The sequence below is a fragment of the Pseudophryne corroboree genome, chromosome 7, assembly GCF_028390025.1.
Source record: "Pseudophryne corroboree isolate aPseCor3 chromosome 7, aPseCor3.hap2, whole genome shotgun sequence".
NCBI lineage: Eukaryota > Metazoa > Chordata > Amphibia > Anura > Myobatrachidae > Pseudophryne > Pseudophryne corroboree.
This window is the reverse complement of record NC_086450.1, coordinates 163,366,678-164,520,110: the sequence shown is the minus strand read 5'-3', so window position 1 is coordinate 164,520,110 and position 1,153,433 is coordinate 163,366,678.

Below are 1,153,433 nucleotides of genomic sequence, written 5' to 3'. Positions count from 1 at the left end.
AGTGGACTGTAAGGACGCCGCACTTCCGGGAGTACATGTGAAGCTTTGGACTCGCTTGATCCGGGTGTAGTCGGAGATCGGAGATGTGGGTGGCGTATTTCCGGTCACGACGTCACCGATGATGTACTTCCGGTCGCGGCCGTAATGACAACTTCCGGCCAGCGGCAAACGGCGCACAGAGACGATAGGCTCTCTGTGAAGGCGGGAAAATGTGATAAACGTAAAAATAAGGACTGGATTTCAAATGGGATTGTTTTACAATGCTAGAATGGGAATTTTAGATGACAGTTGCTCCATGTCTGGAAATAGGCTGGTCTTATGGTTTAAGTGGGTAGGGTATAAATAGATTAGAAGTGCATATCCTCCTTATGCCTTGATGAAGACACAGTGTGTGTCGAAACATGTTGGCAGGAGGATTTACTTGCGGTGGGGAAGACGTTTGGGACATCACCCGTGGAGTTGGACAGCTGGTCTGGGGACGCCCAAGCACACCATCTTTTAACTTGCTGTTTTGTCTACTGTTACTTGTAGACCACTTCAAAGGGTGAGAGACCATCCATTCCCAACTTTTGTCATTTGTTATATGTTTTGTGCTGTGATTAAAAAGTGTTACACTATCGGAGGCTATATTTCTCTCTTTTTGGGTATCACTTCTGGAGGAGGAGCTTAAGGTTCTGATATCGGATACTGGCGGAAATCCAGCCTCAACAAAAAGCGTGATTGTCTACTCTTAAAAACAGTAGACCAGCATATTAGGTACAAGACTCACCAAAAGATTGTCACAGTACTTGGTTTTATATGATTATGCATAATACACTATGAGCGTTTATTTCATTTGTTTTTTTTTGAGCGCCCATGGATTCAAATGGTATTTCTTCACTATCTCGGTAATTGAAGTGTTGGGTGACACTTTTCCATCCATTTTGAACTCAAAGGCAGCCAGCATTGGCGCACGGTATTTTATCAAATTTTGTCTTGTTCCTGTTATTGTTTTCACCTATACTTGATAATTGTGTGCAGCCAAGATGTTTAAATTTAGGGAAGAAAAAATTGCATAGTGTATTTGATTCCTCTGAAAATGAAATCAGCTTAGCAGACGAGGATTTGGATAATGTATTACAAAGATTGGAAAATACCCTTCTAAAGGAAAACAGAATTTGGTGGGAGGTAGTCACCCTTGAGAAGTACTTAGCCTCAAAAATGATTCCTAAGGGTTTGAAGATCAATAAACAGGTCAGTTTCACTACACCCACAGAGGGTTTCAAACAGAAATGGAATATGATCATCGAGAATTGCTCATTTGATCTAATGAGGTTAATTGTAGATGAAAGGAAGAATGATCTCATGAAATTAGATGAGGAAATATGGGAATTTAAGAAATTAATTGTGCCTTTTTCTGATCTTGCAGACTTTAAAGAGAAAGAAAGAGTTATTGAACCTAAGGTCATGCAGGCGAAAAAAATTTGGTCATTAGGAAAACTAGGAAATTCAAACGCGATAAAAATATTGCTATATATGTCCTGATATTTTAGAAGTCCAGGATAATAGGGTGGATCCTGTTGTCAATAAAAAGGAAAATCAGAAACAGGGACAGTGGAACCCTAGGAATAACAGATTTCGCTCAAACAGAGTGACTTCTGTATCTAGGCAGAAATTAATAAGAGAAATTGTTAATGCATATAACCCTAGGAACTATCAAGGGGAATGGAGGGACAGACATTTGAATGAAAGGTTTGGGAAGTTTAACAATGGTGTTGGATGGACAAGAGACGATCCAACCAATTGGAGAAAGGGCAGAGAAGGGAATAGATGGGAGGATTGGAATGGAAGGGGTAGGTTACCCAATTTCATACATCTCAATCGGTTTTCTCCCTTAGAGGATAGGGTCTCACCAAATGCATCCCCTTTTTTAGACAGAGGGAGGAGGACCCCCATATGGAGATGAAACGAACACACAGAGGAAAAAGGGGTGGGAAAAATAAGAATCAGGTTAAAGTGAGAAATAAACGGAAAAAGATGAATAGGAAAAAGAAATAGTCCCTTGGCCCTGATGCGAATGACCCACAGGAATCTTTAAGAGACAACCATAGTGTTAAGATTTTTATTTTAAGTTCACACATTTTAATGAAGGAGGAACGGACTCTCTTGGAAAAGGGACTGAAATTTTCCCCATCAACAAGAATAGATCAATTTAACACTTTCATTGATATTCAAAAGTTTATAAGGAAACTAACCTTAAAAAAATTCTTTAAATTAAAGTCAAATGAAAATTCAGTGAATGAAACCATTGAGAGCCTTCCATTTAGACCCAAATCTAACTTTTTCCCTTCACATCTTAAAGTGTGTTTTTTTAGAGTCTTTTAGTGCATTGGTATTGGGGAATCTAGAAAAACTGGATTCGGAGAAAATAAAATATAACCTAATATTTAAGGAATGACGGGCCCTCGACACTCTGTCAAAAGACAGGAGCCTAATTATTAACACCAGCCGATAAAGGCCGGGCAGTGGTCCTAATGGACAAGATTAAGTATGAAATGGAGGTTTCCCGACAGCTATGTGACGGAGTTACATACAAAAAAATCAGAGGGGACCCTACTAAAAAAATGAGTTTACAATTAAGGACTTTGGTTGAAATTTATTTAAAAAAGGGGACTATCTCAGAAACGGAATCGAAATTTCTTCTAATAGAGAATCCCATTATACCCACCATATATATTTTACCCAAAATGCACAAGAGTACTATTGATCCACCCGGACGCCCTATAGTGTCCGGAGTGGACTCACTCACGGCTAATTTATCCCTTTTCATCGATTTTTATTTACAGCCATTAGTTTTAACGAATAGATTCCATTTGAAGGATACGGGAGATGTATTGAACTTGGTGCCAGTGGCAGAATGGGAAGATGGTTTCTTTTTAGTGACATCTGACGTTAGTTCACTGTACACCATTATTGAACATAAACAAGGGGTAGAATCAGTGACAAAGAGATTGAGACATTCTGATATGGATTCCAATTTAAGGGATTTTATAGTGGATGGGATTAATTTTATTTTATCAAATAATTATTTTGTTTTTAAAGATGATTTTTATATCCAAAGGAGAGGTACCGCCATGGGCACTAGGTTTGCCCCAAGTTACACCAATATTTTCATGGGGGATTGGGAGGACACCTCAATTTGGGATAATAACCCCTTTGGGGCGAACCTAGTGTCCTGGGGCAGATATATCGATTATATATTTTTTATTTGGAAGGGAGGGAAGGAAGAGCTTGATCTTTTCTGCTCATTTCTGAACACTAACGACCGGAATATAGTTTTAACTTTTGATATAAGTCAAACAAGTGTAAACTTTCTTGATCTAACGATATATGTGGAGAATGGCACCTTGAAGACAAAGAATTTTATTAAACCTACTGATTCTAGATCTTTTATTGCCAGGGATAGCTGTCATCATGAATGATGGCTAGAGTCTATACCATCAGGACAATTTAGGAGACTAAGGAAAAATTGTTGCAAAAAAGAAGTGTTTCAGGAACAAGCTACAGAAATGGCGCAATGTTTTAATCAATGCGGATACAATAAAGAGAAAACCGAATGGGCTTTTAAAGACGCTTTAGAATCGGATAGGGACAAAATTTAAAAAAAATCAGAGAGTAAAACGAAAGATAATCAAGATGAAAGGTTTAAGTGGGCCTTTATCACCAACTTCTCCTCACAGCACACCAAGGTTCAACGAATTTTTAGAAAACATTGGCCAGTGTTAAGGAAAGATCCAGTAATAGGGGAGGAGTTACCAATAAACCCGATGTGTATATTTAGGAGGGCCCCTAACCTCAAATCAAAATTAGTACGGAGTTTGTGCCACACATCCCCTAAAGGCCCAAGAATCACATCTACTGTTTTTTTTAGGTGTGGAATATGTATAAGATGCAAGATAGTGAAAAACACTTTCGGTATGAAAATGACAGAGGTCAAGATAAATAATAAAAAATTAAGATAAAGAAATTGATTACGTATCATACCTCAAATGTGGTCTACTGTATTGAGTGTACTTGTGGCAAATTTTATATTGGGCGGATGAGCAGACCCCTAAAAGTAAGATTAGGGGAGCATTTGAGGAACATTGCAAAGGGTATAGAGACTCATGCTCTTTCTTTACATTTTAAAAATGTCCATGATTGCAATATAACTCAGATCAATAATTTTTATGGTTAGAAACACATCAAGGGCAATATTAGGGGAAAGGATTTGGGGTCCATACTAGCTGAAACTGAAATGAGTATGATTTTTAACTGTGGTACTCTTGCCCCTAAGGGTCTTAACAAAGACTTCGAATTGAAGTGGTTTTTATGAATCTTTGGATTTTAGGAATTACCGGCTGTTTAAATATTTATTATTTGATTGTAATTAACTGTGGGATGTTTTAATATGTTTTAGTATGTTTTACATGTCCTCATTAAACTTAATGTGGTTCCGTTTTTTTCCCCTTCTCCTGAGGCGTCTCACTTCTGATAAATGACTTATCATTGAATTTACAATGGACAAAAAAACTTTAAAATGGCCGCCGGTGAATAGGAACAGCTAATCCACTGGAGGAGGAAGTGGACTGTAAGGACGCCGCACTTCCGGGATTACATGTGAAGCTTTGGACTCGCTTGATCCGGGTGTAGTCGGAGATCGGAGATGCGGGTGACGTATTTCCGGCCGCGACGTCACCGATGATGTACTTCCGGTCGCGGCCGGAATGACAACTTCCGGCCAGCGGCAAACGGCGCACAGAGACGATAGGCTCTCTGTGAAGGCGGGAAAATGTGATAAACGTAAAAATAAGGACTGGATTTCAAATGGGATTGTTTTACAATGCTAGAATGGGAATTTTAGATGACAGTTGCTCCATGTCTGGAAATAGGCTGGTCTTATGGTTTAAGTGGGTAGGGTATACATAGATTAGAAGTGCATATCCTCCTTATGCCTTGATGAAGACACAGTGTGTGTCGAAACATGTTGGCAGGAGGATTTACTTGCGGTGGGGAAGACGTTTGGGACATCACTCACGGAGTTGGACAGCTGGTCTGGGGACGCCCATGCACACCATCTTTTAACTTGCTGTTTTGTCTACTGTTACTTGTAGACCACTTCAAAGGGTGAGAGACCATCCATTCCCCGCTTTTGTCATTTGTTATATGTTTTGTGCCGTGATTAAAAAGTGTTACACTTTCGGAGGCTATATTTCTCTCTTTTTGGGTATCACTTCTGGAGGAGGAGCTTAAGGTTCTGATATCGGATACTTGTGGAAATCCAGCCCCCACAAAAAGCGTGATTGTCTACTCTTAAAAACAGTAGACCAGCATATTAGGTACAAGACTCACCAAAAGATTGTCACAGTACTTGGTTTTATATGTTTATGCATAATACACTATGAGCGTTTATCTCAGTTGTAGAATGTTCGATGTATACTGCAATCATTGCTTCATTACACCCAGCTGAAGCAGTTCACACTGCTGACCACAATTCAGTTTATTCAGCTGCATTGAAACTTAACAACATGTAAGGGAGTTTAAAACTATTTAACACATGTATTACTCTAAAATATATGTTAGTAGTAACCTTATAATTCTTTAAGTTAATAACAATGCAGGTTTGTCAAGAACACACTTGTTTTCCTACAAACATGTACAATAACATTTACAAGCAAGTTTTTTTTCTATTTTTTGTTTGGTTAATGGCTTTTTGTTTAAAAGCTGATTTTTTTATGATTTAAAGCAACAAACAATTATTATCTTCAAAAATCACTCCCACATACATGTGTAAGGTTTTTGGATTTTTTTTCCCCTTGACAAGGAAACATATGTTTAATTAATAACATCACCACAATAATTGTGATTTTGTGGATATTTTAATTATGCACCACTTTTTTTTTTCTAATATTTTCACATTACACAATAACATAAGGAATGTTAATAATAACAAAGAAACATTAATATGTCATGTATGTAAACTTTCAAGATTAAAAAAAACAAAGATTTTTTTTCTTCCTTTTTCCACCTGCATTTGTGGATTCACCAGCGGAAGTAGCTTGTCTTGTTGTTCGACGCATCCTGTCAGTAGGCATGGTTGGCTCAATGTTATGTGTGGTTGATGTTAAATTGTGACATCAGAAACCTTTACGCAAAAAATGCGACTAAGTGTAAATTTTTTGCAATTGGTCGCAGTTTTTGCTAATTTGTACTTTTTATGCTCCTTACTGAATTAGCCCCGTAATCTGCATAACACTGGCGTGAGTATCAGTGGCTGTGCTCCCAATCCTCTGCGGGGTCTGCTGGGGATGATGTTATGCCACTGACTGTACACTTTCTGCAGTCCCCTGTCTTAACAATGGCCCTCATTCCGAGTCGTTCGCACGGTAATTTTCTTCGCATCGCAGCGTTTTTCTGCTTAGTACGCATGCGCAATGTTCGCACTGCGACTGCGCCAAGTAATTTTGCTATGAAGATAGTTTTTTTACTCACGGCTTTTTCTTCGCTCCGGCGATCGTAGTGTGATTGACAGGAAATGGGTGTTACTGGGCGGAAACACAGCGTTTTATGGGCGTGTGGATAAAAACGCTACCGTTTCCGGAAAAAACGCGGGAGTGGCTGGAGAAACGGAGGAGTGTCTGGGTGTGTTTGTGACGTCAAACCAGGAACGATAAGCACTGAACTGATCGCAGATGCCGAGTAAGTCTGAAGCTACTCTGAAACTGCTAAGTAGTTTGTAATCGCAATATTGCGAATACATCGTTCGCAATTTTAAGAAGCTAAGATTCACTCCCAGTAGGCGGCGGCTTAGCGTGTGTAACTCTGCTAAAATCGCCTTGCGAGCGAACAACTCGGAATGAGGGCCAATATTCTCCAGTGCTTACTGGTAATCAGTGACTGTTACATTGTGCTTTACAGATATCTACTTGTTCTTCCAGTATCAATAAACAAGTTCCATTTCTTATATTAAACTTCATATTTTTCATTATACAGCCACCAGCCATACAGTATATACACCTTTCACACTAAGCAGATAACCCAGGTTAATGCCAGGGCAAGCTGATGCAACCTGGCTTATTGTGAAAAGCTGCAGTGCATACGGAAAGTATTCACAGCGCTTCACTTTTTCCACATTTTGTTTTGTTACAGCCTTATTCTAAATTTGAATAAATTATTTTTTTCCCCTCAAAATTTTACACACAGTACCCCATAATGACAATGTGAAAAAAGTTTTTTTTTGAGATTTTTGCAAATTTATTAAAAATAAAAAAGTAAGAAATAACGTGTACATAAGTATTCACAGCCTTTGCCTTGAAGCTCAAAATTGAGCTCAGGTGCATCCTATTTCCACTGATCATCCTTGAGATGTTCCTACAGCTTAATTGGAGTCCACCTTTGGTAAATTCAGTTGATTGGACATGATTTGGAAAGGCACACACTTGTTTGTATAAGGTCCCACACTTGACAGTGCATGTCTGAGCACAAACCAAGCATGAAGTCAAAGGAATTGTCTGTAGACCTCCAAAACAGGATTGTCTTGAGGCGCAAAGAGAACAGAAAAATATCTGCTGCTTTTAAGGTCCCAATGCGCAGTGTCCTCCATCATCCATAAATGGAAGAAGTTCGGAACCACCAGGACTCTTCCTGGAGCTGGCTGGATCATCTAAACTGAGCGATCGGGGGAGAAGGGCCCTAGTCAGGGAGGTGACCAAGAACCTGATGGTCACTCTCTCCACAGAGGAATGCTGTCAGAGCTACAGCATTCCTCTGTGGAGAGAGGAGAACCTTCCAGAAGGACAACCATCCCTGCAGCAATCTACCAATCAGGCCTGTATGGTAGAGTGGCCAGATGGAAGAGACTCCTTAGTAAAAAGCTCATGGCAGCTCACCTGGAGTTTGCCAAAATGCACCCGAAGGACTCTCAGACCATGAGAAACAAAATTCTCTCGTCTGATGAAACAAATGTTGAACTCTTTGCCAGGCGTGATGTTTGGAGGAAACCAGGCACCGCACATCACCAGGCCAATACCATCCCTACAGTGAAGCATGGCGGTGGCAGTATCATGCTGTGGGGATGTTTTTCAGTGGCAAGAACTGGGAGACTAGTCAGAATAGAGGGAAAGATGACTGCAGCAATGTACAGAGACATCCTGGAAGAAAACCTGCTCCAGAGCGCTCTTGACCTCCGACTGGGTTGACGGTTCATCTTTCAGCAGGACAACGACCCTAAGAACACAGCCAAGATATCAAAGGAGTTTCTTCAGGACAACTCTTTGAATGTCTTTGAGTGGCCTAGCCAGAGCCCAGACTTGAATCCGATTGAACATCTCTGGAGAGATCTGAAAATGGCTGTGCACCGACGCTTCCCATCCAACCTGATGGAACTTGATAGGTGCTGCAAAAAGGAATGGGCGAAACTGCCCAAAGATAGATGTGCCAAGCTTGTGGCATCATATTCAAAAAGATTTGAGGCTGTAACTGCTGCCAAAGGTGCATCAACAAAGTATTGAGCAAAGGCTGTTAATAATCATGTACATGTGATTTTTTTTTTATTTTTTTATTTTTAAGAAATTTGCAAAAATCTAAAAAACCCACTTTTTATGTTGTAATAATGGTGTATTGTGTATAGAATTTTGAGGGAAAACATGAATTTATTCCATTTTAATATAAGGCTGTAACATAACAAAATGTGGAAAAAGTGAAGCACTGTGAATACTTTCTGGATGTACTGTAACTGCATTGTGCATCATGGGTCTGTCCTGAGTCCGCTGCCCAGTTCACTACCAGGGTTATTCTTATGTACGAACATGGTCAGATTGAAAAAACTAGGTCATGCCTAAAGGAGCTGATTAGAAACTCAAGAGCTCTTGGAGATGACTTCATCTCCAAACGTCCACTTTGCATGACGCACTGGCAGACACAGGTTGAGTATAAAAGGCGACGACCCGCGAATAACCCAGTTCCATCTTGTGTGAAAACGTTTAGTATATCTGAAACTCAGCTTCAAACCAACACATGTTGGACCCAGCGGCGGATTTAGCGTTCAGACACCCCCTAGGCACATTATTGGCCTCCCCCCTATTATGTTACTGCCCCCTTCATTTCAAGGCCAGTCCAGATGCCTCGAGACCACCAAAGCGGCCCCAACTTCACCCCACTACCAGCTCCCGGAACAACATTTTCTGCCCATTGTCCCACTAACATCAGTTGTAAAATAATATATAAAAAAAATAAGTTGCAATTACAAAAAAAAGAGTCACCTGGCCTCCTCAGCCGTGTGTGCGGCCCCAAAGCAAGTGTCGTCCATAGGCACGTGCCTCACATGCCTAGTGGGAAATCCACCATTGGTTGGACCCGGGAATTACATTTGAAACGTGTAATAAAGTCCTTGGGTCCTGCTCCATGTCCAGACAAATCACAGATCCTGATACACTGGTAGTGTAACAGTATACGATGCATGTGTTTCATGAATGTTTTCTCTGTAGTGCAGATGTAGCCAGGCTCATCGTTACCTTGCCGTGATGCGTACACACGTGCATACGCATTGCAGCAATGACTAGCTACTCCTAGCTGCGTCTATTTGCAACCCCGACCCATCAACGCAATGTGTATGGGCCTTGGGTGCGAGTATACGTACACGGGCGTGCGCACACAATGCGGCAAACTAGTCGCACCCACGACTAGGTGCAGCCACAGTGAGTGTGGCTACATCTGTACATGAAATCACTAGTTGTCCTAGCCAGCTCTTCACTTGACATTATAAGACTCTTCAGTCAGTTTCCATGAGTTTCTACAATTGTGCTAAGGTATGAAAGAGCTTTGCGTTGTAAATGGCTCAGGCATTGTCAGCATGTTCCTACCACACAGTCTGCTAGATTTAACTCCCTGATATATTCCTGCAATGTGAAAAATAATTTAATACTCCGTACTTGTGTGTTTACTGTCTGGAATGATTGCATACACCAGATGTTTATCGATTTGTAAACAGTGTTGTTGACAGTTGGAATTTCAGAGGGCACTCCAACTATTTCGTAGGTGTTTGTGCCTTCATTTTTCACTGGCAGTTTTAAGTTCTTAATACATAAAGTTTGATTTATACTATTTGGCATGCTTATCATAGAAACATAGAATTTGACGGCAGATAAGAACCATTTGGCCCATCCAGCCTGCCACTTTTTTATCCTTTAGGTAATCTCAACCCTTTTTGATCCTTTGTTCTTTGTAAGGATATCCATATGTCTATCCCAATTTAATTACACCAAATAGTTTTATTATGGGCACTTTTTTTGGCGGATAGAATTATTGTGCAAATCCCGTTTTTAACATTTTTGAAATAGGATAGTTGCGAAAAACCGGCGCTCGCAGTCTGCATTAAGCTGTTTTTTTCAGGAGACAGGTATGATAACTTTAGCCGCGATAGCGGATTGCTTTATTGCAGCTCAATGGATACAACTTAAAGTATGTTACTCCAAATTACAGTAAACATGAATTTATTTGGTTTGAATTTATTGGACAGAAAAGGCTTTAAAGTGTACTTGCTACTCAGTGCTTTATCCTATAAATTCACTAGCGACATCACCATTTATATTGTAGAAGCCAAAACTCCCTTTCAGCTCAGCCTTCTTCCTCTTCTTCTGTGTCTGTGCCTTGCTGTCAATGACGTCACGTGCACTGCAAAGGAAGGCTGTAGCTGAGATGAGGAAGCTATGCATTGATGGTTTACATAGGGTGCCAGACACTTCTGGAATCCTATAAGCCAGTGGTTCTCAAACTCGGTCCTCAGGACCAGGCCCGGCGACAGGGGGGGTCAAAGGGGACATCCATCCCGGGCCCCCACGTTGTGAGGGGCCCCAAGGTCCAGCGGCGGCAGCATCATGCCAAAAATTTACATAATCCTATAAATTTCTGCATCACGCAAACCGCGGGCTGCCCGCCGTGTAGTCAAAAGGAATCAGAAAGTGCCTTTTTTTTTTGTTCAGCCGCCCCCAAGCCCTGCCGAGCCCTGTGGTCACCTGTCAGTGCCTCAGCCCCTCCCCAGATCAGCTATCAGCCAGTCCCCGTGTGCAGTGCAATGACGTTGCACATGACGCAGCGTCTGGACCTCCCCTCCGCTCCGAGTCCTCCCTGCCCGCCTAGCTGTCTCTGCTGTGTGAGGAGCGCGCGGCCAAGCAGGAGCGGGACTGTTAGCACCTTGTTGCGGCATAAAGGTCGTTGGTCACTCGGAGCCTGGTTGATTAGCGACGCCGGCGGCTGTGCCTGTGTGTTGCTGGACTGGTAAGTCAAGTGTGCACAGCGCATTGCAGGCGCACTCCGCTCTCCAGCAGGACAGACTCAGAGTTTGTTTGGGGGTTTGGTTTGCGGCGGGCTGCGGTCATGCATGCAAGGGAGGGATGCTTGGAGGAGGGGATGAAGAGTGGGGGGGGGACTCGGTGGTTATGGGGGGCCCCATAGAAATCAGTGTACCGGGCCCCAAGATTTCTGTTGCCGGCCCTGCTCAGGAGCCCACACGGTTCACATTTTCCATGTCACCCAGCATCTGCACTGTGTATCACCAACTGTCACATTTTAAAAATCTACAGGTGAACTGCAAAACATGACCCGTGTGGGGTCCTGAGGACTGAGTTTGAGAACCTGTGCTATAAGCTAACTTGCTATCTTAGTTACCACTTTTTTGGGGTCCAATGTGATTTCCCCACTTTTTCATGCTCTTCTGCCAGGTTGTTTTTTTGTAGAAAAGTCACAAGGATTTTTAATGAGTCCCACACAGGCATTTCTAATTGAATCTCACATTTACGGGTGCATGCATTGCTGCATTGTATGCGAAAGTAACTGCCTACAGCTCTCCATCCACATTGATATCCACACTCATCTTATTGCTACATTACAAGCAGGGATGATAGCACATAAAAAAGGACATAAACATGCCTCATGGGGGTTATGTCATAGTAACAGGGTCATGGCCTCATGGAACGCCCTGTCTCTCAGTATGCAGGCCGACTGGAGAGTTAGGAGTTGGAGCTACTTGGCCAGGCTTTCGGGCCAGGGCAGCCCAACAGGCCATCTGCCCTTCTAACATTTGACAGACATGTCAGATGGTCAGTCCAGTCCTGATTGCAGGACCCCATTTCAATGTATACTATTCATCCACCACCTCAGTGCTTTGATTGCCATTGTGGAATATAAATAACCTCATAATAATAATAATAATAATAATAATAATGTACAGTAGGGGACATTTGCACCTTTTATACGTGTATGATCTTCCCCATAGAATAAGTAGAGGGGCAGAGAAGCAGTTAATCCTAAATGATTTGTTATTGTTCCATGGTGACAGAAAAAATAGACACTAAAAAAGAAGTGTTGGAAGAGCAATTATGCTACTTACATCTCTGCTCAAGTGAGGACCTGGTGGAGAGCTGGACTCTGCAGAGGAGAGGAGGTATCAGGAGTCACTCATGGCACCACATCATCACATATCTACTGAGGTGGGCAAATAATTAGACTCAAACAAACAATTTAAAAGAAAGTCACACATTTTCTATAAAACTCTTTTAATACATTGTATGTTGTATCCTTTGTTGTGTATAATAATTTTGATGTGGTTTGGCATGCTGTTCATGGGAGTTTCAGTTTCTCTTGATGTCTTCATCCCTATACCATATTAAGATAAATTCTTCTATGAGGCCAGTCTTGGTGGTGATTATCATCCTCTTGAGTTTTTTCTTTACAGTTGCCCAAAGATTCTCAATTGCATTTGTATCTGGTCTGTTACCTGGCAAGGAAGAACATCTACATTGTTTTCTGACAACAAAAAAGGAATTACTGATTTGGCATTGTGGGAAGGTGATCCATTTTGTGTACATCAAAAAAACAGTTTTTCAGTTTTGAAAGTCAGGTTTCAAGGATTTTTCTGTACTGGTTTTGTTGCATAGTGCCCTCCACCATGTATTGTCTTCCAGTTCTTTTGGAAGACAAGTAGCTCCATACCATTACAGGCAGTGGCGGCTCAGAGGCGGGGCTGCAGCACAATCCAAAATTCAAAATAGGGGAGCCACACCATCCCAAACGCTGCCAAACATCAATGGCTGGGACTCACTGGCAGTTGCTGCAGCTCCCCTATTTGAATTTTGGACTGCGTTGCATCCCTATATCTGGAGGTATCACTGATTATGGAGTTTGGAATTTCACTTTCTTTGGCTACCGAGAATATGGATTCATTGATCAGAAAAGACAAAGAAAGACAAGGAAAGAAAACAGTACTGTATTTTTCAGTCTGACTTTCTAGACAGCCCGAAAAGGAAAAATCCCCACCATTATCCTCACTTTTTTCTCTACATTTGCACAAAAAACAAAGGAACATGATAACTTACCTTGCTCAAATCATTCCCAAATTTCGGAACTTCCTTCGCCCAAAGCAACCTTTTCTTAGATATTGCAATCATAATATTTGTTTTTTTACATGGCCTATGTGCTGAGAGGCCAGTGGCGCAGTCATCTCTGAATAATAGATGTTGAAACTTCTACTCCAAATGCTTTCAGATTGTTAGATTTAGCCATTTGGACTGGTTTTCTAATTATTTGGGAGTTAGGGGTCTAAAAAGCTCAGAGAGAGATAACATATCAACCAATGAGCTCCTAACTGACATTTTTCAAACACAGGATGAGATGTACTAAGCAGTGATAAAAGTGGAGAAGTGAGCCAGTGGAGTAGTTGCCTATGGCAACCAGTCAGCTGCTCTGTATACTTTTATAGTATGCAAATTATTGGTTGGTACTTTATCCCCTCCACATTATCTCTCCCCACACTCCTTCGTTTTTGTTTCAGCCATAGTTGCCTTTCCATTTGTAACAAGGGCATCCCCAGCCTTCAGTGAAACATTGATCCAGCTGACTGATTTTTATGAAATATCAAGTTGTTTTGCAATATCACATTGAGAATATTTTTTTTATCAACAGTCACGCAACCAAGGCCTTCTTCCTTCTGCTGACTTTCCATAACCTCACCTTGCATGAACCAGAACACTGATAGTGGGATAGTACAAATGGCCTAAATAGAGCAATGAATATAATTATTTTATTGAGTAAAACAGGTTGAAGTTTCACTATAAACACTTAAATTGATCAAATTTTATTGAAAAACCCACAAATGAAGCAAGAATGAAGTAAAAACAAAACAGCTGATGCGAGAGTCTACTGTACATGAACAAGACTGCGACCTACAAAAAACAAAATTTCCCTATAAAATATTTTTAAATGGAGGATTTAGAATAGGTAACACATTCAAATAAAACCTAATTACATTTCAAAACAGTTTATCTAAGTTTGCGGCCAGTAAATCAAGAAAACTATGAAAATGTAAAAAAGTCAGTGAGTTTAATAATGTGCACACCTTGAGGTGGACAGCTGGACTCTGTAGAGGAGGTATCATGAGTCACTCATGGCACTACATCATTACAAATCGTTACAGACCTAGCTGAGAAAGGGCCTTTGCAATAGAGAAGATGCACAATGACGGCATCCGTCACACAAAGCAGGATTATATGGATTATATGGACTCAACCCCCTCCATGGTTGTGGGCGGAGCTCCAAGGCAGGTGGGCCCAATAGCTACAATATCACATTTTTTTTTCATAGATACAGATATATAAAATTAATTGGTCTGTTTGTTTGTCCAGTTATGCATTCAGACACCTCTACACCAATTGGGATGAAACCAACGTGAGGTTGTCCAGTTGGATTCTGGCCAGGTTTTAGAAGACTTGTGGTCCCAATTGGACCTCATGGCGGAATGCGCTGGTCAGAACTTTGACCAAGGGAGCCTCTTCTGGGCTTTCCACTGGATGGATTTGGATGAAAAAACATCACAGAGGACCCAGTCGGACCTCCCATTGGTGTACACCAGATAGAACTTTGACAAAGAGAGCCTATTCTGGGCCACTGGATAGATTTGGATGAAAACTTTAATGAAATGTAATAACTGACATAAATAATCATAATTCAATGACCTGAAATAACTAACTGAAATGAAGATAGGAAGACAACAAATATTTTGTACCCAAAAGCATTGGAATAGCAACACTGATAGCAGAAGGAAAACTTTAAACCCATATTGCAATATAAAAGTCATTATAAAACTGAACAGAAAGGAAAGCTGGGTATTAGGACTACTGGTGACACCCCAAAAAGCAAAAACAACACTGGGCAGCCACCCTATGGGTGTGTTGGAACAGCTACTAAAGTGTTAATTATTTTAAAATGTTAACATATAATGACTTATACTGATCAGTGGATAAATGTGCTCAGGGATAAATTATACATCAGCCCCAGTGTATGTAGTCCCAAAATTACACACCTGATTGCTTTTTGTCAGTTTCTCCTATCAGTACAGCTTTTGTTTTTGACCAAAGACACTCCTCTGCCTTCAATAAAACTCTAATTTTCCAAAAGAAAAGTTTATCTCAGTACTTGCTAAGAAAGGAGAACGGTGCAAATAGGTGGTGCTGAAAAATAACAATGATAATAAATTGTGTAGAATATCAGTAAATATCAATAGATCAGACAGAGCAGCGTTAGTAGAACACTACACGTTTTGAGTAACAGATAACATTTAGGGCAGTTTGTAATTGAGTCTGAATTTGCTGGAGGTGCGGGATGCCGGTCAATCTTGGAGTTTTTTTTTAAAGTGGCAATCATATTAAAGGTATGGTTTTGCCTTGTAAATACATGGCATTTTTTAAAAAACCTCAGATATCATCTGGCATACTGCACCTCCGGCAAACTCAGACTCTATTACCTATTCCCCCCTAGCATTTATACATCATAAATATATTAAGTGCAACATATACTACAGTGAAACAAACAGTTTCACTGTAGTATATGTTGCACAGTGAATCAAATGCAGTGAAACAAATGCAGAATTGCAGGAGTACAAAACATGTCTCTATGTCCCAAAGGTCAAAACAGGGAATTACAATTTTATGTCTATTGGAGAGGAGGAGTCATTCCAGTATTACAAGGAGTGCAATAAAAGACGCAAAAAAGTAATAAGAGCAGCTAAAATTGTAAACGAAAAGCAAATCGCTATAGAGAGTAAAGCTAATCCTAAAAAGTTTTATAAATAGTAAAAGGTTAAAAAAGGAGAATGTAGGCCCAATAAAAGATGAACTGAGAGCCTTGCTAAACGATGACAAAATAAAAGCAGATATACTGAACAACTTTTTTTCAGCAGTATTCACTAGTGGAGGATTAGACGGTGACAGCAGTGCATAACAACAATTAAGGTAATGATTCTTGGCTAGATGGTTGTTTAAGTGAGGAAGTAGTCCTGGAGAGACAACATAAAGATCAATAAATCCCCAGGCCCAGATGGTTATTATGGAGCTTAAGGCACAGCTTGCAAGACCCTTATACAGGTTGAGTATCCCTTATCCAAAATGCTTTGGACTCAGAGGTATTTTAGATATCGGATTTTTCCGTATTTTGGAATAATTGCATACCATAATGAGATATCATGGTGATGGGACCTAAGTCTAAGCACAGAATACATTTATGTTTCATATACACCTTATACACACAGCTTGAAGGTAATTTTAGCCAATATTTTTAATAACTTTGTGCATTAAACAAAGTGTGTGTACAGTCACACAATTCATTTGTTTCATATACACCTTACACATACAGCCTGAAGGTCATTTAATACAATATTTTTAGTAACGTTGTGTATCAAACAAAGTTTGTGTATATTGAGCCATCAGAAAACAAAGGTTTCACTATCTCACTCAAAAAATTCCGTATTTCGGAATATTCCGGATTTCGGATTATTTGGATATGGGATACTCAACCTGTACTTGATTTTCTATAGTTCAATTAGACAGGTATGGATGTATGGTACCGAGGGATTGCCGTATAGCTGAGGTAGTGCCATTATTTAAAAAGGGATCTGAAAATCATCCTAGGAACTATAGTTTAACCTCTATAGTGGGTAAAATATTGGAAGGAATTTTGAGGTATAGCATAGAGGATTATCTGTGGAATACTAAGTTTATTAGCAAGAGTCAGCATGGGTTTGTGAGGGACAGATCATGTCAAACTAACTTAATTAGCTTCTATGAGGAAGTAAGCGATAATCTGGACCAGGGAAAAGCAGTGGATGTGGTCTTTTTAGATTTTGCAAAAGCCTTCGATACAGTGCCTCACAGGAGCCAGATCACCAAATTAAGGGAACTTGGTCTAGGAAATACTATTTGTACCTGGATAGATAATTGGCTGAATAACAGGGTACAACGAGTAGTGGTTAATGGGATGTTCTCCAGCTGGGCACCAGCAGTCAGCGGAATACCACAAAGGTCCATACTTGGCCCGCTACTGTTCAATGTATTGGGAAGCACAGTGTCAATCTTTGCAGATGATACTAAACTGTGTAAGGTGATTAATTCAGAACTAAATGTGGAGTCTCTACAGAATGACATATTTAAACTTGATACTTCGGTGTCTAAATAGGGAATCAATATTGAAAAATGCTAAATTAGGCATTTTGAGATTAAAAACAAACTTGCATATCCTACACACTTAATGGGGAAAATATAGGGGTAAAAGTAGTGGAAAAAGATTTAGGGGTGCTCATAGATAATAGGTTTAATAACAGTACACAATGTCAAAATGCAGCAAAGAAGGTAAGTAAAGTCCTTGCATGCATAAAATGGAGTATTGAGACAAGGGAGAAGGATGTAACCCTGCCGCTGTACAAAGCATTGGTATGTCCGCACCTGAAATATTGTGTACAATTTTGGGCACCATATCATAAAAAGGATATCGGGGAACTCGAAAGAGTTCAATAGTGATCTACTAAACTAATTAAAGGGTTAGAGACACTGGAATATGAGGAAAGGCTCACTAGGTTAAATATCTATACAGTAGAAAAGAGGGGACTAAGAGGAGACATTATTAAAATCTTCAAATATGTAAAGGGTTATTACAAGGAGTTAGCAGGGGATTTGTTTATTAATAGAACGCTGTTTAGGACACGTGGGCACTCGCTGAGGCTAGAGGAGGGAAAATTACGTACACAACGTAGGAAAGGGTTCTTCACGGTAAGGGCAATATGGATTTGGAACTCCCTGGCGGAGAAAGTAATAATGGCAGACTCTGTAAATGTATTTAAAAATGGATTGGACAGTTTTCTAGCTGAAAAAAGTATCCAAGGCTATATTATTTAATATAAGTAGAGATGAGCGGGTTCGGTTCCTCGGAATCCGAACCCCCCCCGAACTTCACCCATTATACACGGGTCCGAGGCATACTCGGATTCTCCCGTATGGCTCGGTTAATCCGAGCGCGCCCGAACGTCATCATCCCGCTGTCGGATTCTCGCGAGATTCGGATTCTATATAAGGAGCCGCGCGTCGCCGCCATTTTCACTCGTGTATTGGAAATGTTAGGGGAGAGGACGTGGCTGGCGTCCTCTCCGTTTATTAATGTTGCTGCAAATATTTGTGCTTATTGCTTAATTGTGGGGACTGGGGAGCAGCTGTATTATATAGGAGGAGTACAATGCAGAGTTTTGCTGATCAGTGACCACCACTTTTACCCGTTCTCTGCCTGAAAAACGCTCCATATCTGTGCTCAGTGTGCTGCATATATCTGTGCTCACACTGCTTTATTGTGGGGACTGGGGACCAGCAGTATTATATAGGAGGAGTACAGTGCAGAGTTTTGCTGACCAGTGACCACCAGTATTATACGTTGTCTGCCTGAAAAACGCTCCATATCTGTGCTCAGTGTGCTGCATATATCTGTGCTCACACTGCTTTATTGTGGGGACTGGGGACCAGCAGTATTATATAGGAGGAGTACAGTGCAGAGTTTTGCTGACAGTGACCACCAGTAAATATAGCAGTACGGTACGGAAGGCCACTGCTCTACCTACCTCTGTGTCGTCAAGTATACTATCCATCTAGATTCTATACCTGTGGTGCATTTTAGTTTTGCAGTTTGCTGACAGTGACCACCAGTATATATAGCAGTACGGTACGGAAGGCCACTGCTCTACCTACCTCTGTGTCATCAAGTATACTATCCATCTAGATTCTATACCTGTGGTGCATTTTAGTTTTGCAGTTTGCTGACAGTGACCACCAGTATATATAGCAGTACGGTACGGAAGGCCACTGCTCTACCTACCTCTGTGTCGTCAAGTATACTATCCATCTAGATTCTATACCTGTGGTGCATTTTAGTTTTGCAGTTTGCTGACAGTGACCACCAGTATATATAGCAGTACGGTACGGAAGGCCACTGCTCTACCTACCTCTGTGTCATCAAGTATACTATCCATCTAGATTCTATACCTGTGGTGCATTTTAGTTTTGCAGTTTGCTGACAGTGACCACCAGTATATATAGCAGTACGGTACGGAAGGCCACTGCTCTACCTACCTCTGTGTCGTCAAGTATACTATCCATCTAGATTCTATACCTGTGGTGCATTTTAGTTTTGCAGTTTGCTGACAGTGACCACCAGTATATATAGCAGTACGGTACGGAAGGCCACTGCTCTACCTACCTCTGTGTCATCAAGTATACTATCCATCCATACCTGTGGTACATTTCAGTTGTGCGCAGTATATATAGTAGTAGGCCATTGCTATTGATACTGGCATATAATTCCACACATTAAAAAATGGAGAACAAAAATGTGGAGGGTAAAATAGGGAAAGATCAAGATCCACTTCCACCTCGTGCTGAAGCTGCTGCCACTAGTCATGGCCGAGACGATGAAATGCCATCAACGTCGTCTGCCAAGGCCGATGCCCAATGTCATAGTAGAGAGCATATAAAATCCAAAAAACTAAAGTTCAGTAAAATGACCCAAAAATCAAAATTAAAAGCGTCTGAGGAGAAGCGTAAACTTGCCAATATGCCATTTACGACACGGAGTGGCAAGGAACGGCTGAGGCCCTGGCCTATGTTCATTGCTAGTGGTTCAGCTTCACATGAGGATGGAAGCACTCATCCTCTCGCTAGAAAACTGCAGTGCCACTCCTAGATGGGCCAGGTGTTTGTGTCGGCCACTTGTGTCGCTTAGCTTAGTCACACAGCGACCTTGGTGCGCCTCTTTTTTTCTTTGCATCATGTGCTGTTTGGGGACAATTTTTTTGAAGTGCCATCCTGTCTTACACTGCAGTGCCACTCCTAGATGGGCCAGGTGTTTGTGTCGGCCACTTGTGTCGCTTAGCTTAGTCACACAGCGACCTCGGTGCAAATTTTAGGACTAAAAATAATATTGTGAGGTGTGAGGTGTTCAGAATAGACTGAAAATGAGTGGAAATTATGGTTATTGAGGTTAATAATACCATGGGATCAAAATGACCCCCAAATTCTATGATTTAAGCTGTTTTTGAGGGTTTTTGTAAAAAAAACACCCGAATCCAAAACACACCCGAATCCGACAAAAAATTTTCAGGGAGGTTTTGGCAAAGCGCGTCCGAATCCAAAACACGGCCGCGGAACCGAATCCAAAACCAAAACACAAAACCCGAAAAATTTCCGGTGCACATCTCTAAATTATCTGGGAGTGTTGTCAATTGGTACGAAACCATTACTTCAGCTAGTGCAGTATAACGTGCACAGCTTAATACAGAATACAGGTTGAACCTCATGGGTATACTGCGTCTTTTCAATAGAGATGAGCGCCTGAAATTTTTCGGGTTTTGTGTTTTGGTTTTGGGTTCGGTTCCGCGGCCGTGTTTTGGGTTCGACCGCGTTTTGGCAAAACCTCACCGTATTTTTTTTGTCGGATTCGGGTGTGTTTTGGATTCGGGTGTTTTTTTCAAAAAACCCTAAAAAACAGCTTAAATCATAGAATTTGGGGGTCATTTTGATCCCATATTATTATTAACCTCAAAAACCATAATTTCCACTCATTTTCAGTCTATTCTGAATACCTCACACCTCACAATATTATTTTTAGTCCTAAAATTTGCACCGAGGTCGCTGGATGACTAAGCTAAGCGACCCTAGTGGCCGACACAAACACCTGGCCCATCTAGGAGTGGCACTGCAGTGTCACGCAGGATGTCCCTTCCAAAAAACCCTCCCCAAACAGCACATGACGCAAAGAAAAAAAGAGGCGCAATGAGGTAGCTGACTGTGTGAGTAAGATAAGCGACCCTAGTGGTCGACACAAACACCGGGCCCATTTAGGAGTGGCACTGCAGTGTCACGCAGGATGTCCCTTCCAAAAAACCCTCCCCAATCAGCACATGACGCAAAGAAAAAAAGAGGCGCAATGAGGTAGCTGTGTGAGTAAGATTAGCGACCCTAGTGGCCGACACAAACACCGGGCCCATTTAGGAGTGGCACTGCAGTGTCACGCAGGATGTCCCTTCCAAAAAACCCTCCCCAATCAGCACATGACGCAAAGAAAAAAAGAGGCGCAATGAGGTAGCTGTGTGAGTAAGATTAGCGACCCTAGTGGCCGACACAAACACCGGGCCCATTTAGGAGTGGCACTGCAGTGTCACGCAGGATGTCCCTTCCAAAAAACCCTCCCCAATCAGCACATGACGCAAAGAAAAAAAGAGGCGCAATGAGGTAGCTGTGTGAGTAAGATTAGCGACCCTAGTGGCCGACACAAACACCGGGCCCATTTAGGAGTGGCACTGCAGTGTCACGCAGGATGTCCCTTCCAAAAAACCCTCCCCAATCAGCACATATAGACATATAGCTAATATAGACTGGTTGATAAAGAGATGTCGTAGTATGTATGTATAAAGAAGAAAGAAAAAAAAACCACGGTTAGGTGGTATACAATTATGGACGGACTGCCGAGTGCCGACACAGAGGTAGCCACAGCCGTGAACTACCGTACTGTACTGTGTCTGCTGCTAATATAGACTGGTTGATAAAGAGATGTCGTAGTATGTACGTATAAAGAAGAAAGAAAAAAAAACCACGGTTAGGTGGTATACAATTATGGACAGACTGCCGAGTGCCGACACAGAGGTAGCCACAGCCGTGAACTACCGTACTGTACTGTGTCTGCTGCTAATATAGACTGGTTGATAAAGAGATGTCGTAGTATGTACGTATAAAGAAGAAAGAAAAAAAAACCACGGTTAGGTGGTATACAATTATGGACGGACTGCCGAGTGCCGACACAGAGGTAGCCACAGCCGTGAACTACCGTACTGTACTGTGTCTGCTGCTAATATAGACTGGTTGATAAAGAGATGTCGTAGTATGTACGTATAAAGAAGAAAGAAAAAAAAACCACGGTTAGGTGGTATACAATTATGGACGGACTGCCGAGTGCCGACACAGAGGTAGCCACAGCCGTGAACTACCGTACTGTACTGTGTCTGCTGCTAATATGGACTGGTTGATAAAGAGATGTCGTAGTATGTACGTATAAAGAAGAAAGAAAAAAAAACCACGGTTAGGTGGTATACAATTATGGACGGACTGCCGAGTGCCGACACAGAGGTAGCCACAGCCGTGAACTACCGTACTGTACTGTGTCTGCTGCTAATATAGACTGGTTGATAAAGAGATGTCGTAGTATGTACGTATAAAGAAGAAAGAAAAAAAAACCACGGTTAGGTGGTATACAATTATGGACGGACTGCCGAGTGCCGACACAGAGGTAGCCACAGCCGTGAACTACCGTACTGTACTGTGTCTGCTGCTAATATAGACTGGTTGATAAAGAGATGTCGTAGTATGTACGTATAAAGAAGAAAGAAAAAAAAACTACGGTTAGGTGGTATACAATTATGGACGGACTGCCGAGTGCCGACACAGAGGTAGCCACAGCCGTGAACTACTGTACTGTACTGTGTCTGCTGCTAATATAGACTGGTTGATAAAGAGATGTCGTAGTATGTACGTATAAAGAAGAAAGAAAAAAAAACCACGGTTAGGTGGTATACAATTATGGACGGACTGCCGAGTGCCGACACAGAGGTAGCCACAGCCGTGAACTACCGTACTGTACTGTGTCTGCTGCTAATATAGACTGGTTGATAAAGAGATGTCGTAGTATGTACGTATAAAGAAGAAAGAAAAAAAAAACACGGTTAGGTGGTATACAATTATGGACGGACTGCCGAGTGCCGACACAGAGGTAGCCACAGCCGTGAACTACCGTACTGTACTGTGTCTGCTGCTAATATAGACTGGTTGATAAAGAGATGTCGTAGTATGTATGTATAAAGAAGAAAGAAAAAAAAAACACGGTTAGGTGGTATACAATTATGGACGGACTGCCGAGTGCCGACACAGAGGTAGCTACAGCCGTGAACTACCGTACTGTGTCTGCTGCGACTGGATGATAAATAATGATATAAAAAATATATATATATCACTACTGCAGCCGGACAGGTATATATATTATATAATGACGGACCTGCTGGACACTGTCTGTCAGCAGAATGAGTTTTTTATAGAATAAAAAAAAAAACACCACACAAGTGAAGTCACACGACGAGTGTTTAACTTTTTCAGGCAATCACAATATAGTATACTACTAACTATACTGGTGGTCAGTGTGGTCAGGTCACTGGTCAGTCACACTGGCAGTGGCACTCCTGCAGCAAAAGTGTGCACTGTTTAATTAATTTTAATATAATATGTACTCCTGGCTCCTGCTATAACCTATAACTGGCACTGCAGTGCTCCCCAGTCTCCCCCACAATTATAAGCTGTGTGAGCTGAGCACAGTCAGATATATAATATATACATAGATGATGCAGCACACTGGGCTGAGCAGTGCACACAGATATGGTATGTGACTGTCTTGTACTCCTGGCTCCTGCTATAACCTATAACTGGCACTGCAGTGCTCCCCAGTCTCCCCCACAATTATAAGCTGTGTGAGCTGAGCACAGTCAGATATATAATATATACATAGATGATGCAGCACACTGGGCTGAGCAGTGCACACAGATATGGTATGTGACTGAGTCACTGTGTGTATCGTTTTTTTCAGGCAGAGAACGGATATATTAAATAAAACTGCACTGTCTGGTGGTCACTGTGGTCAGTCACTAGTAAACTCGGCACTCTCTTCTACAGTACTCCTAAGCTCCAGTAAATCAGGTCAATCTCTCTCTCTCTCTCTCTCCTAATCTAAATCACTGTACTCCCTAACAGCTGCTCCCCGTCCCCAATCCTCCCCACAATTATAACTAAGTCACTCAGTCTTTACTCTTTTCTACTATAACGGAGAGGACGCCAGCCACGTCCTCTCCCTATCAATCTCAATGCACGTGTGAAAATGGCGGCGACGCGCGGCTCCTTATATAGAATCCGAGTCTTGCGAGAATCCGACAGCGTCATGATGACGTTCGGGCGCGCTCGGGTTAACCGAGCAAGGCGGGAAGATCCGAGTCGCTCGGACCCGTGAAAAAAAACATGAAGTTCGTGCGGGTTCGGATTCAGAGAAACCGAACCCGCTCATCTCTACTTTTCAACCTCATTAACTATGTTACTATGTACGTGTGGTTAATGAGATTCATTTTATCTTTTCAACTTTGCCTTAATTTTTAGTTTATGTAGATTTTTTTTTTACTGGGACGGGTGGGGGATGAGGATGGGGGGGGGCAAACCAGCAATTTGCCTAGGGCCCCATGAAGAGTAAATCCAGCTCTGATCACCACTTCCCATATATATCTGGGGGATGTAGTTAATTTATTGAAGGACCGGAGCCCAGCGGTCGGAATACTGACACCGGAATTCCAAAGGGTGCCATAAGACCGGCTTCAAAATCCTGGCGGAGTTCAGGATGCTGGCATGCCCAGAGTCCCGAGCGTTCTTTCAGCGGGAAGCACTCGCATCCTGTCACGGGGGGGGGGGGGGTTGTTGGGAGGTTAAGTTTAGGCATTAGAAGAGGGGTTAGGGTGCAGGGATGGGAAGGGTATGGTTACATACTGGGTAGTGGTAGTTGGGGTTAGGCACTAAGAAGGGGAGGTTAGGGTTGGGCACCAAGTGTGGAGGGTTAAGTTTAGGCAGCTGGGAAGGGAGGATTATGGTTAGGCACCACCGAGAAGGGTTAGGGTTAGGCACCACCAGGGAGGGCTAGGGCTAGGCACCACCGGGGACGGTTATGGCTAGGCACCACTGGGGAGGATTAGGGTTAGGCACCACTGGGGACGGTTAGGGTTAGGTACCACCGGGGACGGTTAGGGTTAGGCACCACCATGGAGGGTTAGGCACCACTGGGGAGGGTTTGGGTTAGGCACCCACAAGGGAGGGGGGTGTCGGAATTCTGATGGTCGGGATGCCGCTGTTGGTATTCTGACCATCGGCATCCCATCAATTTGGGATATCATACTGAATTCATACCTGGTTGCTGCTCACCCAGACTCAATCATTTCAGAAAAGAGCTTACAATTTGTTTCTATGCTATGTCATTTCTGTTTCAATCAAGTGCAACATTTTAAATCATATACTGTAGGTTTCATATGGTTTTCTTTTAGCACACATGGTGGGGCTTGTCTGTTTGTTTACATTATAGCCTTGAATAGAGCTGCTGCACATGCTGTATCCTAGTGCAGGTTTTCGTTTATCCACTTTACACAAAGTTTGCTATCAAAACCACAATGGCACATTTTGTATGGAAGGTGGGCACATTTTCAGCTGTTACTAACACAGCAGCAAAGTTTGTCATAATATAGACTAAATAATGAGTCTAAACACTTAATAGAGCACAGAAAACAGCAGGGATTAGTAGCCCTGGCTATCGGCTCCTCAGCCATCACGTTATGGCAATCTTGTGGCCAGGATGGCCTGACTGTATCCTCCCAGTCAGTCTCCTGGCTCCACTTCCTCTGAAGGGATCCACTTCCTCTTAACCTACTGAAACCCAGTTTGGTGCCAAACCAGCCCCTTTTAAAGGCTCCCGCCTAACCAGGACCTCATGTTAATCACACTTGGGATACTCCCAGGCGGAGCTAATGGTCCTGTAGCAGCCATCCTTGCATAGTCCATTCAGTAAATGTCCACCTTCGGTGACTAGCACTAGAGATCTCCAGGAGAGCAAGGTGGCATTGGTGTTTCTATCATGGGTGCATCCATGTTGTTTTAATACTTACCTTTCCGGAGTCCCACGACGGGCGCTGCAGCCACAGCAGCCACAGCAGCCATGGCAAAAATCTTACCTAAAATGGCCACCATGCATGCGCAGTATGAAATTTGTCTACAAATGTTTCCTAGGATCTACGCATGCACAGTTGACTTCGGCACATGGCCGGAGTCTACGACGTCGTGCAGAGGAGGGGGCCCACCCGGAGTCTACACACGGGCCTCCACCTCTCTTAAAACTCCCATTCAAGTGGGCTACTTCTGTATAGTCTGCTTTTCTTTTCTACTAATACATAAATATGCACTGTATAACTATACGCAATTTCAGTTTGTGTAGGTAAAGCTCCATTTTCCATCTGTAGGAAGTTAGAAGCAGGAGAGGGGTTTAAACTCCCATACACCCACTGCACAATGGCCCTCATTCCGAGTTGATCGCTCGGTATTTTTCATCGCATCGCAGTGAAATTCCGCTTAGTACGCATGCGCAATATTCGCACTGCGACTGCGCCAAGTAATTTTACAATGGAGATAGTATTTTTACTCACGGCTTTTTCATCGCTCCGGCGATCGTAATGTGATTGACAGGAAATGGGTGTTACTGGGCGGAAACAGGCCGTTTTATGGGTGTGCGGGAAAAAACGCTACCGTTTCCGGAAAAAACGCAGGAGTGGCCGGGGAAACGGAGGAGTGTCTGGGCGAACGCTGGGTGTGTTTGTGACGTCAAAACAGGAACGACAAGCACTGAACTGATCGCACAGGCAGAGTAAGTCTGAAGCTACTCTGAAACTGCTAAGTAGTTAGTAATCGCAATATTGCGAATACATCGGTCGCAATTTTAAGAAGCTAAGATTCACTCCCAGTAGGCGGCGGCTTAGCGTGTGTAACTCTGCTAAAATCACCTTGCGAGCGATCAACTCGGAATGAGGGCCAATGCGCTGATGCCCATTAGGGGCCAGCGAGTAAGATGCAGTTTTATATTGCAAGAGACTGTGGACGTTGGCTGTGCCAGGAGAGCATGGTGGATGGTTAATGTAGGTCATTTCAGAAAGATGACTATTAAGCAGTCTGTTTATTTATTTTATTTAACTGTGTGACCAGCCTGTGTATGCTATGCACAGAATCTGATGCCAGTAAAGACATCGTGTTTCACCAGAAAACCTGCCTACCAAGTACCCATATTTCCAGTATCCGTTTTACAATACCAATTAATCTGCCCATGTGGGTGTTACGCACACCAGTACTAACAGGAGTATACCGGTGTATGAACAGAGAGGGAAGCGAAGCAAACAAACTCACAGACAGTATAACATAACATACACAGGAGGTGATGGAATAACTAATAAACACAAAGTGAACGGAGAAGCCCAAAGGCTCAGGAATTGGGTGTCTCCCTAGTGTCAGGAATGCTCAGATGGAATAGAGCGGACAATGAAGCGAGGTGTAGTGATTTAACATGTGGAGCACCTGAAATGATGTTGCTAAGAGCAACAGAAAAAACCCCAAAGAGTTACCAACGGGTGTGGGAATAAACTCCTTGGTCAGAGATAGAAATATAGACACAAGGAGAGTATCCACAATCCTAACCCCCACTTGCAGGGCACAGGTTCAGCTTACTGCCACTAAACTGACACCTGGACGCCCTGCACAGTGAGGGAGGATTAAGCAAGCAGATCTGAGAGTACAGCCGCAAACTTGCTGGGTTCACAGAATAGCAAAAGAACCCCAGCAGGTCAAACAACTGACTCCAGTCTTACTGCTAGGTCCGGATTGGCAGAATGAAGTACCGAATCCCAAGGCCTATTCGCAGTAAGCAACAAGTAAATACAAAGTCACACAGTACTAGCTAACTCTCTGGAACTGACTAACAAACAAAGATTCAGCAGCATTTGCCTAGCCTGAGAGGATGGTTTATATATCAGGTGCTGTCCACGCCCCACTCAGACCTCACAGACTGTGAGCACAAAACCAGCGCCGGATTCCCTGCTGTGCACATAGCCTGTAACCACTACACAGTAAAAACCCGGACCGGAGTATCAGCTGCGCTCAGGTTACTTCGCTAACACTTGCCTCCCGGTTGCCATGGCGACGTGGCAGCACAGAGCAGGAGATCCTAACAGTACCCCCCCCTCTGACGAGGGGTCAAAGAACCCCTACCACCGGGTTTATCGGGGAACTGCGAGAAGAAAGAGCGTATCAGTCTGGGGGCATGAAGATCACAACTGCGCACCCACGACCACTCCTCCGGGCCATACCCCTTCCAGTGCACCAAAAATGACAGCCGACCCCGAACCATCTTGGAGTCAAGAACCCTTTCGACCACAAACTCCCTCTGACCCCGTATCAGAAGAGGAGAAGGTCTTCCACTGGAAGAAGGATTACTAACCGCCAGTTTTAAAAGGGAACAATGAAATGTTTTATTGATACCCAATGAACGGGGCAGATCTAACTGAAATGCCACCGGATTGATAACCCTGGTGATCTTATAAGGGCCGATGAACCGGGGGCCTAACTTATGAGATGGCTGTCTCAACTTCAAATTCTTGGTGGACAACCAGACGAAGTCTCCTAATTTGAAGCCGCAGGGTTTTCTCCGCTTATCAAAAACCCTTTTGGTCACTAATGACACAGACACAAGGGCTTTCATCACTTTCCTCCAAATACCCCTAAGGACCGAAACAACAGAGGAACCACCAGGCGTGGAATCCAGGGGGTCAAAAGAATTGGCCTTAGGATGATGCCCATACACACAAAGGAAGGGAGAGATCCCTGTAGCAGAGTGAGCCGCGTTGTTATAGGCAAACTCCGCCATGGACAGATGAGCAACCCAGTCAGTATGACACTTGGAGACATAACACCTGAGGAACTGCTCCAAGGACTGGTTCACCCTCTCAGTCTGCCCATTAGACTGTGGATGGTAGCCTGACGACAAGCTCACAGAAATCTGGAGGTCAGAACAAAATGCCCTCCAGAATTTGGCCACAAACTGGGATCCACGGTCAGAGACCACATCAAGTGGCAACCCGTGGAGGCGCACAACATGCTGCATAAATAACTCAGACAGGCGTCTGGCCGATGGCAACCCAACCAGTGGAACGAAATGCGCCATCTTCGAAAACCTGTCAACGACAACCCAAATGGCTGTCATCCCCGAGGATTTGGGCAAGTCCACCACAAAATCCATGGTAATGTGGGTCCATGGCTTAGACGGAATAGAGAGTGGATGTAATGGGCCGACAGGAACCCCTCTAGGAGTTTTATTTCGGGCACAAACGTCACATGCCCGAACCCACTGATCCACATCCCTAGCCACCGAGGGCCACCACACCGCCCTAGACAGCAACTCCCGAGTTCTGGCAATACCCAGATGCCCTGCCGACCTCTTGGCATGGAATTCCAGGAACACTCGCTGTCTTAACCTAGGAGGCACAAATAAGAGACCTACCGGAAGGTCTGGAGGAGCCTGCTCCTATGCTCTAAGGACTAATGACAAGAGGTCCTGGGTAATGCACACTTTAATACATGATGGGGACACAATGGGCAATGGCTCCTCGGTGGTCTCTTGAACTGGAGCAAAACTCAGCGAGAGCGCATCAGCCTTGATGTTTTTTGACCCAGGGCGATATGTTATCAAAAAATTAAAGCGAGCAAAAAACAAAGCCCATCGTGCCTGCCTGGCATTGAGCCGCTTCGCTGACTCTAAATATGCCAGATTGTTATGGTCGGTGAGAATTGAGACCACAAACTTAGCCCCCTCAAGCAAGTGTCTCCACTCCCCGAGTGCATCCTTTATAGCCAACAATTCCCGGTTACCCACATCATAATTCATCTCGGCAGACGAAAATTTATGGGAAAAGTAAGCACAGGGATGAAGGCGATTATCAGACACCCCCATCTGAGAGAGCACTGCCCCAATACCTATCTCAGAGGCATCCACTTCTACCACAAAAGGACGCTCTGGATCTGGGTGTCGCAGCACCTTGGCCGAGACAAATGCCCTTTAGAGACGGGCAAAGGCCGCTTTGGCCTCACAAGACCAGTGAGCAACATCCGCCCCTTTCTTAGTGAGTGCCACCAAGGGGGCCACTATAGACGAAAATCCAGCGATAAACCGTCTATAAAAATTCGCAAAGCCCAGAAAACGCTGAAGCGCCTTCAAACTAGTGGGCTGCACCCAATCCAGGACTGCCTGCACCTTAGAACCCTCCATTTGGAAACCTTCTGAGGAGATAATATACCCTAGAAATGCGATTTGCTGGACTTCAAACTCGCACTTCTCCAGCTTCGCCCCAAGCTGGTGGTCTCTGAGTTTCTGGAGGACTAAGCGTACATGCTTCCGATGTTCCTCCAGGGAATGAGAGAAGATTAGGATGTCATCTAGATAAACAACTAAGAATCTATCCAAATATTCCCTGAGCACATCGTTCATGAATTCCTGGAAGACTGCCGGGGCATTAGAGAGCCCAAAAGGCATCACCAAATATTCATAATGCCCTGAGTGGGTATTAAAGGCAGTCTTCCATTCATCCCCCTCTCTTATTCGGATTAGATTTTAAGCACCGCGTAGGTCAATCTTAGAAAAAATGGTGGCAGTACGAAGCTGGTCAAACAAAACCGAAATGAGAGGCAGTGGGTACGAGTTTTTAATCGTGATACGGTTCAATTCCCTGAAGTCGATGCAGGGTCGCAACGAACCGTCCTTTTTACCCACGAAGAAGAACCCCGACCCAACTGGGGACTGTGAGGGTCTGATAAATCCCTTAGCCAAGTTCTCCTGAATGTACTCTGCCATAGCCTGAGTCTCAGGACGTGACAGGGAGTACAACCTGCTCTTGGGAAGCTTAGCATCCGGCAACAAATCAATGGCACAGTCATAGGGGCGATGGGGAGGTAGTACCTCCGCAACTTTTTTGGAGAACACATCTGCAAAATCTGCATAACATCCTGGCAATCCTGGCAAACTTAGCTGCGAGAGCCTGACTGGAAGGCTCAAGCAACTCCTGAAACAATCACTACCCCAACTAAGAATCTCCCCAGAGACCCAGTCAAATTGAGGGTTAAGGGCCCTTAACCAGGGTAACCCCAAAACCAATGGGGCAAAAGAACAGACAGTCACATAAAAAGACAATTTTTCAGAGTGTGTGGCTCCAATAAACAAAGGAATTTGGCTGGTGCAGGAGGTAATTTTACCCTGGGACAATGGTTCCCCGTTTAACCCACAGATCTCAATCTCTGATGCCAAAGGTATTGAGGGAACAGAGTGTTCCAGGGCGAATTGACGGTCCATGAAAACCCCATCGGCCCCACTGTCAACAAAGGCCTCAGTCTTGACAGTTTGACCGAGGATCTCCAAAGTCACCGGAATGAGAAAAGTCTTTTTGGGAAATTCTGACTTCTGGCCTGACAGGATATTTCCCATCACCCTCAGGCCCTGAAGTTTTCCGTTTTTCCTGGGCATGATACTACAACATGACCTTTATTCCCACAGTACAAACACAAACCCTACTGTCTCCTCCGCGTCTTCTCACGCGAGGAGAGGCGGGTAGCCCCAATCTGCATAGGCTCCTCGGAATATTCCTCAGAGTCTGAGGTTCCCTTGGGAAAAAAGGAAACTGCGGTCTCCCTTTCAAGCCTACGCTCTCTCAGCCGTCTATCCACCCGGATGGATAACTGCATGAGCTGATCTAAGCTATCAGGCGAGGGATATTGTACCAGTTGGTCCTTTATCTGGTCAGAAAGGCCCCTTCGGTACTGGTTTCTCAGGGCTGGGTCATTCCACTGGGTATCATGAGCCAACCTCCGAAACTCCGTACTATAAACCTCAGCTGGCCGTCGCCCTTGCTTAAGAACCGTAATCTGAGCATCGGCTGAAGCCATCTTGTCAGGGTCATCATACAAAATGCCCAGTGCCATAAAAAAGCATCAACACTTTTAAGCGACGGACAGTCAGGCTGTAACCCATATGCCCAGACCTGTGGGTCTCCTTGTAGCAAGGAAATCACCATGCCCACCCGCTGAATCTCCGACCCAGAAGACTGGGGCCTAAGCCTGAAATATAGCTTGCAGCTCTCCTTGAAACAAAAGAACTGCGAGCGATCTCCAGAAAAACGATCCGGGAGATTTACTTTCGGCTCCTTAACCCCTGAACTTGCCGCTGCTGCTGCGGGAGCTCCGCTAGCGGCCTGCGGGGTGTTCATTTTAATGGACATCTCATTAAATTGTCGAGTCAGGACCTGCACCTGATCGACCACCTATTGCAAAGTATTTTGAGGGGTATGCTCCATATTCCCACAAAATTTCAACAGGAGTAAGGCTGCTGAATATGTTACGCACACCAGTACTAACAGGAGTATACCGGTGTATGAATAGAGAGGGAAGCGAAGCAAACGAACTCACAGACAGTATAACATAACATACACAGGAGGTGATGGAATAACTAATAAACACAAAGTGAACGGAGAAGCCCAAAGGCTCAGGAATTGGGTGTCTCCCTAGTGTCAGGAATGCTCAGATGGAATAGAGCGGACAATGAAGCGAGGTGTAGTGATTTAACATGTGGAGCACCTGAAATGATGTTGCTAAGAGCAACAGAAAAAACCCCAAAGGGTTACCAACGGGTGTGGGAATAAACTCCTTGGTCAGAGATAGAAATATAGACACAAGGAGAGTATCCACAATCCTAACCCCCACTTGCAGGGCACAGGTTCAGCTTACTGCCACTAAACTGACACCTGGACGCCCTGCACAGTGAGGGAGGATTAAGCAAGCAGGTCTGAGAGTACAGCCGCAAACCTGCTGGGTTCACAGAATAGCAAAAGAACCCCAGCAGGTCAAACAACTGACTCCAGTCTTACTGCTAGGTCCGGATTGGCAGAATGAAGTACCGAATCCCAAGGCCTATTCGCAGTAAGCAACAAGTAAATACAAAGTCACACAGTACTAGCTAACTCTCTGGAACTGACTAACAAACAAAGATTCAGCAGCATTTGCCTAGCCTGAGAGGATGGTTTATATAGCAGGTGCTGTCCACGCCCCACTCAGACCTCACAGACTGTGAGCACAAAACCAGCGCCGGATTCCCTGCCGTGCACAGAGCCTGTAACCACTACACAGTAAAAACCGGGACCGGAGTATCGGCTGCGCTCAGGTTACTTCGCTAACACTTGCCTCCCGGTTGCCATGGCGACGTGGCAGCACAGAGCAGGAGATCCTAACAGTGGGCTGTCATACTGTACATAGGTAAATCAGAGAGAATGTTTAAGGAACTAATGACAGCCAGCTATTAGAGCAGCAATTAATAGCGGGCACAGCGTACTAGTGATGTGCACCGGAAATTTTTCGGGTTTTGCGTTTTGGTTTTGGATTCGTTTCCGCAGCCGTGTTTTGGATTCGGACGCGTTTTGGCAAAACCTCTCTGAAAATTTTTTGTCGGATTCGGGTGTGTTTTGGATTCATTTTTTTTTTACAAAAAACCCTCAAAAACAGCTTAAATCATAGAATTTGGGGATCATTTTTATCCCATAGTATTATTAACATCAATAACCATAATTTCCACTCATTTTCAGTCTATTCTGAACACCTCACACCTCACAATATTATTTTTAGTCCTAAAATTTGCACCGAGGTCGCTGGATGACTAAGCTAAGCGACCCAAGTGGCCGACACAAACACCTGGCCCATCTAGGAGTGGCACTGCAGTGTCAGACAGGATAGCCGATTTAAAAAATAGTCCCCAAACAGCACATGATGCAAAGAAAAAAAGAGGTGCACCAAGGTCGCTGGATGACTAAGCTAAGTGACCCAAGTGGCCGACACAAACACCTGGCCCATCTAGGAGTGGCACTGCAGTGTCAGACAGGATGGCCGATTTAAAAAATAGTCCCCAAACAGCACATGATGCAAAGAAAAAAAGAGGTGCACCAAGGTCGCTGGATGGCTAAGCTAAGCGACCCAAGTGGCCGACACAAACACCTGGCCCATCTAGGAGTGGCACTGCAGTGTCAGACAGGATGGCCAATTTAACAAGTAGTCCCCAAACAGCACATGATGCAAAGAAAAAAAGAGGTGCACCAAGGTCGCTGGATGGCTAAGCTAAACGACCCAAGTGGCCGACACAAACACCTGGCCCATCTAGGAGTGGCACTGCAGTGTCAGACAGGATGGCCGATTTAAAAAATAGTCCCCAAACAGCACATGATGCAAAGAAAAAAAGAGGTGCACCAAGGTCGCTGGATGGCAAACACCTGGCCCACCTAGGAGTGGCACTGCAGTTTTCTAGCAAGAGGATGAGTGCTTTCATCCTCATGTGAATCTGAACCACTAGCCATGAACATAGGCCAGGGCCTCATCCGTTCCTTGCCACTCTGTGTCGTAAATGGTATATTGGCAAGTTTACGCTTCTCATCAGATGCTTTTAATTTAGATTTTTGGGTCATTTTACTGAACTTTTGTAGTATACTTGACGACACAGAGGTAGAGCAATGGACTACTGTACCGTACTGCTATATATATACTGGTGGTCAGCAAAATTCTGCACTGTCCTCCTACTATATATACTGCGCACAACTAAAATGCACCACAGGTATGGATGGATAGTATACTTGACAACACAGAGGTAGGTAGACCAGTGGCCTACTGTACCGTTCTGCTATTTATTATATACTGGTGTTCAGCAAAATTCTGCACTGTCCTCGTACTATATATACTGCGCACAACTAAAATGCACCACAGGTATAGATGGATAGTATACTTGACTACACAGAGGTAGGTAGAGCAGTGGCCTACTGTACCGTACTGCTATATATTATATACTGGTGGTCAGCAAAATTCTGCACTGTCCTCATACTCTATATACTGTGCACAACTAAAATGCAACACAGGTATGGATGGATAGTATACTTGACGACACAGAGGTAGGTAGAGCAGTGGCATACTGTACCGTACTGCTATATATTATATATTGGTGGTCAGCAAAATTCTGCACTGTCCTCCTACTATATATACTGCGCACAACTAAAATGCACCACAGGTATGGATGGATAGTATACTTGATGACACAGAGGTAGGTAGAGCAGTGGCCTACTGTACTGTACTGCTATATATTATATACTGGTGGTCAGCAAAATTCTGCACTGTCCTCCTACTATATATACTGCGCACAACTAAAATGCACCACAGGTAGGGATGGATAGTATACTTGACGACACAGAGGTAGGTAGAGCAGTGGCCTACTGTACCGTATTGCTATATATTATATACTGGTGGTCAGCAAAATTCTGCACTGTCCTCCTACTATATATACTGTGCACAACTAAAATGCACCACAGGTATGGATGGATAGTATACTTGACGACACAGAGGTAGGTAGAGCAGTGGCCTACTGTACCGTACTGCTATATATTATATACTGGTGGTCAGCAAAATTCTGTACTGTCCTCCTACTATATATACTGCGTACAACTAAAATGCACCACAGGTATGGATGGATAGTATACTTGATGACACAGAGGTAGGTAGAGCAGTGACCTACTGTACCGTACTGTTATATATTATATACTGGTGGTCAGCAAAATTCTGCACTGTCCTCCTACTATATATACTGCGCACAACTAAAATGCACCATAGGTAGGGATGGATAGTATACTTGACGACACAGAGGTAGGTAGATCAGTGGACTACTGTACCGTACTGCTATATAATACTGGTGGTCAGCAAAATTCTCCACTGTCCTCCTACTATATACTACAATGCAGCACAGATATGGAGCGTTTTTCAGGCAGAGAACGTAGATATTTTCAGCACACTGAGCACAGATATTTGCAAGCACACTGAGCACAGATATTTGCAGCACACTGAGCACAGATATTTGCAGCATACTGAACACAGAAACTGAGAGAACGCTGCACGTCCTCTCGCGATCATCTCCAATGCACAAGTGAAAATGGCGGTGATGCGCGGCTCCTTATATAGAATACGAATCTCGTGAGAATCCGACAGCGGGATGATGACGTTCGGGCACGCTCAGGTTAACCGAGCAAGGCGGGAGGATCCGAGGCTGCCTCGGACCCGTGTAAAATGGGTGAAGTTTGGGGGGGTTCGGATTTCGAGGAACCGAACCCGCTCATCACTACAGCGTACATACGGTTTCAAGGCATTTCTGCCACGCTACACACCTTTTTACTTCCCTAAGGTACACTTCCCTAAGGTATAGGATACCAGGTACCAAAATCTATATGGGGTGGTAATATAGCTAGCAAACTATTACAACCCGGTGGATTTTTTGTCTGGCACCCTAGTTTCCAAGGGGATCAATAATCACCTCAATCGCAATAATTTTTTATAGATGCTGTCAGCATTATTTATATATTTGTTATTTATTACCAATAATCTACATAGAGCATACATATTCTGCTGCGCTTTAGAGATACTTTATCTGGTTAATCTTTACTATTAGGCTACTATTAATAATCTGTACAGATACTATGATGACTTCTTAATGCTGCTGTGTCTATTAATTTCTTGCACGTTTATCTACATAGCCATCTACAATTGAAGTATCAGGATGGTAGTAATATTCGTTTACTGGAAGTGCATTTGAATGATACATTCTCGCAAGCCCATTTCTAGCCAATCTGGCTCCCTCTGCGAACAGTAAAAAAATGTGTGTGGGGCCTCGCTAAAATTGCCGTGGCCTTGCAGGAGAAGACTACCTTTCACTTCAGTTTTTGACCCTGCATCCCCAGACCTCGGCCACAACAGGAAAGAAAAAAATTCACCATATTAAGCCATACACAGTAATGCCGCCTGAACCATATTGAGCCATACACAGTAATGCCGCCTGCACTATATTAAGCCATACACAGTAATGCCGCCTGAACCATATTGAGCCATACACAGTAATGCTGCCTGCACCATATTAAGCCATACACAGTAATGCCGCCTGCACCATATTAAGCCATACACAGTAATGCCGCTTGCACCATATTAAGCCATACACAGTAATGCCGCCTGCACCATATTAAGCCATACACAGTAATGCCCTTTGCACTATATTATGCCCCACACATTAATGCCCCCTGTACAATATTAAGCCATACACAGTAATACCCCTTGCACCTGATTATGCCCAGCACAGTAATGCCCCCTGCACCATATTATGCCACACACCATAATGCCCCTTAAACATTATGCCACACACCAAAATGCCCCTTAAACATTATGCCACACACTATAATGCCCCTTATAACATTAAGTGCCCCCATGACCTTATTATGCCCCACACAAAGAGTGCCCCTTACACCATATTATTTATGCCCCACACAATAATTCCCCTGACATCATGTTATGCCCACACAGTAATGCCCCTTATAAATTATGCCCAACCTGCTCATTGTCAGGGGTTAAATGCAGCATTCCAGCACAGCATCTTGTTTGCATGCCCCCTACCTCACTAGTCAGGGGTCTCAGCACTTTTGGGGAGCTCTGCTCATGCATTCCTCTCCTTGTAAATGTCCATTCCAAAATGTCCACCGGCCATTTTGGGAGGGAGATTTTCACATTATTATATGTGGCCGACCAGACTGCATAGAATACTGAATACAGAGGTCATGAACCAGCGTCCTGTGTGATTGCACGGCTGGCCTGCCCCTCAAAACTGCCCTGCATTATCTTTTCTATTAGATATGAGTTTTTACTATTTGGCATTTGGGAGCACCATGGATGATGTCATCGACTATGCTTCGACCGGCCAGATGTCATGTCCCGCTGGTGTTCACTGGATATGTGAATGTTATTTAAGGTAAGACATTTACATTATTTTGTAAGATCTGATGAAAGTTCTGCACTTTGAAACGTTGCTGAATAGTATTCCAGTGTAAGCTACTTTGTTGGTGACACCAGGAGCGCTGCACCACATGGACGCTGTTTCTATATATAGTGCGGGAACCCAGTGTGGTATTGATTTATTACAGGTAGAGCTGGACCCTCAAGACGTTTTATATATACAGTATATATATATATATATATATATATATACTGCTCAAAAAAATAAAGGGAATACTTAAACAACACAATGTAACTCCAAGTCAATCACACTTCTGTGAAATCAAACTGTCCACTTAGGAAGCAACACTGATTGACAATCAGTTTCACATGCTGTTGTGCAAATGGAGTTGACAACAGGTGGGAATTATAGGCAATTAGCAAGACACCCCCAATAAAGGAGTGGTTCTGCAGGTGGTGACCACAGACCACTTCTCAGCTCCTATGCTTTCTGGCTTATGTTTTGGTCACTTTTGAAAGCTGGCGGTGCTTTCACTCTAGTGGTAGCATGAGACGGAGTCTACAACCCACACAAGTGGCTCAGGTAGTGCAGCTCATCCAGGATGGCACATCAATGCGAGCTGTGGCAAGAAGGATTGCTGTGTCTGTCAGTGTAGTGTCCAGAGCATGGAGGCGCTACCAGGAGACAGGCCAGTACATCAGGAGACGTGGAGGAGGCCGTAGGAAGGCAACAACCCAGCAGCAGGACCGCTACCACCAGCTTTGTGCAAGGAGGAACAGGAGGAGCACTGCCAGAGCCTGCAAAATGACCTCCAGCAAGCCACAAATGTGCATGTGTCTACTCAAATGATCAGAAACAGACTCCATGGGGTAAATTTACTAAGATTCGTATTTTCCCGTTTGAGGTCAAAGTTCAATCACGAATGACATCGAAAGTGTAAATATGCAACTTTTTGAATTGATTACGACTAATTTACTAAGCTGCCGTATTCTGCATTTTCGGGTTTTCCGATGTCGATGTCATTCGTTTTTTTAGGCAGTGTTTTACGTGAGTGACTTGTAAAACACTGCCTACTTTAATACAATGAATCTCGGCTGGATCTGAGAAATCCGTGCTGGGCTTCATTGTACACTTTGTTATAAAAAAAAAAAAAGTTTAAATGTAAAAAAAAATTGCGTGGGGTCCCCCCTCCTAAGGCAAACCAGCCTCGGGCTCTGTGAGCCGATCCTGGTTGCAGAAATATGGGAAAAAAATGGACAGGGGTTCCCCCATATTTAAGCAACCAGCCTCGGGCTCTGCGCCTGGTCCTGGTTCCAAAAATACGGGGGACAAAAAGAGTAGGGGTCCCCCGTATTTTTGAAACCAGCTTCGGGCTCCACTAGCTGGACAGATAATGCCACAGCCGGGGGTCACTTTTATACAGTGCCTTGCGGCCGTGGCATCAAATATCCAACTAGTCACCCCTGGCCGGGGTACCCTGGGGGAGTGGGGACCCCTTCAATCAAGGGGTCCCCCCCCCAGCCACCCAAGGGCCAGGGGTGAAGCCCGAGGCTGTCCCCCCATCCAATAGGCTGCGGATGGGGGGCTGATAGCCCTAGTTCAAAGTGTTTGATATTGTTTTTAGTAGCAGTACTACAAGGCCCAGCAAGCCTCCCCCGCAAGCTGGTACTTGGAGAACCACAAGTACCAGCATGCGGCGGAAAAACGGGCCCGCTGGTACCTGTAGTACTACTACTAAAAAAATACCCCAATAAAGACATCACACACACACCTTGAAAGTATAACTTTAATACATACATGCACACCAACATACATACATAGCGCCTATGCGCTCCATTGTAACCAATGGTGGGAACTTTCAGGTCAGCGGTTGACCGAAAGTGACCTCACCGCTGACCTGAAAGTTCCCACCATTGGTTACAATGGAGCGCATAGGCGCTACATTGTAACACTGCCGTGTGCCGCCTGTCATACAGTACAGGAGCACACAGCCGATCAGGAGGGTGCCACAACGTGGCGCTCCCTGATTGGCTGAAGAAACCCACTTAGATATCAGTCAGAGTGGGTTTCTGGCATTCGGGGAAAGGGGGCCCATGTGAAAACATGGGTCCCCTTTCAGTTCGTGGTCGGGTATCCGTTTTTTTATTTTTTCAAGTTCGTGGATTACAAAAGGATTACAAGCAGAGGAGCCTTCAACCATGGATTATGTGAGTATAATTTTTTCAACAGGTACACCATGGATTCTACTGGAGAAGAGGACCGACCTGCGTGGGAACATAGGTAAGTATGTATGTATGTTGGTGTGCATGTATGTATTAAAGTTATACTTTCAAGGTGTGTGTGTGATGTCTTTATTGTGGTATTTTTTTAGTAGTAGTACTACAGGTACCAGCGGGCCCGTTTTTCCGCCGCATGCTGGTACTTGTGGTTCTCCAAGTACAAGCTTGCGGGGGAGGCTTGCTGGGCCTTGTAGTACTGCTACTAAAAACAATATCAAACACTTTGAACAAAGGCTATCAGCCCCCCATCCACAGCCCATTGGATGGGGGGGACAGCCTCGGGCTTCACCCCTGGCCCTTGGGTGGCTGGGGGGGGGACCCCTTGATTGAAGGGGTCCCCACTCCCCCAGGGTACCCCGGCCAGGGGTGACTAGTTGGATATTTGATGCCACGGCCGCAAGGCACTGTATAAAAGTGACCCCCGGCTGTGGCATTATCTGTCCAGCTAGTGGAGCCCGGTGCTGGTTTCAAAAATATGGGGGACCCCTACTCTTTTTGTCCCCCATTTTTTTGGAACCAGGACCAGGCGCAGAGCCCGAGGCTGGTTTGCCTTAGGAGGGGGGACCTCACGCAATTTTTTTTCTGAAAATTTATAACATTTCCCCCCCCCTTCCCACTGAAAAACATGCACGGATCTAATGGATCCGTGCATGCCTATACAAACACGGGATAAAAAAGCAGGTCTGGTTTTTTTAGCACTTTTTCACGATTTGTATTTTAGCACGGCAGTGTTTGGCTATTGTCGGCAGTGTTTGTGTTTTGCACTTTTTAGTAAATGACCGATTTCTACCAAATTGCAGGCGTATTTGACCGATGGTGTATTGATTCGTGATTTTTTCCTAGGACTTCCAAAATATTACGAATGCCCTCATCACTGCCGTGATTTTTGCTTAGTAAATTACCGAGATGACACTTTGAAGAAAAAACGGCATCTCGGTCAAAATCGGGACATTAGTAAATATACCCCCATGAGGGTGGTGTGAGGGCCCGGCGTCCACAGGTGGGAGTTGTGCTTACAGCCCAACACCGTGCAGGACGTTTGGCATTTGCCAGAGGACACCAAGATTGGCAAATTTGCCACTGGTGCCCTGTGCTCTTCACAGATGAAAGCAGGTTCTCACTGAGCACATGTGACAGACGTGACAGAGTCTGGAGACGCCAAGGAGAACATTCTGCTGCCTGCAACATCCTCCAGCATGACCGGTTTGGCAGTGGGTCAGTAATGTTGTGGGCTGGCATTTCTTTGGGGGGCCGCACAGCCCTCCACGTGCTCGCCAGATGTAGCCTGACTGCCATTAGGTACCGAGATGAGATCCTCAGACCCCTTGTGAGACCATATGCTGGTGCGGTTGGCCCTGGGTTCCTCCTAATGCAAGACAATGCTAGACCTCATGTGGCTGGAGTGTGTCAGCAGTTCCTGCAAGACTAAGGCATTGATGCTATGGACTGGCCCGCCCATTCCCCAGACCTGAATCCAATTGAGCACATCTGGGATATCATGTCTCGCTCCATCCACCAACGCCACGTTGCACCACATACTGTCCAGGAGTTGGCGGATGCTTTAGTCCAGGTCTGGGAGGAGATCCCTCAGGAGACCATCCGCCACCTCATCAGGAGCATGCCCAGGCATTGTAGGGAGGTCATACAGGCACGTGGAGGCCACACACACTACTGAGCCTCATTTTGACTTGTTTTAAGGACATTACATCAAAGTTGGATCAGCCTGTAGTGTGTTTTTCCACTTTAATTTTGAGTGTGACTCCAAATCCAGACCTCCATGGGTTAATAAATTTGATTTTCCATTGATCATTTTTGTGTGATTTTGTTGTCAGCACATTCAACTATGTAAAGAACAAAGTATTTAATAAGAATATTTCATTCATTCAGATCTAGGATGTGTTATTTTAGTGTTCCCTTTATTGTTTTGAGCAGTGTATATACTGTACTACTTCCACTGCAGACACTGAGGAGAGAGCATCCCAGCGGTCACACACATTTATATGTGCCTCCCGATCCCCTGAGATTGTGTTTTGACCAGTGGGTTTAAATAGGAATTGCAATTTCCCCATTTTTTCCCAATAACTACATTGTTGGGATTGTGCACTTCATTTAAAAATCCTTCTGGTCAGTGAAGTTATTCAACTTTCCCTTTCTTCGGCAATACCATTGCAGCCTATTTTGGTGGGAACCATAGGTACCCATTTTATCATATGTTTAGATTTTACACCTGAGAAAGTCCTGTCAAAGGACAAAACGCATAGGCTTATAAAGGCGATTAGGATACCCTGTTTGCATTGGGGAGTCCCCATCACTGAGCTCACATCCTGGGGTGTTTGGTGGCACTTGTTTATACATCTGTCATCATTGGTTCCTAAGAAACACCTTGTATATGATGTGAAAATTGTTTTATACAATATTTCTATGCTGGATGTTATAAATAAACATCAGATATTTTATTAATTCCAGGCTTTGTGCCATATCTTGGGTGTCAATGTCTTTTGGTGTGAGGGTATTTTACAGAAAAAATGCCTGGCTGAGCATTATCAAGCACTGATCTGAAAATCCAACATATACCCCAGGTGGGGATATCAATGAAGTCCCACTTTTGGACATTTGCCTTTTAATAATTTATGGACTCTATTTTGGACAAATGCCTGTGACAATCTAGCACCCTCTGGTGTCTACTTGTCTATATATACAGTGTATATATATATATATATATATATATATATATATATATTAGTGATGAGCGGGTTCGGTTTCCGAGAAACCGAACCCACCCGAGCTTTACCTTTTTTACACGGGTCCGAGCAGACTCGGATCCTCCCGCCTTGCTCGGCTAACCCGAGCGCGCCCGAACGTCATCATCCCACTGTCGGATTCTCGTGAGATTCGGATTCTATATAAACAGCCGCGCGTCGCCGCCATTTTCCACATGTGCATTGAGATTGATAGGGAGAGGACGTGGCTGGCGTCCTCTCCGTTTATATACTAGTTATATACTACACAGTTGATCTGATTGCTTAGCTTATTGTGGGGAGGATTGGGGAGCAGCTGTTAGGAGGAGTACAGTGCAGAGTTTGGCTAATAGTGACCACCAGTTTTTTATCCGTTCTCTGCCTGAAAAAAACGCTCCATACCATATCTGTGCTCAGTGTGCAGTGTTGCATGATATTTCTGTGCTGAGTGCTCACACTGCTTAATTGTGGGGACTGGGGAGCAGCTATAGCAGGAGAACAGTGCACAGTTTTGCTGACAGTGACCACCAGTATACGTTTGTCTGCCTGAAAAACACTCCTGTGGTGGCTTTTTTTTATACTAGTTTAGCAGTCTGCTGACAGTGTCCACCAGGTCCATTATACTGTATATAGCAGTACGGTAGGCCACTGCTGTACCTACCTCTGTGTCGTCACTCGTCGTCCATAAGTATACTATAGTATCCATCCATCTACATTGTATACCTGTGGTGTCTTTTTTTTTTATACTATAAACGCAGTCTGCTGACAGTGTCCACCAGGTCCATTATACTGTATATAGCAGTACGGTAGGCCACTGCTGTACCTACCTCTGTGTCGTCACTCGTCGTCCATAAGTATACTAGTATCCATCCATCCATCTACATTGTATACCTGTGGTGTCTTTTTTTTATACTATAAACGCAGTCTGCTGACAGTGTCCACCAGGTCCATTATACTGTATATAGCAGTACGGTAGGCCACTGCTGTACCTACCTCTGTGTCGTCACTCGTCGTCCATAAGTATACTAGTATCCATCCATCTACATTGTATACCTGTGGTGTCTTTTTTTTAATACTATAAACGCAGTCTGCTGACAGTATCCACCTGGTCCATTATACTGTATATAGCAGTACAGTAGGCCACTGCTATACCTACCTCTGTGTCGTCACTCGTCATCCATAAGTATACTAAGTATCCATCCATCTACATTGTATACCTGTGGTGTCTTTTTTTCTTTATACTAAGTATAAACGCAGTCTGCTGACAGTGTCCACCAGGTCCATTATACTGTATATAGCAGTACGGTAGGCCACTGCTGTACCTACCTCTGTGTCGTCACTCGTCGTCCATAAGTATACTAAGTATCCATCCATCTACATTGTATACCTGTGGTGTCTTTTTTTCTTTATACTAAGTATAAACGCAGTCTGCTGACAGTGTCCACCAGGTCCATTATACTGTATATAGCAGTACGGTAGGCCACTGCTGTACCTACCTCTGTGTCGTCACTCGTCGTCCATAAGTATACTAAGTATCCATCCATCTACATTGTATACCTGTGGTGTCTTTTTTTCTTTATACTATAAACGCAGTCTGCTGACAGTGTCCACCAGGTCCATTATACTGTATATAGCAGTACGGTAGGCCACTGCTGTACCTGCCTCTGTGTCTTCACTCGTCGTCCATAAGTATACTAAGTATCCATCCATATACATTGTATACCTGTGGTGTCTTTTTTTCTTTATACTATAAACGCAGTCTGCTGACAGTGTCCACCAGGTCCATTATACTGTATATAGCAGTACGGTAGGCCACTGCTGTACCTACCTCTGTGTCGTCACTCGTCGTCCATAAGTATACTAAGTATCCATACATCTACACTGTATACCTGTGGTGTCTTTTTTTCTTTATACTATAAACGCAGTCTGCTGACAGTGTCCACCAGGTCCATTATACTGTATATAGCAGTACGGTAGGCCACTGCTGTACCTACCTCTGTGTCTTCACTCGTCGTCCATAAGTATACTAAGTCTCCATCCATCTACATTGTATACCTGTGGTGTCTTTTTTTCTTTATACTATAAACGCAGTCTGCTGACAGTGTCCACCAGGTCCATTATACTGTATATAGCAGTACGGTAGGCCACTGCTGTACCTACCTCTGTGTCGTCACTCGTCGTCCATAAGTATACTAAGTATCCATCCATCTACACTGTATACCTGTGGTGTCTTTTTTTCTTTATACTATAAATGCAGTCTGCTGACAGTGTCCACCAGGTCCATTATACTGTATATAGCAGAACGGTAAGCCACTGCTGTACCTACCTCTGTGTCGTCACTCGTCGTCCATAAGTATACTAAGTATCATTCCATCTACATTGTATACCTGTGGTGTCTTTTTTTCTTTATACTAAGTATAAACGCAGTCTGCTGGCAGTGTCCACCAGGTCCATTATACTGTATATAGCAGTACGGTAGGCCACTGCTGTACCTACCTCTGTGTCATCACTCGTCGTCCATAAGTATACTAAGTATCCATCTATCTACATTGTATACCTGTGGTGTCTTTTTTTCTTTATACTAAGTATAAACGCAGTCTGCTGACAGTGTCCACCAGGTCCATTATACTGTATATAGCAGTACGATAGGCCACTGCTGTACCTACCTCTGTGTCGTCACTCGTCGTCCATAAGTATACTAAGTATCCATCCATCTACATTGTATACCTGTGGTGTCTTTTTTTCTTTATACTATAAACGCAGTCTGCTGGCAGTGTCCACCAGGTCCATTATACTGTATATAGCAGTACGGTAGGCCACTGCTGTACCTACCTCTGTGTCGTCACTCGTCTTCCATAAGTATACTAAGTATCCATCTATCTACATTGTATACCTGTGGTGTCTTTTTTTTTTTATACTATAAACGCAGTCTGCTGACAGTATCCACCAGGTCCATTATACTGTATATAGCAGTACGGTAGGCCACTGCTATACCTACCTCTGTGTCATCACTCTTCGTCCAAAAGTATACTAGGTATCCATCCATCTACAGTGTATACCTGTGGTGTCTTTTTTTCTTTATACTAAGTATAAACGCAGTCTGCTGACAGTGTCCACCAGGTCCATTATACTGTATATAGCAGTACGGTAGGCCACTGCTGTACCTACCTCTGTGTCGTCACTCGTCGTCCATAAGTATACTAAGTATCCATCCATCTACATTGTATACCTGTGGTGTCTTTTTTTCTTTATATTAATTATAAACGCAGTCTGCTGACAGTGTCCACCAGGTCCATTATACTGTATATAGCAGTACGGTAGGCCACTGCTGTACCTACCTCTGTGTCGTCACTCGTCGTCCATAAGTATACTAAGTATCCATCCATCTACATTGTATACCTGTGGTGTCTTTTTTTCTTTATACTATAAATGCAGTCTGCTGACAGTGTCCACCAGGTCCATTATACTGTATTTAGCAGTACGGTAGGCCACTGCTGTACCTACCTCTGTGTCTTCACTCGTCGTCCATAAGTATACTAAGTATCCATCCATCTACATTGTATACCTGTGGTGTCTTTTTTTCTTTATACTATAAACGCAGTCTGCTGACAGTGTCCACCAGGTCCATTATACTGTATATAGCAGTACGGTAGGCCACTGCTGTACCTACCTCTGTGTCATCACTCGTCGTCCATAAGTATACTAAGTATCCATCCATCTACATTGTATACCTGTGGTGTCTTTTTTTCTCTATACTATAAACGCAGTCTGCTGACAGTGTCCACCAGGTCCATTATACTGTATAAAGCAGTACGGTAGGCCACTGCTGTACCTACCTCTGTGTCGTCACTCGTCATCCATAAGTATACTAAGTATCCATCCATCTACATTGTATACCTGTGGTGTCTTTTTTTCTTTATACTATAAACGCAGTCTGCTGACAGTGTCCACCAGGTCCATTATACTGTATATAGCAGTACGGTAGGCCACTGCTGTACCTACCTCTGTGTCGTCACTCGTCGTCCATAAGTATACTAAGTATCCATCCATCTACATTGTATACCTGTGGTGTCTTTTTTTCTTTATACTATAAACGCAGTCTGCTGGCAGTGTCCACCAGGTCCATTATACTGTATATAGCAGTACGGTAGGCCACTGCTGTACCTACCTCTGTGTCGTCACTCATCTTCCATAAGTATACTAAGTATCCATCTATCTACATTGTATACCTGTGGTGTCTTTTTTTCTTTATACTAAGTATAAACCCAGTCTGCTGACAGTGTCCACCAGGTCCATTATACTGTATATAGCAGTACGGTAGGCCACTGCTGTACCTACCTCTGTGTCATCACTCGTCGTCCATAAGTATACTAGTATCCATCCATCTACATTGTATACCTGTGGTGTCTTTTTTTTAATACTATAAACGCAGTCTGCTGACAGTGTCCACCAGGTCCATTATACTGTATATAGCAGTACGGTAGGCCACTGCTGTACCTACCTCTGTGTCATCACTCGTCGTCCATAAGTATACTAGTATCCATCCATCTACATTGTATTCCTGTGGTGTCTTTTTTTTTATACTATAAACGCAGTCTGCTGACAGTATCCACCAGGTCCATTATACTGTATATAGCAGTATGGTAGGCCACTGCTATACCTACCTCTGTGTCGTCACTCGTCGTCCAAAAGTATACTAAGAATCCATCCATCTACATTGTATACCTGTGGTGTCTTTTTTTCTTTATACTAAGTATAAACGCAGTCTGCTGACAGTGTCCACCAGGTCCATTATACTGTATATAGCAGTACGATAGGCCACTGCTGTACCTACCTCTGTGTCGTCACTCGTCATCCATAAGTATACTAAGTATCCATCCATCTACATTGTATACCTGTGGTGTCTTTTTTTCTTTATACTAAGTATAAACGCAGTCTGCTGACAGTGTCCACCAGGTCCATTATACTGTATATAGCAGTACGGTAGGCCACTGCTGTACCTACCTCTGTGTAGTCACTCGTCGTCCATAAGTATACTAAGTATCCATCCATCTACATTGTATACCTGTGGTGTCTTTTTTTCTTTATACTATAAACGCAGTCTGCTGACAGTGTCCACCAGGTCCATTATACTGTATATAGCAGTACGGTAGGCCACTGCTGTACCTACCTCTGTGTCGTCACTCGTCGTCCATAAGTATACTAAGTATCCATCCATCTACATTGTATACCTGTGGTGTCTTTTTTTCTTTATACTATAAACGCAGTCTGCTGACAGTGTCCACCAGGTCCATTATACTGTATATAGCAGTACGGTAGGCCACTGCTGTACCTACCTCTGTGTCGTCACTCGTCATCCATAAGTATACTAAGTATCCATCCATCTACATTGTATACCTGTGGTGTCTTTTTTTCTTTATACTATAAACGCAGTCTGCTGACAGTGTCCACCAGGTCCATTATACTGTATATAGCAGTACGGTAGGCCACTGCTGTACCTACCTCTGTGTCGTCACTCGTCGTCCATAAGTATACTAAGTATCCATCCATCTACATTGTATACCTGTGGTGTCTTTTTTTCTTTATACTATAAACGCAGTCTGCTGGCAGTGTCCACCAGGTCCATTATACTGTATATAGCAGTACGGTAGGCAACTGCTGTACCTACCTCTGTGTCGTCACTCGTCTTCCATAAGTATACTAAGTATCCATCTATCTACATTGTATACCTGTGGTGTCTTTTTTTCTTTATACTAAGTATAAATCCAGTCTGCTGACAGTGTCCACCAGGTCCATTATACTGTATATAGCAGTACGGTAGGCCACTGCTGTACCTACCTCTGTGTCGTCACTCGTCGTCCATAAGTATACTAGTATCCATCCATCTACATTGTATACCTGTGGTGTCTTTTTTTTTATACTATAAACGCAGTCTGCTGACAGTGTCCACCAGGTCCATTATACTGTATATAGCAGTACGGTAGGCCACTGCTGTACCTACCTCTGTGTCATCACTCGTCGTCCATAAGTATACTAGTATCCATCCATCTACATTGTATACCTGTGGTGTCTTTTTTTTTAATACTATAAACGCAGTCTGCTGACAGTATCCACCAGGCCCATTATACTGTATATAGCAGTACGGTAGGCCACTGCTATACCTACCTCTGTGTCGTCACTCGTCGTCCAAAAGTATACTAAGTATCCATCCATCTACATTGTATACCTGTGGTGTCTTTTTTTCTTTATACTAAGTATAAACGCAGTCTGCTGACAGTGTCCACCAGGTCCATTATACTGTATATAGCAGTACGGTAGGCCACTGCTGTACCTACCTCTGTGTCGTCACTCGTCATCCATAAGTATACTATAGTATTCATCCATCTACATTGTATACCTGTGGTGTCTTTTTTTCTTTATACTAAGTATAAACGCAGTCTGCTGACAGTGTCCACCAGGTCCATTATACTGTATATAGCAGTACGGTAGGCCACTGCTGTACCTACCTCTGTGTCGTCACTCGTCGTCCATAAGTATACTAAGTATCCATCCATCTACATTGTATACCTGTGGTGTCTTTTTTTCTTTATACTATAAACGCAGTCTGCTGACAGTGTCCACCAGGTCCATTATACTGTATATAGCAGTACGGTAGGCCACTGCTGTACCTACCTCTGTGTCGTCACTCGTCGTCCATAAGTATACTAAGTATCCATCCATCTACATTGTATACCTGTGGTGTCTTTTTTTCTTTATACTATAAACGCAGTCTGCTGACAGTGTCCACCAGGTCCATTATACTGTATATAGCAGTACGGTAGGCCACTGCTGTACCTACCTCTGTGTCTTCACTCGTCGTCCATAAGTATACTAAGTATCCATCCATCTACATTGTATACCTGTGGTGTCTTTTTTTCTTTATACTATAAACGCAGTCTGCTGACAGTGTCCACCAGGTCCATTATACTGTATATAGCAGTTCGGTAGGCCACTGCTGTACCTACCTCTGTGTCGTCACTCGTCGTCCATAAGTATACTAAGTATCCATCCATCTACATTGTATACCTGTGGTGTCTTTTTTTCTTTATACTATAAACGCAGTCTGCTGACAGTGTCCACCAGGTCCATTATACTGTATATAGCAGTACGGTAGGCCACTGCTGTACCTACCTCTGTGTCGTCACTCGTCGTCCATAAGTATACTAAGTATCCATCCATCTACATTGTATACCTGTGGTGTCTTTTTTTCTTTATACTATAAACGCAGTCTGCTGACAGTGTCCACCAGGTCCATTATACTGTATATAGCAGTACGGTAGGCCACTGCTGTACCTACCTCTGTGTCGTCACTCGTCGTCCATAAGTATACTAGTATCCATCCATCCATCTACATTGTATACCTGTGGTGTCTTTTTTTTATACTATAAACGCAGTCTGCTGACAGTGTCCACCAGGTCCATTATACTGTATATAGCAGAACGGTAGGCCACTGCTGTACCTACCTCTGTGTCGTCACTCGTCGTCCATAAGTATACTAAGTTTCCATCCATCTACATTGTATACCTGTGGTGTCTTTTTTTCTTTATACTATAAACGCAGTCTGCTGACAGTGTCCACCAGGTCCATTATACTGTATATAGCAGTATGGTAGGCCACTGCTGTACCTAACTCTGTGTCGTCACTCGTCGTCCATAAGTATACTAAGTATCATTCCATCTACATTGTATACCTGTGGTGTCTTTTTTTCTTTATACTAAGTATAAACGCAGTCTGCTGGCAGTGTCCACCAGGTCCATTATACTGTATATAGCAGTACGGTAGGCCACTGCTGTACCTACCTCTGTGTCATCACTCGTCGTCCATAAGTATACTAAGTATCCATCTATCTACATTGTATACCTGTGGTGTCTTTTTTTCTTTATACTAAGTATAAACGCAGTCTGCTGACAGTGTCCACCAGGTCCATTATACTGTATATAGCAGTACGATAGGCCACTGCTGTACCTACCTCTGTGTCGTCACTCGTCGTCCATAAGTATACTAGTATCCATCCATCTACATTGTATACCTGTGGTGTCTTTTTTTTTATACTATAAACGCAGTCTGCTGACAGTGTCCACCAGGTCCATTATACTGTATATAGCAGTACGGTAGGCCACTGCTGTACCTACCTCTGTGTCGTCACTCGTCGTCCATAAATATACTAGTATCCATCCATCTACATTGTATACCTGTGGTGTCTTTTTTTTTATACTATAAACGCAGTCTGCTGACAGTATCCACCAGGTCCATTATACTGTATATAGCAGTACGGTAGGCCACTGCTATACCTACCTCTGTGTCATCACTCTTCGTCCAAAAGTATACTAGGTATCCATCCATCTACAGTGTATACCTGTGGTGTCTTTTTTTCTTTATACTAAGTATAAACGCAGTCTGCTGACAGTGTCCACCAGGTCCATTATACTGTATATAGCAGTACGGTAGGCCACTGCTGTACCTACCTCTGTGTCGTCACTCGTCGTCCATAAGTATACTAAGTATCCATCCATCTACATTGTATACCTGTGGTGTCTTTTTTTCTTTATATTAAGTATAAACGCAGTCTGCTGACAGTGTCCACCAGGTCCATTATACTGTATATAGCAGTACGGTAGGCCACTGCTGTACCTACCTCTGTGTCGTCACTCGTCGTCCATAAGTATACTAAGTATCCATCCATCTACATTGTATACCTGTGGTGTCTTTTTTTCTTTATACTATAAATGCAGTCTGCTGACAGTGTCCACCAGGTCCATTATACTGTATTTAGCAGTACGGTAGGCCACTGCTGTACCTACGTCTGTGTCTTCACTCGTCGTCCATAAGTATACTAAGTATCCATCCATCTACATTGTATACCTGTGGTGTCTTTTTTTCTTTATACTATAAACGCAGTCTGCTGACAGTGTCCACCAGGTCCATTATACTGTATATAGCAGTACGGTAGGCCACTGCTGTACCTACCTCTGTGTCATCACTCGTCGTCCATAAGTATACTAAGTATCCATCCATCTACATTGTATACCTGTGGTGTCTTTTTTTCTCTATACTATAAACGCAGTCTGCTGACAGTGTCCACCAGGTCCATTATACTGTATATAGCAGTACGGTAGGCCACTGCTGTACCTACCTCTGTGTCGTCACTCGTCATCCATAAGTATACTAAGTATCCATCCATCTACATTGTATACCTGTGGTGTCTTTTTTTCTTTATACTATAAACGCAGTCTGCTGACAGTGTCCACCAGGTCCATTATACTGTATATAGCAGTACGGTAGGCCACTGCTGTACCTACCTCTGTGTCGTCACTCGTCGTCCATAAGTATACTAAGTATCCATCCATCTACATTGTATACCTGTGGTGTCTTTTTTTCTTTATACTATAAACGCAGTCTGCTGGCAGTGTCCACCAGGTCCATTATACTGTATATAGCAGTACGGTAGGCCACTGCTGTACCTACCTCTGTGTCGTCACTCGTCTTCCATAAGTATACTGAGTATCCATCTATCTACATTGTATACCTGTGGTGTCTTTTTTTCTTTATACTAAGTATAAACCCAGTCTGCTGACAGTGTCCACCAGGTCCATTATACTGTATATAGCAGTACGGTAGGCCACTGCTGTACCTACCTCTGTGTCGTCACTCGTCGTCCATAAGTATACTAGTATCCATCCATCTACATGGTATACCTGTGGTGTCTTTTTTTTTAATACTATAAACGCAGTCTGCTGACAGTGTCCACCAGGTCCATTATACTGTATATAGCAGTACGGTAGGCCACTGCTGTACCTACCTCTGTGTCATCACTCGTCGTCCATAAGTATACTAGTATCCATCCATCTACATTGTATACCTGTGGTGTCTTTTTTTTTTATACTATAAACGCAGTCTGCTGACAGTATCCACCAGGTCCATTATACTGTATATAGCAGTATGGTAGGCCACTGCTATACCTACCTCTGTGTCGTCACTCGTCGTCCAAAAGTATACTAAGTATCCATCCATCTACATTGTATACCTGTGGTGTCTTTTTTTCTTTATACTAAGTATAAACGCAGTCTGCTGACAGTGTCCACCAGGTCCATTATACTGTATATAGCAGTACGATAGGCCACTGCTGTACCTACCTCTGTGTCGTCACTCGTCATCCATAAGTATACTAAGTATCCATCCATCTACATTGTATACCTGTGGTGTCTTTTTTTCTTTATACTAAGTATAAACGCAGTCTGCTGACAGTGTCCACCAGGTCCATTATACTGTATATAGCAGTACGGTAGGCCACTGCTGTACCTACCTCTGTGTCGTCACTCGTCGTCCATAAGTATACTAAGTATCCATCCATCTACATTGTATACCTGTGGTGTCTTTTTTTCTTTATACTATAAACGCAGTCTGCTGACAGTGTCCACCAGGTCCATTATACTGTATATAGCAGTACGGTAGGCCACTGCTGTACCTACCTCTGTGTCGTCACTCGTCGTCCATAAGTATACTAAGTATCCATCCATCTACATTGTATACCTGTGGTGTCTTTTTTTCTTTATACTATAAACGCAGTCTGCTGACAGTGTCCACCAGGTCCATTATACTGTATATAGCAGTACGGTAGGCCACTGCTGTACCTACCTCTGTGTCATCACTCGTCGTCCATAAGTATACTAGTATCCATCCATCTACATTGTATACCTGTGGTGTCTTTTTTTTTTATACTATAAACGCAGTCTGCTGACAGTATCCACCAGGCCCATTATACTGTATATAGCAGTACGGTAGGCCACTGCTATACCTACCTCTGTGTCGTCACTCGTCGTCCAAAAGTATACTAAGTATCCATCCATCTACATTGTATACCTGTGGTGTCTTTTTTTCTTTATACTAAGTATAAACGCAGTCTGCTGACAGTGTCCACCAGGTCCATTATACTGTATATAGCAGTACGGTAGGCCACTGCTGTACCTACCTCTGTGTCGTCACTCGTCATCCATAAGTATACTAAGTATCCATCCATCTACATTGTATACCTGTGGTGTCTTTTTTTCTTTATACTAAGTATAAACGCAGTCTGCTGACAGTGTCCACCAGGTCCATTATACTGTATATAGCAGTACGGTAGGCCACTGCTGTACCTACCTCTGTGTCGTCACTCGTCGTCCATAAGTATACTAAGTATCCATCCATCTACATTGTATACCTGTGGTGTCTTTTTTTCTTTATACTATAAACGCAGTCTGCTGACAGTGTCCACCAGGTCCATTATACTGTATATAGCAGTACGGTAGGCCACTGCTGTACCTACCTCTGTGTCGTCACTCGTCGTCCATAAGTATACTAAGTATCCATCCATCTACATTGTATACCTGTGGTGTCTTTTTTTCTTTATACTATAAACGCAGTCTGCTGACAGTGTCCACCAGGTCCATTATACTGTATATAGCAGTACGGTAGGCCACTGCTGTACCTACCTCTGTGTCTTCACTCGTCGTCCATAAGTATACTAAGTATCCATCCATCTACATTGTATACCTGTGGTGTCTTTTTTTCTTTATACTATAAACGCAGTCTGCTGACAGTGTCCACCAGGTCCATTATACTGTATATAGCAGTTCGGTAGGCCACTGCTGTACCTACCTCTGTGTCGTCACTCGTCGTCCATAAGTATACTAAGTATCCATCCATCTACATTGTATACCTGTGGTGTCTTTTTTTCTTTATACTATAAACGCAGTCTGCTGACAGTGTCCACCAGGTCCATTATACTGTATATAGCAGTACGGTAGGCCACTGCTGTACCTACCTCTGTGTCGTCACTCGTCGTCCATAAGTATACTAAGTATCCATCCATCTACATTGTATACCTGTGGTGTCTTTTTTTCTTTATACTATAAACGCAGTCTGCTGACAGTGTCCACCAGGTCCATTATACTGTATATAGCAGTACGGTAGGCCACTGCTGTACCTACCTCTGTGTCGTCACTCGTCGTCCATAAGTATACTAAGTATCCATCCATCTACATTGTATACCTGTGGTGTCTTTTTTTCTCTATACTATAAACGCAGTCTGCTGACAGTGTCCACCAGGTCCATTATACTGTATATAGCAGAACGGTAGGCCACTGCTGTACCTACCTCTGTGTCGTCACTCGTCGTCCATAAGTATACTAAGTTTCCATCCATCTACATTGTATACCTGTGGTGTCTTTTTTTCTTTATACTATAAATGCAGTCTGCTGACAGTGTCCACCAGGTCCATTATACTGTATATAGCAGTATGGTAGGCCACTGCTGTACCTACCTCTGTGTCATCACTCGTCGTCCATAAGTATACTAGTATCCATCCATCTACATTGTATACCTGTGGTGTCTTTTTTTCTTTATACTATAAACGCAGTCTGCTGACAGTGTCCACCAGGTCCATTATACTGTATATAGCAGTATGGTAGGCCACTGCTGTACCTAACTCTCTGTCGTCACTCGTCGTCCATAAGTATACTAAGTATCATTCCATCTACATTGTATACCTGTGGTGTCTTTTTTTCTTTATACTAAGTATAAACGCAGTCTGCTGGCAGTGTCCACCAGGTCCATTATACTGTATATAGCAGTACGGTAGGCCACTGCTGTACCTACCTCTGTGTCATCACTCGTCGTCCATAAGTATACTAAGTATCCATCTATCTACATTGTATACCTGTGGTGTCTTTTTTTCTTTATACTAAGTATAAACGCAGTCTGCTGACAGTGTCCACCAGGTCCATTATACTGTATATAGCAGTACGGTAGGCCACTGCTGTACCTACCTCTGTGTCGTCACTCGTCGTCCATAAGTATACTAGTATCCATCCATCTACATTGTATACCTGTGGTGTCTTTTTTTTATACTATAAACGCAGTCTGCTGACAGTGTCCTCCAGGTCCATTATACTGTATATAGCAGTACGGTAGGCCACTGCTGTACCTACCTCTGTGTCGTCACTCGTCGTCCATAAATATACTAGTATCCATCCATCTACATTGTATACCTGTGGTGTCTTTTTTTTTATACTATAAACGCAGTCTGCTGACAGTATCCACCAGGTCCATTATACTGTATATAGCAGTACGGTAGGCCACTGCTATACCTACCTCTGTGTCATCACTCTTCGTCCAAAAGTATACTAGGTATCCATCCATCTACAGTGTATACCTGTGGTGTCTTTTTTTCTTTATACTAAGTATAAACGCAGTCTGCTGACAGTGTCCACCAGGTCCATTATACTGTATATAGCAGTACGGTAGGCCACTGCTGTACCTACCTCTGTGTCGTCACTCGTCGTCCATAAGTATACTAAGTATCCATCCATCTACATTGTATACCTGTGGTGTCTTTTTTTCTTTATATTAAGTATAAACGCAGTCTGCTGACAGTGTCCACCAGGTCCATTATACTGTATATAGCAGTACGGTAGGCCACTGCTGTACCTACCTCTGTGTCGTCACTCGTTGTCCATAAGTATACTAAGTATCCATCCATCTACATTGTATACCTGTGGTGTCTTTTTTTCTTTATACTATAAATGCAGTCTGCTGACAGTGTCCACCAGGTCCATTATACTGTATTTAGCAGTACGGTAGGCCACTGCTGTACCTACGTCTGTGTCTTCACTCGTCGTCCATAAGTATACTAAGTATCCATCCATCTACATTGTATACCTGTGGTGTCTTTTTTTCTTTATACTATAAACGCAGTCTGCTGACAGTGTCCACCAGGTCCATTATACTGTATATAGCAGTACGGTAGGCCACTGCTGTACCTACCTCTGTGTCATCACTCGTCATCCGTAAGTATACTAAGTATCCATCCATCTACATTGTATACCTGTGGTGTCTTTTTTTCTCTATACTATAAACGCAGTCTGCTGACAGTGTCCACCAGGTCCATTATACTGTATATAGCAGTACGGTAGGCCACTGCTGTTCCTACCTCTGTGTCGTCACTCGTCATCCATAAGTATACTAAGTATCCATCCATCTACATTGTATACCTGTGGTGTCTTTTTTTCTTTATACTATAAACGCAGTCTGCTGACAGTGTCCACCAGGTCCATTATACTGTATATAGCAGTACGGTAGGCCACTGCTGTACCTACCTCTGTGTCGTCACTCGTCGTCCATAAGTATACTAAGTATCCATCCATCTACATTGTATACCTGTGGTGTCTTTTTTTCTTTATACTATAAACGCAGTCTGCTGGCAGTGTCCACCAGGTCCATTATACTGTATATAGCAGTACGGTAGGCCACTGCTGTACCTACCTCTGTGTCGTCACTCGTCTTCCATAAGTATACTAAGTATCCATCTATCTACATTGTATACCTGTGGTGTCTTTTTTTCTTTATACTAAGTATAAACCCAGTCTGCTGACAGTGTCCACCAGGTCCATTATACTGTATATAGCAGTACGGTAGGCCACTGCTGTACCTACCTCTGTGTCGTCACTCGTCGTCCATAAGTATACTAGTATCCATCCATCTACATTGTATACCTGTGGTGTCTTTTTTTTTAATACTATAAACGCAGTCTGCTGACAGTGTCCACCAGGTCCATTATACTGTATATAGCAGTACGGTAGGCCACTGCTGTACCTACCTCTGTGTCATCACTCGTCGTCCATAAGTATACTAGTATCCATCCATCTACATTGTATACCTGTGGTGTCTTTTTTTTTAATACTATAAACGCAGTCTGCTGACAGTATCCACCAGGTCCATTATACTGTATATAGCAGTATGGTAGGCCACTGCTATACCTACCTCTGTGTCGTCACTCGTCGTCCAAAAGTATACTAAGTATCCATCCATCTACATTGTATACCTGTGGTGTCTTTTTTTCTTTATACTAAGTATAAACGCAGTCTGCTGACAGTGTCCACCAGGTCCATTATACTGTATATAGCAGTACGATAGGCCACTGCTGTACCTACCTCTGTGTCGTCACTCGTCGTCCATAAGTATACTAAGTATCCATCCATCTACATTGTATACCTGTGGTGTCTTTTTTTCTTTATACTAAGTATAAACGCAGTCTGCTGACAGTGTCCACCAGGTCCATTATACTGTATATAGCAGTACGGTAGGCCACTGCTGTACCTACCTCTGTGTAGTCACTCGTCGTCCATAAGTATACTAAGTATCCATCCATCTACATTGTATACCTGTGGTGTCTTTTTTTCTTTATACTATAAACGCAGTCTGCTGACAGTGTCCACCAGGTCCATTATACTGTATATAGCAGTACGGTAGGCCACTGCTGTACCTACCTCTGTGTCGTCACTCGTCGTCCATAAGTATACTAAGTATCCATCCATCTATATTGTATACCTGTGGTGTCTTTTTTTCTTTATACTATAAACGCAGTCTGCTGACAGTGTCCACCAGGTCCATTATACTGTATATAGCAGTACGGTAGGCCACTGCTGTACCTACCTCTGTGTCGTCACTCGTCATCCATAAGTATACTAAGTATCCATCCATCTACATTGTATACCTGTGGTGTCTTTTTTTCTTTATACTATAAACGCAGTCTGCTGACAGTGTCCACCAGGTCCATTATACTGTATATAGCAGTACGGTAGGCCACTGCTGTACCTACCTCTGTGTCGTCACTCGTCGTCCATAAGTATACTAAGTATCCATCCATCTACATTGTATACCTGTGGTGTCTTTTTTTCTTTATACTATAAACGCAGTCTGCTGGCAGTGTCCACCAGGTCCATTATACTGTATATAGCAGTATGGTAGGCCACTGCTGTACCTACCTCTGTGTCGTCACTCGTCTTCCATAAGTATACTAAGTATCCATCTATCTACATTGTATACCTGTGGTGTCTTTTTTTCTTTATACTAAGTATAAATCCAGTCTGCTGACAGTGTCCACCAGGTCCATTATACTGTATATAGCAGTACGGTAGGCCACTGCTGTACCTACCTCTGTGTCGTCACTCGTCGTCCATAAGTATACTAGTATCCATCCATCTACATTGTATACCTGTGGTGTCTTTTTTTTTATACTATAAACGCAGTCTGCTGACAGTGTCCACCAGGTCCATTATACTGTATATAGCAGTACGGTAGGCCACTGCTGTACCTACCTCTGTGTCATCACTCGTCGTCCATAAGTATACTAGTATCCATCCATCTACATTGTATACCTGTGGTGTCTTTTTTTTTTATACTATAAACGCAGTCTGCTGACAGTATCCACCAGGCCCATTATACTGTATATAGCAGTACGGTAGGCCACTGCTATACCTACCTCTGTGTCGTCACTCGTCGTCCAAAAGTATACTAAGTATCCATCCATCTACATTGTATACCTGTGGTGTCTTTTTTTCTTTATACTAAGTATAAACGCAGTCTGCTGACAGTGTCCACCAGGTCCATTATACTGTATATAGCAGTACGGTAGGCCACTGCTGTACCTACCTCTGTGTCGTCACTCGTCATCCATAAGTATACTAAGTATCCATCCATCTACATTGTATACCTGTGGTGTCTTTTTTTCTTTATACTAAGTATAAACGCAGTCTGCTGACAGTGTCCACCAGGTCCATTATACTGTATATAGCAGTACGGTAGGCCACTGCTGTACCTACCTCTGTGTCGTCACTCGTCGTCCATAAGTATACTAAGTATCCATCCATCTACATTGTATACCTGTGGTGTCTTTTTTTCTTTATACTATAAACGCAGTCTGCTGAGAGTGTCCACCAGGTCCATTATACTGTATATAGCAGTACGGTAGGCCACTGCTGTACCTACCTCTGTGTCTTCACTCGTCGTCCATAAGTATACTAAGTATCCATCCATCTACATTGTATACCTGTGGTGTCTTTTTTTCTTTATACTATAAACGCAGTCTGCTGACAGTGTCCACCAGGTCCATTATACTGTATATAGCAGTACGGTAGGCCACTGCTGTACCTACCTCTGAGTCGTCACTCGTCGTCCATAAGTATACTAAGTATCCATCCATCTACATTGTATACCTGTGGTGTCTTTTTTTCTTTATACTATAAACGCAGTCTGCTGACAGTGTCCACCAGGTCCATTATACTGTATATAGCAGTACGGTAGGCCACTGCTGTACCTACGTCTGTGTCGTCACTCGTCGTCCATAAGTATACTAAGTATCCATCCATCTACATTGTATACCTGTGGTGTCTTTTTTTCTTTATACTATAAACGCAGTCTGCTGACAGTGTCCACCAGGTCCATTATACTGTATATAGCAGTACGGTAGGCCACTGCTGTACCTACCTCTGTGTCGTCACTCGTCGTCCATAAGTATACTAAGTATCCATCCATCTACATTGTATACCTGTGGTGTCTTTTTTTCTTTATACTAAGTATAAACGCAGTCTGCTGGCAGTGTCCACCAGGTCCATTATACTGTATATAGCAGTACGGTGGGCCACTGCTGTACCTACCTCTGTGTCGTCACTCGTCGTCCATAAGTGTACTAAGTATCCATCCATCTACATTGTATACCTGTGGTGTCTTTTTTTCTTTATACTATAAACGCAGTCTGCTGACAGTGTCCACCAGGTCCATTATACTGTATATAGCAGTACGGTAGGCCACTGCTGTTCCTACCTCTGTGTCATCACTCGTCATCCATAAGTATACTAAGTATCCATCCATCTACATTGTATACCTGTGGTGTCTTTTTTTCTTTATACTAAGTATAAACGCAGTCTGCTGACAGTGTCCACCAGGTCCATTATACTGTATATAGCAGTACGGTAAGCCACTGCTGTACCTACCTCTGTGTCGTCACTCGTCGTCCATAAGTATACTAAGTCTCCATCCATCTACATTGTATACCTGTGGTGTCTTTTTTTCTTTATACTAAGTATAAATGCAGTCTGCTGACAGTGTCCACCAGGTCCATTATACTGTATATAGCAGTACGGTAGGCCACTGCTGTACCTACCTCTGTGTCGTCACTCGTCGTCCATAAGTATACTAAGTATCCATCCATCTACATTGTATACCTGTTGTGTCTTTTTTCTTTATACTATAAACGCAGTCTGCTGACAGTGTCCACCAGGTCCATTATACTGTATATAGCAGTACGGTAGGCCACTGCTGTACCTACCTCTGTGTCGTCACTCGTCGTCCATAAGTATACTAGTATCCATCCATCTACATTGTATACCTGTGGTGCCTTTTAGTTGTGCGCATAAAAAATGGAGAACAAAAATGTGGAGGTTAAAAAAATAGGGAAAGATCAAGATCCACTTCCACCTCATGCTGAAGCTGCTGCCACTAGTCATGGCCGAGATGATGAAATGCCATCAACTTCGTCTGCCAAGGCCGATGCCCAATGTCATAGTACAGAGCATGTAAAATCCAAAACACAAAAGATCAGTAAAATGACCCAAAAATCAAAATTAAAAGCGTCTGAGGAGAAGAGTAAACTTGCCAATATGCCACTTACGACACGGAGTGGCAAGGAACGGCTGAGGCCCTGGCCTATGTTCATGGCTAGTGGTTCAGCTTCACATGAGGATGGAAGCACTCATCCTCTCGCTAGAAAACAGAAAAGACTTAAGCTGGCAAAAGCACAGCAAAGAACTGTGCGTTCTTTGAAATCACAAATCCCCAAGGAGAGTCCAATTGTGTCGGTTGCGATGCCTGACCTTCCCAACACTGGACGGGAAGAGCTTGCGCCTTCCACCATTTGCACGCCCCCTGCAAGTGCTGGAAGGAGCACCCGCAGTCCAGTTCCTGATAGTCAAATTGAAGATGTCAGTGTTGAAGTACACCAGGATGAGGATATGGGTGTTGCTGGCGCTGGGGAGGAAATTGACAAGGAGGATTCTGATGGTGAGGTGGTTTGTTTAAGTCAGGCACACGGGGAGACGCCTGTTGTCCGTGGGAGGAATATGGCCATTGACATGCCTGGTCAAAATACAAAAAAAATCAGCTCTTCGGTGTGGAATTATTTCAACACAAATGCGGACAACAGGTGTCAAGCCGTGTGTTGCCTTTGTCAAGCTGTAATAAGTAGGGGTAAGGACGTTAACCACCTCGGAACATCCTCCCTTATACGTCACCTGCAGCGCATTCATCATAAGTCAGTGACAAGTTCAAAAACTTTGGGCGACAGCGGAAGCAGTCCACTGACCACTAAATCCCTTCCTCTTGTAACCAAGCTCCTGCAAACCACACCACCAACTCCCTCAGTGTCAATTTCCTCCTTACCCAGGAAAGCCAATAGTCCTGCAGGCCATGTCACTGGCAAGTCTGACGAGTCCTCTCCTGCCTGGGATTCCTCCGATGCATCCTTGAGTGTAACGCCTACTGCTGCTGGCACTGCTGTTGTTGCTGCTGGGAGTCGATCGTCATCCCAGAGGGGAAGTCGGAAGACCACTTGTACTACTTCCAGTAAGCAATTGACTGTCCAACAGTCCTTTGCGAGGAAGATGAAATATCACAGCAGTCATCCTGCTGCAAAGCGGATAACTGAGGCCTTGGCAGCCTGGGCGGTGAGAAACGTGGTTCCGGTATCCATCGTTAATTCAGAGCCAACTATAGACTTGATTGAGGTACTGTGTCCCCGGTACCAAATACCATCTAGGTTCCATTTCTCTAGGCAGGCGATACCGAAAATGAACACAGACCTCAGAAAAAGACTCACCAGTGTCCTAAAAAATGCAGTTGTACCCAATGTCCACTTAACCACGGACATGTGGACAAGTTGAGCAGGGCAGACTCAGGACTATATGACTGTGACAGCCCACTGGGTAGATGTATTGCCTCCAGCTGCAAGAACAGCAGCGGCGGCACCAGTAGCAGCATCTCGCAAACGCCAAATCGTTCCTAGGCAGGCTACGCTGTGTATCACCGCTTTCCAGAATACGCACACAGCTGAAAACCTCTTACGGCAACTGAGGAAGATCATCGCAGAATGGCTTACCCCAATTGGACTCTCCTGGGGATTTGTGACATCGGACAACGCCAGCAATATTGTGCGTGCATTACATTTGGGCAAATTCCAGCACGTCCCATGTTTTGCACATACATTGAATTTGGTGGTGCAGAATTATTTAAAAAACGACAGGGGCGTGCAAGAGATGCTGTCGGTGGCCCGAAGAATTGCGGGCCACTTTCGGCATTCAGGCACCGCGTACAGAAGACTGGAGCACCACCAAACACACCTGAACCTGCCCTGCCATCATCTGAAGCAGGAGGTGGTAACGAGGTGGAATTCAACCCTCTATATGCTTCAGAGGATGGAGGAGCAGCAAAAGGCCATTCAAGCCTATACATCTGGCCACGATATAGGCAAAGGAGGTGGAATGCACCTGTCTCAAGTGCAGTGGAGAATGATTTCAACGTTGTGCAAGGTTCTGCAACCCTTTTAACTTGCCACACGTGAAGTCAGTTCAGACACTGCCAGCCTGAGTCAGGTCATTCCCCTCATCAGGCTTTTGCAGAAGAAGCTGGAGACATTGAAGGAGGAGCTAAAACAGAGCGATTCCGCTAGGCATGTGGGACTTGTGGATGGAGCCCTTCATTCGCTTAACCAGGATTCACGGGTGGTCAATCTGTTGAAATCAGAGCACTACATTTTGGCCACCGTGCTCGATCCTAGATTTAAAACCTACGTTGTATCTCTCTTTACGGCAGACACAAGTCTGCAGGGGTTCAAAGACCTGCTGGTGAGAAAATTGTCAAGTCAAGCGGAACGTGACCCGTCAACAGCTCCTCCTTCACATTCTCCTGCAACTGGGGGTGCGAGGAAAAGGCTAAGAATTCCGAGCCCACCAGCTGGCGGTGATGCAGGGCAGTCTGGAGCGAGTGCTGACATATGGTCCGGACTGAAGGACCTGCTAACGATTACTGACATGTCGTCTACTGTCACTGCATATGATTCTCTCACCATTGAAAGAATGGTGGAGGATTATATGAGTGACCGCATCCAAGTAGGCACGTCAGACAGTCCGTACGTATACTGGCAGGAAAAAGAGACGATTTGGAGGCCCTTGCAGAAACTGGCTTTATTCTACCTAAGTTGCCCTCCCTCCAGTGTGTACTCCGAAAGAGTGTTTAGTGCAGCCGCTCACCTTGTCAGCAATCGGCGTACGAGGTTACTTCCAGAAAATGTGGAGAAGATGATGTTCATTAAAATGAATTATAATCAATTCCTCCGTGGAGACATTCACCAGCAGCAATTGCCTCCAGAAAGTACACGGGGACCTGAGATGGTGGATTCCAGTGGGGACGAATCAATAATCTGTGAGGAGGGGGATGTACACAGTGAAAGGGGTGATGAATCGGACGATGAGGAGGAGGTGGACATCTTGCCTCTGTAGAGCCAGTTTGTGCAAGGAGAGATTGATTGCTTCTATTTTGGTGGGGGCCCAAACCAACCAGTCATTTCAGTCATAGTCGTGTGTCAGACCCTGTCACTGAAATGATGGGTTTGTTAAAGTGTGCATGTCCTGTTTATACAACATAAGGGTGGGTGGGAGGGCCCAAGGACAATTCCATCTTGCACCTCTTTTTTCTTTCATTTTTCTTTGCATCATGTGCTGTTTGGGGAGTATTTTTTTGAAGGGCCATCCTGCGTGACACTGCAGTGCCACTCCTAGATGGGCCAGATGTTTGTGTCGGCCACTTGGGTCGCTTATCTTAGTCACACAGCTACCTCATTGCGCCTCTTTTTTTCTTTGCATCATGTGTGTTCGGGGAGTATTTTTATGAAGGGCCATCCTGCGTGACACTGCAGTGCCACTCCTAGATGGGCCAGATGTTTGTGTCGGCCACTTGGGTCGCTTATCTTAGTCACACAGCTACCTCATTGCGCCTCTTTTTGCTTTGCATCATGTGCTGTTTGGGGAGTATTTTTTTGAAGGGCCATCCTGCGTGACACTGCAGTGCCACTCCTAGATGGGCCAGGTGTTTGTGTCGGCCACTTGTGTCGCTTAGCTTAGTCACACAGCGACCTTAGTGCGCCTCTTTTTTTCTTTGCATCATGTGCTGTTTGGGGAGTATTTTTTTGAAGTGCCATCCTGTCTGACACTGCAGTGCCACTCCTAGATGGGCCAGATGTTTGTGTCGGCCACTTGGGTCGCTTATCTTAGTCACACAGCTACCTCATTGCGCCTCTTTTTTTCTTTGCATCATGTGCTATTTGGGGAGTATTTTTTTGAAGGGCCATCCTGCGTGACACTGAAGTGCCACTCCTAGATGGGCCAGGTGTTTGTGTCGGCCACTAGGGTCGCTTAGCTTAGTCACACAGCTACCTCATTGCGCCTCTTTTTTTCTTTGCGTCATGTGCTGTTTGGGGAGTATTTTTTTGAAGGGCCATCCTGCGTGACACTGCAGTGCCACTCCTAGATGGGCCAGATGTTTGTGTCGGCCACTTGGGTCGCTTAGCTTAGTCACACAGCTACCTCATTGCGCCTCTTTTTTTCTTTGCATCATGTGCTGTTTGGGGAGTATTTTTTTGAAGGGCCATCCTGTCTGACACTGCAGTGCCACTCTTAGATGGGCCAGGTGTTTGTGTCGGCCACTTGTGTCGCTTAGCTTAGTCACACAGCGACCTTGGTGCGCCTCTTTTTTTCTTTGCATCATGTGCTGTTTGGGGAGTATTTTTTTGAAGTGCCATCTTGTCTGACACTGCAGTGCCACTCCTAGATGGGCCAGGTGTTTGTGTCGGCCACTTGGGTCGCTTAGCTTAGTCACACAGCTACCTCATTGCGCCTCTTTTTTTCTTTGCATCATGTGCTGTTTGGGGACAATTTTTTTGAAGGGCCATCCTGTCTGACACTGCAGTGCCACTCCTAGATGGGCCAGGTGTTTGTGTCGGCCACTTGGTTCGCTTAGCTTAGCCATCCAGCGACCTCGGTACAAATTTTAGGACTAAAAATAATATTGTGAGATGTGAGGTGTTCAGAATAGACTGAAAATGAGTGGAAATTATGGTTATCGAGGTTAATAATACTATGGGATCAAAATGACCCCCAAATTCTATGATTTAAGCTGTTTTTTAGGGTTTTTTGAAAAAAACACCCGAATCCAAAACACACCCGAATCCGACAAAAAAATTTCGGTGAGGTTTTGCCAAAACGCATCCAAACCCAAAACACGGCCGCGGAACCGAACCCAAAACCAAAACACAAAACACGAAAAATTTCCGGTGCACATCACTAATATATATATATATAAATACGGAAAGACCGGCACTCCACTTCAATAGTAACTGCCTGGGTGCCTCCCATGGATCAAATAAAATCCAGGAAATACACACTGCACACCGGGTGGCACTCCACGGATTTATAAAGATGACAGCTACAGCTGCTGCATACATATTATATCAACTGCTGCATATTATATCAACTGCTGCATATTATATCAACGTTTATATCAACACTACCATTTTCATCATACCTCTAATAGTGTCCCCATACATATACCACACTCAGTGGTTAAAGTTAATCTGCAGCGGTGTAGATGTGCAGATTAGCTTTAACCACAGAGTGTGGAACACACGTGGATCGCAGAACTTCTCGTTCGCATTCCACAGAAAGGGGTTTAGAGAGCCGGAATATGCTAAGAAGACCCTCATCACCGCCGCTGGAACATAGAATTGGACCGCATTGGCTTCTGGCAGCGGTGGAACACACGTGGAATGCAAAACTTCCAATCCACGTTCCACAAAGTAATACTAAGAGTTGAGACGTGCCAGCTGTATAAAAAGATCCAGACTACATCATACATTTCAGTATTAGGCAATTATCATATATATATATATATATATATATATATATTCCCCACGGACCGGCACTCCCTCCTCCGTTTGCTACAGTGGCTCCGGTGCCCTCCAAGAAAATCCTCATAAACAATGAAAAAGAGGCGGCACTCGGAGACTTAAAAGTTCAAATAGTGTATTCAGCAAAACAACCAACGTTTCGGGGTCAGATGCACCCCTTTGTCAAGGTGAATAACAATGTGCAATGTGTTTAACATACCTTAAATAGAGAGACATCCCTCCGTGAATCACGCCCGCCCGGCCACGCTGTTTCCCGCATCATTTCCGGCTGTCCAAGTGTGACGTCAGCGCTGTCGCGTATGGTCGCCATAGCAACCAAAGAGACAGCCCGTCCTCTCTGCTGGCTTCCGGCTGGTGTGTCTTGCGTGGTGGCGTCTGGTTGTTATGGTAACCAGGCTTCCTGAGCGGCCGGGCTGCGGCGCTATGTGATAAAAAGGAAGTAGATAAAGTGAAAAGTGCATGGATTAAATAAAACAGTACCCTATTACCACTAATGAAGCTAGCCATAAGAGGGATCTCCACAATTATTAAAACGAAACAGCTATATTTAGCAGTAACGCTGCCGGCCCTGCTGTAAAACTTAAAGGGGCTGGAGTGTCATAGATATGCTTAGGGGGATGAATGAGGGGGTGGATCAAGGCCACCAAGTCTCTACTGATGCCCCAGGGGACTATCCATGAGTAATCCCCAAAGGGGAACAATGGATCACATAGTAACTACTCCTACGATGCAGTATGTGTACTGCCTATGGCCACTTGTGGAGATGACTCTAGACTAGAAGATGAAGACATGTAGTAAACAACTTATAGTGACTAAAGAAAGAGGTGTTTGTTAACCACAATGTTCCTAAAAGATGTTAAAGCCCTTCACCGTTCAGCCATTAAGCAAGCGCTACAGGGTAAAGAATCGGAACAACCGGTGGCGAGGCACTTCGCAACAGCTGGACACACCATGAAAGATCTACGTTACCTTATTATTGACCATGTCCCCAAACATGTGAGGGGAGGAGACAGGGATGGTAGACTGCTGCAGTTGGAAACCCGGTGGATCTTCGAGTTGGGGACCACTAATCCAAATGGCCTCAACGAGAAATTGAGCTTTTGAGATCCCTCTTATGGCTAGCTTCATTAGTGGTAATAGGGTACTGTTTTATTTAATCCATGCACTTTTCACTTTATCTACTTCCTTTTTATCACATAGCGCCGCAGCCCGGCCGCTCAGGAAGCCTGGTTACCATAACAACCAGACGCCACCACGCAAGACACACCAGCCGGAAGCCAGCAGAGAGGACGGGCTGTCTCTTTGGTTGCTATGGCGACCATACGCGACAGCGCTGACGTCACACTTGGACAGCCGGAAATGATGCGGGAAACAGCGTAGCCGGTAGGGCGTGATTCACGGAGGGATGTCTCTCTATTTAAGGTATGTTAAACACATTGCACATTGTTATTCACCTTGACAAAGGGGTGCATCTGACCCCGAAACGTTGGTTGTTTTGCTGAATACACTATTTGAACTTTTAAGTCTCCGAGTGCCGCCTCTTTTTCATTGTTTATATATATATATATATATATATATATATATATATATGCAGGACAATGGATAAGGTGTTAAAAGCGACCAATGGTGTCACATATAATATAGGGAGACCAACTTACGTAAAAAAGATATACAAAAATGTATTCATAAACAAATCACACCAATAAAAAATGAAATGTCAAAGCCACAGATAAATAGTAAAAAGTAAAAAATCTACAGAAACAATCTAGTGCTGGATAAAAATACAGTTTCTACCTCTAAAAATACATGAGTGATAAAAAGGACAATGAAAGAGAAGGAATGCACAATACTGTGAATATCAGTATCAGAACAAGTAAAAATTATAAAAAAGGATAAGATAGGATGTTTTTCATCAGCCTGTAATATTGTGAAGGAATTTTAGGAGAGTCCCTAAGCTTTTATAACCTCCTTTTAAACTAGGTTTTTGGATAAATACATGGAACCTTTTTCAACTGGATTCCATACAGGTATATGCATCCATTAACATGGATAAAAATAGGATTTTAATTACCTACCGGTAAATCCTTTTCTCGTAGTCCATAAGAGATATTGGGGGAATCTAGTACGATGGGTATAGATGGGGTCCAAAAAAGTCGGTCCACTTTAAATTTCTTCAACTGGTTGTGCTGGCTCCTCCCCTCTATGCCCCTTCCCACAGGCAGTTATAGGTAGAGTGGTGCCCGAAGGATAAAGGACATACTTATTGCCCAAACAGTATACCAAAAATAACAAAGATTTAAATACAAACTGAAGAAAACTCTCTGGAGCTCCAGAGTGTGCATCCTCTCCTGAGGGCACTTTTTTCTAAACTGCCTGTGGGAGGGGACATAGAGGGGAGGAGCCAGCACACCCAGTTGAAGAAGTTTAAAGTGCACCCTTGGACCCCGTCTATACCCATCTTACTAGATTCCCCCAATATCCCTTATGGATGCTAGAGAAAGAACCCTTTATGTGAGGATCTTCTTGGACTTAACTGTGAGTTCTTGGTATACATTGGTTATTATCACTTTGGTGATTTTAGGTGTTGATACACATAAATAAACCTTGATGTACATGTCTCTTATATCAAGTGAGTCCTTAGGTGCATCTATCTAAGAAATGTCTTGGGCAACCACTTCTGAGATATCTCTACACAGTGGTGTTTATTGAGCTTTTACCTAATTATACTACACATTGGTGTCCCATGTTGTTTTACTTTCGTATATCTAAACTGGGAGCATGAATTATCTATAAGAAGACTACTATAGACAAGTGAAAGAAACCTTTACACGAGTATCCCAGTTACGACATTTGTGAGTGTTGGGTACAATATAATTTTTTGATACTGTTGGTTACCATTCCAAGTTAGGAAGAAACCTTTATACACTTGGCATACCAACTCGACAAGTGAGCTTCAGTACGCTGAATGTTATCTATGGTCTTGTGAAACTACAATGTTATTTTGATGTCATAGTAGCAACTATTGCGTTTCAAATTTACTATACACTGGTATTCTTCACTTTCATATGCCAAAATTTGGAACAAAAATCGTCCACAAAGTACTATAATTGACAATTGAAAGAAACCATTATATGAGGTTCCCAGCCACATTAACTGTGAGTTTTGGGTATGTTGCTATCCTTCAATTTTCTTATCCCTGTATTGTTGCTCACTTTTCCCTGTTTTGAAAGAAACCTGTACATACTGTACTTGGCTTACCCATTCGACAAGTGAGTCCTGGTACGCCAGATATTGTGTTATATTTGGATTCTTGATTATTATTATTAGAACTAAAGAAGAATGTCCATATAAGACAGTACCACACATTGTGTTATTTTGTTTATTTACATGAACCACCACTGGAGGAAAAGCCTTGTTTAGAAGAGGATCCATCTTAAGTGAATCAGTGGACATTTTGGTTTGCATTCCCTATGTGTTGCCTTTGATCTATTGTCTTGTCTTCAGCAATATATAAAAATATGTATCCCCTCAGATGTTGGGATCTTCAATGGTGGGATGCCGCTGTCAGTCATGTGACCGCTGGCATCCCGACCACTGGGATACCATGCTGAACCCGTGCATATGTAGTGGGAAAATCCCAAGTTAAATTTCCCTGGATACTGGCTCAGCACTAGGGTCTCCTAGTTAGTTTATACTGTGCTGTTGGATAGAGAGCAGGGCACCCAGTTGGAGCAAGCAAACTGGCCCTCTCCGCACTTAATATGCCCCTGCTGTATTGTATATCAGTAACTTCAGTAGTCTCTGCTTTGTCAGATGGAGGTGGTAGATGTGTTTGTTTATAGCACGGTGATATATTAACATTTTCAAATACTTAATTGGCTATTAAAAACCACCCCCACATTAGACAAATCACACCTACTGTACATGGTTTTTGTCACTCCTGGTTTTGCATTTCATGTGCTGGTAGGAGAGTTGGGTCATTTGCTTGTGTCTGTGACTCCAGGCTGCCCCTGTGCAGGAGTATGAGAATAGCTATAGGGAGGTACACATAGAGAGATCCGTGCTTAAATTCTAAGCAATCTGACTAGATTGCTTAGAAATTAAGCATGGATCTCTCCGTGTGTATGCCCATAGCGTTAGCGATGCACGGCCCAGCACTTCGCTATCGCTGACTCTAGTTAGATCGCTGACTCTAATTAGATTGCTCATTTCACCGCTGGGTGAAATGAGCGCCCCCCCCCTCGCTCAGCACACATCGTGCTGAGCTGAGTCAGGAGCTGATTTTCAACTGATTCATGAACAACTGCTGCACATTTACCTATCAACCTAACTCATGTATTTTCTTATGCTACATGATAATGGCACATACATACACATACATATTTATAAATTGTTCAGCAAGAAAGAAAGGGGTGAGATGTATCAAGCCTTCTAAAGAGTGGAGAATCCGCTTCAACTGTACCTATCTTTTGATATAATGTACTTGATAAATGCTACATCAAAAATGATTAGTTGCTATGGGCAACTTCACCACTTCTCCACTCTTCAGACAGTCTGATACATCTACCCCATAATGTGCAGTGCATAACTGGACATTTTAGCGCTGTATGTAAGAAACAGCATCAGCACCCCCCCTACTCCAATTTAAAATAGTGCCAGTGAGCGCGGCATGACTTCATGGAGAAGGGGGGTGGCCACAAAATAATTCATTATTCAAATGACGCCGCACAGTAGCGCCACTTACACACATTACGCCAGGTAGGGTCCTCTTTTTTTCCACATTACGCCAGGTAGAGCTCCCTTTTACACAGTACGGCAGGTAGAGCCCCCATTTACACAGTACGGCAGATAGAGTCCCCATTTACAAAGTATGGCAAGTAGAGTCCCTTTTTACACATTACGGCAGGCAGAGTCGCCCTTTTACATATTACAGTAGCAGAGTCCCTCTTTTTACACATTACGGCAGGAAGAGTCCCCGTTTACACATTACAGCAGCAGAGTCCCTCTTTTTACACATTACGGCAGGCAGAGTCCCCCGTTTACACATTTGAGCAGCAGAGTCCCTCTTTTTACACATTACAGCAGCAGAGTCCCTCATTTTACACATTACAGCAGCAGAGTCCCTCTTTTTACACATTACGGCAGGCAGAGTCCCCCGTTTACTCATTTGAGCAGCAGAATCCCTCTTTTTACACATTACAGCAGCAGAGTCCCTCATTTTACACATTACGGCAGGCAGAGTCCCTCATTTTACACATTACAGCAGCAGAGTCCCTCATTTTACACATTACAGCAGCAGAGTCCTTCATTTTACACATTACAGCAGGCTATTACTGGGGAGGGAGGGAGGCAGACTGTCAGCTCTGCACAGCGGGTGGGGGAGCGGGAGGGAGAATATTGCTGTCACACAGGACACTGCCGGAAGAGATACATTACCCGCTGCTGCTGCTGCTCCCCCCCCACCGTCCTCACGCAGACAGCAGGATGTGGCCACCCCCAGCCGCCCTCACACAGCAGCAGGACACGCCTCCCCCCGCTGTATTCACACAGTGGCGAGACACGGGACTGTGAGCCTCTTGAAGCCAGCGCTGCCGCTGCCTAATGTCTTCTCAAGAGCAGCCAATCGGGGACAAGGCGCACAATGCGCTCCAAGTACAAGTGCGCTGTGTGCAATGCACACTTTGCACACATGTACTGTAGTTACGGCTCTGTGTACAAGGCTATGTAACATGGAATTATACAGAAAACCATTGCAGAGCCGCCAACAGAGGCCCAGGCATAATATTATATAACATGACCAGATTTCAACATTGGCTGGAGGTAAAGCCCAGCTGCCATTTACATAAATCTAGAGATTAGTAAAGTTTTGAATTATAAACTGAAAACGTCTAAATAAGCTCATCTACAATAGGGCTGAATACTCACTGTGCTGTAAAAGGAATTATTTTAATAAAATGTTCAACTGATCAGGGGTGTATCTACCCATTGGCCAGGATGGCACTCGCCAGGGGCGCCAGGCAAGGAGGGGGTGCCGCCTGGCTGTGCCACCCGCAGCCAAAGGGTAGAAAAGCAGTACTATCAGACTGTACTTGGTGAGAGTCTGTTACGGCTGGAGTGGCACCGCACTTGTAATCAGACTCAAAATAAACTACAGCTCCCAGCAGCCCTTGTTGCTGGGAGCTCCCGGCAGCAAGGGCTGTTGGGAACTGTAGTTTATTGTGAGTCTGATTACAAGTGCGGTGCTGCCGGACACTAGTCTTATCACTAGTGCAGTGCGGTATGCGGTGATGACGGACACCGGCGCCGCGCCGGCAGTAACAGACTGTCACCAGGTACACAGCAATTGTTATATAGCACAGTGCTATAGATCTATTTGTTGTTGAAGATAATAAAAAAGTGTCAGTGTTTGGGAGAAGGGACTGTAGTTCCTGGAAAACTACACGATTTTCATGCATGTTAGATGTAAGTGTTAGGGTCTCCTGCTCTGTGCTGCCACGTCGTCATGGCAACCGGGAGACAAGTGCTAGCGGAGTAACCTGAGCGTAGCTGATACTCCGGTTCGGGTCTTTTGCTGTGCAGTGGTTACAGGCTCTGTGCACGGCAGGGGATCCGGTGCTGGTTTTTGTGCTCACAGTCTGTGATGTCTGAGTGGGGCGTGGACAGCACCTGCTATATAAACCCTCTTCTCAGGTTAGGCAGATGCTGCTGAATCTTTGTTGGTTAGTCAGTTCCTGAAAGCTAGCTAGTACTGTGTAAACTTTGTATTTGTTTGTTGCTTACTGCAAATAGGCCTTGGGATTTGGTATTACACTCTGCCAATCCAGACCTAGCAGTAAGACTGGAGTCAGTCGTTTAACCTGCTGGGGTTCTTTTGCTACTCTGTGAACCTAGCAAGTTTGCGGCTGTATTCTCAGACTTGCCTGCCAAAATCCTTTCTCACTGTGCAAGGTGTTCAGGTGTCAGTTTAGTGGCAGTAAGCTGAACCAGTGCACTGCAAGTGAGGACAAGGATTGTGGAGACTCTCCTTGTGTCTATTATTCCATCTCTGACCAAGGAGTTTACTGCCACACCCGTTGGTAGCCCTTTAGGGTTTTGCTGTTGCCCTTAGCAACAGCATTTCAGGTTCTCTACGTATTAAATCACTACATCTTGCTTCTTTCCATCTGAGCATTCCTAATATTAGGGAGACACCCAGTTTCTTAGCCTTTGGGCTTCTCTGTTCACTTTGTGTTTATTTTGTTACCCTATCACCTTCTGTGCATGTAATATCATATTCCCCAGTATGTCTGTGAGCTCATTTGTTTTGCATCCCTCACCGTTCAAACACCAGTACATTCCTGCTGGCACTGGTGTGCATAACAGTAAGTTAGTAGTAAGTAAGTGAAAACTTTAACTTGTTCAGTGTAAAAAAGAAAATACATATCTTACCTATTTCAAGACCAGGTTCAAGGAAATGTATATCAGTTAATTGTATAATTGATCATTTTATCTTGGAAGTGATGGCCCCCTGATGTTTTTTCTAACAGGAAGCACTTCTACCATCCAACTAATGGTGTTTGGTTAATGGCTGGGTCCATTTGAGGTTCATCTCACTGCAGCTCATTAGCATTTCATTCGGGATGCAGTCAAGATGCCGGCGTTTGGCATCCTGGCAGTCGGAAAGCTGACGCCAGCATCCCGAAACTGCTCGGAATGCTGATGCTGGCATCCCAACATAGATAGCGATGCAGAATGCCAAAATCCAGATCGAGTTGGTGCCAAAGTCTCCACTGGCAAGTTAGCGTTAGGCCGAGAGGGTGGGAGGGTTAGGGTTAGGCTACAGGGAGGGAGATTAGGAAGGGTGGATTAGGGTTAGGCAACACTGAAGAGGCTATTGGAGGGGGGGGGCAGGTTAAGGTCAGGCTGTGGGAAAGGTGGGTTAGGGGGGAGGGATGGTGTAACGTGAATAAGAGACACTACTGTGCGGTAAAATGCGAATAAGGGACACTGCTGTGTGGCATAATTTGAATTGGAAGTACTATTGTGTCCACGCCCTTCCCCCACAAGACTATGCCCCATTTCCAATACTCACACCTTATTCCAAATGTGTGTGGGGGGGAAAGGTGCCAGCCCCTTACTTTGCCAGGGGAGCTCGGACCCCTAGATACACCCCTGCAACTGATGTCCAATATGCCTGGTTCAGCATTCAGATACTACATACTAACAATCACTCTACAGTTGACATTACATCATTCATCTTCATTTGACTTATCAAAAAAAATTCAGTAGAATGACAATTCCTCCAGTATAACCTTAATAATATTACTTTGCTGACTGTGATTATGGTTGTTAACATTCCTTAATTACATTAAACTCAACTTGAAAGTAACTTAGCAAGGCTCAAAATTACATTGGCCCAGCAGCCCAAACACATGTGATGTCATGACATCACAGAACATGCGTCATGGGCAGGAAGATGGGCAACAGGCATGTCTGCTATAGTTTGGCATCAGCCTTGGTACTTCCAATTTTCTGGTTAGGCCTCAATGCTATTATTACTGTAAATACAAGAAAATCTTAGGCAAAAAAGCAAGTGTCATTTTTTTTCTCCACTAAAAATATCTTTAGTATAGAATTTTATTCTTCCATGAAAATTGTTGAAAGTGGAGTGTGTTACTGCGCAGACTCCATGTTGCTACTCATCTAGGGAAGCTTCACACCCTGTGCCAAGGCCCTCAAGACTACATGTGCAGAGCCATCTTGGAACTGTGTTAGGCTGGGTACACATCAGCCGATATTTGATCGATTTGCCCGATTCTGATGGATCGGAATGACAAATCGTTCAAAATTGTCAAATGTTTACAAAGCTCTATCTGCGTGCTCCCATGGTTGTTAGCGTCAACTTCTGGTCACCACTACAATAGGGCTGACAGAAGTCATCGCTAATGAGAGCCATGCTGCCGAATGTAGCATGGCCGCCCCCATTGCTCCTTCGCTGCCGGCATTGGCAATTGTGTATGCCGGGTCACTGTCGCTCATGATGTTGGATTGGGTACACATCATCTAATGTGCAGCCACCCTTAGAGTGCCACACTGGTGAGCAGATGTACTAAGCCTTGGAGAGTGATAAATCACTTCCTGTCATTTTTGAAACTCATCAGAAGAAATTCCACTTAGCAATGAAAAGAGCACTGAAGTGAGCCAGTGAAGAAGTTGCCCATGGCAACCAATCAGCACTGAAGTAACATTTATAATTTGCATACTATAAAATTATACAGAGCAGCTGATTGGTTGCCATGGGCAACTTCTCCACTGGCTCACCTCTCCACTATTTTCAATGCTTAACACATCTCCTGCATAACAGTCTGTAACATGGCAGTTAGGGGCTGATTGGCTGGTACTGATTTTTCTCAAAAGTGCTACAAGGTTTAGTATATCTCCCCCTAGGAGTAGTCTTCCACTTAGAGCCAATGAGACCTGTGATTACCTTCTGTATTAGACAAAGTTCCAGCATCCACAGTACCAGTGTGTGCTAGCAACACTTTTCCTCCTCTGTACTTCAGATGGAAAGCCCTCACTTCACCCAGCTCCTCCCAACAACCCAATCACTGCCTTTCTCTGAAAAACCAAGCACTTCAGTGTAAATTTGGGCACACAGCCCTGGCAAACGGGTTATGTAGTACTTTGTAAATAAAACCCTATATATGGAGTATATACCTGTACTGTAGCTGCTCTCTAACTGTTATAGCTTTATTTTTTGTTCCATTTCTGCTTATATAGTTGAACCAATAAACCCACGGTTGTGAAATAAACAGAGCAATGCTAGTGATGATGATGATGATGATGATGATGATGATGATGATGATATCAGTGATGAACAAACTGTAACAACCCAGAGAAGCAATAAAAATACAGCCAGGCCGCTGCCAGCTGTGTGCCCGCCAACTCCCAGCGTTCATTCCATGTTTTTGCTGTTTGCCATAAACACTTTGCTACTTACTTTCTGTGGGAATAAATAGAGATTTAAGTCAGTGTAGCACGGCTGCCGGGTTATTGTGCTGTGTGTTATCTGATATCTGATGAATGCTTTGTAAAGGAGCGCTGTGATATCTAATTACCAGGACTGCAGCATTTTATGTACGAACCCACGAGAATGTTGTCTGATTCTTAATGGGTTGCCTAGTCAAACACGGAAAAGTATGGGAACAATTTGCATCACAGATGCCAAACGTCCCTAATGTCCAAAGACAGCTCCAGGTTTTCCAGATCCATGTCTGAAAGTTTTTGTCTTTGTGAATGTGTCTCTATTTACAGTAATATTGGACTCAGGAGCTGACGCAGAGTTGATGCATGTCTGATATGCAGAGTGTATCTCACATGAATTAGCACTGTACATCCTCTGGAACTGAGTGGATGCAAGTACTGTATCGATTATGTGTCGTACGCATTTTAGAGGCATCTCCGCTTGCAAATATATAGGTAGAACAAGGCTGTAATGGGGCACTCTCACATAGGAAGTATTCAGGGGTCTATTCATGAAGCAGTGATTACTGTGGAGAAACAGACCAGTGAAGAAGTTGCCCATGGAAACCAATCAGCATCTCCCTTACATTTTATAGACTGTACTTGATAAAGGCTTCCTTCAAAGCTGATTGGTTGCCATGGGCAACTTCTCCACTGATCCTTTTCTGTACTGTTTTCACTGCTTCATGAACAGACCCCTAAATGAGGTAATGTCTAGTGTATTTAGGTAGTATAAATATGCATGTGGTCAGACATCATGATAGGGCTGGTGGAAGTGCGTATTGATGATGATTAAGATGGCGGGAGTCAAACGAAGCATAGACATACAGATGGTCCGGCCGCAGAGATGTGTGCAACTCTGCATACGGCGAATATACACATTTGGTTCTGTGCATGAAACATAGGTGCAGTTGTGACCAACTTATACTTGACTGTGCATCAGACGGGTGTAGTATGGTATGCCAGCGGTCGGGCTCCCGGCGACCAGCATACCGGCGCTGGGTGCCCGACCTCCGGCTTACCGACAGTGTGGCGAGCGCAAATGAGCCCCTTGCGGGCTCGCTGCGCTCGCCACGCTGTGGGCATGGTGGCGCGCTACGTGCGCCACGCTATTTTATTCTCCCTCCAGGGGGGTTGTGGACCCCTACGAGGGAGAATAAGTGTCGGTATGCCGGCTGTCGGGATTCCAGCGCCGGTATACTGTGCGCCGGGATCACGACAGCCGGCATACTGAAGACCACTCCATCAGACACTTAGTGGGACTCTGAGTTGGAGTCGGGCACAGCCGTAGCATTTGGCAGACATGGCATCATCTATTGGTTGTCTGCTACTTTAAGATATACCGCTACAAAGCCCTTTCCTGGTGTATAAGCGTGCTTGTAATGTGCAAGGACTGAGATACCCACTTTGAACATCCATAGATGCTGAAATACTGATTAATCTCACCATCTGCTATGCCATAGAAACTTGCAGCAGCCCTATGGTAGGTGAAGTTTCTCCTTCCACGTAGAGCCCCCTATGTGACTCTGTACGCAACCACTATCAGCAACATGCCAGTGACACTCTCATAACATGCCCATGAAAAGGACCATCTTGTGCATCCGCCAGGCCACGTCCTTGCCACGCCCCAGAATGGCCACTCCATTTTCATGTGTCTCCTGCGTGCCTCAATCACAGCTCTGACTCTGGATACATGTGCGGAATTGCTCTGACATTGGCAGTGTGTGTGAGTAAGAATCAGGCCCTCAAGCTGCATAGGCAATTTGGTTATTCATCATACATAATTACAGGTCAAAATTTTGTGACACTAGTCCCTTATTAAAAGTTTTGCCTGCACATGTCATGCTGTCCAACAGCTGACAAAGAATGAGAGCTTCCATGTATTATATGTAAGAATTAAATTGTTATGAAGACACTGAAGGGTTAAATATGTCCAGTTTGTAGGGTGTTGCATGGCTTCTAGCTATAAATCTACCTCTCCAATTTCTAGCCAGACACATTTTCATGGCTGCAGCAAACTATGGTCTCTGACAGTACATAGGGCGACGGGCTTGAGTTGCCAGAACAGATGTGTGTTCCCAAACTTTTTAGTATTTTGGGTTGTTATTAATGCAGCAGCTGTGTGCAATCATTTATGACTGAGAGGGGGTAGGAAGGGGGGGAGGGATTGCATGTTCTTGTTTTTTTAATAATGAAACATACCCAGTGGTCGTACACAAAGCTAGAAAGCTGGCAGACTTAATAATAGAAAATCAAACTTACCTTGAAGATCTAAACTCGATGAATTACATTAATCAGTTTGTTAGCGCTGGAACTACCATGGGGATTTAAATATTACAGTTGAAAACTATTTTAGTTCCATTTATGTAACTATTCTGTATTCACAGCACATGTTTCCAGGTCTTAGAGGAATTTCAAACTGTGTATACTCATATCCAATTAATTAGAAGCTGGAGCTTAGTTATAATTAGTTCAAAAGGCGTTAGATTCTAAAATATTACTATGGTTCTGAAATGTTTGCAAAAATACGTGACGCATGGGTTTTTGAACACAGAGACAGATACTTCAGTTATATAGAGAATGTTGACTTCTTCAAGTCTGAACTTACTTCGTTACCTCCAGGCTGTGGTTTTTTTTACCACCCACCTACTCACTGTTAACCTCCACCCACTCACTGCCATGCTCATCCACCCACTCACAGCCATGCTCCTCCACCCTCTCATTGCTACCCTCTACCCACTCACTGCCATGCTCCTCCACCCACTCACTGCTACCCCCCATCCACTCACTGCCATGCTCCTCCACCCTCTTATTGCTACCCTCCACCCACTCACTACCATGCTCATCCATTTACTCACTGCTACCCTCCACCCACTCACTGCCATGCTCCTCCACCCACTCACTGCTATCCTCCACATATTCACTGCCATGCTCCTCCACCCACTCACTGCCATGGGGGGAGGGGGTCTGTCTGGGGACCCAGACTTCCAAGGGATGTGCAGCAACTCTTCCCAGGTGTTGTGGTCACATCCACTCTAGTGTTCAAGATTAAATGTTTCCGATGGGACATTGCCACGCTCAACATACACCACAGCCACAATCACTGCAATACCAGGGTCCAATGTTTTTCTTAGCTCAACTCAATGATGCCAACATTTTGAACAGAGCTTTTCACTTATATGGATCTGCCACTCTGGGGATGGCATAGCAGGCATACAGTATAATACAATATGGTTTGGCTCAATTTTAAAAATACAGTACTTATCTTATGGCATAGGATGTGCATGTGTGTACGTATAACAATCTGCATATTCATACAAGTTTAACAGTAGAAGATGACATGTAACATTTAATACTGAGCATGTTTATGGCAGCAATAATTATATGATGATGATGATGATGATGATAATGATGATATAAAGCTGGGCAGTCTTAGACCTTTGGCCTTGCCATTTTTAGGATTTTGATAGATCTAGTCTTAGTGAGAAAGAAATTATAAACAGATGTAACTGTGGCTGTCTAAAGAGGGAAATAACTGGCAGTATTACATCCCTCTATTCCCAAAAGATGATCCTTACTGATAGGTCACATTACATAAGGTAATCTGGAAGACTTGCTATCAAATCATTTAAAATAATTATTAAAGTTGATGCTACAGTACCACACACGTGTCTTAATTACTTCTTGATACTAAGCCATAAATCCTCATTGGGGTAGGCATCTTCAGGTCCATTTCACCCATGAGGGGGGAACTTCTCTGCTCACTGAAACCTGGAGCCATAAGTGTACTTATAGGGCAAAAGTAGGTAGGCCTACCTTTGCTACTAGGCTATGGTGGAGCTCTTTTCTATGTGCTTGACCAAAGCTTTTTATAGGTACGGGATCTTTACTGAAAGAGCGTCAGAAGGGTTTGGGGGAGATGAGAGTCATGAGGCCACACCAAATTCCACTAGACCTAGTGAACAGGCATCACACTGGGCCATTACTGTCTGTAATCCACAATAAAACTTGTCAAAGGCAAACAAAAAGTAAAAAACAGATGTTGTAAGTGCTAATTTGTAATAAATACATGCAGCAAGGCACCTGAATACCACCTTTTCAAAGAAACAAGTGTAAAAATGCTCCTACTAGTGGCAGGAACCCTCCATTATTGCACAACTACCCGCTCCCCCTCCCCTACCACAAAAAAAAAATGGGGGTCCATTGCATATTTATATTCGGACATATGGCCTCTTGGCCAGTTGGCCAAATTAGCCTGTCCATTTTTCATTGTAGCAATTCCTATTAAGAACATATACTACACTAGCTCTTAGCCAAAAGGCCATGAAGCTATTCAATTAGCTACCCTGACTTGGACGCTATATGGCCATTTCTAAAGAAAACCAAGAACTGTTCCACATACACCTGCCATTGTGCTATACAGACTTTATTGTTGCTATTAGAGTCAGCCTGTTGAGTCTTAAGATGATGTAATACAATGGGAAACATCAGGCTTTACAAATGAGACTGCTGTGACCCTGTACTGCTACAGCTCTGGTGTTAGATTAGAATTGTAGTGAGCCAAGTGGCACTTGGATCACATTTGAATTTCTATTTTTAGGTGCATAAAAAAAAAACCCCACCATCCTGGGGGGAATCAAGTTGTGATTCAAGAATGATGGTTCATTACTGCTGCTATTGAGCCATACTATCCCCTCACTCAAACTATGTTATCTACTAGATGAGCTATGGTACTAGTGTATATATATTTCAAGGAAGATCTAAAACAATAAGGAAGCAATTGGTTATAAAGTAGTCATTCAGCCCAGATCCTATACAACATACCAAGCTTTTGGTAGCTGGTGACTGGGATCATGTAATAATAATTACAAACCCTTCAGCCTAGCTGAATGAGATGTGTAGTACTGTATAATGCAGGGGCAAAAGCAAGATTTCTGGAGGGGGGTTTCCAAATGTTTGATTTTAGAGCAATTGTCGTCAGATGAGCTTATCAAGGATGCATAATAAGCATGTAACAAGCTACAGTCTGCCCCAAACAAAGTGCAGTCTATGTAATACAGTACTTCAGAGACATACAGTGTGCAGGCCTTTTGATCACAGTAAGCAACTTACCAGATTCTCTTTCTGGTGATATGATTGAGCACTCAGATTTCCTACCACTGCAGTAACACCATTCTGCACTTTATAGTACATGTAGTGTCTGAGGGTTGAGTATTAGATACTGGCAGTCAGGATGTCAGTGGTCAGAATACCAGCATCGGCATGCCAACTGCTTAGAATCCTGACAGGGGTGGAAGAGGGAGGTATCGCTAATTCTAACCCTCCCCCTAACTCTCCCTCCCTGCAGCCTATCCCTAACCTAACCATCCTGCTGCCTAAACCTAACCCTCCCTTTCTGCAGCTTAAACCTAACCCTCCCTTGGCAGCCTAACCCTAACCTTCCCCGGCGTACTTACGTTCGAGATTCCGGCAGTCATGATGCCGGCATCGGCACTTTGGCAGGTGTCAGGATTACGACGCCGGTATTGTAACTGATAGAATCCGAACTTCATCCCATGGGTGATGGCCAGACTGTAGGCAACTGGAAACCCCCCTGTGTTTGCATACGTCCTCTTTTAATCCACAGGCTGTGTACTACACGCATTCATGATTGCAAATGATTGAATTGTAAAAAAACTAAAATAATAATTTTAGAACAACAGGTTAAAATGGCAAGAAATAATATAAATATATATGTTTTACTGAAGAATAATTATCACGTAGATACTAAATAGTATAATACAATTGAAATGGGTAGACGAGATTTACCAGTTGGTAGTGGCGTATCTATATAGGGTTCAGGGTGTTCACCATACATCCAGCACCAAAGTATTATACTTACCCTTGGCTAGCAGCAGTGGCAGCACTGCACAAATCACCAGGAAAATAGTGCTGCGGACATTTTCATGGAAATTTGTGCATGCACAGTAGAAAAATCACTGTGAACATGGCGCCCACACTATGGGGGTCATTCAGGTACAGTTGCTCTTGCAACCATCGGTGCACAGTACCGATTTTCTGTACTTTTTGCATGCACAGGGACCCATTCTGTATGTTCGCAAATGGGAAAGAAATAGGAAAGAAGGCTGCGCTGTCAGAGGAAAGAACAGTACCATTCACTAAGTGTGTAAATTTTAAAACAATTTATTAAAAGACAATAACTCTTTTTAAAAAAACAGTATTTTGTGCAAAATAAGCCAACTATAAGCAATAAATAATTTTGCCAATGGTATAAAGGGATGAAGTTTACCCCAGGTAATGATTCAGGACTGACGTTTTGTATTCTCTAGGATCCGTTCCACATTTTGCCCATATATAATATGTCCAGTAAATTTCTACTGTATAGAGTCCCTTTAGGAAGGTATTGTAGAGAGTCCAAATAAAGGTTCCATATGCCGCTAGAGGGTTATAGCAATGTCCCGTGTGTGGTGGGTACCTCATGCAATGCGGAAATAGGATGGTGCCTCTCTGGGACTTCACTGGATAACTGGTTGATGGTATGGGCTGGTTCGGGGCCAATTCAGAGTTGTCCTGTACCAGGGGGTAAATGCCTGACGCGTTTCGCTGCATAGACCTTGCAGCTTTTTCAAAGGTGTACTCTGCTGTCTGGGTTTGGACTTTATATACCCTAGACAAAATGGTGGCTTAATTGGCACCTAGATGCACATTTCCTGTTTATCACTAACATACCTCTTTCTAATCATTAAAACAACTAAAATGTGTATAGGAGACAGACCTACTTAAGTAAGAAAACCTTTGGTAGTATAAGACTTTTATTTCCTATACACATTTTGTCTAGGGTGTTGATTGACAGTCTGATGCCGTTTTGGTGGTGGGAAGAGGCCAGGGATCTCCTCCGTAGGAGATTTACTGCCCTCTGCAATGGGCGGCTTGCGCAGTACCATGAGTGCCGTAACCCGCCCCATGGTGGGTGGTTTGATCCGATGCTACCTCCTAGGATGCAGCTCGGATCACTAGTACAGAAGGAGGCGTCTGCATGTAATAGACACCTCCTGCTGAATCTACATACAACACTATCACTGCTGCTTCCAAGAAACCAGCAGTGATAGCTTAATCAACCGCACCTGAATGAACCCCTGTGTTCCCGGAGACCTGTGCATGTGCAGAAGACTCTTGCACAGTCAGGGCCGGCAACAGAATTCTTGGGGCCCGGTACAGGGATATCTCTGGGGCCCCTTCAGATTATATATATATATATATATATATATAAAATGTATTAAAGAGCAACAGAATTTGCTCCACCATATAATAAATTGTCAATAAATATATATATATATATATAGAGAGAGAGAGAGAGAGATAGATTTATCTATTCACATATATAAATATGTATATATCTCCTTCCTCCCACGCTCCCCCATCCCATCCCAAAGCCCTGTATCCCCTCACTAATCCACTCTTACCCCGGGGGAGAGACTCACCTGCGCTGCCCTCCCCAGTAGCCAGACGCTCACACTGCACAGCAGATGCCATGCGACCCTCACACCCCACTAGAAGAGGCTGGCACAGGGCATGGGAATCCTGCCTGGCCAATGGAGATGCTGCCATGTTCCGTAACTGCCTGCAACAGAGCTGGACCCGGAAGAGCTGGTCCTGGAAGAGCGGACGCACACTCATGCTTCAGTCATTGTGTGTGAGAGGCTCCTGTCACTCTGAGGCTGTGCCCACACCACGTACAGCTCACTGTACTATTTGGACAAGTTGGCTCACATCTCTGCCGGGCACAAAGTGGCTTATCCTTGGGTCCCCTCTGATCCTTGGGGCCCGGTACATGTGTCCCCTTTGACCCCCCCTGTCGCCGGCACTGTGCACAGTGCCAGAGTCTACTCCCCTGAGCAGCGGAGAGATAGGAGGGTGCTCACACGGAGACTGCACAGGAGCCCCATCATCTCTTAAACCACCCCTGCTAGTTGGTTATTCATAGGCAACATGAAGCATAATGAGCTGAATTCATTATCATCCATTCGTTATTATAAGACTTGAAACCTTTGAAAATGACTTGTTTATGAAAGTTCAAGATGTTGTTGAGAAACTCTGCTCTCCCAGACTGTGATGCCCACATTAGCATCTGTGCACGCTATAATTCCGGTTAGTGAACCGGTTAGTGACTCCTTAGCCACCACCATCGGTCACACCATGGAAACTTGTACCAGCCCTTCTTCATCTAACTATAGCTTACTATGCTGAGTGTCTGGTGGTAACGCAGCCACTTTCTGTACAATGACAGGCCTGTGACCCTCCTATAATTTGCGCACAGAATGGACCATTTTGTGTGCACCTCCCAGTCACCGCCCAGAAACGCCCATCACTTTTCCACAGCATTTCTGATACTGCCTGGCCTGATCGCAGCAACAACTTTTCAGAAATTAGAGCGCACGCACAGTTGCAAATACCTTTCAACTATGTGATCATCAGTATTGCGTGCAGATTACATGTTGCTCAGAATCATGTAATTAATGTAGAGAACCATTGCAGGTCCAGTGGAGTCCACACCAAATATCATGTACTCATATTTAATACTTATCTCTTTACAGTGTTGCATTTCCGTTGCAGCAGCACAAATCACAGAGGAACTGGCGCAGTGGCCATTTTATCAGAGTTGTGACTGCGCAGTAGAGAAGTCATTCCTAGAGATCTGCGCATAAGCCAAAGACTCTGGCACAATAACAGTAGGGCTGCTATCAGAAATGATGGGGCTCGGGACTGGCAAAATAGGAAGGCCCTCACCAACACACATAAAAAAAATAAAAATGTATATATATATAAATAATTTATTTTCTTTTTTTAAGGAAAAAAAAATCTATGTCCCTAGACTCTTGTCCCCAGCACCATATTATGCTCCACACAGTAATGCCCCACACAGTTTTGCCCCAGTACCTGCACACTGGGGAGCTGCTTGTTGTCATGGGTTCTGCTTGTCCCCCCCCCCCCCCCCCCCTTCTCTGGAGCCGCTGGAGCCACAGCAGACTGTTCAGCAGTCTGCTTTAAGTAAAACTATTGAAAATGTCCCTTCCAAAATGGCCACCGCCTCGAAAGGAGACAGTTATTAAAGATACTAGAGCAGAGGTTCTCAAACTCGGTCCTCAGGACCCCACACAGTGCATGTTTTGCAGGTAACCCAGCAGGTGCACAGGTGTATTAATTACTCACTGACACATTTTAAAAGGTCCACAGGTGGAGCTAATTATTTCACTTGCGATTCTGTGAGGAGACCTGCAAAACATGCACTGTGTGTGCCCCCGAGGACCGAGTTTGAGAACCTCTGTACTAGAGCCTCCTGTAGTATTTTTATAACTGTCTGCTCAGAAGCGGCGGCCATCTTGAGAGGGACATTTTCAATAGCCTGCAGGAGTCAGACATACAAAGGGCGACACTGGCAATGGCAGGAGGACAGGCGGCGGACAGAGGACGGATGGCGGCGCGCGGCAGTGGCGGATCTAGACTTAACTTTTAGGGGGAGCGGTTTAAGAATTATGACTCCTCCCCCTAATCATAGCCCCTCCCACTTAGTAATGCCCTTCCCGTTCGCTTCTAAATTTCCTATTGTTGCCATTACTAATAAAATGTTGCCAGTTAGTGGAGAGAACCCTGCACACTGGTGATACAGACTGGCGAATCGCCATTCCTTCCATCAGGGGTGGTAGAGGCTAAGACAGTAGGGCAATTTAAACATGCATGGGATAGACATAAGGATCTCCTTACAAAGAAATAAGGATCAAATAAGGTTAGAGATAAAAATAATGTAAAAAAAAAAGGGGCAGACTAGATGGGCCAAGTGGTTCTTATCTGCCGACAAATTCTGTTTCTACAGCACACAGAATGAGCCGAAATTCACATTATAGCACACTGTATGAGCTGAAATTCACATTGTAGCACACAGTATGATCCGAAATTCACATTATAGCACACTGAATGAGCCGAAATTCACATTGTAGCACACTGAATGAGCCGAAATTCACATTGTAGCACACTGTATGAGCCGAAATTCACATTATAGCACACTGTATGAGCTGAAATTCACATTATAGCACACTGAATGAGCTGAAATTCACATTATAGCATGCAGAATGAGCCGAAATTCACGTTATAGCACGCAGAATGAGCCGAAATTCACATCATAGCACACTGAATGAGCCGAAATTCACATCCTAGCACAATGTATGAGCCGAAGTTCACATTACAGCATGTAGAATGAGCCGAAATTCACATTACAGTACACTGAATGAGCCAAAATAATGCAGGGACATATACACTTTAGTTAGGAGAAGAGGGGGGAGACATGGAACACAGGCACATTAGCTAGGAGCGGAGGGGGGAGACATGGAACACAGAGGGCACACACACACACACACACACACACACTTACTTTAGCTTGGAGGGGAGGAGACATGGCATACACTGACAGTGACACCTACTCATATTTTGGCAGCAGCCAGCAGCATGAGGAGTCGGATGGAGGCCGGGTCCCGCCGCGGTATTGGGAACGGGGTGGAGAGCGGTGCAGCGCGGCAGGGGTCGGGGAGAGAGAGAGAGCGTCCTGACGCGCGTACAGGAAGGAGGGGGCGTGGTCAGAACAGAGGCCGCTGTACGCGTGTCAGGACGCTCTCTCTCTCTCCCCTTCCCCCGCCGCGCTGCACCGCTCTCCACCCCGTTCCCAACACCACGGCGGGACCTGGCCTCCATCCCGGTGCCGGTATGTGTAGGGGGGGGCGTTCGCCCCTAATCGCCCCCCAGCTAAATCCGCCACTGGCACACGGGCAGCGGCATGAGTGGCTCAGGCCTTCCCCTCACTGTTAGTGAGGCCGGGCCCGGGACAGCTGTGCCCGCAGCAACCCCCTGATGGCGGGCCTGAATACCAGAGTCTACTACACCCCAGAGAGGAAAGGCACACTTAGAGTCTAGACATGTTCTCCCTCCTCTCTTACATAGTAACATAGTAACACAGTCGGTGAGGTTGAAAAAAGACTAGTAGTCCATCAAGTTCAACCTGAATTATATTGCATTCCCTATTCAATTTAGGTTAAAGGCTTGACCCTTGTATATCTTTTTCCGTTAAAAATTTGTCTAACCCATTATTTTTAAATGCATTGACTGAGTCCACCATTACAACCTCTGGCAATGTATTCCATATTCGTATTGCCCTTACAGTGAAGAATCCTCTTCTCAAGCCTTAGACTGCCTCTGCCCATACAGGGAATAAAATGCCCTTTCCATCTTTCATGTACATTTTATAAGGGGAAACACATTGCCTTGGTCAAAACAAGCAAGGTTTCCCTCATTTAATTATTCATATCGGGCCTGATTCATGTTTGAAAGTAAAGCAAAAAAGCAAGCAACTGGGCAAAACAATGTTGCACTTCAGGTGGAGCAGATGTAACATGTGCAGAGATATTTAGATTTGTGTAGGTTATTTTTTGTGTGCATGGTATATACTGGCTGTTTTGGCATGTAGCCCACACATGTTAGACAGCTTTATATTCACCCTGCAACTAAGATTTCAGTTAGAACACACCCCACCCAAATCTAACTCTCTGTGCACGTTACATTTGCCCCGCCTGCAGTGCAATAGGCATTTATCCAGTTGCTGGCTTATTTGCTTCACTTACAAACACGAATCAGGCCCATTCTGCGTTTAGTTGAATCTGCCAACAATTATGACTGTAACATCTAGGAGGAATTCAATGAGGTGCGAGTTCCACACTTCCACTGCATGCGCGCACCTGAGATTCGCACAATTCAATTAGCAGCAAGGGTGTGAGAATTTTGTCCAAAAGCTAACTTGGAAGAAAGTATGAAAAAGTGTGAAGACCTTCCTGGTACCCAAAAAAGTAATAATTTCTTTATATAGAAGGCTGTTAATGGGCATGAGGAAAGTACTGGATGCTTTTTAAATGGTGTCAAATGGCTAATTTGTGCATTTAAAAAAAAAGTTAAATAATGTAAAAATATGTAAAAATCTTACGCATTTCATTTAATTATGAAGCAATGAAATGAAAAATGCAAAAAAAGTAGAAAAATGTGATTTGGGGGTAATTTGAGGCCACTATTATTTTTACAAAATGTTAATAAAAATGTAATTTTTTTTATTTTTCATTGAAATAAATACTTCCATTTATTTAGGGTGCATACACTAATGAAAAAGTTGATTTTGGTGTAATTTGAGGGCATTTTCTTTCACCAAAAAAGTGCCATGTAATCATTGTAATCATTACCATGTAATAATTTAAGCTAATTGAATACTTCCAAATGTCTAATTAGTCATTAGCGGGGTGTCCTGGGGGTTTTGAAGCAAATCCGACATTTTTACCTTACAATAAAGATTTTCACTACCTTTTCACCTGCTCAGATGGGTGCGAATTAAAAACAGGGAAATTTACTCTGAAACAGAAATCCACTTTGGAATTGACTGGCAAATGTAATTCGCAATGTGAATTTGCTGTGAATTCGCTTTGCAGGATCAAACTCGCACCTAATTGAATTCTCTCAGTCTCTGCAGTCTCCGCCTGGGTCTCCTCCTCTCTAGCCAGCAGCGCAATGGACTCTGGGCACCAGGGCCGGTGCAAGGTTTCTCGGCACCCTAGGCAAAATTTCTGCCTACACCCCCCCCCCCCCGTCCTCCCGACCCTCCCCTTCCCCTGTTGCTTGGACAGTGGAGTGATCACGTTATCTAGAGGCTGTGTTAACGGTATGTTGATCCTCCTGAAGCAGCCAAATAACAGCAAAAGAAAACCTGACAAATATTATATTAAATGCACACAAGTTAAAAAGCATCCAGCCCCACATCCATATATAGTATAATACCACAGTCTGTAGTTTTATACAGTATTATAGATAGGCATCAGGGTTGTAACTAGAACTTTGTGGCAGTGACGTGCGGTGAGGTCATTGGCTATATATATATATATATATATATATATATATATAGTGTTCATTCTAGCACCCTGCACCTTTCAAATACTGTGCAGTTCCTCTTTCCTGCCCGGGGTGTCGCTCTCTGCTGTGGTGCTTCTCCGCACACTCTGATCTGTTACTCAGTGCTGTGATACAGACCTGTGTGTGCTGAGAAACACCAGAGCAGAGAGTGACACCCCAGGCAGGAAAGGGGAACTGCATGGATTTTGAAAGGTGCAGGGTGCTAGAATGAATACTATATATATATATATATATATATATATATATATACACACACACACACATACATATACAGTGGTCGAAGTAGACATTTTGAAGTGGGGGTATGGAAAAGTGAAGGTTGCAATTATGCGCGCGCCTCCGGGAGAGGGGGTGTGGCCACTCAAATGGGGACGTGTCCTTCAGTGTATTAGGACCCCTTATACTATCTAGAAATTCTTATACTATCTAGAAATTCACATTACAGCACACGGAATGAGCCGAAATTCACACTACAGCACATGGTATGAGCCAAAATTCACACTACAGCACATGGTATGAGCCAAAATTCATATTTTACCACACAGTATGAGCCAAAATTCACATTACAGCACACCGTATGAGCCGAAATTCATATTACAGCACACCGTATGAGCCAAAATTCACATTACAGCACACCGTATGATCCGAAATTCATATTTTACCACACAGTATGAGCCGAAATTCACATTACAGCACACGGTATGAGCCGAAATTCACATTACAGCGCACGGTATGAGCCGAAATTCACATTATAGCACACGGTATGAGCCGAAATTCACATTACAGCACACGGTATGAGCCGAAATTCACATTACAGCACACAGTATGAGCCAAAATTCATATTTTACTACACAGTATGAGCCGAAATTCACATTACAGCACACGGTATGAGCCGAAATTCACGTTACAGAACACGCTATGACCCAAAATTTCAGATTTTACCACACTGTATGAGCCGAAATTCACATTATAGCACACGGTATGACCCGAAATTCACATTACAGCATACTGTATGAGCCAAAATTCTGATTTTACCATATGGTATGAGACGAAATTCACATTATAGCAAACGGTATGACCCACAATTCAGGGACAGGAGAGAGAGTGACAGCAAGGACTGAGAGAGTGACAGCAGGGACTGAGAGCGTGACAGCAGGGACATAGGGTAACATTACCTGATATGTGCAGCGGAGGTGCGGAAGGGACTGTGGTTGTTGGTGGCGTATGAGCCCATGGTCTGCGGGGGATGCGGCGGTACTAAGCTGTCCTTCTTCGCTGCGGCGTTGATGTCCCTCTGACCACCGCCAGTTGTGGTCTGCGGTGGTCAGCTTTCAATGGCGGTGCAGCGTGCAGAAGTGAGCGCTGGTCAGCGGTGGGAGGCGGGCAGCTGTGATATAAATATATAATTTATTTACATTTATTTTATTTATTTTTCCCTGTCCCTGCGTCCAAGTGATCTGGGGGTGTGCTGCAGTCCAAGTGATCTTGCCCAGATCACTTGGCCTGCAGCTCACCCCCAGATCACTTGGACTGCAGCTCACCCCCAGATCACAAGGCGGGGAGCTGCAGTCCAAGTGATCTGGGGGTGAGCTGCCCAGACACTTGCCACCAAGCACAACTCCCCCACCCCTCGCCTTAGTGGTCCTGGTTCCTCAGTCCCGGAGAAAGCAGATGCTGCCGGAGATGCTGAGGGCACGGAAATAGAGGTAACAGCGCTGCCTGTTGTCTCCGGAGCTGCCGCTGCTGTAGGCAACTCCAACATCGGGAGGTGCGGGGCGGCAGGGAGGGAGGGGATAGGGAGACGTGGAGTGGGAGGGAGGGGATAGGGAGACGCAGGGCGGCAGGGAGGGAGGGGATAGGGAGACGTGGGGTGGGAGGGAGGGGATAGGGAGACGCGGGGTGGAAGGGAGGGGATAGGTAGATGCGGGGTGGGAGGGAGGAGATAGGGAGGCGCGGGGCGGCAGGGAGGGAGGGAGGGGATAGCGAGACGTGGGGCGGCAGGGAGGGGATAGCGAGACGCGGGGTGCGAGGGAGGGGATAGGGAGACGCGGGGCGGCAGGGAGTGAGGGGATAGGGAGGTGCGGGGCAGCAGGGAGGGAGGCGCGGGGAGGGAGGGGATAGCGAGACGCGGGGCGGCAGTGAGGGGACAGTGAGACGCGGGTGGGAGGGAGAGGATAGGGAGACGCGGGGCGGCAGGGAGAGAGGGGATAGGGAGACGTGGGGTGGGAGGGAGGGGATAGGGAGACGTGGGGTGGAAGGGAGGGGATAGGGAGATGCGGGGTGGGAGGGAGGAGATAGGGAGGCGCGGGGCGGCAGGGAGGGAGGGGATAGCGAGACGTGGGGCGGCAGGGAGGGGATAGTGAGACGCGGGGTGCGAGGGAGGGGATAGGGAGACGCGGGGTGGCAGGGAGTGAGGGGATAGGGAGGCGCGGGGCAGCAGGGAGGGAGGCGCGGGGAGGGAGGGGATAGCGAGACGCGGGGCGGCAGTGAGGGGACAGTGAGACGCGGGTGGGAGGGAGAGGATAGGGAGACGCGGGGCGGCAGGGAGGGAGGGGATAGGGAGACGTGGGGTGGGAGGGAGGGGATAGGGAGACGTGGGGTGGGAGGGAGGGGATAGGGAGACGTGGGGTGGGAGGGAGGGGATAGCGAGACGCGGGGCGGCAGTGAGGGGATAGTGAGACGCAGGTGGGAGGGAGAGGATAGGGAGACGCGGGGCGGCAGGGAGGGAGGGGATAGGGAGACGTGGGGTGGGAGGGAGGGGATAGGGAGACGCGGGGTGGAAGGGAGGGGATAGGGAGATGCGGGGTGGGAGGGAGGAGATAGGGAGGCGCGGGGCGGCAGGGAGGGAGGGGATAGCGAGACGCGGGGTGGCAGTGAGGGGATAGTGAGACGCGGGGTGGGAGGGAGGGGATAGGGAGACGTGGGGTGGGAGGGAGGGGATAGCGAGACGCGGGGCGGCAGTGAGGGGATAGTGAGACGCGGGGTGGGAGGGAGGGGATAGGGAGACGTGGGGTGGGAGGGAGGGGATAGCGAGACGCGGGGCGGCAGTGAGGGGATAGTGAGACGCAGTGGGAGGGAGAGGATAGGGAGACGCGGGGCGGCAGGGAGGGAGGGGATAGGGAGACGTGGGGTGGGAGGGAGGGGATAGGGAGACGCGGGGTGGAAGGGAGGGGATAGGGAGATGCGGGGTGGGAGGGAGGAGATAGGGAGGCGCGGGGCGGCAGGGAGGGAGGGGATAGCGAGACGCGGGGCGGCAGTTAGGGGATAGTGAGACGCTGGGTGGGAGAGAGAGGATAGGGAGACGCGGGGCGGCAGGGAGGGGATAGGGAGGCGCGGGGCGGCGGGGAGGGAGGGGATAGAGAGACTTCTCTTGTCTTTCAGATGTTCCAATTAAATATATTTTACACAAAAAAAAAATATATTTTGATAAGTAAGCCCAGACCAGGGGCGGCCGCGGCGAGGGTCTAGCCTGCCACAGCCGTCAGTCACCTCACCTACGCCAGTGTGATTTCCCTGCGGCTGCTCCATGTCTCTAACAGAAATAGACGGAGCCGCGCGTATGAGAGAGCAGGTCAGGAGACGGGCGCCACACAAGCGCTGACGTTCGTGCTGACGGCGCCTAGCAGGATGCGTGTTAGGCTGTCAGTGTGGGCGGCGCCCGTCTCCTGACCTGCTCTCTCATACGCGCGGCTCCGTCTATTTCTGTTTAGACATGGAGCAGCCGCAGGCCCGCAGGGAAAGCAATACACTGGGCTGGTGAGGTGACTGACGGCTGTGGCAGGCTAGACCCTCGCCACGGCCGCCCCTGGTCTGGGCTTACTTATCAAAATATATATTTTTTTTGGTAAAATATATTTAATTGGAGCCTGCCGCCCTCCAGTGGCCAGCGCCCATAGGCAGCTGCCTAAAGCTGCCTAATGGTAGCGCCGGCCCTGCTGGGCACTAGAGTCATTGGGAGACCCTAGTTCTGTCCCAGAGTCTAGTGCACATGCGCAAGTCTCCAAGAAAATGGTGCGACGGCATTGATTTTCCTACTGCGTATGCGCAAAATGCCAGGAAAATGGCCACCACACCATTTTCCCAATGGACTCTGGAGGGTAAGTATTAAAAAAATTAGTCTAGGGTGACCCTGGGGCCAATGTGCACCACACACACTGCACCTATTATAGAGATGACAGTGTGTCAGAGTCACTGGAGAAATGGACCAATACATGAACAAAGATGAGAAACTCCAACTCTTATAAGTGGAAAATCACTTTAATACAAATTAACCACTTGCCTGGCATGGTCGCATCAGATGCGACCATGCCTGCAAGTGCTCTATCTGACCTGGTCGCACAGGATGCGACCTGTCAGATAAATAGTGTTAGCAGCGACAGGGAAGGGAAGGGAAACTTTCCTCCGCTGCTGCTGTCAGAGGGACCGGAAAGTCCCTCTGCCTCCAAGCACTCTCCCCTACTGATTGCCGTTCTGCCAAATATTTTTTCTTTTTTTAACTAAAATCATTTTGGACAGGGTTACATTCATGTTCTTCACCTAATTCACTCATCTAAAAACCTGACAATTTCAGAGCGGTTTTTGGCAAAATAAATCGTCAGTAAAGTGGTTAATGAACACAAGGGTGGCACGCTGCTCTTTTAGCACATTACTATTTTTTATTTCTATTTTATTTCTATTCTACATATCAAGAATGTAACATTAAACTATTATTAACATTTTAATTAGTTCTAATTCTGAATTAAATTCATGTCTTGGGACTGGAGCAATGGTGAATTATGATGATGGAGTCGGGTGTGTATTGAATGGACCACTGGCGTCTATCATGGGTGCAGGGCACGCCCGCACCGCACACACTGCACCCATATTTTCATACTCACCTCTCCGAAGTCCACCGCCGGGCACTGCAGCATCAAAAATGGCTGCCTCGCATGCGCAGTTCAATTTTTGTGTTAAAAACACGGTGGGTGCCATGTTTCGGGAAACCTGCGCATGCGCAGTAGACTTTGGCATATTGCCGGAGCCTACGGCGCCATGGAGAGGAAGGGGCCCACCTGGAGTGTGCACACAGGCCCCCTCCTCTCTTAAGACGCCCCTGAATGGATCACAAAAGTGGCATTAGACGGGAGCATCCAGACATGACTAATGTATACTGTACTGAATGTATACTGTACTGAATGTATTCTGTACTGCAAGTTAATAAAGTTTAGTTTACTCTCTGTGTTTTGTTCAACTTAAACGTATGTAAAATTATAAATCTTCAATGTATATTATAAAATATAATAAAAACATTAAAGTACTACGTTAAAAAAAACTAATTTGTATAATAAAACATGTCCTCACGATAGCTATATTTGTTTAATGTCATCACTCACTGCGTGATTTACATTAATACCACAAGTGGTTTATAAAAAGCTTTAGAACTTGTGAAAAATGAAAGATCAGGCATACAGTTTTACCACATGGCATGCACATTGCTCTCCCATTAGCACAACTATTATATATAGAGATTCCAAAGATGGAACAGCTTTATTTGTGACAGTCCTCTGTGAAGAATGGACAGTTACGTGACAGGGAAAAGCTCTTCAAGTGTAAGATGACAATGGCAGATTCTATTGTGGGGGGAAGAAGGGGGGCACAGGTTCTCACAAAGCTAATTATTAGCTACTGTTCTTGTTATTAACCTTTTCTGGTTTTAGAGTCAATTAATTGCTGCATATCTGTATGCAATGACAGTAGGACACAGTGCTAATTTAAATCACAGCTAGATTGCTGATGGTTCAGCTGTCTGTTCATTCATGTTGTGCTGGGACACAGCCAAATGGATAGAAAAGAGTCGCCCTATTCTGCTTACACAGGCTATCGCTGCACTTAGGTGAAACAAAATCGACTTCTTACTAAGGATAAAATTTAAACTTAAATGACTTTGTCCTGAGTCTGAGCATGAGCAGAGTTACTGATGAACTGCAAAGCTATAGAGCTGTAGTAGCCGCATTCTAAAAATTTGGACCACGTAGAAAAATATTATGTCTGCTATTAGATTATAGAGCAAATACTATTGTAGATCAATGTGTATCACAAGCTGCGTATTGTTGTCATATGTAATATGCCTTAAACAGAAGTGTTCCTACTTAATTATTCTGGGGGTCATTCCGAGTTGTTCGCTCGCAAGCTGCTTTTAGCAGCTTTGCACACGCTAAGCCGCCGCCTACTGGGAGTGAATCTTAGCTTATCAAAATTGCGAACGAAAGATTAGCAGAATTGCGAATAGACACTAGAGATGAGCGGGTTCGGTTTCTTTGAATCCGAACCCGCACGAACTTCACTTTTTTTTTCACGGGTCCGAGCGACTCGGATCTTCCCGCCTTGCTCGGTTAACCCGAGCGCGCCCGAACGTCATCATGACGCTGTCGGATTCTCGCGAGACTCGGATTCTATATAAGGAGCCGCGCGTCGCCGCCATTTTCACACGTGCATTGAGATTGATAGGGAGAGGACGTGGCTGGCGTCCTCTCCATTTAGATTAGATTTAGAAGAGAGAGAGAGAGAGAGATTGCTGTGATACTGTAGATTAGAAGAGAGTGCAGAGTGCAGACAGAGTTTAGTGACTGACGACCACAGTGACCAGTGACCACCAGAGACAGTGCAGTTGTTTGTTTTATTTAATATATCCGTTCTCTGCCTGAAAAAAACGATACACAGTCACACAGTGACTCAGTCTGTGTGCACTGCTCAGCCCAGTGTGCTGCACATCAATGTATTGTATATAAAGCTTATAATTGTGGGGGAGACTGGGGAGCACTGCAGGTTGTTATAGCAGGAGCCAGGAGTACATGATAAATAATATTATATTAAAATTAAACAGTGCACACTTTTGCTGCAGGAGTGCCACTGCCAGTGTGACTAGTGGTGACCAGTGCCTGACCACCAGTATATTAGTAGTATTGTATACTATCTCTTTATCAACCAGTCTATATTAGCAGCAGACACAGTACAGTGCGGTAGTTCACGGCTGTGGCTACCTCTGTGTCGGCACTCGGCAGGCAGTCCGTCCATCCATAATTGTATTATATACCACCTAACCGTGGTTTTTTTTTTCTTTCTTTATACCGTCGTCATAGTCATACTAGTTGTTACGAGTATACTACTATCTCTTTATCAACCAGTGTACAGTGCGGTAGTTCACGGCTGTGGCTACCTCTGTGTCGGAACTCGGCAGGCAGTCCGTCCATCCATAATTGTATTATAATATATACCACCTAACCGTGGTTTTTTTTTCGTTCTTTATACCGTCGTCATACTAGTTGTTACGAGTATACTACTATCTCTTTATCAACCAGTGTACAGTGCGGTAGTTCACGGCTGTGGCTACCTCTGTGTCGGAACTCGGCAGGCAGTCCGTCCATCCATAATTGTATTATAATATATACCACCTAACCGTGGTTTTTTTTTCGTTCTTTATACCGTCGTCATACTAGTTGTTACGAGTATACTACTATCTCTTTATCAACCAGTGTACAGTGCGGTAGTTCACGGCTGTGGCTACCTCTGTGTCGGCACTCGGCAGGCAGTCCGTCCAACCATAATTGTATTATATACCACCTAACCGTGGTTTTTTTTTCATTCTTTATACCGTCGTCATACTAGTTGTTACGAGTATACTACTATCTCTTTATCAACCAGTGTACAGTGCGGTAGTTCACGGCTGTGGCTACCTCTGTGTCGGCACTCGGCAGGCAGTCCGTCCAACCATAATTGTATTATATACCACCTAACCGTGGTTTTTTTTTCATTCTTTATACCGTCGTCATACTAGTTGTTACGAGTATACTACTATCTCTTTATCAACCAGTGTACAGTGCGGTAGTTCACGGCTGTGGCTACCTCTGTGTCGGCACTCGGCAGCCCGTCCATAATTGTATATACCAGTGACCTAACCGTGGTTTTTTTTTCTTTCTTTATACATACATACTAGTTACGAGTATACTATCTCTTTATCAACCAGTCTATATATTAGCAGCAGACACAGTACAGTGCGGTAGTTCACGGCTGTGGCTACCTCTGTGTCGGCACTCGGCAGCCCGTCCATAATTGTATATACCACCTAACCGTGGTTTTTTTTTCTTTCTTTATACATACATACTAGTTACGAGTATACTATCTCTTTATCAACCAGTCTATATATTAGCAGCAGACACAGTACAGTGCGGTAGTTCACGGCTGTGGCTACCTCTGTGTCGGCACTCCGCAGCCCGTCCATAATTGTATATACCAGTGACCTAACCGTGGTTTTTTTTTCTTTCTTTATACATACATACTAGTTACGAGTATACTATCTCTTTATCAACCAGTCTATATATTAGCAGCAGACACAGTACAGTGCGGTAGTTCACGGCTGTGGCTACCTCTGTGTCGGCACTCGGCAGCCCGTCCATAATTGTATATACCAGTGACCTAACCGTGGTTTTTTTTTCTTTCTTTATACATACATACTAGTTACGAGTATACTATCTCTTTATCAACCAGTCTATATAATAGCAGCAGACACAGTACAGTGCGGTAGTTCACGGCTGTGGCTACCTCTGTGTCGGCACTCGGCAGCCCGTCCATAATTGTATATACCAGTGACCTAACCGTGGTTTTTTTTTCTTTCTTTATACATACATACTAGTTACGAGTATACTATCTCTTTATCAACCAGTCTATATATTAGCAGCAGACACAGTACAGTGCGGTAGTTCACGGCTGTGGCTACCTCTGTGTCGGCACTCGGCAGCCCGTCCATAATTGTATACTAGTATCCAATCCATCCATCTGCATTGTTTACCTGAGGTGCCTTTTAGTTGTGCCTATTAAAATATGGAGAACAAAAATGTTGAGGTTCCAAAATTAGGGAAAGATCAAGATCCACTTCCACCTCGTGCTGAAGCTGCTGCCACTAGTCATGGCCGAGACGATGAAATGCCAGCAACGTCGTCTGCCAAGGCCGATGCCCAATGGCATAGTACAGAGCATGTCAAGACCAAAACACCAAATATCAGTAAAAAAAGGACTCCAAAACCTAAAATAAAATTGTCGGAGGAGAAGCGTAAACTTGCCAATATGCCATTTACCACACGGAGTGGCAAGGAACGGCTGAGGCCCTGGCCTATGTTCATGGCTAGTGGTTCAGCTTCACATGAGGATGGAAGCACTCAGCCTCTCGCTAGAAAAATGAAAAGACTCAAGCTGGCAAAAGCAGTAGCACCGCAAAGAACTGTGCGTTCTTCGAAATCCCAAATCCACAAGGAGAGTCCAATTGTGTCGGTTGCGATGCCTGACCTTCCCAACACTGGACGTGAAGAGCATGCGCCTTCCACCATTTGCACGCCCCCTGCAAGTGCTGGAAGGAGCACCCGCAGTCCAGTTCCTGATAGTCAGATTGAAGATGTCAGTGTTGAAGTACACCAGGATGAGGAGGATATGGGTGTTGCTGGCGCTGGGGAGGAAATTGACCAGGAGGATTCTGATGGTGAGGTGGTTTGTTTAAGTCAGGCACCCGGGGAGACACCTGTTGTCCGTGGGAGGAATATGGCCGTTGACATGCCAGGTGAAAATACCAAAAAAATCAGCTCTTCGGTGTGGAGGTATTTCACCAGAAATGCGGACAACAGGTGTCAAGCCGTGTGTTCCCTTTGTCAAGCTGTAATAAGTAGGGGTAAGGACGTTAACCACCTCGGAACATCCTCCCTTATACGTCACCTGCAGCGCATTCATAATAAGTCAGTGACAAGTTCAAAAACTTTGGGTGACAGCGGAAGCAGTCCACTGACCAGTAAATCCCTTCCTCTTGTAACCAAGCTCACGCAAACCACCCCACCAACTCCCTCAGTGTCAATTTCCTCCTTCCCCAGGAATGCCAATAGTCCTGCAGGCCATGTCACTGGCAAGTCTGACGAGTCCTCTCCTGCCTGGGATTCCTCCGATGCATCCTTGCGTGTAACGCCTACTGCTGCTGGCGCTGCTGTTGTTGCCGCTGGGAGTCGATGGTCATCCCAGAGGGGAAGTCGTAAGCCCACTTGTACTACTTCCAGTAAGCAATTGACTGTTCAACAGTCCTTTGCGAGGAAGATGAAATATCACAGCAGTCATCCTACTGCAAAGCGGATAACTGAGTCCTTGACAACTATGTTGGTGTTAGACGTGCGTCCGGTATCCGCCGTTAGTTCACAGGGAACTAGACAATTTATTGAGGCAGTGTGCCCCCGTTACCAAATACCATCTAGGTTCCACTTCTCTAGGCAGGCGATACCGAGAATGTACACGGACGTCAGAAAAAGACTCACCAGTCTCCTAAAAAATGCAGTTGTACCCAATGTCCACTTAACCACGGACATGTGGACAAGTGGAGCAGGGCAGGGTCAGGACTATATGACTGTGACAGCCCACTGGGTAGATGTATGGACTCCCGCCGCAAGAACAGCAGCGGCGGCACCAGTAGCAGCATCTCGCAAACGCCAACTCTTTCCTAGGCAGGCTACGCTTTGTATCACCGCTTTCCAGAATACGCACACAGCTGAAAACCTCTTACGGCAACTGAGGAAGATCATCGCGGAATGGCTTACCCCAATTGGACTCTCCTGTGGATTTGTGGCATCGGACAACGCCAGCAATATTGTGTGTGCATTAAATATGGGCAAATTCCAGCACGTCCCATGTTTTGCACATACCTTGAATTTGGTGGTGCAGAATTTTTTAAAAAACGACAGGGGCGTGCAAGAGATGCTGTCGGTGGCCAGAAAAATTGCGGGACACTTTCGGCGTACAGGCACCACGTACAGAAGACTGGAGCACCACCAAAAACTACTGAACCTGCCCTGCCATCATCTGAAGCAAGAAGTGGTAACGAGGTGGAATTCAACCCTCTATATGCTTCAGAGGTTGGAGGAGCAGCAAAAGGCCATTCAAGCCTATACAATTGAGCACGATATAGGAGATGGAATGCACCTGTCTCAAGTGCAGTGGAGAATGATTTCAACGTTGTGCAAGGTTCTGATGCCCTTTGAACTTGCCACACGTGAAGTCAGTTCAGACACTGCCAGCCTGAGTCAGGTCATTCCCCTCATCAGGCTTTTGCAGAAGAAGCTGGAGGCATTGAAGAAGGAGCTAAAAGGGAGCGATTCCGCTAGGCATGTGGGACTTGTGGATGCAGCCCTTAATTCGCTTAACAAGGATTCACGGGTGGTCAATCTGTTGAAATCAGAGCACTACATTTTGGCCACCGTGCTCGATCCTAGATTTAAAGCCTACCTTGGATCTCTCTTTCCGGCAGACACAGGTCTGCTGGGGTTGAAAGACCTGCTGGTGACAAAATTGTCAAGTCAAGCGGAACGCGACCTGTCAACATCTCCTCCTTCACATTCTCCCGCAACTGGGGGTGCGAGGAAAAGGCTCAGAATTCCGAGCCCACCCGCTGGCGGTGATGCAGGGCAGTCTGGAGCGACTGCTGATGCTGACATCTGGTCCGGACTGAAGGACCTGACAACGATTACGGACATGTCGTCTACTGTCACTGCATATGATTCTCTCAACATTGATAGAATGGTGGAGGATTATATGAGTGACCGCATCCAAGTAGGCACGTCACACAGTCCGTACTTATACTGGCAGGAAAAAGAGGCAATTTGGAGGCCCTTGCACAAACTGGCTTTATTCTACCTAAGTTGCCCTCCCACAAGTGTGTACTCCGAAAGAGTGTTTAGTGCCGCCGCTCACCTTGTCAGCAATCGGCGTACGAGGTTACATCCAGAAAATGTGGAGAAGATGATGTTCATTAAAATGAATTATAATCAATTCCTCCGCGGAGACATTGACCAGCAGCAATTGCCTCCACAAAGTACACAGGGAGCTGAGATGGTGGATTCCAGTGGGGACGAATTGATAATCTGTGAGGAGGGGGATGTACACGGTGATATATCGGAGGGTGAAGATGAGGTGGACATCTTGCCTCTGTAGAGCCAGTTTGTGCAAGGAGAGATTAATTGCTTCTTTTTTGGGGGGGGTCCAAACCAACCCGTCATATCAGTCACAGTCGTGTGGCAGACCCTGTCACTGAAATGATGGGTTGGTTAAAGTGTGCATGTCCTGTTTTGTTTATACAACATAAGGGTGGGTGGGAGGGCCCAAGGATAATTCCATCTTGCACCTCTTTTTTCTTTTCTTTTTCTTTGCATCATGTGCTGATTGGGGAGGGTTTTTTGGAAGGGACATCCTGCGTGACACTGCAGTGCCACTCCTAAATGGGCCCGGTGTTTGTGTCGGCCACTAGGGTCGCTAATCTTACTCACACAGTCAGCTACCTCATTGCGCCTCTTTTTTTCTTTGCGTCATGTGCTGTTTGGGGAGGGTTTTTTGGAAGGGACATCCTGCGTGACACTGCAGTGCCACTCCTAGATGGGCCCGGTGTTTGTGTCGGCCACTAGGGTCGCTAATCTTACTCACACAGCTACCTCATTGCGCCTCTTTTTTTCTTTGCGTCATGTGCTGTTTGGGGAGGGTTTTTTGGAAGGGACATCCTGCGTGACACTGCAGTGCCACTCCTAGATGGGCCCGGTGTTTGTGTCGGCCACTAGGGTCGCTTATCTTACTCACACAGCGACCTCGGTGCAAATTTTAGGACTAAAAATAATATTGTGAGGTGTGAGGTATTCAGAATAGACTGAAAATGAGTGTAAATTATGGTTTTTGAGGTTAATAATACTTTGGGATCAAAATGACCCCCAAATTCTATGATTTAAGCTGTTTTTTAGTGTTTTTGGAAAAAAACACCCGAATCCAAAACACACCCGAATCCGACAAAAATAATTCGGTGAGGTTTTGCCAAAACGCGTTCGAACCCAAAACACGGCCGCGGAACCGAACCCAAAACCAAAACACAAAACCCGAAAAATTTCAGGCGCTCATCTCTAATAGACACTTCTTAGCAGTTTCTGAGTAGCTCCAGACTTACTCGGCATCTGCGATCAGTTCAGTCAGTTTCGTTCCTGGTTTGACGTCACAAACACACCCAGTGTTCGCCCAGACACTCCTCCGTTTCTCCAGCCACTCCCACGTTTTTCCCAGAAACGGTAGCGTTTTTTCACACACACCCATAAAACGGCCAGTTTCCGCCCAGAAACACCCACTTCCTGTCAATCACATTACGATCACCAGAACGAAGAAAAAACCTCGTAATGCCGTGAGTAAAATTACTAACTGCATAGCAAATTTACTTGGCGCAGTCGCACTGCGGACATTGCGCATGCGCATTAGCGACTAATCGCTCCGTTGCGAGAAAAAAATACAGAGCGAACAACTCGGAATGACCCCCTCTATTCAGCTTGCTCTTACTTGAGATCTCTCACGTCTAAAAGAAAGTTAGCAGTGGTGCGTCTCTATCTTGCATCAACAGAGTAGAGATGGAAAGATGGGACAATGTAAAGAACTCTTCTGAAGCATTGACTTGCAATCCCCTATGTAGCTGCAGTTGTAACACCCCGGGGTTGATACTGTAGGTGTCTAAGTGGTTGGAAGAGGTACAGTATCACAGATGTTCTATGGCTAGGTAGTTGACCCTTTCCCTAAGCTGTTTCCTCCCACACTTGTTCGTTGTTCAGAGAGGTAGGATAGATTGATATGCAACAGTGATTCAATGACAGCAATCTCCAACAGGAAGTTCTTTTATTAGGCTGCAAGAACTCCTGGATTAAAGATGTAATTTGTTTATGTCAAGAATTGGATAATCACAATGATAAAAAATGGAAGAAAATGATTACAAGAAAAACGCATTTAGCTACAACTCACATTACACTGGGACATTCAATAATTCAATGGTCTCAATCAATCTAATCACAGACAAGAAAACAGTGAATAAGGTGTTTAAGAATACAGTTTTCAATATCAATTGCTACTTTTTTAAATATCCCTGATACTAAACAAAAGTCCCAATCTTCACCTGCAATTTACATTGGAGCTAATGGATCCTACAGTGCCACAGTGTTGCAAAGGGGAATGACTGTGGTATATCTGGACTTGTTGCACAAGGGATGGAGATCCTACAGTGCCACAGTGTTACAATTGGTGCTGTGGTATAACTGCACTTTTAGAATAAAGATTGATCCGGGTTCAGTAAATGTTACTGTACTCCAATGTGGTATAAGGATGTAGGTAATTAAGATGTCATAGATTCTCTAACAAGCAACTGTCCCTGTAGTAATTATCTCTTGGAACGTACAACTCAGTCTTTTAGGGGCCTATTTATCACCTTCCGCATCCAGGATGCGGATGACAGGTGATATAATCGCCCAAACTCGCACTGCGATAATTGATTACATCGCAGGGATGTATCAATTATCACATGCAGGAACAGAGTTTGTGGTCAAGCTCTGTCCCTGCGATGCCTCTTCGCAGCATCATCGGGGTATTTTTTGTAAAGTCTCTAAACCAGCTCAATGTCACTACAAAGTTCTTCTCACAAGCAATGTCTCTGTACTGGCTAGTACTGTGTTTAAACAGGGGCCACTGTGCATGATTCTGAGTCAAGTGTCTGGTAGCACCCCTTTTTCTCTTACGTCCTAGAGGATGCTGGGGTCCACATTAGTACCATGGGGTATAGATGAGTCCACTAGGAACCATTGGCACTTTAAGAGTTTGAGAGTGTGGGCTGGCTCCTCCCTCTATTCCCCTCCTACCAGACTCAGTTTAGAAAATTTGCCCGGAGGAGCCGGTCACAGCTAGGGGAGCTCCATAGGAGTTCTTTTAGTTGTATTATCTTAAATAGAGTTTAGGCACAGGGAGGCTGCTGGCAATAGCCTCCCTGCTTCGAGGGACTAACGGGGGGAGTAGTGTCTGCCCTGCGGGGTTTGAGCCACTATCTCCGCTGAAAGGACACTGTTCTCCTGAGGGGATCGAACGTTCCCCCCACAGGGGATTGCTCATCCCAGCAGCATGCCGCCACCCCCTTACAGAGTCAGAAGATCAGTGGCAAGTTAGTCACCGGCCCCCCTGGCAAATGGGGAGCTGGTGTAAAGATGATGGCAATAGGGAATGGAGCGCAGTACTAACTGCGCTCTGGGGCTCAGCGGTACATAGTGCGGCGCTGTGAGGGGCGCCCTGAGCCAGTGCCTACACCCTACACTGACCACTAAGCCTGTCAGGGTCCCAGGATAGCTGCCAGCACTTTTCCTCAGGCCAGTATAATCTTCAGAAGAGCGGGAAGCAGCGCCATGAAAGGGGGCGGAGCTTCTCCTCAGAGAGGACCCAGAAGAGTTCAGCACCATTTTCCTGCCTGCAGAAGCCTGTCAGTGAGAGCCAGTACTGTAACTAGGCATTTTAGCGCTGTGTGCGAGAAACGACAGTGGCGCCCCCCCCATGAAAGATGGGGGTAGTACGCGCCGCAGGCGCGCCAAAAATTTCTAGGGGCGTGGCTTCATAGGGAAGGGGCGTGGCCACAAAATAATAGCAATTCATACTACGGTGCACAGTAGTCTACATTATTCAAATTACGCTGCACAGTAGCGCCACTACACCAGGTAGAGCCCCTTTTATACATTACAGCAGACAGTGTCCCCCTTTTTACACATTGCGGCAGCCAGTCCCCCTTTTTACACATTGCGGCAGCCAGTCTCCCTTTTTACACATTGCGGCACCCAGGACCCCTTCTTACACATTGCGGCAGCCAGGCCCCCTTTTTACACATTGTGGCAGATAGACCCTTTTTACACATTGCGGCAGCCAGTCCCCCTTTTTACACATTGCGGCAGATAGACCCTTTTTACACATTGCGGCAGCCAGTCCCCCTTTTTACACATTACAGCAGCCAATCTCCCTTTTAACACATTGCGGCAGCCGGTCCTCCTTTTTACACATTGCGGCAGCCAGGACCCCTTTTTACACATTGCGGCAGCCAGGCCCCCTTTTTACACATTGCAGCAGCCAGTCCCATTTTTTACACATTGCGGCAGCCAGTCCCATTTTACACATTGCGGCAGCCAGTCCCATTTTTTACACATTGCAGCAGCCAGTCCCCCTTTTTACACATTGCAGCAGCCAGTCCCCCTTTTTACACATTGCAGCAGCCAGTCCCATTTTTTGCACATTGCGGCAGCCAGTCCCATTTTACACATTGCGGCAGCCAGTCCCATTTTTTACACATTGCGGCAACCAGTCCCATTTTACACATTGCGGCAGCCAGTCCCATTTTACACATTGCGGCAGCCAGTCCCATTTTTTACACATAGCGGCAGCCAGTCCCATTTTACACATTGCGGCAGCCAGTCCCATTTTTTACACATTGCGGCAGCGAGTCCCATTTTTTACACATTGCGGCAGCCAGTCCCATTTTTTACACATTGCGGCAGCCAGTCCCAATTTTTACACATTGCAGCAGCCAGTCCCATTTTACACATTGCGGCAGCCAGTCCCATTTTTTACACATTGCGGCAGCCAGTCCCATTTTTTACACATTGCGGCAGCCAGTCCCATTTTTTACACATTGCGGCAGCCAGTCCCAATTTTTACACATTGCAGCAGCCAGTCCCATTTTACACATTGCGGCAGCCAGTCCCATTTTTTACACATTGCGGCAGCCAGTCCAATTTTTTACACATTGCGGCAGGCGGTGTCTGAGAGAGAGAGAGAGAGAGAGAGAGAGAGAGAGAGGGGGGAGGGATATACTTACCTTCTCCCCGCTGACAGGCTCCTCGTGCAGCTCCCTCGGTGCAGGCAGTGAGGTGAGAAGAAGGAGGAGGGAGGGGGAGCAGGGAGCCGCAGCAGCGCTATGTTATTGGTAGTAAGCGCCGCTGCAGCATCCCCCTCTCCTTCCGTATTGGCTGCCCAGCAGCCAATACGGAAGGAGAGGGGGATGCTGCAGCGGCGCTTACTACCAATAACATAGCGCTGCTGCGGCTCCCTGCTCCCCCTCCCTCCTCCTTCTCCGCTGCCCGGCGGCGACGCTGATGTCTTCTATCTTCACAGCGCGGCGCACGGCGCAGAGACTTAGAGGCGGCATGTAATGAGTCAATTTGACTCATTACATGCCACTGGCCGTGCGCCCTCATGGCAACTGCGCTGTGTGCCAAGCCCACTTGGCACACACGTAGTTACGGCCCTGGTGAGAGCTGTTCCTCCAAATCAACTTCAGCTATCTCTTACGGTACCAGGGGTTTGTAAAGGGAGGGGAGGCTGTATACCTGTACTGTGCTACCTATTACGGTACACAGTAAGCACTGGTTATGGGTCTCCCTATCTATTAGCGCTGTGTGTGGGTTGGCTCCAATCTCTGTGTCTCTCTTGACATTCTTAGGGGGGAAACTTTGTCTGCCCTTCCCTCTGTGTGTGTGGAGTGTCTGTGGTCTCCATTAAGCTATGTCCTGGGACTCTGTGTCATATGCTGCAGAGGATATGTTCTTTCAGGAAGATCCCATTCCATGTAATCAGGATTGCACTGTGTTAGCGCAGGTCCCTGCAAGGGAGCCTGAGTGGTAAGCCTCTATTAAAACTATAATTTCTCAGATTTCTACTAGAGTTGCACAGAATGAGTCGGCTGCTCAGGTGTTACAGAACTCTATGGCAGTTTGGTCCGGTTCTGTTACTTCGGGGGCCCCCTACTGTATGTTCCCACAAATGTGCTCTTGCCCAGATTATGCAAGATGACGCGGATACCGATTCTGACATGACAGACGGTGATGGGGTTGTGCTGCGGAGGGCGGCATCTCTTGAAAAAGGGGTGCAGTTGATGATAGAGGTCATTAGAGATGTGTTGAATATTTCTGATACAACACCTGAGCAGGTTGAGGAGGCTTACTTCACTGACAATAAGAAAGCCTCGCTAACCTTCCCTGCGTCTAAGGAATGAAATGCTATATTTGAGAAAGCCTGGGAAAACCTGGAGAAAAAATATCAGATCCCTAAAAAGGTTCTGGTTGCTTTCCCCTTCCCTGAGGAGGAGAGGAAAAAATGGGAAAAGCCACCCATAGTTTAGGAGTCTGTATCCAGACTCTCAAAAAAGGTGGTTTTACCTGTTCCAGGATCTGCCGTGTTAAAAGAACCAGCTGATCGCAAAATTTACACTACGCTCAAATCCATATACACGGCTTCAGGGGCGATACTATGTCCTACTATTGCCTGTGCATTGATTTCCAAAGCATTAGTAAAGTGGTCAGGCACGTTACTTGAGGATTTGGATACAATGGATAAAAGTGATGTTGAATTGTTTTTATGTAACATACAGGATTCTACAGGATTTATGGTGAAATCCATGAAAGACCTGGGTTCCATGGCTGCAGGGATTTCTTCCATGTCTGTCTCAGCTTATAGAGGACTTTGGCTGCGCTAGTGGTCTGCCGACGCGGAATTCCGGAGAGGTGTGGAGACCCTACCCTACACAGGTCAGGCTCTCTTCGGGGAAGCGTTGGATGCGTAGATTTCCATGGCTACAGCGGGTAAGTCACATTTTCTTCCCTCAGCTGCACCTGCTATGAGGGAAACCTTTTTCTTCAGCTGCATCACAGTCCTTTCAGGCTGCTAAAACAAGAAAGGCCAAGCTGTCCAAAACCTTCTTTAGAGGAGGTCGACCAAAATCCAAGAAACCTGCTGCTGCGGGTTCCCAGAAACAGAAGCCTGCTTCAGGTACGCCAAAATCCTCAGCATGATGGTGGACCATGCGGCCTGGAGGTGGGGCCGAGACTTAGGCATTTCAGTCACGTCTGGGTGTTGTCCGGCCTGGATTCCTGGGTACAAGATATTGTGTCCCAGTGGTACAGGCTGGAGTTTCAAGATCTCCTTCCTCACCGATTCTACAAATCAGGCTTACCAGCTTTGCTGGCGGACAGGGCTATCCTACAGGAAGCCATCCAGAAGTTGGTGGAGTCACAGGTCATTGTTCCAGTTCCTCCCCATTTGCAAAACAAAGGTTACTATTCGAACCTTTTTGTGGTTCCGAAACCGGATGGTTCGGTCAGGCCCATTCTGAACTTAAAATCGCTAAACCCCTTTCTGAGGGAGTTCAAGTTCAAAATGGAGTCTCTGAGGGCGGTGATATCAGGTCTGGAATAGGGGGAATTCCTGGTATCCCTGGATATCAAGGATGCGTACCTCCACATTCCGATTTGGCCACCGCATCAAGATTTTCTCCGATTCGCACTGTTAGACAGTCATTTTCAGTTCCAGGCCCTGCCATTCAGCCTCTCCACAGCACCGAGGGTCTTCACCAAGGTGATGGCGGAGATGATGGTTCTCCTCCGCAGACAGGGGGTGAACATAATTCCATATCTGGACGATTTGCTGATAAAGGCATCGTCCAAAGAGAAGTTGTTACAGTCCATTGTTCTCACGACCTATCTACTCAGGGAACACGGTTGGATCCTGAATCGTCCAAAATCACATTTGGAGCCGACCAGGAGGTTGTCCTTTCTGGGAATGATCCTCGACACGGAAGTGCAGAGGGTGTTTTTACCAGAGGAGAAAGCGTTGGTGATACAAACAATGGTCCGGGATGTCCTGAAGCCAGCCCGGGTGTCAGTTCATCAGTGCATTCGCCTTCTGGGGAAGATGGTGGTCTCTTACAAGGCTCTGCAGTATGGGAGATTTCATGCTCGGCCCTTCCAACTGGATCTCCTGGACAAGTGGTCGGGATCTCATCTACACATGCACCAGAGACTATGTCTGTCACCAAAGGCCAGGATTTCACTCCTCTGGTGGCTACAATTACCTCACCTTCTGGAGGGCCGCAGGTTCTGGATTCAGGACTGGATCCTTCTAACCGCGGATGCAAGTCTCCAGGGCTGGGGCTCAGTCACTCAAGGGGAGACCTTCCAAGGAAGGTGGTCAATGCTGGAAGCTGGCCTACCAATAAACATTCTGGAACTAAGAGCCGTCTACAATGGTCTTCTACAAGCGGCCCATCTTCTGCGAGATCGAGCCATTCAAGTACAGTCGGACAATGTAATGACAGTAGCTTACATAAACCGATGGGTGGAACGAAGTGCAGAGCTGCAATATCAGAGGTAACAAGAATCATCCTCTGGGCAGAAAAACACGCGTTGGCACTGTCAGTAATCTTCATTCCGGGAGTAGACAACTGGGAAGCGGACTTCCTCAGCAGACACGATCTCCATCCAGGAGAGTGGGGACTCCATCCGGAGGTGTTCAAGGAGGTAACAGATCTTTGGGGTGTACCTCAAATAGACATGATGGCCTCTCGTCTCAACAAGAAGCTTCTGCGGTATTGTTCCAGGTCGAGGGACCCGCAAGCTGTGGCGATGGACGCCCCCAGTGACTCCGTGGGTGTTCCGGTCAGTGTACGTGTTTCCTCCACTTCCACGCAATCCAAGAGTTCTAAAACTCATAAGGAGAACAAGGGTTCAGGCGATCCTCATTGCTCCGGACTGGCCAAGGAGGGCTTGGTACGTGGATCTTCTGGATCTACTGCTAGAAGAGCCAAGGCCTCTTCCTCTTCGGGAGGAACTGCTGCAGCAGGGGCCATTCGCTTATCAAGACTTACCTACGTTTGACGGCATGGAGGTTGAATGCCAGATATTAGCTTGGAAGGGCATTTCGAACAAGGTTATTCCTACCCTTATACAGGCTAGGAAAGGAGTAACGTCTAAACATTACCATCGTATTTGGAAAAGATATGTATCTTGGTGTGAGTCCAAGAAGTTTCCTACGGTGGAGTTTCAACTGGGATGGTTTCTCCTCTTCCTGCAAGCAGGTGTGGATATGGGCCTGAGGTTGGGATGCGTAAAGGTTCAGATTTCGGCCCTGTCCATTTTCTTCCAGAAACAGTTGGCTTCCCTTCCCAAGTTTAGGACTTTTCTGAACGAGGTTCTGCACATCCAGCCTCCCTTTGTGCCGCCTACGGCGCCCTGGGATATTAACATGGTGTTACAGTTTCTCCAATCGGATTGGTTTAAACCTCTGCCGGAGGTTGAGGCCAAGTTTCTCACATGGAAGGCTGTCCCTTTGTTGGCCTTAGCTTCTGTTAGACGTGTGTGGGATTTGCGGGCTTTATCTTGTAAGAGCCCCTACTTGATCTTCCATGAAGATAGAGCTTAGCTCTGGACACGTCAGCAGTTCCTTCCAAAGGTTGTGTCGGCATTTCATATCAACCAACCTATTGTGGTGCCAGTGGCTACTGCCTCCTCAATTTCATCAAAGTCCTTGGATGCTGTAAGGGCTCTGAAAATCTATGTGAAGAGAACTGCTCGTCGCAGAAAATCGGACTCTCTGTTCGTCCTGTATGATCCCAAGAAACTTGGATGTCCTGCTTCTAAGCAGACAATATCTCGCTGGATCAGGTTCACTATTCCGCATGCGTATTCTACAGCAGGATTGCCGTGTCTTACGTCTATTAAGACCCACTCTACTCGTAAGGTGGGTTCTTCCTGGGCGGCTGCCCGGGGTGTCTTGGCTTTATAGCTTTGCCGAGCGGCTACTTGGTCTGGGTCAAACATGATTGCTAAGTTCTACAGGTTCAATACTTTGGCCTCTGAGGACCTGAAGTTTGGTCAATCAGTTCTGCAGGAGCCTCCGCGCTCTCCCTCCTGTTCTAGTAGCTTTGGTACATCCCCATGGTACTAATGTGGACCCCAGCATCCTCTAGGACGTAAGAGAAAATAGGATTTTAATTACCTACCGGTAAATCCTTTTCTCGTAGTCCGTAGAGGATGCTGGGCGCCCGCCCAGTGCTTCGTGATCCTGCAGTGGTTACCTAGTTCAGTACTGCTTAGTTCTTGGTTAAGTACTGTTTTGTTACTTGGTAAGTAATCTTGTTCAGCCGTTGCTTATGTTTCAAGCTAGTTAGCTTGGTTTGCCTTGTGTGTGAGCTGGAGTGAATCTCGCCACTATCTGTGTAGAATCCTTCTCTTAAAGTTGTCTGTTTCCTCGGGCACAGTTTCTAGGCTGAGTCTATGCAGAAAGTTAGACCAGATGCGGTGCGCTTATCAGGTAACAATATAAAATTGATACTTCCCTTATGTATCCTCTGTCGTAGGTTCTATCAGGTACTTCGGATAAATGGAATCCACATCTGGGCGTAAAAGAGATAATTCCAAATATAGTGTAGTATGTTGCAAATAAAACAATTTTTTATTCAAACAATAAAAATTTGCGAATGTGGCCAAATAAACAGGCACTTATAAAATATATGGTAATAGATTGAGGTTTACCAAAGTTAAGGTAAAATCAAAGCCTTTAACAGTGCCTTTCTGATGTTAACAGCTGGTGTAAATACATAGAACAGACATCCTAGTGCGTGGAGATAAAGGTGGAGAATTACCAGATTTTCATGGGGTGTGTGCCTTTAAGCTGTCAAAATAGGGAGATACCGGCTCCGAAACCCGTCTCCAAAGTCCACACAACACTGTCCGTCTGGTGAGTCTCCTTCCCACGGTTGTTCTCCTATCATACAGTTCCGACGCATTTCGGGATCTCTCCCTTCCTCAAGGCGATGTTCTCACCCGTGTGGACTGGTTACCACATGCTGTATACAGAATAAAAGTTCCAATCTCTCCCTGCCGGTAAGAGCTGTGCTGCACTTGGAACCTGGACCTCACACTGCACCAACGGCTTATGGGACAACACTGCAGCTCGTTGGGATACCAACACAGGCAGAATGCACAGACCTCCTGACGAAGCTACATGCGAAACTAGTAGAGGCGTGACCTGCTAGACGTATCTCCCTCCAAGGTCTGTGCCTTCTGCCTGTGTTGGTATCCCAATGAGCTGCAGTGTTGTCTCATAAGCCGCTGTCGCGGTGTGAGGTCCAGGTTCCAAGTGCAGCACAGCTCTTACCGGCAGGGAGAGATTGGAACTTATATTCTGTATACATCATGTGGTAACCAGTCAACACGGGTGAGAACATCGCCTTGAGGAAGGGAGAGATCCTGAAATGCTTCGGAACTGTATGACAGGAGAACAACCGTGGGAAGGAGACTCACCAGACGGACAGAGTTGTGTGGACTTTGGAGATGGGTTCCGGAGCCGGTATCTCCCTATTTTGACAGCTTAAAGGCACACACCCCATGAAAATCTGGTAATTCTCCACCTTTATCTCCACGCACTAGGATGTCTGTTCTAAGGTGGTCATTCCGAGTTGTTCGCTCGTTGCCGATTTTCGCTATATTGTGATTAGTCGCTTACTGCGCATGTGCAAGTTTCGCAGAGCGCATGCGCTTAGTTATTTTACACAAAAGTTAGGTATTTTACTCACGGCATAACAAGGATTTTTCATCGTTCTGGTGATCGTAGTGTGATTGACAGGAAGTGGGTGTTTCTGGGCGGAAACTGGCCATTTTCTGGGCGTGTGCGAAAAAACGCTGGCGTTTCTGGGAAAAAAGCGGGAGTGTCTGAAGAAACGGGGGAGTGTCTGGGCGAACGCTGGGTGTGTTTGTGACATCAAACCAGGAACAAAACTGACTGAACTGATCGCAATGGCTGAGTAAGTCTGGAGCTACTCAGAAACTGCTAAGAAATTTCTATTCGCAATTCTGCGAATCTTTCGTTCGCAATTCTGCTAAGCTAAGATACACTCCCAGAGGGCGGCGGCTTAGCGTGTGCAATGCTGCTAAAAGCAGCTAGCGAGCGAACAACTCGGAATGAGGGCCTATGTATTTACACCAGCTGTTAACATCAGAAAGGCACTGTTAAAGGCTTTGATTTTACCTTAACTTTGGTAAACCTCCATCTATTACCACATATTTTATAAGTGCCTGTTTATTTGGCCACATTCGCAAATTTTTATTGTTTGACTAAAAAATTGTTTTAGTTGCAACATACTACACTGTATTTGGAATTATCTCTTTTACGCCCACATGTGGATTCCATTTATCCGAAGTACCTGATAGAGCCTACGACAGAGGATACATAAGGGAAGTATCAATTTTATATTGTTACCTGATAAGCGCACCGCATCTGGTCTAACTTTCTGCATACACTTATCCAATCTTTGGTATTGGGGATACCTTTTGACCAGGTTGTGTGCAGCATATCTGTTTTGGCGCCCGGGCACTTTTCTGCTATCAATAGTACTGTTCTAGGCTGAGTCTGGTAGGCGGGGCATAGAGGGAGGAGCCAGTCCACACTCTCAAACTCTTAAAGTGCCAATGGCTCCTAGTGTACCCATCTATACCCCATGGTACTAATGTGGACTCCAGCATCCTCTACGGACTACGAGAAAGGATTTACCGGTAGGTAATTAAAATCCTATTATTCCATGCATAATTTCATTTCATTTCATGAGTAGCATGTGTGTGACTATGGACAATAGGGCTTAGCACTCACCCTCCTGCAGTCCGCAACAACAAGCAGTCTCTGTTACTCACTCCGTACCTCACAGTGCTTGTACTCTTTGCTGTGCACTGGGGCTCAACGGGAAGGCTGACAGCATTTGCATATTATTGCTCCCGCTGTTTCGCCAGTGGCCGTTAATGCGGACACACGGCCTAATTCAGACCTGATCGCTGTTGTGCGAATTCGATAGACTATGCATGCGTATGTATCGTAGTGCGCACGCGTGAGGCCAAACTGTGAAAGAATCCTGCAATTTTTATGATCGCTAGGCGTACGCAAGGTGATTGACTGGAAGTGGACGTTTGAAGGTGGTAACTGCCCGTTTTCTGGGAGTGTCAGGAAAAACACAGGCATTCCCAAGCGTTTTCAGAGCAGGTGTGTGACTTCAGGTCTGACCCCGATTAGCCTGTTTGCAGGAGTTAATCCTGGGCTACGCACAGACTGCACAGAATGGAAAAATCATTTGATGGTGAGTGACAGAGCCGGTCCTAGGCATAGGCAGTGCCGTAACTAGGCATTTTAGCGCTGTGTGCAAGAAACGACATTGGCGCCCCCCATGCAAGATAAGGGCAGTGCGCGCCGTAGGCGCGTGGAAAATATACAGGGGCGTGGCTTCATGGGGAAGGGGCGTGGCCACAAAATAATAGCAATTCATACTACGGTGCACAGTAGTCTCCATTATTCAAATTACGCTGCACAGTAGCGCCACTACACCAGGTAGAGCCCCTTTTATACATTACAGCAGACAGCGTCCCCCTTTTTACACATTACAGCAGACAGTCCCCCTTTTTACACATTGCGGCAGCCAGTCCCCCTTTTTACACATTGCGGCAGCCAGTCCCCCTTTTTACACATTGCGGCAGCCAGGCCCCCTTTTTACACATTGCGGCAGCCAGTCCCGCTTTTTACACATTGCGGCAGCCAGTCCCCCTTTTTACACATTGCGGCAGCCAGTCCCCCTTTTTACCCATTGCGGCAGCCAGTCCCCCTTTTTACACATTACGGCAGCCAGTCCCCATTTTTACACATTGCGGCAGCCAGTCCCCATTTTTACACATTGCGGCAGCCAGGCCCCCTTTTTACACATTGCGGCAGCCAGTCCCCCTTTTTACACATTGCGGCAGCCAGTCCCCATTTTTACACATTGCGGCAGCCAGGCCCCCTTTTTACACATTGCGGCAGCCAGGACCCCTTTTTACACATTGCAGCAGCCAGGACCCCTTTTTACACATTGCGGCAGCCAGGACCCCTTTTTACACATTGCAGCAGCCAGGACCCCTTTTTACACATTATGGCAGACGGTGTCCCCCCAGAGAGAGAAAGAGAGAGAGAGAGGGATATACTTACCTTCTCCCCGCTGACAGGCTCCTCGTGCTGGCATCTCCCTCTGTGCAGTGTGCAGGCATCGGACAAGGAGGAGGAGGAGGAGGAGGGAGGAGGACTGGAGCCGCAGCAGCGCTATGTCATTGGTAGTAAGCGCCGCTGCAGCATCCCCCTCTCCTTCCGTATAGGCTGCCTGGCGCTGCTGTGGATGCTGGGATGGAGGAACCGCATCCCAGCATCCACAGCAGCGCCAGGCAGCCTATACGGAAGGAGAGGGGGATGCTGCAGCGGCGCTTACTACCAATGAAATAGCGCTGCTGCGGCTCCAGTCCCCCTCCCTTCTCCTCCTTCTCAGCTGCTTCCGGAGCTTCTCTCTCCTCCAGCGCGGCTGCGGCGCACGGCGCAGACTTCAGAGGCGGCATGTAATGAGTCAATTTGACTCATTACATGCCGCTGGCCGTGCGCCCTCAGGGCAACTGCGCTGTGTGCCAAGCCCACTTGGCACACACGTAGTTACGGCTCTGGGCATAGGCAAACTAGGCAAATGCCTAAGGCATATGGAATGCCCAGGGGCACAAACAGGTTCTGCTGATTAAAATGATATTCGGTGAGCCTATTTTTTTGTGTGTGTCTGCAACTGTATCTGTATATGAAATGCTACATTACAGTGTATTCCTGGAAATCACGTAGCATTTTGTATGCAGATACAGCCACAGTCGCACACAGAATATAGGCATGCAGTGTATCATTTTAATTAGCAGAAACTGCTTGTGCATCCTAGTCACATAACAATGAGCAATGCAAATAGGATGCTTTTTTGGCAAACAAATGTGCCCAACGTTAGCAGAACTGGCCTAGAGCTGCCAGCTGACTCACGCCAGGCATCTCCTGCTGCATGGCGTATTGAAGCAAGATGTATGAGGACACATTTGTATCCAAGCAGAGTCACAGTGTTAGTGGCCGTGTGAGTGCTGTGTACGGGTGGGTTGGTTGTGCATTAGTTTTTGGCATATGTGTAAGGGACATTATGTGTGTCATGTGTATAAATGCTTTAATAATGTGTTGGATATGTGTAAGGGGCACTATGTGTGTCATTATGTGTATAAGGGCATTAATAATGTGCGGCATATGTGTAAGGGACATTATGTGTGTCATTATGTATATAAGAGCATTATTAATGTGCGGCATATGTGTAAGGATCATTATGTGTATAAGGACATTAATAATGTGTGTCATATGTGTAAGGGGCATTACTGAGTAGTATTATGTGTATAAAGGCATTACTAATGTGTGGCATGTGTGTAAGGTGCGCTACAGTGTGGCGTAACGTATAGAAAGGGCACTACTGTGTGGTCTAATGTGAATAAAGAGCAATACGGTGTGGTGTAATGTGAATAAGGGGCAATTCAATGTGATGTGATGTGAATAAGAGGCACTACTGTGAGGAGTAATTTATATAAGGTAAAGTGGTACTACTGTGTGATGTAACATGAATAAGGGACACTATCGCATGATACAATGTGAAAAAGTTGCACTACTGTGTGGTGTAATTTGAAATGGGGGTTCTATTGTGTGGCCATGCCCCTTCCCAACAAGAATATGTCCCTTTTTTCGCTGTGTGCCAAATGTGCACATAGTTCCTATTTAAAATATATAGGGGGTAGGAGCATCAAAATGAGGACTACTATGGGTGAGCGGTGATGATTCTGGGAAAGGGGTGCAGGGTCAGAGGCGGAACTAGCGGCGATGTTAGGGCGCACCAGCTAAAATCTTGCCATATTGGTTAAGGCAGGCTCTGGTGAGTGAGTTGCGATCAGATTTGCAGAAGTCTGGTAATGTTTTTGCATGGAGTATGCATGCATTCACACACTTGCACAGGATAGGTTTTTACTCTCTATCTGATCACAGCCCTCTTCAACATCGCAGAGGAGCGATCAGGCCTGAATTAGACCGACAGTTCCATCCACCTCTGAATCAGGCACTGAATGTGATGAAAAATAGTACTGTAAAAGTTTTCCAACTTTCTAAATAACCACCAAACATAGTAAAAATTGTCCTGGCGCTATTTCTAGTGGCGAACAAGATACTAAAGAAAAACTCCAAGCTGGTAGATAATCATGAAACATACATGTGCCTATTACTAGTGACCATGAACCATAAAAACTAAATTTTTCACTAGAACAAGTAGCAGTGGTGGATTTCCCACTAAGCATATGAGGCACGTGCCTAGGGTTGACACTTGCTGGGGGGTGGTACAGCATGCCTACTTGCATAAGATCTCCGGAAGGCCAATGGCCAGATGAGGCCAGGTGATTCTTTTTGTTTTTATCATTACAATTTATTTATTTTTTATTTTGCAACTGGTGAGGGAGGAGTGGTAATGGTCAGTAAATTATGGTAGTGGAGGGGGAGTGGGGGGTAAGGTGGGTGTTTCTTTGGCAGTCGGGAGGCCCCAACATGAAGGGAGCAGGGACATGATTGGGGGGGGTGTGTGACTGATAATGTTGTGTCTCAGGGTGGCCTGGCCCCTAAATTATCCCCTGACAAGAAGAGCAAATAGGTTCAGTTATAGTCAGTGGAGAAGAACAGCTATGGTTAATGAGAATTACTGTTTCAACATTTGTACAGCAAATAGTTCATGTTTCATTTCTCAGCCTTCCACTGTTTTTCCTTGTTCTGCACCATACCATAGGTTGTTGTACACAGGGGCAAATCAATAGAGGATGAGGCCCATGTGCAATTTCCATCTGGAACCCCCTCCTCTCTAGCCTGCAGAGCAATAGAGTCTGAGCACTAGGGTCACTAGGAGGCCATAGTGCTATCCAAAAGTCTAGTGAGCATGGCAGGCCTCTAGGAAATTTCCCAGTGGTTTCTACAGCACTGTTGCTGCCGACGTGGAACTCCATAGGGCGAGTATTGGAAAAATGGGTGCAGTGCGGGTCTCCCAGGACCCCAGGGGTCCAAGTGCACCACACCCACTGCACCCATCATAGATATGCCAGTGGTTGTACAGAAACTCCAGTTGCCAGTGATTGCTTCATTATAGGAGGCTGTAGTTGTCAGAGAGAGGAGGGAGCCTGTGTCCATCTGGGCCCCCTCTTCTCTCTCTAGCAGCACAGTAGGTTCTGAGTACTATGGACACTAGGAGACCCTACTGCTGTGCCTGAAACTGTGCCAGGACTCCGGGAAGATTTGGCCCAGGGGCACGGCACACCTTGCACTCATTATAGATACTAATTATTGGAGTATCACTTGTGAGTCCCAGCTACAAATTATTCTTCTACGACTTATTTTATTGTCATCATTAATATCTTGTTTAGTCTAATCTACTACAATGTAAACATGCAGTGCAAACTTACTATGTGACAATTGTAAAATTACATCATCATCATTGGTTACATTATTTTGTGTCTAAAGAGTGTATATATTTTGCTGCTATCTACAGTACAAAGTGAATTGCTCCTGAAAATTGGAAAGTCATGGACAGTGCAGCATCATTTAGCGCACAGCCCATTGGAAGATGTAGTTCTTAAGAAAAAAATGTGGCCCCAGATTCCTGGAAAGTAACCTCTGCTGGTTAACGTAATTCTATAATAGAATTTAGTTCATGAGCACTGTTAAAACAGAACTGAGAGCTGTCTTCATGGAAATATATTTACAGCACTGTTTTAGCTGTCCTCTAGTCTAATGGAGCTATTGTTTCTAATAAAAAGGAGGTGAGATTAAATGGACTTTAATCTGAGTATTCTGTACTCTCTTATCTTTTTATAAAAATACAATATAAACAAATCAGCATGGTTAATAGTCTCCTTTACAACCTTTACTTTTTTTTTGTATTTAAAGATTAATGATGTAAGTTGGCTTGATGTAGCACTACGATGCATGATTACACTGAGTGTATACAGATACATTTTTTTACAATGAAAAATACGTATCTGCATTGGATATTTGAACAATACAAACTGCATTACTCCCATAAGGAAATACGGATATACTGACACTAATAGAACATTTGCAAACCATTGACTTCCTGTCTCTCTCTTGTTGGCAGATTATCAAAGATTGAAGATTAGATACAACGCAGCTATTGTAGATAATGAATCGATATCTGGCGCAGGGCCTAGAGGTCAGACAAAGTACTTAGACGGGCATTTTGCCAGACGAAAAGAGATGTCAAGGAAATCAATTAGACTCTAAAAAAGAGCAGTCAGTGTACGGAAAATCCAATCTTGGAAGGCTACGTACTGTTCAAAAGAAACCTATTAACATAAGTTATATCTTTGTGTGCCTTTAATACATATTACCACTCTACTCAGAAATGTTGTGTACATTTTAGCCAGCCAGCTTTAGGCATTGGGGAGGCCGCTGTACTATAACATATTAGAAATCGTCAGTGTAGACTAAAGAGCCTTTAACATTTTTAGATGCGTTTCTTTCTTGCAATCTGCAAAATATCCATCATTCTTCCCACTGAATACGAAAAAGGATCACATTAGTTTACAGAAGACTCACAGCGAGATATCTTGTTTATTTCGTTGGGCTGTGTGCCCTTGTGTGCATTTGTTTCTGTTTGCACAAGGTTGCACATAGCTTAGCATGGCATTGATGAGCAATTATTTGTCCAGGATTATGTGATGACCTGGCAAGACATTGGTGAATTGGAGCATTCTATGTAAAATGTAATAATGCTACTGATTATGGGCCTGATGCAGAGCTATATGCACCTCGGCCACATGTATTTCAGCTTTGCGTGCACAGAAAAAATGTGTATATTCACCCCTATGTAAAGTCTCCGTTCAACTCTGCTCAGCCCCTTTGTGCAGAAAAGTAAATACAGATTATATATTTATTATTATTATTATTATTATTATTATTATTAATGGTCCAATATGAAGTATGCGAACTTCAGCATAAATTGCTGAATGCCACCTCATCAGGAGCAGCTGCCACACCACTTACCTGACATATATAAATACATATATAAATGGGTTGGGATCGAAAGACCAGCGGTGAAGATTCCCATAGGTATTAATCCCAAGAGGGACCCAGCACTGAAGGAACCCTAATCCTTACCCTCCCCCTAACTCTTCCTCTCTGCTGCCTAACCCTTACCCTCCTTCCCCGCAGCCTAACCCTAACCCTCCCTCCCCGCAGTCTAAACCTAACCCTCCTCCCACAGCCTAACCCTCCCTGGCTTACTTACGTTAGGGACTCTGGAGATCAGGATCCTGGCGTCGTCATTCAGACAGGTGTCGGGATTCCGGCACCAGCATCCTGACCGCATTCTGATTACATTCCATATAAATATATCTATATTATTTATCTCTTTCTTTCTATCAATCAATCAATCAATCAATCAATCTATACAGGGGGGCTGTGAGGGTGGTAAAGGACAAAGGGAGAGCTGAGGGGGAAGAAGAGAGTAACATATGAAGTGGGAGGTGAGAAGAGCACAGGGCTGTCCCAGAGGAGGGGCCAGTCCACAGTAAATAGCCACAAACTGGCTGAAGCTCTGTGCTGGGCGGAGAAGGGCTGTGGGGGGGAAAGAGGTGGAGCAGCCGGAAAGGGGACTATCTCCATCCTTACAGTGTCCGAGGTAACCATAAATCGTGGCCTTACTGCAGCTTATGACCCAGTACATTGACCACCACCTCCCCCCCAATTCTACACCTATGTGCAGTGGTGTCAGTGGTGGCCCGCAACTGGGTGTCAGACTCGGAAGGGTTGCTGCAGTGTGATATTCTCCTGCAGCACTCGGCCCCTGTCATAGATGACGAGTCAGCCCAGCAGCACTGCACACAGCCAACAGTTCAGTCACCGGGGGCAGTGTTCCTGAAACTGAGGGAATGGGCGGAGCTGAGCAAAATTCCTGAAAATGGGGATATGGAACCTTCATTTCCTAGAAGCTGAGAGGTCAGGGATTATTAGATGCAGGTTTCCTGGTCCCAGCAGCATGAACAACTCAGACATCCTGTGTAACCTTAGGTCCACCAAGATGGCAAAAAAGTTTTTTATTTTTTTATTTTACATGTCTTCAGAGACAGTGGAAACATTGGGCTAAAGTTCCAGTTAGTGTTCATTTTTGACAAGGCTTTTCAATTTAGTTTTAGTCTTAGTCGATTACTTAAAATTGTAGTTAGTTTAAAGTCACATTTTAATCTTTTTATTTTGCTTTGTTTTAGTTAAGATTTAGTCAGTGGATTTCAGTTTTCGTAGTCTAATTTTAGTCAATGTTTCAGTCATAACTTTTGCAAACAGTTTAATGATACTGTCATGGATTTTGCTGAAGAGCATTTCTCTAAAACTCCCTTGCGAAGTTTGCATACCTTTAACTATGTGTTTAGTACTCTAGAGTCAGTAGTCTGAGAATGTGTCACATACTGAGTCTGACTTACTGTAGTACTTCCATATATTATTAGTAATTTAGGCTCAGTAGGCGGAGAATGTGTAACATACTGAGTCTGATTTACCTTAGTACATCAATGTATCATATACAAATTAATACCTTATGTTTGTTAGAACAATCAAGTGCAATATACAATCCTATTTTCTTTTATAGCAGGTCATATTTATTTTCTGCAAATATCTAGAAAATGTAGAACCCTACTTCCAGTGTAAAGTTTGACAAGGATTTTAAATTTAGTTTTAGTCTTGCTTTTTTTTTTTTTTTTTAGTTAAGATTTATTCAGTGGATCGCAGTTTTCATTTTAGTCCAATTTTAGTCCTGAATTAAACTGTAGTCAGTGAGTACTTTTAGTCAAGATTTTCATAGACAAAATTAACAATGGTTCCAGTGTGGGATCTTTAATGGCCTTTAGGTGAACTATATTTCTTGATACACTTTACCCACTGTAATGAATACATATAAAAACAATAAACAAAAACATTCGATAAACATGTAATACAGCCACTGTAAACTATTATGTTCATGATTCATTCAAGGCATAAATGATACATATCCAAACTGAGAAATTAGGAGCATACCAGCATACTTTTAAAATATCCCCTCCAAGGGAAATCCCTGAGGCAATGTAGAGGTAGGAGGTGCTGGGGTATGGTGCCATGAATCAATTAATCATACCTGCACAGTGCACACCTCTGTACTGTGCAATGCTACAATATCTGGAAGATAGGGCCACAATGACAATTCATTGTGATTCACATTATCAAACCGCTGAACTGCCCACTTTACCGGGGGATCCAGGAGACTTGTTGTCAAATTCTGTATTTGTTGTGGGCACCATACTAGGACCACAGACAGGAAAGGTACAAACTGGAGAATGCAAACTGGGCCGGACTGGAACCAAAATGGAATGCAGACCAGACTGGGACCAGGGGGTATATTTGCTAAAGTTCAATTTGGGATTCATTCTTATGAATCATAAAAATTGTCAGTAATCGATTCTATTGAAACTGAAAAATCCCTTAAAAAATCCCTCATTTACTAAAAATCTAACTTGCATTCAATTTTCAAATCAAATTCAATTTTGATTTATTTTTAGAAGAGATTTTGAAATCCCTTCCAAAATCAAACCTCAAATCCCCATTAAAATCTCCAGAAAAATTGAATACAAAATCAAACAGAACTTTCTCATTGCTTCCTATAGTCCAAATGTATCACATGCACACTAACTAGAAGGGGAGCTCTCCCTTTACACTTTTTTTATACATTAAAATCAAAGTGATGATTCAAATTTTGTGTGTTTTTTTAATACAGCTGAAATAGTTGACAATAATTTTAGCCCTAATCTGCCTTGCTGCCTGCCTTCCACTTTCTGTGCTCACATAATTGTTGGTAACAAAACCTTTACCTGCTCCATGTTTATTGATTAATCTGGGGGAGTGGTTTAATTAATGCACAATTATGTAGACTGCAGAAGAGCACAATATCAGACACTTTTGCTACATGATATAATAATATGCGTCCTGAATTATCTATTTTTAATAGACCACATGTGCATCCTGTCATGGATTAGGTGGCTATTTGATTTGTCAATGAAGTCAGAAGCTAGGAGCAACAGCCACACATTAAACCACCTGTTGTGTGTGTTTGTGTGTGTGTGGGGGGGGAGGGGGAGGGGGAGGGAAAGGGGATTAGAACAATATAGTAACAAGTATCATTAGCTGCTTCATTAACACATACTAACCCAACATCCATCCCTCTGGCATTTGACACCTCAAATTTTGCAGACATGGATGATTTGGTGAGGATGTAGACATCATGGTACGAACTAGGATAGTCAGTTGCAATCCTCATGAATTTAAGTTTCATTATATCATCCGACAAAAGTGTCAGATATTGTTCTATGCTGCTGTCTATTGCACATTCATGGACTAGGTATGATGCATTTATATGTGCAGTATTAAACTCATGAAGCTACTGATGTTGCTCTGATTAATGCTCTTGTGTTCTCTCAGTCAGGTGGTAGTTTGCATACTGCAGGTAGGTGCACAATGTACCATAACCTTGGATAGCTATTATTCCTACTGCCACACTGCTCCATATGCTTTTGAGTACTTTTAAAGTCATCACAATCAATTTGCTACCAACAGAATGGCGTTTAGAAGCACAAATCGAATGTCTAACATGATTCAATTAATTTGAGGATTTGAAGTTCGATTTAGAGTTCGATTTGCAAATTTAATTTTAGTAAATGAGGGGATCTTTTATTCAACTATGGGAAAACATCAATGTTTTTAAGAAATTTGATTTCGAGTGGGATTTGAGTTGAATTTGGTTTTAGAATTGATTTGACATTCGATTTTTCCTTTAGTAAATCTCTTCAATAAAAATCGAAAGGAAATCGAATGCAAAATCCCTAGCAAATCAAACTTTAGTAAATATACCCCCAGAATGGACACTGAGTATAACAGGTGAGTCGAAACACAGTACTAGAATACAGTGGAATGTATGGTTGGAATATACAGTGGAATGTGCAGTTGGCTTGGAACTAATACTAGGCACATTGGTATGTATGGTAACTGATGAGTTGCAGCTGAGATGATTGGCAGTGTAAATACTGTAGTTCTTATGCTGCAAAGTGTTCAGTTTGCAAAGGACTAAACACTTTGCGCTATGAGAACTGCAGGATGAAGCTGTATACTGGAGTTGATACTCTGCAGAGTGGGAACGGCAGACTGGAGATTTCAGATATTCGGCAGTGGGAGAAGTGCAGGTTGGAGTGATACTCTGCAGTATGAGACAGCAGACTGGAGTTGAATATGCAGGACTTGTTGCAGGAGACAGACTGCACACTGGTGTAAGGGATGAGAGTTTTTTGCAACACGGGAACTTGGAGAAGGACAGCAATGTGAGAATTGTTCTGATTTTCAGAGCATAAGTGCATATAGGTGCCAGGAATATCCTTAGAAGAGAAGTTGGATTTTGTATCTGAGCCTAGTGAACTGCTTACAAATAAACAAAATAGAAACAGAAAGTATCTTGGGCAGTAGGGACCGTTTGAAGATGAGCAGTATGATGACTGCTGGGAGTTGAGCAGTATGGGGACTCCTAGCAGTCTGGAGAACAGGAAGGAACAGCGTGACCTACATTTCAGTGGAATAGCTGAAGGTGCTCTCCTGAGCAAGAAAAAATTACACAACCAAGGCTGGAGAAAAGCTGAACTGGCAATATGCTAGTGCTAGAAATGGTTTAGATAGGGCTCACTGCACTGGGATACAGGAGTCATGTGAGAAGTAGAGATGAGCGGGTTCGGTTTCTTTGAATCCGAACCCGCACGAACTTCACTTTTTTTTTCACGGGTCCGAGCGACTCGGATCTTCCCGCCTTGCTCGGTTAACCCGAGCGCGCCCGAACGTCATCATGACGCTGTCGGATTCTCGCGAGACTCGGATTCTATATAAGGAGCCGCGCGTCGCCGCCATTTTCACACGTGCATTGAGATTGATAGGGAGAGGACGTGGCTGGCGTCCTCTCCATTTAGATTAGATTTAGAAGAGAGAGAGAGAGAGAGATTGCTGTGATACTGTAGATTAGAAGAGAGTGCAGAGTGCAGACAGAGTTTAGTGACTGACGACCACAGTGACCAGTGACCACCAGAGACAGTGCAGTTGTTTGTTTTATTTAATATATCCGTTCTCTGCCTGAAAAAAACGATACACAGTCACACAGTGACTCAGTCTGTGTGCACTGCTCAGCCCAGTGTGCTGCACATCAATGTATTGTATATAAAGCTTATAATTGTGGGGGAGACTGGGGAGCACTGCAGGTTGTTATAGCAGGAGCCAGGAGTACATGATAAATAATATTATATTAAAATTAAACAGTGCACACTTTTGCTGCAGGAGTGCCACTGCCAGTGTGACTAGTGGTGACCAGTGCCTGACCACCAGTATATTAGTAGTATTGTATACTATCTCTTTATCAACCAGTCTATATTAGCAGCAGACACAGTACAGTGCGGTAGTTCACGGCTGTGGCTACCTCTGTGTCGGCACTCGGCAGGCAGTCCGTCCATCCATAATTGTATTATATACCACCTAACCGTGGGTTTTTTTTTCTTTCTTTATACCGTCGTCATAGTCATACTAGTTGTTACGAGTATACTACTATCTCTTTATCAACCAGTGTACAGTGCGGTAGTTCACGGCTGTGGCTACCTCTGTGTCGGAACTCGGCAGGCAGTCCGTCCATCCATAATTGTATTATAATATATACCACCTAACCGTGGTTTTTTTTTCGTTCTTTATACCGTCGTCATACTAGTTGTTACGAGTATACTACTATCTCTTTATCAACCAGTGTACAGTGCGGTAGTTCACGGCTGTGGCTACCTCTGTGTCGGAACTCGGCAGGCAGTCCGTCCATCCATAATTGTATTATAATATATACCACCTAACCGTGGTTTTTTTTCCGTTCTTTATACCGTCGTCATACTAGTTGTTACGAGTATACTACTATCTCTTTATCAACCAGTGTACAGTGCGGTAGTTCACGGCTGTGGCTACCTCTGTGTCGGCACTCGGCAGGCAGTCCGTCCAACCATAATTGTATTATATACCACCTAACCGTGGTTTTTTTTTCATTCTTTATACCGTCGTCATACTAGTTGTTACGAGTATACTACTATCTCTTTATCAACCAGTGTACAGTGCGGTAGTTCACGGCTGTGGCTACCTCTGTGTCGGCACTCGGCAGGCAGTCCGTCCAACCATAATTGTATTATATACCACCTAACCGTGGTTTTTTTTTCATTCTTTATACCGTCGTCATACTAGTTGTTACGAGTATACTACTATCTCTTTATCAACCAGTGTACAGTGCGGTAGTTCACGGCTGTGGCTACCTCTGTGTCGGCACTCGGCAGCCCGTCCATAATTGTATATACCAGTGACCTAACCGTGGTTTTTTTTTCTTTCTTTATACATACATACTAGTTACGAGTATACTATCTCTTTATCAACCAGTCTATATATTAGCAGCAGACACAGTACAGTGCGGTAGTTCACGGCTGTGGCTACCTCTGTGTCGGCACTCGGCAGCCCGTCCATAATTGTATATACCACCTAACCGTGGTTTTTTTTTCTTTCTTTATACATACATACTAGTTACGAGTATACTATCTCTTTATCAACCAGTCTATATATTAGCAGCAGACACAGTACAGTGCGGTAGTTCACGGCTGTGGCTACCTCTGTGTCGGCACTCGGCAGCCCGTCCATAATTGTATATACCAGTGACCTAACCGTGGTTTTTTTTTCTTTCTTTATACATACATACTAGTTACGAGTATACTATCTCTTTATCAACCAGTCTATATATTAGCAGCAGACACAGTACAGTGCGGTAGTTCACGGCTGTGGCTACCTCTGTGTTGGCACTCGGCAGCCCGTCCATAATTGTATACTAGTATCCAATCCATCCATCTGCATTGTTTACCTGAGGTGCCTTTTAGTTGTGCCTATTAAAATATGGAGAACAAAAATGTTGAGGTTCCAAAATTAGGGAAAGATCAAGATCCACTTCCACCTCGTGCTGAAGCTGCTGCCACTAGTCATGGCCGAGACGATGAAATGCCAGCAACGTCGTCTGCCAAGGCCGATGCCCAATGGCATAGTACAGAGCATGTCAAAACCAAAACACCAAATATCAGTAAAAAAAGGACTCCAAAACCTAAAATAAAATTGTCGGAGGAGAAGCGTAAACTTGCCAATATGCCATTTACCACACGGAGTGGCAAGGAACGGCTGAGGCCCTGGCCTATGTTCATGGCTAGTGGTTCAGCTTCACATGAGGATGGAAGCACTCAGCCTCTCGCTAGAAAACTGAAAAGACTCAAGCTGGCAAAAGCACCGCAAAGAACTGTGCGTTCTTTGAAATCCCAAATCCACAAGGAGAGTCCAATTGTGTCGGTTGCGATGCCTGACCTTCCCAACACTGGACGTGAAGAGCATGCGCCTTCCACCATTTGCACGCCCCCTGCAAGTGCTGGAAGGAGCACCCGCAGTCCAGTTCCTGATAGTCAGATTGAAGATGTCAGTGATGAAGTACACCAGGATGAGGAGGATATGGGTGTTGCTGGCGCTGGGGAGGAAATTGACCAGGAGGATTCTGATGGTGAGGTGGTTTGTTTAAGTCAGGCACCCGGGGAGACACCTGTTGTCCGTGGGAGGAATATGGCCGTTGACATGCCAGGTGAAAATACCAAAAAAATCAGCTCTTCGGTGTGGAGGTATTTCACCAGAAATGCGGACAACAGGTGTCAAGCCGTGTGTTCCCTTTGTCAAGCTGTAATAAGTAGGGGTAAGGACGTTAACCACCTCGGAACATCCTCCCTTATACGTCACCTGCAGCGCATTCATAATAAGTCAGTGACAAGTTCAAAAACTTTGGGTGACAGCGGAAGCAGTCCACTGACCAGTAAATCCCTTCCTCTTGTAACCAAGCTCACGCAAACCACCCCACCAACTCCCTCAGTGTCAATTTCCTCCTTCCCCAGGAATGCCAATAGTCCTGCAGGCCATGTCACTGGCAAGTCTGACGAGTCCTCTCCTGCCTGGGATTCCTCCGATGCATCCTTGCGTGTAACGCCTACTGCTGCTGGCGCTGCTGTTGTTGCCGCTGGGAGTCGATGGTCATCCCAGAGGGGAAGTCGTAAGCCCACTTGTACTACTTCCAGTAAGCAATTGACTGTTCAACAGTCCTTTGCGAGGAAGATGAAATATCACAGCAGTCATCCTACTGCAAAGCGGATAACTGAGTCCTTGACAACTATGTTGGTGTTAGACGTGCGTCCGGTATCCGCCGTTAGTTCACAGGGAACTAGACAATTTATTGAGGCAGTGTGCCCCCGTTACCAAATACCATCTAGGTTCCACTTCTCTAGGCAGGCGATACCGAGAATGTACACGGACGTCAGAAAAAGACTCACCAGTCTCCTAAAAAATGCAGTTGTACCCAATGTCCACTTAACCACGGACATGTGGACAAGTGGAGCAGGGCAGGGTCAGGACTATATGACTGTGACAGCCCACTGGGTAGATGTATGGACTCCCGCCGCAAGAACAGCAGCGGCGGCACCAGTAGCAGCATCTCGCAAACGCCAACTCTTTCCTAGGCAGGCTACGCTTTGTATCACCGCTTTCCAGAATACGCACACAGCTGAAAACCTCTTACGGCAACTGAGGAAGATCATCGCGGAATGGCTTACCCCAATTGGACTCTCCTGTGGATTTGTGGCATCGGACAACGCCAGCAATATTGTGTGTGCATTAAATATGGGCAAATTCCAGCACGTCCCATGTTTTGCACATACCTTGAATTTGGTGGTGCAGAATTTTTTAAAAAACGACAGGGGCGTGCAAGAGATGCTGTCGGTGGCCAGAAAAATTGCGGGACACTTTCGGCGTACAGGCACCACGTACAGAAGACTGGAGCACCACCAAAAACTACTGAACCTGCCCTGCCATCATCTGAAGCAAGAAGTGGTAACGAGGTGGAATTCAACCCTCTATATGCTTCAGAGGTTGGAGGAGCAGCAAAAGGCCATTCAAGCCTATACAATTGAGCACGATATAGGAGATGGAATGCACCTGTCTCAAGTGCAGTGGAGAATGATTTCAACGTTGTGCAAGGTTCTGATGCCCTTTGAACTTGCCACACGTGAAGTCAGTTCAGACACTGCCAGCCTGAGTCAGGTCATTCCCCTCATCAGGCTTTTGCAGAAGAAGCTGGAGGCATTGAAGAAGGAGCTAAAAGGGAGCGATTCCGCTAGGCATGTGGGACTTGTGGATGCAGCCCTTAATTCGCTTAACAAGGATTCACGGGTGGTCAATCTGTTGAAATCAGAGCACTACATTTTGGCCACCGTGCTCGATCCTAGATTTAAAGCCTACCTTGGATCTCTCTTTCCGGCAGACACAGGTCTGCTGGGGTTGAAAGACCTGCTGGTGACAAAATTGTCAAGTCAAGCGGAACGCGACCTGTCAACATCTCCTCCTTCACATTCTCCCGCAACTGGGGGTGCGAGGAAAAGGCTCAGAATTCCGAGCCCACCCGCTGGCGGTGATGCAGGGCAGTCTGGAGCGACTGCTGATGCTGACATCTGGTCCGGACTGAAGGACCTGACAACGATTACGGACATGTCGTCTACTGTCACTGCATATGATTCTCTCAACATTGATAGAATGGTGGAGGATTATATGAGTGACCGCATCCAAGTAGGCACGTCACACAGTCCGTACTTATACTGGCAGGAAAAAGAGGCAATTTGGAGGCCCTTGCACAAACTGGCTTTATTCTACCTAAGTTGCCCTCCCACAAGTGTGTACTCCGAAAGAGTGTTTAGTGCCGCCGCTCACCTTGTCAGCAATCGGCGTACGAGGTTACATCCAGAAAATGTGGAGAAGATGATGTTCATTAAAATGAATTATAATCAATTCCTCCGCGGAGACATTGACCAGCAGCAATTGCCTCCACAAAGTACACAGGGAGCTGAGATGGTGGATTCCAGTGGGGACGAATTGATAATCTGTGAGGAGGGGGATGTACACGGTGATATATCGGAGGGTGAAGATGAGGTGGACATCTTGCCTCTGTAGAGCCAGTTTGTGCAAGGAGAGATTAATTGCTTCTTTTTTGGGGGGGGTCCAAACCAACCCGTCATATCAGTCACAGTCGTGTGGCAGACCCTGTCACTGAAATGATGGGTTGGTTAAAGTGTGCATGTCCTGTTTTGTTTATACAACATAAGGGTGGGTGGGAGGGCCCAAGGATAATTCCATCTTGCACCTCTTTTTTCTTTTCTTTTTCTTTGCATCATGTGCTGATTGGGGAGGGTTTTTTGGAAGGGACATCCTGCGTGACACTGCAGTGCCACTCCTAAATGGGCCCGGTGTTTGTGTCGGCCACTAGGGTCGCTAATCTTACTCACACAGTCAGCTACCTCATTGCGCCTCTTTTTTTCTTTGCGTCATGTGCTGTTTGGGGAGGGTTTTTTGGAAGGGACATCCTGCGTGACACTGCAGTGCCACTCCTAGATGGGCCCGGTGTTTGTGTCGGCCACTAGGGTCGCTTATCTTACTCACACAGCGACCTCGGTGCAAATTTTAGGACTAAAAATAATATTGTGAGGTGTGAGGTATTCAGAATAGACTGAAAATGAGTGTAAATTATGGTTTTTGAGGTTAATAATACTTTGGGATCAAAATGACCCCCAAATTCTATGATTTAAGCTGTTTTTTAGTGTTTTTTGAAAAAAACACCCGAATCCAAAACACACCCGAATCCGACAAAAATAATTCGGTGAGGTTTTGCCAAAACGCGTTCGAACCCAAAACACGGCCGCGGAACCGAACCCAAAACCAAAACACAAAACCCGAAAAATTTCAGGCGCTCATCTCTAGTGAGAAGCAGATCTGTGAGTGGCTGCAATGGTGTGAGCTGACCTCAGGAAACATGGCTGACTCCATGCATCAGGAACTTATTTCTGAAGTGGAATAAACAGGTACATCCGGGGGTGATTGGCCTGTGTACACATACCATTCAGTAAACCATCAGCGGTAGCTGCAGTAACAGGTTCTGAGATTCCGCAGTGTGACACTTGTCTATTCTCTTGGGAGTCCAGTAGAGCTTTCTGAAGTTTTGAAGTGTCACAGAATATCCAGGAGACTAGGCAAATATGGTTAGGAGAAATATCAAAAAGCTAAAATGCATGGATAGAGTGGAAGTAGAGTGGTAGTGGGTTGGCTTGAAGTAACTTTTCTTCTCTTTTCACTATATATTTTCATTTGCACCATCTTCTAAGACAGGTATAGGGAACCTGTTGTTGAACTACACATGCTGGTATGTGTAGTTCAACAACAGCTGGAGGGCCGAAGATTCCACATCCCTGTTGTAGGAGAATGGTTCTGTGACCTATAAATACCTGACAAACACGTTAATTGCAAAATGGGCAATATACAATGCTGTGCATATATATCAATTCAATTAGGGCGGATCACATATTATGGGCTTAGTTGAAGCTTGCAATGGTCCAATATGCTATCAATCTTATTGTGCTGTACAAGTTAGCTTAACGATCATTAATAATTGAATTGAATTTTTTTTTACAACATTGTAGCATATGTAGTCAACCTAATGGGGAGGAACCTCTTTATTTGCTACATGGCAATATCTGTCAAAATAAACAGTGGATGTAAGGGATGCAACCATAGGTGTTGGAACAGGGGACGGAAGGAGGCATCTCACCCCACAAAATATTTAAGAGGTGCCAATGGATTCAGGGGTTGGACAGTGCAGCCGCTATGTAGGCATTCCACAAGCAGTGTCAGTATGGAGCTAATTCCCTTTCCGGCTGCTCCACCTCCTCCCTCCCCAAAGCACTTCTCCACCTGCCTCCAGGGCCCTCCTGCATCCTGCACCCAGCTCCAGACCCTACTGTGTGTGGCTATTTACTGTAGGATGGTCCCTCCTTTGGAACAAGCCATGCGCCCTTCTCATCTCCCACATCACATGTTTCTCCCCTCTTTCCCCTCAGCTCCCCCTTTATCCTTTTCCCCCCTCGCAGCAACCCCCATAGATATACACATTATATATATATATATATATATATATATATAGACAGAGAGAGATTGTAACGTAGGTGGTGTAATCGGTAAGTCCAGCTGCTCCTGAGGGGGCATCATTCAGCAATTTTGGGCCGCCATAATTAAATGATATCTTGCTGCCCCCAACCAAAAAATTTTGTGGTGCCCCTGGGGGCAACCAATTTAGAAAATTGCATTACATGAGATTAAGTTTTCTGCCTTAAATATGACAAATTCCAGTGCCAATTTCTGAAACTCTCAAACACCCACTCATGCCAGACTTCATACATTTTTGTTTAGTATAATTCTTGTGCAATGTTTTTCGAGTTCACAAAACATCAGTCGATGTCAATCATGTTAATCCCCAAATCTGGAAAAGTGTTACAGTTGCTTCAGTGAGAAGAAGGAATGAGGTTACAAACTTGCTAGAGGTCAGAATTTAGTGTGTTTGTAAGAACTCTCATTCCAGCCTCACTCTATTAGCTCCATACATTCTTATTTGGAGCAAAAGGATTTTTCTGCTTAAATATGAATTGCACTTAATACTTTTACTTTTTAATCATTTATATACTGTAGCACCAGCATACACGTATCAATTTACCAATATATACACAGATGCACAATAATAACACAAGACTCGGCATTAACAAGTAGAAAAAGTGATGAGGGCCCTGCATGCAAGTTTACATTATATACAGGAAATACTGTAAGAGTTTATTAACAACCATTTATATACTGCACACATATTAAGAAATGCTTCACAGGGGACATTTGGTCTTTCACATCAATCCCTGCATCAGCTGAGTTTATATTCCCTACCAGGTGTACAATAGGTTAATTTTTTGTCAGAAGCCAAATAACATACTAGTATTTTTGTTTTTGGATTTTGGGAAGAAACAGTAGTATCCAGAGGAAACCCATGCAAATACAGGGAGGACATACAAACTTCACACAGATAGAGTCATAGTTAAAATGGAACACAAGACCTCAGTCCTATTAGGCAGGAAATTAGCCACTGCGCCTCTGTGCTGCCCAATGTATAAATTAGATCAGGAATATTAGAGAGCCTAGCAGTAAGTCTTGTGGCACTCCAACTGATAAAAGAAGGAAAGAAGGGATAGGGTTAGGTGAATTAAAAAAAAAAAAAAACATTCTATAGGAGCAGTTTAATGACTTTGCTTTACTTACCAGTGTCAAGATTCTTATGTGTAGTCAGGACCTTTGCTGATCAGGTTTGTAGCTCCAGTGCCTCAAATCAAAAGTTTTAGTGCTGCCGTATCAGATCTCTCCTGTTGAAAGAGACATCACGAGAGAGCAAAGCAGGAATGAGAAAGAGCTGCAGAGATTCTAGCTAAAAGTACTAGGATTCTATTAAATACACCAAATTCTGAGATCCAAGGGAAGGGGCAGGGGGTCCACCAAAGTACTATTATTAGGAAGAGAGTAGATAGAATAACATTCATATTAAAGTGGAAAATGTTGGTAAAGCATGCTTGCCAACTCTCCTGTAAAGTCTGGGAGAGTCACAAACTCTTCTGGGCGCCATCCAGTGAACAGAGCAGCCTGGAAAAGGGAGGCACTGTGTCCCCCTGCACCTCGGACATGGCTGCCTCCAGTGAAACTCTCCCGGATTGGTCTTCTTTAAAATTCAGCAAGCATGGCACCAAAGTTATGAACATAATCAAATCAGGAACCTGAACTGACCCAATGACATGGTAGCAGGAGGAAGTACTAATATAAAGCTGCACTGTGGCCTACTCACATTCCTGCTTTATTTTATTATATGTTCTAAATATCAGTGTTCCTTTCCTACAATTTAGAAAAAAAGGGATACATTTTTATAGATTTTTAGAAAAAAAGTGGAATTAGCCTCTAACATTGACGTTTCTCAGAATTTCCTATAACACTTTTTTATTTATATCACAATATATTGGTAGTAGCAATAAACGAACGCTACAATTTCTCACTTACAAAGTGGCGTCAAGCTGACTTGTTGTTCTGCAGTAAATGAATGGTAATGAAGCATTAGAGTTCTCAATTACACATAATAATACTTTACCTCCATAGGGGTCTTTGCATCACGGCCAGGTAGGAAACTGGGGGAGGAAAACAACTTAAAGAGTCGGAATTACATGCACTCTATTAGGCTTATTGCAATGCAAATGTCTGTTAAGAAACACATTTAGTTTTAGATCTGCTTCTGTGATTTTTCCTTAAATCTAAGGGGTAAATTTACTAAAATGGGAGTTCTGCTTAAGATGGGATGTTGCTCATAGCATCCTATTAGATTCCAGGTATTATCTTAGAAGGTGCTAGATAGATAAATGAGATGTAGAATCTGATTGGTTGCAATGGGCAGCATCCCATCTTAAGTGGAACTCCCATCTTAGTAAATTTACCCCTTAGATTTAAGGAAAAATCACAGAAGCAGATCTAAAATGAAATATTTTTCTTAACAGACATTTGCAATAAGCCTAATAGAGTGCATTTAATTCCGACTATTCAAGTTGTTTTACCCCTAAATTTCAATAGGAAGAAGATGTTCAATCTCCCATAAAAATAGGGAGAAAGGTCTCCAGTTTGTATTAAATGTATGTAATAGGTGTACTCTATAGGGAGACTCTTCTGCACACAGGTGTGGGTCTTCATTGTGTGCAGTATGCTTCTGATCCCAGTGTGGTATCTTTGGAGGGAAAATAGTCACTGACCATTCTGACACTAGACCTGATTCTGAGTTGGGAGCCATGGAAAAAAGTTTGCACCTGGACAAGCCATGTTACAATGCAAGGTGTGCAAATACATTTATTTTAAAAAAAAATTGCATGCAGGATAAAATAAGAATTTACTTACCGATAATTCTATTTCTCGGAGTCCGTAGTGGATGCTGGGGTTCCTGAAAGGACCATGGGGAATAGCGGCTCCGCAGGAGACAGGGCACAAAAAGTAAAGCTTTAGGATCAGGTGGTGTGCACTGGCTCCTCCCCCTATGACCCTCCTCCAAGCCTCAGTTAGGATACCGTGCCCGGACGAGCGTACACAATAAGGAAGGATTTATGAATCCCGGGTAAGACTCATACCAGCCACACCAATCACACTGTACAACCTGTGATCTGAACCCAGTTAACAGTATGATAACAGCGGAGCCTCTGAAAGATGGCTCACAACAATAATAACCCGATTTTTGTAACTATGTACAAGTATTGCAGATAATCCGTACTTGGGATGGGCGCCCAGCATCCACTACGGACTCCGAGAAATAGAATTATCGGTAAGTAAATTCTTATTTTCTCTATCGTCCTAGTGGATGCTGGGGTTCCTGAAAGGACCATGGGGATTATACCAAAGCTCCCAAACGGGCGGGAGAGTGCGGATGACTCTGCAGCACCGAATGAGAGAACTCCAGGTCCTCCTTAGCCAGGTTATCAAATTTGTAGGAGTTTACAAACGTGTTTGCCCCTGACTAAATAGCCGCTCGGCAAAGTTGTAAAGCCGAGACCCCTCGGGCAGCCGCCCAAGATGAGCCCACCTTCCTTGTGGAATGGGCATTTACATATTTTGGCTGTGGCAGGCCTGCCACAGAATGTGCAAGCTGAATTGTATTACACATCCAACTAGCAAAAGTCTGCTTAGAAGCAAGAGCACCCAGTTTGTTGGGTGCATACAGGATAACAGCAAGTCAGTTTTCCTGACTCCAGCCGTCCTGGAACCTATATTTTCAGGGCCCTGACCACATCTAGCAACTTGGAGTCCTCCAAGTCCCTAGTAGGCGCAAGACACCACAATAAGCTGGTTCAGGTGAAACACTGACACCACCTTAGGGAGAGAACTGGGGACGAGTCCGCAGCTCTGCCCTGTCCGAATGGACAAACAGATATGGGCTTTTTTGAGAAAAAAACCACCAATTTTACACTCGCCTGGTCCAGGCCAGGTCCAAGAGCATGTTCACTTTTCATGTGAGATGCTTCAAATCCACAGATTTGACTGGTTTTAAACCAATGTGTTTTGAGGAATCCCAGAACTACGTTGAGATCCCACAGTGCCACTGGAGGCACAAAAGGGGGTTGTATATGCAATACTCCCTTGACAAACTTCTGGACTTCAGGAACTGAAGCCAATTCTTTCTGGAAGAAAAATCGACAGGGCCGAAATTTGAACCTTAATGGACCCCAATTTGAGGCCCATAGACACCCCTGTTTGCAGGAAATGCAGGAATCGACCGAGTTGAAATTTCTTCGTGGGGCCTTCCTGGCCTCACACCACGCAACATATTTTCGCCACATGTGGTGATAATGTTGTGCGGTCACCTCCTTTCTGGCTTTGACCAGGGTAGGAATGACCTCTTCCTGAATGCCTTTTCCCTTAGGATCCGGCGTTCCACCGCCATGCCGTCAAACGCAGCTGCGGTAAGTCTTGGAACAGACATGGTACTTGCTGAAACAAGTCCCTTCTTAGCGGCAGAGGCCATAAGTCCTCTGTGAGCATCTCTTGAAGTTCCGGGTACCAAGTCCTTCTTGGCCAATCTGGAGCCATGAGTATAGTTCTTACTCCTCTACGTCTTATAATTCTCAGTACCTTAGGTATGAAAAGCAGAGGATGGAACACATACACCGACTGGTACACCCACGGTGTTACCAGAACGTCCACAGCTATTGCCTGAGGGTCTCTTAACCTGGCGCAATACCTGTCCCGTTTTTTGTTCAGACGGGACGCCATCATGTCCACCTTTGGTAATTCCCAACGGTTTACAATCATGTGGAAAACTTCCCCATGAAGTTCCCACTCTGCCGGGTGGAGGTCGTGCCTACTGAGGAAGTCTGCTTCCCAGTTTCCATTCCCGGAATGAAACACTGCTGACAGTGCTATCACATGATTTTCCGCCCAGCGAAAAGTCCTTGCAGTTTTTGCCACTGCCCTCCTGCTTCTTGTGCCGCCCTGTCTATTTACGTGGGCGACTGCCGTGATGTTTTATCCCACTGGATCAATACCGGCTGACCTTGAAGCAGAGGTCTTGCTAAGCGTAGAGCATTATAAATTTACCCTTAGCTATATTTATGTGGAGAAAAGTCTCCAGACTTGATCACACTCCCTGGAAATTTTTTCCTTGTGTGACTGCTCCCCAGCCTCTCGGGCTGGCCTCCGTGGTCACCAACATCCAAAACTGAATGCCGAATCTGCGGCCCTCTAGAAGATGAGCACTCTGTAACCACCACAGGAGAGACACCCTTGTCCTTGGATATAGGGTTATCCGCTGATGCATCTGAAGATGCGATCCGGACCATTTGTCCAGCAGATCCCACTGAAAAGTTCTTGCATGAAATCTGCCGACTGGAATTGCTTCGAAGGAAGTCACCATTTTTTTACCATGGCCCTTGTGCAATGATGCACTGATTTTAGGAGGTTCCTGACTAGCTCGGATAACTCCCTGGCTTTCTCTTCCGGGAGAAACACCTTTTTCTGGACTGTGTCCAGAATCATCCCTAAGCACAGGAGACTTGTTGTTGGGATCAGCTGCGAATTTGGAATATTTAGAATCCACCCCTGCTGTTGTAACAGTATCCGAGATAGTGCTACTCCGACCTCCAACTGTTCCCTGGACTTTGCCCTTATCAGGAGATCGTCCAAGTAAGGGATAATTAAGACGCCTTTTCTTCGAAGAAGAACCATCATTTCGGCCATTACCTTGGTAAAGACCCGGGGTGCCGTGGTCAATCCAAACGGCAGCGTCTGAAACTGATAGTGACAGTTCTGTACCACGAACCTGAGGTACCCTTAGTGATAAGGGCAAATTTGGGACATGGAGGTAAGCATCCCTGATGTCTCGGGACACCATATAGTCCCCTTCTTCCCGGTTCGTTATCACTGCTCTGAGTGACTCCATCTTGATTTGAACCTTTGTAAGTGTTCAAATTTTTTTAGATTTAGAATAGGTCTCACCTAGCCTTCTGGCTTCAGTACCACAATATAGTGTGGAATAATACCCTTTTCTTGTTGTAGGAGGGGTAATTTAATTATCACCTGCTGGGAATACAGCTCGTGAATTGTTTCCCATACTGCCTCCTTGTCGGAGGGAGACCTTGGTAAAGCAGACTTCAGGAGCCTGCGCAGGGGAAACGTCTCGACATTCCAATCTGTACCCCTGGGATACTACTTGTAGGATCCAGGGGTCCTGTACGGTCTCAGCGTCCTGCTGAGAGCTTGTCAGAAGCGGTGGAACGCTTCTGTTCCTGGGAATGGGCTGCCTGCTGCAGTCTTCTTCCCTTTCCTCTATCCCTGGGCAGATATGACTCTTATAGGGACGAAAGGACTGAAGCTGAAAAGACGGTGTCTTTTTCTGCAGAGATGTGACTTAGGGTAAAAACGGTGGATTTTCCAGCAGTTGCCGTGGCCACCAGGTCCGATGGACCGACCCCAAATAACTCCTCTTCCTTTATACGGCAATACACCTTTGTGCCGTTTGGAATCTGCATCACCTGACCACTGTCGTGTCCATAAACATCTTCTGGCAGATATGGACATCGCACTTACTCTTGATGCCAGAGTGCAAATATCCCTCTGTGCATCTCGCATATATAGAAATGCATCCTTTAAATGCTCTATAGTCAATAAAATACTGTCCCTGTCAAGGGTATCAATATTTTTAGTCAGGGAATCCGACCAAGCCACCCCAGCTCTGCACATCCAGGCTGAGGCGATCGGTGGTCGCAGTATAACACCAGTATGTGTGTATATACTTTTTATGATATTTTCCAGCCTCCTGTCAGCTGGCTCCTTGAGGACGGCCCTATCTATAGACGGTACCGCCACTTGTTCTGATAAGCGTGTGAGCGCCTTATCCACCCTAAGGGGTGTTTCCCAACGCGCCCTAACTTCTGGCGGGAAAGGGTATACCGCCCATATTTTCTATCGGGGGGAACCCACGCATCATCACACACTTCATTTAATTTATCTGATTCAGGAAAAACTACGGTAGTTTTTTCACATCCCACATAATACCCTCTTTTGTGGTACTTGTAGTATCAGAAATATGTAACACCTCCTTCATTGCCCTTAACGTGTGGCCCTAATAAGGAATACGTTTGTTTATTCACCGTCGACACTGGATTCAGTGTCCCTGTCTGTGTCTGTGTCGACCGACTAAAGTAAACGGGCGTTTTAAAACCCCTGACGGTGTTTTTGAGACGTCTGGACCGGTACTAATTGTTTGTCGGCCGTCTCATGTCGTCAACCGACCTTGCCGCGTGTTGACATTATCACGTAATTCCCTAAATAAGCCATCCATTCCGGTGTCGACTCCCTAGAGAGTGACATCACCATTACAGGCAATTTCTCCGCCTCCTCACCAACATCGTCCTCATACATGTCGACACACACGTACCGACACACAGCACACACACAGGGAATGCTCTGATAGAGGACAGGACCTACTAGCCCTTTGGAGAGACAGAGGGAGAGTTTGCCAGCACACACCAAAAACGCTATAATTATATAGGGACAACCTTATATAAGTGTTTTCCCTTATAGCATCTTTTTTATATATTTCTAACGCCAAATTAGTGCCCCCCCTCTCTGTTTTAACCCTGTTTCTGTAGTGTAGTGCAGGGGAGAGCCTGGGAGCCTTCCCTCCAGCCTTTCTGTGAGGGAAAATGGCGCTGTGTGCTGAGGAGATAGGCCCCGCCCCTTTTTCGGCGGCCTCGTCTCCCGCTCTTAACGGATTCTGGCAGGGGTTAAATATCTCCATATAGCCCCCGGAGGCTATATGTGAGGTATTTTTAGCCAAAAATAGGTTTTCATTGCCTCCCAGGGCGCCCCCCTCCCAGCGCCCTGCACCCTCAGTGACTGCCGTGTGAAGTGTGCTGAGAGGAAATGGCGCACAGCTGCAGTGCTGTGCGCTACCTTAAGAAGACTGAGGAGTCTTCATGCCGCCGATTCTGGACCTTCTTCTTGTTTCAGCATCTGCAAGGGGGCCGGCGGCGAGGCTCCGGTGACCATCCAGGCTGTACCTGTGATCGTCCCTCTGGAGCTAATGTCCAGTAGCCAAAGAAGCCAATCCATCCTGCACGCAGGTGAGTTCACTTCTTCTCCCCTAAGTCCCTCGTTGCAGTGATCCTGTTGCCAGCAGGACTCACTGTAAAATAAAAAACCTAAGCTAAACTTTTCTAAGCAGCTCTTTAGGAGAGCCACCTAGATTGCACCCTTCTCGGCCGGGCACAAAAATCTAACTGAGGCTTGGAGGAGGGTCATAGGGGGAGGAGCCAGTGCACACCACCTGATCCTAAAGCTTTACTTTTTGTGCCCTGTCTCCTGCGGAGCCGCTATTCCCCATGGTCCTTTCAGGAACCCCAGCATCCACTAGGACGATAGAGAAATACTGACTGCTACTCATGTAGCCCACAAATGCTGGTCAACTTTATTTTTCTACTGCAATTTAAATCTGTGCTAGGCCACACCCTCTCACATCTAAATCTCTCTGCACATTTTATATCTTCCCCGACTGGAGTTCAACATGATTTTGCCAAGATGCAAAGTTAGTTTGTTTTGCATTCATTTCAGTCCCATTGTGTCCAGGTTAATTTTAAGAGGTTCTTTAAGCAAATGACAGCTTTGCATTTATCGTCTAATCTGTACTAGAAAAATGACAGGTAGGACCTAGTTTTATGTCATTGTCAGAGCCGCAGGAAGTGGATACTGTAGGGGGAGTGGCCTAATTGTAGTGGTGAGGCCACCCCTGAACTCTCCAAAAATGTGAAAAATAAATTAGTATGCATTAGTATGCATTGCACTGGGGGGGGGGCTCTTGGCCCCTGGCTATTTTTTATAGCCTATTTCTTTCATGGTTACATGTGCACTATACCTGCCCCCCATAGAGTGAGCTGGTGCAGAAGTTACCTTTGCTCTGTCATGGAGAACTTACTGTTATTGATCATCATATGTACAGTTGTGTGCAGTGGCGGATTTTACCGATGCAGCTCCCCCAGTTAAATCCAGTGAGCTAAGCTAGGCCTGATGCAGCCTGTGTGACTGCACTGGCTCAGGGGCTTTACTGCAACTGGCACTGACTTCCTATTGGAAGGTCCTACCTGCCAGTCTCCCGCAGGACATGCAGTCCCCTTGGGAGGTGTTTCCTCCCTCCGGGTCTGCCAGACCAGGCTGTGCTTAGCAGAGAGCAGGCTTCCTGTAGGACGCCCCTCCCTGCATGATCGTCAGCCCATTCAGGCATCTATTGGCTGCAGCTGATGCAGTCCATAGAAGCCAGGGTTTTGCGCATGTGCAGTCAAGCCACCACTTATGCGCATGCGCTGGTTCCAACACCTGTCAGATCCATTGCACTGGTGCCGGGAGTCGGGACCCAGTTAATTGGCCCGGGCCAGCTCTCTCCTCTCCTACCCAATAAAGGTAGGTGCCACTGCTGGTTGTGTGTAGAAAACTAGAAATGTGGACACCACTGGACAGGTTACATGTTCCATTGAATTTCAAAGTGAAGAAACCTAGATGTTACATTTTCTGCACACTTTAGTACACAATTACTATTTATTTACCAAATGAAACAGAGGAAAAATAATTGAATTTGGCATTTGCAAAACGTTTGTGCACCCTCCCTGTATGTGTTTTGTAACACCTCCTTTGATAGATATATCAGCTTCTGTTTCTGGTAGCCAGCTATGGTGTCAATTCAATTAGTTATTTGTGCATTAACAGTACCTACTTGCAGATTTTTGTTCACAGCCCCATTGGTCCGTATGAAATAAAAGAGTCCAGGGCTAGAGCGGTATTTCCACTCCTATACAACACAACTCGCCCCCCTTGCAGGGTATGTGTCTTCCTTGCTGAAATGTTATAACTCTTCCACTGTTATGTTTCAGATCTCTTCAGGTTTTCAATAATATGTAACTTTGTGGACTGTGAAAGCCATTTTAATATATTTAAATTCTATAATTGTTTCATAATTGAATTTATGATATTTTTCGGTTCCTTGTCTTGTTGAAATATTAACCCTATTTACGGTTTCATTTTCTTTACTGACTCTAGATCATTAGGGGCATACTGTATTTACTGAAGTGTGAGTTTTAAAAGTGGGGTGTGGTAAACAAGTTAGACAGTTAAAAGATAGACAGTCATGAGGTCAACACCATATGGTCGACAGTCAAAAGCATGACAGGGTCAAAAGGTCAACAGGGTCAAAATGTCGACTCAAAAAAAAATTTTTTTTTTTTTTGGGGGGGTTATTTTGTGTTTTTAAACATTTTTTCCCAAATTTGTTGAAATTCGTCCCCTCACGGGCTTACTTCGCTCACCACAAGGTAACGAAAGGTAATAATTTGTGACATGGATAGTAAGTATAATTATAATAAAATGGAAAAAAAAAGTGTTGTCAATGCATCAAAAATCGCTAAAAAACATTTGTTGACCTTTTGACTGTCGAACTTTTGACTCTGTCAGACTTTTGACCATGTCGGACTTTTGACCATGTCAGACTTTTGACTGTCGACCATATGGCGTCAACTTAATAACTTTTAACTGTCTATAAACTGCTTTCCTTAAAAGTGGAGCTACTGTATTATCTTCTAGAAGCACTGGCGTATTTATAATGGGTGCAATGTGTACAGTGCACATGGGCCCCTGAGTCCAGGGGGAGCCCACGCTGCACCCATTTTTGAATTCTCACCCTTCCAGAGTCCCGCGCCGATATCAGCAGCGCTGTTAAATCACAGTGAAAATGGCGCAGCAGCCTTTTTCACGGAGTTCTGCGCATGCACAGTTATCACTTGGAAAATGGCTGCCCATCTATTTTCCCAGAGATCTGCTTATGCGCAGTAGAATCTGAAACCTTTAGTGCTCTCAGCGCTGCTGGCAGAGAGGAGGGGGCCCGAATGGAGGAGGCTGCACATAGGTCTCCTCCTCTCTTAAAGCGCCTCTGTCTAGAACAGGGGTGGGCAATTATTTCAGCTGAGGGGCCACTTGACATTTCCTGTCAGTATCCGAGGGCCACACACAAAATAGCAGCTCCCCCCACTTGCCAAAAATATAGGGACGTGGCTTCATGTGGAAGGAGTGTGGACAAAAAATAATACAGATTCGTATTAGGCTGCACAATAGTCTCCATTATTCAAATTGCGCCACTTACACACATTACAGCAGGTAGAGCTCCCTTTTACACAGTACGGAAGGTAGAGCCCCCTTTTACACATTACAGCAGGTAGAGCTCCCTTTTACACAGTACGGCAGGTAGAGCCCCCTTTTACACATTACAGCAGGTAGAGCTCCCTTTTACACAGTACGGAAGGTACAGCCCCCTTTTACACAGTACGGAAGGTAGAGCCCCCTTTTACACATTAACATTTTATTTAGGATAATTATTGTGCAGCAAACAAATTATCCAGTGTCTTATGGCCCCTGGGGAAAGGTGTGACACAGTGATAGGACACGGGGAGTGTGACACAGTGACAGAACACGAGGGGTCACAGATAAGAGCCGGCACACGCAGTCCAGTCTCCGGGGGCAGCCAGCATCTTCGGGGAGGCTGGACATGCCCCCGGAGCGAAAGAGAAAATACCCGCCAGGCCACACCCCTTTTAAATTAGGCCACACACCCTTTTTGGGCACCACACAGCTTGAGCGGGGGGGGTGTAATAGTACAGAGTGCGCTCCGGGTGTCACCACACCCGGTGACGCCTCTGGGCGACACGGTGTCAGAACACGGTGGGGTTAACAGTGACAGAACACCATGGGGGTGACACGGTGACAGAACACGGGGGGGTGACACAGTGACAGAACATGGGGGGGTGACACAGTGACAGAACACGGTGGGGGTGACACGGTGACAGCACACGGGGGGTGACATGGTGACAGCACACGGGGGGGGGGGTGACAGTGACAGAACACGGGGGGTGTGACACAGTGACAGAACACGGGGGGTGACAGTGACAGAACACCATGGGGGTGACACAGTGACAGAACACGGGGGGTGTGAAACAGTGACAGAACATGGGGGGGTGACACAGTGACAGAACATGGTGGGGGTGACACGGGGGGGTGACAGTGACAGAACACGGGGGGTGTGACACAGTGACAGAACACGGGGGGGTGATGCAGTGACAGAACACGGGGGGGGGGTGACAGTGACAGAACACGGGGGGGGGGTGATGCAGTGACAGAACACGGGGGGGTGACAGTGACAGAACACGGGGGTGTGACACAGTGACATAACACGGGTGGGGGTGACACGGTGACAGCACACGGGGGGGGGGGGTGACAGTGACAGAACACGGGGGGTGACAGTGACAGAACACGGTGACAGCACACGGGGTGGTGACAGTGACAGAACACGGGGGGTGACAGTGACAGAACACGGTGGGGGTGACACGGTGACAGCACACGGGGGGGGGGTGACAGTGACAGAACACGGGGGTGACACAGTGACAGAACACGGGGGGGGTGACATAGTGACAGAACACGGTGGGGGTGACACGGTGACAGAACACGGGGGGTGTGGCACAGTGACAGAACACGGGGGTGTGACAGTGACAGAACACGGGGGTGTGACACAGTGACAGAACAAGGTGGGGGTGACACGGTGACAGCACACGGGGGGTGTGACACTGTGACAGAACACGGGGGGTGACAGTTTCAGAACACAGGGGGTGACAGTGACAGAACACCATGGAGGTGACACGGTGACAGAACACAGGAGGGTTTGGTACAGCGAGAGCTAAAGATCTCTCCCCCCAACCTAAAAACAGTCTGACGCCACTGTCCGCACACACAAATACACACACACACTCTCACATATATATACACACACACACACACACACACACACACACACACACACACACACACACACACACACTTTCTCTCACTCACTTTTCCCATTAACTTACTGATCTGGCTGGCAGTGGCAGGAAGGATGGATCTGCAGCAGTCTGTCTCTTGTCCCGTGTAGCTCCGCCCCCTGAGGTCCCGTGTAGCCCCGCCCCTTCGTCGGCACATAGCCCCGCCCTCTTTTCGGCTGTCACTGGGGAGTCTGGAGGCGGGAGGAGGAGGCTGCTACAACGCAGCAGCAGGGGAGAGAGGCGCCGCTGGCAGCTTGGAGGTACTGCAGTGCAGAGCAATGACAAGCAGCTCAGCTGGTCGGGCCGCTTGCCATTGCTTGCTGGTGGGAGGCAGTGGGCCGGGCAGGATCGGTTTGCGGGCCGCATCCGGCCCGCGGGCCGTATTTTGCCCACCCCTAGTCTAGAAGGTGCTAGATAATTATCCGTATTATCTGATTGGTTGCTATGGGCAACCCACACTTTAGTAAATAAACCCTTCAGTATCCGTGACTTCTTCATATTTGGTTAAATCCATTCAAAATTTCCTGTCCCACTAGCTGTTACACAACACCAAATTATAACAGATTCACCCTATGCTTAATAGATGGGAAGGTATTCTGTTTTTCAAATGTAAATGGGAGTTTGAGTGGTCAAAAAGTTTTGTTTCTGATCCATCAGAAAACAGCACTTTGTTCCAAAAAGATTGCGGCCGATCTAATTATTCCTTTGCATACTTTAGACACAGACATTTGTGGTGAGGTTGAAGGATTCATTCTGACAATTCTCCTGTGTAGACAATTTTTTAATCAAGCATTCAGGGCTTTCTTTTCATATGGGCTCATTGGGCACTTGCCCAAGGGCTCTAGGAGTATAAGGGTCCTAAGCTGATAGCTGAGGTTCCTCTCTTTCTAGGGGTACTAGATTTTCGAAAATCGGCCCTAGGGAACCAGAGATTTCTGACTTCAAACAGTGGTCCCCATCTGAGCCTGTTAATTGCTCTTCACAGCCAGATATCTCAGGTTCTGTCTCAGGGCATATTCCAAAAGCTGGGACTCTCCCTTTTCGGTTGACACTGGCAGCTTGTCTTTACTATGTCCAGAACCAGAGATACTGTATCAGCCTTCTAGCAGCTGCTCTCTGCTCCAGCTCCACATGCCTGGCATGCGGTTTTGCTGTATTTTATTTATTTATTTATTTATTTATTTATTAACAGTTTCTTATATAGCGCAGCATATTCCGTTGCGCTTTACAATTAGAACAACAGTAATAGAACAAAACTGGGTAAAAACAGACAGACAGAGAGGTAGGAAGGCCCTGCTCGCAAGCTTACAATCTATAGGGAAATAGGCATAGATACATTTGTCTAAGGATTGCTCTGACTCCTGAACTCTGATTCCCAAATCCCCAATACCTCCTGAAAGGTGGGACTCTGTAGTTTTTTTCCCCCATTAAAAGCTAAGGTATCTATTTCCAGGAAATGGACGTATCTACAGTCAAGAAAGCTGCTCTCCCAATGAAAGAATATTAAGCCCACCCACTATCCACCCTTCCCCTGCATATTAAACACCCCCTACCACCCAGGAAGTTATGTACCAGGGCCTCTTCATTCATCTAAATGCCCCCTTCTACAGTTTAGCATTCTCCCTCCTGCCCCATCTCCCACCATCTGTGCAGTTAAGGAGTAATTAGCAGAAATTACTGCTACATGCTGAGCGGTAGATAGAACACCCCCTACCACGCATGGGACATCAAAGCTGCTGCTGATAGCATCCCCCACCCCTACCGCTGGAGGATGGGTAGGGGCCCCAGTGCATTGCTTTGCCAAAGGGCCTACACTGCTGTTAAGATGGCCCTGCAAGCAATGATGTACTGTGGAGTAGTAGACAAATGGAGCTCTACTACAGTGCACTGCAATGTGGGTTCTGCTTTGCATATCCATGAGATGTTAAATCAGAGATATTTCTGAGTCTTCTAGATTGTGTCTTCATTTTCTACAATCAACTGAAAATGCTTATTCAAATCTGGAAACATGTAAATTATATTGTGTAACCTTCTCCCTGGTGTGTAAAAGTCAGTTATATATTCAAATCGGCAGTGGCGGAACAAGCAAGCGGTGGGCCCAGGTGCAACAAAATGCTTTGGCCCCCCCCCCCCCCCCCATCCCATCCAAGTCCACCCCATGGGCAGTGCGCGCCGTAGGCGCGCGCAAAAATACATAGTGGCGTGGCTTCGTGGGGAAGGGGTGTGTCCACAAGATAATACCAATTCATAAAACGGTGCACAGTAGTCTCCATTCTTCAAATTACGCCGCACAGTAGCACCACTACACCAGGTAGAGACCCTTTTACTCCTTACAGCGAACAGATTCCCCTTTTTACACATAACGGCAGACAGTGTGCACTTTTTACACATAACGGCAGACAGCGTGCCCTCGTTACACATAGCGGCAGACAGCATACACTTTTTACACAATGGCAGACAGCGTGCCCTCGTTACACATAGCGGCAGACAGCGTGCTCTCGTTACACATAGCGGCAGACAGCGTGCACTTTTTACACATTATGGCAGACAGCGTCCCCATTTTACACATTACGGCAGACAGCGTCCCCATTTTACACATTACGGCAGACACCATACACCAGCGTTTTTCAACCGCTGTGCCGCGGCACACTAGTGTGCCGCGAGCGGTTGCCAGGTGTGCCGCTGCCCGCCGCTGACATCACCCACCGGAAATGCCCGCCGCCTGTCAGAGGTGGATGCCGCTGCCATCACTCGCTGCCTCGGCCAGCGATGTCCTCTTCCGCAGGCAGACCTATGGTGACGTGCGTGACTCATAGGTCACGCACGTCACGTAGCCCTGCCACCCGCCTGCTGCTGCCGGAGTCTCCGTCCCTTCTCAGCGTTAGTCACTGCTCTTGCCACAGACTGAGAGGGAGAACTCTTTTTTATGTACAGCAGCAGGGTAAATTAAATGAATGATGTTTTTATTTGTGTGTGTAATTACTGTGCGGGGGAAGGGGGGAGTAGGAAAGAGAGGGAGGCAGGCTATGTGTGCTATTACTGGTGTGGGGGCTGTGTGTGGTATCACTGGGGGGGGGGGAGAGGCAAGCTGTGTGTGGTATTACATGGGGGGGCAGGCTACAGAGTGTGTGGAATTACTGGGGGGGGGGAGGGGTGGCGAGCTGTGTGTGGAATTGATGGGGGGGGAGACTGTGGAATAATATGGGGGGACAGTTTGTAGGTTTACTGGAAAGGGGGAGGGGGAGGTGAGGCCAATGAGTGGAATTACTATGGGGAGCAGTGTGTGGAATTAATGTGGGGGCCAAGGTGTTTTATTACTGCAGGGACTGATGTGCTTTATTACTTCTGGTGGCCAAAGTTCTTTATTAAAGTAGGGACCAATGTGTTTTATTACTGTGGGGGCCAATGTGCTTTATTACAGTGAGGGTGAAAGCATTAGTTTTATTACAGTGTTGGCTAATATATGTTGAGATTTGTAATTATATATTATATTTGATTTAAAAAAAAAAAAACTGATGGTGTGCCTTGCCAATTATAAAATCTTTTTCAGTGTGCCACGGGTTTAAAAAGGTTGAAAATCACTGCCATACACTTTTACACATAACGGCAGATAGCGTGCCCTTTTTACACATTACGGCAGGCAGATTCTACCTTTTTACACATAGCGGCAGGCAGATTCCCCATTTTTACACATTGCGGCAGGCAGATTCCCCATTTTTACATTGCGGCAGGCAGATTCCCCATTTTTACACATTGCGGCAGGCAGATTCCCCATTTTTACATTGCGGCAGGCAGATTCCCCATTTTTATACATAGCGGCAGGCAGTCCCCCCTTTTTATACATTGCGGCAGGCAGTCCCAACAAATAAAAAAAGAAAGAGACAGAAAGAAAGAAAGAAAGAAAGAAAGAAAGAAAGAAAGAAAGAAAGAAAGAAAGAAAGAAAGAAAGAAGAATTATACTTACCCTCTCTGTTGGCTCAGGCTCCTCGGTGCAGCTTCCCGGGCAGTAGAGAAGAAGGAGGAGGGAGGTGAAGGAGGGAGCCGCAGCAGCGCTGTGTTACTGGTGGAGGCGCTGCTGCTGCTGCCCCTCTGCTTCCCTATAGGCTGTTCTCAGAGACAGCCTATAGTGAAGCAGAGGAGCAGCAGCAGCAGCGCCTCCACCAGTAACAAAGCGCTGCTGCGGCTCTCTCCTTCACTGAGAGACTGTGACCTGTTTGTATATGAGGGAGGGAGGGACGGACCCTCCTCCCTCCTTCGTGTGCGGGTGGCCAGAATCGTTCCTTATGACGGGCGGGTCACGGGAGCGCTGGTGTGCGGCTGCGGCATGACATACAATGAGTCATTGTGACTCATTCATGTAATGCCGGCCGGCGGCTGTGGGCCCTTGAGTGCGGCGGGGCCCCAGTGCAATGCACTGCCTGCCCCGCCAGTAGTTCCGCCCCTGCAAATCGGTATTCAGAAGCTTAGAGGAACTAATGGTTGCTGGGAGTAAGCACAACATCCCGAGAGGTTAAGCTGAATACACACTATGGGGTACATTTACTAAGCAGTGATAAGAGCGGAGAAGTGAGCCAGTGGAGAAGTGCCCATGGCAACCAATCAGCACTGAAGTAACATCTATAATTTGCATACTATAAAGTGATACAGAGCTGCTGATTGGTTGATGGGGAAATTTCTCCACTGGCTCACTTTTCCGCTCTTTTCACTGCTTAGTAAATGTTCCCCTATGCGACCTATCATATGATATATCAGTCTAACGCAGAGGCGTCACTGGGTATACTGACACCCGGTGCACACCCTTAATATGCCAGCGCACCTCTGGCGCACTCGCGTCAAAAGGGGATGTGGCCACAGAGGGGGCGTGGCCGCAAAAAGGGGGCATGGCCTCAAGGGTCGTCACTCCGGGGACGTGCCCAGCATCTCCGGAGATGCAGGGTTTTACTGTTTGCAGCGCTGTCAGCTCCTCTTCTATAATAGGAACCGGATGCTGTAGAGGAATTTCACACTGCAGCACCTGACTCCTGTCATTGCGGAGGAGCTGACAGATTGGTGTCACCACTTCTAGGCATCACACCCGGGTGCAGGCCGCACCCCCTGCACCTGGCTTGTGACGTCACTGGTCTAACATGTACTGTAATGCTATATTGTATACAACATATAGTGAGTATACGCAATCCGTCGCTCCTGGCCGTCGTTTATTGAATCATTCTAAACTTCACTTTGTGACAGTGATGTATTAATAGTGGGTGCAAGGCATGCGTGCACATGGGCTCCTGGGTCCAGGGGTGCCCACATAGCACACCTTTCACCAATTTCTTGAATACTTACTCCACTGAAGTCCCACATCGGCAGCAACAGCAGCACTGCACAAGTAACTTGGAAAATGGCACAGTGGCCATTTTCCCAACGTTTTGCTAGAGAAGCCACTGGGAAAATGGCTTCTAGCTTCAATTTTATAGAATGCACTTGATAAATGCTAACTAGAAATTAGTTGTTATGGGCAACTTCTCCACATGGAGAAGGTTTAATACATTTCCCCCTGAGGCTTGAGTGAGACAAGTAATTTCATCAGGGTCAACCCAGCAATTTGCATAGAACTGTACATGTTTGTTTGCAGAGTGCAGAGTTACAATTCAGTATATTGTCTGAATTCATCAGATGTTGTCCTAATTCTAAAGGTGTGTACACACGGTGAGATTTTTTCTTGAGATTTTGACTATATAGTCAAAATCGCAAGAAAAGTTAGTGCAGATCGCAAGGTGAAAGTCACCTTGCGATCCCGATGCGCGGCCCCGCCAGGTCGGCATCGCAAGAAAAGATAGACTGTGCAGGCAAGTCAATCCTTGCTAGATCGGTGTACTATCTAGTTCATCTCACATGTCAATGACATCTCACATAAGCCAAAATCTCACATAAGCCAAAATCGTAAGCACACATAGTCCATATCTCAAGAAAAGTTAGTCAAAATCTGTCCTATCTGGGCTCCGGGGAGTTCAAGGGAAATCGCAAGTAAAAATCGAACATAGCAAGTATCTCACCGTGTGTACACACCCTAAGTTAAAATGACTTTGCTGAACATAAAACAAGAACAGGTGCATAAAAGACTCTTTTCTTAATTGTTGCTGAAAATGTTAAAAAAAAAAAAAAATTCTGCACAAGCTAATCTTTAGTAAATTCTGCTCCAGTGCCATCAGAGATCAGGGTCGGACTGGCCCACAGGGGTACAGGGAAAACCACTGGTGGGCCCCACTGCCTGAGGGCCCACTCATTTCTCTAGGAATCAGGTTCCAGACGGTGCACTTGTATTATACATGGTAGATAGGTTGCATTACACTGCACAAGACTATTGTGCATTTCAAGCCTCTGTGGAGGCTGGCCACACCCCCTTTGTAGACTGACAACACCCCTAAGTATGGGCACCTATCACTAGATTCCCCCGGTGGGCCCTTCATACCCCAGTCCAACACTGTCAGAGATGTAATCATCTGTGCCTGTAACCAGTAGCGGATCTTGCCATGGGCAAGCAGGACTTTTGCCCGGGGCGCCGCCTCCCGGAGGGCGCAGCGCCAGGCAAGATCCGCTGCTGCTGTGCCCCCCGCTGCCCGCTGCCCCCCGCTGCCCGCTGTGAAGGGAAACTAGACGCGTACGCGTCTAGTTTCCCTTCGTGGACAGGTCCTTTACTGTGCGGTGCGCGATGACGTCATGGCGCACCGCACAGCAAAGGTCCTCTCCATGAAGGGAACTAGACGCTGCGCGTCTAGTTTCTCTTCGTGGAGAGGACCTTTGCTGTGCGGTGCGCCATGACGTCATCGCGCACCGCACATCATTTCAGTCTGTACAGGGGGCGTAAATGACCACGCCCCCTGTACGAAGCCATGCCCCCTATTGCCGCCCGGGGCGCACAGAGCCCCAGAACCGGCCCTGCCTGTAACCTGCCAGAAAATGATGGTCAGTTCCTATCTTGCTCCAAGCTGAAAGTTCATTTAACAATTTGAGCTTTCAAACAGAAGGCATCAATGCCAGGAAAAAGTATACTGCCAAAGGCAACTGGGCCTAATTCAGAACTGATCGCTCGCTAGCTGGTTTTTGCAGTCCTGCGTTCGCATAGTCGCCGCCCACCGGGGAGTGTATTTTAGCTGTGCAAGTGTGCGAACGCATGTGCAGCCGAGCGGTACAAAAAGATTTTGTGCAGTTCCTGAGTAGCCCAGGACTTACTCAGCCGCTGCGATCACTTCAGCCTGTCCGGGACCGGAACTGATGTCAGACACCCGCCCTGCAAACACTTGGACGCGCCTGTGTTTTTCCAAGCACTCCCAGAAAATGGTCAGTTGCCACCCACAAACGCCGTCTTCCTGTCAATCACCTTGTGATCGCCCGTGCAAATGGATTCTTCACACAAACCCATCGCAGAGCAACGAACCGCTTTGTACCGTGCGACGCGCCTGCGCATTATGGTGCATATGCAAGCTCAGTTCTGACCAGATCGCAGCACTGCAAAGAATGGTAGCGAACAATCAGGTCTGAATTACCCCCATTGTATCTACAAGTACATCCTTATCCTACTCCAAGGGAGGAATGTAGTAGGGTGTGAGAATCATAATGTGAGAGATTTTGTGAGAGTTCTCCTGTTTTTTTAAAGTGGAAATCATTTACATGGAAAAATCAACCTGGTTTTGCCATGTAAATAATTACCACTTTTAAAAAAAACGCAGGAAAACTCTCACAAAACATACATTCAAATGAGTTCATCAGTGCCATTTCCCTACATTGTTATAAGGCACAATGATCACGATGGCTACATGCATTTTAAATAAGGTTTCTCTTGGCCACTTATAGTATATAGAACCTCTTCTAAAACACAATACACGAACAAATCCTGAAAAATATGAGTGTCTTTTCTTCAACAAGTAGATCGTACTAACTTTGGGGCTCATTTACATTTGGATGTAAGTAGTGATGAGCGGGTTCGGATCCTCGGGATCCGAACCCGCCCGAACTTCACCTTTTTTTTCACGGGTCCGAGCAACTCGGATCCTCCCGCCTTGCTCGGTTAACCCGAGCGCGCCCGAACGTCATCATCCCGCGGTCGGATTCTCGCGAGATTCGTATTCTATATAAGGAGCCGCGCATCGCCGCCATTTTTCACTCTTGCATTGGAGATGATCGTGAGAGGACGTGGCTGGCGTCCTCTCAGTTTCCATGTTCAGTGGGCTGCAAATTGTGCTGCAAATATCTGTGCTCAGTGTGCTGCAAATATCTGTGCTCAGTGTGCTGCAAGTACAAATATCTATGTTCTCTGCCTGAAAAATGCTCCATATCTCACTGTGCTCAGTGTGCTGCAAATATCTGTGCTCAGTGTGCTAATTGCTTTATTGTGGGGACTGGGGACCAGCAGTATTATATAGTAGGAGGACAGTGCAGAGTTTTGTTGACCAGTGACCACCAGTATTATATGTTCTCTGCCTGAAAAACGCTCCATATCTGTGCTTCATTGTAGTATTTAGTAGGAGGACAGTGCAGAATTTTGCTGACCACCAGTATAACTATATACAGTATATAGCAGTACGGTACAGTAGTCCACTGCTCTACCTACCTCTGTGTCGTCAAGTATATTATCCATCCATACCTGTGGTGCATTTCAGTTTTGCACAGTTTGCTGACCACCAGTATATACTATATAGCAGTACGGTACAGAAGGCCACTGCTCTACCTACCTCTGTGTCGTCAAGTATATTATCCATCCATATCCATACCTGTGGTGCATTTCAGTTTTGTACAGTTTGCTGACCACCAGTATATACTATATAGCAGTACGGTACAGTAGGCCACTGCTCTACCTACCTCTGTGTCGTCAAGTATACTATCCATCCATACCTGCGGTGCATTTCAGTTTTGCACAGATTGCTGTCCACCAGTATATAATATATAGCAGTACGGTACAGTAGGCCACTGCTCTACCTACCTCTGTGTCGTCAAGTATACTATCCATCCATACCTGTGGTGCATTTCAGTTTTGCACAGTTTGCTGACCACCAGTATATACTATATAGCAGTACGGTACAGTAGGCCACTGCTCTACCTACCTCTGTGTCGTCAAGTATACTATCCATCCATACCTGTGGTGCATTTCAGTTTTGCACAGATTGCTGTCCACCAGTATATAATATATAGCAGTACGGTACAGTAGGCCACTGCTCTACCTACCTCTGTGTCGTCAAGTATACTATCCATCCATACCTGTGGTGCATTTCAGTTTTGCACAGTTTGCTGACCACCAGTATATACTATATAGCAGTACGGTACAGTAGGCCACTGCTCTACCTCTGTGTCGTCAAGTATACTGTCCATCCATACCTGTGGTGCATTTCAGTTTTGCACAGTTTGCTGACCACCAGTATATACTATATAGCAGTACGGTACAGTAGGCCACTGCTCTACCTACCTCTGTGTCGTCAAGTATACTATCCATCCATACCTGTGGTGCATTTCAGTTGTGCGCAGTATATATAGTAGTAGGCCATTGCTATTGATATATTACTGGCATACAATTCCACACATTAAAAAATGGAGAACAAAAATGTGGAGGGTAAAATAGGGAAAGATCAAGATACACTTCCACCTCATGCTGAAGCTGCTTCCACTAGTTATGGCCGAGACGATGAAATGCCATCAACGTCGTCTGCCAAGGCCGATGCCCAATGTCATAGTAGAGAGCATGTAAAATCCAAAAAAATAAAGCTCAGTAAAATGACCCAAAAATCTAAATCAAAATCGTCTGAGGAGAAGCGTAAACTTGCCAATGTGCCTTTTACGACACGGAGTGGCAAGGAACGGCTAAGGCCCTGGCCTATGTTCAAGGCTAGTGGTTCAGCTTCACCTGAGGATGGAAGCACTCATCCTCCTGCTAGAAAACTTAAAAGAGTTAGAATGGCAAAAGCACAGCAAAGAATTGTGCGTTCTTCTAAATCACAAATCCAATTGTGTCGGTTGCGATGCCTGACCTTCCCAACACTGGACGGGAAGAGGTTGCGCCTTCCACCATTTGCACGCCCCCTGCAAGAGCTGGAAGGAGCACCCACAGTCCAGTTCCTGATAGTCAAATTGAAGATGTCACTGTTGAAGTACACCAGGATGAGGATATGGGTGTTGCTGGTGCTAGGGAGGAAATTGACAAGGAGGATTCTGATGGTGAGGTGGTTTGTTTAAGTCAGGCACCCGGGGAGACACCTGTTGTCGGTGGGACGAATATGGCCATTGACATGCCTGGTCAAAATACAAAAAAAAATCACCTCTTCGGTGTGGAATTATTTCAACAGAAATGCGGACATCTGGTGTCAAGCCGTGTGTTGCCTTTGTCAAGCTGTAATAAGTAGGGGTAAGGACGTTAGCCACCTAGGAACATCCTCCCTTATACGTCACCTGGACCACATTCATCAGAAGTCATTGACAAGTTCAAAAACTTTGGATGACAGCGGAAGCAGTCCACTGACCACTAAATCCCTTCCTCTTGTAACCAAGCTCCTGCAAACCACACCACCAACTCCCTCAGTGTCAATTTACTCCTTAGACAGGAAAGCCAATAGTCCTGCAGGCCATGTCACTGTCAAGTCTGACGAGTCCTCTCCTGCCTGGGATTCCTCCGATGCATCCTTGAGTGTTACGCCTACTGCTGCTGGCGCTGCTGTTGTTGCTGCTGGGAGTCGATCGTCATCCCAGAGGGGAAGTCGGAAGACCACTAGTACTACTTCCAGTAAGCAATTGACTGTCCAACAGTTCTTTGCGAGGAAGATGAAATATCACAGCAGTCATCCTGCTGCAAAGCGGATAACTCAGGCCTTGGCAGCCTGGGTGGTGAGAAACGTGTATCCGGTATCCACCGTTAATTCACAGGGAACTAGAGACTTGATTGAGGTACTGTGTCCCCGGTACCAAATACCATCTAGGTTCCATTTCTCTAGGCAGGCGATACCGAAAATGTACACAGACGTCAGAAAAAGAGTCACCAGTGTCCTAAAAAATGCAGTTGTACCCAATGTCCACTTAACCACGGACATGTGGACAAATGGAGCAGGGCAGACTCAGGACTATATGACTGTGACAGCCCACTGGGTAGATGTATTGCCTCCTGCAGCAAGAACAGCAGCGGCGGCACCAGTTGCAGCATCTTGCAAACGCCAACTCGTTCCTAGGCAGGCTACGCTTTGTATCACCGCTTTCCATAAGAGGCACACAGCTGACAACCTCTTATGGAAACTGAGGAACATCATCGCAGAATGGCTTACCCCAATTGGACTCTCCAGGGGATTTGTGACATTGGACAACACCACCAATATTGTGCGTGCATTACATCTGGGCAAATTCCAGCACGTCCCATGTTTTGCACATACATTGAATTTAGTGGTGCAGAATTATTTAAAAAACGACAGGAGCGTGCAAGAGATGCTGTCGGTGGCCCGAAGAATTGCGGGCCACTTTCCGCATTCAGCCACCGCGTGCCGAAGACTGGAGCACCAGCAAACAGTCCTGAACCTGCCCTGCCATCATCTGAAGCAAGAGGTGGTAACGAGGTGGAATTCAACCCTCTATATGGTTCAGAGGATGGAGGAGCAGCAAAAGGCCATTCAAGCCTATACATCTGCGTACGATATAGGCAAAGGAGGGGGAATGCACCTGACTCAAGCGCAGTGGAGAATGATTTCAACGTTGTGCAAGGTTCTGCAACCCTTTGAACTTGCCACACGTGAAGTCAGTTCAGACACTGCCAGCCTGAGTCAGGTCATTCCCCTCATCAGGCATTTGCAGAAGAAGCTGGAGACATTGAAGGAGGAGCTAAAACAGAGTGATTCCGCTAGACATGTGGGACTTGTGGATGGAGCCCTTAGTTCGCTTAACCAGGATTCATGGGTGGTCAATCTGTTGAAATCAGAGCACTACATTTTGGCCACCGTGCTCGATCCTAGATTTAAAACCTACGTTGTATCTCTCCTTCCGGCAGACACAAGTCTGCAGAGGTTCAAAGACCTGCTGGTGAGAAAATTGTCAAGTCAAGCGGAACGTGACCTGTCAACAGCTCCTCCTTCACATTCTCCCGCAACTGGGGCTGCGAGGAAAGGCTAAGAATTCCGAGCCCACCTGCTGGCGGTGATGCAGGGCAGTCTGGAGCGAGTGCTGACATCTGATCCGGACTGAAGGACCTGCCAACGATTACTAACATGTCGTCTACTGTCACTGCATATGATTCTGTCACCATTGAAAGAATGGTGGAGGATTATATGAGTGACAGCATCCAAGTAGGAACGCCAGACAGTCCGTACATATACTGGCAGGAAAAAGAGGCAATTTGGAGGCCCTTGCACAAACTGGCTTTATTTTACCTAAGTTGCCCCCCCCTCCAGTGTGTACTCCGAAAGAGTGTTTACAGCAGCCGCTCACCTTGTCAGCAATCGGTGTACGAGGTTACTTCCAGAAAATGTGGAGAAGATGATGTTCATCAAAATGAATTATAATCAATTCCTCCGAGACATTCACCAGCAATTGCCTCCAGAAAGTACACAGGGACCTGAGATGGTGGATTCCAGTGGGGACGATTTAATAATCTGTGAGGAGGGTGCTGTACACAGTGAAAGGGGTGAGGAATCGGACTATGAGTAGGAGGTGGACATCTTGCCTCTGTAGAGCCAGTTTGTGCAAGGAGAGATTGATTGCTTCTTTTTTGGTGGGGGCCCTAACCAACCAGTCATTTCAGTCACAGTCGTATGGCAGACCCTGTTGCTAACATGATGGGTTCGTTAAAGTGTGAATGTCCTGTTTATACAACATAAGGGTGGGTAGGAGGGCCCAAGGACAATTCCATCTTGCACCTCTTTTTTCTTTCATTTTTCTTTGCATCATGTGCTGTTTGGGGACTATTTTTTTGTAGTGCCATCCTGCCTGACACTGCAGTGCCACTCCTAGATGGGCCAGGTGTTTGTGTCGGCCACTTGTGTCGCTTAGCTTAGCCATCCAGCGACCTTGGTGCACCTCTTTCTTTTCTTTGCATCATGTACTGTTTGGGTACTATTTTTGAAATCTGACATCCTGTCTGACACTGCAGTGCCACTCCTAGATGGGCCAGGTGTTTGTGTCGGCCACTTGGGTCGCTTAGCTTAGTCACACAGCTACCTCATTGCGCCTCTTTTTTTCTTTGCATCATGTGCTGTTTGGGGACTATTTTTTTGAAGTGCCATCCTGTCTGACACTGTAGTGCCACTCCTAGATGGGCCAGGTGTTTGTGTCGGCCACTTGTGTCGCTTAGCTTAGCCATCCAGCGACCTTGGTGCACCTCTTTCTTTTCTTTGCATCATGTGCTGTTTGGGGACTATTTTTTAAATCTGCCATCCTGTCTGACACTGCAGTGCCACTCCTAGATGGGCCAGGTGTTTGTGTCGGCCACTTGGGTCGCTTAGCTTAGTCACACAGCTACCTCATTGCGCCTCTTTTTTTCTTTGCATCATGTGCTGTTTGGGGACTATTTTTTTGAAGTGCCATTCTGCCTGACACTGCAGTGCCACTCCTAGATGGGCCAGGTGTTTGTGTCGGCCACTTGGGTCGCTTAGCTTAGTCATCCAGCGACCTCGGTGCAAATTTTAGGACTAAAAATAATATTGTGAGGTGTTCAGAATAGACTGAAAATGAGTGGAAATTATGGTTATTGAGGTTAATAATACTATGGGATCAAAATGACCCCCAAATTCTATGATTTAAGCTGTTTTTGAGGGATTTTTTTAAAAAAAACACCCGAATCCAAAACACACCCGAATCCGACAAAAACTTTTCAGGGAGGTTTTGCCAAAACGCGTCCGAATCCAAAACACGGCCGAGGAACCGAATCCAAAACCAAAACACAAAACCTGAAAAATTTCCGGTGCACATCTCTAGATGTAAGTCATGTTTATGATACGCCTCTCAGATGTAGCAGTATACGTCCGCACTGATAGGTGTTACTTTCACATCTCCCAGACATGCTTTTTCAAAAGAAGGCAAGTATGCAAAATGCCTGTGGGGCAGATGTAAACCAATCACATACTGTATGTACTGAAATGAAGTCTGTGTAATATATATGTGTCATTCGATCAGCTTCTTTTTCATGTTTGTTTTTCCATATTTGTCTGAAGTTTACAAATTATTCACAGGCTCAGGGGTCGATCCAGTTACATCTGAAGGGTGCAAGGTGCCATTGCAACGGTGTTTAAACGCCGGCAACGGCACCCAATCTCGCACCGTTCGCGGCCGCGAATCAGCCCAATTCGCACAAAACTGCCCGGACCTCTATGGGGTGGCGAACAGTTTTGTGTGAATTTGGCCCACCGTAAGTGCGACTGCTGCTGTGTTGATTCGCAGCTGCAATATTATCACAGCCAATTGGATTGACCCCCCAGAATGATTAAAGCTCATACTGAAATAACTTTTAGCTATAAATATTAATATACTGGAGCCATCAAGAGGTTGCTCTTTCTGGATGCTTGCAAAGGTAAATATTGGGATAAATATAAAGAAAGTAAAAGGTACATACAGTAAATGTACATACAACACCTGAAGGAGTTAAACTACAGTTATCAAATACATTTCAAAATTAGAATCAATGCAGCAAAAGTTGAACAGACAAATAAAAAAAAAATCCTTCTCTCTTGCCACCCTTTAAACATCTATACATTAAAGCCTCTTTGCAGCTGTCCTGATCCTACAGCTATAAATTCAGGAGGGCAAGCTCTGTGTTCTAGACAAGACCGGGTAACACATTTGTTATTTTGTCTGGAATATGAGCGTATTTATGGCTCCATATGGCTCATGTCAGTCTATTAATTACCATTTCTCATTTAAAACAGCATGCAGTGCAGTTATGGTGTGTAAATCAGAGGGCACAGTGGTGTCTATGGATGAAACATGGTCAGTGGCTGCCTGGAATGTGTATGAGGCTCTGTCCAGGGGCGGATTGGGATCGAACACCAGCCCGGGAAATTTATGGAAGCAGCCCTAATGGGGGTGGAGTCTGTTGAGGGGGAGGGGTCTGTCAAGAGGGCGTGGTCACTCCTCAGAGGTCCTGATTCTGAGATAGACACCGTTTGGGCCTCCTTTGCTTTACGTTATGCTAATGTTTACCTGCGACTTTATGCATATGCTGCTACAATGCCCTTCCCTGATGTACATCTGTACGTCTGAATATACAAAGACTGATATGCCAATTTTCAGTATCTACTGACACTGCTGTCATGCCTTTAATCTACTTCTGATTTTATTGATTTTTCATTCTACAAACCCTTTTTTTAACCTTATATGTGTCAAAGTACAGGGAGGGGAGCACACACTAGGGAGGGTACAGAGAGGGAGCACAGTACAGGGAGGGGGAGCACACACTACATACAGCACAGTACAGGGAGGGAGCACACACTACATACAGCACAGTACAGGGAGGGGGAGCACACATTACATACAGCACAGTACAGGGAGGGGGAGCACACACTACATACAGCACAGTACAGGGAGGGAGCACACATTACGTACAGCACAGTACAGGGAGGGGGAGCACACACTACATACAGCACAGTACAGGGAGGGGGAGCACACACTACATACAGCACAGTACAGGTGACAGGGAGGGAGCACACACTACATACAGCACAGTATAGGGAGGGAGCACACACTACACACAGCACAGTACAGGGAGGGGGAGCACACACTCATACCCTCCAACATGACCCGCCCCACTAGGTACAAAATGCTCTGTTTCTGGACTTCCCTCTTAATTTATTATTGCTATCACCTGTGAGGAAACAGCTTTCTTATCATTTAACTAGTTCAACACAGGTGATGGAAATCATAAATTAAGAGGGAAGTCCAGAAACAGAGCATTTTGTACCTAGTGGGGTGGGTCATGTTGGAGGGTCTGCACACTACATACAGCACAGTACAGGGAGGGGGAGCACACATTACATACAGCACAGTACAGGGAGGGATCACACACTACATACAGCACAGTACAGGGAGGGAGCACACACTACATACAGCACAGTACAGGGAGGGAGCACACACTACATACAGCACAGTACAGGAAGGGAGCACACACTACATACAGCACAGTACAGGGAGGGGGAGCACACATTACATACAGCACAGTACAGGGAGGGAGCACACATTACATACAGCACAGTACAGGGAGGGGGAGCACACATTACATATAGCACAGTACAGGGAGGGGGAGCACACACTACATACAGCACAGTACAGGGAGGGAGCACACATTACGTACAGCACAGTACAGGGAGGGGGAGCACACACTACATACAGCACAGTACAGGGAGGGGGAGCACACACTACATACAGCACAGTACAGGTGACAGGGAGGGAGCACACACTACATACAGCACAGTATAGGGAGGGAGCACACACTACACACAGCACAGTACAGGGAGGGGGAGCACACACTCATACCCTCCAACATGACCCGCCCCACTAGGTACAAAATGCTCTGTTTCTGGACTTCCCTCTTAATTTATTATTGCTATCACCTGTGAGGAAACAGCTTTCTTATCATTTAACTAGTTCAACACAGGTGATGGAAATCATAAATTAAGAGGGAAGTCCAGAAACAGAGCATTTTGTACCTAGTGGGGTGGGTCATGTTGGAGGGTCTGCACACTACATACAGCACAGTACAGGGAGGGGGAGCACACATTACATACAGCACAGTACAGGGAGGGATCACACACTACATACAGCACAGTACAGGGAGGGAGCACACACTACATACAGCACAGTACAGGGAGGGAGCACACACTACATACAGCACAGTACAGGAAGGGAGCACACACTACATACAGCACAGTACAGGGAGGGGGAGCACACATTACATACAGCACAGTACAGGGAGGGAGCACACATTACATACAGCACAGTACAGGGAGGGGAGCACACATTACATACAGCACAGTACAGTGAGGGAGCACACATTACATACAGCACAGTACAGGGAGGGAGCACACACTACATACAGCACAGTACAGGGAGGGGGAGCACACACTACATACAGCACAGTACAGGTGACAGGGAGGGAGCACACACTACATACAGCACAGTATAGGGAGGGAGCACACACTACACACAGCACAGTACAGGGAGGGGGAGCACACACTACATACAGCACAGTACAGGGAGGGGGAGCAAACATTACATACAGCACAGTACAGGGAGGGAGCACACACTACATACAGCACAGTACAGTGAGGGAGCACACACTACATACAGCACAGTACAGGGAGGGAGCACACACTACATACAGCACAGTACAGTGAGGGAGCACACAGTACATACAGCACAGTACAGGGAGGGAGCACACACTACATACAGCACAGTACAGGGAGGTGGAGCACACAATACATACAGCACAGTACAGGGATGGAGCACACACTACATACAGCACAGTACAGGGAGGGGGAGCACACATTACATACAGCACAGTACAGGGAGGGAGCACACACTACATACAGCACAGTACAGGGAGGGAGCACACACTACATACAGCACAGTACAGGGAGGGGGAGCACACATTACATACAGCACAGTACAGGGAGGGGAAGCACACACTACATACAGCACAGTACAGGGAGGGGGAGCACACATTACATACAGCACAGTACAGAGAGGGAGCACACACTACATACAGCACAGTACAGGGAGGGGGAGCACACATTACATACAGCACAGTACAGGGAGGGAGCACACACTACATACAGCACAGTACAGGGAGGGTGAGCACACACTACATACAGCACAGTACAGGGAGGGGGAGTGTCACCGACCTAGGTGTTGTGAACTTGGGGGTTCTCCCGATGGTAGGGGAAAGAAACCACAGTTGGGTCGGAACAGGGATGGCTTAATATAGGTCTTCCTCATACAGGACTCTGACAGTAAAGCTTGGTGAAAATATTAAAGAACTTTATTGCAGGAAGAGAGCAACACAATGTCACATAGCAGAGAAGGAACGTATGGAGAAATGTCCAGGCCTATAGGAGAACTTGTAAGCAATGCTGAGGATTCCAGGAAAAGAAGTACTTGTGAGTGTTGGTACAAGATAATAATGACTGAAGAACTTGTTAGTGATGTTTTTAAAGATACTGGTGATTTGAAACACTTGTGAGCGGTGGTTAAAGACACTGATGATTTGTATGACTTGAGAGCAGTGAATAAAGACACTGATGATTTATAAAACTTGAGAGCGGTGGTTAAAGACACTGATGATTTGTAGAACTTGAGAACGGTGGTTAAAGAAACTGATGATTTGTAGAACTTGAGAACGGTGGTTAAAGACACTGATGATTTGTATGACTTGAGAGCGGTGATTAAAGTCACTGATGATTTGTAGAACTTGAGAGCGGTGGTTAAAGACACTGGCAACTTGCAAAACTTGGGAGCGGTGGTTAAAGACACTGATGATTTGTATGACTTGAGAGCGGTGATTAGCCCGCAGCACACGCTGACTCCAAGAAGCACTTGTGACTGGATTGCAGAGAAACACACCAGCCGCAGTATACGCTGAACTGTGCAGCAACTGGCACCCAGAGACACTGGGGTACGACTGCAGAGAGATACGTCGGGAACAAGAGCACTGGCATCCACGTCAGGGGAAAAGACGATACTCAGGCGCCGAGGCTCTGCCCGGCGTCTGACTTTGAATCTTGCGCTTCCGCTGGATTGGCGGAACAGTCTGATGACGTCACCCGCTCTCCGCCCACGTGATGCCGGGTGTCATGGCGGCGCCCCTGCCCCGGGAAACCATCAGGAGCCGCGCCAGCCAGACGCCGGAGCCCGTGGACCACCGAAGGCGGAGGCCGCAACACAGACCAGCAGGCACGCAGGGGTAAGCGCGGTGAACGCCGCCTATGGCGTGTGACAGGGAGCAGACACTACATACAGCATAGTACAGGGAGGGGGAGCACACACTACATACAGTACAGGGAGGGGGAGCACACATTACATACAGCACAGTACAGGGAGGGAGCACACACTACATACAGCACAGTACAGGGAGGGAGCACACACAAGTAGTGAAACACAGACACAGGGGACCAGCGTAAAGGAACCTGTCCCAGTGGCCAATCTGCCCCTGATTACATACATAGCCACCACATTACTACATGAATAGCACCACAATACACGAATAGCACCACATTACATGTATAGCACTGCACTACACGTATAGCACCGCATTATACAAATAGCACCACATTTCACGTATAGCACCTCATTACACAAATAGCACCACATTACATACATAGCCACCACATTACATACGTAGCCACTAGAGATGAGCGGGTTCGGTTTCTCTGAATCCGAACCCGCCCGAACTTCATGTTTTTTTTCACGGGTCCGAGCGACTCGGATCTTCCCGCCTTGCTCGGTTAACCCAAGCGCGCCCGAACGTCATCATGACGCTGTCGGATTCTCGCGAGGCTCGGATTCTATCGCGAGACTCGGATTCTATATAAGGAGCCGCGCGTCGCCGCCATTTTCACACGTGCATTGAGATTGATAGGGAGAGGACGTGGCTGGCGTCCTCTCCATTTAGATTAGAAGAGAGAGAGAGAGAGATTGACCTGATTTACTGGAGATTAGGAGTACTGTAGAACTGTGTAGAGAGTGCAGAGTTTACTAGTGACTGACCACAGTGACCACCAGACAGTGCAGTTTTATTTAATATATCCGTTCTCTGCCTGAAAAAAACGATACACAGTGACTCAGTCACATACCATATCTGTGTGCACTGCTCAGCCCAGTGTGCTGCATCATCTATGTATATATCTGACTGTGCTCAGCTCACACATCTTATAATTGTGGGGGAGACTGGGGAGCACTGCAGTGCCAGTTATAGGTTATAGCAGGAGCCAGGAGTACATATTATTATTAAAATTAAACAGTGCACACTTTTGCTGCAGGAGTGCCACTGCCAGTGTGACTGACCAGTGACCTGACCACACTGACCACCAGTATAGTTAGTAGTATAGTATACTATATTGTGATTGCCTGAAAAAGTTAAACACTCGTATCTGACTGTGCTCAGCTCACACATCTTATAATTGTGGGGGAGACTGGGGAGCACTGCAGTGCCAGTTATAGGTTATAGCAGGAGCCAGGAGTACATATTATTATTAAAATTAAACAGTGCACACTTTTGCTGCAGGAGTGCCACTGCCAGTGTGACTGACCAGTGACCTGACCACACTGACCACCAGTATAGTTAGTAGTATAGTATACTATATTGTGATTGCCTGAAAAAGTTAAACACTCGTATCTGACTGTGCTCAGCTCACACATCTTATAATTGTGGGGGAGACTGGGGAGCACTGCAGTGCCAGTTATAGGTTATAGCAGGAGCCAGGAGTACATATTATTATTAAAATTAAACAGTGCACACTTTTGCTGCAGGAGTGCCACTGCCAGTGTGACTGACCAGTGACCTGACCACACTGACCACCAGTATAGTTAGTAGTATAGTATACTATATTGTGATTGCCTGAAAAAGTTAAACACTCGTCGTGTGACTTCACTTGTGTGGTGTTTTTTTTTTATTCTATAAAAAACTCATTCTGCTGACAGACAGTGTCCAGCAGGTCCGTCATTATATAATATATACCTGTCCGGCTGCAGTAGTGATATATATATATTTTTTATATCATTATTTATCATCCAGTCGCAGCAGACACAGTACGGTAGTTCACGGCTGTAGCTACCTCTGTGTCGGCACTCGGCAGTCCGTCCATAATTGTATACCACCTACCCGTGGTTTTTTTTTCTTTCTTCTTTATACATACATACTACTACTACTACATCTCTTTATCAACCAGTCTATATTAGCAGCAGACACAGTACAGTACGGTAGTCCACGGCTGTAGCTACCTCTGTGTCGGCACTGGGCAGTCCGTCCATAATTGTATACCACCTACCCGTGTTTTTTTTTTCTTTCTTCTTTATACATACATACTACTACTACTACATCTCTTTATCAACCAGTCTATATTAGCAGCAGACACAGTACAGTACGGTAGTCCACGGCTGTAGCTACCTCTGTGTCGGCACTGGGCAGTCCGTCCATAATTGTATACCACCTACCCGTGGTTTTTTTTTCTTTCTTCTTTATACATACATACTACTACTACTACATCTCTTTATCAACCAGTCTATATTAGCAGCAGACACAGTACAGTACGGTAGTCCACGGCTGTAGCTACCTCTGTGTCGGCACTGGGCAGTCCATCCATAATTGTATACCACCTACCCGTGGTTTTTTTTTCTTTCTTCTTTATACATACATACTACTACTACTACTACATCTCTTTATCAACCAGTCTATATTAGCAGCAGACACAGTACAGTACGGTAGTCCACGGCTGTAGCTACCTCTGTGTCGGCACTGGGCAGTCCGTCCATAATTGTATACCACCTACCCGTGGTTTTTTTTTCTTTCTTCTTTATACATACATACTACTACTACTACATCTCTTTATCAACCAGTCTATATTAGCAGCAGACACAGTACAGCACGGTAGTCCACGGCTGTAGCTACCTCTGTGTCGGCACTGGGCAGTCCGTCCATAATTGTATACCACCTACCCGTGTTTTTTTTTTCTTTCTTCTTTATACATACATACTACTACTACTACATCTCTTTATCAACCAGTCTATATTAGCAGCAGACACAGTACAGTACGGTAGTCCACGGCTGTAGCTACCTCTGTGTCGGCACTCAGCAGTCCATCCATAATTGTATACTAGTATCCATCCATCTCCATTGTTTACCTGAGGTGCCTTTTAGTTGTGCCTATTAAAATATGGAGAACAAAAATGTTGAGGTTCCAAAATTAGGGAAAGATCAAGATCCACTTCCACCTCGTGCTGAAGCTGCTGCCACTAGTCATGGCCGAGACGATGAAATGCCAGCAACGTCGTCTGCCAAGGCCGATGCCCAATGTCATAGTACAGAGCATGTCAAATCCAAAACACCAAATATCAGTAAAAAAAGGACTCCAAAACCTAAAATAAAATTGTCGGAGGAGAAGCGTAAACTTGCCAATATGCCATTTACCACACGGAGTGGCAAGGAACGGCTGAGGCCCTGGCCTATGTTCATGGCTAGTGGTTCAGCTTCACATGAGGATGGAGGCACTCAGCCTCTCGCTAGAAAAATGAAAAGACTCAAGCTAGCAAAAGCAGTAGCACCGCAAAGAACTGTGCGTTCTTCGAAATCCCAAATCCACAAGGAGAGTCCAATTGTGTCGGTTGCGATGCCTGACCTTCCCAACACTGGACGTGAAGAGCATGCGCCTTCCACCATTTGCACGCCCCCTGCAAGTGCTGGAAGGAGCACCCGCAGTCCAGTTCCTGATAGTCAGATTGAAGATGTCAGTGTTGAAGTACACCAGGATGAGGAGGATACGGGTGTTGCTGGCGCTGGGGAGGAAATTAACCAGGAGGATTCTTATGGTGAGGTGGTTTGTTTAAGTCAGGCACCCGGGGAGACACCTGTTGTCCGTGGGAGGAATAGGGCCGTTGACATGCCTGGTGAAAATACCAAAAAAATCAGCTCTTCGGTGTGGAAGTATTTCACCAGAAATGCGGACAACAGGTGTCAAGCCGTGTGTTCCCTTTGTCAAGCTGTAATAAGTAGGGGTAAGGACGTTAACCACCTCGGAACATCCTCCCTTATACGTCACCTGCAGCGCATTCATAATAAGTCAGTGACAAGTTCAAAAACTTGGGCCGACAGCGGAAGCAGTCCACTGACCAGTAAATCCCTTCCTCTTGTAACCAAGCTCACGCAAACCACCCCACCAACTCCCTCAGTGTCAATTTCCTCCTTCCCCAGGAATGCCAATAGTCCTGCAAGCCATGTCACTGGCAATTCTGACGAGTCCTCTCCTGCCTGGGATTCCTCCGATGCATCCTTGCGTGTAACGCCTACTGCTGCTGGCGCTGCTGTTGTTGCTGCTGGGAGTCGATGGTCATCCCAGAGGGGAAGTCGTAAGCCCACTTGTACTACTTCCAGTAAGCAATTGACTGTCCAACAGTCCTTTGCGAGGAAGATGAAATATCACAGCAGTCATCCTGTTGCAAAGCGGATAACTGAGTCCTTGACAACTATGTTGGTGTTAGACGTGCGTCCGGTATCCGCCGTTAGTTCACAGGGAACTAGACAATTTATTGAGGCAGTGTGCCCCCGTTACCAAATACCATCTAGGTTCCACTTCTGTAGGCAGGCGATACCGAGAATGTACACGGACGTCAGAAAAAGACTCACCAGTGTCCTAAAAAATGCAGTTGTACCCAATGTCCACTTAACCACGGACATGTGGACAAGTGGAGCAGGGCAGGGTCAGGACTATATGACTGTGACAGCCCACTGGGTAGATGTATGGACTCCCGCCGCAAGAACAGCAGCGGCGGCACCAGTAGCAGCATCTCGCAAACGCCAACTCTTTCCTAGGCAGGCTACGCTTTGTATCACCGCTTTCCAGAATACGCACACAGCTGAAAACCTCTTACGGCAACTGAGGAAGATCATCGCAGAATGGCTTACCCCAATTGGACTCTCCTGTGGATTTGTGGCATCGGACAACGCCAGCAATATTGTGTGTGCATTAAATATGGGCAAATTCCAGCACGTCCCATGTTTTGCACATACCTTGAATTTGGTGGTGCAGAATTTTTTAAAAAACGACAGGGGCGTGCAAGAGATGCTGTCGGTGGCCAGAAGAATTGCGGGCCACTTTCGGCGTACAGGCACCACGTACAGAAGACTGGAGCACCACCAAAAACTACTGAACCTGCCCTGCCATCATCTGAAGCAAGAAGTGGTAACGAGGTGGAATTCAACCCTCTATATGCTTCAGAGGTTGGAGGAGCAGCAAAAGGCCATTCAAGCCTATACAATTGAGCACGATATAGGAGGTGGAATGCACCTGTCTCAAGTGCAGTGGAGAATGATTTCAACGTTGTGCAAGGTTCTGATGCCCTTTGAACTTGCCACACGTGAAGTCAGTTCAGACACTGCCAGCCTGAGTCAGGTCATTCCCCTCATCAGGCTTTTGCAGAAGAAGCTGGAGACATTGAAGGAGGAGCTAACACGGAGCGATTCCGCTAGGCATGTGGGACTTGTGGATGGAGCCCTTAATTCGCTTAACAAGGATTCACGGGTGGTCAATCTGTTGAAATCAGAGCACTAGATTTTGGCCACCGTGCTCGATCCTAGATTTAAAACCTACCTTGGATCTCTCTTTCCGGCAGACACAAGTCTGCTGGGGTTGAAAGACCTGCTGGTGAGAAAATTGTCAAGTCAAGCGGAACGCGACCTGTCAACATCTCCTCCTTCACATTCTCCCGCAACTGGGGGTGCGAGGAAAAGGCTCAGAATTCCGAGCCCACCCGCTGGCGGTGATGCAGGGCAGTCTGGAGCGACTGCTGATGCTGACATCTGGTCCGGACTGAAGGACCTGACAACGATTACGGACATGTCGTCTACTGTCACTGCATATGATTCTCTCAACATTGAAAGAATGGTGGAGGATTATATGAGTGACCGCATCCAAGTAGGCACGTCACACAGTCCGTACTTATACTGGCAGGAAAAAGAGGCAATTTGGAGGCCCTTGCACAAACTGGCTTTATTCTACCTAAGTTGCCCTCCCACAAGTGTGTACTCCGAAAGAGTGTTTAGTGCCGCCGCTCACCTTGTCAGCAATCGGCGTACGAGGTTACATCCAGAAAATGTGGAGAAGATGATGTTCATTAAAATGAATTATAATCAATTCCTCCGCGGAGACATTGACCAGCAGCAATTGCCTCCACAAAGTACACAGGGAGCTGAGATGGTGGATTCCAGTGGGGACGAATTGATAATCTGTGAGGAGGGGGATGTACACGGTGATATATCGGAGGATGATGATGAGGTGGACATCTTGCCTCTGTAGAGCCAGTTTGTGCAAGGAGAGATTAATTGCTTCTTTTTTGGGGGGGGTCCAAACCAACCCGTCATATCAGTCACAGTCGTGTGGCAGACCCTGTCACTGAAATGATGGGTTGGTTAAAGTGTGCATGTCCTGTTTTGTTTATACAACATAAGGGTGGGTGGGAGGGCCCAAGGACAATTCCATCTTGCACCTCTTTTTTCTTTTATTTTTCTTTGCGTCATGTGCTGTTTGGGGAGGGTTTTTTGGAAGGGACATCCTGCGTGACACTGCAGTGCCACTCCTATATGGGCCCGGTGTTTGTGTCGGCCACTAGGGTCGCTAATCTTACTCACACAGCTACCTCATTGAGCCTCTTTTTTTCTTTGCGTCATGTGCTGTTTGGGGAGGTTTTTTTGGAAGGGACATCCTGCGTGACACTGCAGTGCCACTCCTAAATGGGCCCGGTGTTTGTGTCGGCCACTAGGGTCGCTTATCTTACTCACACAGTCAGCTACCTCATTGCGCCTCTTTTTTTCTTTGCGTCATGTGCTGTTTGGGGAGTGTTTTTTGGAAGGGCCATCCTGCGTGACACTGCAGTGCCACTCCTAGATGGGCCCGGTGTTTGTGTCGGCCACTAGGGTCGCTAATCTTACTCACACAGCTACCTCATTGCGCCTCTTTTTTTCTTTGCGTCATGTGCTGTTTGGGGAGGGTTTTTTGGAAGGGACATCCTGCGTGACACTGCAGTGCCACTCCTAAATGGGCCCGGTGTTTGTGTCGGCCACTAGGGTCGCTTATCTTACTCACACAGTCAGCTACCTCATTGCGCCTCTTTTTTTCTTTGCGTCATGTGCTGTTTGGGGAGTGTTTTTTGGAAGGGCCATCCTGCGTGACACTGCAGTGCCACTCCTAGATGGGCCCGGTGTTTGTGTCGGCCACTAGGGTCGCTAATCTTACTCACACAGCTACCTCATTGCGCCTCTTTTTTTCTTTGCGTCATGTGCTGTTTGGGGAGGGTTTTTTGGAAGGGACATCCTGCGTGACACTGCAGTGCCACTCCTAAATGGGCCCGGTGTTTGTGTCGGCCACTAGGGTCGCTAATCTTACTCACACAGCTACCTCATTGCGCCTCTTTTTTTCTTTGCGTCATGTGCTGTTTGGGGAGGGTTTTTTGGAAGGGCCATCCTGCGTGACACTGCAGTGCCACTCCTAGATGGGCCCGGTGTTTGTGTCGGCCACTAGGGTCGCTAATCTTACTCACACAGCTACCTCATTGCGCCTCTTTTTTTCTTTGCATCATGTGCTGTTTGGGGAGGGTTTTTTGGAAGGGCCATCCTGCGTGACACTGCAGTGCCACTCCTAAATGGGCCCGGTGTTTGTGTCGGCCACTAGGGTCGCTAATCTTACTCACACAGCTACCTCATTGCGCCTCTTTTTTTCTTTGCGTCATGTGCTGTTTGGGGAGGGTTTTTTGGAAGGGCCATCCTGCGTGACACTGCAGTGCCACTCCTAGATGGGCCCGGTGTTTGTGTCGGCCACTAGGGTCGCTAATCTTACTCACACAGCTACCTCATTGCGCCTCTTTTTTTCTTTGCGTCATGTGCTGTTTGGGGAGGGTTTTTTGGAAGGGACATCCTGCGTGACACTGCAGTGCCACTCCTAGATGGGCCAGGTGTTTGTGTCGGCCACTAGGGTCGCTTAGCTTAGTCATCCAGCGACCTCGGTGCAAATTTTAGGACTAAAAATAATATTGTGAGGTGTGAGGTATTCAGAATAGACTGAAAATGAGTGGAAATTATGGTTTTTGAGGTTAATAATAATATGGGATCAAAATGACCCCCAAATTCTATGATTTAAGCTGTTTTTTAGGGTTTTTTGAAAAAAACACCCAAATCCAAAACACACCCGAATCCGACAAAAAAAATTCGGTGAGGTTTTGCCAAAACGCGGTCGAACCCAAAACACGGCCGCGGAACCGAACCCAAAACCAAAACACAAAACCCGAAAAATTTCAGGCGCTCATCTCTAGTAGCCACCGCATTACATAAATAGGCCCATTATCATGGCCAGCTAATAGAGATGAGCGCCGGAAATTTTTCGGGTTTTGTGTTTTGGTTTTGGGTTCGGTTCCGCGGCCGTGTTTTGGGTTCGACCGCGTTTTGGCAAAACCTCACCGAATTTTTTTTGTCGGATTCGGGTGTGTTTTGGATTCGGGTGTTTTTTTTAAAAAACACTAAAAAACAGCTTAAATCATAGAATTTGGGGGTCATTTTGATCCCAAAGTATTATTAACCTCAAAAACCATAATTTACACTCATTTTCAGTCTATTCTGAATACCTCACACCTCACAATATTATTTTTAGTCCTAAAATTTGCACCTAGGTCGCTGGATGACTAATCTAAGCGACCCTAGTGGCCGACACAAACACCGGGCCCATCTAGGAGTGGCACTGCAGTGTCACGCAGGATGTCCCTTCCAAAAAACCCTCCCCAAACAGCACATGACGTAAAGAAAAAAAGAGGCGCAATGAGGTAGCTGTGTGAGTAAGATAAGCGACCCTAGTGGCCGACACAAACACCGGGCCCATCTAGGAGTGTCACTGCAGTGTCACGCAGGATGTCCCTTCCAAAAAACCCTCCCCAAACAGCACATGACGCAAAGAAAAAAAGAGGCGCAATGAGGTAGCTGTGTGAGTAAGATAAGCGACCCTAGTGGCCGACACAAACACCGGGCCCATCTAGGAGTGTCACTGCAGTGTCACGCAGGATGTCCCTTCCAAAAAACCCTCCCCAAACAGCACATGACGCAAAGAAAAAAAGAGGCGCAATGAGGTAGCTGTGTGAGTAAGATAAGCGACCCTAGTGGCCGACACAAACACCGGGCCCATCTAGGAGTGTCACTGCAGTGTCACGCAGGATGTCCCTTCCAAAAAACCCTCCCCAAACAGCACATGACGCAAAGAAAAAAAGAGGCGCAATGAGGTAGCTGTGTGAGTAAGATAAGCGACCCTAGTGGCCGACACAAACACCGGGCCCATCTAGGAGTGTCACTGCAGTGTCACGCAGGATGTCCCTTCCAAAAAACCCTCCCCAAACAGCACATGACGCAAAGAAAAAAAGAGGCGCAATGAGGTAGCTGTGTGAGTAAGATTAGCGACCCTAGTGGCCGACACAAACACCGGGCCCATCTAGGAGTGGCACTGCAGTGTCACGCAGGATGTCTCTTCCAAAAAACCCTCCCCAAACAGCACATGAAGCAAAGAAAAAAAGAGGCGCAATGAGGTAGCTGTGTGAGTAAGATAAGCGACCCTAGTGGCCGACACAAACACCGGGCCCATCTAGGAGTGGCACTGCAGTGTCACGCAGGATGTCCCTTCCAAAAAACCCTCCCCAAACAGCACATGACGCAAAGAAAAATTAAAGAAAAAAGAGGTGCAAGATGGAATTGTCCTTGGGCCCTCCCACCCACCCTTATGTTGTATAAACAGGACATGCACACTTTAACCAACCCATCATTTCAGTGACAGGGTCTGCCACACGACTGTGACTGAAATGACGGGTTGGTTTGGACCCCCACCAAAAAAGAAGCAATTACTCTCTCCTTGCACAAACTGGCTCTACAGAGGCAAGATGTCCACCTCATCATCATCCTCCGATATATCACCGTGTACATCCCCCTCCTCACAGATTATCAATTCGTCCCCACTGGAATCCACCATCTCAGCTCCCTGTGTACTTTGTGGAGGCAATTGCTGCTGGTCAATGTCTCCACGGAGGAATTGATTATAATTCATTTTAATGAACATCATCTTCTCCACATTTTCTGGATGTAACCTCGTACGCCGATTGCTGACAAGGTGAGCGGCGGCACTAAACACTCTTTCGGAGTACACACTTGTGGGAGGGCAACTTAGGTAGAATAAAGCCAGTTTGTGCAAGGGCCTCCAAATTGCCTCTTTTTCCTGCCAGTATAAGTACGGACTGTGTGACGTGCCTACTTGGATGCGGTCACTCATATAATCCTCCACCATTCTTTCAATGGTGAGAGAATCATATGCAGTGACAGTAGACGACATGTCCGTAATCGTTGTCAGGTCCTTCAGTCCGGACCAGATGTCAGCATCAGCAGTCGCTCCAGACTGCCCTGCATCACCGCCAGCGGGTGGGCTCGGAATTCTGAGCCTTTTCCTCGCACCCCCAGTTGCGGGAGAATGTGAAGGAGGAGATGTTGACAGGTCGCGTTCCGCTTGACTTGACAATTTTCTCACCAGCAGGTCTTTCAACCCCAGCAGACTTGTGTCTGCCGGAAAGAGAGATCCAAGGTAGGCTTTAAATCTAGGATCGAGCACGGTGGCCAAAATGTAGTGCTCTGATTTCAACAGATTGACCACCCGTGAATCCTTGTTAAGCGAATTAAGGGCTCCATCCACAAGTCCCACATGCCTAGCGGAATCGCTCCGTGTTAGCTCCTCCTTCAATGTCTCCAGCTTCTTCTGCAAAAGCCTGATGAGGGGAATGACCTGACTCAGGCTGGCAGTGTCTGAACTGACTTCACGTGTGGCAAGTTCAAAGGGCATCAGAACCTTGCACAACGTTGAAATCATTCTCCACTGCACTTGAGACAGGTGCATTCCACCTCCTATATCGTGCTCAATTGTATAGGCTTGAATGGCCTTTTGCTGCTCCTCCAACCTCTGAAGCATATAGAGGGTTGAATTCCACCTCGTTACCACTTCTTGCTTCAGATGATGGCAGGGCAGGTTCAGTAGTTTTTGGTGGTGCTCCAGTCTTCTGTACGTGGTGCCTGTACGCCGAAAGTGTCCCGCAATTCTTCTGGCCACCGACAGCATCTCTTGCATGCCCCTGTCGTTTTTTAAAAAATTCTGCACCACCAAACTCAAGGTATGTGCAAAACATGGGACGTGCTGGAATTTGCCCATATTTAATGCACACACAATATTGCTGGCGTTGTCCGATGCCACAAATCCACAGGAGAGTCCAATTGGGGTAAGCCATTCCGCGATGATCTTCCTCAGTTGCCGTAAGAGGTTTTCAGCTGTGTGCGTATTCTGGAAAGCGGTGATACAAAGCGTAGCCTGCCTAGGAAAGAGTTGGCGTTTGCGAGATGCTGCTACTGGTGCCGCCGCTGCTGTTCTTGCGGCGGGAGTCCATACATCTACCCAGTGGGCTGTCACAGTCATATAGTCCTGACCCTGCCCTGCTCCACTTGTCCACATGTCCGTGGTTAAGTGGACATTGGGTACAACTGCATTTTTTAGGACACTGGTGAGTCTTTTTCTGACGTCCGTGTACATTCTCGGTATCGCCTGCCTAGAGAAGTGGAACCTAGATGGTATTTGGTAACGGGGGCACACTGCCTCAATAAATTGTCTAGTTCCCTGTGAACTAACGGCGGATACCGGACGCACGTCTAACACCAACATAGTTGTCAAGGCCTCAGTTATCCGCTTTGCAGCAGGATGACTGCTGTGATATTTCATCTTCCTCGCAAAGGACTGTTGGACAGTCAATTGCTTACTGGAAGTAGTACAAGTGGGCTTACGACTTCCCCTCTGGGATGACCATCGACTCCCAGCAGCAACAACAGCAGCGCCAGCAGCAGTAGGCGTTACACGCAAGGATGCATCGGAGGAATCCCAGGCAGGAGAGGACTCGTCAGAATTGCCAGTGACATGGCCTGCAGGACTATTGGCATTCCTGGGGAAGGAGGAAATTGACACTGAGGGAGTTGGTGGGGTGGTTTGCGTGAGCTTGGTTACAAGAGGAAGGGATTTACTGGTCAGTGGACTGCTTCCGCTGTCGCCCAAAGTTTTTGAACTTGTCACTGACTTATTATGAATGCGCTGCAGGTGACGTATAAGGGAGGATGTTCTGAGGTGGTTAACGTCCTTACCCCTACTTATTACAGCTTGACAAAGGCAACACACGGCTTGACACCTGTTGTCCGCTTTTCTGTTGAAATACCTCCACACTGAAGAGCTGATTTTTTTGGTATTTTCACCAGGCATGTCAACGGCCATATTCCTCCCATGGACAACAGGTGTCTCCCCGGGTGCCTGACTTAAACAAACCACCTCACCATCAGAATCCTCCTGGTCAATTTCCTCCCCAGCGCCAGCAACACCCATATCCTCCTCATCCTGGTGTACTTCAACACAAACATCTTCAATCTGACTATCAGGAACTGGACTGCGGGTGCTCCTTCCAGCACTTGCAGGGGGCGTGCAAATGGTGGAAGGCGCATGCTCTTCACGTCCAGTGTTGGGAAGGTCAGGCATCGCAACCGACACAATTGGACTCTCCTTGTGGATTTGGGATTTCGAAGAACGCACAGTTCTTTGCGGTGCTTTTGCCAGCTTGAGTCTTTTCAGTTTTCTAGCAAGAGGCTGAGTGCTTCCATCCTCATGTGAAGCTGAACCACTAGCCATGAACATAGGCCAGGGCCTCAGCCGTTCCTTGCCACTCCGTGTGGTAAATGGCATATTGGCAAGTTTACGCTTCTCCTCCGACAATTTTATTTTAGGTTTTGGAGTCTTTTTTTACTGATATTTGGTGTTTTGGATTTTACATGCTCTGTACTATGACATTGGGCATCGGCCTTGGCAGACGACGTTGCTGGCATTTCATCGTCTCGGCCATAACTAGTGGCAGCAGCTTCAGCACGAGGTGGAAGTGGATCTTGATCTTTCCCTAATTTTGGAACCTCAACATTTTTGTTCTCCATATTTTAATAGGCACAACTAAAAGGCACCTCAGGTAAACAATGGAGATGGATGGATACTAGTATACTTATGGATGGACTGCCGAGTGCCGACACAGAGGTAGCTACAGCCGTGGACTACCGTACTGTACTGTGTCTGCTGCTAATATAGACTGGATGATAATGAGATGTAGTATGTATAAAGAAGAAAGAAAAAAAAAACCACGGGTAGGTGGTATACAATTATGGATGGACTGCCGAGTGCCGACACAGAGGTAGCTACAGCCGTGGACTACCGTACTGTACTGTGTCTGCTGCTAATATAGACTGGATGATAATGAGATGTAGTATGTATGTATAAAGAAGAAAGAAAAAAAAACCACGGGTAGGTGGTATACAATTATGGATGGACTGCCGAGTGCCGACACAGAGGTAGCTACAGCTGTGGACTACCGTACTGTACTGTGTCTGCTGCTAATATAGACTGGATGATAATGAGATGTAGTATGTATGTATAAAGAAGAAAGAAAAAAAAAACCACGGGTAGGTGGTATACAATTATGGATGGACTGCCGAGTGCCGACACAGAGGTAGCTACAGCCGTGAACTACCGTACTGTGTCTGCTGCTAATATAGACTGGTTGATAATGAGATGTAGTATGTATAAAGAAGAAAGAAAAAAAAAACCACGGGTAGGTGGTATACAATTATGGATGGACTGCCGAGTGCCGACACAGAGGTAGCTACAGCCGTGGACTACCGTACTGTACTGTGTCTGCTGCTAATATAGACTGGATGATAATGAGATGTAGTATGTATAAAGAAGAAAGAAAAAAAAAACCACGGGTAGGTGGTATACAATTATGGATGGACTGCCGAGTGCCGACACAGAGGTAGCTACAGCCGTGGACTACCGTACTGTACTGTGTCTGCTGCTAATATAGACTGGATGATAATGAGATGTAGTATGTATAAAGAAGAAAGAAAGAAAAAAAAACCACGGGTAGGTGGTATACAATTATGGATGGACTGCCGAGTGCCGACACAGAGGTAGCTACAGCCGTGGACTACCGTACTGTTCTGTGTCTGCTGCTAATATAGACTGGATGATAATGAGATGTAGTATGTATAAAGAAGAAAGAAAAAAAAAACCACGGGTAGGTGGTATACAATTATGGATGGACTGCCGAGTGCCGACACAGAGGTAGCTACAGCCGTGGACTACCGTACTGTACTGTGTCTGCTGCTACTATAGACTGGATGATAATGAGATGTAGTATGTATAAAGAAGAAAGAAAAAAAAAACCACGGGTAGGTGGTATACAATTATGGATGGACTGCCGAGTGCCGACACAGAGGTAGCTACAGCCGTGGACTACCGTACTGTACTGTGTCTGCTGCTAATATAGACTGGTTGATAATGAGATGTAGTATGTATAAAGAAGAAAGAAAAAAAAAACCACGGGTAGGTGGTATAAATTATGGATGGACTGCTGAGTGCCGACACAGAGGTAGCTACAGCCGTGGACTACCGTACTGTACTGTGTCTGCTGCTAATATAGACTGGATGATAATGAGATGTAGTATGTATAAAGAAGAAAGAAAAAAAAAAACACGTGTAGGTGGTATACAATTATGGATGGACTGCCGAGTGCCGACACAGAGGTAGCTACAGCCGTGGACTACCGTACTGTACTGTGTCTGCTGCTAATATAGACTGGATGATAATGAGATGTAGTATGTATGTATAAAGAAGAAAGAAAAAAAAAACCACGGGTAGGTGGTATACAATTATGGATGGACTGCCGAGTGCCGACACAGAGGTAGCTACAGCCGTGAACTACCGTACTGTGTCTGCTGCTAATATAGACTGGTTGATAATGAGATGTAGTATGTATAAAGAAGAAAGAAAAAAAAAACACAGGTAGGTGGTATACAATTATGGATGGACTGCCGAGTGCCGACACAGAGGTAGCTACAGCCGTGGACTACCGTACTGTACTGTGTCTGCTGCTAATATAGACTGGATGATAATGAGATGTAGTATGTATAAAGAAGAAAGAAAAAAAAAAACCACGGGTAGGTGGTATACAATTATGGATGGACTGCCGAGTGCCGACACAGAGGTAGCTACAGCCGTGAACTACTGTACTGTGTCTGCTGCTAGTAGACTGGATGATAAATAATGATATAAATAATATATATATATCACTACTGCAGCCGGACAGGTATATATTATATAATGACGGACCTGCTGGAGTGGACACTGTCTGTCAGCAGAATGAGTTTTTTAATTTTTATAGAATAAAAAAACACCACACAAGTCACACGACGAGTGTACTTTTTCAGGCAGACATTCAATCACAATATACTATACTGGTGGTCAGTGTGGTCAGGTCACTGGTCACAGTGGTCAGTTGTCAGTCACACTGGCAGTGGCACTCTGGCAGCAAAAGTGTGCACTGTTTAATATGTACTCCTGGCTCCTGCTATAACCTATAACTGCTCCCCAGTCTCCCCCACAATTAAGCTGTGTGAGCACAGTCAGATATTATACATAGATGATGCAGCACACTGGGCTGAGCACAGATATGGTATGTGAGTGTGACTGAGTCACTGTGTATCGTTTTTTTCAGGCAGAGAACAAGAACAGAACGGATTATTAAATAATAATAAATTATAAAACTGCACTGGTGGTCAGGTCACTGGTCATCAGTCACTAGTATAACTCCTCCTAAGCTCCAGTAAGTAAATGAAGTGTCTCACTCTCACTCTCCTATCTATTTTAATTTCTAAACGGAGAGGACGCCAGCCACGTCCTCTCCCTATCAATCTCAATGCACGTGTGAAAATGGCCGCGACGCGCGGCTCCTTATATAGAATCCGAGTCTCGCGATAGAATCCGAGCCTCGCGAGAATCCGACAGCGTGATGATGACGTTCGGGCGCGCTCGGGTTAACCGAGCAAGGCGGGAAGATCCGAGTCGCTCGGACCCGTGTAAAAAAACATGAAGTTCGGGCGGGTTCGGATTCAGAGAAACCGAACCCGCTCATCTCTAGCAGCTATAAGGCTGAATGACTTTGCATATGAGATTATCCCAGGTTGTCCGAGGTCCCCCGTTGGTAGAACAGCTTCACCACTTTTCACGGCTAGCGGCACCTGGAAGTGCTCGCTAGCCTAACTTTCGGATTGCGTTCCAACGAATCGCAAGTACTGGAAGCAGTGTGAGCCAGCCCAGCCTGAGTGTGAATTGGCCTGACTGAGGGGGATATGGGAATGGCACCATTGGAATCTGTCATGGTGTCCTTGTGGGCCAATCTGCCCCTGGCTCTGTCTCACGTTAATTGATTCAATTGAGATGTGCAGATGAATTATGCATTCTGTAAGTGTGTAAATAGTCTCTTTTCTAATTATGCTGTTTATAATAAAGGTGTTTTACATATTAATGACAGGACCGGGTTTCACAATGATAGATTTGCTTTTAATCTTTCCAAGTGAGTTTTTTTTTTAAATATTTTTACACTAAGTGCATGGCTGGTTATTGCTTTTGCTGGGCCCAATGCATACATATTATAGGAAACACACCTTACTTAGCAAAGCAAAACGCCTATGAACTTTGACTACACAACCTCCCAGCAGCTGCAGAGAGTGCAGCAGAGAGTGCTGCTCAGTATCGGATCTTGCCACGGGCAAGCAGGACTTTTGCCCGGGGCGCCGCCTTCCGGAGGACACCGGCGCCATCCGAAGGGCACCGCACCATGGCTAGATCCTCTAGTGTATGTCAGTGCCCCCCGCTGTGAAGGGAACTAGACGCTACCCATCTAGTTTCCCTTCGTGGAGAGGACCTTTGCTGTGCGGTGCGCGATGATGTAATCGCGCACCGCACAGCATTGTGGGACTGGCACAGACGCTAGGGGTCATAATTGACCTCTAGTGTCTATCTATGCTGTGCTATGGGAGAGACGTCATGACGTCTCTCCCATAGATCCGAGGAGAGGAGCGGCGGCGGCGGAGGTTTGCAGCGGTCGGGAATCAGGAGCGGGGATAGTAAGTATTCATTTTTTATTTTTATTTTTGGTAAGCGGCGCTAATGGGGGCACAACTCTACAGGGGGCGTAACTGACCATGCCCCTGTATGAAGCCATGCCACTATTTTCTGCCCGGGGCGCCACACGGGATTTCAATTTGAACACACCTCACTCAAATTTAACTCTCTCTGCACATGTTATATCTGCTCCACCTGCAGTGCACATGGTTTTGCCTATTAGAGAAAAATGTTGCTGCTGTGATCAGGTCTGAATTAGGCCCATAACCCACTCTGGGTACTGTCTAGAGATGTGCACCGGAAATTTTTCGGGTTTTGTGTTTTGGTTTTGGGTACGGTTCCGCGGCCGTGTTTTGGGTTCGAACGCGTTTTGGCAAAACCTCACCGAATTTTTTTTGTCGGATTCGGGTGTGTTTTGGATTCGGGGTGTTTTTTTCAAAAAACCCTAAAAAACAGCTTAAATCATAGAATTTGGGGGTCATTTTGATCCCAAAGTATTATTAACCTCAATAACCATAATTTCCACTCATTTTCAGTCTATTCTGAACACCTCACACCTCACAATATTATTTTTAGTCCTAAAATTTGCACCGAGATCGCTGGATGACTAAGCTCAACGACCCAAGTGGCAGACACAAACACCTGGCCCATCTAGGAGTGGCACTGCAGTGTCACGCAGGATGGCCCTTCCAAAAAAACACTCCCCAAACAGCACATGACGCAAAGAAAAAAAGAGGCGCAATGAGGTAGCTGTGTGACTAAGCTCAGCGACCCAAGTGGCCGACACAAACACCTGGCCCATCTAGGAGTGGCACTGCAGTGTCAGGCAGGATGGCCCTTCCAAAAAATACTCCCGAAACAGCACATGACGCAAAGAAGAAAAAAAAGAGGCGCATTGAGGTAGCTGTGTGAGTAAGCTAAGCGACCCTAGTGGCCGACACAAACACCTTGCCCATCTAGGAGTGGCACTGCAGTGTCAGGCAGGATGGCCCTTCCAAAAAACACTCCCCAAGCAGCACATGACGCAAAGAAAAATGAAAGAAAAAAGAGGTGCAAGATGGAATTGTCCTTGGGCCCTCCCACCCACCCTTATGTTGTATAAACAGGACATGCACACTTTAACCAACCCATCATTTCAGTGACAGGGTCCGCCACACGACTGTGACTGAAATGACGGGTTGGAGAGATTAAGCAATTAATCTCTCCTTGCACAAACTGGCTCTACGGAGGCAAGATGTCCACCTCATCATCATCCTCCGATTCATCACCGTGTACATCCCCCTCCTCACAGATTATCAATTCGTCCCCACTGGAATCCACCATCACAGCTCCCTGTGTACTTTGTGGAGGCAATTGCTGCTGGTGAATGTCTCCATGGAGGAATTGATTATAATTCATTTTAATGAACATCATCTTCTCCACATTTTCTGGAAGTAACCTCGTACGCCGATTGCTGACAAGGTGAGCGGCGGCACTAAACACTCTTTCGGAGTACACACTTGTGGGAGGGCAACTTAGGTAGAATAAAGCCAGTTTGTGCAAGGGCCTCCAAATTGCCTCTTTTTCCTGCCAGTATACGTACGGACTGTCTGACGTGCCTACTTGGATGCGGTCACTCATATAATCCTCCACCATTCTTTCAATGGTGAGAGAATCAGATGCAGTGACAGTAGACGACATGTCCGTAATCGTTGTCAGGTCCTTCAGTCCAGACCAGATGTCAGCATCAGCAGTCGCTCCAGACTGCCCTGCATCACCGCCAGCGGGTGGGCTCGGAATTCTGAGCCTTTTCCTCGCACCCCCAGTTGCGGGAGAATGTGAAGGAGGAGATGTTGACAGGTCGCGTTCCGCTTGACTTGACAATTTTCTCACCAGCAGTTCTTTGAACCCCTGCAGACTTGTGTCTGCCGGAAAGAGAGATACAACGTAGGTTTTAAATCTAGGATCGAGCACGGTGGCCAAAATGTAGTGCTCTGATTTCAACAGATTGACCACCCGTGAATCCTTGTTAAGCGAATTAAGGGCTCCATCCACAAGTCCCACATGCCTAGCGGAATCGCTCAGTGTTAGCTCCTCCTTCAATGTCTCCAGCTTCTTCTGCAAAAGCCTGATGAGGGGAATGACCTGACTCAGGCTGGCAGTGTCTGAACTGACTTCACGTGTGGTAAGTTCAAAAGGTTGCAGAACCTTGCACAACGTTGAAATCATTCTCCACTGCGCTTGAGACAGGTGCATTCCACCTCCTATATCGTGCTCAGTTGTATAGGCTTGAATGGCCTTTTGCTGCTCCTCCAACCTCTGAAGCATATAGAGCAGGGGTGGGCAATTATTTCAGCTGAGGGGCCACTTCACATTTCCTGTCAGTATCCGAGGGCCACAAACAAAATAGCAGCTCCCCCCACTTGCCAAAAATATTGGGACGTGGCTTCATGTGGAAGGGGTGTGGGCAACAAATAATACAGATTCATATAAGGCTGCATAATAGTCTCCATTATTCAAATTGCGCCACACAGCGCCACTTACACACATTACACCAGGTAGAGCCCCTTTTACACACATTACGGCAGGTAGAGCCCCCTTTTACACATTAACATTTTATTTAGGATAATTATTGCACAGCAAGCAAATTATCCAGTGTCTTATAGCCCCTGGGGAACGGTGTGACACAGTGATAGAACACGGGGGGTGTGACACAGTGACAGAACATGGTGGAGGTGACACAGTGACAGAACACGGGGGGGGGGGTGACACAGTGACAGAACACGGTTGGGGTGACACGGTGACAGAACATGGGGGGTGACACCAGTGTTGTCAGAAGGCGGGTGCGGGGGGTGCGACCGGCACTCGGGTGTCCCCTTTGGACGGGGTGACACCAAAGTGCCAGCTCTTCTGCTGTGACAGGAGCCGAGTGCTGAAGTCAGATAATCTCCTGCAGCACTCGGCTCCTGTCACAGATAAGAGCCGGCACACACACAGTCCAGTCTCCGGGGTCAGCCAGCATATTTGGGGAAGCTGGACATGCCCCCGAAGCGAAAGAGAAAAGACCCACCAGGCCACGGCCCTTCTACATTAGGTCACACCCACTTTTCGGGCGCCACGCGGCCCGAGCGGGGGGGTGGGGTGTAATAGTACAGAGTGCGCTCCGGAGTGTCACCACACCCGGTGATGCCTCTGGGCGACACGGTGACAGAGCACGGTGGGGGAGACGCAGTGACAGAACACAGGGGGGTGACACAGTGACAGAACACGGGGGGTGTGACACAGTGACAGAACGGGGGGGGGGACAGTGACAGAACACGGGGGGTGTGACACTGTGACAGAACACGGGGATGACACGGTGACAGAACATGGGGGGGTGACACGTGACAGAACACAGGGGTGACATGGTGACAGAACACAGGAGGGGATGGTACAGCGAGAGCTAAAGTTCTCTCCCCGCAACCTAAAAAAAGTCTGATGCCACTGCCCGCACACACAAATATACACACACTATCACACACACACTCTCACACACACAATTTCTTTCACTTTTCCCATTTACTTACTGATCTGGCTAGCAGTGGCAGGAAGGATGGATCTGTAGCAGTTTGCCTCTTGTCCCGTGTAGCTCCGCCCCCTGAGGTCCCGTGTAGCCCCCCCATCGACACATAGCTCCGCCCCCTTTTCGGCTGAACACAGCCGTTGTCACTTTGGACAGGAGGAGGAGGAGGCTGCTACAACGCAGTAGGGGAGAGAGGCGCCGCCGGCAGCTAGGAGGTACTGCAGTGCAGAACAATGACAAGCAGCTCAGCCGGTTGGGCCGCTTGTCATTACTCGCTGGTGGCAGGCAGTGGGCCGGGCAGGATCGGTTTGCGGGCCGCATCCGGCCCGCGGGCCGTATTTTGCCCACCCCTAATATAGAGGGTTGAATTCCACCTCGTTACCACTTCTTGCTTCAGATGATGGCAGGGCAGGTTCAGGCGTTTTTGGTGTTGCTCCAGTCTTCTGTACGTGGTGCCTGTACGCCGAAAGTGTCCCGCAATTCTTCTGGCCACCGACAGCATCTCTTGCACGCCCCTCTCGTTTTTTAAATAATTCTGCACCACCAAATTCAAGGTATGTGCAAAACATGGGACGTGCTGGAATTTGCCCATATTTAATGCACACACAATATTGCTGGCGTTGTCCGATGCCACAAATCCACAGGAGAGTCCAATTGGGGTAAGCCATTCTGCGATGATCTTCCTCAGTTGCCGTAAGAGGTTTTTAGCTGTGTGCGTATTCTGGAAAGCGGTGATACAAAGCGTAGCCTGCCTAGGAAAGAGTTGGCGTTTGCGAGATGCTGCTACTGGTGCCGCCGCTGCTGTTCTTGTGGCGGGAGTCCATACATCTACCCAGTGGGCTGTCACAGTCATATAGTCCTCAGTCTGCCCTGCTCCACTTGTCCACATGTCCGTGGTTAAGTGGACATTGGGTACAACTGCATTTTTTAGGACACTGGTGAGTCTTTATCTGAGGTCTGTGTACATTTTCGGTATCGCCTGCCTAGAGAAATGGAACCTAGATGGTATTTGGTACCGGGGACACAGTACCTCAAACAAGTCTATAGTTGGCTCTGCAGTAATGATGGATACCGGAACCACGTTTCTCACCGCCCAGGATGCCATCATGCCAAGGCCTCAGTTATCCGCTTTGCAGCAGGATGACTGCTGTGATATTTCATCTTCCTCGCAAAGGACTGTTGGACAGTCAATTGCTTACTGGAAGTAGTACAAGTGGTCTTCCGACTTCCCCTCTGGGATGACCATCGACTCCCAGCAGGAACAACAGCAGCGCCAGCAGCAGTAGGCGTTACACGCAAGGATGCATCGGAGGAATCCCAGGCAGGAGAGGACTCGTCAGAATTGCCAGTGACATGGCCTGCAGGACTATTGGCATTCCTGGGGAAGGAGGAAATTGACACTGAGGGAGTTGATGGGGTGGTTTGCGTGAGCTTGGTTACAAGAGGAAGGGATTTACTGGTCAGTGGACTGCTTCCGCTGTCGCCCAAAGTTTTTGAACTTGTCACTGACTTATGATGAATGCGCTGCAGGTGACGTATAAGGGAGGATGTTCCGAGGTGGTTAACGTCCTTACCCCTACTTATTACAGCTTGACAAAGGCAACACACGGCTTGACAAATGTTGTCCGCATTTCTGTTGAAATACTTCCACACCGAAGAGCTGATTTTTTTGGTATTTTCACCAGGCATGTCAATGGCCATATTCCTCCCACAGACAACAGGTGTCTCCCCGGGCGCCTGACTTAAACAAACCACCTCACCATCAAAATCCTCCTGGTCAATTTCCTCCCCAGCGCCAGCAACACCCATATCCTCCTCATCCTGGTGTACTTCAACACTGACATCTTCAATCTGACTATCAGGAACTGGACTGCGGGTGCTCCTTCCAGCACTTGCAGGGGGCATGCAAATGGTGGAAGGCGCATGCTCTTCACGTCCAGTGTTGGGAAGGTCAGGCATCGCAACCGACACAATTGGACTCTCCTTGTGGATTTGTGATTTCTAAGAACGCACAGTTCTTTGCTGTGCTTTTGCCAGCTTAAGTCTTTTCATTTTTCTAGCGAGAGGCTGAGTGCTTCCATCCTCATGTGAAGCTGAACCACTAGCCATGAACATAGGTCAGGGCCTCAGTCGTTCCTTGCTACTCCGTGTGGTAAATGGCATATTGGCAAGTTTACGCTTCTCCTCCGACGATTTAATTTTAGATTTTTGAGTCCTTTTTTTACTGATATTTGGTGTTTTGGATTTTACATGCTCTGTACTATGACATTGGGCATCGGCCTTGGCAGACGACGTTGATGGCATTTAATCGTCTCGGCCATGACTAGTGGCAGCAGCTTCAGCACGAGGTGGAAGTCGATCTTGATCTTTCCCTATTTTTGGAACCTCAACATTTTTGTTCTCCATATTTTAATAGGCACAACTAAAAGGCACCTCAGGTAAACAATGGAGATGGCTGGATACTAGTATACTTATGGATGACGAGTGACTGCCGACACAGAGGTAGCTACAGCCGTGGACTACCGTAGTGCGTCTGCTAGTATAGACTGGATGATAATGATATAAAAAATATATATATATCACTACTGCAGGACAGGTATATATTATATAATGACGGACCTCCTGGACACTGTCAGCAGCAGACTCCTAAACTACTAGTATGAAGAAGATAGAAAAAAAAAACCCACCACAGGTAGGTATACAATTATGGACGAGCGACTGCCGACACAGAGGTAGCTACAGCCATGGACTACCGTACTGCGTCTGCTAGTATAGACTGGATGATAATGATATAAAAAATATATATATATCACTACTGCAGGACAGGTATATATTATATAATGACGGACCTGCTGGACACTGTCAGCAGCAGACTCCTAAACTACTAGTATGAAGAAGATAGAAAAAAAAAAACCACCACAGGTAGGTATACAATTATGGACGAGCACTGCCGACACAGAGGTAGCTACAGCCGTGGACTACCGTACTGCGTCTGCTAGTATAGACTGGATGATAATGATATAAAAAATATATATATATCACTACTGCAGGACAGGTATGTATTATATAATGACGGACCTGCTGGACACTGTCAGCAGCAGACTCCTAAACTACTAATATGAAGAAGATAGAAAAAAAAAAACCACCACAGGTAGGTATACAATTATGGACGAGCACTGCCGACACAGAGGTAGCTACAGCCGTGGACTACCGTACTGCGTCTGCTAGTATAGACTGGATGATAATGATATAAAAAAAATATATATACATCACTACTGCAGGACAGGTATATATTATATAATGACGGACCTGCTGGACACTGTCAGCAGACTCCTAAACTACTAGTATGAAGAAGATAGAAAAAAAAAACCCCACCACAGGTAGGTATACAATTATGGACGAGCACTGCCGACACAGAGGTAGCTACAGCCGTGGACTACCGTACTGCGTCTACTAGTATAGACTGGATGATAATGATATAAAAAATATATATATATCACTACTGCAGGTATATATTATAAGATAATGAATGACGGACCTGCTGGACACTGTCTGTCAGCAGAATGCGTTTATAGAATAAAAAAAAAAAACACCACACGAGTGTTTAACTTTTTCAGGCAGACAATATACTGGTGGTCACTGGTCAGTCACACTGGCAGCAAAAGTGTGCACTGTTATGTACTCCTGCTATAACTGCTCCCCAGTCTCCCCCACAATTAAGCTGTGTGAGCAGTGAGCACTCAGCACAGTCAGATATACATAGATGATATTATCACGCAGCACACTGAGGCTGAGCACAGATATGGTATGTGACTGTGTATCATTTTTTTTCAGGCAGAGAACGGATTTTAAATAATAAATAAAACTGGTGGTCACTAGTATAACTATCAGCAAAACTCTGCACTCTCTGAGTACTCCTAATGATCCCCAAAATTACTAAAATCAAATTACTAGTAAATCAAGTGTCTCACTCTCTATCTAAACGGAGAGGACGCCAGCCACGTCCTCTCCCTATCAATCTCAATGCACGTGTGAAAATGGCGGCGACGCGCGGCTCCTTATATAGAATCCGAGTCTCGCGATAGAATCCGAGCCTCGCGAGAATCCGACAGCGGGATGATGACGTTCGGGCGCGCTCGGGTTAACCGAGCAAGGCGGGAAGATCCGAGTCTGCCTCGGACCCGTGTAAAAAGGCTGAAGTTCGGGGGGGTTCGGATTCCGAGGAACCGAATCCGCTCATCTCTAGTACTGTCATCATAGAGCAGCTATGACCTCATATTTTCACACAATATATTCTCCAAATGAGTTTGATCTTCTGTCTTGCTCGACTTTGTGCTTCAGAGAAAAGAGCAAAAATGTGAATAATAGAAAAATTTGGTCCCTTCAAAATTTGGGGTCCAAGGCAGTTGCCTTGAGTGCCTAGGCATAAAGTGTGGCCTTGTTTTCCATTTTTTTTACTTTAACAAAGCGTAAGGATCATTTATTGGGCACTATGGATGTAATGTTTAGCATTACTGAGTCACAGCAGTGATGTCATGGGTTCTATTCCCACCATGACCCTAACTCAGTGTCTTTTGTATATTCTCTCCGTACTTCCGTAGGTTTCCTCCCACTATACAAAAATATACTGGTAGGTTAATTGGCACATATATCACATATATCAGTCCTTGCTTTCGCTGTGTTTTTAAACTGTTGGTTTTTCTTTGTGCACCAAACTAATTTTAAGTTTGACATACACAGCCGCAAATTGCGGACTGATTTTAAGAGGGAAGTTCCAAATACTGGACTCTGTGTATGTACCTGTGTATGTGCAAGACAGATAAAGATGGGCATTTGTGAAAAGTGAAAATAATTGCAGGGACATATATTTGGCTTTTCCGAAATTGTTCTCTATTGTCCGTAATAATGTATTTGATATTGATAGGATCATTACTGGGCATGTTACAAATAACTGCTACCAGGCCATCTCCCCCAACTGTATTAAAAGGCCCAAGTATAGGTGGGAAGTGATCTAGCCGTGAGCATTGAATGATCACATAGCCAGCTATAATAAGTAGAATCAGGGCTGCCATCAGAAATTGCGGGGCCCGGGACAGACAAAATAGGCAGGCCCCCCTCACCACCACCACTGCAGAAGAGCACCAGTTAACATGTGTGTGTGTGTGTTGTGTATGTGTGTATTATATACACACTCATGCATGCAGAGGCATCAGCATCCCGGGCCCTACGGACAGCGCACATATATGTGCGCTGTCCGTAGGGCCCGGGATGCTGATGCCTCTGCCTGCCCGCCTCCATCCCCGCTGTTCTGCTGCTCTCCTCTGTCCTCCTGCAGCTGTATTGAAAACGTCCTTCCCAAAATGGCCGCCGCCACAAAGCAGACAGTTATTCAAGATACTCTGTGGCTTTGGCCATTTTGGGAGGGAAGTTTTCAATACAGAGCTGCTGGAGGGTCGGAGGACAGCGGCAGAACAGCAGAGATGACCGCGGAACGGCGGGGACGGCGGCGGACAGGCAGGTGGCTGCATGAGCATAGCGGGAACCTCCTCTCTCTGTCAGAGAGGTTGGGCCCGGGACAGCTGTGCCCCCAGCACCCCCCTGATGGTGGCCCTGAGTAGAATGGAGGCACCCCTAAAGATAATGAGGGATACATGCACTGTTTGCTGGCCCTAGGAATGAATCAGAGAAACATTTAGTTATGTGACAGTTTTCATATCGAGAAAGGAAGTGATATAGATTCTGGCAACTGAGATTGTCACCATATGCATAACACATTACATTCTCCTGTTAAGAATGATATTTAAGTTGTACATAAAAGGAGAATTATTATGTGCTTCATTAAGTTTCAGATTGCTAAATTTAGAAAAGCTTAGCATTAATGAAAATGTTATCAGTAATATTCTGGACAGAAACCATTCTAACTTGTGTTGTTTATTAGTTCATTTATGCCAATGAAACAAATACCTAGGCAGAATGACTTACAACATTTGTAGTAGCCAGAAGTGTGCAGATTAGACTACATGGCTATGCATCATACATACCTGCTTCTGAAAACATTTTCAGGGATATGCACGACACATCGTCGAGCCCAGGAAGCGTGTCTAGCTTAGAGATGTGCACCGGAAATTTTTCGGGTTTTGTGTTTTGGTTTTGGGTTCGGTTCCGTGGCCGTGTTTTGGGTTCGAACGCGTTTTGGCAAAACCTCACCGAATTTTTTTTGTCGGATTCGGGTGTGTTTTGGATTCTGGTGTTTTTTTCAAAAAACCCTAAAAAACAGCTTAAATCATAGAATTTGGGGGTCATTTTGATCCCAAAGTATTATTAACCTCAATAACCATAATTTCCACTCATTTTCAGTCTATTCTGAACACCTCACACCTCACAATATTATTTTTAGTCCTAAAATTTGCACCGAGGTCGCTGGATGACTAAGCTCAGCGACCCAAGTGGCCGACACAAACACCTGGCCCATCTAGGAGTGGCACTGCAGTGTCACGCAGGATGGCCCTTCCAAAAAACACTCCCCAAACAGCACATGACGCAAAGAAAAAAAGAGGCGCAATGAGGTAGCTGTGTGACTAAGCTCAGCGACCCAAGTGGCCGACACAAACACCTGGCCCATCTAGGAGTGGCACTGCAGTGTCACGCAGGATGGCCCTTCCAAAAAACACTCCCCAAACAGCACATGACGCAAAGAAAATAAGAGGCGCAATGAGGTAGCTGTGTGAGTAAGCTAAGCGACCCTAGTGGCCGACACAAACACCTGGCCCATCTAGGAGTGGCACTGCAGTGTCAGGCCGGATGGCCCTTCCAAAAAATACTCCCCAAACAGCACATGACGCAAAGAAGAAAAAAAAGAGGCGCAATGAGGTAGCTGTGTGACTAAGATAAGTGACCCTAGTGGCCGACACAAACACCTGGCCCATCTAGGAGTGGCACTGCAGTGTCACGCAGGATGGCCCTTCCAAAAAACACTCCCCAAACAGCACATGACGCAAAGAAAAAAAGAGGCGCAATGAGGTAGCTGTGTGACTAAGCTCAGCGACCCAAGTGGCCGACACAAACACCTGGCCCATCTAGGAGTGGCACTGCAGTGTCACGCAGGATGGCCCTTCCAAAAAACACTCCCCAAACAGCACATGACGCAAAGAAAATAAGAGGCGCAATGAGGTAGCTGTGTGAGTAAGCTAAGCGACCCTAGTGGCCGACACAAACACCTGGCCCATCTAGGAGTGGCACTGCAGTGTCAGGCCGGATGGCCCTTCCAAAAAATACTCCCCAAACAGCACATGACGCAAAGAAGAAAAAAAAGAGGCGCAATGAGGTAGCTGTGTGACTAAGATAAGTGACCCTAGTGGCCGACACAAACACCTGGCCCATCTAGGAGTGGCACTGCAGTGTCACGCAGGATGGCCCTCTCCAAAAAACACTCCCCAAACAGCACATGACGCAAAGAAAAAAAGAGGCGCAATGAGGTAGCTGTGTGAGTAAGCTAAGCGACCCTAGTGGCCGACACAAACACCTGGCCCATCTAGGAGTGGCACTGCAGTGTCAGGCCGGATGGCCCTTCCAAAAAATACTCCCCAAACAGCACATGACGCAAAGAAGAAAAAAAAGAGGTGCAATGAGGTAGCTGTGTGACTAAGATAAGTGACCCTAGTGGCCGACACAAACACCTGGCCCATCTAGGAGTGGCACTGCAGTGTCACGCAGGATGGCCCTTCCATAAAATACTCCCCAAACAGCACATGACGCAAAGAAGAAAAAAAAGAGGCGCAATGAGGTAGCTGTGTGACTAAGATAAGCGACACTAGTGGCCGACACAAACACCTGGCCCATCTAGGAGTGGCACTGCAGTGTCACGCAGGATGGCCCTTCCAAAAAACACTCCCCAAACAGCACATGACGCAAAGAAAAATGAAAGAAAAAAGAGGTGCAAGATGGAATTGTCCTTGGGCCCTCCCACCCACCCTTATGTTGTATAAACAGGACATGCACACTTTAACCAACCCATCATTTCAGTGACAGGGTCTGCTACACGACTGTGACTGAAATGACGGGTTGGTTTGGACCCCCACCAAAAAAGAAGCAATTAATCTCTCCTTGCACAAACTGGCTCTACAGAGGCAAGATGTCCACCTCATCATCATCCTCCGATTCATCACCGTGTACATCCCCCTCCTCACAGATTATCAATTCGTCCCCACTGGAATCCACCATCACAGCTCCCTGTGTACTTTGTGGAGGCAATTGCTGCTGGTGAATGTGTCCATGGAGGAATTGATTATAATTCATTTTAATGAACATCATCTTCTCCACATTTTCTGGAAGTAACCTCGTACGCCGATTGCTGACAAGGTGAGCGGCGGCACTAAACACTCTTTCGGAGTACACACTTGTGGGAGGGCAACTTAGGTAGAATAAAGCCAGTTTGTGCAAGGGCCTCCAAATTGCCTCTTTTTCCTGCCAGTATACGTACGGACTGTCTGACGTGCCTACTTGGATGCGGTCACTCATATAATCCTCCACCATTCTTTCAATGGTGAGAGAATCATATGCAGTGACAGTAGACGACATGTCCGTAATCGTTGTCAGGTCCTTCAGTCCAGACCAGATGTCAGCATCAGCAGTCGCTCCAGACTGCCCTGCATCACCGCCAGCGGGTGGGCTCGGAATTCTGAGCCTTTTCCTCGCACCCCCAGTTGCGGGAGAATGTGAAGGAGGAGATATTGACAGGTCGCGTTCCGCTTGACTTGACAATTTTCTCACCAGCAGTTCTTTGAACCCCTGCAGACTTGTGTCTGCCGGAAAGAGAGATACAACGTAGGTTTTAAATCTAGGATCGAGCACGGTGGCCAAAATGTAGTGCTCTGATTTCAACAGATTGACCACCCGTGAATCCTTGTTAAGCGAATTAAGGGCTCCATCCACAAGTCCCACATGCCTAGCGGAATCGCTCAGTGTTAGCTCCTCCTTCAATGTCTCCAGCTTCTTCTGCAAAAGCCTGATGAGGGGAATGACCTGACTCAGGCTGGCAGTGTCTGAACTGACTTCACGTGTGGCAAGTTCAAAAGGTTGCAGAACCTTGCACAACGTTGAAATCATTCTCCACTGCGCTTGAGACAGGCGCATTCCACCTCCTATATCGTGGTCAGTTGTATAGGCTTGAATGGCCTTTTGCTGCTCCTCCAACCTCTGAAGCATATAGAGGGTTGAATTCCACCTCGTTACCACTTCTTGCTTCAGATGATGGCAGGGCAGTTTCAGGCGTTTTTGGTGTTGCTCCAGTCTTCTGTACGTGGTGCCTGTACGCCGAAAGTGAAATTTGCCCATATTTAATGCACACACAATATTGCTGGCGTTGTCCGATGCCACAAATCCACAGGAGAGTCCAATTGGGGTAAGCCATTCTGCGATGATCTTCCTCAGTTGCCGTAAGAGGTTTTTAGCTGTGTGCGTATTCTGGAAAGCGGTGATACAAAGCGTAGCCTGCCTAGGAAAGAGTTGGCGTTTGCGAGATGCTGCTACTGGTGCCGCCGCTGCTGTTCTTGCGGCGGGAGTCCATACATCTACCCAGTGGGCTGTCACAGTCATATAGTCCTGACCCTGCCCTGCTCCACTTGTCCACATGTCCGTGGTTAAGTGGACATTGGGTACAGCTGCATTTTTTAGGACACTGGTGACTCTTTTTCTGAGGTCTGTGTACATTTTCGGTATCGCCTGCCTAGAGAAATGGAACCTAGATGGTATTTGGTACCGGGGACACAGTACCTCAATCAAGTCTATAGTTGGCTCTGCAGTAATGATGGATACCGGAACCACGTTTCTCACCGCCCAGGATGCCAAGGCCTCAGTTATCCGCTTTGCAGCAGGATGACTGCTGTGATATTTCATCTTCCTCGCAAAGGACTGTTGGACAGTCAATTGCTTGGTGGAAGTAGTAAAAGTCATCTTACGACTTCCCCTCTGGGATGACCATCGACTCCCAGCAGCAACAACAGCAGCGCCAGCAGCAGTAGGCGTTACACGCAAGGATGCATCGGAGGAATCCCAGGCAGGAGAGGACTCGTCAGAATTGCCAGTGACATGGCTTGCAGGACTATTGGCATTCCTGGGGAAGGAGGAAATTGACACTGAGGGAGTTGGTGGAGTGGTTTGCGTGAGCTTGGTTACAAGAGGAAGGGATTTACTGGTCAGTGGACTGCTTCCGCTGTCGCCCAAAGTTTTTGAACTTGTCACTGACTTATGATGAATGCGCTGCAGGTGACGTATAAGGGAGAATGTTCCAAGGTGGTTAACGTCCTTACCCCTACTTATTACAGCTTGACAAAGGCAACACACGGCTTGACACCTGTTGTCCGCATTTCTGTTGAAATACTTCCACACCGAAGAGCTGATTTTTTTGGTATTTTCACCAGGCATGTCAATGACCATATTCCTCCCACGGACAACAGGTGTTTTCCCGGGTGCCTGACTTAAACAAACCACCTCACCATCAGAATCCTCCTTGTCAATTTCCTCCCCAGCGCCAGCAACACCCATATCCTCCTCATCCTGGTGTACTTCAACACTGACATCTTCAATCTGACTATCAGGAACTGGACTGCGGGTGCTCCTTCAAGCACTTGCAGGGGGCGTGCAAATGGTGGAAGGCGCATACTCTTCACGTCCAGTGTTGGGAAGGTCAGGCATCGCAACCGACACAATTGGACTCTCCTTGTGGATTTGTGATTTCGAAGAACGCACAGTTCTTTGCTGTGCTTTTGCCAGCTTAAGTCTTTTCATTTTTCTAGCGAGAGGCTGAGTGCTTCCATCCTCATGTGAAGCTGAACCACTAGCCATGAACATAGGCCAGGGCCTCAGCCGTTCCTTGCCACTCCGTGTGGTAAATGGCATATTGGCAAGTTTACGCTTCTCCTCCGACTATTTTATTTTAGATTTTTGAGTCCTTTTTTTACTGATATTTTGTGTTTTGGATTTTACATGCTCTGTACTATGACATTGGGCATCGGCCTTGGCAGACGACGTTGATGGAATTTCATCGTCTCGGCCATGACTAGTGGCAGCAGCTTCAGCACGAGGTGGAAGTGGATCTTGATCTTTCCCTATTTTTGGAACCTCAACATTTTTGTTCTCCATATTTTAATAGGCACAACTAAAAGGCACCTCAGGTAAACAATGGAGATGGATGAATACTAGTATACTTATGGATGACGAGTGACTGACGACACAGAGGTAGCTACAGCCGTGGACTACCATACTGCGTCTGCTAGTATAGAGATGATAATGATATAAAAAATATATATATATCACTACTGCAGGTATATATAATATAATGACGGACCTGCTGGACACTGTCAGCAGACTCCTAAACTACTAGTATGAAGAAGATAGAAAAAAAAAAACCCACCACAGGTAGGTATACAATTATGGACGAGCACTGACGACACAGAGGTAGCTACAGCCGTGGACTACCGTACTGCGTCTGCTAGTATAGAGATGATAATGATATAAAAAATATATATATATCACTACTGCAGGTATATATAATATAATGACGGACCTGCTGGACACTGTCAGCAGACTCCTAAACTACTAGTATGAAGAAGATAGTAAAAAAAACCCCACCACAGGTAGGTATACAATTATGGACGAGCACTGATGACACAGAGATAGCTACAGCCGTGGACTACCGTACTGCGTCTGCTAGTATAGAGATGATAATGATATAAAAAATATATATATATCACTACTGCAGGTATATATAATATAATGACGGACCTGCTGGACACTGTCAGCAGACTCCTAAACTACTAGTATGAAGAAGATAGAAAAAAAAACCCCACCACAGGTAGGTATACAATTATGGACGAGCACTGACGACACAGAGGTAGCTACAGCCGTGGACTACCGTACTGCGTCTGCTAGTATAAGATGATAATGATATAAAAAAAATATATATATCACTACTGCAGGTATATATAATATAATGACGGACCTGCTGGACACTGTCAGCAGACTCCTAAACTACTAGTATGAAGAAGATAGAAAAAAAAAACCACCACAGGTAGGTATACAATTATGGACGAGCACTGACGACACAGAGGTAGCTACATCCGTGGACTACCGTACTGCGTCTGCTAGTATAGAGATGATAATGATATAAAAAATATATATATATCACTACTGCAGGTATATATAATATAATGACGGACCTGCTGGACACTGTCAGCAGACTCCTAAACTACTAGTATGAAGAAGATAGAAAAAAAAACCCCACCACAGGTAGGTATACAATTATGGACGAGCACTGACGACACAGAGGTAGCTACAGCCGTGGACTACCGTACTGCGTCTGCTAGTATAGAGATGATAATGATATAAAAAATATATATATATCACTACTGCAGGTATATATAATATAATGACGGACCTGCTGGACACTGTCAGCAGACTCCTAAACTACTAGTATGAAGAAGATAGAAAAAAAAAAACCACCACAGGTAGGTATACAATTATGGACGAGCACTGACGACACAGAGGTAGCTACAGCCGTGGACTACCGTACTGCGTCTGCTAGTATAGAGATGATAATGATATAAAAAATATATATATATCACTACTGCAGGTATATATAATATAATGACGGACCTGCTGGACACTGTCAGCAGACTCCTAAACTACTAGTATGAAGAAGATAGAAAAAAAAACCCCACCACAGGTAGGTATACAATTATGGACGAGCACTGACGACACAGAGGTAGCTACAGCCGTGGACTACCGTACTGCGTCTGCTAGTATAGAGATGATAATGATATAAAAAATATATATATATCACTACTGCAGGTATATATAATATAATGACGGACCTGCTGGACACTGTCAGCAGACTCCTAAACTACTAGTATGAAGAAGATAGAAAAAAAACCCCCACCACAGGTAGATATACAATTATGGACGAGCACTGACGACACAGAGGTAGCCACAGCCATGGACTACCGTACTGCGTCTGCTAATATAGAAATGATAAAGATGATAGAGATGAACAAAAAAAATATAACACTACTGCAGGTAAATATTTATATAATATAATGAATGATGGACCTGCTGGACACTGTCAGCAGAATGCGTTTATAGAATAAAAAAAAAAAAACACCACAGGAGTGTTTAACTTTTTCAGGCAGACAATATACTGGTGGTCACTGGTCAGTCACACTGGCAGCAAAAGTGTGCACTGTACTCCTGCTATAACTGCACCCCAGTCTCCCCCACAATTCAGCTGTGTGAGCAGTGAGCACTCAGCACAGTCAGATATACATATAGATGATATTATCATGCAGCACACTGAGGCTGAGCACAGATATGGTATGTGACTGTGTATCATTTTTTTTCAGGCAGAGAACGGATTATATTAAATAATAAATAAAACTGGTGGTGGTCAGTCACTAGTAACTATCAGCAAAACTCTGCACTCTGAGTACTCCTAATGCTCCCCAAAATTACTAAGTAATCAACTCAAGTGTCTCTATCTATTCTAACGGAGAGGACGCCAGCCACGTCCTCTCCCTATCAATCTCAATGCACGTGTGAGAAAATGGCGGCGACGCGCGGCTCCTTATATAGAATCCGAGTCTCGCGAGAATCCGACAGCGGGATGATGACGTTCGGGCGCACTCGGGTTAGCCGAGCAAGGCGGGAAGATCCGAGTCTGCCTCGGACCCGTGTAAAAAGGCTGAAGTTCGGGGGGGTTCGGATTCCGAGGAACCGAACCCGCTCATCTCTAGTCTAGCTCCACCCACTTTGCTTATCAAATGGGGCCCAAGGTCATCTTTAGCACCACTAGGTGAAACTCATAGTACTGTGCACAGCATGCCACCAGATGGGGGAGAGGGGGTGAAGCTAGGAAAGGGACCATGATCTGGGTGACAGAGGGATGAAGGCACTAGCAGGGGAGGTGCAAACATGGGGGAGGAGGGGGGGAATCAGTACACCTAGCCTACGGAATGCAGGGAGCATTGCCCAGTCACCACCTATCATTTCACTGCTTGTTAATGAACGCAGGACATAGGGGCTTACTTATACAGAAAGTTATGGGATATCAGCAAATTTCAGATACAGTACATCCCCTGGATATATCTGTTGGAGGACTGCTTTTGATAATGGAGATATCTTCTGTGGTTCCCCATTTCCTATTGCCCAAACAGCTCCCAAAGGGGTCTGCTATCTATAAGTTTTATCAATATATGATTTAAGGGAAAAACCAGCAAAAATGTTTAGGCGAATGTCAGTCCATTTTAAGACACGCATCTCAGACGAGGAAGTACATGCCCTCTTCAGTGTGCTTAGGTGATACTTTCACAATCTATCTGAAATGCATTCTTCAAAAGGGCCAAGTATGTTTATAAGGGTCTAATTCAGAGATGTACGCAATGCAGAGTTGAGTGATTATCGTCAGACTGCGCATGTGACACGGTCACCCTGCGCTCGAGCCATGGTACAGTATCTCAGCAATGGCACTTGTGCAAGGTTTTTCTTCGCAAACTGACAGTCAAGAACTGTTTGGTAGAGGCAAAAATGCAGATGTGTCGCAACCATTCTTTGAAGCATGTCTCCACCTACATGTGCGGTCTCATATGCAGAAATCAACATCACAGACCCTGCCGCCATTCTATGCAGCCATAGGGTTACTCCAAGGTCATTTATTGAAGGATCTGGGACCACCACTGCATGTCAAATTAAAAAAAGACTCCAAAATGTTTCACAATATTGTAGTTTGCATTACAGGTTGTGTCTTCCATAGCCAAACTGCTTGGGACCAAAAGTATTTGGATATTGTAGTTTTCTGTATTTCAGAATATTTACATACCATAATGAGATATCTTGAAGTCTAAACACAGAATGCATATATGTTTTATATACACCTTGTACACATAGCCTGAAGGTAATTGTTTACAATATTTGTAATCATTTTGGGCATGAAACAAAGGTTGTGTACATACACAAAACTCTTTTATGTTTCATATATACTTCATAGACATACTGTAGCCTGAAGGTAATTGTATACATTATTTTTTAATAATGTTCGGCATGTGTACATTGAACCACCAGTAAAGGTGTCACTATCTCAGTCGTGCTAAAAAAAAATTGTATTTCATAATGCTGTATTTTGGTTTTCAGTGATGGGAGACTCTACCTCTACATCATCAATATAGTCCAGAGGTTCCCAAACACGGTCCTCAAGGCACCCCAACAGTCCAGGATTTAGGTATTTCCATGGCTCAGCACAGAGGGTTAAATCAAATTGACAGAGATGCTAATTAAGTCACCTGTGGCCAAGCATTGATACATTTAAAACTTGGACCGTTGGGGTGCCTTGAGGACTGCGTTTGGGAACCTCTGGTATAGTCAATTAACTTCAATTTCCAGTGTAGAGATTTGAGCTGTTTTACCATTTTTGTTTTTTTTATTAAACCAATCCTGAAATTAAGATCTGCATCCCAGGATTTAAACCCGGTAATCCCGATATCCTGAAATTTGTGAATAATTTCAGCACTAGAATCCCTACATTCTCCGTATCTTTCCATATCACTGCCTTTGTGAATTTTTACCCGTGTACTACTCTATGCACTGGAATCACCCATCATTGTAGTACTCCCAGTTGCAGAGTATACTGGAGTTATATAAATAAATGTTAATTATAGTAATAATAATCTCTGTCTTGTATTTATTCATTGTTTCTGGCTAAGTTCTCGATGAAATTACAAGACTGGACGCTGTCACTGTAATCAATACATGGGAGTCACTGAGCAATAATTACACATGTAATTGCTGACTGCATACATATTTAATATGAAAACTGCATAATGACTGACCCAACTCACTAATAAGCAGAGTTCTCTTGTGCGCAATTATTACATCATATCATTATTTGGGTGGCCATGAATCTCTAATGGGGTTAGTAGTGTGACAACACAATGGATTTAAAATTTATATTATAGGGAAAATAAAACATTATTAATTATTTACAGTATGTGTTAGTGGCTACCATGGCTTGTGGGATTGATAGCTCTAAAAGCCATCTGTGTAGTATAAGTCCTCTACAGCGGCAGGTAGTGGTGTTGGGGGATGATGAAGTATCCTATGTTTATATGTAAACTTAAACATCATCTACCTTGTTCAAGTGCCAACGGGTGTGGTTCGTTTTATCGACAGTATCTAGGTCGACAATGTTTAGGTCGACCACTATAGGTCGACAGTCACTAGGCCGACATGGATGGAAGGTCGACAGGGTTTCTAGGTCGACATGTGCTAGGTCGACAGGTCTAAAGGTCGACATGAGGATTTTTTAATTTTTTTTGGTGTCGTTTTCTTCGTAGAGTGACCGGGATCCCAAATTAGTGCACCGCGTCCCCTCGCATGGCTCGCTTCGCTCGCCATGCTTCGGGCATGGTGCCTTCGCTTCGCTCGGCACACTTTACCGTTCCAATCGTAGTCCACGTGGATCGTTAAGTATGAAAAAATCCCCCCAAAAAATAAAAAATGTGAAAAACTCATGTCGACCTTTAGACCTGTCGACCTAGCACATGTCGACCTAGAAACCCTGTTGACCTTCCATCCATGTCGACCTAGTGACTGTCGACCTATAGTGGTCGACCTAAACATTGTCGACCTAGACACTGTCGATCTTCAGACCGGATCCTGTGCCAACAGTATGAGGCTGACTCCTCTATTTACATCTTCTGCTATTTATATTTAGTAACAAATAATACAATGTAACACAAGCTACATTGTGGGTCAAGAAAGCTGCGATACCACCTAATCTTCCTCTTAAAGTTCTAGACAAAAAAATGAGGGCTGTATGATGTGAGCAGGAGGTCCAATCAGAAGCTACAATTAAGAAGTTTTGAAGCCCTCTGACATTTCCAGCCATTGTTCAGTGATGGACTTAAATGCTGCAATCTACACACACACACACACACACACACACACACACACACACACACACACACACACACACACACACTTTTGTTTTAAGACTCCCAAATACTTTGCTTTTAGCCACTAATAGACTTACAGTATAGGGCAGTATTTAAATTATATATCACACCCAATCTCCTTTCTAAAATGATCCCTGTTATCGAGCCCATAGTAATCAGGTTTAGCCATGTAAAGAGTTGGTTACCTCGCTACTCCGGGGGTAGTGAACTGAAATAATGATACCACGCCCCCAAGGGCAGAAACAGAACGGTGTGGAAAGGGGCGAAAAGAATTGAATACCGCCCATATACTGTTATCCAGTATTAGTTTACGCTTTTTTAGGGTACAGGCTGATTTTCCCATATTTCCCTACTTTTAAATGGGGTATGGGTCATTGGGTCGACTCAACTTAGGTCGACAGTCATTAGGTTGACCATGGAAGGTCGACATGCATTAGGTCGACAGGGTCAATAGATCGACATGATCATTAGGTCGGCATGTGCTAGGTCGACAGGTCAAAAGGTCGACATGGGTTTTTGGACTTTTTTTGGTGTCGTTTTCTTCGTACAGTGACGGGGAACCCCAATTAGTGCACCGTGTCCCGGCGCATGGCTCGCTTCGCTCACCTCGGCACAGGTTACTGTTCCCAATTGTGGATAGTCAAGTATGAAAAAGTCCAAAAAATGGAAAAAAAGTGAAAAACTCATGTCGACCTTTTGACCTGTCTACCTAGTACATAGAGCTAATGACCATGCCGACATATTGACCATGTCGACCTAATGCATGTCGACCTTGAGTGGTCGACCTAATGACTGTCGACCTAAGCTGTGTTGACCTAACGACCGTATCCCCTTAAATGTGGGTATTATCGACTGAATTAACGACTGATCGCAGAGATAAGCCTTTTCCAATTGAATTGTGCATTAAGCTGGAGTGCGTATAAACGCGGTAAGCAAATTTACCACGTGGTATAAGCGATAAGTCAAGTCATAGTGAAGATTGATTTTGCATTGGCTAACTGAATATATCCCTTAGAATAATAATAATAATAATAATAATAATAATAATAACAACAATAATAACAGCAGCAGCAGCAGCAGCAGCAGCAATGTATGTCCCCTTTTAGTCTAATGATAATATGTGTATGTGGTCTATTTAGTCTAATGATACAGGTTGAGTATCCCATATCCAAATATTCCGAAATACGGAATATTCCGAAATACGGACTTTTTTGAGTGAGAGTGAGATAGTGAAACCTTTGTTTTTTGATGGCTCAATGTACACAAACTTTGTTTAATACACAGAGTTATTAAAAATATTGTATTAAATGACCTCCAGGCTGTGTATATAAGGTGTATATGAAACATATATGAATTGTGTAAATGTAGACACACTTTGTTTAATGCACAAAATTATAAAAAATATTGGTTAAAATGACCTTCAGGCTGTGTGTATAAGGTGTATATGTAACATAAATGCATTCTGTGCTTAGATTTAGGTCCCATCACCATGATATCTCATTATGGTATGCAATTATTCCAAAATACGGAAAAATCCCATATCCAAAATACCTCTGGTCCCAAGCATTTTGGATAAGGGAGACTCAACCTGTAATAGTATATGCCCAATTTAGTCTAAAATAAAAATATGTGCCCCCTTTAGCACAATTCTAACAAGCACTGGTCAACAACAATTTTGTCCCAAGGGTTTTTATGGGTGTTCTAAGTATACTTACGTTGAATCCAAATAAGCAATTGATTTTTCCTTACAAACTACATTTTCTTGTGGCACCATATTTGTTTTCCTCATTTAGAAAAATGATGGGTAAAAAAAGTATATAGTGTTCATTTTTTTTTTATAGTAGACAGAATTTGCAAAATAGATAATACTGCCAGGAAATAATATGAATTTAGTGATGGGGGCTCTTGGTCATGAAGTTGAGAAAACTGCATTGCAGAGTTTTAAAAGTGTCTCCAAAAATGTTTTGGGGTATCACAAAGATGAAAACTATTGCGCAATTTTGTCTGACCTTCAAACGTTTTACAAAGCAATGGGGGTCAGTACAAAGCCTGAACTGCAAGAGATAATGGAGGCGGTCGCCCCCAGACACCAGCCCTGAATGTAGTACCCCTCCTCCACTGTCTCCTAGAAGGGCCTTCATCATGGAGGTATGGCTAGACCAGCACAGATATAAGGTCCCACTACAAGGAGTGCAGCACAGACCAGGATGTAATAGCACCACCGACAAAAGCTCAGCTTGTGGACCCTTGCAGCAAAGGGAGACTGCCTACAGTTATTCAGAAGATGGACACCACAAAGAACACCCAGAAACAATTGCCTCTGTCTGTTCAACCCAGCTGGTTGCACATGGTGACAGCGGGAGACCGCCTGCACTACATCAAGCATGGAGCCCATTACATCTAAGCTGGAACGCAGTCTGCAGGCACTAAACTTAAACCCACAAACTCTGTGTGAGCCTAATGCTGGGTACACATTGAGCGAAACATTGGCTTTTTGATTGGCTTGGTGGATACAAATGATATGTCAGTGAACAATGTCGATATTTGCACCTACCTGTACCAATTACTCCCAGATATAAATACTGAATGGCATCATTACCCCATCTCCCTCTCAGCACAAATACCAGTAGGGAGCGCAGATGCATATATTTTCATTTCAATACAAGTGACAGGGGACCGAACTGATGTGGACGCCTAGTGACACCAATTATGCAGGCTGCAATCTGCTTTGCAATCACAGTCCTGTGAATCAGAGGCAATTTGTGTAAGAGATCATTGGCATTGAGACAGTGCCTGAACAACTATTGTCTAGGGTGCTGGGTCACTAAAATGCTCTCTGTATTAGCTGGTGGTGACTATAATGCTTTCCATATTGCCTGGTGATCATAAAAATGCTTTCAATATTGTATGGCAGTCACTTAGATGCTCTTAGATTTGTATGGTGGTCATCATAATACTCTCATTATTATATAGTGGTCACAAAATTGTTATTCTTATTGTCTGGGATAACAAAAATGCTCTGGGATAACAAAAATGCTCTGGGATAACAAAAAGGATTTGTTTAAAGTATATGTGGGCCTCACCCTCAACCTACATGTTTTAATTGTACCTGGCTTGTTTAATGTCTTACCCCTTTTGTTTTTGTTTCTGTACCCGCATTTTCCTAGTGACCTAGTCACTGTTGACCCAATGATCCACACCCATTTAGTAGATGTACTCTTCTGTAGTTTAAGGTAGCGTATTGGATATACCTTTCTGTAGTGTAGGGTAATGCAGTGGACATACTTTTCTGTAGTGCAGTGTAATGGATGTACTTTTCTATAATTTAGTGCAGTGGTTCTCAAACTCGGTCCTCAGGACCCCACACAGTGCATGTTTTGCAGGTAACCCAGTAAGTGCACAGGTGTATTAATTACTCACTGACACATTTTAAAAGGTCCACAGGTTGAGCTAATTATGTTACTTGTGATTCTGTGAGGAGACCTGCAAAACATGCACCGTGTGGGGTCCTGAGGACCGAGTTTGAGAACCTGTGATTTAGTGCAGTGGATGTACTTTTCTGTAGTGTAATGTAGTGATGTACTTTTCTGTAGTGTAATGTAGTGATGCACTTTTCTGTAGTATAATGTAGTGATGTCATTTTCTGCAGTGTAATGGAATGAGGCACTGTTCTGCAGTGTAGTATAGTGGATGCTATTTTTGTAGTTTAATGTAGTGGATGTTATCATTTTCCGTAGTGTAGTGTAGTGTATGTACTTTTCTGTAGTGTAGTGAATAGGTCTGCAAACTCGGTCCTCATTAACCCACACAGTGCATGTTTTGCAGGTCTCCTCACAGAACCACAAGTGAAATAATTAACTCCACCTGAAGACCTTTTAAAATGTGTCTATGAGTAATTAATACACCTCTGCACCTGCTGGGTTACCTGCAAAACATGCACTGTGTGGGGGTAATGAGGACGAGTTTGCAGACCTATGGTATAGTGGACATTATTTTCTGTAGACTAGTGTAATTTAGTGATATACTTTTCTGTAGTGTAACATAGTGAGGCACTTTTCTGTAGTGTAGTGAATATATTATTTTCTGTAGTGTAGTGTAGTGTAGTGAATTTACTTTTCTGTAGTATAGCGGATGTCATTTTAAATAGTGTAGTGTAGTGTAGTGTAATACTGTACATGTACTTTTCTGTAGTATAGTGTAATGTAGTGTAGTAAAGTAAATGTCAAGTTTTGTAGTGTAGTATAGTGAATGTACTCTTCTGTAGTGTAGTGTAGTGTAGTGCTCTTCCTGCTTTTCCTTACCTCTTTCTGTTCTCTCTTTTTACTCCACGATATGAGCAAACAGCAGGGTTAGGCTTTCAGAGGTTACTTTTAGACTGTCTTTCCATAAACCACTAAAGGGTCTATTTATTTGGAATTTACCATAATGTACAGTATAATGGTTTTTTTTGTTGTCTCTTATCACACAATAAGAAATGAACTATCTGTGCTGTGCTATATAACAAAAAGTCAGCAGCACCAATAAATGGCTGTCAAAGACAGCATTAAGGTTAGCGGCCAAGGCATGAAAGTAAAGTTTTTGGCCACTTGTTAAATTGACTCTTTGGGGGTAATTCCGAGTTGATCGCAGCATCAAATTTGTTAGCAGTTGGGCAAAACCATTTGCACTGCAGGTGTGGAAGATATAACATGTGCAGAGAGAGTTAGATTTGGGTGGAGTGTGTTCAAACTGAAATCTAAATTGCAGTGTAAAAATAAAGCAGCCAGTATTTACCCTGCACAGAAACAAAATAACCCACCCAAATCTAACTCTCTCTGCAAATGTTATATCTGCCCCCCCCCCCTGCAGTGCACGTCGTTTAACCCAACTGCTAACAAATTTGATGCTGCAATCAACTCGGAATTACCCCCCTTGTGCTGTCCCCAAAGAGATTTATAGGTAAAGCAATAACTGAAGAAAACTGTTAACACTGTACAAATCTGTAATTTTTGTAATAAATGCTGAAAACAGCTCTTTTTACCAGAGTTGTCAATTAGCACTGCTTAATAAATAGACTCCTTTTCACTGTTGCATGTTCTCCTCAATGGGGGTCATTCCGAGTTGTTCGCTCGTTGACGATTTTCGCTATGCTTGGATTTGTTGCTAACTGCGCATGGTACGCAGAGCGCATGCGCTAAGTTATTTAACACAAAACTTAGTAGATTTGCTGGTGTTCGAACGATGATTTTCAGTCGCACTGCTGATCAGTGAATGATTGATAGGAAATGGGCGTTTCTGGGTGGTAACTGAGCGTTTTCCGGGAGTGTGCTAAAAAACGCAGGCATGTCAGGGAAAATTGCGGGAGTGTCTGGAGAAACGGGAAGTGGCTGGCCGAACGCAGGGCGTGTTTGTGACGTCAAACCAGGAACTAAACGGACTGAACTGATCGCAATCTAGGAGTAGGACTGGAGCTACTCAGAAACTGCAAATAATTATTTAGTAGCAGTTCTGCTAATCTTTCGTTCGCTATTCTGCTATGCTAAGATACACTCCCAGAGGGCGGCAGCCTAGCGTGTGCACTGCTGCTAAAAGCAGCTAGCGAGCGAACAACTCGGAATGAGGGCCAATGTACCTGTGGGCAAAAGATAATAAGAATATAACTTTTAAATTCACTACAAAAACAGCATATTACACTTCTATTATCTATCTATAATATGTTTTAAATACATAGGACTTACTATTTCCCTTGAGGTAATAAATTAGGGTTGCTATATACCAAAACTAAAAACCCTGGACACAGGCATACGATGTATCTATACATCGATGCAACATGATATATATTGATACTAGTGATGAGCACCGGAAATTTTTCGGGTTTTGTGTTTTCGTTTTGGGTTCGGTTCCGTGGCCGTGTTTTGGGTTCGAACGCGTTTTGGCAAAACCTCACCGAATTTTTTTTGTCGGATTCGGGTGTGTTTTGGATTCGGGTGTTTTTTTCAAAAAACCCTAAAAAACAGCTGAAATCATTGAATTTGGGGGTCATTTTGATCCCATAGTATTATTAACCTCAATAACCATAATTTCCACTCATTTTCAGTCTATTCTGAACACCGCACACCTCACAATATTATTTTTAGTCCTAAAATTTGCACCGAGGTCACTGGATGGCTAAGCTAAGCGACCCAAGTGGCCGACAAAAACACCTGGCCCATCTAGGAGTGGCACTGCAGTGTCACGCAGGATGGCCCTTCCAAAAAATACTCCCCAAACAGCACATGACGCAAAGAAAAAAAGAGGCGCAATGAGGTAGCTGTGTGACTAAGATAAGCGACCCAAGTGGCCGACACAAACACCTGGCCCATCTAGGAGTGGCACTGCAGTGTCACGCAGGATGGCCCTTCAAAAAAACACCCCCCAAACAGCACATGACGCAAAGAAAAAAAGAGGCGCAATGAGGTAGCTGTGTGACTAAGATAAGCGACCCAAGTGGCCGACACAAACACCTGGCCTATCTAGGAGTGGCACTGCAGTGTCACGCAGGATGGCCCTTCCAAAAAACACCCCCCAAACAGCACATGACGCAAAGAAAAAAAGAGGCGCAATGAGGTAGCTGTGTGACTAAGATAAGCGACCCAAGTGGCCGACACAAACACCTGGCCCATCTAGGAGTGGCACTGCAGTGTCACGCAGGATGGCCCTTCCAAAAACTACTCCCCAAACAGCACATGACGCAAAGAAAAATGAAAGAAAAAAGAGGTGCAAGATGGAATTGTCCTTGGGCCCTCCCACCCACCCTTATGTTGTATAAACAGGACATGCACACTTTAACCAACCCATCATTTCAGTGACAGGGTCTGCCACACGACTGTGACTGAAATGACGGGTTGGTTTGGACCCCCACCAAAAAAGAAGCAATTAATCTCTCCTTGCACAAACTGGCTCTACAGAGGCAAGATGTCCACCTCATCATCATCCTCCGATATATCACCGTGTACATCCCCCTCCTCACAGATTATCAATTCGTCCCCACTGGAATCCACCATCTCAGCTCCCTGTGTACTTTGTGGAGGCAATTGCTGCGGGTCAATGTCTCCACGGAGGAATTGATTATAATTCATTTTAATGAACATCATCTTCTCCACATTTTCTGGATGTAACCTCGTACGCCGATTGCTGACAAGGTGAGCGGCGGCACTAAACACTCTTTCGGAGTACACACTTGTGGGAGGGCAACTTAGGTAGAATAAAGCCAGTTTGTGCAAGGGCCTCCAAATTGCCTCTTTTTCCTGCCAGTATAAGTACGGACTGTCTGACGTGCCTACTTGGATGCGGTCACTCATATAATCCTCCACCATTCTTTCAATGGGGAGAGAATCATATGCAGTGACAGTGGACGACATGTCCGTAATCGTTGTCAGGTCCTTCAGTCCGGACCAGATGTCAGCATCAGCAGTCGCTCCAGACTGCCCTGCATCACCGCCAGCGGGTGGGCTCGGAATTCTGAGCCTTTTCCTCGCACCCCCAGTTGCGGGAGAATGTGAAGGAGGAGATGTTGACAGGTCGCGTTCCGCTTGACTTGACAATTTTGTCACCAGCAGTTCTTTGAACCCCAGCAGACTTGTGTCTGCCGGAAAGAGAGATCCAAGGTAGGTTTTAAATCTAGGATCGAGCACGGTGGCCAAAATGTAGTGCTCTGATTTCAACAGATTGACCACCCGTGAATCCTTGTTAAGCGAATTAAGGGCTCCATCCACAAGTCCCACATGCCTAGCGGAATCGCTCTGTGTTAGCTCCTCCTTCAATGTCTCCAGCTTCTTCTGCAAAAGCCTGATGAGGGGAATGACCTGACTCAGGCTGGCAGTGTCTGAACTGACTTCACGTGTGGCAAGTTCAAAAGGTTGCAGAACCTTGCACAACGTTGAAATCATTCTCCACTGCGCTTGAGACAGGTGCATTCCACCTCCTATATCGTGCTCAGTTGTATAGGCTTGAATGGCCTTTTGCTGCTCCTCCAACCTCTGAAGCATATAGAGGGTTGAATTCCACCTCGTTACCACTTCTTGCTTCAGATGATGGCAGGGCAGGTTCAGGCGTTTTTGGTGGTGCTCCAGTCTTCTGTATGTGGTGCCTGTACGCCGAAAGTGTCCCGCAATTCTTCTGGCCACCGACAGCATCTCTTGCACGCCCCTCTCATTTTTTAAATAATTCTGCACCACCAAATTCAAGGTATGTGCAAAACATGGGACGTGCTGGAATTTGCCCAGATTTAATGCACACATAATATTGCTGGCGTTGTCCGATGCCACAAATCCACAGGAGAGTCCAATTGGGGTAAGCCATTCTGCGATGATCTTCCTCAGTTGCCGTAAGAGGTTTTTAGCTGTGTGCGTATTCTGGAAAGCGGTGATACAAAGCGTAGCCTGCCTAGGAAAGAGTTGGCGTTTGCGAGATGCTGCTACTGGTGCCGCCGCTGCTGTTCTTGCGGCGGGAGTCCATACATCTACCCAGTGGGCTGTCACAGTCATATAGTCCTGAGCCTGCCTTGCTCCACTTGTCCACATGTCCGTGGTTAAGTGGACATTGGGTACAACTGCATTTTTTAGGACACTGGTGAGTCTTTTTCTGAGGTCTGTGTACATTTTCAGTATCGCCTGCCTAGAGAAATGGAACCTAGATGGTATTTGGTACCGGGGACACAGTACCTCCAACAAGTCTCTAGTTGGCTCTGCAGTAATGATGGATACCGGAACCATGTTTCTCACCGCCCAGGATGCCAAGGCCTCAGTTATCCGCTTTGCAGCAGGATGACTGCTGTGATATTTCATCTTCCTCGCAAAGGACTGTTGGACAGTCAATTGCTTGGTGGAAGTAGTAAAAGTGGTCTTACGAGTACGACTTCCCCTCTGGGATGACCATCGACTCCCAGCAGCAACAACAGCAGCGCCAGCAGCAGTAGGCGTTACACGCAAGGATGCATCGGAGGAATCCCAGGCAGGAGAGGACTCGTCAGAATTGCCAGTGACGTGGCCTGCAGGACTATTGGCATTCCTGGGGAAGGAGGAAATTGACACTGAGGGAGTTGGTGGGGTGGTTTGCGTGAGCTTGGTTACAAGAGGAAGGGATTTACTGGTCAGTGGACAGTGTCGCCCAAAGTTTTTGAACTTGTCACTGACTTATGATGAATGCGCTGCAGGTCACATATAAGGGAGGATGTTCCGAGGTGGTTAACGTCCTTACCCCTACTTATTACAGCTTGACAAAGGCAACACACGGCTTGACAAATGTTGTCCGCATTTCTGTTGAAAAACTTCCACAACGAAGAGCTGATTTTTTTGGTATTTTCACCAGGTATGTCAATGGCCCTATTCCTCCCACGGACAACAGGTGTCTCCCCAGGTGCCTGACTTAAACAAACCACCTCACCATCAGAATCCTCCTGGTCAATTTCCTCCCCAGCGCCAGCAACACCCATATCCCCCTCATCCTGGTGTACTTCAACACTGACATCTTCAATCTGACTATCAGGAACTGGACTGCGGGTGCTCCTTCCAGCACTTGCAGGGGGCGTGCAAATGGTGGAAGGCGCATGCTCTTCACGTCCAGTGTTGGGAAGGTCAGGCATCGCAAACGACACAATTGGACTCTCCTTGTGGATTTGTGATTTCGAAGAACGCACAGTTCTTTGCTGTGCTTTTGCCAGCTTGAGTCTTTTCATTTTTCTAGCGAGAGGCTGAGTGCTTCCATCCTCATGTGAAGCTGAACCACTAGCCATGAACATAGGCCAGGGCCTCAGCCGTTCCTTGCCACTCCGTGTGGTAAATGGCATATTGGCAAGTTTACGCTTCTCCTCCGACAATTTTATTTTAGATTTTTGAGTCCTTTTTTTACTGATATTTGGTGTTTTGGATTTTACATGCTCTGTACTATGACATTGGGCATCGGCCTTGGCAGACGACGTTGATGGCATTTCATCGTCTCGGCCATGGCTAGTGGCAGCAGCTTCAGCACGAGGTTTAAGTGGATCTTGATCTTTCCCTATTTTTGGAACCTCAACATTTTTGTTCTCCATATTTTAAATTTTTAATAGGCACAACTAAAAGGCACCTCAGGTAAACAATGGAGATGGATGGATACTAGTATACTTATGGATGGACGAGCGACTGCCGACACAGAGGTAGCTACAGCCGTGGACTACCGTACTGCGTCTGCTGCTAATATAGACTGGATGATAATGATATAAAAAATATATATATATCACTACTGCAGCCGGACAGGTATATATTATATAATGACGGACCTGCTGGACACTGTCAGCACTGCAGACTCCTAAAGTAAGCTACTAGTATCAAGAAGATAGAAAAAAAAAACACAACAGGTAGGTGGTATACAATTATGGATGGACGAGCGACTGCCGACACAGAGGTAGCTACAGCCGTGGACTACCGTACTGCGTCTGCTGCTAATATAGACTGGATGATAATGATATAAAAAATATATATATATATATATATCACTACTGCAGCCGGACAGGTATATATTATATAATGACGGACCTGCTGGACACTGTCAGCACTGCAGACTCCTAAAATAAGCTACTAGTATCAAGAAGATAGAAAAAAAAAAAAACACCACAGGTAGGTGGTATACAATTATGGATGGACGAGCGACTGCCGACACAGAGGTAGCTACAGCCGTGGACTACCGTACTGCGTCTGCTGCTAATATAGACTGGATGATAATGATATAAAAAATATATATATATATATCACTACTGCAGCCGGACAGGTATATATTATATAATGACGGACCTGCTGGACACTGTCAGCACTGCAGACTCCTAAAGTAAGCTACTAGTATCAAGAAGATAGAAAAAAAAAAAACACCACAGGTAGGTGGTATACAATTATGGATGGACGAGCGACTGCCGACACAGAGGTAGCTACAGCCGTGGACTACCGTACTGCGTCTGCTGCTAATATAGACTGGATGATAATGATATCAAATATATATATATATATATCACTACTGCAGCCGGACAGGTATATATTATATAATGACGGACCTGCTGGACACTGTCAGCACTGCAGACTCCTAAAGTAAGCTACTAGTATCAAGAAGATAGAAAAAAAAAAAAACACAACAGGTAGGTGGTATACAATTATGGATGGACGAGCGACTGCCGACACAGAGGTAGCTACAGCCGTGGACTACCGTACTGCATCTGCTGCTAATATAGACTGGATGATAATGATATAAAAAATATATATATATCACTACTGCAGCCGGACAGGTATATATTATATAATGACGGACCTGCTGGACACCGTCAGCACTGCAGACTCCTAAAGTAAGCTACTAGTATCAAGAAGATAGGGGGGAAAAAAACACCACAGGTAGGTGGTATACAATTATGGATGGACGAGCGACTGCCGACACAGAGGTAGCTACAGCCGTGGACTACCATACTGCGTCTGCTGCTAGTATAGACTGGATGATAATGATATAAAAAATATATATATATCACTACTGCAGGACAGGTATATATTATATAATGACGGACCTGCTGGACACTGTCAGCAGAATGCGTTTATAGAATAAAAACACCACACGACGAGTGTTTAACTTTTTCAGGCAGACAATCACAATATACTGGTGGTCACTGGTCACTGGTCAGTCACACTGGCAGTGGCACTCTGGCAGCAAAAGTGTGCACTGTTAAATATATGTACTCCTGCTATAACTGCTCCCCAGTCTCCCCCACAATTAAGCTGTGTGAGCAGTGAGCACTCAGCACAGTCAGATATACATAGATGATGCAGCACACTGAGGCTGAGCACAGATATGGTATACTGTGTCACTGTGTATCGTTTTTTTCCAGGCAGAGAACGGATTATATTAAATAATAATAAAACTGCACTGGTGGTCACTGGTCAGTCACTAGTAAACTCTGCACTCTCTGAGTACTCCTAAGCTCCATTAAATCAAGTGTCTCACTCTCACTATCTATTTCTATTCTAAACGGAGAGGACGCCAGCCACGTCCTCTCCCTATCAATCTCAATGCACGTGTGAAAATGGCGGCGACGCGCGGCTCCTTATATAGAATCCGAGTCTCGCGATAGAATCCGAGCCTCGCGAGAATCTGACAGCGGGATGATGACGTTCGGGCGCGCTCGGGTTAACCGAGCAAGGCGGGAAGATCCGAGTCTGCCTCGGACCCGTGTAAAAAGCGTGAAGTTCGGGGGGGTTCGGTTTCCGAGAAACCGAACCCGCTCATCACTAATTGATACATTGTCCCCATGACACCTTCTACCCCCCACTCTAGTTCGCTGTGGTCACTAGACCGGTACATCTAAGATGCATTTACAGTGTAGTGCCAGGGTAATGTAACATGTTCATTGCCACCCCCTGTGCATTTAATCCATGCTTGCCTACTCTGCCGCAAGTGCCAGCAGACTTACGATTATTTAGGCAGTCCCCCGCACCCATGGATGGGTGGCCAGATCTATTCCTAGTGAAGCGGGCAGGATGAGGAGATCATCCAGGAAATTGCGGTGCCCTATGAAGGATGTGGGGTTAAATTATGCAAATTTGCTTCATTTGGACCTGCCCCCTCATGCAGACCCACAAATCATGGCATTTTTAGGACAGGGCCTAATGGTGTGTTCTTCGTCCCCGCCTCCGACACTGGCAAGCTGCGTCTCCTCCCCAGGATGTAGGCAAGTATGATTTAATCCATTCAGTGCCCAGTACACTAAACAATGCTGTTAAGTTCGTTTAACTTACAGGAAAAAGCAATACCTAAATACAGAAATGTTCAGGCCGCTGCGACCACTAAGCGTGTGTGTGATAAACCTCTATGAAATGCGTACACGTTGCATAAGCACGCCATCATGCTGTAAGCACAAAGTAGCTACACGTGCGGCCGAATTCACTTTAAACCCCTACCAGGAATGGAATGCGACACCAATTGTATATGTTATGTTGTGGTCCAACGCAGCAACAAATAATTACAGAGAAATACAACAATACAAGAGAATAGCTACAACCAATGGATACATACGTTTGTTCGCCTGCGCCACCCGGATCCAGTCCTCAGTCAATCTGGAAAGATGACCTTCAGAGAATAGACTGAGGCCGGCCAGGAGGCTTGGTTTTTATACAATAGTCCAAAGCATGAAACAAAGGAAACTGTGATCTCTTCTTTCATAGGTCAAAGGGCTGGTCATTTACAGTACATGAGGGGTCATAGGTCAGTTTGAATAGGTGGGCGATGCCTGGTCCAGGTGCACTTGCAGGTGTCCCCCACTGGGTTCCCGCCGAATATCAAGAGTACAGTAAATACAGTGTGATATTAATAATATATTCCTGTGCATATCTATGCGCAGGAGCGTGCTACTTTCTGCAAACTGCCATCGGAATATTGCCCTTGAAATACTGTACAGCTGGATACCAAACACGACCTCCTAACCTAATTCTGTCCCCTCATATCCTGTAAAGTTGAATCCCTCTGTTGTTATACTTCCAAAGTAAATGTAACTTGCTGGTGTGGTGCGTGTAGGCTATGTGTAAATTATGCACTATGTGGATTAAATATCAGATATGTCTTTGTGGCTTTTCCATGCGAATGCATATGCTACCGTATTTACTCATACCACACGTTAATACGCAGGACTTTGTGAGCCAACATATGCAACATGCGGGTATGTGCACGCACGGCAGAACAAGCACACGCACAGAGGCCACTCTGTGTGGTGTTTGCACGTGATGCATGTGGGTATAATATTTTTGACTTCGACAATGCATATAACCATTTCTGTGACAACCATTTTTCCTTCTACCAGCTGAGTGTAACATGTTTTGTGTCCTCTATCAGACACTGAGCCTGTACCCAGCTCTTGTCCTGTCTCTGCAGAGGCACAGTCACATGATGCCCCGAACATATATGCAGGCATGTACAGTATGGACATCACCTGCCCTGCAGACTGTGGGCAGAACCTGCACCCCATTCTCCCTCACCTGGGCTTTGTGTGCTGGATATGGTGGCCAGCTCCTTCCCTCCCCTCGATCTCAGGACCGTTACTCACCATGATGGTCACAGTGTCTTGGGAAGTCTCAACATGGGGGTCCCGGGAAGCTGTGGGTACACTGGCTGCTGGAAATGCCAGATCCCCAATTCTCTGCTCCCAGCTCCCCTGGCCTCACTGATCTCTTACTGGGAGGTTTGAATGGTTTGTAGTGTACTAGGGGGAGGAGGACCACCAGGGACCACCAATTGCATCTTTGGCTGAGGTCTCAGGAAAAATGAATTTAAGTTTTCAACTGCCCTGCTTGTGCGCCTACTCACTGATTGGCTGGGTCATATCATAAGATGTGGTTCCAGGCAGTGGAGCAGGTCAGCAGGCATGCCACGGGCAGGTGGTGGCATGTTAGAGGTGGGCAGAGTCTGACACCACAAAACCGGGACATTTTTGCGTCCCAAAGGCAGTCTTCAAGATGCCATGGCAGCAGGGCCGGTGCAAGGTTTCCCAGCACCCTAGGCAAATCATCAGCAAACCCCCCCCCCCCCAAAAAAAAAAAAAATATATATATATATATATATATATATATATATCAGAGGCGTAACTAGGGATTTTGGAGCCCAGGGCTATATCATTAATGGCGCCCCCCCCCCCCCCAAAAAAAAGCGAAGGGTGAAATCATGCGCGCGCGCTCCGGAAAAGGGGCCGTGGCCACTAAACGGGGCATGTCCCTCAGTGTAGTAATACCCCTTATACTCTCTAGTACTGGTGCCCCTTTCAAATTTTAGCACACTGAATGAGCCGAAATTCACATTGTAGCACACTGAATGAGCTGAAATTCACCTTGTAGCACACTGAATGAGCTGAAATTCACATTGTAGCACACTGAATGAGCTGAAATTCACCTTGTAGCACACTGAATGAGCCGAAATTCACCTTGTAGCACACTGACTAAGCCGAAATACACATTGTAGCACACTGAATGAGCCGAAATTCACACTGTAGCACACTGTATGAGCCGAAATTCACCTTGTAGCACACTGACTAAGCCGAAATACACATTATAGCACACTGAATGAGCCGAAATTCACCTTGTAGCACACTGAATGAGCCGACATTCACATTGTAGCACACTGAATGAGCCGAAATTCACACTGTAGCACACTGAATGAGCCAAAATTCACATTGTAGCACACTAAATGAGCCGAAATTCACACTGTAGCACACTGAATGAGCCGAAATTCACCTTGTAGCACACTGAATGAGCCGAAATTCACCTTGTAGCACACTGAATGAGCCGAAATTCACATTATAGCACACTGAATGAGCAGAAATTCACACTGTAGCACACTGAATGAGCCAAAATTCACATTATAGCACACTGAATGAGCCGACATTCACACTGTAGCACACTGAATGAGCCGAAATTCACCTTGTAGCACACTGAATGAGCCGACATTCACATTGTAGCACACTGAATGAGCCGAAATTTACACTGTAGCACACTGAATGAGCCGAAATTCACACTGTAGCACACTGAATGAGCCGAAACTTACATTGTAGCACACTGAATGAGCCGAAATTCACATTGTAGCACACTGAATGAGCCAAAATACACATTGTAGCACACTGAATGAGCCGAAATACACATTGTACGACACGGTATTCTAGAGGGGGGACATGTGGGGAGATAACAAGGGGGCATGGAGAGAGAGGCATACAGAGAGAAAGGCATGAAGAGAGATGGGGCATTAAGAGGGAGAGAAGAGGGGGGCTTGGTATGAGGAGAAAGAGGCATATGGGGGGGGGGGAGAGCGCAAGGGAGTGAGATTTCAGAGAGGTGCTCTGGAGAGCAGTTACACATACAGACAGTACCTTCAGGTGGGGAGGCAGCTCCGTGGTGTCACAAGCTGGGCGATCTGGTATTATTTGCAGTGCTCAAATGCTTCTGGACCCCGCAGCCCACCAAAACATTATGCGGTCATGGGGGGTTATAAGATAAGCGGGAGGAGACGTAGAAGGCAGGAGGAGGCAATGCGGGAGATTGACGGGGTCACGGGGATAGGCAGAGAGAAAGGGAGAATGACGGGGATAGGCAGAGTTGCGCAGCGGCTGATCCAGGAGTCCAGGACAGACTCTTCAGACTTATACTGTCCTGGTCTCCTGGATCAGCCGCTGCGCAACTCTGCCTATCTCCGTGTGAAGTGAAGAGGAGCCGAGCCCGCTTGCCTGTGTACAGCTCCGGGAGCGCTGCGGTCACGCTCCCGGCTCCCAGCAGCAGAACACACATGACGGAGGCAGCATAGTGCGCCAGCGCGGTGCGGCGCTATAGTAACGGGCGGCAATAGCGGGGGCGGGTGGTGACGGATAAGAAGTCCTTTCCTCCCTGGGTGAATGTGCCGCCCCCGGACATCGGGGTGGGTATGAGAAGGGAGGGGGAGTCAGTGAGCGACGCAGCAGTGAAGGAGCAAGAGGTGAGCCGGAACGCGGTGGCCTTACATTTTTTTTTTTTTTTTTTTTACTCAGCACCGCCCTTAAAGTGCCGGCGCCCATAGGCAGCTGCCTAAAGCTGCCTAGTGGTAGCGCCGGCCCTGCATGGCAGAGAGACATAGAACAACCCCAGAATAAATTGCACAAGCAATGCTGATATATGTAAATAATATTCTATAAACAGTGAGTTCTGTTATTAGTAGGGATGAGCGGGTTCGGTTCCTCGGAATCCGAACCCGCCCGAACTTCATGTTTTTTTACACGGGGCCGAGCGACTCGGATCTTCCCGCCTTGCTCGGTTAACCCGAGCGCGCCCGAACGTCATCATCCCGCTGTCGGATTCTCGCGAGGCTCGGATTCTATCGCGAGACTCGGATTCTATATAAGGAGCCGCGCGTCGCCGCCATTTTCACACGTGCATTGAGATTCATAGGGAGAGGACGTGGCTGGCGTCCTCTCCGTTTATAGAGAAGAGAGTGAGACAGTAGAGAGAGACACAGTAGTAATTTTGGGGAGCATTAGGAGGAGTACTAGTTACTTGCTGAAGTGATAGATAGTGTGACTGTATATTATCTGACTTGTGGGGGAGACACTGACAGTGGGGAGCAGTTAGAGTCTGAGAGCAGGACTCAGGAGTACATATAACGTACAGTGCACACTTTTGCTGCCAGAGTGCCACACTGCCATTGTGACCACACTGACCACCAGTATAATATATATTGTGATTGTCTGCTTAGGAGTACTACTTGCAAGTTGCTGATAGTGTGACCAGTGACCTGACCACCAGTCACCACCAGTTTAATATATATATATATATATATATATATAATTGTATATAATATATATATAATATTGTATACCACCTACCCGTGGTTTTTTTTTTTTCTTTCTTCTTTATACATACTACTATAGTAGCTTACTGTAGCAGTCTGCGGTGCTGCTGAGCTGACTGTGTCCAGCAGGTCCGTCATCAGTCATTACATAATAAATATATATACCTGTCCGGCTACAGTACTAGTGATATTATATATATATATATTGATTTCATCTCATTATCATCCAGTCTATATTAGCAGCAGACACAGTACGGTAGTCCACGGCTGTAGCTATCTCTGTGTCGGCAGTCGCTCGTCCATCCATAATTGTATACCACCTACCCGTGGTTTTTTTTTTTTCTTTCTTCTTTATACATACTACTATAGTAGCTTACTGTAGCAGTCTGCGGTGCTGCTGAGCTGACAGTGTCCAGCAGGTCCGTCATCATTCATTACATAATAAATATATCTACCTGTCCGGCTGCAGTACTAGTGTGATATAATATATATTGATTTCATCTCATTAACATCCAGTCTATATTAGCAGCAGACACAGTACGGTAGTCCACGGCTGTAGCTACCTCTGTGTCGGCAGTCGCTCGTCCATCCATAATTGTATACCACCTACCCGTGGTTTTTTTTTCTTTCTTCTTTATACATACTACTATAGTAGCTTACTGTAGCAGTCTGCGGTGCTGCTGAGCTGACAGTGTCCAGCAGGTCCGTCATCAGTCATTACATAATAAATATATCTACCTGTCCGGCTGCAGTACTAGTGATATTATATATATATATATTGATTTCATCTCATTATCATCCAGTCTATATTAGCAGCAGACACAGTACGGTAGTCCACGGCTGTAGCTACCTCTGTGTCGGCAGTCGCTCGTCCATCCATAATTGTATACCACCTACCCGTGGTTTTTTTTTCTTTCTTCTTTATACATACTACTATAGTAGCTTACTGTAGCAGTCTGCGGTGCTGCTGAGCTGACAGTGTCCAGCAGGTCCATCATCAGTCATTACATAATAAATATATCTACCTGTCCGGCTGCAGTACTAGTGTAATATAATATATATTGATTTCATCTCATTATCATCCAGTCTATATTAGCAGCAGACACAGTACGGTAGTCCACGGCTGTAGCTACCTCTGTGTCGGCAGTCGCTCGTCCATCCATAATTGTATACCACCTACCCGTGGTTTTTTTTTTTCTTTCTTCTTTATACATACTACTATAGTAGCTTACTGTAGCAGTCTGCAGTGCTGCTGAGCTGACAGTGTCCAGCAGGTCCGTCATCAGTCATTACATAATAAATATATCTACCTGTCCGGCTGCAGTACTAGTGATATTATATATATATATATTGATTTCATCTCATTATCATCCAGTCTATATTAGCAGCAGACACAGTACGGTAGTCCACGGCTGTAGCTACCTCTGTGTCGGCAGTCGCTCGTCCATCCATAATTGTATACCACCTACCCGTGGTTTTTTTCCTTTCTTTCTTCTTTATACATACTACTATAGTAGCTTACTGTAGCAGTCTGCGGTGCTGCTGAGCTGACAGTGTCCAGCAGGTCCGTCATCAGTCATTACATAATAAATATATATACCTGTCCGGCTGCAGTACTAGTGATATTATATATATATATATATTGATTTCATCTCATTATCATCCAGTCTATATTAGCAGCAGACACAGTACGGTAGTCCACGGCTGTAGCTACCTCTGTGTCGGCAGTCGCTCGTCCATCCATAAGTATACTAGTATCCATCCATCTCCATTGTTTACCTGAGGTGCCTTTTAGTTGTGCCTATTAAAATATGGAGAACAAAAATGTTGAGGTTCCAAAATTAGGGAAAGATCAAGATCCACTTCCACCTCGTGCTGAAGCTGCTGCCACTAGTCATGGCCGAGACGATGAAATGCCAGCAACGTCGTCTGCCAAGGCCGATGCCCAATGTCATAGTACAGAGCATGTAAAATCCAAAACACCAAATATCAGTAAAAAAAGGACTCCAAAATCTAAAATAAAATTGTCGGAGGAGAAGCGTAAACTTGCCAATATGCCATTTACCACACGGAGTGGCAAGGAACGGCTGAGGCCCTGGCCTATGTTCATGGCTAGTGGTTCAGCTTCACATGAGGATGGAAGCACTCAGCCTCTCGCTAGAAAAATGAAAAGACTCAAGCTGGCAAAAGCACCGCAAAGAACTGTGCGTTCTTCGAAATCCCAAATCCACAAGGAGAGTCCAATTGTGTCGGTTGCGATGCCTGACCTTCCCAACACTGGACGTGAAGAGCATGCGCCTTCCACCATTTGCACGCCCCCTGCAAGTGCTGGAAGGAGCACCCGCAGTCCAGTTCCTGATAGTCAGATTGAAGATGTCAGTGTTGAAGTACACCAGGATGAGGAGGATATGGGTGTTGCTGGCGCTGGGGAGGAAATTGACAAGGAGGATTCTGATGGTGAGGTGGTTTGTTTAAGTCAGGCACCCGGGGAGACACCTGTTGTCCGTGGGAGGAATATGGCCGTTGACATGCCTGGTGAAAATACCAAAAAAATCAGCTCTTCGGTGTGGAAGTATTTCAACAGAAATGCGGACAACATTTGTCAAGCCGTGTGTTGCCTTTGTCAAGCTGTAATAAGTAGGGGTAAGGACGGTAACCACCTCGGAACATCCTCCCTTATACGTCACCTGCAGCGCATTCATAATAAGTCAGTGACAAGTTCAAAAACTTTGGGCGACAGCGGAAGCAGTCCACTGACCAGTAAATCCCTTCCTCTTGTAACCAAGCTCACGCAAACCACCCCACCAACTCCCTCAGTGTCAATTTCCTCCTTCCCCAGGAATGCCAATAGTCCTGCAGGCCATGTCACTGGCAATTCTGACGATTCCTCTCCTGCCTGGGATTCCTCCGATGCATCCTTGCGTGTAACGCCTACTGCTGCTGGCGCTGCTGTTGTTGCTGCTGGGAGTCGATGGTCATCCCAGAGGGGAAATCGTAAGACCACTTTTACTACTTCCACCAAGCAATTGACTGTCCAACAGTCCTTTGCGAGGAAGATGAAATATCACAGCAGTCATCCTGCTGCAAAGCGGATAACTGAGGCCTTGGCATCCTGGGTGGTGAGAAACGTGGTTCCGGTATCCATCATTACTGCAGAGCCAACTAGAGACTTGTTGGAGGTACTGTGTCCCCGGTACCAAATACCATCTAGGTTCCATTTCTCTAGGCAGGCGATACCGAAAATGTACACAGACCTCAGAAAAAGAGTTACCAGTGTCCTAAAAAATGCAGCTGTACCCAATGTCCACTTAACCACGGACATGTGGACAAGTGGAGCAGGGCAGGGTCAGGACTATATGACTGTGACAGCCCACTGGGTAGATGTATGGACTCCCGCCGCAAGAACAGCAGCGGCGGCACCAGTAGCAGCATCTCGCAAACGCCAACTCTTTCCTAGGCAGGCTACGCTTTGTATCACCAGTTTCCAGAATACGCACACAGCTGAAAACCTCTTAAGGCAACTGAGGAAGATCATCGCGGAATGGCTTACCCCAATTGGACTCTCCTGTGGATTTGTGGCATCGGACAACGCCAGCAATATTGTGTGTGCATTAAATCTGGGCAAATTCCAGCACGTCCCATGTTTTGCACATACTTTGAATTTGGTGGTGCAGAATTTTTTAAAAAACGACAGGGGCGTGCAAGAGATGCTGTCGGTGGCCAGAAGAATTGCGGGACACTTTCGGCGTACAGGCACCATGTACAGAAGACTGGAGCAACACCAAAAACGCCTGAACCTGCCCTGCCATCATCTGAAGCAAGAAGTGGTAACGAGGTGGAATTCAACCCTATATATGCTTCAGAGGTTGGAGGAGCAGCAAAAGGCCATTCAAGCCTATACAATTCAGCACGATATAGGAGGTGGAATGCACCTGTCTCAAGCGCAGTGGAGAATGATTTCAACGTTGTGCAAGGTTCTGCTGCCCTTTGAACTTGCCACACGTGAAGTCAGTTCAGACACTGCCAGCCTGAGTCAGGTCATTCCCCTCATCAGGCTTTTGCAGAAGAAGCTGGAGACATTGAAGGAGGAGCTAACACGGAGCGATTCCGCTAGGCATGTGGGACTTGTGGATGGAGCCCTTAATTCGCTTAACAAGGATTCACGGGTGGTCAATCTGTTGAAATCAGAGCACTACATTTTGGCCACCGTGCTCGATCCTAGATTTAAAACCTACCTTGGATCTCTCTTTCCGGCAGACACAAGTCTGCTAGGGTTCAAAGACCTGCTGGTGAGAAAATTGTCAAGTCAAGCGGAACGCGACCTGTCAACATCTCCTCCTTCACATTCTTCCGCAACTGGGGGTGCGAGGAAAAGGCTCAGAATTCCGAGCCCACCCGCTGGCGGTGATGCAGGGCAGTCTGGAGCGACTGCTGATGCTGACATCTGGTCCGGACTGAAGGACCTGTCAACGATTACGGACATGTCGTCTACTGTCACTGCATATGATTCTCTCCCCATTGAAAGAATGGTGGAGGATTATATGAGTGACCGCATCCAAGTAGGCACGTCACACAGTCCGTACTTATACTGGCAGGAAAAAGAGGCAATTTGGAGGCCCTTGCACAAACTGGCTTTATTCTACCTAAGTTGCCCTCCCACAAGTGTGTACTCCGAAAGAGTGTTTAGTGCCGCCGCTCACCTTGTCAGCAATCGGCGTACGAGGTTACTTCCAGAAAATGTGGAGAAGATGATGTTCATTAAAATGAATTATAATCAATTCCTCCGTGGAGACATTGACCAGCAGCAATTGCCTCCACAAAGTACACAGGGAGCTGAGATGGTGGATTCCAGTGGGGACGAATTGATAATCTGTGAGGAGGGGGATGTACACGGTGATATATCGGAGGATGATGATGAGGTGGACATCTTGCCTCTGTAGAGCCAGTTTCTGCAAGGAGAGATTAATTGCTTCTTTTTCGGTGGGGGTCCAAACCAACCCGTCATTTCAGTCACAGTCGTGTGGCAGACCCTGTCACTGAAATGATGGGTTGGTTAAAGTGTGCATGTCCTGTTTATACAACATAAGGGTGGGTGGGAGGGCCCAAGGACAATTCCATCTTGCACCTCTTTTTTCTTTAATTTTTCTTTGCGTCATGTGCTGTTTGGGGAGTGTTTTTTGGAAGGGCCATCCTGCGTGACACTGCAGGGCCACTCCTAGATGGGCCAGGTGTTTGTGTCGGCCACTAGGGTCGCTTATCTTACTCACACAGCTACCTCATTGCGCCTCTTTTTTTCTTTGCGTCATGTGCTGTTTGGGGAGTGTTTTTTGGAAGGGCCATCCTGCGTGACACTGCAGTGCCACTCCTAGATGGGCCCGGTGTTTGTGTCGGCCACTAGGGTCGCTTATCTTACTCACACAGCTACCTCATTGCGCCTCTTTTTTTCTTTGCGTCATGTGCTGTTTGGGGAGTGTTTTTTGGAAGGGCCATCCTGCGTGACACTGCAGTGCCACTCCTAGATGGGCCCGGTGTTTGTGTCGGCCACTAGGGTCGCTTATCTTACTCACACAGCTACCTCGGTGCAAATTTTAGGACTAAAAATAATATTGTGAGGTGTGAGGTATTCAGAATAGACTGAAAATGAGTGGAAATTATGGTTTTTGAGGTTAATAATACTTTGGAATCAAAATGACCCCCAAATTCTATGATTTAAGCTATTTTTTAGTGTTTTTTGAAAAAAACACCCGAATCCAAAACACACCCGAATCCGACAAAAAAAATTCGGTGAGGTTTTGCCAAAACGCGGTCGAACCCAAAACACGGCGGCGGAACCGAACCCAAAACCAAAACACAAAACCCGAAAAATTTCAAGTGCACATCTCTAGTTATTAGCCCAGCAGGACAGGTCGTATCAGGTCACTGAAGATGCTCCTTGCTCCATACAGTAAGGAGAGGATCACAGAAGGATCAGTGCAAATCAGGAGTAGAAGTAGAAGGCGGATGAGATTGTAGATGTACCTGTGTGAACGGATGGTGTAATAGAGAAGTGATCGCAGGTACTGTTATAGAAGTGCTGGGGAGGCAATGCCTGGCCCGTTCAAGGCACCATAGTGTCTAGGTATGGCACTGCAGTATCTATTCCTATATATAATACACACAAAGGGTAAACATCTAGATAAACAATCTATACAGTTCTGATTCTAGTTTACTGTTTTTTTTTTAAATGGACAGATTGGGTTAAAACATTGCAGAGCAAAGTAAGACTACATTAACAAACTGGGTAAATCTGAATTGTACTTGTATTTATAAGGATTTACATTGCATTACAAGGTGACCACTATAGGCTGCCTTTTAATCAATTGGATCTGCTTTTGTATCTGGCACTGATAGATCAGTACATTAATACAAGATATAATCCGTTCATACATTCCAGGCGGCAGTATAAAACAAAACTGGCACCAAATTAGAGTCCATTAACCCAGTCACAGGCTGCTTCCTAACTCTTGGCACCTCTATAAAGTCTGCAAGCAATAATCCAGTTGTAATCCTATTACCTACAACCAACTGTATCAACAGGGTCTGGGAGCAGCTACAGTACATACAGCAGCAAAATTACAGCACAGATTCCCTCAATCACATCAGATGCTGCACTTGTGGTTACAATTACGATTCACAGATTTTAAGAACCTTGAAATAAGAAAGGGTGGGTATAGTAATACAGAAAAGTCTACTGTCAAGATTTGCAATTCAATTAACCATTCACTGCCTGTAAGTGTGAAATCGTCTTCATTTTACAGAAATATTTTGGCTGTCCTCCTGTGTGGAGGGGTGTAGTAGGGTATGCCGGCGGCCAGGCTCCTGGCAACCAGCATACCGGCGCCGGAATCCCGACCGCCGGCATACCGACAGCTGGGTGAGCGCAAATGAGCCCCTTGCGAGCTCGCTGCGGTGCCACACTATCTATTCTTCCTGCAGGGGGGTCATGGACCCCCAAGAGGGAGAAAAAGTGTCGGTATGACAGGTGTCGGGATTCCGGCGCCGGTATACTGTGCGCCGGGATCCCGACAGCCAGCTGTATAAGGCCTCCTCTCTGTAATCACTCAGCCGACGAATAAAAAGAGCACTCAGTGCTGCATTGGACTCAGCTATTGGGCAAACAAACTTAGGGTGATTACACTCTAGAGCATCAGCAAATCATCCCAATGATCAGGTTGAAGGAATCATGTGAGATTGGCCATACACACTTACTGTACTAATGTAATGAAAGACAGAACAAAACCTCGCTCCGGCCATCATTACACTACACAAAGGGCTGGATAAAGGCTGATGGGAGGGTCCAGGGGCAATGAAGTTGTGGTGACCCCCACTACTAAATTCATGCCAAACACCTCTGTCCACCCTACCCCGTGTGCACAACCGATAGCAAACACACACACACACACACCTGGACCATCACAGAGCAGCAACCTGGGCACTCGAGCAGTGTGTGGGACCCCTTATGTGTGGGGGCCTCGGGATGATCATCCCTGTTGCTCCTTTAATCCATGTCCCTCCTTTAATACGGCTCTGACTGCACAACCCTGCATATGGTATTGTCCGATTGGCCGTGCAGCACAGCCACCAGAAAATGTTGCATGTGACCCATGGGAGCGTGCAATTGAGTGTACACTACAGACTAGATGATGTAGACGATTTGTAGATCCAATACGGCATATCATCCCGATATTGATCTAGTGTGACAAATCTCTCTGTGCAGACACAAATTGTTTTAGCATATAGTACATGCGCAGTTGCATATTTAGACAATTTTGCTTATCTCCTTCGGACACATCTTTGCTGAATCTGTGTTTTTATGGAAGCAGATACTGGACAGCCACAATGTGATCACACAAAGCTCTACTGTCTTGTGGGATTGTCATGGAGGTATCATGGGAGTGGGGCTGGTATGTAGCTGCTGTTCCGTGGAATTCTCAGTCATGTATACGGAGAAGGAAAGCCTCTTTCAGATGGCTCTCTTCAACCATGGGATGAGGCCAGTGGCATGTCTATAACGACATGGGCCCTTTTTTTCCGCTATATATTTAAAATGGATCTTATCCTTGTACTGAATATAATCAGTGGTGGTTTTACACACACACACACACACACACACACACACACACACATGCATCTTGGACTTACTAAATGAAGAAATCCCCAGTACATACTGGTTAAGTCATCAACATTTCAGTGCATCTGCACTTTTATCAAAATATGGCACACTATACAATATATACATAATATATATATATACATATATATATATATATATATATATATATATCGGTGAAAAGGTGGTACTTAACGCTACACCAAATTAGTGAAAATAAAGAGAGTCTTAGTCCAGAGACAGTAGTAATGTACAATTTCTCTGTCTCCAATCCATACTTCCTCTGACAGGGTGGCAGCCGTAATCCAGGTGACCGGTGTTCAGTCGGTCTGTTTTGATGGATCTAGAAAGAAGGTGAAAACAGCGCCTACTAGTGCAGTATATTAGGATCCTTCAAATGAAAACCTCCACCAGTTCAATAACACCCTTAGAAAAACGCAAGTACCATCATGAGTGGAGTTAACCACTTCATTAAATCGCACGCTCTCAAAATGGGAATTCCCGTACTGGATAGATTTCTCCCTTCAGCTCCAGAACCTCATGGTACTTCTAATGCTCAATGATCACCAATGAAAAGAAAGAAGGTAGCCAAAATAGTGTAATAATGTTTAACACCAGTTTAATTGTTAAAAAACAAAGCAAATATCCATACATCAAAATAATGTAAAAATAGCTTATCTGATGTATAGTAGATACAGTTCAGTCTCTGTTCCTCAACGCGTTTCGTCCTTATGGCTTCTCAAGCCTGGACTTCATCAGGAGTATACTACTCCACTGCCTGCTCTCTCTACTTATAGCTACACTAATTAGATAATTAGAGGGAGTGTTTTCCCGCCTTTCAGTTCATTCTGACATCACTTCCGGGTTCATTTTGACATCACTTCCGGGTTCATTTTGACATCACTTCCGGGAGTACAATAATATTAAACACACTACTTCCTGCTATAACATAATCACGGGATCGCCGTGACATCATTACGCCCACAGCATCTCCCGAGAATGCACTAATAGATATAAAGATCCTGCCGCCCATTACTAAATGATCCCGAGCGCGTCAGTGCAGCTGACACGCCCACTGCGCACTTCGGGAACTTAATGGCACAAACAAACTGCTGCCCGTTGCTAGGTGATCCCGGGGCGCCAGTGACATCATCACGTCCACTGCGTCCTCTGGGATCAAACCAACGACCATATCCAGCTCGTTGCCATAGCACCTAAGCTCATGGTGCTCGATCCTCCCTTGTGCTCTCGCGAGCATCACGGTGACAGCCGATCTGTAGCATATAGAGTGTTACCTTAGCAACATATACACAACATGGGTTACACGCCCCCAGTTTTCCCGCACTCTGCATGGGGAAGGTATTTAATATTGATCACATAACTGGTCCGTTCTGCCCGCGCCGGTACAAGGGGGATAACGGTCACAGTGCCGTCTCCTTGCCCAGCTTGGGTGGGGATCGTACCTCGGTGATCAAAAAACAACTAAACCATAGTATATGTCCCTTATTTTTAGAGGGATTAGATAGTAATCAGTAACCATGGTATTGCTTCAGATCCCACATATATACAAAGTGGAAATTTGAAAGTAGCATTAAAATTCACACTCCAATGCAATATTAAAATACAATTATTAAAACCTATAATAGCAATCTGAACCTCAGGAAATAGTTAATAAATATTACAGACAAAAACTCATAAAAAAATATACAATATTAAAAAGCCAACACTAAATAGAATAGCAGCAGCATAGGTTTCACATATAATAAGACATATAGTAGCAGCAATCTGAGCCTCAGGGAATAGTTAATAAATGTTACAGACAAAAACTCATAAAAAAATATACAGTATTATGCTCAAGATACATATATGTATATATGCTACATGCATGCATAATTAGGTGACCTTCAAGTAAGAAAGCTCCTCTAGAGTCATTAATATAATTCTGCAGTATCTCTAATTTTACCTACAGTAGGCTATAGATTGCTAAAAGTTAATTGCTAAGTGCATCATTACAAACATAAAGCTCTTCTTCATAGTATGTTTAGGTATTATAGAGTATTATATAGTGTTATTAGAAAGACATTGTAATGTACAATATTAGACCTTAGAGTCTTAGTTGCCCAATAGATTCTTGTTTTATTTGTGTGTCAGCAAAGTGCCAAAACCCTCATAGTGAAATTAATGTTAAATTTTAAGAAGCAGAATGCCACTGAACCTAAACATTGAAACATAGAATTTGATGGCAGATATGAACCCCCTTGGAGCATCTAGTCTGCCCATGTACACGCACACTTATAAACTAGGGTGGGTTAATTTTTTTCAGGAGGCAATTAACCTACCAGTATATTTTTGGAGTGTGAGAGGAAACTGGAGCACCCGGAATAAACCCATTGTGAGAACTGAGCCCCTGACTTCAGTGCTGTGAGGCAGTAATGCTAACCATTATACCATCCGTACAGCCTACTGTTGAGAGTTCTGTTTGGGTGTGGTGTAATATGTCGATACCAGAATGTCAACATTCAATATGTCAACACTGACATAATGTCGACATTCGGCATGTTGACAATTGGCTTTCCTATTGACTTCTTAACTAACCTATCTCTAAACCTAACCCTAAATGCAGCACAACTGTAACTATAGCCTAACCCTGACCTAAACCTAAAGTTGTCTGTTTTGTGTCACTGTCAACATTGTCAATGTCGTCATTCAGTCCATGTTGGTATTCTGAAAGTTGACATTCTTAGTAGAGATGAGCAGGTTCAGTTCCCTGAGAACCGACCCCCCCCCCCCCCCCCCTGCTATCCGAGCCCGGCTCAGGTTTTCCAGTCCTCCTCGATGACATCATAGAGGTGAAACGTCATCAACCTGCTGTTGGATTCTCACTGGTTTTGGATTCTATATAAGTCCCCATGCATCAGCACCATCTTCACTCTGGCATTGGAGAGTGTACTGGACGGATATGTCTGTTTCTGTACTGCAGACACCTGGGGTTTGCACAAGGATAAGGGACACACACAAGATGGCAGGGTCCCCCTCCCCCATGTGCACAAGCAGTATAGGTGATGTCAGATTTATGTGAAGCAGTCTTCCAAAATACACATGTGGTATCATAAGGAGCCATCCAATAATAACCGTATATAGTCAGTGAAAATGTCACAGGTCCAGGAATTGCAGTTACCAGGCTTCTGCTGTCTGAGGTCTCACAAGTCAGGGCTATTCAAGCATGTTGTAGGTAGTTTAAGGGACAGTGTGAATTCTATTTGACAAATGTAAAGAGCAGTGTATACAAGTACTGATTGAATACATTTGGAAAGTAACAGTTAATTTGCAGACTGTCCCTCCCAGCATGAGATAATGTAGGGACATGCATGGATGCCCTAGGCAAATGCCTAACCTGCCTATAGCTAAGGCCAGCTCTGGCTGTATCTTAAAAGAGGGGCTCTCTGTCTGCTGTATTTGAAAGAGGTGCTCTCTCTGTCAGCTGTATCTGAAAAAGGGGTGCTCTCTGTCTGCGGTATCTGAAAAGGGGGTGTTCTCTGTCAGCTTTATTTGAAAGGGGTGCTCTCTCTCTGTCAGATGGATCTGAAAAGGGGTGGTCTCTCTGTCAGCTAGATCTGAAAGAGGGGTGCTCTGTCTGCTGTATCTGAAAGGGGTGATCTGTCCGGCCATCCAGGGGCTCTGCCCCAGTGTAAAATTAAAAAAATAAAAGCAAAAAACAAAAAGCATAAAATTATAAATGAAAAAATAAATATATATTTTTTGTTTGTGCTGTACCCCAGTGTACTATACAATTTTTATTTTATTTTCATAAGTACTTTGACACTGCCGGTCAGACTGCAGTATATTATTTCCTACTCATACACGTATTGTGTGACGCTGTTGGTAAAGTCAACCACAGTGTGTAATTATTATTATATACATTTCTGACTCATTTGTGCGATGCTGTCGGTGAAGTCAACCGCAGTGTGTAATTATTTATTATATATGTTTCTGACTAATTTGTGTGACGCTGTTGGTGAAGGTCAACCCCACTTTGTGTTGATAGAAATGGAGGCTACTACTAGTGCTGAAGCTACTGACACTAGTCATGACATTGACAATGCAAGTCTGTCAACGTCATCTGCTAAGGCAGATGCCCAGGGGCATAGAGGGCTTAGGCCAGGATATGTAAAATATGAAAATTTTAGAGTGGTAACGAAAAAAAAATCAAAAGGAAAGTTAGCTGCAGAGGCAGTAAAACAAACTGCGCATTCAGAATCAGAACCATCAGACATTCTTGAGGAATGTATATAAACATAGAATATATAGCGCTATGAAAGATATAAGCAGACAGGTGTAAATGACAATAAAATTTATTGGACATAGATTATTCAATAAAAATAAGCCACAATATTAAAAAATGGAGCTATTCATAAAAATTCATAGAAACCAGTCTCTGGTAGGTTAGGACCTATGGGACTATGTAATATTGTCCAGTGGTCAGTGGACCTGAAAGATGTTACAGCCTTTTATATGGGATAAGATGTTCCACAATAGTTACCACTCTTTGGTATATATCAAACATACCTTTGAAAAAGCTGTCCCTGGTGACAGCGATACGCGTCAGGACGGACATTAGTGAGCTTCAAAAGGACTTGATTTGGGACATCCAGAACATCGGAAAGTGGACCTTAAGCCTGGGATTCAATTTATGGTGTGCGATCCTGTTGTTGAGTATCCACTTCTCTTTCCCTTCACCTTTTGGCGTTGGAGCTTGTGCCATCTAAAACCACCGCTAAGGGAATCATCCATCTACAAACAGTGGTAACCGACTCATTTTAAGCGCGTGGTTACCCACTTCTTAGTGAGGTATCTCCAATTTTCCATTCTTGAGGAATGTTTAGGGGTATCCACTATAAATGCATGCTGTGCATCATGGGAGCTGATGTCATGCCGAGGTGACTCACTTCCTGTTTTTCTCCTGTTACTCCCACTGTGTGTCTGGCTTACGCTGAGTAAAGACCTGTATTACACTCATGCTGCAAGTGTCGTCCTGATTTTGTTGTTACGCATCTACATCCACGTCAGCTGACTTTTCTCACACTGTCCTCATAGAGAAGCCTCTTTCACCTCCTTCCATCATTTCTGAACCATCTGAACATGTGGTGAGCAGTACAAGTAAAGATGGAGATGAATCTGATGAGGAGGACATAATACAAATTGAAGATTTGTGTGTGGAAGTGGGAAAGGATTAAGGGGATATTTGTGTACTATCTGACAGTGAGGATGTTGATGATGATGTTGTTTGCGTAAGTCAGCCACCACTGGCTGCAGGTGTTGACCGCGATTAAAAGAAAGCCATTGCGATGCCTGGCGATAAGGCCATAAAAGCCACCTCTTGGGTGTGGGATTATTTTTACTCCAATCCTGACAATGTTTATGAAAGCATCTGCTCTATTTGTGAGGCCAAATTTAGTAGAGATAGGAACATTAGCCATCTAGGCACCTCCTCTATGTTACGTAATTTGCGGTGAAGACATGTGGGGGCCCAAACAAACTAATCATTTCAGCCCCAAGTGATGGTCCCTGTCGCTGAAATGATTGGTTTGTTAAACTGTCCATGTCCTGTTTAATATATACAACATAAGGGTTGGTGGGAAGGCCCAAGGACAATTCCCTCTTGAGCCTTATTTCTTTGACTATGTGCTCTTTAGAGCATTTTTTGGGCATATTTTATAAATCTGCCATCCTGTCTGCCACTGCAGTGCCACTCCTAGATGTGCCAGGTGTTTGTACCACCCACTTCTGTCGTTTAGCTTAGTCATCCAGCTACCTCGGTGCAACCTTTTAGCCTAAACTGGATAAAAACAATATTGTGAGCTGTGAGTTGTTCAAAATAGACTGGAAATGAGTGGAAATTAATGTTATTGAGGTTAATATAATACTGTAGGAACACAAACACCCCCAAATTCTGTGATTTTAGCTGTTTTTATGATTAAAAAAAAAATTAGAACCAAAACCAAAACACGCAAGGGCCATTTTGGCAAAACCAATCCAAAACCAAAACACGAAAAAAACAAAAGCAAAGACAAAAAGCATAACTCGAAAAAATGACCAGGCACACATCACTAATTCTAAGTGTTGAAATCCTGATCATATATTGTTCTTTCAGTTAAATTTAATGTCAGGCCCTGTGTAAACTTGCAAGTGGGACCTTGCTACCTTTATGTCTGTGTGTTATACCCAGTTTTGTTTTATCCCTGTTGTTTCCGATTATAAATCACAAAGGAATATGCTGTGCTATATAGGAAACTGTTACTACTACTACTAATAATAACTAAATAATAATATCATGTGTCAGTATCTTCGACCTGATTCAGATGCAGTCGCAACTTTGATGGTATTGCAACTGAGTAATTATCAGTAGACTGCCCATGTGTTGCAGCCACAGTGCGCATGCATCAAGGCCTTTGCAAAGCCGCTCTTAGTGAGGAATCAGTCACAGAGTGATTGACAGGAAGAGACCACAGACATGACATGAACGTTTTTGGAGTGTATCTCAACGTGCGACTGTGACCTTGTACGTATAAAACCTGATGCTAGTGTCCCAGCTCACGCACCCTTGGAAGGAACCCAAGGAGGTGATGTTCCTCGCATCGGGTGTAGTATGGTATGCCGGCGTCCGGGCTCCCGGCGACTAGCATACCGGCGCCGGGAGCCCGACCGCCGGCATACCAACAGTGTGGCGAGCGCAAGTGAGCCCCTTGCGGGCACGGTGGCGCGCTACACGCGCCACGCTATTTATTCTCCCTCCACTGGGGTCGTGGACCCCCACGAGGGAGAATATCTGTTGGGTTGCCGGCTGTCAGGATTCCGTCACCGGTATACTGTGCGCCGGGATCCCGACAGTCGGCAACCTGAAGACCACCCCTCGCATCGGCGTCATGGTTGTGACAGAGTACACAGTTACTGAGCATGTTGTGATGGCTTCAGTGGGCGTCTCTGTTCATGTGTGGGCAGCTGCTACATTTGTGATGCCTCGAAGTTCTGCCACTGAAAAGATCGCTGCTGCATTGGCATTGCAAACTCATCAGAATCAGGTTCCTTGTGGAGACATTTGATATAAATTTGTGTTATACCACAAGATTATCTTTTTTTGCTAAATGTTAAACTTAAATGTTTTGGCCAAAAATGATGCTAAGAACTCCAATTTTACTCTATGTTAAATTGCAGAATTTATTATAATTGTTCTGATGGCCAATGTTCTTAGTGTTTAGAGTGTGTACTTTAATTTTCTCTTTTTTCTTTTTGGCACGACAAGTCTCAGCACAGTAGCACCTCTTATTATGTTTAGAATTAGGGTTTGAAGTCCAGCCCCCCTACCATATGTTTTATATTGTGTACATGTGTGTATACTTGAAGGCAGAGGCTCACTCAGCTTGGACTAGCATCGCTCCCACCTGCCCTTGGGTGTTTTTAATTATTATAGGGTCCTTGCATTTGCAGACTACATATTGGAATAGGCACTATAAATGATAAGTCCTGGATCAATTTATATACTATGTCAGTATTAGGAATGGGCACATTGTGTGGGGCACCATGCTCTGGACTTGAACCTAAGGAATGTTATGGACCCACCTGATGAGGTCACCTGATCATTGTAGGTGGGCCCATATTTTTGGGCTAAAAATTGTTCTAAGAACCTAATTTTTACTTTGTTAAATTGCACAGTTTATTATAATTGTGCTGATTGCCAGTGTTCTTAGTGTTTAAAGTGTGCACCTGCATTTTCTCTTTTTTTCTGTGTGGCACTACAAGTCTCAGCATGGTAGCACTTCTTATTATGTTTAGAATTAGGATATGCAGTCCAACCCCCCCTTGTGTATATTCTACATTGTGTATATGTGTGGATATATAAATGTGGAGACTCCTTCAGCTTGGACTAGCACCCCTCCTACCTGCCCTTGGGTGTTTTTAATTAGTATAGGGTCAATGCATTTGCAAACTACATATTGGAATAGGCACTATGAATAGTAACTCCTGGATAAATGTATATAATATATCAGTATTAGGATAGATTTGGAGCATGGGGCCCCCTGAGTTGGTGTGACCGACTGCCTCGTGGCATTGTTATTGTAACACTTGGAAACATAGAATTTGATGCCAGATACAGAGGTGTCCACTTACATCATCTCCATTCATGTTAAACAGCCCATCTAGTCATCCCTTGCCGTGGCATGACTTGGTAGCTCCAAACATCTTTAAGTGTGACTTTTTCCATTAAAATACGTCTTATTCACAAAACATAAATAAAATGCACAAGCAGCTTATGCTGACTAAAATAATAGGTGGCCTGCCTATATTAGTGTTAGGGGTTAAGATTAAGGGTTAGTGTTAGGGTAATATTGTTAGGGGTTAAGAGTAAGGGTGAGGGTTAAGGTATAAGTGTTAAGGGTTAAAATTTAGGGTGAGGGTAATATTGTTAAGGTATTACTTTTAGGATTAGGGAATTAGGGTATTTGGGTGAGGGTTAGCTTACATGAACAAAATAGTCATGGCCAGGTGTTCAAGGTCCAGCTGGGGAGAGTATCCAGGATGGAGTACAGGATCCTGTAGGTAAAAACTTAAAACATCCAGAGGTGTAGTAAAGTGTTATCTCCATGCAATGTCCAAGCAGGGTGCCCAGCAGGTAATGTCCAGGACATGGAGAAATCAGGTGTTTGAATTGGAGAAAGGCCAAATAGCAGTCTCATCAATGTATTTATTTAAGTAGTAGAGATTTCTGGTTGACTGTTATCCTCCTGTTTAACTCCTGTCTAACTCTAATTATGGTTTACTTGTAAAAACACTTACACAAAAAGTTGAACATACTCATGGTTACGGCACAATTCTTGTGTGTTTTCACTCACATAAGCAAGTACTGTACGTGTGAAAGAAGTTAACAATTCAGTTGCATTTCCACTAGCAACCGAAGGGGTGGACTTAAGCTGTAATTAAAATATGCATATAGGCAATGTTCAGTGAGGAGGTGTCATTGGAATTTATGGCTATGCATAATTATGTGAAAGCATGTATACGCTTGTTTTCAGATGTGACTTTTGCACCAGGGATAGAGCTGGTGCAAGTGCACACTGATGATAATGAGTACCATATCAATTGTACAGAAAAGGATGGTCCTACCACAGAGACGTAGTTAGATTTGCACACACAGTATGAGAGCAATTGCAGCCAATTTTGCAGTTTTTGTTTGAAGCTTAGTTTCTGTATTAAAAATACAGCACATCAAAGCACATCCAGCTCTCTCCAGTGAGACACCTAAAATAACTTGTGACCACGAAAAATGATTTGCCTTATAAAGGGTAGCTGGATAACATCTTAAGGACATGTCTGTACACAAAACAATATAAGGTCTACTTGGCATAATACATATATTATATCTCTACCCCTATCCTCTGTGAGCAGCAGGGCCGGTTCTTGCCCTTGTGGCGCCCCGGGCAAAATATAGGGGCGTGGCTTCATATGGGGGCGTGGTCAGTTACGCCCCCATTTGTGCCCCCTATAGCGCCGCTGGAAGAAAAAAAAAAGTATACTTACAATCCCCGCTCCTGATTCCAGACGCTGCAGACCTCCTCCTCCGCCGGCGCCGCTCTTCTCCTTTCCTCGGATCTATGGGAGAGACGCCATTACGTCTCTCTCATAGCACAGCATAGACACTAGAGGTCAATTATGACCCCTATTGTCTGTGCCACTATGCTGTGCGGTGCGCGATGACATCATCGCACACCGCACAGCACAGGTCCTCTTCATGAAGGGAAACTAGACGCGTAGCGTCTGGTTCCCTTCAAAGCGGGGGACCAGCGGCGGGCACTGCGGGGGGCACAGTGGCGGATCTTGCCATGGTGCGGCGCCCTCTGGATGGCGCTGGCGCCCTCCGAAAGGTGGCGCCCCGGGCAAAAGGCCTGTTTGCCCGTGGCAAGATCCGCTACTGGTGAACAGTTACACTCAGTCCCCTTTACTCACAGACTTCTTTATTTCCTTGCTCGTTTGTTCTTTGCCCTTTTTAACATTTTTCACTTCGATTATTCCTTTGCAGAAAGCTCTGATGTGTTTAGAAATTAATATGTAAAAAACAAAACATAAAAGAAAAAAATGTAGGAAAGAAGATACATACTTACAGTATACAAAAATAAAATATTTCATACATTCTAGGAGAGTAGACAAGTATGTGTTACATAATTTTAGAATGAGGTATGCTAATGTACGTATTGCAATGAAATATATAAACTTAAAACTTATCAACAGAGGTTATTAATTTATGAGTTACAGTGAGTGACCACTAACCAAGCAAGAAGAGAAAATGAGATGGGGTGTTCATGGATTGAGTAACATAATCCCCTTGCCTCAAAATATGAAATTGTTTGCAGTTGTAGACTACTAATATTGTCAGATGTGCAGGAGAGTGGAAACAAGTGATTGGTATATGGGCCTCAGTCAGGTTTGTAAGCAAAGTTTAAAAAAAATCACACAGTTGAGCAAACCATGGGGGTAATTCCAAGTTGATCGCAGCAGGAAAATTTTTAGCAGTTGGGCAAAACCATGTGCACTGCAGGGGGTGCAGATATATCATGTGCAGAGAGAGTTAGATTTGGGTGGTTTTTTTTGTTTCTGTGCAGGGTAAATACTGGCTGCTTTATTTTACACTGCAATTTAGATTGCAGATTGAACTCACCACACCCAAATCTCTCTCTCTCTGCACATGTTATATCTGCCTCCCCTGCAGTGCACATGGTTTTGCCCAACTGCTAAAAAATTTCCTGCTGCGATCAACTTGAAATTACCCCCCATGTTGCACTGCGGGTGGGGCAGATGTAACATGTGCAGAAAGATTTAAATTTAGGTGGGTTATATTGTTTCTGTGCATGGTAAATACTGGCTGGTTTATTTTTACACTGCGATTTAAATTTATGTTTGCACACACCCCACCCAACTCTAAATCTCTCTGCACATGTTACATCTGCACTGTCCGCAGAGCAACAAGGTTTTGCCTAGTGTGCTTTTTTGGCTTTGCTTAAACCCTGAATCAGGCCCTTTATCTCTTCTGAGCCTTCATTTCACTGAACAAAAGAACCACCTTTGTGATGAGGAAGCAGTTGTCACGGCTGAGTTTGTTTGTGAACCCGGACTAGTACTGGACACTGGGTTTGGTCTTGGATGCCATGGACAGAATTGGGCTGGCTTGATAAATGATCTGCTCATCCAGATGTGGCAGCGAGGCAGTATACTCTATGAGGAAAGGTGACCAGCTATGGGTACTGGAACACTGGTGGTGGGAGGCACCAGTGCAATGAGTAGCTGGGTTGTCACCTAATTGAGATTCACTTGAGGACTGGTGAGTTGATGGAATGCTGGGAGGACCAGCAATGCAGGAGATTCACATATCACTGGTTGCCAACGGTGTAATTGCTGCAGAGGTGACTGAGGACAACATCAATGACTGTAGAAGAAGCTGAGGGCATCAGCAATAATTGTAGCTGAAGCAGAGGGCATCAGCAATACTTGTAGACGAAGCTGGTAGGATCAGCAGTAACTGTAGATGAAGGTGAGGACATCAGCAATGACTGTAGAGGAAGCTGAGGACATCAGCAATAATTGTAGATGAAGCTGAGGGAATCAGCAATGCAGGGCACAGTGGGGATTCCAAATGCTGTGTAATGCAGTGTCAGCACTGCTGGTTTCCCAGGTGCTGTGCTATAGTGATTCTGCACAATGTTTGAGTTAATGCTACAAGGTGGTAAACAGCAGTAGCAGGTTTTCCGGATACTGAGGTGCGTTACCTTGCACAGCAGTTTAACTGGAAGCTGGTAGGAACCAGCAGAGTCTCTAATGCTGCTTGGGATATTGGACAGTCCGTCTGGATCACTGAAGGACTTCCAGTGAATCTGGAGATGCCAGGATATAGTGGCAGTGATGGCCCTTTAAACCATCCAGGGAGTCAGGGAGTGTGATAGATGGTAACTGCACTGAGTTTATTACCAGTAGGAGATACTGGAGCTCACTCCAAGCTGAGAGACACCAAAGCACTGACAGCTTGTTAGTGCTGAGACCTGGAACTTATACCCAGTGCTTACAGCTAAGTGGATGAGCAGCTCACATAATGCGGAAGTGAATCCGGATTAGCTCCTGGGCGATCAGCTGACTGGCGAATGTCATGGTGCTGTCCATGGAGGAGAGTGGCGGGAACTTCAGCGTGCCACTATGGTGGCCAGACAGGAAGATGCTGGGACGCAGTCACAGGTGCCGCGGCGAGCGGCGGGACACATCAGGGGAGCGCCCGGATGAAGGATCGCGCCCAGGCTCGTGGCGGAGGTGAGCTAAAGCGTGGCTAGGGAGCGCAGATAACCTCTGCTTTGTGACAGCAGTGTGTGAAAGTTAAAAATTACTCCCTAAAATTCATTCACATTTAAAGAAATTGCAGGTGGTGAGGTCTGTATATGTACATTTATTTATAAGGTTGGAGAAATGTGCGTGTTACAGATATTAGAGTATATATACAGTTTATATTTTATAAATAATTATTATTATGTGAGCTTTAAGTGGGCACTTTATTTAGAATTGTCTGTAGCACAAAATGTTTTATATTTTTAACTTTATTTTGCAACACATTTGAATTCATCAGTAAATGTTAAGAGCTGGTCAGATTCAACAGTTGGAATGATTTTATTAGGAGTTTGCCAAGATCTCTCGCAATACTTTTAATAATTCTAAAACTGAAGTGTGTTTATGAAATACAAATATATCTTCAGTTTTTATAGGCTTTTGCCAAAATCTGTTGCAAAACATATAATAATTATAACACTGATATGTGTTTTTGAAAGACAAACATCTACAGTATTTAAAATGATTAAAACCAGACACACTGTAGCTGATTCAGATCTATTGACAAATTAGTCATAAACAGCATATTTCTGTACCCATCTCTAGATGCTTCTGCCTCCACCTCGGCAGTAAATGCACCTGGTAAGGAGCGCCTAAATGGGAGCTTTCTGTTGCCCAGAAACATCTACATGCTCAAGTTATGTCTTCCACGGATACAGTATATTGTAGACTCATCAGAGATTGGTTTACTGTCTGTGTCTTGGCTCCTGTCTGGTCTTCCCCTGCAGCAGAACCACACCACACGGTACGCATGCACAGTTGTTCGATAATTGGCCAGATTGCAAATCGCAAATCTTGCGATCCAACCTAATTCAGTAAGGATTGCAAATTCTGCCAAAAAGCAGTTTCTGCGATCACATAGTTGTTGGCAGAAATAGAGAAAAAACGTCCATTGTAAAATAATGTGAATGCATCCTAATATGCAGGTTGATAGCAAAATTATACGCAATTACCGGAACATCGAAGATTTTTCCTCTCTGCGCCAAGCAAGGTCGTTCTCAATTTTTGCTAAACAAGAGGCTGGAAGTGGTCATCGCTGACGTCAGAGGCCCCCCTTAAAAATGCCTGGGTACGCCTGCAGTTTTCCAGACACACCCCGAAAACTGCGGGTTTCCACCCAGAAATGCCAGCTTCCTGTCACTCAAACAGCGGCTGCATTGCAATCACAATGTGTATGCATTTTCTGTCGCTGTTTTTGCTAGTGCGTGCGCAATGCGAACGCTGCACATGCACAGTCGTTCGATAATCGGCCAAATTGCGAATAAAAAATGTTGTGATCCAACCTGAATTAGGCCCATAGGGGGTAATTCAGAGTTGATCACAGCAGCAAATTTGTTAGCAGTTGGGCAAAACTATGTGCGCTGCAGGGAGGGCAGATATAACATTTGTAGAGAGAGTTAGATTTGGGCGGGTTATATTGTTTCTGTGCAGGGTAAATACTGGCTGCTTTATTATTACACTGCAATTTAGATTTCAGTTTGAACACACCCCACCCAAATCTAACTCTCTCTGCACATGTTATATCTGCCCCCCCCTGCAGTGCACATGGGCCCTCATTCCGAGTTGTTCGCTCGCAAGGCGATTTTAGCAGTATTGCACACGCTAAGCCGCCGCCTACTGGGAGTGAATCTTAGCATCTTAAAATTGCGAACGATGTATTCGCAATATTGCGATTACACATCTCGTAGCAGTTTCAGAGTAGCTTCAGACTTACTCGGCATCTGCGATCAGTTCAGTGCTTATCGTTCCTGGTTTGACGTCACAAACACACCCAGCGTTCGCCCAGACACTCCTCCGTTTCTCCAGCCACTCCCGCGTTTTTTCCGGAAACGGTAGCGTTTTTTCCCACACGCCCATAAAACGGCCTGTTTCCGCCCAGTAACACCCATTTCCTGTCAATCACACTACGATCGCCTGAGCGAAGAAAAAGCCGTGAGTAAAAATCCAAACTTCATAGCAAATTTACTTGGCGCAGTCGCAGTGCGGACATTGCGCATGCGCACTAAGCGGAAAAACGCTGCGATGTAAAGAAATTTTCTGAGCGAACGACTCGGAATGACCTCCATGGTTTGCCTAACTGCTAACAAAATTGTTGCTGCGACCAACTCTCAGACCTGATCGCTCACTAGCAGTTTTTTGCAGCACTGTGATCAGATAGTCAGGGGAGTGTATTTTAGTTGTGCAATTGTGCGATCGCATGTGCAGCCGAGCGGTACAAAAAAGATCTTTTATCTTTTGCAGTTTCTGAGTAGCCCAGGACTTACTCAGCAACTACGATCACTTCAGCCTGTCCAGGACCAGAATTGACGTCAGACAACGCTTGGACACGCCTGCGTTTTTTCAACCACTCCCTGAAAACGGTCAGTTGCCACCCACAAACGCCCTCTTTCTATCAATCTCCTTGTGATCGCCCATGCAAATGGATTCTTCGTACAATCTGAACTGATCGCAGCGCAGCGAAAAATCCTAGCGTGCGATCAGGTGTGAATGACCCCCATAGTCGTTTTTGAAAATCATGCAATTTCACCTTGCCTTTGTGTTGAGATAATTTACAGCATTATTTTTATAGATCCCTAATACTATTTTTCATTGCATTGGTATCCGGACTCCAGGTCGACAACAAAAAGGTCGACACACCTTAGGTCGACGTCAATTGGTCGGCACACCTTAGGTCGACATGGACAAAAGGTCGACATGGACAAAAGATCGACAGGAACAAGGTCGACATGGAAAAAGGTCGACATTAGTTTTTCACAATTTTTTTCTTTTTTGGAACCTTTTCATACTTAACGATCCACGTGGACTACGATTGGAACGGTAAACTGTGCCGAGCGAAGCGGAGCGAAAGCACCATGCGAGGGGACGCGGTGCACTAATTGGGGTTCCCGGTCACTCTACGAAGTAAACGACACCAAAAAAACATAAAAAACTCATGTCGACCTTTTTCCATGTCGACCTTGTTCCTGTCGACCTTTTGTCCATGTCGACCCTTTGTCCATGTCGACCTAAGGTGTGTCGACCAATTGGCGGCGACCTAAGGTGTGTCGACCTTTTTGTTGTCGACCTGGAGTCCCAGAGCCATTGCATTTGACATACTTTACAATGCATTGTACTACAGTATGAATGTAGTGCATAAAGGTGTGCCCAGGAGAATTAAGTGTAACTGGAACATGTGCACTCCATCTAACAATGGAAGTATACAGTCACCGGGCAGCGCTATGTTCTGTTGCTTTGGCATTCAGCATAAAAGCTCTGTACTGTTTGGGCAGTGGACTATAGGGTTAATAATTGTAAGTGTACCTTCAGTTTTCTTAATGCTTCATTGCAGAGACTAATGATGTTTACTTCTATAATTGTAAACATGAAGTAATAGGATTATTTTGTGGCCTTGTACTGGAGTACTTAAATCACGTTTCCAGCCAAATAATACACAAGCACAACCACAGCCTAGCGAGAAAACACGTCTTTGTGAAGGGCCCTATTTGTTTGCACTGGCTCCAGAACAAAAGGGAGGCTTTGTTGTAATGCATGCCTTTAGCTTGCCACTATTAACAGTATCTGTAAAGGTGATTTATTGTTCCAGTTTTTAATAAGAGACACAAGAGCCCGACTGGAACAAAGTTACTGTGATGCTAAGTGCAGGAATATAAAACACACATGTTGCATATTGTTTCATGGCTACATTTGTTTCGCTTTATCTTCAGGTATTTAATAATACTTGTTGCTGTTGTACGCTTGTACAGAGCATAACAGCTTAACTAGAAGTGCCACATGATTGGTCGATGTGAATACTTGTTTACCAAAACAATCCTGGTTTAGCTATGTAACAATATTAGTCTAATTGGGCTCATTTATAAAGCAGGAGAAAAGATTTTTGTGCAAACGTCCCTATTTATCCACCCTGTGCGTGCATAGTACATACAGTAGTAAATAGAATAGATACCCTATTGGAGTGTTTGAATAATCTCTCTGGGTCTACTGATGTTAAGGAGGGTGGTCTACAGTTAGAGGGCGGCCGGGCTCCCGACGACCAGTATACCAGTGCTGGAATCCCGACCACCGGCATACCGACAGCTTTTCTCCCTCTTGGGGGTTCATGACCCCCCTGGAGGGAGAATAGATAGCGTGGAGCGTGGAGCGCGCCACCGTGCCCACAGCGAGCCCGTAAGGGGCTCATTTGCACTCGCTCAGCTGTCGGTATGCCAGCGGTCAGGATTCCGGCGCCGGTATGCTGATCGCCGGGAGCCCAACCGCCGGCATAACATACTACACCCATCAAGGAGGAGATGTACTTGCAGGTTCCCACTTACTAACGCGTTAGGACCTTCTTCATTTATTGTACCTATTCATATTCATAGTAAAACACTGTGATCTAGCATCATTTTTTATCTTTATTAAGAGTGGGGAACGGTATTAGTTACACGACTGACTAATACACGTCACTGTTTTCAATCCATTTGTAGAAATGGACCTACAGTCAGGGGTGGTTTAAGAGACGTGGAGGCCCCGTGTGCACATTCTTTGAGGGCTCCCTCCTCTCTGCGGTGCAGTAGACTTTGTGCATGCGCACATCTCTGGAAAAATGGCGCCTGTCATGATCCCTGATACAAATCTCTATTGTGCATGCGCAAATCACGGGGAAAATGTCCACCACACCATTTTACGAGTGATTTCTACTACTGCAGCAGCAGTGACCTGGGATCCTGGAGAGGTAAGTATTTGAACATGGGTGCAGGGGCCCATGTGCACCACACACTGCATCCATTATAGATATGCCTGTGTCCTCGTACATCATTACTGCAGTCGCATCAAAAAACCCTCTCAGCGCACCAGGCCCTGTGAGACACTGCTAGCGTCAGGCATCTCTTTTGCCGAAAATGTGTCTTAATAGCAACGCAATATAACTAGGAAGCACCAAGACTGTGCTGATTTATTTGATATGCAACACTTGTATATTTGTGTGCAACTTAATCTCTGATTCTGTATACAAAGTGCTATAGTGTAGCAACCACACCTTTTTTCAATACAAGTCCCATTGTGCTCCATACACAAACTCCGTCACACACAGTATACATGTATCATATATCAAATTAATCAGCACAGTCTTCCAATCTCTAATCTGCCCCACCTTGAAGGATGTGTACAAACCCAGTTTTTTTGCAGCTATATAAATTATTTGTTACCCCCCCCCCTCCCCCCCCCCACACACACACTATAGAACTAAAGCTGGGTACACTATGCACAATATGTGACCCAGGCGACGGCACAATGCAATGCAATGATACATTGCATGTACACACTGTATTATCTGGTGTATGAAGACGCCCTAGGTAAAAAGTACCCAGCCCAGCGTAGAGGGCGGGGCTAGGTACTTTTTGGGGGTGTGATATAATCGTGGGAGGTGTGGCCACCCTCCTATAGCAAAACTAAGGAAAAATAAGATTTTAAACCTACCGGTAAATCTTTTTCTCCTAGTCCGTAGAGGATGCTGGGGACTCCGTAAGGATCATGGGGTATAGACGGGCTCCGCAGGAGACATGGGCACTACAAAGAACTTTTAGTATGGGTGTGCACTGGCTCCTCCCTCTATGCCCCTCCTCCAGACCTCAGTTAGAGAAACTGTGCCCAGAGGAGATGGACAATATGAGGAAAGGATTTTGTAATCTAAGGGCAAGATTCATACCAGCCCACACCAACCACACCGTATAACCTGGAATATACGCAACCAGTTAACAGTATGAACAAAAACAGCATCAGTCAGCGACCGATCTCAACTGTAACATAACCCTTATGTAAGCAACAACTATATACAAGTCTTGCAGATTTAGTCCACACTGGGACGGGCGCCCAGCATCCTCTACGGACTAGGAGAAAAAGATTTACCGGTAGGTTTAAAATCCTATTTTCTCTTACGTCCTAGAGGATGCTGGGGACTCCATAAGGACCATGGGGTTTATACCAAAGCTCCAAACCGGGCGGGAGAGTGCGGATGATTCTGCAGCACCGATTGAGCAAACGCGAGGTCCTCATCAGCCAGGGTATCAAACTTGTAGAATTTTGCAAAAGTGTTTGAACCCGACCAAGTAGCTACTCGGCAAAACTGTAATGCCGAGACACCTCGGGCAGCCGCCCAAGAAGAGCCCACCTTCCTAGTGGAATGGGCCTTTACCGAATTTGGTAACGGCAATCCAGCCTTAGAATGAGTCTGCTGAATCGTGTGACAGATCCAGCGAGCAATAGTTTGCTTAGAAGCAGGCGCGCCAACCTTTTTGGCTGCATACAGGACAAACAGAGCCTCTGTCTTCCTAACCCTAGCCGTCCTGGCTACATAGATTTTTAAGGCCCTGACTACATCCAGGTACTTGGAGTCCTCCAAGTCACTCGTAGCCACAGGTACCACAATAGGTTGGTTCATATGAAATGAAGAAACCACCTTAAGCACAAATTATGGACGAGTCCTCAATTCCGCTCTATCCACATGAAAAATCAAGTAGGGGCTCTTGTGCGACAAGGCCGCCAACTCTGACACCCGCCTTGCAGATGCCAAGGCTAATAACATGACCACCTTCCAGGTTCAGTGGCGGAACTAGCAAGCGGTGGGCCCAGGTGCGACAAAATGCTTTGCCCCCCCCCCCATCCCATCCAAGTCCACCCCCTCACCCCTTGAGAGGATCTGGTGACGGGGACCTGCTCAGGGCCAGAGAAATGGATACCTAGCAACAGTGCCGTAACTAGACATTTTTGCACTGTGTGCAAAAAACGGCATCGGAGCCCCACCCCTGCATGCAAAACAGGGGCAGTGCGCACCGTAGGCGCCCGCAAAAATACATAGTGGCGTGGCTTCGCGGGGAAGGGGTGTGGCCAAAAAATAATACCAATTCCTAAAACGGTGCACAGTAGTCTCCATTCTTCAAATTACGCCGCACAGTGGCACCACTACACCAGGTAGAGACCCTTTTACACCTTACAGCGAACAGTTTCCTCTTTTTACACATTACGGCAGACAGCGTCCCCTTTTTACACATTACGGCAGACAGCGTCCCCCTTTTTATACATTATGGCAAACAGCGTCCCCTTTTTACACATAACGGCAGACAGCGTGCCCTTGTTACACATAGCGGCAGACAGCGTGCACTTTTTACACATTACGGCAGACAGCGTACACTTTTTATACATAACGGCAGACAGCGTATATTTGTTAAACATAGCGGCAGACAGCGTACACTTTTTACACATAACGGCAGACAGCGTCCCCCTTTTTACACATTACGGCAGACAGCGTCCCTTTTTTACACATTACGGCAGACAGCGTACACTTTTTACACATAACGGCAGACAACGTACACTTTTTACACATAGCAGCAGACAGCGTGCCCTTGTTACACATTACGGCAGACAGCGTGCCCTTGTTACACATTACGGCAGACAGCGTACACTTTTTACACATAACGGCAGACAGCGTACCCTTGTTAAACATAGCGGCAGACAGCGTACACTTTTTACACATAACGGCAGACAGCGTCCCCCTTTTTACACATTACGGCAGACAGCGTCCCCTTTTTACACATTACGGCAGACAGCGTACACTTTTTACACATAACGGCAGACAACGTACACTTTTTACACATAGCGGCAGACAGCGTGCCCTTGTTACACATTACGGCAGACAGCGTGCCCTTGTTACACATTACGGCAGACAGCGTACACTTTTTACACATAACGGCAGACAGCATACCCTTGTTAAACATAGCGGCAGACAGCGTACACTTTTTACACATAACGGCAGACAGCGTCCCCCTTTTTACACATTACGGCAGACAGCGTCCCCTTTTTACACATTACGGCAGACAGCGTACACTTTTTACACATAACGGCAGACAACGTACACTTTTTACACATAGCGGCAGACAGCGTGCCCTTGTTACACATTACGGCAGACAGCGTGCCCTTGTTACACATTACAGCAGACAGCGTACACTTTTTACACATAACGGCAGACAGCGTACCCTTGTTAAACATAGCGGCAGACAGCGTACACTTTTTACACATAACGGCAGACAGCGTCCCCCTTTTTACACATTACGGCAGACAGCGTCCCCTTTTTACACATTACGGCAGACAGCGTACACTTTTTACACATAACGGCAGACAACGTACACTTTTTACACATAGCGGCAGACAGCGTGCCCTTGTTATACATTACGGCAGACAGCGTGCCCTTGTTACACATTACGGCAGACAGCGTGCCCTTGTTACACATTACGGCAGACAGCGTGCCCTTGTTACACATTATGGCAGGCAGATTCCCCCTTTTTACACGTTGCGGCAGGCAGTCCCCTGTTTTTACACATTGCGGCAGGCAGATTCCCCATTTTTACACATTATGGCAGGCAGATTCTCCCTTTTTACACATAGAGGCAGGCAGATTCCCCATTTTTACACATTGCGGCAGGCAGATTCCCCATTTTTACACATTGCGGCAGGCAGTCCCCCCTTTTTACACATTGCGGCAGGCAGTCCCCCATTTTTACACATAGCGGAAGGCAGTCCACCCTTTTTACACATTGCGGTAGGCAGTCCCCCATTTTTACACATAGCGGCAGGCAGTCCCAACAAATAAAGAAAGAAAGAGACAGAAAGAAATAAAGAAAGAAAGAGACAGAAAGAAAGAAAGAAAGAAAGAAAGAAAGAAAGAAAGAAAGAAAGAAAGAAAGAAAGAAAGAAAGAAAGAAAGAAAGAAAGAAAGAGAAAGTAGAATCATACTTACCCTTTCCGCTGGCTCAGGCTCCTCGTGCAGCTTGACGATTCCCGGGCAGTAGACGAGGTAGAGGAGGGAGCCGCAGCAGCGCTGTGTTATTGGTGGAGGCGCTGCTGCTGCTGCCCCCCTGCTTCACTATAGGCTGTTCTCGGAAGACAGCCTATAGTGAAGCAGAGGGGCAGCAGCAGCAGCGCCTCCACCAGTATCAAAGCGCTGCTGCGGCTCCCTCCTTCACCTCCGTCCTCCTCCTTCCCCCGTCCGTGCCGCTGCTCTTCTCCTCTGTGGGCGGCTGTGCGCTGCGGGCAGCGGTTGCCCGCAGCGCACAGCGGCATGCAATGAGTCAGTTTGACTCATTACATGCTTGGGCCCCTGGACAGAGGCAGGCCCCAGTGCAACGCACTGCTTGCCCTGCCGGTAGTTCCGCCTCTGTCCAGGTGAGACATTTTAATTCAACCGTTTTAAGGGGTTCAAACAGTGTGATTTAAGGAACTGTAACAACACGTTAAGGTCCCAGGGTGCCACTGGTGGCACAAAAGGAGGCTGGATGTGCAGCACTCCCTTTACAAAAGTCTGGACTTCTGGGAGAGAAGCCAATTCCTTCTGAAAGAATATAGATAGGGCCGAAATCTGTACCTTAATGGAGCCTAACTTTAGGCCCATATCCACACCTGTCTGTAGGAAGTGGAGAAAACGGCCCAGATGTAAATCTTCTGTAGGAGCATTCTTGGTTTCACACCAAGATACATACAGTGGGGATTGAAAGTTTGGGCACCCCAGGCAAGGAAATATGGAAGGCAAGGAAAGATGGAAAAATCTTCAAAAGGCATCAAATTACAGATTAGACATTCTTATAACATGTCAAAAAAAGTTTGATTTTATTTCCATCATTTACACTTTCAAAAGAACAGAAAACAAAAAATGGTGTCTGCAAAAGTTTGGGCACCCTGCAGAGTTAATACCTTGTACTGTCCCCTTTGGACAGCTGAGACCTGGCAGTGTCATGGATTGTTCTCAATCATCGTCTGGAAAGACCAGGTGATGTCAATCTAAAAGGTTTTAAAAGCCCAGACTCATCTGACCTTGCTCCATCATTCAGCACTATGGGTTCCTCTAAGCAGTTGTGTAGAACACTGAAACTGAGAATAGTTGCCGCTCACAAAGCAGGAGAAGGCTATAAGAAGATAGCAAAACGTTATCAGATGCCCATATCCTCTGTTCGGAATGTAATTAAGAAATGGCAGTCATCAGGAACAGTGGAAGTTAAAGCAAGATCTGGAAGACCAAGAAAAATATCAGACAGAACAGCTTGCAGGATTGTGAGAAAAGCAAGTCAAAATCCACATTTGACTGCACGATCCCTCCAGGAAGATCTGGCAGACACTGGAGTTGTGGTACACTATTCCACTATAAAGAGATACTTGTACAAATATGGTCTTCATGGAAGAGTCATCAGAAGAAAACCTCTTCTACGTCCTCACCACAAAAATCAGCGTTTGAAGTTTGCAAATGAACATATAGACAAGCCTGATGCATTTTGGAATAAAGTTCTGTGGACCGATGAGGTTAAAATAGAACTTTTTGGCCGGAATGAGCAAAGGTACGTTTGGAGAAGGAAGGGCACAGATTTTAATGAAAAGAACCTCTGTCCAACTGTTAAGCAAGGGGGTGGATCAATCATGCTTTGGGGTTGTATTGCAGCCAGTGGCACAGGGAACATTTCACGAGTAGAAGGAAAAATGGATTCAGTAAGATTCCAGCAAATTTTGGACGCTAACTTGATGCCATCTGTGAAAAAGCTGAAGTTAAAGAGAGGCTGGCTTCTACAAATGGATAATGATCCTAAACACATCTCAAAATCCACGGTGGATTACATCAAGAGGCGTAAACCGAAGATTTTGCCATGGCCTTCACAATCTCCTGACCTCAACATAATTGAAAATCTATGGATAGACCTTAAAAGAGCAGTGCGTCACAGACAGCCCAGGAATCTCAAAGAACTGGAAGACTTTTGTAAGGAAGAATGGGCGAAGATACCTCAAACAAGAATTGAAAGACTCTTGGCTGGCTACAAAAAGCGTTTACAAGCTGTGGTACTTGCCAAAGGGGGCAGTACAAGGTTTTAACTCTGCAGGGTGCCCAAACTTTTGCAGATGCCATTTTTTGTTTTCTGTTCTTTTGAAAGTGTAAATGATGGAAATAAAATCAAGCTTTTTTTGACATGTTATAAGAATGTCTAATCTGTAATTTGATGCCTTTTGGAGATTTTTCCATCTTTCCTTGCCTTCTTTTTGCACATTAAAATGAATTTTTGCCTGGGGTGCCCAAACTTTCAATCCTCACTGTACTTCCTCCAGATACGGTGATAATGCTTCGCCGTTACCTCCTTCCTAGCCTTTATCAGAGTAGGGATAACTTCCTCTGGAATACCTTTCTCAGCTAGGATTCGGTGTTCAACCGCCATGCCGTCAAACACAACCGCGGTAAGTCTTGGAACATGCAAGGCCCCTGCTGCAACAGGTCTTCCCTGAGAGGAAGAGGCCATGGATCTTCTGTGAGCATCCCCTGAAGATCCGAATACCAAGCCCTTCGAGGCCAATCTGGAACAATGAGTATTGTCTGTATTCTTTTTTGTCTTATGATTCTCAGCACTTTTGAGATGAGAGGCAGAGGAGGGAACACATAGACAGACTGAAACACCCATGGTGTCACTAGGGCGTCTACCGCTACTGCCTGAGGGTCCCTTGACCTGGCACAATACCTCTGAAGCTTTTTGTTGAGGCGTGACGCCATCATGTCTATTTGAGGAAGTCCCCAAAGACTTGTTATCTCTGCAAAGACCTCTTGATGAAGTCCCCACTCTCCTGGATGGAGATCGTGTCTGCTGAGGAAGTATGCTTCCCAGTTGTCCACTCCCAGTATGAAGACTGCTGACAGAACGCTTACGTGATTTTCCGCCCAGCGCAGAATCCTGGTGGCTTTCGCCATTGCCACTCTGCTCCTTGTCCCGCCTTGGCGGTTTACATGAGCCACGGCTGTGACGTTGACTGATTGAATCAGAACTGGTAGGTCGCGAAGAAGATACTCCGCTTGTCGTAGGCCGTTGTATATGGCCCTCAATTCCAGCACGTTGATGTGTAGACAAGCCTCCTGGCTTGACCATAGACCCTGAAAATTTCTTCCTTTTGTGACTGCTCCCCATCCTCGGAGGCTCGCATCCGTGGTCACCAGAACCCAGTATTGAATGCCGAACCTGCGACCCTCTAGAAGGTGAGCACTCTGCAGCCACCACAGGAGAGACACCCTGGCCCTGGGGGACAGGCTTATCTTTTGATGTAGCTGCAGATGGGACCCTGACCACTTGTCCAGAAGGTCCCACTGAAGTGTCCTTGCATGGAAACTGCCGAAGGGGATGGCCTCGTAGGCTGACACCATTTTTCCCAGAACTCGAGTGCATTGATGAACAGACACTCTTTTTGGTTTTAGCAGGTCCCTGACCATGTTCTGGAGATCCTGGGCTTTTTCCATTAGTAGAAAAACTCTCTTCTGTTCCGTGTCCAGAATCATGCCTAGGGATGATAGTCGAGTCGTTGGAATCGACTGTGACTTTGGCAGATTGAGAATCCAACTGTGTTGTTGTAACACTCTCAGGGAGAGCGACACGCTTTTCAGCAATTGATCTCTCGATCTCGCCTTTATCAGGAGATCGTCCAAGTACAGGATAATTGTGACTCCCTGCCTGCGCAGGAGCACTATCATTTCCGCCATCACTTTGGTGAAAATCCTCGGGACCGTGGAAAGCCCAAACGGCAACGTCTGAAACTGGTAATGACAGTCCTGTACCGTGAACCTTAGGTACTCCTGATGAGGAGGAAATATGGGGACATGAAGGTAGGCATCCTTCACGTCCAGCGACACCATAAAATCCCCTCCTTCCAGACTGGATATCACAGCCCGGAGTGATTCCATCTTGAATTTGAACTTTTTCAAGTACAGGTTTAGGGATTTTAGAATTAAAATGGGTCTGACTGAACCATCCGGCTTCGGGACCACGAACAGGGTTGAATAGTAGCCTTTTCCCTTGTGGACCAGGGGAACTTTGACAATCACTTGCTGTTGACACAGCTTTTGAATTGCATCTAATACTACTTCCCTTTCCGGGGAAGAGGCTGGCAAGGCCGACTTGAAAAATCGGCAAGGGGGCACCTCTCGAACTCCAGTTTGTAACCTTGGGATACAATTTCCAATGCCCAAGGATCCACGTCTGACAGAACCTAGACCTGGCTGAAGAGTCGAAGACGTGCCCCCACCGGCGTGGACTCCATCACTGGAGCCCCAATGTCATGCGGTGGATTTAGCAGTAGCCGGGGAGGACTTCTGCTCCTGGGAACTAGCCGAAGCAGGTGCTCTCTTACCTCTACTCTTACCTCTGGCAAGGAAAGAGGAGCCCTGACCTCTTCTGGACTTATGCGACCTAAAGGACTGCATCTGATATTGTGGAGTTTTCTTTTGCTGTGGGGGAACAAAAGGCAAAAATGTAGATTTACATGCGGTAGCTGTGGAAACCAGGTCCGCGAGACCATCCTCAAACAAAACTTCACCTTTGTAAGGTAAAACCTCCATATGCTTCTTCGAGTCGGCATCATCCGACCATTGGCGGGTCCACAGAGCTCGTCTCGCCGAAACTGTCATGGCGTTGGCTCTGGAACCAAGCAGCCCCACGTCTCTTTGAGCGTCTCTCATATATAAGACTACGTCTTTAATGTGACCTAAAGTCAGTAAAATGGTATCCTTGTCCAGGGTATAAATGTCAGCTAATAAGGTATCTGTCCACGCTGCCACTGCGCTACAAACCCATGCCGATGCTATTGCCGGCCTGAGCAAAGCACCCGTATGTGTATAAATAGATTTTAAGGTAGTTTCCTGTCTACGATCCGCAGGATCCTTGAGGGCTGCGGTGTCTGGAGACGGTAGCGCCACCTTCTTGGACAGACGCGTTAAAGCCTTGTCCACCCTTTTCGAGGATTCCCACCGTACCCTGTCCTTTGCAGGGAAAGGATACGCCATAAGGATCCTCTTGGGAATGTGCAGTTTTTTGTCTGGAGTTTCCCAAGCTTTTTCAAATAATTCATTCAGTTCATGAGATGGAGGAAAAGTTACCTCCGGTTTCTTTTCCTTATACATGCGCATCCTCGTGTCAGGGACAGAGGGTTCATCTGTGATATGCAAAACATTTTTTATTGCCATAATCATATAATGAATACTTTTGGCCACCTTTGGGTGTAACCTTGCCCCATCATAGTCGACACTGGAGTCAGAATCCGTGTCAGTATCAGTGTCTGCTATTTGGGATAGGGGACGCTTTTAAGACCCTGATGGGCCCTGTGACCCAGTCAAATCCGTGGATTGACTCCCTGCTGTTTCCCTGGACTCAGCTTTGTCCATTCTCTTATGTAATAAGGTCACATTTGCATTTAAAATATTCCCCTTATCATACCAATCATGGGTCGGCGTTGCCGACGGAGACACCACAATCATCTGCTCCACCTCCTCCTTGGATGAGCCTTCCGCTTCAGACATGACGACACACGTATACCGCCCCCCCCTCCCCCCCCCCCCCCCCACACACACAGGGCTATATCTATAGGGGGACAGTTCCCCAACAAGGCCCTTTGGAGAGACAGAGAGAGAGTATGCCAGCACACACCCAGCGCCAACTGACACTGGAACCAATTCCAAGATAAAGCGCTTTTATATATATTAACTGTGATATACACTCACTGCGCCTACATGTGCCCCCCCCCCCCCACCTCTTTTTCAGCCCTGTATCACCATTCAGCAGGGGAGAGTCCTGGGAGCCAGCTTCTCTGCAGATCACTGTGGAGAAAATGGCGCTGGTTAGTGCTGTGAGACCAAGCTCCGCCCCCTCAGCGGCGGGCTTCGGTCCCGCTCAAATGTACAAATAATGGTGGGGAATGTATATATCTACTGCCTCCGCAGCTGATATATTAAAAATGCCAGTCCAGAGGTTTATATTGCTTCCCAGGGCGCCCCCCCTGCGCCCTGCACCCATCAGTGCCTGTCAGTGTGTGTAATGTGTGGGAGCAATGGCGCGCAGCGGTAACCTACCTCAGGGAAGATCTGAAGTCTTCTGCCGCCTTTGAAGTCTTCTTTCTTCTTATATTCACCCGGCTTCTATCTTCCGGATCTGCGAGGAGGACGGCGGCGCGGCTCTGGGACGAACGGCGGGGGGAGACCTGCGTTCCGATCCCTCTGGAGCTAATGGCGTCCAGTAGCCTAAGAAGCAGAGCCTATCACTTAAGTAGGTCTGCTTCTCTCTCCTCAGTCCCACGATGCAGGGAGCCTGTTGCCAGCAGTGCTCCCTGAAAATAGAAAACCTAACAAAATTCTTTTATCAGAGAAACTCAGTAGAGCTCCCCTGTAGTGCACCCAATCTCCTCTGGGCACAGGATCTAACTGAGGTCTGGAGGAGGGGAATAGAGGGAGGAGCCAGTGCACACCCATAGTCAAAGTTCTTTATTATGCCCATGTCTCCTGCGGAGCCCATCTATACCCCATGGTCCTTACGGAGTCCCCAGCATCCTCCAGGACGTAAGAGAAAAGTGTTTTTGCGCTCTACACAGGGGGGTGCCATAAGCCTCCCAGCCGGGTTTGAATCCAGGAGGTGGGACACTCAGCAGCCTCCCTGAAACAACTGCAGCCCAGCACACAGCAGCATGTGCTGAGGCAGTGGCGTCACTTGGGGGTTGCGGGGGGTGCGGCCCGCACCCTGGTGTCTCCTTCAATGGGGTGACACCAAATAGAGTCGCTCTCACGTCCGCACCCCCTCCTCCTGTAGCGGGCAGTGGCGGATCTTGCCACGGGCAAGCAGTACTTTTGCCCGGGGTGCCGCATACCGGAGAGCGCCGGCGCCATCCGGAGGGCGCCGCACCATGGCAAGATCCGCCACTGTGCCCCCCGCTGTGCTACGCGTCTAGTTTCCCTTCATGGAAAGGACCTGTGCTGTGCGGTGCGCGATGACGTCATCACGCACCGCACAGCAAAGGTCCTCTCCATGAAGGGAAACTAGACGCTATGCGTCTAGTTTCTCTTCATGGAGAGGAACTTTGCTGTGCGGTGCGCGATGACATCATCGCGCACCGCACAGCATAGTGGCACAGACACTAGGGGTCATAATTGACCTTTAGTGTTTATGCTAGGCTATGGGAGAGACGTAATGACGTCTCTCCCATAGATCCGAGGACTGGAGAAGAGCGGCGCCGGCGGAGGAGGAGGTCTGGAATCAGGAGCGGGGATTGTAAGTATACTTTTATTTTATTTTTATTTTTCTTCCAGCTGCGCTACAGGGGCACAAATGGGGGCGTAACTGACCACGCCCCCATATGAAGCCACACCCCTATTTTTGCCCGGGGCGCCACAAGGGCAAGAACCGGCCCTGGTAGCGGGCCGCAGTTACGCCCGTCGCCCGCCATGTTTAAACACTAAACATACCCCCCTGTGGCGTGGACAGCGTGCTTCGGGTGCGCCGCCGGGGTTATTGTCACTGGGTTCCATCCGGTCCGGCATTGCGTCTCGGTTCACTCATAGCCGCCACTGCGGAGTTACGGACGGAGAACAGACTCGCGAGATGATGACATCATCATCTCGCGAGTCTCTCTCTCTCTGTGCTGCAGCGGCTGTGGTTTCAGGCAGGGAGGCTTGGAGGAGCGGGTGGAGCGGGCGGGGACTCTGCGGGACGAGCTGAGAGACTGTCCTTTGGCGCAGCTCGCACCCTCAAAAAGCAGCAGGAGCAGGGCTGGCCTGTCTGGAGCTGAGTAAGTTATTGTTGATGTAGCTGTAAGCAGGGCCGTCTTAACGGCAGTGTAGGCCCCTGGGCACAGCAATGCATTGGGCCCCCTACCCATCCTCCAGCGGTAGGGGTGGGGTGTGCTATCAGTGGCAACTTTGATGTCCCACGGGCGGTAGGGGGTGTTCTATCTTCCGCTCAGCATGTAGGACCTGGAGCAGTAATTTCTGCTAATTGCTCTTTTACTGCACAGATGGGGTGTGAGGGAGAACACTAAACTGTAAAAGGGGGCATTGGGCTGAATGAAGGCACCCTGGTACATGACTTCCGGGGTGGTAGGGGGTGTTTAATACGCAGGGGAGGGGTGGCTAATGGAGTGGGCTTAATATTCATCATTTTCTGGTGGGAGGGCAGCTTGCTTGACTGCAGATATCTCAAGTTCCTGAAAATATATTTCTTAGCTAATCCTCCAATGAATATATAAAACTGTATACCAGGCGTGTGGAGCTGGAGCAGGGACCAGCTGCTGGAAGGCTGATATCTCTGGTTCTGGGCACAGTAGAGACAAGCTGACAGTGTCCAGCAAAAGGGGAGAGTCTCAGCTTTTGGATTATACCCTCAGAAAAACTCTAAGTCAGACAGAACCTGAGATATCTGGCTGGGAAGAGCAATTAACAGGCTCGGATGGGGACCACTGCTTTCACGTTGAATATCTCCGGTTCCCCAAGGCCGATTTTCAAAAATCTGGTACCCCTGGAAAGAGGGGACCCTCAGCTATCAGCCTAGGGCCCTTATACTCCTGGGGCCCTTGGGCAAGAGCCCATTGAGCCCATACGAAAAGACGGCCCTGGCTGTAAGCTCCTGTGCAGTCTATGTGACTGCTGTACTGTGTACATTAATAGTGATATACTAAATGCAGTGCAATAAATGTTTATCTGATTATTCAAAGGTAAATTAGATCAGATTTAATATGTGTGTATGGCATGGCATGACAAATTCCGGGGGCCAAGAAGCCATCGCGACCAGGTATTGGTGCCTGGCAACCAGGGCCGGGAACACTATGGGGAGGAGGCCGGGCACGCGGTCAGGCAGGGTAGTGTCTAGTTACCCTTCGTGGAGAGAGAGGACCTTTCCCATAACCCCCTGGGTCCATGTCACAAACTATTTGTAATAGTAACCTGTGGCGAGCGAAGCGGACCGTGACACCGAGCCCGAAGCGTGGCGAGCGAAGTGAGGCCGCGAGGGTCCAATCGTGCATATAAAAAACAAAATAACCTCAAATGAATGGAGAATGGATAAAACATTTTGGTGCTATAAGGGCGGAAATTATCTCCTACCCTCTCGTGCTGTCACTTTCTGGTCCTGATCACGAAGGTAACATAGACACAACCGGTCGGGCAGGGGCTGGGCAGCTATGGATGATAGCGCTGACAACACTTCAAATGAGGCGCCGACCTCCAGCCATTCTTAGCTTGCGGACCGGCAGCAAATCAGGAGCTTTGCCGGACTGCAAGCTCCTATTGGTTCGCAGGTAGGCGCCACATTAAAAATGGCTCCTGGCCGCCCACCATTCTGCCTGGTTATACCCATCCCGATAGCCTGATGCATTGCAGTTTCACATTGCTGTTGCTTGGTCACCCGCAGCCTGCCCGTCTGTGAGCTCCACGGTGAGGGACCCGCAAAACAATAAGTCTTCAGCCAATGGTGAGTATAGTACTGTAACTGTTCATTTTTTTTTTAAGTGTATCTGGCTTTTACAGGGTTTTTTTTGTTGTTGTTCATGTGGATCTGGCTTTTTAAGTAGTTTTTTTGTTAATGTGGATATACCTTTTGTAATATATTTTATGTGGATTTGGCTTTTTCAGTGTTTTTTATTTTTAATGTGGATCTGGCTTTTGCAATGTATTTTATGTGGATTTTACTTTTTCAGTGTTTTTTTTTAATGTGGATCTGGCTTTTTCAATGTAGCTGATGTGAATCTTTGCTTTTTTTAGAGTTTTATGTAGATATGCGGGTTACCTGCTCTGTAATGTGTGTGCGTGTGGAGGGGTTGTTGTGCCCACAGCATGGTTAGATGAGGTTTATTGCAAATAAAGGAAATGAAACGTTGACATCTTCTTAAGGTGTCCGTTGCCGACTTAAAAGTCCTCAGAGTGCCACGTCCATATTGCTGCTATACATTAACCCCGCTGTGGGTTAGATGACGGCGCAACAACCCCTGCACACGCACACACATTGTCTGCTATCAGTGTATATCTATTTATCTCTCTCTCTCTCTCGCTATACACACACATATATATATATATATATCAATACATATATATTTATATATCTAGATCTCTATATAATGATATACAGGAATTATGATTTACAAGTAAAACTAGTACTAGTACATTACTAAGGGTTCCGTGTGGTTTGATACAGGAGGAGGACCATGGGGGTGTGGGTGACACCATGAGTTACCACACCGGGTGACACCAACCCTAGTTACGCCTCTGTGCTGAGGAGACAGAGAGAGACTGATGACAGGTAAGAGAAGTGGTGGTGGGCAATGTCAGACCTAAGCCTCTGTCGGGCCACTCCCACAAGCCAGGCCCGTATTGGCGGCCCTGATGACGGTGTGACGTGCCATAACTGCATGCGATCCCATCTGACGTGTAGTAAATCAGATGGGGTCTGCCATGAACGACAATCAGGCGTACACTCTATACCATGTGTATAATATATCATTCCAATCTGTGTTGTGTGTAACCATCTTAACTCTCCTGCAAAGTGTGCTTGCTCTTCTCTTGTATCTAATTTAATTATTTCACAAGTGCTCAATTGTGGTTGCAACTTGCAAATAACTGCTAATGTGCTTCCAAACATTAAATATCACATTCAAAATCAGAGTAATGAACAAAGGGGGTAATTCCAAGTTGATCGCAGCCAGGGCTGTCTTTTTGTATGGGCTCAATTGGCTCTTGCCCAAGGGCCCCAGGAGTAAAAGGGTCCTAGACTGATAGCTGAGGGTTACCTCTTTCCAGGGGTACCAGATTTTTTAAAATCTGCTCTGGGGAACCGGAGATATACGACTTCAAAGCAGTGGTCCCCATCCAAGCCTGTTAATTGTTCTTCCCAGCCAGATAACTTGGGCTCTGTATGACTTAGAGTTTTCTGAGGGTATACTCCAAAAGCTGTGACTATCCCCTTTCGGACGACACTGGCAGCTTGTCTCAACTATGCCCAGAACCAGAGATATCAGCCTTCCAGCAGCTGGTCCCTGCTCCAGCTCCACACGCTTGGTATGAAGTTTTATATTTTTGTTGCTGGATTGCTCTGGCTCCTGAACTCTGATCCCCAAGACCCCAGTACCTCCTGAAAGGTGTCCCCAGTACCTCCTGAAAGGTGGGACTCTCTAGTTTTTTTTATCTCCTTGAAAGCTAAGAAATCTATTTCCAGGAACTGGAGATATCTGCAGTCAAGCAAGCTGCTCTCCCACCAGAAAATTATGAATAATAAGCCCACTCCACTATCCACCCCTCCCCTACATATTAAACACCCCCTACCACCCTGTAAGTCATGTACCGGGGCCCCTTCATTCAGCCCAATGCCTCCTTCTACAGTTTAGTGTTCTCCTTCCTGCCCCATCTGTGCAGTAAAGGAGTAATTAGCAGAAATTATTTCTCAAGGTCCTACATGCTGAGCGAAAGACATCAAAGCTGCCGCTGATAGCACTTCCCACCCCTACAGCTGATGGGAGGGTAGGGGCCCCAGTGCATTGCTGTGCCCAGGGGCCATTCACTGCTGTTAAGATGGCTCTGATCGCAGCAGGATTTTTGATAGCAATTGGGCAAAACCATGTGCACTGCAAGGGAGGCAGATATACCATGTGCAGAGAGAGTTACATTTGGGTGGGTTATTTTATTTCTGTGCAGGGTAAATACTGGCTGCTTTATTTTTACACTGCAAATTAGATTGCAGATTGAACACACCCCACCCAAATCTAACTCTCTCTGCACATGTTATATCTGCCTCCCCTGCAGTGCACATGGTTTTGCCCAATTGCTAACAAAAATCCTGCTGCGATCAACTTGGAATTACCCCCAAAGTGCTCAAAAGTATATAGTAGCCTATGGGTCATCATCACATCACATTTCTTTTCGGATCCAAAGTCCTCTCTGATGGCCTCCATTGACTCATGTGCAGTATGCTTGCAGGGTCTGAATCCGGAATCAAAGAAATAGCAGTGGCTATTACAGTAGCTGTATTTTGCTTCTAGTTATTCACAGGTACAAGTCTGTTTAGGAAGCTCTATCTCAGCACCTAGAGTATGGAAAATGCAAGCCATCATTTTCACGACCGCATATTGAGTTGGGGACTTAATTATCCCATCCTAATCACATTAAAAATGAGATTTTTGATTAATATACCTTAGATAATGAGACTTTAACATTTTTCATGGAGAACACAGACAAATTTTACCAATCACGAACATGGGTTTTACCTATTTATCGGCCAAATGCAGAAATCTTCTCAGCAAGGTTCTCATTTTTGAGTAATACCCCAATTAGGTAAAATACAAATGTGTCCTATATGCAAAAACATAAAAAAACTGTTCTTATTTACATAACAAATACAATTGTCTGTTTCTAGCTCCCTCTAGTGTACTTTTGGTGAGCTACATGTACATTACACTTGACCTGCAGATTATACAATTCTTGAGAGCCCTAATTAAAAAACAGTATATAGTAATAACAAAATCACATTCATCAAAGATTCTTATACATATCTATTGTCAAACCATTGTATACTTGGCTTTACACACTGCCTCAGATGTATCATTTTGTTCTTGTATAGGCATCAGTTTGCAAACTCTGTTTTTACTACCTTGCTGACAGAACTTGCCAGATATAGTTTTCATATATTCTTCAGCTTCTGGACCACAAAGTGAAAAGATGACTTTCCAATTTTCAATGGAAATTGGAGTCTAAAGAGCTCAGTGATTCAGAACTCATTCACCTATATAAACTTATTAAATCTATCCAAATGCATGAAAACGAACGCACATTTTATAGTAATACATAGAGGATAAAGGGATTGCAGTCTGCAGTGCTAGGTTACCTAGTGCAGGAGATTACTGATATATCCTGCATTAGACGTGTCTCATTAATACCCCTTTTTCACTGACAGGAAAATCCCGGATACATGTGAACCCGAGATTCCTGTCAGTGGAAAAGGCTCATCCCGGGTCCAGTAACCCGGGAATCCAACTCTGCTAGCGAACATGGTTTTTCCTGAGAAGGACCCAGGTAAAGCTCAGTTTAAACGGGTAAGCCAGGTCGATCCGACCCAAAACCTGTTTACCGCATAGGAAAAGCCAGCGCTACGATATTATCTAATTTCCAAGCTCCAGCATTGCTCATATGAGCAGTGACATCACCAAAGCCGGGTCCTACCGCCAGTCTGAAAAGGGTCTCAGCTGGGTTGCATCTGGCTTGGGGTCATCTACAAAATCCCGGGTGCGACCCAGCATTTTGATCTAAAAGAGGTGATAGTTTAATTACTTACATAGGGCCAAATGTACTAAGCCTTAAAAGGTGATAAAGTGGAGAGTGATAAACTACCAAACAATCAGCTCCTAACTGTCATTTTTCAAACACAGCCTGTGACATGGCAGTTAGGAGCTGATTGGTTGGTACTTTATCACTCTATCACTTTTCAAGGCTTAGTACAACTCCCCTATAATGCGGAAACTGCTATTTCCACATGACTTTTGAGAGAAATGTTCTTGATAAATAGGGCTGGTTAATTATCACTATTATAGGCTCATATTTGGATTTCAGGGTAAACTAGTCTGCAAACTTCCCAATTAAACATAGATTAAATTATTAAATTCCGCTGACTTCAGACCCCTATGATTTATGACAGTCTATATAGCCAGCATTTAATAGCCTGATAGCCTGATTTCAATGTTACCCTTTAGGCAGCTGATCAGAAATAATAGGTGAAGACTTTCCACATGTAAAGTGCTCCCAATGTATTGGTTCATGAAGAGAGCTGTGTGTGCTGACATCTCAGCTGCAGGTTACAACTCTTCCCCATTCTCAGTGCCCCAGGGCTGTTTTCTGTCTTTTTAGCTGAACAAGTCTCCACAAGCGAGAAATGAAAACTATTTTTTTGTTTATCTAGAACTGAAACGCAATTGAAAAGAAAAACCTTTTAGTAAAATGCTGTGTGCCCTTTATGCGGCCATAGAATTGAGTTACACATTGGCAGGCCTGTGACTCTTAACGGCCTTTTCAGATGGCTTAGACGCTGGACCTTTACCAGATATACAGTGGAAGCTGAGAATGCCCTTGTTTCACAGAGATCAGGCTATTGTTTGTACAGTAAATAAGCCCTTTCATTTACACGGATAATTCTTTAAATCCATCCTTTGTTACTATGGAAAGCTGTGGAAAAGAGATTGGAGAGAAAAAAAAACTTTAAATTCAGCCTCTATTGACTGGATATTGAAAAGGTTGGACAGCAGGAAATGTAACGTCTACTGGGGGACACAGGACATAGTGAGTTATAGTGTTAGCTGGCTAAAGGGACATTATTTGGGGAATGCACTCGTATACTATATAAAACAGTGGTAATCACATGTATGAGAGATGCTATGTTTGAGTAAAGACTACAAAGTAATTTGGCATTTACAGTACCACAGTGATTCTCACATGAGTACAGTGTGATGCTGGCCATAAAAAAGTGTATCAGTGACCATCTATAAGGATCATGGTAGCACCCAGGGCCATGTTGGCCACTTCCTCAATGATTCATGCAAACAAAATGTGGTAAAAATGTTTTTTTGCCTCGGCTATGATAAAATCAGGAGCAAACTTTGTGGTTATTACAGATTTTTATGGGTTTTGGTATAACAGTTGTATAATACAAATAATTCAGTCTGAAAAGGCAGCTGGTGATGGATTGTACATCTTTGCCCTGCATATTTCATTATGGCGATGGTTGGTGATGTGGTCAGGGTTGAAATCCTGATGGGTCAGGGTTATGCACTAGAGAGAGGGTTAGTCTGCAGGGGTGGTCACAGGTTTGTGGTAGGGGACGGTTAGGGTTAGGCTGCAGGAGGGGTGGGTTAGGGTCAGCAGCGGCTGCGCTTGGTACAGAAAAACACACATGTTATCATGTATGTATTATATGTGCTGGCTGGATCTCCTAGAGATTGGATGCACTGAGTGTATCTGGAGCTGTGCGGAAGCCGTGAATCAGCATAAGGCTTCAAACTCTCCTTCTAAAACAATGATATTGAGGTACCTCTGTGCGCTACTATGAAGCAGCCTAAGAAATATTTTGAGTAAGGAATCACAAACATTTCCGGAATCAAACAATGTACAAAAAAAAACAAAATATTGCGCTCAGGCGCTCACAAATGAATGAACACTTCCCTTAGTTTCTTAAATGAGATGCGTCTCGAGTTCTTTGTTTCTCAATTCCTCACAGGATATCCTCATACATGCAAGAAAAGACAAATATACACCGAGATCCTCGTGTATTACTTCCAGACAATTTCCGTAATCACTTTTCCTTTTATATGTTGTTAATCCCCAAAGGGAAAGTGTATAGTATATCGGGGAAATCCCCCTTCCAATGAACTTACACAGCTATATGTTGTCACACATGTGATGTTATTAACCAGTGCTGGAATATCGTTCTGCACAAATTCCCAAATGGTATGTCAATTTTACAGAGTTTTGACCGTGAGAGGGGCTTCGGATTCCGGGTCAAACCCCGGGACAGAAGCAGGACTGCAGGGAGGGTCTGTCGCAGAGGTGGCTATAGGGGACCTCCGTGCAGTAGAGGGGGCAGGAGCCGCTTTCTGAGACGAAAAAGATACTCTAGGAGGGAGCACCTCTTTAACCTTTTTCGGCGGCATTCTGAAGCGATGGATCCCGGAGAATATATGGTGAAAGGTTAGGTAAGCATAGAGGTCAAAGGTGGTGGTGTGTAAACGGTCTGGACTACATCAGAAGAACGGCATCACCAGAGGCCTGGCATCCGTTCGTCACCCTCCAGCAGAGCCCAAAGGCAAGTCTCCAGCGAGCAAGGGAGAGGGGGAGCCAGGTACCCAGACAACAGCCAGCAGCACAGCGTCACAGAGGTCGGGCAGACAGTGCTCCCCTGGGCAAACACTCACCCCTCCTGGGATATTCCCACGGTACTGTGCAGGGTCGAGGAGTATGAGGAGGGAGCACAGAGAAGGAGCCAGTCCATCCACATCTGCAGTGGGGGATGAGTGGCTATTAACAGGATTCCACACTGGCAGGGCTCAGCAGGCGGGTGTGTGCAGCTAATTTAGGCCCTGAATCCCGGTGCTGGTGTAGGCCTCAACTTCCGGGGGCTTCAAAAAGGGCAGCAGACCCCTCGTTTTCCCCACGGAGGGGGTATTTATGTGGCAGGAGGTCTCAGGGGGAGCAGGTCAGGCCCGTGGGGGCAGAGGAGTGCAGTCGACCGGCGGGCCGGGTGTAGCAAGATGGCTGCCGCCGGGATGGGTGTGGGAACAAGGAGGCCGCAGCCGCGGCTCCGGAGGGCAGGGAGCGGGAGCTTGATCCTCGCCGCCGTCCCCGATGGTCTGAGGCAGGAGAGGGGCCTTGAGTGAGCCGGTTTGGAGGTATGGGGGAGCCGCCAGGGGTCCCGGTGCGGCCGCGTTCCGGTCCCGGCGCCCGCGCCCGGGTAGGCCCCAAACTCGAGGTCCCGGCTTCGGGACGAAGCATAGGCCTCAGCTTTAAAACAGTGCCAGGGGGCACCTCTCCAGCCTCCCCGGGTCCTGGGCGTGATGGGCACTCGTCAGAGGGGAAAATCAGAGGTGAGAGTCTGAGATATATGCACTCTAGGTGCAGGGCCGGCAGGAGCTCATGCAGGGCACATCTTCTCAGGATGCAGGTCAGGCCACGCCCCCTCATGGTATGTCAATTTTAACGGGGAGACTCCCCCTTCCCATAAACTTACACAAATGCAGGAATATTAAGCATGCAAAACCACAAATCCCTGTGAAGGATGCTCCGTCACCAAGTAAAGCAAAATATCCGGGTTGCCCCCTACATGTGGCACTCACAATGAATAGGTATATCACAAGCATGTAAGGTGGGTCTTTCTTATCCACTCCTTGTTTCCAACCATTCAATTTTTCTCCCAAAAAGAATCGGAGAAGAGGTTGGAGTAAACAAGACTTTTTAATATAAAACTAAAACATCAATTAAAAACAATGGTATTCATACCCGGGAAGGCTGAAAGAGAAATAGATGGTATACAGAAAAAAACGGGGCCCCGTTAATCTGATCTCCTCCAGATCTCCCACAGGTAGATGTCTCCAATGCAGGTCTCTCCACCAACGCGTTTCGGCCCTTACTAGGGTCTTTATCAAGGTATGAGAGATCCCTGCAATACATTCCTTATATACTATCCTAATCCCATATAGATCACAGATGTGTCGTTTAAGGGAACATTTACTCAAAACCTGTATAGGTAAAAACCATTCAAGATATAAACACATCATGTAATCGTCCATCCATAGTCCAGGGCATCAATGCCCTCCATTCCCCCGGTACGGAAGTGACGTCAGCCGGAATCCACGTGTGTTTACCACGGCATCTCCTTTTCCCGCCGCGGAAGTGATGTCATCCGGTCCGTCAATCCACAGCTCCCTAGGAAGTGACGCGCGGTCCACCCGCGATCTCCTCCGCCAATATGCCTTTCCAAGATGGCCGTCGGTGTACTTCCGTCCATCAATTCTCCTTCTAAGCCCACCCCTAGACTCCCATTGGCTAGTTTCAGAGGAGTCTGAGGGCAGGAATGGATTAGGGTTATGGTTAAAAAAGTCACCTGGATCCGTCAGGATTTTTAACATAGGGATGCATTCACTTTAATGGAGAGTGTCTCCATCCGTGCGCCCGGACAGAGACATTCTGAATGGGAAGTGGCTCGTGCATGCCCGTCGTACACTCCCGGATCGCCTAGTCACGCCGGGAGTGCACGTGTGCACCTCAGCCGGGTAAGATAACGGTGGCTCCATCTGTGTACTATTAAACTCATCCCATTTCATGTGGCACGCATCTGTCTGTTCCTGTTTTCTCACCTATTTTCTATTACTGTAACCTCTACAAGGAAAACAGCATTTGACACTTGTATCGTTATGGAAACAGTATAGATAATGAATATCGAGAAATAGTGAATTGTAGGTGCTGCACATTGGAAATCTTTCTAACATTTGAAGTACCAGTTGGTCAATGTTCAGCCATTCAATGTCCATGACAACCAGCTAAAAGGAGAAGTCTAGGACACAGTATACTGTATGTAACATTTCTCACTTTCTGTTATCGACACTGTACCACTGTACTTGTCTACAAGTTACAAGAATCAGGGCTAGGAAGCACAATATGCACTTGGGTCAAACATTGGTTAGATAATAGGGAGCAGCACGTGTGGTTAATGGATCTTTTTCAAATTGGACTGAAGTGCTAAGTGGTGTTCCGCAAGGCTCAGTATTAGGACCGCTATTGTTTAATATTTTCATTAACGACCTAACAGAAGGACTAGAGAGCATGGTGTATATTTTTGCAGATGATACCAAATTGTGTAAAGTTATAAATGCGGAGGGGGATGCTGAGTCTCTTCAGAACGACTTAGTTAAATTAGAAGCTTGGGCAGCGAAATGGAGAATGCGCTTCAATACAGACAAGTGTAAGGTAATGCGGGGTAAACTTAGGGGATTCTGTACTGGAAAAGGACTTAGGTGTCCTCATAGATAGCAAACTAAGCAGTAGTACCCAAAGTAGAACTGCAGCAAAGATGGTTAATAAGATATTAGCATGCATAAAATGGGGAATTGATGCTAGGGACGAGAGTATTATACTCCCGTTATATAAATCACTTGTGAGGTCACACCTTGAATACTGTGTACAATTCTGGGCACCATACTACAAAAAGGATATCCTGGAGCTAGAAAAGGTTCAGAGGCGGGCGACCAAACTATTTAAGGGTAAGGAGACGCTGGAATACGAGGAAAGGCTTGCAAGACTAGGCATGTTTACACTGGAAAAGAGGAGATTAAGAGGGTACATGATCAACATATAAGGGGACAATATACACATCTTGCGCAGGACCTGTTTTGGTTAGATCAACACAGAGAACTCGTGGACACTCGCTCAGGTTAGAGGAGAGAAGATTCCGCACAATACGGCGTAAAGGCTTTTTTATGGTAAGGACGATACGTGTTTGGAATTCCCTGCCTGAGGGAGTTGTAATGGCCGACTCAGTCAACACCTTTAAGAATGGGTTAGATAAATTCCTAATGGATAAGGATATCCAGGGTTGCGGGGCATAGTCACGCACTATGGTTATTATAAAAAAGAGGGGTAAAACATAACGGCAGTCATCAACATCAGTCAAAATTTTATACAAAATAATCCTGCATAGGAGACCACAAATAGGTTGATGGACAATTGTCTTTTTTCAACCTTAGCTACTATGTTACTATGTTACTATGTTTATCCTGCCTTTAAACTATGATACTATGTGATTTACTACACACCATTTGTAAATAATCAGTTTATTAGTGATCCTGAATACATGTGGTTATATATTATTATATACAGTATCACTACAGTGCAGTCACTGTTATTCACTAGCTGGATGAAATATGCCACAAAGGAGACAGTGAGAAATACCTAAGTTATACTGGTTTAGATGTTTTAGATCTTTCGATATGAGGATACATGTTTATTGAGTTATCTACAAGCACTTCCTGAATTGTGTCTAGATAAGTCAGTTTTCACACTGTTTATATCAGAATCTGCAGCCACCACGGCTAATTATTGTGGTTTATGTTTGTTTGTCCTGTTTGAGTCCTCATTTATATTAAAAGTTAAGATTTAGTTATATTGTTAAGAGTGCCAGAGCAAAGAGAGTCTTTTTTTCCTTACCAATGTTTTACAAATATCAAAATATAGCAGCTGCTATTAAGATTGGAATCAGGGACCCCTGTAATACATTCAGGGAATATTTATATTTTGCGGGCATCCCTGAAAAAGCATACCTCAAAATGTGTATAATACTGTAAATATTCAAGTATAATTATTAAAACTCCATCATCCATAAATGGAAGAAGTTTGGAAACACCAGCACTCTGCCTAGAGCTGGCCGGCCATCTAAACTGAGTGATGTGGGGATGTTTTTCAGCGGCAGGAACTGGGAGACTAGTCAGGATATAGGGAAAGATTAATGCCGCAATGTACAGAGACATCCTGGATGAAATCCTGCTCCAGAGCACTCTTGACCTCAGACTGGGGCGACGGTTCATCTTTCAGCAGGACAACAACCCTAAGCACACAGCCAAGATATCAAAGGAGTGGCTTCAGGACAACTCTGTGAATGTCCTTGAGTGGCCCAGCCAAAGCCCAGACTTGAATTCAATTGAACATCTCTGGAGAGATCTAAAAGTAGCTGTGCACCAACGCTTCCCATCCAACCTGATGGAGCTTGAGAGGTGCTGCAAAGAAGAATGGGCAAAACTGCCCACAAATAGGTGTGCCAAGCTTGTGGCATATACAAAAAGACTTGAGGCTGTAATTGCTGCCAAAAGTGCATCAACAAAGTATTGAGCAAAGGCTGTGAATTCGTTGTTTTTTATTTTAACTAAATTTGCAAAAATCTCAAAAAAACTTTTTTTCACGTTGTCATTATGGGGTATTGTGTGTAGAATTTTGAGGGAAAAAATGAATTTATTCCATTTTGGAATAAGGCTGTAACATAACAAAATGAGGAAAAAGTGAAGCGCTGTGAATATTTTCCGAATGCACTGTATATTTTCTTTTGCTAATTGTTCACAAGTGCAGGCGTGAATTGATTATTGTTGCATATTTTTGCTTTTTTATTTATTCTTATTAATTTTTACCTTTATTTTTATTTTATTATTTTTTTATATTCAAAGTTATTTCATATTTTCATTTTCTTTATTTTTCTTTTGTTTGTTTCTGTGTTTTATTTTATTATTTTATTTTCTGATTTTTTTTGTCAAACCTCCTGTTTCTCAGTACATACACACTAGCGTTCAGCTCGAGCAGGTTTGCTCTATTTTGTTTTATTAGTGCTGGTTTTGGTTAAATAAGGGGAACACTACTTTTTTTCTTAAAGTGGGGTGGGTGGTGAATCAGCCAGCCACTGACTTCACCACACGTCACTGTGTGGAAGATATTTCTTTATGACATTTGCTGTAAGTTGGAGACAATCGAACTACTCCCTGATAGTAGTGCATGATGGATAAGCAGCTGCCTGTATTTCTCAGCATTGAAGCACATAGAAATGGTCAATGATGAGGACCGTAGAACCGTGGTTGGCCAAGGAGACTTAGTGTGTCAGATGAAAGACGCACCATGTTTACTTCTCTCTGAAATTGGAAGATGTCCAGCAGTTACATCTGCTCAGAACTTGCAGAAACCAGTGGGACCCAGGTACACCCATTTACTGTTCGGAGATGTCTGGCAAGAAATGGTCTTCATGGAAGAACTGCGGCCATCGATGTGGAGACAAGGGGGTCATTCCGACCCGATCACATGCTGTGCTTCTTCAGAACTGCATATGCACGTCGGCCACATTGCGCAGGCGACGCCACTAACGAAGAAAGTGGTCGCAGCGGCGACCGCAAGAGGATTGACAGGAGGAAGGCAGAACTGGGTGTCAACTCACCGTTTTCTGGGTGTGGCGATCCAAACGCAGCCATGCCGAGACATTTGGAGGGCGGGTGTGTGACATCAATACCGGAACCTGCAACGGTGGATTTATCGCACGGGGTAAGTAAATCTTACCCTAGTCTTGTTCTACACAAAACTTTTTTTGCATAGCAGGGCTACACAAGCAATCGCAGCCTTGCTATGCAAAAATACACTCCCCCATAGGCGGCGTCTAGTTGATCGCATGTGCTGCAAAAATTAGCAGCGTGCGATCAACTCAGAATGACCGCCAAGGCCAAGTGATTGAACTATTCACAAAAATATAGGAACTGAGGTGCAGAAAAATGGCAGCAGGTGCTCTGGCCTGATAAAATAAAATAAATAAATATTTGGCTGTAGCAGAAGGCAGTTTGTTCGCCGAAGGGCTGGCGAGCGGTATAATAATGAGTGTCTGCAGGCAACAGTGAAGCATGGTGGAGGTTCCTTGCAAGTTTGGGGCTGCATTTCAGTAAATGAAGTTGGGGATTTGGTCAGAATTAATGGTGTCCTCAATGCTGAGAAATAGAGGCAGGTCCTTACCCATCATGCAATAGCATCAGGGAGGCATCTGATTGGCTCCAAATTTATTCTGCAGTAAAACAACGACCCTAAACATACAGTCAATGACATTAAGAACTATCTTCAGGATAAAAAAGTCTTTGGAGTGATGATATGGACACCACAGAGACTTGATCTCAACATCATCGAGTCTGTCTGGGATTAAATAAAGGGACAAAACGTCTACAGCCACAGAAGATCTGTGGTTAGTTCCCCCATATGTTTGGAACAACCTCCCTGCCCAGTTCTTTTAAAATCTGTGTGCATGTGCAGGGGTGCATCTAGGGGTCAGGGCTGCCCACACACACACACACACACACACACACACACACACACACACACACACACACTTGAAATAAAGGGGGGGGTGTCAACAAAGGAATGTGGCCTTGTGGGGTAGGGACATGGCCACACAATAGTACTTCCAATTCAAATTATGCCACACAGCATCACGTTACACCGCACAGTAGTGTCCATTACTCACATTACAATGCACAGTAGTGTCTCTTATTCACATTACGCCACACAGTCATACCCCCTATAGAGAAAACAGTCTATAAAGGGCATATGGGGAATGCAAATAGAAAATGGAAATGTGGACCAGTGCTAATAAATATATTCCTAATTTTAAATGGGGAATGCGGTCAAGCCACATTTGCCATTAGTATATCTGATCCTGCCCATAGGCACACACATATACACTTACACACAGTCACACACAAAACACATACATATGATATACAGTACAGTCACACATGCAGAATATACAAATACAGTCACATACATACTGTACATAGTTACACACTTATTCACATACATAGTCACACACTAAAACACACATAAATGCAGTAGATACTTATACACACACAAACATACATTCATACATAGTCACACATACATAAATTCAGTCACAGACACACATACAGATAGACTATATAGTATCCCCCCTCACCCCCCACATTACAGACAGGGTACGCTGACTGCATGTACTTTAATAATGTGTTGTCCTCTCTCTCCCTCTCCTCCATGCTGCTGGGCTGCCCGGTAGTGAGTGTCGTGTAGTCCCACCCCCGTACTTCCACTCTGTCCACAGCCCTAGCCAAATACAGGGCAGTGCAGTCCTCTGCCTTGACCCCTCCCCATAATCCAGCTCCGAATGTACCTGGTGACTGTATGTCACTGCCGGCGTCAGTGTCCAGCGGTACAGCTCAGCACTAGTGATCAATCAGACTCAAAGTAAACTACAGCTCCTAGCAGCCCTTTGTGCCGGGAGCTCCCAGCAACAAGGGCTGCTGGGAGCTGTAGGTTATGTTGAGTCTGATTACAAGCGAGGTGCAGTGCACTGCTGCCGGACACTGGCGCCGACACTAACAGACAGTCACCAAGTATAACAGTACCAATTGGTTCTACCCCATAGCTATGGATGGCACAGCCGGACGGCGCCCCCTCCTTGCCTGGTGTGAATGCCAAATTGCTTTCTCAAAAATATTTAAAATGCCCACTCTAATATATACTGCAGACGCCAGGCGCATCTTATTACCATATACGATAAAAGTGCGCTGTACATCGCAAAACACTGCATCCCATAAGAGAAAACAATACACCCACACATTATCTGAGTTCCAAAGCTCATTGATGTATATATTTGTTATTAAAAGGATATGGATTCAATATATTACAATGTACAGTATACCTATAGTTACAACTCATACAGTAAGCAGTTAATACATACAGTTACATACAGTTACAGTTACATACAGTTACAGTTACATACAGTTACAGTTACAGGCCAGCGATACAATTACCATATCTTTCAATGCATCCTCCTCTTAATATCTCTCTCTCTCTCAGCAAAAAAATACAGGAACTGATCTGGCAATAACTCCATCATCGTCTAGTCCAAACAGCACCTGAGCTCCTGTGTGATCAGCAATGTGTTATCTAGTTTGGGGGAGGGAACTTACTCATTCATGATGAGTCACTAGTCTCTTTGTATATGCTACACAGATTCAGCCTTGGGGATGTCCAAAGGGGCTGGCCTGAGCTTCCTGTCTACTACCTGTTTGGAATATTTATTGTTCTAATAAAAGTGATTTTAGCTTTTATACATTTAATCATAATTATTTGTTGCAATGTCCTACAACTTTATAACAAGTATCAAATGAATCTACACATTAATCTGGTTGCTTAAATACCAAATATGACAGGTGTATCTGGTTTCGTTCAAATAATACACATACATGACATTACTTCATTATATAATTTTAAATCATCATGATGTCTGGCGCTTGATATTATTATAATTATGTACTGTATGAAATTAGTGTCGAATCCATCTCTGTGGCATGTCCGTGTAAATGCGTGTTACCATATATTTCTGTGCTCGCTGCGCGTATTTGCAAGTATAGTGACTTATATGTGTGTAGTTTGTATGTTCTTTTTATGTAATATTTTTGACTTCAACAGTCCACCCTTTGGCAGCAAACAATAAAATCAATTATTAACATAAGAAAAAAAATATTTCATACAATAATCGGTGACCTAGACACAAGTATGTATGCATTTCGCAAATCAGACACTTGACTATATTTGGGGAAGACAGGGAGGAGGACGAGACATCCTCTCTATGCACTCGGCGGTCACGGGACCACTGGTTGGGTGTGGGACAACATTCAACCTATAGAGTATGCTGGGACATTGCTTTGGCCTATAATGTCTGATTTGCGATGAACATTTCACACATACATGTACCTACGTCTTTGTACACTGATGTTTGGATTCGATTGAGGTTCTGCTGGGTAGATGAAGAAGACACAAACAAATTGTGACAGTGACATAGAAAATTTTCATGATCTACATATTCCTATCATTTTCTGAACATTGTTTCCATTTCTGGAATGTATGCTAGGTCTGTTTAATCATTGAACAAGGGTTATAAGTAGTGTCCTTCCTAAATAACATAAACCTTCGGAGTTCGGGGAGAGCCACTCATAAACCTTTCTTCTACATATATTAATGAGCTCTTTATCTGCAATGTATGAATAGCCATTGTCTGATTGTACCTGATTACCTCTGAACTCCATAACTACTAGAACTTTGATTTTTCTCTGACTTTGACAAACTGATCGGCTAATCCTGGGATCCTATAAGGAAATCACTCCTTCCTCCAGAACCAGCTCCAGTCCCACACTCAACTCCTCATAAAAGAAAACCTCGCAAAAATAGAATATCCTGAAAAAATAATGTTTGTCAGCGGGAAAGAGAGAAAAGAGATATAGAACAAAACAACTCTTGCTCATAACAAATCAATTACAATGACTGGTCTTTCTGTAATTCTTTAGTACGCTCAGGTAGTGTTCAACAGTGCCGCCTCTCAGTCTTCACGGAACAGAGTCTCTGGTGATACTTTTGCGATCTCACTTCATTTACGAGTTCCTTCCGGACTACCGACTTTCCTGCAATGGGAATCGTGGACCCAAGTCTCTCTCTCGGCTACTTTCACTGGGATAGTGCTGTCAACAAAACTTGGTATGGTCCTTCTCTCCTGTCTATTAGGCAACCTGAGCGTAAGAACAATCACACAGTCTCTTGGTTCACAATCAAGACAGTTAGCATTTGGCATACCAGCAATCAACAGTTTCAAGTTCTTTTGTCAAGTTCTCAAATGCTGGCTCATCTCAATAAGGTACTGTACTGTCACCTCAATGGTGTATTTCTGATCATTGTGCGGATCAATCATGACATGAGGTTGTCTTCCAAAAACAACCCAAAACAGACACAAATACCAAAACAAAAACAAAAACAAATTTCGAAGAGGGTGATTCGTTGAGTGAAGATCTGGGAGTGGCTCCGAAGCTACATAATACTAGTGGCAGTATCTATGATCACAATAGTACAATTTCAAGCTTTGCTCCTACTTCTAGGGGTACCATTATCTACACACAAATTTCTGAGCAATTTTTCTTTGCGGTAAACACAGCAGCATCCGTGGCGGCAGGAAATGCCTCTACCCAGTTTGACAAAACATCAGTGCACACCAATACATAACAATAATTCCTAAAGGGTGTTAACTGTACAAAGTCGATTTGTATTTCCTGAAAAGATCCATCTGCAGGAGGGATATGGGATGGCTCTGTTGGTATTGCTTTACCAATATTCTTCCTCAAGCAAGCAAGACAGGTCATTGCTCTCTTTACCTGCATGAGAATAGAATCCTGGCACACACCAGTAGACTCTCATCAGCCTGCACCTACCCTCTTTGCCTAGATGAGTCAGACCGTGTGCCACCTCAGCTAGACTTGGAAGGTATGCTCTGGGGGCTACTGGCTTACCGTGTCCACCTGTCCACAGTCCTGAGGACTCTTGGCCATACCCCTTTGTCCTCCAGACTGCCTTTTCCTGTAGGGAACACAAATTTTTGTATCTTAATTTAACTACCGTGTGTTTGAAATGTAGAGTACCATGAGCATCACTCAAAAAAAGAAAAAAAAGAAAAAAGAAACATCTCTAGAAAGAAGAAAATGAAAAAGAAAATGTCAGGTTTGCCAATCACCAACAGGCATATCAGTGTCTATACAAAATTTCCCTTCACCAGTATTCCCATTCTCCACCCTTTGTGCATGACAAGGCACACTGCAGTAATACTGGTGTCATCGTGCTGTTGAGATATACTGGGTTCGGGCAGAACTCTGAAGGACCTAGGCATGTGGAGTTTGAACTGTAATTGGATCCATGTATTGTACCACCCTGTGTGAACGCAAAAGATGAAGAGGAAACTGTAGAGAAACAGAATAGAGGTTGGTGACAGATGAGTTTGTAGAGGTGAAGATTTTATAAAAATTTGACATTTGGATTGGGCATTACGGGGAAGTGATTCTCCACTTGGTCTACTCCCCTTAAAAAAAAATTATGTGTTTATCGTATCGCTATTGGGACTATCCCAGCCATCAATCCAGTGTCCTGTCCATCCTAAGTTCATAGGGAACCCGGTATCTGTGAGATAATTTCCTCTACCTTTGATGGACATGCATCTAGAACAGTAGAATGCGACATTAGTCTTCGTGGGTGTCTAACATACTTTGTACTTCCTGAGCGGGAGCATAGTATATGTATATCATATCTAACAAAATTAAGTTAATCAGGGGCCATTTCTGCTAGGAAAAAGAAGCAAAAGTTTAGAGGCCCCATCTTAACCCCAGCAAGTTTTGTCAAAGGGTAATGTTGCATTTATTTTGTTCTTCCCATTAGCCGAATCTGTGTTTTCTATATGGCTTATGATTCCTTACTATATGTCCCTTGGTCACGTCTATGTGTTTAATAATGTGGCTTGTGTTTTCTGTCTAGGGGATCTATATTGACTATGTGTCCTACTACTCCTACAATCTCTGGCAAAATGCCCTTCCTTCCTACAAGTGTAACATATTATTGACCATTTGGGATCTGGGGTTTGGACTGATGGGTCTTTCCTGTATGTGCCAGTATACTTACCGTCCTCAACCTCTCCACCTGTTGTTCTCTGCACCTACCACTATTCTTGTGATGTTCAATAGCACACTATCTAAGATTAGCTACTGTGACCCCTTTCCAATTTTGCAAAGAAGCCTGCACCCTGACACTCAATGCCTTATTGAGCCCGTGCATTTGCACGGAGACAGCCATCTCCCATTTGCCGAATTAGTGTTTACCAGTGATTTTATCCAGATGGAGAGTTTTCTATTTCTGCAAGAGACAAAAACAAAAACAAAAAAAGTTTAACAAGCTTCTAGGTCATGCAAAGTATTCTTTCAATCCTTCTCATCCTGTATTTAGGGTCTGTACATGGTCCAACAAACATTTACGAGCTCATCTTTACTAGGGGCATTACTAGGAATGAATACTTCTTATATGGTAACTGAAAGAAATACCCTGGGGTTACCTTGTCTCTGTCCGCTTTCCTACTGGCAAATACTAATGTGTGGACAGGTTTTTTCTCCATTTCTGACGTTACTTTCTTGATTTTTTTGGGGATTTTTTTTTTGTTTTACTATTTATGTACACGAATGATACCATACTTACCTGTTCCACTGGTCTCAGCCACTTCCCCCACAGGCTACTGCTCTTCTTTTACCAGTTGGATACTCCTCTGCAGGACCGGATTGGCCATTGCTGTTACCGGGGAAGTCCCCGGTGGGCCGAGTGGCGTGAGGGGCCGCCTCTCATATGTGGCTCCGCCCCCCTCCTATGCGTCACCCTGCGTCGCGGCAGCTATAGAGAGCACAGGGCAGGCTCTCTAGGGAGGAGAGACTGTGCAGTCCTGCAGCAGAGCCGGCCCCCCCACCACCTTATCCCCCGGGCTCCAGCCTGCAGCTTGCTATCGGGGAATGTATAAAAGGGGGCGTGACCACGGGGGGGTCCGTGATTAGGCCACGCCCCCAACTTTGCCTGGTGTCAAGTGATCATCTGTGTGTCCCGTAGACTGCCTCCCTCTGTGCTGTGCGGACCTGGAGGTAACATTTGACTTATATGTGTGTATGCATGCATACATACATATATGGGCTTGTGTGGAGGGTGGGTGGGTGTGTGTGGTGAATGGGATGTAACAGGATGTGTGTGTGTGGTAACTTGGCGGGTAACAGGCTGTGTGTGTGTGTGTGACTGGGCTGTAACAGGCTGTGTGTGTGTCTGGTACGTGTAAACCCCAGTGTCCTGTGAAGTGTCTAACCCCCCCCCCCCGGTGTTCTGTGAAGTGTCACCCCCCCAGTGTTCTCTGAAGTGTCACCCCCCTAGTGTTCTGTAAAATGTCACCCCCACCCAGTGTTCTGTGAAGTGTCACCAGCCCCCCCAGTGTTCTGTGAAGCATCACCCCTCTAGTGTTCCGTGTTCTGTAAAATGTCACCCCCACCCAGTGTTCTATGAAGTGTCACCAGCCCTCCCAGTGTTCTGTGAAGCGTCACCCCCCCAGTGTTCTGTGAAGCGTCACCCCCCCCAGTGTTCTGTGAAGCATCAACCCCCCAGTGTTCTGTAAAGCGTCACCCCCCAGTGTTCTGTGAAGCGTCAACCCCCCAGTGTTATGTGAAGCTTCCCCCCCCCCGTGTTCTGTGAAGCGTCAACCCACCAGTGATATGTGAAGCGTCACCCCCCTGTGTGTGTGGTAACTTGGTGGGTAACAGGCTGTGTGTGTGTGTGTGTGTGTGTGTGTGTGTGTGTTGTGTGTGTGTGTGACTGGGATGTAATAGGCTGTGTGTGTCTGTGAAGTGTAAATGTGCCCCCCCGGTGTTCTGTGAAGTGTCACCCCCCCAGTGTTCTCTGAAGTGTCACCCCCCCAGTGTTCCGTGAAGTGTCCCCCCCTAGTGTTCCGTGTTCTGTAAAATGTCACCCCCCCAGTGTTCTGTGAAGTGTCACCAGCCCCCCCAGTGTTCTGTGAAACGTCACCCCCCCAGTGTTCTGTGAAGCGTCACCCCCCCAGTGTTCTGTGAAGCGTCACCCCCCCAGTGTTCTGTGAAGCGTCATCCCCCCAGTGTTCTGTGAAGCGTCACCCCCATAGTGTTCTGTGAAGCGTCACCCCCCCAGTGTTCTGTGAAGCGTCACCCCCCCCGTGTTCTGTGAAGCGTCAACCCCCCAGTGTTATGTGAAGCGTCACCCCCCTGTGTGTGTGGTAACTTGGTGGGTAACAGGCTGTGTGTGTGTGTGTGTGACTGGGATGTAATAGGCTGTGTGTGTGTCTGTGAAGTGTAAATGTGCCCCCCCCCAGTGTCCTGTGAAGTATCTAACCCCCCCCCCCCCTGGTGTTCTCTGAAGTGTCACCCCCCCAGTGTTCCATGAAGTGTCACCCCCCCTAGTGTTCTGTGTTCTGTAAAATGTCACCCCCCTCCCCAGTGTTCTGTGAAGTGTCACCTCCCTCCCCAGTGTTCTGTCATTGTGTCACCCCCCCAGTGTTCTGTCACTGTGCCTCCCCCCAGTGTTGTGTCACTGTGCCTCCCCCCCAGTGTTCTGTCACTTTGTCACCCCCCCACTGTTCTGGGAAGCGTCCGTCCCCCCAGTGTTCTGTGAAGCGTCACCCCCCCCCAGTGTTCTGTGAAGCGTCACCCCCGTGTTCTGTGAAGAAGTGTTTCACCCTTCCCAGTGTTCTGTGAAGTGTCACCCCCAAAGTGTTCCGTCATTGTGTCACCCGCCCCCAGTGTTCTGTCACTGTGCCTCCCCCCCAGGGCCCTGTCACTGTGCCTCCTCCCCCAGTGTTCTGTCACTTTGTCACCCCCCCAGTGTTCTGTCACTGTGCCTCCCCCCCCAGTGTTCTGTCACTTTGTCACCCCCCTCTGTGTTCAGTCACTGTGTCAACCCCTCTGTCTGTGTTCTGTGTCTCTGCAGGTCAGGGCCGTAACTAGGTGTGTGCCGATGGTGCCTTGCCCACAGCGCAAGTGCAGTGAAGGCGCACCATCTGGCAGCACACCCCTACCTACGGCTGTTTTGGTCAGTGATGGAGTAGTGAAATTTCCGCTGTCCGCCGGTGCCTGCCTCTGTAAGCGACGGGGAGTGCGCCATTTGGTGTTACCCTTTGTGCGGTAATTCTGGCTGTGAGCTCTGCTGCCACCTCTGAAGTGGAGAGGGAGCGCTCCTTCAGCCACCTGGTCCCGTATAGGAGCCGCCTCTGCCTCTATTGATGCCACCAGGGAGACCCGCCGCCGCCACCTCTGAAGTGGAGAGAGAGCGCTTCTTCAGCCACCTGGTGCCGTATAGGAGCCATTGCTGCCTCTACTGTGACACCCGCCGCAGCCTGAGCACTGGAGAGGGGACTGTGAGCGCCAGTAAATGAGTATCTGCGCCTGGTAGTCCTGGATGCCGCATCGCCCTAACAGGTGACTTGAGACACACACACACACACACACACACACACACACACACACTCTCTGTTGCTGTAATATATAACAAAGGGTGACTCTGCTGCTATAATGTGTAAAACGGGACTCTGCTGCTGTAATGTGTAAAACGGGACTCTACGTGCCGTACTGTGTAAAATACCTGCCTAATGTGTAAAAGTGGACTCCTCCTGCCGTACTGTGTCAAAGGGAGCTATGTGGACACGACCCTTTCCCATAAAGCCACGCTCCTATATTTTGGCGCGCGCATTGGCCCGGTTTTATATTTGGGGGGAGGGGGTGCCGATGCTGTTTTTTTGCACACAGCGCTAAAATGTCTAGTTACGGCACTGGTACAGGAGCCTCACCCCTACACACCACGCGGGTCAACCTGCCTCACAGGCACCATGCAGAAACAATGCCTGGCATGGGCTGTCAACTCCGGCACGCTGTCCCTTTGTGAAGTATGGGAGGGAGGGCGCAAATTTATAGTTTGCAGGGGGCGCCGAACACCCTAGCACCGGCCCTGCCCCTATAAGTAAAGTCTAGATCCGCCACTAGTATAAGTCTACTCTAACCTCTGCCTGCACTGCGCTCCCATCCACCACCAGACTGTAATGCCAGCCTGTCAGCAGGGAGGGGGGAAGAAGCTGGAAGAAATGGTGACATGGAGCCTGCCCTGATTGCAGCAGTCAGACAGATCTCCATGTACCACTATCAGGTACTGCAGTTTGCAGGACATTTTTTTTAAAGATTGAGAGCTGCAGTGCCAGTGTAACATGGAGATCTGGATGGGGGGGGGGGGGATGTAACACTATACAGAAGAGGAATACTCTCCGTTCAATTTCCTCCACCCCACTTTGCCCGGCCATGAGAATTCTTTAGTGCAGCGCTGTAGTGTAGCCGCAGCGCCCACACAAATAAAAGGGACGGTGGGCAGGCGGCGCTAGACTTATAACCTTAGCCAACCTCCCCCAGTCCCCATTCAATGGTGCTGGACTGCGGAGGGAATAAGGAGCTGATGGCGCACTGAGAGCAGACACCACTGAGAGATGAGGCAAGTGGGGTGGGGGGTGACATTTATTATGTGTAAAAGGGGCATGCTTCCGTGGACATGTGTATAAGCAGCACTGCTACAATGGCCATTATTATGTGTATAAGCGGCACTGCTACCGTGGGCATTATGTGTATAAGCAGCACTGCTACCGTGGGCATTATGTATACAAGCGGTACTGATACCGTGCTAATTATGTGTATAAGCGCCACTGATACTGTGCCCATTATGTATGTAAGCAGCACTGATACCGTGCCCATTATTATGTGTATAAGCGGCACTGATACTGTGCCCATTATGTGTATAAGCTGCACTGATACCATGGCCATTATGTGTATAAGCGGCACTGCTACCATTGGCATTATTATGTGTACAAATGGCACTGATACTGTGGGTATTATTATGTATGTAAGCAGCACTGATACCGTGCCCATTATTATGTGTATAAGTGGCAATGTTACCTTGGGTATTATTATGTATATAAGCGGCACTGATACTGTGGGCATGTGTATAAGGGGCGCAACGGAGGAGCATAGCGTGAATATAGGGCACTACTCTGTGGTGTAACATGAAATAGAGGCACTATGGGGGTCATTCTGAGTTGATCGCTACGGATTTTCGCAGCGCAGCGATCATGTAAAAACGGGGCTAATCTGTGCATGCACCGCAATATGCATGCGCGTCATATGGGTACAACAGTTGATGTGCTTTTGCACAGGATCTAGCAACGCTTTGAGTCGCACTGGCGGTCCCAAGAAGATTGACAGGAAGTGGGAGTTTCTGGGTGTCAATTGACCGTTTTCTGGGAGTGTTTGAAAAAATGCAGGCGTGGTTATGCGTTTGCAGGGCGGGTATCTGACGTCAATACCGCGTCACTCGTCGCAGCAATCATCGCACAGAATAAGTAACTACAGGACTGGTCTTGTTTTGCACAAAATGTGTTTGCGGGCACTCTGCTGCACAGGCGTTTGCACTCCTGCTATGCTAAAATACACTCCCCCGTGGGAGGCGACTATGCGTTTGCACGGCTGCTAAAACTAGCTAGCGAGCGATCAACTCGGAATGAGGGCCTATGTACAGTGCAATGACAAAAAGGGGGAAATTCAAATGTTTGAAAAGTCGTTTGGGTGTCTGTCTATTAGATAAGAAAAAACAGACACCCAACTGACTTTTCAAACAATTGAATATCCCCCTAAGAGTGTGCTACTGTGTTGCATAATTTGTATTGGGGGTACTATTGTGTGGCCACGCCCTTTCCATGTGATGCCGCACACCTTTTTGTGACATGCGCCTTCTGCGCGCACTGTTCCTTTAGACAGTATGGGGGTTAGGGCACAAATTTGTAGTTTACGGGGGGTGCCTAACACCCTACCATCGCCCCTGTTTCTGCTTAATGGGAGGAGAGTCAGTGGCGGGGGAAATGAGTTCCACCACCACTCCAGAACCACTTTAAGCCCTGGTAGGGACAGATAACACACAAAGAGGAGGGGAATAGGGAAGAAACTGGAGACAAGAAGGTAACAGAAGGTGAAAGACAGACGGGTGATTGGTAGATGAAGGCATACACACAGATAGGGAACAGACAGCAGAAAGTGGAACAATTGGCAAAGCATGGGGAAGCGAATTGCTAGAATTGTTCACCCAGTGGAGATGCAGTAAAGGTAGGATCAGGTGGTACAGCAGTAAGCTGTGCCCCCTATTTAAACAGGGTGGCTGCATGCTTCCAATTGTGGCTGTCCCATTGGCGTAGAAGCCTCAAGTGACTGGCCGAAGCTTGGCAGATAAAAGGGGAGAGAGGCAGAAACTGTGCAGAAGGAGAAAGGCAGAAGGTGGTCTGTGAATAGACAGAAGGAAACATGCATAAAGGAGAATGATATAGGTGTGAAAATGAGAAAAGAGAGGCTGGGAGAAACATGCAGGAGATGGACTGAGAGGGAGGAGGAGACGCACGCAGAAGACGGACTAAGAGAGCAAACATATGCAGAAGATGGACTTAGTGGGGGAGATAGACTAAGGGGTTCATTCAATTCAACGCGGATTGGATAGCACCTGGAGGGAGCTTCTGGAGCTAATCAATGCAGCGTGATGCTAAGTCTGAGAATACACACGTATTCCTGGACTAAATAAGGTGTTTAGTCGCGAGAATGGGCATTCTCCGACTAAACTGCCTCGCCGTGGTGCTGTTTGCACAGCGTTAGGTCACACAGCAGCACTGCGGACCTAGTTTTGTTGAATTTCGGCTTGCACCCTTAGAAGGGTGCAAGAAGAAATCCTCTAGTCAGGGACAGCATCGCTCTGAATTGAATAGCACCAGGAGCTCCCTCCCAGCGCTATTCAATCCGTGTTGAACTGAATTGACCCCTTAGAAGCAGAGACAAATGAAGAAGATGGACTGAGATAGGAGTGTGCAGAGGATTAAATGTCACCCCAGTTTTAATTTAGCTACTCCTGCTTGTTGGTGTAACTCCGCCTATATTCAATGTTGAAGTAATCCCGCCTACTTTGGTATTGGCTCCGCCTGCAGTTGGTTTGGTGCCGCCCACATGAGGCCACTTCTAGAAACTTTTCCAGGGCCACTTTTGTTTCCCAATCCGTCCCTGCTCCTCTGGGTACATGAGAAATGGCTGAAAACAATCAGGTCACCTTCTCCTCCTAAATAAAACTTCAACATTCATTAGTACATATATAGGTTACAGTCATATTTTTCATATTTTTATTATTTTCTATAGTTTGTATGCTGGCCGTAACTGCTTCCACATCTACATATGGCGGTGTACTTGCATTCTCTTTTTTTTTCTTCCTACTTGTTTATTGTTGCTACAAGTTCAAACAGTTCTTATATTTCCATTCTTGTCTTATATGACTTTGGTTAGACATACCACCTGCAATACCTTAGGATCAAACTCACCAACCCCTCTTGCTGCCACAGGTTTAAACAATTTGTATGTCTGACCCTTTGTTTTCGGGATTTTATCAGACATATCCTTATCCTTAAGTTCTGCAATACCTCTGGTTCAAAGCTGCCTACCTTAGGGAATGGTACCCTATCTTTGTCAGTCATACATAACCATTCATTGCAAAAAACCTCCGTGTGTGAACCATACATTTCACACATAATAAACCTTGCTGACCCTCTCGGTCGCAATTCTGACCTTCTCGATCCCGAGTCTGACCTTCTCAGTCCCAACTCTTCTTCAGCCTGAACCCTAGCTACCAAACGCCCACTGCTTGTGAAATTGGATCCCATTGCGGACTTTTTGCCAATAAACGCAATCCCCAATGCACACCGCAAATAGACGGTGAAAGACACCTAGCGCTTTCACTCGCTCCTTCTCTGCTAAGTACCACGACTCACTCCAATAGTGAACACCGCGTACCCAGTGAGGCCCTATTGGTTTCTATTTACTGGAAGTGTTAGGAGTGACTTACCTTTTCCAGTAAATATCCACCGCTGGAGATTTTCCTGGGAGAGACCAGTGAAAACTCCCTATACACTTATACACAAATCACGCTTGTGTATGCTCTATACAGCGCTAATGATACCGCGATTCTACACAAAAAGCTCGTAAAAGGGGTATCAAGTTGTGCTATGTATCGCACCCACAAACGCGTGGTCCAATCGCACAGCGTATAGGTAGTTGTTACCTATCTGCCGTACAACCATGGGTCAATGTACAAACTGTGACCCTCAGCTCGGAGCGTAACAAAAAACCTTTATACTTCAAAACTACACAATGCACAATTCCCTGTTACACTCCTCTGCAAATCTCCTCACGATTTGCGTATTAAACCTTATAGTAACATGAGTCAGCCGCCTCACGCCACCAAGCCTCCACTTACTTGATGTACCACACTACGGGATCCCGAATTCCCTGGGTTCAATATCCACTCACTCCTACGTTAGCTCACTCAAATACACTTTGTTTTTTTCTGTACAGAAAATTTCAATTAATTCAGATAGGCAGCTTTACCCCAGAGGCAATACAGTTTAAACAAAAGTTTTATACTAATCTGCTTTAGAAACCGGATAGTTTTGTGCTATTGTATTAAATGTCTACTATCCCACCTTTGAACTAAACGACACTATTGTATAATTTGTACTTAGCGCCCGCATTCTTACGCACTTTGCGTAAACACGCGACCGTGCGTGTCTCTTACGCTGCGTGCGCAGTCCTGTACTTTGTCCGAGACACGTGTACAAAACCCTGCGTCTGCAATAAAACAAATCACACAGCTCTATAAATGTGAACAATACTAATTACTATTGCCCACTAGACACAACTTGTTCTGTATAAACTTGTATGCAGACCTGCGTTTGTGTCTTTACACTTACTTCCTTAAAATACTGTTATTTCAAATTTACCTATATAGCAACAAATGTATCCTATTTCACACAGATCTATAATGACTCTAGCAATAATCAATAATTTAAATGATATGATTCAGACTGGACAGCCATCCTGCAGAACATACACTGATACAAATACACACATAACCACAATAATATTACATATATGTATCATTCACTGGTCCCTATGAGACACATTACCTCTTATTTGCATATCAAAGCTGTTTGCTTTTCCACTGCTAAAAAAAACAGTTACACAGGTTAATTTGCATGTCAATGGCTATCCTATAGCAAGCAGATTCTACAAGTCTTGGAAGGAAAAAAACAAACAAAACCAACTCTTTCTTTCCTTTTTCTATCTATGTGCTATTGTTTTTTTACCAAGCCAAGCATTTATCTTACCATTTACTCTCACTAGGCCCAACTGAAACTATTTGTAATTGACTATGGCATGGGTTAAATAAATGCATTGGTAACTCATAAATGGTGTTTGATGTGACCAAGGAAACTGATTGTTCTGAGCAGAGTGAAAATCAGCTATTTAGAAAATAACCTTCCTAAAATGGCCACTGCTCCTCCCCCTTCCACATCCATGAGGTTTACACAAAATGGTGGACAGGCCATGTGGTTAGTCCAAAATGGAGGACAGACCATGCGGCTTCCTTTGTCACAAAGAAATCACACATTATACAAGCACCAGAAGTTATTTTAGGCCTGAGTTAAAAAAAAACTATATCAAGGCTATGCAGCAACTTTTAAATGTACTGTTAACTACTTAACAGATAAATAATCCAATCTGAATGAAACACAATATGACTTATTTGAACTTTGTTTTGCAACAATAAAAATACATTTTAGCATCTTAAATATTATGAGAAACGCACTGTCCCTTGAAATTTCATATCATTGGCTTACTGATATCACAACAATACATGTGGATGTTATTTTCATCAGCGTCGCGATGCGTCCATCGGAGCCAGTCGATTACAGCCGCGTTTGTAATGTACAGTGCATCATTAAGACCCTGATATCGCGGACCAGCCCCCATCTGTGGATGCCAAATTGCTTTCTCACAAATATTTTAAATGCCCACTCTAATATATACTGCAGACGCCAGGCGCATCTTATTACCATATATGATAAAAGTGCACTGTACATCGCAAAACACTGCATCCCATAAGAGAAAACAATACACCCACACATTATCTGAGTTCCAAAGCTCATTGATGTATATATTTGTTATTAACAGGATATGGATTCAAGATATTACAATGTACAGTATACCTATAGTTACAACTCATACAGTAAGCAGTTAATACATACAGTTACAGTTACATACAGTTACGTATAGTTACAGTTACATACAGTTACAGTTACAGGCCAGCGATACAATTACCATATTTTTCAATGCATCCTTCTCTTAATATCTCTCTCTCTCTCAGCAAGTAAATACATGAACTGATCTGGCAATAACTCCATCATCGTCTAGTCCAAACAGCAACTGAGCTCCTGTGTGATCAGGAACTTACTCATTCATGATGAGTCACTAGTCTCTTTGTATATGCTACACAGGTTCAGCCTTGGGGACGTCCAAAGGGGCTGGCATGAGCTTCCTGTCCACTACCTGTTTGGAATATTTATTATTCTAATAAAAGTGATTTTAGCTTTTATACATTTAACCATAATTATTTGTTGCAATGTCCTACAACTTTATAACAAGTATCAAATGAATCTACACATTAATCTGGTTGCTTAAATACCAAATATGACAGGTGTATCTGGTTTCGTTCAAATAATACACATACATGACATTACTTCATTATATAATTTTAAATCATCATGATGTCTGGCGCTTGATATTATTATAATTATGTACTGTATGAAATTAGTGTCGAATCCATCTCTGTGGCATGTCCATGTAAATGCGTGTGTTACCATATATTGCTGTGCTCGCTGCGCGTATTTGCAAGTATAGCGACTTATATGTGTGTAGTTTGTATGTTCTTTTTATGTAATATTTTTGACTTCGACACTGGCGCCCCTGGCGAGTGCCATCCTGGCCAATAGGTAGATACACCCCTGTGCATGTGTATTTAGAAGAAATGATGCTGTTTTGAAAGTAAAGGGTGGTCACACCAAATATTGATTTGATTTAGATTTCCCTTCCATTTATTCACTTCGAATTTTGTTAATTGATAAAAAACAACTATTAACACTTCTATTTTCTTAAAGCATTCTTATTTTGCAGCATTTTTTCCACACCTACCTAAAACTTTTGCACAGTACTGTAGATGAGTGGTTTTCAGCGCCAGTCCTCAAGTACCACAAACAGGTCATGTTTTGTGGATTTATCCCACCTGCTTCCTCAGACAGAACTCCTCACAACATGACCTCTAGACAAAACTTGAGGGTTGAGAACCACTGATGTAGATGATAATAAATAACAAGTACCACTTTACAGAGAATAGTTACTTTTTTTTTTTTTTTACTAATTATACATTCATTTATTCATTGCCCAGCAGGAGAATAGTAAGAACATACTTGTAGAAAACAAAGTAACTTAAATGAAATATTCTACATAAAAAATGAACAATGAGTTGCAGAGATAATTCAGGAATAATTTGGAGCTATCATCTGCACATTTCCTGTTAGTGGGCTGAGCAACTGTGTTCCTTGGAATTAGTGACATCAGTGAGTACTGCCTGATTAAGGCCTCACTCACACACGCGCACGTAGGGGGGGTTTCTGTGTGTAGAGAGTAAGGAGGAGCTCAGGCATGCTGCACCCATGCGGCTGCAGCAGCAGCTCTCTCCTTACACTACCAGTGAGAGAAGTTGGCTGCTGGGTTCCTGTAGGGGGAGCTGCAGCGACAGCGCGCAGCTCCTCCCAGGCAGGATGAGAGAGACAGAGCCTGGTGAGGGCACTGAGCAGACCAAACAGTAGGGTAGCGTCTAGATTCTCTTTGTGCAGAGGACCTTTCCCATAACCCCCTGGGTCCATGTCACAATCTATTTGGAATAGAAAAGTGTGGCGAGCGAAGCAGAGCGTAGCGAGACACCAAGCCCGATGCGTGGTGAGCGAAGCGAGCCCGCGAGGGTCCAGTGCTGCATAGATTTTTTTTTTTACCCCAGACGATCGGAGAACGAAGCAGACATTTAGGAGCTGTAAGGGCGGAAGTTCTCTCCTGCCCACTCGCTATGTCACGTCCAGGTCCTTTGCACGAAGGCAACATAGACACAACCCAAGCAGTAGCTGTGTATAATGTTTTCCCTGACTCAAGGTGCTTGTCACATATCTCGGGGGTGAGCCAGTGGTCTGTAATAAAATATGCTAGCTGGGTAAGTGAAATACTGTTCCTATTACTGCAGCAGTGTGAGTGGCATGTGGATGGCTGTGCTTCATTTTAATGGTGTGTGTATACTGTTTGTGTATGTATGCATGTATATTATGTATGTATGCATTTATGCTGTGTATGTATGTATATATGCTGTGTGCATGTATACTGTGTATATATGTATGCTGTGTGCATGTATTCTGTGTGTGTGGCTGTATGTATGTATATATGTATGTATGTATGTATGTATGTATGTATGCTGCGTGCATGTATACTGTACACTGTCTTTTTGGAGTGGTTGGGACCTTGAGGCACATGGTGGAAAAATCTATTTCCCATTAACCAGGAGATTGTGAAATTTTATAAATTTTTGTTTTATTGTTTTTTTATTCAGTTCTAATGTTTTTATGGGTATATCTGTATATGGTAAAATAAATTTGTGCATTTTTTTGGATACCCTTTTGTGCTTTATCCACATATCGGCTATAAAATCGTTGGTTACTGGTGGAAACCTTGTGGCCTGCTGCCAATAAAGATACCTTTCAAGGAATAAAGGGCATTTTAATGAGGTGAGTGCCCCCTTTAAGGGACGGGTTTGTGGAGTCATTGTGATCCTGGAGAAATAAATATGAATGAGAAGATTTTCTAAAGAAACCTTTTGACGTATATATCCCGTGTTGAGGAGGTTAGTCGAAAGGTGCGAACCTTTGAGAAATTGCGGAGTGTTACAAATTGGAAGAATCTATGTGTTCCATGAAGTTGAATATGGTTCTGATAAATTGAGAACCACTCATCAATGATCTGCAGCGCTTGTGGACCACCCCACATATTTGTTGTATAAATTGTCCCAAGGAGTTGTGCTCTTGGGGGTCGGTACTGAGCCGCAGCAGGGGCGCGAGTGACTCTTTTCTGTAGATTGTGGTATAGGTTTGTGTTGCACTATCTAAAGGGTGTGCTTGCTGCCCGAAAATGTATTCACATAGAATGTGTAGGGAAGCTCAAATTGAGGCTCTTTTTAAAAATCAAAAAGAGACTGATCTGCTAGATACTAATTTACAAAATGTGATGTCTAAGTTAGAAAAATTACTGATCAGAGAAGGAAAGGTATGGTGGGAGATAGCAACGTTGGAGAGGTATAGTAGAGATAACCTCATTCCAAGGGGTTTAAAGATGAACAAAAACCCTTCTTTTGAAAGAGAATCAGGGGAGTTCATGAAAGAATGGAATAGAATCCTTGTTTCCTGCTCTTTCTCCCTGATGGAGTTAATCGTCAGAGAGAAAAGGAGGGATCTACAAGAAATAAAGGAAGAGATTGAAACATACAAATCCCTGGCAGAACCTTATTCCGGATCTAAAGAGTATAAAGAGATGGAGGAGGTTATTACCACGAGGATTAAGAAGAATGAGAAAGAGATCAAAATTAAGAAACAAAAGAAGTATTTCAAGGATAGGCAAGATAAGGATGAGATAATAGATACTCTAAAGGAGAGAGGAAAACAGACAGAGGAGGATGAGAACTTAGAAGGACCAGCACGAGTATCACGCCGACCCAATGGGAAGGTGTACGATAGAAATGGGTTCCAGGACTTTACGGAGAGAAATAGACACATAGGGAATGCAAGGTGGGTGAGTTCTAGGAAAAGGGAAGGAGAGAATCCCTGTTTCTCACATCTTGCTAGGAAGGGCATCAGGGAGGAGTATGGTTTTAGAGGGAATAGATTTCAGGAGGAAAGAAATTGGGATAGAGAGAACCCTGCATTGGGATCGGATGGCAACTATATAAGGAATAGATCCGACAATAGATATTATGGAAGGGAGAATCCCTACAAAGGAAGGGAAAATCCACCCAGAAATTGGAAGAAGGATAAATCCCCCATGCGTAAAAACTTCCCTGCCTCCCCCTCTTCCTCTTTTTTAGAAAACGGTCCCGGCCGAACCCTAAGGTGGAGGTAAAATCTAAATGTAAAAAGCGGGGAAAAAGGGGTGGGAGAACCACCACTGCAAGCAAAAGAAAAAGGCATAAAGTAAGAATGAGCGAGGTATCCAACAAAAATGTGAGTAGTGAGGAAATCCTAGAAAAGGAGGTGGAAGTCAATGAGGGGTGTAAAGAGGACAGTCAAACCACAAGAATATACAATCTAAGTCAGTATGAGCTTAATGTTCATGAGATATTTGTCTTGGAGAAGGGCCTGAAATTTGCCCCGGTTAATAGGTGTGACAAATTCGAAGTCTTTGTCGATATAGAGAGATTTATAAGACGACTCATACTTAAAAGGTTTTTTGATGAAAAACCAAAGGTTGGGGATGCAGAAGTTATAAGTGAAGCACACCACTTTAAAAGGAAATCAACTTTTTACCCAAAACATAAAAAGGGCAGTTTTATAGAGTCCTTCGAAAAATTAGTAAAAGCAGATTTGGAAAAGGTGACTTTTAAACCAAATAGAAAGAACAATCTAACTAGGGATGAGAGAAATGCCATTAAAACGTTATGTGGAAACAAGGAAATAGTTATTAAGCCCGGAGATAAGGGGATGAGTATTGTTATTCTAAGTCTAGAGGATTACAACAGAGAGGTACTACGTCAGGTAATGGATAAAGAAACATACCAAAAATTGAGAGGGAACCCGAGTACTGGCATTATTAAAAAATTGGAAGTATTTCTGGCACTATATTTAACAAAGGGTATTATTACAGAAGAAGAACAGCTTTTTATGATGATAGAACGTCCGGCCATCCCGGTTCTATATGTGTTGCCAAAAATACATAAGAATAAAAAATGTCCCCCTGGTCGCCCGATAGTGGCGGGCACTAATTCCTGTTTATCGAATTTGTCATGTTTCATTGACTATATTTTACAACCAATGGTAAAGGAAACTAAATCATATCTGAAGGATACTATATCCATTATCAATAAATTGATGATGGTTGATTGGAAATCTGGCTTTCTATTGGTGACAGCGGACGTTATGTCCCTCTATACAATAATTGATCATGAACTAGGGCTTAGGGCATTGTCGTTCTTTATGGAAAAGAGTGGAACACCAGAGGAAAAGAAGAATTTTGTTTTGGAGGGAACCTCACTTATCCTCCATAACAATTTCTTCTGGTATGATGACTCATTCTATATGCAGCTGAAGGGTACGGCAATGGGTACCAGGCTGGCTCCCAGCTATGCAAACTTATTCATGGCTCATTGGGAGGAACAGCAAGTATGGAATGGCCATGAGTTGGGGGCCAGCCTGGTATCCTGGAGCCGGTATATAGATGATGTTCTATTCATTTGGAATGGGGACCGGAGTTCATTGGAAACCTTTTGTAAACACCTTAATGGTAATACATCTAATATAGAACTTACCTTTAACATCAGTGATGTAGAAGTAAATTTTTTGGACTAAAGTGTGTATATTGACAAGAATGTAATCAAAACCAGTAACTACACTAAGAGTACCGATTGCAATTCATTCATAGACTTTTCTAGTAACCATCACAGGAATTGGTTAAAGAGCATTCCTATGAGCCAGTTTCATAGAATAAGAAGGAATTGCTCAGATATGGAGGTATATTGGGAACAAGCACAAGAATTGGAGAGTCAATTTCTAGTGAAAGGTTACGATAAGGAAATAGTAAAAACTGCAATGGTAAACAGTGGTATGAGCAATCGGGTGAACATGCTCAATAAGATACCCAATAAGGGGAAAGATACTATGGTTTGTGTTCCATTTATTACTGGATATAATAGCCAGCATCTGCAGGTAAAACGGATCATTAAACGGCATTGGTCCATTCTGAGTAGAGATACATCATTGAAAGAATATATAACTGAAACCCCCAAATTTGTATATAGGAGGGCAAAAAATATAAAAGAAAATGTAGTAAGGAGTGTAAATGGGGCCCCTAAGATGCTTACAAGGAATATATCAAAAGGCTTCTTTAGATGCGGCACGTGTATTATGTGCCGCACGTGTACAAGTAAACATAGTAAAATTGTCCAATATAAATCCAATCAGACTGGGGTAACCTATACTATAAATGATTTTGTTATGTGCAATACAAAAAATTGCATATATCTGCTTGAGTGTTCAAGCAGTGCCCAGTATGTGGGACGTATGACCCGTATGTTAAAAACTCGCCTTGCAGAGCATGTTCGTAATATAAAAAAAGGGGTGGAAACCCATAATGTATCTCTGCACTTCAAAAGAACACATGAGTGCAATATTAAAAATCTGGTTGGTTTTTGTGGGATAAAGGCTGTGAGTCCGGGTTGGAGAACTAATGATGGCGAGATGAGATTGGCTAAGCTCGAAATGCGTACCATTTATGAAATGCAGACTCTAGATCCAAAAGGTCTTAACGTGGATTTCGAGATGAAGTGGTTTTTATAGGGATGTATTTGGGAGGAAAATAACCATCAATCATCATTGTATATATCATCTCGAACCATGTTTATTGTATCACTAATTCATTTTCTGTTTTGATTTCTTTATGAATTTGTTGAGCCGCTATGGAGCAAAAGAAACTGGATCACAAAGAAGGAAACTGTCCTTTCGATCTTGCGTTCCACGCTACGGACCCGGTGACCCGCACTTCCGGTTAAAGCGGATGTCACGTGGCCGCGCTTCCTGGACAGGAAGTAGAACGTCCGCACGTGGAGGGGATGTCTGTTTGTGGACCGCAAGGACAGTCAATAAAGTTATTTATATCACGAAAGGACTTATGGGTCGTCTAAATGGAGGACAAGTACTGCCAATAACGGGAGGGCAAATCTGGAATCGGCTAAAGGACAATATACGAACTATGATAGTGTTTGTGATCCAGTTCTGTTTTTGGTTTTTACCAATTAATCTTTTATGTCAATTTTATTGATGAAATTTATGTGTAGTAGGTTTTTAAGAAGATATTAGTAGGTTTGTAAAGAAGATAGTTGTGAAATGTGGATAAGGTTTTGAAAAATTAGATAAATAATGAGGTTTTTGTATTAGAATTTGGTGATTGGCCAGAGAAGCTGGGAGGGAGGTACAGGAAGTATAAAGGGCTGACTTTCTGACTCCATGAGACACCTTGAGGAAGGATCTTGAATCTGAAATGCGTCGGTGTTGTATGCTTACATCTCAGGTTGTATGGGCTTTTCCACCAGGTTACTATTGCCAGAATAGGATCCACACTCATCTTCGGGCTAATAGCCTTTATGCATGTTTTTGGAGTGGTTGGGACCTTGAGGCACATGGTGGAAAAAGCTATTTCCCATTAACCAGGAGATTGTGAAATTTTATCAATTTTTATTTTATTGTTTTTTTATTCAGTTCTAATGTTTTTATGGGTATATCTGTATATGGTACAATAAATTTGTGCATTTTTTTGGATACCCTTTTGTGCTTTATCCACATATCGGCTATAAAATCGTTGGTTACCGGTGGAAACCTTGTGGCCTGCTGCCAATAAAGATACCTTTCAAGGAATATAGGGCATTTTAATGAGGTGAGTGCCCCCTTTAAGGGACGGGTTTGTGGAATCATTGTGATCCTGGAGAAATAAATATGTATGAGAAGATTTTCTAAAGAAACCTTTTGACGTATATATCCCGTGTTGAGGAGGTTAGTCGAAAGGTGCGAACCTTTGAGAAATTGCGGAGTGTTACAAATTGGAAGAATCCATGTGTTCCATGAAGTTGAATATGATTCTGATAAATTGAGAACCACTCATCAATGATCTGCAGCGCTTGTGGACCACCCCACATATTTGTTGTATCATATATACTGTACACTGTGTTTATGTATACTGTGTATGTATGTGTGCTGTAGACTGTGTATGTGTGTATGCATCTATGCTGTGTGCATGCATACTGTGTGTGTGTGTGTGTGTGTGTGTGTGCGTGTGTGTGTGTTTGTGTGTGTGTGTATGTATGCATGCTGATTTTGTAAGTATGCTACTGTATGTGTATGTATGGCGGTCCAGCATTCCTGACATACAAAATGATACTGAGGGGCCCTCTATAATTAATTGTAATACCAGTAAAAAAGGCAGGAGCACTCAGAGGTTTTGTCAAAAAATTGTAATGATGCAAAGTCACAGCATATTAACGTTTCGGGGCCCGTAGCCCCTGCCTTTTTTTTTTACAGGTATTTCATATATATATATATATATATATATGTATATATATATACATACACACACACATACATACATACATACATACATACATATATACATACATACATACATGTGCGGAAACCCCCCCATGGAAATCCTGCGTTTGCCACTGACTCATACTCCTCCTGTATTGCGTCATACTTAACTGATAGGTCTGATAGCTTTAATTCTCATTAATATTAGCTATTACCTGGCTTCCTCTTTTTCCTTTTCTGACAATGTCTGGGGAGTGGACACATACGGTCTACCAAAATGGTTCTCAATAATTTTCCCACTGGGTAAACCACCAGGTTACCTCACCGATTGCTATCCCTACTGTTAGGTGATTTTAATGGAAACTATCAAAGGCTGAGGATTCCTTCCACAAGAGATTACTCCTTCCCTAAATCCTCCCTCTACTGCAGTGATTTTCAACCTTTTTATCACTCGCGGCACACCGAACACTATTTTAAAATTGCCAAGGCACACCATCAGTTCCCCACAGAAAAAAAAAAAATCCACACATACATTGTTTTTTTTGTGTAGGCCAATCACATTGCTCCTCACATGAACTCACATTGTTCCCCTCATAAATCCATAAATCCTATTGCTCCCCACAGGAGAAATAACATAACAAATATTAGCCCCTACCGGTCATCTGTCCTCCTCCCTGTCCCTTAGTGGCCGTTGTTGTTGTTGGGGTTGTTCATAACGGAGTGCTGCAAATACTGTGCAGCGGGCGGTCGGGCAGGTGTGGATGTGGGTGGACAAGGAAAGCTGTGTATGCAGGCAGGAACTGGAAGATGTGTATTCAGGCAGGTGGGCTGGCTGGGTGGTGAGATGCGGTGGCTGTGACCTACACCGCCGCGTCTTCAAGTCATAGGTCACGGCCGGAGCACGACTGATCCTCTAAGAAGATCCTGGGTCAACAGTTCATTCTGTAGGTGCAGGAAGCTGCTCTGGCTCCGCGGCACACCTTGCAACCGGTCGCGTCACACTAGTGTGCCACGGCACACTGGTTGAAAAAGCCTGCTCTACTGATATAATGCAGTAGGGCCTTATAGATAAATATAGATAAAGCAATAAAGGTTCTAAAAGCAATAAAAAAAAAAAGCAGACACAAGAAAAAAAATAATTACACATAGATACAGGGCCAGATAACCCACAGGGCGATTCGGCGGCCCCTCCCATGGCGTGGTGGATCCTAGGTAGCCCACATGGATAAAGTATAATGCCTTTTTTAAATAAAATTCTATTTTAATTCCCTCCGGCTGAGGCATTAACACCAACAGGGGGTAGCGCACACTACTTATTCCCATAGAGGAAATATGCATTCACCACAAAAATATTTCTCACAGTTTGCCTCCCAGCATGTAGATAAAGGTTCTTTGCTGATAAAATCTTGCCATAAAATGCCAGCCCAGAGTCCCCTTATGTCTTTATATGCCAGTCAAGAGCCAACACTTACTTCTTTATATGCCAGCCAAGAGGTCTCTTCTATATGCCAGCCCAGAGCACTCCCTCATGCATACCTCCTAAGTTTGTAGAATTTGAAACTGGGAAAATTGGTTGTGGCCTTGTATAAAAATGTCACACCCACGATATACTGTATGCCCCCCATTTTTGTCATGTCACACTGGGGACATGCCCAATGCATTAGTTCAGCCCAGACCCTCTTGATAGACCCACAATTTGTTATATTATGCCACAAGGAAACCAGGCCTAATGACGCAAAGTGCCTCGCCCCATCACCGATAAGCAGCATCTCCCCACCAGGACTCTCCCTGAGGAGCTGCTCCCATCCTCCTCCCTACACTAAATGGATGCCGCACGCATGCAGCTTCCATGCTTTGCTGCTCTGCATAGCTAAGCACTAGAGATGAGCGGGTTCGGTTCCTCGGAATCTGAACCCGCCCGAACTTCAGGTTTTTTTACACGGGGCCGAGCGACTCGGATCTTCCCACCTTGCTCGGTTAACCCGAGCGCGCCCGAACGTCATCATCCCGCTGTCGGATTCTCGCGAGACTCGTATTCTATCGCGAGACTCGGATTCTATATAAGGAGCCGCGCGTCGCCGCCATTTTCACACGTGCATTGAGATTGATAGGGAGAGGACGTGGCTGGCGTCCTCTCCGTTTAGACTAGAGTACTAGAGAGAGACACAAATTTTGGGGAGCATATTATTAGGAGGAGTACTACTTGCTGCTGATAGTGTGACCAGTGACCACCAGTTTAATTAATCCGTTCTCTGCCTGAAAAAAACGATACACAGTGTGACACAGTCACATACCATATCTGTGCTCAGCCCAGTGTGCTGCATCATATGTAATACTGTATATCATTATCTGACTGTGCTGAGTGCTCACTGCTCACACAGCTTAATTGTGGGGGAGACTGGGGAGCAGTTATAGCAGGAGTACATATTTTAAGTACAGTGCACACTTTTGCTGCCAGAGTGCCACTGCCAGTGTGACTGACCAGTGACCACTGACCACCAGTATTGTGATTGTCTGCTGACCACCAGTATATTGTGATTGTCTGCCTGAAAAAGTTAAACACTTGTCGTGTGGTGTTTTTATAAACGCATTCTGCAGACAGTGTCCAGCAGGTCCGTCATTACATAATATATACCTGTCCGGCTGCAGTACTAGTGTGATATATATATATATATTTTAATTTTATCTCATTATCATCCAGTCTATATTAGCAGCAGACACAGTACGGTAGTCCACGGCTGTAGCTACCTCTGTGTCGGCAGTCGCTCGTCCATCCATAATTGTATACCACCTACCCGTGGTTTTTTTCTTTCTATCTTCTTGATACTAGTAGCTTACTTTAGGAGTCTGCAGTGCTGACAGACAGTGTCCAGCAGGTCCGTCATTACATAATATATACCTGTCCGGCTGCAGTACTAGTGTGATATATATATATATTTTAATTTTATCTCATCATCCAGTCTATACTAGCAGCAGACACAGTACGGTAGTCCACGGCTGTAGCTACCTCTGTGTCGGCAGTCGCTCGTCCATCCATAATTGTATACCACCTACCCGTGGTTTTTTTTTTCTATCTTCTTGATACTAGTAGCTTACTTTAGGAGTCTGCAGTGCTGAGTCTGACAGACAGTGTCCAGCAGGTCCGTCATTACATAATATATACCTGTCCGGCTGCAGTACTAGTGTGATATATATATATATTTTAATTTTATCTCATTATCATCCAGTCTATATTAGCAGCAGACACAGTACGGTAGTCCACGGCTGTAGCTACCTCTGTGTCGGCAGTCGCTCGTCCATCCATAATTGTATACCACCTACCCGTGGTTTTTTTTTTCTATCTTCTTGATACTAGTAGCTTACTTTAGGAGTCTGCAGTGCTGAGTCTGACAGACAGTGTCCAGCAGGTCCGTCATTACATAATATATACCTGTCCGGCTGCAGTACTAGTGTGATATATATATATATATTTAATTTTATCTCATTATCATCCAGTCTATATTAGCAGCAGACACAGTACGGTAGTCCACGGCTGTAGCTACCTCTGTGTCGGCAGTCGCTCGTCCATCCATAATTGTATACCACCTACCCGTGGTTTTTTTTTTTTCTATCTTCTTGATACTAGTAGCTTACTTTAGGAGTCTGCAGTGCTGACAGACAGTGTCCAGCAGGTCCGTCATTACATAATATATACCTGTCCGGCTGCAGTACTAGTGTGATATATATATATATTTTAATTTTATCTCATTATCATCCAGTCTATATTAGCAGCAGACACAGTACGGTAGTCCACGGCTGTAGCTACCTCTGTGTCGGCAGTCGCTCGTCATCCATAAGTATACTAGTATCCATCCATCTCCATTGTTTACCTGAGGTGCCTTTTAGTTGTGCCTATTAAAATATGGAGAACAAAAATGTTGAGGTTCCAAAAATAGGGAAAGATCAAGATCGACTTCCACCTCGTGCTGAAGCTGCTGCCACTAGTCATGGCCGAGACGATGAAATGCCATCAACGTCGTCTGCCAAGGCCGATGCCCAATGTCATAGTACAGAGCATGTAAAATCCAAAACACCAAATATCAGTAAAAAAAGGACTCAAAAATCTAAAATAAAATTGTCGTCGGAGAAGCGTTAACTTGCCAATATGCCATTTACCACACGGAGTGGCAAGGAACGGCTGAGGCCCTGGCCTATGTTCATGGCTAGTGGTTCAGCTTCACATGAGGATGGAAGCACTCAGCCTCTCGCTAGAAAAATGAAAAGACTCAAGCTGGCAAAAGCACAGCAAAGAACTGTGCGTTCTTCGAAATCCCAAATCCACAAGGAGAGTCCAATTGTGTCGGTTGCGATGCCTGACCTTCCCAACACTGGACGTGAAGAGCATGCGCCTTCCACCATTTGCACGCCCCCTGCAAGTGCTGGAAGGAGCACCCGCAGTCCAGTTCCTGATAGTCAGATTGAAGATGTCAGTGTTGAAGTACACCAGGATGAGGAGGATATGGGTGTTGCTGGCGCTGGGGAGGAAATTGACAAGGAGGATTCTGATGGCGAGGTGGTTTGTTTAAGTCAGGCACCCGGGGAGACACCTGTTGTCCGTGGGAGGAATATGGCCATAGACATGCCTGGTGAAAATACCAAAAAAATCAGCTCTTCGGTGTGGAAGTATTTCAACAGAAATGCGGACAACATTTGTCAAGCCGTGTGTTGCCTTTGTCAAGCTGTAATAAGTAGGGGTAAGGACGTTAACCACCTCGGAACATCCTCCCTTATACGTCACCTGCAGCGCATTCATAATAAGTCAGTGACAAGTTCAAAAACTTTGGGCGACAGCGGAAGCAGTCCACTGACCAGTAAATCCCTTCCTCTTGTAACCAAGCTCACGCAAACCACCCCACCAACTCCCTCAGTGTCAATTTCCTCCTTCCCCAGGAATGCCAATAGTCCTGCAGGCCATGTCACTGGCAATTCTGACGATTCCTCTCCTGCCTGGGATTCCTCCGATGCATCCTTGCGTGTAACGCCTACTGCTGCTGGCGCTGCTGTTGTTGCTGCTGGGAGTCGATGGTCATCCCAGAGGGGAAGTCGTAAGCCCACTTTTACTACTTCCACCAAGCAATTGACTGTCCAACAGTCCTTTGCGAGGAAGATGAAATATCACAGCAGTCATCCTGCTGCAAAGCGGATAACTGAGGCCTTGGCATCCTGGGTGGGGAGAAACGTGGTTCCGGTATCCATCATTACTGCAGAGGCAACTAGAGACTTGTTGGAGGTACTGTGTCCCCGGTACCAAATACCATCTAGGTTCCATTTCTCTAGGCAGGCGATACCGAAAATGTACACAGACCTCAGAAAAAGAGTCACCAGTGTCCTAAAAAATGCAGCTGTACCCAATGTCCACTTAAACACGGACATGTGGACAAGTGGAGCAGGGCAGGGTCAGGACTATATGACTGTGACAGCCCACCGGGTAGATGTATGGACTCCCGCCGCAAGAACAGCAGCGGCGGCACCAGTAGCAGCATCTCGCAAACGCCAACTCTTTCCTTGGCAGGCTACGCTTTGTATCACCGGTTTCCAGAATACGCACACAGCTGAAAACCTCTTACGGCAACTGAGGAAGATCATTGCGGAATGGCTTACCCCAATTGGACTCTCCTGTGGATTTGTGGCATCGGACAACGCCAGCAATATTGTGTGTGCATTAAATATGGGCAAATTCCAGCACGTCCCATGTTTTGCACATACCTTGAATTTGGTGGTGCAGAATTTTTTAAAAAACGAGAGGGGCGTGCAAGAAATGCTGTCGGTGGCCAGAAGAATTGCGGGACACTTTCGGCGTACAGGCACCACGTACAGAAGACTGGAGCACCACCAAAAACGCCTGAACCTGCCCTGCCATCATCTGAAGCAAGAAGTGGTAACGAGGTGGAATTCAACCCTATATATGCTTCAGAGGTTGGAGGAGCAGCAAAAGGCCATTCAAGCCTTAACAATTGAGCACGATATAGGAGGTGGAATGCACCTGTCTCAAGCGCAGTGGAGAATGATTTCAACGTTGTGCAAGGTTCTGCTGCCCTTTGAACTTGCCACACGTGAAGTCAGTTCAGACACTGCCAGCCTGAGTCAGGTCATTCCCCTCATCAGGCTTTTGCAGAAGAAGCTGGAGACATTGAAGGAGGAGCTAACACAGAGCGATTCCGCTAGGCATGTGGGACTTGTGGATGGAGCCCTTAATTCGCTTAACAAGGATTCACGGGTGGTCAATCTGTTGAAATCAGAGCACTACATTTTGGCCACCGTGCTCGATCCTAGATTTAAAACCTACCTTGGATCTCTCTTTCCGGCAGACACAAGTCTGCTGGGGTTCAAAGACCTGCTGGTGAGAAAATTGTCAAGTCAAGCGGAACGCGACCTGTCAACATCTCCTCCTTCACATTCTCCCGCAACTGGGGGTGCGAGGAAAAGGCTCAGAATTCCGAGCCCACCCGCTGGCGGTGATGCAGGGCAGTCTGGAGCGACTGCTGATGCTGACATCTGGTCCGGACTGAAGGACCTGCCAACGATTACGGACATGTCGTCTACTGGCACTGCATATGATTCTCTCCCCATTGAAAGAATGGTGGAGGATTATATGAGTGACCGCATCCAAGTAGGCACGTCAGACAGTCCGTACTTATACTGGCAGGAAAAAGAGGCAATTTGGAGGCCCTTGCACAAACTGGCTTTATTCTACCTAAGTTGCCCTCCCACAAGTGTGTACTCCGAAAGAGTGTTTAGTGCCGCCGCTCACCTTGTCAGCAATCGGCGTACGAGGTTACTTCCAGAAAATGTGGAGAAGATGATGTTCATTAAAATGAATTATAATCAATTCCTCCGTGGAGACATTGACCAGCAGCAATTGCCTCCACAAAGTACACAGGGAGCTGAGATGGTGGATTCCAGTGGGGACGAATTGATAATCTGTGAGGAGGGGGATGTACACGGTGATATATCGGAGGAGGATGATGAGGTGGACATCTTGCCTCTGTAGAGCCAGTTTGTGCAAGGAGAGATTAATTGCTTCTTTTTTGGTGGGGGTCCAAACCAACCCGTCATTTCAGTCACAGTCGTGTGGCAGACCCTGTCACTGAAATGATGGGTTGGTTAAAGTGTGCATGTCCTGTTTATACAACATAAGGGTGGGTGGGAGGGCCCAAGGACAATTCCATCTTGCACCTCTTTTTTCTTTAATTTTTCTTTGCGTCATGTGCTGTTTGGGGAGTATTTTTTTGAAGGGCCATCCTGCGTGACACTGCAGTGACACTCCTAGATGGGCCAGGTGTTTGTGTCGGCCACTAGGGTCGCTTATCTTACTCACACAGCTACCTCATTGCGCCTCTTTTTTTCTTTGCGTCATGTGCTGTTTGGGGAGTGTTTTTTGGAAGGGCCACCCTGCGTGACACTGCAGTGCCACTCCTAGATGAGCCAGGTGTTTGTGTCGGCCACTAGGGTCGCTTATCTTACTCACACAGCTACCTCATTGCGCCTCTTTTTTTCTTTGCGTCATGTGCTGTTTGGGGAGTGTTTTTTGGAAGGGCCATCCTGCGTGACACTGCAGTGCCACTCCTAGATGGGCCAGGTGTTTGTGTCGGCCACTAGGGTCGCTTAGCTTACTCACACAGCTACCTCATTGCGCCTCTTTTTTTCTTTGCGTCATGTGCTGTTTGGGGAGTGTTTTTTGGAAGGGCCATCCTGCGTGACACTGCAGTGCCACTCCTAGATGGGCCAGGTGTTTGTGTCGGCCACTAGGGTCGCTTAGCTTAGTCATCCAGCGACCTCGATGCAAATTTTAGGACTAAAAATAATATTGTGAGGTGTGAGGTGTTCAGAATAGACTGAAAATGAGTGGAAATTATGGTTATTGAGGTTAATAATACTTTGGGATCAAAATGACCCCCAAATTCTATGATTTAAGCTGTTTTTTAGGGTTTTTTGAAAAAAACTCCCGAATCCAAAACACACCCGAATCCGACAAAAAAAATTCGGTGAGGTTTTGCCAAAACGCGGTCGAACCCAAAACACGGCCGCAGAACCGAACCCAAAACCAAAACACAAAACCCGAAAAATTTCAAGTGCACATCTCTACTAAGCACAGAGTGTTTTCCAACCACCCGTGGGACTCTGCAGCCCATGGGTGGGACAGTGGGTCAGTGCCTGAAAAGCAGGACTGTCTGGCTGAAATTGGAACAGTTGGGCGGTATGGAAGAGTAATTAATATAGTGATATCTTATGCTTTAATGTTACCCAAGATGAAGTGTCAAGTGAGAGGACGGAGGGTGGAGAAAGAAATAAACAGGTCAAGTAACACCTTGCAGGGTGTACTTACTTCCCAGAAAATATAAGTAGATAATGGTTCCTGATTGCATTATGATAACTAAATAATGTTATTTAATGCACTGTAAAAGTCATTACAAACTGTCCTTGTGTATTGCAAATTAATTACTTGATATTTCCACATACTTTGTATTAGTATATTTTGTATAGTTCGTATTTTGTGTATCTTTACAATAGTTATTAACTTATAGTGAAGTACTGTGCAGTGATAAGGACTAAATACACCTTGCACAGCACTACCTGACCTCTGGTTTTCTTTTGAACCCTCTCGCCACACACTTACTGTAACTTTCGCTGTTCTTATACTGTATATGTATGTCAAGATACAGATCAGCCACTTTAGTGCATCACTAGGCTTCCAAGGCGCAGCGCCGATACACTTTTTATATAACCCAGTGGTTTCCAAATTCAGTTCTCAAAGCACCCTAGCAGTTCAGGTTTTAAGGATATCCATGGTTGCGCACAGATGATTAAATCAAACTGACTGAATTACTTATTAAGTCACCTGTGCTCAAGCATGGATATCCTTAAAACCTGGAGTGTTTGGGTGCCAAGAGGAATCGGTTTGGAAGCCTAGTCTCTTGCGCACAGGTGACATAATTAGTAATAGTCAATTTATATATTTAATCGGCTAAGCATTTTTTTGTGAGAGCATCTACTCCGAAATGACAACACCGAATTTGATGGTTCAGGTGTCATTCGATACGGTGTGTAATGTAGATGTGCAATACCATCCCATAATTTTGATAAGTGTTCAGGTTGTGGAGAAAGATGTAAAAGTCGTGATTTTTCCCATAGAAAAAGCATTGAATGTGGGGCACAAGCTTTTTTTCTAGGAGTTGTAGATTGCAGAAAAGCCCTTGCATATTATTTTCTGCCCTGAAATCAGTTGATATAATGAATTATTTTGAAACACTGATGCACCAAAATACGATCAAATTTATTTCTATGATGTCGACACAGCAGTGCATCAAAGAATGGGCTTGCCAGCCAACCAAAATTGTGACCCAATGTTGATGCATGATTATCAGTCCATCTTGGACAAGTCAACATCTACGGTCAGTCATTAAAAAAACAATGTTTTGCTTGATTTCGAGCAACTGGGTTGACTGGTTGGACTCAAGCATGGATTTCCTTAAAACCTGGACTGTAATGTCAGAGTTTGGGAAACTGGGCACTAGAGGATAAATGCACTGAGAAGTACATTGAGATATGCTGAATACGATGCTTCAGTTTGATTTGCTGTCTTTTGTGACAATGGATGAGTCACTAGTATTTATGCCTGTGTCTCAGACATTACAATTAAACTGTAAGCTTGACTTGGTAAGGATAATTGTATCCTATATAAAAAATAATAAATACTAATATTCCTTGAACAGAATACAAATACATTGGTTACAATTCATCCACATACTGTTAAATCTAAAGTCACTGAAATACACTCACTGCAGGCAGCACTGGAATCTGTTCAGAAGCATCTAAAGCACAGCTAGGCGGCAACGTTTTGATCACTAGCTGACATGGAACTACAAGTCCCAGCATTACTATACCCTTGATTTAAATATCCGCAAAGCATCCTATATAATAAAAGGCTAACACTGCTCCTCCCTTCAAGTGTTTTGCACTCCAGCGGACACTAGATGGTGCCTGATGGAGCAATTCAAGTGTTGCTCTGCTGGGGCGCACATAACCGCCGTCACTGACATTATTGTTCTGTTGTTCCGTCAATTTGACAGTCTGGTAACTAGTAAGGTATATTTGCAAGAAATGCAATGCAATCAAATGTATATAATAATACATAAAGGCCCTCATTCCGAGTCGTTCGCTCGGTAATTTTCATCGCATCGCAGTGAAATTCCGCTTAGTACGCATGCGCAATATTCGCACTGCGACTGCGCCAAGTAATTTAACAATGAAGATAGTATTTTTACTCACGGCTTTTTCTTCGCTCCGGCGATCGTAGTGTGATTGACAGGAAATGGGTGTTACTGGGCGGAAACACGGCGTTTTATTGGCGTGTGGATAAAAACGCTACCGTTTCCGGAAAAAACGCAGGAGTGGCCGGAGAAACGGGGGAGTGTCTGAGCGAACGCTGGGTGTGTTTGTGACGTCAAACCAGGAACGACAAGCACTGAACTGATCGCAGATGCCGAGTAAGTCTGAAGCTACTCTGAAACTGCTAAGTAGTTTGTAATCGCAATATTGCGAATACATCGGTCGCAATTTTAAGAAGCTAAGATTCACTCCCAGTAGGCGGCGGCTTAGCGTGTGTAACTCTGCTAAAATCGCCTTGCGAGCGATCAACTCGGAATGAGGGCCAATATGCTTAATGTGGGTCTGGTATTGTTAATTAGCATTTGCAGATGCAATATTACTAAATAAATTACTTGTATATTGTTATTTGTTGTGGATAGTATTTTCAATGTAGTCATTTTTTATCTTTTTCATCTACATTTGACTAACCCTAGTTGTTATTAATTTCCTATTGTTTTAGACTCCCATGTTTCAAGTAGCGGGGAACAGAACAACCTGAAATCTGTCATATCATCAGAATATACTCAGTAAAGTATTAAAGGACACATATTGTATTGCTTTTATGGGCGCCATTTTCCTATACAGGTGAAACTCAGAAAATTAGAATATTGTGCAAAAAAAATTAATTCAGTAATTCAACTTAAAAGGTGAAATTAATATTTTATGTAGACTCATTACATGCAAAGTGAGATATTTCAAGCCTTTGTTATAATTTTGATGATTGTGGCTTACATTTTAAGAAAACCCCAAATCCAAAATCTCAGAAAATTAGAATATTACATAAAATCAATAAAAAAAGGATTTTAAATACAGAAAAGTATAGTCATGCATATGTACTCAGTACTTGGTTTGGGCCGGTCAGGCGAGTTTGTTGGCCAATCCAGCACAGTAATCCCACGGTCATTGAACCAGGTTTTGGAGCTTTTGGCAGTGTGGGCAGGTACCAAGTCCTGCTGGAAAATGAAGTCAGCATCTCCATAAAGCTTGTCTGCTGAAGGAAGCATGAAGTACTCTAAAATGTCCTGGTAGATGGCTGCGTTGACTCTGGACTTAATAAAGCACAGTGGACCAACACCAGCAGATAACATGGCTCCCCAAATCAACTCAGCTGGAAACTTCACCTTGGACTTCAAGCATCTTGGATTGTGTGCCTTCATACTTCCTCCATTCTCTGGGACCTTGGTTTCCAGTCTGTGTTATTTGGGAAGCTGTATGTAATAGGAACAGTGTCAGGGTATGAGAAGGGGATTGGAGGCAAGCAAAAAGCAGACTAGAATTTACATAGTGGGAGAAGCTTGGTCCCCCATCAGCGCAGAGTAGTGATATGAGACTCCTACAAGTCTGATGCGGGAAGATTGTTGTGACAAAAAATGCTCATCTATATTTAGAGTTGGATTAAGGCTCTAAAGTCTAAAATAAAAATCAGAGAGTGGTAAATATTCGAGCTGAGTGGGTCCGGTTCACCGAAAACTGGACCCACCTGAACTTTGCATTCCGAGTCTGGATCCGAGTCCGGCTCGGGGCTTCCCGCCAGAGTCGGATCCCAAAACGAGGCAAAGCATCATCATCCCGCTGTCGGATTCTAGCAGAGTTTTGGATTCTATAAAGGCACTGGTGATCGGCGCCATTTTCACTCCGGCTGTGGAGAGTACACTGAACGGACATGTCCATCTCAGTGCGGGGGTCATGGGGCATGGCGCTGCTGTAGGGCTGGTGTATCAGTCCAGGGGTGCTCTGTCTGTCATCTGGTGGTGTATTTTACAACAAGGGGTGATCTGACCATATACATCCAGGGGCTCTGCCCCAGTGTTAAAAAAAAAATCCCAGTATACTGTGTGTGTACATCCAGGGGCTGGTGTGTCCTACTGTATGTACAGTATCAGTTGAGGGATGATCTGTCATCTGGTTGTTTATCTGACAACAAGGGGTAATCTGTCCATCCTAGGGGTGATCTGTCCATTCATCCAGGGGCTCCGCCCCAGTGTAAATTAAAATAATAAAATCTAAAAAGCCTAAAATATAATTATTAAAAAATACGTATTTTTTTTATTGTTTGTGCTCTGTCTGTCATGAAAAAGGATTTAAGGTCCTTTTTCACGACAGACAGAGCACAAACAATAAAAAAAATATTCATATTGTCCGGTGGGTTCCACTGATATCAGGCCTCACCCCATTATGAGACAAAGCATGTCACGGTCATGGGGTAGGGTTTTGGGGGTTTGCTGACCATCATGTACATGTCTGCCCCCCTGGCCCCTACCATCCCAGCTAGTCATCAGGAATGTTTCACCTTCTGGTCCTGCAGGTAGCAGGTGGAGTCTGGAATGCAGATCAGGAGCCATCCAGTCAACTGTGTCTGTCCTTCATGACTACAACACAGATGGATTAGGAGAAAGCCTTTGGAGTGTGCTCTCCCTTCTGCCGCCCTCCCACATACAGCAGCTCTATCCAGATGCCAGCCCTGCAGTGACCACTGTAGCAGCACAGCTGATTGGGATAGCCATTGGTGGGCTAACCCTCTATGGTCATCATCGATGGTACCATTGGTGGTTAACCTTGATGTTATAAAACCATCTTCAAGAAAACCACTGATGGTTTCACCCAGGGGATGGAGCTAGGGTCCATGTCCTGGCACCTTGTAGTGAAAAAAACATTGGGTGGTTCTGTACCATCGATGCTGGTAAACCATCTAGTTCTGCCTATTGATAGCAAAAGTAGTCAACATTGGGCATATACCTTTGATGGTTTTATATCATTGATGGTCAATGGCCATCCCTAACCTGACCGCTGTAGCCCCGAAACTTCACATTTGAGGACACACTAGTCAGAGGCAGAGCAGGTGTCAAAGGGTCACAGTGGCTGTGAGCATAGCACACCTACGTCCCCAAACAGCTATATAGTCACAGCCAGGGGATCAGCTGGCACCTTGCTCCCCAGCCCAGTCTGCAACTTTCAATCTCTCTAGTTCTCTGATCAATGGGTCACCATGAGAAGAGTTTATTCACATAGTGAAAACTACACAGCAATATACAAAGGTTGAAATTAGAGATGAGCGGGTTTGGTTCTCAGAGAATTGAAACCTACCGGACTTCACGCTCCGAGCCCGGATCTAATTCAATCTCTGGTTTTCCCGCCTTACTCGGAAACCAGAACAAGGCAAAACTTCATCATCCCGCTGTCAGATTCTCGCGGGGTTTGGATTCCATATAAGGAGCCGCACATCTTCGCCATTTTCACTCCGGCATTGGAGAGTGTAGAAAGAGTATGTGTCTCCGTTCTCTATTGTCCTGCATCAGTCCAATGGTGGTGTCCCTGTGCTGCCGTATATATGTCCAGTGGTACTGCCGTATTTGTCCAATGATCCTGACGTATAATTACAGTAATCCTGCCGTATAATTACAGTAATCCTGCCGTATAATTACAGAGGTACTGGTGTATAATTCCAGTAATCCTGTCGTATAATTACAGTAATCCTGCTTTATAATTCCAGTAATCCTGCTGTATAAATCCAGTGGTACTGGCGTATAATTCCAGTAGTCCTGCCGTATAATTACAGCAACCCTGCCATATAATTCCAGTGGTACTGCCGTATAATTCCAGTAATCCTGCTGTATAATTTCAGTAATCTTGCCGTATAATTCCAGTAATCCTGCCGTATAATTCCAGTGGTACTGGCGTATAATTCCAGTAATCCTGCCGTATAATTCCAGTAATACTGCCGCATAATTCCAGTGGTACTGTCGTATAGTTCCTGTAATCCTGCATAAATAATTCCAGTAATCCTGCCGTATAATTCCAGTGGTACTACCGTATAATTCCAGTAATCCTGCTGTATAATTCCAGTAATCCTGCCTTATAATTACAGTGGTACTGGCGTATAATTCCAGTAATCCTGCTATATAATTCCAGTAATCTGGCCATATAATTACAGTGGTACTGTCATATAATTCCAGTAATCCTGCCATATAATTACTGTGGTACAGCCGTATAATTCCAGTAATCATTCTGTATAATTACAGTAATCCTGCCGTATATTTCCAGTGGTAATGGCGTATAATTCCAGAAATTCTGCCATATAATTCCAGTAATCCTGCCGTATAATTCCAGTAATCCTGCCGTATAATTCCAGTAATCCTGCCATATAAATCCAGTAATCCCGTATAATTCCAGTAATAGGCTTTATCTTGATTTTCAGTATGAATACAGACTGTGAAAGTGGTGCCTCACAATCCTTCTGAATTTTTGGGTTTTAAGTAGGAGATGTCAGAAAAGTTACTTCCAGTAATTTCAGTAATCCTGCCGTATAATTCCAGTGGTACTGGCGTATAATTCCAGTAATCCTGCTGTATAATTCCAGTAATCCTGCCGTATAATTACAGTGGTACTGTTGTATAATTCCAGTAATCCTGCCGCATAATTCCAGTAATCCTGCCGTATAATTCCAGTAATCCTGCCGTATAATTCCAGTGGTACTGGCGTATAATTCCAGTAATCCTGTTGTATAATTCCAGTAATCCTGCCATATAATTCCAGTGGTACTGGTGTATAATTCCAGTAATTCTGCCATATAATTCCAGTGGTACTGTCATATAATTCCAGTAATCCTGCTGTACAATTTAAGTAATCCTGCCATATAATTCCAGTAATCCTGCCATACAATTCCAGTGGTACTAGCGTATAATTCCAGTAATCCTGCTGTATAATTCCAGTAATCCTGTCGTATAATTCCAGTGGTACTGGTGTATAATTCCAGTAATTCTGCCATATAATTCCAGTGGTACTGTCATATAATTCCAGTAATCCTGCTGTACAATTCAAGTAATCCTGCCATATAATTCCAGTAATCCTGCCATACAATTCCAGTGGTACTAGCGTATAATTCCAGTAATCCTGCGGTATAATTCCAGTAATCCTGTCGTATAACTCCAGTGGTACTGGCGCATAATTCCAGTAATCCTGTCGTATAATTCCAGTAATCCTGCCGTATAATTACAGTGGTCATGGCATATAATTCCAGTAATCCTGCCGTATAATTCCAGTGGTACTGCCGTATAATTCCAGTAATCATGCTGTATAATTCCAGTAATACTGCTGTATATTTACAGTGATACTGGCGTATATTTCCGGTAATTCTGCCGTATAATTACAGTAATCCTGCCATATAATTCCAGTAATCCTGCCGTACAATTCCAGTAATCCTGCCATATAATTCCAGTAATCCTGCCATATAATTCCAGTGGTACTGTCGTATAATTCCAGTAATCCTGCCGTATAATTCCAGTAATCCTGCTCTATAATTCCAGTGGTACTGGCGTATAATTCCAGTAATCCTGCCATATAATTCCAGTAATTCCGTATAATTCCAGTAATACGCTTGATCTTGATTTTCAGTATGAATACAGACTGTGAAAGAGGTGCCTCACAATCCTTCTGAATTTTTGGGTTTTAAACAGGAGGTGTCAGAAAAATTACTTCCAGTAATTTCAGTAATCCTGCCATATAATTCCAGTGGTACTGGCGTATAATTCCAGTAATCCTGCTGTATAATTCCAGTAATCCTGTCATATAATTCCAGTAGTACTGGCGTATAATTTCAGTAATCCTGTCGTATAATTCCAGTAATCCTGCTGTATAATTACAGTGGTACTGTCATATAATTCCAGTAATCCTGCCGTATAATTGCAGTGGTACTGGCGTATAATTCCAGTAATCATGCTGTATAATTCCAGTAATACTGCTGTATATTTACAGTGATACTGGCATATATTTCCGGTAATTCTGCCGTATAATTCCAGTAATCCTGCCATATAATTCCAGTAATCCTGCCGTACAATTCCAGTAATCCTGCCATATAATTCCAGTAATCCTGCCATATTATTCCAGTGGTACTGGCGTATAATTCCAGTAATCCTGCCGTATAATTCCAGTAATCCTGCTGTATAATTCCAGTGGTACTGGCGTATAATTCCAGTAATCCTGCCATATAATTCCAGTAATCCCGTATAATTCCAATAATACGCTTGATCTTGATTTTTAGTATGAATACAGACTGTGAAGGAGGTGCCTAACAATCCTTCTGAATTTTTGGGTTTTAAACAGGAGGTGTCAGAAAAATTACTTCCAGTAATTTCAGTAATCCTGCCATATAATTCCAGTGGTACTGTCGTATAATTCCAGTAATCCTGCTGTATAATTCCAATAATACTGCCGTATAATTACAGTGATATTGTCATATAATTCCAGTAATCCTGCCGCATAATTCCAGTAATCCTGCCATATAATTCCAGTAATCCTGCCGTATAATTCCAGTAATCCTGCCGTATAATTACAGTGGTACTGTCATATAATTCCAGTAATCCTGCTGTATAATTCCAGTAATCCTGACGTATAATTACAGTGGTACTGTCATATAATTCCAGTAATCCTGCTGTATAATTCCAGTAATCCTGCCGTATAATTCTAGTGGTACTTGCGTATACTTCCAGTATTCCTGCCGTATAATTCTAATAATCCTGCTGTATAATTCCAGTAATCCTGCCGTATAATTCCACTGGTACTGGCGTATAATTCCAGTAATCCTGCCGTATAATTCCAGTAATCCTGCCGTATAATTGCAGTGGTACTGGTGTATAATTCCAGTAATCCTGCCGTATAATTCCATATAAATCCATATAATTCCGTATAAATCCAGACCAGTGGTGCTGCCATAGAATTCAGTGGTGCTGTCCTGTGCTGTATATTATTTACTCCAAATAAAAGGGATATTAATATTTAATCCAAATACATTTTACAGGGTTTGCCTTGTGAGGTGTAGGGGTACGCTCTCCTGTGCCACATATTGTATTATATAACTTCAGAAAAATAATGGAGAACAAAAATTTGGATTAAAAAGTTCAGTAAAAAGACCCAAAAAAATAAATTTTAATGGTTTTAGGAGAAACGTAAACTTGCCAATATGCCATTTAGGACACGGAGTGGCAAGGAACGGCTAAGGCCCTGGCCTATGTTCATGACTAGTGGTTCAGCTTCACATGACAATGGAAGCCCTCATCCTCCCACTAGAAAAATGATAAGAGTTAAGATGGAAAAAGCACAGCAAAGAACTGTGCATTCTAAAATGGTATCACAAATCCCCAAGGAGAGTCCAAGTGTGTCGGCAGTTGCAATGCCTGACCTTCCCAACACTGGATGGGAAGAGGTGTCTCCTTCCACCATTTGCACGCCCTCTACAAGTGCTGGAAGTAGCGCCCACAGTCCAATTTCTGATATTAAAATTGAAGATGTCACTGTTGAAGTACACCAGGATGAGGATATGGGTGTTGCTGGCGCTGAGGAGGAAGTTGATGATGAGGATTCTGATGGTGATGTGGTTTGTTTAAATGAGGCCCCAGGGGAGACACCTGTTGTCCGTGGGATGAAGAAGCCCATTGTGATGCCTGGGCAAAATACCAAAAAAGCCACCTCTTCTGTGTGGAATTGTTTCTCCACAAATCCGGACAACAGGTGTCAAGCCATGTGTTGCCTCTGTCAATCTGTAATAAGTAGGGGTAAGGATGTTAACCACCTAGGAACATCCTCCCTTATATGTCACCTGCAGCGCATTCATCAGAAGTTAGTGTCAAGTTGTGAAACTTTGGGAAAGAGCAGCAGCAGTCCACTGACACCTAAATCCCTTCTTCCTCTTGTACCCAAGCTCCTGCAAGCCACACAATCAACACCCTCAACGTCAACTTCCTCCTCAGTCAGGAACGTCAGTAGTCCTACAGGCCATGCCACTGGCAAGACTGATGAGTCCTCTCCTAACCGGGATTCCTCAGGAGGATCCTTGAGTGGTATGCCTACTGTTGCTGCCGCTGCTGTTGTTGCTGCTGGGAGTCGATCGTCATCCCAGAGGGGAAGTTGGAAGACCACTTGTACTACTTCCAGTAAGCAATTAACTGTCCAACAGTCCTTTGTGAGGAAGATGAAATATGACAGCAGTCATCCTGTTGCAAAGCGAATAACTGAGGCCTTGACACTTATGTTGGTGTTAGACGTGCGTCCGGTATCCACCATTAGTGCAGTGGGATTTAGACAATTGATGGAGGTATTGTGTCCCCGGTACCAAATCCCATCTAGATTCCACTTCACTAGGCAGGCGATACCGAGAATGTAGAGACGTCAGAAAAAGTGTTGCCCGTGTCCTAAAAAATGCGGTTGTATCCAGTGTCCACTTAACTATGGACATGTGGACAAGTAGAACAGGGCAGACTAAGGACTATATGACTGTGACAGCCCACTGGGTAGATGTATTGCCTTCCGCAGCAACAACAGCAGCAGCGGCACCAGTAGCAGCATCTCGCAAATCCAAACTCGTTTCTAGGCAGGCTACGCTGTGTGTCACCACTTTCCGTAAGAGGCACACTGCTGACAACCTCTTGCGAAAACTGAGGGACATCATCGTGCATTGGCATACCCCACTGGGGATTTTTGATATCAGACAACGCCACCAATATTGTGCGTGCATTACAACGGGGCAAATTCCAGCACGTCCCATGTTTTGCACATACAATTAATTTGGTGGTGCAGAATTTTTGGAAAAATGGCAGGGGTGTACAGGAGATGCTGTCGGTGGCCCGAAGAATTGCGGTCCACTTTCGACACTTTGCCACTGCGTGCCGAAGACTGGAGCACCAGCAAACAGTCCTGAACCTGCCCTGCCATCAACTGAAGCAAGAGGTGGTAACAGTGGCGTAAGTTCGTCACAGTCGGCCGGAGGCATGATAAATATTGGTGCCCTGGGCGCTTTCAAAGTTCATATATATGAAAATACTCTGTACTTGATTCCCACTCAAAATGATGCGGTATGTGGCAATAGTTTTAAATGAGAAGAAAAAGAGAAAAAAATATATAGTGTAATACAGTCTTATATGCAGATTTTTGTATAGATGAAACAGAAAAGTCCGCTTCTAATTAGTGATGAGCACCGGAAATTTTTCGGGTTTTGTGTTTTGGTTTTGGGTTCGGTTCCGCGGCCGTGTTTTGGGTTCGAACGCGTTTTGGCAAAACCTCACCGAATTTTTTTTGTCGGATTCGGGTGTGTTTTGGATTTGGGTGTTTTTTTCAAAAAACCCTAAAAAACAGCTTAAATCATAGAATTTGGGGGTCACTTTGATCCCAAAGTATTATTAACCTCAATAACCATAATTTCCACTCATTTTCAGTCTATTCTGAAAACCTCACACCTCACAATATTATTTTTAGTCCTAAAATTTGCACCGAGGTCGCTGGATGACTAAGCTCAGCGACCCAAGTGGCCGACACAAACACCTGGCCCATCTAGGAGTGGCACTGCAGTGTCACGCAGGATGGCCCTTCAAAAAACTACTCCCCAAACAGCACATGACGCAAAGAAGAAAAAAAAGAGGCGCAATGAGGTAGCTGTGTGAGTAAGCTAAGCGACCCTAGTGGCCGACACAAACACCTGGCCCATCTAGGAGTGGCACTGCAGTGTCACGCAGGATGGCCCTTCCAAAAAACACTCCCCAAACAGCACATGACGCAGAGAAAAAAAGAGGCGCAATGAGGTAGCTGTGTGACTAAGCTAAGCGACCCTAGTGGCCGACACAAACACCTGGCCCATCTAGGAGTGGCACTGCAGTGTCACGCAGGATGGCCCTTCAAAAAACTACTCCCCAAACAGCACATGACGCAAAGAAGAAAAAAAAGATGCGCAATGAGGTAGCTGTGTGACTAAGCTAAGCGACCCTAGTGGCTGACACAAACACCTGGCCCATCTAGGAGTGGCACTGCAGTGTCACGCAGGATGGCCCTTCCAAAAAACACCCCCCAAACAGCACATGATGCAAAGAAAAAAGAGGCGCAATGAGGTAGCTGTGTGACTAAGATAAGCGACCCAAGTGGCCGACACAAACACCTGGCCCATCTAGGAGTGGCACTGCAGTGTCACGCAGGATGGCCCTTCCAAAAACTACTCCCCAAACAGCACATGACGCAAAGAAGAAAAAAAAGAGGCGCAATGAGGTAGCTGTGTGAGTAAGCTAAGCGACCCTAGTGGCCGACACAAACACCTGGCCCATCTAGGAGTGGCACTGCAGTGTCACGCAGGATGGCCCTTCCAAAAAACACCCCCCAAACAGCACATGACGCAAAGAAAAAAGAGGCGCAATGAGGTAGCTGTGTGACTAAGCTAAGCGACCCTAGTGGCCGACACAAACACCTGGCCCATCTAGGAGTGGCACTGCAGTGTCACGCAGGATGGCCCTTCAAAAAACTACTCCCCAAACAGCACATGACGCAAAGAAGAAAAAAAAGATGCGCAATGAGGTAGCTGTGTGACTAAGATAAGCGACCCTAGTGGCCGACACAAACACCTGGCCCATCTAGGAGTGGCACTGCAGTGTCACGCAGGATGGCCCTTCCAAAAAACACCCCCCAAACAGCACATGACGCAAAGAAAAAAAGAGGCGCAATGAGGTAGCTGTGTGACTAAGCTAAGCGACCCTAGTGGCCGACACAAACACCTGGCCCATCTAGGAGTGGCACTGAAGTGTCACGCAGGATGGCCCTTCAAAAAACTACTCCCCAAACAGCACATGACGCAAAGAAGAAAAAAAAGATGCGCAATGAGGTAGCTGTGTGACTAAGATAAGCGACCCAAGTGGCCGACACAAACACCTGGCCCATCTAGGAGTGGCACTGCAGTGTCACGCAGGATGGCCCTTCCAAAAACTACTCCCCAAACAGCACATGACGCAAAGAAAAATGAAAGAAAAAAGAGGTGCAAGATGGAATTGTCCTTGGGCCCTCCCACCCACCCTTATGTTGTATAAACAGGACATGCACACTTTAACCAACCCATCATTTCAGTGACAGGGTCTGCCACACGACTGTGACTGAAATGACGGGTTGGTTTGGACCCCCACCAAAAAAGAAGCAATTAATCTCTCCTTGCACAAACTGGCTCTACAGAGGCAAGATCATCAAACTCCGATATATCACCGTGTACATCCCCCTCCTCACAGATTATCAATTCGTCCCCACTGGAATCCACCATCTCAGCTCCCTGTGTACTTTGTGGAGGCAATTGCTGCTGGTGAATGTCTCCACGGAGGAATTGATTATAATTAATTTTAATGAACATCATCTTCTCCACATTTTCTGGATGTAACCTCGTACGCCGATTGCTGACAAGGTGAGCGGCGGCACTAAACACTCTTTCGGAGTACACACTTGTGGGAGGGCAACTTAGGTAGAATAAAGACAGTTTGTGCAAGGGCCTCCAAATTGCCTCTTTTTCCTGCCAGTATAAGTACGGACTGTCTGACGTGCCTACTTGGATGCGGTCACTCATATAATCCTCCACCATTCTTTCAATGGGGAGAGAATCATATGCAGTGACAGTAGACGACATGTCCGTAATCGTTGGCAGGTCCTTCAGTCCGGACCAGATGTCAGCATCAGCAGTCGCTCCAGCCTGCCCTGCATCACCGCCAGCGGGTGGGCTCGGAATTCTGAGCCTTTTCCTCGCACCCCCAGTTGCGGGAGAATGTGAAGGAGGAGATGTTGACAGATCGCGTTCCGCTTGACTTGACAATTTTGTCACCAGCAGTTCTTTGAACCCCAGCAGACTTGTGTCTGCCGGAAAGAGAGATCCAAGGTAGGTTTTAAATCTAGGATCGAGCACGGTGGCCAAAATGTAGTGCTCTGATTTCAACAGATTGACCACCCGTGAATCCTTGTTAAGCAAATTAAGGGCTCCATCCACAAGTCCCACATGCCTAGCGGAATCGCTCTGTGTTAGCTCCTCCTTCACTGTCTCCAGCTTCTTCTGCAAAAGCCTGATGAGGGGAATGACCTGACTCAGGCTGGCAGTGTCTGAACTGACTTCACGTGTGGCAAGTTCAAAAGGTTGCAGAACCTTGCACAACGTTGAAATCATTCTCCACTGCGCTTGAGACAGGTGCATTCCACCTCCTATATCGTGCTCAGTTGTATAGGCTTGAATGGCCTTTTGCTGCTCCTCCAACCTCTGAAGCATATAGAGGGTTGAATTTCACCTCGTTACCACTTCTTGCTTCAGATGATGGCAGGGCAGGTTCAGGCGTTTTTGGTGGTGCTCCAGTCTTCTGTACGTGGTGCCTGTACGCCGAAAGTGTCCCGCAATTCTTCTGGCCACCGACAGCATCTCTTGCACGCCCCTCTCGTTTTTTAAATAATTCTGCACCACCAAATTCAAGGTATGTGCAAAACATGGGACGTGCTGGAATTTGCCCAGATTTAATGCACACACAATATTGCTGGCGTTGTCCGATGCCACAAATCCACAGGAGAGTCCAATTGGGGTAAGCCATTCCGCGATGATCTTCCTCAGTTGCCGTAAGAGGTTTTCAGCTGTGTGCGTATTCTGGAAAGCGGTGATACAAAGCGTAGCCTGCCTAGGAAAGAGTTGGCATTTGCGAGATGCTGCTACTGGTGCCGCCGCTGCTGTTCTTGCGGCGGGAGTCCATACATCTACCCAGTGGGCTGTCACAGTCATATAGTCCTGACCCTGCCCTGCTCCACTTGTCCACATGTCCGTGGTTAAGTGGACATTGGGTACAACTGCATTTTTTAGGACACTGGTGAGTCTTTTTCTGAGGTCTGTGTACATTTTCGGTATCGCCTGCCTAGAGAAATGGAACCTAGATGGTATTTGGTACCGGGGACACAGTACCTCCAACAAGTCTCTAGTTGGCTCTGCAGTAATGATGGATACCGGAACCACGTTTCTCACCGCCCAGGATGCCAAGGCCTCAGTTATCCGCTTTGCAGCAGGATGACTGCTGTGATATTTCATCTTCCTCGCAAAGGACTGTTGGACAGTCAATTGCTTGGTGGAAGTAGTAAAAGTGGTCTTACGACTTCCCCTCTGGGATGACCATCGACTCCCAGCAGCAACAACAGCAGCGCCAGCAGCAGTAGGCGTTACACGCAAGGATGCATCGGAGGAATCCCAGGCAGGAGAGGACTCGTCAGAATTGCCAGTGACATTGCCTGCAGGACTATTGGCATTCCTGGGGAAGGAGGAAATTGACACTGAGGGAGTTGGTGGGGTGGTTTGCATGAGCTTGGTTACAAGAGGAAGGGATTTACTGGTCAGTGGACTGCTTCCGCTGTCGCCCAAAGTTTTTGAACTTGTCACTGACTTATGATGAATGCGCTGCAGGTGACGTATAAGGGAGGATGTTCCGAGGTGGTTAACGTCCTTACCCCTACTTATTACAGCTTGACAAAGGCAACACACGGCTTGACAAATGTTGTCCGCATTTCTGTTGAAATACTTCCACACCGAAGAGCTGATTTTTTTGGTATTTTCACCAGGCATGTCAATGGCCCTATTCCTCCCACGGACAACAGGTGTCTCCCCGGGTGCCTGACTTAAACAAACCACCTCACCATCAGAATCCTCCTGGTCAATTTCCTCCCCAGCGCCAGCAACACCCATATCCTCCTCATCCTGGTGTACTTCAACACTGACATCTTCAATCTGACTATCAGGAACTGGACTGCGGGTGCTCCTTCCAGCACTTGCAGGGGGCGTGCAAATGGTGGAAGGCGCATGCTCTTCACGTCCAGTGTTGGGAAGGTCAGGCATCGCAAACGACACAATTGGACTCTCCTTGTGGATTTGTGATTTCGAAGAACGCACAGTTCTTTGCTGTGCTTTTGCCAGCTTGAGTCTTTTCATTTTTCTAGCGAGAGGCTGAGTGCTTCCATCCTCATGTGAAGCTGAACCACTAGCCATGAACATAGGCCAGGGCCTCAGCCGTTCCTTGCCACTCCGTGTGGTAAATGGCATATTGGCAAGTTTACGCTTCTCCTCCGACAATTTTATTTTAGATTTTTGAGTCCTTTTTTTTACTGATATTTGGTGTTTTGGATTTTACATGCTCTGTACTATGACATTGGGCATCGGCCTTGGCAGACGACGTTGATGGCATTTCATCGTCTCGGCCATGACTAGTGGCAGCAGCTTCAGCATGAGGTGGAAGTCGATCTTGATCTTTCCCTATTTTTGGAACCTCAACATTTTTGTTCTCCATATTTTAATAGGCACAACTAAAAGGCACCTCAGGTAAACAATGGAGATGGATGGATACTAGTATACTTATGGATGGATGAGCGACTGCCGACACAGAGGTAGCTACAGCCGTGGACTACCGTACTGCATCTGCTGCTAATATAGACTGGATGATAATGATATAAAAAATATATATATATCACTATTGCAGCCGGACAGGTATATATTATATAATGACGGACCTGCTGGACACTGTCAGCACTGCAGACTCCTAAAGTAAGCTACTAGTATCAAGAAGATAGAAAAAAAAAAACACCACAGGTAGGTGGTATACAATTATGGATGGACGAGCGACTGCCGACACAGAGGTAGCTACAGCCGTGGACTACCGTACTGCGTCTGCTGCTAATATAGACTGGATGATAATGATATAAAAAAAATATATATATATCACTACTGCAGCCGGACAGGTATATATTATATAATGACGGACCTGCTGGACACTGTCAGCACTGCAGACTCCTAAAGTAAGCTACTAGTATCAAGAAGATAGAAAAAAAAACACCACAGGTAGGTGGTATACAATTATGGATGGACGAGCGACTGCCGACACAGAGGTAGCTACAGCCGTGGACTACCGTACTGCGTCTGCTGCTAATATAGACTGGATGATAATGATATAAAAAATATATATATATCACTACTGCAGCCGGACAGGTATATATTATATAATGACGGACCTGCTGGACACTGTCAGCACTGCAGACTCCTAAAGTAAGCTACTAGTATCAAGAAGATAGAAAAAAAAAACCACAACAGGTAGGTGGTATACAATTATGGATGGACGAGCGACTGCCGACACAGAGGTAGCTACAGCCGTGGACTACCGTACTGCGTCTGCTGCTAATATAGACTGGATGATAATGATATAAAAAATATATATATATCACTACTGCAGCCGGACAGGTATATATTATATAATGACGGACCTGCTGGACACTGTCAGCACTGCAGACTCCTAAAGTAAGCTACTAGTATCAAGAAGATAGAAAAAAAAAACACCACAGGTAGGTGGTATACAATTATGGATGGACGAGCGACTGCCGACACAGAGGTAGCTACAGCCGTGGACTACCGTACTGCGTCTGCTGCTAATATAGACTGGATGATAATGATATAAAAAATATATATATATCACTTCTGCAGCCGGACAGGTATATATTATATAATGACGGACCTGCTGGACACTGTCAGCACTGCAGACTCCTAAAGTAAGCTACTAGTATCAAGAAGATAGAAAAAAAAAACACAACAGGTAGGTGGTATACAATTATGGATGGACGAGCGACTGCCGACACAGAGGTAGCTACAGCCGTGGACTACCGTACTGCGTCTGCTGCTAATATAGACTGGATGATAATGATATAAAAAATATATATATATCACTACTGCAGCCGGACAGGTATATATTATATAATGACGACCTGCTGGACACTGTCAGCACTGCAGACTCCTAAAGTAAGCTACTAGTATCAAGAAGATAGAAAAAAAAAAAACCACCACAGGTAGGTGGTATACAATTATGGATGGACGAGCGACTGCCGACACAGAGGTAGCTACAGCCGTGGACTACCGTACTGCATCTGCTGCTAATATAGACTGGATGATAATGATATAAAAAATATATATATATCACTACTGCAGCCGGACAGGTATATATTATATAATGACGGACCTGCTGGACACTGTCAGCACTGCAGACTCCTAAAGTAAGCTACTAGTATCAAGAAGATAGAAAAAAAAAAAACACAACAGGTAGGTGGTATACAATTATGGATGGACGAGCGACTGCCGACACAGAGGTAGCTACAGCCGTGGACTGCCGTACTGCGTCTGCTGCTAATATAGACTGGATGATAATGATATAAAAAATATATATATATCACTACTGCAGCCGGACAGGTATATATTATATAATGACGGACCTGCTGGACACTGTCAGCACTGCAGACTCCTAAAGTAAGCTACTAGTATCAAGAAGATAGAAAAAAAAAAACCACCACAGGTAGGTGGTATACAATTATGGATGGACGAGCGACTGCCGACACAGAGGTAGCTACAGCCGTGGACTACCGTACTGCGTCTGCTGCTAATATAGACTGGATGATAATGATATAAAAAAATATATATATATATCACTACTGCAGGACAGGTATATATTATATAATGACGGACCTGCTGGACACTGTCAGCAGAATGCGTTTGTAGAATAAAAACACCACATGACGAGTTTTAAACTTTTTCAGGCAGACAATCACAATATACTGGTGGTCAGTGGTCACTGGTCAGTCACACTGGCAGTGGCACTCTGGCAGCAAAAGTGTGCACTGTTAATGTACTCCTGCTATAACTGCTCCCCAGTCTCCCCCACAATTAAGCTGTGTGAGCAGTGAGCACTCAGCACAGTCAGATATACATAGATGATGCAGCACACTGAGGCTGAGCACAGATATGGTATACTGTGTCACTGTGTATCGTTTTTTTTCAGGCAGAGAACGGATTATATTAAATAATAATAAAACTGCACTGGTGGTCACTGGTCAGTCACTAGTAAACTCTGCACTCTCTGAGTACTCCTAAGCTCCAGTAAATCAAGTGTCTCACTCTCACTCTCTATCTATTTCTATTCTAAACGGAGAGGACGCCAGCCACGTCCTCTCCCTATCAATCTCAATGCACGTGTGAAAATGGCGGCGACGCGCGGCTCCTTATATAGAATCCGAGTCGCGATAGAACCGAGCCTCGCGAGAATCCGACAGCGGGATGATGACGTTCGGGCGCGCTCGGGTTAACCGAGCAAGGCGGGAAGATCCGAGTCTGCCTCGGACTAGTGATGAGCGGATTCGGTTTTACTCGGTTTTACTCGGTTCTCAAAACCGAATCTTATTGGCTATCCAAAACACGTGACATCAGTGAGCCAATAAGATTCGGTTTTGAGAACCGAGTAAAACCGAGTAAAACCGAATCCGCTCATCACTACCTCGGACCCGTGTAAAAAGGCTGAAGTTCGGGGGGGTTCGGATTCCGAGGAACCGAACCCGCTCATCACTACTTCTAATACAATCAAAGGGGTTTATTGAACGTGATTTAATAGATGGAGCGTACCACACTCACTATAGACACATGGAGAGTCAAGCTTATAAGCAATAAACCCCTTTGATTGTATTAGAAGTGGACTTTTCTGTTTCATCTATACAAAAATCTGCATATAAGACTGTATTACACTATATATTTTTTTCTCTTTTACTTCTCATTTAAAACTCTGGCCACATACCGCGTCATTTTGAGTGGGAATCAAGTACAAAGTGGAGCAAGAGGGAAACACGAAAACATCCAGTAACAAAGAAAAGGAACGTATTTTCATATACAGGTTGAGTCTCCCTTATCCAAAATGCTTGGGACCAGAGGTATTTTGGATATGGGATTTTTCCGTATTTTGGAATAATTGCATACCATAATGAAAGATCATGGTGATGAGACCTAAGTCTAAGCTCAGAATGCATTTATGTTTCATATACACCTTATACACACAGCCTGAAGGTCATTTTAGCCAATATTTTTTATAACTTTGTGCATTAAACAAAGTGTGTGTACATTCACACAATTCATTTATGTTTCATATACACCTTATACACACAACCTGAAGGTCATTTAATACAATATTTTTAATAACTTTGTGTATTAAACAAAGTTTGTGTACATTGAGTCATCAAAAAACAAAGGTTTCACTATCTCACTCTCACTCAAAAAAGTCTGTATTTCGGAATATTCTGTATTTCGGAATATTTGGATATGGGATACTCAACCTGTATATGAACTTTTAAAGCGCCCAGGGTTGTATATCCCCCACTTGTATTGTATGTTGTGTTTCTTAGGTGTTTGGTGACATCTTTGGGAGATAAATACCTAGGGCAGCTGATTATAGCGCCAGTGTAAGGGAATCTTCCATTTCATTTTCTTGTCCTTTTAAATATTGGTGCCCCCCTATTTCCTATATTAACTATATTAAGATAAATGTATGTGTGTGTGCGTGTGTGTGAGTTTATATGGAGTGTTCTGAAAAAAAATTATATACTGTATTTATACATTTAATTGTCTTTTATTTTAAATCACACATTTCTTAGCAGTCATACCCCGGATTAGAACCCATGACCTGTTACAATGACAGCAGCCACTTTACTGATGGAGCGATTTACTCCTGTAGAGGAAGCATGAGAATTCTAACTATATGAAGGTATGTGTAATTGTCAGAGAAGTAGCTTCATATAGTTGAAATTCTCATATTTCCTATACAGGAGCAAACAGCTGCATCAGTAAGGTGTCTGCTTCCAGTGTAATAGGTTGTGGTTTCTAATCCTGGGTATGACACTTGTAAAATGAGTGTATTCCGTATAATAAAGAGGATGTGATTTGTAAGGTGCAGGGACCAGTGAGGAAGTTGGCCACTGAAAAGATAGTGGCAGCTATCAATTAACTTTAATTGAATGGTGTCACAGAATGGGAGGACAGGTGCCCCCCTTCAGAGCAGGAGCCCGGCGGCAGATGACTCCGTTGCCTCCCAGAGTTCTGCCTCTGGGTGGTAACGAGGTGGATTTCAACACTCTATATCAGGCATTCCCAACCACGGTCCTCAAGGCACACTAACAGTACAGGTTTTTGTGATATCCAGGCTTCAGCACAGGTGACTTAATTAGAAGCTCAGTTATTTTGATTTAACCATCTGTGCTGCAGCCTGGATATCACTAAAACCTGCACTGTTGGTGTGCCTTGAGGACCGTGGTTGGGAATGCCTGCTCTATATGCTTCAGAGGATGGAAGAGCAACAAAAGGCCATTCAAGCCTATACCTCCACCTATGATATAGGCAAAGGAGGGGGGAATGCACCTGACTCAAGCACAGTGGAGAGTGATTTCCATCCTGTGCAAGGTTCTCCTACCCTTTGTACTTGTCACACGTGATGTCAGTTCAGACACTGCCAGCTTGAGTCAGGTCATTCCCCTCATCAGGCTTTTGCAGAAGCAGCTGGTGAAATTGAAGGAGGAGCTAAGATGGAGCGATTCCACTAAGTATGTGGGACTTGTGGATGGAGTCCTTTATTTGCTTTGCCAGGATTCAAGGGTGGTCAATCTGTTGAAATCAGAGCACTACATTTTTGCCACCGTGCTCGATCCTAGGTTTAAAGCCTACATTGTATCTCTCTTTCCGGCAGACACAAGTGTGCAGAGGTGCAAAGACCTGCTGGTGAGTAAATTGTCAACTCAAGCGGAATGTGACCCGTCAACAGCTCCTCCTTAAATTTATCCCGACACTGGGGCTGCAAGGACTAGGATAAAATTTCCTAGCCCACCCGTTTGCGGTCAGGAGCGTAAGCTGACATTTGGTTCGAACTGAAGGACCTGCCAACGATTACTGACATGTCGTCTACTGTCACTGCATATGATTCTGTCACCATTCAAATAATTGTGGAGGATTATATGAATGACAGCATCCAAGTAGGCATGTCAGACAGTCTGCATGTATACCGGCAGGAAAAAGAGGCAATTTGGATGCCCTTGCACAAACTGGCTTTAATTTATCTAAATTGCCCCCCCTCCAGTGTGTACTCTGAAACAGTGTTTAGTGCAGCCGGTAACCTTGTCAGCGATCGGCGTAGGAGGTTACTTCCACAAAATGTGGAAAAGATGATGTTCATCAAAATGAATTATAAATTCCTCCAGGAAGACCTTGACCAGCAATTGTCTCCGAAAAGTACACAGGAACCTGTGATGGTGGATTCCAGTGGAGACGAATTAATACTCTGTGAGGAGGGGGATGTACACAGTGAAAGGGGTGAGGAATCGGAGAATGAGGATGAGGTTGAGATCTTGCCTCTGTAGAGCCAGTTTGTTCAAGGAGAGATTGATTACTTCTTTTTTGGTGGGGGCACAAACAAACCAATATTTTCAGCCACAGTCGTGTGGCATACCCTGTCGCTGAAATGATTGGTTTGTTAAAGTGTGCATGTCTTGTTTATACAACATAAGGGTGGGTGGGAGGGCCCAGGGACAATTGCATCTTGCACCTCTTTTTCTTTCTTGCATGATGTGCTGTTTGGGGCTTTTTTTATATGTGCCCTCCTGTCTGCCATTGCAGTGCCACTCCTAGATGGGCCAATTGTTTGTGTCGCTTGGCTTAGTCATACAGCTACCTCAATGCACCTCTTCTACATCTTTGCATGAGGTGCTGTTTGGGGCCTAGTTTTTAAAAAGTGCCATCCTGTCTGACACTGCAGTGCCACTCCAAGATGGGCCAGGTGTTTGTGTCGCACACTTGTATCGCTTGGCTTAGTCATACAGCAACCTCGGTGCACTTCTTTTTCTTCTTTGCATCATGTGCTGTTTTGGGCCTTTTTTTTAATACTGCCCTCCTGTCTGCCACTGCAGTGCCACTCCTGGATGGGCCAGGTGTTTGTGCTGCACACTTGTGTCGCTTAGCTTAGTCATACAGTGACCTTGGTGCAACTTTTAGGCCTAAAAACAATATTATGAGGTGTGAGGTGTTCAGAATAGACTGGAAATGAGTGGAAATGATTGTTATTGAGGTTAATAATACCGTAGGAGCAAAATTACCCCCAAATTCTGTCATTTTAGCTGTTTTTATGTTTTTTTCAAAAATCATCCAGATCCAAAACCAAAACCAAAACACGAAAGGGTGATTTTGGCAAAACCAAGCCAAAACCAAAACACGAAAGTGGAATTAGAACCAAAACCAAAACACAAAATGTACCAAACGCACATCTCTAGTTGAAATAAAAAGGACATATAAGTATACCAAATAATAATAAAACAAAAAAGAAATAAAAAATTGGGTGGCTGTAGTGTCCTGCAGCCCAGAAGAATATGGAACTTGCTAAAAAGTCCTAAGGCATTACAGTGGGCCTGATTCAGAATTGGACACAGTGTCAATGTTTTTTGACAGGTCATGACCATTTGAGGGAGATAATGGGGTGTGGCTGCAAAAACACAGGTGTGTTGCGAGTGTTTTCTGGGCTAGTACCAGCCAGTGACTGCAAACTCATTCGCCATTGTTCTGGCCTTAGCGTCATAGCTGAGATGGACAATCTGAACAAAATTAGGATTGCTCAGAAGTTTGATGTTGTGATCGATGTTCCTGATGTCACATCTTTTATATGTAAGAGACGGTACAAGGCACTGACGGTGGGCATGTCTGTGCATAAGACTGTGTCTGCGGCATTAGCATATTTTAGTGACCAATTTTGAATCAAGCACAGGTTTGTGTGTGTTTCTCTGACATTGGCTATGACATATATTTTTTTAAACATAATAGGAGAAATTAGTTAGCCCAACAATGTAGAAGCCTTAGTTGTGGTCCGGATAACTCCCATGTAGTGGAGATCTAATCTCTTACTCATATAATAATGAGAAATTGATGTATAGAAAAGATACGGTAGAAAAGATCACCCTAGTCCAGTGGTGGGCAATAATTTCAGATGGTGGGCCACCGAACAGTTTCCAGTGAATATCGGAGGGCCGCGCCTCCCCCCCTTTCTGTATTATGGGAGAGAAAGTTACCAGCTTCCTCTACCACCCCAACTACCCATCCCTTCCTCTGCAAAGTTTCCAGCTTTTCCCCCTGCCCCCCCTGGGCATAGTTACCAGCTTCCCCCCTCACACCCCTTCCTGGGCAAAGTTACCAGCTTCCCCTCCCCACACCCCTTCCTGGGCAAAGTTACCAGCTCCCCCCCCCCCCCCAACCCCCTGGACACAGTTACCAGCTTCTCCCCCGTCCTATGCTCCCTGGACCAAATTACCGGCTTCCACCCCTTAACAAAATTACCAGTCTAGGGTACTGTTTAAAAATTTATATAGCATGACCATGCATTAAAAATAGAAATTATTCTACCTTACAGCAGATTCACGCACCGTGTATTCATACTTTCTCTGCTCCTTGCTGTGCCTCCCGCAGCCACGATCTGGCTGCCCCACCCCCAACATCGCTTACCGCCTGTCGTGATGCTGCGATCACTTCAGCCTGTCCGGGACCGGAATTGACGTCAGACACCCTCCCTGAAAATGCTTGTACATGCCTGCATTTTTCCAGACACTCCCAGAAAATGGTAAGTTGCCACCCACAAATGCCCTCTACCTGTCAATCTCCTTGTGTTTGCCCTTTTTTTGCCCCATCCCTTCGCTATGCACCGATGCCCGGTGCAGGCGTCGGTTGCCGGCGCATTGTGGTGCATATGCATGCGCAGTTAAGACCTGATGCAGGCTGTGAGAAAACGCAGCCTAGCGATGAGGTCTGAATTACCCCCCAAGTCTTGGTACGATTTATGCTCATATGTATCAACTGATTGTTTAGCACTGGGGGGCCAGAATGTAGCAAAATTATTTTCCCTGACAATACGAAGCTATTCATGATGTTGACATGAGAATGTTGACATGATTATAATGTCGGTATGCTTGGCAGGACATCAGTGACCATGTCGACATTTATACCACAACTGATGAAATGTCACACATGATTAAAATGTTGATAAAACGTTCCTGGCGATCCAGCAGTCACTCGTCTTGTTCCGTAGGCAGGCAGCTGCAGGCTGTAAGAAATACAGATTTAAAAAACAAATATACATCTTTTTTTCCCATTTAACCCCTCCCCCCCCCCCCCCCGACACACATACACACACACCCTGACTTATTTTGTATTTTTCACCAATGACGCAGAGTGCCATATTAGGTGAGTTTTGTTTCATAAACATTATACATACTGTCATATTGGCTGGGTTGTGTTCCATAAATATAATACATACTGGGTGTCTGGCCTATATAATACTTTATGTACTGCCTATCTGTGTATCAGAAAAGAAATCTTATTATTGCAGTTGACCAGAATTTTTTTTTCAACAGGTACACCATGGATTCTACATGGAGAAGAGGACCGACCCTCGTGTGAACATAAGGTAAGTATGTGTATATGGAGGTGTGTATGTATGCATTAAAGTTATACTTTCAAGGTGTGTGTCTTCTGTTTTATAGGGGTATTTTTTTTAGTAGTAGTACTACAGGTACCAGCGGGCCCCGTTTTCCGCCGAATGCTGGTACTTGTGGTTCTCCAAGTACCAGCTTGCGGGGGAGGCTTGCTGGGACTTGTAGTACTGCTACTAAAAACAATATTAATTTTTTTACACCACGGCTATCAGCCTCCCATCCACAGCCCTTGGATGGGGGGGACAGCCTCGGGCTTCACCCCTGGTCCTTGGGTGGCTGGAGGGGGGGGATCCCTTGATGGAAGGGGTCCCCACTCCTCCAGGGTACCCCGGCCAGGGGTGACTAGTTGGTTATGTAATGCCAGGGCCGCAGGGACCTAGATAAAAGTGTCCCCCGGCTGTGGCATTATGTATCTGACTAGTGGAGCCCAGTGCTGGTTTCAAAAATACGGGGGACCCCTACGCTTTTTGTCCCCCGTATTTTTGGAACCAGGACCAGGCGCAGAGCCCGGTGCTGGTTGTTTAAATATGGGGGAACCCCTGTCAATTTTTTCCCCATATTTTTGCAACCAGGACCGGCTCAAAGAGCCCGAGGCTGGTTTGGCTTAGGAGGGGGGACCCCACGCATTTTTTTTTTAAAGTTTAAACTTTTTTTTTTTTTTTTTTTACAAGGTGCACAATGAAGCCCAGCACGGATCTCTCAGATCCGGCCGAGATTCATTGTATTAAAGTCGGCAGTGTTTTACAAGTCACTCACGTAAAACACTGCCTAAAAAAACGAATGACATCGACATCGGAAAAACCGAAAATGCAGAATACGGCAGCTTAGTAAATTAGTCGTAATAAATTCAAAAAGTTGCATATTTACACTTTCGATGTCATTCGTGATTGAACTTTGACCTCAAACGGAAAAATACGAATCTTAGTAAAATTACCCCTGGGTGTCTGGCCTCATGATACATAATGAATTTCCTATCTGTGTACTTGAGAATAAAAAACTTATTATTGAAGTTGACTAGTTGTTCCTGCTCTTTCAAATTTTATAAAAGTCTGTCTTGTTTCTTTTTCCCATATTCAAATTAACTAATAATTTGCACAGTCATGTATCAGTCTATAGAAGAGCAGGAACACAGGTGAGCACAGGCACCCCCTAATATCTGGCACCCCCCACCCACACACGCCTATTACTGTGTCCACCGCGGCGCCCGGTCAGGACTGTATTACTGCCTGGCCAGTGGCTACGTTTAGCGCAGTGGAAGACCGGGATAGTTCACCCTAAGCTGATCTCATGCATGCCTTTGCTGGAGCGGCCGACACTGCACCTGACCGCGGCCTGATTCACAGGTTTTTCTGTTCTGGTTGCCGCGCTTCAGTTATCTTTAGAACAAGCGTGTGCCATGCAGTGTCACAGCCTCCACCTGTACACTCCCTTGTGCCTCCACCTGTACACTTCTGTGACATGCCTTGCCATGCAGTGTCTCAGCCTCCACTTCTACACTCCTGCTGTGCTGATGGGACTCGTGAGTCACAAGTAGGAGCCAGAGGAGCGGACACGGTGGGAGCTTTAAACCAGGCACACTAGGCTGTCTGTCCTTGCTTCTGTGTCAGGCTGCTGCCACCTTCCACAGACGGAGCGACTGGCGGCCGGACTCGGGAGCTATGTGGCGCACTTTTCACGGAGGAAGCATCAGCGGCTGGGACCCGAGAGCTACGGGGAGCAGGTGACATTTTTTATTAACTTAGTGAGCAAGTTCCTTTCATTACAATCCTGCACGCTTCTTCCCAGCACTGCTCCCATCCTGACCCCCCTGCTCCGCATCACTGCTCCCATCCTAGCACCCCTGCTCCACACCACTGCTGCCATTCTACCACTCCTGCTCCACACCACTGCTCCCATCCTACCAACCCTGCTCTGCACCACTAATCTCATCTTACCAACCCTGCACCACATCACTGCTCCCAGTGGCGGATCCATGGGGGGGGGGGGGCACTTGGGCCCGTGCCCCCCCTGTCATTTGTGGCCTCTGTCCCCCGCCCCCCCCCCCCCGGCCGCCGGCGCCGCACAGGGAGTTGATGGGTGCCCACTGAGATTGTGTTACCAGTGGACGCCCGTCTCCCTGCACAGCGGCAGCCGGAGGCAGGAGCTCAGTACTGAGCTCCGGCTTCCAGTGCTGTCACTGTGCGGTGTGCGCTATGGGAGAGACGTCAGTCATGACTTCTCTCTCATAGTGCTGAGGAGCAGACACCAAGAGGAGGACTGCAGCGGTCTGGAAGCGGGAACGGGGCTCAGTAAGTATGATGGTTTTTTCTTCCTTAATGCAGCGGGGGCATCTACTGGGGGCAAACTACGGGGGGGACATTACTACTGGGGGGGCATCAACAAGGGGCATTACTACTGGGGGGGCATTACTACTGGGGGCATTATTACTGGGGGGCATCTACTGGGAGCATTACTACTGGGGGGTCATCTATTGGGGGCATTACTACTGGGGGCAGCTACTGGGGGACATTTTTATTGGGGGCCATCTACTGGGGGCATTATTACTGGGGGGCATTACTACTGAGGGGTCATCTATTGGGGGCAAACTCCTAGGGGGCATTACTACTGGGGGCAAACTACTGGAGGACATTATTACTGGGGGGCATCTCTTGGGGGCAAACTACTGGGGGACATTATTACTGGGGGCAAACTACTGGGTGACATTATTACTGGGGGTCAACTACAAAGGGGCTAACTACTGGGGGCATACTACAGGAGGGCATTACTACTGGCGGCGTAACTACAGGGGCATTACTACTGGCGGCTTAACTACAGGGGCATTACTACTTGGGGGCTAAACTACAGGGGGGCCAAACTACTGGGGGCATAACTACAGGGGCCAAACTACTGGGGGCATTACTACTGGGGGCTAAACTACAAGGGGGGCATAACTACAGAGTCTAAACTACAATGGGGCAAACTACAGGGGGGCATTACTACTGGTCGCTAAACTACAAGCAGGCAAACTACTGGGGGCATTACCACTGGGAGGCTAAACTAAAGGGGGCGGGGGTAAACTACTGGGGTCATAACTGCAGGGGCATTACCACTGGGGGCATAACTACTAGGGCGCTAAATGACTGGGGGCATTACTACAGGCAACATTACTACTGGGGGCAATACAAGCATTGCATAAGGGGCACCACTACTATGGGGTCTATATAAGGGGCACCACCAGTACAGTGGACATTGCATAATGAGCGCTACAACTATGGGCATTGTATAAGAAGCGCCACCTCACATGCACCGAAGCCGCACGCAAATGTACTTGCCCCTTCCATGGTGCCCCCCCTATCATTTTCTTCTAGATCTTCCCCTGACTGCTCCTATCCTACCACCCCTGCTCCGCACCACTGCTCCCATCCTACCACCCCTGCTCCGCTAAACACTGTTCCCATCCTACCAACCCTGCTCCGCAGCACTACTCCCATCCTACCAACCCTGCTCCGCACCACTGCTCCCATCCTACCACCCCTGCGCCGCACCACTGCTCCCATCCTGCCGCCCTGCACCACTTTTCCTACCCTGCGCCGCACCTCTACTCCTCATATCCTCCTCCCATCTTACCTCCCTGCTCCGCACTACTCCTCCTACTATCTTGCCCACTGCTCTGCATTACTACTACTCCTATCCTGCCCCCCTGCTTCACACTACTCCTTTCCTATCTTGTCCTCGTGTTCCGCACTACCTGTCTTGCCCCCTGCTCCACCCTCCTCCTCCTATCCTGTCCCCCTGCTCAACACTACTGCTGCTCCCAGTCTGCCCACTGATCCGCACTATTACTTCTCCCAACTTGTCCCTGCTTTCCACTACTGCTCCTATCCTGCCCCCTGCTTCCCATTACTACCTATAGTCCCATTTTTTCCAGGCAGCGGTGGCAGAGTGTATGAAGGTCATGCTCCAGGGCTCATAGTACAGTACCAACCCTAACCACCACCTCTGCCTCTGGCATATAACCATAACATACTAATAAGCCATTCTACCCCGCCCTTCCAAAACATAAAATACCCTCCCGTTGTGACCCGATGATGTCACACTGCACTCACGTCTACCCACCAGCCCGCGTTCTCCTCCTGTGCCACACCATCGCTACTGATGATGATGAGGAGCTGCATACAGCATTCCTTAGAGTGAGCTGTAAACTTCTGCAACCTGCAGGGGGGAAGAGAGGGACAGGGCGAATATAATATAACTAATAATAAATTATCAGTAATTCAGTGAAAGGAGTGAAGAATGAATGGAGGTGGAGGCTGCAACACAGAATGAATGAAGAGGAGGGCAGGCTGAGAGTCAGTAATGGATGGTAGGCTGAGAGACAGAATGAAGGATGGGAGGCTGAGAGGCACAGAGTAAAGTGGGGGCAGGCTGAGAGGCACAGAGTAACATGGGGGCAGGCTGAGAGGCACAGAGTAAAGTGGGGGCAGGCTGAGAGGCACAGAGTGAAAGGTGAGAGGCTGAGAGCACAGAGTGAAGGGTGGGAGGCTGAGAGGCACCAAGTGAAAGGGGGCGAATGAGAGACAAAGTGAGAGAGATTGCGGGAGATACAGATGGGAGATGATGGCATAGCTGAGAAACGACGCAGGGAGAAGATGAGGTGGCTGAGACGCAGAGGGAAAGAGATGACACAAGTCTGGTTGAACCTCTGTCGTATGATGATGACATTGGTTATATTCCTACACAAACAGGCATCAGACCATGTAACATCCTACATGAATAGTGAATACTAACTGAAGACGCTGTCAGCCCAGGGATAATTATTTTTCTTCAGAGGTTCCCCGTTGGGAGAAACCACCATATAGGTAAGGTGCATATGTAATAGAAAGGAATGCCAATAGGTGGTGCTAGATATGCCCATCCAATGGTGCACCCCCTAATAAAATGTGCTGTGCATGCCTATGGCTGTGGCTGCTGCCAGTCATAGTACTTCTTCAACATCTACTAAAAGTGGTCAAGGGGAATGAAGGTGTACAAAAGGCCACCTTAACTCTAAACAGCATTTCACAGCGGTTAAGAAAACATTACCTCTGAGTCTAAAGATGAGTGGAAAATTTACTGCTGAAAACTGTAAAATTGCCAACATGACATACATCACACAAGAGTGGTGGTTCTGCTATTGCTGTTTAATGCAATAAAAGGCCTATTGTGAAAGTCAGGGCCAAACACAGTCAGGCATCTTCTGTAACCTTGCATTACATCAAGATGTGTCACCTTTATATAGACAAATCAGTGCCCCCGAAAAAGAACACTATGGCTGAAGAACAAACTGTGTGTTCAGAAACTTCACAAATCTCTATGGAGAATCTCAGAGTGTCCACATTAGCTATGTATGAGTCTCCCATTTCTGATTTTGACACCGTAATAGTAAAAAAGCCTACTTTTACCATTTCTGAACCCTCTGCAAATGTGAGGATGAGTAGTAGTAAAAGTAAGGATGGTGATGGGTTAGACATGGAAATTGAGGATCTACTGTGGAAGTTCAACAGGATGATGGGGATATTTGTGTATCTGATGCTAATGAAGATGTTGATGATGAATGTGTTGGACAAGAATTTTATCAAATTCAGGGGGACGATGTTGTTTTTGTCAATGTAAGTCAAGTAAGTAAGATGAATAAGGACATTACCATCATAACTGGGCAAATGACCAAAAAATCCACCTCTTTCATGTGGAATAATTTTTTTCCAAAATCCTGACCACATTTGTGAAGGCATCTGTATCATTTGTGAGGTCAAAGTTAGTAGAGGTAGGGACGTTAACCATCTAGGCACCTCCTCACTGTTACGTCATTTGCAGTGAGTTCATGCAAGTTATCTAACAAAATCTGAATAACATCCTGTAAAATAATAACACGCAGTCCAGTATCAGCTAGCAGCCATTTGGCCCAGCATATGCAATTACCACCGCCAACACCCACATCATCAACCTCCTCATTAATGATTGGAGGTAGGCCTTCCAAAAAATGTGGAAAAACTGATGTTCATTAAAAAAAATGGCAAATTCTATGGAGAAGACCTGTGCCATCAACTGTAACAAACAGAAACTTCTTCTGTAATAGTGGATTTAGGTGCGGATGAGCAAATATTGTATGATGATGATGATTATATTAGTAACAATGAGGAGGGTAATGATGAGGATGGTGAAGTTCCAAATGTGATAATGATTAACAACCCTGTTAGCAACCATAAGCCCATTGGTAGTGCCAGGACCTGGAGCATAGCTCATCGGCCCTTACCTGCATGCTTTTGTGTGACTCTCCAGAGATCCCACGGCTCATTCCAGGGTCAGTACTGCAGAGGGAGCTATTGCCTGTAGTGTACCTTATCACCCCTGGTGTATACCCCACAATCCTTCCCACCAACTCCCAGCACTGGGATCCGCCATGTTGCCCACGGTAAGATGATCATGATTCCACCTACCACAAGCTCTGCTCCAGTCAGCTGACTTGCTCCCAGCAAGAGGGATAAAAGAACTGAACAGCAAGCGCCCTGAGCAATGTCACTGTTCCTAGCTGTGTTCCCAGGATCCAGGTTCCTGTACTAAGTTACCTGTACTCTGCTAATATGATCATGTGTTGTATAACTAGAGATCTCAGCCAGCTCTAGTAATAGTTACCATATCTGTACCTCAGCTACTGCAGTCTGCAGCTACACTACAGGTGTTGTCAATCTAGTGAATACAGCAGGTTACCTGAATTTAGATATTCTACCTGCATGCTTCTTCAAGTCACTGAGTCCTGAGTGCTTAATACCTGCATTGGTGTACAGGTAGCTTAGTTTGTTGAGGCCCAAACAAAGCAAGCACTTTAGCCAAAAAAGTGTAAGTCCCTGTCGCTGAAGTGATTGGTTTGTTAAACTGTGCATGTCCTTTTTAATATACAACATAAGGGTGGGTGTCCATCTTGTACCATCTTGTGGACTAGATTTAGGGGAAAATACATGGTATTATCCCTCATACTCAGACTCTCTGGTGCATGGTACTACAGGGATGTGTTACCCAATTAGGAAGGAGGAGGGGTAGTACGGTCAGCAGGACAGCCACCTAATATTTAATAGTTTGTAACATAGGCTGATTTTGAGTTTGCAGCTCTGCAGTGCAGCTATTCTTTTCTTGGCTTCTCATCCAACCCTTGTCAGGAATCCTTGGCGATTAGCATAATATTTATTTACGACATTTTCTCTTCTCAGTTGCTGTAAAACAGATTATCAAATGTATTTAATTTTCTATATTAATTCAATCAATCCATCTTTTATCAGCCTGCCCCTACATACTCCACCTCCATTTCCCTGTACTGCTCTGGGGCCTCTTCTTTTGAAAACATTCTTTCTATAGGGTTGGATAGTTTATCAAACTGCAATCCTGTCTACCACTGCTGTGCCACAATGTTTCATACTGTAGATGTGCTCTACTGTTTTACAGTAACTGTTATGTGTTTGTACTGCTGCTCACTTCCTTTAGCCAACCAGCCTTTGGCCAACATTTGTGAACAATATTGTAGCTATGAGGTGGTCAAAATTTATTGGAAATGCTGTAAAATCATGGTATTGAGGTTAATAATGCTTTAGGAACAAAAATAGGTCCAAATCACATAATTGTACCTGTTTTTATCAATTTTCATGAAATCCAAAACCATATCCGAATTTCGAACCAAAATACTTGAGGATGGTTTTGTCAAAACTGAAAAACAAAACCCAAAACATAAAAGGTGGTTTAGGGAAATCCAAAACATGAGAGTTGGTGCACATCTCTACTAATTACCACCAGAGGTGAATTTAGTTGGCAGGCCACCCCTCCCAAAAAATGTTTACATTTAAATAAATACATTAGTATAGAACATAATGTGCTTTTCTATAGTATAGAATATAATGTGCCTTTCCCTCTCTATAGTATCGAAATGTGCCCACCCCTCCCCATAGTATACATACAATATAATGTGCCCTTCCTCCCTATAATATAGAATATAATGTGTGTCCACCTCCCTATGGTATAAAATATAATATGCTTGTCCTGTTCCTTGGGCTGCTTCCTCGGATCCTCCTCACACATTCCAACATCATGTGACAACAGGTCTCCACCATTCCTATCTCCAGTTCAGGCATGCTGACTGCTGGCCCAACTGACAGGCAATGTGGCAAAGTGTTACATCACACATGCAACATTGCTGGGGTCTCAGGTTCAGATCTGGCTGGGTGCTGGCAGTGAAGGAATGCAGGCGGCCATGACTGGAGTCTTCTGGGCACATTGGTGCCCCTTCAAGCTGCCGGGACTGGTTTTAGAAGATCAGCAAAGGGCAGCCTTGCACTATGAATGACCTCCAGCTGCTCTGATGCAGGGGTGGGGGGGGATGTTTGCTGACTGCTTTGCCACACCAAGCAAGTGACTCCACTAGGCACATTCCTTACGTGCCTAGTGGGAAATCCGCCACTGATTGACACAGTGTGTAAGTCCCGGTGACTCACCAATGACACATCTGGGAGAATAAAGATTCCTTATTGCAGCTAATTGCAGTGATAAGGAATCTTTATTTTCAGGTGCTACCTGCAACTGATAATAAATAGATCCCTAAAAGTTTTATTTTAGCAATTAGTAGACTTCCTTAAAGCAACTTCTGCTCTCCTTTCTTTCATAATATAAAACACAACAGCAGAGCTGTAGCTCATTATATACACACACATTGATTCAGGGCCGTAACTACCTGTGTGCCAGGTGTGCCTGGCACACAGCGCAGTTGCCCTGAGGGCGCAACGGCCAGCGGCATGTAATGAGTCAAATTGACTCATTACATGCCGCCTCTGCTGTGTGCGCCGCGCTGTGGAGGAGAGAGCAGCGCCGGGTAGCGGAGGAGGAGGAGAGAGGGGGACTGGAGCCGCAGCAGCACAATGTAATTGGTAGTAAGGGCCGCTGCAGCTGTCCCCTCTCCTTCCGTATTGGCTGCCCGGCGCTGCTGTGGATGCTGGGATGCGGTTCCTTCATCCCAGCATCCACAGCAGCGCCGGGCAGCCAATACGGAAGGAGAGGGACAGCTGCAGCGGCGCTTACTACCAATGAAATAGCGCTGCTGCGGCTCCAGTCACCCTCCCTCCTCCTCCTTCTCCCCTGCCTCTGGAGCTGCCAGCACGAGGAGCCTGACTGCCAGCAGGAGTGATGGTAAGTATCTCTCTCTCTCTCTCTCTCTCTCTCTCTCTCTCTCTGTCTCTCTCTGTCTCTATCTTGTCTGCCGTTATGTGTAAAAAGGGGGACTGTGCCTGCCGCAATGTGTAAAAATGGGGACTCTGCCTCAGGGACGTGCAGTCAGGGGAGGCAGGGGAGGCAGTGCCTCCCCTGTCATTAATGATTAAAATAATACAAAGAAGATACTTATGACATAGATTCTCTGTCATAAGTATATCTGTATTATTGTAATCATTTTTATCCGCATCAAAAGTGTTTCGGAGGCACCGCTGTCGGTGCCTCCCGCTGACAATGTAAAAGGTCAGAAGCGGGGGGCGGGGCCAAACTGCGGGGAGTAAAATCCCATTAAAAAAAAAGCTCTATAAGCGGCACTAGTAGTAGTGCCGCTTTGAGCACGCCCCTGTGACTGTGGAGGAGGTGATTGGGCGCCGGTACTTGAGGGGCGCTGCTGAGTCTGTCCCACAGCCGCTGCTATGCCGGACCACACTGTGACCTGCACCGCAAACCCCTCTCTACATCAGCTGCCCTCACACTCGCTGTGGCTTCTTCCAGCCACATTCCCCCTCGTTGCACCCCAGCTCCTTACTCCCGAAGACCCGCTGCCGCAGCTGTCCGGGCTGACTCACCTCCGCTTCCCATGCCGGATGGTGCTCTACCTGCTGCCGGTCTATGTGCACGTGTGGCACGGGAGGATCATCACAGCTGGCCCGACTACAGGCGGACCCTGGGACCTCCTGGACAGCGTTTAGCCCGGTGAGTGTCAGAAATTCGAAGCGGGGGGGGGGGGTGGGGGGGTGGAGGGGAGGGGAGGGGGGGGGAGGATTGGAGGGGGTTTGTAGGCAGCAGTGATAGAAGCATCAGGAGCGGGTGCGTGGGGGGTTTGGGGTGGTGACAGCAGCCCATAGTGACCACTGCTCCCTGCATGTAAGTCCTGACCAGTTGAAGCCCTCAAGGATCCAGAGCAATACAGATCATGGGGTCCCCACTACAACTATGATTGCTTGCGAAGTCCCCCCCCCCCCTTCCCCCCTCCTGGGCACATATACATACATGCATACCACAATCACCCGCTCCTCACTCTTCTCTCACTCTGGATGGGATGTACTAAAGTGAAAATGCGGTAAACCCCAGTTTTGGTTTTTTTTACCGCATTCTCATATGTACTAACCCCCGTCTGTGGCGTTTTCGCAGCTGAGGGTATCGCCATCAAAAGATGGCGATACCCTATAGAAGCCTATGGGCTTCTTACCACCGCTGAGTCGTGGAGAAGGGGGTCTGTGACTATGGGAGTGTCAGAGCAGCGAGGGGTTGCGGGGCTGGGTGTCGCCATCAGCAGGATGTGTGGGGAGGGGGGTGTAGTATCGCTGTCCGGCGGTCAGGGGACCGCCGGTCAGCTTACCGACGCCAGGATCCCGGCAGCATACCGACGCCGGGATCCCGGCGGGGAGGGGCGAGTGCAGCCTATTCCCTATTTCCACTCTATGGGTGTCGTAGACACCCACGAGTGGAAATAGTCCCTGTTGGTCGGCATGCCGACCATCGGAATAGTGAGGTCACCTGAATACCACCCATGTGGGGCATGGGGACAGCTGCCGAGTTCTCCCCTCTCCCCCGTCCCCGGTATCTGTCATCTGCCGGTCTCATGCTTACCTCGTCTGCTGCCCTCGTCTGTGCTGTCTCGTGACCCCGCCGGGCACCCTCTCCCCTCTGCTATATTGCTATTAACTCTGCCTGGCTGCAGGGAGGAGGCACTTGGGACAGCCGGAGACTCCAGGGAGGTGACGGAGATCCCCCGCATACCCTCCTCACAGGTATCGCGGGGGGCCTCCATCACCGCATTGCGATGTTAATCGCATATGTTAGTACATATGCGATCAACATCGCTGCGGTAGGTGGCGAGGAGCAGCGATGTATTTGAATACATCCCGCCCTCTTTCTCCGATGATGGATTCCTGTTCAGGCTGCTCTTGTCACCGGCGATCCCCGGAGTTAACACCAAAGGATGAGCCACGCTGCAGTTCTAGGCCCAGGTACTTGTAAGTAATACCCCTTTTCCACTAGCTCAAAAAACACGGGTAAATGCATGGGCGCGCACATTTACCCGTGTTTTTTGCTAGTGGAAACGTCTCATTCAGGAAAAACCTGGATCAAGGAACTGATCCGGGTAAGGTGTAGTGTAAACGGAAGCCATGTCGATGCGACACGGCTCCCGTTTACACTGTATGGAAGGGCGGCGCTGGGAGATCATGTGATCTCCCAGCGCCGCCCCTGCCACGTCACCAGCAGCGCCATCCACCCGGCAATATGCCGGGATGGTGACTGCTGATGGGAAAGGGGCCGATGTGGGTCGCAGCCGGGTAGCACCCGTGTCAGGCTCCCGGTTGCGACCCGCATCGGTAGATGGAAAAGGGGTATACATAGCACTATAATTGTCATTCACTGCCTATCCCCATTACCCTTTCCTTCTCTCTTTTACACTCTCACCCACTGCTACTGCTGTTAACCTTTCCCTGGCATCACCCTCTCCCTGCCACCCACTAATCTCGCCCTCTCCTTACTGTCACCCTCTTCCTGTCATCACCCTCTCCCTGGCGTCACTCCCTGTCACCCACTGCTGCCACCCTCTCCCTGGCGTCACCCTCCCCATCACCCTCTCCCTGGCATCATCAACTGCTGTCACCCTCTCCTTGGCGTCACGCTCTTCCTGTCACCCTCTCCCTGGCGTCACGCTCTTCCTGTCACCCGCCATCCTTTCCCTGGCATCATCCACTGCTGTTACCCTCTCCCTGGTGTCATGCTCTTCCTGTCACCCTCTCCCTGGCGCCCTCTCGCTGCAATCACCCTTTCCCTGGCGTCACTCCCTGTTACCCACTGCTGCCACCCTCTCCCTGGCGTCACCCTCACCATCACCCTCTCCTCGGCATCAACTGCTGTCACCCTCTCCCTGGCGTCACGCTCTTCCTGTCACCCTCTCCCTGGCGTCACGCTCTTCCTGTCACCCTCTCCCTGGCGTCACCCACTCCCTGTCACCCACAGCTGTCACCCTCTCTCTAGCGTCACCCTCTCCCTGTCACACACTGCTGGCTATTTTGGTGTCCAGGACTTCCATTAACTTAATAGCGCCACACTCACGGTGCTATTAAGTTAATGGAAGCCCTGGACAACAAAATTGCATTCATGTCCTCCTCCCACTCCCTCCCCAGTCCCAAACAGTAATTTATTTTTTTCTATAAAAATGTACAATATATTAGCCACCTGCTCATCACAAGTTTAATGAGCAGGCAGGCTGCAGGCATAGGCGGCAGTGGCGGCATCGGACTGAGATGCGAATTAGTGGCGGAGTGCTGGGGCAGATGATATGTGGGCGAGTTTGTAAGCCATTGGTGGTGGCGGGGGTAGCTGGCATTGGATCAGCGGCGGTAGGGGTCATCGGCGGACATTATGGCTGCAGTGCCTCACCAGCCACTGAACTCACCGCACGCCACTGCTCTGCCTGCCGTTATGTGTAAAAAGGGGGACGTTGTCTACCGCAATGTGTAACAAAGGGAGACTGGCTGCCGTTACGTGTAAAAAGGGGGATGCTGTCTGCTGCAATGTGTAAAAAGGGGGACTGGCTGCCGTTATGTGTAAAAAGGGGGACTGTGCCTGCCGCAAGGTGTAAAAAGGGGGACTGGCTGCCGTTATGTGTAAAAAGGGGGACTGTGCCTGCCGCAATGTGTAAAAAGGGGGACTGGCTGCCGTTATGTGTAAAAAGGGGGGCGCTGTCTGCCGCAATGTGTAAAAAGTGGGACTGGCTGCCATTATGTGTGAAAAGGGGGACGCTGTCTGTCGCAATGTGTAAAAAGGGGGACTGGCTGCCGTTATGTTTAAAAAGGGGGACTGTGCCTGCCGTAATGTGTAAAAAGGGGACGCTGTCTGCCGTAATGTGTAAAAAGGGACGCTGTCTGTCGTAATGTGTAAAAAGGGGGACTGCCTGCTGTAATGTGTAAAAAGGGGGACTGTCTGCTGTAATGTGTAAAAGGGGCTCTACCTGGTGTAGTAGTGCTACTGTGCAGCGTAATTTGACTAATGGAGACTGCTGTGCACCGTAGTATGGATTGGTATTATTTTGTGGCCACGCCCCTTCCCCATGAAGCCACGCCCCTTGCATGGGGGGCGCCAATGCCGTTTCTTGCACACAGCGCTAAAATGCCTAGTTACGGCACTGCATTGATTAGCCCCTCTCTGTTGCTGCTATCACACACATTCCAGGACTCAAGCTCAAGGGGGCTACAAAGGGGGCTTGTGAGCAAGGACAGCAGTCAGCAGTGACTGTAGCAAATCATTCTGAAATGCGTGAAGAGAGCTCTGTCCCAGTTCAGCAGCCCCCTCGCTCGGCCTTCCTTGGTGCCCACCTGACAGCTGGAGCTCAGAAGCCAGTGCTTCCACTTTCTGTCAATAAACTTTGGATACAAAGCCTGCTGCATAAACTGAAGCCTGCTGCATTCTGCAATAGGCCCGCAGGCTGCACTTAATACCAAATTCTGTACAAGCCTCAGGAGGGTCAAACAGAAATGTGCGGTAAGTAGGGCTTTCAGCCCTTATTGCAGCCAGAATGCATTAACCCATAGCTCTGGGCACTTATCCTGGAATCTATGGGTTAACACACAATAAAAAGGACTTGTAAGTGAATAGATACTAGAGATGAGCGGGTTCGGTTCACCGAGAACCGAACTCCCCCGAACTTCACGTGGTTTACACGGGTCCAAGGCAGCCTCGGTTCTTCCCGCCTTACTCGCAAAACCCAAATGGGGGAAAACGTCATCATCCCGCTGTCGGATTCTCGCGAGATTCGGATTCCATATAAGGAGCTGCGCGTCACCGCCATTTTCACTCGTGCATTGTAGATTGAGCGGAGAGGACGTGGCTATGTTCTCTGCCTGAAAAGCCCATTATCAGCTAATATCAGCTCAATATCTGTGCTCAGTATCAGTGCTGCATTGTGGTGACCAGTATACTGCAGTACAATAGTCCATTGCTGTATCTTGCCTGCTCCGTGTCAGTTCTAGTATCCTCAACAGTGCTCAATATCTGTGCTCAGTATCAGTGCTGCATTGTGGTGACCAGTATACTGCAGTACAATAGTCCATTGCTGTATCTTGCTGCTCCGTGTCAGTTCTATTATCCTCAACAGTGCTCAATATCTGTGCTCAGTATCAGTGCTGCATTGTAGTGACCAGTATACTACAGTACAATAGTCCATTGCTGTATCTTGCTGCTCCGTGTCAGTTCTAGTATCCTCAACAGTGCTCAATATCTGTGCTCAGTATCAGTGCTGCATTGTGGTGGTGACCAGTATATAATACTGCAGTACAATAGTCCATTGCTGTATCTTGCTGCTCCATGTCAGTTCTATTATCCTCAACAGTGCTCAATATCTGTGCTCAGTATCAGTGCTCTATTGTGGTGACCAGTATATAATGCTGCAGTACAATAGTCCATTGCTGTATCTTGCTGTTCCGTGTCAGTTCTATTATCCTCAACAGTGCTCAATATCTGTGCTCAGTATCAGTGCTGCATTGTGGTGACCAGTATATAATGCTGCAGTACAATAGTAATTTGCTGTATCTTGCTGCGTCAACCCAACGACCCATACCCGTTTTCAGATGGTTTATTTGCACCAGAGATTGGGGCAATCAAAGATGTACGTACAATACTGGTGCAATTATAGCCAACCTGCATTCCACTCTGCATCGACCCAGTGATGTAATAGTGCTACCTATTGGGAAGATTTATGAAAGCGTGGAGAGAGATAAAGTGCAGAAAGATAAAGTACCAGTCAATCAGCTACTAGTTGTCATTTGGCAGGCTCTGTTTGAAAAATTACAGGAGGAGGAGCTGATTGGTTGGTACTGTATCTCTCTCCAAGCTTTAATAAATCTCTCCGTAAATATTGATCTTACAGATATTTATACTAGAGTTACTGTAATGAGCTGTCACATTCTATCTGCCTTGTGGCTAATTGTCAAATGAGTCATCAAATTAATTCAGTGTAATAAAATGAACTTAGATGCACTCATGATAAAGAAATTAGTTGAAGCTGAGCGTGTTTCCATGATTTATTAAGGTTTATTCAAATGAAATTCCAGGTGTACAAATAAAATAAACGTGAAGTTAATTCTTATGAATATGCTGACACGTTCTTTTGTTTTAATGGTGTAAAAAACGTGATGTTATGTCTGGCCCCCGGTAATGTTCAGCCAGCCCCTTACATGCTGCATACAGCTGGGGACTTGTGCGGGTAAGAGTTGTGCAATAAAGTCACATATGGAAGCAGTAACCTTCCCATACACGAGCCCAATAATGGCTCAGTATGGTTCAATAAAGTATAAACACATTGCTGCTCCTTTATAAATGTGCACATTACAATTACACTTTAGACACGTGCACTGCAGGTTATATAGAGTATTTGGTCTGTTAGTCGTGGAGTTTAATGTTACTCTCCAAGCATGGGCTGTAAACTTTAAAATCAAGTGGTAAAAAAGTAAATATATATTTATTTGTCACTGGGATTTGCTTATGAACCTTTTAATATGTTTAAATGCAGTGAAGCAAATGATGTATACTACAGGTTGAGTATCCCTTATCCAAAACGCTTGGGACCAGAGGTATTTTGGATATGGGATTTTTCCGTATTTTGGAATAATTGCATACCATAATGATATATCATGGCGATGGGACCCAAGTCTAAGCACAGAATGCATTTATGTTTCATATACACCTTATACACACAGCCTGAAGGTAATTTTAGCCAATATTTTTAATAACTTTGTGCATTAAACAAAGTGTGTGTACATTCACACAATTTATTTATGTTTCATATACACCTTATACACACAGCCTGAAGGTCATTTAATACAATATTTTTAATAACTTTGTGTATTAAACAAAGTTTGAGTACATTGAGCCCCAGAAAACAAAGATTTCACTATCTCACTCTCACTCAAAAAAAGTCCGTATTTTGGAATATTCCGTATTTCGGATTATTTGGATATGGGACACTCAACCTGTATTTTATATTACCTACAGTATTAACAGTAGAGATGTGCGCTGAACCATTGCTGCTGGTTTTGGTTCTAATTCAACGTCTGGTTTTGGTTTTGCCCAAATGCTGTGACTTTTTTTGGTTTTGTATTTTTTTTTTCAAAAAGTGACAAAGAAAGCTAAAATCAAATTACTGTATTTGGCCCTTTTTTGTTCCTACAGTATTAGTAACCTCAATAACATTAATTCACAGTAATTTCCAGTCAGTTTTGACCACCTCATAGCACAGAATATTGTTTTCATTCAGTTTAGGCCAAAAGCTGAAGCGAGCTAGCTGGTTACTTAGCGTCAGAGCAGTGGCACAAACACACAGCAGTTTATTAGAGATGAGCGGGTTCGGTTTCTTTGAATCCGAACCCGCACGAACTTCACTTTTTTTTTCACGGGTCCGAGCGACTCGGATCTTCCCGCCTTGCTCGGTTAACCCGAGCGCGCCCGAACGTCATCATGACGCTGTCGGATTCTCGCGAGGCTCGGATTCTATCGCGAGACTCGGATTCTATATAAGGAGCCGCGCGTCGCCGCCATTTTCACTCGTGCATTGAGATTGATAGGGAGAGGACGTGTCTGGCGTCCTCTCCATTAGAATAGAGATAGATAGATTAGATAGAGAGAGATTGTGCAGAGTCGCAGACAGAGTTAGTTTACCACAGTCAGTGACCAGTGCAGTTGCTAGTTAACTTTTATTTAATATAATATATCCGTTCACTTCTCTCTGCTATATCCGTTCTCTGCCTGAAAAAAAAAACGATACACAGCACAGTCAGTCACACAGTGTGACTCAGTCTGTGTGCACTCAGCTCAGCCCAGTGTGCTGCACAGTCATCAATGTATAAATTAAAAGCTTATAATTAATTGTGGGGGAGACTGGGGAGCACTGCAGGTTGTTAGCAGGAGCCAGGAGTACAATTATATTAATTAACAGTGCACACTTTTGCTGCAGGAGTGGTGACCAGTGCCTGACCACCAGTATAGTATTGTTGTATACTACTAATATCTCTTTAAATATCAACCAGTCTATATTAGCAGCAGACACAGTACAGTGCGGTAGTTCACGGCTGTGGCTACCTCTGTGTCGGCACACGGCAGGCAGTCCGTCCGACCAGAATTGTATTATTTATTATTATATACCTACCACCTAACCGTGGTTTTTTTTTCATTCTTTATACCGTCATAGTGTCATCCTAATTGTTACGAGTATACTACTATCTCTTTATCAACCAGTGTACAGTGCGGTAGTTCACGGCTGTGGCTACCTCTGTGTCGGCACACGGCAGGCAGTCCGTCCGACCAGAATTGTATTATTTATTATTATATACCTACCACCTAACCGTGGTTTTTTTTTCATTCTTTATACCGTCATAGTGTCATCCTAATTGTTACGAGTATACTACTATCTCTTTATCAACCAGTGTACAGTGCGGTAGTTCACGGCTGTGGCTACCTCTGTGTCGGCACACGGCAGGCAGTCCGTCCGACCAGAATTGTATTATTTATTATTATATACCTACCACCTAACCGTGGTTTTTTTTTCATTCTTTATACCGTCATAGTGTCATCCTAATTGTTACGAGTATACTACTATCTCTTTATCAACCAGTGTACAGTGCGGTAGTTCACGGCTGTGGCTACCTCTGTGTCGGCACACGGCAGGCAGTCCGTCCGACCAGAATTGTATTATTTATTATTATATACCTACCACCTAACCGTGGTTTTTTTTTCATTCTTTATACCGTCATAGTGTCATCCTAATTGTTACGAGTATACTACTATCTCTTTATCAACCAGTGTACAGTGCGGTAGTTCACGGCTGTGGCTACCTCTGTGTCGGCACACGGCAGGCAGTCCGTCCGACCAGAATTGTATTATTTATTATTATATACCTACCACCTAACCGTGGTTTTTTTTTCATTCTTTATACCGTCATAGTGTCATCCTAATTGTTACGAGTATACTACTATCTCTTTATCAACCAGTGTACAGTGCGGTAGTTCACGGCTGTGGCTACCTCTGTGTCGGCAGTCGGCAGGCAGTCCGTCCATCCATAATTGTATTATTATTATAATATATACCACCTAACCGTGGTTTTTTTTTCATTCTTTATACCGTCGTCATAGTGTCATACTAGTTGTTACGAGTATACTACTATCTCTTTATCAACCAGTGTACAGTGCGGTAGTTCACGGCTGTGGCTACCTCTGTGTCGGCAGTCGGCAGGCAGTCCGTCCATCCATAATTGTATTATTATTATAATATATACCACCTAACCGTGGTTTTTTTTTCATTCTTTATACCGTCGTCATAGTGTCATACTAGTTGTTACGAGTATACTACTATCTCTTTATCAACCAGTGTACAGTGCGGTAGTTCACGGCTGTGGCTACCTCTGTGTCGGCACACGGCAGGCAGTCCGTCCGACCAGAATTGTATTATTTATTATTATATACCTACCACCTAACCGTGGTTTTTTTTTCATTCTTTATACCGTCATAGTGTCATCCTAATTGTTACGAGTATACTACTATCTCTTTATCAACCAGTGTACAGTGCGGTAGTTCACGGCTGTGGCTACCTCTGTGTCGGCACACGGCAGGCAGTCCGTCCGACCAGAATTGTATTATTTATTATTATATACCTACCACCTAACCGTGGTTTTTTTTTCATTCTTTATACCGTCATAGTGTCATCCTAATTGTTACGAGTATACTACTATCTCTTTATCAACCAGTGTACAGTGCGGTAGTTCACGGCTGTGGCTACCTCTGTGTCGGCAGTCGGCAGGCAGTCCGTCCATCCATAATTGTATTATTATTATAATATATACCACCTAACCGTGGTTTTTTTTTCATTCTTTATACCGTCATAGTGTCATACTAGTTGTTACGAGTATACTACTATCTCTTTATCAACCAGTGTACAGTGCGGTAGTTCACGGCTGTGGCTACCTCTGTGTCGGCAGTCGGCAGGCAGTCCGTCCATCCATAATTGTATTATTATTATAATATATACCACCTAACTGTGGTTTTTTTTGCATTCTTTATACCGTCGTCATAGTGTCATACTAGTTGTTACGAGTATACTACTATCTCTTTATCAACCAGTGTACAGTGCGGTAGTTCACGGCTGTGGCTACCTCTGTGTCGGCAGTCGGCAGGCAGTCCGTCCATCCATAATTGTATTATTATTATAATATATACCACCTAACCGTGGTTTTTTTATACCACCTAACCGTGGCAGTCCGTCCATAATTGTATACTAGTATCCAATCCATCCATCTCCATTGTTTACCTGAGGTGCCTTTTAGTTCTGCCTATAAAATATGGAGAACAAAAAAGTTGAGGTTCCAAAATTAGGGAAAGATCAAGATCCACTTCCACCTCGTGCTGAAGCTGCTGCCACTAGTCATGGCCGAGACGATGAAATGCCAGCAACGTCGTCTGCCAAGGCCGATGCCCAATGTCATAGTACAGAGCATGTCAAATCCAAAACACCAAATATCAGAAAAAAAAGGACTCCAAAACCTAAAATAAAATTGTCGGAGGAGAAGCGTAAACTTGCCAATATGCCATTTACCACACGGAGTGGCAAGGAACGGCTGAGGCCCTGGCCTATGTTCATGGCTAGTGGTTCAGCTTCACATGAGGATGGAAGCACTCAGCCTCTCGCTAGAAAACTGAAAAGACTCAAGCTGGCAAAAGCACCGCAAAGAACTGTGCGTTCTTTGAAATCCCAAATCCACAAGGAGAGTCCAATTGTGTCGTTTGCGATGCCTGACCTTCCCAACACTGGACGTGAAGAGCATGCGCCTTCCACTATTTGCATGCCCCCTGCAAGTGCTGGAAGGAGCACCCGCAGTCCAGTTCCTGATAGTCAGATTGAAGATGTCAGTGTTGAAGTACACCAGGATGAGGAGGATATGGGTGTTGCTGGCGCTGGGGAGGAAATTGACCAGGAGGATTCTGATGGTGAGGTGGTTTGTTTAAGTCAGGCACCCGGGGAGACACCTGTTGTCCGTGGGAGGAATATGGCCGTTGACATGCCAGGTGAAAATACCAAAAAAATCAGCTCTTCGGTGTGGAGGTATTTCACCAGAAATGCGGACAACAGGTGTCAAGCCGTGTGATCCCTTTGTCAAGCTGTAATAAGTAGGGGTAAGGACGTTAACCACCTCGGAACATCCTCCCTTATACGTCACCTGCAGCGCATTCATAATAAGTCAGTGACAAGTTCAAAAACTTTGGGTGACAGCGGAAGCAGTCCACTGACCAGTAAATCCCTTCCTCTTGTAACCAAGCTCACGCAAACCACCCCACCAACTCCCTCAGTGTCAATTTCCTCCTTCCCCAGGAATGCCAATAGTCCTGCAGGCCATGTCACTGGCAAGTCTGACGAGTCCTCTCCTGCCTGGGATTCCTCCGATGCATCCTTGCGTGTAACGCCTACTGCTGCTGGCGCTGCTGTTGTTGCCGCTGGGAGTCGATGGTCATCCCAGAGGGGAAGTCGTAAGCCCACTTGTACTACTTCCAGTAAGCAATTGACTGTTCAACAGTCCTTTGCGAGGAAGATGAAATATCACAGCAGTCATCCTACTGCAAAGCGGATAACTGAGGCCTTGGCATCCTGGGTGGTGAGAAACGTGGTTCCGGTATCCATCATTACTGCAGAGCCAACTAGAGACTTGTTGGAGGTACTGTGTCCCCGGTACCAAATACCATCTAGGTTCCATTTCTCTAGGCAGGCGATACCGAAAATGTACACAGACCTCAGAAAAAGAGTCACCAGTGTCCTAAAAAATGCAGCTGTACCCAATGTCCACTTAACCACGGACATGTGGACAAGTGGAGCAGGGCAGGGTCAGGACTATATGACTGTGACAGCCCACTGGGTAGATGTATGGACTCCCGCCGCAAGAACAGCAGCGGCGGCACCAGTAGCAGCATCTCGCAAACGCCAACTCTTTCCTAGGCAGGCTACGCTTTGTATCACCGCTTTCCAGAATACGCACACAGCTGAAAACCTCTTACGGCAACTGAGGAAGATCATCGCGGAATGGCTTACCCCAATTGGACTCTCCTGTGGATTTGTGGCATCGGACAACGCCAGCAATATTGTGTGTGCATTAAATCTGGGCCAATTCCAGCACGTCCCATGTTTTGCACATACCTTGAATTTGGTGGTGCAGAATTTTTTAAAAAACGACAGGGGCGTGCAAGAGATGCTGTCGGTGGCCAGAAGAATTGCGGGACACTTTCGGCGTACAGGCACCACGTACAGAAAACTGGAGCACCACCAAAAACTACTGAACCTGCCCTGCCATCATCTGAAGCAAGAAGTGGTAACGAGGTGGAATTCAACCCTCTATATGCTTCAGAGGTTGGAGGAGCAGCAAAAGGCCATTCAAGCCTATACAATTGAGCACGATATAGTAGGTGGAATGCACCTGTCTCAAGTGCAGTGGAGAATGATTTCAACGTTGTGCAAGGTTCTGATGCCCTTTGAACTTGCCACACGTGAAGTCAGTTCAGACACTGCCAGCCTGAGTCAGGTCATTCCCCTCATCAGGCTTTTGCAGAAGAAGCTGGAGGCATTGAAGAAGGAGCTAACACGGAGCGATTCCGCTAGGCATGTGGGACTTGTGGATGCAGCCCTTAATTCGCTTAACAAGGATTCACGGGTGGTCAATCTGTTGAAATCAGAGCACTACATTTTGGCCACCGTGCTCGATCCTAGATTTAAAGCCTACCTTGGATCTCTCTTTCCGGCAGACACAGGTCTGCTGGGGTTGAAAGACCTGCTGGTGACAAAATTGTCAAGTCAAGCGGAACGCGACCTGTCAACATCTCCTCCTTCACATTCTCCCGCAACTGGGGGTGCGAGGAAAAGGCTCAGAATTCCGAGCCCACCCGCTGGCGGTGATGCAGGGCAGTCTGGAGCGACTGCTGATGCTGACATCTGGTCCGGACTGAAGGACCTGACAACGATTACGGACATGTCGTCTACTGTCACTGCATATGATTCTCTCAACATTGATAGAATGGTGGAGGATTATATGAGTGACCGCATCCAAGTAGGCACGTCACACAGTCCGTACTTATACTGGCAGGAAAAAGAGGCAATTTGGAGGCCCTTGCACAAACTGGCTTTATTCTACCTAAGTTGCCCTCCCACAAGTGTGTACTCCGAAAGAGTGTTTAGTGCCGCCGCTCACCTTGTCAGCAATCGGCGTACGAGGTTACATCCAGAAAATGTGGAGAAGATGATGTTCATTAAAATGAATTATAATCAATTCCTCCGCGGAGACATTGACCAGCAGCAATTGCCTCCACAAAGTACACAGGGAGCTGAGATGGTGGATTCCAGTGGGGACGAATTGATAATCTGTGAGGAGGGGGATGTACACGGTGATATATCGGAGGGTGAAGATGAGGTGGACATCTTGCCTCTGTAGAGCCAGTTTGTGCAAGGAGAGATTAATTGCTTCTTTTTTGGGGGGGGTCCAAACCAACCCGTCATATCAGTCACAGTCGTGTGGCAGACCCTGTCACTGAAATGATGGGTTGGTTAAAGTGTGCATGTCCTGTTTTGTTTATACAACATAAGGGTGGGTGGGAGGGCCCAAGGATAATTCCATCTTGCACCTCTTTTTTCTTTTCTTTTTCTTTGCATCATGTGCTGATTGGGGAGGGTTTTTTGGAAGGGACATCCTGCGTGACACTGCAGTGCCACTCCTAGATGGGCCCGGTGTTTGTGTCGGCCACTAGGGTCGCTAATCTTACTCACACAGCTACCTCATTGCGCCTCTTTTTTTCTTTGCGTCATGTGCTGTTTGGGGAGGGTTTTTTGGAAGGGACATCCTGCGTGACACTGCAGTGCCACTCCTAGATGTGCCCGGTGTTTGTGTCGGCCACTAGGGTCGCTAATCTTACTCACACAGTCAGCTACCTCATTGCGCCTCTTTTTTTCTTTGCGTCATGTGCTGTTTGGGGAGGGTTTTTTGGAAGGGCCATCCTGCGTGACACTGCAGTGCCACTCCTAGATGGGCCCGGTGTTTGTGTCGGCCACTAGGGTCGCTAATCTTACTCACACAGCTACCTCATTGCGCCTCTTTTTTTCTTTGCGTCATGTGCTGTTTGGGGAGGGTTTTTTGGAAGGGACATCCTGCGTGACACTGCAGTGCCACTCCTAGATGGGCCCGGTGTTTGTGTCGGCCACTAGGGTCGCTTATCTTTCTCACACAGTCAGCTACCTCATTGCGCCTCTTTTTTTCTTTGCGTCATGTGCTGTTTGGGGAGGGTTTTTTGGAAGGGACATCCTGCGTGACACTGCAGTGCCACTCCTAGATGGGCCCGGTGTTTGTGTCGGCCACTAGGGTCGCTAATCTTACTCACACAGCTACCTCATTGCGCCTCTTTTTTTCTTTGCGTCATGTGCTGTTTGGGGAGGGTTTTTTGGAAGGGACATCCTGCGTGACACTGCAGTGCCACTCCTAGATGGGCCCGGTGTTTGTGTCGGCCACTAGGGTCGCTTATCTTACTCACACAGCGACCTCGGTGCAAATTTTAGGACTAAAAATAATATTGTGAGGTGTGATGTGTTCAGAATAGGCTGAAAATGAGTGTAAATTATGTTTTTTGAGGTTAATAATACTTTGGGATCAAAATTACCCCCAAATTCTATGATTTAAGCTGTTTTTTAGGGTTTTTTGAAAAAAACACCCGAATCCAAAACACACCCGAATCCGACAAAAAAAATTCGGTGAGGTTTTGCCAAAACGCGGTCGAACCCAAAACACGGCCGCGGAACCGAACCCAAAACCAAAACACAAAACCCGAAAAATTTCCGGCGCTCATCTCTACAGTTTATAGCACATCATTGGAACATTGCCACACAGCAGTGACAGAAAAGAAAAGTGGTGCAAGATGGAATTTTCTTTGGCTCTCCCACCCATCTTATGTTGGATATTAAAAAGGACATGCACGGTTAACCAAGCACTTCAGCAACAGTGACTGACACTTTTGTGGCTAAAGTGCTTGGTCTGTTTAGGCCAAAACAAAACAATTTTTCGGAAGGACTACCTCCGATTGCTAATAAGGAGGTAGATGATGAGGGTGTTAATTATATTATAATCTTGTAAAATAAGTTAAATTAACTTGCTGCAAATGACATAACAAGGAGGAAGTGCCTAGAAGGCTAACATCCCTACCTCTACTAACTTTGGCCTCACAAATAGAGCAGATGCCTTCACAAATGTTGTCAGGATTTGGGTAAAAAAAAAATCCACGCTCAAGAGGTGGCCTTTTTGATCTTATGCCCAGGCATTACAATGGCTTTCTTTTTATCATGAACTTACACAAACAACATCATCAACATCCTTATCCTCAGTGTCAGATAGTAGTAGTACACACATATCCCCCTCATGCTGTTCTACTTCCACACAAGCATCGTCAATTTCTATTATGTCTTCATCACCATATTTACTTGTGCTGCCCCTACATGTCCAGATAGTGCAAAAAGGTGAAAGAGGCTGCTCTATGATGACAGTGTAAGTGTCAGACTCACACACAGCTAACATGTGGACACCCCAAGGCTCTACTCAGGAATGTGTGACGGTGCTGAACACACAGTTTGTTCTACTGCCATAGTGGTTTCCATTTTTTTTACACCTCTTTCAGACTCTAAGTGAAAAGGTCTCACATCATCATGAGAGGCAGAAGAAGATGCCTCACTGACAGTTGCAGAACACCACTCATAAATAAAGGCCAAGGCCTGAGTCTTCTTTGCCACTGCGTGTGGTGAATGGCATGTTGGCAATTTTATGTTTTTATGCACCAAACTTTCCCTTTATTAGAGGCATTTTATTTCTTTACCACTGAATATAGTTTTTATTTTATTTTAGATGCCCTGACTTTAACCCTCTATGCCCTTGAGCATCGGCTTTAGTAGATAACGTTGAAGGACTTGTATCATCATTATGACTGGTGACAACATCTGCAGCTGTAGCATTTGTTTTCTCTTCTCTAAAGTGATCCTTTTTCAAATCACAGATCACTGCGGCAATTCAAAGGGTTTTTATTATATTATGTATTTGATTAATAAATGCACAGTGCGCCAGAACACTACAAACAAAAGAACAATTTGTTATATTATTTTTAAATTGACAGCTCAACTCACACTAAGGCAATTCAAAGGGCTTCTATTATATTATGTACGTAAATAATAAATGCACAGGGTACAGTGCACACAGGTTGTGCAAACTTAAAATATTATTTTTTTGTAACTTTTTCTACTTTTTCCACTTTTTTCGCAACTGACTAGTGACAATACAAATTGTAGTGTCAGACTCACACACAAACACTACAATCCCTAGGTATTCAGGACACAGCCCTTTCTTGGTTCTCATCCTACCTATCTAATCGCTCCTTTAGTGTTCGTTTCTCTGATTCCACCTCTTCTTTGCTACCTCTCTCAGTTGGGTCCTCTGCTTTTTTCTTTCTATACCACATCTCTTGGAAAACTAATCAACTCTTTCAGATTTCAGTACCATATTTATGCGAATGATACTCAAATCTACCTATCCTCCCTTGATTTGTCACCATCTGTATTGGGCCGTGTCACTGAATGCCTTACTGCCATTTCATCTTGGATGACATCTCGCCACCTCAAACTTAATATTTCTAAAACAGAATTAATTATATTTCTACCGGCCAATAGTAGTTTCCAACCTGATATCTCCATCACTGTTGAGAACTCGGCAATCATCCCTACCCCACAAGCTCGCTGCCTAGGTGTCATTCTTGACTCTGAACTGTCCTTTGTTCCCCACATTTAATCTGTCTTAAGATCATGTTACATACATCTAAGAAACATATCCAAAATAAGACCATAACTTACACAAGACACAGCAAAAACTCTAATCCATGCTCTCATTATCTCCCGCATTGATTATTGTAATAGTCTCCTGACCGGTCTTCCCAAACATAGGCTCTCTGTGGAATGCCCTCCCACGCACAATAAGACTCGCCTCTAGTCTCCAAACCTTTAAACATTCCCTGAAAACTCACCTCTTCAGACAAGCCTATCAAATTCCAGACCCACCCACATAACCTTCAGTTCTTCCCTATCTAATGACATCCTCTCTGTACAGTATACCTAACATCACATATCTTATCTTTCTTTACTCTCACACCCTCCTTACACTTGGCCAACATGGCGGGGTATCATCATACAACCCATTAAGAACCTAGCAATCTGGTGGACCATTATGCAATAGATAGCATCTATCCTTGTGTATCTATGCCTATTTCCCTATAGATTGTAAGCTTGCGAGCAGGGCCTTCCTACCTCTATGTCTGTCTGTTTTTACCCAGTTTTGTTCTATTACTGTTGTTCTAATTGTAAAGCGCAACGGAATATGCTGCGCTATATAAGAAACTGTTAATAAATAAATAAATAAATAAATTGTAGTGCTGATTGTGAATGCACAGCCACTTTAGATGGACAGAGAACAGCCACTTTAACCAGCAGAATCCAGAGTAGGACACAGCAGCATGCCTTGTATACACTATACACAGCACAGCCACTTGTTATGAGTCTGGACACGGGTGGTCATTCCGAGTTGTTCGCTATCACAATTGCAAATACATTGCACAATAGCGAATATCCGCCCTCAGCGTTTTTTTGCTATTTCGTACGCAGTAGTACACAAAGTAGGCATATGCCAAATGACATCGCACTAATGCGAACCCATCGCATTACCACAAACCTCATCGTAAAAATCCTAACTTCTCGTAGATTTACACATTCTTAAAATTGCACACGCTTTTGCTAAAAAACGCACAGCAATGGTTTTTTTTTAAAGTTTAATTTCAACACCTTTCAGTTCAAACTCAACAAGCCTTACTCAATTACGAGTCCAATTATTGTAATGATTGATAATGGTCATGACCAATTAGTTCTTCAAAGAATACCTGCAGAACACTTAGTAGCCATAATTGTCAATTAACATGTTCTAACATGTTATTTTTAAAATTAGTGAAATAGATGTAGAAATTATGCCTGCCATAATGTTATCTGCTTTTTGTGTAGTGGTGTAGTGTGTGAATAAATGTATTTACCTGTTTTTAGAAACAATAAGGTCCTAACTGTCCAATTTATTTATTTTTTGGCCAAAAAAAACCCTATTCTTATTTAGATGTGTGAAATGTTTAAGGTAAGCAATTTCTGCTAGCCAATCTGCTGTTCCTTTATTGCATTAATAAACACAACACCCGCTTAAATGCAAACCAAATTTTTTTATTAGAAAACAGTAATGTTTTTTTTTTTTCAAATAATTTTTTTATTTAAGTTTTTTAAAAAACTGCTCCATGCGCTCCACGTCATCAAGCACAGCCCACAAATTTGCCTTTAGGCTTGCCAATATCCCAGGAAGACTTGTGGGGTCTCCAACTGCACCATCTGAAATGAAGACCACAAATAAACATTACTAACTTACTCACATTACCTATTATACAAGCAAGGCACAAAGCACACTTTAATTGCAAAGTGACTACATCATGTATGTTTGAATGTTAAAACAGTAGCATACCAACACACAAGCATGCTCAGCAATGTTTGTTATTGCTAAATAAAAAATTTAAAAAGTGTACCACACCATGGGGTACATTTACTAAGATGGGAGTTCTATTTAAGATGGGACGTTGCCCATAGCAACCAATCAGATTCCACATATTATCTTCTAGAAGGTGTTAAATAAATGAGAAGTAGAATCTGATTGGTTGCTATGGGCAACATCCCATCTTAAATAGAACTCCCATCTTAGTAAATGTAACACCATGCTGGGATTCATTCACATCTGGAGTGAAGCAGACTTCTTTTTTTGGGGGTTGGCCCTGCATCATCACACTGCATATCAACATCTTCAGCAGGACAACATATCCTAGCATGCCCACACTCCTTGAAAGCCTGCCTTACTACATACGGTCAAACAGGTTTTTTAATTTAAAATTATTTTTTTTTCGAGTGTAAAACTTTCACAACACAAATGACTGTGTCCTTAGCCTGCGAGTTCAATGTGCAAATATTGGAATACCCAGGCACAAGTGTAAAAGTCCAACAACATACCAAACTCCACTCAGGTCTAACTGTTTTGCTGATAATCTTGCACATATAAACCCTGTTGTCCAGCCAACCCTGTCGACATAATGAGTGTCAACCTAGAGTGGGCAGCCTAAACATTGCAGACGTAGACAAGGTACATCTAATGATCCCCACACAAATGTAAATGCAACATCCATACCATTTTTACTTACCATCTCCGGCGAATACATGATGTCGCCACCAGTGCGGTGGAGCACACGAAAACGCCCTTTAAGAACACCAGTCGTGCGCTCCACCAGCTGTCTAGTGGCAGTAAGCGCGGAGTTAAATGCCGTCTGTGGTCCTGGCCTGGGCTTACTGTAAGGAGTCATGAGCCAGGGGGTGCAAGGATATCCACGGTCTCCTGTTTGATAAGATGAAAATAGCAAAAGTAAAATTGTAAAAAACATAATGTAATACCAAAAAAAAAAAAGTAAACTCACCCAATAACCACATGTCTTGGCCTTCCATCGTTCGTAATCTCTGGCATTACCCTGATTGTCTAATGACATGTGCATTATGGGAGTTCCCAGGGAACTTTGAATGCAGGGACAGGATCTGGAGGGATGGCCCACAAACAACCATTACATTCAGAGAATGAAACAGTTTCCTGTTTTCTATAAATTTCTTCATTATGTCTTGGTGCAACAATAGCTACATGTGTTCCATCCACAACCCCAATAACGTGTGGGAAGCGACTACCACCTTCCAGAAATTGCCGCTTCACCATATCCAGGGCACCAACATCCAAAGGCATTGCTATAAATTGTTTGACTCTCTTTATGAAAGCATGGCTGACACGCCGCAGGATCTTACTGAACTGGCCCTGCGACATGCCAACCAGATCTCCTACCACATGCTGATACGAACCAGTGGCCACAAAATGTAACACAGCAAGGAATTGTGTCAATGCTGGTATTGCTGTAGGATACCTAATGGATTGTTCTAGATCACTCTCTATTATGGAGAGAGTGTCTAGGATTAGATGAGGTGGCAGTCTGTATCTGCGCAACACTACATCAGGCATCCCAAAAAGGAGGACACGGGTATGGAAAATTGGTGGTCTAGCACGCCTCCATTGCCATGGAGGATGAGGAGCCGGTTGGGGTTGGAGGGTTTGTGGCGGTTGGGGTGGGAGCAGACATGGCTACTCGTGAGCAGATGGCAGCAGAGATGGACCGGGTGCAGCAGCAGATGTCCGCTTTGACACAGAGGGCGCCTAGCGCTGCGGAGGCAGATGCTGGAAGATGCAAGTTCGGATTGTCAAATAGCAGGACCCAGTACTGTACAAACTCCATCTTCTGATACCCAGGAGTTAGGAGTGAATCCCCTGCCAGACATAGATACTGTGGAAACTGTGGGAGATTCCGGAATACCATCTCAAACACAAAGTACACAAGCAGCTACTGAAGAGGAAGATGGTGAGGAGGGCCAGGACGATAGCTCACAGGCTACATCCCCCCAAAAAAAAAGACAGCCCGCCTTCACTAAGAGGGAGTTACGTGTTTTGGTCACACAGGCCATGGAAAAAATTCATCGGGGACCCAAAAACATGGGTGCTGCTTCCAAAGAACGAATCTGGAGGGACATCACTGATTCTGTTAATGAAGTCGGCTCAATAGTCCGCACATCACAGGAAGTTAGAAGACGGTAAGTGTATATTGATTGACACACCATTTTCTGACCCAAGTATTATTAAAAACTTAGCTAGATGTGATGTTGCCTATAGCAACCAAATACATAACATGTGTACTATCAATTAAAGCAGGTATTCATAACTTTTCTGTACCTTGCCCCTATTTTTCATCACATATGTAGTTGGGCCGACTTCAAATCCCGCCTGAAGGACAAGAGGTCTGCGGAGTGGAATGCCTCGAGGGCAACAGGGGGAGGTCCAGCTGCCACTGTGGAGTACACAGATCTTGAGGAGATGGCGATGGACACGGACCTGCCTGAAATACTGAATGCACATGACTTGCCAGGTAAGTTTACACACATATTCCTAAACAACTAATTTAGTGGTTCAAAAAGTCTCATGTTGTTTTTTTCTACTCTTTTTCCACTCATTCTTATTTTTGATTTGAACATAACACAGCACAGGTGGGGGAGCAGGTAGAGTCAGAGGAGGGTTATGTGGCTGAGGCTGAGGTTGGGGGACCTAGTGTCTCTGGCACTGTGGGACCACAAATTCCATCCGTCCAGATTCCAACTGGCCCCCCCACCCAACCCTCTGCTATCCCGGATATCCTGTCTGAAATTGCAAGGTATGGTGAGAGCTTTTTAAGACAGGATGATCCGGGAGGTAAGCCAGATACCTGTCCGGCTCACTGAGCACAGAACCAGTGTGGAGCAAGGTGTAGCTCAACTCTGCCAAGGTCTGGCAGAGATCAGGCAGGGCCAAGAGCAACTCGCCTCCTCCTTCCAACAAACTGCAAATTCCATTCTGCAAGGGCTCCAGGACATCGCTGTCTCCCTTGCCCACAGTGGCAGAGAGCCAGCCACATCTGCTCCCTCTGCCCAGGAAGAACATCCCACTGGGCAGGGCCCTCGAAGGTCGATTCGCAGACCGAGCCGTGAAGAACTACATCAGGCGGGTAAAAAGAAGAAAGTGATGTCTCTCCAGATGGGCAGCTGTTTTACATGTTGCCTCGATGTTTTTTTTTTTTTTTTGGCTTGTGTGGCCAGAATGTACAACTCCCTCAAAGTGAGGGTATATTTGTGTTTATTTAAATTGTAGCCTGTGAGTTATTTTCGTCTACACCTGAGCCATCTTCCTCTTCCTAGCGTGCCATGTATGGTTGTGTTTGTGTGTTGGATCCAGAATCGACCTCAGTTCCCCTAAAAGTTTCGTCTGGCTGGGGGTTCACAACATATACTTAGTAAATATTAAACATCATATTTTGTCAGAAGATGGTGTTACCATAGTACTGGGTTCTGCTATGTGAATTTTGGCACTGGCATCTGCTTGTTGCTATGTCCATCTTTGTATGTGATGCTCATCTGTAGCCATGTTGTGTTTCTGATTTAATATATTTTTTGAAGTAAAAAAATATTGATTACAAAATTGTTTGTGTGTTTTATTAAAGGTTATGCACTATGGAAAACTGAGCCCTGTAAACTTTAACATGGCATATAGACATTTGTGGAACAAGGGAACAATAAGAATATTCATACAAACATTGCATATTATAATTTAAAATATGTATGCCTTGCACAACACTTAACTGGGCATATAAATAAATAAAAAAAATAGGACCATGGGTTACTAGGGGCAACATGGCACAATATTAGATATGGACACATATTCCCACCAAATTTAAAAAAAATTGTATTAAGTAACATTAAGTGTAGGCTGCATTATGTTGTTCATGTTATTTGGTATGTACAAAGGAATATGTCTATGTCGAGAAGATTTAGCTGATGTAGTTTAGAAGTTGGTTTATTCACACTTGATTACATTTGATAGTATTAAAGAAATAATTACAACATGCATTTAACATCAAAGTTTATTTTGAAATTTAAAAAAAAAAAGGCATTATTTGGTAGCGTGTCACATTTATAGGTGCTAACAATAAAAATGTTATGTGGCCAGACAATTGCTGTTTGTAGTATTTTGTCAGAGCAGTGTTTGCCAAGTAATTGGTCAACAGGTGAATTAATTTGCAAATTAATTGCTAATTAGGGCAGACACACTTGTAACGGTACTTCGCAAGTGCAGAGTAGCTGCAGACTTACTCCTCGGCTGCGACAAGATAGTGAACATTTGTTGTGGACATTTTACCATCGGATACGCATTTCTGCTAAAAACACGCCTACTGCTGGTTGCATACTCCCACGCTAGCCGCCCACTTTCACGCCCATTTTGTTAGATAGCGAAGCCGAGCCTCTGTCATGCCTCCGTCACTCCCTGTTTTCGGTGGTGTAGTACGAGCAGATTTTCAGTTAGTAAGTTTGCATAAGCGTCGTATCGCTCCCTTTGTGCATGCGCACTTCAGTATTCATGCATGCGCAGTTTGTGAATTTTCGCCGTTTGCGATGCGATGAACTGCTGCGAACAACTCGGAATGAGGACCACTGTACAGCCAATTTAAACAGCAGAGTACAGCGCAGCACACAGTAGCATGTCTGAGAACAGAGTGAAATGGCACTGACACACCACTCCGGGGTCCATATATAGAATCCAAAACCCACGGGAATCCGAGGATGACATTTCGCTTCGACTTTGAATCCAAGTCTGGTGGGAAAACCCGAGCCGTGGCTCAGATTGACTCGGATCCTGGAAGTTCGGGTGGGTTCGGATTTTCTAAAGTCTGAACCACTCATCTCTAATTAACAGTAAAAGATATATTAGAGATGAGCGGGTTCGATCCGAACCCCCCCGAACTTCACGTGGTTTACACAGGTCCGAGGCAGCCTCGGTTCTTCCCGCCTAACACACAAAACCCGAACGGGGGAAAACGTCATCATCCCGCTGTCGGATTCTCGCGAAGATTCGGATTCCATATAAAGAGCCACGCGTTGCCGCCATTTTCACTCGTGCATTGTCAATTGAGCGGAGAGGACGTGGCTACTTTCTCTGCCTGAAGAGCTCGATATCTGTGCTCAGTGTGCTGCCTTGTGGTGACCACCATGATATAGTAGTACAGTACAGTAGGCCATAGCGTTATCTTGCTGCACCGTGTCACTTCTAGTATCCTGATCAGTGCTTAATATCTGTGCTCAGTGTCAGTGCTGCATTGTGGTGACCAGTATACTACAGTACAATAGTCCAGTGCTGTTCTCGCTGCTCAGTGTCAGTTCTCCGTAGTATCATCAGTGATCAGTATAATCAGTTCTCAGTATTATCAGTGCGCTGTTAGACGTGCGCCCGTTTTCCGCCATTAGTGCATTGGGATTTAGACAATTGATGAAATTATTGTGTCCCCGGTACAAAATCCCATCTAGATTCCACTTCACTAGGCAGGCGATAGCGAGATTTTACCAATTAATATCATTGATTTATAATTATTAATTACAGTGATCTTGCCAAATAATTCCAGTGATTTTGTCATTTCTTCCAGTGATTTGGACCAATAATACCATTGATTAGAACGAATAATTCCTGTGATTGTCATTTTCTTCCAGTGATTTGGATCAATAATAGCTTAGCCATCCAGCTACCACAGTGCACCTCTTTTTCTCTTTTCTTTGCATCATGTGCTGTTTGGGGACAATTTTTTTGAAGTGCCATTCTGCCTGACACTGCAGTGCCACTCCTAGATGGGCCAGGTGTTTGTGTCGGCCACTTGTGTCGCTTAGCTTAGTCACACAGCGACCTTGGTGTGCCTCTTTTTTTCTTTGCATCATGTGCTGTTTGGGGACTATTTTTTTGAAGTGCCATCCTGTCTGACACTGCAATGCCACTCCTAGATGGGCCAGGTGTTTGTGCCGGCCACTTGGATCGCTTAGCTTAGTCATCCAGCGACCTTAGTGCAAATTTTAGGACTAAAAATAATATTGTGAGGTGTGATGTGTTCAGAATAGACTGGAAATGAGTGGAAATTATGGTTATTGAGGTTAATAATACTATGGGATCAAAATTACCCCCAAATTCTATGATTTAAGCTGTTTTTGAGGGGGGGTTTTGAAAAAAAAACACCTGAATCCAAAACACACCTGAATCCGACAAAATATTTTAAGGGAGGTTTTGCCAAAACGCGTCCGAATCCAAAACATGGCCGCGGAACCGAATCCAAAACCAAAACACAAAACCCGAAAAAATTCTGGTGCGCATCTCTAAAAGATATACACATACAGTATTTCAGCTTAGCTGACAGTCAAAACACAAGTGAATTTAGACCCAAGCTTATGTTACATGTGCTGTCTGCAGCTCTGTTCTGTCAGTTTAACTGCAGCTCTATTCTGTCTGCTTAATTGCTGTAGCAGCACACCTGTTGGAAAGTGCCTTGTTACTTTACTCCAGCATGTAGTTTCTTGTTTAAGTCAGGAGCGTGGTGGATGTGCAGCAGCACAGTCGCACGGAGTTAGTAATTAAAGGGGGCTTGTCTGTACTGAACCTTGTCATTGGTTAGTGCTCCCTTTATATTCCCAGTCTGCCTATTTTCCAAGCTGGTCATAGAATTGGGTTGCCATGTGAGCCTTTTGTCCTCAGTATCAAGTCCCAGTCCTGTTGGAACACTGCTTCTTAAGTATAGTTCTGCAGAATCCTTCTTTGTTTGTTCCTGCAATCAGTCCATTGTTTATGTCCCTGTTTTATGTGTTTATGTGAGTGCATTGTGTGGTTCTTTTGAGAAACTGTCAGTTCCATTCCACTACAGTCTCTCTCTCTCTCTCACCGTGTACATAGTCTCAGCCCTACCAGTCTGTCCTCAGACCAATCCCTTGTCAGTGGCGGATCTTGCCACGGGCAAGCAGGACTTTTGCCCGGGGCGCCGCCTTCCGGAGGGCGCTGGCGCCATCTGGAGGGCGCCGCACCGTGGCAAGATCCGCCACTGCTGCCCGCTGTGTCCCTGTCCGCCTCCGCTGCCGTCCCCATCCCCGTCCCCGTCCGCCTCCTGAAGGAAACTAGACGCTATGCGTCTAGTTTCCCTTCCTGGAGAGTAACTTTGCTGAGCGGTGCGCGATGACGTCATCGCGCACCGCACAGCAAAGGTCCTCTCTACGAAGGGAACTAGACTCATAGCGTCTAGTTTCCCTTCGTGGAGAGGACCTTTTGCTGTGCGGTGCGCGATGACGTCATCGCGCACCGCTCAGCATTCAAGCGGCGCTTTTAATGTACAGGGGGCGTAATTGACCACGCCCCCTGTATTAGGCCACGCCCCATTTCCTGCCCGGGGCGCAGAGCGCCCTTGAACCGGCCCTGTCCCTTGTCTCAGTCTGTCCTTGTCTATCTCCTACACTTCTCCTTTGTGTTGATACTGTGGTTGCCAGGAGTAACATCCACTGGCCTGGAGCATTCTGTGTTGATTATATGTCTGTTCTGCTTTCCCTCTCTGTATTCAATTGTTATACACTTCTGTGGTTGCCAGTAGCGACTACTGTGGGTTTGGAGCATTGCTTGTCCTTTATATACCAGTTGATATGTTTCTTATCCATTCCTGATCCCACTGTGTGTTATACTCCTGCTATTTACCAGTACCTGCCAGTCCAGCTTTATCTAGTCCTTGTCTAGTGTGTGCCCGTCTGTCGGGTTCTTGGTCACCTCCCTGACTAGGGCCCTTTTTCCCCGATCGCTCAGTTTAGATGGCCGGCCAGCTCTAGGAAGAGTCCTGGTGGTTCCTAACTTCTTCCATTTACAGATGATGGAGGCCCCTGTGCTCATTGGGACCTTCAAAGCAGCAGATATTTTTCTGTACCCTTCCCCAGACTTGTGCCTCGAGACAATCCTGTCTCGGAGGTCTACAGACAATTCCTTTGACTTCATGCATGGTTTGTGCTCAGACATGCACTGTCAAGTGTGGGACCCTCTATAGACAGGTGTGTGCCTTTCCAAATCATGTCCAATCAACTGAATTTACCACAGGTGGACTCCAATTAAGCTGTAGGAACATCTCAAGGATGATCAGTGGAAACAGGATACAACTGAGCTCAATTTTGAGCTTCATGGCAAAGGCTGTGAATACTTATGTACATGTGATTTTTTTAATTTATTTTTATTTTTAATAGATTTGCAAAAATCTAAAAAAAACTACTTTTTTTGTGGAGAATTTTGAGGACAAAAATGAATTCCATTTCGCAATAAGGCTTCAACATAACTAAATGTAAAAAAAAGTGAAGCGCTGTGAATACTTTCCAGATGCACTGTACATACCGAACATCATTTTTGACATCTCTATTACCAAAAGGTAAAAACTTAGATATACCATTATTCCCTGCCCCATCCCAATATCCCCAAATATGCCACTTACCAAAAATATTGGAACACTAAAAAGGAATCGTTATGAGTTACCGATGGCCGGGATGCCAGCCGTCATTATACCGATGCCAGCACTGTGGCTTGCTGCGCTCAGCACAGGTTATATTCTGCTTCTATGGGTGTCATGGACACGGGATGCGGTCAAGATCCCGCCGGATGGGATCCCGGCGATCGAAATACCGACACCGGGATCTCGACCGGCACAATCCCGACATATTCTCCTTCTGTGGGTGTCCATGACACCCACAGAGGGAGAATAAATTAGTGTGCAGAGCGTAGTGCTCGCCCCCCTGTCGGGATTGTGCCGGTATTCCGACCGCCGGGATCCCGTCCGGCGGGATCTCGTACTGATCCCGTGGACACCTATAGAGGGAGGAAAACCTGTGGCGCCGGCATATTACTGCTGTGTGGGATCCCGGCATCTGCATTTTGATCGGTGGGATCCCGTGCGGCAGTATGTTAACTGCATACCTGATTGTGCTATGTACCAAGGATCAACTATAATAACTATGTGTTATATTTAACATTAAGTTGGAAGATTGTCCAATAACTTACAAATCCAGATGACTGTGGAGAAAACCACTAAGGGCGCACCCATCTGCAACACACACAAAAAGGTGAATGACTGCACATGCTCCCAGGTGAGCAGAGAAAGCAGAAGAGCCAACATATTGTACCTAACATACCTGCAATGGGAGCCTGATGAGATGATTTCTACTTGTGTGGACCTTGGAGTATTTGCTATGTACCCAACTCTGTTTGGGACCTAAAGACATGTCCCTTTTAATGGTGGGATTCTATGAATGCTGTTTTTGGTGACAAAACCCCCCCAACATTTTAGTTTGAAAAAGGGATATGGGTACGGCCCGTGAAATAAGGCCTATAAGCCAGAGATTTACCTCTTGGGCATCTAGGTCATATCCGACCTAGTGCCCAGTTCCAAACTTATGGCACTAAAGTCTCCTATTATGCACTGTTCATAACTGCCTGTATAAGCGAACTGATATGAATGGGTTTAAAGCCTAGTGGACCTGCCTACCACCAATGGGAACTGCATAGCCCCTCACTGATATTTAGAGTATGAACCTGTGCCTACTGCCTAAAGCCTCAGCCTAATTTTCAACTATGGAGCCACTGGGGAGGCATGGGCTTAACAAGGTTGGTCAGTGGTTGTATAAATTCGGTGCTCAAAAGACAATACTGTTCCGTGGACTTTACCCCAGGAACTTCACCATCTTCTCTCACTGTCTGAGGCTCTTGTCCTCTTAACGCCCCATGTCTTTACTTGGGCAGCGTGGGCTCTTTTACAAAATAAGTCTCACCTAGTCCAAGGTTGATTTCCACACCGGTCTAATGGGCCCTACAGACTCGGCACTGTGCCGCCGAGATCCCCCAGTGTGTAGGGCGCATAACTGAAAGTTCCTCATGCTGCTGCTGCTGATAATAATAATAATATTATGACAACAGCAACGACAACACCAGCATGTTACAAACAACACTATTGGCTACTATGTCACAATTCACTTTTAGAAGATGTGCCACTTACTTCAGTAGGCTGGTAGGGTTGTATGAAGTCTATTGTTGGAGATTAACTGCACATCTAATTTTGGATCTTTGTGCCCTGACAGTTTATGAGGAAATCTTACCTAGCAATCACTGCTAGGCAACTGCAGTAGAGGAAGCAAAAGAGATTAGAGGGAATGAGTTACAGGCAAGTGGAGGAGTGAGAAGATGAGAGGAGGACATAGATTTCACCCACCAATGGTGGGGAGAAGGAAGACAAGCCAAGATGGGAGGTCGGGGAATGAAGGGGAGGGATAGGAGGAGGACTGAAGTCTAAAGATGGGTACACACTGATAGATATATCTACAGATCAATTGATCTGGAGATAAATCTATGGACAGATCGGGCAGTGTGCTGTTCATACACACTGCCCGATCCGTCGGGGACTGACGTAATATACTGGGCGGGCGTGCATGTGTAAGTGTGCATGCCCGTACACACAGCATGATATCGCATGACGGAGTTCACAGACATATCGCCTGTACACATTGGCTGACGGACCCGCGATATATCGGCCAGTGTGTATGGTCCATAACATATCGTTGCAAATGGTGTGAATCTTTGATGAGATTTATGTGCTAAAGTCAAGTGCAGAGAAGCAGGTGGGCAAGTGGGGGGTGGGAGTTGAAGGTGGCAAAGAAGTGTGTGAGTGTGTGTGTTGGGGGGGGCGCTGGAGGACTGGGTGGTGATTAGAGACTTAAAGTAGGACTGTTTAGCTTAGGCTAGGGCAGAGCAATAACATGAAAATATGAATTGTAAATATATATTATTAATAGCAACAATTAGCAGTGAATTGCAAATATGCTCATCAAGTGATATTAAACATCTACTGAACCATAATGACAAAGTGTGTGCCTTTTTTTTTTTTTTAAATTGAATACAAATGAAAATAACACATTTACTGAATTAACAGATTTTGACAGTTATATTAAATGCTGCTGTGAAAAAGATTTTAATTTTTTATAGCAATTTCTCATTAACATAATTACAACTTGTGAATTTTAAACATCAACTCATTTTGCAAGTACATTTTGTTTGTTCGTATTTTACATTTATTTAAAAATATATATATTTTTTTACAAGCAACAATTATTAAAGAGACAATACCACTTAAGTGCATTCGTGTCCGCCAGGGCCTGATTCTGAGTCACACGCAAAAGCGCAACAGCTTATCTATTGGCGTTTGCCTGTTTTGAACTTATGATCATTACATCGGGAGATGGTAAGGAAGGACTACCTGATGGAAAAGTGGATGTGGTCTATAGAAAAGTGGGTGTGGCCTTGTGGGGGTGCCGCACTTGTGAGCCATGTTCCCTTTTCCCATCACTATGGGGGCATGGCCAGCGCTCTGTGAGCTGCTGGCATGCCCCCAGTCCCTCTGTTCCCATGAATAGACGCAGTGCACATGCCCACAGCATCTATTCACCGATGCTTTGCTTGGCAGAGCAGTGACTGACAGGAGCCTCCAGACTGCCTTCCCCACTGCGGGACACTGAAGAGTTGTGATGATATGTTTTATTAAAACTAGTTGATGTGCAGTCCATCTCTGCTTAAAATAGCTTTTGATCTCTAAGCTTTAGAACGTTTTAGGCTCTCCAATCTGTATGTGGCATGTGGGTGCCAAGTGGAAGCTAGTGTAGGAAACTGACCCTTGTCTTTTTCTCTATGAGTGAATTTGGAAATGTGAGCATTAGTATAGCTCAGTTGCCTGAGAATTCAATCCTTTGTGCTGACAGGATGCGTTCAGCATACTGGCGGTCATATGACCGACACCGGAATCCTGACACCACTCGGGAGGACTGACAGCTGACATCCTGAAGGTAAGTATCGGGCTTAGGCTTAGGGCCCGGGGTGAGGGAGGGTTAGGATTAGAGACTAGGGGGGTGGTTAGCCATAGTCGACCCCCCCTGGTGGTCAGCTGTGGCTGCCACCCCCAGAGGGTTAGCCATAACTGCCACCCCTGAGGGTTAGGGTAGGGGAGTGGGGAGGGTAAAAATACTTACCCCGTCAGGTGTCGGGTTCTTCAGTGTTGGGATGCCACTGTATGTCATGTGACCACCAGCATCCAGACTGCCAGTATTACATACCGAACCTTTGCTGACAATGGAAGAAGTTAAAGTTCTTCTGCTGCTGGTGTAGTTGTACCTACTGTTACTCTGATATGTAAGCTTATACTGGATGAAAGTATGACTTGTGTCAGCACCCAGAGGTGTAGCCAGCTTTTGATATGAGGGGATGCAAACCTGGAAAATTAGACTTCCCAGGTCCCTGTGTTCCCCATGCGCCCATCATGGCACTAGGAGGATTGGGATTTGGGTCAGTGACCCTTGGGCTAGCTTTGACGACTGGAATGTGGACTTATCTAGATTGCCGAACAATAATACTATTTTTGCAGACTATTATCAAGAGCTAGGATATTATGGCTGACTGGAGATGGCAGTAGCAGCGTAATGATGCGCAGGTGTAGACAGCAAGAGTTTGCAGATGTGCAAAAATCCAGGAAACGATACATAACATAGAATATGTACTTGAATCAGAATTATAGGTTTACACTATGCAGGGTTGCAGGATTGCTTATTGTAGGTAGCAAGATTGCACAATACAGATCAGCAAGATATCAGGATTGCACAATGCAGGTTTAGCAGAATTGCTCAGCAGGATAGTAGGATTGCACAGTGCAGATTTAGTAGGATTGCCCAGCACCTGTGAGATTAGTTAAGGTGCCTTAATTGGTCCATCTGATAATATAGCCATGCCTTTCTGGGATGGGCTGGATGTCCAGATGGCATCATTCCAAGATGGCGGTACCCATGGACCAGAGCCAGCTGTAGCCACTGATGACACCAGGCCTTCTGCAGCTGATGGGTGTCCAACATATAAGTTGGATAGGGACCTTGAGGGCTGTATAGACAACACTGGACTTGGTAATGGTTCCTTGGGATCTGACATGTCACAATGTCCCTTGTAAGTCCCAACATACTTACAACGTGCCCCATCTGTATTTCATGTTTTATGCCCTACTTCATATTTATATGCAATATTGTGCCCACTTCCTCCACTCCATATTGTGCTCTTTCCCACTGCATATCCTGTACTGTGCTCTTCTCCCTTCAGCATCTGTCCTATATTATGTTAAAAGAGGAGTGCGCTACTGTGAAAGAGTCCAGTCTTTCTGTTTTCCAGAGATGCTTCAGGTTCTAACCCAAGATGACCTGAGATCACTACTGAGCATGTGCGGGAGCCATCTTGAGACTGTGTAGAGTGACATGGTGGTAGACGTAAGTCTCCTACTGATCTTTTTAAGAGACCTGGTTTTTGTCTGCTATAAAGTTGTTCCAGCATCCCTGCTCCGTTACCTGCAAGCAGTATACACTCTCCGGCTGGTGAGATGTATGAAATACCACTCCACTCCATCACCAGTGTACATGTAACAGTAAGTATAGCTGTACCTGCTATCCAGGGGTTAAAGTGGGCCGGAACGGGCCGGAACTCCACCAGCCCACCTTACCTGGTCAACAAGTGAGATGGGGGAGTGAGAGGAGCAAGGGGTGAGATGGGGGGAGTGAGAGGAGCAAGGAGTGAGATGTGGGAGTGAGAGGAGAGGGGGTGAGATGGGGGAGTGAGAGGAGCAACGGGTGAGATGGGGGAGTGAGAGTTCCAGGGGGTGAGATGTGGGAGTTAGAGGAGCAAGGGGTGAGATGGGGGGAGTGAGAGGAGCAAGGAGTGAGATGTGGGAGTGAGAGGTGCAGGGGGTGAGATGGGGGAGTGAGAGGAGCAGGGGCTGAGATGGGGGAGTGAGAGGTGCAGGGGGTGAGATGGGGGAGTGAGAGGAGCAAGGGGTGAGATGGGGGAGTGAGAGGTGCAGGGAGTGAGATGGGGAATTGAGGTACAGGGAGTAAGAGGTGTAGGGGGCAAGTAAAGGAAAGAAAGATGCAGGTGATCAGACACAAAGGAGAGTATATAGGGAGTAAGAGGGTTACCTAGGATAAAGATATGGATATATGAGGAGAGTGACAGACAAAGGAAACATAACATAGCAGAGGGGATACATGGAAAACATAAGAGAAGTGAGCAAAGGTAATTAAACATATCCTGCTACATTGTGCACCACATCTGTGGGCATTGTGTGTATAAGCAACACTACTTCTGTGGGCATTGTGTGTGTAAGCAGCACTTTTACTGTGGGCATTGTGTGTGTAAGCGACACTACTTCTGTAGGCATTGTGTGTGTAAGCAGCACTTTTACTGTGGGCATTGTGTGTGTAAGCGACACTACTTCTGTAGGCATTGTGTGTGTAAGCAGCACTTTTACTGTGGGCATTGTGTGTAAGCGGCACTATTACTGTGGGCATTGTGACATGAGTTCCCCCACCTCTCCAGGTCCACTTTAAGCCCTGCTGCTATCTATCAATAAACAAACACTGCTGATTAAGTAAATGGGTTGTTCATAGTTTGGGTCATCTGCTGGTGTGTGCCTATATAACTGCAGTGCACACATCATTTCCAATATATTATGTTCTATGTCCTGTAATGTACACTTTCCCTACTATGGTTTTGTTTTGTGCCACATACACATATTTGTAAGACCCATTGGTGTGTGCAGCACATTTTATTAGGGGGTGCACAGTGGGAGGGGCGTGTCTAGCGCCACCTATTTGGCATGTCTAGCACTGCCTTTTGGCACTCACTGCAATATAAAACCTCCACCCTGGTGCAAATCCTATTAATGCAGATACATTGTCATATGTTGTGGTGTGCACCAAACATCCGGATGGCACTCAGTGCAATGACAGTGCTACTCCTAGGCCTGGCAGTCCCCTTCCAAGGGTCAGGGCCACTGAAAATGAAGACATGTCAACATGACACGCCACCCATGTCTCGTCACTCTGGGAACATTCCTTTCCATATGCAATGCACCCTACCGATGTGATGGTTTCTCACAATGGGGAACCTCTGAAGAATTGTATCCTCCCTGGGCAGACAGCGTCTTCAGTCAGTATTCACTATTCATGGTCCTGCAGATGCCTGCTTGTGTAGGTCAACATCATACAACAGATGTTCACACAGACTCGTGTCACCTCATCTCCCCTGTTACTCTCAGCCACACCATCATCTCCCACCTGCATCTCTCACCATCCCCCTCACTTTGTGTCTCTCAGCCTGCCCCCTTCACTCTATGCCTCAAAACCTGCCCCCCCCCCCTTCACTCTTTGACTCTCAGCTTTTCCCCTTCTATCTGAGTTCTTCACCCTCCCCCTCCCTTCTCTGTCTCTCAGCCTGTCCCTGCCGGTGCTTATTAATAAATCCAAGTGATATGATCGCATATTGCAATGTGATCCTTGGCGCTGACATCGTGCCCAGACCACATTGATTAAGCGATAATTGATAAATGGGCCCCTTAATTACTAATCCCCGCTGGCATAATAATGGTATAATGAAAAGCGGCATTTTAGTGTACTAATCCCTAGCACCCACCATGTGTGTCAAATTTTGCCACACTTTAGTGCCCTTTAGTCACACTACACAGTAGAGCCCATTCACGTTACGCCATATAGAGCCCATTCACATTATGCAACACAGTAGTACCCAGCCTTATACACATTATGCCACACAGTAGTAGTACCTCAGACATTATGCCACATTTTAACGCCGTCTACAAATTATGACACACAATAGTACACTTTACACATTATGCTACACAATAGTAGTGCCACTTATAACAATATGCCACACAATAGTAGTGCTCCTTACACATTATGCCACTCAATAGTATTGCCCTTTATAACATTATGTGACACAGTAAAGCCCCCTCATCGCCTCTTACCTCCCCCCAGTGTCCCTCCAGCAGCCTCTCTCCTCTCTCACATGTGCCTTCAGCATTAGCAACAGGTATGCATTTGGTGCCAGAACTTGAGAAGTATAGTAGATAACACACACACATATGCAGACTGAATTGAACAGTATCAAGAGTCTTGCAGAAGTGTGCAGTATGTAGATTACACATGCATACCTTACCGAGAGGTAGATTCAGAGGCGGAACTACCGGCAGGGCAAGCAGTGCGTTGCACTGGGGCCCGCCTCAGTCCAGGGGCCCAAGCATGTAATGAGTCAAACTGACTCATTACATGCCGCTGTGCGCTGCGGGCAACCGCTGCCCGCAGCGCACAGCCGCCCACAGAGGAGAAGAGCAGCGGCACGGACGGGGGAAGGAGGAGGACGGAGGTGGAGGAGGGAGCCGCAGCAGCGCTTTGTTACTGGTGGAGGCACTGCTGCTGCTGCCCCTCTGCTTCACTATAGGCTGTCTTCCGAGAACAGCCTATAGTGAAGCAGGGGGGCAGCAGCAGCAGCGCCTCCACCAATAACACAGCGCTGCTGCGGTTCCCTCCTCCACCTCGTCTACTGCCCGGGAATCGTCAAGCTGCACGAGGAGCCTGAGCCAGCGGAGAGGGTAAGTATGATTCTACTTTCTTTCTTTCTCTTTATTTCTTTCTTTCTTTCTTTCTGTCTCTTTCTTTATTTCTTTCTGTCTCTTTCTTTCTTTATTTGTTGGGACTGCCTGCCGCTATGTGTAAAAATGGGGGACTGCCTACCGCAATGTGTAAAAAGGGTGGACTGCCTGCCGCTATGTGTAAGAATGGGGGACTGCCTGCCGCAATGTGTAAAAAGGGGGGACTGCCTGCCGCAATGTGTAAAAAGGGGGAATCTGCCTGCCGCAATGTGTAAAAATGGGGAATCTGCCTGCCGCTATGTGTAAAAAGGGAGAATCTGCCTGCCGTAATGTGTAAAAATGGGGAATCTGCCTGCCGCAATGTGTAAACACGGGGGACTGCCTGCCGCAACGTGTAAAAAGGGGGAATCTGCCTGCCGTAATGTGTAACAAGGGCACGCTGTCTGCCGTAATGTGTAACAAGGGCACGCTGTCTGCCGTAATGTGTAACAAGGGCACGCTGTCTGCCGTAATGTGTAACAAGGGCACGCTGTCTGCCGTAATGTGTAACAAGGGCACGCTGTCTGCCGTAATGTGTAACAAGGGCACGCTGTCTGCCGTAATGTGTAACAAGGGCACGCTGGCTGCCGTAATGTGTAACAAGGGCACGCTGTCTGCCATAATGTGTAAAAAGTGTACGTTGTCTGCCGTTATGTGTAAAAAGTGTACGCTGTCTGCCGTAATGTGTAAAAAGGGGACGCTGTCTGCCGTAATGTGTAAAAAGGGGGACGCTGTCTGCCGTTATGTGTAAAAAGTGTACGCTGTCTGCCGCTATGTTTAACAAGGGCACGCTGTCTGCCGTTATGTGTAAAAAGTGTACGCTGTCTGCCGTAATGTGTAACAAGGGCACGCTGTCTGCCGCCATGTGTAACAAGGGCACGCTGTCTGCCGTTATGTGTAAAAAGGGGACGCTGTCTGCCGTAATGTATAAAAAGGGGGAAGCTGTCTGCCGTATTGTGTAAAAAGGGGGACGCTGTCTGCCGTAATGTGTAAAAAGAGGAATCTGTTCACTGTAAGGTGTAAAAGGGTCTCTACCTGGTGTAGTGGTGCTACTGTGCGGCGTAATTTGAAGAATGGAGACTACTGTGCACCGTTTTAGGTATTGGTATTATTTTGTGGCCACACCCCTTCCCCGCGAAGCCACGCCACTATGTATTTTTGCGCGCGCCTACGGCGCGCACTGCCCCTGTTTTGCATGCAGGGGTGGGGCTCCGATGCCGTTTCTTGCACACAGTGCTAAAATGTCTAGTTACGGCACTGTTGCTAGGTATCCATTTCTCTGGCCCTGAGCAGGTCCCCCTCACCAGATCCTCTCAAGGGGTGAGAGGGTGGACTTGGATGGGATGGGGGGGGGGGGGGGCAAAGCATTTTGTCGCACCTGGGCCCGCCACTGGGTAGATTAATTACCACAGACACACACACACACACACACACACACACACACACACACACACACACACACACACACACACGCTAAAGTGTATCTAGAATACCACACATACTGTACATAGAGGTATCTGGAATACACATTCGGAAATATACTATTTGACTGTCATTTAATAAGAAAAAAGAAGTAGGAACTTGAAGTATAAGAATACCTAGCAGCCTTTGCACTACCAACTAAGTCAACAGCCCAGGAGGAACACAGCAAATGCCCTGCACATAGGCAGTAACAATATAAATTAACCTCTGGCAGGTACCTGTACCATTACCCCCACTACACGACAAACGCCTACACTACCCTCCCCCCACAGTGACCTGTACTGTCACCCCTCCCGCAGCCACCTATACTGTTAGCCCTCACCCCAATTGCAGGTCCTGCCGCAGAGAGTCATCATCCACACCCCAGCTGCACTATTATTATCTCCTGATGGGTGGCATGCTGGTACTTGTAGTACTCACCACACACAGTGAGGTTGTGCAGCAGCTGGGAGTCCAGCACCTGGATCCAGCCATTGAGGAGCACTAGGAGGCAGGCCACCTTTTTTCCTCCGCCTGCAGACCATGTCACCGGTGTCCGCTGGGCTCAGCAGCCACCACCCCAACATCCACAGCACCAGCTGCAGCAGGTATGAATTTGGTGCCCGGTCCGGCAGGCATTCATGGAGAGACATGGAGTCTGATGGAGAGACAGCGACACAGCGCTACCATCATTTGCATTCTGGCGCTGTCCACAGCGGCGGCTCCTAATTGGCACCAGATTTGAAGTGACGGTGGCGCCGTAGTGCTGTCTGTCCATGTATGCCTGCTGGTGCACCAACTGTAACGAGCAGACAGCCCGGCCTCAACTACAGTACCCTTCGTTGTCCCCGGCCGGCCCATACTTGCCTACTTTTGAAAAAGCATTTCAGGGAGATTGTGAAAGTAACACCTATCAGTGTGGATGTGTACTGCTACATGTCAGAGGCGTGTCATAAAAATAACTTACATACAAATGTAAATGAGCCCCGAAGGTAGTACTTGTTGAAGAAAAGACACTGATATTCTGCAGGATTTGTTCATGTATTGTGTTTTACAAGAGGTTCCATATACTGTAAGTGGCCAAGAGAAACCTTTAAAATGGCACTGATGATCCCATTTCAATGTATTTAGCTCTCATTTATTCCCCCCCCCCCCCAAAAAAAAAAATGTAACAGCTACATAATGGGGATAAGGTGTAATCAGGGAGATTGCTGGTCTATTCAGGGAGTCAGGGAGATTGCTACTATTTCAGGGAATCTCCTGCAGACAGAGGGAGGGTAGGCAACTATGGGCAAGGACCAGCCCGTAATTAACCCGGGTGGCCGGCCAGCAATGTTGTCCTTACTGGGCGCTGCTTGAGGGGACATTATTTGGCCACTCAGCGATTATTACAGGCGTGTGTGGGGAGGGTGACAGCAGCCGGACATTAGGGGGTGCCTGGTGCGCTCGCCTATGGTAAGACCTGTAGTGTGCTCTCCCCCATCTTCAGTATGTCCTGTTCTGTGCGGCAAACCCATCATCTGTATGTCCTGCTCTGAGCGACCTCCCATCATCTCTAAGTATCTCTGATTGGCAGCACTATGATGTTGCTACATCATGTCTGTGGCACTGCCAGGAGCTCTTGCTCTTGGCAATGAACAGATACTGCAACGACTGTTGGTGCATTAACAATTTTTAAAAAAAGTGTAATGCACTGCTTACTCACATAGGCAATGATAGGCAACTATTTTAGGCTGTGATGGCCTTTGCAGAGCAAGGCCACCATTTGTGATGGCCTTTGCAGAGCAAGGCCACTATTTGCTCAGGGTACTTCAAACCGTGTCAGAATCCCTTTTGCTGTGGTCTGTTGCTCTATTCTGAGAAGAAAGAAAAAAAACTGGTGTATCTGCTATCACTAATGTACCTACAGCAGGGCTGAAACTAGGATTTTTGTTACCTGAGGCAAAGCAGCAATTTACACCCCACCCCCCCTACCCCCGGTCTCTACAGCAGCCTGTGCACCGCACCCCCTATCTGTACCCCTATCTGTATCACTGCAGCAGCCTTTGTCTCTCCTCCCTATATCTCTGCAGCAGCAGCCTGTTTTTGTCTCCTCCCACCACCACTTACCTGTGTCTTCTCCTTGCTCCTCCATAAGACAGTGGTGGCGATAGACTCCTCACACACTGACTTCAGCGCGCATGATGTCATCACATCATGTGTGCAGCACATATAGGGGAAAAAAACGTTATCGTGCTAGGTGGGGATTGGCATCGCAAGCCCCCTTGTGGGCTCGGTGTTGAGCTACGCTCGCCACAGGTTCTATTCTCCCTCTATGGGTGTCGTGGATACCCATAGAGGGGGAGGGGAATCAGTTACCTTGCTGGTATACCGGCGGCGATATGGTGGCCCTGTTGAGATCCTGGCGTTAATATTGTGACAGCCGGAATCCCGACTATCGGTTTGCTGACTGCTGGGTGATCCTGGTTCCTCTAAGCCTGTGCCCTGCTGATTAGTCTGTAGCTGCAGGAAAGGAGCCAGTCACAATCACACAAGCTAAAAATGGGTCAGGGGAGCTCCAGCTGGGGGACCCCTGAGAAAGAGGGACCTGAAGATAATTGGCAGCTCTGCACCCTCCTTAATTTGGCCCTGGTCTACCCTCTGAAGCAGACCCCACAAAAACATGCTTCCAACTCATCAAAGGTTTTCCACTTTTCCACTTTTTTTTCCTCTGACAATGTCGTTGACCCCTTAAAACTGGCACCTGGGGCAGATCTTGTTACTACAGTGTTTTTAACCTCAATAACATTAATTTCCAATTATTTCCAGCCAACTTTGACCACCTCACAATATTGTTTTCATCCAGTTTAGTCCAAAAGCTTAGTCAGTCAGCAATCTAGCTGACTGACTAAGTTAAGTGACAGCAGTGGGTGGCACAAACACATGGCAGTTCAACTTCAAACATGGCACATCTAGGAAACAGAGTGGCACTGCAATGGCAGACAGGATGGTAGTTTAATAAACTATATGACCCCATAGAAAGTAACCAAGAATGTTTTCATTAATAAAAAACTAGCTCACAGGACTGAGGGTAGTACAGGGAAACTGAGGTGGAGTATATAATGGAAGGAAGGTAAAAAAATGATCAAATGAGTGGATTGATTGATTGATTGATTGATTGATTATTTACAAAATCTACCAGTGGCTCAGGAGGAGACAAAAGGTCATTAAAAATACAAAATTGATTGATTAAATTAGTAATGTCTTGGAGAAAGAACCAATAAAAATGCTTGTCTATGCAAAATAAACCATAACTATACTGTTTTGCAGCAGCTTAGGAGGCTACAGAAGGCCTTAAAAATTACAAGAATGATTGATTGATTGATTGATTTATTAATTAATTAAATTAGAATAAAAAGGTCTATGCAAAAAGACCAGCCTTAATGCCCCCCAAAATACAGCCTATTAAAGAAAAGTGGTGCAAGATGGAATTATCCTTGGACCCTGCCACCTACTTTTATGAAGGACATGCACAGTTTAAGAAACCAAGCACTTCAGCGACAGGGGCTGCCGCTTTTGTGTCTGAAGTGCTTGGTTTGTTTGAGCCTCCACATCCCATTTTTTTGAAGGAATACAGATGGAGCCACGCTCATCTGAGGTGGCTCCATTGCAAACGAGCACTCCCAGCGTGACTAGCGATCCATCCACCTAGTCACACCGGGAGTGCACAGAGACACTCTCCCATTCATAGAATAGGAAAGCATCTCCATCTGGACGTGTGTGCCGCTCAGACAGAGACGCTCTCCCATTCTAGTGAATGGGGCATGTCTCCATCATGGGCGCGCGCGCCCAGTCAGAGATGGAGACACTGAGTCCAAGGCGCGCCTAGGCACAGATGGAGCCACAACTGGCATGGCTCCATCTGTACCTCTGATCATGAATGAGGAGGTTGATGATGAGGGTTGTAAAATAAATTTCATAAACTCGCTGCCAATAACGTAACATGGAGGAGGTGCCTAGATGTTATCTGCCCTTCCTCTGCTAAGTTTGTTCTCACTAATGGAGCAGATGCCTTTACAAATGTTGTCAGGATTTGGGTAAAAATTATCCCACAGGGCTTCATAATCACTTTTTTTTTTAATCATGGGCAAGTATGGCTGTTACAAGTGGCTGACTTACACAAACATCATCAACTACAGACCAGTGAGTCTTACATCAGTAGTAGGGAAATTGATGGAAACACTCTTAAAAGAAAGAGTTGTAGATTATCTCAAATCCGGCAATTTACTGGATCCCAAACAGCATGAATTCACTGGGGGGAGATCATGTCAAACAAATCTTATTGACTGTTTTGATTGTGTGACTAAAGTGATGGATAAAGGTGGAGCCATGGATATAGCTTATCTAGACTTTAGTAAGGCTTTTGGCACAGTTCCACATCGCAGACTGCTAAATAAACTTGAAAGTTTGGGATTGGATATTAGGATTATTGAATGGATAAGATCTTGGTTGAAGGATAGAAAACAGAGAGTTGTGGTAAATGGAGTGCATTCACAGGAGGGAAATGTTACCAGTGGAGTACCCCAGGGATCTGTACTTGGACCAGTGCTTTTTAATATCTTTATTGGTGACATTGCAAATGGCATTAAAGGGAAAGTATGCCTTTTTGCAGATGACACAAAGGTATGCAACAGGGTAGACACACCAGGTGGGGTAAAACAAATGATTGAGGATCTAGGTAGACTAGAGGAATGGTCAAGAGTCTGGCAATTACAGTTTAATGCCAAAAAATGCAAAATCATGCACTTGGGTCTCAAAAATCCTAAAGGTAAATACAGTATTAATGGCACTATACTGGAAACTACTGAGGAGGAAAGGGATCTAGGAGTCACTACTTCAGATGACTTAAAGGCAGGTAAGCAATGTAACAAGGCAATGAGGAAGGCTAGTCAGATGCTTGGCTGCATTGGGAGAGGAATCAGCAGCAGAAAGAAAGAAGTAATAATGCCACTGTATAGGTCATTGGTACGGCTTCATCTAGAATACTGTATTCAGTTCTGGAGGCCATATCTTCAAAAGGATATTAATACATTAGAAACTGTACAAAGGAGGGCAACTAAAATGGTGCATGGCCTACATCACAAAACATACCCAGAAAGACTAAGAAATCTCAATATGTATAGTTTGGAGCAGAGAAGGGAAAGGGGGGACATGATAGAAACTTTTAAATATATCAAGGGTTTTAACAAAGTCCAGGAGGGAAACATTCTCCAAATGAAGAGAAGCAATAGGACACGAGGACATGCACTGAGACTGGATGGGGGGAGGTTCAGGGGAAATTTGCGGAAAAATTATTTCACAGAAAGGGTAGTGGACAAGTGGAATAGCCTCCCATCAGAGGTGGTAGAGGCTAAGACAGTAGAGCAATTTAAACATGCATGGGATAGACATAAGGATATCCTTACAAAGAAATAAGGATCAAATAAGGTTAGAGATAAAAATAATATAAAAAAAAAAAAGGGGCAGACTAGATGGGCCAAGTGGTTCTTATCTGCCGACAAATTCTATATTTCTAACATCCTATTCCTCCTCATTAGTGTCAGATAGTAGTAGTAGTAGTAGTAGTAGTAGTAGTAGTACACAAATACCCCCCTCGTCCTGTTCACTTCCACCCTAGCATCCTCAATTTCTTTTATTTCCTCATCACCATCTTTACTTGTACTGCTCCCAACATGTGCAGATGGTGCAGAAATGGTGGAAGGAGGTGAATGAGGCTTCTCTATGAGAAAATCTTGAGAAATGTCAGACTCACACATAGCTAATGTGGACAACCCTAGACTCTCCTCAGGGATTTGTGAACACACAGGACTGGATTCAGAGATGGATGCAGATCACTGTATATGCAGCCAAATCTAATTCCATATCTGCCTTTGCTGGGGGCCACCCAGCATAGGGCAAGGCAGTCCAGCATGTGTGATGGGCCACCTCCCGATGTGTACACAATTATATTGTGGACACATCAAACTAAGATTGACCCCTGGCAGCGCAGCATGGCTGCGATGTCAGGCAGTCAGCCACCAATTTTGAAATCAGAGTGGCTGGTGTGATGTCACTCAGCTGCCCGAAAATGGTCATGGCATGCCCCTGTTCGCCCTGCCACCCCAATACAGCATTGCCGCTCCACGAACGCCTGCCGCTGTCAAACTGCTGTTTAAGGTCATGCATGTGCACTGCAGTCAGTGCGCAGGCCACCTGAATTCATCTGCTTCGTACAGACGCGCAGTTGCGTTCTGGTCTGAATGACCCCCACAGTTTGAGCCTTAAGGCCCATACATACTGGCCGATTTTGGCCTCAAAATCGTTCATTTAGGCCATTTTGAATGATTCTGAGGTCAAAGTCTCCCAGTGTGTATGGGCTAGCGATGAACAACTGGCGATGATGCAAGCTCCCGCATCATCGCCAGCGAGGTGGGTCATCGGCATGTTTGAAGATGATGGATCATTTTCCAACCATCATCACTCAGTGTGTACGGCCGCGAGTGATAATGGCTGGAAGATGACCTTTTTCCCGGCCGGCGGACCCGCCCCGCTGTCTCCCCAAGCCGCACCTTCTAGCCGCCGAGGTCCCGCCTGCTCCCTCCTGCTCCCTCCCACTCCTGGCCAGCACACCACAGAGACGCCAGCACTGAGATGGGCAACACTAATCTTCCACTGTACAAGCAGCGCTATAAGTGAGTCGCTACATACAAGTGTTTTCCTCGGTTATATACATTGCTGGCATAGGCCAGAAATGTATATACCACTGGCCACCAATGTTTTTTTTCATGCTTTTTTTAAATTTTAGCCAGTAATAATAAGAATTTACTCACCGGTAATTCTATTTCTCGTAGTCCGTAGTGGATGCTGGGAACTCCGTAAGGACCATGGGGAATAGCGGCTCCGCAGGAGTCTGGGCACAACTAAAAGAAAGCTTTTAGACTACCTGGTGTGCACTGGCTCCTCCCACTATGACCCTCCTCCAAGCCTCAGTTAGGATACTGTGCCCGGAAGAGCTGACACAATAAGGAAGGATTTTGAATGCCGGGTAAGACTCATACCAGCCACACCAATCACACCGTATAACTCGTGATACCATATCCAGTTAACAGTATGAAATTTAACTGAGCCTCTCAACAGATGGCTCATAACAATAACCCTTTTGTGAACAACAACTATGTACAAGTATTGCAGACAATCCGCACTTGGGACGGGCGCCCAGCATCCACTACGGACTACGAGAAATAGAATTACCGGTGAGTAAATTCTTATTTTCTCTGACGTCCTAGTGGATGCTGGGAACTCCGTAAGGACCATGGGGATTATACCAAAGCTCCCAAACGGGCGGGATAGTGCGGATGACTCTGCAGCACCGAATGAGAGAACTCAAGGTTCTCCTCAGCCAGGGTATCAAATTTGTAGAATTTTGCAAACGTGTTTGCCCCTGACCAAGTAGCAGCTCGGCAAAGTTGTAAAGCCGAGACCCCTCGGGCAGCCACCCAAGATGAGCCCACCTTCCTTGTAGAATGGGCTTTTACTGATTTAGGATGCGGCAGTCCAGCCGCAGAATGCGCCAGCTGAATTGTGCTACAAATCCAGCGAGCAATAGTCTGCTTAGAAGCAGGAGCACCCAGTTTGTTGGGTGCATACAGGATAAATAGCGAGTCAGTTTTCCTGACTCCAGCCGTCCTGGAAACATAAATTTTCAAGGCCCTGACTACGTCCAGTAACTTGGAATCCTCCAAGTCGCTAGTAGCCGCAGGCACTACAATAGGTTGGTTCAAGTGAAAAGCAGATACCACCTTAGGGAGAAACTGGGGACGAGTCCTCAATTCTGCCCTATCCATATGGAAAATCAGATAAGGACTTTTAAATGACAAAGCCGCCAATTCTGATACACGCCTGGCCGAAGCCAAGGCCAATAACATGACCACTTTCCACGTGAGATATTTTAGATCCACGGTCTTTAGTGGCTCAAACCAATGTGATTTTAGGAAATTCAACACCACGTTGAGATCCCAGGGTGCCACTGGAGGCACAAAGGGGGGCTGAATATGCAGCACTCCTTTTACAAATGTCTGAACTTCAGGTAGTGAAGCTAGTTCTTTTTGGAAAAAAAATTGACAGAGCCGAAATCTGGACCTTAATGGAGCCTAATTTTAGGCCCATAGTCACTCCTGCCTGTAGGAAGTGCAGAAATCGACCCAGCTGAAATTCCTCTGTTGGGGCCTTATTTGCCTCACACCAAGCAACATATTTCCGCCATATGCGGTGATAATGTTTTACCGTTACATCTTTCCTGGCTTTAATCAGCGTAGGAATGACATCCTCCGGAATGCCCTTTTCCTTTAGGATCCGGCGTTCAACCACCATGCCGTCAAACGCAGCCGTGGTAAGTCTTGGAACAGACAGGGCCCCTGCTGCAACAGGTCCTGTCTGAGCGGCAGAGGCCATGGGTCCTCTGAGATCATCTCTTGAAGTTCCGGGTACCAAGCTCTTCTTGGCCAATCCGGAACCACGAGTATTGTCCTTACTCCTCGTTTTCTTATTATTCTCAGTACCTTTGGTATGAGAGGCAGAGGAGGGAACACATAAACTGACTGGTACACCCACGGTGTCACTAGAGCGTCCACCGCTATCGCCTGAGGGTCCCTTGACCTGGCGCAATATCTCTCCAGTTTTTTGTTTAGGCGGGACGCCATCATGTCCACCTGTGGCCGTTCCCAACTATTTACAATCAGTGTGAAAACTTCTGGATGAAGTCCCCACTCTCCCGGGTGGAGGTCGTGCCTGCTGAGGAAGTCTGCTTCCCAGTTGTCCACTCCCGGAATGAACACTGCTGACAGTGCTAGCACGTGATTTTCCGCCCATCGGAGAATCCTTGTGGCTTCTGCCATTGCCGTCCTGCTTCTTGTGCCGCCCTGTCGGTTTACATGGGCGACCGCCGTGATGTTGTCTGACTGGATCAGTACCGGCTGGTGTAGAAGCAGGGGTTTTGCCTGACTTAGGGCATTGTAAATGGCCCTTAGTTCTAGAATATTTATGTGCAAGGAAGTCTCCTGACTCGACCATAGTCCTTGGAAGTTTCTTCCCTGTGTGACTGCCCCCCCAGCCTCGAAGGCTGGCATCCGTGGTCACCAGGACCCAGTCCTGTATGCCGAATCTGCGGCCCTCTAGGAGATGAGCACTCTGCAGCCACCACAGCAGAGACACCCTGGTTCTTGGAGACAGGGTTATTAGCCGATGCATCTGAAGATGCGATCCGGACCATTGGTCCAACAGGTCCCACTGAAAGATTCTGGAATGGAACCTGCCGAAAGGAATTGCTTCGTAAGAAGTCACCATCTTTCCCAGGACTCGCGTGCAGTGATGCACCGACACCTGTTTTGGTTTCAGGAGGTCTCTGACTAGAGATGACAGCTCCTTGGCTTTCTCCTCCGGGAGAAACACTTTTTTCTGGACTGTGTCCAAAATCATTCCCAGGAACAGTAGACGTGTCGTCGGAACCAGCTGTGACTTTGGAATATTCAGAATCCAACCGTGCTGGTGTAGCACCTCCTGAGATAGTGCTACTCCTACCAACAACTGCTCCCTGGATCTCGCCTTTATTAAGAGATCGTCCAAGTACGGGATAATTAAAACTCCCTTTTTTCGAAGGAGTATCATCATTTCCGCCATTACCTTGGTAAACACCCTCAGTGCCGTGGACAGTCCAAACGGCAGCGTCTGGAATTGGTAATGGCAATTTTGTACCGCAAATCTGAGGTACTCCTGGTGAGGATGATAAATAGGGACATGCAGGTAAGCATCCTTGATGTCCAGGGATACCATGTAATCCCCCTCGTCCAGGCTTGCAATAACCGCCCTGAGCGATTCCATCTTGAACTTGAACTTTCTTATGTATGTGTTCAAGGATTTCAATTTAAAATGGGTCTCACCGAACCGTCCGGTTTTGGTACCACAAACAGTGTGGAATAGTAACCCCGTCCTTGTTGAAGTAGGGGCACCTTGACTATCACCTGCTGGGAATACAGTTTGTGAATTGCCTCTAGTACAGCCTCCCTGCCTGAGGGAGTCGTTGACAAGGCAGATTTGAGGAAACGGCGGGGGGGAGACGCCTCGAATTCCAGTTTGTACCCCTGAGATACTACTTGCAAGATCCAGGGATCCACCTGTAAGCAAGCCCACTGATCGCTGAAATTTTAGAGGCGGCCCCCCACCGTACCTGGCTCCACCTGTGGAGCCCCTCCGTCATGCGGCGGACTTGGAAGAAGCGGGGGGAGGACTTTTGCTCCTGGGAACCTGCTGTTTGTTGCAGCCTTTTTCCCCTACCTCTGCCTCTGGACAGAAAGGACCTGCCTTTTCCTCGCCTGTTTCTCTGGGTCCGAAAGGACTGTACTTGATAAAACGGCGCTTTTTTAGGCTGTGAGGGAACCTGGGGTAAAAATGCTGATTTCCCAGCTGTCGCTGTGGAAACTAGGTCTGAGAGACCATCCCCGAATAACTCCTCACCCTTATAAGGCAAAACTTCCATGTGCCTTTTGGAATCTGCATCCCCTGTCCACTGCCGAGTCCATAAGCCTCTCCTAGCAGAAATGGACAATGCACTTATTTTAGATGCCAGCCGGCAGATCTCCCTCTGTGCATCTCTCATGTATAAGACTGAGGGGTACATTTACTAAGCAGTGATAAGAGCGGAGAAGTGAGCCAGTGGAGAAATTTCCCCATCAACCAATCAGCAGCTCTGTATCATTTTATAGTATGCAAATTATAGATGTTACTTCAGTGCTGATTGGTTGCCAAGGGCAACTTCTCTACTGGCTCACTTCTCCGCTCTTATCACTGCTTAGTAAATGTACCCCTAAGTCTTTTATATGCTCTATGGTTAGGAGAATAGTGTCCCTGTCTAGGGTGTCAATATTTTCTGACAGGGAATCTGACCATGCAGCGGCAGCACTGCACATCCATGCTGACGCAATAGCTGGTCTAAGTATAATGCCTGAGTGTGTATATACAGACTTCAGGATCGCCTCCTGCTTTTTATCCGCAGGCTCCTTTAGGGCGGCCGTATCCGGAGACGGAAGTGCCACCTTTTTAGACAAACGTGTGAGCGCTTTATCCACCCTAGGAGGTGTTTCCCAACGTGCCCTATCCTCTGGCGGGAAAGGGAACGCCATTAGTAATTTTTTAGGGATTACCAATCTTTTATCGGGGAAAGCCCACGCTTCTTCACACACTTCATTTAATTCTTCAGATGGGGGAAAAACTACGGGTAGTTTTTTCTCCCCAAACATAATACCCTTTTTAGTGGTACCTGGGTTTATATCCGAAATGTGTAATACCTCCTTCATTGCCTCAATCATGCAACGAATGGCCCTAGTGGACATTAGATTTGACTCATCGTCGTCGACACTGGTATCAGTATCCGTGTCGACATTTGCGTCTGCCATCTGAGGTAGCGGGCGTTTTAGAGCCCCTGATGGCCTTTGAAACACCTGGGCAGGCACGAGCTGAGAAGCCGGCTGTCCCGCATTTGGCATGTCGTCAAATTTTTTGTGTAAGGAGTCGACACTTGCACGTAATTCCTTCCATAAAACCATCCACTCAGGTGTCTGCCCCGCAGGGGGTGACATCACTTCTATGGGCATCTGCTCCGCCTCCACATAATTTTCCTCATCAAACATGTCGACACAGCCGTACCGACACACCGCACACACACCGGGAATGCTCTAATAGAGGACAGGACCCCACAGAAGCCCTTTGGGGAGACAGAGAGAGAGTATGCCAGCACACACCAGAGCGCTATATAATGCAGGGACTAACTGAATTATGTCCCCTATAGCTGCTATAATATTTACTGCGCCTAAATTTAGTGCCCCCCCCCTCTCTTTTTTACCCTTTTCTGTAGTGTAGACTGCAAGGGAGAGCCAGGGAGCTTCCTTCCAGCGGAACTGTGAGGGAGAAATGGCGCCACTGTGCTGAGAGAGATAGCTCCGCCCCTTTTTCGCTGACTTTTCTCCCGCTTTTTTAAGGATTCTGGCAGGGGTAATTATCACATATATAGCCTCTGGGGCTATATATTGTGATTGTTTTGCCAGCCAAGGTGTTTTTATTGCTGCTCAGGGCGCCCCCCCCCCCAGCGCCCTGCACCCTCAGTGACCGGAGTGTGAAGTGTGTATGAGGAGCAATGGCGCACAGCTGCAGTGCTGTGCGCTACCTTGGTGAAGACAGAAGTCTTCATGCCGCCGATTTTCCGGACTTCTTCTTGCTTCTGGCTCTGTAAGGGGGACGGCGGCGCGGCTCCGGGACCGAACACCAAGGCCAGTTCCATGCGGTCGATCCCTCTGGAGCGAATGGTGTCCAGTAGCCTAAGAAGCCCAAGCTAGCTGCAAGCAGGTAGGTTCGCTTCTTCTCCCCTTAGTCCCTCGTTGCAGTGAGCCTGTTGCCAGCAGGTCTCACTGTAAAATAAAAAACCTAAATTATACTTTCTTTCTAAGAGCTCAGGAGAGCCCCTATTGTGCATCCAGCTCGGCCGGGCACAAGAATCTAACTGAGGCTTGGAGGAGGGTCATAGTGGGAGGAGCCAGTGCACACCAGGTAGTCTAAAAGCTTTCTTTTAGTTGTGCCCAGACTCCTGCGGAGCCGCTATTCCCCATGGTCCTTACGGAGTTCCCAGCATCCACTAGGACGTCAGAGAAATATACATTGCTGGCACATGCCAGCAATGTATATATTACTAGCGCCACTAGCCATCAATGATCAATATACTGTAAGCCGCCAGTAATATATACATTGCTAGCACAGGCAAGCAATGTATATATTACTGGCACCACTGGGCACCAATGATCAATATAAGCCAGTAATATATACATTGCTGGCACAGGCCAGCAATGTATATATTACTGGCACCAATGATCAAAATAAGCCAGTAATATATACATTGCTAGCACAGGCAAGCAATGTATATATTACTGGCACCACTGGGCACCAATGATCAATATAAGCCAGTAATATATACATTGCTGGCAAAGGCCTGCAATGTATATATTACTGGCACCAATGATCAAAATAAGCCAGTAATATATACATTGCTGGCACAGGTTAGCAATGTATATATTACTGGCACCAATGATCAAAATAAGCCAGTAATATATACATTGCTGGCACAGGCCAGCAATGTATATATTACTGGCACCAATGATCAAAATAAGCCAGTAATATATACATTGCTGGCACAGGTTAGCAATGTATATATTACTGGCACCACTGGGCACCAATGATCAATATAAGCCAGTAATATATACATTGCTGGCACAGGCCAGCAATGTATATATTACTGGCACCAATGATCAAAATAAGCCAGTAATATATACATTGCTGGCACAGGCCAGCAATGTATATATTACTGGCATCACTGGGCACCAATGATCAATATAATAAGTAGAGATGAGCGGGTTCGGTTCGATGAGATCAGAACCCCCCGAACTTCACCTATTTCACACGGGTCCGAGGCAGCCTCGGATCTTCCCGCCTTGCTCGGGTAACCCGAACGAGGCCGAACGTCATCATCCCCCTGTCGGATTCTCGAGAGATTCGTATTCCATATAAAGAGCCGCGCGTCGCCGCCATTTTCACTCGTGCATTGGAGATTGAACGGAGAGGACGTGGCTACGTTCTCTCCCTGAAAAGCTCTGTATCTGTGCTCAGTGTGCTGCAAATATCTGTGCTCAGTGTGCTGCAAATATCTACGTTCTCTACCTGAAAATGCTCCATATCTGTGCTCAGTGTGCTGCAAATATCTGTGCTCAGTGTGCTGCATTGTGGGGACCACCAGTATATAATTATAGTAGTACAGTACAGTAGGCCATTGCTGTATCTTGCAGCTCCGTGTCAGACTCAGTTCTAGACAGTATCCTGATCATCAGTGCTCAATATCTGCTGCATTGTTGTGTGACCAGTATATACTATATATATTATATATAGTAGTACAGTGCAGCATTTTGGTGACCAACAGTATATAGTTGTACAGTACAGTAGGCCATTGCAGTATCTTGCAGCTCCGTGTCACTGCAAGTATCCATATCTGTGCTGCATTGTTGTGAGCAGTATATAGTAGTACAGTACAGTAGGCCATTGCTATTGATATTACTGGCATATAATTCCACACATTAAAAAATGGAGAACAAAAATGTGGAGGTTAAAATAGGGAAAGATCAAGATCCACTTCCACCTAGTGCTGAAGCTGCTGCCACTAGTCATAGCAGAGACGATGAAATGCCATCAATGACGTCTGCCAAGGCCGATGCCCAATGTCATAGTAGAGAGCATGTAAAATCCAAAAAACAAAAGTTCAGTAAAATGACCCAAAAATCTAAATTAAAAGCGTCTGAGAAACGTAAACTTGCCAATATGCCATTTACGACACGGAGTGACAAGGAACGGCTGAGGCCCTGGCCTATGTTCACAGCTAGTGGTTCAGCTTCACATGAGGAATTGAGGATGGAAGCACTCATCCTCCCACTAGAAAAATTAAAAGAGTTAAGCTGGCAAAAGCATATCAAAGAACTGTGCGTTCTTCGAAATCACAAATCCCCAAGGAGAGTCCAATTGTGTCGGTTGCGATGCCTGACCTTCCCAACACTGGACGGGAAGAGGTGGCTCCTTCCACCATTTGCACGCCCCCTGCAAGTGCTGGAAGGAGCACCTATAGTCCAGTTCCTGATATTCAAATTGAAAATGTCACTGTTGAAGTACACTAGGATGAGGATATGGGTGTTGCTGGCGCTGAGGAGGAAATTGACAAGGAGGATTCTGATGGTGAGGTGGTTTGTTTAAGTCAGGCACCCAGGGAGACACCTGTTGTCCGTGGGATGAATATGGCCATTGACATGCCTGGTCAAAATACAAAAAAAAAAAAAATCACCTCCTCGGTGTGGAATTATTTTAACAGAAATGCGGACAACAGGTGTCAAGCCATGTGTTGCCTTTGTCAAGCTGTAATAAGTACGGGTAAGGACGTTAACCACCTAGGAACATCCTCCCTTATACGTCACCTGGAGCGCATTCATCAGAAGTCATTGACAAGTTCAAAAACTTTGGGTGACAGCGGAAGCAGTCCACTGACAACTAAATCCCTTCTTCCTCTTGTACCCAAGCTCCTGCAAATCACACCACCAAGTCCCTCAGTGTCAATTTACTCCTTAGACATGAACGCCAATAGTCCTGCAGGCCATGTCACTGGCAAGTCTGATGAGTCCTCTCCTAACTGGGATTCCTCCGATGGATCCATGAGTGTAACGCCTACTGCTGCTGGCGCTACTGTTGTTGCTGCTGGGAGTCGATCGTCATCCCAGAGGGGAAGTCGGAAGACCACTTGTACTACTTCCAGTAAGCAATTGACTGTCCAACAGTCCTTTGCGAGGAAGATGAAATATCACAGCAGTCATCCTGTTGCAAAGCGGATAACTCAGGCCTTGGCAGCTGTTTTGGTGTTAGACGTGTGTCCGGTATCCACTGTTAGTTCACAGGGACTTAGAGAATTTCTTGAGGTAGTGTGTCCCCGGTACCAAATGCCATCTAGGTTCCACTTCACTAGGCAGGCGATAGCGAGATTTTGCCAATTAATATCAGTGATTTATAATTAATTATTAATTACAGTAATCTTGCCAAATGATTCCAGATTTTGTAATTTTCTTCCAGTGATTTGGACCAATAGTACCATTGATTAGAGCGAATAATTCCTGTGATTTTGTCATTTTCTTCCAGTGATTTGGACCAATAATACCATTGATTAGAACGAATAATTCCTGTGATATTGAGGTGTTTGTCTCGCTTAGCTTAGCCATCCAGCGACCACAGTGCACCTCTTTTTCTCTTTTCTTTGCATCATGTGCTGTTTGGGAATTATTATTTTTTTAGTGCCATCCTGTCTGACACTTCCGTATATGTCCAGTGGTACTGCCATTTGATATAATTCCCGACATTACTGCCATTTAATTCCAGTGATTTTGTCATTTTCTTCCAGAGATTTGGACCAATAATACCATTGATTAGAACAAATATTTCCTGTGATTTTGTCATTTTCTTCCAGTGATTTGGAACAATAATACCATTGATTAGAACGAATAATTCCTCTGATATTGAGGTGTTTGTGTTGCTTAGCTTAGCCGTCCAGCGACCACAGTGCACCTCTTTTTCTCTTTTCTTTGCATAATGTGCTGTTTGGAGCCAATTTTTGTAAGTGCCATCCTGTCTGACACTGCAGTGCCACTCCTAGATGGGCCAGGTGTTTGTGCCGCCCTCTTGGGTCGCTTAGCTTAGTCATCCAGCTACCTCGGTGCAAATTTTAGGACTAAAAATAATATTGTGAGGTGTGAGGTGTTCAGAATAGACTGTAAATGAGTGGAAATTATGGTTATTGAGGTTAATAATACTATAGGATCAAAATTACCCCAAAATTCTAAGATTTAAGCTGTTTTTGAATCCAAAACACACCCGAATCCGACAAAAAAAATTTCAGGGAGGTTTTGCCAAAACGCGTCCGAATCCAAAACACGGCCATGGAACCGAATCCAAAACCAAAACACAAAATCCGAAAAATTTCCGGTGCACATCTCTAATAATAATAATAATAATAATAATAAGCCAGTAATATATACATTGCTGGCACAGGCTAGCAATGTATACTGTATATTACTGCCACCACTGGGCACCAATGATCAATATAAGCCACTAATATATACATTGCTGGCACAGGCTAGCAATGTATATATTACTGGCACCACTGCCCATCAATGATCAATATAAGTCAGTAATATTATATACAGTATACATTGCTGGCACAGGCCAGCAATGTATATATTACTGGCACCAGGGCAGGCTCCAGGCAGCAATTTTTTCCTTTTGTCTGTTCACTATAACCCCTGCAGGGCGTCCCGGGGTTAAAGTTGTCTTTTTTATTACCATTTTGCCAGGACCAGCAGTTTACTTTACTTCAGGGTAGGAGGGGGTGGGCCGACAGCATCTGGCCGCGTGTGTGCTGGGCTGGGCGGGCAGCAAAGCAGCAGCCCGGCGGCAACGTGGACATCCTGTCAGTGGCTCCACAGTTGTGTGTCCTCCTCCTCCCCCTTGGCCAGCTACCCATATGTTCACAGTGGGCACCCGTCGGCGAGTGAAGGCGACGCTGAGGGTGTGGAGTACTACAAAGTGGGTAGTTCCGCAACATGTTGAAACATCAGACTATAACCTTTGATGGATATTAGTCCCTAACCGACTGTATTACCAATTTACACATGGTGTGTTGATTTCAAATATCGGTGGTGCTCCCAGAGTCAGTAGAATGCATAGCAAAAAAGAAAGAAAAAAGAAAGACTCTGTGTTGGGGCACTCTTATGATTGTAGTCAGACAATAAAACTTAACTTTGAATTCAATATTTAAATAATAGGATTAAGTAGCACACAACTTCAAAGAGTTATTTTATGTATACAGTATATGCAAATTACCAGTTTATTTTGCATAATTGACACCCCATAAATGGAGTTGTACTTGATAGTGAACAACTGCCTAGGTGAAAATATTTGACTTAATAAATAATTACTCGAATGTCACTGTCTATACTCAATATCACAAGACAGATTAATTATCCCCACAGGGTTCATCGTTCAGCGGTCTCTATAGTTGCAAATAATTTCTTAATATCGTCACTCTCAAAGGTACAAGTCATAGATCTCAGTGAGTAAAAGTGTTGCCTCTATGGGTACTTAAACACCTGCTGCTCTACGTTGAGACAGTGGTGTTACCACAAGGCTTTTTAATTCAAAGGATTAGTACCTCCTTGAGGTCTAACCATCAAAAAGATATTGGTTACTACAAAGCCTGTATCTCTAAATGCCCCTTGCAGAAGGGGGGCTATTAGTATCTGGTATCCCCTTTGTTGTGGGGGATCATGATACCTAAAACGGATCAATATCACATACCCCTCGTATTTTTATAAAGAAGGTCTTACATAGAGTGTCCAGGTAGGCACTGAATATTAGATCGAAAATAGATGGTAGGTGGGTTCTTTCCTTCTGATGTTTAGCATATAGGTTTACTGCACCTGGTATTCATTGTGGGTCCCCCCATCAATTACTTACCAGGCCTACCAGAGATTGGCTTCCAAGATCGGATGAGATTGGGCTTATCCTGCGGAGTATGGCAGTAATCTTTGCTGAATGAGTGAGTACTCTTACCAAGCAGGAAAGAAGTGCTTCTGCTGTCCAACCGGATGAGAGAGCACGATTTAGAATAAAGAAAAGAGAAGAAAGAAGAGAAAGGAGAAAGAAGAATAGAGGAAATGACAAATGATAATGCAGCTAGCCATGTTTTACAGGTAAAGATATGCGTAAGGTTGGCAATCCACGGTTACATAGTCTTATTCGCGGCAAAATGACCAAATTGTGACATAAATTAAGTTCAAGAATCATATGAGAAACTGTATGTTCAAAATTTGCACCAGGGATGCACCTGGTTGATAAATGAGACTGCTCCTATAATTAGGAGACCCACTGGCCTGCGCAGCACATTTTATTAGGGGGTGCACCGTCGGAGGGGCGTGTCTAGCACCACCTTTTGGGCGTGTTTAGTACCATCTATTGATGGTCAACACATATAAAATATCCATCTTTGTACCAATCCTAATAAAGCAGATACATTGTCAGATGTTGTGGTGTGCACCAAACAAACACCCCTGATGGCACTCACTGCAATTACACTGCTCCTCCTCAGCCTGGTCTTGCTGCCCCTCTCTTTCCCCTGCAAGCTCCTAAGAGGAACGCTGGCTGCATGCTGCTCCTCATCAGTGGCTGGCGTTGGCATAGCATAGAAGGAGAAAGGTGTATATGTGGCGGGTGTGACGGGTGGGCATGCGAGCAGCATGACGTAATCACATCACACTGTTTTTGTACATGGAGGTGGAGCTGGGAATTTGAAAGCCGGTGTCAGTGGCACCCTTAATTAACCCAGGCGTCCAGTCAGTAATGCATTCCTGACAGGGTGCAGCGCAGAGGGGACAGTAATCAGCCTGCTCGGCGATCGCTGCATCAGGCATGTGAGATCGGGGTGCCAGACATTAGGGGGTGCCTGTGCGCACCAGGCACCCCCCCCTGCGCACACCTATGAGGAGACCGATATATTAACTGAAAACAGAGGCTTATCCTGCTGCAGAGAAATTCTGGTCTATCACTCAAAAAACTAATCGTCTGAGTGCAGAAGAAAAAAAACACTTATTTCTTACAACTGATTTGCTTTTTACCAGCAAGGGTTAAGTGAGAATAATAAGATTATAGGTGGATATTTGTCCTAGAGTATGTGATGTTCGGCTGTTGGATCACGTCTGTTAGACCAGAGAGTGAATGGTAACCTGTGAGATACTAATCATACCCAAATAGAAACATTCGCATTGTATGACTTCTCAGTATCTACTAATTACCCAAGTGTTAAATCAGCAACTTCAAAAATTACACTTAAAAGTAAGCATATAGAGTACAATCAAAATAAAGGCCCAAATGGGCGCTTACTGGACCGGGGAACCCCTGGAGTGGGTATGGGCTGCGCAGTCCCAATACCCACGTGGCCCAAACAGACCGTTTCACCTCAAGTGGGTTTGTTCACTGGTGAGGTAGTAGCTCAAAGTTAGGGTATATATGCTGGATACCTAATTACTTAATTGCTCACAATCCTCAGCTGGATCACCATGTGTGCTGGAGTGCACATCACTGATGATCCACACTTCCTGTATCGCATCACTTCCTGAGTAATCATGCCCATAGTTTGCCCATAGTTTGCCAGTATGTCGTATATCACATAATGGGCACTATACACTTTACAAGAAAGGGGGAACAGGATCATGTGACTTAAAAGTGTTTACCAGCGTACATATGGAATTACTTTGTGAGGGCCAACAGACTCATTGCGGGACTTGAAATAAGGGCATCGCTGCCCGGAAGTGCGCGTCCTTATAAGGCGCTCCTCCCGGCAGATACTGCCCGATTTTACAACTATGTTGTGAGCCGCACATTGTAGTTGCCATAGTGGGCAAGTGGATCCGGAAGTGCGCGTCACTCGGGTGCGCGCTGCTTAGCAACCGTTGCCAGGGTGACCGTTCTCTGGCAAACGGAGCCATTCATTGCTCGATGGTAGACACGTGGATCCAGAAGTGCGCGTCATCGTGACGCACACCCCCCGGCAACCGCTGCCTGGTTTTAAGCCGCGTTACACAGAACCTGTTGCCAGGCAGTGGGCGTGTTATCCGGAAGTGCGCGGCCCCATGACGCGCACCCCCATGTTTCCATTGTCTGACCGGGCATATCATTCTTCTAGCCCGATGTAGTGGACAAAAAGATTGTATTAATACAGCACTGGGTTAGATTTCCGGAGCATGCGTGATCCAGGACAGTTGGGAGGTGCAGTGTCATACAGAATTGTATTTATATTGTTGTAGAGGGCAAAGTAATAATCAGGTGGTTATTCATCATGGTCTTATATCCACTTAATGGTAATAGTGAAGGGATGCCTAATGAACCAAAAAATTAAATATTACTGTATGCGTATTATGATTGGTGAAAAAGAGGGGGGGGGGGGAGAGGGAGAGGAAGAATATGAAAATAGGACTGGAGGGAGAAGAAGGGAGGAAAAATATATGAAGAGGGAAAGAATTAATTGGGTGAGGTGACAATGTTGTGTACTTGTCATACGCGAAAGTGGGTGTATGTGAAGTGACTGCTATAGTTTGAATTTACTATTGTGATATGTCTTTCTAAAGTGTGAGACCTATGATGGCATAGTTATAAAAGTGGTATTGGAGTGAAAAAGCTATAATACGTAATGTGATTGTTGTAACATGTCAAAATTATAAAATATAAAGAAATATATATATAAAAAAAGGAAGAATGCGGCTGTGAGTATCATATCACAGAGAAAGGAAAATATTGGGATCTGAGCCACCCTTGCATAAAGAGGGGAAAGGGAGAGCATTTTTGTTTGGAGTGAGGGGAAAAGAGGACGTGAAATGAAAAAAGTATGCCGTGATACAAAATAGTGGTAATGAAAAGATGAACGTGTGTACACTCAAAGTGAAACAGTGAATAAAACTACGTGGGTAAAGGTTTATCAGTTAGGGAGAATAGTTGATTAGTTAGGGAGAAAAGTATATTGGGTTGGATAATGCGGTATTCATTCCACTAGATAAAAGTGAAATGTTTCCAGATAAACGTGAGTGACAGGGATTGGCCACTCAGTTGTGCTTTAGATGAAGGTTCCATAGTTAATGTGTTCATTCATCCCTCGGGGTGCAAGGCAGTTGAGATTATAGGTCCACTCTGACTCCTTCTTCAAAAGCTCCTGAGTTAGGTCACCACCCCGTATTCCCAATTTGACTTGTTCCAGACCGAAAGCTTTCAAGTCCTTTGGGTCACAACCATGGTGGCGTTGAAAATGCCTTGCCACTGTGGTCGGTTTCCTCATTCTTTCCAAGTCAGAGACAATTTTCCTTATGGTTCCTGCGTGTTCCAATATTCAGACTTTTAATTTTGCACCAGCAAGCAGGCGAGTCCCGAGTCCCGAGCTCCTCCTCCTCCTCCCTGCAGCTGGAAGGACCTCCAGCTGTGTTGCTAGGGGGAGGAGGAGTTTGGCTTCCAGGACCAGGGATTCCTGCACACAGGTATGCTGGGGGAAGGGGGGTCGGCGTGAGCGATGCAGCGGCTGGTGGTAAGAAGCACATAGGCTTCTATAGGGTATTGCCATCAAAAGATGGTGATACTCTTGGCTGCGAAAACCTGGCGTCTGGGTCTTAGTACATATGAAAATGCGGTAAAACCCACGAAAACGGGGTTTTTAGCACATTTTCCCTTTAGTACATCCCGCCCTCTGTCTCTTTCTCTGCCCTCCCTTCCTCTCTATTCTCTCCCCCCACCTCTCTCTCTCCCCACCTCTCTCCTCTCTCTCTGCCTCTTTTTCTCCTCTCCCTGTCCAGAACTGCTCCTACCTAGCTCTGGCATTCAGTGGCGGATCCACCCATCCATCCACCCCCGCCCCATATCACACAGCCACAGTGCCAGTGTTTTCTCCTGATACTGCAGCTATGGGCAGGGGGATGAGCAGCGCTACAACCAGATACAGGCATCCAGAGTCGGGACGGCATCTGGCCCGTGACACCTCTCCCCACAGCTCCGCACTTCCCAGCACTCCTGGAGGCAGACTATACAGCAGCCCTGACCCCTGCTCTTTACAGGTTCTGGGTGGCAGGCATGTTGTAGTAGAGGGGGTCAGGCGTGACGTCTGTCCTTCTAGCAAGGAAGTTCTGGGTGAGCTCTGTCTGCTCCACACTGAAGAGACCCCCACCTCTCTGTCTCCTCTCTTTTTGCCTCTCTTCTCCTCTCTTCCACCAACCCTCTCTCTGTGTCTCTCTCTCCCCCTCTGTCTCCCCACCTCTCTCTCTGCCTCGTTCTCTCCTCTTTGACCCCCCTATTTCTCCTCTCTCTGCCTCCCTCTCACTCTACTTCCCTCTCCTCTTCCTGCCCAACCCAATACTCTCTCTCTGTCCCCTCCTCTCTCCGCCTATCACTTTTTAAACTTCTACTGCTAGCTCCCATCTCGCTTCTTTAACTCGTCCATGGTCTCCCTATCTCCCCTTTGTTGTTGGCCCCTATTGGCACCCTTCTCTCCCTCTGAAACTGCAAGTATAGATAAGTATAGATCTGCCCCTGCTGTCGTGCTGTTTGTGGCAATTCTGCTCATCTCCTGCCTCTGCTGCCAGCAGCAGCATGGCTACTGGGAGAGCTGCTGGTGGCAGAGGCTGAAGATGAGTAGAATTGTTCCCAAAACTGGCAGAGAGAAGGCTCCATAGACTGCCCCCACTGCAGGAGTGCAGGTAGGACCTGCGATGCTGCTGCCATCTCATTTGCTTTGCTCACCACAAGGTTCTCTTCCACTTCTATGGGTGTCGTGGATCCCCACAAGTAGGATCAGACCCTGTCCGCCGGTATTCCGCCGGCATATTAACTTCTTGGTATGTTGCTATATGTTTCTTATTTTATTTCCCTTTATATTTTTGATTACAGAAATGCCACAATCACGTGATCAAACCTTCTGGACAGGATTCATCGACTTGTATCGCGAGAATGATTGTCTGTGGCGAACCAAAAGCCGAGATTACTTTGACAAAATCAAACAGTTAAGGGCACTCCAACAATTGGTGGACTATATTAAAAAGGACTACGATGAGGCTGACATAAAGTGGGTGAAGAGTAAGATACAAAATTTGAGGACCATCTTCAAAAAAATAACATAATCGAGTTAAAGATTCACAGCATTCTGGTGCAGGAACAAGTGAAGTCTATACACCATCCTTATGGTATTATGACCTTCTCCTATTTACCTTGGAAGAAGAAGCCGTGACCCAATCCCGGAGTTCGGCGGAGCCATACTCTCTAGGGCAGATGGCAGAGGCTAATAATGAGAATCCTGAGAGGGTGGATCCGGTGAGTAAATAAAGATTTTTTTTCAAATACCATGTTTTCAAGTAAAAAAGTATGTTACATGTGCTTAATTCTTTTTTCAAATTTCAGCCAACTCCGGATTTGGAAATGGAGTCAGCAGGTGTTCCAGAAGCTGTCGTACAAGAGAGTGTGCCGGAACAGACAACTCCACGTGTACCTCAAAAAGGAGAAGAGTTGCGGCATCAAGTGCGACGGCTGGGACACCTACATTGTCAGAGCGAGTTTTGAGGAACGCGGAGGTATTTCTTCAAAATCCCCCTGATAAATTTGCAATTTTTGGAATGTATGTGGCTGCCGAAATGCACAAAATGTCGCAGGAACAAGCGCTTCGGTACAAGGAAGTGGTATGTGCTGCTGCGATAATGGGCCAAAAGAATCAGTTGCCTGAAAACCCTATCGTAGTGGCATCTACCACTTCTCAGCCTCATTCCCAATTACCTACCTGTGTCCAAATCTACCATCCACCCCCCACCTTTTCTGCACGGGCAAATCCTCCATCTATCCCCTCATTTCATCCATTGGGTGTCCCTCCCACAACAGTCACCCAACCCACCACCTCATCGTCATCCTCCAGTGGTTTTTACTCAGCTCTGCTGAGTGTAGAATCCAGTGAAGAAGGCAATCCTGATTTTTTTACATTTGTGATTTTTTTAAAAAGCGGTTTTCTAATTTAATGTTCCTCAAAATTCGTTCTTTTTATATTCTCATGGCTTCTTGATCCAGGGTGTTTTGGGATTGCTCATTTAGACCATAAAGGTGGTCCATGGACTTGATTTGTTCCATGTACATGAACGATGTGATCTTTTTTCTTTATTCTGTTCTTTTAAATTATTGGTCCTAATTTTGTCTCTCCTTCTGAACCCCAAGTATGTCAGCCTCATTGTTCCTTTGATATATACGTCCCCAATTGTTGGAGTGTCTCATGTTCTTGGTTTTGTTAAATTAATCTTGGCTTTTTGCCCACTTCTCGCAATACTAGTTTATGAATCCAGTCCTAATCTGGGTTGTGATTTTTATACTAAAGTTTAGTAATGTTTACTTAAAAACGGTGTTGTGTTTTTATATATAACATATTTAGAGGTGTAAAAATTTTATTTTGCATATAAAGTACAGTTAAAAGGTTTGAACAATTAAATGTTGACAGCAATAACTGGAGGAAACTTTACAGAGGTTAGGCCCATGTTATTGCTATCCTCCAATGGTTTACTACATTTACATAGAGATAAACCATTGGTGAACAGCAATACCAGTCAATATTGAGTATATCCTGTATGTATAGGTCAGGGGTGGCCAAATCTGTCCTTAAAGTCTGGGGATGAGATCAGTGTCCCAAATTTCAGGCCCTGAAAAGATCTTCCAGTTGTGAGGTATCGCAGGGTGGCAATCAGTCTGTCCTTGTCTCTCCGCAGCTTGGTATCCTGCCTATGTATGAATGGCATCACAAGACCCAATAACTCCTCGAATGTAGTGTCATCCATCTGAAGGTAGTTCCGGTAGTCATCCGGATTGTTCTCACGCAGTTCGGCAAGCAGCGGCATATGCGACAGAGTCTCCCAAAGCAGAAGCCAATGCTTGGTCCAGCAAGAGCTCTCTTCTCCTTCTTTGGACTCTCTCCCTGTCATTCACCACTAAAGCCACAGTATATGATGCTAGTGCTCGATAGCGAATTGTATCCATCCCAAGAATGAGAAAAAAACACTTTGTAAAGGCAATCCCAACTAATAATACACTAGTACAGAGACATGGTCTAGGTGGCAAACCAGGATCAAAAATGCACTGTAATAAAATGGCTCCTGCTCCCACACTCGGAATTTAAACCCAGCCCATTATGTAAATAGCGTTTCTAATTAAAGATTTTCAGCTAAGTCTTTCACTTCCTGAAAATCTCCTGCTCTTGGGAAAATAGCTCAGTGTGTGTATGCACTACTTTGGAAGATATATCTTTCAGAGATGTTGTCAAAGTCTTTTGAAATGAAAATCTACTAGTGTGTATGGACCTTTAGTGTTCCTTTTTTTGGGTACTGATTTTGTGCTTTTTAAGGGGACAACTCTACTCCTTTTTGTTTTAACATTGTGAAATATTTAAATTTCAGGTACCCCTTCCTAAACTTTCTGCACCCTTTCTGCTGCAGCTCTCATATTTGTTTGCTGCTCCTGCTCTTCTCTCGATATATCCATATTAGTGAACACCCGCCAGTTGCTCAAAGGAAAGAACAATCTTTTACAATTTTTATATAAATGACAGCTAACAGCGGGGAATCACACTGCTTATATTTATGTGAACAAAGTCACAGTGGGGTACAGCGCACACAGGTTGTATGAAAAAAGGAACAATAAGTTTGTTACGAGCTGCAGCCCACATCTGTCGCAGAGTCCAGTCATTGCTAGGTGACTGGGATGCTTGCAAGCTTCTGTTCCCGGCCGTCGGCTGCATTGCAACCTGAACATCAGGGGTTCATAGGAAGCAGGAGCTTCTGCCCAGCGGCTTCCCATGGTTGCCTAGCGGCGGGGCCGACACGCAGGAGGGGGCATGGATGTGCAGTGCTCAGCTGTACTGGATTTTAATCAGAGGAGGCCTGGCTGCAGGAAGCTGTTCATTGGTTAGTGTTCCTTTTTGTTCTGGGTCTGTCTGTTACTCCTTGCTGGTCATAGTTCTTGGCTGCAGTGGAAGCCCTTGTCTTTGGTTCTAGTACTAGCCTGTGGATTGGTCTGCCTGGTTACCTTACTATTGGCCTCTGCAGAGTCCCTGTGTCCAGCTTTGTGTCTGTTACATTATCAGCCACACTGATTATTTATAGTCTCTGTAAATATCTTTCTTCGTTTACTAAATTTTGTGTTTTGTGTTTTCTCTATGTTCCCTTTCTTTCATACTCACTCTTCCAGTTGGGCCGACTACTGGTTCAGAGCTCTCACTGTAGTGTGCTTACATTTCCTCCTTACATTCTAGTCCATATTACACCTGCCGTGTTGTAGTCTGGGTCACTTATGTCTGAATACCTTTGGTTATTCCCCCGTCACTGTAGTGCCTTTCTATTGCTCTGGTCTTTATCCTTGTGCTACTCCTGTCTTCTATTGGTATTTCTTTCTACCAGCATTGATTTGAGTCACTCGGGGTCAGGCCTGCAACTGTGGCGGTATGCTCGGGTATGGCGTACCGTTAAGAATCTAGCTGCCGGTACCCACCGCTCACACCATAGCCGCCGTTAGCGGCTATTACTTGATACGCCACTGCTGCGCTCCGCCTCCCCTTCCCAGCCTGCTGGGAGCATGACTGTTACGTAATCGTGCTCCACGGCTGGCGCGCAGAAGGCCTGGGGGCTGGCTGGGCGGGTAGTGTCATGCTGCATCTTAGGCTTCCCGTGGCCGGCATCTCTTTGATGGCAGTGGGGCAGGCTGCAGGGGTCAGGGCGTCAGGAGCAGGAGCAGGCTGATCTCTCAGAGGTAATCATCAATTTACTGAAAGTGAAACTATTTATAAACAGTGGCAGCAGTAACGGCCTGGGGCAGTGTAATCACCAGTGGGCATGGTGAATACAAGTACTGCACAAACATAAGAAATAAAAATGTGCTTAGAACGTGCTAGAAAAATAAGCAGTGGTGCTAAGCTCCGTGCATTCACTGAATCACACACCCAGGGTTAGGAAGTAGAATATGATATAGTGAAGGTGTGTAAGTGTGCATGTATGTGTAAATAAACTTTTACTTTCTCGGTGTGTGTGTCTTTTTTAGGTATTCCTTTTGTTGTGGATCTACAGGTACCAGTGGGCCTGTTAATTCCTGGCTATCAGCCTGGTACCCACCACCCAGGGGTGCTGGGGACTTTCCCGTGCTTCATCCCTGGCCCTTGGGTGCCTGGAGGGGGGACACCTTTATTTCAGGGGTCCCCACATCCCCAGGGAACCCCGGCGGTAACTAGGTGGGGGGTTTGTGATGTTTTGGCTGCAGGGACCTATATAAAAGTGTACTCCGGCTGCGTCATCACCTGTCTAGCTAGTGGAGCCCAGTGCTGGTTTAAAAACATGCGGGGGACCCCTACTTCTTTTGTCCCCAAATTTTTTGGAACCAGGGCTGGTCCAAGAGCCCAGTGCTGGTTGTTTAAATACGGTAAACCCCCAGACAATTTTTTCCCTGTATTTTGGCAATCAGGACAGGCTCAAAGAGACGGGGGCTGGTTATGCTTTTGGGGGGGATCTGCACGTCGTTTTTTAAACATTTATTTTAACTATTTCTTTACTTTTCCAAACAGAAGCATGCACGGATCTCACTAAGTAATAAAAACATGACCTAAACACTGCATGTTTTTTATTACTAAAAATCGCATGTTTCCTTTACTAAAAAAAGCCAATAATCGCATGCGAATTCCGTTTTAACCTTAAAATTTGCACCCTATTACATTTGCGATTTTTAGCAAAAAATCGCAAGTTACAAACATGTGATTTGATTGATATTTTTTAGACAGGGCCCTAGTCAGAGAGTTTACCAAGAACTCGATGGTCACTCTGTCAGAGCTACAACATTCCTATATGGAGAGAGGTAAACCTTCCAGAGGGACAACCATCTCTGTAGCAATCCACCAATCAGGCCAGTATGGTAGAGTGGCCAGATGGAATCCACTCCTTACTAAAAAGCACATGGAAGCCGACCTGGAGTTGGCCAAAATGCACCTGAAGGACTGTCTGACCATGAGAAACAAAATTCTCTGGTCTGATGAGGTAAAGATTGTACTCTTTGGCGTGAATGCCAGGCGTCATGTTTGGCGGAAACCAGGCACCGTTCATCACCAGGCCAATACCATCCCTACAGTGAAGTATGGTGGTGGCAGCATCATCCTGTGGGGATGTTTTTCAGCGTCAGGAAATGGAAGCCTGGTCAGGATAGAGGGAAAGTTGAATGCAGCCATGTACAGAGACATCCTGGATGAAAACCTGTTCCAGAGCTCTCTTGACCTCAGACTGGGATGACGGTTCATCTTTCAGCAGGACAATGACCCTATGCACACTAGAGATGAGCGGGTTCGGTTCCTCGGAATCCGAACCCCCCCGAACTTCAGCCTTTTTACACGGGTCCGAGGCAGACTCGGATCTTCCCGCCTTGCTCGGCTAACCCGAGCACGCCCGAACGTCATCATCCCGCTGTCGGATTCTCGCGAGGCTCGGATTCTATCGCGAGACTCGGATTCTATATAAGGAGCCGCGCGTCGCCGCCATTTTCACACGTGCATTGAGATTGATAGGGAGAGGACGTGGCTGGCGTCCTCTCCGTTTAGATAGAGAGTGAGACACTTGATTTACTAGTAATTTAATTTTAGTAATTTTGGGGAGCATTAGGAGTACTCAGAGAGTGCAGAGTTTTGACCACCAGTTTTATTTATTATTTAAAATCCGTTCTCTGCCTGAAAAAAAACGATACACAGTCACATACCATATCTGTGCTCAGCCTCAGTGTGCTGCATGATAATATCATCTATGTATATCTGACTGTGCTGAGTGCTCACTGCTCACACAGCTTAATTGTGGGGGAGACTGGGGAGCAGTTATAGCAGGAGTACATAACAGTGCACACTTTTGCTGCCAGTGTGACTGACCAGTGACCACCAGTATATTGTCTGCCTGAAAAAGTTGAACACTCGTGTGGTGTTTTTTTTTTTAATTCTATAAACGCATTCTGCTGACAGACAGTGTCCAGCAGGTCCGTCATTCATTATATTATAACATATACCTGCAGTAGTGATATATATATATTTTTTATATCATTATCATCCAGTCTATACTAGCAGATGCAGTACGGTAGTCCACGGCTGTAGCTACCTCTGTGTCGGCAGTGCTCGTCCATAATTGTATACCTACCTGTGGTGGTTTTTTTTTTCTATCTTCTTCATACTAGTAGTTTAGGAGTCTGCTGCTGACAGTGTCCAGCAGGTCCGTCATTATATAATATATACCTGTCCTGCAGTAGTGATATATATATATTTTTTATATCATTATTATCCAGTCTATACTAGCAGACGCAGTACGGTAGTCCACGGCTGTAGCTACCTCTGTGTCGGCAGTGCTCGTCCATAATTGTATACCTACCTGTGGTGGGTTTTTTTTTTTCTATCTTCTTCATACTAGTAGTTTAGGAGTCTGCTGCTGACAGTGTCCAGCAGGTCCGTCATTATATAATATATACCTGTCCTGCAGTAGTGATATATATATATATTTTTTATATCATTATCATCCAGTCTATACTAGCAGACACAGTACGGTAGTCCACGGCTGTAGCTACCTCTGTGTCGGCAGTGCTCGTCCATAATTGTATACCTACCTGTGGTGGGATTTTTTTTTCTATCTTCTCATACTAGTAGTTTAGGAGTCTGCTGCTGACAGTGTCCAGCAGGTCCGTCATTATATAATATATACCTGTCCTGCAGTAGTGATATATATATATTTTTTATATCATTATCATCCAGTCTATACTAGCAGACGCAGTACGGTAGTCCACGGCTGTAGCTACCTCTGTGTCGGCAGTGCTCGCCCATAATTGTATACCTACCTGTGGTGGTTTTTTTTTTTTCTATCTTCATACTAGTAGTTTAGGAGTCTGCTGCTGACAGTGTCCAGCAGGTCCGTCATTATATAATATATACCTGTCCTGCAGTAGTGATATATATATATATATTTTTTTATATCATTATCATCCAGTCTATACTAGCAGACGCAGTACGGTAGTCCACGGCTGTAGCTACCTCTGTGTCGGCAGTGCTCGTCCATAATTGTATACCTACCTGTGGTGGGGTTTTTTTTCTATCTTCTTCATACTAGTAGTTTAGGAGTCTGCTGCTGACAGTGTCCAGCAGGTCCGTCATTATATAATATATACCTGTCCTGCAGTAGTGATATATATATATTTTTTATATCATTATCATCCAGTCTATACTAGCAGACGCAGTACGGTAGTCCACGGCTGTAGCTACCTCTGTGTCGGCAGTGCTCGTCCATAATTGTATACCTACCTGTGGTGGGATTTTTTTTTCTATCTTCTTCATACTAGTAGTTTAGGAGTCTGCTGCTGACAGTGTCCAGCAGGTCCGTCATTATATAATATATACCTGTCCTGCAGTAGTGATATATATATATTTTTTATATCATTATCATCCAGTCTATACTAGCAGACGCAGTACGGTAGTCCACGGCTGTAGCTACCTCTGTGTCGGCAGTGCTCGTCCATAATTGTATACCTACCTGTGGTGGGTTTTTTTTTTTCTATCTTCTTCATACTAGTAGTTTAGGAGTCTGCTGCTGACAGTGTCCAGCAGGTCCGTCATTATATAATATATACCTGTCCTGCAGTAGTGATATATATATATATTTTTTATATCATTATCATCCAGTCTATACTAGCAGACGCAGTACGGTAGTCCACGGCTGTAGCTACCTCTGTGTCGGCAGTGCTTGTCCATAATTGTATACCTACCTGTGGTGGGTTTTTTTTTTCTATCTTCTTCATACTAGTAGTTTAGGAGTCTGCTGCTGACAGTGTCCAGCAGGTCCGTCATTATATAATATATACCTGTCCTGCAGTAGTGATATATATATATGTTTTATATCATTATCATCCAGTCTATACTAGCAGACGCAGTACGGTAGTCCATGGCTGTAGCTACCTCTGTGTCGGCAGTGCTCGTCCATAATTGTATACCTACCTGTGGTGGGGTTTTTTTTTTTCTATCTTCTTCATACTAGTAGTTTAGGAGTCTGCTGCTGACAGTGTCCAGCAGGTCCATCATTATATAATATATACCTGTCCTGCAGTAGTGATATATATATATTTTTTATATCATTATCATCCAGTCTATAATAGCAGACGCAGTACGGTAGTCCACGGCTGCAGCTACCTCTGTGTCGGCAGTCACTCGTCATCCATAAGTATACTAGTATCCATCCATCTCCATTGTTTACCTGAGGTGCCTTTTAGTTGTGCCTATTAAAATATGGAGAACAAAAATGTTGAGGTTCCAAAAATAGGGAAAGATCAAGATCCACTTCCACCTCGTGCTGAAGCTGCTGCCACTAGTCATGGCCGAGACGATGAAATGCCATCAACGTCGTCTGCCAAGGCCGATGCCCAATGTCATAGTACAGAGCATGTAAAATCCAAAACACCAAATATCAGTAAAAAAAGGACTCAAAAATCTAAAATAAAATCGTCGGAGGAGAAGCGTAAACTTGCCAATATGCCATTTACCACACGGAGTGGCAAGGAATGGCTGAGGCCCTGGCCTATGTTCATGGCTAGTGGTTCAGCTTCACATGAGGATGGAAGCACTCAGCCTCTCGCTAGAAAAATGAAAAGACTTAAGCTGGCAAAAGCACAGCAAAGAACTGTGCGTTCTTCGAAATCACAAATCCACAAGGAGAGTCCAATTGTGTCGGTTGCGATGCCTGACCTTCCCAACACTGGACGTGAAGAGCATGCGCCTTCCACCATTTGCACGCCCCCTGCAAGTGCTGGAAGGAGCACCCGCAGTCCAGTTCCTGATAGTCAGATTGAAGATGTCAGTGTTGAAGTACACCAGGATGAGGAGGATATGGGTGTTGCTGGCGCTGGGGAGGAAATTGACCAGGAGGATTCTGATGGTGAGGTGGTTTGTTTAAGTCAGGCACCCGGGGAGACACCTGTTGTCCGTGGGAGGAATATGGCCATTGACATGCCTGGTGAAAATACCAAAAAAATCAGCTCTTCGGTGTGGAAGTATTTCAACAGAAATGCGGACAACATTTGTCAAGCCGTGTGTTGCCTTTGTTAAGCTGTAATAAGTAGGGGTAAGGACGTTAACCACCTCTGAACATCCTCCCTTATACGTCACCTGCAGCGCATTCATCATAAGTCAGTGACAAGTTCAAAAACTTTGGGCGACAGCGGAAGCAGTCCACTGACCAGTAAATCCCTTCCTCTTGTAACCAAGCGCACGCAAACCACCCCACCAACTCCCTCAGTGTCAATTTCCTCCTTCCCCAGGAATGCCAATAGTCCTGCAGGCCATGTCACTGGCAATTCTGACGAGTCCTCTCCTGCCTGGGATTCCTCCGATGCATCCTTGCGTGTAACGCCTACTGCTGCTGGCGCTGCTGTTGTTGCTGCTGGGAGTCGATGGTCATCCCAGAGGGGAAGTCGTAAGACCACTTTTACTACTTCCACCAAGCAAATGACTGTCCAACAGTCCTTTGCGAGGAAGATGAAATATCACAGCAGTCATCCTGCTGCAAAGCGGATAACTGAGGCCTTGGCATCCTGGGCGGTGAGAAACGTGGTTCCGTTATCCATCATTACTGCAGAGCCAACTAGAGACTTGTTTGAGGTACTGTGTCCCCGGTACCAAATACCATCTAGGTTCCATTTCTCTAGGCAGGCGATACCGAAAATGTACACAGACCTCAGAAAAAGACTCACCAGTGTCCTAAAAAATGCAGTTGTACCCAATGTCCACTTAACCACGGACATGTGGACAAGTGGAGCAGGGCAGACTCAGGACTATATGACTGTGACAGCCCACTGGGTAGATGTATGGACTCCTGCCGCAAGAACAGCAGCGGCGGCACCAGTAGCAGCATCTCGCAAACGCCAACTCTTTCCTAGGCAGGCTACGCTTTGTATCACCGCTTTCCAGAATACGCACACAGCTAAAAACCTTTTACGGCAACTGAGGAAGATCATCGCAGAATGGCTTACCCCAATTGGACTCTCCTGTGGATTTGTGGCATCGGACAACGCCAGCAATATTGTGTGTGCATTAAATATGGGCAAATTCCAGCACGTCCCATGTTTTGCACATACCTTGAATTTGGTGGTGCAGAATTATTTAAAAAACGAGAGGGGCGTGCAAGAGATGCTGTCGGTGGCCAGAAGAATTGCGGGACACTTTCGGCGTACAGGCACCACGTACAGAAGACTGGAGCACCACCAAAAACGCCTGAACCTGCCCTGCCATCATCTGAAGCAAGAAGTGGTAACGAGGTGGAATTCAACCCTCTATATGCTTCAGAGGTTGGAGGAGCAGCAAAAGGCCATTCAAGCCTATACAACTGAGCACGATATAGGAGGTGGAATGCACCTGTCTCAAGCGCAGTGGAGAATGATTTCAACGTTGTGCAAGGTTCTGCAACCTTTTGAACTTGCCACACGTGAAGTCAGTTCAGACACTGCCAGCCTGAGTCAGGTCATTCCCCTCATCAGGCTTTTGCAGAAGAAGCTGGAGACATTGAAGGAGGAGCTAACACAGAGCGATTCCGCTAGGCATGTGGGACTTGTGGATGGAGCCCTTAATTCGCTTAACAAGGATTCATGGGTGGTCAATCTGTTGAAATCAGAGCACTACATTTTGGCCACCGTGCTCGATCCTAGATTTAAAACCTACCTTGGATCTCTCTTTCCGGCAGACACAAGTCTGCAGGGGTTAAAAGAACTGCTGGTGAGAAAATTGTCAAGTCAAGCGGAACGCGACCTGTCAACATCTCCTCCATCACATTCTCCCGCAACTGGGGGTGTGAGGAAAAGGCTCAGAATTCCGAGCCCACCCGCTGGCGGTGATGCAGGGCAGTCTGGAGCGACTGCTGATGCTGACATCTGGTCCGGACTGAAGGACCTGCCAACGATTACGGACATGTCGTCTACTGTCACTGCATATGATTCTCTCCCCATTGAAAGAATGGTGGAGGATTATATGAGTGACCGCATCCAAGTAGGCACGTCAGCCAGTCCGTACGTATACTGGCAGGAAAAAGAGGCAATTTGGAGGCCCTTGCACAAACTGGCTTTATTCTACCTAAGTTGCCCTCCCTCAAGTGTGTACTCCGAAAGAGTGTTTAGTGCCGCCGCTCACCTTGTCAGCAATCGGCGTACGAGGTTACTTCCAGAAAATGTGGAGAAGATGATGTTCATTAAAATGAATTATAATCAATTCCTCCATGGAGACATTCACCAGCAGCAATTGCCTCCACAAAGTACACATGGGGCTGTGATGGTGGATTCCAGTGGGGACGAATTGATAATCTGTGAGGAGGGGGTTGTACACGGTGATGAATCGGAGGATGATGATGAGGTTGACATCTTGCCTCTGTAGAGCCAGTTTGTGCAAGGAGAGATTAATTGCTTCTTTTTTGGTGGGGGTCCAAACCAACCCGTCATTTCAGTCACAGTCGTGTGGCAGACCCTGTCACTGAAATGATGGGTTGGTTAAAGTGTGCATGTCCTGTTTATACAACATAAGGGTGGGTGGGAGGGCCCAAGGACAATTCCATCTTGCACCTCTTTTTTCTTTCATTTTTCTTTGCGTCATGTGCTGTTTGGGGAGTGTTTTTTGGAAGGGCCAGCCTGCGTGACACTGCAGTGCCACTCCTAGATGGGCCAGGTGTTTGTGTCGGCCACTAGGGTCGCTTAGCTTACTCACACAGCTACCTCATTGCACCTCTTTTTTTCTTTGCGTCATGTGCTGTTTGGGGAGTATTTTTTGGAAGGGCCATCCTGCCTGACACTGCAGTGCCACTCCTAGATGGGCCAGGTGTTTGTGTCGGCCACTTGGGTCGCTGAGCTTAGTCACACAGCTACCTCATTGCGCCTCTTTTTTTCTTTGCGTCATGTGCTGTTTGGGGAGTGTTTTTTTGAAGGGCCATCCTGCGTGACACTGCAGTGCCACTCCTAGATGGGCCAGGTGTTTGTGTCGGCCACTAGGGTCGCTGAGCTTACTCACACAGCTACCTCATTGCGCCTCTTTTTTTATTTGCGTCATGTGCTGTTTGGGGAGTGTTTTTTGGAAGGGCCATCCTGCCTGACACTGCAGTGCCACTCCTAGATGGGCCAGGTGTTTGTGTCGGCCACTTGGGTCGCTGAGCTTAGACATCCAGCGACCTCGGTGCAAATTTTAGGACTAAAAATAATATTGTGAGGTGTGAGGTGTTCAGAATAGACTGAAAATTAGTGGAAATTATGGTTATTGAGGTTAATAATACTTTGGGATCAAAATGACCCCCAAATTCTATGATTTAAGCTGTTTTTTAGGGTTTTTTGAAAAAAACACCCGAATCCAAAACACACCCGAATCCGACAAAAAAAATTCGGTGAGGTTTTGCAAAAACGCGTTCGAACCCAAAACACGGCCGCGGAACCGAACCCAAAACCAAAACACAAAACCCGAAAAATTTCCGGTGCACATCTCTAATGCACACAGCTATGATATCAAAGGAGTGGCTTCAGGACAACTGAAATATCATTAATGCGATTTTGTCTGCTTGCATGTAGACAAAAGCCTTTGGTAAGAGTCCACTGGGACCTAGTGTTTTAAGGACTTTGTATGGATGTTTTATTTATTAAATTTGATAAGACACTATTGGAAGCATTTCTCTTTCATATGCATGTTTGGCTGATCATTGTTGGATAATGAGGCTGGCATTGACCGCTCCCTTATTAATGTGCCAAAGTCTACATTATTGGTAGACCATCCGTGAGGGTAAGAGTCTATGTGTTTGGATTCCGTGGATTAAACACAGGTGGAAATTACATGGTTACACTATTGGATTGTTTCCTTCTCTTTTATGTCACTTTTGAATCATATTGGAGGATCGTATCAGGATCAACTTGGAATCAGCAATATTTGCTCTTACATATCTGAAAGGTATATGTTTGGTAAACTTTTTCCACTGTAAGTACTCCGTGGGAATTTTATGTGTATAGCACCTTAAATACTCAGTGTTTTTTCTGTCAAAAGTACTGCCATATAAGCAGGGCCGGTTCTAGCCCTTTTGGCTCCCCGGGCAAAAATAAGGGCATGGTGTCATAAAGGGGCGTGGTCAGTTATGCCCCCTGTAGAGTTGTGCTCCCGTTTGTGCCCACAGTAGAGTTGTGCCCCCGTTTGTGCCCCCAGTAGAGTTGTGCCGCCGTTTGTGCCCCCAGTAAAGTTGAGCCGCTTACAAAAAAAAGGGAAAATAAATAAATTAATACTCACCATACCCGCTCCTGACTCCCGACTGCTGCTGACTGTCACGAACCGATCTCTCACCTCTGCGGGTTCTGGGGTTCATCCGTTGCCGGTGAGGTTGCTCGCGGTGCTGTGCGGCCGTGTGGGGACGCGGCGTGATCAGTGGCACAGGTGATGCAGGATCTGGGAGCTGGGAGTGCGGGGACCAAATGGCCAAAGGCACCGCTGTGTGTCTGCAGTATAGGAGGCGGCCATTTTGGAGACCAAATAAGCAATACAGAGCACTTGTGAAAACACCTGTGGGTAAGTGTAAGCCAATCCCGTGCTTGTGCTGCCTTTAAGTAGGCTGGGATTATGCTACTCTGGGCCAGTGCTTTGTTGTATCTACTCTATGCCCTAGCTCTGTGCTCTCTCCGTGCATTCCTGTGTGATTCCCGTGGTCCAGATATCGCCTCCGCTCCCAGAGGTCCATCTGCAGCCTTCACTGCTAAAGATCCTCCAGCTCCCTGCTGTGCTGTCAGTCAATCACTCTCCCAGTGGCAAACAAGTGGATTCCCAGAGCCTTGCAAGAGGTTACCCTGTCTGCCTGCTTCAACCACACAGACTTTGGAGGATTCTACTAACATCAGCTGTTTGTTTGCTCTGCTCTAAACTTAACCCATTCATCACCATTGTCGTCTGCTGCAGTTTCACAGTGATCTTCAGAACTCGCAAGTAACCCATTTCAGTACTGTATTTTCTGTGTTGCTACAATCAAGGACAATTCTTCACAGCCTTTCAGTTAAATCTCTAAACTTCATTACAAATCTCTACAGTTACTTATTTATGTCTGCATTATCCAGTTAACACTCTTTACAGTTCAGCATCAAATCTTGTTTCTTTTGGACAATTCATCATTCATTCACAAGCCTGCTTATAACTCAGTTCTATGAACATTTCCTCAATGTATCTTTAAGATTGTTCCTGCTTATCATTTCTACCACTTTATGCAATACGTCAGTTTATATATGGTGATTAATAATTTGTCATTTAACTCCTTACTGGAATTGTTGCTTACAATAAATATATGAAACAGAACTTTCTTCGTCCTCCCTGCTTTCATCATACCCCAGCACCTACACCTTTGGTTGGTCCAGGGTTAACTGATTCACAAAAACACCCGGCCCTGACTGTAAGCACTGGCCACATGGATCCGTCAGGTGACCAATTCGCAGGAGGCGGTGCTACGACAGACTTCCTTTCCCGTCTGGAAAATCAGGAGTTTATACAGACACAAATAGTTCAGTTTATGCAAACTATGGCAGATCGTTTGGAGGTTCTTCATACGGCTATAAAGACGTCTCAAGTCCAAGTCCCAACTCCGGTTGTTTCGGCTACCGCAACGGTTTCTCCTGTGACGCTGCCTATGTCCCGTTTGCAGTTACCCTCTCTGAGTAAGTTTGACGGGACTCCAAAGCTTTGCAGAGGATTTCTGAACCAATGCGAGATCCAGTTCGAACTGCTGTCTGCTAGTTTCCCATCAGCCCGTTTTAAGGTCGCATATATTATTGCTCTCCTGTCTGGTCAGGCTTTGGAGTGGGCATCGCCACTATGGAAGAGGGGAGATCCTGTTCTCTCTAATTACAAAGAGTTTGTATCATCCTTCCGGAAAATCTTCGATGAACCAGGCAGAACCACCTCAGCATCTTTGGAGATTCTCCGTCTACGTCAAGGTTTACGTCCTGTCAGTCAATATATTATTCCGTTTTGCACGTTGTCTTCAGAGTTAAACTGGAATGAGGAGGCCCTGATCGCGGCGTTTTGGAATGGACTTTCAGAGAGAATCAAGGATGATTTAACCATTCGGGATGTGCCAACTAAGCTGGATGAATTGATTTCTATCTGTAATAAACTTGACCTATGCTACAGAGAGCGATGTTTAGAGAAATCCAAGGCAGAGCGATCTAGTCCGCGCTATCATCCTAGACCTCGACAAGATTCTTCATCTCAGTCTCCTGTAACGACAGAAGAACCTATGCAGATCGGGCGCTCTCGCCTCACAGAGGAGGAACGAATTAGTCATCGACAGGGTAACCTCTGCATGTACTGCGGGTCCTCCGAACATTTAGTTAAGTCTTGCAAACTCCGGCCGGGAAACTCTCGCTCCTAGCTTATTCAAGAGAGGTTAAGCTAGGAGTTACTTTGGAATCACGTTCTGGGAAAGAGCCGACTTTGCCTATTCATTTAGAAGTTCCAAGTTCTACAGTTAAAGTTTCAGCTCTTCTAGATTCCGGTGCAGCCGAGAACTTCATCACCTCAGCCTTTGTCATACGATCTAAAGTTCAAACTATGCCTCTGGGAGTGGCAGTTGCTGTTACAGCAGTGGATGGAAGTCGAATTCCAGATGGTATAATTACTCATCGAACCGTATGTCTCAAGATGAAAGTAGGTGTGCTTCATTCCGAATATATTTCCTTCTTCGTGATTCCCAAAGCCTCTCATGATGTGATACTTGGATTACCTTGGCTACAGAAACATAATCCACAATTTAATTGGCAAACCATGGAAGTTCTTTCGTGGGGTAAATCCTGTACCAAGCATTGTTTAGCTTCAATTATACCTCTCCGGTCAGTTAGTCTTCCTGACTTACCCTCAGTCTATCAATCCTTTGTGGATGTTTTCAGTAAACAAGCGGCAGACTCCTTACCCCGTCATCGCGAATGATACTGCCCAATCGTTTTGTTACCGGGCAAAACACCTCCTAGGGGGCGAATTTATCCGCTATCCATCCCAGAGACTCAAGCTATGTCTGATTATATACAAGAGAATTTAACCAAAGGATTTATCAGACCATCTTCTTCACCTGCAGGAGCCAGATTCTTCGTTAAGAAGAAAGATGGTGGGTTACGACCATGCATAGATTACCGTGGACTTAATGAGATCACTGTGAAAAACAAGTACCCATTACCATTAATTCCAGAATTATTTGACCGGGTAAAGGGAGCTACTGTGTTTACAAAATTAGATCTTCGAGGGGCCTACAATTTAATCCGCATCCGTGCAGGGGACGAATGGAAGACTGCCTTTAATACCCGGGATGGGCATTACGAATACCTTGTAATGCCTTTTGGTCTTTGTAATGCGCCTGCAGTTTTCCAAAGCTATGTGAATGAACTTTTTCGTGATCTTCTCTACAAGTGTCTAGTAGTGTACTTGGATGATATCTTAATATTCTCCAAGGATCTGAAGTCTCACCGTCACCAAGTTAAAGAGGTACTGACACGTCTGAGGAAAAATCGACTATATTGTAAGTTGGAGAAGTGTACTTTTGAAGTATCCTCCATACCGTTCCTTGGTTACATAATTTCCGGATCAGAGCTATGTATGGATCCTGTAAAGGTACAAGCTATCCGAGACTGGTCCACTCCTACGACTCTCAAGGGGATTCAGCGATTTCTTGGCTTTGCTAATTTCTATAGGAGATTCATTAAGAATTACTCTATGTTGGCCGCTCCCATCACAGCCTTGACTCGCAAGGGAGCAAATACTATGAACTGGTCCTCTGTAGCAATCAAAGCCTTCTCTGATTTAAAACAAGCCTTTGTGTCAGCCCCCATTCTTCGACAGACAGATTTGAACCGTCCCTTTCTACTGGAGGTGGACGCATCTACGGAAGCAGTAGGAGCTGTGTTGTCACAAGTCTTTGTAGATAAAAAAGTTCATCCCTGCGGATATTTCTCCCGTAAGTTCCTACCGGCTGAACGTAATTATGCAATTGGGGAGCAGGAATTACTTGCCATCAAGTTGGCATTTGAGGAGTGGAGATACCTTCTAGAGGGAGCACAACATCGCATTACAGTATATACCGATCATAAGAATCTTCTATATCTGCAGTCAGCTCAGTGTTTGAATCCACGACAAGCTCGATGGGCGCTTTTCTTCACACGATTTAATTTCAAGCTCACCTATCGTCCAGGGTCTCAGAACAAAAAGGCAGATGCCCTTTCTCCGTCCTTCACTTCTTCTGAATTAAATGATGCTACCACGAATCAAGCCATTGTGAGTCCTACGTCCTTTTTAATGACTCGACCCTCTCCGGTTCCTCCGCCTGGCAAAACCTTTGTCGCCACAAATCTTTGAAAATGACTGCTTACTTGGGCTCACTCTTCATCCTTCATGGGTCATCCTGGGGTTCTAAAGACTCTCAAATTTATTCAACAGTCTTACTGGTGGCCACGTCTTAAAGCCGATGTTCAAGAGTTTATAGCAGCATGTCCTAAATGTGCCCAACATAAGAGTCCAAGGGGTTCTCCGCCAGGTTTGTTACATCCGTTATCTATACCCAAACAACCGTGGACTCATATCTCAATGGATTTCGTGACCGATTTACCTCCATCAAAAGGGCGGAATACCATTTGGGTGATAGTGGATCGATTTTTGAAAATGGCGCATTTCATTCCATTAACTGGATTACCATCAGCCCCTTCACTAGCCAGATTGTTCATTTCTGAGATCTTCAAGTTGTATGGCCTTCCTCGAGAGATCATCTCTGATCGGGGAACACAGTTTGTAGCTAAGTTTTGGAGGTCGCTTTGTTCATCTTTAAACATTAAGTTGAATTTTTCTTCGGCATATCATCCTCAGACAGATGGACAAACTGAGAGAGTAAATCAAGATCTGGAAACCTTTCTCCGGCTATACATATCGTCCTCACAGGATGATTGGGTTGACTACCTTCCATTGGCAGAATTCGCTCATAATAATCTCTTTCATTCGTCTTCAGAATCTACGCCATTTTATACTAACTTTGGTTTTCATCCTCGTGTGCCAGAGTTTCATCCGTTGCCAGCCCTAGAGGTTCCAGCAGCAGATCAAGAGCTTCAACGTTTATCTAGAATCTGGAGTTGTGTGCGCAAGTCGTTGGTCAAATCTTCTGCTCGTTATAAATCTTTCGCAGATAGAAAACGTAAGGCGGTACCAAACTACAAGGTAGGAGACCAAGTTTGGATTTCTACTCGCAATCTTAAGTTCAAAGTTCCTTCTAAGAAATTTGCTCCCAAGTTTATTGGCCCATTTCCCATTGTAAAGGTACTCAATCCCGTGTCATACAAAGTCAAGTTGCCACCGTCTTTGAAAATTCCTAACGCCTTTCATACATCGTTATTGAAACCTTTGATTCTCAATAAGTTTCGTACTACCCTGTCCAAACCTCCTAAAGTTCACTCTTTGCAGGATGAGGAATTTGAGGTTAAGGAGATTGTGGACTTATGTCGCCGATATGGACGTCTGCAGTTTTTGGTCGATTGGAAGGGTTATGGTCCAGAGGAGAGGTCCTGGGTTTTTGCCGAAGATGTTCATGCTCCAAGACTGGTACAGAAATTCTATTCCAAGAATCCTGATAAAGCTCAAAGGTGTCCGGAGACCACCCTTAAAGGAGGGGGTACTGTCACGAACCAATCTCTCACCTCTGCGGGTTCTGGGGTTCATCCGTTGCCGGTGCGGTTGCTCGCGGTGCTGTGCGGCCGTGTGGGGATGCGGCGTGATCAGTGGCACAGGTGATGCAGGATCTGGGAGCTGGGAGTGCGGGGACTAAATGGCCAAAGGCACCGCTGTGTGTCTGCAGTATAGGAGGCGGCCATGTTGGAGACCAAATAAGCAATACATAGCACTTGTGAAAACACCTGTGGGTAAGTGTAAGCCAATCCCGTGCTTGTGCTGCCTTTAAGTAGGCTGGGATTATGCTACTCTGGGCCAGTGCTTTGTTGTATCTACTCTATGCCCTAGCTCTGTGCTCTCTCCGTGCATTCCTGTGTGATTCCCGTGGTCCAGATATCGCCTCCGCTCCCAGAGGTCCGTCTGCAGCCTTCACTGCTAAAGATCCTCCAGCTCCCTGCTGTGCTGTCAGTCAATCACTCTCCCAGTGGCAAACAAGTGGATTCCCAGAGCCTTGCAAGAGGTTACCCTGTCTGCCTGCTTCAACCACACAGACTTTGGAGGATTCTACTAACATCAGCTGTTTGTTTGCTTTGCTCTAAACTTAACCCATTCATCACCATTGTCGTCTGCTGCAGTTTCACAGTGATCTTCAGAACTCGCAAGTAACCCATTTCAGTACTGTATTTTCTGTGTTGCTACAATCAAGGACAATTCTTCACAGCCTTTCAGTTAAATCTCTAAACTTCATTACAAATCTCTACAGTTACTTATTTATGTCTGCATTATCCAGTTAACACTCTTTACAGTTCAGCATCAAATCTTGTTTCTTTTGGACAATTCATCATTCATTCACAAGCCTGCTTATAACTCAGTTCTATGAACATTTCCTCAATGTATCTTTAAGATTGTTCCTGCTTATCATTTCTACCACTTTATGCAATACGTCAGTTTATATATGGTGATTAATAATTTGTCATTTAACTCCTTACTGGAATTGTTGCTTACAATAAATATATGAAACGGAACTTTCTTCGTCCTCCCTGCTTTCATCATACCCCAGCACCTACACCTTTGGTTGGTCCAGGGTTAACGGATTCACAAAAACACCCGGCCCTGACTGTAAGCACTGGCCACATGGATCCGTCAGGTGACCAATTCGCAGGAGGCGGTGCTACGACAGACTTCCTTTCCCGTCTGGAAAATCAGGAGTCTATACAGACACAAATAGTTCAGTTTATGCAAACTATGGCAGATCGTTTGGAGGTTCTTCATACGGCTATAAAGACGTCTCAAGTCCAAGTCCCAACTCCGGTTGTTTCGGCTACCACAACGGTTTCTCCTGTGACGCTGCCTATGTCCCGTTTGCAGTTACCCTCTCCGAGTAAGTTTGACGGGACTCCAAAGCTTTGTAGAGGATTTCTGAACCAATGCGAGATCCAGTTCGAACTGCTGTCTGCTAGTTTCCCATCAGCCCGTTTTAAGGTCGCATATATTATTGCTCTCCTGTCTGGTCAGGCTTTGGAGTGGGCGTCGCCACTATGGAAGAGGGGAGATCCTGTTCTCTCTAATTACAAAGAGTTTGTATCATCCTTCCGGAAAATCTTCGATGAACCAGGCAGAACCACCTCAGCATCTTTGGAGATTCTCCGTCTACGTCAAGGTTTACGTCCTGTCAGTCAATATATTATTCAGTTTTGCACGTTGTCTTCAGAGTTAAACTGGAATGAGGAGGCCCTGATCGCGGCGTTTTGGAATGGACTTTCAGAGAGAATCAAGGATGATTTAACCATTCGGGATGTGCCAACTAAGCTGGATGAATTGATTTCTATCTGTAATAAACTTGACCTATGCTACAGAGAGCGATGTTTAGAGAAATCCAATGCAGAGCGATCTAGTCCGCGCTATCATCCTAGACCTCGACAAGATTCTTCATCTCAGTCTCCTGTAACGACAGAAGAACCTATGCAGATCGGGCGCTCTCGCCTCACAGAGGAGGAACGAATTAGTCATCGACAGGGTAACCTCTGCATGTACTGCGGGTCCTCCGAACATTTAGTTAAGTCTTGCAAACTCCGGCCGGGAAACTCTCGCTCCTAGCTTATTCAAGAGAGGTTAAGCTAGGAGTTACTTTGGAATCACGTTCTGGGAAAGAGCCGACTTTGCCTATTCATTTAGAAGTTCCAAGTTCTACAGTTAAAGTTTCAGCTCTTCTAGATTCCGGTGCAGCCGAGAACTTCATCACCTCAGCCTTTGTCATACGATCTAAAGTTCAAACTATGCCTCTGGGAGTGGCAGTTGCTGTTACAGCAGTGGATGGAAGTCGAATTCCAGATGGTATAATTACTCATCGAACCGTATGTCTCAAGATGAAAGTAGGTGTGCTTCATTCCGAATATATTTCCTTCTTCGTGATTCCCAAAGCCTCTCATGATGTGATACTTGGATTACCTTGGCTACAGAAACATAATCCACAATTTAATTGGCAAACCATGGAAGTTCTTTCGTGGGGTAAATCCTGTACCAAGGATTGTTTAGCTTCAATTATACCTCTCCGGTCAGTTAGTCTTCCTGACTTACCCTCAGTCTATCAATCCTTTGTGGATGTTTTCAGTAAACAAGCGGCAGATTCCTTACCCCGTCATCACGAATGATACTGCCCAATCGTTTTGTTACCGGGCAAAACACCTCCTAGGGGGCGAATTTATCCGCTATCCATCCCAGAGACTCAAGCTATGTCTGATTATATACAAGAGAATTTAACCAAAGGATTTATCAGACCATCTTCTTCACCTGCAGGAGCCAGATTCTTCGTTAAGAAGAAAGATGGTGGGTTACGACCATGCATAGATTACCGTGGACTTAATGAGATCACTGTGAAAAACAAGTACCCATTACCATTAATTCCAGAATTATTTGACCGGGTAAAGGGAGCTACTGTGTTTACAAAATTAGATCTTCGAGGGGCCTACAATTTAATCCGCATCCGTGCAGGGGACGAATGGAAGACTGCCTTTAATACCCGGGATGGGCATTACGAATACCTTGTAATGCCTTTTGGTCTTTGTAATGCGCCTGCAGTTTTCCAAAGCTATGTGAATGAACTTTTTCGTGATCTTCTCTACAAGTGTCTAGTAGTGTACTTGGATGATATCTTAATATTCTCCAAGGATCTGAAGTCTCACCGTCACCAAGTTAAAGAGGTACTGACACGTCTGAGGAAAAATCGACTATATTGTAAGTTGGAGAAGTGTACTTTTGAAGTATCCTCCATACCGTTCCTTGGTTACATAATTTCCGGATCAGAGCTATGTATGGATCCTGTAAAGGTACAAGCTATCCGAGACTGGTCCACTCCTACGACTCTCAAGGGGATTCAGCGATTTCTTGGCTTTGCTAATTTCTATAGGAGATTCATTAAGAATTACTCTATGTTGGCCGCTCCCATCACAGCCTTGACTCGCAAGGGAGCAAATCCTATGAACTGGTCCTCTGTAGCAATCAAAGCCTTCTCTGATTTAAAACAAGCCTTTGTGTCAGCCCCCATTCTTCGACAGACAGATTTGAACCGTCCCTTTCTACTGGAGGTGGACGCATCTACGGAAGCAGTAGGAGCTGTGTTGTCACAAGTCTTTGTAGATAAAAAAGTTCATCCCTGCGGATATTTCTCCCGTAAGTTCCTACCGGCTGAACGTAATTATGCAATTGGGGAGCAGGAATTACTTGCCATCAAGTTGGCATTTGAGGAGTGGAGATACCTTCTAGAGGGAGCACAACATCGCATTACAGTATATACCGATCATAAGAATCTTCTATATCTGCAGTCAGCTCAGTGTTTGAATCCACGACAAGCTCGATGGGCGCTTTTCTTCACACGATTTAATTTCAAGCTCACCTATCGTCCAGGGTCTCAGAACAAAAAGGCAGATGCCCTTTCTCCGTCCTTCACTTCTTCTGAATTAAATGATGCTACCACGAATCAAGCCATTGTGAGTCCTACGTCCTTTTTAATGACTCGACCCTCTCCGGTTCCTCCGCCTGGCAAAACCTTTGTCGCCACAAATCTTTGAAAATGACTGCTTACTTGGGCTCACTCTTCATCCTTCATGGGTCATCCTGGGGTTCTAAAGACTCTCAAATTTATTCAACAGTCTTACTGGTGGCCACGTCTTAAAGCCGATGTTCAAGAGTTTATAGCAGCATGTCCTAAATGTGCCCAACATAAGAGTCCAAGGGGTTCTCCGCCAGGTTTGTTACATCCGTTATCTATACCCAAACAACCGTGGACTCATATCTCAATGGATTTCGTGACCGATTTACCTCCATCAAAAGGGCGGAATACCATTTGGGTGATAGTGGATCGATTTTTGAAAATGGCGCATTTCATTCCATTAACTGGATTACCATCAGCCCCTTCACTAGCCAGATTGTTCATTTCTGAGATCTTCAAGTTGCATGGCCTTCCTCGAGAGATCATCTCTGATCGGGGAACACAGTTTGTAGCTAAGTTTTGGAGGTCGCTTTGTTCATCTTTAAACATTAAGTTGAATTTTTCTTCGGCATATCATCCTCAGACAGATGGACAAACTGAGAGAGTAAATCAAGATCTGGAAACCTTTCTCCGGCTATACATATCGTCCTCACAGGATGATTGGGTTGACTACCTTCCATTGGCAGAATTCGCTCATAATAATCTCTTTCATTCGTCTTCAGAATCTACGCCATTTTATACTAACTTTGGTTTTCATCCTCGTATGCCAGAGTTTCATCCGTTGCCAGCCCTAGAGGTTCCAGCAGCAGATCAAGAGCTTCAACGTTTATCTAGAATCTGGAGTTGTGTGCGCAAGTCGTTGGTCAAATCTTCTGCTCGTTATAAATCTTTCGCAGATAGAAAACGTAAGGCGGTACCAAACTACAAGGTAGGAGACCAAGTTTGGATTTCTACTCGCAATCTTAAGTTCAAAGTTCCTTCTAAGAAATTTGCTCCCAAGTTTATTGGCCCATTTCCCATTGTAAAGGTACTCAATCCCGTGTCATACAAAGTCAAGTTGCCACCGTCTTTGAAAATTCCTAACGCCTTTCATACATCGTTATTGAAACCTTTGATTCTCAATAAGTTTCGTACTACCCTGTCCAAACCTCCTAAAGTTCACTCTTTGCAGGATGAGGAATTTGAGGTTAAGGAGATTGTGGACTTATGTCGCCGATATGGACGTCTGCAGTTTTTGGTCGATTGGAAGGGTTATGGTCCAGAGGAGAGGTCCTGGGTTTTTGCCGAAGATGTTCATGCTCCAAGACTGGTACAGAAATTCTATTCCAAGAATCCTGATAAAGCTCAAAGGTGTCCGGAGACCACCCTTAAAGGAGGGGGTACTGTCACGAACCAATCTCTCACCTCTGCGGGTTCTGGGGTTCATCCGTTGCCGGTGCGGTTGCTCGCGGTGCTGTGCGGCCGTGTGGGGATGCGGCGTGATCAGTGGCACAGGTGATGCAGGATCTGGGAGCTGGGAGTGCGGGGACTAAATGGCCAAAGGCACCGCTGTGTGTCTGCAGTATAGGAGGCGGCCATGTTGGAGACCAAATAAGCAATACATAGCACTTGTGAAAACACCTGTGGGTAAGTGTAAGCCAATCCCGTGCTTGTGCTGCCTTTAAGTAGGCTGGGATTATGCTACTCTGGGCCAGTGCTTTGTTGTATCTACTCTATGCCCTAGCTCTGTGCTCTCTCCGTGCATTCCTGTGTGATTCCCGTGGTCCAGATATCGCCTCCGCTCCCAGAGGTCCGTCTGCAGCCTTCACTGCTAAAGATCCTCCAGCTCCCTGCTGTGCTGTCAGTCAATCACTCTCCCAGTGGCAAACAAGTGGATTCCCAGAGCCTTGCAAGAGGTTACCCTGTCTGCCTGCTTCAACCACACAGACTTTGGAGGATTCTACTAACATCAGCTGTTTGTTTGCTTTGCTCTAAACTTAACCCATTCATCACCATTGTCGTCTGCTGCAGTTTCACAGTGATCTTCAGAACTCGCAAGTAACCCATTTCAGTACTGTATTTTCTGTGTTGCTACAATCAAGGACAATTCTTCACAGCCTTTCAGTTAAATCTCTAAACTTCATTACAAATCTCTACAGTTACTTATTTATGTCTGCATTATCCAGTTAACACTCTTTACAGTTCAGCATCAAATCTTGTTTCTTTTGGACAATTCATCATTCATTCACAAGCCTGCTTATAACTCAGTTCTATGAACATTTCCTCAATGTATCTTTAAGATTGTTCCTGCTTATCATTTCTACCACTTTATGCAATACGTCAGTTTATATATGGTGATTAATAATTTGTCATTTAACTCCTTACTGGAATTGTTGCTTACAATAAATATATGAAACGGAACTTTCTTCGTCCTCCCTGCTTTCATCATACCCCAGCACCTACACCTTTGGTTGGTCCAGGGTTAACGGATTCACAAAAACACCCGGCCCTGACTGTAAGCACTGGCCACATGGATCCGTCAGGTGACCAATTCGCAGGAGGCGGTGCTACGACAGACTTCCTTTCCCGTCTGGAAAATCAGGAGTCTATACAGACACAAATAGTTCAGTTTATGCAAACTATGGCAGATCGTTTGGAGGTTCTTCATACGGCTATAAAGACGTCTCAAGTCCAAGTCCCAACTCCGGTTGTTTCGGCTACCACAACGGTTTCTCCTGTGACGCTGCCTATGTCCCGTTTGCAGTTACCCTCTCCGAGTAAGTTTGACGGGACTCCAAAGCTTTGTAGAGGATTTCTGAACCAATGCGAGATCCAGTTCGAACTGCTGTCTGCTAGTTTCCCATCAGCCCGTTTTAAGGTCGCATATATTATTGCTCTCCTGTCTGGTCAGGCTTTGGAGTGGGCGTCGCCACTATGGAAGAGGGGAGATCCTGTTCTCTCTAATTACAAAGAGTTTGTATCATCCTTCCGGAAAATCTTCGATGAACCAGGCAGAACCACCTCAGCATCTTTGGAGATTCTCCGTCTACGTCAAGGTTTACGTCCTGTCAGTCAATATATTATTCAGTTTTGCACGTTGTCTTCAGAGTTAAACTGGAATGAGGAGGCCCTGATCGCGGCGTTTTGGAATGGACTTTCAGAGAGAATCAAGGATGATTTAACCATTCGGGATGTGCCAACTAAGCTGGATGAATTGATTTCTATCTGTAATAAACTTGACCTATGCTACAGAGAGCGATGTTTAGAGAAATCCAATGCAGAGCGATCTAGTCCGCGCTATCATCCTAGACCTCGACAAGATTCTTCATCTCAGTCTCCTGTAACGACAGAAGAACCTATGCAGATCGGGCGCTCTCGCCTCACAGAGGAGGAACGAATTAGTCGTCGACAGGGTAACCTCTGCATGTACTGCGGGTCCTCCGAACATTTAGTTAAGTCTTGCAAACTCCGGCCGGGAAACTCTCGCTCCTAGCTTATTCAAGAGAGGTTAAGCTAGGAGTTACTTTGGAATCACGTTCTGGGAAAGAGCCGACTTTGCCTATTCATTTAGAAGTTCCAAGTTCTACAGTTAAAGTTTCAGCTCTTCTAGATTCCGGTGCAGCCGAGAACTTCATCACCTCAGCCTTTGTCATACGATCTAAAGTTCAAACTATGCCTCTGGGAGTGGTAGTTGCTGTTACAGCAGTGGATGGAAGTCGAATTCCAGATGGTATAATTACTCATCGAACCGTATGTCTCAAGATGAAAGTAGGTGTGCTCCATTCCGAATATATTTCCTTCTTCGTGATTCCCAAAACCTCTCATGATGTGATACTTGGATTACCTTGGCTACAGAAACATAATCCACAATTTAATTGGCAAACCATGGAAGTTCTTTCGTGGGGTAAATCCTGTACCAAGGATTGTTTAGCTTCAATTATACCTCTCCGGTCAGTTAGTCTTCCTGACTTACCCTCAGTCTATCAATCCTTTGTGGATGTTTTCAGTAAACAAGCGGCAGACTCCTTACCCCCTCATCGCGAATGATACTGCCCAATCGTTTTGGTACCGGGCAAAACACCTCCTAGGGGGCGAATTTATCCGCTATCCATCCCAGAGACTCAAGCTATGTCTGATTATATACAAGAGAATTTAACCAAAGGATTTATCAGACCATCTTCTTCACTTGCAGGAGCCAGATTCTTCGTTAAGAAGAAAGATGGTGGGTTACGACCATGCATAGATTACCGTGGACTTAATGAGATCACTGTGAAAAACAAGTACCCATTACCATTAATTCCAGAATTATTTGACCGGGTAAAGGGAGCTACTGTGTTTACAAAATTAGATCTTCGAGGGGCCTACAATTTAATCCTCATCCGTGCAGGGGACGAATGGAAGACTGCCTTTAATACCCGGGATGGGCATTACGAATACCTTGTAATGCCTTTTGGTCTTTGTAATGCGCCTGCAGTTTTCCAAAGCTATGTGAATGAACTTTTTCGTGATCTTCTCTACAAGTGTCTAGTAGTGTACTTGGATGATATCTTAATATTCTCCAAGGCTCTGAAGTCTCACCGTCACCAAGTTAAAGAGGTACTGACACGTCTGAGGAAAAATCGACTATATTGTAAGTTGGAGAAGTGTACTTTTGAAGTATCCTCCATACCGTTCCTTGGTTACATAATTTCCGGATCAGAGCTATGTATGGATCCTGTAAAGGTACAAGCTATCCGAGACTGGTCCACTCCTACGACTCTCAAGGGGATTCAGCGATTTCTTGGCTTTGCTAATTTCTATAGGAGATTCATTAAGAATTACTCTATGTTGGCCGCTCCCATCACAGCCTTGACTCGCAAGGGAGCAAATCCTATGAACTGGTCCTCTGTAGCAATCAAAGCCTTCTCTGATTTAAAACAAGCCTTTGTGTCAGCCCCCATTCTTCGACAGACAGATTTGAACCGTCCCTTTCTACTGGAGGTGGACGCATCTACGGAAGCAGTAGGAGCTGTGTTGTCACAAGTCTTTGTAGATAAAAAAGTTCATCCCTGCGGATATTTCTCCCGTAAGTTCCTACCGGCTGAACGTAATTATGCAATTGGGGAGCAGGAATTACTTGCCATCAAGTTGGCATTTGAGGAGTGGAGATACCTTCTAGAGGGAGCACAACATCGCATTACAGTATATACCGATCATAAGAATCTTCTATATCTGCAGTCAGCTCAGTGTTTGAATCCACGACAAGCTCGATGGGCGCTTTTCTTCACACGATTTAATTTCAAGCTCACCTATCGTCCAGGGTCTCAGAACAAAAAGGCAGATGCCCTTTCTCCGTCCTTCACTTCTTCTGAATTAAATGATGCTACCACGAATCAAGCCATTGTGAGTCCTACGTCCTTTTTAATGACTCGACCCTCTCCGGTTCCTCCGCCTGGCAAAACCTTTGTCGCCACAAATCTTTGAAAATGACTGCTTACTTGGGCTCACTCTTCATCCTTCATGGGTCATCCTGGGGTTCTAAAGACTCTCAAATTTATTCAACAGTCTTACTGGTGGCCACGTCTTAAAGCCGATGTTCAAGAGTTTATAGCAGCATGTCCTAAATGTGCCCAACATAAGAGTCCAAGGGGTTCTCCGCCAGGTTTGTTACATCCGTTATCTATACCCAAACAACCGTGGACTCATATCTCAATGGATTTCGTGACCGATTTACCTCCATCAAAAGGGCGGAATACCATTTGGGTGATAGTGGATCGATTTTTGAAAATGGCGCATTTCATTCCATTAACTGGATTACCATCAGCCCCTTCACTAGCCAGATTGTTCATTTCTGAGATCTTCAAGTTGCATGGCCTTCCTCGAGAGATCATCTCTGATCGGGGAACACAGTTTGTAGCTAAGTTTTGGAGGTCGCTTTGTTCATCTTTAAACATTAAGTTGAATTTTTCTTCGGCATATCATCCTCAGACAGATGGACAAACAGAGAGTAAATCAAGATCTGGAAACCTTTCTCCGGCTATACATATCGTCCTCACAGGATGATTGGGTTGACTACCTTCCATTGGCAGAATTCGCTCATAATAATCTCTTTCATTCGTCTTCAGAATCTACGCCATTTTATACTAACTTTGGTTTTCATCCTCGTGTGCCAGAGTTTCATCCGTTGCCAGCCCTAGAGGTTCCAGCAGCAGATCAAGAGCTTCAACGTTTATCTAGAATCTGGAGTTGTGTGCGCAAGTCGTTGGTCAAATCTTCTGCTCGTTATAAATCTTTCGCAGATAGAAAACGTAAGGCGGTACCAAACTACAAGGTAGGAGACCAAGTTTGGATTTCTACTCGCAATCTTAAGTTCAAAGTTCCTTCTAAGAAATTTGCTCCCAAGTTTATTGGCCCATTTCCCATTGTAAAGGTACTCAATCCCGTGTCATACAAAGTCAAGTTGCCACCGTCTTTGAAAATTCCTAACGCCTTTCATACATCGTTATTGAAACCTTTGATTCTCAATAAGTTTCGTACTACCCTGTCCAAACCTCCTAAAGTTCACTCTTTGCAGGATGAGGAATTTGAGGTTAAGGAGATTGTGGACTTATGTCGCCGATATGGACGTCTGCAGTTTTTGGTCGATTGGAAGGGTTATGGTCCAGAGGAGAGGTCCTGGGTTTTTGCCGAAGATGTTCATGCTCCAAGACTGGTACAGAAATTCTATTCCAAGAATCCTGATAAAGCTCAAAGGTGTCCGGAGACCACCCTTAAAGGAGGGGGTACTGTCACGAACCAATCTCTCACCTCTGCGGGTTCTGGGGTTCATCCGTTGCCGGTGCGGTTGCTCGCGGTGCTGTGCGGCCGTGTGGGGACGCGGCGTGATCAGTGTCACTGGTGATGCAGGTTCTGGGAGCTGGGAGTGCGGGGACTAAATTGCCAAAGGCACCGCTGTGTGTCTGCAGTATAGGAGGCGGCCATGTTGGAGACCAAATAAGCAATACATAGCACTTGTGAAAACACCTGTGGGTAAGTGTAAGCCAATCCCGTGCTTGTGCTGCCTTTAAGTAGGCTGGGATTATGCTACTCTGGGCCAGTGCTTTGTTGTATCTACTCTATGCCCTAGCTCTGTGCTCTCTCCGTGCATTCCTGTGTGATTCCCGTGGTCCAGATATCGCCTCCGCTCCCAGAGGTCCGTCTGCAGCCTTCACTGCTAAAGATCCTCCAGCTCCCTGCTGTGCTGTCAGTCAATCACTCTCCCAGTGGCAAACAAGTGGATTCCCAGAGCCTTGCAAGAGGTTACCCTGTCTGCCTGCTTCAACCACACAGACTTTGGAGGATTCTACTAACATCAGCTGTTTGTTTGCTCTGCTCTAAACTTAACCCATTCATCACCATTGTCGTCTGCTGCAGTTTCACAGTGATCTTCAGAACTCGCAAGTAACCCATTTCAGTACTGTATTTTCTGTGTTGCTACAATCAAGGACAATTCTTCACAGCCTTTCAGTTAAATCTCTAAACTTCATTACAAATCTCTACAGTTACTTATTTATGTCTGCATTATCCAGTTAACACTCTTTACAGTTCAGCATCAAATCTTGTTTCTTTTGGACAATTCATCATTCATTCACAAGCCTGCTTATAACTCAGTTCTATGAACATTTCCTCAATGTATCTTTAAGATTGTTCCTGCTTATCATTTCTACCACTTTATGCAATACGTCAGTTTATATATGGTGATTAATAATTTGTCATTTAACTCCTTACTGGAATTGTTGCTTACAATAAATATATGAAACGGAACTTTCTTCGTCCTCCCTGCTTTCATCATACCCCAGCACCTACACCTTTGGTTGGTCCAGGGTTAACGGATTCACAAAAACACCCGGCCCTGACTGTAAGCACTGGCCACATGGATCCGTCAGGTGACCAATTCGCAGGAGGCGGTGCTACGACAGACATCCTTTCCCGTCTGGAAAATCAGGAGTCTATACAGACACAAATAGTTCAGTTTATGCAAACTATGGCAGATCGTTTGGAGGTTCTTCATACGGCTATAAAGACGTCTCAAGTCCAAGTCCCAACTCCTGTTGTTTCGGCTACCACAACGGTTTCTCCTGTGACGCTGCCTATGTCCCGTTTGCAGTTACCCTCTCCGAGTAAGTTTGACGGGACTCCAAAGCTTTGCAGAGGATTTCTGAACCAATGCGAGATCCAGTTCGAACTGCTGTCTGCTAGTTTCCCATCAGCCCGTTTTAAGGTCGCATATATTATTGCTCTCCTGTCTGGTCAGGCTTTGGAGTGGGCGTCGCCACTATGGAAGAGGGGAGATCCTGTTCTCTCTAATTACAAAGAGTTTGTATCATCCTTCCGGAAAATCTTCGATGAACCAGGCAGAACCACCTCAGCATCTTTGGAGATTCTCCGTCTACGTCAAGGTTTACGTCCTGTCAGTCAATATATTATTCAGTTTTGCACGTTGTCTTCAGAGTTAAACTGGAATGAGGAGGCCCTGATCGCGGCGTTTTGGAATGGACTTTCAGAGAGAATCAAGGATGATTTAACCATTCGGGATGTGCCAACTAAGCTGGATGAATTGATTTCTATCTGTAATAAACTTGACCTATGCTACAGAGAGCGATGTTTAGAGAAATCCAAGGCAGAGCGATCTAGTCCGCGCTATCATCCTAGACCTCGACAAGATTCTTCATCTCAGTCTCCTGTAACGACAGAAGAACCTATGCAGATCGGGCGCTCTCGCCTCACAGAGGAGGAACGAATTAGTCGTCGACAGGGTAACCTCTGCATGTACTGCGGGTCCTCCGAACATTTAGTTAAGTCTTGCAAACTCCGGCCGGGAAACTCTCGCTCCTAGCTTATTCAAGAGAGGTTAAGCTAGGAGTTACTTTGGAATCACGTTCTGGGAAAGAGCCGACTTTGCCTATTCATTTAGAAGTTCCAAGTTCTACAGTTAAAGTTTCAGCTCTTCTAGATTCCGGTGCAGCCGAGAACTTCATCACCTCAGCCTTTGTCATACGATCTAAAGTTCAAACTATGCCTCTGGGAGTGGTAGTTGCTGTTACAGCAGTGGATGGAAGTCGAATTCCAGATGGTATAATTACTCATCGAACCGTATGTCTCAAGATGAAAGTAGGTGTGCTCCATTCCGAATATATTTCCTTCTTCGTGATTCCCAAAGCCTCTCATGATGTGATACTTGGATTACCTTGGCTACAGAAACATAATCCACAATTTAATTGGCAAACCATGGAAGTTCTTTCGTGGGGTAAATCCTGTACCAAGGATTGTTTAGCTTCAATTATACCTCTCTGGTCAGTTAGTCTTCCTGACTTACCCTCAGTCTATCAATCCTTTGTGGATGTTTTCAGTAAACAAGCGGCAGACTCCTTACCCCCTCATCGCGAATGATACTGCCCAATCGTTTTGGTACCGGGCAAAACACCTCCTAGGGGGCGAATTTATCCGCTATCCATCCCAGAGACTCAAGCTATGTCTGATTATATACAAGAGAATTTAACCAAAGGATTTATCAGACCATCTTCTTCACTTGCAGGAGCCAGATTCTTCGTTAAGAAGAAAGATGGTGGGTTACGACCATGCATAGATTACCGTGGACTTAATGAGATCACTGTGAAAAACAAGTACCCATTACCATTAATTCCAGAATTATTTGACCGGGTAAAGGGAGCTACTGTGTTTACAAAATTAGATCTTCGAGGGGCCTACAATTTAATCCGCATCCGTGCAGGGGACGAATGGAAGACTGCCTTTAATACCCGGGATGGGCATTACGAATACCTTGTAATGCCTTTTGGTCTTTGTAATGCGCCTGCAGTTTTCCAAAGCTATGTGAATGAACTTTTTCGTGATCTTCTCTACAAGTGTCTAGTAGTGTACTTGGATGATATCTTAATATTCTCCAAGGATCTGAAGTCTCACCGTCACCAAGTTAAAGAGGTACTGACACGTCTGAGGAAAAATCGACTATATTGTAAGTTGGAGAAGTGTACTTTTGAAGTATCCTCCATACCGTTCCTTGGTTACATAATTTCCGGATCAGAGCTATGTATGGATCCTGTAAAGGTACAAGCTATCCGAGACTGGTCCACTCCTACGACTCTCAAGGGGATTCAGCGATTTCTTGGCTTTGCTAATTTCTATAGGAGATTCATTAAGAATTACTCTATGTTGGCCGCTCCCATCACAGCCTTGACTCGCAAGGGAGCAAATCCTATGAACTGGTCCTCTGTAGCAATCAAAGCCTTCTCTGATTTAAAACAAGCCTTTGTGTCAGCCCCCATTCTTCGACAGACAGATTTGAACCGTCCCTTTCTACTGGAGGTGGACGCATCTACGGAAGCAGTAGGAGCTGTGTTGTCACAAGTCTTTGTAGATAAAAAAGTTCATCCCTGCGGATATTTCTCCCGTAAGTTCCTACCGGCTGAACGTAATTATGCAATTGGGGAGCAGGAATTACTTGCCATCAAGTTGGCATTTGAGGAGTGGAGATACCTTCTAGAGGGAGCACAACATCGCATTACAGTATATACCGATCATAAGAATCTTCTATATCTGCAGTCAGCTCAGTGTTTGAATCCACGACAAGCTCGATGGGCGCTTTTCTTCACACGATTTAATTTCAAGCTCACCTATCATCCAGGGTCTCAGAACAAAAAGGCAGATGCCCTTTCTCCGTCCTTCACTTCTTCTGAATTAAATGATGCTACCACGAATCAAGCCATTGTGAGTCCTACGTCCTTTTTAATGACTCGACCCTCTCCGGTTCCTCCGCCTGGCAAAACCTTTGTCGCCACAAATCTTTGAAAATGACTGCTTACTTGGGCTCACTCTTCATCCTTCATGGGTCATCCTGGGGTTCTAAAGACTCTCAAATTTATTCAACAGTCTTACTGGTGGCCACGTCTTAAAGCCGATGTTCAAGAGTTTATAGCAGCATGTCCTAAATGTGCCCAACATAAGAGTCCAAGGGGTTCTCCGCCAGGTTTGTTACATCCGTTATCTATACCCAAACAACCGTGGACTCATATCTCAATGGATTTCGTGACCGATTTACCTCCATCAAAAGGGCGGAATACCATTTGGGTGATAGTGGATCGATTTTTGAAAATGGCGCATTTCATTCCATTAACTGGATTACCATCAGCCCCTTCACTAGCCAGATTGTTCATTTCTGAGATCTTCAAGTTGCATGGCCTTCCTCGAGAGATCATCTCTGATCGGGGAACACAGTTTGTAGCCAAGTTTTGGAGGTCGCTTTGTTCATCTTTAAACATTAAGTTGAATTTTTCTTCGGCATATCATCCTCAGACAGATGGACAAACTGAGAGAGTAAATCAAGATCTGGAAACCTTTCTCCGGCTATACATATCGTCCTCACAGGATGATTGGGTTGACTACCTTCCATTGGCAGAATTCGCTCATAATAATCTCTTTCATTCGTCTTCAGAATCTACGCCATTTTATACTAACTTTGGTTTTCATCCTCGTGTGCCAGAGTTTCATCCGTTGCCAGCCCTAGAGGTTCCAGCAGCAGATCAAGAGCTTCAACGTTTATCTAGAATCTGGAGTTGTGTGCGCAAGTCGATGGTCAAATCTTCTGCTCGTTATAAATCTTTCGCAGATAGAAAACGTAAGGCGGTACCAAACTACAAGGTAGGAGACCAAGTTTGGATTTCTACTCGCAATCTTAAGTTCAAAGTTCCTTCTAAGAAATTTGCTCCCAAGTTTATTGGCCCATTTCCCATTGTAAAGGTACTCAATCCCGTGTCATACAAAGTCAAGTTGCCACCGTCTTTGAAAATTCCTAACGCCTTTCATACATCGTTATTGAAACCTTTGATTCTCAATAAGTTTCATACTACCCTGTCCAAACCTCCTAAAGTTCACTCTTTGCAGGATGAGGAATTTGAGGTTAAGGAGATTGTGGACTTATGTCGCCGATATGGACGTCTGCAGTTTTTGGTCGATTGGAAGGGTTATGGTCCAGAGGAGAGGTCCTGGGTTTTTGCCGAAGATGTTCATGCTCCAAGACTGGTACAGAAATTCTATTCCAAGAATCCTGATAAAGCTCAAAGGTGTCCGGAGACCACCCTTAAAGGAGGGGGTACTGTCACGAACCAATCTCTCACCTCTGCGGGTTCTGGGGTTCATCCGTTGCCGGTGCGGTTGCTCGCGGTGCTGTGCGGCCGTGTGGGGACGCGGCGTGATCAGTGTCACTGGTGATGCAGGTTCTGGGAGCTGGGAGTGCGGGGACTAAATTGCCAAAGGCACCGCTGTGTGTCTGCAGTATAGGAGGCGGCCATGTTGGAGACCAAATAAGCAATACATAGCACTTGTGAAAACACCTGTGGGTAAGTGTAAGCCAATCCCGTGCTTGTGCTGCCTTTAAGTAGGCTGGGATTATGCTACTCTGGGCCAGTGCTTTGTTGTATCTACTCTATGCCCTAGCTCTGTGCTCTCTCCGTGCATTCCTGTGTGATTCCCGTGGTCCAGATATCGCCTCCGCTCCCAGAGGTCCGTCTGCAGCCTTCACTGCTAAAGATCCTCCAGCTCCCTGCTGTGCTGTCAGTCAATCACTCTCCCAGTGGCAAACAAGTGGATTCCCAGAGCCTTGCAAGAGGTTACCCTGTCTGCCTGCTTCAACCACACAGACTTTGGAGGATTCTACTAACATCAGCTGTTTGTTTGCTCTGCTCTAAACTTAACCCATTCATCACCATTGTCGTCTGCTGCAGTTTCACAGTGATCTTCAGAACTCGCAAGTAACCCATTTCAGTACTGTATTTTCTGTGTTGCTACAATCAAGGACAATTCTTCACAGCCTTTCAGTTAAATCTCTAAACTTCATTACAAATCTCTACAGTTACTTATTTATGTCTGCATTATCCAGGTAACACTCTTTACAATTCAGCATCAAATCTTGTTTCTTTTGGACAATTCATCATTCATTCACAAGCCTGCTTAAAACTCAGTTCTATGAACATTTCCTCAATGTATCATTAAGATTGTTCCTGCTTATCATTTCTACCACGTTATGCAATACGTCAGTTTATATATGGTGATTAATAATTTGTCATTTAACTCCTTACTGGAATTATTGCTTACAATAAATATATGAAACGGAACTTTCTTCGTCCTCCCTGCTTTCATCATACCCCAGCACCTACACCTTTGGTTGGTCCAGGGTTAACGGATTCACAAAAACACCCGGCCCTGACACTGACCTCCATCTCCGGCTGCCGGCGCCGCTCCTTTGATCTATGGGAGAGACGTCATGACGTCTCTCCCATAGCACCGCATAGACACTAGAGATCAATCATGACCCCTAGTGTCTATGTGCCGCTCCCACAATGCCATGCAGTGCGCGCTGACTTCATTGCACACCGCACTGCACCGCATGTAACTAGAACCGGGGGGCACCAGTAGCGTATCTTGCTACGTTGGCGGCGCACTCCGGAAAGCGTCGCCCCGGGCAAAAATCCTGCATGCCCGTAGCAAGATCCGCTACTGCGTATAAGTCCATTGGTATACCCATATAAGTCCAGTGATACTGCCGTATAAGTCCAGTGGTACTGACGTATAAGTCCAGGGGTACTGTTGTATAAGTCCAGTGGTGCTGTATAAGTCCAGTCCAGTGGTACTGTCTTGTGCTGCATCAGTCCAGTGGTAGTGTCTTGTGCTGCATCAGTCCAGTCACTCCAGTCTTGGTGTCCTGTGTTGCCATAAGTCCAGTGGTGCTACTGTATAAGTCCAGTCCAGTGGTGCTGCCATATAAGTCCAGTCCAGTGGTGCTGCCGTATAAGTCCAACGGTACTGCCATATGAGTCCAGTGGTACTGCCGTATAAGTCCAGTCCAGTGGTGCTGCCGTATAAGTCCAGCGGTACTGCCGTATAAGTCTAGCGGTACTGCCGTATAAGTCCAGGGGTACTGCCGTATAAGTCTAGCGGTACAGCCATATAAATCCAGTGGTATTGCCGTATAAGTCCAGGGGTACTGCCGTATAAGTCCAGGGGTACTGCCATATAAGTCCAGTGGTGCTGTATAAGTCCAGTCCAGTAGTGCTGTCTTGTGCTGCATCAGTCCAGTCACTCCAGTGGTGGTGTCCTGTGTTGCCATAAGTCCAGTGGTGGTGTCTTCTGCTGCATCAGTCCAGTCACTCCAGTGGTGGTGTCCTGTGCTGCCATAAGTCCAGTGATGCTGCTGTATAAGTCCAGTACAGTGATGCTGCCATACAAGTCCAGTCCAGTGGTGCTGCCGTATAAGTCCAGCAGTACTGCCGTATAAGTCCAGTCCAGTGGTGCTACCGTATAAATCCAGCGGTACTGTCGTATAAGTCCAGCGGTACTGCCGTATAAGTCTAGTCCAATGGTGCTGCCGTATAAGTCCAGTCCAGTGGTGCTGCCATATAACTCCACCGGTACTGCCGTATAACTCCAGCGTTACTGCCCGTATAAGTCCAGTGGTGCTGTCCTGTGCTGTATATTATTTACTCCAAATAAAGGGGTTATTAATATTTAATCCAAATAATTTTTACAGCGTTTGCTCTGTGTGGTATAGGGGTACGCTCTCCTATGCTGCATATTATTATAATATCTCCAAATAAAAGGGTTATTATCCAAATAATTTTTACAGGCTTTGCCATGTGTTTGTGGTATAGGGAACGTTATCATGTGCTGCATATTATTATAATAACTCCAAATAAAAGGGTTATTATTATCCAAATCATTTTTACAGGGTTTGCCCCGTGTGGTGTAGGGATACGCTCTCCTGTGCCGCATATTGTGTTATACAACTCCAGAAAAATAATAGAGAACAAAAATTTGGAAGATAAAACAGGAAAAGATCAAGAACCACTTCCTCCTAGTGCTGAAGCTGCTGCCACTAGTCATGACAGAGATGATGGAATGCCATCGACGTCGTCTGCCAAGGCCGATGCCCAATGTCATAGTAGAGGGCATGTAAAATACAAAAAGCCAAAGTTCAGTAAAATGAACCCAAACCCAAAAAATAAATTGAAATCGTCTGAGGAGAAACGTATACTTGCCATTATGCCATTTACGACACGTAGTGGCAAGGAACGGCTAAGGCCATGGCTTATGTTCATGACCAGTGGTTCAGCTTCACATGACGATGGAAGCCCTCATCCTCCCACTAGTAAAATGAAAAGAGTTAAGTTGGCAAAAGCACAGCAACGAACTGTGCGTTCTAAGATGGTATCACAAATCCCCAAGGAGAGTCCAAGTGTGTCGGCGGTTGCAATGCCTTACCTTCCCAACACTGGATGGGAAGAGGTGGCTGCTCGAACCATTTGCACGCCCTCTGCAAGTGCTGGAAGGAGCACCCACAGTCCAGTTTCTGATATTCAAATTGAAGATGTCACTGTTGAAGTACACCAGGATGAGGACATAGGTGTTGCTGGTGCTAAGGAGGCAGTTGACGATGAGGATTCTGATGGTGATGTGGTTTGTTTGAATAAGGCACCAGTGTACACAGTTGTTGTCCGTGGGATGAGAAAGCCCATGGTCATGCATGGGCAAAATACCAAAAAAGCCACCTCTTCGTGTGGAATTATTTCTCCACAAATCCAGACAACAGGTGTCAAGCTGTGTGTTGCCTTTGTCAATCCGTAATAAATAAGGGTAAGGACGTTAACCACCTAGGAACATACTCCCTTATACGTCACCTGCAGCGCAGTCATCAGAAGTTATTGTCAAGTGACAATTAAATGAAATTAAAGTGAAGTACATTGTCAAGTATGTGCTGTTTGGGGCCTAGTTTTTAAAACTGCCATCCTGTCTGCCACTGCAGTGCCACTCCTAGATGGGCCAGGTGTTTGTGTCGCACACTTGTGTTGCTTAGCTTAGTCACCCAGCGACCTCGGTGCACCTTTTTTTTTCCCTTGGATAATGTGCTCTTTGGGGCCTAGTTTTTAAAACTCCCATCCTGTCTGCCACTGCAGTGCCACTCCTAGATGGGCCAGGTGTTTGTGCCGCCCACTTGGGTCGCTTAGCTTAGTCATCCAGTGACCTTGTTGCAACCTTTTGGCCTAAAAACAATATTGTGAGTTGTGAGGTGTTCAGAATAGACTGGAAATGAGTGGAAATGCATGTTATTGAGTTTAATAATACCATAGGATCAAAATTACCCCCAAATTCTATGATTTTAACTGTTTTTATGTTGTTTTTTTTCAAAAATCATCCAGATCCAAAACCAAAACCCGAAACGGTAGTTTGGGCAAAACCAATCCAGATCCAAAACACGAGCGGGGATCTAGATTCAAAACCAAAACACAAAATAAGTACCCGCCGCACATCTCTAGATACAACAAGTTAAAATTCTCCAATTTGCCAATTCTAATAATTTTCATGTAAGAATCGTCGAAATTAGGATTTTTATCATTTTTTTAAGACCTTGTGCTGATGTATTGTTGATGGGCTTAATTACTTATGGATGAAGATTACACAGTGAGTACACTTTTTATAGGAAACACATTACTATAGAAATGAAACAGTGATATTGGTCTTTTAATCACTTCACTGCAGTGTCGGACTGGAGTATGAAGGGCCCACTGGGGGTATACAGTGGAAGGGGCCCATGATTAGAGGTGTGGCCAGCCTCAAAAGGGGGTGTGGCCAGCCACCACAGAGGTTTTGCTAACCATTATAGAGTACCTGGTCTGGACTCTTTGATAATTTATACAGGTTGAGTCTCCCTTATCCAAAATGCTTGGGACCAGAGGTATTTTGGATATCGGATTTTTCCGTATTTTGGAATAATTGCATACCATAATGAGATATCATGGTGATGGGACCTTAGTCTAAGCACAGAAGGCATTTATGTTTCATATACACCTTATACACACAGCCTGAAGGTAATTTTAGCCATTATTTTTAATAACTTTGTCCATTAAGCAAAGTGTGTGTACATTCACACAATTCATTTATGTTTCATATACACCTTAAACACTCAGCCTGAAGGTAATTTAATACAATATTTTTAATAACTCTGTGTATTAAACAAAGTTTGTGTACATTGAGCCATTAGAAAACAAAGTTTCACTATCTCACACTGACTCAAAAAATTCCGTATTTCGGAATATTCCGTATTTCGGAATATTTGGATATGGGATACTCAACCTGTATAGTAATTATTGCTAGTGCATGCATAATAATGTGCCAGATTAATGACAGCAATGTACTGTATAGAATACATCATAATCCTGTGTATTATAAGGTAACATATGTATAATATATAATGCAAGTGCACAGTCTAGAACCTGATCCCTAGAGGAGAAGGGGCCCCCAGGCAGTAGGGCCTACCGATGGTTTCCCCTGTACCCCTGTGGGCCAGTCCGAGCCTGCTTCACTGAAACATCTTGTTGTGTTTTATTATTTTTTCTGATGCTTTAAGTCCTGAAATGTTGACTGTGAAGGCAATTCTCTAAGGGTTATGGGGGTAATTCAGACTGCATCGCTGCAGTGGCAGCGATTGCAGTATGAATTACTTTGTGGAGTGCGCCCACACCACAGGAGCCCAGTGAGATGCTATCAGCATCTCACTGGCTGCGATCGCCTCTGCCTGACTGCAGAGGCTGTCGCGGGGAAGGAGGGGGCGTGCCAATGGCATTAAAACATTGGCGGGGCATGGTCCGGACAACGGAGACATGTCTGGACCATTGGGTGGGCAGGCCGCGGTGGCTGGGTGACCACACATGCAGCCGCTGGGCCCCCGAACGCGGTGAGTAGCTCCCTGCCAGAGCGCAGGAGCTGCGCAGGAGCTGCGCAGTTAAGGAGCTACTCGACAGGTACAAAAGCATTGCTGCCGTGTGATGCTTTTGTACCCGGGCAGGGAAGGGGGGGGGGAGGGGGAGGGTCTGACATGCGGGGCGGACTAGCCCTGTGTTGGGCGTCACCCCTGCATGTCAGAGTAACTGATCGTAGATGTGCTACATTTTGCACATCTACGATCAGATCTGAATTACACCCTATGTCAGGATTATATATTAAAATGCTGTCCTTAGTTTGTTAATTTTATGCACACTGTGGTCTCTGTGAGAGAGTGCAGATTTTGACCATAAGCAAAGTGGGTCAACAACCCTACTCTACTTCATCAAGAACATGATATCTGGAGAGACCTACTTCTGATGCCTTTTGCACCTTCCCTAGATGGTGAGATGGTAGAATATTACCATCCATCATATGTAGATTGTACATTTCCATTTATTTGGCATCTTCTGTTATATCTTCTAATGTTAGACCTTATATCAGTATTAGAAAAGCATGCTCCAAGAATTAGTTTCAGAGATCTGCAAATGCGCTTGTGCATTCTTTCATTCTGCCCTGGAAGCAATGTGCAGGAGATGGCAATTTTTCCATGATTGAAGAAAAAATTAAGAAAAAATGGTGTGGTGAACTAGAAAATAACTATTCTGGATATTCTCTTGGTCTGTTAGGGGGTAATTATTATTATTATTATTATTATTAATTCTTTAACAATGGCTTCCACAAATAGAAAGGGATATAGCAGCTTGTTATTAATTTAACTAAGCACCAACATTCAGAGGAACATCAATCAAATGTCTAAACTTAAAGAACTGATGGCTTAACTGATGGGATTCTTTTGAAAGCCTTCTGGGATATTCTTGGCCATGCCTTTTTAGAATTGTTTTTGGATATAGAAAATACAACAATTTCACCCATCTCTTTAAGATGTGCTGCACTAAAGTTGCTTACAGAAAATATATTTTCTACATTTAAAGAACTTATAGAACTTAAGGGGCCAATACATCAGGCATCTATTGGGGCAATACCCCATTCTGCTGATGTTTGAGTCAGGTGATTGGCAAATTCAACATTTTGGACAATCTTGATTGTCCTGATTCCAACCCATAAATTATTAGTTGGACATTTAACATGCTGGATTTCACTGACCCCCCAATAAATCGAAGGTCATTGGAGTTTGCCGATCGTCAAATCTGATTGAAATAGGGGAATCCTCTCTTAAATGTTTGGCCCACATAATTATTTTTATTATTATTTATAAAGACATTAATATTTAAGTTTTCTTGACCAAGTGATACCTTTCAATCAACTGGACCCCAGAACTGTGTGTGTGCCCCATTTATGAAGCTCCGTAGCAGTAGGAGAAGTTCTTGGGCAGGAGGAGGTAACTTGAGCCTTGGGTCCAGTCATGTGGCCTCAGGAGAGAATGCTGATTGGCGAGAGGCTGCTGGAAGAAGCAAAGAGTGCAGGGAAGAAGAAGGAGGAGAGCACGGTGTGTGCTGGCAGATGGAGGAATGCAGAGCAGAGTGGGAGCTGTAAGCTGAAGAGAGCCAGAGAATGCTGGGCAATGAGAGCAGTGCTGTTAAGGAGAACAGCTGGTGTTGCCTCAGTCGGAGGACCGGCACCACCATGCCTGGTGATAAGCACGGATGCTGCAGCCATCTTGAGAGGGAGTGAAGGTCCAGTATAATGGGAATGGCCAGCTTGAAATTCTGTTCCCTGGGTCTGAGTGAGTACTGTTTGAAACTGCCAGCCAGCCACAGACAACTGTACTTTTCAGCCTCTACCACCTGTGTTGCAAACTAGCCAGTGATTAAGAAGGGTGCAGCCAGCAGCACCATATTGTACCAGCTAAAACCCACAGAAGGTGGGATAATCCAAAACTGAGCTTGAGCAAGTTTAAGAGAAATATTTGTGCTTCTAAGCAGAGTTTAAACGCAAGGATAAGAGACATATTTGTGCTAAAGTACTGAGGTGGTGCAACGCTGACAGTTATTGCTGGAAAGACTAAGCTAAATAAACAAGTGTTAAACAAGCCTTGTGATTGAAAGAACCTGTGTTATTCCATCTCAAAGCCCCCTTATTTTGACAAAAGTCCCGTTGGAAAGAGACATTGCTATTCCTTTGCTAGGCATATCCCCTTTGAAATAAAGAACTAAAATATATTGACATTTCCTATCCCAAGATCCCCTTAATTACTTTGTGCCTATTTCCCTCATTGACACGCTGTGGCACAACTAATTTTAATATGAGCTCCAACGTACAGTGCCTGTGAAGATACCTTAGAATTACTGAAACGTATTGTCTTTATTCTTCTTGAGATCACATTTTAGAATGGAATGCACAGTGTCTTATTTATATTCCCTGATTCCAATGACTTTATGTTAAGTTTGTAATTACTTTTCTCTTCCTGATTCTGTTTATTCTTCTTCGTGATTCTAATAGCTTGTCTTTTGCAAATTGGATGACAGTCAGTCACGTGAACTGTAGAAAAAATTGCATATTCCTGTTTTCCTTGTATGGGGAAATCTTTTTGTGATTTATCCCTCAAGCAAAAACCCAAGGCTAAATATAGTATCAAGGGTGCTATAATGGAAACTAAAGAGGAGGAAATGGATTTAGGAGTCACACTTTCAAGTGAATTAAAGGCAGGAAAGCAATGCAACAAAGAAATGAGAAAGGCAAGTCAGATGCTTGGTTGCATAGGGAGAGGAATCAGTAGCAGGAAAAAATAAGTAATAATGCGACTGTATAGGTCACTGGTATGGCCCCATCTGGAATACTGTGTCCAGTTCTGGAGACCATATCTCCAGAAGGATATAAATACATTAGATATTGTACAAAGAAGGGCAACTAAAATGGTGCATGGCCTACATCACAAAACTTACCCGGAAAGGCTAAAAGATCTTAACATGTATAGTTTGGAGGAGGGAAGGAAAAAGGGGGACATGATAGAAACTTTCAAATATACCAAGGATCTTGAAGGGGTTATTCAAGCGCTATGTGTGTTAGTGGTGCATTTGTCGGAGCAGACACAGAAGAACAAAGTCCGGCCGCCACCAGCGTCTGACGTCACTGGAAGCCGAAGCCCGAACTTCCGGTAGAAGCATACATCGCACGGAGCAGAAACCGGACAGTATGCAAAAGTAGGGTAAGCCAGGGACAGCGCTTTTAAATGAGCGGGATTCGTACTATACCCACCAAGTGTCTAAAAAACTCCTAATAACAGGACTGTAAACATAGAGGCAATTCATCTTGGTTTTAATTTTTATTTTATTGTTGGTTCCGTGTCCTTCTTTTCTACCTTAAATTTTTTTCCTCGCTGCTCCCACTATACTTTATCTCATCCTTTTCATATTCACAGCTGCATCTCTTATTGTTTATATCATTTCATTCATTCAATTTTTATTTTATAATTTTTTTATTTTTTACAATTTTCAGTTTGTATACAAAAAATGTTTTCCCAAAAATACACCACTAACAAACATAGCGCTTGGATAACCCCTTCAGTAATCTGATCCCCTGATCATGAATCCTAGCATCTCACCACAAGCGCAGCGAGCTATCCAGCACCTTTTTCACTCGAATACCAAGGATCTTAACAAAGTTCAGGAGGGAAACATTCTTCAAAGGAAGAGAAGTATTAGAACTCGAGGACATATACTGAAACTGGAGGGATGCAGGTTCAGGGGAAATTTAGGGAAAAATTACTTCACAGAAAGGGTAGTGGATAAGTGGAATAGCCTCCCATCAGAGGTGGTAGAGGCTAAGACTGTAGAGCAATTTAAACGTGCTTGGGATAGGCATATGAATATCCTTACAAAGAATTAAGGTTCAAAAAGGGTTGAGATTACCTAAAGGATAAAAAAAGGGGGCAGACTAGATGGGCCAAGTGGTTCTTATCTGCCGTCAAATTCTATGGCCCTCATTCCGAGTTGATCGGTCGCAAGGCGAATTTAGCAGAGTTACACACGCTAAGCCGCCGCCTACTGGGAGTGTATCTTAGCATCTTAAAATTGCGACCGATGTATTCGCAATATTGCGATCACAAACTACTTAGCAGTTTTAGAGTAGCTCCAGACTTACTCTGCCTGTGCGATCAGTTCAGTGCTTGTCGTTCCTGGTTTGACGTCACAAACACACCCAGCGTTCGCCCAACCACTCCCCCGTTTCTCCGGCCACTCCTGCGTTTTTTCCGGAAACGGTAGCGTTTTCAGCCACACGCCCATAAAACGCCGTGTTTCCGCCCAGTAACACCCATTTCCTGTCAATCACATTACGATCGCCGGAGCGATGAAAAAGCCGTGAGTAAAAATACTATCTTCATAGCAAAGATACTTGGCGCAGTCGCAGTGCGAATATTGCGCATGCGCACTATGCGGAATTTCACTGCGATGCGATGAAAAATACCGAGCGAACGACTCGGAATGAGGGCCTATGTTTCTATGTAAGCAATGTTCTTTACTTAACCAACCATCCCTAATCCAGAGTTCATTGCAGATTAATGAAAAAGACTTCCTGTTGGAAGTGCTGACTCACTTCTGATTCATATCAATCTTTCCTACCTACGGCACTACAAGACAAGGTATGGGGAACAACATTTCAGGGGAAAGGTCAGTCACATAGCCACCCGACACCTGTGATACCTCTTTCAACTACTTAGACATACCATGCCAACCCTGGGGGTGTTACATATGAACTTGCTTGAATATGATACAATTTGGTTTTGTCATTCCCTTTGTGAAATTATTTTCTGTGTTCATCTGTGGATAGTTAGCAAAAGGCTTAATACTTGTATACCAGTGACGTGCGGTGAGGTCTTTGGCTGGGGAGGCACACACACATATATAATATATTTATATATATATATATATATATATATATATATATATATATACTGTATATATATATATATATATATACACTGTATATATATATATACACACTGTATATATATATATATATATATATATATATAAATATATATATATACACACAGATGGAGCCACGATCACCTTGGCTTCTATGCTGCGCCTAGTCACACCATGGTTTATTAACATAAGCCTTTCATCTAATGTTCTCAGTTGCAATAAAATAAGAGAGAACAATACAGCAGGGGATTAAGTCATTACAGCAGGGGATTAAGTCCGACTGCCCTAGCTCAGTTAATCCTATTAAAGGCCAAGATAAAGATGGCTCTATCTGTGTACATATATAATATAATATACATATATATACACAGTGTTCGAAGTGGAAATTTTGAAGTGGGGGTATGGAAAAGTTGAAGGTTGCAAGTATGTGTGTGCTTCGGAAAAGGGGGCATGGTCACTCAAAAGAAGCGTGTCCTTCAGTGTAGTATACCACACCATAAACCCCTTATACACATTATGCACCACAATAGTAGGACCCCTTATACTATCTAGTACTGGTACCCCTTTCATATTATACCACACGGTATGAGCCAAAATTCACATTATAGCACATGGTATGAGCAAAAATTCACATTATAGCACACAGTATGAGCAGAAATTCACATTATAGCACAAATAATGAGCCAAAATTCACATTGTAGCACACAGTATGAGCCGAAATTCACTTATAGCACACGGTATGAGCCGAAATTCACATTATAGCACACAGAATGAGCCAGAATTCACATTATAGCACACAGAATGAGCCGAAATTCACATTATAGCACACGGTATGAGCCGAAATTCACATTATAGCACACAGAATGAGCCGAAATTCACATTATAGCACACGGTATGAGCCGAAATTCATATTATAGCATACGGTATGAGCCGAAATTCACATTATAGCACACAGAATGAGACAAAATTCAGGGAAAGTGACAGCAGGGACATAGGGACAGGGAGAGTGACAGAGGGACAGGGAAAGTGACAGCAGGGACATAGGGACAGGGAGAGTGACAGAGGGACAGGGAAAGTGACAGCAGGGACATAGATACAGGAAGAGTGACAGAGGGACAGAAAAAGTGACAGTAGGGATAGGGAGAGTGACAGAGAGAGGGACAGCAAGGACATACTGTAGGGACTAGGGAGAGAGAAAGGCAGCACGGTAAGATTACCTATTTAGCAGCGGAGGTGCTGGGGATGCTGTGGTCTGTGGTGGATGAGGAGGCTGTGGTTGGCATGGTGCGGAGAAGGACTGAGGGCGGTGGGAGGGCGGCTGAGGTGTAGTGGATGAGGAGGCTGTGATCAGCGGCACTGTGAATGGTTTCCTATGACAGCGGCGCTACTATTTCAAATCTGTCGTGGACCAGCAGCCAATTAGGAGCGACCCAGGGGAGCAAACAGGGACACAGAGGCGATCAGTCCGGGTGCGAGACACGGCAGCTTGTTACATTATACACAGTGGTGGTGGCAGCAGCATTGTGCCCATCACACATGACCTGCCATGCGCTGGGTGACTACTCTGGCTGGTACAGCATATACTTCATAATATATACACTTTGCACAGCAGCACCATATATACACACTGCACAACAGCATCATCACCATATGTACACACACACACACACACACACACACACACACACACACACAGTACACAGCATGGTATATACATACACACACATTGTACAGCAGTACCCACACACAGTACATGGCACAAAGCAGCAGCTAGATGAGGGCAGCAGGCGGGCAGGCAATACACACAGAGTCCCCAGGGAGCCGCAGCAGCAGCACTCGCGTCACATTAGCAGCAGCAGCACCTCCGTCACACAGGCAGTAGCAGGGTTGGTGCAGGGGCTCCGTGCTCCCTCTGAGTGGGCACATCCCCACAATCACCACTCTTCTGGCTCTTACTTTGTCCAGGGCGATCTGGAGAGAACACTTGTCATCCAGCGTCTCCACGCCGCCCGCGCTCCCGGTCCTCTACTGTCCAACAGTAAGTGCCGGGTCCCGCTGCCGCTACTCCCGGCCGCGTATGTGTGATTGGACCAGCGGATCCAGTGCTGGATCCGCTGTCCAATCACATGTGCCTCATTGGTAGGGGCATGCTTTCCCTGCCAGTGAGGCACTTGTATAAGTGCCGCATTCCCCTTATTTTCTAATGGGCTTTTACAGCCCAGCCCTTGGCCCCGCCCCCCGCTTTGTCCCCGTTCCCACTGTCTACGGGAGGCACTAGCTATCACTGCCTCCCGAGCTAATTAAATGGAATGAAATGATTGAAATAATATAAAGAGGATACATATGACACAGAATATGTGTCTTATGTATCTTCTTTGTGTAGCATAGACATTATCTACTTATCTCACACATTTGTGGACGTATATTAGGTACGTCTCATTGCTAGGAATTTGGTATATGAGTGAAATTATTAATGTGCCTATGTGTATAGTTAATCTAAATCTGTACTCAATTATTTATAGTTATTTAAAACCAGTAAATATAGTTGAATAAGTATACATTGGGGGTATATAGCTGTGTAATATACATGGTGTGGTATAGAGGTGCAAACTTATTGAGGTACAGGTTGAGTCTCCCATATCCAAAATGCTTGGGACCAGAGGTATTTTGGATATGGGATTTTTCCGTATTTTGGAATAATTGCATACCATAATGAGATATCATGGTGATGGGACCTAAATTTAAGCACAGAATACATTTATGTTTCATATACACCTTATACACACAGCCTGAAGGTAATTTTAGCCAATATTTTTTATAACTTTGTGCATTAAACAAAGTGTGTCTACATTCACACAATTCATTTATGTTTCATATACACCTTATACACACAGCCTGAAGGTCATTTAATACAATATTTTTAATAACTTTGTGTATTAAACAAAGTTTGTGTACATTGAGCCATCAAAAAACAAAGGTTTCACTATCTCACTCTCACACAAAAAAGTCCGTATTTCGGAATATTCCGTATTTCGGAATATTTGGATATGGGATACTCAACCTGTACTATGGAAATTTGTGTGGTTATTCCCATATGCATCATAAATGTGAGGTGACCATGTTCCCTTGAACTAGATTGAAAGCGCTTCTCACCTGATTGGAGAACAGGTGCCCTGAAGTGAAACTGGGCACATGTATATGCAGGTGACTCGCGCGACCTCGGCGGGAAGGACCAGAGTCGCGCGACTAGACCCTGGGATATAAATAGGGGAACCCTCTGCTGATAGAGCGTCTTTTCTCGAGTGCGCAGCCTCTGGAGCTGTTTCCCCTTCTCCAGCGCCGCTACTTGAGCTGTAAACTCTTGGCGGGTGCTGGGGGTGAGGGGGAGGCAACAGCGGGCGGTAGTGCACTGGTCTAGAAGCCGCTGGCTGAGCCTATGAGAGAGGTGCGGTCAGCTGAAGAGGCGGTACCCGAGGTGGAGTGACGGCATGGGGGAGTGAAGGAGACGCGGCTCAGGTGCCGGGCTGCAGCGAGAAGTGACCCTGTGAAGTGCCAGCGCAGCCTCCTCCGTAAGTTCATGGTGTCAGAGAGAGCCGGCCATCCCCTCAGATGAACATACTTACCATCTCGAACGGGTCCCTAAAGCGAAGCATAGCCGTGTTGCCGACGCTGCTACCTGAATGACCCTAAAGATTGAAGGTCTGCCAATTAGAGCGCCCGGGGGGCGTGGCTACTACGGATAACCTTGCGCAATTGGCTGGAGCTGATTGAGAAGCCATCAGAGGTCTGTGAAACTGTGCACACAATCACTATAGGTCAGCACATATTAATACAAATACAGCTGCAGCACACAGGATTCCTACACCTATTATATTAGAAACCACCTCTAATGAGACAAGAGTTTTACAAGGCTGCTGAGCTTATTCTCCATGTTGACTATTCGTAAGGAGAGAGATATATATTATCTAGTAACTCCAGTATCTGCCTAATGACCCATAACAGAGAGGGGTATTATCAGCAATGAATGGTTTATTGACACTTGATAATAGCCTACATAATAGTCAAGGAGAGCTATTATTAACAGTGGTGAGAGCAGACAAACATTAATTAACAGTTTCCACAGTACAGTAGAGACTATGCTACTACTTCTATAAGCTCCATCTGGAAAGTTTACTTGTAGTGACATCTAGTGGATAGACTTGGAATTCTCAGTTATTATTATTATTCATTCCCCTCAGGAGTTCAACAGTGGATACCAGTTGGATACAATAATACTTATGTATCATTAAGAGGATACAGTTCTTGGTACAAGTAACTAATTTGTCTCAACACCTCCAATAGGCAGGAAAAAGGATACTTTTTGAGTCAATTCTGGATCAACAGACAGATAGACCCCATTCTTAAAGGAGGATCAGCTTCTCCACTCATATAGGTGTATAGGAAATATAGAAACATATATATGCATATATATATATATATATATATATATATATATACATCTCCCATATAGACTACTATACTAATAAGTTGTAAATATTATGAATTAATATAATACAGCTGGAGAATAAAAGTTAAGAAAATTGCTACAGTAATGATTGTGAATGCAATACAGTTTATCGTTAAAATATTATTATATTAGAAATTGAAATACTATTAGTTGGGTAATAACTAGTCAATAATATTTACCTTGGATATGATTGTTATACCTTACTGTCAATAGTGACATGATATAAAGTATAGGCAGTGTCATATTGAAGGTTGTAGCACTGTGTAATATGATGCTAATGAACAAATCTTTGAAACAGTAAATACTTTAAAATATACCGGCATTGTGGTACTGTGTTTCACTTACCTGGAAATCAAGAAAAGTGACAGGAATCCAGAGAATACAGGTAAATCTTTATAGATACAGCAGTAATTGTATTACATATATGTGGGTTTTTCCCAAACTTACCCAAATACTATACATATATATATATATATATATATATATATATATATATATATATATATATTATATTACAGTCCATAAGTTTGGGTGGAGGCACTTAAACTACTTGAAACATTAGTTCCCTGAAGAAAGTAAACAGGGGTTACTTTTGTATTATTTAATCATTAATGACAGGGGAGGCACTGCTTTCCCTGCCTCCCCTGACTGCACGTCCCTGTTGTAGACTGCATCCTTACCCTTATTGAGTGCAGTGGGTCAGGTATTCCTTTATCGGGTCAGTTTTTCTCTGTTGTTATTCTCTCAGTTCACAACTTTTTAAAGTTAATTTACTGTATGTTTTTTGTGGAACTCTAAATAACACATTCAGGGGTCTATTCATGTAGCAGAGAAAAGCCCTGTTTTGAGGAAAACAGGATTTTTCTCTGCTTTCTGCTATTAACAGAGCAGATTACTATGGAAAAGTCTCTGACTTCTCCAGCGGCACCCCTGCTCCGCAGCTGAATCGCATAACCATACTTTAGTATAGTGAGTGTGATTCATGAAAGAATGGAAAGCTCTGCTTTCCACTTCTCCATAGAGTTCAGATTCCCCATCTCAGGATGGTGCAATCTGAACTGCATGGTGGAGATAGAAGGGAAGCTCAATGCTTCCCTGCTCTCTGCCTGGCGTTGGCTCTGCCTCCTGACCTCTTAGCAGCCACTGCAGCCTCCTGGGAGGTCAGACGTTGGTGCATGAGCAGAGGGACCTGCTGGCTGACACAAGGCACTGCAGTGGGACCGCCGAAGAAGACAGCGCTGCTGGAGCCCTGGATACCACATCGCCGGAGAGGTGAGTATACAGGAATAACTACTTAACCAAGCTATAGATCGTATTGAACTGAAGTGATGCGGTGTATAGTGAGTAACAATTCTTAACCGCACTTCTTTATGACTAGGGTGGTCATACCGAGTTGATCGCTCGCTAGCAGTTTTTAGCAGCCGTGCAAACGCATTGTCGCCACCCACTGGGGAGTGTATTTTTGCTTAGCAGAAGTGTGAACGCCTGTGCAGCAGAGCGCTTGCAAAAACATTTTGTGCACAACAAGACCAGCCCTGAACTTACTCTTCGTGTGCAATGATTCTAATATTGGAGGGTTGGCTTTTGACGTCACACACCCGCCCAGCGTTAGCCCAGCCACGCCTGCGTTTTCCCTGGCACGCCTGCGTTTTTCTAAGCACTCCCTGAAAACAGTCAGTTGACACCCAGAAACGCCCCCTTCCTGTCAATCTTCTTGCGGCCGCCAGTGTGAATGAAAACGTCGCTAGAACCTGTGCAAAACCACAAAGGACTTTGTACCTGTACATCGCGCGTGCGCATTGCGGTGCACACGCATGCGCAGAAATGCAGATTTTTAGCCTGATCACTGCGCTGCGAACAAAGGCAGCTAGCGATCAACTCGGAATGACCCCCTAGACCTCTCAGTGCCAGAGAAAAAATGCTGTTGCTGTTTAATATGCAGTACATTTTTCCTCCCACTTATTTATTCTGAGACATCTGATATGCATAGAGAATCTGAGGACCACCTTGTTAAGTTTATGCTTACAATGGCTCAACATTTAATTTATAAATCCAAGAAAAAGGTAGTTTTTCCAATACTGATGTTTAAAACTTGAACTTACTGGTTAGCGTTTTCCATTGGTTATCTATTGAGACATTTCTGTACATTGGGCCTTATTCAGTATGGATCGATTCGATCGACGCAGTCGCAAACAGACAGAGCCGTACTGCGCATGTGCATACAGTGAGATGCAATCGCAGCCTCGGCATTGTGGGGGCAGAATGGCTCAAACAGGGTTGGCTCGGCACCGCTTTTGGGGTAGCCGCGTGACGTCACAAGCCGCCGCTGCAAAGTGGAAAATGGCGGCGCTCCAAATGCCTTCACAGTCAGGCTGCAGAGGCAGGGGGTTCACTTATTTAGCGATGCAATCACAATTGAATTACGTTTGTATCGCTGGCCGCCATTAGCATGCTGGGCGTCTTTGCCCTGTGCTGGGTGGCACCCAGTATGCGAGTGATAACAAGAGCAGCAAAAGTGCAACTGAAGCTGAATAAGGTCCATTGGCCCTCATTCCGAGTTGATCGGTCGCAAGGCGAATTTAGCAGAGTTACACACGCTAAGCCTACGCCTACTGGGAGTGTATCTTAGCTTCTTAAAATTGCGACCGATGTATTCGCAATATTGCGATTACAAACTACTTTGCAGTTTCTGAGTAACTTCAACCTTACTCTGCCTGTGCGATCAGTTCAGTGCTTGTCGTTCCTGGTTTGACGTCACAAACACACCCAGCGTTCGCTCAGACACTCCCCCGTTTCTCCAGCCACTCCTGCGTTTTTTCCGGAAACGGTAGCGTTTTCATCCACACGCCCATAAAACGCCGTGTTTCCGCCCAGTAACACCCATTTCCTGTCAATCACATTACGATCGCCGGAGCGATGAAAAAGCCGTGAGTAAAAATACTATCTTCATTGTTAAATTACTTGGCGCAGTCGCAGTGCGAATATTGCGCATGCGTACTAAGCGGATTTTCATTGCGATGCGATGAAAAATACCGAGCGAACGACTCGGAATGAGGGCCATTGTTTCAGATTCAGAAAGCCTTGCTGAATGTTTTATGTATTGCCTTTATCCACTGGTCAGGGATATCAGAATGGAACTACTTATCTTTGACCTAGGCATCCCTAGGCTGAGGTACTGTAAACCTCTGGTGATTAAGGGCTTAAACACCCACTGCAACTATAATAAATCTAGTGGTTTGGAGGGCAAAATATTGGTAATGTGCGACTGGTTAATACTCACCAGTAAAAGTAATCTAGACTGTGTTTAGATTATAGAGGACTATTTAGACTTTTTCCCTAGCAAAGAGTTCCCTCATGTGGCAAAAATATAGAATGCAGGACAAAATATAACTTCTAATTACATGGCTTATTTATTCTTAAGCATATTACAAAATCTCTTAAACATATTGAAAGAAAGATTTCTGTTGTTTTAACATATTGTAAAATTACACTAAACCTGGGTACACACTGGGCGACCTCAGATAGTTATCAATCAGCCATATATCGCTGATTGCTAATTCGGTGAGATCGCCAGTGCATACACACTGAATGATATCAATGTACGATGTCGTTCAGTGACGTCATCCCCCTCACTCTCCGAACATGCAGCTCAAAGATATTGTTAACATTAAGGCTGCATGTTCGGTAGATGATGGATGACTCGCGGGTGCACGCATCGTTTATCCATAAACACTGGATGATATGAGCGATATATCAATCATATCATATTGTTATCATTCTTATCAGTATATCGATATCTGCCAGTGTGTATGCGGCGTTTAGGGGGAGTTTTATAAAACTTTATAAAGAGGACAAGTGTAGGTGTTTCACATTCCACCCAAGTTATAGCTGTCATCTTACAGAATGTACAACATAAGTGGTCGCTAAACTCTGGTTGCTATGGGCAACATCTGCACTCTTTAGAATATTTGACAAATGTTCTCCTTAATGGTACATCTTTACTGGTTAAACTCATAGCGTGGAATTCAATTGTTTGAAAAGTCAGTTGGGTGTCTTTTTTTCCTATTAATTAATCTAGCACCAGCGATAGCGACACGCGGGGCTGCACATCGCTATCGCTGTGGGGGGTACACACGGACAGATCATTCTTAAAATCTAAGCAATCTAGTCAGATTGCTTAGATTATCGCTCCGTGAGCACCCCCCTTAACATCCAAATGTAAATGAAGCCCAAACTTAATAATGGGGGTAATTCCAAGTTGATCGCAGCAGGATTTTTGATAGCAATTGGGCAAAACCATGTGCACTGCAGGGAAGGCAGAAACATGTGCAGAAAGAGTTAGATTTGGGTGGGTTATTTTATTTCTGTGCAGGGTAAATACTGGCTGCTTTATTTTTACACTGCAATTTAGATTGCAGATTGAACTCACCACACCCAAATCTAACTCTCTGCACATGTTATATCTGCCTCCCCTGCACTGCACATGGTTTTGCCCAATTGCTAACAAAAATCCTGCTGCGATCAACTTGGAATTACCCCCAATATCTATTTGTTGAAGAAAAGATACTGATATTTTGCAGGATTTGTTTGTGTATTGTGTTTTACAAGAGGTTCCATATACTGTGGCCACAAGAAACCTTATTTAAAATGCACGTAGCCATAGGGATCAGTGTGCCTTATAACCAAATGCAGGGAAATAGCACTGATGATCTCATTTGAATGAATTTATCTCTGATTTTTTTTTTTACCCCGACGAATGTAACAGCTACATAATGGGGGTAAGGTGTAATCAGGGAGATTGCTGAACTATTCAGGGAGAGAGGGAGTTTGCTGATGTTTCAGGGAGTCTCCTGCAGAATGAGGGAGGGTAGGCAACTATGATTCAGTGCTGTCACCATCCACCACCCTGAGCACTTACCATCATACAGCTGCACCTGTCAAGGGAGTGGGCAAGATTGCCATCACTGGACACAACTGCACTGCTCAGAGTATCCTAAAGATGCCCCAAGCAGCTGTACAGGTTGCAGTGTGCATTGCCGGAGCATCCAAGCATTGATATATATATTTGTGCCCCCTTTGTTGCCACCTCAATTTATGTAACTGTGTTAGCCATATGCAGCTATGCCACCCCTGGGGCACTCCTCCCTGTGTGACAGCAATAGGCTGCACTGCCCTCTTTATGGCCTTGACTGAGACAACCCATCTCTAAAATACAGTATACCATTAAAAATAGAAATGGTCAGTATTTATGTGCATATAATACACGTTGGCCCTCATTCCGAGTCGTTCGCTCGGAAATAATCTTCGCATCGCAGCGTTTTTCTGCTTAGTACGCATGCGCAATGTTCGCACTGCGACTGCGCCAAGTAATTTTGCTAAGAAGATAGTATTTTTACTCACGGCTTTTTCTTCGCTCCGGCGATCGTAGTGTGATTGACAGGAAATGGGTGTTACTGGGCGGAAACACAGCGTTTTATAGGCGTGTGGATAAAAACGCTACCGTTTCCGGAAAAAACGCGGGAGTGGCTGGAGAAACGGGGGAGTGTCTGGGCGAACGCTGGGTGTGTTTGTGACGTCAAACCAGGAACGACAAGCACTGAACTGATCGCAGATGCCGAGTAAGTCTGAAGCTACTCTGAAACTGCTAAGAAGTTTGTAATCGCAATATTGCGAATACATCGTTCGCAATTTTAAGAAGCTAAGATTCACTCCCAGTAGGCGGTGGCTTAGCGTGTGTAACTCTGCTAAAATCGCCTTGCGAGCGAACAACTCGGAATGAGGGCCGTTATCCCTTGCTTGGCTGCAATTCTGCATTCTGCATACACTATATTTGTGTTAGCGATGTAATTAGATACCCATCTGATATTTTCCATATATCTCATAGATATTTGTCCAGATCTATGACTCTATGACTCATTTGCTAATGCTGGGCATGGTGCTGGGCGTGGCTAGGAGCTCTGAGTCATAGAGTCACAGATCTGGATAGGAGAGAGTCAGGCCTGTGAGTGTGACGGTACGCTCGGGTACGGCGTACCAGTAAGAGTCAAGCCGCCCATATGCCGTACCCACGGCCCGCCACTCACACACACCATAGCTGCCGTTAGCGGCTATTATGGTAAAGCCACCGATGTGCTCCTCCTCCCCTTCCCAGCCTGCTGCTGTGTCAGGGAAGGAGAGGAGAGCGCAGCACGGTCCCGTCCCTCAGTGCTGCTCAGTCAGACTTTGGTCTCCATCCGCGGCATGTATCTTCTCAACTGAGCACCGGTTCATTAGCCAATCGGAGCTCGTGGACCAGCAGCCCATCAGGAGCCGCAGCTGCCGGTCCGCGAGCTCCGATTACCTAATCAACCGATGCTCAGTTGAGAAGATACACGCCGCGGACGGAGACCACCAGTGTCTGACTGAGGAGCACTGAGCGATGGGCCCACGCTCCTCTCTCCTCTCCGTCCCCCGACCCTGACACAGCAGCAGCAGGTGAGCAGTGGGAGGGAGGTGGGAGGTGTTGGATGAGGTTGGTGGGGCATATATATAACTGGCATTGTGGGGCATATGTATATATGGCACTGTGGGGCATATGTATATCTGGCATTGTGGGGCATATGTATATATGGCATTGTGGGGCATATGTATAACTGGCACTGTGGGGCATATCTGGCACTGTGGGGCATATGTTTAACTGGCACTGTGGGGTATATGTATATATGGTATTGTGGGACATATCTGGCACTGTGGAGCATATGTTTATCTGTCATTGTGGGGCATATGTATATCTGGCATTATGGGGCATATCTGGCACTGTGGGGCATATGTATAACTGGCACTGTGGGGCATATCTGGCACTGTGGGGCATATGTATAACTGGCACTGTGGGGCATATCTGGCACTGTGGGGCATATGTGTATCTGGCACGATAGACTGCGGAGAGTGCGCATCACTGTGTTGTCACGGCAGTGCTGTGGGGAGACTACAACTCCCGGCATGCCTTGCGCGGCCAGGAGGGAACACAGTGGTTGCTGCTTCTGGTGCTGGTGCAGAGTGAGAATCTGTAGCGTGCAGTGTGCAGGTGAGAAGCTGGTGAGAGGCTAATACCATATACTGTTATGAGGGATAAGTCCCCAGCACACACACTGTGTATGTGATGTTATATATGGGAAGGGGCTGTATAGTGATTATATGAGAAATAACTGTGTACGTGGTATTTACTAGAGATGAGCGGGTTCGGTTCTCAGAGAACCGAACCCTACCAAACTTTGCCTTCCGAGCCCGGATCCGAGTCAGGCTCGGGTTTTCCCGCCTGACTCAGAAACCCGAACGAGGCAAAACATCATCATCCCGCTGTCGGATTGTCGCGGGATTTGGAATCAATATTAGGAGCCGCGCGTTGCGGCCATTTTCACTCCAGTCTCGGAGAGTGTAGTGAGAGAACGTGTTTCCGTCCTCCAGTGTCTGTGTGGGGGCGGGAAAGTGGGGTGGCAAGTCTTGTGCTGTGTTGTGTTGCTCAGTCCAGTCCAGTCCAGTGTAGTAGGAAGCGAAGAGACAGCTCACGAACACCACATTTTATAGTGTACTGCCCACTAATCCTACAGTGCGTTTCCAAAGAGAACTGAGAACACTGCTAGATGAAGCGGAGGACAGGGGCGCAATATCCAAGGACACTTGGCAATTTTTGTTTTCACCACATCCCATCACTCCAGTTTACTATCGTTTGCCCAAAATCCACAAGACACTCACAGCACCCCCTGGGCGTCCTATAATTTCGGGAATAGGGTCAATTACATCCAACCTCTCACACTTTGTGGATGCACAGCTTCAGGGTTATGTGACTCAGCTGAAATCCTATATTAAGGATACAACTCAGTTTCTGAATATGCTTAAAGACATTAAATGGAAGAGCACATACCGGTTTTTAACTTGTGATGTGGAATCCCTATATTTGAATATCCCGCACAATAAAGGTCTAAAAGTAATTGCAAACATCCTTGATAGGGATGATACAGTCGCGGAACATTTTAAAACCTTTTTGGTGGCATCCATAAAGTTTATATTAGAGCACAATTACTTCACTTTTGCGCACCAATATTATTTACAGTCACGGTGTACCGCCATGGGGACCAGGTTCGCACCGAGTTACGCCAACCTCTATATGGGTGCACTCGAACAAGAGCACATCTGGGGGGCGGACCTTGGGGCAAACCTGGTCCTCTATGGACGATATATAGATGATTTATTTTTTATTTGGGATGGGGATTTAGAGTCTGTTCACACCTTTATCACCCAACTAAACACTAATGATTACGGTCTCAAATTCACTTACACCACACATTCGGATCAGATCACATTTTTGGATATTGCGCTTCTGTACCAGGATGATTGCATTCACACTGAAACTTTTTTTAAAGCAGTTGACACCAATAAATTTTTGATGTATAGCAGTTGTCATCTTCAAGCATGGAGGAATAATATTCTGAAAAGCCAGTTCCTTAGAGTAAAAAGAAATTGCTCCAGAGAAAGTCGGTATAGAGCCCAACTAGATAAAGTACACTCAGCCTTTCAAGAACAAGGTTACCCTGAATATATCTTGAAGAAAGCCCTACAAGAAGTGGACCAAAGGGATCGAACCACTTTATTGGTGGATAAAAGATATAAAAAATCCAAGGATAAATGTGAAGAACTAGGGTTTGGAGGCAATTGTGTATTTGTAACTCAGTACAATACACACGCTTCACAAATTAGAAAAATTATCCACAAGAACACCCCGTTATTGAAAATTGACCCTCTATTAAAATCAGAAATTGGGGATAAAATAAAAGTGGTATATAAAAAATCAGAAACCCTCCAAACAAAATTAGCACCAAGTATGTTTGATCCAAATCGTAATAAGAGCAATACTAAGAGAAATGATTATCAACAACAATTACAGATAAAGTCCCCCAGTGGGGAACAAACTGCGAGTGGAACTACTACGGTATTGGACTCACCTGATTGGTGGAGATTAAAACCTTATGGCTTCTTTAAATGTGCCATATCAAGATGTTTGACTTGTAAAAATGTCAACCCTAGAACTAGGGCATGTAAATCTAATACCACAGGTGAAGTAATCGAAATAGAACAGTTTCTGAACCTATGTGGTCTATTTGATAGAGTGTGGCTGTGGTATCCAGTACGTAGGCCGCACTATAAGAAAACTAAAAGTGCGGTTCCTGGAACATAGGAGAAATATAATAAAAAAATGTCCCCTATACAGTCTTTCTAGACATACGAGTTCATGCAAACTGGGTACCATAGCCAACATTCGTGTACTAGCCTTAGAACAAGCAAAAATTACGGACAGGGGGGGGGGGGGATCGGTTTAATTTATTATGTAGGAGGGAGGCCTTCAGGATTTTTAAGTTCAAAACACTCGAACCATGTGGCCTCAATGAAAATATAGAATTGAATAATATTCAATGAAAAAATTCTATATTGAATGAGTTTTTTCGACTACCCTCTTATTTACTATTTAGCCACTCCTCTCCCCCCTTTCCTGCCATACCTTCTCTCCTGATCCTCCATCCTTCTTTCTACCTGTTTATGAGCAATGCTGACTGGTAGTTGAAGAATAGTCACCTCTCCTTTATATTTGACTATGTATCTGATATATATATATTTTTTGTTTAGGTGCTCCCCCTCCCCCCCCCCCCCCCCCATTTCAATCTATAGGGTCGTCTCCTTTTCATCTGACTATATATATATTTACTTGTGATTGAGTGTTAGAATGTATAGATAGATGACTATAACTGGGTAAATGAACATGTATATATATAGATATTAGGGAATTGATTTGTGTACTAATTAATTAGAATACTAATAGTGTTTACTTAGTGATTAATTGAAAGATATACAGTTAAAAGAATTAAGTTAGACACCTCGGAGTGGTTCCATATATGAGAAATATTTATTTCTATATTAAAATCAGTTTAGGGCTGCATTTTATTTGTATCCCGTTTTTAGCTTATTTAGCTTCTATAAAGTGCACAGTAGATGAATATCTCTAATACTGTGTGTCTGCTGGTTTCCTAACACTAACTGCTGGTGCTAGTTCACTAAAATGGATGCTAATTAATTCATTACAGCTACAATCAATTACTCATTTGTAGTGGGTATAAATAAAGCCAATAAGCCTCTCTAGCTATACCTCTGATGAAACCGCCCTCTTTAGAGGTGGAGAAACGCATCAGGTGACTCACACACGCTGTTGGAACGCAGGTGGAACGCAGCCGGAAGCCGGAAGCCCCGAACCCGGAAGTCGCGAAACGCGACGAGCGAGCGTCCCCTGCAGCTACAGACTTGCTTACAACCGTAGCCACCTCGCGGCTGCGGCGGATACATGCCAGCCGAGCCCCAGGACACAACATCGGGGCACCGCCGCCGAGGGGCCACTACAAATCGGTCAGTGAGTAAGTGACCATATTCCATGCACATGGGACTATATTATACACGTGGACACTATTCAATGAGAGGATATATGTGCATCTACATGTAACTGGATCATAGGATTGGCTTTATACTTGTAAACAGGCTTTGATAATACAAGAACTGCCGTGCCTACTAACACCTCATTTGAGCTCAAAGTGCAATATTTACTAATCCCTAGTGCATGCATGCAATTTATGTTCATATAACCAGCAGTAATATGCTAAATTAGCAAGTTTTTAGCTTTAGGACACGTGTCCAAATCTACTACAACTGTTCTTATGTAGTGTTGTGAAGGATTGAAAGTTTTATCAATTATTATATGTTTTAAGAATAAAACTGTGTTTACAAAACCAGCAGCTGCCACTAAAGTATTTTCTATAGTGAGCCCACATTATTTTATTTTCTATTTTGAGTCCAGTGTAGTCACAGTGTATTGTGCTGCATCAGTCCAGGCAGTCACAATGTTGGTGTCCTCTCCTGCCAGTGTAGCTGTATAAAGTGTTGTTGACTGTGTTGTGTTGCATCAGACCAGTGGTAGTGTCCTGTCTCATCAGTCATTCCAGTGACGATATACGCTGCTGCTATATTCCACTGTTGCCGTATAATAATAATAACAACAACAACAACCACAAGTCCCTTACAGTCTTGTTGTGTTGTGCTGCATCAGACCAGTGGTAGTGTCCTGGCCATCAGTCATTCCAGTGACGATATACGCTGCTGCTATATGTCCAATGCTGCCGCATAATAATAATAACAACCACAAGTCTCTTACAATATTGTTGTGTTGTGCTGCATCAGACCAGTGGTAGTGACCTGTCTCATTAGTCATTCCTGTGCCGCATATTGACTCATATAACTCCCAAAAAATAATGGAGAACAAAAATTTTGAGGATAAACTAGGGAAAGATCAAGAAGAACCACTTCCTCCTAGTGATGAAGCTGCTGCCAGTAGCCATGACATAGACGATGAAATGCCATCAGCGTTGTCTGCCAAGGCCGATGCCCAATGTGATAGTAGAGGGCATGTCAAATCAAAAAAGCCAAAGTTCAGTAAAAAGAAATTTAAATGGTCTGAGGAGAAGTGTAAACTTGCCAATATGCCATTTACAACACGAAGTGGCAGGGAACGGCTGAGGCCCTGGCCTATGTTCATGACTAGTGGTTCAGCTTCACATGAAGATGGAAGCCCTCATAACTGAGGCCTTGACACTTATGTTGGTGTTAGACGTGCACCCGGTATCCGCCATTAGTGCAGTGGGATTTAGAAAATTGATGGAGGTATTGTGTCCCCGGTACCAAATCCCATCTAGATTCCACTTCACTAGGCAGGCGATAGCGAGATTTTTCCATTTAATTCCAGTGATTTGGACGTATAATTACAGTGATTTTGCCAATTAATGTCAGTGATTTATAATTATTAATTACAGTGATCTTGCCAATTAATTACAGTGATTTGGACGTATAATTCCATTTGGAATTGTGCTTGGCTTAGTCATACAGCTACCTCATTGCACCTCTTCGACATCTTTGCATGAGGTGCTGTTTGGGGCCTACTTTTTGAAAAGTGCCATCCTGTGTGACACTGCCGTATGAGTCCAGGGGTACTGCCGCATAAATCCACCATTTGCAGATTTTTTTAAAAGTGACTGGAGCGTGCTGGAGATACTGTCAGTGGACCGAACAATTGCGGCCCACTCTTGACATTCAGCCACTGCGTGACACTACTAGATGGGCCAGGTGGTTGTGTTGCTTAGGTTAGTCATACAGCAACATCGGTGCACCTTTTTTTCTTCTTTGCATCATGTGCTGTTATGGGCCTTTTTTTAATATCTGCCCTCCTGTCTGCCACTGCAGTGCCACTCCTAGATGGGCCATTTGTGTGTGTTGCTTGGCTTAGTCATACAACTACCTCATTGCAAATCTTTTTCTTCTTTGCATGATGTGCTGTTTGGGGCCTTTTTTTTTTACTATCGTCCTGTCTGCCACTGCAGTGCCACTCCTGGATGGGCCAATTGTTTGTGTCACTTGGCTTAGTCATACAACTACCTCATTGCAAATCTTTTTCTTCTTTGCATGATGTGCTGTTTGGGGCCTTTTTTTTTATATCTGCTCTCCTGTCTGCCACTGCAGTGCCACGCCTAGATGGGCCAATTGTTTGTGTCGCTTGACTTAGTCATACAACTACCTCATTGCAATTCTTTTTCTTCTTTGCATCATGTGCTGTTTGGGGCCCATTTTATAAATCTGCCATCCTGTCTGCCACTGCAGTGCCACTCCTAGATGGGCCAGGTGTTTGTGCAGCTCACTTGTGTCGCTTAGCTTAGTCATCCAGCAACCTCGGTGCAACCTTTTGGCCTAAAAACAATATTGTGAGGTGTTCAGAATAAACTGGAAATGAGTGGAAATGATTTTTTTTAGATTAATAATATAGTAGGAGCAAAATTACCCCCAAATTCTGTGATTTTAGCTGTTTTTGTGTTTTTTTCAAAAATCATCCAGATCCAAAACCAAAATCAAAACCAAAACACGAAAGGGTGGTATTGGCAAAACCAAGCTAAAACTAGAGATGTACACCGGAAATTTTTTGTGTTTTGTGTTTTGGTTTTGGATTCGGTTCCGCGCCGTGTTTTGGATTCGGACACGTTTTGGCAACACCTCCCTTAAAATTTTTTGTCGGATTCGGGAGTGTCTCGGATTCAGGTGGTTTTTTCAAAAACCCCTCAAAAACAGCTTAAATCATAAAATTTGGGGGTCATTTTGATCCTATAGTATTATTAACCTCAATAACCATAATTTCCACTGATTTCCAGTCTATTCTGAACACCTCACACCTCACAATTTGCACCGAGGTCGCTGGATGACTAAGCTAAGTGACCCAAGAGGGCGGCACAAACACCCGGCCCATCTAGGAGTGGCACTGCAGTGTCAGACAGGATGGCACTTATAAAAATTGGCCCCAAAAATCACATAATGCAAAGATAAATAAATAAAAAAAGAGGTGCAAGATAGAATTATCCTTGTGCCCTCCCACCCACCCTTATGTTGTTTAAACAGGACATGCACACTTTAACAAACCCATCATTTCAGCGACAGGGTCTGCCACACGACTGTAGCTGAAATGACTGGTTGGTTTGGGCCCCCACCAAAAAAAAGAAGCAATCAATCTCTCCTTGCTCAAACTGGCTCTACAGAGGCAAGATGTTGACATCATCATCATCCTCCGATTCCTCACCCCTTTCACTGTGTACATCCCCTTCCTCACAGAGTATTAATTTGTCTCCGCTGGAATCCACCATCTCAGGTCCCTGTGTACTTTCTGGAGGCAATTGCTGGTGAATGTCTCCATGGAGGAATTGATTATACTTAATTTTGATGAACATCATCTTCTCCACATTTTCTGGAAGTAACCTCGTTCGCAGATCGCTGACAAGGTGACCGGCTGCACTAAACACTCTTTAGGAGTACACACTGGAGGGGGAGGGGGGGGGCACTTAGGTAAAATAAAGCCAGTTTGTGCAAGGGCCTCCAAATTGCCTCTTTTTTTTGCCAGTATACGTGCGGACTGTCTGACGTGCCTACTTGGATGCTGTCACTCATATAATCCTCCACCATTCTTTCAATGGTGACAGAATCATATGCAGTGACAGTAGACGACATGTCAGTAATCGTTGGCAGGTCCTTCAGTCCGGACCAGATGTCAGTTTTCGCTCCTGACTGCCCTGCATCACCGCCAGCGGGTGGTTTTGGATATCTGATCCTTTTCCTGGCAGCTCCAGTGGCAGTAGAAAATGAAGGAGGAGCTGTTGGCAGGTCACGTTATGCTTGACTTGACAAGTGTCTCACCAGCAGGTCTTTGAACATGTGCAAACTTGTGTCTGCCGGAAAGAGAGATACAACGTAGGCTTTAAACCTAGGATCGAGCACGGTGGGCAAAATGTAGTGCTCTGATTTCAACAGATTGACCACCCGTGAATCCTGGTTAAGCAAATGAAGGGCTCCATTCAACAGTCCCACATACCTAGAAGAATCGCTCCATTTTAGCTCCTCCTTCAATCTCTCCAGCTGCTTCTGCAAAAGCCTGATGAGGGGAATGACCTGACTCAGGCTGGCAGTGTCTGAACTGACTTCATGTGTGGCAAATTCAAAGGATTGCAGAACCTTGCACAACGTTGAAATCATTCTCCACTGCGCTTGAGTCAGGTGCATTCCCCCTCCTTTGCCTATATCGTAGGCAGATGTATAGGCTTGAATGGCCATTTGCTGCTCCTCCATCCTCTGAAGCATATAGAGGGTTGAATTCTACCTCGTTACCACCTCTTGCTTCAGCTGATGGTGGGGCAGGTTCAGGAGTGTTTGCTGGTGCTCAAGTCTTCGGCACGCGGTGGCTGAATGCCGAAAGTGGCCCGCAATTCTTCAGGCCACCGACAGCATCTCTTGCACGCCCTTGTCGTTTTTTCAAAAATTCTGCACCACCAAATTCAATGTATGTGCAAAACATGGGATTTGCCCACATGTAATGCATGCACAATATTGGTGGCATTGTCCGATGTCACAAATCCCCAGGAGAGTCCAATTGGGGTAAGCCAATCTGCGATGATGTTCCTCAGTTTCCGTAAGAGGTTGTCAGCTGTGTGCCTCTTATGGAAAGCGGTGATACAAAGCGTAGCCTGCCTAGGAATGATTTGGCGTTTGCGAGATGCTGCTACTGGTGCCGCCGCTGCTGTTCTTGCTGTGGGAGGCAATACATCTACCCAGTGGGCTGTCACAGTCATATATTCCTGAGTCTGCCCTGCTCCTCTTGTCCACATGTCTGTGGTTAAGTGGACCAAAATACAAAACACGAAAAGTGCCAGCCGCACATCATCTCTAGTATTTACCAAACATTGTCTTTATGCCTACATTATGTAAACATAACTTATTATTAAAACACTAGGTCATTCATCGTGCCCTGCATCCGCTCTTCACGCCATCGCATGGGCCTACGCCCCCTTGACCATCACACGCCCTTTGGCCGTAAAATATTTAACTACTAACAACATTATGCTTGACGGTAATGCTCCATATAATACAAGTATTGCCCGCCCAAAGGACGTGCAGGGGTTAAGAGGGCGTAGCCCCTTGCACGATGTGAAGAGCACCCGTAGGGCGCGATGAATCACCTAGTTATAATAAACTGTTTAAGTGCATTGTCTTTTTGTGGCCATTGCAGATTTAAATAAAATTTGGTTTTATGTATGTATCTCGCTTGTTTTAGCACTGTGCGTGCTCTGTAGCAAAGGTATGCAGGGCCTAATTCAGAAATGATTGCTAGGCTGTGTTTTCTCACAGCCTGCGATCAGGTCCGAACTGCGCATGCGTATGCACCGCAATGCGCAGGCGCGTCAGACGACTGCAGCGGGCATAGAGATGGGATGGTGCAAAAAAAGCGATCACACGGGCGATCGCAAGGAGATTGACAGGAAGAGGGCATTTCTGGGTGGCAACTGACCGTTTTTAGGGAGTGTCTGGAAAAAAGCAGGCATGTCCAAGTGTTGGAAGGGAGGGTGTCTGCGTCATATCCGGTCCCAGACTGGCTGAACTGATCGCATCGGCTGAGTAAGTCCTGGGCTGCACAGAGACTGCACAAAATCAGTTTGTGCAGCTCTGCTACACATGCGTTCGCACACTTGCACAGCTTAAATACCCTCCTCCTGTAGGCGGGAACTATCTGATCGTAGGACAGCAAAAATCGTTGCCCAGCGATCAGGTCTGAATTAGGCCCTCAGTCACATCTCCATTTGCTGCTAAAGTGGTGCAATTTGGTGGTAATGGAGCAATTTTGGGTAGGCTAATTTCACTGGGGTGTGTGGAAGGAATTGTGAGTTATGCAGAGTTGTGTGTATGAGTAAATGTACCTCTTTTCAAACATATCTTTGCACCAATGATAGGGCTGGTATAAGTGCGCTATGAAATCAATCATGCCTAAAGGGAGATCTGATGCAGATATATGCACAATTCAGTAAGTATGTGGATACAGAAGAGGCCTCCAGAAGACATTTGTCATTTAGCAGGTGAAACACGTCGGTGAGGGCAACCAACACACTGCTGCATCCAGTGCCTTGTCTGAGGCCAGTCTTATTCCTACCAGTAGTATCCTTTACTTTACAAAATTGCAACACTTTGCATTGTGTTTTTAATAAAGGCACTGCTGATCGTTTAACCACAGATGTCTAGCTGCCATTATCTCTCCAAAGTGCATCCCTGTAACATTGCCTGCATTGTACATATACCCTGGGGAAAAAAGTAAGCTGGAATGGGACGGAACCAGTTCCGCCTCCCCCGGCCCACCTAACCCAGAATGTCAGCCGGCACACAGGGAGATGCCGGGCGCCCTCTGAGATTTTGTTGCCAGTGGGTGCCCAGCTCCTTCCCCACATCAGCCGCTGGAGGCAGGAGCTCACTTTTGAACTCCTGCCTCCAGCTCACTTTTGAGCTCCTGCCTCACTTTTGAGCTCCTGCCTCCATCTGTTTAACCACAGATGTCTAGCTGCCATTATCTCTCCTAAGTGCATCCCTGTCACATTGCCTGCATTATACATATACCCTGGGGTTAAAGTAAGCTGGAATGGGACGGAACCAGTCCGCCTCCCCCGGCCCACCTAACCCAGAATGTCAGCCGGCATGCAGGGAGATGCCGGGCGCCCTCTGAGATTTTGTTGCCAGTGGTCGCCCAGCTCCTTCTCCACATCAGCCGCTGGAGGCAGGAGCTCACTTTTGAGCTCCAGCTTCCGGCTCTGGCAGTGTGCGATATGGGAGAGATCTCATGACATCTATCCCATATTTTCGAGGAGCAGACGGCCAGAAAGATGGCAGTGGGTATTAAGGTTAGTATTGTGGAGTTTATTTTGTGTGTGTGTAAGGGGCATAACTACAGGGGGCATAACTACTGGTGGCATAACTACTGGTGGCATAACTACTTGGACAATACTACATGGGTGCATTACTACTGGGGGCACTACCAATGGGGGCCCTACTTCTGTGGGCATTACTACTGGTGGAAATACTAATGAGGGCATTGCATAGGGGGCTATTCATAAGGTGCACCACTCCTGGGGACATAAGGGACACTACTACTGGGGGCACTGCATAAGGGGCACCACTACGATGGGCCCTACATAAGGGGCACTATCACTGTGGGCACTACCACTACAGTGGGCATTGCATAAGGGGCACTACTACTGTGGGAATTGTATAAGGGGCACTACTGCTGTGGGCATTATGTGTATTATGGGTGCTACTACTGTGGGCATTGTGTATAAGGGACACTATTGTGTGTCATCACATGAATAAGGGACACTACTATGTGGTGTAATGTAAATAAGATTGTGCTACTGTGTGGCATAATTTGAATTGGGGATACTATTGCGTTACCACGTCCCTTTTTGAGATTATGACCATTTTGAGACCACGTATCTTTTGTGCGTAACTCCTTTGATTACATCTGCGCCCTGGGTGGGGGGTGAGTTTCACCACCTCTTTAGGACCAGTCTAAGCACTGCATATACCATTTGCAGTATTAGGGCCTGGTGCAGAATGGGGAATAAGCTATAAAAGGGACACAGTTAATTTCCTGACTGTCGGGATCCTGGCAGTCAAAATACCAATGCCAGAATCCCGACACCTGTTGGAAAGCAGGCTGTCAGAATCCAGACTGCTGCCTGGAATCCCCACTTGGGTGGTGGTCCTCGCCACCAACCGAGGGGGAATAGATTAGTGTGGCAATGTAAGGCGCGGCGAGGGAACACTCTGCGCTCGCGGTCGAGATTCCTACAGTCGGGATTCCGGCATCGGTATTTTGACCATCGGGATCCCAACAGTCAGGTTTTCATATCGAATCTCTATAAAATTGGGAACACATATATGCACCCGTCAGATTTTGCCATGTACACCTACTGTATCTGAATAGGTAGGAGTGCCGCATCCTAACTAGAGATTTGGTTTTGGATCTGTATCTACTTCGTGTTTTGGATCTGTATTAGTTTTGTGTTGACAAAACCATCCTTGCGGGTTTTTGTTTTTGTTCCTACAGTAATATTAACCTCAATAACATTAATTTCCACACACTTCCAGTCAATTTTGAACACCTCACAGCTCACAATATTGTTTTAAACCACATTAGGCCAAAAGTTTTCACCAAGGTAGCTGGATGACTAAGCTAAGTGACAGCAGTGGGTGGCACAAAAATGTGGTGCTTAAACTTCCAACATGACACAACTAGGTAACAGAATGGCATTGCTGTGCTCCAAACTATACATAATGCAAAGAAAAGAGATACAAGATGGAATTGACCTTGGTCCTCCTAACCACCCTTATGTTGTATATATATATATATATATATATATATTAAACAAGACATGCAAAGTTTAACAAACCAATCATTTCAGCAACAGGGGGGTATATTTACTAAGGTCCCGATTTTGACCGAGATGCCGTTTTTTCTTCAAAGTGTCATCTCGGTAATTTACTAAACTCAAATCACGGCAGTGATGAGGGCATTCGTAATTTTTTGGAAGTCCAAGAAAAAAATTACGAATGAATACACCATCGGTCAAAACGCGGCTGTTTAAGTATGAATCTCGGTAATTTACTAAGAAGTGCAAAGCAAAAAAAAAAACAACACTGCCGTGAAAAATTACAACTCGTAAAAAAGTGCTAAAAAAAACCAGACCTGCTTTTTGATTGGATAGGCATGCACGGATCCATGAGATCCGTGCATGTATATCAGTGGGAAGGGGTGGGAAAGTGGTGGGAACTTTCTGCCCTGCGGTTGACCGAAAGTGACCTCACCGCTGAGCAGAAAGTTCCCACCATTGGTTACAATGGAGCGCATAGGCGCTACATTGTAACACTGCCGTGTGCCGCCTGTCAGTCAGTACAGGAGCACACAGCCGATCAGGAGGGTGCTACAACGTGGCGCTCCCTGATTGGCTGAAGAAACCCACTTAGACAGAAGTCACAGTGGGTTTCTGGCAGTCGGGGAAAGGGGACCCATGTGCAAACATGGGTCCCCTTTCAGTGCGTGGCTCGGGTGTCCGTTTTTTTATTTTATTCAAGTACGTGGATTACAAATGGATGCTACGAGGAGCCTGGGACCCTGGAGCTGGTGAGTATAATTTATTCAACAGGTACCCCTTGGATTCTACTGGAGAAGAGGACCGACCTGCGTGGGGCCATAGGTAAGTATGGCCCTCATTCCGAGTTGATCGCTCGTTATTTTTCATCGCATCGCAGTGAAATTTCGCTTAGTGCGCATGCGCAATAGTCGCACTGCGACTGCGCCAAGTAACTTTGCTATGAAGATAGGATTTTTACTCACGGCATTTTCTTCGCTCCGGCGATCGTAGTGTGATTGACAGGAAATGGGTGTTACTGGGCGGAAACACGGCGTTTTAGGGGCGTGTGGATGAAAACGCTAACGTTTCCGGAAAAAACGCAGGAGTGGCCGGAGAAACGGGGGAGTGTCTGAGCGAACGCTGGGTGTGTTTCTGACGTCAATCCAGGAACGACAAGCACTGAACTGATCGCACAGGCAGAGTAAGTGTGGAGCTACTCTAAAACTGCTAAGTAGTTTGTGATCGCAATAATGCGAATACATCGGTCGCAATTTTAGGATGCTAAGATACACTCCCAGTAGGTGTAGGCTTAGCGTGTGTAACTCTGCTAAATTCGCCTTGCGACCGATCAACTCGGAATGAGGGCCCATGTTTGTATGTTTGTGTGGATGTATGTAATAAATCTTTACTTTCAAGGTGTGTGTGTCTTGTCTTTTTTGGGGTATTTTTTTAGTAGTAGTACTACAGGTACCAGCGGGCCCGTTTTTCCGCCGCATGCTGGTACTTGTGGTTCTCCAAGTACCAGCATGCGGGGGAGGCTTGCTGGGCCTTGTAGTACTGCTACTAAAAACAATATCTTTTCATTTTCACAAAAGGCTATCAGCCCCCCATCCGCAGCCAATTGGATGGGGGGGACAGCCTCGGGCTTCACCCCTGGCCCTTGGGTGGCTGGGGGGGGGTCCCCTTGATTGAAGGGGTCCCCACTCCCCCAGGGTACCCCGGCCAGGGGTGACTAGTTGGATTTTTGATGCCACGGCCGCAGGGCACTATATAAAAGTGACCCCCGGCTGTGGCATTATCTGTCCAGCTAGTGGAGCCCGGTGCTGGTTTTAGAAATACGGGGGACCCCTACTCTTTTTGTCCCCCGTATTTTTGGAACCAGGACCAGGCGCAGAGCCCGATGCTGGTTGCTTAAATATGGGGGCACCCTTGTCATTTTTTTCCCCATATTTCTGCAACCAGGGTCGGCTCAAAGAGCCAGAGGCTGGTTATGCTTAGGAGGGGGGACCCCACGCATTTTTTTTCTCCGTTTTACAGTGTTTATTTAAAAAAAAAAAAAAAATGAACCCCAGCACGAATCACACAGATCCGGCCGAGATTCATTTTGAAAAAGTCGGCAGTGTTTTGCTAATCACTGCCGTAAAAAAGGTAAAAAAAAACACGAATGACATCGACATCGGAACAAATGAAAAATCCGAATACGACAGCTTAGTAAATTAGTCGTAATAAATTCAATTTTACACTTTCGATGTCATTCGTGATTGAACTTTGACCTTTTTCCGAAAATGACGAATGTTAGTAAATATACCCCAGGGACTGTCACTTGTGGCTGAAATAATAGGTTTGTTTGGGCCTCCACAAAACAAGCTGACAATGAACAATGCACAAACTGGCTCTACATAGGCAAGATGTAGTCATCAGCATCCGATTCCTCCTCACATCAGTGTGTACATCCTCTTTTCACACAATATTAATTTGTCCCCACTGGGGACGTAATTGTCGGTAAAGGTTTTCCTCGTGGAATTGGTATATCAGTTTGATGATCATCTTTTCCACATTTTTGCAGCTCCTTCAGTCCGGTTCAGATGTCAGAAATTTTTCCTGACTGAACTGCATCACCGCCATTGGGTCCTTTAGGAAAATTTAGATTTTTTCCTAACAGCCAAAGTTGCTGCAGAAAATGAAGGCGGAGATGTTGCCATGCTACTTGAGCTGACAATTTGCTCACCAACAGCTCTGTCAAAAGATACAACGTAGGACTTAAACCTAGGCTCAGGTATGGTCGCCAAAATATTAGAGATGAGCGCCTGAAATTTTTCGGGTTTTGTGTTTTGGTTTTGGGTTCGGTTCCGCGGCCGTGTTTTGGGTTCGACCGCGTTTTGGCAAAACCTCACCGAATTTTTTTTGTCGGATTCGGGTGTGTTTTGGATTCGGGTGTTTTTTTCAAAAAACCCTAAAAAACAGCTTAAATCATAGAATTTGGGGGTCATTTTGATCCCAAAGTATTATTAACCTCAAAAACCATAATTTCCACTCATTTTCAGTCTATTCTGAATACCTCACACCTCACAATATTATTTTTAGTCCTAAAATTTGCACCGAGGTCGCTGTGTGAGTAAGATAAGCGACCCTAGTGGCCGACACAAACACCGGGCCCATCTAGGAGTGGCACTGCAGTGTCACGCAGGATGTCCCTTCCAAAAAACCCTCCCCAAACAGCACATGACGCAAAGAAAAAAAGAGGCGCAATGAGGTAGCTGTGTGAGTAAGATTAGCGACCCTAGTGGCCGACACAAACACCGGGCCCATCTAGGAGTGGCACTGCAGTGTCACGCAGGATGTCCCTTCCAAAAAACCCTCCCTAAACAGCACATGACGCAAAGAAAAAAAGAGGCGCAATGAGGTAGCTGACTGTGTGAGTAAGATAAGCGACCCTAGTGGCCGACACAAACACCGGGCCCATCTAGGAGTGTCACTGCAGTGTCACGCAGGATGTCCCTTCCAAAAAACCCTCCCCAAACAGCACATGACGCAAAGAAAAAAAGAGGCGCAATGAGGTAGCTGACTGTGTGAGTAAGATAAGCGACCCTAGTGGCCGACACAAACACCGGGCCCATCTAGGAGTGGCACTGCAGTGTCACGCAGGATGTCCCTTCCAAAAAACCCTCCCCAAACAGCACATGACGCAAAGAAAAAAAGAGGCGCAATGAGGTAGCTGTGTGAGTAAGATTAGCGACCCTAGTGGCCGACACAAACACCGGGCCCATCTAGGAGTGGCACTGCAGTGTCACGCAGGATGTCCCTTCCAAAAAACCCTCCCCAAACAGCACATGACGCAAAGAAAAAAAGAGGCGCAATGAGGTAGCTGACTGTGTGAGTAAGATAAGCGACCCTAGTGGCCGACACAAACACCGGGCCCATCTAGGAGTGGCACTGCAGTGTCACGCAGGATGTCCCTTCCAAAAAACCCTCCCCAAACAGCACATGACGCAAAGAAAAAAAGAGGCGCAATGAGGTAGCTGTGTGAGTAAGATTAGCGACCCTAGTGGCCGACACAAACACCGGGCCCATCTAGGAGTGGCACTGCAGTGTCACGCAGGATGGCCCTTCCAAAAAACCCTCCCCAAACAGCACATGACGCAAAGAAAAATAAAAGAAAAAAGAGGTGCAAGATGGAATTGTCCTTGGGCCCTCCCACCCACCCTTATGTTGTATAAACAGGACATGCACACTTTAACCAACCCATCATTTCAGTGACAGGGTCTGCCACACGACTGTGACTGATATGACGTGTTGGTTTGGACACCCCCCCAAAAAAGAAGCAATTAATCTCTCCTTGCACAAACTGGCTCTACAGAGGCAAGATGTCCACCTCATCATCATCCTCCGATATATCACCGTGTACATCCCCCTCCTCACAGATTATCAATTCGTCCCCACTGGAATCCACCATCTCAGCTCCCTGTGTACTTTGTGGAGGCAATTGCTGCTGGTCAATGTCTCCGCGGAGGAATTGATTATAATTCATTTTAATGAACATCATCTTCTCCACATTTTCTGGATGTAACCTCGTACGCCGATTGCTGACAAGGTGAGCGGCGGCACTAAACACTCTTTCGGAGTACACACTTGTGGGAGGGCAACTTAGGTAGAATAAAGCCAGTTTGTGCAAGGGCCTCCAAATTGCCTCTTTTTCCTGCCAGTATAAGTACGGACTGTGTGACGTGCCTACTTGGATGCGGTCACTCATATAATCCTCCACCATTCTTTCAATGTTGAGAGAATCATATGCAGTGACAGTAGACGACATGTCCGTAATCGTTGTCAGGTCCTTCAGTCCGGACCAGATGTCAGCATCAGCAGTCGCTCCAGACTGCCCTGCATCACCGCCAGCGGGTGGGCTCGGAATTCTGAGCCTTTTCCTCGCACCCCCAGTTGCGGGAGAATGTGAAGGAGGAGATGTTGACAGGTCGCGTTCCGCTTGACTTGACAATTTTCTCACCAGCAGGTCTTTCAACCCCAGCAGACTTGTGTCTGCCGGAAAGAGAGATCCAAGGTAGGCTTTAAATCTAGGATCGAGCACGGTGGCCAAAATGTAGTGTTCTGATTTCAACAGATTGACCACCCGTGAATCCTTGTTAAGCGAATTAAGGGCTCCATCCACAAGTCCCACATGCCTAGCGGAATCGCTCCGTGTTAGCTCCTCCTTCAATGTCTCCAGCTTCTTCTGCAAAAGCCTGATGAGGGGAATGACCTGACTCAGGCTGGCAGTGTCTGAACTGACTTCACGTGTGGCAAGTTCAAAGGGCATCAGAACCTTGCACAACGTTGAAATCATTCTCCACTGCGCTTGAGACAGGTGCATTCCACCTCCTATATCGTGCTCAATTGTATAGGCTTGAATGGCCTTTTGCTGCTCCTCCAACCTCTGAAGCATATAGAGGATTGAATTCCACCTCGTTACCACTTCTTGCTTCAGATGATGGCAGGGCAGGTTCAGTAGTTTTTGGTGGTGCTCCAGTCTTCTGTACGTGGTGCCTGTACGCCGAAAGTGTCCCACAATTCTTCTGGCCACCGACAGCATCTCTTGCACGCCCCTGTCGTTTTTAAAAAAATTCTGCACCACCAAATTCAAGGTATGTGCAAAACATGGGACGTGCTGGAATTTGCCCATATTTAATGCACACACAATATTGCTGGCGTTGTCCGATGCCACAAATCCACAGGAGAGTCCAATTGGGGTAAGCCATTCCGCGATGATCTTCCTCAGTTGCCGAAAGAGGTTTTCAGCTGTGTGCGTATTCTGGAAAGCGGTGATACAAAGCGTAGCCTGCCTAGGAAAGAGTTGGTGTTTGCGAGATGCTGCTACTGGTGCCGCCGCTGCTGTTCTTGCGGCGGGAGTCCATACATCTATCCAGTGGGCTGTCACAGTCATATAGTCCTGACCCTGCCCTGCTCCACTTGTCCACATGTCCGTGGTTAAGTGGACATTGGGTCCAGCTGCATTTTTTAGGACACTGGTGAGTCTTTTTCTGAGGTCCGTGTACATTTTCGGTATCGCCTGCCTAGAGAAGTGGAACCTAGATGGTATTTGGTAACGGGGGCACACTGCCTCAATAAATTGTCTAGTTCCCTGTGAACTAACGGCGGATACCGGACGCACGTCTAACACCAACATAGTTGTCAAGGCCTCAGTTATCCGCTTTGCAGCAGGATGACTGCTGTGATATTTCATCTTCCTCGCAAAGGACTGTTGAACAGTCAATTGCTTACTGGAAGTAGTACAAGTGGGCTTACGACTTCCCCTCTGGGATGACCATCGACTCCCAGCAGCAACAACAGCAGCGCCAGCAGCAGTAGGCGTTACACGCAAGGATGCATCGGAGGAATCCCAGGCAGGAGAGGACTCGTCAGAATTGCCAGTGACATGGCCTGCAGGACTATTGGCATTCCTGGGGAAGGAGGAAATTGACACTGAGGGAGTTGGTGGGGTGGTTTGCGTGAGCTTGGTTACAAGAGGAAGGGATTTACTGGTCAGTGGACTGCTTCCGCTGTCACCCAAAGTTTTTGAACTTGTCACTGACTTATTATGAATGCGCTGCAGGTGACGTATAAGGGAGGATGTTCCGAGGTGGTTAACGTCCTTACCCCTACTTATTACAGCTTGACAAAGGGAACACACGGCTTGACACCTGTTGTCCGCATTTCTGTTGAAATAGTTCCACACCGAAGAGCTGATTTTTTTGGTATTTTCACCAGGCATGTCAACGGCCATATTCCTCCCACGGACAACAGGTGTCTCCCCGGGTGCCTGACTTAAACAAACCACCTCACCATCAGAATCCTCCTGGTCAATTTCCTCCCCAGCGCCAGCAACACCCATATCCTCCTCATCCTGGTGTACTTCAACACTGACATCTTCAATCTGACTATCAGGAACTGGACTGCGGGTGCTCCTTCCAGCACTTGCAGGGGGCGTGCAAATGGTGGAAGGCGCATGCTCTTCACGTCCAGTGTTGGGAAGGTCAGGCATCGCAACCGACACAATTGGACTCTCCTTGTGGATTTGGGATTTCGAAGAACGCACAGTTCTTTGCGGTGCTTTTGCCAGCTTGAGTCTTTTCAGTTTTCTAGCGAGAGGCTGAGTGCTTCCATCCTCATGTGAAGCTGAACCACTAGCCATGAACATAGGCCAGGGCCTCAGCCGTTCCTTGCCACTCCGTGTGGTAAATGGCATATTGGCAAGTTTACGCTTCTCCTCCGACAATTTTATTTTAGGTTTTGGAGTCCTTTTTTTACTGATATTTGGTGTTTTGGATTTGACATGCTCTGTACTATGACATTGGGCATCGGCCTTGGCAGACGACGTTGCTGGCATTTCATCGTCTCGGCCATGACTAGTGGCAGCAGCTTCAGCACGAGGTGGAAGTGGATCTTGATCTTTCCCTAATTTTGGAACCTCAACATTTTTGTTCTCCATATTTTAATAGGCACAACTAAAAGGCACCTCAGGTAAACAATGGAGATGGATGGATACTAGTATACAATTATGAATGGACTGCCGAGTGCCGACACAGAGGTAGCTACAGCCGTGGACTACCGTACTGTACTGTGTCTGCTGCTAATATAGACTGGATGATAATGAGATGTAGTATGTATAAAGAAGAAAGAAAAAAAAACCACGGGTAGGTGGTATACAATTATGGATGGACTGCCGAGTGCCGTCACAGAGGTAGCTACAGCCGTGGACTACCGTACTGTACTGTGTCTGCTGCTAATATAGACTGGATGATAATGAGATGTAGTATGTATGTATAAAGAAGAAAGAAAAAAAAACACGGGTAGGTGGTATACAATTATGGATGGACTGCCGAGTGCCGACACAGAGGTAGCTACAGCCGTGGACTACCGTACTGTACTGTGTCTGCTGCTAATATAGACTGGTTGATAATGAGATGCAGTATGTATAAAGAAGAAAGAAAAAAAAACCACGGGTAGGTGGTATACAATTATGGATGGACTGCCAAGTGCCGACACAGAGGTAGCTACAGCCGTGGACGACCGTACTGTACTGTGTCTGCTGCTAATATAGACTGGATGATAATGAGATGTAGTATGTATGTATAAAGAAGAAAGAAAAAAAAACCACGGGTAGGTGGTATACAATTATGGACGGACTGCCGAGTGCCGACACAGAGGTAGCTACAGCCGTGGACTACCGTACTGTACTGTGTCTGCTGCTAATATAGACTGGATGATAATGAGATGTAGTATGTATAAAGAAGAAAGAAAAAAAAACCACAGGTAGGTGGTATACAATTATGGATGGACTGCCGAGTGCCGACACAGAGGTAGCTACAGCCGTGGACTACCGTACTGTACTGTGTCTGCTGCTAATATAGACTGGTTGATAATGAGATGTAGTATGTATGTATAAAGAAGAAAGAAAAAAAAACCACGGGTAGGTGGTATACAATTATGGACGGACTGCCGAGTGCCGACACAGAGGTAGCTACAGCCGTGGACTACCGTACTGTACTGTGTCTGCTGCTAATATAGACTGGATAATAATGAGATGTAGTATGTATAAAGAAGAAAGAAAAAAAAAACCACGGGTAGGTGGTATACAATTATGGATGGACTGCCGAGTGCCGACACAGAGGTAGCTACAGCCGTGAACTACCGTACTGTGTCTGCTGCGACTGGATGATAAATAATGATATAAAAAATATATATATATCACTACTGCAGCCGGACAGGTATATATTATATAATGACGGACCTGCTGGACACTGTCTGTCAGCAGAATGAGTTTTTTATAGAATAAAAAAAAAAACACCACACAAGTCACATGACGAGTGTTTAACTTTTTCAGGCAATCACAATATAGTATACTATACTGGTGGTCAGTGTGGTCAGGTCACTGGTCAGTCACACTGGCAGTGGCACTCCTGCCTGCAGCAAAAGTGTGCACTGTTTAATTTTAATAATATGTATGTACTCCTGGCTCCTGCTATAACCTATAACTGCTCCCCAGTCTCCCCCACAATTAAGCTGTGTGAGCACAGTCAGATATTATACATAGATGATGCAGCACACTGGGCTGAGCACAGATATGGTATGTGACTGAGTCACTGTGTATCGTTTTTTTCAGGCAGAGAACGGATTATATTAAATAAAACTGCACTGGTGGTCACTGGTCAGTGGTCAGTCACTAGTAAACTCTGCACTCTCTAGTACTCCTAAGCTCCAGTAAATCAAGTGTCTCTGTCTCAATCTCACTCTCTCTCTTCTAATCTAAATGGAGAGGACGCCAGCCACGTCCTCTCCCTATCAATCTCAATGCACGTGTGAAAATGGCGGCGACGCGCGGCTCCTTATATAGAATCCGAGTCTCGCGATAGAATCCGAGCCTCGCGAGAATCCGACAGCGTCATGATGACGTTCGGGCGCGCTCGGGTTAACCGAGCAAGGCGGGAAGATCCAAGTCGCTCGGACCCGTGTAAAAAAACATGAAGTTCGGGCGGGTTCGGATTCCGAGGAACCGAACCCGCTCATCTCTACAAAATATAGTGATCTGATTTCAAGAGATTGACGACCCTTGAATCCTTGCAAAGCAAATGAAGGGCTTCATCTACAAGTCCAAGTGTACTCACTTCCTTTCAGCTCCTCATTCAAGTTGTCTAGCTTCTCTTCTAAGAGTCTAATAAGAGGAATGACATGACTCAAGCTGACAGTGTCTAAACTAACCTCATGTGGCAACTTTGAAGGGTTTGAGAACCTTGCACAATTCGAAAATTATTTTCCACGGTGCTTGACTTAGGTGCATTTGGATGGACTTTTGCTGCTCCTCAAACCGCTGATGCATATGTAGCAGCGGTGGGCAACACGTGGCTCTCGAGCCGCATGCGGCTCTTTCATCCTCTGCATGTGGTTCGATTCGCTCCTGGCCACCGCTGCCCGACACACACAGCCCGGCGCACACAGACTCCAAAGGTCTCTGGCGTGTGAGGGGAGGGGAAGAGAGCGCAGCGCGTGCCTCTCCTGCCCCTCTGACTACGGTGGCGGTGTCTACCTTCAATTCGGTGCCGGCCCATGAGCCAATCAGAGCTCGCGGTCCGGCAGCTAAGGCTCCCGAATTGAGGATAGACACTGCTGCCGGAGTCGGAGGGGCAGGAGAGGCACGCGCTGCACTCTCCTCCCCTCACAGCAGCAAAACGGTGAGCAGCACTTTGGGGGGGTGGACTTTGGGGACATGTGTATCTAAGCAGCATGGTGAGCAGCACTTTGGGGGGCACTGTGGGGACATGTGTATCTAAGCAGCACAGTGAGCAGCACTTTGGGGGGAGGCACTTTGGGGACATGTGTATCTAAACAGCATGGTGAGCAGCACTTTGGAGGGGGGGAGCCACTGTGGGGACATGTGTATCTGCACTGGGGGCATAGCTGGCACTGTGGGGGCATGTGTATCTTCACTGAGGGCTTAGCTGGCACTATGGGGGCATGTGTATCTGCACTGGGGGCATATCTGGCACTGTTAGGATATGTGTATCTGCACTGGGGGCATATCTGGCACTGTGGGGGCATGTGTATCTGCACTGGGGGCATATCTGGCACTGTGGGGGCATGTGTATCTGCACTGGGGGCATATCTGGCACTGTAAGGACATGTGTATCTGGCACTGGGGGTATAGCTGGCACTGTGGAGGCATGTGTATCTGGCACTGGGGGCATAGCTGGCACTGTGTGGACATGTGTATCTGGCACTGGGGGCATAGCTGGCACTGTGGGGACATGTGTATCTGGCACTGAGGGCATATCTGGCACTGTGGGGCAGGTGTATCTGGCACTGGGGGCATATCTGACACAGTGGGGGCATGTGTATCTGGCACTCTGGGAACATGTGTATTTAGCACTGGGGGCATATCTGGCACTATGGGGGCATGTGTATCTGGCATTGGGGGGCATATCTGGCACTGTAAGGACATGTGTATCTGCACTGGGGGCATATCTGGCAGTGTGGGGCATATATGTATTTTCTCACTGTGGGACATATATGTATTTGGCACTGTGGGGGCATATATGTATTTGGCACTGTGGGGGCATACATATATTTGGAACTGTGGGGGCATACATGTATTTGGCACTGTGCGGAATATATGTATTTGGCACTGTGGGGGCATATATGTATCTGGCACTGTGGGGGAATGTGTATCTGGTACTGTGGGGGCATGTGTATCTGGCACTGGGGGCATATATCTATCTGGCACTCTGTGGACATTTGTGTATCTGGCACTGTGGGGCGTTTATGTATCTGGCACTGTGGAGGCACCCATTTTTGGCATTTTTATATGTATGTGGCACTGTACTGGGGCATTATATGTATGTGGCACTGTACAACATGACTAAAAACGGGGTTATGACACAAGGTCATACTCCTACAATTGTCATACCGAAAGTTTTTATAGGATGCGCTCTGTAGCGCCTGACTGATGGAAGCAACTGAAACAGAGACCAACCCGGATGTGTCATCAACATCCTTATTAGCACAGCTACACAAATATACTACTCATCTTGGTGCACTTCCACAGAAGCATCCTCAATGTCTATGTCAGCATGTTGACTTGTGCTGCTCATTCCCATACAGTATTTGCAGAGGAAGCACAAATGGGAGAAAGAGCCTCCTCTTTGAGTACAGTATTGGAAAGGTCAGGCTGACATATGGCAGCTGCAGACAAACTTAGACTCTCCTCAGCGATTTGTGATGTTTCTGAGCACACAGTTGGTTCCCGTGCTTTAAAGAGTTTATGCAGAGATTTATCAAGCCTTGGAGAGTGATAAATAGCACAGTGATAAAGTACTAACCAATCAGCTTCTAACACAGCCTATAACATGGCAGTTAGGACCTTACTGGGTGGTACTTTATCACTGTGCTATTGATCACCCTCCAATGCTTGATAAATAGGCCCTTAACTTTTTTGACAATTCTACAGAGAGAAGGGCTTACATCATCAAAAGAAGCAGATCCACCACTCATAAATAAAGGCCTTAGCCTTAGCCTTTCCTTGCCATTTTATGTGGTGAATGGCATATTGCCAATTTTATCTTTCTCTGTAGCTAACTTTATTTTTGATGTTTTTTTCTTTGCCACTGTAAAATTATATTGCTTCTTTGATTTCTCTAAAGTCCTAGTGAATACTGGGAACTGTACTTTAGTACCGTGGGTGTAGATCGGGTCCGTAGGAGCCTGGCACTTTAAGAAATTAACAGTGTGTGCTGGCTCCTCCCCTCTATGCCCCTCCCACAGACTCAGTTTAGAAAAATGTGCCCAAGGAGCCTGGGTACATTCCTCTGGAGCTCCAAAGAGTTTTCTTCAGAAATGTTATTTAGTTTATTATTTTCAGTTAGTACTGGTTGGCAACCAGTCTACCTGCGTCGTGGGACTTAAGGGGGGGGGGGCTGGACCAACCACCTGAGGGTTAATGGCTCCATAATCCCCGCTGACAGGACATTAAGCTCCTGAGGCTCTGTTTCACATACCATACTGTGTGTGCCTAGGCCAGCAGCACGCCGCCAAATCCTAACAGATGCTGAAAACAGACGACCGGTGCAGTGAGTGTTTACACCGGGGTCCCGGTTAGCGGGTGTCCAGTGTCATGTGGTGGCTAAAGGGCGTGATGGTCATGGGCTGCGAGCTGCAGTGCCCGCCGCGGACCCAAACACTGGTGGTATGAAGGGGTTGAAAGCTTCCTTATTATTACACTGATATGTATGTGTCAAATTGTGTAGCCAATATAAATATAACTGGCACGCGGACCATTGAAGGGGCGGGGCTTCCAGGAGAGCGGGACAAGCATCTAAAAGGCGCCATTTCCAGCTGCTGCTGACTGAAAGGCTGCATAACAGAGCTCCACCATAGACCCTGCTGAACACTAATAGTACTGGTACCGGGGGTTATAGAGAAGGGAGAGCATATCAGCGGTGATTCACTACTGAATCTACTGTTTATCTATATTTATTATTTACAGCTTGTCTGGATATTGTGTGCTGGTCCAATTCCTCTCTGTGTCACTCCAGTGGGGCTGTCTGGGGTGCGGGTGCTGTCCACTGTTGAGTTGTCACTGCACTGTACTTCTCATAACTCTGTGTATCTGCAATAACATGTCTGGGAAAAAGGCTGTGTGTCCTTCATGTAGTACTAAGTTTACTCCCTCACCAGACGGGTCTCTTATGTGTAATCAATGTTCCATACCCTCTCAGGGTAGTAGTATACAGGAACCAGAATAGTTAGAATCTGTCAAAAACATGATTCATAACATAAATACAGAGTTGTCCACAGCTAGACTAGAGCGACAGTCCCTAAAACAGTCGGTAGATAATATGTTTATTAAGACTGCTGGCCTCAGGCAGTCTCCTCAGCCCCCTCTGTTGGTCTCACTTCCACATATTCTCCAATCTGACTCTCATACTGAATTACCAGAGCTGGATGAGGGGAAAATTGACATGGAAGATAACAATGCTCTGTACCCCGGCGTTGAGGCCCTGGTATATTCCATTAGGGATATACTCAACATACCGGATAAGTAATCAGAACCAGAAGAGGAATTATTTTTTAATATAAAACAAAAATTCTCGGCTACCTTCCCTGTCTCTAAGGAGTTAAACTCACTTTCCAGGGAGGCATTGGTCAATCCTGACAAAAACTTCAAGACCCCTCAGCAGTCATTGAATGCCTTCCCTTTTTCCTTCTGAGGACAGAACAATTTGGGAAACTCCCCCGGCGGTGGATACGTCAGTGTCCAGACTGTCACGTAAATTGGTATTACCTGTACCTGGGGCTATCTCCCTCAAGGACCCTACTGACCACAAAATTGGGACTACTCTCAAATCCATATATACTGCGGTGGGCGTTGCTCAGAGACCCACTATTGCATGTGGCTGGATTTCAAGGGCCATGGTACAATGGTCTGATAATATTATACAATGCTTTGACTCTCTCCCTCAGGAGGACGTCATGATGCTACTGCATCATATCCAAGATGCTGCTAACTTTATGGGTGAGGCTATTAAAGAATTGTGTCTCATCAATGGCACAGCTATGGCGGTCTCGGCCCACAGGGCCTTGTGGCTGCTACAGTGGTCAGCGGATGCTTATTCCAAAAAAAGCGTAGAGAATCTTCCTTTTACAGGTGAGGCCTTATTTGAGGAAGAACTGAACAAATGGATTTCTCAGGAAACGGCGAGGAAGTCTACCTATCTGCCATCTGCTGCGCCTCCTGCTAGACATTCCTATCCTGGGCCTTCTCTGCAGTCCTTTCATGCAGCCAGATTCAGGGGCAGAGCCAGAGGTGCCTCAAATGCTTCTAGAGGCAACAGAGGTAAGTCCCATAAATCCGCAGCTGCTGCATCCCTGGACCAGACCTCTGGATTATCATCCACTAAACCATCCGCATGAAGGTTGGCCCCAACAGCAAGGCGACTTCAGGTAGGTGTTTGCCTTCAACACTTCACCCATGTGTGGGCAAAATCCTGCCAGGAACCTTGGGTGAGGGACCTCATATCACAAGGATACCAGTTAGAATTTCAAGAGCTAACCCCTCGCAGATTCTTCAAGTCAAGCTTACCAGCTTAACCTGTAGCAAGGGTTACCTTGCAAGATGCCATACCAAAGCTACTGCTAACCGGGGTTCTCGTTCTAGTGCCTCTCCTGTCTCACAACAGGGGTTTTTATTCAACTCTGTTTGTTGTACCAAATCTGGACGGTTCAATATGCCCAATACTGAACCTCAGATCTCTGAACCCGTACCTACGTGTGTTCAAGTTCAAGATAGAATCCCTAGGGGCGATGGTCTACGTCTTGGAGGAAGGGGAGTTCCTGGTATCCTTGGATATCAAGGATGCATATCTACACATTCCCATATGGCCTCCTCATCAGGCTTACCTCAGGTTTACTATACTGGACTGAGTTGCAAAGTTCCAGAAATGGAGAAGTTAAATTCCCACAATATCGAGAGTAGCCTGCACCAAGATGCAAATAGCGCTATTGTAATCAAGGAGTTGGGATACCTTATCTGATGTTTATAATGAGTCTGTATGTAAGTGACAAATATTCCACATTAATATGTGATTAAAGGTTCAAATGGTGCTACCAACTGGTTTAAATTGAGATATATTATCAAATCCCCACAGTGAGGGGACAAGAGAGAGAAACCAGTTATAACTGAGGTGCACACAACCCAACTAACATTTAAAATATACGCTTTATTAAGGGTTTATTAAAGCTCCTCTGTATTAATATTGTCCAGTGAAGGCTTAAGTGCCCACATATAACTGATGGTATAAATCAAGAAAGTTTTTTTGTCATATTGGGACTTAAAACGTCCTTTATTATTTGACGAGTGAAATATTAAAATCAAGAAAGTGTAAGAGAAAATGAAGAAAACAAATGCAGTGAATAAAGATTAAAAACAATAGCAAATGTGTCCATTCCTTTGTGTATTATATGTACTTTATTGTTGACACATTCATGAACCCCAAAATTAAAGCTACATAGAGTGCTGTGACAGCACTGACTCAGCAGACACGACCTCCATCCGGGGGAATGGGGCCTTCATCCTCAGGTGTTTCAACAGCTGGTTCACCGGTGGGGCTGTCCGCAGATAGACCTGATGGCTTCTCGTCTCAACAAGAAGCTCCGGCATTACTGTCCCAGAACAATGGATCTGCAGGCGGCTGCTGTGGACGCTCTGATGGCGCCATGGACTAATACGTTTGTGTACCTGTTTCCTCCAATCCCTCTCATTCCAAGAGTTCTCAAAAGACTCAAAAGGGAAAGCATTCAGGCAATTCTGATTGCCCCGGATTGGCCTCAATGGGCCTGGTATGCGGTCCTCCTGACCATGTCTCTGGAGGAACCCTAGCATCTGCTGCTGCTCAAAGACCTTCTTCAACAAGGACCATTCATCTATCCAGACTTACAGTGGCTTCGTTTGACGGCTTGGAGGTTGACAGGGAAATTCTAGCCAGAAAAGGTCTCCCCTCCAAGGTGAGTTCCACGGGGCACCAGGTTCGCTCCAAGTTATGCTAACATTTTTATGGGGCAATGGGAATTGGATTCCATATGGAACAATAACCTATTTGGAGCGAACCTGGTGTCCTGGCATCGCTATATAGACAACGTCTTTTTTATATGGAGAGGAGATAGAGAAGATTTAGATTTATTTTGTGCCCATCTTAATATACCAATGTTTTGAACATCAATTTCACTTTTAATATTGATAAACAACAAGTTGACTTTTTAGATATCACTGTATTTATAGAAAACAATTTGATACATACCAAAACCTTTACAAAGTCAACAGATTCTAGATCTTATATAGAATTTGAATGCTGCCGCCCATCATATGAATTGGCTGAACTCCATTCCACAGGGACAGCTAAAATGTCTGAAAAGAAACTGTATGGAGGAGGAAGTATATAAACAACAGGCCATGGAATTAAAATCCAGATTTGAAAATAATGGATATAAGATGGAAAAAGTCGAACAAGCTATTAGGGATGTGGATAAAATTGATAGAAAGGATCTTTTGAGTGCTAACTCTGTTAAGAATACCAACAAAGAAAAATAGGAGTGGGCTATTATAACTGGTTTTAATTCGTAGTATCGTATTTTAGAGACATCTTTTTTTAAAAATTGGGATATTTTGAAGAAGTATCCTGTTTTAGGTAAAGTGATCCCGGAACGCCCTGTGCTTATTTATAAAAAGGCACCTAATATAAAGAAAGCGTTAGTGAAGAGCTACCTTCAACCAATAAAATGGGAAGGGAGAATTGCTACGATAGGATTCCATCGCTGCGGCTCTTGTTTAGGCTGCAGAGAAATTAAAAGCGATGGGTCAAAAAAAATTAGAAACAATATTAATCAATGGGAAGACTTTTAGACTTATGGATTTTATCACATGCAATATGAATAACGTAGTTTATTGTATTGAGTGTACCTGACATCTTTTTTATATAGGTCGTACCTCCCAGGCTTTAAAAATACGCATGGGAGAGCATTGTCGAAATATCCGAAAGGGGCTGGAGACACATGCTCTATCGAATCATTTTGAAAAATATCTATCCTGGGAGTTCTACAAAATATATAATAAGATTTGCAGGATTAAAATTGGTAAAAGGTAATCAACGACAGAAGGACATAGCCTCTCCATTGGCCAGATGTGAGATGCAGTGTATTTATGATTTTAATACACTCGATCTTCATGGCATAAATAATGATTTTGAGTTGAAGTGGTTTTTATAGAATGATATTCATTGGTTTTCTTCTCTTTTCTACAGTCGTGAGCCTGCAATTTATCTTGTCCGTTTTTATATAAAAAATATCTATGAATTGTGTGTATATATCTATTTATAGACATTTTCCCTTTTTGCATTGTGAATCTGTGGGTTATTTATAGCATTTTTGCACTATCTATATTTAGATATTGTCTGTTATGGAAATGTTTCAAGAACCATCATTGTACATCTAGAGAGTATAAGAGATTGGACTCTTCCTCAATAAGGACTCCATGACATGGAAAAAGGACGTTTTTGATTTTATGGAGGGGGAAGAAATGTTTTTTTGGACACCTTATATTTACGGAAATACTCCAGAATATTAGGGAGGAATGATATAGAGGTGAGCGTCACGGTTGTCTGGACAACGGGGTCGACGAGGTACTGTCTGGTATATCCTTAATACACGGAAGTTACGTTTGCTGGAGGCCACTGAGATACCGATGAAGCGGCTTAGTCTCAGTGTCGTGGTTGTCTTGGTAACGGCTCCGACGACGCACTTCCTGCTGCATTTGGATTTCCGGAAGTGACGTCGGGGGAGTCCGTGGAGACACCGATGGTACATCTGGCACATCCCTAAATACACGGAAATTGCGTTGCGGGAGGCCACTGAGGTACCAATGACGCGGCTTAGACTCAGCGTAGTGGTTGTCTTGGTAATGGCTCCGACGACACACTTCCTGCTGCATTGGGATTTCCGGAAGTGACATCGCGGGAGTCCGTGGAGACACTGATGACACGTCTTTGGAAGCAATTGAATATGTTTATGATTACGCGGCCACCCCTCTGACCGATATCAAGATAGGAGCCATGGATTGGTCAAATGTGGGGGGTCTATAGACAAACTTTTTCAATTGGATACAGTTACCTTTTTAAGGAGCCAGCGGAGAAAGATGATCCATTGCCTTGAAAAAGACCCTAAGCACAGGGTTGAAACACGTTGGCCAGTTTGGATAGGGGATCCCGGAATTGCTGTGGAGACGTGAAGGACAGGACACTTGCCAGGAATTGTCCCAGATTGCCTACCCGGGAGGTTCGATTTGGTGATATTTGAAAGAACTTTCATTGAGAACTGTTTTTCCACCGGTTCTGATTTGTTTCTGGTAGTTGTGCAGTTCTTTCGTATGTCAACAGAATCCGGGATAAAGATTTTTAGTATTTTATCCCTATATGTGTTTTAGTTAATGTGTGATTAAAGTGATTTTACCACACATGGAGTGTATCTGTTCTCTCCAGAGCCGGCCCTAACCAATATGATGCCCTAGGCAAGATTTTGTCTGGTGCCCCCTAGCACTGCCGCTAGTTCTGCAGGAGATGCCTGGCATGAGTTAGCTGGCAGCTCTGCTAATGTCAGGCGCCTTTTGTTTATGAAAATGCATCTTATTTGCGCTGCTATGTGGCTAGGATGCACAAGCAGCTTCTGCTGATTAAAATGATATGCAGCATGCCTATATTCTGTGTGCGACTGTGGCTGTATCTGCATACGAAATGCTAAATTACAGTGATTTCCAGGAATACACACAACGTAGCATTTCATATGCAGATACAGCCGCAGTCACACACAGAAAATATAGGTATGCCGCATATCATTTTAAACAGCAGAAGCAGCTGGTACCCCTAAGCATACCAAATGCCCTAGGCATTTGCCTAGTTTGCCTATGCCTAAGGCCAGCTCTGGTTCTCTCCCTATGTGCTGACTATACAGGATCAGAGGACTGGATACTGTGAGGAGCATCTGCACGAATGGAAGGGATGTATTATTAAGTTATTTTATCAATGTACTTTTGATTGTATCAGATACATTGTTATCATTATTCATTGCTTGTTGTGGTGCCCTGTGATACATATATATCGTTTGCCAGTTCTAGATTTGTATCAAGTGTACTGGAGAGACACTTTTTTGATATTTGTACTATTGGGCTGCCTACTTCGTGCGATTGTCTATATCACTTAAATTTTTTCATACATGATTTCCACGATGGTCCAGGCCCGGAAGGTGGTCACGTCGAAACACTACCTCCGTATCTGGCAGAAATATGTCTCCTGGTGTGAAGGTAGAAAATATGCTCCTGCGGAGTTTTGACTTGATCCTTTTCTACTCTTCAAGCAGGAGTGGATAAGGGCCTAAGATTAGGCTCCATCAAAGTCCAGATTTTGGCTCTCTCCATCTTCTTCCAAAAACAACTTGCTGTTTTGCCAGAAGTTCAGACTTTTCTGAAGGGGGTTCTTCACATTCAACTGCCCTACGTCCCTCTCACGGCTCTGTGGGATCTAAATGTAGTCTTGAATTTTCTCCAATCGGTTTGGTTTGAACCCTTACAAAGGGTGGAATTGAAATATCTAACGTGGAAGACTGTCATGTTGCTGGCGCTGGCCTTGGCAAGATGTTTTTTGGAATTGGGGTCCTTATCTTGTAAGAGCCCTTATTTTTTTATTTCACGAGGATAGGGTGGAACTCAGGACTCTCCCGCAGTTTTTGCCGAAAGTAGTGTCGGCTTTTCACGTATATAAAGCTATAGTGGTTCCAGTGTTGGATGACACATCATTTGCTTCAAAGTCCTTGGACGTGGTGAGGGCTTTGAGAATTTACGTCAAGAGTACTGCTCGTCACAGAAAATCTGACTTGCTTTTTGTCCTTTATGACGCTACCAAGATTGGTCGTCCTGCTTCTAAGCAGTCCATTGCTCGTTGGCTCAGGTTGACAATTTGAAATTTGATACCTACCAGTGATTCCTTTTCTCATAGTCCATAGTGGATACTGGGCGCCCACCTCAGTGCTTCGTTTTTCCTTCTTACTATATTGTAAGTGTTCTTGGTTGGGTCTGCTGTTGCTGTCCCTGTTTCATGTTTGATTAGCTTTGCTAATGTTGTTGTTGGTTAGCGTTGCTACCTTCTCTTTTGGTTAGCATTGCTATCCTTTTAATGTTGCGTGTTGGTTCGTTATCTCACCGCTGTTTATGTGTATATCCTTCCCTCAAGGCACAGTTTTCCCAGACTGAGTCTGCGGGATGGGCATTAAGGGGAGGAGCCAGCACACACTGTTAATTCCTTAAAGTGCCAGGCTCCTACGGACCCGATCTATACCCATGGTACTAAAGTACAGTTCCCAGTATCCACTATGGACTACGAGAAAAGGTAATTACTGTTAGGTATCAAATTCCTATTTTTACATGCCCTGACTTAAGCCGTCTATGCCCTTGGGCATCGGTCTTAGTAGATGACGTTGACAAACTTGTATCATCATGACTGGTGGCAACACCTGCACCACTAGTATGTGCTTCCTACTCTCCTCTCAATTGTTCGTCCCCCATATCTATCCACAAACATGAACCAATTGGGGTAAAGCACACACATCACAATTTGTACAAAAAATTTACCACCTACAGTGTCACAATATGTGTATGAGTCAGGAATAGTAATCAAACACTGCAGTTTAATTTCACCAACAGTGTTGCACAGTACGTGTATAAGATGAGCATGAAAATATATTACTGTGGTACAGTGTACCACCTTCACCCGCAGTATCGCACAAAATGTATGAGTCATGAAGAGTAATCAAACACTGCTGTTTAATTTCACCAACAGTTTTGCAGAATATGTCTATGAGATGAGTACGAAAATATATTAGTGTGGTACCACCTTCACCCACAGTGTTGCACAATACATGTATAGTTACTGTATATAGTTACTGTCATGATCCTAGGCACTGCGATTCCCCAGATACACCAATCTGCAAATCCCTGCCGGCTGACACCGTTACTGGATACCTGAGTACGTGCGTTAATTTCAACACAGTCACTGCCACCAGCTAAAGTACAAATGTTTAGGGTATGACCCAAGGCAAACTTATGGCTTTTGCCTGCACCCAGAATTATTAATATTATGGTAACGCCTCTTTCAGAGAGTTGGGTTGGATACACAACAGAAAACCAGGGCTAAAATTGATTATTTAATTTAAGTAAAACACTTCAAAGCTTATGTTACAGAAAAAAGAAAGTTCCAAGAATATAATGATAAAAAGTCAAAGTCACATCAGAAAAGACAATTTCCAGAAAAATAAAAATAAGGAGATAAAAACCCACCAATCCTAGCACATGCAGAGTGGAATGATGGGATGAAGTGAAGCCTCTTCAGATATTCGGGACATTACAGAGCCAGGATGCTTCTCATGTCTCGCCTCTTTGATAATGCACGATTTGCAGCCTGTGTTTCTCCTATTTAAAACTCAGGTTGCCCGTTCAGCCCCCCTCCCCCTGGAGAGTTTGTTTTTAACCCTCCCAAAGGCAGAGAAAGTATTGAGTGTCAGCTCATACTGGGCTTCCCAGCCACTCGCTCAGGGGTGAATGGCCTTATCTTCTAATAGCTTTTGAAGCTCTGGTCATAGCTCTTGTGCAAACACAACTGTGACATGGGGTCTCTTGGTCATATACACAGGGGCTGGCTAATTACTTTTCCCATACCTTTTGAAGCTGGGCAATCAGATTTATCAATCATACTAAGACATTGTCATAACTGGCTGAAGGAAGTTATTATCACCTTCCCTAGCCAGCATGTCATTCTGGTCTCTCTGGTGACCTCCAGGTGTCAGGAAACAACCTGTTGGGAGATACACTAGCCAGTTGAGAAAACTAATTTCAGGCCTGACCTACATTTACTTTAAGATCTCAGTTCTGATTCTGGGGTATTTAAACTAGTTCTTGTCAGGAGGAATTTCACACCTACGTAGCCAGTGTGTCTCTGAGTTCTGTGGCTATGATGAAATGCCAGCAGATCAATCAAGCTTCAACCATTTGACCTACAAAGACAGTTATCATACACTGGTACATTGATACATCGATCAGAATATTGATATCACATACATTGATTTTAACAGGCCTATTTCTACTTGAAATAGCCTGGATCATGACATCTACCCCTTTAAGATCAGCATGGGAGCAGTGACATGTCAGGCCAGTACTATTCTTCCATTTGTCCTGAGAAGACATTTACAACACATACAATACAATAGATCACATACAGTACTTAATATAGCTTTCATGGATACAGAGAGGAGGGGGATACAATATACTTCCCTGAAGCCTTTCTGCTTGACTTACAGGGTTTTCTACCTTGACACATAGCAGAGTTCCTGCTGGGAAGAGGCTGTTAGAATAACCTTTTCACACAGGATTTATACATAACCACACAAAGGGTATTTGCAGAGATTGATCAATACAATATCATTTGCAGTTATGCAGGTTCTGGCGTCAGAATGGCATCCAATCATGACAGTTACATAGTATACATAGTTAGTGAGGTTGAAAAGAGACAAAATGCCCATCGGGTTCAACCTGTTGCCCATCGGATTTAACCTGTATAAGTCCAGAATAGTAATCAAACGCTGTAGTTTAATTCTACCAACAGAGTCGCACAATACGTGTATGAGTATGAAATAATAATATACTGCGATCTGACCGGCAGTGTCACAATACTTATAAAAATAAAATAAAAATTGTATAGTACACTGGGGTACAGCACAAACAAAACAAAAAAATCTTTATAATTATATTTTAGGCTTTTTAGCTTTTACTATTTTAATTTTACACTGGGGCGGAGCCCCTGGATGGACAGACAGATCATAGGTGATAGAGCACTCCTTGTCAGATACACGAGATGACAAACAGAGCACCCCAGGATTGATACTGATAGGAGTCGAACACACCAGCCCCTGGATGTACACACAGTTTACTGGTTTTTTTTTTTTTTTTAACACTGGATGTATATGGAGTAATCACCCCTTGTCAGATACACCAGCAGACAACAGACAGAGCATTCCTGGACTGATATTGATACATAGGACACACCAGCCCCTGAATGTACACACAGAATACTGTTGTTTTTTTAACATTGGGGCAAAGCACCTGGATGCATATGAATTATGGAAAGAACACCTCTTGTCAGGTACACCACTTACCGACAGACAGAACACCCCTGGACTGATACACCAGCCCTACAGCAGCCAGAGCCTCACACCCCATGCCACACAACCCTAGCATTGAGACGGAGACTTCTGTTCAGTGCTTTCTCCACAGACGGAGTGAAAATGGCGCTGATCACTGAGTCCTTTATATAATCCAAACCCCGCAAGAATCCAACAGTGGGATGCTGATGTTTTCCCTCATTTTGGGATCTGAGTCTGGTGGGAAACCCCTGAGCCAGACTCAGATCTGAACTCAGATTGGGGAGTTTGGGTGGGTCTAGTTCTCCGAGAGAACCCTAAAATAGCCCTAGTTCAGTATTTTTTTTCTCTAATTGCATGAACAATTGTGCACAAAGAAGCAGCCGGTATTTACCCCTTGGTGTAGTAGTGTCACTTCACACTCCCAAACAAACGGACAATCAAAGATATCACCAAATGGGTTGGTCGGTGCTAAGGTTATGCAGATTGTCCCACAATTACAAATCTTCAGTAGTCAAATCCTTCCCATAGATTCAGTGTCTCTATGAAGCTAAAATTCTGCTGAATATCTAAAAAACAAAAGACATTTCAGGGTAGTACAGTACATCTATACAAATTACACACATAGTGATAAAAAACTTTGGGTTTCCTACCAGAGAAAGTGGTCTACGTTTAACAATAGACACATGCGCATTAGGGAGACAGGGCTACGCCCAATTTAGAATCATATGATCCTGACCATGACTCCTTCTCCACACTGCCACTCCTCCAGCATATACATGTGAAACAAATGGAGAATGCTATAAATAATATGATACTGTATTTATTGCAATAAAGTGCAGGTTAAACATATAGACATATGGTCATACTGAACTCTCACCAGAAGAAATGGTCTACTAAGGTAGAAGTAGTAGACATATACACAGTGGTAAAAAAGCCAACAAGGTGTCCCTGAACAACACCATTCACCAGCTGGGAGGAGTCACAACACATCCCAAACAGTCCCTCCTCACCAACACATTTCGATACTGAGAGTATCTTTCTCAAGGCATGAGGAGGGAATGTCCCCAATGGAACTGACGTGTCTATGCCCTGCATTACACAGCACTGTAGTTTCACTTATCTCAACTGTAGCTTGATGTTCTGGAAATTCTGTCTATTGCTTCAAGTCTCCTGCATTCCAGGATGCATTCCAGCCATAGCAATGCACTTCCGGTGTCAGCGAATGCATGTTCCACAATGGATGTCATCCATAACTGGCCTTTGTTCTCCAGACATAAAATTTATTGCAAGAGCACGCTATGCCATAAATAACATTATGGGATTGGCACCTGAGAAAATAAAACTAATTTCATGTTTTATATTGTTAATTTAAACCTCTATTTTCTTTTTAAAAAACGGTATTAATGATATTCACATGCCATACAGGAGATACATCTGTAGAACCCCTCCGACGTGATAGTGAATACTTTGGGGGTGAGGAACATAAACTTTTTACAAACTTTGATTTATGATTGAGTGCTTTACAGAAAATACAAACTGTGACTTCACTTCCTAATACAGTGCCTGTCTTTAATATCCCCTAGTGTTTCTTTAAAATATTCTTGACTTGTTGGACATATAGTTAGTTATGAAAGCTCATTTAAACTTGTAATTTGAGGTAGTCCTTTTTTTCTGAACCTTTAATTTGGTTAGCCCTATCCAATTTTTAACAATGTTTTTTTAAGGAAGTATTAACTTCCTTCTCATCATATCCGCATGCCGTAAAGCACGCCTTCAATTCCTGCACCTAAGTAAAAAATACATCTGGGGGTAAATTTACTAAGATGGGAGTTCTATTTAAGATGGGATGTTACCCATAGCAACCAATCAGATTCTAGGTATTATCTTCTAGAAGGTGCTAGTAAATGAGAAGTAGAATCTGATTGGTTACTATGGGCAACCTCCCATCTTAAATAGAACTCCCATCTTAGTAAATTTACCCCTTGGTCTGAAAAAATGTTTCAAGTCATTTCAGTTGTCCCATTGGTATGGTATCAAACCAGTTCTTGAGATGGCAACCTTTCCTATCAATGTATGTCCTAGAATCAGTTGGCTTGATAAAATTGCTAGTCTTAATTATATCATATTCCACATCAATCATCGGAATCAGAAAATCTACATTCTTTTGACTCACTTTAAATGTGAAAAAAAAATACTATCATTAGCGTTCAAATAAGAACAAAACTTGACTAAAACGTCCCTGTCTCCTTTCCAAATAAATAAAATATCATCAATTTACTATCACAAGAACACTAGATTTACCCCAAATGGATTATTATTCCATATCATTTTATCCATCCTGTTCTAATACTGAAAATCTATTCTGATTTCTAACCACGGACTGCTTATGTCCCACAGCACCATTTTTGTCTAGTCACGACGTGGGTGTTTCATGAGGCAGTGGGTGACTGGATACTGTGTTGACAATTCTGAACATGATTTTTTTTGTGGTGTCTGGGAAATTTAAATTTGGGTATCTGTCTTTTATTTCCCTTTTCATCGGGATCCATAGAAACATGCTCTCTGAGTGTTCCTTTTATTCTTATTGGTGTCAGGAAAGTATACCCTTCTATTCCTTCTCACATTACCGGACTTTGGTTTTGCCAAAGGAATCTTTTTCACTAACCCCTTTGGATTGTCATCATTCAATCCTGGCACTCCCTACATTCTTTTTTGTCCCTCAGGATTTTTTGGGTTTTCTTATCAATTTAGACCTGCTCAGTCTTTTCAATTTTCGCTTTGATTGTTTTCTCCCTATACTGTATTTAAAGTCAGGGACATCTGAAAATGGCATCACCGTTTGGACCATTGTGGACAGAGTGGACCATTGTGCAGTTTAGATCCACATGTCATCAGAATTAGAGTGGAGTAATGAGGCTCTGTTCATAGACTATTGCCAATTGTTGAGCAGTTTGTTTGAAAGCTGAACTATCTGCTCAGGGTTTTACTACTGATCTCAATTAGCTAGTCTCTTTATGAAACAAAGAAGACTTGTGTTTCACAGAGTGAACACAAGTAAGAGGAAGGACTGAACAGAGGAGTAACTAGGGTTTGTGGAGCCCAGGGCAAGATGAAGAGTGGCGCCCCCCCCCCCCCCAAAAGCCATAAAGTAAACTATGTGTGCGGGCACTGAAGATGCACGCCTAAAAATTGGGCATGGCCATGCACCAGAAGGGGCATGGTCACATACCAGAAGGGACATGGCCAGTGAAAATGGGGTGTGCCAACATGACTATAACCTGCCCCCTGTGTCGCCTCTCAGCACACTATCACCTACCCCTTGTGTCATCTCTCAGCACACCTTCATTCAATTTTTGCACATTACAGCAGTAAAGTTCCCTATCTACACAGTACGCAGGCAGAGTCCCCTTTTTAAACAGCACGCAAGCAGAGTCCCCTTTTTACACAGTATGCAGGAAGAGTCCCCTTTTTACACAGTACACACAGTGCCAGATACACATTGCCCCACAGTGCCAGAAACATATTACCCCACAGTGCCAGATACACATTGCCCCACAGTGCCAGATACACAAATGTTCCACAGTGCCAGATACACATTGCCCCATGGTGCCAGATACACATTGCCTCACAGTGCCAGATACATATTACCCCACAGTGCCAGATACACATTGCCCCACAGTGCCAGATACACATTGCCCCACAGTGCCAGTTACATATTACCCCACACTGCCAGACAGTGTCGGACTGGGGCATGAAGGGCCCACCAGGGGGATGCTGCTGCAGGGGCCCATGCTTCAGGGTGTGGCCAGGTTCCAGTGGGGGTGTGGCCAGCCAACAGTGGGGGCGTAGCCAGCCACCACATAGGTTTGGCTAACCATTACAGAGTACATGTTCTGTTCCCCTTGGTAAATATATAATAAACCATATTCTTGGGAAGTATAATGTAACATAAGTATAATGCATAATTCAAGTGCACTAGGATAGAGTCTGGAACCTGATCCCTAGAGGAGAATGAGGGCCCACAGGCAGTAGGGCCCACTGGTAGTTTCCCCCTGTTCCACTGTGAGCCAGTCTGACCCTGGTGCCAGATACACATTGCCACACAGTGCCAGATACACAATGCCCCAGAGTGCCAGATACACATTGCCCCACAGTGCCAGATACATATTGCCCCACAGTGCCAGATACACATTGCCCCACACAGTGCCAGATACACATTTCCCCACACAGTGACAGCTACACATTGCCCCACAGTGCCAGATACACATTACTACACAGTGCCAGATACACATTGCCCCACAGTGCCAGATACATATTACCCCACAGTGCCAGATACATATTGCCCCACAGTGCCAGACACATATTACCCTACAGTGCCAGATACACATTGCCCCACACAGTGACAGTCAGATACACATTGCCCCACATACAGTGGTGTCGAGAGAGGGGGGGGATGGGGTACAGATTACCCGGGCCCGAGCATGCCAGGAGGCCCGGGGCCAGAGCACACCAGTTGCCATTTTTTTGGTGGGATAACTTTTTTCTTTATTATAAATCAGTGGGCTGGACTGTGGGCGGCGGGTCCAGCCACCAGGAGGGGGGATTTAATAAATAGGCCCCAAACAGCACATGATGCAAAGAAGAAAAAGAGGCGCAATGAGGTAGCTGGATGACTAAGCTAAGCGACACAAGTGTGCGGCACAAACACCTGGCACATCTAGAAAAGGCACTGCAGTGTCAGACAGGATGGCAGATTTTAAAAATAGTCCCCAAACAGCACATGATGCAAAGAAGAAAAAGAGGCGCAATGAGGTAGTGTATGATTAAGCTAAGCGACACAAGTGTGCGGCACAAACACCTGGCCCATCTAGGAGTCACACTGCAGTGTTAGACAGGAAGGCACTTAAAAAAACTAGTCCCCAAACAGCACATGAGGCAAAGGAAAAAAAGAGGTGCAAGATGGAATTGTCCTTGGGCCCTCCCACCCACCCTTATGTTGTATAAAAAGGAAATGCACACTTTAACAAACCCATCATTTCAGCGACAGGGACTGCCATACGACTGTGGCTGAAATGACTTGTTTGTTTGGGCCCCCACCAAAAAAGAAGCAATCAATCTCTCCTTGCACAAACTGGCTCTACAGAGGCAAGATGTCGACCTCATCCTCATCCTCCAATTCCTCACCGCTTTCACTGTGTACATCCTCCTCACAGAGTATTCATTTGTCCCCACTGGAATCCACCATCACAGATTCTGGAGGCAATTGCTGGTAAAGGTCTTCCCGGAGAAATTTATAATTCATTGTGATGAACATCATCTTCTCCACATTTAGTGGAAGTAACCTCCTATGCTGATCGCTGACAAGGTTACCGGCTGCACTAAACACTCTTTCGGAGTACACACTGGAGGGGGGGCAACTTAGGTAAAATAAAGCCAGTTTGTGCAAGGGCATCCAAATTGCCTCTTTTTCCTGCCAGTATACGTACGGACTGTCTGACATGCCTACTTGGATGCTGTCACTCATATAATCCTCCACCATTCTTTCAATGGTGACAGAATCATATGCAGTGACAGTAGATATGTCAGTAATCATTGGTACGTCCTTCAGTCCAGACCAGATGTCAGCTTTCACTCCTGACTGTCCTGCATCACCGCCAGCGGGTGGGCAAGGAAATCTTATCCTTTTCCTTGCAGCCCCAGTGGCGGGAGAAATTGAAGGACGAGCTGCTGACGGGTCACGTTCCGCTTGACTTGACAATTTACTCACCAGCAGGTATTTGCACCTCTGCACACTTGTGTCTGCTGGAAAGAGAGATACAACGTAGGATTTAAACCTAGGATCGAGCACGGTGGCCAAAATGTAGTGCTCTGATTTCAACAGATTGACCACCCTTGAATCCTGGCAAAGAGAATGAAGGGCTCCATCCACAAGTCCTACATACTTTACGGAATCGCTCCGTCTTAGCTCCTCCTTCAATTTCTTCAGCTGCTTCTGCAAAAGCCTGATGAGGGGAATGACCTGACTCAAGCTGGCAGTGTCTGAACTGACTTCACGTATGGCAAGTTCGAAGGGTTGGAGAACCTTGCACAAGACCGAAATCATTCTCCACTGCGCTTGAGTTAGGTGCATTACCCCTCCTTTGCCTATATTGTAGGTGGATGTATAGGCTTGAATGGCCTTTTGCTGCTCCTCCATCCTCTGAAGCATATAGAGTTGAATTCCACCTCGTTACCACCTCTTGCTTCAGTTGATGGCAGGGCAGGTTCAGGCATGTTTGCTGGTGCTCCAGTCTTCGGCACATGGTGGCTGTATGCCGAAAGTGGCCCACAATTTTACGGGTCACAGACAGCATCTCCTGCACACCCCTGTCATTTTAAAAAAAATTCTGCACCACCAAATTAATTGTATGTGCAAAACATGGGACATGCTGGAATTTGCCCAGATGTAATGCACGCACAATGTTGGTGGCGTTGTCTGATATCACAAATCCCCAGGAGAGTCCAATTGGGGTAAGCCATTCTGCAATGATGTTCCTCAGTTTCTGTAAGAGGTTGTCAGCTGTGTGCCTCTTACGGAAAGCGGTGATACATAGTGTAGCCTGCCTAGGAACGAGTTGGCATTTGCGAGAGGCTGCTACTGGTGCCGCTGCTGTTGTTGCTGCGGGAGGCCATACATCGACCCAGTGGGCTGTTACAGTCATATAGTCCTTAGTCTGCCCTGTTCCACTTGTCCACATGTCCATGGTTAAGTGGACACTGGATACAACCACATTTTGTAGGACACTGGTGACTCTTATTCTGACGTCTGTGTACATTCTCTGTATCACCTGCCTAGAGAAGTGGAACCTAGATGGGATTTGATACCGGGGACACACTACCTCAAACAATTCTCTAAGTCCCACTGAACTAATTGCGGATACCGCACCCACGTCTAACACCAACATAGCTGTCAAGGCCTCAGTTAACCGCTTTGCAAAAGGATGACTGCTGTCATATTTCATCTTCCTCACAAAGGACTGTTGGACAGTCAATTGTTAACTGGAAGTAGTACAAGTGGTCTTCCGACTTCCCCTCTGGGATGACGATTGACTCCCAGCAGAAACAATAGCATCGGCAGCAACACTAGGCGTACCACTCAAGGATTCTACGATGGAATCACAGTTAGGAGAGGACTTCTTAGTCTTGACAGTGACATGGCCTGCAGGACTACTGATGTTCCTGACTGAGGAGGAAGTTGACGTTGAGGGAGTTGGTGGTGTGGCTTGCAGGAGCTTGGGTACAGGAGGAAGAAGGGATTTAGGTGTCAGTGGACTGCTAACACTCTTACCCAAAATTTCACAACTTGACACTGACTTCTGATGAATGCGCAGCAGGTGATGTATAAGGGAGGATGTTCCTAAGTGGTTACCATCCTTACCCCTACTTATTACAGATTGACAGAGGCAACAGATGGCTTGACACCTGTTGTCCGGATTTGTGGAGAAATAATTCCACACGAAGAGGTGGCTTTTTTGGTAGTTTGCACAGGCATAACAATGGGCTTCTTCATCGCATGGACAACAGGTGTCTCCCCCGGTGCCTGACTTAAACAAATCACATCACCATCAGAATCCTCATCATCAACTTCCTCCTCAGCGCCAGCAACACCCGTATCATCATCCGGGTGTACTTCAATAGTGACATCTTCAATTTCAATATCAGGAACTGGACTGTGGGTGCTCCTTCCAGCACTTGCAGGGGGCGTGCAAATAGTGTAAGGAGCCACCTCTTCCCGTCCAGTGTTGGGAAGGTCAGGCATCGCAACCGCCGACACACTATGACTCTCCTTGGGGATTTGCGATACCATCTCAGAACGCACAATTCTTTTCTGTGCTCTTTCCAGCTTAACTCTTTTAATTTTTCTAGCAGGAGGATGGGGGCTTCCATCATCATGTGAAGCTGAACCACTAGCCATGAACATAGGCCAGGGCCTCAGCCGTTCCTTGCCACTCCGTGTCGTAAATGGCATATTGGCATGTTTATGTTTCTTCTCAGACCATTTAAATTTCTTTTTTTGGGTCTTTTTACTGAACGTTGGCTTTTTGGATTTTACATGCCCTCTACTATCACATTGGGCATCAGACTTGGCAGATGACGTTGATGGAATTTCATCATCTATGTCATGGCTAGTGGCAGCAGCTTCAGCAGTAGGAGGAAGTGGTTCTTGATCTTTCCCTATTTTATCCTCCAAATATTTGTTCTCCATTATTTTTTAGGAGTTATATAAGACAATATGCGGCACAGGAATGACTGGAATGACTGATGGACAGGACACTACCACTGGTCTGATGCAACACAACACAACAACACTGTAAGAGACTTGTGGTTGTTGTTATAATTATTATAATACTGTAGCAGTGGACATATAGCAGCAGCGTATACCACTGTGACTGCCTCATCACTGGAATTACTGATGGACAGGACACTACCACTGGTCTGATGCAGCACAATACAACAACACTGTAAGGGACTTGTGGTTGTTGTTGTTATTACTATAATAATAATACTATAGCAGTGGACCTATAGAGGCAGCGTATATCGTCACTGGAATGACTTATGGACAGGACACTACCACTGGTCTGATGCAGCACAACACAACAACACTGTAAGGGACTTGTGGTTGTTGTTGTTGTTATAATTATTATTATACTGTAGCAGTGGACATATAACAGCAGCGTATATCGTCACTGGAATGACTGATGGACAGGACACTACCACTGGTCTGATGCAGTAAAACACAACAACACTGTAAGAGACTTGTGGTGGTTGTTGTGATTATTATTATAATACTGTAGCAGTGGACATATAGCAGCAGCGTATATCGTCACTGGAATGACTGATGGACAGGACACTACCACTGGTCTGATGCAGCACAACACAACAACACTGTAAGGGACTTGTGGTTGTTATAATTATTATAATACTGTAGCAGTGGACATATAGCAGCAGCGTATATCATCACTGGAATGACTCATGGACAGGACACTACCACTGGTCTGATGCAGCACAACACAACAACAATGTTTGGGACTTGGTTGTTGTGATAATTATTATAATACTGTAGCAGTGGACCTATAGCAGCAGCGTATATCGTCACTGGAATGACTGATGGACAGGACACTACCACTGGTCTGATGCAGCACAACACAACAACACTGTAAGGGACTTGTGGTTGTTATAATTATTATAATACTGTAGCAGTGGACATATAGCAGCAGCGTATATCGTCACTGGAATGACTGATGGACAGGACACTACCACTGGTCTGATGCAGCACAACACAACAACACTGTAAGGGACTTGTGGTTGTTATAATTATTATAATACTGTAGCAGTGGACATATAGCAGCAGCGTATATCGTCACTGGAATGACTGATGGACAGGACACTACCACTGGTATGATGCAGCACAACACAACAACACTGTAAGGGACTTGTGGTTGTTATAATTATTATAATACTGTAGCAGTGGACCTATAGCAGCAGCGTATATCGTCACTGGAATGACTCATGGACAGGACACTACCACAGGTCTGATGCAGCACAACACAACAACACTGTAAGGGACTTGTGGTTGTTATAATTATTATAATACTGTAGCAGTGGACATATAGCAGCAGCGTATACCACTGTGACTGCCTCATCACTGGAATTACTGATGGACAGGACACTACCACTGGTCTGATGCAGCACAATACAACAACACTGTAAGGGACTTGTGGTTGTTGTTGTTATTACTATAATAATAATACTATAGCAGTGGACCTATAGCGGCAGCGTATATCGTCACTGGAATGACTTATGGACAGGACACTACCACTGGTCTGATGCAGCACAACACAACAACACTGTAAGGGACTTGTGGTTGTTGTTGTTGTTATAATTATTATTATACTGTAGCAGTGGACATATAACAGCAGCGTATATCGTCACTGGAATGACTGATGGACAGGACACTACCACTGGTCTGATGCAGTAAAACACAACAACACTGTAAGAGACTTGTGGTGGTTGTTGTTATTATTATTATAATACTGTAGCAGTGGACATATAGCAGCAGCGTATATCGTCACTGGAATGACTGATGGACAGGACACTACCACTGGTCTGATGCAGCACAACACAACAACACTGTAAGGGACTTGTGGTTGTTATAATTATTATAATACTGTAGCAGCGGACATATAGCAGCAGCGTATATCATCACTGGAATGACTCATGGACAGGACACTACCACTGGTCTGATGCAGCACAACACAACAACAATGTTTGGGACTTGGTTGTTGTGATAATTATTATAATACTGTAGCAGTGGACATATAGCAGCAGCGTATATCGTCACTGGAATGACTGATGGACAGGACACTACCACTGGTCTGATGCAGCACAACACAACAACACTGTAAGGGACTTGTGGTTGTTATAATTATTATAATACTGTAGCAGTGGACATATAGCAGCAGCGTATATCGTCACTGGAATGACTGATGGACAGGACACTACCACTGGTATGATGCAGCACAACACAACAACACTGTAAGGGACTTGTGGTTGTTATAATTATTATAATACTGTAGCAGTGGACCTATAGCAGCAGCGTATATCGTCACTGGAATGACTCATGGACAGGACACTACCACTGGTCTGATGCAGCACAACACAACAACACTGTAAGGGACTTGTGGTTGTTATAATTATTATAATACTGTAGCAGTGGACATATAGCAGCAGCGTATATCGTCATTGGAATGACTGATGGATAGGACACTACACTGGTCTGATGCAGCACAACACAACAACAATGTAAGGGACTTGTGGTTGTTTTTATAATTATTATAATACTGTAGCAGTGGACATATAGCGGCAGCGTATATCGTCACTGGAATGACTGATGGACAGGACACTACCACTGGTCTGATGCAGCACAACACAACAACACTGTAAGGGACTTGTGGTGGTTGTTATCATTATTATTATTATTATTATTATTATTATTCTGTAGCAGTGGACATATAGCAGCAGCTTATATCGTCACTGGAATGACTGATAGACAGGACACTACCACTGGTCTGATGCAGCACAACACAACACCACTTTATACAGCTACAATGGATATATGGCAGCAGAGGACACCAACACTGTGACTGGCTGGACTGATGCAGCACAGTACACTGACTGCACTGGACTGGACAGCACAACACAGCACCACTTTATACAGCACTGGATATATGGCAGCAGAGGACACCAACACTGTGACTGGCTGGACTGATGCAGCACAATACATTGACTACACTGGACTGGACAGCACAACACAGCACCACTTTATACAGCTACACTGGATATATGGCAGTGACTGTGACTGGCTGGACTGATGCAGTACAATGCACTGACTACACTGGACTGGACAGCACAACACAGCACCACTTTATACAGCTACACTGGATATATGGCAGTGACTGTGACTGGCTGGACTGATGCAGTACAATACACTGACTACACTGGACAGCACAACACAGCACAAGACTCGCCACCCCACTTTCCCGCCCCCTCACAGACACTGAACACTGAGGTCACATCCTCTCAATACACATTTCGAGACTGGAGTGAAAATGGCCGCAACGCGCGGCTCCTTATATGGAATCCAAATCCCGCGAGAATCCGACAGCGGGATGATGACGTTTTGCCGTGTTCGGGTTTTCGAGTCAGGCGGGAAAACCAAAGCCTGACTCGGAACCGAACTCGGAAGACAAAGTCCAGTAGGGTTCGGTTCTCTGAGAACCGAACCCGCTCATCTCTAATTATAATCAGTGCAATCTAGCACTGTGTGTCGGGGTCGTCATGGTGACCAGTAACGCCAGAAATAGTAATTCACTGCTCTAGTTACAGCTCCTCTTAGCCGTCTGTAATTAGATCTGACAGCCGGGACCCGGAAGGATTATCACCACGTTGTCATGGTGATCGCGTACCCTGACTGCCCAAGGCCGGAAGTCGCGTCACCAAGTTGTCATGGTGATCGCATAATGCTACTAGGCGTGTCTCCCAGCGTCTCTCCTACTTAATTTAGGTATACGCTGTCACTTCAGGGATGGTGTCCCTTAAAGTAATACTCACCATCCGCCGCTATTAATGTGGTGATAGTCTTCAACCAACACATGGATAGCAATCGGTCACAGTGCCGTATCCATGCAGTTGGTGTCTGATACCTCCCACATCATGTCGGTGGCCATTATTAGTTCTGGCAAACTGATTGGCAATCATTTATATAGTAACAGTGTTATAAATATAGGTAAAAATGCAACAGACAAGGTGCCCATTAAAAACTATGTTCAGCGCTAATAGTCAAGACAATAAATACATATAAACACATAAAATTAGATTAAATAGGATTATCAATTTAACCCAGATTACATTCGAAATTATTTCTTCCTATCAAAAATAGTAATTTCCATAACTGAACACCATTAATTAAAATCTCAAAACCTATGATAATTAATATAGTATATAACGATAAAATTAGAGGGAATCATTATAATATAGTATTTTAAAAATAGGGAAAAATACGTAAGGCGGAGGTACACCTAAAAAATATAAATATTAAAATATCACTATCTTTCATAAAAAGGGTGCGATTTCATAATTGTCATTAAGTCCTCTTGGGGTAGGTGTATTTAATTCGTATAACCATAACATTTCCCGCCTGTAAAATTTATTCTCTCTATCTCCCCCTCTCTGACCCAATTGAACATTCTCTATTGCTTTAAATGTAAATACGCTAACATCTGATTCATGAAAAGTTTTAAAATGTCTAGGAATAGTATGATGATCCAATTTATTTTTAATACTTCTTCGTACATGCTCCTGAATCCTTATCTTTAAAGGGCGCTTAGTTTTCCCAATATACCTGAGTTTACACGGGCACTCAAGTATATACACTACCCATGTTGTATTACAATTCAACTCTTTGATCGCATATGTCCTTGATTCATCAAAGTTTTAACATTTTCTGGAGTTAGGGTGTGTTTATTTGCACACATAACAATGACTACATTTATAGGAACCTTTCACTTGTTGATCCCATATTCCTCTAGCCACTGTTTTTTCTTGTGGGAGCATATTGGGAGCAAGATTATCTTTCAGGTTTCATGCTTTCCTGAAAATAAGACTTGGTTTAGGTGGTAATATCGTATTTAATACTGGATCCATTTTCAAAATGCTCCAATGTTTATTCAGGACTCTTCTAATCACATTTTCTTGACTATTATACTGTGTAATAAAATTAGAGATGAGCGGGTTCGGATTTAACGCCAGAATTAACGCAAGTTCGGTTTTATCCGGATTTTTCCTATTGGCTATCCGAAACACGTGACATCCGTGAGCCAATAAGATGCCGTTTTGAGAACCGAGTAAATCCGAGTAAAACCGAACCCGCTCATCTCTAAATAAAATGTATCTCATCTTTCTTTGTTTCTCTAGATTTGTACTGTAAAAGTTGTACCCTATTTGTATGCAATGTTTTTTCCTTTGCCTTGGACATCAAGTTTGCGGGATAACCTCTTTCAATAAATCTCTTTGTATAGAGGTCTATTTGTTCATTACAGTGATATTGATTGCTACAATTCCTTTTTATTCGATAAAACTGTGAAAAAGGAAAAAGGGATGTTCGTCTTCCATTTCTCTACATGCCCACTTTCAAAATGAACATAGGAATTGCTGTCTACTGGTTTAATAAAATTCTTTGTATTAACCCGCTGGTTTTCACTAAATAGTACTAAATCCAGGTATTCAATTTCTGATTCACTTATTTTTTAAGTAAAAGAAAGATTGTATTCATTCTGCCCTATGTAATCCATAAACGTCTAAAAAAAAATATAGATATAGATATTTATATATATATATATATATATATATATATATATATAAGAAATGGGGAGATAGGGGTACCGGCGACAAGTGTGGCTAAAAGCAGTGGTTTGATGTGCTTAAAATTAAAAGCCAATTTTTTTTTAAATAAAATGATAAAAACAAGTTTTTAATATATATGACAGTAAAAACAGGTTCAAGAATTAGGAATTTTAAAGTACAAGAACATTTTTTTTCCATATAAAAAAATAACAGGATAGGAAATCAGACTTAACTTAAAAATCAGTGGGGGGTCAGTACAGGGCCAACGCATTTCGTCTCATCAGACTTCTTCAAGAGGTAAGGACAGAATGAAGCTGCATGTCTATTTATACCCATACTACTTAGTTAGGGGGTTGTGACATTATAATAGATCATGTGATATGATTATACAATAAGCATTAAGAAAACTCATTTGCAGCATAGCTGGGATGAGAACCAGGTCAAATACACTTATCGGTAGTAAACGAGTTGATTACAGAGGTTAAAAAGCGTTTAAAACAGTCCAGAGTGTGATTAAGAGTCACTTCCGCCACACTTCCGGTGACGGAGGACTCGGCTCGGCACTTCCGCCCCACTTCCAGCGGCAACTGCGCATGCGCCTGCGGCGGCTCCCGGCTTCACAAGTCCTCTTGCACATGCGCCCATGGCTGTTCTGAGCGGCTCCTAAACAGAGGGAGGTGTTCTGTCTTCTTGTGCTCGAGCAAAAGGGTCCATTTTGTGTGGGATTCTTTAGTATACTTTTCAGTGAGGCTGCAGCGGCCATCTTTAAGTGAATCAGCAGACAATACTAGGATCCAGGCACATCGGTTTCCATAGCAACGGTATTACATACATGGAATGATAGAAACAGATGGTAATATCAAAGTATAATGGTATCTATACATGTAACAAGCATGGTTTCAATGGCAACAGCTCAAAAAACATCAAATAAACGGGTATATTATATAAAGTATGTTGGCCACTGCCAGTGTGCTATTTATAAAGTGCTAGTGCAATATACTGGGTGAATCTATAAGTGACCTAAATTATTAAAATTATATATACACTGCTCAAAAAAAAATAAAGGGAACACTTAAACAACACAATGTAACTCTAAGTCAATCACACTTCTGTGAAATCAAACTGTCCACTTAGGAAGCAACACTGATTGACAATCAATTTCACATGCTGTTGTGCAAATGGAATAGACAACAGGTGGAAATTATAGGTAATTAGCAAGACACCCCCAATAAAGGAGTTGTTCTGCAGGTGGTGACCACAGCCCACTTCTCAGCTCCTATGCTTTCTGGCTGATGTTTTGGTCACTTTTGAAAGCTACTGGTGCTTTCACTCTAGTGGAGCATGAGACGGAGTCTACAACCCACACAAGTGGCTCAAGTAGGGCAGCTCATCCAGGATGGCACATCAATGCGAGCTGTGGCAAGAAGGTTTGCTGTGTCTGTCAGCGTAGTGTCCAGAGCATGGAGGTGCTACCAGGAGACAGGCCAGTACATCACGAGACGTGGAGGAGGCCGTAGGAGGGCAACAACCCAGCAGCAGGACCGCTGCCTCCGCCTTTGTGCAAGGAGGAACAGGAGGAGCACTGCCATAGCCCTGCAAAATGACCTCCAGCAAGCCACAAATGTGCATGTGTCTACTCAAACGATCAGAAACTGACTCCTTGAGGGTGGTATGAGGGCCCGACGTCCACCGGTGGGGGTTGTGCTTACAGCCCAACACCGTGCAGGACGTTTGGCATTTGCCAGAGAACACCAAGATTGGCAAATTCGCCACTGGCGCCCTGTGCTCTTCACAGATGAAAGCAGGTTCTCACTGAGCACATGTGAAAGATGTGACAGAGTCTGGAGACGCCAAGGAGAATGTTCTGCTGCCTGCAACATCCTACACCATGACCGGTTTGGCAGTGGGTCAGTAATGGTGTGGGGTGGCATTCCTTTGGGGGGCCGCACAGCCCTCCATGTGCTCGCCAGAGGTAGCCTGACTGCCATTAGGTACCGAGACGAGATCCTCAGACCCTTTGTGAGACCATATGCTGGTGCGGTTGGCCCTTGGTTCCTCCTAATGCAAGACAATGCTAGACCTCATGTGGCTGGAGTGTGTCAGCAGTTCCTGCAAGATGAAGGCATTGATGCTGTGGACTGGCCCGCCCGTTCCCCAGACCTGAATCCAATTGAGCACATCTGGGACATCATGTCTCGCTCCATCCACCACAGACTGTCCAGGAGTTGGTGGATGCTTTAGTCCAGGTCTGGGAGGAGATCCCTCAGGAGACCATCCGCCACCTCATCAGAAGCATGCCCAGGCGTTGTAGGGAGGTCATACAGGCACGTGGAGGCCACACACACTACTGAGCCTCATTTTGACCTGTTTTAAGGACATTACATCAAAGTTGGATCAGCCTGTAGTGTGTTTTTCCACTTTAATTTTGAGTGTGACTCCAAATCCAGACCTCCATGGGTTAATAAATTTGATTTCCATTAATCATTTTTGTGTGATTTTGTTGTCAGCACATTAAACTATGTAAAGAACAAAGTATTTAATAAGAATATTTAATTCATTCAGATCTAGGATGTGTCATTTTAGTGTTCCCTCTATTTTTTTGAACAGTGTGTATATATATATATATATACATATACATACAGTTATGCTCATAAGTTTACATACCCTAACAGAATTTGTGATTTTCTGGCCATTTGTCAGAGAATATGAATGATAACTCACAAACTTTTCTTTCACTCATGGTTAGTGGTTGGGTGAAGCCATTTATTGTCAAACAACTGTGTTTACTCTTTTTTAATCATAATGACAACAAAAACTACCCAAATGACTCTGATCAAAAGTTTACATACCCTGGAGATTTTGGCCTGATAACATGCACACAAGTTGACACAAACGGGTTTGAATGGCTACTAAAGGTAATTATCGTCACCTGTGATAATGTTGATATTATCTTAGACCGCAAAGCTATACCTTTAAATACACTATTACCGTGGAGCCGCTATGGCCGCTAGACTAATATGCACGTGCTACGAACTTTGTACGCTATTTGCGTACAGAGTCCTGCACGTGCTACGCACTTGGCGTACACACGCCGCGCTGAGTGTACAGAGAACATACAGCGGGCGCACACACAGACTGATAACCTTCAAAACCTTGTTAATGATACAATGTAATGATATACTTACACTTTAAACCTTAGCAGCAAAGTACTGCAACGATGTAATACCTTTAAACCTTAAGTAGCGCTGGCGGTATAAAGTACCCGCAGTGCGTACACCTTATCAATACCAATACACCTTATACAGATTAATACACCATAAAGCCCATGCAGGAAAGTGAAAACACAACACTGATTTGTAGTTGCAACCACAGGGTTCTAAGGCCTAAGTGGATTAATTCCAAAAAGGTAAAACAATACAAATCATACACTACAGGCTAACAAGTAAATCTAAACAGAATAATGGCTACAGAGAATGTACATACGTGAGAATATTCGCAAGCGCAACCCGAGCCGGTCCTCCGCTGGTTATACAGATAGCATTCAGAGTCTTGTGTGTCCAAGCCTGCTGCAAGCTCTCTTTATTCACTTCATCCAAAACAATACAATGGTCACTGTAATCCCTTTGTCTATTGGACACAGAGATGTACCTTTTCATTACGGGAGAGGTCATAGGTTGATTTGAAAAGGTGGGCTATGTCTTTCTCAACTGCTCTTGTGGGTGGTCTCCTCTGGATTCCCCCCGCATACATAATATACAGTAAATAAAGTTTAAACCTATATTCTGCTTCTGCATCTAACTATCCTCAGGAACATGTGATTTTCCTCAAACCAACACCAGAATGTTTCCCTTAATATACCCTACAGCTGGATACCAAACACCACCTTGTAACCTTGTTCTGTCCCCTCCTATCCTGTAAAGGTGAATCCCTTTGTTCTGTTATCATTTTAAACAGCTATTTTTTTCTGATGTGGTGCAGGGGGCTATGTGTACAATGTGCACTATAAGGGTTAAATATGTAATGTTCTAATAACCCTCTATGCGTTCACAAACCCTACCATAAATGCGCATACCACGCGCTAAGGCGCATGGATGTGGAAAGCTCTGTTACGCAAGTTGCGGATATGCGCAAGCACGGCAGAGCGAGTGCACGCACAGCGGGCATGTGCATGGGGTTAGTAAAAGGCATATGCATTACAATATTTTTCGACTTTAACAGTCCACCCTTTGGCAGTCAATAATAACTGCCACTATCTAAACATTAAACAGAAAAATATATAATACAATATCTATAAAAATAATTGGATGTTAGGAGGAGAGGAGTAGGCGGGAAATGGATGACCTAGTGGGATAGTAAAAGCATGTATGTATGAAATCCATGTCTGAGGGGCATGTATCATCATGCCATACATGTTCTAGATAAGCTTCGAGGTATTGCGAAGTATACATTAAATCCTTCTCATCCCGTATTAAGGGTCTGTAAGTGGGCCAACAAACACTTCCGAGCTATTTTCGGCTTCTTGTTCCAACAAATGGGGTGCACATTTAGTTGATGATACATGGAGGGGGAAACACATGTGAATGCTAATATGTATATATATATCACCTGTCGACTATGTGTGTCACTACCTAAAGGTTGTAGAGATGAAGATGAGACACGTATCACAAATCCAATCACATAACATTTGTGCAATCATTCTTGGGTGTTGGTTGAAGTCTTGTCCGGATGGGTGTATCTTTGCTGAAAGTGTTAATCAAAGTCTTTAGAATGTCCATCAAAGTCTTTAGAGTATCCATCAAAGTCTTTAGAGTGTCAATCAAAGTCTTTTCCGAATGAATGTATAGTTCATCAAAGTTTCTTCCGAATGGATGTATTTTTGCTTGAGGGAAAACAAAGGAGAAACGGGTGAAAGAAACGGACCGTGGAATCACGTCTTATCACAACATTGTCTCGATTGATGGGTCATAAATTAAATCAGTTGTTGTAACAATGCCCCCGCTCCTCAAACTCATCACTTTGGTACCGCGCTTGCACCGCATTAAAATTCGAACACACCTGAATATCAAACCAATCATTATGACAACTCCCAGGATACAAAGGAGAAACTTTCCTACACTCACGATAACACCCTGAGCCCATTCTCCTAATCCTGAGAACCAACTGCGTGGGCTCAACCATGAGACCCAGCCGGTCAGCTCGCCACTCACAGCAGTAAGGGTAATGCTGTATCTCCTCCGGAACTCCCACCTCAATTGCAAAACATCGTCCATCTTTTGATCCATGACCTCGGTTGGGTCATCAGTGCTGTCTGTAATGTACGTGCAGCACTTCACACCATACTGAGTTGCCAAGGTGACACAGCACCCGCCTGTCACCGCTGTGATATAATTCAGAACCATCCTGTGCTGGATCAGTTCCATTCTGTAAGCTTGCAACTCCCTCCCTGTATACCTGAAGGTGTCATCATACATCTCGGTGATATTATCTATCAGGTTCGCCAGCGCATGAACACACCTATAATCCATAATTCCTCTGGCGGTACGGGTGACATCCAACGCGAGCAGGAATTGAATCCCGGTGGATTCGTGGATCAAATCAGAGGCTGCATGCTCTGTCCTATCCACAAGGTGTCTCTTAACAATGTGCTCATAGTGAGTATGAGTGTAAGGGGCTTGAGCATTGCGGTGAACGTCTTTCATCTCATCATGGGCTATGGTCACCACTTCTGGCAACACTCTTCCAATGCAACACAATCCCTCTGAGCTTGGGGCAAGCCACTTATGCGCCTTCCTCCTGCATATGAAATATGCATCATCGGGGAGAACATATGGGACAGAATATGACATTACCATATTGCAAACCTTCCAAGTGAAAAATCCTATCCCTAACTCTCTCATCTGTTCAGTACACGTATCAGGCTGTATGATATGCGCACAGTATCCTGGTGATACTTCTCCAACCCACATGGTCCTACTTCCTAAAATATACCTGTACCGAAAATACCTTCCACCGTCGGCTATTTGGCGTATAAGTTCAGTGTCTACGGGCATTCTGTCGGCTCTGTGTGAAAATGCCATGGTTTGGTTATTCCATGTCACTTCCCAATTTCTTGGCTTTCGTGAATTGGAAATGTTGAAACATACTAAGGATCTATCCACATGATATTGGTGGAGCTTCAAACTAGGGGGCCTAGAAATATTAAATTTCTTGTCCACCGGTCTCCCACCCCTTAATTCAAGTACCTCATCTATTGTTAATGGATACTGTACTAGTCCTGACTTGCTCTGACCTTGAGGTACTTGTGAGCATACCCAGCATTCTGTTTGGTTTAAAACCTTACCCACTAGTGAGTGATAATCACTCAATGGATCACGGTCCATGTTAATATTAAGGCTGGACTGACATCTCTGGATGCACCCGTCCTCAACTATGTTTTCACAGTTTCTACAAATACAATTTTCCTCAGCCAATAACCCTTCACAGTGCCTCCTAGTTTCTTGACTACTAGATCGTCCTCCGATACTCGCCCCTGCTCGATGGATGCGCTGCTCCCGGAATTCCACAAATCCGTCCCTGCCATCAGAACCCACTCCAGATCCCCTCTCGACCTCTCTGGCACTCTCACCGAAACAGACTGCCCTGGTCAACAACAGGGTCAACAGGAAAACCCGGAATGCAGTCTCCTGGGGCAAGTCCATCCTGCCAAGGGGAGAGAAAAAGGAGCAAGGAAGAAGGAGGAAAGGAGGGTAATGGAGAAAATAATAAAAAGGAAAAAGAAAAACTGGTACGACAACCGCCTCCAGTCCCGTTGTTCTCCGTGCTCAGGTGCCGTCTCAACAGTGCTGCCTCTCAACCTTCCTGGAACAGACACTCCAGTGACACGATGTTCTCTCCGAGTCAGCGACCTTTCTGTAGGGAACACAAATCTTGCATTACCATGTGTTTAACTGTTGTGTGAAATAAACCTTCCATAGAAAATGAAAAAATAGAGAATAATAAAAAGAAAATGTGTCAGATTTGCGTTCACCATCAGGCTGTCACACCATCATGTCTATCGGTATCTCTGCACATTTTCCCTTCACCAGTATTTCCACTCTCCACCCTCTGGGTGCTGGTGAGATACACTGGGGTTGGGCAGACCTCTGAAAAGACCGAGTAGATATGTGATGTTTGAGCTGTAAATCTGTCGGTGAACGTCAGAGATGTAGAGGAAACTTTTAAAGATAAATCACAGAGTTTACCTGGCCGCCCCTGTATCTACAAGAAATGATCTACCAACTACATCAACTGTGACCTCAGGTTCACTACCAAGGCTAGCAATCAACTTCACTGGCTGCAGACTACAGGTGTGGCCCAAAATTTTTCCTATGTGATCCCTGATCCCAATTACGTGTATCATAACTTTGCTCGTGTTCTTGTCTAGGGGGTCTGAATTTATGTGTGCTGTTACAATTGCTGGCATAATGCCCTTCCCTTTTACACAGATAACAAACTCTTGGCTTCCTCCACGTGCCAGGGGCCTGGGGTTTTGGTCGAGTTGATGCTTCTTCCAGTGCTTGGATGCTCATCACCATCAACCGCTCTCCCTGTGCTTCCCTGGTTCTTTGGATATTACGGTCATGCTCGATAGCGGACTCTCTTAATGCAGCCACCGAGATACCTCTCCAGTTAGGTTGAGTGGTTTGTACCCTTGTTCTCAACGTTTCTTTCTAACCGTCCATTAATACGGACACAGCTACCTCTCTATGATGTACATTTTCATTAATGTCCTCGACCCCAGTGTATCTAGCCATTTCCTGCAGTGCTCGATGGAAATATTCAGAAGCCGTTTCACCTTCTTTTTGTCTAATGGAGAAGATTTTATTCCACTTGACAACAGTTGGGAAATATACTCCTAATTGCAGATTGATCTGTCGTACATTCTCCTGAGTGTACTCATCAGTGAGAGGTACTTCTGCATCTAATTTACAATCAGCAATGAATTTCACAGGGTCAATATTGGAGGGCAAACATGCCCGTAGCACTGTCCGCTAATCTTTGTTTGAGGGTTCGGTGGCATTACCTAATTCTTTAATAAACCTCTGGCATGCGACTAGATCTTTTCTGGGATCCAGAAATTCAGACATAATTGTCCTCAATTCTGCCCGGGACCAAGGACAATGCATAGCAATGTTCCTGACGGGAGTGATTCCCTGAGCGTCAGTCTTCCCATTGGGGACTGCGATCACCCTGACAGGATTTAGTTCAATTACATCATTCTGGGTTGCTTCTACAATGTGAGGTGCAATTGTCTCTGCATAATGTACTGTACCATACTTACCTGTGGACACGAGTCGACCTCACTTATCCCTCCGCTAGGGGGCTTTACTACTGCTCTTACCGGCTGGGCCGTGCCCACCTGGGTGTCCTGTATGGTGGCTGCTAGAGAAAGTGCCGATATCGTGCTGGGTTCATCTTCTTGCTTGTAGTCCTGAGGGAAGTTTAAAATGGGATGCAACTTGCACGTGTTAGAATTAATACATTTCTCAGTTTTACTCTTATCGTCATTAGTACATTTATCAACTTTACTCTTATCATATATCGGTATGCCATTGTCTGTAGCCATTTTCTTCCCTGTAATATACGGTGGTGGTGTTGCGGTTGCCATCAGTTTCCTGCTAGGGTTGGAACCGGCTGTGTAAGCTAGTTCCCTCTGCATATCACCCTCTTGCTGCCATAAATTTAAACAGTTTGTGTGTCTAATCCTTTGTTTTTGAGATTTTATCAGACAGATCCTAAGCTTTAGATTATGCAATACCTCTGAGTCAAAACTACCTATCCCAGGAAATGGTGCTTTATCCCCCACAGTCATTCGTGTCCATTCATCACAAAAGGTCTCAGTGTGGGGACCATACTTCCCCCACATTACTAACCGAGCTGACCCCCTGGGTCTGAAATCTGCAGTCTGAACCCTGACTGCTGAACGTCCCTGTGTTGTGCACTTGGCTTCCATTGTGGACCTTTTTAACACGGGAAAACTTCCTAAAATGCACCAAACACAGTAGTCTACCGGTGGAAGTCCTCAAAGTTCTTCCACTAACTTCTTCTGCTCTGAGTAGCACGGATCCGCCTTTTAGCAGACACATGTAGCCGTTGCAGGCCCTACTTCGACCTATATCCCCTAGGCCTTTAGGTACCCAGTGAATATCTGCCTCTGGAGATTTTCCTGAGAGACCAGCGAAAACTCCCTAAACATTCACCTGCTCTCTGGCCGTGCAGCAAGGCAGCTGCACGGCATTTATTCTAATCAGCCTTTAGCAGCTGATTGGAGGACTCCTTGTTAAATACACTCCCAGGGCTTCTCACAGACGCTGATAATAGCTTCCTGCATGCTGCCTTTGTTTGCTGAGAGTCTGTTTCCAGTCCTGCTGTATCCGGTCATTCCAGGCCTCAGAAGTCCGGTATTCGGGAGTTGTCATCTCATCCCAAGAGGTCGTTTGGTTCCCTGGAGTCCTGACTGATCACCGTTTTATATTCAGTGGTGTTCGTGAGTTGCGGCTCTGCCGTGTGTTGCGGCTCAGCCGCTTTACCTTTTATATTTTGTGTTTGGAGCATTTGCGGAGGGTTCCGCTTCCACAAGTCCTCTCTGGTACTCGGCGGTGCCGGGTAGGAGAATTGGACAAGTGGATATTTTGGTTGTCCTTTTCCCTGGCGGTTTCTCCGCACATATTATAGTTTTGAGTTTGCTTAGCCTCTGGCCTGGTTGTTTAGTTAGAGGGCCTCTTGTTATCACCCTGTCTCGGGTTTCCCTTTGTCTCTCATTAAGACCGGGGGGCATCGAAGTTGGGCAGACATAATCCGCCCTTCAAACGCGTCTGCCAAGGGCTCAAGAAACCATAGTCTCGCAGGGGATTTCTGACAACATGGGTGAGACAACAGAGTTAGGGCGCCAGGGGCTATTTTCCTGTCCTGCTCCCTTCCCCAGCATTCCGTTCCAGTGCTCCGGTCCTTGCCATAAGATCTCCTCTGACCAGAGTGCTGGAATCAAAACATTATTACCGGCCCTACCAAAACTTAAAATTAAACGGGGTTTAATTTTTTCTCATTCAGTTTTGTGAGAGTTTATCGGCCTCATGAATCCAACAGGTTTAGGGCCAAATCCTGGTCAGCTCTTAGTCAGCCAGATTCAAGAACTTACTCAGATGGTTCAGGATCTTTCTCTTCGGGTGAAGTCGCAGGAAGATCTTTTGCGAGCTTCCCCAAGGGTAGTCCCTGAACCAAAGATGCATTTGCCTGACCGTTTTTCTGGTGATAGAAAAGAGTTTTTGAATTTTAAGGAATCCTGTAAACTTTATTTTCGTTTAAGACCAACTTCCTCGGGTACTGAATCTCAGCGGGTCGGGATTATTATTTCTTTGCTCCAGGGGGATCCTCAGACCTGGGCATTTGGTTTAAGAGCAGAGGATCCGGCATTGTTGTCAGTTGACGCTTTTTTTGAGTCTTTAGGGCTCTTGTATGATGACCCTGATAGAGAGGCGTCCGCTGAAAGTCAGTTGCGCGCTCTCAGACAGGGTAGAAATCCTGCGGAGGTTTATTGTACGGAGTTTCGCCGTTGGTCGAACGACTGTGGCTGGAATAACCCAGCCTTGCGCAGTCAGTTTCGCCTCGGCTTATCAGAGTCTATAAAAGACAGTCTCCTTCAGTACCCCGCTCCTGAGACTCTCGATAAACTCATGGAGCTTTCTATTAAGATTGATCGTCGTCTCAGAGAGCGGAGGGCTGAAAAAGGAGCACCTGTAAGGTCAAGTCCGTGTGTATATTCCATTCCTGAAGACGTAGAGGAGCCCATGCAGATGGGTCTCTCCCGGCTGTCTCCTGAAGAAAGAGCCAGAAGGCAAAATTCTGGTCTTTGTCTGTACTGTGGGGGTAAGGGACATTTTGCTCGTAACTGTCCGAACAAGTCGGGAAACGCTTTGACCAGGTGAATTGTGAGGGGGTTCACCTAGGTCTGCAGCTTATCTCCTCGAATAACTCCCTTTTAGTCCCAGTTAAAGTTTCCTTTGGCAGCCTCAGTTCTTCGGTGTCGGCTTTTGTTGACAGTGGAGCTGCAGGAAACTTTATGGATTTAACTTGGGCTAAGGCCTTAGGCATTCCTCAGTTACCTTTGGGTAGGTGTGTCACCATGCATGGCTTAGATGGGAGTCCGCTGTCTAATGGGATTATTTCTCTCCATACACCCCCTGTACTACTTACAGTAGGAGCTCTACATTCCGAGAAAATCGAATTCTTTCTTACACATTGCCCAGCAGTTCCAGTTGTTCTGGGTCACCCTTGGCTGGCCTTTCATAATCCCACCATTGATTGGCGGTCGGGGGAGATTTCACAATGGGGTACTTTTTGTGATAAGGAATGTATCACGTTTCCAGTCAGAGTAGCAGCTATCATTCCAGAACTCATTCCGGTGGAATACCAGGAGTTTGCTGATGTTTTCTCCAAAGGCAATGCGGACATTCTGCCTCCCCATCGGCCTTATGATTGTGCTATTGAGTTAATTCCTGGTGCCGCATTGCCAAAGGGAAGATTATATGCATTATCCGTGCCAGAAACTGCGGCTATGAATGATTATGTAAAGGAGAGCCTTGAGAAAGGATTTATTAGACCATCAAAATCTCCTTTAAGTGCAGGCTTCTTCTTTGTGGAGAAAAAGGATGGCTCGCTTAGACCTTGCATTGATTTTAGAGCCCTGAATAAGATCTCAGTTAAAAACACCTATCCTTTGCCGTTGATTTCTGTACTCTTTGATCAGTTACGTTCTGCTATGATTTTTTCTAAAATTGACCTTAGAGGAGCGTACAACCTCATCCGAATTAAATCTGGAGATGAGTGGAAAACGGCCTTCAGTACTCAGTCGGGTCACTACGAATACCTGGTGATGCCGTTCGGCCTGTCCAATGCTCCGGCAGTTTTTCAAGACCTCATTAACGATGTGCTCCGTGACTTCCTAGGGAAATTCGTGGTCCTTTACTTAGACGACATCCTGATTTTTTCTGAATCAATGGAACAACATGTTACCCAGGTGCGTCTGGTTCTTCAAAAGTTACGTGAGAATCATTTATATGCCAAGTTGGAGAAGTGTGAGTTTCATGTCACGGAAGTATCTTTTTTAGGGTACATAATTTCCCCTCAGGGATTTTCCATGGAACCAAAGAAACTCCAGGCCATCCTTAGTTGGGCGCAACCCACCAATTTAAAAGCAATTCAGCGCTTTTTAGGGTTTGCAAATTATTATAGGAGGTTCATTCATTCTTTTTCTGACCTGGTTGCTCCCATTGTAGCTCTGACAAAGAAAGGAGCGGATCCTACCAACTGGTCGCGTGAAGCTGAGTTGTCCTTCCGGGCCTTGAAACAAGCCTTTGTCTCGGCTCCAGTCCTCAGACATCCTAATCCGGAATTGCCCTTTGTGGTGGAGGTTGATTCCTCGGAGGTTGGAGTGGGGGCTATCCTTTCTCAAAAGGATCCGGAGTCTCTGGAGTTACATCCTTGTGCCTTTATGTCCAGGAAATTCTCCTCCGCTGAATCCAACTATGACGTTGGTAATCGGGAGTTACTGGCGGTAAAGTGGGCTTTCGAGGAGTGGAGGCATTGGCTGGAGGGAGCAAAACATACTATTTCGGTATTGACTGACCATAAGAACCTGCAATACATTGAATCGGCTAAGCGGCTTAATGCCCGGCAGGCACGTTGGGCATTATTTTTTACGCGTTTCAAATTTATAATCACTTTCAGGCCTGGTTCCAAGAATACTAAGGCTAATGCCCTGTCACGTAGCTTTCTTCCGGTTCACAATAACAATCCTGTTACCCCCATACTTCCATCTTCGGTCATCTGGGCGGGCCAGTTAAAACAGCTTCAACACCAAGCTCCTAGAATTACTCCTGCTGGTCGTCTTTACGTCCCTGAGTTTTTGAGAGCAACTGTTTTAACGGAATTCCATGATAACAAAGTTTCAGGGCATCCAGGAGTCTCTAAGACATTGGAGTTAGTCTCTCGCTCAGTATGGTGGCCTGGTCTTTCTAAAGACGTCAAGGAATTTGTTTATTCATGTCAGGTTTGTGCACAGCATAAGGTTCCCCGTTCCTTGCCCATCGGGCAACTTATGCCCTTAAATGTTCCTCTCAGGCCGTGGTCTCATATTTCCATGGATTTTGTGGTTGACCTTCCCCTTTCAGCCGGATTCCGAGTCATATGGGTGGTAGTGGACCGTTTTAGTAAAATGGCTCATTTTATTGCTCTTCCCCGATTGCCTTCTGCCCAAGGGTTGGCAGTTTTGTTTCTCCGCCATGTATTCAGGCTTCATGGGTTGCCTACTGATATTGTTTCTGATCGGGGTCCACAATTCATCGCACAATTCTGGAAATGTTTTTGTGCCTCATTGAAGATGAAATTGTCGTTAACATCCGGTTACCACCCACAATCCAACGGGCAAACCGAACGAGTTAACCAATCATTGAAACAATATTTGCGCTTGTATTCAGCCAAACTTCAGAATGATTGGTCCGAGTTTCTTCCGTTGGCTGAATTTGCTTACAATAATTCTTGTCATTCCTCCACTAAAGAGTCTCCATTCTTTTCAGTTTTTGGTTTTCACCCCAGAGCTAATTCTTTTTTTCATCATTCCTCAGTCTCCTCGCTAACCTTAACCTCCCATCTCAGAGCCATTTGGAAAAAGGTGCACCTTGCTCTCAGAAAAGCGGCCTTTCGAGAGAAGACATTTTCTGACAGGCTCCGACGTCCTTGCACTTTTAAGGTGGGAGATAGGGTGTGGTTGTCGACTCGCAACATCAGGCTTCGACAATCCTCGGCTAGACTGGGACCCAAATTTATTGGGCCATTTCTTATTATTAAAAGAGTCAACCCAGTTGCCTTTCGGTTACGTTTACCAAGATCTCTCAGGATTGGAAATACGTTTCATTGTTCACTGTTGAAACAATACGTTTCTTCCAGTAGATTTCCTCGGAAGATCTCTCAGGGTAGATCTCCAGTGGATGTACAGGGACAACAGGAGTTCTTGGTAGAGAAGGTTCTCGATTCCAAATTGTCCCGGGGTTGGCTGTATTTTCTAGTTCACTGGAAAGGCTATGGTCCGGAGGAAAGGTCTTGGGTCCTGGATAAGGATCTTCATGCCCCGAGGCTCAAGAGGGCATTTTTTCGGGAATTTCCTCAGAAACCTGGCTTTAGGGGTTCCTTGACCCCTCCTCAAGGGGGGGGTACTGTTAGGCGCCGGGGTCCGCTTGTCTGCGCGGCCCGGCGCCTAGCAACTAGAGACGCCGTGCGCGTACAGCCGCCGGCTCCCTAGCAACGCTAGACGCCGGGCGCGCTGAGCCACACGGACCCTAGCAACGGGGATGCCACTGGCGGACCGCGTTCCCCGTTGCTAGGCTTTAGGAAATTAAGACATTCACCTGCTCTCTGGCCGTGCAGCAAGGCAGCTGCACGGCATTTATTCTAATCAGCCTTTAGCAGCTGATTGGAGGACTCCTTGTTAAATACACTCCCAGGGCTTCTCACAGACGCCGATTATAGCTTCCTGCATGCTGCCTTTGTTTGCTGAGAGTCTGTTTCCAGTCCTGCTGTATCCGGTCATTCCAGTCCTCAGAAGTCCGGTATTCGGGAGTTGTCATCTCATCCCAAGAGGTCGTTTGGTTCCCTGGAGTCCTGACTGATCACCGTTTTATATTCAGCGGTGTTCGTGAGTTGCGGCTCTGCCGTGTGTTGCGGCTCAGCCGCTTTACCTTTTATATTTTGTGTTTGGAGCATTTGCGGAGGGTTCCGCTTCCACAAGTCCTCTCTGGTACTCGGCGGTGCCGGGTAGGAGAATTGGACAAGTGGATATTTTGGTTGTCCTTTTCCCTGGCGGTTTCTCCGCACATATTATAGTTTTGAGTTTGCTTAGCCCCTGGCCTGGTTGTTTAGTTAGAGGGCCTCTTGTTATCACCCTGTCTCGGGTTTCCCTTTGTCTCTCATTAAGACCGGGGGGCATCGAAGTTGGGCAGACATAATCCGCCCTTCAAACGCGGCTGCCAAGGGCTCAAGAAACCATAGTCTCGCAGGAGATTTCTGACAACACGGGTGAGACAACAGAGTTAGGGCGCCAGGGGCTATTTTCCTGTCCTGCTCCCTTCCCCAGCATTCCGTTCCAGTGCTCCGGTCCTTGCCATAAGTTCTCCTCTGACCAGAGTGCTGGAATCATAACAATGTGCTTCACAGAACGCTTATGATGACGAGATTTACGCACAAATATGCAAAACTTCGTATCACGTTGCACCGTGTATTGCCCACACAACCGTGCGGTCCAATCATACCGCTCATAGACACTTGCTATCTATAAGTGGTAGGATCACTGGAGTCTCCACACTGTGCTCCAAAACAGCCGGAGCGTAATACCACGAAAACTTTATCACACTCCGTTGCACGTATTCACCTAGACCGTGCTTCACCAAGCTTCACCAAGCTTCACCAAGCTTCACCAAGATTCACCAAGATTCACCAAGATCACCAAGTTCACCAAGCGGGGTTCAATATATTCACACCCTATTCAGCCCACACTAACATTCTATAGTTTTCTGATCAGAAAAATCCTTTCCTGTTAACTGATAGCTTTCCCCAGAGGTAATACAGAAAAAAAAAAATGTTAAACTTAATTTTGGAAACTGAACAAATTTGTGCTATTATCGCGTGGCTACCGTCTCGCGCCTAAACTAAAACAATGCTATTGTGGGATTTGTACTTAGTGGGCGTACTTTTACGCACGTTGCGTAAACCCGCCATGTGTGTATGCCTTTACATTGCGTACGCGGTCCCGTGTTTTGTCCGAGACACGTGTACAAAGGCCGTACGTCCGCAGTACTACAAATCCCACACTTCTATAAATGTAAGCAATATTTAACTATAATCACTTACTTAACACACACACAGTTTCTTCTGTATAAACCTTTACAACTAGGCCAGGCTGCATGTGCGTCTTACACTTATTTCTTAAATATTAACTCTATATTTAAACTAAATAGCAACAAATTTTTTCAGTACAGGTCAAAATGAATCTAGTAATCAATAATTCAAATGGTATGATTCAGATTGGATAGCTATCTTGCAGAACATACACTGATATAAATATACACATAATTATAATATTATATATATGTACCATTCACTGGTCTCCTGAGACTCATTGATCCATTAAGTGCTTCTAATTTGCATATGAATGCTATGTGCTATTGGCTGCCTGTAAAGGTGGTTTTTTTCCACTGCTAGGAAAAAGCAGTTACACAGGTTAATTTGCATTTCACTGGCTATCTTATAGCCAGCAGAGTTACCTGAATCTTAGAGGTAAAAGAGAAAAAAAAAAACCTTTGTTTATATCTGTGTGTCGTTCTTACATCAAGTATTCATCTCACTATTAACTTTCACTAGGCCCCATCTGAAACTATTTGTAATTGACTATGGCATGGGTTAAATAAATGCATTGGTAACTCATAAATGGTGATTTCTTTTTGACCAGGGAGGGCTGATTATTCTTGGCAGTGAAAAGCAGCCATTTAGAAAAATGACCTTCCCAACATGGCCGCTGCTCCTCCCTCCTCCATCCATGAGGGTTACACAAAATGGTGGAGAGGCCATGTGGTTAGTCCAAAATGGAGGACAAACCATGCGGCTTCCTTTGTCACAAAGAAATCACACACCATGCAAGCCCCTGAAGTTATTTTAGGCCTGAGTTAAAAAAAAAAACACTATATCAAGGCTTTTGCAGCAACTTTTAAATGTACTTTTACCCTACTTAACAGATAAGCAATCCAATCTGAATCAAACACAACATGACTCATTTGAACCTTGTTTTGCAACAATATGATCAGATATGCAGAGTACAGGTGTATGCTTGTATTGTGTGCGCATTTGGCGACAAACAGAAATTTACAGATTTTAAAATAGCTTTGCGTTCTTACCTTCCGGATCCCACCAGCATCCCAACAAACCTTGCAGAGCAGACACCATCTTATCAGCAATGAAATAGGGTTTACCAGTGTATTCTACAGCCAAAAAAAAGCTTACGTAGGATACCTGTCCGCCCTTTTGCTGATAGAGTCTGCTTTAACCTGCTAGGCTGTGGGTATGAGGAAAACCAGGAAGTAGCCCCCAATTGATAATGTTGATATTATCTTAGACCGCAAAGCTATACCTTTAAATACACTATTACCGTGGAGCCGCTATGGCCGCTAGACTAATATGCACATGCTACGCACTTTGTACGCTATTTGCGTACAGAGTCCTGCACGTGGTACGCACTTGGCGTACACATGCCGCGCTGAGTGTACAGAGAACACACAGCGGGCGCACACACAGACTGATAACCTTTAAACCTTGTTAATGATACAATGTAATGATATGCTTACACTTTAAACCTTAGCAGCAAAGTACTGCAACGATGTAATACCTTTAAACCTTAAGTAGCGCTGGTGGTATAAAGTACCCGCAGTGCGTACACCTTATCAATACCAATACACCTTATACAGATTAATACACCATAAAGCCCATGCAGGAAAGTGAAAACACAACACTGATTTGTAGTTGCAACCACAGGGTACTAAGGCCTCAGTGGATTAATTCCAAAAAGGTAAAACAATACAAATCATACACTACAGGCTAACAAGTAAATCTAAACAGAATAATGGCTACAGAGAATGTACATACATGAGAATATTCGCAAGCGCAACCCGAGGCGGTCCTCCGCTGGTCATACAGATAGTGTTCAGAGTCTTGTGTGTCCAAGCCTGCTGCAAGCTCTCTTTATTCACTTCATCCAAAACAATACAATGGTCACTGTAATCCCTTTGTCTATTGGACACAGAGATGTACCTTTTCATTACGGGAGAGGTCATAGGTTTATTTGAAAAGGTGGGCTATGTCTTTCTCAACTGCTCTTGTGGGTGGTCTCCTCTGGATTCCCCCCGCATACATAATATACAGTAAATAAAGTTTAAACCTATATTCTGCTTCTGCATCTAACTATCCTAAGGAACATGCGATTTTCCTCAAACCAACACCAGAATGTTTCCCTTAAAATACCCTACAGCTGGATACCAAACACCACCTTGTAACCTTGTTCTGTCCCCTCCTATCCTGTAAAGGTGAATCCCTTTGTTCTGTTATCATTTTAAACAGCTATTTCTTTCTGATGTGGTGCAGGGGGCTATGTGTACAATGTGCACTATAAGGGTTAAATATGTAATGTTCTAATAACCCTCTATGCGTTCACAAACCCTACCGTAAATGCGCATACCACGCGCTAAGGCGCATGGCCGTGGAAAGCTCCGTTACGCAAGTTGCGGATATGCGCAAGCACGGCAGAGCGAGTGCACGCGCAGCGGGCATGTGCATGGGGTTAGTAAAAGGCATATTCATTACAATATTTTTCAACTTTAACACCTGTGATCTGTTTGCATGTAATCAGTGTGTGTGTATAATAGGTCAGTTAGTTTCTAGATTCCTGAAAGACCCTTGCATCTTTCATCCAGTGCTGCACTGACGTGTGTGGATTCGGAGTCATGGGGAAAGCAAAAGAATTGTCAAAGGATCTGCGTGAAAAGGTAATTGAACTGTATAAAACAGGAAAAGGATATAAAAAGATATCCAAGCAATTGAGAATGCCAATCAGCAGTGTTCAAACTCTAATTAAGAAGTGGAAAATGAGGGATTCTGTGGAAACCAAATCACGGGCAGGTAGACCAACAAAAATTTCAGCCACAACTGCCAGGAAAATTGTTCAGGATGCAAAGAATAATCCACAAATAACTTCAGCTGAAATACAGGACTCTCTGAAAAAAAAGTGGTGTGGTTGCTTCAAGATGCACAATAAGGAGGCATTTGCAGAAAAATGGGCTGCATGGTCGAGTCGCCAGAAGAAAGCCAATACTACACAAATGCCACAAAGCATCCCGCTTACAATACTCCAAACAGCACAGAGACAAGCCTCAAAACTTCTGGAACAAAGTCATTTGGAGTGATGAGACCAAAATTGAACTTTTTGGCCACAACCATAAACGTTACATTTGGAGAGGAGTCAACAAGGCCTATGATGAAAGGTACACCATTCCTACTGTGAAACACGGAGGTGGATCGCTGATGTTTTGGGGATGTGTGAGCTACAAAGGCACTGGAAACTTATCCAAAATTGATGGCAAGATGAATGCAGCATGTTATCAGAAAATACTGGGGGAAAAGTTGCACTCATCAGCCCGGAAGCTGCGCATGGGATGTACTTGGACGTTTCAACATGACAATGATTCAAAACACAAGGCCAAGTCGACCTGTCATTGGCTACAGCAGAATAAAGTGAAGGTTCTGGATTGGCCATCTCAGTCTCCTGACCTCAATATCATTGAGCCACTCTGGGGAGATCTCAAACGTGCAAGACAGCCCAAGAATTTACAGGAACTGGAGGCTTTTTGCCAAGAAGAATGGGCAGCTTTACCATCGAAGAAAATAAAGAGCCTCATCCACAACTACCACAAAAGACTCAAGCTGTCATTGATGTTAAAGGGGGCAATACACCGTATTAAGAACTGGGTATGTAAACTTATGATCAAGGTCATTTGGGTAGTTTCTGTTGTCATTATGATTTAAAAAGAGTAAACACAGTTGTTTGACAATAAATGGCTTCACCCAACCACTAACCATGAGTGAAAGAAAAGTTTGTGAGTTATCATTCATATTCTCTGACAAATGGCTAGAAAATCACAAATTCTGCTAGGGTGTGTAAGCTTATGAGCGCAACTGTATATATCAGGGCTGGCCAAACCGGTCCTCAAGATCTACCAACAGTTCATGTTTTCCAGGCCTCCTGGAGATCTGTAGAATTGTCAGTTAGGAATGAATGCAGCACATCTTAATTAGTAATGACTACACCTGTGCACCAACTAGGTGGTCTGGATAATGTGTACTGTTGGTAGATCTCGAGGACTGGTTTGGCCAGCCCTGGTATATATATATATATATATATATTTATTAACCTATACATAGAAATAGATAAATATACATACTGTGGCCACACCCACACCAGAGGGGCCCAGGAAGTTGTTGTAATGGGGCCCAGGGTTTCTCTTGGCATCTTGGCAGCTCTGCCCACACAGTGAGATACACATTGCCCCACACAGTGACAGATACACATAGCCCCAAGATACACATTACCACTGCCCCCCCCCACACACACACACACACTCACCGCTGCCACTGCTATGTGAGGGGAGGAGGGCACAGCGCCTCTCCTGCCCCTCAGTACTTTATGAAGTCTGGTCTCCGGCGGCGGGTATCTTGGTGCCGGTTCATTAGCAAATAAGAGCTCTCGGACCGGCAGCCAATCAGGAGACCAGACACAGCACATTGAGGTGAGGCGCTGCGCTCTCCTACCTTCACATAGCAGCGGGATGGGGGATGGCCCAGAGGCAGGCAGAGCAATAGCGAGGGTGAGTGGGCAAGATGCCCTGGCCGCCGCCGGCACCCCCCCTCTGCTGGGCCTGCCAAGGTGCCCAGGGCACGTGCCCTGCTCGGCCCCCCTTAGTTACGCCTCTGGGAATGAATGTCATAAAGCCCACTTAAGTCCCTGATTCAGGCAATCATCTCCAAACATGGGGGTACCCATGCAAATAAACTGAGCACATCTCATGCCAGAGGGATGTAAAAAATGCTTCTGTGAAATTTTGTGCTTGTATTGTGCTGGTCTAGGACATGTTCAGGGCTTATGTCCCAAAAGATTGGGAGATGCCAGCACCTGATTTCGGAGATGTCAGCTTAGGTGTATTTGTACACTCTCCAATAAATCGTGACTGTACTATTCATGTTACCTTAAAGCACCCTGAAGGGCTTAAGTATTTACCAGTTCTGATTGATTCTGAGGCTGCAGGAAATTTTATGACCGCAGCCTTGGCAGATGAATTGGCTCTTTCTCTGATTCTATGTCTATGCCTAGTCATCTCATGGCTGTAGATGGCAGATGTATCCCTAGGCGTACAATCAAGAGTTGAGGTGGGAACTTTTCATTCAGAAAGATTCCAACTCGCTGGTGCTCAGATTTCCTTGGCTTCAGATACATGATTCCTACACTGACTGGTCCAAATGCTTTCTTGGGGTTCTGCCTGTAGGGGTGCTTGCCTCCAACAACTTCTGCCATATTGGTCCATAACTAATCCAGATACAGCACACCTGCTGATTCCCTATAAGGAGTATAAGGATGTATTCAATAAACAAGCCGCCAAGACTTGCCTCCACATAGGGACTGGAATTGTCCCATTAATTCCAGGTAAAATACCACCATATTTATCCTTTCTTTAAACTCCAGCTGTGTCAGAATACAGTATATTACAGAGAATCACGAAATAGGTTTTATATGACCATCCACCTCTCCAGCTGGAGCTGGATTTTCTTTGTCAAGAACAAAGGTGGCAGTTTTTTCTCCTGCATTGGCCACTATGGCCTCAGTGAAATAATGGTAAATAATTAATATCCTTTGCCACTGATTTCTGAGTTGTTTGCAAAGTTAGGTGGGCTATCATATTCACCAAACTGAATAAAAACATAAAACTGGATCTTAAATAGACCTGGTGATGAATGAAAAATGTTCTTCAACACTTGACATGGGCATTACCAATACCTGGTTATGCCCTTTTGTTTGAGCAATGCTCCTGCAGTATTTCAGAACTTTGTAATACCCATTTCACACATAAGAGTCCGGGAATTTCATGGCTTTGACGCAAGTCTATCAATGTAGCTTCAACCCAGGTCTCAATTGCAATACATATTGTGGTTGGACCTGGGTTATTTCCATGTCATTGCCATTCACACCAGACACAAGACATCCAGTGACCTGGTCTTCTATCAGGCAGTGGATGGTTGGAGATGATATCATTTCCAAGCATCACTTTACCTGTCAATGCACACCTTTTAGGACCTGGGTCATCAAGACCTGGGTTATGCTGTTCGCACTACAGGTGACCAAGGTCAGACCTATGAATAAACCTGGTACTGAGCAGGGTCAGGTACACAGGACTCTGACCCAGGTCATTTCACACATATACAGATCAGTGCCAGAGCAACCTCACTCCTGTGATCTGGAACTGGCTCCTATTCTTGGTGAGTTCTGGTTCCAAAATTTGTTCCAAAATCTGTTCCTCCATTTTAATCTGCAAACTCCAACATCGATTCCGAACAGTGCACTTCAGTCTGTCAACACCAGTGCTTAAAGTGGTCCTAGAGAGGTGGTGGAACTACCCCCCCTCCCCTCATGCGCCCATGCAATAAAGGTATTGCGAGTGCCCCAAAAATGGGGCGTGGTCTCAAAAGGAAAGGGGCATGGTCACACAATATTATCCCCAATTAAAATTATGCCACACAGTAGAACAATCTTATTCACATTACACCATATAGTAGTGTCCCTTATTCATGTTATGACACACATTAGTGCCCCTTATACACAAAGCCCACAGTAGTAGCACCCCTAATACACATAATGCCCACAGTAGTAGCACCCTGTAGTACACATAATGCCCACAGTAGTAGCACCCCGTAATACACATAATGAACACAGCAGTAACGCCTCTTGTATAATGCCCACAGTAGTAGTGCCCCTTATGCAATGTCCACTGTACTGGTAGTACCCACAGTGGTAGTGCCCCTTATATAGAGCCCATAGTAGTGGTGCCCCTTATGCAATGCCCCCAGTAGTAGTGCCCCTTTTGTCCCCAGGAGTGATGACCCTTATGAAGTGCCCTCTTTACAATGCCCTCATTAGTAGTGCCCCCAGTAGTAATGCCCTTAATGGTAATGCCCCTGTGTAGTATTGCCCCAGTAGTAATGTCGCCTGTAGTAATGCCCCCAGTCATTTAGCCCCCTGTAGTTTAGCCCCAGTAGTTATGCCCCAAGTGGTTTAGCCCCCAGTGGTAAAGCCCCTGCAGTTATGACCCCAGTAATTTACACCTCCTTTAGTTTAGCCTCCCAGTGGTAATGCCCCAAGTATAGCCCCTATAGTTATGCCCCCAGTAGTTTAGCCCCTGTAGTTAGCCCCCCAATAGTAATGCCCACATGTAGTTTAGCCCCTGTAGTTAGCCCCCCAGTAGTAATCCCCCAGTAGTTTAGCCCCTGTAGTTTTGCCTCACAAGTAGTAATGCCCCCAGTAGTTTAGCCCCTGTAGTTAGCCCCCCAGTAGTAATGCCCCCAGTAGTTTAGCCCCTGTAGTTAGCCCCCCAGTAGTAATGCCCCAAGTAGTTTAGCCTCCCTAGTAGTAATGCCCCCAGTAGTTTGGCCCCTGTAGTCAGCCCCCCAGTAGTAATGCCCCCAGTAGTTTAGCCCCTGTAGTTTGCCCCCAGTAGTAATGCCCCCAGTAGTTTAGCCCCCTAGTAGTTTAGCCCCCCAGTAGTTTAGCCCCCCTAGTAGTAATGCTCCCCAGTAGTTTAGCCCCTGTAGTTAGCCCCCCAGTAGTAATGCCTCCAATAGTTAGCCCCCAGTAGTAATGCTCCTGTTGTTATGCCCCCAGTAGTTTAGCCCCTCTGTAGTTTAGACCCCAGTAGTAATGCCCCCAGTAGTTTTGCCCCTGTAGTTAGCCCCCCAGTAGTAATGCCCCCAGTAGTAATGCCCATATGTAGTTTAGCCCCTGTAGTTAGCCCCCAGTAGTTTAGCCCCTGTAGTTAGCCCCCCAGTAGTAATGCCTCCAGTAGTTTAGCCCCTGTAGTCAGCCCCCCAGTAGTAATGCTCCCATGTAGTTTGCCCCCAGTAGAAGGGCCACTTGACTGAAACGTATAAAAAAAAACCCAACACAATACTCACCAAGCCCCGCTCCCACATCCGACCGCCACAGTCCTCCCGGCGTCCGCTCCTTGGCAATATGGTAGAGATGTCATGACGTCTCTCCCATAGCGCACACTGACAGGTTTGCTCAGCATACAGGGCCTTATTCAGTATGGATTGCATCAGCAATGTGATTGCATACTGAAGTATTTATGCCCAATGCGCACACGAAGGAGTCGTACTGCACGTGCACACACAGTGAGATGCAATTGCATCTCACTTATGCGAACGTCTCTGCCTGATTGACAGGCAAAGGTGTTTGCAGCGCGGTACAGGCTGGCGGCATTGCGGGGGTTTTGACTTGGGGCATGCGGCTGCTGTGACCCAAAAAATGGCAGCCAGGGCAGAAGGGCATCCACAGTTCAGTGATGCGATCGCAATTGAATTGCAATTGCATCTCTGCCAGGCATTTGCACACATCGCTCAGCACACATCTCCCCCGTGTCTATGGGGCTTAATGACTGACAAACAATGGAGAGACCATTCCTTTCCATATGTAAAAAAATAAATAAATACTGACTTGACATAAAAACATTTATTTTCACATTAAAAACAACATTTTGAGCATAAACTACAATTTACAGTTCCTTATATTGGTGCAATGAATACTATTTAATAATATCACCAGAGTTCTTTTATTCATTTAAAATCAGAATACAAATTCCCTCCTCCCGCCCTTATGCATTAAAAATCTTTACCACTCTCCTCATTAAAAAATACATTCTACAGTAGATCTGATTCTCTCCTACTTTAGTAAAAAATCATATCCCAAACATGAATTCCTCACATATCTTGTAACAAACACCCCATTCCCCAGATATGGTTAAATTATAAACATCAGTCCCTGCCGATCCTGCTACAATATCAGTCCAGCCGATCGTACTACAACATCGGTTCCAGACGATTCTGCTAGCACATCCATTCCAGTCCGATATATTGCTACTATCGGTTCCAGCCTGATATATTGCTACCATCAGCTTTAGTCAGACATCAATCATCATCATCTTCAGGTCATCTCATTGCTAGTTAATTCAGTACTAGCCCAGGTGACCCAGGCAGGGGGCTGAAACTTGCTCATCGGGCACAGCGAACCACAAAACTCCTTGCAGGCGTTCCTGATGAATATTACCACTGGGTTAGACTGCACATCCTTGCTCTGGGTCTCTGTCAACCACCCGCTGCAAGTTCCAGTCCTTTGCTACATTCCGCTTCCAAGTCTGCAGCCACTATAGCTCTAAAGTTCCAGTTGAACACTACTCAAGTTGATGAGAGAGAACTACATTCGCCCACCCAGCTCCCTGCACACATATACGAGACCTAACACTTGCCAGAAGTCTTCTCCGGGAACACAAGAAATCCATATTCCTGACACATAGGGGTAAATTTACTAAGATGAGAGTTCTATTTAAGATGGGATGTAGCTCAGATTCCAGGTATTATCTTCTAGAAGGTGCTAGATAAATGAGAAATAGAATCTGATTGGTTGCTATGGGCAACATCATATCTTAAATAGAACTCCCATCTTAGTAAATTTACCCCATTGCTGTTTATTGCTGGTATAATCATGTGTGATGGTCACTGCTTGTATAATCACATTATAGGCAGGACTGTGCAAAAAGATGAGGAGAGCTACCAGAAGCAGAGTCTGAAGCCAGTGGAACATGTAGGCCATCTGGGCAGAAATAACTGAGGTAGATGGTCAAATGATGGACTCATAGTCTACTTACTTACCTGTGGCTAGGAAAAAGAATTAAAAATTATTCTCATAATCAACCACTTTCAAGGTTTTCTTTAGTTGTTAAGCTTGAGAGCTCTTGTTATTGCCCAATACTTTTCCTAAAAAGCACACCCTTAAAAATACTGTCATTTAAATAAAAAGTAAAATGTTCATGTAAAATTTAAATAATTAAAGTGTTATTCTGCAGCAGGACAATGACCCCAAACATACAGCCAATGTCATTAAGAACTATGACCCTCATTCCGAGTTGTTCGCTCGCTAGCTTCTTTTAGCAGCTTTGCACACGCTAAGCCACCGCCTACTGGGAGTGAATCTTAGCTTTGCAGAATTGCGAACGAAAGATCGCAGAATTGCGAAAAGAAATTTCTTTGCAGTTTCTGAGTAGCTCGAGACTTACTCTGCCACTGCGATCAGTTCAGTCAGTTTGGTTCCTGGTTTGACGTCACAAACACACCCAGCGTTCGCCCAGACACTCCCCCATTTCTCCAGCCACTCCCGCGTTTTTCCCAGAAACGGCAGCGTTTTTTCACACACACCCATAAAACAGCCAGTTTCCGCCCAGAAACACCCACTTTCTGTCAATCACACTACGATCACCAGAACGAAGAAATTTCTTCGTTAAGTCGTGAGTAAAATACCAAACTTTTTAGCAAATTTACTTGGCGCAGACGCACTGCGAACATTGCGCATGCGCAGTTTGCGACAAATTGCTCCGTTGCGAAAAAAAATAACAACGAGCGAACTCGGAATGAGGCCGAGGGCCTATATTCAGCTTAAAGAAGGACAAGGAGTCCTGGAAGTGATGATTTGGCCCCCACAGAGCCCTGATCTCAACATCATCGAGTCTGTCTGGGAAGAGACAGAAGAGACAGAAGGATTTGAGCAAGCCTACAAATTATACACTACAATACAAGACAATATATAACAAAATAATGGCTACAGTTAATGTACATACGTGATTGGAATCGCTTGCGCAACCCGGCCGGTCCCCGGTCATCTGATAGATAACGTTATGAGTCTTGTGTCTGGCCGGGCTGCAGCAGGCTTTATTTATAGAATACTTCCAAAAGCAATACAATGGATACTGTAATACCTTTGTCCATTGGACACAGGAATGCACTTTTACAGTACAGGAGAGGTCATAGTGGATTTGAAAAGGTAGGCGATGTCTTTCTCAACTGCTCTTGTGGGTGGTCTCCTCTGGATTCCCGCCGCATACATAATATACAGTAAATACAGTTTATATCTATATTCTGCTTCTGCACATAACTATCCGCAGGAACATGCGATCTTCCGCAGACCAATACCGGAATGTTACCCTTAAAATACCCTACAGCTGGATACCAAATACCACCTTATAACCTTAGTCTGTCCCCTCTTATGCTGTAAAGGTGAATCCCTTTGTTCTGCAACCATTTAAACAGCTATAACTTTCTGATGTGGTTCAAGGAGACTATGTGTACATTGTGCACTATTTGGATTAAATATGTAATGTGTTTTGATGGCTCTCCATGCGTACACAAACTCTGCTGTAAATACCCATACCACGCGCCGATGCGCAGGACCGCGGGAACGACCATACGCAAATTGCGGATATGTGCACGCAAGGCAGAACAAGTGCACGCGCAGTGGGCATGTGTGTGCAGTTTGTACGTGATGTGTGTTCTGCAATATTTTTCGACTTTGACAGTACAGATCTTGGACCTGGCAAACTTGCCGTGGAATGGGCATGCTGGATAGTAAATCTGATCCAGCGTGCGATAGTCTGCTTTGAAACAGGGCACCCAATCTTATCGGGATCATAAAGAACAAACAGCGAGTCTGTCTTTCTGTGATGAGCTGTCCACTTCACATAGATCTTCAAAGCCCTCACAACATCCAAAGACTTTGAAGTAGCAGAGGTGTCGGCCAGTGCTTCGTGTTTCCTGCAGGGTTACTTGGTTAACTATTGTAGTGGGATCAGCCATTGCTGTTCCTGTTCATGGTGTGTTAACATGGTTTTCTTCTTGTTTATGTGTGCTTGTTCGAATCTCACCACTATCCTTTCTGAATCCTTCTCTCAAGATATGTCTGTCTCCTCTGGCACAGTTTCTAGACTGAGTCTGGTAGGAGGGGCATAGAGGGAGGAGCCAGTGCACACTATTGATTTCTTAAAGTGCCCAAGGCTCCTAGTGGACCCGTCTATACCCCATGGTACTAATGTGTACCCCAGTATCCTCTACGGACTACGAGAAAAGGATTTTCTCCTCCTACCAGACTCAGTCTAGAAACTGAGGAGACAGACATATCTTGAGAGAAGGATTCATGGGGATATACCAAAGCTCCCAAACCAGGTGGAAGAGTGCTGAGGTTTTTGCAGTACTGACTAACCAAACTGAAGGTCCTCAGAGGCCAAGGTATCGAATTTGTAGAACTTAGCAAACGTGTTCGAACCATACCAAGTAGCTGCTCGGCAGAGTTGTAAAGCCGAGACACCACGGGCAGCCGCCCAAGAAGAACCCACCCACCGAGTAGAGTGGGCATGAACAGATTTAGGAACTGGCAAGCCTGCCGTAGAGTAATCATGCTGGATAGTCAGCGTGATCCAGTGAGCAATAGACTGCTTAGAAGCAGGACACCCAATTTTCTTGGGATCATAAAGCACAAACAGCGAGTCCGATTTTCTGTGACGAGCCATCCATTTGACATAGATTCTCAAGGCCCTCACAACATCCAGGGACTTTGTAGTAGAAGAGGTGTCAGCAAGCACCGGAACCACAATAGGTTGGTTGATGTGAAACGCAGACACCACCTTAGGAAGAAATTGCTGACGAGTTCTGAGTTCAGCTCTGTCTTCTTGAAAAATTAAATAGGGACTTTTGTGAGACAAAGCCCCCAGTTCCGACACACGTCTTGTTGAAGCCAAGGCCAACAGTGTGACGGTCTTCCACGTAAGATATTTACGTCCACCTCCTGTAACGGCTCGAACCAGTCCGATTGGAGGAAATGCAGTACCACATCAAGCTCCCAAGGTGCCGTGGGAGGCACAAAGGGAGATTGGATGTGCAGAACACCTTTTAAGAATGTATGGACCTCAGGGAGAGACGCCAATTGTTTCTGAAAGAAAATGGACAAAACCGAAATCTGGACTTTTATGGAGCCCAGACGTAGGTCCACATCTACTCCAGCTTGTAGAAAAAGCAGGAAATGGCCCAGATGGAATTCCACTGTAGAGAATATCCTGCTCTCACACCAAATTACGTATTTCTTCCAAATACGATGGTAATGCTTAGACGTTACACTTTTCCTGGCTTGAATCATAGTCGAGATAACCTTGTTAGAGATCCCTCTCCTAGCTAGAATCAGCCATTCAACTTCCATGCCATCAAACGTAGCTGTGGTAAGTCCTGATAGACAAATGGGCCCTGTTGCAGAAAATCCTTGTGAAGAGGCAGAGGCCACGGATCTTCGAGGAGCATCCCCAGAAGGTCCACTTACCAGGCCCTTCTTGGCCAGTAAGGAGCAATTAGAATTGCTTGAACCTTTTCCCTTTTTATTATTTTTAGAATTTGTGGGATCAGAGGAAGTGGAGGAAACACGTACACCATCTGATAGACCCATGGAGTCGTCAGGGCGTCTACCGCCACCGCCTGTGGGTCTCATGACCTGGAACAATAATGCTTGAGCTTCTTGTTGAGACAAGAGGCCATCATGTCGATTTGTGGATATCCCCATCAACTTATCAAGCACCTGAACACTTCTGGGTGACGGCCCCACTCCCCCGGGTGCAGGTCGTGTCTGCTGAGGAAGTCTGCTTCCCAGTTGTCTACTCTTGGAATGAAGACAGCTGACAATGCCACAGCATTTCTTTCTGCCCAGAGGAGAATTCTTGACACCTCTGACATTGCTGCTCTGCTTTTCGTTCTGCCCTGCCAGTTTATGTACATTACAGCCGTCACATTGTCTGACTGGACCTGAATGGCCCAATCTTGAAGAAGATGTGAAGCCTGCAGAAGGGCATTGTATATGGCCCTGAGTTCCAGAATGTTGACTGGAAGGATGATTTCCTGACTGGGCCATCTCCTTGAAACTGCACCCCCTGAGTGACTGCTCCCCAACCCCTGAGGCTTGCGTCTGTTGTTAGCAGAACCCAGTTCTGAATTCCGAACCTCCGACCCTTGACGAGGTGAGAAGTCTATAGCCACCACAGAAGGGAGATCCTGGCTTTTGGCGACAGGCAGATCCTCTGGTGCATGTGAAGATGTGATCCGGATCACTTGTCCAACAGATTAAGCTGGAAGGGTCTTGCGTGAAACCTTCCGTATTGAAGAGCCTCGTAAGAGGCCACCATTTTCCCCAGAAGGCGAATGCATAGATGTACCGATATCTGGGCTGGCTTCAGGACATCCCGAACCATTGACTGGATTACTAATGCCTTTTCCAATGGAAGGAACACCTTCTGCGACTCCATATCCAGTATCATTCCCAGGAATGGGAGCCTCCATGTTGGCTCTAGGTGAGATTTCGTAAGGTTCAGAATCCACCTATGATCCTGGAGAAGCTTGGTTGATAGAGCAATGCTGTCCAGCAACCTTTCCCTGGATGGTGCTTTTATCAGGAAATTGTCACGGTACAGATTTATGGGGGTAATTCTGAGTTGATCGCAGCAGGAACTTTGTTAGCAGTTGGGCAAAACCATGTGCACTGCAGGGGAGGCAGATATAACATATGCAGATAGAGATAGATTTAGGTGTGGTGAGTTCAATCTGCAATCTAAATTGCAGTGTAAAAATAAAGCAGCCAGTATTCACCCTGCACAGAAACAAAATAACCCACCCAAACCTAACTCTCTCTGCAAATGTTATATCTGCCCCCCCCCCCTGCAGTGCACATGGTTTTGCCCAACTGCTAAAAATTTTCCTGCTGCGATCAACTTGGAATTACCCCCTATGTTCACTCCATGTTTGCGGAGTAGAAACATCATCTCTGCCATCACCTTGGTGAACACCCTCGGTGCCGTGGAGAGACAAAATAGCAGGGCCTGGAACTGGTAGTGACAGTCCTGCAGTGCAAACCATAGAAAAGCCAGATGAGGCATCCAGATCAGAATGTGAAGGTACGCATCCTTGATATCCAGAGACACAAGGAATTCCCCCTCCTCCAGACCTGAGATCACCGCTCTCAGAGACTCCATCTTGAATTTAAACACTCATAAGTACCGGTTCAATGACTTGAGATTCAGAATTGGTCTTACCGAACCGTCCGGTTTCGGTACTACAAATAAGTTGGAATAGTACTGTATCCCTTGTTTAGCTGATGAGGTGGAACTGGAACAATGACGCGAGTCTGTACCAGTTTTTTGATGGCATGCTGTAAAGTTATATTTGCCTCTTGTGAAACTGGCAAGCCTGATTTGAAGAATCTGTGAGGTGGGAGCTCTTGGAACTCCAGTCTGTAGCCCTGGGAAATAAGATTTATGACCATGGGGTCCTGGCACGAATTTGACCAGATCTGACTGAAGAATTGTAGCCGTGCTCCCACCTGACAGCCTTCCAGGCATTGCGGTCCACCGTTATGCTGAAGTCGTTGAGAAAGCAGAGCCTGAGTTCTGTTCCTGAGCACCTGCTGTTGCTGGTTTGCGTGGTTTACCTCTTGTGCCGCTGGAGGACATAGACGCACCTCTGGATTTGCCCTTGAACTTGGCCGTCCGAAAGGACTGTAACTTAGAAGCTGAACAAGTCTTCTTGGTTGGGGGGGCTGCGGAAGGAAGATACGTAGACTTACCCGCAGTAGCTGTGGAGATCCATTTGTATAATTCATCTCTGAACAAGGCCTCTCCTGTGAATGGCAGGGCTTCCATGCCCTTCCTGGAATCTGCGTCAGCAGTCCACTGGCGTCGCCACAAGCCCCTGCAAGCCGACACTGCCATAGCGGTGGTGTGTGCATTAAGCACGCCTATTTCCTTTATGGCTTCCACCATAACGTTTGCAGAATCCTGTATATTGCAACATCCCTCCTAGATAAGGAATCTGACCACTTAACAATGGCTTTAGTGATCCACGCACATGCAATAGTGGGTCTCTGTGCCACCCCAGCAGCTGTGTACAAAGATTTGAGTGTAGTCTCAATTTTACGATCAGCCGTGTCTTTCAGGGAGGCTGCACCAGGAACAGGCAATATAATTTTACGTGATAGCCCAGAGACTGATGTGTCCATTATCGGTGGATTTTCCCATTTTTTCCTATCCTCCAGAGGAAAAGGAAAAGATGAGAGCAACTTTTTAGGGATCTGAAACTTCTTATCAGGATTAACCCATGGTTTTTCGAACAGGGTATTCAATTCCTTTGACGCAGGAAAAGTAACTGATGACTTCTTTTTTTACATTAAAATAAGATCCCTCACACTCCTCTGACACCTTATCAGGAATATGCAGAACATCTCTGATAGCCTCTATAAGAGCCTCTATTCCCTGTGACAGAGTTGCAGAGTTGGGACTGAGACACTGTTTTGGGGACTGAGTCTCTGTTCATAAACTCATCCACAGTCTGTTTTAAGTATTGCGTCTCTTTCTCATTGCGGGACAATTTTGTAGAAAGAGTAGAGATCATTCCCTTAAGAGAATTAACCCATTCTGGTTCAGCCCCGCTAGCCTGTGAACCCTGAGTACCAAGTATTGAGCTCCCTGGTGAAGGGGAACACTCTGCGGTACAAGACACACACTCTCTGCCTGACATAATGTAATGTGACAGCACACACACAGGAAAAGGTTAAGCACAATTAACCCACAAAGAGCACTTCAGGGAGACACAGGGTAATTTGTAGCCAGCCCCCACCCCGCCCTTATCGCTAATGCCAAGCTTAGCCAAGTCGCAGACTAAGTACCCAGATTGGGGACCTAGTACACAAGTAATCGCTCCCCCCCCTTCTATGACCCCCTGGTACCGCTGAGGCAATTTGGAGTCACACTGGAAGAGCTGCGCTCCCTGTCATTCAGTGTCTGTGTCCACTGCAGAGGGAAAATGGCGCTGGTGAGCTGCTGAATCCTCTCATAGTGAAGCCCTGCTCTTTCAATGGCGCACGGTCTTCCCGCTTTTTTTATACTGGCTGAGGAATGGTGCTTAAAATGGAGATAACCGTTTTAAGGCTGTTGTGCCAGTATAACCGTTTTAAGGCTGTTTTGCCAGTATGGGTACTGTGAACAGTGTACGTGGACACAGCTGTGTACTGTGTCTGGAGACGCATTCCACCCCATATAGAAAAAGTGCGTCTCCATACCTTCATGCCGCCACAATGGCCGGCGCGCTGCTAGCTGGGGCGCCGGCTCAGTACTCCACACTCTTCATTCTTCTGGCTCTGTTAGGGGTGACGGCGTGCTGTGGGACTGTACGCTCGCCATGGTGGGGCTTTCGAATAGGTCCCTCAGGAGCTCAGTGTCCTGTCAGCGGCGAATGGGACTATTAACCCTACAAGAGGTTAGCCCCCCCCCCCCCCCCCTTCCCTCCCAAGTCCTACGAAACAGGCAGGCTAGTGGTGCCAACCAGCCCTGCTTGAAAATAACAAACATTACAAAATAAATGCAGAAAACTCTTCAGGGGCTTCCTTCAGCATGACCGGCTCCTCCGGGCACATTTTCTAAACTGAGTCTGTTAGTAGGGGCATAGAGGGAGGAGCCAGCCCACACTATCACATTCTTAAAAGTGCCCATGGGTCGTAGTGGACCCGTCTATACCCCATGGTACTAAATGGTCCCCAGTATCCTCTAGGACGTAAGAGATATGTAACTGAATGTTATAGGAACACAGTGAAAGGGAAAGATAATATTTGAGTATAATATCTGTATATAATATACTACAGATTTTTCAAACAATAGCATTTAAATCTATAGTTTTATTTAATGCTTGTGGGGACAAACTATAAAACTAATTAATCCAAAAAGATTCCTTTTTGCAAAGGTGTCAATATGTGTCCCATCCTCTGACAGTTAATTGTATATGGCCAACAATATTAAGATCTTGGGGATCACTGTTGGGATCAGAAAAGTGTCTTGATACACTATGGCAGTGATTTTCAACCTTTTTTTTACTCGCGGCACACCAAACAATATTTTAAAATTGCCAAGGCACACCATCAGTTCCCCACAGAAAAAAACAAAACACACACATTGACCCTCAAAGTAAAAAAAAAATCCACACATACATTGGCCTACACAAAAAAAGCAATCACATTGCTACCCACATAAATCCTATTGCTCCCCACATGAATTATTCACATTGTCCCCCCCCCCCATAAATCCTTATTCTCCCCACATAAATCGTATTGTTCCCCACAGGAGAAATAAAATAACAAATATTAGCCCCTACCGGTCAGCTGTCCTCCTTCCTGTCCCTCAGTGGCGGGGGTTGTTCATAGTGGAGTGCTGCGAATACTAAGCAGCGGGCAGGTGTGGATGTGGGTGGGCAAGGAAAGCTGTGTATGCAGGCAGGTGGGCTGGCTGGGTGGTGAGATGCGGTGGCCGTTACCTATGATATCACACCGCCGCATCTTCAAGGCATAGGTCACGGCTGGAGCACGACTAATCCTCTAAGAAGAGCCGGGCCATCAGTTCACTCTGAAGGTGTAGAAAGCTGCTCTGGCTCCGCGGCACACCTTGCAACTGGTCGCGGCACACTGGTTGAAAAAGCCTGCACTATGGTGTCTATTTACTATGACTTGGATGGAGATAAGGTGGACAGAGATAAAGTACCAGCCAATCAGCTCCTAACTGCCATGTTACAGGCTGTGTTTTAAAAATGTCGGTTAGGAGCTGGTTGGGTGGTGCTTTATCTCCGTCCACTTTATCTCTACCCAAAGCTTAGCAAATAGACGCATAATTGATAGAAATTTCCTTTTTATATTACATTTATGTTCACTGAACTAAACACGATAATTTCTAATCATTCTACCAATATATCTTAATTTACTGTATTCCAATAAGTATATTACATAATGGATATGTAGCTGATAAATTCCTTAGTATAGGTTTTAATAGTTTTAAATCTATGGGGCTATTTTGTAATAACACATGCCACGTCTCTTATCAACACAGTTATAGAAGCCTCATGAAAGAGAGGGTAACTAAGTTAATTTTTATTAAATGGTATATTATTCTTCAAATAACTCAGTGCTAGTAGGTTCTTCGCTTTAAAAAAAACACCTATTTTTCTGTATATTAGGGAAACAACCTCTCAAAATAGGATCTAATTTTATTTATGGATAGTTGTTTTTAGTAACTTGTCTGATTTGATAAGATGATTTATTAAATTTAGATATAAATGCAACTTCAGCAACAAATCACCATCCTGTATATTTTTACATTTGATCTTCCAGAAACTTTGCCTATCTACACTGCACAGCTCACACAATGCTTTATTTAACATTGTTGATATTCCCTTTCAAGAAAATGTTTAATCATATCCTTAGATTGTTGTAAGAAAATTATATCAGAGGAACAGTTTCTTTTAAGTCTAAGTAACTGGAAATATTTGTACCTTCAACTGATATCCTCAAATCAAGGAAATCAATGGAAGTTATACTAAAAGTGTATGACGTTTGAATTATAATTTATAACATTAAGGCTAGAAACAAAAACCAGTGCAAGGGCCTCATATCCATACCAAATAATAAAAAAAAATCAATGTAATGGCCATAGAGGACCAGGTGTGTACTACAGTCACCACCTACACATGGTGCGCCTCAAAATTCCTGAAGTAGAGGTTTGCATAGCTCAGCACAAATCTGGTTTCCATGACCATCCCCGTCACTGGTAAACACTTTCTGCTTCTCGCAGGCTATTACATTTAGTCCCACATCTTTAAAAAGATTGAGACAATGGGGCAGATGTATTAAGCCTGGAGAAGTGATAAAGCAGTGATAAGTGCAAGGTGATAACGCACCAGCCAATCTGCTTCTAACTGTAAATTTACATTTTGGAGCTCATTGGCTGGTGCATTATCACCTTTCACTTATCACTGCTTTATCACTTCTCCAGGCTTCATACATCTGCCCTTATGTGTAGAATCGGGATGTGGTTGGCATCTCGACAGATGGGATGCCGGTGGTCAGAAGACTGGCGCCGGAATCCCAACATGTGGCTGTAAATAACAATCAACATAATGTGAAAGTTTAGAGATGAGGGACCCACAACCTGAAACAATAGTTCTTCCAGAAGGTGAAAAAAGTGACATTTATTTTAGGGAAGTGATAATAAACGTGTTATAAGAAGAAAAAAACACAAGGCATTTCCATTCATCGCATTCTGTCTGCCCTGTGAGCAGGGATGGATTGGGATGGAAAACCAGACCGGGAAATTTCTAGAAGCAGTCCTAATGGGGGTGGGGTCTGTAGAGGGGGTGGGGGTCTAATGATGGGCCGAGCATACATTTAGGCACAGTTCGCTGTGTCACAATATCCTTGGACATGAAAATTGCTTCATCCTCTATGATGCATTTGATACACGGGTGAAAGCATAGTTAAATAATGTATATTTAAATTAGCAAGATCTTAAAAAAAATGAGGTGTTTTCTTTTTCCAACATAAATTACTGTGCCAGGCTAATAGATGAAAGTTTGAATTTACCATTTTCACCCGGCCGCTGTCACTTACGACCCCCCCTCTCCTCCCACACACCAACACACACACACACATGGCCGCTGTCCCGTATCCTAAGTACCCATCCAGAAGCTGCCCTCCCCCCCCCCCAAACATACACACAGTTAACTCACCAGCCGCCGCCGGGCTCCTCACTCGATGACCAGCACTTAGCAGCAGTAGGTGAAGAGAAGGACAGCGCGGGAGCTAGGGCAGGTGGTGCAAAGAGGACTGGAGGACCGCAATGAACGCTGTGTGCGGGCAGCGCACACAGGACATTACTGTGGCTCCGGCTTTAATGAGCTTTTGCTCATGTGCAGAAGTTCTGATTGCGGCAGCCATGCATGGGGGGAGAACGGCTAATGAGGGGAGCTGGAGACACGCCTGGCCGGGATCTGATCTGGGGTCCCGGTATCCCAATCTGCTCCTGCCTGTGAGCTATTGATCAAATACCAGGGCCGTGCAGTGAGGTAAATGGCTAAGGAAGCACTGACTAGTACCAGAGCTAGAGTTACGCGCAATATATGAGCCCAAGGGTGCATGTGGGCATTATATACAGGTGCAGCAGTATATACAGCTGGAAATTTGGTCAGTGTTGATCAGAGATATGCAGAACAGATAGGAAGGGGACGTACTTACTCACCTGTCATAGACGTTTTACACCAGAGATTTGACTATAAATATTATTAGGATAATACAAAGAAGATATTTCTAATATAATCTTTGTATTTTTCGTATAATTTATATAGTCAAAACTTTGGCGTATACGTTAGTATGATAGGAAAGGCTCTGCCTCACCTCACCGCACGTCACTGTCAAATACATATTTGGATATTTGATATGTATGCTGCAAATGTGTCTCAATGGGTACAAAATGAGCGGTGACACTGGGTGCTTCAGTCTGAGGGAGGCCACATCATAAACCATGAACCCATAACCTATACTTACCTCATTTTTACTATCACAGAGAAAATGGTGCTGAAGATATGCGCAGTTAAGAAATCACTGGTAAAATGGCACCTGCACCATTTTTCTAAAGCTGTGCATGCACTAAAGACTCTGGTTCAGTGTCAGAGTCTACTATGCACATGCACTGGTGAGATAGGATGGGCCTTTACACAGATACTACATGCCGGCCCCCTCTTCTCTTAAATCACACATAAAGGTATGTAGTTGTAGCTACCTATGGTGTCCATTAGGAATAAGAACTGCAAAAGTTCCAATAAAAAACTGTGAACCATTGTTTCTCCTTAAACCTTCATCAGTAATCCTTACCCATACAGTACTTTCCTTTTTTTAGCCTTTGGAACCTTTTCTTTTTTATGTTTGACATTTTATTTAAACCCCCCTTCCCCCTGACCAGAAAATAAATACATAAGAATAACATATTTTATGAAGCATTTTACCAATCTAAGTACATAATGCGGACATCCTTAATGAACATAAAGGGTTATGTGATGATGCAAGACAGAAACTACAACCCAAAATTGACTTTGCCAAATTTCTGCATTCAGCAATCAGATGTTTTAGGAAATTCAGATTTGTGGACAAAATGGGGCAAATGTAGTTGGGTGCAAGAAACCGGAGGTGCAGGAGTTTGTGCAATAATGCCTGTATTTTTAAAGCAGCAATCATTTTCAAGGCAAAACCAGTTTGTTTTGCCTTTCAAGTGATAACCATTTTAGAAATACGACCATTCTCACACAAACTCCCCCACCTCCTGCTTCTCGCACCTTATTACATTTACCCTAATGTATCATTTATCATTTTATGTTGTGACATTACTAAACTGATTTCTGAATTAATTTTATATTACAGACCTACGCTGCTATCAATCTGTCTTTTTTATGTTTTTTTTAATATGTCTTTTTGCTATTTGAACATTTCAACTCTTTATTAATATATTGAATACTTTTTTAATGGCAAAGTTTTTACCTTTTGGACTCCAGCCGCTGTCTTATGTCTGCTTATTTTTCTGTCCTTTCTTGTATTCGTTTCCTTTGCAGCCTTTGTGAGAAAAAGCTTTTTATGTGTTTATCAAAAATCTAAGTCGTCTTTGAAGAATATAAATCTCTGTTCAGGGGACTTCACTTTGAGGGACTTCAGCCTAATGAATCCAACTGCACATCACAGCTTCGGAGGGGTTCTAAACTTATTTTGTTTGTTTCAGAAGTTTCTTTAAAAAGTATCCTAATATATCCACAGGAAATTCAAGCTCCAAATGTAATGTGTTATGAAATGTAATAGCTATGTCATAATTCTTGAATTTACTATTTCAATAAAAATAAATACAATTATTTATTTATGTAACATTTTCATTTCATATTACAATGTTGGCACAATACTTGTAGGTGGATATGAATTATACAAGCTACAATTCGATGAAAAACATTTACCGGTATCAATTAACTGCTATAAAGGCAGCATTTACACAAAGGGCCCTAACGAACACGTTATTTGAGATTGATGTTTCTTGTGTTTAAACCAGTGGGGTGTATAAACTGATTGTTATTGGTATGTGAGATTATATTATATAGGTTACTATATTAAATTGGACTTTAGACATTTTTTTTTAGAAACCTAACATAAGGGACCATCAGTGAAATAAAACTATTACTGTTGTTTTACTTTTCTATCTAAATTGTTTGGGGGAAGATGAAGCAATTATATAGGTAGTGGGATCACTGTCTCATTGGATCAGCGGAATACAAAACGTACCTCTTCATATATGCCTACCAAGCCCCATCCTAGGCCAACTTTCTCCTCACACAACACCTGCCCGATCCGCTTCTTTCCCATAATAACCCCATCAGATCTGTTTGTTCCCCAACTCCTCTATTACCTCATGTTAGTTTCCTGTGATAACTTCCTTGTGTTTATGGAAAGATTTCTACTTTGTACCCCTCTTTCTGGGGCAGATTTATTAAGCTTGGTGAAGTGATAAAGTCAGTTTTGAAGGGAGGGGAAAGAATTGGACTGTGGGTGGCGCACTAAAGCTAAATAAACACTCGCTTAAAATGTAACCTTTAATTCTATTTATTTAAAAAAGCTAGTAACTGTGAAATATTAAAATAAATCTGGACAAGTGCTAGACACAGTGCAACATATAAGTTAAAAAACACACTCTCTTACTCCAATGTGTTGTGCAATGTCTAATATATTATATACTGTAATGATAGGTTCTATGACCTTAAACAAAATTCATTTAGTGCTGTCAGGAAGTTGTCCCTATTGATAGCTGGGTGTAATGAGTGCGAACGACAGTATGTTATCCACACGTGTGATTACCAATCCTAACGAGCCTCAGATAAGTGTACTGTTATTCATAAATTCCTATCCATGAGAGAGAAAGGATTAACTAATAAATGGTGTCTTCACTCGTAAACTGTTGATACACAATTCTTTGTAATTTTAAGGTAATTGATCATGAATTGTGAGATTTGAAAATATTTTATTCAGACATCACATGAATTGGTGAATGTATTCTAAGAAGTACCTCTCTGTACCTAATGTATTGGCGTTCTCAGTCTCTGCTGTCAGCGCCACTATATTACTGTATGCATTAATAGACGTTCTCAGTCTCTGCTGTCAACGTCCCTATATTGCCGGGTGCAGATGATAGATATTCAGGAGGTTCACCACTTAATGCCAGTATTCATCTTAAATTATTCGTTAAGGCATATTTGTTGTGGCGAATCTATAGTATGTATAAGCGTTCTCAGTCTATGCTGTCAACGCATGTGGTGCCAACCATCTAAATGCCACCCTCCTATATATGCAGAGCTGGTTCAATGGCGTTTTCAGTTTATACTGTCAACGTCTGTGTGACATTACCAGCTTGTAACTTCTATTCATGTGATGAATTGGACTGTTGTATGTGTATATTGTTAATCGACACTCTCAATCCTACTCTCTCATGGATTGATCTTCACAGCATAACTTTCATCCGTAATCTTACACTATATCTGATATTAGTTAATGTCACTTCCCAAGTGATATATCTCACGTGTGATTAATTATTAGAAAATCATTACTGCCAGTATTATGCAGGTCAGGCAATCTCTGAGTATGATTTCATATTCTGTATCATATGCGTATCAGGCCTTTTTGCGAGGATAATTACTTGCTTTTTACTAGAACATTCATATCAAGCATAGGTGTCCTTTGTATAATCTGCCTATCAATATAAACGTTGAGGACCAGGCTGTATTCACAGTGTATCTCTTACTGAGATTAACAATCTTTGTGGTTCAACCTAGCCACGCTCTCGTTATACAATTCCAGCATGTGTATTTGTTGATTTAGCTTTAATTTAAATTACAGGTGCTTTTACAGTAGCTTTATGTCCCACTGTCTAAGCCTTATTAGACATGAAGGCTTTGTATATGGGTTACAAATGGATACACATGCTGTACACTGAGCTATAGTAACAATGTTGCTATCTTACATAGCTATGAGGACAGATTCTGTTAAGGTGGCATAATACAAAATGGGTTTTTTTTTATTATAATTCAGTCATGATCTAAATACTAGTGCAGTAGATCTCGCATCTCCCTTTCCTTATATTGAAGTGATAAAGTGGAAGGTGATAAAGGACCAGCCAATCAGATCCTAACTACCATGTCACAGGCTGGGTTTGAAAAATGACAGTTAGGATCTGACTGGCTGGTCCTTTATCACCTTCCAATTTATCACTTCACCGAGTTTAATAAATCTGCCCCTCTGTTACCATACAGTGTGTCCCATTGTATTGAGATTTTACTGATACAACTGTTTGACCATTTGCTCTTATACATATCTGTGTGATGTAACTGCTACACTTCCATTGGTTGTATCTTGTGTATTGTTGAGTGTACGGTACTGTGGATTCCTTTAAATAAATGTTGGGGATCCTGTAACCGATTGTGCACACTTTACTTTCAATAATGTCCGTAGACTCATACAGGCCAATATCAACTTTTTTCAGTGAAGTTGGGAGTGAGTCCTTTAAAATAGGTAAAGAAAAAAAACACTTGCTGTAGTATTTCTATTGCAAAAGACAAATATAGACTGTAAAAAAGGAGTACTGCCCTATCTCTTGTCACTCTTTTAAACAGGTCTCTTTATTTACTCATCTCAAATAGACAGAATGAGTGAATGTTTGCTCTTTTCCACTGGTAAATGCTGTGGTTGCTATATTGTATATGAGAGAAAAATTACATTTACAATGCAGCAAAGCAGGAATAGTAGATTGGCAGCAAATAATGATCTTTTTTTAATTATAGCTATTTATAAAAGCACAATTAAGGGCCTGGCTTACAGTATTGAAGGCTGAGATGGGGGGGAGGGGGCTGGGTGACAGATGTCCATATACTGTAGACTGGTTTTGTTTTCAGAGCTGAGGACCACAAATTTCTGTAGGGCTACACAACTTGGTTGCCCTCTATTGCCATAGTTTGTGAGAACTTATACTGAGCTCATCATCTTCCCAGCCCCCATGTCCCCTCACCTCCCTCCATGTCACTGTCTATTCATATCATCATCACCTGCAAGTCCACTATCTAGGTTGTATCGTCAACTCTACCCTCTTTTTCATACCCCAAATTCAGGACCTCTCACAGTCTTGCCGCTTCCATAATCTGGTAATCTCTCATCTGGACTATATCAAACAGAGGCGGAACTACCGCCAGTGCAAGCAGTGCCTTGCACTGGGGCCCGCCATTGTCAAGGGGCCCAAAGCTAGCACGGCATGTAAGGAGTCAAACTGACTCCTTACATGCCGCTGTGTGCTGCGGGCCACCGCCGCCCGCAGAGGAGAGGAGCAGCAGGGACGCAGCGGCCATGGGGAGGGGGAGGAGAGGAGGAGGGAGCCGCAGCCAGAGCCGGCGCTTCCATTAGCCAGCTGTCTTTGGGCGCTGAGGCCGGATGGGGCGGACCACTGTGACTGCCTATGAGAAAAAGAACGGGCGGGGGGAACAATTGGCAGACGCTTGCCTCACCAGGTCCGCTGGCTTCATGATCTGGGGCTCCCGAACGGGTGTCCCTCCAGCTGCTGCCCGCCGCATCTGCCCTGTGAATAAGAGCCTCCCTGTTGAACCCCTGTCAGCTGCTTCGGGTCGTTTCATCCTTGAAACGGAGCTCCACTCACCTGTTCCTGGATGCAGCATCTTGAAATCCCTACCTCCTGCTGCCTCCCGCCTCCCTGTTCTGCAGGTAACATCACTGGAGTCTGAGGGGTGAACAGGTTGAGCGCCACTACGTGAGGGACTGGGGCTACAAAGGAGACTGCGGGCGGCCCTCTTAATGCTGTTTCCTGTCTGAATGGATAATGGTCCCCTACTCCTGCAGCATACAATCTTATCTCCTTGTACTGGCCCCTATTATACTGTACATTTTGTTTTGTGACTGACTCTCTCTGCATCCACAGGTCTCCCTCCTCTGCAGCAATAAAGGTGCCCTCTCTGTAAGTTCAGGACTCCTGTTCCTTCACTGTAGCTGAGTTTGGATTTGAAGTGTTCATTTGGGATATATATATATATATATAGTGTCATAAGCGGCACTCCCGGTCTTAACTTATGACAGGTCCAGTCCCTGTATAGTGCAACGTTTCGATTTAATTTCATTCGTCGTTAGGATCTATGTCTATCTATCTATCTATCTATCTATCTATCTATCTATCTATCTATCTATCTATCTATCTATCTATCAGTCTGTCTGCCGTAATGTATGAGAAAGGGACGCTGTCTGCCATAATGTGTAAAAAGGGGTACTGTCTGCCGTAATGTGTAAAAAAGCGGACGCTGTCTGCCATAATGTGTAAAAATGGGACACTGTCTGCCGTAATGTGTAAAAAGGGGACGCTGTCTGTCGTAATGTGTAAAAAAGGGGACGCTGTCTGCCGTAATGTGTAAAAAAGGGGACGCTGTCTGCCGTTATGTGTAAAAACGGGACTCTGTCTGCCGTAATGTGTAAAAGGGGACACTGTCTGCCGTAATGTGTAAATAGGGGAATCTGTCCGCCGTAATGTGTAAATAGGGGAATCTGTCCGCCGTAAGGTGTGACAGGGGCTCTACCTGCTGTAGTGGTGCTACTGTGCGGCGTAATTTGAATAATGGAGACTACTGTGCACCGTTATATGAATTGGTATTCTTTTGTGGCCACACCCCTTCCCCATGAAGCCACGCCCCTATATTTTTGCCACGCGCCTACGGCGCACACTGCCCCTATTTTGCATAGAGGAGGGGCTGCGATGCCGTTCCACACAGCGCTAAAATGTCTATTTACGGCACTGTTGCTAGGTATCTATTTCCCTGGCCCTGAGCAGGTCCCCCTCACCAGACCCTTTCCATGGGTGACGGGCGGAGTACTTAGACGGGATGAGGGGGGGGGGGGGCGAAGCATCTTGTCGCACCTGGGCCCACCGCTCGCTAGTTCCGCCACTGATATCAAACCTTCTCTTATTTGGACTTCCTGGCTCCAACCTCTCTCCACTCCATCCATCCATCCTCATTGCTTCTGCTCAGATCATCTTTATCTCCAACTGCTTCTACTACCACTCTCCATCAGGCCCTACACTAGCTCTTCTTCCCCTACAGAACCCAATCCAAACTACTCATATTTACCTATAAAACCATCAACCAACTTTCTCCTCCCTACATCTCTATCTTCATTTCTCTCCATACTCCCACTCGTCCAATTTGCTCTGCCATTGAATGCCTCCTCCCTTCCCAAATAATTACCCTATACTTCTTTCACCTCCAGGCTTTAATATGTGCTGCTCCCCATTATTGTAACTTGAGTTTGCTGAACCAGGAGAGTACAAGAGAGAAGACAGAAGAGAAAAAAGAGACAGAGAGAAAATATTATATTGACTGCTTTTAGGTAAGTCTATGTACACTTTTTATAATGCCTGTGGGAGCCATTTCAGCACCAGGTGATCCTTTACCCAATGTATGGCCAAGAAAACAGTGCCAGAGTTTCTGAAGGGGAAAAAGAGCAGTGGTGTAAATGTGAGTGCTAGTGGGTGAAGAAGAATGAGAGCCCTGCCCATGGAAGCTTACAAGATATAGGGGTATATGCAATTGCGGGCGAATTCCCGAAATTGTCTAAAAACGGGACTTTTTCGCCAAAAAAAAAAAAAAAATCGACAATGCAATTCAGTACTTTCCGTAAAAAAAACGGACTTTCAAAATTCGACTCTTTGAAATTCGACATTGGTCAATTTTTTTATTTTTTTTTAGATGGAATGGTAAAATCCCGGTAAAAAATGGCGTGAGGTCCCCCCTCCAAAGCATAACCAGCCTCGAGCTCTTCGAGCCGGTCCTGGTTCTAAAAATCTGGGGGGGAAAATGACAGGGGATCCCCCGTATTTTTAAAACCAGCACGGGCTCTGCGCCTGGTGCTGGTGCAAAAAATACGGGGGACAAAAAGCGTAGGGGTCCCCCGTATTTTTTACACCAGCATCGGGCTCCACTAGCTGGACAGATAATGCCACAGCCGGGGGTCACTTTTATACAGCGCCCTGCGGCCGTGGCATTAAATACCCAACTAGTCACCCCTGGCTGGGGTACCCTGGGGGAGTGGGGACCCCTTCAATCAAGGGGTCCCCCCCCAGCCACCCAAGGGCCAGGAGTGAAGCCCGAGGCTGTCCCCCCCATCCAAGGGCTGCGGATGGGGGGCTGATAGCCTTGAGAAAATGAAAAGAATATTGTTTTTTCCTGTAGTACTACAAGTCCCAGCAAGCCTCCCCCGCAAGATGGTACTTGGAGAACCACAAGTACCAGCATGCGGGAGAAAAACAGGCCCGCTGCTACCTGTAGTACTACTGGAAAAAAATACCCAAATAAAAACAGGAGACACACACCTTGAGAGTAAAACTTTATTTCACACCTGCCGACACACACATACTTACCTATGTTGACCCGCCGACTGCCACGTCTCCTGATCCGACGATCCGGGGTACCTGTGAATAAAATTATACTCACCTCAATCCAGTGTCCAGATATAAATCCTCGTACTTGGCAAAAAAAATAAACGAACACCCGACCATGCCGGACTGAAAGGGGTCCCATGTTTACACATGGGACCCCTTTCCCCGAATGCAGAGACCCCCCCCCATGACTGCTGTCACAGAAAGGTCTCTTAAGCCAATCAGCGAGCGCAACGTCCTGGCACTCTGCTGATTGGCTGCACGTCTGAGCTGTCAGACAGCGCATCGCAAAGCCTCTCCATTATACTCAATGGTGGGAACTTTGCAGTTAGCGGTGGGGTCACCAGCGGTCAGCGGCTGACCGCGGGTAACCCCACTGCTGACGGCAAAGTTCCCACCATTGAAAGTAATGGAGGGAGCTGTGCGATGCGCTGTCTGAGCTCAGACGCGAATACAGCCAATCAGGTGAGTGCAACGAAGTAGCGCTTCCTGATTGGCTGAAGGGACCTCTGTGACAGGAGTCACGTGGGGTCCCGGCATTCGGGGAAAGGGGTCCCATGTGAAATAAAGTTTTACTCTCAAGGTATGTGTCTCCTGTTTTTATTTGGGTATTTTTTTCCCAGTAGTACTACAGGTACCAGCGGGCCCGTTTTTCTCCCGCATGCTGGTACTTGTGGTTCTCCAAGTACCAGCTTGCGGGGGAGGCTTGCTGGGACTTGTAGTACTACAGGAAAAAGCAATATTCTTGTCATTTTCTCAAGGCTATCAGCCCCCCATCCGCAGCCCTTGGATGGGGGGGGGACAGCCTCGGGCTTCACCCCTGGTGGCTGGGGGGGGACCCCTTGATTGAAGGGGTCCCCACTCCCCCAGGGTACCCCAGCCAGGGGTGACTAGTTGGGTATTTAATGCCACGGCCGCAGGGCGCTGTATAAAAGTGACCCCCGGCTATGGCATTATCTGTCCAGCTAGTGGAGCCCGATGCTGGTGTAAAAAATACGGGGGACCCCTACTCTTTTTGTCCCCCGTATTTTTTGCACCAGCACCAGGCGCAGAGCCCGGTGCTGGTTTTAAAAATACGGGGGATCCCCTGTCCATTTTCCCCCCGGATTTTTAGAACCAGGACCAGCTCGAAGAGCCCAAGGCTGGTTATGCTTTGGAGGTGGAACCCCACGCAATTTTTTTTTGGGTTTTTTCCCGTTTTTTCCCGTTTTTAAAAAATCGGAACAAAATCCGTCAAATCGGCCGTTTTTCGTCAGCGGGACTGTCGAATCCGTTTTTTATTGAATATGGTCAATTTCGGCACCCACTTGCCGAAATTAGACGGCCGAATTGTGTCGATTCGCCGCTAATTGCATATACCCCATACTGTATTATAGCCTAGTATATATTTATAAGAATTTACTTATTTAAAGTTTTTTTCCTTTTCACTTTTAAATTATTGTACATGACTGCCACTCTAGCTCACCAAGCTGTGCCGCAGCTTTCTTTTGTGGACCACATAGCAATATTTTGAGGGGACCCTGCCCCGATGCTTGAGACACGTCTCTACAGCAGTTGTTGACAGTCAGAGGTGGGCTAGGCTTTGGGTCAGGGTGACAGATGCCCCCCCAGCACATTGGGCTGACAACCGGTATCTGCAGTTCTGCAGTGTGGGCCAGTAGGTACAGTGCAAATATGTGGCCCCACCCCCTCTCTTTGCCTCTCTCCTTCCCTGTTTGCTTTCTGAGGGCCAATTCAGCATCAGTCACATGTTGAGTGGCCACTCCTCTGGTGCAAGTGAGGATATACCAGCACAGCTGGGTGCCTGGACCCAGCAGTCCCAGGCTTCCCATATCCAATATCTGGCACCCTTCATTCTTCTCCTGTTCCTGGCTCCCGTCTTCTCCTGTCAGCTGCTCCCCTCCACGTCTAATAGCATCTTTGTAACACCCAGGTAAGTATGGCGTTAGTGCAGGGTATCAAATTTACTTCTTACCAGAACTGATTGGTCTGCTTGGCATGGGTTCACTGCTTCTTCACAGAGTGGTAACAATGTGTACTGTGACACAGTGTGAGATTGTTACTCCTGCTTCTCTCCAGATAAATTCTCACTTCATTGAATTTACCTGGTCTAAATCTCTGGACTCAATTTCAACAGTTTTCAGTTTATAAATATAATATTACAATTTTAAATATCTTTCACAGAAGACAGTGTTAAGCAAAGTGTATTATGCTGGATCTCGTCCTGATAGAGCTGGAAGAATTCTAGTTAACAAACACAGGTGAAATTATTGAACAATATATCTCCAACAGCTTACATTTTATATCTCTTGACTGCATATATAAAATTATGGTACAATAGCAACTAATTTTCTACAAACTATTGCAGTCATTAAAACAGTAAAATAAAATAACCTCCATTAAAGGACCACATAAAATATATAAACGAAGTTCAACCTAGCAGATCTTCTTGGAGTACTCTTTAAAACTGATGAAGCTCCTAGGGATTTTGCCTGAATTTTTAGTCAAAACAAAATTTATCCTGCACCAGACTAAGTATAATTAATTAAAATAATAACAAAACCAACTAAACAGAAGAACCAATTAAACCCCCATGGGCATTTATTTTAACGTTGGAGGTGCTCCTAGGAATTTATGTACCAGATACACATTAATTTAGTGGATGTGGAAGAACCCACATCTCACCAAAAGAAAAGAAATTCCTTTGTTTGGAGCACTCTTTTGAATTATCTATGTGAAATTCAAAAGAGTGCTCCAAACAAAGGAATTTCTTTTCTTTTGGTGAGATGTGGGTTCTTCCACATCCACTAAATTAATGTGTATCTGAATTTTTAGTCTACAGTTAATTGTTAAAGGTGCACAAGAGGCCAGCTGATGTGTCCCTTCCCTTAATGATAACAAGTTGTATTTCTTAGCTAGACAGAAGTGTTACTTTATAACTTACCAGGTAATTGGTGCAACACTGAGCTACAACTTACTGAGCTCCAAAAGTATCTATTCTTGACTGCAAAGTGTCCTCTTGGACTGACTTGGAATAACAGTATATTTAGTGCTGCAGGTCTCTGTAGAGCTGAGTATCCTGATTCCTACGATACTGAAGCTATTACTACCTTGGTTGTATGCTGTGTGCCAGGGATGTCTAGAGAAGACTGATGCTTTCGTTTTTGATGACTTAAGGGGTCTATTCATGAAGCAGTGAAAAGAGTGGAGAAGTGAGCCAGTGAAGAAGTCGCCATGGCAACCAATCAGCTGCTCCGTACAATAATAAATGTTACATCAATGCTGATTGGTTGCCATGGGCAACTTCTCCACTGGCTCACTTCTCCACACCTTTCACTGCTTCATGAATAGACCCCACACTGTATTCATTTAGATCAGGGCCGGTTCTTGGGATTGTGGCGCCCCGGGCGAAGTATGGGGGCGTGGCTTCAAATGGGGGAGTGGTCAGTTACGCCCCCATTTATGCCCCTGTAGCGACGCTGAAAGATAAAATAAAATAAAAAAAAGTATACTTACCATCCCCGTTCCTGATCCAGACTGCTGCAGACCTCCTCCGCCGGCGCCGCTCTTCTTCTCTCCTTTCCTCGATCTATGGGAGAGACGTTATTATGTCTCTCCCATAGAACAGCATAGACACTAGAGGTCAATTATGACCCCTAGTGTCTGTGCCACTATGCTGTGCGGTGCGCGATGACGTCATCGCGCACCGCACAGCAAAGGTCCTCTACATGAAGGGAAACTAGACAGTAGCGTCTAGTTTCCCTTCATGGAGAGGACCTTTGCTGTGCAGTGCGCGATGACGTCATCGCGCACCGCACAACTAAGGTCCTCTCAATGAAGGGAAACTAGACGCTACGCGTCTGGTTCCCTTCAAAGCGGGGGGCACAGCGGGGCACTGCGGGGGGCACAGTGGCGGTTCTTGCCCTGGTGCGGCGCCCTCCGGATGGCGCCGGCGCCCTCCGGAAGGCGGCGCCCCGGGAAAAAGTACAGCTTGCCCGTGGCAAGAACCGCCACTGATTTAGATATATCTGTAGACTAGTCTTTCATAGTATTAAGTGGAGGATCTATAACCCAGTCTTGTTAAGATGCAGAGGAATTACTGATGTTGGTTAAGGTTTTCCTAGTGATCTTAACTTTGGGGGTATTAAATTAAGTGCTGTTTTTTCAAATGGTTGAAAAAAACTGCACTGATACGACACAGGGTATTCAATTGTTGGAGTTTTCACCCATTTTTTAATCCAGTTTTCCCCATGCCGCTTCACTTTTTGTTGTTGAATCGGCATGGGCAAAAATTGGCGAAAACGCTTGCGGATTCACAAAAACACGTGTATCGGCAGCAAATTCGATGATACATGAGGTTTTCACCAGTACCAGATTTTTCGACCAGTCACAAAACCGGCACGGGCATTAAATATTTTGAATGTAAATTTGACCTAAAAACAGACAGAAAGTGCAGTTTTTTCGACTGGTCGAAAAATGGTGCTAATTGAATACCCCCCTATATCTCTCTATTAGCTGCTGGTGTAGGAGGGTGTGACCTGTTCTCCTTATTTGCTCACCGGCTGCTGCTCTGAAGAGGAGGCTTCTACAGGCCTGCCTATGCTATGAGGTAAACAGCTGCATCACCACCTCTAAGTTAACTGGAAGATGGCTGTCTCACAGTCTCACTGCCGCTACTGCTTGCCACGGCCATTCACCGGGAACCTCACAGCTCCACACCAGGTTCCTTGTGTGCTTCCATTAAGCTTTCAAATTTCCGGACATCAGGAAGGACACCACCCACAGTTCACCTCTCACTCCACTAAAATGGCCGCCAAAAGCTCACAGCAATGTTTTTTTAACATGGCAGTTAACTGACCCAGCATATGCCAGCTCCCTCCCGTGTGACTCTCACTGAGCCAGCAGTGTCCCTGTGCCTGCTGCAGCATAGGCTATGTCCCTGATGTAAGTCACAAAGCATTCAGCCAGGATGTTTTTTGTATGGAAGCAAAATGGCCACAAAAGTCCATAACACATCCGCTGTAGCCCTGATGGGCTGCCACAACTGCAGCCAGAGCACAGCCACCCCCAATCAGCTCACACAAAATAAGTTAAAAATCACCGCCATGTACTGTAAGAATAGAAACCTGCAAAAGGCTAACTATGTAGTGAGGGCTTTGCAGACTGGCCCATATATACCAAACACCGAAAAGCAATGATAAGTCCATTTGGCGCTTTATACCTATGGAAAAATTGGGCCTAATTCAGACCTGATTGCTAGAGTGCATTTTTTGAATCCCTGCAATCAGGTAGTCGTCGTCTACAGGGGGAGGGTTATGGATGGGTGCAAGTGTGCGATCGCATATGTTGCAGAACTGCACAAACATAAGTTTGGGCAGTTTTTGCTCAGCTCAGGACTTATTTAGCCGCTGCGATGATCGAGGCCAGAGCTGACGTCAGAATCGTTCCCTCCAAACACCTGGTCCCTCCTGAGTTTTTCTGGACATTCCTTAAAAACGGTCAGTTGTCACCCATAAACGCCCTCTTCCTGTCAATCTCCTTGCGATCGCCGGTGCGTTCGGATTTTCTGCACCATCCTGTCACTGACCGGCACTGCCCATTGCTGCCGTCCATCGCGCATGCGCAGTTCAGACCTGATCGCAGCCTGTGAGAAAATGCACAGCAGCAATCAGGTCTGAATTACCCCCATTGTTGCAAGAGAGGGATCACACAATACCTCTCCCGCAGCCTCCAGTTACTCCAGTAAGGCTTTCACTAGGAATCTTTCACAAATGTGAAACACTCCTCAAAGTAACTTGCAGGGACAGGGGTTATTGCTATTGCTGACCATGCGGCGTACATGTAGTACATGGGGGGGGGGGGGGGGGGGGTTGGGTTTTTAAAACTTTACAGAAACAATATACCCTGTTTTTTTCACATGGAAAATGTTCTATTTCCAGGCAAAAACTCATAGGATCCGAGATAAGTTGACAGACCTAATTGTTTCTGCAAAAAAAACAGGGCTGCTAGAATTGGATATCTGGGAATTTTTTCCGCCTGCCTCAGGCATGGACAATTGATTATCCCCAGGGGATCAATTAGCCTGCGGTAATTGAATTCTCCCTATAATGGGTATAGTTATGTAAAAATTGGGATGTTAAGTATTTTACAGGTTGATGGGTGGTGGGCAAGCGTGCCAGGAGTGTTGGCCACAACATACTGGAAAGAGCTGTACCGTGCTACATTAAACAAAAGCTTTATTCCTATATTTTAAACTCTGTCCTGGTAACACATACTGTATAGGGCTGGTGTAACCAGAACAGGGTGTACCACCTTGACAGTTTAAAATTGGGTACCCTCAAATGGGTTACTTTAAGGAAAGGCTGCCATCAGAAATTGTAGGTCTCTGGACTGACAAAATAGGCCCCCCCCCACCAAAATAGGCAGCACCCCCCCTTCCACCAAAATAGGCAGCACCCCCCCTCCCGCCCCCCACACACCCTGTCCCATACATCTAGTACCTTCCCTTCAACCCAAACTACAACTCTGCCCCATATACTGTATCTAGTACCTACCCTTCTACCCAAACTACTACTCTATCCCATATATTTAATACCCCTCATTTCCCACACTATTGCTCTGTCCTTAATATCTAGCCCCTTCCCCTTACTAGTCTCTCCACTTCTATTCTGCTATTACAATGGGTGTTGCTGCATGTATGTGGCATAATGTGTGCACCTACTGTATATGGGCCCTCATTCCGAGTTGATCGCTCGCTGACGTTTTTCACAGCGCAGCGATAAGGTTACTACTGCACATGTGTATGCACCGCAATGCGCACGCTCGTCGTACAGGTACAAACAGCATTGTTGCTGTGCAATGCTTCTAGCGACGAATCCATTCGCACAACCAATCGCAAGGAGAATGACAGGAAGAGGGCCTTTATGGGTGTCAACTGACCGTTTTCTGGGAGTGGTAGGGAAAACGCAGGCGTGTCCAGGCATTTGCAGGGTGGGTGTCTGACTTCAATTTCGGGACCGGACAGGCTGAAGTGATCGCAAGGGCTGAGTAAGTTCAGACCTACTCAGAAACTGCAAAAAACTTTTTCGTCCAGCTCAGCTGCACAAGCGTTCACACACTTGCAAAGCAAAAACACACTCCCCTAGAGGCGGCGACTATCTGATCGCTGCTCTGCAAAAAAATAAGATTTTACTTACCGGTAAATCTATTTCTCATAGTCCGTAGTGGATGCTGGGGACTCCGTAAGGACCATGGGAATAGACGGGCTCCGCAGGAGACATGGGCACTTTAAGAAAGAATTTAGATTCTGGTGTGCTCTGGCTCCTCCCTCTATGTCCCTCCTCCAGACGTCAGTTAGAGAAACTGTGCCCGGAAGAGCTGACAGTACAAGGAAAGGATTTTGGTAATCCAGGGCAAGATACATACCAGCCACACCAATCACACCGTATAACTTGTGATAAACTTACCCAGTCAACAGTATGAACAACAACAGAGCATCAGTTCAACCCTGATGCAACAATAACATAGCCCTTATTGCAGCAATAACTATATACAAGTATTGCAGAAGAAGTCCGCACTTGGGACGGGCGCCCAGCATCCACTACGGACTACGAGAAATAGATTTACCGGTAAGTAAAATCTTATTTTCTCTAACGTCCTAGTGGATGCTGGGGACTCCGTAAGGACCTTGGGGATTATACCAAAGCTCCCAAAACGGGCGGGAGAGTGGGGATGACTCTGCAGCACCGATTGAGCAACAATAGGTCCTCATCAGCCAGGGTATCAAACTTGTAGAACTTTGCAAAAGTGTTTGAACCTGACCAAGTATCAGCTCGGCATAGTTGTAATGCCGAGACCCCTCGGGCAGCCGCCCAAGAAGAGCCCACGTTCCTAGTGGAATGGGCTTTAACTGATTTTGGCAGCGGCAATCCAGCCGCAGAATGAGCCTGCTGAATCGTGTTACAGATCCAGCGGGCAATAGTTTGCTTTGAAGCAGAAGCACCCAGCTTGTTGGATGCATACAGGATAAACAGCGACTCCGTTTTCCTGACTCTAGCCGTTCTGGCTACATAAACCTTCAAAGCCCTGACCACATCCAGTAACTCGGAATCCTCCAAGTCACGAGTAGCCACAGGCACCACAATAGGTTGGTTCATATGAAAAGATGACTCCACTTTTGGCAGAAATTGTGGACGGTTCCACAATTCAGCTCTATCCATATGGAAAACCAGATAGGGGCTTTTATGTGACAAAGCCGCTAATTCTGACACACGCCTAGCCGAAGCTAAGGCTAATAGCATGACCACCTTCCACGTGAGATATTTAAACTCTACCGTTTTAAGTGGTTCAAACCAGTGTGATTTCAGGAAACTTAACACCACGTTAAGATCCCAAGGTGCCACTGGAGGCACAAAAGGAGGCTGAATATGCAGCACTCCCTTTACAAACGTCTGAACTTCTGGTAGAGAAGCCAACTCTGTTTGAAAGAAAATGGATAGGGCCGAAATCTGGACCTTAATGGAGCCCAATTTCAGGCCCAAATTCACTCCCGACTGTAGGAAGTGGAGGAAACGGCCCAGCTGGAATTCCTCTGTAGGAGCATTCATGGCCTGACACCAAGAAACATATTTTCGCCATATACGGTGATAATGTTTAGCTGCCACGTCCCTCCTAGCCTTTATCAGCATAGGAATGACCTCGTCCGGAATGCCCTTTTCTGCTAGGATCGGGCGTTCAACCGCCATGCCGTCAAACGCAGCCGCGGTAAGTCTTGGAACAGACAGGGCCCCTGTTGCAACAGGTCCTGTCTTAGAGGACCCGTGGCCTCTTCCTCTGTGAGCATTTCTTGCAGATCTGGATACCAGGTCCTTCGTGGCCAATCTGGAACAATGAGGATTGTTCTCACTCCTCTTTTTCTTATTAGCCTCAGCACCTTGTATGGGAGGAAGAGGAGGAAATACATAGACCGACTGGAACACCCACGGTGTCACCAGGGCGTCTACCGCTATTGCTTGAGGGTCTCTTGACCTGGCACAATACCTCTGTAGTTTTTTGTTGAGGTGGGATGCCATCATATCCACCTGTGGCAGTTCCCACCGATATGTGATCTGTGTGAAGACTTCCTGATGAAGTCCCCACTCTCCCGGGTGGAGGTCATGTCTGCTGAGGAAGTCTGCTTCCCAGTTGTCTACTCCCGGGATGAACAGTGCTGACAGAGCGCTTACGTGATTCTCCGCCCAGCGAATAATTCTGGTGGCTTCTGCCGTCGCCACTCTGCTCCTTGTGCCGCCTTGGCGGTTCACATGAGCCACTGCGGTGATGTTGTCTGACTGAATCAGAACCGGTTGGTCGCGAAGCAAGTGCTCCGCATGACGTAGGGCGCTGTATACGGCCCTTAGTTCCAGGATGTTGATGTGAAGGCAAGTCTCTTGACTTGACCACAGACCTTGAAAATTTCTTCCCTGTGTGACTGCTCCCCACCCTCGGAGGCTAGCGTCCGTGGTCACCAGGACCCAGTCCTGAATTCCGAATCTGTGTCCCTCTAGAAGGTGAGAACTCTGCAGCCACCACAGGAGTGACACCCTGGCCCTGGGGGACAGGGTGATTAACCGATGCATCTGAAGATGTGATCCGGACCACTTGTCCAGTAAGTCCCATTGGAAGGTCCTCGCATGGAACCTGCCGAAGGGAATGGCCTCGTATGATGCCACCATCCTTCCCAGGACTCGAGTGCAGTGATGCACTGACACCTGTTTTGGTTTTAATAGATTCCTGACCAGTGTCATGAGCTCCTGAGCTCTCTCTATCGGGAGATAAACCCTTTTCTGGTCTGTGTCTAGGATCATGCCTAGGAGAGGCAGATGAGCTGTAGGAACCAACTGCGACTTTGGAATATATAGAATCCAGCCGTGTTGCCGTTACACTTCCAGAGAAAGTGATACGCTGTTCAGCAACTGCTCTATTGATCTCGCTTTTATGAGGAGATCGTCCAAGTACGGGATAATTGTGACACCATGCTTCCGCAGGAGCACCATCATTTCCGCCATTACCTTGGTGAATATTCTTGGGGCCGTGGATAGACCAAACGGCAACGTCTGAAATTGGTAATGACAATCCCGTACCGCAATTCTGAGGTACGCCTGATGAGGTGGATAAATGGGGACATGAAGGTATGCATCCTTTATGTCCAGAGACACCATAAAATCTCCCCCTTTCAGGCTTGCGATGACCGCTCTGAGCGATTCCATCTTGAACTTGAACCTTTTAAGGTATATGTTCAGGGATTTTAAATTCAATATGAGTCTGACCGAACCGTCCGGTTTCGGGACTACAACATGGTCGAATAATAACCCCCTCCTTGTTGAAGGAGGGGAACCTTGACCACCACCTGTTGAAGATACAATTTGTGAATTGCAGTTAACACTATTTCCCTCTCATGGGGGGAAGCCTGCAGGGCCGTCGGTGAGGGGGCATCTCCTCAAAGTCCAGCTTGTATCCCTGAGACACAATATCTATTGCCCAGGGATCCAACAGGGAGTGAACCCACTTGTGGCTGAACTTACGAAGGCGTGCCCCCACCGGGCCTAGCTCCGCCTGTGGAGCCCCAGCGACATGCGGTGGATTTTGTAGAGGCCGGGGAGGACTTCTGTTCCTGGGAACTAGCTGTGTTGTGCAGCTTCTTTCCTCTGCCCCTGCCTCTGGCAAGAAAGGACGCACCTCGGACTTTCTTGTTTCTTTGTGTTCGAAAGGCTGCATTTGATAATGTCGTGCTTTCCTAGGCTGTGCAGGAATATAAAGCAAAATATCAGAATTACCAGCTATAGCTGTGGAGACCAGGTCCGAGAACCCTTCTCCACACAATCCTCAGCCTTCCATATGCCTCTTAAGTCGGCATCATCTGTCCATTGCATATTCTACAGGACACGTCAAGCAGAAATCGACATAGCTTTGACTCTAGAACCCAGTAGACTAATGTCTCTTTGGGCATGTTTTATATATATATATATATATATCTCTTAAGACAGCATCTTTAATATATCTCTCTCTCTCTCTCTATATATATATATATATATATATACATACTAGGGTCTCAATCTCTGCTGATAAGGTACCTGTCCACGCTGCTACAGCGCTTTAAACCCATGCCGACACAATCGCCGGTCTGAGTAGTGTACCAGAATGTGCACGCTATCTGCAGGATCCCTGAGGATAGCTGTTACGTCAGGGCTACCTTTTGGGCAAACGTGACACCCTAGGGCAGTGGTTTCCAAACTTTTTTGAATCACGGCGCCCTAGAACATCAGAATTTTTTTCACGGCACCCCTAGGCCAAAATTTTCTCATTGAGAAATTTAGAAAGAAATATTACATTAAGTAGATGGCGTTTATATGTCATCCTTAGGGTCAGTTGTGTGGTGAGGGACAAGATTTGCTTCTGTTTGGCCACATATTTTATGACTGGCAGCCACCAGCACTGGTTTTGCCTATTATATTGACCATGAATAATTTGAATTGGTCCTGGACCACCAACCCAGGGCACCCCTGCAAGTGTCCCGAGGCACCCCAGGGAGCCACGGCACACAGTTTGGGAACCTCTGCCCTAGGGGAAGATTCCCATCGTATCCTGGCCCTAGTAGGGAAAGGATACTCCCTGAGAATTCCTTGTGGGAAACTGCAGTCTCTTGTCTGGAGATTCCTGCTCTTTTTCATCATGAGAGGAGGGAAATTTACCTCAGCTTTCTTCCACTTAAACATGTGTACTCTTGTGATAGGGACAGATGAGTCATCAGTGATATGCAAATCATCTTTTATTACAATAATCATATATTGAATACTTTTCTGCAATTTTGGCTGTAACTTTGCATTATCGTAGTCGACACTGGAGTCAGACTCCGTGTCGATATCAGTGTCTATTATTTTGGATAGTGATTATTGAGAGACTCTGAAGGTCTCTGCGACATAGGGACAGACATGGATAGATTCCCTGTCTGTTCTCTAATCTTTTGTGCAATAAATTCACCTTAGCACTTAATTACACATATCCAAACAGGTGTCGGCGTTGTCGACGGAGACACCCTCACACACACACATTTGCTCCATCTCCTCCTTAGGAAAGCCTTTTATCTCAGACATGTCGACACACATGTACCGACACACCACACACTCAGGGAATGCTCATCTGAAGACAATTCCCCCATAAGGCCCTTTGGAGAGACAGAGAGAGAGTATGCCAGCACACACCCCAGCGCTATTAACCCAGGAATAACACAGTAACTTAATGTTAACCCAGTAGCTGCTGTTTATATTGATTTTTGCTCCTACTTATGTGCCCCCCCCCCCTCTCTTTTTACCCTCTTCTACCGTGTAACTGCAGGGGAGAGGCTGGGGAGCTGCCTCTCAGCTGTGCTGTGGAGAAAAACATGGCGCTGGTGAGTGCTGAGGAAGAAGCCCCGCCCCCTCGACGGCGGGCTTCTGTCCCGCTTTAATGTACAATTTTTTGGCGGGGGCTCATACATATATACAGTGCCCAACTGTATATATGCAAACTTTTGCCAAAGAGGTCTCTAATTGCTGCCCAGGGCGCCCCCCCCCCCCCCTGCGCCCTGCAGTGACCGGAGTATGTGGGTGTAGTGTGGGAGCAATGGCGCACAGCTTCAGTGCTGTGCGCTACCTCAGTGAAGACTGGAGTCTTCTGCCGCCGATTTCGAAGTCTTCTTGCTTCTTTCACCCGGCTCCTGTCTTCCGGCTCTGCGACGGGGACGGCGGCGCGGCTCCGGGATCGGACGACGAGGGTGAGATCCTGTGTACGATCCCTCTGGAGCTAATGGTGTCCAGTAGCCTAAGAAGCAGGACCTATCTGCAGAGAGTAGGGCTGCTTCTCTCCCCTCAGTCCCACGATGCAGGGAGTCTGTTGCCAGCAGAGCTCCTGAAAATAATAAAACCTAACAAAATACTTTCTTACAGCAAGCACAGGAGAGCTCACTGAACAGCACCCAGCTCGTCCGGGCACAGATTCAAACTGAGGTCTGGAGGAGGGACATAGAGGGAGGAGCCAGAGCACACCAGAATCTAAATTCTTTCTTAAAGTGCCCATGTCTCCTGCAGAGCCCGTCTATTCCCATGGTCCTTACGGAGTCCCCAGCATCCACTAGGACGTTAGAGAAATAGCTAGCGAGTGATCAACTCGGAATGAGGGCCATAGAGCACAGCACAGAGAACATTCACCTGAAATGCTTGTCTTCATGCATTATGCTTCTCTGCCACCTGCTGTGCTCAGTGTAGCTGGCTTTGGTTCCTCCCAAGGCGCCTACATCATGTGCAGTGCTCCCAGTGTTGTAGAGCCCGGCACTATGCAGCCAGACTCTGAGGACACAGTGGGTTGTGGTGTGCCAGCCAGATCAATCACAGCAGCTGCACTGTGCTCCTTATGGGATGGCCACTGCGCCTTTGGGTGGCAGCAGCATGGAGACTTACAGCACCAGCATTTTGAATTTGGCACCGGCTGCAAGCACACTGGAGCTTGTCGACCATCAGCCCATCAAGACTAATGCAGTCCTAGTGTGGCATCCCAACAAGATGCAGGTGCTGCTGGGGCTAACAAACCCCCCTACCTATGACATCACCAGCCACTGCAAGTAGGAATCCCTGTGATTGGATGACTCCTGAACCCGGGGGGAGGGGTGGGGTGAAGAGAGACAAAGGAGAGAGGGGAAAAGAGTAAAGGGAAGGGGGATAAGAAGTGCTGTGCTGCTAGGGACAGGAGTATGCTCAGAGAACGCTGAAGAGAGGTGCTCTGGGAACGAGGAATTGACCAGAGCTGGGGGAGAAGCACTTTAGGTGATGGTCAGAGCAGAGAACCGTTGGGTGCGGACAATGGCACACAGAAAGCGTTTGGGTGGTGGGACAAATCGAGAGGGAGCTGGTGAGAAGTACCAAAGCAATGCCGTGAAAGGAACAGAGCACTGTGTGAGATCCAGATGGGAGAACTTACCAGCGGGCACTGGGGTAAACTACAAGACCACAGTACTGATAAGCAGCTGCGTCAAATTATCCACTGTTACAGCTTGTGATTCCTAACTTTCACTGCTAACGCAAAACTTTATTTCTATTGCCTCTATCATTTATCACCAGCATCATGAACATTGCTTGGCTTACTTTATTTTCACAACTCCCATGAATATTGATTTGCTAACTGCTTCATTGTATAACATATATGAACATTGCTTGCTCACTGATCCTTTTCTGGCAACCCTTGAACATTGTCTGGCTCAAAAAGCAGTCAAGGATAACAAACTGTTTATTGCCCTAAGAGACTTTAGATCACTGAGTGATTTTTTAGTGCTAATTAATATAGAAACTAATGCAGTGCTGCCACCCAGTGGACATTTTAAAAAAGTGCATTTACTGATGTGTAATCCAAAAGGATCTTACATAATAGTTTCTTACAGATGGAGCCATGCTAATCGTGGCTCCGTCAGTGCCTGGGCGCGCCCACCTAGGTGCACTAATCGCAGCGTCTGTGAGCGTCTCTGTGTACTCCCATAGCAGGCCTAGGAGCCGGATCGCCTATTTCAGCCAGGAATGTACGTCTGTGAGTGCGGCTCCATCTGTATGTGTTGATTTAAAGGCATTAATTGTGTATTGAATTGTGAAGTGTATTTGCATTAACTGTGATTGTCCTAATCCCCAGAACCGTGGTTTTCTTTCTTTACAATAAAACCTTAGTCACTGTCCTAATGAGTAGTGTCTGTGGAAGTCGTGTGGGGTTGACCTCATTTCTCTGCCAAAATTTACTTGGGAGTGTAGTCCGGAGCTCTTCAGGAGGCTGAGACAGGCTACAGCTGGAAGGTACAGGCACACCTGTAATCACCCGACTACTAGTAACTTATCACACTTGGCATCTACAAACTGGATCCAATACAGAGTTTCAACATCAAGATTTCTGAACCTCCGCAATTCACTTCAGCTCCAAGCCAGGGAAACCCACCCACGATGACGGCTTCACCCATCATTATGCTGTACTACTTCGGGGGTCCATGGCTGCTAACATAGGCCCTCATTCCGAGTTGTTCGCTCGCAAGCTGCTTTCAGCAGCTTTGCACACGCTAAGCCGCCGCCTACTGGGAGTGAATCTTAGCTTATCAAAATTGCGAACGAAAGATTAGCAAAATAGCGAATAGACACCTCTTAGCAGTTTCTGAGTAGCTCCACACTTACTCGGCATCTGCGATCAGTTCAGTGCTTGTCGTTCCTGGTTTGACGTCACAAACACACCCAGCGTTCGCCCAGACACTCCTCCGTTTCTCCAGCCACTCCCGCATTTTTCCCAGAAACGGTAGCGTTTTTTCGCACACACCCATAAGACGTCCAGTTTCCGCCCAGAAACACCCACTTCCTGTCAATCACATTACGATCACCAGAACGAAGAAAAAACCTTGTAATGCCGTGAGTAAAATACCTAACTGCATAGCAAATTTACTTGGCGCAGTCGCACTGCGGACATTGCGCATGCGCATTAGCGACTAATCGCTGCGTTGCGAGAAAAAAATAACGAGCGAACAACTCGGAATGACCCCCATAGTCTGGAAATATATGAACTCCAGGTATAACCACTTTCAAGTAGTTCAAGGACAAGATACAGTGCATGTTCCAGCTGTATCCACTGAGCTACACGCAGAAGGTGGAGACACTGATGGGACAGTTGAAGGACCCTGTACTACGAGAGGCCAAGGTATGGTCTGACAAGGAGAGGAAGATGGTAAGAGTAATCTTTAAGAAGTTTGTGGGCATCTTTGATTTGAGAACAGTCACCGATCTCAAAGGCTGTCTTTATGCTGGGAAGCATCGTCCCCATGAGTCACTGCGTGAGTTCACTCTGAGACTACAGAAAGCCATGAAGGCAGTTAACATAGTAACATAGTAACATAGTAACTAAGGTTGAAGAGATACAAATGTCCATCGAGTTCAACCTATTTGTGGTCTCCTATGCAGTCTTATTATAGGACTAGTTATTTTTATGTTAGTACTAGTGATGAGCGGGTTCGGTTTCTCGGAAACCGAACCCCCCCCGAACTTCACCCTTTTTACACGGGTCCGAGCCATACTCGGATTCTCCCGTATGGCTCGGGTAACCCGAGCGCACCCGAATGTCATCATCCCGCTGACGGATTCTCGCGAGATTTGGATTCTATATAAGCAGCCGCGCATCGCCGCCATTTTCACTCGTGCATTGGAAATGTTAGGGAGAGGACGTGGCTGGCGTCCTCTCCGTTATTGTTGAACTTGATTGTGCATTATTGCTTAATAAATTGTGGGGAGGACTGGGGAGCAGCTGTGTAATATAGGAGGAGTACAGTGCAGAGTTTTGCTGATCAGTGACCACCAGTATTATACGTTCTCTGCCTGAAAAAAAACGCTCCTTATCTGTGCTCAGTGTGCTGCATATGCTGTATATCTGTGCTCACACTGCTTAATTGTGGGGACTGGGGAGCAGCTGTATTATATAGCAGGAGTACAGTGCAGAGTTTTGCTGACAGTGACCACCAGTATACGTTGTCTGCCTGAAAAACACTCCATATCTGTGCTCAGTGTGCTGCTTTATTGTGGGGACTGGGGACCACCAGTATAATATTATATAGGAGGAGTACAGTGCAGAGTTTTGCTGACCAGTGACCACCAGTATATAATATATAGCATTACGGTACAGTAGGCCACTGCTGTACCTACCTCTGTGTCGTCATTAAGTATACTATCCATCTACATTCTATACCTGTGGTGCATTTTAGTTTTGCAGTTTGCTGACACAGTGACCACCAGTATACTATACATAGCAGTACGGTACGGAAGGCCACTGCTGTACCTACCTCTGTGTCGTCATTAAGTATACTATCCATCTACATTCTATACCTGTGGTGCATTTTAGTTTTGCAGTTTGCTGACACAGTGACCACCAGTATACTATACATAGCAGTACGGTACGGAAGGCCACTGCTGTACCTACCTCTGTGTCGTCATTAAGAATACTATCCATCTACATTCTATACCTGTGGTGCATTTTAGTTTTGCAGTTTGCTGACACAGTGACCACCAGTATACTATATATAGCAGTACGGAAGGCCACTGCTGTACCTACCTCTGTGTCGTCATTAAATATACTATCCATCTACATTCTATACCTGTGGTGCATTTTAGTTTTGCAGTTTGCTGACACAGTGACCACCAGTATACTATATATAGCAGTACGGTACGGAAGGCCACTGCTGTACCTACCTCTGTGTCGTCATTAAGTATACTATCCATCTACAGTCTATACCTGTGGTGTATTTTAGTTTTGCAGTTTGCTGACACAGTAACCACCAGTATACTATATATAGCAGTACGGAAGGCCACTGCTGTACCTACCTCTGTGTCGTCATTAAGTATACTATCCATCTACATTCTATACCTGTGGTGCGCCTCTTTTTTTCTTTGCATCATGTGCTGTTTGGGGACAATTTTTTTGAAGTGCCATCCTGTCTGACACTGCAGTGCTACTCCTAAATGGGCCAGGTGTTTGTGTCGGCCACTTGTGTCGCTTAGCTTAGTCACACAGCGACCTTGGTGCGCCTCTTTTTTTTCTTTGCATCATGTGCTGTTTGGGGACTATTTTTTTGAAGTGCCATCCTGCCTGACACTGCAGTGCCACTCCTAGATGGGCCAGGTGTTTGTGTCGGCCACTTGTGTCGCTTAGCTTAGTCACACAGCGACCTTGGTGCGCCTCTTTTTTTCTTTGCATCATGTGCTATTTGGGGACAATTTTTTTGAAGTGCCATCCTGTCTGACACTGCAGTGCCACTCCTAGATGGGCCAGGTGTTTGTGTCGGCCACTTGTGTCGCTTAGCTTAGTCACACAGCGACCTTGGTGCGCCTCTTTTTTTCTTTGCATCATGTGCTATTTGGGGACTATTTTTTTGAAGTGCCATCCTGCCTGACACTGCAGTGCCACTGCTAGATGGGCCAGGTGTTTGTGTCGGCCACTTGTGTCGCTTAGCTTAGTCACACAGCGACCTTGGTGTGCCTCTTTTTTTCTTTGCATCATGTGCTGTTTGGGGACTATTTTTTTGAAGTGCCATCCTGCCTGACACTGCAGTGCCACTCCTAGATGGGCCAGGTGTTTGTGTCGGCCACTTGTGTCGCTTAGCTTAGCCATCCAGCGACCTCTGTGCAAATTTTAGGACTAAAAATAATATTGTTAGGTGTGAGGTGTTCAGAGTAGACTGGAAATGAGTGGAAATTATGGTTATTGAGGTTAATAAAACTATGGGATCAAAATGACCCCCAAATTCTATGATTTAAGCTGTTTTTTAGGGTTTTTTGTAAAAAAACACCCGAATCCGACAAAAAAATTTCGGTGAGGTTTTGCCAAAACGCGTCCGAATCCAAAACACGGCCGCAGAACCGAATCCAAAACCAAAACACAAAACCAGAAAAATGTCCGGTGCACATCACTAGTTAGTACTAGTTATATTAACTATAATGTGTGCCAACGCACCATAACCCTTAATATCTTTATCCAATAGGAATTTATCTAACCCATTCTTAAAGGTGTTAACCGAGTCCGCCATTACTACTCGCTCAGGCAGGGAATTCCAAACACATATTGTCCTTACTGTGAAATAACCTTTTTGCCTCAATGGCCCTCATTCCGAGATGTTCGCTCGCTAGCTACTTTTAGCAGCATTGCACACGCTAGGCCGCCACCCTCTGGGAGTGTATCTTAGCATAGCAGAATTGCTAACGAAAGATTAGCAATTCTGCTATTAATAGCAGAATTGCTAACAAAAGATTAGCAATTCTGCTATTAAGTATTTCCTTGCAGTTTCTGAGTAGCTCCAGACCTACTCCTAGATTGCGATCACCTCAGTCCGTTTAGTTCCTGGTTTGACGTCACAAACACGCCCTGCGTCCGGCCAGCCACTCCTCCGTTGCTCCAGCCACTCCTGCGTTTTTACCTGGCACGCCTGCTTTTTTTAGCACACTCCCTGAAAACGGGCAGTTTCCGCCCAGAAACACCCACTTCCTGTCAATAACACTACGATCAGCAGAGCGATTGAAAAGCTTTGTTCGCCCGTGAGTAAAATAGCATAGTTTTGTGTAAAATTGCTTAGCGCGTGCGCCCTGCTGTGCATACGCATGCACAGAACTGCCGTATTTTAGCCTATTAGCAATTCTACTAAAAATAGCAGCGAGCAAACAACTCGGAATGACCACCAATGTGCGGAAACTCCTCTCTTCTAACCTAAGCAAAAGAAGCTTGTGGGCATCTTTGATTTGAGAACAGTCTCCGATCTCAAAGGCTGTCTTTATGCCGGGAAGCACCGTCCCCACGAGTCACTGCGTGAGTTCACTCTGAGACTACAGGAAGCCATGAAGGCAGTTCAGGCCTTTGGGCAAGGTGTACAGGTTACTATTCCCAATAGTAGTCCATGTGGATGAAATTTTTTTTTTTTTTTAATTATGTCAACCATATGTGTGTTGACCACTTTCATGTCAACCTTTTGAGCCTTTAGTGTAGATCTATAGACCGGATAAAGTTTTTCATTTTTTCATTGTGTTTTATCAAAATATATATTGATTGTATATCAATCTACTCTGCTATACTGTAGATTTATTTTTAAAATGCAGCCACTATGGAACAAGTTTACTATGACATTTTTGCTTCAGAAGAATAACTGTCTAATATTTTAAGTGTTTTCCTTTCAACTTTAAATGTGAAGCCCTTTTCCACTCACAGTTTGTTATGCCCAGGAGTAACTAGAAGGGGGGTACAAGGGCCCTCATTCCGAGTTGTTCGCTCGGTATTTTTCATCGCATCGCAGTGAAAATCCGCTTAGTACGCATGCGCAATGTTCGCACTGCGACTGCGCCAAGTAACTTTACTATGTTGAAAGTATTTTTACTCACGGCTTTTTCTTCGCTCCGGCGATCGTAATGTGATTGACAGGAAATGGGTGTTACTGGGCGGAAACACGGCGTTTCAGGGGCGTGTGGCTGAAAACGCTACCGTTTCCGGAAAAAACGCAGGAGTGGCCGGGGAAACGGTGGGAGTGCCTGGGCGAACGCTGGGTGTGTTTGTGACGTCAACCAGGAACGACCAGCACTGAAATGATCGCACAGGCAGAGTAAGTCTGGAGCTACTCTGAAACTGCTAAGTAGTTAGTAATCGCAATATTGCGAATACATCGGTCGCAATTTTAAGAAGCTAAGATACACTCCCAGTAGGCGGCGGCTTAGCGTGTGTAACTCTGCTAAATTCGCCTTGCGACCGATCAACTCGGAATGAGGGCCAATGTACCTGGGTCCAGTTCTATCTGGGCTGCCTGCAAGCAGCTGTATCCAGTTAATCTACACTGTCTAGATAGACAGTCAATAGGTTTACCCCATATGGTTGATATGCATTAAGTCAACACGATCAAAAGGTCGATGTAAACGGTCGACAGGTACAAGATGTCGGCAGAGTCCTGATGTCTCTCCCAGCCCCTTAAGACAGGCAGTGAGGCAACGTGGCCTTTTCATCCTGGTGCTCCACTCCCTCTACCTGGCTGCTTCCTTACTTCAAGATTACATCACCTTCTCAGGCTGCTGTTGGACACAACAAAGTAAATAGCAGCATAGCTGCTCCAGGAGGGAGAGGGGGGTTGGGGGCTCTACCTTGCATAATGTGTGTAAGGGACTTTACCTGGTATAATGCGTGTAAGGGACTCCACATGGCATAATGTGTTTAAGGGACTCTACCATGGTACAACATGTGTAAGGGGCTCTTCTGTGACATAATGTGTATAAAGGGCTCTACTATGGCATAATGTGTATAAGGGACTTTACTGTGGTGCAGTATGTAGAAGCAGCTCTACTGTGGTGTAACGTGTATAAGGGGCTCTACTGTGTGGTGTAATGTGTATAAGGGGTACTAATAGACACTGCTATACAGTGTAATGTTAATTGGTACTATTTTGAGGCCACCCTCTTTCCGCAATAAGCCACACCCCTATATTTTTGACGCATGCCTTTGCTCACACTGGGGTATATTTACTAAGGTCCCGATTTTGACCGAGATGCCGTTTTTTCTTCAAAGTGTCATCTCGGTAATTTACTAAGCAAAAATCACGGCAGTGATGAGGGCATTCGTAATATTTTGGAAGTCCTAGGAAAAAATCACGAATCAATACACCATCGGTCAAATACGCCTGCAATTTGGTAGAAATCGGGAATTTACTAAAAAGTGCAAATCACAAACACTGCCGACAATAGCCAAACACTGCCGTGCTGAAATACAAATCGTAAAAAAGTGCTAAAAAAACCCAGACCTGCTTTTTTATTCCGTGTTTGGATAGGCATGCAGGGATCCATGAGATCCGTGCATGTTTATCAGTGGGAAGGGGATGGGAAAGTGTTAATTTTTTTGAAAAAAAATTGCGTGGGGTCCCCCCTCCTAAGCCAAACCAGCCTCGGGCTCTTTGAGCCGGTCCTGGTTGCAAAAATATGGGAAAAAAATTGACAGGGGTTCCCCCATATTTAAGCAACCAGCACCGGGCTCTGCGCCTGGTCCTGGTTCCAAAAATACGGGGGACAAAAAGCGTAGGGGTCCCCCGTATTTTTGAAACCAGCACTGGGCTCCACTAGCTGGACAGATAATGCCACAGCCGGGGGTCACTTTTATACAGCGCCCTGTGGCCGTGGCATAAAATACCCAACTAGTCACCCTGGCCGGGGTACCCTGGAGGAGTGGGAACCCCTTCAATCAAGGGGTCCCCCCCTCCAGCCACCCAAGGGCCAGGGGTGAAGCCCGAGGCTGTCCCCCCCATCCAATGGGCTGCGGATGGGGGGCTGATAGCCTTTGTTGTAAGTTATGAATATTGTTTTTAGTAGCAGTACTACAAGTCCCAGCAAGCCTCCCCCGCAAGCTGGTACTTGGAGAACCACAAGTACCAGCATGCGGCGGAAAACCGGGCCCGCTGGTACCTGTAGTACTACTACTAAAAAAATACCCCAATAAAGACATAACACACACACACCTTGAAAGTATAACTTTAATGCATACATACACACCACCATATACACATACTTACCTTATGTTCACACGAGGGTCGGTCCTCTTCTCCATGTAGAATCCATGGTGTACCTGTTGAAAAAATTCTACTCACCAAATACAGTGTAGAGGGCTCCTCGGGTAATCCATTTGTAATCCACGTACTTGTAAAAATAAAAAAAACGGACACCCGACCACGAACTGAAAGGGGCCCCATGTTTTCACATGGGACCCCTTTCCCCGAATGCTAGAAACCCCCTCTGACTTCTGTCTAAGAGGGTTTCTTCAGCCAATCAGGGAGCGCCACGTTGTGGCACCCTCCTGATCGGCTGTGTGCTCCTGTACTGTCTGACAGGCGGCACACGGCAGTGTTACAATGTAGCGCCTATGCGCTCCATTATAACCAATGGTGGGAACTTTGTGATCAGCGGTGAGGTTACTTTCGGTCACCCGCTGACCACAAAGTTCCCACCATTGGTTACAATGGAGCGCATAGGCGCTACATTGTAACACTGCCGTGTGCCACCTGTCAGACAGTACAGGAGCACACAGCCGATCAGGAGGGTGCCACAACGTGGCGCTCCCTGATTGGCTGAAGAAACCCTCTTAGACAGAAGTCAGAGGGGGTTTCTGGCATTCGGGGAAAGGGGTCCCATGTGAAAACATGGGGCCCCTTTCAGTTCGTGGTCGGGTGTCCGTTTTTTTATTTTTACAAGTACGTGGATTACAAATGGATTACCCGAGGAGCCCTCTACACTGGATTTGGTGAGTAGAATTTTTTCAACAGGTACACCATGAATTCTACATGGAGAAGAGGACCGACCCTCGTGTGAACATAAGGTAAGTATGTGTATATGGTGGTGTGTATGTATGCATTAAAGTTATACTTTCAAGGTGTGTGTGTTATGTCTTTATTGGGGTATTTTTTTAGTAGTAGTACTACAGGTACCAGCGGGCCCGGTTTTCCGCCGCATGCTGGTACTTGTGGTTCTCCAAGTACCAGCTTGCGGGGGAGGCTTGCTGGGACTTGTAGTACTGCTACTAAAAACAATATTCATAACTTACAACAAAGGCTATCAGCCCCCCATCCGCAGCCCATTGGATGGGGGGGACAGCCTCGGGCTTCACCCCTGGCCCTTGGGTTGCTGGAGCGGGGGACCCCTTGATTGAAGGGGTTCCCACTCCTCCAGGGTGCCCCGGCCAGGGGTGACTAGTTGGGTATTTAATGCCACGGCCGCAGGGCGCTGTATAAAAGTGACCCCCGGCTGTGGCATTATCTGTCCAGCTAGTGGAGCCCAGTGCTGGTTTCAAAAATACGGGGGACCCCTACGCTTTTTGTCCCCCGTATTTTTGGAACCAGGACCAGGCGCAGAGCCCGGTGCTGGTTGCTTAAATATGGGGGAACCCCTGTCAATTTTTTCCCCAGATTTTTGCAACCAGGATCGGCTCAAAGAGCCCGAGGCTGGTTTGGCTTAGGAGGGGGGACCCCACGCAATTTTTTTTTAAAGTTTAAACATTTTTTTTTATTTTTTTTACAAGGTGCACAATGAAGCCCAGCACGGATCTCTCAGATCCGGCCGAGATTCATTGTATTAAAGTCGGCAGTGTTTTACAAGTCACTCACGTAAAACACTGCCTAAAAAAACGAATGACATCGACATCGGAAAAACCGAAAATGCAGAATACGGCAGCTTAGTAAATTAGTCGTAATCAATTCAAAAAGTTGCATATTTACACTTTCGATGTCATTCGTGATTGAACTTTGACCTCAAACGGGAAAATACGATTCTTAGTAAATTTACCCCCCTGTCTCTAATTTGAATATGGTGGGGGCATTAATTCTCTAACTGGCACAGGGCACCAAAATGTCTAGCTATGGCTCTGACAATTGGAAATAGTAACCTGTGCTGTGCGCAGCTGTAGCTGGGTGAGGCACCTTGCACGAAGCATGGCGACCAAAGCGTGGTCACGGTTAGAAGGAAGAAGAAAAGGGGGAGAGGGAGACAGGACATCTCCGATCTGCCAAACCCCAACAAATTCGCCCGATTGGACAGAGATTTTGGGGAGGAGAGTGAGGAAATGACGGAACCGGAGGAGACTGTTCCCTCTAGCAACCAGAGGAGCGGGCAGAGCCGGCCATAGGCATAGGCAAACTAGGCAATTGCCTAGGGCATTTGATATGCCTAGGGGCATCAGCAGCTTCTGCTGATTAAAATTTATATGCAGCATGCCTATATTCTGTGTGTAGCATTTCATACAGTATGTAGATACAGCCACAGTCTCACACAGTATATAGGCATGCTACATATAATTTTAATCAGCAGAAGCTGCTTGTGCATCCTAGCCACATAGTAATGCAAATAAGCTGCATTTTCATAAAAAAGGTGCCCGACGTTAGTATTGAGGCAAGATTGATGAGGACACATCTGTATCCAAGCAGAGGCAGAGGTCACAGTGTAAGGGGCAGTGTGAGTGCTGTGTGCATGTGAGTGGGTTGGGTTGTCATGTAAAAATGCATTAATAATGTGCACTATGTGTGTCATTATGTGTATAAGGGCATTAATAATGTGCGGCATATGTGTAACAGGTTACTACTGTATGTGTGTCATTATGTGTATAGGGGCACTAATAATGTGCAGCAAATGTGTAGGGGGCACTATGTGTGTCATTATGTGTATAAGGGTATTAATAACGTACGGCATATGTGTAAGGGACATTATGTGTAAAAGGGCATTAATAAAGGTTGTCATAATGTGTAAGGCTCATTATGTTTATAAGGACATTAATAATGTGTCTCATATGTGTAAGGGGCATTACTCTGTGGCATTATGTGTATAAGGTGCTCTACTATGTGGCGTTGCATATAGAAAGGGCAATACTGTCTCGTCTAATGTGAATAAAGAGCAATAGGGTGTGGTGTAATATGAATAAGGAGCAACTCAGTGTGATGTAATGTGAATAAGGGGCTCTACTGTGAGGAGTAACGTTTATAAGGTAAAGTGATACTACTGTGGGATGTAATATGAATTATGGACACTATCGCATGATCAAATGTGAATAAAGTTGCAGTACTGTGTGGCGTAATTGGAATTGGGGTTACTATTGTGTGGCCATGCCCCTTGCCAGCAAAAACACACCCCTTTTTGGGCTGAACACCAAATGTGCGAACTGTTCCTATTTAAAATATAGGGGGTACAAACACTGCTATGGGTGAGGGGTGATGGTGCTGGGAAAGAGGTGCAAGGTCAGAGGCAGAACCAGCGGTGGTGCTAGGGGGCACGAGCCAAAATCTTGCCTATGGCATCATATTGGTTAGGGCCGGCTCTGGGAGCGGCCCCTTCGGTGCAGATGGGAAAAAAGTTAGTGAGACACCTAGTCAGATTGTGGTGGTAGGGGATTCTATTATCGGGAGGACCGATAGGGCAATTTGCTACCGGGACCGTGATCACCGTACAGTCTGTTGTCTTCCCGGTGCTTGGGTATGGCACAACGTGGACCATGTAGATAGATTGTTGGGAGGGGCTGGTAAAGACCCGGCAGTCTTGGTGCATGTTGGCACTAATGACAAAATTAGTGGTAGGTGGGATGTTCTTAAGAAAGACTATAGGGAATTAGGCAAGAATCTTAAGGCCAGGATATCTAGGGTAATATTCTCCGGAAATATAACTAGTGCCATGCGGTAGCCCAGGGAGGCAGAGGGAGATTAGGGAGGTAAATGCGTGGCTTAGAGACTGGTGTAGGAAGGAGGGGTTTATGTTCTTAGAACACTGGGCGGACTTCTTAGTCAGGTGCCATCTTTTTTATTGCGATGGATTGTACCAGAATGAGGATGGGGCAGCGGTGCTGGGGGGCAGGATGGTTAGAGGGTTGGAGGAGCTGGGGGGAGGGTTTAGCTATAAGCTATGGGTCAAACAGTGAGAACAGTAAAGATGGGGGTAGTGATCAATTTGGGGGCAGAGTAGGGGAAGCATAAGGTCAACCAGCAAGGGCAAAGGTATTTGCATGGGTACTGGCACAGGATTTACTGACACAGGTATTGCCCACAATATTCCCAATTTATTACTTAATGATGATTATGGCTCAACAATATGTTTTATAGAAAATTATGTTAGGTCAAATAGAGATAGTAATGCGGATGGTTGTATTAATTATGATGGGGTAGAAAGGGAGGGAGGAGAATAACAGTTGGTAAGGGTAATTCTAGAAACACACTCGTACAGATAGATAAGATACCATTAAAACAAATGGGCAGGAGAAATACTAAGCTAAAATGTATACTTGCGAACGCAAGTAGTTTACCAGGTAAAATGGGGGAATTGGAATGGCTTGCATCAAAGTATCAGTATGATATTATAGGTATTACGGAAACATGGTGGGACGACTCTTACGACTGGGCTGCATATTTGGAGGGATATTCTCTTTTCAGGAGGGATAGGGCTACAAAAAGGGGAGGAGGGGTATGTCTCTTTGTTAAACCATCTCTTGAACCAAACTTAATAGATGTAATTTACGAGGGGACTGGGGATAACGTGGAGTTGCTACGGGTTGAGATCTGTCGAAGTAAAAAATATTACATACAGAAAGCATATAAACTCCAAATAGATGGGTCTCTGTGTGTTTGCATTCACGCAGTATGCACAGGATATATGGTAGCCTACGCACTCACACAGACATGCCACAAAGATATATTTAACACATATTTCATACAGCACATAAATTAAACATGTCAAGCACCAGACATTATAATGTATTAAATTATATAAAAGAGTTATAACATCATATATATGTATTAATGGAACAGAACAAGATAAATATGTCATGCTTGGTGTCAAAATAATCAGGGAAGTGAGTGTGTTAATTTGATACCTGTGGTTAGATTGTAGCACATTGCAATGAGTACTTATGATTGAATGTATGAATATGAAGCCACAATTCAAATGAGAACAAAAGACTTCCTGCATCTTCAAGCCTGGACGTTGCTTGCATATGAACTGACCAATGACACATCATGAATGCGAGACCTCCCTCTCCTGTACCAATGGAAGGAGCCCGAAACCAACAACCTGTTAACTGTTTTGATATAGTCAGTTTCTAGGACTTAGAGGGTTAGTTGCTGTTGTATGCTGTTATGGAATTGAGTGTGCATTGAGGGAAAGGGTAACGTATGCTGGCTGTAATGGATTCTTTTGTAACTATCTGCTTCTTGTGTAATTGTAACATTATAACTGAATGATATATACTGTACATGTGATATATTGTATACATATCCTTTTAATATCAAATATATACATCACTGAGCGTTGGAACTCAGACAATGTGTGCGAGTGCTCGTTTTCTCTTAAGGGCTGTAGTGTTTGCGACGTACAGTGCACTTTTATCATATATGGTAATAAGATGCGCCTTGCATCTGCAACATATATTAACGCTGGCATTTTAAATATTTATTAGAAATAATCAGGAACTTCTCAGATCACTGGTAGGTGCACTGATGCAAAGAAACTAGTCATTGGCACGTGCTACAAGCAACCAGATATTAGCATACATGAGGAGTAACAACTCTTACAGCAAATTGAAAAAGCTGCGAGAATGGGGGACATCCTAGTGTTAAGGGATTTTAACTATCCTGATATTAATTGGAGTAACGATTCATGTGTAATAACTAGGAGCAGCAGATTCTTAAATACATTAAAGAATCAATACTCAATTAGTAGAGGACCCAACTAGAGGTAAAACTATTCTGTACCTACTTATTACCAATAATGTGGACATTATATCAAACATTAGTGTTGGGGAGACCTTGGAAAACAGTGATCACTATATGATCACATTCAACATCAGTTTCAAGAAACATACCTATAAGGAATCAACCAAAATATTTAACTTTAATAAAGCTAATTTCAATATGCTAAATACGCTAATACGGGCACTAAACGACATTGACTGGGAAGTTTTGTTTCAAGATAAAGACACAATGGAAATGTGGGATGCTTTAAAAGGGTTGCTTGATAGCAGTACAGGTATTCACAAATTAATTCCCATGAGCAGTAAACGCAGGAGTACTAAACACAAACCAATGTGGCTTAACAAGGAGGTCAAAGTAGCAATGGCTAAAAAGAGACGTGCTTTCAAAACATTTAAATCCACTGATAGGTATTTATTTAAGCGAGGAAGTAGTCTGTGACTGATTAAAACATTTAAAGATTAATAAATCACCAGGGCCCGATGGTATTCACCCAAGGGTTCTAATGGAGCTTCACTCTGAACTGGCAAAACCGCTATCTTTGATCTTTAAGGATTCAGTTATATCAGGTACGGTTCCCAAAGACTGGCGTATAGCGGAAGTAGTGCCTATATTCAAAAAGGGAAGTAAAGCTGAATCAGGTAATTATAGACCAGTTAGTCTTACATCTATAATGGGGAAAGTATTGGAAGGTATTCTAAGAGATAGTATTCAGAAGTTCCTTGAAGTCAATAAGGTCATTAAAAGGAATCAACATGGGTTTATGAAGGACAGATCCTGTCAAACCAACTTACTTGGCTTTTATGAAACAGTAAGCGCAAACCTAGATCAGGGTAAAGACGTGCATGTAATCTTTTTAGACTTTGCCAAAGCGTTCGATACTGTACCACACATGAGACTTCTCTACAAGCTACAAGAATCAGGGCTAGGAAGCACAATATGCACTTGGGTCAAAAACTGGTTAGATAACAGGGAGCAGCGCGTTGTGGTTAATGGATCTTTCTCAACTTGGACTGAAGTGCTAAGTGGTGTGCCGCAAGGCTCAGTATTAGGACCGCTATTGTTCAATATTTTCATTAACGACCTAACAGAAGGTCTAGAGAGCATGGTGTCAATTTTTGCAGATGATACCAAATTGTGTAAGGCTATAAATACAGAGGAGGATGCCGAGTCTCTTCAGAAGGACTTAGTTAAATTAGAAGCATGGGCAGCCAAATGGAGAATGCGCTTCAATACAGACAAGTGTAAGGTAATGCACTGTGGTAACAAGAACAAAAATTACACCTACCTACTAAATGGGGTAAAATTAGGGGATTCTGTACTGGAAAAGGACTTAGGTGTCCTCATAGATAGCAAGCTAAGCAGTAGTACCCAAAGTAGGACTGCAGCAAAGAAGGCTAATAAGATATTAGCATGCATAAAACGGAGTATTGATGCTAGGGACGAGAGTATTATACTCCCGTTATATAAATCACTAGTGAGGCCACACCTTGAATACTGTGTACAATTCTGGGCACCGTACTACAAAAAGGATATCCTGGAGCTTGAAAAGGTACAGAGGAGGGCGACCAAACTAATTAAGGGCATGAAGACGATGGAATACAAGGAAAGGCTTGAAAGACTAGGCATGTTTACATTGGAAAAGCGGAGACTAAGAGGGGATATGATCAACATCTACAAATATATAAGGGGACAATACACAGAGCTTGCGCGGGACCTGTTTTTGGTTAGATCAACACAGAGGACTCGTGGACACTCGCTCAGGTTAGAGGAGAGGAGATTCCGCTCAATACGGCGTAAAGGCTTTTTCACGGTAAGGACAATACGTGTTTGGAATTCCCTGCCCGAGGGAGTTGTAATGGCGGAATCTGTCAACACCTTTAAGAATGGGTTAGATAAATTCCTAATGGATAAGGATATCCAGGGGTATGGTGCATAGTCATGCATTATAGTTACTATAAATAGGGATAAAATGCAACGGCTGACAGCAGCATCAGTCAGAAATTTTAGTCAAATCATCATGCATAGGAGACCACAAATAGGTTGAACTCGATGGACAATTGTCTTTTTTCAACCTCAGATACTATGTTACTATGTTACTATGTTACAATGATGGGGAGGAGTCATTCCTGTATTATAAGGAATGCAACAAAAGATGCAAAAAGTAATGAGCAGCTAAAATTGTAAACGAAAAGCAAATCGCTATAGAGAGTAAAACCAACCCTACATTTTTTTCTAAGCACGTAAACAGTAAATGGTTACAGAAGGAGAGCATAGGCCCATTAAAAAATTAACTGGGAGCTTTTATAAATGATGACAAAATAAAAGCGGAAATACTGACCAATTTGTTTCCCCTTAGTGTTCACTAGGGAGGATCAGACAGTGAGAGTTGTGCATAACAATAGTTAAGATAATGACTCTTGGCTTGATACTCTTTTAAGTGATGAAGTAGTCCTGGAGAGACTAAGCAAAATAAAGATTAATAAATCTCCAGGCCCAGATGGCATTCATCCGAGGGTTATTATGGAGCTTAGGTCACAGCTAGCAAAACCCATATACTTTATTTTCCTTAGTTCTGTTAGATCAGGCATGGTACCAAAGGATTGGTGCATAGCTGAGGTAGTGCGCTTATTTAAAAAGGGAACTAAAGATAATCCTGGTAACTATAGACCAGTTAGTTTAACCTCTATAGTGGGTAAAATATTAGAAGGAATTTTGAGGGATAGCATAGAGAATTATCTGCATACTACTAAAATTATTAGCAAAAGACAGCATGGGTTTGTAAGCAGCAGATCATGTCAAACTAACTTAATTAGCTTCTACAAGGAAGTGAGCGAGAAGCTTGACCAGGGAAAAGCAGTGGATGTGGTCTATTTAGATTTTGCAAAAGCCTTCAATACAGTGTCTCACAGGAGACTGATCATCAAATTAAGGGAACTTGGCCTAGGATATATTATTTGTACATGGATACGTAATTGGATGGATAACAGAGTACAACATGTAGTGGTCAATGGGATGTTCTCTAGCTGGGCACCAGTAGTCAGCGGAATACCGCAAGGGTCTGTACTTGGCCCGCTACTGTTCAATTTATTTATCAATGATCTAGGAATAGGCCTAGAAAGCACAGTGGCAATCTTCGCAGATGATACTAAGCTGTGTAAGGTAATTAATTCAGAAAGTGATGTGGATTCTCTACAAAATGACTTATCTAAACTTGAAACCTGGGCATCTAAATGAAGAATGAAGTTCAATATAGAGAAATGCAAAGTTATGCATTTTGGGTTAAAAAAACAGATTTGCATCCTACACTTTAAATGGGGAAAATATAGGGGTAACTGTGGTGGAAAAAGATTTGGGGGTGCTCATAGATAATAGGCTTAACAACAGTGCACAATGTCAAAATGCAGCAACTAAAGTGCTTGCATGCATAAAGCGGGGCATTGAGACGAGGGACGAGGATGTAATCCTGCCGCTGTACAAATCTTTGGTGCATCTCCACCTGGAATATTGTGTTCAGTTTTGGGAACTATATTATAAAAAAGATATAGGGGAGCTAGAAAGAGTTCAAAGGTGAGCTACTAAATTGATTAAAGGGTTAGAGACTCTGGGGTATGAGGAAAGGCTTACTAGGTTAAATATGTATACACTAGAATAGAGGCGTCTAAGAGGAGACATTATTAATATCTTCAAAAACTGTATGTAAAGGGTCACTATAAGGAGTTAGGAGGGGATTTGTTTATTAAAAGAACTCTGAATAGGACACGTGGGCACTCGCTGAGGCTAGAGGAGAGAACATTCCACACAACGTAGGAAAGAGTTCTTCACGGTAAGGGCAATAAAGATTTGGAACTCCCTGCCGGAACAGGTAAAAATGGCGGACTCTGTAAATAAATATAAAAACGAATTGGACAAATGTCTAACTGGAAAAAGTATCCAGGGCTATAGCTCTTAACATAGTGACATTATATATCTGGGATTGGTAAGAACCATAGTTGTCAATTGATACTAAACCGTTACTTCAGCATGTGCATTATAATATGAACAGCTTAACACAGAATACAGATTGAACCCGATGGGCATTTTGCCTCTTTTCAACCTCACTAACTATGTAACTATGTAACTATGTAATTGTGGTCAGACACTGAAATGGACAACTTTATCCAAAAAAAATAAAAAAACTTTACCGTTTTGTATTAACAAGTTTCATATCGACCTTTTAACCATGTTGACCTTTTGTACCTCTCTACCTACGGTTACAGTCAACCTTTTTACTGTTGACTTTTTGACCCTGTCGACCTTTTGCATGTTGACCTTTAGGGTTCGACCTATTGACTGTTTATCTAATTTGTGTAAATCTATTAAACAACACCCCAAGTGGCCTGCCCATACCTCTTAAGTGGGACAGTGATAAGGCAGCATAGCATGTAATCAGATCCCCTTTACAGTATGTACAATGGAGAATGGTCATACCTCAACATAGAAACATAGAAAACATGGAATTTGACGGCAGATAAGAACCACTTGGCCCATCTAGTCTGACCCTTTTTGTATTCTTTAGGTAATCTCAACCAGTGTCGGACTGGGGCATGTAGGGCCCACCAGGGGAATGCAATGGTAGGGGCCCATGCATGTTTACGGGTTTGGCCAGTCTGCTGAGGGGGTGTGGCCTGCCACCTCATTGATTTGACTAACCATTAGAGAGTGCAATATATACAGTAAATTCAGCTGCTACATGCATGCTAATGTACCAGATTAATAACAGATTAATAACTGCAATACACTGTAGAAAATACACCATCCGGGTGGCGCAGGCGAACAAACGTATGTATCCATTGGTTGTAGTTTTTCTCTTGTATTATTGTATTTCTGTGTGTATCCCCTTTTAAGTAAATATTTGTTGCTGCTTTGGACCACAACATAACATAACTACTGGTGTCGCATTCCATTTCTGTTAAGGGTTTAAGGTGTATACTATTCACCCACACGTGTAGCTGCATTGTGCTCACAGCGTGTCGGCGTGCTTACGCAACGTGCATACATTTCATAGAGGTTTAGCACACACACTTAGTGGCTGCAGCGGCCCGAACCACTGTGTAATAAGGTACAGCTTTTTCCTGTAAGTTAAGCGAACTTAACATTAATTATACCCTATAGTAAAGGTTCTAATTACTTTTGAATTTCCTGCTCGTTGCCAGCGGTTTCAAGTGCTGGGTGTCATGCTCGTTGCCAGGGGTTTCAGGGGATGGATGTAATGCTCGTTACCAGGGGTTTTATGCACTGGGTGTCATGCTCGTTGCCAGGGGTTTCATGTACTGGGTGTCATGCTCGTTGCCAGGGGTATCAGGCGCTGGGTGTCATGCTCGTTGCCAGGGGTATCAGGCGCTGGGTGTCATGCTCGTTGCTGTGGGTTTTATGTACTGGGTGTCATGCTCATTGCCAGTGGTATCGTGCGCTGGGTGTCATGGTTTTATGCTCTGTTTCCAAGGGGAATGCTCATTGCCAAGGGGAATGCTTGTTACCAAAGGGAATGCTCTTGCCAGAGGGAATGCTCATTGTTAGGGGGAATGCTGGCGGGTGCTGGTACCTGCAATAGGGCTGGTGCAAGTTTTGATGGTGCCACCACTTGGTATCACACCATGCACGGATGCTAAATTTGGCACATTTGGCCGAGCAGATGTACACAAGGGAAGGAGTATGAAGGACATTTGCATAAATTCGAGAACAGGCAGTCGCCAATACGCGCTTTTCCGTGCAACTCAGAATCAGTCCCTCTGTCAGAAAGAGTCTGTCAAATCACGACCCTAATAAGGATATTAATCTTACAGACAAGTTTCCTAAATACTAAAATTGTTTATTTCTTCAGGTGTTCTGTGCAGCTACAATAAAACTCATGGAAAACAGACATGAATTTGATTGATTGTATCCGATATAACAAAACTTTTCTTTTTAGTTATATGTTGATACTTCAGTGAGTATAAAATTATTCCTTTTCCATTTTTACAATAACATTCTTTGTCCAGAGGATATCAAAGTATAAAAGATTAAAAACATTAATAGTATCACTTTGGTCTCAATCCCATCAGCCGCACAAAGCATGTGGTAGATATGCTGTTTTTTTCTGTAATCACTGCTACAGCTTGCTTGTGGCAAATGTTTATTTTATGGAAAAAACTGCATTAATACACTAGAATTATAGAACATTGCATTGGTTTAAATGACTGAAGTGTTTTTACACATATTATCATGATATTAGAACAAGTTTTTTTTTGTCTGCAAAACTGGCAGTTTGTTAAACCTTTAATCATTTTGAAGGCTATTGAATATAACATATTGACGTTGATTAGCGCAAACACTTTCAATACATTGTTGTCGGAGTGACATACATAAATAGTTGTGCATTTGAAATTTCTCCTGAGAGGCAAAACTGCGTGAATTCTCTCATTAATATGAAGATTACTGGAGTCAGATTTTCTTCAAGGGGAGTTACAAGTAGAAAAAAACTACAGGATTCGGGCAGATCTGATTGAGCTAGTAAAATTATTTTCCAAGCTATTGTTGAGGGGATGTAGGTAGGTGCAGATTATCACTATTAAACTTCTGACATCTAAACCACACTGGAAACGACTTGATTAACAGGCTGGCATAGAGCAGGGAGATTATGGGATCTCCTGCAGCTACACTGATTATATCTTATGTACCAGTATAGTGAGTCCGGTATTAATTTTACTTCCAGATGAGTTTCTTGTGGATTTAAATACACTTTACTTTTGATAACTGCGGCCTAAGTACCCAAATCTAACGCTCTGGGTCAGTATTAGTGGTTTCTTAATGTCATTTGCTAAAACAGATTATCAACATTTCATCAGTGTCATTTGGCAGATTGCATCACTGTATTATTTCATTTTAGGAAATAATTGTTAGTGGCCTGTGGTGTTCTTTGTATGATTACTAAACCCTTTCATTATGTCTTTCAGCATTTTATATTCACAGCAAATTGAACATGGTAATCTTCCCCCAAACTTTGCAATTTACAAGCTTCAAGTATAAACCCAAAAGCCTGATTCAGAGGTGGATGCAAACTGCATGTAATGCAGATGTTCACATAAGGTAGGTGAGCGATTATTTACAACTGTGAAGACAATGTTGGAACGGTGCATGAAGGGCCCACAGGGGGAATGCAATGGTATGGGCCCACTGAAGGGCAGCAACACAAAGCTGAAGAAGTGTGGTCAGCTGAATGAAGGGATGTGGCAGAGAGCATTGCAATGCCCTGCCATATAATAGAGAGAGCACCGCAGTGACTGCAATATAATACAGAAGGCAACGCAGTGCCACCATATAATGCAGGGAGCATTACCATGACTTCCATTTAATAGAAGGAGCATTATGGTGACCACTATAATACACAGGGAGCATTGCAGTAACTGCCATATAAAACTGAGAGCATATCAGCAAATGCCATACAATACAGAGCAACATAATACAGAGAGCAATGCAGTGACCACTATATAATGCAGAGAGCATCACAGTGACCACCATATAATACAAAGAGCATTGAAGTGGCCACCATAAAATACAGACAGCATTGCAGTGAACACCATGGCCCTCATTCCGAGTTGATCGCTCGTTATTTTTCATCGCATCGCAGTGAAATTTCGCTTAGTGCGCATGCGCAATAGTCGCACTGCGACTGCGCCAAGTAACTTTGCTATGAAGATAGTTTTTTTACTCACGGCTTTTTCTTCGCTCCGGCGATCGTAGTGTGATTGACAGGAAATGGGTGTTACTGGGCGGAAACACGGCGTTTTAGGGGCGTGTGGATGAAAACGCTACAGTTTCCGGAAAAAACGCAGGAGTGGCCGGAGAAACGGGGGAGTGTCTGAGCGAACGCTGGGTGTGTTTCTGACGTCAATCCAGGAACGACAAGCACTGAACTGATCGCACAGGCAGAGTAAGTGTGGAGCTACTCTAAAACTGCTAAGTAGTTTTTGATCGCAATAATGCGAAGACATCGGTCGCAATTTTAGGATGCTAAGATACACTCCCAGTAGGCGTAGGCTTAGCGTGTGTAACTCTGCTAAATTCGCCTTGCGACCGATCAACTCGGAATGAGGGCCCATATGTAATACAGAGAGCAATGCAGTGACCACCATATAACACAGAGACAATGCATTCACCACCACATAATATACTGTAGAGCAATACTGTGATCTCCATATAATACAGACACAATGCAGCGACCACAATAAAATACAGACAGCAAAGCTGTGACCACCATATAATACAAGAAATGTCATAGTGCCTGCCATACAGATGTGTCCCCTTACATCTAGCCTCCCTGCACATTAAACAGCACTTTTAGTCATGCCATGCTGTGTAGTGACTCTGTAAGGCCCAGCATCTTTTTACGTGCATCATTCTTTTCCCATTACAATGCATCTTATTCACAAAATGATGTGCACATGATGAACAATCAGCTTATGGTGATTAAAATTATATGCAGCATGTCTATATTCTGTGTGCAACCATGGCTGTATCTGCACACAAAATGGTATGTTACACTGGACCTGTCAGCTCACTCATGCTAAGGGGTGAGGGGGCAGGGTCACAGGCAGGGATAGTAAGGAGTAGCTGAGTAGACAGACAGGTTGGAGGAGAAGAGGGGACGGTGATTCAGGGTGATGGGGCAGTGTTACTGGTAGGAACAAGTTGCCAGTAATTTATAAGGTCACCAGCGGGTCCCTGTGTTCTGACACAGCCAGATCATGCAGGACAGCACCCCCCTTGCCGCCAATCAAGGCCTGCTAAGGCCCACCTTTAATCACGGCACGCTAAGCCCCATCCACTCACATAAATGGAGGTGAGCTTTAAGCAATGGGCCCCACTGGAAATTACCCAGCTCCCTGGGTCACCAGTCTGACCCTGTGTGCATGTGTGGACAATTTTCGCACAGCGGTTGAGCAGGTCCTAACTGCGCATGCATATGCACCGCAATGCGCACGCGCATCGGACAACAATGGGCATCGCTGGTCAGCGACAGGATGGTGCTAAAAATCTGATCGCACGGGCGTTCGCAAGGTGATTGACAGGAAGAGGCCTTTTGTGGGTGGCAACTGAGCGTTTAAAGGGAGTGTCTGGAAAAAAGCAGACGTGTCCATGTGTTTTCAGGTATGGTATGTGACGTTACTTCTGGCCCTGATCAGCCTGCTCTCATTACACTGTGTTGCGCACAGACTACACACAGTGGATTTTAGCTGCTCGGCGTACACATAGGATCGCACACTTGAATGGCAAATTTACACCCCCCCTGGCGGCGGTGACTATCTGATCACAGGACAGCAAAATTAGCCGCCCAGCGATCAGATCTGAATTACCCCCTCCGATCAGTACTGGCATGGTTCCACATACGGTGGCTACTGGGGAGCGGTCATCGGCGTGGGGGAGAACCCAGAAACACATGGAGAGGATTGATGGAGGTAGTCCGGTGGAGTATATTATAGAACCATGTGGTAACCAGTCCACACAGCTAACTCTTTTGGCGGTTGCCTATTGTTTTCACAAGTTGACTAATGTCCGTTTCCAATATAAATGTTTAATGCACTATAGAGTGCCCCTTCTATGTTTCTTTCTTGATATATATATATATACTGTACATATATATATATATATATATATATATATGGAAAAGGGGGGATGAGGGATGTATAGCGACCAACGGTGTCAAATTAGGAAAAATTGCCAGTAATAAATACAATAAAACTCTTTTTCTCTGACGTCCTAGTGGATGCTGGGAACTCCGTAAGGACCAGGGGGATAGCGGCTCCGCAGGAGACTGGGCACAAAAGTAAAGCTTTAGGACTACCTGGTGTGCACTGGCTCCTCCCCCTATGACCCTCCTCCAAGCCTCAGTTAGATTTTTGTGCCCGGCCGAGAAGGGTGCACACTAGGGGCTCTCCTGAGCTTCTTAGTGAAAGTTTAGTTTTAGGTTTTTTATTTTCAGTGAGACCTGCTGGCAACAGGCTCACTGCATCGAGGGACTAAGGGGAGAAGAAGCGAACTCACCTGCGTGCAGAGTGGATTGGGCTTCTTAGGCTACTGGACACCATTAGCTCCAGAGGGACCGAACACAGGCCCAGCCTCGGAGCTCGGTCCCAGAGCCGCGCCGCCGGCCCCCTTACAGAGCCAGAAGCAAGAAAAGGTCCGGAAAAAGCGGCGGCAGAAGACATCTGTCTTCAACAAGGTAGCGCGCAGCACTGCAGCTGTGCGCCATTGTTACTCAGGCACACTTCACACTCCGGTCACTGAGGGTGCAGGGCGCTAGGGGGGGGCGCCCTGAGCAGCAATGTAAAACACCTTGGCTGGCGAAAATACATCACATATAGCCCCCAGGGCTATATGGATGAATTTTAACCCCTGCCAGATTCCACAGAAAAACGGGAGAAAAGGCCGCCGAGAAGGGGGCGGAGCCTATCTCCTCAGCACACTGGCGCCATTTTCTCTCACAGCTCCGTTGGAGGGAAGCTCCCTGGCTCTCCCCTGCAGTTACTACACTATAGAAAGGGGTTAAAAAAGAGAGGGGGGCACTAATTAGGCGCAGTATAACAATACAGCAGCTATAAGGGGAAAAACACTTATATAAGGTTATCCCTGTATATATATATATAGCGCTCTGGTGTGTGCTGGCATACTCTCCCTCTGTCTCCCCAAAGGGCTAGTGGGGTCCTGTCCTCTATCAGAGGATTCCCTGTGTGTGTGCTGTGTGTCGGTACGTTGTGTCGACATGTATGAGGAGGAAAATGATGTGGAGGCGGAGAAATTGCCTGTAACAGAGATGTCACCCCCTAGGGAGTCGACACCTGAGTGGATGAGCTTATGGAAGGAATATGTGACAGTGTCAGCTCTTTACAAAAGATTGATGACATGAGACAGCCGGCGACTCAGCCTGTGCCTGTCCAGGGGTCTCAAAAGCCATCAGGGGCTATTAAACGCCGTTACCGCAGATGGCAGATACAGACGCCGACACGGATACTGACTCCAGTGTCGACGATTAAGAGACGATTGTGACTTCCAGTAGGGCCACACGTTACATGATTGAGGTTATGGAAAATGTTTTTACACATTTCTGATAATACCAGTACCACTAAAAAGGGTATTATGTTGGGTGAGAAAAAACTGCCTGTAGTTTTTCCTGCATCTGAGGAATTAAATGAAGTGTGTGATGATGCGTGGGTTTCCCCCGATAAAAACTGTTAATTCCTAAAAAGTTATTAGCATCATACCCCTTCCCGCCAGAGGATAGGGCACGTTGGGAAACACCCCCTAGGGTGAATAAAGCGCTCACACGCTTGTCTAAACAGGTGGCACTACCGTCCCCGGCTACGGCCGCCCTTAAGGAACCTGCTGACAGAAAGCAGTAAAATGTATATACACTCACACGGGTGTGATACTGCGACCAGCAATCGCCTCAGCCTGGATGTGCAGTGCTGGGGTGGCTTGGTCGGATTCCCTGACTGACAATATTGATACCCTAGATAGGGACAGTATATTACTGACTATAGAGCATTTAAAAGATGCATTTCTATATATGCGTGATGCACAGAGGGATATTTGCCGACTGGCATCAAGAGTAAGTGCGCTGTCCATTTCTGCCAGAAGAGGGTTATGGACAAGACAGTGGTCAGGTGATGCTGATTCCAAAAGGCATATGGAAGTATCGCCTTATGAAAGGGAGGAGTTATTTGGGGTAGGTCTAACAGACCTGGTGGCCACAGCAACGGCTGGGAAATCCACATTTTTACCCCAGGTAGCCTCTCAACATAAGAAGACGCCGTATTATCAGGCGCAGTCCTTTGGGCCCCATAAGGGCAAGCGGGCAAAAGGCTCCTCATTTCTGCCCCGTGGCAGAGGGAGAGGAAAAAGGCTGCAGCAAACAGCCAGTTCCCAGGAACAGAAGCCCTCTCCCGTTTTCTGCCAAGTCCTCAGCATGACGCTGGGGCTTTACAAGCGGACTCAGGCACGGTGGGGGCCCGTCTCAAAAATTTCAGCGTGCAGTGGGCTCACTCACAGGTGGACCCCTGGATCCTTCAGGTGGTATCTCAAGGGTACAAATTGGAATTCGAGACGTCTCCCCTTCGCCGTTTCCTAAAGTCTGCTTTACCGACGTCTCCCTCCGACAGGGAGGCGGTATGGGAAGCCATTCACAAGCTGTATTCCCAGCAGGTGATAATCAAGGTACCCCTCCTACAACAGGGAAAGGGGTATTATTCCACGCTGTTTGTGGTACCGAAGCCGGACGGCTCGGTGAGACCTAATTTAAATCTGAAATCCTTGAACACTTACATACAAAGGTTCAAATTCAAGATGGAGTCACTCAGAGCGGTGATTGCAAACCTGGAAGAAGGGGATTATATGGTGTCTCTGGACATCAAGGATGCTTATCTCCATGTCCCAATTTACCCTTCTCACCAAGGGTACCTCAGGTTTGTGGTACAGAACTGTCACTATCAGTTTCAGACGCTGCCGTTTGGTTTGTCCACGGCACCCCGGGTCTTTACCAAAGTAATGGCCGAAATGATGATACTCCTTCGAAGGAAGGGAATTTTAATTATCCCTTACTTGGACGATCTCCGGATAAGGGCAAGATCCAGGGAACAGTTGGTAGTCGGGGTAGCACTATCTCAAGTAGTGTTGAGGCAGCACGGTTGGATTCTTAATATTCCAAAATCGCAGCTGATCCCGACGACACGTCTTCTATTCCTAAGGATGATCCTGGACACAGTCCAGAAAAAGGTGTTTCTCCAGGAGGAGAAAGCCAGGGAGTTATCCGAACTAGTCAGAAACCTCCTAAAACCAGGCCAAGTGTCAGTGCATCAGTGCACAAGGGTCCTGGGAAATAATGGTGGCTTCCTACGAAGCAATTCCATTCGGCAGATTCCACGCAAGAACTTTTCAGTGGGACCTGCTGGAAAAATGGTCCGGATCGCATCTTCAGATGCATCAGCGGATAACCCTGTCACCAAAGACAAGGGTGTCTCTTCTGTGGTGGTTGCAGAGTGCTCATCTTCTAGAGGGCGCAGATTCGGCATTCAGGACTGGGTCCTGGTGACCACGGATGCCAGCCTGCGAGGCTGGGGAGCAGTCACACAGGGAAGAAATTTCCAGGGCTTGTGGTCAAGCCTGGAGACATCACTTCACATAAATATCTTGGAGCTAAGGGCCATTTACAATGCCCTAAGCCAAGCAAGACCTCTGCTTTAAGGTCAGCCGGTGCTGATCCAGTCGAACAACATCACGGCAGTCGCCCACGTAGACAGACAGGGCGGCACAAGAAGCAGGAGGGCAATGGCAGAAGCTGCAAGGATTTTTCGCGGGGCGGAAAATCATGTGATAGCATTGTCAGCAGTGTTCATTCCGGGAGTGAACAACTGGGAAACAGACTTCCTCAGCAGAAGTCTTCCACATGATTGTAAACCGTTGGGAAAAACCAAAGGTGGACATGATGGCGTCCCGCCTAAACAAAAAATTGGACAGGTATTGCGCCAGGTCAAGGGACCCTCAGGCAATAGCTGTGGACGCTCTGGTAACACCGTGGGTGTACCAGTCAGTGTATGTGTCCCCTCCTCTTCCTCTCTTACCAAAAGTACTGAGAATTATAAGACGGAGGGGAGTAAGAACTATACTCGTGGCTCCGGATTGGCCAAGAAGGACTTGGTACCCGGAACTTCAAGAGATGCTCACGGAGGACCCGTGGCCTCTACCTCTAAGAAGGGACCTGCTCCATCAAGGACCCTGTCTATTCCAAGACTTACCGCGGCTGCGTTTGACGGCAGGGCGGTTGAACGCCGGATCCTGAAGGAAAAAGGCATTCCGGATGAAGTCATCCCTACCCTGATCAAAGCCAGGAAGGATGTAACCGCAAAGCATTATCACCGCATTTGGCGAAAATATGTTGCGTGGTGCGAGGCCAGTAAGGCCCCGATGGAGGAATTTCAACTAGGTAGATTCCTGCATTTCCTGCAAACAGGAGTGTCTATGGGCCTAAAATTGGGGTCCATTAAGGTTCAAATTTCGGCCCTGTCAACTTTCTTCCAGAAAGAACTAGCTTCAGTTCCTGAAGTTCAGACGTTTGTAAAAGGGGTACTGCATATACAGCCTCCTTTTTGTGCCTCCAGTGGCACCTTGGGATCTCAATGTAGTTTTGGGGTTCCTAAAGTCACAATGGTTTGAACCACTTGAATCTGTGGAGTTAAAATATCTCACATGGAAAGTGGTCATGCTGTTGGCCCTGGCCTCGGCCAGGCGCGTGTCAGAATGGGCGGCTTTATCCTGTAAAAGCCCTTATCTGATCTTCCATTCAGACAGGGCGGAATTGAGGACTCGTCCTCATTTTCTCCCTAAGGTGGTTTCAGCGTTTCATCTGAACCAACCTATTGTGGTACCTGCGGCTACTAGTGACTTGGAGGACTCCAAGTTGTTGGACATAGTCAGGGCCCTGAAAATATATGTTTCCAGGACGGCTGGAGTCAGAAAATCTGACTCACTGTTTATCCTGTATGCACCCAACAAGTTGGGTGCTCCTGCTTTTAAGCAGACTATTGCTCGTTGGATTTGTAATACAATTCAGCTTGCACATTCTGTGGCAGGCCTGCCACAGCCAAAATCTGTAAAAGCCCATTCCACAAGGAAGGTGGGCTCATCTTGGGCGGCTGCCCGAGGGGTCTCGGCTTTACAACTTTGCCGAGCAGCTACTTGGTCAGGGGCAAACACGTTTGCAAAATTCTACAAATTTGATACCCTGGCTGAGGAGGACCTGTAGTTCTCTCATTCGGTGCTGCAGAGTCATCCGCACTCTCCCGCCCGTTTGGGAGCTTTGGTATAATCCCCATGGTCCTTACGGAGTTCCCAGCATCCACTAGGACGTCAGAGAAAATAAGAATTTACTTACCGATAATTCTATTTCTCGTAGTCCGTAGTGGATGCTGGGCGCCCATCCCAAGTGCGGATTGTCTGCAATACTTGTACATAGTTATCGTTAACTAAATAGGGTTACTGTTGTTGTGAGCCATCTATCCAGAGGCTCCTCTGTTATCATGCTGTTAACTGGGTTCAGATCACAGGTTGTACGGTGTGATTGGTGTGGCTGGTATGAGTCTTACCCGGGATTCATAAATCCTTCCTTATTGTGTACGCTCGTCCGGGCACAGTATCCTAACTGAGGCTTGGAGGATGGTCATAGGGGGAGGAGCCAGTGCACACCAGGTAGTCCTAAAGCTTTACTTTTGTGCCCAGTCTCCTGCGGAGCCGCTATCCCCCTGGTCCTTACGGAGTTCCCAGCATCCACTACGGACTACGAGAAATAGAATTATCGGTAAGTAAATTCTTATTACTTGATGCAAGAATAAAAATAAATTAAAATGACAAATATATAAAATGGGACAACAATACAATCACAACTGGACTAAAACACTTAAAAAGGTACTATAAAACTACAATAAGATCAGAATAAGCAGATTTTTCTTATCTGTGGTATGAGGTAGGTATAGATCTCCCAACGCGTTTCGTCACTTGGACTTCATCACAGGGCCCTGTGATGAAGTCCAAGTGACGAAACGCCATATATATTGCCATATATATTGCCATCCTGGTAGGGGAGGAAGATATCACTGTTCCCCCTTTTCCCCTAACAATAACCCTCCCTTCCTGCAGCCTAACCTTAACCTTCCTGCTTTTTGCCTGACCCTAACCTCCCTGGTGGTTTCTAAACCTACCCCCCATGCCCTGCAGCCTAACACTAACCCTCCCCCCCTTAGTGCCTAAACCTACCCCCCAGGGTGAAGAATGACCCTAACTCCCCCTTCCTGCAGCCTAACCCTAACCTCCCCCTCCCCCCTTCCCCCAGGTGCAACTAAACCTAACCCACAAACACCCCAGCCGTAGCCCACCCGCTATACTTATGGTCGGGATGCCAGCTGTCAGGATTCTGGCGACGCTGACCCTGTTGGGATTCCGGTGTCAGCATTCTGTCTACATTCCGGTGTCGGCATTCTAGCTGCTGGGATCCTGACAGCCTGCATCTTAAACGCATCCCAATTTTACAGTACATCAGATATATTATTGTGACAGTGCTGGACAACAGGATACCTGCCTTTCAGCTCACTGCTGCTTACCTGTGTAGCAGCACACAGCATTATCTTCACCAGCACTGACGCTCAGCATAGTGGGGAGGGGGTCTGGGTGGTGGGAAAGACACTGAGTAAGGAAAGACCTGGCACAGACGCTGGACGCTGGCATCTGACCCACTCAGCTCTCACAACATCACAGCCACCGCGTTCTGAAACAGTAAAGTGTCTTGCAAGATTTTATGTCATTATCTCGCGAGACTGACTGCACTACAGTAAAGCTACTCGGCGGCTGCTGTTAGGAAACAGCTGAGCTGCCGAGGAGTAATAAACCAGAAACAGCTAAATGCTGTACTCCAGTTTTATGTTAGTAGCAGTGGGGAGTGTGTGGGGACCCCTAATGTGTGGAGGCTGCGGGACGGCTGCCCCTGTCGCCCCCCCTCCCAATAATCCAGCCCAACTCTAGCAACAGACACAGAAGCCTCCACTTTTGCATCAGGTCCAAAGTCTGCTTTAGGATTATGTTACATACAGTACATATGTAGAGTAGACCAGGTGTAACAGAAGGGATGTGGTTATGTGACTGACTGACGGTCACTATACCGATGCCGAAATCCCGCCTGGTGGAAATCCGGCATGCTCACTGACAGGGACTATTCCCACACGTGGGTGTTCACGACACCCATAGAGTGGGAACAGAACCTGTGGCCAGCGTAGCGAGCCACTGCACCCACTGCGTGGCCAGTTCAGCGAGCCTGCAAGGGGCTTCATTGCACTCAGCTCCCCCATACCGGCAATCTAAACACTGGGATCCCGGCATCAGTATGGTGACACATACCTAACCCTAACAGAATGTATACACCACACATGACTCACGGATACGGTGGCTATAGAAAGCGTCATACCCCTTGTATTTTTCAGATTTTAATGTCTTACAGTAGATCACAGAGTTTTTTTAGGGGCTGGGGATGTAACCGCTGATCAAAACACATTTGTAATGCCATGTGCACACACAACTTAATGCTTTTGTACTATAAGCCTATAGGTGTGTACACACCGTGAGATATTTTCTTTCGATTTTGACTGTATAGTCAAAATCGCAAGAAAAGTTAGTGCAGATCGCTAGGTGAAAGTCTTCTTGCGATCCCGATTCGATCCCGATGCGCGGCCCCGCCAGGTCGGCATCGCAAGAAAAGATAGACTGTGCAGGCAAGTCAATCCTTGCTAGATCGGTGTACTATCTAGTTCATTTCACATGTCAATGACATCTCACATAAGCCAAAATCTCACAGAAGCCAAAATCGTAAGCACACATAGTCCATATCTCAAGAAAAGTTAGTCAAAATCTGTGCTATCTGGGCTCCGGGAAGTTCAAGGGAAATTGCGATTGAAAATCGGGCATAGCAAGTATCTCACCATGTGTACACACCCTATGACAGAGTTATACATTTCCATGGCAGAGGTATCTGTAGGAGATATGCTCACAAATCCACAGGGAATGTATCATATCTGGTATGGCCAGTACTAAGTTGATGCTGCTCACTAAGGAGATGCAGAGATTGTCAGGAATTGGTTGACACTGAAAGGCACAAAACTGCAGTAGTGCAGACATGCATGACCAATGGTGTTAAGGAATGAGACACAGGAGGTTCAGTAACCGACTTAATGGAGGATAGAAAGGAAAAATTACTATAGTATCGTAGGACCAAACTCAATCTCTACTCCTGAGTGATGTAGTTGGGAGTCACAGAGAGGGCTGGCCAGGAGAAAAGAGGTAGTAATGCGTCACTGCAGGTAATCATGGTTGCACGGCAGGTGCAATTGCCATCTGGCTGTGTGGATAACGTCAGGATCTATAATGTCTAAAAAGACTCATGGTGAACATGAGGAGTAGGTAGCCATTACGATGGGCCTGTGGCTGCTGCCATGAGCCACAATTTCTAAATTAATTTTATTTAGTGGTATGCCTCTGTAAGACAGAAATGGGCCTCCTGCAAGAAGCCCCTGTCAGGTTCTGGGATATTTTTGTATCCGTCTCAGGACAATATGGCGTTGGGTATGTAAAGTTGGAGCTTGATATAATTTCACATTCAGGTGGTAGTGGCTGGGACCATGGAGCAGGTACAATACAGCTGGTACAAAAACTACCAACAGGTAGTTGGTGAAGACCCAGAGCAGGAACATGGAATTTTACCAAAAGGAAATTTGGGCTCATCTGTGACCGGCGGGCCGGTCGCGGCCCCCTGTCTGGGGTACGTTGACCGAGGGATATCAGACTGGTTCTGATGACTGAAGGCTTGAGACTGGTACAGATGATTAGGAATATTAGATTTACACCGATGTTCTGGAATATCAAAATTTGCATCAATTGTCTGTAATATCGGACCTGCACCGATGGTCTGAAATATTTTATTTGCACCGATGGTCTGGAATTTCGGACTTGCACTGATGGTCTGGGATATACACTGGATAAGTGCTGACACCAGGTTTAAGACTGGAAAAGACTAAGGGGGAAATTTACTAAGCAGTGATAAGAGAAGAGAAGTAAGCCACTGAAGAAATTGCCCCATCAACCAATCAGCAGCTCTGTATCATTTTATAGTATGCAAATTATAGCTGTTACTTCAGTGCTGATTGGTTGCCATGGGCAACTCCTCCACTGGCTCACTTCTCCGCTCTTATCACTGCTTAGTAAATGTCCCCCTTTAGCAGAGCCGGCCCTAACCAATATGATGCCCTAGGCAAGATTTTGGCTGGTGCCCCCTGGCACCACCGCTGGTTCCGCCTCTGAGCTTGCACCTCTTTCCCAGCACCATCACCACTCACCCATAGCAGTCCTTATTTTGGTGTTTGTATCCCCCTATATTTTAAATAGGAACAGTTTGCACAGTTGGCGCACAGCCCAAAAAGGGGTGTGTTTTTGCTGGCAAGGGGCATGGCCACACAATAGTAACCCCAATTACGCCACACAGTACTGCAACTTTATTTATTGATCATGCAATAGTGTCCACAATTAATTTTACATCCCACAGTAGTATCACTTTACCTTATGAACGTTACTCCTCACAGTAGAGCCCCTTATTCACATTACATCACACTGAATTGCTCCTTACACCCTATTGCTCTTTATTCATATTAGAAGACACAGTAGTGCCCTTTCTATACGCAACGCCACATAGTAGAGCACCTTATACACATAATGCCACACAGTAATGCCCCTTACACATATGAGACACATTATTAATGGCCTTATAAACATAATGCGCTTACACATTATGACAACCTTTATTAATGCCCTTTTACACATAATGTCCCTTACACATATGCCGCACATTATTAATGCCCTTATACAAATAATGACACACATAGTGCCCCTTGCACATTATCAATGCATTTTTACAAGACAAACATAATGCTCCTTACACATATTCTGAACACTACTGCACAACCAACCCACTCACATGCACACAGCACTCACACTGCCACTAACACTGTGACCTCTGCTTGGCTACAGATGTGTCCTCATAAATCTTGCCTCAATGCTAACGTCGGGCACCTTTTTTTTTATGGAAATGCATGTTATTTGCATTGCTATGTGGCTAGGATGCACAAGCAGCTTCTGCTGATTAAAATGATATGCAGCATGCTTGTATACTGTGTGAGACTGTGGCGGAAATGCTACACACAGAATATAGGCATGCCGCATATCATTTTAATCAGCAGAAGCTGCTGATGCCCCTAGGCATATCAAATGCCCTAGGCAATTGCCTAGTTTGCCTATGCCTGTGGCCGGCTCTGCCCTTTAGTCACGAGAAGTGTCCTCATGAGCAGTCTGGTTCAGCAGGGGAGCACAGCTACAACATTCACACACTGAGCTGTGTGACTTATGGTACTGGCAACCTTGCCCCTGCAAAGTAGGAAGCTTTACACCCAAGGGTTATTCTGGATTAACAGGAGGTGTCAGCTGAGTTTGAGAAACTCCTGGATTAGTCAGAAGAGAGGCAGCTGACTGGAACCAATATAGCGACACCCATGACTGGTTTTAGAGGGAACGTTGTTTTAGGCCCAAACACCAGGAAGCGGCGTACTATGGGCCTAATTCAGACCTGATCGTAGCAGCAAATTTGTTAGCAGATGGGCAAAACCATGGGCCTAATTCAGAGTTGATCGCAGCAGAAAATTTGTTAGCAGTTGGGCAAAACTATGTGCACTGCAGGGGGGCAGATATAACATATGTAGAGAGAGTTAGATTTGGGTGAGGTGTCTTAAAACTGAAATCTAAATTGCAGTGTACAAATAAAGCAGCCTGTATTTACCCTGCACAGAAACAATATAACCCACCCAAATCTAACTCTCTCTGCAGATGTTATATCTGCCCCCCGGCAGTGCACATGGGGAGTAATTCCGAGTTGATCGCTTGCTAGCTATTTTTTGCAGCGCAGCGATCAGATAGTCGCCGCCTATGGGGGAATGTATTTTCACTTTGCAAGTATATGAACGCTTTTGCAGCCGAGTGGTACAAAAAAGATTTTTGCAGTTACTGAGTAGCTCTGGACTTATTCAGCCGCTGCGATCACTTCAGTCTTTTTGGTCCCGGATTTGACGTCTGACACCCGCCCTGCAAACGCTTGGACATGCCTGCGTTTTTCCAAACACTCCCAGAAAACGGTCAGTTGACACCCATATACGCCTTCTTCCTGTCAATCTTTTTGCGATTGGCTGAGCAAATGGATTCTTGTTTAAATCCATCGCTCAGCGCCGATCTGTTTTGTACCCGTATGATGCACCTGTGCACTGTGGTGCATGTGCAGTTTTGCCGAGTTTTGATCTGATCGCAGCGCTGCAAAAAATAGCTAGCGAGCGATCAACTCGGAATGACCGCCCCAGGTCTGAATTAGGCCCTATGACCAATCACACTTAGGATTATACACAGAATGCTGAAAAGCGCTGTGCAAAGGCAACATGTATAGACAGCTAAGCACGATGAGCAGAGAGACCTGCCGCTGAACACAGAATCCTGCAGATTACTTTCCCAGAGGAATTCTCACACAGGTGACTAATCAGGAGTTTTCAACAGCAAGAAAAACAGACTGCAGCTTGTATGCTGAACTGCAGGAGTGATGACAGAGGTCATAAAACATGAGACATTTAGTCAGAAATGTGACAGCACCCTACTCCTCATGGGTGATCTTCGAACAACCATCTTGATTCTTAGGGAAACTTGAAGGATTTTCATATAAACCAACTGGAAAAGAGACATCCAGAGGAGATCAGGAACACACTCTTAAAAGTCTTCCCAGCTTTCATCTCCAGAAGTAAGACCTTTATCTTCTGAACAGGTGGATAATTCTTCCCCACTGTAAGTTGAATCTAGAAAGGATTTTGCAATAGGCAGACTCTTAATAGATTGGGTAGTACACTCAGATTGTTTCAACCGAGCTGATTTTTGACCAAATATTTTTTTTCACTGCACCACTGAAAGTTTATAAATCTTGAAGTATTGGATCATTGAATACAATAAGAGAATTAGCCCAATCTACGGCTTCCCCTCTGAAGGGCAGGATAAGATATCTTACTATATTGGCAGGAGTAATGCCAATGGATCGCTCAGACTCCATAATAGTGAGGTATTGGGGTGTCAGAGCATGAAGTTGAGCTAGATCTCCGAAGTAAGAAAGAAGATGCTGGAGATGGCCAAAACTCTTCCAAGGGCACTCCTGACTGAAGAAGCCATTGAATAGGAGTCAGGGAGACAGACGCGGCTGACACATCCTTAGACCATGATCTCTGCACAGGATTAAAACTGTTCCTCTTACTGTTGACTTGTGGACCTCTTTTAACCTTGGGTAATATGGCCAATACATCCCTATGCTCGCTATTATAAATCTTTACATTTTCCTCAGGTAAATGGAAAGAACTCTTCCTAGTCACTAGTGACATAGTAACATAGTAACATAGTAACATAGTTTCTGAGGTTGAAAAAAGACAATTTGTCCATCGAGTTTAACGATGTGTGTTCTCCTACACTGTATTATCTTTTAGGACTGATTTTGTCTGTTGCTAATGTCGGCCGTTGTGTTTATTCCTTATTCACCTTTTTTAAGCACTATAGTGCTTGTCTACATACCATAACCCTGTATATCCTTATCCATTAAGAATTTATCTATCCCATACTTAAAAGTATTAACCGAGTCCGCCATTACTTTACTCTTCGGCAGGGAATTCCAAACACGTATTGTCCTTACTGTGAAAAAACCTTTTTGCCTCTGTGTGCGAAATCTCCTCTCCTCTAGCCTAAGTGGATGTCCACGCGTTCTCTGTGATGATCTTACCAAAAACAGATCCCCCGCAAGTTCTGTGTATTGTCCCCTTATATGTTTGTAACTGTTGATCATGTCCCCTCTTAGTCTCCTCTTTTCCAGAGTGAACATGCCTAGCCTTGCAAGCCTTTGCTAGGTGAAAAATTTTGAAGTAACTGAACCAGGAGCTTTCTCTGGAGAGACGACTTTAAAAAAATCTTTGGCCTCTCAGATGAGTACTTACTGTAGATGTTGAAACCAGTGGAATACTTACCACAAGGCAACCAAAGCAGCTGCTTAGGGCCCTGTTGGTCCCAGTGGGCCTGCCAACAATGCTGTATAAAGGGCATTTCCAGCGGACAGAGCCGACCCTAAGAAATTTGATGCCCTAGGCAAGATTTTGGCTGGTGCCCCGTAGCACCAGCGTTAGTTCCAACTCTGACCCAGCACCCCTCTCCCAGCAGCAAAGATCACAGCAGCAGCCAGGAACACCCATCACCCCTCATCCATAGCAATCCTCATTTTGATGCCTTTGCCAGCAAGAGAATAGGCACCCCCACCTCCAATATTACAAAGAGATACATTGTTCTTGCTGGGAAGAGGCTTGTCTGCACAATAGTACCCCCTAATACAAATAATATATATACACACACAAATATATATTTGTACATACTGCAATAAACATGACAGACCCTGAGTATCCAGACAGCACATCACGGCATGGGTAACATCACCCATAGGTCTCCCCAAAATCTGCAGCAGATTCCCTTTAAGGGACACATGTACACATGACAAATCCATGATGTGCTGCACATTATATACGTATATAGATTATATATATTATATATAGAGGAAAATTTGGGCACGATCAATACCTCTTATGTTTTTAAAAACATGGTTATGCATTTTTGCAAATAAAATGTTCTGCACTACGAAGCAACCCCTCAGATACAGTATATATGTGTAATATATATATATATTTATTTACTAGGTGCTTCATCGCGCCCTACGGGCGCTCTTCACACCGTCAAAAGGGGCTACGCCCCCTTAACCCCTGCACGCCTTGCTGCAGTTCAATATTTGTATGAGTGGATAGAGGGGATAGAGAGACGCGGGCCGGTAGGGAGGGGATAGATAGAAGGGGGGTGGTAGGGAGGGGATAGAGAGACGCAGGGCGGCAGGGAGGGGATAGAGAGACGCAGTGCCGTAGGGAGGGGATAGAGAGACGCAGGGCGGTAGGGAGGGGATATATAGAGACGCGGGGCGGTAGGGAGGGGATAGAAAGACGCGGGGCGGTATGGAGGGGATAGAGAGACGCGGGTCGGCAGGGAGGGGATAGAGAGATGCGGGGCGGTAGGGAGGGGATAGAGAGACCCGGGGCAATAGGGAGGGGATACAGAGAGGCGGGGCGGCTGGGAGGGGATAGAGAGACGCGGGGCGGTAGGGAGGGGATACAGAGACGCGGGGCGGTAGGAGGGGATACAGAGACACGGGGCGGTAGGGAGGTGATACAGAGACGCAGAGCGGTAGGGAGGGGATACTGAGATGCGGGCGGTAGAGAGGGGATACAGAGGCATAGGGAGGAGGGGATAGAGAGAGGCGGGGCGGTAGGGAGGGGATATAGAGACGCGGGGCGGTAGGGAGGGGATAGAGAGACGCGGGGCGGCTGGGAGGGGATATAGAGACGCGGGGCGGTAGGGAGGGGATAGAGAGATGCGGGGCGGCTGGGAGGGGATATAAAGACGCGGGGCGGTAGGGAGGGGATAGAGAGACGCGGGGCGGCTGGGAGGGGATATAGAGACGCGGGGCGGTGGGGAGGGGATAGAGAGACGCGAGGCAGTAGGGAGGGGATAGAGAGACGCGGGGCGATAGGGAGGGGATAGAGAGACGCGGGGCGGTAGGGAGGGGATAGAGAGACGCGGGGCGGTAGGGAGGGGATAGAGAGACGCGGGGTGGTAGGGAGGGGATATAGAGACGCGGGTCGGCAGGGAGGGTCCCCAGTGAGGAAGCTGATGAAGAGAGGGGGGAAAGTAGTGGAGGGGGAGGGCACCAGAAGACGAGACTTGTGTAAAGTGGAGAGCAGACATAGAAACAGTGGGTAGGATGGCCGGAGGGACTCACCGTTGGGGCTGTGGGCGGCTGCTGCAGACTGGTAAACAGTACAGTGTCCAGAGGCGTCACTGGGTCAGCATTTCAGCATTACTGTTACACACATCTCCCCCCCCGCTGCCGAAAAGGGGCGTGACCTGCTGTGAAAGGGGCGTGGCCTCACGGGTCTGTTCTCTCTCGCTCCGGGGGTGTTTCCAGCTTGCCTGTAGATGCTGGCAGCCCCCGGAGACTGGAGAGTGTGTGCCGGCTGTGTGACAGGAGGAGAGTGCTGCAGGAGATGACGTCACTGCAGCACTCGCCTCGTGTCACAGCAGGAGAGCTGACAGCGGGATTTGTGCGGAGGAGGCGGCGGGTCTGTGTACACGGCGCAGGGAGGGCTATGAGAGCCTTCTCCTGCGCCACCCGTCCCTCCTAATGTGTATGCCGGGGGCGGCATCAGCCGTTGTTGTTGGCCGGCGCCGCGGCCGGGGAATCAGAGCTGCTGATGGGTGGGGGGAGGGGAGAGAGAAAGATGGACAGGCAGCAGGAGCAGAGACTTGCTGACTCCGCCCACAGCTGTGACTCCACCCAGCGTTACGGGCACAGAGTCACAGATTTAGACAAATATATAGGAGATAATGTGTGTATAATATATGTATAATATATACATGTGTACATATATGTGTATATATATATATATACACACACACACACACACACACACACAGTATATGCGTATATATATATATATATATATATATATACACACACACATATACAGTATGTACATATTCACACTTTCTTCCAGCTGCAGCCCTGCATGTATTCGGATGTGCAGGTGAGTTGCTCCCTTCCCTCATTTACATTTTCAAACACAACCCCAAGACCCTGTCGCCCCTGCCTCTCTGACCTGGGTCCGCACAGACAAACATGCTGCGGTGTCCCTGGTCTGCGACCACTGGGAAGGTCAGTGTAGCCGCCGGCGCGACCTCCGCTGCTGAAGAGTGGCGAGAAGGAGAGGAGAGCGACAGAGGTCCGTATTCTGAGTCCCAGCTCTGGAGTTCCCACCGCTCTGCCTCCTCCCCGATGCCAGCTGCGGGACATCAGAGATTGCAGTACGCAGGCTTCCACCACGTGAGTCAGAGTTATGGGGACGGATGCCCACCAGCGTCTCCCAGTCCCCACGAACCGCCGCTGTTAAGTTGAGCCGGCTCTAGGCTTAGGATAACCCTAGGATCCCAAATGTCCTAGGCAATTGCCTAGTTTGCCTATGCCTAGAGCCGGCTCTGCCAGCGGACCACAAGCTTCACCAAAATTGTCAGAGAGCTGGGCTGGCTGATTACTCCCAGCAGGCTGTCAGCGATTAGACATCTGTTGGGTGTTAGCTGTAGAGCATGCCTTTGACTCCAGTCCTGCAGCACTATGCATGTGACCAGTCATGACACACGTGTGTATAATGTCAGATGCATAGAGAGAGGAGCCTGGATGTGCACAGAAAAAAAATCATGAGGTCTTCCAGTGTACTTTATTACAGTATTTTAAAAATTGTATATAATTAATATCCAACTACTTAAAATTCCAATCCAGCAGGTGTGGGAAGGTCAGTGTAGCCACCGGCGCAACCTCCGCAACCTCCGCTGCTGAAGAGTGGCGAGAAAGAGAGGAGAGAGCGACAGAGGTCCGTATTCTGAGTCCCATCTCTGGAGTTCCCACCACTCTGCCTCCTCCCCGATGCCAGCTGCGGGACATCAGAGATTGCAGTGCGCAGGCTTCCACCATGTGAGTCAGAGTTATGGGGACGGATGCCCACCAGCGTCTCCCAGACCCCACGAACCACCGCTGTTAAGTTGAGCTGGCTCTAGGCTTGGGATACCCCTAGGATCCCAAATGCCCTAGGCAGTTGCCTAGTTAGCCTATGCCTAGAGCCGGCTCTGCCAGCGGACCACGAGCTTCATCAAAATTGTCAGAGAGCTGGGCTGGCTGATTACTCCCAGCAGGCTGTCAGCGATTAGACAACTGTTGGGTGTTAGCTGCAGCGCATGCTTTTGTCTCCAGTCCTGCAGCACTATGCATGTGACCAGTCATGACACACATGTGTATAATGTCAGATGCATAGAGAGGGGAGCATGGATGTGCACAGAAAAAAACATGAGGTCTTCCAGCGTACTTTATTACAGTATTTTCAAAATTGTATATAATTAATATCCAACTACTTAAAATTCTAATCCAGCAGGTGTGGGGGATGGGGTTGGGGGGATGGGGTGGACAGTGTTATTTTAAGTACAGTGTCTACTATCCACCTACTATGGGGTAGGGGTGGAGGGATACACTGACTGGTGATATATCGGTATGCTATTATACTCTATTTTAAGTACTACTGTGTATGAGAGATGCCTGCTACAATCAGTTGTATATAATCAATACAGTCACACTGACTGAGGAGTGGGGTAATGAGTATTATAAGAGATGGGGGACCTGCTGGCTGCTACAATCAGTAAGGGGTGAGAGGCACTCATATATAATGCAGTCAACATTAATGTTGATTGGGTGTAATAATAAGTATTTTAAGGTATGGGTGCCTGGCCTGCATTTTATATCAGAGCCCCCCCCCCCCCCCCCCGCACGCACGCGCACACACACACACACACACACACACACACACACACACACACACACACACACACACACAAACAAACTGATTGTTGCATGTCCCCCATTGCTTATTAGCAGGTCCCCCCCATCCCTTGTAATATCCATTATTGCACCCCTCAGTCAGAGACTGTATTGATTATATATCAGTGTGTTTAGTTTGACGCCATTATACGAGGTCTGACAATTAAGTTGGCAAACTCACTACCGTGCAGTAGCGGATTTGCCACTATGCAACCAAAGCAGCCGCAAGGGCCCAGCGGGTCCCTGGGGGCTCGCCGACAGATCATGGAGTCAAGCATTTCTGATTCCCCCCTGAATGCTGGGCTGGCTGAATACTCCTGGCAGGCTGTCAGTGACTAGATATGTGCCAGTTGCCTACACCTGCCTGTACGCAGTGCCTACAGTGTGAATTTAAGGGCAGCACGGATGGTGTAATGGTTAGCTTTACTGCCTAACAGCACTCAGGTCATGGGTTCAATTTGCACCATGGCCCTAACTGTGTGGAGTTTGTTTATTCTCCCCATACTTCCGTGTGTTTCGTCTGGGTACTCTGGTTTCCTCCCACAATCCAAAATAACACTGATAGTTTAATCTGGCATTCAACAAAGTTAACCCTAGCGTAAATGTGTGCATGTCATAGGGAATATAGATTGTAAGCTCCACTGGGGAGGGGACACTATATAAATAACTGGTAATTAATAATAATACACTAGTACAACTACCATCCACCTGCTATAATCGGCAGGGGGGGGGGGGGGGGGCAGGTTAGGGAACATATATTGACTGGAGGGCGGCATAATGAGCTGGGACCTGTCTGCTAAACTTGGTGGGGGAGGGGGCACACTGAGGATTGCTAAGAAAGGGGGGCCTCTAATCAGTATCTTGCTTAGGGCCCCATAAGGTTGAAACTGATTATGAACATACAGAAGCAGAGGTACAGTAAGTTAAATTCGAGAAATCTCTGGTTGTAGAGGAGATATCATTGCTTGAACTGACTGATCACTTGAAGCCTCATCCTGGTGTAGGATGCTCAAAGCCTCCATTTGGGTTGAGGCAGTTGCATTATCTGTAGAAGCTGTGGACTCTGGACTTGTAGACAAGAAAGCAAAAATGGAGGCAGACTGAAGTCTATTTTTAAAACTAGAAGATGGAAGTCCTTTACTGGGACAAAATTACCTAAGTTCTTTACCTGGACCAATGGTAGGAACAGGATTGGATCTGGAGATACTTAAATCGGCTGGAGCTAAAGTAGACTAAACCAGAAAAATGTATGGAACCAGACTGAGTCCAGAAGGGCTTGAACCAGCTGGGACTAGAAGAGTTCTTGGACCTACGGATGGAACCTGATTGGGTCCAGAGGTACTTGAATCTTTTGAAACTGAAGGAGACTGAACTGGACAAATAGACGGAACCAGATTGAGTTCTGATTTCTTATTTGACTAGTGATGTGGTTCTGCTGTACTACTGTTTGGACATTAAATCAAACAGCCAATGATAATACCAACCAGTGGCATAAGTTTGTGCCAGTTGCCCAGAGGCAAGATAAATATTGGTGCCCCCCCACTATAAATCAGGGGTGGGGAACCTTTTTTCTACCAAGGGCCATTTGGATATTTATAAAATACTTCAGGGGCCATACAAAAATGATCAACTTAAAAATTAGCCTGTCCCCAGTAGTCATGACCCAGTAGTTATGCCCCAGTAGATATGCCCCCAGTCAGTAGTTATGCCCCCAGTAGATATGCCCCCAGTAGATATGCCCCATTAAGTATGCCCCAATAGTTATGCCCCCAGTAGATATGCCCCCAGTCAGTAGTTATTCCCCAGTAGATATGCCCCCCCACTAGTTTTGCCCCCAGTCAGTTGTTATGCCTCAGTAAATATACCCCCAGTGAGTTGTTATGCCCCAGTAGATATGCCTCCAGCCAGTTATTATGCCACATTAGATATGACCCCATCAGTTGTTAAGCCCCATTAGATATGCCCCTAGTCAGTTGTTATGCCCCATTAAATATGCCCCCTAGTAGCACACATTAAAAGAAAAAAAAAACAATACTCACCAGCCCTGCTCTTGCTTCCCCCTGGCCGCCTGCTCCTCGTAACTATGGGAAAGATGTCATGACGTCTCTCCCATAGCGCACAGCCGCACACGCACACTGCCAGAGCTGGAAGCCAGAGCTCAGGAGTGAGCTCCTGCCTCCGGCTGCTGCTGAGGGGAAGGAACAGGGTGCCAGCTAGTAACAAAATCTCAGTGGGTGCCCGCCATCTCCTTCGGTTAGGTGATCCTGGCTGAGCCAGATCATTTAGCTTTGTGGGCCTTATGCGGCCCACGGGCCGGAGGTCCCCATAAATATATGTATGTATACGTGTGTGTGTATGTGTGTGTATATGTGCACGTGCGCGTATGGTGTGTTCTGAAGAAAAAAACGTATATACAGGTATACATATTTCATTGTCATTTATTTGTTATCACACATTTCTTATCATACCCAGGATGGAAATCCATGACGTGTTACACTGAAGGCAGACACCTTACTGATAGAGCTATTTGCTGCTGCATAGCAAGCCTGCAGAATCAAACTATATGAAGCTACTAGTTAGAATTGGCGTTCAAAACCGTTGCAACTAGGCAGATCTATGTAGTGTGCAGGCACACACTACATAGATCTGCTCAGTCACTGACAAAGCTTATTATTTCTCTGACAATTATTAAGCAAGTGTCATACTCAGGATTAGAACCCACAACCTATTACACAGGAAGAAGGCACCTTACAGACAGAGCTATTTGCTACTGTATAGGAAGCATGAGAATTCTAACTATATGAAGTTACTCATAATTGTCAGAGAAGCAACTTTATTTACTTAGAATTCTCATGCTTCCTATACAGGAGCAAATAGCTCAATCAGTAAGGTGTCTGCTAAGTGTAATAGGTTGTGGGTTCTAATCCTGGGTCTGACACTTGTAAAATGTGTATCTGTAATAAAGAGGGTATGACACATAAGGTGCAGGGACTAGAGAACAGGGAGTCGGTCACGGAATTAACTTATTTGAATGGTGTCCCTGAACACACAGAAAGGGAGGAGCGGTTCCCCCCTTCAGAGCAGGAGCCTGGTGGCAGCTGACTCCATTGCCTCCCACAGTTATGCCTCTGATATCAGTGCCATCTGAAGAGATGCTCTCTGCCTCCCCTCACATCTCTCACTGGCTTTCAGCAGGACATGGTCCACCCACTTTCCTACCAGAGGAAGAACTTTACAGCTGGACACCCCCAGCTGTAAAGTCCAAAGCTCCCCATTCTACTCTCCTGCAAAGGTAAACTATGTGAAGCAGCAAGACCACCCTACCTTCCTCTGCCTGCCCTAATGCAGAGTATATGGAGCCAATGGGCCGGGCGCTGCATCTTCATTCTGCCCTTCCTGGGACATATTAATGGCCTGGGACTGAAAGTGATCAAGGAGTTATTGTGAGAAGAGTAAGAGCTGTGGCCAGCACTACGTGGGTGTAGCCAGTGCCATGTAGGCATACTGTATATAACCCGTGATCTCCAAGGTCTCCCTAAATACGTAAAAGTAGAAAAATCTTCTTATTTTGTGATGAATATAGAAATACAATTTCACCTTTTGCAGACTGTATGTGGTAGGGAAGGCTGCCTATTAAAGCAATGGGGAGGCCCGGGAAGAAGTACAGTAAACTCAATCTCATAAAGAGAACATTTTCATAATTTGAAAAGCCACAGTTGTATTGCATATTTGTATAATAAGTAACACCTACAGTTTTTTCTAATTTTGACTGATTTGTTGATACCGAGTTCGCTCTGTAATTTTTTTCGCATCGCAGCGATTTTCCGCTTAGTGCGCATGCGCAATGTTCGCACTGCGACTGCGCCAAGTAAATTTGCTATACAGTTAGGTATTTTACTCACGGCTTTTTCTTCGTTCAGGCGATCGGAGTGTGATTGACAGGAAGTGGGTGTTTCTGGGCGGAAACAGGCCGTTTTATGGGCGTGTGGGAAAAAACGCTACCGTTTCTGGGAAAAACGCGGGAGTGGCTGGAGAAACGGAGGAGTGTCTGGGAGAACGCTGGGTGTGTTTATGACGTCAAACCAGGAACGACAAGCACTGAACTGATCGCAGATGCCGAGTAAGGTTGAAGTTACTCAGAAACTGCTAAGAGGTGTGTAATCGCAATTTTGAGAATCTTTCGTTCGCAATTTTACTATGCTAAGATTCACTCCCAGTAGGCGGCGGCTTAGCGTGTGTAAAGCTGCTAAAAGCAGCTTGCGAGCGAACAACTCGGAATGAGGGCCACAAAGTATGACAGAACTTGTTTTGGGAAAACTAGAATAAACTGCGGAGGCTAATTTTTACACAGCTATAATGCTACTTTTTACACAAATATATAAGTTTGGCTTTTCAAATTATAAGTGTTATCTTTATGAGACTAAGGGGGACATTTACTAAGCAGTGATAAGAGCGGAGAAGTAAGCCAGTGGAGAAGTTGCCCCAGCAACTAATCAGCAGCTCTGTTTAATTTTAAAGTATGAAAATTATAGATGTTACTTCAGTGCTGATTGGTTGCCATGGGCACTTCTCCAGTGGCTCACTTCTCCGCTCTTAACACTGCTTAGTAAATGTCCCCCTTAGTTTAGTGTACTTCTTTCTGGGTCTCCCCATTGCTTTAATAGGCACCCTCCCCCACCATTAATCCCTCCCTCTGTGAGATTTGTGATTTAACAGACTGGGTGCACTGCTTAGTAAATGATAAACACAACAAGGCTGGTACACTACTGTATGTAAATGAATGGTTCAAGCTGTCACGATTTTGTACTCTGCAGTATTAATGTATTAATGTCACAACTGAGGGCTGATGACCGTGACTGGGAGCCTCAGTTGTAGGGGTTGACGGGTACCTGAATGTTGGAGGAGCGATGGGACTCCTGGACATGCGTAAAGACAGTAGCAAGGATGCCCGAAGGCGTGACCACGACAACTGGAAATATCTTTCAGTGATTTTATTAAATGAAAAGTCATAAAACGTGCAAAACCAATAGAAAGTCACAAGTGGAAATTTAGGTGTGCAACTGGTTAATACCAGTAACCTGGAATGTAGAGAAAAGTTCTGTAACCTGTAAATGAAGCTAGGGTTCGCTGGAAAATTGAAATAGAAGCTGGAGTGCGCTGGAAAACTGTAGTTGTTGAAGAGTGGCTGCTGGAAAGCCGGAATACAGACACAGGTGAGTAAGGTGATGTTGTAGAGGGTTAATCACAGAGGTGTCGTGTTACACCACAGAGTGTAACACAGAGGAGTCAGGCTTGAATGCAGGAGAGTTCACTGGAGAATCTGTAGACGACTGCACACAGGAACCACTGGAGACAAATGAAGCACTGACCTCTATCTGGCCCAGACACAGGATACTTATACCTGCAGCTATGCAGGCATTGGCTGGGTAATTATGCAGATTTCAGAGCCAGTAGATTGGAGGAGCTGGAACATGTGATTGCATCCAACATGGCTGCGCCCATGCTGGAAGTAAGATGGAAAACCTGGTTTGGAACACAATGTAGAAACATAGTAGTAATGGCGGCTCCGGCCGCAGAGGACAGGAGACGCCAAACAACAAGTGCATGCTGAGACACGTGGAAGGCAGCGGAGGCCGCGGAGGGCGTACAACCAGAAGGGAGATAGTGTCTTAGTACTCGGATCGTGACAGTACCCCCCCTTTTAGGAGTGGCCCCAGGACACTTCTTAAGTTTTCCAGGCCATCTGGAATGGAACTTCTGGAAGAAGACTTGTGCCAACTTGGAAGTGGGGAATCCATGACAGAATCCATCGAGGAATGAACCCACGGACGATGAGGAACAGACAAGGAAACCAGTTGCCTAGTGGGTGACTGGCGGGATACTTTGTGCTGGGCAGATTTTGGGCAGGAGGCCCCAAATTCAGCAATGTCCTTTTTTAGGGTCGACCACCAATTTGACCTGGAAACGAATTTTAAGGTCTTGCGTATGCCCACGTGTCCGTCAAAGCGAGAGGAATGTGCCCGATGCAAGATCTTCCTCCCGAAAGCCGGCTTCACTAAATTTTTCCCTGGCGGGGGCATAGAGTCCATTCTCACTGCGGAGAACACCACTGGATCAACAATATAATGCTTGACAGTAGACTCAGACTCATTTTCTTGCTCCCGGGAGCGGGAAAGGGCATCAGCCTTGTGATTCGGTGACCTTGGACAAAACTGTAGTTTGGAGTCTTGACACGGAGGAGACAGGACATCAGAAGACTTGTAGGAGGATAGACGAACTGGAAGCTCTTTTTGGAGACAGGTCTCAGAGCAGGAAGGACCCCATGCCAGGATACGGGTCGACTTCCAATCAACTTGAGGGTTATGCAGACGTAGCCATGGAAGGCCTAGGACCACAGGATGGGTGGCCCTGGGGATAACCTGGAAAGAAATCAACTCAGTATGCTGATCCCCTACCTTCAGACGGATAGGTAGGGTCTTGGAGGTAATCACTGCATCAGGAATCCTACTGCCGTCCACGGCAGTTAGAGATATCGGTGATGACAGTCTCTCAGTGGGTAGAGACCACTGCTTAACGAAACTCTCTGTAATAAAGTTTCCGGCTGCTCCGGAATCCAATAAGGCAGTGAGATTCTTAGTACGCAGAGCCACCTGCAGAGAAACGGAGAGATTGCAGTTACTTGGAAATGGAGAGAAATTCGTCACTCCTAGCTGGTCTTCTCCTTGGTGGGCTAGGACTTGAGGTTGTCCCGGACGCTTGGGACAGGACTTGATAACGTGAGAAGATTCGGCACAATACAAACAGAGACGCTCAGCAAGACGTCTACTACGCTCTGCCTGAGATAAACGAGAGCGACCTATCTGCATAGGTTCCTCCCGAGACGGAGATGGCTGACGAGGAATGGAAACAGTAGGAATCCTGGGAAATGCGGATCTTCCTCGTTCAACAGCCCTTTCACGGAACCGTAAATCGACCTCAGTGCAGAGGGAAATGAGCTCGTTTAAAGTTAAAGGCAAGTCTCTAGCAGCGAGCTCATCTTTGATACGCTCGGATAGCCCTCCCCAGAAGGCTGCATAAAGAGCGTCATCATTCCAGGAGACTTCAGATGCCAAGGTCTGGAATTGCACCAAATACTGACCGACAGTTCGCGTCCCCTGACGCAGTCGAAGGATCTCTGAAGAGGCTGATGTCACTCGACCTGGCTCATCGAAAATTCGTCTGAACGTTGCCACGAAGTTAGCATAGGATGACAACAGAGCATCAGACCTTTCCCATATAGGTGAGGCCCAGTCTAGAGCGGCACCACTGAGTAGAGAGATTAGGTATGCCACCTTAATGCGGTCAGTAGGGAAACTGCTGGGTTGCAATTCAAATTGGATCTCGCACTGGTTTAGGAAACCCCTGCAGGCTTTAGGGGATCCATCATATTTAGCAGGAGTCGGCAAGTGAAGATAGGGAGCAGGAACAGGTATGGTGGGTGGGGACACCACCGGAGGCGCTGGAGTCGACACACTGGACACCCCTAATCCACGGAGGGCCGCTTGAATTTCATCCAGCCGGGAGGAGAGGTCCTGGAGACAGCGAACAACATGACTTTGAGCCGCCTCCTGACGTTCAAGGCGGATTGCCAATTCTTGTATCTGCCCAATCGCTTGGGCCTGATCTCCGGCTGGATCCATTTGGTCAGTGCTTACTGTCACAACTGAGGGCTGATGACCGTGACTGGGAGCCTCAGTTGTAGGGGTTGACGGGTACCTGAATGTTGGAGGAGCGATGGGACTCCTGGACATGCGTAAAGACAGTAGCAAGGATGCCCGAAGGCGTGACCACGACAACTGGAAATATCTTTCAGTGATTTTATTAAATGAAAAGTCATAAAACGTGCAAAACCAATAGAAAGTCACAAGTGGAAATTTAGGTGTGCAACTGGTTAATACCAGTAACCTGGAATGTAGAGAAAAGTTCTGTAACCTGTAAATGAAGCTAGGGTTCGCTGGAAAATTGAAATAGAAGCTGGAGTGCGCTGGAAAACTGTAGTTGTTGAAGAGTGGCTGCTGGAAAGCCGGAATACAGACACAGGTGAGTAAGGTGCTCAACACTCCACAGAGACGGCACTGACCAAAGTAGTGAATGATCTGGTCACTGCTAGATCAAAAGGCCATTACACACTACTTATTCTTCTAGATCTCTCTGCTGCTTTTGACACTGTTGACCACTCTCTTCTCATACAAACACTACAATCCCTAGGTCTTCAGGACACAGCCCTTTCTTGGTTCTCATCCTACCTATCTAATCGCTCTTTCAGTGTTCACTTCTCTGATTCTACCTCCTCTTCTCTACCTCTTTCAGTTGGAGTACCACAAGGCTCAGTCTTAGGTCCTCTGCTTTTCTCAATCTATACCTCCTCTCTTGGTAAACTAATCAGCTCCTTTGGATTTCAGTATCATTTGTACGCTGATGATACTCAAATCTACCTATCCTCCCCAGATTTGTCACCACCAGTATTGGCTCGTGTCACTGGATGCCTGTCTGCCATTTCATCCTGGATGTCATCTCGCCACCTCAAACTCAACATTTCCAAAACCGAATTAATTATTTTTCCACCAGCTAAGAGTAGTTACCAACCTGATATCTCTATAACTGTTGACAATGCAACTATCCACCCCACCCCACAAGCTCGTTGCCTAGGTGTCACCCTTGACTCTGAACTGTCCTTTGTTCCACACATTCAATCTGTCTCTAAATCATGTTACATGCACCTTAAAAACATATCCAAAATACACCCTTATCTTACACAAGACACTGCAAAAACTCTAATCCATGCACTCATCATCTCCCGCATTGATTATTGTAATAGTCTCATTACTGGTCTTCCCAAACATAGGCTATCACCACTTCAATCCATTTTAAATGCAGCTGCGAGGCTAATCTTCCTCGCCAGACGTTCTTCATCTGCTGATCCGCTCTGTCAGTCCCTCCATTGGTTACCGGTATTCTACCGTGTCAAATATAAAATACTTTTACTTACATACAAGCAGGGCCGGCAACAGAAATCTCGGGGCCCCGTACAGTGATATCTGTGGGGCCCCATCTATATATATATATATATATATATATATATATATACACACACACACACACACACACACACACACACACAGAGGCTTCAGCAGGGGCTATGCTGCAGACAAGACCAGCACTCCATTCATAGCATATAGTTATTTGATGTCATCCGAGACACGACTAGTGCAAAGTCAGCATATGGCATATTGGAATATTCTCACAAATAACGTCCATGCTGGGGACATGTGTCCAACCCAGCTGTGGCTCCCTCACTCTGTCTGTCCCGAATGACTACATGCTGCATCCCCAGCTCCCCTACCCTATGCCAAAGCAATATATACCCTCACCAATCCACTCTTACCCCGGGGAGAGATTCACCTGCGCTGCACTTTTCACTATCCAGACCCGCACACCACACAGCAGGTACCATGCGGCTCTCACACCCCACCAGAAGAGGCCAGCACAGGGCACAGGAATCCTGCCCAGCGGAGCTGCTGCCATGTCCCATAACTGCTTGCAACAGATAGGGACCCGGAATAGCAGGTGCACACTTGCGCCACATAATGACTGAGTATAAGAGGCTCCTGTCACTCTGAGGCTCCATTGTAGAGAGAGCACACCCCCTTTTTCATTTTGTACTTTTGTACTGAGCCCTTAGGGAGCCCTGGCACTCTCCACATGGCCAGCTGTCTCAGTCCTATACAGCGCAGACTTGCTACCCCCGCCCTCCTGTTTACTCTGAGGCTGCGCCCACACCACTTACAGCTCGCTGCCCTATTTGGACAAGACGGCTCACATCCCTGACGGTCACTAAGTGGCATATCCTTGGGGCCCCTCTGACCCTTGGGGCCCGGTACAATTGTCCCCTTTGACCCCCCCTGTCGCCGGCCCTGCATACAAGGCTATTAACCATACTGCACCATCATACATCTCCTCGCTCATCTCAAAATATCTCCCTACCAGACCTCTCCGCTCTGCACAAGATCTGCGTCTCTCATCCACATGTATTACCTGTTCCCACTCAAAATTACAGGACTTTACCCGGGCTTCACCCACTCTGTGGAATGCACTCCCACGCACAATAAGACTCTCCTCTAGTCTCCAAACCTTTAAACGTTCTCTGAAAACTCATCTCTTCAGACAAGCCTACCAAATTTCAGACCCACACACATAACCTTCACAGCTTCCCTATCAAGTTACATCCCCTCTGTACAGTCCACATAAACTCACATTTTGTCTTCCAACATTGCTGGGTGATCATATCATATACAACCCATTAAGAACCTAGCAACCTGGGGAACCATTATGTGACAGGTAGCATCTATCCTTGTGTATCAATGCCTATTTCCCTATAGATTGTAAGCTTGCGAGCAGGGCCTTCCTACCTCTGTCTGTCTTTGCCCAGTTTTGTTCTATAATTGTTGTTCTAATTGTAAAGCGCAACGGAATATGCTGCGCTATATAAGAAACTGCTAATAAATAAATAATAATAATAAGGTGATGTTGTAGAGGGTTAATCACAGAGGTGTCGTGTTACACCACAGAGTGTAACACAGAGGAGTCAGGCTTGAATGCAGGAGAGTTCACTGGAGAATCTGTAGACGACTGCACACAGGAACCACTGGAGACAAATGAAGCACTGACCTCTATCTGGCCCAGACACAGGATACTTATACCTGCAGCTATGTAGGCATTGGCTGGGTAATTATGCAGATTTCAGAGCCAGTAGATTGGAGGAGCTGGAACATGTGATTGCATCCAACATGGCTGCGCCCATGCTGGAAGTAAGATGGAAAACCTGGTTTGGAACACAATGTAGAAACATAGTAGTAATGGCGGCTCCGGCCGCAGAGGACAGGAGACGCCAAACAACAAGTGCATGCTGAGACACGTGGAAGGCAGCGGAGGCCGCGGAGGGCGTACAACCAGAAGGGAGATAGTGTCTTAGTACTCGGATCGTGACAATTAAATAGAACTACAGTACTATGTTTAATGTGCACTGGCCTTTGCTATTCAGCACTGCACTGTAGTTTTCACAACAATCGTCACCCAGTGGTGAAACTGTGTATTGCATGCTGTGGATCCTCTTTTGCCTTATCACGCCTTACTTCGCCTACCTGTGCTATTTGCATGGCGCAACTAGGTCGCCTGTGTGGTGAAGCAGCAGCAACGATGAGCGTGGCTACATTTGTATATTCTGGCTACCTAAAAATATTTCAATCTTGCACCCTGCCTGACAAAGAATTTGGGCAAATATCCAGGGTTGGACTGGCCCACAGGGAAACAGGGTAAACCCCCAGTGGGACCCCCTACCTGGGGGCCCACCTCCTCCCATAGGGATCTGGTTCCAGAGTGTATACTTGAATTGTACATTATACATATTATCTACAGTACATAGCTGTTATTAATCTGGGACAATATCATGCATGCACTAACAGTATTTAATATATATATATATATATATATATATATATTTATTATGGGGCTCAGACCATGGTTAGCCAAGCCTCTGGCAGCTGGCCACACCCATGCGTCTCTACCACTGCATTCCCCCGGTGGGCTTTCCATGCCCCAGTCCGACACTGCAAATATCTTATCTTTAATGGTATCCTGTGGCTAGTAGCACTGCTGCAGTGCTGCTCGGAGAATCTGGGCAGCTGTACATTTTATACTGCTAAAGGACCCTCCTCTTAGCATGACATGACAGGGCGGTGCCAGCACAGGGCGCCAGTGAGCCCTGCTCCTGCACTGTGCAAGAGATCCTGAAAGAGGCCATTATGCACCGCTCAGAATAGTACGGAAGTCAAGCAACATGCACAATTCTCTCATGACACTCCCATAAAGTTCAGTGCAATTGCATTGTTACCACATAGTTCCAACCACGCAAAGTGAGATACAAAATAATGTGTAAATTCACTCTGCACATGCGCTGCATGCTAAAACTCACTATTCGAGTCTGTGAAAAGGGATGCGTCCAATGGTGTTTATCGCTACAATAAAAAAGTAGTAATATTTGTAATAATCTAATAAAAATGTGCCACTTTATTCCCAAACATAACAAAATATTGTAACATTTGTAGCAATAGCATAGGTCTATTCAAATACAAAATAAAAAACAAACATATTTTAACATAAAAAAGTTGAACTGAACATGTCCTTTAAATATTGTGTTTTCCAGTATAAAACAAACGATTCAGATAAGTGATACAAATAAATATGTTTAGGTTTCTGCATGGAATAAAACCATGTCCTACTAATCGGATTCCCGGCAATCCTCTGTGGTTTATGCAATTATTGGAAGCATTCTAAATTCAATAAAACATTAATTTACTAGTTTACATTTCAAAGTCACACTATTTATCAGCTGTTTAAACTATAGATGAAAGAGAGAGGGTCAAATGTTTTTTTCCGGAGTGCTGTCTTGGCTCAATGCCACTTCTTCAATGATGGCAAAAATAAATGCAATTTGAATTGCACAGATTTTGTGCCCCAATTAGCATTGTTAATTGGGGCACAGAAGTGAATTGAACTTTACCCGGTGGAAATTTTCAGTCATTCAACCAAGTCAATGAGTCATAAAGAACGTAACTTTTACCCTTACGTACTGTTTAATTAGGTGCACAACCAATGTCCCTCTAGGAGAAATCTGTGTATGGCTGGGTGGTCGTCTCTCTGAGCTGAGCCAGGCTGTTTTTTTTACCTTTTGCTTATCCAAACCTTGCTCTGCGGATGTGCAGAAGATTTATTCCGGCTGAGCGCAGGGATGACAAGTGTTCACTGTGTATAAGTCCTGAGGACTGGCTGGAAGTCAGTCTTTATCACTATTATTGGAGACTGTACACATATACAGTATACTGCCAGGTGGCACAGCAACGCATTACAGAAACCCCTGATGACTTGGCCGCAGATGGTCTTGGTTTGTGTGCACAGAAAAAATTGTGTATGTTCACTTGTATGTCAAATTGTACAAATCTCTATCTATATACATGACTGTCAGCCTCATCAGGGCATGCTTTCCACAGGTATGCCTGTATGCCCTCACTGAATTTTTGCTACTGTAACATAAAAATGCCCTGTTACATCTTGTTACACCTAACTAGTCACTAGCGGGGATGTGACTGGGATGTGGACAACTCTACATCACCCATAGTTGCGTATGCTTGTTTCTGGATCATGTGCAATGTGACAAACACAAGGGGGTATATTTACTAAGCTCCCGATTTTGACCGAGATGGCGTTTTTTCTTCAAAGTGTCATCTCGGTCATTTACTAAACACTAATCACGGCAGTGATGAGGTCATTCGTATTTTTTTGCTAGTCCAAGTTCAAAATTACGAATGAATACACCATCGGTCAAATTACGCCTGTTTAGATATGAATCTCGGTCATTTACTAACCATTCGTAATTGCATTTGCTGCCGCGAAAATGATTTCGCGGCCGCGAAAAATTACGATTCGCATTTTTTTCCTAAAAAAAAACGCGCCAGCCTTTGAAAACCGCGTTTACATGTGACCTTAATTATCCATTACTCACACCTGTTTTTTTGGGCCTATAAAAGTGTTTCAGGCACATTCTGAACTACTCTCACTCTGAAATGGCGGCTGTAGTGTGTGGCAATGGTTTTTTGTTGGCTGTGGGATACGTTAGACTGCTCCATGAGGCTTCCAGGAATCAGGACCAGGTAAGTGAACATGGCCAACAGGTTGTCCAGGTACCGCGGAGGCTGCGCCAGCCTCGTTTTTTTAGAGGGCGTTTAAACTTAAATGCATTGTCCGATGATAGGGTCATACAGATGTTCCGCCTAAATAGAAACAACATTTTCCACCTGTATGACCTTGTCAAACTGGGCATAGACCCTGAGACAGCACGCTCTCGCTCTGTCTCAGGCCTACACAAACTCCTGGCTGTGTTACACTTTATGGCTACTGGGAGCTTCCAGGCTGTGGCAGGCGACGTCATTGGGATCTCACAGCCCACCTTTTCAAGATTTTTGATGCAGGTGAGTCTAAAAATACATATGCGGTTATGGCTAAGTGTTGCTTGTGTAAGTTGAAACACCACAGTATTGTAGAGAATACCTAACATGACACTCACCTTAGCTTATTTAATGTCCACTCAGGTTTTGGATGTGTTGGAGCCACACATTAAAGCCTCAATCTGCTTCCCTACTGAGGAGTCGGAGTGGAGTGCTGTCAGGGTAGCTTTCTATGAGCTTGCAGGCATGCCCAATGTGCTGGGGGCCATAGATTGCACACACGTTCAGCTGAGATCACCTAAGGGCCGCCAGTATATATATACTAATAGGCATATGGATCAATCAACTAATGTCCAGGTGGTCTGTGATGCAAATTTAAAAATTATGAGTGTTGTTGCAGGTTACCCTGGTGCCTGCCATGACTCCTTCATCCTCAGTCAGTCATCGCTCTTCGATAAATTTGAGGAGGGACAAATGCCTGATGGCTGGCTGTTGGGTATGTTGAAAATGTTATGTGTGTATGTGTTTTAACCACAGCCTAGATTTTGGAGGAGGTGATAGAATAATCTAACATATGTCCTAATGTTGACTATATATGTTTTTCAGGTGATGGGGGTTACGGCTGCTACTCTTGGCTCCTTACTCCATTGTCCCAACCTGATTCTCCTGCTGAACACAGTTATAATCATGCACATAAGGCTACGCGGAATGTGATAGAAAGATGTTTTGGGGTGCTGAAGTCACGTTTTCGGTGTCTGGATAAATCTGGTGGCCTTTTGTTGTATAGTCCCTCAAAGGTGACTCGGATTGTGTTCTGCTGCTGTTTTCTCCATAATCTGTGTTTAAGTCAACATCTGGCACATGGTGAGGGAGAAAGCAGTCAGCAAGCAGAGGAGTTAGATACATCTGGTGACAGTGTGAGTACAATTGTAGGGAGGCAGGTACGTCAAGAAGTGATCCTGCGATATTTTACAGGTAAGTTTTATTATGCTGTAATTATCCTTCACTAAACACTTTGCTCTACTTTCTATTGTGTGTTCTGTTACTTACTGTTTGTTGTTTATAGTGGTGTGTCCATTGTGCTTAGTTGATGCTAACAAAACATTTACAGTCATTACCCTTGAAAAACATAACTACATACATACAGACCAGCTTAAAAAATTTAGGAGACGGACACAGGAATGTGTTTTTTTAACAAATTTTTGTATTTATTTGCACAAAAAGATTGGTGTTATTTTTTTCGCTTGTGTGTGCTGGCTCACTGGCACGTGCTCTTGAGGAACGCCGGACAGGGGAGGTTACTGGCGTTTGAACAGGGGTCGTGGTCCCCGAGCTGGAGGTAACTTGCTGAGCTCCCATCATAGCAATATTGCTGCTCAAATTATTTAAACTGGCAATCAGCTGAGTGTTTGTAGCAGTGTGGCTGGCTACAATCCTGGATAAGGCCTCATTCACCACTTGATTGTGTTGAATGATCTGAACGAGTGCCTGCTGATGTCGCTGTTGCTCATCTATAATGCGGGATAAATGTGCATTCATTTGGCTGTTTTCAGCCCTAATTTGCTCCATTGAGGTAGCCATTCTCCCTACTTGTACTATCAGTCTGCCCGAGTTGCGACTAATACGCGGTAGATGATGGGGCAGACTGGCAAGGTGTTGTGTATGTTGGGTCAGGGTGGCATTGCTTTGGGCCTGTTGGCTTGTCCAACTGGCCCAAAAATCGCCAGGAATTTGGCTTGGGGGCGGAGCTTGTGCCAGTTGGGGACTGATGGATGGTTGGGGTATATCCTGCAACTGTATTGGCATGCTTGGATCAACAGCTGTAAGTTGCAGTGTGAAGGATGGCTCTTGTTCTGGTCCCTGCTGGTCCTCGGCGGACATCAAGTTGTGCTCTGTATGGGGTAGGCAACATGCAATGTTGTTTTTTTTTTAATTTGGCCTGGCTAATGCAACACATTAATACATTCCTAATACTACATTTTTGCATTATTAGCACTTGTTTTTCTCAACGTTAACAATTTATAATTTTTATATTTTAAAAAACCAACACAGGCGCAAACATTGCAAAATTTGCATATTCCTCACTTAACTAACTTCCCTCCACACCATTACACTGTTAGATTCCCTCCCCTCACCACGATATAGACTACTTACCTGTATAGTCCAGAGGAGCGGAGCAAGTAAGCCATCTACATACTGGACAGGGGCGATGTGTGAACACTCTAATGGTTTTTTTTTTTTCGGTCCAACATTTAATTTTATTCATATTTTTTTAAAAATGTGAACGTGTGTGTGCTTAATGTATCCTCAAATCTGTTCTTTTCATACAAATAGGTTGTCTAGACCATCCACTAAGACCTTATCTAATTTTATTAAAGCACCTTGAGCAATTGAAGACGTTACATCACATTGATTGTTGAGGAAAACATGTAAACTCCAAACCAACTAACAACATCTTAAGTGTACTGTGTATATTATTGCTTATGTGTTTAATTTATGTTTTTACTCACCAGATAACTGAGGTGATCTGGCCTCATCACTCTGCAAACTCGACAATAGTGCCAGTGGTGGCTGGGGTGACACTGCCGAAAGTCTTCGCCTGGGTGGGGATGATGGAGGTGCGGAATCAGAGCCAAGACGCCGTGTCTTAGTTGGCCTCCTGGGTAAGTGGCCCAAGCCCTGTGATGGGCGCCTTACAGGAGGTCGGCTTCCAGAAGCAGAACCTAGGTGCAAAATTTAAACTTAATATTTTGTACTTCTATGTGTTTTCAGAATATGTGACTACAGTGAAGACTTACCTGCAATACCGGCATCATCCTGACTTGTGTGAGGCCTGTCTGGGCGGCTGGTCTGTGTGACTGTGGAAAAAGTGACCCCAACATTATTACCATGTTTTTGGAAAAATGACCCACTGAAAACCATTAATGTACTGTAAGCATCTATATGGTTTTGTTTAAAACAAATTTTTAAGCTTAAGAGCTTCTACATTCATGATTTTGAGTTGAATATCAAAATGTACTTGATGTGGCACACAATAAATTTATTTAAAATAAGTTTTTGGTCTCAGATATTGCAGAGATTGAGTACTTGCAAATATTTATAAAATGTAATGTTTTAAAAATTTCCCCGCTTTTCAGTTTTTTAACAAAACAAAAACCTTTTGTGGATTTTAAACAAACACACATGTTCAAGCATTATCGCCAAAAATTGCAACAAAAAAAGAAAAAAAAACATTCAAAACACAAACACACCTTAAGGGAGCATAGGCATGCAATCTGTTTTGTGAGAAAAAAATCATCCTTTAAACTTTAAAAATGAAATTAACTAAATTTTACAGACATTTTAAGAACAATATTACAAAACAAACTTACCATCCTGCGTGGGTCGGTCCGAATCCCGGACATGAGTAGCAGACACCACTTCGCCAGGAATCAATGCCCGCACAGGCTCCTCCCAGTCCCGATAGCTTACACGTAAAGGTGGCCCACCTCCGGTTCTCCGTGCAGATTTGGACTCTTTGGCCATCTTGGCCTTGACACGCCGCTTAATATCATAGAAACGCTTGCGGCACGTGTCCTCTGTCCGCCTCACCACACCCTCACTATACACAGCAAGTATGACTTGCCCCCACAGGGCAGACTTCCTGCGGGAGGACACCCTGGCAGCATCCTGACCAAACAATTGGCGATGGTGCTTCATCAGCTCACGCACCAACGCCATGTTTTCAGCATAGCTGAACTTTATATTCCTGCCAGTCTTGGTAGTGGTGCGTGGCTGCGGTGCCACAACACCATCACTATCACTGGAAAATCCAGCAACAGGCACCCCCTCCTCCTCCTCCTCACTAACCTCCTCCCTCTCACTACCCCCCTCCACCTCACTACCAGCCTCCACCTCACTACCAGCCTCCACCTCACTACCAGCCTCCACCTCACTAACCTCCGCCACCACACTGACCTCTGAGTCGGACATGACCAACAACATAAAACACACAAAAATGAAAACACAAAACACACTCCTCCACTACTCCTACTACACACCACACAGCCAACACACACGCTCACTCACTCACTCACTCACAAACAATGACAAAAGACTGAAAAAAAAAAACAAGGACAAAAAAGTTTACAAACTGGGAAAAAACAATACTACAAAGATCACAAGACTACTAACACACACAGTACAGCACTCAACAATCACCAAACTCCTCTCCAAATCCACCAAAAACTCCACCAAACTCACCAACTCCAAATACACCTTCCTCTCTCCTCTCCACTAGCTAAACCCACGAGGTGCGGAGTGTTTGGGGCGTTTTTATAGTAACATGCACAGACACTCCTCCTTCACGAATACAACCAATCACGGCCGCGTGACGTAAACGAAACTTAGGAGTAAAAACGCGGCCGCAAATTCCAAATCACTGCCGTAACAGACTTGTGACGCAGTCGTAAAAAAAACGCAACAACGCGGCCGCAAAATAGCAAACGCGGCCGCATTCAGCAGCAAAAAAGCACGAATGACATCGACATCGGAAGATACGGAAAATACGAATACGACTGCTTAGTAAATGAGTCGTAATCAATTCAAAAAGTTGCAGATTTACACTGTCGATGTCAGTCGTGATTGAACTTGAACATGATTCTGAAAAATACGAATCTTAGTAAATATACCCCAAGGTGTGCTCATCAAACAGGTGTACACTGTACATCAGCCCCTCAGCCTTTGATTGTCACTTATGGCCTATCTATCTATCTATCTATCTATCTATCTATCTATCTATCTATCTATCTATCTAGCTAGCTATTTTTTGTGATGTAATATGGTGGAAATACAGTACACTATAAAGTTGTTTTAATATCTTTCTGTGTCAATCTAACAGAGCATCTGAGAATTGGTGATATGGGTGTATACCCCTCCTTTCATTCATTTCTAAGGGTGCATACGTATGGTGAAATCCTTGTTATGCCCGATTTTGACAAAGCGATTTCCCTTAAACTCCCCCAGAGCCCAGATAGCACAGATTTTGTACTTTCGATTTTGACAATGTACGATTTAGACTAAGTGACAATTTTGACTATACTTTGTACTAGAGAGTACACTAGATAGTCGAGATTGACTTGCCTGCACAGTCTACCTAGGTTTGCGATACTGACCCCCGCGGGTTTGCGATACTGACCCCCGCGGGACCGTGCATCGGGATTGAATCGGTATCGCAATCGGCATATCACCTTCCGATTTGCACTAACTTTCCTTCCGATTTTGACTATAGTCAAAATCGAAAGGATTTATCTCACCGTGTGCACACACCTTTAGAAACAGATTTAGTGAACCTTGAAACAGTTTAAAAGAGTTAGTCACATTTTACAACAGTTAACCCTTTGGACTAAGGGGTAGATTTATTAATCTTCTTTAAGCGGTAATGCGCTATCTGCACACATTATGTGCCCCAGATAGCGCTTCCCCTGATGTATGTACATGGTGATGCGCTCTTCTTAGCTGCGGCAGTATCCTGTCACAGCCGTTTCAGGGCCTCTATGTTTTAGATAGATCCCCGCTGACATACCTGACTTACTAACGTTCGTTCTGTCCGAACGTTAGTGTGTCCTGCCTTCTGCCTGTTCGCCAGCCAGACCCGGCGCTGCGGCTGGCTTTTAGCAGCTACTGTCCTTTTTTTTTTTTTGTGATCTCAAATAACTTTAATGATATCTTTACAATGGGTCACGCGCCACAGCTCACCTCACACACACCGCACATTCCTGGCGTCCACACATTCATTACGCGCATGCACTAGCCTAACTCCCGAACTGCACGCTGGGAGTTACTGGACAGCGCATGTGCGGAAGAACTGACTGCGGCCGAAGCGGGTGCACGTTATGGGGGACGCGTATCACCAGATGGGTGTGATAACGCGCTCCCATAACGTACAAGCTTAGGATAGTAAATTCACCGGAAAGGAGGTCCCGCTTCACCCCGAAAATGCGGTGAAGCAGAACCGTGCAAATAAAGAACCTTAAGCACGTTTTAATAAATCTACCACTCAATGTAATATCCTGCAAGCTGCTGGAGGTGCAGGACACTGTACTCATATATTTAACACGCCAATCATTTACAAAGCAAAGTAAACCTGGTTTTGCCTTGTAAATGATACTGCTTTAAAAACATGGACAGATATGCATAAAGTCTTGCCGCTCGCAGGCTATTACATTTAGGGGGTAATTCAGAGTTGATCGCAGCAGCAAATTTGTTAGCAGTTCGGCAAAACCATGGGGGTCATTCTGAGTTGTTCGCTCGCTGCCGTTTTTAGCAGAATTGCGACCAGGCTAAAAATCGGCAGTTCTGCACATGCGTATGGGCCGCATAGCGCATGCGCTAAGTACTTTCACACAAAACTATGCAATTTTACACAGGGCCGAGCAACGCTTTTCAGTCGCTCTGCTGATCGGTGAGTGATTGACAAGAATTGGGTGTTTCTGGGTGGTAACTGAGCGTTTTCCAGGAGTGTGCTAAAAAAGGCAGGCGTGCCAGGTAAAAACGCAGGAGTGGCTGGGGAAACGGGGGAGTGGCTGGCTGAACTCAGGGTGTGTTTGTGACGTTAAACCAGGAACCAAACCGTCTGCAGTGATCGCAATCTAGGAGTAGGTCTGGAGCTACTCAGAAACTGCAGGGAAATATTTAATAGCAGAACTGCTAACCTTTCGTTAGCAATTCTGCTAAGCTAAGATACACTCCCAGAGGGCGGCGGCCTAGCGTGTGCATTGCTGCTAAAAGCAGCTAGCGAGTGATCAACTCGAAATGAGGGCCCATGTGCACTGCAGGGGGGCGGCAGATGTAACATGTGCAGAGAGAGTTAGATTTGGGTGTGGTGTGTTCAAACTGATATCTAAATTGCAGTGTAAATATAAAGCAGCCAGTATTTACCCTGCACAGAAACAAAATAACCCACCCAAATCTAACTCTCTCTGCAAATGTTATATCTGCACCACCTGCAGTGCACATGGGGGGGTCATTCTGACCCTATCGCACGCTGCAGTTTATCGCAGCGGTGCGATCGGGTCAGAACTGCTCATGCGCCGGCGCCGCAGTGCGCTGGCGCATGCCAGACGGCCGAAGGCAGAGGCGGTCACCGGGCTGGGGGCGGGGGGGGGCAGGGGGGGGGGGCGGCAGAACGGTGACGTTTGGCTGACGTTTGTGGGCACGCTCCGGCCAAATTTAGCACAGCTACGATCACCTCAGGATGACCCCCATGGTTTTGCCCACTGCTAACAAATTTGCTGCTGTGATCAACTCCGAATTACCCCCTTGTCCCCTTGTGTTTAAACTGCTTTTCCCTACCAATATACACTAGATATAGTAATTCATTGTATTAATATTAAATGCTGTATATACTGCAAATTTGATTATGTTATTGGTTAATTTATGCAAATTTAAGTTTTCTATTCATAGATACACATGAATAAAAGCTATTGAAAATAAATGTTACAAATAAATAAATACATAATACTAGAGCACATATATCAAACAAAAAAATAAATAAATAAATGAATGGTACTTAAAAGCAATACACGATACATAAAGCTGTTCAAAATAAATTTTTTACCGTATAATCAACTAAAATGCGTCTTAGAAAGAATAATAATGTAATAGTGAATGTCTTAACTGCTTACTGTGCTTAATACTCAAATGGTCAGGTTAAATGTAATATTAGGAGATGTGTTGCTTCGTGGTTAGTGGAGGGTTGATATACTGTACAGCGGGCCACCTCTTTATATAGGAAGTCACAATGACATCATAGAATTTTCATAGCAACCATGGTTGAAACAGTGCATCCCTGAGCCCCATAGCATAATTTGGAGAAGGTCTCAGTGATGCCTCTCTAGCCTTCGCCCGAGTATTGCCTAGCTCCCCTTGCCTCTGGGCCTACTGACGCAGACAGCAGACCAGTTCTGTCACTCAGGAAGGTGGAATGGGTATCCGGTCTCTAGGTCGACATGCATTAGGTCATCCACTACTGGTCGACATACATTAGGTTGCCATAGTTTCTAGGTTGACATGGTTCCTAGGTCGACATGTTCTAGGTCGACACGACAAAATGTCGACATGCTTTTTTTTTCTACATTTTTTCTTGTTTTTTTACTTTTTCGTACTTTACGATCCATGTGGACTACAATTGGGAACAGTAAGCTGTGCCGAGGGAACACTGTGCACTAATTGGGGTTTCTGGCCACTCTACATAGAAAGCGACACAAAAAATAAATAAAAAAAACCTCATGTCGACCTTTTGTCATGTTGACCTTGTTCACGTCGACCTAATGCTTGTGTCAACCTATTTCTGGTGTCGACCTAGTTACTGTTGACCAATAGTGGTCGACCTAGACATTGTCAACATAAGTGTGGTCGTCCCTATGATCCACACCCGGTGGAACGTTCTATTCCAGTGAATGAGCAGAGCATAGAAGTGTGATATAAAGGTAACATGATGTAGATCTACTGTGGGTGGCTGTCAAAGAGTTAACATTTCATAATGTGTCAATCATTAATAAAAGCCCTTACTCAGTAAAGAAAACCTGGAAGACAGTTTAGTATAATGTTAAGAACTATTGGATTACAGAATACACAAATAAGGACCGTGTGATTTAACTACTGTATATCGTAGCTCATGAATTATTCAGATATTTCAGCCTAATCATTACAGATACTGAAGAGGAATAGAAAGCACCCAGTTTCAAAGCATCACAGTCATGTGTCGCAGTAGGCAATGACCATCACTGAGCACAGAACATTACCATTATGTCCTGTCAGCAACAGAAGACAATAAGCACAGAAAGAACAACTGATTGTTTTGTAAGTGTTGTAATGTTATAGCTAGAAACTTCTCCACCAACTTGTTCTCTTCTTTATTATCTGAGGGAAAAGTTAGATGTTCTGAAGGAGCGGATTAAAGAGGAAATTCTGTGTAATTCGAATTGTTTAACCAACCTGCACGAGGCGAATAATCTCCTGTGCAAGCTACCAGGAACAGAAATTAAATCCTATTTTGTTTTAAATGAATTATAGTATTTCATGGCAGGTGAGCCCTGGCACAGAATATGGATAGAGGGGTGCAAAATAATGCAAGTCAAGTTTTATGAGGGGACTGCAATTATATATCAAACAAAGTGATTGCATATGATCAATGTCCTGTTTATAGATCTACTATATATTGTAATACAGTTATATATTATGATAAACAGTACCTTCCATGATAGTGTTTATTATAGTCTCTTGTCTTTTATACATACTGCACCTGGGGACGTTATTGGTTTTATCTATCTATCTATCTATCTATCTATCTATCTATCTATCTATCTATCTATCTATCTATCTATCTATCTAGTTTCATTTATTATTTTTTCACATAGCACATATTCTTTCATACAAAACCCAAAGTTGCTGGCTTTCTGATTATCTCCTTCCCTATATCAGTGGTTCCTAGATATCTATAATATTTTCATGGCACCCCTTGGCCAAACTTTTCTTAATGAGAGATTCTGCAAATACTGTTGAGTTAAGTAAATTGTGCTTATATTGCATTCTTAGTTCTGTTACAGTACGTGGTGTTAGGCAGGATTTGGGATTCTGTTGGTCCACATATTTTATGATTGACAGCCACCAGCTCTGGTTTTTCCTATCACATGGACCATAAAAAAATGATTTAGTCCTGAACACCAACCCATGGCACCCTGCAAGGGTACCATGGAACACACTTTGGGAACCACTGCCCTATACCTATAATAAAAATAATGCTAATTTATGTAACCCACCTTTGTTTGCATATTTGAGTGCTCCATGTTATAAATAGGACACTTGATTGTGATGCTGAGATGAAGAGATGACATTTTTACATTTAATATTTCTATTGTATGAAGTTGAACCCACATTCGTTGTCTGAGTAATAATTGACACAGACACAGACAAAAGGGATATGTTGGGTGGAGTGAAGCTGTTCCTAGAAAAGTATGGCGTAAGTGCAGTGGTGTATCTGGCCTGGTAGAGCTGTGCTAAAAATAAGATTTTCTTTGTGTAGTTAGACTAATCCTCTGAGCTGGCCATCTTCAAATCTCATTTAACTATTCCATTTTTGCTCCTCCATGAGGCAGTCCTGATTTTTTTGTTTCTAATTCAGTTAAGTCACACTTGAGGCTAGGAATGAGTGACACTGTAGCAAAGTTCCCTGCAAACTAAATTTCATGGCAGAACAGGTAATGTTACATAGCGGCAAAGTAGGTTGTGAATCTTGTCATTGCTGTTCTGCCCCCCATTTTGGGGTGTATTCAATAAGAGTCGGATCCATTCCAACATGCATTTGTCGGAATGGATTCAACATGCCCTATTCAATGAGGGGCCAAATCTGACTGTTGGATTTGTCCGTTCCCTGTGCACTGTACATGCTACTGCTGTCAGTAGCTCCCCGTGAGTGATTTCACAGGGAGCCACTGGAGGGAGCCCAGGGCCGGATTAAGACTATGGGGGACCCAGGGCGCACTTCAGTCAGGGGGGCCCCTAATAAAGAGGCAGGCAGAAGAAGACACACACACACACACACACACACACACACACACACACACACACACACACACACACACACACACATATCCCCACACGGTGCAGCACTCTAGGCAGCTGAAATAAATACTATAACAGCAGCATATATTTGGCAACGTTTCAGTGCCGTTTATAGGTGACACTTTCTATGTGCTGCTGTTATAGTGTTTATTTCAGCCGCCTGGAGTGCTGCACTATGTGGGGATGTGTGTGATTCAGAGTGTGCGGGCACCCGGCGCTGATGGCTTTATTCTACAGAGAGAGCCAGACACCTTGCTGTGATGTGTGTGTGTGTGTGTGTGTGTGTGTGTGTGTGTGTGTGTGTGTGTGTCAGAGCTACTTACTGAGGGCATCTGCTCCAATCCACTGGATCCTCTTCTAGATACTTGGTTTTCGATGTCCGAGCCTTCAAATCTGTAGACATATAAAAGTACAGAATCCTATGAATGTATGAACCCTAGCACTACAGTATGTCAAGTCGGGCCAATATAATATGTCCCAGTCGTTACCACCAGGAGACACATAATCGCATTGCATGGATAGCCATGCAATTTCGTTAGGTGTTCCTGGGAGGTGATTGGATAGTGGTTAATGGCGGTAGACGTGTCAATGTCAGGGACTGCGTCATAAGATGCAGTTCCATTGGAACTGGCAGCCATGATCCAATGGACATTCTGAGCACCAAAGGGATTCTATAATGTCTGATGGTGCAACTGATGTTTGATCGATGGCCCGTCTTCATGCACACATCGACAGATTTGCATTACAGCTGGTGGACGACACATAAGGGCGCCCACCGACTGCGGCATTAGCATAAAGACGTAGTAGCAGCTGCTGCAGCTACTGCAAATCCACCCACCTCCAAATCAGGCTCAAAGGGATATTCAATTACCCCCCGAAGAGACATCGGGAGTAAAAACCCCTGATGTTTCTTCGGGTGCTGCGGTTGGGCTATTTGATTTAGTCGGCCGGTAAAAAGTGCATTTTCACCTGAAAACACACAGGTTCAGTGAAACCTGTGTGTTTACGGGTTTACGGCAATACAGTGTTTACGGCAGTGTTTACGGCAATACAGTATTTACGGCAGTGTTTATGGCAATACAGTGTTTACGGCAATACAGTGTTTACGGCAATACAGTACACCCGACAGCAAGTCAGGGTAATTGAATATCCCTTTCAGTATTATATAACCCCACCCCACCACCCAGATAACAGTAATATACCCCCATAATATTAATACACCCCCACCCCAACCCATCACCCAGATAACAGTAATATACACCCATAATATTAATACACCCCCACCCCAATAACAGTAATACTGTATAGTCCCCATAATGTTAATACAACCCCATCATCTTAACATAACCCCCACATATAACATTAATACAACCCCAGACTGTATTAATATACCCCCCTACACTTCCCCATATACTTACCTCGGTAGGAAGTAGGCTGCCTGTTCTCAGCAGACTGCGGAGCTGGAGCTCATGGGGAGGAGAGACAGTCACAGATAGGGTAGAAAAGAGGAGGAGAGGGAAAGGGTGGAGACTAGAGCAGGATAAGCAAAGACATAGGGATAGAGGAGAGAAGGGGCGGGGCTTCACGGAGCATAGGGGGCGGAGTCTCAGCAGGGGGGGAGTGAGCAGAGGCATCCTCACCGCAGCCCATTGGTGGCAGTGGGAGATGACCAGTTCAGCAGCTGTGACTGGCTGCTACACTCAGTGCTGGCCCCGATGACAGCAGCAATGCAGTAGCAGAAGCTGCATGATCTTGGAGCCTAAGTGAAAGATTCCTACGGATCCTCCAGGGGGCCCCTGAGATTTGGGGGGCCTAGGGTAACGTACCCCCTGGGCTCCCCCCTTAATCCGGCTCTGAGGGAGCCGCTGGAGGGAGCCGCTGGAGAGACACACTAGAGGGAGCCGCTGGAGGGACACACTGGAGGGAGCCACTGGAGGGACACGCTGGAGGGAGCCATTGGAGGGACATGCTGGAGGGAGCCGCTGGAGGGACGCACTGGAGGGAGCCACTGGAGGGACACGCTGGAGGGAGCCATGCCCGCCGGTAAGCACTCTCTCTCCCTGCCTCTCCCTGCTCTTCCGTCTCGTCACCTTAATCCAACTTTTTTAAAAGTCGGATTGAGGTTGTCAGAAACGGGGCCAAATCCTGTCGAGTCCTGTCGGATTTGGCCCCGTTTCCGACAGAAGTACGCGGATTGGCAGCTATTCCACCGATCCACGTGTTTTCCGTCAAGTCAGGAATTCCCAACTTGGTGGAAAAAATCAGCCGCTATTGAATAGGTCGGAACCCCTTCCAACCTAAATCAGTCGGAAGCTGCCGTCTTTCCGATAAGACAGCAGCTTCCGACTCTTATTGAATACACCGCTTTATGGCCAATTTCAGTAGAAACGTTGGCATATCTGTTAGACTGTGTTTTGTCTCTGTTGTCCAGGTGGTCTGGCAAACATTCCAAGAGAGCAGATAATTACAGTATAAGAGTAATTATGTATCTTTATCTGCAAGCGGATGGACACGCTAGGTGCACTAGTGCAAAACCAATGCAATCTGTCTGAGGTGCTCTTCTTAAATTGCCTCCACTGTGTACACTTTAATTACTATATATAAATGGGAATAACAAAATAAAATTTAGGTTAAAAAATGGCAGACGTGAGTATTCCACCATAGTGCTCTTAAGCTGGGTACACATTAGACAACCTTTGTAACCATCCGATGGCAGATGCAACAAAATGATATATACTGTATCGTGCCATCCATACACACCGCACAAGCTGATTAACGACTGCATCGAAAGCACAGGGTCATCCGCCACATCTTCAGATCGAGCAGTAATGTAGTGACAACCTGAAAATGCGATGGACGACACCGCGGGAGCGCGTATAGTATGTACACACTGGACAATTTGAATGATTTGATATTCCGATGCATCAGAATTGAGCACATCAGTCAACCTATCATCTAGTGCAGGGCTAGGCAACCTGCAGCTCTTCAGTTGCTGTGGAACTACAGATCCCAGCATGTTCTACCACAGGTTTGCTATTAGGATGTTCTAGAACAATGGCAGGGTATGCTGGGATGTGTAGTTCCACTGCAGCTGGAGAGCCGCAGGTTGCCTACCCCTGGTCTAGTGTGTACCCAGCTTTACGTAGTTAAGCCGACAAGTTTTGTGAAAGCTAGAAATTATCAATAAACATTTAGCTAAAAAGTATAATGCAAAAGAAATTACATTGACTATATAACATAAACATTATGCTTTTTCTAGCAATAAGGGGTTAAGCATATATTTCAGGAGATCTGGCCTTTTGCATGATTTCCATTTCTGCTACAACATCTACTGTACTGTACAGCTGTAGCTTTGGGACATCTGCTATCTCTGCTTGGCAGGGGCCATGCTAGAGCCTAATAAGCCATTCGCTCAGAACTGGAGATGTCAGATGTAGCACAGAATGTGAGAATATGCAAAATCTTCTTTCACTCATGATGAAACCTCATCACAAAACATTTTAGCAAACATACAGTAGTAAAAAGATGTATGATTCCAAAGTACTACATTTATAGCAAACATTTAATATGCATTGATATAATGAAAAACTTAAAACAAAAACATTTTGTTCATAATTCAGTAGTGCTGCAGGTACTACAATGGTACAGTTAACATTGGAAAATGTCCAAAGTAGATTTGCTGTCTGCTATACTTCGTTTATAACACTAGATGGCAGCAGCGACTGTCACTAATGCGAATACATCTGACAAGTGTTGCATTTTGTGAATGTAAAATATACACCGTTATTAACCAACCAAATATACATATTAACCTGTAAAATATGTTTGATACAAAAATAAATATTGACAGTGATTAATTTGATCAACTTAGGCACAGTAATATTCTTGCGCAATCTGCTTTGACATAAAGATGTTTTGTCAGGGCAAATATTAAGTATAAACGACTGTGATTCACTGTGGCTTGTTTTAAATACAGATGAGAAAGAAAATTAACCTATCTCTATCTGACTCATCAAAGCCTCTTATCTTCCGTTATAAATGAACAGTAAACAACATTTCTGCAATTTTTAGGCTCATCGTGTAGAACTGATTACTTAAGATTGCTATTACCATTTAGCCAATTTATATGCCACAATGTGACAAATTAAAATGAATGTTGCTGTTTTTGAAATAGCACATTGGTAACTGATAAAAATCTTTATTGAATTTCAGATGCAGTATGGAATGGACTTTTGACATTATAATTAGAAAACCTAGGATATTAACTTTGCATTTATACTATTCTAATATTTTAACACTAAAATTACATGCTTTGATTATTTTGCATAAAAATAAAATTTCCATATGATCATTTTAAATCTATCTATCTATCTATCTATCTATCTATCTATCTATCTATCTATCTATCTATCTATCTATCTATCTATCTATCGACATTGACTGGGAAGTTTTGTTTAAAGGCAAGGATACATCGGAAATGTGGAAGGGCTTTTAAAGGGTTGCTTGAAAACAATATTCACAAATTCATTCCCATTAGCAGTAAATGCAGGAGTACTAAACAAAAAGCAATGTGGCTTAATAAGGAGGTCAAGTAAGCAATGGCTAATAAGAAACGTGCTTTCAAAACATTTAAATCTAATGGAGGGGAGAAGTCATTCCGGTATTACAAGGAATGCAATAAAAAAATTTAAAAAAGCGATAAGGGCAGCTAAAATTATAAATGAAAAAAAAAAAAAAAATCGCTATAGAGAGTAAAACCAATCCTAAAAAGTTTTATAAATATATAAACAGTAAAAGGTTAAAAAAAGAAGACCGTAGGCCCTTTAAAAGATGAATTTGGGAGCTTTGATAAATGATGACAAATTAAAAGCGGAAATATTGAACAAATTTTTTTCATCAGTATTTACCATGGAGGATGAGCCGGTGACATTAGTGCATAACAACAGTGAGGGTAAAGACTCTTGGCTTGATGCTTGTTTAAGTGAGGAAGTAGTCCAGGAGAGACTAGGTAACGTGAAGATTAATAAATCACCAGGCCCAGACGGTATTCATCCAAGGATTATTATGGAGCTTAGGTTACATCTAGAAAAACCCCTGTACTTAATTTTCCTTAGTTCAATTAGATCAGGCATGGTACCAAGGGATTGGCGCATAGCCTTTATTAAAAAAGGAAAATAAAAATGATCCTGGAAACTATAGACCAGTTAGTTTAACCTCTATAGCGGGTAAAATATTGGAAGGCATTTTGAGGGATAGCATAGGGGATCACCTACAGGCTACAAAGTTTATTAGTAAAAGTCAGCATGGGTTTGTAAGGGACAGATCATGACAAACCAACTTAATTAGCTTCTACGAGGAAGTGAGCAAGAATCTTGACCATGGAAAAGCAGTGGATGTGGTGTATTTAGATTTTGCAAAAGCTTTCGATACAGTGCCTCATAGGAGACTGATCAACAAATTACGGGAACTTGGCCTAGGTAACATTATTTGTACATGGATAAGTAATTGGCTGGAAAACAGAGTGCAATGAGTAGTGGTCAATGGGATGTTCTCCAGTTGGGCACCAGTAGTCAGCGGAATACCACAAGGGTCAGTTCTTGGCCCTCTGCTCTTCACTATATTTATCAATGATCTAGGAATAGGCCCTGGAAGCACAGTATCAATATTTGCAGATGATACTAAACTGTGTAAGGTAATTAATTCAGAAGACGATGTGGAGTCCTTACAGAGTGACTTAGTTAAACTGGAAATCTGGGCGTCTAAATTGGGAATGAGGTTTAATATAGACAAAAGCAAAGTTATGCATTTTGGGGGGGAAAAACACACATGCATCCTACATTCTGGATGGGGAAAATATAGGGGTAACTATGGTGGAAAAAGATTAGGGGTGCTCATAGATAATAGGCTTAATAAGAGTACACAAAGTCAAAGTGCAGCAAAGAAGGCAAGCAAAGTGCTTGCGTGCATTAAATGGGGCATGTAAACGAGGATGTAATCCTGCCACTGTACAAATCATTGGTACGTCCGCACCTGGAATATTGTGTTCAGTTCTGGGCACCGTATTATAAAAAAGATATCGGGGAACTAGAAAGAGTTCAAAGAAGAGCTACTAAACTGATAAAAGGGTTAGAGTCTCTGGAGTACGAGGAAAGGCTTACTAGGTTAAATATGTATACACTAGAAATGAGGCGTCTAAGAGGAAACATTATTAATATCTTCAAATATGTAAAGTGTAATTACAAGGAGCTAGCAGCGGATTTGTTTGTTAAAAGAACTCTATATCGGACGCATGGGCACTCGCTTAGGTTAGAGGAGAGGAAATTCCGTACACAACATAGGAAAGGGTTCTTCACAGTAAGGGCAATAAAGATTTGGAACTCCCTGCCGGAGAGGGTAATAATGACAGACTCTGTAAATGTATTTAAAAGCGGATTGGACAAATTCCTAACTGGTAAATGTATCCAGGGCTCTAGCAATTAACATATTGACATTACATTATCTGGGAGTGGTAAGAATCATGGTTTTCATTTGGTACTGTCTGTCTATCTATCTATCTATCTATCTATCTATCTATCTATCTATCTATCTATCTATCTATCAGTGAAGTGTGGAGAGGTGAGGCAGGTGAGGCAAAGCCTTTCCTGTCATACTTCAGTATACACCAGAGTTTTGACCATTTAAATTATATGAAAAATACAAAGAATATATATATATATATATATACACACACACACACAAACAAACACACACACACACACACACACACACACACACACACACACACACATTTATATCTATCTATCTATCTATCTATCTATCTATCTATCTATCTATCTATCTATCTATCTATCTGTCTGTCTGTCTGTCTGTCTGTCTGTCTGCCTGCCTGTGTGTGTGTGTGTGTGTGTGTGTGTGTGTGTGTGTGTGTGTGAATGTTGGTGGCTAAAATAAACATATTAATAAGTTATATTTATTTTACAATAACGCTGCATATATCAAATTGTATTAAGGTTGATCTCTGTACCTCAGTCTGTGTGTTGCTCCTGGGCGACCCCAATGTAGTGACAAACATGCAAGATCTAATTCAGCACAGTTTCAGGACGTACAGCACATGGACAGCACAGGACACACTACAGACACTGTAGGTAATGCAAAAATGATAAGCCATTAATATTTTTTAATAAGTGCTGCTGTAGAGATGTGCCCTGTATCACAGGGCACATCATAGAAACATAGAATTTTTCGCCAGATAAGAACCACTTGGCCCATCTAGTCTGCCCCTTTTTTTTTTTTTTATATTATTTTTATCTCTAACCTTATTTGATCCTTATTTCTTTGTAAGGATATCCTTATGTCTATCCCATGCATGTTTAAATTGCTCTACTGTCTTAGCCTCTACCACCTCTGATGGAAGGCTATTCCACTTGTCCACTACCCTTTCTGTGAAATCATTTTTCCGCAAATTTCCCCTGAACCTCCCCCCCTCCAGTCTCAGTGCATGTCCTCGTGTCCTATTGCTTCTCTTCATTTGGAGAATGTTTCCCTCCTGGACTTTGTTAAGACCCTTGATATATTTGAAAGTTTCTATCATGTCCCCCCTTTCCCTTCTCTGCTCCAAACTATACATATTGAGATTTCTTAGTCTTTCTGGGTATGTTTTGTGATGTAGGCCATGCACCATTTTAGTTGCCCTCCTTTGTACAGTTTCTAATGTATTAATATCCTTTTGAAGATATGGCCTCCAGAACTGAATACAGTATTCTAGATGAGGCCGTACCAATGACCTATACAGTGGCATTATTACTTCTTTCTTTCTGCTGCTGATTCCTCTCCCAATGCAGCCAAGCATCTGACTAGCCTTCCTCATTGCCTTGTTACATTGCTTACCTGCCTTTAAGTCATTGTTGCAGCGGCGGAGTGCAGGGGATCTGCGTCCCCTGCAAGGTGCGGCAGGGGCCGGTGCTGGGGCGGTGTGTCTGCCCCAGCGCCGGTCAAAATACGGAGGCGGGTAGCGCCGCGGCAGCGGCCCTGTGGACTTGGTGCCAATCTGGCCACCAATGAAAAGCGCCGCCCGCGGCTTTTCAAACCCGGCGCAGCCCGTGAGCCAATCGCGGCTTGCGGGGCGCCGGCCAATCAGTAGAGGGTGCGGCAAGCCAATCGGTGCTCGCCGAGTCCTAGGCCCCGCCCCCGTCAGACGCCGGGCGGGAGCCGAAGAAAAGAAGCGCGCGGAAGAGCGCTGAAGAGGACGCCACCAGGAGAAGACGGGAGGCCGCGCCGAAGAGCGGTGAAGAGCTCCGGTGGCCGCGGAAGAGACCAGAAGACTCCATGCTCCGGAAAGAAGATGTCCAGTGGCAGCTGGACGCGGAGAGGAGATGGCGGTGCCGCTGGCCAGGACGGTCTAGTGGCAGAAGAGCCCATCCAGGCTGAGAAGCGCTGCAGTGGTGGGAAGCAATTGAGCTGTGCAGTTCCCCACTGCAGCCTTCTCCACCGCAGGTAGGCCCTTCTAAGGTGCCCCCCCCTCTCCTCCCTAGACCATCGGGTGATCGTGCACAAGGCCCGTGGGCATAGTCGGGCCCTCCCGGCCCATGGGCACAGTAGCCCGGCCCATGGGCACAGTAGGCGGGCATTAGGCCCGAGGGGCAGTTCAGGCAATAGGCCTGTGGGGCATTAGAGGGCATTAGGCCCTAGTGCATTTGGTGGCTTAGGGTTATAAGGTGGGCCTGGGTATTAGGCCCAGGTCACCCAACGAGTGACAAGTTAGGCGGGCGCTAGGCCCGTGGGTAATGTCGGGCCTCGGGCCCGTGCGCAAATAGGGGGCACTAGGCCCAGTCAGTAAGAGGTTCCCCGAAGGTGAATACAGGTGGCACTGGGCACTAGGTCCAGTCCACCACGAGGTGTTTAGGTAGGCAGGCCCGCTCGGCCTGAGCCCCTGGAAAGGCAACGTGCGGGAGGTGGGTGAGCTGTACGGCGCCCTCTCCCTGGCGTTCTGATTTAGGTCGTTAAAGGGACAGCACCGTGGTTGTTACACCGTGTATTGTGATGTATGTGGTTACCGTGCAGGGCAAAGTGTTAGTTTGTAAAGTTTGTGTCTAGTTCTGTTGCACCACACCCACAGAGTTAGTTTGAGGACTCTGTTGTTATAGTTGGTATAGGGGTGTTACACTAGGTTAGAGTTAGGCCCTGCATGGCTGTTTGTTTGTTTGCCTCCTTACAGGGATCTGTAAGTGGAGAGGAAGATCGCGGTGCAAGATTGATGACGGTGAGTAGCATCTGTGTACGTTTGTCCCTTTGTCTGTCCGCGAGCGCCGGAATAGGGGTTTGCTCACGGACGTGAGAACCCCTTTATCACACTACACGTGAGAGTGTGAGTGTGTGAGAATTGGGTGGCTGAGGCTTTGTGCCGGTGATGACCTTACACCCAACTGGTGAAGGTCGCCGCCACCCCTGGAGTATCCCCTTTTCCAGTGGAAGAAGGGTTGATACCCCCCCTTAAGGTAGTCTATTTTCTCCTCAGCTCGTTCGTCCGTCAGCTCCGAGAGGGGATCGCCGTGTCCGGATCCGACTGAAGATTTCCAGGTCCGTTGAAGGTTACGGTACCTGAAGGTGAGAGAGTGCGGCGCCTGGTAAGTGGTGAACCTACACCTGCACGGCAGCAGGCACTACCCGCACCGCCACCCTCTTACACTGCCACAATACCACAGTGTGGAAATGGCGATATTATAAGATATATGTAGAGATTGCAGAGAAAAGTGATTTTCTCTATGGTAACTGCTTTAATATATCTTAGATATTGATACAAGTGTCAAATTATGCTGGATCTAGTGCATTTGGCACTTATCACTAGAAAATACATCTCCCTCTCAATGTAGTGCTGGTTATTCTAGGGCTCCAGTAAATCCAGACTCTCCTTCATTCCAAGTCTGAAACCAATACCATAAAGGAGGGAACTGAACGGTTGGAATTATGGGCCCTACACATTACTCGCCCCGCCCCCGAGCTGCCCGACGGCCGATACGGCCGGCGGGCGACCCTGCGGCGGGGTAATGGGGGGAGTGAACTTTCTTCACTCCCCCCGTCATCCGGCTCCATAGCAGTGCATACTAATATGGACGAGATTGTCCATATTGGCCTGTGTGCATAAGCGATGGGGCACCAACGATGAACGAAAGTGGGGCCGTTCATTAATGAACGAGAACGTTCATATCGTTTAGTGAAATCTATAAGTGTGTAGGGCCCGTTAGACAAACAATTTCTAGATTGGAGACATTGATTAGGATTCTCATATTACTAATACTCAATAAAGAAACAATAATAGTATTTATGAAGAGCATTCTCACACTTTCCACATGAGGATTTACAGCAGATATACAGCAACAAGTTAGCAAGGAATGTAGTCAGTTTGTTAACACTCAGTATAAAGACAAACATTACGTGGATGTGACAATGCCAACATGGCTGTAATGTTACTTAACCACTTAAGTGATGATCCCCCCACCCAAAAAAAAAAAAATAACCCGCTCAGATATTGTAATTTTTTTTTTGGTGTGAATAAGGTGAAGAACATGTGTTTAACCTAATTGTTTCCCCCCCAAACATCGTAACATCTGTCGTCACCATCGTAACATTGCAACCGTCGTAACATTGCAGCTTTAATTTTAAAAGCCAGGACAGCCACCAGGTACATGGGCTTGAGCATAGGGAGGGGGGGGGGGGGTATTAATGAACACTATCCCATCGGCTGCTATTGTCTGCAGACCTTCCGGTCTCATTAAGAGCTGCAGCTGCGGTAAGTTTCCCTTCCCTGCAGTTGCACACAGGACAGGGGAAGGATCAGCAGGTTTGTTTGATTGGCTCCCATACATACAGACAGGGGTGGATTGGGATGGAAAACCATCTTGGGAAATGTACAGTATTGAAGAAGCCCTATTGTGGGTGCAGTCTGATGAAGGGCTGGAGTTTGTTGAGAGGGGCTGGATCCCTCCTCATAGGGCCTGATTGTACACAATTACAGACTTCCTTGCACCTTTTGCAGCAATTGAGCCTGAGAGCAGGATCGGATTGGGAATTAAAAGTGTAGAAGTGGCCCAACATGGGCAGCACAAGAGGTATAACATATCGTGCAGCCATGGCAGTATCACTGGATGGCAGAGTTGATGTACTGAAGGGATGGAATAACAATGAATGAGGGCAATGCAGTGTACTGAGTGTGGTGGGCTGCCTATCATGTGGGGGGCGAGGCCACATGAAACACACAAAACAAAGCAATGCATATTTTTATTTAAAGTTATTATTGGAAAGTTGCACAGAAATCACACTATTACTGAAATGTATGAATATGGTACACAGTAGGAGGTTTGACATTCAAATACCTTGCTTATGACAATTTGACCTCAGATCAGAGACCATTATGGTTCAAACAGATTTTAGATTAGGAGAATTTACTCTCTGGCAGGACCATAAACAACTAAAAATACAATGCACAAAGGCATTGCTGATTCCACTCACAGTTTGCTAAAGTATGCCAATTTACAGGACCGTTTTTAGGGCTTGGCAAGCTGTGCCATTGCATGGTGCGCCTGCGGCCAGTGTTTACACAGTATTTTATGTGGTATAAATGTCTGCATGAAATACTGTTGGAAATGTCCCCCCCAAAATGGCCACTGCCACAAAGGAGAAAGTTTTGAAGGATGCTAGAGGTGGCGATGGCCATTTTTTGGAGGGACAATGGAATACAATGGGATTATAATTACTTCTGGTGATTTGGATGTGCCTCTTGAAAAAGGTCCGTGAAAGATTCAGGAACTACACTCTATGGATATGTCAGAAATTAAAATATTTTTGTTACATTTGGATCAACAAACCCTGGTGAATGCCCCTATGTGGTGTTCTATATATATATATATATATATATATATATATATATAATTTGATCCCCTTGATGAAGTCCTGTTGCTGACAGACGAAACGCGTTAGGACTACCTGCGGACATTTCCTCCTATGGACAGATAAGCCATATACAATTTTGAACTCTGTACGCATGCCTTCCAGCTATTTATGGACAGATAAGCTTGATATATTCTCTTATTCTGTACGCATGTTATACAGCTATTTATTTACTTTTATGTACTTTTATATATTTTTATGTCATTTTGTGTATTAAATATTTGTATTTTTTTATATATACACTGCTTAGGCTATACATTGACTGTGTTTTGGGAATACGCTGGTTCCCTAATTGAGCCTATGGAACTTTTGCAGTGATATGCTTTGAAATTTTAAACAGTACACACTATGTTTGTTCTTCTTTGCTTTATCCACATGTATTAAGCGACAAAGAAGTACCGCTTGAATTAAGCTTCTCTGGCTATCAGTTAAGTTGTTTAAACCAGTTTCCTTAAATACCTTCATTCACCCTGTTATACAAATTACACTCTTGGGCGCTTGTATTCACCAATTCCTTTAATTACCTATATGTGCATGCCAAGCACATTTATACGTACTATAAGCTGCCGCTCACATAATATATTGAGAAGTGTTTTTTATCTGCTGATTAAGGGTTACTTACACTTATGGTATAGAAATCACAAAATTGCACCAAAGCGCCGTAGTCTTCCTTTCTATATATATTGATATATATACTGTATATCCTTCATCCTCAGCCCTACCATCCAGCGGCGGTAGCATCACCGCCACCTACACTCTCCTGGACGGGCATGTCTGCCCAGGACCACCCAGGTGAAAGTGGGGGGCAGCTGGGCTGCATGGGAAGTGACTGGGCAGCTCCCCCCCTAATCACCTGGGCTGCAGGGAGGTGCATGCAATGTTGGGAGGTGCATGCAATATTGCATTGATATATATATATATATATATATATATATATATATATTGGGATATATATATATATATATATATATATATTGGGAGATATATATATATATTGGGAGGTGCATGCAATATTGCATTGCTATATATATATATATATATAAATGCAGCATTGCATGCACCTCCCAATATTGCATGCACCTCCCTGTAGCCCATGATTTTTTTGGGGAGGAGCTGCCCAGTCACGTCCCACCCAGCCCAGATGCCCCCCACTTTCACCTGGGTGGTCCTGGGCAGACATGCCCGTCCAGGAGAGTGTAGGTGCCGGTGATGCTACCACCGCTAGATGGTAGGACATAGGAAGAAGGAGAGGGAAGAGCGCTGGCCGCGGCAGTGTGCACTTTAGCTCTGGGCTCCTGCCGCCTCTGGGGCAGCCGCTGCTGTATTAACATGGGACACCTCCAGCACTGGATCCGCTGTCCAATCACATCTGCCTCGCTGACAGGGGCATGTTTTGATGTGGCCTAAAAGCCTGTCTCTGTCAACGAGGCACTTCTATAAGTGCCACTTTCCCCTATTTATTTAATGGGCTTTAACAGCCCAGTGCTTCCCATTGTCAATGGGAGTCACTGCTATCTGTGCCTCCCAAACTAACTTAAAGTATGAAAATGATCAGCATAATATAAAGAAGTTACTTATGGCACAGAATATGTGTCATAAGTATCTTCTTTGTATTATTCTAATCATTAATCCCCTGATTGCACGTCGCTGGAGCAGGTAGTAGGGCTGGCATTATTATGTGAAGCTGGCAAAGGTGCAATGGGCATTTACTGTGTGGGACATATGGTGCAATAGGTATTACTGTGTGGGGCATATGGTGCAAGGAGCATTTACTGTATGGGGCATATGGTACAAGGGGCATTACTGTGTGAGGTATAATATGGTGCAAGGGGCGTTACTGTGTGGGGTATAATAGGGTGCAAAGGGCTTTGTAAAATGGGTGTGGTAAAGTAGGCCACACCCATTTTAGTGAGACCATTTCATTTTTTTGAGCGCACACGCCAGAATTTATGTCTTAAGGCCAGTACTCACGGCCCGATTTGGGAGAGATGTGTGCTGAGTGAACCGCTCAGCACACATCTCTCCCGGCGCTCAGCACAGCGCGATCTGTGCTGAGCGTGCGGGGGCGCTCATTTCACCCAGCGGGTGAAGTGAGCGACCCGCTAGATTGGCCTGCATGCAGGCCAATCTAGCAGCAGCGATAGCGATGCACGGGGCTGCGCATCGCTATCGCTGAGGGGGCTACACACGAAGCGATGTTGCTGAAAACCTAAGCAATCTAGTCAGATTGCTTAGATTATCGCTCCGTGTGTACCCCCCTTTAGAATGTCTATGGAGGGGGGCACATTTTTCTACTGTTCGCACTGGCAGCTAAATTGTCTAGAAACTGCTCTGGTTAATCATCTAGTTCAGATGAAAGAAAAAAACTAATGGGTGCTGAGAAAGAATCAAATAGTGGGATAGAAGACAGATAAGAAGTGAGAAAAGCCCTGTCATGGAAATTTTGGTAAACCTTTATATAAGTCTTTTCTTTAACCCTTCCTTTAAATATGACACCAGACAAACAAAATCTGGTGTTTGGTATCTTGCACATAGTTAAGCTTATCCTTGTACTTTGTGTGTTCTAAAATCCTACAGGGCATGTGCAATGTTTTCCTTTGGAGTTTTGCTATGCAATTATATGAGAAATTCCATGTAAATGGGTGCACTGTTAAGAAACCCAATTTGGAGTCAGAAAGACAGCTCATGGGCTGATGCTGAGGTAAATGTGCACCCGTTGCAGAATGTATCTTCGTCTTTTTGCATTGTACTTATGCCAGAAACAATCATACCCAACTATGGGGTAAATGTATTACATGTCGTTATGAGGGAGAAGCGGTATCAGCGCACGTTACGTACACTGATACCGCTTCTTCTCCATGTATAACAGCGGCAGTGCCGGCTCAGTGACAGAAGCACACCAATATAAGGGGGCAATGTATGAACGGTCAGCATCGCTGACGGTTTCAACAGCTACAAGTGGTGATGCCCAAATACAACGGCAGAGACAGAGCGGTCCCTGGCTGTGGAGGGTGACGGCTCCAGACTGCGCAGGGGATCTCGCATGAGTAGCAAGATCCCGCGCATGTGCAATGGAGCCGGTCGGGCAAGGTGACACTAAGCTGATGAGCTGTGTGCTCAGGGGGGCATCGCCGGAGGGGGAGCAGAAGCTTCGGCAGACAAGATGTTAATACATCTTGTCGCTGTACCTTCCTGCTTCTCCTCGGTAATAAGGTGAAGCAGGTAGTGTTATAGCAACACGATCCGTACCACTATAATACATCTCCCCCTATGGGTGATGAAGAATCTTACGCATTTCAGTCAGACCTCCACTTACAGCTGAGGAAATGTAACTGGGCTGTAATGAATGCTCCCATTTAGGCAAAATGTAGTGAGGGTCTATTGATAAAACTGTGGACTATGCAAGGTTGGCCAAGTGTAAATGCACCTCTTTCTAGATGTATCTTTTGCACCAAGGATAGGTTTGGTGGAAGTGCGCATTGAGGATGAAGAAGACCAATGTACAAATTGAGGTAGTTGGCTCATACAAGTTTACAAATGCTCAAAGAAATGCATGTGGTTCAACGTACTCAATGCAGGGGCAATTACGTCCAACCTTTGTCTCTGCATCCGCCTCATAAGGTGTAAATGACACTTTCTATATTCCATGTGGGAAAACTGGTATACGGAGCCAGAGCACATATTTTATCTGAAACACCCTAAGCTAGGAGGGACTGGATGACATGCCAGATAACACATTTTTTTAAACAAGTAGGTTTGACATACGTGCAGAGCTTTAATTAACAGTACATAAGGTTTAGCAGCATATTTTCTTTGAAATATGATGTTAGTGATATTTAATTAAATTGTACAACATGAGCTGTTTACCCATCCATGCTACACTTCTTCAAAATATACCATTTGTCATTATATTGATTTAATTTTTTCATTTAAATATATTCAATTTATTATTATTTTCATCTTTTTAAGTATAATGTTGCAGACATCAATTTACTGACGCACAATAGCACAAATTAGTGATGCTCAGAGTCTATGCTTTAGAATGTTGCAGAATTCTGAATCCTTACAAAATAGTATTGTATGCAGAACTGAATCATAAGCCACATTTCTGTATTCAAATTAAGCAGAAGGATCCAAAAGATGAAATCATACATGTTGTTCTAAGGGGCTAATTCAGACTGGATGGCGGCAGCGGCTGCGGCAGTGGTCGCAGTCTGAATCCTTTTGTGAAGTGCGCCCGCACAGCGGTCACACAGCGCGTGCGCACACCGGGAGCCCAGTGAGATGCTAAAAGCATCTCAGGGCTGTGATCGTCTCTGCCTGATTGACAGGCAGAGGTGGTCGCAGGGCGGGAGGGGGCCTGCCAACAACATTAGAACACCATTGGCGGGGCGCGGCCCGGACAACGGAGGTGTGTCCGGACCGTTGCGGGGGTGGGCTGCAGCGGCGGGCTGCAGAGGCTGCGTGACGTCACACGCAGCCACTGCGACCTGGGACGCGGCGAGTAGTGGCCTGCCAGCGTGCAGGAACTGCGCTGGCAGGGAGCTACTCAGCGGGTGAAATCGCCGCTGTGCGATGCTTTTGCACCCCTGCGGTGGGTAGGGCTAGACATGCGGGGCAGACTACCCCTGTGCTGGGCGTCCCCCCGCACGTCTGAGAAACTCATCGTAGATGTGCTAAATTTAGCATATCTACGATCAGATCTGAATTACCCCCTAAATCCTGCCAGGTACACACTAACATTACATTACATTACACACCCTCCCCACACCCACCGCCACCGGGGGTATGGGGAATAGCCCCTGCTTTAAGCCCAGGACTTGGGGGTTCTTTGTGAGGGAGGATAAAACATTTTTTGGGGAACAGACTTCCCAGGCTGAGAGGTCAAGGACTTGTTACTGATTTTGGAAATGGGGAGGGAAAAGGGTCATGGCTCCACACAATGGGGGGGAATTCAGATCTGATCGCTGCTGTGCTGATCAGATCTGAACTGCGTATGGGTATGCACCGCAGTGCGCAGGCACGACAGACCGCAGCAGCAGGCATCGGTGACTAGCAATGGGATGGTGCGAAAGAGCCGATCGCACGGGCGATCGCAAGATGATTGACAGGAAGAAGCCATTCATGGGAGTCAACTGACCATTTTGCAGGAGTGTCCGGAAAAATGCAGGCGGGCTCAGGCGTTTGGAGGGAGGGTGTCTGACGTCAGCTCCGGCCCCGATCACCAGGAATTCATCGCAACGGCTGAGTAAGTCCTGAGTTGCACAGAGACTGCACCAACTGATGTTGGTGCAGCTCTACTAAAGAAGCGAATGCACACTTGCACAGAGAATTCACCCTCCCCCTGTAGGCGGCGACTATCTGATCGCAGTGCTGCAAAAAAACACACCCTAGCGATCAGGTCTGAATTACCCCCAATGTTTTTTAATGAACAATTTATTTACATTATAACCTAATAAAGCATAAACAGATCATAGTGATTTGAGCAATCCGTCTTCCAAACTCACCTGTCACAGGTGGGTGTATTGTTTCATCAGGTTTTGGGACATTTTAAAACTGACCAATAGTAAACCTGCGGATCTTCCGATAAAAAAATGATTATTGGTCTGTTCTAAAAGTGCCCTAAAGTAGGTTTTTTTTAGTAGTATTTCAAATCGGATTTGACTTAAGTAAATGGTCAGTTTGCAAAACCTATGGAAATACAACCCAAAACCAGCCTATAATAAATCTACCCCTTTATATGGATTTGCCTGCATTTTCTTTCAATATTATTATTATTATTACTATTATTATTATATGACTGCAATTCTACTACCCAGAACATGCCCATTATGCACTGTGTCTGTATTGTGCAGTGTAATGTCAACCTGTCGGAAACTTTAGGTATATATGGAAAGACACATGTAAAAGAAACTGAGCGAAGAACAGCCGCGATGGTGGAAAATCAGTAAGGATTGGCTCCAGGTAGCGTAGCAGAATAAGGGAAGAAGCACAGGAGAGGGGAAAGGGATGGGCTAGCAGTGGCAGACAAAGGAGAAGCGTGGACCAAGGAAATAGGAGAACCTAGGAAGGGGCTGCCCCTCCCCGTGCACAGAGACATACTTAAGGGGGAGGGAGCAAATAAGGCAGCATTGTGAGCAAAGATTTGCAGCCTGCAGCATTTGACCTAGCTCACAGGTCCTCAGCACAAGAGTTAATAGGAAACCTACCCCCTCTCCATTGTGATGGTCAGGCTGAAGCACACCGGAGAAGCCCTACAGCAGTACCAGGACACAACCCGCGGGCTGAGCTGGAATGGGCATCCTAAGGCCTCCAGTCACCATGGCAGCGTGCACACTAGCCGAGAGGAGGCCATCACACCCACGCCGCTGGAGACAGAGCCAGTAAAGGACAGGCGAGAGAGGCACTGTGGAACACACGTGGTCACCTGGAAGGAGCAGACACTGGGGATCAGCAGGTTGGAGTGGAGTCCTCGTGCTCCATGACTCACTACCGGAGCGGGTAAATATGCTCCACTCTTCCCCCCAACACGCTGCTTAACCATCCACACCCCCCCTCAGCTGACACCTAATAGCTGCCCGCAGTAAACTCCGGATATGTCATGCGCCCCCCCCCCCCCTTTACCCATGCAGGCTTGCTGCAGCCCCCAATGCCATCCCCGCCGCTCACCATCCCAGGGGGTCAGCAATGCCCGAACCTATTGTCCATGCTGGAGTTGACCCTTCCCCAATGCCCACACACAGCCTGCTGGCTTCCGGGACATCAGTCCTGGAGCGGGTAAATACTGACCACCAACCTCTCCTCCGCTACCTCCCCCTTTGGCACTCACATTTTGCGCGCAGGGGGCAGTAAGTGCAGCACCTCCCACCACGCCCGCCTCTTTAATAATGGCAGAGCAAGGTTGCCATGGCCTACTGTGATCTGGGCTACATCAGCCCATACTGCCTGCAGTCAGCCCTCTCCCGGCGACCGCCAAAGTCCCTCCCCTCATCTAGCAGTTCCCAAGCAGTGGGTACGCCATGCTCTGGCCCCACCAGCCCCAATCGCCAGCTGCATTATGGTTCCCTGGGCTGCAGGAAGACAAAGAGCTCCCCTCTATGCAGCTAGCAGAGCCCTGCAAGGTCAGATAGCCCACGCTCCTAAATCCCGGCCTCATGCAGTCTTCTCATGGCATTTTGCAGTTGCCACGTGGGCTCCAACCCCTGATGCATGCTCACCCTCTACCCCTGCAGACTTTCCCCTCTGCAGCATCACATTCCCTTCCCCCACTAGGCCCTGCTACTTATCCCCAGCAGGTCCCCGCCCCTAACCCCTCCCCCTCAAATACTTACTTCCTACCACCAGCAATCCCCTACTCCTCACCCACAACAGGCACCAAACCATAGCTTTCCCCCCCGCAATGGCCAACCCCACAACCTCTGCCAGCCCTCAACGTGTATGTACGTATATGTGCATATAGAGGGATATATACGTATACACGTAGATATATGTATGTAGAGGGCTGGTCACATACGCTGCATGCAGAGATGGGTATGGATGCATGTGTGGACACGTATATACTGTATAGTTGTATAAATGGTAGTGATGTGCACCGGACATTTTTCGGGTTTTGTGTTTTGGTTTTGGATTCGGTTCCGCTGCCGTGTTTTGGATTCGGACGCGTTTTGGCAAAACCTCACCAAAATTTTTTTGTCGGATTCGGGTGTGTTTTGGATTCGGGTGTTTTTTTAAAAAAACCCTAAAAAACAGCTTAAATCATAGAATTTGGGGGTCATTTTGATCCCATAGTATTATTAACCTCAATAACCACAATTTCCACTCATTTTCAGTCTATTCTGAACACCTCACACCTCACAATATTATTTTTAGTCCTAAAATTTGCACCAAGGTCGCTGTGTGACTAAGCTAAGCGACACAAGTGGCCGACACAAACACCTGGCCCATCTAGGAGTGGCGCTGCAGTGTCAGGCAGGATGGCACTTCAAAAAAATAGTCCCCAAACAGCACATGATGCAAAGAAAAAAAGAGGCGCAATGAGGTAGCTGTGTGACTAAGCTAAGCGACACAAGTGGCCGACACAAACACCTGGCCCATATAGGAGTGGCACTGCAGTGTCAGACAGGATGGCACTTCAAAAAAATAGTCCCCAAACAGCACATGATGCAAAGAAAAAAAGAGGCGCACCAAGGTCGCTGTGTGACTAAGCTAAGCGACACAAGTGGCCGACACAAACACCTGGCCCATCTAGGAGTGGCACTGCAGTGTCAGACAGGATGGCACTTCAAAAAAATTGTCCCCAAACAGCACATGATGCAAAGAAAAATGAAAGAGAAAAGAGGTGCAAGATGGAATTGTCCTTGGGCCCTCCCACCCACCCTTATGTTGTATAAACAGGACATGCACACTTTAACGAACCCATCATTTCAGCGACAGGGTCTGCCACACGACTGTAACTGAAATGACTGGTTGGTGTGGGCCCCCACCAAAAAAGAAGCAATCAATCTCTCCTTGCACAAACTGGCTCTACAGAGGCAAGATGTCCTCCTCATCATCATCCTCCGATTCCTCACCCCTTTCACTGTGTACATCCCCCTCCTCACAGATTATTAATTCGTCCTCACTGGAAATCACCATCTCAGATCCCTGTGTACTTTCTGGAGGCAATTGCTGGTAAATGTCTCCACGGAGGAATTAATTATAATTCATTTTGATGAACATCATCTTCTCCACATTTTCTGGAAGTAACCTCGTACGCCGATTGCTGACAAGGTGAGCGGCTGCACTAAACACTCTTTCGGAGTACACACTGGAGGGAGGGCAACTTAGGTAGAATAAAGCCAGTTTGTGCAAGGGCCTCCAAATTGCCTCTTTTTTCTGCGAGTATACGTACGGACTGTCTGACGTGCCTACTTGGATGCGGTCACTCATATAATCCTCCACCATTCTTTCAATGGTGAGAGAATCATATGCAGTGACAGTAGACAACATGTCAGTAATCGTTGGCAGGTCCTTCAGTCCGGACCAGATGACAGCACTCGCTCCAGACTGCCCTGCATCACCGCCAGCGGGTGGGCTCGGAATTCTTAGCCTTTTCCTCGCACCCCCAGTTGCGGGAGAATGTGAAGGAGGAGCTGTTGACGGGTCACGTTCCGCTTGACTTGACAATTTTCTCACCAGCAGGTCTTTGAACCTCTGCAGACTTGTGTCTGCCGGAAAGAGAGATACAACGTAGGTTTTAAATCTAGGACCGAGCACGGTGGCCAAAATGTAGTGCTCTGATTTCAACAGATTGACCACCCGTGAATCCTGGTTAAGCGAATTAAGGGCTCCATCCACAAGTCCCACATGCCTAGCGGAATCGCTCTGTTTTAGCTCCTCCTTCAATGTCTCCAGCTTCTTCTGCAAAAGCCTGATGAGGGGAATGACCTGACTCAGGCTGGCAGTGTCTGAACTGACTTCATGTGTGGCAAGTTCAAAGGGTTGCAGAACCTTGCACAACGTTGAAATCATTCTCCACTGCGCTTGAGTCAGGTGCATTCCCCCTCATTTGCCTATATCATGGCCAGATGTATAGGCTTGAATGGCCTTTTGCTGCTCCTCCATCCTCTGAAGCATATAGAGGGTTGAATTCCACCTCGTTACCACCTCTTGCTTCAGATGATGGTAGGGCAGGTTCAGGATTGTTTGGTGGTGCTCCAGTCTTCTGTACGCGGTGGCTGAATGCCGAAAGTGGCCCTTCTTCGGGCCACTGACAGCATCTCTTGCACGCCCCTGTCATTTTTTAAATAATTCTGCACCACCAAATTCAATGTATGTGCAAAACATGGGACGTGCTGGAATTTGCCCAGATGTAATGCGCGTACAATATTGCTGGCGTTGTCCGATGTCACAAATCCCCAGGAGAGTCCAATTGGGGTAAGCCATTCTGCGATGATGTTCCTCAGTTTTCGTAAGAGGTTGTCAGCTGTGTGCCTTTTATGGAAAGCGGTGATACAAAGCGTAGCCTGCCTAGGAACGAGTTGGCGTTTGCGAGATGCTGCTACTGGTGCCGCCGCTGCGGTTCTTGCTGCGGGAGGCAATACATCTACCCAGTGGGCTGTCACAGTCATATAGTCCTGAGTCTGCCCTGCTCCACTTGTCCACATGTCCGTGGTTAAGTGGACATTGGGTACAACTGCATTTTTTAGGACACTGGTGACTCTTTTTCTGAGGTCTGTGTACATTTTCGGTATCGCCTGCCTAGAGAAATGGAACCTAGATGGTATTTGGTACCGGGGACACAGTACCTCAATCAAGTCTCTAGTTGCCTCTGAATTATCGGTGAATACCGGAACCACGTTTCTCACCGCCCAGGCTGCCAAGGCCTGAGTTATCGGCTTTGCAGCAGGATGACTGCTGTGATATTTCATCTTCCTCGCAAAGGACTGTTGGACAGTCAATTGCTTACTGGAAGTAGTACAAGTGGTCTTCCGACTTCCCCTCTGGGATGACGATCGACTCCCAGCAGCAACAACAGCAGCGCCAGCAGCAGTAGGCGTTACATTCAAGGATGCATCGGAGGAATCCCAGGCAGGAGAGGACTCGTCAGACTTGCCAGTGACATGGCCTGCAGGACTATTGGCTTTCCTGGGTAAGGAGGAAATTGACACTGAGGGAGTTGGTGGTGTGGTTTGCAGGAGCTTGGTTACAACAAGAGGAAGGGATTTAGTGGTCAGTGGACTGCTTCCGCTGTCATCCAAAGTTTTTGAACTTGTCACTGACTTATGATGAATGCGCTGCAGGTGACGTATAAGGGAGGATGTTCCGAGGTGGTTAACGTCCTTACCCCTACTTATTACAGCTTGACAAAGGCAACACACGGCTTGACACCTGTTGTCCGCATTTGTGTTGAAATAATTCCACACCGAAGAGCTGATTTTTTTTGTATTTTGACCAGGCATGTCAATGGCCATATTCGTCCCACGGACAACAGGTGTCTCCCCGGGTGCCTGACTTAAACAAACCACCTCACCATCAGAATCCTCCTTGTCAATTTCCTCCCCAGCGCCAGCAACACCCATATCCTCATCCTGGTGTACTTCAACAGTGACATCTTCAATTTGACTATCAGGAACTGGACTGCGGGTGCTCCTTCCAGCACTTGCAGGGGGCGTGCAAATGGTGGAAGGCGCAAGCTCTTCCCGTCCAGTGTTGGGAAGGTCAGGCATCGCAACCGACACAATTGGACTCTCCTTGGGGATTTGTGATTTAGAAGAACGCACAGTTCTTTGCTGTGCTTTTGCCAGCTTAAGTCTTTTCATTTTTCTAGCGAGAGGATGAGTGCTTCCATCCTCATGTGAATCTGAACCACTAGCCATGAACATAGGCCAGGGCCTCAGCCGTTCCTTGCCACTCAGTGTCGTAAATGGCATATTGGCAAGTTTACGCTTCTCATCAGACGCTTTCAATTTTGATTTTTGGGTCATTTTACTGAACTTTTGTTTTTTGGATTTTACATGCTCTCTACTATGACATTGGGCATCGGCCTTGGCAGACGACGTTGATGGCATTTCATCGTCTCGGCCATGACTAGTGGAAGCAGCTTCAGCACAAGGTGGAAGTGGATCTTGATCTTTCCCTATTTTAACCTCCACATTTTTGTTCTCCATTTTTTAATGTGTGGAATTATATGCCAGTAACTATCAATAGCAATGGCCTACTACTATATATACTGCGCACAACTGAAATGCAGCACAGGTATGGATGGATAGTATACTTGACGACACAGAGGTAGGTAGAGCAGTGGCCTTCCGTACCGTACTGCTATATATACTGGTGGTCACTGTCAGCAATCTGCAAAACTAAAATGCACCACAGGTATAGAATGTAGATGGATAGTATACTAAATGACGACACAGAGGTAGGTACAGCAGTGGCCTTCCGTACCGTCCTGCTATATATAGTATACTAGTGGTCACTGTGTCAGCAAACTGCAAAACTAAAATGCACCACAGGTATAGAATGTAGATGGATAGTATACTTAATGACGACACAGAGGTAGGTACAGCAGTGGCCTACTGTACCGTAATGCTATATATAGTTTGCTGACACAGTGACCACCAGTATACTATATATAGCAGTACGGTACGGAAGGCCACTGCTGTACCTACCTCTGTGTCATCATTAAGTATACTATCCATCTACATTCTATACCTGTGGTGCATTTTAGTTTTGCAGTTTGCTGACACAGTGACCACCAGTATATATAGCAGTACGGTACGGAAGGCCACTGCTCTAACTACCTCTGTGTCGTCAAGTATACTATCCATACATACCTGTGGTGCATTTTAGTTGTGCGCAGTATATATAGTAGTAGGCCATTGATATTGATACTGGCATATAATTCAACACATTAAAAAATGGAGAACAAAAATGTGGAGGTTAAAATAGGGAAAGATCAAGATCCACTTCCACCTCGTGCTGAAGCTGCTGCCACTAGTCATGGCCGAGACGATGAAATGCCATCAACGTCGTCTGCCAAGGCCGATGCCCAATGTCATAGTAGAGAGCATCTAAAATCCAAAAAACAAAAGTTCAGTAAAATGACCCAAAAATCAAAATTGAAAGCATCATTTACGACACGGAGTGGCAAGGAATGGCTGAGGCCCTGGCCTATGTTCATGGCTAGTGGTTCAGATTCACATGAGGATGTAAGCAGTCATCTTCTCGCTAGAAAAATGAAAAGACTTAAGCTGGCAAAAGCACAGCAAAGAACTGTGCGTTCTTCTAAATCACAAATCCCCAAGGAGAGTCCAATTGTGTCGGTTGCGATGCCTGACCTTCCCAACACTGGACGGGAAGAGCTTGCGCTTTCCACCATTTGTACGCCCCCTGCAAGTGCTGGAAGGAGCACCCGCAGTCCAGTTCCTGATAGTCAAATTGAAGATGTCACTGTTGAAGTACACCAGGATGAGGATATGGGTGTTGCTGGCGCTGGGGAGGAAATTGACAAGGAGGATTCTGATGGTGAGGTGGTTTGTTTAAGTCAGGCACCCGGGGAGACACCTGTTGTCCGTGGGACGAATATGGCCATTGACATGCCTGGTCAAAATACAAAAAAAAAATCAGCTCTTCGGTGTGGAATTATTTCAACAGGTGTCAAGCCGTGTGTTGCCTTTGTCAAGCTGTAATAAGTAGGGGTAAGGACGTTAACCACCTCGGAACATCCTCCCTTATACGTCACCTGCAGCGCATTCATCATAAGTCAGTGACAAGTTCAAAAACTTTGGGTGACAGCGGAAGCAGTCCACTGACCACTAAATCCCTTCCTCTTGTAACCAAGCTCCTGCAAACCACACCACCAACTCCCTCAGTGCCAATTTCCTCCTTACCCAGGAAAGCCAATAGTCCTGCAGGCCATGTCACTGGCAAGTCTGACGAGTCCTCTCCTGCCTGGGATTCCTCTGATGCATCCTTGAGTGTAACGCCTACTGCTGCTGGCACTGCTGTTGTAGCTGCTGGGAGTCGATCGTCATCCCAGAGGGGAAGTCGGAAGACCACTTGTACTACTTCCAGTAAGCAATTGACTGTCCAACAGTCCTTTGCGAGGAAGATGAAATATCACAGCAGTCATCCTGCTGCAAAGCAGATAACTCAGGCCTTGGCAGCCTGGGCGGTGAGAAACGTGGTTCCGGTATCCACCGTTAATTCAGAGGCAACTAGAGACTTGATTGAGGTACTGTGTCCCCGGTACCAAATACCATCTAGGTTCCATTTCTCTAGGCAGGCGATACCGAAAATGTACACAGACCTCAGAAAAAGAGTCACCAGTGTCCTAAAAAATGCAGTTGTACCCAATGTCCACTTAACCACGGACATGTGGACAAGTGGAGCAGGGCAGACTCAGGACTATATGACTGTGACAGCCCACTGGGTAGATGTATTGCTTCCCGCAGCAAGAACAGCAGCGGCGGCACCAGTAGCAGCATCTCGCAAACGCCAACTCGTTCCTAGGCAGGCTACGCTTTGTATCACTGCTTTCCAGAAGAGGCACACAGCTGACAACCTCTTACGGAAACTGAGGAAGATCATCGCAGAATGGCTTACCCCAATTGGACTCTCCTGGGGATTTGTGACATCGGACAACGCCAGCAATATTGTGCGTGCATTACATCTGGGCAAATTCCAGCACGTCCCATGTTTTGCACATACATTGAATTTGGTGGTGCAGAATTATTTAAAAAACGACAGGGGCGTGCAAGAGATGCTGTCGGTGGCCCGAAGAATTGCGGGCCACTATCGGCATTCAGCCACCGCGTACAGAAGATTGGAGCACCACCAAACAGTCCTGAACCTGCCCTGCCATCATCTGAAGCAAGAGGTGGTAACGAGGTGGAATTCAACCCTCTATATGCTTCAGAGGATGGAGGAGCAGCAAAAGACCATTCAAGCCTATACATCTGGCCACGATATAGGCAAAGGAGGGGTAATGCACCTGACTCAAGCGCAGTGGAGAATGATTTCAACGTTGTGCAAGGTTCTGCAACCCTTTGAACTTGCCACATGTGAAGTCAGTTCAGAAACTGCCAGCCTGAGTCAGGTCATTCCCCTCATCAGGCTTTTGCAGAAGAAGCTGGAGACATTGAAGGAGGAGCTAAAACAGAGCGATTCCGCTAGGCATGTGGGACTTGTGGATGGAGCCCTTAATTCGCTTAACCAGGATTCACGGGTGGTCAATCTGTTGAAATCAGAGCACTACATTTTGGCCACCGTGCTCGATCCTAGATTTAAAACCTACGTTGTATCTCTCTTTCCGGCAGACACAAGTCTGCAGAGGTTCAAAGACCTGCTGGTGAGAAAATTGTCAAGTCAAGCGGAACGTGACCCGTCAACATCTCCTCCTTCACATTCTCCCGCAACTGGGGGTGCGAGGAAAAGGCTAAGAATTCCGAGCCCACCCGCTGGCGGTGATGCAAGGCAGTCTGGAGTGAGTGCTGACATCTGGTCCGGACTGAAGGACCTGCCAACGATTACTGACACGTCGTCTACTGTCACTGCATATGATTCTCTCACCATTGAAAGAATGGTGGAGGATTATATGAGTGACCGCATCCAAGTAGGCACGTCAGACAGTCCGTACGTATACTGGCAGGAAAAAGAGGCAATTTGGAGGCCCTTGCACAAACTGGCTTTATTCTACCTAAGTTGCCCTCCCTCCAGTGTGTACTCCGAAAGAGTGTTTAGTGCAGCCGCTCACCTTGTCAGCAATCGGCGTACGAGGTTACTTCCAGAAAATGTGGAGAAGATGATGTTCATCAAAATGAATTATAATCAATTCCTCCGTGGAGACATTCACCAGCAGCAATTGCCTCCAGAAAGTACACAGGGACCTGAGATGGTGGATTCCAGTGGGGACGAATTAATAATCTGTGAGGAGGGGGATGTACACAGTGAAAGGGGTGAGGAATCGGAGGATGATGATGAGGTGCACATCTTGCCTCTGTAGAGCCAGTTTGTGCAAGGAGAGATTGATTGCTTCTTTTTTTGGTGGGGGCCCAAACCAACCAGTCATTTCAGTCACAGTCGTGTGGCAGACCCTGTCGCTGAAATGATGGGTTCGTTAAAGTGTGCATGTCCTGTTTATACAACATAAGGGTGGGTGGGAGGGCCCAAGGACAATTCCATCTTGCACCTCTTTTTCTTTAATTTTTCTTTGCATCATGTGCTGTTTGGGGGCAATTTTTTTGAAGTGCCATCCTGCCTGACACTGCAGTGCCACTCCTAGATGGGCCAGGTGTTTGTGTCGGCCACTTGTGTCGCTTAGCTTAGTCACACAGCTACCTCATTGCGCCTCTTTTTTTCTTTGCATCATGTGCTGTTTGGGGACTATTTTTTTGAAGTGCCATCCTGCCTGACACTGCAGCGCCACTCCTAGATGGGCCAGGTGTTTGTGTCGGCCACTTGTGTCGCTTAGCTTAGCCATCCAGCGACCTCGTTGCAAATTTTAGGACTAAAAATAATATTGTGAGGTGTGAGGTGTTCAGAATAGACTGGAAATGAGTAGAAATTATGGTTATTGAGGTTAATAATACTATGGGATCAAAATGACCCCCAAATTCTATGATTTAAGCTGTTTTTTAGGGTTTTTTGTAAAAAACACCCGAATTCAAAACACACCCGAATCCGACAAAAAATTTTCGGTGAGGTTTTGCCAAAACGCGTCCGAATCCAAAACACGGCCGCGGAACCGAATCCAAAACCAAAACACAAAACTCGAAAAATGTCCGGTGCACATCACTAGTTTATACATACGCATACTGTATGTATGTATATATATATATATATATATAGATTTGTGAGGGTACATGCATGATTTAATATTTATAGAGCTAGGGAGGTCCTGCCTGCAAGCTGACAATCTGCTACGCAAATTAGAGATGAGCGGGTTCGGTACCTCGGGATCCGAACCCCCCCGAACTTCACCCATTTTACACGGTTCCGAGGCAGCCTCGGATCCTCCCGCCTTGCTCGGTTAACCCGAGCGCGCCCGAACGTCATCATCCCGCTGTCGGATTCTCGCGATATTCGTATTCTATATAAGGAGCCGCGCATCGCCGCCATTTTCACTCGTGCTTTGGAGATGATAGCGAGAGGACATGGCTGTGTTCTCTCAGTTTCTGTGTTCAGTGTGATGCAAATATCTGTGCTCAGTGTGCTGCAAATATCTGTGCTCAGTGTGCTGCAAATATCTGTGCTCAGTGTGCTGAAAATATCTACGTTCTCTGCCTGAAAAACGCTCCATATCTGTGCTGCATTTTAGTATATAGTAGGAGGACAGTGCAGAATTTTGCTGACCACCAGTATATATATAGCAGTACGGTACAGTAGTCCATTACTCTACCTCTGTGTCGTCAAGTAAACTATCCATCCATACCTGTGCTGCATTTTAGTTGTGCGCAGAATATAGTAGGAGGACAGTGCAGAATTTTGCTGACCACCAGTATATATATAGCAGTACGGTACAGTAGTCCATTGCTCTACCTCTGTGTCGTCAAGTATACAATCCATATGTGTGCTGCTTTGTAGTTGTGCGCAGTATATAGTAGGAGGACAGTGCAGAATTTTGCTGACCACCAGTATATATATAGCAGTATGGTACAGTAGTCCATTGCTCTACCTCTGTGTCGTCAAGTATACTATCCATCCATACCTGTGCTGCATTGTAGTTGTGCGCAGTATATAGTAGGAGGACAGTGCAGAATTTTGCTGACCACCAGTATATATATAGCAGTACGGTACAGTAGTTCATTGCTCTACCTCTGTGTCGTCAAGTATACAATCCATATGTGTGCTGCATTGTAGTTATGCGCAGTATATAGTAGGAGGACAGTGAAGAATTTTGCTGACCACCAGTATATATATAGCAGTACGGTACAGTATTCCATTGCTCTACCTCTGTGTCATCAAGTATACTATCCATCCATACCTGTGCTGCATTTTAGTTGTGCGCCGTATAGTAGGAGGACAGTGCAGAATTTTGCTGACCACCAGTGTATATATAGCAGTACGGTACAGTAGTCCATTGCTCTACATCTGTGTCGTCAAGTATACAATCCATATGTGTGCTGCATTGTAGTTGTGCGCAGTATATAGTAGGAGGACAGTGCAGAATTTTGCTGACCACCAGTATATATATAGCAGCACGGTACAGTAGGCCATTGCTCTACCTCTGTGTCGTCAAGTATACAATCCATATGTGTGTTGCATTGTAGTTGTGCACAGTATATAGTAGGAGGACAGTGCAGAATTTTGCTGACCACCAGTATATATATAGCAGTACAGTACAGTAGTCCATTGCTCTACCTTTGTGTCGTCAATTATACTATCCATCCATACCTGTGCTGCATTTTAGTTGTGCACAGTATATAGTAGGAGGACAGTGCAGAATTTTGCTGACCACCAGTATATATATAGCAGTACGGTACAGTAGTCCATTGCTCTACCTCTGTGTCGTCAAGTATACAATCCATATGTGTGCTGCATTGCAGTTGTGCGCAGTATATAGTAGGAGGACAGTGCAGAATTTTGCTGACCACCAGTATATATATAGCAGTACGGTACAGTCGTCCATTGCTCTACCTCTGTGTCATCAAGTATACTATCCATCCATTCCTGTGCTGCATTGTAGTTGTGCGCAGTATATAGTAGGAGGACAGTGCAGAATTTTGCTGATCACCAGTATATATATAGCAGTACGGTACAGTAGTCCACTGCTCTACCTCTGTGTCGTCAAGTATACTATCTATCCATACCTGTGCTGCATTTTAGTTGTGCGCAGTATATAGTAGGAGGACAGTGCAGAATTTTGCTGACCACCAGTGTATATATAGCAGTACGGTACAGTAGTCCATTGCTCTACATCTGTGTCGTCAAGTATACAATCCATATATGTGCTGCATTGTAGTTGTGCGCAGTATATAGTAGGAGGACAGTGCAGAATTTTGCTGACCACCAGTATATATATAGCAGCACGGTACAGTAGGCCATTGCTCTACCTCTGTGTCGTCAAGTATACAATCCATATGTGTGTTGCATTGTAGTTGTGCACAGTATATAGTAGGAGGACAGTGCAGAATTTTGCTGACCACCAGTATATATATAGCAGTACAGTACAGTAGTCCATTGCTCTACCTTTGTGTCGTCAATTATACTATCCATCCATACCTGTGCTGCATTTTACTTGTGCACAGTATATAGTAGGAGGACAGTGCAGAATTTTGCTGACCACCAGTGTATATATAGCAGTACGGTACAGTAGTCCATTGCTCTACATCTGTGTCGTCAAGTATACAATCCATATATGTGCTGCATTGTAGTTGTGCGCAGTATATAGTAGGAGGACAGTGCAGAATTTTGCTGACCACCAGTATATATATAGCAGTACGGTACAGTAGTCCATTGCTCTACCTCTGTGTCGTCAAGTATACAATCCATATGTGTGCTGCATTGTAGTTGTGCGCAGGATATAGTAGGAGGACAGTGCAGAATTTTGCTGACCACCAGTATATATATAGCAGTACGGTACAGTCGTCCATTGCTCTACCTCTGTGTCATCAAGTATACTATCCATCCATTCCTGTGCTGCATTGTAGTTGTGCGCAGTATATAGTAGGAGGACAGTGCAGAATTTTGCTGACCACCAGTATATATATAGCAGTACGGTACAGTAGTCCACTGCTCTACCTCTGTGTCGTCAAGTATACTATCCATCCATACCTGTGCTGCATTTTAGTTGTGCGCAGTATATAGTAGGAGGACAGTGCAGAATTTTGCTGACCACCAGTATATATATAGCAGTACGGTACAGTAGTCCATTGCTCTACCTCTGTGTCGTCAAGTATACAATCCATATGTGTGCTGCTTTGTAGTTGTGCGCAGTATATAGTAGGAGCACAGTGCAGAATTTGCTGACCACCAGTATATATATATAGCAGTACGGTACAGTAGTCCATTGCTCTACCTCTGTGTCGTCAAGTATACAATCCATATGTGTGCTGCATTGTAGTTGTGCGCAGTATATAGTAGGACAGTATAGAATTTTGCTGACCACCAGTATATATATAGCAGTACGGTACAGTAGTCCATTGCTCTACCTCTGTGTCGTCAAGTATACTATCCATCCATACCTGTGCTGCATTTTAGTTGTGCGCAGTATGTAGTAGTAGGACAGTGCAGAATTTTGCTGGCCACCAGTATATATATAGCAGTACGGTACAGTAGTCCATTGCTCTACCTCTATATTGTCAAGTATACAATCCATATGTGTGCGACATTGTAGTTGTGCGCAGTATATAGTAGGAGGACAGTGCAGAATTTTGCTGACCACCAGTGTATATATATAGCAGTACTGTACAGTAGTCCATTGCTCTACCTCTGTGTCGTCAAGTATACTATCCATCCATACCTGTGCTGCATTTTAGTTGTGCGCAGTATATAGTAGGAGGACAGTGCAGAATTTTGCTGACCACCAGTATATATATAGCAGTACGGTACAGTAGTCCATTGCTCTACCTCTGTGTCATCAAGTATACTATCCATCCATACCTGTGCTGCATTTTAGTTGTGCGCAGTATATAGTAGGAGGACAGTGCAGAATTTTGCTGACCACCAGTATATATATATAGCAGTACGGTACAGTAGTCCATTGCTCCACCTCTGTGTCATCAAGTATACTATCCATATGTGTGCTGCATGTGCTGTTTGGGGACTATTTTTTAAATCTGCCATCCTGTCTGACACTGCAGTGCCACTCCTATATGGGCCAGGTGTTTGTGTCGGCCAGTTGGGTCGCTTAGCTTAGCCATCCAGAGTCCTTGGTGCACCTCTTTTTTTCTTTGCATCATGTGCTGTTAGAGGACTTTTTTTTAAATCTGCCATCCTGTCTGACACTGTGTCACGACTGAGGTTTTGTGAACCCGGTGTTAGTGAAGTCTGTGCGGGCGACTGGAGGACTATGTGAATACTTTCACTGACCTGGATTGGGGGTGTTGTGGGCTCGGGGTTTTTCCGGTGACCAGGAAGAGGGACCGCAGCAGAGATGACCGAATCTAGGTTTTCCTCATGCAGGATTTGGTCGGCAGACAGGAAGCAGGTATGGATGCTGGAGGTCTCCTGAAAGACAGAACTTGAAAAGGTGCTGAGGAAAGAATTAAGGAGTACCAGATGCTGGAGACACCAACTACGCTTGTGAGCACTGGGTTTTTGGAGGCACTGAGGTGCTAGGAGGCACTGAGGTGCAGAAGTGCCTGGAGGCACTGAGGTGCTTGGAGGAACGGAGGTGCTTGGAGGCACGGAGATACTTGGAGGCACGGAGGTGCTTGGAAGCACGGAGATACTTGAAGGCACGGAGGTGCTTGGAAGCACGGAGATACTTGAAGGCACGGAGGTGCTGAGGCACGGAGGTGCTGAGGCACGGAAGCCACAGGGATATGGGAGCTCTGGAGATCACAACTACAACAGCAGTAAAGATGAAACACGTCAGCTGTGGTTTTCAGTTGAGACTATGGAATACAGTACTGTGCCTTTAAGATGAACCACTGCAGCTGTGCCTTTACATTGAGACTCGTGGAAATAGTGAATATCAGTGGCAACACAAAAGTAAAGCAAACAGGGTAACAAGGGAACAGAGTTTCCACAGGAACTTAAGTACAAAGGTTACCTTTAGGGAGCTCAGCTTTAAGACTCACACAGAGCTGTGTGTGACACGAGGAACTGGCCCAGTTTCTAACTCAGCCTCCCGACTTATACTTCCTGGTCCTTGGTGATTGGTGAGCAGGATTAGGTGATGCAGAGAGTCTCAGGCTGGCAGAGGATTGGACAACTCTGGGTCAGATGAACAGTCACTGTCATGTGACTACTCTAGACTAGGCTGTGATGTAGAATGAGGCCTAGCAGGCCTAGAGAACACTGAAGCCTGAACTTCTGCAAAACATAGGATGCTGGCTTTTAGGCCTAAACTTCAGATTACTGAATTCAGCCTCACACAGGAGATCACCACAGGTGGAGCTAATTAACTATTACCTTTCAGGCAGAGAACTCAGGAAAACTCATAGTGCTGACAAGCTGTTTAACTCAGTGAGTAAAAAGACACAGGATCTGGGACAGATGGCAGGGGTAAGTCACCAAATATGAAACCTACAGTCAGGATTGTGACAGTACCCCCCTCTTCAAGGGTGGACTCCGAACACCCAACTTGAAACCTAGGGGATCTTGATGAATAACTTGTACACAAAGCTTCTGAAAAGTGGAAACCAGAGGGTCCAGAAACAAAACTTAAGCTGGATTCTTTAGAAGTCTTCCTGATCTTCATCTTCTGAACAGGTAGACCATCCATCATAGACAAGACTGGAATTTCCTTCATCAGAAAGGACTGAGGAATAAACTGTAGAAGGTTCCTCTCCTCGTTTTGTAGTGCGAGAAGATTGTGCTTTCGAAGCTAGCACTCCACTGAGGCTTAAATTAAATCTTGTTCTATAACGAGGACTTTTCATACAGAGACCTGTAGAGCTTTTGGTGATTCTGGAACCTCTTCATGCGTGGAAGCGTAACAGGAAGGAACAGCACCTCCCAGGAAAGGAGTAGCATCATAAACTGGATCAAATTCAGAGTCTGAGTCCAAGTCTAACGGAAAATACGAATCTCCTTTAGATACACAGTTTGAAAATGTTAGGGTCTCCTGCTCTGTGCTGCCACGTCGTCATGGCAACCGGGAGACAAGTGCTAGCGGAGTAACCTGAGCGTAGCTGATACTCCGGTTCGGGTCTTTTGCTGTGCAGTGGTTACAGGCTCTGTGCACGGCAGGGGATCCGGTGCTGGTTTTTGTGCTCACAGTCTGTGAGGTCTGAGTGGGGCGTGGACAGCACCTGCTATATAAGCCCTCTTCTCAGGTTAGGCAGATGCTGCTGAATCTTTGTTGGTTAGTCAGTTCCTGAAAGCTAGCTAGTACTGTGTAAACTTTGTATTTGTTTGTTGCTTACTGCAAATAGGCCTTGGAATTTGGTATTACACTCTGCCAATCCAGACCTAGCAGTAAGACTGGAGTCAGTCGTTTAACCTGCTGGGGTTCTTTTGCTACTCTGTGAACCTAGCAGGTTTGCGGCTGTATTCTCAGACTTGCCTGCCAAAATCCTTTCTCACTGTGCAAGGTGTTCAGGTGTCAGTTTAGTGGCAGTAAGCTGAACCAGTGCACTGCAAGTGAAGACTAGGATTGTGGAGACTCTCCTTGTGTCTATTATTCCATCTCTGACCAAGGAGTTTACTGCCACACCCGTTGGTAACCCTTTAGGGTTTTGCTGTTGCCCTTAGCAACAGCATTTCGGGTTCTCTACGTATTAAATCACAACATCTCGCTTCTTTCCATCTGAGCATTCCTAATACTAGGGAGACACCCAGTTTCTTAGCCTTTGGGCTTCTCTGTTCACTTTGTGTTTATTTTGTTACCCTATCACCTTCTGTGTATGTAATGTCATATTCTCCAGTCTGTCTGTGAGTTCATTTGTTTTGCATCCCTCTCCGTTCAGACACCAGTACATTCCTGCTGGCACTGGTGTGCATAACATATTCAGCAGCCTAATACTCCTGTTGAAATTTTGTGGAAATATGGAGCATACCCCTCAAAATACTTTGCAACAGGTGGTCGATCAGGTGCAGGTCCTGACTCGACAATTTAATGATTTGTCCATTAAAATGCACACCTCGCAGGCCGCTGGCGGAGCTCCCGCAGCAGCAGTACCTTCAGGGGTTAAGGAGCCGAAAGGAAATCTCCCGGATCGTTTTTTTGGAGATCGCTCGAAGTTCTTTTGTTTCAAGGAGAGCTGCAAGCTATATTTCCAGCTTAGGCCTCAGTCTTCTGGGTCGGAGATTCAGCGGGTGGGCATAGTGATTTCCTTGCTACAAGGAGACCCACAGGTCTGGGCATATGGGTTGCAGCCTGACTGTCCGTCGCTTAAAAGTGTTGATGCTTTTTTTACGGCACTGGGCATGTTGTATGATGACCCTGACAAGACGGCCTCAGCCGAGGCTCAGATTTCGATCCTTAAGCAAGGGCGAAGGCCAGTTGAGGTTTATTGTACGGAGTTTCGGAGGTTGGCCCATGATACCCAGTGGAATGACCCAGCCCTGAGACACCAGTACCGAAGAGGTCTTTCTAACCAGTTAAAAGACCAACTGGTACAATATCCCTTGCCTGATAGCTTGGATCAGCTCATGCAGTTATCCATTCGGGTGGATAGACGGCTGAGAGAGCGCAGGCTTGAAAGGGAGACCGAGGTTTCCTTCTTTCCCAAGGGAACCTCAGACTCTGAGGAATTTTCCGAGGAGCCTATGCAGATTGGGGCTACCCGCCTCTCCTCGCGTGAGAAGATGCGGAGGAGACAGCAGGGGTTATGTTTGTACTGTGGGAATAAAGGTCATGTGGTAGTATCATGCCCAGAAAAGCCGGAAAACTTCAGGGCCTGAGGGTGATGGGAAATATCCTGTCAGGCCAGAAGTCAGAATTTCCCAAGAAGACTTTTATCATTCCGGTGACCTTGAAGATCCTCGGTCAAACTGTCAAGACTGAGGCCTTTGTGGACAGTGGGGCCGACGGGGTTTTTATGGACCGCCAATTCGCCCTGAAACACTCTGTTCCCAAAGTACCCTTGGCATCGGAAATTGAGATTTGTGGGTTAAACGGGGAACCATTATCCCAGGGTAAAATTACCTCTTGCACTAGCAAGATTTCTTTGTTTATTGGAGCCACACACTCTGAAAAATTGTCCTTTTATGTGACTGTCTGTACTTTTGCCCCATTGGTGTTGGGGTTACCCTGGTTAAAGGCCCACAATCCTCAATTTGACTGGGTCTCTGGGGAGATTCTTAGTTGGGGTACTGATTGTTTCAGGAGTTGCTTGAGCCTTCCAGTCAGGCTTTCGCAGCTAAGTTTGCCAGGATTGCCAGGATGTTATGCAGATTTTTCGGACGTGTTCTCCAAAAGAGTTGCAGAGGTACTACCTCCCCATCGCCCCTATGACTGTGCCATTAATTTGTTGCCGAATGCTAAGCTTCCCAAGAGCAGGTTGTACTCCCTGTCACGTCCTGAGACTCAGGCTATGGCAGAGTACATTCAGGAGAACTTGGCTAAGGGATTTATCAGACCTTCACAGTCTCCAGTTGGGTCGGGGTTCTTCTTAGTGGGTAAAAATGACGGTTCATTGCGACCCTGCATCGACTTCAGGGAATTGAATCATATCACGATTAAAAACTCATACCCACTGCCTCTCATTTCGGTCTTGTTTGACCAGCTTCGTACGGCCACCATTTTTTCTAAGATTGACCTACGCGGTGCGTACAATCTAATCCGAATAAGAGAGGGGGATGAATGGAAGACTGCCTTTAATACCCACTCAGGGCATTATGAATATTTGGTGATGCCTTTTGGGCTCTGTAATGCCCCGGCAGTCTTCCAGGACTTCATGAACGATGTGCTCAGGGAATATTTGGATAGATTCTTAGTTGTATACTTAGATGACATCCTAATCTTCTCCCATTCCCTGGAGGAACATCGGAAGCATGTACGCTTAGTCCTCCAGAAACTCAGAGACCACCGGCTTGGGGCGAAGCTGGAGAAGTGCGAATTTGAAGTTCAGCAAATCGCATTTCTAGGATATATTATCTCTCCAGAAGGTTTCCAAATGGAGGGTTCTAAGGTACAGGCAGTCCTGGATTGGGTGCAGCCCACTAGTTTGAAGGCGCTTCAGCGTTTTCTGGGCTTTGCGAATTTTTATAGACGATTTATCGCTGGATTTTCGTCTATAGTGGCGCCCTTGGTGGCACTCACTAAGAAAGGGGCGGATGTTGCTCACTGGTCTTGTGAGGCCATAGCGGCTTTTGCCCGTCTCAAAAGGGCATTTGTCTCGGCCAAGGTGCTGCGACACCCAGATCCAGAGCGTCCTTTTGTGGTGGATGTGGATGCCTCTGAGATGGGTATTAGGGCAGTGCTCTCTCAGATGGGGGTGTCTGATAATCGCCTTCATCCCTGTGCTTACTTTTCCCGTAAAGTTTCGCCTGCCGAGATGAATTATGACGTGGGTAACCGGGAATTGTTGGCTATTAAGGATGCACTCGAGGAGTGGAGACACTGGCTTGAGGGGGCTAAGTTTGTGGTCTCAATTCTCACCGACCATAAGAATTTGGCATATTTAGAGTCAGCGAAGCGCCTCAATGCCAGGCAGGCACGATGGGCTTTGTTTTTTGCTCGCTTTAATTTTTTGATAACATATCGCCCTGGGTCAAAAAACATCAAGGCTGACGCGCTCTCGCAGAGTTTTGCTCCAATCCAGGAGACCACCGAGGAGCCATTGCCCATTGTGTCCCCATCATGTATTAAAGTGGGCATTACCCAGGACCTCTTGTCATTAGTCCTTAGAGCACAGGAGCAGGCTCCTCCAGACCTTCCGGTAGGTCTTTTGTTTGTGCCTCCTAGGTTAAGACAGCGAGTGTTCTTGGAATTCCATGCCAAGAAGTCGGCAGGTCACCCGGGTATTGCCAGAACTCGGGAGTTGCTATCTAGGGCGGTGTGGTGGCCCTCGGTGGCTAGGGATGTGGATCAGTGGGTTCGGGCATGTGACATCTGTGCCCGAAATAAGACTCCTAGAGGGGTTCCTGTTGGCCCATTACATCCACTCTCTATTCCATCTAAGCCATGGACCCACATTTCAATGGATTTTGTGGTGGACTTGCCCAAATCCTCGGGGATGACAGCCATCTGGGTTGTCGTTGACAGGTTTTCGAAGATGGCGCACTTCGTTCCATTGGTTGGGCTGCCATCGGCCAGACACCTGTCTGAATTATTTATGCTGCATGTTGTGCACCTCCACGGGTTGCCACTTGATGTGGTCTCTGACCGCGGATCCCAGTTTGTGGCCAAATTCTGGAGGGCATTTTGTTCCGATCTCCAGATTTCTGTCAGCTTGTCGTCAGGCTACCATCCGCAGTCTAATGGGCAGACTGAAAGGGTGAACCAGTCCTTGGAGCAGTTCCTCAGGTGTTATGTCTCCAAGTGTCAGACTGACTGGGTTGCTCATCTGTCCATGGCGGAGTTTGCCTATAACAACGCGGCTCACTCTGCTACAGGGATCTCTCACTTCCTTTGTGTGTATGGGCATCATCCTAAGGCCAATTCTTTTGACCCCCTGGACTCCACGCCTGGTGGTTCCTCTGTGGTTTCGGTCCTTAGAGGTATTTGGAGGAAAGTGAAGAAAGCCCTTGTGTCTGTGTCATTAGTGACCAAAAGGGTTTTTGATAAGCGGAAGAGACCCTGCAGCTTCAAATTAGGAGACTTCATCTGGTTGTCTACCAAGAATTTGAAGTTGAGACAGCCATCTCATAAGTTAGGCCCCCGGTTCATCGGTCCTTATAAGATCACTAGGGTTATAAATCCGGTGGCATTTCAGTTAGATCTACCCCGTTCTTTGGGTATCAATAAAACATTTCATTGTTCCCTTTTAAAACGGGCGATTAGTAATCCTTCTTCCAGTGGAAGACCTTCCCCTCTTCTGATACGTGGCCAGAGGGAGTTTGTTGTTGAAAGGATTCTTGACTCCAAGATGGTTCGGGGTCGGCTGTCATTTTTGGTGCACTGGAAGGGGTATGGCCCGGAGGAGCGGTCGTGGGTGCGCAGTTGTGATCTTCATGCCCCCAGACTGTTACGCTCTTTCTTCTCGCAGTTCCCCGATAAACCCGGTGGTAGGGGTTCCTTGACCCCTCGTCAGAGAGGGGGTACTGTTAGGGTCTCCTGCTCTGTGCTGCCACGTCGTCATGGCAACCGGGAGACAAGTGCTAGCGGAGTAACCTGAGCGTAGCTGATACTCCGGTTCGGGTCTTTTGCTGTGCAGTGGTTACAGGCTCTGTGCACGGCAGGGGATCCGGTGCTGGTTTTTGTGCTCACAGTCTGTGAGGTCTGAGTGGGGCGTGGACAGCACCTGCTATATAAACCCTCTTCTCAGGTTAGGCAGATGCTGCTGAATCTTTGTTGGTTAGTCAGTTCCTGAAAGCTAGCTAGTACTGTGTAAACTTTGTATTTGTTTGTTGCTTACTGCAAATAGGCCTTGGAATTTGGTATTACACACTGCCAATCCAGACCTAGCAGTAAGACTGGAGTCAGTCGTTTAACCTGCTGGGGTTCTTTTGCTACTCTGTGAACCTAGCAGGTTTGCGGCTGTATTCTCAGACTTGACTGCCAAAATCCTTTCTCACTGTGCAAGGTGTTCAGGTGTCAGTTTAGTGGCAGTAAGCTGAACCAGTGCACTGCAAGTGAAGACTAGGATTGTGGAGACTCTCCTTGTGTCTATTATTCCATCTCTGACCAAGGAGTTTACTGCCACACCCGTTGATAACCCTTTAGGGTTTTGCTGTTGCCCTTAGCAACAGCATTTCGGGTTCTCTACGTATTAAATCACAACATCTCGCTTCTTTCCATCTGAGCATTCCTAATACTAGGGAGACACCCAGTTTCTTAGCCTTTGGGCTTCTCTGTTCACTTTGTGTTTATTTTGTTACCCTATCACCTTCTGTGTATGTAATGTCATATTCTCCAGTCTGTCTGTGAGTTCATTTGTTTTGCATCCCTCTCCGTTCAGACATCAGTACATTCCTGCTGGCACTGGTGTGCATAACAGAAAATGACCAAGAAGTGCACTGTAGCTTTGAATTCTTTGGCGGAGAACTTAGTATTGGGCTAGGAGAGACTCCTACATGACCAACCTTAATGGTCGGATTCTTACGGAAGGAGATACTTGGATTATCTTTGGCAGGACTGCACAAACTTACTTTTGTATCAGATTGTTGTAGTTTGAATGAAGATGAACTGAGATTCTTTTTGGAGCATGATCTTTTAATTGAGTCACATTCCGAGGGCTTTGGAGTAAATTCTTTAAAGACTGCATTACTAAAAGTCTGTAAATCATGGAACACAGGATCATTACTCTCAAAAAGCATGCTGGCCCACTCCAAAGCTCTTCCTCTGAATGCCAGGAACAGATATTGAGTAACGTTGGAAGGAGTTACTGCACCTGAAGGATCAGACTCCATCAGAGAGAGAAATTGTTCAACCAGAGCGGCATATTGCAATAAATCTCCATCAAAGTAAATAGGTGGTAAACCATCAGACGAAAGCTTAGAGGCTGAAACTGGAGAAATCTTTTCCTGGACGAGTAGGACTGGATTGGATCCAAGGATACTTGAATTGGCTGGAGCCAACGGAGACTGACCAGGCTGGTCCTGGAGTATCGCTGGACTGGATGGAACCGGGACGGACTGACCAGGCAGGACCTGGAGTATTGCTGGACCGGCTGGAACCGGAACGGACTGACCAAGCGGAGCCTGGAATATTGCTGGACCGGCGGGAGCCCCCTCTTCACGGGGCTGGGCTGAGGCAAGAGCCCCCACTTCACGGGGCTGGGCTGAGGCAAGAGCCCCCACTTCACGGGGCTGGGCAGCACTCTGTAGACTCTCTGGCTGGGCAGCACTCTGTAGACTCTCTGGCTGGGCAGCGCTCTGTAGACTCTCTGGCTGGGCAGCGCTCTGTAGACTCTCTGGCTGGGCAGCGCTCTGTAGACTCTCTGGCTGGGCAGCGCTCTGTAGACTCTCTGGCTGGGCAGCGCTCTGTAGACTCTCTGGCTGGGCAGCGCTCTGTAGACTCTCTGGCTGGGCAGGATCCTCTGAAGAACCCCCTCCTGGGGCTGGACACTCTGAAGAACCCCCTCCTGGGGCTGGACGCTCTGAACCCCTCACTGGGGCTGAAGACATGGACGCCCCTCCTTGGGCTGAAGACACGGACGCCCCTCCTTGGGCTGAAGACACGGACGCCCCTCCTTGGGCTGAAGACACGGACGCCCCTCCTTGAGCTGAAGACACGGACGCCCATCCTTGGGCTGAAGACACGGACGCCCCTCCTTGGGCTGAAGACACGGACGCCCCTCCTTGGGCTGAAGACACGGACGCCCCTCCTTGGGCTGAAGACACGGATGCCCATCCTTGGGATGAAGACACGGACGCCCCTCCTTGGGCTGAAGACACGGATACCCCTCCTTGGGCTGAAGACACGGACGCCCCTCCTTGGGCTGAAGACACGGACTCCTCTGTGACTCTAAATGGCTTGAACATTCTTCTCTGGACACCCAACTTGGGATAAGGTCTTTTAATCACCGGACCCCAGTCATAAATTTGAGTCTCTTTCAGAGTAGCCATCTTGATACCCCTGTCAGCAGTAGCAGGATCGGCTACTGTGGATGACTTGTAGACATGAGGACTGTGATACTGAGATTTGTCACCATTCCCTGGCTTACAAAGAATGCAATCTTTAACAAAATGACCGGAATTTCCACAGTAAAGACAGAGGTGTAGCTCCCTACGCTGCTGACGTTCAGCTTCAGAGAGTTTGGGCCGTGGATAGCTCTGATGAACAACTTTTCCTTGCACAGAGGAAGAGACTCTATTAACTGGATGGGACAAAACAGGATCAACAACGTTGGTAGTATTCCTGAAGAGATCAGGCATCACAGAAAGAATACTAGACAAAAGTTCTTGTAACTGTAATAACATCTGGTAGAAAATCTGCAGTTGGTCAGGAGTCTTAGTGCAGAATGTCAGAGAATCTCTGGAGAACGAATTCCGCTGCAGACACTGTGCCAATTGATGCTGAGTCGACTCCAGACCTTCCAAGCGTCCTGCAATATTGTTTAGGAGGTCCTGCGTCAGACAAACACTTTCGGCCGGGTCCATGTGACAAGTTCCTACTGTCATGACTGAGGTTTTGTGAACCCGGTGTTAGTGAAGTCTGTGCGGGCGACTGGAGGACTATGTGAATACTTTCACTGACCTGGATTGGGGGTGTTGTGGGCTCGGGGTTTCTTCCGGTGACCAGGAAGAGGGACCGCAGCAGAGATGACCGAATCTAGATTTTCCTCATGCAGGATTTGGTCGGCAGACAGGAAGCAGGTATGGATGCTGGAGGTCTCCTGAAAGACAGAACTTGAAAAGGTGCTGAGGAAAGAATTAAGGAGTACCGGATGCTGGAGACACCAACTACGCTTGTGAGCACTGGGTTTTTGGAGGCACTGAGGTGCTAGGAGGCACTGAGGTGCAGAAGTGCCTGGAGGCACTGAGGTGCTTGGAGGCACTGAGGTGCTTGGAGGAACGGAGATACTTGGAGGCACGGAGGTGCTTGGAAGCACGGAGATACTTGAAGGCACGGAGGTGCTTGGAAGTACGGAGATACTTGAAGGCACGGAGGTGCTGAGGCACTGAGGTGCTGAGGCACTGAGGTGCTGAGGCATGGAAGCCACAGGGATACGGGAGCTCTGGAGATCACAACTACAACAGCAGTAAAGATGAAACACGGCAGCTGTGGTTTTCAGTTGAGACTATGGAATACAGTACTGTGCCTTTAAGATGAACCACTGCAGCTGTGCCTTTACATTGAGACTCGTGGAAATAGTGAATATCAGTGGCAACACAAAAGTAAAGCAAACAGGGTAACAAGGGAACAGAGTTTCCACAGGAACTTAAGTACAAAGGTTACCTTTAGGGAGCTCAGCTTTAAGACTCACACAGAGCTGTGTGTGACACGAGGAACTGGCCCAGTTTCTAACTCAGCCTCCCGACTTGTACTTCCTGGTCCTTGGTGATTGGTGAGCAGGATTAGGTGATGCAGAGAGTCTCAGGCTGGCAGAGGATTGGACAACTCTGGGTCAGATGAACAGTCACTGTCATGTGACTACTCTAGACTAGGCTGTGATGTAGAATGAGGCCTAGCAGGCCGAGAGAACACTGAAGCCTGAACTTCTGCAAAACATAGGATGCTGGCTTTTAGGCCTAAACTTCAGATTACTGAATTCAGCCTCACACAGGAGATCACCACAGGTGGAGCTAATTAACTATTACCTTTCAGGCAGAGAACTCAGGAAAACTCATAGTGCTGACAAGCTGTTTAACTCAGTGAGTAAAAAGACACAGGATCCGGGACAGATGGCAGGAGTAAGTCACCAAATATGAAACCTACAGTCAGGATTGTGACACACTGCAGTGCCACTCCTAGATGGGCCAGGTGTTTGTGTCGGCCACTTGGATCGCTTAGCTTAGCCATCCAGCGACTTTGGTGAACCTCTTTTTTTTCTTTGCATCATGTGGTGTTTGGAGACTATATTTTAAATCTGCCATCCTGTCTAACACTGCAGTGCCACTCATAGATGGGCCAGGTGTTTGTGTCGGCCACTTGGGTCGCTTAGCTTAGCCATCCAGCGACCTTGGTGCACCTCTTTTTTTCTTTGCATCATGTGCTGTTTGGGGACTATTTTTTAAATCTGCCATCCTGTCTGACACTACAGTGCTACTCCTAGATGGGCCAGGTGTTTGTGTCGGCCACTTGGGTCGCTTAGCTTAGCCATCCAGCGACCTTGGTGCACCTCTTTTTTTCTTTGCATCATGTGCTGTTTGGGGACTATTTTTAAAATCTGCCATCCTGTCTGACACTGCAGTGCCACTCCTAGATGGGCCAGGTGTTTGTGTCGGCCACTTGGGTTGCATAGCTTAGTCATCCAGCGACCTCGGTGCAAATTTTAGGACTAAAAATAATATTGTGAGGTGTGATGTGTTCAGAATAGACTGGAAATAAATGGAAATTATGGTTATTGAGGTTAATAATACTATGCGATCAAAATGACCCCCAAATTCTATGATTTAAGCTGTTTTTGAGGGGGTTTTGAAAAAAACACCAGAATCCAAAACATACCTGAATCCGACAAAAAAATTTCAGGGAGGTTTTGCCAAAACGCGTTCGAATCCAAAACACGGCCACGGAACCGAATCCAAAACCAAAACACAAAACCCGAAAAATTTCCGGTGCACATCACTAACACAAATACGTATGCAAACGCACGCTCGAAGTCCTTCTGGTATGATGACCCGGGTGTAGGGCAGAATATGCACAGTTGCTTGCTGATTTCGCTTTTAACTCAGCTCCATACAGCAAGTACACAAAAAATAAAAACATTAGGGTTTGGCAGTATAGACACTATCCATAGCTAGATGTCACATTGCTGTGAGTAGTTATGTCACTACTTTCTGTTCAGCATAGCAATATTACATATCGCGTATTGCCTAGAGTGGTGCTAACCAAATTCCATTCATGCAAATTTAGGGCAGGGGAACACTAGTCTGAATCTGGTAGCCAATGGCGAGGTACAGAACCTGACATACACATGCCTACAGGTTCAGTTCTTACCAGGTGCATGGTAATTATGCAGAAAGGCCGAGGCGCAGGAAGGGAAATGCAGCTGTATGCCCAGTGCAGCTGATAAAGGAATACATGGGGCGCACAAGCGAAGTGGTGGAGGCTTTATTATGCTGCACCGGCATATCCCCATTCGAAACCTTGTATGCCAGTTCGAAACCTTGTTTTAACATTGCACCACCATAACTGGCTTGTAGGAGAAAGGCTATGGCATCCAAGGCTACGGAAGCCAGGGGCACAGGAAAAGTGCTCTAGGGCACTGGTGGATGGCAGTCCGCGAGCTACAGGTAACACATTTACTCCAACAAAGGGGATGATGCACAAATAACTTCTTAGCCTGCGCAGAGGGTCACCCGGGGGTAGCTTTGCCTTTTTCCCTCCTAAAAAAAGGGCCAGGGCTAGCCATGGACCTGGGGAGGTTTGGGTTTCATCTTCCGCCGGGGCACCCTCTGCTCATACATCTCACCCTCCACTCTAACCTACCTTAAACACACCCACCCCACCCACCTACTCGTTTTTCCCAGGCATCTGTTCATGATATGTCTTCCAAGTCTTGTTAAGGGTCTACAGGTAACTCTGTAGAGGTCCTAATCTTTCCATGACATTACAAGGGGAGAAGAGAAGCGTCAGAGCGGCGAGCCTCTAAGGCCCCGGTAGGTTGCGTCTCTCACCTCAGATGTGGGGAACCCATGTTGGCTTGCCAAGAGGGGGAGACAACAGTAACAACTATGAAACAATGAACGGTCGATGGCTCAGGCAGAAGAGTATGAAATGGAATAAGGAGAGGAGGTTCGGACATCTGACAGTTACAATTGTTCACTGTGTCGCCAATGGCACCGGGAAAAGGAAAATCCTATACCTCATAGTTGTATGAAACCAAACTTTGTGTGCATGAGATGCAGGTTCAAGGGAGTCAAATTGGGTATGGATCGTTGGGTCGACAGTCATTAGGTCAACAGTCATTAGGTCGACCACTATTGGTCAACATGCATTAGGTTGACAGGGTCATTAGGTCGACATGGTCATTAGGTCGACATGTACTAGGTCGACAGGTCAAAAGGTCAACATAGTAACATAGTATCTGAGGTTGAAAAAAGACAATTGTCCATCGAGTTCAACCTATTTGTGGTCTCCTATGCATGATGATTTGACTAAAATTTCTGAATGATGCTGCTGTCAGCCGTTGCATTTTATCCCTATTTATAGTAACTATAATGCATGACTATGCACCATACCCCTGGATATCCTTATCCGTTAGGAATTTATCTAACCCATTCTTAAAGGTGTTGACAGATTCCGCCATTACAACTCCCTCAGGCAGGGAATTCCAAACACGTATTGTCCTTACCGTGAAAAAGCCTTTACGCCATATTGTGCGGAATCTCCTCCCCTCTAACCTGAGCGAGTGTCCACGAGTCCTCTGTGTTGATCTAACCAAAAACAGGTCCCGCGCAAGCTCTGTGTATTGTCCCTTTATATATTTGTAGATGTTGATCATATCCCCTCTTAGTCTCCGCTTTTCCAATGTAAACAAGCCTAGTCTTTCAAGCCTTTCCTTGTATTCCATCGTCTCCATGCCCTTAATTAGTTTGGTTGTCCTCCTCTGAACCTTTTCTAGCTCCAGGATATCCTTTTTGTAGTACGGTGCCCAGAATTGTACACAGTATTCAAGGTGTGGCCTCACTAGTGATTTATATAACGGGAGTATAATACTCTTGTCCCTAGCATCAAAACCCCGTTTTATGCATGCTAATATCTTATTAGCCTTCTTTGCTGCAGTCCTACTTTGGGTACTACTGCTTAGTTTGCTATCTATGAGGACACCTAAGTCCTTTTCCAGTACAGAATCCCCTAATTTTACCCCATTTAGTAGGAAGGTGTAATTTTTGTTCTTGTTACCACAGTGCATTACCTTACGCTTGTCTGTGTTGAAGCGCATTCTCCATTTGGCTGCCCATGCTTCTAATTTAACTAAGTCGTTCTGAAAAGACTCGGCATCCTCCTCTGTATTTATAGCCTTACACAATTTGGTATCATCTGCAAAAATTGACACCATGCTCTCTAGACCTTCTGTTAGGTCGTTAATGAAAATATTGAACAATAGCGGTCCTAACACTGAGCCTTGCGGCACACCACTTAGCACTTCAGTCCAAGTTGAAAAAGAGCCATTAACCACAACGCGCTGCTCCCTATTATCTAACCAGTTTTTGACCCAAGTGCATATTGTGCTTCCTAGCCCTGATTCTTGTAGCTTGTAGATAAGTCTCATGTGTGGTACAGTATCGAACGCTTTGGCAAAGTCTAAAAAGATTACATCCACGTCTTTACCCTGATCTAGGTTTGCGCTTACTGTTTCATAAAAGCCAAGTAAGTTGGTTTGACAGGATCTGTCCTTCATAAACCCATGTTGATTCCTTTTAATAACCTTATTGACTTCAAGGAACTTCTGAATACTATCTCTTAGAATACCTTCCAATACTTTCCCCACTATAGACATGTTTTTTTAAATACTTTTTTGGGTATCGTTTTCTTCGTAAAGTGACGGGGGACCCCAATTAGTGCACCATGTCCCCTCGCATGGCTTGCTTCGCTCGCCATGCTTCGGGCAAGGTGCCTCACTCCGCTACCACTGTGCTCGGCATAGGTTACCTTTCCCAATTGTAGTCCACATGGATCGTAAAGTATGAAAAAGTCCAAAAAATGTTTAAAAAATTTAAAAAACTCATGTCGACCTTTTGAACTGTCGACCTAGTATATGTCATCCTAATGACCATGTCGACCTAATGACCCTGTTGACCCAATGCATGTATACCAATAGTGGTCAACCTAATGACCGTCGACCTAAGTGGTGTCGACCTATGACCGTATCCTGTCAAAGTTCGGCGTAGCCTTGGATGGCTGTCAGTAAGTCAGTGCTCTATGGTGATGGAATTACTGGTTCGTATCCCAAGACTTGAGCTTCTACCAGGTTGTTTCTAAACAGGCTGGGGACTGTTACTGTTTGGAAGTCTGAGGCAATGCCCAGGATGGCAGTGGCCTAGCCACCTCTTTGGTAAGGCCAGTGCTAGATGAAGCCAACAGTATAATTCATGCGACAGCCGGCAAGTTTATTGTTTCAGAGAAGGGGGCAGATTCAAGAGCAAATTCAGTTTCAGAGTTTCATGGGTTGCAGATAGATAAGCAGACAGAGTTCACTGGCAGAAGCCGGCCAAGATCTATTTGTGACATAGCGACTAAGGGCTGGAGGCTTGTTAGGATAACAGTGGGGTGGTGGGCTACTGTTCAGGAGGAACCTAGCTTTGGCGGAACCCGAGGAGACACCCCACCCCAGCGAGAGCGGACTATACACTCGGTACCAACCAGATGGGGCCGGGCCAAAGCCCTGAGAAGGCGGCGGAGGTGCATTTTCCCGGGGCTATGCGTCGACAGGAGAGGGTCCCTGGGTGGTTACCGGTTACAGCTGCAAGGAATGGTCCCCCTGCCCCTTGGTCGGTGACCGGTCAGTTATTGGTTTTAGTTGCGATGAGGTCTGGGGACCTGCAGTGCTATTTAGGACACCAAAAAATGAATCAGTAAACTTATGGTCAAATTTAATAAACTTTGACCTTTTAATTTGCAACATACACAAGTCTCTGTCTGCTTATTTTAAGTACAAGGAAACCGGGAAAGAGGGGTGGGGGAGGGAGGCAGCAGGAGGGAAGAGATTAAAGTTTTGGTGAAGTGTCAGGAGCATCAGACGATCACTGGTTTAACGGTACATACATTCTGTATGCAATTCAGCTTATATGTAAAAGTGAAATGTAGTAACATTTGGGCCTGAATCAGAGATGTACTGTACGTAAACATGATGGTTTATGTACAGCTCCAATCTTTGGGACAGCGCATGCACAGAACACTGCCTCAGGCACAGCTTTGGATCACAGAAGCATGCAGATGACCAGGGGCAAATGCAGGATTTCTGGAGGGGGGTATCCAAATGTTTGATTTTATAGTGCTTGTCCCCAGCCCATGAAGGCACAGTTTTTGTATGAGATTCTCTCTCTGGTACGATGATTAAGCACTTAGATCCACAGGCACAAACACAACAGACTTATTAAACAGTTTATCTGCTGCCTCTGGGCATGTGCAGCAGCTTCATTCCACCTTTTATACTGCATGCAGTGGCCACAGGCCAGGCTGTAGGGAAGGGGGCTTCTGGGCAACTGGAAACCAACTCTGCATTTGTCTATGGAGTTGTCTATTAATACAAGACCCCTCCTGCATCATTTATAGTTTGCATTTGGGAGGGCAGCTTGCTTGACTACAGATATCTCCAGTACCTGGAAATAGATTTCTTAGCTTTCAAAAGGATAAAAAAACCTAGAGTCCCACCTTTCAGGAGGTACTGGGAACCTGGGGATCAGAGTTTAGGATACAGAGCAATCCACCACGTGTCAGGAGCTGGAGCAGGGACCAGCTGCTGGAAGGCTGATATCTCTGGTTATCGGCATAGTAGAGACAAGCTGCCAGTGTCCACCAAAAGGGGAGAGTCTCAGCTTTTGGAGTTTAATATCAGAAAAACTCCAAGTCAGACAGAACTCGAGATATCTGTTGGGGAAGAGCAATTAACAGGCTTAGATGGGGACCACTGATTTGAAGTCCGATATCTACAGTTCCCCAGGACGTATTTTTATAAACCTGGAACCCCTGGAAAAAGGGGACCCTCAGCTATCAGCCTTGGACCCTTATATTTCTTGGGCCCTTAGGTGACTGCCCATTGAGCCCATAACTATGGCCCTGTCTGGCTGTGATGGCTCATCATCGGTGATCTGCATAGATCTGCTGGTTTTAACAATGCCATCATGGATGCAAGGCTCAAGTTCAAGAATTAATTACAGTAAATGTATACTGCTGTGCAGGAATCTTAGACAAATAAAAAAAGGTACAGACAAGTGGTGGCTCAGGATGTGGGTCTGAAGCGCAGTCCAAAATTTAAATAGGGGAGCCACACCAACTGCCAGAGTCCCAGTCAAAGATGTTTGGAGAATTTGGGGTGGCAGTTGGTGTGGCTCCCTTATTTGAATTTTGAACTGCACTACAGCCCCAGCTCTGTAACCACCACTGGTACAGACATATACCGTGCACAACCTAGCTGTGACTGGGGCTGTTAATAAGGCAGACACATTTGTCTTTTCAGAGAGGGCAGATCAGGAGGATCCAGAAACACTAATAAAAAGTTTGATGAGATGTGTTTACCAGAGATAAATGTTATTATGGAAAGACATGCTTTTAAAACTGCTATGCCAAGCCCCTCGAGAGTATCAAGTTATATGCTTTCAGATTGAAACTGCTAGCAAAGAAATGGGATTATGGTGCATTAACAGGTTAGCTCATCAGGGACAGGATTGTGTGTGGACTTTATAATGATTTAAATCATGCACATTTGTTACATGAGAAGAAATTAACAGTAGACACTGCTTTACACATATGCATACTGCATGAGCAGTCCAGTAAATGTGCAGTGAAGTTTGAAAGACAGCATGATGCATACAACCTATGACAACACATGCAGCAACATCCGTTTTGTGTGAATTGCGTCAATCATTATTCCCATGAATGCCGCAAATATCCTGCTTTCAAAAAATACGGCATAGCTTGTATTTAAAATCATTACATGTTTCAGCAGTCCACTGCACCAAGTTCACATTGTGGATGCTCCAATAGAGAACAGCCCAGACACTGGTCTGTGTTGCAAGAGTATTGACATCCGGATCAAAAAGGATGAAATATTTACCACGATAAAAGATAAGGAGATAAATAATGGTATCACCTTAAAAATTATAGTATTGCCGTGTAACTAAAAAAAAAAACCCAGAAGGTATGCGGTGTGGCAATCCAATCCACACCTCTGTTTAGAGTCCAAATCATAATGTTAATGTGTCAAAAAGAAGGTGCACTGGCCAGACTTGGGAGCTATATTAGACCCACAGATGGACTTGCAAGGAAAGATCTGTTAAGGACTATTTTATACAAATTTTTTCTTGATTTTATGATAATCTTTTAGAATTAGAATAACAACCAACAGCTTGTCACATCACCAAGAGCTCAGCTGGCAGGGAGAAGACAGCAGCGGACAGCATTCCAGTGAGTCTGCGATGCACTCGCAAATACACCCAGTCATTGGTGGTCATTCCGAGTTGTTCGCTCGCTGCTAGTTTTAGCAGAATTGCTAATAGGCTAAAATCCGGCAGTTCTGCGCATGCGTATGCACAGCAGGGCGCACGCACTAAGCAATTTTACACAAAACTATGCTATTTTACTCACGGGCGAACGAAGCTTTTCAATCGCTCTGCTGATCGTAGTGTGATTGACAGGAAGTGGATGTTTCTGGGCGGAAACTGGCCGTTTTCAGGGAGTGTGCTAAAAAATGCAGGCGTGCCAGGTAAAAACGCAGGAGTGGCTGGAGAAACGGAGGAGTGGCTGGCCGGACGCAGGGCGTGTTTGTGACGTCAAACCAGGAACTAAACGGACTGAGGTGATCGCAAACCAGGAGTAGGTCTGGAGCTACTCAGAAACTGCAAGGAAATACTTAATAGTAGAATTGGTAATCTTTCCTAGCAATTCTGCTATGCTAAGATACACTCCCAGAGGGCGGCAGCCTAGCGTTTGCAATGCTGCTAAAAGTAGCTAGCGAGCCAACAAACAACTCGGAATGAGGGCCCTTGTTTAAACCTGGACTGAAAGCACCTTTATAGCAGCACACCTACTGACAAGTGGATCTAGCCAATGGAGGACAACAAAGGCACCTCTTTAAAATCACTGTACCTGCAGATTCGGATGCAGGGTGGGTCGGGTACAGTGCGAGTCAGATATAGTGCAGTTCAGATACAGTGTGGGTGGACTATAGGCCCTCATTCCGAGTTGATCGCTCACTGGTGTTTTTCGCAGCATTGCGATCAGGCTAAAAACCGGCTGTTCTGCGCATGCATATGGGCCGCAGGGCGCACGCGCCAAGTAATTTCACACAAAACTAAGCAATTTTACACAGGGGCGAGCGACGCTTTTCAGTCGCTATGCTGATCGGTGTGTGATTGACAGGAAGTGGGTGTTTCTGGGCGGAAACTGATCGTTTTTCGGGCGTGTGCTAAAAAATGCAGGCGTGTCAGGCTAAAACGCAGGAGTGGCTGGGGAAACGGAGGAGTGGTTGGCCGAACGCAGGGCGTGTTTGTGACGTCAAAGCAGGAACTAAACGGACTGAGGTGATCGCAATCTAGGAGTAGGTCTGGAGCTACTCAGAAACTGCAGGAAAAGATTTTCGAGCAGTTCTGCTAATCTTTTGTTCGCTATTCTGCTAAGCTAAGATACACTCCCAGAGGGCGGCGGCCTAGCGTTTGCAATGCTGCTAAAAGCAGCTAGCGAGCGATCAACTCGGAATGAGGGCCATAGTGCGGGTCGGATACAATGCAAGTTACAGTGCAGGTCTGATACAGTTTGGGTCGGTAAAGTGTAGGTCGGATACAGTGTGAGTTAGATGCAGTATGGGTTGGATACAGCGCAGATTGCAATGTGGATCGGATACAGTGCAGGTTACAGGGCAGGTCGGACATAGTGTGGGTTGTATAGAGTGCAGGTTTGATACAGTGCAGGTTACAGTGAAGGTCTGATACAGTTGGGAACAGACACAGGGGGTCATTCCGAGTTGTTCGCTCGTTATTTTTTTCTCGCAACGAAGCGATTAGTCGCTAATGCGCATGCGCAATGTCCGCAGTGCGACTGCGCCAAGTAAATTTGCTATGCAGTTAGGTATTTTACTCACGGCATTACGTGGTTTTCTCTTCGTTCTGGTGATCGTAATGTGATTGACAGGAAGTGGGTGTTTCTGGGCGGAAACTGGCCGTTTTATGGGAGTGTGCGAAAAAACGCTACCGTTTCCGGGAAAAACGCGGGAGTGGCTGGAGAAACGGGGGAGTGTTTGGGCGAACGCTGGGTGTGTTTGTGACGTCAGGAACGACAAGCACTGAACTGATCGCAGATGCCGAGTAAGTGTGGAGCTACTCAGAAACTGATAAGAAGTGTCTATTCGCAATTCTGCTAATCTTTCGTTCGCAGTTTTGATAAGCTAAGATTCACTCCCAGTAGGCGGCGGCTTAGCGTGTGCAAAGCTGCTAAAAGCAGCTTGCGAGCGAACAACTCGGAATGACCCCCACAGTGCGGGTTTGAAACAATACAAGTTGTATACAGTGAAGGTTACAGTGCAGGTCGGATACAGTGTGGTTTGGATACAGTGCAGGTCAAATACAGTGCAGGTTGGATATAGGGCCTAATTCAGACCTGATCGCTAGGATGCGTTTTTTGCATCCCTGCGATCAGGTAGTCACCACCTACAGGGGGAGGGGGTGGGAGATGTGCAGGAGTGCGATCGCTTTTGCAGAGAACTGCACAAACAAAAGTTTGTGCAGTCTCTGCACAGCTCAGGACTTACTCTTCCACTGCGACAATCCGCTCCGGGGCTGACGTCAGGAACCCTCCCATCAAACGCCTGGACACGCCTGCGTTTTCCTGGACACTCCCTGAAAATGGTCAGTTGACTCCCACAAATGGCCTCCTCCTGTCAATCTTCTTGCGATCACTGGTGCAATCGCTTTCATAGTCCTTCCCGTCGCTGCCCGGCATTCCCCGTCTCTGGTGGGGGCCTTGCGCCTACGCATTGCGGCGCCTGCGCATGTTCAGTTCTGACCCGATTGCTGCTGTGCGATACAATGGGTTGGATACAGTGTGGGCCGGATGCAGTGTGTGTTGGATACAGTGCAGGTCGAATACAGTGCAGGTTACCGACATTGATGGTCAGATACAGTGTGGGTGGACTATAGGCCCTCATTCCGAGTTGATCGCTCACTGGTGTTTTTCGCAGCATAGCGATCAGGCTAAAAACCGGCTGTTCTGTGCATGCATCTGGGCCGCAGGGCGCACGCGCCAAGTAATTTCACACAAAACTAAGCAATTTTACACATGGGCGAGCGACGCTTTTCAGTCGCTCTGCTGATCGGTGTGTGATTGACAGGAAGTGGGTGTTTCTGGGCGGAAACTGACCGTTTTCCGGTAGTGTGCTAAAAAATGCAGGCGTGTCAGGCTAAAACGCAGGAGTGGCTGGGGAAACGGAGGAATGGCTGGCTGAACGCAGGGCGTGTTTGTGACGTCAAAACAGGAACTAAACAGACTGAGGTGATCGCAATCTAGGAGTAGGTCTGGAGCTACTCAGAAACTGCAGGAAAAGATTTTCAAGGTCGGACATAGTGTGGGTTGTATAGAGTGCAGGTTTGATACAGTGCAGGTTACAGTGAAGGCCTGATACAGTTGGGAACAGATACAGTGCGGGTTTGAAACAATACAGGTTGGATACAGTGAAGGTTACAGTGCAGGTCGGATACAGTGTGCAGTTCTGACCCGATTGCTGCTGTGCGATACAATGGGTTGGATACAGTGTGGGCCGGATGCAGTGTGTGTTGGATACAGTGCAGGTCGAATACAGTGCAGGTTACCGACAGTGATGGTCAGATACAGTGTGGGTCAGATACGTGCGGGATGTAATGTGTTGCAAGTTTGTACAAATGTGCAAGTTTAGCGGTAAACTCGCACATTTTGCAAACTCAACCAATGTAATAGGGTGCGGGAATATGCAAACTCCCATGTTTCCTGCAATCCCAAAACTCACAATGGCAAAACTCGCATCCAGATGTTTTGCATTGCACCAGGGCCGGCTCCAGACATGTTCAAATAGTGCAGCTGAACAGGGCGCCACACTTAATGGGTGCTGCTAGCTCTTGCCGCCATATTGGAACCTGGAGCCAGGTCCCTAAAGCTACAGCGTCCGTCCTGCTGCCCGCCTCCGAGCCTCCTAGCAGTGGCTGTGTGACGTCGAGGGGGAGTGCTGTGGGCCGGCCAAAGCTAAACTATGTGCACGCTGTGCGGCACCGGCATCTGACGTCAGCATGCCGCACAGCGCACACATAGTTTAGCTTTGGCCCACTCACAGCACTCCCCCTCATTGTCACAGCCACTGCTAGGAGGCTAGGAAGCGGGCCGCGGGACGACGCTGCTGCTGTGCCTTCCCACGCACACTGTCACCAGAGCAGTCCAGTTCTGAAGCTCAAGGCCTGCTTTGACTTTGAAGCCTCAGCAACTGACCTGAATGACCTGATTGACACGTCACATCCTACATCAGCTACTGTGAGGATATGTGTGTTCCTACCAAGACTTACCGCATTTAAAACAACAACAAGCCCTGGTTCAACGCCCAGCTATGGCAACTTCGTCGGGCCAAAGAGGAGGCCTATAGCAGCGGCAACAGAGCACTATACAACTGAACTAGGAACTCTCTGACTAAAAAAATCAGGCTAGCAAAAAAGCGGTTCTAGGACAAGCTGGAAAAAGATCTCTCCACAAACGACCCCATATCTGTATGGAAAGGAATGCAAACCATAACCATCTACATAGCCCACCACCATGCACCAAGACCTAGCAGACGAGCTGAACCACTTCTACTGAAGGTTCGAAAAAGAAGTCCCCTGCAACCCAAACAATCACCTTTACGATGCCCCGATCATCGACGGCCAACTCAAGGTACTGCAAGTCGCCCAAGAAGAGGTGGAGGCACTGTTCAAAAAGGCCAAAGCTAGGAAAGCACCGGGTCCTGATGGAGTGTCACCATCTGCCCTGAGAGCATGTGCGGGTCAGCTCGCACTCATATTCACCAAAATTTTCAACAAAGCGCTGAAGCTACAGAAAGTTATTTCTTGCCTCAAAAGGTGCACTATTGTCCCAGTCCCCAAGAAACCCTCCATCACGAACCTGAATGACTATAGGCCGATAGCACTGACATCTGTGGTCATAAAAACATTTGAGCATCTGGTTCTGAATCACCTGAAAATTGTGACTTGCCCTCAACTGGACCCCCATCAGTACACACATCATTCAAACCGGTGTGTCGAGGATGCAGTCAAGCTGAGCCTACACTACATTCTACAGCACCTAGACACTCCTGGTACCTACGCAAGGGTCCTGTTTGTTGATTTCAGCTTGGCCTTCAACACAATCGACCCCAGCATCCTCCACCCCAAATTACTCCGCCTAGGGGTTCCAGAAGCTACCTGTTCCTGGATAGTGGACTTCCTGACAGAGCGGACACAGGTGGTGAAAGTGGGGGAATTCACCTCTCAAGCGCGGTCCATTAGTACAGGGGCCCCTCAGGGATGTGTCCTCTCACCCCTGTTGTTCTCCACAAATGACCTTAAACTCAACCCCCACAAAACTGATGAGATGATAGTGGACGTCAGGAAGAAGCCTGCTAGTGCACCTCCGACAAGGATAGCCGACAGTGTTGTATCTCTAGTGGACTCCTTCAAGTTCCTGGGAACCATAATCTCCTGTCCCCTTAAATAGGGGTCCAACGCTGACGCCACTGCCGGGGAAAGCACAGCAGTGGTTGATCTTCCTCAGGCAACTAAGGAACTTCAACATCCCACAGAAGCTTCTGCTCCTCTTCTACTTTGCAATTGTGGAGTCAGTACTATGCTCCTCGATACTGGTATGGTACGGCTCCGCCAGCACGAGGGACAGATGCAGGCTCCAAAAGGTGGTTTAAACCGCAGAGAAGATCATCGGGGCCGACCTTTCTTCAGTCCAGGACCTGTACCTGTCCAGAGCTAAAAAGCGGACAACAAAGATAGTAGAGGACCAGCTACACCCCGGTCACAGCATGTTTAACCTGCTTCTTTCAGGCAGACCTTACAGAGCCATCCCCGCTGGGTCCACCAGAAGCCTCAAAAGTTTCTTTCCCCAAGCGGTCCGCCTACTGAACTCCTGAACATTGTCTGGCCAGACATTCATGTAACTCACTTGTACGCCTACGGTATACCATCTGTATGACTGTACTTGCACCCCCCCCCCTAACCTGCTTATCTGTTACCTACTTGGCTGTTGTATAGCAAACCAAAGACAAATTCCTGGTATATACAAGTATACCTGGCCAATAAAGCTGATTCTGATTCTCATCTGGCACTGTGGGGCATATCATGTGTATCTGGCACTGTGGGGCATATAATGTGTGTCTGACACTGTGGGGGCATATCATGTGTATCTGGCACAACTGGGGGCATATCATGTGTATCTGGCACTACTAGGGGCATATCATGTGTATCTGACACTGCTGGGGGCACATCATGTGTATCTGGTACTGCTGGGGGCATATAATGTGTATCTGGCACTGCACTGCTGGGGGCATATGTTTATCTGGCACTGCACTACTGGAGGCAGATGATGTGTATCTGGCACTGTGTATATGTGTATCTGCCACTGCTGGGGGCATATCATGTGTATCTGGCACTGCTAGGGGCATATTATGTGTATATGGCACTGCTGGGGGCATATAATGTGTATCTGGCACCGCACTACTGGGGGCATATGTCTATCTGGCACTGCACTACTAGGGGCATATGTCTATCTGGCACTGCACTACTGGGGGCCTATAAAGTGTATCTGTCACTGTGGGGGCATATAATGTATATCTTTCGCTGTGGGGGCATATTATGTGTATCTGCCACTGCACTGCTGGGGGTATATAATGTGTATTTGGCACTACTGGGGTGTATGTATATTTGGCACTACGGGGGGGGGCATATGTGTATCTGGCACTGCACTACTGGGGGCATATGTCTATCTGGCACTGCACTACTGGGGGCCTATTAAGTGTATCTGTTACTGTGGGGGGCATATAATGTTTATCTTTCACTGTGGGGGCATATTATGTGTATCTGCCATTGCACTGCTGGGGGTATATAATGTGTATTTGGCACTACTGGGGGTGTATGTGTATTTGGCACTACTGGGGGCATATGTGTATCTGGCACTGCACTACTGGGGTCATTATGTGTCTGACACTACACTCGATAAATGTGTAAGGAACACTACTTTGGGCGTTATGTGTAAGGCTGCTAATTGTGTGTGTGTAGAGGGGGTGTGAAAATATATTTATTTATAGTTTGATTATATAAAGTTGCGAGGCCATGCTTGCTTTGGGATTTAAGGCAGGCAGGGAGAACTGTACCAAAGCTCAGATCACCTCAGATCCCAGAAGTTCAGGTGGGCTCGGTTCTCAGCTCATCTCTAGTTCAAATCACACTTGAACAGTATGCAGACCTAAAAAGGGGACAAACATCCCGTATTGAATCAATACAGGACACAGCAAATTGCTTTTAAATCCAGGATGATCCTGAATTATATAGGACAGATAGTAAACCTACCGGGGGTGTCGGTTATGGTTACTGCAGTAAAAACAGCATCCTGCACAGTGATTATCTGACCACCACTAGAGAGTAAAGGCACGGCACACAGAGAAGGAACCATCAGGTAAGCTCTGCAGTGGAGGGAGTGTGTGGCAACAGACTCACCGAGCCCTAAGCATCAACACTCCCTCCCCAGGCTGAGGAAAGAGGAAAGCGGGGACCTGTGTTTCATCGGACCAGCCTGGAGACTCTGAGACCCCTCTCTGCTGCCATCTAGCACTGTCTAAGCAATGAGCGAGAAGTCATCCCCGGACATAACGAGAAGCAAGGTACCCTACTTTAGTGTGCACAAACTCTTAACATCAGGGGAACGGGATGCCAAACCCTTGCAATAATAACCTATATACTGTACCTGACACGGAATAATTTAAACTGTAATTACTGACATATGAACAAGGATTGTGATCATTTAGTTAATTTGACTTTCATTTATTTATTTTGGTTTATTTATTTATTTTATTTACTCTTGTTTATTTGTCATTTATCCCCCTTCTTTCAATTGTTAAGGTACCATACACTAGATGACCTGTAAATGATGATTTCTCGTTAACGATTTCCCTTGAACTCTCCCGGCAGCTCCCCGGCAGTCCTGGTCAAACGATATAGTACAATACACATGATATATCTTCAGATATATCTTAAGATCTGGGAGTGGCTACAGCCAGGAGCATGCTGTGATGACTATAGCTGCAGATCTTCCCTGCAGCAGGGAAGATCAGAAGCTCCAACCAACGACCAGCGAGACTACTCATCATGATCATTATTATCCACAGACACTTAATGAACTGCACTATCATGAAAGATTTGTACTTCCGATCCGTAGTGTATGGCAGTGGCAAACGCAGGATTTGCATGGGGGGGGGGTTCCAGAACTGGGTGGAGCCAATCACGGGGGTGGGGACTGAGGTGACCCAGTATATGCTGGGTCCGTAAAACTAGTGTGTCTGTGTGCATATATATATATATATATATATATATACACACACACATATCTACACACACATATATATATACCGTATATACACCTATATATATATATATATATATATATACATAGCATATTAAACATGCATACACACACATATATATATATATATATATATATATATCCAAGAAGAGTGCAGGCACTCACCACTTCCTTGATGATAATGAATTTATTATACCTCACAGGTGTATCTCACATAGAGAGGAACAACAGCATGTCAGCAAAAATGTCAACGTTTCGGCTCCATCCGAGCCTTTGTCAAGACAGACAAAATCACATCAGGCTGCTGGGTGTTAACCTGATGTGATTTTTTTTCACACACACTGTTTAAATGCACACAGACATAGAGGTAGCAAGGGATTGGCAAGTGTTACAGAAATGTAACTATTAATGTGCAATGGCAACAGAGATATATTGCATGTGACAACTTATGAAAAGAGAACACAGAGGATAGCAGCAATGTAAATAATTAAAATACTAAGGTGAGGAAGAATGCGACTACAGAAAGCATGATAAACCTGATTGTTCATTTAACCCCTTTGGGGACAAGGTATCGAGTAGGAAAATCCACTTGGCTTCAGCTTTAACTAAAAGTAACCCCCTGTTACCCCCGCGGGTCAATGGTGGGATATGATCAATAATACGGTGTTTCAGTACTGCCAAAGAGTGGCGGGCATTAACAAAATGACGAGCAACTGGCTGGTCACTATGACCAGCAACAAGCGCTGCTTTGATGGATGCTCTATGTCCCGCCATCCTTTCTTTAAACATACATTCAGACTTCCCCACATAGTGTAACCCGCAGGGGCAACTCAAGAGGTAGACCACAAATTTAGTTGTGCATGTAACACGGTGGTATATTTTGTACAGTTTGCCTGAGTAGGGGTGATGAAACGAATCACCCAGCTGCATATGGCTGCACGTAGTGCAGCCCAAGCAGCGGAAACACCCAGGCTTGGATGCACTCAAAAAACGAGAGGTATTAACATGTTTGGTGCTAGGGAATGTATATTGGTTTTAACCAGATGATCCCTGAGGTTTTTCCCACGCTTGTAGGCAGGCATAAGTCTGGTATTAGATAAAGATGTAAGGTTCTTATCAGCCTGTATAATGGGCCAGAATTTGTTGGAAATTTTTCTAATAGAATTACTGTGGGTATTAAATTTATTAACCCAAATCATCTTATTATCTTGTATTTTTTTACCAGTTGTATTCAATGTAACTGAAAGAGGAATTTTGAGAACTTTCTGTTTAAGGACCTCTAAATCAGCAGCTACATAACCCCTATTGATGAATTTGGCGATCAAAGTGTCTAATCTAGATATTAATTTAGTTTCATCACTCACTATCCGCCTAACTCTAAGCATTTGTGAGTAGGGGAGACCCCTGCGTAGTGGGGTTGGGTGGTGGCTCGAAGCTAGCAAAATATTGTTTCTATCAGTAGATTTGACATAGAGATCTGTAGTGATTTTATTATTGATGACCTCAATATGTACATCCAAAAAATCCACCATTTTTGAATCGATGTGATAACTGAACTTAATGGGGGAGGATGATGCATTATGGGTGTTAACAAATTTTCCAATAAATCACGTGGTCCTGTCCAAAAAAGGAGCAGGTCATCTATGTATCTGAAATATGTCAGAATATGAGAACTGATATGCGTAGAAGAAAAGAATAATAAATCTTCCACCTGAAACATAAATGCATTAGCAAAGGAGGGTGAAACATTGCTACCCATTGAGCAACCACGGAGCTGTAAAAAAAAATTAATTGCTAAAAAGAAAGTAATTACGTTCAAGAGATAGTTGTAATAATTGTAGAAATACTTCAATGTCTGGACCACGGTAGATGTAATTATCAGTAATGAGGGAGTGCACAGCTTGTATCCCCTCAGTATGAGGAATGCAGGTGTACAAATTATTTACATCTATCGTGACCAGAAGACAATTAGAAGGTACACTGTCAATCTCAGATAGTGATTTAAGCAAAGTAGTGGTGTCCTTCAAGTAAGTTTTCTTAGATTGAATACATGGCTGTAAAAAATAATCAAGATAAACAGAAATGGCCTGAAAAAGGGAACCTCTAGCAGAAATAATCGGTCAAGGTGGTGGGTTATGACTGTCTTTGTGGATTTTAGGAAGGGAATAAAGTATTGGAACAATAGGAAACGGTGTAACAAGGGCTTCATATGTAGATTGTGAGAGTTTATTCTCAACGACTGCAGACTTTAGAAGTTTGTCCAATTCTTCCTTAAACGGCTTGGTAGGGTCAGACTTTAATTTTCTGTATGTGGATTTATCATCCAGATGTTGATTTAGTGCTTTGACATAATCGGTAGTGTTCTGGATGACGATGGCACCGCCCTTATCCGCCGGGTGGATCACCACGTCGTCATATCGAGAAAGATTACTAAGGGCATCCCACTCTGGTTTTGTAAGGTTGGAATGTCCAGTATCATGGTGTTGAGTCTCTAAAGCGACCTGATGGTCAACAGTGTTACAGTACATTTTGATCGCTTGGTTATGGGATAAAGGATCAAATTTGGACTTTTTCTTAAGCATTACTGGCAGATCAGATGATGTAGCCACGGTGGATTTGTTGAAATGTTCCTTTAAGCGTAATTGTCGTCCAAGTTTGAACTGCTCAACTTTCCATTCAAATGGATCCAATTTATTGGTAGGGACAAAATTGAGACCCATAGATAGTATCTTAATTTCAATGGGCGAAAACGTTCGGTAGGAAAGATTAAAAATTATTTCCGTTTGGAATTTGGACGCCGCTTTGCGTTGCGACCTTTTCCCTTTGGCCCCCCCGCCGCGTGAACTGCCGTCTGGGTCGGCTAGCTGGGCCCGGGTGAGTACCCCTAAAGGGGGCCGTCCTGAGGTTGTAGTGTGATGTTCAATGTCACTGGTGGAAGCACCCCCCTCAGTTGATGACTCTGTGTCAAATTGTGCCATATTGTAGCGGTTATATGGTTTTCGCCTTGGTGGTCTACGATGCATGGATACACCAGAAATCCAAGGATATACCAATTTCTTGGCGTAATCATTATTGACTTTATCAAGTTTGTCCCTTTTATATTGGATCAGATCTTTGCGATATTTGTCAATGTCCAAAGACATTTTTTCCAGCCAATTATTGGAAGAATCGGCTTCCAAAGTTGCTTTATGTTTGTTTTCAAATGTTTCAATTTGAGTACGTATATTGCTGAGCTCTCTAGTTACCTCTTCGATCACCAAAAGAATTAAATCATATGAGCATTTATTTAAAATAAGGATCCATTTTTTACAGAATGCAGCATTAAAACGCCCAATCGTGGGTATATTCTTAATGCGAAATCCACGGGGTATCTTACCCTCCCTGTGATAGTCGGATAAGGTTACCCCGTGGTAAAAAAAAGTCCTGTTCCTTCCGCTTAAGTTTAAGTAGATCCCGGTACAAATGTAAATTATCTAGACATCCTCCAGTTGCCGTAAGATTTTCTTTAAAACGGATGTTAGTAGCATCTGTCTCAGAGTAACTGAATGTTTCCCCCTAAGAAATGTCAATTGCTGCTATCAATACATCCAAATCTGAATCCATATGTGTAGTCATGATCAATCTCTAAAATGCACTACAACCAGCAGCATTTAGCAAGTGAAGTGAACAAACACCCACAGTGAGAGTGATAGGATCCAGGTGATGAAATAGAATTTGCTGTGGGGTGCCCGCAATATACAACACACACAGTTCCTGCACGGAAATGTGTATGTAGAATACACAAAGTCTGTTTGCGGCACTCCTCCATGCAATGTATGTAAGCTTATATAATGCCGGTGCCCTCCAATGGTGACCATGCAATCACCTATATGTAACAAATATTCTGTAGGCGGCACTCACGGCTCCAAAGAAAAGAAGACAGGACGCTGTCTGACTTATATCGACGTTTCAATGTTTCCAATCAAACATTTTCATCAGGATAACAAAATAGCAATAAACAACTTACCTAAATACCCCTCAGCTGTCCATGGCGCCAGAGGTCCGCCTGCCGCGCTCAGTGAAAAGTGACGTCATCACGGATCGACGAAGCTCGGCGTCACAGAGGGAACCCACCTGTGCAGTGAATACAATTTATTAGTGAACATAAAGAATGAACAAAAATGGAAAAGTGAATAAAATACATGCATAGCTGTTGTAAAATTAGGCATCATCATATCTAAGTGATTGATAAAACAATTTACCATTGACATGTACTTATTGTTTAACAAATTCCCATATTAGCCCAACCAATAAACAGCGGGGAAATTTTTTATTCACACACACTGTTTAAATGCACACAGACATAGAGGTAGCAAGGGATTGGCAAGTGTTACAGAAATGTAACTATTAATGTGCAATGGTAACAGAGATATATTGCATGTGACAACTTATGAAAAGAGAACACAGAGGATAGCAGCAATGTAAATAATTAAAATACTAAGGTGAGGAAGAATGCGACTACAGAAAGCATGATAAACCTGATTGTTCATTTAACCCCTTTGGGGACAAGGTATCGAGTAGGAAAATCCAAGTGGATTTTCCTACTCGATACCTTGTCCCCAAAGGGGTTAAATGACATCCTGCTTTTTTGCTAAGAAAATGTTCTTTCGAAGTATTGAATTGAGAAATGTCGGTTTTTACGACAATATCTCGTATACTACTATTCCTGGAGTAGCTGGGTAATAATTTAGATTGAAAAGCTTCACCTAGCCCTTTATCAGTAGCCACAATGGGCCAGATTTGCTTGGTCCTTTTGGTCAAATGATGGCTACTGGAGTTAAATCGGGTTACCCAAGGGAATCTGCCCTGAAGCTGTTTAGGGGGCTTTGATTCTAGTAGTTGTTCTCTTGAGAAACTTAAAGCTCTCTTTCTTGCTGCCTTCAATAACCTAATCGGATAACCTCTCTCCAAGAATCTTAATGTCATATTATGTAGAGCCTGATCCTTTTCCTGTGGTTTAGTGGTAATACGGCACACTCTCAAATATTGAGAGAACGGTAAACTGCAAATCGTAGATTTGGGGTGGGAACTATCATATCTCAACACATTATTTCTGTCTGTGGGTTTCACAAACAGTGATGTGTTGATCATCCCATCCTCGATAGTGATACAGACATCTAGGAAGTTGATAGTTTTATCATCAATTGACAAAGTCAATTTGATGGGGCTGTCTGATGCATTATGCGTACACACTAATGATTTTAGGTCGGCCTGATTGCCTTTCCACAATATAAGGAAGTCATCTATGTACCTACAGTACAGACTCATCCTATCAACTGTAGCACTGTTTTGTAAAAATAGATCACACTCAACCTCCCACATATACGTGTTGGCGAAGGATGGTGCCACCGCAGATCCCATCGCGCAACCCGTACGCTGTAAATAGAAGATCTTATCATATAGGAAATAATTGTGGGTTAGGGAAAATTCTAACAATGCTAAAAAAAAATTAACATCAGGGCCTTTGTAAAGTGGATTATTGGTGATCAATCTTTTGACAGCTTGTAGCCCCGCCCCATGTGGTATACATGTGTTTAAGCTTGTAACATCTATAGAAGCGAGGCTAGTTTGCTCAGGTAGCTCACTCATACCTGCAAATTTTCTAAGTAACATAGAGGTGTCCTTTAGATGTGTACTGGTATTTTGAATGCAAGGCTGTAAAAAAGCATCACAGCAGACTGTTGCTGGAGGGGTTGCTCAGACAGTGGTTCGTTCTAACACATATGGTGGGCCTGCCCCAAAATTCATAAAATATGGGGTGAACTCATTACATTGCTTTCGCGCTTATTTGACATCTCCATCCCCCCTGACCCCCAATACTTCTTGCTCCCTATGTCTCTTCCTACCCTTAATAGACACCAAAACAAACTGTTCCGACATGTAGTTTCGGCAATGACGTGCCAAATTGCCACAGACTGGAAGAACCCGACCCCCTCACCAATACCGGTGATAATCTCCCGGATTTGGTATGTCCACAAAATGGAATATATGACCGCAATCATACGTAACACCTCGAAACAATTTGATAAAGTATGGTCCCCGTGGCTAAACCTACAACAGGCCTCCTCCCCATTTATAATCTGACGTGGTAAGCCACAGTCCAACCCACCTCCTGCCCCAGAGGGCCACCCCTCCACCCCCCCCCCCCTCTACCCCCCTTGCTTCTTTCTCTAACTGGAGGCGTTGAGCCTCGCCTGCTTTCCAGTCCCCTTTTACTCGATTTCTGAGTATTCTTTTCTTCTCATTGCCTCTACTGACTCTCCATGACGGACGGCCTCCCCGTTGCCGAGAGTCCCCCACCGTATACATTTTAACCTTACTCTCTCAAAATTAGGGGAAAACAAAAACAAAAAAGTATCAATTATTTCTGTTGTTGTAACAATTTATTGTAACTACATTTGTTTATTTAACACCCAAAATGTTCGGGTGTTCCGTTACCAATGCAATCTTATTGTGATCCACCCAATAAAATGTGTTTACAAAAAAAAAAGCATCACAGTAAACAGACAACGGCTCACATAATGATCCCCTGGCTGAAATAATCGGTCGTCCCGGAGGATCCAGGGGATTTTTATGCACCTTAGGTATTATGTAAAACACTGGTACAATAGGAAAGTCGCTAGATAAAGCTTTACAAACAGATTGCGTAACGATGCCTTGATCTACTGCCCCTTTAAGCATACTATCCAGTTCTCGCTTAAACTGCCAAGTAGGATCTTGGCTCAATATTCCATAAGTGGCAGAATCAGATAGTAATCTTACACATTCATGCTTATATTTATCGATATCAAGAACCACTAAAGCACCCCCCTTGTCCGCATTCCTAATAATAATATCCTGTCTCTTACCGAGACCTCTCAAGGCTATGCATTCTTCGCGGGACATGTTGGAGCATAATTTTTCACATGGTTCTTCCACGAGGTTATCCACCATTCTACTAAATGTTTTAATAGACGGGTTTTGTGATATAGGATCAAATGTGGATTTCTTTAATTTCTTTAGCTGTGCTAGAATGGTTGACTCTGCCACCGGATTAGAGTCCGTGTTTTTCCTATTGAAGTGTTCTTTTAATTTGAGCGAGCGTGTTAATCTATAGGACTCAATCTTCCACTGTAACAAGTCCACTGAGCTGGTGGGAATAAAGGACAAGCCTTTTACTCAGTACCTGGATCTCCATAGGCGTCAATTCCTTAGATGAGAGATTGATAATTAATTGCGACCCCTCCTCTGTGGTTTTGGTCCTGCTTTGGGACCTGGCTTTCCTCCACGTCTGGCCCCCTCTCCTCGTGGGCGCACCTCGCGGCCTGCCAGTATGGCCCTGGTGCGTACGCCTAAAGGGACGTCTTGTGTCTGCTGGCCACTCTTCGATGGGGTCTCATCAGCATCACTGGCTGACGTGCTTGAATATTGTTGTCTCGGATGCCGTCGCCTATATTGTTGCTGACTCTGTGGGTTCTGCCTGGGATTGCTATTGTTAAGCCATAGGTAAACCCTATGCTGCGCATAGTCCTGCTGCACGCGTGTCAATTTTTGCTTTTGAATTTAATTAGATCTGTTATATATTTCTCCAGATTGTTATTCATCTTAGAGAGCCATTCTGGGGGGGAAGATTCAGTGATATTATGCTCTAATTCAAAAGCTGCTATTTTCTGATTGGCAATATTTATCTCGCGTGCGGATTCCTCGATCACTAACAATAATAAGTCCATAGAACATTTATTCAAGACCGAGATCCACTTTTTACAGAACGTCACATCATATCTCCCTATCGTGGGCATGTTGTGGACTCGAAACCCTCGAGGGATCTGTTTTGCTCTGAAATAATCCGACAGAGTCATGCCGTGATATTTGAAATCAATCTCCCTTTTGCGGAGCTTGAACAGCTCCCTATAGATGTCGTCACTGGGGCTTCTAGCTTCTGCATCAAACGCTGGGGTTTTAAATAAGATATTTTCAGCTTCCGCTTCACTGAAACTCAGTGTATCTGAGTTATCACACTGTAAGAAATGCATGGCTCCCTCCACCACTGGATCGCTTGTGTCAGCCATGATAGAATAATAAAGTGCAGTTGTGCTGTGATAAAAGTTACTAGTGCACGTGAAAAAGTGCTCCGCAAGTCCAGTGCGGTACGCGGGTGATGAGATCCCACGGTATAAACTGGGGTTAATATGGTGCCTTGGTCTAAACCACTTGGACTCCTGTGAGTAGCAAGTGGTGCATACAACCTCCAAAGTGACTGGCACTCCTGTGGTCCCCTCCGCAAGCAAGCAGCTGCTCCCGGTGCCCTCCTCGTAGAGGCAATCCTCCAAAATACAAGCAGTGCAATGAGGCGGCACTCAGGAGACTTTTCAAGTGGTTTAATGCTGTGTTCTACGTTTCGGGGACACAGCCCCTTCATCAGGATATATTTTGGACTATTTGGACTATTTGAGAGCCCTTTATGGAGCACCGCCCATGATGTAATTTGCAGTAGTGAGTGTGGATTCATTGTATATATATATATATATATATATATATACACACACACACACACACACACACACACACACACACACACACACACACACACAGTACACGTATATATACATATGTATATATATCATATGTGTGTGTGTGTGTGTGTGTGTGTGTTTATATGTATGTATGTATGTATGTATGTATATACATGTGTATATATATATGCATGCACATGGATATATACTGTATGTACTATAATTAAAATAAAGTAAACTTTTATTAAGCACTTACAAGACAGCCATTAATAATACTCATGCAGTATTATTATATGAGGGGGGTTTCTGGGTGCTCGGAAACCCCCCCTGGGTGCGCTACTGTATGGACACCTTTAGTTTCAAATACATGCAGTAAAAAGAGTTCAACATTGTTACAAATTTCCTGCACTTTCATAAGCAACCTAGTAAAGATTTATATTCTTACTGATTTATTGTCTACTCTAATTCATCAGACTTGAATACTGTTAAAGCGCAGATAATCATCTCTCTTTCTCTCCAATACTATCTGCAGTATCTATCTATCTATCTATCTATCTATCTATCTATCTATCTATCTATCTATCTATCTATCTATCTATCTATCATATTATACCCAGGGCTGTTCAGAGCATACAGTATATCATTTCTGTGCCATGAATAGTAGCACTACGCCATATCATTGCAATTTGAACACTATGGTATAAATCAGTCACTAAAGTGATGAGTAAACTCTCACACAGAGCTCAGAGAATTAAAAAAAAATACATATTTATGTTTCAAGTGTTTATAAATGAGCAACATTGTTCTAAAAGAAAAAAAAAAGAAAAACTATATAACAATACATTTTAAATTGTCACTCTTCATTTCCACTCCACTAACCAGCTATTTATTAATGGTTTTAAAGCAATCTTAAGCTTGGTCAGGTGAGGAATATTTGAAAAGTCTGAAAAGCAAATTCATTTAACATCACTGCCAAAAATGAAAAGAACATGAGTTATGAGTTCTCTCTGCGTTTCTTCAACTTGACTGGTATGATATGATTTTGGAGAGAAATAGCAGAACTGTCAGTGTTGACGAGTGCATTATAAGTGTAATAACAACGCCAGGACGCAATCAATCAATGCCGTGCTAAGACGAGGATGGAGGTAACAGGGGGAAATTACTTGATCTATTTTCCTGGTCACCATTTTCAGCATATTAGATGACAAATAATTCTACATTCATCAATAACAATAGATTAAAGTTGAAATGATTTATAACCCAATAGCACAGATATGATGGAGAACTTGGTCACTCAAGCATTGATGAGGTCTGTATTTAATTTTCATGGGTCTCTTAGCAGATATAATAGACAGGAAGGAAACCACCTGAAACAAGGTGGATGAAAGCTGGCAACAATTGATTTGTAGCCTGGTTCTTCATGAGTGGAGTTGGGAGAGAGGTATCAGCGGCTCTGCTGCTTGGGTCTCTAAACCAATAAATCAAATATATGTCATAGACTGGCTATGCCACTAGAGGCACTCTCTCCATATTGAACTAGGATCCTCTAGGATTTGCTGTAAGTGTTCTAAATAGTATAGAAGTCAGTGTTGCCTGTTTACCAATCTAAATGTACAGTCATTAGTGTTTGTGAGTTTATGAATACATAAATATAGAAAAAAGCAAAGTACAGACCATAGTGGCTATAAATGAATACAAATTTTGCATTGTAAATTGTATTATCATTTCAGTATGAATTGATATCTTTCAATTCTATTGGTTGTGAAAATGATAAGAGAGTTAATATTAATTGCTACTTTTATGAACATTTTTGTTTTAAATATGCATTTACTGCTTAATATTTTGTATAAAATTTGGAGACAATTATATTTAATTTATTACATTGCTAAGATATACATGACACTACGTTCATCAGTATGACTGTATACAGAATTTATATAATAGGAGCCTACTGTGTCAGACACATTGCTGCTACTAGTATTACCATGTACAGTACTGTATATGCCACATACCTGTATGTTTGTGTCTTTGTGTGTGTCACTCCACTATTCTTTGAATTCAAGAGCAGGGATATCTTTATATATACATATTATGAACAAACCAAGGATTTCTAAAGTGAGATTTCCATATACAGTATGTGCTTCTAAAGCAAATTTTGAATTTAACAGTAAGTAATGGAGCTCACCATTCTCTCAGGATCCATCACTTTGGAAGGCAACACTGACAGCCTTATCAGTTCTTAACAGCATAGTCTCAACACATACTTTTATAAGGAGCTGTTCTGAGCAACAGAAAACTCTCCCTAAGTGTGCCCCTGTACAGATGTAGCGAATGCAAATCCTGTTGTAAAAAACAAAAGTATATTAAAGGTGAACAAATAAATCCACGACCACATAACAGCATGACTCTGCAGGTTGAATGCCTATAAATAGGTCATGTGACTCACTTTGGTATTTTTGTGGTACTGGTTTTGTACTGATTGTGTGATTGTTCTGATTCACCTAGTGTTTTTGCGCCATATGGAGGAGCTAGATGCTTTGTGTAACTTTTATTCTGCACCGTGAGTAGGGATTATACAGTTTCCTGAATTTTGTGTTTTATTTGCAAAGGCTTAACTAGGGCTGATTGTGTCCAGAGCAAATAAAAAAAAATTGGTGCCCTTTGAAAACTGTACTTTCATTTCTGGATATATTCTCATATTCATATTCAAAAACATACTAAAAACACAAATTAGAGAAACACAAGAGCAAGACAAAACATATATACAACAGCAATGAATACTGTTTACTCAAAAACTGATTCAAGTGAAATTATAAGTAAATAGCTTCGGGCTTGAGGGCCGCCTATACCTCTAGAAAGAATACATATGATATCCCGGCAGTTGGGATACCGGCTGTCACTATACCAACAGCGGCATCCCATTTGTCAGAATCCCAGCAGCAAAGCAGCCACTCCCCTCACTGGCTCGCTGCGCTCACCACGCTTCGGGCCTAGTGGCTCGTTTCACTCGCCACAGGTTATGTTTCCACTCGGTTGGTGGAGTGGACCCACCAACTGAGTAGGAATAACCTGCGCTTGTCAGGATTCCGATAGGTGGCATTTTTTCCGGTGTTGGTTTCCTGAACACCGGGATCCCGACAGCTGGGATATTAACTGCATCCCCTCCAGACACTGTAGAGATTTTGATAGTGTGAAATTACTTTTAGATACTTATTTAACAGTCATGACACCAGCTGAGACTCAAATTTTAGGCCACCGTAAAAAATAAAAATATATATTTGCTTTTAGCAGTCTGTTGCCATCTTTAAAGGCCATTCTCAAACCCAGTTGGTGCTCAGATCTCCCCAGTCCTAGTCAGTGGCAGATTTCCCACTTGGTACATGCCTAGGAAGGCAATGTGCTGGGGGTTGCACAGCAATCAACAGCCCTGTGAGCAACTGGTTGTCACCTAGGGTGCAAGGCAACAGTCCCCTGCCATTGCTCTTGAGCTGGTGCCTAGGGACAATGAAGAGAGGGACCCAGTCGGCTGCGGCAGCTTTTGTTGTACTCTGGCCAGAGGATGAGAGAGGGGCTGGATAGGAGGCGACTGTAACACTCAGATGGGATACAGGGGGCATAGCCTAGCAAGCAACTGGAGCAGACGTACCTTACCATCCCCTGCCGGCACTATCAAAGCTGCTATCTGCATCAGCGACTCCATTCAGCTACTCACGTGGTGCGGCCCCTGATCCTCGGTGGATGTGACCGACTAGGACAAAGAGCATGCCCGACTCCTGCATTCGACTGCCGGTCTCTACCTCCACTTTCTTCACACTATGACTGGCTCCTGGACACTGTGATTGCAGTCTGGTCTACACCTAATGTTTTCAGTAGAGCTGTCGCTAGCCTCCATTTTGTAAATCTTGGAGGTGATTCTGCTTCATCCGATCAAGCAGTGGAGAGTCCTGCAGTTAGGTGCTATTTGTCAGCTGCTCCCTTAGTTATAAGATTCCTCCCAGCCCCCACTGCTGTCTAACCTGCTTCACCTACTCAACACACTGCACCTTTGTGTGCCCCTTACCTGCAAATTTCTGCTCCAGCAATAATCACTATGGAACCCTGAGGCAATTAGCAACAACATGTCATGGCATACCACACCTAATATATTTAATCACATGACTGTCAAGTCTTTTAAGTGGCTGTGACCTTTCTAGCCCCACTGGCACATTTTTTGGACTGAGTGCTCACAATCTCTTAATTTTTGAGTTTTCTTAACTGGACCCTTTTCCCACAGAACAGTCTTACCAGGTTTCACAGGAATGCTCTGTTGTGGATCTAGGGGATGCTGTGGTATATCCAGTAGTTCCTCTGCCACCCAATACCTTTCCACCATCTCCACTACCTGGTCAGCTGTCTTAGGCTCCCCATGGCTCACCCACTTGCACAAAGCCATGGGCAGGGACCTTAAATAATGGTCATTGACAACTCTTTCCACCATCTGGGGTTCAATTATTGTCACTGGTTGTAACCATTTTTTGGTCAGGTGTATGAGGTTGTGCATTTGTGATTGTAGATGTTTGTGCATGTAGTACACCCAATGATGCACACGTTGCACTCGGACCAACAGGGTAACTGCCAGTGAAGTCAGAATTTCTGTTTTTTGTTTTTATAAAAAAATTTTTTTGAAGCTTGCCTGACAGAAAGGTTGCCAGCAAGCTGGTCCACTGTCAGCTCTCCTGCTTGACCGTGGTCTTATATGCCTCCACATCATCAGTCTCTGTCATTTTTTTTAAGAAAATTACTAGCCCATATGGAGCTGGAACTGGTTGGGGCATTTGGGAAACATTTCAGGGCTGTGCTGCATTGCCTCTTTAACCACTTGCCTGGTATGGTCGCATCAGATGTGACCAGTGCTTAAAGTGGCCCTAGAGAGGTGGTGGAACTCTCAGTTCTGCCCTGTTCCGGCTCACTTTAACCTCTGGATGTGACCATACCAGCAAGTGCTTTATCTGACCTGGTCGCACAGGATGCGACCAGTCAGATAAACAGTGTTAGCAGCTGCAGGGACCAGTCAGATAAACAGTGTTAGCAGCTAACACTGTTTATCTGGAAGCAGATAAACAGTGTTAGCTGCTGCTATCAGAGGGACCGAAAGGTCTCTCTGCCTCCCTGCACTCTACCTTCAGTCTTGCCATGCTGCTGATCATTGCTGTTCAGTCAGAATGGCAGGACTCCCCACCCAGCGGCTGCAGACAATAGCAGCCGCTGGCAAAGTATAAACCGACCCCCCCAAGTTCCCCTGTGTACCCGGCAGCTGTCTAGGGTGTAAAAGGTAATGTCGTGATGGTAACGATGTCATCAATGTTTTGATGTTCCGTCCAATGTTCCGATTTTTTTTTTTTGGGGGGGGGGGGGGTAAGAAATTTGATTTAATTTTTTAACTAAAATTATTTTAGTTCTTCACCTAATTCACTCATAAAAAACCCAACAATTGCTGAGCTTTTTTTTTTGAGGAAAAAATCATCAGTTAAGTCAGAGATTCCCAAACTGTGTGCCGTGGCTCCCTGGGGTGCCTCGGGACACTTGCAGGGGTGCCCTGGGTTGGTGGTCCAAGACCAATTCAAATTATTCGTGGTCAAATAGAAGCAAATCTTGTACCTCACCACACAACTGACCCTAAGGATGACATATAAACGCGATCTACTTAATGTAATATTTCTTTCTAAATTTCTCAATAAGACATTTTTGGCCTAGGGGTGCCATGAAAAAATATAAGAATATTTAAGGGTCCTGGTGCTGGTTAAGAATATCAGGGTCCTGGTGCTGTTGCCTCCATATCTCCTCAATGTCCAATTGATGTTGCCTGGTGGTGTATTGCTGGACCATGGTGGCTTCCTGCTGTGCTGCTGTCGCTTCTATCACGGTCTTAATTATGTCCTCCATGTTGTCGGGTTTTTCCAGCAGTTTTGTTGTCACTTTTCACCCAGTACTGGTTTATAAAAAGGGTTGGTCTTATACTTTAACTGTACAGGTTTCCACAATCGTGCAGAAAAGCACCACTTGGACTTGCTTCTGTGTGTGAGGCACCACAGCATCCAGCATGTCTCACTGTAAAAAAGCCTCTGCAGAGTATTGCACCTGCAGGTTTTTTCTGTGCCATATATTTAGCTTCAGTCCAGGCAGACACAGACCTGCTTTCTGCAGGGCTCGCAAAGCTACTGCTCCCTTCACTTATGCACAGATCAAGCAAGCTTATTCTCCACCACATTGTAACTGGGTCAAGGGAACAGGTACCATCTTCTGGGGTAGATGGCAGGATGCAGCAGCAGTGAGATTACACAAGTCTGTTGGTTTGGTCCAACTGGCCCCAACCAGTTTTATTGTGCCGAAAAATAGAAATAAACATCAAAATAAATCCCTCGCCATCCAGCGCTAACTATACAAAGGACAATCCTAACTCACAAAAAACAATAGATTAAGTATTTACCAGGCACAGTTCACTGGCTTTCAAGAGCAGGTTTCTCTCACAGAGACTCCATAGTCTGTCTTTTTCCCCAAGCAGTGTGAGAGAGAAATGATCTGTCTGACAGACGTTTTTAACACACCCATACAGCTCAAAGCCCAAATTAGCCTTCTGTGAGGCTAAAAGCCCAAAGAGCCAAACTGGGCCTAAATGGATGGAGAACCCGTCTCTTCTTACATCCAATGCCAAAACCGTTATCTGGTTCTTACCAAAAGCCAAAAGCTCTCAGCATAACCAACACAAAATTCATGAGGCTTTAAATCTAGAGATGAGTGGGTTCAAACATACCGATTCTGAGGAGATCTGAGTCCCGAATCAGATCTCTGTGCCATTTTCGGAATCCAAAAGGAGGTCCGAACATCATCTTCCTATGTGGGATTCTTATGGAACTTGGTATCCATAAAAGGCGCCGCAGCAAGCACTCTGCACCATTTACGTCTAGTGCACGCTAATGTTAGCTTTGCTGTACTTTGCTGTAGGGGCTGTGTATAAAAGGCACACTTACTGTGCGGTGTACAACTCCAGAATCACAAACCATAGCTGTGCACCTATTACTGGGGCATACTGTACTACTGAGCTGTGTCGGACTCCAGACTCACAAGCCATAGATGTGCATTTATTTCTGGGACTGTAGGTGTGCTTTACCCTAGTGCACTTTGGAGGTTTTTCAGCCCTGATCGCTGCTGTGTGTTTTTGCACAGCGGGCGATCAGTCACAAACCGCTCATGCGTATGCATCGCAATGCACAGACGCGTTGCACGGCTACAAAGCGGATCGCCGCTAAGCGATGGGTTTGTACGAAGAATCCATTCGCACTGGCGATCGCAAGGAGATTGACAGGAAGAGGGTGTTTGTGGGTGGCAAGTGACCATTTTCTGGAAGTGTCTGGAAAAACGCAGGCATGTCCAAGCGTTTGCAGGGAGGGTTCCTTACATCAATTCCAGTCCCGGGCAGGCTGATATGATCAAAGCGGCTGAGTAAGTCCTGGGCTGCGCAGAGTCTATGCAAAATCAGTTTGTGCAACTTTGCTACACATGCGTTTGCACACTTGCACAGCGAAAATACCCTCCTCCTGTAGGTGGCGACTATCTGATTGCAGGGCTGCATAAATCGCTGCGCAGCGATCAGGTCTGAAATATCCCCTTTGTTCAAAGCCCTGTCACTCCACGCAGTGATATGCATATTGAAAAAGGGATAACGACCAGTTTACAGAAGAGCAACCAAATATTGTTGCAACAGCTGCTGCCACCAGTCATGATGATGACACTAGTTATTCAACTTCATCTACTAAAGTCGATGCTCAAGGGAATAAAAGGTCTAAGTCAGGGCATCTTAAATCAAGAAAATAATATACAGTTGTAAAGAAAATAACACATCTAACAAAGGGAAAGTTTGGTGCAGAAAAACATAAAATTGCCAAAATGCCATGCACGACATGCAGTGGCAAGGACAGGTTAAGGCCTTGGCCTTTATTTACTGTATTTCTGGTGATTCTGCCTCTTATGATGATGTAAGCCCTTCTCCCTGTAGAAGTTTCATAAAAATCAAATCCGTTAAGGCACAGGAACCAACTGTGTGCTCAGAAACATGACAAATCCACGAGGAGAGTCTAAGTGTGTCCTTGGGTGCCATGTGTGAGTGTGACCTTTCCAATACTGTACTCGAAGAGAAGGCTCCTTTCCCCAATGGTGCACCCTCTGCAAATGTCAAGATGAGCAGCACAAGTCAACATACTGACATAGCAGTTGAGAATGCTATTGTAGAAATGCACCAGGATGAGGATTATATTTGTGTAGCTTGCACTAATAAGAATGTTGATGATGAGGATGTTGTTTGTGTAAATCAGGAACCAGTGGAAACACTTGTTGCCCACGGTATGAAAAAAAACATTGTCATGCCTGGGCAAAAGATAAAAAATCCACCTCTTGTGTGTGGAATTACAGTATTTCTGCCCAAATCTAGACAACTGTCAAGCCATCTGTAGCCTATGTAAAGCAATAATAAGTAGAGGTAGGGACCTCCTCCCCGTGACATCACTTGCAGTGCATTCATCACTAGTTTTTGACAAATTCAGAAACTGGCTAAAAACATAACACCTAGCTCCTTTCTCTCTGTTAGATCCAAGCACCTGCAATCTCAACACCTACACCCTCATCGTTAATATCCTCAATCATGACCTGAAATAGTGATGCATCCAATTTCATAAGCATGACTGACTCCTCTCCTATTCGGGATTCCTCAGAAGGATCCGTGAGTGTTACGCATTCTGCTGCTGCTGTTGCTGCTGGGAGTGGGTCTTCATCCCAGAAGAGGACCAGGAAGACTACTTGCAGTAGTTTAACAACAAACTTGACTGTTAAACAATCCTTTCCAAGGTGATCAAGAATGACAGCAGTCACCCAGTTCCACAGCGGATTACTGACACCATAACAACTAAGCTGGTATTAGATGTGTGTCCAGTATCCGCCATTAATGCAGTGAGTTTTAGACAGTTGATTGAGGTCCTGTGTCTCCGGTACCAAATCCCATCTAGATTTCACTAAAAAAAAGCAATTCCCAGCCTGTACAAGGACATTAAAAAAAGTGTTATTAGTATTCTCCTGTCTAATATATACAACATAAGGGTTGGTGGGAGGGCCCAAGGACAATTGCATCCTGCACCTGTTTTCTTTATGCGCTGTTTGGAGCATTGCTGACTGTCTTCCTGTGTAGATGACAAACATTTTCAGTTTCACAGTGCCATTCTGTTTCCTAGATGTGCCACGTTGGAAATTTAAGTGCCACATGTATGTGCCGACCACTTCTGCCACTTAGCTTAGTCATCCAGCTACCTTGGTACAACCTTTGGGTCTAAACTGGATGAAAACAATAATGTGAACTGTGAGGTGGAAATGAGTGGAAATTAATCTTATTGGGGTTAATACTGTAGGAACAAAAGCACGCCAAAATCTTTAATTTTAGCTGTTTTTATGATTTTTATTAAAAACTACAGATCCAAAATCAAAACCTGCAATGGCTGTTTTGGCAAAATCTAGATCCAAAACATGATGGCAATACAGATCCAAAACCCATGATTCACCAACTGAACTAAGAGGTAGTATAAAGGGGAAATTTTCACCCTTTATATGCTTTAGTGGAGAAACAGCAAACTCATCCAAACCTACACAACTAGCCATGACATTGGGAGAGGAGGGGGGAATGTACCTTAGTTTAGTGCAGTAGAGAATACTTTTCATGTTGTTCAAGGAGCTGAAACCATTCAAAATATTCATCTGTCAAGTGAGTTCAGATGCTGACAACTTGAGTCAGGCGATTTCCGTTATTAGACTTTTGGAAAAGCAGCTTAAGAAATTGAAGGAGGAGATGAAAAAGCCATTTCACTAAGTATGTAGATCTAGTCCTTTATTCACTACACTATGTTCCAAGGGTTGTCAATATCTTGAAATCAGATTACTACATTTTGATGACTGTGCTTGATCCTAGGTTTAAGTTGTACATTGTATCTTTCTTTCTAACTGACCCAGATCTTAAGAGATGCAAAGAGCTACTGGTGAGCAAGTTGGCAGCTCAAGTGGCACATGACATGATGATGTCTCCTCCTCTCCTCCTTCAGTTTCTCAGGCAACTACTGCTGCCAAGGAAAATCTGAGCTTTCCTAAGAGATGCAATGGTGATGCAGAGGACTCAACACAACATTTTGCCATCTGGTCCGGTCTAAAAAAATTGCCCAAAATTTGTGACACCTCTACTGTACCTCCATCTGATACAGTCAACATCCAATGAATAGTGGAGGATATTTTTTAATGAAAGCATAAAAATAGGCATGTCACAGAGTTCATTTTACTTCTGTAAGGAAAAAATTTGGAGAACCTTGTACAACTCGCTTTGCATTGCTTAAGCTGCCCACCCTCAACTGTGTACTCAGAAAAAGTTTTCAGCCCAGCCAGGAAATCAGCATAGGAGGCTACTTTCTCAAAATGGGGCAAAATACACTACAAATTCCATGAGGAAGACCTTTACTGGCAATTACATCAAAGTACAGAGACTTCTGTAAAGCAGGATTCCAGCGAGGATGAATTGATGTTATATGAGGATGCCATAAACATTGATGAGAGTGAGAATAATGATGACATCATGCCACTGTTAGCTTAGCTGCCTTAAGCCCATTGGTAGCTTGTTGTGTGGTGTCCCAAACAAACCAAGCACTTCAGCCCAAAAAGTGGCAGTCATTGTTGCTGAAGTGGTTGATTTGTAAAACTGTGCATGTCCTTTTAATATCCAATATAAGAGTGGGTGGGCGGGCAAAAGCACAATTTAATCTTGCACCATGTTTCTTTTCTGCCACTGCTGTGTGATAATGTTTCCTAGATGTGCTATAAACTGCCATGTGTTTGTGCTGCTGCTCTATAGCATAGTAACCAGCCAGCTTGCAGCAGCCTTTGGCCTAAATTGGATGGAAACAATATAGTGAGCTGTGAAGTGGTCAAAATTAAGTGGACATGACTGGAAATTAATGTTATTAAAGTTAATAATACTCCAGGAACAATAAAATGCCCAAATTATGTGATTTTAGCAGTTTTTAAAAAATTTAGGGGAAAAAAATACAGATTAAAAACCAAAACATGTGAGGGTGGCTTTGGCAAAACCAAAATCACAACCAAAATCATAAAATTAATGCAGATACAAAAACAAAAACATGGGGGGCGGCGCACGTTTCTAGTTGAGACATTTAAAATTACCTACAAGATGGTGTAGATGTTCAGGTGTTCTTTGTAAAAGATCCCATGCCTATCTAAGTAATGCTGGTGTTGTGGAGGTACCCCAAGGTCCCCCCTCCATATTTGGTGGGATTGCCCTAAGGTTTGTGAGTTCTGAGCTACAGTTATTCAGATCACCAGGGCAGTTGTTGGGGAAAGGATGCCATCTGACCCTGGATCCTGGCCTCTTAACCTAATAGACCTACTAATTTCTAAATACAAGAAAACTTTGCTCAGCAATGTTATCAGTACAGCAAAAGCTGTAATCCCGGTTTATGGGAAGATCCCTTACCCTCCTCTGATATCTGTATGGTTTAAAACAATTGATGTGTACATGAATATGAAGGACTGATCACTTTCCAGTAAGGATAGATAGAAGAAGTTTATCACTACATGGTTAGCCTGGTTAGAATACAAAGGTTCTGCTGAATATCAGGCTTGTTTGTTGGAGTGGAGCAGCTTGGTTTAGACCTCTTGCAATCCTCCTTTACCCAATTGTTGACCTTTGAGCCAACATTTAGCATCTTTATACTCCCATTTTATATTATCCCCATTCTCCCCCTCCCTCCTTTCTCCTCACCTTGTTGGTATGTCCTTGTTTCTTTTTCTTTTTTTTGTTATGTTGAAAAATACAGTCACACTTTGATTGTACTTGTTGGCTTTTTATTGCTTTTGTAGATCTCTGACAGCTAATAATGCTAAGAAAGGCTATAAAGAGGCGTAGTTGGGTATGGCTCACAAGTAAACCCCTGCATAGATGTTACCCTCTCTATCTGAGTGCATTTACCTTCAATATCATCTTTATGCTGATGATACCCAGATCTACCTTTCCTCTCCTGACCTCTAATTCGTACCTGCAACTCTCTCTCTCTCTCTCTGCTATCACTTCCTGGATGCCCCAGCGCTTTCCTAAACTTAACATGTCTAAGACTAAGCTGTTTATCTTCCTACTCTCCCGCATAACCTCGCCTCCCACAATTTCATTATCTACAGATGTTTCATGTGCATACACATCTTGTGTAAGATTAGCCACACTGTGCTGCAGCTTGTCACACCTGCAGGTTAACTGCTATAAGTGTATGGCCGTGGCAGTGTGCGTATGCATGCTCCCATTCGTGGACATGCCTGCTGAAACTATCTTACTGTTATGTGTGTATGATAAGCAAGAAGCCATCTGTATTGACAGCACAACTATTGCCTATAACCTTTAGCCCCCAAGTTCGTTGTCTTGAAGTTATCCTTGATTCCTCTCTCTCCTTCAAACCCTGCGTTCAGTACCTTTCACAATCCTGCTGTTTCCATCTAAAAAATATTTCCAGGATCAGACCATTTCTTGCCTTGGATGCTATTAATACACTCATCCAATCTTTGGTCATCTCCAGATTGGACTACTGTAACCTCCTCCTATCTGGCATCACTGAATCCCAGATGTCTCCACTCCAATCTGTTGCTCGGCTCATCTTCCTCTCCAAACAAACTATGTCTGCTATATCTGCCTCACTTCTTCTTCAAGCCCTCATCAGAACCCAAGCCAAGCTTCTCACACTCACTGACAAAGCTTTCACCCATTCCGCTACTATTTACAACAATGACCTAATCTCCCTTCACGCTCCTGCCCATCCTCTTTCATCCACAAGTTATTACAGCTTCTCCTGCCAACTGATTATTTCCTCCCACTCCAGCCTCCAAGATTTTGCCCATATTGCTGTCTACCTCTAAAATTCTCTCCCTGTCCCTATCCGACTCCACCTTTCTATAACACTTCAAACAGGCTCTCATGACCCACTATTTGATCAAACCCAGCCATCTTTCATCTTAACCCTCTGTTCCATGCTTGCAGTCTACCACATCTCTGTCACGCCTGTCTGCCACTTCCCTTTAGCATGTAAGCTCTCACGTGCAGGGCCCTCTTCCCTCATGTGCTTTGCCTTCACTTTATACTATCAATTACACCATACTCCCTACAATGGCATCAAACCCTGCTGCTTAGAGCATTATGACCACCATTGCAGCAGTGTTTATAACGCATGCACTTGTCTTGCATTGTTTTGTACTATAAGTCACTGTTCTCTTGTTTATGTACTTTGTGAGAAGCTGTTTAACACTTGTGGTGCCATATAACAAAGAATAAAAATAGGATTTTAATACCTACCAGTAAATCCTTTTCTCCTAGTCCATAGAGGATGCTGGGGACTCCAAAAGGACTGTGGGGTATAGACGGGATCCGCAGGAGACATGGGCACACTATAAGACTTTGAATGGGTGTGAACTGGCTCCTCCCTCTATGCCCCTCCTCCAGACCTCAGTTATAGGAACTGTGCCCAGGGAGATAGACATTTTCGAGGAAAAGGATTTTTGTTAACCAAGGGTGAGAAACACACCAGCTCACACCACAACACACCGTACAACATGGCTTTTAAGCAATACCAGTATACTGCATGAACTAAAAACAGCAACAAGCTGAACATAACCGATACACAACCTCCATGTAACAGAAGAAAGAACTATCAATACTACTGCAAAAACAGTCCGCACAAGGACGGGCACCCAGCATCCTCTACAGACTAGGAGAAAAGGATTTACCGGTAGGTATTAAAATCCTATTTTCTCTTACGTCCTAAAAGATGCTGGGGACTCCAAAAGGACCATGGGGTCTATACCAAAGCTCCAGACCGGGCGGGAGAGTGTGGACGACTCTGCAGCACCGATTGAACAAACATGAGGTCCTCATCAGCCAGGGTATCAAACTTGTAGAACTTAGCAAAAGTGTTTGAACCTGACCACGTAGCTGCTCGGCAAAGTTGAAGCGCCGAGACTCCTCGGGCAGCCGCCCAAGATGAGCCCACCTTCCTGGTAGAATGGGCTTTCACCGACTTCGGCAACGGCAAATTCAGCCGTAGAATGAGCATGCCGAATCGTATTACAGATCCAGCGGGCAATAGTCTGCTTAGAAGCAGGAGCCCCAATTTTGTTGGGAGCATATAGGACAAACAGAGCCTCTGATTTCCGAATTTGAGCCGTTCTGGCGACATAAATTTTCAAAGCTCTGACTACATTGAGAGATTTTGAAACAGCCAAGGCATCCATAGCCACAGGTACCACAATAGGTTGGTTTATGTGAAACGAAGAAACCACCTTCGGCAGAAATTGTTGACGAGTTCTCAATTCCGCTCTATCCACATGGAAAATCAAATAGGGGCTCTTGTGAGACAAAGCCGCTAATTCCGACACCTGTCTTGTGGACGCCAAGGCCAAAAGCATGACCACTTTCCAAGTGAGAAATTTCAACTCAACCTTTCGCAAAGGTTCAAACCAGTGAGACATAAGAAATTGCAACACCACGTCAAGATCCCAAGGTGCCACGGGTGGCACAAATGGAGGATGGATGTGCAGTACTCCCTTCACGAAAGTCTGAACCTCTGGAAGGGCGGCCAATTCTTTTTGAAAGAAAATAGATAAAGCCGAAATCTGCACTTTAATGGAACCTAATTTCAGGCCTGTATCCACACCTGCCTGCAAAAAATGGAGGAAACGACCCAGCTGAAACTCCTCCGTAGGAGCCTTCTTGGCTTCACACCAAGACACATACTTTCTCCAAATACGGTGATAATGCTTCGCCGTGACCTCCTCTCTAGCCTTAAGGAGAGTGGGGATGACTTCCCCGGGAATACCCTTTCGAGCTAGGATTTGGCGTTCAACCTCCACGCCGTCAAACGCAACCGCGGTAAGTCCTGGAAGACGCACGGCCCCTGCAGTAACATATCCTCTCTGAGAGGAAGAGGCCAGGGATCTTCTATGAGCAATTCCTGAAGATCCGGATACCAGGCCCTCCGTGGCCAATCTGGAACAATGAGTACCGCCTGAACCCTTGTTCTTCTTATGATCCTTATCACTTTTGGAATGAGTGGAAGTGGAGGGAACACATATACCGATTGAAACACCCACGGAGTCACCAGGGCATCCACTGCACTGGCTTGAGGGTCCCTCGACCTGGAACAATATCTCTGAAGCTTCTTGTTGAGGCGAGACGCCATCATGTCTATTTGAGGAATTCCCCAATGACTTGTCACTTCTGCAAAAACCTCTTGATGAAGACCCCACTCTCCTGGATGGAGATCGTGTCTGCTGAGGAAATCTGCTTCCCAGTTGTCCATGCCCGGAAGGAAGACCGCTGACAGAGCGCTTACATGTTTTTACGCCCAGCGGAGAACTTTTGTGGCCTCCGCCATCGCCGCTCTGCTCTTTGTTCCGCCCTGGCGGTTTATGTACGCCACCGCTGTTACGTTGTTCGACTGAATCAGGACAGGTAGACCTCGAAGAAAGTGTTCCGCTTGCAGAAGGCCATTGTAGATGGCTCTTAATTCCAGAACGTTTATGTGCAGACAAGTTCCTGGCTTGACCATTTTCCCTGGAAAATTTTTTACCTGTGTGACTGCTCCCCAGCCTCGGAGACTTACATCCGTTGTCACCAGGAACCAATCCTGGATCCCGAACATGCGTCCCTCTAGAAGGTGAGAACTTTGAAGCCACCACAGGAGAGATATTCTGGTCCTGGAAGATAGACTTATTTTCCGGTGCATGTGCAGGTGAGTCCCGGACCACTTGTCCAACAGGTCCCACTGCAATACCCGGGCATGAAACCTGCCAAACGGAATGTCTTCGTAAGCTGCAACCATCTTCCCCAGCATCCGAGTGCATTGATGGATCAACACTCTTGCCGGTTTCAGAATCTCCTCGACCATGGTCTGGATTTCCAGAGCTTTTTCCGCTGGGAGAAACACTCTCTGCAGTTCCGTGTCCAGGATCATGCTCAAGAAAGACAGTTGATTTGTCGAAATCAACTGTGACTTTGGCAAATTTAGAATCCAACCATGTTGTTGCAGAACTGTCAGGGAGAGTGCCACATTTCTTAGCAACTGCTCCTTTGAGCTCGCCTTTATCAGGAGATTGTCCAAGTACGGGATAATTGTGACACCCTGCTTGCGTAGGAGTACCATCATTTCCGCCATTACATTGGTGAAGACCCTCTGGGGCGTGGAAAGACCAAACGGCAATGTCTGAAATTGGTAATGACAATCCTGAACCGCAAACCTCAGGAAAGCTTGATGTGGAGGATATATTGGGACATGTAAGTAGGCATCTTTTATGTCGACTGACGCCATAAAATCCCCCCCTTCCAGACTGGAGATCACTGCTCGAAGAGATTCCATCTTGAACTTGAAAGTTTTCAAATACAGATTGAGGGATTTTAGGTTCAGGATAGGTCTGACCGAGCCATCCGGCTTTGGTACGACAAATAGGCTTGAATAAAACCCTTCTCCCCGTTGATACGGGGGTACCGTGACAATGACACGCTGTTGACACAGCTTTTGTATTGCAGCACGCACTACTTCCCTTTCTGGGATAGAAACTGGCAAGGCTGATTTGTAAAATCAGTGAGGGGGCACTTCTTGAAACTCCAGTTTGTACCCTTGGGACACTATGTCTAACACCCAAGGATCCAGGCCCGAGTGAAACCAGACCTGACTGAAGAGTCGGAGATGCGCCCCCACCGGTACGGACTCCCGTAGAGGAGCCCCAGCGTCATGCGGTGGACTTGGCAGAAGCCGGGGAGGACTTCTGCTCCTGGGAGCCTGGCACAGCAGGCGACCTTTTTCCCCTTCTTTTACCTTTAGAGGCAAGGAAGGACGACCCTCTTCCTTTTTTGTATTTATTAGGCCGAAAGGACTGCATCTGATAATGCGGCATCTTTGTCTGTTGTGCAGGAACATAAGGAAGAAAGCATGACTTACTCGCTGTAGCTGTAGACATCAGATCAGCGAGGCCGTCACCAAACAAGACCCTAACTTTATAAGGGAGAGCTTCCATAGCTTTCTTAGAGTCGGCATCAGCATTCCATTGATGAATCCAGAGCGCCCTCCTGGCCGAGACTGCCATGGCATTGGCCCTTGATCCCAAGAGGCCAATATCCCTTGACACATCCTTTAGGTAAGCTGCAGCATCCCTGATATAACCGAGAGTCAAAAGAATGCTATCCCTGTCCAGGATATCCATGTCAGATGCCAAATTATCTGCCCACTTACCAATAGCACTACTCACACATGCCGACGCCACGGCAGGTCTGAGCAGTGCCCCCGTAGTGACATAAATGGATTTTAAGGTCGTTTCCTGCTTACGATCCACGGGGTCCTTTAGGGCAGCAGTGTCAGGAGACGGAAGCGCCACCTTCTTGGACATTCGTGATAGAGCCTTGTCCACATTGGGAGATGACTCCCTCTTCTCCCTGTCATCAGAGGGGAAAGGGTATGCCATTAGAATTCTCTTGGGAATCTGACACCTTTTGTCAGGAGATTCCCAAGCTTTTTCACAAACAGTGTTCAGCTCATGAGAGGGGGGAAACGTCACCTCAGGCTTTTTTCCCTTATACAAACAAACCCTAGTATCAGGAACAGTAGGTACTTCTGAAATATGTAAAACATCTTTAATTGCCACAATCATGTACTGAATACTCTTAACCAGTTTTGGATTTAAACTGGCCTCACTATAGTCAACACTGGAATCAGAGTCCGTGTCGGTATCAGTAACCGCCATCTGGGTAAATGAACGCTTTTGTGACCCTGAGTGGGCCTGTACCTGAGACAAGGCGTCCTCCATGGATTTTCTCCACGTATGTGTCTGAGAATCAGATTTATCCAGTCTTTTAGTAAATAACGCCACATTCGCATTCAATGTACTCAACATATCCACCCAATCAGCAGTCGGCGGTGCCGACAGAGTCACTCCCAGCGTCTTATCTGCCCCCACTGCAACTTACTCCAGGGAGGAGCACTCAGCCTCAGACATGTCGACACACACGTACCGACACACACAAACACACTGGCTATAGGGGACAGACCCACAGGAAAGCCTGTTAGAGAAACACAGAGGTAGTTTACCAGCTCACACCCCAGCGCCTATTCCAGTACTGACTGAGAGCAAATACCCACTGCCTCAGACCTGTCTGCGCTGTTATTATTAAGGGTTAATAGCACCAAATTACTGTGCCCCCCCGCCCCCCCCCCCCCGTTTTGCTCCCTGATACTTGTGCAGGAGAGTGGAGGTCCAGGCCAGCGTCTCTGCATCCTGTGAAGAGAAAATGGCACTGGTAAGCTGTGAGGGCTAAGCCATGCCCCCTCACCGGCGCGCTGTAGTCCCGCTCAAATTTTAAATATTTATACTGGCGGGGGCTATATCTAGTGCCTAGGCACTTATGACATATATATTTTGGCCAGATTCACTGATAAAACTCCAGTAAGCATGCTGCCTAGGGCGCCCCACCTGCTCCCTGCACCCTGCAAGTGCCACCAGAAGTGTGTGTGGGAGCATGGCTCGCAGCGCGACCGCTGCCCGGTACCTCATACTGAAGTCATCTGCCGTCACTGAAGTCTTCTGATCTTCTTTATACTCACCCGGCTTCTTTCTTCTTGCTCTGTGAGGGGGTTGACGGCGCGGCTCCGGGAACAAGCAGCTAGGCGCACCAAGTGATCGAACCCTCTGGAGCTAATGGTGCCCAGTAGCCTAAGATGCAGAGCCTTTGAACTCAGAAGAAGTAGGTCTGCTTCTCTCCCCTCACTCCCACGAAGCAGGGAGCCTGTAGCCAGCAGGTCTCCCTGAAAATAAAAACCTAACAGAAAGTCTTTTCAGAGAAACTCAGGAGAGCTCCCCTAGTGTGTGTCCAGTCTCTCTGGGCACAGAATCTAACTGAAGTCTGGAGGAGGGGCATAGAGGGAGGAGCCAATTCACACCCATTCAAAGTCTTATAGTGTGCCCATGTCTCCTGCGGATCCCGTCTATACCCCATGGTCCTTTTGGAGTCCCCAGCATCCTCTAGGACGTAAGAGAAATAATACAAACAATAATAATAATGATAATACTAATACTAATAATAATAAACTGCAATGTAATGGTGTATATGCATATATGTCAAATGTGATTACAGAGGCCTCTGCTGCCACACAGGAAGAGCCTTCTCTGAAGAGTGCTGCGTGACACCCCCACTGGTCAATTTATTAAACAAAGAACATAATAATGGTGTAATGTGAGTGTCCTGTGAGACACCAAGCCTGGAACTATTGAAAGGTGGGCTGCTTTGGAAGGCTATCTAGCAACACCTCACACTCCTCAGAGCACATGTGCTTAATGGGGCTGGTGCAGAGTTGAACATACACCCATTTGCGGAGTATACTTTGTGTGAATTGGCACTGCACATGCTCTGATAATGGGCACACACAAATATGGGCAACACAGAATTGTACTGTACAATTTGTACACATTTCAATGTCACTTAAAGCCAAAGAGTAGGAATGAATTGTTATAGGGCATTCTCATGTAGGCAAAATTAATGGGCGGCATGTTCAAGCAAATGCACCCGATGCAGAGCTGGATGGTAGCAAGTGTGTCTGTGTGTACAATGTATATTTTGCACCTAGTATAGGATAGGTGCAAGTGCTCACTGGCGATTACTGGCAGGATCTGAACTTTGCTGGTATAAACACAAGAACAGATTATAATTTGATGCAGAAAGTAGTGCTGGCAACAGGTTAATTGGTTGAAATAATTGGTGAATGACTTGAAAGGTGCTGACACAATGGTACAAGCAATGATAGCAGAGGATACTGGAACATATTTTAACTCTATGAAAGTTTATAGGTGACAGTTGATTGCAATTAGGACCAAACTCCAGAAAATAATGTACAGATAGAAGTAATTAGATGTGATGACTGATACTGAGACAGGGTAAGGACTCCTACTGTAAGTGTGACTGGTAGCAAAAAGATGGCAGAACTTCAATACGTGATATACTGTTGAAATATGATAGGAGGGTAGCCAGAGGGTACCCTTGTAGGAGGGTAGCAGCATAGGAGTAGAAGTCTGTATACTGTACAAACCAATCAATCAGATCCAAGAGTCACTGACTGATATCCAAAGCTAGTAGTCAGAGCCTGAATCCACTAAAATACAAAGTCAGTAGTCAGAGTCGGAAGTCACTGACAGCCAGAGACAGTAGCGCTGTCCTGATTGGCTAGACTCTCCTCACCTGTAAGTCAAGCGAAGCCCATAGACTTTAATGGGGATAAAATCTCCATTGAAGTCTATGAGGGTCATTCCGACCCGATCGCTCGCTGCTTTTTATAGCAGCGCAGTGATCGGGTCGGAACTGCACATGCGCTGCAGTGATGTCACACGCTGTTTGACGTCACACGCAGCCGCTGCGGGCCGGGGAGCGATGAGTAGCTCCTGGCCAACATGCTAAAGCTGCGCTGTGCGATGCCTTTGACCTTCTGCGGGGGGGCTGGCACTGACATGCGGGGCGGACTAGCCCTGTGCTGGGCGTCCCCCCCGCATGTCAGTGAGAATGACTGTAGCTGTGCTAAATTTAGCACAGCTACGATCAACTTGGAATGACCGCCTATGGGTGGGAACCGGTGGTCTGCGGTAAACCAGAAGGTTAATTGAGGTCAATCCTATGGGTGACCTCAATTAATCTTGCGGCCTGCGGTAGACCACAGGTTCCCACACATAGACTTCAATGGGGATTTTTCTTCCCATTGAAGTCTACCTGCTCCGCTTGACTGACAGGTGAGGACTGTCTAGCCAATCAGAACAGGGCTACTACGTGGCACTCCCTGATTGGCTGGTGGGTATCCAAGTGACAGAACACACGTGTAGGACTGCCATTTCAGAAAGATGATCTATGTGTGTATACATGAATCCCCTTACGTCCGCTTAGATCGGGTAATGCATTTTTTGTAGCCCTGTGGATGCCTACATGGACCGAAAAGGACTGATCTATACTGGATGTTGGTGAGTATGTTTTTTTTGTTTTGTTTTTTTACAGGTACACTATGAATTTCTAAATGAACAAGGAGACCGAAGGGCTACAAGGAATGGTAGGTAAGTATGTGTGAGTGTGAGTGTAAGTGTGTAAGTATGCTTTATTAAACTTATACTGTCACTGTGTGTATGTTGTCTTTATTGCAATATTTATTGTACAGTAGAACTACAGGTATCAGTGGGCCCTTTAATTCCCCACATGCTGATACTTATGGTTCACCAAGTACAAGATTGCGGGGGATGCTTGCTGGGACCTATAGTTCTATTGTAAAAGATAATATTAAATCTTTATTTTACACAAATTAATCGACCATGAACTCGACATTCACAGTCCAGGAATGCCAAGCATATCCTGGCTTCCCCACTCCCCCAGGGAACCTTGTCCAGGACTATCTAGTTGAGGTTGTAATGCTACGATTGCAGGGACCAGTATAAAGGTGTCCCCTGGCTGTGGCACTACCTCCTTGACTAGTGAAGCCCAATGCTGGTTTCAAGAATATGGGGGACCTGTACTCAATTCTTCCATGTGTTTTAGCAACCAGGACCGGCTCAAAGAGTCCGGGGCTGGTTTTGCTTGGGGGGGTCGGGTAGAGATGGGGGAGGTGTTGCACTTTTTTTTTTGGTTTTACTATTTGGACACTTTTGCAGATAGAAGCATGCATGGATCTCACTGATCTGTGCATGCTTCTGTCACATTCGCCAAACATAAGCTGATCACATTTCCTTGACCTCAACAGTTCATACTCACCAGCATTAGTATCTCAGCTCCCAAGCAGGGGTCCTGTTAAATATAATAGACACTGCACCCAAAATGCTGAAAGAACTGCTACAAGGGGAGACTGTTATACCATGGGCATGAACAATAATTATGGTACTATGGCTTTTTTCTAACCAATGGGGATAACATTCCTGGAAGCAATAAATATTCATTGAGTTCTCCTTTAAGAATATAAAGTAAATTAAAGGTGTTAATATGTAGGAAAGCAAAAACATTTCCCACAAGTCAGAATTGTCTCTTTTTGTTCTGCAGAGCTCACAATCAAGTTGCATCTCTGTGGAGTAATTCAGTTTCCCAAGATTGTCAGAAGGTGACACATTGAGAACCGGCTTTCACAATCATTAATTTGATAATGTCATTAGTTCTACTAACTGCCAGTACCTTTACACACATTTAAATTTAATACATTTTAAGTAACAAAATAATTGCCCAGGTAGAGTAATGGCTGGGAACTCATACATCGGAATGGCATAGGATATAATCCTTCAACAAGAGTGTGACAAGCACGCAGCAGAAATTGCAGGGTGTATGGAAATAAATTAACTCATTTGTATATCTTGGCTATGTACATGTCAGCAAGTCAACAGAAATAGTTGTCAGCAAATAAACGTAGGCTTTCATTTTCTGTCCGGTGAGAAGCAATCACAGAGTTTTAAGCCCTCAAATAATTCCCCACCTTGCGGATGATGAATGTCTTGGCAGTTTGTGGCCCGTTCTCTCTTCTTATATGACCTAATTAAAGAAAACATTCTGTGATTGCCTATTTTTTCTCATGCATGACAACCTATTATTTTAGCTCCTACCTGATTAAGGCTTTAATATCCTCGGATTTAGATTGATTTGCTCGGCACTTTAATAAAACGCTACTTAGTTTGATTTAAAGGACTACAGGTTTCTTTTATTCAAGCAATTACTCTTGTAACTAACTCTGAGCAGTATGTCACAGCGGGGAAGCCGCTACCTTTAACTAATACAGTTACACTTGACAAAAGCTTTATTACAGGTGATGCTCAGAAGGTTTCGCCAACGCAATCTCAGCAGCTGCGACTGATCACTTTAGCGAACTAGTTTGTCAGAAATGATACATCGTTTTCATCAGTCTTGTCCAGGGTGTCTCTAATATGATGGGAATGTCACATATTTTTTTCTATATCATAATCTCCAATGATCACATGATTAAGCAGCGATATACTTAGGATGACAAATGGCTTCTGGGAACCAGCGAGTTGGAGGCTAAAATGAGGTGGTCTTGGATGAAAAAATTAATGATTGAGTTTGATTAGGTTTTATATCTGAATTCAACCGAGATGTAACAGGTGGCTGAAAAGAGATTCTGTGACCAGAGGGACAAGCACAGCACCAGCTAATTGCTAACACATGAGAGAAATAGTTGTGGAAGACCCAGTGACATACAAACACAAGGCAAAATAATGACTTAAAACAGCAAACATGAAATATACTGTATTATAGCAATACAATGTTATATACTGTATAAGATTTAAATGTATATGAACTTAGCTGTATGACATTTATGACCATGGGGGTGATTCAGTCCTGATCGCTGTGCTGCTAATGTTGCTGTCCTGCGATCGGATAGTCGCCGCCCAAGGGGGGAGTAGAAATTCGCCCGTGCAAATGTGCGATTGCATGTGTAAGCCGTGCAAAAATGTTCCTCAGTCAGCTGCAAATCCATTCGCAACTCACTCACCATCAAATGTTTTTTCCAGTGTGTGCAGTCTGTGCGCAACCCAGGACTTACTCCTACAGTGCTAAAAGTACTTCCTGGTCGGGTCAGAAGCTGACGTCACGCACACTCCCTGAAAACGCTTGGGAACGCCTGCATTTTCCCTGACACTTCCAAAAAAAAAGGTCAGTTACCAACCCACAAATGGCCTCTTCCTGTCAATCACCTTACGAATGGCTGTGCGGTCAGAATTTTCACACAAGCCTGCCGCTGTTTGGTGAAGCCTGTTCTTGTTGGCCAATGCGCATTGTGATCATACTAGTCGTTCTTCGCCCGCTGTGCAAAAACACACAGCGGCAATCAGGTCTGAATCACCCCCCATGTCCTAGTCACAAAAGATACCGTCATATATAGTAAGTGCATTTTTCCCTTTAAAATACATCTAAACACATCTTATATATAAATACATTTTAAAGGTGCAATTCTTTAACCACACCTCCCAACATGGAAGTGGCAATGCGGGACTCCTTTGTGGGGTGAAGCTGTGCGCATCAAAAAAGGGTGTAGCCTACATAAAAGGGGGTGTGTTTTTGCAAAGGGGTGCCGCTATCGTGAGCCACTTTCCCATTTTCTGTCACTGAGGGGCAGTGCCGTTTCTTGCGGCGGGCGAGCCGTGCAACCGCACGGGGCGCCCGCCGCGGCACTTCTTGAGCACTAAATCCCCCCTCCCCTCTCCTCCCGAGTGCCCAGCTCGGGGGGGCGGGGTTTCGTGGAATGACGCATTTGCGTTGTGATGTCACGACGCAATCGCGTCATTCTGCGAAACCCCGCCCCCGAGATGGGCACTCGGGAGGAGGGAGAAGGGGGAGCCAAGCCGGCCGGCACCGCGCAGACAAGGGAGAGGCGGCTGAAGAGCGTGAAGAACCACTTCAAATGTAAGTCAGCCCCTCTCCCTCTCTCTCTCTCCCTCCCCCCCCCACCACGACCACCTGCCGTACTGTGTAAAATGGGGACACCTGTCTGCCGGAATGTGTAAAATGGGGACGCAGTCTGCCGGAATGTGTAAAATGGGGACTCTTGCCTGCCAGAATGTGTAAAATGGGGACGCAGTCTGCCGGAATGTGTCAAATGGGGACTCTTGCCTTGCGTATTGTGTAAAATGGGGACACCTGTCTGCCGTAATGTGTAAAATGGGGACTCTTGCCTGCCGTTATGTGTAATATGGGGACACTTGCCTGCCGCAATGTGTGAAATGGGGGCACGTGCCTGCCACAATGTGTAAAATGGGGACACTTGCCTGCGGTACTGTGTAAAATGGGGGCACGTGCCTGCCGTACTGTGTAAAATGGGGACACTTTCCTGCCTCAATGTGTAAAATGAGGACTCTTGCCTGCCGTAATGTGTAAAATGGGGACACTTGCCTGCCGGAATGTGTAAAATGGAGACTCTTGCCTGCCGGAATGTGTAAAATGGGGGCACGTGCCTGCCGCAATGTGTAAAATGGGGACACTTGCCTGCCGTACTGTGTAAAATGGGGGCACGTGCCTGCCGCAATGTGTAAAATGGGGACACTTGCCTGCCGTACTGTGTAAAATGGGGGCACGTGCCTGCCGTACTGTGTAAAAATAAGGACACTTTCCTGCCGCAATGTGTAAAATGGGGGCACGTGCCTGCCGCAATGTGTAAAATGGGGACACTTGCCTGCCGTACTGTGTAAAATGGGGACACTTTCCTGCCGCAATGTGTAAAATGGGGACACTTGCCTGCCGTACTGTGTAAAATGGGGGCACGTGCCTGCCGCAATGTGTAAAATGGGGACACTTTCCTGCCGCAATGTGTAAAATGGGGACACTTGCCTACCGTGCTGTGTAAAATGGGGACACTTGCCTGCCGTGCTGTGTAAAATGGGGTCGCGTGCCTGCTGTAATGTGTACAATGAGGACTTTTTTTTTTTTATCCTGTGGTGGCCGTGATGATGAGATCAGATGAGGCCACGCCCATATTAAAGCCATGCCCATTTCAATGAGACCACGCCCCTTGCCGGGGGGGGGGGGGGGGCGCGAGCCTTCTGCGCGTGCATGCTTTTCCTCTTTATATCTATGGGGGGGGGACCATTTTTTCTTATGTGAATGGGGGGGCGCATTTTTAAATCACGCACTGGGAGCGGCGCATTTTTAAATCTCGCACTGGGAGCCAAATTGGCTAGAAACAGCCCTGCTGAGGGGGCAAGCCCTGTGCTCTGTGTGCTGCTGGCATGCCCCCAGTCCCTCTGTTTCACGAGAATAGATGCTGTGCGCATGCGCACTACATTTATGCACCACTGCTCTGCTAGGCAAGCAGCGAGTGACAAGAACCTCCCAACTGTCCCACCCTCCACTGTGGGACATTGCATCCAACGGGTGGGACAGCGGGACACATGCCCGCCCTCAGGGGGATTCTGCAGGCACAGTAGTCCCGGCCTCTCTAACAGAGAGGAGAGGGCCCGGGCCGCTCATGCCGCCATCCTCCCACCACTCTGCTCCGCCCCCTTTTCATGCAGAGATCTGATTCTGTTACAGGAGGGGAGTACGCAGCAAGCATCAATTGTAAGTGTCCCTCCCAAAATGGCCGCCACCTCATAGGAGACAGTTTTTAAATATACTAGAGGAGGCTCCTCTAGTATCTTTAATAACTGTCTCCTCTGAGGTGGTGGCCATTTTGGGAGGGTCATTTTCAATTGAAGCTTGCAGCGTCCTCTCCACCCGCTTGTGACAGTGTCACTGTCAGAACCCAGGCATGAAAAGGGGGCAGGGCTACACGAGACCAGGCTGGCTGCTACCACAGGAGAATCTGAAACCGCTACTGTAAGCATGTGATAGGTAAGTTGAGGGAGAGTGGGTAAGAGAGATAAAGTGTGTGTGTTTGTGTGTGTGTGTGAGTGTGTGTGGGGGGTTGGGGGGTATGTGTGTATGTGTGTGTGTGTGTGTGTGTGTATGTGTATGTGTGTGTCTGTGTGTGGGTTGTCATTATGTGTAAGCGGTACTACTATTGGAGGCATGTATAAGCTGCATCGCTACAGGGGGCAGTTTGCGTTTAAGCAACCCCGCTACTGGGGGCAGTTTGTGTGTAAGCGGTACTGCTATTGGGGGGCATTATGTGTATAAGCAGCACCGCTACTGGGGCATTAATATGGTGCAAGGGGCATTAATATAGTGTTGCTCCGTATGTGCACAGGATTTATTTATTAATTTTTTAAATATATATTTATTTTTTTACTATTTTTTTTAGGGGGGAGGGGGGCCCTGCCTATTTCGTCAGTCCTGGGCCCCACAATTTCTGATGGTAGCCCTGGTGGGACAGTCCCACAAAAACGTGACTGTCCCGAGAATATTGGAACAGTTGGGAGGTATGTTATTTGTTGTACATGCAGACTAAATATGACATGTTAAAAGTAAAACACATTATTAAACATACATTTAGTCATTTACAGTGCATTGTGCATAGAGCCAATTTGTCCATTTAAAAGTGTCGCCAAGCGCCCATTGTCCTTTGGAAATGGTGCCGCTGCATGGGGGGTTAACCCATTCAGTGCAGCACCCGCCATTAACCATGTGGCTAAATATGTAGCAGAGATATTTTGTGTGGCCATTAATATGATAGAGTTTTAGCATAACACAAAATATATAAAATAGCAAAACATTTATTATTATGATTTTACTTATATAAAATGTGTCAAGCAAAACAACTGAGCATTTACTATTTTCCTAAGACTAAGACCTATGAAGTTTTGCTGGTGATATTTTAGGTTGGCTATTTATTAGTAAATAATATTCTGAAATGTATAAATTAGGCTGAATAAGTAAAATTAATAGGTGATGTATACAGTATATCTCTTCGGAAATCATTCATCTTCTTATAGAAAGCATTACCCAGGAGCGCTTTAAGACACTAATGGAGCTCCTTCGTCAACAAATGCAGAGTAAATTGTAAATACGTCCTACATTAGTCCATGGAAGTATTACAATTTGATATACAGTATAGAAGAGAAAAAAAGTATTGCCCCAGAACCATTGAACACATATGATCTACATATATATTAGCAAGTAATCAGAGTTTTACACCTCTTTGAGAGCCACTGCCCCTATCTGTCACTTGGTGTGATACCCACATGCATGTATGCTTACACCAGCAAGGGGAATGCCTCCAGCATAACAAAATGTGGGACCCCAGTCCCTCTCTCCAGGAAATAAATAATGTGTGCCTGTGTCCGAAAAGTGAGACTTCCCCCCAAAATTAGAATGGCTGGGAGGTATGTGTATAGGCCAGCACAAGCAGGTGGCACGCCATCAAGAGGACTATGGATCCTAGGTGCCTCATTGTGTTACTGGGTGAAAGTAATAAACATTATAGCCTCCTCCCCCCAACCAGCCTATGACATTAAAATATAAAACACAAGAACCAACATGAGACAAGAAGACGTACATAAAATAAACAAGGCCAAGACAAGTTACAGTAAATTAGTACTTGCAGTCATGACAACTTGCTGCAGATACTAGCTGGTGGTCTAAGCTCCATTGGTGCTTGTCTAAATCTTAGAATGTTTCAGACCGGTCTACAGTATAAAAGGTATGCGTAATAAATACCTGCATTTAAAAAGTGTCAAATAGTTTAGTATTAGAATTCCCTCTCTCTCACAGCCCCCTCACTCAATATCTCTCACTGCCCCTTCATACATCTCTTACTGCCCATATCTATTTTACTTCCTCCTCCATAGCTGCCTTATTGCCGCCCCCACCCCACATATAGCTCTGAGTGCTCCCTCCATTGTCATCTCATTGCCTATTCATGGCTTTCTGATTGCCCCTTCCCTATTTGTCTAATTGAGCCCTCCTTGCATATATCATTGATTATTCTCCCCATAGCTGTCTAATTGCTGTTCCACTCTATATCTCACTTATTGCCCTCTCTATAGCTCTCACTGAAATTGTTTTCCTTACACACTGACCCCCTCACAGCTGTCACTGACCCCCTCACAGCTGTCACTGACCCCCTCACTGCACACACTGACCCTCCTACTGCCCTCTCACAGCTGTCACTGACCCCCTCACTGCACACACTGACCCTCTCACTGCACAAACTGACCCTACTACTGCCCTCGTACAGCTGTCACTGACCCTCTCACTGCACACACTGACCCTCCTACTGCCCTCTCACAGCTCTCACTGACCCAGTCTCTGCACATTCTGACCCTCTGACTGTCCTCTTACAGCACACACTGATGCCCTCCCAGCTAATTAATTGCCCCCCACCCCACAGCACACTGAGCTCCTCACAGCACACACAGTGACCCACCCACTGACAACCTTACAGCACTCACTGACACCCTCTGCTGCATGATAACTGTGATCTAGATATAAGCATGTAAAGACTCCCCATTCAGAGACTAAATTAACAATTTTCAATCTACAAATAACTATTTAACTCTAAATCATCACTTACAATGCCAGGTCCATTTATCAGCTTGTGTTGCTTCTGAGTATAATAACTCACTAAGTGCCTGATTTATAGGACAAATAAAAAAAATGAACATAAAAAGTAATAAGTAACAATGCAAGTAAACAATCAATTTTTACAACACAATTAATGTTGTGCACAATGCAAATGGATTATTGGTAAATAATCTGAGAGTTTACAATATTATCAACATCAGATTGACAACTTCCAAGAGAGACCTTCCAGCAAGACATTTTAACCAGAACGCAAGGTGGTAAATTATATTAACTAACAAGCAACAGATAGCTACCACTATGTTATTACTGTCCTAGAACTCTATATCAGCTTGAGCTATGGTTATGGGCAAGTGTTTTTTAAATGCTATCACTCCCATGTTTTACATATGCAAATTAAAAACATGCATGGCCGGTTCGCCAATCTGGCACTTCTGGCATTTGCCTGGTGGTATGATCCGGTTACACAGGGTGCTGGGAAAGCTCTCTGTTTTCTCTCCCCGTCCAAAATGCCTGGTGTACAGAAATATGGGGGTATGCCACGAGCCCACCCCCCCCCCCCCCGACTCGCGACACTCCCCCCCCATGGACAGTGTCTGTTCGCCCCCTTACACCTGCAACACCCCCCTGACTCGCAACACACCCCTATGGACAGTGTCTGTGCACCCCCTTACACCTGCACGTCCCTGTGCGTGTGTGTGTGTGTGTGTGTGTGTGTGTGTGTGTGTGTGTGTAAATGTACAGGACAAAGATCCAGCAGATCTGCCATCATCCTTTATTTTCCAGGTTTACGCACACTAATACACAGTACATACAGCAGCCTCAAGTATGGGCTCTATTGTGGCCTCCAGCTCTTGATAGTTGACAAATTCTTGTTAATCTTTCCCGGAAAGTCACTGCAACAAATTAGCAAGTTGGCGGGGTCTTGTGTTTTATCAACTGTGAGCATGAAAAATGTATCTCTCTCTTCAGCAATACAACTCAGAATATCCATTTTCTCTACTGGAAAACAAGGACAAGAAAAAAAATTCTGTATGCTATTTATTTATTTTGAACCTAAAACAACATGTCCAATAGTCCTAAAACAAATGATTCCTCTGCAGATAAGCATCTCCCAATACATTACTTGCATTTGTATTAGGTGGAACAAGGTGCTCTATCAGTGCCATAACACGTAATGATATGCTCTAGCAGGATTTTGATGAATTACATGATTATAGTTAAAATGAACAATTTCACCATGCTTGAATTAATAATGCTGGTGTGATTTGACAAGTTCTCTTGCAGCCATCACTTCGGAAGACAGACTTTTGTGGACTTTCTCTGAAAACACATAAATGCTCTAGAACCTTTTGGTCCCCTCTGTCTGTAGTTGCCTCTGCACACTATAAATTGAATATTTTGTATCCATTGATGCCGAGTTGGAACAAGCAATGGCTACACATTTTATCAACATATCAACTGTCAGTGTCAAGACGCAAGTGATTATAAATATTGCAGTGTCATTTGTCATATCCTTTTCCCAAATGTGTTCCCATATTAGATGTTTGGGAAGTGTGTGTGTGTGTGTGTGTGTGTGTGTGTGGGGGGGGGGGGGGGGGGGAGAGGGGGGAGTTTTAGTTTAACCCTTCCTTAATATCCAACTCTTATTATAAAAAGCCCAACATTACATAAAATAGGGTCCACTCTGGGAACTGCGCCATCACTCAGCAACAATTAGACAGTCAGACATATAAAGAGGACTGGCAGAGTGCCGGCATGTGCCTGCTGTCAGTGTCTCTAGCTGTCACCTCTGCCCTGACCTGTTCCCTACCTATTCTCCAAGTCAGTGTGCACTCCCTCTGCGCCCTCTAACTTTTTTTGAGCCCGGAACTTGTGCTCCACCAGAGCCGCCCTCGTTACACCCCTTGCCAGTAGAATGACCTGACATTGGTTTCTCTCTTTAAAGATAAGAGGGCACAGGTCAATGACATGCTAAAGTCTACACACAGAAGAATGTATATGCATCTTAAGTGCACATGTACAGTACCAACTATAGAATTTATGCCAGAAATAGACAAACATCTTACTCTTAATAAGATTTTTTTTTTTTTTTTAATAAAAGTGCAAGAACATGCAAAAATAATTTCACTTTCTGACCCCTGAGAGTTTTAGGTGACCCCAGCCATGTTTAATAACTATTCATTATGTGTTTGATATAAAATAGGCAGCACTCTTGCCATCAGACCCCACATGCACGTTATATACCGTCAAATTCCCCACATGCCCTTTTAAATGCCCTCTGCTTCATATGCCCCTTTATATTCCATCAGACCCCTCCACATGTCCAGTCATATGCCATCAGAGTTACCATGTACACTTTATACACCATTGGAGAACTACATGCACCTTAACATGCCCTATGCCTCTTTATATGCCATAAAATCCCCTACAGGCACCTTGTTTGTTATCCAATCACCCCACATGCCCCTTTTTATCATTACAATTTTAAAAATGGAATATCACTTTCAGTGCTGAGTCTGTGTTCTTCTTATTTCTTTGTTGAAGTACAGAAACCATAGTATAATACTGTTTTAGAATTTTGGCCCTCATTCCGAGTTGTTCGCTCGCTAGCTGCTTTTAGCAGCATTGCAAACGCTAGGCCGCCGCCCTCTGGGAGTGTATCTTAGCTTAGCAGAATAGCGAACGAAAGGTTAGCAGAACTGCTACTAAATAATTCCCTGCAGTTTCTGAGTAGCTCCAGACCTACTCCTAGATTTTGATCACATCAGTCCATTTAATTCCTGGTTTGACGTCACAAACACGCCTTGCGTTCGGCCAGCCACTCCCCCGTTTCTCCAGCCACTCCTGCGTTTTTACCTGGCGCGCCTGCATTTTTTAGCACACTCCCTGAAAACGGGCAGTTTCCGCCCAGAAACACCAACTTCCTGTCAATCACACTACGATCACTCGAGTGATAAAAAAACGTCTCTCGAGCTTGTGTAAATCTGCAAAGTTTTGTGTGAAAGTACTTAGCGCATGCGCTCTGCGTACCATGCGCATACGCATTTTTGCGTTCTTTCACTTAATCGCTGCGCTGTGAAAATCGGCAGCGAGCGAACAACTCGGAATGACCACCTTAGGTCCTAATTTAGAGTTGACCGCAGCAGCAAATTTGTTAGAAGTTGGGCAAAACCATGGGGGTCATTCCGAGTTGTTCGCTCGCAAGCTGCTTTTAGCAGCTTTGCACACGCTAAGCCGCCGCCTACTGGGAGTGAATCTTAGCATATTAAAATTGCGAACGAAAGATTAGCAGAATTGCGAATAGACACTTCTTAGCAGTTTCTGAGTAGCTCCAGACTTACTCGGCATCTGCGATCAGTTCAGTGCTTGTCGTTCCTGGTTTGACGTCACAAACACACCCAGCGTTCGCCCAGACACTCCTCCGTTTCTCCAGCCACTCCCGCGTTTTTCCCAGAAACGGTAGCGTTTTTTCACACACTCCCATAAAACGGCCAGTTTCCGCCCAGAAACACCGACTTCCTGTCAATCACATTACGATCACCAGAACGAAGAAAAAACCTTGTAATGCCGTGAGTAAAATTCCTAACTGCATAGCAAATTTACTTGGCGCAGTCGCACTGCGGACATTGCGCATGCGCATTAGCGACTATTTGCTCCGTTGCGACAAAAAAATAACGAGCGAACAACTCGGAATGATCCCCCATGTGCACTGCAGGGGGGCCAGATATAACATGTGCAGAGAGAGTTACATTTCGGTGGGTTTGTTCAAACTGAAATCTAAATTGCAGTGTACAAATAAAGCAGCCAGTATTTACCTTGCACAGAAACAATATAACCCACTCAAATCTAACTCTCTGTTATATATCTGCCACACCGGCAGTGCACACGGTTTTGTCTAACTGCTAACAAATTTGCTGCTGCGATCAACTCTGAATTACCCCCTTAGACATTTCATCCATGTACAGAAAATAGTAAATAATGTCTTACTTGATAGTAATCCAATAATAATAATAATAATAATAATAATAATAATAATAAGAAGAAGGATAGAGAAGATCAAGGAGAAAATCTGGTGTTTATACAATTAAACTCTGCTTATCACAAAAGTCTTTCCAAAAAAGCACATTAGCCAGATGTCTTCTCTTAGTAGACATGGCAGTAGTAGACATGGCAGAAAATAGTGATGTCTTGTTTTCTTGCACTGTGGATGAAGATCCTGTGTAAATAAAAGAAATAGAACTTGCATAACATAGGATAACATGATTTCCAATTTAATAAAATGTATACGTACAACATACACCTAAATTAAAGCATGTCTCATCCACAGTGTAGGTGTAGAATCACCAAATTTCCTACTAAAAGGCAAATCACAAAGAGTCTCAAATTAAACCAAAGCTCCAAGAAGTTAACGAACTTCCAATGATCATCTACTTGTTTCTCGGAGCCCCAGTTTATTGTTTGGACATGGCTAGTCCGGATGTCCTGTCCCAACTAATAAGAAACCAGCACCATTGCAATAGCCTAGACCAGTTACCACTTCAGCAGGGGTTCAGTTACTGTGAGGTTCCCCTGCAGCAGCTGAATGGCACACCAGCTTTGTCACATTGGACAGGTCACACTACTGTATACTAGCAAGACCCATAGTAATGGGATTTCCTTCATAACGTGAATCCAGCCACTGTCCAGTTTGCATGTGGCTGAAATCCCTAGTGACAAGGGGTTTGCAAAAAGAGTGTGTCCACCCGAGGGACAAACAGTCTCATGCTAAATAACACTGGGATTCTTTCTGGCACCCTGGACTAGTGGATGATAGGGTAACAGTATAATAATTCAAATAGATTCAGTAGTGTTGTGGAACCAAGGATGGACTATTCATCTGGCACTTTTAGCAAATCCGAGAAGGGATGATGGCCTGATTGGCCGGTCCAGCCATGCAGAGAGACGGGGGCTGGCTGAGCAGCTAAGCCTCCCGGCACTCTACTTGACTGCCTGGCTCACATAGATGGGCTGGCCGAGCAGCTTTGCCTCCCAGCGCTCTGCTTGGCAGAGAGACGGGGTGTGCCACGAGGCCGGGCCCCTGCCCCCTGTGACTTGTGGCACATCCCCGTGATATTCCAGGACTGTAAAACAACCCCAGTCTGTCCCTAATTGCTAATGTATTTATTAACAGTTTCTTAAATAGCGCAGTAAATTCCATTGCATTTTACAATTGGAAATAATGATATAACAAAACTGGGTAATAACAAACAGTCATAGAGGTAGGAAGGATCTGCTCGCAAGCTTACAATCTATAGGGAAATAGGCATGGATACACAAGGATAGGTGCTATCTATTGCATAGCTGTACACCAGATTGCAAAGGTTCTTGGTGGGCTGTGTGATATGGTCATACAGCAATGATGAACCAGGGTCAGGAGGAAGGGAAAGTGAAGAATGAGAAGACATGTGAGGATATGTGTAGACTGTGCAGAGTGGATGCAATTTGATAGGAAAGTTTATGAAAGTTATGTGGGCGGTTCTGGAATTTGATACGCTTGCCTGAAGAGGTGAGTTTTCAGGGAACGCCTGAAGGTATGGAGACTAGAGGAGAGTCTTACTGTGCATGGTAGGGCATTCCACAGAGTGGGTGCAGCCCGAAGAAAGTCCTGCAATCAGAGCCGGATTAAGGCTATAGGGGCCCGGGGCACTTCAAACAGCGGGGCCCTTAAGAATGAGGCATTTATATAAGTTCCAGTCAAAAGTTTGGACACACTTTCTCATTCAATTGAATGAGAAAGTGTGTCCAAGCCTTTGACTGGTACTATATATATATATATATATACATATATATATATATATATAGTTCAATACGGCAGTGGCACTCACGGGACTTGATCACCAGAAATCAAAACTCAGGACACGACGGTCTAAAGTGAATAATCCACGTTTCGGTAACTTAATCCTGAAAACGGTATTAAATTACCAAAATGTAGATTATTCACCTGAGACCGCTGTGTCCTGAGTTTTGATTTCTGGTGATCAAGTCCTGTGAGTGCCACTGCCGTATTGAACTGTCTATCAGGTTTACAGACCTGTTCGGAGGCACCCGGGCACTGTCTGGTTTAGGAGGGAGTGTCGGCACTTCATTTACCTATCTATCTATCTATCTATCTATCTATCTATCTATCTATCTATCTATCTATCTATCTATCTATCTATCTATCTCTCTATCTATCTATCTATCTATCTATCTATCTACACACACACACACACACACACATACATACACATGCATATACACACACACACATTACGCATACATATGAACACACACATATACATACATATACATACACGCACACACATTACACATAACTATACACACACATAAAGCCAACACAGAGAGCCAAAAATTCTAATTTTATAAACCGCAGCATAATAAATAAAACAACATTATGACAGGATGATGATACAGCCAGCTTACTTTTTTCTCTGCAGCTGGCACGGTGCTTGTGGCACTCTGCTGGCACACTGCTTGTGGCTTGCTCTTCCACGCACGCTGGCTCCACAAACTCTTCTTTCCTGCAGCCTGCGCGCCCAGCCAGTGACTGAGCCGCAGGCTGCACCTTAACACCATCCTGAACTTCTATGCGGAACCTCTGCTGTTTGGTTGCCAGGACAACATATAGGGTTCCGCCGGAGGAGCGCAGCGCCGCAGATTGGAGGTCCGATCTGTGTGCGGGCGGCCCTTTTAAAAAAGGGGGGCCTGGGGTACGTACCCCCAGTGCCCCCCTCTTAATCCGGCTCTGCCTGCAATCATGAGTGGGAGGGAGTAATGAGTGTGGATGAGAGACGCAGATCTTGTGAAGAGCTAATGACACTAAGAGCTAATGTTTTAACACGGTAAAAGTACAGATAATATATATTTCTGGTTCATTTTATTGTCAAATTAGAGTGATCGTTCGGTTTATATTATTCTGAATGTTTGTAAGGATTTGATAATCAACACAATACCACAATAAGTGTAAATAATATGTACTATACTCTTAATTGTTTTTATGGTGATGCTACTGTCATTACTATAAGAACCTAGAGCTATAAACTAAAAAATAACCTATAAAAATATAAGTTGAATAAAGAGATTTGGTCCATAACTGTCAACAGAGTTGAGTAGACTATTTAATGGCCAATGAGCACAGTGAAAAATCTCTGAGTCCGATGTTATTGGGACGCTATTTATCAGTGTCACACATATCTCTTCAGGATAAATGGGCTTCATAAAATAATAATTTATTAGGAGGGTTCTTAGTTTAACTTGTTCCCATCAAATCATATATCTGTGCTTTTATTTCATGCCAGAGTCCTGCGCAAAGGTTTCTACTGTATGACCTGGAAAATAAATATCAGAATTTAAACTGAATCATTCAATATTTTATGTTTATTTCTTCCAGTAATTCTGTTTTGCATATGTCATTAATAAACAGCTCTCCCACATATTCAGAATCAGGTTAAAACACCGGGCTTATAGGGAAGATGGCATTAGAGAAATGCTGACTTATAATGGCAATAATACCTTTTCATGTACTTTTTGTCTGAGTGCAGTATATTCCTGATGGTAAGTGAAGAAAGTTTTATAAAGCAGTGGTATAGAGAGTAGAGATGAGCGCCTGAAATTTTTCGGGTTTTGTGTTTTGGTTTTGGGTTCGGTTCCGCGGCCGTGTTTTGGGTTCGAACGCGTTTTGGCAAAACCTCACCGAATTTTTTTTGTCGGATTCGGGTGTGTTTTGGATTCGGGTGTTTTTTTCCAAAAACACTAAAAAACAGCTTAAATCATAGAATTTGGGGGTCATTTTGATCCCAAAGTATTATTAACCTCAAAAACCATAATTTACACTCATTTTCAGTCTATTCTGAATACCTCACACCTCACAATATTATTTTTAGTCCTAAAATTTGCACCGAGGTCGCTGTGTGAGTAAGATAAGCGACCCTAGTGGCCGACACAAACACCGGGCCCATCTAGGAGTGGCACTGCAGTGTCACGCAGGATGTCCCTTCCAAAAAACCCTCCCCAAACAGCACATGACGCAAAGAAAAAAAGAGGCGCAATGAGGTAGCTGTGTGAGTAAGATTAGCGACCCTAGTGGCCGACACAAACACCGGGCCCATCTAGGAGTGGCACTGCAGTGTCACGCAGGATGGCCCTTCCAAAAAACCCTCCCCAAACAGCACATGACGCAAAGAAAAAAAGAGGCGCAATGAGGTAGCTGACTGTGTGAGTAAGATTAGCGACCCTAGTGGCCGACACAAACACCGGGCCCATCTAGGAGTGGCACTGCAGTGTCACGCAGGATGGCCCTTCCAAAAAACCCTCCCCAAACAGCACATGACGCAAAGAAAAAAAGAGGCGCAATGAGGTAGCTGACTGTGTGAGTAAGATTAGCGACCCTAGTGGCCGACACAAACACCGGGCCCATCTAGGAGTGGCACTGCAGTGTCACGCAGGATGTCCCTTCCAAAAAACCCTCCCCAAACAGCACATGACGCAAAGAAAAAAAGAGGCGCAATGAGGTAGCTGTGTGAGTAAGATTAGCGACCCTAGTGGCCGACACAAACACCGGGCCCATCTAGGAGTGGCACTGCAGTGTCACGCAGGATGTCCCTTCCAAAAAACCCTCCCCAAACAGCACATGACGCAAAGAAAAAAAGAGGCGCAATGAGGTAGCTGTGTGAGTAAGATTAGCGACCCTAGTGGCCGACACAAACACCGGGCCCATCTAGGAGTGGCACTGCAGTGTCACGCAGGATGTCCCTTCCAAAAAACCCTCCCCAAACAGCACATGACGCAAAGAAAAAAAGAGGCGCAATGAGGTAGCTGACTGTGTGAGTAAGATTAGCGACCCTAGTGGCCGACACAAACACCGGGCCCATCTAGGAGTGGCACTGCAGTGTCACGCAGGATGTCCCTTCCAAAAAACCCTCCCCAAACAGCACATGACGCAAAGAAAAAAAGAGGCGCAATGAGGTAGCTGACTGTGTGAGTAAGATTAGCGACCCTAGTGGCCGACACAAACACCGGGCCCATCTTGGAGTGGCACTGCAGTGTCACGCAGGATGTCCCTTCCAAAAAACCCTCCCCAATCAGCACATGATGCAAAGAAAAAGAAAAGAAAAAAGAGGTGCAAGATGGAATTGTCCTTGGGCCCTCCCACCCACCCTTATGTTGTATAAACAAAACAGGACATGCACACTTTAACCAACCCATCATTTCAGTGACAGGGTCTGCCACACGACTGTGACTGATATGACGGGTTGGTTTGGACCCCCCCCAAAAAAGAAGCAATTAATCTCTCCTTGCACAAACTGGCTCTACAGAGGCAAGATGTCCACCTCATCTTCACCCTCCGATATATCACCGTGTACATCCCCCTCCTCACAGATTATCAATTCGTCCCCACTGGAATCCACCATCTCAGCTCCCTGTGTACTTTGTGGAGGCAATTGCTGCTGGTCAATGTCTCCGCGGAGGAATTGATTATAATTCATTTTAATGAACATCATCTTCTCCACATTTTCTGGATGTAACCTCGTACGCCGATTGCTGACAAGGTGAGCGGCGGCACTAAACACTCTTTCGGAGTACACACTTGTGGGAGGGCAACTTAGATAGAATAAAGCCAGTTTGTGCAAGGGCCTCCAAATTGCCTCTTTTTCCTGCCAGTATAAGTACGGACTGTGTGACGTGCCTACTTGGATGCGGTCACTCATATAATCCTCCACCATTCTATCAATGTTGAGAGAATCATATGCAGTGACAGTAGACGACATGTCCGTAATCGTTGTCAGGTCCTTCAGTCCGGACCAGATGTCAGCATCAGCAGTCGCTCCAGACTGCCCTGCATCACCGCCAGCGGGTGGGCTCGGAATTCTGAGCCTTTTCCTCGCACCCCCAGTTGCGGGAGAATGTGAAGGAGGAGATGTTGACAGGTCGCGTTCCGCTTGACTTGACAATTTTGTCACCAGCAGGTCTTTCAACCCCAGCAGACCTGTGTCTGCCGGAAAGAGAGATCCAAGGTAGGCTTTAAATCTAGGATCGAGCACGGTGGCCAAAATGTAGTGCTCTGATTTCAACAGATTGACCACCCGTGAATCCTTGTTAAGCGAATTAAGGGCTGCATCCACAAGTCCCACATGCCTAGCGGAATCGCCTTCTTTTAGCTCCTTCTTCAATGCCTCCAGCTTCTTCTGCAAAAGCCTGATGAGGGGAATGACCTGACTCAGGCTGGCAGTGTCTGAACTGACTTCACGTGTGGCAAGTTCAAAGGGCATCAGAACCTTGCACAACGTTGAAATCATTCTCCACTGCACTTGAGACAGGTGCATTCCACCTCCTATATCGTGCTCAATTGTATAGGCTTGAATGGCCTTTTGCTGCTCCTCCAACCTCTGAAGCATATAGAGGGTTGAATTCCACCTCGTTACCACTTCTTGCTTCAGATGATAGCAGGGCAGGTTCAGTAGTTTTTGGTGGTGCTCCAGTCTTCTGTACGTGGTGCCTGTACGCCGAAAGTGTCCCGCAATTTTTCTGGCCACCGACAGCATCTCTTGCACGCCCCTGTCGTTTTTAAAAAAATTCTGCACCACCAAATTCAAGGTATGTGCAAAACATGGGACGTGCTGGAATTTGCCCATATTTAATGCACACACAATATTGCTGGCGTTGTCCGATGCCACAAATCCACAGGAGAGTCCAATTGGGGTAAGCCATTCCGCGATGATCTTCCTCAGTTGCCGTAAGAGGTTTTCAGCTGTGTGCGTATTCTGGAAAGCGGTGATACAAAGCGTAGCCTGCCTAGGAAAGAGTTGGCGTTTGCGAGATGCTGCTACTGGTGCCGCCGCTGCTGTTCTTGCGGCGGGAGTCCATACATCTACCCAGTGAGCTGTCACAGTCATATAGTCCTGACCCTGCCCTGCTCCACTTGTCCACATGTCCGTGGTTAAGTGGACATTGGGTACAACTGCATTTTTTAGGAGACTGGTGAGTCTTTTTCTGACGTCCGTGTACATTCTCGGTATCGCCTGCCTAGAGAAGTGGAACCTAGATGGTATTTGGTAACGGGGGCACACTGCCTCAATAAATTGTCTAGTTCCCTGTGAACTAACGGCGGATACCGGACGCACGTCTAACACCAACATAGTTGTCAAGGACTCAGTTATCCGCTTTGCAGTAGGATGACTGCTGTGATATTTCATCTTCCTCGCAAAGGACTGTTGAACAGTCAATTGCTTACTGGAAGTAGTACAAGTGGGCTTACGACTTCCCCTCTGGGATGACCATCGACTCCCAGCGGCAACAACAGCAGCGCCAGCAGCAGTAGGCGTTACACGCAAGGATGCATCGGAGGAATCCCAGGCAGGAGAGGACTCGTCAGACTTGCCAGTGACATGGCCTGCAGGACTATTGGCATTCCTGGGGAAGGAGGAAATTGACACTGAGGGAGTTGGTGGGGTGGTTTGCGTGAGCTTGGTTACAAGAGGAAGGGATTTACTGGTCAGTGGACTGCTTCCGCTGTCACCCAAAGTTTTTGAACTTGTCACTGACTTATTATGAATGCGCTGCAGGTGACGTATAAGGGAGGATGTTCCGAGGTGGTTAACGTCCTTACCCCTACTTATTACAGCTTGACAAAGGGAACACACGGCTTGACACCTGTTGTCCGCATTTCTGGTGAAATACCTCCACACCGAAGAGCTGATTTTTTTGGTATTTTCACCTGGCATGTCAACGGCCATATTCCTCCCACGGACAACAGGTGTCTCCCCGGGTGCCTGACTTAAACAAACCACCTCACCATCAGAATCCTCCTGGTCAATTTCCTCCCCAGCGCCAGCAACACCCATATCCTCCTCATCCTGGTGTACTTCAACACTGACATCTTCAATCTGACTATCAGGAACTGGACTGCGGGTGCTCCTTCCAGCACTTGCAGGGGGCGTGCAAATGGTGGAAGGCGCATGCTCTTCACGTCCAGTGTTGGGAAGGTCAGGCATCGCAACCGACACAATTGGACTCTCCTTGTGGATTTGGGATTTCAAAGAACGCACAGTTCTTTGCGGTGCTTTTGCCAGCTTGAGTCTTTTCAGTTTTCTAGCGAGAGGCTGAGTGCTTCCATCCTCATGTGAAGCTGAACCACTAGCCATGAACATAGGCCAGGGCCTCAGCCGTTCCTTGCCACTCCGTGTGGTAAATGGCATATTGGCAAGTTTACGCTTCTCCTCCGACAATTTTATTTTAGGTTTTGGAGTCCTTTTTTTACTGATATTTGGTGTTTTGGTTTTGACATGCTCTGTACTATGCCATTGGGCATCGGCCTTGGCAGACGACGTTGCTGGCATTTCATCGTCTCGGCCATGACTAGTGGCAGCAGCTTCAGCACGAGGTGGAAGTGGATCTTGATCTTTCCCTAATTTTGGAACCTCAACATTTTTGTTCTCCATATTTTAATAGGCACAACTAAAAGGCACCTCAGGTAAACAATGGAGATGGATGGATTGGATACTAGTATACAATTATGGACGGGCTGCCGAGTGCCGACACAGAGGTAGCCACAGCCGTGAACTACCGCACTGTACTGTGTCTGCTGCTAATATATAGACTGGTTGATAAAGAGATAGTATACTCGTAACTAGTATGTATGTATAAAGAAAGAAAAAAAAACCACGGTTAGGTGGTATATACAATTATGGACGGGCTGCCGAGTGCCGACACAGAGGTAGCCACAGCCGTGAACTACCGCACTGTACTGTGTCTGCAGCTAATATATAGACTGGTTGATAAAGAGATAGTATACTCGTAACTAGTATGTATGTATAAAGAAAGAAAAAAAAACCACGGTTAGGTGGTATATACAATTATGGACGGGCTGCCGAGTGCCGACACAGAGGTAGCCACAGCCGTGAACTACCGCACTGTACTGTGTCTGCTGCTAATATATAGACTGGTTGATAAAGAGATAGTATACTCGTAACTAGTATGTATGTATAAAGAAAGAAAAAAAAACCACGGTTAGGTCACTGGTATATACAATTATGGACGGGCTGCCGAGTGCCGACACAGAGGTAGCCACAGCCGTGAACTACCGCACTGTACTGTGTCTGCTGCTAATATATAGACTGGTTGATAAAGAGATAGTATACTCGTAACTAGTATGTATGTATAAAGAAAGAAAAAAAAACCACGGTTAGGTCACTGGTATATACAATTATGGACGGGCTGCCGAGTGCCGACACAGAGGTAGCCACAGCCGTGAACTACCGCACTGTACTGTGTCTGCTGCTAATATATTGACTGGTTGATAAAGAGATAGTATACTCGTAACTAGTATGTATGTATAAAGAAAGAAAAAAAAACCACGGTTAGGTCACTGGTATATACAATTATGGACGGGCTGCCGAGTGCCGACACAGAGGTAGCCACAGCCGTGAACTACCGCACTTTACTGTGTCTGATGCTAATATATAGACTGGTTGATAAAGAGATAGTATACTCGTAACTAGTATGTATGTATAAAGAAAGAAAAAAAAACCACGGTTAGGTCACTGGTATATACAATTATGGACGGGCTGCCGAGTGCCGACACAGAGGTAGCCACAGCCGTGAACTACCGCACTGTACTGTGTCTGCTGCTAATATATAGACTGGTTGATAAAGAGATAGTATACTCGTAACTAGTATGTATGTATAAAGAAAGAAAAAAAAACCACGGTTAGGTGGTATATACAATTATGGACGGGCTGCCGAGTGCCGACACAGAGGTAGCCACAGCCGTGAACTACCGCACTGTACTGTGTCTGCTGCTAATATATAGACTGGTTGATAAAGAGATAGTATACTCGTAACTAGTATGTATGTATAAAGAAAGAAAAAAAAACCACGGTTAGGTCACTGGTATATACAATTATGGACGGGCTGCCGAGTGCCGACACAGAGGTAGCCACAGCCGTGAACTACCGCACTGTACTGTGTCTGCTGCTAATATATAGACTGGTTGATAAAGAGATAGTATACTCGTAACTAGTATGTATGTATAAAGAAAGAAAAAAAAACCACGGTTAGGTGGTATATACAATTATGGACGGGCTGCCGAGTGCCGACACAGAGGTAGCCACAGCCGTGAACTACCGCACTGTACTGTGTCTGCTGCTAATATATAGACTGGTTGATAAAGAGATAGTATACTCGTAACTAGTATGTATGTATAAAGAAAGAAAAAAAAAACACGGTTAGGTCACTGGTATATACAATTATGGACGGGCTGCCGAGTGCCGACACAGAGGTAGCCACAGCCGTGAACTACCGCACTGTACTGTGTCTGCTGCTAATATATAGACTGGTTGATAAAGAGATAGTATACTCGTAACTAGTATGTATGTATAAAGAAAGAAAAAAAAACCACGGTTAGGTCACTGGTATATACAATTATGGACGGGCTGCCGAGTGCCGACACAGAGGTAGCCACAGCCGTGAACTACCGCACTGTACTGTGTCTGCTGCTAATATAGACTGGTTGATAAAGAGATAGTATACTACTAATATTATATACTGGTGGTCAGGTCACTGGTCACTAGTCACACTGGCAGTGGCACTCCTGCAGCAAAAGTGTGCACTGTTTAATTTTAATATAATATTATGTACTCCTGGCTCCTGCTATAACCTATAACTGGCACTGCAGTAGTGCTCCCCAGTCTCCCCCACAATTATAAGCTGTGTGAGCTGAGCAGTCAGACAGATATATAATATATATAGATGATGCAGCACACTGGCCTGAGCCTGAGCAGTGCACACAGATATGGTATGTATGTGACTGAGTCACTGTGTGCTGTGTATCGCTTTTTTCAGGCAGAGAACGGATTATAAATAAAAGTGGTGGTCACTGGTCACTATCAGCAAAACTCTGCACTGTACACTACTGAGTACTCCTAATGCTCCCCAAAATTAGTAAATCAAGTGTCTAAACGGAGAGGACGCCAGCCACGTCCTCTCCCTATCAATCTCAATGCACGTGTGAAAATGGCGGCGACGCGCGGCTCCTTATATAGAATCCGAGTCTCGCGATAGAATCCGAGCCTCGCGAGAATCCGACAGCGTCATGATGACGTTCGGGCGCGCTCGGGTTAACCGAGCAAGGCGGGAAGATCCGAGTCGCTCGGACTCGTGAAAAAAAACATGAAGTTCTGGCGGGTTCGGATTCAGAGAAACCGAACCCGCTCATCTCTAATAGAGAGGAAGGACTGTTATAAAGCAGTGGTATAGAAAGGAAGGACTGTGTTTAGGTCTATATTAATAGTGCCGTTCGCCACTTTAAAATGATGATGGGGAGAGGAAAGGGTGAGCAGGAGACTCAATCACAAGCTGCAATCTATATGGTTGGCCATCCTGCTTACATCCCCCAATCATTTTGGACTGTGAGAGGATTGTTGAAACCCCAGGAAAAATGGTATCCGGTCTCTAGGTCGACAAGACTTAGGTCGTCAGTGTCTAGGTCGATCACTATTGGTCGACAGTAACTAGGTCGACAGGGTTTCTAGGTCGACAGGGTCTCTAGGTTGATATGTTCTAGGTCAAAAGGTCGACATGAGGTTTTCACATTTTTTTTCTTTTTTAGAACTTTTTCATACTTTACGATCCACGTGGACTACGATTGGGAACGGTAACCTAAAGCCCGAAGCAGGCGAGGGGACTTGGTGCACTACTTGGGGTTCCCGGTCACTGTATGGCGAAAATGACACATTTTTTAAAAAACTCATGTCGACCTTTTTGAACACTTATTGAAGTTACTTTAAGATTAATTTATTGTAAGCAAGCAAGATACAGTGTTTTGTGCCAACATTAGAGAAAGTCACATTTTAAAAACTGCGCCCTTATATATTCTTCTCATTCTGTATTTTCTGCATTAAATGTTGCATCTTGTCTGACCTACTCTGCATTAAATTTGTCCCACCCAAACATTACCACATCCAGGGGCACAGAGAAGGTGGAACATATTTTCTGTGTGCAAGTGGGGACAGGGGGCATAGGAAGGTGATTTCCCTCAAATATAGGTATGATTGGCAGCCAGGATCAGCCACCTGATCTCTGGCAGCGGAACAGACCTATGGTGATGGGGGACACAAACAGAAGCTCCCTAACTCCTGTGCTCAACTGCATGCTTCCTATTGCCAATGGTGGTTCAATAAGTAATGTGATTCAATAAGTAATGTAATAAGACCTCTCATGTGTGTAATGTTCTCAATTCATTGTAATTTCCCACCAGACCTGAGCAGGCAGACCACTGCTTCCCCGTACGGTCATTAGTCTCATATCAGTCATACTGTCCCAACATCAGTTGTAAGATGATGGGTCTGGTGGAAATATGGTCAAACACTGAGGTGTGTAGTGCGATCAGATTTCTGCACATCTGCAGCTAAAATTCATCTCCAATTTGTTGAGTTGTACGGTGATAACATAATGTCACAGAAACAGGTTTGGGTTTGATAGACATGCTTTGCTAGCCGGATCACTGCTCAGCTTGAACATCTCTCCTACCATTATCAAAGGCAGTGCACAAACCCAAACCTGTTTCCATGACATGACGTTATCGCTATACACCTCAACAAGTTTTGCGATGAATTACAGCTGCTGATGTGCCCTTTAGACTCAGAAATCTGATCACACTATGCACCTCAGTGTTTGACCATGTTTCCCCCACCCTCACCATCTTACAACTGCTGTTGGGACAGTATAACTTATATGAGGTGCAGTCAAATGGCTGTGAGGGGAAGCATTCGTCTTCCTGCTCTGGTCTGGCGGGAAATTAGAATGAAATAGAGAACTTTACAAGTGTGAGAGAGCTCGTTACCTTATTGATCCACCCTCGTATTCTGTGCCCACTGACCTTTGCTCCACCCATTTCACTGTAGTATCATCACTTCCTGATCACAGTGCTGGTCCTCCTTTCCCCTGCGTAACTTATATAAGTGTTTAGCTTTTATATTGTAACTGGGCCATATACAGGCCGCTGTCTCCTGCAACTACAGTATAGTAAGATATCGCCCAGTAGGTCTGTGTCTTCCTACATATGAGAGTGCTTGCAGGTATTATAGCACAGCCTACATTCTCTGGGGTCAATTTGCTAAGCATTGGATAGAGCTAAAGTGAGGGAGATAAAGTACCAGCCAATCAGTTCTTAACTGCCATGTTACAGGCTGTGTTTGAAAAATGACAGTTAGGAGCTGATTGGCTGGTACTTTAACTCTGTCCACTTTATCTCCAGTCATGACTTAGTAAATAGACCACTCTTGTAATCCTCTAACCATTGTCCCTTTGATATGGGGGGCTACAAGGGGGCACATGTGTCACAATGAGGGTGCGGACTGCACTTAGGTGTCTCCCTGTGAAGAAGTGACACCAAAATGCAAACTCCTCAGCAGTGACAGGAGTCGGGTGCTGCAGTGTGAGACTATCTTGCAGCAACTGGCTCTTGCAACTGAGAAGGAGCTGGCATTGCAGGCACTAGTCTCCGGGGGCGGCCCAGCATCTCTGGGGACGCCGCCGGAGTAATGTAACCTGGGGAGCTTCCTCCTAGGGCACGCTCCCTTTGTGACATCAGTGGTTACTCCGTGACCTTTTTCAATGCATGTGGCTTCGCCGTGCAAGGGAGGCACTATTGGCCTAACTGGATGTCATCAACCCCAGTGCCGCCACTGCAAGGGTGGTATTTATAGTAGGCCAAAACAATGGCGGAATTACCGCCTGTGCAAGCAGTGCCTTGCACTGGGGCCCACCGCTGTCAAGGGGCCCAAAGCATAGGCACTGATTCCAGCCGTCGCAGCCCCTGCAGTGAGTGAATTGAGACGCACTGGGCGCTGCGGCATCGGTTTCGTACTTTGCAATGTAAAAAACCCTACCGAAAATGGCCGCCGCATAGGTGGAGACAGATGCTAGAAGTCACATTTGACCTCTAGCGCCTGTCTCCCTGGCGGCGGGCATTTTAAGTTTTTTTTTTTCTTTCACACAGCTATGTATGGAAGCCCTGCTCTCAATCCACTGCGGGAGTTAGAGGCAGATCCAGCGGGGGTGATTGGAGCATTTGCCCCCCTAGCACACAGTCCGTCTGACTCCTTTATCACATCTCTCCGCTGAACGGGGCTGTACAGATAAGGGAAAGGGCAGTGATCCTGTACTGAACAGGCTAAAATATCTGCCCTTTCCCTTATCTGTACAGTCCCGTTCAGCCGTTGTGCTTGATGAGGCTGCCGCTGTGCTGTGATCAGAGGTCGGGGGTCAGGTGCCTGGCAGCGATGAAGTATTCGGCATGTGAACTGCAGGCAGCTCTCCGTATAAGGTACATACTGTAGCTCCTGCACAAAAGCCAGGTACAGAGTGCGGGAGGGGGCTGAAAGTTACATTCACGGAGCTCAGCTGCAGTTAGTGTAGATGGACATGTTGTAGCTACTGTAGTTCCCTCTCCCTCTCTAATCACTGCCACATAAATGCATTCTAATATTAAATTACACATGCCTACTGCTGACCTAGTATTGAATTGTCCAGCGTGTGTACTGCTGTCCCTCTCCTGCAGAACAACACTCATAGTTTGGAAGTAATGTACCGTGGTTTTTATTCAGTCTCTAGTCACTAGCACTGTGGGGGCATGTGTATTTGGCAATGTGGGGGCATATCTGGACACGTAGCAGAATATGTGTATCTGGCACAGTAGGGGCATATCTAGCACTGTGGGGGCACATGTGTATCAGGCACCGCGGGGGCATATCTAGCACCGTGGGGGCATATCTGGCACTGTGGGGGCATATGGGTATCTTGCACTGTGGGGGCATGTGTGTATCTGGCACAGTGGGTGCATATCTGGCACTGTGGGGGCATATGTGTATCTGGCACTGCACTATTTTCAATGGCCACACCCATTTTTTGCACAACTAACATTTTTTTACTTGCACCACTGTGTGTATATGTGTGTGTGTGTGTGTATGTATATATATATATATATATATATAATTTTTTTTTTTACAGTAGCATGAAAAAAAATCTCTAATTTGGAGTTGGGGTGGAGGGGGGGGGGGGACTTGGACGGGATGAGAGGGGGGCCCAAAGCATTTTGTTGCACCTGGGCCCACCGCTCGCTAGTTCCGCCACTGGGCCCAAAGATTCTGAAGGAATAGCTCTCTCACCTCATCTGGCCACTGTAGGACAGAGCAGTCTCCGCTGTTAAGAGGAGCAGACAAAACAGACAGGAAAGGTAAGTGTGGGCTGATGCTGATGGAGAGACATGTGGGAGGATGGCTGAGGCTCCTAGAGTGTAACAGGGATGAAGGTGCTGCAGAGACACTGGGTGAGTGGGGGAGGGGGGCAGTAGCAGATCTGGGGGGTGGAGTGGTGGTTTTGAGTTGATCAGGACAATCACCCCCTGTAACATACAGACCCCAGAGGCTTCACCAGGAATTATAATCATGGCGAAGCCTATGTACTGTATGCCGCAGTACGGGATGCACTACTCTGACAAGTCACGCAGAAAAGTTGTATTTGTTACAAGAGAATCCTCCCAACAGATCTGGCACTAGGAAGCTGAGATTACCAGAGAGACACAGTGGGAAGATTAGGATGCATCATGGGGGGTGTATGCATCATGGAGATATTATACATGGGGGGGGGGGTATGATTTGGGCTCATATATATATATACATATATATATATATATATTTATATATAGATCCTCCAAATTACGGCACTCGGCGGTCTCTTTAAGGGAATAAACATTCCAAAAGCAACTTGCAACGTTTCGGCTTTAATTAGCCTTTTTCAAGCAACATCATAACAAACGTGTGATGCATAAAAAGTTTATATACCCTTACCTCCACATCTCGTGTCTGCAGCTCCCTCCCATGTCCCGCATGCGTCACTTACGGTATCCGGGTGCAGCAGCATTTTCCTCCCGCACACAGATCACTGTGCGTTGTCATGGTAACCCGCCGCTAGCTGTAGCAGCTCGGGCTGCTGTGTTCCCTCATCAGTGCTGGCAAATAAGGACTCCAGTGCTTCCCCGGGGCCAGTGTATGAGACAGCCTGCTGGTAACGCGGTCAGGGTCACTAAAACACCTAATGTGAATAACAGACACCATGTGAAAAAAACAAAACATTTAAAATCAACTCTTAACATTAAAAACAAATAGACACTCAGTCTCCAATGTCACATGAACAGTAAACAAAAAATAGATGATCATGTATAATCCCCAAGAGGGAACATAAGGCAACATACTGACAGGTATAGACTATGACTAGTTATAAGAATACACTTAAATTCAGTTGATCGTTTAACCCTTTGGGTTTTACTGTTTCTAAAAGGTGAATCCACCTGGCCTCACATTGTAGGAGCTTCTTATGTCGGTCCCCCAATCTGCCGTCATCAGGAATATGATCTATAATCATATGTCGCAAATTGGCCATATTGTGTCTGGCCTCTTTGAAATGTCTGGCAATAGGTTGGTCAGACCCTTTGCTACCCAATGCCGCTCTGATTGCGGATCTGTGTAGGGCCATCCGTTCCCGACAGGTCCGGATGGTTTTCCCTACATAACAATGTCCACATGGACATTTGATCAGGTAGACAATGTAGGAACTCGTGCATGTTACAGAATGTCTAATTTCATACCTGCGGCCCGTATGTGGATGGAAGAAATATTTTACAGCCATCATGTGACTGCAGGTAGTACAGCCTGTACATTTGTGGCAACCATTGCTGCATTTGGTTATACCATCCCTGGATTGTAATTGTTTGGTGATATCAGCATGCACGGTCCAATCTCGAATATTTTTTCCCCTCTGGTAGCAATGCCTGATTCTGATATGTTTTAAACTTTTAATATCATTCTGTATCATAGGCCATAGACTCATGCTACTATCTCTGATTTTTTTATGGGTTGTAGTGTATCTATGAACCCAATTAAGAGCATTCACGGTATCATCCGTCTTACTTTTCAGGAGGGTACTCTGTCTAGTTCCTAGAGAAACTTTATTTCAACAGTCTTTAGCGTGTCATCCTTATAGCCTCGTTCCCTGAATTTATTAGTCATGATATCAAGATTACTCTCCAGCAACTTTGTATCACTGGTAATCCTCTTCACTCTCAAAAATTGAGAATATGGAAGGCTGTTGATCGTGGCCTGTGGATGAAAACTGCCTGCCCTCAATAAAGTATTTCTGTCTGTGTTTTTTGAGTATATACCAGTGTGAATATTGTTATCTCCATCAAGTTGGATCCTTACATCCAAGTATGTTATTTCTTCACGACTGATGGTGTATGTAAACTTAATTGGACAATCCAACCCATTAATTTGTTCAATGAGGTTGACCAATTCCACATATGTCCCATTCAAAAACAGTATGATATTATCTATATAGCGTTTTAAAACACTATATAGTCTCGCACCTCCCGATTAAAAAAAGTTGTTTTTCCAATACTGACATGTAAGTGTTCGCATATACCGGTGCCACAGGAGAGCCCATGGCACAACCAGAACACTACTTATAATATCTACCATTGAAATAGAAATAATTATGTTTTAGAACTAGTTGAAGTAACGTCAAAAAGAATTTCAAGTTGGGGCCATTATATAGCGGGTTATCTTTCAGGGTTATAAAAACCGCCTCAAGTCCCTCATCATGGGGGATATTGGTGTATAAACTACCAATATCCAAAGTGCACATCCACGTGTTTTTGGCTAATTCTCCTATATCATCCAACTTCATCAGCAAATCAGTAGTATCCTTTAAGTATGTGCTTCCCGCCTGGACGCATGGCTGTAAATAATAATCCAAAAAGTGTGATGTATTGTTATACAAGGAATCTCTGGCTGAAACAATCGGACATCCAGGCGGGTAGCACATACTTTTGTGGCTCTTAGGGAGGGTGTATAATAGGGGCACCCTTGGTGCATCAACCTTCAAAAAATTACACTCATCAATGTTGATGACACCCTCTTCCGTAGCTCTATCTAAGATCAAATCTATCTCAGCTTTGAATGAATTGGTGGGATCAGTGGGCAGAAGATCATACACACTTTTTTCTGATAACTGTCTGTAGATCTCGGCACAATACAAATCAACATCCATCAACACCACACCTCCCCCCCTTATCAGCCGACCTGATTACGATTTCATTATTATTACTCAAGTCCCTCAAGGCTGTCCATTCATCTTTAGTCAAATTGTTCTTATAGGGTGTAGGAGTCTTTTGATCATTCAAAACCTGAGCATCCAGTGCCTTCATGTATCCTTGAATGGCAATGTTGTTGGATACGGGATTAAAATAGGATTTTCTCTTAAACATGGAGGTCGTGTCCAGACATTCTATGGACTCTGTCTCACCAAAAAATTCTCTCAACCTCAATTGTCTACCTAATCGAAACTGCTCAACCTTCCATTCAAATGCATCAAATGGGGTGGTGGGTACAAATCCGAGTCCTTCACTGAGAACAGAATTTTCGGCCTCAGATAGAATATGACTAGATCAATTAAAAACAACTTCTATTTCTTTGACTTGTTGTTTCTCCTTCCTCTTCCTCTTGCATTGGCCGCCCCGTCTCGTGTATTTCCTCTTCCCCCGTGCCCAGCACGGTTTTTTTACCCCTAAAGGGGGCTTCCCAGAGGATGTTGACGGGCCTTCTAGATCAGTGGAATCCTCACCTGAGGATGAGGGTATATCGCTATGGAAATTTTGTTCTTTAAAGCCGCGTGCTCTTCTATTCTTCTGCCATCTCCGTCCAGCATAATTCCCCTCCTGGTGTTAGGGTCTCCTGCTCTGTGCTGCCACGTCGTCATGGCAACCGGGAGACAAGTGCTAGCGGAGTAACCTGAGCGTAGCTGATACTCCGGTTCGGGTCTTTTGCTGTGCAGTGGTTACAGGCTCTGTGCACGGCAGGGGATCCGGTGCTGGTTTTTGTGCTCACAGTCTGTGAGGTCTGAGTGGGGCGTGGACAGCACCTGCTATATAAACCCTCTTCTCAGGTTAGGCAGATGCTGCTGAATCTTTGTTGGTTAGTCAGTTCCTGAAAGCTAGCTAGTACTGTGTAAACTTTGTATTTGTTTGTTGCTTACTGCAAATAGGCCTTGGGATTTGGTATTACAATCTGCCAATCCAGACCTAGCAGTAAGACTGGAGTCAGTCGTTTAACCTGCTGGGGTTCTTTTGCTACTCTGTGAACCTAGCAAGTTTGCGGCTGTATTCTCAGACTTGCCTGCCAAAATCCTTTCTCACTGTGCAAGGTGTTCAGGTGTCAGTTTAGTGGCAGTAAGCTGAACCAGTGCACTGCAAGTGAGGACTAGGATTGTGGAGACTCTCCTTGTGTCTATTATTCCATCTCTGACCAAGGAGTTTACCGCCACACCCGTTGGTAACCCTTTAGGGTTTTGCTGTTGCCCTTAGCAACAGCATTTCGGGTTCTCTACGTATTAAATCACTACATCTTGCTTCCCTCCATCTGAGCATTCCTAATACTAGGGAGACACCCAGTTTCTTAGCCTTTGGGCTTCTCTGTTCACTTTGTGTTTATTTTGTTACCCTATCACCTTCTGTGTATGTAATGTCATATTCCCCAGTCTGTCTGTGAGTTCATTTGTTTTGCATCCCTCACCGTTCAGACACCAGTACATTCCTGCTGGCACTGGTGTGCATAACACCTGGCTTCCTGATAACCAATGGTATACATTCATCTCTTCATAATCCAAATTGACTCTCTCAAATTTGCGCTTCTTAAAAGCTATCAGTTCCTTTTTATAGTTCATGACTTGTGAGCTGAGTTTCTCCATCCAATTACAAGTGTTGTCCTGCACTAGTTGTTCTTTGAATTCTTTCTCTGTTGATTCAATCTTATTTCTTATTAGCTGCAATTCCCTTGCAGACTCCTCCACTACTAATGTCATCAAGTCCACGGTTGTTATGATGTTGCTTGAACGCTATATAGATGATATCATACTGTTTTGGAATGGGACATATGTGGAATTGGTCAACCTCATTGAACAAATTAATGGGTTGGATTGTCCAATTAAGTTTACGTACACCATCAGTCGTGAAGAAATAGCATACTTGGATGTAAGGATCCAACTTGATGGAGATAACAATATTCACACAGGTATATACTCAAAAAACACAGACAGAAATACTTTATTGAGGGCAGACAGTTTTCATCCACAGGCCACGATCAACAGCCTTCCATATTCTCAATTTTTGAGAGTGAATAATCTTGATATCATGACTAATAAATTCAGGGAACGAGGCTATAAGGATAACACGCTAAAGACTGCTAGAAATAAAGTTTCTCTAGGATCTAGACAGAGTACCCTTCTGAAAAGTAAGAAGGATGATACCACGAATGCTCTTAATTGGGTTCATAGATACACTACAGCCCATAAAAAAGTCAGAGATAGTAGCATGAGTCTATGGCCTATGATACAGAATGATATTAAAAGTTTAAAACACACCAAAATCAGGCATTGCTACCAGAGGGGAAAAAATATTCGAGATTGGACCGTGCATGCTGATATCACCAAACAATTACAATCCAGGGATGGTATAACCAGACGCAGCAATGGTTGCCACAAATGTACAGGCTGTACTACCTGCAGTCACATGATGGCTGGAAAATATTTCTTCCATCCACATACGGGCCACAGGTATGAAATTAGACATTCTGTAACATGCACGAGTTCCTACATTGTCTACCTGATCAAATGTCCATGTGGACTTTGTTATGTAGGGAAAACCATCCGGACCTGTCGGGAATGGATGGCCCTACACAGATCCGCAATCAGAGCGGCATTGGGTGGCAAAGAGTCTGACCAACCTATTGCCAGAAATTTCAAAGAGGCCAGACACAATATGGCCAATTTGCGACATATGATTATAGATCATATTCCTGATGATGGCAGATTGGGGGACCGACATAACAAGCTCCTACAATGTGAGGCCAGGCGAATTCACCTTTTAGAAACAGTAAAACCCAAAGGGTTAAACGATCAACTGAATTTAAGTGTATTCTTATAACTAGTCATAGTCTATACCTGTCAGTATGTTGCCTTATGTTCCCTCTTGGGGATTATAAATGATCATCTATTTTTGTTTACTGTTCATGTGACATTGGAGACTGAGTATCTATTTGTTTTTAATGTTAAGAGTTGATTTTAAATGTTTTTTTTTTTTCACATGGTGTCTGTTATTCACATTAGGTGTTTTAGTGACCCTGACCGCATTACCAGCAGGCTGTCTCATACACTGGCCCCGGGGAAGCACTGGAGTCCTTATGTGCCAGCACTGATGAGGGAACACAGCGGCCCGAGCTGCTACAGCTAGCGGCGGGTTGCCATGACAATGCACAGTGATCTGTGTGCGGGAGGAAAACGCTGCTGCACCCGGATACCGTAAGTGACGCATGCGGGACGTGGGAGGGAGCTGCAGACACGAGATGTGGAGGTAAGGGTATATAAACTTTTTATGTATCACACGTTTGTTATGATGTTGCTTGAAAAAGGCTAATTAAAGCCGAAACGTTGCAAGTTGCTTTTGGAATGTTTATTCCCTAAAAGAGACCCCTGAGTGCCGTAATTTGGAGGATCTGCATACACTGTGTAATGTGCACCGCGGCATGATGCATCTGAAGTGAGAGTGTCGGTTGTCAGTTCGTTTTATATATATATATATATATATATATATAAAACAAAAATGGTTGCACGGCACTCACTGTGTCCTCAATGGCGGTGCAGGAAACTATATAGCCGGTGCCTTCCAATGGTACACGTATACGTTGTAACCAATAATAGTTTCAGCAAATAGGCGGCACTCATGGGATAAAGAACGACAGATCGTTGTCTGTCGTTCTTTATGCCGTGAGTGCCGCCTATTTGCTTAAACTATATATATATATATATATATATATGTACAGTTAGATAGGGTGGTCTTCAGCATGCCGAATGTCGGGATCCCGGCGCACAGTATACTGGCGCCGGGATCCCGACACCCGGCATACCGTCAGCTATAGCGCGCCACCGTGCCCGCAAGGGGCTCCTTTGCGCTCGCCACACTGTTGGTATGCCGGCGGTCGGGCTCCCGCCGCCGGTATGCTGGTCACCGGGAGCCCGGCTGCCGGCATACCATACTACACCCGTTAGATACATTGGTTATTGAACAGAGCTGTATTTATGGACATGATTATCATTCTCAGAGGTTCACTAACAAACAGGAAAGTCTTTATGGGGAGAAGCGAAGGGAGGGGGTTGCCATATCATGCGCATGCTACATCTCTAGCCACACAACAGAATAAATGAACTACCCTTTTTTCAAACATTCAGAGATTATAAATGTAACAGGATATGAATTTACAAATTCAGTGAGCAATTCCATTCTGGTGATGGAGAAGCACAAGCACTGACGCAGAGGGGTGGGGGGACCAGGTACTAATTACCTAGGCCTGGGCTTGCTGGAGGTCCACTGCCCCCCCACCTCATCCGGAAAGCAGATCGATCAACCACAGCCAGTGCTCTCTTCCCATGTTCAGGAAGATGGTGCTGCACATTGAGAGCAAATACTCTGAGGGTTTGCTCACTAGTGCACATGTGCCATCTTCCCAGATATCACAGGGAAGATGGCGCCGGCTGGAAAGGGTGGACCTGCTTCCTGGAACAAGAAAGGTAGAAAGCGTTTGCCCTGTTAAGCACCCTCCCTGTCCCCGCAATTATTATGTTTGTTTATAGGATACGTGAACACGCCCCTTTAAGTCCATGCCCCCATGCCAGTACCAGGGCCCGGCGTGTCTCTCTACAGCCCTAAGCACAATTGGTAAATGATGATTGTATTACTATAACTTCTCTCCTGTGTACAGTGGTCTGTGCCACTGTGAATTACTGTATGTAGAAATTTTGCTAATCTCTAGCCATTAGGAGGACATCTGCTGCACATCATTGTTGGCTAGGTGAGTACATTCTGTTAGCCAATGAAAGGGGCAAAATAGTGACTTTTCAATCCTTGTGGACCACGGACCATATTCAGATTTGTTAGCAAACCAAAAAAACTACACTAATGGGCAAAACCATGTTGCACTGCAGGTGGGGCAGATGTAACATGTGCAGAGAGATTTAGATTTGGGTGGGTTATATTGTTTCTGTGCATGGTAAATACTGGCTGCTTTATTTTTACACTGCAATTTAGACTTCAGTTTGCACACACCCCACCCAAATCTAACTCTCTCTGCACATGTTATATCTGCCACCGCTGCTGTGCAACATGGTTTTGACCATTAGTGTGCTTTTGAGGTTTGCTAACAAACCTGAATAAGTCCTCAAGTCCTATTTTAGCTAGGGGTTGAAAAGAGTCAAAAACCATCTGAATCTTTTAGTTTTTATTCTTTTAGTCCTGGGCTGTGCAGAGAGAGACTGCACAAACCTCTGTTTGTGCAGCTCTCCTGCACATGCAATCGCACCCCTGCACAGCGATTTTCCCCTCCCCCCATAGGCGGCGACTACCTGATCACAGGGATGCAAAAAACGCACCCTAGTGATCAAGTCTGAATTAGGCCCATAGTGCTATGTAGAAAGCCAGAGCTTTGGACTTATTGGCCAATACGGATGGTGTAATTGTTAGCATTACTGCCTCTCAGCACTGATATCATGGGTTCAATTCCCTACATGGCCCTAACTGTGTGGAGTGTGTATATCCTCCTTGTGCTTGCGTCTGTTTCCTCCGGGTACTCCAGTTTCCTCTCAGAATCCAAAAATATACTGGTAGGTTAAATGGCTCCCAAAAAAATTAACCCTAGTATGTAAGTGTCTGTGTTTGCACGTGGCAGGGAATACTGGGGGTCATTCCGAGTTGTTCGCTCGCTAGCAGCTTTTAGCAGCATTGCACATGCTAGGCCGCCGCCCTCTGGGAGTGTATCTTAGCATAGCAAAATAGCGAACGAAAGATTAGCAGAACTGCTACTAAATAATTCCTTGCAGTTTCTGAGTAGCTCCAGACCTACTCACAGATTGCGATCAGCTCAGTCAGTTTAGTTCCTGGTTTGACGTCACAAACACGCCCTGCGTTCGGCCAGCCACTCCCCCGTTTCTCCAGACACTCCCGCGTTTTTTCCTGACATGCCTGCGTTTTTTAGCACACTCCAGGAAAACGCTCAGTTACCACCCAGAAACGTCCCTTTCCTGTCAATCATTCACCGATCAGCAGAGCGATTGAAAATCGTCGTTCAAACACCAGCAAATCTACTAAGTTTTGTGTTAAATAACTTAACGCATGCGCTCTGCCTACCATGCGCATGCGCAGTTAGCATCAAAACGCAGCATAGCGAAAATCGGCAACGAGCGAACAACTCGGAATGGCCCCCATAGAGTGTATGCTCCACTGGGTCAGGGACTGATGTGAAAGGCCAGAATATTCTCTGTAAAGAGCGTTGCAGAATATGTGCGCGCTATATAAATAACTGGTAATAAAGAAATAAATTGGGAGCTCTTATTAGAATAACAAGGGTTTTGGCTAATCCTGTTCTAATGATTTGGTAAAATGTAAAGGAAATGTGAAGGTGTTACCTATAGCAACCAGATTCTAGCTTTCATATACTTTAATGTACTAGGTAAATGACAGATTGAATCTGATTGGTCACTATAGAAAACAACTCCACTTTTCCTTTTTAAAAGTTTCATAAAATAATATATATCTGAGAGCAGTGGTTCTCCAACTTTGTGCCTAGGCACTCTGGGGTGCCTCCGGGCACTAGCAGGGGTGCCTTGGATTGGAGGCCCAGGACCAATTCAAATTACTTATGGTGAATATAATAAGCAAAAACCAATGCTGGTGTCTGTCAATCAGGAAATATGTTGATAAACATACTGTAAGCAAATATTTTCCCTCACCACACAATTGAACCCAAGGATGACATATAGAACACAAATTATTTCATTGAGTATTTCTTTCTTAATTTCTTAATAAGAAATTTTTGGCCATGGGGTGCCGTGAAAAAATTCTGATACTCTAGGGTGCCGTGATTCAAAAAAGTTTGGGAACCACTGACTTAGTGGGTTGTACTTGAAGTAGAGTAAGCTAATAAAAGATATACAGTGGATTTTCTAGAGTCTAGAGGGATCTCAGTATTATACTTTCACTGAGGACCTCTGTCCAGTGAAAGGACACAGGTATCCATTCATGGAAAATGCTAGGGCCCGTGTCTTTCTATTCCCCCAAAAGCAAGTCTACAGATGTGTCCTCTTACGTCTGTTTTACATGAACAATCATCTGTAGTGCCTGAGGTATGTAACCACACCATTTAAATAAGAAAGAAATCATACGGTACTATAATGAGGCCTTTTTTAAGGGAATACAAGCATAGATACCAGGGTGGAGAACCCTACTCTGATGTACTACGCTTAGCACTATTTAACATTCGCCATTGCTAGCCACATTACACTGCCCAATTGGCTGACATGTCACACAAACCAATTGCTATCCACATTGCACAGATCAACGGCTTGCCAAGTTATATTACACTCCTGATGCGGCATAGACCTACCAATGCAAGTGTATTTGTTACTCTACCAATGAAGTTGGTGAAGTAGTACAGTATATTCAGGGACGGATTAAGGGAGGGACGAAAGGAGCGGTCATCCTGGGGCCCCCACATATTTGGGGCCCCCACACCCAGGAGCGTAGTAGTCTCCCCCCTTCCGGCGGCTCAGCATTTGAAATTTAAAATCATGTAGACATTCTAATTTAGGTATATTGTGTCGACACTAGGAATGCCGACGTGGCTACTGTTGACCATCTGACCAGATACCACTTAACATACCAGTAAGATTCATACATTAAGAATCTTAATTTTAGGTGAAATAAATGCCTGTACTGAAAATGGGTGGAAGAAAAATCTAATAAAGCAAATATGTTAATTTATCTTTACAAGCAGCAAAATTAGTCCACAGCCTGAAAGCTTTAATGCAAAATAAAATACAATTAGATGGAAATAAAACAAATTCATTTAGAATTACAATAGAACACAATAACATAATAAATGGAGTCTCTAGAAGTAGTGCATTAAATTAACAGTTACGACTTCAGGTTGTTGGAAATATTCTAATGAGCCTGCCGCAGGCCTCAGTTCAGAGACATTGCCTGTGTGCAAATAGGAATTGTAAGGGATTCAAATGTTCTGAGGGAAAGTGTGATTATTGGACCGCTGTTTGTTATTTATAAGTTTAGCTCGTATCTGGCGCTGCAGATTACTCCGTCTCACATTGCGTATCCCCACAAAGAAGCAGGAGTTCCTTTATGAATTGCTGTATAGCAAACTCAAAATAATGTCTTGTTGATTTCCTGCTCGTCCAATACCATATAAATACAATACACAGTACGGCTCTGAGCAGGCATCTGTTTTGGGTGAATAATAAACACACACAACCAGCCCAGCACTCCACTGGCAGCTCACACCATTTACATTGCTTGGGTGCCCTCCTCGGGTAAGCACACCCCTGTTACAGACCAGGGCCAAAACTAGGATTTCTGTCACCCGGGGCAAGGCAATAATTCGGCGCCCCCCCCCCCCCCCCCCCCCACCACCACCACCACCAAAAAATAAATAAATAAATAAATAAATCAATAAAAAAACAGTAGTACTGTACTGTACAGTGTGCTATTTCTTTTATAAGTCCGATGAGTGCCGCCTCGATCGCTATATCTACCTAAACTCTATGGAGGAGGGCACCAGGGCCCGCTGCTTGGTGATACTGTGAGTGCCGGGGAACACTGCAGCTATATATATATATATATATATAGTCCTTGGGGTCCGGCACCCCTAAACAATAGTAGCAATGGCCCAGGTGCCCTCTGTACTAAATAGTATATTGTCAGGTGTCACATCATATAAGCCAATGTTACGAGGCCCGTAGCCCAAAGGGGCAAAGGAGAGGCTACGGGCCCCGGAACATTGCTTGTTTGATGTGACACCTGACAATACACTTGTAACACTTCAAAAGACCTGCCTGAGTGGCGAAATATTTATATATCTATATTTCTACATGTGTATAATATATATTTATATAAATAATATATACATTTATATATATATATATATATACATAAATAGACATATATATATATATATGTATATGCATATACATATATATATACACATACAGTATATATACATATATATATACACATACAGTATATATATATATATATATATATATTATGTGTGATACTGGTTGCAAAAACATTTACATTTCTTGACAGAGCAGTCACAGTGTATATTTATTAAGCTCCCCCCTCCTCCTACATCAGGGCTGTGTACTACTGCAGCCAGCCAGCCAGCCAGCCAGGCTTTTAGCCTATTAGCCCCGGCCCCCAGTGCTGATACTGTGCCAGGCAGCCGCAGCACGAACCTACTTTTTTGGTGCGCATGCAGGGTTTTCTACTGAAGACGGGGCCGCCAGAGACTTGAGACTCCTGCCTCTGGCTCCGTCCTCTCTGTTGCCGGGTGCATGCGTGTGACGTCACGTGCGCGCGCAACGTCATGATGTCACACACGCGATGTGCCGGCGTCCGCATCTCGGAAGCGCAGTGAGCCTTGTCTAGTGCTGCTGGCACCGTACAGCAGGTCACTTGCTGTCGGGGAGCCAGCGGAAGCGATCGCTGCAGAAGAACTGGGCTCATTAGCGCCCCCTAGAGCACAGCACCCGGGGCACGTGACCCCCTAGCCCCCCCCTAGTTTCGGCCCTGTACAGACAAATGACAGAAGGTGGCACTCCAAGACTTCCAAATCAGAGCATAAATCGTGGCCTTTACTGCCAGTGGAGTGCCAAGCTGTGTGTGTGTGTGTGTGTGTGTGTGTGTTTGTGTGTGTATGTATACATACACACAGCAGCAGCACTCGGGAAGACCTGCTGTCATCTTGTTTGCAGGATCGGACTGGCCCACAGGGGTACAGGGGAAACCACCAGTGGGCCCCACTGCCTGAGGGCCCACTCTTTCCTCTAGGGATCAGGTTCCAGACTGTGCACTTGTATTATACATGGTAGATATGTTGCATTACACTGCACAAGACTATTGTGCATTTCAAGCCTCTGTGGAGGCTGGCCACACCCCCTTTGTAGGCTGTTCACACCCCTAAGTATGGACCCCTATCACTGCATTTCCCCGGTGGGCCCTTCATACCCCAGTCCGACACTGTATGTATGTTTACAACACTGATTTGCAGGCACCGGGACCTTGCATATTTTTTAAAGTTTAAAAGTTGAGTGCTGGATTCAAGCTTTTTGTATATCTATCTATCTATCTATCTATCTATCTATCTATCTATCTATCTATCTATCTATCTATCTATCTATCTATCTATATCTATATATATATATATATATATATATATATATATATTTATTAGAGATGTGCGGTGGGCACATTACGTGTTGTGTGTTTTGGTTTTGGTTCTGGTTCCATGCTCGTGTTTTGGATCTGGATTGGTTTTGCCAAAACCACCCTTTTCATGTTTTGGTTTTGGTTTTGGATCTTGATGATTTTGGGAAAAAACATAAAAACAGCTAAAATCACAGAATTTGGGGGTAATTTTGATCCTACGGTATTATTAACCTCAATAACATTCATTTCCACTGATTTCCAGTCTATTCTGAACACTTCACACCTCACAATATTGTTTTTAGGCCAACAGGTTGCACCAAGGTGGCTGGATGACTAAGCTAAGCGACACAAGTGTGCGGCACAAACACCTGGCCCATCTAGGAGGGACACTGCAGTGGCAGACAGGATGGCAGATTTAAAAAATAGGCCCCAAACAGCAAATGATCTAAAGAAGAAAAAGAGGTGTAATGAGGTAGAATGAGGTAGCTGTATGACTAAACAAAGACACACAAGTGTGCGGCACAAACACCTGGCCCATCTAGGAGTGGCACTGCAGTTTCAGACAGGATGGCACTTAAAAAAAGTAGGCCCCAAACAGCACATCATGTAAAGAAGAAAAAGAGGTGCAATGAGGTAGCTGTATGACTAAGCTGAGCGACAGAAGTGTGCAGCACAAACATCATGGAACGTGCTGGAATTTGCCCAGATGTAATACGCGCACAATATTGGTGGCACAGGAGAGCATACCCTAAACCACACACACACACACACACACACACACACACACACACACACACACACACACACACACACACACACACACAGCAAAGCCTGTAAAATTAATTTGGATAATAATAACCCTTTTATTTGGAGCTATTATAATAATATGCAGCACAGGAGAGTGTACCCCTACACCACACAGGGAAAACCCTGTAAAAATTGTTTGGATAATAATATAACTAATGTATATAACCCTTTTATTTGGAGCAAATGATATACAGCACAGGACACCACCACTGGACTTATGGCAGCACAAGACACCACCACTGGACTTATGGCAGCATAAGACAGCACCACTGGACTGGACTTATACGCCAGTACCCCTGGACTTATACGGCAGTACCCTTGGAGTTGTACCAGTACCCCTGGACTTATACGGCAGTAACCCTGGAGTTGTACGGCAGTGTCAGACAGGATGGCACTTTAAAAAAACTAGTCCCCAAACAGAACATGATGCAATGAAGAAAAAGAGGTGCAAGATGGAATTGTCCTTGGGCCCTCCCACCCACCCTTATGTTGTATAAACAGGATATGCACACTTTAAGAAACCAATCATTTCAGCGACAGGGTCTGCCACACGACTGTGGCTGAAATGACTGTTTTGTTTGGGCCCCCACCAAAAATGAAGCAATCGATTTCTCCTTGCACAAACTGGCTCTACAGAGGCAAGATGTCGACCTCATCTTCATCCTCCGATTCCTCAACTCGTTCAGTGTATACATCTTCCTCCTCACAGAGTATTAATTTGTCCCCACTGGAATCCACCAACACAGGTCTCTGTGTACTTTCTGGAGGCAATTGCTGGTAAAGGTCTTCCCGGAGGAATTTCTAAATCATTTTGATGAACGTCATCTTCTCCACATTTTGTGGAAGTAACCTCCTACGTCGATCGCTGACAAAGTTACCGGCTGCACTAAACACTCTTTCAGAGTACACACTGGAGGAGGGGGTGGGGGGGGGGCAACTTAGGTAAAATAAAGCCAGTTTGTGCAAGAGCATCCAAATTGCCTCTTTTTCCCGCCAGTATACATAGGGACTGTCTGACATGCCTACTTGGATGCTGTCACTCATATAGTCCTCCACCATTCTTTCAATGGTGACAGAATCATATTAAGTGACAGTAGACATGTCAGTAATCATTGGCAGGTCCTTCAGTCCTGACCAGATGTCAGCACTCGCTCCTGACTGCCCTTCATCACTGCCAGCGGGTGGGCTAGGAAATCTTATTCTTTTCCTCGCAGCCCCAGTTGCGGGAGAAAATGAAGGAGGAGCTGTTGACGGGTCATGTTCCGCTTGAGTTGACAATTTTCTCACAAGCAGGTCTTTGAACCTCTGCAGACTTGTGTCTGCCGGAAAGAGAGATACAGCGTAGGCTTTAAACATAGGATCGAGCATGGTGGCCAAAAAATAGTGCTCTGATTTCAACAGATTGAGCACCCTTGAATCCTGGCAAAGCGAATGAAGGGCTCCATCCACAAGTCCCACATACTTTGCAGAATCGCTCCGTCTTAGCATCTCCTTCAATTTCTCCATCTGCTTCTGCAAAAGCCTGATGAGGGGAATGACCTGACTCAAGCTGGCAGTGTCTGAACTGACTTCAGGTGTGACAAGTTCGAAGGGTTGGAGAACCTTGCACAAGACGGAAATCATTCTCCACTGCGCTTGAGTCAGGTGCATTCCCCCTCGTTTGCCTATATCGTAGGCAGATGTATAGGCTTGAATGGCCTTTTGCTGCTCCTCCATCCTCTGAAGTATATAGAGTGTTGAATTCCACCTCGTTACCACCTCTTGCTTCAGTTGATGGCAGAGCAGGTTCAAGAGTGTTTGCTGGCGCTCTAGTCTTCGGCACGCGGTGGCTGAATGTCGAAAGTGGCCTGCAATTTTTTGGGCCACCGACAGCATCTCCTGCATGCACCTGTCATTTTTCAAAAAATTCTGCACCACCAAATTAATTGTGTGTGCAAAACATGGGCCGTGCTGGAATTTACCCAGATGTAATGCACTCACAATATTGGTGGCATTGTCCGATATCACAAATCCCCAGGACAGTCTAATTGGGGTAAGCCATTGTGCAATGATGTTCCTCAGTTTCCATAAGAGGTTTTCAGCGGTTTGCCTCTTACAGAAAGCGGTGGTACATAGCATAGCCTGCCTAGGAACCAGTTGGTGTTTGCGAGATGCTGCTACTGGTGCCGCTGCTGTTGTTGCTGCGGGAGGCAATACATCTACCTAGTGGCCTATCACAGTCATATAGGGGGTCATTCTGAGTTGATCATAGCTGTGCTAAATTTAGCAAAGCTACGATCATTCAGACTGACATGCGGGGGGACACCTAGCACAGGGCTAGTCCGCCCCGCGTGTCAATGCTGGCCTTCCCCGCAAAAGTGCAAAGGCATCGCACAGCGGTGATGCCTTTGCACTTCAAGAGTAGCTACCGACCAGTGCAGCTTTAGCGTGCTGCCTGGGAGCTACTTGTCGCTCCCCAGCCCGCAGCAGCTGCGTGTGACGTCACGCAGCTGCCACGGCCCACCCCCCCATTGGTCCCCCTAAACGGCAGCTTAACGCCACCGTCCAGCCCCCTCCCGCCCAGCGACCGCCTCTGTCTCAGAGGTGATCGCTAGACAACGACGGCTGCCATGCGCCGGCACACTGCTGTGCTGGCGCATGTGCAGTTCCGACCTGATCGCTGCGCTGCAACAAACTGCAGCAAGTGATCGGGTCGGAATGACCCCCATAGTCCTTAGTCTGCCCTGTTCCCCTAGTCCACATGTCCATGGTTAAGTGGACAGTGGGTACAATTGCAGGTTTTAGGACACTGGGGATACCTTTTCTGACGTCTCTGTACATTCTCGGTATCGCCTGCCTAGTGAAGTGGAACCTAGATTAGATTTGGTACCGGGGGGACACTACCTCCATCAATTCTCAAAGTCCCACTGAACTAATGGTGGCTACCAGATGCACGTCTAACACCAACATAGCTGTCAAGGCCTCAGTTATCCGCTTTTCAACAGGATGACTGCTGTCATATTTCATCTTCCTCACGAAGGACTGTTGGACAGTCAGTTGCTTACTGGAAGTAGTACAAGTGGTCTTCCGACTTCCCCTCTGGTATAACGATCGACTCCCAGCAGCAACAACAGCAGCAACAGCAACAGGCGTACCACTCAAAAATCCTCCGGAGGAATCCCGGTTAGGAGAGGACTCCTTAGTCTTGCCAGTGATATGGCTTGCAGGACTACTGACGTTCCTGACTGAGGAGGAAGTTGATGTTGAGGGAGTTGGTGGTGTGGCTTGCAGGAGCTTGGGTATAAGAGGAAGAAGGGATTTAGGTGTCAGTGTACTGCTTACGCTCTTACCTAAAGTTTCACAACTTGACTCTGACTTCTGATGAATGCGCAGTAGGTGACATACAGTATAAGGGAGGATGTTCCTAGGTGGTTAACGTCCTTACTCCTACTTATTACAGATTGACAGAGGCAACACACGGCTTGACACCTGTTGTCCGGATTTGTCGAGAAATAATTCCACACCGAAGAGGTGGCTTTTTGGTATTTTGCCCAGGCATCACAATGGACTTATTCATCCCACGGACTACAGGTATCATCTACTCCGATGTCTGATTTAAACAAACCACATCACCATCAGAATCCTCATCGTCAACTTCCTCCTCAGAGCCAGCAACACCCATATCCTCATCCTGGTGTACTTCAACAGTGACATCTTCAATTTGAATATCAGAAACTGGACTGTGGGGGCTACTTTTAGCACTTGCAAAGGGCGTGCAAATGGTGGAAGGAACCACCTCTTCCCGTCTAATGTTGGGAAGGTCAGGCATCGCAACCACCGACACACTTTGACTCTCCTTGGGGATTTGTGATACCATCTTAGAACACACAGTTCTTTGCTGTGCTTTTGCCAGCTTAACTCTTATCACTTTTCTAGCGGGAGGATGAGGGCTTCCATCATCATGTGAAGCTGAACCACTAGTCATGAACATAGGCCAGGGCCTTAGCTGTTCCTTGCCACTCTGTGTCGTAAATGGCATATTGGCAAGTTTACGTTTCTCCTCAGACCATTTCATTTTATTTTTGGGGGTATTTTTTATTGAAGTTTGGCTTTTTGGATTTTACATGCCCTCTACTATGACATTGGGCATCGGCCTTGGCAGATGACGTTGATGGCATTTCATCATCTTTGTCCTGACTAGTGGCAGCAGCTTCAGCACTAGGAGGAAGTGGTTCTTGATCTTTCCCTATTGTATTCTCCATTATTTTTCCGGAGTTAAATAACAATATGCGGTACAGGAGAGCGTACGTCTACACGACACAGGGAAAACCCTGTGAAAATTATTTGGATTAAATATTAATAACCCCTTTATTTGGAGTAAATAATATACAGCACAGGACAGCACCACTGAATTTATATGGCAGCACCACTGGACTGGACGTATACGACAGTACCACTGGAATTATACTGCAGTATCACTGGAATTATACAGCAGTACCACTGGACTTACACGGAGGTACCACTGGACTGGATTTATACGGCAGTATCACTGGATTTATACGCCAGTACCACTGGAATTATACAGCGGTATTACTGGAATTATACGGCAGTATCACTGGAATTATACGGCAGTACCACCGGAGTTATACCGCAGTACCACTGGACTGCATTTATACGGCAATATCACTGGATTTATACGCCAGTACCACTGGAATTATATGGCAGTATCACTGGTATTATATGGCAGTATCACTGGTAGTATATGCCAGTACCACTGGACTTATACGGCAGTACCACTGGACTGGATTTATACGGCAGTATCACTGGATTTATATGCCAGTAACACTGAAATTATATGGCAGTATCAGTGGAATTATTCGGCAGTACCATTGGACATATACGGCAGTATCACTGGACTGGATTTATATGCCAGTACCCCTGGATTTATACGGCAGTACCACTGGACATATATGGCAGTATCACTGGACTGGATTTATACGCCAGTATCACTGGATTTGTACGGCAGTACCACTGGACATATACGGCAGTATCACTGGACAAATACGGCAGTATCACGGGACATATATACGGCAGTATCGCTGGATTTATTCGGCATTACCGCTGGACATATACTGTAGTATCGCTGGACATATACTGCAGTATCACTGGACATATACAGCAGTATCACTGGACTGGATTTATACGCCAGTACCACTGGACATATATGGCAGTACCACTGGAATTATATGGCAGTACCACTGGACATATACGGCAGTATCACTGGACTGGATTTATACGCCAGTACAGCTGGAATTATACGACAGTACCACTGGAATTATACTGCAGTACCACTGGAATTTTACGGCAGTACCATTGGACATATATGGCAGTATCACTGGATTTGATTTATACACCAGTACCACTGGAATTATATGGCAGTACCACTGGACATATACGGCAGTATCACTGGATTTACATGGCAGTACCACTGTACATATACGGCAGTATCACTGGACATATACGGCAGTACCACTGGACATATACAGCAGCACAGGGACACCCCCACTGGACTGATGCAGGATAACACAGCACCACTGCAACAGACTGGATTTATACAGCAGCACTGGACATATAGCAGAAGAGGACACCACCACTGTGACTAGATTGATGCAGCACAAGACACTACCACTGTACTGATGCAAGACAACACAGCACCACTACAATGGACTGGACTTATACAGCAGCACTGGACATATGGCAGCAGAGGACACCACCACTGTGACTGGACTGATGCAGCACAAGACACCACCACTGGACTGATGCAGCACAACACAGCACCACTGGACTGGACTTATACAGCAGCACTGGACATATGGCAGCAGAGGACACCACCACTGTGACTGGACTGATGCAGCACAAGACACTACCACTGAACTGATGCAGGACACTGAGGACGGAGACACATCCTCTCTCTACACTCTCGAATGCCGGAGTGAAAATGGTGGCGACACGCGGCTCCTTATATGGAATCCAAATCCCGCAAGAATCCGACAGCGGGATGATGATGTTTTTGCCTCATTCTGGTTTTCGAGTCAGGCGGGAAAACCCAAGCCTGACTCGGATCCGGGCTCAGGTAGTGAAGTTCGGGGGGTTCGGTTCTCAGGGACCCGCTCAACCCACTCATCTATAAAATCTATATATATATATATATATACATACACATACACATACACATAGACATACACGATCGGAAGATCTTTTCCACTCAATTCGATGGCAATGCAAGTAACACCAAGAAGACCCTCCATAGACATTGGCACGCAGCCGCTGTGGCCCGCGCCCACAAAACGGCAGCCAAACGCCCGCCGTTCCCCCCTCCGCCCATCGACCGCCTCTGCCTTTCAATCAGGCAGAGGCGATCGTAGCGCTGGCGAATGCGCAGTTCTGACCCGATCGCGCCGCTGCGATAAACTGCAGCGTGCGATCGGGTCAGCATTGTTAACAGGTCAAACTGACAAACCTGTCGCTCTGCATTTTTTGACAATGAAGCACCAAGTAGCCAGCCTTAAATGTAAGCTAATTGACTGGATACCTCCTTAGCAAACTGGAGGCGGTAGGAGTCTCCAGGGCGCTGTTTCTAGCCAATTTGGCTTCCAGTGCGAGATTTAAAAATGCCCCCCCCCCATGACATAAAAAAATGTGCCCCCCCACACACACACCTAGATTTAAAAAAAACTTGCGCGCGCGGCAAGGGTGCATGGCCTCATCTAAGTGGGTGTGGCCTCATTTAAATGGGCATGGCCTCGTCTGAAAAGACTACCTCACAATCCAGTTTTTGACCCTGCTCCAACAGATCATAACCACCACAGGAAAAAAAAATCTACCATATTAAGCCCCACACAGTAATGCCCCCTGCACCATTTTATGCCACACACCGCAATGCCCTTGATACATTAAATCTCCACACTACGGCAGGCAAAAGTCCCCATTTCACACATTACGGCAGGTGTCCCCATTTTACACATTGAGAGAGAGAGAGAGAGAGAGAGAGAGAGAGAGAGAATACTTACAGAGGCGATTACCGCTCTTCGGCCCGCCTCACCAGTCGCTCCTCGCGCCGGCCTTTCCCTCTTCCTAACTCGGATCCCCCTCTGTACTCCGCTGGGGGGGGGAGTTTCGCAGAGTGACGGGGTTGCGTCGTGACGTAACGACGCAACCGCATCATTCCGTGAAACTCCGCCCCCCCGTGCGGGTTACTCGGGGAGAAATAGGAGGGGGAAGCAGGGAGCCACAGTTAGTGCCGCGGCGGGCGCCCAGTGCGGTTGCACTGCTCGCCTGCCCCAAGAAACGGCCCTGGCGTAGGACCCTAGCACTTAAACAGCATGAAAGCTTCTGGATCTATAAACTTGATACTGTGGCCCCCAGGGGGTTGAATGAAGCTAACTCATTGAATATATTTTTATTAAGTCGAGTACCTTGATCTCTTAATGATTAGATAATCAACTTCCGCCTCTTGTTAACTAATTAGTAATTACTATATGGTAATACAACCATCTTAAGTATGAGTTTCATTTAACAATCTATCTAGTATGGTGCTGATCTGTACCATGGCACTTATTCATCACATGTATTGGTACATATTGTACTATCAGTATATGTTGTATTTTATTAATTTTTGAGTGTTATTGTGTGAGTTATGCATTAGTTTTTGCTACATCCTCCTGTACTATCTTCCATGCTTCCAGCGACCATATTTCTCCATTTATCTAGGATACTTATATTATATCACATATTTGTTTTTATTGAGATGGCCCCTTCTTTCTGACATGAATATATGAGAGCCTGTGCCTTTAGGATACCGAGCGTTACCCATACAGGTAAGCCTTACAGGTAAAAAGGGCAAACTAGAAATACTTGCAGCAATCAAACAGTATGATATTATAGGCATTACTGAAACTTGGTGGGACAAATCTCATGATTGGACAGTCAATCTAGAGGGTAATACGCTGTTCAGGAGAGACAGATTAAATAAATGGGGTGGAGGGGTATGTCTTTACGTAAAGCCGTTTTAAAACCTGATATACGGGAAGATATTCAGGAGGGGACTGTAGACACTGTTGAGACGTTATGGGTAGAAATTGCAAGCGGGGGTAAAGGAATAAAAAAGTTAGTATTGGGTTTATGCTATAGGCCGCCTGGTATTAATGTGTTTGATGAGGAATTGTTATTAAAGCAAATTGAAAGAGCAGCAGGAGTAGGAGACATACTGTAGTAGTGATGGGAGATTTTAACTACCCAGAGATAAATTGGATAAACGATTCATGTGATACTGCTAGGGGTAACATGTTTTTAGGCACTCTAAATAATAACTATTTAGTTCAACTAATCGAGGAACCTACTATGTACAATGCAATCTTAGACCAGGTATTAACAAACAATGGGGAATTGGTATCAAATATTATAGTAGGGGAGCCCATAGGAAACAGCGACCACATGGTCACATTCAATATCAGTTTTCATAAACAGTCCTTTACTGGCTCAACTAGGACTATAAACTTTAGCAGAGCCAATTTTGACATGATGAGGGAAGCTTTAAGAGATATTGAATGGGAAATTTTGTTTCAAGGAAAAATCACTGCTAGTTAAAAATATTCTCAAATTTATTCCCACGAGCAGCAAAAAAAGGAATAAAAATCCCAAACCAATGCGGCTTAACAAAAAGATAAAGGAACTTATGGGCAAGAAAAGGCGAGCATTCAAAAAATACAAATCTGACAGGAAAAAGTAGTCATTTCAGCACTATAAGGACTGTAACAAAATATGCAAAAAAGAAATGAGTGGCTAAAGTAGAACTGAAAAACTAGTAGCGAAGGAAAGCAAAGTGAATCCCAAAAAATTCTTTAAATTCATCAACAGCAAGAAATTAAAGAAGGAGGGTATAGGCCCTTTAAAAGACAAGTTGGGAGTCTTCGTCAAAAATGATAAGGACATAGGCCCTCATTCCGAGTTGATCGTTCGCAAGGCGATTTTAGCAGAGTTGCTCACGCTAAGCCGCCGCCTACTGGGAGTGTATCTTAGCATCTTAAAATTGCGAACGATGTATTCGCAATATTGCGATTACAAACTACTTAGCAGTTTCAGAGTAGCTCCACACTTACTCGGCATCTGCGATCAGTTCAGTGCTTGTCGTTCCTGGTTTGACGTCACAAACACACCCAGCGTTCGCCCAGACACTCCCCCGTTTCCCCGGCCACTCCTGCGTTTTTTCCGGAAATGGTAGCGTTTTTTCCCGCACGCCCATAAAACGGCCTGTTTCCGCCCAGTAACACCCATTTCCTGTCAATCACACTACGATCGCCGGAGCGATGAAAAAGCAGTGAGTAAAAATACTATCTCCATTGTAAAATTACTTGGCGCAGTCACAGTGCGAATATTGCGCATGCGTACTAAGCGGAATTTCACTGCGATGCGATTAAAAATACCGAGCGAACGACTCGGAATGAGGGCCATAGTGGACAAATTAAATGAGTTTTTTTCAACTGTATTTACAAGAGAGGACCAAATTCAGGGACTAACACACAATCTCAATAATGATAATGTCCCACTGATAAATGCTTATTTAAGTAAGGAGGTAGTCTGTGACCGATTAAAAAATGTAAAGATTAATAAGTCTCCAGGTCCCGATGGAATTCACCCAAGGGTTCTAATGGAGCTTCACTCTGAACTTGCAAGACCGCTATTTTTGATCTTTAAAGATTCAGTTATATCAGGTATGGTTCCCAAAGACTGGCGTATAGCGGAAGTAGTGCCAATATTCAAAAAGGGAAGTAAAGCTGAACCAGGTAATTATAGACCAGTTAGTCTTACATCTATAGTGGGGAAAGTATTGGAAGGTATTCTAGGGGATAGTATTCAGACGTTCCTTGAAGTCAATAAGGTCATTAAAAGGAATCAACATGGATTTGTGAAGGACAGATCATGTCAAACCAACTTACTTGGCTTTTATGAAACAGTAAGTGCGACCCTTGATCAGGGTAAGGAGGTAGATATAATCTTTTTAGACTTTGCCAAAGCTTTCGACACTGTACCACACATGCGACTTATCTATAAGCTACAAGGGCTTGTATTTTAAAGTGCTGCTTGGATTTGTAAGTGTGAGTTTGTAACATCAAAAGGTGAGTTAGAATACAGAAAAAGGTGAGTTTTATAATACACAATCAAGAACACACATATTTGCAGTACCATTAAACTTCTAGTGAGGCTGCAAGGGGCTGACATTGTGAGTGAGTGAGAGGGTCTCTTACTTGGAGTAGCAGAGGGGCTCTGATTGTGCGTGTGTGAGGGGCATTTTTTTTTTTAGCAGGAGCTGGAAGCCGAGTGAAAAGGAGGTGCAGTGAGCTGGGACAACCGCAACTGCTAAGTGGAGTATAGGTGCCGCAGGAGAGAGTACTACGGCTGCATAAAAGTGAAGGACCAAGAACCGCACAAAGATAGATAAGTATAAGCCAGCTTAATTATTGTATAAGTGAGATTGTTTGTCTTCTACTTTTTATTTTTGCTTCTTTTTCTTTGAGAGTAACAGGGAGTTAGACCTTACAAACAATATGGGAGGGGCTGTGATTGGGGACCTCACTCAGTGCATGTCGTGCAAGATGTATGCACACCTGGAGCTACCGGCCCAGTGTGATTACATCTGCACGAGGTGTGTGCGAACAGTTGCCCTGGAAGCCCAGGTAACTGATCTAGAGCAACCATTACACGACTGAGGGAGATTCACAATCTCGAGTGAAGTTTGGACAGAACGGTGGAGGAGTTGCGGGAGGGGTCACTGGTAGAAGAGGATGATGATCAGGTAGCCAGCTGGGTCACAGTTAGAAGGAAGAAAAAGAGGGGAGGCTCGACATCTCCGAACTATCAAACCCGAACAAATTTGCCCGACTGAACAAGGAATCGGAGGATGATAGTGAAGAAATGACGGTGCCGGAGGAGACTGCTCCCTCTAGCATACAGAGGAGCGGTCCCTCTGGCGCGGTTGGGATAAAAGATAGTGAGGTACCTAGTCAGATGGTGGTGGTAGGGAATTCTATCATCAGGAAGGCAGATAGGGCAATCTGCTACCGGGACCGTGATCGCCGTACAGTCTGTTGTCTACCGGGGGATCGGGTACGGCACATCGTGGACCGGGTAGATAGATTGTTGGGAGGGGCTGGGAAAGACCCAGCGGTCTTGGTGCACGTTGGCACCAATGACAAAGTTAGCGGGAGGTGGGATGTCCTTAATGAAGACTACAGGGACTTAGGAAAGAAACTGAAGGCAAGGACATCTAAGGTAATATTCTCAGAATTATTACCTGTGCCACGCGCTAGTCCAGGGAGGCAGAGGGAGATTAGGGAGGTAAATGTGTGGCTTAGGGATTGGTGCAGGAAAGAGGGGTTTGTGTTCCTGGAACACTGGGCGGACTTCTCAGTCAGGCGCCATCTCTTTTGTCGTGACGGATTGCACCTGACTGAGGAGGGGGCAGCGGTGCTGGGGGAAAGGATGGTTAGAAGCTTGGAGGAGATTTTAAACTAGGAGCCTGGGGGGAGGGTTTAGCTAGAAACTACGGGTCATGCAGTAAGAATAGTGGGGATGGCGGTAGTAAATGAAATGGGGGAGAAGTTGGGGGGAGGGTAAGAGCAGGCGGTAAGGTTACTAACATGGGTACTAAAAGAGATTTTACCAAAGCACTAACCAATGATGATTACAGGTCATCATTGCTACATAAGGTGAAATATGTCCCTAACGCAAGGGAAAATACTTATCTTAGTTGTATGTAATTGTATGTTGTATCTTAGTTGTACGCCAGAAGCATTACTGGTAAAAAGGGTGAACTAGAAATACTTGCAGCAAGCAAACAGTATGATATTATAGGCATTACTGAAACTTGGTGGGACGAATCTCATGATTGGACAGTCAATCTAGAGGGCTATACACTGTTTAGGAGAGACAGACTAAATAAAAAGGGTGGAGGGGTGTGTCTTTACGTAAAGCCATTTTTAAAACCTGATATACGGGAAGATATTCAGGAGGGGACTGTAGACACTGTCGAGACATTATGGGTAGAAATTGAATGCAGGTAAAAAGGAATAAAAAAGTTAGTATTGGGTGTATGCTATAGGCCGCCTGGTATCAACGCATCTGATGAGGAATTGTTACTAAAGCAAATTGAAAGAGCAGCAGGAGTAGGAGACATAGTAGTGATGGGAGATTTTAACTATCCAGAGAAAAACTGGAAAAACGATTCATGTGATACTGCTAGGGGCAATATGTTTTTAAACACACTTATTGATAACTACTTAGTTCAACTAATTGAGGAACCAACTAGGTACAATGCAATCTTAGACCTGGTATTAACAAACAATCGGGATTTGGTATCAGGTATTTTAGTAGGGGAACCCATAGGAAACAGCGACCACAATATGGTCACATTCAATATCAGTTTCTATAAACAGCCCTATACTGGCTCAACTAGGACTCTAAACTTTAGCAAAGCAAATTTTGATAAGATGAGGGTTTTTTTCAGGGATATTGAATGGGAAGGTTTATTTTTAGGAAAAAATACTACGGAGAAATGGGATGTACTAAAATTCCTGCTAGCTAAAAATACACTCAAATTTATTCCTACGAGCAGCAAAAAAAGGAATAAAAATCATAAACCGATGTGGCTTAACAAAAAGATTAAGGAACTTATGGGCAAGAGAAGGCGAGCATTTAAAAAATACAAATCTGACGGGGAAGCAGAGTCATTTCAGCACTATAAGGAATGTAACAAAATTTGCAAAAAGGAAATAAGAGAGGCTAAAGTAGAAACTGAAAAACTAGTAGCAAAGGAAAGCAAAGCGAATCCCCAAAAATTATTTAAATACATTAATAGCAAGAGATTAAAGAAGGAGAGTATAGGCCCTTTAAAAGACAAGTTGGGAGTCTTAAGCAAAAATGATAATGACATAGCGGACACACTAAATGAGTTTTTTTTCAACAGTATTTACTAGAGAGGACCCAATTCAGGGACTAACATATAATCTCAATAATGAGAATATCCCACTGATAGGTACTTATTTAAGCGAGGAAGTAGTCTGTGACCGATTAAAACATTTAAAGATTAATAAGTCAGGTGGGCAGGCTCATATACTGGCCAATATATGCCAAGAACCTCAAATATTATATTATGGTTATAATAATTTTAATGGTGTATGGTGCACCTGCACCCTTTTTCCAATGCTGTAAGATTAATAAGTCACCATGTCCCGATGGTATTCACCCAAGGGTTCTAATGGAGCTTCATTCTGAACTTGCAAAACCGCTATGTTTGATCTTTAAGGATTCAGTAATATCAGGTATGGTTCCCAAAGACTGGCGTATAGCGGAAGTAGTGCCTATATTCAAAAAGGGAAGTAAAGCTGAATCAGGTAATTATAGACCAGTTAGTCTTACATCTATAGTAGGGAAAGTATTGGAAGGTATTCTAAGAGATAGTATTCAGAAGTTCCTTGAAGTCAATAAGGTCATTAAAAGGAATCAACATGGGTTTATCCTGTCAAACCAACTTACTTGGCTTTTATGAAACAGTAAGCGCAAACCTAGATCAGGGTAAAGAGGTGGATGTAATCTTTTTAGATTTTGCCAAAGCGTTCGATACTGTACCACACATGAGACTTATCTACAAGCTACAAGAATCAGGGCTAGGAAGCACAATATGCACTTGGGTCAAAAACTGGTTAGATAATAGGGAGCAGCTCGTTGTGGTTAATGGATCTTTTTCAACTTGGACTGAAGTGCTAAGTGGTGTGCCGCAAGGCACAGTATTAGGACTGCTATTGTTCAATATTTTCATTAACGACCTATCAGAAGGTCTAGAGAGCATGGTGTCAATTTTTGCAGATTATACCAAATTGTGTAAAGTTATAAATGCGGAGGGGGATGCTGAGTCGCTTCAGAATGACTTAGTTAAATTAGAAGCTTGGGCAGCGAAATGGAGAATGTGCTTCAATACAGACAAGTGTAAGGTAATGCACTGTGGTAACAAGAACAAAAATAACACCTACTAAATGGGGTAAAATTAGGGGATTCTGTACTGGAAAAGGACTTAGGTGTCCTCATAGATAGTAAACTAAGCAGTAGTACCCAAAGTAGGACTGCAGCAAAGAAGGCTAATAAGATATTAGCATGCATAAAATGGGGAATTGATGCTAGGGACGAGAGTATTATACTCCCGTTATATAAATCACTTGTGAGGCCACACCTTGAATACTGTGTACAATTTTGGGCACCTTACTACAAAAAGGATATCCTGGAGCTAGAAAAGGTTCAAAGGCGGGCGACCAAACTAATTAAGGGTATGGAGACGCTGGAATACGAGGAAAGGCTTGCAAGACTAGGCATGTTTACACTGGAAAAGAGGAGATTAAGAGGGGACATGATCAACATTTACAAATATATAAGGGGACAATATACAGATCTTGCGCAGGACCTGTTTTTGGTTAGATCAACACAGAGAACTCGTGGACACTCGCTCAGGTTAGAGGAGAGGAGATTCCACACAATACGGCGTAAAGGCTTTTTTACAGTAAGGACGATACGTGTTTGGAATTCCCTGCCTGAGGGAGTTGTAATGGCCAACACCTTTAAGAATGGGTTAGATAAATTCCTAATGGATAAGGATATCCAGGGTTACAGGGCATAGTCACGCACTATGGTTATTATAAAAAAGAGGGGTTAATCGGAACGGCAGTCAGCAACTTCAGTCAAAATTTTATACAAAATAATTGTGCATAGGAGACCACAAATAGGTTGAACCCGATGGACAATTGTCTTTTTTCAACCTTAGATACTATGTTACTATGTTACTATGTAAATAGGGCTAGGGAGCACAATATGCACTTAGGTCAAAAATTGGTTAGATAATAGGGAGCAGCGCATTGTGGTTAATGGATAATTTTCAAATTGGACTGAAGTGCTAAGTGGTGTGCCACAAAGGTCTGTACTAGGACCACTTTTGTTCAACATTTTCATTAACGACCTAACAGAAGGTCTAGAGTAGGGGTGGCAAAATACGGCCCGCGGGCCGGATGCGGCCCGCAAACCGATCCTGTCCGGCCCACTGCCTCCCACCAGCGAGCAATGACAAGCGGCCCGAACGGCTGAGCTGCTTGTCATTGCTCTGAGCTGCAGTACCTCCAAGCTGCCGGCGACGCCTCTCTCCCCTGCTGCGTTGTAGCAGCCTCCTCCTCCTCCAGAGTCCCCAGTGACAACGGCTGGGTTCAGCCGAAAAGGGGAGGAGCTACATGCTGAGGAGGGGGTGGGGCTACACGGGACCTCAGGGGCGGAGCTACACGGAACAAGAGCCAGACTGGTACAGAATAGATCCATCCTTCCTGCCACTGCCAGCCAGCCAGATCAGTAAAGTTAATGGGAAAAGTGAGTGAGAGAAAGAAAGGTGTGTGTGTGTGTGTGTGTGTGTGCGTGCGTATATTTGTGTGTGCGGGCAGTGGCGTCAGTCAGTTTTTAGGTTTGGGGGAGAGATCTTTAGCTCTCGCTGTACCAACCCCTCCCGTGTTCTGTCACCATGTCACCCCCGTGTTCTGTCACGTATAACCCCCCCATGTTCTGTCACTGTCACCCCCCCGTGTCCTGTCACCGTGTCACACCCCCATGTTCTGTCACTGTCACCCCCCCCGTGTTCTGTCACTGTGTCACACCCCCCATGTTCTATCACCGTGTCACCCCCACCGTGTTCTGTTACCGTGTTCTGTCACTGTGTCACACCCACCGTGTTCTGTCACTGTGTCACACCCCCCGTGTTCTGTCACCCCCCCATGTTCTGTCACCGTGTCACCCCCCCGTGTTCTTTCACCGTGTCACCCCCCGTGTTCTGTCACAGTGTCACCACCACCGTGTTCTGTCACCATGTCACCCCCGTGTTCTGTCACGTATAACCCCCCCATGTTCTGCCACTGTCACCCCCCCGTGTTCTGTCACCGTGTCACATCCCTCCATGTTTTGTCACTGTCACCCCCCGTGTTCTTTCACTGTGTCACCCCCCCGTGTTCTGTCACAGTGTCACCCCCACCGTGTTCTGTCACCATGTCACACCCACTGTGTTCTGTCACTGTGTCACACCCCCCGTGTTCTGTCACCGTGTAACACCCCCGTGTTCTGTCACCGTGTCACACCCCCCGTGTTCTGTCACCGTGTCACCCCCCCCGTGTTCTGTCACCGTGTCACCCCCCCGTGTTCTGTCACCGTGTCACACACCCCGTGTTCTGTGACCGTGTCACCCCCACCGTGTTCTGTCACCGTGTCACACACCCCGTGTTCTGTCACTGTCACCCCCCCTCCCCATGTTCTGTCACTGTGTCACACCTTTCCCCAGGGGCCATAAGACACTGGATAATTTGCTTGCTGCACAATAATTATCCTAAATAAAATGTTAATGTGTAAAAGGGGGCTCTACCTGCTGTAATGTGTAAAAGGGTCTCTACCTTCCATACTGTGTAAAAGGGGCTCTATCTGGTGTAATGTGTGTAAGTGGCGCTGTGTGGCGCAATTTGAATAATGGAGACTATTGTGCAGCCTAATATGAATCTGTATTATTTTTTGCCCACACCCCTTCCACATGAAGCACGTCCATATATTTTTGGCAAGTGGGGGGAGCTGCTATTTTGTATGTGGCCCTCGGATACTGACAGGAAATGTCAAGTGGCCCCTCAGCTGAAATAATTGCCCACCCCTGGTCTAGAGAGTATGGTGTAAATTTTTACAGACGATACCAACTTGTGTAAAGTTATAAATATGGAGGGGGATGCTGAGTCTCTTCAGAATGACTTAGTTAAATTAGAAACATGGGCAGCCAAATGGAGAATGTGCTTCAATACAGACAAGTGTAAGGTAATGCATTGTGGTAACAAGAACAAAAATAACACCTACCTACTAAATGGGGTAAAATTAGGGGATTCTGTACTGGAAAAGGACTTAGGTGTCCTCATAGATTGCAAACTAAGCAGTAGTACCCAAAGTAGGACTGCAGCAAAGAAGGCTAATAAGATATTAGCATGCATAAAACGGGGAATTGATGCTAGGGAAGAGTGTATTAAAGTCCCGTATTATACTCCCGTTATATAAATCACTTGTGAGGCCACACCTTGAATACTGTGTACAATTCTGGGCACCTTACTACAAAAAGGATATCCTGGAGCTAGAAAAGGTTCAAAGGCGGGCGACCAAACTAATTAAGGGTATGGAGACGCTGGAATACGAGGAAAGGCTTGCAAGACTAGGCATGTTTACACTGGAAAAGAGGAGATTAAGAGGGGACATGATCAACATTTACAAATATATAAGGGGACAATATACAGATTTTGCGCAGGACCTGTTTTTGGTTAGATCAACACAGAGAACTCGTGGACACTCGCTCAGGTTAGAGGAGAGGAGATTCCACACAATACGGCGTAAAGGCTTTTTTACGGTAAGGACGATACGTGTTTGGAATTCCCTGCCTGAGGGAGTTGTAATGGCCAACTCAGTCAACACCTTTAAGAATGGGTTATATAAATTCCTAATGGATAAGGAAATCCAGGGTTACGGGGCATAGTCACGCACTATGGTTATTATAAAAAAGAGGGGTTAATCGGAACGGCAGTCAGCAACTTCAGTCAAAATTTTATACAAAATAATCGTGCATAGGAGACCACAAATAGGTTGAACCCGATGGACAATTGTCTTTTTTCAACCTTAGATACTATGTTATTATGTTACTATGTAAATAGGGCTAGGGAGCACAATATGCACTTGGGTCAAAAATTGGTTAGATAATAGGGAGCAGCGCATTGTGGTTAATGGATCATTTTTCAAATTGGACTGAAGTGCTAAGTGGTGTGCCACAAAGGTCTGTACTAGGACCACTTTTGTTCAACATTTTCATTAACGACCTAACAGAAGGTCTAGAGAGTATGGTGTAAATTTTTACAGACGATACCAAGTTGTGTAAAGTTATAAATACGGAGGGGGATGCTGAGTCTCTTCAGAATTAATTAGTTAAATTAGAAACATGGGCAGCCAAATGGAGAATGTGCTTCAATACAGACAAGTGTAAGGTAATGCATTGTGGTAGCAAGAACAAAAATTACACCTACATACTAAATGGGGTAAAATTAGGGGATTCTGTACTGGAAAAGGACTTAGGTGTTCACATAGATAGCAAACTAAGCAGTAGTACCCAAAGTAGGATTGCAGCAAAGAAGGCTAATAAGATATTAGCATGCATAAAACGTGGAATTGATGCAAGGGACGAGAGTGTTATACTCCCTTTTTATAAATCATTAGTGAGGCCACATCTTGAATACTGTGTGCAATTTTGGGCACCATACTACAAAAAGGATGTCCTGGAGCTAGAAAAGGTTCAGAGGCGGGCGACCAAACTAATTAAGGGCATGGAGACGCTAGAATACGAGGAAAGGCTTGCAAGGCTAGGCATGTTTACACTGGAAAAGAGGAGACTAAGAGGGAACATGATCAACATCTACAAATATATAAGGAGACAATACACAGAGCTTGCACAGGACCTGTTTTCTGTAAGATTAGCACAGAGGACACGAGGACACTCGCTTAGGTTAGAGGAGAGGAGATTCCGCACAATGCGGCATAAAGGTTTTTTCACAGTAAGGACAATACGTGTTTGGAATTCCCTGCCTGAGGGAGTTGTAATGGCGGACTCAGTCAACACCTTTAAGAATGGGTTAGATAAATTCCTAATGGCTGACATCAGCATCAGACAAAATTTAGACTAAAATAATCCTGCATAGGAGACCACAAATAGGTTGAACTTGATTGACAAATTGTGTTTTTTCAACTTTAGATACTATGTTACTATGTTACTTAACCCGTTGAATTAAAACGTTTATTCACAGTACAAAACAATGTACAAGTATACAAAAATGAGTTTAATTTGTATCAACAATATTGTACTTAGAGATCACATATATTTGACATTAGTAAAAACAGTATGCTAATTGTGTTTGATTGTGATGCATATAACTCTGGTTCAATTACTTATCAGACTCAAATTGAATCTGCAGATAATAACTCAACGCGTTTCATTCATAGGACTTCATCAGGGGACCTCATTTTGAAAGGGAAATGAAGATAATAAATGAAGATAATAATAAAATAGTCCAAATTAAGAGGATATCAGTATATATACTCCTTTAGAAAACAAATCAAAAATCAAATAGGGTCGCTGAGACACAGCTTAAGATTCAGCAGTTAGTCCTCCATTCAGCATACTGCTGAATTCTATTAATTCTATTTCAGTTAATTTCTATTAACTATGACAAAGTCATAGTTCACTATCAATTCCAGCTGTATTCAAGAAGGACATTGTCGCCCAGAAATAAAAATAGATGCACACCGGAGGTGGAGGTATTGGGCGACGATTGGGACGACTCACCTGCTGGTTTGGCAACGATTCCTGGGGACGCCTGGTTATCTTCAGAAAACTTGCTATTTTGTCCATTTAAATCTATTGGATGTTGAGAGTCCATTTTCTGCCCTACTTTTGTTTTATATGTTTTTATACTTTTTAAATAAACGGTATTACACTATTTGGAGTCTCTTTCCACATATATCCACTGTGAATGTATCGGGGAGAATCCTGACCCCTAGAAGAATAAGGATTAATTACGGCATTGGCCTGTTTTTACATCAGAAATATTCATGTTTTGCCTTTAAACATTGATTGAAGGGTGAGAGTCCACTTTCTAGTTTTATATGTGTTTTTATTTGCCTGAATGGTATCACACTATCTGGAGTTTTATTTCTATTCATTGTGACTACACCGGGGAGAGTCCTGACCTCTAGGAAAATAAGGAACCAGTCCAAGGGGATCCATTACAGCCTTGACCTGTCTCCCTACCAAAGTGAATTAGATCTACGTTTTGGTACGAGTCCAGCCATGTTGATTATTACAACGGTTATTCAGTGTGACAATATTACGCTATGTTTGCATTGTTTGTTATCTTTATTTAAGTGCCGTCATTTCAATTGAAGCCAGCACTGTTATCAAGCGCCCTAGACCCTGTTGGTAAAATTTTCTTACTTCCATAGGAACACCATGCCTTGCAAAGATTGACTTCATGCAATTGATTACGGCTTTACTAGTAACTGCATGTAGTGTCTTCACCTCAGGGTAGTTAGAATAATAATCAGTCATGACAATGTACGTTTTCCCATTACAATCAAACAAATCTGCACCAACTTTCTGGTATGGACTCTCTGGCACTGCGTGAGGACTCAGTGGCTCGACTTGTTGTTTCGGTCTATACGTAAGACATAATTCACATGTAGCTGTAATCTGTGCTATGTCTTGGTTCATTCTTGGCCAATACATAACTTCACGCGCTCTCCGCTTACATTTTTCTTCTCCTAAGTGGCCTTCATGTATCTTGCACAGCATAGTTTTTCTTAGTTGTGCAGGTATGACAAACCTATTGCCTTTGTAAATAATACCATCGACAACTGTAAGGTCACTGCGGTACATCCAATAATCATGGATAGACAGCGGGCACGCATGTTTTTCTGCTGGCCAACCTTTCAGAATGATATCTTTCAACACTTTCATTGTGTCATCTGTCTCAGTTTCTTTCCTAATCTGTTCTTGTCTTGCAAGAGACACTGGTAGAGAAGCTATGATCAAATTAACATAGGCTTCTATCTCTTCATCCATTAGACTTTTGGAACCTTCACTTTTGTTCACAGCACGAGAAAGTGTATCAGCAATGTACATGTATTTGCCGGGACAGTACAGCAAGTTTACATCATATTTCTGTAGTCTGATAAGCATTCGTTGAATTCTCATGGGACAGTCATGTAATGATTTAGTCATGATAGCTACCAATGGCATGTGGTCAGTTTCCACTGTAAATGTTTGACCATACACAAACTGATGAAATCGCTCACATGCATATTTGATCGCTAGAAGTTCTTTTTCTACCTGAGCATACCTTGTTTCAGCACTTGTCAGTGCTCTTGATGCATAGATTACTGGTTGCCATGTATCCTCATGTTCTTGTAACAGCACTGAGCCTAGGCCAAATTGCGAAGCATCTGCTGAAATTCTTATTCTTTTCGCAGGATCAAAGAATTTTAGCACTGGTTGCTCTGTAATGATCTGTTTCAAGTTTTGCCAACTTTCTTCTTGTTCATGTTACCACATCCACTCGTTATCTTTGTCCAACAACCATCTAAGAGAGGCTGTTCATTCAGAGAGTTGAGAAATAAACTTTCCTAAGTAAGTAATCATTCCTAGGAATCTTCTGACGTCGTCTTTGTTGTTAGGACGTTCCATGTTCACTATGGCTGATATTTTCCTTGGGTCTGGTCTTACACCTTGATCCGAGACCACGTCGCCCATAAAGGTAAGTGTATTCACGCCAAATTCACATTTGTCCTTGTTTAGCTTTAGATTCACTTTCTTGACAAGTTCCATTAGTTGTCGCAATCTAGAATCATGTTCTTCCTTTGTAGATCCCCAGACAATAATGTCATCCATCATTGTTTCAACACCTGGAATATGTTCAAAAATCATGTGTATCTTTTTGTGATATACTTCTGGAGCAGACAATATTCCATATGGTAGTCGAAGAAATCTGTATCGACCTTCTGGTGTATTAAATGTACAAAGCTTTGAGCTGGCCTCATCTAGCTTCATTTGACAGAATCCTGAAGATGCGTCCAATTTACTGAACCATTTTGCTCCCGCAAATTGCGTCATGATTTCTTCTCTGCTTGGTAGTTTGAAATGTTCTCGTTTAATAGCTTTATTTAAATCTCTGGGGTCTAGACATATTCTGAGTTGTCCATTTTTCTTTTCAACAATTACTAAGGAGCTTACCCATTCAGTAGGCTCATCAACTTTCTGTATCACACCCAAGGCTTCCATGCGATTTAACTCTTGTTTCAGTTTTTCTCTCAGCGCAAATGGCACTTTTCTACAGGGGTGTATCACTGAAGAAACTTGCGTGTCTATATTTATTTTATGCTCTCCAGGCAAACAACCTAGACCTTCAAACAAGTCTCTGTATTCTGTAAACATCGATTTGCAGTCCTCTTCTACTTGTGATGTCACCATAAAAACTTTCTTTAGCAAGCTTAGTTTCTCACAGGAACTTAATCCTAGAATCAGTAGCACATTTTTATCCACAATCAGTAGAGATGTTTTAAACTGTTGTCCCTTATATTTCAGTGTCACTAAGCATGTACCTTTCACAGGAATTTCCTGCCTAGTGTACCCTGTAACTTTCACTTTGGCTGGATAAATTTTAGGTTTTACTCTAAAAGTCTTATAGTCTTGAAACGATATTAATTTCACCTGTGCGCCAGTATCAAGCTTAAAGGGAATGACAATATTGTTCACAGTTAAAGGGACAATCCATTCTTTCTTATCTGCACTGCAAAGTTCAATGCAATCCACAAAGAATTCCTCTGTTTGTTTAACAGCATGCACATTGGTTGTTTCACTTTTCATTTTACAGCATTTGGCAAAGTGATTAAGTCTACCACATTTCATGCAGGTTTTACCATAAGCCGGGCACATTTTAGGATTGTGAGCATTTCCACATCTACATCACATTTCCTTATTAGACTGTGGCTTAGACTGCTTCATTCTTGAGAATGGAGGTTTGCTTGGCTCCGTTTTCTGCACTACATAGACAGCACCACCAGCGTCCTTGTGTAACTTTTTGGCTTGAAATCTAGTTATTTCTGCAGATCTGCACATAGTCACTGCCTTATCTAGTGTTAGGTCTTGCTCTCTCAGCAGTCTCTCTCTGAGTCCATTATCAGGTATTCCACAGACAATACGATCTCTAATCAGTGAATCCTTTAAATCACCAAACTCACAGGTTTTACTGAGTGATTGCAGCTCTGTAACATACTGATCAAATCCATCTACAAACTTCTGATCACATGTGAAAAACTTATATCTTTCATATGTCACATTTTTCCTTGGCACAAAGTAATCTACAAACTTTTGCATTATAGAAGATAGCACCATATTCTGCCCCTCAGCAAACTGAAAACTATTATAAATGTCCAGCACATCCTCTCCTATCACATGGAGGAAAATGGATGCCTTAGTTTTGTCAGCCTCTGTATCAGCTCCACATGCAGCAAGATATATATTAAACCTTTACTTAAATCTTTTCCAGTTTTCAGACAAGTTACCAGACATCAGCATGCCGGTTGGAGAAGCTAGTTTATCCATGGTTACTCACTGTTTGAAGAGAGGAACACACGGCAGGCTTTGCAGACACTGAGTATCACAGCCTTACAGACTTCTGCAAGATTCTTTCACACCCTGAGAGCACTAGCAGTCCAAGTTAAACTTCTTCTGACACCATGTTTTGTTCATATGTTTGTAAATCCAGTCATAAGGACACAGAGACATGTGAGTTCACTGCTGTGCTGTTTTATTCCATCACCAACTCCAGGCACACTGCACACTGGACCACCCACTTCCCAGCATCCCCCTGGTCCCAGGGACCATCACTGAAGATTCAGGCTTACACATATTAGTAAGGGAGTGTCTACAAATATTAAGCATTGTAATACACTAACACCACATTGACCACCTGCTGAGCTGAGGGCACCAGCAGTGGCAATTCCGAGTACTCCCAGTGATGTGCCAGCAAAGAGTCCAGTGTCCCTAGCTGATGGTGTGGTGGGTATGGAGTGTCAGGCACCTGTTCATCTATCCAGTGGTGATGTCAGGTCAGCGGGAGGCAATGTGCAGACAGAGCTTCAGTTAGCACCGGAGTCAGGACTGTTTTAGGAGACAGCGGAGGTGTTAGTGCGAAGGTAATGAGAGTAGCAGTTGCCTGTGAGCCAGTGACCCTACCAGCAGGTATAATGAGCTGGGGAGTGCTGCGGGTCCAGTGGTCTCCTTTCCGGGCTCTGTTCTGCTGACGGGGGAGATGCAGTGCAGTGCCGTAACTTGACATTTTGGAGCCTGTGCCAGAAACAGAATTGGTGCCCCCCCCTTACATTCGAATCATGGATATTGCGCGCTGTGGAAATAATTGAGCGTGACTTTGTGGGGAAGGGACGTGGCCACAGAATAGCACCAATTCCCATTACACCGCACAGTTGTGTACATTATTCACATTATACCACATAGTTGTACCCCTTATACACATTACATCACACATTAGCCTTGAGGGGGGGGGGTTTACTGTCCTGTGCCTTGCTTTCCACCTCTTCACTGTCAGCCTCCAATGCACATGGATCTGTGGCACCCCAACAGAGATGAGACTTTATATATGTGATACCCCCATCTAAGAGACCCCTTTCTACAGACATATGGAAGGGGGGTAACACTGTGCTTACAGCGGGACAATTGTAGGAGTTAACTGCCCCCATTACTATACCCTAGCTGCGGTAGCTACAAATGTAGGTTGCTAGGACCCATAGGAGGACAATGAGATTGGACTGATCCCACATGCCGGCTGGACAGTGACAAGCAACCCTGGCGGGACACATCCTAGACCCCAGTCTGTGTCATATACGGCAGTGCTGACAGGCTCCATTAATAAATGTGAGGAGGCAGATTTAGAAGGAGAGTATATGCTCTTGCTTTACCTGTCTATGGACAGACCCTGGTGGCTGCTAAGGATGAAGCAGGAATTGCCAGGTAGGGGAGCTGATCCCCCACCAGTGATCGAGGCGGAGTCTCCCCTTGAAGGCAGACCCGGTTGGTACTTCATGTGTGGAGACCCATATTCACTGACCGGATTGCGGTTCAGGCAGAGACAGACCCATGTGCATTGGAAGCTGACAGTAGTGCTGAGGTGGGAAGTGAGGCGGACCTTACTCCAGCAGATGGGCAGCACAGTGACCAGAAGCAGACAGAGGAAAGTACTCAAGTCTTTGTTGGGGTGCTAGATCTCCGCCCACAGTGCATGTGCGCTGCATATGAGCTGTGTGCCAAGCACACTCGGCACATGCATACTGTAGTTACGGCCCTGCTGCAGGGTATCATATGTAAGGCAAACAAAAACAAATGTTTCCGCACCGGTATGGTATGGCCTAATCCCCATATAACATATTAATATAGAGATCTAGATATCTGCATGAGGGGACGTGCTACCTGCTACCTAAGAGATCGATATTTAATCAAAAAAGAAAAAGAAAAAGGGTAGCGTTGTGGTGCACAGGGTCATAAGTTGGCTGTTTATTAATAAATTAAAACATAACTTTTATTGGTAATTTAGAATAAAATAAACTCCCCACCAATCAAAAAAAGAGGCGAAATATTAAAAACTAGAAGATAGTAAGAAATGAAATATTAAAAACTGGCGCTGAGACACCTGATATTGCTCCTATAGTCCTAAATAATCGATCCAAATATCAATGTTAGTATTGTGTAGTGGTGTGTAAATTATCACCTACTTAATATAAATGTTAGTCCTACGTAGTGGTGTATAAATTACCACCACTATAAATGTAGTGATCCTCTAACTGACATCAAACGAAACAGAAATAAGGGACGTTCCTCCTATATTTATGCTGTTATATCATTCGGGAGTGGTAAATAAATTTTACAAATATCATTGAGTAATAGACTTGAATACTATGTCTCCCTCATACATTGTTGCAAAATTAAGTTCTGCTAGACTCTCCACCATCAGAAAGTGACAGAATGAGTCACTCGAGAAAGAATGTAACAAATATACTAAACATTCTTTGTACTATGAACTGCTGTAAAACAGAACAGAGTCTGTTTGGATGATTGTTCACACTGCCTGTGTAAATAATATACTCTGGGGTGATAGAATAATTAATTAATGGATATGATCACTTAATCTTTCCTCTATGTACAGCTAGAGTCTATAATAAATTTGCAGAATGAGTTCTCCACACACTTCACTGAAGCAATAATTGCTCATCTGCACAATCTTATAGGCAGTATTAATTTTCACAGTCAGTAAAATTAAAGATGACATGTATCTCATAACAGGGGTCTAAACGTTTGTACCCACAATCAAGTAGTGTCTCTTTATGTGGTGAGCTGATAGCAGTCTGCTGGGTTCACGTTAGCCGTGTTACATAGAACGGCATTGCATAGTCCGCATATGTACGATGTTACTGGCAGGTATAAATCACTCACAGTGAGAGAGATAACATATGTCTCGTGTTTAAGGAGGCAGTGTTATATTGTGTTTAAGGTGGCAGTGTTATATTTCACTGTTCACACTGCCTGAATGGATATTCCTGTTAGCGTATTATACTGTGAACTAATATAGGATTCTGAAGATTGTGTTAATAAACTTAAAGGATGACAGGATATTTAATAGATATAATTGACTGATGACTTGACAAATTATTCTTTCCTCTCTATATTGCTAATATCTATAATAAGATTGCAAAGTAAATTCTAAACACATCTCACTGAGGCAATAGCTTCTCATCTGCACAGTATTATAGGCAGTAATATTAGAGACCTAGGCATTTGCACCCGCAATTAACAATGTTTCTTTGTGTGTTGAATTAATAGCGGTATGCTGAGTTCACATAAGCCGTACTAAGTGAGACGGCATTAAGCAGTTCTGATCTGCACGATGTTGCAGACAAATATAAATCTCTGACAGTGGGAGAGATATCGTGTGTCTCTTGTTAGGGGAGGCAGTGTTATGTTTCATTAACACTTTCACCTCAGGTTCGATCACTTCAATTAGACTAACACAAACAATAAACACAATATCATTAGGAGCATATCTCGGGCCGTCAGCGCCTTACTCCAATGCGCATTTCGCCCGTGGCTTAATCATGGCTCCATGATTAAGCCACGGGCGAAATGCGCATTGGAGTAAGGCGCTGACGGCCCGAGATATGCTCCTAATGATATTGTGTTTATTGTTTGTGTTAGTCTAATTGAAGTGATCGAACCTGAGGTGAAAGTGTTAATGAAACATAACACTGCCTCCCCTAACAAGAGACACACGATATCTCTCCCACTGTCAGAGATTTATATTTGTCTGCAACATCGTGCAGATCAGAACTGCTTAATGCCGTCTCACTTAGTACGGCTTATGTGAACTCAGCATACCGCTATTAATTCAACACACAAAGAAACATTGTTAATTGCGGGTGCAAATGCCTAGGTCTCTAATATTACTGCCTATAATACTGTGCAGATGAGAAGCTATTGCCTCAGTGAGATGTGTTTAGAATTTACTTTGCAATCTTATTATAGATATTAGCAATATAGAGAGGAAAGAATAATTTGTCAAGTCATCAGTCAATTATATCTATTAAATATCCTGTCATCCTTTAAGTTTATTAACACAATCTTCAGAATCCTATATTAGTTCACAGTATAATACGCTAACAGGAATATCCATTCAGGCAGTGTGAACAGTGAAATATAACACTGCCACCTTAAACACAATATAACACTGCCTCCTTAAACACGAGACATATGTTATCTCTCTCACTGTGAGTGATTTATACCTGCCAGTAACATCGTACATATGCGGACTATGCAATGCCGTTCTATGTAACACGGCTAACGTGAACCCAGCAGACTGCTATCAGCTCACCACATAAAGAGACACTACTTGATTGTGGGTACAAACGTTTAGACCCCTGTTATGAGATACATGTCATCTTTAATTTTACTGACTGTGAAAATTAATACTGCCTATAAGATTGTGCAGATGAGCAATTATTGCTTCAGTGAAGTGTGTGGAGAACTCATTCTGCAAATTTATTATAGACTCTAGCTGTACATAGAGGAAAGATTAAGTGATCATATCCATTAATTAATTATTCTATCACCCCAGAGTATATTATTTACACAGGCAGTGTGAACAATCATCCAAACAGACTCTGTTCTGTTTTACAGCAGTTCATAGTACAAAGAATGTTTAGTATATTTGTTACATTCTTTCTCGAGTGACTCATTCTGTCACTTTCTGATGGTGGAGAGTCTAGCAGAACTTAATTTTGCAACAATGTATGAGGGAGACATAGTATTCAAGTCTATTACTCAATGATATTTGTAAAATTTATTTACCACTCCCGAATGATATAACAGCATAAATATAGGAGGAACGTCCCTTATTTCTGTTTCGTTTGATGTCAGTTAGAGGATCACTACATTTATAGTGGTGGTAATTTATACACCACTACGTAGGACTAACATTTATATTAAGTAGGTGATAATTTACACACCACTACACAATACTAACATTGATATTTGGATCGATTATTTAGGACTATAGGAGCAATATCAGGTGTCTCAGCGCCAGTTTTTAATATTTCATTTCTTACTATCTTCTAGTTTTTAATATTTCGCCTCTTTTTTTGATTGGTGGGGAGTTTATTTTATTCTAAATTACCAATAAAAGTTATGTTTTAATTTATTAATAAACAGCCAACTTATGACCCTGTGCACCACAACGCTACCCTTTTTCTTTTTCTTTTTTGATTAAATATCATATGTAAGGGTCTGGGGCTAGTTAATAAAGCTAATAGCAATATGCAGCCCAGGGTCCTTATTGAGAAAGTCAATGTGATGGAGAGTATGGGCCCTTGTGAGTGTGGTAATGCATGCAAGTGACATTAAAGCTGCTGGGGTGGTGGCTGTGTTGTGGGGAATAAATTGTAATGTGGGGACTAGTGATCACTCTAGGCTGTTTTAGCAAGGGGCAGCACCCTGCTCGATTTAAAGAGCAAATTGCCCTAATTGCAGCACTCTGCTAAAACGGCCTGCCCGGTGTTGTCCCCACCCATGGGCCAAGTTGCTGTCTCCAATCGCTGTCGGTGAATAGATGCCGTGCGCAGAAACACAGCACAGTACAGTACTCATGCAGAGGGGTGTCAAACACACTCACAAACATACTATATATACAGGTATTATATATGCTGTATTATGTTTGGGTGTGGAGAGTTTAAACTGAAATCTAAATTGCAGTGTAAAAATAAAGCTGTTTAACATTTATGGGCTACATGCAAAAGCAGTCAGTATTTAGCCTGCACAGAAACTAGAACACCACATTTATTAGCAGTGATGGTTTATTTTTAATTTCAACTGCAGAGAAGTAAGGTTCTCCTAAATACACATTCATTGTAAACAAATGTATTTTGTTTTGGTTAGAGGAAACACTCTGCTAATACCCTGTCTCGTGAGTGCTGCTTATACGTATTACTATATACTGTGTATATATATATATATATATATTTATATATATATACTAGAGATGAGCGGGTTCGGTTCGTCGAGATCTGATCCCCACCGAACTTCACGTATTTTACACGGGTCCGAGGCTGCCTTGGATCTTCCTGCCTTGCTCGGTTAACCCGAACGAGGCCGAACGTCATCATCCCGCTGTCGGATTCTCGCGAGATTCGTATTCCATATAAAGAGCCGCACGTCACTGCCATTTTCACTCGTGCATTGGAGATTGAACGGAGAGGACGTGGCTACGTTCTCTCCCTGGAAAGCTCCATATCTGTGCTCAGTGTGCTGAAAATATCTGTGCTCAGTGTGCTGCATTGTGGGGACCACCGGTATATGATAGTAGTACAGTACAGTAGGCCATTGCTGTATCTTGCAGCTCCATGTCAGACTCAGTTCTAGACAGTATCCTGATCAGTGCTCAATATCTGCTACATTATTGTGTGACCAGTATACTATATAGTAGTACAGTGCAGCATTTTGGTGACCACCAGTATAGTACAGTACAGTAGGCCATTGCTGTATCTTGCAGCTCCGTGTCACTGCAAGTATCCATATCTGTGCTGCATTGTTGTGAGCAGTATATATAGTAGCACAGTGCAGCATTTTGGTGACCAACAGTATATAGTTGTACAGTACAGTAGGCCATTGCTGTATCTTGCAGCTCCATGTCATTGCAAGTATCCATATCTGTGCTGCATTGTTGTGAGCAGTATATATAGTAGTACAGTGCAGCATTTTGGTGACCAACAGTATATAGTTGTACAGTACAGTAGGCCATTGCTGTATCTTGCAGCTCCGTATCACTGCAAGTATCCATATCTGTGCTGCATTGTTGTGAGCAGTATATATAGTAGTACAGTGCAGCATTTTGGTGACCAACAGTATATAGTTGTACAGTACAGTAGGCCATTGCTGTATCTTGCAGCTCCGTGTCACTGCAAGTATCCATATCTGTGCTGCATTGTTGTGAGCAGTATATAGTAGTACAGTGCAGCATTTTGGTGACCAACAGTATATAGTTGTACAGTACAGTAGGCCATTGCTGTATCTTGCAGCTCCGTGTCACTGCAAGTATCCATATCTGTGCTGCATTGTTGTGAGCAGTATATAGTAGTACAGTGCAGCATTGTGATGACCAGTATACTACAGTACAATAGTCCAGTGCTGTTCTCGCTGCTCAGTGTCAGTTCTCCGTAGTATCATCAGTGCTCAGTAAAATCAGTGCTCAGTATAATCAGTGATTGATCAGTATAATCAGTTCTCAGTATAATCAATGCGCTGTTAGACGTGCGCCCGTTTTCCGCCATTAGTGCATTGGGATTTAAACAATTGATGAAGTTATTGTGTCCCCGGTACAAAATCCCATCTAGATTCCACTGGGCAGGCGATAGCGAGATTTTACCAATTAATATCAGTGATTTATAATTAATTATTAATTACAATGATCTTGCCAAATGATTCCAGTGTTTTTGTCATTTTCTTCCAGTGATTTGGACCAATAATACCACTGACTAGAACGAATAATTCCTGTGATTTTGTCATTTTCTTCCAGTGATTTGGACAAATAATACCATTGATTAGAACGAATAATTCCTGTGATTTTGTCATTTTCTTCCAGTGATTTGAACCAATAATACCGTTGATTAGAACGAATAATACCTGTGATTTTGTCATTTTCTTCTAGCGATTTGGATCAATAATACCATTGCTTAGAACAAATAATTCCTGTGATTTTGTCATTTTCTTCCAGTGATTTGGTCCAATAATACCACTGCTTAGAATGAATAATTCTATTGATTTTGTCATTTTCTTCCAGTGATTTGGACCAATATAATACCATTGATTAGAACGAATAATTCCTGTGATTTTGTCATTTTCTTCCAGTCATTTGGACCAATAATACCATTGATTACAACAAATAATTCCTGTGATTTTGTCATTTTCTTCCAGTGATTTGGACCAATAATACCATTGATTAGAACGAATAATTCCTGTGATTTTGTCATTTTCTTCTAGTGATTTGGACCAATAATACCATTGATTAGAACAAATAATTCCTGTGATTTTGTCATTTTCTTCCAGTGATTTGGACCAATAATACCATTGATTAGAACGAATAATTCCTGCCTTTTTGTCATTTTCTTCTAGTGATTTGGACCAATAATACCATTGATTAGAACGAATAATTCCTGTGATTTTGTCATTTTCTTCCAGTGATTTGGACCAATAATACCATTGATTAGAACGAATAATTCCTGTGATTTTGTTATTTTCTTCCAGTGATTTGGACCAATAATACCATTGATTAGAACGAATAATTCCTGTGATTTTGTCATTTTCTTCCAGTGATTTGGACCAATAATACCATTGATTAGAACGAATAATTCCTGTGATTTTGTCATTTTCTTCTAGTGATTTGGACCAATAATACCATTGATTAGAACGAATAATTCCTGTGATTTTGTCATTTTCTTCCAGTGATTTGGACCAATAATACCATTGATTAGAACAAATAATTCCTGTGATTTGTCATTTTCTTCTAGTGATTTGGACCAATAATACCATTGATTAGAACGAATAATTCCTGTGATTTTGTCATTTTCTTCCAGTGATTTGGACCAATAATACCATTGATTAGAACGAATAATTCCTGTGATTTTGTCATTTTCTTCCAGTGATTTGGACCAATAATACCATTGATTAGAACGAATAATTCTTGTGATTTTGTCATTTTCTTCCAGTGATTTGGACCAATAATACCATTGATTAGAACGAATAATTCCTGTGATTTTGTCATTTTCTTCCAGTGATTTGGACCAATAATACCATTGATTAGAACGAATAATTCCTGTGATTTTGTCATTTTCTTCTAGTGATTTGGACCAATAATACCATTGATTAGAATGAATAATTCCTGTGATTTTGTCATTTTCTTCCAGTGATTTGGACCAATAATACCATTGATTAGAACGAATAATTCCTGTGATTTTGTCATTTTCTTCCAGTGATTTGGACCAATAATACCATTGATTAGAACGAATAATTCCTGTGATTTGTCATTTTCTTCTAGTGATTTGGACCAATAATACCATTGATTAGAACGAATAATTCCTGTGATTTTGTCATTTTCTTCTAGTGATTTGGACCAATAATACCATTGATTAGAACGAATAATTCCTGTGATTTTGTCATTTTCGTCCAGTGATTTGGACCAATAATACCATTGATTAGAACGAATAATTCCTGTGATATTGAGGTGTTTGTGTCGCTTAGCTTAGCCGTCCAGCGACCACAGTGCACCTCTTTTTCTCTTTTTCCTCCACCTCACAGTCAGCTTCCGACTCAGAACCCTGTACCCCACTCCCACCAAGCGGTTTTTTAGGCCGAGGCAGGGGAGGGCCTCAGGCTAGCAATGCAAAAAATTGCAGAGACCGCACCCGCGGAGAGGGGGACACAGGGCAAAGGTGGCGGAAAAGACATACATAGGTTGTGTGTTTAATCTATCGGACCATATTTTATCAGAGGCTGAACACTCGCTTTTGTCATTAGGGTTGAGCTTTGTACCATCCTCTAAGCATGACGAGTTTAATTTTGCCATCGACCATTTTAAGTTCGGTAGAAAATTGCGATTAAGGGATTTTTTTAGTGACAAAGAAGGAGGAGGATTTGAACAATTAGGTACTCCCTTCCTGAAACCTAGCTTATTTGATCCACTGACAACGAATGCGAGTATACGCACCTATTTGAGAATGACAGAGAATGATTGCAGGGCTAGTATTGACAGGAGGGGTTTTGATAATTTGAACCCTGAGCAAAGGCAGGCACTTAATTCCCTGAGGGATAATGACGCGATTGTGATCCGCCCCGCCGATAAGGGTGGGGGTATTGTTATACAAAGGACAGTAGATTATGATAGAGAGATCAGACGTCAGCTGGCGGATGTTACTACATATTTTAAATGCCAGACGAACCCTATCCCGGGTATCAAAAGGAAGGTTGATACTGTGATTGATATGGCTGTGCAAAATGGGTGGTTGACTGAGCAGATTTCTTCCTTCTTAAAGACTGATCACCCCATTTGTCCATTAATCTATACTCTACCCAAGGTCCACAAGTTCCTTGTGGACCCCCCTGGCAGACCTATCATCTCTGCCAGGGGTTCCCTGTTGCAACCTTTAGCAATTTTTGTAGACAGCTTCCTACAGGAGCTAATTCCATTCATACCAAGCTATCTCAGGGATACAAGTAATTTTCTGGAGAATATCCTTGAGTTAGAGGATGTTGATGAGAACGTTCTTTTTGCAACTTTAGACGTATCATCATTATATACTATAATCCCCCACTCAGCAGGTATTGATGCTGTCAGGAGACTTATAGTGAAACGCAAGTCTCAGAACCCTCCTTGTGAATGTATTCTTGAATTATTGGAATTGATATTAGTACATAATCATTTTTCATATCAAGGTGACTATTATGTTCAGTGCTCGGGGACCGCTATGGGCTCAAATGTGGCCCCGATGTATGCAGGCATTTTTATGCATGATTATGAGTCAATGAATATCCACCCTAAGTTTGGTTGTAAAATAAATTATTATAAAAGATTCATAGACGACATATTCCTCTTATAGAATGGCACCGAGGGAGAGTTTTTTCAAATGCTGGATGAGCTCAATTCTTTAGAGTCTACAGTTCGGTTTACTGGGACATGTGATTCCAAATCCATTAATTTTCTGGATGTGACAGTCTTCCGTGTAGGAAAGAGACTGGGTACAACTTTATTCCGAAAAGAGACTGATAGAAACACGTTTTTGCACGCAACTAGTAATCATCCACCCGCCCTTAAAGCAAGCCTCCCAATATCTCAGTTTATGAGGGTACTCCGCAATAATACGGATCCAGTAACGGCAGAATTGCAGATTACACAGATGAAGGATCGTTTCCTTGAAAGGGGATATAGAAAGAAATCCATAGAAAGCTGTCTTAATAAAGCGCGGAAGAGACTTACTCAAAAACGAGATCGTCAACAAGGACGAATGATCTTTGTAATGCAATATGACGATATGTCTCCCGTGATCACTAAGACCATTAAAAAACACTGGCCGATACTTAAATCTGAGCCAAGGTTTAAAGGCACTATGGAAAAACCAGCAATGATGGCCTACAGACGTGGTAGGAACCTCAAACAGATCCTGATGCAACCGGCAAGACCTCTTGTATCACGAGAGGACAATACATGGTTAAACTCTAGAAAACCTGGATGCTTTAAATGTATGGGATGTGTAACGTGTCGATCACTATTGCCTGGTAGCACATTTCCACACCCGCACACTGGTAGACCAATTCAGATCCGATACAAATTGCACTGCAGACTGAGTTATGTAATTTACATGCTCTTATGTCCCTGTGGACTAGTATATGTTGGAATGACGACATGTAGTTTCAGAGAACGAATGGCGAATCACAGAAGTTCAATCCATCAGGCAATTCTCTCTAGACGGACAGATAAACCTGTCGCACAATATTACTTGACAGCAGGACATCAGGTGCACTTAGATGCAGATTGATTGACTGGGTACCAGATCCTATAAGAGGGGGTGACCGAGCGATGATCCTGAAGAAATTGGAGGCCAGATGGATCTTTAGGTTGGGGACATTGGCCCCGTATGGACTCAATGAAAATAACCCACTAGGGGTCTTTTTGAGATAGTATATATAGGACCAATGCACAGTATAAAATTTATAAAATTTATAAAATGTTAAAAATATATAAAATTTAAAAATTTCAGAAAATTAAAAACAAATTTTTTAGATAAAATTTAGATATTTTGGTTAATGATGTAATGTGTATTTTTTATGTCATGTGTTATATAGCGTCCTCTATGGTTCACCGGCTCCTTGTCCCTCTTAATGGTAGGAATAGCATATATTTACCTGATAGGACATGCAACTTGAGGTTCTGAGATTGTTCCTTACCTGCACATTTATTATTCAGATTACCCGTGGGGATGATAAGTGGGATACATAGCTCTGGTTTTGCTTTTGTAAGTATAACCCTTTGTAATGAATAAAAGGGGTTTCCCTTCTGGTACTATAAAGGCAAAATATACCGATCTGAAATTGTATCCTTGATAGTGCTGAAGGGTTGCTATGCGACCAGTAGGGGATGTGTTCCCAGTGGTCATGTGACACTGAATAGCATTGAGATCGGGTCTGTCTTCTCGGACCCAGCCGGTGGTTGCTTAGCAGCCAATCGCGGCACGTCACTTCCGGGATCACGTGTTCCGATGTCACGTGTTGCGGTTCACCAGACACAGGAAGGATCTGTTATGCCTCCAGAGATAAGTGTAGCTCCGTGATGTGAGGTGGCTATACATTTACAAGTATGGTATGCGGATTAGCTACGCGACCCATGGCATTATGAGATGCATTAAGTAGTAGGTAATTTATAATGAAGTGGTTTAATACATTTATCTGTAATGATTGAGTGACTATTAAGTTTGTGATGATGGTTCTGGTGGCCCCACCCATATAGTGACGTCATTATGACGCCTTTTGGCGCGTTTTTTGAATTTGAGGGTATTTAAGGAGCCGGTGAGGCATGGTCAGATATGCAGCTGATGATTTGGAATTTGGATGAGACAGCTTTTTTGACATCTGTTGATATTCTCATGATGATGGTCTGTGTGGGACCGAAAGCGTTTGAAATACCCTGAGATACCCTATTATGCTGCAAGGTGCAGCTGAATTATGCTGTCAGTAAAATACATTTGGTGCATATTTAAGGACTAAGACTGGTGAGTGCTCCATTTATTTGGTTTCTACAATTGGATGCTCGTGAGAGCCTCTGTGGATGACACCCCAGCGGATGGACTGTGATCTAAACGTGAGTGCGACCCATATATCCATATATATATATATATATATATATATATATATATAATATTCTTGGGTGGTCCGGCACTCCCAAAGATATAAGTTCTGCCCGGGTGCCCTCTGTGGTGTAGAGAGGTACAAAAGAAAAGACAGCGGCACAAATTGGTCACAAAGCATTCCGCATTCCGATGTTTCAGGGCCCATAGCCCCTTTATCAAGGTGTGTAACTTGATAAAGGGGCTACGGCCCCAAGATTTTGCTGCTGCAATCATCCCTGAATTAGGCCCCTTAATTGTGTATATTTTGCCTATGCATATTTGTGAGTGATCCTCCCCAATCTGTATTCTTGGTTTGATACTTATTGCCATATTTGTGCACTCATTCCATCCTCCTGTATACCTGGCGCAAAGCCAGCCATATTTATGCTTTGGCCAAACTGTGCACCATATATTCGGGAGCCTCCCGGCCATTCCGGGAGAGTAGGCAAGTATGACCGCAGAGTGCATTCTTTGATCTCTGGATTATGGGCCTGATTCAGAGATTAACGTAATGGCAATGTTGTACACTGTGATTTTTTGCCACGGCTCGTGCACCTATAATGCACTGCAAATGTGCCATGATGGTCTTGTGACAGCACTCGCAGGGGGGATTTAGTCACAAAGTGATTAACAGACAGTGAGCATTTGTAGGAGCTAACAGTGAGTGGCCCGTCGTGACTATATCATGTCACAGCTTGCAACTGCAATTTCGAACACAGTCATAATGGCTCTGGCATCTTATATCCTGCGGCCATGCTGTGTGACAATAGGGTTAAAGTTGGTACACATTAGCCCGATATCGGCACAATTTTGATATTGGAACGACAAATTGTGCATATTGCCTAATGTGTATGCACTGGAAGATATCACATGTGACTGCACAGCCAACCAGAAGATATTGCATGTGACTCGGTGCAGTATAATGAAGGACGGAATAAAAGATCGTTCCATTGTTCATTAAATCATTTACAGTAAGTATGCACCGCCAATACAATATGTCGGCCGACATACTGGCTGGGAACATATCATTATTCTAATGAGTACCCACCCGGCCTAAGGCCCTCATTCCGATTTGATTGCTCGCTAGCTGCTTTTAGCAGCAGTGCAGTCACTAAACCGCCGCCCTCTGGGAGTGTATCTTAGCTTAGCAGAAGTGCGATCGAAAGGTTAGCAGAACAGTGCAGACATTTTTTCAAGCAGTTTCAGAGTAGCTGCAGACCTACTCCTACCTTGTGATCACTGCAGGCTATTTAGTTCCTGTTTTGATGTCACAAACACACCCTGCGTCCGGCCAGCCACTCCCCCGTTTCCCCAGGCACGCCTGCGTTTTTATCTGACTACAGGGTATGATAGTAGTACAGCAGTAGGCCATTGCTGTATCTTGCAGCTCCGTGTCAGACTCAGTTCTAGACAGTATCCTGATCAGTGCTCAATATCTGCTGCATTATTGTGTGACCAGTATACTATATAGTAGTACAGTGCAGCATTTTGGTGACCACCAGTATAGTACAGTACAGTAGGCCATTGCTGTATCTTGCAGCAGTGTGTCACTGCAAGTATCCATATCTGTGCTGCATTGTTGTGAGCAGTATATATAGTAGTACTGTGCAGCATTTTGGTGACCAACAGTATATAGTTGTACAGTACAGTAGGCCATTGCTGTATCTTGCAGCTCCGTGTCACTGCAAGTATCCATATCTGTGCTGCATTGTTGTGAGCAGTATATATAGTAGTACAGTGCAGCATTTTGGTGACCACCAGTATATAATTGTACAGTACAGTAGGCCATTGCTGTATCTTGCAGCTCCGTGTTACTGCAAGTATCCATATCTGTGCTGCATTGTTGTGAGCAGTATATATAGTAATACAGTGCAGCATTTTGGTGACCAACAGTATATAGTTGTACAGTACAGTAGGCCATTGCTGTATCTTGCAGCTCCGTGTCACTGCAAGTATCCATATCTGTGCTGCATTGTTGTGAGCCGTATATAGTAGTACAGTGCAGTATTGTTGTGACCAGTATACTACAGTACAATAGTCCAGTGCTGTTCTCGCTGCTCAGTGTCAGTTCTCCGTAGTATCATCAGTGCTCAGTAAAATCAGTGCTCAGTATAATCAGTGATTGATCAGTATAATCAGTTGTCAGTATAATCAGTGCGCTGTTAGATGTGCGTCCATTTTCCGCCATTAGTGCATTGGGATTTAGACAATTGATAAAGTTATTGTGTCCCCGGTACAAAATCCCATCTAGATTCCACTGGGCAGGCGATAGCGAGATTTTACCAATTAATATCAGTGATTTAGAATTAATTATTAATTACAATGATCTTGCCAAATGATTCCAGTGTTTTTGTCATTTTCTTCCAGTGATTTGGACCAATAATACCACTGACTAGAACGAATAATTCCTTTGATTTTGTCATTTTCTTCCAGTGATTTGGACCAATAATACCATTGATTAGAACAAATAATTCCTGTGATTTTGTCATTTTCTTCCAGTGATTTGGACCAATAATACCATTGATTAGAACGAATAATTCCTGTGATTTTGTCATTTTCTTCCATTGATTTGGACCAATAATACCATTGATTAGAACGAATTATTCCTGTGATTTTGTCATTTTCTTCTAGTGATTTGGACCAATAATACCATTGATTAGAACGAATAATTCCTGTGTTTTTGTCATTTTCTTCCAGTGATTTGGACCAATAATACCATTGATTAGAATGAATAATTCCTGTGATTTTGTCATTTTCTTCCAGTGGTTTGGACCAATAATACCATTGATTAGAACAAATAATTCCTGTGATTTTGTCATTTTCTTCTAGTGATTTGGATCAATAATACCATTGATTAGAACAAATAATTCCTGTGATTTTGTCATTTTCTTCTAGTGATTTGGACCAATAATACCATTGATTAGAACGAATAATTCCTGTGATTTTGTCATTTTCTTTTAGTGATTTGGACCAATAATACCATTGATTAGAACGAATAATTTCTGTGATTTTGTCATTTTCTTCCAGTGATTTGGACCAATAATACCATTGATTAGAACAAATAATTCCTGTAATTTTGTCATTTTTTCCAGTGATTTGGACCAATAATACCATTGATTAGAACGAATAATTCCTGGGATTTGTCATTTTCTTCCAGTGATTTGGACCATTAATACCATTGATTAGAACGAATAATTCCTGTTATTTTGTCATTTTCTTCCAGTGATTTGGACCAATAATACCATTGATTAGAACGAATAATTCCTGTGATTTTGTCATTTTCTTCCAGTGATTTGGACCAATAATACCATTGATTAGAACGAATAATTCCTGTGATTTTGTCATTTTCTTCTAATGATTTGGACCAATAATACCATTGATTAGAACGAATAATTCCTGTGATTTTGTCATTTTCTTCCAGTGATTTGGACCAATAATACCATTGATTAGAACGAATAATTCCTGTGATTTTGTCATGTTCTTCTAGTGATTTGGACCAATAATACCATTGATTAGAACGAATAATTCCTGTGATTTTGTCATTTTCTTCCAGTGATTTGGACCAAAAATACCATTGATTAGAACGAATAATTCCTGTGATTTTGTCATTTTCTTCTAGTGATTTGGACCAATAATACCATTGATTAGAACGAATAATTCCTGTGATTTTGTCATTTTCTTCCAGTGATTTAGACCAATAATACCATTGATTAGAACGAATAATTCCTGTGATTTTGTCATTTTCTTCCAGTGATTTGGACCAATAATACCATTGATTAGAACAAATAATTCCTGTGATTTTGTCATTTTCTTCCAGTGATTTAAAGTAATAATACCTTTGATTAGAACAAATAATTCCTGTGATTTTGTCATTTTCTTCTAGTGATTTGAACCAATAATACCATTGATTAGAATGAATAATGCCTGTGTGAGCGGCCTAACAAGGATGTACTGCCTGCCGCTGTGCAGGTGTCGTCACTTCACCCACCTGTGCAACGCCGTCACAGACGATATCCAGATGCGTAGGGACTCCGCTCTCCGGACCAGGCACCAGCGCGAACACCACCTCACCGCGGACGACGGGGGTCTGGAAAGAGAGGGAGATGCCGGTTGAGACGTACGCCCGACCTCCGCCTCGAGTACGGGACACGTCAGGGGTAGCCGCGACCTTCACCGGCTGGGCGGAAGGTCATCACTGGCCAATAGGCCTCAGCTACCCAATTCTCACACACTCGCACTCTCGCACGTTGTGTGGTGAGAGGGGGGTCCTCGCGTCCGCGAGCAAACCCTCCCGACCGGTATACGGGGGGGGGGGGGGATGACAGACAGACAGGCACAGGGTGATACTCACTTCCAACTTGCGGGTCACCTTGATTGTCGCACCTCTCCGCTCCTGTTGGGGCAAGAAGAACAGCCTCCCTACCTGCAGGCTACTCTACGGCTAACAACGATACAGCCAACTACCCCTGCCTATACAAACTAACTTAAACAACTGGAGGCTACTGGTTCTACCCCAATCAAACAGAGACCGGACTAATTAATCACGTTCACTACCCGGCAAGTCAGTGGAACAATTCCCCGGCCCAACAGTATACCCCGATTTACCAGTCCTACCTTCCAGATGTTGGACACCGGCCGGTGCCTTTGGCTCGCAATGAAGGACGGGGGTCTGGAGCAGACGGTGGCCCACTCCCGACGGCCGGGGGATGGCGACGTGTGGGACGGGAACGTTACTCCACACTTCCAATCCCCTGGGCCATACACCGCGTGGGGCCGGTCGGCTTCAAACAACAGCCACTGATCCCTCAAGAGCTGCTGCCCAGCCCACTTCCAGCCGGAGGGGGCGCAGGCAGGAGCCTGAATGAGGGGCGCAGGCCGGAGGCCTGGGTGAGGGGCGCAGGCCGGAGGCCTGGTGTGGGCACAGGCCGGAGGCCTGCTGTGGGCACAGGCCGGAGGCCTGGTGTGGGCACAGGCCGGAGGCCTGGTGTGGGCACAGGCCGGTGGCCTGGTGTGGGCACAGGCCGGAGCCTGCCTACTGGGCGCACAGGCCGACAGGGCCTGACTCTCCCCGCAGGCCTAGTGCCTGTCCCTGGTGCTCTAGGGAGGGTTTATAAATAAGTGGAGGTGGCCCAAGGCCGCCTACCTGTCGCGGAGGGAGAGGCTGCAGCGGGGAGCTTCGTTAGCTCTTTTGCTCTCCACACGCTGCAGCACTCTCCGCCGGACTTCCGTCGCTGGTCGCCGTCTTCTGCCTTCTTGCTTGGCTCCGCCGACGTCTTCTCCCGCACCGCCGATGTCTTCTTCTGCTCCGCCGACGTCTTCTTCCGCTGCTCTGCCGCCGCCGCCGGACCCGCTGTCTTCCGCTGGAGCTCTTCTCCCGTCGCCGTCCGCCGCTCGACTGACTGCTCCCGCTCCGCAGCGCCTCTTATATGGCGCTGGGAGAGGGCGGAGCTATGACGCGGCGAGCTCCGATTGGCTCGCCGCGGCGAGCTCCGATTGGTGGCCAAGGCGCGAGCCCTGATTGGCTCGCGCTTGGCGCGCCGTTTGAAATGCGCCACTGTGATTGGAGGGGCTTGAATCCTTTCGGATGCAAGCCCCTCCAGACTGGGACCTGCCCGCCGCGCCGCCGCCCGTCGCGCCGCCGGGGAGAAGGGGGCCATCCCCTTCACATTTCCCCTTCCTTTGTCCTTTGTGGTCCCCACAAAGCAAGAATCCGACCACACAAAGTTCGGGTCCGCGTAGCGAGGGCCCGGGACGCCCCTATTTGAACGCAGAGAGCGTCTTGGTAGGGGGGAGGCAACCACATCGGCTGGGGGTTGAGGCTCCGATGCCTCCTCCGGCCGATTCTCCTCGACCGGCGACCACCATTCCTCGTCTGACAGAGGGGCCGGAGCTTCCCAGGCAGGGGCCCCCACCCCGTCCTCCGCTACAGGGGACTCAGCCCCGCTCACCGGATCCAGGAACGGACAAGGTCGCAGCTTACTCCGATGTAACGTGCGCAGGCGTCCCGTCCCATCAGTAGACTCCACTTGATACACAGGCCCACCTGGGGCCAAGCGACGGCGCACAAGGTACGGGGTAACTTCCCACCGTTCTGACAGTTTCCCCCCCGGGCGAACCTCTCGCACCAACACTCGCTGGCCCACGGCCAGCGACCCAGGCTCGTGGGACCTCACAGGTGGATGCTGGTGGTCTGCGATCAGCCTCCCAGCCAACTCGTGTGCCGCCTTCAGCCGCAGGCGGTGGTCCTCGACCCATTCGGCAGGGGCGAAGGGCGTTCCCTCCTCAGTCCCGGACAGTTGTAAGTCGTGTGCCTCCCATCCTGGTCGACCGAACAGCAAAAAAAAAGGGGAAAATCCCGTGGTGTGATGGACTCTGTTGTTATAAGTCCAGACCAGTTCCTGAACATGTTCGGGCCATCGCTGCTTCTCAGCTCGTTCCAACACGCGGAGCATCTGCAGCAGAGTCCGGTTAAATCTCTCGCAGGCGCCATTCCCCTGCGGGTGGTAAGGTGTTGTGCGGGACTTTTGAACGCCATAAAGCTGGCAGAGGCGTTCCATCAGCTGCCCCTGGAAACAGGCCCCTTGATCCGAATGGATCCGCTCGGGGCAACCGTACTGCCGAATGAAATGTTCGACGATCGCTCGTGTTGCTGACTCCGCAGTCTGGTTCCGGGTGGGGACCACTACCGTGAATTTAGTGAAGTGGTCAGTCATTACCAGGGCATACTGGTGTCCACTTACTGACTCCCCGATCAACACATAGTCGATCATCAGCATTTCCAGCGGCCGACTGGTCCGGATCGTCTGGATGGGCACATGCTGTTCCTGCGGCTTAACTACCGCACACCTCCTGCACTCACGACATACCTGGTCCACGACCGCTTGCAGCCGGGGGGCGAAATATTGGCGTCTCAACCAATGGTATGTTTTATAGGGTCCCAAATGGGCCCCCTGCTCGTGCGCCTCTTCCACCACTGACCGCACCCGGCCTTCTGGCACGACCACCTGCTCAACAGTACGCATTTCCTGTTCCAAGTAGCATTGTCTCCGTAGGGTACCAGCGCAGACCCGCAATTGGTCCCAACGACGCACCACCTTCCTACAGAACCCGGTCAGCCCATCCTGCTCCCGGCGAGATGGCATATGACCCCTCGGTACCCACTGTCGAATGAGGTCCAAACCTTCATCGGCCTGCTGTTCCTGTGCCCAGTCCGTCTCCGTGTACCTAAGTAAGGCAGTCTGGGCGTCCTGTCGACACAACTCTCCGCCCACGGGCTGCCGCACACGAGTGAGATCCGGCATTTCTTCTCCGCAGTCATCTTCTTCTCCACCAGGTTCGGGGGTTTCCACTGGAAAGCGAGACAGGGCATCCGCGTTGGTATTGCTCTTCCCCGATCGATAGCGAATCTTGTAGGAGAACTTGGCCAACCTGGCCACCCACCGTTGCTCCAAGGCACCTAACTTGGCGGTCTCCAGGTACGCCAGGGGGTTGTTGTCTGTAAAAATATCCACGTGAGCGGCGGTCAAGTACTCCGCAAATTTCTCGGTCACGGCCCACACCACCGCCAGCAATTCCAACTTGAAGGAACTGTAGTTGTCGGGGTTCCTTTCGGTCTCTCGCAGGCTACGACTGCCGTAAGCAATCACCCGCTCCTGCCCATCCTGAACCTGAGCCAAGACCGCGCCCAACCCCTGCAGACTTCCATCCGTGTATAGAACGAAGGGCTTCTCAAAATCTGCGTACCCCAACACCGGAGCCTCAGTGAGACTTGCCTTCAGTCGGTCAAAGGCCAGGTTCTGCGCTTCTCCCCAAGTCTCCAGGGCAGCTCTCTTCGTGGTCGCAATCCCTCGAAGCAAGGCATGTAGTGGTTCCGCAATCCGGGCGAAATCCTTGATGAAGCGTCGGTAGTACCCCACCAAACCCAGGAATGCCCGCAATTCCGTGACAGTGGTGGGCACCTTCCATTCCTGGACGGCCGCCACCTTGCTGGGGGTTGGGTACACCCCATCGCGTGACACCACGTGCCCGAGGTACTCCAAACTGGATTTCAACAGGTGGCACTTCCGGGGCTTGAGCTTCAGGCCGTACTCCTCCAACCGTTGAAGAACCATGTCGAGTCGAGCAAAGTGTTCCTCCAAGGTCGCGGCGAACACGATGATGTCGTCCAGGTAAATCAGCAAGGCCTCAAAATTCAAGTCTCCCAAGCACCTCTCCATCATCCGCTGGAATGTGGCGGGCGCATTGTTCAACCCGAACGGCATGCGGCAAAATTCGAACAACCCCATGGGAGTAACGAATGCAGTCTTCTCCCTATCCTGGGGAGCTACCGGCACTTGCCAGTACCCACTGGCCAGGTCCAGGGTCGAAAAGAATTTTGCATTGCCCAGTGCAGCTAGGGACTCCTCAATCCTAGGGAGAGGGTAAGAGTCCCGGACGGTGCAACTATTCAACTTCCGGTAATCCACACAGAACCGGATAGTCCCGTCCTTCTTCCGGACTAGGACAATGGGTGCAGCCCATGGACTCTTGCTCTCCTGGATCACGTGGTTGTCCAGCATCTGACGCAACATGCTCTTTACTTCTTGGTACAACCGGGGCGGTATCGGCCGATACCGCTCCCGAACCGGGGGGGCGTCTCCGGTGCGGATCTCATGCTGTAGGTCCTCCGTATACCCGAAATCCTCTTCATGCCGGGAGAACACCTTCTGACGATTCCAGAGCATCTGGTCCAGCTTGGCTACGTCCCCGGCCGCGCACTCATCTAGCGACACGTCCATCTGCGTACGGATAATTGTACCGTTCCACTCTGGGCAGGCCCCCTCCTGCTCCTCCACTTGAACAGACAATGCCCATGCCTCGGAAGCCTCCGGCTGTAGGGAGAGTTTCCGCATACCCTGAATGCTATCCTCGTGAATCGCCACCACCTGAGCAATGACTGTCCCAGCCGGGACTCGGCAAAGCTGATCGGTGAGTTTACAAAGGCGGACGGAGACCTTCCCCCCGGTCACCACCGACACGGTACGTGCCACCATCACTCCAGACCCTACCCTCAGCACATCAGTGGGCTCTACCATCACCTCCATGCCATTTAGGCTCTGATGAGTCCGTACTTCCAGAGGGATCAGGACCTCTTGGCGAGGTGGCAACTCCAGGCGCTGGTGGTGACCGACCTTCAAAAGACCCAGGTGCTCATCGATTGCCCCTAGGGCCCTTGTCCCCCGTCGCCCCACTTGTTGGAGAGCCTGCTGGACGGGGCGCCGGACTCCCAAATTCTTCCAATAGTGTGGCCCATTTTCCTGGAACAAGAGCTGGTCGAGATGTCGGAGTACATTCATCCCGAGGATCACTGGGCCATGGCTCAGCCCCGGGCTGCTGACTACCAGCAGCCCCTTCCTACCCAGCTCTCGGCCACAAACCACCATTTCCATCCACACCACCCCCACCATGGGGATGGGTAGGTTATTAGCTGCCGTGAGGGTAATGAAGCTCTCGGACACCTCACTTTTGAGATGGGCGTAGTGTTCAAGGAAACAGGCCTCGGAAATGGTGGATACTTGAGAGCCGGTATCCAACAGGCAGGACTTGTCTTTCCCACCGAGGCGGCTGACTACCACGGGACACTCTCCTACCAATTCAGCCTGTTCGTTAATGGCTGATCTCCCCTCATCGCTCTTCCCCACGGGTGGTCCCGTTACCGCGAGGGAGGTCAGTTTAACTGCGCCTCCGGGATTGCTTCGGTACAGGTCCATGCAATATGCCCGTACCGATGGCAGCGGTAGCAACGAGGGCCTCGGCCCTCTCCCGGACGGCCGTCGGGTCCCGTGCTTCGTCCACGGGGCCGCCTGGTGTCCCGCTCACGGGACTCCGTGCCCCGCTGGTCACGCCGGTACACTTCCTCCCTCATCTCTTTGGTCACCCGGAGAAAGGCCTCTTTCAGGTCTTGCACACAGGTCTCTAATGGGTTGGTCTCCCTGCTAGCCACGGGCGCACCCACTGGGGAAAGACAGCGTGTGGCCCGTAATTGGCATTGCGGTCCCTGGCTACGGCGTCGATTTTCACCTGATGGAAGGTCAGGGTGTCATCCTGGGATATCTTATCCAGCATCACCTGCCTCAGGGGCACGTTCCTGAGTCCCATGGCGAACTGATCTCGCAATATCTGACTGGTGTTGGTGAGTGCCCCAAACCCATCGGGGTCTTTCCGACGTACTTCTCCCATCATCTCCTGGAGGGCGTTGGCATACTGGGGAATGGACTCGTCCTCCCTCTGGAACCGGCCAAACAGACGCTGACGGAGGGTCCCCGCCGAGGAGGTGTCCCCATAGATATCCCCCAGGATACTATAGATCTCCTCCAGTTCCTCGCGTTCATCGTCGGGTCGTAAAAGAATCGTCCGTCGAGCCTCGCCTTCCAGAGAATTTAGGGCGAGGGGCACCTGCAGGTCGTCGGGCACCCGATAGATGAGAAACGTCGCCTCTAGTCGGGCCTTCCAGTCCTCTAAGGTCATATTGCGACCGTCGTAACGGGGTAGGTGGGCGAGGGCTGGTCCGACGTTGAGTCGACGCGATGACCTTCGTCGCTCGTCGTCCGTTCCCCTCGGTACCACATCAGTGGAGCTGGCAGTCGAGCCTCTCCGAGTGGGTAGTTTCGGCACATCTGTCCATGGCTTCTCGGCTGTGGGTAGTGACTGATCTCCGTCCATCCTGCCGACTACGCCAAATGTGAGCGGCCTAACAAGGATGTACTGCCTGCCGCTGTGCAGGTGTCGTCACTTCACCCACCTGTGCAACGCCGTCACAGACGATATCCAGATGCGTAGAGACTCCGCTCTCCGGACCAGGCACCAGCGCAAACACCACCTCACCGCGGACGACGGGGGTCTGGAAAGAGAGGGAGATGCCGGTTGAGACGGACGCCCGACCTCCGCCTCGAGTACGGGACACGTCAGGGATAGCCGCGACCTTCACCGGCTGGGCGGAAGGTCATCACTGGCCAATAGGCCTCAGCTACCCAATTCTCACACACTCGCACTCTCGCACGTTGTGTGGTGAGAGGGGGGTCCTCGCGTCCGCGAGCAAACCCTCCCGACCGGTATACAGGGGGGGGGGGGATGACAGACAGACAGGCACAGGGTGATACTCACTTCCAACTTGCGGGTCACCTTGATTGTCGCACCTCTCCGCTCCTGTTGGGGCAAGAAGAACAGCCTCCCTACCTGCAGGCTACTCTACGGCTAACAACGATACAGCCAACTACGCCTGCCTAAACAAACTAACTTAAACAACTGGAGGCTACTGGTTCTACCCCAATCAAACAGAGACCGGACTAATTAATCACGTTCACTACCCGGCAAGTCAGTGGAACAATTCCCCGGCCCAACAGTATACCCCGATTTACCAGTCCTACCTTCCAGATGTTGGACACCGGCCGGTGCCTTTGGCTCGCAATGAAGGACGGGGGTCTGGAGCAGACGGTGGCCCACTCCCGACGGCCGGGGGATGGCGACGTGTGGGATGGGAACGTTACTCCACACTTCCAATCCCCTGGGCCATACACCGCGTGGGGCCGGTCGGCTTCAAACAACAGCCACTGTTCCCTCAAGAGCTGCTGCACAGCCCACTTCCAGCCGGAGGGGGCGCAGGCAGGAGCCTGAATGAGGGGCGTAGGCCGGAGGCCTGGGTGAGGGGCGCAGGCCGGAGGCCTGGTGTGGGCACAGGCCGGAGGCCTGCTGTGGGCACAGGCCGGAGGCCTGGTGTGGGCACAGGCCGGAGGCCTGGTGTGGGCACAGGCCGGAGCCTGCCTACTGGGCGCACAGGCCGACAGGGCCTGACTCTCCCCGCAGGCCTAGTGCCTGTCCCTGGTGCTCTAGGGAGGGTTTATAAATAAGTGGAGGTGGCCCAAGGCCGCCTACCTGTCGCGGAGGGAGAGGCTGCAGCGGGGAGCTTCGTTAGCTCTTTTGCTCTCCACACGCTGCAGCACTCTCCGCCGGACTTCCGTCGCTGGTCGCCGTCTTCTGCCTTCCTGCTTGGCTCTGCCGACGTCTTCTCCCGCACTGCCGATGTCTTCTTCTGCTCCGCCGACGTCTTCTTCCGCTGCTCTGCCGCCGCCGCCGGACCCGCTGTCTTCCGCTGGTGCTCTTCTCCCGTCGCCGTCCGCCGCTCGACTGACTGCTCCCGCTCCGCAGCGCCTCTTATATGGCGCTGGGAGCGGGCGGAGCTATGACGCGGCGAGCTCCGATTGGCTCGCCGCGGCGAGCTCCGATTGGTGGCCAAGGCGCGAGCCCTGATTGGCTCGCGCTTGGCGCGCCGTTTGAAATGCGCCGCTGTGATTGGATGGGCTTGAATCCTTTCGGATGAAAGCCCCTCCAGACTGGGACCTGCCCGCCGCGGCGCCACCCGTCGCGCCGCCGGGGAGAAGGGGGCCATCCCCTTCACACCTGTGATTTTGTCATTTTCTTCCAGTGATTTGGACCAATAATACCATTAATTAGAACTAATAATTCCTGTGATTTTGTCATTTTCTTCCAGTAATTTGAACCAACAATACCATTGATTAGAACGAATAATTCCTGTGATATTGAGGTGTTTGTGTCACTTAGCTTAGCCGTCCCGCGACCACAGTGTACCTCTTTTTTTTTCTTTTCTTTGCATCATGTGCTGTTTGGGGCCAATTTTTTTAAGTGCCATCCTGTCTGACACTGCAGTGCCACTCCTAGATGGGCCAGGTGTTTGTGCCGCCCTCTTGTGTCGCTTTGCTTAGTCATCCAGCGATCTTGGTGCAAATTTTAGGACTAAAAATAGTATTGTGAGGTGTGAGGTGTTCAAAATAGACTGGAAATGAGTGAAAATGATGGTTATTGAGGTTAATAATACTTTAGGATCAAAATGACCCCCAAATTCCTTGATTTAAGCTGTTTTTGAGGGGTTTTTGAAAAAAAACACCCGGATCCAAAACACACCCGAATCCGACAAAAAATGTTAAGGGAGGTTTTGCCAAAACGCGTCCGAATCCAAAACACGGCCGCAGAACCGAATCCAAAACCAAAACACAAAACACGAAAAATTTCCAGTGCACATCTCTAATATATATATATATATATATATATATATAATGTTCTTGGGTGGTCCGGCACTCCCAAAGATATAAATTCTGCCCGGGTGCCCTCTGTGGTGTAGAGAGGTACAAAAGAAAAGACAGCGGCACAAATTGGTCACAAAGCATTCCGCATTCCAATGTTTCAGGGCCCATAGCCCCTTTATCAAGGTGTGTAACTCGATAAAGGGGCTACGGCCCCAAGATTTTGCTGCTGCAATCAACCCTGAATTAGGCCCCTTAATTGTGTATATTTTGCCTATGCATATTTGTGAGTGATCCTCCCCAATCTGTATTCTTGGTTTGATACTTATTGCCATATTTGTGCACTCATTCCATCCTCCTGTATACTTAGCGCAAAGCCAGCCATATTTATGCTTTGGCCAAACTGTGCACCATATATTCGGGAGCCTCCCGGCCATTCCGGGAGAGTAGGCAAGTATGACCGCAGAGTGCATTCTTTGATCTCTGGATTATGGGCCTGATTCAGAGATTAACGTAATGGCAATGTTGTACACTGTGATTTTTTGCCACGGCTCGTGCACCTATAATGCACTGCAAATGTGCCATGATGGTCTTGTGACAGCACTCGCAGGGGGGATTTAGTCACAAAGTGATTAACAGACAGTGAGCATTTGTAGGAGCTAACAGTGAGTGGCCCGTCGTGACTATATCATGTCACAGCTTGCAACTGCAATTTCGAACACAGTCATAATGGCTCTGGCATCTTATATCCTGCGGCCATGCTGTGTGACAATAGGGTTAAAGTTGGTACACATTAGCCCGATATCGGCACAAAATATTTTTTATTACTATACAGAGTTGATTGCAGTGTATTTACTGTGGAGTGGTGCGCAGGGAGCTACCATTGTTCTAACTGTATCTCCCCATTAAGCTGACGTATTGCAGCCGTGCCCCCAGCTGCACCTCCCCCGCAGGTGTCCATCACACAGAAAGCGCAGTATAATTTTTTTCTTTTATCTAAGATATCACATGTGACTGCACAGCCAACCAGAAGATATTGCATGTGACTCGGTGCAGCATAATGAAGGACGGAATAAAAGATCGTTCCATCGTTCATTAAATCATTTACAGTAAGTATGCACCGCCAATACAATATGTCGGCCGACATACTGGCTGGGAACATATCATTCTAATGTGTACCCACCAGGCCCTCATTCCGAGTTGATTGCTCGCTAGCTGCTTTTAGCAGCAGTGCAGTCGCTAAGCCGCCGCCCTCTGGGAGTGTATCTTAGCTTAGCAGAAGTGCGATCGAAAGGTTAGCAGAACAGTGCAGAAATTTTTTCAAGCAGTTTCAGAGTAGCTGCAGACCTACTCCTTCCTTGTGATCACTGCAGGCTATTTAGTTTCTGTTTTGACGTCACAAACACACCCTGCGTCCGGCCAGCCACTCCCCCGTTTACCCAGGCACACCTGCGTTTTAATCTGACACGCCTGCGTTTTCTAGCACACTCCCGGAAAACGGTCAGTTACCTCCCAGAAATGCCCCATTTCTGTCAATCATTCACCGATCAACAGAGTGACTGAAAAGAGTCGCTCGGCCTGTGTAAAACTGCATAGTTTTTAGTGAAAGTACGTCGCGCGTGCGCAGTGCGCACCATACGCATGCACAGAAATGCTGATTTTTAGCCTGATCGCTGCGCTGCGAACAGCGGCAGCTAGCGATCAACTCAGAATGACCCCCAATCTTTGAAGGCTGATTATTGACCAATGTATTTCTAATGTCTGTGCTTTCGAACACAAGCAACGGATCTGAGATGCTTCCAGTCAGTGTCTCAATACAAATCCCGACGGCTAGGATGTTTGCTTATTTTCACAGAGCCTCTACATACTAAATTGTAGCTGCGGCGTCATGTGCGTTAGCAGTCTCGGTATTTAGTCACTGTGATTGCTATGTGCTTTGCGTTCAGGAGTTTAATTTTCAAAATAAATGTTAATTTTATTAAATTTAAGTCAACCATAGTGTTGCCATTTTCCGTGCTCTATTTCTTTTTATCCTGTAATGCACAAATGCTCTACAAGCACAGCACCTGCTTCTAGATCAGCTTCAAAATAAACATACAAAGATGCTAGTATATTATACTGGCATATACTGGCACACTTCTGTCAAATTCCGGCAAATTCACTGCGGGTACTTGGATTTCCTCCTAACTTTGAATTTAGAGCCTAATTCAAGGTTGATTGCAAAACAACATTTTCATCTAATGGGCAAAACCATGTGCACTGCAGGTGGGGCAGATATAACATGTACAGAGAGAGTTAGATTTGGGTGGGTTCAGTGGCGTAACTCCCGGAGGCAATAGAACCATTTGCCGCGGGGCGTTAGCCACCAGGGGGGCACAGAGGAGCAGAACACTTCTGCAGTGAGCAGTAGCATACCTGCCGCTGCTGCAGTTGTGTGACAGCAGAGACCCGGGAGCTTGTGTGTTGAACCCCTTTGTCGCAGGCCTTAACAGAGCATTGGCCCATGTGGCAGAGGGGAGGGGGTATTGCCGCTAAGAGGCTCCCTCTTTGACTCTGCTATCAGCTCCGCAGCGCTGAATGCGTGTGCTTGGTTGCTGGTAGCAGGGACGTCAGGCTCGGGTTTTCCCGCCTGACTCGGAAACCAGAACGAGGCAAAATGTCATCATCCCGCTGTCGGATTCTCGCGGAGTTTGGATTCCATATAAGGAGCCGCGCATCGCCGCCATTTTCACTCCGGCATTCGAGAGTATAGAGAGAGGATGTGTCTACGTCCTCAGTGTCCTGCATCAGTTCAGTGGTAGTGTCCTCTGCTGCTGTATAAGTCCAGTCCAGTGGTGTGTCTTGTGCTGCATCAGTCCAGTCACAGTGGTGGTGTCCTCTGCCGCCATATGTCCAGTACTGCTGTATAAGTCCAGTCCAGTGGTACTGTGTTGTGCTGCATCAGTCCAGTGGTGGTGTCTTATGCTGCCATAAGTCCAGTGGTGGTGTCCTGTGCTGTATATTATTTACTCCAAAAAAAAGGGTTATATACATTACTTATATTATTATGCAAATAATTTTTACAGGGTTTGCCCTGTGTGGTGTAGGGGTACACTCTCCTCTCCTCCCATATAAAAGGGTTATTATTATCCAAATTCATTTTACAGGCTTTGCCGTGTGTGTGTGTGTGTGTGTGTGTGTGTGTGTGTGTGTTTGGTTTAAGGGTACGCTCTCCTGTGCCACCAATATTGTGCGTGTATTACATCTGGGCAAATTACAGCACGTCTTATGTTGTTTGTGCCGCACACTTGTGTCGCTTAGCTTAGTCATACAGCTACCTCATTGCACCTCTTTTTCTTCTTTGCATGATGTGCTGTTTGGGGCCTAGTTTTTTTAAGTGCCATCCTGTCTGCCATTGCAGTGCCACTCCTAGATGGGCCAGGTGTTTGTGCCGCTTAGCTTAGCCATCCAGCTACCTAATTGCACCTCTTTTTCTTCTTTGCATCATGTGCTGTTTGGGGCCTATTTTTTAAATCTGCCATCCTGTCTGCCACTGCAGTGCCACTCCTAGATGGGCCAGGTGTTTGTGCCACACACTTGTATCACTTAGCTTAGTCATCCAGCCACCTCGGTCTAACCTTTTGGCCTAAAAACAATATTGTGAGATGTGAGGTGTTCAGATAGACTGGAAAGGAGTGGAAATGAATGTTATTGAGGTTAATAATACCATAGGATCAAAATTACCCCCAACTTATCTGACTTTAGCTGTTTTTATGTTTTTTTCAAAAATCATCAAGATCCAAAACCAAAACACGAAAGGATCGTTTTGGCAAAACCAATCCAGATCTAAGACACGAGCATGGAACCAGAACCAAAATCAAAACACAAAACACGAAAGTGCCTGCCGCACATCTCTAGTATTGGTATGTGTGTACTGATATTGATATATATCTATTACACACCTTGATTTGCTTGGCCCAATGCTCCAGGCTCCAAGCTTTTTTTATTATATTGAGGGATATAGCATATGGCAGCGACAAATGCTGTTTCTGGTTTCTGGGGGTCACTAATGCTGTCTGCAGTATATAGGAGTCACCGATGCTGTCTGTGTGTGGGGGGTGGGCACCACTGTCTATATCGCCTCCGGGCACCTGGTATGAACTTACGCCTCTGGGTGGGTTATATTGTTTCTGTGCAGGGTAAATACTGGCTGCTTTATTTTTACACTGCAGTTTAGATTTCAGTTTGAACACACCCCACCTAAATCTTACTGTCTCTGCACGTTACATCTTCCCCACCTGCAGTGCACATGGTTTTGCCCATTAGAGGAAAATGTTTTACAATTAACCTTGCACTGGGTGATTTATTGTGCCCTATGGGCGCTCTTCACACCGTCGTAAGGGGCTACACCCCCTTAACCCTTACACGCCCTATTTGTATTATATGGAGTATTACCTCAATCATAATTGTGTGAGTAGTTAAATATTGCATGGACAAAGGGCATGCGATGGTTAAGGGGTTGTAGCCCCTTGCAATGGCGTGAACAGCGCACGCAGGGCCTGATGAAGCACCTAGTAGGAGCTGTGGTTTGGGGAATGGCGGGTGCGTGGGAGATGCAGATGGGGGAGGGTTTTCCGGGGGTGCCTCGGGTGGGGGAGAGCTGGTTCTGGGGGTGCTGCGGGTGAGTTAGGGGCTGGTGCGGTGGTGCTGCGGGTGGGGGAGGGGTGGGTGCATGGGTGCCGCGGGTGGGGGTCCGGAGCCACCGCGGGTGGGAAAGGAGCAGTTGCGGGGGTTCAGCGGGTGAGGCTGGTAAGGTGGTACCAAAGAAGGGATGGATGGGTGCGAGGGTGCTGCGTGGGGGGGGGAGCGGGTCCAGAGCCACCTCGGGTGGTGGAGGGGAGGGTGTGGGGGTGCCGCGGATTGGGCCCGAAGGTACTGCTAGCGAGGAAGGGGCAGGTAATGCAGCAGCCAAGCAGCCAGTCACTATTGTTAGCGCCGGTGTCCCAACGCGCTGCTTTACAGGGAAGAAGATGCACTCAATAAACTACAGCTCCCAGCAGCCCTTAGCGCCGGATTGCTTCGGCTCTAAGGGCTGCTGGGAGCTGTAGTTTATTTAGTGCGTCTACTTTCCTGTAATGCGGCGCATTGGGACACCGGTGCTAACAATGGTGACTGGCTGGCAGGACTGACTGACTCGCTGAATCGATGTAAAAGGTGAGAGTGCTGTGCAGTGTCAGTGACACTGCACACCCACTGCACTGCACAGCACTGTCACCTTTTACATTGATTCAGCGTCCAGACCAGTGACGTGTGGTGCGGTGAGGCAAAGCCTTTCCTGTCATACTAACGTTTGCACCAGAGTTTTTACTGTATAAAGTATATGTAAAATACAAAGAATATATTTGAAATATCTTTTTTGTATTATTCTAATCATTTTTACAGCCAAAACTCTGCAGTAAAAAGTCTATGGCAGGTAAGGCAGTGCCTCACCTTGCGATCTTTTCCGCACCTCTCAGATCAAAACTCACAACATTTCCAGGGGTTTATACTGCTGCACCTGTGTATAGTGCCCTTTGGCTCATGTATTGCGTTTTAAATCTGTCTCTGGTGTATGCTAGTGCCTCCTAAGTCATTTAGCTCACCGCACGTCCCTGGTCCAGACATTACCCTATGCGATATCACCCACTCCATCCGTTACATTAGCCATCTCAGGGCTTCCAGGCCGGCAGCCCAGGTGCTGTGTTGTGGAGTCTCTGGGGATCTGGGCGCAGCAGTCGCCTGGAGGCACTTCTGTGACATCATGCGCAGAGGAAGCTCCAGGGCTCAGAGAGTATGCGGCGCAGGGAGGGCTATGAAAGCCTTCTGCTGCACCACTTTCATACACATCTATGCCGTTGGCCGCAGCAGCTTTTTTTTCCACCTGCGCCGCTGCTAGGGAATGGGGATTGTTGATGCCGGAGGGGGCAGGTGGACTGGCAGCAGGACATAGGATGCAGCAGTAAAAGGATTTTTTCCCCCCTATCTACAGCGTAGAGACTTGCTGCAGATGCAGTGGCATACCCTCCAACTGCACCTTTTTGGCAGGTACAGTACCATTTCGAATTTGTACCAATTTTTTAGTGATGTGCACCGGACATTTTCCGGTTTTTGTGTTTTGGTTTTGGATTCGGTTCCGCGGCCGTGTTTTGGATTCGGACGCGTTTTGGCAAAACCTCCCTGAAATTTTTTTGTCGGATTCGGGTGTTTTTTTTTACAAAAAAAACTCAAAAACAGCTCAATAACCATAATTTCACCTCATTTCCAGTCTATTCTGAACACCTCACACCTTACAATATTATTTTTAGTCCTAAAATTTGCACCGAGGTCGCTGGATGACTAAGCTACTGTAAGCGACCCAAGTGGCCGGCACAAACACCTGGCCCATCTAGGAGTGGCACTGCAGTGTCAGACAGGATGGCAGATTTAAAAAAATAGTCCCCAAACAGCACATGATGCAAAGAAAAAAAGAGGTGCACCAAGGTCGCTGGATGGTTAAGCTAAGCGACCCAAGTGGCCGACACAAACAACTGGTCCATCTAGGAGTGGCACTGCAGTGCCAGACAGGATGGCAGATTTAAAAAATAGTCCCCAAACAGCACATGATGCAAAGAAAAAAAGAGGTGCAATGAGGTAGCTGTGTGGCTAAGCTAAGCGACCTAAGTGGCCGACACAAACACCTGGCCCATCTAGGAGTGGCACTGCAGTGTCAGACAGGATGGCACTTCAAAAAATAGTCCCCAAACAGCACATGATGCAAAGAAAAAAAGAGGTGCACCAAGGTCGCTGTGTGACTAAGCTAAGCGACCCAAGTGGCCGACACAAACACCTGGCCCATCTAGGAGTGTCACTGCAGTGTCAGACAGGATGGCAGATTTAAAAAATAGTCCCCAAACAGCACATGATGCAAAGAAAAAAAGAGGTGCAATGAGGTAGCTGTGTGGCTAAGCTAAGCGACCCAAGTGGCCAACACAAACACCTGGCCCATCTAGGAGTGGCACTGCAGTGTCAGACAGGATGGCAGATAAAAAAAATAGTCCCCAAACAGCACATGATGCAAAGAAAAAAAGAGGTGCACCAAGGTCGCTGGATGGTTAAGCTAAGCGACCCAAGTGGCCGACACAAACAACTGGTCCATCTAGGAGTGGCACTGCAGTGCCAGACAGGATGGCAGATTTAAAAAATAGTCCCCAAACAGCACATGATGCAAAGAAAAAAAGAGGTGCAATGAGGTAGCTGTGTGGCTAAGCTAAGCGACCCAAGTGGCCGACACAAACACCTGGCCCATCTAGGAGTGGCACTGCAGTGTCAGACAGGATGGCAGATTTAAAAAATAGTCCCCAAATAGCACATGATGCAAAGAAAAAAAGAGGTGCACCAAGGTCACTGGATGGTTAAGCTAAGCGACCCAAGTGGCTGACACAAACAACTGGCCCATCTAGGAGTGGCACTGCAGTGTCAGACAGGATGGCAGATTTAAAAAATAGTCCCCAAACAGCACATGATGCAAAGATAAATTAAAGAAAAAAAGAGGTGCAAGATGGAATTGTCCTTGGGCCCTTCCACCTACCCTTATGTTGTATAAACAGGACATGCACACTTTAACAAACCCATCATTTCAGCGACAGGGTCTGCCACACGACTGTGACTGAAATGACTGGTTGGTTTGGGCCCCCACCAAAAAAGAAGCAATCAATCTCTCCTTGCACAAACTGGCTCTACAGAGGCAAGATGTCTACCTCCTCCTCATCATCTGATTCCTCACCCCTTTCACTGTGTACATCCCCCTCCTCACAGATTATTAATTCGTCCCCACTGGAATCCACCATCTCAGGTCCCTGTGTACTTTCTGGAGGCAATTGCTGGTGAATGTCTCCACGGAGGAATTGATTATAATTCATTTTGATGAACATCATCTTCTCCACATTTTCTGGAAGTAACCTCATGCGCCGATTGCTGACAAGGTGAGCGGCTGCACTAAACACTCTTTCGGAGTACACACTGGAGTGGGGGGGGGGGGGGGGGCAGCTTAGGTAAAATAAAGCCAGTTTGTGCAAGGGCCTCCAAATTGCCTCTTTTTCCTGCCAGTATACGTACGGACTGTCTGACGTGCCTACTTGGATGCGGTCACTCATATAATCCTCCACCATTCTTTCAATGGTGACAGAATCATATGCAGTGACAGTAGACGACATGTCAGTAATCGTTGGCAGGTCCTTCAGTCCGGACCAGATGTCAGCACTCGCTCCAGACTGCCCTGCATCACCGCCAGCGGGTGGGCTCAGAATTCTTAGCCTTTTCCTCGCAGCCCCAGTTGCGGGAGAATGTGAAGGAGGAGCTGTTGACAGGTCACGTTCCGCTTGACTTGACAATTTTCTCACCAGCAGGTCTTTGAACCTCTGCAGACTTGTGTCTGCAGGAAAGAGATATCCAACGTAGGTTTTAAATCTAGGATCGAGCACGGTGGCCAAAATGTAGTGCTCTGATTTCAGTAGATCGACCATCTGTTAATCCTGGTTAAGCGAATTAAGGGCTCCATCTACAAGTCCCACATGCCTAGCGGAATCGCTCTGTTTTAGCTCCTCCTTCACTCTCTCCAGCTTCTTCTGCAAAAGTCTGATGAGGGGAATGACCTGACTCAGGCTGGCAGTGTCTGAACTGACTTCACGTGTGGCAAGTTCAAAGGGTTGCAGAACCTTGCACAACGTTGAAATCATTCTCCACTGCGCTTGAGTCAGGTGCATTCCCCCTCCTTTGCCTATATCGTAGGTAGCTGTATAGGCTTGAATGGCCTTTTGCTGCTCCTCCATCCTCTGAAGCATATAGAGGGTTGAATTCCACCTCGTTACCACCTCTTGCTTCAGATGATGGCAGGGCAGGTTCAGGAGTGTTTGCTGGTGCTCCAGTCTTCGGCACACGGTGGCTGAATGCCGAAAGTGGCCCGCAATTCTTCGGACCACCGACAGCATCTCTTGCACGCCCCTGTCGTTTTTTAAATAATTCTGCACCACCAAATTCAATGTATGTGCAAAACATGGAACGTGCTGGAATTTGCCCACATGTAATGCACGCACAATATTGGTGGCGTTGTCCGATGTCACAAATCCCCAGGAGAGTCCAATTGGGGTAAGCCATTCTGCGATGATGTTCCTCAGTTTCCGTAAGAGGTTGTCAGCTGTGTGCCTCTTCTGGAAAGCGGTGATACAAAGCGTAGCCTGCCTAGGAATGAGTTGGCGTTTGCGAGATGCTGCTACTGGTGCCGCCGCTGCTGTTCTTGCTGCGGGAGGCAATACATCTACCCAGTGGGCTGTCACAGTCATATAGTCCTGAGTCTGCCCTGCTCCACTTGTCCACATGTCCGTGGCTAAGTGGACATTGGGTACAACTGCATTTTTTAGGACACTGGTGACTCTTTTTCTGAGGTCTGTGTACATTCTCGGTATCGCCTGCCAAGAGAAATGAAACCTAGATGGTATTTGGTACCGGGGAAACAGTACCTCAAGCAAATCTCTAGTTTCCTGTGAATTAACGGTGGATACCGGAAACACGTTTAACACCGCCCAGGCTGCCAAGGCCTGAGTTATCCGCTTTGCAGCAGGATGACTGCTGTGATATTTCATCTTCCTCGCAAAAGACTGTTGGACAGTCAATTGCTTACTGGAAGTAGTACAAGTGGTCTTCCGACTTCCCCTCTGGCGTTACACTCAAGGAAGCATTGGAGGAATCCCAGGCAGGAGAGGACTCGTCAGACTTGACAGTGACATGGCCTGCAGGACTTTTGGCGTTCCTGTCTAAGAAGGAAATTGACACTGAGGGAGTTGGTGGTGTGGTTTGCAGGAGTTTGGTTACAAGAGGAAGGTATTTAGTTGTCAGTGGACTGCTTCCGCTGTCACCCAAAGTTTTTGAACTTGTCAATGACTTCTGATGAATGCGCTCCAGGTGACGTATAAGGGAGGATGTTCCTAGGTGGTTAACGTCCTTACCCCTACTTATTACAGCTTGACAAAGGCAACACATGGCTTGACAAATGTTGTCCGCATTTCTGTTAAAATAATTCCACACCGAAGAGGTGATTTTTTTTTGTTATTTGACCAGGCATGTCAATGGCCATATTCGTCCCACGGACAACAGGTGTCTCCCTGGGTGCCTGACTTAAACAAACCACCTCACCATCAGAATCCTCCTTGTCAATTTCCTCCCCAGCGCCAGCAACACCCATATCCTCATCCTGGTGTACTTCAACAGTGACATCTTCAATTTGACTATCAGGAACTGGACTGCGGGTGCTCCTTCCAGCACTTGCAGGGGGCATGCAAATGGTGGAGGCGCCACCTCTTCCCGTCCAGTGTTGGGAAGGTCAGGCATCGCAACCGACACAATTAGACTCTCCTTGGGGATTTGTGATTTAGAAGAACGCACAGTTCTTTGCTGTGCTTTTGCCATCTTAACTCTTTTAAGTTTTCTAGCAGGAGGATGAGTGCTTCCATCCTCATGTGAATCTGAACCACTAGCCATGAACATAGGCCAGGCCCTCAGCCGTTCCTTGCCACTCCGTGTCGTACATGGCATATTGGCAAGTTTACGCTTCTCCTCAGACGATTTTGATTTAGATTTTTGGGTCATTTTACTGAGCTTTATTTTTTTGGATTTTACATGCTCTCTACTATGACATTGGGCATAGGCCTTGGCAGACGACGTTGATGGCATTTCATCGTCTCGGCCATGACTAGTGGCAGCAGCTTCAGCACGAGGTGGAAGTGGATCTTGATCTTTCCCTATTTTACCCTCCACATTTTTGTTCTCCAATTTTTAATGTGTGGAACTATATGCCAGTAATATATCAATAGCAATGGCCTACTACTATATATACTGCGCAAAACTGAAATGCACCACAGGTATGGATGGATAGTAAACTTGACGACACAGAGGTAGGTAGAGCAGTGGCCTACTGTACCGTACTGCTATATATTATATACTGGTGGTCAGCAAACTGTGCAAAACTGAAATGCACCACAGGAATGGATGGATAGTATACTTGACGACACAGAGGTAGGCCGAGCAGTGGCCTTCTGTACCGTACTGCTATATATTATATACTGGTGGTCAGCAAACTGTGCAAAACTGAAATGAACCACAGGTATGGATGGATAGTATACTTGACGACACAGAGGTAGGTAGAGCAGTGGCCTACTGTACCGTACTGCTATATATTATATACTGGTGGTCAGCAAACTGTGCAAAACTGAAATGCACCACAGGTATGGATGGATAGTATACTTGACGACACAGAGGTAGGTAGAGCAGTGGACTTCTGTACCGTACTGCTATATATTATATACTGGTGGTCAGCAAACTGTCCAAAACTGAAATGCACCACAGGTATGGATGGATAGTATACTTGACGACACAGAGGTAGGTAGAGCAGTGGCCTACTGTAACGTACTGCTATATATTATATACTGGTGGTCAGCAAACTGTGCAAAACTGAAATGCACCACAGGTATGGATGGATAGTATACTTGACGACATAGAGGTAGGTAGAGCAGTGGCCTTCTGTACCGTACTGCTATATATTATATACTGGTGGTCAGCAAACTGTGCAAAACTGAAATGCACCACAGGTATGGATGGATAGTATACTTGACGACACAGAGGTAGGTAGAGCAGTGGCCTTCTGTACCGTACTGCTATATATTATATACTGGTGGTCAGCAAACTGCAAAACTGAAATGCACCACAGGTATGGATGGATAGTTTACTTGATGGCACAGAGGTGGGTAGAGCAGTGGCCTACTGTACCGTACTGCTATATATTATATACTGGTGGTCAGCAAACTGTGCAAAACTGAAATGCACCACAGGTATGGATGGATAGTATACTTGACGACACAGAGGTAGGTAGAGCAGTGGCCTACTGTACCGTACTGCTATATATTATATACTGGTGGTCAGCAAACTGTGCAAAACTGAAATGCACCACAGGTATGGATGGATAGTATACTTGACGACACAGAGGTAGGTAGAGCAGTGGCCTACTGTACCGTACTGCTATATAATATATACTGGTGGTCAGCAAACTGTACAAAACTGAAATGCACCACAGGTATGAATGGATAGTATACTTGACGACAGAGGTGGGTAGAGCAGTGGCCTACTGTACCGTACTGCTATATATTATATACTGGTGGTCAGCAAACTGTGCAAAACTGAAATGCACCACAGGTATGGATTGATAGTATACTTGACGACACAGAGGTAGGTAGAGCAGTGGCCTACTGTACCGTACTGCTATATATTATATACTGGTGGTCAGCAAACTGTGCAAAACTGAAATGCACCACAGGTATGGAAGGATAGTATACTTGACGACACAGAGGTAGGTAGAGCAGTGGCCCACTGTACCGTACTGCTATATATTATATACTGGTGGTGAGCAAACTGTGCAAAACTGAAATGCACCACAGGTATGGATGGATAGTATACTTGAAGACACAGAGGTAGGTAGAGCAGTGGACTTCTGTACCGTACTGCTATATATTATATACTGGTGGTCAGCAAACTGTGCAAAACTGAAATGCACCACAGGTATGGATGGATAGTAAACTTGACGACACAGAGGTAGGTAGAGCAGTGGCCTACTGTAACGTACTGCTATATATTATATACTGGTGGTCAGCAAACTGTGCAAAACTGAAATGCACCACAGGTATGGATGGATAGTATACTTGACGACATAGAGGTAGGTAGAGCAGTGGCCTTCTGTACCGTACTGCTATATATTATATACTGGTGGTCAGCAAACTGTGCAAAACTGAAATGCACCACAGGTATGGATGGATAGTATACTTGACGACACAGAGGTAGGTAGAGCAGTGGCCTTCTGTACCGTACTGCTATATATTATATACTGGTGGTCAGCAAACTGCAAAACTGAAATGCACCACAGGTATTGATGGATAGTTTACTTGATGGCACAGAGGTGGGTAGAGCAGTGGCCTACTGTACCGTACTGCTATATATTATATACTGGTGGTCAGCAAACTGTGCAAAACTGAAATGCCCCACAGGTATGGATGGATAGTATACTTGACGACACAGAGGTAGGTAGAGCAGTGGCCTACTGTACCGTACTGCTATATATTATATACTGGTGGTCAGCAAACTGTGCAAAACTGAAATGCACCACAGGTATGGATGGATAGTTTACTTGACGACACAGAGGTAGGTAGAGCAGTGGCCTACTGTACCGGACTGCTATATAATATATACTGGTGGTCAGCAAACTGTACAAAACTGAAATGCACCACAGGTATGAATGGATAGTATACTTGACGACAGAGGTGGGTAGAGCAGTGGCCTACTGTACCGTACTGCTATATATTATATACTGGTGGTCAGCAAACTGTGCAAAACTGAAATGCACCACAGGTATGGATTGATAGTATACTTGACGACACAGAGGTAGATAGAGCAGTGGCCTACTGTACCGTACTGCTATATATTATATACTGGTGGTCAGCAAACTGTGCAAAACTGAAATGCACCACAGGTATGGAAGGATAGTATACTTGACGACACAGAGGTAGGTAGAGCAGTGGCCCACTGTACCGTACTGCTATATATTATATACTGGTGGTGAGCAAACTGTGCAAAACTGAAATGCACCACAGGTATGGATGGATAGTATACTTGAAGACACAGAGGTAGGTAGAGCAGTGGACTTCTGTACCGTACTGCTATATATTATATACTGGTGGTCAGCAAACTGTGCAAAACTGAAATGAACTACAGGTATGGATGGATAGTATACTTGACGACACAGAGGTAGGTAGAGCAGTGGCCTACTGTACCGTACTGCTATATATTATAAACTGGTGGTCAGCAACCTGTGCAAAACTGAAGTGCACCACAGGTATGGATGGATAGTATACTTGACGACACAGAGGTAGGTAGAGCAGTGGCCTACTGTACCGTACTGCTATATATTATTAACTGGTGGTCAGCAAACTGTGCAAAACTGAAATGCACGACAGGTATGGATGGATAGTATACTTGACGACACAGAGGTTGGTAGAGCAGTGGCCCACTGTACCGTACTGCTATATATTATATACTGGTGGTCAGCAAACTGTGCAAAACTGAAATGCACCACAGGTATGGATGGATAGTACACTTGACGACACAGAGGTAGGTAGCGCAGTGGCCTTCTGTACCGTACTGCTATATATTATATACTGGTGGTCAGAAAACTGTGCAAAACTGAAATGCACCATAGGTATGGATGGATAGTATACTTGACGACACAGAGGTAGGTAGAGCAGTGGCCTACTGTACCGTACTGCTATATATTACATACTGGTGGTCAGCAAACTATGCAAAACTGAAATGCACAACAGGAATGGATGGATAGTATACTTGACGACACAGAGGTAGGTTGAGCAGTGGATTTCTGTACCGTACTGCTATATATTATATACTGGTGGTCAGCAAACTGTGCAAAACTGAAATGCACCACAGGTATGGATGGATAGTATACTTGACGACACAGAGGTAGGTAGAGCAGTGGCCTACTGTACCTTACTGCTATATATTATTTACTGGTGGTCAGCAAACTGTGCAAAACTGAAATGCACCACAGGTATGAATGGATAGTATACTTGACAACACAGAGGTAGGTAGAGCAGTGGCCTACTGTACCGTACTGCTATATATTATTTACTGGTGGTCAGCAAACTGTGCAAAACTGAAATGCACCACAGGTATGGATGGGATAGTATACTTGACAACACAGAGGTAGGTAGAGCAGTGGCCTACTGTACCGTACTGCTATATATTATATACTGGTGGTCAGAAAACTGTGCAAAACTGAAATGCACCACAGGTATGGATGGATAGTATACTTGACAACACAGAGGTAGGTAGAGCAGTGGCCTTCTGTACCGTACTGCTATATATTATATACTGGTGGTCAGCAAACTGTGCAAAACTGAAATGCACCACAGGTATGGATGGAAAGTTTACTTGACGACACAGAGGTAGGTAGAGCAGTGGCCTACTGTACCGTACTGCTATATATTATATACTGGTGGTCAGCAAACTGTGCAAAACTGAAATGCACCACAGGTATGGATGGATAGTATACTTGACTATACAGAGGTAGGTTGAGCAGTGGACTTCTGTACCGTACTGCTATATATTATATACTGGTGGTCAGCAAACTGTGCAAAACTGAAATGTACCACAGGTATGGATGGATAGTATACTTGACGACACAGAGGTAGGTAGAGTAGTGGCCTACTGTACCGTACTGCTATATATTATTTACTGGTGGTCAGCAAACTGTGCAAAACTGAAATGCACCACAGGTATGGATGGATAGTATACTTGACGACACAGAGGTAGGTAGAGCAGTGGCCTACTGTACCGTACTGCTATATATTATATACTGGTGGTCAGCAAACTGTGCAAAACTGAAATGCACCACAGGTATGGATGGATAGTATACTTGACGACACAGAGGTAGGTAGAGCAGTGGCCTACTGAACCGTACTGCTATATATTATATACTGGTGGTCAGCAAACTGTGCAAAACTGAAATGCACCACAGGCATGGATGGATAGTATACTTGACGACACAGAGGTAGGTAGAGCAGTGGCCTACTGTACCGTACTGCTATATATTATATACTGGTGGTCAGCAAACTGTGCAAAACTGAAATGCACCACAGGTATGGATGGATAGTATACTTGACAACACAGAGTTAGATAGAGCAGTGGCCTACTGTACCGTACTGCTATATATTATATACTGGTGGTCAGCAAACTGTGCAAACCTGAAATGCACCACAGGTATGGATGGGATAGTATACTTGACGACACAGAGTTAGAGCAGTGGACTACTGTACCGTACTGCTATATATATAGTTATACTGGTGGTCAGCAAAATTCTGCACTGTCCTCCTACTATATACTACAATGCAGCACAGATATGGAGTGTTTTTCAGGCAGAGAACGTATAATACTGGTGGTCACTGGTCAGCAAAACTCTGCACTGTCCTCCTATTATATAATATTGCTGGTCCCCAGTCCCCACAATAAAGCAATTAGCACACTGAGCACAGATATTTGCAGCACACTGAGCACAGATATGGAGCGTTTTTCAGGCAGAGAACGTAGATATTTGCACTTGCAGCACACTGAGCACAGATATTTGCAGCACACTGAGCACAGATATTTGCAGCACACTGAGCACAGATATGGAGCGTTTTTCAGGCAGAGAACGTAGATATTTGCACTTGCAGCACACTGAGCACAGATATTTGCAGCACACTGAGCACAGATATTTGCAGCACACTAAGCACAGATATTTGCAGCCCACTGAACATAGAAACTGAGAGGACGCCAGCCACGTCCTCTCACGATCATCTCCAATGCACAAGTGAAAAATGGCGGCAACACGCGGCTCCTTATATAGAATACGAATCTCGCGAGAATCCGACCGCGGGATGATGACGTTCGGGCGCTCTCGGGAGGATCCGAGTTGCTCGGACCCGTGCAAAAAAAGGTGAAGTTCGGGCGGGTTCGGATCCCGAGGATCCGAACCCGCTGATCACTACAATTTTTATGTGTCAATTGTTGGAGGGTATGTTGCTGAAGATGCAGTGGGCCTATTTTGGGGTGTGGACCTGGAGCTGCAGCTCCATCAGCCCCATTGTTAATTCTGCTCTGGGAACACACAGCAGCCAAAGGGCAGAGCCTCCCAATGGATGTAACCTGTGTGGGACGGGTTTCTCGCCCAATCAGCTGTGGACTGGGTGTGATAGACCTTCCGCTAACCCAATGAGAGCTTCTAGCCACGCCCAGCATTATACCTACAGTCACTCTGGGCTGTTATATAGGAGATTAGGCCCTTAATCTACAATTAGAATTAGAGATGTGCAGCGGGCATTTTTCGTGTTTTGTGTTTTGGTTTTTGATTTGGTTCCGCGGTCGTATTTTGGATTTTCGGATTTTTGTCAGATTCGGATGCGTTTTGGATTCGGGTGTTTTTTTTTTTAAAAACTCAAAAACATCTTAAATCATAGAATTTGGGGGTAATTTTGATCCTATAGTATTATTAACCTCAATATCCATAATTTCCACTCATGTCCAGTCTATTCTGAACACCTCAAACCTCACAGTATTATTTTTAGTCCTAAAATTTGCACCGAGGTCGCTGGATGACTAAGCTACTGTAAGCGACCCAAGTGGCCGGCACAAACACCTGGCCCATCTAGGAGTGGCACTGCAGTGTCAGAATGGATGGCACTTAAAAAATAATCCCCAAACAGCACATGATGCAAAGATTTTTTGGGCCACCGACAGCATCTCCTGCACGCCCCTGTCATTTTTCAAAAAATTATGCACCACCAAATTAACTGTATGTGCAAAACATGGTACGTGCTAGAATTTGCCCACATGTAATGCACGCACAATATTGGTGGCGTTGTCCGATATCACAAATCCCCAGGAGAGTCCAATTGGGGTAAGCCAATCTGCGATGATGTTCCTTAGTTTCCGTAAGAGGTTGTCAGCTGTGTGCCTCTTATGGAAAGCGGTGATACAAAGCGTAGCCTGCCTAGGAACGAGTTGGCATTTGCGAGATGCTGCTACTGGTGCCACCGCTGTTGTTGCTGCGGGAGGCAATACATCTACCCAGTGGATCTGTCACAGTCATATAGTCCTTAGTCTGCCCTGCTCCACTTGTCCACATGTCCGTGGTTAAGTGGACACTGGGTACAACTGCATTTTTTAGGACACTGAGGACACTTTTTCTGACACTTGTGTACATTCTCGGTATCGCCTGCCTAGAGAAGTGGAACCTAGATGGGGTTTGTTACCGGGGAGACACTACCTCAAGCAATTCTCTAAGTCCCTGTGAACTAACGGTGGATACCGGACGCACGTCTAACACCAACATAGTTGTCAAGGCCTGAGTTATCCGTTTTGCAACAGGATGACTGCTGTGATATTTCATCTTCCTCGCAAAGGACTGTTGGACAGTCAATTGCTTACTGGAAGTAGTACAAGTGGTCTTCAGACTTACACTGTGAGATGACGATCGACTCCCAACAGCAACAACAGCAGCGCCAGCAGCAACAGCAGCAGTAGGCGTTACACTCAAGGATCCATCGGAGGAATCCTATTTAGGAGAGGACTCGTCAGACTTGCCAGTGACATGGCCTTCAGGACTTTTGGCGTTCCTGTCTAAGGAGGATATTGACATTGAGGGAGTTGGTGGTGTGGTTTGCAGGAGCTTGGGTACAAGAGGAAGAAGGGATTTAGTTGTCAGTGGACTGCTTCCGCTGTCACCCAAAGTTTTTGAACTTGTCAATGACTTCTGATGAATGCGCTCCAGGTGACCTATAAGGGAGGATGTTCCTAGATGGTTAATGTCCTTTCCCCTACTTATTACAGCTTGACAAAGGCAACACACGGCTTGACACCTGTTGTCCGCATTTCTGTTGAAATATTTCCACACCGAAGAGTTGATTTTTTTTTTTTCTATTTTGACCAGGCATGTCAATAGCCTAATTCATCCCAAGGACAACAGGTGTCTCCCCGGGTGCCTGACTTAAACAAATCACCTCACCATCAGAATCCTCCTCGTCAATTTCCTCCTCAGCTCCTGCAACACCCATATCCTCATCCTGGTGTACTTTAACAGTGACATCTTCAATTTGAATATCAGGAACTGGACTGTGGGTGCTCCTTCCAGCACTTGCAGGGGGTGTGCAAATGGTGGAAGGAGCCACCTCTTCCCGTCCAGTGTTGGGAAGGCCAGGCATCGCAACCGACACAATTGGACTCTCCTTGGGGATTTGTGATTTAGAACGCACAGTTCTTTGCTTTGCTTTTGCCAGCTTAACGCTTTTCATTTTTCTAGCGAACCACTAGTCATGAGGAACATAGGAGAGGGCCTTAGCCGTTCCTTGCCACTCCATGTCGTAAATGGCATATTGGCAAGTTTACGCTTCTCCTCAGACGATTTTAATTTAGATTTTGGGGTCCTTTTACTGAACTTTTGCTTTTTGGATTTTACATGCTCTCTACTATGACATTGGGCATTGGCCTGGGCAGACGATGTTGATGGCATTTCATCATCTCTGCCATGACTAGTGGCAGCAGCTTCAGCACTAGGTGGAAGTGGATCTTGATCTTTCCCTATTTTACCCTCCAAATTTTTGTTCTCCATTTTTTAATGTGTGGAATTATATGCCAGTAATATATCTGGAATTATACTGCAGTAATGTTTGGAATTAGATACCACTAGATAGATACCAGATACCACTGTGACTGGAATGATGATGACCTATGCACAGTGATAGGACACTACCACAGCACCCTACAGCAGCAAGATGCAGCACAAGACACTGTAAAAGTATTAGTAATGTAGTATTACTGAGCACCACAAGACACCGAGCACTGATGATACTGAGCACTGATGATACTGAGCAGCACGATTAGCACAAGACACTGTACTAGTATTAGTAATGTAGTATTACTGAGCACCACAAGACAATGAGCAGTGATACTGAGCACTGATGATACCACGGAGAACTGACACTGAGCAGCACGATGCAGCACAAGACACTGTACTAGTATTACTGAGCAGCACAAAAGCACTCTGGAATTGTCACCCCCAGATACCACTGTGACTGGAATAATGATGAACGATACAAAGTCACAGGACACTACTACCACAGCACCCTACAGCAGCAAGATGCAGCACAAGACACTGTACTAGTATTACTGAGCAGCACAAAAGCACTCTGGAATTGTCACCCCCCAGATACCACTGTGACTGGAATAATGATGAACGATACAAAGTCACAGGACACTACTACCACAGCACCCTACAGCAGCAAGATGCAGCACAAGACACTGTACTAGTATTACTGAGCAGCACAAAAGCACTCTGGAATTGTCACCCCCCAGATACCACTGTGACTGGAATGATGATGAACGATACACAGTCACAGGACTCTACTCCCACAGCACCCTACAGCAGCAAGATGCAGCACAAGAGACACTGTACCAGTATTACAGAGCAGCAATAAGCACTGATACTGAGCACTGATTTTGAGATTTGACACTGAGAGAACGTAGCCACGTCCTCTCTGTACCCTCTACAATGCACGAGTGAAAATGGCGGCGATGCGCAGCTCTTTATATGGAATCCGAATCTCGTGAGAATCCGACAGCGGGATGATGACGTTTTGCCTCGTTTGGGTTTTTCGAGCCTGGCTCGGACCCGTGTAAAACACGAGGAATTCGGGGGGGTTCAGGTCTCGGAGAACCGAACCCGCTCATCTCTAATTAGAATAAATTTTTGTTGTTCTTTATTCATTATTCATATCTTATATTTTTTTGCACATATGAGGAGACCTTATTTTTACTTTGACTGCAATAAAAAAAACTACTTTAAATAAGCTCCAGTATTTTTTAGTATGAAAATGTAATTTATTTTCTACAAAAACAATATTATTTAATGAGGAATCTGTTTGTTTAGTTTACCTCTTAGACAAAGACTGCCAGGATAGGAAAGACCTGGGAAGGGGCGTTACCTGCCACTTCCTGGATTTGTAAAAATATTTTGCCAGAATCCCCACCATTCTATAGAGAGGAAAAACAATCCATTTACAGACTAATGGGTCCTACACAGTTGGCGATGTTTTGTATTTGGACGATGCTCATTTTCAATGATTTATGAGCCCTACAAACTTGCTGATGTGTATGAGCGATATGAACAATCTCGTTCAGGAATGAACGATAAATCGTTCATATCGCTCAGTGTGTAAGCACCAAAGATGAACGATGCGTGTCCCCGCGGTCGTTCATTGATGGTTTTCCCTCGTTTAGCACAGCAAGGCAATTTGGACGATAGTTGTTAATCGTTGAAAACGAACATCGTCCAAATCAGAAACACCGCCAAGTATGTAGGACCCATAATGACAATCGTCTAAATTGGCTTGCTATGCTAAACGAGGGAAAACCAATGATGAACGACCGCGGGGACGCGCATCGTTCATCATTGGTGCATACACACTGAGCGATATGAACGATTTATCATTCATTACTGAACAAGATCATTCATATCGCTCATACACATCGGCACGTATGTAGGGCCCATAAGTTAAACCACTTATTTAAAATATATCAGGCTCATTTATCAATGAAAAAAAATATCACTGTGAGTGATAAATTGCACCAGCCAATCAGCTCCTAACTGCCATGTTACAGACTAAGGGGGATATTTAATAAAACATAATTGTCTCATAAAAGCTATAAAATGTGATATTTATGTTCTCTGGAGATGGAGATAAATATCTCCTCTCCAGTGGCAGTTGCAGCGCAGGCCACAATTCAAATATGGGAGCCACACCAACTGCCACCCCAAACACTGCCAGACCGCTTCCGGGACTCACTGGCAGTTGGTGTGGCTCCCTTGTTTGAATTTGGGACTGTGCTGCAACTGTCACTGGGGAGGAGATATGTATCTCTATCTCCAGAGAACATAAATGTCACATCTTCCAGCTTTTCCGAGATAATTATGTTTTATTAAATATCCCCGGTGATAAAGTACCAGCCAATCAGCTCTAACCTGAAATGTTACAGACTGTATGTATGTATATTTATATATATATATATATATATATATATATATAGGCTCATTTATCAATGAGTGATACATTTACATTTCACTGTGCGTAAGCACTCACTCACTCACTCACTCACTCACTCACTCATCACTAATTCTCTTACTTCCCAATATGTTAGGAAGCTGAAATGTAACATAGGTATTCTTCAGATGGGAAATAGGTAACCTACGTAATTAAAATTTTAATAAACCTCCCCTAAGGTGATGAAAAAGGGTTTGACATAATTACGTCATTACCGATGTGTGTCTTGCGCTGCGTGAACGATAACGCCCAAACAGACAATCGGATCAAAATTTGGATTGCACCTCCAGTGAGTATTTTTTACCGTATCTGCTACGGGTGCTCCTCGGGTAACACAAGAACCATGGATTAATATTTACTTACATTAAGACAGCTAAGATTTACAACTCTATAGATTTACCCCAATTTTTAAACTCATTTATATTTACAACCGTGAAAATCAGAAACTCCCATGTGAAGAATGGGTAGAACAGCTAGTAAAAAAATTAATTAATTAATATATATATGATTGCAGCAGAATACCTGTGTTGTCTTTCATTACGCCAGGAGTGCCAATCACTTGCACCTATATACTACAACCCGCATGGGGGAGGTGAGGCACCCGGCAAGCTGGTATATTTGTTTCTGTGAGTGCCGGACAAGCAATTTATATACCATATGATCTTGATAAAGGTCCCAACTGGGACCGAAACATCGACACACCCTTCACTCATGATTTGTTGAAAAGAAAAGAAAAAACTGCTTTGAAGACTGGTGAGTGCTCCTCTGTTGTGGATTTATATTGGAACTGATGGGTCAGAGTTATCTATCACTATATGGAAGTCACCCCAGCATATACTCAAAAGGCCAGAGTGTGGACTGTTTGGAAATTGTATATATATATATATATATATATATATAAAATGAATTTCTGAATTTATACAGCATTTTTGGTAACAAACAGAACTACTTAAGTATATAAAAATAAAAACATAATGCACGCATATATGCAATAAGAAGTTTTCAGATTTAACCCCTTCAAGACCAAACACCGTCTAAGTTTTTCCTTCTTTTTTTATCTTGCATCTGTCCCTGATATAGAGAGCAAGATATTGTATCTCTGTATCCCTCACTTAGGCATGGTTCCCAGATAGATCCCCCCTTTATTCTTCACTTTGCCAGATGGTCTAAACACCCTCCCCCTCTACACAGCATGGGTAAGGCAGCAGCCATCCTTCCTTCAGCAGGAGACCCAGGTGGTACCCCCCTTCAAGCAACACCTATTTTTCAGTTTGGCTAAGGACCCAGATACTGTCTCTTTCTTGCTGATCTTAGAAAGGGATTTGACAGTCTCTCCAATTTATGTCTGAATTGTATGCCTCACTCTTTAGGCTGACACTACTGCAGCTCAGTGAACAAGGTTATGTACTTAAACTGACAACTAAAACTATGTACAATAACACCCAACACAGATCAACATACAACTAAGGCAGGCACCGCATCCAATGGTGAACCAACTTCTACACGTAACTTGCAGGAAAGATCTTGGGTGGGTTACGCATCTTGCGGTGCAAGCAAAGTAATGGGTCCTGCAATGAAAGACTCTGGTCAACCTTGATATACTCATGGATGTATCTCTGTAAAGGTACCATCCTGTTTATAGGCTTGCTCTCCATTTTTTAAACTGTTTTATGAAGCAGGCCCTTTGTGGCAGGAAGACCCACTTTGACCCAGATTATTGCCGGATTAACCCAGGTCATGGCACGGTGTGAAAGTGTCCCCCCTTAAAAAAAAACAAAGTCCAGTTACCTTAGAATTCAGCCGGGTAGCCTTGCAGTCAAGTTGGACACAGGAATTACCTGGTTTTTGGGGCAGTGTGAATGTGTAACCTGGGTCATCCGACACAGGACCCAGTTACACATCTATGTAGATCCGGCTCACCGGTGCTTAAAGATGATGGCATCTCCAAGCGCTGGCAGAACAGTTCAACTGTATCAGTGTGCAGTGTAAACACATTAGCCCGCAAATAACCTGGGTCAGAGCTGTGGTGTGAAAGGAATCTGTAACCGGTCTGACCCGGATTGGAACCTTGGCCCAGATGTATCAACCCTTGGAGAGTAATAAATAGCACAGTGATAAAGTACCAACCAACCAGCTCCAAACTGCCATGTTACAGGCTATGGCCCTCATTCCGAGTTGTTCGCTCGCAAGGCGATTTTAGCAGAGTTACACACGCTAAGCCGCCGCCTACTGGGAGTGAATCTTAGCTTCTTAAAATTGCGAACGATGTATTCGCAATATTGCGATTACAAACTACTTAGCAGTTTCAGAGTAGCTTCAGACTTACTCGGCATCTGCGATCAGTTCACTGCTTGTCGTTCCTGGTTTGACGTCATAAAAACACCCAGCGTTTGCCCAGACGCTCCTCCGTTTCTCCAGCCACTCCCGCGTTTTTTTCGGAAACGGTAGCGTTTTTATCCACACGCCCATAAAACGCAGTGTTTCCGCCCAGTAACACCCATTTCCTGTCAATCACACTACGATCGCCGGAGCGAAGAAAAAGCCGTGAGTAAAAAAACTATCTTCATAGCAAAATTACTTGGCGCAGTCGCAGTGCGAACATTGCGCATGCGTACTAAGCAGAAAAACGCTGCGATGTGAAGAAAATTACCGAGCGAACGACTCGGAATGAGGGCCTATGTTTGATAAATGACAGTTAGGAGCTGATTGACTGATACTTTATCACCATGCAATTTATCACTCTCCAAGGCTTGATAAATCTGGGCCCTTGTTCCAAATGCCGAATCAGACCCTGGATTTTTGTGTAAAATGAGTATTAGAAAACCTGGGAGCACAACTTAAAGTTCCATTCTCTTTATTAGATATCCTGCATAACATACAGCATGTACTATGAAAAAGAGATTCTGCAAATGTCAGCAAAAATATTGCGACCCTAGTGGCCGACACAAACACCTGGCCCATCTAGGAGTGGCACTGCAGTGTCACGCAGGATGGCCCTTCAAAAAACTACTCCCCAAACAGCACATGACGCAAAGAAGAAAAAAAAGATGCGCAATGAGGTAGCTGTGTGTCTAAGATAAGCGACCCTAGTGGCCGACACAAACACCTGGCCCATCTAGGAGTGGCACTGCAGTGTCACGCAGGATGGCCCTTCCAAAAAACACCCCCCAAACAGCACATGACGCAAAGAAAAAAGAGGCGCAATGAGGTAGCTGTGTGACTAAGATAAGCGACCCAAGTGGCCGACACAAACACCTGGCCCATCTAGGAGTGGCACTGCAGTGTCACGCAGGATGGCCCTTCCAAAAAACACCCCCCAAACAGCACATGACGCAAAGAAAAAAAGAGGCGCAATGAGGTAGCTGTGTGACTAAGATAAGCGACCCAAGTGGCCGACACAAACAACTGGCCCATCTAGGAGTGGCACTGCAGTGTCACGCAGGATGGCCCTTCCAAAAACTACTCCCCAAACAGCACATGACGCAAAGAAAAATGAAAGAAAAAAGAGGTGCAAGATGGAATTGTCCTTGGGCCCTCCCACCCACCCTTATGTTGTATAAACAGGACATGCACACTTTAACCAACCCATCATTTCAGTGACAGGGTCTGCCACACGACTGTGACTGAAATGACGGGTTGGTTTGGACCCCCACCAAAAAAGAAGCAATTAATCTCTCCTTGCACAAACTGGCTCTACAGAGGCAAGATGTCCACCTCATCATCATCCTCCGATATATCACCGCGTACATCCCCCTCCTCACAGATTATCAATTCGTCCCCACTGGAATCCACCATCTCAGCTCCCCGTGTACTTTGTGGAGGCAATTGCTGCTGGTGAATGTCTCCACGGAGGAATTGATTATAATTAATTTTAATGAACATCATCTTCTCCACATTTTCTGGATGTAACCTCGTACGCCGATTGCTGACAAGGTGAGCGGCGGCACTAAACACTCTTTCGGAGTACACACTTGTGGGAGGGCAACTTAGGTAGAATAAAGCCAGTTTGTGCAAGGGCCTCCAAAATTGCCTCTTTTTCCTGCCAGTATAAGTACGGACTGTCTGACGTGCCTACTTGGATGCGGTCACTCATATAATCCTCCACCATTCTTTCAATGGGGAGAGAATCATATGCAGTGACAGTAGATGACATGTCCGTAATCGTTGTCAGGTCCTTCAGTCCGGACCAGATGTCAGCATCAGCAGTCGCTCCAGACTGCCCTGCATCACCGCCAGCGGGTGGGCTCGGAATTCTGAGCCTTTTCCTCGCACCCCCAGTTGCGGGAGAATGTGAAGGAGGAGATGTTGACAGGTCGCGTTCCGCTTGACTTGACAATTTTGTCACCAGCAGTTCTTTGAACCCCAGCAGACTTGTGTCTGCCGGAAAGAGAGATCCAAGGTAGGTTTTAAATCTAGGATCGAGCACGGTGGCCAAAATGTAGTGCTCTGATTTCAACAGATTGACCACCCGTGAATCCTTGTTAAGCGAATAAAGGGCTCCATCCACAAGTCCCACATGCCTAGCGGAATCGCTCTGTGTTAGCTGCTCCTTCAATGTCTCCAGCTTCTTCTGCAAAAGCCTGATGAGGGGAATGACCTGACTCAGGCTGGCAGTGTCTGAACTGACTTCACGTGTGGCAAGTTCAAAAGGTTGCAGAACCTTGCACAATGTTGAAATCATTCTCCACTGCGCTTGAGACAGGTGCATTCCACCTCCTATATCGTGCTCAGTTGTATAGGCTTGAATGGCCTTTTGCTGCTCCTCCAACCTCTGAAGCATATAGAGGGTTGAACTCCACCTCGTTACCACTTCTTGCTTCAGATGATGGCAGGGCAGGTTCAGGCGTTTTTGGTGGTGCTCCAGTCTTCTGTACGTGGTGCCTGTACGCCGAAAGTGTCCCGCAATTCTTCTGGCCACCGACAGCATCTCTTGCACGCCCCTCTCGTTTTTTAAATAATTCTGCACCACCAAATTCAAAGTATGTGCAAAACATGGGACGTGCTGGAATTTGCCCAGATTTAATGCACACACAATATTGCTGGCGTTGTCCGATGCCACAAATCCACAGGAGAGTCCAATTGGGGTAAGCCATTCCGCGATGATCTTCCTCAGTTGCCGTAAGAGGTTTTCAGCTGTGTGCGTATTCTGGAAAGCGGTGATACAAAGCGTAGCCTGCCTAGGAAAGAGTTGGCGTTTGCGAGATGCTGCTACTGGTGCCGCCGCTGCTGTTCTTGCGGCGGGAGTCCATACATCTACCCAGTGGGCTGTCACAGTCATATAGTCCTTAGCCTGCCCTGCTCCACTTGTCCACATGTCCGTGGTTAAGTGGACATTGGGTACAACTGCATTTTTTAGGACACTGGTGAGTCTTTTTCTGAGGTCTGTGTACATTTTCGGTATCGCCTGCCTAGAGAAATGGAACCTAGATGGTATTTGGTACCGGGGACACAGTACCTCCAATAAGTCTCTAGTTGGCTCTGCAGTAATGATGGATACCGGAACCACGTTTCTCACCGCCCAGGATGCCAAGGCCTCAGTTATCCGCTTTGCAGCAGGATGACTGCTGTGATATTTCATCTTCCTCGCAAAGGACTGTTGGACAGTCAATTGCTTGGTGGAAGTAGTAAAAGTGGTCTTACGACTTCCCCTCTCGGATGACCATCGACTCCCAGCAGCAACAACAGCAGCGCCAGCAGCAGTAGGCGTTACACGCAAGGATGCATCGGAGGAATCCCAGGCAGGAGAGGACTCGTCAGAATTGCCAGTGACATGGCCTGCAGGACTATTGGCATTCCTGGGGAAGGAGGAAATTGACACTGAGGGAGTTGGTGGGGTGGTTTGCGTGAGCTTGGTTACAAGAGGAAGGGATTTACTGGTCAGTGGACTGCTTCCGCTGTCGCCCAAAGTTTTTGAACTTGTCACTGACTTATGATGAATGCGCTGCAGGTGACGTATAAGGGAGGATGTTCCGAGGTGGTTAACGTCCTTACCCCTACTTATTACAGCTTGACAAAGGCAACACACGGCTTGACAAATGTTGTCCGCATTTCTGTTGAAATACTTCCACACCGAAGAGCTGATTTTTTTGGTATTTTCACCAGGCATGTCAATGGCCCTATTCCTCCCACGGACAACAGGTGTCTCCCCGGGAGCCTGACTTAAACAAACCACCTCACCATCAGAATCCTCCTGGTCAATTTCCTCCCCAGCGCCAGCAACACCCATATCCTCCTCCCCCTATTGTACTTCAACACTGACATCTTCAATCTGACTATCAGGAACAGGACTGCGGGTGCTCCTTCCAGCACTTGCAGGGGGCGTGCAAATGGTGGAAGGCGCATGCTCTTCACGTCCAGTGTTGGGAAGGTCAGGCATCGCAAACGACACAATTGGACTCTCCTTGTGGATTTGTGATTTTGAAGAGCGCACAGTTCTTTGCTGTGCTTTTGCCAGCTTGAGTCTTTTCATTTTTCTAGCGAGAGGCTGAGTGCTTCCATCCTCATGTGAAGCTGAACCACTAGCCATGAACATAGGCCAGGGCCTCAGCTGTTCCTTGCCACTCCGTGTGGTAAATGGCATATTGGCAAGTTTACGCTTCTCCTCCGACAATTTTATTTTAGATTTTTGAGTCCTTTTTTTACTGATATTTGGTGTTTTGGATTTTACATGCTCTGTACTATGACATTGGGCATCGGCCTTGGCAGACGACGTTGATGGCATTTCATCGTCTCGGCCATGACTAGTGGCAGCAGCTTCAGCACGAGGTGGAAGTCGATCTTGATCTTTCCCTATTTTTGGAACCTCAACATTTTTGTTCTCCATATTTTAATAGGCACAACTAAAAGGCACCTCAGGTAAACAATGGAGATGGATGGATACTAGTATACTTATGGATGGACGAGCGACTGCCGACACAGAGGTAGCTACAGCCGTGGACTACCGTACTGCGTCTGCTGCTAATATAGACTGGATGATAATGATATAAAAAATATATATATATATCACTACTGCAGCCGGACAGCTATATATTATATAATGACGGACCTGCTGGACACTGTCAGCACTGCAGACTCCTAAAGTAAGCTACTAGTATCAAGAAGATAGAAAAAAAAAAAAACACCACAGGTAGGTGGTATACAATTATGGATGGACGAGCAACTGCCGACACAGTGGTAGCTACAGCCGTGGACTACCGTACTGCGTCTGCTGCTAATATAGACTGGATGATAATGATATAAAAAATATATATATATCACTACTGCAGCCGGACAGGTATATATTATATAATGACGGACCTGCTGGACTCTGTCAGCACTGCAGACTCCTAAAGTAAGCTACTAGTATCAAGAAGATAGAAAAAAAAAACACAACAGGTAGGTGGTATACAATTATGGATGGACGAGCGACTGCCGACACAGAGGTAGCTACAGCCGTGGACTACCGTACTGCGTCTGCTGCTAATATAGACTGGATGATAATGATATAAAAAATATATATATATCACTACTGCAGCCGGACAGGTATATATTATATAATGACGGACCTGCTGGACACTGTCAGCACTGCAGACTCCTAAAGTAAGCTACTAGTATCAAGAAGATAGAAAAAAAAACACAACAGGTAGGTGGTATACAATTATGGATGGACGAGCGACTGCCGACACAGAGGTAGCTACAGCCGTGGACTACCGTACTGCGTCTGCTGCTAATATAGACTGGATGATAATGATATAAAAAATATATATATATCACTACTGCAGCCGGACAGGTATATATTATATAATGACGGACCTGCTGGACACTGTCAGCACTGCAGACTCCTAAAGTAAGCTACTAGTATCAAGAAGATAGAAAAAAAAAACACAACAGGTAGGTGGTATACAATTATGGATGGACGAGCGACTGCCGACACAGAGGTAGCTACAGCCGTGGACTACCGTACTGCGTCTGCTGCTAATATAGACTGGATGATAATGATATAAAAAAATATATATATATATCACTACTGCAGCCGGACAGGTATATATTATATAATGACGGACCTGCTGGACACTGTCAGCACTGCAGACTCCTAAAGTAAGCTACTAGTATCAAGAAGATAGAAAAAAAAAACACCACAGGTAGGTGGTATACAATTATGGATGGACGAGCGACTGCCGACACAGAGGTAGCTACAGCCGTGGACTACCGTACTGCGTCTGCTGCTAATATAGACTGGATGATAATGATATAAAAAATATATATATATCACTACTGCAGGACAGGTATATATTATATAATGACGGACCTGCTGGACACTGTCAGCAGAATGCGTTTATAGAATAAAAACACCACACGACGAGTGTTTAACTTTTTCAGGCAGACAATCACAATATACTGGTGGTCAGTGGTCACTGGTCAGTCACACTGGCAGTGGCACTCTGGCAGCAAAAGTGTGCACTGTTAATGTACTCCTGCTATAACTGCTCCCCAGTCTCCCCCACAATTAAGCTGTGTGAGCAGTGAGCACTCAGCACAGTCAGATATACATAGATGATGCAGCACACTGAGGCTGAGCACAGATATGGTATACTGTGTCACTGTGTATCGTTTTTTTTCAGGCAGAGAACGGATTATATTAAATAATAATAAAACTGCACTGGTGGTCACTGGTCAGTCACTAGTAAACTCTGCACTCTCTGAGTACTCCTAAGCTCCAGTAAATCAAGTGTCTCACTCTCACTCTCTATCTATTTCTATTCTAAACGGAGAGGACGCCAGCCACGTCCTCTCCCTATCAATCTCAATGCACGTGTGAAAATGGCGGCGACGCACGGCTCCTTATATAGAATCCGAGTCTCGTGATAGAATCCGAGCCTCGCGAGAATCCGACAGCGGGATGATGACGTTCGGGCGCGCTCGGGTTAACCGAGCAAGGCGGGAAGATCCGAGTCTGCCTCGGACCCGTGTAAAAAGGCTGAAGTTCGGGGGGGTTCGGATTCCAAGGAACCGAACCCGCTCATCACTACTTCACACGCAAATAGAACTTCAAATAAACCATTGGTACTTCCCCTTAGACATTAATAGGAAAACCTCATTTACTAACAGTCGATTTGAACTTACAACCTCAATAGAACCAAAAATGGACCCAAAATCACGATTTTCAATAGAATCATCAAAAACAGTTATACTTGATTTTACAGTAAATCATGTATAATTGCCTGAAACCTCAATATGATGGAAAAAACATGGGAAAGAAGAATGTGGGGCACACTGGCTGCATAAATCATGGCATTGAAAGGCACAGCAATGATTTAAAAAATTGTGGATATGCAAATTAGCACAGAAATGAAGGTGTTTGTGGGTAATGCGGAGCATGTGGCTTGTTTTGGCTAATAGTAATGCATTTGTATAATTTTGTCTATTTTGGTTTTAATTTTTTATTGCTTTTCTATTGATTTTTGATGAATATAACACAATTAGAACTTCAAACTCACATCACCCAGCAATTTTAAAATGGAACTCAAAATCAAAATTGACTTTCAGTTAATGAGCTGTTTGGAATATAAACACTCTACTGGATTTTGTGGGGATGCTGGATCTATTCTGGTCGAGTTTAAATAGACCCAAAATCGACTTTTAGTAAATATACCCCCTGGTGTTCAAGTAATTACTACAAGTGATGTTCAGTCTAACACCCCTTTTCCACTAGAAGTCTCGGGTCTGACCCAGGATTTGGAACACCGTTCCAAGCCAGGTCAGACCTGTGACAGACCCTTTTCCACAATGGCGCCGACCCGGGAATATCCTGCGTAGGCACTGTTTACACTGCACCCAGGTGCAGTGTCTTCTGGCTGACGCTTGGTGATGACGTCATCGCCAAGCGCCGGGAAAACCTGCAGATTGGGACCCCAATTCGGTGCTGCCCACCGTCACTCTGGAAGTTGCTGGGTTGCCCCCAGCCTTCGGCAGACACTTTCCCGGCCAGTGCAGCTGTATGCATAGCAGGACAGACAGCAGCGCTGACAGCATATGCTGTCCCCCTCAACCTCCCAACGGTCCGCGCGACACTGCGGTCAGGGAAGAATGGTCTCTAACATGCTGTAAACAGGTCCCGGGTCGGTTGACCCAGGTAACCCATTTACACTACACCCTTACCCGGGTCATTCTCTGGTCCAACCCAGGTAGCTACCTGGGTAGGATTCCCGGGTCATTTGACCTGGGCTTTTTCAGAGGGAGACGTTTCCACTACCGAAAAACCCGGGTCGATGCGCACCCCCATGCAAAAACCCATGATTTTTGAGCTAGTGGAAAAGGGGTATAATTAATCTGTATTTTAGGCATTCACAACCTTTATCTTCACGGCATACTAACAGTCCAGGTTTTAGTCATATCCATTCTTGAGCACAGGTGACTTTATTAGTACCTCATATATTTTGATCTAACCATCTGTGCTGAAGCCTGGATATCTCTAAAGCCTGCACAGTTAGTAGTGTATTTACTAAGGTGCGGGTTTATAGAAGTGAAGATGTTGCCCATAGCAACAATCAGATTGCAGCTATTATCTTCTAGAAGGTGCTAGATAAATGATAAGTAGAATCTGATTAGTTGCTATGGGTAACATCTCTTCTATAAACTCGCACCTTAGTAAATACATACCTCCCAACATGACCCTCTTCAGGAGGGACAAAATGCTCTGGTTCTGGACTTTTTTCTTAATTTATGATTGTCTGCACCTGTGTTGAACAGGTTAATGGATAAGAAGGGTGCTTCAGCACAGGTGATGGCAATCATACATTAAGAGGGAAGTCCAGGAGCAGAGCATTCTGTCCCTCCTGGAGAGGGTCATGTTGGGAGGTATGGTAAATATACCCCTTAGTGTGCTTGAGAACCGAGGTTGGGAATGTCTTCTGTATGTGCTAGAAAAGAAGTACTTAACACTTGAGGGGCTGCATTGAGAATCTGCTGCAACCTTGGAACAGGGATATCTAACACTATATTTACCAGAATGTACAGTGTGGCAGTAACGTCTCAGAAATTCTGTAAGGAGAATATAAATGTTCTGTGTAACATTACCATTTAACATTAGTTCCAATCAATAGGAGCATAGCATACTTGCCTACCTGACCCGCTCCATGAGGGAGAAAATGCTCTGTTCCTGGACTTTCCTGGTAATGTATAATTGCCATCACCTGTGGTGAGCTACTGTAGTTCATTGATAAGAAAAATGTTTCACCACAGGTGATGGCAATCATACATTACCAGGAAAGTCCAGGAACAGAGCATTTTCTCCCTCATGGAGAGGGTCAGGTAGGCAAGTATGGAGTATAGTAATGTAATGAATAACGCAGTGGTTCTCAAACTCGGTCCTCAGGACCCCACACAGTGCATGTTTTGCAGGTAACCCAGCAAGTGCACAGGTGTATTCATTACTTACTGACACATTTTAAAAGATCCACATGTGGAGCTAATTATTTCACTTCTGATCTGTGAGGAGACCTGCAAAACATGCACTGTGTGGGGTCCTGAGGACCGAGTTTGAGAACCTGTGGAATAACGTGCAAATCTAAACGTGTCAGATTCACTCATCTCGTCCTGTTTATAGTCAAAAGGGAATAGTCTATAGAAGTGGAGGAAATTTTTTATTATAAAGTATTTATTATTAAATACATTTTGCAACTTTATTTCTGAAAATAGACATTTGCATTGTAGATTTCTATTTTTCAAACTGGATAGTTTCTTCTATTTTAAGTGTGGAGTTCTGTCATTAAGATTACACTAGTTGTTATTAATGAAAGCACAATCATTTTTTGATAAGAAGACACTGTGAAAATCACTCTTTAACTTTAACAACATTGCAAAAACGCTCATTTTGGCAAAACCTCAGTTTTTACAGAGTACCCCCCAAATTGTCTGTCGCTGTTTATCAACTGAACACCATACTTTGAGGCAAATGTACTAATCCTTGGAGAGTGATAAAGTGGAGGGGTATGGGTCGTTGACTCGATACAACTTAGGTCGATAGTCATTAGGTCGACCACTATTGGTCGACATGCATTAGGTCAACATGTATTAGGTCGACAGGTCAAAAGGCTGACATGGAGTTTTTTTTACCTTTTTTGGTGTTGTTTTCTTCATAAAGTGATGGGGAACCCCAATTAGTGCACCGAGTCCCCTCGCATGGCTCGCTTCGCTCGCCATGCTTTGAGCAAGGTGCTTCACTGCGCTCGGCACAGGTTACCATTCCCAATTGTAGTCCACGTGGATCGTAAACTATGAAAAAGTTAAAAAAAATTATAAAATGTGAAAAACTCATGTCGACCTTTTAAACTTTCGCCCTAGTACATGTCGACCTAATGGCCATGTCGACCTAGTGACCCTGTCGACCTAATGCATGTAAACCAATAGTGGTTGACCTAATGACTGTCGGACTGTCGACCTAAGTTAATGACCGTATCCCAAAGTGGAGAGAGATAAACTACCAACCAATCAGCTCCTGTCATTTGTGGTGAGAGGGCTTGTGTCTCACCACAATTGCCAGCACTCTGGTGGGATCAGCTCATTCCAAGGGAGAAGAAAACATTTCTGCACCTGCAGTGGAGATATATAACTCTGGGCTTACTGAACTGCACAGCTGCAACTGGAGAAACAGAGGTCCAGGTTTTCCAGCTCACTCAGAGACAGCAGGAAGTCAGATGCCGGAGAGACGTTTAAAAGTCCCATTCACCCAGAGTTCTGTGCGCTGATGCCTGTTAGGGGCTAGTGAGCAGGAAGAAGTTTGTAGTGTCAGGGACTGTGGACATTGGCCTTGCCAGGAAAACGTGGCATGTGTGGCTGCAAGCCACTGCTGCAGATTAATTATTGAGCACAAGTAGTGCTAGGACTTTTTATGTTTGCTTATTTTTCAGATACTGTATGTACCTCTGTGACCAGGCCTAAGCCTGAGTATGCTTTTCACAGCGTCTGATGCCAGTAAAGACACTGGAGCAGATGTACTGTATTAAGCCTGGAGAAGGGATAAAGAAGTGATAAAGCAGTGATAAGTGGAATGTGATAACGCACCAGCCAGTCAGCTCCTAACTGTCATTTTTCAAATCCGTAATGATTGGCTGGTACATTATCACCTTCCACTTATAACTGCTTTATCACTTCTTTATCCCTTCTCCAGGTTACTACATCTGCCCCATTGTGTTTTAACCAGAAGACCTGCCTCACTAGTCCTTTTTTAAAGTACCTGTGTTTACACCTTTTTCAATGCACATTTATTGGCAAGCTGCTCAATTAGATTGTGATGTCACTCGGGTGCTAAAAGGGAGGGGTAATTCTGTGTAAGAAAAAACATTTTGTTATCCCTAATGCACACTGAGTGAAAAATAATACTACATAATAATCAGATAATACGGAGATCTTAGTTGCGTATATCTGCAGATATAGGGTTAAGCCCCCAGGCCGATCGGCAAGGTGTCTCCGTCACTGGGTGTCCCTAATACTAGGTATGGGTCTGGGGTGCAGGACCCCATCACGTTGGCACAGGTCGGCTACCCCAGGTCAGCACACAGGTGAAAATTAATAAGGGTTAATAAGAAGCACATAAGTGCTATGTAAGTGAACTGTGATTAAAATAATACAAAAATATATACAAAGTGATAGGGAAAATCATAAGTGTAAATAAAGTGTTAGGGTGTGCTGACCTGAAGCCGCCCAGCCATACCGACATAGGGGCCACCGCACCCCACACCCACCCCATAAATAATTACACATTTGTCTGAGTCTGAATGCCCAGTGTAAGGCCACATGATAATGGCTCCTACAGCATCTGAGAGCCAGCTTAACTGGAGACACCCCTAGCTTCTCCAATGGCACTCTGGAGTCAGCAATCCCTCCTAATGCTGACCCATCCATGCCTCTCTAACTACAATGCACATTTATTGCCAAGCTGCTCAATCAGATTGTGATGTCACTCAGGTGCTAAAAGGGAGGGGTAATTCTGTGTAAGAAAAAACATTTTGTTATCACTAATGCACACTGAGTGAAAAATAATACTACATAATAATCAGATAATACGGAAATCTTTGTTGCGTATATCTGCAGATATAGGGTTAAGCCCCCAGGCCGATCGGCAAGGCGTCTCCGTCACTGGGGGTCCCTAATACTAGGTATGGGTCTGGGGTGTAGGTATAAAGAAGTGATAAAGCAGTGATAAGTGGAATGTGATAACGCACCAGCTAGTCAGCTCCTAACTAGAGATGAGCGGGTTCGGTTCGTCGAGATCCAAACCTCCCCGAACTTCACATGGTTTTGACGGGTCCGAGGCAGCCTCGGTTCTTCCTGCCTTGCTCGGTTAACCCAAATGAGGCCGAACATCATAATCCCGCTGTCGGATTCTCGCGAGATTCGTATTCCATATAAAGAACCGCGCGTCGCCGCCATTTTCACTCGTGCATTGTAGATTAAGCGGAGAGGATGTGGCTACGTTCTCTGCCTGAAAAGCTCAATATCTGTGCTCAGTGTGCTGCATTGTGGTGACCACCTGTATATAGTAGTACAGTACAGTAGACCATTGCTGTATCTTGCAGATCCGTGTCAGACTTAGTTCTAGTATCCTGATCAGTGCTCAATCTGTGCTGCATTGTTGTGACCAGTATATAGTAGTACAGTGCTGCATTGTGGTGACACCAGTATATAGTAGTACAGTAGGCCATTGCTGTCTCTTGCAGCTCCGTGTCAGACTCAGTTCTAGTATCCTGATCAGTGCTCAATCTGTGCTGCATTGTTGTGAACAGTATATAGTAGTACAGTGCTGCATTGTGGTGACCACCAGTATATAGTACAGTACAGTAGGCCATTGCTGTATCTTGCTGCTCTGTGTCACTTCTAGTATCCTTATCAGTGCTCAATATCTGTGCCTCATTGTGGTGACCACCAGTATATAGTAGTACAGTGCTGCATTGTGGTGACCACCAGTATATAGTAGTACAGTACAATAGGCCATTGCTGTATCTTGCAGCTCCATGTCAGACTCAGTTCTAGTATCCTGATCAGTGCTCAATCTGTGCTGCATTGTTGTGACCAGTATATAGTAGTACAGTGCTGCATTGTGGTGACACCAGTATATAGTAGTACAGTACAGTAGGCCATTGCTGTATCTTGCAGCTCCGTGTCAGACTAAGTTCTAGTATCCTGATCAGTGCTCAATCTGTGCTGCATTGTTGTGAACAGTATATAGTAGTACAGTGCTGCATTGTGGTGACCACCAGTATATAGTAGTACAGTACAGTAGGCCATTGCTGTATCTTGCTGCTCTGTGTCACTTCTAGTATCCTGATCAGTGCTCAATATCTGTGCCTCATTGTGGTGACCACCAGTATATAGTAGTACAGTGCTGCATTGTGGTGACCACCAGTATATAGTAGTACAGTACAATAGGCCATTGCTGTATCTTGCAGCTCCATGTCAGACTCAGTTCTAGTATCCTGATCAGTGCTCAATCTGTGCTGCATTGTTGTGACCAGTATATAGTAGTACAGTGCTGCATTGTGGTGACCACCAGTATATAGTAGTACAGTACAGTAGGCCATTGCTGTGTCTTGCTGCTCTGTGTCACTTCTAGTATCCTGATCAGTGCTCAATATCTGTGCTCAGTGTCAGTGCTGCATTGTGGTGACTAAAAGTCCAGTGTCTTGTGCTGCATCTTGCTGCTGTAGGGTGCTGTGGTAGTGTCCTGTCACTGTGCATAGGTCATCATCATTCCAGTCACAGTGGTATCTGGTCCAATAAAACAAAGAAAGAGTAATGATCAAAGGCGCCCAATAATAAATGTGAAGAAATGAAAAGGAATAAATAAATATGCAAAAAAAAAGAACTTCCGGATAGGTGAAACGCATATCCGGCTGTGTGGAACGCGCAGCGCACTTCCGGGTTGTGTGGAACGCATCGCGGACTGCGTGCACTTCCGGTCCAGTGTAAAAATCAATTTTTAACATTGCTCTCCTGCATTCTCTTTCTGGTATTTGTTTATATTTGTTTTTAACATTGTTTACCAGTTCTCAATCATCCTCCAACATGCATATATGTTTTTGAACATAATACTGAAAGTCTTTTCAAATCCCATCATGCATTGCTTTCCTCCACTTCCTGTCCTATGGGTTTAAATAGATTCAGTCCACACTCAGCATACTGTACATACCTTGAATAAGACCTATACTGTTGAAACGGCGTTGGTGCATGCTGAGAGTGGAATTTTCACCACCTTCTGTGATTTTTTATACATTTCACTGCCTGTTCCACATTTAAGGTACGCTAGGGTTTAATACAGGGGGTATTCCAGATTTCCCACCTGTTATTGGAGTTTCATACACCTGCTCCTATTCCCCATCATGCTCCTTAAAGTGGTAAACAAGGTTGTTTAGCTTCATTTTAGCTTATTTTTAATTGGCAATTCTGTTTTGGAAAAATAAAATGTATCCTTTTTAATACAACTCTGTTTGGATTATCATTTAAACAAACCTTTACATATGGAATGAATTCAACTTATACTTGAGTGGGGTACGCAGTACCAATATACATTGATGATAATAGATACCTTTATGTGCTTCTCTTTACTCTCCTTTATGTGAGTTCTGGTACGCCTCATTCTGCATTTTAACTGGTGGTGAGACCCTATTCTTTCTTCTATCAAATTTTGACAACACACCAGGGTTCCATTTCCGGACACCATGAAATAGACTGTTTTAATATTACTACACATTGGATTTCCTATTTCTTTTTTTTTTGCATATTCGCTGTGGACATTTGGCTCAAGACGAGTGACCCCAGGACTGTTGTTTGAGAAAAACCAGACCGTATTGTTAAATTTAATTATTCCTTTTAATTTCTTCACATTTATTATTGATCGCCTTTGATCATTACTCTTTCTTTGTTTTATTTGTTCATGATTTCACCTGTATTTGAGCAGGTATAAGGGTTTTGATTAGGCGACCATATTTGGTGCGCCAGAATTCACTTACCGTCTCTTTAACAGTGGTATCTGGTATCTATAGTGGTATCTAATTCCAGACATTACTGCCGACTAATTCCAGATATATTACTGGCATATAATTCCACACATTAAAAAATGGAGAACAAAAATGTGGAGGGTAAAATAGGGAAAGATCAAGATCCACTTCCACCTAGTGCTGAAGCTGCTGCCACTAGTCATGACAGAAACAATGAAATGCCATCAACGTTGTCAGCCAAAGCCGATGCCCAATGTCATAGTAGAGAGCGTGTAAAATCCAAAAAGCAAAAGTTCAGTAAAATGATGACCCAAAAATTAAAATCGTTTGAGGAGAAGCGTAAACTTGCCAATATGCCATTTACGACACGGAGTGGCAAGGAACGGCTGAGGCCCTGGCCTATGTTCATGGCTAGTGGTTCAGGTTCACATGAGGATGTAAGCACTCATCCTCCCACTAGAAAAATGAAAAGAGTTAAGCTGGCAAGAGCACAGCAAAGAACTGTGCGTTCTTCTAAATCACAAATCCTCAAGGAGAGTCCAATTGTGTCGGTTGCGATGCCTGACCTTCCCAACACTGGACGGGAAGAGGTGGCGCCTTCCACCATTTGCACACCACCTGCAAGTGCTGGAAGGAGCACCCACAGTCCAGTTCCTGATATTCAAATTGAAGACGTCACTGTTGAAGTACACCAGGATGAGGATATGGGTGTTGCTGGCGCTGAGGAGGAAATTGACAAGGAGGATTCTGATGGTGAGGTGGTTTGATTAAGTCAGGCACCCAGGGAGACACCTGTTGTCCGTGGGATGAATATGGCCATTGACATGCCTGGTCAAAATACAAAAAAAAAATCACCTCTTCGTTGTGGAATTATTTTAACAGAAATGCGAACAACAGGTGTCAAGCCATATGTTGCCTTTGCCAAGCTGTAATAAGTAGGGGTAAGGACGTTAACCACCTAGGAACATCCTCCCTTATACGTCACCTGGAGTGCATTCATCAGAAGACATTGACAAGTTCAAAAACTTTGGGTGACAGCGGAAGCAGTCCACTGATAACTAAATCCCTTCTTCCTCTTGTACCCAAGCTACTGCAAACCACCCCACCAACTCCCTCAGTGTCAATTTCCTCCTTAGACAGGAACGCCATTAGTCCTGCAGGCCATGTCACTGGCAAGTCTGACGAGTCCTCTCCTAACTGGGATTCCTCCGATGGATCCTTGAGTGTAACGCCTACTGCTGCTGGTGCTGCTGTTGTTGCTGCTGGGAGTCGATCATCATCCCAGAGGGGAAGTCGGAAGACCCCTTGTACTTCTTCCAGTAAGCAATTGTCCAACAGTCCTTTGCGAAGAAGATGAAATATCACAGCAGTCATCCTGTTGCAAAGCGGATAATTCAGGCCTTGACAACTTTGTTGGTGTTAGACGTGCGTCTGGTATCCGCCGTTAGTTCACAGGGACTTAGAGAATTTTTTGATGTAGTGTGTCCCCGATACCAAATAACATCTAGGTTCCACTTCACTAGGCAGGCGATACCAAGAATGTACATAGACGTCAGAAAAAGAGTCACAAGTGTCCTAAAAAATGCAGTTGTACCCAGTGTCCACTTAACCACGGACATGTGGACAAGTGGAGCAGGGCAGACTAAGGACTATATGACTGTGACAGCCCACTGGGTAGAAGTATTTCCTCCCGCAGCAACAACAGCAGCAGCTGCACCAGTAGCAGCATCTCACAAATGCCAACTCGTTCCTAGGCAGGCTACGCTTTGTATCACCGCTTTCCATAAGAGGCACGCAGCTGACAACCTCTTAGGGAAACTGAGGAACATCATCGCAGAATGGCTTACCCCAATTGGACTCTCCTGGGGATTTGTGACATCGTACAACGCCACCAATATTGTGTGTGCTTTACATGTGGGAAAATTCCAGCACGTCCCATGTTTTGCACTTACAATGAATTTGGTGGTGCAGAATTTTTTAAAAAAACAACAGGGGCGTAATGGAGATGCTGTCGGTGGCCCGAAGAATTGCGGGCCACTTTCCGCATTCAGCTACCGCGTGCCGAAGACTGGAGCACCAGCAAACACTCCTGAACATGCTCTGCCATCAGGTGAAGCAAGAGGTAGTAACGAGGTGGAATTCAACCCTCTATATGCTTCAGAGGATGGAGGAGCAGCAAAAGGCCATTCAAGCCTATACATCTGCCTACAATATAGGCAAAGGAGGGGGAATGCACCTGACTCAAGCGCAGTGGAGAATGATTTCAACGTTGTGCAAGGTTCTGCAACCCTTTGAACTTGCCACACGTGAAGTCAGTTCAGACACTACCAGCCTAAGTCAGGTCATTCCCCTCATCAGGCTTTTGCAGAAGCAGCAGGAGAGATTGAAGAAGAAGCTAAAAGGGAGTGATTCCGCTAGGCATGTGGGACTTGTGGATGGAGCCCTTCATTCGCTTAAACAGGATTCACGGGTGGTCAATCTGTTGAAATCAGGGCACTACATTTTGGCCACCATGCTCGATCCTAGGTCTAAAGCCTACGTTGTATCTCTCTTTCCAGCAGAAACAAGTCTGCAAATGTTCAAAGACCTGCTGGTGAGACACTTGTCAAGTCAAGCGGAACGTGACCCGCCAACAGCTCCTCCTTCATTTTCTCCCGCCACTGGAGCTGCTAGGAAAAGGATAACATTTCCAAAACCACCCGCTGGCGGTGATGCAGGGCAGTCAGGAGCGAGTGCTGACATCTGGTCCGGACTGAAGGACCTGCCAACGATTACTGACATGTCGTCTACTGTCACTGCATATGATTCTGTCACCATTGAAAGAATGGTGGAGGATTATATGAATGACAGCATCACTGTAGGCATGTCAGATAGTCCGTACGTATACTGGCAGGAAAAAGAGGCAATTTGGAGGCCCTTCCACACACTGGCTTTATTTTACCTAAGTTGCCCCCCTCCAGTGTGTACTCCGAAAGAGTGTTTAGTGCAGCCGGTCACCTTGTCAGCGATCGGCGTAGGAGGTTTCTTCCAGAAAATGTGGAGAAGATGATGTTCATCAAAATGAATTATAATACATTCCTCTGTGGAGACATTTACCAGCAATTGCCTCCAGAAATTACACAGGGACCTGTGATGGTGGATTCCAGTGGGGATGAATTAATACTCTGTGAGGAGGGGGATGTACACAGTGAAAGGGGTGAGGAATCGGACGATGAGGATGAGGTTGACATCTTGCCTCTGTAGAGCCAGTTTGTGCAAGGAGAGATTGATTGCTTCTTTTTTGGTGGGGGCCCAAACCAACCAGTAATTTCAGCCACAGTCGTGTGGCAGACCCTGTCGCTGAAATTATGGGTTTGTTGAAGTGTGCATGTCCTGTTTATACAACATAAGGGTAGGTGGGAGGGCCCAAGGACAATTACATCTTGCACCTCTTTTTTTTTTAATCTTTGCATCATGTGCTGTTTGGGGACTATTTTTTTAAGTGCCATCCTGTCTGACACTGCAGTGCCACTCCTAGATGGGCCAGGTGTTTGTGCCGCCCACTTGTGTCGCTTAGCTTAGTCATCCAGCGACCTCGGTGCAAATTTTAGGACTAAAAATAATATTGTGAGGTGCTCAGAATAGACTGGAAATGAGTGGAAATTATGATTATTGAGGTTAATAATACTATAGGATCAAAATTACCCCCAAATTCTATGATTTAAGCTGTTTTTGAGGGGGTTTTGAAAAAAAAACCACCCGAATCCAAAACACACCCAAATCCGACAAAAAAATTTAAGGGAGGTTTTGCCAAAACGCGTCCTTATCCAAAACACGGACGCGGAACCGAATCCAAAACCAAAACACAAAACCCGAAAAATGTCCGGTGCACATCTCTACTCCTAGCTGTCATTTTTCAAATCCGTAATGATTGGCTGGTACATTATCACCTTCCACTTATGGGGGACATTCAATTGTTTGAAAAGTCAGTTGGGTGTCTGTTTTTTTCTATTTAATAGACAGGAAAAAACAAACACCCAACCGACTTTTCAAACATTTGAATTCCCCCCTATAACTGCTTTATCACTTCTTTATGCCTTCTCCAGGTTACTAGATCTGCCTCATTGTGTTTTAACCGGAAGACCTGCCTCACTAGTCCTTTTTTCAAGTACCTGTGTTACACCTTTTTCAAACACTGACTGTAACATGGCAGTTAGGAGATTATAGGCTGTTGCTTTATCACTCTCCAAAGATTAATACATATGCCACTGTAACTGTTGCTGGTTTTAAACTTCCATAACATTCAAATAACTCTCATAACAATCACACAGAACCTGAGCAAGGTTTGCAGAATAAAGGTTCCAGTTTTGGTTTACTCTATTATACACTCTATTATGTATAAGGTATAGGTCTATAATACCTCCCAACTGTCCCGATTTTCGCTGGACAGTCCCGGTTTTTGGGCACTGTCCCACCCGCGTGCTGCAGTGCCGGTGGTGGTGGTGGGAGGGGGAACGGCAGTTGGGAGGCTCCTGTCGCTCTGCTCTGCATACGCAGAACAGTGGTAAATAGATACTGTGCGCATTCACTCAGCATCTATTCACTGGAGAGAGGGACTGGAGGCATGCCCAAAAAACGGCGCTGAGCATTCCCCCACGGTGAGGAAGATAGGAGGTGTGGCTTGTGATTGCAGCATTAATGTGAAGCTATGTCCCCTTTCACAGAAGCCACGTCCCTTTTTGGGAGCGCGCACAGCTTTGCTGGGCAGGAGTCCCGAATCTCAGGACATGAAAGTTGGGATGTATGGTTATATCAATGACATCTAATGCTCATAAGGCTAACAACTCAATAGACAGTGTTTTTTTATGAGTCAAGGGTCCTGATACTGAGTTATCTAACAATCAGGTCAATGTGTTCTGCATTACAGTACATGCACAGAACAAAAGGCGTTTATTGACCAACATCCACAGTTGTATCATGCAGTGCACCTGTTTCTGTCTTTACACTTGTTTTAATACCAGTACTCAACATCAGGGAGCAGGCACCATCCTGTACTTGGTACAAAAGATACATTTGAAAACAGGCACATTTTTGCTTCTCTCCAAATCTGCATAACCCATGGTAGCACCAACACGCTCTCACTGAATATACCTAGGTGCAAACTCCCAGCAATACCTCTTCAGTCGCACGTGTAGATGTGACTAAAATGCATAAACTGGGCTTTGCCTGCTGTTTACTTGCCTCTTGCAAGATACGTTTAGCAAATAGGCCTGTGCTCATCTCAGCACCAGTCCCAAGGAGTCTGAAAATGTTCTTTCTTAAAAAGGGTTAGGTACGACATGCCAGCGGTCCGGATCTCGATGGTCATAATTTCAGCAGTGTAATCCCAATGGTCACAATCCCGATGAATTTCAGTGACTATTCTAACCGTTACCCTAGCCCACCCCTCCCGCACCTTAACTCTAATCATCTTCTTCAGCAGCCTAATCTTAACCCTCCCCTCCCGCAGCCTAACCCTAACCATCCTCTCCCAAGACCTAATGCTAACCATCCCCTTAGTGCCTAACTCTAACCATCCCCTCCCGCACCCTAAACCTAGCAGTCCCCTTTGACAGCCTAACCATAACCCTCCCCTCCCACAGTCTAACCCTAACCTTCCCCTACCACAGCCTAAACCTCCCTCTAGTGCCTAACCCAACCCCCCCCCCCCACAGTCTAACCATCCTCTTTGGCAGTTTAACCCTTACCCTACCCTCCCACAGCCTATACCTAACCATCCCCTACTGCAGCCCAGCACTAACCCTCCCCTAGTGCCTACCCCTAACCTACCCCGCCCACAGCCTGACCCCAACCATGCACTTTGGTAACCTAACCATAACCCTCCACTCCTGCAGATTAACCCTAACCCTACCCCTAGTGCCTAACCCTAACATACCCCACCTGTAGCCTAGCCCTACCTGTCCCCTTTGGCAGCCTAACCATAACCCTCCTCTCCCACAACCTAACCATAACCCTTCCCCCTAGTGCCTAAGCATAACACTAATACTCACCGTCAGTACGGATTATGACCGTCAGGATTCCACTGCTGGGATTATGATCGTCGGGATCCTGACTACATCCTCTTAAAATATCTTGAAAACTTTCTTTTATTAAACAAAATCTGTTTTACGAATGCAAACATAATCTCCCTTTATCCTTATATGAGTTTTTACTTTATTTATTCAAGGTTTGTAATTTTCTATTCCCCAGACAGGATAATTTGCTACATTTTCTATGTGAAGATCTGATTCCAAATAATGGTTGGAAAAAAATCAATAACATATTGAGTAATCATGAAATGACTTTCATTTTTGCTGTTAACTAAACCACACCCATGTTTAACCAATTAGAATGAGAAGAGAAGAAAGTGGAGAACATTATTTTACAAAATCTTCTCCAAAGACACAGGGCACATCGAGTCACTGATAAGACAATATACCATATAGAGAAAGGAAACAAGTATCTCTCCTGACAAATTAGTCAATGTGAGTATCAAAAACCATAGAAATATTTAATAAATTGTTTAAAAATCCCATTTCATGGCATCATCAACAAAGCCTGAGAAAATCACAAAGATTACAAAGTATCCGCATGTCTGGTTTTCTAAGGAGAAATATTTGCAGAAGATAAAATAGTCTGATCCAGCGTTCATTACTATGAACGTGTCACTGTCGCCATCCTGACATGACAGATTGTGGCAGCGCAATACTGCAGATGGAAGGCAAATATCTTGATAACTTATTTTCTTGATTTGTCTTTATTGTCCTTTTTCCCGTTGCTGCTGTACGTTGCATGAGTGCACAGCCAGCAGCCACTGGCAATGGAATAAGACGGCTGTAAAAATATGCAAAAAATTGCCATAGGAAAAAAAATAAAAAATAAAAGGTGCTTCCGATAAGTTGCCCTTAAAAGTAAAAAAATAAAATAAAAATGCAACAAATGAGGAACTTTGAGACAATTTATCTTGCTGTTTACAGATAACAAGTCACTTTGTTTTTATGTGTTCAGTCTAGTATTCCATAATTTATTTGAAAGAAGATGAGAACTAATGTAGATAAATGATGAAGTGTCAGGGGCTGACGCTCTTAAATGAAGCTATTATGGTCAAAGAGAAAACGTAAAACCTGCAACTCATTATAAAAGTGTTCTACTTGTCAGTTAAGTGAAAAGGCCTGAAATGATTTCCAGTTTATTTGTCATTGCAGTTATTAAAGCTGTCTTTTTGGTGCCATGAAAATGAATTGAAGACTTTATTCGAGGTAAATTTGTACTAAAGCTTTCAGATGTAGCTTATATGAACTCACTGAGGCAAGAAAACAGCTTAAAAGCTGAAATATTACAAGAAGGCAAGTGCTGAAGTCTTGAAACATGTAAGATATAAAGTCGGAGATCCTTGCATAAATAACTAAGACTCTAATCTCTGGAGAGTCGCCATGCTTTCATTACTTCACAGATCTGCCGCAACAAAGACAGTGCATCACTCTATAAAGGGAGATGGGCAACCTGCGTCTGATAATTGACATTACTGACTCTAACAATCAGACATGAATAATGATAGATTTTGCAACAGTTTTGGGAGTTAATAGTGTTATGTAGATTTGACTGTGCTAATTAAAATCCTGAATTATTTGTGAAATTATACTTTATATTATATACAATGATCATGTATAGCAGCTATCCATTATAATTTATATCCAATGAGAATGCTTATGTGGAACAATACTAATTCTTAATTTTATTAGATGAGAGTATGAATGTCTTTTTTTATTATTTATATACTGACAATTACACAGTATGACTTTACTAGTTTTGTGGGATAGCAGCAATTCTCAGTATCTTTCTTCTTCATACATGGACAACACCTTTGGGGGGAATTAAATTGGCCACGGGATTTACTGTGAACTTTCAGCTACCAGGTTAAGTGCTATTAAATCATATCCCGTGATAAATCCTGCAGCTAACGCAAGATAAGGCATAGATTCCAGGTTAAGTGCCTGGAGCTATGCAATTACCATGACAGTAAGCCTGCGCTAAGCCCCAAAGGTGCACTTAACACGGATTTCTGTTTGCATACTCCTAAGGTGAACACAGAATGCACGTTTAGTGCACCCTTGGGACTTAGCACGGTTTGTAATTGAATAGCTCTCGGCTCTTAACCCATGATCTAAAAGCCTGTGGTAAATCCCGCGGGTAATTGAATTCCCCTGTTATGTTCAGATGGGTGCAATTCTTATTTATTATCATCATCTACTTATATAGCATCATTCACATTCTAGTGGAGCTTACAGTATAAATTCCCTATCACACATAAACTAGGGTCCACTTAAGTTAACTGTATTTCATTAGACTGTATGGGTTACCAGGTTGTTATTATTTTTTTTATTATTATTATTAAACTTTTGTTTATATGGTGCCACGAGTGCTCCACAGCGCCGCACAAAAGCAAACAGTAAGAAAAAACAGGGTAAACCAGAACATTACAGTAGCCTCCTGAAGAAATCTAAACGATCATGGAGAGAATATACAAACTCTATGCAGATAGGGCAATTCTGCAGTGGTTAGAACTGAACGCATGAACTCAGCACTGTTCATTATCAATTTTAGCCACAGTGCCAATGTTTCTGTCTTTTGTATATGAGAACTTGCATAGGACCACTTCCATGTTCTGTATAGTATATGCAGTACTTAACATCTGTCCTTTACAAATAATGTCACATGTCTACTTACTTTGCTCTGCATTTCATTTTTAATCTCTGTTCTATATTTTGTAACGTAAATGATATTACATCATAACATTATAATTTTCACGTCTTCTACTATAAATCATTACTAAATAATCAATTAATCAGTCAGTCAATCCACCAGATTTTTTTTACTTCAGAAATGTTATTCACCTCCTGGCAATTACAAGTATTACAAGTACTTGATTGAAAGAAAAATGTTGAAATTGTGAAGAACAATCCCTATAAAAAAAATATTATCTCGGTGCATATACTTAACTTTGTTTTTGTTTTCTGTATATTTTAATACTTTTTTTTTTTTTTGCTTTCACAAATTTCTGACTTTACAGAGTATAATACTAATGTGGAGTTTGATTCCTATCAATTGAAAATAAGCACTAAAAAACTGCATGAAGAAATTGATTATTTACCCCCATATACTGAGATGTAGGCATCTCAGGGGGCATCCAGGTCTGCACCAGTAGCTCATGCATCATGTTTACATCAGGTGCATTTACACACAGATTCTCTTATACAGTATACACAACCAGGTCATAAGCACAAGATTTTTTTTTACATTTATTCTGATAGCAAAATTGATTCACTTTTAGGTTTTTAATTAAAAAGAAAAGAATACAAGAAAACAGCTTTATCTAGCTTCTTATGTACGTATCAAAGTAGTGTTCCCAACCCAACTAAGTATGAGACCCCAATATGTGCCAGGAGTCAGTTGCGGAACGACCGCCAATGCAAGAGGTGCCTTGCACTGGGCCCGCCACTGTCAAAGGGACCAAAGCCAGCGCCGCCCGCAGAGGAGAGGAGCAGCAGGGACACAGCTACCACGGGGGAAGGGGGGGGGGGGTGGAAGGAGGAGGGAGGTGGAGGAGGGAGCCGCAGCAGCGCAGTGTAATTGGTGGAGGCACTGCTGCAGCTGTCCCTCTCCTTCCACATAGGCTTCCCGCCACCGCTGTGAATGCTGGGATGCGCTTTTCTTATTACAGCGGCGGCGGGCACCCTATGTGGAAGGAGAGGGACACCTGCAGCAGCGCCTCCACCAATTACACTGCGCTGCTGCGGCTCCTGAGTCCACCTCCCTCCCCCTTCTTCTCCCCTGCCCGGAATCATCAACTGCCAGAAGCTGCACTGAGGAGCCTGACTGCCAGCGGAGACAGTAAGTGTAATCTATTCTTTCTGTCTGTCTGTCTGTCTATCTATCTATCTATCTATCCTGTCTGTCTGCCGTAATGTGTAAAAAAGGGGACGCTGTCTGCCGTAATGTGTAAAAAAGGGAACTTTGTATGCCGTAATGTTTAAAAAGGGGACACTATCTGCCGTAATGTGTAAAAAGGGGGACTGTCTGCCGTTATGGAGACTACTGTGCACCGTTATATGAATTGGTATTATTTTGTGGCCACACCCCTTCCCCATGAAGCCATGCCCCTATATTTTTTGCACGCACTGCTCCTGTTTTATATGGAGGGGGGCTCCGGTGCCGTTTCTTGCATACAGTGCTAAAATGTCTAGTTACGGCACTGATGCTAGGTATCTATTTCCCTGGCCTTGAGCAGGTCCCCCTCACCAGATCCTTTCCAGGGGTGAGGGGGTGGACTTGGACAGGATGAGGGGGGGGGGGCTAAAGCATTTTGCCGCACTTGGGCCCACCGCTCCGCTAGTTCTGCCACTGCCAGGAGTAATAATCAGCTTCAAGAATTTTAGTTATTTTGAAACAAAATATTTCTTAACTGCATTCCAGCATGTTACTCAGCTACTGTAAGTATGGTGAAGCAGTCACAATTTCAGTAAGGAACTGAAGAATCCCAGGTGCTCCCAAATGCTCAAGTGCTCCTTCTCCTCTCCGCTGATAACGAAACACTGGCTGACAGGGTAGCTTATAGCCACACTTACTTGCAGGTGCGAGAACATTGACCCTAATTTAATTCCTCCCAAAGGGTCACAAAGTACCATCATCTCTCCCCTCTGATTCATTTCATACATAAATGAAACATAAAAAAGAAAGATTAGGGTTTGTCTTACAAGTGATGTTTCTACAGTACCTTACTTGCCCACTCTCCCAGAAGTTCCAGCTCACGGTAGAGTGTACTAATCCCTGCATTCCTGCCATCCGACTGTTATGTGGGCAGTACGTGGGTCATGTTGATGCAATTAGCTTATTGGACCTCATTCAGAGATGGATGCAGATATCTGTGTCCATCTCCTCACATGCTGGCGGCCACCCAACGCAAGGCAAGGCCGCCTGGCATGTGTGACGCGCCACCTCCTGATGCGGCTGCAATTAAATTGCGGACGCATCGAAATAAGGTTGACCTCTGGCAGCACAGCCTACCGATTTTTTTAATCGGAGTGGCTGCATGTGATGTCAGGCCGCCACCCCAAAAATGCTCCCGTTCAGCCCGCCCCCCCCTCCCCCATGAGCATCCACCATCTTGCAGCTGCATCCTTCCTTCCCAACCAGTTGGATGCATCCATCTCTGAATCGTCCCCATTGTAGAGAATCCTGGCAAAACATCTCAAAGGGCAGGGCCCCAGTGACACGATTTTAAGCTCTCTGCCCCTGTCTTGCCAACAGGATAACCAGCAAAATGTCACAGGTGGCGAGGCTGTGATTGCGCAAATTGTGATGCTCCGTCACCATCATATTCACATGCCTCCTCCTCTTCTCAGTCCTTCCAGGCCCAGAAGTGCAGAAGCGGTAATGGTTTCCATCCTTTCCATCATGAACATATCGGGGTGAATCCACAAGCCCTGCCTTTTGCTTATTTAGGGAATATACTCCTGGGGAAGAGCATAGCAAGCGATAGCCTTCGTCGTTGGCATTCTGTGATACTTTCACATACAAAGCATTGGAAAGCCTATTTATCATGGTACCACTATACAGCTTTCCTCAGATAGATACTGTAATTTCAGGATGGTATTAGCTGGGGTGTCCTCAAGAAAAAAAAAAGCTTTATAATGATACAGTGTTTAAAGATAAAGCAATTTTTATTACTATTTACATTTTGAATCCGTAACAAACATTTGGCCTGATTCAGGTCCGGTTGCAGTGGGTGAAAGCACACAATGTACCAATGTTTGGTACACCGTACATGTGCCGAAGCCAGGGTATCTTTTGACGAAGATTTCCTGTCCTTAGTAACGGATCTGTAGCGGCTGTCTATTTTTTAATTCATGTGGAACTGGAGCTTCGTGTTTCTCATCCTGATACGCATATGGGAGCCGATAAGCCAGCTCATGCATGCGCTCTTTTACACCAAACCGGCTATTACTCAGTGGCCCTGGTGACTTTTATTTGATAAACTGTATCAAGAAAAGTTTTTTAACCACTGCAATTAGCAGCGATAGTAAATCTTAATAATAAACCCCATGGTCTGTAACATTGTACAAAAAACACAAAACCTTACATGGGGGGGGCGCATCTCAGCTAGGATCATTTGGAGTTCTGTTAACAATGGGAATGGATATAAAGTCTGTGTTTCATATCCCAGTATTGTCATCATCATCGTCATCATCATCATCCACATCATCTTGTCACCTGAGGTATGTCGCTTTGTCTGTTTGTCAAAGACACATGGAATAGACTACACTGAATTGATCAGGGAAATGAAGCAATGTTTAAAAAATGTATGAATTATATTAATTAGTGGAATATAGGCCTATGCCAAATATAATTGTATCATATGGTGTTGACATGGGAAAAAAATGCTTCTTGTGAGATTATACTATGCATAGAGAATGGAATTATGGATAGGGTTAGGGCAGCTGGGAAAGTTAAATGGATTTTGTGAAGTCTGTGTCCTAACTAGCTCATGCTACACCCAGTAGTTCAAAATGGCACCCTTAGGTAGATACTGTAGCTCCTGCACTTAGATATAAGAAGCTCAACATTAGACCACATTTCTACATTATACATGCCTACGACCCCTCTATTATACATTTTATTCTTTATTAATTTCTCAATGTGGAATATTTTCAGAAGCCAACATTTAATAATATTATTACAACTGCATGTTCATGATTATTACAATATTACATAACTCAATAGTTATTTCAATATATTTCTGTAGGAAAAAGGTTGTTACTGTATTTGCAAAGGTACTATAAACAGTACTGTAGCAAATGTGCTACACAATCAATGTTTATGGTAAAAATGTGACACTGAAACATGTACTGTAGCATGTTATTTCTGCTGTGTCTTATTCTAAAGTATCTGAATTCTCAGCATGAAGAATTGAGTTTGGAATATATACATTTTCAAATGAAATGATCATACTATTCTTGGCTAGATTATTTATTAAGCATACTGCATGTAAGCATACTGGCAAGGACTTGTTGACTGACACAGGATTATCCGTTGTACAGAATGACAAAGTAACATAGCACTAAGTAGGTCAGAGGGAGACATTCGTCATGTCCAGCAGAGCCTCAAGTCACGCAGCTCACAAAGAGCCTTTTACAGTTATCACCTGAACAGAATAAAATCACAAGAGGTTACTGTCACACAGCGTGACTGGCGGCTGCCAGGATTAATGACACAGGAGACTCAGGTTAGCAAATGGCAGCAACATGTTTTTTTCCCCCCTCTGTCCCCTTTGTAACAGTCACTTTGTTTCCCTTAGGATAATCTGGCAGCACATACTGGAACTTGTAGTTCCACAACAGCTGGAGAGCTACAGGTTGCCTACATCTCATTAAGATGAAGTCTATGACCTGAGGCTTCTGCGTATAGGGAGATCCTCTGTATGCAGGAATTCCATATTACAGAATATACTTCCCTGATTAATACACTCAGGTCTGTATCGCCCCCAGTATACATAATGCTTTTTATTATTATTCCTGCAGCCTTTCTTCCGCTCAGGTTATTTTTTTTAATATCATTTTTGATGTGTCTGATGTGATATATCCTCAAAGCATAGCCAAGATCCCTAGTCATGTCATATCACCTCTATTACGCTCCCTGCATCAGGTTAGGCTTCATGTTCATGTCCAGGTTTGGAAAAAGAGAAAAACTGTAGCTATGGGTGAGAGGTGTTCTAGCTGGAGGAGGACACATAGGACTAACATTACACAGGAGATATAGTAAGAAGTTTTATTATCCCACAGAATCTATTACAGGTATGGGATATATTTTATACTTGACACAGGGTTTTCTACATAAAAGGTTTCTATGACTGGCACTACCAAAGTGCATGAGATTAAAGAGCAGGCATTTGTGGAGACCCAGAGGTTTGCACTCACTGAGACAAGGACTATGGTTTAGTGCGGGGGGTTCTTGCATAACATGAAGTAGGCCAATTGATGAGCCTAGGTTTGCAGATAACTGCAAAAAAAAATGGTGTAAGTTTGCGGATCCAGATTATCGAAACATTATGCAGGCTGTTGGGATCCCGGCAGTCGGAATATCAATGCCAGAATCCCAACACCCATCAGAATGCCAATGCCGGAATCCCAACAAGAGCAGGTGACCAACGCCGGAATCCTGACAGCCGGCATCCCAACTGTTGGTATAGCAGGTGGGTTAGGTTTAGGGCCGGGATGGGGGGGAGATTATGTTTAGGCACCACCCTGGGGGAATGGGTTTAGACTGCGGGGGGGGGGGGTGAGGTTAGGGTTAAGCTGCAGTGAGGGGGGATTAGGGTTAGGCACCACTGGGAGAGGTTAGGTTTTAAGCATTAAGGGGGTTGGGTTAAAGGTCAGGCTGCGAGGATGGGGGGGTTAGGTTTAGGCACCACCTGGGGGAGGTTAGGGTTAGGCACTAAGGTTGGAGGTTAGGGTTTGGCTGCAGGAAGGGAGGGTTAGGGGGTAGGGGATGCGGGAACATACTTTCCTCCGCCCTGTTGGGATTTCACACATCTGGATGCTGGCGTCAGTATTCTGACTGCCAGGATCCCATCCGGCGTTCGGTCATACTGCACCCATTTAAACAATATAAATGGATCCCAGCTAAGTCCCTGGTAGTCCCATGCACTGTTGACATTGCACTGAATTCTATCCCCACATCACCAATAGGTGGAAGAGGCGGTAAATGCAATGCAGCGTTGTTTTCAGACAAAGTAAGGGTTTGTTCAGAGCTACATTAAATTAAAACACCTGTATGGGATAGTTTTCTTATTACGGAGTAGAGGTGAAAACTAAATAACTACATATGTCATTTTCTTAGTAGACAAGGTGCACAGGTGACATGGATAGTGGTAAGAGAAAATCAAGAGTAAAGAGGGCCCTGCCTGTGAGACCTTCATACTAAGGGGAAGGGTGAACAGATGGATGGGGCACTGGGGAGAAGAGTAGATCAATGGTAGAGATACTGTATAAGCAAAGATTTAAGAGAAGGGCTGGTAGGCTTTAATGAAAAGGTATTTTGAGTGCACATTGGAAGCTGGCGAGACTAATAGAAAGTCTGACTTGCAAGGGAGTAATTTCAGAGGAGCTAGATGGAGGGGGAGTCAAAATCAATCCAACCTAATTATTCAGTGTAACATTACATTTCTATATATCCGTATAGTATAGTAGTAGCCCATGCATAGTAGACACCAACATTCATTGTGCTGAATTAGTTTTTATTCCACTAGGATCTTTTAGCATACCACAAAATGCCTTATTAGATATTAGGAAAGGAATAACTGCATTGTTATGAATACTTCTTCAGGCCCCAAAATTGCTGCTAACAAGATGTGCTGAGATAGGATCCATTTAATGGCTACTCAACTGGCCTCTGCCCTGTCCCTCTTATTTATCTCATAGGCCTGGTTTACAAATGTTTACACTCCTCTTAACCATTTTTCTGCTATAAATGTAGCATAAGAGAGAGGCCAAATCCATTGTGCTTTTTAATACTTTCAAATACATTAATTGTCGTTAAAGGAATATCTGCAATGTAGCATTATCCAAGACCTAAGCTGACAAGTATAGAGTTGCAGCTATTACTTTAGTTTGGAAGCCAGAGGTCTGAACCATTTATTTCTTCCACTGACACTCATCACTGCTATCCCTTAAATTCCTCAAGTTTTTCATATGGATCCCACAAGGGCAGCCATCATGGCGTAGCCCATGCAATGACGGATGGTATACCATGTACTATGTGATGAATAACTCTGGAACCATAGTACTTAATCCTTCTCCTTCTAATAGCTGCATTATCATCAAGATTTATGGGAATGTCTATTTCATCTTCCCAGTTCCATTCATAGGTTTTTAAAACTTCAGCTGCAAAAACATGCATCAGTCCCATTAATTCTAATTATCATGGTTCATCTTCTCTGCAGTTCTGTTCTCCAGAACCTTTCAGTGCAAATTAACGTTCCAAAAAAAAGTGTATTAATTAATATTTGTAGCTTTTAATTTTTACAGGAGTGTGTTGTGTGGAAGCAGCTGGCAGTACAGGACCGTCGCTATTGAATCTTTGCCAAACAAGGGCAGATGCAATTTTGTTATCTCTTGCTTAGTCATTTACGCAAATTAATTTCAACAATTAGCCTTTTACTGGTCCTTCATGAATCATGCAAAAGGGATCTGCAAAAATAAATAAAAAATGTTACATGGATAGGAAAGAATCAGTTATCACTGTGAAGTGGGGAGGACATGCCATTTACCTCTAGGTAATTACTTAATGCTCCTAAAGTCGCTGTTAATTGTGATATAATCTGGTTATATTTAATTGAAGTCAAATTGTTAATGTACAGGTGGATCTCATGTAAGTCATAATTTATGTATCTAATAGACTAATATCTAACTTATGTCTGCATGAGTGTCTCATATATAATTGCCTCATATCTAAGTATTCGCTATTTATCTACAGGTATCTATCTATCTATCTATCTATCTATCTATCTATCTATCTATCTATCTATCTATCATAACTACCCAGGGCCATAGAGAGCAGTGATGGGTAATTTAGAAACCCCCCTTGGCGCCAGTTTATCTACATCTATCTATCTATCTATCTATCTATCTATCTATCTATCTATCTATCTATCTATCTATCTATCTATCTATCTATCTATTTGCACCAACTAATGTAGCAGTTGCAGAGCACATGGCACACAAGATTACCATTTTTTCATAATACATATTTGTAAAAAAAAAAAACCCCCAAAAAACAAGGATTGATTTTCCTTTTAACATAAACTGGGTAGAGATCAGTCGCTTCATATGGTATCCAGCGAACCTCTCAGAAACGGCAGAATTATTTTTTTCCTCAGTTCTCATTTAATTTGAAGTACCTTAATAATTAAAGTGCAGAGACTTGGTAATGTAGTCAAAACGGCCATGAATGCTCTCGTTCCTGTGCAATGTTAATCAAGGCCCAGACAAGTACAGTATATAACAAACACACCCATCCCCAGTCACACACTGTGCAATAATCTCATTCTAGATTTGAGTAGCTAAGAGTCTGCTTACAAGTATCTAGCAATAGGATAATACATGAAGCTACTAAATGTTGATGAGGCTTACCTGCAAAATCAAATTAATTCACTAGAATTAATTATACAAGTTAAATTTAAAGCCCAACTTGAGCCCACAATGAAGGCTAGAAATTACGGAGATTTAAAAATGTAGCATTTTTTTTTCTGCACACAATCTGGTTCCCTTAGCTCAAAGCATCTGTATTCTAGGGGAAGGTTTAGACATATGCCACAATTTCCCAGCCTAGTTTTGGTTCCATGTGACAGATGGGAGACATTGGACGAACATCTTATGTCTGTCAGGTTGTTAACTTGGTGAGGGTATGGCAGTGTTTGGTGAATAAAAGTGACACATGGCGATTCTTACACTATGAGTAGAAATTCAGACTTGTTCCATGGTAACATGTGTGCTGGGTAGATGACAGTGCCAAAATTTCCCATGTGTAAATGTGAAACACAGGTGAGTCTAAAATAAGAACTTTAAAAAAAAAAAACTGTAACCCTTTCCGGTCTGTGGTTACTTTATATGTATATTCCTGACCAGACCTCCAGAGCTAATCCAGTTGAAACCGTGTTGTTTCTAATCACAAAATAAAAAAAATATTTGACTACTACATTATATACTCTAATAAGATGTATATTGCTTAATGGAAGAACGCTTCTAATATGGTTCTGCCCTACACTCATAGGACACCTGCTGCAGCCAAAAAGGTACAGGGGAAGATGCGAAGATGGAAAGTGCATCTATCAGGAATTTGCATTGTGCATACAAGAAAAGTGTTTGCATGCATATACATACGTGCATCTCCATTTATAACTAAAGAGGCAGAACCAGTGCCGTATCAGGGCGGCAGTGTGCCCTGTGTCAGGCCCTCACTCTAAACTTGTGATGTCATAACGTTACCCCTAAAGGACACTCTGGGCAGCTCCACAGACAGACAGCACTACTGGTTGCAGAGTGTTGTTCCAGTCAGGTGCCATGGGGGCAGTGCCTCCACCATGGTCCTATGCGACAGTACCACTCTCACACCCCTACTTACGGCCATGGGTGTGCAGGGATGTTCTCACATAGACAAAGTTCACAGAGGTCATGTTGCTGCAATTGCTGCGGGCAATGCGGTCCTGGACGTAAGTGAAGATACTCCTTTTGAGAGGTGTATGTTTTACAGCAACTATAGGACAGTTGTAAGTACAGAACTCACTGATGATAATGATAACTCGTAGCAAATTAGGTGCATATGCTAGACATACAGATGCGGGTACATTTTGAGATGTGTACAACTCTGTATAGGCCAGCAATAGGCCGGTGCAACAAAAGTATTGCTATATCATACACAAGCTTACTTGTATATAACTTAGAGATGTGCAATTCAGTTCTCCAGAAATCCAAATCCACATGAATTTTGTGGATCCAAACGGAACCAAAACCTGGTCCGAATCTCATGAGGAGATCAGCCCCGAGTCCTCATTCAGATCTTTGCGCTGTTCGGAATTCACATTTTAAATCTGATTTTTGGATTGTTGATTTCAAAAACTACATGATTTTAGCTGTTTTTATTGATTTTTATCAACCATATCAATTAATATTGATTTTGTATAACATTTTATAAACCAAACTAAAAGCCGAATCCGAACCAAAACATGTGAGGGTAATTTTGCCAAAACCAAATCACAATGAATTAGAACCAAAATTGAAACCAGAACAAGGGGTCCGCACACACCTCTAATATAAACTGCTGCTCCTGATTTTAGGCAAGCACAGGGTTTTCACAAGAGGGGCAGGCCGAGCACTAGGGGGATGCGGACCTCACCTGGGTGTCACCCTTGGAAGTGGTGACACCAAAATGCCAGCTCTTCCTCAGTGACTGGGAGCCCCAGTGACTACAAAAATGATATGAAAAATATGAAGATATTATAAATATCTTCTTTGTATTATTCTAATAATTTTTATAGTCAAAACGCTGAAGTATACTGGACTATGGTGGTCATTCTGAGTTGTTCGCTCGTTAGCTACTTTTAGCAGAAATGCAAACACAAAGCCGCCACCCTCTGGGAGTGTATCTTAGCATAGCAGAATTGCTAACGAAAGATTAGCAATTCTGCTATTAAGTATTTTCTTGCAGTTTCTGAGTAGCTCAAGACCTACTCCTAGATTGCGATCACCTCAGTCCGTTTAGTTCCTGGTTTGACGTCACAAACACGCCCAGCCACTCCCCCGTTTCTCCAGTCACTCCAGTGTTTTCTGCTGGCACGCCTGCGTTTTTTTAGCACACTCCAGGAAAACGCTCAGTTACCACCCAGAAACACCCACTTCCTGTCAATCATTATCCGATCAACAGAGCGACTGAAAAGCTTTGTTCGCCCGTGAGTAAAATAGCATAGTTTTGTGTAAAATTGCTTAGCGCGTGCGCCCTGCTGTGCATATGCATGCGCAGAACTGCCGGATTTTAGCCTAGTAGCAATTCTGCTAAAAATAGCAGCGAGCGAACAACTCGGAATGACCATCTATGACAGGTGAGGCAATGCCTCACCTGCCTACCTTGTCTGCACATCTCTGATCAAAACTCAATAATTTACCAGCAGTAGATACAGCTATACCTTTGTATAATGCCCACATGCACCCTCAGGTTCATATATGTGTGTGTAAATCTGGCTCTCATACTAGCCAGTACCTCCCCAGCCATTTACCTCACCGCACATCACTGTGGAAGCCGGGTGCTGTATTATCTGCAGTGCCCAATTCCTGTCCCTGAGAAGAAGCCGGTAGTGCACAATGACTCTCCGGGGGCAACCTAGCATTTCTGGGAATGCTGGGCATGCCCCCGGAGTGACAAATACTAGCCTTCTCATGAGGCTACATCCCCTTTTGCCACATCACATTTTGCCAGACTCAGGGCCGCGACTGGGGTTGGTATGTATGCCTTCCTCATGTGCTCCCTAAAGCATCAGCCATGCAATCTGTGCTCCTTGTCTTTTGTCTAGTAGTGCCTTTTAGTGAAGCTGATACTGTACTCTCAACCTTACTTGTTTGGGTTCAGGATCATTGACTGCCCTACCCTTGCCCCATGTTGTATTCCTATCACTTTGCTCTGTGTTGTGCCTAGATATGTCAATTTAAACTTATGATATGTCAAGTTCTACTGTTACTATGTATAGTCCTTGTATAGCACTGCTGACACTTTGTACACCTTACAAATAAAATCTATGTAAGTAATATGTAATATAGTGAATATTAAACACAGCTTGTGCAACCCTGCGAAAAGCGGCCAACCCAATTATTTAGGCAGTGCTAGAAACGCCAGCCTTTTGTCATATGTTCAAAAATATTCCAGGTCTGTAGGGTACTTGCACCCACCGTGTAACCCCACCTGAGCTTCACTATGTCCTGTACCTTTAAGTTTCTGTTTGCCAAAACTGATTGAGATATGATTGTCCATCAGACATGTATTGTCAGATTAGCATTTCCATTCATTCCCTGATATTTTAATGTCATGTCTGTGGGGGGCCTGCAAAGAGGTGCTCAGCTAATCAAGACATGAGATTGCTTTATTATGCATTGTTTTTCTGTCACATCAAGTGTCTGAAAATCAAAATGGAGAACAAATCACACAAATTGAAAAAAAAAAAAAAAATAGAAACGAACTGAGGAGCTTAATGAGAGGATGGAACAGTAACCACGACACAATCTGAAAACTTAGAGAGACAAACTTCCTTTGAGATGATGCCTGGACAAACGTGGACGTTCATTGAAGATGATTCCTGTATCCTCAATACACACTACCTGAAATTACTTCCTTACAGTCATTTACAGTTATGTAGTGAATTTGTTTCTAGCTGCTGTTCCTGTCAATAACCCTGTATAAATATGCCAAAAAATACTTGGAATGTTACTGTATGTTATTATTTAAAAAAAATATATTATTATACTCTCACCTCTGAGACCTCATACGTACGCCCTTATATTTTCTGCAATAGATCACTTGAAATAGTAATCTGATACTATCTGATATGCCAGTAATCTCTAAATGCAGAGGCACAGGGGTGATCTGGATGGGCATTTTATTGACATAATATCATTGCCCCAAGAATGGAGGAAGCGTCATAATGTTGTCATCAAATTACTGTAGCAGTGCAAATGCGTAAATACATTTTCTGCATTGGAAAACATGGGTATCATGGGTATTTTTCTCAAAAAGTTATTTAAGATTTTTAAGTATTGATGTGTATATATATGACGAAGTCTGGAGATGAGAACAATTGCTCCACCTGGACGAAACGCGTTGGTTATACGTGGCTGGATGTAAATACTCAGATAAGCAAAAACCTTTTCTAACTGATGTACAAGCAACTACTAGCTTGTGTGAAGTGCTCTGAGCGTGTTTTAACTGTTTTATATTAATTTCGGTTTTTCTATGTTTTTTATGTTTTTATGCATTCTGGATCTTCAATAAATATATGGAAACGTCCTGGTGATACCAACAATACTTTGTGGATAAAGAGTGTGTGATAAGCTATTTTTGATTGATTATATGGTACAGGTTCACTCATACCCTAGTTCTCTTGTGCAGTAATTTCACTACGTTATTTGCACTAGGAGGCGCTCTTGTTTTAATTATTTTTTTACACACACATATATATATATATATATATATATATATTTATACACAGTGGTCGAAGAGGAAATTTTGAAGTGGGGGTATGGAAAAGTAAAGGTTGAAATTATGGCGCTCCGGAAAAGTGGCCACTCAAAGGGGAGCATGTCTTTAAGTGTAGTGTACCACACCATATACCCCTTATACACATTATGCACCACAATAGTAGGACACCTTATACTATCTAGTACTGGTGCCCTTTACACATTAGGCCACACTGAATGAGCCAAAATTCCCATGGAATGAGCCAAAATTCACATTACGCCACACAGAATGAGCCATAGTTCACAATATGCCACACTGTATGATCCAAAATTAACATTATGCTACACAGTATGATCCAAAATTCACATTATGCCACACAGTATGGGCCACAATTCACATGATGTCACACAGTATGATCCACAATTCACATGATGTCACACAGTAGGATCCACAATTCACATTATGCAACACAGTATGAGCCAAAATTCACATTATGCAACACAATATGATCAAGGAACAAGGAGAGTAACAGCAGGACAGTGACAGATAGAGTGACAGCAGGGACAGAGAGAATGACAGCAGGGACAGTGACAGAGAGAGTGACAGCAGGGATAGGGAGAGTGACAGAGAGAGTGACAGCAGGGACAGGGAGAGACAGCAGGGACAGGGAGAGTGACAAAGAGAGTGACAGCAGGGACAGGTAGAGTGACAGAGAGAGTGACAGGGAGAGTGACAGCAGTGACAGAGGGACAGAAAGAGGGACAATGAGCTGAAGAGGGGGCTGTGGTCGCCGGCGGTGCAGAGGATGTAGTCAGTGGCGGTGAGTAGATGAAGGCCCTGGTGGAGGCGGTGCAGAGGAGAAGGCCCTGGTCAGCGGCAGTGCGGAAGAGGCCATGGGCGGCGGCAGTGAGGAGGATGTGGGCGGCGGCAGTGATAAAGAGAAGGCCCGGGGCAGCGGCGGTGTGGAAATGGCCTTCGGTCCCTATGACTGCCAGCATTTAAAACCTGCTGCAGACTCGCAGCCAATCAGGAGTGGCCATTGGGTCTGTCACCTCTGTCCTGTCCCTGACACCCATGGAGACATGGGTGTCAGGGACAGGACAGAGGTGACAGACCCAATACAGAGATGACTGGGCAGAACTGAAAGGATAGGAGAGAGAGTTAACAGGGCCACTGACAGGGACAGGACAGGGGTGGCAAGAACTGGACAGAGGGGACAAGGACAGAATGTAAGGGTCGGCAGAGAGAGATGACAGAGCCAGCAGCACAGAGGAGACAGGGGCAAGACAGAACAGGGGTGACGGGCCAGCAGAGAGGTGACAGTGACAGGAGAGAGGGGGAACAGGGCTAGCACAGAGGTGACAGGAATTGGACAGGACAGGGGTGACAGTAACAGGGGACACAGAGGTGATAGGGATGGGAGAGGACAGGGGTGAAGGGACAGCACAGAGGTGACAGGGACAGGTGAGAGGGGAGACAGGGCTAGCACAGAGGTGACAGGAATAGGTCAGGACAAGAGAGAGGGGAGACAGGGCCAACACGGAGGTGGCAAGGATGGGACAGGACAGTGGTGACAGGAATAGAATGTAAGGGTCGGCAGAGAGAGACGACATAGCCAGCAGCACAGAGGAGATAGGGGCAGGACAGGGGTGACAGGGACAGGACAGGCGTGACGGGGACAGGAGAGATGGGAGACAAGGCTAACACAGAGGTGACAGGAATGGGACAGAGCAGGGGTAACAGTAACAGGAGAGGGGACACAGGGCCAGCACAGAGGTGACAGGGATGGGACAGGACAGGGGTGATGGTACAGCACAGAGGTGACAGGGACAGGGTGACAGGGCTAGCACACAGGTGACAGGAGAGGGACAGGACAGGAGTGACAGGGACAGGAGAGAGGTGAGACAGGGCCAACACAGAGGTGGCAAGGATGGGACAGGACAGTAGTGACAGGGACAGGAGAGAGGGGAGACAGAGCCAGCAGCACAGAGGAGACAGGGACAGGACAGGGGTGACAGGGGCAGGACAGGGGAGATAGGGCTAACACAGAGTTGACAGGAATGGGACAGGACAGGGGTGACAGTAACAGGGGAGAGGTGACAAGGATGAGAAAGGACAGGGGTGACGGGCCAGCACAGGGGTGACAGGGACAGGAGAGAGGGGAGACAGCGCTAGCACAGAGGTGACAGGAATGGGACATGACAGGGGAGACCGTAACAGGGGAGAGGTGACAGGGATGGGACAGGACAGGGGTGACAGTAACAGGGAAGAGGTGACAGGGATGGGACAGGACTGGGGTGACAGGGACAGGACAGGGGTAACGGGCCTGCACAGAGGTGCCTGGGACAGGAGAGAGGAGAGACAGTGCTAGAACAGTGGTGACAGGAATGGGACATGACAGGGGTAACAGTAACAGGGGAGAGGTGACAGGACAGGGGTGAAAGTAACAGGGGAGAGGTGACAGGACAGGGGTGAAAGTAACAGGGGAGAGGTGACAGGGATGGGACAGGACTGGGGTGACAGGGACAGGACAGGGGTAACGGGCCTGCACAGAGGTGCCTGGGACAGGAGAGAGGAGAGACAGTGCTAGAACAGTGGTGACAGGAATGGGACATGACAGGGGTAACAGTAACAGGGGAGAGGTGACAGGACAGGGGTGAAAGTAACAGGGGAGAGGTGACAGGACAGGGGTGAAAGTAACAGGGGAGAGGTGACAGGACAGGGGTGACAGGGACAGGGCAGGGGTGACTGGCCAGCACAGAGGGGACAGGAGAGGGGAGACAGTGCTAGCACAGAGGTGACAGGAATGGGACATGACAGGGGTGACAGTAACAGGGGAGAGGTGACAGGGATGGGACAGGTCAGGGGTGACAGAACAGGGGTGACGGGCCAGCACAGAGGTGACAGGGACAGGAGAGAGGGGAGACAGTGCTAGCACAGAGGTGACAGGAATGGGACATGACAGGGGTGACAGTAACAGGGGAGAGGTGACAGGGATGTGACAGGACAGGGGTGACGGTCCAGTACAGAGGTGACAGGGACAGAAGAGAGGGGAGACAGCGTTAGAAAAGAGGTGACAGGAATGGGACATGACAGGGGTGACAGTAACAGGGGAGGGGTGACAGAGACAGGACAGGGGTGACACGCCAGCACAGAGGGGACAGGAGAGGGGAGACAGCACTAGCACCAGAGGTGACAGGGGTGACAGTAACAGGGGAGAGGTGACAGGGATGGGACAGGTCAGGGGTGACAGGACAGCAGTGATGGGCCAGCACAGAGGTGACAGGGACAGGAGAGAGGGGAAACAGTGCTAGCACAGGGGTGACAAGAATGGGACATGATGGGTGACAGTAACAGGGAAGAGGTGACAGGGATGTGACAGGACATGGGTGACGGGCCAGCACAGAGGTGACAGGGACAGGAGAGACAGGGCTACCACAGAGGTGACAAGAAAGGGACAGGACAGGGGTGACAGGGACAGGGCAGGGGTGACAGGGACAGGAGAGACAGGGCCAGCACAGAGGTGGCAGTGAAGGGACAAGACATGGTGACAGGGACAGGAGGAAGGGGAGACAGGGCCAGGCTTGGTAAATAGACCCTGTGAGCTCTCAGCTGGTTTTCTGGGCAATTACCTGACAGTACCAGTACTTTACAGTTACAACAAGACACTCTGCCACTTCCTAGCCCCGTGCCGTACCCCATCTTATATCTCTGCCTCTCCGCTCACCACGCTGATCTCTTGTTTCCGGGATCACTTGGCTCCGAGATCACTTGGTCACAGCAGCCGTAGAGGCCGGGAGGGGACAGAGCATGCAGGCGTGCAGTAACGGCGCTGGCCGGCTCGCGGTGTGTGGCAGTAAGAGAAGGAGCCAGTGTACCCCTCCGGTGGCAGTGCTGCGGTGGTGGTAACAGGGAAGCCGGGAAGGGTCATGAAAGTAGTACTGTGCAGCCCATAACGGGTCTCTGGGATGTACACACTGCCTCTGTCTGTCCACTTGGCGGCTCCCGTGTCTATTATTGTAGGAAGGGTACTGAACGGCTGGGGAGCAATGGACGAAGTGCCCCCTTCAGCGCTGGAGCCCGGCGGCAACGGACTCCGTTGTCTCCGGCAGTTCCGCCCCTGCACTGACCCCAAGCAAGAAGTCAACAATAGCAATCTATATGGACGGCACCCGGTCAATAATTCTCACAGTAGCAGGAATGAAGTCATCAGCGTTTCGAAAATTATTAACACCTCGTCATTAGGATAATAAGAACAGCAAATACACATACCTTATAAAGCATCCAAACACCACGTATGAACGCCGCAGCTCCCGGTTCCGGCATGAAGACGCCCACAGATGACGTCATCACCTAGCAGCTGGCGCCATGGCTACCAATACAAAACAATACTACGGTAAGTGGAGCAGGTCAAAAAATTTAAAACAGCATAATATGCTCACAATCAATGCTGCCACATACTCAATGTACAGCATATTGTAATCAGCTCCATTAATATAAACAGGTAGACCAATCACTACAGATTACATGACATATGTGCTTTAATGAAGGTTATATATAAACTGTATAAATAATTACATGATAAATAACAAATATGTCACTGGGAAACATGTATAACACAGCTGCCAATCAGGATGATCCAAAATGTAGAATTCATATAAAGGATATTTAAGATGCATAATAGAGGAGAAAGAGTATAACCATTAAAAATGCAGTTTAGAGAAAACAATGTAGCCCAAGTGTCTCGTTTAATCCTAATGGGACCAGATCGTTTAAACGATAAATCCAGTTTGAATGCAATAAATGTAAAGATCTATTGCCACCACGTACATTCCAAGGTATGTGATCTATGATCCTATAACGTAAAGATATAAGTGAGTGTCCAGCCTGGGCAAAATGCAGTGCCACAGGTTGGTCACTTTGGCCAGTGGAAATCGCAGCTTTAATTGAAGACCTATGTGTGGCATTAAGTTCTCTCAATGTCTGGTCGGTTTTACCAACATAATTTAAACCACACGGACAGGTCAACAAGTAAATAATGTATTTGGCAGTACACGTTAAACGATGCCTGATGGTGCATTTTCTGCCACTCCGAGGGTGGCAGAAAAAAGTACCAACAGTCAAAGAATGACAATTGTGATGCAATTTAGACATCTATGGCATCCTTTTTTATTAGTCAGAAAACCTGTTTGTTCACTTTGGGATAAATGGAGAACCATGATGTCCATCTTCATTCATAGATATTTTTGCCCCGTGTATAGTATGGCATAATAGAATGACTGGATAAATTCAAATCAGTATCGGTGGTCACCAAGGGTCACCATTTCTTGGCTGCCCATTTAAAACCATCACTAGATGTATTGTAGTGGTTCACCCAAGGCAACCGCTGTTTCAGACTGGTGACAATCTTTTTCTGAAGTAATTGTGTTCTCGGAATCTTTAAAGCTTTCTCTTTGGCACGTAATAGTAACTGTAGATCATAACCCCTGGCAATACATTTTTTAATCATGTCATCATTATGCATAGTAGCTCTCGAGATATCATTACAAATCTGCCCCACATGCAAAAACTGCAAATAAGGTAATCCAAATTTCATATTATTTGGATGACAGCTCCGTGCATGCAAAAAAGTATTGCGGTCAGTTGGTTTGTGATATAAATCAGTACAGATCGTGCCCTGGTGTATTGTTGCCTGTACATCAAGATAATTTACTGTATGTGTATTAATGGCAAATGTAAACTTTACAGGATGCTCTGTGAGATTGTATGCTTCAATAAGAGATGTAAACAATTGTTTGCTATTAGACCAAATGAAAAACAAGTCATCGATGTATCTTACATAAAAAAAATATTATCTGCAAACAAACAGTTGTCGAAAAAGATTCTTGTTCTGCCGTAAACATATAGGCATTGGCATATGATGGGGCCACATTGGACCCCATCGCACAGCCTGAAACCTGTAGAAAAATCTTGCCATTGAACATGAAAAAATTGAATGTGAGCACCATTTCCAAAAGCTCAAGATATAGATCAATATTGGGGCCCGAGTATAAAGGATTGTCACAAATTAAATTATGTACTGCCACTCATCCTGTAGAATTAGGTATTACGGTGTAGAGGCTGGAAATATCTATACCACACAGTAGGCAATTAGGCGGTAACTCACCAACCCCATAAAGTTTGTTAAGAAAGGCAGTAGTGTCAAGCAGATATTTCGGATGATTCACAATAACTGGCTGTAGAATAGCATCCAAATAGGTGGCAACAGGTTGAAATAGACTATTCCTAGCTGCAATGATGAGTCTACCAGGAGGATTAACAGATGATTTATGAATCTTGGGCAATGAATATAATACAGGTATCACAGGGTGGTCCTGTATGAGCGAAGACATTAATTCCACCATGATATGACCCTCATTGACAGCCAGTTGTAGTCTATCTTTCAACCATATAAGAAAAATCAGTGTGGGATCTCTTTCAAGAGGATGATAAACCTCTGTATCACTTAATTGATGTTCCAGCTCCTGTATGTAAACAGACAGGTCCTGGATAACAATTGCCCCGCCCTTGTCGACGGGGTCTATAACAATATCAGAATAATGAGACAAATTACATAATGCATGAATTTCTTCATCACTTAAATTATTATACATTCTAGATTTATCAACTCGAGATAATACTTCAGTAGATACTGTATCATCCAACATTCTATTAAACGTTTTAATATACACGTTATTCGATAATGGATCAAACCTAGACCACCGATATTGATTTGAATTTATCCAGTCATTCTATTATGCCATACTATACACAGGGCAAATATATCCGTGACTGGGTAATGAAGACGGACATCACGGGTCTCCATTTATCCCAAAGTGAACAAAAAGTTTTTCTGACTAATAAAAAAGGATGCTATAGATGTCTAAATTGCATCACAATTGTCGCTCTTTGACTATCGGTACTTTTTTCTGCCACCCTCGGAGTGGCAGAAAATGCACCATCAGGCATCATTTAACGTGTACTACCAAATACATTATTTACTTGTTGACCTGTCCGTGTGGTTTGAATCATGATGGTAAAACCGACTGGACATTGAGAGAACTTTTTGCCACACATAGGTCTTCAATTAAAGCTGCGATTTCCACCAGCCAAAGTGACCAACCTGTGGCACGGCAGTTTGCCCAGGCTGGACACTCACATCTTTACGTTACAGGATCATAGATCACATACCTTGGAATGTACGTGGTGGCAATAGATCTTTACATTTGATGCAATGTGAATTGAACTGGATTTGCCGTTTAAACACTCTGGCCCCATTAGGATTAAATGGGACACTTGGGCTACATTGTTTTCTCTAAACTACATTTTTAATGGTTATACTCTTTCTTCTCTATTATGCATCTTAAATATCCTTTATATGAATTCTACATTTTGTATCATTCTGATTGGCAGCTGTGTTATGTATGTTTCGCAGTGACATATTTGTTGTTTATCATGTATTTCTCAGGGGCTCAGGGGTATCTAGGAGGGTAAGTGCACTTATGTCTTTGTTCTGTCATTTGTGTAGGGCCTGAGGAAGGGACGGATGCCCTGAAATGGCTGTTGCCCATCAATACAAGTTTGTTGCATTTACATGAAAAGCCTCCAGTGCCGTTCTTCCTTGGAATAGTTGTATGTATCTGTTCAGGCATGGAGGGGAGCTGCACGTTCTATTGGATTACCGGCTGTTGTTGATGTATATATATATATATATATATATATATATATATATATAAATATAAATATATAAAAGAGATATGCATTATAAACATAACATATCCAGACCATAGACCCCTATAGTAAATGCAATGTTTCTAGACTGTATCAAACTCTGAAAACTATTTTTAGTGGAACTTCATTGTTATGATTCACGTCTACTCTTCATCAATGGGGTAGACCTTGCAGCTCTCACAAACAACTTCCTTCAAAGAGCACTGTGACAACTAGGGTGCCTGGGAACTTGGCCCAGTGCTGCAATGATTGGCTGTCACTGCCAGCTTGCTTCCAGCGGTAGTGTGAACATGCTGCTTGGCATCTACTGTATATTTGTGTTGTCAGATAACAACAGTGTCTAACAGGATGTAGATAGGGGTTTGTCAGTCAGCAAGTGGGTAACACAACTGTCTGCATTGAAACAAATAGCTTTAAATAAATATTTTAAGCTAAAACAGACATACGTGTGAATACATGGTACTGTACCTGTGAGATTTGCTTGAGAAGATGCAACACTGGCTGACCTCTAGTGGAGGAATCTTGTTAGATGTGACTGTTCAGGGGAACAGACACAAACCTGTTATACAGCCTTTATGCAGGCTTTGACCTGTCTGTCTGACCCCTCACACTTCAACCTTCAGTCTGTGTTACCTTCTCTGCAACTGTATACTTTGTGTAGGTCAAACAATAGATGGACCAACTAGGCGACAGTCAGGTGGGTGATGATGCCACTAGAGAGAGGATGGACATTGTTAAATGTTGCTGCTACTGTGTGCATAAAATATTGTACATGGAGTATTGTGCAACAAAATTGCATACAGTGCTGAGCTATTACTGTCATTTATCAATCCCTCACTATGTTTGCAGTTAAAAAAAATACATATCCAAATCCTATCCGTTATCCAAAATTGTTAAGTAGCATAGTATATAATAATATATTTATCTTGATTACACACTAATACTATGACTTTGGAGTAATGCCAAGACTGGAAGCCAAGTGTTTTCATACAGGTCACAGAAACCCTAGGTTACTATCTATAACTTACAGTATGGGGAGTTTTCAGAGGCATCACAAGAGGTGGTGCGAGTCATACCCTGGTGTCACCCATCCAGGGGGTGACACCACCAAAATGCCGGCTCCTCCGCATCCTGCAGCCCTTGGCTCCTGTCAGTGAGATGGTGCTGGCAGTGCAGACACTAGTCTCTGGGGGCAGCACAGTATCTCCGGGGATGCTGGGCATGCCCCCAGAGTGATGTATCCAGGGGGGGTTTCTTACGAGGCCACAGCCCCATAGTGACGCAAACAGTGGCTTCCATGATGCCACATCCCATTTCCTATTGCTCTTGTCAGCGACCCCAGTGCCACCACTGGGTGTGTTTTTCCTTATATAATAAGTTTCACAATGAATACAGAAATGATAACATCAAAACTCATCACTGTGAGCGATGACATCAGGACTGTTTATACAGATATGACTTACAGGGGTTTATACATGTATTAACATCATTCATGTATACATATGTTCCATATACATAAATTATTTTAATATATGCATAAATCCCCATAGTGACCATGAAAACGATAAAAGTTGTGTATGTTGTTGGTCAGCTTATGCCAATTCTCTCTATGATCTGGAAACTTTTAAGTCATACAGCATTGAAGACAGAGAGGAGACATAAAATCACGGCTCATGGCAGAGAACACAGTGTGACAGTGTCCTGGCAGTATATGCTGATGTGCAATATCATTGGTGACATTCTCTGTCCAAGATCTTTCTCCAAACACACGGAGAACTGACTACTGAATGAGGCATAGGGCACTGCTGTTACCTGACCCAAGGCTTGTGGCATGAGCATGACATAGGCATGGCTTGGTATCAGGTGGTGCTGTGCACGCAGCCACAGGCTCTAGGCAACTGATCTGTCTTTCCCAGTCTTCAGCAAATGCTAGTGAATGAACAGAGCCTGCAGGATTCTAATAATTCAGAAGAGAGATAGTAAACATGAAAGCATGTGTCCTGTTACATTTAGTGATCAACTTAAAGTCATTCATTGTTCTATTAAATAATGAGATATACTGTAAGAGGTCCCTAAATTTGGATTTTATTGTTCATTTCAAAGCAACTGTTTACGGCTTTTAGGCACCATAATCCATAAATTTAATAAATCTACTATTTTTAGGTGTGAAGACATTTTGTTGGATCATTCAAATTTATTTATTATTTATTTATTTTGGTGTGGGGGAAGGGGAAATGTACCATATTGCTCTCGGATATTTGCACAACATTTATATAATATAAATACATACAAACTTTGTAAAAGTCAATAAAACTGCAAAGTTTAAATTGTGTTTATCAACCATGCAAGTAAATATATATTTGTACTTTAACCGGGAGGCCATTGGGGGAAGGTAAGTATACTAAGTATACTTACCTTACCCTGTCGGGATTCTGAACATTGGTATTCTGACCTCATTTTTTTGCTAATAATCTTAAATATATTTGTGAATGTATTAGCAGTACTTTAATGCCTTACAAACCAAAAATGAGGTAGTTCTCCTTCCCGCTGTGCAAGATGGGGGAGCTTTACATACTCTGTGATCAAAGGGCTTTCTGCCTTCCAAAGCAAGAGTGGAATAGAACCCCAACGTGTTCATTGAAATATAGTGCTCACCATAGCACAGTCTTTCCAATGTTGAAGTAGAAATTTCTAGATTGGCATGCTATGAAAACGTAGCAGATCACCAGGGACTTCCACTACATAGAAATAACTATATTTAGGTCAGCCATGCACTTCGGCAACAAGAAATCAGTTGTAATGGAGATTTTGGCAGCTGATATGTAAAATTATTTTACAATGCAATGGAGACCAGGATCAGGCCCCACTGCTAGCCTACTGAAGAATAAAATATTCAAAAATGTATTAACAAATATAAAACAGTAGATCAACTAGTACAAAAATTGTCAGGTCCTCCCAACTCACTCCCCTGAACCATTACAGTTTGTGGCAATAAGTCTGAGTGACAATTACATATTTCATGTTAACGTCACACAGAATTAATGTTGCCCAAGACCCCCAAAATAGGAGCCAAATATCTGAAATTGTATTAAACAACCACCCTGTACTTTCAGCATAAATACATATACACATACTGTAGGCACCCACATACAAGCTTAAGATATTTTCATTAAAATTGTCAAAATGAAAAAAAAAAAAGCTATTATTGTAAATTTGCACATAAAAGTACACTTACAGTATTTGGTGTATCTATATGTGGTAAATTTCTGGGGTTGCAATGTTTCTGCCAGAGTACCTAAAAGCCGAATCGGGAAAAAGGGAATGTTTTTTTCCCATGTTGCCCCATATTTCCCCGAATATTTTTGTATGACCATTCTGCAAAATAAAAGTCTTGCCATTTCACAAAAAAACAAACAAACAAATAAACAGACAGAGAAACAAACAAACAAACAAAAAACAACAACAGTACACTATGAACTTAAAATCATGTTCCTGGTTAAACCTTGATACATAATAAAGATTGAAATTTAACCCAATGAAGCGGTTAAAATAAACAAATTAAAGTTTTATCCTTGGTGGTCTTTTAACCCTAACAAATCTCTGCCCCCTACGCTTTCATCTCTCTTGCCTTTCTGTATCCCTTTTATGAATTTAAATCCCTCTCTTGTCTGTCTATCTGTGCTCGTGCCTTCTGATAGAGGAGTGATCCTCCTAAAGACACTGACATATATTTTGAGATCAGTTGACTTTAAGAGAAAATTGTAGGTTTCAGTTGATAAAAGCACAATTTCATTTTACCAACTGAACGGACAGTGATATATGGCTTATTTTATTAAACCTGAAGACTGATGGATATGTGATGCTATGAATGCATAGACCAACTAATGCACGTAATTGTGTTTTCCATTTAAATTGCAATGTAAGAAATTCTAATACAATATCAGCACTTAAAACAATTCTACAATAACACCACAAATGCGGTTTGTCACTGTAATTATGGGGTGATTATTTTTTGGATGAGAAAAAAAAAATCTCATTTGTGCCTAATAGTAATATAGTCACAAATTAGAAAATAGAATGACACGCATACCAGGGAAACATAAATACCTCTGTTAAATCTGGTCTCGTATCTCCTGCTAGGTAAAAGTATCCATAGATTTGCAGTTTGCTGGTTTTTTTTTTTTTTTACTGCAGCATATTTGACTATATAATTAAGTTTATTATCCTGGCTAATTGAGTGTTGTGCTCTTCAAATATTAAAAGAAGAGACATCCTACAGATTTTACCATCTTAGATGCAGTTAGCATGCCAATTAAAATAGCTTTTTTGAAGACATATTGAAAGAAAAACAAGGCATTTATCTTTTTTTTCCACCAAAGTGGTTGATTAAAGTGGACAGTGTCCTCACGTCAGTACTGAAAATATATTCATCAATTGATTAATCATTGAGACATTAATCAAAAGCTTTCTTAAGTGTTTTACTTTTGGAGAAGAGTCTATTTTTTTCCTTTGCAAGGCCTTTTAAGGTGTCCATTATACAGATTAAATTTGGGTGGTAAATACTGACGGGATCCAGAGCCCGTGGCTCTCTCTTTCAAGGTCAAAACCACTGTTCATTAGTGTTACTTTTAATGGGATATGAGAGAAAAGTTTGCGAAATGGGACTAAATCAATGAATGAGACTGGTTGTTAACCCTCACTGCAGCAAGCACTGTGTGTGCAATTTAGGTTAGACACTAGCAGTGAGTACATTGTATTCAAATTTAATTAAGTGCATTTGAACTGGACATTTCTGCTCAGTAAATAATTAATTTTCTCCTATGTTATAGAAATGGGATAACTGAGAGATGTGCCAGGGATTTGCCTGAAGCAGATAAATTAATGAAGCTTGGCATTTAGTGAATTTGGAATTGTACCTAATATATAAACTCTGCACCGCACAATAAAAGAATGTGGAAACATTAGTTGGCTGCTCTCATGGAATGATGACATCATATGAGCAGGGACCAATCAGAGCAAAATCACAAGAACCCACATGATGACACACTGTAAAATTGTCCATGTATTGTTCAGTACATGTATATAAATAGTAAGCAACCCCAACAGGTTGTAATGTGTTAAGATATTCTGATAACTAAAAAAAAATTGAATATCACTTAGAATATCTATGCTAGCACATCTATGTACATATTTATTATTAGGTCCTATACCCGATAATTATAATTTCTTATCACTGCTATCCGTGGCAATAAGAAATGATCAACTGCCAGGATGAATTAATATACACATGCAAAGACAAGCTCTTCCCTGCGATGTATAAGAAGGGCCATATTGTTTGATATAATGATATCATAAAAGTGTGTAAGCCATCGAATAACATACTGACAGACTTAATTATGGGATGTCAGGTACTAGTGATGTGCACCGAAAATTTTTCGGGTTTTGTGTTTTGGTTTTGGATTCGGTTCCGAGGCCGTGTTTTGGTTTCGGACGCGTTTTGGCAAAACCTCCCTGAAAATTTTTTGTCGGATTCGGGTGTGTTTTGGATTCGGGTGTTTTTTTACAAAAAACCCTCAAAAACAGCTTAAATCATAGAATTTGGGGGTCATTTAGATCCCATAGTATTATTAACCTCAATAACCATAATTTCCACTCATTTTCAGTCTATTCTGAACACCTCACACCTCACAATATTATTTTTAGTCCTAAAATTTGCACCGAGGTCGCTGGATGACTAAGCTAAGCGACCCAAGTGGCCGACACAAACACCTGGCCCATCTAGGAGTGGCACTGCAGAGTCAGACAGGATTGCACTTCAAAAAAATAGCCCCCAAACAGCACATGATGCAAAGAAAAAAAGAGGCGCAATGAGGTAGCTGTGTGACTAAGCTAAGCGACCCAAGTGGCCGAAACAAACACCTGGCCCATCTAGGAGAGGCACTGCAGTGTCAGACAGGATGTCAGATTTAAAAAATAGTCCCCAAACAGCACATAATGCAAAGAAAAAAAGAGGTGCACCAAGGTCGCTGGATGGCTAAGCTAAGCGACACAAGTGGCCGACACAAACACCTGGCCCATCTAGGAGTGGCACTGCAGTGTCAGGTAGGATGGCACTTAAAAAAAAAGTCCCCAAACAGCACATGATGCAAAGAAAAAAAGAGGCGCAATGAGGTAGCTGTGTGACTAAGCTGAGCAACCCAAGTGGCCGACACAAACATCTGGTGGCCCATCTATGAGTGGCACTGCTGTGTCAGACTGTGCAAAACTGAAATGCACCACAGGTATGGATGGATAGTATACTTGACGACACAGAGGTAGGTAGAGCAGTGGCCTTCTGTACTGTAATGCTATATATTATATACTGGTTGTCAGCAAACTGTGCAAAACTGAAATGCACCACAGGTATGGATGGATAGTATACTTGACGACTTAGAGGTAGGTAGAGCAGTGGCCTACTGTACCGTACTGCTATATATTATATACTGGTGGACAGCAAACTGTGCAAAACTGAAATGCACCACAGGTATGGATGGATAGTATACTTGACGACACAGAGGTAGGTAGAGCAGTGGCCTACTGTACCGTACTGCTATATATTATATACTGGTGGTCAGCAAACTGTGCAAAACTGAAATGCACCACAGGTATGGATGGATAGTATACTTGACGACACAGAGGTAGGTAGAGCAGTGGCCTACTGTACTGTACTGCTATATAGTATATTCTGGTGGTCAGCAAACTGTGCAAAACTGAAATGCACCACAGGTATGGATGGATAGTATACTTGACGACACAGAGGTAGGTAGAGCAGTGGCCTACTGTACCGTACTGCTATATAGTATATACTGGTGGTCAGCAAACTGTGCAAAACTGAAATGCACCACAGGTATGGATGGATAGTATACTTGACGACACAGAGGTAGGTAGAGCAGTGGCCTACTGTACCGTACTGCTATATAGTATATACTGGTGGTCAGCAAACTGTGCAAAACTGAAATGCGCCACAGGTATGGATGGATAGTATACTTGACGACACAGAGGTAGGTAGAGCAGTGGCCTACTGTACCGTACTGCTATATATTATATACTGGTGGACAGCAAACTGTGCAAAACTGAAATGCGCCACAGGTATGGATGGATAGTATACTTGACGACACAGAGGTAGGTAGAGCAGTGGCCTTCTGTACCGTACTGCTGTATATTATATACCGGTGGTCAGCAAACTGTGCAAAACTGAAATGCACCACAGGTATGGATGGATAGTATACTTGACGACACAGAGGTAGGTAGAGCAGTGGCCTACTGTACCGTACTGCTATATAGTATATACTGGTGGTCAGCAAACTGTGCAAAACTGAAATGCACCACAGGTATGGATGGATAGTATACTTGACGACACAGAGGTAGGTAGAGCAGTGGCCTACTGTACCATACTGCTATATAGTATATACTGGTGGTCAGCAAACTGTGCAAAACTGAAATGCGCCACAGGTATGGATGGATAGTATACTTGACGACACAGAGGTAGGTAGAGCAGTGGCCTACTGTACCATACTGCTATATAGTATATACTGGTGGTCAGCAAACTGTGCAAAACTGAAATGCACCACAGGTATGGATGGATAGTATACTTGACGACACAGAGGTAGGTAGAGCAGTGGCCTTCTGTACCGTACTGCTATATAGTATATACTGGTGGTCAGCAAACTGTGCAAAACTGAAATGCACCACAGGTATGGATGGAAAGTATACTTGACGACACAGAGGTAGGTAGAGCAGTGGCCTTCTGTACCGTACTGCTATATAGTATATACTGGTGGTCAGCAAACTGTGCAAAACTGAAATGCACCACAGGTATGGATGGATAGTATACTTGACGACACAGAGGTAGGTAGAGCAGTGGCCTACTGTACCATACTGCTATATAGTATATACTGGTGGTCAGCAAACTGTGCAAAACTGAAATGCACCACAGGTATGGATGGATAGTATACTTGACGACACAGAGGTAGGTAGAGCAGTGGCCTTCTGTACCGTACTGCTATATAGTATATACTGGTGGTCAGCAAACTGTGCAAAACTGAAATGCACCACAGGTATGGATGGAAAGTATACTTGACGACACAGAGGTAGGTAGAGCAGTGGCCTTCTGTACCGTACTGCTATATAGTATATACTGGTGGTCAGCAAACTGTGCAAAACTGAAATGCACCACAGGTATGGATGGATAGTATACTTGACGACACAGAGGTAGGTAGAGCAGTGGACTACTGTACCGTACTGCTATATATATAGTTGTACTGGTTGTCAGCAAAATTGTGCACTGTCCTCCTACTATATACTACAATGAAGCACAGATATGGAGCGTTTTTCAGGCAGAGAACGTATAATACTGGTGGTCACTGGTCCCTGGTCAGCAAATTTCTGCACTGTACTCCTACTATATAATACTGCTGGTCCCCAGTCCCCACAATAAAGCAATTAGCACACTGAGCAAAGATATTTGCAGCACACTGAGCACAGATATTTGCAGCACAATTTGCAGCCCACTGAACATAGAAACTGAGAGGACGCCAGCCACATCCTCTCACGATCATCTCCAATGCACGAGTTAAAAATGGCGGCGACGCGCGGCTCCTTATATAGAATACGAATCTTGAGAGAATCCGACCGCGGGATGATGACGTTCGGGCGAGCTCGGGTTAACCGAGCAAGGCGGAAGGATCCGAGTTGCTCGGACCCGTGAAAAAAAAGGTGAAGTTCGGGCGGGTTCGGATCCCGAGGATCCGAACCCGCTCATCACTATCAGGTACTATAAATATTTACACTAACGATGGATGTCCTCCAGTCCGATAAATTACAGGTATACTTGGGTATTCTAAACTTTAAAGTGATTATGGACATGACTCTGGGTGCCTAGTATATTTGGGGCCTGATGCAGAGTTAAACATAATTGCTAAGCAGTGTGTGCACGGACCTAATTGTGTATGTTTGCCCATACAGTTTGTAGAGTTGCACAGATCTGTACTGGGCACCCTACCACTATCCGTACACTTACGGGGATATTTCTCATGATCATTAGAGCGCACTTTTATCAGCCTAGTTGGGCAAAATATACATCTGAAAACAGGCCTGCTTATGCATCTGTCCAACACTGTGTAAATTGTGTTAACACACTTTCTCTGAGCTTTTCCTTTGTGAGAGTACCCAGCAACAGACCGGTTATGCCCTTCAGTTACAGTATGAGGCTCAACTGTCGTGTGCATGACTTTGCACTGGCCACACTTGCATACGTTTGGTTCAGGTCTATGCACTGTATGAATAAAAAAAAGATATATGCTCAGAAAACATGTGTTCAATCAACTCCGCATCGCCCCAGTGATGTACTGTGTTAGAAAGCAGGTCTTGCTTTGCTGAGGAAAAAAAGGCACACTTACTTTAGGTCTTTATCAAAGCTTAGCATAAAAAGGCTTTTGACTGTACTTATTTGTAGGTTTTCCAATGGAGTTTATTTATCATCCAGCATTTTTTCTTGTACAGTCACGGGTAACTAATGCTGGTAAGACAATGGTATATTTCATCCAATGTAATTATGAAAAGTATAATAATTTGTGCTAATGTGTAGTTTTGTTTATTAGAGAGGTAATTAATAGGAGAATGCACTCATTTAAGCTCTTAAAGTTTTTCTAGAAATAATCCACCACTGTCCTTGCCCATTTTTTTTCCTTTTGGGTTCTCTGATGCAATAGGACCTACCCAGTTCCTGCTGCATTGTGTTATGCAAATAAGGACGTGGTTAGATCTTGTTCTAGTACATATACTCTTGTTTGAAATTTTTTAAGTAGAAATGTACTTGGAGTATATGGAATAATTATCGCTAGATTGGTGCTGGATTATAAGGGACCTGTCTATAAACTGAGATATTGTACAGGTCGTTTTCTGAGCTTCTCAATTATTTGACTTAGTTTCTCATGTAAAATCTTAAAGGTTGTATATATTTACTAGCTCATAAAGATGACCTTCAGTATCTTTTATTGTGCTGTTGCGTTCTGTTACATGGCCCTAAGCAGTGGGAGGTGTAAGGGTCAAACGCTGGATTTCTGGAAGAACGTTTCAAAATGTTGGTTTTACAGTGATTGCCATCCACTCCATGAAGGATACATAATTAGCATGTAACAAGCTACAGCAGCGGTTCCCAAACATTTTTGAATCACGGCGCCCTAGAGTCTCAGATTATTCTTCACGGCACCCATAGGCCAAGACAAATTTACAAAGAAATGTTAAATTAAGTAAATTGTGTTTATATGTCATCCTTAGGTTCAATTGTGTGGCGAGGGACAGGATTTGCTCTCGTTTGTATTCATATTTTATGATTGCCAGCCACCAGCACTGGCTTTGCATATTATATTGACCATAAATAATTTGATTCCAAGGCACCCCTGCAAGTGCCCTGAGGCACCCTAGAGTGTGACGGCACACAGTTTGAGAACCACTGAGCTACAGTATAGTCTGTCGAAATCACATGGCAGATATGGAGTACAGTACTTCAGAGCAGACACATGCACACTGCAGACTTGGTAGGTAAATCTGTTGCTACTAAGCTTGTGCAGCAGCTCCAATCCACCCTTTATATGGCATGTAGTGAACACTGGCCGGGCTGCGGGTTTCTGGACTACTCACAAGTCTCACCTCCCTCCCCCACCCCACATTTGTCTATGGCACAGGTTCTCAAACTCGGTCCTCAGGACCCCACACGGTTCATGTTTTGCAGGTCACCTGTAGATTTTTAAAATGTGACAGTTGGTGATACACAGTGCAGCTGCTGGGTGACATGGAAAACGTGAACCGTGTGGGGTCCTGAGGACCGAGTTTGAGAACCACTGGTCTATGGGTATGACCAGTGTCTCCACCCAGGAAGCACGGCTGAGGGGGGCAGAACGATTGCTGCCCCAGCGGTACCTTTGTCCGTCTTGTGGGGTGCATCTAGAGGTACCTGGCTGCGTGGAGAAACAAAAGACATGTGCCCTCTATTCAGCACAAGTATACTTGGGGGAAGAAGGAAGTGGCTCTTGTCATTGGCAAAGTGTTTAAATTTGTGAATAAATAATAATAAAAATAATAATAGTAACTTCTGTTCTCTGCAGTCCTTAAAAGGTTTTGGATTTTTTTTTTTTTTTTAAGCAGGGTTTAATTTTCAGATAATGCAAATATTTACAACTCCTAGTTTGGAATTTTGTTTGCTGTGGACTTTTTCATTATCAGTGTAGCTATGAACCAACATTACATTATTACTGACCTAATTCAACCGGTTATTTTTTAACAATGAGTTTCTTTTATTGCTCATATTACATGTAACAGTTATTCACCATGATTCATTTGTAGCAGAAACAGAGCAATTATATTACAGAGCACTAGAGGGAGCTAAGTAATTGCAACTTGCAATAAATTTAGAAGAATGAAAATGAACGTTCATTTGAAAATCTTTTTTTTTCTCCTTCGAACCTGCTGATTTTACAAATATGGCAGCAATGCCTCAGCAAATTATAAGAAATAATGAATTAGTTAATTTTCTTTAGAGAAAAGTGCTATGCTAAGACTATTAAATTACTATATATCCACTTAACGGAAAAATTTACTCATCAGTAAATCGGGTTTTTAGAGCTCATGTGGGAAACAAATTATTATTATACTTGTTTACCAATTTTTTTCTATAAATTAACAGAATAAGATTAACTTTTCAAGATAAAATTATGCACAGTTCATATCAATATTTATGGAGACCAGAGACCCTGGTTGTAAGGAAATTTAATAGAACTTTGCCTCTTTAGACTTTGGTGTATGAAACTTGTATAAACAAATTTTGAAAGTCCCTTAAATTTAGAAGTTTGACATTTACATCCATAGTGTATGACAGCGATTTCTGGTATGCATTAAGAGTTTTTTTTTTATAATCACATTGTCTCAGCCATCACTAATACACAGAAGCAGAGTGAAAGATTAAGGGGGTCATTCTGAGCTGATCGCTAGCTGCATTTGTTCGCAGCGCAGCGATCAGGCTAAAAAATGGCAGTTCTGCGCATGCATATGCGGCGCAATGCGCACGCACGACGTATGGGCACAACGAATTATGTAGTTTTGGACAGGGTCTAGCGATGCATTTCAGTCACACTGCTTGTCGCAGAGTGATTGACATGAAGTGGGCGTTTCTGGGTGGCAACTGGCCGTTTTCAGGGAGTGTGCAGAAAAATGCAGGCATGCCAGGAAAAACACAGGCGTGGCTGGGCGAGCGCTGGGCGGGTTTGTGACATCAAATCCAGAACTGAATAGTACGAAGTGATCACAAGCGCTGAGTAAGTTTTGAGCTACTCTGAAACTACACAAAAAAATTTTTGTAGCTGACCTGCGATACAACCATTCGCACTTCTGCTAAGCTAAAATACACTCCCAGTGGGTGACTTCATAGTGTTTGCACGGCTGCTAAAAACTGCTAGCGAGCGATCAACTCGGAATGACCCCCTAAAAGTCTTTCAGATTGTACAGCTCTATGTCCAACATTAAGGATATCAAGAAAACACATCAGATCCCTGTTCTTGGATGGGTGTCATGAATATTTAGATGTAGCGCTACTGGAAGGTGCGTTGAATCTTGTGACCCTTCCAACAGGACCACTGACATTTCTCACAATAATACTACTTTCAAAACGCAAAGGCCGTTTGCACCCAGGATATATACACAGGTACATCCCAGGTGCGACCTGGCTGAGACCCATTTCAGACTGGCGGCCCTGAGCTGGCTTATTGCCGACTCGATTACATTACCGTGTCATGTGCGGAGACAGTGCTTGGATATATCTCCAAGCGCCTTCCTATTCCTATAATGTAAATGGGCACAGGGTGGCATCAACCCAGCTTAGTCGTTCACACGGGATGTAGTTATGTGACCGGTGGTCACAATATCGACGGCTAAATCCAGCACCCCTCTAAATTCCGACTGTCGCTTGTTGCGCTTGCCCTCCCCCCCCTTCTCCCCACTGGCATTCCGCTGCCGGGATCCCACGGTCGGTAACAATCGAAGGGTCGGCATCAATGTTACACATCCATGTCCATCAATGGCAGATAAGCATCATTAGATAAACATTGATATTCTATGTCCCACACTAGTGTGTGCATTTGTCAAATGTGACACCAACAAAGCAAGTTAAATATTTGTGCACAGTTGCTGGTGTGTCCCTAGCCTAAAGATGATTTCCAACGCAAGTAATTTACAGAATAGATTTCTGCACCTGGAAGAATGTAAAATTCTGAGGGATAATGTGAGAGGTAAGTATAACTTTTTCTTTAGCATATTGCCACCCTTTATTACGAACATCTATACTATATCTTAATGAATTGTCATAATGGTGAAGTCAGATGTATCAGCATTAATACCCCTTTTCCACTGCCTTGAAAAACCGAGATACTTGCACAGGAACGCTCAACAACCAGGATTTTTGCTCAGTTGAAAAGAGTCCAAAAAACAAACAAACAAACAAACAAACAGTTACCCGGGAATCCAATCCATGTAGCGAGAATGGTTGGACACAGGTAGGACCCGGGTTAAGAGGCAGTGTGAACGGGTTACCGGGGTCATCCAACCCGGGACACGTTTACAGTATGCTTAGAGCCCATATCACCTGAACTGCAGCAGTCGGGTGGTTACGGGACATGGTGCATAATGTCTGCCCTGCTATGCAGACAGCAGCGCTGGTCAGGTAAAGGTGTGTTCAAGAGGCTGGGGGAAGCCCAGCAGTTTCCAGAGTCCTGGCTTGCCCCCGCACGTGGCCTAAAGCGACCGAGGCTGGCCCCTGGGGTCCCAATTTGTAAAGATGATGACCTAAAATCTTTGCAAAAGGAGACGGTGTCATGAGCATGTTATGGGGGTGTCATTGCAGTGTGTCAGCATGCAGCTATGAACTGTTTTGCATCATGGCAGCCACAGTGGCCCTATTGTAAGAAAGTTACAAGGGAGACTGCGCCAGACAGGCCAGACAGGGGCTGGTCGAAGGAGTCGATGTTTCGACCGATGGTGTGTTGATGGCGGAGTAATTGGATCCAGGGGCGTAGCGAGGGCGGTTCTAGTGGAGCACGAGCTCCAGGCGCCAAAAATGGCAGTGGGCGCCACACTGTCAACATGAAAGAGCTCCCGCTGTGATTCTGTGCTGCTGCGGGAGCTCCTTGCAGCCTCGAGCAGTGCAGGAGTCAGGAGATCAGGAACAGAAGCTCCCATGAGCCTTCGCGCGTTCCTCTCTCCCTTTCAGCGGACTACCCGGGAGCTCTGCGAGCAGACACCCTAGCCTGGACGATTGGACAGCGCGGCGGCACCCTGACAAAGGAAGCACCCAAGGAGACCAGGCATCAGTGAAGGGCTGGGCTGGGGGAAGCTCCGGCTGCTGGCAGTGACACTGGTCATCTGTGGAGAAGGTGGGTGAGTTGTCCCTTGGGGAGTCAGTGGCGCACGCGGGGGGGGGGTGTACCCAGAAAAACACCCCCTCCCTGACAAGCCAAATTCTTTTTTGTCTGAGAAGGAGCCATCTCAGTACAAACCGCAATCGCAATCCTCTTTTTTTTTGGTGGGGGGGCGCCGCAGCCACACGTGCTCCGGGTGCCATGGCTGCACGCTACTCCTCTGATTGGATCCCCCAGAGCATTGCTCATACATGAAATAGAATTAAAGTAAGTCCACTTGTGTACTACATATGGAAGCAGCTCAATTATAAAATTACAATAAAATGCATATTAATGAGTGCTAATGAAAACAATAAGCATATCATTAAACTATAAGTGGCACAAATTTTTTTTTTTAAAGTGATAATGTATACTGCTTATTTGGGGATAGATTTTTGATAAACTTATTTTACCCATGAGTATCATTATCTGCACAGAGAGAGAAGCATATTTATCTTTGATTATTCTGTCTGTCTCATACCCATTGTTAGCGCCAAGGGATCATTACCACTTTTTCTGTTGTATACCATCACATTGGGGAATCACGGTTACCACGAGTATTAGTGCTTACTGCCCAGGCTGCTTTCCAGATTGCCCCTGTACCCTTTACTTCCATGGCAATAACCAAGAGTGATGCACATCACAGACTTTGAATCTAGCTTGCGTCTTCTCTCTATTGGTATGTGTGGTGGTACTTCCAAAAACTCTGAGATGCTGTACATTTGGTTTTCTTCCTGATAACTCTTCTTTCATTAATGTTTTGTCTATATGGGCAAATGTGAGAAAATGATTTCTTAAATAAACAGCAGTGGACACTGCTTCTGCCCAAAATTGCTTGTTTAGGCATACATCTTTCAGCATACATCTGGCTCTCTTCACTAGAGTGTGGTGTGCATGCTCACTTACACACAGTTCTGTTCAGGGGTGTATTCAATGCTCAATTCTGATGCTCAATTCTATACTTTTTAGGAAATAATTCCACATCATTGTTTAGATATTCTCCTCCATTATCAGATCTTAAGGCCTTTACTCCATACTTGCCGATATTGTGGCTTCCCCTCCGGGAAAAGTCAGAGATCTCAGCAAGGCGAGGGGCATGGTGCATCAGACTTGGGGCATGGCCATGGGTGTGGCTGCTGGGTAGGGGCGGGGCGTGTCCGCAAATTCCCATCATCCCGGACCTGCCCCTGCCATCCAATGACAAGATTACAGGCATTGTGCGCAAGGGGGTGGTGTCACAATGACGTGAATTATGTCATAGACCCCCCTCGGCTGCGGGAGGATATGAGTGGCGGCAGGCCAGGAGAAATGCCGACCCTTCTAGGGGGCCGGCAGTGCCACATGATTTTTGGGAGCCTTCCGGCAATTCCGGGAGAGTAGGCAAGTATGCTTTACTCTGGGAATGGTTTGATTTTCAACTAGTCATTTGTTGTCTGCAATTTTCTTCACTATTTCAGAATTCTCTTTAATAAAGTATATGTGTGCGATTCTTGTGAAGTCATCGGTGAACATTATGAAGTATCTGTATCCACTTACTGATGACTTCCATCGGACCACATCCATTGGTATGAACTAAGGGGGTCATTCCGAGTTGTTCGCTCGCTAGCAGATTTTAGCAGCATTGCTCACGCTAGGCCGCGCCCTCTGGGAGTGTATCTTAGCTTAGCAGAATTGCGAACGAAAGATTAGCAGAATTGCGAATAGAAAATTCTTATCAGTTTCTGAGTAGCTCGAGACTTACTCCTACACTGCGATCAGCTCAGCCTGTTTCGTTCCTGGTTTGACGTCACAAACATGCCCTGCGTTCGGCCAGCCACTCCCCCGTTTCTCCAGACACTCCCGCGTTTTATCCTGGCACGCCTGCGTTTTTCCGCACACTCGCAGAAAACGGCCAGTTTCCGCCCAGAAACACCCACTTCCTGTCAATCACACTCCGATCACTTCAACGATGGAAATTCTTCGTTCGGACGTGAGTAAATCTACTAAGTTTTGAGCTAAAATACTTAGCGCATGCGTACTGTGTACCATGCGCATGCGCATTTTGGCCTTAATCGCTCCGTAGCGAAAATCGTCAATGAGCGAACAACTCGGAATGACCCCCTAAGTGTAGTGGTATTTATCTCTGCTTGCTGACTGCAAATGGCTGACAGCTTTGCTTTCCTAAAATACAGCTCTCACATACTGATATCTCTGTATCAGTCACAGATGCTATAATCCCGTAACCATCCAGATCAGTAATTTCTGGACAATGTCATATCCAAGGTGACCTAATCCTCTGTACCAGAGTTCCATAGACTGTGATTAAGTCATCATCATCACAAAACACTGCTGCTTTGTATGGACATATAATTGATGGCCATAGGCGTGCGCAGCTAATTTTATTAGGGGGTGCACAGCAGGAGGGGCATGTCTAGCACTGCCTTTTGGGTGTGTCTAGCACTATTTTACATTTTCTCAGTAAAATCACATGGCTTAATCTAATTTCTCCCTAGTTCCTAAAATTAAAGTAGATATAATACATCCCAGAGAAATAAAATTAAACATAATGGTGCGATCAGCCGATACGGACTGTCCACTACAGCATAACTCAGAGTCCTAGCTGCTGCTGCATCCTATCGCTGCTTACACTTCCCCAACCTATCCCTGACCCAATGGCAGAAATAGAGAGTGGGGAGCCTAGGTGCATATGCATTCCCCCCCCACACACACACACACACACACCCCACCCCGCCCTTGTACCCCCTGCACCTACAACCTGATTTTGAGGTGGACACTATAAATAGTATAGGAGATTTAGGGAGCCAAACATTTGAGTTTTTTAATATAACACAAGTAAATTAAAATGTACACATGTGCCATCACAGCCTCATCTGCCTCTTTCTCTGACGTCCTAGTGGATGCTGGGAACTCCGTAAGGACCATGGGGAAAAGCGGCTCCGCAGGAGACTGGGCACAACTAAAAGAAAGCTTTTAGACTACCTGGTGTGCACTGGCTCCTCCCACTATGACCCTCCTCCAAGCCTCAGTTAGATTTCTGTGCCCGGCCGAGCTGGATGCACACTAGGGGCTCTCCTGAGCTCCTAGAAAGAAAGTTTATTTTAGGTTTTTTATTTTACAGTGAGATCTGCTGGCAACAGACTCACTGCAGCGAGGGACTAAGGGGAGAAGAAGCGAACCTACCTGCTTGCAGCTAGCTTGCGCTTCTTAGGCTACTGGACACCATTAGCTCCAGAGGGATCGACCGCATGGAACTGGCCTTGGTGTTCGTTCCCGGAGCCGCGCCGCCGTCCCCCTTACAGAGCCAGAAGCAAGAAGAGGTCCGGAAAATCGGCGGCAGAAGACATCAGTCTTCACCAAGGTAGCGCACAGCACTGCAGCTGTGCGCCATTGCTCCTCATACACACTTCACACTCCGGTCACTGAGGGTGCAGGGCACTGTGGGGGGGGGGGGGGGGGGCGCCCTAAGCAGCAATAAAAACACCTTGGCTGGCAAATATATCACAATATATAGCCCCAGAGGCTATATATGTGATAAATACCCCTGCCAGAATCCATAAAAAAGCGGGAGAAAAGTCTGCGAAAAAGGGGCGGAGCTATCTCCCTCAGCACACAGGCGCCATTTTCTCTTCACAGTGCAGCTGGAAGACAGCTCCCCAGGCTCTCCCCTGTAGTTTGCAGGCTCAAAGGGTTAAAAAGAGAGGGGGGGCACTAAATTTAGGCGCAATATTGTATATACAAGCAGCTATTGGGAAAAATTCACTCAATATAGTGTTAATCCATAAATTATATAGCGCTCTGGTGTGTGCTGGCATACTCTCTCTCTGTCTCCCCAAAGGGCTGTGTGGGGTCCTGTCCTCAGTCAGAGCATTCCCTGTGTGTGTGCGGGTGTCGGTACGGTTGTGTCGACACGTTTGATGAATTGGCTTATGTGGTGGCAGAGCAGATGCCGATAAATGTGATGTCGCCCCTTGTGGGGCCGACACCAGAGTGGATGGATAGGTGGAAGGTATAAACCGACAGTGTCAACTCCTTACATAAAAGGCTGGATGACGTAACAGCTGTGGGACAGCCGGCTTCTCAGCCGCGCCTGCCCAGGCGTCTCAAAGGCCATCAGGGGCTCAAAAACGCCCGCTCCCTCAGATGGCAGACACAGATGTCGACACGGAGTCTGACTCCAGTGTCGACGAGGTTGAGACATATACACAATCCTCTAGGAACATCCGTTACATGATCCCGGCAATAAAAAATGTGTTACACATTTCTGACATTAACCCAAGTACCACTAAAAAAGGGTTTTATGTGTGGGGAGAAAAAGCAGGCAGTGTTTTGTTCCCCCATCAAATGAGTGAATGAAGTGTGAAAAAGCATGGGTTCCCCCGATAAGAAACTGGTAATTTCTTAAAAGTTACTGATGGCGTACCCTTTCCCGCCAGAGGATAAGTTACGCTGGGAGATATCCCCTAGGGTGGATAAGGCGCTCACACGTTTGTCAAAAAAGGTGGCACTGCCGTCTTAGGATACGCCCACTTTGAAGGTACCTGCTGATAAAAAGCAGGAGGCTATCCTGAAGTCTGTATTTACACACTCAGGTGAGTGTGTAATGACTGAGACCTGCAGATAGTGCTGCTGCAGCGTGGTCTGTGACCCTGTCAAACAGGGATACTATTTTGCGAACATATTAAAGACGTCGTCTTATATATGAGGGATGCACAGAGAGATATTTTGCCGGCTGGCATCCAGAATTAATGCAATGTCCATTCTGTCAGGAGGGTATTAGAGACCCGACACTGGACAGGTGATGCTGACTTTAAAAGGCACATAGAGCCTTATAAGGGTGAGGAATTGTTTGGGGATGGTCTCTGGGACCTCGTATCCACAGCAACAGCTGGGAAGAAATTTTTTTACCTCAGGTTTCCTCACAGCCTAAGAAAGCACTGTATTATCAGGTACAGTCCTTTCGGCTTCAGAAAAGCAAGCGGGTCAAAGGCGCTTCTTTTCTGCACAGAGACGAGGGAAGAGGGAAAAAGCTGCACCAGTCAGCCAGTTCCCAGAATCAAAATTCTTCCCCCGCTTCCTCTGAGTCCACCGCATGACGCGGGGGCTCCACAGGCGTAGCCAGTTACGGTGGGGGGCCGCCTCAAAAATTTCAGCGATCAGTGGGCTCGCTCACAGGTGGATCCCTGGATCCTTCAAGTAGTATCTCAGGGGTACAAGCTGGAATTCGAGGCGTCTCCCCCCCGCTGTTTCCTCAAATCTGCCTTGCCGACAACTCCCTCAGGCAGGGAGGCTGTGCTAGAGGCAATGCACAAGCTGTATTCCCAGCAGGTGTTAGTCAAGGTGCCCCTACTTCAACAGGGACGGGGTTACTATTCCACACTGTTTGTGGTACCGAAACCGGACGGTTCGGTGAGACCCATGTTAAATTTGAAATCCTTGAACACATGCATAAAAAAATTCAAGTTCAAGATGGAATCGCTCAGGGCGGTTATTGCAAGCCTGGAGGAGGGGGATTACATGGTATCCCTGGACATCAAGGATGCTTACCTACATGTCCCCATTTACCATCCTCACCAGGAGTACCTCAGATTTGTGGTACAGGATTGCCATTACCAATTCCAAACACTGCCATTTGGACTGTCCACGGCACCGAGGGTCTTTACCAAGGTAATGGCAGAAATGATGATACTCCTTCGAAAAAAGGGAGTTTTAATTATCCCGTACTTGGACGATCTCCTTATAAAGGCGAGGTCCAAGGAGCAGTTGTTGGTCGGGTAGCACTATCTCGGGAAGTGCTACAACAGCACGGATGGATTCTATACATTCCAAAGTCACAGCTGGTTCCTACCACACGCCTACTGTTCCTGGGGATGGTTCTGGACACAGAACAGAAAAAGTATTTCTCCCGCAGGAGAAAGCCAAGGAGCTGTCATCTCTAGTCAGAGACCTCCTGAAACCAAAACAGGTATCGGTGCATCACTGCACACGAGTCCTGGGAAAAATGATAGCTTCTTACGAAGCAGAATTCCATTCGGCAGGTTCCATGCAAGAACCTTTCAGTGGGACCTCTTGGACAAGTGGTCGGGATCGCATCTTCAGATGCATCGGCTGATAACCCTGTCTCCAAGGACCAGGGTATCTCTACTGTGGTGGCTGCAGAGTGCTCATCTTCAAGAGGGCCGCAGATTCGGCATACAGGACTGGGTCCTGGTAACCACGGATGCCAGCCTTCGAGGCTGGGGGGCAGTCACACAGGGAAGAAATTTCCAAGGACTTTGGTCAAGTCAGGAGTCGTCCCTACACATAAATGTTCTGGAACTGAGGGCCATTTACAATGCCCTAAGTCTGGCAAGGCCTCTGCTTCAAAACCAGCCGGTACTGATCCGATCAGACAACATCACGACGGTCGCCCATGTAAACCGACAGGGCGGCACAAGAAGCAGGATGGCGATGGAAGAAGCCACAAGGATTCTCCGATGGGCGGAAAATCACGTCTTAGCACTGTCAGCAGTGTTCATTCCGGGAGTGGACAACTGGGAAGCAGACTTCCTCAGCAGACACGACCTACACCCGGGAGAGTGGGGACTTCATCCAGAAGTCTTCCAACTGTTGGTAAACCGTTGGGAAAGGCCACAGGTGGACATTATGGCGTCCCGCCTAAACAAAAAACTAGATATTGCGCGAGGTCAAGGGACCCTCAGGCAATAGCTGTGGACGCTCTAGTGACACCGTGGGTGTACCCGTCGGTTTATGTATTCCCTCCTCTGCCTCTCATACCAAAGGTACTGAGAATAATAAGAAAACGAGGAGTAAGAACGATACTCATGGTTCAGGATGGGCCAAGAAGAGCTTGGTACCCAGAACTTCAAGAAATGATATCTGAGGACCCATGACCTCTACCGCTCAGACAGGATCTGCTACAGCAGGGGCCCTGTCTGTTCCAAGACTTACCGCGGCTGCGTTTAACGGCATGGAGGTTGAATTCCGGATCCTAAAGGAAAAGGGCATTCCGGAGGAAGTCATTCCTACGCTGATAAAAGCCAGGAAAGAAGTAACCGCAAACCATTATCACCGTATTTGGCGAAAATATGTTGCGTGGTGTGAGGCCAGGAAGGCCCCAACAGAGGAATTTCAGCTGGGTCGTTTTCTGCACTTCCTACAGTCAGGAGTGACTATGGGCCTAAACTTGGGTTCCATTAAGGTCCAGATTTCGGCTCTGTCGATTTTCTTCCAGAAAGAACTGGCTTCACTGCCTGGAGTTCAGACATTTGTAAAGGGAGTGCTACATATTCAGCTCCCTTTTGTGCCTCCTGTGGCACCTTGGGATCTCAACGTGGTGTTGAGTTTCCTAAAATCACATTGGTTTGAGCCACTTAAAACTGTGGATTTGAAATATCTCACGTGGAAAGTGGTCATGTTATTGGCCTTGGCTTCGGCCAGGCGTGTGTCAGAATTGGCGGCTTTGTCATGTAAAAGCCCTTATCTGATTTTCCATATGGATAGGGCAGAATTGAGGACTCGTCCCCAGTTTCTCCCTAAGGTGGTATCAGCTTTTCACTTGAACCAACCTATTGTAGTGCCTGCGGCTACTAGGGACTTGGAAGATTCCAAGTTACTGGACGTAGTCAGGGCCTTAAAAATTTATATTTCCAGGACGGCTGGAGTCAGGAAAACTGACTCGCTTTTTATCCTGTAGGCACCCAACAAAATAGGTGCTCCTGCTTCTAAGCAGACTATTGCTCGCTGAATTTGTAGCACAATTCAGCTGGAGCATTCTGCGGCTGGATTGCCGCATCCTAAATCAGTAAAAGCCCATTCCACGAGGAAAGTGGGCTCATCTTGGGCGGCTGCCCGAGGGGTCTCGGCTTTACAACTTTGCCGAGCTGCAACTTGGTCAGGGGCAAACACGTTTGCAAAATTCTACAAATTTGATACCCTGGCTGAGGAGGACCTTGAGTTCTCTCATTCGGTGCTGCAGAGTCATCCGCACTCTCCCGCCCGTTTGGGAGCTTTGGTATAATCCCCATGGTCCTTACGGAGTTCCCAGCATCCACTAGGACGTCAGAGAAAATAAGATTTAACTCACCGGTAAATCTATTTCTCGTAGTCCGTAGTGGATGCTGGGCGCCCATCCCAAGTGCGGATTGTCTGCAATACCTGTATGTAGTTATTGCCTAACTAAGGGTTATTGTTGAGCCATCTGTTGAGAGGCTCAGTTATATTTCATACTGTTAACTGGGTATAGTATCACAAGTTATACGGTGTGATTGGTGTGGCTGGTATGAGTCTTACCCGGGATTCAAAATCCTTCCTTATTGTGTCAGCTCTTCCGTGCACAGTATCCTAACTGAGGCTTGGAGGAGGGTCATAATGGGAGGAGCCAGTGCACACCAGGTAGTCTAAAAGCTTTCTTTTAGTTGTGCCCAGTCTCCTGCGGAGCCGCTATTCCCCATAATCCTTACGGAGTTCCCAGCATCCACTACGGACTGCGAGAAATAGATTTACCGGTGAGTAAAATCTTATTTTCTATGGCATCAGCCCAACCCTCACCTGCATTTGTCACACATATCCCCATGCTGACCAGCTACTGACAGTAGTGCCCCTTATTCACATTATCCCATACAGTATGAGCCGAAAATTCACATTATGCCACATGGTATGAGCCAAAATTCACAATACGCCACACAGTATGAGCTGAAATTTACAATACGAGACACGGTTTAAGCCAAAATTCACATTATGCCACACGGTATGAGCCAAAATTCACATTACGTCACATGGTATGAGCCAAAATTCACATTACGTCACATGGTATGAGCCAAAATTCACATTACGTCACACGGTATGAGCCAAAATTAACATTACGCCACACAGTATGAGCCGAAATTCACATTACGCCACATGGCATGAGCCGAAATTCAAATTACACCACACGGTAGGAGCCAAAATTCACATTACGTCACACGGTATGAGCCAAAATTCACATTACGTCACACGGTATGACCCGAAATTCACATTACGCCACACAGTATGAGCCAAAATTCACATTACGTCACACGGTATGACCCGGAATTCACATTACACCACACAGTATGAGCCAAAATTCACATTACGTCACACAGTATGACCCGAAATTCACATTACACCACATGGTATGAGCTGAAATTCACATTATTCCACACAGTATGAGTATCACCTATATTTTTATATGCCAATACCAAAAACAGGTGGTGCTACCATACCAATCTCATCATTATATATATATATATATATATATATATATATATAATAGGATTTTAATACCTACCGGTAAATCCTTTTCTCTTAGTCCGTAGAGGATGCTGGGGTCACCATTAAACTAAGGTGAGATTCATACCAGCTCACACCTCAAGCATGCCGCACAACATGGCATTCAACAGAACACAGGCCAACGGCATGAACAATTTGCAGCAACATGCTGACAATAAACGTAACACAACCTATATGTAATCATAACTATTAACTGCAGATACAGTACGCACTGGGACGGGCGTCCAGCATCCTCTACGGACTAAGAGAAAAGGATTTACCGGTAGGTATTAAAATCCTATTTTCTCATACGTCCTAGAGGATGCTGGGGTCACCATTAGAACCATGGGGTTATAACAAAGCTCTAGAACGGGCGGGAGAGTGCAGACTACTCTGCATCACTGATTGACCGAACTTAAGGTCTTCATCGGCCAAGGTGTCAAACTTGTAGAACCTTGCAAAAGTGTTTGACCCCGACCAAGTAGCTGCTCGGCAAAGTTGCAATGCCAAGACCCCCCGCACAGCCGCCAAGGATAAGCCCACCTTCCTAGTGGAATGGGCCTTCACTGATTCCGGTAATGGTAATCCAGCCGTGGAATGGGCCTGCTGAATCGTGTTACAGATCCAGCGCGCAATGGTCTGCTTGGAAGCAGGACACCCAACTTTGTTTGTGAGCATACAGGACAAACAAAGCCTCTGTTTTCCTATTCTGAGCCGTTCTGGCGACATAAATCTTCAAAGCTCTGACCACATCCAGAGATTTTGACTCAACGAAGGCGTCAGTAGCCACAGGAACCACGATAGGTTGGTTTATGTGGAAAGAGGAAACCACCTTCGGTAAAAATTGCTGATGTGTCCTCAATTCAGCTCTATCTTCATGGAAGATCAAATAAGGGCTCTTGTGAGACAAGGCTGCTAACTCAGACACCCGTCTTGCAGATGCCAAGGCCAACAGGATGACCACTTTCCAAGTGAGGAATTTCAACTCCACCTTCCGTAAAGGTTCAAACCAATGTGATTGAAGGAACTGCAACACCACATTAAGATTCCATGGTGCCACTGGAGGCACAAATGGAGGTTGGATGTATAATACGCCTTTCACGAAAGTCTGAAATTCTGGAAGGGAGACCAATTGTTTCTGACAGGCTGAAATCTGAACCTTAATTGAGCCCAATTTTAGGCCCGCATCCACACCTGCTTGTAGAAAATGGAGAAACCATCCTAGCTGAAACTCTTCCGTAGGAGCCTTCTTGGATTCACACCAAGAAACATATTTCCTCCAAATACGGTGGTAATGTATGGACGTTACCCCTTTCCTGGCCTGAATAAGTGTGGGAATGACTTCACTGGGAAGGATTTTGTGTTCAACCGCCACGCTGTCAAACGTAGCCGTGGTAAGTCCTGATACACGCATGGCCCCTGTTGTAACAGGTCCTCGCGCAGAGGAAGAGGCCAGGGATCTCCGATGAGTAATTCCTGAAGATCTGGATACCAAGCCCTCTGTGGGCCAGTCTGGAACAATGAGGATCGCTCGGACCTTTGTTCTTCTTATGATCTTTAGAACTTTTGGAATGAGAGGAAGTGGAGGGAACACATACACCGACTGAAACACCCACGGTGTCACCAGAGCATCCACTGCAATCGCTTGAGGGTCCCTTGACCTGGAACAATATCTCTGAAGCTTCTTGAGATGAGAAGCCATCATGTCCACTTGAGGAACTCCCCAACGACCTGTCACCTCTGTGAAGACTTCTTGGTAGAGTCCCCACTATCCTGGATGGAGATCATGTCTGCTGAGGAAGTCTGCTTCCCAGTTGTCCACTCCTGGAATGAAGATCGCTGACAGAGCGCTTGTATGCTTTTCCGCCCAACGGAAAATTCTTGTGGCTTCTGCCATTGCCGCTCTGCTTTTCGTTCCGCCCTGACGGTTTATGTACGCTACTGCTGTTACATTGTCCGACTGGATCAGTACAGGCAGATCTCGAAGATGTTCCGCTTGCAGAAGGCCGTTGAAAAGGGCCCTTAACTCCAGAATGTTTATGTGGGGATAAGTTTCCTGACGTGACCATCTTCCTTGGAAGTTTTCTCCCATTGTGACTGCCCCCCAGCCTCTGAGGCTTGCATCCGTGGTCACTAGGATCCAGTCCTGTATACCGAACCTGCGCCCCTCTAGGAGGTGAGAGCTGTGCAGCCACCACAGGAGTGATACCCTGGTCTTGGAAGACAGGATTATCCTCTGTTGCATATGTAGATGGGACCTGGACCACTTGTCCAACAGGTACCACTGGAACACCCTGCATGGAACCTGCCAAACTGAATGGCCTCGTAGGCCGCAACCATCTTCCCCAGCAACCGAATGCATTGATGGATTGACACTCTTGCTGGTTTCAAGATTTGTTTGACCAGACTCTGAAGTTCCAGAGCCTTTTCCACAGGAAGACACTCTGTAGTTCTGTGTCCAATATCATTCCCAAAAACGACAACCGCATCGTCGGAATCATCTGTGATTTTGGCAAGTTTAGGAGCCAACCATTTTGTTGAAGAACTGTCATGGAGAGTGCAACGTTTCGGACCAACTGGTCCCTGGATCTCGCCTTTATCAGGAGATCGGCCAATTATGGGATAATTGTGACTCCTTGCTTGCGAAGGAGAACCATCATCTCCGCCATCACTTTTGTGAAAATCCTCGGAGCCGTGGATAGACCAAACGGCAACGTTTGAAATTGGTAATGACAATCCTGAATTGCAAATCTCAGGTAAGCCTGATGCGGAGGATAAATGGGAACATGTAAATAGGCATATTTTGTGTCCACCAACACCATAAAATCCCCTTCCTCCAGACTGGAGATCACTGCTCGGAGAGACTCCATCTTGAATTTGAATTTCTTTAGGTAGAAATTCAGGGATTTCAGGTTTAGGATTGGTTTGACCGAGCCGTCCGGCTACGGGACCACAAACAGGCTTGAATAAAAACCTTCTCCCTGTTGTGACTGGGGAACCTTGACGATAACTTGATTTTGACACAATTTTTGTATTGCGCCGCAAACTACCTCCCTGTCCGGGAGAAAAGCTGGTAAGGCCGATTTGAAAATCCGGCGAGGGGGGACGTCTTGAAACTCCAGCTTGTACCCTTGGGATACTATTTGTAAAATCCAAGGGTCTAGGTTCGAACGAACCCAAAACTGACTGAAGAGTTTTAGACAGGCCCCCACCGGTGCGGACTCCCACACAGGAGCCCCAACGTCATGCGATGGAATTGGCAGAAGCCTGGGAGGACTTCTGCTCCTGGGAGACTGACAAGGCTGGAGATCGTTTACCTCTTCCCCTTCTTCTAGTAGCAAGGAAGTAAGAACCTCGGCCCTTTCTGAATTTATTGGGCCGAAAGGACTGCATCTGATAATGGTGCGGTTTCTTTTGTTGTGGAATAACATAAGGTAAAAAGGATGACTTACCCGCGGTAGCCGTAGATACCAAATCATCAAGGCCGTCTCCAAATAAGGTCTTACCTTTATATGGTAGAGATTCCATACTTTTCTTGGAGTCCGCATCAGCATTCCATTTGTGAATCCACAACGCACACCTAACTGAGACAGCCATGGCATTGGCCTTTGATCCCAAAAGACCTATATCTCTTGCAGCTTCCTTAAGGTATGCTGCAGCGTCCTTGATATAACCCAGCATCAAGAGGATGCCATCCCTATCTAGGGCATCTATATCAGATGACAAGTTATCTGCCCACTTTTCGTTAGCACTACTTACCCACGCAGACGCAATGACAAGTCGGAGTAGTGTACCCGTGGTCACATAAATTGACTTCAACGTAGTTTCTTGTTTACGATCCGCAGGATCCTTAAGGGCCGCTGTGTCAGGTGACGGGAGAGCCACCTCTTTAGACAAACGAGACAAGGCCTTGTCCACGGTGGGTGGTGACTCCCACTTTTCCCTATCCGTCGAGGGAAACGGATAAGCTGCCATAATTCTTTTGGGATTCTGAAACTTTCTGTCAGGACCTTCCCAAACTTTTTCAAATAGCGTGTTCAGTTCATGAGAGGGAGGAAACGTTATCTCAGGTTTCCTTTCTTTATACATACAGACCCTTTTATCAGGGATAGCTGGGTCCTCAGTGATATGTAATACATCTTTAACCGCCACAATCATGTACTGAATGCTTTTAGCCAATTTTGGGTCTAACCTGGAATCGCTATAGTCGACACTGGAAGAAAATGACAAAATCACTAGAAATAAAAGCCAGTATCACAGGAATTATTCGTTCTAATCAATGGTATTATTTATTGGTCCAAATCACTGGAAGAAAATGACAAAATCACTAGAATGAAAAGCCAGTATCACAGGAATTATTCGTTCTAATCAATGGTATTATTTATTGGTCCAAATCACTGGAAGAAAATGACAAAATCACTGTAATTAAATGGCAGTAATGTCGGGAATTATATCAAATGGCAGTACCACTGGACATATACGGAAGTGTCAGACATGATGGCACTTTAAAAAAAAAAAAAAAAAAATTATATGACAGGGACAAACCCACTGTCCTAACAATTGGCAGGGCTGATTAAACAAACAGCCAGGGGAAACTCCTGAATCCAGTTTCTAACCCTGGGTGATAATTTTTATTACCCGGGATATAATTATAATCACTTAGGCTCCCCTGTAGTGATGTAGATGAGATCCCCCCCCCCCAGTGGACCCCCACATGGGAGTCATTCCGCATCACGCTGAGGACGCTAAGGGAGTAGAATCCAACCTCTGAACCCATGCACCTGTAGAGGGTGCAGACTTTCTCCTCTTTCTATGGCCTAGCCTCTTGCAGAAGTAGGCCCTCCCAATTTTTCTCGATCTGGCAGCCCAAGAGGACTGCATCAGAGAAGCAGAGTTACGTCTTCTCACAGGTGGTGCTGCGGAAGGATTTGTATTCAGAGTGTCCCCAAGCGGTATCTCACCTGCGAAGGGGAGGTACCTCTTGGATTCGGTGTCTGCGTTCCATTGGCGGATCCAGAGACCTCTGTGAGCTGCTACTGCCATGGAGGATGCTCTATAATTCATCAGCCCAATGTCCCTCATGGTTTCACCATGAATTTAGCCAAATCCTTTATGTGACCTAGAATCAAGACAACATCGTCCCTATGGATTGTATCAAGGTCTTCTATTAAACTGTCTGACCATGTTAACATAGCCCTAGCTACCCAAGTGCATGCAATAATGGGCCTAAGGGCGGCTCCAGTAGCCGTGTAAATGGATTTTAGAGTTGACTCTATCTTGCGGTCAGTCGGCTCCTTTAAAGAGGCCGAGCTTGGTACAGGTAATGTAATTATCCCTGATGGCCTGGACACCGAAATGTCCATTATGGGAGGACTCTCCCATCTCCTTCTATCCTCCTCAGGAAAGGGATATGTCTTAAATACTTTATTAGGGATGTGAAAAACCTCTTCTGGGTTTAACCAGGATCTTGAAATAGGGTATTCAACTCTTCCGAAACTGGGAATGTCACTAAGGATTTTGCAGTTAGCATACAAGAATTTTCCTCTATTTGTACAGGTATTTTTAACACATCCCTAATGGCATTGATAAACTGCTGAATTTTATATTCAAATCTATCATAGTGCCCCCCTCTAACTTCTGTGTCGATCCCTGTGTCGGCATCGATGTCCGCGTTGGCCTGCAAGACCTGTGTATCAGGAGCTGAGGGGGTCCTAGATGAAATGGACTGATCCTTATCTAGAGCATTCTTCGTAGCTTTTTTCCAGCAACTTAATAGAGTATGCCCTAATGAACTCTGAGGAATCTTATTTCCCAGGCTATCCAGCCATTCTGTCTCCATCCTAATGGGATGAAACCACTCAAGGCAATCCTGAGTACCTGGTACAGACTCCTCTGAGGAATACACCTCCACAACTTCCAAATCATTTTGTTCTGACATGACACTGACCAGTGATACTGAGCACTGATGAGGATACTAGAACTGACACGGAGCGGCAAGATACAGCAATGGACTACTGTACTGTACTACTATATACTGGTCACCACAATGCAGCACAGATATTGAGCACTGATCAGGATAATAGAACTAAGTCTGACACGGAGCTGCAAGATACAGCAATGGCCTACTGTACTGTACTACTATATACTGGTGGTCACCACAATGCAGCACTGTACTACTATATACTGGTCACCACAATGCAGCACAGATATTGAGCACTGATCAGGATTCTAGAACTGAGTCTGACACGGAGCTGCAAGATACAGCAATGGTCTACTGTACTGTACTACTATATACTGGTGGTCACCACAATGCAGCACTGTACTACTATATACTGGTCACCACAATGCAGCACAGATATTGAGCACTGATCAGGATACTAGAACTGAGTCTGACACGGAGCTGCAAGATACAGCAATGGCCTACTGTACTGTACTACTATATACTGGTGGTCACCACAATGCAGCACTGTAATACTATATACTGGTCACCACAATGCAGCACAGATATTGAGCACTGATCAGGATACTAGAACTGAGTCTGACATGGAGCTGCAAGATACAGCAATGGCCTACTGTACTGTACTACTATATACTGGTGGTCACCACAATGCAGCACTGTACTACTATATACTGGTCACCACAATGCAGCACAGATATTGAGCACTGATCAGGATACTAGAACTGAGTCTGACACGGAGCTGCAAGATACAGCAATGGCCTACTGTACTGTACTACTATATACCGGTGGTCACCACAATGCAGCACACTGAGCACAGATATTGAGCTTTTCAGGCAGAGAACGTAGCCACGTCCTCTCCGCTCAATCTACAATGCATGGGTGAAAATGCCAGCGACATGCGGTTCTTTATATGGAATACGAATCTTGCGAGAATCCAACAGCGGAATTATGACGTTCGGCCTCGTTCGGGTTAACCGAGCAAGGCAGGAAGAACCTAGGCTGCCTCGGACCCGTGAAAACCTCGTGAAGTTCGGGGGGGTTCGGATCTCGACGAACCGAACCCGCTCATCTCTAGTAAAAAAATTGTACTTTGATGTGTAAAGTAACTTTTCAAATGCAGTAGCAGCAGTTTGAATTTGTTTGGATAATTGGGTAACATTGTGGTAAGAACACCCACAAGCCAGATCTCTACTTACATGTCTCCACACCTACACTCTCTTATTGTACTTTGGTTATGTTTGCAGGTACACTGTCCTTGTATGCATGCCCACTGACTGTGGAAAACTAGGATACTGCTATCAGCGCCTACAAAGAATAAATAAGTTATTATAAATGAAATAAAAGGACTCTTGAGAGACTGCGCTGCCGTGCACGATTTGTGATCGTGAAGGTAGAAATGGAAAGTTAACAAACGGCTGCGCTGTGTCTCAGGAGAAATAATGAAAAGATGAGAGCCGTTATAAGCAAACTAATTTATTAACCATGAGAAAGGTTAAAAGACACCTATTTATAAACAAACATGCATAAACCTATAAAAACACCTTAGTGGTCTCTTTTTAGACGAAGTCTTGCCTTTCAGTATTGAAAACAGTCTTTAAGAGAGAATCCGTAGTCACTGAATGCTGGCAGTGGGGGTAGTAGTAGGTATGTGATTATAATCGCCCCTAAGATTCCAATTGATCAATTTCACCGGGTTCAATCATAAATGCTTGTTATTACCTCTCTGTGTGGGCTGGTGTTTAAACCTGGCGTCCCCGGTCTAAGTCCTGCAATGCCCACGAGCGCTTAGCAGCGGGAGGAAAAGAAGAACCAAGCCGCCAGTGTCGATGTCTGGTCAGGAGCGGTACAAGATACTACCGCGGTCGATGGAAAGGAACCCGTCAGAAGAAAACCAGATGGATCAGTGCTTGCAGACACGGAGAGAGACCTCACCAGGTGTATCAGAGGTGGAGTTTCTAACGCGTTTCGTCACGTTCCACGTGACTTTATCAAAGGCATAGCATATCTTTTCATTATTTCTCCTGAGACACAGCGCAGCCGTTTGTTAACTTTCCATGCCCACTGACTGTGTCTGCATGTCAATTCCAGTCCCGAGCTTGGCCCATTTGTTGTCAGCAGATGTATGAAAAAAGACATATAGGGGGATATTCAATTGTTTGAAAAGTCAGTTGGGGGTCTGTTTTTTCCTATCTAATAGACAGGAAAAAACAGACACCCAACCGACTTTTCAAACATTTGAATTCCCCCCATAATGTGAAAATGTGCACACTGAAAAAATGTAACTAGCAACCAAAAAAGTCAGCATTTACTTCTCACTCTGAAAAAGGCCCACTGTGTGCCAAAGATATCAGACCGACAGGGCCAGGGGGGTGGCTGCTTTGCCTGGAGTACTGCGGATAGAAAGGGAACACAGGTGGCAATGGTGTGGATTGGGGCCGCCAACTGATTGCAGCTGGAGTACTGGCAGACAGCTATGGAGACTGGAGAGACAGAATCAGCAGCATTTTGAGTTTGGCCCTGGGCGAGAGCCAATCAGAGGTCACGGACCAGCAGCCAATCAGCTCCAGCATCGGCAGTCTCCATGGCTGACTGCCTGTGTGTCAGCTGGCGGCACCGATCCACACTGCTGCCACCCAAGTACCTTTCTCTGCAGGCAAGTCAGTGGATGAAACAAGAGCAGCCGCTGTGATGAGGGAAGCGCATCCCAGCATTCACAGTGGTGGTTGCCAGCCTATGTGGAAGGAAAGGGACAGCTGCAGCAGCGCCTCCACCAATTCCATTGCACTGCTGCGGCTCCGCAGTCCCCCTCCCTCCTCCTCCTTCTCCCCGTGGCTGCGTCCCTGCGCTCTCCTCTTCGGCGAACCGCCCGCAGCACACCACACAGCGGCATGTAATGAGTCAGTTTGACTCATTACATGTCGCTGACTTTGGGCCCCTTCACAGTGGCGCTGGTGGTAGTTCCACCACTGCTCCATATCCCCCTCTCATTCACAAGCAGTGTGCATGCATCCATGTCCCATCCCTGCCATTCACCAGCAGTGTGTGTACGTCTCCATGTCCCTCCCCCCATTTACCAGCAAAGTATGTCTCCATGCCCTGCCCTCCAAGCACCAGTGTATCCCTTTAAAAAAAAATGTTTCTATTTTTCTTTGAGTGCCTGCCTTTCTTTTCCCTCCTTACTTTGCCTGCATCTCGTGTTACACATCTTATCATACAGTATATGTCCCCCCACCTTATTCTAACATTTATCCCTTTAGCCCCTACCTTTCCCCTGTGTCCACACAGTGAATGCCAGTTCCAGTGTTCCAATATTAATGTTACCCAATGTCCAATGCCCAATGTCAATTCTTAGAGGCAGCAGTATCCAGGAAATGAACGAGACAGGCAAGGGTTTCCTTCAGCTCTGAATTGTGGAATTCTAAAGTAGGGTGGGATGTAATGACATCTGAGACTACCAGAGGTGTGGGATGCCGGACGATGTTGGACTTTTTTTTAAAGGGGCAGTCACTTGCAAGGCATGGTTTTGCCTTGCAAGTGATTGCCCCTTTAAAAAATTATCTGAGATCGGCTGGCATCCCCCACCTCTGGCGATCTCAGATGCCATTACATCCCGCCCTACTTTAGAGTTCCATAATGCATCCGGCTGAGTGTGAATTACAGTGTAATAAGTAGAGTTTGTTCTCACTATGGCTGTTTGGTGGTCAGATCAGGTGCATAACTTATTTTGTTCTGAGCGCTGGAAGGTATGTAAGTATTTTTGATTTTACGTTGGGACCACTAATCACATAATTTCTTACATCACTCCAACTTGAGCCCTGACTTATTGCCCACTCTACATACTGGGCCTTGTTCTGAGTTGCACGCACTGCTGATTTTGGATGCAGTTGATTGATGTTTTTTTTACTGAGAAACAGTTTGACCATGTATGAGTCAGTCTGATAATATTTGTACCTGTTTGAACAGTACTAATGTTTCTGAGTATAGATTTATAAATGTTGACTGTTCTTAATAATGAATGGTGACCCTGAAATGCAGAAACTTTTTAATCATTTAAAATGTGAAAACACTCTAAATAAATTATGCAATTAATGACAAAGTATTTTAGATTTTTATCAATTTGCAATGTGAGCACTAATATCTTCTAAATCAGTGTTTCCCAAACTCAGCCCTCAATGCCCCCTTACAGTTCAAGTTTTAAGGATACCCATGCTTGAGTGTTTTTAAATCAGAATCACTCAGGTACTAAGTGAGTCATATCCAGTATGATATATCGATGGAAGGGATGCCGGCGGTCAGAATAACGACAGCAGCATCCCTTCCATCAGAATCCCGTCAGCACCCCAGAAAGTATCCTAACCTCCCCAGCCCCATACCCTAACCCTATCCCTCCATAGTGAGTGCCTAACCCTATCCCTCCCCGGTGGTGCCTAACCCTACACTCCCTTCCCTGCTGTCTAAACCTAACCCTCCCCGCTTGGTGCCTAAACCTAACCTCCCCTTGTAAGTGTCTAACCCTAACCCCCTGTCCCTAGTACCTAACTATCCCCTTCTCGTTCCTGCACCCTAACCCCCCTTCAAATGCCTAAACATAACCTCCCACCCCCCACGTCAGGACGTCAGCGTGTCCCGCTAAACCAACGTTAATGATTCCAGGCATCAGTATTTTGATGCCGGGATCCCGAGCACAGTCGGGATTTTGATACTGGCATTATGCCGCCATTCAGGATTCTGGCGTCGGTATTTCGACCGCCGGGATCCCGCCTGGCGGCATTTTAACTACATCCCAATGAGTCACCTGTTTCCTTTTCACTTTGCTGTTGTGAATTAAAAAATGGTCAACTGTATCAATTTAGTCTCAAAACGTGTTCCAACTAATTAGCACATATGTGAACAGCCTGTCATGGCTGACTGAATCACTAGCAATAACATGGTCAAACCAACTTGCTTTGCACACATTTAGCAAATCTTTATTTTAATTAATCTGCTAAACATTCATCTGCTGATCCGCTCTATCAGTCCCTCCATTGGTTACCTGTATTCTACTGTATTCAATCTAAAATACTTTTACTTACATACCAGGCTATAAACCAAACTGCACCAACATACATCGTTTCACTTATCACAAAATATTTCCCAACCCGACTTCTCTACTTTGCACAAGATCTGCATCTCTCATCCACACGCATTACTCGCTCCCACTCACAATTACAGCACTTTCTTTGGGTTGCACCCACTCTTTGGAATGCCCTCCAATGCACAATAAGACTCCTTTAGTCTCCAAACCTTCAAGTGTTCCCTGAAAACTCACCTCTTCAGGCTAGCTTATCAAAAACGTTCATAAACTTTCCTATTTAATTACATCCCGTCTGCACAGGCCACACATATCCTCACATATTTTCTTTTTCTTCAGTTAACATCCTTCTGACCCCAGGCCTCCATTGTTTTGTGACCATATCATACAGCCCATCAAGACTCTTTGCAGTCTGGTGGACCATTATGCAATAGGGGTATGGGACTCGACAGTGTCTAGGTCGACGCACATTAGGTCAACACCTATAGGTCGACAGTGACTAGGTCGACATGGAAAAAGGTTGACATGAGTTTTTTATGTTTTTTGGGCGTCGTTTTATTCGTAAAGTGATTGGGAACCCCAATTAGTGCACCGTGTCTCCTCGCATGGCTCGCTTCACTCGCCATGCTTCGGGCAAGGTGCCTCACTCCGCTACTGCTGCGCTCGGCACAGATTACCGTTCCCAATTGTAGTCCATGTGGATCGTAAAGTATGAAAAAGTTCAAAAAAATTACAAAAATTGTGAAAGACCTTGTTCATGTCAACTTAATGGCAGTGTTGACTTATTTTCTGTGTCGACCTATTCAGTGTTGACCAGTAGATGTCGACCCAGAGAGTGTCCACCTAGAGTTTGGATACCATGCAATAGATGTAATAGATATTAGCACCTATTCATGTGTATCAATGCCTAATTCCCTATATGTATGTCTGTTATTAGCCAGTTCTGTTTTTCTCACTGTTGTTTCCTATTGTAAAGCGCAAAGGAATATGCTGCACTATATAAGAAACTGTTAATACTGTAAATGTAAGAATTTTTCACAAATTATCTAGTTTTTACTAGTGATGAGCGGGTTCGGTTCCTCTGAATCCGAACCCGCCCGAACTTCAGCTTTTTTCCACGGGTCCGAGCAGGCTCGGATCCTCCCGCCTTGCTCGGTTAACCCGAGCACGCCCGAACGTCATCATCCCGCTGTCGGATTCTCGCGAGACTCGGATTCTATATAAGGAGCCGCGCATCGCCGCCATTTTCACACGTGCATTGAGAGTCATAGGGAGAGGACGTGGCTGGCGTCCTCTCCGTTTAGAGAAGAGAGAGACACAGTATTTTGGGGAGCATTATTAGGAGGAGTACTACTATACTGTATACTACTCTACTACTTGCTGAAGTGATATTTATAGAGTCATAGGGAGAGGACGTGGCTGGCGTCCTCTCCGTTTAGAGAAGAGAGAGACACAGTATACTATTTTGGGGAGCATTATTAGGAGGAGTACTACTATACTGTATACTACTATACTACTTGCTGAAGTGATATTTATAGAGTCATAGGGAGAGGACGTGGCTGGCGTCCTCTCCGTTTAGAGAAGAGAGAGACACAGTATTTTGGGGAGCATTATTAGGAGGAGTACTACTATACTGTATACTACTCAGACACAGTATTTTGGGGAGCATTATTAGGAGGAGTACTACTATACTGTATACTACTCTACTACTTGCTGAAGTGATATTTATAGAGTCATAGGGAGAGGACGTGGCTGGCGTCCTCTCCGTTTAGAGAAGAGAGAGACACAGTATTTTGGGGAGCATTATTAGGAGGAGTACTACTATACTGTATACTACTCTACTACTTGCTGAAGTGATATTTATAGAGTCATAGGGAGAGGACGTGGCTGGCGTCCTCTCCGTTTAGAGAAGAGAGAGACACAGTATTTTGGGGAGCATTATTAGGAGGAGTACTACTATACTGTATACTACTCTACTACTTGCTGAAGTGATATTTATAGAGTCATAGGGAGAGGACGTGGCTGGCGTCCTCTCCGTTTAGAGAAGAGAGAGACACAGTATTTTGGGGAGCATTATTAGGAGGAGTACTACTATACTGTATACTACTATACTACTTGCTGAAGTGATATTTATAGAGTCATAGGGAGAGGACGTGGCTGGCGTCCTCTCCGTTTAGAGAAGAGAGAGACACAGTATACTATTTTGGGGAGCATTATTAGGAGGAGTACTACTATACTGTATACTACTCTACTACTTGCTGAAGTGATATTGATAGAGTCATAGGGAGAGGACGTGGCTGTCGTCCTCTCCGTTTAGAGAAGAGAGAGACACAGTATTTTGGGGAGCATTATTAGGAGGAGTACTACTATACTGTATACTACTCTACTACTTGCTGAAGTGATATTTATAGAGTCATAGGGAGAGGACGTGGCTGGCGTCCTCTCCGTTTAGAGAAGAGAGAGACACAGTATTTTGGGGAGCATTATTAGGAGGAGTACTACTATACTGTATACTACTCAGACACAGTATTTTGGGGAGCATTATTAGGAGGAGTACTACTATACTGTATACTACTCTACTACTTGCTGAAGTGATATTTATAGAGTCATAGGGAGAGGACGTGGCTGGCGTCCTCTCCGTTTAGAGAAGAGAGAGACACAGTATTTTGGGGAGCATTATTAGGAAGAGTACTACTATACTGTATACTACTATACTACTTGCTGAAGTGATATTTATAGAGTCATAGGGAGAGGACGTGGCTGGCGTCCTCTCCGTTTAGAGAAGAGAGAGACACAGTATTTTGGGGAGCATTATTAGGAGGAGTACTACTATACTGTATACTACTCTACTACTTGCTGAAGTGATATTTATAGAGTCATAGGGAGAGGACGTGGCTGGCGTCCTCTCCGTTTAGAGAAGAGAGAGACACAGTATACTATTTTGGGGAGCATTATTAGGAGGAGTACTACTATACTGTATACTACTCTACTACTTGCTGAAGTGATATTTATAGAGTCATAGGGAGAGGACGTGGCTGGCGTCCTCTCCGTTTAGAGAAGAGAGAGACACAGTATTTTGGGGAGCATTATTAGGAGGAGTACTACTATACTGTATACTACTCTACTACTTGCTGAAGTGATATTTATAGAGTCATAGGGAGAGGACGTGGCTGGCGTCCTCTCCGTTTAGAGAAGAGAGAGACACAGTATTTTGGGGAGCATTATTAGGAGGAGTACTACTATACTGTATACTACTCAGACACAGTATTTTGGGGAGCATTATTAGGAGGAGTACTACTATACTGTATACTACTCTACTACTTGCTGAAGTGATATTTATAGAGTCATAGGGAGAGGACGTGGCTGGCGTCCTCTCCGTTTAGAGAAGAGAGAGACACAGTATTTTGGGGAGCATTATTAGGAAGAGTACTACTATACTGTATACTACTATACTACTTGCTGAAGTGATATTTATAGAGTCATAGGGAGAGGACGTGGCTGGCGTCCTCTCCGTTTAGAGAAGAGAGAGACACAGTATTTTGGGGAGCATTATTAGGAGGAGTACTACTATACTGTATACTACTCTACTACTTGCTGAAGTGATATTTATAGAGTCATAGGGAGAGGACGTGGCTGGCGTCCTCTCCGTTTAGAGAAGAGAGAGACACAGTATACTATTTTGGGGAGCATTATTAGGAGGAGTACTACTATACTGTATACTACTCTACTACTTGCTGAAGTGATATTTATAGAGTCATAGGGAGAGGACGTGGCTGGCGTCCTCTCCGTTTAGAGAAGAGAGAGACACAGTATTTTGGGGAGCATTATTAGGAGGAGTACTACTATACTGTATACTACTATACTACTTGCTGAAGTGATATTTATAGAGTCATAGGGAGAGGACGTGGCTGGCGTCCTCTCCGTTTAGAGAAGAGAGAGACACAGTATTTTGGGGAGCATTATTAGGAGGAGTACTACTATACTGTATACTACTCAGACACAGTATTTTGGGGAGCATTATTAGGAGGAGTACTACTATACTGTATACTACTATACTACTTGCTGAAGTGATATTTATAGAGTCATAGGGAGAGGACGTGGCTGGCGTCCTCTCCGTTTAGAGAAGAGAGAGACACAGTATTTTGGGGAGAATTATTAGGAGGAGTACTACTATACTGTATACTACTATACTACTTGCTGAAGTGATATTTATAGAGTCATAGGGAGAGGACGTGGCTGGCGTCCTCTCCGTTTAGAGAAGAGAGAGACACAGTATACTATTTTGGGGAGCATTATTAGGAGGAGTACTACTATACTGTATACTACTCTACTACTTGCTGAAGTGATATTTATAGAGTCATAGGGAGAGGACGTGGCTGGCGTCCTTTCCGTTTAGAGAAGAGAGAGACACAGTATTTTGGGGAGCATTATTAGGAGGAGTACTACTATACTGTATACTACTATACTACTTGCTGAAGTGATATTTATAGATTAGATAGTGTGACTGTAAGTGTATTATCTGACTTGTGGGGGAGACACTGACAGTGGGGAGCAGTTAGAGTCTGAGAGCAGGACTCAGGAGTACATATAACGTACAGTGCACACTTTTGCTGCCAGAGTCAGTGCCACACTGCCATTGTTGTGACCACACTGACCACCAGTATAATAATATATTTTGTGATTGTCTGCTTAGGACTCTGAGTACTAGTTGCAAGTTGCAACGTGACCTGACCACCAGTTTAATAATCAATCACCACCAGTTTAATATATATATAATTGTATATAATATATATATATATATATATATATATATATATAATATTGTATACCACCTACCCGTGGTTTTTTTTTTTTTCTTTCTTCTTTGTACATACTACTATAGTATAGTAGCTTACTGTAGCAGTCTGCGGTGCTGCTGAGCTGACAGTGTCCAGCAGGTCCGTCATCAGTCATCATTACCAATACCTAATAAATATATTATCTACCTGTCCGGCTGCAGTACTAGTGATATTATATATACATACATATATATATTGATTTCATCTCATTATCAATCATCCAGTCTATATTAGCAGCAGACACAGTACGGTAGTCCACGGCTGTAGCTACCTCTGTGTCGGCACTCGGCAGTCCATCCATAATTGTATACTAGTATCCATCCATCTCCATTGTTTACCTGAGGTGCCTTTTAGTTGTGACTATTAAAATATGGAGAACAAAAATGTTGAGGTTCCAAAATTAGGGAAAGATCAAGATCCACTTCCACCTCGTGCTGAAGCTGCTGCCACTAGTCATGGCCGAGACGATGAAATGCCAGCAACGTCGTCTGCCAAGGCCGATGCCCAATGGCATAGTACAGAGCATGTCAAATCCAAAACACCAAATATCAGTAAAAAAAGGACTCCAAAACCTAAAATAAAATTGTCGGAGGAGAAGCGTAAACTTGCCAATATGCCATTTACCACACGGAGTGGCAAGGAACGGCTGAGGCCCTGGCCTATGTTCATGGCTAGTGGTTCAGCTTCACAGGAGGATGGAAGCACTCAGCCTCTCGCTAGAAAACTGAAAAGACTCAAGCTGGCAAAAGCACCGCAAAGAACTGTGCGTTCTTCGAAATCCCAAATCCACAAGGAGAGTCCAATTGTGTCGGTTGCGATGCCTGACCTTCCCAACACTGGACGTGAAGAGCATGCGCCTTCCACCATTTGCACGCCCCCTGCAAGTGCTGGAAGGAGCACCCGCAGTCCAGTTCCTGATAGTCAGATTGAAAATGTCAGTGTTGAAGTACACCAGGATGAGGAGGATATGGGTGTTGCTGGCGCTGGGGAGGAAATTGACAAGGAGGATTCTGATGGTGAGGTGGTTTGTTTAAGTCAGGCACCCGGGGAGACACCTGTTGTCCGTGGGAGGAATAGGGCCGTTGACATGCCTGGTGAAAATACCAAAAAAATCAGCTCTTCGGTGTGGAAGTATTTCACCAGAAATGCGGACAACATTTGTCAAGCCGTGTGTTGCCTTTGTCAAGCTGTAATAAGTAGGGGTAAGGACGTTAACCACTTCGGAACATCCTCCCTTATACGTCACCTGCAGCGCATTCATAATAAGTCAGTGACAAGTTCAAAAACTTTGGTTGACAGCGGAAGCAGTCCACTGACCAGTAAATCCCTTCCTCTTGTAACCAAGCTCACGCAAACCACCCCACCACCAACTCCCTCAGTGTCAATTTCCTCCTTCCCCAGGAATGCCAATAGTCCTGCAGGCCATGTCACTGGCAATTCTGACGAGTCCTCTCCTGCCTGGGATTCCTCCGATGCATCCTTGCGAGTAACGCCTACTGCTGCTGGCGCTGCTGTTGTTGCTGCTGGGAGTCGATGGTCATCCCAGAGGGGAAGTCGGAAGACCACTTGTACTACTTCCAGTAAGCAATTGACTGTCCAACAGTCCTTTGCGAGGAAGATGAAATATCACAGCAGTCATCCTGCTGCAAAGCGGATAACTGAGGCCTTGGCATCCTGGGTGGTGAGAAACGTGGTTCCAGTATCCATCATTACTGCAGAGCCAACTAGAGACTTGTTGGAGGTACTGTGTCCCCGGTACCAAATACCATCTAGGTTCCATTTCTCTAGGCAGGCGATACCAAAAATGTACACAGACCTCAGAAAAAGAGTCACCAGTGTCCTAAAAAATGCAGCTGTACCCAATGTCCACTTAACCACGGACATGTGGACAAGTGGAGCAGGGCAGGGTCAGGACTATATGACTGTGACAGCCCACTGGGTAGATGTATGGACTCCCGCCGCAAGAACAGCAGCGGCGGCACCAGTAGCAGCATCTCGCAAACGACAACTCTTTCCTAGGCAGGCTACGCTTTGTATCACCGGTTTCCAGAATACGCACACAGCTGAAAACCTCTTACGGCAACTGAGGAAGATCATCGCGGAATGGCTTACCCAAATTGGACTCTCCTGTGGATTTGTGGCATCGGACAACGCCAGCAATATTGTGTGTGCATTAAATATGGGCAAATTCCAGCACGTCCCATGTTTTGCACATACCTTGAATTTGGTGGTGCAGAATTTTTTAAAAAACGACAGGGGCGTGCAAGAGATGCTGTCGGTGGCCAGAAGAATTGCGGGACACTTTCGGCGTACAGGCACCACGTACAAATGACAGGAGCACCACCAAAAACTACTGAACCTGCCCTGCCATCATCTGAAGCAAGAAGTGGTAACGAGGTGGAATTCAACCCTCTATATGCTTCAGAGGTTGGAGGAGCAGCAAAAGGCCATTCAAGCCTATACAATTGAGCACGATATAGGAGGTGGAATGCACCTGTCTCAAGTGCAGTGGAGAATGATTTCAACGTTGTGCATGGTTCTGATGCCCTTTGAACTTGCCACACGTGAAGTCAGTTCAGACACTGCCAGCCTGAGTCAGGTCATTCCCCTCATCAGGCTTTTGCAGAAGAAGCTGGAGACATTGAAGGAGGAGCTAACACGGAGCGATTCCGCTAGGCATGTGGGACTTGTGGATGGAGCCCTTAATTCGCTTAACAAGGATTCACGGGTGGTCAATCTGTTGAAATCAGAGCACTACATTTTGGCCACCGTGCTCGATCCTAGATTTAAAGCCTACCTTGGATCTCTCTTTCCGGCAGACACAAGTCTGCTGGGGTTGAAAGACCTGCTGGTGAGAAAATTGTCAAGTCAAGCGGAACGCGACCTGTCAACATCTCCTCCTTCACATTCTCCCGCAACTGGGGGTGCGAGGAAAAGGCTCAGAATTCCGAGCCCACCCGCTGGCGGTGATGCAGGGCAGTCTGGAGCGACTGCTGATGCTGACATCTGGTCCGGACTGAAGGACCTGACAACGATTACGGACATGTCGTCTTCTGTCACTGCATATGATTCTCTCAACATTGAAAGAATGGTGGAGGATTATATGAGTGACCGCATCCAAGTAGGCACGTCACACAGTCCGTACTTATACTGGCAGGAAAAAGAGGCAATTTGGAGGCCCTTGCACAAACTGGCTTTATTCTACCTAAGTTGCCCTCCCACAAGTGTGTACCCCGAAAGAGTGTTTAGTGCCGCCGCTCACCTTGTCAGCAATCGGCGTACGAGGTTACATCCAGAAAATGTGGAGAAGATGATGTTCATTAAAATGAATTATAATCAATTCCTCCGTGGAGACATTGACCAGCAGCAATTGCCTCCACAAAGTACACAGGGAGCTGAGATGGTGGATTCCAGTGGGGACGAATTGATAATCTGTGAGGAGGGGGATGTACACGGTGATATATCGGAGGATGATGATGAGGTGGACATCTTGCCTCTGTAGAGCCAGTTTGTGCAAGGAGAGATTAATTGCTTCTTTTTTGGTGGGGGTCCAAACCAACCCGTCATTTCAGTCACAGTCGTGTGGCAGACCCTGTCACTGAAATGATGGGTTGGTTAAAGTGTGCATGTCCTGTTTATACAACATAAGGGTGGGTGGGAGGGCCCAAGGACAATTCCATCTTGCACATCTTTTTTCTTTAATTTTTCTTTGCGTCATGTGCTGTTTGGGGAGGGTTTTTTGGAAGGGACATCCTGCGTGACACTGCAGTGCCACTCCTAGATGGGCCCGGTGTTTGTGTCGGCCACTAGGGTCGCTTATCTTACTCACACAGCTACCTCATTGCGCCTCTTTTTTTCTTTGCGTCATGTGCTGTTTGGGGAGGGTTTTTTGGAAGGTACATCCTGCGTGACACTGCAGTGACACTCCTAGATGGGCCCGGTGTTTGTGTCGGCCACTAGGGTCGCTTATCTTACTCACACAGCTACCTCATTGCGCCTCTTTTTTTCTTTGCGTCATGTGCTGTTTGGGGAGGGTTTTTTGGAGGGACATCCTGCGTGACACTGCAGTGACACTCCTAGATGGGCCCGGTGTTTGTGTCGGCCACTAGGGTCGCTTATCTTACTCACACAGCTACCTCATTGCGCCTCTTTTTTTCTTTGCGTCATGTGCTGTTTGGGGAGGGTTTTTTGGAAGGGACATCCTGCGTGACACTGCAGTGACACTCCTAGATGGGCCCGGTGTTTGTGTCGGCCACTAGGGTCGCTTATCTTACTCACACAGCTACCTCATTGCGCCTCTTTTTTTCTTTGCGTCATGTGCTGTTTGGGGAGGGTTTTTTGGAAGGGACATCCTGCGTGACACTGCAGTGACACTCCTAGATGGGCCCGGTGTTTGTGTCGGCCACTAGGGTCGCTTATCTTACTCACACAGCTACCTCATTGCGCCTCTTTTTTTCTTTGCGTCATGTGCTGTTTGGGGAGGGTTTTTTGGGAGGGCCATCCTGCGTGACACTGCAGTGACACTCCTAGATGGGCCCGGTGTTTGTGTCGGCCACTAGGGTCGCTTAGCTTAGTCATCCAGCGACCTAGGTGCAAATTTTAGGACTAAAAATAATATTGTGAGGTATTCAGAATAGACTGAAAATGAGTGTAAATTATGGTTTTTGAGGTTAATAATACTTTGGGATCAAAATGACCCCCAAATTCTATGATTTAAGCTGTTTTTTAGTGTTTTTTGAAAAAAACACCCGAATCCAAAACACACCCGAATCCGACAAAAAAAATTCGGTGAGGTTTTGCCAAAACGCGGTCGAACCCAAAACACGGCCGCGGAACCGAACCCAAAGCCAAAACACAAAACCCGAAAAATTTCCGGCGCTCATCTCTAGTTTTTACTATCAATTCCATAAATGAAAAATAGTAGCTGTACAAGCGGCTCTTCTCCTGATCAGTGCCAGTAACAGTACTCCTGTTACTGGGTAGTAACAGCTGTCAAATAAACTTAGCAGTCACACTGCAACCAAGGAGTGCATGGGATATGGTGCTCTCCAAAGGCCTAAAGTTATAGGCCTGGTACTCTTATATGCGTTGAGTGAAGTTTGTGGGGAGCGGAGTGACTACGTCCCAATGTGGGTAAAAAAGCTTACAATATCCTAGAAAGCTAGAGAGGAATGCCAGCGCCCAAGTGGAGCCCTCAGAGGTAGAGATGAGCGGGTTCGGTTCCTCGGAATCCGAACCCGCCCGAACTTCAGCTTTTTTTACACGGATCCGAGCGACTCGGATCTTCCCGCCTTGCTCGGTTAACCCGAGCGCGCCCGAACGTCATCATGACGCTGTCGGATTCTCGCGAGGCTCGGATTCTATCGCGAGACTCGGATTCTATATAAGGAGCCGCGCGTCGCCGCCATTTTACACGTGCATTGAGATTGATAGTGAGAGGACGTGGCTGGCGTCCTCTCCGTTTAGAGAAGAAATAGATGTGAGAGTGAGACAGTGACACTTCATTTACTGGAGCTTAGGAGGAGTACTCAGACAGAGAGTGCAGAATTTTGCTGATAGTATTAGTTAGTTATACTAGTGACAGAGTGAGACAGTGACACTTCATTTATTGGAGCTTAGGAGGAGTACTCAGACAGAGAGTGCAGAATTTTGCTGATAGTATTAGTTAGTTATACTAGTGACTGACCAGTGACCACCAGTGCAGTTTTATATTATTTAATATAATCCGTTCTCTGCCTGAAAAAACGATACACAGTGACTCAGTCACATACCATATCTGTGCTCAGCCCAGTGTGCTGCTGCATCATCTATGTATAATATCTGACTGTGCTCACACAGCTTAATTGTGGGGGAGACTGGGGAGCAGTTAGGTTATAGCAGGAGCCAGGAGTACATATTATAAAATTAAACAGTGCACACTTTTTTTCTGCAGGAGTGCCACTGCCAGTGTGACTGACCAGTGACCTGACCACCAGTATATAGTATACTATATTGTATTGTGAATGTCTGCCTGTAAAAGTTAAACACACGTCGTGTGACTTGTGTGGTGTTTTTTTATTCTATAAAATAAAAAACTCATTCTGCTGACAGACAGTGTCCAGCAGGTCCGTCATTATATAATATATACCTGTCCGGCTGCAGTAGTGATATATATATATCTTTTATATCATTATTTATCATCCAGTCGCAGCAGACACAGTACGGTAGTTCATGGCTGTAGCTACCTCTGTGTCGGCACTCGGCAGTCCATCCATAATTGTATACCACCTACCCGTGGTTTTTTTTTTCTTTCTTCTTTATACATACTACATCTCATTATCATCCAGTCTATATTAGCAGCAGACACAGTACAGTACGGTAGTCCACGGCTGTAGCTACCTCTGTGTCGGCACTCGGCAGTCCGTCCATAATTGTATACCACCTACCCGTGGTTTTTTTTTTCTTTCTTCTTTATACATACTACATCTCATTATCAACCAGTCTATATTAGCAGCAGACACAGTACGGTAGTCCACGGCTGTAGCTACCTCTGTGTCGGCACTCGGCAGTCCGTCCATAATTGTATACCACCTACCCGTGTTTTTTTTTTTCTTTCTTCTTTATACATACTACATCTCATTATCATCCAGTCTATATTAGCAGCAGACACAGTACAGTACGGTAGTCCACGGCTGTAGCTACCTCTGTGTCGGCACTCGGCAGTCCGTCCATAATTGTATACCACCTACCCGTGGTTTTTTTTTCTTTCTTCTTTATACATACTACATCTCATTATCAACCAGTCTATATTAGCAGCAGACACAGTACGGTAGTCCACGGCTGTAGCTACCTCTGTGTCGGCACTCGGCAGTCCATCCATAATTGTAGACCACCTACCCGTGTTTTTTTTTTCTTTCTTCTTTATACATACATACTACATCTCATTATCATCCAGTCTATATTAGCAGCAGACACAGTACAGTACAATAGTCCACGGCTGTAGCTACCTCTGTGTCGGCACTCGGCAGTCCATCCATAATTGTATACTAGTATCCATCCATCTCCATTGTTTACCTGAGGTGCCTTTTAGTTGTGCCTATTAAAATATGGAGAACAAAAATGTTGAGGTTCCAAAATTAGGGAAAGATCAAGATCCACTTCCACCTCGTGCTGAAGCTGCTGCCACTAGTCATGGCCGAGACGATGAAATGCCAGCAACGTCGTCTGCCAAGGCCGATGCCCAATGTCATAGTACAGAGCATGTCAAATCCAAAACACCAAATATCAGTAAAAAAAGGACTCCAAAACCTAAAATAAAATTGTCGGAGGAGAAGCGTAAACTTGCCAATATGCCATTTACCACACGGAGTGGCAAGGAACGGCTGAGGCCCTGGCCTATGTTCATGGCTAGTGGTTCAGCTTCACATGAGGATGGAAGCACTCAGCCTCTCGCTAGAAAACTGAAAAGACTCAAGCTGGCAAAAGCACCGCAAAGAACTGTGCGTTCTTCGAAATCCCAAATCCACAAGGAGAGTCCAATTGTGTCGGTTGCGATGCCTGACCTTCCCAACACTGGACGTGAAGAGCATGCGCCTTCCACCATTTGCACGCCCCCTGCAAGTGCTGGAAGGAGCACCCGCAGTCCAGTTCCTGATAGTCAGATTGAAGATGTCAGTGTTGAAGTACACCAGGATGAGGAGGATATGGGTGTTGCTGGCGCTGGGGAGGAAATTGACCAGGAGGATTCTGATGGTGAGGTGGTTTGTTTAAGTCAGGCACCTGGGGAGACACCTGTTGTCCGTGGGAGGAATATGGCCACTGACATGCCTGGTGAAAATACCAAAAAAATCAGCTCTTCGGTGTGGAAGTATTTCAACAGAAATGCGGACAACAGGTGTCAAGCCGTGTGTTGCCTTTGTCAAGCTGTAATAAGTAGGGGTAAGGACGTTAACCACCTCGGAACATCCTCCCTTATACGTCACCTGCAGCGCATTCATAATAAGTCAGTGACAAGTTCAAAAACTTTGGGCGACAGCGGAAGCAGTCCACTGACCAGTAAATCCCTTCCTCTTGTAACCAAGCTCACGCAAACCACCCCACCAACTCCCTCAGTGTCAATTTCCTCCTTCCCCAGGAATGCCAATAGTCCTGCAGGCCATGTCACTGGCAATTCTGACGAGTCCTCTCCTGCCTGGGATTCCTCCGATGCATCCTTGCGTGTAACGCCTACTGCTGCTGGCGCTGCTGTTGTTGCTGCTGGGAGTCGATGGTCATCCAAGAGGGGAAGTCGTAAGCCCACTTGTACTACTTCCAGTAAGCAATTGACTGTTCAACAGTCCTTTGCGAGGAAGATGAAATATCACAGCAGTCATCCTGCTGCAAAGCGGATAACTGAGGCCTTGACAACTATGTTGGTGTTAGACGTGCGTCCGGTATCCGCCGTTAGTTCACAGGGAACTAGACAATTTATTGAGGCAGTGTGCCCCCGTTACCAAATACCATCTAGGTTCCACTTCTCTAGGCAGGCGATACCGAGAATGTACACGGACGTCAGAAAAAGACTCACCAGTGTCCTAAAAAATGCAGTTGTACCCAATGTCCACTTAACCACGGACATGTGGACAAGTGGAGCAGGGCAGGGTCAGGACTATATGACTGTGACAGCCCACTGGGTAGATGTATGGACTCCCGCCGCAAGAACAGCAGCGGCGGCACCAGTAGCAGCATCTCGCAAACGCCAACTCTTTCCTAGGCAGGCTACGCTTTGTATCACCGCTTTCCAGAATACGCACACAGCTGAAAACCTCTTACGGCAACTGAGGAAGATCATCGCGGAATGGCTTACCCCAATTGGACTCTCCTGTGGATTTGTGGCATCGGACAACGCCAGCAATATTGTGTGTGCATTAAATATGGGCAAATTCCAGCACGTCCCATGTTTTGCACATACCTTGAATTTGGTGGTGCAGAATTTTTTAAAAAACGACAGGGGCGTGCAAGAGATGCTGTCGGTGGCCAGAAGAATTGCGGGACACTTTCGGCGTACAGGCACCACGTACAGAAGACTGGAGCACCACCAAAAACTACTGAACCTGCCCTGCCATCATCTGAAGCAAGAAGTGGTAACGAGGTGGAATTCAACCCTCTATATGCTTCAGAGGTTGGAGGAGCAGCAAAAGGCCATTCAAGCCTATACAATTGAGCACGATATAGGAGGTGGAATGCACCTGTCTCAAGCGCAGTGGAGAATGATTTCAACGTTGTGCAAGGTTCTGATTGTCACGAACCTCGGGCAGCGGCGACCGCGCTTGTCCCTGCGGGTGGCCTGGTCTGCCCGGCGCCTCTCTTCCCCTGATGGTCTCCGGCTTCAGCGGCGGGTCGGCGCTGCTCTCCGGCGGCTTCCCGGAAGCAAGGACGCCGCCATCACAAGCGAGGGCAAGGAGGCGGAGCAGGTCTGACGTCACCTGCCTGCTCCGCCAATCAGGCTAGGGCGGGGAATTTAAAATCAGATACCAGGCAGAGATCCGGTGCCTGAGTATCTTCGTTTCTCCTGCGGAAGCTGTGATTCCAGAGCTCCCTCGTCCCTGCAAGCATCCTGTGCTTCCAAGCATCCTGTGCTTCCAAGCATCCTGTGCTTCCAAGCATCCTGGGCCTCCAAGCATCCTGTGCCTCCAAGCATCCTGTGCCTCCAAGCATCCTGTGCCTCCAAGCATCCTGAGCCTCCAAGCACCTCCGTGCCTCCAATTATCTCCGTGCCTCTTCGAATACCTAACGCCTTTCATGTTTCTCTACTCCGTCCCCTCATTCTGAATCGGTTCCACTCAGCACTCCCTAGGCCAACGTCCGTAGTGGCAGAAGCTGGAGCGGAGTTTGAAATCAAAGCTATTCTTGACTCTCGTTATCTTCATAAAAAATTACAGTACTTGGTGGACTGGAAGGGTTATGGTCCTGAGGAGAGAAGTTTGATTGGGGCTACTGAAGTAACGGCTCCTCGTCTGATTCGGATCTTCCACTCCAGACATCCGACTAAGCCCGGGAAGTGTCCAGGGGCCACTCCTGGAGGAGGGGGTACTGTCACGAACCTCGGGCAGCGGCGACCGCGCTTGTACCTGCGGGTGGCCTGGTCTGCCCGGCGCCTCTCTTCCCCTGACGGTCTCCGGCTTCAGCGGTGGGTCGGCGCTGCTCTCCGGCGGCTTCCCGGAAGCAAGGACGCCGCCATCACAAGCGAGGGCAAGGAGGCGGAGCAGGTCTGACGTCACCGGCCTGCTCCGCCAATCAGGCTAGGGCGGGGAATTTAAAATCAGATACCAGGCAGAGATCCGGTGCCTGAGTATCTTCGTTTCTCCTGCGGAAGCTGTGATTCCAGAGCTCCCTCGTCCCTGCAAGCATCCTGTGCTTCCAAGCATCCTGTGCCTCCAAGCATCCTGTGCTTCCAAGCATCCTGTGCCTCCAAGCATCCTGTGCCTCCAAGCATCCTGGGCCTCCAAGCATCCTGTGCCTCCAAGCATCCTGTGCCTCCAAGCATCCTGTGCCTCCAAGCATCCTGAGCCTCCAAGCACCTCCGTGCCTCCAATTATCTCCGTGCCTCCAATTATTTCCGTGCCTACAAGCACCTCGTGCCTCCAAGCACCTCGTGCCTCCAAGCACCTCTGTGCCTCCAAGCACCTCTGTGCCTCCAAGCACCTCCGTGCCTCCAGTTACCTCCGTGCCTCCAGTTACCTCCGTGTCTCCAAGCACCTCGTGCCTCCAAGCACCTCATCCCTCCAAACACCTCGGTGTCTCCAAACACCTCGGTGTCTCCAAACACCTCCGTGCCTCCAAGCACCTCCGTGCCTCCAGTTACCTCCGTGTCTCCAAGCACCTCGTGCCTCCTAGCACCTCATCCCTCCAAACACCTCGGTGTCTCCAAACACCTCCGTGCCCCCAAGCACCTCCGTGCCCCCAAGCACCTCCGTGCCTCCAAGGGCCTCCCTGCACTCCCTGTACTCCCAGCACCTCAGTGCCTCCAATACCACAGTGTCTCCAATATCTCAGTACCCCAGCCTTCAGTATTTCTACAAGTCTTGTCTTACAGGAGACCTTCAAGAATTCCTCTGGGCCTCCCGCCTGCCGTCTTAGTCCTGCATGAGGAAGACCTACATCCGGCCTTCTCTACTACGACCCAGTGGCGGTTCCTCTTCCCGGTCATCGGAAGAAGCCCCGAGTCCACAACACTCCCAAACCAGGTCAGTGATACTGATGCCCTTTGAACTTGCCACACGTGAAGTCAGTTCAGACACTGCCAGCCTGAGTCAGGTCATTCCCCTCATCAGGCTTTTGCAGAAGAAGCTGGAGACATTGAAGGAGGAGCTAACACGGAGCGATTCCGCTAGGCATGTGGGACTTGTGGATGGAGCCCTTAATTCGCTTAACAAGGATTCACGGGTGGTCAATCTGTTGAAATCAGAGCACTACATTTTGGCCACCGTGCTCGATCTTAGATTTAAAGCCTACCTTGGATCTCTCTTTCCGGCAGACACAAGTCTGCTGGGGTTGAAAGACCTGCTGGTGAGAAAATTGTCAAGTCAAGCGGAACGCGACCTGTCAACATCTCCTCCTTCACATTCTCCCGCAACTGGGGGTGCGAGGAAAAGGCTCAGAATTCCGAGCCCACCCGCTGGCGGTGATGCAGGGCAGTCTGGAGCGACTGCTGATGCTGACATCTGGTCCAGACTGAAGGACCTGACAACGATTACGGACATGTCGTCTACTGTCACTGCATATGATTCTCTCAACATTGAAAGAATGGTGGAGGATTATATGAGTGACCGCATCCAAGTAGGCACGTCACACAGTCCGTACTTATACTGGCAGGAAAAAGAGGCAATTTGGAGGCCCTTGCACAAACTGGCTTTATTCTACCTAAGTTGCCCTCCCACAAGTGTGTACTCCGAAAGAGTGTTTAGTGCCGCCGCTCACCTTGTCAGCAATCGGCGTACGAGGTTACATCCAGAAAATGTGGAGAAGATGATGTTCATTAAAATGAATTATAATCAATTCCTCCGCGGAGACATTGACCAGCAGCAATTGCCTCCACAAAGTACACAGGGAGCTGAGATGGTGGATTCCAGTGGGGACGAATTGATAATCTGTGAGGAGGGGGATGTACACGGTGATATATCGGAGGATGATGATGAGGTGGACATCTTGCCTCTGTAGAGCCAGTTTGTGCAAGGAGAGATTAATTGCTTCTTTTTTGGGGGGGGTCCAAACCAACCCGTCATATCAGTCACAGTCGTGTGGCAGACCCTGTCACTGAAATGATGGGTTGGTTAAAGTGTGCATGTCCTGTTTATACAACATAAGGGTGGGTGGGAGGGCCCAAGGACAATTCCATCTTGCACCTCTTTTTTCTTTTATTTTTCTTTGCGTCATGTGCTGTTTGGGGAGGGTTTTTTGGAAGGGCCATCCTGCGTGACACTGCAGTGCCACTCCTAGATGGGCCCGGTGTTTGTGTCGGCCACTAGGGTCGCTTATCTTACTCACACAGTCAGCTACCTCATTGCGCCTCTTTTTTTCTTTGCGTCATGTGCTGTTTGGGGAGGGTTTTTTGGAAGGGCCATCCTGCGTGACACTGCAGTGCCACTCCTAGATGGGCCAGGTGTTTGTGTCGGCCACTAGGGTCGCTTATCTTACTCACACAGTCAGCTACCTCATTGCGCCTCTTTTTTTCTTTGCGTCATGTGCTGTTTGGGGAGGGTTTTTTGGAAGGGCCATCCTGCGTGACACTGCAGTGCCACTCCTAGATGGGCCCGGTGTTTGTGTCGGCCACTAGGGTCGCTTATCTTACTCACACAGTCAGCTACCTCATTGCGCCTCTTTTTTTCTTTGCGTCATGTGCTGTTTGGGGAGGGTTTTTTGGAAGGGCCATCCTGCGTGACACTGCAGTGCCACTCCTAGATCGGCCCGGTGTTTGTGTCGGCCACTAGGGTCGCTTATCTTACTCACACAGTCAGCTACCTCATTGCGCCTCTTTTTTTCTCTGCGTCATGTGCTGTTTGAGGAGGGTTTTTTGGAAGGGCCATCCTGCGTGACACTGCAGTGCCACTCCTAGATGGGCCCGGTGTTTGTGTCGGCCACTAGGGTCGCTTATCTTACTCACACAGCGACCTCGGTGCAAATTTTAGGACTAAAAATAATATTGTGAGGTGTGAGGTATTCAGAATAGACTGAAAATGAGTGTAAATTATGGTTTTTGAGGTTAATAATACTTTGGGATCAAAATGACCCCCAAATTCTATGATTTAAGCTGTTTTTTAGGGTTTTTTGAAAAAAACACCCGAATCCAAAACACACCCGAATCCGACAAAAAAAATTCGGTGAGGTTTTGCCAAAACGCGGTCGAACCCAAAACACGGCCGCGGAACCGAACCCAAAACACAAAACCCGAAAAATTTCCGGCGCTCATCTCTACTCAGAGGAATATCCACACTGGATTGACACTGGATCTAATGAAGTAAAATTCTGTATTGTAAGCTTGTATTGTAAGAGAACGTATTCAACCCTTTTGAAACCAAATTTTTGATATGATATTACAGATAGGGACTAGGACACATCCATCCATTTATGCTGCTTGCGAAACACACTGACTAGAAAGGCTAATGTAAAAATCAATATACTGTGATGATATTGTTAATTAATAGCATCTCTTTGAAACCTGTAAAAACGCCTTACATGTACTTTCTTGTCGTGCATGCAAAGTTTTATGATGTGGCTGTTACATATTAAAAAATATTATTTAATTTACATGTGGCAGCGCTGTCACTGGGGAGAGAAGTCTTGCAATGTTTTTCCAGCTGCTCTTTGCAACCCATTAATATTTGGCACGGAGCCCAATGATTTAACAAGCCAGCAACTTGAAAGTAGGAGCCTGGCCATCAGGGATGACTGCAAGCGGAGGGAAGATCTCTTGTTCTGTTTGAAAGGGGGAGAACTCACAGCTGGGGATATTGTAACATCTGTCTCTACCAATATTACCTGCCCTTGCTAAGGGGATATGACAGTATGTGCACCATGTTATGATAAGATTATGTAGCAGCAGGGAAACATCATTTTGTCGGCGAGCAGCGTATATGGAACACCTGTTTACCTCTGATCTCTTTCATTGCTACCCCCTAATATAACACGCAGTAATGTAGCTTCTACTCTACTGTAATACAGAGTGTGAAACAATGTTCGGTCGTGCTGTGCACACATTTTAAATGCTGCAGTTTTCATGTATTTGGGAATCTATTCCACCTTACGCATATGTTCTCCTGTAATGCAGCTCAGCTTATCTCATAGAAGACGGCACTTTACAGAGCAATTATACCCAATTTCTGACATTGATATATAGCAGTGTCTGTTTCATAATGCTGCATAAAATATAGGTACATTATCTATTATCTGGTATGGATGGGTCTTGCCGTTTCAGATAGGGGTTTTGTCTGTAATTTTGAGCTCTTTGGAGCTTTTTTTTTTTTTTTTAAATCAAATTGAATCTCCACATTGCCCCTGAGATTTCCATACTTATTATGGGGCTGAAGCAGGGCTCATAGCAAGCCGACTGGAGTAGCTCCCCCACATTGCAGGCACAGAAATAAAAGCGTATATACTGTACATACACACCTGTATGCACACATGTAGTCTCAGAGGCGTATTAATAGAGGAGGGGGCCTGTGTGTCTCCTCCGGGCCCCCTTCTCTCTAACCAGCAGGGCAGTGGATTCTGAGCACTAGGGTCACTAATAGACCCTAGCGCTGTGCCCGAGTCTAATGCGCATGTGCAGGTCTCCGAGAATATGGCACAGCAGCCATTTTCTGGGTGATTTTCTTACTGTGCATGCAACAAATGGCAGGAAAATGTCCATGCACCATTTTTACAGTGATTTGAGCAGTGCTGTTGACGCTTAAGCAGGACTCCGTAAGGGTAGGTATTGGGGAAGTGAACACAGGGTGTGTGGTGTGGGCCCCTCTGGAGCCAAGGGCCTGTATGCACCACACACACTACACCCTTTATAGATATGCCACTGAGTACTCTGTTCACCAACCCTACGCTTGGTTTGATGACCATTTGTTGATATATGTGTACATTTTTGTAGTCTACACAGTTAGTAAATAGTAGACACCAGCAGAAAGAAGTGTTGTAAACACACTAGTCGGATAGACTTAACCAGGAGCTTGGAATTTATGGTAGTGCACAGGTTTTGTACAGCAATACTCCTAGTTACACAAACAAGTGGTGGTGATGGAGCAGAGCATACAGTGGACCAGCCAGTCATATACAGTATGTAAGCAGACAGTGCAGGATATCGCAGGGTCTTCTATGAAGTACATAGTACTGTGGTGCTCAAGAGCACCACAGTACTATGCTGATTAGCACAGGCTGATTGTAGTCAGGGGGGACACAGGGATTTTATTTTTTACTTTTTTATTTTGAAAGTCCAGATAGCAGATTACATCTATCTCACCAGCCAGAGGCACCTCTATTGTTTGATGTTTTTTTCTGCCATTTTTTGGGGTGACTTGTGAACTTGAAACTTATTCTAGTGATGTGCACCGGACATTTTTCGGGTTTTGTGTTTTGGTTTTGGATTCGGTTCCGCGGCCATGTTTTGGATTCGGACGCGTTTTGGCAAAACCTCACCGAAACTTTTTTGTCGGATTCGGGTGTGTTTTGGATTCGGGTGTTTTTTTCAAAAACCCCTAAACAGCTTAAATCATAGAATTTGGGGGTCATTTTGATCCCATAGTATTATTATTAACCTCAATAACCATAATTTCCACTAATTTCCAGTATTTTCTGAACACCTCACAACTCACAATATTATTTTTAGTCCTAAAATTTGCACCGAGGTCGCTGGATAGCTAAGCTAAGCGACACAAGTGGCCGACACAAACACCTGGCCCATCTAGGAGTGGCACTGCAGTGTCAGACAGGATGGCACTTCAAAAAAATTGTCCCCAAACAGCACATGATGCAAAGAAAAAAAGAGGCGCACCAAGGTCGCTGTGTGACTAAGCTAAGCGACACAAGTGGCCGACACAAACACCTGGCCCATCTAGGAGTGGCACTGCAGTGTCAGACAGGATGGCACTTCAAAAAAATTGTCCCCAAACAGCACATGATGCAGAGAAAAAAAGAGGCGCACCAAGGTCGCTGTGTGACTAAGCTAAGCGACACAAGTGTCAGACACAAACACCTGGCCCATCTAGGAGTGGCACTGCAGTGTCAGACAGGATGGCACTTCAAAAAAATTGTCCCCAAACAGCACATGATGCAAACAAAAATGAAAGAAAAAAGAGGTGCAAGATGGAATTGTCCTTGGGCCCTCCCACCCACCCTTATGTTGTATAAACAGGACATGCACACTTTAACGAACCCATCATTTCAGCGACAGGGTCTGCCACACGACTGTCACTGAAATGTCTGGTTGGTTTGGGCCCCCACCAAAAAAGAAGCAATCAATCTCTCCTTGCACAAACTGGCTCTACAGAGGCAAGATGTCCTCCTCATCATCATCCTCCGATTCCTCACCCATTTCACTGTGTACATCCCCCTCCTTACAGATTATTAATTCGTCCTCACTGGAATACACCATCTCAGATCCCTGTGTACTCTCTGGAGGCAATTGCTGGTGAATGTCTCCACGGAGGAATTGATTATAATTCATGTTGATGAACATCATCTTCTCCACATTTTCTGGAAGTAACCTCGTATGCCGATTAGAGATGAGCGGGTTCGGTTCCTCGGAATCCGAACCCGCCCGAACTTCAGGTTTTTTTTCACGGGGCCGAGCGACTCGGATCTTCCCGCCTTGCTTGGTTAACCCGAGCGCGCCCGAACGTCATCATCCCGCTGTCGGATTCTCGCGAGGCTTGTATTCTATCGCGAGACTCGGATTCTATATAAGGAGCCGCGCGTCGCCGCCATTTTCACACGTGCATTGAGATTGATAGGGAGAGGACGTGGCTGGCGTCCTCTCCGTTTACACTAGAGTACTAGAGAGAGACACAAATTTTGGGGAGCATATTATTAGGAGGAGTACTACTTGCTGCTGATAGTGTGACCAGTGACCACCAGTTTAATTAATCCGTTCTCGGCCTGAAAAAAAACGATACACAGTGTGACACAGTCACATACCATATCTGTGCTCAGCCCAGTGTGCTGCATCATATGTAATACTGTATATCATTATCTGACTGTGCTGAGTGCTCACTGCTCACACAGCTTAATTGTGGGGGAGACTGGGGAGCAGTTATAGCAGGAGTACATATTTTAAGTACAGTGCACACTTTTTCTGCCAGAGTGCCACTGCCAGTGTGACTGACCAGTGACCACTGACCACCAGTATTGTGATTGTCTCTGAGCTGGTTCGGTTTCTCTGAATCCGAACCCGCCAGAACTTCATGTTTTTTTTCACGGGTCCGAGCGACTCGGATCTTCCCGCCTTGCTCGGTTAACCCGAGCGCGCCCCGAACGTCATCATGACGCTGTCGGATTCTCGCGAGGCTCGGATTCTATCGCGAGACTCGGATTCTATATAAGGAGCCGCGCGTCGCCGCCATTTTCACACGTGCATTGAGATTGATAGGGAGAGGACGTGGCTGGCGTCCTCTCCGTTTAGACACTTGATTTACTAATTTTGGGGAGCATTAGGAGTACTCAGTAGTGTACAGTGCAGAGTTTTGCTGATAGTGACCAGTGACCACCACTTTTGTTTATAATCCGTTCTCTGCCTGAAAAAAGCGATACACAGCACACAGTGACTCAGTCACATACCATATCTGTGTGCACTGCTCAGGCTCAGGCCAGTGTGCTGCATCATCTATATATATTATATATCTGTCTGACTGCTCAGCTCACACAGCTTATAATTGTGGGGGAGACTGGGGAGCACTACTGCAGTGCCAGTTATAGGTTATAGCAGGAGCCAGGAGTACATAATATTATATTAAAATTAAACAGTGCACACTTTTGCTGCAGGAGTGCCACTGCCAGTGTGACTAGTGACCAGTGACCTGACCACCAGTATATAATATTAGTAGTATACTATCTCTTTATCAACCAGTCTATATTAGCAGCAGACACAGTACAGTGCGGTAGTTCACGGCTGTGGCTACCTCTGTGTCGGCACTCGGCAGCCCGTCCATAATTGTATATACCAGTGACCTAACCGTGGTTTTTTTTTCTTTCTTTATACATACATACTAGTTACGAGTATACTATCTCTTTATCAACCAGTCTATATATTAGCAGCAGACACAGTACAGTGCGGTAGTTCACGGCTGTGGCTACCTCTGTGTCGGCACTCGGCAGCCCGTCCATAATTGTATATACCACCTAACCGTGGTTTTTTTTTCTTTCTTTATACATACATACTAGTTACGAGTATACTATCTCTTTATCAACCAGTCTATATATTAGCAGCAGACACAGTACAGTGCGGTAGTTCACGGCTGTGGCTACCTCTGTGTCGGCACTCGGCAGCCCGTCCATAATTGTATATACCACCTAACCGTGGTTTTTTTTTCTTTCTTTATACATACATACTAGTTACGAGTATACTATCTCTTTATCAACCAGTCTATATATTAGCAGCAGACACAGTACAGTGCGGTAGTTCACGGCTGTGGCTACCTCTGTGTCGGCACTCGGCAGCCCGTCCATAATTGTATATACCACCTAACCGTGGTTTTTTTTTCTTTCTTTATACATACATACTAGTTACGAGTATACTATCTCTTTATCAACCAGTCTATATATTAGCAGCAGACACAGTACAGTGCGGTAGTTCACGGCTGTGGCTACCTCTGTGTCGGCACTCGGCAGCCCGTCCATAATTGTATATACCACCTAACCGTGGTTTTTTTTTCTTTCTTTATACATACATACTAGTTACGAGTATACTATCTCTTTATCAACCAGTCTATATATTAGCAGGAGACACAGTACAGTGCGGTAGTTCACGGCTGTGGCTACCTCTGTGTCGGCACTCGGCAGCCCGTCCATAATTGTATATACCACCTAACCGTGGTTTTTTTTTCTTTCTTTATACATACATACTAGTTACGAGTATACTATCTCTTTATCAACCAGTCTATATATTAGCAGCAGACACAGTACAGTGCGGTAGTTCACGGCTGTGGCTACCTCTGTGTCGGCACTCGGCAGCCCGTCCATAATTGTATATACCACCTAACCGTGGTTTTTTTTTCTTTCTTTATACATACATACTAGTTACGAGTATACTATCTCTTTATCAACCAGTCTATATATTAGCAGCAGACACAGTACAGTGCGGTAGTTCACGGCTGTGGCTACCTCTGTGTCGGCACTCGGCAGCCCGTCCATAATTGTATACTAGTATCCAATCCATCCATCTCCATTGTTTACCTGAGGTGCCTTTTAGTTGTGCCTATTAAAATATGGAGAACAAAAATGTTGAGGTTCCAAAATTAGGGAAAGATCAAGATCCACTTCCACCTCGTGCTGAAGCTGCTGCCACTAGTCATGGCCGAGACGATGAAATGCCAGCAACGTCGTCTGCCAAGGCCGATGCCCAATGGCATAGTACAGAGCATGTCAAAACCAAAACACCAAATATCAGTAAAAAAAGGACTCCAAAACCTAAAATAAAATTGTCGGAGGAGAAGCGTAAACTTGCCAATATGCCATTTACCACACGGAGTGGCAAGGAACGGCTGAGGCCCTGGCCTATGTTCATGGCTAGTGGTTCAGCTTCACATGAGGATGGAAGCACTCAGCCTCTCGCTAGAAAACTGAAAAGACTCAAGCTGGCAAAAGCACCGCAAAGAACTGTGCGTTCTTTGAAATCCCAAATCCACAAGGAGAGTCCAATTGTGTCGGTTGCGATGCCTGACCTTCCCAACACTGGACGTGAAGAGCATGCGCCTTCCACCATTTGCACGCCCCCTGCAAGTGCTGGAAGGAGCACCCGCAGTACAGTTCCTGATAGTCAGATTGAAGATGTCAGTGTTGAAGTACACCAGGATGAGGAGGATATGGGTGTTGCTGGCGCTGGGGAGGAAATTGACCAGGAGGATTCTGATGGTGAGGTGGTTTGTTTAAGTCAGGCACCCGGGGAGACACCTGTTGTCCGTGGGAGGAATATGGCCGTTGACATGCCAGGTGAAAATACCAAAAAAATCAGCTCTTCGGTGTGGAGGTATTTCACCAGAAATGCGGACAACAGGTGTCAAGCCGTGTGTTCCCTTTGTCAAGCTGTAATAAGTAGGGGTAAGGACGTTAACCACCTCGGAACATCCTCCCTTATACGTCACCTGCAGCGCATTCATAATAAGTCAGTGACAAGTTCAAAAACTTTGGGTGACAGCGGAAGCAGTCCACTGACCAGTAAATCCCTTCCTCTTGTAACCAAGCTCACGCAAACCACCCCACCAACTCCCTCAGTGTCAATTTCCTCCTTCCCCAGGAATGCCAATAGTCCTGCAGGCCATGTCACTGGCAAGTCTGACGAGTCCTCTCCTGCCTGGGATTCCTCCGATGCATCCTTGCGTGTAACGCCTACTGCTGCTGGCGCTGCTGTTGTTGCCGCTGGGAGTCGATGGTCATCCCAGAGGGGAAGTCGTAAGCCCACTTGTACTACTTCCAGTAAGCAATTGACTGTTCAACAGTCCTTTGCGAGGAAGATGAAATATCACAGCAGTCATCCTACTGCAAAGCGGATAACTGAGTCCTTGACAACTATGTTGGTGTTAGACGTGCGTCCGGTATCCGCCGTTAGTTCACAGGGAACTAGACAATTTATTGAGGTAGTGTGCCCCCGTTACCAAATACCATCTAGGTTCCACTTCTCTAGGCAGGCGATACCGAGAATGTACACGGACGTCAGAAAAAGACTCACCAGTCTCCTAAAAAATGCAGTTGTACCCAATGTCCACTTAACCACGGACATGTGGACAAGTGGAGCAGGGCAGGGTCAGGACTATATGACTGTGACAGCCCACTGGGTAGATGTATGGACTCCCGCCGCAAGAACAGCAGCGGCGGCACCAGTAGCAGCATCTCGCAAACGCCAACTCTTTCCTAGGCAGGCTACGCTTTGTATCACCGCTTTCCAGAATACGCACACAGCTGAAAACCTCTTACGGCAACTGAGGAAGATCATCGCGGAATGGCTTACCCCAATTGGACTCTCCTGTGGATTTGTGGCATCGGACAACGCCAGCAATATTGTGTGTGCATTAAATATGGGCAAATTCCAGCACGTCCCATGTTTTGCACATACCTTGAATTTGGTGGTGCAGAATTTTTTTAAAAACGACAGGGGCGTGCAAGAGATGCTGTCGGTGGCCAGAAAAATTGCGGGACACTTTCGGCGTACAGGCACCACGTACAGAAGACTGGAGCACCACCAAAAACTACTGAACCTGCCCTGCCATCATCTGAAGCAAGAAGTGGTAACGAGGTGGAATTCAACCCTCTATATGCTTCAGAGGTTGGAGGAGCAGCAAAAGGCCATTCAAGCCTATACAATTGAGCACGATATAGGAGATGGAATGCACCTGTCTCAAGTGCAGTGGAGAATGATTTCAACGTTGTGCAAGGTTCTGATGCCCTTTGAACTTGCCACACGTGAAGTCAGTTCAGACACTGCCAGCCTGAGTCAGGTCATTCCCCTCATCAGGCTTTTGCAGAAGAAGCTGGAGGCATTGAAGAAGGAGCTAAAAGGGAGCGATTCCGCTAGGCATGTGGGACTTGTGGATGCATCCCTTAATTCGCTTAACAAGGATTCACGGGTGGTCAATCTGTTGAAATCAGAGCACTACATTTTGGCCACCGTGCTCGATCCTAGATTTAAAGCCTACCTTGGATCTCTCTTTCCGGCAGACACAGGTCTGCTGGGGTTGAAAGACCTGCTGGTGACAAAATTGTCAAGTCAAGCGGAACGCGACCTGTCAACATCTCCTCCTTCACATTCTCCCGCAACTGGGGGTGCGAGGAAAAGGCACAGAATTCCGAGCCCACCCGCTGGCGGTGATGCAGGGCAGTCTGGAGCGACTGCTGATGCTGACATCTGGTCCGGACTGAAGGACCTGACAACGATTACGGACATGTCGTCTACTGTCACTGCATATGATTCTCTCACCATTGAAAGAATGGTGGAGGATTATATGAGTGACCGCATCCAAGTAGGCACGTCACACAGTCCGTACTTATACTGGCAGGAAAAAGAGGCAATTTGGAGGCCCTTGCACAAACTGGCTTTATTCTACCTAAGTTGCCCTCCCACAAGTGTGTACTCCGAAAGAGTGTTTAGTGCCGCCGCTCACCTTGTCAGCAATCGGCGTACGAGGTTACATCCAGAAAATGTGGAGAAGATGATGTTCATTAAAATGAATTATAATCAATTCCTCCGCGGAGACATTGACCAGCAGCAATTGCCTCCACAAAGTACACAGGGAGCTGAGATGGTGGATTCCAGTGGGGACGAATTGATAATCTGTGAGGAGGGGGATGTACACGGTGATATATCGGAGGGTGAAGATGAGGTGGACATCTTGCCTCTGTAGAGCCAGTTTGTGCAAGGAGAGATTAATTGCTTCTTTTTTGGGGGGGTCCAAACCAACCCGTCATATCAGTCACAGTCGTGTGGCAGACCCTGTCACTGAAATGATGGGTTGGTTAAAGTGTGCATGTCCTGTTTTGTTTATACAACATAAGGGTGGGTGGGAGGGCCCAAGGACAATTCCATCTTGCACCTCTTTTTTCTTTTCTTTTTCTTTGCATCATGTGCTGATTGGGGAGGGTTTTTTTTGGAAGGGACATCCTGCGTGACACTGCAGTGCCACTCCTAGATGGGCCCGGTGTTTGTGACGGCCACTAGGGTCGCTAATCTTACTCACACAGTCAGCTACCTCATTGCGCCTCTTTTTTTCTTTGCGTCATGTGCTGTTTGGGGAGGGTTTTTTGGAAGGGACATCCTGCGTGACACTGCAGTGCCACTCCTAGATGGGCCCGGTGTTTGTGTCGGCCACTAGGGTCGCTAATCTTACTCACACAGCTACCTCATTGCGCCTCTTTTTTTCTTTGCGTCATGTGCTGTTTGGGGAGGGTTTTTTGGAAGGGACATCCTGCGTGACACTGCAGTGCCACTCCTAGATGGGCCCGGTGTTTGTGTCGGCCACTAGGGTCGCTTATCTTACTCACACAGCGACCTCGGTGCAAATTTTAGGACTAAAAATAATATTGTGAGGTGTGAGGTATTCAGAATAGACTGAAAATGAGTGGAAATTATGGTTTTTGAGGTTAATAATACTTTGGGATCAAAATGACCCCCAAATTCTATGATTTAAGCTGTTTTTTAGTGTTTTTGGAAAAAAACACCCGAATCCAAAACACACCCGAATCCGACAAAAAAAATTCGGTGAGGTTTTGCCAAAACGCGTTCGAACCCAAAACACGGCCGCGGAACCGAACCCAAAACCAAAACACAAAACCCGAAAAATTTCAGGAGCTCATCTCTAAGTCTGCTGACCACCAGTATATTGTGATTGTCTGCCTGAAAAAGTTAAACACTCGTCGTGTGGTGTTTTTATAAACGCATTCTGCAGACAGTGTCCAGCAGGTCCGTCATTACATAATATATACCTGTCCGGCTGCAGTACTAGTGTGATATATATATATATATATTAATTTTATCTCATTATCATCCAGTCTATATTAGCAGCAGACACAGTACGGTAGTCCACGGCTGTAGCTACCTCTGTGTCGGCAGTCGCTCGTCCATCCATAATTGTATACCACCTACCCGTGTTTTTTTTTTTTTTTCTATCTTCTTGATACTAGTAGCTTACTTTAGGAGTCTGCAGTGCTGACAGACAGTGTCCAGCAGGTCCGTCATTACATAATATATACCTGTCCGGCTGCAGTACTAGTGTGATATATATATATATTTTAATTTTATCTCATTATCATCCAGTCTATATTAGCAGCAGACACAGTACGGTAGTCCACGGCTGTAGCTACCTCTGTGTCGGCAGTCGCTCGTCCATCCATAATTGTATACCACCTACCCGTGGTTTTTTTTTTTTTCATCCAGCGACCTCGGTGCAAATTTTAGGACTAAAAATAATATTGTGAGGTGTGAGGTGTTCAGAATAGACTGAAAATGAGTGGAAATTATGGTTTTTGAGGTTAATAATACTTTGGGATCAAAATGACCCCCAAATTCTATGATTTAAGCTGTTTTTTAGTGTTTTTTGAAAAAAACACCCGAATCCAAAACACACCCGAATCCGACAAAAAAAATTCGGTGAGGTTTTGCCAAAACGCGGTCGAACCCAAAACACGGCCGCGGAACCGAAACCAAAACCAAAACACAAAACCCGAAAAATTTCAAGTGCACATCTCTAATTGCCGATTGCTGACAAGGTGAGCGGCTGCACTAAACACTCTTTCGGAGTACACACTGGAGGGAGGGCAACTTAGGTAGAATAAAGCCAGTTTGTGCAAGGGCCTCCAAATCGCCTCTTTTTCCTGCCAGTATACGTACGGACTGTCTGACGTGCCTACTTGGATGCGGTCACTCATATAATCCTCCACCATTCTTTCAATGGGGAGAGAATCATATGCAGTGACAGAAGACGACATGTCAGTAATCGTTGGCAGGTCCTTCAGTCCGGACCAGATGTCAGCACTCGCTCTAGACTGCCCTGCATCACCGCCAGCGGGTGGGCTCGGAATTCTTAGCCTTTTCCTCGCACCCCCAGTTGCGGGAGAATGTGAAGGAGGAGATGTTGACGGGTCACGTTCCGCTTGATTTGACAATTTTCTCACCAGCAGGTCTTTGAACCTCTGCAGACTTGTGTCTGCCGGAAAGAGAGATACAACGTAGGTTTTAAATCTAGGATCGAGCACGGTGGCCAAAATGTAGTGCTCTGATTTCAACAGATTGACCACCCGTGAATCCTGGTTAAGCGAATTAAGGGCTCCATCCACAAGTCCCACATGCCTAGCGGAATCGCTCTGTTTTAGCTCCTCCTTCAATGTCTCCAGCTTCTTCTGCAAAAGCCTGATGAGGGGAATGACCTGACTCAGGCTGGCAGTGTCTGAACTGACTTCACGTGTGGCAAGTTCAAAGGGTTGCAGAACCTTGCACAACGTTGAAATCATTCTCCACTGCGCTTGAGTCAGGTGCATTCCCCCTCCTTTGCCTATATCGTGGGCAGATGTATAGGCTTGAGTGGTCTTTTGCTGCTCCTCCATCCTCTGAAGCATATAGAGGGTTGAATTCCACCTCGTTACCACCTCTTGCTTCAGATGATGGCAGGGCAGGTTCAGGACTGTTTGGTGGTGCTCCAGTCTTCTGTACACGGTGGCTGAATGCCGAAAGTGGCCCGCAATTCTTCGGGCCACCGACAGCATCTCTTGCACGCCCCTGTCGTTTTTTAAATAATTCTGCACCACCAAATTCAATGTATGTGCAAAACATGGGACGTGCTGGAATTTGCCCAGATGTAATGCACGCACAATATTGCTGGCGTTGTCCGATGTCACAAATCCCCAGGAGAGTCCAAATGGGGTAAGCCATTCTGCGATGATGTAACTCAGTTTCCGTAAGAGGTTGTCAGCTGTGTGCCTCTTCTGGAAAGCGGTGATACAAAGCGTAGCCTGCCAAGGAACGAGTTGGCATTTGCGAGATGCTGCTACTGGTGCCACCGCTGCTGTTCTTGCTGCGGGAGGCAATACATCTACCCAGTGGGCTGTCACAGTCATATAGTCCTGAGTCTGCCCTGCTCCACTTGTCCACATGTCCGTGGTTAAGTGGACATTGGATACAACTGAATTTTTTAGGACACTGGTGACTCTTTTTCTGAGGTCTGTGTACATTTTCGGTATCGCCTGCCTAGAGAAATGGAACCTAGATGGTATTTGGTACCGGGGACACAGTACCTCAATCAAGTCTATAGTTGCCTCTGAATTAACGGTGGATACCGGAACCATGTTTCTCACCGCCCAGGCTGCCAAGGCCTGAGTTATCTACTTTGCAGCAGGATGACTGCTGTGATATTTCATCTTCCTCGCAAAGGACTGTTGGACAGTCAATTGCTTACTGGAAGTAGTACAAGTGGTCTTCCGACTTCCCCTCTGGGATGACAATCGACTCCCAGCAGCTACAACAGCAGCGCCAGCAGCAGTAGGCGTTACACTCAAGGATGCATCGGAGGAATCCCAGGCAGGAGAGGACTCGTCAGACTTGCCAGTGACATGGCCTGCAGGACTATTGGCTTTCCTGGGTAAGGAGGAAATTGACACTGAGGGAGTTGGTGGTGTGGTTTGCAGGAGCTTGGTTACAAGAGGAAGGGATTTAGTGGTCAGTGGACTGCTTCCGCTGTCACCCAAAGTTATTGAACTTGTCACTGACTTATGATGAATGCGCTGCAGGTGACGTATAAGGGAGGATGTTCCGAGGTGGTTAACGTCCTTACCCCTACTTATTACAGCTTGACAAAGGCAACACACGGCTTGACACCTGTTGTCTGCATTTGTGTTGAAATAATTCCACACCGAAGAGCTGATTTTTTTTGTATTTTGACCAGGCATGTCAATGGCCATATTCGTCCCACGGACAACAGGTGTCTCCCCGGGTGCCTGACTTAAACAAACCACCTCACCATCAGAATCCTCCTTGTCAATTTCCTCCCCAGCGCCAGCAACACCCATATCCTCATCCTGGTGTACTTCAACAGTGACATCTTCAATTTGACTATCAGGAACTGGACTGCGGGTGCTCCGTCCAGCACTTGCAGGGGGCGTGCAAATGGTGGAAGGCGCAAGCTCTTCCCGTCCAGTGTTGGGAAGGTCAGGCATCGCAACCGACACAATTGGACTCTCCTTGGGGATTTGTGATTTAGAAGAACGCACAGTTCTTTGCTGTGCTTTTGCCAGCTTAAGTCTTTTCATTTTTCTAGCGAGAGGATGAGTGCTTCCATCCTCATGTGAATCTGAACCACTAGCCATGAACATAGGCCAGGGCCTCAGCCGTTCCTTGCCACTCCGTGTCGTAAATGGCATATTGTCAAGTTTACGCTTCTCATCAGATGCTTTCAATTTTGATTTTTGGGTCATTTTACTGAACTTTTGTTTTTTGGATTTTACATGCTCTCTACTATGACATTGGGCATCGGCCTTGGCAGACGACGTTGATGGCATTTCATCGTCTCGGCCATGACTAGTGGCAGCAGCTTCAGCACGAGGTGGAAGTGGATCTTGATCTTTCCCTATTTTAACCTCCACATTTTTGTTCTCCATTTTTTAATGTGTGGAATTATATGCCAGTATCAATAGCAATGGCCTACTACTATATATACTGCGCACAACTGAAATGCACCATAGGTATGGATGGATAGTATACTTGACGACACAGAGGTAGGTAGAGCAGTGGCCTTCCGTACCGTACTGCTATATATACTGGTGGTCACTGTCAGCAAACTGCAAAACTAAAATGCACCACAGTTTTAGAATCTAGATGGATAGTATACTTGACGACACAGAGGTAGGTAGAGCAGTGGCCTTCCGTACTGTACTGCTATATATACTGGTGGTCACTGTCAGCAAACTGCAAAACTAAAATGCACCACAGGTATAGAATGTAGATGGATAGTATACTTAATGACGACACAGAGGTAGGTATAGCAGTGGCCTTCCGTACCGTACTGCTATATATAGTATACTGGTGGTCACTGTGTCAGCAAACTGCAAAACTAAAATGCACCACAGGTATAGAATGTAGATGGATAGTATACTTAATGACGACACAGAGGTAGGTACAGCAGTGGCCTTCCGTACCGTACTGCTATATATAGTATACTGGTGGTCACTGTGTCAGCAAACTGCAAAACTAAAATGCACCACAGGTATAGAATGTAGATGGATAGTATACTTAATGACGACACAGAGGTAGGTACAGCAGTGGCCTACTGTACCGTAATGCTATATATTATATACTGGTGGTCACTGGTCAGCAAAACTCTGCACTGTACTCCTCCTATATAATATTATACTGGTGGTACCCAGTCCCCACAATAAAGCAGCACACTGAGCACAGATATGGAGTGTTTTTCAGGCAGACCACATATACTGGTGGTCACTGTCAGCAAAACTCTGCACTGTACTCCTGCTATATAATACAGCTGCTTCCCAGTCCCCACAATTAAGCAGTGTGAGCACAGATATATGCAGCACACTGAGCACAGATATGAAGCGTTTTTTTCAGGCAGAGAACGGATAACTGGTGGTCACTGATCAGCAAAACTCTGCACTGTACTCCTCCTATATTATACAGCTGCTCCCCAGCCCTCCCCACAATTAAGCAATAATGCACAATCAAGTACAACAATAACGGAGAGGACGCCAGCCACGTCCTCTCCCTAACATTTCCAATGCACGAGTGAAAATGGCGGTGACGCGCGGCTGCTTATATAGAATCCGAATCTCGCGAGAATCCGACAGCGGGATGATGACGTTCGGGCGCGCTCGGGTTAACCGAGCCATACGGGAGAATCTGAGTATGGCTCGGACCCGTGTAAAAAGGGTGAAGTTCGGGGGGGTTCGGTTTCCGAGAAACCGAACCCGCTCATCACTACATATTACATCCGGCAATTTGAATTTAGAAGACTGAAAATACAGTATCAGGATACTGTATGTATTTGAAAACTTAGGTTCTCTAGAGATATTTCAGCAATTTACCTTTGATTACATATGCCTCTTTACAATTTGTGGGAGGATCACCTGAAAACCACAGTTTTACAAATTCTGAGGCCATTAACCCATAAACTGTTATCTGATTGAGCTTAAATAGCTATATTTATTAATGTTTCAAATTCAGACAGCACATTTTAGTAGAAGTTTCAGTCTGAGGAAACATTAAAAAAATACTGCATTATATACCGATTTAAGTTTGATTATTGAACCATGGAGCCAAAGATTCAATTACTATAAGAACAACATTGAACAAATTTGAGCATCTCTTCTAGAAGGTGTAATTTTTTTCAGTTGTCACACTAATTCAGGCACTGAGTTATACAGGGGCATAGCCAAAACTTTGTGGGCCCCATAGCAACATTTTGAAGGGGCTCCTATCCCAATGCTTCTATAGACACACCTCTCCACAGCAGTTGGTAATGTTATGTTCCCTATTGTAGGGCTGCTAGTACACATTATGCAACACAGTACCCCCAATTCACACGACATACAAGTGTCCCCAGTTCATATTATGTGCCATATTCAGGCGACTCACAGCGCAGTTTGCCTGCATTGGCAAACTATGCATGCGCAGCGGCTGCTTCATGCTTGCCCAACCTTACACGTTGCGGCCACATCCCGGAAAGGATGCAGCCGCAGTGTGATTGACAGCGGCAACATGGCATTGAGGGGGTGTGGCATGTCAACTGGGTGTGCTCCAGGAGCATTTTCGGGACGGCTGCTTGACGTCACATGCAGGAGCTCCGATTTAAACAACGGCAGCAGGTCATCTGATAGCACAGCCAAGCTGCGCTGCCAGGGGTCAAACTTAATTCAATGGGTTCCCAATTTAATTGCAGACGCATCGTGAGGTAGCGCTATACATGCTGGGTGGCCTTGCCCTGTGCTGGGCGGTCCAGGAGCAATTTCAGGGCAGTGGCAGTGGGCCGCCTGACAGTGCAGCCGGAGGTCAACCTTAATTCGATGTGTCTGCAATTTAATTGCGGAAGCACCGTGATGCGATGCTACACATGTTGGGCGACCTTGCCCTGTGCTGGGCGGCCCCAAGCATGTGAGGAGATGGGCACAGATCTGGCTGCGTATGTAGTGATCTGTGTCTATCTCTAGATAAGGTCCTGTGTCACATAACATTGCTCCAGTTCATATTATGCCACATTACAGTGCCTCCATTTCATATTGTGCCACATTACAGTGCCTCCATTTCATATTGTGCCACATTACAGTGCCTCCATTTCATATTGTGCCACAGTACAGTGCCCCAGTTCATATTATGTCACATTACAGACAGTGCCCCAGTTCATAATATGTCACATTACAGACAGTGCACCAGTTCATATTATGTCACATTACAGTGCACCAGTTCATAATATGTCACATTACAGACAGTGCCCCAGTTCATAATATGTCACATTACAGACAGTGCACCAGTTCATATTATGTCACATTACAGTGCACCAGTTCATAATATGTCACATTACAGACAGTGCACCAGTTCATATTATGTCACATTACAGTGCACCAGTTCATAATATGTCACATTACAGACAGTGCACCAGTTCATATTATGTCACATTACAGTGCACCAGTTCATAATATGTCATAATATGTCACATTACAGACAGTGCACCAGTTCATGCTATGTAACATTATAATGCCCTCCAGTTCATTTTTTACCACTTTACAATGAGCTAGTTCAGGGGAGTAACAAAAGTTTTTAAAGGGCCCCTATGTACCACCAATGGGAAAAAATGTATATAACACATAACTGTGACAGGGAACGTAGGCCCCTCTAAGCTCTGGGCCCCATAGCAGCTGAACTTCCTGCATCTATGGTAGCTACTCCCTTGGTTTTATGTATTCAGCATTCAGCAACAAGCTAACTAATTAATTGTTGCTAATGAAAGTGTTTCTCTAACGTCCTAGTGGATGCTGGGGACTCCGTCAGGACCATGGGGAATAGCAGCTCCGCAGGAGACAGGGCACAAAAGCAAGCTTTTAGGATCACATGGTGTGTACTGGCTCCTCCCCCTATGACCCTCCTCCAAGCCTCAGTTAGGTTTTTGTGCCCGTCCGAGCAGGGTGCAATCTAGGTGGCTCTCCTAAAGAGCTGCTTAGAAAAAGTTTTTAGGTTTATTATTTTCAGTGAGTCCTGCTGGCAACAGGCTCACTGCATCGAGGGACTTAGGGGAGAGATTTTCAACTCACCTGCGTGCAGGATGGATTGGAGTCTTAGGCTACTGGACATAGCTTCAGAGGGAGTCGGAACACAGGTCACCCTGGGGTTCGTCCCGGAGCCGCGCCGCCGATCCCCCTTACAGATGCTGAAGATCGAGGGTCCGGAAACAGGCGGCAGAAGGCTCTTCAGCCTTCATGAAGGTAGCGCACAGCACTGCAGCTGTGCGCCATTGTTGCTACACACTTCACACTGAACGGTCACGGAGGGTGCAGGGCGCTGCTGGGGGCGCCCTGGGCAGCAATATTAAATACCTTTGATGGCAAAGAATACATCACATATAGCCATTGAGGCTATATGTATGTATTTAACCCAGGCCAGATATCTCAAAACCCGGGAGAAAAGCCCGCCGGATAGGGGGTGGGGCTTACTCTCCTCAGCACACAGCGCCATTTTCCTGCTTAGCTCCGCTGTGAGGAAGGCTCCCAGGACTCTCCCCTGCACTGCACTACAGAAACAGGGTAACAAAGAGAAGGGGGGCATATTTTGGCGATATTTATATATTTAAAGCGCATATAACAAAAACAACACCTTTTAGGGTTGTTTATATACATTTTATAGCGCTTTTGGTGTGTGCTGGCAAACTCTCCCTCTGTCTCCCCAAAGGGCTAGTGGGGTCCTGTCTTCGATAAGAGCATTCCCTGTGTGTCTGCTGTGTGTCGGTACGTGTGTGTCGACATGTATGAGGACGATGTTGGTGTGGAGGCGGAGCAATTGCCGGTAATGGTGATGTCACCCCCTAGGGAGTCGACACCGGAATGGATGGCTTTAATTATGGAATTACGTGATAATGTTAGTACATTACAAAAGTCAGTTGACGAAATGAGACGGCCGGAAAACCAGTTAGTACCTGCTCAGGCGTCTCAGACACCGTCAGGGGCTGTAAAACGTCCCTTACCTCAGTCAGTCGACACAGGTACCGACACAGATGAATCTAGTGTTGACGGTGAAGAAACAAACGTATTTTCCAATAGGGCCACACGTTATATGATCACGGCAATGAAGGAGGCTTTGCAGATCTCTGATACTGCAGGTACCTCAAAAAGGGGTATTATGTGGGGGGTGAAAAAACTACCTGTAGCTTTTCCAGAATCAGAGGAATTGAATGACGTGTGTGATGAAGCGTGGGTTAACCCAGATAGAAAACTGCTAATTTCTAAGAAGTTATTGGCATTATACCCTTTCCCACCAGAGGTTAGGGCGCGCTGGGAAACACCCCCTAGGGTGGATAAAGCGCTCACACGTTTATCAAAACAAGTGGCGTTGCCGTCTCCAGATACGGCCGCCCTCAAGGATCCAGCAGATAGGAGGCTGGAAACTACCCTGAAGAGTATATACACGCATACTGGTGTTATACTCCGACCAGCAATAGCCTCAGCCTGGATGTGCAGTGCTGGGGTAGTGTGGTTGGATTCCCTGACTGAAAATATTGATACCCTGGATAGGGACAGTATTTTATTGACTCTAGAGCAATTAAAGGATGCGTTTCTTTATATGCGAGATGCTCAGAGGGATGTTTGCACTCTGGCATCGAGAGTAAGTGCGATGTCCATATCTGCCAGAAGAAGTTTATGGACGCGACAGTGGTCAGGTGATGCGGATTCCAAAAGGCATATGGAAGTATTGCCATATAAAGGAGAGGAATTATTTGGGGTTGGTCTATCGGATCTGGTGGCCACGGCAACTGCCGGCAAATCCACTTTTTTACCTCAGACCCCCTCCCAACAGAAAAAGACACCGTCTTTTCAGCCGCAGTCCTTTCGCTCCTATAAAAACAAGCGGGCAAAAGGACAGTCTTATCTGCCACGAGGCAGAGGAAAGGGTAAGAGAGGGCAGCAAGCAGCCCCTGCCCAGGACCAGAAGCCCGCCCCGGGTTCTACAAAGCCATCAGCATGACGCTGGGGCTTTACAAGCGGACTCAGGAGCGGTGGGGGGTCGACTAAAGATTTTCAGCAATCAGTGGGCTCGCTCACAGGTGGACCCGTGGATCCTGCAGATAGTATCTCAGGGTTACATGTTGGAATTCGAAAGATCTCCCCCTCGCCGTTTCCTAAAGTCTGCTTTACCAACGTCTCCCTCAGAAAGGGCGACGGTATTGGAAGCCATTCACAAGCTGTATTCTCAGCAGGTGATAGTCAAGGTACCCCTCCTACAACAGGGAAAGGGGTATTATTCCACACTATTTGTGGTACCGAAGCCGGACGGTTCGGTAAGACCTATTCTAAATCTGAAATCCTTGAACCTGTACATACAGAAATTCAAGTTCAAGATGGAGTCACTAAGAGCAGTGATAGCGAATCTGGAAGAAGGGGACTTCATGGTGTCCCTGGACATAAAAGAAGCTTATCTGCATGTCCCAATTTACCCCTCACACCAAGGGTATCTCAGGTTCGTGATACAAGACTGTCATTATCAGTTTCAAACGCTGCCGTTTGGTTTGTCCACGGCACCTCGGGTCTTTACCAAGGTAATGACCTAAATGATGGTTCTTCTACGAAGAAAAGGCGTATTAATTATCCCTTACTTGGACGATCTCCTGATAAGGGCAAAGTCCAGAGAACAGCTGGAAGTCGGTGTAGCACTAACCCAAGTAGTGCTTCAACAACACGGGTGGATTCTGAATCTTCCAAAATCTCAATTGTCCCCGACAACACGTCTGCTGTTCCTGGGAATGATTCTGGACACGGTTCAGAAAAAGGTGTTTCTCCCGGAGGAGAAAGCAAGGGAGTTATCCGAACTTGTCAGGAACCTCCTAAAACCAGGAAATGTGTCAGTACATCAATGCACAAGAGTCCTGGGAAAGATGGTGGCTTCTTACGAAGCAATTCCATTCGGCAGATTCCATGCACGAATATTTCAGTGGGATCTGCTGGACAAATGGTCCGGATCGCATCTGCACATGCATCAGCGGATAACACTGTCACCAAGGACAAGGTTGTCTCTCCTGTGGTGGTTGCAGAGTGCCCATCTGTTAGAGGGCCGCAGGTTCGGCATACAGGACTGGGTCCTGGTGACTACGGATGCCAGCTTACGGGGCTGGGGAGCAGTCACACAGGGAAGAAACTTCCTGGGTGTATGGTCAAACCTGGAGACGTCTCTTCACATAAATATACTAGAGCTAAGAGCGATCTACAATGCTCTAAGCTTGGCGAAACCGCTGCTTCAGGGTCAGCCGGTGTTGATCCAGTCGGACAACATCACGGCAGTCGCCCACGTAAACAGACAAGGCGGCACGAGAAGCAGAAGAGCAATGACAGAAGCTGCAAGGATTCTTCGCTGGGCGGAAAATCATGTCATAGCACTGTCAGCAGTGTTCATCCCGGGAGTGGACAACTGGGAAGCAGACTTCCTCAGCAGACACGACCTTCACCCGGGAGAGTGGGGACTTCATCCGGAAGTTTTCCACATGATTGTGAACCATTGGGAAAAACCAAAGGTGGACATGATGGCGTCTCGCCTCAACAAAAAACTGGACAGATATTGCGCCAGGTCAAGAGACCCTCAGGCAATAGCTGTGGACGCTCTGGTAACACCGTGGGTGTACCAGTCAGTGTATGTGTTTCCTCCTCTGCCTCTCATACCAAAGGTACTGAGAATTATACGGAAAAGGGGAGTAAGAACAATACTAGTGGCTCCGGATTGGCCAAGAAGAACTTGGTATCCGGAACTTCAAGAGATGCTCACGGAAGATCCGTGGCCTCTACCTCTAAGAAGGGATCTGCTTCAGCAGGGACCTTGTATGTTCCAAGACTTACCGCGACTGCGTTTGACGGCATGGCGGTTGAACGCCGGATTCTAAAAGAAAAGGGCATTCCAGAGGAAGTTATTCCTACCTTGATTAAAGCTAGGAAGGAAGTGACCGCACAACATTATCACCGCATTTGGAGAAAATATGTTGCGTGGTGTGAGGCCAAGAAGGCCCCAACGGAAGAATTTCAATTGGGTCGATTCCTACATTTCCTGCAGGCAGGATTGTCTATGGGCCTCAAATTGGGGTCTATTAAAGTTCAAATTTCGGCCTTATCAATCTTCTTCCAGAAAGAATTGGCTTCAGTGCCTGAAGTACAAACTTTTGTCAAGGGTGTACTACATATACAACCCCCAATTGTGCCTCCAGTGGCACCGTGGGATCTAAACGTAGTTTTGGAATTTCTCAAATCTCATTGGTTTGAGCCTCTCAAATCGGTAGATTTGAAGTATCTTACATGGAAAGTAACCATGCTATTGGCCCTGGCTTCAGCCAGGAGAGTTTCAGAGTTGGCGGCTTTATCGTACAAAAGCCCATATCTGATTTTCCATTCGGACAGGGCAGAACTGCGGACACGTCCTCATTTTCTCCCTAAGGTGGTTTCGGCTTTTCACTTGAACCAGCCTATTGTGGTGCCTGCGGCTACTAGCGACTTAGAGGACTCCAAGTTACTGGACGTTGTCAGAGCATTGAAAATATATATTTCAAGGACAGCTGGAGTCAGAAAATCTGACTCGTTGTTTATCTTGTATGCACCCAACAAGATGGGTGCTCCTGCGTCTAAGCAGACGATTGCTCGTTGGATCTGTAGCACAATTCAACTTGCACATTCTGTGGCAGGCCTGCCACAGCCTAAAACTGTAAAAGCCCACTCCACAAGGAAGGTGGGCTCATCTTGGGCGGCTGCCCGAGGGGTCTCGGCATTACAACTTTGCCGAGCAGCTACGTGGTCAGGGGAGAACACGTTTGTAAAATTTTACAAATTTGATACTCTGGCTAAAGAGGACTTGGAGTTCTCTCATTCGGTGCTGCAGAGTCATCCGCACTCTCCCGCCCGTTTGGGAGCTTTGGTATAATCCCCATGGTCCTGACGGAGTCCCCAGCATCCACTAGGACGTTAGAGAAAATAAGAATTTACTTACCGATAATTCTATTTCTCGTAGTCCGTAGTGGATGCTGGGCGCCCATCCCAAGTGCGGATTGTCTGCATTACTTGTACATAGTTATTGTTACAAAAATCGGGTTATTATTGTTGTGAGCCATCTTTTTTAAGAGGCTACTTCTTTGTTATCATACTGTTAACTGGGTTCAGATCACAAGTTGTACGGTGTGATTGGTGTGGCTGGTATGAGTCTTACCCGGGATTCAAGATCCTTCCTTATTGTGTACGCTCGTCCGGGCACAGTACCTAACTGAGGCTTGGAGGAGGGTCATAGGGGGAGGAGCCAGTACACACCATGTGATCCTAAAAGCTTGCTTTTGTGCCCTGTCTCCTGCGGAGCCGCTATTCCCCATGGTCCTGACTGAGTCCCCAGCATCCACTACGGACTACGAGAAATAGAATTATCGGTAAGTAAATTCTTATTTTTCCACTTAACACTATTGACTATTTTAATAATAAAACAGGGAGTGACATTTATAGAACAAATTAAACATGGGGAAAAAACCTTAAAATCATAGTAGGTATGATTAGCAGAGTTAGTTTTACGGATGAAGAACCCATCTGATGGGGTTCATGCTTATGTGGTGAATGGGCCCAAATTTTTGGTAAATCATGTGCCATGGTCAGATTTTATTATAATTATTATGACTATCAGTATTCTCAGTGTGCATCTGCATTTTCTTTTTACAACATGGTACTACAAGTCTCTGCATTGTACATTAGCACCTCTTATTATTTTTAAAATTAGGGTGTGCAGTCCAAGTCCCCAACCTATTCCTTTATAAGATTAACAGCATGTCTGGTGCACAAAGAAATATAGAAGGAATCAACAATTGGCATGAAGACACAGTTGAACACAAGTTGGTGGTTATAGCTCCCGAATTGTGTGCACAGAACTAAATGTGTATATTCATGCATTATTGCAGCCAGAATATACTTATCTGTACACTATGTCAGGGCCAGATTAACAATGGGGGGGATGGCAATACAGCTCCAGGCCTCCATAAAAAAACAGGTCTATTATCATGAATGCATGATGTTGGCCACATGGTCAGCCATAGGGCCTAATTCAGGCCTGACCATTCTGTCGCTGTTTGGGTTCGCACGTGCACATTTCAGTGTATACACATGCTCAGTCATTCGATAATTGGCCACTGTGCGAATTTGCACAACAGCGATCAGGTCTGAATTAGGCCCATAAATCATAAGTATTAAAGTAGTTTTTCTACCGTATTTAACTCACAAAATGATGCAAATTTTCTTCTTTAGGGGCCTATGCGTCACTTATTTATCCCTTGAATGTATAAGAAAAGGGACCACAGCAGACTTTGGAGATATCTGCAGTAATCACCCGTGTTCAAATAATGGCAGCTACTTTCTTGCCAAATTTACCAACCTTGGCCCTGGAAGGTGGCGTTAGCCATTGTAATCTATAGGCTACACTCCATAGGATCCCTCCAGGGCTGGCAATAGAAATCTTGGGTCCCTTTACAGTGATATCTCTGGGACCCCCTCAGATTATATATACCTCTTTCTTACCACGGGGAGAGACTCGCCTGCGATACACTCCGCAGTATACAGGCCCTCATACCGTGCAGCAAGTACCATGCTGCCCTCAAACCCCACCAGAACAGGCCAGCGCAGGGCACGGGAATCCTGGCCAGCAGAGCTGCTGTCATGTCCATTAACTGCCTGCAACAGAGCTGGACCCAGAAGAGTGGGTGCACACTTGCACCACACAATCACTGTGTGTGAGAAGCTCCTGTCACTCTGAAGCTGTGCCCACACCGCCTACAGCTCACTGCACCATTTGGACAAGATGACTCATATCACTGCTGGGCACAAATTGGCATATTCTTGGGACCCCTCTGATCCCTGGGGCCCGGTACAGGTATCCCCTTTGACCCCCCCTGTGGCCGGCCCTGATCCCTCCACGGAACTCTCCACTTGCTCATACACTGTCAGCAGACCACACAGGCACAGTTGTGCTGAGGCCAAAAGCAAAGAAAAGTGCCCTATTGTAGGTGCAAAAGAACCAACTAAAAACAGGCATATTTATACTTGTGCACGACTGTGCATCACCAAAATTTATCAACACACTCTCAGTGAGCATTGTCTTAGTGAGAATTTCCCATTACAGCCAGGGCTGGTGCAAGCCTGCAAGGTCTCTTTGCACCCTAGGCACAACTTCAGTCTAGCGCCCCTTAACCTGCAAGTCCACCACCACCTGCTGTGAATTGCATCATTATACATATACAGAGAAAAGGAACAACACTCAAGGACTTTTAAAGTGATAAAATATATTGTAAACAAGTCACAAAATTTAGTGACTTTGTTCACAATATACTTTCACTTTAAAAGTCATTGAGTGCTGTCAATTCTTTATATACTGTAAAATACTGTATATGGGGGTCTAGTGGGGATATTTAATTGGGGTTGAGTACAGGATGCCATCGTCAGAATACTGACAGCGGAATCCCGACCACCATAATACCGACATTTTGAATTAAATTAATGAACCTTACCCCTTACCCTAACCCTTTCTCCCCACCGCCCTAAGCCTCCCCAGCATACTAACATTCAGGATGCCGGCTGTCAGGATTCCAGCGTCGGTATACTGATAGGTGTAGGGATTTTGGCGTCTGTATTCCGAATGCCAACATCCCGTCTGCCGGACTACATCCCTGTTATGGTATATACGTAAAGACATACATATATTTGTATGCTTATTTACTGTAGTTCCATCCCCCCATTTGTAAGTTCACTACTAACCTGCATAAAGAGACATCCTTCCGTTTTTTGCTAGATGAATTCACTGGTGCGGTGCCCTCCAGTGGCCGGCGCCCTTAGGCAGCCGCCTAAAGCTGCCTAATAGTAGAGCCGACCCTGACTGCAGTTTTTACTCTGTTTCACACTTGTAAATATGTCAATGTAAATGTTCTTGCACTCACCTCTTTATTGGCCCCATCATCAGGGTTAGACTGGGCCATAGGGGAAACCCCCGGTGTGCCCAAATGCCTGGGCCCCCCTCCTACTCCTCTAGCGATCAGGTTCCAGACTGTGCACTTGATTTATAGATTATGCAGGGCAGTAACTAGGTGTGTAACACATTGTGCTGCAGGTTAGGGGGTGCTGTTGGCGCCACTTGTCAATTATCTGTTTTAATTACTTTAACTTGCAGCTTCCCCACTTTTTGAAGCCCAGCATCTCCTGACTGCTGCTGTCTCCCACCTTGACCCCCTCTGTCGCTAATACCTCTACAACATTCATGAACTCAACTTGAGATTTCTTTGTTATTCAGTCACACTGTCCATTATTATATTCTAAGATGCTGACATACCCAGGCTTCAAACCCATTGCCTGTGGCATTGCAGTCAGACAATCTGTTCATTGAGCTATCTGCCCTTGCATAGAAAACTAGAGAAGTCTAAGCTTGAGAATTCTAATTATTTGAGGGCACCAATTCTCTCTCTGGCACGGGGCACCAAAAAGTCTAGTTACGGCTCTGACATTATGCATATGTTACATTATACTGCACAGGACTATATTATACATTGCATTATTGTTATAAATCTGGTACATTATCATGTTAGCACTAGTGATGAGCGGGTTCGGTTTCTCGGAATCCGAACCCGCCGAACTTCAGCTTTTTTTACACGGGGCCGAGCAGGCTCGGATCCTCCCGCCTTGCTCGGTTAACCCGAGCGCTCCCGAACGTCATCATCCCGCTGTCGGATTCTCGCGAGGCTCGGATTCTATCGCGAGACTCGGATTCTATATAAGGAGCCGCGCGTCGCCGCCATTTTCACACGTGCATTGAGATTGATAGGGAGAGGACGTGGCTGGCGTCCTCTCCGTTTATAGAGAAGAGAGTAGAGAGTTAGAGACACTATTTACTAATTTTGGGGAGCATATTAGGACTGGAGTACTACTACTTGCTGATAGTGTGACCAGTGTCCATTGACCACCAGTTTAATTAATCCGTTCTCTGCCTGAAAAAAAACGATACACAGTGTGACACAGTCACATACCATATCTGTGCTCAGCCTCAGTGTGCTGCATCATCATGTGTAATACTGTATATCTGACTGTGCTGAGTGCTCACTGCTCACACAGCTTAATTGTGGGGGAGACTGGGGAGCAGTTAGAGCAGGAGTACATAAATAATATATTTTAAGTACAGTGCACACTTTTGCTGCCAGAGTGCCACACTGCCAGTGTGACTGACCAGTGACCACACTGACCACCAGTATATTGTGATTGTCTGCTTAGGACGAAGTACTACTTGCTGATAGTGTGACCACCACCAGTTTAATTAATCCGTTCTCTGCCTGAAAAAAAACGATACACAGTGTGACACAGTCACATACCATATCTGTGCTCAGCCCAGTGTGCTGCATCATATGTAATACTGTATATCATTATCTGACTGTGCTGAGTGCTCACTGCTCACACAGCTTAATTGTGGGGGAGACTGGGGAGCAGTTATAGCAGGAGTACATATTTTAAGTACAGTGCACACTTTTGCTGCCAGAGTGCCACTGCCAGTGTGACTGACCAGTGACCACTGACCACCAGTATATTGCGATTGTCTGCTGACCACCAATATATTGTGATTGTCTGCCTGAAAAAGTTAAACACTCGTCGTGTGGTGTTTTTATAAACGCATTCTGCAGACAGTGTCCAGCAGGTCCGTCATTACATAATATATACCTGTCCGGCTGCAGTACTAGTGTGATATATATATATATATATATATATTAATTTTATCTCATTATCATCCAGTCTATATTAGCAGCAGACACAGTACGGTAGTCCACGGCTGTAGCTACCTCTGTGTCGGCAGTCGCTCGTCATCCATAAGTATACTAGTATCCATCCATCTCCATTGTTTACCTGAGGTGCCTTTTAGTTGTGCCTATTAAAATATGGAGTACAAAAATGTTGAGGTTCCAAAAATAGGGAAAGATCAAGATCCACTTCCACCTCGTGCTGAAGCTGCTGCCACGGGTTCACTACGACTGGCCGGCGGTCGGGCTCCCGGCGACCAGCATACCGGCGCCGGGAGCCCGACTGCCAGCTTACCGACAGTGTGGCGAGCGCAAATGAGCCCCTTGCGGGCTCGCTGCGCTCGCCACGCTACGCGCGCCACACTATTTTATTCTCCCTCTATGGGGGTCGTGGACCCCCAGGAGGGAAAATAAGTGTCGGTATGCCGGCTGTCGGGCTCCCAGCATCGGTATACTGAGCGCCGGGAGCCCGACCGCCGGTATACAGAAGACCACCCGCTGCCACTAGTCATGGCCGAGACGATGAAATTCCATCAACGTCGTCTGCCAAGGCCGATGCCCAATGTCATAGTACAGAGCATGTAAAATCCAAAACACCAAATATCAGTAAAAAAAGGACTCAAAAATCTAAAATAAAATCGTCGGAGGAGAAGCGTAAACTTGCCAATATGCCATTTACCACACAGAGTGGCAAGTAACGGCTGAGGCCCTGGCCTATGTTCATGGCTAGTGGTTCAGCTTCACATGAGGTTGGAAGCACTCAGCCTCTCGCTAGAAAAATGAAAAGACTCAAGCTGGCAAAAGCACAGCAAAGAACTGTGCGTTCTTCGAAATCACAAATCCACAAGGAGAGTCCAATTGTGTCGTTTGCGATGCCTGACCTTCCCAACACTGGACGTGAAGAGCATGCGCCTTCCACCATTTGCACGCCCCCTGCAAGTGCTGGAAGGAGCACCCGCAGTCCAGTTCCTGATAGTCAGATTGAAGATGTCAGTGTTGAAGTACACCAGGATGAGGAGGATATGGGTGTTGCTGGCGCTGGGGAGGAAATTGACCAGGAGGATTCTGATGGTGAGGTGGTTTGTTTAAGTCAGGCACCCGGGGAGACACCTGTTGTCCGTGGGAGGAATAGGGCCATTGACATGCCTGGTGAAAATACCAAAAAAATCAGCTCTTCGGTGTGGAAGTATTTCAACAGAAATGCGGACAACATTTGTCAAGCCATGTGTTGCCTTTGTCAAGCTGTAATAAGTAGGGGTAAGGACGTTAACCACCTCGGAACATCCTCCCTTATACGTCACCTGCAGCGCATTCATCATAAGTCAGTGACAAGTTCAAAAACTTTGGGCGACAGCGGAAGCAGTCCACTGACCAGTAAATCCCTTCCTCTTGTAACCAAGCTCACGCAAACCACCCCACCAACTCCCTCAGTGTCAATTTCCTCCTTCCCCAGGAATGCCAATAGTCCTGCAGGCCATGTCACTGGCAATTATGACGAGTCCTCTCCTGCCTGGGATTCCTCCGATGCATCCTTGCGTGTAACGCCTACTGCTGCTGGCGCTGCTGTTGTTGCTGCTGGGAGTCGATGGTCATCCCAGAGGGGAAGTCGTAAGACCACTTTTACTACTTCCACCAAGCAATTGACTGTCCAACAGTCCTTTGCGAGGAAGATGAAATATCACAGCAGTCATCCTGCTGCAAAGCGGATAACTGAGGCCTTGGCATCCTGGGCGGTGAGAAACGTGGTTCCGGTATCCATCATTACTGCAGAGGCAACTAGAGACTTGTTGGAGGTACTGTGTCCCCGGTACCAAATACCATCTAGGTTCCATTTCTCTAGGCAGGCGATACCGAAAATGTACACAGACCTCAGAAAAAGACTCACCAGTGTCCTAAAAAATGCAGTTGTACCCAATGTCCACTTAACCACGGACATGTGGACAAGTGGAGCAGGGAAGGCTCAGGACTATATGACTGTGACAGCCCACTGGGTAGATGTATGGACTCCCGCCGCAAGAACAGCAGCTGCGGCACCAGTAGCAGCATCTCGCAAACGCCAACTCTTTCCTAGGCAGGCTACGCTTTGTATCACCGCTTTCCAGAATACGCACACAGCTAAAAACCTCTTACGGCAACTGAGGAAGATCATCGCAGAATGGCTTACCCCAATTGGACTCTCCTGTGGATTTGTGGCATCGGACAACGCCAGCAATATTGTGTGTGCATTAAATATGGGCAAATTCCAGCACGTCCCATGTTTTGCACATACCTTGAATTTGGTGGTGCAGAATTATTTAAAAAACGAGAGGGGCGTGCAAGAGATGCTGTCGGTGGCCAGAAGAATTGCGGGACACTTTCGGCGTACAGGCACCACGTACAGAAGACTGGAGCGCCACCAAAAACGCCTGAACCTGCCCTGCCATCATCTGAAGCAACAAGTGGTAACGAGGTGGAATTCAACCCTCTATATGCTTCAGAGGTTGGAGGAGCAGCAAAAGGCTATTCAAGCCTATACAACTGAGCACGATATAGGAGGTGGAATGCACCTGTCTCAAGCGCAGTGGAGAATGATTTCAACGTTGTGCAAGGTTCTGCAACCTTTTGAACTTGCCACACGTGAAGTCAGTTCAGACACTGCCAGCCTGAGTCAGGTCATTCCCCTCATCAGGCTTTTGCAGAAGAAGCTGGAGACATTGAAGGAGGAGCTAACACAGAGCGATTCCGCTAGGCATGTGGGACTTGTGGATGGAGCCCTTAATTCGCTTAACAAGGATTCACGGGTGGTCAATCTGTTGAAATCAGAGCACTACATTTTGGCCACCGTGCTCGATCCTAGATTTAAAACATACCTTGGATCTCTCTTTCCGGCAGACACAAGTCTGCTGGGGTTCAAAGACCTGCTGGTGACAAAATTGTCAAGTCAAGCGGAACGCGACCTGTCAACATCTCCTCCTTCACATTCTCCCGCAACTGGGGGTGCGAGGAAAAGGCTCAGAATTCCGAGCCCACCCGCTGGCGGTGATGCAGGGCAGTCTGGAGCGACTGCTGATGCTGACATCTGGTCCGGACTGAAGGACCTGACAACGATTACGGACATGTCGTCTACTGTCACTGCATATGATTCTCTCCCCATTGAAAGAAAGGTGGAGGATTATATGAGTGACCGCATCCAAGTAGGCACGTCAGACAGTCCGTACTTATACTGGCAGGAAAAAGAGGCAATTTGGAGGCCCTTGCACAAACTGGCTTTATTCTACCTAAGTTGCCCTCCCACAAGTGTGTACTCCGAAAGAGTGTTTAGTGCCGCCGCTCACCTTGTCAGCAATCGGCGTACGAGGTTACATCCAGAAAATGTGGAGAAGATGATGTTCATTAAAATGAATTATAATCAATTCCTCCGTGGAGACATTGACCAGCAGCAATTGCCTCCACAAAGTAGTACACAGGGAGCTGAGATGGTGGATTCCAGTGGGGACGAATTGATAATCTGTGAGGAGGAGGATGTACACGGTGATATATCGGATGATGATGATGAGGTGGACATCTTGCCTCTGTAGAGCCAGTTTGTGCAAGGAGAGATTAATTGGTTCTTTTTTGGTGGGGGTCCAAACCAACCCGTCATTTCAGTCACAGTCGTGTGGCAGACCCTGTCACTGAAATGATGGGTTGGTTAAAGTGTGCATGTCCTGTTTATACAACATAAGGGTGGGTGGGAGGGCCCAAGGACAATTCCATCTTGCACCTCTTTTTTCTTTCATTTTTCTTTGCGTCATGTGCTGTTTGGGGAGTATTTTTTTGAAGGGCCATCCTGCGTGACACTGCAGTGCCACTCCTAGATGGGCCAGGTGTTTGTGTCGGCCACTAGGGTCGCTTAGCTTACTCACACAGCTACCTCATTGCGCCTCTTTTTTTTCTTCTTTGCGTCATGTGCTGTTTGGGGAGTGTTTTTTGAAGGGCCATCCTGCGTGACACTGCAGTGCCACTCCTAGATGGGCCAGGTGTTTGTGTTGGCCACTTGGGTCGTTGAGCTTAGTCACACAGCTACCTCATTGCGCCTCTTTTTTTCTTTGCGTCATGTGCTGTTTGGGGAGTGTTTTTTGGAAGGGCCATCCTGCGTGACACTGCAGTGCCACTCCTAGATGGGCCAGGTAATTGTGTCGGCCACTTGGGTCGTTGAGCTTAGTCACACAGCTACCTCATTGCGCCTCTTTTTTTCTTTGCGTCATGTGCTGTTTGGGGAGTGTTTTTTGGAAGGGCCATCCTGCGTGACACTGCAGTGCCACTCCTAGATGGGCCAGGTGTTTGTGTCGGCCACTTGGGTCGCTTAGCTTAGTCATCCAGCGACCTCGGTGCAAATTTTAGGACTAAAAATAATATTGTGAGGTGTGAGGTGTTCAGAATAGACTGAAAATGAGTGGAAATTATGGTTTTTGAGGTTAATAATACTTTGGGATCAAAATGACCCCCAAATTCTATGATTTAAGCTGTTTTTTAGGGTTTTTTGAAAAAAACACCCGAATCCAAAACACACCCGAATCCGACAAAAAAAATTCGGTGAGGTTTTGCCAAAACGCGTTCGAACCCAAAACACGGCCGCGGAACCGAACCCAAAACCAAAACACAAAACCCGAAAAATTTCAAGTGCACATCCCTAGTTTGCACTAGTAGTATTTACTGTATATACAGGTATTTATTAAGGGGCCCAGACCATACTCTCTCTAGTGGTTAGCTAAGCCTCTGTGGAAGCTATTAAAATATATAATTTACACTGCGCTTGTGTGAATTTCAGCAGCTTCTGTAACGATAAACAATACTGACTCTAAAAGATAGAAGCGCTTGTGATTTGTTTAAGAAATGCTCATACCTAAAAAAGAAAACTGTTAGTTGTAATGAATACATCTCTTTTGGGTGCTATGTGGAGGTATTTTGTAGGTTTTTTTTAATTGCTGGGGGTTCCGTATTGGTAATCCAGGTTATTACTGGCCAGTGATTAGCTGTCCCTAGCTCTCCCTACCTTCTCTCCAAGACAAAGGGCGGGAAGCCCGAAACGCGTTGGAGAGAGACGGAGGCAGGAGAAGCGGAAGCGGGATCTGACGTCATCACCAAGCGCCGATCTCAAAACGAACGGACACCGCAACTCATTGCAGGAGGGAACCAGAGCCGGGACGCCACTAGTGAGCCGCGATTGGCGGCTCACAGAAGGTAGGGAGAGCTAGGGACAGCTAATCACTGGCCAGTAATAACCTGGATTACCAATACGGAACCCCCAGCAATTAAAAAAACCTACAAAATACCTCCACATAGCACCCAAAAGAGCTGTATTCATTACAACTGACAGTTTTCTTTTTTAGGTATGAGCATTTCTCTGTGGAAGCTGGCCATACCCCCTCTGGAGACTGGCCACACCCCTAAACTTCAACCCCCTACTATTACATCACCTTAGTGGGCCCTTCATACCCCAGTCCGACACTGACCATCATATATGGGGGTTATTTATAAAGCCTTCATCCCCAGTAAGCATGCGGAAATGGCAGTTGTAGCAGGATTACCACTAAATTAAGCAAAAATTTCACAGATATTTCCTGAGCTACTGAATAAATTGAGAGATTGCGCTGGTGTGCAATTTACTGAACATGAATCCAAATTATTTAAAATACATATATATGTTTATTGTAAATTTCATTCTAAGATAAAGACATACTGTACTAATTAAAAATAAGCGAAAATAAAATACATAACATGTCAAATCGCTAAAATAAAGCACGATACTTCCTGCAAACCTCAAATTCAATTACTAATAGAAACTAAAATGTTACCAAAAAATATGAAAGTGCTTAGTGGACACACAGTTTCTTAAAACCAATCATCAGTCCATAGGAACAGTTTATGCATACGGTACAGTATCAGTTTATTTAGTGAGCCAGCTTCACAATCACCTCCTGGATAGCCTTTAGTAGTGAAGCCTCCTCTGAGTGTGCAGCACTAGTGGGCAGTTTGGTTAAGAACGGAGAGCTGCAGTGCTGCCCAAATGTCCGGGTCAAGGTGCTGTAGTGCCCGCAAGCTCTTCAAGCCGACTCTCTCCTCACCCCGGTCATACGGCTCTTAAGGTGTGTACACATGGTGAGATTTTTCCTTTCGATTTTGACTATATAGTCAAAATCACAAGGAAAGTTAGTGGAAATCGCAAGTGTTAGGGAGCTTGCAATACCGATTCGATCCCGATGCGCACTCCCGTGGGGTCGGTATCGCAAGAAAAGTTAGACTGTGCAGGCAAGTCAATCTTGACTATCTATTGTACTATCTAGTACAAAGTATTGGTGGTCATTCCGAGTTGTTTGCTAGCTGTTTTCGGTCGCTGCGCAGCGATCAGGCGTAAAAAAGCGGCACTTCTGCACATGCGTATGTGGCGCAATGCGCAGGCGCGACGTACTTTCACAATGGCCGATGTAGTTTCACACAAGAGCTAGCGAAGCTTTTCAGTCGCACTGGCTGCCGCAGAGTGATTGACATGAAGTGGGCATTTCTGGGTGTCAACTGACCGTTTTCAGGGAGTGTTCGTAAAAACGCAGGCGTGCCTGGAAAAACGCAGGTGTGGCTGGGAGAACGCAGGGCGTGTTCGTGACGTCTAAACAGGAACTGAACAGTCTGAAGGGATCGCAAGCGCTGAGTAGGTCAGTAGCTACTCTGAAGCTGCACAATTTTTATTTGTTACCGCTCTGCGATCCTTTCGTTCGCACTTCTGCTAAGCTAAAATCCACTCCCAGAGGGCGGCGGCTTAGCGCTTGCACGGCTATAGCGAGCAATCAACTTGGAATGACCCCCATAGTCAAAATTGTCACTTAGTCAAAATCGGACATAGACAAAATCGAAAGTACAGATAGTCAAAATTGGTGCCTCTGGGCTCTGGGGGAGTTCAAGGGAAATCGCATAGTCAACATCAGGCATAGCAAGGATCTTACCGTGTGTTTGCACCTTTACAGTAAGTCTATGATCCCAGTTGTAAGGGGGTGTATGCCGCAGAACACAATATTTTTCATAACCGTCTGTGTCCCAGCTCTGAATGCAATTGTACTGTGCTTTGTAAGATGGTATACCCACTTGTAGCAGACACAGCAAGCCAGAGGATGGCAGGTGGGGAGCTTGGATGTAGGCATAAACCAGAGGTAGCGGGTAGGAAGGAAGTAGGTATTTTATCCCAGTGAATAGAGAGCAGCAACGGATTTTGGCCACCACTGTGGCCATTTTCAAGTTTCAGTATCTCCTGAGCTACTGTAAGTAGTCAAGCACACCACTGTCCTCATACAATTCATGGGACGTTGCAGTTGTGCTATTTATCAACCTGTGAAAACTTAAAGCTTTCTGAGCTTGACTCACTACTGAATAGAGCTCCCAGAGGACAAAAAGGAATCCATGTGTATCCTCTGGCTATCAGAGTGCATATGTGCGACCCGAGATGCGCATAACACTGTCGGGACCGAACCTAGCAGTGTAAACTTTAGCTGCTATTAGTGACGAAAGTACTAAAAATAATGGAAGCGCCACAATCTATTTAATTGTATATCCCAGTGGGGTTAACTATTGTTTTACATGATTATCCCCGATATGTACTAAATGTAATTTGCAGGGACAGTGGTAGTGCTCACCACTGTCCTTGTGAATTACACCTTTGAGGTATCAGACTTCAGATGGAGTCTACTCTTTACATTTGTGACCTCCTGGGAAACTGACACTGTGCATGCGCACAGCCAGGGGTGATTTAGGGGTCAGGCCGCCCCTTGGCACAACATTATCCGTTATTCCCCATTATGTCACTGCCACCTTTACACCTTCTTGTCAGTGTTGGTCCCGATGCCTCCAGACTGCCAAGGTAGCCCCAACCTTACCCCCATCACTTCCTGCACCACAATTTGTTGCCCACTGCCATCCCTCCGCCAGTTGCAAATTATAAACATAAATGATAATGACAAAAAAAAACAACAACCCAGTGGCCTTGCAGTTCTCTCATGTAGGGGAACCTGCTGTGCCACCCCCCAGAAAAACGGCACCCCTAGGTGCCTCATGGGAAATCTAGCACTGTGCACAGTATCAGTTTCCAGAGCGAGACTGAGGCTGCAGAAGATGGATTATAAGATCTCTCTCCTTAGCTTATGACTCCATAGGCATAAAGTGATTAATGCCATATGAGGATGGTGTAAACCAATGGGACCAAACTCTGAAAAGCAATACTTCCATAGTTTGGTACATAGCGGTCACACTGCAGTCCCCAGTGATATTTATGGGGACTGCAGTCTGTAGCAGTAGTTAGCTTTTGCAGGAGATTTCTGTAAAACATTTGTAGTTTTATGAAAAAACGGCTTGATAAATAGACCCATTAAGCTTTACCGTGACAGCTGCTTTTCTCAAGTACTGCGTCAGCACAGAAGCAGTGATAAACTGGTCCCATATCTATGCTTTCACATCACAAATTGTTGAAAGTACTGAGGCCAATTTACGAATCTTGATAAATAGGCCCCATCTCTTTTATATTATCACCAGATCTTATAATGTTACATAACATGAATTTCAGTTGCCGTCTAGTCACAGTTCTACTTTTTTTAAATACCTGCACGCTACACTTATTATAACAATAATGACCTAATATTAGCTATACAGAAAACTCAGATGTGGCACTTGCTGTTTAGCTCTGGAGAGAAGAGCATTATAGTATTATGTGCATCTTACTTACATTGCAATAATACTGATTTATTTAAGATCAGGGCGGTAATCTACAGTAATATAGGACTCGGAAGTCTAATTATGCATAATGAATAATGACATATTCCCATTTAGGAGTACAGAAAACACACAAGCTTCATCAATTTTTGCATTAATTTATGGTGCATTAGGACAGATCAATTGTACATAAGCCATTTTACTGGTGAAAAATCAGATACAGTAATGAATGGATACAGAAATATATACTGGTCAATTTAATAAAATACATGCAACAAAGATCTGGGCTGTGGTTTAACAGCCCATGATGACGGCAGTGCCAGGCCTTACTGGCAACATAGCAATTGTGACATTAGCCAGAATAATGGTAAAGTGCTGTTTGCTGATATAAACGTGAAACACTAGAAGATCATTGATGCAGCCTGATGCCTTTAAAACTGGGGGAAAATGTTGCCTACTTAGTAAAATATTTCTGGTTTTGGGCACATGCAGAAAGGGGCTATGATGTGCTTTGCATGCAAGGACAGTTGTTTAGTCCCTTTCTGGTCCTAGGAAGGGTCAACTTGTGTGATAAAAAAGAAGACTCATCATATTAATAACAGTTAATAAATACTAGTCCAACTACTCGGTTACATTGGAAACATAAGATATTTATTCATCAAAATCTTTCCAAGGAAATTAAATAACAATGTACAAGCATTTGCAACATAAATTACACTGCACCTTAATAACTACAATAATTACAAATCATATAGGGAGGCCAATCCCGGGATCAGGATCGTCGGGATCCCGGGATTTCCGCTCAAAAACGTCCGGGATTCAATCCTGGGATTGGAAGCTCCAATCCCGGGGATTGAGGGATCAGCGTTGAGCGTCCCCAGGACGCTCAGACGCTGCCTGGCTCCCTCCTCCCGGCTCCCCCTGCACAGTGTGACCTGTGACTGTGAGGTCACACTGCGCTGTCAGCAGCCGCAGAGCTGGAAGGTACGGCGGTCTTCACCCGCCGCCTCCTCCCGGCTCCTCCTGCACCCACACGCCTCCTCCTCCTGGCTCCCCTGCAATCATCCGCCGGCTGCCCTGCACTCACCCGATGCCTCCTCCTCACCCACTACCCGGCTGTGCAGGTTTGTACATTTTTTTATGTATGCGGGGCGAGTGGGGAGGGGCGGGGTGGGCGTGGGGGTTTCGGATGGACACAGGTTATCCCGGGATTGGCCTCCCTAAAATCATAGTATTGCTCTTTTGTCATTACACAAATAATAAAGGGGACCATTGACAATTCTTACCTCCTGTCTAGTAAGGAGGTAAGATTCACCACCTAGGTAAAATTCACCACCGAAGGGTTCCAGTCTTCTTGTACTACCAGTTAGTTAACAAATTAAGATGAACTGTGTCACTTAAGCTGGGCATACACTATACAATTTGCTACTCCCAAATCTGTAAAATGGACAAAAACTGTTGTTCAAAAAGATTGGTTTAAATAATGGACTTAGCCAATTTGTCTGAACAACAGGTTTTGTCCATTTTCCAGTGTTTGAGAGCAAATGGTGGATTGTCATTTGCTCTCATCCATTACCAGATTTTCATTCCAACCAGCCAGATGTGCCAGATAATTGTATAGTGTATGCCCATCTTAAGTGTTTGTGTGTGCCCCCACTGGCCACCGGCAGCATCCACAAGTTTCTAATGGCTAGATATACTAACCTTAGAGAGAGAGATAAAGGGGGTAATTCAGATCTGATCTCTGCTGCACCACAATGCGATAGCGCGTCGCACAACAATGACAGGCATCGGTCCTAGCGACGGGATGGTGTGAAAAATCTGAACGCACAGGCTTTCACAAGGTGATTGACAGGAAGAGGCCGTTTGTGGGTGGCAAAACTGACTGTTTTCTAGGAGTGTCCAAAAAACGCAGGCGGGTTCAAGCATTATGAGGGAGGGTGTCTGACGTCATCTCCGGCACCGATCAGCAGGATTCAATTGCACTGAAAGAGTAAGTCCTGGGCTGTGCAGAGACCGCACAAACTGATTTTTGTGCAGCTCTGCTAACGAAGCGATCACACACTTGCACAGCGTTTTCCCCTCCCCCTGTAGGTGGCGACTATCTGATCGCAGGGCAGCAAAAAACACAGCCCAGGAATCAGATCTTAATTAGGCCCAGAGTACCAGCCAATCAGCTCCTATCTGCCATGTTACAGGTTGTGTTTGAAAGTTGAGTTAGTTAGGAGCTGATTGGTTGGTCCTTTATGTCTCTCCACTTTCTCACTCTCCAGGCTTTGACTTATATCATCCTAGGTTACTTATCTGAATTGTAGCTGGCATTCTCCTCCTGGAAGTTCCCATCATTCTAGACTAAGGGTTCTGCCATCTTGGACAGTGTCACATGATCCACTCTGCCAACCAGCACTCAGCAACTAGAGTAACAGCCTATCAAGAAGTACTGGCAGTACATTGCCAGTTAATTTCTCTACTAGGGGACCTGGTACCTTGGCTCCTGGTTCTGTATTGTTTAACAGCATTCATTTCCATTACATTTCAGCAACTTGATTCTGCAGTGCCTTTGGCAACGGTTCCAGTATATTTCAGCAGCAAGCTTCAGTTGTGTTTCCACTTTCCAGCCCCCAGTTCCAGTACATTCATGCAGCCTGCTTCAGTAGTGCTTCCTCACATTTTGTTCCAATTTATTTTTGCAGTCTGCTCCAGCTATACCAACATTCTGTCTCAGTATATGTCAAGAGGCATTTCTTGCAATGTGAACTGCCGTGGCTATGCGTTAAGTATGAATGCGTCCACAGCCATTGTGGATGACATTGGAAATGAGTAAAATTCAGGTTACCCATGTCTTGCATTTGGTTTAGTGCTAGGTGTTACATCACATGGTTATCCTGACATACTGGAGAGTTTGTGACTGCAAGCCATGCACCGGTATCTATAGACAATGCAATGTGGAAGATCCCCATGATGAAAAGGAAGAAAAGTCCCTTTAAGCAAAGGCACTCTGTGAATTACCTCCCTTCAAGCACGATAAGGATATTACTCATTCAGGAATACACCGCACTGGAGATTTATGTACAGTTTTTTGAGATATTGAAAGATTATTGTACATTGTAGAATAAGTGCTCCACTCCTGTTTTTAAGTGATTAATCGATACTGAGCAATTGTGTCGTTTTTGAGCTATTGTGTAAAAGCACCAGGGTCGCACACCCCTGCATTTAGTATACATGTGAATATTAACCAATCATTCTCTCACATAGGTGGCGGTACTACATGGCTGGTGGATGATATGTTCATGTCCACCACTAACAGCCCCACAGATACTTTTCGCTGACAACAGGGACCCGTACTGCTGTACAGGTGACCCAACCAAAATAACCAACCAGTGACCCATGATTCAAACCAATTGCCCTGTGAAACCTATTTATGGGCTATATAACTGATAAGATGATGGTCACACTATTTAATTTTTAAATACACCTCATTTCCTAACACATTGTGTTAAGGGAAACATTACACAGACGGACCTCAATATATTCTATGTTTTTGGCTGAGGCCATTTAGAAAAGAATACATATACTTCTAACATTTTCGTTTATGATCACATACTTATTAATGAATTCACACAGGTTTTTGCAGATTTATAAATAATTTTTTAAGGCATACCTAATAAAATTTGTAATTTTATGATTGTTTCACTTAATATAAAAAATCCTTGTGTTACCTCAGATAAGAGTGCTCCCTACCAGGGTTATCTTTGTCTTCTCTGTAAGTCCCCTTTTTTTGATACATGTTTCCATACCCTTGGGAGCACCACTGACCGTCAAAATCTTTGTTACCAATAATACCAATCTGGTGTAGGTACACAATTGACCAATTAAGGGAAAGAATATCCCAAGAGTGTCAGTTAATTCTGGGGTAACTATTTATTGTACAGTTTTTTCCTGTGCGGCCTTCCTCAAACTTCTTCTTTTTTTGCAATTACCTCCCACTGTAAGAAGCCCCCATCATATGAAGCAAGTGCAGGGGCAGAGTCATTGCTGCATGCGCCTGAAGTGACACAAGCTGCAGGGATGGGAGGCATTTCATATGCCGGCTGTCAGGATCCCAGCGTTCACCATACCGACGCCGGAATCCCGACAGCCGGCATACTGACAACTATACTCCTTCATGGGCTGAGCGCGCCACCGCGCCCACAGCGTGGCGAGCGCAGCAAGCCCACAAGGGGCTCTTTTGCACTCACCCTGATGCCTGCATGCTGGCAGTTGGCATCCTGGCACCGGTATGCTGGGCACCGGGATCCCAAGCGCCGGCATAACATACTATACCCGCAGGGACTGGAATGGGCGGAAGGAGAAGGAAGGAGAGAGTCTCTATATGTTGTATTCCACCATGAAAGAGAGGGTGAATGCCTCTCTATCCATGCGATAACCAGCTAAGAGCCTCTTTGAAAAGGTTCCCAATAAAGTACCGTGAGGGGCAGTGGCGGAACTAGCGAGCGGTGGGTCCAGGTGCGACAAAATGCTTTGCCCCCCCCCCCCCCTCATCCCATCCAAGTCCACCCTCTCACCCCTGGAGAGGATCTGGTGAGGGGGACCTGCTCAGGGCCAGAGAAATGGATACCTAGCAACAGTGCAGTAACTAACCACTTTAGCACTGTGTGCAAGAAACGGCATTTGAGCCCCACCCCTGCATGAAAAACAGGGACAAAAATACATAGGGGCGTGGCTTCGTGGGGAAGGGGTGTGGCCACAAAATAATACCAATTCATAAAATGGTGCACAGTAGTCTCCATTATTCAAATTATGCCGCACAATAGCACCACTACACCAGGTAGAGACCCTTTTACACCTTACAGCAGACATCATCCCCTTTTTACACATTACGGCAGACAGCGTCCCCTTTTTACACATTAAGGCAGACAGCGTCCCCCTTTTTACAGATAACAGCAGACAGCGTGCCCTTGTTACACACAACGGCAGACAGCGCGCACTTTTTACACATAATGGCAGACAGCGTCCCCTTTTTACACACAACGGCAGACAGCATGCCCTTTTTACACATAGCAGCAGACAGCGTCCCCTTTTTACACATAACAGCAGACAGCGTGCCCTTGTTACACATAGCGGCAGACAGCGTGCACTTTTTTACACATAACTGCAGACAGCATCCCCTTTTTACACATAACGGCAGACAGCGTGCCCTTGTTACACATAGCGGCAGACAGCGTGCACTTTTTACACATAACGGCAGACAGCATGCCCTTGTTACACATTACGGCAGACAGCGTGCACTTTTTACACATAATGGCAGACAGCGTGCCCTTGTTACACATTACTGCAGGCAGCGTGCCCTTTTTACACATTACAGCAGACAGCGTGCCCTCGTTACACATTACGGCAGACAGCGTCCCCTTATTACACATTACGTCAGACAGCGTCCCCCTTTTTACACATTACGGCAGGCAGATTCCGCCTTTTTACACATTACGGCAGGCAGATTCCCCCTTTTTACACATTACGGCAGACAGTCCCCGTTTTTGGAAAGAAAGAAAGAAAGAAAGAAAGAAAGAAAGAAAGAAAGAAAGAAAGAAAGAAAGAAAGAATAAATTATACTTACTATCTCCGCTGGCTCAGGCTCCTCAGTGCAGCTTCTGGCAGAGATTCCCGGGCAGGAGAGAAGGAGGAGGAGGGAGCCGCAGCAGCATGGTGTTATTGGTGGAGGCGCTGCTGCTGCTGTCCCAGTCCTTCACCATAGGCTGTTCTCCGCCGCTGTGAATGCTGGGATGCGCTTCACAGCGGCGGAAGACAGCCTATAGTGAAGTAGAGGGACAGCAGCAGCAGCGCCTCCACCAGTAACAAAGCGCTGCTGCGGCTCCCTCCTTCACCTCCCTCCTCCTCCTTCCCCCCGTGTCCCCTGCGCTCCTCTCCTCTCCGGGCGGCTGTGTGCTGCGGGCAGCGGTTGCCCGCAGCACATAGCGGCATGTAATGAGTCAGTTTGACTCATTACATGCTTTGGGCCCCTGGACAGTGGCGGGCCCCAGTGCAACGCACTGGTTGCACTGGCGGTAGTTCTGCCTCTGGGAAGGGGAGTAGCAACAATCAGGCAGGGGCGTTGCATGGGTACAAAGCAGATCGGCACTCAGCGATGGGTTTGTGCGAAAAATCCATTTGCACGGGCATTCGCAAGGAGATTGACAGAAAGAAGGCATTTGTGGGTGTCAACTGACCATTTTCTGGGAGTGTTTGGAAAAACGCAGGCATTCCCAAGCATTTGCAGGGCGTAAATTCCGGTCCCGCACAGGCTGAAGTGATCGCAGTGGCTGAGTAAGTCCTGGGCTACTCAGAGACTGCACAAAATCTGTTTGTACAGCTCTGCTACACATGCGTTCGCACACTTGCAAAGCGAAAATACACTCCCCTATGGGCGGTGACTATGCGAACGCAGGACTGCAAAAAAACCCTAACGAGTGAACAGGTCTGAATGAGGGCCATTGAGCATCGCTGCTTGGAAGGGCAATGTTGCAGTTTTTGCCACTGTAGTGTGTGTGTGTCCCACAGTAATACCCTTTATTCACATTACACCACACCGTATCACTCTTTGTTGATGTTACACCTAGAGATGAGCGGGTTCGGTTCCTCGGAATCCGAACCCCCCCGAACTTCAGCCTTTTTACACGGGTCCGAGGCAGACTCGGATCTTCCCGCCTTGCTCGGCTAACCCGAGCGCGCCCGAACGTCATCATCCCGCTGTCGGATTCTCGCGAGGCTCGTATTCTATCGCGAGACTCGGATTCTATATAAGGAGCCGCGCGTCGCCGCCATTTTCACACGTGCATTGAGATTGATAGGGAGAGGACGTGGCTGGCGTCCTCTCTGTTTAGATAGAGAGTGAGACACTTGATTTACTAGTAATTTAATTTTAGTAATTTTGGGGAGCATTAGGAGTACTCAGAGAGTGCAGAGTTTTGCTGATAGTTATACTAGTGACCACCAGTTTTATTTATTATTTAAAATACGTTCTCTGCCTTAAAAAAAACGATACACAGTCACATACCATATCTGTGCTCAGCCTCAGTGTGCTGCATGATAATATCATCTATGTATATCTGACTGTGCTGAGTGCTCACTGCTCACACAGCTTAATTGTGGGGGAGACTGGGGAGCAGTTATAGCAGGAGTACATAACAGTGCACACTTTTGCTGCCAGTGTGACTGACCAGTGACCACCAGTATATTGTCTGCCTGAAAAAGTTAAACACTCGTGTGGTGTTTTTTTTTTTTATTCTATAAACGCATTCTGCTGACAGACAGTGTCCAGCAGGTCCGTCATTCATTATATTATAATATATACCTGCAGTAGTGATATATATATATTTTTTATATCATTATCATCCAGTCTATACTAGCAGACGCAGTACGGTAGTCCACGGCTGTAGCTACCTCTGTGTCGGCAGTGCTCGTCCATAATTGTATACCTACCTGTGGTGGGTTTTTTTTTTCTATCTTCTTCATACTAGTAGTTTAGGAGTCTGCTGCTGACAGTGTCCAGCAGGTCCGTCATTATATAATATATACCTGTCCTGCAGTAGTGATATATATATATTTTTTATATCATTATCATCCAGTCTATACTAGCAGACGCAGTACGGTAGTCCACGGCTGTAGCTACCTCTGTGTCGGCAGTGCTCGTCCATAATTGTATACCTACCTGTGGTGGGTTTTTTTTTTCTATCTTCTTCATACTAGTAGTTTAGGAGTCTGCTGCTGACAGTGTCCAGCAGGTCCGTCATTATATAATATATACCTGTCCTGCAGTAGTGATATATATATATTTTTTATATCATTATCATCCAGTCTATACTAGCAGACGCAGTACGGTAGTCCACGGCTGTAGCTACCTCTGTGTCGGCAGTGCTCGTCCATAATTGTATACCTACCTGTGGTGGGTTTTTTTTTTCTATCTTCTTCATACTAGTAGTTTAGGAGTCTGCTGCTGACAGTGTCCAGCAGGTTCGTCATTATATAATATATACCTGTCCTGCAGTAGTGATATATATATATTTTTTATATCATTATCATCCAGTCTATACTAGCAGACGCAGTACGGTAGTCCACGGCTGTAGCTACCTCTGTGTCGGCAGTGCTCGTCCATAATTGTATACCTACCTGTGGTGGGTTTTTTTTTTCTATCTTCTTCATACTAGTAGTTTAGGAGTCTGCTGCTGACAGTGTCCAGCAGGTCCGTCATTATATAATATATACCTGTCCTGCAGTAGTGATATATATATATTTTTTATATCATTATCATCCAGTCTATACTAGCAGACGCAGTACGGTAGTCCACGGCTGTAGCTACCTCTGTGTCGGCAGTGCTCGTCCATAATTGTATACCTACCTGTGGTGGGTTTTTTTTTTCTATCTTCTTCATACTAGTAGTTTAGGAGTCTGCTGCTGACAGTGTCCAGCAGGTCAGTCATTATATAATATATACCTGTCCTGCAGTAGTGATATATATATATTTTTTATATCATTATCATCCAGTCTATACTAGCAGACGCAGTACGGTAGTCCACGGCTGTAGCTACCTCTGTGTCGGCAGTCACTCGTCATCCATAAGTATACTAGTATCCATCCATCTCCATTGTTTATCTGAGGTGCCTTTTAGTTGTGCCTATTAAAATATGGAGAACAAAAATGTTGAGGTTCCAAAAATAGGGAAAGATCAAGATCGACTTCCACCTCGTGCTGAAGCTGCTGCCACTAGTCATGGCCGAGACGATGAAATGCCATCAACGTCGTCTGCCAAGGCCGATGCCGAATGTCATAGTACAGAGCATGTAAAATCCAAAACACCAAATATCAGTAAAAAAAGGACTCAAAAATCTAAAATAAAATCGTCGGAGGAGAAGCGTAAACTTGCCAATATGCCATTTACCACACGGAGTGGCAAGGAACGGCTGAGGCCCTGGCCTATGTTCATGGCTAGTGGTTCAGCTTCACATGAGGATGGAAGCACTCAGCCTCTCGCTAGAAAAATTAAAAGACTTAAGCTGGCAAAAGCACAGCAAAGAACTGTGCGTTCTTCGAAATCACAAATCCACAAGGAGAGTCCAATTGTGTCGGTTGCGATGCCTGACCTTCCCAACACTGGACGTGAAGAGCATGCGCCTTCCACCATTTGCACGCCCCCTGCAAGTGCTGGAAGGAGCACCCGCAGTCCAGTTCCTGATAGTCAGATTGAAGATGTCAGTGTTGAAGTACACCAGGATGAGGAGGATATGGGTGTTGCTGGCGCTGGGGAGGAAATTGACCAGGAGGATTCTGATGGTGAGGTGGTTTGTTTAAGTCAGGCACCCGGGGAGACACCTGTTGTCCGTGGGAGGAATATGGCCATTGACATGCCTGGTGAAAATACCAAAAAAAATCAGCTCTTCGGTGTGGAAGTATTTCAACAGAAATGCGGACAACATTTGTCAAGCCGTGTGTTGCCTTTGTCAAGCTGTAATAAGTAGGGGTAAGGACGTTAACCACCTCGGAACATCCTCCCTTATACGTCACCTGCAGCGCATTCATCATAAGTCAGTGACAAGTTCAAAAACTTTGGGCGACAGCGGAAGCAGTCCACTGACCAGTAAATCCCTTCCTCTTGTAACCAAGCTCACGCAAACCACCCCACCAACTCCCTCAGTGTCAATTTCCTCCTTCCCCAGGAATGCCAATAGTCCTGCAGGCCATGTCACTGGCAATTCTGACGAGTCCTCTCCTGCCTGGGATTCCTCCGATGCATCCTTGCGTGTAACGCCTACTGCTGCTGGCGCTGCTGTTGTTGCTGCTGGGAGTCGATGGTCATCCCAGAGGGGAAGTCGTAAGACCACTTTTACTACTTCCACCAAGCAATTGACTGTCCAACAGTCCTTTGCGAGGAAGATGAAATATCACAGCAGTCATCCTGCTGCAAAGCGGATAACTGAGGCCTTGGCATCCTGGGCGGTGAGAACCGTGGTTCCGGTATCCATCATTACTGCAGAGCCAACTATAGACTTGTTTGAGGTACTGTGTCCCCGGTACCAAATACCATCTAGGTTCCATTTCTCTAGGCAGGCGATACCGAAAATGTACACAGACCTCAGAAAAAGACTCACCAGTGTCCTAAAAAATGCAGTTGTACCCAATGTCCACTTAACCACGGACATGTGGAGCAGGGCAGACTCAGGAATATATGACTGTGACAGCCCACTGGGTAGATGTATGGACTCCCGCCGCAAGAACAGCAGCGGTGGCACCAGTAGCAGCATCTCGCAAACGCCAACTCTTTCCTAGGCAGGCTACGCTTTGTATCACCGCTTTCCAGAATACGCACACAGCTAAAAACCTCTTACGGCAACTGAGGAAGATCATCGCAGAATGGCTTACCCCAATTGGACTCTCCTGTGGATTTGTGGCATCGGACAACGCCAGCAATATTGTGTGTGCATTAAATATGGGCAAATTCCAGCACGTCCCATGTTTTGCACATACCTTGAATTTGGTGGTGCAGAATTATTTAAAAAACGAGAGGGGCGTGCAAGAGATGCTGTCGGTGGCCAGAAGAATTGCGGGACACTTTCGGCGTACAGGCACCACGTACAGAAGACTGGAGCACCACCAAAAACGCCTGAACCTGCCCTGCCATCATCTGAAGCAAGAAGTGGTAACGAGGTGGAATTCAACCCTCTATATCAGTGGTTTCCAAACTTTTTTGAATCACGGCGCACTAGAGTATCAGAATATTTTTCACGGCACCCCTAAGACAAAAATTTCTTATTGAGAAATTTAGAAAGAAATATTAAATTAAGTAGATTGTATTTATATGTCATCCTTAGGGTCAATTGTGTGGTGAGGGACAAGATTTGCTTCTGTTTGTCCCCATATTTTATGACTGACAGCTACTAGCACTAGTTTTGCCTATTATATGGACCATAAATAATTTGAATTGGTCCTGGACCACCAATCCAAGGCACCCCTGCAAGTGTCCCGAGGCACCACTGGGAGCCACGGCACACAGTTTGGGAACCACTGCTCTATATGCTTCAGAGGTTGGAGGAGCAGCAAAAGGCCATTCAAGCCTATACAACTGAGCACGATATAGGAGGTGGAGTGCACCTGTCTCAAGCGCAGTGGAGAATGATTTCAATGTTGTGCAAGGTTCTGCAACCTTTTGAACTTGCCACACGTGAAGTCAGTTCAGACACTGCCAGCCTGAGTCAGGTCATTCCCCTCATCAGGCTTTTGCAGAAGAAGCTGGAGACATTGAAGGAGGAGCTAACACAGAGCGATTCCGCTAGGCATGTGGGACTTGTGGATGGAGCCCTTAATTCGCTTAACAAGGATTCACGGGTGGTCAATCTGTTGAAATCAGAGCACTACATTTTGGCCACCGTGCTCGATCCTAGATTTAAAACCTACCTTGGATCTCTCTTTCCGGCAGACACAAGTCTGCAGGGGTTCAAAGAACTGCTGGTGAGAAAATTGTCAAGTCAAGCGGAACGCGACCTGTCAACATCTCCTCCTTCACATTCTCCCGCAACTGGGGGTGCGAGGAAAAGGCTCAGAATTCCGAGCCCACCCGCTGGCGGTGATGCAGGGCAGTCTGGAGCGACTGCTGATGCTGACATCTGGTCCGGACTGAAGGACCTGCCAACGATTACGGACATGTCGTCTACTGTCACTGCATATGATTCTCTCCCCATTGAAAGAATGGTGGAGGATTATATGAGTGACCGCATCCAAGTAGGCACGTCAGACAGTCCGTACGTATACTGGCAGGAAAAAGAGGCAATTTGGAGGCCCTTGCACAAACTGGCTTTATTCTACCTAAGTTGCCCTCCCACAAGTGTGTACTCCGAAAGAGTGTTTAGTGCCGCCGCTCACCTTGTCAGCAATCGGCGTACGAGGTTACTTCCAGAAAATGTGGAGAAGATGATGTTCATTAAAATGAATTATAATCAATTTCTCCATGGAGACATTCACCAGCAGCAATTGCCTCCACAAAGTACACAGGGAGCTGTGATGGTGGATTCCAGTGGGGACGAATTGATAACCTGTGAGGAGGGGGATGTACACGGTGATGAATTGGAGGATGATGATGAGGTGGACATCTTGCCTCTGTAGAGCCAGTTTGTGCAAGGAGAGATTAATTGCTTCTTTTTTAGTGGGGGTCCAAACCAACCCGTCATTTCAGTCACAGTCGTGTGGCAGACCCTGTCACTGAAATGATGGGTTGGTTAAAGTGTGCATGTCCTGTTTATACAACATAAGGGTGGGTGGGAGGGCCCAAGGACAATTCCATCTTGCACCTCTTTTTTCTTTCATTTTTCTTTGCGTTATGTGCTGTTTGGGGAGTGTTTTTTGGAAGGGCCAGCCTGCGTGACACTGCAGTGCCACTCCTAGATGGGCCAGGTGTTTGTGTCGGCCACTAGGGTCGCTTAGCTTACTCACACAGCTACCTCATTGCGCCTCTTTTTTTCTTTGCGTCATGTGCTGTTTGGAGAGTATTTTTTGGAAGGGCCATCCTGCCTGACACTGCAGTGCCACTCCTAGATGGGCCAGGTGTTTGTGTCGGCCACTAGGGTCGCTTAGCTTACTCACACAGCTACCTCATTGCGCCTCTTTTTTTCTTTGCGTCATGTGCTGTTTGGGGGGTGTTTTTTGAAGGGCCATCCTGCGTGACACTGCAGTGCCACTCCTAGATGGGCCAGGTGTTTGTGTCGGCCACTTGGGTCGCTGAGCTTAGTCATCCAGCGACCTCGGTGCAAATTTTAGGACTAAAAATAATATTGTGAGGTGTTCACAATAGACTGAAAATGAGTGGAAATTATGGTTATTGAGGTTAATAATACTTTGGGATCAAAATGACCCCCAAATTCTATGATTTAAGCTGTTTTTTAGGGTTTTTTGAAAAAAACACCCAAATCCAAAACACACCCGAATCCGACAAAAAAAATTTGGTGAGGTTTTGCCAAAACGCGTTCGAACCCAAAACACGGCCGCGGAACCGAACCCAAAACCAAAACACAAAACCCGAAAAATTTCCGGTGCACATCTCTAGTTACACCACACTGTATCGCTCCTTGTTGATGTTACACCACACTGTATCGCTCCTTAATCACATTACACTACACAATAGTGCTCTTTATACACATATACCCCACATTAGTAGCTTTTTTTTAAATAAAACTTACTTTGTTTGATGGCAGTCTGTGTGTCCATCCTTGCAGCTCTTTTAGGGCCTAATTCAGATCTGATCGCAGCAGCAAATTTGTGAGCAAATGGGCAAAACCATGGGGGTAATTCAGAGTTGATCGCAGCAGCAAATTTGTTTGCAGTTGGGCAGAACCAGGGCCCTCATTCCGAGTTGTTCGCTCGCTAGCTGCTTTTAGCAGCATTGCACACGCTAAGCCGCCGCCCTCTGGGAGTGTATCTTAGCATAGCAGAATTGCGAACGAAAGATTAGCAGATTTGCGAATAGAAAATTCTTAGCAGTTTCTGAGTAGCTCCAGACTTACTCAGCCATTGCGATCAGTTCAGTCAGTTTCGTTCCTGGTTTGACGTCACAAACACACCCAGCGTTCGCCCAGACACTCCCCCGTTTCTTCAGACACTCCCGCGTTTTTCCCAGAAACGCCAGCGTTTTTTCGCACACTCCCATAAAACGGCCAGTTTCCGCCCAGAAACACCCACTTCCTGTCAATCACACTCCGATCACCAGAACGATGAAAAATCCTCGTTATGCCGTGAGTAAAATACCAAACTTTTGAGTAAAATAACTAAGCGCATGCGCTCTGCGAATCTTGTGCATGCGCAGTAAGCGACTAATCGCAATATAGCGAAACTCGGAAACGAGCAAACAACTCGGAATGAGGGCCCATGTGCACTGCAGGGGGGGCAGGTATAACATTTGCAGAGAGAGTTAGATTTGGGTGGGTTACTTTGTTTCTGTGCAGGGTAAATACTGGCTGCTTTATTTTTACACTGCAATTTAGATTTCATTTTGAACACACCCCACCCAAATCTAACTCTCACTGCACATGTTATATCTGCCCCCCTGCAGTGCACATGGGTGGTCATTCCGAGTTGATCGCTAGCTGAAAATGTTCGCTGCACAGCGATGATGCAAAAAAACGCCACTTCTGTGCATGCGTTTGCGGCGCAATGCGCACGCGCGATGTAATTTCACAACGGCCGATGCATTTTTACACAAGGTCCAGCTAAGCTTTTCAGATGCACTGCTGGCCGCAGAGTGATTGACAGGAAGAGGGTGTTTCTGGGTGTCAACTGAGCGTTTTCAGGGTGTGATTGAAAAAACGCAGGTGTTCCAGGAAAAACGCAGGCGTGGCTGGGAGAACGCAGGGCGTGTTTGTGACGTCAAATCCGGAACTGAACAGTCTGAAGTGATGATCACAAATGCTGAGTAGGTCTGGAGCTAATCTAAACATGCACAATTTTTTTTTGTAGTCGCTATGCGATCCTTTCGTTCGCAATTCTGCTAAGCTAAGATACACTCCCAGAGGGCGGCAGCTTAGCGTTTGCACGGCTGCTAAAAATTGCTAGCAAGCGATCAACTCGGAATGACCCCCATGGTTTTATCCAACTGCTAACAAATTTGCTGCTGCAATCAACTCTGAATTAGGCCCCATGTGCACTGCAGGGGGGGGCAGATATAACATGTGCAGAGAGAGTTAGGTTTCGGTGTGGTGTGTTCAAATTGAAATCTTAATTGCAGTGTAAAATTAAAGCAGGAAGTATTTACCCTTTACAGAAACAAATAAGCCACCCAAATCTAACTCTCTCTGCTCATGTTATATCTGCCCCCCGCCCCTTCCCTGCAGTGCACATGGGTGGTCATTCCGAGTTGTTCGCTCGCTAGCTGCTTTTAGCAGCCATGCAAACACTAAGCCGCCGCCCTCTAGGAGTGTATTTTAGCTTAGCAGAAGTGCGAACGAAAGGATCGCAGCACGGCTACAAAAAAAGATTGTGCAGTTTCTGAGCATCTCCAGACCTACTCAGCGCTTGCGATCACTTCAGACTATTTAGTTCCTGTTTTGACATCATGAACACGCACTGCGTTCGTCCAGCCACGCCTGCGTTTGTATCTAACACGCCTGCGTTTTTCAACACACTCCCTGTAAACGGTCAGTTACCTCCCAGAAATGCCCACTTCATGTCAATCACTCTGCGGCCACCAGTGCGACTGAAAAGCTTCGCTAGACCTTGTGTGAAACTACTTCGGCTGTTGTGAAAGTAGGTCGTGCATGCGCATTACGCCACATACACATGTGCAGAAGTGCCGCTTTTTTGCCTAGACGCTACGCTGCGAACGAAAACAGCTAGCGAACAACTCGGAATGACCCCTATGGTTTTGCCCATTTGCTAACAAATTTGCTGCTGCAATCAGATCTGAATAAGGCCCTTAATCTGTGACTGCACTTTGTGGGGTGCGGGTGGGAGGCTGGACGGTGCCCTGGCTGCAGGGAGACAATGTCACTTTTTTCACAAAGTACCATGGGGTTAGGAGCTGCTGCCACTGCTCATGAGCAGCAGCCCTCCTTCCTCTCCCATTTTCGATGCTCCTCGCTGCCTTCACTTACTGCTCCCATGGTCCCAGCTCGTCAGCTCCTACTGCTGTTAGCTGCTGACTGAGCTACCCAATTGGAGCTGAGAGCTCTGATCACTTTAGCCAGCCTAAAGCAGGACCTCTGCTGGCCCAAGGCAGGTTTGAATGCCCCTAGTGCCAGCTCTGGCCATGGTGATGCAATTCTGAGCAACATTATTATTATTATTATTATTATTATTATTACATTTTATTTATAAGGCGCCACAAGTGTTTCGCAGTGCCGTACAAAGGACAGTACAGGGAGACAAACTTAGCATTACAGTAAATAAATAACAAAAAAAGAGTACAGGTAACAAGGAGCACCACACATTCTCAAGACATAATGCAGCTAAGATGTAAGTAGTGAGGGAGTGATCATCATACTACTAGGGGCTGGTGTCCATAGATGGAGATGAGCCTTTACCAGCAAGAGAAAAAGTGGTAAAGATGGTCACTGAGTAGGGGAGAGCTGCGAGTGCAATGTGTCGAGAAGAGGGCTTAGATAACTAGAGGAAAGAGGGCCCTGCTCTGAAGAGCTAACAATCTAGTGGGAAGGGTCGACAGAGAGATGACATGATGTGCAAGCAAGAGGTAGGTAGCCTGATGGCAGTATGCAAGCAAAGCTGAGATGTTCAAGGCATGAGGCAGGGGGATGGAGGAGTGGCCTCAGGACTAGGTTATGCGTCGGGAGGGTATGCTTTGATGAATAGGTGGGTTTTTAGTGCCCGTTTAAAGCTTTGCAAGGTAGGGGAGAGTCTAATGGAACGGGGGAGTGCGTTCCACTGAAGGGGTGTAGCACGGGCATAATCTTGAACTTGAGCATGGGAAGCAGTGACCAGGGCGGTGGAGAGGCGACAGTCATTGGTCGACCGTAGGGGGCGGGAGGGTGTATGAAGTGAGAGGAGGTTGGAGATGTAGGGAGCAGTGGAATTAGAGATGACCTTGTATGTGAGGGACCGGGTGAGGAGTTTGAAGAGGATTCTGTAGGGGAATGGGAGCCAGTGTAGATTTTGTCGAAGGGGAGTGGCAGATGTGGAGCAGCGGGAGAGGAAGATAAGCCTAGCTGTGGAGTTCAGGACAAATTGGAGGGGAGCAAGATGGGAGCAAGCGAGGCTAGTGAGGAGATCGTTGCAGTAGTCAAGTTATGAGATGACCAGTGAGTGGATGATAAGCTTAGTTGCACTCTGGGAGAGAAATGGCCTGATACGAGCAATGTTGCGTAGCTGGAACCGACAGGATTGTGCCAGAGCTTAGATGTGAGGTGTAAAGGAGAGGGAGGAGTCAAGAGTGACGCCCAAGCAGCGAAGTTGGGGAACGGGGGAGATGGTGGTGTTATCAACAATGATAGAGATATTGGTCGGGGGTGTTGCTCTGGATGGGGGAAAGATGAGTTCAGTTTTGTCCATGTTGAGCTTTAGAGAGAGAGCTCAGACATCCAGGAGGAGATTGCGGAGAGGCAGCTGGAAACCCAAGAGAGGACAGAGGGGGACAGATCAGGAGAGGAGAGGTAGAGTTGTGTGTCATCAGCATAGAGGTGGTATTAAAGGCCAAAAGAGTTAATGAGCGCACCCAGGAGAGAGGTGTACAGGGAAAACAGAAAAAGGGGCCAAGGACAGAACCCTGAGGGACACCAACAGGAAGGATGGAAGAATGTGAGGTGGTGCAGGAGGCAGACACAGAGAAGGAGCGGTTATTAAGGTAAGAAGAAAACCAGACATATATAACGTTAGATGCTCAATCAGCTTAATGATATCATTCAGGTGCTCGAAAGGGAGGGGTATTTCTAAGCAAGAAAAAAAGGAGAGACATTGTTTCCCTCAGCACCCTGAATGATAACAGTAACCAGATATAAATCCCACATAATATTAGAATTCAGGGATCTTGGTTACACATATTTGCGCAAATGTGTGAATAAGCCCCAAAGCCGCATCAAGGTGTCTCTGTATATTTGGGGTCCCTAGCGCTATATCTAGGTGCAGGATGTGGCACCCCAAAACACCTGCATAAGCCAGAAAGCCCAGGGCAGCATACTAGTGAAAAGACTATAGTGTTAATAAATTAGTATTTAGGAAGCCAAAACTATACAGAAGGTGATACAAAAAGGAAATGTAATTAAAATAGAGAAATAGTGTTAAAAAATTAATAAGTGAAAAGTGTTAATAGAATGTAGAGGTATGCCACACTAAAGCCATCCAGCTCAGCCAGTCCAGAGGCACCACACCCCACACCCCCATTACCCCAATCTGGGTCTATGATTAACCAGCAAAGAGCCACATGACACAGAGAAGGAGCGGTTAGTAAGGTAAGAAGAAAACCAGACATATATAATGGTAGATGCTCAATCAGCTTAATGATATCATTCAGGTGCTCGAAAGGGAGGGGTATTTCTAAGCAAGAAAAAAAGGAGAGACATTGTTTCCCTCAGCACCCTGAATGATAATAGTAACCAGATATAAATCCCACATAATATTAGAATTTAGAGATCTTGGTTACACATATTAGCGCAAATGTGTGAATAAGCCCCAAAGCCGCATCAAGAAAACCAGTCAAGGACAGTGCTAGAGAGGCCAGCGTTTTGGTGTGTTTGGAGGAGGAGAGGATGATCCACGGTTTCAAAGGCAGCAGATAAGTCCAGAAGGATGAGCAGAGATAAGTGGCAGGGCCGGTTCCGGGGCTTCTGGCGCCCCGGGCGGCATTAGGGGGCGTGGCTTCATACAGGGGGCATGGTCAGTTACGCCCCCTGTACTGTTGTAGGATGTGCGGTGCGCGATGACGTCATCGCGCACCGCACAGCAAAGGTCCTCTCCACGAAGGTAAACTAGACGCTAAGCGTTTAGTTCCCTTCGTGGAGAGGACCTTTGCTGTGCGGTGCGCATTGACGTCAACGCGCACCTCACATCATTACAGTGAAGGTCCTCTCCAGGAAGGGAAATTAGACTCGTAGCATCTAGTTTCCCTTCACAACGGACAGCGGGCCGCGGCAGCGGGGGGGCACCACAGCAGCAGCGGATCTTGCCATGGTGCGGCACCCTCCGGATGGCGCCGGCGCCCTCCGGAAGGCGGCGCCCCGGGCAAAAGTCTTGCTTGCCCGTGGCAAGATCCGCTACTGAGAAGTGGCCCCTGGATTTGTCCGTAAGCAGGTCATTGGTGACTTTCACCAGGGCAGTCTCAGTGGAGTGGAGCAGGCGAAAGCCAGATTGTAGTGTATCGAGGATGGAGTTGTCAGAGAGGTAGCTTGTGAGATGGCTGTAGACCAGTTGTTCGAGTAATTTGGAGGCGAAAGGGAGAAGAGAGATGGGGCAGTAGTTAGTGGGTGATGAAGGGTCGAGGTTGGGTTTTTTGAGGATAGGTGAGACCAGAGTATGTTTGAATGGTGAGGGGAAGATGCCGGTAGAGAGCGATAGGTTAAAGAGGTGAGCAAGGTGGGAGTAGGCAGTGGGGGAGAGGGAGCAGAGAAGACGGGAGGAAAGGTGGGCAGGTGGAGGGGGGAAGGATAAGATGAGGGAGTGGACTTCCTTGTCTGAAGTGGGATGGAAGGAGGACAGGGTGGGATAGATGGAGGGGAGGGATGATGGGAGCAGGGGGGTAGCAGAGGGGTGACAGCGGGAGATGTCATGTTGGATGTCCTCAATTTTGGAGATGAAGAAGGAGGCAAAGTCAGTGGCAGTGAGGGAGGATGGAAGGGGAGGAGGAGGGGGGTGAAGGAGAGTTGAAAGTTTCAAAGAGACGGCGTGGACAGGAGGACTGAGAAAAGATGAGTACTTGGAAAAAGGATTGCTTGGCGAGGGAAAGAGCAGAGCTGTAGGAGGAGAGAATAAACTTTAAATGGAGGAAGCCTGGGAGAGGGTGAGATTTCCTTCAGGAGCGTTCAGCAGAGCATGAGCATTTTTGTATGAAACGTGTTAGTTTGGTATGCCAGGGTTGGGGTTTGGAGCGGCGGAGGGAGACAGAGGAGAGGGGGGCCACAGAGTCGAGAGCAGCGGTTAGGGAAGATTTATAGAAGGAGGCTGCCTGGTTTGGACAGGTCATAGTGGAAAGAGGAAAGTCTTGAGGGAGGACGTGAAAATGGGGTCGAGAGACCCGAGATTGCGTCTGGTGGTGGTGGGTCTGGGTGTGGAGAGGAGGAAGGAGGATGAGAGGGTGAAAGAAAGCAGATGCTGGTCAGAGAGAGGGAAGGAAGAGTTTGATAAATCAGAGAGATCACATCGGTGGGTGAAGACACGATTGAGGGAGTGGCCGAGATTATGAGTAGGGGTGGAGGTCCATTGAGAAAGTCCAAAGGAGGTGGAAAGGGCGAGAAGATTAGTGGAAGCAGCATTAGTGATGTCAATAGGGATGTTAAAGTGACAGAGGGGAAGGCGGAGGAGGAAAAAAAGTGAGAAAGCCAGGCAGCAGAGTTGTCAAGGAAAGGTGAACAGTGGCTAGGGGGGCGGTAGATCACTGCCACAAGGAGGTGAATGGGGTATAAGAGGCGGATAGTGTGGACCTCAAAGGAGGAGAAGGTGAGGGAGGGCTCAGGTGGGATGACATGAAATGTGCAGTTTGGGGACAGAAGGATGCCCACGCCTCCACCCTTATCAGGTATGACCGTGTGGGTGAAGGAGAGGCCTCCGTAGGAGAGGGCAGCAGGGGAGGTGGTGTCAGAGGAGGAAAGCCAGGTTTCAGTGATGGCGAGAAGGTTAAAAGAGTGGGAGATGAAGAGGTCGTGGATAGTTGGCAGCTTGTTGCAGATTGATCTAGCATTCCAGAGTGCACAGGAGAAAGGAAGGAAGGGAGGGGACAGGGGAGATAGGGAAAAGGTTGGCTGGGTTCTGAGTGCATGTGGGTGATTTGGAATTGGGGGGTGAGACCTGGCAGTGAGGATTGGTATGGGACAGGATTGAGGAGCCATAATTCCAGTACAGTAGTGTTGTTCTGAGGAATAGAATGGTGTGGGTGTAATATAGAATGAACAAGGAGAAGGTGGGGTGTAATGAAGGCAAAGACAGTGCAAACAGGATTTTAAGAAATAAATGAAATGAACGGAAAGGCTGAGATGGATACACAGTGGTTGGTGATTGTATAAGTGAGGAGTGTGAGCATTGTGTGAGAGCAGTAGGGCTGTTACTTAATCAGACAGGTAGTTCAGTGTCCAGACTGTGCAGTCTGCAGGCGTTGGTGGTAGTGGATTTGGTAACTCACTATGGTATGTTGATTGCAGTTCTTTTGTAGAGGTGGGGAAGATAGTCTGCTGTCCTTCTGTTTCTCTCCTGTTTATCTCTTTATGGGGGACATTTACAAAGCAGTGATAAGAGCAGAGAAGTGAGCCAGTGGAGAAGTTGCCCATGGCAACCAATCAGCACTGAAGTAACATCTATTATTTGCATACTTTAAAATTATACAGAGCTGCTGATTGGTTGATGGGGCAACTTATCCACTGGCTCACTTCTCCGCTCTTATCACTGCTTAGTACATGTCCCCCTAAATCTCCAAAATTTCATATCCACATACTTTGCACTAACATACTTAACAGCCAAGAGGCTTGCAGCCGAATATGTACTGATTAAATATACATGCAAACAGGGATACAGGTTTGATTGCTAGCAGCACCCACCCTCTGAAACCCCACCCACAACAAAAGGATTGCAGTAGGTGTGAACATCAACAAACCAGTACATCTCCCACTAGTACACAGTGATTTCCTACTTTAGTAGTGGCTAGGAATAACTATTTATAAGTAAAGTTGCAGGTTACCTAGCCCAATTCAAATAAGCATGAAAAGTTGCAGGAATGAGATTGTTGCAGGAGTAAGATAAAGTTGCAGGTTACATAACCCCTCTTGTGCCACTAGGACCTCCATCTTCAGATTCTCCTGGGGTGGATTTATGCAAAGTCATCTTTTATGCCTGACATAAATAAATTACCCCAATCAGCCCAACCCACAGCTAGTTATATCTTGACATGCCGCAATTGGGAGATGAAAAGTGGGACTATACTGTAAAATTGAGACTGCTGTTAGGTACGTGAATACATTTCTATCTAGTCTTCTAATTACCACCTTTATCTAATGATCTAACAACAGATTACACAGTGTATATTTCAAACTACAGTAAAGAACATCTTCTAGAGCAGGAATGGGCAGGAGTTTAGGTAAACCACTTAGAATGGTGATCTCTGACACCAGTGGTTACTATGTCTTTGTAAAATAATTTTATCAAGTATAGGCGGTCTGGCTAATAGCACATCCATCTTTCTACACCCCATAAATCTTTAGAAAATTTCTATTACTCTGCAATTTGTCTCCCTGTGCTATTTATTAGCCATTTTATGCTACTGCTTTAAGAAGTAATGTGATGTTCATTTTATTGCTGGTTCAATAAATTGTTAATTATAATGCAGTGATTGCTGCTGACGTGATTTAAAAGACACATTAGCACTATGGCATTAAGTTTTAAGTATTTTACCCTTCAATTCCTTGTTTATACAACAGTAAAAGAAAATAGCTTCAGAGTAATTTAAAATAAAATGAAATGCACCTTGTGTGTGTGTGTGTGTGTGTGTGTGTGTGTGTACGTGCGTAAGTGTATTTGTCCATTGATCATGTGACGTAAAAAAGAAATCAATGGGACGTTTAAAAATAAGAATGAGAAGACATGCTTATTTGCATTTTAAATGAAGTTAAAGATCGAATTCTAAAATCATAACATACAGTAAACGCAAATGGCTTTAAAAATGATAACTAGATAGATAGATAGATAGATAGATAGATAGATAGATAGATAGATAGATAGAAGATAGATAGATATGGGTGCAAGTTCAACAACAGACACATTTTGCAATTTGCTGCAGACTGACCATGCAGCTAAAACGGCAAATGGGGTCTGTGCATACGTTTTGTACGATGTGTGTGCTGTAGCAAATAGCGCTATGTGAGTGGCCGGAGTGAACCAGATGCAGTTAGACTCAAAGAAACTCACATAGTCAGGCTACTACTAGCATTGGCATAAACTAGTTAGTAAGCTCAAGCAGGGGCGGATTTACCGCTAGGCAACCCGGGCATGCGCTTAGGGCCCCATGAGTCTCAGGGGGCCAAGCCGCGGCCACAGATGGTGATCAGGAGCGGCACTGCAAAATACATCTGGAGTCTGCCCAGACCCAGCAGGCTGTCAGTGCACACTGATTGGATAGCTGCCGCTGGGACCAGCACCAGCTCACACCCACACACGCTCTGTCTCCACTGTCAGTCACAATCAGGGCCGGCTCCAGGCCTACTAGCACCCTGAGCGAGAAAATATAAAAGCACCCCCCCCCAAAAAATAATAATAAAACAATACCCCTATGCGCGCGCCTAAGGCGCGCGCGCTCCAGGAAAAGTGGGTGTGGCCTCCTGGGAAAGTGGGCGTGGCCTCATATATTATCACACTATACATATATTTTCACACCCCCTCTACGCACACAATTAGCAGCCTTAGACATAACAGCCACAGTAGTGTTCCTTACACACAATGTCTCCAGTATATTGGCAGATACACATAATGTGCAGTGCCAGATAGATATGATATGCCCCCCAGCAGTGCCAGCTACACATGACATGCCCGCAGCAGTGCCAGCTACACATGACATGCCCCGCAGCCATGCCAGCTACACATGACATGCCCCCCAGCAGTGCCAGATACACGTGACATGCCCTCCAGCAGTGCCAGATACACGTGACATGCCCCCCCAGCAGTGCCAGATACATAAATGCCCCCACAGTGCCAAATAAATGCCCCACAGTGCAAGATAAATAAATGCCCCCACAGTGCCGATATGCCCCCCAGCAGTGCCAGATACATAGATGCCCTCACAGTGCCAGATAAATAAATGCCCCCACATTGCCCGATACATAAATGCCCCCACACTGCAGATATGCCCCCACAGTGCCAGATACATAAATGCCCCCAGTGCCAGATAAATAAATGCCCCCACAGTGCCAGATAAATAAATGCCCCCACAGTGCCAGATACATATAAATGCCCCCACAGTGCCAGATACATATAAATGCCCCCACAGTGCCAGATACATATAAATGCCCCCACAGTGCAAGATACATATAAATGCCCCCACAGTGCCAGATAAATATATGCCTCCACACTGCAAATATGCCCCCACAGTGCCAGATACATAAATGCCCCCAGTGCCAGATAAATAAATGCCCCCACAGTGCCAGATAAATATATGCCCCCACAGTGCCAGATAAATATATGCCCCCACAGTGCAGATATTCCCCCACAGTGCCAGATAAATAAATGCCCCCACAGTGCCAGATAAATAAATGCCCCCACAGTGCCAGATACATATAAATGCCCCCACAGTGCCAGATACATATAAATGCCCCCACAGTGCCAGATACATATAAATGCCCCCACAGTGCCAAATACATATAAATGCCCCCACAGTGCCAGATAAATATATGCCTCCACACTGCAAATATGCCCCCACAGTGCCAGATACATAAATGCCCCCAGTGCCAGATAAATAAATGCCCCCACAGTGCCAGATAAATATATGCCCCCACAGTGCCAGATAAATATATGCCCCCACAGTGCAGATATTCCCCCACAGTGCCAGATACATAAATGCCCCAGTGCCAGATAAATATATGCCCCCACAGTGCAGATATTCCCCCACTGTGCCAGATACATAAATGCCCCAGTGCCAGATAAATATATGCCCCCACAGTGCAGATATTCCCCCACAGTGCCAGATACATAAATGACTCCACAGTGCCAGATACATAAATGCCCCCACAGTGCCAGATACATAAATGCCCCCAGTGCCAGATAAATATATGCCCCCACAGTGAAGATATTCCCCCACAGTGCCAGATAAATAAATGACTCCACAGTGCCAGATACATAAATGCCCCCACAGTGCAAGATACATAAATGCCCCCACAGTGCAGATATGACCCCACAGTGACAGATATGCCCCCACACAGTGCCAGTGCCCCCACAGTGCAGATATGCCCCCACACAGTGCCAGTGCCCCCACACAGTGCTAGTGCCCCCACAGTGACAGATATGCCCACACACACAGTGCCAGTGCCCCCACAGTGCAGATATGCCCCCACACAGTGCCAGTGCCCCCACACAGTGCCAGTGCCCCCACAGTGACAGATATGCCCCCACACACAGTGCCAGTGACCCCACAGTGCAGATGACCCCACAGTGACAGATATGCCCCACACACAGTGCCAGTGCCCCCACAGTGCAGATGACCCCAAAGTGACAGATATGCCCCCACACACAGTGCCAGTGCCCCCACAGTGCAGATATGCCCCCACACAGTGCCAGTGCCCCCACACAGTGCCAGTGCCCCCACAGTGACAGATATGCCCCCACACACAGTGCCAGTGCCCCCACAGTGCAGATGACCCCACAGTGACAGATATGCCCCACACACAGTGCCAGTGTCCCCACAGTGCAGATGACCCCACAGTGCAGATGACCCCAAAGTGACAGATATGCCCCCACAGTGACAGATATGCCCACACAGTGACAGATATGCCCCCACAGTGACAGATATGCCCCCACACACAGTGCAGATGACACTACAGTGCAGATGACCCCACATGGACAGATATGCACCCACACAGTGCCCGATGATCCCAACAATACCTGCGGCGGCGCTGGGTGGGGAAGTGCTGCCATCTGAGCCTGAGGGCACCGACTGTTCCCGGCCGCTTGAGCGCTCAATGCGCGCCGCGCAGCGCACACACAGTGAAAGGCCAGGGACGGCGGGGAGAGCTGCCTGCAGTGTACAGGGCCTGCTCCAGGTACAACTATGGCGGCGCCAGCGCGCGGCGCCCATTAAGGGTGGCGCCCCGCGCGGCCGCTCTAGTCAAACGTGCCTAGAGCCGGCCCTGGTCACAATGTAGCCCTCCTCCTCCTCTCCGGCATAGTGGCACATGTGACTGACCAGCACGGAGTGGGAGAGAAACTTGAGAAGCCCATTGGAGAGCAGTTTGTGAGGTGCGTGCCGTGGCCTGCTGAACAGAGAATCGGAGAAGACAGCCTCAATGAAAGACTTGTCAGTGAGTCTTGCGGTGTGTGCGACTGCGGGGGGGGGGGGGGGCTGGGGAACTGCTGCGGCTGCCTTTAGTGTGTGCGGCAGCTGTTGCGGTGGCAAGGGAGTTGGAAAGTGCAGCTGCTGCCTTTGCAGTGTGTGGGGCGGCGGGAGCTGTCCCACTCCTATATTCTCTGCAACAGTGAGGGTTGCAGTTGGCACCGGGGTCCTGCATGGATTAAGGTATTGGACAGGCTCCCCCTTTCTTCTCTCCCAAGGGCCCTAAACCCAAATACAGGGACAGCACTCCACTGATAGCATGCCTGATGCAGGTAAGACCACCTCTGCACAGGCATTCTTACACCTGCTATTCGGTATTTGTGGCTCACAGCCCTGTTGGCCGCGCGCCCCCATCCACTCCCTCATAGCTCCTTCTATGTACACCCCCTTTCTCCCCCAAAATCTTCCACGCTCCCCCATTAATCAGCAACACTCCCTTGCCCTCTCGCCACACACTGACAGCTGAACCTGTACTCATTTCAGTGGCAGTATAAGAGTACAGGTGATGAGCTGCTGCTGAGGGAGGAGGAGGCTTCAGCTATAAAATGTCTATCGTAGACTATCCTTCATTCATACGCATACACCAAACATACTCTAAAGAAATAACTGACACCGACAACTGAAATAATTTTGCCAAAGGAAAATGGCAGCTTTATTAATAGAAATGGTGTGGTGGCAAGGAGGGATGGCCTATTTAACTCAAGTCCCTATTTATACTAAATTTTACCCCTTTTATTGTGGCTGACCAAAAACATCTTCCAATATTTCAAAACACAAGAAGAGGCAAGGGCCCAACTTCAGCCCAGCCTCCATCACATCACAAGGGGCAATATGGGGCCATTTGCCACCCCTTGTGTTGATTAATCTTTACCAGGAATACCGTGGCCAACTCTCCACTCAAGGTATTCCCCAACTCCAAACCAAAAGGTGCTCAGGTGTCTACCTACTCCACCGGAGACCGAAGCCCATCTGGTCCGGTGGTACTCCGGCCCCGTTATGGATCAAACTCCACCACCTTCTCATCTCATGAGCACTTATAAACCTTTTTTAACTACAGCCACAATTTCAGGCCGTCCCAACCCGCCATAGTTTCAACGAAACCCCGCCAATTCATCTTACCTAATCACTAAACATCCCAACTATAGACTGAGGACAACACGTTCCCTAGAAAAATTTCCATACCCCTCAAATTCAAGTGAACACCATCGGCCATGTAAACCTGAGGGGTAGAAACTGAAATGGAGGGATGCGGGACCACAAACCCCCAGTTCTCACTCAAGGCCCGGCCCACCACAGAATTGATCCAGCGCTGGACCAACTCTATGGCCACTCCGCACCTCACCACACTAAACGTGGAATGATATCTGAACATCCCATGCTTAGGACCTGTTCTGTAGGCAAACTAGGTCCCTAACCATACTGTACTTTTCTGGAGGTCCAGACCCGACCTTTAGGTCAGGTTGTTTCCACCGGCATGGAACACTACTCTCAACGGGCATCCTGACCTCTGAAGCTGTTGTGAGAATACGGGCATGAATTGCTCCCAACGTAGGCCCTTCACAGCGATCCACCTGATCAGTTCTGCTACAGGGGACTGTAGGCATTCCATCCCTGATTTTTCTCCATGAAAAACATACGAGTGCCCCACAAAACTCCAATCTGAAAAACATAAAATCAATATTTACACGACATTCACACCACCAAAAACTAATGAAGACACCCTTAAAACTACCCCAATACCAAGAAAAAAAAAACATTTAGACTCATTATAAATTTTCTAATATGGTGCTTTTGAATAATTAAACTACTTTAATTTGGTCTCTATGATGACATATTTGAAAAGGGTAAGGATGAGGGGGGGAGGGATATGAAGAATCAGACTTGACGAGAGGCGAAAAAAAACATCTGTCAAGTGGGTGTAAACCCCTGGGCTTAAGGCACTTAACAGGATAAAAAAAAATCCTCAAGACCCCCAAATATGGCGAGTGGCTGAAACCTCAAGTCTGATTTAAGTTACCAATGGTCAAAACCTGATATATTTCCGAAATACATCAGACTTCCACCTACCAAGAACTCTAATTTCCTCACTCGAACGGCCTTCTGCAGCCGCTGATGTCGCTGCACCTATCAAAAACGAATGGGTACCGTATTTCGATACTGGCAAACCCATCGTGCTAATACAACATTTCATAACCCATCAAAATTGGAATTGAGTAACCGGCGTACCATCCTCATGCTGCAACCATGGACCAGGAACATCAGTCCTTGCACGCAAATATTCCTTTGCCAATGATACTGGGCAAATCTCAATATCCTCAAAATTCCTTAAAGCCACCCAACACCCTTTACCTAATTGATCAGTTTTGGAACGCTGTACTCTGCACCATAAGCATCCTTCTTCCAACGACACATGCTCAAGAAGCATAGGTGACATTGCTCTCTTTGGTGCTGCCACCAATTCACTGACTCTAAAAGCTCCAAAGAAGGCCATAACAAAACACAATCTAAATAAAAGTGCTTCGTAATCTGACACACAGACCTCTTGCAATATGACCGCCATGCACCGCAACATTGAAATGGTTATTGGTCTGCATGAATCCTGTTCAGGGGGCATCACTTGTGCCCAGCCTTTCAATGCTCTAGCTTAAAAGAAAGATTTAGGGAAATCATGCCGGCCTTCAAGTCTCAAGAAATAAGATAGAGCAGACAGTAAGCGTGCTACAGACCCTCTTGACTTGCCTTCCCTAAAACATTCCCAAACATAATCCAACAACATGGCATAATTGCTCTTACCTTGATCTCGACGTATGCGGATGTATCTCTCCCACTCTCTCGTTGCTGCTCTATACCCCCGCATAGTGGAAGGCGCCAAAGCCCTTAGCACTAGGCCCTCCAATCCAGAAGTATCACCTGCCATGCATAAGATGGACAAAGGTCACCAGATACATTTGCATCCGGCGCTAGCGCCCTGAACCTCTGCCACTCAAAACGTGATAGAGCGTCTGCCACGTCATTCTGAATGCCTGGAACATACCTGGCGCAAAAATTTATATTCCACTGTAAACAACGTAGAACAATTTGACCAACAATCGCAAAAAAGGTAGGCCAGCCGCTTTTTGTCTGTTAATCGCCTAGACTACTCCCAAATTATCACACCAAAAAACTACTGAAACATTGGCCAATACCTCATGCCGCAACCATGATTGGGAATAACTCCAACAACAACAGATTTCCTGTTAGGCCTTCATCAAACCATGCTAGGGGGACGCATACCACCTGCCCTCCAAGTAAGCCCCAAAATCCAAAGAACCAGACGCATCCATGAATAACTGCAACTCAACATTTGATCTGGGTTCAGTCTGCCAAATGCAAACACTATTGAAATCCACCAAAAACTCTTCCCAAATGTGCAAATCCCTACGAAATTCTTTAGATAAACGGATAAAATGACCGCGCCTCTTAACACCAGCTGTTGCTCTTTCTAACTTCCTACTAAAAACTTTACCCATTGGTATAACCCTACAAGCAAAATTAAGCAGCCCCAATAACGATTGAGCCTGTTTCAACGTCACCTTGCCATTAGCCAATGCCACTATCATATCCTTCTCAAGCGCCTACTTTTTCCATGGGCAAATGACAGCAACCCTCAATCATATCTATTTCAATACCTAAGAAGGTCAAAACCGATATAGGGCCAACCATTTTTTCATCTGCAACCGGAACCCCCAACTCAGAGAACAATGACAAGGCATTTGCTAAAATATTACCACAAATAACAGACTCAGCCGGGCCCATGTACAAAAAATCATCTAAATAATGAATAATTCCAGACTCGTCTAAATATTCTGAAATACACCATTGCAAAAAACTACTAAACTTTTCAAAATATGAACAATAGAACATCCCATAGGAAGACATCTATCCACATAGAAACCATCCTCCAGGCAAAAACCCAAATACAGGTTGAGTATCCCATATCCAAATATTCCGAAATACGGAATATTCCGAAATACGGACTTTTTTGAGTGAGAGTGAGATAGTGAAACCTTTGTTTTTTGATGGCTCAATGTACACAAACTTTGTTTAATACACAAAGTTATTAAAAATATTGTATTAAATGACCTTCAGGCTGTGTGTATAAGGTGTATATGAAACATAAATGAATTGTGTGAATGTAGACAAACTTTGTTTAACGCACAAAGTTATAAAAAATATTGGCTAAAATTACCTTCAGGCTCTGTTTATAAGGTGTATATGTAACATAAATGCATTCTGTGCTTAGACTTAGGTCCCATCACCATGATATCTCATTATGGTATGCAATTATTCCAAAATACGGAAAAATCCCATATCCAAAATACCTCTGGTCCCAAGCATTTTGGATAAGGGAGACTCAACCTGTAGCAAAAAAATTCTGGATCAATGGGCAACAGACAGAAAGCCGACTCTATGTCTATTTTACTCATCAAAGCTCCTCTACCAAATGACCCGACCTTAGCCAACGCATTTTCAAAACATTGATAAACTACCATTGCCGACGCCTCCGGAATAGCATCATTAACTGAAGACCCCCTTGGACATGACAAATGCTGATTTAATCTAAACTTTCCTGGAGTCTTCTTAGGAACAACACTCACCGGGGACAAAATCAAGTCCAACACTGGTGGAAAACTAAAAGACCCTACCATTCTTCACAAAGAACCTCTATCCACTTTTTCTTTCAAGATTTTTGGAAACTGCTCAGCCGAGCTCAAATTTCGAACCACACCTGAAAAAACTTGACCCTCAATAGGCAAAGGAAAGCCCTTAGAAAAACCTAATCTTAACAAATCAGCATCTTCCCTGTTTGGATAAAAATCTAACCAATATGACAATTTGTCCAATCTCACTGGAGTAGGAGCCCTACTTAGTACCGGCAACCGTGGGGGCACGGTTCCGTTGTCTGTTGAAATCTCCACTACCACCTGAGGACTGCATGCATTCTCTAATGGGATGTGACAGCAGATACAAACACGCTGAAAATGACACCTGGACTCTAGGGTACATTGGTCGTTATTAAAAGCATAGCACCTACCTTGGCTATTCTTACCCGCCGTGCATCTGCTACTGTTAACACCACGTTTTTCACTAACCACTTCAGAACCACTCTTCTGTGGGTGCGTAACGTCTACAGAAAATCTCCAATTTTTTTTGCCAAAATCTATGACAGCTCTACCATGCTGCTTTCTCCGAAACTCCTCATCATAAATCCTCCAAGCTAGGCCCCGCCCTGATCTCGCTAATTCATGCAACAAATAATAGGATTTTGGTACTTACCAGGTAAATCCTTTTCTTTGAATCCATAGGGGGCACTGGAGTACTCTGGGGATATGGACGGTTCCACAGGAACTAGGCACTGAATAATTAAAATTTGAGACTACATCCCCCCTCCATATCCCAGAGTACCTCAGTGATGTTTTACTGAGCCGAACAGGAGCTATAGAGGTTAATGGAGAATTACATATAACAAACGGTCAACAATAAAGTTGGCACATAACGTTACTGACAACTATCAGTTGACACCAACCCTATAAACTTGCTAATTTGAACCAGTCTGTGAGAGTGTGTTACCATAAGATCCCCTGAACTTACCACAAGCCAGGTAAAACTGCTCTGAGTGGGCGTCCAGTGCCCCCTATGGATTCAAAGAAAAGGATTTACCTGGTAAGTACCAAAATCCTATTTTCTTTTTCATCCACTAGGGGTCACTGGAGTACTCTAGGGACGTACCAAAGTTTCCCCCCATGGGCGGGAGAGCTGTTTGGCACCTGTAACACTAGACGGCCAATGCTAGATGCTGATGCCGCAAAAGTATCAAACTTGTAAAAGCGCACAAACATGTGCACTGAAGACCATGTAGCCGCACTGCAAAGCTGTGTCGTAGAACTCCACAACCAGCTGCCCATGACATTCCCGGAGAACGTGTGGAATGAGCTGTTACTGATGTAGGCGACTGTAACCTAGCATGAAGGTAAGCCTGACGTATGGTCAGTTTTATCCATCTGGATAAGGTCTGCTTAGAAGGTGGCCAACCCATCCTGGCCGCATCATAGAGGATAACAACGTATCCGTCTTAGGAACTGTAGACGTTCGGAATACATAAACGCATAATGCGCATACCACAACCAAAATTCCAGAAACTCCTGTTAACACAGGAACTACTATTGGATGATTGATGTGAAAAGAGGACCCTGCTTTTGGTAGGAAAGCGGGATTCGTCCAAAGTTCCGCTCTGTCATTATGAAACACTAAATACGGTGGCTTGCATGACAAGGCACCCAAATCTGAAACCCGCCCTGCCAAAGCTAAGGCTAGGAGATAAATTGTTTCCCAAGTGAGAAACTTAATATCCACTTGTTGTAAGGGTCCGAAATAAAAAGACTATAAGAAATCTAAACCAGATTCAAGTCCCATGGCGCAGTAAGTGGAGTGAAATGGAGGCTGTACTTTGAGGATACCCTGCATAAAGGTGTGTACCGACGGCAATAGAGCCAATCTTTTTTGAAAATAAATTGACAACGCAGATATCTGCACCTTTAGTGTGGATAAAGGCCGACCTCCATCTAACCCCATCTGTAGACATAACAAAAGACGGGATAACTTGAAAGATGATGTCGGAAACTTCCGAACTTCACACCAACCTATATAGGCACACCAAATTCTGTAATAATGAGCTGCCGTAACCGGCTTCCTAGCTCGTAACATGGTTGGTATAACCTATTCTGGAATGCCCTCTCTTTTTAAGAGGGCTGTCTCAACAGCCACTTCGTCAAACGCAGCCGCGCTAAATCGGAGAAAAAGAACGGACCCTGTTGTAACAGGTCCTGACGCAGTGGGAGCGGCCAAGGAACGTCCGTGAGTAGACCGCAGAGATCCGAAAACCAAGCTCTCCGAGGCCAATGAGGCGCCACTAGTATGACTGTGACGGATTCTCTTTTGATCCGTTTTAGCAACAGAGGGAGCAGCGGAAAACGGTGGAACAGATACACGAGACTGTATGGCCACGTGATTGTGAGAGCATCCACCGCCACTGCCTTTGGATCTCTCGTTATGGACACGAACTGGGGCGTTTGATAATTGTGGCGAGATGCCATCAGGTCCACTTGCGGGTAACCCTACTTCTGGACCAGCGTGTGAAACACTTCTGGATTTAATGCACATCCTGGATAAAAATCCCGACAGCTGAGATAATCCGCCTCCCAGTTGTCCACTCCCGGAATGAATACTACCGACAAAATCACCTCGGCCCAATTGAGGACTCGAGCTACTTCCCGCATTGCCATGCGGCTTTTCGTCCCTCCTTGTTTGTTGATGTATGCGACCACCGTCGCATTGTCTGACTCCACCTGAACAGCCTGAGCCTGCAGCATGTGCACTGCTTGTCGTAGCGCATTGTAAATTGCCCGGAGTTCCAGGACATTTATAGACAGCAATCTTTCGTGATCCGCCCAGAGACCCTGGAGCTGAAAATTTTGAACTACAGCTCCCCAACCTCTGAGACTCGCGTCCGCCGTGAGAATTATCCAATTCCAGGCGCCGAACCGTTCCCCTGCGGTTAGATTCTGTACTTTGAGCCACCAGAGAAGAGACACCCTGGCCCTTGGAGACCACCTCACCCTGCGGTGAATCTGCAGAAGCGAGCCCGACCATTGTGCGAGCACATCCAGTTAAAAAGGACGTGAGTGAAGTCTTCTGAACTGAAGCGCTTCGAAAGCCGCCACCATTGTGTCTAATAAGCGAATGCACAAATGAACCGAGACTGTGCGTGGCTTGAGCACTAATTGTACCAGATGACAAATGACCTGTACTTCTGTTCGGGTAGGTAAATTCTTTGATTTACCGTATCGAGAATCATACCTAGGAATTGAAGTCATTGAGACGGAAGCATTCAGGAAATCGCGCAGACAATGGTAGGAAATCAGATTCCCCCCCCCCACTTGGTCTGCGATCTATTCTCGTTTGGAACGTAGCCAAAGTGGACGTTGTGCGCCACTAGCGAAGCTGAAACGCAAGAACCAATCTGCCAACGTCACAGAAGCTGTAGGCAACAAGAAGTGTAAGGTGGTCTTTATTTAGGGCAAACCTGAACTGGAGTGCCCTGGCACTACAGCCTTGTTACCTCAAACCCTTACCAAAGCAGGGCGAAGCAACAGCCCTACTGCTGTGTAGGGTACACTCCGATAGGTAGTTAAACGCCCAATAATTGCAATTGTCTCTCATTGGAAATTGTTCTGCCTTCGCTGAGAAACTGACGTACTGGCCTGGTGCTATGAGGGCTGGCGGAGAATCGACCGCAACAATCTAGCTGAAACAGTAAAAAAAAAAATATTTTTTTTTCCCAGGCAGTACATGTGCCTGCATTCCCCCCAAAGAGGACCGGTAAGGGTCTTTCTGTGCAGTCGTATTTGTCCGACACGCTGTGTGACCGACTCTGCAGCGAAGCTGCTTGTTTGATTATGCATTAGACTTAGTGATCATGTACCCCGACCAGTAAGTACACCACGGAAGTAATCTGTGTATAAACCTGCATTACCGTGCATGTGGTTACCAGCAATAGTGAATCTTCCTGTAGAGACACGCTGTCAAAAACAATTAATAAATTAAATTCCTAACAACCCCCTAGCTCCCCCAGAGGCTGAGTGTTGTAGGGCAGCAACCTCTGGCAAAGAACCAGGAAGTAACGTTAAAAATGGTGTCCTACCATGTTTTTATTTTTTATTTTTTTATTTTTTTTATATTACACCTGTTAAACCAGGATCTGAACCAGTGTCCATGCAATCACAATGTTCACTGTGGGCGGGAAGCCTAACCACTTGGCTACAGAGCCACCTGTAAAAATAATAAGCAAAGCTGCTGTTTAAACATCAACTCTGGTGATGAAATGGTTGCTGTAGTGACTTGCTATCCAGATGGTACCTGAACCCACAATCCCTGGTTTAGTGAACTCACAATGTTTGCAGTGCTCAACAGATACTGTTTAATAAGCACTGTGTGCCGACCAACTGCGCCACTGTAGTCTTGCTTATTGCAAAATAGATTTTTAATGTCAGCATATTATATATATATATATATATATATACACACATATACAACAATGTATATTCACACATACTCAGACCTTATAAATATATATATATATATTTCATATATGCATACATACACATATTCACATATATATTATATACCCATATACATATATCAAGAGATATCCTGATTCAGAGGTATAATAATTCTTAGAAGTCTGAAACTAAATGTGACCACTCACAGGCTTAAAAACCTGAGATGTCTGCTGCTTAACCGCAGCTTAGTTAATGGGTCCCGTATCCAGTGTGGTGTGGCTGTAGATTTAAAAATACCTACAGCACCTTGTATTCCCAGGTGGCTAACCAGGCCCAACACTGCTTAGCTTCTAAGATCAGATGAGATCGGGCGTATCCAATTGTGGTGTGGCTAAGTGAATTAAGCAAAGCTGCTGCAGGTGAGCCTGAACTCACAATGCTTGCAGAGCTCCACAGATACTGTTTTATAATCACCATGTGCTGACCAATTGTATAACACATCTTACTTTACAACAGTGAACAAAGCCAGTATTTGGCTGACCACAGCCATGATTCAGATTTGCAGTCTTTGGGATAATATCATTATAAACAGTTATGATAAAAATAATAGTAAGAGAAGTGAGTGTATATCCATGAATACACTGTTACAGACATGGTAGAGAAACTGCTTTTTTAGTCTTTGCTGGTGTCTTACTCATTATGCAGACAGACAATACAAAAAATACAACTTGCGCGACCCAGTAAATAGCACTAAGGTGTCTCTATAAATATATATTTGGCCAAGTGCAGTGCACGCCAGCAATATGCCTGATCCCAAATTCCCCTTAACACCCCCGCGCCTTCAATGGAGGAGAGATGTAATACAGGAAATTCTGGAAATACAACAGGAAAAACAACAGGAAGCATGGTTAAATATGGCCTCATGCTCACAGTATAACACAAAGTGCAGACTTATAATTATGTGAGCAATAAACATACTATGTTGCATTCAAACCTGCACATATAACATGTATCCTGTTTAACAAAGACTTAATAGCCTATTGTAATACATATGCAGCGCTGCTGTATTCTAGTAAACATACTTTCTTTTATCAACAAGAGTTGAACATGAGATTTTATCCAGTGACCCTGACATTTCTGTGTGCAGGGAACATCACTGTGGCAGCAAAGTTACTCACTAGGCTATGGAGCCTGTGTGCCCCCCCCCCCCCCCGTGCTCCGTGTACCGTTCCGGAAGCGGCATCGAGGGCCGGGGAGCGCGTTGCATAGAGCCGTGGAGCGGCCTATGCATAAATCAACGTGGCCGGCACGGCAAAGAGCGGCGGGGGAAACAGCATAAACAGCGGCGCTGGAAGCGGCGGCGGGCGGCTGAAGGCAGCGGCTGGCGGCCACACACACACACACAGTATCCCACACAGCAGGGCGGCAGCGTGAGCTGACCGCCCCGTTCAACATACCTGGACCCTGTGGTGAGGGCTATGACGGGGCTTCTCTATAAGTTCCGTCCAGCCTTTACTGCAGGTTTTAGTCCTGCACGTGGTAGTGAGGGAGCTCTTTCAGAGAAGACCGACACCCACAGCTGCTTCAGCAGCTTCCACTATCCTAGACCCTCGCCTTTCTGGAAGGGGGGAAGGGATGTGGAACATTGAAAAAATCAAAAATAAATCCAATAATTGTGGACAAACACCACAGGCCTAGTTGCTCGGTGAGCACTGAAAAAACACTGGGGTACTCTGGGATATGGAGGGGGGATGTAGTCTCAAATTTTAATTATTCAGTGCCTAGTTCCTGTGGAACCGTCCATATCCCCAGAGTACTCCAGTGACCCATAGTGGATGAAAAAGAAACATATATTTGATTATGTTCAAATGCTCTTGTGATCTAGCCTCCAGATAACACGCTGCAAAGACCAATATGCCCTTTTGCCAATTTGAATATGATTTATACTGTACGCCTCCTCACCTATACCTGATTTCTTTCTAGCTGCAGCTAATGCCTTCTTTGCTTTGCTCGTTATCGAAAACATGTTAACATACCTGCCCTCGCGTATGCAATCCTTAATTCTAGCCAGATCCCTCTTAAAACAGCCGTATTAGCACATTGCAGCGAATCCTCAGCACCCTCTTCCGAGAACATAGTAGAACTGCTGTGCTTGCGCTTCCTTTTGTGTTTTCTTTTGCAACCACTGCAATCACTATCCACCGTGACTAAGGATTCCGAGGATGAACCACTTTCCCTATAGAGTCTATGTTTACACTTATCTGCAGCTTTCCACTTGCATGCTTTCTCCGTAATCACTGACTTATTAGCAGAGCTGGTCTCCGCACCCTCCTGACGCACCTCAAGGTCATAAACCGACTCACCATCACACCTTTTGCCATCGTTCTGAGCGGACTTGACCACAGCCGCCGATTCCCCTGAATCCTCTTGTAGACCTGGTACAATCAAGGATTCTGCAGGAGAAAGCAAGGAGACACATCCGCTAGACACTCATCAAGTACCTCCTGACGATCTCTTTCCTGGCGTGCTCCCGCGCGTGTACCAGCAGCCGCTGCTTCATTTACACTACCCTCATTAATCCTGGTGGACATCTGCCCCCTAAAAACTCTCCCCTTTGCATGGCTCGCTGTAAGAACAGGGACAACTGCTGATATCACTGATGTGCATATGGACGCCACCTCAGACGAATTCCAGCTGGCACCTTTGTACCCCCCCAGCTTGGTGAACGCGCACTGAATGCACCGCATCTGCTTATGACTACCCAGGGACCATGAGCCTGCCTGGTGTCCCTTCAGATACAACAGTTCTGCCCCTCACACCCAAGTTCAAAGGCTCAGCTCTCCGCGATGCGCCAGTATTAGCAAGGCCTAAAGTACCCCCGCGCTGGCCAACTCCCTTTGCACCTCCATTGCCACCTCGCATACTGGCCCTCTCCCTACTACCAAATCCCTTGGGTGCTCCCAATCTTTTCACCGCTATTTGCCTACATGTTGCCCTCGTTTCCCTTCCAAACTGCTCACCTTTAGAAAGTCCGGGCCTGTCATGAAAACCTCTGGCCCCCCGCGGGCCCACGGGGCGGCCGCAACGAACCTCCGGAACATGTAATCCTGAGGTAACACCTCTTGATGCTACCGCACCCTGCGTCACCCCACTCCGTGACTCAACCAAAGTGCCCATGCTTCGAGACATTGTACCGTCCGGTTGTATCCCCACAGCAGTGGCACTCACTCCGCTATGTCTGCCACTGGAGTGTGTCACAGACACGCTGGTCACCCGACCTCTGCGTGACACAGCTCCGCCCGCCACCAAAGCTCCCTCTGGAGGTCGAGCCCAACCCCTGGCAGTGGTACTACCACACACATTAGATGCACCCCGTCGATTTCCCTGCACGGTATTACCCTATAACACTGACTCCGCGGTACCCATTCCTCCGCTTTCCATAAAATGGATAGGGGGACCCGAAGTAAGACTGGGCCTCGGCATGTTAAAGAAAAGATTAGATAAAGGCAAGTTTAGAGAAAAAAAAAGGGTGGGGGGGGGGGGGGGGGGTCGGGGTGGTAGAGAATAGTAAAGTGTGAAAGGAAAATTAAAAGAAAATACAATAAATTCACAATTATAAGCAGTCCAATACATCACAAACATAGAGCACTTCACTGTTCAATTTTTCCTGAGGAAAAGAGGGAGAACATAATCAATCCTCGCCTCTTAAGTGTTAAACCCCTCCCATCGCCTGATTCATCAGCACTTCCATAGGTCCAGCTGTTACCATAGTAACCCTATACCAGTCACTGCTCCTTCATGCAGTATACTACTCAGAATCTTATGTCACTATGGACATATGAAATGTCCTCCGTTCTCTACATCTGACAGCCAAGCGTCCGTACTGTGTGGTGTAATGTGAATAAGCATCTGTATTGTGTGACGTAATATGAGTATGCCTCCGTACTGTGTGGTGTAATGTGAGTATGCCTCCGTACTGTATGGCATAATGTTAATAACTGTCCACACTGTGTGGCGTAATGTGAGTATGCCTCCGTACTGTATGGCGTAATGTGAGTATGCCTCCATACTGAGTGGTGTAATGTGAATAAGCGTCCATACTGTGTGGTGTAATGTGAATAAGCCTCCGTACTGTGTGACGTAATATGAGTATGCCTCCATACTGTGTGGTGTAATGTGAATAAGCATCCGTACTGTGTGGTGTAATGTGAATAAGCGTCCATACTGTGTGACGTAATATGAGTATGCCTCCGTACTGTGTGGTGTAATGTGAGTATGCCTCCATACTGTGTGGTGTAATGTGAATAAGCGTCCGTACTGTGTGACGTAATATGAGTATGCCTCCGTACTGTGTGGCGTAATGTGAGTATGCCTCCGTACTGTGTGGTGTAATGTGAATAAGCGTCCATACTGTGTGACGTAATATGAGTATGCCTCCGTACTGTGTGGTGTAATGTGAGTATGCCTCCATACTGTGTGGTATAATGTGAATAAGCTTCCATACTGTGTGACATAATTTGAGTATGCCTCCGTACTGTATGGCATAATATAAGAATGCCTCCATACTGTGTGGTGTAATGTGAATAAGCGTCCGTACTGTGTGACGTAATATGAGTATGCCTCCGTACTGTGTGGCGTAATGTGAGTATGCCTCTTTACTGTGTGGTATAATGTGAATAAGAGTCCATACTGTGTGACGTAATGTGAGTATGCCTCCGTACTGTATGTCGTAATGTTAATAACTGTCCGCACTGTATGGCGTAATGTGAGTATACCTCTGTGCTGCATGGCGTAATGTTAAAAACTGTCCGTACTGTTTGATAACTGTCCGTACTGTTTGGTGGAATGTGAGTATGCCTCTGTACTATGTGGTGTAATGTTAATAAGCATCTGTACTGTATGGCGTAATGTGAGTATGCCTCCGTACTGTGTGGCGTAATGTTAATAAGCATCTGTACTGTGTGCATAATGTGAGTATACCTCTGTACCGTATGGCGTAATGTGAATATACCTCTGTACTGTATGGCGTAATGTTAATAACTGTCCATACTGTTTGTTGTAATGTGTGTCGAAGTCGAAAAATATTGCAGTACATACATCACGTACAAACTACACACAGATGGCCTCCGTGCGCGTACATGTTCTGCCGTGCATGCACATATTCGCAATTTGCGTATGGTCGCTCCGGCGGCCCTGCGTATTAGCGCGTGGTATGAGTATTTATGGTAGTGTTTGTAGTCGCATGGAAAAGCCATAAAAAACACATTACATATTTAATCCAAATAGTGCACAATGTACACATAGTCTCCCTGCACCACACCAGCAAGTTACACTAGTTTAAATGGTATCAGAACAAAGAGATTCACCTTTACAGGATAGGAGGGGACAGAGCTAGGTTATGAGGTGGTGTTTGGTATCCAGCTGTAGGGTATATTAAGGGCAATATTCCGGTGTTGGTTTGCAAAAGATCGCACGCTCCTGTGAATAGTTATGTGCAGGAGCAGAATATAAACATTAACTGTATGTACTGTGCTCTTGATATGAGGCGGGAACCCAGAGGAGAACATCTGCAACTGCACCTGGAACAGACATCGCCCACCTATTCAAACTGACCTATGACCTCTCCTGTACTGTAAATGACCATCCCTGTGTCCAATGGACAAACAGATTACAGTCTGCATTGTGTTAGGTTTTGGACAAATGCATAAACAGCCAGCTGCAGGCCAGGTCACTATCACAGACTCTGAAGGTCATCTCCCTTGATGACTGAGGACCGTCCGGGAAGCGCAGGCGAAAACAAAAACGTATGTACCATTGACTGTAGCCATTTTTCTATTGTATTGTATTGTTGTTTATTGTAACCCCCTTTCAGCAATTATATGTTGGTGTGTCGGAACCCAGCATCTTAAATACAATCTGGTGTCGTGTCTCTTTTCCCTGCTAAAGGTTATAAGTGTATTTCAGTCACACGTGTAGCTGCAAAGTGCTCACGGCGTGTCTTTGGGTGTGTACACACTGCGTGTACTTTGTACGGCCAGCGCGGCATTTGTACGCAAAGTGCATACATGGTACGGGGCTTTGTACGCTAACGGTGTCATAAGTACATAGGCTAAGGTTTGATCACAGCGGCTGCAGCGGCTTCATTTTAAAGTGTATTTAATGTGTTTTTAAACTGTTGCTTTTAGTCATGTATGTAAATCAACGTTTACAATTGGGGGCTCATTCCGGTTTTCACATGCTCACAGCCTAGCAGGTCATAGCAGACTTAATCTATCAGCAAAGGGTGTTTAGTTATCCTTTTTCTGGTTGGTGGATGTTCTAAAAAACCCTATTTGTTTTCTGTTAGATTGCGTCTGCTCTGTCTGGTCTGCAGAGGTGCTGATAGAACCCGTAAACAGGAAAAAAGCTATTTAAAAATCTGTGTAATTTTTTTTGGTGCCAAAAGCGTACACAAAGGGCACCGATACTTTGCATACTCTCTCACATATTGTTGCAAAACAAAGTTCAAATAACTCATATTGTGTTTGATTCAGATTGGATTGTTTATCTGTTAAGTAGATTTAAAAGTACATTTAAAAGTTGCTGCATAGCCTTGATATGGTTTAAAAAACAACAACTCAGGCCTAAAGTAACTTCTGGTGCTTGTATAATTTGTGATTTCTTTGTGACAAAGGAGCCGCATGGTTTGTCCTCCATTTTGGCCTAACCACATGGCCTGTCCACCATCTTGTGCAAACCTCATGAATGTGGAAAGGGGAGGAGCAGTGGCCATTTTAGGAAGGTCACTTTCTAAATAGCTGATTTTCAGTGTGCTCAGAACAATCAGTTTTCTTTGTCACATCAAGCACCATTTATGAGTTTCCAATGCATTTATTTAACCCATGCCATAGTCAATTACAAATAGTTTCAATTGGGCCTAGTGAGAGTAAATGGTGAGATAAGTGTTTTTTTTTCCTTCTTGTCTGTGAAAAAAAAAGTTTTTTTTTTTCTTTCTTTTCTTCCAAGACTTGTGGAGGATAGCCATTGAAATGCAAATTAACCTGTTCAACTACTTCTTTTTAGTAGTGAAAAGCAAATATCTTTGATATGCAAATTAGAGGTAAGGTGTCTCAGAGGAGGCCAGTGAATGGTACATATATATAATATTATTATAATTATGTGTATATTTATATCAGTGTATGTTCTGCAAGATAGCTATCCAATATGAACCATATCATTTGAATTCTAAATTATTGCAGTCATTATAGATCTGTGTGAAATCGGATACATTTGTTTGCTATACAGATAAATTTGAAATAAAAGTATTTAAGGAAGTAAGTGTAAAGACAAACGCAGGTCTGGCCCAGTCATAAAGGGTTACACAGAACAAGTTGTGTCTAGTGGGCAACAGTAGTTTTTATTGCTCACATTTATCGAAGTTGTGTGATTTGTTTTATTGCGTACGCACATTGGTACACGTGGTACGGAACGTGAGGACAGCGTACAATAACGTGCACGTGGCGCAAGGCCGCACACATGGAATAGGGGTACGCACGGTTGCATAATTACGCAAGTTGCGTAGGGTTGTGTGCGCATAATAAAACCACACGATAGTTGTTCAATTAACGTGGGTTAGTAGCCATGCTACAATAGCACATAACTATACGGTTTCAAAAGCAGATTAGTATAAGACTTTTGTTTAAACTGTATTGCCTCTGGGGGAAAAGCTGCCGATCAGAACGAGTGGAAATTTTCTGTACAAAAAACAATGTGTATTTGAGTGAGTGAAAGCAGAGTGAGTGGAGCTGAACCCGGGAACTAGGTGATCTAGGTGCTGGAGTGGTAACACTAGGTTAGTAGAGGCCCGGTGGCGTAGGGTTCACTTCCTTGCGTGATTAGAACTAGGTGGTCTAGGTGATCTGAGGTGGTCTAGGTGATCTAGGTGTCCCATATAACTAGGTGATTTCTAGGTGTTTCTAGGTGGTCTACAGCAATCATAGGGCATATAGATAACTAGTATCTATAGGCTGTGCAATTGCATCGCATGTCCGTGTGTTCTGCACAGCACAACGTGATACCATTGTGTCATATGCACTGTGGAAAAGCATACGCAGACGTGATTGTATAGACAAAGGGGTTTTTCTTTGATAACGTCTGGAAATCTCCTTGGTGAGCTTCCACTGGAAAGGGTGAAGAATAGTTATCTAATTTCTCTGTTTTTCACCCTACAAAAATTCCAGTAGAAAGATACCGAAAAGGAATTTTTCGCTGCCTCTCTCAGGAAAATATTCCAATAGAACCTCCACCAAGAGAAATCACAGTGCTGTAAGGTCTGATAGGAGCCCTAAGTTGGGTACATCGCGATCCACTATCAACAGTGTATCGTAGTACTGGCCAGCGTGGGCGAGAGCGAGTGGAAGGCTCTCGGAGATACTTCCACCGTCTACTTGCATTGAGTATTTTGGTATTTGTGGGAATTTTTAGTTATTAAAAAGACCCACAAATATGGGAGCCAGTTGCTCAAGTGAGAGACATTTATGCAGGGTTCAGGCTGAAGAAGAAAGACCAAAAGGGTCAGTAAGGTTTATAATGTGTGAAAAATATGGTTCACACACGGAAGTTTTTTGCAATGAGTGGGTACATATGACTGACAAAGATAGGGTATCATTCCCTAGGGTGGGCAGCTTTGAACCAGAGGTACTGCAGAATGTAGGTAGTAAAATATGTCTGATTAAATCCAGAAAACAAAGGATTAGACATAACAATTGTTTAAACCTGTGGCAACAAGAGGGGGAGGTGCAAAGGGAACAAACTTGCAAAGCAAGTACCAAACCTAGCAGGAATGAGGGCACGGACACACCATTATCGACACAGGTCGAGAGGGAAGAGATGGCTACAGTCAATGGTATATCTGTAAATGATAGTAAATTACAAGAGCAATGTATTAACCCTAACTATTGCAAGTTGTATCCTGTTTTGAAGTCTCTCCAAGGTTATAGGTCACAGGAAGATAAAGGACCCAGCCAAATCACAGCTCTCATTCAGGCAGTCACCTTGCAGGAAACTCAGGTGGGGCCTGTCCATCCAGTTAGAGCAGTAACAATATTCCCCACTGAAAGAATTGGTGAGGTCACAGCTACCGGCAAGTGTGAGACGGGTCATTGCACAGAGACAACAACACCTTACAGTAAACAGATTAGGAATGGAATGGTAGGATTACATCCTGTCATGGAAATAGTAACTCCCAATGGGGGAACCGATAGTCAGGGAGAAATCCTCACCAGGAATAATGCAATGTATTGCCCGTGGTCCAGAGCTGAGCTGCGGTCAATCATTTCAGAATTCCTGGATCCCCGGAAGCATTTAGCCAGATGTCAGAAGTTTATCAGAGATCTGGGTAATGCTCATGAACCAGCTAACAAAGACTGGCGGATATTTTTGAAAGCATGCCTACCCCCCTAATATTGACACCCAAAAATTCATCACTGATTGTAGATTAGAGTCGGATAGTCCTATGACTGACGAACACAATCAGGAGAATGTGGAACGAATTAACAGGCAACCAGAGTTGTATTTCCCCACTACTGTTAAGTGGAGAAGAATTTTCTCCATAAAACAGAGGGAAAATGAAATGGCATCTGAATATTTCTATCAGGCTCTGCAAATAATGGATAGATACGTTGGGATATCGGATATAGGGAACAATGCGGATTACAGGGAGGTGGCTGTCACTGTGTTAATGGACGGGCTCAATATGACAGTAAGGGACAGGATACAAACATCTTTGCCTAATTGGAGAGGGGTCACAGTAGCTTGTCTTAGAGAGTGCGCAATGGAACACCACAAGAATATTGTTATGCACAGAGAACAACAGGAGGAGAGGCTGAGGACTGAAAATATACAAGCTCTTGCAGCAAAGCCTCATCAGCCTAAACCCCAAAACCCTGGTGGTAGGAAAAGACTGAGAATATGTTACATTTGTAAAAAGGAAAGACATTTTGCAAGGGACTGTAGGAATAGTAGGACACATAGTCAATATAGACCCCTAGACAGAGAAAACAAGCCACATTATTAAACACATAGACGGGATCAAGGGACATATAGTAAGGGATCACGAGCCATATAGAAAACACAGATTCGGTTAATGGGAAGAACGGAATAAATGCAACTTTACCCTTGTTGACAAAACTTGCTGGGGTTAGGAGGAGGCCTCTAAACTTTTGCTTCTTTCTCTAGCAGAAATGGCCCCTGATTAACTTAACAGGAGTTTTGTTAGATATGGTATACATATAGCCTGCTCCCGCCCAGGATGTACAAAGTATGTTGGATACCCACGAAGACTAATATTGCATTTCACTGTTCTAGATTCATGTCCATCACAGGTAGAGGAAATTATCTCACAGGTTCCCTATGAACTTAGGATGGACAGGACACTGGATTGATGGCTGGGATAGTCCCAGTAGAGATACGACACACATAGATTTTTTTGGGGGGTGTAGACCTAGTAGAAAAGTCATTCCCCATAGTGCCCAATCCAGTTGTCAAATTTTATAAAATCCTCTTTGCCTCTACAAACTTATCTGTTACTAACCTCTATGTGATTTTTCTTCAAAGTTTCCTCCTCATCTCTTACATTCACCGACAGGAGGGTACAATACATGGACCCGATTACAGTTCAAACGCCACATGCCTACTCGGTCCATCAGAGTTCTGCCCAAATCCAGTATATCTCACCAGAACAAGGACACCAGTATTAATGCAGTGTGCCTGGTCATGCACAAAGGGTGGAGAATGAGAATACTGGTGAAGGGAGACTGTGCATGGACACAGATATGCATGATGGTGTGACAGCCTGTTGGTGAAAGCCAAACCTGACATTTTCTTTTTTATTTAATATTATTCCTCTCTCTTCTCTCATCCAGAGACGGTTTACTTCACACAACTGATAACCCACAACAGTAAATTTGAAATGCAAAATTTGTGTTCCCTACAGGAAAAGGCAGTCTGGAAGTTGAAGGGGTATGGTCAGGAGTCCTCAGGACTTTGGACATGTGGACACGGTAAGCCGGTGGCCCCCAGAGCATATCTTCCAAGTCTAGCTGAGGCGGCACATGGTCTGACTCATCTGGGCAAAGAGGGTATGTGCAAGCTGGTAAGAGCCTACTGGTGTGTACCAGGATTCTCTTCTCATGCAGGTAAGAGAGCAATGACATGTTTTACTTGCTTGAGGAAGAATATTGGTAAGACAATACCAACAGAGCCATCCCATATCCCTCCGACAGACGGACCTTTTCAGGTAATACAAATCAATTTCATACAGTTACCACCCTGTAGGAATTTGAAATATGTGTTAGTATGTATTGATGAATTTTCCAACTGGGTAGAAGCGTTCTATGCTGCCACAAATACTGCTACATTCACTGCAAAGAAAATTGTGCAGGAATTTGTGTGTAGATATGGTATCCCTAGAATGATTGAAAGTGATAGGGGTACCCATTTTACAGGTGAAGTATTTCAGGTCACGTGCAAACTGATGGGAATTAATAGCAAGCTACATCCTCCGTACCGACCACAGGCGAGTGCGAAGGTAGAGAGAGTGAACAGCGCTATTAAGAACAAGCTGAGCAAAGTGATGGCTAAAACGGGATTGCTGTGGCCAGAAACTTTACCACTAGTGTTGTACAGCATCAGAACCACTCCCAGGTCTCCACTTAACTTATCACCCTTTGAAATTCTTTTTGGTCGACAACCTCATGTAATGATAGACCCCCAGGATGATTTGAAATGCAATAATGAAGTGACTGTGAAATATTTGGTTGGGATGAGCCAGCAGCTGAGAAATCAACAAAGAAATCTAAAGCTGGTGATTCCTGACCTACCGAACAGTAATTGTAATGACATTGAGCCTGGGGATTATGTGATGATTCGAAATTTCTTACGCTCAGGTTGCCTCATAGACAGGTGGGAAGGACCATACTAAGTCTTGTTAACCAGCACGACAGAACTAAAGGTCGCCGAAAGAGAGACTTGGGTCCATTCGTCCCACTGCAAGAAGGTCGCTGACCCGGAGAGAACTCGTGACAAAGTAGTTTGGTAACTGTGTGTTCCAAGTGAACTGTGTGTTCCAAGTGAACTGTGTGTTCAAAGAGCAAGGCAAAGAGAACCTCGTATCACTAGAGTGTTTGTTCCGGGAAAGTTGAGAGGCAGGACTGTTGAAAGGCACCTGAGCACGGAGAGCAACAAGATCTAGGATGGTTATCGCACCATTTTCTTTTTTCACCCCCCCCCCTGCATTTTCCTTCTTTTTCTCCTCCTTATTTTCCTTCTTTCCCCTAACGAAATGGATCTATCACAAGAGACTGCGTTTCGGGTTCTACTAGTAATTCTGTTTTTGATCAGGGCAATTTGTTTTGGTGAGGGTCCCAGAGAGGTCGAGCAGGGATCTGGAATGGGTTGTGATGGCGAGTACGAATTTGTAGGATCTCAGGAGCAGCACATCACTCGAGTAAAGGCTGGTATCAGTAAGCGCTCTGGTAGTCATGGAGCTCAGAGGCACTGTGAAGGGTTATTGTCTGATGAATATTGTATTTGTAGGAATTGTGAGAATATAGTCGAGGATGGGTGCATCCAGAGATGTCAGTCCAACCTTAATATAGACATGGACCGCCATCCGTTGAGTGATTAACTCATTAGTGGGTAAGGTCTTAAACCAGACAGAATGCTGGGTGTGCTCACAGGTACCTCAAGGTCAGAGTAAGTCAGGATTAGTATCATACCCTTTAGCAATAGATGAGGTACTCAAATTATGGGGTGGGAGACCGGTGGACAAGAAATTCAATATCTCCAGGCCCCCTAGCTTGAAGCTCCACCAGTATCATGTAGACAGGTCCTTATTGTGTTTTAATATTTCCAATTACCGAAAACCAAGAAATTGGGAAGTGACGTGGAATAACCAGACAATGACGTTTTCACACAGAGCTGATAAGATACCCATAGACTCTGAGCTTGTACGCCAGATAGCCAACAGTGGGAGGTATTTTTTGTATAGGTATACCCGTGGAAGCAAGACCATGTGGGTTGGAAAAGTATCGTCAGGGTTTTGTGCCCATATCATCCAGCCCGATACTTGTACTGAGCAAATGGGAGAACTAGTGATTGGTTTCTTTACTTGGAAAGTTTGCAATATGGTGATGTTACATTTTGTCCCCTATGTTCTCCCAGATGATGCCTATTTCATATGTGGGAGGAAAGTGTACAAGTGGCTTGCCCCGAGCTCTGAGGGATTGTGTTATATTGGGAGAGTTTTACTGGAGATCATGACCATAACCCACGATAAAATGAAAGACGTTCACCGCAGTGCTCAGACTCCTTATACTCATACTCACTATGAACACATCATCAAGAGACACCTCATAGATAGGGCAGAGCACGCAGCCCCTGATTTGATCCACGAATCGACCGGGATTCAGTTCCTTCTTGCATTAGACATCATCCGTACTGCCAGAGGAACTATAAATTATAGGTATATCCATGCGCTAGCGAACTTGATAGATAATATCACTGAGATGTATGATGACACCTTCAGGTATACGGGAAGGGAGTTACAAGCCTACAAGAAGAAACTGATCCAGCACAGGATGGTCCTTAATTACGTCACAGCCTTCACAGGTGGGTACTGTGTTACTCTGGCAACTCAATATGGTGTGAAGTGCTGTACATATATTACGAACAGCACTGACGACCCCACGGAGATCATCGATCAGAAGATGGACGAGATCTAGCAGTCGAAGTGGGAGTTCAGGAGGAAGCACAACCTTACCTTAGCGACTGTGGGTAATGAACTGACCGGCTGGGTCTCATGATTGAACCCACGCAAATGGTTCTCAGGTTTAGGAGAGTGGGCTCAAAATGTCATTATGCGTGTGGGAAAGTTTCTTCTTTGTAACCTGGAAGTCATCATAATTATTGGTTTGATATTTAGGTGTGTTCAAATTCTAACGCGGCACAAGCGTAGCACAAATTTGATGAGTCTAAGGATCAAGGGCGCTGTTATAGCAGCAGATTTAATTTTACGATCCATCCATAGTGACAGTGTTATGATAAGGATTGCAAATGAATTTCATGGCCTGTTTCTTTCACCCGTTTTTCTTTGTTTCCCCCTCTGCCCAGATACATACAACCAGAAAAGACGTCAGCCCTACCCAAAATGTTTATGTGAATGTATTTTTATATATGTGTCTTATCTTCATCTCTGCAACCTCCAGTTAATGGCACACATAGTCGATAGGTGATATCCACATATACTAGCACTCACGTATGTTCCACCTCCATGTATCATCAACTAAATGTGCACCCCATTTGTTGGAACAAGAAGCCGAAAATAGCTCGGTAATGTTTGTTGGCCCATTTACAGACCCTTAATACGGGATGAGAAGGATTTAATGTATATTTCGCAATACCTCAAAGCTTATTTAGAACATATACGGCACGATGATACATGCCCCTCAGACATTGATTCATACATACATGCTTTTTACTATCCCACTAGGTCATACATTTCCCACCTACAACTCTCCCCCGATCATTCAAGCTTCTGTATATATTGTATAGATATTTTTTTGTTTATTGATTAGTTAGTGGCAGTTATTGGTGACTGCCAAAGGGTGGACTGTCGAAGTCGAAAAATATTGCAGTATACACATCACGTACAAACTACACACAGATGGCCTTCATGCGCATACATGTTCTGCTGTGCGTGCACATATTCGTGCACATATTGCGTATGGTCGCTCCCGCGGTTCTGCGTATTAGCGCGTGGTATGAGTATTTACGGTAGTGTTTGTAGTCGCATGGAAAAGCCATAAAAAACACATTACATATTTAATCCAAATAGTGCACAATGTACACATAGTCTCCCTGCACCACACCAGCAAGTTACACTAGTTTAAATGGTATCAGAACAAAGGGATTCACCTTTACAGGATAGGAGGGGACAGAACTAGGTTAAAAGGTGGTGTTTGGTATCCAGCTGTAGGGTATATTAAGGGCGATATTCCGGTGTTGGTTTGCAGAAGATCGCACGCTCCTGCGAATAGTTATGTGCAGGAGCAGAATATAAACATTAACTGTATGTACTGTGCTCTTGATATGAGGCGGGAACCCAGAGGAGAACATCTGCAACTGCACCTGGAACAGACATCGCCTACCTATTCAAACTGACCTATGACCTCTCCTGTACTGTAAATGACCATCCCTGTGTACAATGGAATAAGAGATTACAGTCTCCATTGTGTTAGGTTTTGGACAAATGCATAAAAAGACAGCTGCAGGCCAGGTCACTATCACAGACTCTGAAGGTCATCTCCCTTGATGACTGAGGACCGGCCGGGAAGCGCAGGTGAAAACAAAAACATATGTACCATTGACTGTAGCCATTTATCTATTGTATTGTATTGTTGTTTATTGTAACCCCCTTTCAGCAATTATATGTTGGTGTGTCGGAACCCAGCATCTTAAATACAATCTGGTGTCGTGTCTCTTTTCCCTGCTAAAGTGTATTTCAGTCACACGTGTAGCTGCAAAGTGCTCACGGCGTGTCTTTGGGTGTGTACGCACTGCGTGTACTTTGTACGGCCAGCGCGGCGTTTGTACGCAAAGTGAGTACATGGTATGGGGCTTTGTACGCTAACGCTGTCATAAGTACGTAGGCTAAGGTTTGATCACAGTGGCCGCAGCGGATCAATTTTAAAGTGTATTTAATGTGTTTTTAAAGTGTTGCTTTTAGTCCTGTATGTAAATCGACGTTTACATGTGAGTATGCCTCTGTACTGTGTGGTGTAATGTTAATAAGCATCTGAACTGTATGGTGTAATGTGAGTTTGCCTCCGTACTGTGTGGTGTAATGTTAATAAGCATCTGTACTGTGTGCGTATACCTCTGTACTATATGGCGTAATGTTAATAACTATCCGTACTGTTTGGTGTAATGTGAGTATGCCTCCGTACTGTATGGTGTAATTTTAATAAACATCTGTACTGTATGGCGTAATGTGAGTATGCCTCCATACTGTGTGGTGTAATATTAATAATGTAAGGGGAATAAATCAGGAAGGAAAATATAGTGTTATGGATTGTTTGAGGAAGGGGGGCCCCAAATCGGTGTCTTGATTAGGGGCCCATGAGGTCTAAATCCACCTCTGGCTCAGGGTCCCAGAGACATTAGAGGTGTGGCCATGCCAGACTTGGCATATTGTGTATTGCTAATAATATGCATGCATCCCTCACTCTAATCCAGGTCCGTGTTGGGCTTTCCAGACAAGCCTGTAAACTGTACCAGCCACAGTTACCTCTGGGTGTCCCTGAGTAGTCCCGCTGTCCACACACAGTCTGCGGCCTCTAGCCATCTCACGACTCTGTCAGCATCTCCAAGTAGACAGCTTGGCTGTTGGCACCTCCCTCTGCAGACTGGCTCTGCCAGCGTTTCTATCTGCAGCCTGCTTGCCAGCATCTCTTTCTCTGCAGACCGCTCTGCCAGTGTCTGTCTCTCTGCAACCTGCTCTGCCAGTATCTTTCTCTGCAGCGTCCTGGCTCTCAGCATGTCTCTAGCAGCTGCCTGGCTTTCAGTGTGTCTCCAGCAGCACTCCCGTGCTTTACAAACTCCATACTCAACAGCCTCTGTAGCTTTTACTTCTTTACACAGGGGCCAAGCCCCTGGATGGATGGACAGAGCACCCTTGGATGGACAGATCATCCATGAAGGACACAGCAGCACCTTGATGGATGGACAGAGCACCCCTATACGGACAGAGCACCCCTGGAGGACCCAGAAACCCCTTGATGAGTGGACAGAACACCCCTAGATGAATAGAGCACCCCTGGATGGACACAGCAGCCCCTTGATGGACAACACAGCACCCCTGGATGGACACAGCATGCACACAGCACCCTGGATGGACACAGCATGTCTTCACTATACAAGCTCCACAGCTGGAGTGAAAATGGCACGATCACGTGTACCTTTATAGAATCCAAAACCTGTGAGAATCCAACAGCGGGAGAATTACATTTTGCCTTATTTTGGGATCCGAGTCAGATGGGATAACCCAAGCCAAACTTGGATCCCAACTTGGATCATGAAGTTCTGGTGGTTTCGAGAACCGAACCCATTCATCTGTAATAATAAATTAGGTCTCCTATGCAGAAGCATGAGGGGCCCATCACTTGTTATAACATGGTAAATAAATAACATTGTGCTGACTTAATTGAGTCACAAGCATCCACATATTCTTTATATTTATATGCACAAGACAGCATTTCGAAATGCACAGCCTGCATGTAGGACATCCTGGTGATAATTGGACACAGAGGGAAAGCAGTGTCCTAATTATCTCTAGCCCCATGCATTACATTATAACAAAATGCAAAAAGTCTAACCCTAAACAGAAAGTGTATGTGAACTGTAAATGATTGAGTTTCTATGGTGCGATCGATGGCAGTGTCTAAAGACGCTCCAATGGGTATCTCAGCATCTATGGCTGATGACAGTGGGCATCTCAGTCCTTGCAAATTTGGCCGTATAAATTGACACCAGAATATGAAGAGGTATTTACATAAAGCCGCTGGCGGTCAACAGCCATAAGACAGAGACGCAGCTGCATCCGACACAGAATCAGGCCCAGTATATCTTTTTAGGGATAATCACTGAATGGTGCCATCGGATGCTAAACATCAATGACATGAGCCATCACCGGGGAGCTTACAAACATACAAAAATCACATGTGTAATAAAAATATCCTTATACTACCACGATTTAATTAAGACAGGTATGACTCACCATTGACTAGTATCTTAGGAAATACTGTTATAATAAAGTTGCAGTTCATTAAGGGAATAAAAGTGAAAGTACGTAGTAATTAAACATGACATATTAACTTTTTCTAAATGCATTTTCCTGTCTGAGCCACTACCTGGCAAACAGTTGCACACTTGGCTGAAGGTACTTCCATCTTTGTATTTACACCATGGTAAAGTACTGTAGGTGCATTCAGCAAACTGAGAATCTGTGTATTATTTCTACATGAAGTACAGGAGTCAGACTTCCTGGCCTAACAGGACACAGGATACAACATGGATTTGGTTTGTAAAACATGTGGCCGCGACATCTAAACTCATGTTATTGCTTGTTAACGTGTTCTTTGTAACTCCTCTGATGGCAGACAGTAGTATACCCACTGTACTCATAAGACACAGAACACAAGCAGGGGATCTAAATTCTGTTCTCATCATTTTCTCAGATATAATAAGTAAATGCCCATGTTATGATATGTGTTCCATAAAAGCTCAGAAATATTATGCTTTTCATGAATTGCCTGTGAAATTCTTGTTAAACCAAACCCCACATATTGTAACGATTACACATTACAGCAGCATGTGGTGTACAAATTGGTGCTCCTTTGTATGAGATGATCAGGACTTCCATAGTTTAATTGGTACATTATTGGACCAGTAGTTAAGTGTTTCAGCAAATTGGCTAACAAATATTTTGTTAATGATTCAAACAAATAGTTTTTGTATAGGATGTATGATTTATTATATACAGGTTGAGTATCCCTTATCCAAAATGCTTGGGAACAGAGGTATTTTGGATATGGAATTTTTCCGCATTTTGGAATAATTGCATACCATAATGAGATATCATGGTGAAGGGACCTAAGTCTAAGCACAGAATACAGTTATGTTTCATATACACCCTATACACACAGCCTGAAGGTCATTTTAGCCAATATTTTTATAACTTTGTGCATTAAACAAAGTGTGTGTACATTCACACAATTCATTTATGTTTCATATACACCTTATACACACAGCCTGAAGGTCATTTAATACAATATTTTTAATAACTTTTTGTATTAAACAAGGTTTGTGTACATTGAGCCATCAAAAAACAAAAGTTTCACTATCTCACTCTGACTCCAAAAAGTCCGTAATTCGGAATATTCCGTATTTCGGATATTTGGATATGGGATACTTAACCTGTATAAAGTAACTAGCAATGGCAATTTGTTTTATCTGTTGTTGTTAATTACACTTTTTAGAGAATTATTTGTTAAAATGCAGATTATTTTAATATTATTCTCAAATATTAAATTCCAAAATTAATGTTGCGTTCAAAAAGTCTTTCTGTAGTGAATGTGCAGCTGTGCACCAGCTTGCGGGGAGTGGGTGTACATCACACAGATGTCAGTGGCTAATTTCCCATTAGGCACGTGAGGCACATGCCTTGGGGCTGCACTTGTTTGGGGGCGGCACTTGTTTTTGTTGATACTGTCAGCCTGAAATGTACCAGTAACTGCAGAATATTTCCACTGTACTGTACCATATGCCATCATGAATGGAGTGTAAACGGGTATTACATGCACATACTGTCCGTGTAAGCTGTCCTACTTAATAAATATAAATATATAATTAAAAAAAAAAGTTTCAGTGTTTTCTTTATTTATTATTCGATTAAGTTGGCTATCATCAAATGAGAGCTTATGACCAATCAATAAAAATAATAAAATTAGGCAGACGGGGGAGGCCTTTACTGTTGTGCCTAGGGACACCCTCATTCCTAAATCCGCCCCTGACAGGTCTAATACCGGGAAGACAGAGGTCCGTGTTGAGATTAATTTACAGTTTCTCACCTGACTTTTCTCTCCTCCTGCATTCAGCTGCAGAGCAGTTAGGCAGGAGGTGCTTCTGACAATCGTCCTCGAGGAAGCACCAGTGCAGAAACCAGTAGAAGAAATTAGCATTCATTACCCCAGGAAAACATTCACTCTGGAGGGACTTCTTGAACACACACTGCATATTCTTAAAAATACACAAACACAAGTTGAAATCTACTGTACATGAATATCTGCCCCAACTGAACATAAGCAAAATACTTGAGGCCTTATGCTGATGTGCATATATGTGTAAAATCTGTAAATCCATACTATGCTTGCATTCACAGCTACATACAGTATGTCCTTGTAAAGTTTACGATAATAGCGGTTGCCATTACTTACTAGTCACTTGTGATTGACTGATATGATTGGCTAATTGCAAATTCACCTCTGCAGTTGTTTTTTTATTGACTATGCATGTATTATATGATATTTTAATATACATTTTTACTACTTTCGTGAATAATATGGCTGCTGTATTACAGTAGCTTTTAAATCACACCTGAGAAGGAATTGAATATTGGTTTGGAAAATAAATGTTAAAAACTCTCCCTGTGTTTATGACCTGGTAGGATGTATAGCATACATACCCCTTTCCCCAAATTATTGTGAGATTTGGGGCTGCGTCTCTCAGTCATCCAAAAGGTGGGCCACTCTTCTGCACTCTGTGCTAGCTGCCACAGCAGCCTCACGAAGTGGGCGGGACAAGGGGCAGTGATGATACAGTTTGCTATGTATCACATCATCTGTCTGCCCTCAGCTACGATTTCCATCAAAACATCACAGGGGTGGGACTCTGATGATGCGATTCACAGCATCCCACCCCGCCCATCTGGACTCTCCTCTTAGGCTTGGGCCACACATTACGTTTTAGCCACTCGGCAGCAAGGAGCCTGTAGTGCACATGGCCTTTCTATCTGTCAGTCTACATATAAGCGGTTGTGCCACACCCGCCCAATCCAACCGCAGCATGCTGCGGTTGAGCAGGATGACAGGATGACCTGATTTCAACCTGATGCCGTTCTGTGGCATCAGGCAAAAACGTATAGTGTGAATAGAGAAAGGCTCCTCCCTGTCCGTTCAACGGGACCCACGAAAACGCTATGTGTAGCCCCAGCTTTACTCTGGGGAACTGCCAAAGAGGATCTTCTAAAGTCAGCAAGTATAGTGTATAAGTATAGGGATCCGGATTGAAAGTCGACAGTAACTAGGTCGACAATGTCTAGGTCGACCACTATTGGTCGACAGTAACTAGGTCGACAGGGTTTTTAGGTCGACATGTTCTAGGTCGACAGGTCAAAAGGTCGACATGAGTTTTTCACAATTTTTTTCTTTTTTTGAACCTTTTCATACTTAACGATCCACGTGGACTACGATTGGAACGGTAATCTGTACTGAGCGAAGCGAAGGCACCATGCCCGAAGCATGGCGAGCGAAGCGAGCCATGCGAGGGGACGTGGTGCACTAATTGGGGTTCCCGGTCACTCTACGAAGAAAACTACACCAAAATAACATTAAAAACTCATGTCGACCTTTTGACCTGTCGACCTAGAACATGTCGACCTAAAGACCCTGTCGACCTAGACACCCTGTCAACCTAGTTACTGTCGACCAATAGTGGTCGACCTAGACATTGTCGACCTAGTTACTGTCGACTTTCAATACCACACCCATAAGTATATCTGAGTCTAACATTAAACTGACAGCAGAATGAGCTGACCATTGTCCGTCCAAAATGCTAATATATACAGTATATTGTCAACAATGGCATCACAGAATGCGCAAACAAAAGCGTATTGTTTCTGAATAACAATTCAGTCCCTCAAAGTGTTTTATTATAAATATGTTATCCTAATATTATAAATATAATAAAGAATTGTTTTTCATTACCTATCATTCTCCTCGAAGTGTTACAGATTCTGTTAATAGTTAAATGATGTATAGTCATATGAACTCTCTGCGCCACAGAACATATGAACAGGAAAGTTTTGTGTCAGCTGAGATGACATCAATAAATGTTACACTGTATAAATGCAGTGCACTGATATGGAAACATGGATGTAGTTTAAAGGCTAACTGTATGTCTAAACACTGCCAGGATCACAGAGAAGTTATTAAAGACCAGATGAAATATATATAAACAGAAATGGTTCGTTATCTGGCAATCTTTGTACAGGATTGGGGGAGTGAGCACTGCACAGTACTCTACTAGGTTATATAAAGGACCATTAAACAGATGCAACAGAACTACAGTAATTTATACTGCAATTCTATAACATTTTATGTAAGTTTACAGTAATGATAGATTCTTTATGATACATAGCATAACACAGTCAGTAGCGGATCTTGCCATGGGCAAGCAGGACTTTTGCCCGGGGTGCCGCCTTCCGGAGGGCGCAGGGCGCCATCCGGAGGGCGCCGCACCAGGGCAAGATCCGCTGCTGCTGTGCCCCCGCTGCCGCTGTGAAGGGAAACTAGACGCGTATGCGTCTAGTTTCCCTTCGTGGAGAGGTCCTTTACTGTGCGGTGCGCGATGACGTCATCGCGCACCGCACATCATTTCAGTCTGTACAGGGGGCGTGAATGACCACGCCCCCTGTATGAAGCCACGCCCCCTATTGTCGCCCGTGGCGCACATCGCCCAAGTACCGGCCCTGAACACAGTCACTCCTGTGAAATATATGGGATTTACTGTAGAAGACCCTGAAAAGTCTTATGATCATGCACAGTGTGTCATGAAACTTTGGGGTGGCCTCTCATTTCCTTATAACACAAGTGAAAAATCAAAACATTTGAATATATTTATTCATATTTATTAATCCCTACAGAAAATATAAATTTCTTTGGGACATTTAAAAACCTCCTAATTGTGGCTGCCCCTGGGCCTGAGTAGGACAAAGTTGCTGCTGTTCTTGGGTCTTCGGCTGCAGTTGCGCACATCTGTATGCATCTGCTTTTCATGCCTTCGCCACTTCCATTAGATGCAATATCTCCGTGTGTCTGTATAGCCACCCCCCATAACCTCCAAGTCAGTGCCCGGTGCCTACCAATAGATTTTAGAGAACATGCACCCAAATCTGAACTATGTCGCTGTAGGAATACCAATAAGACACGTGCAGTGTGACTCAGGTGCATGTGCTTACAGACAGGTCTCTCCACTGCGTCCGACATCGCATTGCGTCCGACTCTGAGTCAGGCCTTTTCACTTTTGGGGAGAATTAGATACATTTCAAGTTTCAGCTCTTTATTTATAGCTAATGGATATAAATAAAAAGTCTAATAATAATAATAATAATAATTGATAAAGAAAAAATACAATTGTTTAAGAACGAGAAAGTCCCAAATTATCTGCCAGCTCAGATTTTGATGTTGAAGCATTTCCTGGCTTAGTGTCCGTTAACTATGTATTAAACAAATAACTTTACTAGTGCTATCGCTGCTGCTTACATACTGTAGAACATATACAGTAGCACCTCCAACCACATCTGAATGAGTGCCAATATGCCTCATTCACTTAGGGGTATATTTACTAATGTATGGGTTTATAGAAGTGGAGATGTTGCTTATAGCAACCTATCAGCAATGTCGGACTGGGGCATGAAAGGCCCACCGGGGAAATGCAATGATAGGGGCCCATATTTAGGGGCGTGGCCAGCCTCCACACAGGCTTGAATAACCAATATACTGTATATAGTAAATACTGCTGGTTCATTCATAGTAATGTACAAGATTAATAACAGCAATACACTGTAAAGAATACACCATAGTCCTGTGCAGTATAATGTAACATGCGTATAATGTATATTATAATTCAAGTGCACAGTCTGGGGAAAAGATTCCAGTGGGGCCCACCGGGGGTTTCCCCTGTGGACCAGTCCAACCCTCCCTATCAGATTCTAACTATTATCTTCTAGAAGGTGCTAGATAAATGATAATTAGAATCTAGTTGCTATTGGCAACATCTCCACTTCTAAAACCCCGCACTCTAGTAAATATACCCCTCAATATGCCATACGGTGCGAGATGCCTGGCAAGACTGAGTCACTCCAAGAGGTGTAGCATACCAACTTATTTTTAAAATTATACTTATTCACAGATGCGGCAAAAAAAATAAAATAGATAGAGCTGTGGCCGCTGCATCGTAGCACTTCATATGAGATTCAGATTCATTCGCACACAGACGTACAAATCTACCTGATCTGAATGATAAGTGCAATCTATCAAAGTAGTTTTGTTGCTTCCAGTTGTTTTAATTGTGCAAATAAGACACACTGTGAGTTTAATAGACCCCCTGTGCAGCCGAGACACCCTGGCACGAAAAGAGAGGCTGTTTGGCGTGACTGAAGCCACAGTGTATAAGGACACATCTGTAAATCGCTGCAAACATGTAAAGTTATATTGTCATTTTGTTATTTGCATTATTTTAAATCCTCACCTTTTTTTTAAAGAGTTGTATGTCATTGTATTGGCACAATTCACACAGTTTACCTAACTTTGTATAAAATGCTGCTTAAGCTTATCCTGTCGATCTCCTTGTTTGAACATAACGGGAGGCCTGAAAAGTACACTGAGATCAAATAACTTCTGTTCCATTAAAGTAGCCAATTGTATGTGATATTAGATCCAAAGTAATCAAGACATGGACATGTGTTCACCGAGGAAATTTACTTGTAGCAGCTGGAATTTTTAAACCTGGAAGAATTTTCCTTTAAACTATCATGGAGTCTGAACAACCTTTTTTTTAGCAGTTTTTTTATTAGGTCACTACTAAGAATTTTTACACTGAGTAACACTTATAGAACTCAGCTTTTCACAAAGAAATCTATGCAAAATATGATACCGGTGAAAATAAAACACACATATTGGAGCCCATTGCAGAGCAGATCTTTTGTGTTTTCACATTGCCCATGCTCCAGAACCAAGATTATGGAAGAACACATGTTGCAAAGTCTTACGTATTCAATCTCCATCTGCGACTAAGAACTGGAGGTGCAACTGGGATGTAATGGAGTGTTCTTATGCAATAAAAGCTCACTTAGGGTGTATTTATGCAGAGGCTAAATTAAAACACCCAAGGGCAGGTGGGAGGGAGCTAGTCTAGAGGACTGGCACCACTCCCACCTGCCCTTGGGTGTTTTTAATTAGTATAGGGTCCTAGCATTTTTTAGACTGCATACTGGAATAGCCATATAGGAACCTGGGTTGGATTGACTGGGCTGCTCTGGAGCATCATTATTGTAACACTTAAATTTACTAGAGATAAGTGATTCAGATTTCTTGGAATCCGAGACCATCCAAACTTCCGGAATCCGAGTCAGGTTTTCCCGGCAGACTCAGTTTTCAAAATGGGGCAAAATGGCATCATCCTGGCATTGGATTCTCATGGGTTTTGGATTTTATATAAGAGACCCGCGGTGGTGACTCTGTTCACAGGCATGCTGCTGTGTGCTGCGCTGTACTTTGCTGGTTCAAGTGACTGTGCTGTATCCAGATTGTGTCCAGACTTCATACAAGTGGCTGTGCTGTGTGCAGACTCCAGACAAGTGGCTGTGCTGTGTCCATCCATACAAGTGGCTGTGCTGTGTGCAGACTCCAGACAAGTGGCTGTGCTGTGTCCATCCATACAAGTGGCTGTGCTGTGTGCAGACTCCAGACAAGTGGCTGTGCTGTGTCCATCCATACAAGTGGCTGTGCTTTGTCCAGACTCCATAAACTGTACAAGTGGCTCTGTGCTACATCCATCTAAAGTGGCTGTGCTGTGTTTTTTTATGTGGCTGTGCTGTGTCCATCTACTTGAAGTAGCTGTGCTGTATGTATTAAGTGACTGTCCAGTGTCCATCCGCTTCAGTACTGATGACGCACATGCCCAGTGTCCATCTGCTCCAGTGCTGATAGAGCACCTGTCCAGTATCCATCCACTTCACTGCTGTAAATGCTCCTGCTCAGTGTCCATCCGATCCAGTGTTGCCGATGCACCTGTCCAGTGTCCATCTGCTACAGTACTGCTGACACACCTGCACAGTGTCCATCTGCTCCAGTGCTGATGACAAAAAGGAAAAAAGTTTTAAAAAGTAAAAAAACTTTAAAAAAATTCAAGAAAATTAAAAAGTTATAAAAAGTTGAAAAACATTAAAAAGTATCCCACTGTGTATCCATAACAATCAAGTTCTATGACAATGCAGGCCGTACCCCAATGTGTATCTAAAACATACAAATTCTGTGATAAAACAAGCCGTACCCCACTGTGTATCCATAACATAGTGTACAAGTACTTTGACTACTGTGAATGCGTAACATACAAGTACTATGACTTTGCAGCTGTACCCCACTGCATTCACATAAGTGGTGTGACCTTGCAGTGTCATTTGCGAATACAGTTTAATAAATAGGATTTTAATTACCTGCCGGTAAATCCTTTTCTCGTAGTCCATAGAGGATACTGGGGTCCATTTTAGTACCATAGGGTATAGACGGTTCTGCAGAAGCCTTTGGCACTTTAAGATTTTTCAACAGTGTGAACTGGCTCCTCCCTCTATGCCCCTCCTCCAGACCTCAGTATGGGAACTGTGCCCGAGGAGACGGACATTCTCGAGAGAGGAATTACTATTAAACTTGTGGCGAGATTCACACCAGCTCACACCATCCATAAACAACATGTCAGCTAACATGGCTTTTAACATAAGTCATGCCAACCAGCATGCATAACGCAGCAGCAACAGCTGTTAACATCTGAACACATGAAAAATGTGCAAAAAGATAAACGTAATCAGCAGGAAAAATGAGCACTGGGCGGGCGCCCAGCATCCTCTACGGACTACGAGAAAAGGATTTACCGGCAGGTAATTAAAATCCTATTTTCTCTTACGTCCTAGAGGATGCTGGGGTCCATTTTAGTACCATGGGGATGTACCAAAGCTCCCGGTACGGGCGGGAAAGTGCTAATGTTCCTGCAGAACTGACTGACCAAATCTTAGGTCGTCAGCAGCCAAGGTGTCAAACTTATAAAACTTAGCAAACGTGTTTGCACCTGACCAAGTAGCAGCTCGGCAGATTTGTAAAGCCGAGACACCCCGGGCAGCCGCCCAGGACGAACCCACTTTCCTTGTAGAGTGGGTTTTTACCGAAGTCGGTAACGGCAATCCTGCCGTGGAATGAGCGTGCTGAATGGTACCCCTGATCCAGCGCGCAATAGTCTGCTTAGAAGCAGGACCCCCAATCTTGTTGGGGTCATAGAGGACAAACAAAGATTCTGTTTTCCTTATCCTAGCCGTTCTTGCAACATAAATCCTCAAAGCTCTGACAACATCCAAGGATTTTGAGACAGCTGAGGTGTCAGAAGCCACTGGCACCACCACTGGTTGGTTGGTTGATATGAAAAGAAGACACAACCTTCGGAAGAAAGTGCTGATGTATTCTCAGTTCAGCCCTATCTTCATGAAATATTAAGTAAGGACTCTTGTGTGAGAGAGCTCCTAACTCAGACACCCGTCTGCCTGAGGCCAATGACCACTTTCCAAGTGAGAAACTTTAACTCTACGTCTTCTAGAGGCTCAAACCAGTCCGATTTAAGGAACTGCAACACCACATTAAGATCCCTTGGTGCCGCAGGAGGCACAAAGGGAGGTTGGATGCGCAGAACCCACTTTATGAACGTCTGGACCCCAGGAAGAGAAGCCAATTGTTTCTGAAAGAAAACTGACAAGGCCGAAATCTGAACCTTGATAGATCCTAATCTCAATCCAGCATCCACACCCACCTGTAGAAATAGGAGAAGACATCCTAATTGAAACTCCACCGCAGGAGATTTCTTGGATTCACACCAAGATACATATGTTCTCCAAATAATGTTTGGATGTTACCCCTTTCCTGGCCAGAATAAGTGTGGGAATTACTTCATTGGGAATACCCTTACGGGCTAAGATCTGGTGCACAATAGCCGTGGTAAATTCTGATAAACTGCTGAAGCAGGTCCTCGCGAAGAGGAAGAGGCTAAGGATCTTCCAGTAATAACTCTTGAAGATCTGGATACCAGGCCCTCCTTGGCCAGTCTGGAGCAATGAGAATTGCTCGAACTCTTGTTCTTCTGATGATCTTGAGAACCTTTGGAACAAGTGGAAGTGAAAGGAACAGATATACCGACTGAAACACCCACTGGGTCACCAGTGCATCCACTGCTATTGCTTGTGGGTCTCTCGACCTGGAACAATATGTCGGAAGCTTCTTGTTGAGACGAGATGCCATCATGTCCACTTGAGGAACGCCCCAACGACTTGTTACCTCCGCAAAGACTTCTGGGTGGAGGCCCCATTCTCCTGGATGGAGATCGTGTCTGCTGAGGAAGTATGCTTCCCAGTTGTCCACTCCCGGAATGAAAATTGCAGACAGAGCTTTTGCATGTCTTTCTGCCCAGAGGAGTATCTTTGTCACCTCTGCCATTGCCGCCCTGCTTTTTGTTTCACCTTGACGGTTTATGTAAGCTACTGCCGTTACATTGTCTGACTGGATCTGTATGGGACGACCTTGAAGAAGGTTTGCCGCTCGATGAAGGCTGTTGTACACAGCTCTAAACTCCAGAATGTTTATGTGAAGGCGAGTTTCTTGACTTGACCATCTTCCTTGGAAGCTTTCTCCTTGCATGACTGCTCCCCATACTCGGAGACTTGCATCCGTGGTCACCAGGATCCAGGCCTGAATCCCGAACCTGTGTCCCTCCAGGAAGTGAGAAATTTGTAGCCACCACAGAAGCGAAATTCTGGCTTTCGCTGACAAGATTATCCTTTGATGCATGTGGAGATGCGACCCTGACAACCTGTCCGGTAGGTCCCACTGGAAGACCCTGGCATGGAATCGGCCATATTGTAGCGCCTCATAAGCCACTACCATTTTCCCCAACAGGCAAATGCACTGATGAATTGATTCTGTTCTTGGTCTCAAAAGTTGTTTGACCATGCCTTGGATCTCCTGAGCCTTTTCCACAGGTAGAAATCTTCTCTGTACCTCGGTGTCCAGTATCATTCCCAAAAATGATAATCTCATTGTCGGTTCAAACTGGGATTTTGGAAAGTTGATGATCCAACCGTGCTGTTGAAGCAGCTTCAGGGATAATGCTATGTTCTGGAGTAGCTTGTCTCTGGATCTCGCTTTTATGAGGAGATCGTCCAAGTATGGAATTATGTTGACTCCTTGTTTGCAAAGGAGAACCATCATCTCCGCCATCACCTTGGTGAATATTCTCGAAGCCGTGGAGAGCCCGAATGGTAATGTCTGGAATTGGTAGTGGCAATCCTGAACCGCAAACCTCAGGTATGCTTGATGTGGCGGGTAAATGGGGACATGCAAGTAAGCATCCTTGATGTCCACTGACACCAGAAATTCCTTTTCTTCCAAGCTGAAAATCACTGCTCTCAAGGATTCCATCTTGAATTTGAATCTTTTCAAATAAAGATTCAGAGATTTTAGGTTTAAAATCGGTCTGACCGAGCCATCCGGCTTCGTTGCCACAAACAGGCTTGAATAAAAGCCTTGGTTCCTTTGTTCAGTAGGAACCAAGGCAATTACTTTGTCTTGACATAATTTGTGTATTGCGTTCAGGACATTTGTGTTGTCTTGAGCATAAACTGGAAAGGCTGATTTGAAAAATCGGCATGGGGGAAGGTCTTGAAATTCCAACTTGTAACCTTGGGATATTATCTGTAAAATCCAAGGATCAAGGTCTGAGCGAAGCCAGACCTGGCTGAAAAATAGTAGACGTGCCCCCACCCGATCGCACTCCCGCAAAGGAGCCCCAGCGTCATGCTGTGGCTTTTGCAGAAGTAGTTGCTGACTTCTGCTCCTGGGAGCCTGAGGGTGTAGTAGGTTTTCTACCTTTTCCTCTCCCCTTTCCTGTGAAAAAAGGGGAAGTTTTAGCCTTTTTGTACGTGTTGGGCCGAAAGGACTGCATAGTATGAGAATTATATACTTTTTTAGCCGGTGCAGCTGCCGACGGCAGAAATGCTGACTTGCCAGATGTAGTAGTTGATAACATGGCATCTAGTTTCTCTCCAAAGAGGGCCTCACCATTGTAAGGGAGCGCCTCAATATTTCTTTTGGATTCTGCGTCAGCATTCCATTGTCAAATCCAGAGCGCCCTGCGGGCTGAAATCGCCATAGCAGAGGCCCGTGAGCCCAGTAAGCCTACGTCCTTCATAGCCTCAACCAAGTAACCTGCAGAGTCTTTTATATGACCTAGGATTTGCAGCATGTCATCTTCATCGACCGTGTCAATATTAACAATCAAGTTATCTGCCCACTTTTCAACTGTGTTACCTACCCTCGCAGAAGCAATTGTGGGCCTGAGTAATGTACCCGTAGCAACATAGATGGACTTTAAAGTCGTCTCTAATTTGCGGTTAGCAAGTTCTTTTAATGAAGCTGACCCCGGGGCAGGTAAAATGATTTTCTTTGACAACCTAGTAGAAACCGAGGTGTCTATCATTGGGGGTGACTCCCACTTACGCCTATCCTCTTCAGGGAAAGGGTATGCTACCCGCAACCTTTTAGGGATAGCAAATTTCTTTTCCGGGTTAGCCCAGGATTCCTCAAAAAAGGTATTTAAGTCCTTAGACGGAGGAAAAGTCACCACCTGTTTTTTATTTAATTTAAAATTATCTTTTTCCTCAGGTGGAGGTGTTGTGTCAGGAAATTCCAACACCTCTTTTATAGCGACTATCATACATTGAATGCTCTTAGCCAGTTTGGGATCTACCCCCCTCAAATCCCCAGTGTCGACGTCAGTGTCGGAATCTGTGTCAGTGTCCCTTTGCATAATTTGGGCCAGGGACCTTTTCTGGGAACTGGAGGGGTCCCGAGTGGATGTTGTAGGTGAATCAGCAAATAAAGCATCTTCCACAGACTGTTTCCAATGCTTTGCCTGTTCTTCAGACTCAGAGAATTTCCTTGCTAGTTTAGCCATATTACTCTACAGCTTTCTCACCCACACAGGCTCGGCACAGTCTTGTGCCTCCAAAATGGGTTCCTCTAGGGAACTACTTACTCTAGACATGGCACACGCGTGTACAGTCACACCACTCACACACACGGGAGCTAATGGGGACAGACCTACACTAATGTCTGTCAGAGGGACCCAGAGGGAATTGCCTGTCCACACCATGCGCCCTATATGTATTACATACAACGAATATACATATATACCAAAATAGCGCTTTATATCCAATGTAAAGCCAGCAGACTTCAATGAATTATGTGCTCCCCTCCCCTTCTATAACACCCTGGTACTTGTATCAGCGATGTGTGAGGAGAAGCAGCCTGTAGGATCAGCGCTCCGGCGTCTCTGTGAGGAGAAAATGGCGCCAAATGAGTGTTACAAGCAAATCTAAGATGAAGCCCTGCCCCATGTAATGGCGCGGTTCAGTCACAGTAATATTTATACTGGCGGGGGTAGTGTACATCAGCGGCTCACATGTATGTACATTTTGCCAGTGAGAGTAATGATTTATCATGTCCCTCAGAGCGCGCCCCCCCCCGCGCACGCCTTGCACCCTGTGCTGAGAGACATGTTGCTGCGCAGCGTCACGCGCTGCGCTGGTACCTTTATGCCGCCATGATGACCGGAGGGCCCCTCTCTGCAGGTCTCCGTTTAATACTCACCAGCCTTCTGACTCTGTTAGGGGGTGGCGGCAGTGCTGTGGGAGTGAACAGCAGCCAGGCAAGGGCTGTGTTCAGTACCCTTCAGGAGCTAATGGTGTCCTGTCAGCGGAAGCAGAGCCATTAAACTAACTGAGAAGTTGGTTTCTACATCCCTTCCTAAGTCCCACGAAGCAGGGAAGCTGTTGCCAGCAGCTTCCCTGTAAAATAAAAAACCTAACAAAGTCTTTTTCAGTCAAACTCAGTAGAGCTTCACTGATGTGCAGCCAGTCTCCCGAGCACATTTCTAAACTGAGGTCTGGAGGAGGGGCATAGAGGGAGGAGCCAGTTCACACTTTTGAAAAGTCTTAAAGTACCGAAGGCTCCTGCGGAACCGTCTATACCCCATGGTACTAAAATGGACCCCAGCATCCCCTATGTACTACGAGAAAAGGACGTAAGAGAAAAAAAGTTAAAACAAATTAAAAAAGTTAAAAAAGTGATTGCTTTTCTTCTTTTGTGCTGTACTCCACTGTGTATCTATGTATCTATGTAACAAGTTTTGTTACAATGCAGGCCATACTCCACTGTGTACTTGATACTAGTAGCTTACTTTAGGAGTCTGCAGTGCTGACAGTGTCCAGCAGGTCCGTCATTATATAATATATACCTGTCCGGCTGCAGTAGTGATATATATATATTTTTTACATCATTATCATCCAGTCTATATTAGCAGCAGACGCAGTACGGTAGTCCACGGCTGTAGCTACCTCTGTGTCGGCAGTCGCTCGTCCATCCATAATTGTATACCACCTACCTGTGGTGTTTTTTTTTTTTCTATCTTCTTGATACTAGTAGCTTACTTTAGGAGTCTGCAGTGCTGACAGTGTCCAGCAGGTCCGTCATTATATAATATATACCTGTCCGGCTGCAGTAGTGATATATATATATTTTTATATCATTACCATCCAGTCTATATTAGCAGCAGACGCAGTACGGTAGTCCACGGCTGTAGCTACCTCTGTGTCGGCAGTCGCTCGTCCATCCATAATTGTATACCAGCTACCTGTTGTGTTTTTTTTTTTATCTATCTTCTTGATACTAGTAGCTTACTTTAGGAGTCTGCAGTGCTGACAGTGTCCAGCAGGTCCGTCATTATATAATATATACCTGTCCGGCTGCAGTAGTGATATATATATATTTTTTATATCATTATCATCCAGTCTATATTAGCAGCAGACGCAGTACGGTAGTCCACGGCTGTAGCTACCTCTGTGTCGGCAGTCGCTCGTCCATCCATAATTGTATACCACCTACCTGTGGTGTTTTTTTTTTCTATCTTCTTGATACTAGTAGCTTACTTTAGGAGTCTGCAGTGCTGACAGTGTCCAGCAGGTCCGTCATTATATAATATATACCTGTCCGGCTGCAGTAGTGATATATATATTTTTTTTATATCATTATCATCCAGTCTATATTAGCAGCAGACGCAGTACGGTAGTCCACGGCTGTAGCTACCTCTGTGTCGGCAGTCGCTCGTCCATCCATAATTGTATACCACCTACCTGTGGTGTTTTTTTTTTTTTTCCTATCTTCTTGATACTAGTAGCTTACTTTAGGAGTCTGCAGTGCTGACAGTGTCCAGCAGGTCCGTCATTATATAATATATACCTGTCCGGCTGCAGTAGTGATATATATATATTTTTTATATCATTATCATCCAGTCTATATTAGCAGCAGACGCAGTACGGTAGTCCACGGCTGTAGCTACCTCTGTGTCGGCAGTCACTCGTCCATCCATAATTGTATACCACCTACCTGTGGTGTTTTTTTTTTTTTTTCTATCTTCTTGATACTAGTAGCTTACTTTAGGAGTCTGCAGTGCTGACAGTGTCCAGCAGGTCCGTCATTATATAATATATACCTGTCCGGCTGCAGTAGTGATATATATATATTTTTTATATCATTATCATCCAGTCTATATTAGCAGCAGACGCAGTACGGTAGTCCACGGCTGTAGCTACCTCTGTGTCGGCAGTCGCTCGTCCATCCATAATTGTATACCACCTACCTGTTGTGTTTTTTTTTTTTTCTATCCTCTTGATACTAGTAGCTTACTTTAGGAGTCTGCAGTGCTGACAGTGTCCAGCAGGTCCGTCATTATATAATATATACCTGCCGGCTGCAGTAGTGATATATATATATATTTTTTATATCATTATCATCCAGTCTATATTAGCAGCAGACGCAGTACGGTAGTCCACGGCTGTAGCTACCTCTGTGTCGGCAGTCGCTCGTCCATCCATAATTGTATACCACCTACCTGTGGTGTTTTTTTTTTCTATCTTCTTGATACTAGTAGCTTACTTTAGGAGTCTGCAGTGCTGACAGTGTCCAGCAGGTCCGTCATTATATAATATATACCTGTCCGGCTGCAGTAGTGATATATATATATTTTTTATATCATTATCATCCAGTCTATATTAGCAGCAGATGCAGTAAGGTAGTCCATGGCTGTAGCTACCTCTGTGTCGGCAGTCGCTCGTCCATCCATAATTGTATACCACCTTCCTGTGGTGTTTTTTTTTTCTATCTTCTTGATACTAGTAGCTTGATTTAGGAGTCTGCAGTGCTGACAGTGTCCAGCAGGTCCGTCATTATATAATATATACCTGTCCGGCTGCAGTAGTGATATATATATATATTTTTTATATCATTATCATCCAGTCTATATTAGCAGCAGACGCAGTACGGTAGTCCACGGCTGTAGCTACCTCTGTGTCGGCAGTCGCTCGTCCATCCATAATTGTATACCACCTACCTGTGGTGTTTTTTTTCTTCTATCTTCTTGATACTAGTAGCTTGCTTTAGGAGTCTGCAGTGCTGACAGTGTCCAGCAGGTCCGTCATTATATAATATATACCTGTCCGGCTGCAGTAGTGATATATATATATATTTTTTATATCATTATCATCCAGTCTATATTAGCAGCAGACGCAGTACGGTAGTCCACGGCTGTAGCTACCTCTGTGTCGGCAGTCGCTCGTCCATCCATAATTGTATACCACCTACCTGTGGTGTTTTTTTTTTCTATCTTCTTGATACTAGTAGCTTACTTTAGGAGTCTGCAGTGCTGACAGTGTCCAGCAGGTCCATCATTATATAATATATACCTGTCCGGCTGCAGTAGTGATATATATATATTTTTTATATCATTATCATCCAGTCTATATTAGCAGCAGACGCAGTACGGTAGTCCACGGCTGTAGCTACCTCTGTGTCGGCAGTCGCTCGTCCATCCATAATTGTATACCACCTACCTGTGGTGTTTTTTTTTTCTATCTTCTTGATACTAGTAGCTTGCTTTAGGAGTCTGCAGTGCTGACAGTGTCCAGCAGGTCCGTCATTATATAATATATACCTGTCCGGCTGCAGTAGTGATATATATATATATTTTTTATATCATTATCATCCAGTCTATATTAGCAGCAGACGCAGTACGGTAGTCCACGGCTGTAGCTACCTCTGTGTCGGCAGTCGCTCGTCCATCCATAATTGTATACCACCTACCTGTGGTGTTTTTTTTTTCTATCTTCTTGATACTAGTAGCTTACTTTAGGAGTCTGCAGTGCTGACAGTGTCCAGCAGGTCCATCATTATATAATATATACCTGTCCGGCTGCAGTAGTGATATATATATATTTTTTATATCATTATCATCCAGTCTATATTAGCAGCAGACGCAGTACGGTAGTCCACGGCTGTAGCTACCTCTGTGTCGGCAGTCGCTCGTCCATCTATAATTGTATACCACCTACCTGTTGTGTTTTTTTTTTTCTATCTTCTTGATACTAGTAGCTTACTTTAGGAGTCTGCAGTGCTGACAGTGTCCAGCAGGTCAGTCATTATATAATATATACCTGTCCGGCTGCAGTAGTGATATATATATTTTTTATATCATTATCATCCAGTCTATATTAGCAGCAGACGCAGTACGGTAGTCCACGGCTGTAGCTACCTCTGTGTCGGCAGCCGCTCGTCCATCCATAATTGTATACCACCTACCTGTGGTGTTTTTTTTTTTTTCTATCTTCTTGATACTAGTAGCTTACTTTAGGAGTCTGCAGTGCTGACAGTGTCCAGCAGGTCCGTCATTATATAATATATACCTGTCCGGCTGCAGTAGTGATATATATATATATTTTTTTTATATCATTATCATCCAGTCTATATTAGCAGCAGATGCAGTACGGTAGTCCATGGCTGTAGCTACCTCTGTGTCGGCAGTCGCTCGTCCATCCATAATTGTATACCACCTACCTGTGGTGTTTTTTTTTTCTATCTTCTTGATACTAGTAGCTTGCTTTAGGAGTCTGCAGTGCTGACAGTGTCCAGCAGGTCCGTCATTATATAATATATACCTGTCCGGCTGCAGTAGTGATATATATATATATTTTTTATATCATTATCATCCAGTCTATATTAGCAGCAGACGCAGTACGGTAGTCCACGGCTGTAGCTACCTCTGTGTCGGCAGTCGCTCGTCCATCCATAATTGTATACCACCTACCTGTTGTGTTTTTTTTTTTTTCTATCTTCTTGATACTAGTAGCTTACTTTAGGAGTCTGCAGTGCTGACAGTGTCCAGCAGGTCCATCATTATATAATATATACCTGTCCGGCTGCAGTAGTGATATATATATATATTTTATATCATTATCATCCAGTCTATATTAGCAGCAGACGCAGTACGGTAGTCCACGGCTGTAGCTACCTCTGTGTCGGCAGTCGCTCGTCCATCTATAATTGTATACCACCTACCTGTTGTGTTTTTTTTTTTCTATCTTCTTGATACTAGTAGCTTACTTTAGGAGTCTGCAGTGCTGACAGTGTCCAGCAGGTCAGTCATTATATAATATATACCTGTCCGGCTGCAGTAGTGATATATATATTTTTTATATCATTATCATCCAGTCTATATTAGCAGCAGACGCAGTACGGTAGTCCACGGCTGTAGCTACCTCTGTGTCGGCAGTCGCTCGTCCATCCATAATTGTATACCACCTACCTGTGGTGTTTTTTTTTTTTCTATCTTCTTGATACTAGTAGCTTACTTTAGGAGTCTGCAGTGCTGACAGTGTCCAGCAGGTCCGTAATTATATAATATATACCTGTCCGGCTGCAGTAGTGATATATATATATTTTTTATATCATTATCATCCAGTCTATATTAGCAGCAGACGCAGTACGGTAGTCCACGGCTGTAGCTACCTCTGTGTCGGCAGTCGCTCGTCCATCCATAATTGTATACCACCTACCTGTTGTGTTTTTTTTCTTTCTATCTTCTTGATACTAGTAGCTTACTTTAGGAGTCTGCAGTGCTGACAGTGTCCAGCAGGTCCGTCATTATATAATATATACCTGTCCGGCTGCAGTAGTGATATATATATATTTTTTATATCATTATCATCCAGTCTATATTAGCAGCAGACGCAGTACGGTAGTCCACGGCTGTAGCTACCTCTGTGTCGGCAGTCGCTCGTCCATCTATAATTGTATACCACCTACCTGTTGTGTTTTTTTTTTCTATCTTCTTGATACTAGTAGCTTACTTTAGGAGTCTGCAGTGCTGACAGTATCCAGCAGGTCAGTCATTATATAATATATACCTGTCCGGCTGCAGTAGTGATATATATATTTTTTATATCATTATCATCCAGTCTATATTAGCAGCAGACGCAGTACGGTAGTCCACGGCTGTAGCTACCTCTGTGTCGGCAGTCGCTCGTCCATCCATAATTGTATACCACCTACCTGTGGTGTTTTTTTTTTTTTCTATCTTCTTGACACTAGTAGCTTACTTTAGGAGTCTGCAGTGCTGACAGTGTCCAGCAGGTCCGTAATTATATAATATATACCTGTCCGGCTGCAGTAGTGATATATATATATTTTTTATATCATTATCATCCAGTCTATATTAGCAGCAGACGCAGTACGGTAGTCCACGGCTGTAGCTACCTCTGTGTCGGCAGTCGCTCGTCCATCCATAATTGTATACCACCTACCTGTGGTGGTTTTTTTTTTTTCTATCTTCTTGATACTAGTAGCTTACTTTAGGAGTCTGCAGTGCTGACAGTGTCCAGAATGTCCGTCATTATATAATATATACCTGTCCGGCTGCAGTAGTGATATATATATATTTTTTATATCATTATCATCCAGTCTATATTAGCAGCAGACGCAGTACGGTAGTCCACGGCTGTAGCTACCTCTGTGTCGGCAGTCGCTCGTCCATCCATAAGTATACTAGTATCCATCCATCTCCATTGTTTACCTGAGGTGCCTTTTAGTTGTGCCTATTAAAATATGAAGAACAAAAATGTTGAGGTTCCAAAAATAGTGAAAGATCAAGATCGACTTCCACCTCATGCTGAAGCTGCTGCCACTAGTCATGGCCGAGACGATGAAATGCCATCAACGTCGTCTGCCAAGGCCGATGCCCAATGTCATAGTACAGAGCATGTAAAATCCAAAACACCAAATATCAGTAAAAAAAGGACTAAAAAATCTAAAATAAAATTGTCGGAGGAGAAGCGTAAACTTGCCAATATGCCATTTACCACACGGAGTGGCAAGGAACGGCTGAGGCCCTGGCCTATGTTCATGGCTAGTGGTTCAGCTTCACATGAGGATGGAAGCACTCAGCCTCTCGCTAGAAAAATGAAAAGACTCAAGCTGGCAAAAGCACAGCAAAGAACTGTGCGTTCTTCGAAATCACAAATCCACAAGGAGAGTCCAATTGTGTCGTTTGCGATGCCTGACCTTCCCAACACTGGACGTGAAGAGCATGCGCCTTCCACCATTTGCACACCCCCTGCAAGTGCTGGAAGGAGCACCCGCAGTCCAGTTCCTGATAGTCAGATTGAAGATGTCAGTGTTGAAGTACACCAGGATGAGGAGGATATGGGTGTTGCTGGCGCTGGGGAGGAAATTGACCAGGAGGATTCTGATGGTGAGGTGGTTTGTTTAAGTCAGGCACCCGGGGAGACACCTGTTGTCCGTGGGAGGAATAGGGCCATTGACATGCCTGGTGAAAATACCAAAAAAATCAGCTCTTCGGTGTGGAAGTATTTCAACAGAAATGCGGACAACATTTGTCAAGCCGTGTGTTGCCTTTGTCAAGCTGTTATAAGTAGGGGTAAGGATGTTAACCACCTCGGAACATCCTCCCTTATTCGTCACCTGCAGCGCATTCATCATAAGTCAGTGACAAGTTCAAAAACTTTGGGCGACAGCGGAAGCAGTCCACTGACCAGTAAATCCCTTCCTCTTGTAACCAAGCTCTCGCGAACCACCCCACCAACTCCCTCAGTGTCAATTTCCTCCTTCCCCAGGAATGCCAATAGTCCTGCAGGCCATGTCACTGGCAATTCTGACAAGTCCTCTCCTGCCTGGGATTCCTCCGATGCATCCTTGCGTGTAACGCCTACTGCTGCTGGCACTGCTGTTGTTGCTGCTGGGAGTCGATGGTCATCCCAGAGGGGAAGTCGTAAGACCACTTTTACTACTTCCACCAAGCAATTGACTGTCCAACAGTCCTTTGCGAGGAAGATGAAATATCACAGCAGTCATCCTGCTGCAAAGCGGATAACTGAGGCCTTGGCATCCTGGGCGGTGAGAAACGTGGTTCCGGTATCCATCATTACTGCAGAGCCAACTAGAGACTTGTTGGAGGTACTGTGTCCCCGGTACCAAATACCATCTAGGTTCCATTTCTCTAGGCAGGCGATACCGAAAATGTACACAGACCTCAGAAAAAGACTCACCAGTGTCCTAAAAAATGCAGTTGTACCCAATGTCCACTTAACCACGGACATGTGGACAAGTGGAGCAGGGCAGACTCAGGACTATATGACTGTGACAGCCCATTGGGTAGATGTATGGACTCCCGCTGCAAGAACAGCAGCGGCAGCACCAGTAGCAGCATCTCGCAAACGCCAACTCTTTCCTAGGCAGGCTACGCTTTGTATCACCGCTTTCCAGAATACGCACACAGCTGAAAACCTCTTACGGCAACTGAGGAAGATCATCGCGGAATGGCTTACCCCAATTGGACTCTCCTGTGGATTTGTGGCATCGGACAACGCCAGCAATATTGTGTGTGCATTAAATCTGGGCAAATTCCAGCACGTCCCATGTTTTGCACATACCTTGAATTTGGTGGTGCAGAATTATTTAAAAAACGAGAGGGGCGTGCAAGAGATGCTGTCGGTGGCCAGAAGAATTGCGGGACACTTTCGCCGTACAGGCACCACGTACAGAAGACTGGAGCACCACCAAAAACGCCTGAACCTGCCCTGCCATCATCTGAAGCAAGAAGTGGTAACGAGGTGGAATTCAACCCTCTATATGCTTCAGAGGTTGGAGGAGCAGCAAAAGGCCATTCAAACCTATACAACTGAGCACGATATAGGAGGTGGAATGCACCTGTCTCAAGCGCAGTGGAGAATGATTTCAACGTTGTGCAAGGTTCTGCAACCTTTTGAACTTGCCACACGTGAAGTCAGTTCAGACACTGCCAGCCTGAGTCAGGTCATTCCCCTCATCAGGCTTTTGCAGAAGAAGCTGGAGACATTGAAGGAGGAGCTAACACAGAGCGATTCCGCTAGGCATGTGGGACTTGTGGATGGAGCCCTTAATTCGCTTAACAAGGATTCACGGGTGGTCAATCTGTTGAAATCAGAGCACTACATTTTGGCCACCGTGCTCGATCCTAGATTTAAAACCTATCTTGGATCTCTCTTTCCGGCAGACACAAGTCTGCTGGGGTTCAAAGAACTGCTGGTGACAAAATTGTCAAGTCAAGCGGAACGCGACCTGTCAACATCTCCTCCTTCACATTCTCCCGCAACTGGGGGTGCGAGGAAAAGGCTCAGAATTCCGAGCCCACCCGCTGGCGGTGATGCAGGGCAGTCTGGAGCGACTGCTGATGCTGACATCTGGTCCGGACTGAAGGACCTGACAACGATTACGGACATGTCGTCTTCTGTCACTGCATATGATTCTCTCCCCATTGAAAGAATGGTGGAGGATTATATGAGTGACCGCATCCAAGTAGGCACGTCAGACAGTCCGTACTTATACTGGCAGGAAAAAGAGGCAATTTGGAGGCCCTTGCACAAACTGGCTTTATTCTACCTAAGTTGCCCTCCCACAAGTGTGTACTCCGAAAGAGTGTTTAGTGCCGCCGCTCACCTTGTCAGCAATCGGCGTACGAGGTTACATCCAGAAAATGTGGAGAAGATGATGTTCATTAAAATGAATTATAATCAATTCCTCCGTGGAGACATTCACCAGCAGCAATTGCCTCCACAAAGTACACAGGGAGCTGAGATGGTGGATTCCAGTGGGGACGAATTGATAATCTGTGAGGAGAGGGATGTACACGGTGATATATCGGAGGATGATGATGAGGTGGACATCTTGCCTCTGTAGAGCCAGTTTGTGCAAGGAGAGATTAATTGCTTCTTTTTTGGTGGGGGTCCAAACCAACCCGTCATTTCAGTCACAGTCGTGTGGCAGACCCTGTCACTGAAATGATGGGTTGGTTAAAGTGTGCATGTCCTGTTTATACAACATAAGGGTGGGTGGGAGGGCCCAAGGACAATTCCATCTTGCACCTCTTTTTTCTTTCATTTTTCTTTGCGTCATGTGCTGTTTGGGGAGTCGTTTTTGGAAGGGCCATCCTGCGTGACACTGCAGTGCCACTCCTAGATGGGCCAGGTGTTTGTGTCGGCCACTTGGGTCGCTTATCTTAGTCACACAGCTACCTCATTGCGCATCTTTTTTTTCTTCTTTGCGTCATGTGCTGTTTGGGGAGTAGTTTTTTGAAGGGCCATCCTGCGTGACACTGCAGTGCCACTCCTAGATGGGCCAGGTGTTTGTGTCGGCCACTAGGGTCGCTTAGCTTAGTCACACAGCTACCTCATTGCGCCTCTTTTTTTCTTTGCGTCATGTGCTGTTTGGGGGGTGTTTTTTGGAAGGGCCATCCTGCGTGACACTGCAGTGCCAGTCCTAGATGGGCCAGGTGTTTGTGTCGGCCACTAGGGTCGCTTATCTTAGTCACACAGCTACCTCATTGCGCCTCTTTTTTTTCTTCTTTGCGTCATGTGCTGTTTGGGGAGTAGTTTTTGGAAGGGCCATCCTGCGTGACACTGCAGTGCCACTCCTAGATGGGCCAGGTGTTTGTGTCGGCCACTTGGGTCGCTGAGCTTAGTCATCCAGCGACCTCGGTGCAAATTTTAGGACTAAAAATAATATTGTGAGGTGTGAGGTGTTCAGAATAGACTGAAAATGAGAGGAAATTATGGTTATTGAGGTTAATAATACTTTGGGATCAAAATGACCCCCAAATTCTATGATTTAAGCTGTTTTTTAGGGTTTTTTGAAAAAAACACCCGAATCCAAAACACACCCGAATCCGACAAAAAAAATTCGGTGAGGTTTTGCCAAAACGCGTTCGAACCCAAAACATGGCCGCGGAACCGAACCCAAAACCAAAACACAAAACCCGAAAAATTTCCGGTGCTCATCACTACAGACTACCTGCATATGCAGCACAGCTGTGGCTGCAGGGAGTCATCCTTAGTTTCTATCTAAGCGATGCGATTGCAATTGTTTTGCTATCACATCACTGGCCACCAATTAGCATGCTGGGTGGCGTAGCCCTGCTGTGGGCAGCCACCAGAATGCTACAGAAACAGTTGCTGATTCTGTTTTTTTTAGGAGAATCTGCAATCCAACCTGCTATGGGAGACCAATGATGGTTTCACTCATCGCTGTCATCCCTATTATTTCAGTGAATGACATGCAGTTTAATCACAGCCCGGGGGTTGGGCTTCGCAGATGTCGGAGGCAGAGCTGTGCTCCGTGTCCCGGAACCTTACAAAAAATTTTTTTTATGCTGTACCATTGACGGAGGGAAGCCATCTGATTCTCTCCCATCGATGGCAAAAGTACTCGACATCGGCCATAAACCATCGATGATTATGAAACATCGGTGGTCGATGACCATCCCTACTGGTTGTACTCTGTATCCCTCAGATTTCTTTGACCTACATACCTGCACCCACAGACTCAGAAGTACTCTGGTGTGAAAGAGGGGTGTTTCCTCTTTCAAATGTTCTCATCCCTGAGAAGTAATTCTCAGATGTTCATGTGCAATCACCAGAGAACACCCAAGTATCGCAGAAATATTATTATGAAGTCTAAGGATGAGTGGCACCGAAGAGGTGTACTAATTACCTGGGCCTGATGGAGGGCCCCGAGTCAGCCACTCATCTCCCTTACCTGTCAGCACTCATTTACGTATCCCCAGCATGTGCTGCAGTGAATGGGAGAGGAATCAGCAGCAGAAAGAAAGAAGTAATAATGCCACTGTATAGGTCATTGGTACGGCCTCATCTAGAATACTGTATTCAGTTCTGGAGGCCATATCTTCAAAAGGATATTAATACATTAGAAACTGTACAAAGGAGGGCAACTAAAATGGTGCATGGCCTACATCACAAAACATACCCAGAAAGACTAAGAAATCTCAATATGTATAGTTTGGAGCAGAGAAGGGAAAGGGGGGACATGATAGAAACTTTCAAATATATCAAGGGTTTTAACAAAGTCCAGGAGGGAAACATTCTCCAAATGAAGAGAAGCAAAAGGACACGAGGACATGCACTGAGACTGGAGGGGGGGAGGTTCAGGGGAAATTTGCGGAAAAATAATTTCACAGAAAGGGTAGTGGACAAGTGGAATAGCCTCCCATCAGAGGTGGTAGAGGCTAAGGCAGTAGAGCAATTTAAACATGCATGGGATAGACATAAGGATATCCTTACAAAGAAATAAGGATCAAATAAGGTTAGAGATAAAAAATATAAAAAAAAAAAAAGGGGCAGACTAGATGGGCCAAGTGGTTCTTATCTGCTGACAAATTCTATGTAGGAATGCTGCGGCCACCGAGTAGCAGTATCAGCCTCCACAGGTAAGTATCGGGGTAACTGTTGGGCAGGGGCGGAACTACTGGCGGGGCAGGCAGTGCATTGCACTGGGGCCCCGCCGCACTCAGGGGCCCACAGCCGCCGGCCGGCATTTAGAACAGATTGACATGCGGACGAACGTCCGCATGTCAATCTGCGGTCTCCTCTCCCTCCCTGCTGCGGTGCCTGCTCCCCCGGCCCCCCCTCCCCCCCCTATGTGTTGGAGGGACACGAGCGCATCGCGCGTCTCTCCTGTGTCCCTCCTTGCTCTCCCCCAGCTGTCTAAGGAAGCATGTGCCGTTCGTGAGCTCTGATTGGCTCACGAACGGCACTTCCTTCATTAGACCGGCCGGGGGGAGAGCCAGGAGGGACACAGGAGAGACGCGCGATGCGCTCGTGTCCCTCCAACACATAGAGGGGGGCCGGGGGAGCAGGCACTGCGGCATATACCTGGCACTGGGGGGACAGATCTGGCACTGGGGACATTTACCTGGCACTGGGGGGACAGATCTGGCACTGGGGACATATACCTGGCACTGGGGGGACAGATCTGGCACTGGGGACATATACCTTGCACTGGGGGGGGCATATACCCGGCACTGAGGGCATGTACCTGGCACTGGGGGGGCATATACCCGGCACTGGGGGGGGCATATACCTGGCACTGGGGGCATGTACCTGGCACTGGGGGCATATACCTGGCACTGGGGGGGGCATATACCTGGCACTGGGGGGGGGGGCATATACCCAGCACTAGAGGCATATACCTGGCACTGGGGGGGAAGCAGGCACTGGGGGGGAATATCTGGCACTGGGGGCATATACCCGGCATTGGGGGGGCATATACCCGGCACTGGGGGCATATACCTGGCACTGGGGGGGAATATCTGGCACTGGGGGCATATACCTGGTACTGGGAGCATATAACTGGCACTGGGGGGCATGTACCTGGCACTGGGGGCATATACCTGGCACTGGGGGCATATACCTGGCACTGGGGGGGAATATCTGGCACTGTGGGAGAATATCTGGCACTGGGGGGGCATATACCCGGCACTGGGGGCATATACCTGGCACTGGGGGGGGAAGCAGGCACTGGGGGGGCATATACCTGGCACTGGGGGCATATAACTGGCACTGGGGGCATATACCTGGCACTGGTGGCATATACCTGGCACTGGGGGGGAATATCTGGCACTGTGGGAGAATATCTGGCACTGGGTGCATATACCTGGCACTGTGGGGGAATATCTGGCACTGGGAGCATATGTGGCACTGGGAGCACGGCCCTAGCAACAAGCACTACCCACTAGCAACGAGCATGACACCCAGTGCATGAAACCCCTGGCAACGAGCATGACATCCTGGCACCGTGCATGGAAGCAAGTGCATGAAACCCCTGGCAACAAGCAGGTAATTTAAAAGTAATTGGAAGCTTTACTGTAGAACTTAATGTGTAATGGGCATTACGGTGTGTGGCATAATGTATCACGGACATTGCGGTGTGTGTCATAATGTTTCAGGCATTACGGTGTGTTGTATACTATATCACGGGCATTGTGGTATGTGGTATAATGTCTCAGGATCATTGTGGTGTGTGTCATACTGTGTCACAGACATTGTATGTGCTATAATGTATCAGGGGCATTGCAGTGTGTAGCATAATGTATAACGGGCATTGCGATTCCTGGCATAATGTGTCACACGCATTACGGTGTGTGGAATAATGTGTCACAGGCATTATGGTGTGTGGCATAATGTGTCGGGGGCATTACGGTGTGTGGCATAATGTGTCGGGGGCATTACAGTGTGTGGCATAATGTGTAGGGGGCATTACGGTGTGTGCATATTGTGTCATGTGCATTATTGTCAGTGATCGCAAAAACGCGCTATGGCGCGTATTTTACCCAGAAACAGCCGCCCAGGACTCACATTTAGAAGATGAGCGGGTCCCACAGGACGCGCTCATCTGATTATGTGTTTGCATGTGTTAAGCCTGTCAGCGGAATGCAGGAGGTGACTGGCTGTTTCCTCGGCCAATCACCTCCTGTAGTCTCCATCCAATAACAGCCTGCAGCATCTCCCGCTTTGAATCCTGCTCCCCGCCAGCACATGAATCTGTGCTGCAGGGCTGACAGACTGGCCCCGCTCCTCCGGCTCCACTGCCGCTCTGCCGCCAGCACCCTCCTCTGCGACTGGGAGTACAGCTCCGGATCTGCCCGCCGCCACCCCCCTACCCGGGACCCGCTCAACGCCCCACCGAGACCCGACAACTACCTTCCAGCAGGAGCCGGCCGGGCTGCGCAGCTCCCGCTGTAGGTAAGCAGTAGACAGTGCTGCATCGCCCCGCTTCAACTGGAGTAGCTGGTGCCGATGCGGGATGTCCGGGGGCTGCAAGCTCCGTGTGTGCAATGTGAGGCCGCTCAGAGTGTCAGGGCCTCACTGACACCATTTTTCTGACAGCACAGTGCAGTGAGTGCACTGGCACAAGTAGCCAGCCTGCGCCGCAGCATGAAGGAGCTATCTGTGAAATCGCAAGCAGAGGCTGGCAAGAAGGAGCTCCTCCGATCGCTTCCCCTGACGGGCTGGCCACTGCTAAATATACCAGTAATCAGTACAACTTTGCAGTGACACTGACTTTCCCATTGCACCTGGGGCTCCACTACTTTGACACAGTTGGAACTGATTATCGGTATATTTAGCAGTGGCCAGCCCGTCAGGGGAAGCGATTGGACGAGCTCCTTCTTGCCAGAGAACAGCCTCTGCTTGCGATTTCACATAGAGCTCCTCCAGGCTGCGGCTACTACAGGCGCAGTCTGGCTACTTGTGCCAGTGCACTCACTGCACTGTGCTGTCAGAAAAAATGGTGAGTGTCAGTGAGTTGCTGCTGGGGGCGGAACCACTTGTGTCAAACGGCTCCTTCGTGCAACTGGAGGTGATAAGTGAGTGGTTACTGCAATGTGCCTCAGTGCTCTACCAGGCGCATTGTGTATAATAACGTGTTCTACCTGGCGCAATGTGTATAATAACGTGTTCTACCTGGCGCAATGTGTATGATAACGTGTTCTACCTGGCGCAATGTGTATGATAACGTGCTCTACCTAGTGCAATGTGTATAATAACGTGCTCTACCTAGTGCAATGTGTATAATAACGTGCTCTACCAGGCGCATTGTGTATAATAACGTGCTCTACCAGGCGCATTGTGTATAATAACGTGTTCTACCTGGCGCAATGTGTATGATAACGTGCTCTACCTGGCGCAATGTGTATGATAACGTGTTCTACCTGGCGCAATGTGTATGATAACGTGCTCTACCTAGTGCAATGTGTATAATAACGTGCTCTACCTAGTGCAATGTGTATAATAACGTGCTCTACCAGGCGCATTGTGTATAATAACGTGCTCTACCAGGCGCATTGTGTATAATAACGTGTTCTACCTGGCGCAATGTGTATGATAACGTGCTCTACCTGGCGCATTGTGTATGATAACGTGTTCTACCTGGCGCAATGTGTATGATAACGTGCTCTACCTAGTGCAATGTGTATAATAACGTGCTCTACCTAGTGCAATGTGTATAATAACGTGCTCTACCAGGCGCATTGTGTATAATAACGTGCTCTACCAGGCGCATTGTGTATAATAACGTGTTCTACCTAGTGCAATGTGTATAATAACGTGCTCTACCAGGCGCATTGTGTATAATAACGTGTTCTACCTAGTGCAATGTGTATTATAACGTGCTCTACCTGGCGCATTGTGTATAATAACGTGTTCTACCTGGCGCAATGTGTATGAAAATGTGCTCTACCAGGCGCATTGTGTATAATAACGTGTTCTACCTGGCGCAATGTGGCTGATAACGTGCTCTACCATGCGCATTGTGTATAATAACGTGTTCTACCTGACGCAATGTGTATGATAACTTGCTCTACCTAGCGGCAATGTGTATGATAACTTGCTCTACCTAGCGGCAATGTGTATGATAACATGCTCTACCTGATGCAATGTGTATGATAACTTGCTCTACCTAGCGGCAATGTGTATGATAACATGCTCTGCCTGGCGCAATGTGTATGATAACGTGCTCTACCTGGCGCAGTGTGTATAACGTGTTCTACCTGGTGCACTGTGTATGATAAAGTGCTCTACCTAGCGGCAATGTGTATGAAAACGTGCTCTACCTGGTGCAAAGTGTATGACGTGCTGTACCTGGTGCAAAGTGTATGACGTGCTGTACCTGGTGCATGACGTGCTGTACCTGGTGCAAAGTGTATGACGTGCTGTACCTGGAGCAAAGTGTATGACGTGATCTACCTGGATCAGTGTGCATAGGAGGTTCTACCTGGTGCAATGTGTATAAGCGCCACTACTGTGTGGTGTAATGTGAATTGACACTATTATGTGGTCACGCCCCTTCCCTATGGGGAATCTGCCTGCCGCTATGTATAAAAATGGGGAATCTGCCTGCCGCTATGTATAAAAATGGGGAATCTGCCTGCCGCTATGTATAAAAATGGGGAATCTGCCTGCCGCTATGTATAAAAATGGGGAATCTGCCTGCCGCTATGTGTAAAAAGGTAGAATCTGCCTGCCGTAATGTGTAAAAAGGGCACGCTATCTGCCGTTATGTGTAAAAGTGTATGGTGTCTGCCGTAATGTGTAAAATGGGGACACTGTCTGCCGTAATGTGTAAAATGTGGACGCTGTCTGCCGTAATGTGTAAAAAGTGCACGCTGTCTGCCGCTATGTGTAACGAGGGCACGCTGTCTGCCGCTATGTGTAACGAGGGCACGCTGTCTGCCATTGTGTAAAAAGTGTATGCTGTCTGCCGCTATGTGTAACGAGGGCACGCTGTCTGCCGTTATGTGTAAAAAGTGCACGCTGTCTGCCGTTATGTGTAAAAAGGGGAATCTGTTCGCTGTAAGGAGTAAAAGGGTCTCTACCTGGTGTAGTGGTGCTACTGTGCGGCGTAATTTGAAGAATGGAGACTACTGTGCACCGTTTTATGAATTGGTATTATTTTGTGGACACACCCCTTCCCCACGAAGCCACGCCTACGGCGCGCACTGCCCATGGGGTGGACTTGGATGGGATGGGGGGGGGGGGGCCCAAAGCATTTTGTTGCACCTGGGCCCACCGCTTGCTTGTTCCGCCACTGCTGTTGGGGTTAGGTAAATATAAGCACTACGAGTCCACAGTGTGAAGTTGTCATTTCTGAAAAAAAGTTGTTTTTATAAATTTGTCTGTGTTCAACAAATCTCAGTAAGTGACGCTCCACTGCGTTAATAAATATAAGCACTCTGAGTCTGCAGTGTGAAGTTGTCATTTGTTAAAAAACAGAAAAAAGGTTGTTGTTTTTTTACAACTTGTGAGTGTTCAATAAAGCTCAGTAGGTGCTGTGCCCCACACTGTGTTAATGATATAAGTGATGTGAATTGATGGATCATGATCAGTTGATAGAAGAGCATGTGCATCAACCCAGTACCAGTGCTGTTGCTGCTGCCAGTCATAATAATTTTACATCTACTAAAGGTTGTCCAAGGTGCAGAAAATTTAAGAAAGAGCATTTAATATCGAAAGGCAAAAAAAAAAGGACCCTAAGGCTGAACTGTGTGCTCACAAACACCCCAAAATGTGGGGTTGAGTAGTACAAATGAAGATGGTGATGATGACGTAATAGAAATTGAACATGCTAGTGTGGATCTGATAGTCTGATGCTAATAAGGATGATGTGGATAAGGATGTTGATAATGTTGTTTGTGTAAATTAGCCACCAGTAGTGGCAGTTCTTGCCCGTGATAAAAGAAAGCCATTGTGATGCCTTGGCATAAGGCCAAAACACTCACTTCCTGGTTGTGGGATTATTTTTACCCAAATACTGACAATGGGGCCTAAATCAGTAAGGATTGCAAATTCTGCTAATTAGCAGAATTTGCAATCCTTTTGTTCGCATGCTGGGGGCCGCCCATCGCATGGCAAGGCCGCCCACCATCCTGACCGCCGCCTCCCCCCTTCAACAAGCAGAAATTGCTATGCGATCGTTAGCAGAAATTAGGGTTGCAGGAGGCCCGCTGCCATGTTTCCGATCACAGGGACTGCATGTGATCTCACGCAGCCGCTGTGATCATGCCCCCATAATGCCCACAGTTTCCCCGTTGTTGCGACTGTTTCTCCGTCGCCGCCCCGCAAAGCTCCATCTCCACCCTGGAAATGAAGCGTTGCCAGCCCCCCACCCTGCGACCATCTCTGCCTGATTGACAGGCAGAGGTGATTGCATTTTTTGCACCCCTCCATAGAAAATACGGCCACATGCACAGGATGGGTACTGCACATGCGCCCACATATTTTTCATATTTTTTACAGTTGGATCGCACACTGCGATCCAACCTGAATGAGGCCCAATGTTTGTGAAGGCATCTACTTCATTTGTGAGGCCAAAGTTAGTAGAGGTTGGTACGTTAGCCACCGCCTCCATGTTACATCATTTGTGGCGAGTTCATGAAATGTATTTTACAAGATTATAATGTAATTAACCTCTTCATCCTCAACCTTCTCATCAGTGATTGGAGGTAGTCCTTACAAAAAAAGTTTGTGGGGTCCCAAACAAACCAAGCACATCAACCACAAAAGTTGGTAGTCCCTATTGCTGAAGTGTTTGGTTTGTTAAACTGCCCATGTCCTTTTCAATATCCAACATAAAAGTGGGTGGAAGGGTCCAAGGAAAATTCCATCTTACACCACTTTTCTTCTCATAATGGGTGTATTTTTGGGTGACATTGGGGATGGTCTTTTTTGCATAGACATTTCTATTGGTTATAGCTCTAATACTGTACATTACCAATTTCCAACACAATTTTTAAACACTGTACATGCCATATGTTTTTGCCGCTGCTTTGTTTCTTAGTTTAGCCAGTCAGCCTTTGGCCAGTAGGTGAAGAATATTGTGAGCTGTGAGGTGGTCAAAATAGACTGAAATTACTAGAAATTAATGTTATTAAGGTTAACTCGTACTATCGGAAAAAAACAGGCTTAAGTTACATGATTTTAGCTGTTTTAAGCATTTTAAAAAAAATACAGATCCAAAACTAACACTAAAACACGTGAGGGTGGTTTTGCAAAATCAGAACCAAAACCAAAGCACAAAGTTAATAATCCAAAACCAAATTACCGGAATCGGTGCACATCTCTAATGATTTCTATTATCCAGGCATCTATACACTCTGGGTATCCTCCTTTGAAACACAGGAGTTCCCCCGTATTCAAACAAACAGACCATGCAGATATTTGCAAACTGTGTGTGCACCATAGACAGCAGGCTATGCATGCTTTGCACCATACATAGTACAATATAGCAGATCTACTATTTAGGAGCAGCAGGAAGTGTAATAAAACAGGAACTCTATTTCTGTACAAACAGGAACAAACACATGTTGCAAACTTAACACATACCTCTCAACTGTCCCAAATATATACCTCTCAACTGTCCCGTGGGCAGGGGGACGACAGTTGACATACCTCCCAGCTGTCCAGATTTTCATGGGACAGTCCCATTTTTTGGGGGACTGTCTCTCTGTCCCACCCGCGGGCCGCAGTGTCCCACGGTGGGGGCAGTTGGGAGGCTCCTGTCACTCACTGCTCTGCTTAGCAGAGCAGCGGTGAATAGTCTATTCACTGGAGACAGAGGGAGAGGGGTCATGCCAGCAGCTCACAGAGTGCTAGATATGCCCCCTCGGTGATGGGGGCGTAGCTCACACATGCGGCACTCCTGAAATGCCACGTCCCCTTTTCAATAGACCATGCCATCTTTTCAGCTTAGGCGTGCTGATGTCCCACATCCCCTGTCAGAAACGTTGGGAGAGCCAGTGATCACCACTGCTCTGCTCTGCTCTGCAGCCGGTGATCACTTAACAGGTGCCGTGCGGCATCTATCAGTGCATTGAGTGGAGCCAGGGGCTGCCCAGCCACTTAGGGAGTGCTGGGCACCCCCCCCAAAATGACTAAAACGGGTGTCGCAGCGTGAGGCAACGGCCCCTCCACTCAAGGTCCCAACCCCTTTTTGCACACCCCTCTGGCGCGGCCTGTCCCGACCCCCAACAAACAAAAATTGTGAGGTATGCTTAACATGCTGCTTTCAATATGGAGGAATTAGGAAGGAACACCCTAGAAATTGTACCTTCTTTTTAGCTTTATCAGCAGCTGAACACTAATGACATCTGCATGTATACTAAACACAGTTAAGACCAGTGGTTCCTTTATCAAAATTACACGTTTAACATCCCTGCTCAACAATTTCTCCTCAAGCCAGTCGCATCTCTGATCTAATGTCCTCAAACTTTGGCCTTGGGATCAGTTTTGTCAAAACATCTGCCATTATATTCTCAATCTCACAGTATGTAAGCAGAATCACACCTTGCTTCACTAGGTCACAAAGGTAATGATGCTTCACCACCAACATGTTTGGTTCAAGCATTTATCTTTTCACTGTGTGCAAGCTTTATGCTGTACATCCTTAATTGTTCTCAAACAATACTGTTCATTAAGCTGCTGACTCTATAAAAAAAACTATAGTAGCTGACATAACCAAACAACTCCTTGACTGAGATGTATTTCTCTTCTTTTTATAATAAAGCAACTTACATTTGCTCTTTACTGGACCATGAGATTGGACTGTTCCTAACTGAACAAGTAACCATTTGTTGATTTGCAATCCCTGTAATCACCTGCCCAATCTCCATCAACACATCCTTACTATTGTAGTATACCTTCTGCTGACAAGAGGCCTGATTCATTGTTTGCAAGTAAAGATGAAAAGCACACAACTGGGCAAAATAAAGTTATATTGCAGGTGGGGCAGATGTAACGTGCACAGGAATTTAGATTTGGGTGGGTTATATTTTTTTCTGTGCAGGGGAAATAATGTCTGCTTTACATGTAGCCACAAATGTTAGACAGCCTTTGTTTTTAAACTGCAATTTATATTTCAGTTTGAACACACCATACCCAAATCTAAACATGTCTGTACATGGTACATCTGCCCCACCTGCAGTGCAACATGGTTTTTCCCATATTTGCTTTTCTTACAACCATGAATCAGGCCCAAATTCAGGTTCAAGTGCTGTGTATACTTAAGGTACTGCACCACTCCCTTAATAACCTTCCAGTCTCTTTGATGAGGTTTACTGACACATCTACAAAGATGAAACATAGATACTGATATATCAGGCCTTGTATTTGTTGCCACCTATACATGTACCCCACTGCGTGTCTGTACTGTGCATTATTTGGTAAGTTGGTTTAGCCATCTGAACGCCTAAATAAATATCCTACTGCTTGTCTGTACTGTGTATTATTTGGTAAGTTGGTTTAGCCATCATACCACCTTTACAAGTACCGCGCTGCTTTTCTGTACTGTGCATTATTTGGTAAGTTGGTTTAGCCAACTTACCACCTATACAAGTACCCCACTGCTTGTCTGTACTGTGCATTATTTAGTAAGTTATATTAGCAACTGTTGCAAAAGTGGCATCAAAATCTTCACCATATTTATGAGAATAGCCCTTTACCACTAATTCTAATTTAAATCTGTAAACATTACCTTCAGAATCACATTTTGTTTTAAACACCCATTTACCTCCAATTACAAGATTTCATGGAAGTAACTGTAAAATCTCATGCCTAGAGCCATTTCAGAGTTTCTATGTCTTCATCAGCATCTTTGCTCCATTTTTCCTTTTTATGTGTAGAGTGTAGACAGTATCTGCATCTATTACTAGGATTCTGGCTCAAGGTTGCGGTGCTGTCTGAGCAAAGTAAGATAACCACTTTGGTGGTACACTCTTGCTCCATCTAGTAGATCTCCTGACTATAGGCAAAGGTGATCTTCCCCCTTCAACAATAATGGGATCATCCATAGTAACTCTATCTCAGTTTCATCTTATTTCTGGTTGTCGTTTTTGAGCTTCTACCTCTAGCTGTTATGCTTGTGTAGTTCCATGAAATGATTGATAGACTGAGTTTTCATCAACAACAAGAAATATTTTTGCTGCTTGGATCCCCATAATTAATAGAGATGTGCGCCGACCCTCATGTTTTGGATCTGTATTAACGTGGTGTATTAGTTTTTGGATCTGTATGTTTTTTTTCTCAAAAATTCATAAAAACAGCTAAAATCACATAATTTAGGCCTTTTTATGTTCCTACAGTATTATTATATTATTATTATTATTATTATTATTACAGGTTGAGTATCCCATATTCAAATATTCCGAAATACGGAATATTCCGAAATACGGACTTTTTTGAGTGAGAGTGAGATAGTGAAACCTTTGTTTTTTTGATGACTCAATGTACACATTACAAGTTATAAAAAATATTGTATTAAATGACCTTCAGGCTGTGTGTATAAGGTATATATGAAACATAAATGTATTCTGTGCTTAGATTTAGGTCCCATCATCATGATATCTCATTATGGTATGCAATTATTCCAAAATACGGAAAATCCGATATCCAAAATACCTCTGGTCCCAAGCATTTTGGATAAGGGATACTCAACCTGTATTATATTAACCTTAACAGTATTATTATATATTAACCTCAATAACATTACTTATCTGTCATTTCCAGTCAATTTTGACCACCTCACAGCTCACAATATTATTCACCAATGTACTGTAGGCCAAAGGCTGGCTGGCTGGCTAAACTAAGCAGTTTCTGTTTAAAAATGATTGGCAAATTATTAATGAATTATCAATAAGTAACCAATTGAACCAACTCTCAAGTACTTTCAATAGAAAGTAATCAAACACAGAAATTTACTAAGAATCGTGTGTGGATAGTTAGCAACCAGCAAAGACTAAGGGGGTAATTCTGAGTTGATCGCAGCAGGAATTTTGTTAGCAGTTGGGCAAAACCATGTGCACTGCAGGGGAGGCAGATATAACATGTGCAGAAAGAGTTAGATTTGGGTGGGTTATTTTGTTTCTGTGCAGGGTAAAAACTGGCTGCTTTATCTTTACACTGCAATTTAGATTGCAGATTGAACACACCACACCCAAATCTAACTCTCTCTGCACATGTTAAATCTGCCTCCCCTGCAGTGCACATGGTTTTGTCCAACTGCTAACAAAGTTCCTGCTGCGATCAACTTGGAATTATCCCCTCAGGGGGATAGCCAATTAGCCGCGGTAATTTGCCAGGGCTAATTGTCTTGCCGATGGTCTATTCTATTACCCCCGATAAGCCAGCACGAGCGTAGCTTATCGGGGGTTACCTGATGCCGGCTGCTGACAGCTTCTGGTGCAGCGCAGCTCCTCTGGCTCCCTATGGTCACATGGGCACTCCCCCGTCACGTGACCGCTGCCAGGGACAGGGGTGAGGGGGGATGTGATTACGGCGCTGCCCTGGCTTCTCAGCCGGAGGTCACCACTTCCGGGCCGCTGCGCCATGCCTGCAGTCCCAGCCTGCTGCTGCTGCAGCGGACATGGGACATCGCAGGTTGTCCCAGTAATTGGGGGTTTTGTTTCACCTGCCCCAGGGGCAGGCAAAACCAAATCCCCAGAAACAGCCCCGTTTTATTGCAAAAACGGGGCTGTTTCTACCGTAAACACAGAGGTTTCACTGAACCTGTGTGTTTTTGGGAAAAAGGGCATTTTTTTTTACAGGCGATCAATCTGGATAGCCTGTAAAAAAAAAAATCTGTGAAACATCAGGAAAAATTGCAAAAAAGTCAATGTTTTTTAAGGGGAAATCTGTGAGCCTCACTACGACTAGGCACACTGCCTTGCGCTCAGGTACGCTGCGACTCCGTGATCAGGACTAAAGCCATAGACAGCATAGATGAGTGAGGCTCCATCTGTAGATGGGACTTCCAAACAAATAGTTAGAACGGGTTCCTTTTTAAGGGGGATATCCTATTAGCCCCAGTAAAACATTGGGTGCGAAAAACGTATGTTTTTCGTGATTTTTCCCAATGTTTCTCCAATGTTTTTTGTACAGGCTATCCAGATTGATCGCCTATAAAAAAAATGTCCTTTCTCCCGAAAACTCACAGGTTCAGTGAAACCTGTGTGTTTTCGGTAGTGATGAGCGGGTTCGGTTTCCGAGAAACCGAACCCCCCCGAACTTTACCCTTTTTACACGGGTCCGAGCCATACTCGGATTCTCCCGTATGGCTCGGCTAACCCGAGCGCGCCCGAACGTCATCATCCCGCTGTCGGATTCTCGCGAGATTCGGATTCTATATAAGCAGCCGCGCGTCGCCGCCATTTTCACTTGTGCATTGGAGATGATAGGGAGAGGACGTGGCTGGCGTCCTCTCCGTTTATTGTAGAAGACAGTTGATTCTTGTTTGTTTTTTATTGCTTAATTGTGGGGAGGATTGGGGAGCAGCTGTTAGGAGGAGTACAGTGCAGTTTTGCTGATAAGTGACCACCAGTTTTTTTATCCGTTCTCTGCCTGAAAAAAACGCTCCATACCATATCTGTGCTCAGTGTGCTGCATGATATATCTGTGCTGAGTGCTCACACTGCTTAATTGTGGGGACTGGGGAGCAGCTATAGCAGGAGTACAGTGCAGAGTTTTGCTGACAGTGACCACCAGTATACGTTGTCTGCCTGAAAAACACTCCATATCTGTGCTCACAGTGTGCTGCTTTATTGTGGGGACTGGGGACCACCAGTATAATTAATATTATATAGGAGTAGTACAGTGCAGAGTGCACTGCTGTACCTACCTCTGTGTCGTCACTCGTCATCCATTAAGTATACTATCCATCTACATTGTATACCTGTGGTGCATTTTTTTAGACTAGTTTAGCAGTTTGCTGACAGTGTCCACCAGTATACTATATATAGCAGTACGGTAGGCCACTGCTGTGTACCTACCTCTGTGTCGTCACTCGTCATCCATTAAGTATACTATCCATCTACATTCTATACCTGTGGTGCATTTTAGTTTTGCAGTTTGCTGACAGTGTCCACCAGTATACTATATATAGCAGTACGGTAGGCCACTGCTGTACCTACCTCTGTGTCGTCACTCGTCATCCATTAAGTATACTATCCATCTACATTGTATACCTGTGGTGCATTTTTTTAGACTAGTTTAGCAGTTTGCTGACAGTGTCCACCAGTATACTATATATAGCAGTACGGTAGGCCACTGCTGTGTACCTACCTCTGTGTCGTCACTCGTCATCCATTAAGTATACTATCCAGCTACATTGTATACCTGTGGTGCATTTTAGTTTTGCAGTTTGCTGACAGTGTCCACCAGTATACTATATATATACTTATAGCAGTACGGTAGGCCACTGCTGTACCTGCCTCTGTGTCGTCACTCGTCAACCATTAAGTATACTATCCATCTACATTATATACATGTGGTGCAGTTTAGTTTTGTGCAGTAAATATAGTAGTAGGCCATTGCTATTGATACTGGCATATAATTCCACACATTAAAAAATGGAGAACAAAAATGTGGAGGTTAAAGGGAAAGATCAAGATCCACTTCCACCTTGTGCTGAAGCTGCTGCCACTAGTCATGGCCGAGACGATGAAATGCCATCAACGTCGTCTGCCAAGGCCGATGCCCAATGTCATAGTAGAGAGCATGTAAAATCCAGAACACAAAAGTTCAGTAAAATGACCCAAAAATCAAAATTAAAAGCGTCTGAGGAGAAGCGTAAACTTGCCAATATGCCATTTACGACACGGAGTGGCAAGGAACGGCTGAGGCCCTGGCCTATGTTCATGGCTAGTGGTTCAGCTTCAAATGAGGATGGAAGCACTCATCCTCTCGCTAGAAAAAAGAAAAGACTTAAGCTGGCAAAAGCACAGCAAAGAACTGTGCGTTCTTCAAAATCACAAATCCCCAAGGAGAGTCCAATTGTGTCGGTTGCGATGCCTGACCTTCCCAACACTGGACGGGAGGAGCTTGCGCCTTCCACCATTTGCACGCCCCCTGCAAGTGCTGGAAGGAGCACCCGCAGTCCAGTTCCTGATAGTCAAATTGAAGATGTCACTGTTGAAGTACACCAGGATGAGGATATGGGTGTTGCTGGCGCTGGGGAGGAAATTGACAAGGAGGATTCTGATGGTGAGGTGGTTTGTTTAAGTCAGGCACCCGGGAAGACACCTGTTTCCATGGGAGGAATATGGCCATTGACATGCCTGGTCAAAATACAAAAAAAATCAGCTCTTCGGTGTGGAATTATTTCAACACAAATGCGGACAACAGGTGTCAAGCCGTGTGTTGCCTTTGTCAAGCTGTAATAAGTAGGGGTAAGGACGTTAACCACCTCGGAACATCCTCCCTTATACGTCACCTGCAGCGCATTCATCATAAGTCAGTGACAAGTTCAAAAACTTTGGGTGACAGCGGAAGCAGTCCACTGACCACTAAATCCCTTCCTCTTGTAACCAAGCTCCTGCAAACCACACCACCAACTCCCTCAGTGTCAATTTCCTCCTTACCCAGGAAAGCCAATAGTCCTGCAGGCCATGTCACTGTCAAGTCTGACGAGTCCTCTCCTGCCTGGGATTCCTCCGATGCATCCTTGAGTGTAACGCCTACTGCTGCTGGTGCTGCTGTTGTTGCTACTGGGCGTCGATTGTCATCCAAGAGGGGAAGTCGGAAGACCACTTGTACTACTTCCAGTAAGCAATTGACTGTCCAACAGTCCTTTGCGAGGAAGATGAAATATCACAGCAGTCATCCTGCTGCAAAGCAGATAACTCAGGCCTTGGCAGCCTGGGCGGTGAGAAACGTGGTTCCGGTATCCATCGTTAATTCAGAGGCAACTATAGACTTGATTGAGGTACTGTGTCCCCGGTACCAAATACCATCTAGGTTCCATTTCTCTAGGCAGGCGATACCGAAAATGTACACGGACCTCAGAAAAAGACACACCAGTGTCCTAAAAAATGCAGTTGTACCCAATGTCCACTTAACCACGGACATGTGGACAAGTGGAGCAGGGCAGACTCAGGACTATATGACTGTGACAGCCCACTGGGTAGATGTATTGTCTCCCGCAGCAAAAACAGCAGCGGCGGCACCAGTAGCAGCATTTCGCAAACGCCAACTCGTTCCTAGGCAGACTACGCTTTGTATCACCGCTTTCCAGAATAGGCACACAGCTGAAAACCTCTTACGGCAACTGAGGAAGATTGTTTTGCACATACATTGAATTTGGTGGTGCAGAATTATTTAAAAAACGACAGGGGCATGCAAGAGATGCTGTCGGTGTCCCGAAGAATTGCGGGCCACTTTCGGCATTCAGGCACCGCGTACAGAAGACTGGAGCACCACCAAACATTCCTGAACCTGCCCTGCCATCATCTGAAGCAAGAGGTGGTAACGAGGTGGAATTCAACCCTCTATATGCTTCAGAGGATGGAGGAGCAGCAAAAGGCCATTCAAGCCTATACATCTGGCCACGATATAGGCAAAGGAGGTGGAATGCACCTGACTCAAACGCAGTGGAGAATGATTTCAACGTTGTGCAAGGTTCTGCGACCCTTTGAACTTGCCACACGTGAAGTCAGTTCAGACACTGCCAGCCTGAGTCAGGTCATTCCCTTCATCAGGCTTTTGCAGAAGAAGCTGGAGACATTAGGGTAAATTTACTAAGATTCGTATTTTCCCGTTTCAGGTCAAAGTTCAATCACGAATGACATCGAAAGTGTAAAACTGCAACTTTTTGAATTTGTTACGATGGATTTACTAAGCTGTCGTATTCGGGTTTTTCTTTTCTTCCGATGTCGATGTCATTCGTGTTTTTTTTGTGTTTTTTACGGCAGTGATTAGCAAAACACTGCCGACTTTTTTACAATTAATCTCGGCCGGATCTGTGTGATCCGTGCTGGGGTTTAATTTTTTTTTTTTTTTTTAATTAAACACTGTAAAATTTTAAAAAAAAATTGCGTGGGGTCCCCCCTCCTAAGCATAACCAGCCTCGGGCTCTTTGAGCCGATCCTGGTTGCCGAAATATGGGAAAAAAATTGACAGGGGTTCCCCCATATTTAAGCAACCAGCATCGGGCTCAGCGCCTGGTCCTGGTTCCAAAAATACGGGGGACAAAAAGAGTAGGGGTCCCCCGTATTTTTAAAACCAGCACCGGGCTCCACTAGCTGGACAGATAATGCCACAGCCGGGGGTCACTTTTATATAGTGCCCTGCGGCCGTGTCATCAAAAATCCAACTAGTCACCCCTGGCCGGGGTACCCTGGGGGAGTGGGGACCCCTTCAATCAAGGGGTCCCCCCCCCCCAGCCACCCAAGGGCCAGGGGTGAAGCCCGAGGCTGTCCCCCCCATCCAATGGGCTGCGGATGGGGGGGCTGATAGCCTTTGTTGTAAAAGAAAATATATTGTTTTTAGTAGCAGTACTACAAGTCCCAGCAAGCCTCCCCCGCATGCTGGTACTTGGAGAACCACAAGTACCAGCATGCGGCGGAAAAACGGGCCCGCTGGTACCTGTAGTACTACTACTAAAAAAATACCCAAAAAAACACAAGACACACACACCGTGAAAGTATAATTTTATTACATACATACACACATACATACATACTTACCTTATGTTCCCACGCAGGTCGGTCCTCTTCTCCAGTAGAATCCAAGGGGTACCTGTTGAAGAAATTATACTCACGAGATCCAGGGGTCCAGGGTCCTCGGGGAATCCAGGTGTAATCCATGTACTTGAAAAAAATAACAAAACGGACACTCGAGCCACGCACTAAAAGGGGACCCATGTTTGCACATGGATCCCCTTTTCCCGACTGCCAGAAACCCACTCTGACTGATGTCTAAGTGGGTTTCTTCAGCCAATCAGGGAGTGCCACGTTGTAGCACTCTCCTGATCTGCTGTGTGCTCCTGTCCTAACTGACAGGCAGCACACGGCAGTGTTACAATGTAGCGCCTATGCGCTCCATTGTAACCAATGCTGGGAACTTTCTTGCTCAGCGGTGACGTCACTTTAGGTCAACCGCAGGGCAGAAAGTTCCCATCATTGGTTACAATGTAGCGCATAGGCGCTACATTGTAACACTTCCGTGTGCTGCCTGTCAGTGAGGACAGGAGCACACAGCTGATCAGGAGAGTGCTACAACGTGGCGCTCCCTGATTGGCTGAAGAAACCCACTTAGACAGAAGTCAAAGTGGGTTTCTGGCATTCGTGGAAAGGTGACCCATGTGCAAACATGGGTCCCCTTTCAGTTCGTGGTCGGGACACAGTTTTGTTATTTTTTTCAAGTACGTGGATTACCCCTGGATTTCCCGAGGAGCCTGGACCCCTGGATCTCGTGAGTATAATTTCTTCAACAGGTACCCCTTGGATTCTACTGGAGAAGAGGACCGACCTGCGTGGGAACTTAAGGTAAGTATGTATGTATGTGTGTATGTATGTAATAAAATTATACTTTCACGGTGTGTGTGTCTTGTCTTTTTTTGGGTATTTTTTTAGTAGTAGTACTACAGGTACCAGCGGGCCCGTTTTTCCGTCGCATGCTGGTACTTGTGGTTCTCCAAGTACCAGCATGCGGGGGAGGCTTGCTGGGCCTTGTAGTACTGCTACTAAAAACAATAGCTTTTCTTTTACAACAAAGGCTATCAGCCTCCCCATCCGCAGCCCATTGGATGGGGGGGGACAGCCTCGGGCTTCACCCCTGGCCCTTGGGTGGCTGGGGGGGACACCCCTTGATTGAAGGGGTCCCCACTCCCCCAGGGTACCCCGGCCAGGAGTGACTAGTTGGATTTTTGATGCCACGGCCGCAGGGCACTATATAAAAGTGACCCCCGGCTGTGGCATTATCTGTCCAGCTAGTGGAGCCCGGTGCTGGTTTTAAAAATACGGGGGACCCCTACTCTTTTTGTCCCCCGTATTTTTGGGACCAGGACCAGGCGCAGAGCCCGATGCTGGTTGCTTAAATATGGGGGAACCCCTGTCATTTTTTTTCCCATATTTCTGCAACCAGGATCGGCTCAAAGAGCCCGAGGCTGGTTATGCTTAGGAGGGGGGACCCCACGCAATTTTTTTTGAAAAAATAAGCACTTTCCCACCCCTTCCCACTGATATACATGCACGGATCTCATGGATCCGTGCATGCCTATCCAATCACGAATAAAAAAAAAAGGTCTGTTTTTTTTTAGCACTTTTTTACGAGTTGTAATTTTTCACGGCAGTGTTTGTTTGTTTTTTGCTTTGCACTTCTTAGTAAATGACCGAGATTCATACTTAAACAGCCGCGTTTTGACCGATGGTGTATTCATTCGTAATTTTTTACTTGGACTTGCAAAAAATTACGAATGCCCTCATCTCTGCCGTGATTAGTGTTTAGTAAATTACCGAGATGACACTTTGATGAAAAAACGGCATCTCGGTCAAAATCGGGAGCTTAGTAAATTTCCCCCATTGAAGGAGGAGCTAAAACAGAGCGATTCCGCAAGGCATGTGGGACTTGTGGATGGAGCCCTTAATTCGCTTAACCAGGATTCACGTGTGGTCAATCTGTTGAAATCAGAGCACTACATTTTGGCCACCAAGCTCGATCCTAGATTTAAAACCTTCGTTGTATCTCTGTTTCCGGCAGAGGTTCAAAGACCTGCTGGTGAGAAAATTGTCAAGTCAAGCGGAACGTGACCCGTCACCATCTCCTCCTTCACATTCTCCCGCAACTGGGGGTGCGAGGAAAAGGCTAAGAATTCCGAGCCCACACGCTGGCGGTGATGCAGGGCAGTCTGGAGCGAGTGCTGACATCTGGTCCGGACTGAAGGACCTGGCAACGATTACTGACATGTCGTCTACTGTCACTGCATATGATTCTCTCACCATTGAAAGAATGGTGGAGGATTATATGAGTGACCGCATCCAAGTAGGCACGTCAGACAGTCCGTACGTATACTGGCAGGAAAAAGAGGCAATTTGGAGGCCCTTGCAGAAACTGGCTTTATTCTACCTAAGTTGCCCTCCCTCCAGTGTGTACTCCGAAAGAGTGTTTAGTGCAGCCGCTCACCTTGTCAGCAATTGGCGTACGAGGTTACTTCCAGAAAATGTGGAGAAGATGATGTTCATTAAAATGAATTATAATCAATTCCTCCGTGGAGACATTCACCAGCAGCAATTGCCTCCAGAAAGTACACGGGGACCTGAGATGGTGGATTCCAGTGGGGACGAATTAATAATCTGTGAGGAGGGGGATGTACACAGTGAAAGGGGTGAGGAATCGGAGGATGATGATGAGGTGGACATCTTGCCTCTGTAGAGCCAGTTTGTGCAAGGAGAGATTGATTGCTTCTTTTTTGGTGGGGGCCCAAACCAACCAGTCATTTCAGTCACAGTCGTGTGGCAGACCCTGTCACTGAAATGATGGGTTCGTTAAAGTGTGCATGTCCTGTTTATACAACATAAGGGTGGGTGGGAGGGCCCAAGGACAATTCCATCTTGCACCTCTTTTTTCTTTCATTTTTCTTTGCATCATGTGCTGTTTGGGGACAATTTTTTTGAAGGGCCATCCTGCCTGACACTGCAGTGCCACTCCTAGATGGGCCAGGTGTTTGTGTCAGCCACTTGTGTCGCTTAGCTTAGTCACACAGCCACCTTGGTGTGCCTCTTTTTTTCTTTGCATCATGTGCTGTTTGGGGAGTATTTTTTTGAAGGGCCATCCTGTCTGACACTGCAGTGCCACTCCTAGATGGGCCAGGTGTTTGTCTCGGCCACTTGTGTCGCTTAGCTTAGTCACACAGCCACCTTGGTGCGCCTCTTTTTTTCTTTGCATCATGTGCTGTTTGAGGAGTATTTTTTTGAAGGGCCATCCTGTCTGACATTGCAGTGCCACTCCTAGATGGGCCAGGTGTTTGTGTCGGCTACTTGTGTCGCTTAGCTTAGTCACACAGCGACCTTGGTGCGCCTCTTTTTTTCATTGCATCATGTGCTGTTTGGGGACAATTTTTTGGAAGGGCCATCCTGTCTTGATTGACACTGCAGTGCCACTCCTAGATGGGCCAGGTGTTTGTGTCGGCCACTTGTGTCGCTTAGCTTAGTCATACAGCCACCTTGTTGCTCCTCTTTTTTTCTTTGCATCATGTGCTGTTTGGGGACTATTTTTTTGAAGGGCCATCCTGCCTGACACTGCAGTGCCACTCCTAGATGGGCCAGGTGTTTGTGTCGGCCACTTGTGTCGCTTAGCTTAGTCACACAGCCACCTTGGTGCGCCTCTTTTTTTCTTTGCATCATGTGCTGTTTGGGGAGTATTTTTTTGAAGGGCCATCCTGTCTGACACTGCAGTGCCACTCCTAGATGGGCCAGGTGTTTGTGTTGGCCACTTGTGTTGCTTAGCTTAGTCACACAGCGACCTTGGTGCGCCTCTTTTTTTCTTTGCATCATGTGCTGTTTGGGGACAACTTTTTGGAAGGGCCATCCTGCCTGACACTGCAGTGCCACTCCTAGATGGGCCAGGTGTTTGTGTCGGCCACTTGTGTCGCTTAGCTTAGTCACACAGCGACCTTGGTGCGCCTCTTTTTTTCTTTGCATCATGTGCTGTTTGGGGAGTATTTTTTTGAAGGGCCATCCTGTCTGACACTGCAGTGCCACTCCTAGATGGGCCAGGTGTTTGTGTCGGCCACTTGTGTCGCTTAGCTTAGTCACACAGCGACCTTGGTGCGCCTCTTTTTTTCTTTGCATCATGTGCTGTTTGGGGACTATTTTTTTGAAGTGCCATCCTGCCTGACACTGCAGTGCCACTTCTAGATGGGCCAGGTGTTTGTGTCGGCCACTTGTGTCGCTTAGCTTAGTCACACAGCGACCTTGGTGCGCCTCTTTTTTTCTTTGCATCATGTGCTGTTTGGGGAGTATTTTTTTGAAGGGCCATCCTGTCTGACACTGCAGTGCCACTCCTAGATGGGCCAGGTGTTTGTGTCGGCCACTTGTGTCGCTTAGCTTAGTCACACAGCGACCTTGGTGCGCCTCTTTTTTTCTTTGCATCATGTGCTGTTTGGGGACTATTTTTTTGAAGTGCCATCCTGCCTGACACTGCAGTGCCACTTCTAGATGGGCCAGGTGTTTGTGTCGGCCACTTGTGTCGCTTAGCTCAGTCACACAGCCACCTTGGTGCGCCTCTTTTTTTCTTTGCATCATGTGCTGTTTGGGGACTATTTTTTTTGAAGGGCCATCCTGCCTGACACTGCAGTGCCACTCCTAGATGGGCCAGGTGTTTGTGTCGGACACTTGTGTCGCTTAGCTTAGCCATCCAGCGACCTCGGTGCAAATTTTAGGACTAAAAATAATATTGTGAGGTGTTCAGAATAGACTGGAAATGAGTGGAAATTATGGTTATTGAGGTTAATAATACTATGGGATCAAAATGACCTCCAAATTCTATGATTTAAGCTGTTTTTTAGGGTTTTTTTGAAAAAAACACCCGAATCCAAAACACACCCAAATCCGACAAAAAATTTTCGGTGAGGTTTTGCCAAAACGCGTCTGAATCCAAAACACGGCCGCGGAACCGAACCCAAAACCAAAACACAAAACGCGAAAAATTTCCGGTGCACATCACTAGTTTTAGGTAGAAACAGCCCCGTATTCGCACAAAAACGGGGCTGCATCTGGGGATTTGGTTTTGACTGCTGGAGGCAGGCGAAACAAAATCCCCAATGACCGGGACAACCTGCAGTGTCCCGTGCCCGCTGCAGCAGCAACAGGCTGGGACTGCAGGCATGGCGCCACGGCCAGGAAGCGGTGAACCCCGGCTGAGAAGCCAGGGCAGCGTCGTGACCGCTGACGGGGGAACACCCATGTGACCAGAGGGAGCTGGAGGAGCAGCACTACACTGGGAGCTGTCAGCAGCCGGCACCCAGTGCAGCATTAGATAACCCCTGATAAGCCACCACTCGTGATGGATTATCAGGGGTAATAGGATAGCCCTCGGCGGGACAATTAGCCCTGGTAAATTACCGTGGCTAATTTGATATCCCCCTGCAGAAGTGTATATCCCCATACACAAGTGCACATGCGACCAGCACATGCCTATTCTCAGTGCCCAATCCCGCATAGAGGTCCTGGGCCACTGATGACTGGCACTCTGTGCCCATGTAAAGCCCAGATCAATCAGCCTTTTTGTTGAGCAGCTCCCTAAAATTTCCCCAACCATAAAAACAGTGTTTCAAACCTGCGGTATACAGTGTGTAGTACAGTGAAGAATACTTTGGGACACCCTTTAAATATTTTGATTGGGTTACAGTGCTAGACAGACATTGTGGGTCACATACAGTGCAAAATTGGATTCAGTGCTGGTTACATTGTGGGATAGACACAATGTGGGTCGGATACAGTGCAGGTTACAGTGCGGGTTGGATACAGTGTCGGTTAAAGTGCAGGTCAGATACAGTGTGGGTCGGATACAATGTGGGTTGGATACAGTCAGAGGCTAGCTAGCAAGGGCCCTCGGACAGTAAAATTTAAGTGATCCAGGGTCACCTGGCAGCGGGAGGCAAACAGAGGTCCACCTGCTTCCAACTGCTCTGAGTTATAATGTTTAACCCCCTTGCCTGGCTGCCGAACAGCAGGGGCTAGCAGAAAATGGCCACCCCCATAGCAATCTATAAGAAAATGGGCAATGCTGACCAATGGGGAGCCAGGTGTCCTTTTTCAGAGGCTGGAGAGTGGATAAAGAGATAGGGGCTTATTGGGGGTTTGGGCTGCTCTTCCTTCTGCTGGAGCATGTACAGGTGGGGGGGACAGGACAGAATGAACTTCTGGGCTAACTTCACCTCTGGAGAGATTATATTGGGAGTCAACAGCTGTCTGCAAACTAGTACACTGGTTTTGTACTGTATGCTGTAGCTTCACCGCTGCCCCCACCTTGTAGATGCTGCCACTGTAAAGCTCTACCCATATGTACACTGACACTGTGCAGTCCCACCTGTCCCCCCACTGTGTATACTGGCACTATGCAGTTCCACCTATACCCCCACCCTGTGTACACTGGTACTATGCAGCCCCACCTGTGCCCCCACCCTGGTACCAGCGGCGGCTCCTACCTGCGTTTTTCTAGGGTGGCTGCCACTACCCCTGAGCCCGAAGAGGAGACAGCCAGTCCCCAGGTCCCGGCACCTGTGCAATGTATCCGGCACGTGCCAGGACCAAGCACATGCACAGATGCCCTGGTGAAACTGCCCATGCGCAAACCCCTGGCCTCTATGGGCTGCAGTTGGTGCTAGATAGGGCTTCTCGGAGGACTCCAGAGAGTGGAATATTAAACAAATGAGTGCAGCGTGTGCGGTGGGTGGGCCCCTGCACCGCACACACTAAACCCACTATAAATATGTCAGTTGCACTGCGACTGCTTAGTTCTTTGATTTGCCAAGTTTGCCCCTAGAACCACTTAATGGAAGAACAAAAATACAGTGTATGTCTTAAAAATGTGAATGTGATTTCTACAATAAAAAGGTTTTTGAACAGACAAAATAAGACACCTTTTAAATCTCAGACTCTCACTATACTGATTCCGTATAAAGGAGCAATTAAATGCATTGCAGTCAATGTAAAACAATTATTATCCTATCAGCTGATTTGTTGCAGATTGAGGCCCAGAGAGAGTAAGACGTTGCTATCGGCTCACAGCTGTCCACTCCAGAAATCAGGGGTTACATTAGGATAATCTGTGTTTTATTTCCTGCCGGTGGTAATGCCTATTCTCTTGTGATTCAAGGTTTCTGGTTTCTGAGTAAAATTTTGCAAAGCAGAACTTGAGAACAACACCTTCTACCTCACTGAATGTTCTTATGTAAGATACATAGCTGACCCCCATGGCAATTACTATACCAGGAGAGCATGAATAATTACATACTACGTGTTTCAGGCAGAATCTTTGCAAGTTCTACTGAAGTAAACATAATGTAGAAAAAAACATACAAGTTCACAGTTTCACTATGTGTGTCCAGCTCTGAGTGTACAGTATGTGTAACTATTTATTAGATGACATAGTTGATGATGAGTGTTGGATTGTTCCTTTGTACTGTATCTAAGTCTAGTGACACCATCATACCATACCTCCCAACTGTCCCGATTTTTGCGGGACAGTAACGTTTTTTGGGGGGCTGTCCCACCCGCGGGCTGCCGTGTCCCGCGGTGGGGGAGGGGGGGCAGTTGGGAGGCTCCTGCACTAGCACAGCGTCTATTCAGTGGAGACAGGAGGAGAGGGGGCATGCCAGCAGCTCACGAAGCGCTGGGAATGCCCCCTCAGTGACTAAAATGGGGGCGTGGCTCATGACCGCGGGTCCTCCCGTAAAGCCACGCCCCCTTTTCATAGGCCACGCTCCCTTTTCGGGAGTGCACACGGCTTCGCCTCGCGTGTGTCCCTCTTTGAAAAAAAAGAAAGTTGGGAGGTATGATCATACCATTTCTTATGTTTTCAACAAAAGACATGCTGATAGTCACCCTGTTTGTTCTTTCAGGACTCTCACTATGGGGGATATGTATCAAGCCTTGGCGAGAGATAAAGTACCAGCCAATCAGCTTCTAACTGCCATTTTACAGCCTGTGGGGTCTATTTATTACGCCTAGGAGAGAGGTAAAATGGACAGAGATAAAGTACCGACCAACCAGCTAATAACTAATTTTTCAAACACAGCATGTAACATGGCAGTTAGGAGCTGATTGGCCGGCACTTTATCTGCATCCACTTTGTTTCTTTACATGGCTTATTAGTAGAGATGAGTGGGTTCGGTTCGTCAAGATCCGACCCCCCCCCCCCCCCGAACTTCACGTGGTTTACACGGGTCCGAAGCAGCCTCGGTTCTTCCCGCCTTACACGCAAAACCCGAACGGGGGAAAAAGTCATCATCCCGCTGTCGGAATCTTGCGAGATTCGGATTCCATATAAAGAGCTGCGCGTTGCCGCCATTTTCACTCGTACATTGTCGAGATAGCGAGAGGACGTGGCTACGTTCTCTGCCTGAATAGCCCAATATCAGCTAAATATCAGCTCAATATCTGTGCTCAGTATCAGTGCTGCATTGTGGTGACCAGTATATAGTAGTACAGTACAGTAGTCCATTGCTGTATTTTGCTGCTCCGTGTTAGTTCTATTATCCTGAACAGTGCTCAGTATCTGTGCTCATTATTATCATTGCTGCATTGTGGTGACCACTGACCAGTATATAGTAGTACAGTACAGTAGTCCAGTGCTGTTCTCGCTGCCCAGTGTCAGTTCTATTATCCTGAACAGTGCTCAGTATCTGTGCTCATTATTATCATTGCTGCATTGTGGTGACCACTGACCAGTATATATAGTAGTATAGTACAGTAGTCCAGTGCTGTTCTCGCTACCCAGTGTCAGTTCTATTATCCTGAACAGTGGGGGTAATTCCAAGTTGATCGCAGAAGGATATTTTGTAGCAGTTGGGCAAAACCATGTGCACTGCAGGGGAGGCAGATATAACATGTGCAGAGAGAGTTAGATTTGGGTGAGTCATTTTGTATCTGTGCAGAGTAAATACTGGCTGCTTTATTTTTACGCTGCAAATTAGATTGCAGATTGAACTCACCACACCCAAATCTTTCTCTCTCTGCACATGTTATATCTGCCACCCCTGCAGTGCACATGGTTTTGCCCAACTGCTAAAAAATTTCCTGCTGCGATCAACTTGGAATTACCCCCAGTGCTCAGTATCTGTGCTCATTATTATCATTGCTGCATTGTGGTGACCACTGACCAGTATATATAGTAGTCCAGTGCTGTTTTTGCTGTCCGGTGTCAGTTCTATTATCCTGAACAGTGCTCAGTATCTGTGCTCATTATTATCATTGCTGCATTGTGGTGACCAGTATATGGTAGTACAGTACAGTAGCCCATTGCTGTATCTTGCTGCTCCGTGTCACTTCTAGTATCCTGAACAGTGCTCAGTATCACTGGTCAGTGTCATGTCAGAATAAAATGTTTTGGAAGTTGTGGAGGTGTCTTCCTCAGAGGAGTCTGTACCAGGTACTCAGGATAGCCTTGAGTGGTTTTATCCCATTAGGATGGAGACAGAATGGCTGGATAGCCTAGGAAATAAGATTCCTCAGAGTTCATTAGGGCATACTCTTTTAAGTTGCTGGAAAAAAGCTACGAAGAATGCTCTAGACATGGATCAGTCCATTTCATCTTGGACCCCCTCAGCTCCTGATACACAGGTCTTGCAGGCCAACACGGACATCAATGCCGACACAGGGATCGACACAGAAGTTAGAGGGGGGCACTATGATAGATTGGAATATAAAATTCAGCAATTTATCAATGCCATTAGGGATGTATTAGAAATACCTGTACAAATAGAGGAAAATTCTTGTATGCTAACTTCAAAATCATTAGTGACATTCCCGGTTTCGGAAACGTTGAATACCCTATTTGAAAGATCCTGGTTAAACCCAGGAGAGGTTTTTCACATCCCCAATAAAGTACTTAAGACATATCCCTTTCCTGAGGAGGATAGAAGAAGATGGGAGATTCCTCCCATAATGGACATTTCGGTGTCCAGGCCATCAGGGGTAATTACATTACCTGTACCAGGCTCGGCCTCGTTAATGGAGCCGACTGACCGCAAAATAGAGACAACTCTAAAATCCATTTACACGGCTACTGGAGCCGCCCTTAGGCCCACTATTGCATGCACTTGGGTAGCTAGGGCTATGTTAAAATGGTCAGACAATTTAATTGAAGACCTTGATACAATCCATAGGGATGATGTTGTCTTGATTCTAGGTCACATAAAGGATTTGACTAAATTCATGGTGAAAGCCATGAGGGACATTGGGCTGATGAATTCTAGAGCATCCTCCATGGCAGTAGCAGCTCGCAGAGGTCTTTGGATCCACCAATGGAATGCAGATGCAGAATCCAAGAGGTACCTCCCCTTCCCCCTCATCGACCGATTCCTCACCCCCTTCAGTGTTGCATACATCCTCATCCTCACAGAGTATTAATTCGTCCCCGCCGGAATCCACCACCACAGGACCCTCTGTACTTTCTGAAGGCTGGTTTTCCCGGAAGAATTGATAATTAATTTTGATGAACATCATCTTCTCCACATTGTGTGGAAGTAACCTCCTACGCTTATTGCTGACAAGGTTACCGGCTGCACTAAAAACTCTTTCGGAGTACACACTGGAGGGGGGGCAACTTAGGTAAAATAGAGCCAGTTTGTACAGGGCCCTCCAGATTGCCTCTTTTTCTGCCAGTACAGGTAAACACTGTCTGAGATGTCTACTTGGATGCTGTCACAGATGTAATCTTCCACCATTCTTTCAATGGTGAGAGCATCATATGCAGTGACAGTAGACATGTCAGAAATTGTTGGCAGGTCCTTCAGATGTCCAAAGTTGTTCCTGCCTGCCCTGCATCACCGCCAGTGGGTTGGTTAAGAATCGGATATATAAGTTGTTTTCTGGCAGCCCCAGTTGCCGGAGAAAATAAAGAAGGAGCTGATGCCATGTCACATTCTATTTCAGCTGACAGTGTTTTCACCAGCAGGTCTTTGCACCTCTGCAGGCTTGTGTCTGACGGAAAGAGAGACACCACGTAGGCTTTAAACCTAGGATAGAGTACGGTGGCCAAAATGTAGTGCTCTGATTTCAACAGATTGACCACCCTCGGACACTTGCAAAGCAAATGAAGGGCTTCATCCACAAATTCCACATACTTTGCGAAATCGCTCCATATTAGCCCCTCCTTCACTTTCTCCAGCTGTTTCTGCAAAAGCCTGATGAGGGGAATGACCTGACTCAAGCTGGCAGTGTCTGAACTGACTTCATGTGTGCAAGTTTGAAGTGTTGGAGAAATTTGCACAACACGAAAATCAAACTCCACTGCGCTTGAGTCAGGTGCATACCCCCTCCTTTGCCTATGTCATAGGTGGATGTATAGGATTGAATGGCCTTTTTGCTGCTCCTCCATCCTCTGCAGCATATAGAGGGTTGAGTTCCACCGCGTTACACAACCTTTTACTTCAGGTGATGGCAGGGCAGGTTCAGGAGTGTTTGCTGGCGCTCCAGTCTTTGGCACGCAGTCGCTGAATGGCAAAAGTGTCCTGAAATTTTTCGGGCCACCGAAAGAGTCTCCTGCATGGCCCTGTCGTTTCTCAAAAATGCTGCACCACCAAATCTATTGTGTGAGCAAAACATGGGATATGCTGGAATTTGCCCTGATTTAATATATGCACAATATTGGTTGCGTTGTCTGATGTCACAAATCCCCAGGAGAGTCTAAGTAGGGTAAGCCATTGGGCGATGATTTCCCTCAGTTTCTCTAAGAAACCACCAACCCAAGAAGGACTTGTTCAAATAAAGGACCTGTTTCTGAGTCAAATGCACCCATGGGCACTTTTCTGTATTGCCACGGAAGCATACTTTCTTATACTAATGCAACTAGCCTCCCATGTACAGAATGCCAAAGAACCATGCATCTGCACGTGGAAGCCCACATCTACAGTAGCAGCCATCACCATTAGTATCTGTATTTGCCCACTAACTCTGTGCAAAAGATCAGCCAGGAACAGACGTCCTATCTCTGTCCGCATGTTGTGATTGAGCACAGAAGTATACTTGTACGGCCACAGCACTCCAATGACACTCCCACAAGATGAAACAGTTCATGGTTGCTACCCTGTTACCACCCAGAAAAGCCCATTTCCATGAAAGCGCAGATCAATGTGTCCGTACTTGCAATCTCCTTCAGTGTGCAGACGCTCTGTTCTCCTCATGTGCAATTCACTATTTATTTCTATGCATTTCCACTTGCGTCTGACAGATTCTTGCAGGAGTTCAATGTGGGAGTATAAATAAAGTCCAGTTGAAAGTACAGTAATAGCATTGGACTAAAAAAGTCTGAGCAATGAATGGCCACACTGGGTCACCAAGAACTACTCATCCTATTTATGTTTTCTGTATAGTTTATAATACAAAATACCATAAGTCAAATATAATATAATTTCCATAAACAGTATCAAAAGTATAACTTAAAAGGGTAGGGTACATAATGTTGAAAGTCACTATGTCAACATGGCCATAAAGTAGACTTTTACCATGTCAACATTTATCAGGGAGTCAGTTTCGTCCTGGTGATCAAGTGGTGACTTACCCAGGTCCCGTCTGTCATGTGATTGTCAGTTCCGGGTCAAACCTGAGATACTCCGGCTTTCCCTAAGTATTTAAACACTATCCCTAACCCTAATCCCTAACCCTAATTCTCCCTCTACTGCCCAACCCTATCCTCCCCACCCCACAGCTTAACCCTAACTCCACTACATGCATCCTAAGCCTAGTTTTTGTTAGACGGTGGATCACTCTGTGGTCTGTCTCCATTCCCAGCACTAGCAGCAGCTTCACTGCTCTAGTGTTTTCCCTCCTAGTATCAGCTCAGTGCAGGAGGAGGTGCTTAGTGCACAGTCTGAGAGAGTTCTTCCTTGGAGAGACAACTGCAGTGATGTGCAGCTCCTGCTGTCCTCAGTGTGTAACCTTGTCTACCCCACAGCCGCACCCTGTGTGTATACAGTGTTACCGCTGTACTGCTTCACATGTATACTGTGAGTTCCTGCTGCTTCAGAACATCTTCTATATACTACAAGCTGTTATCTCTATTATCTGAATAAACTAATCATTCTGGTTAAGTGCCATTGTGTGGACTAACATCACTATCCCACACCGCAACACTCTGCCAACAGGTTATGGGCCCAGGACCCCAAGTTACAAAGGCATTTTAAAACAGAGGTACATAAGAAATAAAAGTGCAGCTAATTAAAGAAGGAGTACTTTTATTAAATAGAGAGAAGAATGTACAGTACAGGGAACAGTGTGAACATTACAAAGCTAAAAGGCTCAGAGAATTACACAATATGGAATTTTCGCCATGGAGATGCAGGTTAAGTGGGAAAAGTTGTGTAAAGTCACAATTGAGCCAGGAGCAGACCCCAACCCAGTTGAACTGTATAGAGTCATGGGGACGATAGGCTTGGCTATGGAACAATACGTCTATTCCATTATCAGTGGGAAAGTGTCAGCCAAAGACATGTGGGCAGCTCTGCAAATGGCGTATGAGGACAAAAGTCTGATGAGAAGATTAAACTTGAGGCATATGCTGTACGGGTCAAAGTTAAGTGCCTGTAAGTACATGAACGATTATATTAATAAAATACTGTCAATAGCTCAGCAGTTGGCATCTGTGGGGGCACAGGTGGACAACGAGGAAATGGCAGTGGCAATGTTACAAAATCTGACACCAGAATTCGATTTCCTGGTGGTAGCTTCGGAGTCTACTGATACCAGGCTGACGACAGAAATTGTAAGAGCCAAGCTGCTGCAGTTCCAAGAATGTATTCCTGTCGAGACACATGCCTTATTCACGAAAGGTACTAAGTCCAGAAAGCTCAAGTTCAAGTGCTTTATATGTCACAAGGTGGGGCACAAGGCCTCAGATTGCAGACTGAGAAATTGCAATGGTACGCAGAAGAAGCATGACAAACCAAATGAGTCAGCACTAAATGTAGCAGATAGTCAAAAGAAGGGTTGCTGGTACCTGGACTCAGGGGCCACCAGCATTTCAGTTGTAATCAGGAATGATTCAATTCACTGACAGCATGTGAACCCATTACAGTAAAAGGGATTGGAGACAAAGTCCTTACTGCTTCAAAATTTGGGACAATCACAGTGCATCTAAGAATTAAAGGTGAAACAGTTATTATGGACATCTAAGACATCTTGTTCGTGCCAGAATTGGGAAGCAATCTCATTGCTATAAGTGTCCTGGAGAAAAAGGTGTATTTCATGAAAGCTAAAAGTGAATTTGTCAATAAAATTGTGGAATACAAGAACCTGGTGGAGACTTAGATGGGTCTGAAATTAAAAGTCTTGAGATCCGACAATAGCAGAGTGTATGAGAACAGAGTATTAGCACAGTTCCTGAAAAATATGGCATACAGCATCAACTAACAATTGCTTACACGCCAGTACAAAACGGTGTGAGGGAGCGTGCAAATCATACAATTGTTGAGAGAGCATGGACTATGTTGGGTGACGCAGGCCTAGAGAAAAGCTTTTGGGTGGAAGCAGTGTCTACTGCAGTATATCTTAAAAACCGTGCACCCACATTAGCCATAAATGGTAAAACACCACTGGTTGCGTAGTCCAAGAAAAAGCCACCTGTCAATCATCTCTGTGTCTTCAGCTGTAAAGCTTATGCACATATACCTAAGGAGAAAAGATGGAAATTAGATCCAAAGTCAGTGAAATGTATTATGCTAGGATACTGTGAAGAAAGCAAAGGATACATGCTTTGGGACATTACAAACAAGCGTCTTCTAAAGTCTAGAGATGTGATGTTCTATGAGACAGCACCAATCACTGTAAGAGTGGAACAAGAATCACAGCAACAATATGTATCGCTGGATGTAAAGGCAGTGGAAAGCGTATCTGAACCTGAAAGAGTTAATGCGGATACCCAATCAGGAAAGAGAAGTTTCATGAGGAGTAATAAAGGTGATACAGTGAGGAATATGCAAATATAGCTTACTGTGAACCCCAAAATATACAGAAAGCAAATCAAGTAGCGACTGGAAAGAATGGAAGTCAGCAGTAGATACAGAGCTGTCAGCTCTGGATGATAACAGTACATGGACTGTAGTTAACAGGCAAAATAAGGGTAAGACAATCAAGAACAAGTGGGTCTTTTGTAGAAAGCTGAAAGCAGATGGGACTATTGCTCATTATAAAGCCCACCTTGTTGCTAAAGGATACACACAAAAATCTGGGATTGACTACGAAGAGATCTTTTTGCCTGTCGCAAGATACAGCACCTTGAGGTTAGTCATTGCCATTGCTACACTTCATGCTTTATTTTTACACCAGTTAGACTTTGATTCTGCCTTCCTAAATGGAGAGTTAATTGTGGAGATTTATATGGAACAACCTGAACACTATGACGAGAATATGTTCAAAGAGGGAAAAGTTTGCCTCTTAAAGAAATATTTGTATGGCCTAAAGCAAAGTGGTCGCTGTTGGTATGTAAAGCTGGATGCTGTGCTGCTAGAGATGAAATTTCTTAGGTCAAAGACTGATCACTGCTTATATCACAAAACTATAGAAGAAAAGCGGTTCATCATAGTTGTGCATGTGGATAAGCTATTGCTAGCAGGTCAAGTAAAGCACATTACTGATGTAAAACAGCAGCTGAAACAAAGATTCAAGCTAAAGTATTTAGGCCCTGCTAATCATTTGTTAGGCATGAGATTTGTACAAAATCTGAAAGATGGGACTATTACAGTTGATCAACAGACATATATTGAAGCAATACTTCGCAAGTATGGAATGTCTGATGCAAAACCAGTGAGCACTCCTATTGACAAAAGCATAAAGATGGTAAAGGCCATGTCACCAACCAGCCAGGAGGAGATAGAGGAAATGAGAGAGATTCCTAATCAAAATGCTGTTGGTAGGTTGATGTATATAAGTATTGGAACTCGCCCGGACATCACACGTGCAGTGAGCCGGGCAAGCCAGTTTCCAATTAACCATTGGGAGGCAACACTGGATTGCAGTTAAAAGAATCTTAAGGTACTTAAAATAATAATAATAATAATAATAATAATAATAATTTTATTTATATAGTGCTCTTTCTCCAACAGGACTCAAGGCGCTTTACAGATATCAAAAACAATGCACATGATACAGAGGATTTGAGTAATACAGCAATAGATAAGCCACACAGACATAAAAGAAACCCTTAAGCACACAGAAAGCATAATGCAGGATTGGTGTAGGCATTTTGGGAAATAACTTCCAAGGGTTGTGTATTCCACACTCACAAGGTACCAAGTGCGGCAGCCATCTTGGGCGCTCAGCGTAGGATTACCCAGGGTGGAATAGCCCACCCCTAGAAGAGATGACACAAAATGGGGGTGATTTCAGAGTCCTACAGTTCAGAGTAGGGTTCCATCAAAACCATCAGGCCTATGTATTTTTCATCCCATCCACAAGTGTACCATATGGGGCAGCCATGTTGGGCGCACTTTGAAGGTTACACTGTGGGAGGTGAGCCATACAAGGGCCAAGTTCATATATGGGAAAACTGACGCTTATGTAGTAGTATGATGTACCCTGCATGTAGGGCACAATGGCAAGGTATGCAATCAGTGGAGGTAAACATTACAGGAAAATCACACGATGGGGTGGAAGAGAGGAAGGAAGAAAAAAAACCACAATGGCAGGTAACTAGTGGCAGAAGTAGAATAGGGTAACATTATTTTGATAAGGTCATAGAACGGGTGGGTATGAGAATGTGGGGGGCAAAAGGTACAAGTTCATTAAAGTTGGTGTCTACAAAGTCAAAAGGTAGGACTTTAGAAGTTTTCTGTGATGCCGATTGGGGATCAGATGAAGATGACCGTCGTTCCTACACACTTATTCGTTTTGGCAGGTTCAGCCATCAGCTGCAGTTTTCCCTCCTAGTGTCAGCTCAGAGCAAAAGGAGTTGCTTAGTGCACAGTCTGAGTTCTTCCTGGGAGAGACAACTGTACTGACTGGCAGCTTCTGCTCTCCTCAGTGTGTGACCTTGTCTACCCCGCAGCCACACCCTATGTGTATACAGCTGGATCCTGTGTGTACTAAGACGCTGTTACCGCTGTACTGCTTCAAATTTATACTGTGAGTTCCTGCTGCTGCAGAACATCTTCTATATACTACAAGCTGTTATCTCTGTTATCTGAATAAACCAATCATCCTGGTTAAGTGCCGTTGTGTGGACTAATATCCCTATCTGACACCCCAACACTCTGTCAACAATTTTAACATGCTGACAATGTTGATATTTGCTTGTCGACATTTTAACAATGTCAACATCATAACTGTCAACATTGTGGTGTTGACATTATGAATGCCAACATTGCTTTTGTCGACCTTTTGACTATATCCCCTTAAAAATGTTATCCAGGATCACAAGGCCCTTTATACATATTGGCCTATAACTGCTACAGTATACCATATCTACCAGGCCCGGCGCTACCCGCTCAGCAAGGTCCTGCAAAGCAGGGAGGCGCTCTCCCCGCTCTGCGACCCTGCTTTGATGTGCGCTGTTGATGCCGGCTGCCAGCGTCTTTCACTCTGACAGACATCAGCGGCGCCAGCAGCATGAACAGCAGCTCCTCTTTCCCTGCATTCTCAATGATGGAGCCGCACTGTCCTGTCTGTTGCTGCCGGCTGCCGCTGCTGCCAGCACCTGTAACACCACAGATAGCAGCGGTGCCGGTAGCATGAAGTGATGTGCTGCAGATATATAACATGCGCCGCTCACCTGCCCAGGAAGACCACCGCACGCAGGAAGGGAGGGGGGTTCTGAGTAACCAGAACCCCCCTTCCACTCACATATCACATTTTTTTCAGCGGTCTCTGCACTTTCCACGCGCTACCCATTCGTCATCAGAGCTGCTGCACATGCGTGTATAAGGTGAGAGAGGGGGAAGAAGGGTTTGACCGCGAGTTGGGGAGTGGCGTCAGGCCACGAATGAGGGGAGTGGCAGCTCACCACCACCACCGCCAATCAGTTCTGTCCCGCTGCGCAGAGCCGCAGACCACCTTCATATTCATCACAACAGCACAGCTAAGTGATTACTGAGGCACTGAGCTCCTCAATTCAAGGAAGAAAGGGGTCATTCTTTGCAGCATGTGTTATTGTCACAACAACAGATATAGTAAGTAGGAAATCACAAATAAAATTCAATGTAGAATAGTGGGGAGGAATAAGGTTGGTATACATAGTGTAGAATGGGGGTGGGTGGGTGGGTGTACATGGTGTTTATAGATTATGTGTGTGTGTGTAAATAGCAACCAAAAAAAACAAACAGCTTCACTCTGGACTATTACAAACCAACTTGGAACACAATGGTGTGTTAAATCAATGTTTCAACTCTTTAATGAACTTTTTTTTCAAGATTAACAGAACATGAAAAAAGTGCACTAAAGATCGGAAACACTGATTGTGTTACACCATTGTGTTACGAGTTGGTTTGTAATAGGCTAGTGTGCCACCATTTCCATTTGCTGCTATACTGTATGTCCCCGCAGATATCAGATACCTTGCTGGTATCTGCGGAGGGCACCCAGCGAGTGTACATGGAGAGATTCGCTGAGCACAGGACCTAGCTACTTGCATAAAGATACACACACTCATACAGAAACCCCCCCTTCCCCCATGAAAATCCTGCGTTTGCCCCTGCAAAGCTCTGCCTCCCCTGTGGGTTGCTCTGAATCAAAGGGAAAGCCACGGCGTGCAGAATCCCACGTGTGACAGGCTGCTGCCTCTTCCTGAACAAAAGAGGAGGCACTGCTTATGCTGCATATATCTGGTAAGTGAGAGTCGGGGGGCTCTCCATAACGTATAGTCTGTATATGTACAGTATGTTTAATCCACACTTGTATTTAGAGTATTTTATTTATGCTAATAAAGCTATTTTTTTAGGCCCCTGCCCTCACTCTCCCTGTAACTCCACCCTCAGTACCACTGCCCTCACCCTCCCTGTAAATGATAAATCCCCGTCAGTGTCCCTGCCCTCATCCTCCCTGTAACTCTCCCTCAGCGTCCCTGCCCTCACCATCCCTGTAACTCTCCTTCAGTATCCCTGCCCTCACCCTCCCTGTAACTCTCCCTCAGCATCCCTGCCTTCACCCTCCCTGTAACTCCCTGTCAGCATCCCTGCCCTCACCCTCCCTGTAACTCTCCCTCAGTGTCCCTGCCCTCACCCTCCCTGTAACTCCCCCTCAGCATCCCTGCCCTCACCCTCCCTGTAACTCTCCCTCAGCAACCCTGCCCTCACCCTCCCTGTAACTTTCCCTCAGCATCCCTGCCCTCACCCTCCCTGTAACTCTCCCTCAGCATCCCTGCCCTCACCCTCCCTGTAACTCTCCCTCAGTGTCCCTGCCCTCACCCTCCCTGTAACTCTCCCTCAGCATCCCTGCTCGCATCCTCCCTGTAACTCTACCTCAGCATCCCTGCCCTCACCCTCCCTGTAACTCTCCCTCATCATCCCTGCCTTCACCCTCCCTGTAACTCCCTGTCAGCATCCCTGCCCTCACCCTCCCTGTAACTATCCCTCAGCATCCCTGTCCTCACCCTCCCTGTAACTCTACCTCAGCATCCCTGCCCTCACCCTCCCTGTAACTCTCCCTCAGCATCCCTGCCCTCACCCTCCCTGTAACTCTCCCTCAGCATCCCTGCCTTCACCCTCCCTGTAACTCTCCCTCAGCATCCCTGCCTTCACCTTCCCTGTAACTCTCCCTCAGCATCCCTGCCTTCACCCACCCTGTAACTCCCTGTCAGCATCCCTGCCCTCACCCTCCCTGTAACTCCCTCAACATCCCTGCCCTCACCCTCCCTTTAACTCTCCCTCAACGTCCCTGCCCTCACCCTCCCTGTAACTCTCCCTCAGCATCCCTGCCCTCACCCTCCCTGTATCTCTCCCACAGCGTCCCTGCCCTCACCCTCCCTGTAACTCTCCCTCAGCATCCCTGCCCTCACCCTCCCTGTAACTCTCCCTCAGCATCCCTGCCCGCACCCTCTCTGTAACTCATCCTCAGCATCCCTGCCCTCACCCTCCCTGTAACTCTCCCTCAGCATCCCTGCCCTCACCCTCCCTGTAACTCTCCCTCAGCATCCCTGCCCTCACCCTCCCTGTAACTCTCCCTCAGCATCCCTGCCCTCACTCTCCCCCTAACTCCCCGTCAGCATCCCTGCCCTCACCCTCCCTGTAACCACCCTTCAGCGTCCCTGCCCTCACCCTCCCTGTAACTCCCTGTAACTGCCCATGCATTCACTCTTCCTGTAACTCAATGTCAGTGACCCTGCCTTCACTCTCCCTGTAAATCTCCGTCAGAGTCCCTGCCCTCATCCACCCTGTAACTCCCCGTCTTTTGAGAAGCACGCTGACCCTTTATGAGTTAAGGGAGGGAGGGTGCAATTTTATAGTTTGCAGGAGGGCGCTAAACACCCTAGTATCACCCTAATATCTACGATACTTATTTCCATTTGATGGTAGACACTACGCTATAAAACTTTATACGTTATTTTCAAGTTGAGATACTATCAAAATGGTATATTTCAACAAAGATTCTTTAATCTGCTGGCAAAACACTAATAAGCTAGGAGGGTTAATTAATTCTGCAATAGAAATGGGGCAAGTCTTCAAAGATCTCAAGCAGTTGCCATAAAGAGTTAAACATTAATATCAAGAGCAAAATACATCAACAACAACACTCAGAGAAAATTAAAGGTTTTCTTATAATGAAGCATATTAGGCCTCTTTGGTGGTTTAAAGCAATGGATTACATCCTTTTTACAACTTCCATCTTCCTGTCACAGGACGGCTCCGGTGATTGCTAGTTTTGTTGTTACAAATGTCACCTCTTTTAAAAAATCTTTAAAGTAAATAGTGGAAAAGTGGCTTATACCTGTCATTTTGATCATAGAAAACAATGTTCTATGGAAATACATTTGTAAGCCAGAGAGGATCCCCCGCTGATTTTGTTTTTCAGAAAATGGCAAGTTTTTGTTCCTAATGGAGTGAAATTTAAATAAAACCTGACCTCAGAAATAAAAGCTGACATTATGACAAAATAAAATTATATATTTTGTGGATGAATAGAAATCTAATGTTGGCTTCCTTTGGTTAAATTCTTTTACATAGGGAAATGAGAATGAAGAGATGGAAGGGAGGGGGTCCAAAAAGACGATTGTTGAAATTAGCTTTAAAAAAAAAAAAATCAATAAAGTGTTCCCATTTCAGAATGAACTATTATGCAAATTTCACATCTTTATATCTTGTTACATGATGGCTGAGTTATTTGTTAATCTAAAGTAAAAAATTATAATTATTATTATTATTATTTTTGTTTAACCATGCAAAATTCATTTTACAGTATGTACTGAAATGAAGCAAAACATATTTCAGTGCCTGGTTCCATTTATTATTTCATAATCACATTTTATAGCTAAAGTGTACACGCCAAATCTCATCCACCTCCCAGGCCATACAGCTTGTCTTGGTTTCCACTGTTACAGGAAACCACCCTGGGTTCCACTTGCTACAGTATAGGAGGGTTCCTGATGATAGATCGTCAGTCAATAGGTTGACAGTCAATAGGCCGACAGGTACATATGGTCGACATAGTCAAAAGGTTGACATGTAAAGGTAGACAGTTGAAAGGTCGACAAGGGGAGCATGCTGGTTTTTTGTAGTGCCAATTGGAGGACCCAGGGATGACTCCCAGTAAATTGGCTCTCAATTTAGATATATTTTTGTAAGTACTATTATCATGTGACCTTACAGTAAACAATTATATGGCCCAGAGTGGGTTATCATGTAGAGTTAGGGACCTCCGGTATCAGAGACACCTGTAGGCTTAACTATATCTTTGCAAAAATATGTAACTAAGATCTCTGAATTATCTACCACCATGTAGTGTTCAAAGCATATTGCTATAACCCCTTGGTGTGCTGGGGAAAGCCTGTTTTGTATAAGTTTCTAGCTTAGAATAACCCCTCCGTTTTAGGCACCTAAGGGGTATTACTAAACTAAGGGGTATTACTAAAATTTTATTTTGAGGTTCAAAAGGTCAACATGACAACGGTCGACACACATAGGTCAAAAAAAAATTTGTTTGGTTTTGTTTAATCTTTTTTCAAATTTTGCTTGATTTACTATCCACATGGACTATGACTGGTAATAGTAACCCGTGCCAATCACAGCAGTAGCAGAACGAGGCACCTTTACCGAAAGCATGACATGTTGGATTTTGCTGAACTTCCAACCCAGGAATTGGTAGAACAGGGAATTGCCCCAATTGTTTGCAGTTGAATGGACCCCTTACGTTAGATTAGCCTACTGTTGGTCAAACTGGAGCTGCTGGCTGTCACTTTGGTAAGTGCCCTTTGTATTAGTTATTTGCTATGGAAAAAGGACAGATTAATAATATTACCCAACAGGAAAGAGTTTTTTTCATATGTTCTATTACACATATGCAGGGCAATATTTCTGTAACATATGCTATCACATTATTTACAAAATTGCCAGTTTAAGTAATTTAACTATGACAGAAGATAGAAGATTATATGAGAATTCTATTTTGGCTGCTGTTGGTAGATTTTAGCTCTCATGTTATGGTAAACATTAGCATTTTTATGCTTTGAGAACTGGTTTATAACAATACTCAATGGATCCGGTATGATATACCGACAGAAAGGATGGTGGCTGTCAGTATACCGACAGAAACATCCCGTCTGCCAGAATCCGGGCAGTGAGTCCCTTTGCGGACTCGCCGCGCTCGCCACGATTCAGGACCTGTGGCTTGCTTTACTTGCCACAGGTTCTATTCCCGCTCGGTTGGTGGCGTGGACCCACCAACTGAGTGGGAATACCAGGCGGGTGTCGGGCTTCCGTCCGTCGGTAAAATGCCAGCTGTCAGGATTCCAGTATCGGTCTCCTGAATGCCGGGATTAGGACAACCGACATATTTACTGCATCCCTACTCAATATACCATTTAAATGTACATTTTATAGGCAATCTATAATGACTGCATGAGGTCTACACACTGAGGTCTATACACTGAAAACCACGTACTGTAAGAGCATTTCTTTCATGGGGTGCCCTCTTTCTGTCTGTTAATTTCCCCTACTTCTTATGTGTCCGTAATTTTATGGGTAGGACTGAGGACAATTGGTGAGTTCTGGTCTTATGGCATATCAGGAAGTCTGAAGGGCATGTCTGGAGTGAAGTCTGGTACCATATGGTCTTTTTTCTGCTCATTAAATGTTTACGCTACAGTTATCACCAGGGGATGCATATTTAATACAGTGATTTATTTATTTTTGGCATCATATGCTTTACATTAGAGATGTGCTGCGGGGCCTTTTTCGTGTTTTGGATTTGGAACTTGGTCCCCGCTCATTTTTTTTTATCTGGATTGGTTTTGCCTAAACCACCCTTTTGGGTTTTGGATCTGGGAGATTTTTGAAAAAACACAAAAACAGCTAAAATCACAGAATATGGGAGTCATTTTGATCTTATGGTATTATTAACCTCAATAACGTAAATTTCCACTCATTTGCAGTCTATTCTGAACACCTCACAATATTCTTTTTAGACCAAAAGGTTGCACCGAGGTCGCTGGATGACTAAGCTAAGTGACCCAAGTGGGTGGCACAAACACCTGGTCCATCTAGGAGTGGCACTGCAGTGGCATACAGGATGGCAGATTTTTAAAAAAGGCCCCAAACAGCACATCATACAAAGAAGTAAAAGAGATGCAATGAGGTAGCTGGATGGCTATGCTAAGCAACACAAGTGTGCAACACAAACACATGGCCCATCTAGGAGTGGCACTGCAGTGTCAGACAGGATGGCACTTAAAAAACGAGTCCCCAAACAGCACATGATGCAAAGAAGAAAAGAGGTGCACCAAGGTCGCTGGATGGCTAAGCTAAGTGACACAAGTGTGAGGCACAAACACCTGGCACATCTATGAGTGGAACTGCAGTGTCAGACAGGATGGCACTTAAAAAAACTAGCTCCCAAACAGCACATGATGCAAAGAAGAAAAAGAGGTGCACCGAGGTTGCTGTATGACTAAGCTAAGTGACACAAGTGTACGGCACAAACACCTGGCAAATCTAGGATGGGCACGCAGTGGCTGAATGTCGAATGTGGCCAACAATTTTTCGTGCCACCGACAGCATCTCCTGCACGCCCCTGTCATTTCTCAAAAAATTCTGCACCACCAAATTAATTGTATGTGCAAAATATACGGCAGTATCACTGGACTTATACGGCAGTACCACTGGACTTATACAGCAGTATCACTGGATTTATATGGCAGTACCATTGGACTTATACGGCAGTACCACTGGACTGGATTTATATGGCAGTACCACTGGATTTATACGGCAGTACCACTGGACTTATACAGCAGTATCACTGGACTTATTTGGAAGTACCACAGGACTTATACGGTAGTACCACTGGACTGGATTTATATGACAGTACCACTGGACTTATATTGCAGTATCACTGGACTTATATGAAATTACCACTGGACTTATACAGCAGTACCACTGGACTGGATTTAAATGACAGTACCACTGGACTTATATGGCAGTATCACTGTACTTATATGGCAGTACCACTGGACTTATACGGCAGTATCACTGGACTGGACTTATAAGGCAGTACCACTGGACTAGATTTATACGGCAGTACAACTGGATTTATATGGCAATACCACTGGACTTATACGGCAGTATCACTAGACTTATATGGCAGTACCACTGGACAGGATTTATATGGCAGTATCCCTGGATTTTATGGCAGATTCACTGCACTTATATGGCAGTACCACTGGACTAATACGGCAGTACCACTGGACTTATTCGGCAGTATCACTGGACTTATACAGCAGTACCACTGGACTTATACAGCAGTAACACTGGACTGGACTTTTATGGCAGTTCCACTGGACTTATACAGCAGTACCACTGGACTGGATTTAAACGGCAGTACCACTGGACTTATATGGCAGTATCACTGCACTTATATGGCAGTACCACTGGACTTATACGGCAGTACCACTGGACTTATACAGCAGTACCACTGGACTTATACAGCAGTATCACTGGACTTATACGTCAGTACCACTGGACTGGACTTATATGGCAGTTCCACTGGACTTATTCAGCAGTATCACTGAACGTATATGGCAGTACCACTGGACTGGACTTATTCGGCAGTACCAGTGGACTTATACAGCAGAATCACTGGACTTATACAGCAGTATCACTTGACTTATATGGCAGTACCACCGGACTTATATGGCAGTACTACTTGACTGGATTTATACAGCAGTACCACTGGATTTATACAGCAGTACCACTGGACTTTTACGGCAGCACCACTGGACTTATGGCAGCACAGGACACCACCACTGGACTTATGGCAGCACAGGACACCACCACTGGACTGATGCAGCACAACACAGCACCACTGCACTGTACTTATACAGCAGCACCACTGGACATATGGCAGCACAGGACACCACGACTGGACTTATGGCAGCACAGGACACCGCCACTGGACTGATGCAGCACAACACAGCACCACTGCACTGTACTTATACAGCCGCACCACTGGACTTATGGCAGCACAGGACACCACCACTGTACATATGGCTTCACAGGACATCTCCAGTGGACTGATGCAGCACAAGACAGCACCACTGGACTGGACTTATACAGCAGCACTGGGCTTATGGCAGCACAGGACACCACCACTGTGACTGGATTGATGCAGCAGAAGACACCACCACTTCACTGATGCAGCACAATACAGCACTGGAATGACACATAAGAGCAGGTCGCCACACCACTTTCCCACACAGATAGACACGTCCTCTCGCTACACTCTCCAGGACTGGAGTGAAATGGCAGCGATGCGCGGCTCCTTATATGGAATCCAAAACCTGCGAGAATCCGACAGCGGGATGATGATGTTTTGCCTTGTTCTGGTATCCGAGTCTGGTGGGAAGTCCTGAGCCGGGCTCAGATCAGGGCTCAGTACGTGAAGTTCAGGGGGTTCGGGTTTTCAGAGAACCGAACCCGCTCATCTCTACTTTACACATACTATATCTAAAAAAGACTTTTCTTTTTACAATGTGTTTACTGTTTAGTGTTTACTGCCTATTTTTACTCCTAAACACTCAAGTCTGATATAATCAGACAGCACCAGTGCTAATTCCTGACCTGAGGAATAGATGAGAGATCTTCATACTTAAAGATTTTCTTCCTTCCAGTGATCAGATGGGATCAGTATTTGTTCCCGGCGACCGGATTCCGACGGTCATTATTCCGACGTCAGGTTCCCAGTCATTAGAATGCCAGCAGGGGGGGGGGGGGGCGAGTGCAACGAAGCCTCTTGCTGGCTCGCTGCGCTCGACACGCTGTGGGCTCGATGGCGAGCTTAGCACACCACAGGTTGTATTCTCAGATGTATCGTGGACACACACAGAAGGGGGAATCACCTGCCTCGCCAGTATTCCAGCGACGGCATGGTGCCTCTGGCGGGATCCCGGCATCGGTATTGTGACAGCCAGGATCCCGTCCATCGGCATGCTGAGCGCATACCGGTCAGACATATGAACATTGTTTGCCTCTGACCTAAGCAAAATATGTGATAACCTGTTAATTAAGGTCAGATAAATGGTTTTTATTGTTAGCCTCTGATCCACCAAGGACATTTTGTCTCTGCTTATGGTCAGAAATATGATAATTACTGAACAGCCTTGACCCATTTAGGGGTGAGTTAGGTGAACGAATTGTCAGTTGAGCATTTATAATCACCAAAGTGATCACCTGACTGGTTGTCTATCCATGTTTTTCTATGTTTTTTTTTATTTATTTACATGTGAGGTACTGTAATATGCGTTTTTAATGGAGAAATAAAAGTTACGTTTTTACTAGTATTATATCTAATTTTCTTGGGATTTGTGCCTCAACAAAGATAGCAGTTTTATCTAAATCTGTACTATATATGTTTGAGGAATGGCCAAGAATGTGGCAACTACAGTTTAATGCTAAAAAATGCAAATTCATGCACTTGGGCCTAAAAAACCCAAAGGCTAAATATAATATCAAGGGTACTATAATGGAAACTATTGAGGAGGAAAGGAATCCAGGAGTCACTATTTCAAGTGACTTAAAGGGGGGTCCGGTTTCTGTAACATATGCTATCACATTATTTACAAAATTGCCAGTTTAAGTAATTTAACTATGACAGAAGATAGAAGATTATATGAGAATTCTATTTTGGCTGCTGTTGGTAGATTTTAGCTCTCATGTTATGCTAAACATTAGCATTTTTATGCTTTGAGAACTGGTTTATAACAATACTCAATGGATCCGGTATGATATACCGACAGAAAGGATGGTGGCTGTCAGTATAACGACAGAAACATCCCGTCTGCCAGAATCCGGGCAGCGAGTCCCTTTGCGGACTCCCCGCGCTCGCCACGATTCAGGACCTGTGGCTTGCTTTTCTTGCCACAGTTTCTATTCCCGTTCGCTTGGTGGCGTGGACCCACCAACTGAGTGGGAATACCAGGCGGGTGTCGGGCTTCCGTCCGTCGGTAAAATGCCAGCTGTCAGGATTCCAGTATCGGTCTCCTGAATGCCGGGATTAGGACAACCGACATATATACTGCATCCCTACTCAATATACCATTTAAATGTACATTTTATAGGCAATCTATAATGACTGCATGAGGTCTACACACTGAGGTCTATACACTGAAAACCACATACTGTAAGAGCATTTCTTTCATGGGGTGCCCTTTTTCTGTCTGTTAATTTCCCCTACTTCTTATGTGTCCGTAATTTTATGGGTAGGACTAAGGACATTTGGTGAGATCTGGTCTGATGGCATATCAGGAAGTCTGAAGGGCATGTCTGGAGTGAAGTCTGATACCATATGGTAATTTTTCTGCTCATTAAATGTTTACGCTACAGTTATCACCAGGGGATGCATATTTAATACAGTGATTTTTATTTTTATTTTGCATCATATGCTTTACACTAGAGATGTGCTGCGGGGCCTTTTTTCGTGTTTTGGTTTTGGAACGGGATCCCCGCTCATTTTTTTGATCTGGATTGGTTTTGCCTAAACAACCCTTTTAAGTTTTGGTTTTGGATCTGGGAGATTTTTGAAATAAACACAAAAACAGCTAAAATCACAGAATATTGGGGTCATTTTGATTTTATGGTATTATTAACCTCAATAACATAAATTTCCACTCATTTGCAGTCTATTCTGAACACCTCACAATATTCTTTTTAGGCCAAAAGGTTGCACCGAGGTCGCTGGATGACTAAGCTAAGTGATCCAAGTGGGTGGCACAAACACCTGGTCCATCTAGGAGTGGCACTGCAGTGGCATACAGGATGGCATATTTAAAAAAAGGCCCCAAACAGCACATCATACAAAGAAGTAAAAGAGATGCAATGAGGTAGCTGGATGGCTATGCTAAGCGACACAAGTGTGCAACACAAACACATGGCCCATCTAGGAGTGGCACTGCAGTGTCAGACAGGATGGCACTTAAAAAACGAGTCCCCAAACAGCACATGATGCAAAGAAGAAAAGAGGTGCAACAAGGTCGCTGGATGGCTAAGCTAAGCGACACAAGTGTGAGGCACAAACACCTGGCACATCTATGAGTGGCACTGCAGTGTCAGACAGGATGGCACTTAAAAAAACTAGTTCCCAAACAGCACATGATGCAAAGAAGAAAAAGAGGTGCACCGAGGTTGCTGTATGACTAAGCTAAGTGACACAAGTGTGCGGCACAAACACCTGGCAAATCTAGGATGGGCACGCAGTGGCTGAATGTCGAATGTGGCCCACAATTTTTCGTGCCACCGACAGCATCACCTGCACGCCCCTGTCCTTTCTAAAAAAAAATCTGCACCACCAAATTAATTGTATCTGCAAAATATACGGCAGTATCACTGGACTTATACGGCAGTACCACTGGACTTATACAGCAGTATCACTGGATTTATATGCCAGTACCATTGGACAAATACGGCAGTATCACTGGACTGGATTTATATGGCAGTACCACTGGATTTATACGGCAGTACCATTGGACTTATACGGCAGTTTCACTGCACTTATATGGCAGTACCACTGGACTTATACGGCAGTACCACTGGACTTATACGGCAGTATCACTGGACTTATATGGCAGTACCACTGGACTTATACAGCAGTACCACTGGACTGGAATTATATGGCAGTTCCACTGGACTTATTCAGCAGTACTACTGGACTGGATTTAAACGGCAGTACCACTGGACTTATATGGCAGTATCACTGCACTTATATGTCAGTACCACTGGACTTATACGGCAGTACCACTGGACTTTTACAGCAGTACCACTGGACTTATACAGCAGTATCACTGGACTTATACGTCAGTACCACTGGACTGGACTTATATGGCAGTTCCACTGGACTTATTCAGCAGTATCACTGAATGTATATGGCAGTACCACTGGACTGGACTTATTCGGCAGTAGCACTGGACTTATACAGCAGAATCACTGGACATATACAGCAGTATCACTGGACTTATATGGCAGTACCACAGGACTTATATGGCAGTACTACTGGACTGGATTTATACAGCAGTACCACTGGATTTATACAGCAGTACCACTGGACTTTTACGGCAGTACCACTGGACTTATACGGCAGCACCACTGGACTTATGGCAGCACAGGACACCACCACTGGACTTATGGCAGCACAGGACACCACCACTGGACTGATGCAGCACAACACAGCACCACTGGACTGGACTTATACAGCAGCACTGAGCTTATGGCAGCACAGGACACCACCACTGTGACTGGACTGATGCAGCACAAGACACCACCACTTCACTGATGCAGCACAAGACAGCACTGGAATGACACATAAGAGCAGGTCGCCACACCACTTTCCCACACAGATAGACACGTCCTCTCGCTACACTCTCCAGGACTGGAGTGAAATGGCAGCGATGCGCGGCTCCTTATATGGAATCCAAAACCTGCGAGAATCCGACAGCGGGATGATGATGTTGTGCCTCGTTCTGGTATCCGAGTCTGGTGGGAAGTCCCGAGCCGGGCTCAGATCAGGGCTCAGGACGTGAAGTTCAGGGGGTTCGGGTTTTCAGAGAACCGAACCCGCTCATCTCTACGTTACACATACTATATCTAAAAAAGACTTTTCTTTTTACAATGTGTTTACTGTTTAGTGTTTACTGCCTATTTTTACTCCTAAACAGTCACGTCTGATATAATCAGACAGCACCAGTGCTAATTCCTGACCTGAGGAATAGATGAGAGATCTTCATACTTAAAGATTTTCTTCCTTCCAGTGGTCAGATGGGATCAGTATTTGTTCCCGGCGACCGGATTCCGACGGTCATTATTCCGACGTCAGGTTCCCAGTCATTGGAATGACAGCAGGGGGGGGGGGGGGGGGGGGAGCGCAACGAAGCCTCTTGCTGGCTCGCTGCGCTCGACACGCTGTGGGCTCGGTGGCAAGCTTAGCACACCACAGGTTGTATTCTCAGATGTATCGTGGACACACACAGAAGGGGGAATCACCTGCCTCGCCAGTATTCCAGCGACGGCATGGTGCCTCTGGCGGGATCCCGGCATCGGTATTGTGACAGCCAGGATCCCGTCCATCGGCATGCTAAGCGCATACCGGTCAGACATATGAACATTGTTTGCCTCTGACCTAAGCAAAATATGTGATAACCTGTTTATTAAGGTCAGATAAACGGTTATTATTGAAAGCCTCTGATCCACCAAGGACATTTTGTCTCTGCTTATGGTCAGAAATATGATAATTACTGAACAGCCTTGACCCATTTAGGGGTGAGTTAGGTGAACGAATTGTCAGTTGAGCATTTATAATCACCAAAGTGATCACCTGACTGGTTGTCTATCCATGTTTTTCTATATTTTTTTTTATTTATTTACATGTGAGGTACTGTAATATGCGTTTTTAATGGAGAAATAAAAGTTACGTTTTTACTAGTATTATATCTAATTTTCTTGGGATTTGTGCCTCAACAAAGATAGCAGTTTTATCTAAATCTGTACTATATATGTTTGAGGAATGGCCAAGAACGTGGCAACTACAGTTTAATGCTAAAAAATGCAAATTCATGCACTTGGGCCTAAAAACCCAAAGGCTAATTATAATAACAAGGGTACTATAATGGAAACTATTGAGGAGGAAAGGGATCCAGGAGTCACTATTTCAAGTGACTTAAAGGGGGGTCCGGTTTCTGTAACATATGCTATCACATTATTTACAAAATTGCCAGTTTAAGTAATTTAACTATGACAGAAGATAGAAGATTATATGAGAATTCTATTTTGGCTGCTGTTGGTAGATTTTAGCTCTCATGTTATGCTAAACATTAGCATTTTTATGCTTTGAGAACTGGTTTATAACAATACTCAATGGATCCGGTATGATATACCGACAGAAAGGATGGTGGCTGTCAGTATACCGACAGAAACATCCCGTCTGCCAGAATCCGGGCAGCGAGTCCCTTTGCGGACTCGCCGCGCTCGCCACGATTCAGAACCTGTGGCTTGCTTTACTTGCCACAGGTTCTATTCCCGCTCGCTTGGTGGCGTGGACCCACCAACTGAGTGGGAATACCAGGCGGGTGTCGGGCTTCCGTCCGTCGGTAAAATGCCAGCTGTCAGGATTCCAGTATCGGTCTCCTGAATGCCGGGATTAGGACAACCGACATACTTACTGCATCCCTACTCAATATACCATTTAAATGTACGTTTTATAGGCAATCTATAATGACTGCATGAGGTCTACACACTGAGGTCTATACACTGAAAACCACGTACTGTAAGAGCATTTCTTTCATGGGGTGCCCTCTTTCTGTCTGTTCATTTCCCCTACTTCTTATGTGTCCGTAATTTTATGGGTAGGACTGAGGACATTTGGTGAGATCTGGTCTGATGGCATATCAGGAATGTCTGGAGTGAAGTCTGGTACCATATGGTCATTTTTCTGCTCATTAAATGTTTACGCTACAGTTATCACCAGGGGATGCATATTTAATACAGTGATTTTTTTTTTTGGCATCATATGCTTTACACTAGAGATGTGCTGCGGGGCCTTTTTTCGTGTTTTGGTTTTGGAACAGGATCCCCGCTCATTTTTTTGATCTGGATTGGTTTTGCCTAAACCACCCTTTTGGGTTTTGGTTTTGGATCTGGGAGATTTTTGAAATAAACACAAAAACAGCTAAAATCACAGAATATTGGGGTCATTTTGATTTTATGGTATTATTAACCTCAATAACATAAATTTCCACTCATTTGCAGTCTATTCTGAACACCTCACAATATTCTTTTTAGGCCAAAAGGTTGCACCGAGGTCGCTGGATGACTAAGCTAAGTTACCCAAGTGGGTGGCACAAACACCTGGTCCATCTAGGAGTGGCACTGCAGTGGCATACAGGATGGCAGATTAAAAAAAAAAAAAGGCCCCAAACAGCACATCATACAAAGAAGTAAAAGAGATGCAATGAGGTAGCTGGATGGCTATGCTAAGCGACACAAGTGTGCAACAAAAAACACATGGCCCATCTAGGAGTGGCACTGCAGTGTCAGACAGGATGGCACTTAAAAAACGAGTCCCCAAACAGCACATGATGCAAAGAACAAAAGAGGTGCACCAAGGTCGCTGGATGGCTAAGCTAAGCGACACAAGTGTGAGGCACAAACACCTGGCACATCTATGAGTGGCACTGCAGTGTCAGACAGGATGGCACTTAAAAAAACTAGTTCCCAAACAGCACATGATGCAAAGAAGAAAAAGAGGTGCACCGAGGTTGCTGTATGACTAAGCTAAGTGACAAAAGTGTGCGGCACAAACACCTGGCAAATCTAGGATGGGCACGCAGTGGCTGAATGTCGAATGTGGCCCACAATTTTTTGTGCCACCGACAGCATCTCCTGCACGCCCCTGTCATTTCTCAAAAAATTCTGCACCACCAAATTAATTGTATGTGCAAAATATACGGCAGTATCACTGGACTTATACGGCAGTACCACTGGACTTATACAGCAGTATCACTGGATTTATATGGCAGTACCATTGGACTTATACGGCAGTACCACTGGACTGGATTTATATGGCAGTACCACTGGATTTATACAGCAGTACCACTGGACTTATACGGCAGTATCACTGGACTTATTTGGAAGTACCACAGGACTTATACGGTAGTACCACTGGACTGGATTTATATGACAGTACCACTGGACTTATATTGCAGTATCACTGGACTTATATGAAATTACCACTGGACTTATACAGCATTACCACTGGACTGGATTTAAATGACAGTACCACTGGACTTACATGGCAGTATCACTGTACTTATATGGCAGTATCACTGGACTTATACGGCAGTACCACTGGACTGGACTTATAAGACAGTACCACTGGACTAGATTTTTACGGCAGTACCACTGGATTTATATGGCAGTACCACTGTACTTATACGGCAGTATCACTGGACTTATATGGCAGTACCACTGGACAGGATTTATATGGCAGTACCACTAGACTTTTATGGCAGAATCACTGCACTTATATGGCAGTACCACTGGACTTATACGGCAGTACCACTGGACTTATACGGCAGTATCACTGGACTTATACGGCAGTACCACTGGACTTATACAGCAGTACCACTGGACTGGACTTATATGGCAGTTCCACTGGACTTATACAGCAGTACTACTGGACTGGATTTAAACGGCAGTACCACTGGACTTATATGGCAGAATCACTGCACTTATATGGCAGTACCACTGGACTGATACGGCAGTACCACTGGACTTATACATCAGTACCACTGGACTTATACAGGAGTATCACTGACTTATACGTCAGTACCACTGGACTGGACTTATATGGCAGTTCCACTGGACTGATTCAGCAGTATCACTGAATGTATTTGGCAGTACCACTGGACTGGACTTATTCGGCAGTAGCACTGGACTTATACAGCAGAATCACTGGACTTATACAGCAGTATCACTGGACTTATATGGCAGTACCACAGGACTTATATGGCAGTACTACTGGACTGGATTTATACAGCAGTACCACTTGATTTATACAGCAGTACCACTGGACTTTTACGGCAGTACCACTGGACTTATACAGCAGCACCACTGGACTTATGGCAGCACAGGACACCACCACTGGACTTATGGCAGCACAGGACACCACCACTAGACTGATGCAGCACAACACAGCACCACTGCACTGTACTTATACAGCACACCACTGGACATATGGCAGCACAGGACACCACGACTGGACTTATGGCAGCACATGACACCGCCACTGGACTGATGCAGCACAACACAGCACCACTGCACTGTACTTATACAGCAGCACCACTGGACATATGGCAGCACAGGACATCTCCAGTGGACTGATGCAGCACAAGACAGCACCACTGGACTGGACTTATACAGCAGCACTGGGCTTATGGCAGCACAGGACACCACCACTGTGACTGGACTGATGCAGCACAAGACACCACCACTTCACTGATGCAGCACAAGACAGCACTGGAATGACACATAAGAGCAGGTCGCCACACCACTTTCCCACACAGATAGACACGTCCTCTCGCTACACTCTCCAGGACTGGAGTGAAATGGCAGCGATGCGCGGCTCCTTATATGGAATCCAAAACCTGCGAGAATCCAATAGTGGGATGATGATGTTTTGCCTCGTTCTGGTATCCGAGTCTGGTGGGAAGTCCCGAGCCGGGCTCAGATCAGGGCTCAGGACGTGAAGTTCAGGGGGTTCGGGTTTTCAGAGAACCGAACCCGCTCATCTCTACTTTACACATACTTTATCTAGAAAAGACTTTTCTTTTTACAATGTGTTTACTGTTTAGTGTTTACTGCCTATTTTTACTCCTAAACAGTCAAGTCTGATATAATCAGACAGCACCAGTGCTAATTCCTGACCTGAGGAATAGATGAGAGATCTTCATACTTTAAGATTTTCTTCCATCCAGTGGTCAGATGGGATCAGTATTTGTTCCCGGCGACCGGATTCCGACGGTCATTATTCCGACGTCAGGTTCCCAGTCATTAGAATGCCAGCAGGGGGGGGGGGGCGAGCGCAATGAAGCCTCTTGCTGGCTCGCTGCGCTCGACACGCTGTGGGCTCGGTGGCGAGCTTAGCACACCAAGGTCATATAAATGGTTATTATTGTTAGCCTCTGATCCACCAAGGAATTTCAAGACATTTTGTCTCTGCTTATGGTCAGAAATATGATAATTACTGAACAGCCTTGACCAATTTAGGGGTGAGTTAGGTGAACAAATTGTCAGTTGAGCATTTATAATCACGAAAGTGATCACCTGACTGGTTGTCTATCCATGTTTTTCTATTTTTTTATTTTTATTTATTGACATGTGAGGTACTGTAATATACGTTTTTAATGGAGAAATAAAAGTTAAGTTTTTACTAGTATTATATCTAATTTTCTTGGGATTTGTGCCTCAACAAAGATAGCAGTTTTATCTAAATCTGTACTATATATGTTTGAGGAATGGCCAAGAACGTGGCAACTACAGTTTAATGCTAAAAAATGCAAATTCATGCACTTGGGCCTAAAAAACCCAAAGGCTAAATATAATATCAAGGGTACAATAATGGAAACTATTGAGGAGGAAAGGGATCCAGGAGTCACTATTTCAAGTGACTTAAAGGGGGATCCGGTTTCTAGGTCGACAGTAACTAGGTCGACAATGTTTAGGTCGACCACTATTGGTCGACAGTAACTAGGTCGACAGGGTGTCAAGGTCGACAGGATCTCTAGGTTGACATGTTCTAGGTCGACAGGTCAAAAGGTCGACATGAGCTTTAAAAATATATATTTTTTGAACTTCTTTATACTTAATGATTCACGCAGACTACGATTGGGAATAGTAACCTGCCGAAGCATGGCGAGCAAAGTGAGCCATGCAAGGGGACACAGTGCACTAATTGGGGTTCCCGGTCACTGTACGGAGAAAACGACACCAAAAAAACATTAAAAACTCATGTCGACCTTTTGACCTGTCGCCCTAGACCATGTCGACCTAGAGACCCTGTTTACCTAGCATCCCTGTCAACTAGGGATGTGCACCGGCAATTTTTCGGGTTTTGTGTATTGGTTTTGGGTTCGGTTCCGCGGCCGTGTTTTGGGTTCGAACGCGTTTTGGCAAAACCTCACCGAATTTTTTTTGTCGGATTCGGGTGTGTTTTGGATTCGGGTGTTTTTTTCAAAAAACCCTAAAAAACAGCTTAAATCATTGAATTTGGGGGTCATTTTGATCCCATAGTATTATTAACCTCAATAACCATAAGTTTCACTCATTTTCAGTCTATTCTGAACACCTCACACCTCACAATATTATTTTTAGTCCTAAAATTTGCACCGAGGTCGCTGGATGGCAAAGCTAAGCGACCCAAGTGGCCGACACAAACACCTGGCCCATCTAGGAGTGGCACTGCAGTGTCACGCAGGATGGCCCTTCAAAAAAATACTCCCCAAACAGCACATGACGCAAAGAAAAAAGAGAGGCGCAATGAGGTAGCTGTGTGAGTTAGCTAAGCGACCCTAGTGGCCGACACAAACACCTGGCCCATCTAGGAGTGGCACTGCAGTGTCACGCAGGATGGCCCTTCCAAAAAATACTCCCCAAACAGCACATGACGCAAAGAAGAAAAAAAAGAGGCGCAATGAGGTAGCTGTGTGAGTAAGCTAAGCGACCCTAGTGGCCGACACAAACACCTGGCCCATCTAGGAGTGGCACTGCAGTGTCACGCAGGATGGCCCTTCCAAAAAATACTCCCCAAACAGCACATGACGCAAAGAAAAATAAAAGAAAAAAGAGGTGCAAGATGGAATTGTCCTTGGGCCCTCCCACCCACCCTTATATTGTATAAACAGGACATGCACACTTTAACCAAGGGAAAAGGGACTGGACAAAATAGAAGGGACAGGAGAAAGTGGTGACTGGGACATGACAGTGGGGACAGGACCAGAACAGAGGAGACAGGGTAGGAAAGAGGTGACAGGGACAGGACAGTGATGGCAGAACAAAAGGCAAGGCAGGACAGAAGTGACAGGGAGAGTACAGAAGTAACAGGGCCAGGACAGAGGTGGCATGAACGGGCTAGCCTAGAACACAAGTGTCAGGACCAGAACAGATTGAGCAAGGATAGTACAGAACAGAGGGAACAGGAGAGAGGTGACCAGAGCCGGACCTAACCAATATGATGCCCTAGGCAAGATTTTGGCTGGTGCCCCCTAGCACCGCCGCTAGTTCTGCAGGAGATGCCTGGCATGAGTCAGCTGGCAGCTCTGCTAACGTCGGGTGCCTTTTGTTTATGAAAATGCAGATTATTTGCATTACTATATGGCTAGGATGCACAAGCAGCTTCTGCTGATTAAAATGATATGCAGCATGCCTATATTCTGTGCGCGACTGCGGCTGTATCTGCATACGAAATGCTACATTACAGTGATTTCCAGGAATACACGCAACGTAGCATTTTGTATGCAGATACAGCCGCAGTCACACACAAAATATAGGCATGCCGCATATCATTTTTATCAGCAGAAGCTGCTGGTGCCCCTAAGCATAACAAATGCCCTAGGCATTTGCCTAGTTTGCCTATGCCTAAGGCCGGCTCTGGGGGTAAGCCATTCTGCGATGATCTTCCTCAGTTTCCGTAAGAGGTTGTCAGCTGTGTGCCTCTTCTGAAAAGCGGTGATACAAAGCGTAGCCTGCCTAGGAACGAGTTGGCGTTTGCGAGATGCTGCTACTGGTGCCGCCGCTGCTGTTCTTGCTGCGGGAGGCAATACATATACCCAGTGGGCTGTCACAGTCATATAGTCCTGAGTCTGCCCTGCTCCACTTGTCCACATGTCCGTGGTTCAGTGGACATTGGGTACAACTGCTTTTTCTGAGGTCTGTGTACATTTTCGGTATCGCCTGCCTAGAGAAATGGAACCTAGATGGTATTTGGTACCGGGGACACAGTACCTCAATCAAGTCTCTAGTTGCCTCTGAATTAACGGTGGATACCGGAACCACGTTTCACACCGCCCTGGCTGCCAAGGCCTGAGTTATCTGCTTTGCAGCAGGATGACTGCTGTGATATTTCATCTTCCTCGCAAAGGACTGTTGGACAGTCAATTGCTTACTGGAAGTAGTACAAATGGTCTTCCGACTTCCCCTCTGGGATGACGATCGACTCCCAGCAGCTACAGCAGCAGCGCCAGCAGCAGTAGGCGTTACACTCAAGGATGCATCGGAGGAATCCCAGGCAGGAGAGGACTCGTCAGACTTGCCAGTGACATGGCCTGCAGGACTATTGGCTTTCCTGGGTAAAGAGGAAATTGACACTGAGGGAGTTGGTGGTGTGGTTTGCAGGAGCTTGGTTACAAGAGGAAGGGATTTAGTGGTCAGTGGACTGCTTCTGCTGTCACCCAAAGTTTTTGAACTTGTCACTGACTTATGATGAATGCGCTGCAGGTGACGTATAAGGGAGGATGTTCCGAGGTGGTTAACGTCCTTACCCCTACTTATTACAGCTTGACAAAGGCAACACACGGCTTGACACCTGTTGTCCGCATTTGTGTTGAAATAATTCCACACCGAAAAGCTGATTTTTTTTGTATTTTGACCAGGCATGTCAATGGCCATATTCGTCCCACGGACAACATGTGTCTCCCCGGGAGCCTGAATTAAACAAACCACCTCACCATCAGAATCCTCCTTGTCAATTTCCTCCCCAGCGCCAGCAACACCCATATCCTCATCCTGGTGTACTTCAACAGTGACATCTTCAATTTGACTATCAGGAACTGGACTGCGGGTGCTCCTTCCAGCACTTGTAGGGGGCATGCAAATGGTGGAAGGCGCAAGCTCTTCCCGTCCAGTGTTGGGAAGGTCAGGCATTGCAACAGACACAATTGGACTCTCCTTGGGTATTTGTGATTTAGAAGAATGCACAGTTCTTTGCTGTGCTTTTGCCAGCTTAAGTCTTTTCATTTTTCTAGCGAGAGGATGAGTGCTTCTATCCTCATGTGAAGCTGAACCACTAGCCATGAACATAGGCCAGGGCCTCAGCTGTTCCTTGCCACTCCGTGTCGTAAATGGCATATTGGCAAGTTTACGCTTCTCCTCAGACGCTTTTAATTTTGATTTTTGGGTCATTTTACTGAACTTTTGTTTTTTGGATTTTACATGCTCTCTACTATGACATTGGGCATCGGCCTTGGCAGACGACGTTGATGGCATTTCATCGTCTCGGCCATAACTAGTGGCAGCAGCTTCAGCACGAGGTGGAAGTGGATCTTGATCTTTCCCTATTTTAACCTCCACATTTTTGTTCTCCATTTTTTAATGTGTGGAATTATATGCCAGTATCAATAGCAATGGCCTACTACTATATATACTGCGCACAACTAAAATGCACCACAGGTATAGAATGTAGATGGATAGTATACTTAATGATGACACAGAGGTAGGTACAGCAGTTGCCTTCCGTACCGTACTGCTATATATAGTATACTGGTGGTCACTGTGTCAGCAAACTGCAAAACTAAAATGCACCACAGGTATAGAATTTAGATGGATAGTATACTTAATGACGACACAGAGGTAGGTACAGCAGTGGCCTTCCGTACCGTACTGCTATATATAGTATACTGGTGGTCACTGTGTCAGCAAAACTCTGCACTGTACTCCTCCTATATAATATTATACTGGTGGTCCCGACTCCCCAGTCCCCACAATAAAGCAGCACACTGAGCACAGATATGGAGTGTTTTTCAGGCAGACAAGGTATAATGGTGGTCACTGTCAGCAAAACTCTGCACTGTACTCCTCCTATATAATATTAATTATACTGGTGGTCCCCAGTCCCCACATTAAAATAAAGCAGCACACTGAGCACAGATATGGAGTGTTTTTCAGGCAGACAACGTATACTGGTGGTCACTGTCAGCAAAACTCTGCACTGTACTCCGTCTCCTGCTATATAATACTAGTGATGAGCGGGTTCGGTTTCTCGTAAACCGAACCCCCCCGAACTTCACTCTTTTTACACGGTTCCGAGCAGACTCGGATCCTCCCGCCTTGCTCGGCTAACCCGAGCGCGCCTGAACGTCATCATCCTGCTGTCGGATTCTCGCGAGATTCGGATTCTATATAAGCAGCCGCGCGTTGCCGCCATTTTCACACGTGCATTGAGATTGATAGGGAGAGGACGTGGCTGGCGTCCTCTCCGTTTAGTTATAGAGCCTTAGAGTTAGTTGATCTGATTGATTGCTACTGCTTAGCTTATTGTGGGGAGGATTGGGGAGCAGCTGTTAGGACAGGAGGAGTACAGTGCAGAGTTTTGCTAGTTTTTTTTATCCGTTCTCTGCCTGAAAAAAATGCTCCATACCATATCTGTGCTCAGCCTCAGTGTGCTGCATGATATATCTGACTGTGCTGAGTGCTCACACTGCTTAATTGTGGGGGAGACTGGGGAGCAGCTATAGCTGGAGTACAGTGCAGAGTTTTGCTGACAGTGACCACCAGTATACGTTTGTCTGCCTGAAAAACACTCCAGTGGTGTCTTTTTTTCTTTATACTATAAACGCAGTCTGCTGACAGTGTCCACCAGGTCCATTATACTGTATATAGCAGTAAGGTAGGATACTGCTGTACCTACCTCTGTGTCGTCACTCGTCGTCATACATAAAGTATACTAGTAGTATATCCATCCATCTACATTGTATACCTGTGGTGTCTTTTTTTTTTTTTATACTATAAACGCAGTCTGCTGACAGTGTCCACCAGGTCCATTATACTGTATATAGCAGTACGGTAGGCCACTGCTGTACCTACCTCTGTGTCGTCACTCGTCGTCATACATAAAGTATACTAGTAGTCAGGGGCGTATCTATGCTTTGGCCAGGATGGCACTCGCCAGGGGCGCCAGCAGAGGAGGGGCGCCACCCAGCGGTGCCACCCGCGGCCGCACAAAGTGAAAAAAAACTAAACAAACTACAACTCCCAGAAGCCACCTTTCCTGGTACAGCTGCATGTCTATTGGCTGTATGCCCAGAGTAGGCGTGCACTGTACTTGTCAGCAGCCGCGGGATGTTCAAGGCAGCTAAGCAGTGAACAGTGACGTGAGTGACGTGACCCGCTGTAACTTGTGAGTACAGCGGTTGTGGTAAACATATAATAGGGTAGTGGCAGGGTTAATCCTCTGGCAGCTGTTCCCTCCGAGTCCTTCCCTCCTCTCACAGCCTGCATGTCAGCACAGGCACGAGTGATGGATGGTGAGAGGCGAGCAGCAGCGAGTGTGCAGTGAAGTCTGTGCTGCTTTATTTCTAGTCAGGAGGCAAGCACATAGTCTGTGCTGCCTGGTAGGGAAGGGGTTAAGAGAAAACTGTTATCGTTCTGGCCGGGGCATGATCTGGTCACGGGTGGCGGGTGCAGTGTGCTCTGTCAGGACAGGATGTTGCTGGTGATAGTAAATGCAAGTGAGGGTTGGAGGGAATTGAGGAGGGGGGATAATGATGGGTGGAGTGGGAGTTCCAAGCCTGAGACACCTGGTTTGACACAGTTTATACACTGACCATTGCACAGCCCAGGCAAGCCCCTTTCTGTATTACCTGCTTCTAAGCAATCACATATTCTTATTCTTTATAAGCCATGTCTTAAGATGGGTACACAGTGATAGATATATCTGCAGATCAATTGATCTGCAGATATATATATGGACAGATCGGGCAGTGTGCTGTGCATACACACTGCCCGATCCGTCGGGGACTGACATCATGAACTGGGCGGGCGTGTACACACTCCCACCCAGTTCAGCTGTCAATCACCGCCGGCCACTGCAGCATGTGTACGGGCGGGTGGCCGGCTGGTCGCCCGTACACACACAGCGATGCGCCAATATATCTGCAGATATATTGGCCGTAGGCTGTGCTGCATGGCCGACGCTATATGTCTGTGAACGACGGAGTTCACAGACATATCGGCCGTACACATTGGCCTACGGACCCGCGATATATCAGCCATTCAATAGAACGCCCGATATATCAGCCAGTGTGTACCCACCTTTACTATGTCCCTGATTTCAGAGTGCAATACAGTATCAAATGCCAGTTCTACCATTAGGCAGAGTATGCGGCTGCAAAGAGCACCAGGTCTGATGAGGTGAAGGGTAGAGAGTGCAAGCATAGGGGAGGAACTGTAGGCACAGGGGAGTGTAGGTACAGGCATAGGGGAGAGAATGTAGGTGTCGGGGAGCAAATGTAGGTGCAGGCACAAGGGATGGAGTGTAGGCACAGGGTGAGAGTGCAGGCGCAAGAGATATACTGTAGGTGCAGTGAGAGAGTGTAGATGCAAGGGAGAGAGTGCAGAGGAGAGAGTGCAGGTGCAGGGTGTGAGTGTAGGTGCTGGGGAGAGAGTGTAGGTGCAGAGGGAGAATGAGTGCAGACGCAGGGAAGAGAGTGAGTCGTGCTGGGCGGGTTCTGTGGGGAGAGACGGCAGGATACCCCTGCAGGCAGAGTCCGGAAGGATCGGTGACCTACTGGCCAGAAGAGTCCCTGCCCAACATCTATGTTCGCAATAAGCACCGCAGTCAGCACTGTAATGCACGGATGACCGCACACGTCTATCACTTTGCCCACAAGTATGTACCTATGACAGAGAGAGCCGGAGTGGACGGAGCTAGGGAGGAGGGTCACATGGCCGGAAAGAACATAGCAGCTCTGCTGGGCACTGTGCTTCTGCTCTCAGTCTGAGGTGAGTGCCTGCTGTGTACTTTCTGTGCCATGTGCCTGCTGCTGGTGATTAGGCAGCTGTTGGCTGAGAGGAGGGGGTTGCCTGCTGCCCAGTGCCATAAAATGTAAACTATACACGTCCCGTCTCACAGCCCACCGTTGCCGCCTCCCTCCGTGTGCATTGGTATGATACTATTCTGTGGTCACACCCCTTCCATATGAAGCCATGCCCTAATATATTTCACTAAGGGACTCCAAAATATATACTCACTTACCAAAGTTTTCTCTAACGTCCTAGTGGATGCTGGGGACTCCGTCAGGACCATGGGGATTAGCGGCTCCGCAGGAGACAGGGCACAAAAATAAAGCTTTAGGATCAGGTGGTGTGCACTGGCTCCTCCCCCTATGACCCTCCTCCAAGCCTCAGTTAGGTTTTTGTGCCCGTCCGAGCAGGGTGCAATCTAGGTGGCTCTCCTAAAGAGCTGCTTAGAAAAAGTTTTTAGGTTTTTTATTTTCAGTGAGTCCTGCTGGCAACAGGCTCACTGCATCGAGGGACTTAGGGGAGAGAAGTGAACTCACCTGCGTGCAGGATGGATTGGCTTCTTAGGCTACTGGACACCATTAGCTCCAGAGGGAGTCGGAACACAGGTCTCACCCTGGGGTTCGTCCCGGAGCCGCGCCGCCGACCCCCCTTGCAGATGCCGAAGATGGAAGAGGTCCAGAAGCAGGCGGCAGAAGACTTTTCAGTCTTCCTGAGGTAGCGCACAGCACTGCAGCTGTGCGCCATTGTTGTCAGCACACTTCACACAGCGGTCACGGAGGGTGCAGGGCGCTGGGGGGGCGCCCTGGGCAGCAATGTATAATACCTTTTTCTCTAACGTCCTAAGTGGATGCTGGGGACTCCGTAAGGACCATGGGGAATAGCGGCTCCGCAGGAGACTGGGCACATCTAAAGAAAGCTTTAGGACTATCTGGTGTGCACTGGCTCCTCCCCCTATGACCCTCCTCCAAGCCTCAGTTAGATTTCTGTGCCCGACGAGAAGGGTGCACACTAGGGGCTCTCCTGAGCTCTTTGTGAAAGTTTTAGTTTAGGTTTATTATTTTCAGTGAGACCTGCTGGCAACAGGCTCACTGCATCGAGGGACTAAGGGGAGAAGAAACGAACTCACCTGCGTGCAGAGTGGATTGGGTTTCTTAGGCTACTGGACATTAGCTCCAGAGGGACGATCACAGGTTCAGCCTGGATGGGTCCCGGAGCCGCGCCGCCGGCCCCCTTACAGAGCCAGAAGAGCGAAGAGGTCCGGAAAATCGTCGGCAGAAGACGATCCTGTCTTCAGATAAGGTAGCGCACAGCACCGCAGCTGTGCGCCATTGCTCTCAGCACACTTCACACTCCGGTCACTGAGGGTGCAGGGCGCTGGGGGGGCAGCGCCCTGAGACGCAATAAGAACCTTATATGGCTAAAATAAATGCATCACATATAACTCCTGGGCTATATGGATGCATTTAACCCCTGCCAAAACATACAGAAAAACGGATGATAAGGATGCCGAGAAAGGGGCGGAGCCTATCTCCTCAGCACACTGGCGCCATTTTCCCTCACAGCTCAGTTGGAGGGAAGCTCCCTGGCTCTCCCCTGCAGTCACTACACTACAGAAAGGGGTTAAAAAAGAGGGGGGGGCACAAATTAGGCGCAGTATAAACAATACAGCAGCTATAAAGGGAAAAACACTTATATAAGGTTATCCCTGTATATATATAGCGCTCTGGTGTGTGCTGGCAAACTCTCCCTCTGTCTCCCCAAAGGGCTAGTGGGGTCCTGTCCTCTATCAGAGCATTCCCTGTGTGTGTGCTGTGTATCGGTACGTTTGTGTCGACATGTATGAGGAGAAAAATGATGTGGAGACGGAGTAGAGTGTCTGTAATAGTGTTGTCACCCCCTAGGGGGTCGACACCTGAGTGGATGTACTGTTGAAATTGCGTGACAGTGTCAACTTTGTATTAAAGACAGTGGTTGACATGAGACAGCCGGCTACTCAGCTTGTGCATGTCCAGACGTCTCATGCAGGGGCTCTAAAGCGCCCGTTACCTCAGATACAGACGCCGACACTGATACTGACTCCTGTGTCGACGGTGAAGAGACAACCGTGATTTCCAATAGGGCCACACATTGCATGATTGAGGCAATGGAAAATGTTTACACTTTTCTGATAATATGAATACCACCAAAAAAAAGGGGTATTATGTTTGGTGAGGAAAAACTTCCTGTAGTTTTCCTGAATCTGAGAAATAAAATGAGGTGTGTGATGATGCGTGGGTTTCCCCCCGATAACAATTGATAATTTCTAAAAAGTTATTGACAGTATACCTTTTCCCGCCAGAGGTTAGGGTGCATTGGGAAACACCCCCTAGGGGGGATAAGGCGCTCACACGCTTGTAAGAACAAGGGCTCTATCCTCTCCTGAGATGGCCGCCCTTAAGGATCCTGCTGATAGAAAGCAGGAGGGTATCCTAAAATGTATTTACACACATACTGGTGTTATACTGCGACCAGCAATCGCCTCAGCCTGGATGTGCAGTGCTGGGTTGGCGTGGTCGGATTCCCTGACTGGAAATATTGATATCCTAGATAAGGACAGTATATTATTGCCTTTAGAGCAATTAAAAGATGCATTTCTATATACAGCGGAATGTTTGCCGACTGGCATCAAGTATAAGTGCGTTGTCCAATTCTACCAGTAAAATGGTCAGGTGATGCGGATTCCAAACGGCATTTGGAAGTATTGCCTTACAAAAAAAAGGGGATGTACCCCTGGTCGCCTCTCAAAATAAGACGCCGTATTATCAGGCGCAGTCCTGGTTGGCAAGCGGACAAAAGGGTTCCTCTTTTCTGCACGTGACAGAGGGAGAGGAAAATGGCTGCAGAGATTAGCCAGTTCCCAGGAACAGAAACCCTTTTCTGCCTCTGCAAAGCCCTCAGTATGTCGCTAGGGCTTTACAAGTTCAGGCACGGTGGGGGCCCGTTCTCAATGAATTTCAGTGCGCAGTGGGCTCACTCGCAAGTAGACCCCTGGATCCTTCAGGTAATATTTTCAGGGGTACAAATTGGAATTCGAGACATATTCCCCTCGCCGTTTCCAAAAGTCTGTTTTACCGACGTCTCCCGCTGACAGGGAGGCAGTTTTGGAAGCCATTCACAAGCTGTATTCCCAGCAGGTGATAATTAAGGTACCCCTCCTGCAACAGGGAACGGGGTATTATTCCACACTATTGTGGTACCGAAGCCAGACGGCTCGGTGAGACCGATTTTAAAATCTAAAAACTAAAATCTTTGAACACTTACATACAGAGGTTCAAATTCAAAATTGAGTCACTCAGAGCAGTGATTGCAAACCTGGAAGAAGGGGACTACATGAGGTCTCGGGACATCAAGGATGCTTACCTTCATGTCAAAATTTACCCTTCTCACCAAGGGTATCTCAGGTTATGGTACAGAACTGTCACTATCAGTTCAGACGCTGCCGTAGGGATGGGCCACGGCACCCCGGGTCTTTACTGAAGTAATGACCGAAATGATGATATTCCTTCGAAGGAAGGGAATTTTCGTTACCCTTATCAGGGAATCGTCCAAGTAAAGGATAAGATCCAGGGAACAGCTGGAGATCGGTGTAGCACTATCTCAGGTAGTGTTGCGGCAGCACGATTGGATTCTCAATATTCCAAAATCGCAGCTGGTTCCGACGACTTGTCTTCTGTTCCTAGGGATGATCCTGGACACAGTCCAGAAAGAAGGTGTTTCTCCCGGAGGAGAAAGCCAGGGAGTTATCCGAGCTAGTCAGGAACCTCCTAAAACCGAACCAAGAGTGCATCAATGCACAAGGGTTCTGGGTAAAAATGGTGGCTTCCTACGAAGAAATCCCATTCGGCAGATTCCACGCAAGAACTTTCCAGTGGGACCTGCTGGACAAATGGTCCGGGTCGCATCTTCAGATGCATCAGCGGATAACCCTGTCACCAGGGACAAGGGTGTCCCTCCTGTGGTGGTTGCAGAGTGCTCATCTTCTAGAGGGCCGCAGATTCGGCATTCAGGACTGGGTCCTGGTGACCACGGATGCCAGCCTGCGAGGCTGGGGAGCAGTCACACAGGGAAGGAATATCCAGGACTTATGGTCAAGCCTGGAGACATCACTTCACATAAATATCCTGAAGCTAAGGGACATTTACAATGCTCTAAGCTTAGCAACCTCTGCTTCAAGGTCAGCCGGTGTTGATCCAGTCGGACAACATCACAGCAGTCACCCACGTAAACAGACAGGGTGGCACAAGAAGCAGGAGGGCAATGGCAGAAGCTGCAAGGATTCTTCGCTGGGCGGAAAATCATGTGATAGCACTGTCAGCAGTATTCATTCCGGGAGTGGACAACTGGGAAGCAGACTTCCTCAGCACGACCTCCACCCGGGAGAGTGGGGACTTCACCCAGAAGTCTTCCTCATGATTAAAAACCGTTGGGAAAAACTCGACAGGTATTGCGCCAGGTCCAGGGACCCTCAGGCAATAGCTGTAGACGCTCTGGTAACACCGTGGGTGTACCAGTCAGGGTATGTGTTCCCTCCTCTGCCTCTCATACCCAAGGTACTGACATTGATAAGATGGAGAGGAGTAAGCACTATATTCGTGGCTCCGGATTGGCCAAGAAGGATTTGGTAACCGGAACTTCAAGAGATGCTCACGGAGGATCCGTGGCCTCTACCTCTAAGAAGGGACCTGCTCCAGCAAGGACCCTGTCTGTTCCAAGACTTACCGCGGCTGCGTTTGACGGCATGGCGGTTGAACGCCGGATCCTAAAAAAAAAAAAAAAAAAAAGGGCATTCCGGATGAAGTCATCCCTATCCTGATCAAAGCCAGGAAGGATGTAACCGCAAAAACATTATCACCGCAATTGGCGAAAATATGTTGCGTGGTGCGAGGCCAGTACGGCCCGACGGTGGAAATTCAACTGGGTCGATTCCTACATTCCAGCAATCAGGAGTGTCTATGGGCCTGAAATTGGGGTCCATTAAGGTTCAAATTTCGGCCCTGTCAATTTTCTTCCAAAAAGAACTAGCTTCAGTCCCTGAAGTTCAGACGTTTGTAAAAGGGGTACTGCATACAGCCTCCTTTTGTGCCTCCAGTGGCACTTTGGGAGCTCAATGTAGTTTTGGGTTCCAAAAGTCACATTGGTTTGAACCACTTAAATCTGTGGACTTAAAATATCTCACATGGAAAGTGGTCATGCTGTTGGCCCTGGCCTGGGCCAGGCGCGTGTCAGAATTGGCGGCTTTATCCTAAAAAAGCCCTTATCTGATGTTCCATTCGGACAGGGCGGAATTGAGGACTCGTCCTCAGTTTCTCCCTAAGGTGGTTTCAGCGTTTCACCTGAACCAACCTATTGGTGGTGCCTGCGGCTACTAGGGACTTGGAGGACTCCAAGTTGCTAGACGTTGTCAGGGCCCTGAAAATATATGTTTCCAGGAGGGCTGGAGTCAGGAAATCTGACTCGCTGTTTATCCTGTATGCACCCAACAAGCTGGGTGCTCCTGCTTCTAAGCAGACTATTGCTCGTTGGATTTGTAGTACAATTCAGCTTGCACATTCTGTGGCAGGCCTGCCACAGCCAAAAATCTGTAAATGCCCACTCCACAAGGAAGGTGGGCTTATCTTGGGCGGCTGCCCGAGGGGTCTCGGCTTTACAACTTTGCCGAGCAGCTTCTTGGTCAGGAGCAAATGCGTTTGTAAAATTATACAAAATTGATATCCTGGCTGAGGAGGACCTGGAGTTCTCTCATTTGGTGCTGCAGAGTCATCCGCACTCTCCCGCCCGTTTGGGAGCTTTGGTATAATCCCCATGGTCCTTACGGAGTCCCCAGCATCCACTTAGGACGTTAGAGAAAATAAGAATTTACTTACCGATAATTCTATTTCTCATAGTCCGTAGTGGATGCTGGGCGCCCATCCCAAGTGCGGATTGTCTGCAATACTTGTACATAGTTATTGTTACAAAAATCGGGTTATTATTGTTGTGAGCCATCTTTCAGAGGCTCCTCTGTTATCATGCTGTTAACTGGGTTCAGATCACAGGTTATACGGTGTGATTGGTGTGGCTGGTTTGAGTCTTACCCGGGATTCAAAATCCTTCCTTATTGTGTACGCTCGTCCGGGCACAGTATCCTAACTGAGGCTTGGAGGAGGGTCATAGGGGGAGGAGCCAGTGCACACCAGATAGTCCTAAAGCTTTCTTTAGATGTGCCCAGTCTCCTGCGGAGCCGCTATTCCCCATGGTCCTTACGGAGTCCCCAGCATCCACTACGGACTATGAGAAATAGAATTATCGGTAAGTAAATTCTTATTTTTATGGCTAAAAATACATCACATATAGCCCCTGGGGGCTATATGGATGTATTTAACCCCTGCCAGGTCTCAGAAAAACGGGAGAAGAAGCCCACCGAAAAGGGGGCGGGGCCTATTCTCCTCAGCACACAGCGCCATTTTCCCTCACAGAAATGCTGGTGGGAAGGCTCCCAGGCTCTCCCCTGCACTGCACTACAGAAACAGGGTTAAAACAGAGAGGGGGGGCACTGATTTGGCGATATGACTACATATATTAAAATGCTATAAGGGAAAAGCACTTATATAAAGGTTGTCCCTGTATAATTATAGCGTTTTTGGTGTGTGCTGGCAAACTCTCCCTCTGTCTCCCCAAAGGGCTAGTGGGTCCTGTCCTCTATCAGAGCATTCCCAGTGTGTGTGCTGTGTGTCGGTACGTGTGTGTCGACATGTATGAGGACGATGTTGGGAGGCGGAGCAAATTGCCTGTAATGGTGATGTCACTCTCTAGGGAGTCGACACCGGAATAGATGGCTTATATAAGGAATTACGTGATAATGTCAACACGCTGCAAGTCGATTGACGACATGAGACGGCCGGCAAACATATTAGTATCTGTCCAGGCGTCTAAAACACCGTCAGGGACGTTATAATGCCCATTTTACCTCAGTCGGTCGACACAGACACAGACACGGACACTGACTCCAGTGTCGACGGTGAAGAAAAAAACGTATTTTCCTTTAGGGCCACACGTTACTTGTTAAGGGCAATGAAGGAGGTGTTACATATTTCTGATACTACAAGTACCACAAAAAAGGGTATTATGTGGGGTGTGGAAAAACTACCTATAGTTTTTCCTGAATCAGATAAATTAAATGAAGTGTGTGATGAGGCGCGGGGTTCCCCCGATAGAAAATTATTGGCGGTATACCCTTTCCCGCCAGAAGTTAGGGCGCGTTGGGAAACACCCCTTAGGGTGGATAAGGCGCTCACACGCTTATCAAAACAAGTGGCGGTACCGTCTCCAGATACGGCCGCCCTCAAGGAGCCAGCTGATAGGAGGCTGGAAAATATCCTAAAAAGTATATACACACATACTGGTGTTATACTGCGACCAGCGATCGCCTCAGCCTGGATGTGCAGCGCGGGGGTGGCTTGGTCGGATTCCCTGACTGAAAATATTGATACCCTTGACAGGGACAGTATTTTATTTACTATAGAGCATTTAAAGAATGCATTTCTATATATGCGAGATGCACAGAGGGATATTTGCACTCTGGCATCAAGAGTAAGTGCGATGTCCATATCTGCCAAAAGATGTTTATGGACACGACAGTGGTCAGGTGATGCAGATTCCAAACGGCACAAAGATGTATTGCCGTATAAAGGGGAGGAGTTATTTGGGGTCGGTCCATCGGACCTGGTGGCCACGGCAACTGCTGGGAAATCCACCGTTTTTACCCTAAGTCACATCTATGCAGAAAAAGACACCGTCTTTTCAGCCTCAGTCCTTTTCGTCCCCATAAGCATATCTGCCCAGGGATAGAGGAAAGGGAAGAAGACTGCAGCAGGCAGCCCATTCCCAGGAACAGAAGCCTTCCACCGCTTCTGCCAAGTTCTCAGCATGACGCTGGAGCCGTACAGGACCCCTGGATCCTACAAGTAGTATCCCAGGGGTACAGATTGGAAAGTCGAGACGTTTCCCCTCGCAGGTTCCTGAAGTCTGCTTTACCAACGTCTCCCTCCGACAGGGAGCCAGTATTGGAAACAATTCACAAGCTGTATTCCCAGCAGGTGATAATCAAAGTACCCCTCCTACAACAAGGAAAGGGGTATTATTCCACACTATATTGTGGTACTGAAACCAGAAGGCTCGGTGAGACCTATTCTAAATCTGAAATATTTGAACACTTACAAAGGTTCAAATCAAGATGGAGTCACTCAGAGCAGTGATAGCGAACCAGGAAGAAGGGGACTATATGGTGTCCCGGGACATCAGGGATGCTTACCTCCATGTCCCAATTTGCCCTTCTCACCAAGGGTATCTCAGGTTCGTGGTACAGAACTGTCACTATCAGTTTCAGACGCTGCCGTTTAGATTGTCCACGGCACTCCGGGTCTTTACCAAGGTAATGCCCGAAATGATGATTCTTCTTCGAAGAAAATGGACGACCTCCTGATAAGAGCAAGGTCCAGAGAACAGTTGGAGGTCGGAGTAGCACTATCTCAAGTAGTTCTACGACAGCACGGGTGGATTCTAAATATTCCAAAACCGCAGTTGTTTCCGACGACACGTCTGCTGTTCCTAGGGATGATTCTGGACACAGTCCAGAAAAAGGTGTTTCTCCCGGAGGAGAAAGCCAGGGAGTTATCCGAGCTAGTCAGGAACCTCCTAAACCCAGGAAAAGTGTCAGTGCATCATTGCACAAGAGTCCTGGGAAAAATGGTGGCTTATTACGAAGCGATTCCATTCGGCAGATTCCACGCAAGAACTTTTCAGTGGTATCTGCTGGACAAATGGTCCGGATCGCATCTTCAGATGCATCGGCGGATAACCCTATCTCCAAGGACAAGGGTGTCTCTCCTGTGGTGGTTACAGAGTGCTCATCTTCTAGAGGGCCGCAGATTCGGCATTCAGGATTGGATGCTGGTGACCACGGAGGCCAGCCTGAGAGGCTGGGGAGCAGTCACACAGGGAAAAAATTTCCAGGGAGTGTGATCAAGTCTGGAGACTTTTCTCCACATAAATATACTGGAGCTAAGGGCAATTTATGATGCTCTAAGCTTAGCAAGACCTCTGCTTCAAGGTCAGCCGGTATTGATCCAGTGGGACAACATCACGGCAGTCGCCCACGTAAACAGACAGGGCGGCACAAGAAGCAGGAGGGCAATGGCAAAAACTGCAAGGATTTTTCGCTGGGCGGAAAATCATGTGATAGCACTGTCAGCAGTGTTCATTCCGGGAGTGGACAACTGGGAAGCAGACTTCCTCAGCAGGCACGACCTCCACCCGGGAGAGTGGGGACTTCATCGGGAAGTTTTCCACATGATTGTGAACCGTTGGGAAAGACCAAAGGTGTACATGATGGCGTCCAGCCTGAACAAAAAACTGGACAGGTATTGCGCCAGGTCAAGAGACTTTCAGGCAATAGCTGTGGACGTTCTGGTAACACCGTGGGCGTACCAGTCGGTGTATGTGTTTCCTCCTCTGCTTCTCATACCCAAGGTATTGAGAATTATAAGACGTAGAGGAGTAAGAACTGTACTCGTGGCTCCGGATTGGCCAAGAAGGACTTGGTACCCGGAACTTCAAGAGATACTCACAGAGGACTCATGACCTCTGCCGCTAAGAAGGGACTTGCTTCAGCACGTACCATGTCTGTTCCAAGACTTACCGCGGCTGCGTTTGACGGCATGGCGGTTGTACGCCGGATCCTAAGGGAAAAAGGCATTCCGGAAGAGGTCTTTCCTACCATGGTCAAAGCCAGGAAGGACGTGACCGCACAACATTATCACCACATGTGGCGAAAATATGTTGCGTGGTGTGAGGCCAGGAAGGCTCCACGAAGAAATTTCAACTCGGTCGATTCCTGCATTTCCTGAAAACAGGAGTGTCTATGGGCCTCAGATTGGGGTCCATTAAGGTTCAAATTTCGGCCCTGTCGATTTTCTTCCAGAAAGAATTGGCTTCAGTTCCTGAAGTCCAGAAGTTTGTCAAGGGAGTACTGCATATACAACCCCCTTTTGTACCTCCAGTGGCACTGTGGGATCTCAACGTAGTGCTGGGATTCCTCAAATCACATTGGTTTAAACCGCTCAAATCTGTGGATTTGAAATATCTCACATGGAAAGTGACCATGATGTTGGCCCTGGCCTCGGCCAGGCGAGTGTCAGAATTGGCGGCTTTGTCTCACAAAAGCCCATATCTGATTGTCCATTCGGACAGGGCAGAGCTGCGGACTCGTCCCCAGTTTCTCCCTAAGGTGGTGTCAGCGTTTCACCTGAACCAGCTTATTGTGGTACCTGCGGCTACTAGGGACTTGGAGGACTCCAAGTTGCTAGATGTTGTCAGGGCCCTGAAAATATCGGTTTCCAGGACGGCTGGAGTCAGGAAAACTGACTTGCTGTTATCCTGTATGCACCCAACAAACTGGGTGCTCTTGCTTCTAAGCAGACGATTGCTAGTTGGATGTGTAGTACAATTCAGCTTGCACATTATGTGGCAGGCCTGCCACAGCCAAAATATGTAAATGCCCATTCCACAAGGAAGGTGGGCTCATCCTGGGCGGCTGCCCGAGGGGTCTCGGCATTACAACTCTGCCGAGCAATTACGTGGTCGGGGGGAGAACACGTTTGTAAAATTCTACAAATTTGATACCCTGGCTAAAGAGGACCTGGAGTTCTCTCATTCGGTGCTGCAGAGTCATCCGCACTCTCCCGCCCGTTTGGGAGCTTTGGTATAATCCCCATGGTCCTGACGGAGTCCCCAGCATCCACTAGGACGTTAGAGAAAATAAGATTTTACTTACCGATAAATCTATTTCTCGTAGTCCGTAGTGGATGCTGGGCGCCCATCCCAAGTGCGGATTGTCTGCAATACTTGTACATAGTTATTGTTACAAAAAAATCGGGTTGTTATTGTTGTGAGCCGTCTGTTCAGAGGCTCCTACGTTGTCATACTGTTAACTGGGTTCAGATCACAAGTTGTACGGTGATTGGTGTGGCTGGTATGAGTCTTACCCGGGATTCAAAATCCTTCCTTATTGTGTACGCTCGTCCGGGCACAGTATCCTAACTGAGGCTTGGAGGAGGGTCATAGGGGGAGGAGCCAGTGCACACCACCTGATCCTAAAGCTTTATTTTTGTGCCCTGTCTCCTGCGGAGCCGCTAATCCCCATGGTCCTGACGGAGTCCCCAGCATCCACTACGGACTACGAGAAATAGATTTATCGGTAAGTAAAATCTTATTTTTTTGCTCGTGCCAGCCCTGAGTATCAGCTGCTCAGCTCCAGTCCTAATCAGTTGACATTATGGCTGCGAGTTGTTGCTCTTTACCTGTTGCCTTTAATAATACCAAGTTTTAGGATTATCAACCCATTCATTACCGACTTCTTGCTCATTCCGTAACTGGAGGCTACATAGCCCCTGCAGTGACTATGTGTGTGCCACAAACCGCTATAATGGCTGTAGATACCTTCTGACTATTCACCTTCCAAAATACATCATTTCTTCACACTTAGATGAATGTAATGCAGTGTAATGTGAGTAAGGGGCACTACTGTGTGGTGTAATTTGAATTTGGGGTACTATTGAGTGGCCACGCTTTTTTCAGCCTTCGCCATTACAAATATGGGGGGGGCGCCAGTCCCTTACTTTGCCAGGGGCGCTCGGACCCCTAGATACACCTCTGCTAGTAGTATATCCATCCATCTACATTGTATACCTGTGGTGTCTTTTTTTTTAATATACTATAAACGCAGTCTGCTGACAGTGTCCACCAGGTCCATTATACTGTATATAGCAGTACGGTAGGCCACTGCTGTACCTACCTCTGTGTCGTCACTCGTCGTCATACATAAAGTATACTAGTAGTATATCCATCCATCTACATTGTATACCTGTGGTGTCTTTTTTTCTTTATACTATAAATGCAGTCTGCTGACAGTGTCCACCAGGTCCATTATACTGTATATAGCAGTATGGTAGGCCACTGCTGTACCTACCTCTGTGTCGTCACTCATCATCATACATTAAGTATACTAGTAGTATATCCATCCATCTACATTGTATACCTGTGGTGTCTTTTTTTCTTTATACTATAAACGCAGTCTGCTGACAGTGTCCACCAGGTCCATTATACTGTATATAGCAGTACGGTAGGCCACTGCTGTACCTACCTCTGTGTCGTCACTCGTCGTCATACATAAAGTATACTAGTAGTATATCCATCCATCTACATTGTATACCTGTGGTGTCTTTTTTTCTTTATACTATAAACGCAGTCTGCTGACAGTGTCCAACAGGTCCATTATACTGTATATAGCAGTACGGTAGGCCACTGCTGTACCTACCTCTGTGTCGTCACTCGTCGTCATACATAAAGTATACTAGTAGTATATCCATCCATCTACATTGTATACCTGTGGTGTCTTTTTTTCTTTATACTATAAACGCAGTCTGCTGACAGTGTCCACCAGGTCCATTATACTGTATATAGCAGTACGGTAGGCCACTGCTGTACCTACCTCTGTGTCGTCACTCGTCGTCATACATAAAGTATACTAGTAGTATATCCATCCATCTACATTGTATACATGTGGTGTCTTTTTTTCTTTATACTATAAACGCAGTCTGCTGACAGTGTCCACCAGGTCCATTATACTGTATATAGCAGTACGGTAGGCCACTGCTGTACCTACCTCTGTGTCGTCACTCGTCGTCATACATAAAGTATACTAGTAGTATATCCATCCGTCTACATTGTATACCTGTGGTGTCTTTTAGTTGTGCGCATTAAAATATGGAGAACAAAAATGTGGAGGTTAAAAAAATAGGGAAAGATCAAGATCCACTTCCACCTCGTGCTGAAGCTGCTGCCACTAGTCATGGCCGAGACGATGAAATGCCGTCAACGTCGTCTGCCAAGGCCGATGCCCAATGTCATAGTACAGAGCATGTAAAATCCAAAACACAAAAGATCAGTAAAAAAATGACCTAAAAATAAAAATTAAAAGCGTCTGAGGAGAAGCGTAAACTTGCCAATATGCCATTTACGACATGGAGTGGCAAGGAACGGCTGAGGCCCTGGCCTATGTTCATGGCTAGTGGTTCAGCTTCACATGAGGATGGAAGCACTCAGCCTCTCACTAGAAAAATGAAAAGACTTAAGCTGGCAAAAGCACAGCAAAGAACTGTGCGTTCTTCGAAATCACAAATCCCCAAGGAGAGTCCAATTGTGTCGGTTGCGATGCCTGACCTTCCCAACACTGGACGGGAAGAGCTTGCGCCTTCCACCATTTGCACGCCCCCTGCAAGTGCTGGAAGGAGCACCCGCAGTCCAGTTTCTGATAGTCAAATTGAAGATGTCAGTGTTGAAGTACACCAGGATGAGGATATGGGTGTTGCTGGCGCTGGGGAGGAAATTGACAAGGAGGATTCTAATGGTGAGGTGGTTTGTTTAAGTCAGGCACCCGGGGAGACACCTGTTGTCCATGGGAGGAATATGGCCATTGACATGCCTGGTCAAAATACAAAAAAAATCAGCTCTTCGGTGTGGAATTATTTTAACACAAATGCGGACAACAGGTGTCAAGCCGTCTGTTGCCTTTGTCAAGCTGTAATAAGTAGGGGTAAGGACGTTAACCACCTCGGAACATCCTCCCTTATACGTCACCTGCAGCGCATTCATCATAAGTCAGTGACAAGTTCAAAAACTTTGGGCGACAGCGGAAGCAGTCCACTGACCAGTAAATCCCTTCCTCTTGTAACCAAGCTCACGCAAGCCACACCACCAACTCCCTCAGTGTCAATTTCCTCCTTACCCAGGAAAGCCAATAGTCCTGCAGGCCATGTCACTGGCAAGTCTGACGAGTCCTCTCCTGCCTGGGATTGCTCCGATGCATCCTTGAGTGTAACGCCTACTGCTGCTGGTGCTGCTGTTGTTGCTGCTGGGAGTCGATCGTCATCCCAGAGGGGAAATCGGAAGACCACTTGTACTACTTCCAGTAAGCAATTGACTGTCCAACAGTCCTTTGCGAGGAAGATGAAATATCACAGCAGTCATCCTGCTGCAAAGCGGATAACTGAGGCCTTGGCAGCCTGGGCGGTGAGAAACATGGTTCCGGTATCCATCTTTACTTCTGAGCCAACTATAGACTTGATTGAGGTACTGTTTCCCCGGTACCAAATACCATCTAGGTTCCATTTCTCTAGGCAGGCGATACCGAGAATGTACACAGATGTCAGAAAAAGAGTCACCAGTGTCCTAAAAAATGCAGTTGTACCCAATGTCCACTTAACCACGGACATGTGGACAAGTGGAGCAGGGCAGACTCAGGACTACATGACTGTGACAGCCCACTGGGTAGATGTATTGCCTCCCACAGCAAGAACAGCAGCGGCGGCACCAGTAGCAGCATCTCGCAAACGCCAACTCGTTCCTAGGCAGGCTACGCTTTGTATCACCGCTTTCCAGAATACGCACACAGCTGAAAACCTCTTACGGCAACTGAGGAAGATCATCGCAGAATGGCTTACCCCAATTGGACTCTCCTGGGGATTTGTGGCATCGGACAACGCCAGCAATATTGTGCGTGCATTACATCTTTGCAAATTCCAGCACGTCCCATGTTTTGCACATACCTTGAATTTGGTGGTGCAGAATTATTTAAAAAACGACAGGGGCGTGCAAGAGATGCTGTCGGTGGCCAGAAGAATTGCGGGCCACTTTTGGCATACAGGCACCACGTACAGAAGACTGGAACACCACCAAAAACACCTGAACCTGCCCTGCCATCATCTGAAGCAAGAGGTGGTAACGAGGTGGAATTCAACCCTCTATATGCTTCAGAGGATGGAGGAGCAGCAAAAGGCCATTCAAGCCTATACATCTGCCCACGATATAGGCAAAGGAGGTGGAATGCACCTGTCTCAAGCGCAGTGGAGAATGATTTCAACATTGTGCAAGGTTCTGCAACCTTTTGAACTTGCCACACGTGAAGTCAGTTCAGACACTGCCAGCCTGAGTCAGGTCATTCCCCTCATCAGGCTTTTACAGAAGAAGCTGGAGGCATTGAAGGAGGAGCTAAAACAGAGTGATTCCGCTAGGCATGTGGGACTTGTGGATGGAGCCCTTTATTCGCTTAACCAGGATTCACGGGTGGTCAATCTGTTGAAATCAGAGCACTACATTTTGGCCACCGTGCTCGATTCTAGATTTAAAACCAACGTTGTATCTCTCTTTCCGGCAGACACAAGTCTGCAGAGGTTCAAAGACCTGCTGGTGAGAAAATTGTCAAGTCAAGCGGAACGTGACCCGTCACCATCTCCTCCTTCACATTCTCCCGCAACTGGGGGTGCGAGTAAAAGGCTAAGAATTCCGAGCCCACCCGCTGGCGGTGATGCAGGGCAGTCTGGAGCGAGTGCTGACATCTTGTCCGGACTGAAGGACCTGCCAACGATTACTGACATGTCGTCTACTGTCACTGCATATGATTCTGTCACCATTGAAAGAATGGTGGAGGATTATATGAGTAACCGCATCCAAGTAGGCACGTCAGACAGTCCGTACGTATACTGGCAGGAAAAAGAGGCAATTTGGAGGCCCTTGCAGAAACTGGCTTTATTCTACCTAAGTTGCCCTCCCTCCAGTGTGTACTCCGAAAGAGTGTTTAGTGCCGCCGCTCACCTTGTCAGCAATTGGCGTACGAGGTTACTTCCAGAAAATGTGGAGAAGATGATGTTCATTAAAATGAATTATAATCAATTCCTCCGTGGAGACATTCACCAGCAGCAATTGCCTCCAGAAAGTACACAGGGACGTGAGATGGTGGATTCCAGTGGGGATGAATTAATAATCTGTGAGGAGGGGGATGTACACAGTGAAAGGGGTGATGAATCGGACGATGATGATGAGGTGGACATCTTGCCTCCGTAGAGCCAGTTTGTGCAAGGAGAGATTGATTGCTTCTTTTTTGGTGGGGGCCCAAACCAACCAGTCATTTCAGTCACAGTCGTGTGGCAGACCCTGTCGCTGAAATGATGGGTTCGTTAAAGTGTGCATGTCCTGTTTATACAACATAAGGGTGGGTGGGAGGGCCCAAGGACAATTCCATCTTGCACCTCTTTTTTCTTTCATTTTTCTTTGCGTCATGTGCTGTTTGGTGAGTATTTTTTTGAAGGGCTATCCTGCGTGACACTGCAGTGCCACTCCTAGATGGGCCAGGTGTTTGTGTCGGCCACTAGGGTCGCTTAGCTTAGTCACACAGCTACCTCATTGCGCCTCTTTTTTTCTTTGCGTCATGTGCTGTTTGGGGAGTATTTTTTTGAAGGGCCATCCTGCGTGACACTGCATTGCCACTCCTAGATGGGCCAGGTGTTTGTGTCGGCCACTAGGGTCGCTTAGCTTAGTCACACAGCTACCTCATTGCGCCTCTTTTTTTCTTTGCGTCATGTGCTGTTTGGGGAGTATTTTTTTGAAGGGCCATCCTGCGTGACACTGCAGTGCCACTCCTAGATGGGCCAGGTGTTTGTGTCGGCCACTTGGGTCGCTTATCTTAGTCACACAGCTACCTCATTGCGCCTCTTTTTTTCTTTGCGTCATGTGCTGTTTGGGGAGTATTTTTTTGAAGGGCCATCCTGCGTGACACTGCAGTGCCACTACTAGATGGGCCAGGTGTTTGTGTCGGCCACTAGGGTATCTTAGCTTAGTCACACAGCTACCTCATTGCGCCTCTTTTTTTCTTTGCGTCATGTGCTGTTTGGGGAGTATTTTTTTGAAGGGCCATCCTGCGTGACACTGCAGTGCCACTACTAGATGGGCCAGGTGTTTGTGTCGGCCACTAGGGTATCTTAGCTTAGTCACACAGCTACCTCATTGCGCCTCTTTTTTTCTTTGCGTCATGTGCTGTTTGGGGAGTATTTTTTTGAAGGGCCATCCTGAGTGACACTGCAGTGCCACTCCTAGATGGGCCAGGTGTTTGTGTCGGCCACTTGGGTCGCTTATCTTAGTCACACAGCTACCTCATTGCGCCTCTTTTTTTCATTGCGTCATGTGCTGTTTGGGGAGTATTTTTTTGAAGGGCCATCCTGCGTGACACTGCAGTGCCACTCCTAGATGGGCCAGGTGTTTGTGTCGGCCACTTGGGTCGCTTAGCTTAGCCATCCAGCGACCTCGGTGCAAATGTTAGGACTAAAAATAATATTGTGAGGTGTGAGGTGTTCAGAATAGACTGAAAATTAGTGGAAATTATGGTTATTGAGGTTAATAATACTATGGGATCAAAATGACCCCCAAATTCTATGATTTAAGCTGTTTTTTAGGGTTTTTTGAAAAAAACACCCGAATCCAAAACACACCCGAATCCGACAAAAAAATTTCGGTGAGGTTTTGCCAAAACGCGTTCGAACCCAAAACACGGCCGCGGAACCGAACCCAAAACCAAAACACAAAACCCGAAAAATTGCCGGTGCACATCACTATATAATACAGCTGCTCCCCAGTCCCCACAATTAAGCAGTGTGAGCACAGATATATATGCAGCACACTGAGCACAGATATGGAGCGTTTTTTTTCAGTTAGAGAACGGATAACTGGTGGTCACTGATCAGCAAAACTCTGCACTGTACTCCTCCTATATTATACAGCTGCTCCCCAGTCCTCCCCACAATGAATTAAGCAATAATGTACAATCAAATTCAACATTAACGGAGAGGACGCCAGCCACGTCCTCTTCCTAACATTTGCAATGCACGAGTGAAAATGGCGGCGACGCGCGGCTGCTTATATAGAATCCGAATCTCGCGAGAATCCGACAGCGGGATGATGACGTTCGGGCGCGCTCGGGTTACCCGAGCCATATGGGAGAATCCGAGTATGGCTCGGACCCGTGTAAAAAGGGTGAAGTTCGGGGGGGTTCGGTTTCCGAGAAACCGAACCCGCTCATCACTAATGATAACAAAATGCTATATATAGCAACAAATGTGGTGCATTTTTATACTACGGCGTTGAGTGGCACCGCAGCCAGGGGCACAAAGCACACATGCAACTTGGGGTAGGAAGATGGCTCCCCGGTTCCATCAATCTGCACCAAGTTGCATGTGTCCATTGTGCCCCTGGCTGCGGTGCCACCCAACACCGTAATATTGGAATGCACCCCATCTGTTGCTATATATATCAAGGTCAGCATTTCCAGTTGAGAAACGTAAAAAAATGGCTATAACTTTTTTTTTAAAATATGCAGCCAACATGGCTGAACTTTTTCAAACAGTATAAAGTTTTCATGATGAAGCACATGAAATTGCTTTGAAAAAATATGTGCTTTTTATTTCAAGACATAATTGTATATGTGGCCAACATGGCTAAACATCAGCAAATAGTATAAAGTTTTCATGATGCACCACTTGTGCATCATTACATGTATGAAATTATAAAAAAAAAGCTATATATAACAACTAATGTGGTGCTTTTTGATACTATAACGTTGAGTGGCACCGCAGCCAGGGGCACAATGCACACATGCAACTTGGGGTAGGAAGATGGCTCCCCGGTTCCATCAACCTGCACTAAGTTGCATGTGTGCATTGTGCCCCTGGCTGCGGTGCCACTCAGCACCGTAGTATCAAAAAGCACCACATCTGTTGCAATATATAAGTGCAGTATGATATACGGTGCAGTATGATATACAGTGTTTTTTGAGTGGCAGCGCTTTCAGGGGCACAATGCACACATGCAGGTAGGCCCGGCTTCAGGCTCCCTGGCACCATCAACCATACTCAAGCTGCATGTGTGCATTGTCCACCTGAAAGCGGCGCCACTAAAACGCTGTATATCATAGTGCACCAGATCTATCACAGTATATATCAGGGCAGCAGGAATGTTATATATACCAACAGATGTGGTGCATTCTGATACTGCTGTGTTGAGTGGCACCGCAGCCAGGGGCACAATGCACACATGCAGCTAGGGGCTGGAAGATGGGTCCCCGGTACCATCAACCTGTCCCTAGCAGCATGTGTACATTGTCTGCCTGAAAGCGTTGACTCTAACCATAGTATCAGACTGCACCACATCTGTTGGTATGTATAACAAGGGCACCAGTAATTGAGAATCACCATACATTTGAAAGAGACTTGTCTCCTCCTTCCCCTCTTGTCCCCCCTGTGACATCAAGGAGGTAAAAATTGCAGAGGAGACTGTTGATGTGTGGCTGCCTTGGGAAGGGTAGCTGGTTTGAGGAGGAGATTGGAAAGTGGGGGAAGGGTGGGTGGATGGGGGTTGACGAAAACGGGGAGGGTGGCTGGTTTGATGAGGAGGGGTTTGAGGAGGATGGAAAGTGGAGGAAGGGTAGTTGGATTGGGCCTGTGGTTGCGGATAACCGGAGTGGTAGCTGGGATGCGGAGTAGTAGGGTAGGTGGGTGGTGGTGAACTGAAGGTCAATGGGAGATGAGGAGCAGGTGCTTGAGGTTCTGGCCCATGAACGTTCCACTCTGGTGTCAGTTGCCCTGAGAGTGTTTGGTACAAAACCTGCGACACCAGGTGCTGGCACTCTACTTGCTGCTGCGCAGAAACCTTCTGCATAGTTTTGCTCACATATGATGCAGAGTCGTCAAACTCATCCGGTTTACATAGCAGCTGTGAACGGGCCTCCACTAGTAGAAGGTCTTCTACAAATTTTGTTTTCTGTGGCTTCCTCTTGCCAGTCGGTCACTGCGGAGAGGTTGGTTCCTCTGGGGAGGTGCTGATGAGGGCAGGGGTATGGCTGAGGTCTTCTTCAGGTGTCTGTAGGGTAAAGAGAAACATTTAGTGGATAGTCAAACTTTTTTTTTCTTTTACAGTTCCCTCCAAGCGTGGCAGAATGGCAAGCTATTGCAGAGGACTTTGACAGGTGCTGGAATTACCCAAACTGTGGTGGTGCAATAGATGGGAAACATGTGCGCATCACCAAACCCATCAACAGCGGGTCGGACTACTTCAATTATAAAGGCTACTTTAGCCTTGTTCTCATGGCGGTGGTCAATGCAAACTATGAGTTTATTTTCCTGGATGTTGGGAAAAATGGTCGTTGCTCAGATGGTGGATCATTGAAAAATACGCGCTTCTATGATAGGCTCACCACCAACTCCATTCATCTGCCGCCTGTGGAGCAAACAAAGAATGGCCTGGGATTTGTGTTCGTGGCAGATGAAACCTTCGCAGTGCACGAACACAAATCGCAAAGGGTCCTGAACCATGATAGGTGCATTTTTAACTACCGCCTTTCTAGGGCCCTCAGGGTTGTTGAGAATGCATTTGGCATTCTCAGCAACTGGTTCAGGATCTTCCACAAACCTATTAACATGAGGCTGGACAAAATTGACTCTGTAGTAACAGCATGTTGTATACTACACAACATGCTCCGTCGCAAGGCCACCAGAGATTTCTTAGCTGACCTTTTCTCCAGGAGGAAGTTGAGATCTTTGTAGTACCACAGCTGCGGCACATACACCTTGTCTGCACCGGCCCCTGACCTCTTGGACTCCTCCACCTTGCGATTTTCTTTGACAAAGACTGTCCATAGATTGGCGATTTTCTTTCAGACCCAGGCCACCGAGGCAGCAGAGAAGGTGGGCTTGGAGTACTCCACCATGCGGGTATAAGCAGCCTCCCTCTTCTGCTTGTTGCTGTAGTCTGGTGAGGACGTCAGCCACAGACACTCCTCCTCGCGGTACAAGCTGATGAAGCCAGAAAGAAACTCGCGGTTCTCATAGGACATCTGCAGAATGCAAAAAAAGGAAAATTAAAAAACATGAAAAAAGTTCCACTATTCAGGTTAAATAAAGTTTGTTTTCTAGTTAAAGTTCCATTATTCTGGTTAAATAAAGTTTGTATTCTAGTTACTGGTGTGAATTATCTGAAATATGTAGTGAGAATACATTGGTGTGCAAGGTGCAGCAGTATAACGGTGGGATGGGGGTTGCAGTGGCGCAGTATAATGGCGTTTTGGGCGCGGCCGCATGGGGCTTGCAGTAGTGCAGCAATTTGTGCAGGGAGGCCAGTGTAATCATGGGTAGAGCAGCATAATGGTGGGCAGTGGTGGTAAAAAAGAATATTAGTCATTGGTGGTCAGTGGTGCAGTATAATGGCGTTTAGGGTGCGGATGCATGGGGCTTGCAGTAGTGCAGCATTTTGGGCAGGGGGCCAGTATAATGGTGGGAGTAGCATAATGGTGGGCAGTGGTGGTAAAAAAGAATAATAGTCATTGGTGGTCAGTGGCGCAGTATAATGGCGTTTAGGGCGCGGCCACATGGGGCTTGCAGTAGTGCAGCATTTTGGGAAGGGGGGTCAATATAAAGGTGGGTGCAGCATAATGGTGGACAGTGGTGGTAAAAAAGACCAAGATTCATTGATGGTCAGTGGCGCAGTATAATGGCTTTTAGGGCGCGGCCGCATGGGGCTTGCAGTGGTGCAGCATTTTGGGCATGGAGCCTATATAAACGTGGGTAGAGCAGCATAAATGGTGGGCAATGTTGGTAAAAAGGAATAATCATTGGTGACCAGTGGTATAGCCTGCCTACCTTGTCTGGTGTTTGGGAGCTTAGCGGCGTGCTTGCAGCCTCCTCTCCAGTCATGTGCACAGTGAGGGGAAGAGTAGTGGCCAGGAAGTCGGCTCCTGTCTTCACATATCGCACATCGAAACATTGAAAGCGGTAAAAAAACAGCATGTGATCACGCCGCGATTCGATAAATCTTAAGTGCAGCACATACTATCTTGAGACACGAGATTCGACTGGCGTGCCCGCGTATCGCGTCGAAAGGTACCTAAAATGTGCATACAATCCCCCGATTTCTCTCACAGATCCAGTCGAAATCGAAGGCTAGTACCGATTATCTCACAAATGTATGGGCACCATTAGAAAGTAAAAGTTATACACATGCACAAAATAGTAACAAGTTTCAAAATAATGTTCAAGTGAGCACTGATGGATCATAGCACCCAGGCACTGCCTAGACAAAGCCATCTTTCAAAACCTGTATGGGAGGATAGCTGAAAAAAAAACATTACTGAAGAAAAAAACACATGAAATCTGGGGTTGGACAGAAAACATTGGAGTGACCCAGCTAAAATATGAATTAAGATGTGGTCAGATAAGACAATAATGTTTGTTTGTTTTTTGGCCCCAATTAAAAAAGCTATGTGTTGTGCAACCCTTTCACTGCCCATTCCCTGGCAAACACCATCCCAACAGTGAAGTATGAGAGGGCAACATCATGTTGTAGGGATGCTTTTCCTCAGCGGGGACTGGGTATCTTGTTAAAATCGAAAGATATCTGTTGCAAAATACTGGAAGATACAATGGGGGTCATTCCGAGTTGATCGCTCGCTGGCTAGTTTTAGCAGTCGTGCAAACGCTATGCCGCCGGCCACTGGGGAGTGTATTTTAGCTTACCAGAAGTGCGAACGCTTGTGCAGCCGAGCTCTGCAAAAACAGTTTGTGCAGTTTCAGAGTAGCTCTGAACCTACTCAGCACTTGTGATCACTTCAGCCTATTCGTGTCCGGATTTGACGTCATACACCCGCCCAGCAAACGCCCAGCCATGTCTGCATTTTTTCAGACACGCCTGCGTTTTTGCAAACACTCCCTGAAAACAGTCAGTTGATACCCAGAAACGCCCCCTTTCTGTCAATCTTCTTGCGGCCGTCAGTGTGAAGAAAAACTTCGCTAGAACCTGCGCACAACCACAACGGGCTTTGTACCTGTATGACATGCTTGCGCATTCTGACCCATAGGCATGCGCATAAATGCCATTTTTTCACCTGATTGCTGCACTGTGAAAATCGGCAGCGAGCGATCAACTCGGAATGACCCCCCAATGTGCATCCATTTGCTAGAAAACAAAAGCGTGAGAGAAAGTTCATCTTTCAGTTGGCCATGATTTTAAGCACAAGGCCAAAGTAACACTGGCTTGGTTGAACAACCAAAAAAGGTGACTGTTATACATTGGCTACTGTAAGTAAAAAATCAGACACCAATCGAATTGAGAATCTGTGCACTGTTTAGACATTACAGTCCACAAGCGTCATCCAACGAACTTTAACAACTCACCTGAACAACCTGGAGCCAATCCACATGGAAGAATGATCAAAAATCACTCCCAAACAGTATACAAAATGGGTATTACTAGTAACATATCTTAACACACAGACACGCACACACACAAACACACACATAAATGTATGTATACCTATAAAGATAGTTACAGTAGATAGAGATTTTATACATGCATGCACAGAAACAGAATGTTCTTGCACAGTGTGCTTTTACCCTCTGGTGTAAAAATCCCAGTGTATATACAATAAGGCAATTACTTTGAATTTGCATAATTACTTTCAAGAATGATCATCTCACAAAAGCCTGATAATAATGTTACATGACATATCAACATACAAGTATAAATCACTTGTCATTTTTATGTTGTGATTAAGTCAATAGAATTAATGAAGCTCTGAGTTTTATTTCAGTTTCTCAAACAAGAACTTTTTACCATCTAGATTTGGTATTGGACCTGCCTTTATTTTTGTGGTTGTGCGTGTGCACACTGTCATTCTGGCTCTATGTGATGGACTGTATGAATGCTTTAAGTGTTATTGTCACTTGCTTAACAGATGTGCCGTGAAATCAGACCACAAATTAGGAGAGTATTCTACTTGAGTAGGATCTGACAGCTGTACTTTTCAAATCTGCTGATGTCAAGCAGAATACTAGTTGGTAGGGGCATATCTTGATTGTAAGTGTCATGGTTCCAGGCGTGGTGACTCTCCAGATATAACAATCAGAGAACACTGCCAGTGACACCTTACTGATTAACTCTGCGCGTGTGGTAAATCAATGCGGTAACTATCACCAGCAGAAGTTCCTTTTGGGTCAAACCCAGGGTGAACTCCTGCTCTCACCCCCAAACATAAATATTAATACTTCAAATTTAGTTAATATGAGCCTCTCAGGTTTGGGAATGACAACACAGATTCCAGAACTAAGGTTAAGAGTTTTACTCCAAGTCAAAACTTCAAAGCTTATAGTTACAGAAAAAGAAATGTTACAAGAATATAATAGTTTTAAATAGTCACACAAGTAATTACAATTTCAAGAAATAAAATAAAGGAAAAAAGGGGCAACGTTCATATCACCTAGGGAGGGCTAAACGCTGATTGCGGTGAAGGTAGGTATGTTTCATCATGATCATTTAGATCCCTTCATGACAATGAACCACTTGCAGCCAGCGTTTCTCATATTTAAACCCAATGCAGGCCCCCCTTGCAACCATCCCTCAACCCCCCAAAGCATTTTATCCTTCCCAAAACCAGAGTGGATTGAGTCTCAGATTACACTGGGGCTTCTCAGCTATTCTGGCAGGGACAGATGGTCTTATCTTTACAGCTTTGTTTGAAGCTCTGGACCTGGTCTGGTAATCAGCCTATAATGGTTTTTACAGCAGGGTCCCAGGAAGGGCAGTTGACACCCTGCTGGCCATAGCATCTCTGAGGGATTCTCCCAGGACACTTAATGCATTCTACAAACAACTCTGATCCCCTGCATCAAAGGAGGTCTGACAGCTCTGGGCTGTAGGGTAAACAAGCTGTGTCCCAGCAGAGTAATTAGGTTTCAACCAGTCGTCGCTTACACTAGAATAGCGGCATCCAAACAGGACAATTCTGGGGCACTATGGGCTGCTGTCATCAACCTGGTGGACAGACTGCCACAGTTTCCATGGTGTGAGCCCCTTAGGTGCTGAATGGAAAAGTTATATTGTTGCAATATTGAGCTCCACCTAAGAAGTTATCACCTGAGACTCTATGCAACCAGTGTAAGGGGTGGTGATCTGTAACTATGGTAAAATCATACCAATACAGATAGGACTGCAGCTTCTGGAGGGCCCAGACTATTGCAAAGCACTACTGTTCAATGGTTGCATAGGCTATCTCACGGAGAAGCAGCTTTTGGCTTAAAAAAATTAAATGGGGTGTTCTCCCCCTTGGTCATCAATCTAACTGAGCACAGCCCCCAGCCCAAAGTTAGATGTGTTTTTTTGGACTATGAACCTGTGTTTAAAATCAGGTGCCTGTGTGGCATCCCAGGAATTCCTGACCTTTTTCAAGTGAGCATCAAGCTGCAGAGTTGTGACATCAGCAGCCCCTGCCTGCTATTGAATGACCCCTGAACTCACGGGTGCGGGTCTGAGGAGGACAAAGGAAACAGCATGTGTGTGGGGGAAGTGGGGAGAGGAGAGACAGGCTGGGACAGGGATAGAAGTGTTGTGCCACAGGGAGAGAAAAGTCCCTGAGAGCAGGGCTGAAGACGGACTGCTGTGTGAAGGAGCATAGGCATCAGGGAGTGATCACAGATGGGTGCAGGGACGAGTGTGTGTGTCGCAGCAGAACGCCATTGCGGGTGAAAGCTGGCACACTTAAGCAGCCATCTCAAGCAGGGACTTGAGCGGCGCTGATCGGAGGACCGAGGACCCGGGGAGTTGGACGCTGTGTGCTGCAGCAGAGAGCCGTTGCGGGCGAAAGCTGGCACACCACAGAGTATCCACCGTGACTACAGGAGCCCAGCCGCTGCCAATCGGGCACAGGTAAGCTGCAGACGCATACTGACTCTGCTGAGGCTGTGCACAACCCTGACTTTATATGTGTGAAATGTGTTTGATTTAGTCAGCAATTGTGTACATTATTAGCATCGTGATTCCCTAACCATTTTAAATAAAACCATAGTCACTGTGTGAACCAGTCGAGACTTTCTGTAAGGGGGTTTCTGTGCGGTTGCTCTCATTCCTCTGCCAACCCATTTGGAGGGCGCCACCTGGAGTCTTTCAAGTGGCTGAGGCAGAGGAAGTCGGGAAGATACAGGCACGATTCGCACCACATACAGCTGTACCACAATTGGTTAGCGGTATCACAACTTGGCGTCACGAACAGGATCCGTGACCACATCTCAATAGCAAGATGCCTCTGCCTCAGCAGAGCAATGCTGCTCCAAGCCAGGAAAGCCCATCTATGGCGACCGCTTCACCCATCACGATGCCATATTACTTTGGGGCCCCCTGGTTACCTACGTACTCGGGGAATGCATGCATCCAGGCACTAGCCCATTCAAGGAGTTCAAAGTCAAGATGCAGCCCTGTTGGGGCCATAGCCCCGGAACTGACAGTGGAAGGGCCAATGGGGTACAGAATTGACCCTACCCATGTAATTTTCCCCTCCGAAGTTGAAGGCCGTAACTCTCAGGTCAGACAGTCGCTACGCATTACCCAGGGTGTCCCATCCTTACGTTACAAGATGTAAAATTTAGCTTAAAAACCTTTAAGCTCCATACTGTCAAGTTATGATGTTTCTATGTATGTGTATTGAATTACATGTTTGTAGCTTCATCATGATGAACAGAACCGTATTTAAGAGATTCAATTCCACGCCACCATGCGTGAGGAGACACATAGTTTTAGCGGAGGAATGGGTGGCATCCCAGGAATTCCAGGGCTTTTTCAAGTGAGCATCAAGCTGCAGAGTTGTGACAGCAGCCCCTGCCTTCCTGCTATTGGATGAGCCCTGAACTCATGGGTGGGGGTCTCAGGAGGACAAAGGAAACAGCATGTGTGTGGGGGAAGTGGGGAGAGGAGAGACAGGCTGGGACAGGGATAGAAGTGTTGTGCCACAGGGAGAGAAAAGTCCCTGAGAGCAGGGCTGAAGATGGACTGCTGTGTGAAGGAGCACATGCATCAGGGAGTGATCACAGATGGGTGCAGGGACGAGCGTGTGTGTCGCAACAGAACGCTGTTGCGGGTGAAAGCTGGCACACTTAAGCAGCCATCTCAAGCAGGGACCTGAGCGGCGCTGATCGGAGGACCGAGGACCAGGGGAGCTGGACGCTGTGTGCTGCAGCAGAGAGCCATTGCGGGCGAAAGCTGGCACACCACAGAGTATCCACCGTGACTACAGGAGCCCAGCCGCTGCCAATCGGGCACAGGTAAGCTACAAACGCATACTGACTCTGCTGAGGCTGTGCACAACCCTGACTTTATATGTGTGAAATGTATTTGATTTAGTCAGCAATTGTGTACATTATTAGATGTCTCTGCCTCAGCAGAGCAATGCTGCTCCAAGCCAGGAAAGTCCATCTATGGCGACCGCTTCACCCATCACGATGCCATATTACTTTGGGGCTCCCTGGTTACCTAGATACTCGGGGAATGCATGCATCCAGGCACTAGCCCATTCAAGGAGTTCAAAGTCAAGATGCAGCCCTGTTGGGGCCATAGCCCCGGAACTGACAGTGGAAGGGCCGATGGGGTACAGAATTGACCCTACCCATGTAATCTTCCCCTCTGAAGTTGAAGGCCCTAACTCTCAGGTCAGATAGTCGGTATGCAGTACCCAGGGTGTCCCACCCTTACATTTCAAGGTGTAAAATTTTACTGAAAAACCTTTAGGCTCCATACTGTCAAGTTATGATGTTTCTATGTATGTGTATTGAATGACATGTTTGTAGCTTCATCCTGATGAACAGAACCGTATTTAAGAGATTCAATGCCACGCCACCATGCGTGAGGAGACACATAGTTTTAGCGGAGGAATGGGTGGCATCCCAGGAATTCCTGGCTTTTTTCAAGTGAGCATCAAGCTGCAGAGTTGTGACAGCAGCCCCTGCCTGCCTGCTATTGTATGAGCCCTGAAATCATGGGTGGGGGTCTCAGGAGGACAAAGAAAACAGCATGTGTGTGGGGGAAGTGGGGAGTGGAGAGACAGGCTGGGACAGGGATAGAAGTGTTGTGCCACAGGGAGAGAAAAGTCCCTGAGAGCAGGGCTGAAGATGGACTGCTGTGTGAAGGAGCACAGGCATCAGGGAGCAATCTCAGATGGGAGCAGGGACGAGCATGTGTGTCGCAGCAGAACGCTGTTACGGGTGAAAGCTGCACACTTAAGCAGCCATCTCAAGCAGGGACCTGAGCGGAGCTGATCGGAGGACCGAGGACCCGGGGAGTTGGACGCCGTGTGCTGCAGCAGAGAGCCATTGCGGGTGAAAGCTGGCACACCACAGAGTATCCACTATGACTTCAGGAGCCCAGCTGCTGCCGATCGGGCACGGGTAAGCTACAAATGCATACTGACTCTGCTAAGGCTGTGCACTACCCGTTATTTGCTCACTGCTTCATATACTCTTGCCTGCACCTCACTACTGCTGCACCATAGCTTCAGTCACCCTCTCCTAGACATTGTACTGCTAACTGGTGACTGCTTCTCTCACTCCTGCACACTGCTTATCATTCCATTTACCCGATCCCTGAGCATTGCATGGCTTGCTAGTGATCATTCAATTTATCATATCCTTGAACATTGCTTATAACTGCTGCCTTGTCCCTTCCCCCATTCTGGACATTGTGCGATTTCACCCCACGCTGCAAGCCAGAACTTTTATGACTCTGTCTCCAACTTTATGACCCTGCAGCCTGCTCAACACTAGCCCTTACAAAAACTAATGCCACACTGCCCCCTTGGGACAGCTCAAGAAAGTAATAGAACTGGAAGTAAAAGTAAATGATCTGCTCTGTATAAAGAATCAGTTGGCTTTAGATTGATGTATGCCAAATGTACTAACTGTATGTATACTGCCATATGCAAACGTGCTAACCAAATGTTATCTTGAGGTGAACACTGTGGTAACTGAAGTTATATTGCACTATAATCCTGACTTTATATGTGTGAAATGTATTTGATTTAGTCAGCAATTGTGTACATTATTAGCATCGTGATTCCCTTACCATTTTAAATAAAACCATAGTCACTGTGTTAACCAGTCGTGACTTTCTGTAAGAGGGTTCTTTGGGATTGCCCTCATCCCTCTGCCAACCCATTCAGATGGTGCCACTGGAGGCTTTCAATCGGCTGAGGCAGACGAAGGGGGGAAGATACAGGTACGACTCGCACCACATACAGCTGTACCACAACTGGTTAGCGGTATCACACCTGCAGCACCGGTGCTTCAGACAGGGCTGTCTTCCATGTGCAGAAGGCTTGCTTACAAGCTTCCATCCAGTGTACCAATTGGAGAAGCTTCTTTTTTGTGAGATCTGTCAGGGGCTTCGCAATTGCGCTTTACTGGGGTACAAACTTGTGTTAGTACTCTGCAGTCCTCATAAAAGACATGACCTGTTTTCTGGTTCTGGGGTTGGACTAGGCAGCAGTAGCCTCCACCTTCCCTGGCTAGGGGACGGAGTATACCCCTGCCCACTCTGTGCTCTAGGTACTGTACCTCATCCATGCCCAGCTGGCATTTTTATGGTTTAATGGTCAGGCCGGCCCTAGTGATCTGCTTTAACACATAATCCAAATGTATCAAATGTTCCTTCCAGGTCTGACTGAACACCGCAATGTCATCTAAGTATGTGACAGCATGCCCCTCCCAGCCCTCCAACAGGTCATTACAGGGCTGTCTTAACAACAGTGTAGGCCTCAGGACAAAGCAGTGCACTGGGGCCCCTACCCATCCTCCAGCGGTAGGGGTGGGGGATTGCTATCAGCGGCAGCTATGATGTCCCATGGGCATTAGGGGGTGTTCTATCTTCCACTCAGCATGTAGGACCTGGAGCAGTAATTATTGCTAATTACTCCTTTGCTGCACAGATGGTGGCAGGTGGGGTGGAATGGAGAGAACACTAAACTGTAGAAGGGGATTTTGGGCTGAAAGACATAGTGCACCACAGAAGTCTTAGGGGAGGCTTGCTTCCCTTTCCATTCCTCTAAAATCAGATCCAAGGGACCGCACACCCTGCGCCCGTACAAGAGTTCAAAGGGTGAGGAGCCAGAGGATTCTTGTGAGACCTCGTGTTATGCAAAGAGGAGGTGTGGCAGGAATTGTTCCCAGTCTCTTCCCTGGGACTCCACAAACATATGAAGCATTTATTTCAGGGTGGCATTAAATTTCTCTACCAGTCCGTTACCCAAGGGATGATAAGGAGAGGTGATCAGGTGATCGACATGCATCCTACTGCAAAGTCTCTACAGGAGAGTGGACATTAACTATGGGCCCTGGTCCATCAGCATCTCCTTGGGGAACCCTACCAGGGAAAATATGGTGATAAGGACATTTGCTACCTTGTCCGCCCTAATCGATGAGAGGGCCACAGCCTTTGGGTAATGGGTGGCGTAATTTAAAATAGTTCAAATGTATCTCTTCCCTAAGCTATTGGGAATTGCAAGAAACCCTACAAAATCTACTGCCACTTATTCAAATTGTTCTGACAAACTGGGGAGGGGAATAAAGGGGGCCTTCCCCACAGACCTGGCCTTCCCTACCAACTGGCAGGTATGGCAGGACTGACATTAAGTCGTTTCATCATCCAGCATACCTGGCCAGTGGAAATACTGCTTCATGCAGGCCTTGGTCTTTTTAATACCTAGGTGCCCGGCTGAGGGATTTTCATGGCTACCTTAAGCAGACCCTCCCGATAAGTTTTGGATACTACCTATCAGCTGACACTCAGTAACCTGGCCTGGCATGGTGTCTGGGACAGAGCATTCCCTATATAAACAGTCATTCTCCCGGTACAGTCTATGAGTGCCCTTGGGACTTTCAGGCCCACCAGCTGCTGCTTCTGCTGCTGCTCTGAGGGTCTCAAGGAAGGCATCAGTTTTCAATTCTGCTTTGAAAGACAGGCTCACTATTGAACTGTAAGCGTGTGGTTTGGACCCCTGATGTGTGCCTGTGTTTGTGTGTAGCCTGTTTGCAGGGAGGGGGGTCAGAGGGACAGAATATGCAGCGTGTGCCTCACTCTCCCTAGACTTCTGAGAGCAAGTAGTCACAGCTGCTGCCCACACAGCCCCCTCTTCAGGCCCTATCCTGGCAGTACCCCCAACAGACATATGATTAATGTATACAGGTCCCACCTGATCACTAACCACCAAAGGTACATTATCCCCAAGAGTGATACATGCAGTGACAGAATTACTGGTCTTATTGGCACAAGATAATACATTATCATCATTTTCCCGACCTGGTGTATACATTTGAATGCTATAGGGGTCACTCGTTACCAGGGGAGGAATGGGATTAGTGGGAGAAGCAGGCAACATTGTTTTAAAGACATCAGGATCTGTTACATATGTGGCCGGCATTCAACCCTAGTCAGTACCAAGCTGTCATGACTGTGGTTTTTGTGAACCGGCGTGTTTGTGAAGTCAGTGCGGGTAACTGGAGGACTATGTGTATATTTGGCTGGTCTGTAGGAATCAGTGAGATGAAGTAGTAAGGAGCAATCCCTGACCGGGGATTGAACCCGGGCCTCGGCAGAGGGAGCTGTATCATGACCACTGGATCACCAGGGACTTGGTATTGATAGCAGGATGGTGAATGTATTAGTGAGAACGAACTAGATATACTGTCACTTGTGTACTCAAGGTTACTGTGAAACAGGTTCTCTGGAGTTAGGTGGATCTGGAGGAAGAGCTGAAGACGTTGAACTGGACTGGTTACCGAGGAGACTGGAACTGGGCTGGTTACTGGTGAGACTGAGAACCGGGCTGGTTACTGGTGAGACTGAGAACCGCACTGTGAACCGGGCTGGGTACCGGTATAACTGGAAACACAACTGTATGCAGAACAATGACTGTGGCTGTGACTTTAAGACGAGGCTGAAGATGAACTGAAGACTGTGTCTGTGTCTTTAAGACGAGACTGAAGAATACTGCGGATGTGGCTTTAAGACGAGACTGATACTGGATATAACTGGTAACACAACTGTGATCCAGACTGGGTAGCAAAAGAACAGAGTTTTACAGGACCCAAAGTAAAAGTGTTACCTTTTAGGGAGCTCAGCTATTAAGCTCACACAGAGCTGTGTGACACAAAGAACTGGCCGATTCTGTAACACAAGTCTCTTTACTTATACTTACAGGTCCTTGGTGATTGGTGAACAGTGTCAGGTGATTCAGAGAGTCTCAGGCTGGCAGAGGATTGGATAACTCCAGGTTAGGTGATAAGACCTTGTCACGTGAGTACTCCAGGTTAGGCTCTGATGTGGAGTGAGGCCTAGCAGGCCGAAAAAACACTGAAGCCTGAACTTCTGCAAATGAACTGAGGATGCTAACTTTTAGGCCTAAACTCCAGATTGCTGAGCACAGTGGAGAATGTATCTGGTGACCACTGGAGTCAGAGAGGCTTATAGTATAATGACAACAATGATTGCTGTGTAGGCATATCATAGAGAGACTTTCTGAATTCACTCAGAAGGTTAATCACCACAGGTGGAGCTTGTTAACTCTTACCTTCCAGGCAGAGAACTCAGCACTCAGGAAACTTATGGTACTGGCAAGCTGTTTATCCCAGTGAGCAGAAAAAACGCAGGATCCAGGACAGATGGCCAAGGTAAGTCACCAAATATGAGAACTACAGTCAGGATTGTGACACCAAGCAATACATTTGTTGGTAAATGGGGTAATACGCAGACCTCCCAGAAACCTCTGGCCACTCCTAGTCCAGGTATACCCAGGCCATGGCTACTGCAGAGTTTGTCCCCCCAACACCGCGTATGGCAATTGTCTTTCTGGGAATAAAGTTCTCTGGGGTCCACTAACATGGGATGTACTAAAGTCAAATATGCCCTAGTATCACGTAGCCCCACAGTCACCTGCTTTCTTAGGACAACAGCTTGCAGGTTCTCGCTGGTGCCCTTCTTGAACCCTCATGCATACAAAATAGCTGGCATGGGTTTCGCTGGTGGGGCCCGTGCAGGAGAGGGTGCCATCTTCTTCTTCGCCGGGCAACTAGCACAGAAGTGCCCAGGGTCATCACACACATAACACCGGCAGCTCGTAGCCCAAACCAGCTTTCCCCCCAGCTTTTGAGGGGATGGTTACTGCATGTCGCTTCTCCCTCCAGGCAGGTTGCCCTGGCATTCCCAAACTTATTCCTCAGTCGTGGCAGTCCGGGTAGCAGCATACTTGTCTGCAAAACTGGCAGCTTCTTCTGCTGACTTGGGTTTGTGATCCAGGACCCACTCCTTGACTTCTTCTGGGCACAGGGATATGAATTGCTCCTGTAGCATGAGGTCCTTTAATGCATTAAAAGTCCCTCACTTGCAATCCCTCCAGCCACTGCAGCAGGAAGGTTGCTAACTGTGTAGACAGTCTGGCATAAATATCAGAGGCATTTTGCGTTAGACCCCTGAACTTCTGCCTGCAGGCTTCCGAGGTGATGTTAAACTGGGCCGGCAATGCCTTTTTCATTTCCGTGTAATTCCCATTAAGAATGCCAAATTGATTTCTCACAAATATTTAAAATGCCCGCTCTAATATATATTGTAAATGCCTGCAACACTTATTACCATATCCCATGAATGTGCGCTGTACATTGCACAACACTGCATCCCATAAGAGAAAACAATACACCCACACATTATCTGAGTTCCAAAGCTCATTGATGTATATATTTGTTGTTAAAAGGATATGGATTCAATATATATTACAAAGTACAGTATACCTATAGTTACATGAATACAACTCACACAGTAAACAGTTAGAACATACAATTACATACAGACATACAGTTATATACAGTTTCAGTTACATGCCAGCGATACAATACCATATCTTTCTCATATAAGTTTATGTCTCCATATGACTCTCTCTCTCTCTTTCCTCTGTAAAATCATGCTTTCATCTTCCTCTGAGACCAAAAAGCAACTGAACTGGCAGCAAGTTCGTCATCCTCTGAGACCAAAAGTAACTGACCTCCTGTGTGGTCAGCTTAATGTGTGAACTAGTTTCTGGGGGAGGGGTTCATGATGAGTCACTATTCTCTTTGTATATGCTGATCAGGTTCAGCCTTAAAGACTGCCAAAGGGCTGGCATGGGTTTCCTGTCCACTGTAACATTCATTGTTCTAACAAAGTGATTTTAGCTTTTATACATCTAATCATAATTATCTGCTGCAATGTCCTACAACTTAATAACAAGTATCAAATTAATCTACACATTAAGCTGGTTGTTTTAATAGTAAATATGACAGGTGTACCTGGTTTCGTTCAAATAATGCACATACATGACATTAATTCATTAGATAATTTTAAATCATCATGATGTCTGGAGCTTGATATTATTATAATTATGTACTGTATGAAATAAGTGTCGAATCCATCTCTGTGGCATGTCCATGTACAGTAAATGCGTGTGTTACCATATTTTGCTGTGCTCGCTGCGCATATTTGCAAGTATAGCGACTCATATGTGTGTAGTTTGTATGTTCTCTTGATGTAATATTTTTTTTACTTCAACAGTCCACCCTTTGGCAGTAAACAATAACTGCCATCAATTATTAACATAAGAAAATATATTTCATACAATACTCGGTGACCTAGACACAAGTATGTATGCATTTCGCAAATCAGACACTTGACTATATTTGGGGAAGACAGGGAGGAGGACGAGACTTCCTCTATATGCACTCGGCGGTCACGGGACCACTGGTTGGGTATGGGACAACATTCAACCTATAGAGTATGCTGGGACAGTGCTTTGGCCTATAATGTCTGATTTGCGACGAACATTTCACACATACATGTACCTACGTCTTTGTACACTGATGTTTGGATTCGATTGAGGTTCTGCTGGGTAGGTGAAGAAGACACAAACAAATCGTGACAGTGACATAAAATTTTCATGATCTACATATTCCTAGCATTTTCTGAACATTGTTTCCATTTCTGGAACGTATGCTAGGTCTGTTTAATAATTGAACAAGGGTTATAAGTAGTGTCCTTCCTAAATAACATAAACCTTCGGAGTTCGGGAAGAGCCACTCATAAACCTTTCTTCCACATATATTAATGAGCTCTTTATCTGCAATGTGTAAATAGCCATTGTCTGACTGTTCCTGATTACCTCTGAACTCCATAACTACTAGACCTTTGATTTTTCTCTGACTTTAACAAACTGATCGGCTAATCCTGGGATCCTATAAGGAAATCACTCCTTCCTACAGAACCAATTCCAGTCCCACACTCGACTCCTCATAAAAAAACCAAGCAAAAATAGAATATCCTGAAAGAAAATGTTTGTCAGCGGGAAAGAGAGAAAAGAGAAATAGAACAAAACAACTCTTGTTCATAACAAATCAATTACAATGACTGGTCTTTCTGCAGTCCATTAGTATGCTCAGGTAGTGTCCGACAGTGCCGCCTCTCAGTCTTCGCGGAACAGAGTCTCTGGTGATACGAGGTTCTCTTTGCCTTGATCTTTGAAAACACAGTTCACTTGGAACACACAGTTCACTTTGCTCCCCACCTTGCTCTTTGAACACACAGTTCACTACGAACACATAAACTCGATGAATGTGAGCAATAAACTACTTTGTCAAGAGTTCTCTCCGGGTCAGCGACCTTCTTGCAGTGGGACGAGTGGACACAAGTCTTTCTTTCGGCGACCTTTAGTGCTGTCAACAAATCTTGGTATGGTCCTTCCCACCTGTCTATTAGGCAACCTGAGCGTAAGGGCAATCACACAGTCTCTTGGTTCATAATCAATACAGTTAGCATTTGGCATACCAGCAATCAACAGTTTCAAGTTCTTTGTCAAGTACTCAAATGCTGGCTCATCTCAATAAGGTACTGTACTGTCACCTCATTGGTGTATTTCTGATCATTGTGCGGATCAATCATGACATGAGGTTGTCTTCCAAAAACAACCAAAAAGACACAAATACCAAAACCAAAAACAAATTTCGAAGAGGATGATTCGTCGAGTGAAGATCTGGGAGTGGTTACGAAGCTACATAATACTAGTGGCAGTATCTATGATCACAATAGTACAATTTCAAGCTTTGCTCCTACTTCTAGGGGTACCATTTAGTGATGAGCGGGTTCGGTTTCTCGGAAACCGAACCCCCCCGAACTTCACGCTTTTTACACGGGTCCGAGGCAGACTCGGATCTTCCCGCCTTGCTCGGTTAACCCGAGCGCGCCCGAACGTCATCATCCCGCTGTCGGATTCTCGCGAGGCTCGGATTCTATGGCGAGACTCGGATTCTATATAAGGAGCCGCGCGTCGCCGCCATTTTCACACGTGCATTGAGATTGATAGGGAGAGGACGTGGCTGGCGTCCTCTCCGTTTAGAGTAGACTAGAGAGTAGTAGAGACACTTGATTTACTAATTTTGGGGAGCATATTGTCAGGTCCGGGTGTTTTTGTGAATCCGTTAACCTGGAACCAACCTCAGGTGTAGGTGCTGGGGTATGAAGAAAACAGGGAGGACGAAGGATGTTCCGTTTCATATATTTATTAAAGTAACAATTCGGTAAGGAGTTAAATGACTAGTTGTTAATCATCATTATACTGAAGTATTGCAGGAATGACAGAAATAATATGCAAGAGAAAACTCAGAAATAAAATAAAAGAAATGTTCATTGAAACATATGCAAAAACAAGCTGAAGAATAAATGTTGAATTGTCCAAATATAAACAGGCTTTGATGCTGAACTGCAGATTGTGTTTAACTGGTTAATGCAGACATGGAGAATTAACTGTAAGAATTTGCAATGGAGTTTTAAGAGTTAACTGAGAGACTGTGAAGAATTATCCTTGTAATGACAACATAGAAAAAGTACTGAATTGGGTTACTTGCGGGTTCCGGAGATCACTGTGAAACTGTAGTAGATGGCAAGGTGATGAATGGGTTAAATGCAGAGTTGAACAAACGAACAGCTGAAGGAATTGGAATCCTCCAGACTTTGTATGATAGGCAGACAGACAGGGTAACCTCATGCAGGACACTGGGAATCCGAGTATTTCCAATAGGTGTGCAATTGACTGATAGCACAATGGAGAGCCGGTAGATCTTTGGCAGTGAAGGCTGCAAAACGGACCTCTGGGAACGGAGGCGATATCTGGACCACGGGAATCACACAGGAATGCACGGAGAGAGTTCAGAGCTAGAGCACAGCTTTGATACAACAAAGCACTGGCCCAGAGTGACATAATCCCAGCCTACTTAAAGGCAGCACAAGCACGGGATTGGCTTACACCTGCCCACAGGTGTTTTCACAAGTGCTCAGTATTAGCTATTTGGTCTCCAACATGGCCACCTCCTATACAGCAGACACACCGCAGTGCCTTAGGCCATTTGGTCCCCGCACTCACAGTTCCCAGACTCTGCATTACCTGTGCCATTGATCACGCCGTGTCCCCACACGGGCGCACAGCACCGCGAGCAACCGCACTGGCAACGGATGAACCCCAGAACCCGCAAAGGTGAGAGACCGGTTCGTGACAGTACCCCCTCTTCTACGGGTGGTCTCCGAACACCTTTGAACCTTGTCAGGATTTTTGGAGAAGTATTTCTGTACCAGTCTTGGAGCATGAACATCTTCAGAGAAAACCCAGGATCTCTCCTCCGGGCCGTAACCCTTCCAGTCGACCAGAAACTGTAAACGTCCATATCGGGAACGTGAGTCCACAATCTCTTTAACTTCAAATTCCTCATTCTGCAAAGAGTGAACTTTAGGAGATTTGGACTGGGTAGTACGGAACTTATTGAGAATCAAAGGCTTCAGTAAAGATGTATGAAAGGCGTTAGGAATTCTCAAAGACGGTGGCAGCTTGACTTTGTATGACACAGGGTTGAGTACCTTTACAATGGGAAATGGACCAATAAACCTGGGAGCAAATTTCTTAGAAGGAACTTTGAACTTGAGATTGCGCGTAGAAATCCAAACTTGGTCTCCCACTTTGTAATTCGGTACAGCTTTACGTTTTCTATCTGCAAAAGATTTATAACGAGCGGAAGTTTTGACCAAGGACTTACGTACACAACTCCAGATGCTAGATAGACGTTGAAGCTCTTGATCTGCTGCTGGGACCTCTAGGGCTGGCAATGGATGAAACTCTGGCACACGAGGATGAAAGCCGAAGTTAATATAAAAGGGCGTAGATTCTGAAGATGAATGGAAGAGATTATTATGAGCAAATTCTGCCAATGGAAGGTAGTCAACCCAGTCATCCTGTGAGGACGATATATATAGCCGGAGAAATGTTTCAAGGTCTTGGTTGACTCTCTCAGTTTGTCCATCTGTCTGAGGATGATATGCAGAAGAAAAGTTCAACTTGACATTTAAAGATGAACAAAGCGACCTCCAAAACTTGGCCACAAACTGTGTTCCCCGATCAGAAACAATTTCTCGAGGAAGGCCATGCAACTTGAAGATTTCAGAGATGAACAATCTGGCTAGTAAAGGGGCAGATGGTAACCCAGTTAATGGAATGAAATGTGCCATTTTCGAAAATCGATCCACTATCACCCAAATGGTATTTCGCCCTTTTGATGGAGGTAGATCGGTCACGAAATCCATTGAGATATGAGTCCATGGTTGTTTGGGTATGGATAGTGGATGTAACAAACCTGGTGGAGAACTTCTTGGACTCTTATGTTGGGCACATTTAGGACATGCTGCTATAAACTCTTGGACATCGGCTTTGAGACGTGGCCACCAATAAGACTGTTGAATAAACTTGAGAGTCTTTAGAACCCCAGGATGACCCATGAAGGAAGAGGAGTGAGCCCAGGTAAGCAGCCGTTTTCGAAGACTTGTGGCGACAAAGGTCTTGCCAGGCGGAGGAACTGGAGAGGTTCGAGTCATTAAAAAGGACCTAGGATTCACAATGGCTTGATTCGTGGTAGCATCATTTAATTCAGAAGAAGCAAAGGACCGGGAAAGGGCATCTGCCTTTTTGTTCTGAGACCCTGGACGATAGGTGAGTTTGAAATCAAATCGTGAGAAGAAAAGCGCCCATCGAGCTTGTCGTGGATTCAAACACTGAGCTGACTGCAGATACAGAAGATTCTTATGATCAGTATAAACTGTAATGCGATGTTGAGCTCCTTCTAGGAGGTATCTCCACTCCTCAAATGCCAACTTGATGGCAAGTAACTCTTGCTCACCGATTGCATAATTACGTTCTGCCGGGAGGAACTTACGGGAGAAATATCCGCAGGGATGGACCTTTTTATCTTCAAAGACTTGTGACAACACAGCTCCTACTGCTTCTGTAGATGCATCCACCTCTAGTAGAAAGGGACGATTCAGATCAGGCTGTCGAAGAATGGGGGCTGACACAAAGGCTTGCTTTAAATCAGAGAAGGCTTTGATTGCTTCTGAAGACCAGTTCGTAGGATTTGCTCCCTTACGAGTTAGGGCTGTGATGGGAGCAGCTAACGTAGAATAATTCTTAATGAATCTCCTATAGAAATTAGCAAAGCCGAGAAATCGCTGAATCCCCTTGAGAGTTGTAGGAGTGGACCAATCTCGGATAGCTTGTACCTTACCGGGATCCATACATAGCTCTGATCCGGAAATGATGTAACCAAGGAACGGTATGGAAGATACTTCAAAAGTGCACTTCTCTAACTTACAATAAAGTTGATTTTTCCTCAGACGTGTCAGTACCTCTTTAACTTGGTGACGGTGAGACTTTATATCCCTAGAGAATATTAGGATATCATCCAGGTACACTACTAGACACTTGTAGAGAAGATCACGAAAAAGTTCATTCACATAGCTTTGAAAAACTGCAGGTGCATTACAAAGACCAAAAGGCATTACAAGGTATTCGTAATGCCCATCCCGGGTATTAAAAGCAGTTTTCCACTCGTCCCCTTCTCGGATGCGGATTAAATTGTAGGCCCCTCGGAGATCCAGTTTTGTAAACACAGTAGCTCCTTTTACCCGGTCAAATAATTCTGGAATTAAGGGTAATGGATACTTGTTTTTCACAGTGATCTCATTGAGTCCACGGTAATCTATGCATGGTCGTAACCCACCGTCCTTCTTCTTAACGAAAAAGAATCCGGCTCCTGCAGGTGAAGAAGATGGTCTGATAAATCCTTTGGTTAGATTTTCTTGTATATAATCAGACATAGCTTGCGTCTCTGGGATGGATAGCGGATAAATTCGTCCCCTAGGAGGTGTTTTACCCGGAACCAGGACAATTGGGCAGTCCCATTCGCGATGAGGAGGTAGAGAGTCTGCTGCTTGTTTACTGAAAACATCCGCAAAGGATTGATACACCGGAGGTAGGTCGGGAAGGCTGATTGACCGGAGAGGTACAATTGAGGCTAAACAGTCTTTGGTACAAGATTTACCCCATGAAAGGACTTCCATGGTTTGCCAATTAAGTTGAGGGTTATGTTTCTGCAGCCAAGGTAAACCAAGTATCACATCTTGAGAGGCTTTGGGAATCACGTAGAAGGAGAGGTATTCGGAATGGAGCACACCAACTTTCATCTTGAGACATACGGTTCGATGAGTAATTATACCATCTGGAATTCGACTTCCATCCACTGCTGTAACGGCAACTGCTGCTTCCAGAGGCATGGTTTGAACTTTAGACCGCATGACAAAGGCTGAGGAGATGAAGTTCTCGGCTGCCCCAGAATCTAGGAGAGCTGAAACTTTCACTGTAGAACTTGGAACTTCTAATTGAATAGACAAAGTCGGCTCTTCCCCAGAACGTGATTCTAGAGTAACTCCTAGCTTAACCTCTCTTGAATAAGCTAGGAGCGAGAGTTTCCCGGTCGGAGTTTGCAGAATTTAACTAAGTGTTCAGAGGACCCACAGTACATGCAGAGGTTACCCTGTCGACGACGAAGTCGTTCCTCTTCTGTGAGGCGAGAGCGCCCAATCTGCATAGGTTCGTCTGTCGTTACCGGAGACTGTGATGAAGAATCTTGTCGAGGCCTAGGATGATAACGTGGACTGGATCGCTCTGCCCTGGATTTCTCTAAACATCGCTCCCTGTAGCGTAGGTCAAGTTTGTTACAGAGAGAAATCAATTCATCCAGTTTAGTTGGCACATCCCGGATAGTTAAATCGTCCTTGATTCTCTCAGAAAGTCCATTCCAAAACGCGGCGATCAGGGCCTCCTCATTCCAGTTTAACTCTGAAGACAACGTGCGAAACTGAACAATATATTGATTGACAGGACGTAAACCTTGACGTAGACGGAGAATCTCCAAAGATGCTGAGGTGGTCCTGCCGGGTTCGTCAAAGATTCTCCGGAAAGAAGATACAAACTCTTTGTAATTAGAGAGGATAGGATCACCTCTCTCCCATAATGGTGATGCCCACTCCAGAGCCTGACCGGAGAGGAGGGCAATAATATATGCGACCTTAGAACGAGCTGATGGGAAACTGGCGGACATCAGTTCGAACTGGATCTCGCATTGATTCAGGAATCCCCTGCAAAGTTTTGGAGTTCCGTCAAACTTACTCGGAGAGGGTAACTGCAAGCGGGACGTAGGCAGCATCACAGGAGAAGCTGTAGTGGTAACTGGGACAACCGGAGTTGGAATCTGGACTTGAGACGTTTTAATTGCTGTATGAAGAGTCTCTAAACGGTCTGCCATAGTTTGCATAAACTGCACTATTTGTGTCTGTATAGACTCCTGGTTTTCCAGACGGGAAAGGATATTTGACGTAGCACCGCCTCCTGCGAATTGGTCACTTGACGGATCCATGTGGCCAGTGCTTACTGTCAGGTCCGGGTGTTTTTGTGAATCCGTTAACCTGGAACCAACCTCAGGTGTAGGTGCTGGGGTATGAAGAAAACAGGGAGGACGAAGGAAGTTCCGTTTCATATATTTATTAAAGTAACAATTCGGTAAGGAGTTAAATGACTAGTTGTTAATCATCATTATACTGAAGTATTGCAGGAATGACAGAAATAATATGCAAGAGAAAACTCAGAAATAAAATAAAAGAAATGTTCATGGAAACATATGCAAAAACAAGCTGAAGAATAAATGTTGAATTGTCCAAATATAAACAGGCTTTGATGCTGAACTGCAGATTGTGTTTAACTGGTTAATGCAGACATGGAGAATTAACTGTAAGAATTTGCAATGGAGTTTTAAGAGTTAACTGAGAGACTGTGAAGAATTATCCTTGTAATGACAACATAGAAAAAGTACTGAATTGGGTTACTTGCGGGTTCCGGAGATCACTGTGAAACTGTAGTAGATGGCAAGGTGATGAATGGGTTAAATGCAGAGTTGAACAAACGAACAGCTGAAGGAATTGGAATCCTCCAGACTTTGTATGATAGGCAGACAGACAGGGTAACCTCATGCAGGACACTGGGAATCCGAGTATTTCCAATAGGTGTGCAATTGACTGATAGCACAATGGAGAGCCGGTAGATCTTTGGCAGTGAAGGCTGCAAAACGGACCTCTGGGAACGGAGGCGATATCTGGACCACGGGAATCACACAGGAATGCACGGAGAGAGTTCAGAGCTAGAGCACAGCTTTGATACAACAAAGCACTGGCCCAGAGTGACATAATCCCAGCCTACTTAAAGGCAGCACAAGCACGGGATTGGCTTACACCTGCCCACAGGTGTTTTCACAAGTGCTCAGTATTAGCTATTTGGTCTCCAACATGGCCACCTCCTATACAGCAGACACACCGCAGTGCCTTAGGCCATTTGGTCCCCGCACTCACAGTTCCCAGACTCTGCATTACCTGTGCCATTGATCACGCCGTGTCCCCACACGGGCGCACAGCACCGCGAGCAACCGCACTGGCAACGGATGAACCCCAGAACCCGCAAAGGTGAGAGACCGGTTCGTGACACATATTAGGAGTACTACTTGCTGATAGTGTGACCAGTGACCACCAGTTTAATTAATCCGTTCTCTGCCTGAAAAAAAACGATACACAGTGTGACACAGTCGCATACCATATCTGTGCTCAGCCTCAGTGTGCCCTCAGTGTGCTGCATCATCTATGTAATACTGTATATCTGACTGTGCTGAGTGCTCACTGCTCACACAGCTTAATTGTGGGGGAGACTGTGGAGCAGTTATAGCAGGAGTACATATTTTAACAGTGCACACTTTTGCTGCCAGAGTGCCACTGCCAGTGTGACTGACCAGTGACCACTGACCACCAGTATATTGTGATTGTCTGCCTGAAAAAGTTAAACACTCGTCGTGTGGTGTTTTTATTCTATAAACGCATTCTGCTGACAGTGTCCAGCAGGTCCGTCATTATATAATATATACCTGTCCGGCTGCAGTAGTGATATATATATATTTTTTATATCATTATCATCCAGTCTATATTAGCACTGCAGCAGACGCAGTACGGTAGTCCACGGCTGTAGCTACCTCTGTGTCGGCAGTCGCTCGTCCATCCATAATTGTATACCACCTACCCGTGGTTTTTTTTTTTCTATCTTCTTGATACTAGTAGCTTACTTTAGGAGTCTGCAGTGCTGAGCTGACAGTGTCCAGCAGGTCCGTCATTATATAATATATACCTGTCCGGCTGCAGTAGTGATATATATATATATTTTATATCATTATCATCCAGTCTATATTAGCAGCAGACGCAGTACGGTAGTCCACGGCTGTAGCTACCTCTGTGTCGGCAGTCGCTCGTCCATCCATAAGTATACTAGTATCCATCCATCTCCATTGTTTACCTGAGGTGCCTTTTAGTTGTGCCTATTAAAATATGGAGAACAAAAATGTTGAGGTTCCAAAAATAGGGAAAGATCAAGATCGACTTCCACCTCGTGCTGAAGCTGCTGCCACTAGTCATGGCCGAGACGATGAAATGCCAGCAACGTCGTCTGCCAAGGCCGATGCCCAATGTCATAGTACAGAGCATGTAAAATCCAAAACACCAAATATCAGTAAAAAAAGGACTCAAAAATCTAAAATAAAATTGTCGGATGAGAAGCGTAAACTTGCCAATATGCCATTTACCACACGGAGTGGCAAGGAACGGCTGAGGCCCTGGCCTATGTTCATGGCTAGTGGTTCAGCTTCACATGAGGATGGAAGCACTCAGCCTCTCGCTAGAAAAATGAAAAGACTCAAGCTGGCAAAAGCACAGCAAAGAACTGTGCGTTCTTCGAAATCACAAATCCACAAGGAGAGTCCAATTGTGTCGTTTGCGATGCCTGACCTTCCCAACACTGGACGTGAAGAGCATGCGCCTTCCACCATTTGCACGCCCCCTGCAAGTGCTGGAAGGAGCACCCGCAGTCCAGTTCCTGATAGTCAGATTGAAGATGTCAGTGTTGAAGTACACCAGGATGAGGAGGATATGGGTGTTGCTGGCGCTGGGGAGGAAATTGACCAGGAGGATTCTGATGGTGAGGTGGTTTGTTTAAGTCAGGCACCCGGGGAGACACCTGTTGTCCGTGGGAGGAATAGGGCCAGTGACATGCCTGGTGAAAATACCAAAAAAATCAGCTCTTCGGTGTGGAAGTATTTCAACAGAAATGCGGACAACATTTGTCAAGCCGTGTGTTGCCTTTGTCAAGCTGTAATAAGTAGGGGTAAGGACGTTAACCACCTCGGAACATCCTCCCTTATAAGTCACCTGCAGCGCATTCATCATAAGTCAATGACAAGTTCAAAAACTTTGGGCGACAGCGGAAGCAGTCCACTGACCAGTAAATCCCTTCCTCTTGTAATCAAGCTCACGCAAACCACCCCACCAACTCCCTCAGTGTCAATTTCCTCCTTCCCCAGGAATGCCAATAGTCCTGCAGGCCATGTCACTGGCAATTATGACGAGTCCTCTCCTGCCTGGGATTCCTCCGATGCATCCTTGCGTGTAACGCCTACTGCTGCTGGCGCTGCTGTTGTTGCTGCTGGGAGTCGATGGTCATCCCAGAGGGGAAGTCGTACTAGTAAGACCACTTTTACTACTTCCACCAAGCAATTGACTGTCCAACAGTCCTTTGCGAGGAAGATGAAATATCACAGCAGTCATCCTGCTGCAAAGCGGATAACTGAGGCCTTGGCATCCTGGGCGGTGAGAAACGTGGTTCCGGTATCCATCATTACTGCAGAGGCAACTAGAGACTTGTTGGAGGTACTGTGTCCCCGGTACCAAATACCATCTAGGTTCCATTTCTCTAGGCAGGCGATACCGAAAATGTACACAGACCTCAGAAAAAGACTCACCAGTGTCCTAAAAAATGCAGTTGTACCCAATGTCCACTTAACCACGGACATGTGGACAAGTGGAGCAGGGCAGGCTCAGGACTATATGACTGTGACAGCCCACTGGGTAGATGTATGGACTCCCGCCGCAAGAACAGCAGCGGCGGCACCAGTAGCAGCATCTCGCAAATGCCAACTCTTTCCTAGGCAGGCTACGCTTTGTATCACCGCTTTCCAGAATACGCACACAGCTAAAAACCTCTTACGGCAACTGAGGAAGATCATCGCAGAATGGCTTACCCCAATTGGACTCTCCTGTGGATTTGTGGCATCGGACAACGCCAGCAATATTGTGTGAGCATTAAATCTGGGCAAATTCCAGCACGCCCCATGTTTTGCACATACCTTGAATTTGGTGGTGCAGAATTATTTAAAAAACGAGAGGGGCGTGCAAGAGATGCTGTCGGTGGCCAGAAGAATTGCGGGACACTTTCGGCGTACAGGCACCACGTACAGAAGACTGGAGCACCACCAAAAACGCCTGAACCTGCCCTGCCATCATCTGAAGCAAGAAGTGGTAACGAGGTGGAATTCAACCCTCTATATGCTTCAGAGGTTGGAGGAGCAGCAAAAGGCCATTCAAGCCTATACAACTGAGCACGATATAGGAGGTGGAATGCACCTGTCTCAAGCGCAGTGGAGAATGATTTCAACGTTGTGCAAGGTTCTGCAACCTTTTGAACTTGCCACACGTGAAGTCAGTTCAGACACTGCCAGCCTGAGTCAGGTCATTCCCCTCATCAGGCTTTTGCAGAAGAAGCTGGAGACATTGAAGGAGGAGCTAACACAGAGCGATTCCGCTAGGCATGTGGGACTTGTGGATGGAGCCCTTAATTCGCTTAACAAGGATTCACGGGTGGTCAATCTGTTGAAATCAGAGCACTACATTTTGGCCACCGTGCTCGATCCTAGATTTAAAACCTACCTTGGATCTCTCTTTCCGGCAGACACAAGTCTGCTGGGGTTCAAAGAACTGCTGGTGACAAAATTGTCAAGTCAAGCGGAACGCGACCTGTCAACATCTCCTCCTTCACATTCTCCCGCAACTGGGGGTGCGAGGAAAAGGCTCAGAATTCCGAGCCCACCCGCTGGCGGTGATGCAGGGCAGTCTGGAGCGACTGCTGATGCTGACATCTGGTCCGGACTGAAGGACCTGACAACGATTACGGACATGTCGTCTACTGTCACTGCATATGATTCTCTCCCCATTGAAAGAATGGAGGAGGATTATATGTGTGACCGCATCCAAGTAGGCACGTCAGACAGTCCGTACTTATACTGGCAGGAAAAAGAGGCAATTTGGAGGCCCTTGCACAAACTGGCTTTATTCTACCTAAGTTGCCCTCCCACAAGTGTGTACTCCGAAAGAGTGTTTAGTGCCGCCGCTCACCTTGTCAGCAATCGGCGTACAAGGTTACATCCAGAAAATGTGGAGAAGATGATGTTCATTAAAATGAATTATAATCAATTCCTCCGTGGAGACATTCACCAGCAGCAATTGCCTCCACAAAGTACACAGGGAGCTGAGATGGTGGATTCCAGTGGGGACAAATTGATAATCTGTGAGGAGGGGGATGTACACGGTGATATATCGGAGGATGATGATGAGGTGGACATCTTGCCTCTGTAGAGCCAGTTTGTGCAAGGAGAGATTAATTGCTTCTTTTTTGGTGGGGGTCCAAACCAACCCGTCATTTCAGTCACAGTCGTGTGGCAGACCCTGTCACTGAAATGATGGGTTGGTTAAAGTGTGCATGTCCTGTTTATACAACATAAGGGTGGGTGGGAGGGCCCAAGGACAAATCCATCTTGCACCTCTTTTTTCTTTCATTTTTCTTTGCGTCATGTGCTGTTTGGGGGGTGTTTTTTGGAAGGGCCATCCTGCGTGACACTGCAGTGCCACTCCTAGATGGGCCAGGTGTTTGTGTCGGCCACTAGGGTCGCTTAGCTTACTCACACAGCTACCTCATTGCGCCTCTTTTTTTCTTTGCATCATGTGCTGTTTGGGGAGTGTTTTTTGGAAGGGCCATCCTGCGTGACACTGCAGTGCCACTCCTAGATGGGCCAGGTGTTTGTGTCGGCCACTAGGGTCGCTTAGCTTACTCACACAGCTACCTCATTGCGCCTCTTTTTTTCTTTGCGTCATGTGCTGTTTGGGGAGTGTTTTTTGGAAGGGCCATCCTGCGTGACACTGCAGTGCCACTCCTAGATGGGCCAGGTGTTTGTGTCGGCCACTAGGGTCGCTTAGCTTACTCACACAGCTACCTCATTGCGCCTCTTTTTTTCTTTGCGTCATGTGCTGTTTGGGGAGTGTTTTTTGGAAGGGCCATCCTGCGTGACACTGCAGTGCCACTCCTAGATGGGCCAGGTGTTTGTGTCGGCCACTAGGGTCGCTTAGCTTACTCACACAGCTACCTCATTGCGCCTCTTTTTTTCTTTGCGTCATGTGCTGTTTGGGGAGTGTTTTTTGGAAGGGCCATCCTGCGTGACACTGCAGTGCCACTCCTAGATGGGCCAGGTGTTTGTGTCGGCCACTAGGGTCGCTTAGCTTACTCACACAGCTACCTCATTGCGCCTCTTTTTTTCTTTGCGTCATGTGCTGTTTGGGGAGTGTTTTTTGGAAGGGCCATCCTGCGTGACACTGCAGTGCCACTCCTAGATGGGCCAGGTGTTTGTGTCGGCCACTTGGGTCGCTTAGCTTAGCCATCCAGCGACCTCGGTGCAAATGTTAGGACTAAAAATAATATTGTGAGGTGTGAGGTGTTCAGAATAGACTGAAAATGAGTGGAAATTATGGTTATTGAGGTTAATACTTTGGGATCAAAATGACCCCCAAATCCTATGATTTAAGCTGTTTTTTAGGGTTTTTTGAAAAAAACACCCGAATCCAAAACACACCCGAATCCGACAAAAAAATTTCGGTGAGGTTTTGCCAAAACGCGTTCGAACCCAAAACACGGCCGCGGAACCGAACCCAAAACCAAAACACAAAACCCGAAAAATTTCCGGTGCTCATCACTAGTACCATTATCTACACACAAATTTCTGCGCAAATTTTTCCTTTGCGGTAAACACAGCAGCATCCGTGGTGGCAGGAAATGCCTCTACCCAGTTTGAGAAAACATTAGTGCACACCAATACATAATAATAATTCCTAAAGGGTGTTAACTGTACGAAGTCGATTTGTATTTCCTGAAAAGATCCATCTGCAGGAGGAATATGGGATGGCTCTGTTGGTATTGCTTTACCAATATTCTTCCTCAAGCAAGTAAGACAGGTCATTGCTCTCTTACCTGCATGAGAATAGAATCCTGGCGCACACCAGTAGGCTCTCATCAGCCTGTGCCTACCCTCTTTGCCTAGATGAGTCAGACCGTGTGCCACCTCAGCTAGACTTGGAAGGTATGCTCTGGGGGCTACTGGCTTACCGTGTCCACCTGCCCACAGTCCTGAGGACTCCTGGCCATACCCCTTTGTCCTCCAGACTGCCTCTTCCTGCAGGGAACACAAATTTTTGTATCTTAATTTAACTATCGTGTGTTTGCAATGTAGAGTACCATGAGCATAACTCAAAAAGAAAAAAAAGAAACATCTCTAGAGGAGAGAAAGAAGAAGAAAATGAAAAAGAAAATGCAGGTTTGCCATTCACCAACAGACATATCAGTGTCTACACAAAATTTCCCTTCACCAGTATTCCCATTCTACACCCTTTGTGCATGACAAGGCACACTGCAGTAATCCTGGTGTCATCGTGCTGTTGCGATATAACTCTGAAGGACCTAGGCATGTGGAGTTTGAACTGTACTTGGGTCCATGTATTGTACCACCCTGTGTGAACGCAAAAGATGAAGAGGAAAACTGTAGAGAAACAGAATAGAGGTTGGTGACAGATGAGTTTGTAGAGGTGGAGAAGATTTTATAAAAATTTGACAACTGGATTGGGCACTACGGGGAAGTGATTCTCTACTTGGTCTACCCCCATAAAAAAAAATTCTGTGTGTCTTATCACTACTGGGACTATCCCAGCCATCAATCCAGTGTCCTGTCCATCCTAAGTTCATAGGGAACCCGGTATCTGTGAGTTAATTTTCTCTACCTGTGATGGACATGCATCTAGAACAGTGAAATGTAACATTAGTAAGTTGCATTTATTCTGTTCTTCCCATTAGCCGAATCTGTGTTTTCTATATGGCTCGTGATTCCTTACTATATGTCCCTTGGTCCCGTCTATGTGTTTAATAATGTGGCTTGTGTTTTCTGTCTAGGGGATCTATATTGACTATGTGTCCTACTACTCCTACAATCTCTGGCAAAATGCCCTTCCTTCCTATTATTACCATATTATCATATTATTTACCATTAGGGATCTGGGGTTTGGACTGATGGGTCTTTCCTGTATGTGCCTGTATACTTACCGTCCTCAACCTCTCCACCTGTTGTTCTCTGCGCCTAACACTATTCTTGTGATGTTCAATAGCACACTATCTAAGATTAGCTACTGTGACCCCTTTCCAATTTTGCAAAGAAGTCTGCACCCTGACACTCAGTGCCTTATTGAGCCCGTCCATTTGCACAGAGACAGCCATCTCCCATTTGCCGAATTAGTGTTTACCAGTGGTCTTATCCAGATGGAGAGTTTTCTATTTCTGTAAGAGACAAAAACAAAAAAAAAAGTTTAACAAGCTTCTAGATCATGCAAAGTATTTCATTCAATCCCTCTCATCCCGTACTAAGGGTCTGTACATGGTTCAACAAACATTTCCAAGCTCATCTTTACTAGGGGCATTACTAGGAATGAATACTTCTTGTATGGTAACTGAAAGAAATACCCTGGGGTTACCTTGTCTCTGTCCGCTTTCCCACTGGCAAATACTAATGTGCGGACAGGTTTTTTCTTTCCATTTCTGACGTTACTTTCTTGATTGTTTTTTTTTTTTTAGTTTTATTTATTTATTTATTTATTTTTTACTATATATGTACACGAATGATACCATACTTACCTGTTCCACTGGTCTCAGCCACTTCCCCCACAGGCTACTGCTCTTCTTTTACCGGTTGGATACTCCTCTGGGTGCATGAGAAATGGCTGAAAACGATCAGGTCACCTTCTACTCCTAAATAAAACTTCAACATTCATTAGTACATATATAGGTTACAGTCATATTTTTTTATTATTTTCTATAGTTTGTATGCTGGCCGTAACTGCTTCCACATCTACATATGGCGGTGTACTTGCATTCTCTTTTTTTCTCTAACGTCCTAGTGGATGCTGGGGACTCCGTAAGGACCATGGGGAATAGACGGGCTCCGCAGGAGACTGGGCACTCTAAAGAAAGATTCAGTACTATCTGGTGTGCACTGGCTCCTCCCTCTATGCCCCTCCTCCAGACCTCAGTTAGAATCTGTGCCCGGCCAGAGCTGGGTGCTCCTAGTGGGCTCTCCTGAGCTTGCTAGAAAAGAAAGTATTTTGTCAGGTTTTTTATTTTCAGAGAGCTTCTGCTGGCAACAGACTCTCTGCTACGTGGGACTGAGGGGAGAGAAGCAAACCTACTCACTGCAGCTAAGTTGCGCTTCTTAGGCTACTGGACACCATTAGCTCCAGAGGGATCGAACACAGGTACCTAACCTTGATCGTCCGTTCCCGGAGCCGCGACGCCGTCCCCCTCGCAGAACCAGAAGTACAGAAGCAGCAGAAGCAAGAAGACATCGAAATCGGTGGCAGAAGACTCCTGTCTTCACTTAAGGTAGCGCACAGCACTGCAGCTGTGCGCCATTGCTCCCGCAGCACACCCACACACTCCGGTCACTGTAGGGTGCAGGGCGCAGGGGGGGGCGCCCTGGGCAGCAATTAAGATACCTGATGGCAAAAGTATACATATATACAGTCAGGCACTGTATATATGTGCGAGCCCTCGCCATTTTTACACACGAGAAGTGGGACAGAAGCCCGCTGCTGAGGGGGCGGGGCCTTCTTCCTCAGCACACCAGCGCCATTTTCTCTTCACAGCTCCGCTGGAAGGACGCTCCCCAAGCTCTCACCTGCAGTATACAGGTGCAATAGAGGGTAAAAAAGAGAGGGGGGGACATAAATTTAGGCGCAGAGATATATATATTTATATAAAAACAGCAGCTACTGGGTAAACACTAAGGTACAGTGTAATCCCTGGGTTATATAGCGCTTGGGTGTGTGCTGGCATACTCTCTCTCTGTCTCCCCAAAAGCCTTTGTGGGGTCCTGTCCTCAGTCAGAGCGTTCCCTGTATGTGTGCGGTGTGTCGGTACGCTTGTGTCGACATGTTTGATGAGGAAGGATACGTGGAGGTAGAACAAGTGCAAATAGGTGTGGTGTCGCCCCCGACGGGGCCAACACCTGATTGGATGGATATGTGGAAGGTGTTAAATGATAATGTAAGCTCCTTACATAACAGATTGGATAAAGCTGTAGCCTTGGGACAGTCGGGGTCTCAACCCATGCCTGCTCCCACAGCGCAGAGGCCGTCAGGGTCTCAAAAGCGCCCAATATCCCAGTTAGTTGACACAGACGTCGACACGGAATCTGATTCCAGTGTCGATGACGATGATACAAAGTTGCAGCCTAAAATGACTAAAGCCATCCGCTACATGATTGTGGCAATGAAGGATGTGTTACACATTTCTGAGGAAAATCCTGTCCCTGACAAGAGGATTTATATGTATGGGGAGAAAAAGCAAGAAGTGGCTTTTCCCCCGTCACATGAATTGAATGAATTATGTGAAAAAGCGTGGGATTCCCCTGATAGGAAGGTAGTAATTTCCAAGAGATCGCTAATGGCGTATCCTTTCCCGCCAACGGACAGGTTACGCTGGGAATCCTCCCCCATGGTAGACAAAGCGTTGACACGCTTATCTAAGAAGGTGGCCCTGCCGTCTCAGGATACGGCCGCCCTAAAGGATCCTGCGGATAGAAAGCAGAAAGCTATCCTGAAGTCTGTTTACACACATTCTGGTACGCTGCTGAGGCCAGCAATTGCTTCGGCCTGGATGTGTAGTGCGGTAGCAGCATGGACGGATAATCTGTCTGAGGAGTTAGATACCCTGGACA